The sequence below is a fragment of the Rhamphochromis sp. 'chilingali' genome, assembly GCF_963969265.1.
Source record: "Rhamphochromis sp. 'chilingali' genome assembly, chromosome: 1".
Classification (NCBI taxonomy): Eukaryota; Metazoa; Chordata; class Actinopteri; order Cichliformes; family Cichlidae; genus Rhamphochromis; species Rhamphochromis sp. 'chilingali'.
The window spans coordinates 20,764,726-21,668,630 of NC_137929.1; the positions used below are offsets into that span (position 1 = coordinate 20,764,726).

At 40.4% G+C, this 903,905-nt stretch overlaps 10 protein-coding genes and 3 long non-coding RNA genes across 22 annotated transcripts; 6 read left to right on the plus strand and 7 right to left on the minus strand.

Annotated features, from left to right (window-relative positions):
• Window positions 1-893: 893 nt before the first annotated feature.
• On the minus strand, window positions 894-6,287 carry LOC308405018 (uncharacterized protein). The gene is made up of 5 exons (XM_080895398.1): window positions 6,174-6,287; window positions 4,955-5,314; window positions 4,574-4,681; window positions 1,486-1,586; window positions 894-1,178 (listed from the first exon to the last, which is right to left on the minus strand). Exons 1-5 carry the CDS (start codon window positions 6,229-6,231, stop codon window positions 1,116-1,118), a joined length of 690 nt encoding a protein of 229 aa, XP_080751524.1. The 5' UTR covers window positions 6,232-6,287; the 3' UTR covers window positions 894-1,115.
• A 4,399-nt stretch (window positions 6,288-10,686) lies between these two features.
• On the minus strand, window positions 10,687-13,287 carry LOC308404528. The gene is made up of 3 exons (XR_013973141.1): window positions 13,160-13,287; window positions 10,851-10,967; window positions 10,687-10,775 (listed from the first exon to the last, which is right to left on the minus strand). It is a non-coding gene; the product is annotated as an uncharacterized lncRNA (long non-coding RNA).
• Window positions 13,288-32,709: 19,422 nt separating this feature from the next.
• On the plus strand, window positions 32,710-46,164 carry LOC308412229 (equilibrative nucleoside transporter 2-like). Of its 2 annotated transcripts, XM_080906413.1 has the most exons (13): window positions 32,711-32,866; window positions 38,333-38,389; window positions 38,538-38,619; window positions 38,762-38,907; window positions 39,432-39,571; window positions 39,668-39,802; window positions 40,041-40,138; window positions 40,477-40,546; window positions 40,999-41,186; window positions 41,296-41,401; window positions 41,536-41,621; window positions 42,250-42,449; window positions 44,232-46,164. In XM_080906413.1, exons 2-13 carry the CDS (start codon window positions 38,358-38,360, stop codon window positions 44,341-44,343), a joined length of 1,395 nt encoding a protein of 464 aa, XP_080762539.1. In that variant the 5' UTR covers window positions 32,711-32,866; window positions 38,333-38,357; the 3' UTR covers window positions 44,344-46,164. The 2 variants fall into 2 exon arrangements, with proteins under 2 accessions (XP_080762540.1, XP_080762539.1); XM_080906414.1 differs by lacking the exon at window positions 39,668-39,802 and having other exon boundaries at window positions 32,710-32,866.
• Window positions 46,165-49,564: 3,400 nt separating this feature from the next.
• On the minus strand, window positions 49,565-79,534 carry LOC308397089 (serine/threonine-protein phosphatase PP1-beta catalytic subunit). Its single transcript, XM_080882804.1, has 8 exons — window positions 79,395-79,534; window positions 61,893-62,024; window positions 61,510-61,740; window positions 60,330-60,434; window positions 59,366-59,437; window positions 57,346-57,497; window positions 56,983-57,117; window positions 49,565-50,118 (listed from the first exon to the last, which is right to left on the minus strand). The coding sequence occupies exons 1-8, from the start codon at window positions 79,444-79,446 to the stop codon at window positions 50,014-50,016; spliced, it is 984 nt and encodes a 327-aa protein (XP_080738930.1). The 5' UTR covers window positions 79,447-79,534; the 3' UTR covers window positions 49,565-50,013.
• Window positions 79,535-81,727: 2,193 nt separating this feature from the next.
• On the plus strand, window positions 81,728-92,736 carry rela (v-rel avian reticuloendotheliosis viral oncogene homolog A). 2 transcript variants are annotated; one of them, XM_080901555.1, is made up of 11 exons: window positions 81,728-81,898; window positions 83,672-83,707; window positions 83,881-84,014; window positions 84,814-84,959; window positions 85,968-86,059; window positions 86,406-86,540; window positions 87,113-87,217; window positions 90,109-90,324; window positions 90,409-90,489; window positions 90,596-90,679; window positions 91,008-92,736. In XM_080901555.1, exons 1-11 carry the CDS (start codon window positions 81,892-81,894, stop codon window positions 91,802-91,804), a joined length of 1,833 nt encoding a protein of 610 aa, XP_080757681.1. In that variant the 5' UTR covers window positions 81,728-81,891; the 3' UTR covers window positions 91,805-92,736. The 2 variants fall into 2 exon arrangements, with proteins under 2 accessions (XP_080757681.1, XP_080757680.1); XM_080901554.1 differs by having other exon boundaries at window positions 91,005-92,733.
• Window positions 92,737-92,794: 58 nt separating this feature from the next.
• On the minus strand, window positions 92,795-94,887 carry cUnh11orf68 (chromosome Un C11orf68 homolog). 2 transcript variants are annotated; one of them, XM_080901582.1, is made up of 3 exons: window positions 94,631-94,887; window positions 94,488-94,557; window positions 92,795-94,024 (listed from the first exon to the last, which is right to left on the minus strand). In XM_080901582.1, the coding sequence occupies exon 3, from the start codon at window positions 93,979-93,981 to the stop codon at window positions 93,238-93,240; it is 744 nt and encodes a 247-aa protein (XP_080757708.1). In that variant the 5' UTR covers window positions 93,982-94,024; window positions 94,488-94,557; window positions 94,631-94,887; the 3' UTR covers window positions 92,795-93,237. The 2 variants fall into 2 exon arrangements, with proteins under 2 accessions (XP_080757708.1, XP_080757707.1); XM_080901581.1 differs by having other exon boundaries at window positions 92,796-94,024; window positions 94,488-94,887.
• A 57-nt stretch (window positions 94,888-94,944) lies between these two features.
• drap1 (DR1-associated protein 1 (negative cofactor 2 alpha)) lies at window positions 94,945-102,713 on the plus strand. Its single transcript, XM_080901592.1, has 7 exons — window positions 94,945-95,146; window positions 95,742-95,814; window positions 96,021-96,114; window positions 97,258-97,383; window positions 98,255-98,345; window positions 98,444-98,532; window positions 101,173-102,713. Exons 1-7 carry the CDS (start codon window positions 95,105-95,107, stop codon window positions 101,363-101,365), a joined length of 708 nt encoding a protein of 235 aa, XP_080757718.1. The 5' UTR covers window positions 94,945-95,104; the 3' UTR covers window positions 101,366-102,713.
• A 2,710-nt stretch (window positions 102,714-105,423) lies between these two features.
• LOC308409023 (mitogen-activated protein kinase kinase kinase 11) lies at window positions 105,424-152,904 on the plus strand. Its single transcript, XM_080901543.1, has 10 exons — window positions 105,424-107,331; window positions 131,158-131,338; window positions 134,797-134,945; window positions 135,938-136,113; window positions 137,329-137,575; window positions 140,288-140,404; window positions 143,397-143,568; window positions 143,659-143,771; window positions 143,955-144,569; window positions 149,475-152,904. The coding sequence occupies exons 1-10, from the start codon at window positions 106,575-106,577 to the stop codon at window positions 150,059-150,061; spliced, it is 3,114 nt and encodes a 1,037-aa protein (XP_080757669.1). The 5' UTR covers window positions 105,424-106,574; the 3' UTR covers window positions 150,062-152,904.
• A 20,609-nt stretch (window positions 152,905-173,513) lies between these two features.
• LOC308399498 (uncharacterized protein) lies at window positions 173,514-184,113 on the minus strand. Of its 3 annotated transcripts, none has more exons than XR_013972182.1 (4): window positions 180,101-180,166; window positions 175,073-175,141; window positions 174,689-174,972; window positions 173,514-174,586 (listed from the first exon to the last, which is right to left on the minus strand). XR_013972182.1 is itself a non-coding variant. In XM_080886806.1 (4 exons), the coding sequence occupies exons 3-4, from the start codon at window positions 174,964-174,966 to the stop codon at window positions 173,632-173,634; spliced, it is 894 nt and encodes a 297-aa protein (XP_080742932.1). In that variant the 5' UTR covers window positions 174,967-174,972; window positions 175,073-175,141; window positions 180,203-184,113; the 3' UTR covers window positions 173,514-173,631. The 3 variants fall into 3 exon arrangements, 2 of the variants coding, with proteins under 2 accessions (XP_080742932.1, XP_080742931.1); XM_080886806.1 differs by lacking the exon at window positions 180,101-180,166 and adding an exon at window positions 180,203-184,113 and having other exon boundaries at window positions 173,514-174,412; window positions 174,854-174,972; XM_080886805.1 differs by having other exon boundaries at window positions 173,514-174,412; window positions 174,854-174,972.
• A 16,385-nt stretch (window positions 184,114-200,498) lies between these two features.
• Window positions 200,499-203,864, minus strand: LOC308402740. 3 transcript variants are annotated; one of them, XR_013972801.1, is made up of 5 exons: window positions 203,826-203,864; window positions 203,089-203,704; window positions 202,577-202,729; window positions 202,122-202,212; window positions 200,499-201,518 (listed from the first exon to the last, which is right to left on the minus strand). It is a non-coding gene; the product is annotated as an uncharacterized lncRNA (long non-coding RNA). The 3 variants fall into 3 exon arrangements; XR_013972802.1 differs by lacking the exon at window positions 203,826-203,864 and having other exon boundaries at window positions 200,502-201,518; window positions 203,089-203,152; window positions 203,573-203,818; XR_013972803.1 differs by lacking the exon at window positions 203,826-203,864 and having other exon boundaries at window positions 200,503-201,518; window positions 203,089-203,818.
• A 7,156-nt stretch (window positions 203,865-211,020) lies between these two features.
• On the minus strand, window positions 211,021-871,644 carry nrxn2b (neurexin 2b). 3 transcript variants are annotated; one of them, XM_080898453.1, is made up of 21 exons: window positions 870,802-871,644; window positions 817,705-817,725; window positions 752,871-752,900; window positions 692,017-692,034; window positions 609,150-609,451; window positions 593,427-593,450; window positions 585,766-585,927; window positions 573,289-573,727; window positions 571,971-572,354; window positions 569,679-569,882; window positions 540,775-540,894; window positions 537,346-537,727; window positions 536,197-536,387; window positions 515,136-515,309; window positions 510,322-510,441; window positions 328,431-328,612; window positions 256,661-256,832; window positions 241,992-242,081; window positions 230,348-230,670; window positions 224,002-224,080; window positions 211,021-214,067 (listed from the first exon to the last, which is right to left on the minus strand). In XM_080898453.1, the coding sequence occupies exons 1-21, from the start codon at window positions 871,511-871,513 to the stop codon at window positions 213,178-213,180; spliced, it is 5,019 nt and encodes a 1,672-aa protein (XP_080754579.1). In that variant the 5' UTR covers window positions 871,514-871,644; the 3' UTR covers window positions 211,021-213,177. The 3 variants fall into 3 exon arrangements, with proteins under 3 accessions (XP_080754579.1, XP_080754580.1, XP_080754581.1); XM_080898454.1 differs by lacking the exons at window positions 510,322-510,441; window positions 515,136-515,309; window positions 536,197-536,387; ... (10 more) ...; window positions 817,705-817,725; window positions 870,802-871,644 and adding an exon at window positions 428,060-428,855; XM_080898455.1 differs by lacking the exons at window positions 241,992-242,081; window positions 510,322-510,441; window positions 515,136-515,309; ... (11 more) ...; window positions 817,705-817,725; window positions 870,802-871,644 and adding an exon at window positions 428,060-428,855.
• On the plus strand, window positions 539,038-540,654 carry LOC308407075. Its single transcript, XR_013973625.1, has 3 exons — window positions 539,038-539,072; window positions 539,276-539,362; window positions 540,061-540,654. It is a non-coding gene; the product is annotated as an uncharacterized lncRNA (long non-coding RNA).
• Window positions 735,014-738,522, plus strand: LOC308407066 (uncharacterized protein). Its single transcript, XM_080898481.1, has 5 exons — window positions 735,014-735,100; window positions 736,138-736,280; window positions 736,723-736,812; window positions 737,208-737,462; window positions 737,856-738,522. The coding sequence occupies exons 2-5, from the start codon at window positions 736,179-736,181 to the stop codon at window positions 737,961-737,963; spliced, it is 555 nt and encodes a 184-aa protein (XP_080754607.1). The 5' UTR covers window positions 735,014-735,100; window positions 736,138-736,178; the 3' UTR covers window positions 737,964-738,522.
• Window positions 871,645-903,905: the final 32,261 nt, after the last annotated feature.

Here is a 903,905-nt window from a genome sequence, read left to right on the forward strand (position 1 = left end):
CAGTTTGAGGTCTATCAGTCTTTGCTCACCACCAAATGTTACTAGGACATTTGGCTCAGATGCTTAGGTAGGTCATCTAAAAACAGGAAAACCGCTGGTTTGATTTCCTTGGGCAAATTTAAATTGTTGTCAAATTGTTCTGAATGCTTGAATAAATGTGTGACTGTAGCTTGTACTGTGGGAGCACTGAGCCAGCAAGAACCAGGATGAGAAAAATGTTTATAGTTATAAACATCACGTATGTAAATGGGTTGCTAAGTCAACTTGGAGGTCAGTGTTCAGAGAAAAGGTATTTTAGGAGCTCGTCGCTAACTGGTCTGATTCTGCCTTCAATCATGGTGAAAACACTGAAACGTTGACCTTATAACATGAATACAGAGAAGATGTACTGAATGATGAGGACACATTTATAATATCAGAGACATGCATTTAATGTCTCAGATTTATTTGAGATGTACAAGTTTTGTATGGTTGATACGACAAACACACACATAGCAAACCTTCGCCCGTCACAGGCGTACTTTCCACTTCCTGTCACTGACCTACTATACAGTCACCCCTGAACACCACACTTTCCATTCAGCATCCTAATCGTAAGCTGTAATCATTACGAAACCTGCGTGTTCAGTGTCGCATTTTTAACCCTCACTGTTGCTGATCGTGTTTTAGCCCAATCAAATTCTGCCTGGTACCATTATCAGTGTATAACCCTGTGATTTTGGGTGTATCCTATATGATGTCTGCATGATCAGAGTGATTTTCCCCCTGAAATACCGAAATAAATTGCACAAAACATTTTTAAGCAAGAAATTACACAAAAATCCTGAATATAGCAAAGATGCCACAAATTAAAAACTATGCAAATTCATCATTTATTTTATTTTTTTATTTGTCAGAAGGTTAAATAAACACATAAACATATTATTATTTTGTGATTCAGGCTTTATGGGACTAACACCCCATCACTGAAATTAATTTTAATTAAGATGTAGTTTATAGAAAAATACATACATATTTACAACCACATATGGGGTTTTTTGCAATCATGCAAAAATGTAAGAAAAATATGCTATATACAGGACAGAAAGTACACAAGAAAACTCTGGAGCCGACACTCATTTACTTTCTTTGGGATCCACATGCTCGAAGTAGAAGGATTCATACAGAGGCACTTGCCGCTGAAAGAGAAGGACATAAAGAAGAAGCTCATCAGTCAGACATCACAGACCGAGGCGCTCCACAGGTCAGTGTTTCCTAAAATGCACAACCTAAAACTCAACAGGCAATCTGAGTTTAACACATAGTTAGGTAGAAACATTATGTCAGTTATATTTTTATGATGTCTCAATGTTGAAGTCACCGTGAATAACTCAGTGAAAATGGATCAACATGTATTTGGACTGTTTAAAAATGATTTTCAGTACTGTTTCCTATTGTCCCCCTAAACTAACTAAAACATCACCCTGAAATGAACCCCGTTCTCACCCACTGAGACGAGCCTCTGGAGGAGCTTGTGCTGTCTTTGTCTGCATCTGCCATCTCGGAGTCTACGTGGGGAACCTCGTAGATGACTCGGGCTGCTAGTGCTGAAAACACACACGTCCACATAGAAATGATTACAAGGATTTAAATTGCATTTTCTTTTTAAAATAATGACCTAATTGGGAGCCGCATTTAATCCTTTCGGTCTCTGTTACTGTTACTGTAATGTTACAAACATGTTACAATACTTCATCCCTCCTTATATTTTCATTTTATTTTAACAAACTTATCTCTGTCAGTGTTTAAACTGTGGCATCCTGTTATTATGGGATGAAATGGACTTTACAATAATTCACACTTTATCTACTTCACTTCTGCACCTGTGGAGACTCAAACCAAGAACCTTCCTGCTGTGAGGAGACGGCACCAACCACAGTGTTTTGTTTTTCCATATCTGCATCAATTACTCACCTCCAGCAGTATCTGAACCAGCTGTTTCAGCTATCATCGTGTGCCAGTCTCAGCTCATTGACCATCTGCTCTTCAGTGACTGGCTTCCTCTTTTTAATTAAATCAGACTTTAGATTTGCCCATATCTACATGTGCTTCTTCTTTAATCTGATGCCAGCAGTCAGTTTAAAAACTAAACCATTTTGAACTATTGCATTCTTTATTTGATAACACAATTTTGCAGCCTTTTTCACAACCCTAGTGTATTAAAACATTATCCTTGGCACACAACGCTATTCAATTTCAGCCCCAAATATTTCTAATTGAAACACTATTATGTTGTTGTTGTTTTTCAATGTAGACTTGTTTCATGAGTAGATCATCTATCAAGAGGAAATTTGCTCTTTTGAGGTTGAACTCCAAATTGTTCCTAGTGAATCAAGTATTAATGAATGTATGAATGCAGCTTGTAGTGTAGAACGACTTTGAGTTTTCAGTGTTATAAATATAATAAAGTAAAAACGCATGTTATTATAAAGTGGTAGGGTACTTACAAAAAGAAAAAAAAAGTGATGTGATCCAAAAACCCAAAGTTTTCTGCTTGTTATCACAACCAGGCCTCCTGTTAGCAGCTCTTTTATCTTTCAGTCAGTAGAAAGCTGCTGTCACGTGTACAGATTGTTCAAAATTACAGATTACTCCTACCCAATCCAATTTCATTACAGTGGGTTGCACAGAGTATTATAGTTTAACATTGTGCTGCACAATGGGTTAATGTTTCCTGTAAGAGCGCCACATGAGTTGTGATGTGTATAGAATTGTTTGCTGCAAACAATCGTTTGCTGTTTGGTATTTAAAGAGAGTCTATGGGAACTTCACCGTTGTGGTACATACTTTAAATATAAGGTTACAAGAACTGACAATTCAATTTGAACTGATAGTGTCAAAATATTTTTCTAAAATATAAAAAAAAGTAGATGTTTACTTTCTTCATATTGACTGTTTAAGGTGATGAGATGAAGCTAGCACCTGGATAAATCTCATTGTGTTCCAACTGGTTTCTTACAACTACATTCAAATATACTTCACATTTGTTTTCCGCCACTAACATATATGATAGACTTTGGTGCTCTGTAAGACAGTCTATGTTGTTGTTTATACAGAGGATCCTGTAGGAGAACTTTCTGAAAATTGCCATTTTCATTTTGAACTACCTCCAAGCTCTTTGATTGTGTGCTTTTCTATTACGTATTCATCTACACTGTTTATATCATTCTGTTTGCTATTTATTGCTGTCTTCTACACTCCTGCACAGTTGGCGTGGAACGCCCATAATTTCGTTGTACATGGACAATGACATTAAAGTCCTATTCTATTCGGTTCTATTCTATTTTCCAGGTATCAAGATATTTCTTCTAATGAAACCCTTGAAAAACTTATCAGTCAGGAGCATTAAAATCCATTACATTTGTTATTTAGTATACTAGTTGACTTGATACCAAATAAATAAATAAAAGGCATTTTTCTACTCTTTCTGATCCCTCAAAGAACTTTTACATTAAGTGTAGATTCTTAGATTCAGTTAGTTTCTTCCTTTTAGTTAGTTTATTTGAAAATATTTTGATGTTCTCATGTCAGGGTCAGCTTTGTTGTATTTAATATAATGAGTGTGTCAGGAGTGACAGATATTACAAAACAAGCAGCACTTTTTGCAGGTCTTTGAGTCACAGCCATGAAGATGCCAACAGGTAAAAGGACTGTTTCTTATGCAGCGCTTTTCTACTCTATCTGAGAACTCAAAGCGCTTTATCTTAAACAAGTCCCAGTAAACACAGGTGGTCGAAGAATCAAGCTAAAAACATTTCATATATATTTTTTATTTAATTTATTTTTTACTTACTAGTTCGTGAGTGTACACTATAGTTTCAGTTAGTACTTTTTTAAAGCCTAGTTTTATTTTGTTTAACAGACGTGTTTGTTCACACCTGGTTTTAGTTTAATGTAAGTACAAAAACCTTGTGGCTCAGTTACTATTTTTCTTTCATCGGTTTTACCACAACACTTAAACTTTGCTGCCATGCAAACTGACAGTTGTGCAAATGTATTAGTGAGGAAAGTGTCAGCCTCCACATTACGAGTCCTAATTTCAAGGCTTTTGATGCAGATTGTTTGGAACTTTTCTTTTTCAGGAATAGTTTTGCGTGATGAAAAATGCGGACTGCAGAAGGTACTAAATGAATGCTGTTCAAATAGCATGTACAGAAACTCACACAGTTTTTTTAAAATCCTCGTGCATTTCCTGCTCCAACTTTTTATTACGTATATGGAAATATTAGCTCCTAACTTGTTTGAATTGGCTCCAATATAGTCCAGTAATAATGCCAAGGTTGAGGTATATCACAGAGAACTATCTCATCATAAAACAACTGCACATTTATAGTCAAGTGATTATTTTGTTTATTGTTTAAAATGAACCTGTGTTCCTGTGTGTGATACCTGTGTCATGTTCTTTGGTTAAAAGAGTTAAATACAACGTGTCTTTATGTATAGACAAAAACACAAGTAACAAAGAAATATTTTTGTTCAGTCCACCACTCATAACTGTGTCTCTGATGCTTTAGTATTCATTTAAAGTTGGTACCTTGTTTTCTTCGCAGAGTGCAGTAACAGACGAGTGTGATGAGGAGCAAAGGAACCACTACAGCCAGGGAAATGATCACGTTGGTTGGATTCCCAGGATATAAAGAATCTGTTAAATTTGTAATAATATTATAATAATAATTACATCCATCTATCTCATGTAAAAATGCAATGCCTTCTGGTACTATCATGGTAAAATGTTGTGTAATTTTTTTTTTTTTTTTTTTAAAAAGAGGGATAAAAACTGTATTAATTGTCTATTAAGACTACCAAGCCACCTAAAATGACAGTGACAGTACAGTTGATTTCAGTCTACAGTTGATATTGATTAAATATCAACTACACTCGTAAAAAGGGATTTGAACATGTCACCATACTGAACCTTGTGCACTTTGCCAGTTGTTCCCAGTATCGTTGCCTGTCTTGACTGTGATGACTGTCCCATTTCCTTTAGCCTCAGTTAAAGATGGTATCTCCACAGTCACCTTGCAGATGTACGTCCCTGAATCCTCTGTTCTAACACTTGAGATATTCAAAAAATAACATTTCTTCTCTTCCTTTATCAGAGACGCATTAGGCTGATTAATAAAGTAGTCGCTCCTAATTTCTGTTTGATTTTTAAGCCAGTTCACTCTAATTCTTTCAAACTTCTCTGTCCAGCAGCAGGTGATGTTTACTGTCTCTCCTTTCCTGACAGAAACATCGGGACTCTGGGTCACAACAAATGTGCCTGATGAAACACCTGTAGGAGACAAAGTGGAACATAAGTCATTACAAGACCACACATATTGCATGATTTCTAAAGCTAAAAGCATCAGGGTTTTGGTACAAATACAGTATGCAGATATGTTTTCAAGTAGCATGAAAAGAAAAGCAACTGAACTTTTTTAGGTTTCCTGAAGATGTTTCAGCTCACATCAGAGAAGCTTCTGATGTCTTCAAGAAACTTTAAGTAGTTCAGTCACTTTTCCTTCCATATCCTTAGATTACCACACATGTGTCAAACTCCAGACCTCGAGGGCCGGTGTCCTGCAGGTTTTAGATGTGTCCTTGATCCAACACAGCTGATTGAAATGGCTAAATGACCTCCTCAACATGTCTTGAAGTTCTGCAGAGGCCTGGTAATGAGCTAATCATTTTATTCAGGTGTGTTGACCCAGGGTGAGATCTAAAACCTGCAGGACACCGGCCCTCGAGGCCTGGAGTCCGACACCCCTGCATTACCATGACCTGGATGGCTGAGAGCCTACACAGACACAGACATGCTTCTAAAAACATTATAGTGATTTTTATAGAAAACAAATAACAATATTAGGTAGTAAATGCACATCAGGAATAAAGATGTCATGATAATAATTTTGTTGTCTTTTACATCTGTTATTTAAAAAGCCTTGTATCTTTATAAATCATTCTAGATCTAAGTTAGTCTCACTTCTTAGAACTAAGAACTTTAAACACTGACATATTGAGAAGAAATAATATCAGACATTCATTTATCGCTTGAATACTTATCACAAACAAATTTAGGAAAACTTAACTTTTCCATTTAGAGAGGAATGGTATAAAAACTAAATAATTTGCTAAGTTGTGTTTCTACTTACTCCAGGATGACAGGGTACAGAGAGAGGCGAAAAGCAAGCTACTTAGCAAGATCTTCATCTTGCCACACTGATTCACTACTGAACAGTTACAATCGCTTGATCTGTCACATCTTCTCTTAGTCCCACCCACCACACACACACACACACACACACACACACACACTGTGCACCATGTTTTCTTCAAAGATCTTCTGTTTTCTAGAGAAGTGTGAAAACCCACAGATGCTGCTGCTTCCTCCTTCAGACAGACGGCAGCTACAGACAAACTATAGAAGCTGTGACTAAGACTCAGACCTTTCTCTTCCGACTGAAAAGGACACTTTTTTTATCCTTATGCAGAGATGCTGAAATGGGGTCACAATAAAATACATATTAAGGACAGATAATGTAATAAACTGTATTTTTGTTCAAGAATTGTTATTAAAATTGTTTGAAAGTCAATCTTTGCAAGTTTACACACATGCATACATACAAAGTTTACATGTTAACATTAATTTATTTTAATATTTGACTTATTTTTTTAACTGCACTGTTTTGGAGGTTTTACGTTGCCAGATTATTGTAGTGGTATAGCTTTTGTTCTATTATTATTATTATTTTGTTGAAAACATCCGGGAGGAAGTTGATGTAGGTCACCTGAAAACGTGAATTGAGAGTTCATAAATGACGTGAATTGTCATTCTGTGAAGTCCTCAGAGTCTGAAGCTACTTTTTGCTGCTACTATGTTTCCCAAGGGGTTGAAGCAGTCGACACATCCACATGTTTTGATTTCACACCTGATGATACTAGAGATTTCTATTACCCCATCACAGTCTCATTCTGAGGGAGTCACATATTTTCAAACAGTGCGGCTTACATAAGAACAAGGTGTCTTTTAGCATCTATGCTTAAACCTAACTGTGATAGTGGTTTGTTGTTTTGCCTGCAGGAGGAAAGGTGGAGCAGTTTGTGGTGCTGGGTGGAGCTGATTGGCACAGTTGCTGCATACGTGCCATTGCATGTTGGGAGCTGAGCCAGACCGCAAAGCAGCCAGTCACACTAGCTCTCACAGCCTGGGTCAGTCCAAGCAGAGAAAAACCTGAGTTGTTATTTAGAGTGTGCTGTGAATTCCCCTGATTGGCTCTGTTAAAGTGACAACACACTACATGCTTTACATGCTGAGTAGTTTTCAGTGCCAAAACCTCATCAGTGAGCAACAGGATAGGCATGAATAAGAAAGTGAAAAACATAATAGTCACAAAAGACTTTATTGTAACACTGCAGTGACAACATAAAACAATGTAAATACATGTATTTTACTAAAGTTATAATGCTATTTAAAGTGTTATCAATTGTATCAGTTTTAGAACGTACAGTAACAATTGCAACGTTATTTTGTAACAGTGTAACAACCAGCTCATCTGTGACTTGTCAGTCACAAGTCAGTTATCACTAGGGAATAGTAAATGGACTGATTCTTATATAGCGCTTTTCTACTGTTCTGGAGCCCTCAAAGCGCTAGTGAGTCAGTAATATTTTGAATATTGAATATACATGGTCTACTGTGGAGTAACATTTTCCAAGAATTTGATGCATTCTCATAGACTTATAAGAAAACAGAACTCACTTCACTTCAATATGCAATCTACTGACACCTAGTGGTGAGATTTTACACACTGTACCTTTAAGCATGGGTACCAAGAAAATACTAGTTCCCTATCACCTATGGTTTCAACTTATCTAATGAAAACCCACTTAAAATTATCAGAATATAAATCCATCTTATATACAGTCTGTGTTTTGTAGGATATGCTGTTAAGAGCTACTAGCATAGCTGTACTCTGTGTGAATTTGAAAGTTAGTACAGCACTGAATTGAGCTAAATGCTGTCAAGCTGGCATTTAGTAGATAGAGTTCATCTGATCACCTTAAATTACAGGGTTACCATGCTAACAATCCAACTTCCTGGAAACTTAGTAGCAGCCATCACCGCTGTTCCCTCTCCCAGTAATGGAACAAAAGCTGAGCAACTTAAAGCTATAACATTTCAATTGATAGCCTTTAGCATTTAGATTTATTGTTTGGTGGACCAGTAGTTCTCAACCTGTGTGCCATGAGGTAAGCAAGACATTTGAACAGCCAGTGTGTTTCAGGCTGATGAAACTGCATTTGAAATACGACAGTACTCCCATGACCTGGATGACTGAAAAGCTGCACAAACAAAGACACAGAAAACAAAGAACAAAAACCAAACAACATTGTACAGTACTGTGCAAAACACTCGAGCCATGCCTCAGTCTTAGCAACAGTTCAAAGTTTTTCTTCTTTCCTTTTAAGTTCATTTAATTTTTTTCAGTCCAGTTCTCATATCTGGCCATTTTCAGGTGAATGTTGTTTGTTTTTTTATTTGTTTTGTTTAGCTTTTATTTTGTTGAGCCACTTAATACTGACCTTTGAATCCCTTGAACACCGCACACAAACATGACACAAGTGTTATGTCTACACATAACAGACAACTTTGCAAAGGACAAATCATTACGACATATAATCATTCTAAATGTAGAAAAGTACCAACAATTATGCAGTACCATCTGAAATGTGTCTGACTGACAACAGTTTCATTTTTCAGCATTACAATGATTCCAAACACACTGCAAACACAGTAAAATAGTACCTGGATAGAAAAACTTATACTGGAGGTCACAGATTGTCTTCCCTAGAGCATGAATCTCAAAATTACTGTAACAGTGTGGACTGCCTCGACAGCTGAATTTCTCTAATTGTGTATTTTGATGAATATTTGAAAATGAGGGGTGGCCAAAGACTTTTATATCATATGCAATATGTGAAATTATTAACAGGAAGTTTAATTTTAGACAGTAAGTACATTCATTCTTACTGTGTACTTACTGTGTTGCTCCTCTAAAACTTTACAGAACATGCTGTTTTAGGAATTTGTGTAAGTTTCTATCAATGGGACTTTTCAAATAGCTTTATCACACTGGACATACAGACATAAAATTGTTCAATATTTTACACAGAAATACAGAAAAATAAAAGCTCAGATTAGTCTCATCTTTCTCAGTTTTTGCAGAGTTCAAAGCCACAGCTTTTCTTCCTTCTCTTCGCTGAATTCTTCATAACAGCAAAATCATACTGTTTTGAGCAAATAGTTAAAGGACAGACATTTAGTGCTACAGATGGAAGGCTAAAGAAAGTAAATAAATAAATTTTCCATTTACACTTTGATATTGAAAACTAGCTTCTTTTCAGCCTTATGTGGCTTTTTGTTCCTTACATAGGTGGAGGAAAGCTGTGCTGAGGGTAAGGATAGGTAGAGTGTTAGGACTGAAATGAACATGTCTACCTGGGAAATTCATCTGATGAGGTAAACACAAGTTATTCACTACCAGGTAGCAAGAACTGCTTCTTGTTAGATGAAAACACGATTAAAAGGCACTGCTACATTATAACAACTGCTATCCCCAGTGCTCCAATCGGCTGGACCTTACACCTTACAGACTCATACTTACTGGTCAAGCAAGTCTGTGGTTCAGTTTTTAGCAGACTTAGCTAATGTGATCTGCAAAGTAAAACATAAAAGTGGCAACAAGCATGGATGACACTGATATAGCTGCACAGGCTGTAGCAGCTCTTAAATACTGTATTTTCTTCAGTTGCTAAAGAAGACTTCTTTGAGATCAGGTCTATAACTTTGTACAGATACAATAATCCTAAAACTGTAAACAGGATCAGGTGCTCAACCTAGATTTTTATGGGTTTTTGCTCATTTCAAGTGGAGCTTTTCGGACTTTTACTACTAGCAAGATAATATCAAGGTTCAAGGTTCAAGGTTCTTTATTTGTCAAATGCATCATACAGTCCATAACGGGACGGTATCAACATGAAGTATGGCAGGACATTTTGTTACTTACCCCCAGCAACAAGCTTATCTGTATCAACCATTTTTAGAATTCTGATGTCTACCATTTCCTTTGTCTTATTTAGCTAGTTCACACTCACTCTGTCAGACTTCTCTCCAGTAGAACAGACATATTTGGAGTATGGGTCACAACAAATGTGCCGTTAAAACATGTGCAAGAAAACACAGAAACGTTTTATTCCAATTTTTTTAGTAGCTTAATGGCAGAATTACCTGAAGTTTAACTGAACATGAAAACAAAGAATAGGAACAAATCTGAAAGCAAAGAGGTTCTTTTTTTTACTTACTTCAAGATGTGAGGGCACAGGATAAACCTTTCACACTGAATCAACAGTCAACTGACAAGTGTCACTCGGACACAATACTTCCACACAGACACCATCTACCCACTTTACTTCTCATGCGTTGTGGTATTATTCACTTTTCAATCTATTTACATGTGCAGTCACTTTTTGTTGTGCCAACATTTGTTGTTTTGAATGAATGAAGAATAAAACTATACATACTCTTAACTGATCAGTAACAAAAGAATACAGTTCTTCTATTTGTAATCAGATTTTATTATCAGACACTTTAATCTAACATTCATTTGCTGCTTCTACTGCTCTTCCATCTCTTTCTTCCTCTTCCTCGTCTTGCTCTTGCTTTTGACTTGAAGTTGGTTTATTTCCAGAAGAAGCTGAAATATGACAATCAACCGGTCATTATGCAGCGTAACCAACGGCTGTCACTGGAGCTTTGTGTTGTATTGTACCTTTTGAGTTCTGCTGAGCTTTGCTCCCTACATGGTAGACCCAGAAGAAGGCTGTGATCAAGGCGAGGACGGGCAGAGTCCTCATGAGATAAGTGAATACTTCTTCCTTTCGGGCTTCTGAAATTCATCGACAGAGGCATCTGATCAGGTGCACACAGGTTATACACAGTCCACAGGCTGGAGTGATAACTCCATGCCAGTGTTTTGAGTTTTGTGGATTTATGACTTGTTGTAGGTTTTCCCTACACTTTTGAGTTTGTTTGTAGTTTTGTTCCTTGGTTGTGGGTTCCCTTTTGTGATCCCTGTCTCTCTGGTTGTGTCCACATGTCTGTTTGGTTTCTCTATGTTTTGCCTCCCTAGCTGTCTGCTGTCTGTGTAATTTCCTGTTTTATGTTGGTAGTCACTTGTCTTGTTTGCATCGTGTTCTGTTTCACTTCCCCTTGAATCATTTAGTGTGTTCAGTTCAGTTGTGTTCCCATATGTCCACTTCCCCTCATCATCATATGTATTGTCTCGCTTTATCCCTCAGACCGTTAGTCACCCTGATGTCCCCAATTCCTAATGTTCTAGTATAGTCTCCCAGTATAGGTTTCAGTTAAAGCAGGAGCATCAAATGCCATATGGTGCCCACTTAAGTGGGCCCGACTAGTGAAACTCTCCTTCCTGTCAGTGTAAAGAAGTTACATATTTAACAGTTTTTCTACATACTGAAGAAAATGCTGCTGTTGAAAAGGAAGAAAACAGTCAGCATGAGACTTGAAAACATCTTTGTCCCCTGACTGTTGTTGTTGTTTTGTTTTTTGAAAACAAAAAAACAACAGAAATGTCTATAGTAGAAAGAGAAAAAGAGAAACAATCAATCACTTTGAGCGGAAGCACGAGCTCCAGCAGCTCTACGCTGAGGAAAAAAGATACATTTGCTTATTTTGTGCAGAATAACTTCACGTTATATTGATCAGCAGCTGCCCATATTAAGCTGTGATCGTCACCGGTTAACGTGGGCGTGTTTCCTATATCAGCAGGTTTTAAACAGCTGACAGGTGAACAGGATGTATGCAGGCAAACCCGACGGTCAGTCGAGCTCATCGGTTGTGTTGTGAGGAAAATCTCGGCTTGTTATTTATGTTACAGAAAGACACGGGCACGACGACAGGTGGAAGACTTTCTGATTTAATTTTTTTAACATAATTTCACTGTTGTCTGAGGATAATATTGATACGTGTCTATATTTGCATGAGCTGGAGATGGAGACCTTTCTTGGTCAACGTCATTAATCTTGTCAAACTCCACGAGACGCTGACAGACAGAGAAGACTATTCAGTAAAAAATCCAACATCTGCTGCACGGAGAATGGACTGTGCAAACAGATCTAACCAGCTAGGATAAAAACCAGTTAACCTGGAACACTGGCTCACGTCTCTTTGTGTCTTAGGAATGTCTGCTGCCCTTCCTTCTTTTACATAATGGTGTGATCTCTGCCTTCGCATGTGATTGGCCGCATGGTGTGCCCATTAAAATAAAGTCCTACCCTCCCATGCACGGTTTCTCAGCAAGGCTGAAGATTCGGCTCCCACATAACGACGGATCTTTAATAACAGATATATGAAATTATCTCCTAGGCCGGATTTGGCCCGCAGGCCGTACATTTGACACCCCTTTTAGATTTTTTTTAGATTTTTTTATTTACTTGTTGGCCAAATAAAGGGCTTGTCGTTTGTTCAACATATCCACTCCTGTGCATTTTAGGTCCATACCACTCATCTCTTCACAGTGTTGGGAAGGTTACTTTTAAAATGTATTCCACTACAGATTACAGAATACATGACCCAAAATGTATTCTGTAACGTATTCCGTTACGTTACTCAATGAGAGTAACGTATTCTGAATACGTTGGATTACTTAATATATTATCATGCTTTTTACAACTACATGAATGTACTATTGTTGTGTGATTTATTACTATTACTGAAGGTTATTCGCCATAACAATACCAACTAGATTTTCAAATATCAATAAAAAATGCGCAACAGTAGGTTGACATTAGGTAAGGCTGCACTTTTTGCACGAATAGAAAACAATTCCGCGCTTATATAAAATGGATCCGCTGCTCTGAACCGTAAAGACATAAAACCGTAAAGGGACCTCTGGCTAATATGTCGGGCTCGTAGCCGAAAACTAGCTTTACTTTGTTGCCTGGGTCAACTTTGCTAGCGAGAGATAGAGAGAGGCGTTGAAAGACTTCTCCAACGGAACTTATTTTTTCAGAGAAAAACACGAACATAGCGTACAGTCGAGTCGAGCTTACTTACAACTGGGCTTGTCAGGCACTCTTTTTGGCTGCAGCAGTTATTATTATATTTACATGCTTCCATCTCCCGTTTCTGCTCGATGAATGCTCTTACTTTTCCACTCCCCATTTCTCGCTCCTCGCGCTCACAGACACATCACAGGTATGGCAGTCCATTCTCCCTGCAGCACAGACTACCCTACCCATGAGGCTACATTCTTTAGGGCCATGCCTGTAACACTCTGCCTATTGCCTTCATATTAAATCATTTTTTTGAAAAATAATTTTTAAAAATATTTCTTCACGTCAAGCGATGTGGCATCACGGCAAGTAGAGGTGACATGGGCAGTGAGATTGAGACACAGGCATTTGAGCCTCTTTAATGCATGTTTTGTTTGGGTTTCCAAAAATAGAGAGGGCATAGCCTAACATATGAAAAAGGAAAAGACCGCGCGTAATCCATTTAGTTCAACAAAGTAGCTTTATTCTGACTACCACCTTTTAAAACGTTAACTGTAACGGGATACAGTTACCCATATTTTGTATTTTAAATATGTAACGGCGCTACATGTATCCTGTTACTCCCCAACACTGCCTCTTCACAACTTGACAAAATATGAACTTAATTTTTGCTATCCTGGTTCCACAGCGGTTTTGTGCCATTTTAAAAATCTACACAATCAGACATTTGCATATGGGATTATGAACCACCATCATCCTAGTGCACGGTTTGCTAATCATGTGAGAGCAGATGTATAACACCGCTGTTGATTTGTGAGTGTACATTCATATGTTTTTAGTGAAACATTACTAATAACGTTCGAGACACAATCAGTATTTTTTTTAAATGATGTTTGCTCATAAGACCTGATCATGTCTCTGTAAACCTATATTAGACAACCCAGTGGCTTACATAAACATGTATGTCAGCATTCTGGTGATTTGTCACCTACCTCGAGCAATATGCTGATCTGTGTTGTCATCTTTTTTCACTTCTTCACGATTTCTTTTGTCTTTCTTTTTTTTGGCTTTAACCGTGATGACTGTCCCATTTCCTTTAGCCTCAGTTAAAGATGGTATCTCCGCAGTCACCTTGCAGATGTACGTCCCTGAATCCTCTGTTCTAACACTTGAGATATTCAAAGATGAACATTTCTTCTCTTCCTTTTTCAGAGACGCATTAGGCTGATCACTCCTAATTTCTGTTTGATTTTTAAGCCAGTTCACTCTAATTCTTTCAAACTTCTCTGTCCAGCAGCAGGTGATGCTGACTGTCTCGCCCTCCATGACAGAAACATCGGGACTCTGGGTCACAACAAATGTGCCTGATGAAACACCTGTAACAGATAAATTGGAACATAATAATGTAAGTTATTAAAAAATAATATAAAGTAGTGATTGCACATTGGAAATAAAGATGACATGACAATAATTTTTGTCAAGGGCAGCGGATGAAGAATGTGTGGAGTTGAAAACAGAAGACCTAAATCCAGACAAAACAAATCATGGAAACAAACTTAATATTAACTGAAAGTGAGTCGTTTATTATGGCTGACGGAGAAATACAAAGCAATGCACAAGGTAACCAAGCTGAGAATAAACAATAACCTAAACTGGGAAAACTAAACTGAACGGCTACCCTGAGGTACCCCTGAGCAAGGTACAGTCCCTACACACTGCTCCCTGGGCACTGCATTGGTGGCTGCCCACTGCTTCACTGGGTGAATGGGTTAAATGCAAAGGAGTAATTTCCCTACGGGGACTAACACATACACATTGGAACATGGAGACATGACACAGAAGAGTAATGAGGGAAGTGGAAACACCTGGCAAACACAGCTGACACAAATGAGCACGATGCCACAGGGGAGGCAAAACTGAACACACTGAACATGGAACACCAGACTGTCAAAATAACATAGGAAACATCGTGAGACGTAGACATGACAACACAAGCTTGACGATATGACATGGAAAACGCAGACATGAAACACATAACAGACTGGGGAGACCAAATGATACACAAGAAGAAGAACACGGAAAGAGATAAGGGGAACGAGGCACAGGCATAACTAAAAATCATGCATAGAGGACAAGAGACAGAAAACGACACATAAACAAGGGAGCATGGATGAAACTTTAACTAAACAAAACCTAACTAAGACATATTTATAGTAACACTAGAACTTAGCATTACGGTAATACGGTAAGAAACATACAAATTAAACTCAAATAAACTTCCTGACAACTTTTAGGTTGTCTTTTACATCTATCGTTTCAAAAACCTTGAATAAATATAACTTCTTCATTCAAAGTCTAAGTCAGAAATCTATTCACTCTCCTTTTAACTGTTGTTTGATGTCCATAAGTTGTTTAATGTGGTTCACTATATGTTCAGTCACTTAACATGTGAAGTCACTTCCTTCATGTGAATTCAGCTAAACTTCACTCAGTTTCCTGCTCAGAACTAGCCATGCACTGTAAATTTGTCATGAAAATGAAAGTGATGGGCTTAAAAATGCATAAAAGCACTTACATTCAACTATGTCTATATTTCGCTATTTTCATTAAGCTTTATGTTTAAGCAGGTCCCCCCTTTTTTTTTAATCTCGTCCAGTTCCTGTGCATTATAAGTAGGATGATTAAAGTCAACAATAATTTGAATGCTAAAAATTAATTCTGTATAATCTGAGTACTTTTAGAAACTTTAGTTTTCAAGTTATGTGAGAATTCCATGAAAGCTTAGTACCCATTAGATTTTGATTATGCCCAGAAATCTAGCTTTGGTTTATTTTTTTATTTATTTTCTCAAGTTAATTTAAAAATGTTAAAGTTTTTAAAGTTTGCATCTTTAGAAGCACACATGATCCTACATTAATATTGATGTTTTTACTCACACCAAGTTGAGAGGGCATGGAGGAACAAAAGTAGCAGACGACCCAGCAGAAGACTCATCCTCGTACAATTCACCGTTGAATACTGATACTTGTGACAACTTCCCTAGAGAGTTACAGATATCACCTTTGTTCCCCACCCCCACTACCCCAAGATGTAATTTAGGTTTTTATACAGCAGTTATGTCATTTCCTTTACTCAATCAAATTAATATTTTGTTATGCAAAATTCAGTACATAAGAAAATATTGTCAGTGTTGTCAAAACTCAAACACATGAAAAGAAAAGATTCCCCGGAGCATTAGATTAAAAGTCACAGGCTAGAAAATGTAACACAAAAGACAACACCATTAAAACTGTTCTTTAATTAGTATTAACAAAAAAAGCAGACAGCTATATGGCGCTGTATTTAGCACTTAGGTAAGATCGTGTTCTTTAACATATTTAAAGTGTTCGTTCACAATTGCACATCAACACATGTTGAAAACACATGTTGACTTTGCACCGAAATAACTACCAGACTGTTTCTGTTTTACCCTGTGCAGTTTATCTCATATTTACGGTAAGTGGTAAGTTTATTTAAACTGTATAATGTTTCCATTAGTCTTTACGGTCATTAATGTAGGTAGTACACAGGAAACATATAGAACACAATGAATAACTGGGTACATTGTCTCATGTCACACATCAGGTATTCAGAGTGTGTGGGAAAATAAAACTCTACATGGAGACCTGATGGTGAAGAAAGTGTCACAATTATTTGGTACAAGAAGTCTTTGTGCAGAGAAGTGCAAATTTAAAACATAAAAAGAGCTTTTCATACTTTTCATACATATTTATGTTAAATTTGTGTCTTTCCTATAGAGGCTGTGGTCATAGGACAAAGCTAGCTGACCTGTGGCTACATCGCTCAGCTGGTTCATGATCAATACAGAAGGTAAACTGAAACTTCCAGACTTGTTCCCATTGTATGTTACTTGTCTTTAATAAAATATTAAGGCACTATGTAGCATACTTGTGAATTTAATTAAATATATCCCTGTTGTGCCATTTTCTCGTCCATTTATCAACTAGAAAAAAGAAAGAAAAGCCCAACCCTGTCCCTCAGAATCTTGAAAAATGAGCAGCAAAGAATTTTTTTAGCTGCAGTCATCGACATTACTTCTATTTTGTGAGAACGTGCTGGCTAGAACGGACAAGAGAGGGATGGTAAAATGAAAACTGCATCCAAGACAGAAACAACACAACTTCAGACATGCTAACAGGAAGCTACAGAAGAACCCAGAGTGATGTTGAAACTGAGCGTATGCTGAGCTGAGTCTTGCTTCCAGAGCCTCATCTTCAGCACTTAACAGAAGTACTGATGAGTTAGGAGTCCAGTAGCCTTGTAGCCTTCAGTCCTACTCTTACATATAAATAAAGTAGAATCACAATGGTAATTGCTTTGAAGTCTCTTTGGGCAGGTTTTCTGCAACTGCTTTGTGTTGTCGGTTTGTGTTTATGCTCATTGGGATTGAGATTTCCATCAATATGTGTAGCCCCAGGTTTTACTATTAACTGGTAATTATGTGACAATGCATTTCAGGTCATGTTATGGAGTAACATGAAAGTAATGGATCGTGAAGTAACAAATTACTTTCTCTGGCGATTAGTTAAGTAACGTAATGTGATATCTTTAAGAAAAGTAACAAGTGGTGTGTAATGCATTCCCTTAAAGTATTTGAAAGTAGAAAGGGAGGCAGAGCCTTCAGCTTGCAAGCCCTCTTCTGTGAATCAGCTTCCACTTTGGATTCAGGGAGACAGACACCCTCTCTATCAAGGCCAAGTGGCCAGCGTGCAAAGGCATTGCCCAAAAGCAGACTCAAAACACTGCTTTTTATTTTTAGACAAAACTTTAATTAACACAAGGATCACTAAGGTCAAGGAGTGGCAGAGAGAGAACGTCACAGGAGCGGGACCCACTGCAATGGCGGGAGAAGACGAGTTACTTCCAGAGCTCAGGTTGAAAATAAGTATGATTGCAAAAGGAGTGAAAGAAGGTTTGCTTATTTTTAGCAGTGCGATGCAAGGACTTAGAAAGGGGTGGTTCCCCTAGTGAGTGTCTGAGAGATGGAACTTGTAGAACGAGATGTTTGACCTTTCCTTTCCATTTCCAGACCTAAAGTATGTTGCAGCAACCAGAAGGGCAGACAGAGATTTCAGACTTATTCCACGTATTCCACGAAGACCTGAGGTAAGAGGAACAGTAGTTGGCAGGTAAGTTTCTGACAGGCAGTGAGACAGGGAGGAGGATCAGCATCAGAGGAAATCTGGTTCTTAACAGAGGCGAGTTAATGTTGATCCAAAGGTGCAAAAACTGGAAACACAGAGAGTGCAGTGTTACTGGCCCTACTTCTGCTGGAGGTTTCTTCCTGTTTAAAAGAGTTTTTCCTTCCCACTGTCGCCAAAGCGCTTGCTCATAGGGGCTTACGTGATTGTTGGGGTTTGAATTGAATTGGAAATCCAGTGAGTTTACTGTAATACTGATTTGCATTTTTCAAAACATCATACCAGACTTGGTAGTTTTAGGGTAACGTGTTCTTACTAACATGTTTCTGATCCATTTGAACAAAAAGTGTCGTACAACAGAAGGTGAAGAGTAAATTCCATAGCATACAATCATAGTGCAGCAAAGTTCAAGATAGTCTGTATATGAGTCCCCTTGAAACTGTAGCGCTATTGGGGAACTTTCATGAACGTTAAACAACAATACACACTTCTACTGTTAAGTGATAACAAATGGAAGTTGTTTCTTTTCATATTCATAAAGACTCTAAATAAGAGTCTTTATGTATGTAGTGTGTAGTTTAAAGTCTACCAAACGGAAGTGGCCTAGTCCTCTCCTCTGGCCTGTCAGTGTGATGACAAACAGGAAGCCCTTTAGCCACAAACCACTAAGTCACTAAGTCACCACGAACATTACACACACCATGCAACATGCATGTTATACCTATATATCCTTAATTCTTCCATCTTTGTATATATTATATAGTAAGTCTGTATTTTGTCTTGTAGTTTGTCCACCAGCTCGCACTGGAACAGTTCGCAGCCAAGTGTGAAGCGGTGGGAATGAGAATCAGCACCTCCACATCTGAGGTCATGAGCCTCAGAGGGAAAAGTGTGGAGTGCCCACTCTGGGTCAGGGACAAGTTCCTGCCCTAAGTGGAGGAGTTTAAGTATCTCGGGGTTTTGTTCACTAGTGAGGTGATATGAGGTGCTCCGGGCACATCATACCGCACTGCTAAGTACACTGCTAAGCAGTATCCTATTACACATTAATACTCAAATATACTCACATATACATACGCAGAGTATACTTTCATTCAATTCAATTCAATTCAATTTTATTTATATAGCACCAAATCACAACAACAGTCACCTCAAGGTGCTTTACATTGTACAGTAGATCGTACATGCCATCCATGCCCTCTATATATGTACAGTATATATATATATATTTATATAAAGTATAAATTATTATTATTATTATTATTATTATTATTATTATTATATTCTGTATACAGAATCTGCAGAGGAGCCGTCTGTCCCACTGTGTTAATGTGGATGCCCGGTGTACGTTACAAACCCCTCTCAGAATACTTAGTGGGACTCTGAACAACTACAAATATTCTCCTTTTGATTACATTACAATAGGAATGAACAGGTTATAGTACAAAAAAATTACATTTGAAAAAATTGTAAAAACAGGGTGTTTTTTGCTGTTAGACCATCCATTATGGCATCATCCTTTTCTGAAGGCAGTGAGACTTTTAGCTTTTCAGGAAGATCCCCCTCACCTCTACCCCCACCCTCGCAGTGGGGTCTAGACTCTTGCCCCATAGACATTGCAACATTGCTTTTAATGAGAAGTGGAAATGAATGTGGTGAATGGGAGGTGCAACAGTGGGATTTTGAAATGGTAGACATCCATGACATCACCGCAGGAAGGAAAAGGTTCAAATAACAGAAATAATGTTTGCCTTAAAGTCTTTTTTTATTTTTTATTTAGCTAATTCTGATTGGTTTCACAGAGGAAGGACTGCTTTCAGTCAACTGATATAAAGAGTTAAAACAAGAGTATAAATAGTCAGTACTCTTCCTGTTTGGATCTTTGCTAAGGTCCTTTTTAGAAGGTAACACCGCCCCAGTTTTAATTAGAATTGAGTACCTAACTACACTATACTACAGCGGGCGATCGTGGCTCAAGAGTTGGGAGTTCGCCTTGTAATCGGAAGGCGGTTCGAGCCCCGGCTTGGACAGTCTCGGTCGTTGTGTCCTTGGGCAAGACACTTCACCCGTTGCCTACTGGTGGTGGTCAAAGGGCCCGGTGGCGCCAGTGTCCGGCAGCCTCGCCTCTATCAGTGCGCCCCAGGGTGGCTGTGGCTACAATGTAGCTTGCCATCACCAGTGTGTGGATGACTGGATATGTAAAGTGCTTTGGGGTCCTTAGGGACGCTATATAAATACAGGCCATTTACCATTTACTATATATTCAATGAAGGCACAGAGGGTCTCATGATGTGAATAACTCAACTCACATGAATCTGTTAAGAATTGAAATTTGTCCTTCTTACATAACACATATGTGGTTGTATTCAACCTGCTTTCTCTAACTCCTTTCAACTTTGACTTCAATTGTGACGAGCTGCATAGTAGAAATATTTTTCTACACTGAAGAAAAATTGTTTCTCTTTGTGAATCTGTTATCTTGACATGCGTCTTCCCCTCTGACTACCCCTCTGAGTGTGCTGTGTAGTCCTGAATGTAATTGTGCACACAGCAAACAGAACAGCGCTGTCAAGTGACAACAGGCACACAGAAGCGCGTAGCCGAAAGACACATTGAGACTAACTGAAGCTCATAGTAAATGGTGTAAACATAATTTTGGCCTGAATAGACCTCCACAGACCGACATCTAGCAGAACGCAACAGTCAAATCAGATGAAGAGCATCAACACCACAGAACTAAAGCCGTGCTGACACACAAGCAGCTCTTTTTCAAGTTAACTTTGTCCCAGCTGAAGTGCAGTTCACAGTTCAAAAGGTGCATCACATTCTGTCATATGCTCAGTTTACACAGAGAGTGGGCTTACGAATATAATTTTGTCACAAATATAGTTCTCATAGCTGCAGCAAGAGACTGTCATGACATTTACACCTTCTTTTCCCCTCTGGAAATATTTATTATGCCTAAAATAAGCTATTGGAGATGATTGTGTCTCTTTTAACATTTTTTTGTGAATGAGTCACAGCAGTGGGTAAATGTGAACACTTTCCACCTACCAGCTGCCCTTTCAACAGCAGTTTACAGCTGTTTTCAAATGGTCCTTTTATGGTAAGAAAAAGAATTCAGCAGAGTGCTTTCTACATTTCATTGTGCTTAATTCACTGAAATCAGGTAATTCTCATTTTCAGTGATTTGTAGCCTCCTTCTTTGGATTGTGTTTAGCATAGATACTGTGACGAGAATTTACACTCTTCAGTTTTTGTTTTTAAATGTGGGTATTGGCTGTTTAACCACAGGATGTTTCAAAACTGCCAAGGGCTAAAGCTGTTGCAACAAGGAAGAGAGTGTTCTGCTTGTCAGCTTAAAAGTGAAACAGTTTTGAGACATTAACTTTCAGTATACACAAGATAGTTCCACAAGCATGGGTTTATATTTTATATGGGTTTCAAATTCAAATCAAATTCAAATCAAATTCAAATTCAAATTCAAATTTTATTTGTCACACACACACAACCATACACAGTATGACATGGGGGTGAAATGCTTGTAGCTGTACAATGCCTGACCATTAAATGACAGAAGAAAAGTTTTACAATATTTACAATTTACAGTTTACTACAAAATTTACAAATTAACTTAGGAATTTACAGTAAAGAATGTGCAAATAGCAGAAGAGATTATAAAGATTATAAAGATTATAAATTATAGGAATTATAGGATTATAGGAAATGTGTGGTGGTGCGTGTGGTGATGTGTGTGAGAGTCCAGTCTTATAGTGACGTGTGTGGGAGAGTCCAGTCCTACACCTGGTTCAGGGCCCGAATAGCCTGGGGGAAGAAGCTCCTCCTCATTCTCTCTGTTTTGGCCTTAAGGGAGCGGAAGCGCTTCCCAGACCTCAACAGTGAGAAGAGTCCATTGTTGGGATGGGAGAGGTCCATCATAATCTTCCTAGCTTTGGACTTGCACCGCTTGGTGTAGATGGGCAGCAGGTCAGGGAGCTCTGATTGAATGATGCGTTCGGCTGAGTGCACCACTCTTTGCAGATCTCGTCTGTCCTGCTTGGTGCTGTTCCCAAACCAGGTGCAGATGTTTGCCGTCAGGACGCTCTCGATGGTGCAGGAGTAAAAGTTCTTGAGCACCTTCAGTGGCAGATGGAAGTCTCTAAGTCTTCTGAGGAAGAAGAGACGCTGACGGGCTTTCTTAACCAGGGAGTTGATGTGGCAGGACCATGACAGGTCCTGAGTGATGTGGACACCCAGGTATCGGAAACTGTCCACTCTCTCCACTGGCGTGCCACTGATGATGAGGGGTTTTATAACTATTATATGAAGGTATTTTCTTTTCTAGTGTATCTACATCACATATTTTATTGCAATCAAGTACAAGTATTTCGGCAGACCTATTTTCAATATTTTGCAATTGTTGTCACTCTTGATTCTTTGCACAATGCATAAATATCTTCCTTTAGAACATGAGCAGATTTTGCGTTGGGGTCAAGTTTTTCTGGAGTTTAAACATCCTCTAATAGTAAGAATTCCTGCAGCTTTTGCTGCCATCTAGTGTAGCATGCCTTCACCTTCACTGCCGTACAGCAAATTATTACAATAGCCAGAGTGTTAAGGTACTGCTGTGGCGTACTCAAGTTGCATTAATTGGATAGTGCAGTGGTATCATTACTGTCTTCGGAACAATAGGCCAGGCTTAACAAATTCTGTGTCAGGTGTTTTGGTTGGGTCGACTACTGGAACAAGGCGTATATTTACAAGGACTGATAATATGAAGTTGGTTAAATGCTACTATGCCAGCCAACCCAATAAGAGAGGTTATATATGTGAGAACTATAGATGAGTAGAAACCAAACATCCAAAATGGCCAAGAAGCATCCTTTTAGCTCAGCAACATCAGCTGAAACTACTATCTAAGCTAGAGATCCCGAGGTTACAGCACAGTGGGAACAACAGTGACCATTATAAATATCATGAGCCAACCTGGCCAACCATCCCAACTACCAGTATCACTGAAACCAATGAGCTCATACAGGCCACTGCCACAGTAATCCCAGAAGCAATTATATATAAGATCAAAGATGCATATAGACGAAGCCCCTGTGGAGAAGGCTGGAAGCCACAATCAGGGAAATCCTGAAGGATGTTCGTCGGTTTACTGAAGTGCCGAAGGGTTTGCAAATTTATCTGTTTTGATTTAGCCTCAGAACGTCAATATACAATAATCAAATAGACCCAAAGATCCTTTGCATCAGTGGCCATGCGCTCAGCACGGCCTTGTAAGCCATGTCCTGTGGATGCCAGTTTATGGTCTACAGAGACCTCTTGTGGACATTCTGAAATATTGCTTGTGATGAATGAGCTACCCCAGCAGAAGGTGATGCTATTGTTATTTATGTAGTTATTCACAACTTTGCTAGTTTACTACACACACACAGGTGTTCTGTCCATAGTATGCACGTGATGTCAGACCTTCTGGGACACGCCCACCTGTCGGTCAAAAACAGTAGTGAGGTCTGCCCTCAAACCATCCTCTGAATGTCTTTGAGATTAACTTAGTCGAAATGTCACATAGTTGCTCTGCTATCAGATTCACTCATCAATGTTTATTTGCAGCTACCAGAAGGACCCAGAGTACAGAGTACCTCCCTTACAGGTCAAATTGCGCAATAACCCCTTCTGTCAGTGGCAGCTTCTTTAAACTGTAGGAATTATTTGCAGTGTAAAAATACTCAACTCTCATGGCATGACATTAAAGTAATAAATTAATACTACTGGAACTTTTCTGGTCAAAGTCCAAGTCAACAAAAGATAAGATTTGTGTGTGGTAGTTGGTTTAAGGTAGATATGTAGCCCTTAACTTTGCTTTAATTAAATAAGCAATTTCTTGTTCTTCACCTCCCACACAGCGCCATTATTTTACCCATCCAGACTGAAAATACATCTAGCTGTCTGTACTTTGAAAGCTTGCATCCTGGCAGCAGTGTTAGGTGATGGATTCTCTACAAGTTACATGTAGAGGTCACCGAAATGGAGCTCTGGGAGAGACGTTGCTATTTTCAGGGATTCAAATAAAGCTGCTGGGGCAGAATATGGATCACAAGTCTACAAAATTCATAGTTTCTCTTCATTTCTCCATTTTTTTCTCCATGGATAGATGATCCAAGTAGTCTTGGCTAGATACCCCCCCACACCAAAAAAAACCCCAACCTTTTGTCCTGGAGTAGATCTGACTGTCCACTGATTGGTTGTCACAATGGAGTAATGTTTTACCTGCCAGGTAAAACTATAGATTAATGACAGTTAACCAAACTTCTTTACTGCTGCAGTTTTCTGAAAAAAGACTAAGGCCACACTTGTATACCCCCACATTTCAGCTGGTGGACCTAAGAGAAGACCGCAGCAACCGCCCAGAGGAAGAAACACCTAAGATCACAAAGGCAGACATTCAACAATTAGTGTCCTGAATTAAGAACCAGGACCTGATGATCCATACCTATTGGCTGGGTCTGAAGGGCTGAACAAGCTAATGGTACACCATGTTTGGCTAGAGACACAAAGAGGGCTGCCAACAACAGACTAGCTAACACAGGGCCGAACAATCATAATCATGGTGGATCCCCACAAAAGTACAGCATTATCAAACTCCCAGCAGATTGCCTGCCTCACCACAACATGGAAGCTCATCTCATCGCATGGTAGCAATCAAGATGAACATGATCACATCTCCGAAAGGCACTGAAAATAACAGCAAAGGGTCAAAACAGCGGCTCCTGGTGGATAGAGCTCTAAAGCCAGGCAGACCAACCTGAGCATTACCGTCAACTACAAGAACTCAATACCCTACAAATGGTTACTGGGGTGCTTTGCCTTGTATAAGGCTAATAGTGTGCCAATAACATTGATCAGGAACTCAGTGGGACTGTGGAATACAACACTGGAGGCCAACTTGAAGGCAGTGACACAAGTCACCATTAAGTGTGGAATATACCAAGATGATGCACTGACCCTGTGGCTGTTCTGTAAGGACTCAACCTCCTAAAACCTTCTCAACACTAAGAGTGAATACAGATATAGATTCAGCAGTGATTTAGGAGTGGAGTGACATCAGCCACCTCCTGTAAATAGATGACATCAAGCTCTATGCCAAAATTGAGTGAGACATCAACCGCAACCTCGAGCAAACCACTAGTCTAAGAGCATGGTACTCTAATGGGGTACGATGTGCTATGAGGTTTTAAAGACAATATAGGAGCTGATTATTTGAGACCTTGTATGTGATGGTATTTTAAATTCTGGACTTCAAAGGGTGTCAAAGAAGAGTTGTCAATTTGGGAGAAATGTGCTCTTTTGTTTCTAGTCCCTGTCAGTACTCTTGCTGAAGCATTTTTGATGAACTGAAAGCTTTTTAATGATTTTTGGACATCCTGATAATAATGAATTAGTCCAACATACAAGTAATAATAATAATAATAATGGATACTTTATTGATCCCCATGGGGAAATTACTTGTTTTTCTCTGCATTTGACCCATTCACTCAGTGAAGCAGTGGGCAGCCCACTAAGCAGGCGCCCGGGGAGCAGTGTGTAGGGACGGTACCTTGCTCAGGGGTACCTCAGGGTAGCCGTTAAGTGGATTCGAACCGCCGACCTTCCGATCATGGGGCGACCACTTTACCTACTGAGCTATCCCTGCCCCTAATAGTAATACATTTATGAACTAATTTTCAGCATCTCTCTGAGACAGGATATTTCTCATTTTAGAGATATTATACAAATGGAAGAAAGAAGTCCTATGTATTTGTTTAATATGCGCACTGAAGGACATATCCTGGTCAAAGACGACTACAAGATTCCTCACAGTGTTACTGGAGGCCAAGCAGGGGAGATTTGAGGTTCAAACTTTTAGTGGGGCCCAGCCAAAACAATGACAGAAAAGCCTAGCTGCAACTTTATTTAGATAAAGTCATTGACAATGAATCCTTCAGTAATTTTTGTTTTAAACAAACAACTTTCATTTTAAACAACTATTTGTAACTTTTGTCACTAGACTGCTTCATTAGTCTGCACCACTTCTTCAAAAAAGCAACAAGTTAAACAGAATGTGAACATTTCCAAACATGGAAAATAAAGTTCAGTCTTAATCTTATTAAAAAAAAAGAAAGAAATCCAGAAACTTGTGAACAGAGATTAAAAATATATAATTTAGTGACAGTACTATTCACTCTTTGTGGCTACAGTGAGCCTGTTTTTCACTGCAGAGCTGTAGTCGGGCGTGGTCTGTGGCGCAGTTGCGGAGGGGATGGATGCACCTGAACACCATCCCCAATCACGCCTCGCCAGCTTAAAACAGAATGAACTGGATTCTGTTGTTCTTGATGTGTGTAGGCTGTAGCCGAAAAGCTGCAGTGTGTAAGTTGGCAGCCGCAATAAAGTGTGAACATGTGGTCGGGTCGAAACTTCGGTTGGGCCGAAACCAGTGGCCCAATCCTGGGTTTTGGCACCACTGCAAATGATGCCCGACAGACTTGACCACATGTTCGCACTTTTCAGTACACTTCTTTATTGCGGCTGTTGCGTTACACACTGGGCTGCACCTTTTCAGTGGATGCACATATTATTCACATAACTGCCATGAATTTCTTAGTTCTGCCAAAAAAGTGATTCCAATGCTAAACATTCGTTCTGCATGACCTTTCTGCCAGCTGACTTGCACCCCACCTGTCAGAATTCTGAGCCCCACTAGTGGGGCGTGCCACATACCAAATCATCAAGCACTTAAAGAAGCATTTAAGTGCTACCACTGCATGCCAAATATCCTTGGGCAAGATACTTAGAAACACCTTAGAAAAAAGTGCTTGTGGGAATGGGTGAATGTACAAGTTATGTGAAGCGCTTTGAGTGCTCAGATTGAGTAGAAAAGCACTATATAAGAACCAGTCCTTGTGGAACTCCATAGTTAACCTTGTGAAGAGTCAGATTTTATTCAAATTTTTTGAAAAAATTTTCAAGGAAATACGTCACTTTTTCTTGTTAAGATTTAAGATTGGATGGGCCCCATGTGCTTTTCTGTTTTTTAAGTGGGCCACAGTACTTTTGACTTTGGGAGTGGCTGGTATACAGGAACATCTGTGCTAAATATCGACTAGAAGTCCCCAAAGCTCCAATGGGAGACAGCACCAAAGGGGGTTCAGAAAACCAGGGCTAAGGTCATTTGGGCATGCAGCTGCTGGCCAACCAACCAAACATAATGGTGGTTGACAAGATGTACCAATGCCAGTGGACAGCAACAGGAAGAAGGAGCATGGGACAATAGAGAATTATCAGGAACTAAAGTAACAACTGGAGCAGACGTGGTCCAAAGTGGTCTCAGTGGTTATAGAAGCTTTATGAGCTGTAATTTCCAAAGTGGAAGAGGGGCTCAAGCGGATTCCAGGTACTGGACAGAGACATCCTGAACAGTCTTGTCCTATATACAGCTAAGATACTGCACAAGACTTTCAAACTCCTCTGGTAGAGGACCTGAGCTTGAGGGACTTGCTATACCTTCAGCTACAGCAACTAGGTTAACCAAAGGAAATCAACTGAAGTAACTCAGTTTCCTGGGCATGTCCTTCCTTTTTTCATAGAAGTAGAAAACTGTATCTTCTACGAATTGAGTGTTGTACAACCACAATATATTTTGATATGATAAAACATATATATCAATGTTTTGATAGTTTATTGTTTTTGAGAGCTAAAGTTTGACTGAATAAAAGTCTGTTATTTTGCCCTGTTTGCCTTTTGGATGGGACATGGTCCCTGGGCACATGCCCAGTATCTTCTTTTGATAGCTCATTGGCCCTTAAGAGATGATTTCCCTTGAAGCCTTTTAGGTGTAATCTTGTTCTTTCTTTATCTGAGGATGAATCAGGTGGTTCTTGTACTCTGTCATTGTACATGCTGTTTATTTGTACTGGCATAGTAGTTTTAGGTAGGCTTCGCCAAAGTGAGTGATGTGTGGTTAGAAACTCAGGCAGTAAAATAAAACAAAATGATTCTGTTCATTTAGAGTCTGTATTTTCATCACTCATGACAAAAATTAGTTCAGGCCATGGATCTGGTCTACTAGCACAAACAGAGCAACATAAAATGTTTGTGGTTAAGTGTCAAGAGGATTCTTGCGACGTATACATCGGGGAAACCAAACAATCTCTGGCTAAGCAAATCACAGGCCACAACTCTTTCATCTATTTACACCTACAGTCTAAAGCCACTTCTTCAATGATGATGATGTACACATGGACCGGGAGCCCCCTGGACTGGGAGGTAAGTTCCTTTTTTGATCCCAGAAGGGAAAAAAATAAAAACAGTACAGTAGCCTAAAATAAATGAACTAAAGGAAAAAGGGTCACAGGCACTTAATACTATGAGAGACTGCAAAAATATATATGCACAACAAGAGAGAACTGTGAATTTCATTGATAACTAATATGTACACCATAAATTTAAGAAAAACAGCTGCATGAAAGTATAATGGAAATATATGTGGATTCAAACCCCACAGCATGTCTTCTATCCTGTCTAACTTCTCTCACCCCAACCGGTCGCAGCAGATGGCCCCGCCCCTCCCTGAGCCTTTCTTCCTGTTAAAAGGGAGTTTTTCCTTCCCACTGTCGCCAAAGTGCTTGCTCATAAGGGGTCATTTGATTGTTGGGTTTTTCTCTGTGTGCATTATTGTATACAATCTAAAGTGCCTTGAGGTGACTGTTGTTGTGATTTGGCGCTATATAAATAAAATTGAATTGAATTGAATCTAAATGTCTGTGAAGGTTCTCAGTTATCCAGGTCATCGTAGTCAGTTTTCTTGATTCCCTTTCATACTCCCGCACCAGTTGAAGGGTGTTCCTCCCAAAATGTACGGCAATATGTCTGTGAAGGTTCTCAGTTATCCAGGTCATCGTAGTTTTTGGAGAGACCAAACAGCCACTTCACAAGCGCATGGCACAACACAGAAGAGCCACCTCCACAGGACAAGACTCAGCAGTCCATCTGCATCTTAAGGATAAAGGACACTGTTTCGAGGATGCCAATGTTCACATTTTGGACAGAGAGGACAGATGGTTTGAAAGAGGAGTGAAAGAAGCCATCTATGTCCACTGTGAGTGACCATCTTTGAACAGAGGCGGGGGTTTACGACACCAACTCTCTGCCATCTATAATCCAGTTTTGAGATCCCTCCCCAGACGCCTTAACGCCCACTCACATCCTGGGCCATCTGACCTCAGGAATTCGCATGATAAAGTGGGGCCAGGTTTCACAATGAGCTCACCTAAAACCCTGGCTGATTGGGACCCACACCCAGTTTCACACCTTGGCTCAGGCGATTAGAGGATCATCAGGGGGTCCTTTTGTCCCTCTGTGGGGGGATACTCCCACTATGTTTATATCTGGGACTCTCCACCATTTGACCTTAGAACTGAAGAAGCTTCTCGGATGAGAGGTGAAACGTCTTCAAGTAACTTAAAGAAGTCCAGACGCTTTTCTTTGCAAGCTCCTTTGACAATTGAATCTAAACATACCAGCCAGCAGATCTACTGATGCTGCTGCCCATGTGCAACACAATAAACCATGCTTTGGTGATTACACCACTATAATAAGATTTATAACTGATGCAAGACAACCTGCAGAGGAAGAGACCCAATATCTGGTCAAGTTTGTAGAAAACACAAAACAGGTCATGGACTGAGACCTAATCAGTGAGAGGCTGGTTTACTAACAAGAGTTTTTTTAGAAGGACTTTGTGTGGACTTCAAGAACTTTCATTGTCAGGCTTGTCCCGGTCCATACTGGCAAACATGATCTACGAGCTTTAACATTATTTTTGAAAGTTTTAATCATTTGTCAAAGTACTCTAGAGGGATGCTTATCATTTCAGATAATGTTCTTGTAAAGTTAGAAGTTAAACCAAGACGTGATGCTTTGAGGGTAGCATTTTGAGGATGTTTTGAGAATGCTGATAATGTGCACTTTTATAACATGCTCTGTGGTGTTAAATCTAACATTTTTATTTTCAAACTGGCAGACATCTGGGGACTGTCCGTGTAGTCTTTGCATGTTCTACCTGTGCCTATGTGGGTTCTCCCTTGGTCCTCCACAGTCCGGAGACAAACATTGACTGATGCAAAAAATGCCATAGGTCTAGGTCCAGAAGCTGGACACCTGCTGCCTGCCACGTCGTCGCCACACGCCACTCAGTGGCCAGATGCCAGATGGCTGATGCATGTCACCTGCCACACTGCTGCCCATCACACTGTAGCTTTATGCCGGACAGCGGAACCTGCCGCCTGTTATGCTGTCGCTGAATGCCAGGCACCTGCCGCTGGACACCTACCGCCTGCCACGCCATCATGGGACTCCAGACAGCAGACGCTGGACACCTATTTTTCCCCAGAGACCACCTAAATTCATTTGGTTCTGTCAACACAGTCCTCCTGCTGGCGAGCTTTTAATGCACATCAGGGTAATCAGGATTATGTGTGCTCACTCCTCTGCACTCCTTTGCTCTGTTCATGGGGCATCCACGTACTGAGCTGCACAAGCTCCCCACTGGCAATGCCCAGTTTGTCAGTAGCTCAGACACCTGGCACATAGGACGCTAGACACCTGCTGGACGCCAAATCTTAGAAGCCAGACTCCTGCGACTTGCCACACCATTGCCAGACACCTGCAGATGCCAGACGCCATATGCCAGACGCCATACGCCATATACCAGACGCCAGATGCCAGGCGCCATACGCCAGATGCCAGACGCCAGATGTCAGACGCCGGGCACCTGCTGCCTGCCACGCCGATGCCAGACGCAGGACAAAAGCCGCTTGACACCTGCTGCCTACCACAATGTCGTCTGATGCCAGATGTTGGACTGCTACTGCCTGCCACGCGTTGCCGCTGGATGATGCTTGCTGATGGCTGCCACATGCTGATGGATGCCGGGCAGCAGACACCTGTCGTCTGCCACGCCATTGCTGGATGCCAGACGGCCAGACACTTACTCCGGACACCAGATGCTTGACACGGAGACCTTCCATTGTCACCAACGTGGGACCACCTAAGTTCCTTTGCTTCTGTCAGCTCCAGCCTCCTGCCTTGCCACCTGAAAGGGTTCATCTCCATTGCCGGCCACCTCCACCCGCCTGGGTCAACATTGCAGACATAGAGCACAGTTACAAGTACCTGAGGATCCCACAGGAAAATGGGAACCATTAAGAGGTCGCTCAAAAACCACCAAGTACCTGCAGAGGGCCAGGCAAGTCCTGAGAAGTCAGCTGAACAGTAAGAACAAGATTTCACCCCAAGTCCAGCACCCTGAGGTTGTATGCTAAGGGGAAGGAAGGAGGCCGGGGACTGATGAGTGTGAGCACTACGGTTCAGGATGAGACAACAAGCATTCACAAAGTAAGATGGCCCCAACCGACCGCGTGCTCAGTGAATATCTCAGGCAAACCCGAGGAAGAGGAGGCACCACCATGGAAGGACAGGGAATTATTTTTTTTTAGAGGCTGGTGAAACTGTTGGGGATTCAAAATTTTAAAATTAAAGGCACACTGAACCAGCATGGCTATCACAGCATCTTGAAGTGACATGCCATCCCATCCAGTTTGCATTTAGTTGGACCATCATTTACTTTTCAACAGGACAATGACCCCAAAAGCTCATCTAGAGAATGCCAAGAGTGTGCAAAGCAAAGGGTGGCTATTTTGGAAAATCTAAAACATGTTTTGAGTTATTTCACACTTTTTTGTTTGCTACATAATTAGGTGTTCATTCATAGATTTCATGCCTTTACTGAGAATCTACAATGTAAATAAAGAAAATAAATTAAATGAGAAGGTGTCCAAACGTTTGACTGATAGTATATATATATGTGTATAAAACATGCCTCTTCAGCTATAGCATGTAAGTTAACCAGAGGAAATAAACTAAAATAATACTTTACCCGGACATGTCGTTCCTCTTTTCATGGAAGAAAAAAAGATCAGCTAAGAGCTGGGTGTTACCATCGCAGTTGTGTTTGTCATTTTTTCTGTACATTTATTCATATAAACGTGAAATAGATATTACGGTCTCAAAAAATTGCAAAGCTCTCATCCACCCTAAACTGAGCTTTGATTTAAAGTTGTGTCGACTGCTTTAGCCCCCCCTCCCCAACAAACCCTGTAATAATATAAGTCAGTTGTAAATTGAAAAATCAGAGTAGCACTAATAATTGAGCCTCTTTGTTTAATTAATTTTATTAAAACAGCACTATTAATTCAGCGTGTCAAACGAGTTTCAGCACAAAATGTGCTGAAACAGTAGAGCTGAAACGCAGTAGAGCACACCGGAAGTGCTTTTTGCCTCTTTTTTAAGGAGGCGGGTTGTGCCGGTTATTGTGCTATAAAATGCATAGTGGCACGATTTCTACATTTCCCGCCATGTGAATGGACAGCAAACATATATGTTTGGACCCTCTGGCTCACTGAACCTTTCCGCGAACAGCAGGCACATTATGTTAACAGCGTGACGGCAGCATCGGTTTTTCGGTGAGTGTTTCACGCTTGTAGGTCACGTTAGCTGGCACTGTGTTAGCTTACTGCTGTTTTGTGATGAGACGTGATATTCGCAGTCTCTGTAGTTACGCCGTGATAGCAGCTTTCCTCTTGTGTCTTGTACACCTTGAAACGTGCGTCTACCGAGTACAAACTGATGCATCACTATCGAGACTAACCGCAATGTTCAACATAATATCTTTTCTTAAGCTTAAAATTATTATTCGTTTGGTGTGTCTGGTAAACCGAGCAGGTGTATTTTCATATCTGTTGGGATTAAAAGCGGAGTCCCTCGTCCAGTAAAGATCATATTTGACGGGAGTTTACCTCTTTGAATAATGTAGTTACTACAGCGGAGTAAGTAACTACTGAACCAGATAATGAAGAAAAATGTGTTTTACAGTCTGGAGTGAAATGAACCCGGGCTGAATGTCTTTGAGTAAAAGTGGTTGAATCTGCGTTATCGCGTGATAACCGAACTTAACCAGGTAGTACTTAGTTGAGGGTGACAAGGGCACATACGTTTGGTTTTCTGGTGTGAATGGCTGCTGCCATGTGCGCACATGGTCAGATTACAGTAAGAATGCCCCTGTGACTCAATACGGAAGCCATGTAGGTGTTACACCTTATAGTACTGTGCGATAGTGTGTCTGCGTATTGACCTTCGGGCTTTGTGTTTCAGCCCATTGGGTTGAAAATAAAATAAAATAATGGGTACATAAAAATAGCACGTCTCTACTTTGAGTTAGCTTATGTCAGCATTTAATAAACTGTGAAATTTTCTGTTCAGTTTTTTATAATTGAATATTCTCTGTTTGTTTTTCTGTTTGATTATTAGTAAGTTTGTGTTATCATCTTTGTGGGATTCTTTAGTACTCTTAGTTGCAGTTACTGTTAGTATGAGAGTATTAGTTTGATTAGGTTTTCCCTTTTTGTCTTTGTTGTTTCCTTATATTAAGTTAGGAGCCTTTTAAACAGATTTTTTTTTTAGATACCCTGAAAGACCACAATTGGTCACCTTGCAGGAATCTAGTGTCTGAGCTTCTGATGGTGAGACGGTGGAATATCTTCATCTGTCTGAGGAATCTGCTCTTAGTCCAAATGATTTACATTCCCCTGTGAGTCAACACGAAGAGGTCCAGGGAAGAAGAGAAGTATGCGCCTATTCGATAGACACATACTTCACTTCAATAGACAGACACATCAGTCCTTTCCTTTCCATAGTTATGGTTCTAATTGCTTTTAAACTCTTACATTTTGGGAGCTGTGTGTCAGAAGGGATACAGTTCCCTCAGGGTTTGTTGTACGTTGATTACACTTAAATACAAGACGAGACTTGACAGATGAATGTTATCCTGTGTGAGGTTTAAGGGCCAGATTGTCTAGACTTAGGATTTGTTATTACAGACAACAGAAGCAGCTCGTGACAAATAAAACTGACTCTGTAGTTCCCAAATGTCTTGACCTAATTTGGCCCGATTGGTTTGGTTTCATTTATTTGATGTGTTTTCACTGAGCGTGACCATTTATAAGGAAGAGCTGCGTTTTTTTCCTATTCTTGACTTAAAAAAAAGATTCATGCTTGCACCATTTCACCTACAGAGCTTAGTTGCACCTGACCTGAGCTGTTGCTTATAAGTAGCTCCTTGTGCTGTATAACTCTGGAGGTGTGTGTGAAGGAGCAGGACAGAATACCATTACGGCTTTTTTTCATGGCTTCTCCTGTGCCCCAGCATCTCGACATGGCTGGCCTGAAGGTGTCTTTAAGATGTTTATTGATGTCTGACAGTGAAAGAAATAAAGCGCGTGTGAATGCATTACTTAAGTAAATTACGTATATTGGAAAGCCTTCGTTACAGTGTTTTGAGTAACTTGGATATCTGGAGACAGATTAGGTTTTGTCCCAAAATGAAAAGGACACAAATATTGCTTTGGCGTTGCTAGGAGCAGAATAAATGCTTGTCAGCCAACATCAGCTGTTATCTTCAACACTCATATCCTGTTTAAATGCCTCCGAGCTCTCAAGCTAAACACTCAGAGTCTGGTACCAACTTCTGACTAATACTCAAATTATAGCTTCACCCCAGGGAGTGACTGCCTCATTGTAGCTGCTGGATTTGAAGCCTAGCTGTGTGTGAGCTGTGTTGGGCAGTTATTTACTTAAAGTTCACAGACCTGGGAGTGTCTGCGACTTGAGCAAAATGTCCCTCTTATCCTGCTTGTCCTACTTGTTTTTGAAGGTGAAAGAGGGCACACCTGAATATTAAATGAGTCGTCAGCTCTTATATGTAAACCTGCCAAAACATTTCTTTAGGTTGTTTTTGGGCTTTATAAATTATTTTACTAATTGACGTCCAGCTTTTATTTATGTTTGCTGTTTTTAAGTGTTTCTGTCCTTTCGTCGCCCTACACATGTAATTTCTTTCTTAGCCTTACAAGTTTAGGCGCTGACAGTATCGTGTTTGTGAGTGATCTGCAGTCTCTTCATTGATCGGGTCCTGTGACCGGAGCGTTTGATAGCCACCTAGTGTTTTTGTTTCCTGCTCATTGTGGAAATTGATTATGGTAAATGGTAAATGGCCTGTATTTATATAGCGCCTTACTAGTCCCTAAGGACCCCAAAGCGCTTTACATATCCAGTCATCCACCCATTCACACACACATTCACACACTGATGATGGTAAGCTACATTGTAGCCACAGCCACCCTGGGGCGCACTGACAGAGGCGAGGCTGCCGGACACTGGCGCCACCGGGCCCTCTGACCACCACCAGTAGGCAACGGGTGAAGTGTCTTGCCCAAGGACACAACGACCGAGACTGTCCAAGCCGGGGCTCGAACCGGCAACCTTCCGATTACAAGGCGAACTCCCAACTCTTGAGCCACAATCGCCCCATTATTTCATCTAAAGAAACGAGTAACATCAGCCCAGACTAAATTTCTCAACAGTGGGCATACACGTGATTTCAGCAGCTGAGAAGTAGCTTATCAATGAAACCAGCTGAGCTGCTGATGAGACATGTAGACCTAGAAAAGGTCGTGTGACCCTATTGCTGTATGTCTGCTTCAAGCCTCGACTTTAAATGACCCCTGGACGTGTTTGTATCACTGTGCCCTTGATGGGACACGTGGCACACCCAACACAGAGTGTGCAGAGAACAGTGTGTACTTGTAAATTGTACCTCTAGATGTTTTTAAATAACTTTGAAGGTGCCGCCAGGTAGTCATTGTCGAACCGCAGCATGGTGATCATCTGAGGCATTTTTACCTGCATGTCTTTCGCAATATGTTTGAAAATATGAAGCTGGCAGCTTTTTATGGCCCCATGACTTTAGCCTTGTTCATGATTTACCAGTTCAGTTTAATTAGTTCTGCTCCGCTGCTTAAAAAGTCCTGTTTGGTTGGACTGTAACGACTCTGACCAGGCTGATTTAGTGAATGATGGCTTTTGAAAGCTCTGTCACTGAGGGAAGAGGGCAGAGGGTGTTCAACCAACTGTCTCACCAGGGAGGAAGCACACATGGATTTTTAGCTTATCTAACAAAGCGAGGAGTAGACCGGCGTATAAACCCAGCCATTTATAGACGATCAAGGACACTCATAATAGTGAGGACCTATAACTCAACTGTAACAGTGGTTTGTTGGTCTGTCACACCTGCCTTTGTTGGAAGGAGGTGTCAATAACAAGTTTTACAGATGAAAACCAAACCATGACAAAGAAGTGTAAATGAAACTCGGCGGGGGGGGGGAAAGAATAGACCATACTACATCCTCCTTCACAGCTGCATAACAAACGGCCTGGTCCTCCAGGAAATCAACGCAAGCTGCTTCTGAATCTGTCTCTTGCCTTATTAGAAAGAAATACGACTGTGCTGTAAAACTAAGAATTATAGCTGTATGAATAAGACATCCTGTCATAAGGATCGCCAAAGTCACCCTGATCCTTGATACAACACAGTATTAGTCAAGACTGGATTAGGGGAACATTACGAGTATTTATGGCAGTGAGAGAGAAATTAAACATGCCAGTGTCAGATTTTAGGGCCACTGAAACACAGTCTGTCCAAACGGCAACAACAGGCATTTAATTAGGCACAGGGCGTTAGACTGACTTCCCTAAGGGGCCCAACAGGAACTGAGAATCAGGTCGGAGGTCACACATGTAGTTTATTGTCCTGCCTTCATGTGAAATGTGTGACCCATATTGCTTTTGTCATGTACTCTGTGGTCTGGGTAAAGCATTCAGCCAGTCATCCAGAAGCCATCAGTGTTTTTAGTTAAGCAACATTATTGCATTCTGATTACACTCATAAAAAAGTTTCCCATGCAGCCAGTTTTAAAGCCTGAATATGATGGCATCTGCAGTATGCGGCCTTTTAATAAAACCAAATATATCCTGATGTAAACGAGGTATCCTTTTTTGGTTCTTTGAACATCACAACCCAGTAACCTCTCAGCCGTAAATGGCTGCTGTTGTCACACTGCCAGGTGGGCAGGTGGTGCGGAAAGAGTAAATGAAGAGCAAATCCCAGCAGGTTCATAGTCTTTAGTGCTGTTTCTGTTATTATCCTCCCATGATGAATGATACTGTATCTAAAAGATAAAGTATCGTCTTTGTTGCTTTATCGTTTGGATATGCCCGCCCAATATTTACAGCTCTGCTTTTAATTTAGTAGCGGCATGAGTGATGTGGTAATGATTATGTCAGCCAGTGAAGTACATTTTCATTACCATTACAGAAAAGAGATGAATATTGTGTTTAATATTTTTTGTGTTTATTGAATTTTAAAAAGTGAGTTTAGAAAACAAACAGTGGAGCAGCCTTACATGTCCTCCTGTGAGTGAGTGGAAATGGCTTTTTCCAGTGAGAACTCAATACCTGTCTGTCCTCCCTGAGGCTGTACTGCAGTCATTTGTGTGTACACAAGGTGTGAAGTCAAATTCATGACTAACGGTGGACACATTGGAGAGAGGCTGAACTTGTTCCAGCTGCTGCTGTTTCCATCGCCTCTATTGAAAATCGTTGAAATTGCACTTAGTCGTGTTGTTTAATTAGATGTATGCACTCCTGTCATTCATGGCTGCTTACATGCTGCTAGGTTCATTCTTATGTCACATGACGCAAGTCAAAGTAACTTTAACCCAGAAAGTAACGAGGAATGTCAAAGTCATTTTACATGCTGCAGCCCACTTTGATCTCAAGTGGGAGTGAAACTCTGCTTTATGTCACAAACAGAAGTTTACCTACATATTTAACCCCTGACACAGGTAGAAAGAAGTGTGTCAACCGAATGTTGCTGCAGTAAATGGAAAAAAATCTGTCAGTAAGGCTTAAATTATAAGATGTAAATGTGTGACATGTATGTACTATACAGCGTCTCGAGAGCCGGTTGTATTTGGCCAGCCCCTCACAGCTTTTGGAAACGTGGCTGACCCTTTTTTCTCTCCCACTGCCCGTAGAGTCTAAACAAACTCTGACACCAGGATGAAACGACGAACAGACGCCCCTCAGGACCGGTGAGTTACACAAACAGCAGCAGCTTTCAGTTCCCATTCGTTTTGCTCTCAGCCACAGCTTCTGCGTGACACCTAAACACGTTTTGTTGCATAAGGAGACACAAGATTTCACCAATATTCATGCACCATCCCTTTTCCCCATCTACAGATACTACACGGTGGGACTCATGTTCTTCATTCTGGGCCTGGGAACGCTGCTGCCATGGAATTTCTTCATGACAGCTTCACTGGTAAAAACAAGACTTCACAAAATCTGACACAATATGAAGCATATGCTGGGTTTTCAGTGATAGTATATTTTGTATTTTATACGTCAGATGTAGCTTTGTTGTCGTATTTTTGAATGAAAAGCCCTGCGTTTGTGGTGTGTAGTACTTCCAACGTCGACTGGAGACAAATGAATCGAGCAACGGGACCGAGGTCGTCCGCAAAGAGTACTACTTCAACAACTGGATGACTCTGCTGTCTCAGCTGCCTCTGCTGCTATTTACCCTGCTCAACTCCTTCCTCTACCCGAGGTCAGTGACTGTGTTAAAGCGCTTTCAAACATGCAGATCATCCTTTCTGATGATCTGGCTGCACTTGAACATGTCACCTTTATGTCTGAATCAGCAGCTTAGTTATTGGTCTTTAAGTAATGGCAGTAGGAATCTGATTATACCTAATAACACGTTTCTCTCTTTTAACATAACACAAGTCTGAAGGTCATGCAGTCACATTAATGAACACATCTTTAGCCCAAAAAACAGATAACAGAAAGCCTTGTTGCCATGGTGTCGTGAGAAATCTCTGATCCTATACTATATTATTTGTCACGTGAACTTTTCGTGAATGTCTGTCGCTCTAACAGACGGATGTTTATTGCCTATTAGAGGACGACGATGTGTTGAAGTTGATTTGCTTCGACACATCGTCGTCCTTACAGGATGTCTGTTTCCCGATGGTGCGCTGTAAACGTATACTCAGACTGTTGCTGTGTGGTATATTTTATGATCTGTTAGATCCTTCATGGTTAACTGTGTTGCAACTGTGTGTGTTTCAGGATATCGGAGGCGATACGTATCGCAGGTAGCCTTGTTTTCATCCTGCTGCTCTTCATCCTCACAGCGGTTTTGGTCAAAGTGCCCATGGAGGAAGACTGCTTCTTCTCGGTCACCATGGCTACTATCTGGTTCATCAACTGTAAGTCAGTGTGCTTCTATGTATATGTGGGAGACAGATGTGTTTGAGTGATAAGATGCTACAAGAAAAGCCCCCCCTTTTTTCCTCCCTCGTCAGCGTTTGGTGCCGTGCTGCAGGGCAGTCTGTTCGGTCTTGTGGGGATGCTGCCTCAGAAGTACAGCAGCATCTTCATGAGTGGCCAGGGCCTCGCTGGGACATTCGCTGCCATCGCCATGCTAATAGCCATAGGAAGTGAGTCACTTACATCCACACAAGCTTCCAGTGGGCTCCTAATCCTCAGTTGCTTGGTAACCAAGGGCATTGAAAATCAACGGGAGCAATCAGCATGACACCGCACAGCACACTGCTTTCAAAGAAACCTGAGCACACTTGGTTTTGTTGAACGCTTTTTTTTTTTTTTTTTTTTTTCTCTTATATTTCTGTCCCAGAATGCTTCAGTAACTCTGCTTTGTGTGTGTTTGTCACTCAGGTAAAACGGACCACGAAACGGCAGCTTTGGGTTACTTCATCACACCGTGTGTGGGGACGTTGCTCACACTCTTCAGCTACTTGGTGCTGCCACGCCTGGTCAGTCAGCTGTCCTCTCAGCATAACTGCATTACCCACAATCCATCTGACCTCACCTATACAAACTCTCCACACATAAGTTTGTATGCAGATGAACCTGGATGTGGGCATTTGTAGCATTTTTCGACTGCAAACTGTCTCGTCTGAGTAAACAGAATATATAAAGTATATAAAGATGGATGTTGAACACACAGTGGTTTTGGACTTTGTATCACAAGTGCTCACTGGCATCCTAAGTGAATCCATTATAGTATAAACTTGATTACAAAACCTAATGTTTATTATATTTTGATATTTCAGCTGCTTGACTTTTGTGTTGTGTTTTTGTTTTCATGCAGGGGTTTGCTCAGTATTATTTGAAAAAAAGCAGCACGTACGAGGCAGACACCACAGACGAGCTGCTGAAAGGTAAGCTTTAGCTACACAAACAACTCTTCACCATCGCTGAATTAATGCCATTCCTTTCCAAGCTGCGCCACACGCTGAACACCAGAAGCCTTAAAATCTGTCAGACGTTACTGTGACAGTGAGCGAACGTTTGTTTGCTTTTCGACTCAGTTCACAATTCTGTCCCTCGCAGTCTGGTTGAATCAAATCAATTCAGTGGAACATTATCTCATTAAGTCAGTTTACCCTCTGTTTATCCAATTAGACGGTGCCTAACAAAGATGGGTTTGTGAGGCTCACACAGCCTCCTGCCTTGTTATGAATGCTAAAAAGCCCATAGAGGTCCAATTAGTCATAATTCACTCAACCAGATCCCACATTTGAAACATTACCTTTGAGCACATATTGAATAATAATGTTTTTGTGTGAAAGTGAAACAGCGGAAGTGAGGCTTTATATACATTCAATTGCAGAAAGCAGCATGGTGGAAAATGGCAAGCTGGCCGGGCACGTTAACGGATCGGCAATCGGCAACTCGGCCAAAGGTAGCAGCGTCGCCGAGGCCGAGCCGAGGTCTGATGGAACCAAGCAGGCCTTCCTGCCCCTGGAGCAGGTTGAGAGGGGGCAAGCCAAGGCCTCTGTTATAGAGGTCTTTAAAAAGGTACCCTCGTGTTAGTCGTCGTTTTGATTTAAGTTGAAACTATTTAGATCAGTTCATTGTCTGCAAATATTAAAATACTAAATAAATAAATCCATGTCCTCGTTTTCAGATCTGGGTGATGGCGTTCTGCGTCACCTTCGTTTTCACAGTCACTCTGTCTGTGTTCCCTGCCATCACCGTAGATGTGAAAACTACATCCGAAGGAGAAAACTGGGGTAAGACCGAACACTCGCTTCAGTACAGCTGCGCTCAACATTCATTTAGCGGATGGCAACAAATACAGTGCATCTCTTTTGTAGCCTTCCTATCGCGATATAAAAATGTATCTTTGTACTCATTCTTTCTTCAGAGAGCTATTTTATTTCGGTGTGCTGCTTCCTCATTTTCAATATTAACGACTGGCTCGGCCGGACCATCACCACAAAGATACGCTGGGTAGGTTTCCATATGTTATTTATGTTTCTGTCTGATGCCAGACTGGACTTATTATATATTTCATCAGCAAAAAACTGAGCTGTTCTCTTTCATTCATTCATTGTTTGCTTTTTTTAATATGACAAACATGTATTTGTGTGTGTGTATTTATATATATATATATATATATAGCAAATATGAAAAAAACAAGGAGGAAATTCTTTTACTGTGTATTGATGCACAAAATTGTGCTTAGATGTAGATTTTAGCACGTTATACAAAAGCTTTTAGCACAAACGCCCAGAGCGCACTCACCACAACACTTGTCATTCTGAGGCGACTCCTGAATCCAGATGAATGTGTTATCCTGAGCTGGAGGTTTCTTCCTGTTAAAAGGGGCGTTTTTCCTTCCCACTGTCACCAAACGCTTGCTAAAAGGAGGTCGTTTGATTGTTAGGGTTTTTGGTCACTGGTGCTAAATGACGTAGCCACATATTTGCTCCAGTAAGCTTCAGACAGCAGTAGGTGCACTGCATCCTCTTTTAGTGAAATTATTTTGGATTTCCTGAATGAGCGTAAATCAGAATACTAGCACGCTTTTTAACCAGTTTCACGTCTTCATGTATTCTCCTACATATCTCCTCTGCAGCCCTCTAAAGAGTCCCGTCTCTTCCCGGTGCTGGTGATCTCCAGAGTCGGGTTCATCCCTCTGCTGATGTTCTGTAATGTCCAGAGCCGCAACTACCTTCCTGTTTTATTTGAACACGACGCAGCATTTTCTGTCATCATGGTTTTCTTCTCTCTGTCCAGCGGCTACTTCGTCTGCCTGTCCATGTCCTACGCGCCACAGTGAGTACAGCGTCGACACATTCAGAGGTTGCACGATCACTCCGCAGACAGCTGCAGGACTGTGTTCTGATTCTTGTCATGTGGACATGTTTTGGTTGCTTATTATTGAAATTTGGGACCAAAAGATTTACAGTTTATTAAACAGTGTTGTGTTTTTGTGTTGTTTTGGAGCTCATGCTGTGTTTGAGTCTGTAACAGCTTAGTTTAATCGCCTTTTACAGCTTCTGAAATTCATCTGCATAACTGTGGTGTAGTCTTTCAAATCTGTATGCCCGTTTTGGACACAACTTTGTATGTGGAAGCATATGGAAATGTTCACACATGCAAAATTACCCCTGAGTTATGAAACATGCTGTTATGTTAGTGAGTCGTTCTAAATCCACGGGTTTGTGCTTTGTGTCTGCAATCAGCATACTGCCATGCCTCATGTACCCATGTAGGGGTTTCATTTAAGGTGAAGTGGAGAAAGTGGCGAGGATGCTGTAAGGAAGTAGGGCTGCCACAAACGATTATTTTGATAGTCGACTAGTCACAGATTATTTTTGCGATTAGTCGATTAATCAGATCATCATCCATTGGACGTACAGCGTACAGCTTATTGCACCAGCAGCATCTGGTCTTATATAACTATCATTAGCTTACAGCTTGAAGTGTTTGTGCTAACTAAAAATAAAGACAAGATGGTAGTTTATTAATTTTTAATGAAATTTGCAGATTGTTTCGGTGAAGTTTAATAAACTCCTTGCTTTCTAAAATATAACAGGACACCGGAGTATATTCTCCAGCGTCTCACACTTCTGATAATCAGCTGTCTGCTTGACAGTTTTAGCTGTGCAAAAACTATAACTTTAATCTCAGCCAAACAGATTTACTCAGGAACAAATAAAATACTAAAGAAAGCCAAACAATAACATTTTTAAGTTATCTAAGTGACTTATATATATGTTTAACCTGACTAGCGAAAGACGGCGGTGGGTTTGAAAACGATTTGCCGGGAGTCCGGTGTTCTCACGGGGCTAGTTAGCCTTGCCCCCGCCTAGCTAACGAGCTAGTGGGTAACAGACGTCTCCGAAAACGTCGGAGCGCTTTTGAAAATACGTGGTGTCTTGATAAACTGAACAGATATTTGAGGTTTACACAGCTACATTCTCGCCTGAAAATATGTTAAAGGTTTATTTTGTAACCCAGAAAGAATAATAAGAGTAAAGTTAAAACTAACTAGCTGCCGCCATTGTTGACAACTGCGCTGGGCTGCGCTATGAATTCTGGGACACAGCTTCTTCTTCTTCGGGGGTTAACGGCAGCTGGCATCCTTGTACATGCAGTGCTGCCATCTTCTGTTTCAGTCCGTTATTACACTCTTAAATCCTACTACTCATTCCTGCGTCCTTTGTGATCTTACAAAGCTTCAAACGATGCGTCGACTATTAAATTAGTCGTCGACGATTTTAATAGTCGACATAATCGTGACTAGTCGACTAATCGTGGCAGCCCTATAAGGAAGACATGAAGACTTATTTGTGTACCAGGAGCAAAAACTGTAACAAATAACAACAAGGAAAAAATGAGATACGAGTACAAATTTTAAGGTGAAATCACAGAAATATGATTGCACCTCGTTATGCACACTTGAATTGGTAAGCGTTCTTGAGCTGTACCTGGATCACATGACCAAAGGGCACAGCAAGCTGAATGTCCACTAATGAATGTAGTGAAGCCACTGTGTGCTTTTTCAATGTTGTTGTGGTTCCTGTGGATTAAATACGTGATGTCTGCCTTCAGGTTGGTGGAGCCTAAAGACGCAGAGACTGCAGGAGCCCTCATGACCTTCTTCTTGGCTCTGGGTCTGTCCATAGGAGCCGCCTTGTCCTTCCCCCTGCGGAAGTTGATCTAGTTAAACACACACGAAGAGGAAAACGAATGCCCCCGTCTGGCCGACCTTTCTGTTTTTTCTTTTTCTTTTTTCTTCCTGTTTCCTGCTTGCCTGGAAATGTGCCCCACAGTGAGACTGGAACAATCATGGCTGAAGAACTGCTACTGTTTGGGAATTGTTAGCTTCACTTCGAAAAGAGAAAGGGAAATGCTTCATGTTACTGAAAAGAACTGCTGCTCATGTTACCTGCTGCTAATCTGAGAAACAGGTTAGAAACATTTCCTCCGTGGGAAGTCTTTTTTTTTTTTTTTTTTTTTTTTCTGATCACTGTTGTGCATTTCTACATTTTGAGGTTTATGTTTGAAAGAAAACAAAACAAAAAAAAAAACAGTCAAAGTTATTTCTGGGCATTACCCTGTGCCAATAACTTGTAGATAAAGGGAGACTGAGATTAATTTTTACGGCGGTCAGAAAGACTTTTGTATGATATACTGTAGGTCATTTTTTTTCCACAGCTGAGACTGTGATATTTTCCTTTGTATTGAGGACTTGGCTGATGAGTTTTTTTTGTTTCCTTCTGTTATTTCTGTAGTTTCTCTTCTTCAGGCCAGCAACTCCATAGTTTGAGCTGATGCTGCCATCTGCTGGTCAAAAGTTTGAACTGACTTTTTTTTTTTCCTGCTTACAAACCTGAAAAGTTCTAAACATAGGAAATACTTATCTGTATTGCAATCAGGATGTAAAATGCTACTGAATGGCAGGGAGGTGGTTTGTTTGTTTGTTTTTTCAGGTAAATGAATTTTCTGTAGCTGTAACATAGGAATCAGATGTGATTGTTAGGGAAATGACGAGAAACTTACTCTTAATGCTGATTCGTCATTTTATTTGTTACTTTTTACCAATTTGAACGGTCAGATATTGGCCTTTGTAGACGATTGTGCCATGCTCCGCTTGCACACTGATTTTATAGTACTGCTCTTTGCTCAAATGTATCGAAGTGAAAAAAAAAAAAAACATTAATGTTACACTTGGGTTACGTGCACTGAAGTGCTCGACAAGTCTCTGTTTTTGTTATCTTTCTGTAATTGAAGACTATAGAACAATGATGTGTTGAAATGTGTGTCGTTTCAAAGTGAGCGAAGGGCCGAGAGCTCAAGCTGGGAGAAATATTCACGTTTTGTTTTTGTTTTTTAATTTTTGTTTTTTTACTTGATTTATGCTGGATTTACATCCGACGGGAAATGAACCAACACAGGCCGTGTCGTCATCTTTAAATAGGAACCTAAAATAAGGCAACGTTGCGCCAATGCCACTTCAGCAGGTGTGCGTTGTGTTGCAGTGGAAAGCAAAGAGTGGCAATCAAGAACAAGAATGTCTTTACTGTTTTCTATAAACAATCTAAACTGACTTGAAGTGAAGGCGTGCGTATTTCTCTGCTATTCTAAAATATTCATGTCTGCTCTGCAATACATTTGGTTTTGTGTTCTACATCCTTCTCTCTGACACATTGGTACATGATGTGCTCAATAGGAACAGATTTTTACTGAATTACATGAGGGAAGGGACTTCGTGTGTGTGTGTGTGTGTGTGTGTGTGTGTGTGTGTGTGTGTGTGTGCGCGCGCATAAACTTATTTGACAGGTTGTGCGTTTGGTGTAGATTGTTCATTTGTATGTACAGTTACAGTCAGCAGGATCTTTTTCTACATCCAAAATAACAGGTAAGGGATTTGCTACAGTGTGTGTACATGTAAATGTAGTAAAAGAAAAGTAAGTCTACCACACAAGGTCCCTATTTGTCTGTTGTAACAATGCTTCGTGGTAATAAATCTTGATAAATCTTACACTTTTAAAGTCTATTTATTTCCCCTTGAAGTCTGGAAGAAGACACATTAGCTATTTAACCATTTATACATGTAAGAAACATGGACCTCAGTAGTGTGACCGTGAAGGCAACTTTGAGCCTGTGTTTGAGCAACTGAATCAAAAGTAGCCAATTTTTTTTTAACTGAAAAATAAACATTACAGCAGAAGAGCTTTAAAAAGGAAGAAGCAGGGGAAATAAAGGTTGTCTGTAAACAATGACATCCAGCTTATTCAGGAAGTCTTTCCATATTAGTTACATGTGCCATGAAAGCACATCTGTCTGTGCTCTGTTAAACCCTCTCTGACTCTATTTGGATTTGGAGTCTACTGGGGGAGGACTCAAGACCAGTCCTCTGGTTAAACATCACACATGGCAGAAAAAGGAGGAACGTTTTGTAGTAAATGATAAAAATTAACCCAAGTGAGGCATGAAGTTTACAATCCAAACAAAAGGAGGAACATCGTGGAAAAATAAATACAAACAAGGCATCCATCTGCAAAGTTTGAACCCATATTTTATTTACAACAATGTGGAAAATATTTAATGTTTAAACTGAGAAAAATTTCCCATTTTAAGCGAAATATAAGCTCACTTTGAGTTTGAGGTATTAGTACTTCAAAACAAATGAATTTGGAGACAGTGGCAACAAAAGGCTGGTAAGTGTTTTGTCTGTTCAAAAATTTCTTTGGGAACATGTAAGTAACATGATTGCTTCTCTTAAACGGTTAAAAAAAAAAAAAAAGTCCAAAGCTTCTCAGAAGTAAAGATGGCAGGGACGTTCACCAAAATGTGTACAAATTGTGGAATAATTTTAGAATAAAATTCCTCAGTCTAAAATTTTAAAGACTGAATATCGTCTACAGAACATAATATCAAAAGGAACAAGGTCAAAAACCAATATTGGATGTCTGCTCTTCTGGCCCACAGACAACAATTCATTAAAAACAGGCCTGACTCCATCAGGGAAATCTCTGCGTGGGCTCAGGGCTTCAGTGTTCAGTGATTCCACCCACAAATGCAGGTTAAAGCTCTGTCATGCAAAGGAGTCATGTGTAAAAATGATCCAGAAACACCACCATCTTCTCTCACCGAGGCAAAAAGCCCAGCAGCTGGTCTTCAACATGTTTCAACATGTTTCCAGACATGCAGAATAAAAAAGGGATGCTACACAGCGGTAAGCTAACCAAACGATTGAGATAATATTGCTGCCATTAAATTCAAAAGGAGGCATTCTTCTTCTTAAAATGCTTCATTTTCTCAGATCACAATGCTAACATGTCCAATGCGGTTTCTGTTATAATAATAAAATAAGGGTTTGAAAAAAAAAGTCATCTTTTTATTTACATTTTAGCATCTCAAGTCTTTCAGATTGAGGATTAAAGTAGAGCAGGGGCCTGTTCTTCGTACCTCGCTAAGTAAGTTAGCTGGATTTGATTGTTGACGATTTCGCCTGATCTTGGATCGTTCGGTTCCCCGAAGCTCATCCGGGACTTGCTGTCATAGCAACAGAGCCGTAAGCGTAAACCTGCTCGGGAGCAGGCTTACTTTATGTAAACAGGATTAGATCGCGGCCACGCAGGTATGTCCGCTTCATTTATACGAAAGCAACAGCGATATTCCACCACTGTTTCACCATAAATAAATAACATCAATGTAACTAAAGATAATGCAGCACCTGATCCTTTTATTGATGTCACACAGATACATACAGGTCATTTCCTAAAAAAGGGAAATGTACTATTAACATTCTATTACATGTATGTGATTATTACAGATGTAATTCATATTTTAGAGTAGTAATTGTAAATTACTTCGTGTAATCAAGATGAGAGACCACGGCTATAAAAGCGAAGGTGGATTTGGGAAGCCTGTCGCAGCCATGTCCTGTCCGTTTACGCGAGCCACCCATTGCGGAAGGTGCAAGATTGATAAGGAGAGTCCTCAGAATTCAGCGTATATTGTGGGACAGACAGGATCCTTTAGCTCAGCGCGACAGTGTGCTCATTGAGAGATATCGATATTCCCGTGAGGGTATTATTCACTTAACCAACTTGTTGACGAGGGGGTGCAGGACCACCACCTGTCTTTTTTTTCCTCTGCCCTTTTCTTGGTTGCTGTTATGAACAAACAAACAGATTATTTCAGGGTCTCTTTCCAAGAGACGAAAAGCAATATAAGTGATAAATATTACCATTCTGTAGAATATTCTTATATTTCACTTTTACTTGTTCCCATGTTCTAGTGGGTCCTGTTGTGGCTCTAATGTGAAAGGGGATATAATATAACAATATAATATAATGTAATATAATATTGGATAATATAGTGTAATATAATAAATCTATGAATAAATAATAAAGTGAATGAATAGTGGTATTGTCATGCGCTTTGGGTGCCTTGAAAAGCGCTATATAAACCCACTCCATTATTATTGTTATTATTAAATTACTTACGAGTTTAATTTGTCAGCAACTTTCTGCCAGCCCTCTCTCCTTGCTTTTGCAGCCTTTGCAGTGTTCCCTTGCGTTTTAATTAAACTCTGAAACTCCTGAAATCCCTCAATCAAGAGTTCTTGCTCTGCTGCCGGAAAATACCGAGCGCGCCCCTTCGACATTTTCGCCGACCAATCAGCGGGTTGCCGATCAATGTTTCTACTATCGATGCGTAGCCCCTTTTACGACACCCAGTGATGTCACATTACTGCGTCCAGCTGTACTAATCGTCAACAACAGGTGTGTTCGGGGAACCGGATTAGCGAGCTCACGGTTAGCGCGATGGTTTGGTCTTGGATGTGTCATTTGATCTTGGATGTAGTGAGCGACGTACGAAGAACGGGCCCCAGGTCAGATTATATCTGTGGGCCTCGGTGGTATAGTTTAACATGTGGCTTTAAAAGAATGCCTTACTCAGCTGAAATAGTTGAAACAAACAAACCAGTTCTTTGTTTCATGGATAACGTTCAGATTGAGCTGACTTTAACGGCTGAAATAAAATAAAGGCATATTTATATTTCTGTAAAGGTTTTATAGTCCAGGACGAGCAACAATTCAACTTTCAGATAAAGAAGTGGCATACCAGACAAACTTGGGTTCCTCATACTTGAGAGAAGCCTTTACTTGCAGAAAAATGAGCTCATTGTTCTTTAAAAATAAACAGAATCTGTGTTAGAAGAACCAGTTTAGCAGGAGACATTATCAGATCAGTTTAAAAGTTAGCCTTAGCCTGGCTAAGCCAACGAGATAGACTATCGCTGTAACTTTGAATTCACCGATATATTAAATTTGAGGATCTCTCCCTTGTTGTGGTGTTTGTGTCCCTTTGAGAGTTTAATGGGCTCTCTCGTGAGCTGGTTAGACTTCAAGAACCACACAGAGCCTGCAAACATTTCTTCCCTGTATTATTTATTGAAAACCCAGCAGTTGCCATTAATACCTGTTGTGTCTGTACAGGCAGGGGGGGTAAGGAGATGTGGTAAACTAAATTAGCAGTCATTCTGTTCTCAAAAAAAGGAGAAGAAAAACGACACGGACAAAACAAAAACAAAAAAAGCACTCCGATATGCTGCAGAATGACCCCTTGTATTGTTTTCTCATTTCTCTTAACACTTTGTTTTAAAAATGTTACACAGATGCAGGGGGGCTGGGGGGGTGCACGGAGGAAGAAGGGTGACAGCAGTTCAGGGGATGAAAAATAAGGATGCAAATGAAAGTCTGATTTGGGTGTCTTTTAAAAGAGTTGCACTGATCCGCTCCTCTTCTGCCAAGTGTTGCCTTTACTTATTCTGTGTGGTGAAACACGAAACGGTGGTTGACGTCTCCGTGCCTCTGCTTCATCGTTTCTTTGGAGGTTGGGCTGTGCGGGGAGGAGTGACGGGTCGACCGGAGTTCATCCCTCCATACTGGTACTTGGCCTTCTTCTCAGACGGCTTCAGGATCTACAACACGCAAACAGAGCAGCGTTAGCTTCAACTTTCCTGCAGTGAGGTGATGGCGCTAACCACGACACTATAGGATTTTTAGATTGTCCCAGATGAACGATGATCAACGTGAAAAACTATTTTTTCAAGATGAAAAACATGAAAAAGTCAACATTTGTATGAACATCTTTATGGTTCAACACAGCCTGAAGCTTCTTGTAATTTCTTTAGTTTTCAGGAAAACTTCTCCAGGCTCCTTTAAGGACATCCTGCCACGTGTTTTAAGATAAGATAAGATAGAACTTTATTAATCCCTCGGGTGGGTTCCTCTGGGAAATTCGACTTCCAAAAAGCACAGCAACGACCGAAGTTACAGTTACAGAATTGTTATGTTATATATATATATATATATATATATATATATATATATATATATATATTTTTTTTTACGACTAATAATATTTTACGACTGTCAAATATTTTTCATAGATTCAACTAAAATAAATAGGAGCAAATTTGTGTTTTTGGCCATTAGTGACAACGTGCCTACAAGTTCAAGCTGGCTGTTTGAATGATTCAAAGGTCAGTGTTGAAACGGCTCAAAAGACAAACCTTCCTCTGAAGATGGTCAGATATAAGAACTGGACTAAAAATCAGAACTAAATTTTAAAAAAGTAAACTGGATAACTATCGCTCATGAACACTTAAAAACTAACAGGAAAGGACTTCCGGTCGCTAGGGGGATGTAGCAGGTAGAGGAGAAGACTGCTCCGCTAACTTTTTTACCTTTTCCACTCCTAAACCAGCCAATTCACAACAAAACTATTGAACTGCGTACGTTTTATTTTACGGTCTCCGAAATTGGTTTTTCCTCGTTCTAACATGGCCTCGAAACGCACTAAAGCGGCAGAAAAGGAGGACGACGCACCTAAGCTGAACATGGCGGCCATCTCCTCCCTTCAAAACATCTTTTAGTCTACTGGAGTCGAAGTTTGACGAAGTCCGCTCTGCGGTGGAAGACCATGGCCAGCGGCTCGGATCTCTAGAGCTAGCAGCGGACGACTTAAGCCAGCGGGTTAGAGATCTCGAGGACGTTTGTTCCAATCTCAGCGAATCCAACACTAAACTTCTGGCTAAAGTTACGGACTTAGATAGCCGAAGTAGGCGCCAGAACCTGCGTATCCTGGGACTCGAGGAGGGCGTTGAAGGTGGGCATCCCACAGAATTCTTTGCAGGTTTGCTCTGCGAGATTTTCGGGAAGGAGAGGCTCCCGACCCGCCCGGAGATCGACAGGGCCCACCGTATACCTGCCGCTAAGCCAGCCCCAGGTCAGAGACCGCGACCCGTAATTATACGCCTTCATCGGTACCAGGTAAAGGACTTTCTTATCCGGGAGGCCCGGCGAGGAGGGACACTAGAATACCATGGTCGGCAGATCCGCGTGGTGGAGGATTACTGCCCGGAAGTTTTGAGCAAGCGAGTGGAGTACCGGGAAGTGATGTCCGAGCTGTACAAACGGGGTCTCAAGCCCGCTCTGCTGTATCCTGCACGACTTCGCATCACGTCTCCTGACGGCGCAAGACGCTGGCTTCATTCGGCCGATGAAGCGAGGAGGTACTTGGACGGCCTACCCGCTACAGCCGAATCACCCTGAGAGCCTGCTTATCTGGTGTTGACGTTTGTCCGCGGGTCAGCCCTGTGAGTAGATTGTCCTGGCTATCTTCGTCTCCTGGGATGTGGAAGGACTTTCGTTCATATCCAGGCATTACTGACGTCTCTTCCTTTTTTCTTTTTTTTCCCCCCCCCCTTCTTCTCTGCTATTTACTAGCTGGGGGGCTATTCATATCTCATTGCTTCTATTGTCCCCAAAGTTGATCATTGGTTCTGTTGTGGTTCTATGGTGACTGCTTTAACAAATTTCTACTGCTCATAGAGGAGTGTTGTGCTTACTGTAATCATCGTTATGGGAGCTAAAGTCTGTTCTTTGTGTACCCTCCAGAACAATAAACTCTTCCTGTCTAACACTATGTGTGTTTTGGAGAGCTTGCTGCTTTTTTCCTTGGCAGCTGTCTTGTGGGTGGGGGGGTGGATGGGGAATGGGGGGAGGGGGGAGACATCCTTCAGAGCCGGGGTGGTTTTATGTTGTTTTGTCAAGTTGGGGGATCCGGGAACCATTCTACTCTCGGTTTTAGTCGCTTGCTTGTCATTTTTTTTTGTACTCTGTTTTCAGCTGCACCTGTTTTCTTACATTTCCAGTGCAGGACTATGGGTAGTCGCTTGAACTTTGTAAGCTGGAATGTCAAAGGTTTAAACCACCCTATTAAAAGAAGGAAGGTGCTCTCACACATAAAGCAGTTTAAAGCAGCTGTTGTCTTTCTTCAAGAAACACATCTCCGTGATTCGGATAACTCTCGTCTTATGTCCCGATGGGCAGGGCAGCACTTTCATTCCACCTTTCAGGCTAAGGCCAGAGGCGTTTCTATTCTAATTGACCAAAATATTCCTTTTGAGGAACATAATGTAATTTCTGATACGAGTGGCCGGTACGTTTTTGTTTCGGATAAACTCTGTAATACGAAAGTTGTGTTGGCCAACATATATGCCCCTAATATTGATAATGTAGCTTTCTTCCAGCGTGCTTTCTCGTTGTTGCCTGATCTGAGCTCATATTCTCTTATACTTGGTGGTGACCTCAACTGTTGGCTGGACCCTGTGTTAGACCAATCCTCCCCGAATCCCTGCACTGTCAGTAAATCTGCTCTTTTCATCCAATCCTTTTTATCTAACTGTGGTGTCTCTGATGTTTGGCGCTGCCTACACCCCCACAGAAGAGAGTATTCTTTTTTCTCACAGGTACACCACACTTATTCTAGGATCGATTATTTTCTTATTCATAAGCAGCTGACTCCATGGGTCCGATCCTGTGAATACCAGACCATAGTGATATCAGACCATTCCCCTGTTGTGCTATCAATGAGTTTCCCAGACATCCCTCAATCCAGACGACACTGGCGTTTTAATTCGACTCTCCTGGCAGATGTAAACTTCCTGGAATTCATGAAAGAACAAATAAACTTGTTTCTTAAAACGAATACCGTAGGAGAAACTTCTAGCTTAATAATTTGGGATACGCTAAAAGCCTTTCTTAGGGGACAGGTTATTTCCTATACTGCTAATATGAAGAAGAAGGCCTGTATAGAACGACTCGATTTAGTCAACCGAATCAAAGAAATAGATCTGCTCTATGCTAAGGTAAAAAGCCCAGACCTATACAATAAGCGCGTGGAGCTTCAGACTAAATTTGAGCTCCTCTCAACGCACTCAATTGAACGTCAGCTCCTGAAGAGTAAGAGTTTGTTTTATATTCATAGCGATAAATCGGGTAAGATGCTTGCCAGCCAGTTAAGGGGCTTCCAGGCAAAACAACATATCACGAAGATTAGAATGGCTAATGGTAATATCACTTCGGACCCTTCCAAAATTAATGATACGTTTAGGGCTTTTTACTCCCAACTTTACACCTCCGAATTCCCGCAGGAAAACACTTTAATGGATAACTTTCTAAAGACTTTGAATGTACCTATGCTTTCCTCTGATAGTAAAAACAGATTGGATGAACCCATCACGCCAGAGGAGCTGAGCGCAGCCATCTCCTCATTGCAGCCTGGGAAATCCCCTGGCCCTGACGGCTTTCCTGTAGAATTTTTCAAAGCATTCTCACCCTTGCTTTTACCTCAACTACATTTAACCCTTTCCGACTCATGGAAGTGTGGTAGACTTCCGCCATCCTTTTACGAGGCAAGTATTGCTCTTGTCCCAAAGAAAGGTAAGGATCCTGTGGAATGCTCATCCTTTAGGCCAATCTCTCTATTAAATGTTGATACTAAAATTTTGGCCAAGGTTTTGGCGCGTAGGCTGGAAAATATTTTGCCCTCAGTTATATCCGAAGATCAAACAGGCTTCATTAAGAATTGTTACTCTTATTCCAATATCCGCCGACTATTGGATGTATTATACACCCCTTCCAGTCAGGGTCCTGAGTGCATTCTCTCCCTAGATGCGGAGAAGGCATTTGATCGGGTAGAGTGGAAATATTTATTCACGATCCTAGATAAATTCAATTTTGGATCGAAATTTATTTCATGGATAAGGTTATTATATATGTGCCCTAACGCTTCAGTTTTTACTAATTCCATACAGTCGCGGCCTTTCAACCTCCAACGAGGAACCCGTCAGGGATGCCCCTTAAGTCCTCTTCTTTTCAATCTGGCTATAGAACCACTCGCCATTGCACTCCGCAGCTGTGGGGAGATCAATGGGATCCGGAGGAAAGGTGCTGAACATAAAGTATCCTTGTATGCCGATGATCTTTTAATTTTTATTTCAAACCCCAAAATATCTATACCTGCAATGTTATCCATACTTCGCCAATTTGGCCAGTTTTCAGGATACAAGCTCAACCTATGTAAAAGTGAGTTGTTTCCTGTGGATGGAGGGGCACCAGTGTTTGACTATACTACCCTCCCCTTTAGAATAGCAGGGAATCAATTTACATATCTAGGTGTAATTATTACAAGGACACATAAGTGTCTCTTCAAAGCGAACTTCCTTCCTCTGTTAAATAATGCAAAAAAACATCTGGCACAGTGGTCCCCTCTCTCCACCTCTTTGGTGGGAAGAATCAACTCAATCAAAATGAATATACTTCCTAAATTTTTGTATCTCTTCCAATTGTTACCAGTATTTATCCCCAAATCCTTCTTTGATTCCTTGGACTCAATTATCTCATCTTATATATGGAGGGGTAAACGCCCTCGATTGAACAAGGCTCAACTCCAAAAACCCAAGAGTCGTGGAGGCCTGGCACTGCCTAACTTTCGATATTACTATTGGTCAGCAAACATGCGCTACATTATATCTTGGCTTTACTTCCACAACAAGGGTAATTGCCCATCCTGGGTGCTCATGGAGTTGAACTCGCCCACAGGCTCTTCTGTCCTGGCCCTGATTGGATCTTCACTCCCCCTTCCCCCAAACAAGACAATCGATAACCCAGTTGTCTGGCACACGGTGAGGGTGTGGGCTCAGATGAGGAAACATTTTGGATTAACAGGTTTCTCCCTTCTAAGTCCAATTTTTTCTAACCCCCTTTTTCAGCCATCACTATCTGATCCTATATTTCGAGATTGGCATGATAGGGGCATTACATGTTTCAATGATCTATTTTTTGACAATACTTTTGCATCTTTTGCCCAGCTTTCTGAAAAATTTAATCTCCCACGTACACATTTTTTCAGATATTTGCAGACCAGACATTTCCTCCAATCTCAGATTCCAAACTTTCCGGTAGCACCAGCTGCAAGCCCAGGGGATATGCTCCTCACCCTAATCCCAACACGTAAAGGGTTTATCTCTCTTATTTATGACAGGCTGGTGAGCATGAACGGTTCTTCGATAGATCGGATTAAAACGGCCTGGGAACAAGATTTAAATCAGTCCCTGTCTATGGATACATGGGACTTAATACTCAAATTAGTTAATTCCACGTCCCTATGTGCCCGCCACTGTCTTTTACAATTTAAGGTTGTGCATAGGTTCCATCTCTCCAAAGTCAAACTATCCCGTATGTATCCGAACGTTGACCCCACCTGTGATAAGTGTGGGAGTGCGGAGGCTTCCCTTATTCATATGTTCTGGAAGTGCCCTAGCCTCGAAGGATTCTGGAGAGATATATTTCAGACCTTATACCTACTTGTTGGACACCATATGGATCCTAATCCTTTAGTTGCGCTTTTTGGCACCACTGGAGAGGCTGATGCACGGTTGACCTCGTCACAGCGTTGCATGCTCTCCTTCGCCTCCCTTGTAGCTAGACGTACAATCCTCCTAAGATGGAGGGGTGCCCCTTTGCCCACCCAGGCTCAGTGGCTGAGGGACCTTATGTACTATCTGAGCCTTGAAAAGATCCGGTATGCGATTAGCAACAACAGCGGTAAGTTTTACAAGGTGTGGGGGCAATTCCTGAAATACTTTTCCAGCCTCCAGGCTACAAACCCGACTTCCAGCATTGCTCAGTAAATCCTCCCCCCTTCTTCTTCTTTTTATTTATTTACTTATTTATTTATTTATTGTTAGTCGTTTGTGTGTTTTTCTTATTTTGTTCTTGATTTATCTGCGATGTTGTTTTTATTTGTTTGCTTCTTTTTTCTTGCTTTGTTTGTTTGGTTTTTTCCTTCCTGGTCTGAGGGATAGGGGTTCTAAGTGTTGTGGGTAGGGGATAAACTGCTGGAAGCAATTATAAGACATGTGAGTGTGTCATTAATCTGTATTCTGATATTTCAGTTTTAACAGTCGCTGTGAAACTTGCTTGTTTGGTGTTTGTCAATTCTGCGTGTATTTGCTTTTCTTTGTTGCTTCAACTCAATAAAAATATCTTTGAGAAAAAAAAACTAACAGGAAAGCCTGACTTCTTAGAAACAAAATATACAGAAATGAGTGTTGACTCCACACTTTTGCACAGCTATGTATATTGCAATTATATTCCAGTTAGCTCCTCGGTAGGTTGCTGGAGTTTGGGGGATTCTGTGGATGTGTTTAATTCTGCAGATAATGTCATTTATTCAGTCATACGGTGCAAAGCAGGAAACATCAATAAAATTGCTTTGAATCATTTAGCACCATAGTGTGATCTCAACTTTTGTCTCTGCTCACTGGCTGTGTTTAACCATCACTTCTAATATAATTATTGATTACTCATTAAACAGGGATGAAAAGCACAGGATGGATGGATGGATGGATGAGAAGACATTATGATTTTTACTGTGCTTCAGATGTAACCACAGATTATATCCATGTTTGGCATTCAGTATTATGTCATCATACCTGAAAGGAGCACATCAGGGTTTCATCCACGCTCATCATGCCACCAGCGTTGTCGAACTCTCCACAGTAGTTGGGAGCTGAGAAGAGCGTCACAAGCTGCCGCTTGGCAAAGAACTCATAACCATCTTCTACCACCTGGGGGTGCCAGACACACAGATACCTGAAGGTGAACAACTGGCACTGCCCTCATACAAACACTCATCATAATCATGATCAGATTTAAAGTACTGTAGTACTTTATGCAGATATTGAAAGCTGAGGCACATGTTGCTAATGGATATGCATTTCCAGAAGTTTCTTGGATAGAGCGTTTGTTTTCTGTGCGGTTTAATGATTTTTATACCAAGTCGATGTGCATGTTACCTGGTGGGCTCTACAGATGAGATCCAGATCATGGCGATTGAGGAACTTGCTGACCACATCAGCTCCAAAGGTAAAGGAGACGCCGCGGTCGTTCTCTCCCCAGCCCTGGACGTCCTTGTCCGGGTCAGACCAGAGCAAGTCGCACAGCAGGCCTGGAGAGGATAATTCACAATGTGAAACATCTCAGCTGCCACACATTCATCTTCATTCTGAATCCAGCCTCTCTTAGACCACAGAAGTCAACTTTTTGTCACATTTATAGTCTGAATGTCTCATCCAGACACACAGAGTCACCCTGAAAGACCATAAGAGGATCTGAGAGACAGCCGCTGCCAGGGTCTGAACACTGGTTGCCTTAAAAGGACAAGAGGCAGCAGCTTTAATGAGGAGGGGGGCAAAGGCACAAAAAGAAGCTTTGCTTGCCTTGGCTCACCACCACCGAGACTCAGCCTCATGTGTTCTGAAAAACTCTGAACCCAAGTCTAGCTAAAGAGTTACTGAAACGAGAGCTGCAGCACAAAGAGCATGAGGTGATGATGATAGATGAATGCCAGCAGATCTGATCAGACCTGACATGAAGACCAGAGAATATTCAGACATTAACTGGATTACAGGGACCTTAATCAGTGCTGTGTTTATCAGCAGTGGCAGAATCTCTACTGAGAAATAAAGCAACAGAAAAGTGAGGGCTAAGAGCAAGCAGTCATATCCTGAGGGTTATTTATGAAGCTTGATGAAGGTCTGACCTTTAGGAAGACTGCTTCTTCAACAGGCTGTCACTGCACTTTGTGCAGAAATGCAGAAATAAATAAATAGTGTCCAGTGTAGGTGTTGGCGATTTCCTGCATTTAGCTGCATTTTTATGCAACAGTTGATACTTTTCTCTATTAATAGAGTGGAAATCCTTTTATTTAAGTGAATGAAAACAAAAACCCAAACAAGGCCAGAGCTGACATCTCAGTGTTTACTGGAAAACACTACCAAGTCTAAACATTTCCCTCATTCATTTTTCCTCCTGAAGCAACACAGCTTTTTGTGTTAATGGCTCCAAACATCCAGTGAGTCTGACATCAGCCTGCTTTCGTGTAAAAGTAGAATGGGAGGCAGCCTTCAGTTTTCAGGCCCCTCGTCTATGGAACCAGTTTGGATTTGGGAGACAGACACCATCTCTACTTTTAAGATTAGGCTTAAAACTTACGTTTTTGCTAAAGCATATAGTTAGGGCTGGATCAGGTGACCCTGAATCCTCCCTTAGTTACGCTGCAATAGGTGTAGGCTGCTGGGGGATTCCTATGATGCATTGAGTTTTTCCTTTTCAGTCACCTTTCTCACTCAACATGTGTTAATAGACCTCTCTGCATTGAATCATATCTGTCATTAACCTCTGTCTCTCTTCCACAGCATGTCTTTATCCCATCTTCCTTCTCTCACCCCAAGCGGTCGCAGCAGATGGCCCCGCCCCTCCCTGAGCCTGGTTCTGCCGGAGGTTTCTTCCTGTTAAAGGGGAGTTTTTCCTTGCTCATAGGGGGTCACATGATTGTTGGGTTTTTCTCTGTATGTATTATTGTAGGGTCTACCTTACAATATAAAGCGGCTTGAGGTGACTGTTTTTGTGATTTGGCGCTATATAAATAAAACTGAATTGAATTGAATCCTTGTTATTTTAAGTTACCTGTTTAAATGTGCGTGTCATACATCAGTTCAAACATATCAATCCCTGTAGCTGATGTGCATATAGACACACATGTTACTGAAACTCTTCTGCTCATGTTTAAATGTGTGATTTAAGTGATCATGTGCTTATGTAAATCCCAGATATACTTGTACCTTTAGACTGTTTAGTACGGGAGAAACAACAGTAAAAAGGCTCACATGCGGGTCAGTTTAAGTTGTGTATCCACTGCATGTACACCTGTCCATTTCACACTGGGTAAAAGTAATCATCAGAGGGTTATTAGTTCCTCTGACAAAAGAGAGAAGAAGAGAAAATGGCCTGCTGTGTGAGAGTGTGCTGACCTACCTGTATCTGGCACATCTGTGGGTCTCATGATGCGCCTAATCTGCTCCATAGACTGCAGGTCAGGAGAGAGGCCTGTGGGCGACACAAACACCCTTGGGTAAATCTCTTCAATCTCTACTCCTGCGAGGATGGAGGTATTAACTCATATCAGCGCAGCCAAAACTTGTTTTGAACCATTTACTTCACATCCGATTAGTAAACCAGAAATACCAGAAGCTCACGAGAGCCGTGGACTTTATCTTTCATTTTGGGTAAGTGATGTGAGAAGAGCTCAGTGCTGACCCACAGTCTTCACAAAGCCCCAAGGACCAAATAAGAGTGTCACACTAAAGAGTTGTTACAATGATAAAACATGACAAAACATTATACAGAAGCCCGTCTATAAGGGCAGGCTTGTAAATGCCAAATGGGGAACAGATTGTGATGATCTAAATGTAAGAGGAAGTTTGTCCCCGCTGCATCATTTTGCCATGCACACAATGACCTACAAAAATAAGCTGTTCACAACTAGTTGGAGTATTTCTAATTGTACCAAGCAAGACTGGATTTTAGTTTTGTCTTATTTCAGTTGAAGGCATTTAAAGCCACCAGCTCTTAAAGCCAATGATGCAGGAATGCAGAGAATCTAGTTGTCTGTGTTTCCTTTGACTGAACAGAGCATAAACAAGCAATCAGCATAAGCCTTGTTCTGGCTTACCTGACCGAGTGGCAAACGATAAAACAAAATACAGCAAGTCCAAGTACTCAGCCCTGTGGGACCCTGCATGTAATGTTCATGGAGTAGGATTGTCCACAGTGACACTAATGCAAAGACTGAATATTTGAGGGTCTTTCCACATCTATATGCTCAACCTTCCACTACCCCCAAAAGCTGCCTGGTTCCTAACGGGGCTTTCTAAAGTATTTTTCAAAGTAGCAATAATCTGGAGACTAAACAGTAGTTACATTGTTTCAATATGAATACCTCCGTGACAGCAGAAGATCTTCTCATCCACGATGGCGGCGATGGGCAGGCAGTTGAAGCAGTCGGTGAAAGTTTTCCACAGTTTGATGTTAAATCTGCGTTTACCTGTAACATCAACACGACAGTGTCAGCACGACCATATAAGGCTGTTTCAAAGGTTTTCCAGCTCCGCCTCCAGTTTAATAGATTTAAGACAGTCCTCTTTACACTGGAAGACACAGACGATTTTTGATTTTTATTGGTTTACAAGTGCCCGTCAACCAAGAGCAGTGCTTGCAAGCCAGCAGATCTGCTTGCAGTAACAACATTTTTCCATCTCAATGCTGAAAAGCTTTCACAGACAAGTAGTCCCTTCTTTCCTTCATTTGGGTAAAAGGACTACTGTGCTTAAGGAAATCTGAGATTTGAATGTACACTTTACACAAAATTTGTAACAAAAAACTACCTTTGTGACTACTCATCAGGTGCTGCTGTTGGAATGAAAACACTGGCTATCGGAGGCTAATATGGAGGCAGCTTACTGACTTACTTAAAGTAATGATGAGAATTGAATGCCATTTTTTTAAACCTCCTTAAATCCCGCTGCGCTCTCCATCAAACTGAGTGAACTGGTTCGTCTGCCACTGTGCAGCATAACAAGTACTACCATCTCTAGCTGCCTTCCAACACCGTGACCAAGGGACTCCATCCGTGGGATGAGCGACTCACTGGAGAGACATCTGACTCTATTAAAACTGTCATCTGTCACAAAATACTCTGTTATTGTGGCATTTGCATGGAAACACTTTCCTTCATGAAAGCCTGCAAGACCAGTTCAAGTGGCAGGAAGTGGCCTCAGGACCCCTTTAAAGAATAAATAAATAAAAATAAAATAAAATGCAGTTAATAGGGGAATTAGTAGGAGCTCTATTTATGAGTTACTTTCACTCATTTAATTTTACATTTCTATTTTATAGTGAAACAATTCAAATATCTAGAAAAAAAGGGGGGGGGGGGGGGGGGGGGGATAGGATTGGGAACATGAACCATCAAATTACCATTTTTGCCTGCCTGCTTCCTGATCACCACTTTTGTTTCACTCAAAAGTGTTTGTGTGTTAAATCACGCACAATGGAACGGCAGCCACCACAAAGAACTTAAGAGGAAATAAAAAGTGTAACTATGAGAGCAGGATGCTCACACTCGTCATAGAAGCCGTAGATACGGTTGATGGAGGCACACTCGTGGTTGCCCCTGAGCAGGAAGAAGTTCTCGGGGTATTTGATCTTGTATGCCAGCAGCAGGCAGATGGTCTCCAGAGACTGCTTCCCTCTGTCCACGTAGTCTCCTAGAAACAGGTAGTTAGCCTCCGGAGGAAAGCCGCCATACTCGAAGAGCCTCAGCAGGTCTGTGTACTGTCCGTGGATGTCACCTGGGGTTGGGAGCAGAGGGGAACACTTTGATCCAGAAGGCAAAGAGGAACGTTCTCCAGTAATAATAAGCATTGTTATATCTGTTTGTTTATTTGCAATAGGCATCACACTCTATACTATTTGTGCCTTTGCTGTTCTTGATAGTACTGACCACAGATTTTGAGAGGAGCCTCCAGCTCCAGAAGGATTGGCTGACTGAGGAAGATCTCCCGGGACTTGATGCAGAGGCCGCGGACCTCCGCCTCCGTCATCTGGACAATCTTCCCTGGACGACATCCTCGCACTGGGGAAGGGAGAGCAAAAGCTGGGTGAGCTTAAACTAAACTTCGACACCAAGCTTTCTGATGATGTGAAAGTCAGTTTTAAGGAGTAAGCTTTCCCAAGGAGACTGGACTACCCTGATTTTTTCCTCAGGGTTATGATTGTCAAATAACTTTTTGAATTAACTTCAAACTAAATATGGGAGGACCGTATTTAGTCAACAGGAGGACGACAGAAATAGCCTGTGTGGATATTGTTGATGTCAGTGTTTGTGGATACACTTCCTGTTGCGTAACAGAAAAGAGAAGGAAGGAGAAGGGGGAAGGGGGGCAGTCACAGTGGTCAAGTGACAAGAAGCCCTGAAAGTTCGTGAAATCGGCAGATGTACACATAACTATTATGAAAGCCAGCAGGTCAATATTACATACAGATGAAGTGAGGATGACTTGTTAATTAAATCAAATACAAATACATCATTTTTGAAAAAGCATTATTTTGGAACAATACACTGTTACACAATGATACACTTACTCTTACTATACAGTCTTAAGATTACAGGAATTAATGTACACACACGTAGATAAATTAAAGAGTAGAAATGCATTTCCACATTTTGCTGCCATCCTACATTCTCCTACAAAAAGATCAACAGCTACTACATAGACAAATTTATTCTTCTTGCTTAGCAACAATAAGGACCAGAGCTGAGCAAGACTGCTGCTGTCAGGTGACACCACGGCAACATGAAGGAAATCCAAGCCGGTGTAAAACACTAGTCCATGAGTGGATCCCAAGAATGTGGTCAGAAGGATGCAGCAATAACACAGCCAGAAAGGCTCGTTTTTCTAAGGAGGAAGTGGCTTGAAAGGGCTGAGTATCAAAGGTGTCGTGTGTGTGTCCTGCAGGTGAATCCCTGTGATCCTGAAGGAGAAGCAGCAGCAGCAGCAGCATGTGTGCACATGTGCTGCATGACCCTGCCATTTCTGCCTGGAGATCTTAGGCGTGGACTATAAACACTCTTGCACTGCAGCCAAATACATCCTGTGATCACACACGCCCCACTTGAAGGGCTATTTTTATGACTGCCCAAAAGGTGAACGTTTTTCTAGTAAACGAGCAAAAAGAAAAGCAATACCATGCAAAGACTGTACGTGGTTTAAATACTAAACACATTCTCTGCCACTGATCCTTCCATAAGCACACACACAAGCAAGATGTGTTTGTGTGTCTAGTGTTGAGTGATTTCACACCTCTGCCTTCCAGCTCGGTCAGGGAGGCCCGATATAGGATGGAGACAAACACGAAACCAGAAGCACCTGCCCGAGAGGATAACCCTTCATCACAGGGTTAAGCTGAGGCGGAGCAGGAAACACACACGCACGCACGCACACAAGCACACGCTCGCACAGAAAGAGAGTGCGATCCAGTGACCTTGACTTCAGATTGTACCATTATAAGCTTGTGGGGAGGTATCCCAGCATCCTTTGGTCCATCACTTGTGCACTGCAGCTTCACCAGTCAAGAGAAGGAAAGAGCAGGATGTGGCACCCACATCTGATTACCGTGGCAACCCAGAAAGACCAATTTCCAGCGGGAGAGGTGTTGGCGAATGGAGCAGCAGCTGCATCTCACAGGGAAAAGGAGGCGATTCGCAGATTAAGTGTCACCTCCACCAGCCCACGCCCTGCATACTAACACTGCTGCATCCGACAGCCGTGACGGAGACCCAACAACAGGCCTGCCTGTATCCGCATAGTTTGTGATTCCAGTCAATTACTTAGCTCAAAATAATTTACTCATGAGGTTTACACACACACACACACACGCACACGGTTTAGAACATTTGAAAATATGTTAAAAGTCAGAATGTATCCTAAATGTTCAGCTCACACTCAGGCTCTAAAGTGAGTTACCGAGTACCAGTGATGCATGCAGATGTAATTTATTGCACGAAACACTCTGTCCAACCTATTGCTTAACACGTGTAACAGCCGTGGCAGCCACAGGTAGTGATGTGCGCCGTTCTTTTGCGTGAATATTCATGGGGAATATAAAGAGCAAACCACGTGAGAACATGACAGCTGACACATTGTGGAGATTCTTTAAAATCCGCACAGTTTGTAACTCAGTATCAAAGTTTGCCTTCTAAATGGCTTCTCCATAACCACCACACATTTCACTTGATTCTGCCCTCCATGATTAACTTGCACATCATTAGGGGCTTTGCATTTTTGCAGAAAAACCGTCAGATGTCAGTTATGTGTTTGCTGACATCACATGGTATGATGGGAAGCACGGGTAGTGTTTTGCAGCATTTGTTTTACCCATGCAAAGCATTTCAGCCTTTCACCAAATTCTACACTTACAGCGAAGAGAAATAGGTAACGAGCAGAGAGAGAAGATCTATGCCATAACAAAAGTAACCCAGTGAATGATCCTTCCCCCCCCCCTCTGGCAAGAAGACAAATAAGAAAATTTATAGTTAAAAGCTAAACCTATAACATTAAACTTGGGTGAACTCAGGGCATACAGAAAGAGGTGCTCAAATACATCAGGTAATCTTGAGTTTAGGCTTAAATTTTAGCTTTTTTTTTTTTTTTTTTTTTTTTTTAAATCTGCCTGAGAAAAATGCTACTTTACTACTCCTCATCTTTTCCCCTGAAAATTCAGTTGTTGTCAACCTGCTGGACACGGTCCTTCACAATGACATTAGAGCCAAATGAATACACAGTGTTAAGGAGTAGTGACATGGTCTCAAACAGCTGTTTGGTTTCACTCACACCACAGCCCATCCATAAACTGGCTTTTCGACATGTTCGTGCTCAGAGATGGTAAATGTCATGTTCAAGAAACCTCTAGTACATTTTCCTAATTTGGTCAGCTCAGGTCCATGTGCCTGAGCCACCACAGTGGAGTTTGGTCACACCCTCTTAAAACAGTATGCCAGAGGAGTTCATGCAATCAAGTGCCTGCTGTCAAAATCTATTCACCAATTTGCCTCTTCCTAGGGCTGCTCAATTAATCGAATTTTAATCACGATTACGATCTGGGCTTTCAACGATCATTAAAAATGACTGAGCCGATTATTAGCCCCTCCCTCATTTATCCGCGACACCTTAAAGGCCGGTCCGTGAAAATATTGTCGGGCATAAACCGTCCGTGGCGCAAAAAAGGTTGGAGACCGCTGATTAAGAGGACCCGAGGGAAGCTCGGAAAGCTAAGCAGAAGTTATTTGGAGAGTGACTGCCGTTGGTTGAAAAGAGTTAAAAAAAAAAACAAACTTCAGTGGTGTTGCACACTATTTTATATTATTTTTTTAAAGTCATTGTTAACCCTTTAAAGCCAGTCAGAGCAGCACGCTCCGTTTTGCGTAACTATTGTTAAATCCCTGTAGAACCTGAACCGTGTAAGCTAGCGCAATAATTTGTTTTGCATATGAAACCGGAGGAGCTGTACTTACATCTGATGCCATCAGCTTGTCCTCGGTCACGGTTTCGTTCCACATATAGCTTTGCAAAAACTGCATAAAAAGCGCTTGCAGGAACAAAAGCATAATATTCCAGAAACACGCTTTGCCGTTCCTATCAGCTGTTCGTAACACTTCCCACAGTGAAATGATGCACATGCTGTTTTCTTTGCAAATTTGCATCATAGGATTGTTTTTTGTTTTTCCTGCAGTATATAAAAATTGCTGTATCTCCAAAATAAAACTATGAAGACACTCAAAATAAATTTCCTGTGGTGGGAAACTATTTTTTGCAACTTTATTGTATTTAAAGTTTTGAGGGATAAACCTCTTAAATTTCTCCAAGTAGAAATATATGTAAACAAAACAAAAGCGATTTTCAATTTTTTTTGTAGTTTATTGCACTTTTTTGCAATTTATGTAATTACTATGCACTTAATGCATACATATTATTAAAATATGGGCTATAACAGTTGTATTGATGTATAGCAACTTGAAATGCTCCCACAAATGGCACTACAGCATGTAAAAAAAATAAATAAAAATAATATAAGCTCTGGTGGACTTGGTTCTATAGTAGGTCTTAAAGGGTTAAATAAATATCGTCAAATAATCGTGATCTCAATTTCAGTGAAAATAATCGTGATTATCATTTTTGCCATAATCGAGCAGCCCTACCTCTTCCTTCCCCTTCCTCCTTTAATCTCCATCTTTATTATCTTTATTTTTCAAGTTCCATTCCTGGCTGTGGCTGACTCTCTGGGTCACCCTCCTCCACCTCAGCAGTGAACTGTGCTGACGTCAGAGGACAGCTCTGCCTCATACCCCTCCCTGAGTGCATACCAGACAGCTCACAGGCCTTTTTAAACCTTAACATCTCAGCCTACTGCAGCCTGAGAAACATGCAGCCAGGGAATCTACACGTACCACCAAAACCCAAAGAACCTTTCTAGTACCAAGTGTGGGGAACCAATTTTGGATGAAAAAGCGTCTGTGAAACTAAATGCATCAACACAGCTCACTAGAAAAGTTCAGTTCAGTTCATTTTTATTTCAAACATATACATTCACCAACATTTCATAAAAATCTTTCCATGCAGTTGTAAAAGTAAATCATGATACACTAAGCTGAAGGAAAAAAATTAAAGTTTAGCTAATGTGACCCTCTGGATTTAAGGCTTGTTGTCAATAGTTAAGTTTTTAAAAATACAGAAGCAAAAATTGTCTGCGAGATGTCTGAATTTATCCAGAGTCCTGTATTGAGGTCTTGTTTTGTCCAACCAGCAGCAGTCCAAACCTGTTTGGCTCTCAGGACTATTATTCGAAAGCTACTCTGGATCACTGTACTTAAAACTGCAATATGGCATTGGATATGGGACAGGGCACTCCCCCAGTGTCCCTTCCACAGGGTGGCCTAACATGCCTGAAATATACATTTACTAATTAAAAAACCAGACAGGTTGCACTCAGAGCCATACTTCAACTCCAGTGGCTATACTAGAGACATTATTAGGATTGTGTTTATGCAAGCAGCAGAGCACAGACCCACAGTTAAACTTGTTAACACTGTGCAATGGTTTACCCAACCCGTAGTGAACATAACTGGAGACCAGTCACCTGAAACAGTATTGACATTTGCTTGTTTTTACCGTTTTAAATATGTTATCATTTTGATTTCTTCTAACTAGTAGAACCCTTTGCTTAAAAAAGTAATTAGTTTGAATGGTAGACATTTAAATGTTACTTATAAACTATAAAGTTGTAAAGCTCAGCAACATGGCAACAAGAGACCATAAAAAATATTTTAATGACTATAAATGAGTGAGTCTAAGAAAGTTTTTGTTAACTTGAAGGCGAACGACTGAATTGACTACCAGCGAGAGGTGAGGATGCTGGCGATTCACATATTGACAGAGTAGTAAATAGAGGACAGGGTTACCCAGGCAACCAGACCCTGGATGGACCACTTCAGCTTCAAAGAGATGTGTGATGAGCACATCACTCATTGTGTGGACATATCATTAGAAACAACCTAACGTTCTTTGGTTGTCATATTTCTAGGTACAAACTGGGAGGGGTTTTTTTTGTTAAATAAAAACTCTTCCTGCCCAGCATTTTGTGACAGTGACTCATTAAATATTTGGGAGGATCTTAAGAAAAACCCAGCCATCTATTGAGCTGCGTAATAAACCACACCAGAGAGGTGTTGCCACATAAAGCAACAACGTGACAGGGTGTGTGAGTACACAGTCAAACTATGATAGAGTGAAATGAGAAAACACCTTACATAGTAAGGCCAGGCTTGCCCGAACAGTTTTGCAAACATATCAAGGCCAGAGCTATCTGCAGAGTCAACAACTGTAATCTTTGTGGACTGTGTTGCCCAAAATTGATGGTAGTCTAATATTAACCACTGACAAAAGTGAACATCTTCATATCTGAGAAAAAAAAAAAAGAAATAGAAAAGCACTGTTTTTTCAATCTATAAAGGAAAACGTGGTCGTTCTCTAAAGGAAGGGGTTTGGTTGAGAGTGATTTCCTCTGCTTCGCTGGTTGTAAATGACTTGCCAAGCGTCAAAGAGGTCAACTATTTTTCCATTCATTTAAGAGAGGGCTTACTTGAACAAAGAGCCAAAGAGAGCGAGTGAAAGATAAGTTAGTTACAGACAGATTCTCCTTCTGGAAGGCATTGCCATATATGGCCGCTGCTGTATGAAGGAAGTAGTCAGTCAGGACAGAGAGGGAGTGCTTGAAGGCTCTGCTGCATGTGATGGGAATAGAAACAGGCTAATGAAGCGCAGGCCAGAGCTCGCACTCAGGGCCACAACAATATAATGGCTGTCAGCTGCACTGGAAAAGCGCTGCGTAGGATACATGAGCGAGAAACACGCGCAGATGTCAGCGCAAACCATAAGCGTGACTACTCCAAGTCAGCAAATTCTACTTATTTTTCCATGAGATCTACATTTGTAATCCTTAATGCAGGTTCAGTATAGGTCTATATATAGCCCAGTGTTATTATACGTGCTACTTGATTATTTTGTTTTTCCTGGGTCTGAAAGGATTGTTTGGAGTGGTCATGTTGTTTCACTGAATCAGTGTTTTTGAATCAGTGCTGAGTCACCGATTAGCTGACCAATGAATTCGTTTTAATTTTATTTTTTTTAAGTAACTTGTTCAATACTCCCTGTCAACTGAAACTGTTCCAAGTTCATCACAGCGGAGTTTCCCGAGAACAATCGGGCACAGGCATCAGTGAACTTGGCCTCAGTTTACCCGACGTTGCACTGAGCGTACAGTACCAGTTGTGACAATTCTCATCTCGACTCAAACAGTATCTTACAAATGGTGCACTTTGTAGTGAAATGTAAATATACTCAGTTATATAAATGTCTGTGAAAAAAAATGTCATCACAACATTGCTCCAGCAATGCCACATGTTTACGTTTCCTAGTACGTGCAACAATAGATAAGCCCAAGCATATCTGACAACAAGAGCCCTGTCTCGGCTTCCGGTGATGATGTAGTAGTGACAAAGGTAGCTATTTAAACAACCTCCAACAAAGCACATAACTTTGCAAAATATGCAAGACAATTGTTCCAGGTAAATGTGGAAACAATACACTTGTTTCACTACTTGAGACAAACACATGCTGTCAAATGCAGCCTGGCTATAAAGGAAAGATACCAGCAGCTGGAGATGTGTGACGCAAATGTAAACAACTGACTCTACAGAGGATTGCTGGAGCACTTTCATTCCATAAGACAGCAGCAACAAACAGTAGATGAACATCACTGATGTGGTTGCATGGTGGAAAATAGAGCCGTTTAGTTATTTTAGTTTTAAACTAAAACGTTAAGCAGTTATTTTATACTTCCAAGGGTAGGCCACCTGAGTTCTTACGTTGACTAGCTGTGTTACCACTATAATGCTACTGCTGCTGGCACCTGGTTTTCACACTTCAAATTAGGAAACATGTCATGATGGTATGTTTTTTTTTTTTGTTTTAAATCACATTGTTTGTAAACATATCATCATAAAATATAAAGTCCATATTGCCCACAGCTACACAGCACTAAGGAACTTTTAACAGCACATTTGCAGTACCTGGACCTAGCATATTAGTCACAGCACATGCCACTAGTATTGCTGCTCTAATAAGACTGATGTCTTATTAGACATTTTCACACAACTCAACACAGGGAGCTCTTTTGAAGTTGCTCAAGTTTCTCTCTGAATGGTGTCTGGTTTCTAAGGGACTCTTAAGATTGCAGTGTTAGCGTGAGCCAATTTTTCCCCAATAGATCATGCACATGGGCCGAGGGGGTGAGCCGACAAAGCCAGCAGAAGCTATAAGACAGGTAGGCTTCACGATAGTAGTAAAACATTTTTTTCCCCTCATATGTTTAGGTTCTGGGTCTTCTACACTGGTTAGTTTAATTATTATCTATATAATTATCATTATTAATATTATCATTATACCTATTGTTGCTGGTGTTTTTGGTTTTGTTAAGTCTGCAAAGGCAAAGAATGTTTGACTTTGTTGAACTTGCATTGTAGTAAGACCACTCAAAACATTGGATGGCCCTTTTGGAAGGTTTCTGTGCTGGAGCTGGCACATGACCATTTCAAACTCAATAGGTAGCATGCTGCAAGTACGCATCTCAATATCAACTTGAAAAACATAAACAAGCTTTTCAACTCGATGGTCTAACACCACAGTCCCACATTTAATTTCACCACCCTAGCTCTCTTGCAAGGTATCACCTGTCAAATAAAGGCACTAAAAAAATTACCCATGACACATCAGCATTATGGCTTAGAAAGGTAGTGCAAAGCTAAAACTGAAGGTGACTTCAAAGTCTATGTTTTGTAAGTATGCCCACATGTCACAATTCACACTGTCAGTTCATTAGTGCCACTTTCTGGCAACTTCAACTTTAACAGAATATCTCTCCTTTTCAAGAAAAGGATTCAAAAGTTCTACTGGGTAGACTCATGAATTTAAAGCAAGTATGACTGTGCATGTTTTTAGACACTGCAGCACCAAAAAAGATGCCGTGTCAGACCTTTTTTAGCCTTCCTCTTCCATTCACTCCAACTGGGCACAAGGCCAGCAGCTCTCAACTGCTCCTCCATCCCACTCTCTCCCACACGGGAGAGATGGAAAACAGTGACCCCTTAGTGAACGAGAAACACAAAGTAACTCTGGCAAGAGGAGCGGGAGCCACTCTTAACTCAGAAATCCAACTGCGATGGCATTTCTGGGCAAGCTTTAGATTTTCAGAGGACGTTTTGTTCGTCTCTAAGTGCCACAGTGAATGGCAGTCTTTGTGGGGCGAAAGAAAGGACGAAATTGAGAGGAGAGACTGGGGGAGATATAAAAGGAGACACAGCTATAGACAGAGAGAGTGGGAGAGATGGAGAGGAGTAGAGAAACGGGAGAAAAATGTAGGCTGACACTGAAGCTTGAGACCCTGCAAACGAGGGACTGAATAGAAGGGAGGGTTTATAGCTAGGCAGCTGAAAAGCCTGGGTGAGCTCTCTGTGCCATGTTTGGTGCCAGGGGGTGAACGCTCCCCGCCACACAGGCTCCACCATTGTTGTTTCCATAACAGAGTGCCACGCCAGCACCCTGAACACCACGCAACACAGCAGCAGTTGACTACATCTGACACAAACAAGCAGGGTGACAGCGAGGAAACAAATATGCATTATGAATAGCTGTAAAATAAAAATTGAATCCAGGAAAATAAAAATAAAAAAGTTACTTTAAATGGCTGTCAAAGTGCTTCAATTTCAGTTCAGACGGCGATGAACTTTCCTCACACAGACACCCAGATGCTAATTAAAATGATAAAACCTCCGAACTGGTCAAACCGATAGAAATTTTGAAAATAGGAACACAAGCAACTCCTTGTAAAAACAATTAAGAAACAAATAAATTCACGCTGCCTGAAAAACAAAGCTAAATACAGCAAAACACATCAGTCAGGATTTACACTGGCTCGAATAATCCTAATGCCCAAGTTTGAGATAACAGGTCTCACGACGGTGGCTATCCGTTTTCGCTTCCTGATTCAGGCTCTTTCACACGTCATGACTCTTTTCAACATAAAATGATCCCTATGAGTGTCGTCTACACCAATCAGACATGGTATCAGAAGATGCAAAGCTGGTCGCAAAGATCTATAGAGAATACTTTAAAAAAAATAAAATAACAGTAAAATGCAACATTGTTGCAAATAAGAAAAGAGATCAATACCACTGAAACTTGTTATTTTTGGGATTTAGTTCACAGAGGAGTAACATAGAAGTACTCAACAGCCATGTGACATTTTGCATATAGTACAGGTATTTGCACAACAGAAAAGTATTTGTGCAAGGGGTAACAGCATGCCCGTCTTCATTACTCACTGTGTTTATCAGACACATCTTTACCCAAGTGGAAAGCAATAGTTAGGTTGCTGTTGGCATTTCCAGTATGTCTTTCAGAAGATGTCTGAGTTAATGTTGAATGACTCACATTAGCAACCACTGCGTTGCTTTGCTTGGCCATTGTTATGCTGCGATTCGTCACGTGTTTTCTGGAACTTGAATAAGTTATATATTGCTTTGTGGCAACTTTACAGCACTCGCTGAATTTGTTCTTCATCACTACTTGCTCTAAATCCAAAGCATTTTCAAATAGCAGATGATGATCCACTTCCAGGATGACTGCATTTGTTCTTTACAGTGCCAGACATTTGATTTTTGTATGGCTAGTCGGTTATCTATAGCATATTGCTGACGCCTATCCAGGAAACTTCACATTGCTCAGTGCAGGGAAAAGGTGTGACTGGCATATGCAAGCATCTCAGACAGTAATTTATTGAGTGTAATTGCAGAATAGCCATTTATCGGTTAATTCCAGTAGTCAGTGACTACTATGACTTATATCCAAAAAGTCTTCTTTAATATGACTTCTAAAGCTTTTTCTTTAAAAAAAAAGAAAAAAAAGAAAAAAAGAAAATAGCTTCAAGCTTCATACGATAGCCTTCATAAAGGCTATCGTATACTCATATTAAATGTCTAGAAAGTATATGGTATGTGGTATCATCACCACAGTAAAATATCTTACAGTTAGAGGCCATCTAAACAATATGCAATTAAAGATGCACTACACTCTTCTCACTGCGCATTTTACCCCCTTGGCTTATTTGTCATTGTGCTGTTGTCATCTTTGAAAACTGTAAGGACTAAATGGTGGCTCCTTGGTAAAGGAGTGACTCAAATTCAGGAAACATGGACATCTAAACACAAACACCTTTTAGGAGATTTTATGTTCCCAATTTGACAACAACTTGGCTGCTGTTTTTGCCCATAAACCAAGATGACCAAAAAGAAGAAGAAAATAAATAAAAATTCCATCCTACCTCCCCTCTCCCTTACTGGCTGATCCATGGGGCTGTGGCGTTGATTGTGCCACATAAAGCCTACGGGCCACCTGTGCTGGCAGCCCAGACAGAGGGCTTGTTGTCACTAAAGGCCAGCCAGTGTGGGCTTAACATGTGTATGCTGGAAAAGCTGGGGCCTGTAATCACTGCTTTACTCGATTGCAGCACAGAGACACAGTACAGCAATGGTTATAAACTAATGAGGAGGAGAAAGAGGAGGAGGGGCAGGTGCAGAGAACTCAACAAACAAACAAGAAAACACAAGGCTTGGCCAGTAAACTGTGCACAGGAATGTAGGGAAGGAATACCGCAGCTTATATGAAGCATACTAGAGCAGGGCGATATGACCAAAAATATTTATCACGATATACTTTTGAAAATTTGCGATAACGATATAATTGACACTAGACAAAATACTTTACAACTCCACAACTTTATTAGCGCAAAATACAAAACATCAATGTAGTTTCACTTAAACAAGCAGCTGTTTTTTATGTGCATTAAAGTTATATAAAAATTTAACAGTGCAAAGACAAATTCCTTGCTGACAGTTTAACCAAAAGGCATTTCCAGTGGAAATTGGCCGACAGATCCTCAGCATAACCGTGTATAATATCCACAAAACTTAAAAAGGATGAGTATGAAAACAAATGCACCACGCATGCGCGTTTTATCTATATTCTATCGCGATATTTCATTTTCTTATCGTTGCCCAACATTATACCGGTATTACCGTGAACAGTATGATATGGCCCAGCCCTAAAGCATACTACTGCTTGCTACTGTGTTAATGCAAATGTAAGATTTCTATAAACTCTAAACAATTCCGGGTCAATTCAGATGTGATCTAACTAACCACAGCGAGTTGCTGCGAAATCTGACACGAGCTGCTGTGGATCATACAAAAACAGTAGACGGCTGATTGATTTCAAACAGACCATGGTGTCATGCAATCCTGTGTAATGTGGCTGCATTGCTATTGATCTTTTCACCTCACAATAATACCGCATTACCACCCTTTGATTAGACACATAACTGTTTAAACCGTACTTCTTTTGTTTTTGTTTTTATTTTTATAACCAGGAACACAATACATTAGGCAGCTGTGGGTAACTTTGCAGTGTTAGTAATCAGCAGTGCTTTAAAAAAAATAAAATATGCATGCAGGCTCTGATGCAACACAACAAGCTTGATCCTGCATGACCACACTGGTGTGGCTTAATACAAACATTCAAACTGGGATACCACCGTTCTTACATGCAAAACAATGACAGACAGGACTCTCGCGTCCTCAGGGAGGAGTGCAAAATATGACTGCATAACATTACCACTGTCAGACACACAGACCTCCAAATGGCATTTTAATACAGACAAATAGCTTTAGTAAGTAAGCTACACACCATTGTGCTGCTTACCTTTCTACTCTGACTCAGAAGACTGGTCACAGGTCAGTAAATCACAAGTCATTGTTGTACACAGTGACAAATGAAACCTGAGAGGCTAGAAACCTGCATGCTTTGCCTGCTATGCCACTGAGGAGGCTTCAGTGATGTAAGTCATGCTGTCAGTTGATCAGGTTTAGCCTGTCAGCTAGAAACTCCTGTCAACCCCTCCACCAAACCACTCTTGAAGCACAGCTTCAGTGTGTGTCTGTCTTTAGACACACCAACACATTTGCAGATAAATTTGTGCATACCGAAAACCAACTAAAACGAAATAAATGACAAGCCTGAACACAGAACATAGGAGATAGAGACTCCTAGTTCAGAGTTTTCTTCTTCCTTTTTTTTTCTCTTCAAGCTGATCGATGAGTTTGAGGACAACTATGCAGTTTGGGTTAAAACTTGACAAACTGGGAGTGATGCTGGTCTTAACTTTGTCACAAAACATGCATCATAGGTCCAACCCTAACAGGCATGTTATAGGACTCTCTAAGAAAACAATGACTGAGTAAGAGGCAGCAGGGGAAACCCCATTTATGGCGAGGAGCTGACTGATCAGTACTGAACGATTGACTAACACCTGATTGATAATATGACAATGTAATGCTGCATTTTACAGTAAAGCAGGCCTACCGATCACAACTGGATATCTAACTGCAGCACCGAACATTAGCTAGACGTAATAAATGGTTGTTCAGTCACGTGTGCGTTAATTCAAGTGGCACGCTGCAGTAATTTGATTTACAGCAGTCAGGATTTGATACTCGACAACATTTTGTGTTCCTCTACACAACCAGCAGGTCAGCTCGTAGAGGTTTAACTGCTGTATGGACGCCCCTCAAGTCCCCACCCAGTCTCTAACAGTGACCAAACATTTCGCCCTTGCGTGCGGGCATAGAAATCCTCCTTAGACTTGCCATGTCATTTCCTGAGAAAAACATACTTGAAACACACCCTTAGAACGGATTAGGCAGACATGTATAGATTTTCCTGGTCTTCCTAACCGCTCAAATGTGCTTATCACCCATCATTTCCCTCAGATTACTACTATCAAGCTGAAAATGTGATGCTGATTACTTGCAAGGTTATTGGGTCTGCTTGTTTTTCAAAATGAACTGCCTGTGAAAGTGAATGGCACAGCTTAATGGGACGTCCTTCCACAATAACTGGCACACTTTGACATTTTAACAGCTGGCTGTGGAAAGGAACCCATCTATGACTGTAGCTTTAAGGGATTATGGCACAGAAAGTAAATATCTTGGGGCGATCGTGGCTCAAGAGTTGGGAGTTCGCCTTGTAATCGGAAGGTTGCCGGTTCGAGCCCCGGCTTGGACAGTCTTGGTCGTTGTATCCTTGGGCAAGACACTTCACCCGTTGCCTACTGGTGGTGGTCAGCGGGCCCGGTGGCGCCAGTGTCCGGCAGCCTCGCCTCTGTCAGTGCGCCCCAGGGTGGCTGTGGCTACATTGTAGCTTGCCATCACCAGTGTGTGAATGTGTGTGTGAATGGGTGGATGACAGGTTGTGTAAAGCGCTTTGGGGTCCTTAGGGACTAGAAAAGCGCTATACAAATACAGGCCATTTACCATTTACCATATCTTTGATATCCTAAATTAGGGCTGTTCGATATAACGATATATATATATATATGGACAACGATATAAAAACATTTATCGTTTCATTTTACGCTATCGTTTGTTTCGTGGTGTCCCAAAATAAACTGTTTACGGCAATATTTTTTCATCGTTTTGATGGTCACTGTAGTGGCTATATTAATTTCTTAAAGCTCTCTCTTTCTCTTATATTTAATATAACCACACTACGGATGGGCAAGCGACTGTTTATGCATTGTGGTTAGCAACAACGACGGTAACACCACCGCGTGTCCGCTTGTTTATGTACCACATAAACCTTTCACAATAAAGCTCAAGATCCTGTTGAGACTTTTCAAAATAAACTGAATCATGTGAAAGAGCAGATTATTTATGGATGAGAAGTAAAAAAAAAGGTGCTAAAAAATAAACCTTAGACTCAAACGTTAGAACAGGCTTTTCCCCGCAGCACGCCATGTAATAAATACTCACAAAGAAAACGGCGGCTGTTACAACTTATGTCTAAAAATGTGTAGTTTCATGCATCTGTTGAAACACTCGACTCCAGGTACATGACGCGCAGCTGGAAACGCTTCCCGCAAGTCGAGCTGCCCGAGATTCACATAATTTACAGAAAATGTTACATTTTTGTGATTTATATTGTTATCGACGATAGAATTCTTATATCGGGATATGAGATTTTGGTCATATCGCACAGCCCTATCCTAAATACATGAAAAGGGAAAACAAATACAGGGTACTGAGATATTTGATTAAAAAAATACAAGCATTTTATTGCCACTGCATGTGGAAAAATATTATAACATCTCTCTTGAATGAAAGAGTTGGATTCCACACATGTCCAAGAAATGAAAAAGCAATATGTAATATTATGAAAAGGAAAATTAGAAGATTTTTCAAGAGTTAGAACAGCAACAAATTCCACCTTATTGCCATTTTCCCCTCTCCCCTGTATGTTTGTGTCACCCAGAGGGTAGGTTAATTTCTACCAGGGACAGCTGTGGCTGTTGACATTTAATAGGAGATCAGCGAACTCTCCATATGTGCGTCTGTGTGCATGAGTATGTGGCTCTCTGCCTGCCACCAGCCCTCACAGAAAAAGTGAACCATCACACTTTTAAAGTGCTTAAGGAAATCCCTTCCTATACTGAGAAAAAGATCTAATTTTATTCACACAGGAAAGAAAAAGAAGAAACGGCTCCCTGGCGTGGAGGTGATTCTAAGCTTCTTTGTGTGAATATCGGGAGGAAACAAAACAAAAAAAAGACCCACAGACGGGTAACTTGCTAAATTTTGAAAGGAAAGCGGCCTGTAGATATAACCTGGGTAAGTAAACTAAAGATGATGATTATCAAGGGTTGTGTGAGTTTGTGCTTTTGAAAGGTCACTTTTTAAAATAAAATGTGACCCTTTGAAGACAAACTGATCCATAAGGGACATTCTGAGTGCTCAGGCTTGTATTTCTGCCCAGTCTAGGCCTAAATCTGTCTTAGTGTTTGAATCAAACTATTGTGTTTTTTGGGACATTTTTTTTCCTAAATGGAAAATACTAGCTGGTGAGAACTTTCCACACTAAAAACAAATTCTAAATACCACACTTGTTTTTGGAAGAAACAGATTTTAAAGTCCCACTTTAACATTAGCATAAATTATATTTTTATACTTGCCACTGTGCTATAATTACGTGTGGCCTGCTAACAAACACTTGAACATTTACTTGTAGTAAAGCACAAAATATGATTGATACCAAGGACAGAAAAGTGAATGCTCGCATGAATCTGAATACACATTTTCTTCTTCTTTGATGGTGCTTAACCATTACTTAACCAAGTGTTTGGTCATTTTTATGAAAGCCAATTACGTAAAATTCACTTGATGTGTAAAGGTTTTCTTTACAATCCATAACAGAAAATCCAATACCTTTTACAGTTTTCCCCCTGCAATGAGGTTAACTGCTAAACACGAAGCGAGTATACTATAGTCAGTTCTTGTAGGCACAGTACTGTGTTACTCTACATATCACGCACAAAGAGAAAACAAGCACCATTATGTCACTGCTCCCGTCAGTCCAGATGATTAAGTTATACTGACATGCACTGTACATCTACACTGGGTTCAATCATTAGCAGAAGTTGCTGTGCATGAGATGATCTGGCATGAATGCTTGTTCACCACTGACTCAGAGAGATATAATCTCCCTGTTTATAATCTATTTTCAAGAAATTCTCATCGACATCAACTCGTCTGTCTGTCAGAATCCCTCATTTAGCACTAAGAAATCATCCCCTGCTGCTAGCCAACACATAACAATGGAGTAGAGGCAAAAACACTTTTACACAACAGCTCAGCAGAAAAGTCCACATGCATATGAGCAACGACAGAATACAGAATTAACAAGTGTCTCTCTGGATAAAGTTGAGCCACAGCTAGTATTGAAAAGATTCCTATTCAATGTAGTACTGTTGACAAAATGTGTGTTCTTTATGATCAAAAGGCCAGCTGAACAAACTATATGCACCGGTTCATGGATAAGAAAACACACGGAGTAGTAGAGCTAAAAGTTTGGTTTAGGTTTTGAACTCCTACAAGTATGTTTTAATGGGAATACTACCGAAGCCTGTGGCTTGTGTAAACATCGCCACTTAGCAATATGCGCCAGAAAACAACAGAGCTGCAGTCTTCAGCTCAGAAACCCTTAAGCCAAATCCCATTTAAAAAAATTTGAATTTTTCTTAGAATTAAAGACAAACCCAATTTTTAGAAATCAGAAGCAAGATTTTGCTTCCTCGTAGATCGGGCAACTGTTGGGACACTTTCGGCTACACTCAATCATCAATCTAAACTTTATTTTTAAAGAAATGTCAACTTTTGCTGAGCATTTGCCCCTGAAGCTATCGCCCTCCACCGTGTATTTTGAACAGAGCTTTTGTAAAGGAGCAGAGACTATAATAGGTTAAAAGACAGTAGAAGCAACTTGTCAAGTATTTCATTTGGTGCATTCCAAAGTGATAACACAAATGCTGTGACGTGAGTAAGACAGCACTTAATTACTATACTATTAGCTAGTTAGTCTAAGATGGATAGTAAGATAGGTCTGACATTATCTTCCATCGAAGCACAAACAGCCCACTAGCAAGAACTTTCTTACCACTTAATCACCAAAACCCTCAAAATGCAGTTTACAAAAAAGCTCGAACATAGTTGCATCCAAATGAATTACAAATTAATCTAAAAAGATCCGTGAAAGAAAGACTGTTGCTGACTAAAAAGGTGTGCCTGTTGTTAACGACAGTGAGGACCAGTCCTGCTAACTCCAGAACCGGGCAACGCTAACACGTAAAGCGGGCCTTTATTGTCAAAAATAAAACCTAAATAAGTATTAGGGGCTAACACTGGGCAAAACAAGAATACACAAATAAAACTTGGTTGTGAACTCACCCTCTAAAAGCCTGGAAATCAGCGAGTCGACGTCCAACTCCCCCTCCGCCATTTCTGTAACGAACAGCTCTGCCCGCCGCAGTCTGAAGCAGGCAGGGCAGACACCGCCTCACCGCACAGAAACCGCCTCCCTTTCGCGGCCTCCCATTTAGGGCCATTACGCCTCATTCAACTACACCTCGGATATTTTAGTTTCTAGAACAGAAAGGAGAACAGTGGACATTTTTTAAAAACATAGTAATCCTGCTCATAAGTTTCACATACTTTTTTTCCTCCTCATTTTCTAATTCAATCCTCATATTCAGCCATTGCTATATAAAGCCTGGCTCAACCATAAAGATCATGATATGAGGGTACAAAAATGTATTTGTATTAGAAAAGAAGGGTAGCCAAAAAAAAAGATGGTCAATAGCATATTCACTCTTGCTTTTTACCTGTGATTTTCGATTGCGTTGAATGCATCAGCTAATCCAGTGCTTCTTACAGCAATAATCATAATAATAACGATGCAAAGATTACCATTAGATATACTCTATTTATAATGGAACATCGTTTACACTAAGAAAATAAGTTTTCGTTTTCACCATATTCTATCAAAGGACAGGTGTCTTAAAGGGCCTGATTTATTCACCTCCAGCGCCCCCTTCTGACCAGGATATGTCTCTTAGAGCAAAATCAGTCCTTTATTCACGTTACTTTGTCTTCAACTAGACTAAAACAACATGGTGAAATAATTGTTGTTTTAAAAAAAGGCGTTTGAAGCCCTGTCACTATTATCACACTGTATTAAGTAGGTACTGATTTCTAGTGCAACCAGCAGACCAGAAACGTGTAAAGTAAGACCGTGTGTGAAGGACTGGCCTGAAAAACACTGAAACTGGTAAACTTAAGATCTGTATGTTGTGTCTGTTTACAGAGAGAAGAGCCGACAGACAGGAAAAAAGTGAGTTGGATCTTAATCTTAAGACTCTTCCAGGTTATGACTAAAGCCAAGAGTTATGTTATTGCCTCTCCCACTCACTTATTTTTCAGTTTCTTTCAAGTGCGTCACTGGGTATTTCCGCACTGTTTTGAGTGGGTGGAGGCAAGTTGCACTGCAGAGAGAAGGCAGAGGTCTGCAACTAGATCAAGCTAGCCACAGCGCCGGACACGACGCAATTTTCCCTCTTCAAAATAAAAGTATGCAGTATTTTATGAGCAATTGCTTGTCCCTTGCAACTAGACGAAAGTCTTAAAATAAGTAACGCACAATTGGTATACACTACTCCTATTACACCACAATTCTGCTATACTAATGTGAAAAAGCGTGAAAACCATGAAAATAAACTATTGTTAATTTTGGAGACTTGGTAAAGGTAGTGGCTGGCTTTAAAAAATAAAAAATAAACCAAGTTATTGTTCTGTTCACACCTATTTCCGTTATCTTGAAAATTACCCAAAAAAATCTGCCATGTTTTGATTTTTTTTAGTTCACTATAAATTCGATTAATTAATTTAACATTTGGGGGTAAAGCTAGTAGCTGCCTAAGTAGTCAATAAAAGGCGTTATCAGCGAAAGGTTATCCAATTTCAGATTCTGCATTTGTAATAAACGTGGCACAAAAACAATGCCTACTGTGTGAGAAAAAGACATCACAATGACTTAAGGGGAACAGATTTCTTTAAAAAAACAAAAACAAGATGAGGACAAAAATAAAGCAGAGATGTGTTTCTATTAGAGGAGTTAACCTGTGGAATAGTTATGACAGTGATTTAAAAAGGTGTAGTTCATTTTCCTTGTTTAAAAATATGTTTAAAAATAGAGTATTAGAAAAATATATAAATCAAGAATGAAAAGAGCAAAAAAAAAACAACCAAAAAAACCCCCTCTTGATTCTTTTGCTTTGATGTAGTTACTTATCTAAGGTGGAAAGTTTTTTTTTTCTTGTTTGTTTGTTTTGTTTTTGCTTTGTTTTATTATTTGCTTCGAGCCCTGTGCACAGGAGCTGCATGCAAAAAGATCTTTTGTTAAAAGGGTTGGCGTAATAAGCAAATGCTTCAGCCAATACATTTTGATTAGCCTTGTCTCATGCTTTCTTGCTTTGTGGTAGATCTTTGTTCTGTTTTCACTGAGATATTTGAATGCTAATCAATAAAAATCAAATCAAATAAAAAAAAAAAATCAAACAATGAAGAGAATAAAGCACGTACTGTGCAGTTGCTGCAACTTGGCGAGAGGCGTGTTGCACAACAAAGTTGCAGCACATCGCTTCCCAAATAGATGTTCCTTACCGGAAAACCCGTGAGCACGAACGTAACTATGTCTGTGGCTTTACTAACTGTACACTCTCGTACACAGACGTAGGTGGAGCGAAGGAGGCGACAGAGCGGCTCTGTCAAGAACTTCGTGGAGTCTGTAGTGCCGTGTTTCCTGCTCTTTTTTGGCTTAAAATAAGATACAAATTATTGAGAAACAGCGGGGGATATCGAGGAGCGTGAGCTGGACTTGGACACAGCCATGGACCGTAAGTGGAGCTGCTTTTATTTACTCATCTCAGACACGGGAGGCGAAACTGTACAGGGAGTTGTTTTGCGCACAAGGGAAAGCCCCGCTATCATTGGGTTTTGCGCCAACAGGAGGAGTCTGTTCCCGAATAGTAAGCTAACGTACAGACAGAAGTTTGACTTAACTTTGGTTTATCGTATACATGTGAAATAGCCGAGAGAAACTTGATGTTTAACTGAATGAATTTCTCAGCTTGTGGACAACTCAACTGGCACGAGCGGAGCGAACCAAACAAGTCTCGCGCTGCCAAGAGGCCTGTGGGGTTTGTCCACTTGAGAGATTTCCTTCTAGCCACTGAAACTTCGTTCAGAACTCTCGCCATTTAATGTTTTTCTGTATGTAAGTGGAAATATTCTTTGTGAATCACGCACTCAAAAGCTTGTCAGTAACAGTGAATAGTGTATTTTAAATTCGGCCTGGTTAAAATCACCGTATAACGTTCTTTTCAATAAAAAAAAAAGTCGTATTTAATTGGTCGACGCGTTTAGCAACCGCCCACTCCGGCTTTAATTGACAAAAACGGTTCCGATAGGAAATTGTGGTAATAAGCTCTGTGTTCAGGAGAACACGTGTATGCAGATACTGTGAAGATTTCACAGCCGCCTCCGTTTCTATTTTATTCCATATATACCTTTGCCTTTAGGCTAAACCATAAACAAACGAGATTTTATAATGGAGTTCTGTTGACTTCCTATGTTTAGAGTGCAGCCACACTTTATGCAAATGTTATAAACCTTAAAATAGATTATGTTTGTTGATAAGTGTCACTTATCTCTGTCTTGGTTGTCGATATTGGCACGACAAACAGCCAACATCTGACTGAGCATCATAAAAGTATGTCCCTTTGTTCGGTCAGTAAAATTGAAAGTGATTCTAGCAACAGTATCGAAGGCCTCAGCTGTGATGCTCTTAATTCAGTCATTAATGATCTTTCGGTCATTGTGGGTATGTGCTTTCACTTTCACATCATCCAGACTCAGTAAGTAGAAAAGACTGTCTTTCACATAAGTGGTCAAAATGCAGTCATTACAGACTCATGTCATCCTTTTATTTTAACAAACAACAACTTTTGTTTGTTTGTTTGTTTGTTATTTTTAGTCTTCACTTTGGGGCTTTGCACAGCCTCTTCATTCAGTATTATTCTGGCATTTTAGGTATGATCAGAAAAAGCAAGAATAATGTCTTTGAGCTAAGGCTAGAAAGCGAACATGTTACAGCATGGAAAGGACTCTACTCAAGCTTTTGAGCTGAACCTTTCCTGCCTGCTGATGGGTGGAGCTTTGATCGACTCACCCAGTGTTACACCTTACTTACTGCCTGAAACTGGAGTGCACCCTGCACTAAAGGCTTCCAGCAACAAAGCTGGTAACCTGACACCAATATTAAAAGCCCTGCCTGTCATTGTTTGCCTTTTTCTGCACTTCGTCTCCTTCTCGGTAGCTTTGCAGGCAAGTGGTTTATGACAACCAGAGATTATATTTAGCTGGGAGGCCCTTGTATCTCGGCATCCTTCGACCCCGTTGGACGCTGCACTCTCCTGTAGAATTCCACCCTGACCTCACCACAAATGACAAACTCTGACTAAACCTCAAATATGCAACAAATCTGTTTTCTGTTATTTTTGTCATCTCCACCACCACTGCGTGCTTCCTCGTGGAAGTCGTAGATGGAAAACCTGCAGTTTTTCCTCAATAAGTTGGTTAAATTCCTTTCTTGTTTCTGTTCACCACAGCTGGATATGGATGGAGCCTTACCCCGCTCAACCAGGGTAAGCACACTTTCCTTTTTAAAAAGAATTACTGATGTTCTCTGCAGTGATTTCATGAGTAAACATTTCTACCCTCGGGTGTAGTGACGATCGATGAGGCTGTCTGTGTTGACACACTGACACAAGTAAAGCAGTATTTCACAATGACACAATGCCTTTGCTTTCCTCAACAGCTCCCTACATAGAGATTATCGAGCAGCCAAAGCAAAGGGGGATGAGATTTAGGTACAAGTGTGAGGGACGGTCTGCTGGCAGCATTCCCGGAGAAAAAAGCAATGACACCACTAAGACGCACCCAGCAATCAAGGTGAGTTGGCACAACTTACTGATGCGTTTTAGCGACGATTCATTAAATATCATTTACATTACAGATAATATACACATTGGTGAAGATTTAGGTAAAACGGGTGCATGCAACCACAGCAACTGTTTCCACAGTGACTCATGTACGTCAACTGTACATTTATGGTGGAGAAGGTCAGTGCTGAAAAAATGCTTTCTGCAGCTGAAACATCTGTTTTTCCTGTTGAATGTTAGGAACACAGACTGTGTATGCGTGATGGATGATGCAAGAAAGAAATCCAATATTATATTATATATTATATAATATCATATATATATTTGTGTTGATCATTTCAATTGAAAACGTAATTTCCAGAAGAATACATTTTTTCCTACAATATCGGCAAAATTAATTCTGGACTATGAAAGAATGGATGTTATCAGCTAACGCTAACAAGCTTGGTTTGCAAGGTACATCTGTTAGTACAAAGTCATAAACCCAAACTGAAGAATGGACCTGTCTGACAGGCAGTTAGTGCAGATAACTTATATTAAAAATGTCCTAGAAGGCATCAGTACTATAAACATAGTTGAGATGTCCAGTTCGTTAACTTGAATTAAAGGGGTGAAGCATTGCAAACAACTTAGTCATAGACCCTAAAATGAACAGCACCACCAGTAAGTCATCAGACGAACGTTTGTGTATCAGAACCTGTAATTCTTCTCTGCAAGTTGCATGCAGTGAGTTTGTTTTAGCTGCAGACAATGCAAGTGCCCTTATGGCTGAACCTTCTATCAGTAAAACTCTGTTTTTTTATGGACAGGTGCACAACTACAGCGGCCCCCTGCGTGTTCGCATCTCATTGGTGACAAAGAACTCACCCTACAAGCCTCATCCTCATGAGCTGGTTGGAAAAGACTGCAAACACGGCTACTATGAGGCTGACCTGCAGGAGAGACGGATACACAGGTAGGACTAGTTTGTATGTAAAGATAAAATTAGACACTTCAGAGAAACCTAAAGGAAAAAAAGCAATACAGAGCGCTACGGTGTCTCGAGGAAAACTACAGTTTCAGGCTAATGCAAAGTGAAGTTTTGCAGTGACTGACCTAGATTAGCCCTTGATCGGTTCTGGAAAATGACGTGTGTACTGTCACCTTGCTTGGTGTCTAGATGAGCAAAAATTTAACAGAATACTTTTTTTTAGCACAAAAGAGTTAACATTTCCTCTGTATTACAACCAGAACAAAATTTCCACAAGTTGGAAAAAAACCCCAAATCATTCCCAATTTGGTTCTGAAGTGGAAATACTGACTGATAAGATATGTTGAAACCTACTGAACCCATATACCTGGCAAGACATGACAGTTTTTTTCTGTCTTCATTGAAACAGTGACAAAAGTCAAACAAATCAGCTTGTACTGCAGACAGATGTGTGCACTGTGATTCAACATGAGCAACTGCACGTGCTTATGTTAGGCAATTGTTTTTCACACTGAACAGTTTATATCCTGATCATTGCTCTAGATCACCACACGAGTTATAAAAGGGAAACCGTTACACTGTTATTTCTAATTATAGTCTCCCTGGAGTCTAAATTAATGAAACATCATGTTAAATAACCCAGAAAAGTACATAAAAAAATCTGTATGCTAACAAGCTTTTAATTGTTAAACTATATTTGACTGTGACTAACAACAACAATAATAATAATAAAAAAATAATAATAATAATTAGGTTAGGTTATAATGCAGGTATAATGCAGGTACTGGACACAAGCAGTTCAAACACAGTCATTATAGTGCAGCCAGAATAAGGGTAGATATGGGGTAGAAGTCAAGAACAGCAAATACTTCAGGAAGTAGCAGTGCAATGCCTACTATTTCGTTAACCAAAAAAGTAAACTGGGTCAAAAGATGATTGCATGAACTGTGTTGCTAGATGTCTAAAAAGTTGTTTTGTTTTTTGTCTTTTCAGTTTTCAGAACCTGGGTATACAATGTGTGAAGAAGAAGGATGTAAATGAGGCCATCACTTGTAGACTGCAGACAAACAATAACCCCTTTAACAGTAAGTGGCCATAGTTAGAGATGAGTCTCCACCACAGATTTTAGTGATTGTTTATGTTAACTACCTTTGTCCTTAAAGGATATGATAACATCATTTTGGAGGATAATTGTAATCATGTGCTTAATTTGGATTACTGACTTCTTCTCATGCAACAGCTATGCGTTAACTTCTGTATGGTCAACTCTTATCAACAACACTAAGCAAATTCTACTTCATGTTTGTTACTGAGACGATAGCGGGTGGTGGCTGTGTGCTGAAAAGTAGTACGACAGGATGCAGTGGTTTGCTTGAGTGTTTTATTGTGTGTTGCGTACCACGCCCTTTTCCTTCTCTTTCTTGGATGCAGTTCCTGAGGCTAAGGTGTGGGAGGAAGAGTTTGACCTAAATTCAGTCCGGCTTTGCTTCCAGGCCTCCATCACTCTCTCTACAGGGGAGCTCTATCCTCTGGAGCCTGTGGTATCACAGCCCATCTATGACAACAGTGAGTTGAACACAGCACACGTGAACAGAAATGCATATGCACCAAATTAGCTGATATAGATATTTCTTATATGTTAATATAAGGTAAGAGGTGCTTATAGTAAGTACTGTACCATTGTAGAGAGACGAGTATCAGTCTGAGCTCTCTGTACCAGCACGTTCACACGTATAATCACGACTATAAAACTTCCAAATGTCCTGCAGCCTTCCATGCCCTCAGTGATTCTCTGTTCCTCTTTGCAAATTAATGTTTCCTCTCAGTTTGAAGGTATTTACAAGAAATAGACATCACCACAGACTCACTTGTGGATCAAACACATACATCTGTGTTTCTCCAAACAGCTGAAAAAGTTTAATTTCACTTTCGAAAAATGTCAATTGTCTGTGTTTCAAAAAACAAACAAACAAAAAAAGTAGACAAAGTAAGCCAAATAAAACGGAGACGTTAGCCACCCAAGTATCGAAGTGCCAGCCAGAGCGGGCCTCACTGTGCGTTTAGCATTTGTGTGATATTTAAGTGTTGCACTACTATCGTGTTCATGGGCACATAAAGGCTTTTGTTCTGTCTTGCAGGGGCTCCAAACACAGCAGAGCTAAAGATCTGCAGAGTCAACCGCAACTCTGGAAGCTGCAAAGGAGGGGATGAAATCTTTCTGCTGTGTGACAAAGTGCAAAAAGGTACAGTGTTACTGTACAGATACCGAAAGAGCACAGCGGCACACAGCACAACTAAACCTACACTTTCAGACTGAATAATCCATAAATAGAACTCAGGACTGAGTAAGCAGATGTAAAACTTGCAATACACGTAGAGCGGAAATGGTGTAAGTCCTTTACACCCACAGAAGATTGTGTGAGAAGAGAAGAAGTTAGAAGCAAGTGGTCTCAAAATAGAAGAGTGACTCACTTAATAAAATATACTATATGAGGTGACTGGGTTTCCATTTTTTACAGCAGCTGTCATGGCTTAGTTTCCTTCTTCAAAACAGCAGATGTGCTAATTATGCATGTAATGGATATATTAAAAAAGTTAAAAAGAAAATGCAGACTACCTGGCATTACACACTAAACTGACCCGTCCTATATCATAATGCAACTTACAAACACGTGTTAGAGAGACGTACTGAGGCTTTCAGTGCTCATTTCCCCTTTAAGTTACAGCAAGTCCACTTTTTTACTGGACATACGTGGTTAGCCAACCTTAAGTAGAGCAAGACTGTGTCTTCTTACAGTCAACCTCAGGATCTGTTATTCAAATAAAATGTTCTGTATTTCTTAACAAAACTTCTCGACTGGTCACACTGAAAAAATCTGTTCTTTCCAGATGAACTAAATCAGCTTTACCCTCATTCCCCTAAAATGGTTTTTAAAAAGGCTTTTTTTATCTGGAAGTTTTACTTCTACCACTGCCTTTCCTGTTGCCAAATTATCTGACAGATTCCACTTCAGAGAAACAACTAAGGAATAACACGATTGTGTTTGTCCAGAGCAGTGAGTTTACACAGTGATATCATTTTTGTTGTTGTTCAGATACAGAATAGGCTGCTAGCTGATGCCAGAGCCAACAAAGCTGCCACTTAATGAACATACGTAGGTCAAATATGCCAATACTGATATATCTATACTCGAAGCCTCAAGCAATAAACACAGAAATTGTTTGAACATTATAATACAGGTCACCTGTAATAAAAAGATTTACTAGTCTCTTTGACCATGTGTGTTACTCCTACGTCTTCTTTGGCATGCTGTGACTTAGATATTCTAAGCAAACATGTAGTGAACATTAAGCTTATAGATGTTAGACAGCGCAGTCAACAACACTGCCCATTGTACAGTCAATGAGAATATTCTTGAATGACTGCACACTGACTGCTAATTAATGTTGGCTAATGTCAGACAGATATGGAAAACTGAAATTTGTCTGGGCCAACTGTAGACAAGGAAAGATAAATAACGGCTCGGTCTTGAAAGTCAATTGATGAAGCACTTTTCTCATAATGAAAGTAACACCAGCAACTCGACCAGCTGTTGTTATGTTATTTATTTATTGATTTAATATTGTAATATAGCATGTAGTGCTATATCCCAGATCATTCTATTTGCTAGTCACTGCTTCCCATTAATAGACTTTAAAGCCACATTAATCATGATATTGCACTATAATACACTACAGTTACACTTTAATAATTCATCAAACGACTGTCTTAAATGGGAAAGGTGTAACTTGCTAATTCAGTAAAAGGACTAGATGTTGTAGTCCCTGATAATGCATTGCGTTAAATGGCGAGAAGCTTGAGGGATGGCTGTTATGAGGAAAGGCAGCCCAGAAACCTTTGGTGTTTTACCCAGGCTAATCTGACATTTTTGGGGGGATTAGAGATCTGATCTAAATGATCATATTAAGATTTGGGACACATTATCAGTAGTGGACCTTGGATTCTTCTTCAAAGGGATAGAAAAGGTGATAGAGAGAAGTAAGACAAAAGAGACAAGATAGGAGAGTGCAGAGAGGAGAGCCAGAAGGGGGCGCTCGATCTGGCTTCCCACACCGCCCCGCCGGATCGGGCTGTATGCTCTACCTCCCCACTAGAATACAGTCTCCAAAAATGATCAGAGGAATTATTTTATTGTGTGTTGGTTTTTCCTGTCTGCAAACTTTGAACTCACTGAGGTTGTTTTCAGCAGGCAGCAGGTCTCAGCAGCAATGAGAGAAAAGTAGTGACAAGGACTTGATTTAGGTGGACACAAAGATGACTCCAAGGGAGTGCTAATGTTAGCTGCTAGGAAACTGCTGTAGGTGATGATGGAAATTTAAAAAAAAATGTTGACTGAAGCATCACGTATGCACTTCAGAAACCTCTGGGTTCAGACTGTGCCTTTGTTCCACGTGTGGGATTTCATTGCATCTCATGGAAGCTGCTGTGTGTAACACAATGCAAAGCAGTCACCTAATCTGTTTTTGTGCTGAGTTAAAGCTTTCTTCTTCTTCTCATTCTTTTCCAGTTCTTTTCATTTCTGTACAACAGTTTCTTTTAAAGTGATCACTTTATGCTCATTATACAAGCCTTTTTTTTCGTCCCTCACTTATCTGCTGCTGTTTGATCATGGCACACATATATGCTTTGTAATTTGGATGTGGGTGCTCCCCTGAGTATCATTTGATACATCTTAAACTGGATACAAATTGCATCATTGCGAAAAAAGATCGTGAGAAGGCTGAATTTTGTACTAGTTCATCTCTCGGTCCTGCTGTCTCTGGGAGCCTGTCACACAGCTACTTTCACAACGAGCGGCGCTGTCACATATCTGCTTTGAACATTAAACCCTTTTGGTTGAAGTTTAACAACTGAAGCTGGCTGCGAGCCTTCTGAGTTGTTGTTAGACTTGAGTGTTGCGTAGCAGCAAATGTGATGTAACACCCCCGGGGTCTTTTCTCTGTTAATCAAAAACATCAGAGCTGCTTTTGCACCGAAGCCGGCGAGTTAGTGCCCGATTATCTGATTATTCTTTTTGAGTTCTTCACCAGCTGCAGTATGTTGTTACATTTGCCATTTTCTGTTTCCCTGCAGAGGACATTGAGGTGCGTTTCTTCCAAGACTCTTGGGAGGGGAAGGGCACTTTCTCCCAAGCTGATGTCCACAGGCAGGTGGCCATTGTGTTTCGCACTCCGCCCTACCGTGACACTAACCTCACTGAGCCAGTGAGAGTCAAGATGCAACTCCGGCGGCCCTCTGACCGAGAAGTCAGTGAGCCAATGGACTTCCAGTACCTGCCGTCAGATCCAGGTAAAATATATTATATGCAGAAAATGTGCTGAATATGTGCAACTTTTCTCAAATTTAACTTCTTTATCATTTCCACCCTGGCAGATGAATACAGGCTGAGTGAGAAGAGAAAGCGGACAGGAGATATGTTCCAGAACCTGAAGCTAGGGCCCTTGCTATCTAGTGGTAGGTTAATAAGATTTTTTTTTCTGTCAGCTGAGCATAGTATAATTGGATAATGGTTACACTGTTGTTAAGCACGGTATTATAAAGACGTCTTCTGACATTTCAGTGACCACTCCACAAGATAGACAGCACCTAAACCCATCAAGGAGAAAGCTGACAGCCAAGCCTCAATTACTGAACCCACAAGCTGGTGAGTCTGTTGCAGATGTTCCTTCCTTATTTGAACTCATTTGAAGACATTTTACTTTACTTCCTGATATCTTTTACACCAACTAACAAATGGATTCATTCAAAAATTGTCATTTCTGGCAAATGTAATTTGATGATAGTTAATGTCCGCTTATAATAAGTAATACTCTAAATAATAAAACAGTAATTTAGATTGGTGTTAGTTTCAATCTCCTCGTCTTCCTGTCTTAAAGCAGTTGAGTCATTAGCGGTGAACTTTGTGTATGTGAAATATGTGATAAGGATTTTCTGCAGTGAGTTCTCAAATCACTTGCTTGTGTTTGCAGCAGCTGTGGTGCCCACTGGTCCCACTGGGGCAAAATCACATCCCCAATACCCCTTCCAACCAGGCCAGCTATTTTCTGAGCAGACAAAAGTAGAAGCCTCCAACATGTCAGCAGCTCCTACCAACCAGTGGAAGATGACAGCCCTGGGCTCCCAACCAAAAGCAAACCCAGTGTCTAGCTTTTCAATGAACCCATCACCGGCCACCTCTACCATCACTTCCACTTCCAATCAGGACTACTCAACGGTCAACCTGTCAGATCTTCATGAATTCTTCCCCAACATTTCCTCGACTATCACCCAGCAGGAGCCCTCAGCTTCTCAAGTAAACTTGGCCTCTTCACAGACAAGCAACTCCTTCGCCCTCCAGAGCACTCAGTTCCGGGGAGAGCCACCACTTGTTGATGACGATATCCCAGATTTCCCTAGCTTCACTGAAGGCCAGGTCCCAGTCAACCTGGACAGCCTCAACATGGATGACTTGGAGGATCTTCTGAACCCCCAAATCGTAAATCATCCTTCATGTCAGCCGACTGGCCCTTCGGGCTCCTCTACCGCTGCCCAGACTAGTGCAGCATCTCAGAACACTTCTGACCCTGCCAGCAACCCAGGAAGCACTTGGATGAATTACCCCAACAGCATTGTGCATCTGCTCCAGAACGAAATCATGACAGACAGCAGACCCAATAACAACCAAATGCTCGAAGACTTCGATGAGTTGATGTCTGCTGATGAGGACCGTCTTATTTCCATTTTTAACAGTGGAAGCCAAGCTGGGTTTGTGTCAGGACACCCGACTTAAAGTTTCTTTCATTTTTCCAAAGACCAATTGTATCTTCCCCTGTGGCCATCAGGACTAAAACTTCTTTATTATTGTAAGGCAAAAAAGGAAGTAGGCAGAGGAGACCGAATGTAGCAGCACTGCTCACTGTGGACACACTTCTTAAAATACCAGCAATGACTTTATGGTATTCAGTCTGACGCCTTGCCCAGTCATATAGTTTGTCTGATAAATTACAAAACCCATAATGTAGGTGATCAGATTTCATGCCCTGTGAAACCCATGTCCAGCATCTGTGACTAAACGTTTAGGTCACTGTCAACATATTGATGGTGGAGACAGATTCTCCAGCGAATGTTTTACGAAGACAGACAGCATGGGTACTTTGATAAAGGTATCCGGTGTGGTGATTATTTTTGGAACATGTTAAGCATGTTTTTGTACTGTCATTTGAACAATTTTGGTAGCTGTGGCCACAAAAGTGTGCAGCTTTTGTCTCTTTTTTTGTCTTTATACAAAAGGGTTCATATATATGTAATCAGATCTAGAGGTAAGTCTACACAGATTATGTCCGTTTTTAAAAAAAAATTATCTCTTTGGATTGCACCATTGTTTTCTGAAGGTTAACACAAACTATCTGAATGTCTTGGAAACAAAATGAAGGTGTACATTTATCAAACAAGCAACATTACTATATATGTGCTTATACTAGAGATTGTGCTTTTTGTGGTAATAGTTTCCACTGCTCTGTAATCAGTTTTTCTACACTTATTTTATCAGTAATGGTTGCATTTTAACTCAGCTGTTTCAGACTTGCTATACTCTGCAGTAAGGTGCTTTACTGAAATGTAATTATGTTTTTACGTGTATTATGAAAGTGGATCGTAGTATAATTGTGCTTTTTTTTTTTTGGAATGAGACTTTGTCAACATACAAAACACTGTTTTGGCAATAAATACCACAACATATAAAGACGATTTTCAAAAGAGTATTTTACTTTGCAACTCTGTAACTGTTATACAGTACAAAGGGGGGGAAAAAAAGGCGAACGCAAGAGACAAATGTAAAATGGCAACAAGGAGTACTTCAGTGGATCTTCTGAAAATGTGCATACAAATCAAGGATGTTAGTCTTCTTCCCGGCACTCGAGCCTGTTAGAATCTTGTTAGTACTACTATTCTTGTATACAATATTTTCAATACAAAATTAAAAAAATCTGAAAGTGTTTCAGGTCATTCAGAAAATTTTACAACACAAAAAGAAGAGACAAATTTAGTGTTTTGGATTTTTTTTTTCTAGAAAAAAAAAAAAGGATGAATTTGTGATCGGAGTTCAACCAATGATGTTCTAAATAGTTGCAGTCAGAGGACTGTACTGTCCAACCCATCTCCTGGGATCATCACGCACCTCTTCACATACTGTTACAGCAAAACTCCTCTCTTGGTCTGAGTGGCTTATGTTACCTCAAGATTGGTAACTTTGTTGATGACGTGGGAACGCCTGGGCACACACTCCAGGTCGAACTTGCTCTCGTATATGGTGGGGCAAACATTCCAGCGGTTGTTCCGATAGATTCCCAGGTATGTATACACATCTGGCTTGTACGAGAGAGGGCATTTGACCCCTGTGGCACGAATGACCGAATCCAGCCTCATGACCTCATTCTCATCAGTGAAGTTCTGGTTATAGGCACAAATGACCTGCTTGCCCTCTGCCTTGCGGTCAAATGGGCTGACTTTAACGAGTGAGATCTTGCCATCTAGGGCTGCTCTTGCCACACATTCCCAAGCGTGGTCCAACTTGAAACCAGTGTCCAAGTGCATAAGCCACTTGCCTGAGAGTACTCTATGGTTCAGGGCCAGCTCCCTCACTGTCTGGAAGGTGACGGGCCGGGAACTCGCCAAAAGTTTCTCCCAACTCTCCTGGAGTCCTGTGACATCCGCACCACTGGGGCAGTGGTTTGGGCCCACCACAGCAATCCACCCCACAGGGCTGACGCCACCCTCCTCGTCTCCAAATCTGGACACTTGGGAGGGCCTGTTACTCTCCAACCAGCCATCAAACTCGGATCTGGGAGTTCTTCTAGAGTCAAAAACAATCCAGGGGTCCATGTCTGCAGCCATGGCTTCAGCAGCATAGGTCTCTGCAGCAAAGGGGGTCCTCATCTCGCCATCAACAGGGCTCTCTTCTTCCTCCATAATGGTATAGCAGTTACACGAGTAAACAAGTTCTGAAGCCTGCCTGTTGAGTTGAAGAATGCAGTTATTATTTGAATAAAAAACCACTGGTTTAGCCTCTGTGTTAGCTTACAACCCTTTTGCTGTTATTTATTAGCTTACAACCCTGCCTAACTTCGACAGAAGTGGACAACTGAATTGCTTATGAATGCTACTAGCTAGCCTGCTACAACAGCGAAAGTTAGCGTATCTCTACCACTGATTCAGTTTCACACGAAAGTTACTATCGACCCCAGCGTACCGCCTACAGCTGACATGTCAAAGAACACGCAGAACAGCTTTCTGACTGCTTTAGCATTGTTGTAGCTAGCCGACAAGCTAGTCGTCTTTATAAATGTACACACTCGTCCTGGCTAGCCATTTCTAGCCAGCTGTTGAATACAACTGACTCTTTAACATTCACAGTTTTCCCATTCAAAACGTAAATAATCGCACGCCGATGTTAAACTTTGAACATAAAGGCTTACTCTAGCCGTAGATGTCGAAGTTTGTTGTTCAGTGTTGATCTTCCGCATACGCGCAGCAGCTCCTCTGTATCTAAGAGCCAAAACCCATTCAGGTGGCTGGCAGTTTAACTAATAATTATTTATACATCAATTAAATTACGTACCTCGTCCACAAATTCGACCGTATGTAACAATATAAATATATGATATAAATATATATTTTTTACGTTTTGCTATAACATAATTTTAAACATAAGTTATGCTGTACTAGATTCAGCGACTTTTAAAAAACTTGCATGTTCCTCGGTATGTGTACAAGTCAAATATGTAAGTTTCCCACATTTGTATTTTGTTAAGCTTTAAAAATAAACATGTTCCATTACTATGGTTAAATAAAAGTATTTCTTTTCTTTGCATTTGCGGAACGACAAGCGCTCCAACCTGACGGCACGGAGACCCTGCGGAAACAAACTGACCGCACCGAGGAACGAGTGACGAAGACGATGTGCTAACTAGTTAGCCGGATAGCCACCACTATCTGGTGTGCGCGCGGTGGAGGCGAATTTCTGTATGAAATAGAATACGAATATAGCATATATTGTATTTTATTTTAGTTTAGCCACCCAGGTAATTTAATTATGCCCAGCAAAAAGAAGAAATACAACGCCAGATTTCCTCCGGTAAGTTTAAACTGTGCTGAGCCGGTGTCAAAGCAAGCTAACGTTAGCAAAGTGTAACATGGAAAGCTAAGTTCTGTAACTAGCTTAAGTGGAATTCGGCCTCTTTTGTTGCTTAGAGAGCATACAAGCCATCTAACACTCCCAAACCATTTAGTATACAAAGCACGTGCCTTAGTGAAAAGTAGTTGATGTCATGAAATTAGTGACCAAACATCCCCTGTATGTCATTAGTTGGTGGTGTACACACATAGCAGGCGTGCTATTTAAGTTGGTCTACTAATTGACGTTGTTTTTAGCATCTCAAGCTAGGCTAAACGGCACGTAAATAAATGTGAATAAATCCATTCTTTATTGTAATAAGCTGGATAATGTATCTACAATCCTCACACTACGTGAGTAGTGTAATAGTAATGATTGCAGTTACTTTGTGGGGACCTCACGTTATTCGATGTGCTGTACTGCAAACTCTTTACTAGGTTGTCCCCGAATTTCAGCGCGTTTTCACTGAAAATGTTTGTTGTTGTTTTTTAAGAAAATGAAAATTTGAAGCGTTGCTGTAGACACATGCATAAAAATAGACCTTTTCTCATTTCAGGCAAGGATTAAGAAGATTATGCAGACAGATGAAGAAATAGGCAAAGTGGCTGCAGCAGTGCCTGTTATTATATGTATCCTTCCTGCCTGCAGTCGTCACTGTGCAAGTTCTGTCTTGAATTATAAATTGTAAAAGACTGTTTAATAATTAGAGAAAAATGCTTCCTTAGTCTGTTGTGTTGTTGTGTCAAGTTGTCTATTATTGCATGTTTGGTAGTTTGATGATTTAAAGTACAAACACACCACTGCTTCACTGTACTTCCCTTATCCAAGATATCAGCAAGAGCACTGGAGCTTTTTTTGGAGTCCTTGCTTACAAAGGCTTGTCAAGTCACCCAATCTAGGAATGCAAAGACAATGACAACGGCACATCTGTAAGTTCTGTGTTTGTCTTCATTCAGAGCCCTGTCTGTGTTGCACTGTGTTGGAGATGAACGTCTTAGGAAGGCAAAGCCATCTGCTGTTCAGATCACTGGTATATTATATAGTATTTGTTTTTAATGAGTGTAGCTGAAATGCTGTCAGGCCTTTATTTTGTTTATTTTTAAAGTGGACTCATGATGAACTTCCAGCTCGATAATTTCATTCTTGGACTTTACTAAAGTAGCTTTGCTTGATTCACATTTAAAAATAACGACTATTCGTAATATACACAACATACTTCTTTTAAGTCAGTTTTCTTCTGATTGGTTTTAACAGTACATTTAACAGTTCTTTCATCTCATTTAATCAAATTTCACAAAATGGGAATTGTGCAAAATTTCAGGACTTCAGTCATTAGTTTACTCAAAAAATAATCCTCAGTGAAATGTTGAAAATAGGAGTGTTTTTGAATAATTCCCTAGCATAATTTTGTTTTTACATGACAACATGTACCAAATCCAAATTGACTTTTTAAGTAATGATTGTGATGGTTTTCTTTCTCATCTTCCTAAGAAAAATTTGCCTAAAACACTTTAAAGTAGATAATGTCATTTTAAAGTAGCCCCTCAAAAATGATGTTGGAAAATGTCTAAAAACAGCCCTGCCATCATCCTTTGAAATATTTTTGAGAAAGCTAATGACAGCCGGAACCTCAAATTTTCCACGATTCCTATTTAGGATGTGTATCCTCCACCTGGAATGTTTTTTCAGGTAAGATGGTGAGGTGGGAAAGCATTTGATGAACTGACAAGGACTAACCCTACACATTGCAAAAAGATAAATAAGTAAGGAAAATCATTATGAGCCGTCTTTACAAAAAAATGGCATCCTGTTACACAGCATGATTTACTGTGTGGTGGGAGCCTGATAGTTCTGTGGAGCACATTTGCAGTACACTGCTGAATCCCTTGTATCTGAAAGTATTTCTGGCCTGAGTAAGACAGCCCGCCAAAACAATTTTTCCCTGTGACTCAGACTGTATGTGTTGCTAAAATGAGTATGTACTACCATTAAGCTTGCTGTCTTTTTGATACGAGCTTATATTTCACTTGGCAAGTAAGGCTGAGGAGAAAACTGTTCATATTTATTCACAGAAAGCAGTGCATTGAGCTGGAGCAGCAGTTTGATTTTTTAAAAGACCTGGTTGCGGCGGTGCCAGACATGCAGGGAGAGGGGGAAGAGAACCACACCGAGGGGGGAGGAGAGAAAGTCCCACGGAGGTAACATTCGCTCACACAGACACCCAAACACGTAGAGAAAGAGTCATGATGCTTTGAAATGGAAGGAGTATTTCACATACACGATCAAAACACTCCAGGGTGATATGAGGCAGCCAATCCAGCTGCAGATAATTTGGACTTATTTCATTAAGCAGTTTGTAATTCAGTCAGCTCTGATAAGTGCACACACACATTGGTTTAAACTAAAAAGGATTCGCTCCACGAACAGACAGAATCTGTGTACGTTATCTTTTCTTCTTCTGGAAATGAGCACTGCTGTAAATTGGTCTATAATCCTTGCAGTGTTACCGTACTCCCGTGTTCCTTTAGTTTTGTGATTCTAGATTATCAGAAGAAAATGAAAGAACTGGCCAGAGCGAAAATTAATTGTTGAGGAATTGTAGACAAGAAAATGCAGTATTGACTGTCAGATCAGACGCCGGCACCGCAGCTAATTTGTAGCAGAGAGCTTGGCGGGGAATTAGACGTTTCTTTTCTCTGCAGACTTCTTTTCTCTGCAGACTGCGGCTGATTGGATTCATATTCAATTCAAAGTGGTCGTAAAACTTGTAATGTTTAGACATTTGGTGTCAGCAAGTGCCTCAGAGTAATTTCACACTGTTCTACTCTGGAGTTATCTTAAAGTTGCAAGGAGAGAATTTCTGCTTTAAAAAAAGCCACATTAGCTACTATGTTTTTCATTTAAAACATTTTTGTGCACTAAGTTAAACAATTGATTTCTGGTTCCCTCGTCCACAGTAGCCCAAGTGTACGTTCTGTTTCATGTGTTGTCTCGTAAACATTCTTTTGAAACTTTAAAGTAGGACCTGTTATCACATTTCCTTACACGGTTATCTTTTTTCTTCCTCAGAGGTCGAAAACCAGGGTCTGGTCGCAAAAACGGAGGTGCTGGCGCCAAAGGCAAGGACAAGAAGTTATCTGGAACAGAGTCGGAGCAGGAGGTGTGAGATGATTTGCATGTAGAGGCCTGAACCTGTCTACTGTGTTTGTCTGTATGAGGGGAGACGACTCACTGTTGTCTTCCTTGTGATGGAAACAGGACGACAGTGAAGACAGCGAGACAGACGGGGACGACGAGGACGGCTCTCAGTCTAGCACACATCTGCAGGCTCCATCCAGGTTCCACAGGTTTGTGTCCAGATCCACATGAGACAGTGTGTCTGGAAATATCCTCCCAGACTGCAGACTCGGAGAGAGGGAGGGCGTGTTTTCTTTTAAGCTCTTGCACTGCTCTTCCCTCTGAAAAACAGACTCTCTGATACAAAGATGTAAAATGATTTACAGCATATGACAAAGGAGATAGACGCCTAGAAAATGGCATAGAATTCATGAGAACTGCTGAATCATTATAAACAACCCACACACATTTGAGCCATTCAAACACTACATGATGCCCACAAGAGGGCAAACCAATACAGCAAAAGATGCAAGTAGTTACTTAGGCACATTTAGTCCAACATAAACATGTTTACATACCTACACATTACAGAATAAACTAAACAAGTTGGGTCTGGCACCCTGAGTGAGCTCTGCTTTGGAACAACATGGAGTGGTGTGGACTGGCATTTATACAGCACATCTCTGGTTTTCAGTATTCTGAGTATTCAAACCTCTTCACACTACTGTCCCCATTTATTCTGTACTAGCACACTTTCAGCAATTTATCTACACACGTGCTGTGAGACATGACAGCTGGCAGAATTAGCACTTTAACTTGATTCTTATATCAACTGATAAAAACAGAAGACTCGTCTAAACATGGAACAACAATTCAAAAATTCCATCGATATGAATTTGGGAAATGATTAGCAGGGACCTGACGTGTATGAGGCTTTTCCCACTAGCCAAATCACGAGACTTGTGCTTCAACCATTCACTCGGTGCAGTTAGGGTTACACTGTTCTGCAGTCTGCTGATTACAGAGCTTGAAGAGCAAATCGCTCTTTGTGATGCTGAGTTTACTTGAGAACTGAGATTATGATATTGAAAATGGTAATAAAAACAGTAAATAACCATATAGCATACTTGAAAAAGTAACCAAGAATGTAGGAAATGTGTTTTATTTCAGTCTTTATTAATTTGGTCAAATTTGCCAGCACAGAATAAAATTAAGAGGCTTGTGGAGTCTGAGATGTCTGCAGTTCAAAGTGTTTTCTATTGCTGTATTCCATTATTGCACTGTTACAAGCAGATATAATAATATTCGAAACCCAATGTGACCTCCCCTCATATACAACTCTACACTCACATGCCAGTTTGTTAGGTATAAATGACTGGGTTGGGCCCCGTTTTTCCTTCAGATCAGTCTAAATGCTTTGTGGCATAGATTCATCAAAATGCTGGAAGCATTCTTAAGATTTTAGTCCAAACTGACATCAAAGAATGATACCGACTTTGCAGATTTGGCTCTATATCTGTGATCTTCCATTCCCCCACATCCACTGGCGGTGACTGTAGAGGCCATTTGAGTACACTGGACTCATTGTCATGTTCAAGAATCCAGTTTGAGATGATTTGAGCTTTGTGACATGCTGCGTTGTTCTGCTGGAAGCAGCCATCAGAAATGGGTACGCTGTGACCATAAAGGGATGGACATGCTTAGTGACAATACTCTAGTAATGACGCTCAGTTGGTACTAAGGAGCACAAAGTGTACCAATATAATACCCATGCACCCATACAACAATGGCACCAGAACGAACTTCTGATCCAAGGCAGGATGCTTTCATGTTTACACCAAATTCTGACTCTGCCATCCAAATATCACAGCAGAAATCAAGACTGATCAGACTGGGGAACGTTTTTCCATTTGTATTGTACAATTTTGTTGAGGCTGTGTGAAGTGTAGCCTCAGTTTCCTCTTTCTAGCTGACAGCACCTGGTGTGGTCTTCTGCTGGAGCCCATCTGCTTCAAGGTTCAATGTGTTGTGCATTCAGAGATGTCCGCTCAAATAACGAGTGGTTATTTGAGCTCTTGTTGCTTCTTATCAGCTCAAAGCAGTCTGCCCATTATTCTCTGGACAAGACATTTTCGTCCAGTGAACTGCCTGCAAACTGGACAGCTTCTAATTTTGGACTGTTCTCTAAACTCGGAGAGAATTGTGCAGGAAAAGCCCAGTAGATCAGCAGCTTCTCAAAATACTCAGAGAACTCCGTCTGGCACCAGGCTAGGTTCTTCACTTGACTGGGATGGCATTTTAAGACTTGTCTGAAGAAGCACTAATTGGTCAGTAATTACATCAGCGGCAAATCGAGTTCAAAGCTGTCTGATCTCTTAAGAAATAAACACTCAATTTACTTTGCATAATCTTTCAGCTGCTGCTCTCTGTTTTCGTTGTGCCTCCCATGAAGGTGCTGCCATTTTTACTTTTCATTTGTAAGAAAATCTCCAGACAAGCAAAGTTTTTTTCTCTCAAAAAGTTATATTGCCTCACATTAAGAGCACATAAAGGCATATTTATATATGACTATTACTGTAGCCTGTTAAGAGAGAGAAATCTGGTGGCTGAAATTATGCCAAAAACAGGAAGAGGGCGCTGTTTTCCTACTAGAATCGATAGACAAACCTTTGCTGGCCCCAAGTTGAATAAGTTGTACCTGGAGTTCCCTGTAAATATCAAGATTCATTTTGGATACTTAACTCTAAAATAGTCCATTATTTTTTAGTGCACAGTTAATTTGACTAATAATGTTTCAATTTAAAAGGTAGTTTGTGCATAAAATGCACACGACTCCTCAGAGGTTAACACCTGTTCCTGTGCCCCCACAGCTCCAACACCCCCCCTCAGTATATGCACATGGCCAACATGGTCCCAATGGGCAACATGGCTCCGACGCAACCTCCGGGCACCGTGGCCTTCGCCCCACACGCCTCCATGATGAGCATGGCACCACCTCCCACAGTCCCTGCACCGCACAAGAACGGGGACGACGATGACGACGACGAAGACTATGACTCTTAGCTCGTTCTCAGCACTCCGCTCACACACTCTCTCATTCTCTTCTACCACACACACACACACACACACACACACACACACACACACACACACACACACACACACACACACACACACACACAGTCAATGTTATTTTTCAAATTCTTAAGTTGTTTTTCTGGCAGCTGCTGTAAGCAGAGGAGAGAGAGACTCTTCATTGCAGCCTGCTGACCAAAACGCCCTTGGCGGCCAGCTATAAGAGCCACCACCACCGCGAGAGACACAAAGCCTGTACATTATGTGTTTTAATTTTCTTTTTCTTCTTCTTCTTCTTTTTTTATAAAGAAACTTTTATTTTATTGTAGAGAAGAATCCAACGAGGATCTTTTTTAACAAGTCAGTCGCTCGATTTTTGACTAGGAAAAATGGTGGTCGTCACCGTTTTTGCAGGCACAACAAGCTTGGGCCTCGCAGCTTTTTCTTTTCTTTCTCTTTTCTTTTGGGAACTTTTTTTTTTCCCTCAGTTTCCTGTTGTAGACCTGAACATATCAGTCGTCGTCACTCAGATCCTCAGGTTGGCTGAAAGAATCCGTACATAGTAGTTGTTGAAGCTTTCTTTCAAGGCAACAGCACAGTATTTGGAAGATGATCATCGAGAAGGTTGGTGTCTCGCTGCTGAAGTGTTATGACTATGTTATAGATTGGCTGTGATATACAGCTTTTAAGCTCTGAGCTCTACTTCCCGGCTTTGTCACAACTCGCAGCCCAATTGTCCGGCTGTAACATAAATAAGGAAGCAGGTGTATTTTTTACTATACATTAGCTAGCTACACCTCTTTTTTTTTTTTCTCCCCCCCCCTTCAATGAGTTTCTATTTTTAAGTCACGTTTTTATCAAGAGAACTGTAAACCTTCACAGCTCTGAAGTCAATCATATCAGCAGGTTAATGAGTTAATTATTTGTTGTTCATGACCCTGGCAGAGGTCTGTTACTTTGGCAATTGGATCTTGTTATTATTATTATTATTACTTTACTCGACCATTTAATACCCTTAAATTGCCCATCTGAAGAATACTGTGACTCTTGGACCATATGTTTGTTTTTAAAAGCTTTTTTCCCCCCCTTCTATTGTCCTCTCTCATTTCTGTTCTGGCCTCTCCTCCAATTTTGAGTAACTTGCTCCTTTATCCTGACTGTTTTCCTCCCCTTTTTAGATTCTTTTAAATGTGTTGATTGGAAGCAGAGTTGGGGCGCCCGTTTATGTGTCAGTCTCCGTATGAAATGGTTGCAAACAGACAGTTGGCACTGTATTGTAAACTTTTAACATTCTTTTTATTTTGTATGTAAAATAAAGTTCATATTTCAATTAAAATGGTCCTTGTATTGGTTTGATTTCTGCATTGGAATTGAGAGCTTGAAGGTACCTTCCATATTCAATATCGGCTTAAAGGCAAAACCAAAGTACACTTACTAATATTTCAAAAACCCTCCACTGAAATTTTTTTACCTTCGTGGGCGTGGAGTACATCCTTTGTAGTTCCAAATCCTTGCACTTTGGAATTCTCTGCATTTTCTATTGTGCAGTTTACCTTGGATGCTGTGCATCTGCCAACCGGTGACTCAAGCAGCCTGAAAGACGCAGCTTTGCAGTCTCCTTCTGGTATTTAATCAGATAAAAGTGCAAGACAGTACAGGTTTGTGGAAAAGTGAGAGATGTGATTGTTATCATGGGCTTGCGTTGTGTTCAGAGTAGCTGGCACACTTGGCCCTGACTGTTCATCCAGCCCCCTTTCCTCTTCTTCCTGCCTCTATTTTTTTTTTTTTTAAACAGTCCCCTTTGTCGTGTAAATGCAGCCGCCTCTCTTACCCCCACCTCCAAACACAGCCGACCAAGCAGTGCAGAGCCGGGACCACGAAAACAACTGCATCCTTCCTGCACAAGCGTTGACTCAGCGCACTGTGAGGAGGGAGGGGTTTTGCTCAGTGTGTGTGTATGTGGGGTAAAGAGGGAGGAAGGTGGGATGGGGTGTCGGTAGTTGACTTTAGGAGGTTGGTGTTCAAACAAACGGCAGCCGTGGTGCAGGGAAGAAGGGAGGGGAGGGGAGCCATCAAAGGGCTAACAGAAGGAAGCGTGCTGTTTCCACACAGGAGCCGGCGGGGACAGAGGTGACCCTCTGATTCCCGTCACCTCCCGAGAAGCCACTGACTTACAAACATGGGAAAATATGACCAAGAGGAATTCCCTGACCTTTTCCAAGATAAAGTCTTTTTGTTTTTATGGATAGAATGCACCTTCATCAGTGGGAACACCAGCAGTCAATTACTAAAATATGCTCCAGTCTTTACTGAAGGCTATTTTTAAATAACACTTAAACATTAGGTGACTACACCACCATGGTGGGCACCCTGTGTGGGTGTTTTCGTCATGTTAAAAAACACGGTTGGGTACGTAGATGGACCAGTCAATCATGAGCTTCATAACTTTATTCTTTTCACCACAACAGATGGATGGTTGTGGATGCCACCCTCCCACCCTGCTTACTGATACTTAAAATTCCTCTACTTGGGGCAGTAACAAGTCCTCGACCCAGAGTGACTGAAAGCCTTGACCCAAGACTCAGGGGTGCTAATTCTCATTCACGTGCTGCTGTAAACTGTCCAGCACAAACTGGAGTTCATGGTTTGCTGAAGCCAAGAGATCCACATCAGCAGCAGCAGAAACAAGATCCTGAGACCACTGAACCTGACACCTTCCCCTTCTGCCGTTTCTCATGAACACTAGAAATTTTGTCCATAGAAATTATGAACACAATCGGTGACAAAGGACAGCCTGGGAAAGTCCGACACCCAAGAATGGTCTGACTTATTTTCAGCAATGCAAAAAACCTTTCACTGTATACCACCCATAGGACACATGCTGACAGCAGACTGCCACACACATCCTTGAAAAAAATATCTGGTACAGTGTTCAGTGACCTAGTACTACACTACATAATGTTCCATGTAATATTGAATTAAATTATAAAATATATTTAAAAAAAATCAAAATCAAAAATGTTATGTTAAAGAAAGCCAAATTATGAAATGCTATATTTAAGTAGTTCTCACAATTTGAACTTTTCACTGCATAAATTATAATCTTTATTTGGCACTAATGGACTTCCATTGGCTCATCGCCAGGATTACCAAAAATTCTACCATACTGATAACTATACTGCAGCATTTATGAGTTTATTTTTCCCCAGGTGGTTTCAAAATAAAAATCAGATTAAACTGTCCCGTAAGATCAAGACAACATCTGCGGTTAAAAGATGTGTCTCTTCTACCAAATATCTCAGAATCACATCATTAAATGACTATTATTGTCATTTCGTCAAACCTCATTTTAATGGGACTAGATTAAAAAAAATGTATGCGAAGGCAAAAACTTCCTCTTTGTTGTTGTTTTCTAAGTAGCTGCTTAATTTGGTGAAGTTAGCTAACAAGAAGTTAGCTAATACCGGAACTGCGGAAGTCTTTTAAAATAAAAGTATCAGAACTACAAACTATATGTTTTTAAAGGAGGCCACAAACCACTTTAACTTTATTCTTTTACCTTTACTCACATGTCATAATAACCATTTCTTATCTCAGGTTACTGCTGCAAAATAGTATCCCGTTCAGACATGGGTACTTTTATTAGGTATATAATATAGACTGACTTGATTGGGGTGATACTTGAAATTACATTACACGGGGCTTCGTACAGGGTTTTCATTGCACTGGAAAGCAAGATTATTAACAACAACAATAATAATAGTAGTAGTAGTAGTAGTTCTAGTAACAGTAAATGTAGATATAAGTTAGTATTATAGCGTATTGTGCTGCATAGCTGGGCAGCTAAACACTTCTAACTTCTAAGTAACTAAGTTATAGAGCAACCACGTAAAGGCGCCCACAAGTTTTATTCTGAAAGTTTCAAGAGAACGCGTTACGCCGCTTCCCGTAACTTGACGACGCTCTGTCATCTGATTCTTTTCCTGTTGGGAGAGAAAAAAAGTTTTGAAACCCCACCCTCTCCACTGACCGTAAGCGCAGACGTAGAAGTGGTTCGACAACCTGGCGAGTGAACTCTGCGTGAGGAAGACAAGTGTGATATGAAGTTATGATGGAGTTGTTCCGCTCTTTGGATACCGACTGTAAGAACGGGGGACTCGAGCCGGACCAGGCCACGCGCTGAACTCCCACCAGGAACTAACGGGATTTGTTTTTACTGCGTTTCTCTGAGGAAAGTAGAGCCGAGCAGGTTTGGAGAGCTCTTCCTGTTACAAAGTCGGCGGTCCCCAAGTTTGCTTTATGTTATGGTAAAGGCTGGCTATTCGTGTGCTTCCCATAAGACCGTGAGCATGGATACTTTGGCGCAATGGGATGCGGGATTTCCTGCGGAAGTGCCGCAAAGTTGCGGTGAGACGCCGTTATTGGAGTTTTGGGCTTAATGCGAACTGGACAGCTCTGAAACTTGTCGTAAAACACTGGTTGGCTGGACTGAATGCTCCTTTCCTGCTATTCTTCTCCGCTTTTCAGCGCTTCCTGCTTGTGGTGGCCACTGCACTTAATGGCTAAAAATACATAAAAACTCAAAATGGACAGTTAAGTGTGGTGGGAACCTTTATTACCAGTTGCAATAGCAGTACCTGGGAGTGTTTCGCAGTAAGCGGAGTAGTTTTCATTCGTCTTCTTACACTTTCCCTCTCTAAAAAAAACAAAACAAAGTCAGGACTCAACAGGTGGCAGTTTTGAATGAGGGGGAAGAAGAGCTAAATTAGCCATAATGAGGTGATTCGAGAGGCCCTTAAATACAGGCCGGTGAAATGATATTGTGCTTAAACCATGTGTTGGGAAACCACACACCACATCACTTGAACAGAGAGAATTTCAGTGGAAGCAGTGCTGTCTTTCTGAGCTTTGAAACACTTAGCCTTAATCAAACAAAAGCAATCTCTAGTGAATCATCCGATGGAGAGACGAGTTTAATGCGATGATGAATAAAAGACACTTGCGCTTCTGTTGTCTTTGACTGCTCTCCTCTAGCCCACTTGTTGGTCCAACTTTTGAACACATTTCATTAGTCCCTGATGAGCCAACAAGAAAGACAGGAAAGGGAGCGAGGCGCAATAAAGTACTCCTTTGTACTTTATTTTCAAACCCTTGGGGTGCTAAATCATATCCAGTCAAAACATCTGCTTGAGGCTCCATGGAGCCACTGAAGAATATATTCAGCCGTGGCCCGCTGTCCAACTGGAAAAATTTGGAACAATCGCAAAAAGGGAACTTCACCAACCCTGTGTGGACAGCCTTATTTGACTATGAGGCATCCTGTAAAGATGAGCTCACCTTACGTAAAGGCGATCTGGTGGAAGTCCTCTCTCTGGACTCGGAGATATCAGGGGATGAGGGCTGGTGGGCGGGAAAGGTCAACAACAAGGTGGGTATCTTCCCATCCAACTACGGCTCCTTCAAGCCGAGTGGATATGGAAAACTTCCGGGCAGTGCCGTGGTGGATGAGCTCGCTCCGGCTGTGGTGGGTGAGTTTGAACCTGAAGAGGTAGATTTCCGGGAGTTGAGCCTGGAGGAGGTCATTGGGGTCGGGGGATTTGGAAAAGTGTATCGTGGTACATGGAGAGGAGAGCTGGTGGCGGTGAAGGCCGCCCGCCAAGACCCGGACGAGGACATCAGTGTGACAGCGCAGAACGTGAGGCAGGAGGCCCGTCTGTTCTCCATGCTCACCCACCCCAACATCATCGCCCTGCAGGGCGTGTGCCTGCAGGAGCCCAACCTGTGCCTCATCATGGAGTACGCCTCAGGTGGGCCGCTGAGCCGTGCTCTGGCAGGCCGTCGAATACCGCCGCACGTCCTGGTCAACTGGGCTGTGCAGATAGCCAGAGGGATGTTGTATCTGCACAGTGAAGCCATCGTCCCTGTCATCCACCGGGATCTCAAGTCCAACAACAGTAAGTCCTTCAAGCCCGCAGCGCAGATCAGCATAGCTTCAGTCTGTCTGTTGGGGTTAGTTCAACGAAATCAAAGGTTTGGATATAATTACAGGGCTTTCTACTTAGGAAAGCCTCGTGGCTCTAATGAACATGGCTGTACTGTAAAGCTCCTAAAGGAATCTCTCAGTGTTTACAAAGCCTTTCTAGAACAAAGAGGGCCTTTTAAGCTATCATTCACATTGCCAGATTAGTCCGTCTCTCATTCTGATTCTGTATCATTATTGATAAGAAGATCAGATTTATCTAGGCTTCATGTGACTCCTGGGCTATATAAGGTAGGCCAGACCTATAGGCGGCTGATGCATACCAGGAAAAACTAACATAAAGTGTCTTAGGGTAATGCAGGGCCAGTGTGTGCCAAACCAGTCTGCAGCGCTCCACTGAATGGATTGAACACACCACTCTTCCAAAACATTCTCCGGGGCGCTCTCATTACATCTTTGTATTGATTTGTGGGGGATGTGCACCCGAACCTTGCCAGCAAAATTCCCTCACAGGATAACTCCTGGTCCCTTCACTGCATGGGTCAATTTACTTTTGTTTGTCATCTTTGTGTGCCTGCTTGTGTGTGTTTGCATACTGCTCATAGGACAAGAATACCAAGTTTTTCCAGTGAAAGAATGCAGTGGACGAGTTTTACTTCTCGGCACCGTTATATTTCACACTTTGGACTTTAATGCTGTCCTCTTCTTGCATCAAAGGTCTTGCGTCAGTGTTTTCGGGGCCTCGTGGCAGACACGTAGGGGTTGGACCTTGTAATTAAAGCAACAATGCAGGGAGATGTATCACTGATAAAGCTTTCTGTCTCACCCCCCTTTTTTTCTGTAGAATAAGAAGCTCTTTTCTCAGCATCTAACGGCAGCTTTAACCCAAACAGAGAGCCAGCTGAATTTGTGCAGCAGCTTGCTCTCTGTTATTATCATTCCTGTGACGCAGCATATAATCCCCATCAACTCTGCTGTGGCCTAAAAAAAAAAAAACCCCTTCCTCTGCTCATCCTTTGTGTTGTTAGAGATCCCGGTCACCAAACTACACCGAGAGAAAAAGATCACCTAGCAACACTTTTTTTAGGGTGTGGCCTTGGATGGGAGCATCCAAAGGACAATATTCTTGATTCAAGGTTTGCTGATAGCAGTGGATTCAGCACATCCTAAGATATCAATATTTCCATCGTGCCTTTTGTTTCTGTCGGTATCATCAGTGCTCCACAGAATGGCCTCACCCTCACCTATTGCGTATCATCTGCCTTGTCAGGTTATTTCCCAGCTGGAAGTGCATCTGCTGTAACACACACACACAAAAAAAACCAGAGGAGTTATTTTAATGTAGTGTTTGTGTAGGAGACAGGCCAGAGCGAACACAATCCCTCTCTGTGTGCCCGAGAGATCCTATCTCTCTCCTGCCTCTTGTTTTTTAATTCTTCACTGAATCTTTGTCTGTGGCCTGCCTCTACATGTCTCCGTACGACCTTATTCCTGAGCAATATCCTGTTGTGGGGAGAGAGAGGGAGGTGGGGTCATTCGAAAAAGACATTCTTTCAGTTCGACAGTAATGTGCATGGCTGGAAGCGCCACTCTGACAGGTTTAACGGACAGGTGCAAAAACACCCCGAGATAAGAGCGCCGGTTAAATAAACCAAAAATCTTAATGGGGCGGTTTCTTTGAAGGTACAGCATGTCCTAAATCATCCACAGTTGCCCTCAGATTGTAGTGTCAGTTCCTCAGAATAGTGGTGCAAGTTCTTCTTTCTATAGCTGCCATTTTGCGCCAGCGCTCTGCAGTCAAACAGGGAGGAATCTGTCAGCGAGGAGGCAAAAAGCCTGCTTCCAAATGTCGCTGTAAGTGACCGAACGCAGGAAAGAACTGAGGCTGAGGTGGGCTGAGGAAAGGATAACTCATTGTACGATGATGTCATGGTAAAGGGGGGGCAAAAGGTTTAATATTGTTAATTGTTAACATTTGTTACAGTGACGGATTATTAATGCGAATAGTCGTTTTCTCTGCAGGGCTTCTAAACAGCAGCTGTATCGCTGTTGTGAATTGTAGGGTGGAAGGTGCTGATTTAACAGAAGCATCAGAGTTCATGGTGGGGCGCTTGGCTCAGAGCCAGAGGCCATAACTGGAATTCCACTGAATGCAAGTGGGGACCGGAGAGTGGAGCAGCATCTCCTGTCTCTCACTCTGGCGTCTGCACGTCCGAAGAGTTTTCACACCTTCTGCACTTTGGTGTTTTAGCGTCTTGTGGTTAGGTTTAAGGGCTTTGTATACAAGTCTTTATGAAAAAACCGACATCTTTAGCAATCACTGGCTAATAACCAGCACAGTGGTTCAAAGCCGCAGACATTGCTCTATAGCTAATCCATGCTGCTTATCTACAAACAAGCACCTGTCTCTGTCTCACACCTTCATTGTCTGCTTAAGCTACCAAAAACATCGGCTTGCGGCTTGGATCGGTCACTTAGTCGCACATTAAGCAGCTTAATAACTTAGTTAATGCCAGGATTTGTCGTTTTAGCTGCTAAATGGTGGGTTCCTTATTCTGCATTTCCACTGCTAACATGATCTCTAATTAGAACCATACGTTTATGTTTGTGTTTGTTGTTCCCCGGCTGCCAGCCTGTACATGTGAACACAGAATAGGAGAAATTTAAGACCTCTATTCATTCTTCTAAGCTTTGTCTTGAAAAACGCCTGCCTATTTAGCCACCAACAACTCAATTAATGATACATTACCGCAACCTGCCCCGTTATAAAACCACTGGTAAGAAAACAGTCAGAGGTGTAACTTTTATCAACAACTTTTTTTTTTCCAGAGGAAAACAGGGTAATGACTAAATAAAATTCATGCATTTGCCCCTGGGAAGCAGTAGTACTTTCTTATTTTTACCGTTTACCTTTGGGAAACAGTACAGTTAGCTCTCCTGCTCCCCGTTTCTCTTGGAAAAAAGGAAGAAAAAACCCTGTAAAAATATGTTAATTCTTGAGTGTGTCAGGGTTTCGTAATTTTTGCAATTCTCGGTACAGCGGATGACACTTTTGTCCCATTCAGGTCTCAGTTTATCAGATTATCCGTTTGGATAAGGTTTACTTCAGGGTTTATTTCCCTGTTCGCAATGCCTCTCATATCACTGCAGCTTTTATTGCATTTTTTCTGTTTTACTAGACTGTTGAGTTAGAGCCCCATCGAGTTATTGGCAGGTTGATATTATGGGATAATATTGGCTATTTCTTGATTTATCAGTATTTATAATAACCAAATCAAGAAGAGACAGCAGACGGACCTTAACCATGTTATGAGTGTTAACATGGCACCGCACGACTACACCCTTGTGGAACAGAGTGGATGATGGCTAACCGAAAATGTGTGGGTGTGGGCTCATCATTACGAGTGACATCCTTTACGCTGCACATAGAACCTTTTTTTTCCGATTCTATGAAAAATATTGATTCGTTTCAACATTTCTGTGATTAAAATTTCAAAGCAGCAACATATTTTCTTCATCTACAGTAAAACTCAATCTGTTGGCTTTCAAGAAGCTCATTCAAAGTGTCACCCGCGGACTGATATACCAAAGAGTCACCACGCACCATCAAACTGCAGAGGCTTTAGCTGAGTCGGTGAGGAAAGTGTCAAGCTAATCATTTGCTGTGCTAAAACTCACAGTTCCCGTTTTCAGGAAGAAGCCACAGTTGGATCTTTGATCAACATGTTTTTTTTTCCACAAGTGGACAAACCTCTGATACATGTCCTCTACCAGCATGTTTTTCATTCAGGGCCCCCGGTGCCCACACTGCAGCACACTCAAAACATCCTCTGTGTGTGTGCGCGTGGGTGGGTAGCTGGGTGGCTGGGTGTATGGCGTTTACATGCATGTAGTGAAATGCACTCCTGTTAGCACTGCATTTACACATCACCGTTCCTCTTTGTGGCTGCAGGGCATATGAGGGCCATTTAGACTTTTTAGTCTGCTTTCCTGATGGTGCAGATAATTTTTAGAGGAGGGAATGAGAGCGCGCGATAAAGTCCAAACATGCACCTGTGTTTTTGTTTTGTTTTTTTTAAAAAAAAAAAGAAAAGAAAAGAAAAGCTTGCCAGTCAAATATTTTGTTAGCTAAATGCATGCTCGTCACTTCACTATTGGGAATGTGGGAAGAATTTATACTAATTTTGTGGAGCTATTTAATTTCTTGTTGACTTCAGCTCATGAGACTATAGTCACAGATGCCTTCTTGGCTGTAGCGAGTGCCAGACTATCCTAATTTGTGTCAAGGACAGCAGCAGAATGGAGCAGTAGGTGGAACGAGCAAGCTACTTCCAGCAAACCTGTCAGTCAGAGCAAACAGAGCTTGAAACCTATCCCTTGATAAAGCATAATAGCCTCCTAATGGAGCAATTTTAGGACTCGCTGCCAAGGCAAGCTGTAGAAGGGAAAATGTGGTCTTGAGAAAAAAGTAACATCTTGCCATGTGACACTTTAATACATCAGGGCTTTTGCTTATCAAATTAGATTAATGTTAGAGGTAAAGACAGGAACGTGCCTGCACACATTCAGTGCAATCTGTGTGCAAGGCTTCAGTAACATTGTTTATGACTCAAGAAACTGAGACAGCTCACGTATGCACATTTCTCACTGTCCAATAACAAACCTGAGGCAGAGGAAACTGTTAATCAGTGTTATATTTCTACGGACTAATTTCAATGGGGAAATCCCTTCTTGACGTCGGTCTGAACAACTTTTGCAGCGTAATGTAAAAATGTTAAAGTTAAATGCATTTTTCAGAATCTAGTTTTGACAGACTATAAGCGGCCTCTTAGCTAGTGGATCTTCAGATAATTATGCTTAAATGCGATTGACATCTTCTGACTACAAATCCACCATATGACACATTAGTAGTGCAAAGTTTTATTTAATGTTATTTAACAGCGATGTAAAAGCAAAAGAGATGCAGGAGTGCATATACACACCCAGCTCCACAAAGCAAGGCCCTACCCTGGTTTAAGTGCGAACCCCTGTACTACAGATAAGTGAATACTTTTGAATCTTCGACTCTTGGTGAAACCACAGAGGAATCTGAGGTGCAGTGGTTTGCACTGTCACTTTGCAGCCTCTCTGTGTGACACTGGCATGTCCTTGCTGCGCCTCGGTGGGTTTCCTGTGGGTGCAAAAACATTTATGTTGTCTTCTGTTGAAATCAGTAATTAGTAGCAGCTTGAGTTGATGTTGATCTGTCATAAATGTTACTTAAATTGTTGCACAAATTCCCTTTTCATCTCACACTCTACATCACTGCTCGACTACACACAGCCGAGCTGAGCCACACATGGTGTAGGGCATGTGTGAACAGAGACGTGCTTCCACAGGCTACATGTTCAATGGGGGAAAAAACGGCAGGACAGTTTCACACAGTTTTAATTTAGGCTGATAATCCCATTGAGCACCTACCTGCTCACCTTGTCTTGCTGCCTTTAGCTGCTCAGTTCCCTGTTTGAAATGCAGAGCAATCTCACTATAATTTCACTGCCAAGCGAGCCTAAATTTTGTGCTTTTTCCAGGTGATTCCTGCTGCTTTCATGTTTGGCAATCCTCTCAGAAAGATGCTGGAGCTCCTAAGAGCCTGTTTCTGAGCTGTTGCCCGTTTCACTAAAGCACTTGATGCACGCTACTTGCATGCAGATCACAAGTGGTACCAGCATCCTGTTTTCCAAAAATACTTTGTCACTTGCAAAATTGCAGATACATTTACATGTTTTACAGTCTTACAGTCTTCCTCATGTTCAAATATTACCACATCTTATAATTACACGCAGAGAAGACCAAATATATCTTCTTTGTTACATCATACATTTTTTAAATTAAATTAGATTACATTTAGATTAAATTTCACACAAAGCTGTGTCATACCGAATCATGCAGCACTTGCACATGCCTGTATCTAACCCATGCCCTAGTTTACTGACACACAGCACGCTCTCTCATTAAAAAAGAAGCATTTATGTCGAACACAATCAGGACTTGTTTGATGTTTCACTTTCACTTCTAGGTACCTTAAATACCTGTAACGTACGTCGTACTGGTTTTACATTACTTGCTAGCTACTCATTAGTGCTTTTTAGTGTGCAGTCTTCCTTAGTATTGAAAACTAAATCAAATGTTCAGTGGCCAACATGATGGCACCAAGCCTCTACAATTTTATTTCAACCGTTAGTGGTGACCTGTCACTAGATTTAACTTTAACCTGCAGTTCAGTAAAATCAATAATTGATTAAATTCCAAATCTCCACCATGTATTGCTAACGTTGCACAAACTAGTTACTCAGTGATGTTAATAGCATGCTATAATTTGATGCTTCCCTCGGTACACTCCGGTGTGGCAGTGGTTTGACTTTAGATTTTCTGATTGGTCGGTCAGGGAAGCGAACTGGCTTCTTTTGGATGTGTGAGAGTGCAGTAAGTGTTTACCACATATTTACTGCATGTTATTTACAGAGGTGTTGTTTGTGTTTTACGGTCTAGTGAGAAAGAGATGATGGAGAAAGCTAGGGAAAATTTCTGACACTATCAGATGAATGGACTTTGTCACAGCAAAAGACTTGGAGACATTTATCTGATTTTGTCGAGATTTCTCACTTTTAAAGTCTTAAAGTTGAAGTACGTAAAGTCTCACTGCTAGACGTCAGGGTTTTAAAAAACAAAAATACCTTCAGATCCAGGAGTGGAGCCTGCGGCTTAATTTGACTCAACACGGGAAACCTCACCCGGCCCGGACACGGAAAGGATTGACAGATTGATAGGATGGCCATTGTAGGACAAGCAACTCTGGCCACCAATCATCTGTAGCGAGCGTTGGCTGTCAGTCTGCTGTCTCAGCTGTGCCAGGTATCCAGGCCTAATGAATCATTGAAACGCACTTCTGTTTGATGACAATGATACTGAGGTGAGTTGTTGAGGATATTTCTGCTGTTTTTGTCATTGCAGACACAACAGGTAGATGCCTGTGAATTCTCTTCTCCTCTGCTTTGGGCATACTACTTATGTGTTTGGTCTTTAGCTACACACGTGAAATGCGATTAGGTAGAATGGTGATGTCCATCTTGGCCACTGTATTCAAGATGGCGTTGAAACAGGTTAGCTTTGAAAAGCAGCACCCGCTACTATTCTCAGTTTAGAAAAATGCATCAATTTGTTGGAAGACATTCCAACAAACTCAAAAATGGCTGACTGTACCTTTTGATGTTAGTCCTTTGGTTGGTACCATGTTGGTTTTTTGGAGCCAGAAACGACCGTATTTACATACGTGACTGGGGCACCAAGTATTATAAAATGATGTGTACAACCTGCATCCAAAAACTTGATTCTTCATGTCCAGATTATCCACCTGCCGATACGCACTAATTCACAGACTAATAAAATACTAGAACTTCTCTCAGCAGTACTGAAGCACAAACATCATGGACAGGTACATTTCTTAGGAAGGCCTAGCCCAGGGGTGGGCAGTTCCAGGCCTCGAGGGCCGGTGTCCTGCAGGTTTTAGATCTCACCTTGGGTCAACACACCTGAATCCAATGATTCATTTGTTACCAGGCCTCTGGAGAACTTCAGGACATGTTGAGGAGCTAATTTAGCCATTTAAATCAGCTGTGTTGGATCAAGGACACATCTAAAACCTGCAGGGACACCGGCCCTCGAGGCCTGGAGTTGCCCACCCCTGGCTTAGCCAAACGCAACCTACATACCCAGAATGCCCTGTGTCAGTACAAATGTCAGTCAAAAAGGTCACACAGTTACCTTTAATACTATGACAAGTAACGATACCAGTAACCACAGCCAAATATTTTGGACTTAAGCAGCTGATTATTATTTAACCCTCATTGGCCACATCTGTTTTTCCTAGTTGTTTTTTCCTGGCTCTGCACGGTGAGTAGAAAGACAATTGAAACGGGATCCGTTGTGAATTTGCAAGTCTGATCCATGTATGAGCCCACTGCACACTTTATTGAAGCAGTGTGACACTTCTTGTGCTTTCTTTCTTTGTTCCCTCCCTTGGAGCGTAAGTGGAGCACATTTCAGTGAATACTTCAGTTTTGTTTGTGTTCTTCTTTGTTTACATTTGAAGGTTTATTGAATTTGTACTGAGGATATGTACAGAATGTGTTTATAGCCTGTTTATCTCAGGTATAAAAAAGAACCCTAAAGCTTGACAGAAATAGTGATTTGATTTATAGTGTTTTATGTATATGTATAAAAACACAGGGGAAAAGAATAAATCTAATTTCTCAAAGTCTCTGGGAAATGCATAGAAATGGCAATGAACCATAATCATCTAAAAGTAAAAATGAGAAATGTGTGTGTTATCTGTGATGCTTAGCAAAGCTGTCACATCAGCTTAGTTTCAGTATATTTCAGTATTAAAATACATAGCGTGAAGTAAGTTGCACAGTGTCTGTTTTTAAACTTTACTTAATTACTTGCAGAGTCTAGCACTCAACCCTCTTAACTGCCTTACCGAGAAGAGAAAATTTAGCACATGCTAACTGTTTTTATTCAGCAGACAGAGTAACCTCAGAAGTGAGCAGAAAGTGCCTCGTTTTGAAGGATCCATAAACGTGGCTGCCTCTTCAGTGCCAATTGCTGACTGGCATATCCGAGGGACGCCTGGGGCGTCCTGACTGGGAACGGCGCGGGGGTCACCAGGGGTAGAGCTCAGCTGTGTTGCTGCTGGCTCAGAGTGCGTGTCAGTGGGCGATAAGGCAGAGGGGAGTTTGCTAGGCTAACCCGATGCGCAGTTTAGGCAGCTACCTGACTGCTTTGTTTTCCTGTGCTGTTGTTGGAAATAACAGCCTTGCTCAATCCAGTGAGGCTTATAATGAAGAGCAGATTGGATCTGGAGACTCATACATGTGAGGACAGACTTGAGCTGAATTTTTTTTTTTCTCAAGCTAGAGCAAATACGAATATTTTTTTAGATCAAAGCTTCCAGAAACTGATCATTTCCAGGTTGAATTTTGACCATTTTCTTGTCCTCCGGATGAGATTCAAAATAAATTCATGCCATGTTGGGGCACGGTGTTTCCCAGACTCAGACTTTACTTGGGCAGGGCGCCCAGGTATATTAACGGACTCCTAAATATATCTGATGACCAGGCCACTGTTTACCATATGTGGGCCGCAACATAAAAACAACACACTGCCACTTATACATTTTCTATTTTCTTTACTGTTTAAAACAACCACTTGTCTGCTCTTTCTTTCATTTTCCCCCCACACACACCAGAGAGACTATATGCGAATGTGACATGGCACTCTGTTGAAATCTGTAGACTGCAGTTGCGTGCTAGAAATTGTCAAATTTTTGAATGGAGTCAATTGTGAGTTCACAGATGGTTAGCGCTGACAGCTAATGAAACTACCAAAAGTGATGCAGTCACATTATCTTAGATGTCTCATTTCTTAACACTGTGCTGTCAATCTCTGATACATATCTGGTCACATAACCGCACAAAGCACTTGTTAGGTTGACAGGGTTTGAACAATTAGTTACTGCTAATTTCCTGTAAAAGTAGATAACAGTAACTTTTATTCCTTAACTTTGATGGTACATCCAAATAAATATTGAAAAATATTTTGAAAGACTTAAGGCGCGATTCTGTTCTGATGACGGGCAAAAAGAGGGTCACGAAGATCTGCAGCTCAAAATGACCACCACAAGTAGGCTCTTATTATTTGGGGAGTATTGAGCATTTTATGTAACAACGTAAGATTTTTATCAATGTCCATCCTATCCATTAAATTAAATTTTAATTTATTTCAATGTATTTATTTATACAACACCAAATCACAACCACAGTTGCCTCAAGGCACTTTATATTGTAAGGTAGACCCTACAATAATACATACAGAGAAAAACCCAACAATCATATGACCCCCTTTGAACAAGAATTTTGGCAACAGTGGGAAGGAAAAACGCCCTTTAACAGGACCTTTAACCTCCAGCAGAACCAGGCTCAGTGAGGGGCGGCCATCTGCTGCGACCGGTTGGGGAGAGAGAAGGAAGACATGATAAAAGACATGCTGTGGAAGTGAGCCAGAGATTAATAACAAGTATGATTCAGTGCAGAGAGGTCTGTTTACACATGGTGAGTGAGAAAGGCCTCAGGTCAGGAGCTGATTAGACCAGCTTAGCATACACACTGGAAATTGATTAAAACAGCTAGCCTTGTTCTGACAAAAGCAAAGTACTAGCACTGCTGACTTCCACTAATATCTTATTGTTACTTTGACGGATGTAGAATTGTGCTAAGCTAGGATAACCACATCCTGAGTTCAATTACCTCTTAAAATTAAGTGTTCTGTGTGAGTTATTAGTTATTAAGTATGTTTTCTTTTGTTCTTCTTAGCCCTTCAGTTTTAACTGCCATTAAAACCTTTTTACTAACTATTTTGACTCCTAGTTTAATCTCCTTTTAGTATTTTATGTATAAATTTTGTGCACATAAATAGCTGCAGTCAGAATATTCAGGTTATGATTTGTATGGTGTGGTGGTCTGAATGGTAGCATATGAAATTAGTATGCAGATAGTTTTAGGTGTCTCAATTAAAATGCTGCTCGGTGCATTGTTTCGGCATTTCGTATTTAGTTGTTACTGTATATATCTGCACCATATAACCTCTGTATTCACATGCATTATGCACTACGTACTGTAGGTGCAAAGCGAGACAGACCCACACAATGACTGCACGCCCACGCTTAGTCATGAAGGCTGCAGAGTTACGTCTCTGTGTGTGTAGTCCGAGCAGGATGAGTGAGGGGGGCCAAACAACAGAACTGCAGGGGAGGAAGAGGAAAAAACAGAAAGAAAATAAAAGCAGATACTGGAAGGTCAGAACACACAGGAAGTAGAGATGTTTCCAGCACTCAGCCAGACTGAAATCTGTTGTTGTTTTTTCCCCTTCTCCAGTCTGAAATATAGTTTCAGCTTGTCCTCTTTCTCACCTCACAGATCATAAGATATGTTTGTGGAAGAGAAACCAAATGCATGGGTTAAAACATGTTTATATGATAAAAGAAATTAAGGAATTGAAAGATTAAATTTATAATAATACATAAATGTTGTTTGCTTTTTTTAATCTAGGCTTGCAGTTCTAAAGAATTCTTATTAGTTGCAGGGTTTCCACTTAAAATATCGTTACCTGTGTTGTCTTTGACCAGCATGATGGAATTCAACATTGCACTCAATTAGTATAGCAGTATCAGTCTGCTATAGTGCTGTTGTGAGGCACTATACAGAGCACTCCCTGTTCCTGTGATCAGAAGGCCTGTTTAGTACCATTTTTACAAGATATAAAATATCATCCCTTTAATGTGTGCAAAAACAAGTCAAGCCCAGGAATGTCTGAGAGCCCTGTGTTAACATCAGATGCGCTCTTACAAGGTCTCTTCAGATATTGGTAAGTGCGAAACAGTTACTTAATATTTCCAGGAATAAACTGCCTAGACTACTTTGTGCTTACCATTGACTTATACTGTGATGCTTGATATACTACTATGCTCTACAATGTTGAGTCACACTTCAGATTATTATATCATGAGAAATATTTTTGCAAATTCATATCATCATATAATTTTGAGGCTATGTAACCCTTTCCTAATGGTGAGTGACTAAGGCACTGAAGAATTTGTTGCCAGTATTGTAATACACCAGGTCACTGGACTTGGCAGGAACACTGGGTTAACTTCTGAAAACATTTGAGCCTTCAACACTTCAGCCCAACAGTCTCAGTCATCTGACCGCCAATCTTTGCAAAAGCTCTAAAATGACCTAGCTTGCTTTAATTTTGGAGTTTTTAGCTGCCCTATACTATCTCTATCTGCAAAACAGGAAGATGGGATGAACAACACTATGCCATAGCTCTTATTGTCGCAGTGTCAACTCTGCTGGTGTCATTTTATATTCATTGTCTCATAGTAATTTTTTTAACTACTTTTAGTTCCCTTAAACAACTAAAATTTCAACAGTTTGTACTTAAAATATTAAAAGGAGATTAAACTAGCCATCAAAATATAGTTGGTAGGAAAAAAGTTCAACAACTAAACAACTAAAAGAACTTTTAGTTCCCTTAAACAACTTTTAGTTCCCTTAAACAACTAAAATTTCAACAGTTTATACTTAGAATATTAAAAGGAGATTAAACTAGCCGTCAAAATATAGTTGGTAGGAAAAAAGTTCAACAACTAAAAGAACTTTTAGTTCCCTTAAACAAAATCTTTACATTTGGGTTTTGAATTCAGTTTAAATGTGGTTCTTTAATGGCAGTTTGTGGCTTGGAAAATACTTTGGCAATGGACGTGTTTACTGTCTCCGATTGGTCGTGTGCTGTAAATGATAACAAAAAGTCCTTAAATTGTTAAATATTTTCAAAAAGGGGCTCTATGGATATGCATATCTATACTGTAGAATCCACATAATATATATATTTTTTAGCTGGCTCTGGTTCATTAATCAAATTTACCACCAGCATAATTCCTTTCCCCCACCACCACCTACATTGACCCGAAAACCTCTGGGGTCAACCTCATTTAAGCTTCTGATGAAATGGCTGTAATGTAGGTTAAATTTCAACCCCATGGACCTCTGGATGCTTGTTAATAAGTCACTGCTTTCAGGCACTCACAGGCAGTTACCTGGCGCAGGGAATCATTTATAAACCCCCCTCATCAGCGTTAATGTGGATGCCCAGAAACAGAATACTCCCTTGTATTTGTTTTGGAGGGTGTGTTTCATACTGAAACTCTCATGATGATTCGCTTCTAGCTTATGTGCTTAAAGACATGCTTAAGAAGCCAGGCAAGATTTTGTTCTTTGCGTTCTTCTTCTTTACCCCCCAGAAAAGTGTGTGCGTGTGTGTCATTTTAATAATTAATAGCAGTTTGTCTCAGAAGTTCTTTTAGAGTTATTTTTTTTGCATAGATGCATTTTGGTGCCTCCCAGACAGGTCTAGCCAGAGCCAGTGGATGATTTCCAGCATTTGTTAGAAAAGCATAAAGCAGACTTGTTAATGGGGGTTTCATTTACTCAAGCATAACACTGTTTTGTTGATCGGTTTTGTTTTCAGCACATCAGCTCTACTCTGTTGGGCTAAGTATATTAACAGCTTCCTGACTATATATATATATATATATATATATATATATATATATATATATATATATATATATAATCTGTTTACTTATTTTAGCAATTTCTTTATTTGTCTGAGAGACTGGCACCATTCGCAGTCCATTTAGTAGGATTTATTTGCCCTTATTTAGAAAGTTCAGTTGCCGCTAACTAGCTAGCCCCAGACCTTTTGCAGCTTTTATTTTTCCTACTGACTGGCCTCCTGCCATTTTTTGCTGTCACAGCCAACCACAGTTTAATTTAGCTGTTTTCCCAAAGAGGATCTCCTCCTGCTGTTGGGTGAACTCACACTTCACCATTTTGGGCTTGAGCTGCTGACAGTACTCCATCTTTGAATGCTTTAGGTCCACTTCCAGAAGCTACAGCAAGCGGAGCTACTCCAGGTTCATAGGCTGGACTGCAGAACAGAAACTGCAGTCCAATATGGTGTAATGGGTAAAATAATAATTGTATATTGCTCAGTTATTTGTCACAAAATACTTGGAACATAAAGTAGCGGCAGATAGATTTCTGGTAGCGCTACTGCTTCTACGGTGCATTGATAGATACCTAGTCTTCCCCCTTAATAGCCCATTGTGAGCCAGAAAAAACCCAACTTCTAAGTTATTTAGGCTTAGTGAATTTAAAATTTAATCTCTCAAAGATATGTTTTTACCCAGTTTTCATGAATGCAAGTTATATTTATTTAAAGATTTTAGCTAGCAGTGATATTTTTGTTCTGACAATTTATTTCTGTAATTTCAATGAATAGAAACGTTAAAAGGTTTTTAAATTCAGATGTAAAACAAGGATAAGTTTCAGTTTAGATATGAAACTACAAATTAAGCTAGCTAACTGGCTGACTCCTTCTCATGGCCTGTAGTAAAAACAGAAACATGCTAAAGGGGACGTGGCTGCCTCCCTCTGAGAAGTTACATCACCCCGCTCTCAGGGTTTGCATCTATCTATTAAGACTCTCCCTATAAAACAAGTCTAACAGGGCAAACGTCGCAAACCAACAGGTTCACCAACATTATCTTCCAACTTACTTGGATGAGTTCGCGAGGGTTGATTTTCCCCAAACTGCTGCAAACATCATCCTCCCCACCAAGGCTCTGACAGCAGTTAGGTTGTCAAACTAATCATGACTATATATAATATTTCTCTGCAGCTGAGCGTGATTTGCGTCTTACAGGAAATGGGTGATGTTTTAAGGTGCCATACAGAGTGATAGCATGAGTGCATTCTGATCAGGGAATTCAGGTTTTACTAATGACAGCCCTGTGGTGCAGTGTGTGAACCAAAAGTGCACATCAATCACAACTTTATCTTTACACATATCAAATAAGGAAGATGTGCCGCCTCAGACGGACAGCACACATTGGTTAGTTGTGGCCTAGTGTTTAAACTGCTGACGTTGCTTAACTCTCGCGCTCAGCGAGCAACTTTGAATGCACCCCTGAGCTAAGGCGAAACTCCAGTGGCATGAGCGCCAGTTTCGTCGTGAGTTGACATCTGCACTATGATTGTACCCGATCTCTCTCCCTCTCTCTCTCTCTCTCCTTTGCTCGCTGCCTGGTCAGAGCTTGCCAAACTGTCTGTCAGGCTATGGCTTCGTCCCTCAGGGGACAAAGCTCCCGTTCTTCCTGGGGAAAGCCCCCACCCTGCCGGAATTCTCCCCTCGCCTACGGGTTGCAGGGCAGGGAGGAGGGAGAGGGAGGAAGGTAGAGAGAGCACAGAGGTCGACCCGATGTCGGCATTTAAAGACCAGCACAGATAATTTTGGCCATGGAGCGATACTATGCACTCTTTCATTTGACCTTTTTGCTTTTTGTTGAAAAGAATTAGTTTTTTTGTGTTGTCCAGATTATTATTCCTTTTAAAAAAATGCACACCAAGTATGGCGCGAGTTTTCAGTCAATGCCGGCTTAGTATCCTCGGGTAATTATCAGTCCAACTCTAGCAGAAACTAACAGGGGTGAGGAATCATACCATACATAGGAACAAGTGGTGAGAGATGGAGATGTAGCTGCAGTTTGGAATTATAGGGAAGAAGATAATTAAGTGAGGTGCAGAGTGAAGAGGCAGACTTTTGGATGTGAAAGTTTATAGCCTTTGTCGCTGCATGCACTGTATGTTCAGTGTCCTTGACGAGGGCGTGAGCCTAAGCCAGACGTTGCTTTTTGTATGTCAGTACCTGCCAGTGACTGTTTAAGTCCACTTTAGCGAATTTTTCTATGCCTGCTAAACTTCCTTTTTTTCAAACGTCGCATAATACAGTTTACATTAGCAGCTGTGGTGGATCTAATGTGCTCCGTTCATAGTAGTTTTTGAAACACTTGATCCATAAAGGATAACTAATAATATCCTGTTTTGTCATTATTTGAGTGTAATAATAAAAATTCAAAAACGAACTAAATGAAACAATACTGTCAATGAAAAACAAAGTAAATTTCATAACACATTCTGCTTCATATAGCTATGGTAGACAAGTGTATTTAGCCAACCACAAACCGCAGCCTCGGTATGAGCAAGGGATCAAAACAGGGAGGAGGAAAATTATGGAGATGAGTGAAAACAAGAAAAAAGAGAAAAGGCTTGGTGGCCTTTTTTTCCCAGTGAAGTTATAAATGCCCATCGAAATGATATAAATTGACCAACATTTCTTGTGTTATATAAATTTGTTGCACCTGCTTTTTTTCTATAAGGTAAAATATACCTAAAAGTTGGTGCAAGCAGGCTTTGCACCAACTTTGTAATAAAGTAATAGAGTCCAGTAGCACTCTATTTCCAGTCCTAGACACTATAACTTGTTGCAGTTTGGGTAAAATTATCAAGTTTAATACCTTTAAAAAAATAAAATAAAAATCTGAAATAATATTGCTGCATTGAATAAAAATAGATGTTTGTTTGTATACTCTGTCAATTTACTGGCCAAGAAAACTGCAACTGGTGCATCTCTACTGAAAACTGGACTACAACAAAAAGTCAAAGCAACATGTTTTTTGATAGGCTTGATGGTTAATCTGTGACAGCATATTAAGAGACCCTTTCCCATTAGTATTTGCCAGTAAATCTGGGGTAATGTCAGTAAATGTGAGCAGAACAAGAAGCCGTATTTCTTAAATGCCATGTGAAGAATGTGGGGAATGTATAATAGCCCATATTTGTCCATGAGGCACCGCTGCCTTTATCAGTCAGGTAAGCACATGTTTAATCAGTGCTGGAAAGACCCCTGAAAAAAAGCCATGACTCTGGGATTCTGTTGCAGAGTTGACTCACTCCCACAGCCGCTATCATATCTAGGCCACCGCTGGTAGGAGTCATGTCTGCAACTGACACACTCTTGTTTCTGAACAACAAACAATGCTAAACAGAGTGCCGTTGCCATGGAGAACAGTCATGGTGTTTTTTGTGGTGACATTGTTGGTTTCGTGCCTCTCAATCAGGAAGACACTCTGACTGGGCAAGCCCGATCTAGTCGTGATATTTGCCGTTATCCTTTGAAGGAGAGCTGGATTTCCTGCTCTTTTTACCTCTTTGGTTCACACACCTCCTTAAAATGTGATTAATATGGGAGACAACAGGGGAGGTAGATAAAAGCACTCCCGTATCCCTCCATGTTATGATTTTAGTTCAGTACAATTTATTTGTAGACTTCCTTTCTTAATGAATTTATTGCTTCACATAGTTTTGAAGATATCAGCAGCACAATTATTATTATGTGGGTCAGTGGCTGATTTGGACACGGCGTTTAGCCACACGGTGTCCAGTAAGCAGCTGACTAGCACGCCATTTGCCGTCAGTGTGACGGTGGTGGTCAGAGGAGGATGGCCGAACAGGAGCTAAACTGTGAATGCACTCTGCCTCAGATCAGGAAGTGGAAGAAGAATGTCATGTGTACATGTGCTGAGACTTTGTTTCGTGTGTTTGTTTCTCTGTGTGGTTGCATGTGTGCACGCGTGAGTTTGAGTATAGCTGTAAGTGCAAGCACATTTATGTGCATAAGTTTTGTTTGTTTATTGTGTGTGTTATGAAACCGTCTATCACCTCTGCTCTGGTGTGTGTGTTTATTTACTTATTTATTTGTTTATTTATGTATTTTTTTAATTTATGGCCCTGTTGGCTTTTGCAGTAAATCTCTGCAGGATTGTGATGGATTCATGCCTACTTTCCCCCCCCTACAGAATGCCTCTGTGCTCAGACCTGTTAACATCACATAATCGATGGAATGTTTGCTAAATAACAGTCTAGAAGTTTCTACATATCGTCCATGCAGCTGCAACGTACATGCAGACTTTGGAAATGACTACTTCTTTGGCCTTCTTCTCTCCCTACTGCACAATATATAATAAATGGTGACACTGCTACTGGGAATCTAGAATGAAATGTATAGTTTATACTTTTATTTGTGTAAAGTAAAAGTCGTAACATTACTGCTAACCTGCTCCTACGTGATTTCAAGTGAATGTGACACAGAGTGAGACATCAAATTCATAAACTGTGGACGCATGAATAATCTTAAAAATTTCTTTACTTGTCATCAAAAGTTATTAATAAATGATCTGTTGCATAGATCTCGTTTCCCCCTCATTTCCATTGGATAAATGACTTCATTCCTGTGACCGCCAACTCTGAGGACTGGTGTCGTGTCAAGGGCTGATGATTGGTCCACCTGTCGTAGCGCACCCGTGGGATTTACTCTGCACCTCGGTTTGTTTGTGTGAACTAGTTCAGTGGTGTGTTTTCATGCCTTCCTTTTAATTTTTGTGTGTGTGTGTGTGTGTGTGTGTGTGTGTGTGTGTGTGTGTGTGTGTGTGTGTGTGTGTGTGTGTGTGTGTGTGTGTGTACATTTTTCTCATATTTGAATGCTTGTGTGCATCTGGGAATATTGCTAAAAAGCAAATGTGGCAAATGTGTGTTAAGTGCCTGTGTGTGCATCGTTTTGCAAATGTAGTGTGTGTGTGTGTGTACACAGTTATCTATAGCTCTGCTTTCTAGCCCAGCCACTTACAGCTGTGCCCCATGTTCCTCTATCATATGATAACAATCAACAGTCAGCTACTCTGTCTCTCTGTGACACCTCTGCTCGCTCCCTCACAGCACCAACACTTCCCGCTGCTCTGTCTCACTCTGTGTCTGCAGCCATGTGACCCCTCTTAACCTCTGTTTACTAAAATAGCAATAAGCAGCCGTCGGTGGGAACTTTATTTTCCCCCCTTCAAAAAAAGCCAGATCCTTGTTAGAGCAGGCTAATAGACAGATATCAACGTCACTGCCCGGAAGTAGGGTCATGGCACAGAGATCGAGCATCCTGGTGGAAATGGGGGTGACTGACCAGGGCTTGTTTTCACTAGACGCTGACCAGCAGTGGGACAAAAGAAGTAGAGCAAGGGATCAGGGCCTGTTGCAGTAAATACCCCCACCCCTCCCTGTGGCCTGTGGAATTGACAGAAACAGTGACTCAGGCAAAGAATGGACAGAAATTGATTTTCTGCAGAAAGGTTAAATGTGCAGCAGTAGAGGCTTTTTTTTGTTTTGGCTGTTGGCTTCTTTTGCTACTTCATTGTTTGGGTCTTCGTTGTGAGGCAGAAGTCGATAATTAAGCAAAAAAGTTGGTGGTCGACATGCTTTTAAAGCCCCCCCCATTTAAAAAGCTTTCGGTCTATAAGAATATAAGGTAAAAGCCTCAACTTATCGTCTTGCTTTGCACCTACCCATCATCTTACAGACAGAATGGACAAAATAATATGCACGGCTGTGGATGGTGTCTCTATGACCAGGGAGCACAATTTGTCATGCAAGTACATTATGAAAGAACCGTGTCTCCTATTCCCTCCAATGTTCTCACACACAGAGCAGACAACACAACCTCTTGTGATGCATTCCTTTGTGACGTCAAACTTGCTGCCTCTGGGCTACGAGGCACAGCACAGGATGTCTGAACAAAAGAGACGGAGAGAGGGAGGGCGAGAGTCGGTTTTATATCTGGAAAATGATAAAAATTCATATATTTGTGGATAAAGAAAACAGAGAGAGGAGAAAATAGATTTTTCAGTGAAGTCGAGGGGAGGAAAAAAAGGGAAAGAGAGCCGAGCCTAGAGAGTCGGAAAGTGACTGCAAATAGTTGGAGTCTTACTTCCCTATAATAAGTGAAATTCTTTGCTGCTTCTCCTCCCTGAGTTTGACAGCCAGCCTTGCCCTAAGCGATGCCCACTCTGCCAGCAAAGGGGAAGAGAGGCACGGCTGCCGATCTCACTGAGACATGTGATACAGAGTCACACTGCAGCGACAGAAATCCTCAGCTTTATATTCTGCTTTCATAGAAACCTGCCTGGCGAGGCTTTCGGTGCTGCAAGATTTCCTGACACTGACTGGTTAACAAAATATAGAACTTATTGCATTTTATACTTTGACTTTGCTTAGAGTTTCACACAATCCCAGTATGAAGAGTTCTGGTAATGTGTAGGTCAAAAGCTGTGCGTTACTGAGTGTTTTACATGTTATTTTAGTTATACTCCATGCAATTATACTGCATGTTATAATTGCATTCGAATGCAATTATAAGAACCTGCCACACATTTGCTTTCTTATGATTGAGCACCTTCTTCCCTGCCTGAAGCGTAAATATACCTCAGATTCATGCATGTAGAAAATATAATATCCTCATACTGGCAATACTGAAGATATATGCTAGGGCTGGGCTACACGGTAATATCGGTGTAATATTGGGCAACGATAGGAAAATTAAATATCGCGATAGAATATGGGTGAAACGCGCAGAATGAGAAGAGCGAAAGTGGATCGTTAAATGAAACGGATGAACCAGAATCGGTTTGTAAAAATGCTGCAACTTCAGTGGTGTGGAACTGGTTTGGCTTTCATCTGTCAGATACACAACAGAGCACTATTTTTGGTAGAGCATGCTAGCGGGCCGTCGTTATTACCGTGTTTTTTGGAAAATACAGCACACTTAAAATCAATCCTTTGATTTTTCTGAAAATCGACAGTGCCCCTTATAATCCCGTGTGCCTTATGTATGAATTCTGGTTGTGTTTACTGACCTCGAAACGATTTTATGTACACGGCGCTTGAAAATCTGTCAAATGTTTTAGTACGACTTTGCTAAGCTACAAAACGGCACCGCTTGATGGATTGTCGGAGCATTATGGCTACCGTAGGCAGGCGCCTTGCGGAGTGATACGTACTGTGCTTCAACATAATATTACCGTGTTGTGTGTGCATAACCCCTTTTTAGGTTTTGTGGATATTATACATGGTTATGCTGAGGACATGTCGGCCAATTTCCACTGGAAATGCCTTTTGTTTAAACTGTCAGCAAGGAATTTGCATTTGCACTGTTAAAGTTTTATATAACTTTAATGCACATAAAAAAACAGCTGCTCGTTTAAGTGAAAATACATTTATGTTTGTTTTTTTTGTTTTTTTTTGCACTAATAAAGTTGAGGAGTTGTAAAGTATTTTGTCTAGTGTCAATTATATCGTCAGTTATCGTTATCGCAAATTTTCAAATGTATATCGTGATAAATATTTATGGTCATATCGCCCTGCTCTAATATATGCACACATACACTAGTCATTATAAGCACACAGGCATTAACAATAAGGACAGTTTTTTACCAACATTGTCAGGTGTGCATAAATCTAAAGTAAAAAAGGAACTTATGTGAAACAGAGAACTAAAAGACCTTTAGACCATTACATTATGTTCATATTAAAGAAAGCCAAAGTTTCAGATAATTTATCAAACAAAGTGTCATTGAAGCAATTCACTGGACATTTTAGGCTTTAAAAATTAGAGCCCAGTGAAATGGGTGTTTTTAGGTTCTGTACAAATACCGATTGTAACAAAGTGGCCTTTTGTGGCTGGAGATGAAGGCTGAGGCAGAGTACTTTGGAAACAAGAGGTGTTTATTTGTCCACATATAATATAACTCCGTGGATAATGAATGCCAGGTCAAGCCTTCAAGCAGCAGCACAAATCGGTGTCTAATGACAAATGGCAGCCTTAAATACTCTCAGCTATTATAGGACTAAACCATTATTTACTCACAGGTGAGTTTACCTCAATTCCACCATCTATATACAACACATACTTTAATAAATAAGCATATACATTTGACCATTTTCTAATAATAATTAAGTATTTAATATTTTAACCTTACACCTTAGCATCATTATGAAAATACCTAAAACCCATGTACAGAAATTCCCCACATCGCCCAGAACCTTTAACACCAATGCTCCGATATTTTGATATGTCAGCCGATATGTATGTAGACGCAGTATAAACAGGCTATATGAACAGAACTATGATAAATGCAATAAGGAACAGTAGTGCTGCCTTATATTAAATAAATCAATGTTGGATTGACAGGAAAGTGCATTACCTAATTTACTTGAGAGGACAAAAACAGGAACCCACTGGAAGCTTCCTCTGTATCAAATTACAACTGACCAAATCAAAGATAAGATATTTTTTAATAGAGCCGAGAAATTTATCAGCGCGCCGACATTACTGACAGTCTGATATTAACGGCTGCTATTAGCTTTTTCCGAACTATCAGTATCAGCATTTGCAACAGTTGAAAAGCAAAAATTAAAAAAGTAAACCGCTTAAATTATGAGCATTAATGTTGCTCAGTTTTCCTAACAGAGGGCACGTTGCCACTTCCCTGTTGGTTGCACTCGTGTTTGGAAACACAGCAATCATCTGACCAGAGTTGGGCACAGCATAAATGAGTAAATAAATAACTACACACGATAAATGTCAGGGAAATCTGTTTATTTTTTGTGTGTCTGAAATGGGGGGAAAAAAAGATCATATTTTTAAAGCACGAAATATCGGAACAGGTCCTACGTCTGAGTATTATTTAAATTCTAAAACGTTCAATAATCTACTTTGGCTCTCTTTAATATGAACACTGTAATGCTATATGTAGCCAGTAAGGAAAAACACAAGATTACATCTTTTAAAGAGCTGTTTAGACTTATAGCTGTGGGTTCTGCTTGCTTTGAACATACTTGTAGCTCAGCAGTCAGATGGCGGTCTGCAGGCGCCAGATAAGAGGCTGGAAAAATGAGTGTCACTAATGAAAATAGAATACAGGAATAAGCTTTACTTGCAATATTGCAGTAATATTTTTTTGTTTGTGCAGTTGAGATGGGTGCACACTGTGAGCTCTTGTAATGCTCTTCTGTGTGTAAGGGCAGCAAGATGAAAGATGTTTCTTTTTTTGAGTTTGAGTTGTTGAGTTTGTGCAAATAAATATCTTGCGATGGCATTTTTAAATGCTGCACTTCATCTAATAGGCTGAAGGAGATATTTTTTATCATTTCTTTCTGCACCTTTTAAAACTGATCCACATCAGGCAAAAGCACCAGCATAAAAGAAATGGGTGTTTGAATTGAATTGAAAATACATTTTACTGCAACTATTAAGGCCTTGCTCATTTATAAATTATTATTTTCAGAAGTCTCTGTGGGATAAGTGATTCTAACAGGGTATCGCAATATTAACCATGCATCCAGGCCCTCTATACAGTGAGTAGTGAGTGATTTCAGAAAATGTAAGTCATTCTGAATTTGGCAATAAGAAGCTGCATAAAATGCAGTAAATATAAAATAAGCCAATAATTATTTCTATAGGTAACATTTTTATTAGTTAAGTATCAAAGTGAAGTGGCTGTAGCTAACGTTAGCTGGTTATACAGAACAATTTTGTATTTTTAATGTATTTGGCTGTGTGATAACCCATTTAGTAGTTGCCCGAGGTTTAACAGTTAAAGAGGTTTGATATTGTTTAAAGTGTATATCATTAACTGTTATTAAAACAGTCTATATAGTATATAATTGCTGCTCCTTTAGCTAACAGGAGCTAGCTGGCTAAATTTGAGAATAGTTATTGAGCTAGCTTAAGAAATGCGGTGGTGATTTTGCTAACAGGCTAGTTTGAGGATAAAAAATTTAATGGGGGGGATGATTAAAAACAGAAAGGCTGGAAGACTTTTAATTTGGGTATCATAATAGCTCCTAAAAGAAATACTTCTTTATTGGAGTCACCGAACACATTTGTTTTAGAAATGGTGCTTCCTCTATATATTTCCTCATGTGGCCAACATGTCGAGCCAGTTCACTGACAGCACAGCTCAGTTCAGCTGAGGGTGGAGACAGTCTGGCCCAGCTCCCAATCGTGCACAGGTCAGCTTGACGTGCTAACGTACTATATAGCGTATTGTGTACGCTGCCAATCACCTACCACTGCCAGTCTAACTAGGCAGAGGTTTATGTAGTTCCATCGATTGGTCAAATTGAAGCAAATTATGTTTGTCGACTTGAATTTTAGAGGCCTAAAATAAGAGGAAGAGGAAGTGAAAAAGAAACTGACAATGTGTGAATGTGCGTATTGAAGACATTGCTCAGTTTAGTGTGACGTTTTGTCTTTTTTTCCCCTGCTACTAGCAAGACAAGTGCATCTCTGCAGCGATGCATTTCAATGACTTTTAACCAAAACACATTTCTCGACTTGCATAGTAAACATTTTTATTAATTTGTCTCCCCCCCCCACCCTTTCCTTTCTACCTACCATCTACATCGTCTTCCTGAAGTTCTTCTGGCTGAGCCCATAGAAAATGAATGTATGGAGGGGTTGACGTTGAAGATTACAGACTTTGGCCTGGCAAGAGAATGGCACAAGACCACAAAGATGAGCACCGCTGGCACCTATGCCTGGATGGCGCCAGAAGTCATCAAGTCCTCCACGTTCTCCAAAGGCAGTGATGTCTGGAGGTAAGTCTGTGAATGTGTGTCCTTATAAACAGTTTGTTATTAAAAGACTGTTGTGGCCTGGGAAAAGAGATGATGTAATTCTCAACACCTCACAAGAATAGTTTTACATTTGAGCAAATATGATTGGAAAGTTTCCTGCAGACATTAAATTAACAAAAGATTGTCTGCCGCCATTGCCTTCGCCATCCAGCCTACTCACACAACACAAAAAATTAAAAAGTGATTTATTTACTACAAAAAGTTCACCTTTTTCATACAGTGTCACAGTCTCTTCTGCATTTTGCAATCAGTCATTGTCAGGCTTGTTTCTCTAGTTTCCCTGCGCGAAACAGTGAGAGCGCAGGGAGGAGCACATCAGGGAAGGGAGTAGCTGAGGAGAGGATGGTGTTACTGGAGTTGATGACTCCCACAACTTGTTGGCCAACTTAAAGTGCAAGAAAAGCTTCTTGACAAGTGTTGTTTTGTCTAAAACTAAAGGTGAAGAGTAACACCCATCCTCCCAAAGCACCCAGTCTAGGGGAAACCACTCTCACTCATATATATGTATATATAAAGGAAGGCCTGAAGGCTATTAGCTTACCTTAGCAATAAAGGAGAACAGGATAGGGAAGCGCCCAGCCTTGCTTTGTGGAAAGTTTATAACATCCACCCACCACCATGGCTAAAGCTTATTGTTAATTAATTGGCATTGTTCCAGGCTAGCCGTTTCCGCTTTTACAGCCTTCATGCCAAGCTTAGCTAATGAATCTTCAAGCAAGCTTCAGCAAGAAATTTACTGGTAAAAGGAAAGGGAGGTATCAGGAGACTTGAGATATCTCAAAATCCTTAAAATCGTTAGCAGTTTAATCATCGGCAAGGTGACTTTACTGAAGGAGCTCATATATGTCCGTGTTTTCTGTTGGTATTGTTGAAGAATTTGAAATTGGTCTTTTGAAGCTTTGTGTGTATGTAGACTTGTCGTCCAAAGGACAAAGTGATGGGTTAGAATTAGAGGGTGAAAGAACAGAGAAGTGATAGTGGGAGACTCTGTGATGAAGAGATGGAGGGACAGAGTGATGGATTGCAGCAAGGCTGCCACGACCATGTGATGGCGTCTCTTCAAAAAGCTGCTCTGTGCTTTGTTGTGGGACATGTGTGCTGCACACTGTCCCATTGTCTCCAGTATAGACGGAGAAGGAGGCCACACACCCGACCTAACCGCAGCCCTTTATCTGGGAATATCTTTGTGTGTGTGTGTGTGTGTGTGTGTGTGTGTGTGTGTGTGTGTGTGTGTGTGTGTGTGTGTGTGTGTCTGGCCACATCTACACAGAGTCCCTTGATTATGGCTTGTGGTTTTATAATAATGCCTTAAACAACTGTGTGATTTGTTGAGAGGGGATTTGTGATTGAAGTGCACAGTACATGAATTTGCATTTGGAATAAGGCAGCAGGGATGTTTTCACTGAGCAACAGATAAAACTATTAAAAAAAAAAGCATGATAACTCTAATGTGCTGTGGTTTAATTGTAATCCTATAGATGTGAACTTCTACATACAGATCCTATATGAAACCAGCTCAGCAGGCAGGCAGTTTCCATAGCCTTTGTCCATCAACTGCAAACCCACACAAAGTGAAATTTCACTGCAGAATCTGGAAACCGGTGAAACGAGCAAACAGGCAGGCAGCCCCGCTCTGAAGAAATGAAGGCTAATCTTTGTTTTTGTATTCTTTCTCATCTGTCCACGGCCGCTCGTCTCCAAAGCCACCATGCGCAGACGACGACCGCTTCGGGGCGAGCCGGCGAGCGGCGTTTCTGCATAGTCACAGTGTGTGGAAGTTGTAATTAAAGAACTAAATAAAAAAAGGCTGCGGCCTGCGCTCTCCACTTAGTGAGCCTGCAGTGTGTGTTCAGTCAGGTCCGGGCGAGGGCTAATTGACAGTGTGGGAGATCCAAGTCCTACGCCACACTTCATCTTCTTAGGACACAGGGCTGATCCCATTGTGTGGGCTCAAAAGTCCTGTGTGTGTGTGTGTGTGTGTGTGTGTGTCTTTGTGTACTTGTGTTTGCGCAAGTTTTGCATGCATGAGTTCACAGTGCTATGTAAGCACGTGTTTCATCAAGCAGAAATATTCCACTGCACAAAGACCTCTTGGTTCTCTGTCACCGCTGTCATAGAGAAGGTATAAAAGATAATCTTTGCTGTACAAAGCATGAATTGGAATGAAAGATGACCCGGATTTAAAAGTTATCATCTTACCTTCTTCTTACCTTCTTTCCTGAGACGTGAATTAAAACAGAATGCACTGATTTGCAAGTCATTGTATACTGAATTGGTATTGAATTCTTGAAGCTGAAACATATTTTAATCAATTATTCTTTAAATAATTTTGTTTTCTCAGAAGGTGTGTTGATTTTATCCACCGCTGGTCGAAATAGCTCAATTATACCACTTTATCCACAACACCGTTTACATGCTCCTCCCTCTTCCTGTCTACTCCAGGCTGCAGCAGGGAGTAGCTTGTCTGGGTACACGAGATTAAAATGTCTTTAATGCTGAATGTTCATATCCCACTTAGTGTAAGTCTAGCTCAACTTGTAGAACAGCTCATTTGCTCATCGGAAGAGCAGTGAAAAGTTCCCCGCCTGCTGTGTGGGTTCTCTGGTTATCTCTGCTTGCTCCTTTCTGAAGTCCATAGATGCATGTTTGATAAACTGCTGGTTCTAAATTGGCCGTAGGCAGGAATGTGTTACCCCTGAACGGGTTGTCAGTCTGCCTTTTACCTCATGAATAGACTCCAAACTCACAGCGACATTAGTTGTTTGGTCTCCTCATGTCATCACTGCGAGTAAGATTACAACATTCCTCCCCCAAAAGTCCAGCAGTTGGTTTTGTCAGTTCCCAGGCATTTACAGACTGTTGTTAAAAGAAGAGGATATGTGGCACAGTGGGAAACATGGCTCTGTCCCAACTCAAATTCAAAATAAAATCCTAAAAACTGTTTTCTTCTTAAATTAGTGTATTTTCTCTTTTCTGGGTTTATGAGATTTGCAAATCACTCCATTCTGTATTATATTTATATTTTACACACCATGTCAACTGTTTTGGAGTTGGGGTTGCACATAAATACCAGTCCATTTACACCCTAGCTGTGAGTTTTTTAATCTTCTTCTTGTTTTGATCGTTGTTCGCTATTACTGTTAAATAAATGAAATGTAGTTTGCACTAACAGCTTCCAGATAGAAAAACATCCTCACATGGCAGCTTGGGGGCAAAAAAATCATTTTCTTTCTAACACACAAGCCTAGAGGTTTTGTTTGCTGTTTAAATGCGACGGTAATTTGGTTGATATCACATAGAAATGTAAATATAAGTGGTATATGCAGCGTAAACATAATGAAGTGTTCCAACATCCTGTGTCTAATTTTGGCTCGAGCTCACTGTGTCATGCCTCGTTGTCTGGCTTGTTTCCCCTCCAGCTATGGTGTTCTGCTGTGGGAGCTGCTAACAGGAGAGGCACCCTACAGAGGGATCGATGGACTCGCTGTCGCCTATGGAGTCGCCGTCAACAAGCTCACCCTGCCCATCCCTTCCACGTGCCCCGAACCTTTTGCGCAGCTCATGTCAGGTGGTACACTCCTGCAGAAATGTAACGAAATTTTGGCGTTCGATTCAGTGGTGTGACAGGACTTTAGCGTGCCATCAGGTTGCTGTCCCGAGCACGCGTTCTTTTCCATTTCCCCAAATCCCTGCATGTTGTCAGTAACGTGGCCATTGAGAGGAAGCGTTTTATGCAGAAGCCATCTTATGCAATACATTTGTGCCCATTTATCTTCTGTTTTTTGGTTTTAAAGTAAGAAGAAATGCCACCTGGGTGCTTGCTGTCAAGCTACCAGCTGGTCCAGAAAAGTAGACACTTGGATTCCCTTTCCCTTGATGTCATTTTGTCGTTTTTTTTTGTTTTTTCCTAAGTCAGGATCAGTGCACAAAACAACCAGTAGCCACCTCAGAGGATTAATTAATTATTGGATTGGTTTTTGATCTTCTTGTAATGCCTAAAGTTTAGAAGCAAATTATGCAAAAGTCCCCGCAGCAAGTTAATTAAGCATGACACTTTGAATAAGTGATCAGCTTGACTCTAAATTGTGCTCACACAAAGTGCCTGAAACATGTGTAAATAAAAGTTAGAGGCTTTGCAGGTTACTTGTTCAATATTACATGTAATAAGTGCAAAGACATACGCCTCATGTAGTTATCTGACCTAATTTTAAGTCTTTAAATCTCAGGTGACGGCATTCAGTTGGATGATGAAATTCTTCTTCTTCTTTTTTTTTTTTTTTTTCATTTTGTCTGAGGATTAAAATTAATGAATGAGGGACTTTCAGGTCCCTTGATTTTAAGAAAATGCTCAAAATATGTGAAGCTGTCCTAGAAATGAGTAAATTTGTCGTCTTATTGTCAGTTAAAGTAACCTCTGATCTTTTCCCCCAACTGTAACGTTTCTAATCGCTCTGTATTTCTGATTGGTCCATTACTTCTGGACAGCTACATATGCACGTCACTTTGGTGTAGCACCAACTGCATCCCTGTGACTCACTGTATCCCCTGTATGTGTGACAGAGTGCTGGGACCAGGACCCCCATCGCAGACCCAATTTCAGTTCCATCCTGGCCCAGCTGATGGCCTTGGAGCAGCAGGTGAAGGAAGAGATGCCGCAGGATTCGTTCCACTCCTTGCAGGAGGACTGGAAACTGGAGATCCAGGACATGTTTGATGAACTCCGGGCTAAAGAGAAGGTAAGAGGCCCTCAACTCTGAATCACTAAGCCATGCCCTTGCCAGGGCTAGCTTCTGATTTAGAAAATGTCATTTTAAATAATAACAACTTGATGGTACTGATATTAAAATGAAGTCATCCACAAAGCCCACTCCTGACATTTAACTGAACATGTTTCATTAACCACATGATCCGGGTTAATGTTCATGTTGACATTTCTGTGCAGTTTTTTCTTTTAATGTGTTTCGTTGATTTATTATGGTTCAACACACCATCAGCTGGAGATTTATTCTGGCTCTGAATTGGTCTTTTGGGGGCAGTAAGTTTGTTACTTCACTCAGTGAGTTTAAATACTTGGAGTCAACCAGCCAAAGGAATGGACACTGCAAAAGTGGGATGAAAAAGAGAGAGCAGGCAGGGTGGAGTGGGTGGAGACGAGTGTCAGCAGTGATTTGTGACAAAGGGATGGCAGCAAGAGTGAAAAAGAAGGTTTACAACGTGGTAGTGAGACCCGCTGTGGCATGTGGCACTGACAAAACGACAGGAGCGAGAGCTGGAGGTGGCTGGTTGAAGATGTTGACGATCAAGATGTTGATGACCAGAAGGGACAAGATTAGAAAGAAGTACATCAGACGGACAGCTCACGTTGAGATGGTTTGGAAATGTGCAGAGGAGAGATAGTGGATATACTCCACAATGAATGTTGAAGGGTGGAGCTGTCAGGCCTACAGTTGTTTATGACAACAGGATTATAGTGGGATTTTTGATTTTTAAGCACAGCCTCATCATAGGTGGGCTTTTCATCCCCTCTGCTTGAGCAGATCCCACAGCTCAGGACAACCAAAGTCCTCAACAAATATTGTATGTTTCAGGGGTTTCTGGAAAAGCACCCTAACTCTAAGAGCCACAGCAGCTGAGGTGTCTTGCCAGTCTTTGTTATTCTCCCTTATTTCTGTGGCCTGGGGGTCACCAAGCCCCTCTAGCCGTGTTCTTAGCAGCACAGTATTTAACAGAGTATTTAGTGTAGTATCCCAGGAGGAGAAACCCATCAAATAAAATGTCAAAGAGCAGCTGTGAGTCATCATGCATAATAATAGCTTTCACTGCTACCAATTTTCTCAGAATTTTGTTTCATTAAACTGTAAATTTGCATAACCTCAGTCACACACACGAGACCTGCTGATATTAATTCACTTCTAAATACTTTCTTTCACTTGCCTTTCGCCCTCCATCAGGAGCTGCGATGCCGTGAAGAGGAGCTAAAGCGAGCAGCTCTGGAGCAGAAATCTCACGAAGAGTTCCTGCGGCAGCGTGAGCAACAGCTGGCCCAGTGGGAGCAGGATGTGTTCGAGCGTGAGCTCAGCCTCCTCATCCTCCACTTGAACCAGAACCAGGAGAAACCTAATGTCAAGAAGAGGAAGGGCACCTTCAAAAAGCACAAACTCAAGTCCAAGAACGGCGAGAAGATCAGCATGCCCCAAGGTGCGTCGGCTTATATCCGTCTATCCATCTTATCTACCTTTGATTTGTTCTGTCAGAGATCAGACTCGATTTCTTGGTCAGTCTCAACAAGCAAAAAATAACAACAGTCCAAAAAAACACATGCAAGAGAGCAGTGAGAAGGAAGTGAGGGAGAGTTTTTGTGGCACGACTGGTATTTTTGTAGCACGGCTCCTTGGAAAATTGCTATCAGGGCTGAACTCATGTAAAGATTGACATTTTGAAAGAGAGGCTGCAGATAGGTGCAGTTTTGCGCTATTATAAAAAAGTTTGTCATTTTTAAATCTTTTTTTCAGCAGCTCCCCTCCCCATCTAAAAATAAATAAATAATTTAAAGGTGGATCACAGGTCTGACTTGCTGATATCTACTCTGACCAGGATTCACTTTGCCCTCCTCTTTTTCTTCTCTTACTCACCTGACTGCCGTTTCTTGTCCTGAGCTATCACAAAGTCACACAGTCTGCAGCAGTTCACATCAAGTGTTTCAAAGCATGTATTTTGGGCTGAGCAAGCATGCATAAATGCGCGCTGTGTATGTGTGTGTTGTGGTTAGGCCTTTCCCAGCAGCAGCAGGGCGGTGATGTGGTGGTAGTGGTGGGGGGTTGATGAGAGGGGAGAGTGAGCCAACCACGCCTCGACACTTCCTGTCCATGGACAGACTGCTGGCTGGCCTCTCTCACTTTCTTGCTCTCACTCTGTGCCTCTCTCTCCCTCTTTCTTTTTAAGCATACCTTCCTCACCCATTTTGTCTTGTTCCTTTTCCTCTTTAGCTCCCTGGCCACTGGTTTTATTTTCCTTCTTACAGTATGTGCCTGAATCCCTTTCTCTTTTTTTGCCCTTTTCCCACCAATATTATTATTGTCTTTTTCTCCATCCTATATTAAACTTGCACTTTATACCCTGCAGTAACATATATATTGTGGGCTTTTTGGAGGGGGTTCAGTAGCTGGAACATACTTATGTGTCCTTTTTGGGATATTTTTTTCCCCACATACACACATATTCAAAAATATCTGAGAAAGTAAAGCATGGGATACTTTGTAACTGTGTTAAAACACAAAAGTAAGACATCTAAATCATAACATTTCAGAAATATACAATCTTAACATAAAATCTTCACTAAGGAAGACTCGTTAAGCTTTGCATATATGGCCTTTTAACAGATAGGCTGCCTTAGCAAGTTGAGCACTAGCAAGATTGGTGACTGATTTGCAATAATTTAGATGAATGTGAAATTTTTGGGATAGTAACAGTGTAAATAATTTGTCCTGCTTTTAACATATACACCTATCTTCCATGTCTATCGACTGCATAACAGTTACTCTGCATAAAATCACTACTTTTGCTAACTAGCTAAAGCTAGCTGCCTCATGTGCTAAATTAGCTAGCTAGTTTAACCTCTATTAGCATAGCAACATGCACTAGCAAACTTTAGCAAACAGTAGCGGTTCCTTTCTGACACCACATGTAGGTCTTTCATTAATTTTACAGTTTATCTGTAGAATAGAATAGTGTTAATTGGCCTGCAGGCCTTTCTGAGTAATATCAGTGTTGTAGTTAAACACGGACTTTAATCAGCATGCCATTATCAGCCATTGCCACTAGTAGCTTCCTTAATGCTTGATACATGGAAAGAGTAAGGTCTTTCGTGAGTCCTCCAATTATGTATCTGCCTATATCAAAGCTCATCAGTGAGATTTTAAAAATAAAAATCCTGTTTGTGTTCTGCAGAGAGATTTTGATTGTGAGCCATAATGTTGTAAGCACCCAAAGTAGACTTGATGTGAGCTGCGAGACTGTGATACCATATATGCCCCTGTAAAAACCACAGGTCTCTACGATATCAACCTTGTTTTTTTTCTCTCTCGAAAAAACTACTCTACCCACAATCCTAAATCAAAAAAGCAATGCCCCTGATTGGTGGAGGCGTAACCATGGAAACGTTTAAACTGCAAATATTAGGTTGCTTAGTGAGCGGGAAAAATTCAGAAAGTGTGAGAACAGTGATTGCAGTCTCAAACAAAGCACTGTACCATATCAGTAACAAAGCTTTACACACACCACAAACTGCAAAGTGTATTAAAAGCTGCTATACAAAACTAATGAAAAGGACTCAGTTCAAGAGGGTTGGAAGTTATTTGCTGTGGAATTTGGGATTTGCTGTGGGTTGCAGTGGGATGAATAGTTCCTTCACTTTAAAAACTATTTCAACAGTCTTGTGCCTTTTCCATTTTTGACCTTTTCTTTTTTATTAATTTTTTATCTAGATCAAATGTTTTTATGGTCACGAGTCCTTTCATTGCTGGTTGGCTTGGTTCAACGCTGAAAACTTCAAATTGATGTGTTATCACTTGGAATTATTATGACAGTAATAACTGCAAAGAACACATGAGGAGTACTAGGATAAATACAATTGCGTTTGAAAGAACGTGGGGGAAATGCCATGTTGGGGCTCATATTAGTGCACAAATCGGCTGTGGAAGGTGTGACAGCTAAAGTCTGCTTCAGTTCCTGCGTTTTATAGATATGTAATGAAATACTGCTATCACAATTTGTGTAACACTCGATTTCTACAAAAGCAAACTCTTGGCTTCTTTAGAGAAATAAGGAAGCTAAAAAAAATGTTGCAACCTCAAAAACAGCTGACATTTCTTGACTTTATGAATGTCTTACATCCTGTTGTGTGTCTTTCAGATTTCATACATAAAATTACGGTGCAGGCATCCCCAGGCCTGGAGAAAAGGCGGAACTCTCCCGATTTGGGTTCGGGCTCCTCACCTTCCTTTGGACCGCGGTTCCGCGCTATCCAGTGTGAGTGCAGTCGTTTTTACGTACATATATATCGAGTGTATGTGGAGGCGTTTCTCAACGCGCTGAGAAAAGCAAAAGAATAACGTCTCTCACCATCTTGCATGCACACACAGACTCTGTTGCGACATTACTCGTCTCCATTTCCAAATTTACTCCTTTTATGTGCTCTCAACCACCCACTCATCTTTTTGTCTTCCCATTTCCCTGTGGGCCCCAGCTCCCTTTCTCTCTCTCCCCCTCACTGCTCTGTCTCTCTCACACACACCCTTTTCCCTTTTCAATAGTGTGTTCCAGTCCAAATATTATCTGACTTCCTTTCAGCAGCTCAGCACTTCTCAGCAGCTTTTTTTTTTTTCCGCCGCTGCCCTGCTCTGCTCCCCTGCTGATTGCAGTTACATCAGTGCTGCAGTGGGGGGAGCTATTCAGCTATGTTTTCCAGGCACTTAAGCGTCTACAGTTTTTATATGCATGTAGTGGCTACAGTGCGGTTTACTGAATTAAAAATAAGCAGGGAGGAATTCACTGCTCCAGGAGAAAAGGGTTGCAACAGCGGCAGAGATCTACATTGCTCGCCTGCTTGTCGGCTTCTTAGACAAACACCCGAGATTTTTCCCTTCGGAGGGAAATTGTAGCCAGCAGGTCACGGGGCGTTTTAATACAACCCAAAAGGAAATTTTGTGGTGTAGCAACAGGCAATAAAAGAGACTTCACAAAACAATTACCACCGCGGGTTAACATAAAAGCACAAATTGCAGTGAAACATTTATCTATAAAGTGGTTAGTCAATCTAAAACATCTGCCAGCTTCATTTATTCATTAAGTAGCAGGCTGGTTTTCTTTACTTCCTAATGACTCTGCTTAATGGCAGTCACTAAGCCATGAGTGTGCCTGTCATTAAAATGTGTTTAGTGGATATTTATGCTTGCCCTCTCGGTAGCAAGCAGTGATTTATTGCAAGGGCCTCCCGTACTGATTTGTCTAGAGAACTGCCAAATTGATTTGCATTAGTCCACAGAGCTAGATTCCACTGTGCCATATTTTTACTGAATAGATATGTTGAAAATTAAACTGCCTCTTATTTTTAGAGAGTTTTTGAACTCTGAGATTGTAATAGTTTGTGTTTTTAGCATCTCAGTAGGTTGGCTGTGTCATGTGTGTTGGCAGCTTATGGATACTGCTGTCATCATTTATTTATTTATTTTTTCTATCTGCGGGGGCAGGATTAGATTTGGTTCTATTAGTCCTTTTCCTTCTTCCAGTTCCAGTACCTGAGGTACAGCAGGCTAAATTTGGACTTTTAATTGATGATCTAAATGCTACAGAGCGTGGGAATCGCCGCCACGCTGTCATTTGCGCAAAATCAAAACATTGATAGAAGTCAGGTTAATAAGGAAAAAGCATGAAGATGATTGTGCTGGCTGTGTTGCAGCAGCCCTGTAGCCTGTAACCAGCTAACGTTTGTTACAATAGCATCCAGTCAGGATCACACTGACGCCTTTCAGAAGCTTCTTAAAATCCCAAAGCATTTAAAATGTGCAACGTAGCAAAGGTTAAATATACTGTAACAATAAAACATTTTCATCTTCCAACATCTACCCGAGGCAGACGTCGTTGCCTCTGCGATCGCCATTCCCTGTGTTTTCCTCCCAAGCTGGAAAAAGGCAAAGAGCCTTTTCGGTCATATGTAGAGATGTGTCCTTTTAAAAGGCAGCTGCTCACTATTCTGAGGAGTTCCTGATGTCCACAATTTTACTTTCACACCTAAAACCACCTCTATTTCTGAATATTCCGTTATCAACTCGGTGTCACAATGTCACCAACTTGTGTTGAAAGCAATGTATCATTTACTTTTACATCTAGGCTCCGAAGCACTGCAGAAATGTGTGCAAAAACCATAAAAGGCTTACCTTTTTGGCCTTTTTGTTTGTTAAATAAAAATATATCAGTGTGGAGGAGTGTGTGGATTTTTTTTAATACGTTAACAAAATATATTTCCTGTCAGAACAACAGTAGAAGCATTTCTCTTAATTTTTTTCACTGTTAATAGAAAGATTTGATCAGCGTGGGGCAGAGGAGAAAACCTGTGAGCTTTACAAAATGATGAGAAAATATATTCTATGAAAGCATGTTGATATTAATAGAGGCACACTGAAAAAGGAAAAGAGTTCAGAGAGGAAAAGGCTGGGGATGGGGAGCCACAGTGTGATCTTTATAAAATCGTAACGCCAGCACTATCATCTGCCTCCTGTGCTTGCTTTGAAAACATAGTGCTGGAGAGTGACGGGCGGTAAAGTGCATCAGCCAGGCCTCTGCCGCAGTACAGGCCAAAGGACATAATACAGCATGTCCAATCAGAGAGCATATTTACTTTTCCCATTTCTGAAGCTGAAATGAAATGGCAGCGCAAAACACTGGGGATAAAAACAGAACCACAACTCAATGGAATAAACTGACAGCTTCAAAGTTTTCACCTTGACATGTGCAGTATGTAACTGTGGTGCCCATTCCACTTATAGCTCTTCTGGCTTGTTGGGTGTTGACATGCTGAGAAGGATCCTCGAGGCCTTAGGAAGGGTGTGATGGAGTCCATATGTGTTGTGACAGTAGAGCCCAGGCTGGCTGAAAGTTCACGCGCTGTTCACACACTTTGTGTTAGCAGCACGAGCCCGCTGGTGTGCCGCCAGTGTCTGGCAGGTGCAGTGCCAGCTTTAATCAGAAGTTTGCATTGGAGCTCACCCCCCAGATAACTTTGGCACCTTTTTTCACACTTTCTGCCCTGTGACTGTTCGGCTGTTATTGTGGTATAGGCTGTGGTCACATGATCTGTTTTAAAGTCCGCTGGAGCTTAAACTTTCATTTAAATTCAAGTTTCATGAATTGTAGCTCTAAAGTCAACTGTGTTAGAGATGATCGTACTCACCCGATTAGAACGCAACTAAGCTGATAATAAACGAGCTCATACTGATTGTATTCTCTCCCCTCTTCTCTGCAGTACCCAGTGACAACAGCAGGACTTTCGGTCTCAGCCCAGTCCGGCCCTCCCTGGATACCTCTTCTCATAAACAAGTCAACGGAGACCTCAGGTTGAGCCCTCATTGGAGGCCACAGAGCCCCAAAAGTCCCAAAAGTCCTAAAGTCCTGCGCCTTAGTCCCCAGGAAAGCAGGTACGGCAGAATTGCTTATTCCTTCTGTGTGTATGGATTTGATATGCTTAACCATCACCATGCTTAAGTTGAAATCTTTCCTGTTTTCAGCTTGTCGATGAGAGCTAAGCTCCTGAAGGCAGACAGCAATGAGAATGGAGACTCCAAGGATGACTTTGAGGAGTACCGACCCGTCACGCCAACCCCTACACCTGCTCAGAATGGTATCCACTGCCCTTCACCACCAGCTTTACCACCTTATCTTCCACTTAGCCTCCTTTCTAATTCTCTCTGCCATGACCGTGAATTATGAATCGAAGCTAAATGAATTATAAATACATTGAGTATTCCTCTTCTTCTATTTTGGGCTCTCCTTGTGTCTTTTTAAAACCTTTCTTTTTCCGCAGGCTCATCGGTGAAGGATAGCCCGTGGCCTCCTCTGTCTCAAGGAGACTCGGGCAGTGAGGAAGGGAGTTCTTCCCCAGCTAGCTCTCCAAGGCCTGAGAGGGGGCCTCTCGGTGGCCTGATTAACAGCACCCACCGAGCCCTGCTGGGCAGCGGCTCCCTGCTTGCCTCCATAGGACTTGGTCGCTGCCTGGATATTCCCCCAAGAGTGCCACCTCGAACTCACCCACCTTGCTTAGAGGGCCGCAGCCTCTCTGAACTTGAGATTTCTCATCCTAGGCCCCTCATTTCAGACCCTCCAGTAGTGGACGATCTCATCACCTTCTCCACCTCGGAGCCGCTCCCCAGACCCCTGTTGGATTTAGCGCTGCAATACCAAGAACTAAAGCCTTTACCCCTGACACCGCCTCCACCAAACCCCCGCGAGAGGAGCAGCCACCGGACGCCACACAGTCCGCAGAGTCCCAGCAGTGCCTCCATGCAGCACGACAGGACCAGCCCAGGGGAGTGGACCCCCACTTACAGTTCCAGTAACGGGGAGCTGAGCAGTGACTCCTGGGAACACAGAGCTGACAGGAGGAGGAGGTCCAGCCAAGGCCTGCACGCTTCTCAGCTAGGTTGGTCCGAGTTTGTTTTACACAGGCAACCCCATCAGAAAATAAAGTAAAAAAAAAGATGTTTTTATTACTGTGAGACAGAAAGTACAGAATGAACAAAACTGGATTAAAGGAGACCTGCTATATGCATTCTTGATTTGACTAGAGCTGTATGATTCACAGATCAAAACAGTCCTTATGACACTTAATATATAATTATATTTATCAATGTTATTTATATTTATCTTGTTTCGTATGCCGTCTTTTAGCTCCTCTCCCTTTAAGCCCCCCTTGCTTTTATCTGTTTTCTTCTGATTGGCTTGCCTTCAAAACAAAAGGCTTGAGTAGCCGGTGGGAAAGGGACCACTTGTCTAATATTGCATTAGTCCCCTTTTGCTTCAAAAATTGGCAAAGAACTGCGATGCTCTGTGTATTCTGACACCTTTCTATCTACAATGAACTTCTTCTGCAATCTGAGCTACAGCAGCTCATCTGTTGCATTGGACCACATCTGTGTCAGTGAGCCTTGGCTGCTTGTAACCACGTCTCTGGTTCACCACTGTTCCTTCCTTGGACCACTTTTCATAGACACTGACCACCACAGATTGAGAACAGCCCACAAGAGCTGCAGTTTTGGAAGATGCTCTGACTCAGTCGTCCAACCATTACAGTTTGGTGCTTGTCAGACTTGCTCAAATCCTTACCCTTGCATACTTTTCTGTCTCTGACACATCAACTTTGAAATCAGAATGTTCACTTGCTCTCTAACATATCCAACCCACTAACAGCTGCCATGACGAAGAGATAATCCGTGTTATTCACTTCACCTGTCACTGGTCATAATTAGGGATGGGTATCGTTTAGGTTTTATCCGATATCGGTGCCAAACCGGTACTTTTGAAACGGTGCCGGTGCTTAAACTGTGCTCGAACCGGTGCTTAAAGAATGGAGAACATAAACTTTGTCCAAAAACCTCTTATGTTTTTATTTTTAACAGTCTCTTTTTTCCTGCAAAATGATAACCAAGTTAGCCTTTTCTGTTGATACAAGATACCTCCTTTGGTTGGAACCGGTGCTTAAACAATGGAAAACACAAACTTTGTCCAAAAACCTCTCATGTTCAGCTGTTTTTTTTGTAAAAAGATAACAATGTGTGCCTTTTCTGCAGCTATGGGCATAAATGGTATCACTCTTGGCTGGAAGCAGTGCTTAAACAATGGAAACGTACAATGGTACTTTTGAAACGGTGCCGGTGCTTAAACTGTGCTCGAACCGGTGCTTAAAGAATGGAGAACATAAACTTTGTCCAAAAACCTCTCATGTTTAACTGTTTCCCTCTTTCTTTGGTCATTTTAGCCTTTTTGGCCAAGGTGCAGGGAGTATCTGCCATCAAACAAGAAGACAGACGCATGTAACTACGACGGTGTTTGCTAGTTCACCTTACATGCATTAATTTAATAATGTGGTTAGCCTACTCAACATAAATTACACAGGAACAACATTAAACTACTCACCCAGAGAAGAACGGCTGCTGCTGCCATCATCATCCTCATCATTTCTGCTACACTGGCAGGGCTAGGGGCCAGGACTCTCCTCTTCGGGTTCTTGGGGGATGTTGCTAACTCCGGGTCCGATAACAGGCACCACACACCCGCAGTAGATGCGCTCGGTGTGAGGTCTTGCAGCAAGCTATCAAATGCGGTGCATTTCTCGGCTTTTAAAGAAACGCTATGCGTCGCCAGGTGTTTCATCAGATTCGAGGAGTTACCTCCTTTGCACAGTATCAGCTTAAAGCACTTGTTGCAGGCTGCTGAGTTTGCATCTTTTGCTGTGAAGTACAGCCAGACATTGATCGCTTCGCCTTGGGCATTTTTAATCTGTAGCTCTTCTCTAAAAGAGCGTACGTACCTGGGCCCGCCTACTATCCTCGGAAAGGTAAAATGATTGGCTAGAATCCAAAGTGTATGACATCTCAGGGAAAAAAAAGCACAGAAATAAAGCATAAATAAAGCTTTTCAGTCTGATTACTACCGTGAAATCGGTACCCATCCCTAGTCATAATGTTATACATATTCAGAAAATACAGAAAAGCATAATTGGTCTTCTTTAAGTTGCTTTTCAATAAGAAGAGATAACTTGGAAGAACTGAACGTAATTTATTGGGAGAGAGAAATTAATTATTTGGCAATTAGACTCCGATGACCCATCATGGCAGAATAGAATCCCAGGAGTGATAGGATTTAGGACAGGACCCCCCGGAGTCTAGACACTGATGGTGGTGAAGATGAAGACTGAGGCTTAAGCAGAGCTCTGGCCGAGGTTTCTGAGGTGGAGATGGGGAGGAGACAGTCTGAAAGGGAGGATGACCAAGAGCACAGATTTAAACCAGGCTGATTGGTTCCAAGAAGGCAGGCGAGAAGATGATTGGACTCGAGTAATGATGTCAGTAATCAGATGGACAGTGTGGGAAAGTGTTAGACATGTAAACAGAAAAGTAGCCGAACACATTATGTGATTACTCCCATATTGACCTTACGTTAAAGCTTCATTATGGGTCATGTAGGAAGCAAATTGCATCTTGTACATATTTTTGCTTGATAAAAGTGCAGTTTTTAAAGCAGTGTCGTCTCCAGATTGGTAAAATAATTTGTTTGTTGTTTTAATTTAGCTGTATAATTCATCTGCATTCCTCAGAGTGTGTCTACAGGACAGCCTGCAATTCTGATCCAGCCTTTGCCTTGAATAATGTACCGCCTCAGCATTACAATGTTCCCTCACAGTTCCTTAGAATTATTGTGCCTTTTTATTTTTTCTTTAGCAAGATCTTTCTGGCACAACAGAGGCTTCAGTGCTGTATGAGCTTTTTCATTTACATCAAAGCTTTTTCTTCTGCCTATTTGCATATCTCAGGTAACAGCTGGCCCTTCATCCTTCACTGCTAATACTTGCGAAGCAAAGCTACCGTCCAGTCCTCTCTTGTTGCCCACCCCTTTCCAAGACAGACAGTTTTCTTTAGATGAATGGGAAACATGAGGCATCACAGCTGAGGTCGCAGCACATTCAAAATTCCCACTAATCTATTCTTGACCTCACTGGCTCGGGTAGATTGGGAATTTGGCTGAAGTTCAGCATCGCTTCTATGAAACGTGTCGTGGTTTGTGTTTAAATGAATTCTTTGTGTTTAATCAGCGTTTTAATTTTACAGTATAGTCACGTTTTGTTTTATCCCTCCGAAGGCTAATATGCATCAGAAACACATTGACACACTTCAGATCTGTAATGACGGAGGCATGAGCATTGGTTGTTCTGTGAGCGAGTGGGCTTCAGGAAGGCTTTAAGAGTGCCCCTGGGTAACATTTCACACTCTATATATGGTCCGATTGAGTCACAAAGCCTTGGATTCTCCACAGAGAGGTTTTTTTCCCCAGCTCTACCCGCAGGTACTGAGCAGACGAGCCTCGCCTGCTCCGTTGCTAACAGCCATGATCTCCCGAAACATGTGCGCCCGTTATATCCGGCTAAAAAGCCACACATAATTAAACAGCGAGTGTTTTAGCTAAACATCTTATTATGTTTATTGGCTGTAATGACTCAGGCTCAGATGCATAGACACACTGCCACAAGGTTATTGGTGGAGAATGTGCATGTGAAAGAGACAAATTCAGAGGATTCCTTCCTCTGCTTTTTTCTTTACTTTTGTTCCTGCTCTCATGTGACTCTTGATTGCTCTTTTCTTGTCAGCTGAATAGCTTAGCAGCCTTGGAGAGTTGCTGTTGATGTAAATAATGCCATTTGGCAGACACATCACATTTGGAACTAGCAAATGTTCATTCAGACTGATTTATACTGAGTTTAATGTTCCTGTCGGTACTAATTTACACTCTCTGCTTGCCATTGTTGCTGCTTTGTCAAAGAGCTACATTGTACTATGTTATACTTAATTTAAACTAATTGCATCAGCATTCTGTGCTGGTAATTGTTCCATTTCTTCTTGGAACAGTAATGTACCGATTTCATATTACTGTTTGGATCACTTTCATCACACACGGTTTGGCAGAGTTTGGTTGGAGAGGAGTGTTTGAGAGCGCACTGGGGCAGTTCTGCAGTACTCTGAGAGTCATTTGCAGATTAACAATTAAACTTTTCTACCAAGACAGTTGAAGACAAAATGATGAAGATGTTTAATATGTTGAATATGAAGCCTTTTTCTCATATTGTGTATTTGTGAAAAGGTTAAGCCATTAAGGAGAGTACAGCTCCGCATGAGGAAATGGCAACTTCCTCAATTCACTAACGCTCATGATGTCAGCAGGGTCATCTTAAGTTAGGGCCTCTGTCCAACGGGGTCCAAAAGGTTTTTAGTTTTGCCATCTCTTCTGAAAAATCAGAGCTTTCAGAGAGATTTGCAACAATATTTTTTCAGTTGAGACACTGGTTGCTACGATACTGAGTATCCACAGAGGTAATGTCAAAATCCTTCTTGAAGTGGGTCTTGCTACTGATTGTTTCTTAACTGGTAGACCTACAGTGAACAAAATGTTCCTCCAAGCATTAACTTCTGCTCACTTGTTGTTCAGCACTTGTACAAACAGTGAAGGAAGTGTGTTGTTGGTTGGGGTCCACTGGGACAGTAATGAGCACAGTGTTGTACTGACTGCTTATGAACTCTGAATGACTTGAAAAAGTGTCAGGCGCTCAGCGACGAATCGTCGCCAGCAGCTTGCTGTGCACTTGGAATTTTTAGCACCTTGTCAAAATGTTGTACTCCAGTTGCAAACAGTTGAAATTGCACACCCCACCACATTATATTCACCTTACATATACTTGACAAAAAACAGTGTTTTGAAATGTTTCCAGTGTTTTTCGGACAGATACTGTCTTTCAGTGCCTCGTTAATGTTTTTCTTTCCTTTTATGTGCTTTTCAGTTTTAGACCTGCCTTTGTGCCAAGACACACAGGACTTTGATGACAAGGCTCTCCACCCCAACCCTGCGCTCTGGAGCCCCAAAACACGCCGCCTGGAGGTCAGCGTCATTCCTCGGCCCCGCCCATCTCCCATCCGCCCCCGCATCGACCCTTGGAGCTTTATCTCAGCAGGTGGTGGAAACTCAGGTGGTGGGCGCAGCCCACACCGCTCAGAAAGCAACTTACTGAGCTATCAGCCGTCACCCACCAACCCCTTCACCAACTGTGACCCTTTCCCCTCTCCTGACTGCGACCCCTTTGCCCTCAAGGCTGATCCGTCAAGTGGTTCGGATGGTGCCTCACCCTTTGACCCCTTCTCAGCTCCCTTTCCCACATCACGTTCTGCCCCATGTTCTGCCAACGGCTCTCCCACGCTGCCCTCGTTCCGTATAGCACCCATTAACTCAGCTGACTCGGCCCTTATTGACTTTGGCTGCGGGGCCTGCAACAAGCCTCTGGATGGCACCAAAGAGAGGGCTCACCCCCGCAGGATACTGGGGCTCAAGCCATTCAAGTCTCCGACGCAACTCAAAGACGACAGGTTCTGAATCCAGCCTTGCCCCGACAAGGGGTTTATTCTCAATGATATGAGCCTGGATTTGATTGCAGGAGCACAGTCCAGGACCGTTTCCACTACTATGTCCTACTTCGGAACAAGGATTCGGATGTTATATAAAAAATTAAAAAAAACATGCACACTCATGACTCAACCTACCAAGGGAGGTTTTCCCCTTTGGGAGCACCAATCATCACAGGTCTTATTTATACACCAGCCTGCTGCTTTGGAAACCAGAAAGCCAGTGAAAGGTGGTACAATGAATTGTGGGATAGCTGCCTGTGAACCAATAGCTGGTGCCCATTTCATTCTCTCTCTTTTTTCCTCTGTTTCTCTATCCCTTTGAAGGAGCAGGATACAGATCACTAGCCCCATCTTCAGATTCTATCAGACTGCTCATATCAACTGCTTTCATCTCCCCTTACCTTTGAAGCATTGTGACAATGCAGAGGTGGATAAGGCGACTTGCACAGCTTCATCTGCCTCTACCTCTCTGCAGACTGAACGCCTTCAGGACAATGGAAAATTGGAGTGCCTTATTTCGTGAAGTGTTTTTAATATATATCTTTTCAAGGCTCTTTGAATGGTTAATCTGGTGTGTAGGGAAGATGCTACGAATCTGGCTTAAATTTGCAAATCAGCTTAGCATTGCAGTGTAAGAAAAATATCGTCTGCATGTATGTCTAGACTCATTGTTCAAGGAAAGCTTACTGTTTTTTTTTTTTTAAACTGCGTCTGCGTGTTGCATTATGGGAGAAAGCACTCTGAGTGGATACTAGGTCGCTCAAGAAATCCGAGATGAAACCGTGACCCAGGCATTCCACTTGGAAGCAGATAACATTCCAGTCACATTCTGTGGGAAATGCCAGGAATTGGCAGATTCATTCAGGCTGGCAGGCGACACAGCACAGGAAACAAGACAGGGGTGCCCTCCGCATTCCCGTCATATGCCAAAGAATGCCACTGTGACTGTGTAAGTCCTGGGACAAAGGCTGTTTGCAAATGCATTGTTTTTACCTCCTCAAAGTGCCAGAACAGAACAACACAGAGCAAACTGACACAATCACACAGAGTATTTGAACATATGGTTCTCAGATTTTGTTAGAAATACTGTCTAATCACCGCCACCTATAAGAGGTTCAACAAAGTACTTTAAAAGTGTTTTAAAGTACTTTACAAAAAAGTCTGCTTAATTTGTAGGCGTTATCAGTCTCACAACCCATGATTCTGAGTTTCTTCATGTACCAAAATTTAATGTCTGAGTAAATATGAGCCAGATGCTTCATTTTCCCCCCTCCCTAGAGAGTTACATGTGAAGATTGAAACCATCCTTATTATCATTCATTCGCAAAGCAGATTGCTTAACATGGAACAATATGGAAAAGTTAGTCCAAGGAAAACATTCCAGAGATCTGTGAAGGCCACACAAAAAGCATTTTCTGTTTTATCCCTCTGCAGTGACGTCTGGTCACTCAGTGGTTGTTAACCTACCAGCTGATGACTTAAGAAGAACTTGGTGCTTTTCCAGTCGAATTTAATGCTGATTGACACTTAAAGTTCTAGATGGACTTGTTACCTTTGACAGGAGCAATTTTGTTTTTGCTTAGTTTACCTGGCTTCATGGATTCCACACTGAAATGAAAGTGCTACTGATGTTCTCATCTAACTCTCCAGAATGTCTGCTAAAGTTTCTTGATCGGCAATGTCCAATATTCCCTGGCTCAGCAGATGTTTTTAGCGTTGTGAGAACAGCAGCGTCCCTCCAATTTAATGGTTTTTGTTTTGGTAAAAAAAAAAATAACAAAAAAAATAACAGGAATACAGGGAGAACCTCACTGTACAGATGTGGCAACATCATGTTTTTAGCCTCAGCACACCAGAATGCACTACAGCAATAACTTTCTCATGGTTCATTATCATTACATTACATTCTACACCTATCAGCCACAACATTAAAGCCTCAGAGAGGGAAAGTGAATAAGACTGACAATATTTTTAAATTGCTATTTTCTGCTGTAAAATGTGTGGATTTTTTTGACACGTATCACCTGCCTTAGCATTGTTTCAGACCAAGAACCCTCTTCTCAAAAATCGAAGGCTCTGATTTGGACTCGGATCAAAACCCGCATTAGCAAAATGGACCGCAACAATCCTGAACAACCCACCAGCCCCAAACGATCCACTGCTAACTTCCCAGCGCATGCAAACGTGCATGTTTCTGCATGCACTCTTGAAAGCAATCGGAAGCACTACCCAGTATTAGGTGGTTTTAATGTTGTGGTATATAAGTGTACATGCTAAATGTAACATGTTCACACTTTCTCAGGGATTAGTTTATTTTCTAAAATCATCCCGAGGAATGTAGTGGTGTGAGACAGGTTGTGGGAAAATTGCAGCAACAAAATAGCTCCAGACTACCAATGCACAACAGCTTTTGAGGGTGTGTTTTTGCTTTTTTTAAATTGACAGTCAGCTCAATCACTGGTTCAACATAACTAAACCAGTGCAGGGGAAGCACCTGAGAGACCCACCTACCTAGCACAAACTCTGAGCCTGTTAACGATGGCTTTACTCTAACATTTCAAGTACAAATGCTGATTCGCTTCATCGCTGTCACCGTGTCATTGGAGGACAATAACAGCTTTGTTCTGTCGAAGAGTGAAAACCTTGTCTCCAAAGGGAAAAGCTTTGTGATTAGCCTAATAATCCCACTGACGTACAGAGGAAGCTGATAGTGATAATTAGCCTCTCGATAAGAGCAGGGAGCATAACAAAGCGCTGAGATATTTGGTTAATTAATTTGCCCCGACATTAGAAAAATGCCCCGCATATCGAGTTGTGTAGATTTAAGCTGCGCACTATCACATGCATAAAGTTTCAAAGACAGGTTGAGCCGCCTTTTCTGTCTTCCATTTCTTTGTCTCTCTGTTGCCACTGGCTACAGCTCCTGACCGGACTTCATCTTCGCTGTCAAAGCTCAATTTTTTTTTATTTTTTGCATCTTAACCCCTGAGGTGATTTGGGAGATAGTTCTGCTCCTTTCATTTTGTTCTGCCTTCACTGCTTTCGTATCTGGAAAGTTTTTCTTGCGGGCAGTTTTGTCCTGACAGCAGAGCGTTCAGTTCAGTCACAGCCAGGTTTCTATGCAGCTAGAAGAGATGGCATTTGTTCTAGGACAGAGTCCATTTGCAGGAGAGTGCTCATTTTACCAAGGCATTATGGTTTGAAATTGAAAGGTGTATTGTCTTCTTCTTTGGCCCAATAACGTGTACGTGTGTCCTCTACTGTGTATACCAGCTATAGCCAGCTTGTAAAGATCTCATTTTTAATTCTTTGAATGTGCTAGCTGCTAACGTGTGGGTGTCTTCTATACTATATTTGATAGCAGATTTTTTTAGATTGAGTGAACAGCCTCCTGTCACAGAGATGTGGCAAAATGCACAAGTGCACATTTTAACTCTTCTGCGATTTGAAATTAGATGGAGGTAGTCATATCAGGAATTTTAAAAAAGGAAAAAGGGAAATAAGACCTAGTTCAGAACGCTGCCTACTGTCACGCCTCCGCACATCTGGCAACTGCTGCGGAAAGTGGGCGTAAATGTCAAATTGTCTGATTAGGAAATAAAAAGAAAATAGTCGTACCAACCCATTGGATTATGAATCGGTTAAGAAGGATATGAGTGCTGTTAGACAAGGTGACAAAGGCTTCTTTTAAATCCTTGAGCCTGATTTTAACGAGGCTGCAGTTTGTCATGTAGATGACTGTGTAGTTGGTATGTACCTGGAGGGTTACAAAGTTCCACTGCAGTGAACACTCGAGTAAAAGCGATTACATACAGACCACCACCATTCCAAATCTGACATGTTTACCCAAGCAGTGTTTGACAGCGTGCTTGTCGTGATGTCAACCTGTTCTCCAATTGAACAACTCACCTGCCACCACCTGGACGTGGACATGAGTATAGAAAATAGTTTATCCTTCGGCAGCGTTCCCCACCTTTCTCACCTTTCTCCGCTCTCTTGTCCTCCCCACCGACATTTTAAAGACATGACAAGTGACGAGTTATTGCCTTGTCTGTTCACGTCGACACGCAATGTCACGACAGCTATCTTCTGATAGTAATTACACTTGGGTAGCTGTTATTGTCAACAGATGCTCTGCGAGCCCCCACACTATAAAAAAAGAAAAACATGAAGGAAATCGAGATGATTGAAACGTCTGGCAGGTTATTTCTGTCATAAATTGTCCGTGTGTGAAGTATCCACTTCAACCTGCCAGTCACGTCATGTCTGCACGTTCTCTGGGAGCCAGACTTTAATTTTCTCTCAGCCCCGATGATGACAAGAACAATTTGGCCTTCTCCATCAAGTGTGTGTGTGTACAGTGACATAAAATATTATTTTCAATAACTGCAGTGCTTTACACAAATGATTACATTATTACCTGGGACACAATGTTTTTACTCCTGCTCGTAATTTCTCGAGGTGGTTAGAAGCCTTTGTGGTAATGAATTATTTAGGCTGCAATTGGATTGTTATTCATAGACAAAATACTCCTACTTCAGTTCATAATGTGTAATCTGAAAGATGTACAGTCAGCTCGCTGAGGGGATAAAAGGGACACATTTTAGGAAGCCTTTTGTGGACAAAGACATCCGATTCTCGGTTTTGGCTGTCAGATTTAGAAACCAGAGCTGCCATTTATCTGCTGGAGCTGACAGCCAGCACTCCAATACTAAAGTCTTGATGAGTTGATTGTGATGCTCTGCGCTTTCAGGCATCGCCCCATCCGTCATTGCAAATCACTGCCCCGAGTACAAACTGACAGGGAGAAAGGAACTGAAATCTCTAAAGGCGAGCCCTATATCTGGCCACCAGTGAGCTGCTTTGAGCCGCTCGGTGGCAGCGAGCAGACGAGAGTCTATGATCTTCATTCAGAGTTCAAGCTCAGACCATTACCCCTAATCATTGAATGGCAACTGGCTATTACATGAATGAAATCTAATGAGATGGCACCGTGGAGAAACCCCTAAGGCCCTGACCCTCATCAAGCCAAGAGGCCACCTGTGAGTGGTGGTGTTGTTTTAAAATTTTAAAGGTGAAAAATCAGAGCCATTAACCAGATTAAAAAAAGAAAACAAAACCCTTTGTGAAAGAGGAACAGTAGAATGTGCTGTTTTTGTGTTTGTTCAGGTTACACTTGCACTCACAGGTTTAATTTGGCTGCTTTGTGAGCAGCAGATGTGTTTACATGCATACTTATTATCTGATTTACCTTGATTAAACCATTGATTCAGCTCTAGCAGTAATCATGCAAAGACTTCCATGGGACTAATGCTATTCAGGGAGACCGAGACACCTGTAATAGCTTTATAAATAATAGTGCCAGGTGCTAATATATTTGTCATCTTTAAGGCAAAATTAGGAAACCAGAAAATCCCTAAATTAGTTATAGTCAAATATATTGTGCAAGAGGTTATAAAGTAAAAAAGTAAAACCACTAAAAAGCACTTGATAAAATGATCTGGCAAACCTTAACATATTGCAGAAATGACAGAAGTGATTAAACTCGAGTTTGAAAAGAAATAAAAGTGCTTTTTTGTGTTTGTTGCTCCTGCTCAGCTCGGAAAAAACAAAAAGCTGCCAACAAAACAAAAACAAAAAGCTGCTGAAATGATTAATTTCTGAATGTAAGTTATTTTACTTTTTAATTTTCAATAGTTTTATCTGCTCAGTCTTCATTTTGATAAGACTGTGAGCTCAGCTAGGTGGAGCCTGATAACACAGATGGTTAAACAAACTAAATAGCAGCCTATTTAGCCGTCAGTAGCTAATAGCTAACGCTAACCTTTGGCATGAAGCAAATCACCCAAGCAGTCTGCGGAATAAACTCTCTTTTTTGGTCACTCTTTAGGACATATTAACTGATATTGTCTTTACTTGTGTTCCTTCTTTTTGTCTTTTTATGACTAGTGTGTGACAGTGAGGGAAATGCTGAGTGTTATTAATGCACTTTGTTCTAGTTAAAGTAAGAAAGCTAAATGGAGAATATGGGAGCTTTGTTTTGTTTTGTTTTCTGGCATGAAAAAGAAACTCATTTAACAGTCTGAAGGCTTGAATTGAAATGATTACGTACAGTGGCAGAGAACACTGTTTGACTTGAAGAAAGTCAGGAAGTCCAGTGAAGAATTGCTGCAGCTGCGGTTAAAGTATGTTTTCTCTCCTTCATGGTTACCAGGCAAATTGGAGAATGGTTCAATAAGGCCGGATGGAAAAAAACTACGGCTGAACGTGTGTTGTATTTGCTTTATTGATGAAATTTTACCTTGGCAGGTCAGTAGAGCACACTCTGAAACAACAAAATAGATGGCCTGCCATTTCAGCGGCTTTCACTCCATTTACCTTTGCTGCTTTTGCTTGTTTGTGTTCAATTAAGTGGATGTTACAAATATGCCTGATTTTCACCCTTGTTTAGTTGTCCCCCAGCTAGCTGTCAGTGACAGACACGCATTATTGCTCGATCTGGCTCATATTAAATCGAAACACCTGCCTGGGCCTTTGTTTGGCCTTAATAGGCCGAGACAGAATGATCAAATATGACCTTTCATCAACTGTACTGGTGTGGCACATCCCAATAGGGACGGGAACAAAAGCTGTGTCTGTGACAGGCGCCGCCAGGTGTGTAAGCTAACGCTCAGGCTCTGAAACTGTGAATATTATTCCTAATTCTTTTTAGCCTGTGCATCCAAGGTCACCATCTGCTGTCCCTTTTTCAGTAACAACAAAAAGCCAGTGAATAGGAGAAATGAAAGAAAGACCAGTTCACGTTCAAGACCTCAGTGATGGCTCCTGGAGAAAGCTGCCGCTCAGTGCAGAAAGTAAACACAGACTTTATCTATGAGGTTATAAAGTCCAAGGCCCACATACTCATGCCTTCCCTCTACTCAACAGCAAACAACAGCCCTGCGGTTGTGATTGTTGTTCCGTCTTGCTATTGACACACAATTACCTCGTGATCTTCCTCAGACAGGAGCCGCGCAACCTGTAAATTATGCTTCTGTGCTGCTTGTGAGTTGGTTAAGTAAACAGCCCCTCTTAAATATAGAAAGTGTGAATTGATTTATGGCCTTCTCTGTAACATTTGCTGATATTTTTGGGATCTTTCTTAGTCATGTGATCTCTTACTGTATATCTGGATTCATGGGGGTAGTCCTACAGGTAAAGCCCCTTAAATGTCACCTTTTCCCCATCATGCATTCATTAAGGACAGCTAAGCATAAATCATTTCAAGATGCGCAGTAGCGTGAATGTTAAAGTTGAGCACTAGCTAGAGGTGATATCAACTGATGGGTCGAGTCGGTTCCAGTGAACTGATGTTTGCTCACGGATGTTTGCAGGTTTAGCAGAGCACTGACACGTTTAGTGACAAAGACGTCTTCATTTTTAAAAAATCAATATTAACGGATATATAGGTGACTAAACTGGCGAGGCTTAACCTGATTAACGTCTCCTTAGACAGATATAAGACGGTAAAGTCTTTTACTAAGGCTCGAGGGTATTTAACAGTAGGTGGTCTCTTTCAGGTGCTCATGGTTGGGCTTAAATGGCTGAACTCTAAACGATCCAGAGAGGCAATTTGAAACGGTTTGGATGGTACAAATCCCCATGACTCAGTGGTCAAATCTCTCCCACTCACAGCTTCACAGTACTGTGAAAAAGACTTTGCATTCTGACAGTTTCCTGCCAGCCAGCTGAGGACATTGACAAAATTTATATATATATATATATATATATATATATATATATATATATATATATATATATATATATATATATATAGGGGGGTTAATGTGGATATTTATAAATGGCCATCTTTTTACACACTGGATTAAAACTATTTCATTCTCAAGATGGTCAGGGACACAGTCCACGTTAGGATGATGGATTGATTGCTTCATATGAACAAAGCATTTTCTAGGTTTTCACTGGAGTATTTAAGATGTATGGGTGCTTCACATGAGACAGATCAATGTTACGTTCCCGTTCACCAAGTTGGCCAAATCTGCACGAAACTGATTTTTCTGCAAGCCCTAGTACTTTGTCTGTGTTACTGAAAAGCCTTGAGAAATGTGCCTGTTAGAGCTCGATTTCCTTTTCCTTATGTACATTGCAGCAAAATCTTACACTTAAATTGCAGCCGAATGTCCCCTTGGGGCACCCATACTGAATTTTTATGTGCATAAAACTGCTAGATGGAGAGGAAATGTTTGTAAGTACCTTAAGGTAGCAGACAAGCTCAACCACCTCTCTGCCTTTGTATCTATTTGCTATTTTTGTAATTGGATTCATTTCCATGTCTATTGTGTGTTTTATTACAACCTAGGCGATGTGATAACACAACTGTTGCATTGCCCTGGCAGTCATTTTTACATCTCTCTCAAAACTCTCTGCTCCTGCGAGTTAGAGGTTTTGCAGTCCTTGGGCTTTGAAAATTCATTCTTGTTGCATTTTTGTGAAATCTCGCACTGGGCTGGGCCTAATCAACTGTTTTTATTGTGCACAAGAGGATTATTTCTGTATACAGTTATGTGAAAATGTTTTTATTTCTCTTGACTATTAAAATGGGTTTTAACCTGTGGAGAAAAACAAAGGAAAAAAAGCTCAAAAAGACATAAGACCAAATAAAATGTAACACTCGTGATGTGTTTGTGGTGTTTTTCATGTCAAAGGACAGACAAAGAGAACTTGATGAGAGAAAAACATGATTGTTGTTCAGACATCCAGGTGAAATCGTGGACGATGTTTGAACTTGAGTGATTTTTCTTGTGCAATTATATTTGGTGTTCTTTCTCTTCACTGCCTGGATGCCATTTAGGAGTGTTTGAACCTTTCTTTCCTCTAGCTCTTTGTGAACAAAGAAGAATAGTAAAAAACCTGGTGACAGGCGCGCACACTTATAATCTTAAATGATCAGTAATGGTGTGTGATGGCAACCAGATCTGTAGTGTCACATTTAAATCACGTGGACGAGGTTCAAGGCAGAAACAGAAAATACCAAAATAATTTTCTAGTGAATCTTTTCTTCTTTGCGCCACCTTTCATTGCTATACTTTACTTCCAATGAGTTTTCAGTTTTTAACAGTAGCTCTCCTGGCTTTCTGGAGATTTTAAATAAATTAATTTTATATTTAGGCTTTAAAAAAATATTTACTAGTAACCTGTCACCAAAACACATAATTTGTTACCATTTTTGTTGACTCTAAAAACAAATGCTACAAAGGAAACAGTCTGACAGGCATAAAACTGTATTTTTGTGCAGACAAGTTGACTTCGAAAGATTTGAGGCAAAAAAGTTGAGGAAACCCAACTTTTTTGGGGGCCAAAAAAGAAGTTAAAGGCTTAAAACCTCCAGCAGATGATTGCTATCGAAAAGCCAAGTCTTTAAGAAAGAAAATCTAGAAAAGATGTGACACAGGACCTCAGACACGGATCCGTTTATCCATCCACTGTTTGCCAAAACTTCATTAGAAATGGTCTTGGCAGAAAGGCGACTGTCAAAAAGCTATTCTTGAGGAATGGCTAAGGTATCCCAAATGACTCAGCAACTGCACTGAAAATCACTGGCAACAGATATTATGGAGTGATTAATTGTCAATATGGACAAAGGAAGTACAACAGCAAGTGTGTGCAGCCATCTGTAAAACGTTGGAGGCTCTGCTATGGTTTGGGGGTTGCATTTTTCAGCCATGGTGTTGATGATCTCGCAGAAAATTCTGGAATTATGAATGCAGGAAAGTGCAGGAAGATTTCGATCCGTGATGCAGACCATATGGAAAGCATCTGATCATCAGCAGCTTCATATTTCAGCATGGCAATAATCTCAAATACACAGTCAATTCAGTAAAAACACGGCTGGATCAGGAAACAAACATCCAAATACACACATTGACCTCATTAGAACTGTACTGTACTGTTTTTGCCATATACACTGTATTTCTTTTACACATTCCAGTAAATCCCTACACCTATTTCCTATTTTCCTGGCAACAAGACTTTTGGACAGCAGCCATCAGGAGCTGGCACAGTGTGGTCATAATAAGCCAGACATGGTCAGGAACAATACTCAGGTAGGCTGTATGTAAATAATCCTCACTTGGAAAATAACCCCCATGTCATTACACAACCACCACCAGCCTCAACTGTTGATAGAAAGCACGACCTTATCATCCAGATCAGATATCGAGACTCTTCAGACCAAGAAATGTTTTTCCAGTCTTCTAATGTTCGATTTTTGGTAACCCCGTGGAAATTTATAGTTTCGGTAACCTGTACAATTTGAAAGGAATGGCACCTGTTGTGGTCTCTCTGGTACTATAGTCAATCTAGTTCAAGGTTCAACATGTTGTGCATTCTGGGATGTTCTTCTACATACTTTGGTTGAAACAGGTGTGTATTTGATTTAATGTTCCTTAGCTATGTGCTTGAAGCAGTAGTACACTGCTGTAACATCCAGCATCACCAACATATTTTCACCCAGAGGATTGCTGCTCACTGGATATTTTTGAGTTTTTGGAAATTCTCTGTAAATCCCAGAGTTGGCAGTGCAAGAAAACCTGGCACTAGCAACCATGCTCTGTTTGAATTATAACCTACAAACCTTATCACATCAAGTTATGGCCATATGATTGGCTGATTAGATACTAGTATTAATAAGCATTTGAACAGGTGTACGTAACAAATTAGCCACTGAGTTAATACCCACTAATTAGTGTTATGTAATCTAATAAAATATTACTATTTCAACCACGAACACTGAAAAACACTTCTTGGATACAGTGAACCACACAGCAAGTACGACTATTTGTAAGGCACTTTAGTAAAATACACCGAAAGGCACCAACAGCACAAACGTGAAGGAGAGGTCAAATTCCACGCTGTCAATTAGCAGAGTTGAGGCTACAGCTGTCCGTGTTAGGATACATGCCAGTCAAAGCAGACGTGACCCCATACTTTATCCAGGTATCCAGGCTGTAAATGTGCTTTTTAATGCTGTAAAGTTGGGTGCTTTAACGTGGAAGACTGCCATGGACAGCTGTACGGACAACACGGACTCAACTCTGCTACCAGACGGCGTGGAATTTAAACTCTCCATTGTGTTTTTGTTGTCGGTGCCCTTTGGTGTCATAGCATTCATTGTTGAGGTTCAATACCACCTATGCTCTGACTGTCACCTAGATAGTTACTAAGTTACATGAAGTTAAGTTGCTTTACATTTAAAAATATTACTGTCAGAGCATCACTAAAGTCAAACAGGTTCATCCCCTGTGGACAATGAATCTCTGCATGAACTTTGGTTCCACATAGTTGCAGATATATTTCACTGAGGAATAAAGTTGTGGACAAACCTGGTAAAATCTTTCAGGTTAGAAAATGTCCATTCTTGGGTTTGGGCAAAATAATGCCAATCCTGGCCCAGAAACAGAAGGAAATATTCTGGTTTTACAAAGTCACAATAGGGTGAGGACAGCACAGGTTAGTGTGTGTATATGTTTTCCTAAACAACACAAATTTTGGGCTAATCATGCACTTTTTTCTGCCTTTTATAGCATGTGATGTGCCATGTGACATAAAGACAAAATGGATATGCATAATGAGAGTGTTTCTGATGTTTTTGACCTCAAGTAAAACTATTTTTAGAACTCTATGGCCTCTAATCTAATCTTTTTTTATTGGTTATGATGGTGAAGGTCAAGCCTAATACGGGCCTAGCGAAGCTATTCATCATTTTGTCAGGGGATGTTCATGGACTCAGGGACTCTTAATAGTATTTGCAAAGCTGCAGGTGTGTTTATGTGCACAGACTGCAGCAAGTCTTTGTCAGATATACGTCCTTGTTTGTGTTAAAATGTCAGGAATTGAAAAGGGCTGTGAGGAGATTATAACCAATTCAACATAGCAGCAAGTGTACACTGCCAACTTCAAATATCAGATGTCTCCTGAGAGAGGTCATCATCTCCAATATGAATCTGTTTGAAGAGAGCGGGAGGAGCGGCATTGGGTGGTTGACAGGTTGGGTGGATGGACATGGTGAGATGGGCCGCCCTTTATGACGACTCTCTCACTTCTCATCAAGACTGTCAGTCAACTGAAAAACAGAGAGAATGTAGAATCAGCATCAGCGAGGACATGACAGAGAAACTCTGCAATGGCTGACCCTCCTCTATCCCGGCGCAAGTCTCCAAGGCTCTTGTTGCCATGGACACTGTGAGTGAGAGTTTGTAAAGTGCATTGGTGTGGCTCTGCTATCCCTTTCCACTTCTTTATACACACACGCACACACACACACACACACACACACACACACGTATATGTATACACAAATAAAACATAATGGAACATTTAATAAAAACATGCAGTAATGTATTCTGTATTTTTTCCGGCCTCTTTGCAAAGCAGAGCTGTGCTTCCAAACAATTTCATATTTACAGCAGACACTGAGCAGCATAATCATCAAGACTTAATTCATTCATTTATTGCTTAATATGTCCAATATTGATTTGCCTCTTAACCCCAGTCAGGTTTCTGCTCTCCATCATCTCTCAAGGGAAACATCGACTTTTTCATCAGCTAAATAATATCTAAAAATATTGGCTGACAGACGGGCGGATGACAGATGCACTTACGATAGGATAAAATAATAAATGTTGTTTATGCATTAACCATCATTAACCCTAATTCTAACCCATGTTTTGTGAGTCACATGCCGCAGGTTGCTGACCTCTGACCTTACCTATGCATGTCAGCCAACTGATCTGAATCCAGGACCTTCTTGCTATGAGGTGCCAGTGTTAACCACTGCATCATTTTAATTATCATAGTCTAAAATTTCAAATACAATTTATTCTTCAATTCAGTTCAGGTCAGTTCAGTTTAATTTTATTTATATAACAGAAACCACAACAGCAGTTGTTTCAAAGCACTTTATATTGTAAGATCGAGAGCCTAATAGGAGAATTGTACAGAGAAAACAGAGAAACCTCCAATAATCAGATGACCCCCCCATGATCAAGCACTTTGGTGACTGTGGGAAGAAAAAACTCCCTCTTAACAGGAAGAAATCTCCAGCAGAACCAAGCTCAGGGAGGCACAGTCATCTGCTGCGACTGTTTGGATGTGAGGGGAGAAAAACAATACAAAGACAAGCTGTGGAAGTGAGCCAGAGATGAATAATAGCCAAATTAAAAGCAGAGTGGTGTATCAACACATAGTGAGCGAAAAAAGGTGCGTGAAATAGAGCGTCCAACAGCCTAGACTTATTGGAGCATAATTAAGGGAGGATTCAAGGTCACACTCAACGGTTATATAGAAAGTTGCATCTGAGCAAACAACAAAGACTTTTGGAACAATATTCAGCACCACGTTTGGTGAAACCCAAACACAGCATCCGTGCAAACATCTCATACCAGCTGTCTAGCACGGTCGTGGACCGATGATGTCTTGGACTTATTTTGGATCCACAGGACCCGAACACATCACAGTCAGGCATGAAGTCCTCTGTCCAAAGTATTCTAGAGTCAAGTGTGAGTCCATCTAAGCAGGACTGAATAGAGTCCTAAAGAAACTTTCTTTTTCATATCACTTCTTGTTTTGTTGCCCCCGTGTGGTCAAAAATGTAATAATGCAGCTCTATTTTTTCTGCCTCCTATTAACCATTCAAACTCTTCATAAAAAAGAAATAAACAAAATATTCTAATATGAATTATACATGAAACAGTCACGTGCCTGTGTCAGCTCCTCTGTATGTTCAGTATAAAACTGTTAACTTTCTGTTTTTCTCTTTAGAGCTCCAAGCATCCCTTTCAGCATCATCCAGATGCCAGCCCCAGCTGGGTGTCAGATGTTGTAATTTTTCAATTCTGTAATCAAATCAGTCTCCCACTATTCAGGGTCTCCTATTTCCCCAAAAGAAAATGTCTTATCAGCGTTAATGAACAGTGGGAATGAACTTCTCTCTGTCTCTCTCTGCTCAGCTGTCTTTGAAGTGAAACTATTCGGTCTGGCAGTGAAGCAAAATAAAATAAAAAGAAACAAACCCTGATGTTTCCACAAGAGCCGATTGAACGTGATTCTGCTGCTTGAAGGAGTGAAGATGAGTGTTTCAGATGTTCATTACTCCATGAAGCTGGAGAGATGATAATTATTTTGTGCACTTTTATCTCTCTCCATCAGAGCACTGTCAGCTCGATAACTATTCATTATCTGTCGCAAATCGATTAGACACGAGGCAAACAAAAGAGGAATGGTTACATTTAGCCCGGGGTTGTGCTAAATCATTCCACCCATAGCAAATGAAGAAAACTTTTATTAATATCAGTACATTTATGCAGCTATAAAAATGTTGATGATACATTGAATGCTCGTATCTCTGAATTAATATCTTCTGACCTTCATCTTCACCAAGATGTGTAAAGAACAGATGGACGGTTGTAGCTATGGCAATAGGACATTTTTTAAATGAAAGCAGCTACTTGATGTCAAGCAAATCCAGTCATTACGTAGTAATACTATTTAGAAATGAGCTGAAGGCCATCTTGTCTATTAAATGTACCGAGAGAGTAAACGTGCTCTCAACAGAAAGGAGATTTCTGCACAGACTTCAATGAAGTCACACGAACAAACAGGAAATTCAGCAGCATGTCGTTCGCAATTGCAGTCTCGCAATATTCTGCACGTACAAACATCTGCTGTCACAGAGTCCACAGAGAGACAGTCATTGAACAAAAGTGCTCCTGGATTTATCCCAGCGAACACTGCCATGAGCCAAAGCTGAACATTTGGTAAAGAAAAATGACGTTGTTATCAGAGTAAGAAGAAACTATGGATTTCTGTCCAAACTCATTCAGGTAGAGAAGTGTGAGGCGGGGGGGAGAATGAAGGTTTGGAGCTGTTTTGAAACTGAGCAACCAATGACCAAAATAAAGCGGTAAATCCTGAAGGAACATCGGAAGATAAGAAAAATAAAGCAAGTTGTGAGGAGAGACGTGCCATGGCCTCTGCCCTAGGACCCCCAAATCCACTCATTCAATTGAAGAACAATTTTATTTATATAGCGCCAAATCCCAACAACAGTTGCCTCAAGTCCCTTTATATTGTACCCTATTGTACCCTACAATAATAAAGAGAAAGCCCCATAAATCAGATGACCCTCTTTGAGTGAGCACGTGGCAAAAGTGGGAAGGAAAAACTCCCTTCAAGCAAGAAGAAATCTCAAGCAGCACCAGGCTCTCATCCAGTGACCTGTCCTGCATTTATGTGCCTCTTGGACGGGTCTATTCTCTGAGGCTTGAAGTTGTTCCTCTGACTGTGTCTTGTTTGTGTGCTTTTAATATAAAAACAGCATGGATGTGACTAAGATGATGTATTTTATTTTATCGCTCACTGTTTTTGCAATATTTCATTTCATATTACTTCTCCTGACCTGTTATAAGGATTACAGGTGACACAGAAAGTACCAAAAACTGTAGTTCCTCTTGCAGCCACTGGAGGCTGACTCCAGAAGTTAGTTAATCCCTATAAGATGTCTATCTTTACAGAAATGAAACTCGTGTTTTACAACCTATCTGTGGATATTTTCTCACTTCAAAACAACATGAGAGGGCTGATTTCAAAATAAATATTATTCATCCATCTGGATATAGCTCTGCAAAAAAAGTGTCCCAGTAGAGTAGAAGAGGGCTGTATAAGAAGCACTCCATTTACTGTTTGGCATGTTTTAAATTGAATTTTGTACCCAAACAACATGGATTCATGGCACATAAAAGTCTCTCTGTGTTGCCAACAATAAATGAAATTTGTGTTTAAGTTTTATTCCCTATTATTTTTATTACTCGGTTAATCAGCACCTGTATAGCAAGTAGGTGCATCTGATATTCCTGTGTTGCTGCTGTTCCTGCACCATCATAATGATAATAACATCGCAACTGACCAGTCTTTGTTTATGTAAAAATGTCTTCTGGAACATATGGTAAGGATGTGTTTTTGTTATTAATTTATTATTAATTTACACAGGTTTTACACAAGATTTGCTGTTAACCAAATTTAGGTGACTCTTGTATTTTTATATTATCGTAGGATATTTACCTCATAATGTAAAGTGCCTTTAGGTGGCTGTTGTTGTGTTGGGATTTGGGGATATATAAATAAAACTGTAGTAATAGTTTTTAATAGCATTAGCTAAATTAGCTAAATTCTTGCCTAATGCTCAGATGCTTTGATCGGGCAGTTGGTATGTTGATCCTGGACCAGCAGTGGTTTGACATTGTTAGGAACAACACCTACACCAGCTGACATCAGTTCTGCTGGACCCAGGCCCTGGGACTAATAGAACAAGAGCTTCATCTGGTTTCGCTTCACAGCTTTCCAGCCTACCAGCCATTGGAGGTCCTGCTGCCTGGTGTTGTAGCAACCTCCATACCTGGTCCAGCCTCACCACTGGCAGAGCTGTGGACTGGCACTTCAGGAACCCCTACACCCTCATCTAAGAGGGCAGATTTTCTCTTCATAGAAAATCCTCCAGTGAATCCTTGTCAATACTGTCATTGTTATGTGACATTAGTGTAACAGTGTATAAAAGTCATAAGAACAACAGGTCTACTTTAAACACAAAGTAAAGAGGCAGCACGGCAGCAAAAGACTATTTGTTTAAAGTAAACTTTAGATGTAGACATGAAAGTTGGTGCAAAGAATCAGGGGACTGTCCGCAGCCAGTGTGCCAAATTTCACAACATTTTACTATCTGGTCCTAGGGGCTGCAGTAAGCCCAAACAGCAGAAGGAGGAGGAAGAAGATGAATAAAGATGATAAAGGGTAGAAGCTCTCTGGGTACCGACTCAACTACGCTGCTTGGCCTCCAATTCCCACAGCCCCCGCTGCTGTGTCATGACCTAAAATGAGCCCTGAATGCAAAACGTCCCTGAAGTGTCAGTGAACAGAAAACTGTCCTTTCATGCTTGGACCTGATATTTAAAGCTTCACCTTTTATTTTTCAAGCTAAGGCTCTCTGTGCTCATACAGTTTCCTCAGTAAAGTGTTTCCAGCAGGAATGCAGGTAATTTTCATAAGGTCACAAACTCACAAATGTAGGCGGTGTTAATCCAATCAGCCAGCTCGTGTTAAATACAAAAACATTTGAAAAGGTTCTAATCAGGTTCACAAATGTTTTTTTATGGCTGCTGAGGCTGAGCTGCTTTTTCCTGAATTGAAAATGGCAAAATTAACATTTGCGTCATCATTTTGGATCCAACTGAGGAGTTTCCTTGGGTAAGAAAACTGATGATGACGGTGATGGTGCTGAATGAGCCATTTGAGCATTAAGAGTGATTCTTTCCCGTATCCTAGGGCTAAGCAGTCAGCTATCCAAAGTGTGTGTATGTGTATTTTTGAACTGTCAGCATTATCTTATGTGCTATTACCTTTTTATCTCTGATGTGTATCTCATAAAATCTGTAGGATCGACACATAATCCCCAGTGAAATTTGAAAACTAAAACCACTGGCTCTGTGTGTGAGCGTTATTTTGAAAAAGAACAACCCCTAAGCAATGTGTAGGAGAGCTATACCTAAAAACATAGTGTCTATTGTTTCTCCAGCCTGTGCGCTCCAGCAGCCAAATCATGCAAAGTTCTACTGAGGGTAGTGGGTAAGCCAGAAGAGTGGAAAAACAGTAGCATAATAAGATTGGCTTAGAGCAAATTCATGCTGGAACAATGCTGCAATAATGGAAAACCGAGACATATCAAGATGAGGATAACACAGACCAAATTTAGCCCCTATTAGCTAATAGATTAATGTGGCTGCCTATTATGCTGTATAGATCTCTGCTAATGCTAATACAAATGTCATATCTCTTAAACCAAACAGACTGAGCTGAGCCCTGAATGTAAAAAGATAAATCCCCTCCCTAATGCATTTACCAGGCCAAGGATCCACTCAGTCATGTTTGTGCTGATCTGGCCACCAGAGGGCAATGTGTAAGCGCTGCTACTCCAGCACATGATTGCATGAGACTTCTAATCTATTCTGTGTTCTCACAGTCTGCCATTTTGCCACCGTGGTTTCCCCATCTTAACACTGCCGGGAATTTTATATCAACAGTGCATCAGGTCAGAGGCTGAGCATGTGTTTCCCTTTTTTCTCTCTCATCAGGAGCCCTTTTGACGAGCTACTTTCAGAAATAACTCTCCACAGTTGTGGCTGACTAATGATGTTTATAGGGAGAGAAGGGCCCTCCCACTGCACAGAACTGCACATGTAACTGAAGAGAGCTGATTGACAGATTGAGATCATGGAAATTACAGACAAAAGGTATTTATGGAAATGTATTCAGAGTTCAAATATTACTCAGTCTTGAGTCCATGAGTTATTATCAAAGACAGAAAAACGTCAGCGTGAAAAAAAGCCATCATATTTGCATGAGCACTGTGAAAGCAAACACATATTAGAATATGAGGATCACTTCAGACATCCTTGAGGTGACGATGTTTGCTGCAGTGGCTTCTTTCCGATCACTAATTCATTTTGCAATTCGTCTCAACATGCCGCACCTGTCTCTGTGCCAAATTGGCCGCTGTTCTTGGTTGTTTTTGACAGGCCTACATTGTTACATTGAAAAAAAAAAAGCAGCAAATCAACCGTCCTCTCACTTGATTTCACAACTAACCCGCTTGAACAGGAGCATGTCCGAGATAGGTCTGTGAAGTGCACGCCAGCAGTGCGCAAACAATTACACAGAACAACGGTGGCACAAAACCTGCCTGTTTTGTGGCACCCGATAAGAGAGCCCTGAATAAATGTGCCTGCATGCATGAAAGACTTGTGAGGGAGAGGTGTTTGCAGGATAAATATTGCGGTTGGCCTTCGTGCATGTGTACAGAACAATTACATGCTTCATTGTTGTGACAAAAATGGGCCGAAACAGTTGCTATTTGCTACTAAATTAGCTTGAGAAGTCCCCAACAGCGGGGGGCAGAAATCTCATTGGATACTGTATGCCAGCAAGTACGCTTTTCCTGGAGGCTGCTGGCTTTTAGTTGCATAGTAACGCTATAGGATGACACATCAAAATGCCCAGACACACTGGAAACTGGCTTTGGTCTAATTGCTGCACTTTTGGGTGATTTACTTGCCTTCAGCCCCTTCAGAAACTACAGCAGAACAATTAGAAAGACAAGGAACTGTGATGACTCATAAGTTATCTCTGCTGTAGCTGATGATGAAAATGTTGGCTGTCTATAAATCAAACGGTCATTTAATCGCTCCTAACTTTTTGTTTTTCTAAGAAATGAATCTTCATACTTTTATTTTTATTAGAAATAATAACAGAGTCATTAGGGCAGGGACACAATTAAACAGGCTTTTCCTAATCATGGACGTGAGCCCAGAGCAATCAGCAGGTGCACTCAGAGAAAACACAATATTCACACTCGATGTTAGGTGGGTCAATCATCAGCCCGACTCCAGTGTAAAATCAGCAGATGAACTGTGATCAAGTGTGAAATATGAGTAAGAGCATGACAAATACTGGATTTTTGAGGGTGATACCAACATTGATTTTTTTTCAACAGTAAAAAACACCCATAACGTTGGATGGAAAAATTATTTTAAGTTTATGTTGTTTAAGTTATTTACTCGAGGCTTGTGCTTTATATGCACTTGGTTGTTACAAATTATTATCATTTCATTCATTTTTACGAAGGCCATAACCAGGGCTTAGAAATTAGTGAGCAATTTTAATGAAGCGTGACTGAAATATTCAATTCAGTTTTATTCATATAGCATCAAATCACAACAACAGCTGTGTTTTATATTGTAAGGTAAAGACTTTTTATCCCAATACTTTAAACATTTACATCATGACTCAACCAGTCTGGAATTTTCAAGTTCAATACATTATAATTAATGAAGGAAACTGATAACAGATTTATTTACAGTTAAAAACACGAGGCACTCTGAGAGAGAAAAGCTCTGCCAAAGAGGCTCACGCTCCGGATAGTGTTTCCTTTTAAGGGAATCATATTTTGTATATACTGATTTTGTTCTCTTTGTTTGCAGTGTAGTAAAAATAGCACATTTTGACAGATTATAATGGGATATTTATAATCCACAGTTTTAATGATAAAAGGGAGTTTATGAAAATTCAACCTTATTTGACCCTGAAAAGAAAAGTTGTGAGGTGTGCTATTCAAAATATCTGTATATGGAATGCTTAACCTCTCCCATTGAATTTTAGCACGGTAAAGACACAGCGTAAGATTTAGACCAGCACATTTCCAAGTTAGATAATTTTATTGGAAACTGTAACAAACAAACAAATAAAATCGACATAATGATCAACAAGAAAACTTCACAAACTAGAAAAAACACACAAATTCAGATTAAGGTAAAAACTGTAGATTGCTTTCACTATACAATGCTTAAATATTCACAAATGTGAATGTACTGCATGGCAGTACAGTTAATTTATATCTGCCAGCTGTGCTGTTGGCCAGAAGGGTCCAGGTAGAAACTGTGCTACTGCTGAGTGATAGATATAATGAAGCAGAACATGCAGGAGGTTAGTGCCACAGGAGAGGATGCAAATGATCCACTGTGAAGAAGAATGGCCCAGGGAAAATAATAAAAAGCTACAGTATTTACTTATATAAATATACTCTATGGAAGTTGGTTTTTCTCTGTATGTATGATTGGAGGTTCTACCTTACAATATACTGTTGTTGTAATTTGGTGCTGTATAAATAAAATTGAATTGACTTGAAGTAGAATTTTCTGGCATCTCTCCTTTACTTTTAGTAGTTTTTTAATGAAAACTTTTTTCCTTTTACTCCTTGCATTTTTAAAATCTGTACTTTCCACTTTCTACATTTCCAAACCAGCCTTTGGTTTAACATTTGAGGGGAGTTATTATTTCATGTCACTGAGAGCCTAGAGGAGCGACCATAAAGAGAGTGACTTTTTTAAAGTGGCAGGTAATTTCAAATGCATCATTTCTATCAGCTCAACAAACATCAGCAAACACACAAACTGTGTGTGTGCAGTCACACAAACACAGTGCTAGCTAAAGGTCCAGCTGCTGTATTTCGCAGGGAGAGAAAAGAAAGTGAGCTAACTTCACTCAGAGATGGAGAAAGATAAGAAGGACAGGAGAGGAGAGGAGAGGAGAGGAAGAAGAAAGGTTAGATTTAAAGGTAAGTGGGATTTCATAACCTGGAAATTTAAAGCTCACATGTAGGTCCTCATGTTTTTAAATGTGTCCAACTGTATAGGGTATAATATAAAGACAGCATAAACATTATACTGTCAGTGTAGAAGATGGAAATCAGCCAGGATAACTCATGAAACATCTTGTTGAATTCACTTGTTTAATCCACAAAGAGCCGTGAACCTCAGAGGAGCAGCATCAGTCGATCAGCTGATCACAGCCTGTGCATTAAGAAAATCCACTTTTCATTTGCTGATTAAATGGCAAAGTCACCATTTACAATGTGATCAACAGAGAATAGAGATATTTTGTTTTCGTTCTTTTTCATTGCTCATGTCCTACTTAACTGACTCAGACTGAGTACATTTATTAGAATTAATATTTACACTTAAACAAAGTTTGTATTCCTATCCACTAATATAATTTATTATTGCACTAATATAGCACCAGGTTCAATTAGTTTAACATAAGAATACGTGGTAGAACTGTTCTTCTAGCAGTTACTTTATTACTGTAAGTACATTACAGAGCCTGTACTTTTTTACATTTACTTGACTAAAGAAGTTGAATCAGTACTTTAACTTTTACTGGAGTATTTTTAACAGTTTTATCTGTACTTCTACTTAAGTCCAGACATGCTGTACTTTGACCAACTCTACCTCTGTCTCTATATTTGATCATTAGTCTGCAGAGGAACTAGATTTTTTATACAATGATAAATTTACACCTGTACTCTGCAAACTGCAACAGAGCACATATCTTTTATGCCACTTTAGATCTGCTGTGTTTAGAGTGCAACATATGATTTTCTAGTCATATTATGTTCCATACTTGATGTTTTTGGAGACTTTTATGTTGTTAGGCAGGATAATGGCATCACATTGAAATTTAGGTGTTAAAAATACACAGTGATTGATATTCATGTAAAAGAAAAAGAAAAACATTTAAATGAGAGGCCACTAAATAAAGTTTTTTTAGTAACTCTCAGCAGTTCATTGGACATGAAATAGTTGGTAGACATGTTATTATTAAGTTTATGAGAAACTTCACGATTAAGGCTAAAGGAAATACTTTTATTCAAATACAATTTCTTGTCATAATGGATGCAAAAATAAATTAATAAGATCTATTTATGGTTTATTGTTTGAAGCCGAGCATCTACTAAGCCATGCCGACACCGGCCACCACCCAACCCACCTGAGGCTTTCCACCTCAGTCGTCTCCCTCTTCTGTGTCCTGAAGGTTCCCACCTTCTCCGCCGTCGTCAGTCTCTGGAACTGAAGCCTCATGAACTGATTTGTTTCAGCTGATGGCCACGTGGTCGGCCTCCTGAACTGTTTTTTTGGACTGTTTTTTCTTTTCTTCTGAGTTCTCCTTCCTGGAGCTCCAGCACCCACCCACCCAGGTTGGGTGGAAATGTTCTCATTTTAAGAGCTTGATTGTGAAAGATTAAACTGCTGATGTCCACAGAGGTTTAAAGATAAGCTATAAATAAATAATAATTATGCATACTTTATTGAATTCCTCTCTGCACTTAACGCATTCACTCAGTGAAGCAGTCTACCTATCTAATCTAACACTCAGGGAGCAGTGTGCAGGGACAGTACCTTTCTCAGGGCTAGCTCATCTGTTCAGTGGAGTTGAACCCCTGATCTTCAAATCATGGGGCCACCACTCTACCTACTGAGCTATCCCTGCCCGAACTTCAAACTTACATACATTTTTAAAAATCTAAAAAGCCATTTTTGTCATATATTCTTTTATGAGTTTTTTTTTCTTTTTTAAATGTTCAATCAGTATAGCTCTACTCCTAAATGGACCTTTGAGGATTTGAGCATTTGGCAAAAATAAGAGTTCCTCTTAATTGTAAAACACAAATCTGAGGATGTTGGAAGACATTTGAGGTTCTGATCAGCTTTGTGGCATGTAGATGGTCCTTTTATTAAAGTCCTGAAGAAAACTCATAAACACTGAGGCCCTGCTATGTGCCAACGTGTATCTGGACCCTTACAAAACAAAGATGTGAAGCAATATTAATATTTATTGGGATTTTTTTTTAATTTCCAGGTTTCAGTTACTGTTGTTGATATGTTAAGAGTAAGAATAAGTTCAGATTCTCTTAAAAATAATAACACTAATATGTTAACAATTGTTGGACTTGTGGAGGTATTTTGAGAACCCTAAGAGACTCTTATAAACATCTGAAGGAAAATATTCTTTAATCATCGATGCAGACTAATCAGAAATGTTGATTAGTGATTTTATTGTATTTTGGAGAGTTAGAACAAACAGGTGGGATTCTCAAAGTCAGTCAGTTTCTTGGGGTCTGAAGCAACAACAGCACAGAGCTCTGAATTTTTGGAAGAAGCCGTTTCTTTTCTTCTTTTTCTCCTTTATTTGAATGTTGTCAGACTTCTCTGAATTATTAGTAATAGAGACAACTGGCTCAGACATGGATAGACTTACAGAAGGGAGTTCCTCACTGGGAAGATCATCAGACAGAATTTTGGAAGCAGGTTCTTCAGTACGAAGAACATCAGCCATTTGTGAACTTTCAAACGGAGGTTCTTTAGTAGGAAGAACATCTGACTTCGGCAGACCTTCAGAATGAGGTTTCTTAGTTGGAAGAACATCAGGCACTACTGGACTTTCACAAGTGGGCTGGAAGATCTGGCATATGCTCTTCTTTGCTACATCAGCAATTGTTCTGAGCAGCTCTGGTGCAAAGTTTGCAATTTTGTTCAGCAGAATCTGTTCTGGATATTTCTCTCTGACTTCAGACAGGATACTTTGCACCATGCCACCTCTGATGGACCTTGAGAAGATGTCCTGGTTTTCCATTGTTGGGAGAGATTTGGACACTCGATCCAAAGTGGCCTTTGTCACACTGGTGGAGAGGATGCTCAATCTCTGGGAGGCCATGTTCAGTAGGGAGTGAGGAGGAAGCTCCCAGAAGCCATGCAGGACACGGGGAACCACCTCTATCACCACATCTGGAGCAGTGAGCAGTTTGGAGGTTTGTGCGTCCTGCTGCCTCTCTTTAAGGAGGTCAATGTACTGCCTGACATTGCTGAGGAGCTTAGGTGTTCTGCAGAATAAAGTTATAAGAATGATCTTTTACACCTATTTAAAGAATCACAGAAATATTGAAACACTGTAGCTGGACTGTTAATTCAGGAGGTATGGCCTCTGGAAATCCCAGCAGCATCCAGGCTTGAAACTTGATGTCCCTCATTTTATGTATTATGTTCACTGCCCACACCTGAAACAGAAAGCACGTTTACATTGCAGTTTTGTTGAAAGGTTATGTGATCATCATGGGAAAAAAAAGATCTCCAAGTGACTAAAAGTTTTCTAGTCTTACCAGTTTCAGAAGAGGTTTGGCTTCTGTTTCTTCCAAATCCTCCAATTCAAACTCCCAAAGTGTTCAAAAGAAAACAAAAGAGAAGTTTTCTCTCAGATATTTACACTTCAGCACAAACAGTTTCAGGTGTGAGGTGGATGGTCTGTAGGTGTCACAGTAACTCACTGCACGCTGACTGTCTCTTTGCTCCTCTCCACCAAAAGATCTCCCATACCTTCTGCAGTGAGGCTCGATGGTATTTGGTTTTCCTTCTGAAGTCTGAGGAACTCCATCATCATTGAAATCTAAAAATAAAAGGAGACATTTAATCAGCACCACTCTCAAGTCCTCAGAAATCACCTGATATTTTATCTCAGTTTTGGTTTGGATGGGTCTGGGTCTTACCTGAGCCCTGTAACCAGGAGGATACTAGCAGATCTCCACAGTATCATATATGGGTATGTTGAACAACACCTATCAAAAAAAAAAAAGAGATTACTCATTGTTACTTAAATTGATTCTCAGGTTGTCACCTTTTAAAACGGCATCAAATTCTTCAAACTGTTGAAATGCAGTAAAAACAAAGTGTCACATATGCTGATGGGTTTGTAGTAGTGCTGTCAGTGTTAATCTCGTTAAAATGACGTTAATGCCATAACCGCATTAACGCGCCAAATCTCCGTCAGCAAGTTAATGTGCGTGGGGCTGCACGTCGTTAACGTATTAATAAGCTAACCACGTTAATATGGTATCTAACCAACCTGGTTAGATACCATATTTTCTAAGATTTTCAGGGCCGAGTACAATAACCTCAGTTTTATCTGAATTTAGAAGCAGAAAATCAGAGGCCATCCAGGTCTTTATGTCTTTATGACATTCCTGCAGTTTAACTGATTGGTGTGTGTGAATTGACTGCAATCTAATGACATCTAATGGTGAGATTTTATACACCGTAACTTTAATGATACTTGAAAATAGGCTTCAGCCTCAGCCTGTTCAGTCAGCACACAGTCTGTGTAATATGTCTATAAAAATGAATATAAGTTTTCCTCCCTTTTCCAATCAGAACTTCCAAATAGAGTTTTTGACGTTTGGCACCACTAAGCTGTGGGATGTTTTTTCTTCTTCTTCTACAATATATATCTTACACACTGTACTACACTGTAATTACTGCATTTCTATAAAAATACTCTAAACCTTCTTCAAAAACTTTAAAGTCTATTTGGGCAATTTGAACACGAAAACCATTAAGTGAGGTATAAAAGTATAGATCCAATGTTCACATCAGGGCCCATGGGGTCAGGAGTAAATTAGACTTAGTCACTGTCTGTGGCAAAAAAAATCAATATACCACCATAACTAACAAATATTTCCATAATTAAAACACCTCCTGTTGTGTGAAGACTGCTGTAAGACATCTGTAGGCATGTTTGATGTACTCACTGCAGCTGTTACTAGAAATAGTCGGACAGAAATGGCAGTAAGACATTTTAAAAGGGCCTAATGACTAAAATACGCGCACTGGCCACTGTATTAGGCACACTTGCTCAACTGCTCATTAACACAAATATCTATCAGCCACTTACATGGCTGGAGAAGAGCATGTAGGCATGCAGACGCGGTCATGATGACCCATCAAAGTTCAAACTGAGCATCAGAATGGTGGGAAGAAAAGATGATTTAAGGGACTTTGAACGTAGCGTGGTAGCAGGTGCGAAATGGGCTGATCTGAGTATTTCAGAAAATGCTGATCTACGGGGATTTTCCCACACAACCATCGCTGGAGGTAAAGGAAAATAGAAGAATTAGCAAGACTATTCCAAACACTCTGTTCTAAGTATAGTCTTTTTACCGGACTGAGTGCAGTATAAGAAAATACAGATTTTCAGCCTGGTTACCTCACTTACCTTTTCACGTTTTACCTTTTTATGCCTTAACCTGCATAATTTGTGTCTACTACATTAATGTATTTGTGACTTAAATGTTCAGTTTCTTCCTTTCTGTACCGACCTCTTGTGGTAAGATGTAATCATGTCACCACTGTGCTGTCTTACTTGTCGGTTACTGCGTTTATGTGGCACTGGATGTCTATAAGACAGCAACAGTAAGGTATTTTTTTTTAATTTTTCAGTGCCCTCTCTCTAGAGGTGAGAAGTAACCAAGTACAAATACTTTGTTATTGTACTTAAGTAAAAATTTTCAGGTGTCTGTAATTTACTTGAGTAGTTTTTTTTTGTTTTTTTTTTTTTAAATGAAAACTTCTTCCTTTTACACCCTACGTTTTTAAAACAACTATCGGTACTTTCTACATTTTCAAACCAGGCTCGTTACTTTTGATTTAACATTTGAGGGGAGTTATTATTTCAAGTCACTGCGAGCCTAGAGGAGCCTAACCTCTATCAGCTCAACAAACATCAGGGCCCTATTTCAGGAAGCCGGTTTAGTGCAAACTCTGAGTAAGTATACCCTGAGTTAACGAAAACTCTGGGTTTTCGGTTTCCCAAAGCGAGTTTAGATTAATTCTGAGTGAGTTACTATGACGACACACTCCGTGAAGCTAACCTGCCCCCTAGCAGGTTTACTTCAACTAACCCTGACTTTCTCCGCCTCTTTGTCAGAAACCTGACTGTAGGAAGTGTCAGACATGGCGTGCTCCTTCCTTGAAGAGCCAGTAGATGTTGAAGCCCAAATTCTCCGCAGAGCTCTCCGCCGGGAGAGAGTGATTAGAGCGCGTTTGGACATTTTATCATTTCCTGATGATTTTCTGTGTGAACGTTACCGTTTTTCAGCACAATCTATAATTTATTTGAATAACATCCTCAGGCCTAATATTGCTCATGTGACACATCGCGGACATTCTCTCAGTTCTGTACATATTATTTGTATCGCACTTCGGTTTTTTGCAAACGGGAGCTTTCTGTATAATATTGGTGACGCTGAGCACGTTTCCAAGGCTACCGTCTGTCGGGCAGTCAGGAATGTTACAGTTGCACTGAAACGTCTCCTGTACTCGTTTGTGGTGTTCCCCGGTCATAGACCCACAAGATTCATCAAAGAGGGATGCCACAAAATTGCAGGTATCAGGATGAACAAAACTTAATTCATGATGTGGTGATACTTGAACTACTACTTAAATTTTACATTTATTCTCACGGTTCCCAGGCGTGATTGGCTGTATAGATGGCACTCACATTCCAATCATTGCTCCTTCAGTAAATGAAGGAGACTATGTGAACAGGAAGTCTTTCCACAGCATTAATGTGCAGGTACATAGTTCCCTGTAGCATTTCAAACTAACAAATTATTTCATTATTAGTAATGGATGCTAATTTGTGTTCTCTGCACTGTGAAGATCATATGTGATGCTGCCAACATTATCACAAATGTGGAAGCCAAGTGGCCAGGCTCTGTGAGTGGTGGTGGTGGAGGACCCCCACCTGTTTTTCGGGCCTCCGCTTTTTTTCTAGTGGCCATAACGGGTCACATTTGAGCATACAGAGTAAGCAAATATGTACTTGTAATGCTCAGATAATTTCAATAAGTGCTTACAGAGGGGAAATTAATGTAGCCTCTAACTGCAATTGATTTACATCGGACAAACAGACCAAGCACTATGGCTCATAATACAATTACACCTTACCTGTTTGGACTATATTTTTATATTTATATTTTATATTTCATTTTTACTTGCTGCCAGGAACGTTTGGGGCCTGTTGGGTTGCACCTGCGCTCACATCACATCACAAAATAAAATGTATGAAATAAAAAATAAAATAATATATAATAAAATAACGTGTTAAATGGGTGGAAATCCCTAGATCAATGTTTAACTTAACACTCACGCATTGACTCTGTCGGCTATGTTTTGCCATGCATGCTCCCTTTCTTTTGCAGCTGAGGCTGTGTTACTTTTTTTCTGCAAAATTTGCATGTTATCGGCATATGCTGCCATCAGGATTTCGGCCTCAAGCGCTGTAAAATACATTGACCGCGCCTTCTTTCCCTCCGTCTCCATGGTGACTCTCTTAATCTGTGCTCCACTAATCAGGGCTTTATGTATCCTCGTGCGCGCGCTTAACTTGGGGTTAAAGCAACTCCGCGTTGACTGAACTAATTGTTATCAGCCTTTCTGAAACCGAATATTCCGAGTTGGACAGTTCGGGGTTACTCAACCCTGAGTATCGTTTTTCACGCTGAGTTTTCTAAACCGGCTTCCTGAAATAGGGCCCAGGAAACACACAAACTGTTTGTGTGCAGTCAGAAGAACACAGTGTGTCACTAAGTAAAGGTGCAGCTGCTGTATTTCACAGAGAGAGAAAAGAAAGTGAGCTAACTTCACTCAGAGATGGAGAAAGATAAGAAGGACAGGACAGGAGAGGTTAGATTTAAAGGTAAGTGGGATTTCATAACCTGGAAATTTAAAGCTCACATGTAGGTCCTCATGTTTTTAAATGTGACATCATTATTTTGCATTATTATGCTTAGATTCATTCATTGAATTCCACCTTCATACCAACTGTATAGGGCAGTGGTTCGCAAACTTTTCACAATGAGTACCACCTCATAGAATATATGGCTCTTGAAGTACCTTATGACCAACATTAAAGTACAGTAGTATAGGCCTATTTAACACCACATACAGTTTACACGAGACAATTTTATTTCTTGTGTGAATGTTATTTATATTAACTCTCATGAACAGGATGTGACAAGTGATAATAATAACAACAACTGTATTGCATTAAAACATTCACAGCAGGTGGGATATCCAATCTTTAAGTGACCTGATGAAACCTGCTTCCGGGTCCAAGCTACTCTGCATTTATTAAGGCTGTTGTGTTTTTAACATGTTTTAATGCTTTGTATCTTTTATGTAATCTTGTTCAGATTACATAGAAAAAGATCGGTTTTTATCATCACTGTTCATTTTAAAGCTCATTTTTTTAATTTTTACGATGTAACTGCAGCCCAGCCCATGCAGCAGTATATTAATGACTAACCTTATATTGCAGTTAATCTCCTGACTGAAGTTTGGTCCGCTAACAACATCCTACCATACGGTTTCATTTGTCCCTAACGTCCGGGAACCCTCACATTAACTTTTATCAAGTGGAAAAAAGTTAGCGTTCATCCTCCAGTTTCACATTTTATATTATGCTAACCATAGCTGTATAGCTAGCCACAACGCAGCACATCGTTATATACCAGCTAGCCCAACTTCAGCAACCCTGCAAACGCCACTGCTGTTTAGTTTTCTGTCTCCATTTATGTCTGAAGTGATAGCAGGGCTGTGTGTTTTAATTTTTGCTGTGGCGGTTAAGCTGTCGGACTTTTGGCTTCACGACCCTCCTTCCTGGTTTGTGCACGTGGAAGCTCAGTTTGCTCTTTGTGGCGTTTCAGCCGACGACAGGAAATAGCTGCGGCGCTACTCACTCTGACGCAGAGCGGGCCGAGCAACTCCTCTCTCTCTCGGGCCTGGGTGATGGTAAAGATCTCATGCTAGGAACGAACGACGGCGGATTTCTCTTCACTCACGTCTTCCTCCGGCAGGTGCCGGTGCGAGCTGGCCTCGCCAACTCCCCGCTGCTGGCCGCAAAGGATTACCGCTCACTCGCAGAAGAAGCGGATCGCATTCTCCTGGCTACCAGAACCTTCGGCATCCAGGCAATAGTTTTCGATTAACCGACGGCATCTCCCGCAACCCCACCGATTATTCCAGGGGCCTCCGACTCATCGATGGTGGCAGGGATCGTGGCACGGTGGAAAAGGGCTGTGTTTTTAACCAATTGGTATTGGTTTTTACTATCAGCGTGACAGCGGTGTACCGCCTTTGCAGTGTTAAGGACCAGGGAACCGAGCCCGCCAGCGCTCTGCAGTGGCCGCGACCGTTGGCGATGAGGACTTAGGCTCGGGGAGACATTTTCTGGGTGACTCCTGCTCCCAGAAGAGCCCCGGGAACTTTCGTGTCGTCTTTGTATACCTCCACAATGGTATATTATTTAATCTTAAAAAAAGGAGATTTCCCGCGTACCACCAGAGAGAGCCAAAGTACCGCCAGTGGTACGCACCACAGTTTTTATTTATTATTTCTCTATTTATTTTTTTTAACACTGAGGTCCTGCTATGTGCCAACGTGTATCTGGACCCTTAAAAACAAAGATGTAAAGCAATGTTAATAATTGTTGGGAACTTTTTTAATTTCCAGGTTTCATTTACTGTTGTTGATATGTTAAGAGTAAGAATAAGTTCAGATTCTCTTAAAAATAATAACAATAACAAAATGTTAACAATTGTTGGACTTGTGGAGGTATTTTGAGAACCCTAAGAGACTCTTATAAACATCTGAAGGAAAATATTCTTTAATCATCGATGCAGACTAATCAGAAATGTTGATTAGTGATTTTATTGTATTTTGGAGAGTTAGAACAAACAGGTGGGATTCTCAAAGTCAGTCAGTTTCTTGGGGTCTGAAGCAACAACAGCACAGAGCTCTGAATTTTTGGAAGAAGCCGTTTCTTTTCTTCTTTTTCTCCTTTATTTGAATGTTGTCAGACTTCTCTGAATTATTAGTAATAGAGACAACTGGCTCAGACATGGATAGACTTACAGAAGGGAGTTCCTCACTGGGAAGATCATCAGACAGAATTTTGGAAGCAGGTTCTTCAGTACGAAGAACATCAGCCATTTGTGAACTTTCAAACGGAGGTTCTTTAGTAGGAAGAACATGTGACTTCGGCAGACCTTCAGAATGAGGTTTCTTAGTTGGAAGAACATCAGGCACTACTGGACTTTCACAAGTGGGCTGGAAGATCTGGCATATGCTCTTCTTTGCTACATCAGCAATTGTTCTGAGCAGCTCTGGTGCAAAGTTTGCAATTTTGTTCAGCAGAATCTGTTCTGGATATTTCTCTCTGACTTCAGACAGGATACTTTGCACCATGCCACCTCTGATGGACCTTGAGAAGATGTCCTGGTTTTCCATTGTTGGGAGAGATTTGGACACTCGATCCAAAGTGGCCTTTGTCACACTGGTGGAGAGGATGCTCAATCTCTGGGAGGCCATGTTCAGTAGGGAGTGAGGAGGAAGCTCCCAGAAGCCATGCAGGACACGGGGAACCACCTCTATCACCACATCTGGAGCAGTGAGCAGTTTGGAGGTTTGTGCGTCCTGCTGCCTCTCTTTAAGGAGGTCAATGTACTGCCTGACATTGCTGAGGAGCTTAGGTGTTCTGCAGAATAAAGTTATAAGAATGATCTTTTACACCTATTTAAAGAATCACAGAAATATTGAAACACTATAGCTGGACTGTTAATGATTGTACGGCAGATGTGATCACTGAAATTTAGGAGGTATGGCCTCTGGAAATCCCAGCAGCATCCGGGCTTGAAACTTGATGTCCCTGGCTTGGTTTTCCTTCTGAAGCAGTTTCAGGTGTGAGGTGGATGGTCTGTAGGTGTCACAGTAACTCACTGCACGCTGACTGTCTCTTTGCTCCTCTCCACCAAAAGATCTCCCATATGTTCTGCAGTGAGGCTCGATGGTATTTGGTTTTCCTTCTGAAGTCTGAGGAACTCCATCATCATTGAAATCTAAAAATAAAAGGAGACATTTAATCAGCACCACTCTCAAGTCCTCAGAAATCACCTGATATTTTATCTCAGTTTTGGTTTGGATGGGTCTGGGTCTTACCTGAGCCCTGTAACCTGGTAGATATCAACAGATCTCCACAGCCGTGTTATATATGGGTCTGTTTATTCTTTTAAAGTGGCAGGTAATTTCAAATGCACCATTTTTAGGAGCTTAACAAACATCAGCAAATACACAAACTGTTTGTGTGCAGTTTGTCTCACAGTTGCTAGCTAAAGGTCCAGCTGCTGTATTTCACAGGGAGAGAAAAGGAAGTGAGCTAACTTCACTCAGAGATGGAGAAAGATAAGACAGGACAGGAGAGAAGAGAGGTTAGATTTAACAGTAAGGACTGCTCAGTGGGATTTCATAAACTGGAAATTTAAAGCTCGCATGCAAGTCCTCATGTTTTTAAATGTGACATCATTATTTTGCATATCATACAAAACAAACTATGGCCGACTGTGTTATTTGAAGGTTGCATAAACTGGTTAATTTGCTGTACTGTGATGATATTGTATGGTTATACTGTCAGTGTAGAGGATAGAAATCAGCCAGGATAATTCATGAAACATCTGCTTACATCTTGTAGAATTGTGTAAATCTAGAGCAGCAGGTCAGCTGATCACAGCCTGTACATTATCTACTGGAGCTCTCAATAGCAATTATTGTGAGTTATGTTTCTTTTGCCCACACCGAGTTTTCTGCTGAATCTCACTTTAACCCCTGACCGTTCTAATTTTATTGCTAAGAAGCAAAGTCACCCTCTACATGTAGGCAACAGAAACTTAAAAAAAACCTTCTTTTTGTTCAGATTCAAGGTAACCTAACTTTTTTTTACAATTATACTCCGCTTGAATCTGAACAAAAAGAAGGAAAATTACCAACTTTTTCTTCTTTTTGTTCAGATTCAAGCTGAGGACAATTGTCGAAAAGGTTAGGATGCAAACTTTAGTGTATCTACCCATATAATTTATCATTATGTTAATATAGCACAAGGTTCAGTTAGCTTTGAAGAAAATTTAAAACATCCTCCTTAGAGTTTTTTACTTTCGTACTTTAAGTACTTTTCAGAGCCTGTTCTTTATTACTTTTACTTGAGTAAAGAAGTTAAATCAGTACTTTTACTGGAATATTTTTAACAGTAGTATTTGTACTTCTACTTAGGTACAGAATGTCTGTACTTTTGCCAACTCTGGTCTTGTCTCCTGTTAGAATGTATTTTTATCTTTAAGGCTATATACCTCGTAATTAGCATCAATTAGCAACTCTTACTGTCTTAACTCCATAGGCCTGACCGGAGGATAAGAGGTGGTTACCATGGTAATAGGAGTGTTGCCTGCAAAAGGGTCAAGGGTCAAGGAGATATCCAGAGAGAAGAAACGTGATCTGATAAACACCTAAGGCCAACGACTCATGTTAACATTCAAAGTGTTTGCTGCCTGGGTGTGGTCCTCTTTGAGCGGGCAAAGAGACATGGCAGCCATTTTTAACTTGAACCTTGAACTGCTCATTAAATTTAAGAAAATTCACTTTGAGCATATTTGTCTTCTCTCTCAAAAATGAACCCAACACTCCCTCCCCTCAACCCTTAACCGATCACTGCAGATGATTCTCCCTGAGCCTGGTTCTAGCAGATGTTTCTTCCTGTTGAAGGGGAGTTTGTCCTTCCAGATGTTGCCAAGTGTTTGCTCATATGTGTCCTCTGAATGTTGGGCTTTTCTCTGTATTATTGTAGAGTCTTTATCTTACAGTATTCAACAACTCAATGTGACTGTTGTAATTTGGTACTGTATAAATAAAACTGTATTCAGTCTAACTGAATCAACAGGTGGAGATTTCTCCAAATATTTGAAAATGTTATGCATCTTGAATAATATATTTTCATCTTTATTTGTGATAAAAGTATTTTACAATTAAAAAGCAACCAGATTTTTTTCTTTTGCGGTGCAATATTGTTTCTATATCCATTTGATTTTATTCAAAAGTGCCACAATGGCAACTAATCTTTAAATTAGCTGATGCTAATGTTAATTTGAAACAGTTTAATTGTGAATATACAGAATAAGTTCAATAAAAATGTTTATGATGAATTTACAGAGCAGAAATGACAGATAGCACTACAAGAAAGTGAGGAAAGGTGGGAAAAAAGTCAAAATTCCTGCATACACAAACGTGAATGAGACGAAAGCTAAGAAATTAGAATATGATGATATAATCAGCAGCCATGCTGCAGCAGAAAGCTGGTGGTGCAGTTAATTTTTCTCCCAGAGAGTTTGTCCCAGGGGATTTGAGAGTCCATATCTTGATTCATCACCGGCAGCGGTGCAGTTGAATGTTTTAAGAGGAACCAGGGGTATGCAGTCGAGCACAAGGCTTAATAAATAGTGTTCTTAAGAGCCATTCGTAGCTACAGCATGCAAAAATGATGATGGATGGGCTTTCTTTGCTGTGCCTCATTCCTTATCCAAATGAAATCCGGGAAGTCCATTCATACCCCTTAAGAGATAATAAATGGAGGAGTTGGCTTGTATAGACCTCATGAGTTGACCTACCTCTTTGCTTACTGTGCTGACATCCATTACTTTCTTCCCCACTGCCTCCTCCTCCACTCTATGAACCCACTTTTCAGACTCATCTATTTCCAGGTATCACATTAAAGCTATTCAGTTGAACATCTGTGATAAATCTTTATCACTTACTGAAATCAATGCATGTGTGCAAATAAAATCAACAACCTAAAGCAGTTATTGCCTAATAAATGCTGCCTAATAAACGTGCTAAAATTCCTTACCCTGCTTACTGTTTGAGGGAACTGGATACTGTCCCAGCTTGCACTTGGCAAGCTGGCTGATCTCAGTGCAGAGATGGTGAGGTTGTATTTAAACACAGCACCTAGATCAGTATTCCTGTTTAAAAATGATTTCAAAACCTGTATGAGGAGTTAGAAAGATGCACAGCTGACCTCAAATAATGATTTGCAACATTACCCTTCATGGACAACTCCAACTAGAAATGTTGCAGGAGAAAAGCTGCTAAAAGTCTTGTGGTTAATATATCTGAAGAATCTGTACTGCACCTCGTCCTCAGAGCTTTTGGAGTGATGAGAAAATGAGCAAATCTTTTAGCTAATGGAATGTAGCAGAGCTTATAGTGTAAGCTATGACAGCTAAGTACAATTTAAGACTGCTCAGTTATGACTAATCATAGTCACAGTTACTCTGCTTGCAGCTGAGATCATAGTTATTTAATCTAAATACTTAAAGCTCTTTCACTTTTTCATCTTAAAAAAGATTCTCACATTTTCTAAAAGCAATTTTTCTTTGAAGGTTGTGTTAGGAAGAACACCATGCTCTATCCTCCTGAAGCTGAGAGGTTATTTTGTTGGAATCATACCTTGAAACATTAAACACTCTAGATCCTCAGCTGAACTGAATGCTTGTAATGCAGATGCAGATCCCAGTGCCTCACTGTGTGCTGCCACTGGTGACTGAGAGTCTGTACTGTATGTAATGTCTTCTGTTTTGGATCCTGCTGATTTTAGTCTTTTTCTGTCCTTGGCATTGATGTTTAACGCTCTCTTTACAATATAAGGACAATATCTTTCCCACGAGAAAAGTACCTTTTTGGCCAGACTATTCTTTCAACCTGTCACCTTTACAAATTGTTATTCAGATAAATTCTAGTACAAGTTTTAGTTGTAGAAGAAAAACACCTCTTTTTTTAGTTGGATGATATACCTCTGACTACACCAACATCTCAGCTGAATTGGTCTGTTCTAACTGTGAATAAAAGCAGCAGTGAAGAATTATGAGCACTGTGTTTTATTTCACAAACTTAAAGAAAGAAAGAATGAAACACTAAATATTACGCTTAAAAGCTGCACAGGTTCTTGCCTACGGGTATGGGTTTTGAGAAAAAAACAACACCAAAAAAACCCAAAAATAGTATGAAGAAACTGAAATATCCTGAGAAAAAAATACATATAAAAATATCAAATCAGTGAAAGAAAAAGGGATGGTATGTCCAAAATGTCACTGAACAGGTTCAAAATGTTGGGAAACAAAATTGTCAGATCTGCGAGAGCAATAAGAAAACTGTGATATGCCTCAATGACTACACAAGACAAGAATTATTGCTACATTTTCATCATGTGCTACATCATGCTCCTCTCTGAGATCGCAACTGATGACAGCCGACTGCTCTCATTAAACAATCAGGTCTGTGGTACATATGTCACCGTGGCAAATATATTACGAGCACCCAAAAAGTCATTTTATTTCCAGTGACTTTAATTATCTTTCTGCCGTTAATACCTCTCACAACTGTACATCCATCATGTCGGTGATTGCTTTGCAGAAGGTGGAGGAGTCTGACAAATATTCATTCTGCGGTAACTCACAATTAAAGTGAGACTGATGAAATCCTGGCACGGTGGATTTTTAATGAAGCAGCTTTCACTCTTGTTTTGTAGCATGTGAATCTTGCATGTTAACATCAGGAGTTGATGATCAATGTTCGAGCAAATGAGATCCCAGGAGGCTCCTACGTGATGTTATCTTCACGCTTATTTCCATACATAACAGACAGGTACAAAATTAAAAGACAGGGTGGGGGAGATAAAAGGAGGGTTTACCAGACACTGCAGAGTAAAAAACAAATCTACACATGTTATTAGCAAGCATCTGAAACCAGTATACCTAAAGGGGGTGGCTGTAGCTCAGGCGGTAGAGCAGGTCATCTACTGATCGGAAGATTGGTGGTTCGATTCCTGGCTTCCACTAGTCTGCATGCCAAATATCCTTGGGCGAGATATTAACCCCAAATTGCTCTCCGATTCTTTCCAAGTATGAATGTATGTACTTAGAGCAATGTGCTTGTGTGAATGCACAAGTTGTGTAAAGCGCTTTGAGTGCTCAGAAGAGTAGAAAAGCGCTATATAAGAACCAGTCCATTTACCATTAAAGTTTAAATACCAAATCCTTTTTTGGACAAGGCTCTGAACTTGTTTATAGCTATAAAATTGCATATTAAGATATGGTTTCTAAGGGCACTGACTCATTGTTTTAACCATTCAGGAAATGGTTAAAACAATGTGTTATTTTCTGTTGCCCAGAACTTGCTGTCTGATTCGTATAAATTGATTTGTACAGGCGTCTTCGGAAGAAGAAAAGTGGGTTATGAAAATTCTGGTTCCCACACTGAGATGGTTGACGATTCAGTCCATTGTTTGATGGATTCCTTCATCAATTTGCCCGATTTTGTGAGTGTATTTTGCTAATTGGGTGCACGCACATACTATATATTACCATTATATATCATTGTATTATACTATTATCCAAACAGTGCAGTATTTGCAAATAATACTGATAATAGCTGTTGAAATTAACTTTGTATAAACAATAAATTATTAGGATGTTTTTAGTGGGGTGTCTATGAATAATACTAAAATAATCATAATCTCTGGGTTTTCATCAGACTGAAAAAATATTTTTACATTTTAATGATTTTCCATTATTGTCACAGTTATTTGGAGAGCAATCAGAAAAATAATGACTAGTTCCATCCTGATCTTTATATTCCTCTTTATTTAAAAATATTACGATTAGAGCTGGACTCTAAAGCTAAATATTGTTTGATGCAAAAAGCAAACAAAGCATAAAAATGTCATGTTTTCCATGTTTGTAACCCTCTACACATGCAAACTATAAATACACGAATGTGCAGTCACATCAAAAATAGCTCCTATATATGGTTTTGTTGAAATGATCATTTTGATATACGTTTAATTCCATAATTGCCACATCATGACTGTAAGTACTGAAAATTCAGTGAAATTGTAGCATTAATCGGGATGGTACGTCTCAGTTATTGCATTTGTAAAGGAGGTCATGTTTGGCTGTTAAAAGGAACAGGAAAAGGAACAAAAACCAACAGACTATTTATTTATTTATTATTTTTTAGAGATGGAGCATGGACTGATAAAGGTTTTAGTGTTTGTACCGTCACCAATGTAGTGCCGCTAAGAGATGAAGTTGTGTGTTTCTGGAGTGTGTGCCAGATTTTCCCAAACGATGCACCATCCTTGGATCAAGCCAGATTAAGAGCATCAATTTTCCTAATTCTGGATTTTATGAATTGGGAACTCCAGTTTGAGAAAGCACAATCCCTCTTCTAACTTTTGTTTTCTATGGGGTACTAAACTGTGCAAAAAATGCATATTCTTCTAGAAATGGGAGGGGTGGGGTCAGGGTTTCTAGGAGTTGGACTAACTGTGCAGTATAGACGGGTATAGGTGCCATGTCATGCTGCCTGTAGTGACAAAGATACTAACAAAAGCAAAAGTAGAGAAACTCAGTCAGGATAAGGAAAGAGCAATGGTGTTTGGCCCCCACCTGAAAAATTATTCCTATTTTGGGAGAAGCACAAAATAGGGTGATATTGTTGTCACCAGTTTCTTTTGCACCAAAGCAGGTGAAAACGATAAACAGTTTATGTTTCCAAACTGGGTAGATTGATATCCTTGAAGTTTGTCTGACATTGTGTTATTACACTGCGATGATTGAATGTTCCCTAATGTTGTTCTGCAGTGTATACCCTGATATTTATGTTGGTTTCAATGGCATTTGCATTCACTTTCATATCACAGAAAGAAAAATTGACTATTTGCACTGGTGGAGAACTCTCTCCCTCTCTGTCTGGAGTAGTTGTCAATTATATTGCTTTCCAACCACTGATAAACCTTTTATTTTTCTTATTCAAAGGACAAAGTCACCGAGGCCTCACAAAATGTGACAACTCTAGGATTTCTGTCTTAATTACAAGAATTTTGCACATATATCAGATTGGATGAAATGTTTGGCTGATCACTGAAGGGCAGATCATTGTGAGTCTGGTGTTATTTTTCAGCAGCGACTACACGGTGACTTGGGGATTGTGTTTATTTCCATCCTTACATCTGGAGCCTGTCACAGCCTGTTGCATGGCTAATGCTGAGAGACAGACAATTACTTGCACTCACATTTACACAGTTAACCTAACCACACTAAATGCATGTCTTTGGACTGTGGGAGGAAGCTGCAGTACCGGGAGAGAACCCATGCAGACATGGAGAGAACTTACAAACTTCACTAGCCAGGTGTTGGACCATCAGGATCTTCTTGCTGTGGGACACCAGCGCTAAGCACCATGTCACCATGATGCTCAAATCCAGTGATCCATCGGCTAAATCAACTGCACTTTGAAATTTGGTAACCATGTCACGACGAGTGAGAAGAGCCGTGTGGAAGAAATGAAGGAGGATCCAAGCGCAGGCAGTGGTGAAGGTGTGAAGGTGGTTTATTGAATAAATGGCAAACGAAGACAAACTAAACTATACTGGAAAACAACTGAACTACAGCGCAGAAACCAGAACACGAACATGAAGGAGGGCGAGCAGAGGCAGACGATGGTAGACAGCAGGGAAACACACAGCTGAAGCAGGGTAGAATACACAGACGGACCAGCAACTACAAAGACAGAAGACGCGACTTAAATGCACACAGAGAAACACAGGGAGATTACACACAGGTGGGGGACACAGCTGGGAGTAATCAACGAGACGAGACAAGAGGTAAAACTGAACACACTCACATGAGACGCAGACCTTCACAATAAAACAGGAACAAGAAACCATCACACAAAGACGCAGACTCGACACTGAGAGACAGACAGAAAATGACACATGGAACTTGAACTAAACCTGCAAAAACATGACAACTCAAAATACTGGGTCAAACTGACCCAGAACCGTGACAAACCATTATCTTCGTAACACCTGGCAGGTCAAAGAACTAGTAAGACACTGGGTCTGGGATTAACTTTGTATTTTAAGCATACCCAGTTTCAGAATCTCGAAGCCACACAAACACCCACCCAGGACAAACAATCATTCACGCTCACACTCATGCCTACAGCCAATGTAGAATTTAACCTAATATGCATGGCTTTGAAGTGTGACAGGAAGCAGCTGGACAGAACTCATACATGAAGACCTGGACCAACATTATTATTATGATGTAGGAACAGCACCAACACGGGGATATCAGATCACACAAGGAAGAAAGCAAAAACTCAACTGTGGAGCCACACCATCATGACACCCAACTAGAGGATGTTTTCTTTCAAATCAAGTCTCCTACATGCTTTCTGACTTTACATTTATTGCCTTTCTGCAAGATTTCCCTTTGGGCACTCCAAATAGGTTAAAAAACAAAACAAAACATTCAATGACACTTTAAGCCGAATGATGAACCGACAAAGGAAAGCTGTTAGTCTGCAAACTAAACGCTAACAGAGAAATGAGCTCTGCAAAATGCTGTAATAAACAATCCCATTCTGAGCAACACAGGAGTGAGATTTCTCATTTTTAAGGTGTAATTCAATATGGCACGCCAGAATTATCCCTATCCAATCCCATTCAGCCTGTAAATTACATCATTCCCTTCTGCTTGTGTTGTGGATACATTTTCATCTTATTCTCTGTGTTGTTTATTGAGAACAGCTTAAAGATTATTGAAATGTTAGCTGAAGCAGTTACGTCTTTTTCTGAACAGTTTGATACATTCACGCACATACATCGACTGTAACAGGTGACAGGTGCAAGCATGCACTGTGGCCTTCACGACTGATATGTGCATATAAACGTGTGTTTAGATGTTTATATGTGTATAAGCACACATACTCTTATGCACAACACTCTGAAATACATAACACTGATATACTGAAAAAGTCTCATTGCTGTTCTTCTTTTAAAAAAATTATGCTCACCTTGTCACACTCAACAAAGTAGGATATTCAGAGGAGGCTATCTCTGCTAAATACACCACCTTTAAATGCAAAATTGCTGGTGGACATACAGAAAAACACAAGATGTTTAGAATCTGGCGGTAGTAGAAGTATGGTTTTGATTTGATACAGCTGCAGCGTGACACTGAGGTTCACATGAAAGTCTATTAACTTATTAATGAAAGCATAACACTTGCTCTTGCTCTTATCAAATGGCAAAAGACAGCTGTAAATGAGAAATTCTACCTTATGAATTAATTCATGAAATGAGTGACTCTAGGCATCAAAATATTAATAGATTTTGCTGTTTGCTCATAGTCACTTTGAAGGCTTGGCGTAGTCTTTTTCATTTATCTGACAGAATGTGTTGTGGCCACCTTCTTGTTCAGAGATGCTCACCATGCCTGTACTGGTCCAGTCATGTCCTTTTTCTCCTAGGGGTGGGTTGATATGATGCCCGACTGAGTCCTGTAGTCTGTTTACAGCAGACTGTGTCAGTGGTGCTGTTGTAATTGATGATTAGGTTCATTTGAAACTTTAATGAATTAGAAAGAGCTTAATTTAAAAAAATTTTTTATGAAAATTCTGCAAGCATGAGTAAATCATCACCAACAACAAACAAGGCAAACTAGCTGAAACAAGTAAATTGCAAAGGGATGATAGATGACAGCTATTTAATAGTGCGTGATGCTGAGAATAAGATTTAGCATAGGTCTTGGCAACACAGACTAAAAATCATGTCCATATATATTTTTCGGGTGTGCATGTTTAAGCGGTGCCGGAGACAGTAGTCAGGTAAATAAATGCTTATTTTGTCATTTAAATAAGTGATTGCATGTCAATTGTGACTAAACCTATGAATGATCCCATGTTCAAAGTGAAACCACATTCTGCACAGGCATGCAGAAGATAGCATGTAAAAACGAAAACCGCCAGCCAGCTAATAACTAACTAATCCGACATCATGCACATGCAAAGCAAAGTGCAACACACATCACTCATACATATATATGTATGATGTTTAACCTCGCCCGTTAGATTGTGCAGTTTTGAAAGCTCTCTGCTTTTTAGACAAGTTTAACAGCAAGGAAGTGACATCTTTACAATGACAAAACAGAGGAGAGTCATTCATCTGCTGTCGCCCCGATTGGTAAGTTGGTCTTACTGTGTGACTTCAGTGTTGTAATGGGTTGCGTCAGAATCACAACACAAATACTACACAAAAGAGACCAGCAACTTATTACCTGTGAGGCAGAACAATTTCTTTTGTAATGTGGCTCCTTTTTCCTCCCACAAATCAACAAACTTTGTCAACTGTTGCCACACAAGCAGCTGTAGCACTACTTCAACGCATGGCTCAAAAGTTGGAGATATTAATAGCTGGACCCAAGCTGTGTTTTCCTCCAGTGCTGCACAAGAACTGTGAAGTGTAGAGAAAAAGTCGGGGCTGGCACAGCTTTATTTCTCTGCTATGCAACATCAAGTTATATCAATACAAACAATGTTATCCAAGTCTGTATTTCTTAAGGAAAATATATTGGTATACATTAAAAACTCTATATATTCTACAGCCCTTTGTCAACCTTGTATGTGTCAATTAAAAAACAAACACAAAAAGGAATAAATATTTATGTCTTTGTAGCGAACACTGTTGGGAGAAGCCTTAGAGACAACAAAGTGTCTCATTTTTACTCTCAGGCGATGCAGAGCCTCGGTCTGGGTAACAAACCACACCAACAACAGAGCGTATCTGCTGCTCATTCCTCTCTGCTCTCACTGAACATAGATGCCTGCGGCGGGAGAGCAAGACATTGCCCTGATAGGTCAGTACCGGTGACCCAGAGGTTATGTCCATCTTTTGTATACAGTCCATGGGGAAAAAGCCACCCATCACCCAGCAGTAATTTATGGCCACAAAACACTTCATGACCTGGAAGCTGTTAGAAAAAAAACAGCATTTAGTTCTAATTTTGCTCAGTACTCATAAATACCAATTACTGGAGCTTACACTCACAAATGGAGAAGCTGATATCATAGTGTGCATAAACATCTCTTTCTTAGCCAAACAGGTCGGCAGTACAAAGCTGAACCATTTTCCTAAAAGCTCTTCACTCGTTACGCACACGCACACACTCATTAGCCGTGATAGAGTGCCATGTAGTAATGAGTGGCTCCTGGTTGCGTGATAGAGCTCAAGTGTCTTCAGAGGCAGTGAGGTCAGCCGACTGCCGCTTCGATGCCACAGCAGTTTAATTAGAGCATTCTATAATGGAGCCCTATCTGGAAAAGGCCTTAATGAGCACCTAGTCTTTCTATGTGTCCTTAATTTGTTCCACATAACTGAGGCCATGAATAATCTCAAACTGTGAACGATTATCTAAGGCCAGTGGGGGTTGGGTGAGGAGGTGAGGAGGGGATTATGGGTGAAATGTGTTTTTGGGAGTGCTTTTAGCTTTGCTCAGCCACCATAGAGCTGAGAGCTAGGCGGTGGGGTGCAGCTTCGAGGTGTGGACAATGCAGTTTCTGCCAGCCATGGCATGGACTTTACATTCCCCAAACACACGCACACAAGCTTAAGGATGGTGGTTGCCATGGCAACTGGGCAAAAATAGTAGAAGAGGGACGACTCGGGGCACACATGCTCATCAACACGCAAACCCTCTCAGAAGCCGAGTGATTTTTGCAATCTTTCAACACGTTTGTCTCCTCCCTTCCTGACATGCTTCCATCCCTCCCTCGAGCTCTCTTTCTTCCCCTTCCGCTTGCTCTGCTCTCGTTTTTTCCCCCACACCTTGTCATAGTGAATACTGTATGTGTGTCAGACAGTGTAATCCACTGACAGCCAGATTGATAGCTAAGTGTGGTGTGTTTGTATGGCTTCATTCCAGCAGCAGAGGTTTGGATGCAGCTACCTGTGTTCATCCATCATCCTCCTCTCTGCCCCGCAGACTGGATTTTTCTTTGCTGTGCTTCTCTGCTCATACACACACACACACACACACACACACACACACACACACACACACACACACACACACACACACACACACACACACACACGCACTAATGCTTTTGTCCCTATGTATTGCACACATACTGTTCAGTGTATAAAAACTCACTCTTGTGGATGCACACACTTACTTTCACATACATGCATCAGCAGCCATGTGTTCTCGCTGACACAAGCACACTCATTCATTCATACATACAAGACAAACTTCACAAACACACACGCACGCACGCACGCACGCACGCACGCACGCACGCACGCACGCACGCACACACGCACGCACACACACACACACACACACACACACACACACTTTTGTTAGGCTTTCCTTTTCCAAGCTCTCTTAAGCTCTGTTTTCACACACTGTATCCACTTTTTATTCCAACTCCACCAGCCCTCTTCATTCCTCAGCACCCTTCACCCTCTTTACCCCCTTCCTGCTGCATTCGCAGCTCTGCCTGGCTCCCTTCCATTCACGCACCACTCCTTATACATATTTGACTTGTAAATTGAAGCTCTATTTGTGTCATGCCCAAGAGGTGCTGTCAATTAGTCTAAACACCGTGACGCTTCTCGTGAGGAGAGAGTGAGCGAAAAGAGAGAGAGAGAGAGAGCAATGAAGGCAGGGAGAGAGCGACAGTATGAGGAGGACCAGAGAAAAGGAAAAGAGATGGTGATAGGAAGTGAAGTAAATTCGGGAGGAAAAGAAGGTGGCAAGTAGGAGGTTTGTACTTGGTGATCCAAACACAGAGGGTCCCCACGGTGTTAGAGCAGATCCCAGATCAGTGCGAATGTCATCAGACAAAAGTCCCACTCCAACCTGCTGAACACCTTGACAATAAGCGCTGATAAGACGATCACCCACAGAGAGCTGTTGAATGCTGGGAGTGTTGGGACTCATGCTGGAGGATCTGCATGTGCTGACAGTCTAGCACAGGGTGGGCAACTCCAGGCCTCGAGGGCCGGTGTCCCTGCAGGTTTTAGATGTGTCCTTGAACCAACACAGCTGATTTAAATGGCTAAATTAGCTCCTCACCATGTCCTGAAGTTCTCCAGAGGCCTGGTAATGAACTAATCATGTGATTCAGGTTTGCTGACCCAAGGTGAGATCTAAAAGCTGCAGGACACCGGCCCTCGGGGCCTGGAATTGCCCACCCCTGGTCTAGCATGTGTTAGACAGCCCTGCTTGGCATAATGTACACTGACACAAAGATGTAAACAATTACTCACAGCACAGAACACACACACACGTAATTTGAATGAATTTAATTGGCATTTTTGCAAACAAAACCTCTGTGTTAAAAGTAGTCAGTGCTATTCTATTATTTTATAGAACTACATAGATCTATGGGAAAGGCTACGGTGTAGCTATATACCCTAATGCTGTATCCTGCGCCTGGTGTGCGCACCTTCACAGAAATGTAACTACGTCTTGCAGTGATACAGAGCTCAGCTGTGATGGGTTTTTCTCATTTCCATATCCCTCACAATATGAGCATAGACAGAGCTGGTTCTGAAATCTTTTTTCCTCTCTGTATTACCATAAAAGTAACTGTTGTGAGCTCCAAGTCCAACAAATAACAGCTTAATTTCACCTGTGATGACAGAACAATCCAGAAACAGCAGCAGGGATTCAGTGCAGTATGCTTTCTGCCTCTGCAGTGGTTACACTGATGGCCAGATATGGCCACAGTAAGTTTTTGGCTTGTACACTTAGTTCCATAACTTAAGGTCCTGGGTTTGATTCCACCAGCTGGCTGGGGCCTTTCTATGTGGAGTTTGCATCTTCCCCCTGTACTCTGGTTTCTGCAAGACATGCAGTTAGTGGGGCTAGGTTAGTTGGTGATTCAAAATTGGCCTTAGATGTGAATGTGACTGTCTGTCTGTCTGAAAATAGATGGATGGAAGGATATCATTTTTATAATTTTAATTCATACCCCACCACAGGTAATCAGACAATTCTAATGTAGACTTTTATGTTTACTTCAAGGTGTTTAACAAAAAAGGATAAACTATTAAGGAGTTGTAGCCAGTTTCATAGATCAAACTGTTTCAAAGGTACTGAGACAATTGACTGATGGGGAGGATTGCAGGCAGCCAAAGCTAATTCTGTTTATTTCTTGACAAGTCAGGCTGATAAAAGTTGTGAGCTGAGTCCAAGTGTTGAACTCGCATTTGGTGCCTGGTGACCAGAACATGGGGTCCACAGGGATATTAATGCACTTGCTTAAAAATCAAAATAAACTGTTTAGTGAGTCAGGAAAAACTTTACGAGTGTCCAAATCAACAATCTGGTTCATTATTTAAAATAAGGAATGGACTGGCCAGCTCAGCGGGACCAAGTGACCTGAAAAACCACAGAAGACAATCAAACTGGATGATTGCAATTTTTTTTCATTGCTAAGAAAATCACTGCACAACATCTAAACATGCCCAGAACCATCTTGATGAGGTAGGCATACTAGTGTCAAAGTCTACAATGAAAAAAAAGCCTTCATGAATGGAAAATCAGAGGATTTACAACTAGGTGCAAACCACTCAAGAACAGGAAGAGCACATTAGATCTTGCCAGAAGACATTCAAAAGGCTCTGTGCAGTTCTGAAAAAAGATATTCTTATACCACAACGTTATGCATGGGCATGTATGGCTGCCAACATAATTAAATCCTAATGTTTATTGATGATGTGACAGCTGATAGAAGTAGCAGGATGAATTCTGAGTGATGCCGGGCTGCCCTTTGTGCTCAGATTCAGGCAAAATGCTGAAAAACTGATTGCACAGATAGATAATTACCCATGCCATACTGTGGAAGTAACACAAGAGCTTCTCAAACATACTGGATATTCTTCAATGGCTAACTCAGTCAATTGATTACTAGAGTCATCAGTCAGTCACTGACTGCAAAGGACTTCCATTCAAGTTTAAAAAGCAAAGCTGTAATTCCTGAACAGCTAATGTGACGGAGTTTTCTTTAAACCCCTTGAATTAAGTCTAAAAACATATCTGCACTTTAAACACATCTTGTTTAATTTAAAATATTCACTGTTGTAATTCACAAAAAATGAGTCATGTTCATCACGTGTGGCTGCTCTGCTCCGTGTCTGCTTTTCTCTCCTTGATACAGAGGATGGGGAGCAGAGGACACACACACACACACACACACACACACACACACACACACACACACACACACACACACACACACACACACACACACACACACACACACACTGTGAAACAGAGAGTCAAAAAACAGCAGAAGACACATCTCATTGAGCTTAAATGAAACAAGTACACATAGCAAACTAAACTGAAGCTAATAAATGGCACTAATGTCAGATAAACCTGATTAACAGCTCAGACATTGTTGATCAGTCACCTTCATGTTTTATGCCAGTTATCCAACCATAAGATATCTGGTTGACTCAGCAGTATGTACCATAAATACTTAATCGCAAGGTGTTGGAGGTTGCTGTCAAGGGTACAAGTGTCCTGAAAAGACTTTTTTCATGGCAGCAGTCTTAACCTTAAAAATAGATAGTTCACAGGAAAGAACTAACAGAAAATGTATTAAGAGCCGCGGGGCGTCTGGAAAAGCACAGGTCTAAGTAACAGCATTAGTGATGGCTCTGTTCCAATCACATATCCCAGTAAGCCCTGAAAAAGAGCAAGCGTGCACAGTGCCAAGGCCAGAACACTCACACACCTTGTAACGACGCTAATTGTAAGTATGAACTGTACAACTTTACCTGCTGTGACATTTCAGATTGTCTGCTGTGGAAGGTGTCTGTGGCAACTACCGATCTTTACAGTAATAATCCAGTGAAAGATACTTCCTTTTGCTTTCACCCTGTGATTAGTGCTGGAGTTGTAGATACTTTAAATGATTGTTTCCCCACATAGGCTAGTTTGCTAATGTCCATATTCTGTATTTAAGCATTTAGAACCAGCTTTCCATCCAATAGTAACCGAAACATAACTAGTTTGCTGAAGTACTGGAGGTAAGCCGGGCTGGAGGTAACACTACAAGGTTATTGTTCGATAGGTTTGTGTTTATTTATTAATTAATGCATTTGTATGTATGGGGGTTAGGGATAGTAGTAGGATAGATGGGATTGTGTCCGTATTGAAGACATTTAATGTTGCTTCTTTTTTTATTGTTTGGGGACAAATGTGTTATTTTGTTGTGTTAAGTGAGAATAAACCTTTAGTGGAGGCAATGAGCACTTTTCAAAAATTCTGCACCTGTGTTTTCACTGAGTTGTTGACGATTAAACCTTTTCTGGGCTTTGCTTTTAAAAAAAAATCGTGTTTTTCATGGGTATACCTACTAATAATTTTTTTTTTTTTTAAAAACAACACACAGTAAGCTTTATTTCTGAGTATGTGTTGCTACAAAATACAGCAAAAGAACCAGACGGATTTACTTTTAGCCTTCACGTGTAGCTTAGCTTAGACTGCATGAAAGAACAAAGGTGGTTATAACAAATACGGACTATATAACACATATTTCCCCGATATGCTAGATTTCACGTCATGTTTGTACATTTAAATAAACTGCTAATAAAAATATATAGAGACAAAGGATGCCTCAAGACAACAGTCAGATGAATATCTTTTCTTGGTTTTAATAGCAGCTGAAACTTGTGAGGCTTGCACGTGGTCAGATGCCTTTATTAGAGGCTCATTTCTGTTGATGATTGATTTGTTATGTATAATCAGTGAATTACTTGTTTACTCTCTGGCAACTGTGCTTGGCTCGGTGTTGTGTTTGTTGCATTTCAAATCGCTAAATGTTATAACACAGTTAAAGAGGGATTCTGTTTCGTTGTCATTTCACATGCTGTTGCATATTGACACGGGACCGAGTGGTCTGTACTGAAACTGGACAGGTGCAGAAACCCAGACAGAGACAGCAGGTGGTTTAACAATATTTTATTGGTTAGGCTTAAACTTTGGTAACGTGTCGAGGAGAAAAGCAAATAAAACGTAGAGCTTGACGTGGCGTGGCCTGGGTAACGAGGCTAAGGAGTATGCAGGACTAGAGAGAGGGAACGGGGCCTGAGATGCAGACTGGAGCTGGGCAGGAAACAGTCACACTGAAGAGAGAAGACAACGGAGTTAGGGAGTTAGTGGAGGTAGCCCTTAAGTGGAAAGTAATTTGTATAGCAATTCTTATTTGCAGGAGGAGGAACAGAGTGTTAAGAGGGGGGAGACAAGAATCCGGGCGAGCTGAGTGGCGTGGAAAGGCTGACCTGAGATCCGGAGGTTTCAGATGGAGGTTGATGGCAGGAGGGCAGGCAGGTGAGGCACAAAGGGATTTCTACAATCCTTAGTCCGCGTGTAAAGCGTGAGCCAAAGGTTTGAGCCAAGGTGAATCCAGAAACTGCAGCACAAGAAAGTTTCGTTAACAAGGTAAATCACATAGAGAACTTGAAACATGCCGGTTACCAACATAGGTTGATGATGAACTGGCGGTGAATGAACGTCAGCGTGAAGCTTAAATCACTCTGGCATGATTACTTGCAATTGGATCCAGGTGTGCAGGAGCTGGAGGAGGTGGCCCTGCCCAGGGACGTGTCCCAGGTAGGTTCAGGAGCCTTGTGGAAATTCCAGCCATCCACCGCGGACCATGAGACATAGATCAGCAAACAGGAAGCATCTGCTGATAATACTACCCTGCCGATTGGGCTCTAGTAATAATGAATGAACTGTGATATCCAAAACAGAAATTTCCTACTGTCTATTGTTACGAAATCAGTTTCACCCCGGTTCTGTTTATTCCTCGGGCATCCAGAGACGGCACCGGACTCGGCAGTCATTTTCACAAAAACCTTTATTCATCTTCAGTTGGTGTGGGTGCGTCGTAACAGTCAAAGCACACTGAAAAAAATATGTTGTTGGATTTACTTAATTCAATGGTGGACATTTGTTGCACACAGATGTTTTGCTTTGGCAGCAACTTAAACAATTGAGTTAAATTAACACAATTTATTCATGTTCAATAAACCTGTGCAATTTGTGTTGATAAAATGTGACTTAAACATGTTTTGATGAAGTAATTTGAGCTCTTGGAATATTTTAATCCTTCACAATTTTCTCACGTTATCCCAACACGATTCAATAACTTTTACCCAATACTACTTGGTCACTTAAATACTACATGTTATCTTCAAATTACATTTTGCTATTATATTCTAGTATCAAATACACAATTTTCAAATGGAGGCCTTATAACAGATTGTATTGTTCTCTTCCAAGATGGTTGCTGGCATCCACCAGTAACCTTTCAAAACAACATGTCTAATTTCACTGCAGTAGGTAAAGAATTAAACTGACATTACTGCTCTACTGAATCTATATAAATCAACAGTTAAATAATGTCAGTTCTTCCGTGTTCTCTGGAATCAATCGCAGCAAAGAAATTAGACTGTTTCTTTTGAAAAATGTTGGGAAAGAACAATACAAAACATTCTATTTAAGGCCTCTGACATCAAGATTCAGTTAAACAACAATTATAACTAAACAATTTGAGGTAATGTTAGTTTCCATTAACATTAAATTAGGTTACTGAATTGGCAAACACCTTCCTATTAACACTACCCATTTTACCCCAATAACTAAAGAAATTAGCACTTGCAGGTCAAAAACTTTATTCAAGAGACGCAAAAATAACATTGATACAGTGACTGTCAAAAATTACAGCACTGATCATACTGTGACATCTTGGTTCAAAACAGCACACTTAGAAATATTCAACGTTCTTTACTTCAACTGAATGAAACTGAAAATACCATTTCACACGACCCATATGGGATATTTAGACTGTATAACTGTTCACGCTACATCTCTTCACTAGTAAAAGAAAGAAAAAATACAAAGAGAAATTTAAAAATGCTGCCAAACAGACAAACAGAACTTGTACAGAGCAAAAGGAAAAACAAACAACAACAAAAAACAGCTCGTCCTCATGGCAGTTGCAGAGTATATAAAAATGAACCCTGCGATCCGTTCCTGGAATTGAGCTTCAAAAATGCAGCAGAACAAGTGTGAGATTTAAATGTCCTCTCACCTAGAGCTGGTCACCTCACATGCATAACAGTGAGCTTCGTTGCAGGAGCAGTTTTGTCTTAGTTGTGAGCTTTTCTTGAGAGCTGAGTTGCATCCAACTCCATTACCACCCATTGAATCACCTCAAAAGTGTAGCAGAGTTGTGATGGGTAACTCATGTTGAAGGAATAAAAAAGGTCCAAACAGCATGGCTACTGCAAAGGTCACGTTATCCAGATCTTGAAGAACAACATCAGAAAAGTCATTGCCTGGCGCATCTCTGGAGACAGATGTTCATTGTGGTTTTCGCAATCTGTGCAGTGGCCTCAGTCAAGTCCTGGTTAAACACAAAACATTTCTTTAAGATTCCTTTTTAAACTCATCTCTTTTGAATCTACCAGTTCTAATGTTAGAGTAATTTAAACCAATGCAAGCAACATAGTAAATAGCTATAGCCAAAGAGTGGCCTGCCATGCTGCCATTCATGGTCTAACAGAGTTTCTAAGAGAGGGTGAAAAACATAATAATTTCAAATGCTTTACATTAGTTTTTGTTAGAAAGACACCGGCCCATCAGAAATCCAGGCTATGTCACTCAGAAGATGTTAGAATTTAGACTTTCAGCCCCACAATTTGGTTAGCTGTTGGTCAGTTGGTCTTTTTTTTTTTTTTTTCAAACAAAAGCTAATGTAAATACTGGTGGGATTTTCCTTTGTTCATTAGAATGACAAATTTAAAGTTTTTTCACACTGATGTGACCCCTAATACAGGGGTGGGGGTGGGGCCTCAAGGGCCGGTGGCCGAGTTCACTACCAGGCCTCATGTGAACTTCAAATTATTAAAGAGGACTACTGGTCCTAACCAGTCCAATGAGGATCAAGTGGATAACTAAATGCATTTTTAAAGGTTGCAAATCCACAATCTACTCATAAAACACTCACCATGAACTCCTGCACCAAGATGTTGCAATTGTCTTTCACACAGATGCGGAGCACTTTGATGAGGGACTCCGAGCATTAATGTCATCCTTGACTATTATAACAAAGAAAACAGAGATTTGTGAACTTTTCAGTAGCACAGAAGAAAATGATCCCAGACAAAAACTCTTGACTTTTTAAACCAGTCAACATGCAACACCAGCATCTACAAAGCAATATCAAAAGTTCCTGTTTGACATCAACTTTATGGATATATAGTTTCCAGAACATTTATTTTTTAAAAAAGATAAATTTTTCTCAGTGGGCCAGTAAATGCATGACGAAAATTATGGCATCCTTTTAGTGGAATCAGTACTCACAGGTAATAGTTGACTGTTTCAATGGATGTAGCATAAAAATTTTACTGACCTAATGCAATACATATACACTTTGTAGTTAAAGAATTTTAAAGTTCTTACTGTCATAATGGCAGCTACATCCTTTAGCTTTGTGCCCTGTTCCCCCGATCACTTTGCAAACACTTTCAGCAGACTGTCAGAGAGAAACTCAGCTCCGTCAGAAACCTTGACTGTAAAGGCATGGTTGGGATGCACTGGAATGCTGCATTTTATCTGAAATGACATAAAATTATTTTTGAAATAACAGCAGGCACTGTGCTTGGTTAATCAGTAATGTTTTGTTGAATAAAAACTGTGTTTCCAGATCTTATGGGATTAAAAAAAATCCAAAGATGTTTGTTTCTGATTTGCAACCCAACAACCCACAAGTTACAACCTCATTTCAGTTCAAGTGTGCATTAATGCGAGTCCAGTAATCACCTTTCTGGCAATACATACAGGTATAAGTTAAACCTATGGCAGATTTTGGATTTCTCAGTTGTATTAATAGGGTGAGTATGCATGCACCTAATAATTATAAAAAACCCATTATAATTAAGTTACAGAAACGAAAATAGAATATACTTTCTTACCATAACACCTTGAACCCACAATCCATCAGCTGACTCCTGGTGAAATGCAGAATAGAGGTCGTCTCTCAATGTGCAGCAAAAAAAACAAAAACAAAAACAAAAGGACAGCAGGTGAGGCCAGGAGGGGTAGGGATGTAAGCTAGCATAATGCCGCTGATGATATTAGCTAAAGCTGTTCAATGTCCAAAATCTCACTAACACCATGGTGCAGTAAATACACAATGTAACTGAAGAGTCAGTTGGCAAATCTATTCACACAGAAAACCAAATTATGTTATGAGTGCCTCGTAATTAGGTTTAATGTGATATTACGGCTCTTGTGCCAAAGACAAATTCAAATGAAAAAGCGCCAATTCTTTGACAACAGATAAAACAGCAAATAAGCTAACGGCTCTTTTTTAGCATGTTACATGGCGACACTCTAGACGTTTAACTACATTTGGCTGAAATATGGTAAATATTAATTCAAAAAATCAAGACATACCAAAAACGTAGAGTTGGCTGCTCGACTTGACTGAGATGGATGCCTTTTTTAAACCACGATCCAAAGCCCGCGAGATGAAATCACGCGTGGTTTCACGAGATTTAACGTTGCTATCTTATTGACTTACTTCACCTGAACATGATATGAACAATTTAATACACCCTTTCTGCATATCATGTAGTTTTTACACTATATAGTTACATTTAACTTTAAAACATGAGGCAATTGTGTTAAATACATGCAAGATGCTTACATAAATCCAAGAGATGGCCAGTCCCTTTTTTTCAGTGCACTGTGTGTGTGTCTCTGTGTATGTGACTTCCTGCTGGTCATAAAAGTAATCTCCTCACTCAATCTACACCAAATTCCTTTAGACAACATACAAAACACAGTTTACAAACACTGAGACCCCCACTCTGCATCCACTGGGCCATTGGCCTCTTGTTGTCTTACATTTAGAGATAAGGTGAAGAGTCTCCTGCAAACCTACTTCTAAGTTATAACAATTCTGACCGTTTATTAGATTCAGGTTAAAGCATCAGCATCAGCAACCCCCAACTGTGGCTTCCTGTCTCCTTTTATGACAGCAGACCCCCAGTGTCATTAAATTTCTTTCCCTCTAAACAATCACACTCTCAGGCTACAGCTAAGCCAAACTGAAACACAGACAAATCCTTCCTTATTCCTCTGATCTAAACAAATTTAACACATCATATTATAATAACTATTTTCTTGTACTCACACTATCAATAACTACTAACAATGCTGATTCATAATAAATATCAATTATTATTATTTTTATTATTATTAAATCTCACAGTACTTCCAGTACTGATTTTTTTCTTTAGTGGTTGGCAAATAAACAAATATTTGTTTTGGTTGAAACTCCGAAGCCCCCAAAACATCATAAGTCCCAGAAAAGAAACAGCTTGTTTGGCAAATCTGTGTTCCCCTTAGCTCAGCTGACACCCCCACAAACACATATGGTAGGGCAATCGCAGCTGATGTTACCTTTGCTCAAAGAAAGACTTTTCTTTTTGAACAAACTGTTATGCTGAGGTCCAGAAACAAGCACACAAGAGGAAAAATACAAAAGGCACAGTGAGGCTCCCTGATGCCACTGGCAGCTGAAACACTACAGCATGCCTTTTATGTTTATTTCCCAAGTAAAGCCAGCTCTGCATCAGTATTTTAGGGTTGTAGTCTTTGAACCAAAACTCAGCATTCAGGCCGCAGGTGTCCGTGGACTTGCCTGTCAAGTGTCTGCGTCCTAAACCAAGGACAGAACAGGAGGATTACCTCACCTGTATGCTTGTCTTTGGGGACTTCAGACAACGTCTGTTCCTGCAGGAGCCCCTCCTCTGTCATAAATACCGCCTCGGGGTGCATGATCACACACCCGATTAAACACACAAACAAACACACAGGCATCTCACAGCTCATTTAAACTTTTACTCTAGAGAGTGGCAAATAAACAAATTGAATCTGAGGCTGCACCGCACCCATGTGTGCGACCGGCGAGACAGACTCAAGTACAACGCTGTAAACCTGCTTGGCAATGAGGGTGGCTGCCGAGACGGCGTTGTTGTTGATTGTCAAGCCACCCAGTGATGTCATATTTCTTGTGAAAGCTGCTCTAGTGTATTTACAGCTGAGCTATCTGCCTGTGGGGAAGTGATGCTGCTGCTTTGTTTTGGCTTTTTGCTGCTTTTTTGTGTGTTTTGGATTGGGTGAATGTGGAGCAGAGCTCTCCCTGTAGGAGGAGCAAGAAAGCTGTCAGATTTAGCAGGGGAATATTTGAGATGTCTTATCGTTGTGTGATCCCTGCATGTGTGCACATCATATTTTATAGATTGGTGAGTAAACGGGAAAAGCGGCCAAAAAAGGCACAACTCACAGTTGGATTGAAGATTGGATGATGACATCGGGAGGAAACACCACACAAAATGGAGCAGAGACGTCTTGTTCTTCTTTCCTTCCTTACCTTTACTAACCTCTGCTCCAGATTTACAAACAGAGCCTTTGATTTGATACCGCGTCTCTCTGCACGAGCTGATTCAATCCCTGCAGAGGCAGTGGCGCATAGACTCTTGACTCACTGTTTTTAACTTGATTACTGTGAAAGCTTTTTTCGTGCTCGGAGGATGGGGGAAGAATAAAACACATACAAAACCAGCACAGTACTCACATTTTGTCACAGCAAGATCTCATAGAGCTAACTGGTTTTAGAGAGTGTCTGTCATGTTCTCTAATTGGCTATGGTGACATTTTGACTAGAAGGGAACTTTTGACTTTTAATTCCAAGAAAATTTCCACCCTGAGGTTGAAATTAGCAGCTGTGAAAGCCAGTCTGTGGTCATATGCATTTACATTCACATGCATGCTCGAGCCTCATTTATAAATAATAGCACTAGCATGGTTTCTGCATTAATCCTCATTCAACTTTAAGCTAAGATTTATCTTGGACCTGAAGAGTCCTTTTCTGTGTGCCAGCACAGCACAAAATCGCTCTTACTAACTTGATCGTGAAATATTAATGCTGTGTGTGTATCTTGATTAAGGGGGAGTGCAGATTTTCTCCTGCAGAGGGTGAATGATGGACAGTTTTGGATTAGTGCCACTTTTGGCTGGTAAATGCAGACTGTATATAAAAGTTAGAGACAGCCACTGTGACACCCGTGGGATTCCACTGATGTAGAAGTCCTGAGTTTGCCATTTTAGTATTTCTGAAACCAGACACCATGAATGAAGGGCGGATTTAACAAAGCGCCCTAATTGCAGCACGGTGGTTAGCACTGTTGCCGCACAGTAAGAAGGTCCTGAGTTCAATTCCAGGCTGGGGTCTTTCTGTGTGGAGTTTGCATGTTGTTTGCCTGGGTCCTCCACAGGTAGTCTGGCTTCCTCTCACAGTCCAAAGACATGCAGTTAGTGGGGATAGCTTAATTGATCAAATTGCCCATAGGTGTGAATGGTTGTCTTTGTCTATGTGTTAGCCCTGCGACAGCCTGGCGACCTGTCCAGGGTGTACCCTGCCTTTCACCTTATGACAGCTGGGATAGGCCTCTGCGGTCCTGAAAAGGATAAGCGGAAGTAAATGGTTGGGTGGTTTTGGCCCTAATTACACTATGCACACCAATACAGGAGAGACCTGCCGACCACAAAGTAGCCATCATATAAGCCGCTCAGAATAATTAAAGGAACACTTTAACCAGAGAATAGCATCAATATAATTAAACTTCTGGGATATTAATCTGCTCCGATCAATTTCAGGTAGGTTGGTGTTAATGAAATTAAGAATAGCTGCACTAGAGCAGGATGGGTTTTTCTAGTTTTGCATTTGATCAGGGTCACTGTCACTAATGGTAGCATGGTAGTCCAACTCCTCCAGGATGTGTTTATTAATGGTCAGAAATAGTTAACACAGATTCATTGTTCTAAATAAAATATATGATTACAAAGTAGTCCCGTGTACAGACTCAAAAGCTTTGTGTCTGACAAGCAGCATCATAGCCATATGAGGCCTGTTCCCTTCTTATTGCATGACAAATCAAGAAGATCTGGAGCGAAGTCCAAGGTTGACTTTGTATCTGGTAGCAGCTTACTCTCAATATGAGGCCCAACGAGAGTTTTGATGCAAGTGAAGGACATTAAAGTGAAGAGAATTAAATGTAAAATTATGCTTATTCAAATATTCTCCTTGTATAAACAAGCTTCTCTCAAGGTCTCATAGTGAAAATGTTTTCTGCAAGCAAAAGAGGGAATCCCAGTGTTTCACTGGTAAATCAATACAAGGAAGGATGGAAGGATTCGTGAATGCAAAGAGGGCGGCGTCTTATGTCAGACATAGCTTTATAAATAACAGAGCAATAATCAGCATCTTCTGTTGTAAGGTCTTCAATAGGTGGACTCCTCCTCCTGGAGAGGAGAGATATTTATGGGCTGGTCTCATGTGGTAACACTGTTGATGTCAGGGACAGCATAAAAAGAAAAATACAGAGAAGAACAATGGCAGAGCTTAATTACTGTGTGGTTTAACAGTTTTTTAAAAATATGACAAAATTACAGGATTTCTTTTTACTAGATGAATTGAATTGCTCTATTTAAAAAGAATAATTATAGCTTTTTTAATAGTTGAGTGCACCTGAACAGAAAATGAAAATATTTTCAAAACTCAAAACTGACTTTTTTACTAAACCCAGACCATCCTCTGTTTATCTTTAAAGCCGTATAAAGGCTTTTAATGCACAAAATGCTGGAGACGAGCCCCTCTCTGCCTCCTGCGGAAGAGCCATCATTACTGCTCCGTTCCTCAGGAGAAAAACTCTCTGTGGCGTTGGTATGGATGCTGAAAGGTGGAGGCACAGGGAGCGCCTCAGTGCCCTATATAACCAAAGAGGCAGCGGCCTGTAGATAACCCAGCTTAGCATCCTGTCTGTACTCGAGCACTGAGCCCCTCAAACAACATCCCAGTCTAGTGGAAGCCTCGTATAGATGAATCCACCTTTTGTGTTTCTTCTTGGACCAAATATTTTTGTGTCTTCTCGTATTATTGTGAAACTAAAGAGTTAACTTGTAACGTTATCCCTTTAATGTGGAGATTAGACAAACACCCTGCAGAGAGCTCGCCTCCTTGTTAAGAGGTCAACTAAGACATATGCTCCTATTAATTCACATGTTACAATCAGGGCATCTTATTACCGACCAGGTAATTTCATTGGATGAATTTGTGGCATTTATTTTTTCGAATCAAGCTCATGTTTTGGATCCAAATAAACAGCTCTGCCCTATCGGACCACTGCACCGGGCAACGAGTACTCTTGTAGATCACATTGTGTATTCAGTACTGGTAGGGCACCGGTACTGAATACACAATGATGTGGAAATGGTAAAATAAAACTATTTTACCTCTGACACACAGCTAGACACGGCTCTGGGTCAGTGTCTAGGTCTCTGAAATGATCTGTCTCCTCACATGTGGTCCCAACTGCCCCACTGGCATCCTGACATACTATCAATTCCTTTATCAAACAATGAACTGCTCTCTACTCTTGAGAATTAGAATAGCGAATGAACCCACAGTCTCCATTTCTTCCTTTTCTTGTGTAGAAACAGGATGAGCTCATCATGGCTTGATGTGGACTTCATTGTTTTCACAGTGAGGATGAATTTTCCAAAAAAACCCACATTTGTCACGTGGGTGTGGTATATGTATGTTGCGCGTACATCGTGTTGCATTTTTGAAGTGTGCTCAGCGTGTAAAGATCTTTTGACATGACAATAGCTGGCTAAACAACTCATCTTTCTCTGTGATACAGCGCCCTGGACCATGCGATGACACTATGCTGCTGCACCCAAAAATGTAGCTTGGGTTGGAAGTAAGGCACTGCTTCTTTTATTATGTTGCTGTTGTTTTTCCTCATTTTTTTTTAGAAGGTAAAATTAGCCGGTGCAGCTCACCAATCAGCTCACCCTGTCTGTGTCTTGTTTTTCATTCATCCTAATGCTCCAGTGGACTATTAGTATGATGTGTCTTATCAAATATGTATGCGAATCTCAAATTCTGATCTCAACAGCACAGAGATCCAGAGTAAAGTGCATCTGACCTCTCAGGGGTACCGCAGTTTCTGAAAATGCTGACATTTCCATTTAGTTTGAGTTATGTGTAACAACTGAGAACTGATTGTCCAATATAGAAAACCATCGTAGTTGATTTACATCTTTTTTAAACTGAAGTAAAGCCCGGTAACTTCATGCTGGATTTAAGAGCTAAGGATTGTGCTCGAGTCTGATGATTGCTCTCAAAGATTACGACGTTAGCATACTGCTCTGCTTGTGATGATTTTTTTTTATCACTTTGTGGGAAGGATTTTTTAGAGGAGCGAAGACGACTCATGATGAAGACTCGTTAAGAGAGGTCTCACAGAATAATAATCAACAACTGACCTGAAAGTAATTTCAGTGGGACACGTGTGAGTTTAAACAGCTTAAAGAGCTGCACAAGAAATGTATCACAGATGGCTGAAATTTGTTCAGGCAGTAGAATAAAAAAGATGTTTTTTATATTTTCCTGCAGGATCACAGCAAACAATACTACAGAGGTATGATCATCTTGGCAGGCCACAAAATTAATGTATATATTTTAAAAAAATGCTCTGCCATTGAAGGACCGTTAAAGCTTAGTGAATAAACAAAAGACTGCAGGATGTTTTCCTTTGTTTCATAATGACAGCAGCACCTCATTGCTGCTAAAGCGATTTTTCAGCAGAACAATGAACCCCTACTGTACCAGCTCCAGAGGTGCTGGGCTGCAGCTCATCCAGGCCTGTTGGGGTTAGTAATACAGGAAGTAAAATGTTAGCAGGCACACTGTGAGTTGAGCTTTGTATATTTGAGCTTATTTGTATTTACACTTGGAAAATGGGCACCAATAAAAGCAAATACCATTCCCTATATGGATGTAATGGATGTCATTATGGATGAATTTGAACATATTTGACTGTGTTTTCTTTCTATTGTCCTTTGGAAGTGGCACCGAACACCTAAAAATACACGTGTCGCGTTTGGGAGAGTTTGAGAGAGAGAGTGCTGTTTCTGACAAAAATTTCTGGTCTAAACTTTCCCGACTGTTTCAGACCACCTGCATACGCACCCGTCTCTTTGATCTCAGGCAGTGTCTCTGCTTCGCGTCTCTCCCCTTGTGCCCTCCTGGGGTGCCGAGGCTCATATTTTGAAAACCTCAGCTCTACAATGAAAATGTAACTGACATAAAACAAACGCGGTCTCGACGTACTTGAATCAAGTCTGACAATTGTGGAAAGGAGAAAAAATACATCCAAAGAGACATCCAAATAGACTCAAAATCAGAAAAGTGCGCTCACATCAACGTGAAGATAAGGAGCTGAAGTTTTCCTCTGAAATGAAAACAGCATTGGGTGAGTAATTGCTCCCTGTGTTTCTATCGATTTCCGACAATATTAAGATACATTTAAACTAAGTGTGAAATCGTCTTACTTTCTTAATTTGGAAAATGTATTAACACATTAATGCTTTTAGGGCCACTGTGCTGTTATGAAATATGTCAGCATTTAAAGCCGTGATGTGGAGAATTTTTTGTGATTATAGCATCTTTCAAATTATTTGATGTAATAACTTTTCTTTATACTGAGAAATGAGACTATCCCTTTAAAACGGGTCCAGCTACAGACTTATTTTGCAGAGTATTTATCTTAATCGGGGTGTCAGAGTCAGAAATGGTCCGGTTCTAATTAGAGCTGCTTTCACCAGCAACTTGGTCCATCGGATGTCGTAATATCCAACTGTTTCAAAGCAATTTGCAGTCCTCTGAGTACCTCCTGGGGATTGAATCAAATTTGAAAATAAGGAGACAATGAACAGACCACACAACGCAGTAAGTAAGAAGTATATAACCAAGTGTATTCCCTCTGTTAATGTACACATATTTAGAGTCATCTCACTGGAACACTTTACAATAACATTTAGAAAGAACAGGAAGATACTGGGAGAGTATGCTCAGAATGGAGAAAGAGAGAAACCAGACAAACGTGGCAGAAGAGAGTAACGACGGAGCCCGTCAAGTGAAATGACTACCGTCTTGTCTCTCGCCATATAGACAGAAATAGATATAAAACAAATTAAAGTAAATAAAAATCAGAGGATGGATAAAACCTGCTTTCCTCACAGGATACGGGGACATACGATCTCTACAGAGAAAAAGGAATGCATGAAGAACAAAGAAAGAGGCTAAGGATGACAGATGGAGGATAAAAGAGGACATTTTCTCCTCTGGAAAAGGAGAATGCATGGTTTGATGTTCATAACCCAAATCATATTTGCTCAGGTACCAAAAGAAAATACATAGAAATTTCAGTTTCCCAGAATCAGTTATTTTTTTTCTCCAAACAGGAATGATAGTAGGGAAAACACATTTCTCTTAGTAATGGGATGAAAGTCAAATATTTAGACATTTCACAAACTTTTTTCAGAATTTTTCTTTTCATGGTACAGTTTTCTTTTCTTAATAGACTTGAGAAAATTGGAATACTAGAGTTCTGTTGTACATCTTTCAGGGAACTGCTGTTCTCCTTTTATTTGTGTGCTCTTCCCATTAAGTTCGCTTTGCCCGCGGGCTGCCGTCAGTCCAGTCAGGCTAGAGAGGGGCGAACGACACAGTTGCTCTTTTTCAGCTGCTGCAAGGTATCTCTCTCCACAGTGGAACTCCAACACGAATGAATTCAGAATCTCCCTAAAATGTCTCTCATTCCTCCAGAAATGAAAAGAAATTTAAAAAAAGAAAAGAAAAGAGCAAACCAAAGTGACTGAGTCTTGCAGCAAGGCATTCCATCAGCCGCACTGTTCATGAAGTGGGGGGCAGGGGTCTGAGGAACGGGGGGTTGGACGGTGAAGCTGTTCAAGAATCCCATCTTTTGCTGTGCACGTCTCAGCAAACGCACTTTTTGATTCGTTCACATAGGTCCATATGTTTCTGCAACGTCTATACATATATTTATAATTATATAGAACAGAGTTCATCTTGTTTGCTGGAGGTTTTTTCTGTTTTTCGGTGATTAGTAACTTGTAAGGACGTGACAGTTTCTCTGCTGGCCCACTAGGGGGCACCTCAGAGCCCCAGATACACATGACACAGATCTGCTGGAACAAAGGACGACCAAAGGGGTGTTTTTTTTGGCCTCGATGAGTTTTTGGCGGCTAAACGTACAATTTAGCATCCGTTAGGTTGGAGCGGTGGCATCTCACGTAGTTGCTACTTTTAATGTTGTTACGATCATCAGTCATCGGCGTCATATTTTTTTTTGTTTTTTTAAACTCCACAGAAAGGAAAAACAGTTTATCTCTTTTTCGTAAATGAATACTACATGCTTGAAACACGGCAGAGTTTACATCGCATCGGCTGCTGGGCACCGTAGACAAGGAGAGAAACAGAGTTCGTGGGTGAACGAGAAGGAGAGAGAGAGATCTGATGAGAGGCGAGAGATCGGAGGTGTCGAACACTTACAGAGGTGGAGGAGCTGGATTTGACACAGTGTTTCTCTAAGCTGGCAGTATATTGATCTGCTAATTCGAGGCTGGTTGGAAAAAAAATCTGTTTGATACTGTCTAAGGTGACGCAGGTTCTCCTCAGAATCAAGTACAGGCCTTGACACAAATACTGATGGCGATGCTTTCCTACAGTACTCAGGCTAACCCATGAATCACTGCTTTATCAGCATTTGCTACGTGGTTGTTGGCACGGTATGTGTAGAGATGTAATAGCCTTTCCTTAAATCCACACTGTGGTTAGCATTGAATGCAACTGAAGTTTAGTCTAATCAATCAAAGCAATGTGGAAATGTGTGAGGAGAGCTGTGATGTCACTGTGCCATCTCATTTCGCTGCCTCCCTCTGATTCGAGATGAACTGGTAACACATATGAGCACCTGACAATACTTGAAGTTTGAAATGAATTAGCCACTGTGATGTGTTTGCAGTTTTCCCACATACTGCCTTCTCTCCCTCCTTCTCCCCGCCGTCTCTTTCCTTTTCTAAGTGCTCTGCTGTCTGCCCCTGTGTGTCACGGCGGCACTCCCTCAGACGTAGTACTCTTTGTCTTTGTTCTTCTTGTTCTTGGTGACCGTCTTGGCAGTGCTGGGCTGTTTCTCCTTCACCAGGGCCCCATTGCTCTGTGTGGCTGAGTTGCTAATGTAGTTACGGCTCTGGTCCACCTGATAGGAGCCCTCATCGCGGTTGCGGTACTTGTACATGGCGTACAGCAAGATGAGGATGCAGAGGGCAGCGGCTGCCACGATGCCCACCACCATCCCGGTGGTGCTGCTCGACTGCTGCACTTCTACGGCACCCGGGAGCCCTCTCTCTGGAGACGTGGGGTCTGGAGTGGGAACATGAGGGAAATTTGGGGGATAGGTTATACCTGGGACTCTACGGTGGCCTGGATCCAAAGAGGGCTGGGCCGGCGGCAGCAGCACTTGGTCCCGGGTGTTCATTTTCCCGGCAGGGATGTTGTTGCTACTACTGCTGCTGCCGCTGCCGGCTGACTTGATGCGCGGGTTCAGCTGATCGGGGTTGGCTGTGGGGGTGGAGGAGAGAGGGGGGCGGGAGTTGGGGAAGTGGGAGAAATGGCGGTCTCGGGGGTTTTGGACGCCACCCTCGACGGCCGGGGGAGGGGGGAGGACAGTCCTGTCGGTGACCAGGCCGGAATTTTTGTAATAGTCCTCGTCATCTGACTCGGTCATCTCCCCCGAGCCGTACGCCGACACCTCGATGGTCTCCTCGCAGTCCTCCTGGTCCAAGGGGCAAGGGGGCCGGCCGTTGGGCAAGGGGAGGGATTCTTTGGTGGTTTCAAGCAGGGTGAGGAAAGGGCGGTAAGTGGTGGGGGGCGGGGGTATTACTGGGTAGTGGGTGGCGATAGATGGGGGGTCTAGGGAGTCCACTGTAATAATGGGCAACACTAATTCACCTCCTAGGACAAGAAAGAGACAACGAAGGAAAAGAGTGTTAGAGACCACCTGAGGGAGAGACGACTTCCAGATCAACAGAAGAAAGACAGTTCAAATGTTACAGAAACACCAGTATTAGAACAGCACTACAGCTTAACATGAGGTTAGTTCTACAAGTTTAGTCTGTGCTATTTAAAAAGTTAATATGCTGACTAACTTTGAGCTGCATTATAAAACAAGATGTAAGAATATACTCTAGCCTGCACCTGCTCCTGACTGTTCTGACCTATTTCGCTGTGCTGCATATTCCTACATGTCATATCACTAACACAAGGTAAAAGCAGACTACAAATTACACTGAACAACGTAACATCTATTGTACTACACAGCCTATCCTTCACTGCTAACCTTTCTAGTCCTACCTACGTTGACTACGCTCAGATGTTTCTGCTGTGATTGGTTAAATAAGATAGCAAACCACGAGGTTCAGGTCACTTACATCAACAAATTGGCCGCATGATTTTTGCATGAAAAAAAAAATTACAAAAAGAAAGCTGTGTAAGATTGTTCTCGGATAGTGATAAACAACTCCCCTCCCCACCCCCACCATTGTTTACCTCCTCTCCTCTTTTGTCTCTTTATTGGGTGAAAAATAATCAGAATGTAACAAAAAAAAAAAAGAATAATAATGTATTGTTGCATTATTCACTTGTTCTCCCCCCCCCCCAAATTCACATGAAGAATTGTCTCAATCCTATTTTCCCCTTTTGGGCATGGTGGCTTCTATGGCTCATTTCTAATTAGCTTAATCTGTATGCAAACCCTCAGGAGCGGCTGCAGAAAACTGATGCCTCTAATTCTTAACCCAAACTCTCAGTGCACTACACTACAGCGCACTGAGTAACAGAGTATTAAATAATACTGCTCAGTTTTTTATCATGACTCCCTCATGCCCACTTCCCTCCCAAACACCACACGTTAAACATGGGGGAATGATGTTCTTTTCAAACAGCCATCAACACAAATAACATTTAAAAAAAAGTCTTAATGAGCCAGAATTTCAGTTCAAGCCTCAGTTATGCAATTTTAGCCCAGTGCGAAATAAGCTTCGACTTTGCTTCAGTTCAGATTATTGGGGGGAAAAAGGTGCATTTAAGAGGAATCCTTGTATCATAGACTGAAATGGTTAGACATATCAGGAGTGTGTCAACAGGAAATAGAATATTAATAGCAGTAAATTTACACACTCAATTTTCTGTCCAGTGTTGCAAAAGGGTCAGTAAAGGAAACAGTTGAGAAGTATTGCAGAGTGAATTAGATTACAACACATCTTGGAGGGGGACAAAAGGGAAGGTAACAGCAAAACATAAGCAAAGAAATGCCAACATCACCAGCATAAAATCATGACTCTGGCTCTGTGTTCGATTGATGAGGTAAACCAGGGAGACTCAGTGGGAGAGAGTGGCTGGATAAGGCGTTTCAGGAATGAATGGGAAGGGAGGGGATGGTTAATAGGAGGTTCTGGGATTGTAAGAATTCCTCTGTGGCCTTTATTCAGCTCAGCAGCACTCAAACACCCCCAAACCCATTGGTCAGTTACAAAACCCCCACATTTTCACTTAAAGAATGGCAAAGGCTTTGTTAAAAAAAAAGGTAATGCATTGGGTTAACAAAGCCACTGCGACATATCAGCATATAACAACACACTTGAGAGAAACTCCTTGAAATAAAGCAAAATGTGAGAGCTGTAAAGGAGAAAGAAACTTAGTAATTCTTCAACCGTTCTAAGTTATTATTTCACCACCACTACTGGAAAGGCTAGTTTCCATGGCAATGCTCAAGTTATTTCTCTCCCATACATTTTCTGTCTGCGTTTGAGGGATGAGTTTCACCTTGAAGGCGAGAGGACAGCAGAGTGCGGCGGCACATTTGAGGAACAAAGCAGATTCACTTCGAGTAGGATTTCCCCCAGTGCGTTCAAAAGAAAGAAAGAAAATCTTTGTGTTTCGTAAGATAACTCGTCAAAGTCGCTCCAGCGAGGGGGGTGGGGGCAACGATTTGGGAACGCAGAGAAGATCGTTTCCTAGAGATACAGGACGCATGTGCGAGTGAGGGTGATGACGAGAAGACGTTAGCGCTGCTATCTTTACTCTGCCGTCTGTCTGCGTGGCGCAGATGCTGCGAGTGCAATTTCGAGCTTCATACCTGCTGCTCGGTGTGCAGCCTGCCCATTACTGAGAAGCTACCTCTGCTCACAGTGCGTCCTACTTACTGTACGTGCGGCTGACACGGCAAATAGATGCCCCTGTTACAATAAACATTTAATGTAATCCTCAGGAATCAGGACCACTGTGCTTCCCTGCTTAAAGTCTGCTTATAGGAGCCCCTCGGAGTGACGCTTACAATGGTTATTAAATATTTACGGGAGGCTCAGAGTCATCATGCACAAGTGTACATAGAAAGGATTGTTCAAGCAAGTGACCCACATCGCTCTGCTGTCCTCTTAGTTTTTAGGAGCCAAAGCCTGAAGGCCTCATGGCATTATCCCATATGACTGGCAGGCAGCAGCTCCTAGCAGAGTAATGAACCTCAGCCCTCATACACAGAGTGAGCCACATGTCAGACCTCCAGGCAGTTATCAAGTGAAACATCTTTTCATTTCCTGTTGTGCGACCTAAGCCTACTGCACCAATATTTAAAACCAATCAGCAACTTCAATTGGCTTTCCGACACTGCACTGTGTGGTCCCTGTATGCAGCTCTGGTGCTGTTAACAGCCAGGTTGGAAGGTGGGGTGGGTGGGGGATACATGTCACAAATCTCCCTGCATGTGTTCTCCTGCTGAAAGCTGCCAAGAACCACAGACTGATGTAAACCAGAGGAAACCCAGGAAAGTGAGCATAAAATATTTAGGTGAATGCGTATTATTTTACATCAAAGCCATCAGACCCAAACTGGGATTTACTGAGACCAGTTCTGATGCCAAAAAAAAAAAAAAAATTAGGCATGATTCCCACGTGTGGGGGTCTGTTTCTTTAACATTCCCACTCTGTCATTTCAGCGTTAAAGCGGGAGAGACTCAGATATTCAGCCTGATTGATTGAGTTTGACTCTGTTGATTTGAACAGCTGAGGCAGACGTTTAGTCCACAATGATGAAATTCCTTTATCTTTACCCACATGCCTCTCCACTGCGTTGCCAGTGTGAGTCACCCCCACCCCTCCTATTTACTCAAAATAAGCACAGGGCAGATGGATACTGATGCATCCACGTCGGTCTCCTGACAAATATCGTTATTCTGCTGATCACATCACCCCGCTCACATCTATTTGAAATATTTAGAGCAAAAAGGTTGTTTGGAGTTTCAGCATTCTGTAATTCAGCTTCGATTAGGCTGCAGATGGAAAATCTAACTGCGTGTCCGAGCATAATATATTATCCCTTTCTTGCTTCTGAATCCCGCTACAATAGGTGGCCCTATAATCGGTGCAGGGAACAAACCTGCTTCTTTATATGCGGGGCTCTGTAAACTGCTGCTGCTGTTCTCAGGTGAAGTGACTTGTTTTGACAAAAAAGATATGATGCCCTGCTCATATTGTATCTCACTCAGAGTCACATATTGTGCAGCAATAAAGTCTCCAGTCTCCAATCTCCATGTCAGAGGTTCAGACAATCTGCAAACCATCATGTTTCTCCATGGTGCTCCGGGGCATTTGTTTACAATCTGAAGCTAAAGCGGCCAGATTTCCTACTCAGAATGCAACACAAGGAAAAAGGCCATCCTCCCTAAAACATTTGGTTCTAATTAGAATTTCAAAAACCACTTTTGTGTAGTTTGCAGAATATGTATACTTTTTTTGTAAATGACAAAAATGCACCATTGACCAGTAATGAAATAAAATGGTTACAGGCATGTGAATAATGTTGAGTAATGCATTCTTCGCTTGTGTGATTAGGCTGACTGAGCACCTCTGCAGTGACTGGGTATCCCGACTAAGACTGTGATCCATATTTTTGGTACTGTAAAATAACTCTGCTAATTAAAGACAATCACCTAAAGCCCTGCAACAGACATGTCCAGGCTGTACCCCCCGTCTATGGTAGCTGGGAGACGTTTCATTATAACTCATGCAAACTCAAGCATTCATCATGGAGCTGATGCGACCTTTACTCAATTGCATTATTTTTTTCCACAGAAAACGATCAAATCAGAAGGCTCGTTCCAAATCTGACCAATCAGACACAGTAGGGGTAGAGGCTTGGACAGTAACACTTGCCTGAACCCTGAAAGGATGATGTACCGCTTAGAAAGCATCCTGTCATGCAGGTTCAAGCATCCATACTGCTCAGGATCCAACCCGTGGAACCTATATTGATAAACTTGGGCCTGTTACTAGCTAAGAGCGATCAATAAAGCATCACCCTGACAAATAACTAACACCCAAACCCATCGACTTGGCTCTGAGTCACATTGAATGCGGAGGGGGACCGAGAGGCTCCAGGTCATCCCTCATCTATCACCCAATCTCTTATTTTCACTCCTCGGCCTAAGAAGAGCAATTCATAGGTTGTCTCTATAGCATGCTGTCTGATGAATTATTGAGGAGCTCCTCAAAGCTCTGATCTTGTCAGAGTAAAACCGATATAGAGCCTACAACATCCTGGGACTGATAAGTAGCTTGGAGAAAAGCAAAGTGAGGTCATGTCGGGCTAGAGAACAGACAGAACATGATATATGGAGACAAAAAGACACAGCTTTAATGTTGGACGGATAGAATCTCAATATGTTTGTTAGTGTGAAATATAGTTATTATATGTGTAGCAAATGAGTGTCCATATGCATCTTTGGAGACTTTTTCCTGTCTGTTCATTTTCTGCTCGGTATATTGAGCTTTGTAATCGAGGTCCACATTTCCTAGCTTGTCACCCTTCTGACAGAGACTCATTACAAACACTGAAGTATCGAAACCATAGCTCTAATTGGGTGATGTAATTAAGGCTCTCTAACAGTCAAAGTTTAATTAGCCTGGTGGGAACGCCAGGAATCGTTCATGGGAATTTCACTCTCTCCTTCACTTCCTCTTCCTTCTCTCTCGCAGGCTCCCTCTGTACCTCCGCTTCTCTCCTCTCCCCATTCCTCTGTTCTGCTTTGAGCGCAAAGGAACGTGATGCACATCTCAATGAAAGCCAGTCCTTCCCGCTCGTCTCCTCCTCAGGTCTTCTTCTCTGCACCCTGTGCTTTTGTCTATTTTGCATCCACTCTGAGCTTGTCAGCAAATGTGCAACAGCAGCTACCCCTCAATCACTGTCTGAGCGTTTCACGTTGAGGACTCTCATTTAGCGTGACACAGCCAAAACACTCCTCCACCAAATGCAGTTTTGGAAAAAAGGGAAAAGGAAAAAACAAGCTGCATCTCTTGAATTGTGTGTTGTGGTGTTACCAGCTGCAGGTAAGCAGATGGAGCTCAGCTGGTTGTATATATGAAGGAGTTGTATCGATCCTCATCAATTCATAACCACTGCATCTAGCTTTGCTTAACAGAAAATCCACAGCTGCCTTTAAAATGTTTCTCTCCTTCTTTCCTGAAGGCAGTTCAATAACAGCGAGCCGAACACTCACATGTAATTGAAAACACTGGGAATTGGTCCTATCACACAATGACTAAAGGCCTGTGTTTGTGCAGCAGTGATGGAGGGGGAACATGCTTTGGAGACAATGTTGATTCTGCTCTCCTCATCCACAGTTTTCACAGAGGCTTATCCGACCCCGCCGGCTCGCTTCGCTGGAACTCTCGTGGCATCTGGAAGGTGTGATACAGAGCACGCGCGCGCGTGTACGCACAAGCGCGTTCATTGTTGCTCGGGAGAGTCGGAGGCAGAGAGAAAACTTTACACCCACAGAGTGAGAGAGACAAGTGCCTGTGTGGAAAGGTGAGCATGTCAGACACCGTATGTGTGTTTGTGGGGGCGTGTGAGAGAAAGGGAGAGATAGTGAGTTGCATTTCCTCATGGGAGATTAAGCCTGGACATAGCATCCAACCAAAAAAAACTCTCATTTCTTCTTTTGATAAGAGGGGTATTGAGCAGAGGTGTGGACTCGAGTCACATGACTTGGACTCGAGTCAGACTCGAGTCATTAATTTTATGACTTTAGACTTGACTTGAAAAAATGTTCTAAGACTTGTGACTTGACTTGGACTTTTACACCAATGACTTGGGACTTGAATTGGACTTGAACCGGTTTACTTGAAAAGACTTGATATTTTACCCCAAATATAAAATTTAACATGCATATTATATAGAGATTGAAAATGTGACGTCATTCATGGGTAGAACCGCAAAGGATTCTGGGAACTCGTGGCAAGCGGTACTAGCGCACGCAGGCTTTCAATTAAAATCAGTTATACAGCGATAAAAAGAAACACAAAAATGTCAAGAAGCCGTTGTATTATTAACTGCAATAGCCGGTCGCATGACAGCCACGGGAAGCCGACGGGTAAAGAGATCGGTTGTTATCGGATTACGTCGTTGAAGAGAAATTGTTCGAGCCATGTTTCCGAAGTAACAAAGACGCGACTGGATTGCAGCCATTCAAAGACCAAATATAACGTCCCAGAACCCTCCAGCTCACAGGTTAGTCTGCTCCAAGCATTTACACGAAGGTCAGTGTTTTTTAGTAGTTAATACGTCATTTTTCATAACATAATTGGTGATATAGGTTACAAGCAAGTCTGGCGCTGAACAGAAATTGTCGCGCTATGCTTCTTTGTTTATTGTGCATAAATAGTAAATTATCCTGACACAATATTGTGTTTCGCTTCTGTTATTATGGTACACTGATAAAAACATATACTTTTATTCACAGGATAAAACAGGTTTTTTGTATCACCAATTGTCCAGTACGATTACAGCATACAGTATTATTGTCACTGCTACATTTCTGTGATGGGTACCAGAAATTATTTCCACTACTAATTAATTACCGTTGAGCTCAAAGGTCCTATTAATAAACAGTTAAGGAATATGTATTTATGACGACGATTTGTGAGACTGGTAAACTTATGATACGTACGATGGTCTTTCGTTCTACACGGTGCATTTCAAGGTCCTTCACCCATCCGTCGGTAAACTGTACCTGGGCTTGTTGCAGTGACCTGAAGTTACTAAACTTCATGAGTGTATGCACTCACTCCAAGAACCGTATGATTATAAATATGCATATAAATATGCTAAGATGAGATAGCTGACTTCATCCAACTAGCAAATGTTGTCCAGGCTACGTTGGTGATACAGTTTTTTTTAATGTGTATGATATTTTTGTCATGCGATTTTAAAGCTGGTCCTACAACCGCATCCAAGAATAACATGCAGCTTATCTCAGAACTGTCGGTGAAAATTATTCTTGGAGCTAGGTTTAATTGAGCTGCATTTTAAAGAGGTGCAATTTCACAATTTGTGTATATTTTCTAAGTTCACTATTTTGTCATGTGTTGAGAAAAACACAGATTTTAAAATTACATGGTCTAATATTTACATTTAGCATATAACTGCAACATTATTTTTTCATTTTTTTTTTTTAAAGACTCGAAAGGACTTGAAATTCAAAGTTTCAGACTTGTGACTTGACTCGGACTTTTACACCAGTGACTTGAGACTCGACTCTGACTTGCCTGACATTACTTGAGACTTGACTTGAGACTTGAGGATAAAGACTTGAGACTTACTTGAGACTTGCAAAACAATGACTTGGTCCCACCTCTGGTATTGAGTCTCTATTTCAGTCCCAACCACCTACAGAAAAAAAACTGCAGGAAAATGCTGCACTCAAGTTTCTCAGCACTGGTTCAGATCAGGTTCTCCCAACACAAACATACTGATAAATGTTGTAATCTGCTGCCATTTACAGTCCACCAGTCAAACCACTAATCCACAATCCTACAACAAACTTTTACAGTTATTCAAGGTAACTCAAGTGCTTTTCGGGGAGCACATACACTGCTTAACAAATTTATTAGACCACCAGTCAGTACCAGGTTTATGCTACAGCTGTCCTAACAGTACTGGTAATTACCAAAACCATTTCTTATGTGTCTGTAATGACACAAGATCTATTACTATAACAAGAAAATAATAATTTTCTTAAAGACCTAATATCACCCCAGCCTGGTTCTGCTGGAGGTTTCGTCCTGTTAAAAAGGTGTTTTTCCTTCCCACTATCACCAAAGCACTTGATCATAGGGGGATTGTCTGTTGGGGTTTTCTCTGTATTATTTCAGGGTCTTTGCCTTAAAAAAGTTGTTGTGATTTGGAAATGTATAAATAAAATTAAAGTTATCCAGCAGTATGCACAAGGCTCTTTAATCAAAATGATATTTTAATACTAAAATATAATTATTATATTTTAACATTTGAACTTAGTGTTTTGGAAAAAATAGAAACAAACAAAAAAGCACATCTTTGTTTTTCTTGAACAGTTTTAGTGGTTGAATATTGTCCTTGATTCATTTCTGGGAAAGCCCAGTGTGCCGGCTCAAATTCAGACATAAAAACATGAATATAGTTTGTTATTTGACTAATAAATAACAAAGTAATTTTTTAGTTTTAAACGTGTTTTTGACAGATTTCTAAAATATTTGTTTTTTCTCATTTTTATGACGGGTCATCAGATACATTATTAAGCAATGTTCACTATGGCATTTCTCTTCATTTTTTCCCTTTTTCCATCATATAAAGCAGCGGTCCTCAACCCCAAGGCCTCGGACCGGTACCGGTCCGTGAGTCGTTTGGTACCGGGCCGCGAGAGTTGAGGCTCGGGTGTGAAATGTATGGTTTTCAGGGTTTTTATCGGTTTCCAGCGTTATTTTGTTATCGTTTTTATCGTTTACTCGGTTTTCCTGGGTCTTTTCACGTGTGTTATGAATAAATCTTCTTTTTTTCGGTACCGGTACTAGTTTTATTTTGTTGTATTTATCCGCGACACCTTGAAGGCCAGTCAGTGAAAATATTGTCGGGCATAAACTGATCTGTGGCGCAAAAAAGGTTGGGGACCGCTGATATAAAGCATGTTCTGCTGAAGCTACACAACGGTTTGCCCTATCTCAGAACATTAAGGCAGGTTTGAATAAAACCACACTTAGCTTATAGCTAGTAGTCGCTAGCAAGTCTTGTTTTATGCTCCAGGAATTTAATGTTTTCTATTATTTGACAGTGGCGTCATAGTGGCTCTGCTTTGATTAAAGGTTTCACCCACACCAGAGTCAAATCTGTGAACCCATTAAACACACAACTCTTGTCACTCAAGATCTTTAAGGATGAAATACTGCATAATTTAATGTGGACATGCATATCTTCTGACTCTTGGAGTTTTAGAAGCCTTGACTTGTAGCTGCACGAGTAATTTGAATCTCACTTTTTCACTGAACAGGCATGGTTCTTGGCAGTTTTTAAATATGGCCAGCTTATTAGTGCTAGAAACCACAGCGGCAAGGAGTAAAACACATGGCCTTTAACTTCCACCTCCTGACATGGTGTCAGAACATTGCTTGACCCTCTGTTCACACTAACAGTGCCTCAGCCACCAGGTCTGCCAAGCTACAGCTGTGCGCCATGCAGAACAAGCTGTGTTTCCACGTTGGAACTGTCCTGCCTTGTTAAAATCGGGGCAGGGGATTGGTGCAACAGCTGGGAAAATGCCAGGTATTACCACATGGCTGAGCAATTGACAGACCACAATGCTGCTGACTGCCTGCTGCTTTAAAAAGCAACAAGAAAAAAAACTCGGAGAGTACACATCTGGCCAATCAGAGCTGCATACAGGGGGGCTGCGCAGTCACAAGGTATCATTTAGAAGAGGAGAAAGGGACATTGAGGTAGTCTAGGTAACTCTGCTTTTGTGTTTCAGGCTGACTTTGTTTCCAGATAAAACACAACAAAGGCAGAACTCCCTGAGCTGACTCACCATTTCCAGGCTCGCACTCCTCCAAATCTTCGTCATCGCTAGGACATTCAGCCGATGCTACCAGGAGGTCGTCTGAATTCTGGAAGAACAGAGAGGGAGGAGATACAGTCAGGACAAATTTTATTTGTGTAGAGGATACACCGAATATCTAAGCGGATTAAGAGTCTCTGGAAGTCACAGTGAAGGTCTTCGGCTCCACCGATGCCTAGTCTCACAGAAGCGTGTGCAGCTGCAGTACGAGAAGCAAACTTCCGGGGAAAACTCTTATCTGTAACTCAGTTACAACATGAAGATTTATTGTTGAGCAGTTGTGGCACAAGAGCTGAAAATATGGAGGTGGCAGTGCTTTATGAGCAGCACCCGTGTGTACTTATGTAACAAAAGATGGAGAGCTCGAGGGAAACCAAAGTGAAACAATCTCTTTCTGACCCAACGCCGCCGATCAAAGAGGTGCAGCTTGTCGAAACAGCGCGTCAGCTCCAGTGAGTGGGCAAAAGTGTCAGACATTGAAGGCTCTATTGCACAATTGTTTTTACTTTTCAGCACATGCAGTAGATTATCTCCATTATGGTCTCTATAGGATTATTTTTGACCTTGAGCTTGTAGACATTTGAAGTAGGCGATAAAGAAAGCAGTAGACATGGAGCCTGTTGTGCCGGGTTTACAAGTACAGCGGGTACAACAGCGGGGGTCTTGAAATGAAAGCAGATTAAATCTGACAAGGTGGTTCCAATTTAGTAGCCCAGGTTTGTCCTCACTGCTGCATGACTCACACAGCTGCGTGTCTAGACACCCAAACATCCTGCCCTCGCCTCCTCTCAGCCTCTGGTTGTTATTCAAGATGGGGGTCATCTGATAGAAAATGGAGGGCTTTTATCAGCATAACTGATTCACTGCCTCGCAGAGTTTTCGCTCTGTTATTAATCCATGGCACGGGCATAATCATTTATTAATTACGCTGTGTCCATTTGAGTGTGTGTTCACATCACCTAGCTCTGTCAAATGGTCCTAATGATCCCGTTTCAGTTTCCCAGCAACATCTCCATCACGCATGCACTTACATTCGTATTCCATCCATGCAGCTGCTTCGATATAAACAGCGCATAATGAATCCTTTAAAATGTGCACTCCTTTAAATTAAACAACCAGGACATCAATAAATGCACACGTCGGGCTGTGTTTGTGGCCATAAAAGCTAAAAGAAAAGAAAAAAGGAGTTTTTATAACACAATGTCTTACTGATTGAATTTCAAAAGGTTTTTTTCAGCCTCCTGGAGTTATGATGGCTGTAATTTCGTGCAACATCTGTGACACACTTTTAAACCCCAATTTACCTGACCCCCCTGGAACATCCAAAACAGCCCCGCTGACTATCTCCAAGCAGCATCCACAAGGACTTTGAACCATCTTCTATCCATCCAGACAAATCAGAGAGAGATGGCAAACACCTGGGAGTGCTCTCAGCTTAAGACAGCAGCAAGGGCGAGGCTTGTGATCTTAGTTTTATAACATCCTGACACCAAATTTGGGTCAGATCGAGACAAGTGATGACTTCCAACTGTTTCATGGAAACCCACAGTATCAAGGGGTAAAAAAGCAGAATAAATCAGACCCCCGCATGCACATCAAAAGGTAGATCTTTTATTCTAAGCATCAAAGCACATTATTCCACTATGATCAAAGCTACAGCGCGGCGGGTAGCTCAGAGCTTTTGGAGAAATTGAAATTTAAGTTTCTGCTCATATATAGTTAGATTCTGCCACTCCTGTATTAATACACCATTGCCATGTTTGTTTTTTTATCCATCTGAAGAACAGGAAAAACAACGAGGCAACAATTCCTAATCTGACCACATGACTGTGACGGATCTAGAGCAAGGATGTTAAAGTCACATCATGAGCCACATACAGCTCACTTCGATCTTAAGCGGCTGGACTGGCGAAACTTCCATTTATGCTGACGTACAGAAGTTTAAGTGCACATTTATTCACTGAGATATTTCAATATAAGAAAAAGAAATGCAATGGAAGAAATCTATCAGCACAACTCTTTGGGCTTGAATTATGAAAAAATAAATGTGTAAAGTTACAGAAAGTTCTGCGAACTCTGACTGTACTGTAAGTATAAAAATGAAAGCTTTTGTTAACTGACAGAAAATGTTTACTGTAGATACAAACATTTGGGGTTTAAAGGATGAGGCACAGTCCATAAAACTGTTGTATACTTACACTTCTTCTGTCTCAAATAGGTGAACCAGACATGGCCACTGAACAGGCAGGGAGTATCTGGAATCATGTAGTTCCATGAGGACCTTCTCTTTTTGCATTCTTTTCTTTTTAGGTGGAAAAAAGTTTTTATTTTGACAAAAACAAGCAAATCGCTAAAGTAAACCAAGCTACCATCACCTCCTGGGTGATTTACAGCACCATATAATTCAAAATGATTAGTCAATAAAACCCAGAAACAAAAACCTAAAGATTTGTGAATTAATCTAAACTTCTTCCAGAAAAGTTGGTTTTCTTAATTATCTGATTTTTAGTTTTCAACTGCTATTAATGCTGCACATAACAGACTCTTAAGTGGCATTATTCAATGTTTCCTGCTGTATGGACCTTGTCATTTAATTTCTGTTTCACCAAAGAACCAGCTACTTTTCTAATACAGCTGTCTATGCTTTGGACTGAAGGTTTAACTGGCTGCAAAATAAGTCCCGAGTTTATGATCTAAAGTGTCGAGTCTTATCGAACACAATGTGATGTTTATTTTGTAAATTATTTTCTGAATCAGTGTCAGGAAGGATGGTAAAGCAGGGTTGGGTGGGCGTACATTGGGACTGACAAGTTGTCTGTGAAGGTTCTCAGTCATCCAGGTCATCATAGTCAAAGGAGCTTGCAAAGAAAAGCGTCTGGACTTCTTTAAGTTACTTGAAGACGTTTCACCTCTCATCCGAGAAGCTTCTTCAGTTCTAAGGTCAAATGGTGGAGAGTCCCAGATATAAACCTAGTGGGAGTAACCCCCCACAGAGGGACAAAAGGACCCCCTGATGATCCTCTAATCCACTGAGCCAAGGTGTGAAACTGGGTGTGGGCCCCAATCAGCCAGAGTTTCGGGTGAGTTCATTGTGAAACCTGGCCCCACCTTATCATGCGAATTCCTGAGATCAGATGGCCCAGGATGTGAGTGGGCGTTAAGGCGTCTGGGAAGGGATCTCAAAACTGGATTATAGATGGAAGCCATCTATGTCCACTGTGAGCGACCATCTTTGAACAGAGGCGGTGGTTTACGACACCAACTCTCTGCCATCTATAATCCAGTTTTGAGATCCCTTCCCAGACGCCTTAATGCCCACTCACATCCTGGGCCATCTGATCTCAGGAATTCGCATGATAAGGTGGGGCCAGGTTTCACAATGAACTCACCCGAAACTCTGGCTGATTGGGACCCACACCCAGTTTCACACCTTGGCTCAGGCGATTAGAGGATCATCAGGGGGTCCTTTTGTCCCTCTGTGGGGGGGGTCACTCCCACTAGGTTTATATCTGGGACTCTCCACCATTTGACCTTAGAACTGAAGAAGCTTCTCGGATGAGAGGTGAAACGTCTTCAAGTAACTTAAAGAAGTCCAGACGCTTTTCTTTGCAAGCTCCTTTGACGACTGACAAGTTGGTACCATAACAGCACACGGGCTCTAAGTCAGATCCTCCCCCTTCAAATTAGACCTTCAAAAATAGAGCTTCACAAACCAATGGATAATGTCACATTGGCTACGCCTGTCTTCATATACCCTGTAAGATTGTGACTCACGTATCCCAAATTTTCGCCAGGCACAGTGATAGTCTGTGATTCTGATTGAGTTTGAGTCGTGTATGGGTTTTTGCTCCGTCTTGTCTGTTCAGCTTCGATACACACCGCTGCTCGCACTAAATACACTGTTTTCTTCCATTTCCCCCTCAACTGCTGTTCCTGCCACAAATATGAAAACAAACAACACTTCCAGTTCACCACAGGCACGTTCCCAGGACAGAGCCTGGTGTTTAAAAGAGCAAATATAAATGATTTCATACAGTCTGGTGCCTCTCAGCTGTTGTAAAAATCAATGTAATCCTCCACCCTTCAAGAGGTTTTGCCTAATTTTGCTAGACTACAGCTGTGTTCACAGTTATTCTTTTGTTGCTTTATTCTGTCTTTCCTTTGGGTTGGGGGACAGAGGAGGTACCACACCTGGGACCACCTGTATGATCAGCGCTAATGTTTTTAGGCTTTTCTACACACAGAAAAATGCCTGTTTGATCATTAAAGTACATGCATAGTGACTCATAGGTAACATCTTTTGATTCGCCAGCATATATCCTTAATGCTATTTTTGTCTATTGTGGCAATACACTTGGTTGAGCTAGGTGCATAATAATCATAAAGATGGAGCCATTAAAATGTGTGTACACTATCTAAAAAATAGAGTCTTAGCAATAAAAAGCACTCTAAAGGTGGAACCGTGCTTTTTTATGACCCAACATAAACATAAGTCAGCAAATGGAATACACATTAAGGCTTGTAACAACCAAAAGGCAGACAACACTCAAGAGTCCTCTGCTATCCTAAAATGCTTCCGGATAATTTATCGAGCGGGGCAGTCTGGGGCTGCCAATTTCACATCACAGACAGATGCTTTTAAAGCTCGCTATACGCTCAACGTGGAGAGCAGGTTTCGCCAAGAAGTCTGGAGGCCAGAGACACTGAACCGAGTGCATCGTACATGCGGCATCTTAAATCCATGTTCCACTGATCTCATGTTTAAAGAGAAGAGAGAGAAACACTAAATCACAGACCAGCTGATTGTGCCAACTGGGCACAATCAAGATGCTGTTGACTGCGAAGGAGCTCTGACAGGTTTTAGGTCCAAAACTTTTTGTTTGTACTTCCGTGGCAGCGATAACCATGACTGAGACAAGTGCACCTTCATATTTTGTCAACTGCCATCAAAGTATTAGTTTGATGAGCCTGTGGAGGCCTCATTAAGGCTGACTTTTATCAATGTACAAGAAAGCAAGAAAAACAGTTGCTGCAAAACTAAAAGTTTTCTTTAATCTGGGTGCTCGCAGTATAACTTTGCATCTATTGTGCAGCGGTGCCAACAGCTTCACCTTATCTTTAGTCTAATTGGAACTGCCACATTTAACCAAAATGAGGCACAATAGGAAGGTTTGAGACGATGATAAAAGGACAAAGATCTAAACACATTCTGGATCTGCTGATCATGGTTTTCAGGGAAGAGTGTGAGTGGCTCGCTGACTGATCTCAGATATGCCTCTGTGGACATGAAGAGTGCTAATGAACACAACTGAATAAGAGGAAAGCACTAGTAATTGGCACCGCGCTTTTGTGTTTTCCGCGACACCATAAAAGTATGCCATAGAGCTGAAATTGAAAGTATGGAATTGACAGGTTTTAAAGCTTTCAACTAATTAAGGTACAAAATCTCTACAGCGCCAAATATAGCTGACGTACAGTACATCCACGAGCATGGGCGACAAGCTTTCAGCGCTTCCTCTCATGGCCTGGATCACACTTTTTTTTGCACAGCACACAGTTTATAGCTAATGATGCTGGATGTGAACTGGAGCGTATTCCCCTCCTGGATCTTGTTATTAGGTCTTTTTATGATGGCCCGCCTCTTCCATCTTCTTGCATGTGGGCAAGGAAAAGGTCCCCTACTGTTTGCTAATTGTTGCTTTCCGTGCTGGTAATATGTGCCTTTAGACCATGTGGATAATCATCAGAGCATAAATCACAGCCTCTCACATGCGCACGATGTAGACTCGTAAATGGAAGTTTATTGTTGGTGCTCTTTGTGTAGCAAGATTTCCTTCTCGAGATGGTCCTGCCTTCGACCAGCGAGCAGTGATTTCTAGGATCCCGGTCAGCCACATCTTCTTAAAGAAAATCAAAACCGCAGTGTTGATTGGTCTAATGGATGGATCAAACAGCTGAGGGCTGTTTGACCATCTGAATACAGCTGATGGCTAACAAGGGGAAACTCGCACACAGCACAGAGCTGAGAATGTGACTGTTTGACCTTGTAGCTGACATCTGATTTCTTTTGAAATCTCTTCATGTAAGAAGAACCATCTGGTTACTTGGCTATGCTGTTTAATCTTTCAAATATTGTTTTCAGCAGTTCGAGGATTTTGGGGAAACTTTAAAAAGCCAATTAAAACTAACTGGCAATGGTCCATCACAATGCACAGCACCAGAGCATCTTCTTGCCTCGGTGACTCAAACAGCAGCCTTTTGATTTTTCTCTATGAATCATATAAACAAGCTGGCATCACTAGCTCACTTTGCTCACCTGTGTCACACTGTCCCTCATGGTTGGCGAGCGCTGTTTGCGGGTGGTGGTTGTGGCCATGGTGGTGGTTGTCTCCATGATTGTGGTGGACATATCAGCCAGCGGGGTGGTGGAGGTGGTGTCGGTAGTCAGCACCGAGGGCACGTCACCCACCAGCCTCAGGTTGCCCTGGGTCTGGACGTTGGGGTCGCCCTCGGCTGCTAGTTTGAGGACCTGCAGGCCGTTGTAGTACAGGCCTGAGATCTGGCCCTGGAAGTGGCGCCCTTTCTCTCCACCACCGATTTTGATGAACGCTTGGCTGTTGAAGATGGTCAGCTGGCGACCTAATATGCGACAGATGACAAGACGGAGGGAAGAAGGAGGAGAGAGAAGCGGAAAGAAGAGAGGTCATGAAAGAGGGGAAGGAAAGAAAGGGGCAAAGAATACAAATCAGGTCATGATCTTCAGGTGAGCTTCAACATGAAACACAGTGAATCGGAGGAGATAGGGGGAGTGTTTCAATCACAAGGGATTTCCTGGGTAACACTTTAGGGAGATTGGACCCTGGCTTGCTGCAGTTGCAGTCATTATGGAGCTAGTCACGTGGCACATTCCCAGAAAAGCACCCTGAATCTGGCAGTCAAATAGATTGCAGGAGCAGTCGCGGATTGACCCTGAGACTGAAGGTTCACAGCAAAATGCATCTCATTTGCCCTGAGATGGAATATATTAGAACAATGCTGGGTCTATGTCATTGACCTCCAATGCACATGAGCTGCACAATGATAAAGTATCTCTGCCAGAGGAAAAACCATCACCCTGCTTTGCCATCTAAAGGAGGAAAATGAGATTCTCATTGGAAGAAAATGTTTAATTCAGCAGGGGCTGTTCCTCTCTGTGGTCATTACCATTCATCTGGATGGATAGATGGATGAAGAGAGGACAAAGTCAACCGTTTAACCAGGGTCCAATACTAATGTGTCACCAGGTCTTGTGGTGTAGGGGCAGAGTGGGGGCAGTCTGAAAGGTATAATTTTTCTCCCTGTATTTTCTCCAACTGACATCCGTTTAGATTTTATTTTATTCCCCTCCTCCCCCTCCGACAGGCATGCATCCCTACTGTGCCTGCTTATCCCCAACACTCAGACTGACGCAATCTTTGACCCCTAGTGAGACTCACATGGACATCGGGGAATATTCAGGTTAGAGGAAAACTGTTGGAAGGATGTGGGTTAAAAACAGTCCTTATGAGGTAATTACTCAGAGGAGAAGGATGGGAGAAGCTAAAGAGGTTTTTTATGGATTAATCAATCCCTGTAAGGAAAGAGAGAGTGTGTTTGATCGTGAAAGGGATACTGCGCTAATGTGTGCATTTGGGAGTGAAATATTGACTCAGTAGACATGGTGGGCTACGAATCTTGGGCCTGAAGGGAGTGTGTTTATGAATGTGGTTGCGTGTGTGCATGTACGCACATTTATTACGTCTTGTGCAGGTATGGGAGATTACTCCTCAGCGCTTCTGCTGGCACTCCTGCTCAAGTAATCTTCTCACAGTGACTTCCCTGCATGTGATTCAATTAAATAACAAATGCTCTGAATAACTTTCTGAATGCTTGTTTCATGGTTTCAATCAGACTGTAAGCTGGTGACAACTTTCTTCTCATCAGACGCTGGGGACAGGTCCAGGTCCCATTTGCTTTCAATTAGGAGAGCTGAGAGGGTTCTTCACCACTATAATTATAATTTACTCTTCATCTATATGGGTGTGTTGACCTGTTTATAAGATTCAGGTGTGCGGGAATATCAGAGGAATTATGTCAATGAATGCTTGCGTTGGTACGTAAATGTAAAACTGCATGTTTAATCTACGTGTGTACGTAGACTCTACAGAAGTGCTGAAGACATAAATCTGTTTCCTCGATGAGGGCCATTACACATGTCAGCCTATTATCAGATCATTAGACCAAGGTCCCACAAGGGACTAGGCTCCTGTCCCCTAACTCTATAATAATGAGACTTAATGTCTGGCATATGCGCTGTTGACATAATATCTGACTCTTATTCTATTATATCATTACTTAGCATGTTTAGTGTGGGAGTGATGCTGCAATAAATAGAACAGGAAAGGATGAACAGACTGTTAAACTACGAACATCAGCCGGGAAAATACAGGAGAAAATACATGCACGTGTATACACAAAGATTCACTTTAAACACACACACACGCTTGCACTAAAATTTTAGCCCCCTTAATTAACCCCACCCCGCACACGTTCACAAATCAGCCCAGAAGGTCTCCATTGTAAACATCTTCACTTGGACTGAAAGGGTCATAGAGTGTGGACAAGTTGAAGACATGGTGTTTTTCTATTGTGTGTGGTGTGAAACTCCAAGTCACAAGATGGTCTGTTCAGATAGGACAATTTACTCCGCAGGAGCTAAGTGTAATGGTGGCAGAGTTACACTCTGAGCCAGTGACACAGTCATAAGTAAGCTATATTGACAAGCAGCTTATGATTATGATGTAGAGTAAGGAGGATTATTAATACCTCCTAGAGTCACTGCACATGCATTCATGTATCATACATATTTCTTAAAATGTCCAAGCATCCGTTGGGTGACCTATTTAATGCCTCTCTTTGTGAAAGAAAAAAAAAGCCTCGAGCACATGAGAGTACTGTGGCCATTTATGTGCTCATCCCATATGAGACAAAGAAAGCCAAGAAGAAAGGTGCCCTCTAGACTAGATGAAGGGAAATCAGTGTTTGTTTTCGTAGCTGTCTGCTCAGGATGAGACTCTAACAAGGCCTGATGAAGTTATTGTTTCAGGGTCTGCCGGGTCAAATCAAAAGTGACATGTGGTTTTAGAACCAATTTTGGCGGCAGGCGTAAGTGGGGCAGGGTGGAGGCGAGGAAAGATAGAAAGAGAAGCCTCTGCAATGACATGCAATCATGGTGCTTAATATGACAGAGCTGGCTGTGGCGCTGCTGCAGAGAAGAGGGTGTGTGTGCATGTATATAATAACTTATGAAATGTGTCAGTGAAATGACCTTTATGTGTGTGATAGTTGGCCTTTTCAAGTAGTGTCTATTTCCTCAACATTTATTTACATACACCTCTCCCTCTGTGTGTGTGCTTGTGTGTATTAGGCAGCAGCACAGCACACATGGGTTACACATTGATGAGGCTCTGTTTCACCAATTTCAGTGTGTATGGATGTGTTTTGCCTCTCTCCACAGGAATTTTAAGGTGATGGGCATTTAATGGGCAGAGACGATGGAAGCAGCTGGATAGGGGTGGCTGTAGGGTGGGGTGGTGGCGTTAGAGGGGCTAAATGGATTGGGGTGTGTATGTGCGTGTTTGTGTGTTGGGACGAGGGGCTGACAGCCAGCCTTTCATTATAATGGGCATCCGCAGCCATACACAAAGCCTTAATTAACTGCAATGCAGAGACCAGAATGGTCAGACTTCTGTAATCAGCTACTGCAGAGACTGAGCGGAGTTCATACATCTATCCCTCTATCTGTTTATATACCCATATGTCTGAAAATAATTAAAGATTTTAAAGTGTGAGAATTACGAGCAAAAATAATAAACGGCTATGCATATTCAAACATGAGTGCACTGTATATACATTTAGCGACAAAGATGTCTCTAAATGTAATGGATGCTAATGGACGCTAACATGTTGATGTTAAGTAGGAAAAATGCTTTGCCTGACAGACACGTCCCAATATATTCCCATTCTAAAATGCTAAACTTCACAGCATTAAAAAGCTACAGCCTAACAGGTGTAGGCTATTTAACTGTACCTCTCAACAATGTTTGTAGTGTTGGTGCTTTTTAAAGCATTTTTATTGAAATTAAAGTCCAACACGTTTGTCCTTCAGTTTTGTTAGTGAATCGCTAGTATTAACATGTTAGCTAACACTAATAAACTACATGTGCCATTTCAGTTCTCCAAAATCTGAATGTTAAAATCCAGTCCAAATTGGATGTACAGTCTCTGGTTTGCTAGCATGCTAGCTATTGGTAGATAACAGGAAACAAGGTATAGCTGAAGGTGAAAGACTGTCTCAAACCATTATGTATTATTTCATGCCCGATTATACTGCTAAACTTCACAGCCTGGAATAAGGATTAAAATTCTTAGAACACATCGAAGGCAACAGGGTATTCATCTGATAATTGTGATCTCAGGCAAAAATGATGGACCAACAAACACTGTCTAATGAGCCACCCTACCAGGATGGCTAAAAGCACACATTACTATTAAAGCTACAGTCGTTCAGTACCAATTGAACATGGAAATTGATTTTAATGATCAGTTTTCGCACCACCAGAGCAGAAAAATCTGCACAACCATCCATCTTCTTCAGCTATGTTCAACCTGATATCTACAAATAGCTGCCAAGGTAGTCTTAGCTACGTAGCTTTATGTGCAGCTATAAAAAAAAGCTTTATTTCTTGTAAATGCAGATGGTGCCTTATTAAGAAATGCAAACTGAGAGAGCAGACCAGTTTGGGCCTGTTTTTAGCGTATTCTCTCAGTGTCACTCTGAGAGACAAAACAACATCATTTTATGGAACGATGAGATGTAATTCTTTCCTTCACTACATACCTATATTTAGCGTAAATAATGGCCCTTAGGTTTAAATCCATAGGCTATGTATTTAATGAACAAATAGGGGAATACAGACTACAGACATGTTGCATACCAACAAAAAAGCTGTTGGTGATGAAATGATATGGATAGAAATATGCTGGAAAGCAACATGATCTAGGAGCCTTATGATAGCAGTTACATACATACAATATATATATCATATACCGTATAGGTATATCGTGATTACATGCGAATCCCAAGGCAGTTAGCCATTGAGATTGTTGAGATGTGTATATCTTTTTTCCCCATTTCTAAGGATACTGTAACTAGAAATGATGCATCTTGGAAAACCTCTTCCAGTTCTTCAGCATCATTAGCATCCTGGCAGCAGCTCTCTAAACAGGTGATTGGGGTAAGAAAAGGTGGGAACAACTCTTTCTAAAGGTATTATAAGCAACAATCACAACCCCCTTCATCCTGTCTTAGCTGATAGGTAATCAATATGACAGGAGATGCGGACTCCCTGCTATAGTACACTTTACCCCAGCCTGCAATATTATCACAGGGCTTTTCCTCAGCAGTGTCTTCAAACAAAGCATATATATTTTAATAAAACAAAAAGAAATGCTTGAAGTAAATTAGCATTATAAAAATCCATACATGTATAATTTACTTTCTTATAATGCTGGCCACAGTGAAACTCCTGAGTAATCTACCCAAGCCTGGAGAAAAAGAGATGATAAAGACAGGTTGGACAGAGTCTTGGAGAATAGGGACATAAGAGATGACAGAAGCGAGGGAGGATGACAGACGAGGAGGACAGAGAAAGAGCAAGTGTGCATGAGGACCGAATGTCAAAGAGACAGAGCGAGGGCATGAAGGGTGGGGATAGAGAGAGTGCATGACAGGCTCGATAAAAAGAACAAGAGGAATGATGCAGTTAAAGAGTGGCTGCAGAGACAGACATACAGTAACACACAAGAGTAAGACGGTAAGAAGCAAGCAGAAGGGAGAGTAAGTCATGTAGTGAGATGAAAGGCAAAAGGAAAGGGGGAAAAAAGAAGAAGAAGAAAGTGCAGTGAAGTGCTTACTATGGATATTAAATGATCACGGGAAGCACTAGTGAGTCACCTCCAGCTTTGCACCCTGATTTTCAAGTATAGCCACTTAATCACATGGTTAACTTAGTTATAACAGGGTTTTATATCTACCTTCCTTGACTAATGCCAAAGCTTCCTGCTGTGTGTATCCCCACAAACCTGCTGTTTGACCACAGAAGGTGCTCATAAAGAGGACGTAGGGATACATTAACACAGAGGTGGTGAGAATACTAAAATAAAATACCCAGCTGTCAAAAACAACATTGTAAAAACGGACCTAAGAATTGTAAAATTTTGTGATTAGTGATAGATGGTGTTAAATTTGTCTTTCTTTAGTTATAATATGGTAAAAATGATTGAACTGACACTTTTATATTCCTAATACATGGCTAAATACAAAGTCGGTGGTGAAAAGAAATTCCCAGAAAAAAAGCCAACTGGTCCGAAAACAGTCCATTTCACACAGCGATTCTATGTGCACACTGACTCTAAGACTGGGTGCAGTGGACCTCAGCGTCTTTACTTCAGTAAGAACTAAAAATAACACACTGAAATGATAACCAAACATCTATTCAAGAAGATTTTTGCAATAGCTACAAACACCGTTAATATCTTGCATGAAAAGTATAAATGTATCCTCTTTGTGTGCCTGAAGATATAATGCAGCACCTGATTGCACATTTTAAATCTTTTATATGGGCACTAGTTTCACCGCAGTCTGAGTTCTCTTTGATAAAGATTACCTCTTTGACCAAAAGTAAAATGCTCTGAAGCTGTAAAAGCACATTTCTACCTTCAGTCTTCCTCAACTAGAGAGAAATGGCTTGTCACAGACGAGCTGTGGTCAGTAATTACTATCTATGTTGAGCCAAACTAGGGAGTGGGCTGGTTTTAGGCCACGCTTGAATTGCTATTGCACAGATTGCTTGTCGGAGGCAGAAAAATAATGGTTGCATGTCTGTTGCAACCCTCAAAATGTATGTGGAGAGGAGGGGAGGGGACGGCGGCCTGGCGCTGTGTTCTAGCCAGGTTTAGCCCTTCCTCTGCCTGTGGACCTGAAGCAGGAGGGAGGCACCCGGAGAGTGAAAGGAGTGGATGGTGGTAAAGGATGATCTAAGTGTATATGAGGGGATATGAAAAGCACTGCAGCTGGAGAGAGCAGTATCTCTCTCCCACCACCGTCATCATTACGCCTCTCTCATCCTCCTTCTACTCCTGTTATCTCACAGAGAGGAGGCATGCCATATGGTTGCAAGAAGCTTCTATTCCGAATGTTTTCTCTTGCAGGGTGGGAGGGATGGCCCAGAATTCACCTCTGTCAATGCGCTCCTTTTTGACGTGCAGGGTGCAAACTTGGACCGTTAGCGTGCAGAGTCTGTATTTGTTTCTGCGCACAAATCCTTCATGCGCCTGCAGAATTTAGAGTATCCGTATCAACAAACATGAACTCCCCCATTTTCATTTTCTTCTGCAAAGAAAAAAGGATAGGAAAGGATAAAGTCGAAGAAGGCAGGAGCACAATGGGGGCGGGGTGGGATGCTGACAAAGTCGATTATGAAGCGTTCCCAAGTTATCTCCTTGGTGCACAGCTCTCCTTGGTAATTAAGAACGTTTTGCTTTTTTACTCCCCAGAAGTTGGGTTGGTTCGGGTAGAACACTATGAATTAATTGTGTTTGACAATGGCGATGAGGGGCCAAATGCAGCATGAAGATAGACAGAAAGTCTTGGGAGGCAGAGTGAAGCTCTGAGGTCCTTGAAGGAAGCTCTGGGCAGTGAGACTGTGACGGTGCAGTGAAGTACTCTGGAGACAGTAGATTGGATGTAATCAGATGTGGCTCTATATCTGATCCTACATCTGTATGTGGATCTTAAACAAGTGATACTGTCGAGGGAGAGACAAAGAGAGATAGCACAGTGGTTAGCTGGGTACAATTTTCCTTCTTCCTGTTCTCTCCAGCTGTGACTGTACTGCTTTTAGGCCATTTCATGGTAGGGGACCATGAAATAACAGTAAAGAGTCCCTTATTTCAGACTAAAGAGACGTGTTCTCGCTGCCACTTCTCTTCTCATGAGCAAGCACGTTAAAATTCATTCCGTCTCCCCCTACTTCTCTCAGATATGGCTGTAATAGTGCAGCGAGATCAAATGAGAAAACAACATAGTAACTCTGCGGGATGCAAAGCTTATGATGGAGTTACTGAAAGACAGCCTCATATGGATTTACTCTCAATTGACTGCTGCCAGATGTGAGAAAATCTCTGAAATGAAGCTGGGATCATGAATAGCAGCCCTGGACCAATGCCTGGCCTGGAGATTTGATTTGGGCTTTGGCACCACACCAAGCGGAGGGCACTTGATTGCTTTCACTTTGGGAATTGGGGCGCTCGCACCAAACCATTAAACACTGAACGTTAAACCTAGTTCTAGCGTTTTAGCCTGCAGAGACCTGCTATCCTAGTATTCCTCCCTTCTTCTACTCCCTGCACTTGTGTAGCTCAACTCCAGGCTTGATTGTCAGGCTGCCGGGGAGCTCTAGAGGGATAGAGTTGTTGCCAGAAGAAGATGTTCCAATTCCTCTGGGAGCTTTTTTCGCTTCGCTTCCTTCCTTTTCGCATCTGTTAAAGTGAACACCTACGGGAAATTGATTCTTGCCGGTTATTTGTACTGTTTATTTTCTAGTGGAGCTCCCTGATGAGATGTGGAAGCCGCAACACATATTTATTGTTTCTAGCAAAAACCCCCCCCCCAAAAAACGGAGAATACTTGCCAAGTATTTTTCTTTTTTTGGGTAAGGTTGGCATTGGTGGTCAGAGGAAAAAGGAGGAGGATAAGAAGGGAGAGTGAGGGTTAGGATAGGCAGACAGAGAGGAGAAAACTTGGGATGACAGACCCATCACAAGAAGAAGAATAAGGGGACACATGTGAGGAAGTTTTGTCCCGGCTAGAGCTGTTGCAAACTTTTGGGACTTGGGATTTTTCCCCTCCACTGGGTCTCTGTAATGGCTGCCGTTTTGGATTTAGTCAGCAGGCACCGAGTTGGCCAGAGATGCTAACTCTGATCTGCCTCACACACAGTTGGGGAGATGGGATAAAGGCTTCAGAATGAGATGTAGTGAGACAGTGCAGCGGCACAGCCCAGCTCTCCTTTAGGACACTTCTGGCTCCAGTGATTTCCATTATATCCCGGTGTGACTAAAATACTGATTTGTGATAGCGAATGCGGGCGATTAGCTCTCTTATTTTTACTTCTGTCCACATATTAAGGTAATAACGCGTTGAGATTTGTACTTATAAGATCTGAAAGATGTGGAGGTTTTCCATGCTTGGTGAGTTTTACAGAATTGATGAAACACTAAAGGCACTTGAAGAGGAGACCCACGGGGCTGATTGTTTTCCTCACTCTGGTCAAGAACCCTGAAACATGTAAAGACCCTCTGAGGCGCTGATGTAAGAAAAATCACTGGACACCAGAGACCATAAACCCCATATTGGCAACACAGCCTGGACCATTACAGGCCATCCATTTCAGAATGAATGATCCCGGCTGTTTGCCACACACACGCACACACACGAACCAGTGTGTAAGTCTTGTTCAAGTATACCACTCACCCTGCATAGCAAATACACACAGAAGGATACATTAAAATACATCAATCTCTTTAGGAGTGAAAACAATAAATGTTAAAGGGACCTTCATTTATTTTTGCTTAGACACATTTTGTTGAAATGACCCAGAGCAGCTGTGTCACTGCTGAATTTGGCCTTCAGTCATTTGCTGTGTTTTAACCCTCTGAGTTTTGCTTTACATCAAGATGGGGACAACGGGAAGATGTTGCCACTTGGAGATTTGTGTCTTTTAGCAGGAGTTAGAACATTGTTAGCTTCGTATTTAGTTCTTGTCCCGAACGACTGCCGTAACCTGTCCAAGTTCTTCCAGATACCAGCATCCAGGGCAAATTATGTTCAAAGATTAAGCATCGTTTATAACACGGTTATAACTGAGGGCTCTCTGAATTTTGTCACCAGCGGGGCAAAGCTGGGAAATCAGTCAGATCGTTTCAATTTAAGAACGCGGACGACGTAGCAGCGAGAGAAGCCCCCAGCGATTAGTGTGGGTGGAGTTTGATTTGCTGTTAGGTGGTTAGATTCTGCTTAGAGGTTTCTTAGCTTAAATCTCTCTCCATGTCCTTATCAAAGCAACAAACAGCTTTAACCCTTTGAGCTTAGCAATGTCCTCTAATCCCCATTCATTATCTAATCTAGTTACAAACAGCATCTTCCAGAGCCACTTTTCCTCTTCAGTCCGTGACGTGTGTAAGACGTTCCTTTAATGAATCCCATAATATTAACAAATAAAAGACCTTGCAGATTTTTACCCCCCAAAATGCACCCAAAAATGATCAAAGCCTGCACTTGAGATTTAATGGGTGTTTATTTGTTTATTTCTCCTGCCTACTTTCTGCAAAAGCTCTCATCAAAATGATTGGATACAGGCTCATATCAAACTATAGAAGAAAGAGAATAATAGATTCAGTTTAATGCTCAGTCTCTTTAGAGTTTCATAGCATGCACAAATCATTTCATAAGTGGGTAAGTCATTTTTTATTGATCCACTTTTTCATTCAACTTTCATCTCCCAAGCCTCTTTAATTCTGATTTGTGTCCTAACTACCCTCAGCAAAAGTGCATTCCCCGGCATGTCAGAGGAGAGCACAGAAGTCAGTTTTCCTCGAACTAGAAATGAATGCAAGGATTGTTTTGTTTCCATGAAATAAATATGCAAGCACTTCATTTATCTTGTTTGTCTGTCACATGAATACTTCATTTAGCTCTCGCAGACAAATTTCATCTTCTGAATTCATGCGTGCATGTTTTATCGTTCACAATTCCATTTCAGGAACCCCCCTAAAGGTATCTGGCCTCAAAAGCTTAATTCATGATAATTGCAATACATCTCTTATGCAAATAGTGAAGCTATTGCAGATGTTACTGTAAAGTCTTAGATTCTTATCCTTGTACTGTTTTTTTTAATAGTTTGCTAGAGTTCTGTGTGCGCTAGTTACCAATAAAAAAAGTTGTCTTTGAAGTAGAAACTCAACTTCTTCTTCTTTCTTTCTTTTTAAAAAAATAAGAATCAACCACCTTCAGCAGCACAAACACGCGGCACAAGACAGAGAGGTTGGGACATTCAGCACTCAAAGGGTTAAAGAATTGTCACTTTCATGGCATCGCATTACAAACTTGTGGCTCAAGTTCTGTGTAACGTTGGGCGAGAAATGGAGCCCACACGCTGAACAAACACAACAGTCCCTTTAACTTTTAGTGACTTTCATGGGGATTCTTTTCCTTGAGGATAGTCATTCTTTTCTTTTTGCTCTGTTTTCATGAGTGATTAGTCAGTACAAGTTCACATTCAGCCAACAAAAGACACATGAAAGAAGCAAACGGATTCACTAGGTTGTTTACATGTGGTCAGGTTATTACGGGGTTATGTTGGGTTATTCGGGAGTTATTTCTCTGAAGAGATGCAGCCCCAGTTTAAGGTGCTTTGGATAAGGTCCTTTTTATATCTCCAAATCAATATTTCAGAGGAACGAAAACTTATAGAAGGTAATTGTTTTTTGGAATGACAATTTTTTGTCACAGTGAACAGCTTTAACTGACAACTAGATATAAAACTGAGAGGAAAAGAAAATATCTTCTGACAATACCTCATTTGCAGCGTGGCTTCCCATCACTGGAGATAAAGAAAAACTTCAAAAGAATTAGCTAATTATATATCAGTCAGTCATTTGCAGGCTTTTAAAGTCTGCACTGGGTTATAATGGACCCACAGTCGTGTGAAAAAGCCAGATCGTATTCACCCTTGATGCTTGGCACTGCACCTCTTCCAGAGTGGTGGTTAACGGTAGGTTAGGCAGTTAGATCATTAGTGGAGTTAAAGGGATTTTATTACCTTTGTCGAGTAGCCACTCGTCAACTACCCGACCAAGTCGGTATGGGATTCTTTGTCTAGCAATAGCCAGGCGCTCATTATCAAAGTTCCCTTTAAGAAATTTGGAGAAGACAAATTAAGAAAAGGTTACACAAATCTGGAAGTTGAAAGGTTAGAGGTTAGAAGGGCAACATGGCAAATGTTTAGCAAGTTATGTACTTTAAATCAGCTTTAGTTAGGACAGGAAGAACTTGTGGATGTGTTTTCGGGCTGGTTTGTTTGGTTAGACAAGTTAACAGCATTCTAGTTACCTTGAATTTTAAATGATTTTTTTAAATGCACTAACAAGTTAAACAGATTTATGAATTATTTAGATATAGTATGATTACATTTGTGGAAGTGCTAAATTATAATAGCTGTCACAGAGTCACAGAATCAGCAGTCAGTAAACAACACAGTTATTACAGTATGAAATAATAAAGCAGAAAAAAAGATTTCCCATTGTTATTTCACATGAGCATGACATAATCACAGAGAATTAAAACACATTTCATGGTTGTTCCAAGGAAGACATATTTAAGTTCCTGCCGCACACAAAGCATTGCTGATGAGCAAACCTCCACCTGTGGAGCATCACTTCACTTTACATCCAGTTACTCCACTCTGACTAAAGAGAAAAAAGATTTAGTGAAACTGTCAGCACTGAGTTTTTCTCAGGTTTTTTTCTTCCTTCTTATGCATTAATGGAGCACTTCTCAGTGGCACTTGGCAATTAGCATCACTTCATCAACGTGTCAAAGAAGTTTCATTGCTGTTGTGCAAACTTATTATCCCTCACTTCACTTCAATCAACCTCGGGGTCATACGCTGTACCTCTTATAGCACTGTCAACAGAGACAGAGCTGGAATTAGGGAAGACGAGGGCTGATGTGACCAGACTTGGGGTTTTAATAAAATCTAATGCGGTGGTAAAGTCAGAGGATTAATTAGGAGTTTTATGTACGTCAAACAGCAGCCTTTGTCAAAAACCTGAGAGCTATGCTAGCTAAAATGAGGTCAGGGAATCCCCTGGTGTCCTAGCAGAGGGATAAAGTTCTGCGAGTGGTACCAAAAAATGAGAATCACGAAAGTGTATGTATATATATATATATATATATATATATATATATATATATATATATATATATATATATATATATATATATGGATGTAGTATATACACCAACATATAAAATATATGACATGTAGGAATGTGTCCAAAATGCATTACTTGCTACAGTCTGAGGGGGAAAAAAAGAGTGGACATAGATTGAATTGGAGTTCATAGCAGGATACTGACAGGAGATGCTGATGGAATTATCTGCAGAGAGATGAGTCAGGGATTCAGGGAAGGTTTGGGAACAGTGTCTAAACGGTAAACACTCTAAGCTTAGAGTGCTACATCCTGCATCCTCACAAGTATACACTGATTTTGCCCCAACTCCCCCCTTAGCACCACCCTCTGTGGTGCCGCAATGATCTAAAATAGACCACCTCTCAGTTCTGCAGTACCTACATCTACTCCCCAGGGGTCTCTCTACCCACACCTGCCTCTGTAGAAATGGCTCACATAAGCAAGAGGAGATGCGTTTCCACGTGTGCATACTGTATATGAAGGGAAACAGTTGTTTGTGTGTGGGGCAGAGGGCCGAAAGATAATGAAATCTGAACAGAGAAAACGCACGGAGAAGGAAGAAGCCTGGGATAAATGATAGCTGGCACACTGATGACGAAAATAGGAATTTTGTCTGGAATTTTGATCTTTTTAGTGACTTGAGACCCTCAAGTCATGAACCTGATCTATTTAAGCAGGTTAACATTTGGACCATCTGTGTTTTCTTTCTGAAACTGAAATTAGTCTAAATTGAAAGGAAACGCTCATGCAGCAATTACACGCACTTAAGATTATCCAGGCACAGCTCTGACTTCTGGAAAACCAGTACGGCAATTAGAGTGCACATACAACCCTGGTTTTAGAAATGACACGGCCACTCTGTTGCAATCACCGAATTAGAGAAGGAGAGACAGATGCCGCTGGCAGCAGACAGGGACGAGGGGAAGATGGGACAAATGAGAGGGGTGTGGTGGTGATGGTGGGGGTTGCAGAAAAACGGCAAAATCAAAATAATAACAGAGCGAAAGCAAAATTGTGGGAGGCAGAAGTCCTTAGTGAGATGAATCAATTGTGTGCATGCGTGTTCTCCTCCTACTGCCACATCTGCCATCTCATCCACAAACCCTGACTAAATCTCCTCCCTCCTCTAACTTTCACTTCTGAATCAGCCACTTCCAGCAACACAATCCAATACAAGATCCCTTTTACCAGCCAAATAATTTGTGGATAATGATCATCCACCGGTACTTCTCCCTCTAGTGGCAGGCTTCTTCAAAAATGGGTTCACCCTCCTCATCTTCTGTGTCCTCTCCATGAAAATGTTCCTTTCCTTTCTTGTTTCCATCATTCTTTCTCTAATCCCTTTCCTTTGTCTTACTCACTTATCCATTTCCTCGTGCTTGCTCCTTTCCATCTAACTGCTCTTCTTCTCTGCTTGTCCTTCCCTTATTATCAAACAATCCTTCAGCCACACTTGGCGCTGTCCTTTTTCTCACCTCCCCTTGCCAAAACTAATTTTGATGTCTTTGTTTGCTAATAACTTCCATGCCCTATTCTTCCCTTGCACCTATATCCCTTCTTTTCATCTCCCGTTTCCCTCGTTCTTTATAAATTCTTCCTCAGCTACTATTTTTCTGTTCTTTCTCCTTCTATTCGCTATGCACAGCTGTCATTTCTTGTCCATCCAAGCTCACCGTTACTTCTCCCCTTTTCTCACATATCTCTCACTTGCCCCGTTAATCCCCTGCCTTTGTTTTGTTTTATTTACCTTCACTCAATTTTACCTCTGTATTCTTCATCTCCCCACGACGCAGCAAGTTTATTACTAGGATATTAGATGTAGTACACAGGCACTTCCACACAGTCTAAGTGTGTGGCAGGCAAAGTAATAAATGCTCAGAGTGTAGAGTGTGTACTGTATGTAAATGTGTGTATCCTTCCCTGGTGATCAGGAGTGAGTGACAACATCCTCATCAGCAACCAAAGACAGCAGAGAAATCAACAAGGAGGCTTCTTACCTAACCACTTGAAACAAAAACAAAAAAAGAGGGACAAGAGGAAAAAAACAGGATCTGATGGAAACCACAACAAAGAAAATTTGACTATAAATTTAATTTTAGCAAAACATATGTGCAGTGGCAAGGGAAAAAGTGGCACAACGTCCTGTTGGACAGGTTTTTTTTAATGTCCTCTACACTGCAATTTCTAAAACCCAAATTCCTCTGTGTCCTGCTTGTGTGTTTGCATCTGTTTGTATTCGGATCCTTAGAGAAATAAGTCATTCTGTGTGAAACAGTGACGCTTCTCCCTTCTCGCTCCTCGCTCCTACCAGCTGAAGCCTGCTCTGCATAAGAATGGGGAGGGGGGGATAGAGTAAACAGCTGGGCCCTTCTCCTCTCCTTCTCCACTATTATCGCGCTCACTCCATTCCCAGGACTGTTCTCTTCGCTTGATATGAAAGATGGAGGAACAATGCTCTCGTACCTGGTGCTCAAGTAAAATCTGATATACAAGAGAGGGAGAGAGTGATAAACTAGTAAACGAATCAGTGGTTCTATTACTTTGAGGGATGTATTTTTTTTCCTTTTATAGCCAATGTTCACCAATGGAAAGCAGTGTATCAGATATACGGAAATATTCCCTTAAAGGGTCCACACACTTATGCAAGGAATACAGTTTGACAATATAATAGCCCTGATGCATCATGAAAGTCTTTGATGCACTCAAAGACTTTCATGATGCATCATGATCTTTGTTCATACTAGGACCAGAAGTGAGGCTTTATGAATGGATTTGTTATTGTTGACTTCTATGTTAAATAATAATGTTTAGCAGACACAGCTCTGCGCTTTATGTCAAATATGAGCCTAAGCCTATACTTCATGCTTCTTCATGTCCCTGAAACACCGCTGCTGAGGACAGACACGTGTCTGTCCTCAGCCACCTGGAGCATTGGCGGGATTAAAAGCTATGATCAGACTGGTTTTGGGTAGGTATCACAGCTGTGTTGCTAGGGGCAAGGCAAAGGCACGCTGATTAACTGGCACCCTGGGGAGACACAAAGCAAGGTAGGGGAGGCAGGGGACCTGCACAGCATGCCAGGAGTGCAGAGTGTGTCTGAGAGTGTCGGAGATTTGGATGTTTTGATAATCCAGCATATGAATCACACACTGTGTCTTTGCGTATCAGTACAAACGTCCATGTCTGTGTGATTACATGCGATTGTGTTTGTAGCAACTCTCCAAGGAGCCAACTGCATATCATGTAGCTCTGCAGGCAGCCAGATGCCCTTGTACAGGACACCCACATTGGAAATCCATCCATAAGAATGGAGATTACATTGGAGACGATTGGCCAGCAGCCATCCCGCTCTTCCTCCTCTCACAGAAACCTCTCTCCATCAAACTCGCCTCATTCTGCTTTTCATTTGGTAACTTTAGATGGATTGCTCTCTTATCCACTGGGTGTTTTCGAGAGCAGATTGGCATAGGAAACCACAGCCTTATGTAATGTAACCTCGTGCTACTAGATGCATCTCGTGTTGTTCTTAAATACTTGCTCCTGTTTTTTTTTCTTTTGTTCGGTTCTTTTATTAACAAATGTGATCAAATTGTGATTTTATAGCAATTCCAACAGGTGTTTGGGAAAGATGGCAAGTGATGCCAGTGCAGAGTCAAATTTCAGTCTATTTTTCTGGGAGATGATGTTAAAGAGTCAAAAATTGACAAAATTGACACGATAAGATGGCAGTTTTGGATCTGTTTTTTTCTCCTCCATCTTTTTTTTAAACCAGAGACTGCAGACGAGTTTTGTCTCTTCATGTGAAACGCGAGGGAAAAGAAAGCGATTTACCTACCCACCATGCTCTTTTGTTCAATGTAAATACATCAGCCACCATTCACGTCTGCGTGCATCTCAAACAGACAGCTCGCTGTTTTAACAGCTAGCTCATCTGTCTTTCATCTTTGCAGCAGTTATCAATGCAGCAGCTCGTTTTCATTTCTTCCCCTCTTTCGTCTTGCTTCGACAGGATCCTTACCACCTTTCATCTCGGCCACGGTGGATTTGTGCGAGGGTGGCTGCCAAAGTGAGCCAAAGAAAGCCCCCCTCCCCCCACCTTCCCAACCCCAACTCGTGTGGAAATCAAAGTTGTCACTTCTCTAATTACCCAAAGCAATCTTTTCCCTCTCCTGATCTGCACTACTTAGCTGTCTCTCCTCTTTCCCTTTCTCTACTCATCATTATTCCTTGACTGTTTTAGTGTTCTCGCTCTCTCCATCATCACATAGCCACAGGCCAATAATTGGAAATACCTTCCAACGGTGCAAGATCCAATCACAAGAAGTCACAGAGCACCAGAGGCCCAATAAGAACCAGCAGAATGAGGGAGGGAACTATCATTAGAGACAAGTGACTAAGCTGGCTGACTTCAATTAACTATTACTGGCTTTTCTGCTGTACCTGTACCTTGAATGTAATAATGTAAGAGCCCAAAATATGACAAATGTTTGTCACCCATCGAATCCCAGTAAAGCTTTAAGAATACTTTTTTTTTTAAAATTATTATTATAAAGAGCTGTTTTCAGGGTAAAGTGAACTTAAAAACTCCACCTGCTTATAGTAATAACATAAAAAACACGAATGAACAACAGAAATTTGTGTTAGCGACTGCAGATTACAGAAACACAGAGCTTCTGTGGCGCAACTCTATAAACTAGTCCTAACCAAGGACTAGTTTATAGAGTTTCTGTGAGAAAAGCATATTTTAAGAATTTTGAGAAAATGGAAACATTTTGCGCTCAATTCCAGGAGCTCCGTACTGTGTTGGCGTTAATGCTGAATAAGTTACATTTATACCTTAATGTCATGCAGGGGCTGTTACGACAGTGCAGACTAATTAGGGCTGGATGAGGTGACCCTGGATCTTCCTTTAGTTACGCTGCAAATGCCATAGGTTTTGCATTCTTTGTGTGTTTATACACCCCTCTGCATTTAATCATTAGTTATTATTCATTCCTGTCTCTCTTCTACAGTCTGTCTTTTTGGGGGTCGACTGACTGATTTTCTACCTTTTTCTCAAGGTAGTTTATATTGTATTACCTTACAATATAAACTACCTTGAGGTGACCGTTATTGTGATTCAGCACTGTATAAATGGAACTGAATTATTAACGTTATGGAAAATGAATGAATGAGCCTAGTTTCCAGTATATAAAGCTGCTGGTGCCATACCATATGACAGTTGAAATGGTTTCCTGCCAATCCCACCATGTGGTTCACTCCACACCGTCGTCTGTCATCTAGTGCTTGGAGGAACATTAAAGCGATGCAGGTCTACTTCAGTACTGTTTGTTTAGAGGCCAAAGCTGCTGAAGTAAAATCTAGTCCATGTTCAACTGAAGTCTCTGTGCCTACAGCCATTTGTCTCACTCTGTATAAAGTGCACCCTTCTTTCCTAATCAAGTTGCTCACCCCTATTTTTAGAGTGCTCTCATATAGCTTTTGCTAAAGGGAAAAGGGAAGCAGATTTTCTGGGCTGCCACAGTCCCCCCGCCCCCCTTTTGTCTCCCTGACTGCAGAGGTAGCAGAGACAAAGATGGTTACCGACGCACCGTGGCAACATGAAGGTAAAGATAAAAAGGGGAAGTAGGAAGGAGAGAGCATAGCCAAGAGCTTTGTTGACCCCTTTACTCAGACCATTTATCTGAGTAGTAAGAACATCTTAACAACTCAGTCGGAAGAGCTGAAGCTGACCTTGCTGGTACAAAGAGTCTCTCTTCTTCTGTGAATCCATGTCTTTCCTCTTTACTCCCCCCCCCCGACTATAAATGCCAGCCTTCACGCTGCACAGATCCTCTAAGTGCCTTACAGAGTGAAAACACGCAATAACAACAGCCCTGTCTTTGTACTTTATCTTTCCTCTTTTCTTTTCTGCCCTTGTCTTATGATCTGTATTAAGACCTGGGCTGGACTCCTCAAAGTCAACATTATCTGGAGCAGCAAGTAATTTATGTTTTACAAACTTATTCTAAGTTCATGCACGACTCTACATTGCACGTGAATGGTGTGTTTATGCTCTATCACATTGGACAGGCTATATGTAAAGAATTTCCCAAATCTGGGACAAATTAAGTTTATCTTATCTTAATCTTGCCCGCTGTGTTGCAATCCAATTTGTGAAGCTCTTATTAGTCAGTAACATTCTTTATCCATCAGTAAGAAGCCTTATCCATCTCAGCAGTAACAGCAGCTTGCTTCCAGCATGCATACTGGATTTCGCCTCCCCCCACCAAACCACTCCTTCTCTTTCTTCCTCTCTCTTCCTTCTTCTCCATTAGACATTTTCAGCAATGCATCCCCTTTGCTACACTTTGCCGCACATTCCTTTTCCTCTTTCCTACCCCCCCTGCCGTCAGACCCTCCATCCATGCATCCATTGCCATCCCCTAACCGCCACTTCTTCTTTCCAGTTCTGCTCAACTCCAGTCAGAAACTAAAGTGAAGTGACAGCTCCATAGTAAATCTGCTGTTTGTAAATACAGCTCTCAATGACTAGGAAACAGTAGGATTGCACACTGTGAGCTCTCATTGGTCATAATGACACAGTTATGAGGCAGCAAAATATGGTAATCGCAGCCAATATGCTGTGATGGTGTTGATATAACTGTGGTTGTAAAATTCAGAATGATTATTCAAAGCTCAGGGGACACCTTAGTGAATCCCAAATGCCAAGTGTGGTATAAACTCACATAAAATGAATGGATTCTTCCTGAAGCTGAATTCTTACTGTAATGTCACAACTCACTGTGTCCTGTGACTATAGCCACCATCCATTCATCCATCCATTTTCCTCTGTCTATCTAATCCAATGGGGCTCAGCCCAGCTGTCACTGGGCAGACAGACACCTAGATTCACAGAAAGAGTTAATGTGATGGAGTAGTATGACACAAATCAGACAGATTCACGTATTACAATTTACTACAAAAACTATACTATATCTCTATATAAACAACAACACGTCTCCCTTCACAGCTTAGAAACAGCTAAGATGGAAAATTTGTTTCAGTGGTTGAAAGGGCAACTGGCTCCTTGTAAGAGAGGGATTACTGCTATAGCGGCCTCCGCTCACTAAATCTGACCTCTCCTTGGGGTGTTTCAGCAGCTTGATTGGCAAGAAAGTAAAGAACAGGAAGAGAATAACTCAAGAAAAGAGTAAAAAAAAGACATTTGTGGAATTTGATCTATGAGCAGGATTTTAAAATCTAAACTACAATTTAGAATTAAATCTGCTTTTTGATGAAAATGATATACACCCATGATGCATTCAAAATGTTGGACTGTCCCTGCTGCCTGTAGTCCTGTTCTGTGTTTCTAGAGCTGCGCCCATAACCAGGTTCCTTATGCCTGCCTTTCTGCAAATGAGAACTCATCATTTGCAAGACAGAGGAACCTGGGTGAGGTCTTACGTGGGGATAATATTGTGAACACCTTTTACAGTGTGGAAATCAAATGTGACAAGGAATGTGAGCTGGTGTGCGACAAGAGAAGGCTCAGCAGAGAAGAGTGTAAGGCAGGAGGACCAGTACATCCTCCTTACTCCAGTGAAGCAAAGAAAATATTTAATCTCCTGCTGAACTTGTGATTTTGCTCAATTACAAAGAAATGAAGACTCTCTAATGAGAGTTTCATTTTACTGGAGACTATCAACCAGAAGTAAATGATATATAAAAACTTATATAAAAATGATTTGAATTTCATTGAAAGAAATACGCACTTGATCCTCTACAACCCAGGAGAATCAATCAATCCATTACAGATACTCCTGATCTTACTCCTGTGTATAAAGCACACCTGTTCACAAAATGAGTTTCTTCCATTCCAACCTCTCCACCATCAGGCTGCCACGGGCAAGACCAAAAGAGCGCTCAAAAGATGCTAGGGACATAACTGTAGACTTGCACAAGGTTAAAAGACCACCAGTAAGGAGCTCATGCAATTTTCTTCCAATTCCAATTATTTCCAATTATTTGAAAATAGATGAAATCTAAAATGATCATTATCACCCTCCATTTGCAAGATCTTGCCTCATGAATTGAGGATGATCATGAAAAAAGTGTTGAATAGCCCAAAACTACATGGAAGGAGCTTGTTAAAGATCTGAAGGTCAGAAGAGATTCCAGATGAAAATAACCTCTAATTCTTACTGCTACTATCCCAAAGAGAATGCATTAAGGTTTAATGCATTCTCTTAATGCATGACTGTCCTGATGTGTTCTTCTTCTGGGACAAGGTAATAAAGTTATTGACATCACTGACAAATATCAGTCTTCCTGTTGACCCACTGCTACATCTTCTGCTTGATGACTCTAGGCTTCCAATGACAATGAAAGCACGCAAATTGTGGCTGGCAGGCATAACTGGGGCCAAAAAACTAGTGGTTCAGAGGTGGCTACCACCACATGATCTCTCGGTGAAACACTGGTTACATGCCTTCTTAGATATCTTGTACTTAGAACTATCCTCAGCTAGGGTCAACCATGCAAACCCCTCAACAGTCCAAAACTGGCTAAAGGGAATTAGAGAGACCAAAAGGTTGCTCAGAAATGTGCAATAGGGAGTTAATGCATGTTATTCTCTTTTTGTTTTAAATCACTGATCTATTGTACCTTTCTCCTTGTTCATTATGTTAACCTGTTGTGTCATTGGAATGTCATGGTTATGCTGCAAATGTGTGTTGGTAGGGAGGATGGGGGTGGAGAGGGGGAGAAAAGGGACTTAGGGTTTGGGTTTGGGGTAATGTTCTTGGGAAACCCAATATATTGTATGTTTGTGGTGTGCTGTATAAGAGTTTCCCTTTGTCCTAAAAGCAAATAAATATTGCATTACAAAAGATCTGAAGGCAGTTGGGACCACAGTCACCAAGAAGACCGCTTGTACCACACTACACGACAATGCACTGAAACGTTGCACTGCCTGCAAGGTCCTCCTGCTTAGGAAGGTACACATACAGCCCCATCTCAAGTTTGCTAGAGAACATCTAAATAATTCAAAGAAGGCTTGGGATGAAGTGTTGTGGTCAAATGAAGCCAAAATAAAGCTAGTTGGCATTAACCTGATCTACCCAAAGAACATCATCCCCACAGTCAAACAGGCCACAGTTATGAATGACTGTCTATCTCTCTGTGCTAGCCCAACAGTGGATTGGTGGCCTGTCTGGGACCTACTTGTGTTTGAGGGGGTCAAAGGGCCAATATTGCATAAAATCTTGGATGAGAAGATGAGAGATGGGTCGTGGATGGGTCTTCCAGCATGACAATGACCCTAAATATATCGACAAGGCAAGTCAGTTTTTTTCCAGGGCTTTGGTTGATATTTGGTCTCTCACTATAAAATTAAACTACCACAAAAACTGAAGACTTCTGAATCACCAATGAGCAAAAGTGCATATTCTCCTGACATTCTAAATAGGCTGTAGTTATAAATGGCTGCCTGTGTCTCTGTGCTAGCCCTACAGTGGATTGGTGAGCTGTTTGTGGTGTACCTCCAGGCAGAACTACAAGCCTGAATTGGATATACAGGAGAAAATTAATGGATAGATGGATGATATACACTATGCAAGACTCCAGAGACACGAGCTTTAACAGAAAATCAATGGTAAAAAGTGTGGCAGTCCTGTCCCCACTGCATAATTAACAAGTTCATTCTGAAATAAAATCACCGCAGCCATAAAAACTAACAACAGCAAATGACAAAAAAAGTTTCAATTACCATTTTGTGCCATCATATACACTATAAATTGCCTTCAGATCACTTCAGTAAGACAACTTTCTGTAACTTTAGAGAAAAACATTATATGTGTCATTCATCCTCTCAGAAAAAAGATAAAAGCACCATTGTTCACATCAGAAAACTCTGCTCTATGGACATAATGGACATTACTCAGTTCCTAGACCAAGGAAGTTTCAGCATTTAACAAAGTTACATATACTTGAGGAATATGGCATGCCAGTACAAAAATAAAGAAAAGCTATGAAGAAGTGAGCAAACATGACTCTTTATCATTAGTCATGCTGTAATTTATAAGTCTGCTAGCATCTGCATGCCTAATTATCAGACCATGTAAGCCTATATATAAATGTAACTTTGCATTGGCCAGAGAAACAATGTGTTTCTTCTTTTAAAAGCTGCAGTTTAGCTTTAATTAATGTTCAGTGAAGCTCTGTAAAAACACTGTATGATACATAAGCTAACAAACACTGATGCAGAGCAACAGTCATTCTTAAGTCTTTATTTTTCTGTATTGCCTCAAACCAGAAAATAATACTTTGGTCACTCAGAAATGAATATTCCTAAAGGGCAATGCCATAAAATCACAAACAAACCTTTTAAGATAAAAAATTATTAACCACATGAGACCACTTCCTTTCTCACAGCAGATGACCAGTAAATAAAGGGACTAGAGTGTGAAATGGTACAATTACAGCCCGTATGGCACCGATGCTAACATCTGCCTGTTTTTCTGAGGCAAGGTTGAGGTGCTCAGTGTGACACGGGGAGGTTTTTATTGAGCCACTATGCCATTTTGGGAAAATGGGAGGTGGGGCGGGCCAATAACTGTTGCTGCAGGAGCCACCGGGGACACCTGACATGCTGGATTAGTTGGCCGAGCGTTCCTCTGACACTTTTTGTCTGCTCTCTGTCCATCAAATACAATGTGCACATGCACACAGACACACACAAACATGCTGTACTATGTGATGCACCCAGACAGATGCATGCACTGTCACAAGTAGAATAAGACATGGACCACAACACCCACAGACACACAGACTCCCCGAGGACTACTAACATCACTTCGTGGGACGTCAGGAGACGTGTTGCTTAGCCGCTGAATGTGCCTGACCCGTGACGACCACATTCGCTGTCAACATCTTGTCTCTCCAAATCATCACCTCGAAATGGCCTTCTGTTTAAAAGCTTGCTGCTGGCCAGCCCGGGTTTTAATAAAGGCTTTGTGAGTAAAGCGATGCAAAATCTTCAGTAATCTCCAGATATTTTGGGCTGAGGCCACTTATAGTGCACACAAACGTGTTTTTTGTCAGAATAAGATACAGAGAGAAAATCTGCCACCTTTTTCACGAGGAATGACGGCTCTACATTCTCTGTTTTACTTCCACCTTCCTTGTGGCCTCATCCTCTGGGAGCTTTTACCAGAGACCCCAGGTATCCCACATGTAACTCTCAATATGCACAGAATGTCAGATACGGTTCAGAACTGCAAAAGTATACCAAGGAGACTGCTTGATGTGGGTCACAACAGTCCCTCTGGGGAAGGGGATTTCACAGGAAAGTGCACTTCCTTGTTTTGTTAGAGGGACCAGACAAATATGGTACCTGTACCATCCAACAGACGCACCATTGCAGGCATTTTTCATGACAACTTGTTCTATTTTTCTTGAAATCTGGTTTACAACGACAGCATAAGATGACATAAGTTTTCTGCTGGGACAGCATAGCAATGACACTGCATAATGTAAGCATCAAGAAAATGAAGTAGGTTTGAATACAGTCCCAAACCGTGAGCGCAAACTATTTTGTCCTATTTAGAGAATCAGAAGATGTCTAAATCTCCAATCTGGGTCATGGGAACTTGTTTCAACAGGGGACCTCCTTTTTCTTTCTCTACAAAAATATAACATCACTTTCTCTCTCCCTTTATGCACCTCATGTGTCAGTTAGGAAGTTGCAATCCCATCTCTCTCTCTCTCTACATACTCCTCCACCCATCTGCACCTAAGCCTCATCCTACGTTTTGCTTTCCTAATGTGTAACATGTCTATGTCCCTAAGACAAGCCCCACCCACTCCCCAAGCAATATGATGATGAGCACAACCTTCAAAGTGGGTATGGGTGCAATCAGAGCTGGCACCCAAAAAAAGTTAGAGTGTAATCAGCTCACATAAATGAAACAAACCTATTCTACAGCCATTTAGCCCCCCTGCTACCACCCACACGACCCCACTCATCTTCGTGACCTCCTAAAAGTTCCAGCCCGAGCACAAAACTCATCAAATAAACTAACAAACAAAAACAAAATCACACTCTTCAATTGTTGATAAGCACAGGAAAAGGAAAGAAATGTTTGATGAGGACAACAACTGCGGCGAGGAGGGCGGAAGGGAAGAGGAATAAAAAGAATACGATATGGGATGTGCATTAATGTTTCTTGATGAAACGAAACATAGATTCGGATGATGACACTCACTTGCCAATGTTAACAGGCTGCTCAGCTGTTATTTTCCGAGCGGTTTGCGCTATTGTTAGATGAAGGCTCCTTTTTGGAGCGTGCGCTGTTGTGAAAAGGGCTGCATTTCCATCATAATAACAACTGAAAAGAGTGAACTGTCACACGGCACTTCCTTTTCTGGCTGTGATGCATTCCCCTCAGTCTGGCCTTGCTGTGTTGATGGATGAGCAAGAGAATATGCTTCTCTCAATGCCAAAACAAAGCTTCGAAATATGGGATCACTGCTGTGACAGAGAATGTCACAGTCCCACTGCTCTATATGTCAACAAGAGTAAATATCATGACCACATTAGCGGCGCTCTCCCTGCAGTTTGAAACAATGATGATACATAGACAGTGCTTTTAGACAACGGGAAGAGAATGCATCGACTTCGGGTGGAGGTTTGCACATTGGACAGCATCGGTGCGGAATAAAAAACACTGCTTATTCGTTTGTAACATGAGACAGTCCTGCGTGGTGTTGCGTAGTCGTTGTGGGAACACAAAATGTCTTCCTTTGAACAACCATGAACAAAAGGGAAACACAGTGGAGAGAGAAATTACGTGGGGAGCTTCAGGATAACCAAAAATAACTTCATATTTCAGACTGAAATAGAATACTATGATTATGGTTAAACAAAGAGTGGGGGAATTAACACACTCCCAGCCGTGACTCATCGGGAGTTTGCCCTCGTTTAAATGATGTTGCACCCGTGTTTATCTTGAAGCGAAGGCTTGAGTTAAAAACACCTCCACGCTTTCCCAGCTTGAGGTTTCCTCCCTGTTTATCCTGCCTAAAGACCTTGCTCACCAACCATACGTGGCTGGCATACTCACGTTCGGCTGGCCTCCATTCAGTGCTGGCTTCACAGTGCCAGGAGCTATAATGGCAGACTAACCACAGAGAGCCGGTTGCACTTAGATGAGGACGGCTTGCCTCGGGAAGGCTGCTTTGCTCTTCCTGCCTTTTAGACCAGAACTGGACTTAATCACCAGGAATAATGCAAGCAGCCTCTAAATATGAATGTTGTGATAAATAAAACAGAATGTGTGTCTTTAAGAGAGAAAAAGATCACTTTTAGTTGCACATAGGTTGGGGGGGGGCTAAAATAATGAATATTTCATTTGCAAAGCTCCTTCTTTCTCTCTCCACTTTGTTGCCCGGCTTATCGGAAAACTCAGACCTGTGAAGGATCTAATCCAATACTGCCTCCCTCCCTCAGTCCCTAGATCAAGCCCACTGTTCCTACCTGAGGGGAAACGTTCAATGACGGGCTGGTTGTCCACCTGTAGCGTGGCGTTTCCACCACTGCGTGTGAATCGCACCACGTGGTATTTGCCGTCGCTCACCATCACCGCGCTCTCCTCGATGGTTATATCGTCTGTTCCCACGTTGAAGATCACGCCGACCTTTCCCCGTTCCTGTAAACAGAGGTTGATGCAATACACGGTCAACAAAAATGCACCAGCATGCACTAATATGTTAAGTTCAAACATATACCCATAAAATATAACATGAAGGGTTCGGATTAGTGGAAAAGCCTGACCGCGGTCTCTTCTAAGATTAAGCCCTCATTGTCCACTGCCCCATCCCAACATCTGGTTTCAAACAGAATCTGGTACAATTCATGTATTCATGGATTTGGTGAATTGAGAGCCACGATTAAAGGATCTAAATGTTTTAAATATTCAGCTTTAGATAGGGTAGCTGTGGCTCAGGAAGTAGAGCCGGCCATCTCCTAATCATAAGGTTGATGGTTCAATCCTGCCTGCTCCAGTCTGTATGCCAAACCATCCTTCGGCAAGATACTAAACACTAAGTAGCTCCCGATGTGTGGATGTTAAATAGAAAGGACTTAGACCGTCCAACTCCAGGCCTCGAAGGCCGGTGTCCTGCAGGTTTTAGATGTGTCCTTGATCCAACACAGCTCATTTAAATGGCTAAATGACCTCCTCAACATGTCTTGAAGTTCTCCAGAGGCCTGGTAATGAACTAATCATTTGATCCAGGTGTGTTGACCCAGGGTGAGATCTAAAACCTGCAGGACACCGGCCCTTGAGGCCTGGAGTCCGACACCCCTGACTTAGACAAAGAGAGAAGTGCTTTATCTAAATGACTGAAAAAAAACCACAGTTTATAAAGTGCTTTGAGCACTCAGGTAGAATACTGTATTTTTTGGACTATAAGGCGTATTTAAAACCCTTAAATTTTCTCAAAAATTGACAGTGTACTTTATAATCCGGTGTGCTTTATGTATTAATTCTGGTTGTGCTTACTGACCTCGAACCGATTTTATGTGGTACACGGCCGTCAAAAATCAGTCAAAATGTTTTAGTATGACTTTGGTAAGCTACAAAGCTGGATTGTTACGGCTACCGTAGTCTGGAGCCTTGCGGAGAAATACGTACTGTGTGTACAAGGACCCCAAAACGGCACCTGTTAAGAGACATGCTTACGAAGTGGATTTCAAACTTTAGGCTATCAGTCATGCAGTTGAACATACGAATAAAGCAGCTGTGAGATACTCCAACATCACAATTTGATGGACTTGTGGAAGAGGAATGAACTGAAAAAGTGAGTGTACTGTTCTGTATTTTATGTGTTAAAACTTAACGATGTTGAGAGTTATTGTGATAGAGTTGAATAAAGTTTCACTTTATTTTGTTTCGCTTAATGTGCCTTATAATCCGGTGCGCCTTATAGTCCGAAAAATACGGTAGAAAAAAGCGATCTATAAGAACCGGTCTATTTACCTTTTTTATAAAAATGCTATTAAAGTGGTCACTTAGGTTTAAGTTTGTGCCATTTAAGCTGTCTTTAGAGATGATTTATAGATTCCCTGGAAAAAATATCTCAACAGCTACTCAGCTCGCTGCAAAAACATCAGTGTTCCCAATAGTATCAACTGTTTATCCACCATCATGAACCAACAACTAATATTGTAATTTGACCAGTGCTTTCCGTCGTTTTATTCTTTCTGGTGTTCAAGATAATTGTTATTTACAACACTGTTGTCTTTGTTACTTATGTTACCCAAAGATACCCCGTTGAGCGTAGCTAGATTCCAACTGGCAATGCATAATGAGAAAAATAAAATCATGTCTTTTGTGTTTGAGAATGAATTACACTGACTGAAGCAATTGAGTTGTCAACTAAGCAGCAGTTACCCTGCACAGTTAAACTGCAGTCATCCAGCCGTGTAACAATCCATGCTAATAGGCTAATACTGTTGTTCCTTTGTTGTCCTTTGGCAAAAATCAAAAGATATTTTTCTTCAGTCAACACAAAAAGCCCCGACTGCCTGTAGTCTGATGACACTCAGAGCGTCAGATCCCACACATACAAGCCTGGTAAGGGAACAGAGTACTTGCTGAGGACTCAGGCACCTTTAGTATTCATCAACCGGGTGACCCCCCCTCCCCTCTCCCATCTATTAGTGTTGACAGCCGCCCACTGCTTCGAGTTTATTACAGTCAGCCGCCTACTCCACTCTCTTCTCCCGCCATCTCTCTCCTCTCCCTCTGTGGTTCCTGTCCTCAGTCCCAGGAAAGGTCAAAGTCATTTACAGAGTTACAGTCTGCCAGAGAGCCATAGAACAAGGGTGAGAGAGAGAAAGGGAGAAACAGAGGACATATCAGACAGCACCACTGCATACAAGTTGTCTGTCTGACTGCAAAACCTCTGTTGCACTTTTGCCCAGCTGTAAGACCCTGCTCTGGTAGCTGTTGCCCAACCTACAGACAGCAACACTTCCTGACTGTCACAGCAGGTCAAGCTCATTTGCCGGTGGGGTCACATTTGCACACTGCTATCTCCTCACTGCAGCTACAACTTCATTGATTCCGTTACCTCATTAGGTATGTGCATTTATTTTGCCACTTTCCATATGCCAAGATATTCAGGGGTGAACCTGTGGCTTTTGCTTGCAGCAGTTTTCCATTATTCATGGCTGATTAAGTATTTTAAAAAAGAAAATAAGACACCCCTAATGTTAACAGATCTCAAAATAGCCAGTTAATTGAGTAAATAAGTGCAAAGGTTGTACAGTAAGTTAATGATCAGTATAATCAGCCACATTTATGTGCATCTTAACTGCTCTTTGCTGCTGTGTAAAGTTGTTATAGTTTTTAGCCAAGGCCACGTTACGGCCATGCACCGATGTCAGCCGTGATTAGGGTATTAATTGAGCATGCTCAAATGGTGGCGCAACATGTTGGTTGTGATTAATGCTTTGCGGGGATCAGCAGAACATAAGACACAGTTGAACAGCCAGAATAAGCAAAAGGAATCAGTGTGGAACACAACAGGAAGCAGAGCTCAGCTGTCCTACGTGATGCTCCTAATGAAGCTAGATCTGTATGAAATTGATGGACTACTCTGTAGATGGACTCATTCTGCAAGGAGGCTCGTTGGATGTCTCGAATGGCAAAGTGCTTCCAGCTTCTCAGCCACTTAATCAGCGGCTTCATGTTATAGACCGACCCTCACAGTCTTTCTGCCTGCTATCGTTGTGAATGCCAAAATCCACTATGCTGCAGATTTGACGACACCAGCATGAATACAGTCTTAGAGTAATTATGAGGTGCACAAGAATAACGATTTAATCAAAGCTTTCAGTATTGATACCCTTTAGATATTGCAACGGGGAAAAACAAAATGGAGAGGGTGAGTGAAATGCTTTTGGATCGAGCGGAAATGCCAGGATCATCTCCATTACAGCCCACGCACTAGGAAGCTTAGAATAATCATAACACCTTGCTTGGAGAATTAATTCAATTTGCCAGGGTGAAGCAGAATGAATCCATGCTATTACAACTGAAAAGCAGAAGGGAGTGAATTTGAGTGATATTTACAGAGAGATTAGCATTTGTGTTCCGCAACATTAGAGTTCTTCCCGGTGCTGAGGGAATGTATCGAGCCCATTACGGTGGGAAGCCGCTGGGAACCAGTGCTTTTTTAAAAATGATTTTAGTGTAGCAGTAATGACATTTTAATGGCCGTTTCCCTTAAGCGAACATATCTCTGGAAACAGAAGGAAAAGAAAACCTCTTTGAATGACTGGGAGCAGTCAAGCCTGCAACATTGAAATGAAGGGACTAGTAGGTAACTTACAATAAACCCTGGCTGCTCTTTAAACACCACAGCTTCTCAATGACTGCTTAGCAGCCCTTAATCTGCTGTAGCTGTCAGCTAATGTCAGGAGCAAGAATGCTACGTTTTCCACTTTTATCTAGAGGGTAGCTCATCTTACTTTTCTTTCTACGGGTAAATCGGTAGCAAAGGGAGCAGGTCCGCGGTAGACTGGGGGGCAGGAGCTCTACTTTATGATCAGATGTATTTTCAATTACATCTGATCTGCCTGAAGAAGCCAGGATCTGAGTTACTGAGATTCAATTAAATATTCAAAGATCTACAATAGTGGAGGGGGTTGGACGAAATACCTACAGACAGAATTAAGTTTCAACTTTAACCAAAATCGGTTTTGGTTCTGAGGCTCTGAGTTTTACAAAGAAAGGTTTCATCTGGGGACAAGAGAAAAATCAAAGATTTCCTCTTAAATATTATATTACTTTAAGTACAAAGTTGCTGTTCTTGCCAAATATCTGATTTGTTTACCACTGCACAAACTGCTCATCAGTTTCCCACACAGTAAATCGAGTTTAGCTACCAAAAAAAAAAACTCGAGAAAAAAGAAAGTTTCTGTAATCTTCTCATTAGAGTCTCTCCTTCCTTGTTCTCAAAGACAAAAGAAAATTGACTTTGGAATTCTGCACGGCAGCCAGAGAAAGAGCAGTACGGAGTGCATTTCCGTCTGAAATATTTCAACATGACCTTGCGGCGTGCGAGAGCACGTCGAGGTAAACGCTGCTGTCGGGAGTGGAATGAGAATGAGGCAGAGACTGCAGTCTGTATGTGTGTATCAGGGTTATCGGGCTGCCTCAGCGAGCTCTCGCTGATCACGCCAAGCAGAAAAGGAAGAGCGAGAGGAGGAGGAGGAGGAGCAAGGGGCAGAGAGAAACACTGTGTGATAAAAGGACAGTGGGAACCTTGATGATCCTCTGGGGCCTCAAGGTGCTTTGAGATCAAAGCTCCTTTTGAAGGTGTCAAAATCTGGTTCTTTCTTTTGCTCACATGCTGGTACTCAATTAAGAAAAGGAAAAATAGACAAAGGGGGAATGAGAAAGCATTTTTGAAGGATTTGGTTTGTTGTTTCATTTCCTCCTCGCCTGCTCAATCTTCTCCCTTTCTAACACACCCTACAGCTTCATCTTTACACACATCTGCTACTTGACGTATTTGCATTTCCTCAAAGTCTTTCTGAATCTCCCCCTTAGATCTGATACATAAATGCTAAACAGGCAAGTTAGAAAGAGGAAACAACAGAGACACAACTGCTGGAAAGTGGATTCAGCAAGACTAGGGCAGAGACAGTTGCAGTTGTTTAAATCACTCAAGGTATTTTGCATTTTGCTGTATCAACTTGCCTGGAGAAATTGTTTCTGAAACACGGCTGACCAGTTCAGGGATTTGCTGGTTTGATAGATTTCATATTAATACTCCTCTGGCTGTTGGAAATGCAAACGATTCATCAGCTTCTCTCTCATTTGGATCTATCATAGGCTGTATCTGCTTGAGACTAACTTGACATGCCACTAAAAGTGTGCAGAACTGCAGTATTTATTAGCTTATGAATCAGCCAGCAGAGCAGCATGGATAAAAAAAAAAGAATGATAAATTGATTTTTACTGGGCGCCCACAGAAAAAGCAATCAATTCTTATATATGTATGTACACAAATATTTGACACATCCATGCGGTGTAGGAAAGCCTAATATTTCATACAGCTTGAGCTAAGCATTTTAACGTATTTGCAGATTCTGTGCATTAATGTAAAATTCCATATGCTGTTTACAGTTACCGACTCATACTGGTGATTTTTTTCCCTAAAATATCCCACAGATACCCCATCTGATACCCCATCACTTGGTATCGCTGCATCTTCCTCATGAGTTTAATTCCTGCGCTGATTCCTGGCTAATCAGCTTGTCAACATGTATGCATAATGCCTGCGAGCGCAGATCCGCTGTGGCATCTGCTACAAGGAGAACAGTATAGTGGGGCTAAGCTTCCACTTAGAAACTGCAGCGTTACGTAAGGAGAAATACGTGGTTGCATAACATGTAGACTTCTTGCCGGCTAAATCATCCACTGTCCGTTCACTGAACGTCTTCAGAGTATCTGCGACAGAAAGAGGGAATTGTTGAGGGCCAGCAGCCATTTTGAATCAGTAAACTGCTCTGTAGCGCGCAGATTTCACGTCTTCCCTTCTTATCAGTCACCTCAAATGACATAGTGCTGTTCCAGACGGAGCTGCATGTGTCATTTTGATTTGGTTTATTTAGGAAAAAGAGGAGGGCTGTGGCAAAACAGTCGCTTTTGCAAAGAAGACATGGTTTCCGTTGCCACACCTTCTCTCGGTTTCTGCTCAGCTAACATCTGTATGTGCTTGCCGTGGTCTCTTGCAGTCACCTTGAGCACCTCATCTTAAAGGCACTTCATATCCTCTTCGATCTCTTTTCTTTGCCTAGTTATTTCCAGCAGTGGTCATGGCTATGAGAGCACATTTGCACTGCAAATGATGAGTGGCCACTCTAACAGTGAATCAGATCTCATTGAAAAATCAATGACTTAGACAGATGTGATGTGAGTGCATGTATATATATACATATATATATATATATGTGTGTGTGTGTGTGTGTGTGTGTGTGTGTGTGTGTGTGTGTGTGTGTGTGTGAGTGAGAGAGAGAGAGAGAGAGAGTATACACTGATGTGTCTGAATCTCTTGTCAGAGCATGACTCACACTGGGCTTGCCTATTTGTCCCCAAGTACACACACATACCAGCATTGAGCCAAAATACTACAGAGGGAAGAAACAGTGAACATACTAAGAAGGAGAGAAACACAAATCAACCAAAATACCGTCCACTATAACCCTGATTGTTGCCACTCTCAGCAAAACCAACGTTGACTCGCATATAGTAAGTACTGATATGACTGCTCATGTACCGTACCACTGAGACTGTTGATGGATGGCATCCTTCAGCACAATAGAATAGAATAGAATAATCCTTTAATTGACCCACAAGGGGAAATTTGGTTGTAACAGCAGCCAAAAAGACAAATATACAAACAAACAGGACACAGGACACAGAACAGAAACATACACAATTTTTCTTACATATTTACATTAAGGACAACGGTTACTATAAACAGAGAGTACTGTACAGTTATTAAATTAAATAAAAACAATTACAGGTAAGAGGTAAACCAGGTTGTAGCGCGAATTGGTTAATTAACTAACTTATTGCAGTTACAGCATTGATGTAAACATCTATGTTTGTTGGGAGCAGTTCAGATTGTACAGTCTGACAGCTGCAGGGAAGAAGGACCTGCGGAAACGCTCCTTCATGCATCTAGGATGCAGCAGTCTGTCACTGAAGCAGCTCTGCAGTTCAGCAACATTTATGTGCATGGGGTGGGAGACTCTGTCCATCAGAGATGTTATTTTGGCCAGAGTCCTTCTGTCTCCCACCACCTGTACTGGGTCCAGGGTGCATCCCAGAACAGAGCTGGCCTTCCTGATGAGTTTATCCAACCTCTTCCTCTCAGCTGCCGATAAAAATAACTATAATACTTGGAGGTCTGACTAGGGATGGGTACCGGTATCCGGTGTCATTATGGCACCGGTTCTGACATAAACGGTAGTAACCAGACCAAAAAGCAGCGCACATTTCGGTGCTTTATTTTCCTGAGATGTCATACACTTTGGATTCTAGCCAATCATTTTACCTTTCCAAGGATAGTAGGCGGGCCCAGGTACGTACGCTCTTTTAGAACAGAGCTGCAGGTTAAAAATGCCCAAGGCGAAGCGGTCAAAAGTCTGGCTGTACTTCACAGCAAAAGATGCAAACTCAGCAGCCTGCAACAAGTGCTTTAAGGTGATACTGTGATACTGTGCAAAGGAGGTAACACCTCAAATCTGATGAAACACCTGGCGGTTTTTTAAAAGCCGAGAAATGCACCGTATTTGATAGCTTGCTGCGAGACCTCACACCGTACACATCTACTGCGGGTGTGGTGCCTGTTATCAGACCCGGAGTTAGCAACATCCCCCAAGAACCCGAAGAGGAGAGTCCTGGCCCCTAGCCCTGCCAGTGTAGCAGAAATGATGACGGATGATGATGCAGCAGCAGCCGTTCTTCTCTGGGTGAGTAGCTTAATGTTGTTCGTGTGTAATTTACGTTGAGTATGCTAACCACGTTATTAAATTAATGCATGTAAGGTGAACTAGCAAACACCGTCATAGTTACATGCGGCTGTCTTCTTGTTTGATGGCAGATACTCCCTTCAACCTGGCCAAAAAGGCTAAAATGACCAAAGAAAAAGTGGGAAACAGCTAAACATGAGGTTTTTGGACAAAGTTTGTGTTTTTTTTTCCATTGTTTAAGCACTGCTTCCAGCCAAGAGTGATACCATATATGCCCTAGAGCTGCAGAAAAGGCACACATTGTTATCTTTTTACAAAAAAACAGCTAAACATGAGAGGTTTTTGGACAAAGTTTGTGTTTTCCAGTCTTTAAGCACCGGTACTGTTTCAAAAGTACCGGTTTGGTACTGGTATTGGATAAAACCTAAACGATACCCATCCCTAGGTCTGACAGCTGACCTGCCTTAAAAAAAACCCTCAAACCACACACACACTTGTATGCAAACGTGGGAATGTCCTTGAGTGAGATTGCTTGGTACCTCAACACACTGCGGCCTTGTTTACAGAGCTGCCAAGAGCTCATGGATACACGTGCACACTGTCATGGGGACTTTTTTTGCATTATCCTTGTGATCGGGATGTGAATAACGATACAAAACATCTGAAAAGTAACTGTAATAATAATAATGGATTGGATTTTATATAGTGCTTTTCACGGCACCCAAAGCGCTTTACAATGCCACTATTCATTCACTCTCGCATTCACACACTGGTGGAGGCAAGCTACGGTTGTAGCCACAGCTGCCCTGGGGTAGACTGACAGAAGCGAGGCTGCCATATCGGCCCCTCTGGCCAACACCAGTAGGGTAAAGTGTCTTGCCCAAGGACACAACGACCAGGACAGAGAGCCCAGGGATCGAACTGGCGACCTTCCGGTTACAGATACTGAAGGAAAAAATGTCCATCCCGGTTTTCCCTCCAAGGCACGAGCGATAAGCAGAGTTCTGTCCTTTCCTTATAAGATTCCTAATTATTCAAAGTAACACTCAGGTATGCCATTCAGTGTGTTAGTACGAGCTCGGGAGCAGCTTGGGAGAACAAGAAAACACAGACTGCTTCAGGTTGTCTTCCCAAATCGACTCAAAGGTTTATTTACCGTAGTACATAACAGCTTATATAGAGAAAAAAAAGGTTCGTGTGTCAGCAAGTTCTCAGTTCAAACCGGTACAGACCAAATAAGGAAACGTCTTCCTGCCTTGTGAGCAAAGAAGTATCCTGTGTGTAGTTTATCAGTTCAGCTACAATTTATGATCATCCCAGCAAAATACACTCCTAGACATAGAATACAGAGTTCTTTCATTAGTGAATTCTGAAACAAACCACCTGGCCTTTAACGAGCCTTTTTCTAAGAGATAAGGAAGGGAGGATGGGAGTAAGGAAGTGGTCTCGTCTCTGTGGTGTTTTCGACCTTGGGGTACCAGCCTGTGAGTCTTACACATTAATTCTTGGGTCACAGAGAAAGAGAAAAACAACTAGTAGATGGGCCTTATTGAGTAACAGTTTTCCTGTATAAAACAATATCCTGTAAATGCTAACCGTGGTATCAAAATATCACAACAGATACGCTTCCCAACCCCTTGAGCCACGGTCGCCCCCTGTACCCATGCTCTGTTACAACTGGCATCTGTGTTTTTACTTTTCCTACTAATATCTATTTTTTTTGAAAACCAAAAACCCCCACCATGTCAATCAGGTGAGTCCATATTACTGATATTACTGTAAATAGGATCTGTAATCAAGAGTTTCTGAGTACTGCCCCAAAAAAACCACGATGCCGACCTGGTGTAAATTTGGGATTCAAGGTTGTTTTCTCAATATTTTCAGATCACTTCAGTGGGAGTTTAATTCCATTCCCTTGCACCTGTGCCTCTGTGATTCAGGCTGGAATTACCTTCCAAACCATGACCCTTAAACCTGAATTTCATTTTGGGGAAGAGGAAGGACTCACAGGGAGGCAAATCTAGCGAATGGGGCAGGTGGGAATCTGAAATGTGTGATGAAAAAACTCATGTATTTCAAAGCTGTCCAGAATTGCATGAGAGAGTGATTGCAAAGGGGAACATGACCAAATTTAAACCAGCTTTTCACATTTTTTAAAATTTTATTGCATTTTCAGATGTGTTTCTAAAGTTAAGGGTGGGCGACAACTTAAAACAAACACCTTAACCACTGACCCCCAGAGAAGGGGAGGCTCTGTTTTGTTGTGAGGGACAGATTCAGGGTGATTGTAGTTCAGAAGCACTTTATCTACTAATCAAAGGTTGGTGGTTGGGTTCTGCATATGCATGTCATCATTTGGTAAGATACTGAAACCTGATGTTAGATATAAAGCACTTAGACAATGAAAATGTTTTGTGTGAATGAAACCTGTGTATCCAAGGGCTCTTGGTTTGTGCGGATAGGTTAACTGATTAATCCAAATTGCCCATAGGCGTGAATGCACGAGTGAATGTGAGCGCGAATGGTTGTCTGTCTCTGCGTGTTAGCCCAGCGACAGACTGGCGACCTGTCCAGGGTGTACCCCGCCTCTCTCCCTATGACAGCTGGGATAGGCTCCAGCACCCCCCGCAACCCTGAAAAGGATAAGCGGAAGCAAATAGATGGATGGATGGAAACCTGTTGTATAAAGTGCTTTGAATGCTCAAGCACCACTATAGAAGAACCAGCCTATGTATTTGATTGGGTAACACTAATTTATTTACAACCAGGTCAACAATATATCTGAGCTCATCTCAATGATGAAAAAATTTATTACAGAAACAATCCGCTCCACATTGCTAGCAGTTTTGTTTGCTTGTAATCCTGCTGCCTCTGGTTGCCACATCACGTTTTGAGGCAGCTTAAAGTAAGCACATCTAAACCGTAGTCCAACAGGCTACTGAGGCACTCAACGAAGAAAAGTGCAAAACTGGGTTTCTCACTATAACTGAGTCCTTTCAGCTTAGATCGAATTGGCATCTAAATATCGATTCCGGCAGCTTCAGCAAGTCAGATGCAATTTGTAATTTTCAGACTGCACCAGGATCAGCCTCCTCCACGAGTACACTTGCCTAAGGGCATCAAACTCATCTGAACTTTTTGTTATACTAAAGCATTGCCCTTTTTTGGGTTTTTGCAGGTCCGATCACCACATGTAAATAAAATGATCGTCTTAAACAATCCATTACGAGTGACCGTTCTGTCTTTCACGACTTAATCAAATAAAAAATGAATAAATCAAAGAGACGGTGCAGAGGTAATATGCCACCTTAGTGCTAAAATAGAGTCATCATTTACCACTCAGTCTCTCTAGCTGCCAAGAGATGTGTAAAGGTAGATTAAATTTATCAAGACGCCAAAGTGAAACCGGAACACCTGAAACAGCAATGTCAAGGGCCTTTTCCAGTCACTAACCAGAGATGGATGGAGGATGGAGAAGATAAAGCAGAGAGAGGAAGAAGGTATAGGAAGACAAAGAACATCATTGTAAGAAAAAGACAATGAAAAGAAATGGAAGTGGAATCTGGAGAAAAGGAAAGAATGAAGCGTTTGGAGTGACAGCAGTGAAGCTAGGGCGATGATGTGGTGGTGGGGATCCCCCGAGGCAAAGCCAGAAAAGAATCTCTGTTACTCTGACAGTAGAAATCAATGTCCATATACCCATGATTCATCACTGTTACCACAAGCACTGCTAGGCCCAGACACAGATATGTTTCAGTTTAGACGACTTAATTTGGAACCAGGAAGCGGGGGTCTTTCAAGACCAATAAAGTTTCCTATCCATACTGATTGCTCCATTCTTGTCTCTTTTTTGTATTCAATTTGCTTTCACCAGCTCCCTACAGTCCTTCATCAGTTCATTTAACTCGAAGATAGGGCAGTAATCCCTGCCACAAAACCTCATTGTACTGAACACCTTTCATGGGAAAAACCAAAGCAATAAGTGATGGCTGAAATGACTTCTTTTTTTGGCTTTGTAAAGATATTAGAAACTTGACAAACTAAAGAAGCAGGTGTTTCTGAATTCTATATTCAATTCTATATTAAATCATGATAAAATTTCTATTGATTGTATCTTTGTAATCCCAGCTCCAAAGCTTGCAATACAGATGTGAAATAGTGGCAATTCAGCCATTAGAACAATAAAACCTTATTTTCTATATATAACTTTCTACAAGAACCAATGACTGTTGCCTCACCTTACGGTATCGCCAATTATCATTTCTCTCGCTTTAGCTTTTAACCTTCCTTTTTCTTTTTTTCCTCAATTTTCTAATCTGTCTGCCCTCATCAAAAGCTCTTTTACTCCTCAGAGGCTCATTACTGAGTTGACTGGAGTTACTAACGTGGGTCTGGTAGAATCCAATTGATCCATGCGCTCTCATGAATGATCTTAGAGAAAGAACTGACACTGAGAGTACTTTGCGTCTGACAGAGAAAGGTGCATCAACTCCAAATAAAATGGGTTTGGAGCTCATTCCTGTCTGGGAGCCTAAACCTAGTCAGCAAACTGTGAAATGAGATAGCTGAGTCCTTGAATAGTGTGCATAATCTGTCTTTTGTTTAGTAGCTTTGTACTATAATAATCCTTTCTGACATTGTATGGGTACATTTTGTGGGACTGTATTAATTATCTCTCTTACTTGATGCTCTGACGAGGTCAAAAATGTACAAAGATATGAAATAATGATTAGAATTGTGCTGTTAATTTAAAAAAATGTATAAATCTTAAACTTATTCCATCAAATATTTATGAAAGTACTATTTTCAAAATCCTTAAATGCTGACAAGCAGTCTACCTCGAAATAAGTTAAACATTATAGACCAAAAATAAATCAAGAAAATGCATTTGCACTTTAAAACCTGCCTGAAATCAATGTGAGTAAATCAATTATTAAACAGCAAAAGTGGCTGATCTCAAAGCTGGTGACATAATTAGGTGAACACACTGCAAGTACAATAAAGATGCCGTAAGCTGAGACCTAAGAAGCTACCCTTGCTCCTGGATCATATTTCAAGCCTTCATAGAATGTAAATGGGTGAGCTGAAAATGAGATCAAAAGAGTAAAAAGTCACAACACAGTGTGGGACAAGGTCTGATAGTGATATCGTGGCTGATAGTGACCCACACTCGTTTTCGCACCTTGGCTCATGTGATTAGGCAGATGATCAATAGTGGGTCTGGGACTCTCCACCAATTGCTCTTAGAACCGAAGAAGCTTCTGAGATGAAAGGTGTTCAAGAAGTCCAGTCGATTTTCCTTCCAAGCTCACTGGACAACCATGACCTGGATGATTGAGAACCTTCCCAGTCATATTATTTTTTGTTCACTTGTTCTAAAGAGAATAATTTCAATTTTAAATTGCCTCTGTCAGTGCGCCCCAGGGTGGCTGTGGCTACAATGTAGCTTGCCATCACCAGTGTGTGAATGTTTGTGTGAATGGGTGAATGACTGGATGTGTAAAGCACTTTGGGGTCCTTAGGGACTAGTAAAGCGCTATACAAATACAGACCATTTACCATTTAAAGTTAAGTACTCTAACACTGAGACTGACTAACTTTTGGAGCCAGTCGGTGCACATAAGAGGAACTGTGTTCTTTGACAGTCTTGCAGTGGCTCCATTTTTCTGCTCTTGAGTTTAGACCTAAAACCTGTGGTCCTAACACAGGGAAAACGTATATATAGGATGTTGTGTTTGAAAAGAATACATGTCCTAAAGGTTTCTACAAAAAGAAAAAACTATTTGAGGAGTGCAACATATCACCTAATCAGCTCCAGGTGGAATATTAATTACATATTACATTAAATTTTAGACTCCATTGGGTCCCACTCTGAGTTTACTACAAGATACCCAGTGGACCTGGTGAGACTCCATCCTCAGCATGCATGCATTTGATGAGTGATGTGACTGTATGCTACATTACATTCATAAATTGTAGCACTAAAATGTTTGTGACTGCAACTACGTAAAAACCTGCAGGGAGCGAAAATATTTGAGCAAATATCTGGAGGTTTGAATGAAACAACATAGCTGAGACACTGAGACAGCAGAGGAGACAACATCTCTACTGCTGTCTCCTTTCATCTACAGTTTGCACATACAATTTGTCATGCCTGAGTATACACTGCGAGAAAAAGCTGAAATGGGAGATTACTTCTTTTTGTCTCTCTCTTTTTGATGTTTTCACACTTTGACTGTGTGAGCTGTGGATCGCTATGGGCGAGACGTGTATTAATGTTCATTTTGAGGGTTTTGTGTGTGTGTGTGTGTGTGTGTGTGTTCCTATCTGTTGAGGAAAAGCGAGGCAGGCAGCTGGCCGAAATTGAAGGGAATGACTGTGACCTTCGGACAAAATCAAGAGCAAAGTGTTTTCTGCCTTCATTGTTTTCACTTTTCTCTACTTTCTGTCCTAGCAAGCCTCATTTTCCCTTCCTCACTCCATCACTTTCTTTCCTTTGCACTGCACAACAAAGCTGCGAGAAAGAAAAAAAAAATAGAGCATCAGCCCATTTTCTTTCAGCTGCTTTCCCTCTCTTGTGGTTCCAAACTTCCTTCAATTGAAAACAGCAGTGGTGCATATTGTGCAGCTTGTGGTTTGAATAGACTTAAACAGGGCACTTTTCCTGGTGTGATAAAGAAAAGCAGACAGTATAGGAGCTGAAATATAAGTGCCAAGCTGTGCTTTCACTGAAAGACCTGCAGCAGTTTAAAAAACTATATAATCTATCCTGACTTAAACCTTTTGGTGCGGGCCACAGACGGCTGGATGCTCAGCTGTCCTCTTTTTAGCTTCTTCTCATTACTCTCCGCCATCATTAGCTCTCTATTTAATTTCTCTTACTTACGCTTCTCTCTGTTACCAGGATAACTCCCCAACTGTTCCTTTATCATTCGCCCTCTACCTGTTCTCCCCTTGCCGGTAATTCTTTATAATAATTACACAGTGTTAAAAATTAGTAAGGTATTAGTTCATACTTAATTCATAGGGCATATAATTCTATAATCTTGCTTAATAAGCTCACATGTAACATGTTTAATGACAGAATTTTCATGCTTTATATATGATGATCACATCACCCTAATATTACATCATTTAACACTGTTAATGGTTCACGGTGTTATTTAGAGTTAAATGGGGTATTTTAACTTAAATATATTGAAGCTGAATAATAAAACATGAATACGGTTATCACAAAACAGTAGTGAATATTTCACAGAGCTTTACAAATAATTGTGAGCATCACCAAAGTAACCTGTGGCTCCAGCTGCTCAGCGTCTCTCTTTCTCTCTTAAACCCTCTTACAAACTCAGACTCTGGTCCTGCTTACATTTCAGTATTCTGCAAATGTTAAGCGAGTTATATTAATCATGCAATAAATATCTGCATGTTCTCTGTCACATTGTGACTGTTTCTTTTTCCCGTTGTGAAGATAGCTGAGACATATTTGAGTCTCGAGGTCCTGCTGACCTTTCAGTTAGGGATCCGCTGTGCTCACACAAAATATTGAACTGACAACAAGTAACTGCCCGAATTAATCTTAAAATGTAACAAAAATAAGCATTTAAAAGACTTCTAGTAACACCCGAACAAACAACTTACTCGTTTCCTAATCAGCATATGTATAAATGTGCAACTCCATATTGTTAATAATTAGACTTTCTGAATAGTAGCACTAAATCACTTGTTTGTACTCGGTCTAATAATAGTTTCTCCTTCATTTAAAAATATAGAAATGCTTTCATTAAACATGTTATACATGTTAAGCAAGACTAAACCATTTCTATTCATGTTTATGAGTGCCGTGCTAAAGAGGAGTGATGCTTTATAAATGAAGTATTAACTAAGACCTTGCTAATGCTTAATAGTGTGTAGTTATAATGGAGAGTTAATGCTTTTGCCTTTTAGCCTCTGTGGGGAGAGTGTGAGCTTGAAGCCCAGTAGAGAAGAATGGCTGCTGAGTACACGGGCTAATATTTGCCCTGTGCTAAACTGAGCAAACATGGATAAAGTGAACACAATCGCCTTCTCTGTCCCTGGCTGTCTGCCTTGTTGTCCTTTCATTCCCTTCCTGTCTTTGCACTGCCGCTGTAGAGCCGACTGCTGATTAATCATTGCACACACACATGTTGTTTTCAAGCAAATCACTGGGTGAGGGGATAAATCTGATAATCCCTTTCTGGTGTGTGTCTTTCTACATCAGTGTGTGCTTATTAGGTACACCTGTGCAATCCAAACCAACAGGCCTGCAGCAAAACCCGACATCCACGAAGCTCACAATGTTCCCTTCTGGGTGACGAAAGTTTGTAAATGTTCACGATTAAAGCTCTGTCACACTGAGACTGAACACTATTACCAACATTCTGTGACAGTGTAGGAAGTACAACATCTGTAGCCTGACCTGTAGCCCACATTAGGGGTTATGCTGTATGGACGAAACTATGGCTGGTGGCATTATTGCAAGCTGGAAGACCTTAGGACCCACAACTTTAGACTGTGGACATGTTCAATAAAAATGGACATTTTGCAGGTCATATTATTCTTCTTCTGTGCAAAAAGGATTCCTATGAGTGCTTCCTATTCCAAACAAAATGTAGTAAAAAAGTATTCTAATTTAATGTAATTATTTTTATTTATTTCTACGGTGGCAGTTGCAGTTTAGGACTTTGAAACTTTAAACGAAAGCTATTTAAACATGGAGACATGGACATTGGTGTAGTTTCTTAGAGAATAAATGTGAAATTAATTTTATTGATTGAACAGGTATTCTTAGTATGTGTTCTGTGTTACAGCAGGTGTAGTTCCAGCAGCATAAAAAAGAGACAGTGCAGATTACGACCAGGGATAACAACGTTTGTTCTTTTTCTGCATCACTAAATTAATACATGCAAATTCCTTTGACAATGAAATCTGCATTTTGTTTTTCATTTAGTGGTTTTAGTAAGATACAGTTTAACCACTTGCACATATAAATATGTGCAATAGAGAAAGTATAATGCTGTAAATAAAAAAATCAATGAAAATGTGGTGCTTCCAGAAACCACTTATTTACATAGGTATAATTGTAACTATTTAAAAAAAATCAACCATAACAAAAACAAAAACCATTCCAGTAACATTTAAGATTTTTTTTTAATAATCTGACATTAAATGACACAAATCTATATCAGCATGAAATGCCATAAAGTACTGAAGTAATATATTCAGTTACTTTATTACAAGTACCTCATCACTTCCTGTTAAATATGCCATATTCATATAATGGAGAGATCCAGATGTTATTTTGCCACTGAGCAGTAAACATCTAAAGATATTTTATTTGCTTTCTGCATTAACAGCTAAAAATCGCTTTTTTCACGAGTCGAGCTGGGTTTCTTAGGAACATATAAAAATCTAAACAATAATATCAAAACACAACATTCTGATGCATTTCACTGTGTTCAGTTGATCTGAGGAGAACGTTTTGTCCTTACTAGTCCATCAGCACATTACAGGTGCAGGGCTGTCTGCCAAGGTAATTTATGCTACTGCCTGTCAATCAGTTATTTAGGCACTCTTTCACACACGGAGCCAGTTACTGCTCTAAAGTATAAGTACAGCATAAAAATGCTATACTGCGCTTCTCTATTCCTTTTGTTGTGAAAAACAAACAAATAAACAAACAAACAAAAAAAAACCAGAAAGAAAATCAGTCATGCAACTGCAATGTTTCCATCTCGGTCCAGTGCCTTGGCACACAGCTGCGGTCTAGTGGACTGTTTCCAATTCTATAGTTGTGTCGTGCATGATGATAGAGTGAGTGGCCTTTAAATTTTCCGATTATTTTGTGCCAGGGTAAAGGATAAGTGTTTGTCAGTTGCTCCTTCATGTTTTGAAGTAGCACCTGCAAGCTAAGTAAAGACGGCTGATGAAGAGGAGAAAGATGCTACAGCTCTGAAACCAATGGCTGGCCTCTAGCATGGTTTAAGCTGTTGTGAGGATAATTAACAAGCTTTATTCCTGGTTATGCGATGGAGACGCTCTCTGTATCTCCCTGTTATACAGTGAGGCAGAGCTGGCACACTCAGAGGTAACTTTACACTGGGCTGCACACCCAACTTTCACAAGCTAAATTTAAAGCGGAGTTTATTTCCGTTAATGCCAAATACTCACCTTTTTCACTAGATGCTGCTGCAGTGTAACGGATTAATTTTCATTTTATTTTTTACACATTTATAAAAGCCTATAACATGGGAAAAAAAATACCATAAATTTAAGGTTTTGAGTGTCCACACATGCTGGAATTTATGAAAGTTTCCTCACTTAGGCAAAACATGAATGATTTATAATTAACAATGCAACAACGCAGCGTTACCCATGATTAGTGAATGGATTTATGACCCTATAATGTTTCGGTAATTGTGTTTGTGTGCATTTCCCAGTGGATCTTAAACAGTATACTCTGCTGCACAGATCAATAAAGCCACGGGGGTTAAACCGAGCACTGTAAAAACAAGCAGAATGAGCAGACAAAGTGTAAAGAACAGAGAAAACCTTATTAGCGCGCCGTATTTCTTATCTGATAAGGAATATTAGGTTTGCAAATAGAGGTGGAAATAAACTATGCAACAACTCAGCTGCTTTATAAAGTCATTTAATTCTTAAAATGCTGCTCAGAGGGAAAAGGTAATTTGACAACGGCATTAAAGAGATACCGTTTTACTGAACATTACTTCATGCAAACTGAAATGATGATTATTAATCGCTGCTGCAGCATGCTATGACACCATTTATATTCTAGCTTCTAGATCAAAATAAATTGCTTGTTAAAATCTACAGAGGCATATGATAAATGTAATGAGCCATTCGAATAGCGAGATAGAGTTGGCGAGTGCTACAGTCCATTATCTATCCAAGTAACAAGATAAACCGCAAATTAGGACAGTTTAAAGTTACCTCAGCGATGGCGGTGGTGTAATTACAGCTTTTGGTGAGATTTTGCCATAGAAAAAACAAAAGCAAAGTTAACTGACCGTGCACACTTCATTAATTCCCTATAAATGCCTGGAGAGAAACATTAGTGGTTAGCTGCAGGTTTGCTGTGAACAAAGAGTGCATTGTATATTAAACAGCTGCTAATGATCTCTTAAAGGTTCCGAGCTGAGAAGTGCACACTTTAAAAATGAAACAACTGACATATTATCATGCAGCAAATTGCAACGGATAATGAATAATTAAATGTATAAATTGCTTTCTTCTAACCTTTAGCCTGCGTCTCATTGGGGTGAATACTGTCACAATCATACGTAATGTGGCTGAAAAATGAACACCAGATTGATGCAACTCCACTGACAAGTGCGTGCGTGCTGTGGATTAATATAACGGGCACTCTAGATGCCCACATTAGCACACAGATGTGGAGCATAGACACTTTTCAAATCATTAATGCAATATTTGCAATTCTTGTTTTGTTTTTTAAAGGCAGCACGGCGGAACAAAGTTGTTTGTGACTGGATGCAAGGGTTTGAAAAAAAAAAACTGTTTCTTTACAAGCGTCTGTTACAAAGGCGCTCATAAAGCACGAGGCTGTCTCCAGCAGTGACGGCAGCGTGCGGTTTTTGTTTACAAGGTGGCACCGCAGTCTTCAAAGACCTCAGTTTGAACTAAATGAAAAGAAAAGAGGGAAAGAAAAAAAAGTTTCGTGCTCTGTCTCATCCTGAGAATTATAACGGGGCGCGTCAGGTTGTACGTCTTCTAACCGAAACGACACAGGACACAAAGTGACAGCGTGAGAGGGCGAGACAGCCCACCCACACACAGACCTGCTGTCACCTTTCAGTTCATTAAGCACTTCTGTCTGATATTTAGAGGTCTGACAATATTCTGTGTTTCTGGTTGTCTTTGGAGTTGTGACTTTCAACCCCATGCCCACTGTTTCCTATTAAAGCAAAGCAAATTAATAGTCGTTTTTCTCGGAAAAACACCACTCAGACATGTCGAAAAAGCTCTTAAGATATTTCACTCTTTCTTTAAATTTCGTTCATGATTTCATAAAAAAAAAAGCTTCTCAGCTAAAATGGGAACTTTGGTGTTAAATGTTTAAAATCTGTTTCGATAAGGTTACTGATCCCATGCACGAGGTGGTGCAGTGACTTCCTGAAACTTTGACTTGGACTGATTTTATAAGATATTTCCGTCTGAATAAATGCATATTAGTACACGTGTGGGTGGTCAGCTTGCCAGGTGCGACCCTGCTTCCCCAGCAGGTGATAAACGCTGCTGTCTTGCCAACTGCAGGTGCTCTTCCCCCTCTTGCTGTGTCACCATAGCAACCCTGCCGTGCCAGTTCAGAGTGCTGCCAGCAGTGGTCGTCAACCGTGATGAATCACGAGTGAGAAAATGATAGGACAGTGATATTGAACACTTACAGTTTGGCATTTGTTTCCCTCTTTCTTTTAAAGCCCACCAACTACACGTGTTCTGTATGTGGTCAGAAGTTTAAAACACTCACTGTGGGCATGAATGTCATGGCAATTTTGGTATTTTTATTAATATCTATGATTATACAGCATATATCTTTAAAGATGTTAGAAAACAAGAATTTGATGCTCAAGTTTAAATTCATTTTGAATTTTCTCTAATCCACACAGGTCAAATATATACATACAAACACATGCATACAAGCCAAGTTTCTAATAACTTCTTGTTAGTGCCAGCATAAAAAGTATTTGTTTAACAGCACAAAAATACTCAGAAGTGAGAAAATCCAAGTAACTCGGTGAAGATATATGAAGGAGAACAAAGAGGAACAACCTAAGATTCACCAGGGCTCAAGCCTGGCATGAACTGGAATCTGCTGGAACACAGTGAAGTGACGTTTACATTGACCGAAGAGGATGCTAAAACTCCGGCTCCACCATAGACTCGTTCAAGCTCGACTGAAATTTGCAGCTCCATCCCAGGAAACCAACCAATTTAATTGAACTGTACCAATTCTTGCAAAAAGAGTGGTCAGATTTCCAGGCAGAATTGTGTCAGAAGCTTGTTGATGGCTACCAAAAGCATCTGGTCGAGGTGCAAGGGACATTTAATCAAACATCAGTGAGGGTGTATGTATATATTTGAACCTGTATAGCATTTCATAAAAATAATTAAAAGCAAAATTACCACAACATTCATGGCTATTCTGAGTGTATGTAAAACTTCTGACCACAACATAATTTCTGGAGACAAATTATCAGTCAAAGTAAGAATGAAGGGTCTTTACTTTATAATATAAAGCACCTTAAAGACCGATTAGCTGCTCAAATGTTCACATTAATCTGTGGTGAGCAGATTTTTTTCAACTGAAAGAATCACTTCATAACTCAAAATGTCTTGGGCCTAACAGTGTCTTTGTCTCATCTAATTTTTGAATACCTAAATCGATCCAATCAACACCTCTTGCCTGCAGCCTGCACCCACTCTCCCTCTGCATCTCCAAGCCCCACCCATCCACAAGTTCTCTTACTACGTAGAGGAAGACAAAGTGCCAATCCTTATCTTTCCAAAGTGCAAAACATCCAGGGTTTATTTTGTACAGTAAGAGAGTGCTAGCTGTTCAAACAAACTAAGTTTTTAGAAGGAGGAACACTTGCTGGGAAGCTTTACAGTAATGCAATGTTACAGTAATGAGTTACAGAGATGAGTTACTGCTACCTGTCTCTCCTTCATCCTGTGTGCTCGTCGCTTTCTGACAGATGCAGAGAGCAGCTGGTAGCAGCACAGCAGCAGAGATTCATACTAAACTGGAATCTCTTTCCAAAGAGAGCACAAGGATTCAGCTTAATTATCAAAGAACTTAGCTGCTGACGTCATATAAACCTTTTTCCCGATCACCAGCTCTGACGAATTAGCCCGTACTTAATAAATTAGCAGCATCTATCCTCCAGGTTTACAATGTCTGAGTTTGTTTTTTAAGACTATACATTGCTTTAATTTTAATGTTGATTATGAAAGACATCAGCTGCTTCTCTGTAAATGGTTTTATTTATTGAAAGAGGTCACTGTTTTTTTGCAAGTGCAGCAGCGTCACCCTTTGATGACCTGGTGAGCTGCAAACGCTCCTTAGCTTTTTTTAGCCCAAACACAGGAAATTTGTGTCATTTTCTCCATGTGAGACACCCTCAGCAGCCAACATCCTGTGTCAATGGGAAACATTATCGCAGGCCTGTGCGCCCTGCTTGTGGCCAGCTTCAGATTTCTGTGTCAGTGGGCAAGCCCACCTTGAACAGGTTACTGGGAAGGATGCCAGCATTAACTGTGCCGCACATATGCCCATATGACCTGTGGTGGCACGGAGCGGTGTAGATGACTGGATGACCAGGAGGTGAAAGCATAAAGGTCGGAGTGAGGTCACATCCCTCTGGTAACTATGCAGGCCTGTGCTCATGTGTGTCCATCCAAAATTAACACCAAAGTGGGCACACTTTAATACACACACACACTGCTGCCTTTGTGGACATATGGATTGTGTTTACTTGTGTGAGTATGAGAAAGACACACACACACACGGAGGATTTATGAGGCAGTATTGTTGGTTATTTACAGGTACTACTCTGCTCTATTTACTGTCCATAACTGCGGTCTGTTGGCCTTGTTTAGCACTGCTGGGGCAGAACCACTTACTGTATTGTCAAAATCTGTGTGTGTATGAGTGTGCGTGTTTGTGTGTGCATGCATGCATTGCACCAACCCCGCCTCCAGCAACAAAACCCACCTCCCTATAAATCCAGGATGATTTAACATGAGCCCTTATTTACTCTCACTCCTTGTGCGTGTCGCCAGCTTCACCACGGATCTCTGGGGCATAAAATATAAACACCGTGCCAGTCTGCTAGCTAGAGGTCTGAAAAAAAAAGAATGAAAGCAGAAATCACCAAATATCAATCGCAGGGCACCCCAATGGCTTCCACTTCTCTCATTATCACTCTAAGGAGTGTGGGAGTGCACAGATGAGCCTCCTGACTTGATAGTAGACAGTTTCCACTCTCTTATCCTCGCAGCCCTCTTCCTCTCAAAAAACTGCTAACCAGACATCTTATCATCCAATCAAGCAGACAAACCTTACCTACACTCCACACCTCATCACCCCACCGAAAATAAATTTCTTCAGCAGCAGCGTCAGAAGCATGACAGACGTGTGGAAAGGAAGAACGGAAAGTGGTTGAAGTGAGGGATCGTAAAACGAGCAATTCAGCAAAGGAAGGAAAGCAAGGAGCAGAGCTATATTCTGGGAGATTATTTCTTAAAATTTACTTCAGTCCACTAACAATAAAGATGAGAAATACTTAATTTTCGCCAAGCCCTCATGTGCTAGCCTCCTACACAAAATGAAGGACACTTTAAAGTAACTGAAGCACAGCAGTGTTTTGATCTCGAATGCAACACAAAGCTCAAATTCTTGAATGTTAACATAGCTGCCTGTAACTCTTAGTTTCACAATGATACCAAAATAGCACTTTTGTCTAACAGATGATTCATTTTCCAACAATAAGCATTTTGGTTTTTACTAAATATACAAAATTCAAACTCCACAGCATAACAGAAGCATGCTGAATAAACAGGGATGAGAGGTCAATGTTACTGACAGGCAGGGATTCTACAGTTGTGAGGAGGGGCTTCGTAGGGATCAGTTCTTCAGAAGAAACCAGTTGTAATGTGCTGCACGAGACATGGGATTTTAGTTAGTAAGAAGTAGTAAATTACTGCGGAAATTCAGGTTGACGATTGTTCGCAAGACTTAAAAGGCATCACAGAAAACTCGCTCCGACTTTTTGGAATTCACATCAAATTTGAATATCTGGCAGTTAAAAAAACTTTTAATCTGTTATGATGTCATCTTCTACAGTAGTGCCCGGAGATAGGTTGCATCTTCAACTTTTGAGTTGCTATTTTTTTTAAGTAAAGTCATTTTGTTCAAGCTCTACCACGCACTACATTCCATTCACATCCATTTCGTTTAATGATGATTTATTTATTTTATTTAGGACAGTGCATGTTAATGAACATGAATGTAAAAAAGAATTACATGAATGTAAACATACCAGATTATAGCCAAGGGCTAATTTCCATCTGTTGTCCTTAAGCATAAAAAATAGACATAATAATTCATAAAAATTCATCATTCATTCATAATAAAAACTCCATCACCAAACTTACACATACACACCATGATAGATATCACAAATCAAATTTATCAAAATAAGCAGAAACCACTTGGGAGAAGCAAAACCACTCATTCTTATTTAATTTATGCTTGTTTTCCTCGCTGAAATCCACTGCAACCCAGTTCTAGTTTATTAGCTAATGCTAATAAACTAGCATATATATATATATATATATATATATGTGTGTGTGTGTGTGTGTGTGTGTGTGTGTGTGTGTGTGTGTGTGTGTATGAAATCAGAGAATCAAAAGTTGTGTTTCGGTTTAAAAATCAAAAGTCAAACAAGATTACAATGTTTTCACTTTTCCTGAATATAACTGAATCATCTATTTCATGCAGGAATAGTGCAGAAGCACTTTCCCAGTATATGTTCTGTGCATAAAGGCCACATAATACTGAAAGATAAACAGAAAAAAAACTGTCTCCGCTTCATCCCTGGCTCTGTTTTTCGTTGACATTGTGCAAATATATGTGATAATCCACGCGGAGGATTTGTATGACACTTCAACTTCACAAAATCACACGCATAAACACAGCTGTGATGACAGTGCATAGCCGATTGTGTGCTAATGCGGGCTGTGCATTTCCACAGCGTGGAAAGCCAAACATGAAAACATGACTGCTGTGTGTCAAGCTCAGGCTCCGAGCTCAGACACTGTGCATGCTCTCTGCTGACATCCACAAGTAATTCAATTAGATATCCACGAATACCTAATTTTCGAAAATATAGCAGCTTCTATTATAGATGAGAAATACAAACGCTGTGCTCAGGCAGTAATGTGGCGGCATCTTGCTAGTAGTGGTAGTAGGTAAAAAAAATTACAGGAGGATATGCACACTGAAATGAGATCAATGTCAGCTGTAAAGCATCACTGTACTGTGCTGAGCTTCTATGACAAGTGACAGGATTTAAAAAGAAGAGCAAAAGGTTTTAAAATAATAGCAAAAACTATAACAGCTACAGTTATTCCCAGGGAACAATCTCTAAACTGCTGAACCATACGAGAAGCGAAGAAAGGCAAAGCCTGAGGTTATATTTCATCATTTGGAAGAACATTTTGCACACAGCTCACGGGCTTGGAAAAAAATCAGGATGTAAACAAGAAGATACAATCATGAATTCTCTGCTTTAATTTGACTTATCTTGGGACAGCTGGTCAGCTCATGTCACTGAAACACGCCCCCCTGGACAGCTACGTAACTGCAACATATACCTGACTATACATGTGTGTGTCTCTGTATGAGTGTGTGCTACACAGCAAAAAAGAAAAAAAAAGCAGGAATAGACTTGAGCAGACAACTCCGCCAGCACGCATCATCGCCTATCTCACATGCAGACCTCACAACACCTCGACTTCCACTCTGGTCTTGCACATCTGACATCTGCCCCCCCAACACACCAGCCACCCGTGACACACACCACCTGCTACCTGCTCACACTCACACACTGATGGATAGGGACAGGGAGACACACACGCCTACAAACAAACGGACCGTTTTGTCGGGCGTGTGAGGGCCTTCTGCCGAAAAAACCCCCCAAAACACCAACTGAGCCAAAGCTGCATAGAAACGCGCAAGAAAAATCACGTTAGCTGTTAGCTTTGTAAGCTAAAACTTTAGACCCAGTAGCTAAATGTTTACTGCAATTATGAGCTCTGTGACACTGAAAGGGTCTCAAGTTAATCACTTCTGGAGTATGAGAAGTGGTTTCTCTCTCAGTTACTGTAAAGAAATAAATGAAGCTGCACAGCACAGAAATTTGTAACTAATTATTAATAAAAGAATATTTCTATTTATAAAACACACAAATTCAAAGGTATGAGTACAATAACACGATTATCACTCTTAAATACAATACGGTAAATAATAGTTGGAAAAAAGAAGCTATAACTGAGATCTCTCTGCAGAACTGACATTTAAAAATGCCATTATTTTCATATATTTATGTCTTTCTATACTGTGAGCAGACTTAGCTTTATTAAAGAGCATAATGATAAATTTTGCATGCTGCCCCACTTCCCATCAGTCTACAAATTCAGGAGAAGGTGAAGGGAAAGACTTCATGGATGAGTGGAAACAAGGGCTTCTTTGAAAGTTTGGGGTGATAAACAGAGCCAAACGCATGCAAAAAGAAGAAGAAGCCAGCGAGCGTAATGCTATGACTGGACCGCGCTCCCTCTCAAGCAGCAACGGAACAACAAACTTTTCCTCAGCTAGTTAATTGTGAAAGCATTGGACCCCGCGTCTCTCTCTCATTAATCCATTTCTTAATTACAGAGCAGAAGTAAAATGCAGAACCGTTTCTGCCTGGAATTCTCCTAATGAGCCTCCTCCCTTTCTTTCGCCTGCTTCCCGTCTTCTCGCTTCTCTCCCCTGTCTCTGTTTCTCACTGCACCTGTGCGTGTTTCATGCAAGCGCCAAACAAATTCCAGGCACACTGAAATGCTAATTGCGTGTATTTTTATCCGATTGGTTGGTGAATAAACACACTCATTTTATTTCATCTCTATAAAGAAAGATCTGGGGGGCGATTTGGCCATGTTTCATTTTGACTCAAGGCCAAATTAGAGTCACACCTTACTGTTAGTGATTGCATATATGACCTTTCTTTGGGCTCTGTTTGATACCCATTGCACACACGTGTCCATGCATATGTCTTTATCAGTGAGTTTATATGTCAAAACAGGTTTCTCTTTTTTGTCTCAAAGTTCTCCGTTTTTTCTCCATGTTCATTTTCATAATTGCTGAATCAGAATTTGCATGAATACTATGCAGCCGGTAGTTCTTTGTTTGTATCATACTCTGTCCTCTTCCATTTATCTTTCTTCACAGGGTCTCCATCAGCCACCTCCTTTGCCTTTCTTTGTCTATCTGCAATGTAAATATTAAATAATAACTCAAGCGCTGCTCGTTTGGGTTTAAAAATAGCTTTCCTGGACAGAAAATGTTCTTTCTTGTGTTAGAAAAATGCTAATTTACCTGCCATAAGTGCATTTGAGTTAGACTTTTTAGTCTTTTCAGCATGTCTGGCTTTTGTTTGGCATCAACAGACTGAACAGACGTTCTTTCCTGTGATTATAGATTTGCTGCGTCAATATGCATCATACAATTCATTTGGTCTAATGAACACACAGCTCAATTGATGATGATGAGTGTGTATGCGAGTGTGTAAGCCCGTGTGTTCCCTGATCATTGAGATTATACATAATGGAGATTGATTACTGCGGCGCTGATCAAGGCAGCTGATCTGATGCGTTAGTGTGTGCCTGTCAAGGCGTGGTTGAAAACGCTTTATTGAGAGTTGTTTACATGTCAGAGGCTTGCGACTCTCGGCTCAGCGTACATGTTTAATAGTGGGCTGTTCTGCCCTGTTTGGTAAGTCACTGACTTTTAGAAAAGTAGCAGGCAGTGGGAAAAATCCCAGATTGTCACTTTTGCCTCGAATCTGTCTAAACAGGAAATGAAGCGAGCGGTGATTGCAAATAACGCAGACAACATCATGTGGTCATCAGGATGACAGGAGGAGTTACGAGACTCGGGACCACAACAGGGGAAGGCCAATGCACATTCACAGACACACAAGTCTTGCTTCCATGACTACAGAGGACTTTTCATTGACTTTCTTTCATTTCCAGGGACTGATAAAATTAACAGGGCTTACATTAAGTCTTAAGCATCCACCCTAATAGTTACACCATTTGCACCATCCAGATATAAGCCTTCATCTATGCCCCAGTGTACCTCTTAGCCTAGTCTGGAGTAGCGATAAAGTCCAAGTCTTAGACTTTTCAATGAGGAACACTTGAACAGCACGGCTTGTAACACTGGAGGCAAATGCTGACCTTACAATGAGCATGATTTTAGACGGCTTAGAGTTATTAGAAAAAGAATAAAGCTGCTGGAGGAAATTGAGAGGTTAAAAGTAGGTGAATCGCATTGGTGTATTATGACATCTTCGGGGGAAGACACCTGCAGGTTTAATGGATTTTTATCAGAGAAGTATCTTTGGTTCCGCTGCTCTGCAGGTCTTTTAATTTTCCCATCATTTTCTGAGCGAAGGCCGCTTGAGTCAGAGCGATGATTTATTTATTTTGGCTTGTCGATTGTTTCTTCTTGTTTGTTATCAAGTCAAACTGTGTGATCTTGTACCAACTATACGGCTCTAATATATTCTTGTTGCAATGAAAAGTCCTTTTCGATTCCTCTGATTCTCCATAGTTGCTGCTATTCAAAAACAAAAAAAAAAAAGCATGATTAAGAATGTATCCTGGCCAATGTTCCCTCTAATTTTTCATGTGTCTGAGCAAACACACAAACTCCCTGAGCGATCCCTTGGACCAACCAAGCAACATTAGACTTGTGCACTGTGGTCACGCCAGCATCGAATCCATCCAAGTTACATGGTTTATTAAAATAATCAAATTACAGCATCATAACTTTTTTTTATAAAGCTCTGACTTGTATTATGAGTCTGTGGTCTGGGAGAGAGTCCTGTAACTCTCTGTCTGCAAAATACAGTATATAATGACCAGTGTTGATCAATTAATTATATAATTACTTCTTCAAAAAAGTAACTGAGTTTTGCAAACAACAAAGTTTTTTGCAGCTGTTTACCTAAAAATGCAGCCAAGGCGTTTTTTTAAAATAAACATTTCAAACTATTTACAGAACAATCAGCTGTTCTGCATCAAATTTGATGCCACACAAATTATTTGTGCCACTCCAAAAAATAATTTCTGTCCACTATGAGATAAAGGAGAACAACAGTCTGATACCTGCCTGACAACAGGAGATGTATAACTCCTGTAACATTCAGCAGTCGCCTCATTGTTCTGACACACACAACAAAACTACTGACTACACCACACACTAGCTACGCAAGACAACTCGCTAATTTTAGACTCCAAACACGCTAAATGTAGCAAATCTCTCACATCTCAAAACACCGGCGTCACTCCTAAAACTTCCCCCCTTCCTAAACAACTAAATGCCATGTTGCCATATCATTTTTTGATTGGTCGACATGGTACATTTTTCCACCAATAGGAAATTTAAAAATTAAAATTTAAAAACTGGAATAAAGTCCACACTTTTTTCCGTCTGTCCTGCTCATATCTCCAATGATTGTACACGTTTTCATTAACGTTGCTTCAGCTACGCCGCTTTGCTAGCTAAAACACCGGTGTCGGCACGTAAGGACGCTGTCATAGCCTGTCAACGACGTTGATTAGCATGCGTATATACGAATGTGGATCGAATCATTGGCTGGAGCAGGCAGTCACCGGTCACTTACTGACTCACACTGCAAAACAGAATGAATTGTTAACATGTTTATTTTCATTTCAATTCAGGTTAGATTTTATTTTTTTTTGTGTGCGCAAAGCAGATTTTCTGTGCGCAGAGACCAGCAGTGCGCCCGCACGCAGCTTAGAGGGAACATTGATCCTGGCAACACACATTGTTAGGCAACAGCCACAATTGGGACGTACAGATTCAGAACAATGTAGCAAGAACAAACTGCTAAGAAAGGTTGACTCTAACCCCGGTGGTAACTATTAATCTAACCTTGTAACACTTACTCACCTGTAAATGCTTTGTATTATGACATGTCCTCATAATATGCCCCGACACACACACACACACACACACACACACACACACACACACACACACACACACACACACACACACACACACACACACACACACAGATATAGCATTTGTCAGGTGCTGACAAACACAAGATAAAAACTCCCATTTCCAGATAACCCAGATGTCTCAGATCTGGCACCATACAGTAAGTGTTATGACAGAGTCTGCATGAGTGTGTGTATGTGTGTGCGCGTGTGAGCTCCTTTGTTCGTGTCAGAGATAACGTCAAACACAGAGACGACACAACATCAGAGGCTTGTGTGTATGTACATGCATCAGTGTATCAGTGCATCCGTGAGTTTGTGTGTGTGTGTTTACTGTACATGCTGTGATGTGTGCATATGCTTCTCCGTGTGAGTGTGTCGCATTAAAGGCCTTCTCCCCTTATCTCTCTATGAGGATTAGAGTGCATAAGCTAAGCCTGAGGGCTCCGATTCCTCATATCAAACGCTATCAACAACCACTGGACGTCAGCACTGAGCTCTCTATTAAAGAGCCTCTCATATCCAACAGACAGCCATCTAGCCAAGGTAATGGGACATAGATAGCTCAGTGATAAAATGGGATTATACAGCCCCCCTTGAGAAAAAGTGGGGAAAAACAAATATTGCTCATATGTAGTTTGTGATAATTTCTAATTTCGACTAGCAACATCTGGTTGTAATGCAATACAGTGGATGGTCCCAGTTCAACTATGGTCTGTCTGCATAAAGCAATAACATACTACTGAGTTGTTATTCAGAGACAGAGAGAAGCTAGAGGGATGAAATGACTTGTATTCAGAAGAGGCTAAGTTGTGATCCCTATCACCTCCCGCTGGGACCAAAGTGATCTTGACATGACTGTGATGCAGAGGGTTCCTCCTTAACGTAATACTGCCTTCCAGCCAGACCCAGGGCATTTAGTGCTCAAGGCAGAGACGCTGATTTAGGTTCAGATAGCCTTTTGTCACCGCGCACACCTCCAGTCTGCCCCTTTACTGACCAGTCGTGCGTCAAAACACACAGTAATGCCCTGCATTGACAAAGTGAGCCAAAAAAGGGAATAGAAAATGAGGGAAAGAAGGAAGTGAGCTTTCACCACTGGATTTAAATCCCCAGGGGTAAAAGATGTTTTGTAAAGCTGCCTTGGCCGTAAGCGGAGACTGACAAAATAGATAAACCCACTCCTGTCTGGGGTGCAATCCTGCCCAGTGAATATTTTAGCATAGCTGTAAAATGTTGGCTAGCTTCTTTTGATGTTCTCTTTTTGGAATCTTTTCATAGGACGAGCACAATACTCAGAGTGAATGATGCATTTGGTGCCACTCTTAAAGCCAAAAGACACAAAAAAGAAAATTAAAATGCAGAGTAAGTAAATTAAATCACTGAACCTGGTTTACTGGAGCAAAAACAACAGTCGTGGATTATTTTTGAAATAAAATTTCATTCGGTAAATCTGGATGCTGTTTACATGTGCTCTAAACTGTGCACTCTGTGGTCCATTCACAGCATTACCCAATAAGGTTTCAATGTGAATATTATAGAGTTATATTTCAGCAGAGAAATGTTTAACTAAAGTAAAACAAAGGGACAATGCATCCTGCCTGGAAATATAAAAGGATGCCTTTGATGCCACTCTTCCTGCACAGATATTTCAGCTTAGCCTGAGTGGCCATTAATGCGGAGCTGAATGTGTTTTTCTGTCTGTATTATGATTCTCTTGGGAAGTGCAGGTCCGGTGATAAATGAACGGCCGCCTGGGAAATATTCGAGCTGATGGGAGCCATTTTGGCTCCAATTGTTCTCAATAAAAGGCAGGTCAACGTGGCTCCCCTCCCTCTTGTCGCACCCCACATGTCTCGTTAAAAAGGCCTCGGTGAATGGTGCAGGGGAACATCATTAGCTCAGAGATGAAAGAGAGGCCATAGTGCCCTGAGAGGAATGCAATGATGTGCCACTTAGAATGATGCTCATAGGAAATAAAAGACACTAGATCTATTTTTAGTGACAGTCCTGTGTTCGCTATGTGCACGTGTGACTTAACAACTGATATGTTTGAGGAAGATTTTGCCAAGAGCCATTGTTTTTTGTCTTGTCAGTGTTCCGAGCAAGTTCCCCATTTGCTCCAGGAGTCTATATGGTGATCAGAAGCGCACATACACTCCGGTGCACTGTGCATCGCAATTCAGCCCGTTGAAGTCTTTGTTTACGAGCTTCAACGCAACCGAGATTCTTTCCATCACCTACGTGTCAGCAGTGGTGAATTGTTTTTCCTCCACAGCTCCTCTCTATCTGCTGTGGCTGGAGATTGGAGTCCTGACCCAACGTCTTGAGACCAGTCTCTATCTCATGCTGGCATCTGACAGCCAATAATGAAAGCATTTGAGGTCTTCATCTGAGACCTCTTTCCCTTCCTCTCCTGAGCCTTGTTTCCCCCCCCCCCCCCCCCCCCCCTTTCAGTTTCATCTACCTCCATTTGGCTCACTGTAGCCCAACATCCTGTGTCTGTCTATCAGTCTCACAGACTCTTAACTGCATCCTTGGCAATGGACTGGTCTATCTTGCTTAAGTGTTGGCTATCAAAAAGACTGCTGCTGTGTGGTAGAGAAGTGATGTACTGTGGTATCAGTGCCAGAGCTTTCTCTGCTCTACAGTATAAACTCTTTGAGGTCCCAAAAAAAGTGACAAATACAAATAATGTGATATACTAATATATTTTCAATATGCATTTTTGTTTGATTGTGTGCAGTTGACAAATGAGGAGAGACGTTTAAGGATTAAGGATGGTAGGTAGGTTGCCGGCACCATGATGGTTTAATGAGAGCTTGGAATGATAAGCTGTATCCATAAACTGTTCAACTGCATCAGAGACATGCACCTGCTGAGCAGTGCTGAGTAACAGACTATAAAAGCATTTCACCCACCAAAACTGAAGCACAAGCTTCTTAGACTGGATATATACCGAGCGACACAGCAAGTCATACTATTTGTGATGAAATGACATGAAAAGGCACCACCAGCACACACATAGTGAGGAGGTTCAGTTCAGTGACCTAAACGAAGGGGAGACAGTGAACAGCTCCCCTTCTACACATCAGTCAAAGCCCTTAACTTGAAGTTCTATCAGTATCCAAAGAGATGAGATATAAAAATATACTGACCTTGCAGTTTTTTTTAATGGAGGAAGTAACTTGAGTGATCAACATAGTTGTTGCTACCAGGTTGTAAATGGGCTTTTCATGTTGTAAAGCTGCTCTGTGGAGATTCCTGGAGTGGCCAGCTGAGGCTGTTCCAGGAACTTCTTCTGCGTTGACCTAATCTTTCAGCTAGTTGTAAAGTAACAGAGCTAATAAAATCTATATGCAGAAGCTGCATGGTTTGAGAATCAATCTTTCTCTAAGTATATATATCTGCCTTTTTCATCCAGCATGCTGGTGGGTTTATCTGATTGTGCTCTGCTGCCTCTCCCCAGAAACCTGCAGTTAATATATAACACATTGCAGAGAATAATCCCTGCAGTGCCTATATTGTAGTCTAATCATACTGAAGGAGACAGGATAGAACTGGCAAAAGACAGATCACCTGGCAAGCTGAATCCCATTTGGTCTCTATTATAAATGCTCCACCTGTCGTCACTACAAAGAGCTTCCATTTATGTCAAGAATAAGAGCCGCTTGGTCACTCTGGACATCATTTCAGGCATCAAAACATACAAATGTATCTTTAAGTGCATGAAATTTGACCAGTTTTGAGCTATCTTGTGGTGTTAAAAGCCAAATGACTGATTAACTTAAGCTCTAATTGGGGAGTTGATGCATTTATTTATTTAAAGGCTTTATTCGGTTGTCATCTCTGATTGGACAATTAAAGCATTAAGTCTATTTTTGCAGAACAGACTGCTTTCTTCTGTAATTGCTAGGATGCTTGTGAATCGCCAGATATGATTGGAAAAGCCTAAACTGCAGAAACATTTTTACAAAGTTAGTGACTAACCGGTGAACTGTGGAGCATTTAAGGAGACAGATTTTTTTTCCAGGTGATATTACAACCAATCAAGTGTTCATATGGGAATTTAAAACTAGTTACTGCTTAGATACTGTAAAAAAAAAAAAGGTAATCTATAAAGAAATCTGCACTCAGATGCTTTCAGGTTGACCCCGTGCTGACGCCCTGCTAATGGGACATTTAAATAAGGTCTTTCTAAATGTTTTGCAGTCAGGCTCTGGTCTTGCCGCCATGTTCCCATGGCTACATTTCAGAACACCTCTGTGGCAGCTTTAGTCCCAAATGTGGCGAGCTCTCATGTTTTTCTTATGTAATGAGCTCCCTCCCAACACCACCACAGCTGAAATGCAATTATCATTTGGCTGACACCAAAATGCGTTTTCTCGCCTGTGGCCTCTCACGATGCTATTTAGAATTTCTCAACTTTAGGCAAGCAAGGAGAAGAAAAAAAAGGCCATCTTTCTTTCTCTCCTGCCGTCCTACTTTTTGAGGGTGAGCCGGAAAGGAAGAGAGGAAGAGCTATACGAGAAAGGAGGAGGTTAGGGAGGAAGAGGAGAAGGAGAGAAAAGGAGGGAGAGGGATGACAGAAAAAGAGAAGTGAGGGAGAGTTTCTGGGAGGATGTGATAATGAGGACGGTTAATTCAGTAACAGGGAGTGAGGGAGAGATTAGCCCGCTAGCAGGGCGATGCAGTCCACAGATTTTCTGCTCTGTATGGCTGTCAGTGAGGGCTGAGGGGCTGGGACGGGCCACCGAGCCGAGAAGAAAGGAGCGACAGTTTTTAATTAAGGCTGTGTTTGGGTAAATATGCATTTCCAGGTCAACTTATACTCAACTGGAATCAGGCTCAGAGAATTAATGGTGGAGAGAAAACTGGACGGAGGAGGAGAAGGAGAAGAAAGGAACTGATATCCTTTAAAACATCTATTTGTACATATAAACACGTGATCTTCCTAAACCTTGTACTTATTCTGTGTGCTTTCAAATATATCTGGAAGACACTGCCATTCTACACATTTGATTACCTCTATTTGTCTTCAAAGCTAAGCTAAATGCTAAACCAAAGAATGCTTTTTTTTACTTCTCTTTAACCACAAAGCCCTTCGTTTTTCTTTTTCATGTCATCTGGCAACAGTGTGGGAAAGTTTGCCAGAGGAACCTAAACAGCCGTGCAAGCTGTCAAAGTGAAAATGAAATAGAAAGTGGCACAACTGGTCGCGGAGGGCCTTTTGGCAGTCTGATATTGGACATAATGCAGGACTGACTGGATAGTTAATTAACTGAGGAGGTGCCACACTGAGCACCGGTGTCTATCAGTGCTCACTGTATAAGCCACCGCTGGGGCTTTTAAACACTAAACCTTGTGACCTTCACCGGTGTCGGAGGGCAAAATTCTGCGTTTCACATATTCCTTTACATCCTCCACTTCATCCCTTTATCTCCGGCTCATTCCCCCTTCGCTCGTGTCTACTTATTGTCCCAGGCCTGTGCCTAAATGCAGCTCTTTCATCTTTGTTTTTATCTGTCAGATCAGTGAGGCGCTAGTCCCACTCCACACAACTCCTCAAAATATAAAGTTAGAAAGTCTCCCAAATCCGGGCAGATCAATGGATAAGGGTTGGCAGGCCTAGCTAATGGAATGCAGCTTGTGCCCTAGATTAGGATGTTTTCTTTCTTGCTTCGCTGTCCTCAAACCACCATGATGCCATAAAAAAATGTTGGTTGGTGGTGTAGTGGGAGAGGGAGCGTCAGACCGCAGGCTGGTTGCTTGCTCAGACAGACAGGCAGATGGACAGACTAACAAGCAGAGAGAGGGATTTCAAACAGTTTTAATGCACATTGTAGCATCAGTGATATTAGTAATAACTGGTCTCTGAAAGCACAGTTTCACAATCACGTCTATTAAAAAAGTAGAAATCCCAAAGTAGATACACCTTATTAAAAACAGACAGTGTTATTCATTACTGAATTCTTTGCTTGATGCACTAAAAAAGACAACAAAAATATAATTAGATCTCTTTTGGGCTCTGCTGACTGCTTATTGTTCAAACGGGTTTTCTGCAAGGCAACAATTTAGAAAGATTATCTCAACTGTATCTTGAGGTCAGATCAGTAAAAATCTCCACTTGCACCACCAATCGGAAAAGCAGACAAAATTACACTAATAAGACCCGAGCTGCTCAGCAGTAATCTGGAAGTAGTGTGCTGGTCAGCTGTAGCAATGACTGCGTGTTTGTGTGTGAATGCACAGCAGAGAGCTGCTAAAAAGAACAAAAAGCTTGGCTGACTTTCCCTGCATATGAAACAATAACAAATGAGTGTTCAGCCAAATCTACAGAGAGACAGACGGACGCGTAATTGTCTGTAAAAAAAAAATAGAGGTGAGAGTTACCAAAGCCAGAGGAGAGAAGTGAGGATCCTGATGACGTAAAGGTCTGCCGCTGAGCCCACACAGGAAAAGAGCTCGGCAACTGAAACTCCAGTGGGCTTTTTTTTGATTACATTCTTTTGCTAAATGGGATTAGTGAATAGGTTAGACAGTTGGAGGCACTCAGCCACTAAAGAGCCAGTAGAAGAAATAGAAAATGTACATAAAAGATGGATATCTGTCCTCAACTCCATCTCGTTCACTTTATCTCACCGCTAATAACATTTTCAGGGCCTTGCTCCAACAATGAATGTGCTATCTCATCGACTGCAGAGTGGCTCTGTAGCTGTTATTTGCATTTGTTTGTGGGACTGGGGTCTCTCAGCGTTCAAAGGGCTTCTCTGAGCTCATTGCTCTTATGACAAACTAATGCAGAATCCTTCAGAGACAGACCTGGAGTCTCCTGAGAAGTTTTGCTAAGCTAATAGCTCTTTCTCTTAAAGCAACTTCCTGAACTTTTTCCAGCTAAAGAGTCAGGGAATGACAGAGCAAAAACCGAACTGTCCTCTGAGTGACTCTGAAGCTTTGCTGTATTAATTAAAGTTAAATTAAATGCTGGAAATCAGAAAAGAACTGCACGGACTAATGCCTCAGTGAGCAACACAGATGGGAGAAAAGAGGCAGTTTCATTGTTTTATATTCAGTATTTAAGCAGCGATTGGTACAATATCCAGTATTACACCGACTCACTAAATAGTTGAGCTTTGTCATTATGGTATACAGGGAGCTAAGGTTCTAACAGTTTGGCATAGATTACTGCAAAAACCACCTAAACTACTAAGTAAACGGTGGCCATGCTGCTAAGGAGCTAATGCACTCACTGGAAAGTGCCGTCCATGTTATTTTTCTGGGAAATCAATCAATGACAAGAAATTCTAGTGCACTCTTCAGAGATTCTAACAATTTCAATTTCAATTTCTAACTTATCAAAGGGTCTAACGGGCTATGTGGTTGGACTGAAAGGCCTCACACTTCATCATTAATTATGATGACTTTAAAAAAATCTCAACAACCTACAAGGATACCGACTCTCAAGGAGAAAAGAGGGACAAACTAGGGACAAAACTGTGTGTGAAGCACATTCTCACCAAGGTGCAAAGCCACTTGAGATTTTGATTATTGCTCCAATCAAGTAAACTGCTCTTCACTGAAGAAGCTCACATTGTTCGACATGACAGCAGAGAGCAGAGAGAAGCACGGGGAATGTAGAATAAAAATTATTTAAAGACGATGACAATGAATGGCAACAATAGACTCCTGGAAAAAATGCTGAGAGAGTTTAAAACCCAGCGGCAGAGAAACACACTGTAGGTAAACAGACACACTGAGAGGAAGGTTAAGATGGTTCTTAATATAATGTTGACTATAGCTGATATTTTAGCTCGTATCTGAGAATATATTGCTTGTATTACCACCCTGCCTTAAGGGTCCTGTTTTTTTCTGTCCATTAAAGGAAATGGTATCTTGATACTCTTAACACACAAATATCAGCGACCAATTCCAAAACATACTGGAACAAAGGAACATAAAGATACTTTAAGTCAGTGATTGTTTCAACTTTGCAGCTTCTATCAGTCAGCCTGCTGTGATTCAAATGAAATCCTGTGAGAGCAGCCGCCGTAAAAAGCTAACCAATATGTTCAAATCAATATTTCGAAATCCCAGTAATGTCATTTCCAACACTGTTATGAATTGTGAATGAATTATGCAATGAAATTGGCAAAGTACAGCTGCTGTGTTCAAGCGATATGATATAAGCTCGGCTCACGATGTTGGAATTAGTCAGCACAGCTGTCACCACTGGCTGGTGAAAATGAAACCATTATTCACAGGCGTGCGGTGCACATGGGAAAGAGAAATGGCGAACAAGATGGGAGTAGACAGAATTTATGGAAAGTGTACTTTTGACACTGATACGCTAACTGATGACTTGTTTGGTCAAGCCTCTAAAGTTTGACCCAAGCCGAAATTACAAATTTAAAACCACGGTTAGTGAAAGGAAATGTCCTTGATTTGGATCGAGATTGGTGGAATGAGTCTTTTTTTTTTTTACAATGAAAACATTGTTTAGATAATTCAGACACATTTAGGTCTTTCGCACTGATTACAGAAAGTATAGTGGGTTAATGTGCTGGGAAAAATGAAACATGAGTCACAGCAGCACATAAGGAGATGAGTCTTATGTATTCAGCTCTCTATGCACAGAAGACGCTGCAGTATGCAAACAGCATGCAAAGTGGTAAAGAAAGGAATCTACTAATCAAGTCACCCAAAGTGCAACCCGTTTGTTTGATGTCGTCAAACAAACACACCAGTCCAACAAACAAATTTAGTGAAGGGAGATGTGGCTCACTTAGGTAATGAAGACAGTAATTTACTGGATCAAAGACATACAATGTAAAGCTTGGTTTCATTTTGGTTTATATTTCGACTAAATCTCTGCTTTTTATTTAGCCAGTACATCTGTTTTATTTCTTTAGACCATTTGTTATGTTCTGATCTTCAGCACAGATTTGCCTTGGATATTAATAACAGAAAGCAGTTTGTGCAGTGTGGGGAAAAAACAACTAATGAGGTTATTAAAAGCACAGGAGAGAACATCCGTTTATTACACTTTAAAATAAATCCATCATAAAAGATAACTGTGTTTGACGTGTACCCCATTTACAATTTCTAATAGCTCTTTGAAACTCAAACAATGTAACGTGTCATTCAGCCATTTAAGGAAATAAGGTGCTTAAACAAGCTATTCTGGGATATGAGTTACTGTTAAACAATCGAACTTGTTATTTAACTCTTATGTAATGTTTTGACCTGGCTGAGGGATTTTATCACCTTCATCCAGAATCTTCTTCTGTCCTCTGTCGTTACCGATCTGGATGCTGTGATCGTCGTCAAAACATGCGTGGTGCCTTGTTTGATAAGCGATTCAGAGTAAGCAGGGCAGAGAAGAGCTCCCCTCGCTCCTCATATTCAATGAGTGCAATGGTCAGCACTGTAAGCAAATATCAGCACACTGACACAGCAGAATCCTAAACGACTTCATTTACATTTCAGGCATTTAGCTAAAGCTCTCATCCAGACTGGCTTCCACTCGCTGGCTGCAGAAACTTGTACCTGTTATGGCTCAGCTAAAAGCGCCTTCTGCCTGCTCTGATTAAGACTGAATGTAGCAGAAGGAATCTTAAATAAAGAGGATGCGTGTTTTGATTAATTGTAGTAGATTTAGACTGTTTTTGCGACTGCATTACCTCCCAGGTGGTAATGCAGTAAAAATAGAGGAGTCTTCTGCTCATCGTGCCGTTCGAGTGTTTTCTATTTGAAAAACGAAAGTCTGAAGCACAAGAAATGATGTAAGAATTCTTTCAGGAGATAAATCTTTGATTTAAAAAAGAAAGAAAATGATTTTCTCGTCATGTTGTGTTGGAGCTGGAATTGACAGGCTTAGCTTTAGGGCCATGGACGGTCAATATTTTGAGTTCTATTCCAAGCAGAGGTTGCTATAATCATTTCATATTTATCTTCCCTGACCAGAAATCCAAGTAATATTTACTTCCAGATGGGGAAGAACTGAAATATTCACTTAGTGGGGGCTCATTTGTTTTCCGAGTGAATCTAAATGGCATTGATATACATTATGATAATCGCCCGCCGGGCACCATTTACATTTAAGCTCCGAGTTGGAAAGGTTACCGATTCACAACTGAATGAATTGTCATAGCTCCACCTCTCCTTAATTCCCTCCTGACCTCCCATCTCTGATTCATCTCAATCTAAAACTATCAATCAAAGTAATTAAAAAGACATCACTGAAATGCCAATGTGCTGTAATAAAGCTTATTAATGAGGCCCACGTTTCATACAGGAGCTGTCAGGCCAGATGTTTGCTGGGGAGGGAGCAGGAGATGAGCATTTAAAAGAACTGTGATCACTAATTGAAAGGTCCTGGAGGCTTTTTGTTTTTTCATGGGCTTTTTTGTGTGGCGCTAACTTAAATTGAGGAAAATGATAGTGAAGAAATGCATTCGCTCTTGATTATTGTCGTCTCGTTGGCTGATTTATAGGATTTAAAGCAAAGCAATATAGAAATGAACCGACTGAGACATTCAGTTGGTGAAAGAAGTGTGGAGGTCGTCCGATGTCTGCAACATAAATTCAAGGAATTTTTCTAGGGCTCGGCATGCACAGCGGCACCCCTCTGATCGGAATGTCCCTCAGAAGCAGGGTGGGCCTCGGTGATGAGACAAGCAAAATGTCACTCTGACATACTCAATCTGATCCAAATATTCGAGTCTCCCATAGGGAAGATGGAAAGAACAGTCTGCTGAAATAGAAGAAAATAGAGGTAACGAGAGAGAGGAAGACAGAGGGTGGGGGAACTGAGAAAAAAAACATGATCAAGAACAAAGTGCCCAGGGCAGGAGTAGGACATTAAAAACTAAATCACTCATATGTCTTTGGATACAGAGACAGAGTGACAGGCACTCAGGTCACCTGACCTGCCTTAGTCATCACATAAATTAGACCAGTCGAGAGACAGAACTGTGATCTCGCGGCTCATCGTGAAAATGCAGCCAGCATGGACAGGTGATAACGATGACAAAGCAAAAACCCGATCATCAGTCACACTAACACTTTGCTTTCAGGCAAACAGACCATACATTAGTAGCGAAAACACTAAAATGTGAAGAAAACAAAGCAGAAGTTCCCATTTTTACTTCCTTAAAAATGCCTTGAATCCTGTGATTTAAATGCTGTGCTAGTCTCACGCAGCGCACTTCGCTTTATCCTGGTGAATTTTATCTTTGCATAAAAGTGAAATCATTTCCAGTTTTCATTTTTTGGTCCAAGGAGAACCAGACAGAATAGCCCCAGGCCTACTGAGCTATTTTGCTCTACATGGTTTGCCAAGACGATTCTGAAGTGGTTGAGTCTGCAGTCATGAGTGATTGCCTTAAGGCGTCGTCAACAAGCAGGGCATAAAAACACAAAATGCTCTTTCCATCGCTATTCGTCAAACTCTCTTTCTTAATGAATCACCTAATGTGACCATTACTGTAGCCTCGATCTTCAAAATACATCTAGGTAAAGGTAAGACAAACATTCAGTATTAAAGACGTGTCCCAGTTTATGTTGATTACTTATAAACCATCAGTGAATCTGAATCTTAGGATAAACGAACGACTTCAGATTACTGATATGCTATAAATGTAGATTTCTGTCCCAACTACAAACAAGACCTGTTCAAAAGGGGATATATAGTGATATAGGGAACGAAAAAGGGGAATGACAGTGCTCTAAAAACGATGCAGCTTTTCATCATGACTATAGCTAGCGGGAACTTTCAGCATCACTGCTGAAGTCAGATCATATGAGGATCTGAAGGGACGAACCAGTGCAGTTACTATGGATAAAAAATTCTCACATTTTTATACAAATAATATCTGCTGTAAGCTACAATGGCATCTACACATGAAAAAACAAATATCTGTGTGTGACTGATGATTTTTATTGTAGATTTTGGCTACATAAAAACTACCAAATGAGCTCTTGTTGAACTGAAACCGATCTGTTGTATCCCAAATTACAAAATCTATCTCAACTTAGCACAAAGAGTGAGGAAATTAATGTCTGGACAATTATGTCTTTGTTGTCAAAATACGTCTTTAGACTAGGCCATGTAATCCTCCAGAACAATGTCTAAAACAGAAAAAGATACAAGATACAAACGTTAAGAGAGCCAGCATGCAGCTAGCATGTACTTTCTAGCTAGGTGGGATGTGTGTTTTTTTTCTTTCTCTGCTGAAAGAGAACAAACAGCTCAGAGCTAAAAAAACAAAAAAAACAACTGTAAATAAAATAAACAAATCCAGGGCCATGAAATTTGAAATTGTGACTTCTCTGTCTAAACTGGTTCACTTTAATCTGTGCAAACTGAACTTTTTTGCTAGCTCCCATGAAGTGTAAGATTGCACAAGACACACTTGTACATGCACACCTGCTGCACACACAACAAGGTTTTGCAACCCCAATTACCGGACTGGTAAATATAACCATCCCACAGCCTGTGCTGAATAGGCTGGAGCCAGATGCTTCCATTTTGGCTCGAAGTAAGGACAGGACAAAAGGATGGCAGACGGCGCCAAGCAGCATGATGAGAAAATAAGAGCCAGAAAGGGGGAGAGGGGGTGGTGTGGAGTATGTGGGATGGGAGCGGGAGTCCATGTTGAAACAGTTGAGCAGATGATGCCTCGGTGACAGACCACACAATCACTACAATGGACTTGACGGATTTAGAGCACACAGATAAAGGTTGGGTGACAGTGGAGTAGCACAGGACGGAGCTGACTAGAATATAATAGAAGTTGCCTGGCTAGGTTAAAAATACTTTTACAATAAAACGCATAATGTCATATTATGCAGAGAGACGTCATTTTGTATCAGAGAAAGTATTTATGCAATATGTTACTTATAAGCTTGGACTTTTGTGTTTTTCCACATTCATCTTGTGTGTGCGAGAGAGGCCAGTGCTTCAGGGCTCTGTCATTGGGCCTAAGCTCTGGCACACACGCAAACAGATCCAACCGTATGCACTAGAGGTCTTTGAAGTATGGATTTTTTCTCTTTATTACCAACACTTAAAATATAGATAAATTCATCTACGGCACCTTGAGGTGACTGCCGTTGTGAATTGGAAATAGATAAATAAGACTGAGTTGAACTGAAATGAAATCAGCAAGCATGAGTGAAAGCCAAAACCATAAAAAGGCAAATTATATCCACTGCTAGACTTAGACTGTAAAGCTGCCATTTCCAGTGTACTGCACTAGAAGGGTATCCTCACAAGGTTTGTTTAAAAAAAAAATGCATAGATTGTAGATTTGAACAGATAGTACAGTACATCAGACAATGATTGCTTAATCCATAAAGTGAACATTTGGGAAAGTCACTGTGATATCTATAACCAGCATTTCCAGGCAGGCCGGCAGCGAGCTCTGCCCTGTAAGCGTTCTTGGAAGTAACGCAGGCCTGTCGGCTGTCTTAAGCATTCAGGTCGCTTATAGTCAAGATTGAATCCAAACACCCATCCTTCCTTATTCCTTTACATGGACATGTCACACGCAAACAGAACCCGATAGGGCTGCACATGCATACACATCTGAGGATGAGCACGCACATGCTCAAGGCGCGCTCCTCCCGACAGCTCCTATTAAAGTGTGTGCTATATCTGAGATGGCAGCGGTGAAGTCACAGCCCAGGGCTCATTTATTTAAGAGGGAGAATAATGAATTCTTTGTGGCATCTCATCTTCCCATCACTATTAATCTGGCTTTCTGCAGGTATAGGCACAGGGATCCATACAACTTGGGTCTCTAAACTGGTTCCCTTACACAGCCAGGTCCCACAACAGATTTGGAGCCTCTCACCCTGAGGAGTGTAATTGTGCATGGGTTTTACATTCACTCCAAAGCTCCCCAGGCTGTTAAAAATGTCACACATGTTGTTTGTGACACACTGTCTCAGCAGAGCTCACAGCTATGTATTTTTTTAAAATACACAGCAGTCCTTCATCACTACTCCAATTTCACTTTTGCTTGAATCCTATTTGTACTGCATGCAATGAGTGAACCTGCAGCTTACTCTCATGCTGGAATTGTTGATAGACCCTTTTACCCCATGCGCAACATACACACATACACACCAACACACTCAGTAAACCAATTTGTGGCACAGGCAGACGAAGTCATTTACCCTCTATTGAAAGTGGCTAAAAAGAAAGGCAGGGATTAACCGCAGGCCAATTACAGAGTTGGCTAAACCCTGTCTAACTGGAACAAATACATGGCAAGGCTGAGGCTTTCTGAACATGAATTAAGTTGACTATCTTCAGGGGAACTTGAATGAGAAAAGAAGGAAAAAAAGATGGGATAAAGAGTAAATGAGGAGGCTGTTCTGGAGAAAGTAATGAGGGATAGTAGGAAGTCCGAGATGGAGGGCACAAAAACACGTTTTTAAACTGGTTGAAGTCCAAATAAAAATAAAGGTTTTTATTTGTTTTCATGCACTATGCAAATATTGTATAGCTGTATATTGTGTGTATATTTTTGTGTTGCTCTTGCTTTGACCAGCATGCATGCTGCTGCCTCTCTTCTTCATAGTGAGAAACCTTCTTTGCACAGATCCAATAATACAACATTTTAAACTGTATTTGCATGCAACAAAAATGCCACCGATTCATCTTTGAATCTTTGCTGTCACACTGTAGTCTACCACACAGCTGACATTAAAGCCATGACATTTTACCAACTGTTCCTATCGCTTTGTTTTTATCATGTCAGGTGAACATACAATAAGCTGGTGAATTGAGCAGACCAATAAAGATCAACTAGTGACAAGACAAAGGCCAGACCTCAGTTGTGTGACAGAAAACACACTGGTGAATCCATTTTTGGCCTTTTACTGGATTTATTGGATATGTACAGTGAATACTGACAGGAAAGCAGAAGGAGAAAGAGAGAGAGGAAGCCATACGCCATCCCGTATGGCGCTCTCAGCCATAGTAAAATCCATTTGTTATCTGGGTTGTACCAGCATTGTCTATGATCATCTGTATATCATAAGTGTAGTACAAACAACTTTATGAGCGTGTGCAACATTGTAATTAGAAGGATAAAGAGTTTAACAGTATTAAATTACAAGCAACTACTGCACATTGTTGCACACAATAAAAATACTCATTTTATTTTGAACATTGTCGGAGATCTTCAGAAAAATAATTATATGCATTTACTGTGTAACTGGTGTGGTGGTTGTATCCAGCTGCTAACAAAACTGCTGCCTTTTCTTAGCTTGTAAACTGCAGTTTGTTTACATTCTCAGTCTCTGTGGCAGAGAGCTAGAGATGCAATAACACTATTACATTTTGTATGAAATGGAAAGTATGAGTATTTGCACTATTTTATTAAATAGAAACATCAGGCAGACCAATGAGCTGGCTAACACAGTGTACTAACATACTGTGCTGGTTAAACCCAGATGGGAAAACTAAGACCCTTGAAGTAATGCAGGAGATGGAACAGACTAAAAGTGATAGGAGAGAAAAACATTTGGAGCCAAAAAGAAAGCGACTAAAATGCGGTAAGACATTGTGTTGGTGTAAGTAACTCCAGGCAGATTGTATCCATCTTGACTTTGATAAGGAGCGAATTGTTACATGACACCCTGACCTCAGCTGACACGCACCCATGTGGAGTGACACCAACAGGGTAAGAAAGACTGAGGATGAGGCCATGCTGGAGGACCCTCTGGGTCAGAATGTGTTACACAGCAGAGTGACATAAAGGTCAACGACAATCACTTGACAGGAAATGCTTATATGGGCTGCGCGGGGCTTCTGTCTGTCTCTGTATGTCTATAACGTGCACCATATTTCACCGCTCAGACACTGTTCAAATCAAGCCCCATTCAAACACAGGTAACATCTCCGCTTTGACAGTCTGGCCGAGTCATAGTGGAAAGCTGCAGGATGGAAAGCTGGAGAGAAATAGATAAAACAAAGAATCCATATGGATGGTTCTCTTTGTGCACATGTTGAATCACATAAGTTAGAAGGTGCCAAATTCTCACTGGAGAATACATCCAGGAGCTGCTGCTTTATCAGATGCTGCTGAATACAGGCCATGGTGACATTACACGATTGCCATCACTTTCAAAGTGTACTCTCTTGACATTTCTCTTCTTCTCATTTTGCTGAAAAATGGCTGCTGGGAAAAAATGGCAGAGTCCGAAGACAAAGTGATTGCCAGTGATTATGGAACCCATGCTGATATACCAAAAAGCTCTTACATGACAACTAACAGCACCAAAGCAACATAGTATGCATCCTTTCAGACACATGCAGTAAGATTAAAGTTTAATTAAAGCTCGTTTTAACTTTTTGGATCGGGGAACTGGTGCTTGCTCCCCTTTACTACCCAACAGCTAGTGGAAAATGAGTGCTGCATCTCTAAGAAAGTGAAACGATTGACATATGCCCTTAAATCCTGGTAGAATGGAAACTGCTGTAACATTTCTTGTTTAAAGTATATGGAAATGTATCTTGAGGATACCATAATGAAGTATTTTGACTGAGCAGCTGGTGCTGTTTAAGGAAGGGTTAGCAGAGCATAGTTGATCTTAAAATGGGAAAAGATCCTTCAACCTTCACTATACCTCACAGTTCAACTCTCCTGACATTTTTATTTTTCCATGCATTTATCCATCAATTATCTTCTGCTGATCCATGTCAGGGTCATAGGGGGCTGAGGCCTATCCCAGCTGTCATAGGGCGAGAGGCGGGGTACGTCCTGGACAGGTCGCCAGTCTATCACTTGACTAACACACGGACAACCGCTCGCGTTTACACCTATGGGCAGTTTAGAATCATCAGTTTACCTAACCCCACTATTTGCATGTCTTTAGACTGCGGGAGAAAGCACAGAGAGAACATGCAAACTCCACACAGAAAGGCTCAGAGTCCAGCTCAACACTTTCTTAACTGCTGTGCCACTGTGCTGCAGGGCTTCAAACCCACAGTCTTTGTAATACTTTTGCACAGAATTAAAGCAAAAAGAAGGAAAACAAGGAGAAGGCCAAATAGCCAACTAGATGTATAGATAAATATGCAAAAAGCACAATCACAGGTGCTCTTGCTTTCTGTCTTACTCACTGATGAGTTTTAAGCATGAGTGCACTGCCTGAGTGGGGTGACAGTATCTGTGTGACCACACCCTCCCCCCCGTGCCTGCCATGATATGCCGCCTTGGATAACTGGCAGATTAGGACGACCTTAACTCTCTTTAGCTCTCCAGACAGACATTAGAATTTCTAATATGGCTCCAGACCGAGCAGGGGATCTCATTTTATAAATGCTCAACTAAATGATCCACTACCCGTCATGGCTATGGCTCCATCTTTACCATTTCTTTTTCATTTTCATCATTCTAGGGGATAATTAAGAGTCTGGGGCTTGGCAGGCCTTGGTGGTGGAAGGGTGAGTAGGTGTCGGGGTGTTCTCCTCCTCTCAGTTTCACAAGCAGCCCTTTTAATCGCCATTCAGGCCAAGACTGTGTCCTTTCCTGTCATGTCTTTGAGATGCTGTATACGTCTTCTATATTGTAAAATTCTCCCTTGTAGATGGAAGAAGGATATCAAACACCGAGTTGGGCATCGTGCCAATATCTGATCGGACATTTAGAACAAATGATCAGCCGCAACAGTAAAGCAATTTAATAATGTAGAGCCTGACTTTGCTTTGCTGTTACTCTAGGTCAGTTTCTTTGTTTTATAGCACTGACTCACTAGTGGGTGTTTTGCATTCAAAAAATCCCCTTTTGCTCTTTGGCAAAAAAACATTTAAAGCTTCATTCATAAAATTCATTTAGTGAACTGAAGGTTTTCGATGTAATTCTAAAGCTGAATCTGTTCATCAAATATTAATAACTGTGGCAAATTTGTGTCCTGAATACTGGCGCAAGCACCTGTAACCTCTTTGATGACTGAGTGAAGACACTATTGTTTTTATTTTGTTAGTCATTAACAAAGCCTACAAGAGTTTGCGTATTTCTCCCAGTTCGTTTGAGCCTTTGGAGACTAATTAGAATGTAGGTTAATCTTTAAAGTACTGACTGTCTAATAATCACTCAAATGTCTGCTTACAGTTATTTAGCCTTTGATTATGTTTTCCTGTGATCTGATGCTTTTTAGTCACATGTTACCTCAACATATTATTATTCAAACTCTTTGTTTAGTGAACAATAGAGGAAGGTTGAAAGAACTATACATTTTCACTTATTTTATTTAGTTTTTTTTAAACTAAGCTAACACCCTTCATCATTTACTTTACAGCAGAATATCTCTCTACACGAATGGATACAGCTAACTGCCATACTATTCATTTAAAACAAGACGCAGGGCGGCAATCTTAGTCAACCCTTGTCTCATACTGTATCTGCTCTCAGTGTTACAGGACCTTCCAGATTTACACATTAAACCCTGGTTGTGCTGCTCCAGCTGTCTGGTTGACTCTCCCAATCATCAGGCCAGATGTGCAACTAATTGTCATGGCAAGCATAGCATCTCAACATCCCGCCGTGACAGCCTCCAGCATGGAGAGATTTATGAAGCGCGGGTCTTGTGTGCATGTTTGTGTGCGTACCTGATGTTTTGTATGTGAAAACTTTCCTTCCTGCTTCTCCTCTAAACCTTCCAACCCCTGGGATGCCTCTGTCAACAGTGATCTAAGTCTAGCATGTGGCAATGTTAGCATTGAGCTGTTTCCATTTTAGATGGGTGTGTGGGAGGCCTGATGGTATTGAGGTTTTAGCAGATCCATAAAAGTAAGAGTGTAGCTAGATACCTCGCGTACAGCTGCAAACCTGGCAGGGGGGCAGCAGAGCAAAGACATGCCACCGATGGCCACCTGACCCAGAAAAGGCTCACTGATCGTGGAGTTTTAGATTGGTTGGGGGGGTCTCAGAAGTGATCTTGGGTGTTCTCCTTTATTTTGTGTTGCTGCCATCACATTCAGTGCTTGATGGTTCTGGTGGAATCAATGTGTGTGTCTGATGGGAGAGAGAGACAGAGCCTGGATGGGCAGGAAGTGGCTGTTGTTTACACTAATGAGAATACATCTGCTGCTTTTGGAAACAGATCACTGTTGATTAGCTAGCCAACTGTGTTTGATCAAGTAGATGCAAAGAAAGGCATTATGGATGCTCAATACATCTGCCTTATGACTGCCACTGTAAACAGCTTTCGGACTCTGCTGTAAGCGACTGCTGTTAATCCATCAGGGAAATGGTCTCCCCGGCCTTGACTATTGGCTTTTTCTAATTATTGAGACTGCCAGCTTTGATAACTGTGCCCTATTTGTCAGGTATGTATGGATTGCCCCCCTGTTGACTGAGCAAAGATTGCATGGCTGTGTAAACCAGTAAGCAGGTGGAAGTAAGCAACACGGGGAAAATGCTTCATTTGTCAACACAGATGACTGTGGTCTGCCTCTGCGTCCATTTATCATGCACCAGCAGCACTAATGTGGCTCATTCAGATCCAGTTTACTTTATTTAAAATGTTAAACCCTATGCAAGACCCAGAGATGAATTAACAGTAGCAGGCTATGCAGGTTGACATCCAACCTGGTCACTATAGAAAGGGCTTAGGCTGTGCAAAGTGGCAGGGAGAAGCCAATTTTCATCTGTGTATTAATCAAACAGGCATGTGGCTTCAGCTAATTGCTCTGGGAAGACGTCCAACTAGGAAGCTTCTTTTTTCCCCCTCAAGTTGGCCCACAGATAAACAGCTTGACAGCTACTGCCCCAGTCTTAGCTGAACGGGAAGGATCCATGTAAACAAGAGGCACTGGATAACAGTCACATTTTGTTCACTTTTTGTCATGTAATCAACTTTTTGCAGAGTTCCAATGAGCCTAGGCCAACCCAGAGTCTTTTCCTTAACTTTATAGACGTCAGACTATGTCAGATTCACTTCTGGTGTGTACACACTTGTTCATCTGCCCCTAAACGACTTCCCTCATAGCCTATGGTGAAATAAAAAAAGCAAATAATGTACAAAAACATTGTGTACTAGCATCATTATAGTCACACTTGTGACTTTTCCTTCCCTCGCTTGCGCCGACTCTTTCTCAGCCTTTTCCTCTATCAGCTTCAGATATAAGGGTACTTATTCAGCATATCATTCTAAAACCTGGCTTGGTGTAAGTACAAGCACTGAGTCAGCAATGAGGGAGTGGAGGAGAAAAAAAATAGATATAATAAAAGAATTAAGTGGCTAAGCTAGAAATTCAGGGAACAAATATGAATAACCTCAACCCCATGACTGCAGCATTCAATTCTGTTTGCTGAATGAAAGTTTTAACAGGAAGATGCACACAAATTGATTAATGTCTGTGTTTGGAGACTTCAGGCTTGGCTGATGAAATATAAGCTCATGGTTTACTTGCAGGAGATTACTTTTGCTGTTCTGCTTTGTCTTTGCTTATTTCCAGCGAAAGTAGCTTTAAATTGATCCTCATCAGTTTCTACACGAAGGACAGAAAAATGCAAAAATGACACATCGGGGCGTTGTGTTGATTCGGTGAGTGAAGCCTGCTAATTCTTTTATCTGATTGACTGAAATGCAAACGGACGAGGAGAAGAAATGACGATACCCCAAATTCCCAATAGCGGCAGACGATAAATGAATGATGAGCTTCCGTCACCTTCTAAACTGTGCCACAACAATATGATGGCACCAATCCTTCAATCACTTAATAGTGGGTTCCTCCCTGGTGGCTCTACTTCCCATGAATATAAAGAAGGAACATGTGAGCACGGTGAGAATAAAAGAGCCTAAGAATTGTCTTGATTCTTGACATCTGTGAATATTCACAGTCTGGCACAGTTTTTTGTTTTGTTTTGTTTGCGAGTGTGTGTGTGTGTGTGTGTGTGTTTTTTCTTCACTTCTCATAAATGTGTCACAAAAGAAACGATCTCCCCCGTCTTCAGGTCTCGATTCACACAGCTCTTGTGAATGTGAGCTTAAGGAAACAAAAGCCTTTCGCTGGTTTATTTGTCGAAGCCCTTTGTAGCTGACCCCCTCCCATGAGGGAGATTGAAAGGCAGCTCAAATAAAGTAAGAGTGAGAGTTACGATTTTTTTCAGCAATGCTAATCTTCCAGTTCTGATCAAATTCAGAGCTAATTTCCACACAAAAGATATATACTACATGAATAGAATGGATTAAACAACTGCAGTGCTTGTGCTTTGTTGTTTAGATTTTAAAAGCCAGACTATCATTATGTACTCATGAAGCATCTCGTATATCTGCAGCTCAAAACACACTACAGGTTCTCATTTCCTTCTGCTTTCCCCCTCTTTGTGTCCACATCTGTCTCCACCTTGACCACTGCCTTCTGTTGAAATCCGACCAAAAACAGCCTTTACAGCAGCTTTACCAAAGCGACACAGCACCTGCCCCGACTGAATCCTATTTGCACCTTATCGGCCAGCGTATGAAAGATTCAGAGGTGAACAACCATAGGATGGTTTCAGGTCTGCACAGCCTTCGGGGGAACCATCATTCTTCAGTTATCCGACAACAGGATTTCATCGTTTGAAGAAAGAGAAAAGAAGCAGGGACAGTGGAGCTCTCTCGCTGTGCAGCGAAGCTAAGACTTCACTCACCCATATCACTGAGGATGGATTACTGGTGAGTTACTCCTCGACCCATATAGAGGAGAAATTGAAAGGTGAGGAGAGTGTGATGGGCTAAATGTAAAGAACAGGACATTGTCATCTTTTCCCTTCAGGGGATTACATCATGTCAACTACAAAGCAATCGTGAAAAAAATCAGATGTGGGAAGTGTAACCTGAGAACGGGGGATGAGGAAACAAACATACAGGTTAACCAAACTCCTGAATACGAAACAGAACAGACAGAAACAGTAAAATGACAACGTTTGACTAACTGCTATCTGTTTTAAATATCCCTCGTAGATTAAGGTTCATGTTATTAGTTCAACTTTGAGGTTTAATCACTGTTTAACTGCTCAGTGTACGAGCAGTAAAATATTATGAGATGGCTAGTCTCATCTCAATAGATAGAAATGATGGCTCAACCATAACAATATTGCCTTGATTCTAATAAAATAAGATATACTTTATTTATTCCAGATAAATTATAATGATTATATATTTCTGAAGTGAAACATTATACAAGATTCTGCAGCGCCCCGTTTAATCTCTCTCTATCCATTTCATATCTTCTCTTTAATCATCCCTTGTCAGGCGACAAAAATGAATTGGCAGCAGACCAAGTGCTCAGTTAACAGTGCATGTAGTAGCATTTGTTAGATATGTACTTTAAGAGCCGTGATGTAAAGGTGCAGCAAATTCAGTAAACTGGAGAAACCACATCATGTTCCAGGCCCAAACAAGGGTCTCATTTTCTTCCCCGGAGGGATGCTGGGTGGACCGTAACTCACTGCAGAACACTGACTGTGGGATTTATTAAGAACTCTTTTACTCCTCAAATGAAATTACAGTTTTAAAAATGTGTTCTTATCTTTTTAAGAGCCTCACTCTCACTTTTGACCAAATTTATGCTGACGGCTCTACACATTCATTCTTAATAGGCGTTCATTTTTGGAACAACAAAATCCCTGAATGATGAAGTGTTTTCTTCTAGTCTGTCAACAGCAGACCAGGAAAAGTTAAGAGTGGCGACCGAGTAAAAGATGCATTCATCATGTCTGCCTTGAGTACATCACCAAGGGCTTGGAAACAGACATTTGAACTCTGCACGGATGAGCAGATGCAAACATCTTTTTTGACTCTGGGCCTCTGAGATATTCTCTGGTAGTACATTTTTCTCACTCTGCCACTACCCCCCCTCCCGCCCCTTAAGTCCATTTCTACCTATCGTGCTCTCTCCCCATTGCTTTCAGTTTCTCCTTTGTGCTCTACTTTGTCCATGGTAGAAACATCCTCCCCAAGGTGGTCAGCAAATGCACTGAGATAAATGTGAGAAAAGATTCAGTAACAGTGTTTGGGCCTTAAGCTGACCAACATTTTAAGATGCGGATGGAAAGAGTTCAAAGCAGACTGTTGAAGTCAACACTGTAAAGTCAGTTTATGCTCATTCTCCTCACAGCAAAAAATACTCACAATTTTTGGCCAATGAGACATGGATAATGTGAAAGTGGGTCAAGAGTAATGTAGGATGCTCGTTTGGTGGTCGGTTAAGATATTAAAAGGGGAGTGTGGAATGATGGCAGTCTTACAATCAATAGAAGATGTAAAGTTTACTAAAACAGTACAGAAAGTCAATAGACAAACTTTCCCTGAAAAGGCAAGGATAAATGTGAGTATACTGATGAATTAAAGAGAGAAGAATAGGTAGGGGTTACCCAAAGGACAAAAAGCATCAGATCAACCAGCTTTCAGTAATACTCTCTAAACAATTATAGTAGAACTAGATACTGAGGGAAGGTGCTAATTATAAAATACTGAGAGTTTCGATACAAACAACGGAGGAAAGTGTTGTTGGTTTAAAGATATCACATCCACACTCCAACTAATTCATCTGTCAGCATTATGAGTTAATCATAGAAGTGAAAAGTTTTAATGAGACTTCAGAATAGTAAAGACACCTGTGCGTTCAAACAGAAAATGAGTGTATTAGTCACAGAGAATTATTAATAGCTGCCACGGCAACAGCAGCTACGGTAGGTGTAGATAAATCAGAATACAAACAGAAGTATGTCTTTTTGTTATGAAAAACCTCACCCTGTATTATGCTGGATGAATTCAGAGTTGTTTTAAATAGAACAGACTGTCCTGTCTGGCCCATTGGTTATTGCAGTGAGTAAGGGGAGGCCTGGCTAAAGTGCATTCGGAGAGAGTGGAGTGCTGGATGTGCAGTGTTGACATTTGGAGAGGACTTCACAGTGGTCCTTGGGGCGCCACACTAAAGACAAAGTAGATCAGATAAATGTACTCTTTTCCCTTCTCCATCTTTGTGCATGCTCTTACTTTTCTCTCTGCCCTCCCCTCCACTTTCCTTCTTTCTCCTCATCCCATGGTGCTACTCTGTCTTTGTTTTGCAAAGTTCTGGTACAGTGTAGCTCAGCTCTATATAACAGTTTTTCCTCAGGTTTCAGTCTGATTCCTGTAGTTGTGTTGTAAAACATCACATTTCAGGCTTATTGAGTTAAATTCTAATCTCCAAGATTAAAGACCCACACGTCAGACATTAAATCTTAAATAAAATAACACGAGGAATAGAGACAAGAGTAGCGGCGCAATGCATCACAATGGCGATAACTCAATTTGGGCAGGAAAATTACAAAAGTAAATCATATACATCATATTGGATTGAACATGGGCATTTATCATGCTGTGCAATTATATCAGAATCAGAATCAGAATCAGAATACTTTATTGATCCCTGGGGGAAATTATTTTTTGTTACAGTGCTCCATTTTAAACCAACATTAAGACAAGACAGACAATACGCTAACTAAGAATAGTACAATATATACATATATATACATACATACATACATAAGTCACTTATAAATAAATATTTGGAAAAGAAACATGTGTAGTTGTAGCAGCAAACAGTGTGTTAAGTGGATGCGTTGTACAGGGAGTTGGCCACAGGCAGGAATGATTTCCTGTGTCGTTCAGTGGTGCTTTTCGGTAATCTCAGTCTCTCACTGAACGAGCTCCTGTGACTGACCAGCATGTCATGGAGTGGGTGGGAGGTGTTATCCAACATTGTCTTTATCTTGGACAGCATCCGCCTCTCCGACACCACCTTGAGGGAGTCCAGCTCCATCCCCACAACATTGCTGGCCTTACGGATCAGTTTATTAAGTCTGTTGGCATCTGCGACCCTCAGCCTGCTCCCCCAGCATGCAACAGCATAGAGGATCGCACTGGCCACAACAGACTCATAGAAAATCCTCAGCATTTTCTGGCAGATGTTGAAGGACCTCAGTCGCCTCAAAAAATAGAGACGACTCTGGCCCTTCCTGTAAAGTGCTGTGGTGTTTTTAGCCCAGTCCAGTTTATTGTCAATGTGTACTCCAAGGTATTTATAGTCCTCCACAATGTCAACACTGACCCCCTGGATTGAAACAGGGGTCAAGTGTTTCCTGGTCTTCCTGAAGTCCACGATCAGTTCCTTGGTCTTTGCCACGTTGAGCTGCAGATGATTCTGCTCACACCACGTGACAAAGGAGTCGACCACAGCCCGGTACTCTGTCTCATCATCCCTGCTGATGCATCCAACCACCGCAGAGTCATCAGAAAACTTCTGAAGATGGCAGGTCTCTGTGCAGTGGCTGAAGTCTGTGGTGTAGAGGGTGAAGAGGAAGGGGGAGAGGACAGTCCCCTGTGGTGCCCCTGTGTTGCTAATCACCTTGTCAGACACACACTGTGGGAGACGTACATATTGTGGTCTTCCTGTCAGGTAATCAACAATCCAGGACACCAGAGAAGCATCCACCTGCATCGCTGCTAACTTATCACCCAGGAGGGTCGGCCTGATGGTGTTGAAAGCACTGGAAAAGTCAAAAAACATGACCCTCACAGTGCTCGCCGGCTGGTCCAGATGGGTGTAGACACGATTGAGCAGGTAGATGATGGCGTCCTCTGTTCCGAGACGAGGCTGATAAGCGAACTGAAGGGGATCCAGATGTGGTCTTACTATGGGTCGCAGCTGGTCCAGGATGAGCCTTTCCAGGGTCTTCATGATGTGGGAGGTCAGTGCCACGGGCCTGTAATCCTGGGGGCCACTGGGACGAGGCGTCTTTGGTACAGGGACGAGGCATGATGTCTTCCACATCACCGGGACCCTCTGCAGACTCAGACTCAGCATAAACAGTTTATGAAAGACTCCACACAGCTGGGGGGCACAGGTCTTGAGGACAAGGGGACTCACTCCGTCTGGTCCAGCAGACTTGCCTGAGTGAAGTCTCCTCATTTGCATCTCAACCTGGTATTGAGTGAAGGTGATGGGTGGGGGAGGGGTGTCAGGAATCTCACAGGAGGCAACATGTGAAGAGAGAGGCTGGCACAGTGGTGTGGCTCTGGATTCCAGGCTGACTGCAGGTGAGGTTGTGGGGGTGGGAGCAGACACTGTGGTGTCGAATCTATTGAAAAACAGATTCAACTCGTCGGCTCTATTCTCACCTCCCTCAGCTCCCCTGCTGTTGGTTGGCCTGAATCCAGTGATGGTCTTCATGCCCCTCCACACCTCTCTCATGCTGTTCTGCTGGAGTTTCCACTCCAGCTTCCTCCTGTAATTGTCCTTAGCCTCTCTGATCTTGTCCTTTAGTAACACCTGGACCTTCCTCACCTCCTCTTTGTTGCCCCCTCTGAAAGCCCTCTTCTTGTTGTTGAGGAGGGCTTTGATGTCCTTAGTCACCCACGGCTTGTTATTTGGGTAACAATGAACAGTCTGAGCTGGAACAATGGAGTCGGTGCAGAAAGTTATGTAGCCTGTGATAACTTTCTGCATAACTTTATACAGTACTCAGTTTTCTTCAGAAGTTTTCTGATGACTCTGCGGTGGTTGGATGCATCAGCAGGGATGATGAGACAGAGTACCGGGCTGTGGTCGACTCCTTTGTCACATGGTGTGAGCAGAATCATCTGCAGCTCAACGTGGCAAAGACCAAGGAACTGATCGTGGACTTCAGGAAGACCAGGAAACACTTGACCCCTGTTTCAATCCAGGGGGTCAGTGTTGACATTGTGGAGGACTATAAATACCTTGGAGTACACATTGACAATAAACTGGACTGGGCTAAAAACACCACAGCACTTTACAGGAAGGGCCAGAGTCGTCTCTATTTTTTGAGGCGACTGAGGTCCTTCAACATCTGCCAGAAAATGCTGAGGATTTTCTATGAGTCTGTGGTGGCCAGTGCGATCCTCTATGCTGTTGCATGCTGGGGGAGCAGGCTGAGGGTCGCAGATGCCAACAGACTTAATAAACTGATCCGTAAGGCCAGCAATGTTGTGGGGATGGAGCTGGACTCCCTCAAGGTGGTGTCGGAGAGGCGGATGCTGTCCAAGATAAAGACAATGTTGGATAACACCTCCCACCCACTCCATGACATGTTGGTCAGTCACAGGAGCTCGTTCAGCGAGAGACTGAGATTACCGAAAAGCACCACTGAACGACACAGGAAATCATTCCTGCCTGTGGCCATCTCCCTGTACAACGCATCCACTTAACACACTGTTTGCTGCTACAACTACACATGTTTCTTTTCCAAATATTTATTTATAAGTGACTTATGTATGTATGTATGTATATATATGTATATATTGTACTATTCTTAGTTAGCGTATTGTCTGTCTTGTCTTAATGTTGGTTTAAAATGGAGCACTGTAACAAAAAATAATTTCCCCCAGGGATCAATAAAGTATTCTGATTCTGATTCTGATTCTGATTCTGATCTGGACTAAAATGATCATCTCATTGTGTATACCCTACAAGTATGCAGAAAGAGAGAGATAAAGTGGAGCGAGAGAGAGCAGGTAAGTGGAAGTTGGCAGACAGACAAGACAGAATAGAAAGAATTTAGTTTTGCCTTCCCAGGTGATCATTAAAGATCGGACTAACCGTACAGAGAGGCCTGCTCTTGGACCCTAATAGCTTATTGATTGGAAAAAACACCCTCTACTACTTTGATCTCACAGGATACATAGCTAGTGTGAGCTACAGGTACAGTGACCTACAGGCAGCTGAAATTGAAGGCACCTTGTTAACACAATATGTTTAAATAGCCTTAAAAGATTAACTATGGAGTATTTTAGGTGATACAGACAAAGAAAATGAAAATTAACCAGTCACATAGGGCCAATGCATACTTCCTCTTAGTGACTTTCAATTTGTAAATGTACAAATGAGTGACGGCCGATAAAATCTACCGGTTTTGTGCAACCAGTAACTTCTAATCAAGCTAATCGTGACTGATGCAGACAATCCTGGGTGCCTTCAATCCCACGCTTCTGTTGACACATCAAAGTGGCTTTTAACAAGACACTAAACTCTAAAATGCCTCCAATTTGTAAGTCACTTTAGAGGAAAGCATCTGCCAATTTACTCGGTAGTAATACATTCCTCTCTTTTTGTGGCCTCACTTAGGCTAAAGTGGCGATGTTTCACTTGTTTCATTTTCATTTGGAAGAAACTTCAACATTTAACAGCAGATGCTGAAACAATGTAAATTCTAATACAGCAGGAGCTCCTCTCTGCGTGAGTTCATCATCACATTATAACTGCAATCAGACATTGAAATGTTTCAGTCTTAGTGGGGCTTTCTCACACTGTTGATGCAGATGTTAATTCTTTCAGCTGTCTTTTACATGTTACTAATTCTCAAAAACTCTTTTTGTATCAAACCCAATTAAATCTTAAACACACGATTATGCCAACAGAGTTCCTGGTGTTTCCAGGAGTACAAAAGTGGTTACATCCTTCAGCTTTTAGGTACTTTTGCTGTACAGCCTGCTCCCAGTTTGGGTTCAGGACACATATACCCTCTCTACTTATAAAATTCGGTTTTAAACTTTATTTTTAAATAAAAGTTACAGTTAGGGATAGATCTGGTGACCCTGAATCATATCTTAATTGTGCTGTTATAGGCTCCTGGGGACCTACAAATTCCCTTCTCTTTCACTAATCACATGTTTAAATGCCACATTAACTTTTGTAGTTAACCTTTTGTCGTCTTTCTTGTTAAAGGTCTCTATATGCTCCTCTTTTGTGTAATGTCTTTTCCCTCACTCCCAACTGCCTACAGCTGACGCCTGGTTCTGGTTAGGGGTGTTTTCCTTTTGAAAGGGGGTTCTTCTTCCCCACACTTGCCAAGTGGTTGCTCATAGAGGACTGTCTGATTGAATTTAAATTACACTTACATCTGACAATTCAGAGCACATTTGAAAATCAAGACAAGCAACCAAGCAAAAGTGTTGCTTTGAAGTATGGAAAACTGTGCTCCTAATCAGGCCTCTTTGGCAGTGAATAAAGCCACATTTCCTGCCCTCTACCTGCATTACCAGCAAAATGCATGGATTTCAGTTATAAATGTTTAGACTTCAAAGGATTCTTTTAATTCGAGGGATGAACGTGGGCTTTTTAGGAAGGTACTAATCCACTTACCTATTTAAGGCTAGTCACGCATTATGGAATCTCTTAGGTAGAATCTGCAGATGACCCCCCACCCCTCCGCGGACTCATGCCATGCTTCTTCTCCAATTGCAAGGACAATCAATTAGTGATGCGAAAGGAAGGATTAATCGATATGCTGTCAGGCTCCTGCCGGCTGAGGAGAGAGACCCTGCCAAACCCACCAGGGCCCGATCTCATTACTGATGGCGGCCCACGCGCCCCTTTGCGAGGCAGCTGCATTCATCAAAGCAATGCCTCCCTTTCTTCCTCAACCGTTCTCCACGCTTCGTCCCTCCGTCCCTCCCTGCATGTTTGGCTTTTTTCCCCCCTGACAAGATGAAGGAGAGTAGGTTGCAGAAATGACACCCATTTAAGAAAGGAAAGATGTGGGAGGGGTGGGAGTTATAAATAAGGAAATTACAAAAGAACCACTGTGTTGAGCTGCCCCCGTAAATTGCAGCTGTGCATGTATTAAACTGTGTACTAGCACTAATCATACTAGTAAGTGAACGTAAAGGTGTCCTTGCAAAAGTCTGTGTAAAACCTGCTGGAACCTGAGAGCAGTGAGCAAATCTGTGAGCTACTGACAGCTAGTTAGGGGAAAAAAAAGGCATACTGTGTGTGTGGCTATGTGTGTGCATTCACATCCTTGTGTGTATTACTGGGGGCGGGGAGTAGTGGATAAAAGCCTGTGCCTCTCCCTGACAGTTTTATCCGCATCACCATCTGCCTTTATCTGACGCCAGCATCTCTCATCTCCCCATTGCACTCTGAAAGCTCTCCATCCACCCCGTTCTCCTCACCACTCATCTTATCCCAGGCTGCTGTCAGATCACGTTTTTCAACCTATAATTAAACAGTTGCTGGCTTAAACTCTTGACAGATAACCTGTGCCCATCAAAATGAAAGTGAAAAAAAGTCCTGCTGGTGGTATTTCCTAAATTTCTCTTATTTGCCAGAAGTGAGAGGAAGAAAAAGAGATCATGGGGAAGCTAATAAAGTCAGATGCCGCACTTCACATTTTGACCATGGGGATGCTTGCCTGCAGAAGCATGAACACTGGGGTGTGCCATCGTGCTCCATTCCTTCCTCATCAGCATTTGTCACATGCTGGGAGAGGCGTAAGGGTGGGGTCAAGAGGAGAAAATATAGCCACGTCCCTTTTGCTTTCTCCCCTCATTCCTCCCTCTCTGCTCCTGCTCAAAGTAGACAGTTGTGGTGAAGGATGGCTCCCTAACAGGTAATCAGAGACAGGCCTTATTTAATGTTCTGAGCCGGCACTGGACAGCAGTGATGGAGGTAGTCGGAGAGGCCCACTGTGCGTTGTGCACTGGCCCATAACTGCAGATGAGACACTTCCCACAGAGCAGTTACAGCAACAACTTGCCAGCTGTAAATGTAATGACAGCGGTGTGAGAACAGCAATAAATACAAACAGACAACTCTAAAAAAAAAAAAAAAAGACTGTGCAAGTCCTAGTTTGAAAGGTGCACCTAAACTCCTACAACTTTACTCCGCCATCTGTCAGGCCATTTAGAAAGTTTATGAGTAGCTCGTGAAAAGAACAGCTCTGATATTTGCTCCTTTCTGCATTAATGACTCATCCCTCTGTGCATAACAAATAACCCCCAATTTGCTGCTCTGTTTTTTGTGCCTTTATTGCTTTGAGTAAAAACATAAAAGACTTCACAAGTCTTAAGCAAGGACTATTACTTCTGAACGTGCATACTAATTCCTTTTACTTTCTGATGAGTCACAAAGCTGAAGATAGTTAAAGTTTTGTGCTCCCTCTACACAAGCTGTTTCCACCATATTACAGCCTGCAAAGCAAAACGCACAGCGTCTTAATCTTGCTTTACCCCTTTTGAGTGTGTGTGTAGGTATGTGTGTGTTTACAGAGATTGCCCGGTGTGCTATCACCTGAGCCAGGTAGCAGGGACAGTGGAGCATGAAGCTAGGAAACGGAAAGACAGACTCAGCTAGCTAAAGAGAAAAGCAATACCTCTCACCCACTTTTCAGAGTTCCAGTGTTTGTCTAGAGAAAAAAGTGGACAACCTCAGATTGAAACTATCAAATCAGAACAAGAATGTTTTGCTTTTGTTTGCACTGAGATATGACACACACCGGCATGCAACTGCAGCTTTCACACTCTGGTAAGTCTGGCAAAGTTAAGACAGGAGGGGTGTGTATCCTTGCAGCAGTCAAACTGACTGCTGTGCTGACTGAAAAACTGTATCACCGGCTTGAAAATCTGCTCTGGAAGTATTTACATTTTATTACAGCTGCTAAAATGCAAACCACTGGGAGATATTTTTCAGCTTCACTAAACCTGCCCCGCAAAATAAAGGAAATTCAGTGTAATTAACCTAAAAAAGCAATTTCAGACGATTACCAGCACATGACCATTTTGATATATATCCAGTGATGGACATGCTATGCTTATTTCGAACTGTTGATTGTCTAAAAAGTCTCAAAAAGAAGGCTTTTATAAACCTGTTTTTATGACTGGTTTTCCAAGGTCTTGCAAGGACATCTACCTTTTCCAGCAGCTGCAGATGGGAGATTTGGCTATCAGCACACTTCTATATCTGTCAGCACCCTTCATTCCCCAAATCTAGCACCCCAGGCCCTGATGGTGAAAATGTCATAAAGATTGGTAAAAATGATGTCCTGCGCTCTTAAATGACTATTTTTTACTTCTGTAGCGCTGACATCCTGTGAAAGAACAGCTCTGATGGAGACATTGTGTGTCTCCATGGTAAATCGAAAAATCCTCACCCAACAGAATTTTTCGATAGAAAAAAGTGAAGTGAAACTTAAGACATGAAACTTGTGTCTGTTCTCCTTTATTTCATGTTTTAGGTAATGAAACCAAGTGAGATTTTTGATAGTTTGAAAAATCAAACGCCCCTTTTTCCTGTTTGGTCTATTTTGCTTCAAAAACTGAATCCACCTTAGCAGATATAAAACATTTTCATTTGCTTCAGTGTGGGGAATTTCTTCACCTCTTTGTTCAATACTCTAAATATTGAACAGCTTGGGGAACTTTCTAAGGTGTCATTACCTCACCGAAGCTATTTGGACACCAATGATGGTGTTTAAAGGTGGCGCTGTCACTTGGTGTTCGCTCGCTCTGTGGTAGAGTATCACTTCCTGTTCCTGCTCAAACACAGTGGTGTTTCTGAGTAGCTTATCTGCTTAGCAATTTAATTAAAATCTTTTAAATACATTCTTTTTTCATAGTATAATCTTCACGTGCTTCCTCCGAAGCACACTTTCTGTGTACTCACTACCTAATTTATAGCCAAAGTATTCACTCACTGTCTCTGTACTGTTTCGCTAGCTTAGCTTAGCTCTTAGCCGACTCGTTAGCACCATGGTTACTTCACCTGTCCCTCCTGCACTTTCTTGCTCATTGTGTCAGATGTTTAGTTACTCCACGGCCTCCTTTAGCAGTAATGATATCTGTAACAAATGTAGCACATTTTCAGCGCTGGAGGCCAGGATTACTGAATTGGAGACTCTGCTTCGCACCCTTCATTCACCTGTAGCAAGCCAGGCCCCTGTAGCTGGTGCAGCCAAAGATAGCGTAGGCCCCGCTAGCTGTTCCCCGGCAGACCCCAAGCAGCTGGGGAAAGCGGCCGGCTGGGTGACGGTGAGGAGGAAGCATAGTCCTAAACAGAAGCCCCAGGTACACCACCAACCCGTTCATGTGTCTAACCGTTTTTCCCCACTCGGCGACACACCCGCCGGGGGTCAAACTGGTAATTGGTGATTCTGTTCTCAGACATGTGAAGCTAGAGACACCGGCAACCATAGTCAATTGTCTTCCAGGGGCCAGAGCAGGCGACATTGAAGGAAATTTAAAACTGCTGGCTAAGGGTAAACGTAAATTCAGTAAAATCATAATTCACGTCTGCAGTAATGACACCCCGGTTACGCCAATCGGAGGTCACTAAAATCAATATTGAATCGGTGTGCAACTTTGCCAAAACAATGTCGGACCAGTTTTCTCTGGTCCCCTCCCCAATCAGACCAGGAGTGACATGTTTAGCCACATGTTCTCCTTAAATTGCTGGCTGTCTGAGTGGTGTCCCAGAAACGATGTGGGCTTCATAGATAACTGGCAAACCTTCTGGAGGAAACCTGGTCTTGTTAGGAGAAACAGCATCCATCCGACTTTGGATGGAGCAGCTCTCATTTCTAGAAATATGGACAAATTTATTAAACCCCCCAAAATAGGACTATCCAGAGTTGGGACCAGGAAGCAGAGTTGCAGTCTTACACGCCTCTCTGCAGCTTCTCTTCTCCTGCTACCCCCCCAAAAACCCATCTCCATAGAGACTGTGTCAGCTCCCAAACAGACAAAAAACAAACTAAAAACCAGCAACAAACAACTTAAACATAAACAATTACAAAGAAAGAACAATACAGTATCCACATCTGAACCAAAGAGTAAAACTGTGAAATGTGGATTATTAAATATTAGGTCTCTCTCCTCCAAGTCTCTGTTAGTACATGACTTAATAATTGATCAACAAATCGATTTACTCTGCCTTACAGAAACCTGGTTGCAGCAGGATGATTATGTTAGCTTAAATGAATCAACACCCCCGAGTCATTCTAACTACCAGAAACCTCGAAGCACAGGCCGAGGGGGCGGTGTGGCAGCAATTTTTCACACCAGCCTATTAATTAATGAAAGACCAAGACAGACTTTTAATTCATTTGAAAGCCTGATGCTTAGCCTCGTCCACCCCAGCTGTGAAACTCAGAAACCAGTCTTACTTGTTATCATCTATCGTCCACCTGGGCCTTACACAGAGTTTCTGTCTGATTTCTCAGACTTTATATCTAATTTAGTTCTCAGCTCAGATAAAATAATTATTGTGGGTGATTTTAACATCCATGTAGATGCTAAAAATAACAGCCTCAACATGGCATTTAATCTGTTATTAGACTTAATTGGCTTCTCTCAAAATGTAAAAGAACCCGCCCACCACTTTAATCACACTCTAGACCTTGTTTTAACATATGGCATAGAAACTGAACATGTAACAGTGTTTCCTGAAAACCCTCTCCTGTCTAATCATTTCCTGATAACATTTATATTTACAATAATTGATTACACAGCAGTGGAGAGTAGACTTGTAGTAGATGTCTTTCTGAAAGTGCTGTAACTAAGTTTAAGAATATAATCCACCCACTGTTATCATCTTCAATGCCCTGTACCAACATAGAGCAGAGCAGCGATCTGAACGCTACCCCAACAGCGGTCGATTATCTTGTTAATAATTTTACCTCCTCACTACGTACGACTCTGGATACTGTAGCTCCTGTGAAAACTAAGGTCTCTAATCAGAAGTACCTGACTCCGTGGTATAATTCTCAAACACGTAGCCTAAAGCAGATGACTCGTAAGCTGGAGAGGAAATGGCGTGTCACAAATTTAGAGGATCATCATTTAGCCTGGAGAAATAGTTTGTTGCTTTATAAGAAAGCCCTCCGCAAAGCCAGAACATCTTACTATTCGTCACTGATTGAAGAAAATAAGAACAACCCCAGGTTTCTCTTCAGCACTGTAGCCAAGCTGACAAAAAGTCAGAGCTCTATTGAGCCAACCATCCCTTTAACGTTAACTAGTAATGACTCAATGAACTTCTTCACAAATAAAATTTTTATCATTAGAGAAAAAATTACCAATAATCATCCCACAGATGTAATATTATCTACAGCTACTCTTAGTACCATTGATGTTATATTAGACTCTTTTTCTCCAATTGATCTTTCTGAGTTAACTTCAATAATTACTTCCTCCAAACCATCAACGTGTCTTTTAGACCCCATTCCTACAAAACTGCTCAAAGAAGTCCTGCCATTAATTAATTCTTCGATCTTAAATATGATCAACCTATCTCTAATAATTGGCTATGTACCACAGGCCTTCAAGGTGGCTGTAGTTAAACCTTTACTCAAAAAGCCATCTCTAGACCCAGCAGTCTTAGCTAATTATAGGCCAATCTCCAACCTTCCTTTCATATCAAAAATCCTTGAAAGAGTAGTTGTCAAACAGCTAGCAGATCATCTGCAGAGGAATGGGTTATTTGAAGAGTTTCAGTCAGGTTTCAGAGCTCATCACAGCACAGAAACAGCTTTAGTGAAGGTTACAAATGATCTTCTTATGGCCTCTGACAGTGGACTCATCTCTGTGCTTGTCCTGCTAGACCTCAGTGCAGCATCCGATACTGTCGACCATAATATCCTATTAGAGCGATTAGAACATGCTGTAGGTATTACAGGTACTGCGCTGCAGTTGTTTGTATCATATCTATCTAATAGACTCCAATTTGTACATGTAAATGGAGAGTCCTCGTCACACACTGAGGTTAATTATGGAGTTCCACAGGGTTCAGTGCTGGGGCCAATTCTGTTTACATTATACATGCTTCCCTTAGGCAGCATCATTAGAAGACATAGCATACATTTTCACTGCTATGCAGATGACACCCAGCTCTATCTGTCCATGAAGCCAGATAACACACACCAATTAGTTAAACTGCAGGAATGTCTTAAAGACATAAAGACCTGGATGGCTGCTAACTTTTTGCTTCTTAATTCAGATAAAACTGAGGTTATTGTACTCGGCCCTGAAAATGTTAGAAATATGATATCTAACCAGATTCTTACTCTGGGTGGCATTACCTTGGCCTCCAGTAACACTGTGAGGAACTTTGGAGTCATTTTTGACCAGGACATGTCCTTCAACGCACATATTAAATAAATATGTAAGACTGCTTTCTTCCATCTGCGCCACATCTCTAAAGAAATATCCTGTCTCAGAGTGACGCTGAAAAACTAGTTCATGCATTTATTACTTCCAGGCTAGACTACTGTAATTCATTATTATCAGGATGTCCAAAAAACTCACTGAAAAGCCTTCAGCTAATCCAAAATGCTGCAGCAAGAGTCCTGACAGGGACTAGAAAGAGAGAGCATATTTCTCCTGTTTTGGCTTCCCTTCATTGGCTTCCTGTTAAATCCAGAATTGAATTCAAAATCCTGCTCCTCACATACAAGGTCTTAAATAATCAGGCCCCATCTTATCTTAATGACCTTGTAGTACCATATCACCCTATTAGAGCACTTCGCTCTCGCTCTGCAGGCCTACTTGTTGTTCCTAGAGTATTTAAAAGTAGAATGGGAGGGAGAGCCTTCAGTTTTCAGGCCCCTCTTCTGTGGAACCAGCTTCCAGTTTGGATACAGGAGACAGACACTGTCTCTACTTTCAAGATTAGGCTTAAAACTTTCCTTTTTGCCAAAGCATATAGTTAGGGCTGGACCAGGTGACCCTGAATCCTCCTTTAGTTATGTTGCAACAGACGTAGGCTGCCAGGGATTGAGTTTTTCCTTTCCAGTCACCTTTCTCACTCACTATGTGTTAATAGACCTCTCTGCATTGAATCATACCTGTTATTAATCTCTGTCTCTCCTCCACAGCATGTCTTTTATCCTGTCTTCCTTCTCTCACCCCAACGGGTCGCAGCAGATGGCCGCCCCTCCCTGAGCCTGGTTCTGCCGGAGGTTACTTCCTGTTAAAAGGGAGTTTTTCCTTCCCACTGTTGCCAAAGTGCTTGCTCATAGGGCGTCATATGATTGTTGGGTTTGTCTCGGTATCTATGAAGCGCCTTGAGGCGACTTTTGTTGTGATTTGGCGCTATATAAATAAAATTGAATTGAATTGAATTAAAGAGCTCCATCTACTAAGGAGTCAAAGAAATAGACCAGGACTCACTGGTTGAACTACAATATGTATGTAACTCATAAGAAGAGTGACCAAATGTGCAGATGGTACTTGGATGGACTGTGACGGACACACTATTGGTCAATTTAAAAGAAATCAAAGAAATCAGTCAGATCTGTCACATTTCATCCGTGTTTCCTGTACTACTGTTTTATGTCTGTATTGGCCTCACACAGTGTTGCACCACCATGTCTAATGTGTAAAAAAGACAATATTGGCTAAAGGTGGTACAGGTAACATTAGTAACAATAATGGGGCGGTTTGCACCATAAGAGTAGCCGTTGCTCAGGAGGTAGACCAGGTCATCGACTACGTGGAAACTTGGTGATTCGAAATTTAACTGGCTCCAGTGTGCATGGGAGGGCTGTCTGTTTTTCTGTGTTAGCACTACAACAGGTGTACCCTGCCTCTCCCTCTATGACAGCTGGGTTAGGCTTCACCCTGACCCCCCCAAAGCCAAAACTGCATAAGCGGAAGAAATTGGATTTCCAATAACACCCACTTGGTTGGTTTCAGTCGTTTTCCATTACAATTGAGTGCCACCTAATGTACTTGTGGCCGTTATATCAATGCGGCCACAGTCCCTTCGTCCTGTGACATCATGAACACTACAACAACGAAGGACGTCAGGACAATTGTATACCTGCTGCTCGGTGTTTCTTTTTATCAGACAGGTTTCAAAAATGGTGGCTTTGATTTCTGTGAAGGAGACTCTCTCATGACTCATTAGGGGGTACCACTGAGTAGCCAATCGTTGGATGCATTCTCGACCCAAGTAAGTAGTGAAAAAAGTACCTGGTACCAGGTACTACCACTTAATGAAAAATCCTAAAAACTGAGCCAAGCTGACTCGAGTATGTACTAGTGGAAAAGGGCTAATAGTAATAATAATTTAATGACATAGTCATTGGGAACTAATTTCCTGCCTTTAACTTATCATGAGTACAATTGCCTAAATATATTTATGTAACAGGCTATTCCTTTTACACTGCTGTTTCTATCCTTTTACTTATGTAAAGCCTCTTAAATGCTTCTTTACCACCAGATAGCATACATCAGCTATTTGACAGTTTTCCATTTTAAACTGGCTTTATCAGAAAGGCCCTTTGAGAATGCTGTGCCTTCTCTCCTTGGGTCATCTGATCACCCTTTGAGCAAGGTCCATATGCTAAACAAGACCTTAAAGTATAACTGAAAGTTTCCAAAATAGCAAAGTAAGTAGACTTTGTTGTATTAAAAGTCAACCAAGGCTCTCAAAAGCATTTTGTTTGGAATTAAAAGAAGACAAACAACAACAAACAGGCAAGATGTATAACTTTCCACATACAGCAGTGTGACATATCATGCCCACAGCAGTGATTGCGTATCACTAGAGCTGTTGCTGATACAGCTGTCACATGCATCTGAGCACAGTGAGTGAAAGGCGACTGGAATTACTTCATATTCGTGAGAATGTTTCACCACTCATCCAAGAGGCTTAATTAGTTTTACTGACTCTTGGGGGGGTTATGTGGTATTTAACTTCTCCGGGCGATTAAACAGAGAGGAACTCCTCACCAGTCAGTAGAACTGATAAAGCCTGATAGATGAACAGCATATTTTCTCCAAGACTACAAAGCAAATTTAGATTCAGATTGTTTTTTCTTTTGTTTACTACTACTTAATATTCTCTGACCTAGGCGATAGCGAATCTTTATAGACATATGAGCAATACTGCACTGCAACAGCAATAAACCCAGTCATGTTTGGCATGCTCAGCAGTGATTCACTCCTATGGCATTTTCCAGGTAATCTATTTCAAAGCTTTTTCATCTAGAACTTTCAAAATGTCAGCTAGAAAGTTTTCTGCACTTTCAGACACACCTACAGTAAATAATTAGGGAGGTGCAAGACACAAGGTCTTTTGAGGATATGGCATGTCCTTTTTAAAACAACTGTGGTCAGCACAATTCAACTTAAGCAACTTATCCCACACCCTCAACTTTACATCTCCTACCCTGAGGCTTGATGACAGTGAGTCAGAAAGATACAGTGAGTGATGTCCGGCCCTCTGTCACATAAATGGACAGAAATGGAAGAAAGCAGTGGCATGAAAGAGAAGGTGGCTTGGTAAGAGAGGCAAGGTATATAAAGAGACGGGTGGTCTGTGCAAGATAAGGAATAATGCTCTATCACATTCTGACACTGCTGTCAGTAGTTCTAGTTACAGCAGCAGTCAGATTTGTGTCATATCCTCTAAGGACAGGAAATGGTTGAGATTGCATTCTGTGAAAACAACCATTAACAATAAAAATAATAAATACTTTTATGAGTAATGGTGGGTTTATGTTCTCATAATTCAGAAATTTAGAACATGTTGAAAACCCAACAGGACTGTGCACACCAGTTTTTAAATATGTCAGACCCTTCAAAATCCCACCAGAGGCTAGGGAACAAGTCACCCTGGAGTGAAAAGTGAAGAGCTGTGTTTTTTGAACCAAACGCTGAAGCTAACAAATAAGGCCCCAGGTATTAGACCTCAAGGCCACTATCGCTGTTTGATGTGACACTATTTTGTAGTTTGACTAGGACCAGGAAGCCCCCACATCAGGTGGGGATGATATGGGGCCATGGCTCACAGGTTCTCTGGTCTAATTTACCTGTACTTCTCCCCTCAAAGAGAGACAAGCATAATTAACAGGACCAAAACACCCACCGTGGGCTGAGCAGAGTCATTTATGGGAGTGACTCGGGAGGAACGGCAGCAAATGAAATGTAATTGCAATGGGAGCAGAGGAGCCGGGCTGGTGTGTCGGAAGCACTGATGTGTGTGTGAGAGGGAGAGAAAGAGAAAATGAACTGGCCAGACATGAGGGAATGAGGGAGTAAATGAAAGACTCAGAAGTTAGATAGAGAATATGCACTTGAGAGAAGAGCAAGCAAAAGAATGACTGATGAGGGATCGTGGTGGATGGGCTGAGATAAAAAAGTGGGAAGCTATTCCTTTAGGTTAGGTTAGAGTAAAAAAAATGTACCATGGTTCACCTGATGTTTGACAGAAAGGCAAAGTCAAATTAAAGGATCAGTTCAACAAAATTACAAACTCTAGATGTTCACAGCCATACAGATAGTTTCATTTCCCCAGGTGCTGAGTTACGTTTGGAGATTTATTGCAATACCCAATAAAATGGAGGTGACGGTAAATGGAATTTTGTTGCAGTGCTCACGTCTTTGGAAATTTAATTTAAAAATTCCACAGCAATGTCTTATCACAGAGTCCTCTTACACAAATAATCCAGGGACCACGTTTTCCAAAGGACTTTTTCTTTCTGTATAAAGTGCTTCCACAGAAAAAAGACTCTGTAGTCTATGAAATATGTAGTCTGTGGAACATGCTAAGGAAAAGTGTTCCTGGAAAGGGATGTTGTGAAATTCTAAGTGCAGCAAGCACCACAAGTAAGCTGTAGTCTATGAATATGTTTGCAAAAAGAAGGGCAGGCGTGTGGTGTATTTAGAATGGCAAAACACTCCAGAAGTAAAAGAGCAAATGTTTGTGTGTTTGTTGTTTTGAATAGAGCCAGATATTGACTCTTGTTATTATACGGTCTTCTAATGATATTATTATCGGAGATGCGCGACTATATCCAAGCAGCCTTTTGTTAAAAAGCTTTTATTAAAAGCAGCAGAAGCTTTGCTTGTGATGTTGTAACCGGCCCTTCAAATGTCGGCACGGCAGCAGTTAAACTCTGCCACATCCCCACTTCAACCTGAGCATTATTTGCTGGGTACACTGCATTTATGACTGTAATCTTTCATCATTACAGTCATTATCTTTATTTATCACAGATTTTAAGAGCATTTAAATTGGCCCGGACTTACTTAGTTCATCCACTAGCTTTGCCCCCCTACTTTTTCAACTACCCCTCTCTTTCTCTTTTCCAGCTGTCCCTCCCTCAGTCACTTTCAGTTTACGGAGCACTGGATGAGAACTGACCCGGGGTCAACTATGTTCCTGTCGCTTCCAGGCACAACAAATTGGGGTCACTGGGATGTTGGCATGGTTTGATCACACACACACACACACACACACACACACACACACACACACACACACACACATGCACGCAAATGGTTGAGCGTAGATAACAGTGATAGCGTATTTTAAGTAAGTGTGAAGAAACTGTAGGATACTGCAATATCACCATTACAGGTACCATAAAACACTTGAGCTGTGAACCTAACTACACACAGCTTTTAAGTGCATGACTTCAGCAACATGATGAGTGGACCAGGGTTATCAGGCGTGGTCCTGCTTGGTAATTAACGGAAAGTCCACCATCAAATTGACTATGAGCGTTGAATGTAATGTTGGGCAGACGAAGCACAGGGGTCAATGAGACAATTAGAGCCTGCGTAAAAGCATTTTTTAAATTCCCGCTGTCCCTTAATTGCCATTTCAATTTATCATTAGAGGTGGGTTTAAATGACCTTTAAGACTAACATATGAAAGCAATAAAGGCAGAAATGAGGGTAATAACTAGTTTGACAGTAGATAAAAAGAAATGTTAGTTCACAGTCATTTTCCCGATTCTACACACATTAATTTCTTGCACTGACCCTTGCAAGTACTACAAAGCAGTAATCTAAATGGCATTTTAAAGGGAATTCTGCAACAACTGGAGAAGTTCTGTCCAGTTTTCCAGTTTTGTGAGCAAAAGTTTAACCTTAAATGATTATTCTCCTCTAGTGCTCTAGGAACTGACTTGGGAATCTGCTTTCCCCTGAACCCTACTTCTCTGCCATTTCACCTTCCCTGCCCAAGTACTTCTTAATCCATTTTATTGTGGACTTTCTCCTCTGATTCAACTGGCTGACAGTTCCTTCACTGTATTTTCCAATTCCCCTAACAATTTCATCCCCCATCAAATACCCCAGTACAGTATCTTACTATGTGCAGCTCCAGGTAATCTCCCAGTCCCCTGGCACTCTCCACCCTGACCAGAACAGCCTCCTTCAGCTGTGTGCTGAAGCCCACTGCCAGCCGGTCTGCCCGTGTGCTCGGCCGGTCATTGGGTGGCCAGGTATATGTGATGAGGGCTCCGCCTCGCCCGAAGATGTATGTTGTCCCAGCTGCAAAACACAGGGAGGAAAAGGGAATTACGGCTTAGTTCTTCAACATCTGGATAAGAAAGAAGTCAGTATGTTAAGTGAACTGAAAACACAAACAGAATATATTCCACTGTGTAAAACTGGGGAAAAAAAAGAAAAAGAAGACAGACTCTATGGACAACAAAATTATGTTTTTTTCCCTGTTATTTGTTATTATATGGTGCAATAACATTTCAGCTAGCGTTATTGCTTTCTTATGGGTTGCATATTCTTTTATTGATTTCTGCAAGTTTAAATTGAATAGCGTTTCAGCAGAAAGTCAGTAGTTAGAGGAAGTCTGCATCAGAGAGAAAGCACTATGTCTGGTTAAAAACATGCAACTAAAACATGTTACTGGTAGCGTACATCTTGGTCACAAAGTCATATCTAGCGTGAGCCCTGGTATGTGCAGGATGTCACTCGCCTTTGAAATGGTTATTCGGCGGGCTTCATTTGCAGTCAGTTGCCCGCAGTTGTGTTGGATTCAAACTAGGGCGAACTGACAAACTTTGGGCTCGCTATGCTGTCAGTAGAACTACCATCTCTCAAAATTTAACAAAAGAAATTCTCCCTGTCAAAATAACTTTGCCTTAACACCTTGGGTGGCTGTAGCTCAGGTGGCAGAGCAGGTCAGCCACTAATCAGAAGGTCGGTGGTTCGATCCCAGGCTGCCTCCTGGCTGCATGCCAAATATCCTTGGGCAAGATACTAACCCCATGTTTGCCTACTGGTGGTGGTCAGAGGGCCCGGTGGCGCCAGTGTCCGGCAGCCTCGCCTCTGTCAGTGCGCCCCAGGGCAGCTGTGGCTACAACGTAGCTTGCCATCGCCAGTGTGTGAATGGGTGAATGACTGAATGTAGTGTGAAGCGCTTTGGGGTCCTTAGGGACTAGAAAAGCGCTATACAAATGCAGGCCATTTACCATTTAACAGTACTTTAAGCTCCAGCCTTAAAAAAGTACCCGCCCCATACATGGAGAGATTTCATGTTTGAACTGTAACAGAGTGGTTAGGACTTGGCTTGGCTCCAGTAAGCCTGGTGGTAAATGAGAAATGACGGGCGTTGGCTGTGATTAGCATAGAGTAATGAAACCACAGTGAACTGCTCTTAACCCTGTGGGCTGTCTGTCCTCCCAGGATCATAAATATACATACACACAGGCGCTCTGTCTACATACTAATGCATGCATATTTTGCTATATGAAGCACATAGTTGTATCAAGAAGATTACGCAAGTAAACAAGTGATTAATACACATAATTAAGCGCTAGCCATCCCAATGACACCTCACAAATCAATGGAATTGCTATGATTTTGATAATAACATGACTATAGAGTCACGCATGGTCACAGAAGTGCATGGCAATGGGTTTCATCTCCACGGACGCATCAATATACATAAACGACTTTCTTGGTGTGGTCAGGTCAAAGATGGCAGAAAGCAGACGCTATAGTGACAGCATGTCTTACGCAAGGAAGAACACTATTCAAGTATGCACACGTGCAGGCTTCCTTAATGTACACGCACGCTCACACGCACACTCACTCGTCTACCTGACACTTTCATTATCTAACTGCTGGTAGCCGTTTGAAATCGGCTGACACACACAACTCTCCTCCCGATCTCTCGCTTCCTCTCTCCCTTTCTGGCTCTCATCACCCCTCCTTCCCTCCATCCTTCCCGGCAGAGCTAAGCCCTCCGCTCAGCTCTTGTTGTTTTCTCGAGGCTGTATTATTTTAGCGCTGACTAATTATCGCAGCATGGCAAGGAGGGCTATAAAGAAGCTTTGTGCCGGAGGAGGAGGAGGAAAAAAAAGAGGTTGAAGAAAGACAGAGTATTGAGGCAAGGAACTCAGAAAAGACGGGTAAAGTGCAAATTGTGGATGGTGAAGAGAAGAAGTTGACACTTTCGTTTTTATTTCTTTCCTGTGTTTATTTGTGCAGCAGCATAGTTTCTCAGAAACTGGGCAAGAGGCAACTGTGGAGGAAGAGGAGAAAAGATTTCTAAAATGGCCGACGAGCAGAGAGGGAGGGGAGCCATGTTGTGATAGATGAGACTGAAGCCGTGTGAGGAAAAGGAGAAAATGGTTTCTGGTAGTGGAAGTTGTTGTACATTAACGTAGGCGATTGCACTTATGGGCGAGAAAGGGTTCATCACCCGTCACTAATTTTGCGTGTCACATTGAATTTTCTAGTCTGACAGATTACTGCTCAGCCTGTGCAAACATATGTGAGCCTACACAACACCGTCTGCCAAAAGTCTGGGACGCTGTGGAAAATATAATCAGTTGAACCGTACAGATACAAAATAATTAGGTGCTAAAAACAAGAGTTATTGTTCTTTTGAAAGATACATTATTCATTTAGAATATAATCAAAGCAAAATGAAAATGACTGAAAATTTGGGATGGGAGAAGAAAATCTTAAAAAGTTGTACTTAAAAAAGCAAAGTAAGTAAAATAACTGGCAATAAACAGAATACAAGATAATTGAGTTTTTCAAAGAGGTTCACCACTCTGTCAAATCATCTTCAACTAAGCATCAACTACACAAAAACATTAAATATTATGAGGACTAAGAGAAAGCGCTGTGTTTGCCGTGAGATATCAGTCAGAGTTCTGTTTTTATACCCCTCCCAGTTCAAGCACACAATCCTATCTATGGTAGCTGCTGTAGGACAAACATGTTTTCATCAGCCATCTAAAACATTACAACGTGTTTCCGGCCAGAGTGTTTCTGCTACTGTTTGGACCAGATCGTCCCCAGAGTTTTTCCCTATCCGTGGAAAGCCGTCAGTGCACTCTTTACCTCAGCTGTCAGTGTCGGGGCCTACATCGCTTTACTCTGGAAGAGGTTGTAAAACTTTGTGAAAGGAGTTTGTGAGTCAGAGTCTCTCACTGATGAGATGAGTTGTTGAGGATATCCTGAACCTTGGTAACACCGCTGTTTTTGCTGCTGTTAGCGAAAATGTCCTTGAGCGGATGAAACTTTTTGGACTCTGACACAAAACTGAAAATGTGAGAACGTAATCAAATTTTTCATCAGTGGGGAAGTGTTAGGCCACTCAAGCCCAAAATTAGCTGGCAGAATGTTATAACCAGCTGTTACCAGCCCTTCTCATGTATCCAGAGACGGGAGGGTCACATGTCTAACCTGCTGACAATAAGGAATTGTGACAATATAGGGAATACATTAGCATGCTTACTCATGTTTCTGTGTGTTATAGCCCTGACTTCTATGAGGGGCCGTACAAGCCAAAATTCATTCTTTCACTCTCACATAGTTTTATTTTAATTTCTATATTTAGATATTTTTATTCTCATGTTTTAGACTGCCCCACTCCAGTCGAACTCTGTGTAGCTACTTGGCTCGTTGAAGCTACCCGGGTGTTAGCTGGTCTAGAAAGTTCCCTCATCTCACTGCTGTGGGTGCAGTTTATTTCGCACTCTAGAGCCCTGATGTAAATGAGAGCAAAATGTAGGAATTCATAAATGAAAACGCACGTATGTTAGAGTGAAAATTTGTAAATATGTACATTAAAATACATGTATAAGAGAGCACAATATTTCAATGTGTGTGTTAAATATGTGTAAACATGAGAATAAAAATATCTAAATATAAAAATTAAAATAAAACTATGTGAGAGTGAAAGTATATGTATGTGAAAGAAGAATGTATGTGTGTGAGAGTGAAAGAATGAATTTTGGCTTGCACGGCCCCTCATAGACTTCAGTTCAGGAGATGAGGCTTGAGGTGACGAGGAAGAAAATTTCCTTCACATTTGTGTTTCTTTACTCATTCTCCAATGATGTTTATTAGTTGAGTCTGAAGCAAACCCACTCCTACATATTTTTAATTGGATAAATTATAGGTTAATAGGATAATGCATTAATTTGTTAAATAAGCTAAAAAAACCCACTACTGACTGCATCTTTAAAAAACAGATTTGATTTTATACTGGAAACCACTCCATAAGCTCAGTTCAATGTTGCAAATGAAAAAGCTGTGATACAGGTGTGCCTTACACAGTGAAAAAAATATAATTGAAAATCAAATCAAATAACAAAACAAACAAACATAATCCTGAGACACCACTGCTTTCTGTGGATCCAGGCTCATTTAAGATACGGCCTTGAAGTCTGACAAGCTAGTATTTTTAATTTTTCTGGAAATCTTGGATGCAAAACCCTTAGGTCTAAAACAGAGGGGGGAACTGGCACATAGTTAAAAACAAAAAACAAAACTAGCTCCTCTGATGGTATATAAAGTATTAAAGTTTGTATAATTGTTGAACAGTTTTGTTAGATCCTGGAGCAACAAAAGCTTCCATTCAGACACTTTTTCATATAACAAAAGGCTGTCACAAGAGTAGCAGTGATCAACAGCAGTTAGCAGTAGCAAGTGTCTTAATTTCCTTAGAAAGTACTGAAATTTTATTACATTTTATTTTGGCTGAAGATGGACCACAGAAATTAGCAGGGACTCTGAGAAGCCATGAATAATGGGACAATAATTAAAGATTAATAAAAATAAAGTATATGAAAAAAGCTATTTTCTTTCTAGGAACTGGACCTAGATTGTTAATGTGCCTTATTATGAAGTAGGAACAGTACATCTAAAGTACAAAAAAAGAGCTGCATTTCACAGCCCCAATTCAAAGACATTTGGAAATTGTGCTAAATATAAATAAAAAAAGGAATGATTTGCTAATCTGTGAAGCATACCTTTAGCAAAAGTCCATTAATGTCGGGGAACTGAGGAGATCAGTTCTGTTGAATGGGAACGCTACCCTATTCATGTTTCATGGAGGATTTTCGCTGTACCTCAGTCCTGGGCTGTCTTTGTCGTGTTTTTTATATCATGATGGGCCAGATGGTTTCAAATGGTGAAAGGTTCAGCACCTGAACCCTTCTACTATGATGTGGATGGGAGCGTATGTTGCTCTAAAATCTGCATGTACCTTTCAGCACTGATGGTGCCTTTCCAGGTGTTCGAGCTGCCAATTCCAGTGGCACTGATGCACTCCTTATATGTCAAGGATTTAATGCATAAGCACAATAGTAGCTTTAATCTGTGTTTATGGATGGTATGGTGAACTGTGACAGAATGATTTCAGGAAGTGAACCTGAGGGCCTGAAGATCAGGGGCATCCAATATTGATTTTCAGCCTTGTCGTTTGTGCACAGATTTCAGCAGATTCTGAACATCTTTCAATGATGTAATGTGCTGTGGATGATGATATATCTGCACACGATGAGCTTTCACAACTTTATGTTGAGGAACATTATTCTGAAAATTTGCCCATCTTTACTTCTGACTCTGCTTTTCTAAGATGCTCTTTTTATACCCAGACCAATACCCAATTACTGACCTGCTGCCAAATATGTTCCCAGTTTAAATGCATGATATGTTTTCTATACTCTTATGAGATCCGAAAATCACCATCCTCTGTTCTTTGACATTTTACACACTCCATATGTTTTTTTGGAATTGTGGTTATTAAAGGAAGTATCTGAGCCTTCAAGGAATATTTAATTTGCTGCCCTTTAACATGAAACAAGCTACTTTGTCTATGTAATTTTGCAGTAAGACAATAATGTTTCTTTATTGATGTCACTCAGACAACATGATCAAGTATCAAGCAGTCAGAAGCAAGGAAGGGATGGCGCAGATGTGGAGAAAAATAAAGGCAAAAGGCCCCTAAAATGTAGGGAATTAAATGTATATATAATTGTATGGTTGGTGTATTCTTAGCTTTAGGGTGCAAAAACAGCCAAATTCGTAACTTGTCAGAACTTAAATAGCAAACAGGGCATTGAATCAAATTTTCAACCTGAATCACACCTAACATCTCATTTAGCTTGCATCGTGAATTAGACTTGGAGCCGGTATCATCGCTGCATATCTTGTGTATTCACTCACAGTGAAGTAATTCTCATCAGTTAACACCCCTCTCATGCATAGCATCTATCATATGCTTTGTCTTCCCAAGAGAGCTCCTGCTATTCCTGACGTCACTGTCACACTTGTCACGTCTTTATTATCGACACATTTACTTTATTAGCATATCACGAACAGAAGCCACAAAGTGCTAAATCTCAGCAAGAGAATGAAATAAATACATAAAAATAAAACTTCTCTGCCCAAGTCATACTGGGAAATATTTTCCATGTCTTTCTTGTTCCTAAATCCATCTAATGAGCTGGTGTTGACTTTGGCTGCTTTGATTTGTCCAGCTGAAAGTGGCCACCTGCTGCTTTGTGCACTTGTATACATGGATGCATGTGTTTGTGTGTACGTGCACCTTTCTCCCCTCTAAATGAGGAGACAAAGGAGGTGCAGAGTCTCTAATGAGTAGTCTGACAGGGCGCATCTATGTGTCACTGTTTCTTCTAGCAAACACCTGCTGCTCTGGAAGAGGTAAAATCCACTGAATACTGCAGTGCAACACACACTCAGCTGAAGGGAGAAAAAAAGTGAGCGGAAAGGTGTTTATCAATTATAAAAGCAGTCTAGAGGGGGGACATTCTTCCCTGCTAGTCTTCCACAAAACAAAACAAGAAAAGGGAACATCTCTACACGTTAAGATTCACCACCAACAGAGGATCTTTGTCACACATGCATAAAAAGGAAAACAATAGATTCGCTGATTGGAACTTCTCCAGTGTGCATGACCGCATCACACTTTTGATTAGGAATTCATCTAAAGTTTGCAGAAACAGCCAGTAGTGATGTGTGAAATGTAATGCAGCAGTGAAGAATCGAAACTTTCTAGCTAATGTGAACATAAAAAAGAATCCCTAATATGGCACTTTAATTAGAAGCTATATGCAAGGGTGTCTTTAAAGTGTGTTTAAGTGTGTTATTATCCTCTTTTAGAAGCAAAGACAGAAACAGAATGACGCTGCAGCATTTCAAGGCATCTTAAAAATTTTTGTTTTTGGTGTTTAAGTGTGTGACTCGTATTTCCTTGTGAAATATCCTATATTGTTGTTTGGACTGGCATTGCAACACACTCCAAATAATATTTATGTCCAAAATGTTATCTTTACGTTTTTTGATTACATGTAAATTTTCTATGCAATTGCATCAAAATATTTTCTTTCCTGGTAAATTATTTAAATACGAAAAAACCTTTCAAAAAACCTTTGCATTTGCATTATACGTGAAAATGTGTCTGTAGTGTATAAGGCAGCAGAAGAATCCAGGCTCATGCATCTACGAGGTTTCTCCAAAACATCCTATCGAGAACTGTATTAGCTCAAAGGTTGTCAGCAAACAAAAGCCTGGCTGGATATGGATTCCTTTGACCTTTACTTCACTATGATCTAGTCTGGTAATCCTCTCAAATGCCCCTCCTTTGCCACACATCCAAACATCAAAAAAGAAGGCTAAATATTTATTACTTTTGTCTAATTAGCTCTGGTGCCATCGATCTGGCCGATCAATCCTACCTGTGGCTCTTCCAGCGGAGAATAAATCAAACCATCACAGGATACCCATTGATTATTATTTCCATTCACGTGGACTGCTCAGTAATTCAGTTTAAAGAATGAGTCACTCCCAAAAAGAAAAAAATACAATTTCCCTTTGTCCATGCATCCAGTAGAAAAATAATCAGAAATGATTCAAAGCTGTAATGAAAAACCTATTGATTTAGATTTTTTTCCGTCCCCTCTCCTTTTCCTTACTTTTCTTTTCGAAACTGAAGCGAGGGGAGAGTGTATTTAGGATTGAGTTTATCATCCCGGATGCTTTCTTTCTCTCTCTCTCTCTCTGCGAGGAGGAATTGATTTGGAGTAGTGGATTTTATACCATTGCCATCTAACATAGGGATAAACAGGTCATACTGGAAAAAGCAGACGGCCTGTGGTCAATGTTGCCATGTCCTGTGCCAGCTGCAAAGCCTCATGGGAGCAGACAGCGTGAAAATAGTAAGATAAACTGGTGATAAAATGAAAATCCACAGGGATAAAAGGACTGCTGGTGGTGGTGAAGTCACTTCTTGAGAGGCAAAAAGCATGGAGATACACCAATGCTGCATGCATTTATACTCAGTCCTTATTTTAACATCCCAGACAGCCTCTCAAACAGTAACTTTATAACAGAGTTGCTTCCGCCAACCTTCATACATTATTGCATCAGTACAGACTGATTCTTTGAAGCAGTTAAGGAGAGAGACGGCGCTATTGATTCCTTTTAAAGGAAGAGACTGAAACCTTTGCTTCAATTTTTTTTTAGACACAACATATATTTCTGAGACACTTACAAAGAGATTTGTAGACTGGGAGAGAGAAGTGGGCTGAGATGAGATATTCTGCAAAAGTTTTCAGACAGCTGTTGATCTTTGAAGTTGCAGTTGCACTTACACACACACACACACACACACACACACCAACAAGAACTTGACAAAGAGCACAGACTTTGCTGACATTTTAGGATCTTTCCATCTCTTTAACTCACTTGTGCAGGCACACACATCAATATCCTTAGCTGCAAACTCTCCTCTTTTGTAATCTTAGAGTCTTGTCTACATTGGCCTAATGGCTATTTCTTTATGACAGTATAAAGCATCCTAAATATTGTCCACTTCTAGAATGGAAATGGGAAATCACTTCCCCTGATCCAGTTGGAAAATATTTATCTTCCTCCTGTTACATGAGTTAGGTAAGATGATACTTGTTCATAACAATCCAAAAATTTCCAAAAGTTCAGCATCAGGTCAATAATGAAGGCTGTTGTTTTAAATATAGAGATTTATGAAATTCTGCCTGTAAAAAATTACCAAAAAACACAAATACTATTTAGACTATGCTGTTCTTGTGTTACCAAAGAATCTGCTGTGAAAATAGTGAGCTTTCTGCTGCGTCTAATCCTGTTAAAAAACTAGGAAAATTACTCTGTGTCCATGCAGACTTGGTACTATTTTCTCCCTGAATTTTGAACCTTAATTTGACACCTTAAGATAATTAAAACTGTCATCAGTCTGTATTCAGTTTCCTTTGCAACTGGGCCTGGAGAATTCTGAGTTGCTAGCTTTTGGTACTGGGCTAAACTTAAAGATCAGACATTTAGAATAATCTCTAAAAGGCTGAAGATTTTTCCCAACTGATGGTGTCTGTAATTAAGACCTAATTGGTATTCCAGATGTATAAAAAACAAATTCAAAGCTAGAAGCCAAAAGGAAGCTTCTACTAATCCAGACTCACCAGCAGGCGTCACTACAGCAGCCACAAGAACATCACTGCCTGTCATTCTACCAGTGTAGCTGAATACCAAATACTGCTGGGGGCTTCCCACGAAACACTAAGTGTTTTTTTTTTCACTCACTATGTGTTTATACACCACTTTGCATTTAATCATTAGTTATTATAATCTCTGGCTGTCTTCCACAGTGTGTTTTTGTCCTGTCTTTCTCCCCACACCTCCAACCAGTCACAGCAGAGTTTTGTCTTCCTACTGTTGCCAAATGCTTGCTCATAGAGGGTTGTCTGATTGTTGAGTTTTCTCTGTATTATTGAAGGGTCTTTACCATGCAATTCAAGTAAACTTGACATGGCCAATTGTTGCGATTTGGCGCTATATATATAAAAAAGGGAATTGAACTGAATTAATGTCATTGCTTTGACATAAATCATGGGTTTATCATCGAGGAGATGTGGTTCATGCTCTGTGTGGGAGCTTTGTGTTTGATATTTGTTTCTATTTGTTTTCACTCTCTGGTTAGCTTGCTTTTACTCACTGGTTAGGTTTAAGCAACAAAAAAAATGTTCACATGCTAAAAGCTGGAAGTGAAATCCATTTCACTGCTGCCGTAAAAACAAACACAGTGCATGATGGTACTGATGCCACATTTTGTTTGACAAAATTGTGCTTTGGGAACGAGAACAGTCTCACCTTCCCAGATTGAGTGCAGCTAATTATATTCTTTGGAATTCATGATTAAATTCGAAGCACCACAATGACACACTGAACACGAGTAACTAAAGTGGAGGGTGAGAGTTTGACCCCTCTGTTATTGATGTTCCATTATTTAATAAACTTCTGCTCCAAAAACTCATATTTTGTCCTTTCAGATCTCTGCAAGAAATGCAGAGAGCTGAAAGGCATCGGGCATGTATGTGCCCAATGCCCGTTCTATTTTTCAGCTCTGTCCAGATTTAATGTCAGGGTGTGAACTTGTGGATGGGTGCCTTTTTCCGCAATGATAGTCATGCCAGGGGAATAACAGTGTTGCCCTGTCTTTCTAAATTATAGGCTACTGACAAAATGGAACTATTTTCAGTCTCAGATTGTTACCTGCTTCAAAGTACTTTGGAAAAATCACCATTTTTTTCTGTCTAGCTTAAAGATCAAAGCGTAGGGAGCAGATAATTGAAAATGAGCAGTTTCTGTGTTTCGCGTCACTTAGTTTGCTTATAAATGATTAAAATCACAAAAGTACAAATGCCATGGACATTGGAGTAGTTTCTTTAAATTACGATTTCAATTGTGAGCTATGCCAAATATTTTATATCTCGATGAATCATCCCACAAACTATTCAGAAATCTCTTCTGTCATCTTGAGATTTCTGCTGATTACTCCCCTCCCTGATTCTGCCAGCAGGGACCTGATACGCCGCTGTAGCTTTTTACAATTCGGGAGGATTCAGATGTTTCTCCTATTATGCTTTTGACACCAATGGCGTGCTGGCAAAGTTTGTTTGAAACAATTCAAAATGCTTGTTATGTCTCTAGAGGAGATGCTACTATCAGAGAGCAATTTTTGTACAAACATCACTCCACGGCTGCTAAGACACCCTCCCCTGTGTTTTTCCCGAATATCTTTAAATGAAGGGCTCCAGTGGGAGAAGTATGAAAGGCTGTGTATATGTGTGTGTGTGCCGTTTAACTCTGATAAGAACTGAGTAGTCTTTAGAAAGGTTGCAAGGCAGGACAGTCCATCTACCCTGAATATGTGCCATCTAGAAAGCTTATTGATCATCCTAAAATTTCCTCCTCTGTCTGATAACTTGCTCAATAGTCTGGTGAGGCTCAGACAGTGATGACCAATAGAGCTGCTAAAACAGACAGCGACACTTTTTATTTTTTATCAAGCGCATTTATAGTTTGTAAATAATTTTCACATAACCGCGGATATCTCTAAAAATTTATAGCTTAGAGGGTTTATTCTCCAACACAACTGAAGACTTGTGAAGAGGATTTATAATAATAATGGATTGCATTTATATAGCGCTTTTTGGGGCCCTCAAAGCGCTTTACAATTCCACTATTCATTCACACACTGGTGGAGGCAAGCTACAGTTGTAGCCACAGCTGCCCTGGGGCAGACTGACAGAGGCGAGGCTGCCATATCGCGCCATCGGCCCCTCTGGCCATCATCAGTAGGCGGCAGGTGAAGTGTCTTGCCCAAGGACACAACGACCGAGACTGTCCGAGCCGGGGCTCGAACCGGCAACTTTCCGGTTACAAGACGAACTGCCAACTCTTTGAGCCACGATCGCCCCTAGTCAGCACTGTGACATCATCACCAAGATGTCTGCTGTATTTTCCAGTTGAAAATTTGAAGCAAATCACGGGTTACATGGGTACATTTTGCTCGTGACAAGACCACTGAGGCATTAGTGTAAATTGCTATGCTATTATGTAAGTCGGGCGTTTGAATCAATGTGGCTAAGAAGATGTGCAGAGGAGAAAAGTGAGGACATCCAAAAGACAGAATTCCTGTTGTTTTTGACCTGAGCATGTCTAAATAGCAATGCTGAAATACTTAAACATGCAAATGCTTTAGTCTTGTTTCTGGCACTCACTTGAAAACAGGCTTAAAACATTGCATTGCACATGAAATGTGTCGGAGCATCTGAAGGAAAGTTCTAGAGGCTTTTAAATAAACACACATGTTCTGCAGTTAAACAGAACTTTAATCAGACTTTTTATTTAGAAGGATTACCGGAAAGGTGTTAATCATAAACTGACTGCACACACCAGACCAACTGGATAAAGAAGTCCATTTGTATATAATTTAATCTGGTTGGTTGTTTTGTGTTCACTGTGTTTTTACTGTTTGCATGCTATCATGTCTCTCCCAAGCTGCATGCTGACACACCCAGCCTCAGAAAGTCTATGTGCTTGAACTTGTGTGAGCATGTGCAGGAGCACAGAGCTGTTTTTTTTCACATTAACATTCTCATAATGATCATGCTGATCAAACTCCAGCAGCAGACAGAAATGTTTGAATATTTAAGCACCAGGTTCTGGCCTGGGACTCGGTTGTTTCATTTAGAGCTGGGCGATAGAACGATAACGATATGTATCGCGATATAACTTTTACTCGATAGAGAAATTAAGCTATTGCGATAGACCTCGCCGCTCTTGTCCTCTTAAAATAAAAAAAAAAAAAAAAAAAAAAGTTTAGCCAATCCAAACTAAGTAGCGCAGAGCCGAACCAATCACAGCCGCAGCGTCACGTCGCGTGACTTGTTACGTACAGCACAAGTGCCAAGCCGCACGTGTGTTTGTTTGGGAAGCAGCCAGCGGGTAATGGAGCCAGCGCGTAATGGAGGAAATGAGTGTGCCGACTAGAAAAATCAACCGAGCGTGACCGAAGAGAAAACAGATGATGGTTTCAATGCCGGAGAGATTGTCGAACGGAAGAGCCATAGAAGTTCCGTAGTGTGAAGGTATTTCGGCTATTTCAAGTCTGACAAAAAACAGAGTAGCGTGCACTGTAAATTGTGCCGAAAGCAAGTCTGGAAATACAATAAACTGGTGCATGCGTCACACTGCACGCCACGTTATTGTTTCGGTGAAAAGAATTTCTACAATACTGTTAATTCTACTCTCTGCAGTGTTTAAATGCTTACATATACACACAGTTACTGTCCCTCCACACATACGACTCGGTTCTGCTTCTATGCCCCAGCTTTGTTTACTTTTTCCCACCGAGGCTTCTAGACTTCTGATTGGCCAACATTTCGGTACGGTTAGGAATCTAGCGCCACCTGCTGCTTTGGCATGTTCATAGCAGCGTTTTCCTTCATTTCTGCCTTTATGTGTGGACGGGATTATTTTTTAAAACGAAAACGGAAAATCTCCGTTTTCAAAAATACCCGTGCACGTGTGGACGTAGCCTCAGTCTCTGACTGGAAGCGCTAATTCGTCATTCGGCTTTTGTCAGACTAAAGTAACTGTTAAAACTGTTTGAAAAGCTAAGCTATACAACAAGGAGAGATTGAGAATTCCCTTTTAGTTCTCAGTTTATTTGATATTGACAAAAGTTAGTCAGTTTTGTCTGTTCTTCTGTAACACAAACTAAGATTTATTTTTACAATTAATATTTTGTTTCTAAGTGGAATTGACAATTTAGTCTGTTTTGTTTGTTCTATTTTGAAACTTAAACGCTTTAGCGGCTGCCTTTTGTGTAGTTTGCAATATTTGCCTTTATTTATCTGAAAAAGTCTCATGTTCCTTAAGTACATCTACCCTGTTGAACTTATTATGGGAAATAAATATTTAAATCAAAACAAGCTGCTGATTATTTCACATTTTACTTGTGAGCAACGGCACATTTAAATCTTACAAATATAGTTATTTGGCTTATATCGTGATAGATATCGTTATCGCCTGAAATGAAAAAAACATATCGTGATATGAAAAAATCTCATATCGCCCAGCTCTAGTTTCATTATTCACCGTGTTTAGCGCTGAATGCGTCAGCAGAATGACCCCACCCACAACCCACCGCCGCCACCAAATACTAGTACTGCAAAAATATGGTGAAAACAGCTGAAAAATCAAAGTAGCAAGACTTTGGCTGGTATCTACGCTGAAATATAACAGTTAACAGAAGGTGGAAAAAGGGAGAAAAAAAGAGATAAAGCCATGATAGCGCTTGGTGAAAATGATGAGTGAAACAGAATCTAACAGGAAGCTCTGAAGAGATAGAGATATTCTGCACTGTTGAACACTGACATGTGCTGCTTGAAAAAACATAACAGACCTGGATAGAATGATCTTTATTTCCCATACAGAATCGTTAAGCATTGATGTTCTGAAAAGGCCATACTGTTTTTATTTATTTTGCTGCTAGGTATAAAGGTGGGAATAAAGGTGTGCACTTGTGTGCGTATTTATTTATTCATGTGTATTTATTTGCATGTGTGTGTGGGCGTGTGTCAAGGGGGGTACAAATGTGCAAGCAAGTGTGTGCACTTCTTGATAATGTTTAATAGCCACGGGCCTAATTAGTGTTAACATCATCCTAATTACACTGGAGTGGCCTTCACAGTACATAAACAAACACAGGCTGAAGCTGGTGTAGCCACCCTGTCCCTGAAGTGGTGACCTTATGAAAAATCAGAATCAGAATCAGAATCAGAATACTTTATTGATCCCTGGGGGAAATTATTTTTTGTTACAGTGCTCCATTTTAAACCAACATTAAGACAAGACAGACAATACGCTAACTAAGAATAGTACAATATATACATATATATACATACATACATACATAAGTCACTTATAAATAAATATTTGGAAAAGAAACATGTGTAGTTGTAGCAGCAAACAGTGTGTTAAGTGGATGCGTTGTACAGGGAGATGGCCACAGGCAGGAATGATTTCCTGTGTCGTTCAGTGGTGCTTTTCGGTAATCTCAGTCTCTCACTGAACGTGCTCCTGTGACTGACCAGCATGTCATGGAGTGGGTGGGAGGTGTTATCCAACATTGTCTTTATCTTGGACAGCATCCGCCTCTCCGACACCACCTTGAGGGAGTCCAGCTCCATCCCCACAACATTGCTGGCCTTACGAATCAGTTTATCGAGTCTGTTGGCATCTGCGACCCTCAGCCTGCTCCCCCAGCATGCAACAGCATAGAGGATCGCACTGGCCACAACAGACTCATAGAAAATCCTCAGCATTTTCTGGCAGATGTTGAAGGACCTCAGTCGCCTCAAAAAATAGAGACGACTCTGGCCCTTCCTGTAAAGTGCTGTGGTGTTTTTAGCCCAGTCCAGTTTATTGTCAATGTGTACTCCAAGGTATTTATAGTCCTCCACAATGTCAACACTGACCCCCTGGATTGAAACAGGGGTCAAGTGTTTCCTGGTCTTCCTGAAGTCCACGATCAGTTCCTTGGTCTTTGCCACGTTGAGCTGCAGATGATTCTGCTCACAAAAAATGGCTCAAATTGTAAAATTACACAAGTGGAAAAGTTTTTGCATGAACCGTGCTCACAGGGCATAGAAGTTGAGAAATGACATGGATACAAAAGTTGTGTTTTTGGGGGTTTTTTTCACAGAAACCTGTCAGATAACAGATGCTACTAGGAAATTATTAACATGAGCAAACTAACCATTACCCTTTCTGGCTAATTATTCTGCAGAATTGAACAGATACGTTAATAAGATGTCAGAAAACAGAGACATGAAATAGTGAAATACAAAAATCAGTATTTTGTTTTTACCAAAAAGCGACCTGAAATTTTTGGTTTACAACAACCACTTCATTCCACGGCACAACAACCAATTTAATGGAAAATCTGCAGAAAAAAACACTATTAAACTAGTGCAGAATTGCTACTCTGCTACTGGTGACCACTGGGTAAAATTAGCCTCCACTGACTTCACCTCTCCAGCTTGTTACATGGACATAATGGCCTCTCAGAAATACCACTTATCAGAATCAGAGTGAGAATGTCAGCACCTTGCACAATCAGTTTGGCCAAGCCAACATCATCCTCCACTTTAGCAGCTTACAGCCCAACATGAAATGGACCCTGCAGAACACTTGACCAAAGGTGGGAGCAAAATTCCAAATGGTTCTTTAATGAAATGAGCTGAGAGCATTTCAGGGTTTGGATAACTTGTTATTGTGGCACTAGAAGTGGAAGAGTGTTTGAAATATGTACATCTAATAGGATAATGACCTTCATCTTGGAGAAGTAGATGCTGGAAAGTGGAGGACAGGATGGAGAGAGTGATTGAAAGCAACGAAAAGAGGCTGAGAAAGTGCAAAAGATGAAAAGGGAACAATGGGAAGCTTCTTCCTATTGCGAAAGCACAGATCCACTCTGTTTTATTCCCCAAGACTGTATTCCTCGGGCTCCAGGGTATCCCACATCAAAGGAGGAGGCGGATGAAGAGAGGAGATGAAAGAAAAAAAACACAGTCTGCTCGATGTGTGAGGTGCATGCATTAGATACTGCATGTATGTGTGTGAAACTGTGGGCGCATGTGATGAGCTGGAACAGGTCAGTCCACACAGGACTTTGGGATCATATGAAGCTTTGAGTCTTGTTGACACGTGAAAGCTGCCTGGGTGGGATTCAATGTTGCATGTCCATTTCCCAAACAGAATGGCCATTATCTAGTCAGAAAACTATCGTGAGTTTACATCCATACAGATTAGCCCCAGAAGGGAAAACTGAACAAACGTGAGCATGCACCTTTAAAGACCGAAGGTGGTCTAACTCCCCTCTGATCTCACAAGGCTCATGAGACTGCTACATACTGCTTGGGTGGTTATTGAAGAGCCAAAAGCTAAATGCAAGGGATTGGTTATCCCCCACAGATGTGACTGTGAAAAAAAAAGAGAAAAAAAATCCTCATGCCAGTTCTCTGAGTAGGGTAGCTACTGAAATGTCACTGGATCCTCTGCGTTCTGATGCCGAGTGACTGGATGAAGCAAAGACAGTTGATTGTATTCTTTTCATCTCTCCCTCGCTTCTCAGGCCCGGGGGGACTCTTGGACATGGGGCCGGCTGTCTGAGTGCGCCTGTCGTGTATTTCACATGCGACGATGGGGTAGGGTGGGGACTGAAAAGATGGATAAGCAGGACAAGGAATGGGAGATACTAAATGAATGACTGCTTAATGCTGAGAGTCCTTCAATGGAAAAAAAAAAAACAGACCGAGCCAGACTAATAAGGTGATGAGACAAAAATAAACAGAGGAGGGGAAGAGCAACAGCAAAGCAGATTTGCTGCACCGTGTCCGGAACCACAACATTTAGCCAGAGGTTCCTTTCTAACTCCTCGCTCCCTTTCTCACCTTCTCATTCGCTTTATTCATTTTAAACCCTCCCTTTGTCCACTGTGCCTGTTTTTCTTTTGCAGATTGGCAGTCAGACATAGCAGGCTCCAGAGGTGTGGACTCGAGTCACATGACTTGGACTCGAGTCAGACTCGAGTCATTAATTTTATGACTTTAGACTTGACTTGAAAAAATGTTCTAAGACTTGTGACTTGACTTGGACTTTTACACCAATGACTTGGGACTTGAATTGGACTTGAACCGGTTTACTTGAAAAGACTTGATATTTTACCCCAAATATAAAATTTAACATGCATATTATATGGAGATTGAAAATGTGACGTCATTCACGGGTAGAACCGCAAAGGATTCTGGGAACTCGTGGCAAGCGGTACTAGCGCACGCAGGCTTTCAATTAAAATCAGTCACACAGCGATAAAAAGAAACACAAAAATGTCAAGAAGCTGTTGTATTATTAACTGCAATAGCCGGTCGCATGACAGCCACGGGAAGCCGACGGGTAAAGAGATCGGTTGTTATCGGATTACGTCGTTGAAGAGAAATTGTTCGAGCCATGTTTCCGAAGTAACAAAGAGGCGACTGGATTGCAGCCATTCAAAGATCAAATATAACGTCCTAGAACACTCCAGCTCACAGGTTAGTCTGCTCCAAGCATTTACACAAAGGTCAGTCTGCTGTTGTAGTTAATGCGTCATTTTCATAACATAATTGGTGATATAGGTTACAAGCAAGTCTGGCGCTGAACAGAAATTGTCGCGCTATGCTCCTTTATTTATTGTGCATAAATAGTAAATTATCCTGACACAATATTGCGTTTCGCTTCTGTTATTATGGTACACTGACAAAAACACATACTTTTATTCACAGGATAAAACAGGTTTTTTGTATCACTAATTGCCCAGTACGATTACAACATACAATATTATTGTCACTGCTACATTTCTGTGATGCTACCAGAAATTATTTCCACTACTAATTAATTACCGTTGAGCTCAAAGGTCCTATTTATAAACGGTTAACGATTGTGTATTTATGAAGACGATTTGTGAGACTGGTAAACTTATGATACGTACGATGGTCTTTCGTTCTACATGGTGCATTTCAAGGTCCTGCACCCATCCGTCGGTAAACTGTACCTGGGCTTGTTGCAGTGACCGGAAGTTACTAAACTTCATGAGTGTATGCACTCACTCCAAGAACTGTATAATTATAAATATGCATATAAATATGCTAAGATGAGATAGCTGACTTCATCTAACTAGCAAATGTTTTCCAGGCTACGTTGGTGATACAGTTTTTTTAATATGTATGATATTTTTGTCATGCGATTTTAAAGCTGGTCCTACAACCGCATCCAAGAATAACATGCAGCTTATCTCAGAACTGTCGGTGAAAATTATTCTTGGAGCTAGGTTTAATTGAGCTGCATTTTAAAGAGGTGCAATTTCACAATTTGTGTATATTTTCTAAGTTCACTATTTTGTATGTGTTGAGAAAAACACAGATTTTAAAATTACATGGTCTAATATTTACATTTAGCATAACTGCAACATTATTTTTTCATTTTTTTTTTTTAAAGACTCGAAAGGACTTGAAATTCAAAGTTTCAGACTTGTGACTTGACTCGGACTTTTACACCAGTGACTTGAGACTCGACTCTGACTTGCCTGACATTACTTGAGACTTGACTTGAGACTTGAGGATAAAGACTTGAGACTTACTTGAGACTTGCAAAACAATGACTTGGTCCCACCTCTGGCAGGCTCTGCCTCTTACATAACAATCCATTTGTTGGCTGGTATTGAGAGACTGCTTAGCAGCCGTTGTGCAAACAGCAAATAAGGCCCTGAATGAGGGGGGGGGGGAATTAGAATTCGCAGACACTGATGTGCACAAACAAACACAGACTGTAACAAGACGGTGAACAAAACTGGGGTTACTCATAGAGGACTCGCGCTCATCTTTGTGTGTGTCATGTTGGCTGAGGAGCCAGCTGGAAAATCTGTTGCGTTTAATAATGATCTGCTTAAGTCAATGACATTTAATCCTGTGTGGTTTTATCTGTGTTGTTTATGGACACAAAAAAATGTTGTTGCAAATAGGAGCCGTGTCTTTCTTTTCAAAAATGGGAATTTACACATAAAACTAAACTTTTTTTTATGTTGCTAGAATAATAATATTAAAAAAGACAGGGCATTATCCCAGTTTACCCAAACAACCTTGATTTGATAAAGAAAATCTGCAAAAGGAAATAAAACAAACAAGGTTTTATCAGGCAGAGAGGGTCATCAATCGTTTTCGCAGCACTCATATAAGGCAGTCCAGAAGGGACTTAAAATGACTACTGCCTGTTGGGAGCAAAAAGGCGGATAATGCAACAGGCTTTCCCTTTTCTTTTGACAGTAAAATTTCCCTTTACTGTGATCACAATCATTCAATAAGCTTTACCTTAACAACAATCATTGCCCAAACATATGTAAGGGGATTTTTTCTGCTCAAACCCAGCATAACCATTGACGTGACAGTAACGTTTCATTTGCAAACGTCCAGCTCTACTTAAGATAACAGCAAAAATTAAGTGGCACAAACCAAACAAAGTGAGCCAACAAAAAGCCTCTTTGTGTGCAACACTGTTTTTATGTGACAGATTTTTTTACAGTCGTCGCTCATAGCTTTAGCTGAATTACACAAATTCATCCATCCATCTCCGCTTATCATTATCGCTGCTACCGTAGGGTGAGTGGCAGGGTACGCCTTGGACAAGTCGCAAGTCTTTTTCAGGGCCAACACAGAGAGACAGACAACCATTCACACACAAATTCCCAATTTAGAATCTCCAGTTATCTTTGGACTGTGGGAGGAAGCTGGAGTACCCGGAGAGAACCCATGCAAACACAGGGGAGAACACGCAGACGCCACAGTGAAAGGCCCTGGCCAGATTCATCTACATACAAATGTGTCTATACGGTTCACTCTCCCCGATTTTGTTGACTTTTCCTGATACGCTCTGGGCAGTCTAACCTTCAAACTGCATCGTTCACATGCAGCTCCCTCTGCATGAAGCCAGTAGGGCTGCTTGAACCTAAATAGTGCCGATGTACACAAAGACACCGCATTTTCATGAGAGGATAGAAAATGTTTGGGTGGGGTTGGGGACGCCGACACAAGTGCTTAGCTCCAGGCTATTCTGGAGTGCGTTAGGGCACTGGTGACGCGGGCTGGGACTGTTAGAAAGCCATTTAAATGTCTTAAATGTCACAATGGTGTAATTCTGTAAAAGAGGAAATATTTATTTATTTTTCCCCCCTGCTGAAAAAGACCAAACGCTACTTCTCTGGCGCAAAGACATTTGTTCTCATTGCGTGCTCATTCAAGGAGTGTTCCTGCTCTCTCTCTAAGTGAAGGGAGACAGGTTATAGAAGTGAATTGCAACCAAGATGGCTGAAAGGAATGCTCGAAGGCAAATAAAGCACACATCTCATTTCATCTTGTCTTATTAACAAGTGCAAGCAGATAACAGCACAGCTGCCCCTGAACGCTAACTGAAATGTGATTTGATTAAACGAGGCAGCCGTTCCAGTGTCCACACACTCCAGTGGCATCTCCGCCACCACAATAACTCCAGCAACTCAAACAACCCAAACTCATTTCCCAAGTTCATATTTAGTGTGTACACTGTGGCTAATGAGGAAAATTAGACAAATAACGACTGCAGTTCACTCTGGATTTGAGTCAACACATCAGCCAGTCTGGAGGGGCCTCGCAGTGGCAAGGAAATATATTGTTTCAGCCAGGTCTCGCTCGTAAACAAACAGCAAACATTTTCTCTGTAATTAGCAGAGCTTTCCTGCTAAAGCATGGACAAGATCGGGTGATTACAGTGATCACAACAACCTTCCTGAGCCCTCAAGATGCATGCGGGTAAACTTCTGCATCCTGCTGTCTTTTGATAGGTTTTCTGTGGTGATGTGACAAGCTTTGACTGTATTACCACAAATGCAACACCCCAAAATACATGACAACCACTTGTCTAGCTAAATGGATGTGTAAAAAGACGAATCTACAGCTTTGCTGTAAATTAGTGCTAATTATACTATAATTATCCTCCTCATAGGACAGTTTAAAAAAACCTAAAGTGAGGTTAAGGTTGTACACAGAAAACTCCTGTAGTACTTTCTCTGCTCTCACTCTCAGTGAACAGATTAAAAGAGTTTTTACAGATGTGCTCACTTCTTGTACAACAGTCTAAGAATACAGAGACGGACATCATCATCTCTTCCCTCCCTTGAAATCCTGCCAAGGTTCAGTGGATGCAGCTAACTGGCACCCCGCTAGCTTTCATACCATGAAAGTGCAGAGTTTATACAAGATTTGACGTAACACAAAATAACCGGGACGCTTGTAAGTCACAAATTGTGTCCTGCTTTTACAAAACTCTGACAGTGTATTACTGCTAAAATGTACAGGAAAATCTGAGTACACAAGCAGGCAGTGTAATTCTGTTTTAATTTGTTTTTAGCTAAAGCCCGAGAAGAAGGAGGATGGTTAACCTGATCATAATAAACAAGCGTTGACTGCCCAATGTGATAGAATAATTACACTCCCTCTCCCTCCAACTATGGAATCCTTCAGAAAAATGAAGCCACGATAGCTGAACCAAAACAAAAGCACTAATGATAGCTTGTTAGTATGTTTAGTAACAGGTAACAGAAATGGTGCAAAAGAAATGAATCCCATTGTCAGAAGACATAGAGAGGGCGAAGACAGAGCACGACACAAATCCAAAGTAACGAGAGTGAACCTCTCGAACCCTGAGCCAACTTTAAACATGCTCCAGATAAAGGTCTTCTATTAAGTAGACACTGCAGCATAAAAGCCCATAAACGCAATTACTGCTCCTTTTATTTTAAAGATAGATTCATCATGAGTATGGATGATAGCGACCTCACGATATTTTTCAGAGCTGCTCTTTGCTCCAGGGATTCATTCTCCCACGTTCTACTTTAAAACGTTCTAAAGGTGTTGTATTGATTATAAGTCAGAGGGTATATTTGTCCATGTTTTCCTTCTTTCAAAAACTCTCATTCGATTACTGCGCTAGACAAAGAAACAGAAAAAAATCCAACTGGATTCACAGATCTATATATAAACGCAGCCCTGTAGCATTGCACTCCCACCTCCTTGTTTCACGATCACAATATGTAGTCACTGTGGCAGTCCTGGCCAGGTCCGCTTCAAACATGCTGGAGACCATCTGATCCAAACAAATTTATTTTGGTTTCACTGACCTAAAGGTTCTACTGCCAAACTTCTATTCATCGTCTGTGGCAATGTTAAATCTCGCTGCTTCATGATATTAGACTTAACTGGAAATTATCAGTAGAACTCCTTTATTTCCATCAAGGATATGCTCTGAGGTCTAGCATTTTCACTCTGAACTTACAACACGAATTACATTCTTTACTCTAAATTACAAAATCAGTAAGAAATGTGGAAACATGTAGCTTCCAATGCTTGATGCTAAAATGTGCCTGCTTTGGTCGCCAGTGAGTTATATGTATTGTTAAGACCACTCTTTTAAAATCGAGTCCATCATATGCGTATGGTCTAGATGACCCTACAGTAGAGGTAAAATAAGAGCACAGACTCTCAGCATACAATAAAGCTGGTGTCAGCCATGACACGGGGATGTACTGTGGGTGCAGATGGAGCAATAAGATGACATTTTGCTCTCCATTTCCTCTCACAGCTGTTGCTAGCAGCAGGAAAAAGCAGAAAGAGGGGATAGAGGTTGACATTGTTAGAGCAAAAGATGGTAAAAAACAGTGTGAAAAGGAAGCAGAGAATTACTTCTATCTCCTGACCTTCAACTGCTGCTTCTGTCCTTGCTGGCTGTCTCTTTCCTCACCTCCCTCAATCTCTGGCCTCATTTTTCTCTCGACCTCTCTGCAGAAGTCGACACAGATCACACACTGCCAGTAGGCTCATCTGGCAGGTACGAATGTGGAAAAGGCCTTGCTGTTTCTAATGAGACACCCTCTGTGAGAGTTTTAAAAATCCACTCTGTCGTTTGCCTCCAACAACACTAGCACACAGTGGTGGATGGCAAAAGGTTAGAGAGTAAAAAGGGGAAGGATGAGATGTGAGGGGGGAATTAGGAGGAAGGGACAGAAGAGATGAAGCATGAAAAAGAGAAGCAGGACAGAGGGAGAGGCAAAGCAGCAGAGGGGAACAAGACCTCTTATAACCTCAGCCAAGTCAAGGCAAGTCCAGCTTTTTATTCTGACCGGGGAAGGTTGACTGATTGCAGCATCTGTGTGAAATAGTCTGAAATACTAAGCTTACACATGGACAATAAGAGCATACAATGCAGTCCTCAGGCACGTAATCTAGAGCCAAATTGGAGTTCTCTCTTGTGTTAAAGATCTGAGGCTGCACACTGGCTCAGAGTGGGTTCACAAGTACATGAAATAACTTGAGGGCAAGACCTAATTGCGCTTGAAATATTGATCAATGAAATCTCTCCAACAGGGAGACAGTGAAGAGATGCCATTACTGTGGGCATTTGTGATTTTCTCTGTTCAGGTCTGAAAAGTTCCTGCAATCGAGAGGATGACTATTGAGATTACAGATTTCTTTTTCCCTTTATGATTAAAAGTGTAGCAATACGGCTATACTAACATCCATCTGAACGAGCTATTCTCTGGTAAAATGTCCTAATGTCCTTTCACGGCAGATGGCTGACCGTCCCGGAGCCTGGTTCTGCCGGAGGTTTCTTCCTCTTAAAAGGGAGTTTTTCTTCCCACTGTGCCCAATTGCTTGCACAGGTTCTCTGATTTTGGGGGTTTTCTCTTGTCCATGTAAGCACCTTGAGGCAACTCTTGTTGTGATTCGTCACTTTACGAATAAAACTGAACTGAAAATGTATTTTTAAAAGGATTCCAGTTGCTGTCACTATAAGTAATCTATCACAATTAAAAATCTAATTTTATCCAAGCTTTCAAAACAACAAAAATAAAGCTTAAAGATGAAGACTAGTTTACATTTACATGTACATAATGGTGCAAAAAAATAAAACTTGCTTATTACCGGAATTCATGTGATTACAAGAAAAAAAGGTTTAATTATATGATACACATGATAATACACAAATGTGAGTAGGAGTTATTGAATGGGATGGCTTTTGTGAATTGCTCATGCAAGCGGAAATGAAACAAAGAAGCTGTGGTCTAGAGAGAAATTGAGGGAAACAGATTCAACATTAATGAGAGAAATGAAGGAGGCGTAATCAGGAGAGCTGAGGGTTGCGTTTATAGTCGTCACTCTCACAGCTTTACTGCAAACCACTTCTTCCACGTCCATTACAAGATGTCGTCTTAATTGAATGGTTGACTCTGATATGAACTCTTTGAATTTACAGTCTATGAGCGACCGCTGGGGAGGCGGACTACAACAACAACAACAACAACAACAACAACAAATCAGGAGACTCACCTGCTGGTGTTCCACCAGGATGACGCAGCACTGGCATGAGACATCAATGGAGCAACGCTAACTGCACACCACTGCCAGGCTGCCCATACTTCTCACCAGACTAGTTCTCAGGAATCTTGCCAGAGGCTTGCAAGACGGTAATAGTGCAGCATACTGTGTTTGCTGGCTTCCAATTAATTACATACGGCATATCAACTCAAATTCGTTCAAATTTCATTTTTCAAAACACTGGTTGCCATGCCTCTCACTGAAACCCCCTCCCACTTCTTCCTCGAGGAGCTGTGGACAACTGCTGGGCTGCACAGTGAGATCACCGAGTAAACTGGTGTAGTGGCTGTCAGACAAATCGAGTGACTGAAAGCATTCTTTATTTGCTTTGCACAGATTTATGGCTCAGCTCCAAAAAGTTACTCTCTCTTGATTAACCATGCCAGCCTTTAGTCATCCCTTTAACACTTGACCTAAAGGCAAATAATAAAGCTAACAGCTCTACAGATTTAAGCACTTTTGCACAAAGCAACCAGACCCACTGGAAGCTTCGTCTTCAGGCAAAACTGAAGAAGAACCATTCATGACAGTTCAGTAGACTAAAGGGAAAACGGTCGTATTAGATGTCACGGTCGCTGATACTGCAGTTTCTTGCAACATATCCTTCTAATTAAAACTGCGGATGTGAGCTGACATGTTTCAACATTAACATTAGCTCATCGTTAATGTGAGCCTCGTGTAGAAATGCGAGATTAAACTGGGGAATCAGGAGTCGCAGCATTGGGAAGGAGCGATTTACAGTGGCCCGCAGTTTTGCAGTGACCTACTTTTGACTTGGCAGGGAGAGAGAGAGAGTGAGCGATCTTAAATAAATGCATCACAGCTCACACTTTCATTTCCATATGGTTTGTAGCAACAGCCAGAAGACTTTCTGCTGCTGACAAGACTCCTGTCATGTATCGTTCCGTAGGTGGGAAAAAACGGTGAGATTGAAAGCTAATTTGATCAGAGTGGGTTGAAAGCCAAAATAGAACTCCTAAAAATATCAAATGGTTGAAAAAGATTCATCATTAGACTGTTGAGGCTTTTTCACTGCTAGTAAAAAAATGGCCCATAGCCTTCAAAACATTCACCCAAGTCGTGATTTTGCCCATGCAATACAACAACTGCATCTTTTTGCATCAACATTTAAACATGATAATTTGACTATCATTAACAACATTAAAGTGAATACAGTAACAACACAAAGCCTGTATATCTGCAATAAAAATGTAATAATATCTCCAGCTTAATGCATGATATTTGATCACTTTGTTGCCTAATAACTAGTTTCACATGCTCTCACTTGCAGTAGGTGGAACGAGGCTGGTAAGACTCACTCAGGTTAATGGAGGCACGGCCTCTGCTAAGTAAGCCTGTTGTGGGGACTTGTAAATTAATTAGAGTAATTTAATTAGATGAGCTACTTCACAATGCTCCAAAGTGCTACCTGATAACCACAGTTACGAGTAATTCTGGTTGAAAATGTAAGCGAAAAGCGAAAACGAGTTCTTTTTTAATCATTCACTCGGTGACTGACACACGAGGAGAAATCAAGACAGAGGAGTGGGCCGCTTCCTGCTTGGCGACAAACAGGAAAGAAATCAGAGAGTGACATGCACAATGGGATGGTGACAGAATGAGCGACTGTTAATGACAGAGCAGAAAATCACAAATGCCCAAACGGAGTGAGCCAGAAGTTTTAATTTGCAAGCATTGTATGTTTGACAAATAACCGTTACACATTTTACATACAAAGTTTATTTCTAGGGACACGTATGGCTAAAAAGTAATTCCTCCTCCTTTTCCTCTCCTCCATCTCGCTTTTTGCCTCTTTAAGACCACCTAATTCTCCACGGCCATCCACACTACTCGGCTCTGCACTAATCAACCACCGCCCATTAAAATCCACTCTTTTGCCAGTGAAGGCGCACTGGTGACAGGAGGGGAGAAGGAGTGATGGAAATTGGCCTTAATAACAAGCACACAACATTTACTGCGAGAGAGAAAGGGAGAGGACAAAAAGAGAAAAGGGTGGAAGAAGAATGAAAGCGGGGACAACCCTGCGCTGATGAGCACACAAAACATACCACTGACCTTTTCAAAATGGGGATGTTTTTGCCAGTGAGAAAATGGAGGATGACGCAATGAGGCTTCTAATCTAGACCAAAATTTGTGTGCAAGCCGTCATCAAAAGTCCCAATGCTCAGTTTCTGAGGACAAAGTGACTAATGTCTGAATTAATATCATTAAGGCCAAAGCAATAAGTCATGTCACACTAATGTAGGTTACTAAACTGTCACCTTAGGGGGGGGGGACTTTGGTACTGGAGAGCCACAACGTGCCAATTGATAGTTTTAGTAATGGAATCACTGAAAAACAAACAAGCTAAGAATGGAACTAAACAAACGAAGACTAAATAAACCCCAAAAAGATAAAAATAGATGCACGACTGGTGAATCTCTCCAAGTCCCTAATTGCCAATAAGACATTCAGGATGACATGAAAATCTATTATCTTTACATTCTGCACTCTAAGACTTGCATTATTTTATTCTTTCTAAAACAATGCATACACACTCTCACTGAGAGAACAGTGCAGTGACAGTGGCAGCCATTTTGTGCCTGTGTTTTCCCCCTAAGCCTAAGTGCTGAGAGAATAAGGAGAGAGTTGGGATGGGAGCCAGGACAGCATTTTGGCAGGAGTAGATGTACAGGCCAATGCATGACAAATGAGAGTGTCATGCATACTGTTGAGCCCGGGCAGAGACCTGCCCAGCTCATCCGTTTGGTGAACACGGCACAAGTCAATTTAACTACAAAGACCCCCCCACACCTACACTGCTGCATCGTTCTCCCTCCTCCTGCATCTGGGAAAAGGAACAGGGACCTCTCTTGGTTTGATTTCAAGGAAGGGAGAGGCTTAGTGAATGAGTGGGGTGACAGGGAAATATGCGAGGAAGGAAGGAAGAAGGAAGCGAGAGGCTGTCAAGCATCCTGACAGAGAAGGAGAGCGATGGGCAGCAGAGACACATAAACAGACTGTGAATCAGGAAGTGACATGCACGAGGAGATGGTGATAACTGAGAGAGAATTAATGGCAGCAAAAACTGGGATAGATTCAGCACAGGGTAGAGAGGGAAAAAAATGCAGGGAAAGTTTCCGTTTCTAAGCTTCAACCACTTTTTGGGGCATTATCGTGACTTTGCATTTTGGAGATGCTCCTTGATAGGCACCACAACTCCATTAGAACACATACAATATGCACACACAGTAGAGCCCTTGTTCTTCCTGCGACAATAAATCATCTCCTTCTGATTGTTTTATGCTCAACGAAGCAGTGGCTTTGACGACAGTTCATTTCATGCCAATTGTTCACTCCCCCCCCCCACAACCCGCCAGTCAGCCCCCTCATTCTCTTTTCATTTGACAAAGACAGACTCCTGCATGCATCTGATTAAAAAGCTTGCTCTGACAAGAGGCAAGCTGTTGGCTGCTATGTGAGGAAATCAATGGTACCCAAGGGGTCTCTATATTTTTTTAAGGGGGTGTTCAATTTTTAATCTGGCAAAACATCTTGTGCATATAGACGTGAGTGGCATCTGTTGGAGGTGCAGATGCTACTCTTTTCACTTGAAATGCCACAGATGCTGAACCTAAAGCCATGTTGTCTAGAATGAAGACAAAGCCACTTCTTAAAAATGGAAGTCACTGTGTGTCGAACATACGGTTCTTCTTTACAACTACTATCACTCAGAATATGCAAACACTCAACATCCGAAAAGCAACACATATGCTCAGAGCTAACAAGGAAAAGCTAAACATTATACGCATTATAAGGTGCACATTTCTCCAGTGCTTTTAAACCACAGGTGTCAGCTTTGGTTGTTTGTCAGTTCTCCTATATGTTTACATGAGTTCTCCCTTGTCTTGGTCTCACCAGGCTGCAAACAGCATGCAGATGCCCATGTACCTGTGATGGGAGTGGGTTCTAATTCTTCTCTAGAGGCACTGAACAGACAAAATATTCTATAATTTTAGCAAATTCTGGCTCTACAAGCAGTTTGAGGCAGAGCAACGTCTCTTTGACAGGTTCAACTGACTTAAGAGATACTGAAATAGCTACTGTTGTTTAATCTTCTAACAGATCATTTGTCTGGCTAATGCAACAGACCCACCTATGTTTCTCCACAATCAACAGGATCTTCACCATTAACTTCACCAATGTACTTTAAAAGTATATTTAAATATATTTACATATTCATATTTTATATTTGTTGCAAACAGACTGCTGTTAGCTTCTGTAAGCTGCTGTTAGCTTCTGTAAGCTACTGTTAGCCTCTTTTAGTTGCTGTTAGCTGGCATGAAACTATCTGAAATGGATGAAAGTTTGTTATACTCTGACACTTGGTGAAGAAAACTCTCATACGATGTGAAAATGTAACTGTTTACCAGAGAGAAAGTGTGATTTTAGGACACTCAAACCCAACTAGCTGGCATATGCTAGCTTTTAACCAGCTACTGTTATTATTTAGCTAGCTCATCAGATTAATCAAGATTTGATTAAGAGGCCAGTGATCGTTCGCATCTCTTTCCTTCGCATTTTTCCTTCTTTGATGAAGGGGAGCCCACTGTTAGATGATAAAATACAGATATGACAGATATGATCTTAAGTCAGAAGGTACAGAAATTTAGGTGTCCCTCTATGACTCGCAAATGGCTGCAATTTCCTTTCTCTGCCGCCTTTGCCATATTACACTGTTGCTGTACCTGTTCTGTTCATGTCTCTATATTCTTGTGCCTGTTTTTGACTTTTGGGGATCAGCTTTAACAAACTGCCTTTTCTTTCTTGCCTTTTTGAAGGGAAGCCATTGGCCTCTACACTCTCCCCTTTTCCACAATCTGTGTTTTAACAGTTTCAAAATCCTCCAACTACCATGAAAGCTTGAAAATAAAAGGTTTAGATTAAGATTTGGATAATGGGTTTTGTTAATGGTTGAAAAGACCTATAAAGACATCTGTGTCTGATGGGATGTTCCTGCACTTTGCCCCACAAATTTGTCTGAATCAAATTTCCCTTTTTGCAGGGGTGTCATCAGTGCATTCAGTTACTGTAGACCAAGATGATTGTGATTTGAAGAAACACTACTCCCTATATTTTCATATATCTATCTTTTAGCGCACAAAATCAACAAGCACATTTTCTGCTACTTCAAAATATTCTTTAACTGTATCTACAATGGTTTGCCAATGACCAGGGCCACATAGAGCTATGATTGGAAAGGGAATGAGAAATATAAGAGAATAAAAATGTGATGAAAACATTTTCTTTTTGCATACTCATCATGGACTCTGAAAACAGTTTGTTTTTACCTAGCAAAAAATAGACACAAATCATCAATTTAAGACTGTTTGGGTGCAGGGGTGGCAGTAACAAAGGTCAAGATCCGTATGCATCAGAGGCTTCTGGACAGTGCTGATGGTTCATATTTGGGGCTACATTAAAATTTAAAAGGTGCATTGGGCAGGCTGCTTAAAAACAGCCTGAACTTGAATAATAAAGTGAGTTACATTATTAAAGAAGCAGAACTGCAATGCTTTTATACTTTAAAGTACACCAATGGGACAAAAGAAGCAAAAGATCTAATGGTGTGTCTTTGGATAGAGGACTCATTTAGTGCTGTTTCTCCATTTTTTTTCTTTTTATTAATCCCTTATTGGCATGAAGAATTTTTTCTGAATTTTAGTGGGTAATTAAAGGAAAGCCGTGGTGTCTCAAGAGGGGTAATTTAAGTTGATAGGATGACTTATTTGTACTTTAAAAACTGTCTTGTGCAACTTTTCTCCTTTTTCGTGTTCTCCTTTGAATTTTATGTTTCTTTCTCTTTCATTTATCCCCTTTTTGAGATTTTACACCCATGAAACCCAATTACCTTTCTGCTATGTCGTCTTGCCAATCAGTTCTCTCATCTAATCTTTGCTAATGTAGGTCATTGTCATTGGCGGAGGAGGCTCGACTGGGTCAGACAGCACAACAAAGTCCTAATGATGCACCGCCAAATTAAATACCTGTAATTGTACAGATGGGATGTTTAATGTAGCATTGCCACAAGACACATCAAACTAAAGACATTTGTTAACAGCCATCAGTCCTATTTTTTGTGGTATTTAATAGTTAGCTTGTAAGAAATACAGAGGAATATTCAAAGAAAGATTATGGAACTGTTTTGGTCTATAAGGTGTCAGAACTAACAACATTGATAGAGGAAATAATCAGACTGCACAAGACATCTGATATGAACCTCCTCACCTTCCCCGTCAGATACTAACAATATTTTGGTCGGAGGAGGGCATAATTCACTGGTGTCACACTAAAGTCCTAAAAGAAAGAGCAAAGTATTGAGGGCCACCCACAGGCAGGCATCATCCGAAACCATCCTATCTAATTAATCAAAGGTTCAAGGATCTGGACCACCCTTAAGGTGAGTTAATTAAAACCACTTTTTTCCGCAGGCTGTCTTAAGTCTTTACCTCTGGATAAAAAAAATCAAAAACGTCTCCCCTCGCCTCTGGCCCTTTAGAGGCATAAAGTGAAAAAGCCAACTGTTAATTTAGAGCTATTCAGGGTAAGCGGATTGCACAGGGTGAGGCTTGAGGCTTAGTGCAGATTGCAGGGCAGTGTGTTTAATGCAAGAGAGATAGCAGGGTCATTTAAAGCATCACTGAAACCACCGGCTCCACTCCCTGCAGCACCGAACCTCTGTTCGCACATTGTTAACTCATCTGCTCTCTGCGACTCCCTATACTTCCTCCTGCCTCTTTGCTCTTTTCTGCATTCATTTTACTTCCTTTAGTCATACAAGTAACATTTTTCCGTCCTAATTTATATTCAAATATACTGGAAAGAAAACAAAAAGTCTCAAAGAAGTTAACTCAAATGGAACTCAAACTTTGTTGAACTGAAAAAGAAGAAAATTCTCCAAACTAAAATGTAAGAAACTCTGTATAAGTCTACAGGCCGGAATAATCGGAGCTAACAGGGTTAAAGAACATGTCCTGGGCCGTCTCGAAGGTTGCTTGCTTTACAGGGAAACAATGTGCTGAAGATGAAGGGAAAACAGTAAGTTGCTGTCATTCTTAAGTATTTACTTTGCAAGACTTTTTCAATGCTGAACAAAGTAAGTATTTGCCTGAAGGTTCCTTCTGACTGTCAGTCATACTGCCAAATCCAATCTGGCAGAGGATCAAAACAAAGCACTTGGATTTCACTGTCACCTACAATGTCTGTAATAGGCTATGCATGATTAATCATTAAAGAGCCGATATTCTGAATGGAGCCGTTTCCAGTGACAGATATCTTCATAAGGCAACAACGAAGCACTACTAATGACGGATGGCTTTGTCTGGGAGAATAAATCTTCACAGCTCATTTTGCCGAATTTGAGAAAAAGCTGGTTTTCAGATATGCTCAAGGTGAATGTAATTTAACAGATACTGCAGCATAATTAAACCATGACTGAAACTTTATGGGGAAAGCTGTGTTATTGGTTTTTAAAGGCACGAATACTTTTGCTACTGAATCATGCTATGTTAGTGCTTTTTAAACTTTTTTTTAAAACTCTATGAAAAAATATTTACCTCCTCCCTGATTTCTTGTCTTCTTGCATATTTATGACACATATGCATTTATTAAGGGCAAACCCATAATGAAACCTTTCTATTTCACTTTAAGACTCTTGTTATTTCAAAAAATATAGAATATGAAAGTCATATGACTACACGCTTCCTGATGTGGCATCAGTACTTATTCAGAAGATGCTTTTTCCTGAATAATGACAAAATCCTCCCTGATGGCATTCAACAGTTTATATTGAGATGTCTCTCAAGGAAAAAGGAGGCTTTTTTTTAACCAGGGCATGCTGTTTGATAAATGTTGGTCATCTTACAATACAAGAAAACAAACATAACTCAGCCATAACCGAACAAAGTACTGCTGAAAGTGTGCTAGCTTCAATCATGCACATCTTCAGCTTTGTTGAATGGGGCTTGTTTGACGCTGACTCGAGCAATTCTATCTGTCACTCACACATGTACCATTATTTGGAAAGAGCAGCAGTGCAACACCTTGGACTAAACACAGCATGGTTGGTGGTTTTAAGAGACAAAATAACATTATAACATTTTTTCTCTTTATACTGTTATGATGGCTCCGCTCTCTTCTTTCTCCTGGCACTGGTGAGAGCCTCCTGGCTAAATGCAGAAGAGTAATCATAACTGCATGCCTTGATTGCGCTCTTGCAGTCGATGCTGAAAGAAGCATATCTGTATGGATTTATATGGATTCTCTTTTTGTTCAAGTATCTCTACACTTAGAAAATAAATGTTTCATCTTACCGCTTCTCCTTGAAAAATCTTTTTTTTTTCTACGTTGCAGATGTCTTCTTTTGGCAAAGTACCACAGCTCTTGTTACCCGTCTTTCTCAGCTCTAATAATATGTCACCATATGATGTGCCTGGTTTCATGTATTTCACGTTTTTAAGATTTTTTTTTTATCCACAGTTTGTAAATTGATTTAAGATAGCTTCATATTTACCACCTGGTAAATCACTGACACTGCATAATAAGTCATAAACGCTTAAGAAATTTGATGTCACACTTCATATTTATCCTGAATAAAACAAATTAACAGTCTGAATTATTAGTATTGGAGTAATGCTTTTAGGAAAAGAAAGAAATTGTCAGTTCTTAGAAATAAGACTGTTGTGAATTCCATGCTTCAGAAATTTAAAGGACAATTTGGGCTTACAAAAAAAAAAGGTTTAGGTGCTTATGTACAGATGTGTCTTTCTGATTACTTATACAAACCTTACTCCTAATTTTCTTGCAGTGAAGTGTGTGTGTGTGTGTGTAACCCACACTCACTGCTCACATTGTTGTCACCAATGAGCCAGGAGGGCCTTCTCAAGAAAGTATGCAAATGATTCAAATTACAGAGTGCGCTCCATCTGACCTCATGAATTTAAACAGGCTCATGTATTCCAAATACAGCTGTTTGACAACATCAGATGAGAAAATTAAATTGAAACACATGAGCTCATGTGAGGCAATGCATACGCACCATCTCGCTCTCTCTTCCTGCCTTATAAGGTGATCTTAATAACAGCGCACGACAAGCCCGGCGTTCTATATTGAGCAGCCACAAGTAATGTAAAAAAAAAAAAAAAAGACAGATATGATGGTTTTCATTATTACATAAAGGACAAAAGGAGATGGAGAGTGAAAAAGCATAATGAAAAGACAGAAGGGTGGAATGAAGCCAAAACAGCATAGACGCAATTTACCTTTGTGCTGGTGAGGGGGGGGAATGTAGGGTGGCAGCAAAATGCACATGGAAATGTCGGGAGAACACAAGGGTAGGACAAAATGAAGTTAGTGAGGAGGAAAGTGTCATGTGCCACCTCTGATGCAGTCTGCTGTGGGTGCTAATGAGCACCCCAATGATACTTTGTTAAAAGGAACCAGCACTGAGAGAGAAAAGTGGAAGTACACGCCGCATTTGCTCCATCTGGTTTGATATAAATTAGCCCATCAACAGCACTGAGATGGTGGTGTAAGCTGCCCTCATTTGCACATATAGTAAGTAATTTACCTCTAAAAAAAAGATGACAGTTTCCCCCCTTTTATAATCACCATATGTATAAATATTTCAGTGTCCTCTGACTGCTAAAATAGAGAAACGTGTAGAAAGCGACTCAGCGTTAGACGGAACTAGGATCCACTGCAATCTGATGCCTTTTAAAATTTAATGATAAATTCAAAGCCGCGAGAGAACTCCCTTAAAAAAAATCTTACAGTAAAGGCTTCCCCCATTTGAGCTAAATATGTAATTAAAAGCATGCAGCAGACTGTGCCTAAATCAGTGCCAGAGTTTTTATGGGAGAAACTGGCCAGGAAGGCAGTTAGAATAATTCTTTTTTTAAATGATAGATTTATTTGACCAACACTTTTCACACAGGTGCACGGATATAATGTGCACGCCCTTTTCTCATTGAGAAGGGGAGGAATTCTATTAAAAGTCATCAGGCAGTGGCAATGCCTCACTACTGAAGAATCCTTATAGCCTATTCGGCTTTTATTCTTCACCTGCCACCTTAGCTTGGCATCTCACAGACCCAGCTCTTTCTAGCACAGAAAATGAACAGAATAACTCAATTTGGCATTTTAGTGTTCAAAGAGGGATTCTGTCACTTACCTATTTGGTTGTTTTCAAGGCATCGGTGGGAGGAGGAGAGCATAAAGAGAGGGAGAGAGAAGGAGAAGGAGAAAGAGAGGAGCTGGTTAGTTCAAATGCACCTCAACGCGATTGTACATTAATCATGCGCTGATAAATTCATCACTCATTTATCATACTTAGCCACGGCTTTTCTATAGAGGATGTAATAAATGCCGTCCTTTAGACAAAGTCATTCATCCAGGACAAAAGAGAAATCCAAGGCAAAGATCAAGAGCAGGAAGTAGAATCCAGATTCACAAGATGTAATGTGAAAATTCGCACATCCTAAAAATTAAAAATTGGACTAAAACTCGGGACATGGAACATATTTACCATGTTCTCATGGCATACGGCCCCTGTGCATATATTTGATACCCAGCGTCTGCCCTATTTTGGCAATGGTGAAACAATGCAAGTATAAGCAGGGCACAGTCATATTTCTTTTAGCGTTTCTCCACATTTCAGATTGGATCGAAACATACAGTCAGCATGTGGTGATGCATAAACATTACCTCACGCTTTCCGGGTGCAATCACAGTGAATGTGAGATGCAGTGTCTTTCAACGTAAAGTTACAAGTGAGGTACGACTCTGTCCCAGTTTTTGTGCAAACATACATAAAACCTTGAATTCTGAAGTGAGACATTCCTTTATTTAGAAGAAGGCAAAAAGAAAAGAAAAAGGGAAAAAGAACTAGGAGTGTTTGGAAACAACAGCAAGGCCTGCTATAAATACTGCCATCTGGAAGGAGAAGAATATGCAAGTGCCTATCGAGCTACATAACAAAAGGCTAGTCTGCAAGACCATTAAAAGGCATTTTGATTCTGCTGAAGTCGTGTTTTTTTTCCATCTCTTCGCTTTTCCCTATCTAGGTCACCAAGGAAGATACTGAAAGGAAGGCAGGAGAGAAAAAGACAGAAAAAGGCTAGGAAGTGGTGGTGTGGACAGTGTGTGTGTGTCTTTGTTCTCGAGGCTGTTGAACGCTTCTCATTTTCTCACTGATTGGTTGAAACGGTACGCAGATGGAGCAAGGTAATGGGGGGAGAAGAGAGGGGCAGTTCTCCAAGAGAAAATTTGGCAGCCAGTGGAAGTTATACTTCATTGTTTATTAGCAGCTATCTTAAAAATTTCCATATCAAACACAACGAGCAAAAAATGCTTTGTTGAGCGTTTTGGCCTCCTTTCAAGGGAGAGGACAGCCTTGTTGGGGGTGTTGACAAAGCTGGGGAAGCTGGGTGGTTGCGGTTCGGTGTTGACACATTTGTGTGTGTTTGTAAAAAGAAGCGAGGCGAGCGAACTGAGAGTTTGGGGAGGTCGAGAGTGTGGGGTGGGAAGAGAGGAGGGGTAGGGACGAGCCATGTTGAGGGACGGAGAGAATGCCAGCTTTCAAACACGTCTTCTGTCACAGACAGCGTGGAGGGGAAAACTATTCCATGTTGGACCCCCTTAATTAAAAACACCATCGCACATGCAATCATGCAAAAAACACACATTCGCACGCGACACCTGCTTTCCTTCCTCCGCCTGCATTAATAGAATCAAGTCTGCGTGCTATCAGATACCTGCTATTTTCTCCTGCTAAATCCAATTTGCTGATATTTCCAGAATGCCTCTCTCTCTCTGGTCCATCCTTCTTATCAGATTGCAAACAAACTGTCTGGCTGTGTGCGCCCTGCTTAGTAACATACTGGTATGAAGCTGGGACAGTGGGAGAGGGAGGTAAAATCAAGGGAGGAAGGGATGGAGTGTATCCTTCAGGATGCAAAGGCAGCAGATAAGTGTTTGCTGCTGTGGTGACACGCTATTAATACATACTCAATGTTAAGGGGGAGAGAAGCAGGGAATAGAAGTGGTGGTCGGATTTACCAGTAAACAGGCAAAAGAGAGAGCCTGGTATCAGATAGATAACAATAATAATAATAATAATAATAAGCTATCTAAATTATAATATCATCTGAATTCTGCTGCACATACCAGCAAAAAGGCATTATAGATTATAATATCACACGTGCCTTTTCCTCCCAACTTCTCCGTGCTAACTTATAATCCTGCCGAGATAATACAACTCTATGTCAGGAGAGGCCTCTGTGGCCTGCCAGCACCCACAGGCTTCAGAATCATAGTGAAACCCCACCAAACAAAATGGCACCAGTGGGGCACAGCCTTTTCCATCTGTGTCATGCCAGGAGGGAACATGAGACCATAAGGGATGCTGAGATTGCTGCAGAGCCCCCGACCATTACTGGCATTTTAGATAGAAGGCAACAGGAGGAGATGGGTGGAGTGAAGTCCAAAAGCGCTGTTAGCATGCAAATCAGAATGCTGTTTAGTGTTCACAGTGAAATTCATGCTAAGTGTTGCCCCTGCTGTGTTGGCAACTGATTTTGCTTGTTCATTTAAAAAATAATAAATAGATTTTCTGAAGCAAATAGAGAAAAACTGTCATTTATACAACACATTTCCCCCCAAAGTAAGTCTAAAAACATTTGTAAATGACTAATTTGCTTTACCAAATATGTTTCAAAGGACAGGTAATTGCATGAATTACATTCACTGGTGTCCTATTTTATAGTCCAGTGAGTGTGGGAACCTGTCGGTGTAGCGCGCTGGAGATGCAGAGGCATGCTGCTCTGCTCGGGGAAACATTTTTTTAATGTAGTCTCCACTCCAAATGTGCAAGTAGAATGACTCTAAGCTATTATATGTGGTAAAACATCGTGATGGTATCAACCCCGCTAGCAATTTCTAATATTGTCTATTATTGTCATTTTGGTGACAGAGGAGCCGCAGCAGGGTCAGTGAAACCGGCCGCCGGTCTGCACAGCTTTAACTACTTTTGCTATGACCTACTAGAGCAGGGCTAGTTTTATGGTTGCTAAGTTGTTGTGGGAAAAGCCTGCATATTACACAATCGACTATGAAGAAAACTGCTACCCCAGGACCACGCATATTATATGCCTTTCTTGTGGGTCAGCAATAGTGCAGGTGTGCACTTGGTTGGCACAAGAGGCCAATAAAAGCTTGATGACATCTGCTACATTGTGTGCACGAGAACGTGTATGGGTGTGCAGAATCAAAGCCCTGTAGATGGTATTTATAGTATAAAAACATGATTCCTAATCAGCAGCCTAGTTGCTACCATTACTTTGAGATGGTATCCAAAAATATGTAATCTGGGCAAACACAGTATCTATAGTCGGTTTACACCTGCAGTGTGCCAGCCGAGGTCACCAGCACCTCCCCAGATCACTGGTGCCTTGCTAATGATGAGGAAATTGCCCAGCAGCTGTCTGTCGCCCCCTGACATTAACTTCTTAGTCTGCCATGCAGTTCACATGTGACATTTGGCGTGTGTTTCCATGAATATCCACATTCGACAGCAGCCATTACCAACCCCCCCGCATCAGTGCCTTCCTTTAACATCTTTATTTTCACCCACTCCTCCAACCCCACCTCCCAGCGAACACTTCCACGTTAAATGTCAGCAGAAGCCTTCAGGGAGGTAATGGTGTTTTCATGCCAAAGACAGAATAACTGTATACCCATTACAGTACAGCAGTAAAATGGTGCAACCTCCTCCCACCGGGCTTTTGAAAATGCAATTAAATGCTGGGATGATAATAACAAACATAGAGGTAATCAGGTATCATTGCTAAGCTTTGCACGGTGATAGCTTTTGGGGTGGATCAGCCTGTAGTGAGTGTTTGAATATGCATCAGGACCTTTGCAAGCTGCCAGTTCACTGGAGTATAAACGAGATAGAAATGTGGGGAAAGTGTCTTTACCTCTGTATTGTGCAGTAGTTACAAGATACAGGTGTGGCATTTCTTTGTCCTGGAATACATTTTGCCTCTCTTCTCCAATGTGTGCCCACAAAGTAAATACACAAACAAAATGAATGAAATAGTAATGTGTCTGACCTTCCTCAAAGAGATTATACTAAAATAAATCCACATACTTTGCTTATACATGCACAGGCGAGCAAAGGGACAGAGAGAAGGTCTCAGGAAGTGTGTCTGTGTATATATGAGGATGACAGCTTGAGTAATGCAGTGAGTGTGTGTGTGTCTGTTCTGTAAGTCACTGAATTATTTACAATCTCAAACCCCTGACACTGCCTCCACTGTACTTATTACATTTTTAGAAAGCATCAAGGAAACAATCCTATTCTCTGGCCTCTTTTTGTTTTTATAGTTTCTGCCTGCATTTCCTGTTTCCTTCTCTCTGAGAAATGGTTCTCTCATTTTCTCACGAGTGTATAAGGCGTATTGAATAGATAATAATGTCTTTTCCAAGACATGCCATGTCAGTCGAGTGGTTTTATTGCAAGTGATCACAAACAGCCATATAAAGAGAACTGCATATCCCATATGCATCCAAGTGCATTCTCTTCTTATAATCGGATCTCTTGATGCTTATAGCACTAATCCAAAATACATGACAAAGAACAGCAAATGCTGGTTGCAAACTTCCTTTGTGAGGACATGAAATCCATTAAGATAATATACAACCTATTGTTAACATAAATGGGCACTGGTATAGCCTGACCTGTTGAACAGGTGACCCATTTGCCACAAGACGATTGCAGAGGCCCGGGTTCAAATCTGGCCCAAGCCCATTTGCTAGCCCCCCTTGACCAGGTCTCTCTTTCCCAGCTTTCCTGTCTCAATAAAGACTAAAAAGCTCCACCAGAAAAATATGTGTCGCTTCATTATGACATTAAGAGACTTACAATATCTTTTTTAGAATCATATTAAAAACAGCGATGTGAAGTGATTGACTGAGCCAATACAGGAATACAAAAATATGATTCAGTCATTTCGTCAATGCAGTAGCCTTCAATTATTTCAAAGTACGCCTAGTTTTTATTGATTTATTCTGTGAATGCAGAACCATGATTGACTGTCATAATAGCAATTTTCATTTATTCATAAAGATATACACAGCTCATTGATTCACTGCTCATTGCCTGAAGCCTCTTTTCTTCTCCTATTCCACAGTTCTGCTTTGATTCACTGTGTGTCAAAATGTGTGATCAAGAGGACTTAATATGAAAAACCACTGGTAGAATGTAACTAGGTAATATTCACTCAGTACTAGAAGTACAAAAATATTAAAAATGTATTTAAATATCTGTTACTTTGTTGCTACTTTTTTACTGTGATTTATTTTAAACCATATTTACTCATTATTTTACTATGTACAATATGTATGTAAAATATATATTAAATAAAAAAGAATGACATAAGATTAGAGATGAAACTACCCAGGACCATATAGGGTAAATAAGCTCCAGCAGTAATTGGATCATCAATAATTATGATCTAATAACACAGATGCTTCTGGCCTGGGCCATTTGGATGATAAAGCTCTGATGCTAGCACATCTATACCTTTACTAAAGAACAATTTGAATGCCAGATTTTGAAGGAATAAGTCAGAAAACGTGATCCTGATGATATTGGGTTCTCTGCACACAGCTGGAGTGTGTGATAACAACATGTGGATGTTACTGATTTGCTTAATTATCTTTTATCTTTGTATAACTCTCAATCCACAATGAAATGCATTAAAACATTTTTTTACCTCCTTTTCCACAAGTTCTGGAGACAAACTATGAAACTGTGATTAAGTTGTCAAAGTGAAGACAGTAGACCGCTGGCTCTCAGCTGGTTATAACTCTGCTCTGCCCGCTACTGATCTCACCTGTTGACTATGCTGTCCAACACACAACTGTCCTGTCACATTGAATATACTTTTTTGTTGTTTTTTTAGATTCCATGTTGTGAACCAAATAACTCTTTATGAACTCCTGATGCGTCAGGATATCACAGATGTCTAACATCATTCAAAGTTGGGTAAATTCTTAAAGATAACAGCAAACCATTAATCTTAACGCACATATTGCGCACATCAGGTAACCTGACAACGTGTGTAGCTTTCTCTAGTAAGGCAAATTTACATTGTTTAACAGAACAGCTGGTACTGTTAGATGTGTCGTAACTTTGAAAGCAAACACGAGACCAGCCTATTTAAGGTGTAAACTGTAATTTAATGTATATGATAATCAATGTTCACACAGTAGAGCCATAGAGAGACTTTACCTAAAATGTCCCCACAATGGAGGTTACAAGCTAGTTTTGCTACTGCTATGATGGTTTATCTTCTTATCTTCCCACCCTCCCCTCAGTATCACAGTTGGCAAAAGACAGAAACCTGGGACTGAGAGGAGGGGGGAGTGAGGGTGCAGTACAAAATGAGGGATGGAAAAGCAAAGGGCGACCGAGAGAGTCTCCGTGTTTCTCTTCCAGGCCTTTGATGTCCTGAGAGACTGAAGAGAGGAGAATAGATGAGTGGATGGAAAGGAGGAGAAGGACGGTGCTGTGGGGTAGGTGTGTGTCAAGGAGTTGAGGTGGTTTCATTTCTTGCCAGCGTGGCGTTTCTCTCCCAGCAAATTGGCTCCAGCGATTAAAAGTCAGTGAGGTGAGTGAAAGGAAAAAGGAAGCTGAGGAGCATGCGAGATCGGGTGGGAGATTTCCCAGCGCTCCTTTCACTCTTCCTCTCTCTTTTTTTCCTTTTTGGTTTATTTCACCTTCCTAAGCATTTTTTCCCAAATATAATACCACATCAACATTATAACCTCTTCACCATTAGATTAAAAATAGCAGATCCTTCCCAATCAACTTTTGTTCACACATTTAAAACTAAACCTGCATTTAACAGCATCAGACAAAGATGTGCTGTTAGATCAAAATCAGCCTATGTGATGACAACAGTCACAAGATGGCTCACATTTACATGAACACAAGGTTTTGCATATACACCCAGACATTCTTGTTTGACTATATAATATCTGTAATCACTTTTTGACCAGTGAAAACCAAAGTAATGTGGGAAGTCACATTGCTGCAGTTCAGATCTTTGCTTTACGAAGCACGATTTAAGAATAGCTGAAGGACTATAATCTTAATTTTAGCATAAGTCTTTATATAAAAGTGGTGACCTTTTACAAAGCCCTCACAATCTTCTGCTCATTAATCTTGAAATGTCAAATGAAGCAAACTTAAAGAAAATTACTGTGATTGGTTCATGTAATAAAAGTGATGAAACTATTCGCACTTCTAAAATGAAAAGACAGGAAAATGTAATTAAATAGGACTGAATTACCTTGCTTTAGAAGAATGTAGAAAATGTAGAAAATGTTAACAACTGAGGTTTCATATTTCCCCTTGTCTAAAAGCAACGGTGAGATTATTCTGGTGGCTAATCAGCTACTGTAGCAGCAGTCCCAGGAGTGAAGGAGAGAGCCGTGGTTTCAGCACCATGGACAGCTCTGCTGGGCTGTTGCTCCTGTTGTTTGTTCACACTCACTACGCCAAGCACAGGTCTGAACATGGATGAACACCACCACAGAGGATTCTGTTTCTGCACAGCAGTCTGGTGCAGAGAGATCCCCAGCATGAATGCTGTGTTGTGTTGTAGTATGCAGGAGACCCAGGGACAGATAACATGGCTTTTCCATTAGATGAAGTAGTGAAGTGCCAAATGTAAAAACCAAATGCACATATCGCCATCTATCTGGAGAAAAACACTGCACAAAATTATAGTAAGCTATATAATACCCTAAATACAAAACAAGAGTGATAGTTGACCAAATGTTAGACAATGACTACATGTAATATTGTAAAAACTCTGTAAAAAATCTCCACATGACCAAGCCCCACATCACATATTTGACATGCTGGCAATGAGAGAGTTTGGTGCATCATTCATTGACTAAAAACATGACGTATTACTTAAAACACATAAGACGCCTAACGTTAGCAACTTCAGCCATCAAGACTGCTCTCCTTGAGGGTTGTTGTAACATGTTCATTGACATGAATGGCAAAAGAGGAAGTTGTATGAGGCTGAGTCAGGCACCAACCTCATGGACTTGAAAAAAAGCGGATATTGGAGAATCAGGGTTCGACTGCGAACCTGAACTGATAAAAAGAAAAAGACAAAGTGCCAAAAAGTGCAATTCTTTCATTGGCCACTTAAAACTGGTGAGTCAATTCCTGTGTTAAAAAGCCATCTTGCTAATTTCCCTCTTAATACAGAGATGGCAGTCTGCTAGGTGTTACCTGAACTAGTTCTAAACGCTGAGCTAGATCTCAAAAATGTTTGCAGTGTTTCTTCCTTTCATAATATGGTCTGTTGAAATGTACAGCCTGTCCAAGGCATTTGCACTCCAGGTTAAATTCTAATAGCATACTAATTAGCACGGGAATCAAGTATAGTTATCAGTGAGCTTGCATGTTTACAGTTTGTAGATGCAACTTGCTAAACAAGCCTGATAACAAAGACTGATGGCATTAAGTCCTAATTTAGCACTTTGGACTGTAGCCCAAATATGTCACTTTGACTGAGCGCATCAGTCTTTACTGTAGGTTTAAATGCAACATTATATGTTGATATATCATTATGCACGTTAGGGGCTGCTGTTCTTAAGCGCCCTAATTGATGGTTAAACTGTGTGTTTTGGCCTCGTTTTTTGTTGTCTCCAGACCTCTGCCCATATTTCCACCAGCTTTTTCCTTTTCTTGCTTCGTTGGTGTGTGTGTGTGAGTCTCTTCTTCAGCCCATCTGTTTGTAACTGTGCACGTCTGTCTGCCTTACACCAGACTAAACACACACAGACACACAGACACAGACACACACACACATACATTCTGCTTTTCATTAAATATACCAGTGACAGGATATGACAAGCTCTCCCAGCTTTTTAATTTAGCGCTGGTGTCCGCCCACCTCCTCAGAGAGCTGGTCTAAAACCTGTCACTGCCAAAAGTTGAGGGATGACAAGGTAATTAATAGTTTCACTACAATGCAGCCAACTCTTTTAGGAGCTGGACAGACAGGATGAGCAGAAAAACAAGGAAGCATGTGGAGAGAGGAGAGATTAGGAGGCAGGGATGAGCAAAAAATATTGACAGACAGAGCAGGAAGATGAACAGAAATAGTCTGGTAAACCAGACGGCCCCTCTTGACACTAATCACATGATGTAGAGGATGCAGATATAAATGTATCAATGCAAAAACAAACAAGCACAAATCAGATTCAAGTTTCATTGTTTCTCAGAGCTCTAAGCAGATCTGTCGGCCAGGACTCTGCGGCTGAAAGGCTGCCAAAAGATGAAAAATAGCTCTGGACATTTTATGAAGCCATTAATCAGCAGGGCAAGCACCCTCACAAATATTTAGGATCTCTAATTCAGACAGAGTTTGCCACTGTGTTTCATCCATCTCATGATGAAGCATCCTCCAGTGATGTATAGAGGTTATATATGCATATTCTTCAGGGTGGAGAGATCAGTGGCGCTCAAGCTGTCTTCAAGGTCTTTGATAGATTGTTGATGCTGCTCATAAAGCCGGTTTGCAACTAAAAGTAATTCAGCATGGAAAGACCAGTGGAATTTGATGGTCAGGTAGCCAACAATGAGGGAGCTAAAAAGCTATGGGAAGCAAAATAATTCAATTTAGGAAGCAAAAAAAAAAAAAAGGAAATCACAAAGTTCTTCTCAAGAGATTTCAAAGCTCTCACATGATATAACAGCTTTTAATTTGGTTTCAAAGTTTCACATTATAGTGTTCAGAAACCTGAGACCGGAACATGTTACAGTACTATTACTGCAGTCTCCAGAAACAACTGCTGACTTTCTCCTCTTACAACCAGAGATGGGCAGTAACGCGTTACTTGTAATCTGATTACTTTTTTCAGGTAACGAGTAAAGTAAGGGATTACTATTGCAAAAACAGTAATTAGATTACCGTTACTTTCCCGTAGGAACGCTGCGTTTCTGCATTACTAAAACCGTGATTTTTTTGGCGCGAATGTCTCGTGACAATGATGTAAGCAAGTGCGACGTCCGTGACAACGGCTGTGTGCAGATCAACAATGGATAATATATCGAGTGCGGGAGAGAGTATGAGCGTGCAGCGTTTCAAGCGTGGAAGTACTGACCTTATTTTGAGTTTGATTCCATAAAAAGTGACAAAACATTAGTGTCCGTTGTGCGTGGGAAGACAACTTCTTTTTACAGTGAAAAAAACCCCTAAACTTCCAAGCAAGCACCGAGTGCGCTACCACGTAATGGGAAACTCACAGAGAAACTCGTGGATTCTTCAACTGACCGCTGCGGCACACCTGCACCAGGGTAAACCTCCGCCTAACCCACTCACTCCTGCTTTACAGGTGAAAATAGAGCAACAGGACCGCTAGTCTTTGACTTTATTTATTTTCTGCTGTGTTTTACTTGCATCTATTTGAAAGACTGAGTGTAAACACAAAAAACTATTTTATTTTATGTGCTGGAATGTGCAGAAAATCGGTTTAAATGTTAAACAAGTTTCTTCCAGTCAGAGAATGTTGCATATAATTACATTTTTGCTTGATGCATAAAGTTAAAAGACTAAAACTAACAAAACAAGTTTTAAAAAGAGACTTTTCCATTTGATTACATTCTGTATGATGAATTATGCAGAAAAAGTAGAATTGGGCTGAAAGATCTATCGCTTTATCACCTATTCAGGTTGTAAATAGTGTTTGTAAAAAGTAACTAAGTAACTAAGTAATTAATTACTTTTGAAAATAAGTAATCAGTAAAGTAACGGGATTACTTTTTGGGGGGAAGTAATCTGTAATTAGTTACTGATTACTTTTTTCAAGTAACTTGACCAACACTGCTTACACACTGCCAAACCCTGATTTGATTCCTTCCGAGTTCAAAAAAGATGAGAAATGTTGGGAACATCTTGCTCTGAGTGGATTCACTGTCACCATCTTCTCTCTCTTTTTTTTTTTTTACTTTATCCAGTTAAAGGAAATTGGATAATATTCTACATCAAAGTTTCCCTGGTGATGAATGCTGAGGCAAAATTTACAGTGAGTAAATTAGACCACCTAGATGATTAATAAATTAGTGAAAGAAATGATCTTGCTTTACCAGGAGCAATTGGACAAAAAATTGGTAGGGGGTGGGGGTCATGTGATTACAAATTCAAATAGATGTAAGGACTTCCATTACACTGACAACTCTCCGCTTTGACAGCCTATGAGGGCTGTAAACACACATCCACGTGTACATCTCCTCTCCGAATGTCACAACATCATTATCATGCAGTATTGATCCCAGCGAGAGTGATCCATTTGAATTCCAATCAGGATGAATGTGACAGTTCCTTGGCTGCAGCACCACCGCTGTTTTGGTCTTGGCAGTAAACACAGCATTGTTAGTCTTTTCACGACCACAGATGGCCACAAGATGCTGGAAACTCCCTCTAAAACATCCACCGATTAGTACCTGGGCTCTGTGTGTGTCGTCACACTGTGCTATTCACCCCCAGGTACAAATATGTGTTTTCACTTAAATAGATTAATTCAGCTTAATCATTTTTTAATCCTGAATGATATATAGGGTTGTGAACGTGTTTTTCCTCCTCTCCTGATTTCTTCTATATTTGCATCGAATATGATTACATGACTCAAGTAAATACGAAATGCAGCTTTTAAATGATGATTTTATTTATTAAGGGAAAAAGCTATTCAAATCTGGCCCTATGTGAAAAAAGTAACTGGTATTGAGTTTTTCACATCACCTTCCTTGTTTTCACAGACTTGTTTTAAATTCAGTCACGCTGGAGACTTTTCAAGGGTGAATCTACTATTTAAAGTCATGCTAAAGAATTTCAGTAGGATTTAAATATATTAAATGAAATCATCACTTAAAAAACTGCATTTACTACTTACTCGGGTCATCTTTTTTCTAATATTAAAATATGCAAATATACAAAAAATCGATAGATTATTGGCTCTTTCTAGTATCCCAACAGCATCTACACAAAAGCATCTGAGGAAGAGTCTGAGGACAACGCAGGCAAAGACCTAATCATTTTCAATTAAACATGGAGGAGTGGAAGCAATGTCAGTATTTTTATAGGTATGTGTATGGCCTTGGAGATGCCTGTGATCACATGATCATATTTATAGAGCTTCTTCTAACACTGCTAAAAGAACTAGCAGCTCTACGTGCACTGAGCATGAGCTTACTTGTTCTCAGTTTCTTTTCTCCCTCTGATCTTAATGCCAGTGCAGATAATACGAGCTAATCTTATCTCTTCTCTCAATCACTATGATCTCGTCTATTCAGTGTCATTAGCCTGGCAGACGCCCATGTTTCCTACAATCACTTTTACTATTTCAATTTTCTTTTTCCTCCCCCACTCCCTCGCTCTGATTCTGAGCAGTGCATTAGAATCGACAATGCCACTCAAGAGTTCAAGTGCTCTCTCCATTTCTCACTCTTCGCCTCTCCCTCCATCTCTGCTGTCTCCTTCAATTGTCCGCCACCTTCCTATCCGATTGTTCAGTCTGACATCACTAGCCGTGTCTGGGTCTAAACTCCGCTGCAGCTCCATATATCAAACGATCACTGTGGCATTACTGAGAGTTGAAAAACTGTCTAAAGTCCTTCATCTTTAATAAAATGATCAGCGTTCTGCTCTACCAGGTGTAACAATTGAGTTTAACATCCAGGCATCCATGAAAACGGAATTTATGACATTTAACGGAGTTAGAAGTTAGCAGGGAGTTAGCTCGCTAGCTTCTATCTAAATACAATATAGCATGTCCTGACTGCGGGGTTTTGGAAACAAATTCAAACGTACAGCTCTGCTATCACTTCCAGCATAAATGAAGACAGAAAACTAAACAGCAGTGACGTTTGTAGGGTTACTGAAGTTTGGCTAGCTGGTATATCATGTGCTACGTGACCGCTAGCGACACAGCTATGTTAGCATAATATAAACAAGCTAACTTTTTTTCCACTCGATAAAAGTTAACGAGAGTGTTCTCGGTGGTCAGGAACAAATGTAATCGCATGGCAGGATGCTGTAAAAGGACCAAACTTCAGCCAGGAGAACAACTGAGATAATCCATCCACAATACGAGGTTAGTCATTCATATACTGCTGCATGGGCTGGGCTGTAGTTACATCCTAAGGTTTTAAAAACTGAGCTTAAATAAATGATTAGCGGTAATAAAAGCCGAGGGAGGTCAACAGTGATCACTGACTGTTTTAGGAGCTTTTTGAGATAAAATAGAAGAAAATACATAACATTAAACATGTTAACAACACAAAAGCCATATTAAACGCAGACTACTTTAGACCCGGAAGTAGGATTCGTCGCGTCATCACTGAACAACCGGATTGGTGGCCAATCATGTGACTGATGAGAGAAAACTACTGTACAGAAATCAAATCACATAGCAGCGTGCACGGAAATGCACAATGTGGTTAGCCTCTTTGCCTTTGCGTATTGCTGCTTCATCCACATTGTTATTATGTTAAAGGTGTGGACAACATAAAATGATAAGTACTGCAATTACACGGCAATTTAACACTCATCCAGGGCTTTGGCTCTACCCAGAAATCAAACATGTGATACATAGGATTACCTGATTTTTCCTCCCTCCTTTCTCTTTTCTGCTGTAATGGAAAATAATCATGGAAGCTCTGTGGTTCTGCAAGATTGTTTATTTTAATGAACCGCGCTGTCAGGGGGAATAGGAGGAATACTTTTGGCTGGGTACTAAAGCTAAACTTGTGCATTGTTGGTGACATATTGTATTTGGGTAGCAATGATAAGCTGCTAATGAAAAACGTTGGTGAGTAATGTCGGCCATATTAAAAATCAAACAACTGCGGCAGCCTGCAGTGAGGCTAACCCGTAAAAAAAAAAAAAAAAAAAGTACGGTTAGCTGCATCTGCTTTGCATCAAAGGCCGAAGCGCGGAGATTCTCATTACAGCTCCTCTTCCGTTTCATCACTTTCATCCCAAGGCCATCCACCTCCCAAACACAGATAACAGAAGCACCCCAAATATCTCTCTTTAAAGGAACTACTTAAAAATATGCAGTCAAAGAGAGAGGGACTGTGAAGAGTGTGAAGATCCTCTCAAATAATTAAGAAGTGGGGCATGCATTGCAGATAATGAGTTTCTAGCATCACTGACTACACAGTATTCCCCTGTCTTATCACCTGCTGCTGTCAGTCACTAATGAAGTTGCCATTTCCAATTACTGCTCCCTATTAGGAATCATTATTAGGCCTGGGCTGTTATTGTGGCTGCATTTGAGGCTGGAGATGGAGAGCACATGCACACAGTGCAGAAGTCAAATCACAGCCTTACTGAAGGGTGATGAACATATTGTGGAGGTTTTCATGTCTTGAAACAAAATTGAGTTCTTCTCTAGAATACATCAGCATCATATTACCCATAAATACTGTACGCTTGTGTGGTTTGATGATTACGTTTGCTGTGACTATCTAGACAGAGGGGAGGTATTAAACTTAGATGATATAGCTTATTTTCCTTTCAAATTAGAAGCACAACACTGAAGTAGCGGAGCTCACCCTAACTCAGTTCAGTGCACCCAGATATTCTGCTGCTACAAAGCAGCTGTAGCTAAAGTAAGAACACTTTAGACAGACTGTGCAGTGGAACTGACAGTTTGCTGATTTTACAGACCTCTATACTTATGCTAATGGTAAACCTTCAATCGGCCACATTTTTTCTTCAGCTGTTTACCACTGTATTTCAATTGTCATTGCAGTCAGAGTGGCAAAGAAACAAGTGCTGTTGATCCTAGACACTTTTGTCACTCTACTGACTAATTAGCTTCGGTGTAATGGTATATTTACTTACTTTTACTGCAATTAAAACGCAGTATGGCAGACAAATGGTGTAATTCAAGAAGCCTAATCCTCATGTTAAGGTATGAAGAATGGTTTATCTTTCTCATTTTTCAGTATGCACAAGACCCACATCGTAACACAGACATGAGTTTCTCACTGTCAGAATTCAATGATAAAACAGAAGTTTAGAGTTATTATATATAAGGAGCTCAATTTTTTCTCTTACAAAAACGTCTCACTGACTAGCTCTTACAATATCTTCAATCCTTGACTTCATACTGTGTGTGTGTCTATAATTTGGTGTATGAATTAGTCAAACCTACATGTTTCAGTTCATCAAGAAAATGTTAATATTAGGACAACATAGCAAGATTAAATACAAAAATGTAGTTTTAAATGACGATTCTCTCTTTAAGGGAAAAATCCTACTCATATCTACCTGGCCCTATCCAAAAAAAAGTAATTGCTCACCCAAATCATAAATTTACTATGATTAACCACAATTTTTGGAAAGCTGAGTTTAATTTCGCAAGCCTTTCCCAGGCTAGATTACTGCCAGATCTGTTGAATCAAGGAATTACTTAAATAGACTCTGTCTGACAAAATAGGAAACAAAGTCATTGACATTTATCAGTCTGGGAAGGGTTACAAATCCATTTCTATGGCTTTGGGACATCAGTGAACCAAAATGAAATCAATTATCCATTAAAAGAGAGAGCCTGGAACAGTGGTGAACCTTCCAGGAGTAGCCAGCCTACCAACATGACTCTAAGGGCACGTTTGACAACTAATCAGACCACAAAAAAATCCAAAACATCATTTAAGAACTGCAGTAGTCAGTTAAGCTCAGTGTTCATGATTCCACAATAGGAAAGTGACTGGCATCCATGGGAGAGATCCAAGAAGAGAAACACTGCTGACCAAAAATAAAACACAGGCTCGTCTCACATTTACCAAAACATCATGAGTCTTTTGGGAAAATATTCTGTGGACTGATGAGAAAAAAGTTGAACTTGAACTAAAGTTTAACAGCAAAAACTAACAGCAATTCACACCATCACACCCCCAGTAGAACAAGTGGTGTTATGATGGAAACACTAAGAGAGGGCAGAACTCCTCCACAGCAATGTAGAGTTCTTGCATTTTGTATTTTCTTAAGCTTATGCTTGTCTAATATTAGATAAACTATTCTAATATTAGATATTAGATATTTACCCAAGCACACTGAAAGCTAAGCTGGACAAAGAGTTGCCCTCAAGAAACAGAGAAAGAAACACACATCCTCATCTGTCACTTCAGAGGAATTTTATTGCTTTGTGTCAGCGGGCCTTAGTAAGAGAGCAACACATTGTGTTTTTGCGTATGCATTTCCTACAAGGTGAATGTGTGCTAGAATGTGTGTACGTGGGTATTTGCGCTGAGTTTCTGACACGCCTGATCACCACTGTCTGCAATCAGTAGTCTGTCTGCTCTAATGCAGCACCTTATCAATCTCAATGCACAGGACTTGCCTCTCTGCTCTCACACTCAGCAGTTACAGATAAAGCATGGCGGCTGGCAGGACAGAGGCAGAAGCTACACCCAAAAAACTTCATCTCAAAGACAATTCAGTTATTATAGGCTGGAAAACTAAATGTATATACACTATCAGCTTTTATTGTGATGTGTGTGTGTTGTGGGGATAACCTTGGATAATAATTGTTGCACATACAGCAGTCCAAAATATATTTAATGGGTACTTTTCTGACAAAAAAAACTTCAGGACTTTTAATATCCAATGAATTTCAGGCTCATTTCTTGCAGTAAAACTTCCTCCAGCACACTGTGAGTTGCATTTCTGCAGTGCTAAAGCTCATGGAAGATTAAGCAAATTAGCCCCTTTTGTACTGGTTATTCAGTTCTGATTATAGTCAGCGAGCAAAAACAGAGAACAAATTGTTTGTGGTTACAGGTTTTTTAAAATGCCTGTAGTATAACAATTCTAGAGCAATCAGTAATGTTCAGTGCTGCAAGCCCCAAACTGAAGTTACTAAGAGTGCAAAATATTTAACTTAATAGAAAACAGCAAAGTGCTACGTGCTGGCTACTGTAACCATTTGCAACATGTTACTCATCTACTAGGCAGAGAGGAAGACTGTGTGCACCTTGCTTACATACTTTTAAAGGCCAAATTAAAACAAGAAACGATATTATCTCATGCTTTAGTGCGTTTTGTGAGTCTGCAGGGGTCCATTGTCCATTGTGCAAATATACACATAGACAAGCTGTAGTGGGGATGAGTAATTCAAATTATGCATTCTATCACAAAAGTACGCAAATGTCCTGCAGTGAATTAGTAAAACAAAGTAAAGCTCTTGCGAAACAAAGACCCCACCAGCAATAAATCATTGTAATGTTAGTATTTTCTAGCACCAAATAAAGGGCAGCCTAGAGTCGCAGCTGTGTGGTCATTAAACTTCAACTGGAGCCGGACGCTCACTGAGTAGCTAATCCAATGTGGCGGCAGCATTAACTGGAAAGAACTTCATGTTACTGATAATGTAATTAGCTGCAGTTCTAAGTGAGTCGAACCCTAATTACATGCAAAAACCTGCAAAATGTAAAAAATTGGCACTGGTGTAAATTTGGACTAAAACAGATCCAGCCTGAAGATTAGCAGACATTCAAAACTTTAACCATGTCAATGTGCAGGTGTCTAAAATCTGTGTTCTTTTATTTCATGTGACCCTGGAGAACATGTTACAATGCCTGAAAAGCAGAAAGAGAAACTGCAAAGAGAAGATCCTTGGACAATTCAGACTACGTCTTTCAGACCTCGAGTCTCTCTTTCAGCTACATACAAGCTCTTCTGCTATTGTCACATTTTACCATAAAAGAATTCAAAATTAACCACGGGAAAGCAGAACACGGTGGAAGAGCTGGAAGGTGGTGGGTCAGTGCAGTACTCTCCAAGGGTTTACACTGGCCCTTTGTTTAAAAGACAAAAGGGTGATGGAGTGAGAGATGAGGCACGAACAAGGCTGTTTGACTGTAGTGATGCATGAGTGGCTATTTCTGCTTTCAGTGCCCCCACCTCCCCTGAAGGACATGGTAGAGGAGATGAAGTGGGCAGAGCGCTTAAGGAAACCAAAGGAGGTAGGCTGCAGACTGGAGAGTGGGATCACGAAAGGAAAAAGTACACTGCATTTTTGCAGATCTTATTTAATACAAAAAGATACAGTAGAACGAATTGTTACATTTAAATTCAATGTCTTTTTTATTCTTCATTTTGATATATATATATTTGCTTCATCAAAAACATTTGTTGTTCAACCACTTCAGATGCTTTGCCGACTACCTGCCTCTTATCGTAAAGTGAATAACGGCTGCCTTCTTCAAGAAACAGAGGTGTAAGTACTGAAGCGTTGTCAGGGTGCCACAAAACCACTTTAAGTGGAGACTGGAGTGGATGTTGAGCATACAAAGGAACACATCGTTTACAATAACAAAAAAACTTACTGTTAATTTAGTGGTAATCAGACACACAGGCACATGTTATTGCACCCAAAACAAATTCCTTTTGCAGTGGATTGAATGAAGAGTTTTTGAGATGGACAAAGAGCAGACACTACCATAAGGAGAGTCCTAATTTATTAGTGATCTAAGGATAGAGGAACTGCTGATGGCCTAATCAGACCTACAACTGATTTCTGCTATGTCAGTTCTGGGCACAATAGCTAATTGTGTAAAATGTTGCACACTAAACTCAAAACTCAAAAGACAAGCCTAGCCTAAAGGACTGAAAAAGAAGAAGAAGCCAAAGAAATGTAATGAAAGAGCAATGATTTGTGCTTTTCCTATCTTACTTGCCTTTGACAGTACTCTACTGTACACTACAAGCCAAAAAAAAAGAGGCCTGAGTCAGTGAAAGACAGTCGATGTCACCAAGGACAACTGCTTTGCTAATTTCACCAAGGGGCTGAGCCCATCTGCCGTGTACCTACACTGTGGACAACAACAGGATGACCTCAGCCAAATTACCGAGTGCTCTCTTCTCCGTCTCCACTTCCATTTAACGCACTGACAGACACGGAAGTCTTTGCCTTGGGGAACCACAATGTCCTTATGAGCAGAGGACAGAAGGTCTTTAAAGAGAAATAAAAATGACAAAAAGGCAAGTATCTTCTTTTTTATTACCAGACATGCCACAAATCTATTAATATACAACCTCACATTTGATCAGGATTCGCTGCATTTTAGGGGTTTCTAGGGCAATGAAAAACACACATTTAGACACTGACAAACTGCTACTGGATACACTCTTTCACCTTTTCCTTTTACCTTGTTTTCCAATGTCTGGATGTCAATAGAACCTACGCATGCAGCTGTGGCTACACTGCATCATTTGTCTCTACAGCAATCCAATAATCATTTACAGCCGTGATGGCATCAGTCAGGGGAAGCTAATAACCCAGTCAATACTGGTGATGACAGTGGACAGCTGTGGTGGCCAGAAAATCACAGCTGTCCACTGTCCACTGTTTTGATTGGTGTCTAGTGAGAAAAATAGGAGCTGCATAATGAACAGTTCACTAAACACAGGTGGAGTTAGTGGAGAAAGATTTGGAACTGGCTGGATGAGGTTTTGCTTTATTGTAGCTTCCTTTGCAAGTTTCTCTTCTAAGTAGGTCAAAGGCTGCGCCCATAAATTATATTTTTGGGTTAGAATACAAAGCACATCCTGCACAATCGCATAGAGTTCAGCCATAAACACACACATACATCAATACCAGACGGGCCGGTTGGTAGGCGCATTTTTCTAATAAGGAAGACACCTGTGGACAGAATTTGTTTTGCTGCCAAATCCTGAGATAAACATGGTGGCTGAATCTGCAGGTGTGAAAAACTAAATCCTAACTTGAACTCCGTTTTATCAAAATAAAAAAAGATAAATGAATTAATATTAAAAAAAGTACCTGTTTAACTGTGTGGCTCCAGTAGCACCAACAGCAAAGCTTAGCTTAATCCAAGTTAATCCAAACATTAAAAGATCATCTGTCTACACAGTAATTTGCAAGACCAGGAAATATACTGAAGACAACTGAAGACTTTTTACACAGCTTCCGCTGCGATGCGAGTCCTTATTAACTCTTTTACTGTGTTATTTAATTAAATAGAATGGATGCGATCTGTACTTTGGTTATAACTCATCTGCAAAAGTAAAACTGATGTTATAGCAAGCCATAGTAGAAATGTGTGGGCCTGTTCTATGCGCTACAGAGAGCGAAAAACTGAGCACACTACGTGGTGGGTGGATGCAGTCGTCCACGTCTGACTGTGCGAGTGTTTGTGTACTTGTGTTTCTTCAGCATAACAGGCACAGCGGTCGAGCCCAAGGGAAAGTGAAAAGCCTGCCTCTTTGGTTTGCAATACAAAGGTTGCACTGTGCAGTATGTCATGCTGGTTATTGACTTTAATGGTAAATCCAGACACCACACATCTCTATATCAGCCCTCAGTGAACATCGACCACCATGTCACCTACGTACTGCTACTTAAAAGTGCTGCTGATATTGTCTCTATACCAGGACTGATTTGGCTTTAAATAATAAGCAGACATTATAGACAAAGCCTCCCGTGGTAGCCATCCCCCGCAGAGGTTACAGAGAACTTTGCCTTTATTTCTAATCTCCAGGTAGTGCTTTTATAAAGCTCTGTGCGAAATATCCTTTTCATGCTATTTTTCCCCATCACCTCCTACACCCCAAGAGCTGTTCTTGGATCGTTTATGTTTTGGCTTTGTCTCCCCTTTGAGCCTTACGACACCGGCTAACATGCGTTACTGCCTGGTAACCACACTCGAAGCTCTATCTAGGCGACCTCTTGAATTATTTTAATGCCATAAGTTTAAGCTTTGTGTTTGCTAGGCTGGGCTAATGAAAGAAACATAAATCCCCAGTGGGAGCTCAAACTGAATGAATGTGCAATGGCGAGTGCATTAGCTACAGCTTTGTTTGCCACCTTAAAGCATAAAATAATCACGTTTAGAAGAAAAGCAGCTCTGCAGGTCTCTACCCAAGGGGAAGAGAGAGGTCACTCGTGAATAATTCACCAGGCAGCGTCAGAGTTGAGTCAGTGGCAGTAGTTGAAGGGAGACTTTGCCCAGAACCGTGTTGCAATTGGCTAAAAAATTGAAGGCTTCAATCAGGAGCTGACACACTCGTGGGTCAGGCCCATGCAAAAAACAAGGAAAAAAAAGACGCATAGTAAATAAAAGTAGCTGCCAGATGAAAGTGAGAGAACAGCAAAAATGGAGACACAAGAGGTGAGATATGGAAGTAGAACATGGGGGCAGGAGGTGAGGACAGTGAGGGAGGTGACTGGACTCTCAACAGCTCAGCTCAACAATGCGCTTTTATGCGCCTTCGAACTCTGTGGCCAGGCGCCCACTAGATTTTATGTACACACTTATACACAGCTGAGAGCTACCGGTTTTACAGTTTCCCCCATTTGTAAATCAATTTCATTTTTTGTATGCTGGAACATTCCTGGTTTATGGGAGCTATGGAGGTAAAGTATGGCTTAAGGGAAGAGTCCCTCTCTTTCCTCTTTCTTACAAGGGCCCAGACTCCCTTCAGGTCTAAAGTGGAAGTCTCGCTTGCTTTTGATTTAGAAATTCTGTTATGAAAATGTATTCACTTCCAGTCAGTGTTAAGCCAACACTTGTTCTTACCTTTGGCAAAAATTTCAGTGTGCTGTTTTTTGTCTACAGTATAGACTACACCTGTGTAATAATGTATGGAGGAGCTCAAATACCGCTGCTTTTCTGCTTCTGTGTCTCGTGGCACTCCAAAGCTAAGTTACATTTGCTATGCATTTCCTTCCGCCTCCTGAATTTCAGTGCTTGCCTATTGATCGCGGTGCTATTCTCGGCTTCCCCTCAGTAGCCTCACTCTGTGATTGCTAGACCTAACGTGATTGGTGTCACCAGTGGGTAACAGACATGCAAGTTCATAAGCAGAAACTGAATGCGGAAAGAGCTGTGAGTGAAACAGAAATATGAGAATCCAGGTGACAGCTAACCCTTCTAATTTAACTAAGTAAGAAAGGAGAACAAATATGTAGATAAACTGGGGAAATACAGGTGTGCTGAAGACACTGCAAGAGTTGAATACATTGCCGTGCATTGCACCAATCCATGAACTGAAAAGCATCAACTATTACTATGAAATGTGTGCAATTTGCTATTAAAGCGTTATCAACGACTAGTGCAGAGGAGATATTCTGTGGAAAATGGTGAAGCGGCTAAAATAACAGCTGAAATTCATCTCTGGCTAGGAGCTATTCCATCACCCATCGTGTCAGGTGAACTTCAACGGCATTTTTACTTTTTGTACAAATGTGGATAAAGTGACAGTGCAAAAAAATGGCTTATGTGCCCAATTACCTTCATTGACAGGCAATTTTGCCTGTAGCTGGCAGCTATTAGCAAGTCATCACCTTCTGTTGGCAAGGCTGCTTCCAAATAACCCCCCCCCTGCAGAGACAGAGTAAGTGCAGTGACCTCCAGTACACTCAATTATGGAACCATAATCCAGGACGGTGGTAAGCCCTGACTAACTCCTAACTGGTGGTCTTTTTATGTATGAGGTTAGCTTAAAGACGGGAGTGAATGCACTGTGGGGAAATCAAGGCCTCTCCGCAGGCCTGTCACTCAACCAGAATTGCTTAAGACTGAATTAATTTCCATCTTCAAACAAATTGGGTCATTGCAGTGCATTTGTTCCTTGCTCTTCTTCATACTCATAGTCATGATGAGCTGCTATAAATATCCCTGAATTATTGTGTCTAATTGTAAATATAGCTCCTGAAAGAGAGGTAAAACAAGTAAAAGGAACTATTTCTGTACCAGAATCAGATGAAAGCTGAATTTCTCAAGCATCTGTTGCTTCATAGTGAAGTATCCTTTACATTGCATCAAGGGATAAACTTTGATCTAGTTGGCAGTCTGTGCTACAGATACAGCAGTCGTATTCTCAGTGAGGTCTGATGGATGAAACATTAGATTGAAACATTGGATTTTCAAAAATACTGTTGAAACACTGCTGGGCCTCCTTGCCAGCTGTGATGGACATCACATACCTTGTCTAGCATTGCCGAATCGGTTACTGGTGCAAATGTAATGGCTAGCTGCCAACAAATCTGCCAATAAATCTGCCCTTTACATTTGTTTCCTGCTATACCAGTTAGTAGAGTGTTGAAGAATTACTGCTGCATGCAGGGTGGACCCTACCCCAGCTGCCAAAGGGTGAGAGGCAGGGAACACCAGGTCAGGTCGCTGGCCTGTCGCAGGGATAAAGGGTAATTTATGGTCCCGGCTGTGTATACATTTCTGTTTGAGAAATATACTATCACTATCACATTCAGACCTATGGCCAATTAAGAATGACACATTAACCTGACCTCCATGCATATCTTTGGATATCACTGTGCTGCCCTGCTGCAGACATCCTTTTGGTAAAATTAGCTATTAATCAGTTTGACTTGAAATAACGTGCACACATCAATCATCACGACACAACTTAGCAGCACAGGTAACACCCATTTAAATCCAATCTCACATACGATCATGTAGAATAAAGGTTGGAATTGGCAGTCGCATACTTGAGGTTCTCGATGACTGCTTACAGATGAATCTTGCGGAGTCGCCAATCAAGGCTTTCAATCAGCTTTCAAATGATAAACAAAGACAAAGAGGAGGAATCTTTGAAGGCTGGCATTAGAGTGCAAGAGACTGACAGACTATCAACACTGTAATCCACCAGGGAGCTGCTCTAATACACCTAAACGCCCAACTAATGGAAGCCATCCGACAAGCAAAGCAGGCTTGATTCGCGTATCAAGAAAGGGCGACAGGGTGAATGTCAACAAAATGTCAGCTTCAATCAAATGTGAATGACAGCCTTCGGTCTTTCACTGACAGCATATTCGCAATAACCCGGCAAACACGCTCACTGCCAGCCTGAGAATAGATGTATCCATTTGCTACAGGTTTTTATTGTGTTTTACTCTTATCCTGCACTTTGCTACAGGGCAACTCTACTGCAGACACTGAATAATCTGTGAAGTGGCACTTGGCAGTCTGTAACCAACTAGCTACTTGACAGCAGCCACTTAAAGCTACACTATGACTGCAAACAGCAGTTCTTAAAGGGGAAACACACAGCTAAACAAAACCATCGTGTTTACATTGCGTGAAATCATCCCATCATGCTTTGAACATGAAACAAACAGACATCCATCATATAAAGTGTTACATTAGACTAATGCTTTCAGCGAAGGTGCCATTAATGATGCATCCGCAATAAAAATAGATACAGTCTACAGTTTCCATGTTTAATATTAATGCAATTATTATGTTTAGAATTTATCTTCTTTTCGCAACTCTTATCTCCCTCACCCAATTCCTTTCGAAGTGACACACATGGACTAAATTATCGTGCCATTATTAATTCCACTGAGAAGATTCTATTAGTTGCATGCAGTAGTGGGAACAGCTTGTTTATCAAACACCATGCTGAGCTTCAATTAGTCTAAGCAGTCCAGCCTACCAACAGATATACACCGCATTAAGCCACAGGGGTGAGTCCTCACCATTTTTCCAAGTGTGATAGATCTGGGTAAAGCTTAGAATTACAAAGGCCATAAAGGAGCTCATTTTGTAGTGAGAGTGGGGGAATTAAGCTGGTAATACAGCAGGAAAAGGAGAACATTGAACCTTTCTGTCAGTGTCTCTTCATATTCAGGAGAAAAAGCAAACTGGGCCAGTGTGAAGGAAATGTCAAGGGATAAAAAGGCTAAGAGGTAGCAGATCCCCAACTCTCACTTTTCAACAGCGCTAAGAGAGACACACACAGACACATACACACTTCCAACACATGCACTCCATTGCTGTCTAAGCAATCCCTGCCTTGAAATTTAAAAGTTATACTTTCTGACCTCAAGTAATTGCAATTCATGGGAATCAGTGAACTAGAGAAAAGTGTGAATGCTTCAACACTGAGATTGTCCAGAAAAAGTGATAACAGCGCATATCGTGTATCTTAATCCACCTGACTTTGGCTTTGTTAGTGTGCTTTTGCAGAACACACTGCCTAGTTTTGATGCATGCCTGTAACTGTGGGTGATTGTAGCTCAGGAGGTAAAGCAGGTCAACTGCTGATCGGCGGGTTGATGGTTCGATCCCTGGCTCCCCCAGTTTGCATGACAAATATCCTTGGGCAAGATGCTAACCCCAAATGAATGTGTTTGAATGATAGTTAGAAAGCACTCACCGTATAGATAATAGTGCTTGTGCGAATGGGTGTGTATAGAGCGCTTTGAGTATTCCAGGAGAGTAGAAAAGTGCTATATAAGAACCAGTCCATTTACCATCTATATATTTTTAATTTCTGTTAAATTACATTTACATGTGTGTGACTTTATCCGACTAAGGATAGATGCGTATTTCCACTATTTAATTCATAAAGACACATTCATACTCGCAAAAGGAAGATGGAAGGAAAAAGTATGTAATTTACTCCAAGCCAACAGGGAAGTTGGAAATAGTGAAGGCTGGAGTGTAGCATAATTGCCAACACTAAACTGAGGGCAAATAATATCCTCAAAATGAAACAGATTCCCAAAAGGGTGTAGTACCTGAAGCGGCAGGTCTTAGCATCAGTCATGATAAATCATTCTTTTCTGTATCCTTCTATAGCAGTGGCACAAACCTCTGACTGCACCTCTCCCCAGATTAAACAGACGTCAATGTGTAGGAGGCGCAGGTTTGCCACTAGCATATAGATGGCACTTTAAATTAAATTAGCTGCACTGAGGGCCAATAAAAGTGTCCAATCCATTGGATTTATTACATTCGTGTAATGATGTTGCATGCATAAACTTTAAAAGATGTTTTTGTTTGCTTCTTTAAATGGCGAGAGACAGTAAATATAGAAGCATCAGGCAGGGGGCGATATGACGGAACTGTCAGTTCCAGGTTATTTAAAAATGGTGTTATTTTTAGGTTTGATTTTATAGATAAAAGAGTACTTATTCATGAAGTCTTATACTTTGCGTCAAATGCGGTGCGCTAAGGTTAAACTGTGATCTGAGATCAAGTTTGGGGCTTCTTTTTCTGCATCAAAAAGCAGCAACGCAGATGTTTGAGTCACGATGGGGACGACAAGACAGGCAGCATGAGAGAAGTAGAAGCCAGAAGAACGGGGAAGTCAGGTGAAAGTGATTGCTAACTGCTGGCAGGGGATCATGCCAGCCTTCGGCTTGGTACATCAGAATGTGACCTTTACCTTGCCACTCATCTCTATTAAGTTTATCTCCCGTCTGATCTCCAATCACTAAAACCAAACTCTCACAAATATGATTTTTGTTTTGATCATTTTCAGATTTCTCTGCTCCTTTTTTGTCCTCTTCATTAATGTTCTCCAATGAGCTACATGTTAGTGGCCGGACCAGGATAGATAAATGTATAAATAGTCAAGTGTTACTTGCTGTTTTTCTACAAAGCAACTGTTCTCTACGGAGTTTTGAAATGTAAAGCTTTCATACTGCTCACGTCTGATGTAGCGGACTACAGAATGTCAGAAATGCACACACTAGGAAGTCCGATTGCGGCTTGAACACAACCCTTCTAACAACATTGTGGTCACTACCAATCCCCTCTCTGCCACTTCAGCCCTCTTCTCCCCGAGTGCCCTTCAGTTCCCCGCAGGGACAATCATTACTGCAGCGATGCCCCTCACCACTTTTTTATCAAAATGAAAATGTACAAACTGCTGATTGCAGAGGCCATTGGGAAAATCAATTCTCATTTCGATGGGAAACATTTGTCTTTGCGCTCTGGCGGTCCGCAAAGGTTTGACAGCAAAGTTTAGCGTTAAAGGGTAAGTGTGCGAACAAGGGGTGAGAGCTGGTGGAATGTGGAAGAGACACACAGTGAAAGAGGGGTGCAGCTTGGGGCGGGACTCTACTGTACGTGGGTGCATTTGCAAAATGGCTGCCTTTGAAGTGAGGCAGGAATGGGGAAGGTGAGGAAAAAAATCGAAAGTCCCGAACTCTTCTTATCAATTACGTGAGGACCACAAGGGCCTAAAACCCTCAGGCAAAGCAGTGGACTGGAAGAAACATTCAAAGGCAGAGTGGCTGCGTGAGTATATTAGCAGAAGATTCATTGGAGCAAATAGTTTCTTAGTTCCCTGACATTTAATGTCGGCATTCACACTTCATAGAAAGGCCAAAACAAATATCCACTTAGGCAATGTGACCTGGTAGGTAACAGAAACACTGCTTATCACAGTGCATATATTTAATTCTGAACACATTTCCTCCTGTTTGAGCACTGTGTGCCTGTACTTCATATTCATATATTTATAGTGTGTACATTTTTCTGCATGCTGTCTAACTATAGACATGTTTTAAAGCTATTTATCGAACGTCTTCAGCAAGACACTACTTAACAGCTAAAAGTGCTTGTTAAATTTTAAGTTCAAGTAGAGGTTCTGTTCAAAAACAGTATACTTAAATTTGAATTGATCAACAGCCCTGTTAACCACAGGGACACTTAATTTGACTGGCTCATCGTGACAAAACACCTTCTGGGGATTCTTTTTCTATTTTTTTATTTTTTGACAAGAGGAATAACCAGGTTTTATCCTGAGGTTTGAAACCATCGGAGCACTGGTGGGAGAGACAGAAAAGAAGACCTATCAGAGGAGAAGGACAAAAAGAAATGACAGCTATATTGGTGCCAAATGCAGCGAGAGCAAAGTTGGATCTTTTTTCTCTGCTTTTGTGTTTCAGGTTTACTTTTTCCCCTCAATTTAACTGTTGGTGTCTGGAGCATAACAGAAAAATATTTGACAACAAAAAACCGCTGATCTGAGATGAACCTGTGCTGGCTGGATCCTGGCAGAAGCCCCGGAACATATTTAAAATTGGACCTGGGCGAGGACAAATGTACAAAAAAACCATGCAAAAATATATTTTCCAAAAAGGAATTTGTCACCAAGAAATAACTTCCTTAGATGCTGCTGCTAATGTGAATTACGGCTAATGAATGATAAAACCCTGGCACGGAGGAAATATTTGCCTTTCCAAATGTTCTAGGCCCCTTTAATGCAAAGCTCAAAGGGCGAATCCATTTCACACACATAACTACATTCTCCATTTTCCTCTGCTGCCTTTATCAAAACACATAACACCTCTGCCTGGTTAAAAGGGCCATTTTTAACAACCATTATCTAGCAGCACCACAGCAAGTACTGGTAGGCTGGGGAATAGGGCTAATGCTATTATACCTCCTACAGATCAAAACTGCCAATAAATTCTAATTTGCATCAAAGGTTCCAATGCAGAACACTGTGTCAGTGTACTTGTATATATTTGTGCCTCTGGCTTTAAAATAAACAGTAGAAAATGTAGGTGGTATACAAGGCCAAAAAACCCATTTATATACCAGTTTTCTAAATTAATAGCACCTTTAACTTTAGCCGACATTTATTACTATGCCTGGGTGAGTGCATGCATCTGGAAATGCGCGGGGATGAGAACAACAGAGACTAAATTGGCTGCATCCGCTTAGAGTAATAACTTACGTGTGGGAGATGAGGTTCTGCATGGAGGGTTCCAACCTGACTATATCACAAACAAATGAACAGCAATATCATGGGAATACTCCATTATAATGTATGCTATTAGTCTACCGTGCATTCTGGCAAATCCAATATTCAAGTAATTCAGCCTGTATGTGACTAGCTGCTCCATCTTGGAAATGAGTGAGTAGAGTCTTACTGGGAAAGCTGTTCTTTTGCTCTGCATAATGCAAAACTCTGGCTTATGTTAAATAGGTGATGAAAAAAGGCATTTCCTTCCTTTAATGTATGTTAGTAGAGGACTTAACTGTAGTGTCCTCTTGTGCTTCTTCTTGGTAACGTTTTATGACAGCTGCCATTTAAATCTCCCTCCAACATTGCCACAATGGGACCTTCTGCAGAAGAAAGGTTCCAGTGACATAATTCAATTTAAATTTGCATTTATTCTCATTTAGATGATAAAATCTTTATTTAAAAGAGCACTGAAACATTTACAAGGACCCAGTCAGACAAAAACAAAAATGCAATAACAAAGAAATCAATGCAATTATTAATTATTATTTAAAACAAAACAAACAAAAAACAGATAATAAAGCTTTTCAAGGCAGTTTGAAGTTCACCCCACTGAAGTGGTGCACAGTGTGCTGATAATAGTTCTCCCAGGGTAAGTGCGTACATTGGGGATATTCAAGGTTAAGTCTTAGCTGGATCCTGTTCTGTAGCTGATTTAACTGAGAGAAGAGACGTGGCATACAGGGTTTAACTGCCGGAGTGCGGCTGGAGCAGCATGACAATCTTCACTGTCAAGGACGTTGAGGTTAACTGCGCAACGGCTTTACAACTGGAAGGAAAAAAATATCTGTTAATTTTTATGCCAGAAGCCTAGCCTGGTTTTTAATTTTTGAGGCAGATGTTGAATAGGAAATGAAATGAATGATATGCAGTTTACATTACTGATGGCCCTGGAATAAATATGTGTATAAACACACACTTTCCCAAAGAGAATCACAAGCTAAAACCAGATCAATGGTGATTACTTATACGGTTATAATGAGTGATCCCAGCTGGGCTGCTGGTTGGTAGACTTTGTAAAGCAAATGTATATGCCATCTGGTGTTATGAAATGATTTTGCAAGTCCATATTTTACTAGAATTAGTTAAAAAAACATTTTGCTTATGGGATATGTCCCAGCACTAACGTGGTTCCTCAGTACTTCAAGTCCTTTTCACTGCTGCTCACTTGATCTGTCGGTGTTGGCACATTTTCTTTGGTGCAAATATTTCACTTGCAGAAGTAGCAAAACAGTTTGTTTTTCTTTTCCAGATTAGTCTTGGAGTTATAAGTAGACTGATTTTACTAATGCGGTTTTATAAAAGTCTAATTTTTTCTCCATTTGTGACCTTTTCAGCATTATCAAAGTCTAAATTTTAATCTCCTTTTTAGCCAATGGGAGGAAAAAGAAAAACAGCCATTAGAGAGACGGGTAAAAGAAGATGGAACTGTAAACAAGCTGCTGGAGAAGAAACTGAATGAGCCGAGAGCCTGGAGAGACATGGTGTTTCATTGCTCTGTGGACAGGAGCTCAGTCAGTCAAGTTGCCTGCAAATTATGATCTAACCTCCAGCCTGACTGTGCACGTACGCTTGCGTACAATATGTGTGGGCAACACCATGAAGCCAAGATCAGGCATCGGAATGCAGTGAATGTTCCTTCTCCGTGTGTAACCTAGAGACACGGTGTGCGGTGCATCAGCGTTCGAAATGTGAAACTGCCAAACCTGACAGTGAATGCGGCTGCAACTCAAATGAAGTAAAAAAGATATATTTAGCCTGAAGTAGATACTACATATGCAGATATATGCACTGTAAGAAAAAGTATAAAATATACATATATGGACTGTGATTTTACATTTCAAATGTAAATTAATGTAAAATCACTGTAATGTAATAAAACAATTTCCTTGTTTTTTAAATGTATCTGTCTGTACATGTGCATATTTAGATTGTTAAAATACTTTCACAAATGTATCATGATTGCACAAATATGTGTCCATTATGTGAAGCATTGAACTGTTTAATTCAAATGTAATGCTATGGAGAAATATATAACATGATTCCTATAAACTCTGTTGACATCAAATAATTATTACTATTATTGCTATTTAGGGCGATCGTGGCTCAAGAGTTGGCAGTTCGTCTTGTAATCAGAAGGTTGCCGGTTCGAGCCCCGGCTCGGACACTCTCGGTCGTTGCGTCCTTGGTCAAGACACTTCACCTACTGGTGATGGCCAGAGGGGCTGATGGTGTGATATGGCAGCCTCGCCTCTGTCAGTCTGTCCCAGGGCATGCAATCCATTATTATTTAAACCAACTGTTAACTGTATATTTCTGTACATTTAAGTATTATTATTCATATTGCCGCATTCATTGACCTTGTTTATAGGTAATTTCATTGTTTAATCACATTAAATTGTTCCTAATTTAATGTTTAAAAGCACTTGAAAAAGGCAAAATCCCATGTAAAATTAGGGCAACAAACTGTATTGTCATTACTGAAAATAACCGTATTTTCATGGGAAAGTTATTTTCTGGTATTTCCTGGTATTATTTTGGCGCCTCAGCTGCCAGAATATTACTGTTTTTCTAGGATTTGTTTTTTAAACAGTGTACAGAACGTGCTCAAAATGCTTTAACCTACTACTATATACGTAATCAGTGAGAGCAGCATTAACATTTACTTTTGTTCAGAAACTACGATGCTCCTCCAGTGTCAGACACACAGTGTAATTACCCGCAACTGCTGGGGAGAGTGGGTGTTAGGAAAAAAATTCCTAAAGTTAAGATACGAATCATTTTATATATTTCTCCATAGCATTACATTTGAATTTAACAGTTCAATCTTTCAAATAACGGACACATATTTGTGAAATTATGATGCATTTGTGAATGTATTTTAACAATCTAAATATGCATATGTACAGACAAATACATTTAAAAAACAAGAAAATTATGTTTTATTACATTTACAGTGATTTTACGTTAATTTACATTTGAAATGTAAAATCAGTCTATATATGTGAATTTAATGATATTCTAGAAGAACAGTACAAAACTGTAAAATACACAGTAAAAAACTTTTATATTACAATTTTTTTTTTACAGTGTAGTATTCTTTTCAGCCAATATTTAGTTAACAAAGCATAACAGCCCCTGCTGGTGAATTCCCAAGGCAACTTACCACAACTCTGCTCCTCTTTCTCAAATGCAACTTTACTACATTTTTAACTTTATTTTTCCTAACTGTTCAACACCTATGACCAGTGCAGCGCTCGATAGCAACCGAAAGAGCCTCCAGGGAAAGACATTCGACTTTTTGGCTATTTCGTGAGAACAAAGACTTTCATCACATTTTTTACTGGTGGTAGCAGCAGAAGCGTCCATCAGCAATACAACAAAGTCTCCCAGACGGTCAGAAATAAGCTAAACTAACAAGAAGGTCTTCATTGAGTTTTAACACAATGTTTTTCCATAAAGAATTATAGCTAATCAAAATGATGGAAGCTTCAATCCCAATCTCATGCTTTGAGAAGTAACCAATCCTGTTTCAGAACACAGAATAATACAATGTCCATGCATATTCCCATATCAACTTTTAACGTGAATACATGCAATGTACCGTATGATTCTTATCAAGCAGAGATGCCTCTTGAAAGACAATCTCGCCCAACACAGGCATGCAACATCCACTCATCCCTTCTCAAACCCTCAAACTGCCCCCGAGCTATAATAGGCTTGCTTTTGTAGAAAAGACATCTGTGTCAGGCACTAATTGGACACATGAAAAGGACTCGTGGCGCCCTTGCACCACCCCATCAGTTTCCGTGATAGCACCTGCTGTGGCTGTCTCTGAGTGATTCCACGCTATGTTGTTATGCGTGTGTGTGTAGATCAGCCCATTCCCCATTAGGATTTTTCATACTTCTGCTCTTTTCACTGACCTTCATTTTAATCAAGCACTATCAGTGTGGGGTTTGGTAAAAGCACACCCAGAGTAGGAAGGAATGGGAGAGAATGGAGAGGATGGGTAAGGAATACAGAGAAGGGGATAAGTGTGCATTGGTAAAGCAACAGGGGTAAAGATAGTTCATCACCTTTCCTAACCCTGGATTAATAGAAAAGATGGGGACTGGGTGGGGGTGCGACATGCTAATGAGCTGCAGAGATAATTATCCATTTATATGTTGATGTGTTTATTTATTAATCTGTTTGCCTTCTTGTTTGTTTATTTCATTTTTGAGGGAATTTAAATTGAGAGCTCACGCAGAGATTAGGCTCCAATAGGTGTGATTGATAATTTAAATGTTTTCCAAACGGGAGAGTTCCTTTAAAATAAGCTTGCATACATTATTTTAGTAATTTACAAACAGAGAAAGAGCTGGAGAGTACATTTCCATAAGCAGCTGCTAAATTATGCCCAAAGCAAAATCCACTAATGCTGTTGCTATGTGGGCTTTAGACTCTTAATAAACTGGAGTCAAACCATCCGTATATGTCCCCATATATATAAAAAAAAAAGACTGATAATATCGTGCATGACAGCAACGTTACACATATCATACCAAACTTGACTAAAGTTAAATAAGACAAGAAAGCAACTACAATGCATATTTTGTCAACATCCACATATAATCCAGAGTTTTTCAGAGCCTTGAAAAACTCCCCCCCTTGCGTGTTTAACCATACAGATACCCAGCTGACTCCTTCATACAGGCTGTCAAAAGTAATCAGACTGGAAGCATCTGTTGGACTCTTTGTCCCATCTACACTAAACCAAACTGTGCCAAACTCTCTTCAACGCTTTGACTATTACGTTTCTTTTCCTCCTCATCATCTCCAGCCTTAGCAAGTGTCTCCCAACATGACTGAACAGACAGACCGTGCAGCCGGAAAACAAGCAGCCATTTGGAAGCAGGAGGAGAGTGGAGATGACACAGTAGCAAGAGGGGAATGAGCTAGCATCAATTTCAGCTGAGTTAAGCCAATGTATGGATGAATGGAAAATAGCACACAGGGGGTTTTAAGAACCCAGCAAAATGCAGATATAGATGGATAATAATGACCTGAACACACTGTGCTCTACTGTGGAGTCCAACTTTTCTCTGGCCACCCTATTGTGATTCATTTGCTATCCAGTCATATTTTGCAATCTTTAAGCACAACTAAAACTGCAGCAAATCCAACTGCAATCTAAAACAAAAACTGGAACATTAAAAAGCTCCTCACTTTCCATTTGTCCTGGAATTACTTAAAAATCTCTCCCCTTAATTTCGGTTCCACTTGGGAATCTCAGACAGGTACATCTGGTATGAACTGGGATGAAAAGGACGCAGAGGCCGGTTTTTCTGGCTGCAATGAACACTGGTATGGATTTGAATTCAAGACATAATGTGCTGGTAAGATGCACATGAAGCATACACAGATTAAAATCATTATTTGTAACATTCTCAAGAGGATTTTTGTAGCTCATCCTAAATTACACCGTGATTATGCATACTGACAAACAATTTGAGCATGGAATAAAAAAATAACATTTATGTTAAGTTGAAAAAATAAAACAGCGATCAGATAAGGGTGATCGGGCTGCAAAAACAAAGACGAGTTTCTCAGTGCTGCATTAGATTCTTGTCACAATTAATTTGGATCATGGCTAGAAAGCCTGAACTTGATATAGAGGCAATCTTCGTGCTAATGGCCTGCATTTGTATAGCGCTTTTCTAGTCCATAGGACCCCAAAGCGCTTTACACTACATTCAGTCATCCACCCATTCACACACACATTCACACACTGGTGATAGCAAGCTACATTGTAGCCACAGCTGCCCTGGGGCGCACTGACAGAGGCGAGGCTGCCGGACACAGGCGCCACCGGGCCCTCTGACCAGGGCTGGAACAGCAGGCGTAGGAGGGGCTGCTACCCAACCGGGAGATGGTAGCATCAGTACATGTAAGGCAGGGAAAGACCCCGCCCTGTGGCCTGGGCCTGACTACACCTGACTACAGTCAACAAAAGAAGTGAGGAGATGAGACTGTGGCAAAGCAGTAAACTGGAATATATGTCCTCAGATTTCTATGCTCTCAAGTCAAAAAAGTGAAAGACAATGTGCTAACAGTAAACTTTGTCGAGGTTTGATGCATGGAGTACAATGGAAACTTATCCTGATCACATCTCCTGCTACTGAATGAGCTTTTGCTGCTGTGGCTCCAAAATTTGACAACGCATGTTAGGCAGGCTTCTTTAATACACTTTTTATGTACCTTAATACTGTTAACTTCTACAGCTCTTATTTGTGCCTTTATCTTTGACTTTATGGCCTGTGTTTCTCTTTTATGTTTGTTTGCTTTGGGTTTTTTTTTTTGTCTAGCAATATTTTTATGTGCTTCATAAATAAAGTGCTATGTTATTGTATTAAACATACAAAGCATAAAAGCCATAGCCAAAGTACAGACTTCTGAAACGTAACCAAAGATCTTAGCACATACTTTTGAACAATGCGCTCAGTAAAAGATAAATATCCTTGGCAATGATTTCCTCTGTTTTGTGACAGTGTGATGCGGGAATTCTGCTGTATTTATGCCAAACTCCAAATAAACACTAGGAATTAGTACATGCAGCTGCTATTATGACCAAATACAAGAAAGCGTGTGTGGTTGAATTTATATTAATAAGGACCTCTCAGCCTTTTGAAATGAATTCCCAACTCCCAAACCGTGTAATAGAGTGAAGCACAGCCTGGCAGGCTTTACTGGAGAGAAAACATCTCTATTTATATCATCAGCCCTGTGGCCTAAATATTTAGTGAAGAGCCTGCTTCAAAGAAGGACCTCAGAAGTGACGCCCAGCCCAAGGCTAAAGTACTTATAATTTGTTAAATATGATATTTTAAAAAAAACCTGTCAGGTCACACAGTGAGGTCACAGGTAGGTTCTAGTAAATTATTCTTCTAATTCTGGTTATTCCACCTATAAAAAATACATAGGAAATAAAATAATGACGCCCCTATAATGTTATTTTATGCTGATTAGAAGTGTATTCATTAGAATTGGTGATGGTAAAAATAAAGGTGTTTGTTAGTGAGGAAAGAGGATGAGGAATGACGATTTGGCAGTTATTAATTCCTATTTGCTTGCAGTTGATTTTATGCAAGCTCTGTAACTGATGTTTCTAGTTCTCTCGTCACTTGTGGTCTTTACCCCAACTGCCCTTGACTCTCTTTGCACTTGAGTGTGCTACAATAAAACCCACAGAAATGGATTTTGTCTTTATGGAAAAGAAGCCTGCACACTTCTGCTCTTTGTCCTTTGTACAGCTGCTTTCAAATTGAATTTAGTTGTGAAAGAGGGTCATCCACTCCAACATCCATATTAAAAAGCAAAGATTCTGCACAGAGAAAATCCATTCATTGGTGTCAAAAGATTTCACCATCAAGAAAAAGGTCTGAGGAGTAAATGCTGTGATGCAACTTTGGTACTTTCCCAATTACCGAACTGTGAACATCTTTGACGCCCACAGCCTGGAAAAGCCTGAGCACATATGCCATCTACGCTATAAATCATGCTGCATTCACAGTCATTTTGCCTTGACAAAATGTAATAGCTCATCTGGTATTCATGTTTTATTCCCGCTTTTCTCAGACATACCTCCAGATTGCCACAATGACCCTTTATTATTTTTCTATTTTCCCACTGAATCTATGGTGATACTTCAACTTCATTCTTTTCTTGCATAATGACCTGCTCGCTCTCGCCCCTGCTCTATTCCTCTCCCCCACTTATCTACCTCCCCCTCTTGCTTGCTTCTCTCCTGCACCCTGATACGCTCATACATATACATGTCATCTTCCCCACAGAGGGGCGCGTGCGTTACGCACAGCTTGGAAATTAATGAGCAATGTGGCGGTCCCAAGAACACAACAACGCTACTACCCCGTTGGCTGAGGGAGTAGGGAAGCTTAAAAGTGATGTAAATATTAGATGGAAACGGATGTTTGTGTGAGTGTACATATACTTTAGCTAGATATATATTAAAGCAAGTTCTAAAATAACACAACTGCAATTTCAAAAACGTGAAATGTAAATTTCTCATAACGAAGGATATATAAAAATCAAAGCACAGAAGATCTCATTCTATAACCCCGATCAAGACTGGATCCCTAACATATCACATTTGTAACAGCAGTTGTGTAACTATAATGTGCTGTACAATAATTATTTTTATTTTTCAACCACTTCAACACTATATAGTGCAGAAGTGGTTGAAAAATAAATCCAGATGAGTGGCCATAGGGTTAAAATATGTCGTTGGGTACCGCATAACTTTGCGTGCACATGGGAAAGACTACCGTAGGTGGATATCCTAAATAAATTAGCCAAAAATAAGGAAAAAAAATTCTCCGAGCATGTGCAAGAATCAAAGAATACTGTACAAAGCAAAACAGATGTGTTACTGCAAAAACTGAGTTCATAGTGTTAACATATTTCCAAGATGACAGGAAATCTGCTAATGAACGACTGAGACTCTAGCAACAGAATGATACCCACTATCCCATATTATGTAAAAGCTGTATTGAAAGGAGCAAAAACATGTAAAGTCTTAATTTTCTCTTACAACCAAGCATTGCCTGCCTTGCATGTCCTGACAGAACATCACTGCAATATATTATATATCAAGTAAAGACACATTACTTATTGTTAAACTTTGATGTCTGAATCAAACTGATCTTGAGGTTGAACTCATGAATGATGGCCATGTAACTGAAAGGAAAGTCCATGAATGAAACTCTTACTTTTCCCCGACAGCTCTATTAATCCAAAATCTCTTTATTGAGCCTTTATTGAGGCCACGGTTCTTTCATTTTAACATTATATATATTAGACCAAAGACGACTCCCTCTCCATTGACTTCTTTCCACACCCTCCCTTTCTTAAATTCCCTTGTGTCTTTCTCATAGATGCTACATTCAGTTAACTTTATCGTGTTTTCAACCTCTATATCAACCTTCTGTCTCCCTCACTTTCTTCCAGCATTTTTTTTCTTTCACCAGACTCCGTATCTTTAAAGGAAGCATCAGAACCAACACATTAAGATAAATGAGCCAAAAATGCAAAAAGATAGAAAGGATAAAACTTAAAAAAAAAAACATGCATGCATGCACACACACCCCAACACACACACAAAGAGTTAACTTCCACTCTGAACTACCAGCAATCCAACAAATGTATCTGTGTGTGACACAGAGATAACACAAACCCAGACAGCTCTGTTCTGCACCCGCAGGCTGCCTACCGCTCCCCCCCCAAGTCATAATTGCTGGTATTAAATCATACAAACTGGCACTTTAATCCATTAGATGCACTTAGACAAAGATGCACCCATGAAAACATCCTTGTATTTTAGAGTCATACAAAACATAAAATAACATTTTGGAAATCAAATGTCAAGAGAGTAATTGTCAGCTATCGAGGGCGTAAATAGAAACCCTTCTCGCTTGTGGTCATTATCGAGAGTTAATATTGCCACAACAATACTGTCAAAAAATGACAGTGAGATTATTGAGTCTACTGAAGAAGACGTTGTGGTCATTTAGCCTGCCAAAACATGAACATAATCATTAAGTGCTGTGTGGTTTTTGCTCAAAGATGAGTGGCTGAAAGTGTTTTTTGCATGTACTTACTTACAAAGCTGTTAAACTCTCATATACACAAGCACACAACAAGCGCACACACAAGCATGCTTTATCCATTATGAAAGCAAATGTAGAATACTATATTATTAATTACACTCAGGAGGCAACGGCTGTCTGAATTAGAAATCACCTTGCCTTTGAAAGCCACGTACATTACTTTTATACACAAATAAAAGCAAACTTCTTAGAGACACGCACACTTCCACCTCACACACATCTGACAGGTCTCATGCTGTGAACGTCAGCATTTTGTCAGAGGGAGATCCTCTTCCTAGTGCTAAGAGGATTGGCTGGCTAAAGACCAGTGACTTTGAAGGCTGCAAACACCCTGATGAGGACTTTAGGAAGAAAGAGAGGGTGAAGTCAGTGGAGCTGGAAAGCTGAGAGAGAACCTGAACTGGGGTTAATAATCGTGCTATAGTATAAAGGCTACTATCCAGCACAGTGACAGAACAGCTTGCTAGTATGCTGAGTGAAACTTTATCTGTAGGCAAAGCATTTGCCTTCATCCATTCAGAGAGGAAGGTTATCTTTCTTTTGTGCAGCGTACTCTCACTGTGTTCATCTTTTAAGACTTCATAATGGCTGCAGAGGGACTTTGGACTTTTTGTCTGTCTTTTGACAATAAAAGAATAATCAAGGGAAGTGATTCGCATTAAGTTCTGATACCATTTCCGCAGGTAGTATAATTTTCTAGTGAATACCACCATTAGCATAGGGATGGTACTCTATACTTAAAGACAACAGATAATAACTTTCAAAATGGCATTTCCTGCAAGACATCTTTCTTTGTGGCTTGTTCGCATGTGGAATTCAAAAGGAAGAAAGTGGGTAAAAGCTCTGAAAAATGAAGCAGACATGGGAGCTGTGCAGTGTCTAGAACTAGAAAGATTCAATGAGCTGTTCCCAGGTATCACTGTGAAACTCAGCATGTTAATCAGTGTGCTGCCCAGCTGCCACGATGAAACTTTTTGTGTGCCTGTTTGCATAATGATATGTTAAATGTGGGTGTTTGCCTGTTACCTTGTACCTAACATGCCTCCCCGCCTGTGCAGGTTGTGCTCTTTGTGACAGTGAACTGCTACCAATTCTCTCATCAGTGGTGGTCCAACACACCCCATGTGTTCCTACAGATGAGTGCTTAGTGCAGCTAAGCATCACACGCATAAGGAGATCCAGATCTGTACAGATTTTGAAGCTTCCCTTTGTGCTTTCTAAATTAGTTTCATTAGACTGATGTGGCACCAAGACACACCTTACACAAAGATCAACAGTTTATGCCACTTGTGAGCACTTGATGATAGGCCCTTTTCATTGCAAAACTAAAATGTAGTTTTAGTTTTGAAGTTTCATCACACAGCTCTCCTTAACTGTCTTTTTTAAGGCAAACACAGTTTTCACTGATTCCATACATCATTCACAAGGCCCGCCACATGAACCGTGAAATAACTGCCAAGAAATTATTTTTTTTTAACTCTTGTGTTTATTGAAGCTAATGACATTTTTAAAAAGAAATTAAGCATCAGTTTCCATATATGCATCTCTTTTGCAATTTTACTGCTCGCAGCTTGTTTTTATTAAACAAAAGTACAACAAATGTACGGAGGTTTGGGTTATTATAATGATGTAGAGGTTTCAAAAACTCATGTATCAAGTTAAAAAGGTGTCATATTGTGCGACACTGAAACTAGCTAACATTTGTGGAAGATTTTAAGAAGTAGCACTATAGGCCTATAAAAAGAACGAATATGATATAGAGCAGAGAAGAAATATCTACAAATAAAACAGCTGATTTTACTACAACCCCAAGGCCCATTTCTGTCCTAATCTATCCAAGTATGTAAGCCACATATCCATTTTTTAAATTCTCCACAGATAAGATACCAGCATCCTTGTACAATGCATTACGCCCAGATGTCTCTCTGCAGAACAGCATTAGGCATCTAATGTAGCTTTCTGCACCACAGCTCTGTGTTTTCCCCATTTCCCCATCAACCTTCCTGTTCCATATGGTTATATCCATCAAGTACCTAGCCATCGATCAGCCTTGGCGTTACTTTCTTCTCTGTCTGCTTCCTAGGTTGAGCTCATAAAACATCCGAGACATTATTGTGCATTAGACAATAAAGATGTGCTGGAGGGAAAACCCATTAGCTTCTATAGAGAGAGGTGGCATGAATAGAAATGTCTAAGGTCTTGACTGAGATGATCCATCTTGCTCTCTTGGGTCGACGTGCAACAGCTTTTGTGCTGTTAAACCAGAGTCAACTTTCTGAGGGCGCGGGTGGATTAGCATGTGTATCTCAGATAATGTCTTTATATGCATGACTCTCATTAATATGACATGGAGGGAAGCAGTTAGGAGTATTTTTCTCTAATCTGTTTATTCTACAGTGAAGCACTCTGCTGTTGAAATGCTGGCCACTAATGACTGGATTGCCATATCATGTAATATTTATATCAATGTTCCTACAGTGAAGAATACTCCTTCATTTTTGCCGGCCATCATTGCACATTTTTTTGCTTTTCAGCCTAGAATCAATGCCCTAACCCTGCCCTTAAACACAACCTTTTAACTTTTCAGCTGCTGTTTAAAAATGTAAGTGACACATGAAAAAGTTACAATGCACTACATTTGAAATGTAGCATGCCATTTATATGCAGTCCTTGATTTCCTATTGTCATCCTTCTGTATAGCTTCCTCCAATAAGAGGATCAGGACATAAATTATAAATAACCTCCTTCTACTACTGCAGGGATTTATTATATCCCAATCTAAGAAGAACACTGATTACATTTTTGGGGGACTTTGCTTTAAGTTTGTAGTTTAATTCCACTTTTTTATGGGGTCCTAAAATAAAATATGAGCAAAAATGATTCAAAAGAGAAATATATCATAATGTATATTATGCTGTTAATAGAAAAAAAAAGAAAAAAAAAGTGTGGTTACAAATGTTAAAGACCATGCATATTGTTGGCTGGAATTAAGCATATTAAGCCTCTGGGAAGCTAGAACCAGAGCTGCAGACCTTTACCACTGTTAAACATTTATTTATGCAGGACAGTCAACTGAGCATGCATGCTCTTTTACAGCTACACTCTGACATTCATACAGTTCTACTGGGAGCTGCCCAGAAAGATTAGAGACCGCTAATGCTGGTTAGAGCACTGGCACGCTGCAACAGTTGGTTATATTCCTTGGCTGCCTCTCTCTTGAGATAACATTGGTATTCTTCCTTCTCTGCCACAACCAAGCGTCTGTGGCCTCGAGGTTACTCAGAGTGTAAACTTATTTCTACTGTCAACTCTTATTCATCCAGCTGGTTATTTTCTCCGTCTTTGTCACAGCTGCCAGATTTGCCTCTGTTTGCCTCACATAATTCTCCTCTCTTGCACTGTTTTTCATTTCAGCACTCAGACTAATGTATGCTCTTCTGTGAAATAAGGCATGATCTCAAGGGAAGGGTCCCCAGGCAAAAGGGCAACACACTCCATTTCTGTCTTCCTCATATATTTTTAATGGGGATGTAGTTTATTTATATGGCCACATGAAGAGAGAGACTTGAAGAGTAGTCTCTGTTATTCTACATTTGTGATGTGTATGTGAAAACAGTGCCCCATCGAATAGAATGAATGACTGGGCATGCAGTTTATTATTATTTTATTTAGATAAATATATTTAAAAAGTTTGATTCAAAGATAAGATAAAAGATACAACTTTTTCAAAGTTACATTTTATACTCAGTTGAAATTGATTTTAAAAGAAAAGTGTAAGAACACAATAAGTGCTTTGAAAAACATGAACCTTATCAATTGTGACAGTAAAAGTCCCATTTAAAGTGACGTATGGGGCAGTAACTGCAATGTGCTGATTTTATTTGGAGACCTTTGCTACATTATGTGTCCCTGTTTCTCCATCTCTTTTCTTTTTATCATCAGTGATAAAGAGAAAAAGTCATAAAAATACCCATAAAAAATGTCTAAACTACACATAACCATACTGTAAATTAATTGCACGTGTTATTGTCTGAAAAAGCTCTTCAGCACTAGTGAAATCTCAACTTCTTAACTATATAAGTAAGTGCGGAGCAGTTATTATATATCAAATATGAACTTTATATAACTTTGCTCACTGACACATCTTATAGCCTTAAAAAAAAATTTTTTCTGAAACATCAGAAATACTTCTAAGACAAATGAACAGCATGTTGTCTCAGGGTTGATCACGATAGTTTTTCAGTTCTTTAGACGCCTACCAAGCACCGTGTTGACTTCACAGTTGAAAAGCTTTCCTGCCATAAGGCACCACTTCAAAGTAGCTTTCATTCCTCTGATCACAGCATACCGAGTTCGAATTCCCTTTCATGCTGTGTCCCAAACTTTGACCTTTTTGTCCACCATTCCATCTGATGTGTCCTTTCCCTTCACATCCTCATCTGTTTCATCAGTGTCAGTGGTCACCGTGCCTGATATAATCTCTAAAGTACTTTTCTGGGGTATTTTGGCACAAAATATAGAGTATACATGTTTCTCGTGCTCCTTCTGAGCCATATTGCTAATATTTAGTGGAATTTGCAAGTTAAGTAAATAGTAAACTGCAACAAACCTAGTCAAGTCTTAATATACTGTTCATGTGAGCAGCCAAACTGCTAGTTTACTCTGTCACACTGAGATGTTTCAGATCATCGATCGCATTTTAATATTAGAAAAAAAAGAACCTGAGCGAATACAAAATGTAGCTTTAAAACTATGATTTAATTTTCTAAAGGAAAAGAAACTTATGCAAAACTAATTGCCTCTTAAAAAAATAATAACTGGTTGTGCCATCCTTTTTAACACAAGGTCAGGTAGGTTTGGGTAGCTTAATAAATGAAATCACAGTTTCAAACCTGCATTATGTATTTCCTCAGATTATCTTTCTTTAATATTAGAATTAGTTTGGTGTTCTGAAATATGAAAAATTGGCAATAAGTAAATCAGGAAGCGGGCAAAAAGATTTTTATAGCACACTATGAGCTACTGCCAATGCATACACTATCAAGTCCCTCATACATCTTTCTGTGTATGTTGAAATCAGCAGTAGATGTTGACTCTATCCATGATTCATACAGTGTCTCTTTTTTTTTTTTTAAATACATTGCATCTACTCAATCGTATATGCCTTTATTGGACACCCCTTTGGTCACAGTGACAGTGTTTTCCAGTGTTGGACCAACTGTCACTTGTCACATGTTAAATCCACTGAAGTGGGAACATTGTTCTGTGTTTGCATTACTGCCATAACAGCTATGTGTTATTGTGTGTTTGAACGCAGGTGCGTCAGAGCAGGTGTGCATCTGCTGTGCGCGCACTGTTTCCTAACAAGGACAGACACGGATGCATAATTCTGTTGCTGTGCTATGAACGTTTGTGAATTTACAAGGCTTATGTACAAGCATCCAGGCTCAGTGACTGTATAATTCAGACTGCAGGATACCTGAGGGTAGCGCCTTCTCTTCTTGCTTGGTTACTCACCAGAAAAGAAACGGAAATACACCCCCGATCAAGCATCAGCAAGGAAACAAATTGAGCTAAAAGGTCAATCACCCTCCCACTCCCCACCAACTTTAATTAACAAATCAGTTGAAAATGCCAGAGAACCAGAGGCTATGAAAATATCACACCGTAAAGTTGCTTCTACCTTGCTATTCAGTGCTAATTGGGCACCACTTAATAGACCAGTGAAAGGATGTTAATCATTAGCTAATATACCATGGCTTTGTTCTTCTTGGAATGCCTCTTATGCCCTGCTGCTGTTAAGAGGCTGTTCATGTGACTGAAATCAGCTGTGGTGTGCAGCGTGACCCCGACTATTACTGAAATAAACTGTCAAGTCAGACTAATTAAATGAACAAGTGAAGTCAAAATGGAAAGGTTTTGGGTGGGGTTTCAGATACTGCATGGAAAGCTACTACAAGTACTTTGCTTCCATGCTTGCTTTGGAGGAAAAAAAAACCAAACCCAATAAGCACTGCGCCTGCCAAAAGTGCAATATCAGAGTTATCTGAAACATAGCCATTAGTGGAATTCAGTCCTGCTGCTCAAGTTATCCCCTTTGGTCCCTTCTGAATGCAGTTGTTGTTGTTCTAACCCACCATTTATCAATCCCTCTGTCAACCTGAATCTCAATTAATAGCAGAAGAAGCGGAATCACACGTATTTGCTTGGAGCCTTATAACAAATCCACCAAATCTGTCTGGGGTGGACTAAAGGAGATGAGAGGCAGAGGGAAAAACAAGTGCTGGAATTGCATTAGCTGTAATGAGGAGACCAGAAAATAGAGATGAAGCTTCTTTGTTGCAGTGGGACACAGAGAGAAACAGGAAGAGGAAGGATAAATGGATAGCATGGAAAAAGATGGCAGCAAAAAGGAAACTAGAAGGATAATGAAAAATGAGAGAGTAAAACGGATGGTGAGGAGCAGAGGCTACAGAGAGAGGGCATCAGGGCCATGTGGCATGAAGCAGTGCAGGAAAGATGGTAGAGCCAAGGAATAAAAAATGAAGGAGTGGAAGGGGGGGGAAGCAGATGTCTGATTCACTGACTCATCCTTCTGCCCTAGCAATGAGCTGCACAAAACCAGCAAGACAGAGTAGAATGATGGAAAACAGAAACTAATGGGTAGAAATAGGTACAATGGTGGGAAAAGGGTTTTTTTTGTCATATTTAACTCACGTATTTTAGATCATCAAATCAATTTTAATATATTTTAATAAAATGATGATGTCATTTATTGAGGGGGAAAAACATCCAAACCTACCAGGCACTGTGTAAAAAAAAAGTAATTGTTAAGTCACATTTAACCACATTTTTCAGATCGCTGAGTTCTAAAGAAACCGAAAAGAAACAAAGTCACTGACGTCTGTCAATCTGGAAAGGGTTTCAGAGCCATGTCTAAAGGTTCAGGGCTCCAGCAAACCAAGTTTAAAGGAGAGAACTTGGAACAGTGGTCAACCTTCCCTCACATTTGCTCAAAAATATCTCAATGATCCCAAAGATGTTTGTTAAAACATCCTGTGGAATAGCAAGACAAAAGCAGAACTTTTTGGAAGGTCTGGATCCTGTTACACCTCGCTTAAAACTACAGTTACCCGAGCATTATACATCACACCACGAGCCAAACATGGTGGTGGTAGTGTGACGGCCTGGGGCTGCTTTGATGCTTTTAGCATCTGGACGACTTGATGTAATTGACAGAACCATGAATTGTGCTCTCTACCAGAAAATCCTGAAAGTGGAAGCCCGGCCATAAGTTCATGCCCTGCAGTTCAAGTGCACTTAAGTTATGCAGCAGGATAATGATCGGAAACACAGCAGCAAAGCCACTTCTGAACAGACATCCAAATAAGATGTTTTGGCATGGCCTAAAACAGGCCATCAAGCTCAAAAGCCCTCTAGAGTGGCTGAATTAAAACAATTCTGCAAAGTAGTGTGGAACAAATCATGTGGAAAAACTGCAATTTGAAATAAAAAGAAAAACAAAATGTCATTCAATTAGTGAATATGTACAGCTCATCATACAGTCAGATCCCAGCAATAGGAATGGACATTGTGAGTTGTAGGGGGTCGCTATTGGAATGGCTTGTGTGTGCTTCTATTAACAGAAAATAGAAGCACGGCTGCTTCCACTGCTGTGTAAATACACAAACAACTGTTTTTCATTGTCACATGAAAGAAACCAGATTAGCTGAAAGTAATAAATCAAGAATTCTAAGTTACAAACATATTATTTGCTTACTTCATTTAAAAGTGTCATCTAAAGTAATGCAATCTTGTCACTTCTAAACTAGCCTGCATTGGCTTTTTATCTCATCAGCATGCCTCCACAGATATGGCCCACTCTGCTCCACCAAGGGGACTGCCCCGGGGGAGCCAATTAAGAGTGTCCGCTGTGCTGGTGACAACTGCTTCAGCCTCAGCCCTGAAAGCCTCCCAGCTCCACATCACTGATGGGGAAATACTGCAGAATGACCTGGGAGGGGCGGAGATTTAACAGAGAGTCAGAAGGGGGAAAAAGATCAATGAAGACAGCGGCGAACCTAAAAGCATCAAGACATCATTCGAGAGGAACTGTTGTTGGGAAGTCGAGAACGGCGTGACACCTGGAGTTTTAGAGATTTAAATAAAGATGGTTGCATAAAACTTGATTGATCTAATGACTGGCTGGATATCTTATCAATCATAAAAATTAATATACTAATGTTATACTGATTATTCTTCTGATTAACCAACTAATGGACTTTTTTAAAAATTTAGTCTATGAGAAAGGTTGGTTTGGTGAAAGGATATCTTTTATGAATTTTCAGCAATGTGGCACAAAATTACTTTTAGCACTGACAGTTTTTGCCTGATGGACCTGTAAAATTTAGAGGTCATTCCAAGCCATCAAGCTTTTTCCTCTAAACAACAAATCCTCTTATCACTACATCACTTATTTTATCACTCTAAACAAATATTTTGCTATTTTTCACTTTTACAGCGGACAACTTCTTGTCAAAAACAGGAAGAAGTCACTGAGGTGAAGAAAGTTAAAGTAACAACTGATTTGATGTACGTTAAACAGAGTTACTGAAAATGGCTAAGGATTTAATTGGGGCCTCTGAGATAATGCTTATGATGCAGATCACCAGCAGGGGTGGTGGTGTGTTGTGTTGATGATGCAGTTCAAGCAAATTAATTAAATCCCTGACCTCTCTTTTTCAGGTGTTTGCCTTAAACAACCTTGGAGCTTTTCAAAGGGAGATACTGTATCTTACACTGGGTAAAAGCACTCTGCAAGTTTCCGTAGGTGGGATATTTGGTTATTTGTATGGATTATTTGCTTAAGGAGTGTGACTTAAGAGGTTGAATCCAAAAGTGTTAGTCCACCCCTCAAACCCACAAAGTATTTGGCTGTTTTCTGGAAATCTGGCAGCCATGTCCAGCTTAGGTAACACTGGCTTCAGATCTAGTCACAACGGAAGTCACCCGTGGGCTTGTGTCATGTCACAGGAACAGTCTGCCATGCCAGCACACCTCCGCTAGATATAAAGCTGGAATCTCACCAACCATGTCTCGATGCAGGGCAATGTTTGGGACATTGCCCTGCATCCCAACCCACTGTGTTTGGATTTAGCGTAAATGAGTGTTAAAGAGACAAAAGAATATTGTTAGAATATTGTTCTCAGAGATTCTTCTTGCTGAATGACCATCAGCTATTCTTGAAAGAAATAATAAGAAAGAAAAGACCTGTCTGACATCAAGCTGTCAACACACTATAGGGTATAGGCACATCATGGGTTTCAGTAATGCTGCCATGTCCAACAGTGCATGAGCAGAATCAAAAAGTAGAGCTGAGTTACAGATCATTGGAGTTTTATCTAATAGTGTCTTGGTCTTGGGATAAAAGAAACATTGTAATTCGCTTGTAGAATAATCCCTTGTCTTACTGCTTCTTTAGAATATAAGACGTCCTTGAGTCCCAAGTAAATATCAGGAAAAGATTATCAGTTATCTCTTGCTACACCTGTAACAAAGTACCTGCTCATTTCAAGCGTGCAGGGCTTAATTCACAATCAAACAGCAATGAGAGGCAAATGCAAGGACAAGATATTCTTCTGCCAATCAACTCCCAGCTTCAACTGTTTGTTTAGAGTCAAAGTCACCTTTCCAGATGCTCGAATGCCAGCTCCTCTGTTATGTCTCACCTCCCCCACCCTTAAAACACACACGCTGCCTCCACACATGCAAAGACGTGTATGATACAACGCACACAATCATTTCAGTATGAGGAACCTTCTGTCACTTTCCACTCATCACTCCTAGTAAAGCACTAGCACATACATACTCATACATCTTGCTTGGTACCATTGTTAGGAGTTGGATACAAGGTCAATGATAAACACAAAGCCAGCTTAGGACAGCCCCACCACCAATTGTACACACCCACAACCTGTGTCACCTCGTCTGTCTTGTGCCACATCTGCTTAGTTCTGAGAGTACTTTGTGTCAAATCTAACACTGACTAACATTAGACAGAAACCATGTCGTGCAGCTTTGTATTACAGCTTGGGTGTGTGAAGAGAGAACAGGGCTCACTTCCTCGATATACTGGCCACAGAAAGCTTTCAATAGAGCTCAGGGAAACGACACCACAAACGCAGTGTATTATGGGATCGTTGTTCATTTAAGCCAAATTTGATAATGGAAACTATAGTGAAAGAGGCTGCTTTTGTGTTCTTGAAAATTAAACTGTGGCCATTAGAAACTCATCAAAATGGCTGGCTGCCATGTGGTAAAATGACACTGTACTGTACATATGATCGAAATAAGATTTCAGAAGCAACAAAGCATCATTTGGGTAGCAGTTGGAAGGAGGAAAAACATCAACTTACACAATATTTTAGAAAATATGTTTGTTTTATCGGCACTGATATAGTGGTAAATTATAAATATACTACATGTAACTGTTATAATTTATGTAAGGTTATGCTGCACACTTTAGGTGTGGTTATCTTCACTTTCAGGAATGACAGTGTAGCTAGAATCAAAGAAAGTCTTCATGCTTTTGTATTTTACAAAGTTTCTCAAATTTGAGAATGTGTACTGGGACACGCAGAACTCACTGTGGCTTCTCTGACTGGTATCTGTGGAGAGGAGAGAGACTACAGGTCTGCACCTGCTGCAGCTCTAAAACGCAGAGCACTTAAATGAAATATCGGCCCATAATAAATGAAATAAAACTACTTTAGGTGTGAATGACTTTTATTTTTAAGATTCACAATGCCATTGAGTGCAGCTATAGGATAGAACAAGTATTTCTTTGCTATTAGATGAAATATAAAATGCCAAGTAAAACTTTGTTTTTTAAGTGCATATGCAGTAGTAGTGCAGTGTTTTTAAACTTTAATGCGTTTTCCTCCTTATCACCTCTTGTGACATCTATGTTTTGGTTTTGCTTGAACAACATGGTGACCAGACTGAGGGAAGGATGTTTAAAGGTGGAGTCCAAAGTTATTTTAGGTTATTTAACTGTATTTGTAATATACATATATTGTCAAACTTAGAATTAAAACATTAAAAAATATACAGGAGCAGCCACTGGTTTGTGGAAGCTGGTATATTGCTCTGCCATCTTGAATATGGTGGCCAAAATTACTATTCTGCCTGAGCGTGTTTTATGCATGTAGCATTATAGATAGAGGGCCTTACAAGTTCATTTTAATTTCAAGATCACAAATGCCTCTTTTTAGCTTATTATAATCATATTACATTTGTACATGTATTTGTACATCTCTCTCATCTTCCTCTTCATGCTTCCTCCTCATTTTCACTCAAGGGTCCTAAAAATCACACTTTTCCGTTGATAAACAGTGTGATTATATTCTCACATTGTATTTAAGTCTAACAATGTTAGAGCCGTTTCAAAGAAATGGTAAATGGTAAATGGCCTGTATTTATAAAGAAAGTTAACTCCTGCTAACAGCTGCTGACAGCAGAAAAAACAGCAACGCTTACCATCAGAAAGGTTCAGGATATTCTCAACAGCTCACCTCAGTATTGGTGTCATCAGACATATGTAAGCTTTACTGATACATTGACTCTTATCAGACTCCTTTCAAAAAGTTTTACAGCATCCTCCAGAGTAAATAAACATGGAAACATATTAATAGCTGAGCTAAACAGCAGCCTGACTGAGATAGAGACAAATGGGGGCCACAGGTTAGGATTATGCACTTGATTTGGGCGGTGGTTAAGGTAAAAGAAACAAAACAAACAAAAAACAAAAAGCCAGGGTGTGCTTGGGCTGTGCCTTACTTAGTAATCAACCATGTGAGTGGGTGGTCATGCAAAGTGTCTCATCCATGTGGAAAATGAAAATCTTTGCCTGATAATCAAATATACTGACATGGCACTAAAACACTTTTTGTATCATATACAGAAATTTGAGGCTATTTTGACAGATATTGCTCATAGCCTCAGAGTTTACTTTGGTGTCTGCTTGGTTCCACGTACCAAACTATTGACTATGGATTAATGTGACATTACTGGTAACAGACTAAATTTTGCCGTTAAACTCACCGGACAAGGTCACATATAAGTTATTCAGACTATGGCTGCTGGCTTTTCGCATATTTCTCATAAAACCTGGACCTGCCATAAAGATTCTCCACAGAGATACCATTTTCCAGTGGAAAGCTTGAGCTGTTTGTGTGTGAAATCGCAGAACCTTCTGGCACAAGTTCAGGTAACCAGTGAGCAAGGACTGCAGCTGACATCCTGAGGGTCCTGGATACTCTGCTCCCCCTCTGAGCATGTCAACAGTCTGATTAATACATGTGGCAGATCAGAGAGAGAATGTATAAAGGGATGCGAATCTTTGCACTACCTCCTTCTGTGCTGAATGCCCACATACCAGACATTAATCACGAAGGAAAAGAATTGTTTTCTCTCCACAGCACAGCACAAAAATAAAACTTCATCTGCGTCTAGGGCGAAAGGAGGGGTAATGTTGCGTGACATTCTCTTCATATCATGGAGCTAGAGGTCACCTCCCGGCACTGAGAGAAAAGAGAAAGGGAGAAAAAACCCAGAGCTCTCCATCTCTCACCTGCTCGCCCACTGTGCATGCATTCATCAATTCTCTCTCTGCTCCCGTCCTTCCATCTATCTGGCCTTGTGTGATACACACACAGCAACAGTGTACCCATAACACATACTGCTGTCTTTGTTATCTGTTCAAACGGACTCCAATGCCGATATGGACTGTCCAACAACATCCTCCACGACAGGGGTGGGTTTTCCAAAGGGGGCCACATGAAAAATCTAGACTTAGGAGGAAGGCCCCAACAGCTTGGGGCCTAAACTGGGATTCATTCTGCTCAGTATTAATTTTTATCTCTTTATAAACTGCTACTGGCAAGACTAGATGTAGATTAGGTAATAAAAGTGTGAAATAGGCAGTCTGTGAATCTGTGCCCTGATGTACTTATATATTTTAGTTACAAATCAAAAATATGATTAATTTTTAGCAATGACTTACACAACACCTCCTGGTATATAATATAATTCAAACATACTAATTTCACTGTAGTCACTTTGTCTGTCTGTTTCTGCTTCAAAAATGTATCAGATTTGCACAGCCAACGGTAGTAACACCTACTAGTTTGTACCATTTCAAACCAAGCCTTTCCGAGCATGAACTTACCTATGTGAATAAATCACTCCCCCCCTCGTAGTCCTTTTTATTGCTGCCAGCTTCTCTGTAATCTTAAACTCTTCCCTTAACCCATATACAAAGATGAGAAACTGGGCTGTGTCGCTGAGGTCACAGCTCTCCTCCAGAGCCAAGGATAGAAAGAAAAAAATGCTAGTTTTAAAGCTGAAACTCCTGCAATATCCTAGTTCTATCTTGTAATGTTTTGCCCAGAGCAGGGCTTCCTTCTTCTGGGCATATTAGCATCCACCAAACATTCTTTAATAAACTCCCCATCATGTCATTTTTGTGATAGCTAGCCTTGACAACTACATTCCTGGATATGCAAAGCTTGGTGAAAAATCTCTTGTTGGTTATGCAGCTTTTCTAGCAAAAGTTCAAATGTCTTTCTCACTGTAAATCAGTCATGTTTTTTGCATTTCTCTCCGTGTTTAGTCTTTTAATTATGATTCAAACTGTAATCCTTAAACCCAACAATCAGCTCTCCATAAACTTAGCCCACGGCTTTACTTCATACATGCTTTGAATTTCCTGTTAAAAACTCTACATTCTGCATCAAGCTTTCTTTTTTTAAATGTGAGTTAGTTAACTTAGACTAACTTATATAAATTTAACTGTGGTCCTCAAAATAAAGCAACAAAAATCTCAAAAAACAGTAAACCTTTCTCTATTAGGGCGTTTGTTCACGGCTGAAATGGGACAAACTGCATATGCTTGAATCCTAATTTCCCATTGGCTGGATATGCAGAACAAATAAGGGTGATTGTACAATGCCTAGGTCTGCTTCATGACTTTTATAAAGAAGCAAATGTGAGTCATAAAGCACCCTGAATATGCAAATAGCCACCATGCCTTGCTGCTGGTGTAAATGCTATGGAGTTTCAACAGCGCAGAACAAATGTTCTGCAAGTAAAAATGACACTATGTGGTAATATATTTGCTGAAGGACTAATGTGACAAGGACCTTATTAAAAAGGTACAATTAATAGATATTGTGTTTAACATTTCAACGGAAAATCGGTGCCATTAAAATCCATTCCCAAAATTATTTGTGCGGGTGGACTCGATTTATGAACCAGCCTTTTGGTGTGTGTGTGTGTGTGTGTGTGTGTGTGTGTGTGTGTGTGTGTGTGTGTTGGAACAACACTTACATTTATGCCAACAGTTACATTTACGCAAATGCAATGAGTCATAATGGAGTGACAGGATACAATACATTTACAGTCTCTACATCATAACTTGTGAATCATCTGCATACTTTGAGCCTGTCTGACTCACTGACATCACTGAATAAAAATAGTGATGATTTGTCACCTCTGTCTGTAAAAGGATTGGAATTATCTCCAAAGAATAATGTGTTGCCAAAAAGGAAAGGCTACAAAGGGAGATAAATTGAAGTTTTAGTAAGTAAAAGCAAGAACAAAAAGTTGCAAACATTCCTATTGATGATATAACTATAGTGCATCCATTATCTACCACTTAAAGGCTTCTGCCAGAATCCAGCATCAATCTTGTTTATTACTGTTCAATAGCACTGACCTTTTGATGACCAAAGTACGGCTTATGTACAAAAGCTTCTACCTGTGAGTGAATTGCAATCAATACCGGGGCAGCATTATGTTTCTATGCACTGTATGAAAAATCAGAGAGCAAGTCCAGACAGGGAAACGGAGACTATGAAAGCAGGGAGGAACCTGACAAAGCAGGACAAATGACTGACAGGAAGACTTGACAGGGGTAACTCTCAACTGGGGGATCCAATTCAACTCAAGTGTAATGCAGGTACCACCTGCGCATAAAGCAGATGCCAATCATTGACAAACAGACTGTTTATCTAGCTCTCAATAATGGAAACAAGGTAACAAGATTGAAATAAAAAAAGTACAAAAGCAGCACTCAGTCACTGGCTGCTGTGCAAGGAATGTTTAAAATACAGACAGACACAGACACAGAGACAAGTGGGCAGGGGAAGGTCAAGCACATTCATCTGCATCTGAGAAATGGTGTACAGGTAGAACCCGGTTGTTTGGCAGTGCCACGGTGTAGTCCCTCTAATTCCTCAAATGCCAAATGACTTTTGCCGCTCGCCCGAATCTGTCGCGATGTAATTTGTCTTCGACATCACGGCAACGTGTTTGTTTTGGTAACTATAAATCAAGCAGTCCTGTAATCTGATCATTACAAGACCCATCAGGACTAAAAATACAAACCAGCCATGCCTCTAACACTACAACAGTACTTTGCCTCCGTAGGATTTTGTTTCATGGTGACAGTTAGTTGAAATCTAACCCGCTTTGTGGGTAAACCTAGCCCTCTATGAAAGCTGAAAAGGGCAGGAGAGCATGTGCACTGGACAGCCATTATCCCAAAAGATGAATATGCAGATAGCGCTGCACTAACCGAGGAGAGTTCCAAGGTTTCAGGACAAGAGATACACGAGTTTAATTGAAAACATTTCAAGGAGCCCAAATTACTTTGGAGAGGCAAATTAAGAGTGAATTCTCAGTATTTAGGAGAAGTCCTCGATGCCATTTTCAATTTATTTGGCTAAGGGGCCATTTAGTCCTCCAGCATAAACAAATAAGCAGATGAAATGTCATGTTTCTCCCTGTTAAATTTTTCACAGAGACAGTCTACCCTTGTGTAGAGTTTAAAATTGGAGATTGTGCGGAAACAATCCATTTTTAAATTCCCTGCCAGACTGAGCCTCTTAGCCCACTCACATTCCCTGCCATTGGCGGTCAATAATCTGCCCAATGAGGAAACATTAGCTGTCATGTGAAAGACGAAGAGGAGGAGGTGGATAGGGTGAAGCTTGTAGAGGATGGGCGACTGAGTGATTTGCCTTACATACAGGCCATGAGATAAGCCTCTTGGTTTCCCCCTTGGCAGATAAAGGCCCCCACATTACAGTTATCACCGCAGACAGATTATAGACTCTACTCTCTCTGTAAGTACAGGATGACGGTGAATAGGCCTTCACTGTGCCACTACCATTATGAATGTTCCACTTGCACTGTTCTCCACTGCAATCAATCAAGTTTACAGCCAATTCGAGTTATTGCTTTCACTTGAATCTCTCTGAGTATTGACCTGGACTTTTCCTTCATCCCACAAGAGAACAAGCACTCACCTAATCTGCACATCATACAATCAGATGAATGGGAATGTACCATATGCTACAATATGTGATCTTCTTTGTTGTTCTGATTAAGTTAAGTCAACCCCACGTTGGAAAGGATGAAACAAACACACAAACTAATTGCAGACTATTTGCCAAATGGACAAATAGTTGATAGTCTCGTAGTTCTAGTCGCGTTCAGTAGCGTGGTCAGAGATCACAGGGACACGTATCAATCCACATTTCACATATGTCAAAGTGGACTGAAAAGGTTTAAGGCTCTGTTGCCCAGAAGCTGAGTTTGGCTTTGGTTAGCCCCAAATGGGATAGTCACCTGGGCTCACTCCTGAATAACCTATTTCCACACTGAAATGACTGATGAGGTGGGATAACGTAGCAGCAGCACAGAGTAGAGAGTGGAGCAGAGTGCAATGTATCAGGGGTTCGCCTATCGCTGGTTCTGCTCCAGGAGCGTCTTGGTTCATCTCTACAGCTCCCCAAAGACCCTGGGGAGGAGATTTAAGTGTGTCAAGGCTCTGTGTGCAAGGAGATGAGTTAGGGTTTCAAACACACAGTACCAAGACTCTAGCTCTGTCTGTAGTTCTCTCTCTCCTTCCCTTTCCAACCTGCATTTGCCTTCCCTGCTGTGCAAGCTCTCCTTCTTTTCCATACTCTATTAATCTCCACTCTTCACCATTCTTTCTCATTTCCACCAGATACCTCATCTTCCCCTCCCTCCTTCTCTGATATGGATGCTCCATGCAGGGATGACTTGTGGGCACATTAGAGGTAGTGGCAGGGGAGGATGATGGTGACTGATGTTACGTCTGTCAGTCATCACAGCCCTGACACAGATATGTCAGGTGGAGATACTGAGATCTTTGAAGTTCACTTGAACTCTGCAAAGTTACTTTCTGCAGGCAGAACATGTGTGGGTGTGCGCATGTGTGTACATGTGGATGTTTGCGATACAGGGTATGCACACACGCAGTAGGAGGTTTCTTTTTGACAAACATCTTTAGTCAATCTTTATTTTCACATCCTGACATATTACTGCAGTCATGATACATGCTTCCGCTTAAGCGTCACATCACATTTTGCCAAACCTCTTTAACAACGCAATTGAGTTTACAAAATGCATAAATAATTAAATGAAGGCCCAAAAACATGTGTGGTCCTGAAGGACTGCATGAAAAAAAGTGAACTGGTAGAAAATAAATGTAGCCAGTACATCATCCAGTCCCATGGGTTATGTCGTCAGATAATAAGATGGAAAAAATGAGAGCTGACAACAAAAGACAACCTGTTTGCTGTGAGTGCTCTCAGTCAAGGAAGCTGCATTTAAATATTTGAAGGCAACATAACAATAAAAAGCTTTTTTAAATATGATAAAAGCCAAGCAGCAGACCCACAGAGAAAAGCTAGCTCTATAGATAAATGTTAAATGACCCATACAGTGTTCTCTGCGTGGGAAGAAATGAGACAATGAGCCACATTCATATAGCTGCAAAGCTCATGAAAGTATCTGTCTCCTAGAGTTTGGTCGGGTTAGGCAGAGAAGCAGAGGTGAGGGTTTTCCAAAGTGTCTTTCATGCATAATATAAGCCCCTTTTGTTTATTAATGCCCAGCACTCCCACTAGAGACTGAAATACGTGGCGTGGACCCCACGTTGTCTGCTTTAATATTTGAAAGATAAATAATTAAAGTGGGCTGACATCAGTGCACCCTCTGCAGGTCTGGTTTCCTTGTCTTTGCTGTCTATAAAGCTAAGGCGTTGCCCCTGCCCATGACACACTCCCACTGATGCATCTATAGTGCTTTCATAAGTAAATCTATTACACACATTAAAGTAACCTTTAACCCCCCGCCCCATAAATGACTTCTACTCTTGATTTGTTTGTTTTTTTACAAGAAAGAGACTTATTGTTTCCATGTTTGGGTGGGCATATGGTTGTGGTAGAAAGCCAGTCAATGTACCTTGATAGAAAACTAATAGAAAATCTAGGCAGTATCACGTTTCCCACTTAAACAGGAGTATAATTAGGGTGTTTGTTTCATTGAAGGGAAACTTTTAAATTTCTTTATATGATATGTTAAAAAGGTATTTTGAAAAATAGCTGAAGTAGCAGATGTATCAATACAGTAGACTAGTTGACTTTCCTTCAAGTGTAAAATGTCATGTTTCCTGTTTAAATTTTTATTTGAACACTAATTACATAATTTTCTTCAGGTTTAACAAAAGTCAAATTCTACCTAAAAATGTGTCACAGCTGTCATGCAAAGGCAGTTAAGTCTTGTTGAATGTCTGCTCTCACAAGCTCTGACTAATTACCTATCAGTGCTCATTAGGATCTTACATTTATATAACGGGGTGTGCCACTCTGGCATCTATAGCTAAAACGATAGGGTAACAAAATTCCACAAGACATAGTTGAGCATGAAAAAATAACTTCAGATACCCTGAAAAGACAGCAAAAGATACACTTTTAGACATCGGCCAGCACATAGTTTTATACAAAAATGGAAGCCCAAACTGAAAAAAGCACTTCCCTGTATGACACTACATGTAAAAAAAAAGTTAAAAGCACATTATCTCAAAGTATGGCTGAAGATACAGTGAAAATATTGAGGGGAACAGTTAAATTAACCAAAGCAATGGTGGGCTCAACAGTGAGAAAATTGATTGTTGATTACATGCTTGCTGGATTTTTGGAAATTTTTTGGAAAGGTGTAGTCTGGCGCTTTTATGTGTTTCCTTTCAGCGTAGCTCAGGTGTTAAAAAAGGTGGGGGGCTGGGTGTGTGAAGGACAGAAAATGCCAAACCAGCTAGCTTATCTTAACTGGCCAGAACACCTGAGGCGTTCTTTCTGTTCCTCATCACGATGCGCATGTCCGTGCATGTGGTTGTGTGCCTTGGACTTCTTGTGGAGGCAGAATCATGAATACTAATAGTGTTCTCTGAAAGAGAAGGGCTGTGACTTGACTCTCAAAGGAGTGCGCTCAAATGAGTTCACAGATACACACACACACACATTGCAACTGACCTCCCCCTGCAGCCCAGAGATAAAGTGGTGATTATCAAACATAGCAGCCTGTCATTAGCACAGTAACCAGTGATATAGGCCATTGGTGAAAGACAAGGACAGGGCTCGAGTCAAGAGGGCCACACACTGGGTGGTTCTCAGCAAGGATGGTGATTGGGCCTTTGGAATCAGAGGGCCAGTGAACCTGCTTGTCCAGGATAGGACAGATGAAGGGGTGTATGCAGCAGCTGACCTCATCGGTATGCATGTATGGTCAAGGCAAACAAATCTTAGCACACAGAGGACTACAAAGAGTGAGTGTTCTTTTGGGGAAAGTGGACCGCGTCGTGCAGAAATTATAGCTCTAAAAGAAGAGAAGGCACCAAGGGAAACAGAGTTTTGAAATCTTGCCGGATGATAAGTCTAACAGATAACGGTAATGTAGAATTATGATCTAGTGACTGGACAGAAAGAGACAAATATATTTAAAATTTAAAAAATGATGAAAACCAAGACTGATACTAGAATTCTAATGGTTATGATATATTATACTAATTAAAAAAGTAAAGCTATGATAAATATAGCAATTAAATTTATATAAGCAGGTCATAATGTGTGACTCTTTAATACATCAATTACTTCAAGGGCACTATATGTGTGTGTGACTGGTTGTATGAGTATTAGAGAAGAAAAGCACTACATCAGTAGCAGTCGATTTACCGTTCTCGAAGTTTTTATCCTTCTTCCTGATGTGGATGTCCCGTGGGATTGCCATATCTATCACAGCTTCCGTTTCTGCTCTTTTTCAACCACCACTATGTCTGGTTGGTTGGCCAGAACCTGCATATCTGTCTGGAACTTGAAGTCCCACAGGACCTCAACTACCTTTGGTGGTGTCTCCCATGGAGACTTCTAGTCCATATGCTCACAGCTATACACAACCCCAACCACTTGGTTGTGTCTGTCTTCTGGAGAAATTCAGGATTCTTCATGTTTCCTCCTTAACTGTGGCTCTAACAGAACTCTGTGCATTGTTTTTAGTTTTGTTGTCAGTGGCATCTACCTCCTCCTGTGGCTGGCTTATTATTCCAGCTGGGTATCTGATGACCAACAGAGCGTATGCATTGATGCCTTGGATCATACTCCTACCATTCAGCTGGTTTCTCAGCACCTGTCTTACCTTCTGGAGGTATTTAGCTGCAGCTGATCTTTGTGTATCTTTATGCCATAATCAAAGCTGCCCTGGAGAAAACAATGTGTTTTCTTTTGCTGGAAAGGTTGCATGTTTAACCATAAAAGAAAATAAGTCTGTGACATATGCTTCTCACAATACACACACACACACACACACACTATAACCACAGGCGAGGTTGAAAGGCCCAGGTGATGTGGAGCAGTTGTAATTATGGTCCTGTCTAAACTACAAATTATAAGATGGCTTGGGGTGATTGAGGTTAAGTTTTCATTTCCTGACTACATTCCATTTATGTTCCTACAAATACACCTGAGGTTGAGTCTGGCCTCATTTCCAAGATGACCATTATGAAGTGCAGGTAAAGAAATAAATGATCCTGATCATTACTGAAATTTAGCCAGAATTTAGAGAGATTCTATAGTGTTTATATAAACTTGTAAGTGCACATATTAGTGTACATAAGCACTAATGAAAATAATATTCAAGTTCCATCTTTCTCCACACACTGTTGACAGATGTGAATTTGAAGGACTGAGCCTTGTCAAGGCTATTTCTTTTTAAAATTTCACCACAGATTTTCAGCTGGATTGAGATCCACCAATGCATTTACTATTGAGGTAAAAACTAATGTCTCTTGTCCTTTCCCTTGCATGCAACCCTATCCCATAAGTGACTGGGGAGATTTGCTGGTTTTCTTTAGCAAATTCAAATGAAAGATTCCAAAATGCTTCATTGAAATGCTAGCAGACCAAAGTTAAAGCATAATCTCCTTAGCCAGTGCACATCTGTGATTCATGATATTCATCAATGGCTGCTCCTCTTTAGCTCACTTTAACTTTGAGTTCTCCTGTTAAGGTGCTGGTTTCTTTTGGGTTTTCTGTATGTAAATCCCTGTTCTTATAGCTTTGTGTCACAAACACTGCCTCTCGCTCTACCCATTAGTTATTCTATTAGACTGGTGCATGACTGCAGATGCGGCACCAGGAATGCAGGAATGATTGTGACCTATGGTCACAAGCTCCGAGTAGTGACCAAAAGACCAATTATGTAAAGAAAAACAAAAAAAAAAAAAACCAAAAACAGAAATGAGCTTTAGCCAAAGGATGTCTGAGATCTAATTTAGACACAGCTTGGCCATTTGGGAGGACCTCAAAGTAACCCAGTAATCCACTACATCAAAAGGTTCAGGTTGTTTTGACTGCTTAGGAGGTCCAGATCCAGAACATGCTGGACACACTGCATCTCTTGGCTGGCTTGGGAAGGCCTAAGTGTCCCCCCTGAATAGCTGAAGCAGGAAGTGCCAGGAAAAAGGGAGGTTTGGGTTTGTTTACTTAAACTGCTTCCCCGATTACCCAGCAATGGTTGGATGGGTTCTATCGTTTTGTTTGTACTTGCTCCATATTTTGAAAAATTCTGACTGGGAGTAGCCAACATCTCCTATTGTATTTTTTATTTAGGAACTGGATGATCCTTTCCAGTATGTCAACTGGTTGACAACTTGTTGAAGCCACGCTTTCTTTCAATCAGCCTGTTTCAAAAGCTTCAGTTCAGCAGACTATTTTACTTTTTTTTTTGTTAGTGCAGGTATTTGTTTTCACAAAGTGATTACATAATATTTTTAAGCAAAACGGACTGATTTTATTTATATCATATGATGGCTTTGACCTGTGGTCTTCTCCTTTTTAGATACGTTTCTACATTTTAACTTATTTTTTATTTTTATTTTAGATTTGTCTAGTCACAGGACATTTTTCCCCTTGCATTAGTTCTTCCTAAATAAGCTGAATCCCAGAAAAGGTGGTGACTTCTGGAATCTGTTTATTTGTCTTGTCCTTTTTGAGGGTGGCATTTTAACTTGCATTTCTGAATACATCAATGAAGTGCTTTCACTTCCACATCATAATGTAGTTTATATTTTTAAAGCAGTGCCACGTGATATTTTTGAATAATTTCATATTCAGATGTCTGCTCACTTCTGTTCTAAACTGTATTTCTTAAACAAAATGAACATTTATTATTTTCTCCTTTGCCTTTGTAGTATTGGCAATGAAAAATGGGCTTTATTTGAATAGTAAATTAAATATAATTTGTAAGTCATTTTGTCACATCCCCAGTTTTTCAAAAACAGGGTAACACGTATACAACCAGCACACTTCTGGAGACACTCAGTGAATAGATTCCACTGATCTACACAGAAGTCGTATGTCTTGGAGGCTCCCCAAACACATCAAAGACAGAAATGGGCTTTTTAATCCCCTGAGTCCTATGCACCGAAGTGTTCAGGCGTGGACTACCCTGCATGGTAAACATTTTCTTTGTCACCAATCCAAAGTCATACAAAGTGTGCATAAGGGTGTGACTGCCGGCAAGCACAGGTGAGAGCCGGTAGACGTGACAACAAAACCATGGTCATGCCACTGGTGCACATCAATGATGATCACACATGTAAATAGGCTCTGGGCAAGCCTTATTGGCTTTTATTTGCAATGACACAGGATGTCAATACCTCAGTGCAATCACTCCCTAATTCCAGTCCTAGCGTATTCACACTTGTCGTTAAAAAGTATTGTAAATGAAACATATTAATTCAGCCTCATATAGTTTTTGTACTTATAAATCATAATTTCCCTATCTAATTCAGATACTGAGTAAACAATGTATATGTGTAGGGGTCACTTAACAGGCATATAGGCCAGCAGAGCATTTCAACCTGTGCCCTTCACCTAGTCTAGTCTGGGGTTAAAGGCAGCTGATTTGGTTGTGGTCAGCAGAAAATCAGAATATAAAAGTTTCTCAGTACATAGAAGCAAAAAGCAAAGTAAAAGCTTCTGCATCAAACACAGTGGACCATCTATCATCAGCAAATGACATAGTGCCCCAAATCATCACAGACCACAGAAATTTCACAACTGAACTTTAAATACTCTACTTTTCTGCTAGACTCCAAGACGCTGATTTCCAAATGAAATATCAAATTTACTTTCACCCGATAAAGAGAATTTTGGACCAGTCCTTTTTTCTTTCTTTCTGGCTCAGGTAATATGTTTGATACTTTCTCTGGTTTAGAAGACTGATGATCAGTGATCATCATCTGGACAACAGTCAAGAGTCAAGTCAGCAGCCAAGACTGAGAGGCACAGAGTATTTACACAGGTTGAACATTAATTTACTCAAAGAAAAATGAAATTTTAAAATAATTTCAGATGCCAGAATTCTGATTTTGATAAACTGTAGTCCATAATCATCAAAATTGAAATGAAAAAAGGCTTTTAAATGTTAAAATTTTACTAAATGTTAAGGTTTACATTTTTAAATGCAATTATGAAAAAAATATTATAAATAATAATAAGAATATATATATATATATATATATAATATTTAAAAAAAATGACATTAACAAATTGCCATATATGGTATTGCAAGATACATGTAGTGTAAGACTGGTGTTCTGTAGCATTATAATGACAAAGCAGGAAGAGAACATCAGATAGTGCTTGAGCCTTGAGTCTTATGGACCTGATATGCTAAAACCCAGAGCTCGGCACAGGGCCACACTGACAGTGTAATGAATTGTAGGTGCCTACTTTCCTACTAGATGGAAGTAGCTTGGCAGTTGTTTGGCATACACCATTCCAGGGAGATAGAAAGCTCCTGCAGAGTTTTGGTGCCAACTTAAGATCTGATCGAGATGATGTTAGTGAGCGAATACATGAGTGACGGGAAAGGGTCCGCTGCAGCGTTGCGACAATGACATCCAGTTGAGAAACTGCCTACTGAAAGTGCTCTGAAGCAAGTGGGCTCTTATCACTGAGTGGGGTATTAGCTCTAGTAATAAGCTGTGGCACTTAGTTGACAATATGTGGAGAGCTGGCATTTCAGACAAGGACTTGATATGCCAGGCTCCAATGGAAGTATTTATAATGGCGACTGTATTTGACTCCCCACAAGAAAGGAGTGTTCTAATGTGTGTGTGCTGTCTTGTAGTGGATAATGAAAATGCTGAAAGTGCGATACTAAAAACAACACAAACCAAATGAGAAGCAGCAGTGTTTGCTGTGTAGGCGTGCATTAGTAACTGCTACAGCATACTGCTAGGGAGAAAAAAGAACAACAAATACAACCAACCAGTGAACCAAATAATGTCCCCATCTTGCTTTAGCAGCTATTCCGCTCAATGTGTACTTTTTTCCCCCTTTTTTTAAAAATAAAATACATCACAGTAAAACTTCCAGCACACGAGAACAAACACACAAGACCAATAGACCTATAAAGTGTGAGTTGAGCTCCCAGCCTGAGCTCTAAGTTTGCTATGGAAATGTAGTCTTTCCTTTTCACAGGGCGAACAGACCATATCTCTGGCAGACCAATATTCTTTGACAGCCATAAATCCACAGGAAGAGAGCCAGAGAACATTTTTATGTTAATTATGTCAATTTAAATAGCTTAGCAACTGAAGTTTTTAAAGGGGCAATCCAATTATCTAAGCTAGAAGGAAGAGAAGGCAGGAAAATGAAGAAAAGACACCAGCTGAAACTGTCATTTTAGAAGAAAAACTGCCTGTTACTCAGTAGTCAAAAAAATGGGGATGCATTGGGATGAAACACTATATTTTAGCAACGTCACTGAGGGAAAAATGATTCAGGTTCTTCTTCAAATACTCCATGTAATATGACACCAATTACATCACAATAAAACTGAATATAAATCCAAAGCATCAATAACCTAAATCTTAATTGTATTTAAACCCAAAAAAGAACCACCTAAACTTTATCAATATGTGCCTCTCTTCTTTTTATTGAGTAGAACATGTCTAAAAGTCAGCCAATACTTCAAATTCAAGTCAAGTCAGTGCACTTAATGGGAAATCTTATTTGTCGTTTGATCGCCCTGTGCTTTAATTCGGTTTGCAGCTATACTGAGAAAGCGAGAAGGGCAGTAATTAGTAAGAGAAACTGGTTTACAGAAAGATCCAGGGTTGTTGGGAGAACCAACTAGAAGAAAATTGAAAGACACGTGTGTGAACACGGTGAGGAATCAATAAACACTATTAGTATCTCTTGTCAAAGTAATGTATGTACAGCGCTTTGAGAAACAACAAGGAAAATATATTCACGGAAAAGAAGAGAAGTAACATTGCAGTGGAAAAGGCTGTGGCTGACAAACATCAAAGGAATCATCAGTGTGAAACTCTGTCTTGTCCCTGACAGCTTAGGCTAAGAACACCACGGCAACTGATGCACCATAGAGCACTGAGCCAAAGACATATACTGTGGAAAGTAGGACAAAATAAGGAGTGCTCAAGCAATTATCAGTGGATTTTCTCAAGTACACAATGTACCATGACAATCGGCATACGGAACTTAGCATTTCCACAACCACTTAAGGCCACTCTCCTTTAGTGGCTGCCATCACATGTCAACATTTACACTACAGGTTGTGATTAGATAAATTGGCCACAGTTCAATAAATCAGCAGACCCAAGATGGGTGCTGGATTTGAAAGACAAGTAGCAGAATACAGTTGGCTGGGGATGTGCTGAAAAAACAAAAAACAAATCCAGCATGAAAAAGCTTCTAGACATTTTATCCACCAACTCAGGGACATGAATTCACCCACTGGCCTATGGGGAGCTGAAGCAATGAGACTGGAAGCCCAGGCTTGGTTCCACTCATCTTTCCTCAGATGACTGAATCAATGGAGGGATAAACCAATACCCTGTGCGGGTTTGTTTTCTCAGCTTGGAACTCATTACAAGCGTAATTCAACCTCTTGAAGAGAAATTCCTTAAGGTATAAAAATGCACTTTTTGGGATGGCTCAGGAAAATCACTGGTTAACATTTGACTGATAGTTTTTAGAAGTGTTGAGAGGGCAGTAATTAGTAACAGAAAGAGAATGATCTTACCATGGCCCCCACGTGTAAGAAAGGGCATCCGGTTGATGGCAATGGGCACAGTGCCATGCTTGTTGTGGAAGTGGTGGACATGGTGGGTGGTACTGAGGGAAGAAGAGACTCGTGCGGCCACGGCTGGGCACGGGAAAACTAGCAGTGCCAGAGAGAGCACCAGCCTAAACAGGAATGCTGGACTAGCCCACACCACAGGTGATGCCGCACTTGGCCTGGATACCATTAGTAACCCTCCATCCACCTCCACTTCCACCTCCTGTTCCATAGGGGTGGGGCCTGAAAGGATTGTAAGGCCCCTCCCCCTCATACGACACACACAGGAAGTGAACATCTTAAATGAATCCTGGGCCCATGATCCCCAGCCTTCCAGCCCGGGGAGGAAAGGAAAATTCAGAATAAAAATATAAGCCAAAAAAAAAAAAAAAAAAAAAGATCCCGGTTTGAAAATCCCAAAAACAATTGGAATTAAAAACAGAAAAAAAAGACAAAATCCTTCCTGAAATGAAAGAACCCCAAGAATTCTCCAACAGTCTAGTGCTGATATCCAAATGCGTCTGACTTGATCCTTGAGAACCACAACAACTCCGACTCCTCTCCCAAAACACTTAAACCTTTTGATAATAAACTTAACCTATTTTGTTTAAAGAACAACCTAAATCCATTAACCAAAGCTTAGCAGCACTGATTTAGTGAACAAAAGACTCCATTTTAGCTCCTTGAAAAATGTCTTGTGTACAGCTCTTTGAGTTAATTGTTTGATAGGGTTTCCTTTGCCTTGGGGAGAGCTTCAGAGGGCTTCTCCACCCATAATCCAAGCCTGCATCACAAAGAAAAAGACTCATTCCATCCCATCTGAGCTTTTAGGAACCAACATAGAAGACCAGAAGAGCAGGCGAATGAAAAAAAGATACATAGAAGTAAAATCAGAGTGCAAACTGGAGAGGCAAAAAATAAGAGCAGAGACAAGGGTGCTGCAATGAAGGAGCAGCCAAATCCTGTTTTGGGGCTTCGAATCCCTGAAAGAGCTCTGAATCCTTTCAGTCTGCAGCTGAAATCAGAAAAACAAGGGATGAATAAAGAGAATAAATGACTGGATAGTAAAAAAAAATTTAAAAAAGGGATGTCGACAAGAGGGCAAAACGATTGGCTATTTCCAAGTGCGACGTTGCTGAATTTCTCTCCTTTTTTCTGACAAACAAATCAATATGGGTCATGGAATGCAGAGCAGGACCAAGAAAGACACCTTAACAGGATTAAACCACAACCAAAGCATCAGAGAGGTTGATGTTCAGTTCAACATAACATGCTCCTAATCCTTGGACTTGTGACCACGCTCCGTCCTACTTCTGACTGCTCTTCAACCTTGGAGGATAAAATTCCGTTTCTCTGCCCCTTTAAACAGTGCTCTCCAGGGTGGGAAGCAGATTAGAAGCAGCCACTGGTCCTCTCAATAGAACTCCGACACAAGGTGCAGCAGCTGGCTTGCTGAGAGAGTCTGGTGATGATGCTGCCGCTACTGCCTCTGCTGTGAAATTCATGCTAATTGAATCAGAAGCTGCAGCAACGAGCGCATCCTTCCTGCCCGCACAGTTCTCCCGTCTCTTTTTCCTGCTATCGAGTCAGCCAATCCCCCCCCCCCCAGCGGCACGCGCGCACAGCTCCGTGCTGGGCAGGGCAAAAATCAAGAGTCAGGGGCAGAAATAATGCTGGAAGGGAGGGAAAGGTGGACACACTCGAATCCTTTGAACGCACAGACGGTGACTATGATACATAGAGCGGAGCAGACACAGTGAGAGAGTGTTTGTGCGTCTGGTTGAAGCAGAGAGAGAGAGAGAGAGAGAGAGAGAGATGGAGAGAGAGAGAGGCAGTGGGAGGGGAATGACTGGAGAGAATTGAAGGAGGAGAGCACGCACGCAGGAAGGATGGGAGGCACGCATGGATGTTGTTTGCACACACATACAGGCGCCGGTGACTTTTAAAGCAACGCCAGCAAGCACATCGGCTGAAGTATGCATGGCCAGAACAAGGTATATAAATCCACAAGTGACAATAAAGACTGATACAACTTCATACACGCAGATAAACCTCTCTGAAATCAACGTTCCTTTTATAACTGCACCTCAGTTTATCCCTCTGCACATTACTTTTCATTTCTGCACACCATGTACTCACTTTCAGCTATTCATGTCAAAATGAGGGCAGGGTATGTACTGTGGAAGGGGGGAGAGTGACAGGTGGGGATGTTAAGACAACATGACAGTAAGTGAAGTGGGTGGAACAAAAGGACTCAATATAATGAGGATGAAAAAGATGGGAGCAGAGTACAAAGAAATGTTTACTGCAAGAGGAGAGGCAGTATGAATAAAACAGGGATAGAGGGATACAGCAAGAAGAGAGAAATTTCAGGAGATTGTGTATCAGATAAATCATGGCCAATAGAGAGTGCAGTTAGGACATGAGCTCAGTGCAAGAGACAAGAGGCAAAATAATAGCCAAGATGGGGAAAAGGCAGCGCAGGTCTTTTGCAGTGATGAAGAGAACTAATTTTCTCCCTCCTTCCCTCTCTCACTCCCACACACAGCTACACACACACACATATGCACACGCACACACCGCTGCCAGGTGGGATCATCCCGGGGGACATGTGAGATGCTGTGCTTGCTGCTGTTAGCGTGAGGGAGATGTGACACCCAGGGTGACCGAGGAACATGTCCTGATCTTGCAGAAAGAATGAACTGCTGAACTCAGAGGAAGAAACCACACTCTGCTCAAACTCATGAACTTCTTCACCAACTTTCGATTTCCCTCTTGTTTTTGGGAGGACGGGTGCTTAGCCAGACTCTCTCTGCACCCAGAGGGTGACAAAACAGGACTCCGTGTTACACTGATATAGCACTGATAGCTGTTACACAACTACTATACTGCACAAAATCTGGCTTAAAATACTGCAGAGTTTCCTGAGAAACTTTCTGTAGTGGGACAAAAATAAGCTAAAATTATACCTCATAAACTTCCCTCACCATAAACATGAAGGAAGACACTGAGTGAAAAGCTTTTTGGCCAGACAAGTTAATGGTTGTCTGAACAAAACCATAAAGTGAAGGTTGTCTCTTTGAAATGTCACACATGTATTAAATAATGAAGCTGGTGGCCTTCAGCTTCATTATTTAATGAATGGCCCTACTTTATTCGGCCTGTTCAGCTAAAGTGAATGCAGGTATGCTGCTTACCGTATTCTGCTACTGTCTCGACATCCAGCCTATTAAACGTCAATGTGCTTAACCACATAACTTCAGTATCTACCATCATTATCTCACTAAACAACTGAACAATGCTGACATAACCTGGCAGGTTATTTGATTTTATTGTTTACCAATATTATCTTGATCATATGAAGCCAAATCAACATTTTGTACCTCCAAGTGTCAAAGAACACAAATAATACAGTAATGTCACTACTTCTTATTCCTGTTATTGAGAGAATACACAAACTGGCTCCTACTAAGTTGTGGACCAGTCTCAGTGTCCATTGTCCACGTGTTGGAAACGCTTTCTAGATGCGAAGAAGTATTTGAATGTTTTTCCTTTGTTGGTGAAAAAGACGAGGACAACATGAGAGTAAAATGCAACACTACCGCAGGATGATTAGTGCCTTTACGCTACAAAGAACATACGAAAAAGCTTCTGCAAGCTAAGCACAGAAGCTCTACAACACTGATTGGGAGACTGATACATCCAAAGGTTAATGCACAATTAGCTACATCCTTTCTGGAAAGAAAATGAATGGCAAGTAAACTGACTCTGATAAATCACATCTGGCAGTATGAAATGCTGTCAAGTAAAGGCTCAGTGACATCAGAGTAAAAATAGCAACCTCTATGCAACCAAGAAAAAGAAAAATCCACTATTGTTTTGTTTTGTGACCAACTGCAAGTAGCTGCAGTGACCAGCTGACTGCCCAGAGGTAAACCACACCCTCAAACTCTAAGCAATCACTTTTGATTGCAAGGTGACTGCATAGGTCGCCTGTTGGGAGGCAATCTTTCTCCAAACAATCACGGTCCAATTCAGACTGACTGCAATCACCAAATAACTGTGAACAAATCAGACAGAGTGTCAACACACTGCAATCGATTTGATTGATTGACATCAAATAGGCCATTCATGCTTGAAAACTCTCCAATACAGCTGAATTAAAACAATTCTGCAAGGAAAAGTGGGGCAAGACTAATTGCTAGTTATCGCAAAGGCTTGATTGTAATTCTTGGTGCCAAGCATGGAACAAACAGTTATTGAGTTTAGGAGGTAATTACTTTTTCACATAGGGTCATAGTAGGTTTAAATAGCTTTTTAGAGTCTTTTATTTTGTAATACAACAAATTCATTTAAAAGTAATGTAGAAAACTGCCACAAACTCACTTCATTTATATGACATCAGCTTTGCTCTAAAATAGTCAGTGCACCGAATAGTAAACATAAATGAGCAAATATATAACATTTAAGCTTGTTACACCATATGAAACACTTTAGCTAATCTCTTTCCTGCTGCACACCTGGAACTTTCCATGCAAGGCCACATGGAACAACACAGGTAAAAGCAGACAAACAAGTTGTTTTTGTACAATTTCCCTCCCTTTTTTTTGCTGTCTTTAAGGGTACTGCATGTCAAACAAATGCATGTCTTGAAAGTATAAAAATTAATTTTAAGTTGTGGCTATAAAATCATCCACAACAACGAAAGAAAGTGGCAATGCTTAGAGCAGTCAAAAAACAGAGGGAAAATGTGAAAAGGTCAATAAGAAGCACAAATTAAACAGGAAATGTATGTCTATAATATACCAATTTGACAATTACCACTTCTACGTGAACCTTGTTTAAAAGCAAATTCAAAGGTATGGAGGAAGTGTTGTGGTTTATTACGAGACTGTCACTGAAACTATAGATGTTTCCTTCAGAGGACGGCGTGTGGACTGGGAACTCATTATGATGAAAAACACAGAGGACTGCCAACACCTGCTGCTGCACTCCCCTCCGGCACAGAAAAAAAAACAAAAAAACAAGGAATACAGAACACAAAAATACACACAGGTGAACAATCACTCCAGACACACATGCATGCATACTAATTGTATTACACACACACACAGTCATCATGTCAGTGATACTATTATGCACAGACACTCCTACAATCCCAGTGGCTAAAATATGTGTGCTTAAGATGCTGTACATGAAACAACACACTCTAAAATCCCTCGGGGCAAGTGAGGTCATAGGAGGAAGTGGGCTTAGTTTGCAGACAGATATGGGATCAAAGCCTCTATGCTACAGTCAAGTCCTGAGGAAACATTCTTGCCATTATGCACCTAATTAATTAGACCTCAAACACCGCTTGATGTTAAGAAGCTAATATGACACAAGTACAAAGTGAAAGTGGATTTCCTTTTTTTAAGAAAACACATTCATAGTGATTATGTATGTGTACACTGTTAATGCATAGATAGATGAAACGGATGTAAGCAGCAATGACACCCAAAGAGGAAGTAGACAGAAAGGCTTGCATTTTTCCATTAGGTGACGTCAGGAAAGTAGGACAAGTTGAATCTCTTTGTTGGAGCGAGGGGAGGGGGGGGGGGGGGGGGGGGGGACACAAAAAGCAAGTCATCAATTTTTAACTCCAGTCTCCTGTTTGTGCTATTCAGTAGCTTTCTCCCATACTGAGGCCGCTGTTAGCCGCTTATGTAAGTGCACTGCTGGGAAACTTCCTCCAGACTGAGCCACAATGTTGGCCGCTTATGTAAGTGCACTGCTGGATGCAGCAAACTGGGAAATAAATATATCTCACTGGGCTCCAACTGGGCACACTTAAAAAGCAGTTAGTTATTAGTGCTTCGACCTGTAAGCTATCATGTTCCAAATTACCTTTGTGAAAACACTGGCTAATCAATTTGTACTTGGGTAACTTTAAGCATACTCTCAAACAGTTCAAATGGATATCACATGATTTCCGCATATAGTGACAAGACTCCTTTCACTATTTAGCAGTTTGCTTGTGATGGCTTTCCAGTGTAACATATTTGTGTATTTTCTAATCTGCTGCCACTATTACTAGTACAACATTGTTTTGTGCTCCAAAAACCCACACAACCATTACAAAAATGATGAATGTGAGCTAGTTTGCAGTTTCAAAAAGATTTTTAGATACAACGCTGGTATCAAGCCACTTTTGCCTTTGACAGAAAAATAGCTGCAAGGTTTCTCGTCAGTAAAATGTAACATTTTCACAATCAAACCCTGATAATTGCGATTTGTTATTTCATGTGTTATGCTCTCCAGAGCACTATCCAGATGAACCGTTCTGCTTTCATATTTAGTTGTCCTCTCAGAAAGATGCCGGAGATCCTCAAAGCACGCTATTAACAGGTAACGTTATCTGAACAACAGACATGTAGGGAAAAAAGGTTCTTTGATATGTAACTCGCTATTTATTTATTCATTTATTTGACAATCTTTGTACTTGTCTTGGTGTTTTGGCTTATAAACAATATCTTGAGGCTGGTAGGCACTAAAGCATTATTTTAATTATTTATTTATTTTTAAAAGATGCCATTTTAAGAAGACATTTTTCTATTTATTTGTGAAAATACAAGTTATTAGGATTGTATAATTGTATTAGGTATTGCACAGGTGAAACACAAAAGAGTCGTGATTTGATTTTCACATGTCTAGTTGTTTGCACTTTGGTCAGAGTGTAGGGAAACCATGCTGTGCCTTTAAAGCCAGAAATAATTAGAAACACAACACATTTTAAATAGTAGAATACTAATAGACAACGCAATCACTACTACTACTACACCACAGCTTTTTCCTGCTCCCAGCAGTGTCACTTGACCCAAACGACCCATCAGCCCTAACGGTTTATAACGCAGCCACAGAACTGTAGCATTTAGGGCCGGAAAAGACAGTAACATGGGCCAGCAGCCAATTTGTGGCTGGTAATGTGATTCATACTGTTTATTTACTTACTTTAATATGCTGCTCTCAGGGAGGTTTTGTAATTAAAATCTATTGGTTTCCCACCAACCCAGCATCAATTATCCTGTCGGTAATCAGATGCATACATTTACCCAACAATGCCTTCAAAGTAAGCCACAAAAAATGAGTGTAATGGAGAATGAGAGGAAAATATTAAGTCATCTGTACAGCTGATGATACATTAGAGCACAGAGTTATGAGCAAAGGAATTCACTAATAGCATTGTGGCTTCAATAGCTTTGAAAACTAAGAATATCTACTTAAACGCTGCTTTGTGGTGTAAGATATCAAGGTAACAGGAACTGAAAAGGATAATAACACAGAGGGTTAAACCATTGACATCAATACAAAACGGTAACGAGAAGGGTTATATAAAACGAATCAATCAGGTTGAAAGACACAGGAGGGGGAAAAAAGCAGGAATTGTTTGGTAATTAGAGGGTAGATATTAAAGAAAAAAAGTGTGGTGGGAGAACGAGAAGCTACAGTTAGAGAGAAGAGAGGAAAGATAACTAACCAAGAGGGGTGTCTCCTGTTTCGCTTGGATGGAGGAGCAGGTTGCACACATCTTAATCATGTGAAATGATATATCCTCAAGAGGAGTCATAGGGAGACAGCAAGGAGATGAGGATAAAATATAAATCACTCGCTCACCCCGCCCCTCTTCCTTTCCGCTGCGTTGTAAAGAAACCTTTTTTTCAAAGATTTCATTAATGATCATACGCTGAATGACATTGTCTGCCAATCTTATGTTAGCTCTCACTGTCCTTGTTAATTGGATGTTTGGTAATTACAAACTGGGATGTTGAATATTTAATAGTGCAGGTATGGCTTGGCCCTCAGGGGGCTGTAACACTGTCTCATCCGCTGAATCAGCTTTATTTCCACCCACAGTCAAAATCATTCACTCTGGTGACAACACGGGGACAGATGAGGCTTGATTCACCCTGTGGTAAGACAATGGTGGATGCTGCAAACAAACTCTTTCTTTAATTTTTAAACAGGTAATCATGCATAGATCTCTACACAGCCATCAACAGAAGGTTATGGCACCGCTTATCTGTTTATTCTCCTTTTTTATTAGCATTTCATTTCTTCTGTTTACTTCATTTGTAATCATAAATTGGACATTTGTGTATTGTGAAGTAGTGTCCACATAATATTAGAATATAAAGTTAGAGGTTTATAGGCTCTAAATTTTATTTTGGTATTGCTCGTGTTGCTCATGTTTTGATGTCAGACAAGCAAATATGATTACATTTCCTTTTTAATCCAGATCAGAACTTTACATCCACTCATCATGGGCATTAATGTCATGGGTAGTGACTTAAAAAAAAAACAAGAACTGGCCACATAAGTTTGAATTTATTTTGGATAAATAACTTCAAACTTGTGCACCCACTTTGAAAGTCGGACCTTCTGATCACAACTGTACATCAAGGTCGCATGTATCCTGTGTGATACTGTTAAAATCTTGTTGGCTTATAACATAAAATAATATAAAATAAAAGTTACAGAGTTAAGTACCCTCACGCTGATCCTTGGTAATTTGACTACATTTCTGTTCGGCAATAAACTAAATGACGTTTTCTTTCTCCACCTCGACTGCACCGTCAGAGAAATACAGACTAAGAATATTGCTGGTAGCCTGGCAAGCATTTTCCATCTCTTCTCACCTCTACATATCGTCTCTCCACTGCTTTCTTCTTCTCCCTCCAGTCATCCATCCATCCCTGCCGCCTAACACTGTGTGTTGAGTCAGCTGTCACTGTCTGTCCCTCCAGCTGTGGACCCAGCTGTCTCGGCCAGATGGGCTCATCTCCATCTCATCCTCCCTCATCCATGATGTCTATGAGGAGCCTCCTAACCTCAAGCTATGGACAACTGGGCCTGGAGTGTATTAGACCCACTGAGCCAAAACTATATGAAAAAAGAGGCTTCTAGTGCATTCTAGCAGACAACCAAGGTGTTAGTGTGACTAAGTCGTTGTGACAAAGCTCCAAGATGCAATAGCTCTTTATTATTATTATCACAAGCAGCATAACAATCATTTTTTTAGTGATTACTCTTTGCCTTGTAAGAACTTCAGTGGGTGATTTACAGGTTTTTAGGGGACCTAAAAAGGATGCTTTTCTGCATGCCATTGTAAAGGTAATAATCAGAGTACATGCTGAAAGATTGGTGGGGAGGGAGAGTGCCTAGTAAAGCTATTTCAGAATAATACTGGCTTGCAGTAATCTCTTGCACACAGGGAGAAATTTTGACAAGGATTTAAGGATTTTAAATACAATTTCTATACGCAATGAAGGGCCAACAATAGCACTGGAGGAAGAGGGAAACTGAGCACGGTGCAATAGGAAAAGTCAGGAGAGGATAGAGGAGAAAGGGACTGTGAATGAGAAAAAGAAAGCTCTTACTGGGGAGCCAGATTGCAGAGCTCTAGGGTAGGAGACACCCCAGTGTTTAAAATGCCTGCTGAATCACATCTAATTTATCTAAAGCCTACATGAAGAGGAAAAGCAGTTAAAGTGAGCCTGTGCACGAGAAACAGGGGGGGCAAAAAAAGAGCTCAACAGAGAGACAGACAGGGTGTACTATACAGCAACTTATTTAAGACATAAGCCGTTCTTTATGCTCTGTTAGTGTCTAAGTTCGATAAATGGAAGTGCCTATCGATTTAAACTCGAGATAGTGAGCGCAGAGTCCTTGGTGTTATCACCAAGATTAACACAGAACAACAATGAGAAATCTGCAGGGAACAGATTGGGGAGAATTCCCCTGGTCTCATCCTGCGCATAAGAGATACACGGCTCTGGCAGCAATTTCAACCACTGCTGATAGGAGCCTACATAGTTTGCACCACACCAATTGATGCTGATGCACAAATATAATAAGAAAAGCCACCAGCATTGTGCGTTGTATTTACTAAACACTACCAGAGGCGCACACATGGGCTCAGGTTTCCACACATAAGTGGAAGTGAGCTTGACAATATTTTCGATGAGGATTTGCTAAGCTAAGAGTAACACCGTGAACAACCAGTGACTGCAGTAAAGGTCTCCAAGTTTCGGTTTCTCAAAGAAAGCACTCTTGCGTTTAATACTGCAACCTGATTTGAAATCTAACTAAACTCACAAAAGTAAAGTTAAACGTAACAGTGCCATGACGGGTCGTAAACAACACCAACATCACCACAGGAACCATGTATACATAAATGATAAAAGGTTGCTGTATGTGGACAAAAAAAATCTACAAAAACATGTATTTTTATAATTAATTGCAGTACAAGACTAGTAAGGATACAGATAACAGAAAGACCTGCTGTAACACATTACACAACTTAAATTCAGCTGCGTGGTTATCTGCACTACCTTTTGATGTATCATCTAAATTGCTTTGATTAAATGTTCTGGAGTTATCCACATAGGCTAAGACCAACCAGTATGAGAAAAACTCAGCATTACTTAATTAAAAATTCTGCACCAAGACATGATCTCAGTCTGAGGTCCTAATACGTGTTAACTCACCTGGGATAAGTCCTTTTATGCTTCAATCCTTCATTAACATACACTGTGAAAAATGGGATATAATGTTACACTGTCACAACAGTTTCTGGTGAGTTAAGGTTTTTGAAACTTCTCTGTACTGTCCTGTAGTCTGTACTTGCTTGTTGGAGATCATCCATCTATTTGGTGGGGCCTGGTGGAGCTATTGGGCAAAGGCAGACGTGCTTTCTGTTTGGCAACATTTGGATTTGCCTTTACAAAAGCCCTCAAGGACAGTCTTGGTCCTGATATTAATGCAGAGACAGTGTGTTCTTATGTGGAGGGCTGATGTGGGAGTGGGAACATGAAACTATGTGTAACTTTACAGCCTCACCATACTTGCTCTTTGTGCCTGCCTCTCCTCTTTAATAAGTTTTTTTTTAAAACTAAATGTTTGAAGAGTCTCCTGAACAAATCTTTCTATATGGGCCACATTGAATCATTTACATAAGAATGAAAGTTGTTTATGCCAAACAGTAAATACATTCAGCTGGTGAAACAGGGCCAGTCCGTCTCAATCTTGTATCGATATTTAGACTTGTGATTTAAGGCCTCTCCCCGAATACCAGCTCCCAGTTCTTTTTTTCACTTTATCATTTTCTCTCTCCAGGAGGTAGTTTATAATCGGTCATAATCCCGCTTCAGATATTTGCTCCTTCTTGTGTCAATCCTTATCTGATGGAGAAACGCTTGAAATAAACACTTTCCACTGATTTTGCCTCGGTGAAAAATGTTTCTTCCCAGTCCCAGGCCTCTCTGTGTGCAGTTTCACTTTTTACTGTGAAGAAACATTAAAAAAAAAAACAAAAAAACAAGCAGAAAATATCCTTTTTAGGGCATGTCTTGTGTGAATTTTGCATAGGTTGAGACAGATTGTGAATGTGAGTGTGTGTGTATTGTGTAGTGAGTGCAGCCAAAGTGCAGAGCCTTTGCTGCTGTATAGCTGACTGGAATCAGGATTTCAGAGTTAATGGACAGGGTGACGGCTGCCTCCTCGATGTGTCAGCCTTCGTTACACGCTCTGCACACAGAAGCCACCGCTGCTGCTGTCCGCAACACAGCAACCCAATACATATTTAAAAAGCAATATAGAAAAGGAAAACCATTTGTTTAGCAGAGTCTTGGGTTTAAATATTCGGAAGAATTGTATCTGATGAGTCTGATTCCTGTTTCCTCTTTCTTTGTTCTCAATTAATAAAACAAGTACATGTCACACGTTAAGTTTTTAATTTTAAAAAGTCAGCCTGTACCCCCTGTGTGAGATTAAACCGATTCATGATTTGTGTTTGTGTGTGTGTGCACGTCTCAAAGTTTTATTTATTGCACAGTTACGATCATACCAAGTTGTTTTATATTCAGGGTCCAGTTGTTTAAATTGTGTTCTTGCCATTTATTTTATAAGAGGGTTGGTGGCTTATTGATCATCTTTGTGCTTGCACATCTTGTGCTGGAATTCACAAGATTGGTGAATACTGGTTGTATTGATTGCTGAGTTGGCTGTGGCTCAGGAGGCAGAGCAGGTCATGTACTAATTGAAAGGTTAGTGTTTCGATGCCCAGCTTCTCCAGTCTGCATGCTATAGTATCCTTGGGCAAATACCGAACCCAAAATTGTTCCCAATGTGTTCATCAGATTGTGGAAATTAGATAGAAAGCACTTAGAAAAAAGTGACATGACAGTATAAAAGCACTATAGAATAACCAGTGTTTTTACTATTAATTTGAGAATGTATAATTGTTGTAAAGTAACTGAATGACTGCAGAATAGTAGGAAGCTAAAAGGATCAGGCACTGCATGATGTTTTTACAATAACTCCACAGTGTGACAGAGAGAGCAAACAAGAGAGAGTAGGAAAGAAGAGGAAAAATACGGACACTTTCAGAGAGGGATCCAGGAATGTCCTTGATGTTTCCGCACCTCTCTGCCTCTCATCATTCCATTCTCCCTTGTTATCTACCTCATTGACAACAACTTCAGCTCAAAAGAGGAAATTAACCACCAAAGTGCAGCCCTCCTGCCGTGGCTACACGAGGACTCATTAGGGAATGAAGCTAAAAGAGACAAGTTTCAGAACTTATCTGCAGAGATGCAAAAGTGCCGCGTTGAAAAGCGAACAGGTCGAGGTTATCAATAGGCGGTTTTAAATGAGAAAATTACTTCTCATCATTGCACTGACTGTTACTGCTGTTCAGAATTCTATAAAGTGCTGACCTGTACATTTTACTAGCCAAATAATGGCTGATTATTTCAATTAGGAAAGAGTTAACTGCTTAGCACACCGAAGCAAAATAAGACATTAAGATATCAGTGTAATTAACTGCTGAATTAATTCCGTTAAATATATTTTTCAAGTTAGGCTTACATGTTTCTCCTCTCTCATCTTCATGCATAGATATGAGCACAAACAAAGAGGCAGGAGGTGACACTGCCAACATAATAATTAGTCACAAAGCCATTGGCTGTTTCTCTCACAGACTTAATGACCTACAGTGGCGGTACGGCTGGTTATTAAATGAAGTCATTTCAAGTCACCATGAAGAAAGACAGCAAGAGTAAGGGAAAAGAAATGTATCTAAGAAAACTAGAAAACACAGCAAAGCCATGCGGCTGCCTAACAGTCTCTAAGTCATGATGGTGAATACAATGCAAACAGTTATACGGGTGAAATGTTTACCTTCAGTTAAGATACAGATACAACTGACCACTGCCTAAACTGTCGTAAAAGTCAAAGGAAAGGATACAGGATGCATCGACACATCAGTTATTCAGCATTTACAACAAAATGTCAAGATGAAAACTTACGAAACACTTGCTCTTATAGTGATTTGTGATCGATTGTGACTTAATTAGGTTATCTTATCTTATCTTAATGTTAACACCATGGTGTTTCCTGATTTTGTGACAGAGTACTTTTATTTTATTGGGGAAGCATCATTAACCACTAAAAGAAATAAATGTGAGAGGGAAAAGAAACAGAACGTCTTGTCAAGCACTTCAGTGGCAAATGGAGCAAGTTGACATTTAGTCTGCTGGGTTGGAGTATCATGTGGAGGAAATTACATGGTAGGAGCCGTCCAAGAAAAGGATCAGTCACTGAAAAATCACAGCGGAGAGCATTAGACATGTCCACACATCTCGAGCCAGCTACTAAAAACAAACATATTATCCACAACTTGGGGGATGTTTCCAATATTCAGTGTATTGATAGCTATCGAAAGTCAGTCACTGAAAGCCAACTCGTGTTCTGGCCACAGGTTCATGTTGAAGGCTTTTTTTTTTGCACATATTATGTTCCGATTGCACGGGAGAGTTACTGTACTTTACCAAAAAAAATATAAAGTGTTCTTATTCTCTGACAGCTGTGCCCTCTACTATTACAATAATGCCTGCCACAGTTCAGAGTGTTGAAGCTGTTTACTTGGCCTTTCGATCTCAATCTCTATCTGTGAGATGCTCTGGGAGAAGAGGGCTAATGCACGATGCCCTGAGCTTGAAAATTATTCAATTCCTTTATTTGATGTTGGATTATGATGCAAATTAATACTTACATTGTGTCTATTTCATATTTTAATACCTACTACTAACCTACTATTACATTTTCATAAATGTACTATAGCAGTGAGTTGTTTTAAGGGTAAAAGGTCATGTATGTAGATATGTATAAGTGTGTGTAAGTCTACTGACAAATAGGCTCTTATGTTAAATTAAGAATGTACAGCTATTTGGTGAGATTGGTCCAATGTTTGATAGTCCTGTGAAAAAGTATTTGTAAAGAGTTTCACAGAGTACTGAGGTGAAAACCACACAAAACACAAAGGCTCATCTTTCTGTGGAAAGATGAGAAAAAAGCTGAACACCTGCCATAAAACGAATACAACATTTTATAAAAAGCACATCACACCAGCAGTCAAACATGGTGGTGGTACTGTGACAGTCTAGGGTTGTTTTGCTGCTTCACGACCTGGACAGCTGGCTGTAATGATGGGACTATGAAGTGTGTTCTCTAGCAGAAAGTACTGAAGGCAAATGTCCAGCCATCAGTTTATGCTTAAGTGTACTTGGTTTATGAGTAGCCTAATCAAGGCATAGACCTAAATCTCGTTGAGATGCGTTGGCACGAAAGCCCTCCAAGGTGGGTGAATTAAAACAATTCTGCTAAGGCGAGTGGGCCAAAATTCCTCCACAGTGATGGGAAAGACTTATTGCCAGTGATCGCAAACACTTGATTGCAGTCCTTGCTGCCAAGGGAACCACAGTCAGTCATTAACTTTAGGAGGCAATTACTTCTTCACATAGGTCCAGGTAGGTTTAGATAGCTTTTTCCCCCTTTATAAATGAAATCATAATTTAAAACCTGCAGATAACTCAAGTTATCTTTGTCTAATATTAAAATTTTAAACATGTAATTTTGACAAATATGCAAGAAAATAAGAAATCAGCCAGAGCATATAGGTTCACAGTGCTGTGAACCTATATGCTCTGGCTAAGTGACATGGACATGTTTGTTGTAGATATAGGGTTGTCTAAGGAGCTTTTTGGAAAGAAAAGTGTCTGGACTTCTTTGAGTTGCTTGAAGACGTTTCACCTCTCATCCGAGAAGCTTCTTCAGTTCTCTGAAAAAGCTTCTCAGATGAGAGGTGGTTTAAAACACTGAATCCAATGAACATAATAATTAAGATATAAAGATACAAAAACAACATCAGCATAATTCTAAGGAAAGTTGTTCGAATACACTGGAAATATGCCACCTCAATCTATCTCATATCACATGCAATTTATATGATGCAGCATTACATATTCATGTCTGCACAGGCCAAGTAAACACATCGCATGAATGCACTCAGTAATTCAGACTGAAAGAGGGCTGTGAGAGCACCTTCCAGGTGCAATCCATTTCTGAAGACTCTGTTAAACATTCAGACTTGCTTTGATATTTTAGTTGTTTTTCTGATGATTTCTATTGTGATTTCCCTGAAACCTCTGCTGAACAGCTATGAAGTACAAATGAGCTCCTTACCACTTACCACCATATGGATTTGGTAACAGACAAAACTGATCCAAACAACTGGCTAAACAAAGACAGTTAATTTTGCAAATAATTCTACAATACAAAAGATTATAGGGTTAAAAAATTAAAAACAGCATTGCATCACTTGTTGCTCCTAAATTCTGATTTATTCAGAGGCCAGTTCTTCCTGTGCTACTAACATCAGGCATAAACTATGAGTCGCAGAATTCACTGATATATTCGTTACACCAAATATATCTGAGCTACACATTTTTACAAATTAAAACACACACACACATTACCACAAAAATGATGAATCATTGCTGATATGTGTTGTTCATTCTTTTTCTTCTTTCTGTTTAGCCGGAACATTTTCACTTATATAAGCACTTGGTAGTGTGGGCATTACCCTCAGTTATTACTGATAATGTCCCGTGCATGATAAATCTGATGTAGATTCACTTGGCTCACTAACATGGATACTTTTTCAGTTATTTACTGCACATGTCAGCAAAGCTGAGAGGATATAAATGTGTGCATCCACACAAGAAGGACGGTTGGCTTTCAGTCTTCTTTCCACCATCAGGCTCTATAGCTGGCAGTCATAATGCCCTGCTGCTTATCAAATGCCAAGATGACAGATTTAATTAAAGACCCCTACACTTTTTATTCAGCTCGGCTCCATGTCTGGTCCCACTTACACACTGCAGGGGTTTACAGGAATCACTCTGTGACAGGGTCTGATAAAGTCATTAGGCTTCCACGCTAATAATAGAAAATAGGCAGGGATGTCCTTTTGTTGGCCAAGAGATACGCACCGCTGCAAGCATGTAACCGAGGAGGATGAATGCTTATGAAAATGAGAAAGGAACATGTAATGGAGGATTGCTAATCTAGGATGATTGGAAGAGCAGAGGGAACGGTAATATAAAAAAAGCACATAGGATTAATGGCACACAAAAACGACCGAGTTGAAATTCAATCAGGGGCAGAAATGGATCTGTGCCTCAGTGGGGCTAGTTTGCGAGCGAGCATCAACTGTAGGTTACATAAACGAATCAGTGAATGCAATATTTAGAATCTAGACCGGGCTACGGCAGCCTCTTTGAGCCCTGCACTTTTTTTAATGGCTGCCGTAGCCCAAACACAGTCGGTCTTTTAAACTAAAAAGTGGGGCTGACGTGATCAAATCTGGTCAGGGCTCACGGTGCTACAACCTTTCTGCTTCGGTGGACAGGGGGATGCAGAATTTCAAATAACTTTGTTGAAATCATGTTCAGAGTTTGTCTGTGACAGAGCGCTTTGGTGCATGCATGGATGCAACAGTGTGCAGGAAAATCTCAACACATACACACTTTTTCCCCCTCTGTCTCCCTTGCCCAGATTCATTCCTTGTTCTTTGGTTCCCTCATCACTTTATTTTCACTCCCTTGGCCATGATTATAGTGAGCACATTTAAATAATTCAATTTGTAATGCCCAGCTACATAATCATATCCTTCCTTTTCTGCCTACTTTTCCGACTGATGTTTTAATTCCCCGTGGGCAAATTTTTTCCCTTTGTCTCTTTCTTTTAGAAAGACTGTTTTAAAAATCCAGATACTTTGACTTGAGGGAAATTATTCTTTAGGCACTCTCCTCACTTATATTAGTCGATGCTAACTTAATACTAGCCACTCCTCCCCTATTTCTACCGTGAAGGGCTATCAATTACCTAAACCCACTTGCCACTACTGTCAGTTAAGTGGCCAATCAATGTCATACTAGAACTCACACTGTGATTTATGCTGAATTGCATTTTGCTCCCAAAGAAACCAACAGTCTCTGGGCTTTGTTATGGTTAGTCTAGTTAGTCCATGTCTTGTAGATCACATTGCCTTGGTCTCTAGTGGTGCATAAACTATGCAGCAGATATCCCAGTATTGTATTGATTTTAAATAGCAATGAACTCTATTTAATGTAATTAAATGATTAAATGTAATCCAGAATACATGATCGTCCTTGTTATTTCCACATAACTCTGTGTAGAAGCAAAGAAACCAGCAAAGAGAAAAATGTACGGTGTATGATCCAAGATATAAACCTGGTTAACAAACATTTAACTCAGGTAGGCCGGGTGATTTCTTAGTTTTTTATGGGAAGAAAGCCAAATGACTCTAAGCTCCCAAAGAGGGCCCAAACTGTGTTTCCTGGTTCAAAAAATTTGGTTCACTCCATCACCTCCTAATCTGGACTGTGTAGCTTTTTAAAAAGATGATGACTATTTCTAGGTGTGCTATATATCTCTGTGACAGCAGCGGCAGCAGCAGCAGCATCTCACACAACGGGAGTATTTTACGCACTGGGATGAGAATGAAAGACACGCACACACACAGTAGAATAACAAAAAATGCTGAACTAATGAAGGCTTTGAGAGAAAGTCAGATAGAGCTTACCAAGTTTCCAATTAAAGTTGAAACATCAAAAAATGTTCAAATGTATTTCCAAGAAGGAAGAGTCAGCAGCTGTCTGCAGATAGGAATGCTTGCCTGTGTATTATGCACAGATCTCATTAGCATGCAAAGCAAACAATTCTGTTTTTGTTTTCTCTTTTTTTTTTAACATGGAAAAGCTCTCTTAACCTAGTGCAAGGACGCCAGGTGCCAAGTCAAAGCAACGGTGATGTACTACTTGAGCATTTCTCATGCCCGTGGTGAGGGCGTTTAGAGTCATTGTAGCCTCACAGGACCATCACTCTGAAGAAAATGGAGACCATAAGCTATCTTGTATGGCATTTATTTCTCCCTCTAGGATTTAGGCTTTCATATCACATTACGCTTCCATTATATGTGGTCTCCATAGATTGTGGACTCAGAAGCAGTGATAGGATAAGGGAGGACAGCAAAGTGCATGTGAGTAAACAGAGACACGGAGAGGCAGGCAGAGAGGGGAAATATGGCAGTCAGATTGTGCTCTTGCACCCTGCTATTGTGTTGGCACAACATCAACAGCCTGAAGACCAATTAGTGATAAGTAGTGGGCAGGTGGAAGCCTATCAGTCAGAAATCTTGCACGTTCAAATTCATCCTTCCTACCCTTCCCACTTTTATCTTTTTCTCCCGACATTCTTCCTCGTCCTTTTTCCCAACAACCGCCCACTCCTTAGCATGACTCTCGGAGGGCTTGGCCCCTCCACAGGGGCCTGCTAAAGCCAGATGGCATTCACAGTTGTGTCAGTGTCTGTGTTTGTATGTTAGCGTGTGTTTGCTCCTTCCCAGACAACCAGCCACCGGCCCACCATAGCTGCGGGGCTTCGCTTCAGCTATTGGCACAGATTAAGACATGTTGGAATGTGCCAGGCATTTCATGCATACACTCATCCTCTCACACACACACACACACACACACACACTACTCTAAGTATACATTGTATTTATATAAAGCAGAACCACATGCTGAAATTCTTGTCCAATCTGCTATCTGGCCTTCAGAAAAAAGGGTAATCTGTAAATGCCTATCACTGACAAAAACATGCTTCAGCGGTCATTCACTAATGTTCCCCTAAGTGCCCTTCATGATTGGACTGCTCTCCGATATAATCTGTGATTTTATAATATAAAGGCCTTTCCATTACTTCATGACTTTGTGGCACCCTGCAGCAAAAGCCAGCCATTGCATTTTCCATTCATTAGGCCTATAAAAGGCTCATTTTAATTTTGTTTAATTTGATTTTAGTATCAGGTCCTATAATCTGGAAATGACCTGAGGCCCGAGCAGTTATCTGTGTTGAATACATGATCAAGAAGAGTGAATATAATGTAGCTCTGCCTTTTACTTATTCAGCTGTAGTGAAGACTGACTAGCCTTCATGCTTCACAGATAAGGCCGTTTAAAAAGTAGATCCATGCATCTGTGGGTGCTCAGAATTTGTCACCCACCGTAGCCATTATCCTAACTAAAGGGACATGGACGTTTATCTTGATTAGATGGACAGAGACTGGGCCAGCGGCCAGATGGTCAGCTAAAACTACATCAGCAACTCAACACATTAGCCTGCGCTGCTTCATTGCTCAGGATAACTATTTCACTAGATAATAGCTTTCAGATTTCAATCTCACACTGCATGCGTCACCAGAGAATGCTGACTTAGTACACAGTGACGTTTTATATAGGATTCAAATTCTGCTTTGGATTGATAATCACAATAACAAGAAAATAAAAATTAAATCCTGCAAGGGAAATTTACTGAAGTAGACAAATTATACAAGAAAAGCACATGCATACTTAGATCAAAGTGTTGAGGAACCGGAGAGGATGTTGTCACACACGTGTGGTAGATTCAGGAAAACTGAAACCTTCCTTGATATACAGTGTGGGCATAGTGCCCTGGCTACTAGTTCAGTGTGACTGTAATGTGACCCGGCTGGCATCATTTGTTTTCAATAAAAGCACCAAGCCATCCACCTCTCTCCCTGATTGCTCACCCTCTTTCAAGCCTAGAGAAAAGAAAAGTGTTTGAAACATCCTTTCTCAGGCCCTCCAAGGTTTGGAGGCCTATCTCCACCCACCACCACTTCCCCTGCCGGTGGCGGACTCCCTCAGGTGTCGGTGTGTTGGTGGTTCTTTGTGTCTGGGGGTGGGCGTCCGGGTACACACCGGCTCACTCCTTGGCGGCCGCTTGTCGGGGCCTGGGGCCTGGGCCTCGCTCGGGCCCCTTTGGAGGTGGGGTGCCCCCGGCCTCTCGGCCTGGGGCTCGGTCACTCAGGCACAGCTGGGGGCCGGCGGAGCTCACGGGCGCGTCACTGCAACTCCCCCTGACTTCTGCTCCGCGGCTGCTGGGCGAGCCCTCATCTGGGACTCTCCTCAGCTCTTACTGGAACAGTGGCGCGGCTGCCCCTCTGTTGGTCTTCCATGGTCTCTTGTGTTCTGGGGGCCTCTGGATGTCTGGAGTTTTGATCTCCTCCATACCCGCTTCACACCCTGGAGGACGGGGCTGTGGCCCCCCCACACTCCCTAGCAGATCATTACATGGAGAAACCTTTGGAATGCAAGCATGCTGATCCACACAGGTATGCACACATGGGTATTCACAGACGCGGACTAAAGCTTTCTTGGCTGCTGCCTCAAAGCACACTGTGCGCTGTCTATCTTGCGTGCTGCACAATATCGTTTATTATTTAGTAAATATTGATATCTATGACTAGCTAGTTTATTGTGATGGTGCTTTGTTTTCTCTATTATTATGTTGCTCTTTGTTGTTTGCTGTCTCCTCTGTTTGTTTTTTTTGTTTTTTTTTTTTTTTTCTCCATACAGGTGACCCAGGAGTTCTTTTTTTTTCTTTTCTCTCTCTTCCCCCCCCTTCTCACCGTCTCTTCTCCCCTTTGGTTTTCTTTCTTTCTCTCCCCCTCTTTCTCTCATTCATTCCCCCTGTCCTATTTATTAAAAAAAAAAAAAAAATGACAAAGGATGAACTGAAGCTCTGCCATCACGTAATGTCGCATACTGCTGTTTCTGATGTCATTTAGAAAAAGAAAAAAAAAAAAAAAAAAGAAACATCCTTTCTTCCCTCCACTGTGTAACAGTGTCCATGCTGGTTCACTAGCGACCTTTGTTCTTTAGCGCTGGCTCTGTGACCATTTGCGCAACTCCCCCATCAGTCTAAAGATGAGCTCCCTCTTCATTATTTGAAGGCTTCTGTGCACTCCATCTTGTTTTACAGGAAATGGGCATCACCATAGTACGACGCTATTCTGAATTTTCCAGCCCATTTCCTCACCGTGCTCCTCTCATCCCTCAGTGAGTAGAGACGATATTTCCTCCACCCTTCATTCTCCATGTGATATATCACAGCAGGTAATCCACTATATGAAGATTTGTTGGGGGAGGCGTACAAACGGAATCTTTTACATCCAAATACAGACTGCATGCAAGAAAGAGCAAAAATAAGCAAATGAAGCAGAGGAGCAGGATAGGGAGAGGGATGAGGTGAATTCTTCATAAGGCTCTGATAACGTGATTTGCATCATTTTATTAGCAGTCTAAAACAGTTTGTCCTCATTGTTTTGTTGTCTCGACTAGCCCTTCATTTCTTTAATTTTCCATCTCAAAATGCGCTTCGTTGAGAGAGGCAGTCATTGCATCACACTAATATCTGTGGGCGACCGTGGCTCAGGGGGTTGGGAAGCTCTCTGTCCTGGTCGTTGTGTCCTTGGGCAAGACACTTTACCTACCGCCTACTGGTGTTGGCCAGAGGGGCCGATGGCGCGATATGGCAGCTTCGCTTCTGTCAGTCTGCCCCAGGGCAGCTGTGGCTACAACTGTAGCTTTCCTCCACCAGTGTGTGAATGTGAGAGTGAATGAATAGTGGCATTGTAAAGCGCTTTGGGTGCCTTGAAAAGCGCTATATAAATGCAATCCATTATTATTAATAACCAGTCATTTTAGGTCAGCCAGCCACATTTCAATTGGTAAACGTGTAGTATTTATCAAAGATATCAATCAGGGCATGTGTATTCTCATAATCACATTATCAATCAAACTGAGCTCGGCAGTGGACAACCATTACTCAAGGGATGATAGGACTTACTGAAGCATGTGATATGCCCACCAAGCCCATAATGCATAAATAAGGTAAGCCTTCCTCAAAGAAAATCACATACTGTACATAATCACACACCGTAGACTAAAATAGGAGAGATAAGATGTGAGGAACAAGTGTCAACAATTCTCAACAGCAAACCTTTGCTCTTTATGATTAAGTCAAATGAATTGACTTTAAATCTTGTCTGCAATAATCTTATGACATTTAGTTGACCTAAAATAAAATAATTAAAATGCCAAAATTATGAATAAAACTTAAAGTCAAAACATTAGTATTTAAAGTAAGTCAAAACTGGCACTCAAAATTAACACTGATACACACTGACATATCTGTGGTTGGCCGTCTGAACTTACAAATCAGTTCAGATGGTGTGACAGAGTGCAGAAATGTTCAAACAATCTTTGTTTTCAAAATCATAATCACCTAAAACAGCCTTTTGATTGAAAACTGAGACAAGCAGAGAGATCAAGATGTGTGATGGACCAAAATATTACCAGTTTTTACCTTTTTATGTGCCTGTCATGTCTAGCAATTTGAACAGATCTTGTCAAACTCATGAGGATTTTAATGCCGCTTATTAGCTAAAAAAAATGATTCTAGAAAGCCAAAAGAAACAAACAGTGAGCCAGGGAATGCAAAGCAGAGAACAGTGGAAACACTGTGCAGGGAAACAGGTAGCATCTGCAGACAACACAACAAAGAGAAGACAAAAACACAAGGCAATGAGGGAAGTGGAATCAGGTAGGTAACACAGCTGAAGACGATATCATGAGACAGGAGGGAAATAAATTCAACTAAAGACACAAAAAACAAGAGTTACAAAAGTAAAACAGGAAGGAACACAAAGCTGAGCAGGGAAACAAGATTAACTTGACAAAACTAAACAGAGGAAAAAGAAAGAAGGAACACAAAGAAGTGTTAACTAAAACTAAGGGACTGGAACTGAAACTATGGATAACAAATCCATAAAGAACCTATACTAAGCAGAAGTTAGCAAAACTATCTTATTTAATTGTACGCATAAGTAAAAACTTGGGGACAAAATATTCTCCACAACAGAGACCTGCTAACAAGGAACATGTGTGCTTTATTCTTTATTACCTCCAACAAGGAGATATTTTTGGGAGCGTTTGCATGACATTCTGTCTGTTATCACGATAGCTCAAAACTTACTTAATGATTAATGATCTACTTAATGATTTAGGGCCATGGCGGATGTTTGTTTGAACACATTTATGATGTTGTAAAAATATAAACATGTTCACAAGTCCCACCTTTACCTATAAGTTTCAATTTCATGCTGGCTTGAATATACAGTCACACAAGGTTAAGCTTGAGTGAAAAGAGAAAAGGTGTGGTTCTGTGCGCATGACAGCTGAAACCAGTGACACTCTGTCTTCCACTTACTCGGTCCTTCTCTTCTCCATCTGCTGCCTCACTGGCAGAAGAACACCTTTCCTGTCATGCTCATAAATTACCCCCGTGTTTGGGAGATTACAATATTACAGAATATAGTTAAGCATAAGTGAAATTGTGAAATGCTGTTGTTGAGTTTTCATGCACCAAAACCTGTCAAATCAATATGCATACAGTAGTTAAACTGTGACACAATGATTGAAGAGGCAGTTATTCTTGAAGCTCGATCAAATCGATACCTCTTAATTATTTACTGACCCACTTCCATTACTGTCCCCAATCATGATTGTATGTCTTTATATGCATAAGCACTCTGTGCATTCATAACATTTATTCATGTCTTAAAAGCATCTCTGCGTGTGAATGCAGCAGGATAAAGTGTGCAAAAGCGCATAAAAAGGCATGGTTGTCTGTGAATCTGCTTTGAATAATACTGACAGACACTGAGGCCCCATCACACACTGCATTGTTTCCTAGTCAAGTCAGATATACTGTGTACCCCACAACATTTCTTTTCATGGTATTCATCATATCAGTACAGGGCTTACAGATCACTTGGGGCTGAATAGAGATGATATCTATTGTATTTATTCATGAAATTACTGTCTAGATACTGGACTCAACAAAGTGAGAGCAAAGACTGAATGTTAATGAGAGGCAAGCAAGTGTATGAAGATACTGTTTGTGCATTCACAGTGTGAACCCCAAAGCCGTGGGGAGACTGTGTGTCATGGATGTCATATCTTACATTTGATAAAAAACGTATATTGTAAAGAACAACGCACAATTACAGTCTGTAGCAACTATGTCAATACACAAAAACTCTTAGATAAAGTTAATGGGGTATTTCACGTAAGAGACCAAATGTAAAAAAGTTTTGAATGGACCTGTGGAAGGTCACATTTTCTAACAACCTACAACCCTTTGCACTACCCCCATTAATACATGGCACAGCTTGGGTATCTCGAAAGGTTGCTGATGTCACAGGGCACCAGAAAAACCAATAACAAGATGAAAGCTAGTAATTCACTTCCTGGTTTTTGACTGAACAAGGCATCTGTGCTGACCCTATATTGGAGAATTGCCCAGAATGTAATTAAGGACACAAATGTCCTTCAGGAAAGTACTCCTTGATTTCTCCATTACCGGAAAAATCTTTTAATTTCCTATCGAGCCTGGGTCAGAAGTTATCTAAAGCATACTGGGAGACTGATTAAACGTTGCTAGCAAGAAGTAATCACTTTGTTTTTACTTTGCCCCTGTCTGCCTGTCAGGCCTCTTTAGCGGTGTTCACTAGGTGTGGCATGCACCAGCAGGAGTTTTTGACGACATGGGGCTGATTCATGGTGATAAGCGAGGAAAATGTAAAAAGGGAGAGAGACATTTTTCTCTGTCACTTTGCCTTTTGGGCTTCATATTTCACCACATCCCGGAGTACCAAGAACGCCTCATCCCCCCTGCTCCTTCGTCCACTCATTACACCTTTAATCACATCTAGCTCCCACTTTGTCTCCCATCACCCTCCAACCTTTTCCTTGGCCAGCTCCATTGACGGCGACGGCTTTAAATTTGCCCAATCGTTATTGCTGTAAATTAGACTGGTGAGTTGAAAAGGCAGGCTGGATTTTTGATGGCAGCAATGATCTAAATGGGTCTGCACCCTTGAATTGTAAGACGAGGGGCATTTTGGTTTAGGAGAGGGGATGTCAGTCACATAAAAAGTTGAGCACTGCACTTCAAACAAGTATAACTAAGAAAAATCAAAGAATGTTTGCAATTTGTTGAAAATATCATCCATCATTTGTCTCTACCTGCGCTGTTTAGCCATTGACTCGACCCCTTTGACCTCTGGAAATCACATTTTTGCTTTGCTCTATCACATTTAAAGAAAGAATTCTGCCAGTGCTACCTCTCAGCCTCCTAATCGATGCAGCTATCCTATAAATTGAAATGACCTCCTTCTTAAATTATTCCATCACAAGATTTTCAGAAAACTTGATCTCTGACCTTCAGATCAAGATTACTGAGATTCGACTTCAGAATCAGAATACTTTATTAATCCCTAGGGAAATTACTTGTTCAAGAGTTTTAGTAGAGGCGGTTCTGTCTGCCTGCCTCGCAGGGTGATGACGATCCCCCAGCTGCCTTTCATGGCTGAGGGGTATCTTATTGTCTCAATGCTTCTGTTCATTCAGTTGGTGCTGTTTTTGTTTTGCTTTTTGTTTTAAACTCCAGCAACTTTATATTAGATTCAAAGCTACAGCAGAGAGCTACACACTTGTTACAAGTCAGCCTCCCTTCTCTGTTGCATTTGCCACCCCTGTGTGTCTGGGTCATTCTGTGAAAAGATTCGGTAAAATTGGTTGCAAGTAAAAGACAGTAGGTAGTAATAACCAGCCACAGCACTCAGCCACAACAATCCAGCAAATGCTAAGGCAGGAAGAAGGTTGAGGGCAGATCTCACCATAGCTGCCCATGTCTCTCAGCTGAGTCACAATAACACACATTCAGCATCACCTAGGCACACGAGTATGGCCAACTCTGCAGAACCCCCAAACGACACACACTCACACACACACACACACACACACACACACACACACACACACACACACACACACACACACACACACACACACACACACACACACACACACACACACACACACACACAGGCAGGTGCACACTGTGCCTTTTTCTTTCTCACTATCTCTGAGGAACTGAAACCTGCAGCAATCATCACTGACCCCTCTGCAATCAAGAGATTCTTTCTTGCCCCTCTCTGTCTTTGAACATAAAGCCAAGGATTTGTGGACACAGAGAAAGAGAGAGAGAGAGATGTTTCTTATTACAAACAGGCATCTTACAGTGTAACCTGGACATGGTTCCAACAAGGAAAATCCTGGCAATATTCTTAAAGAAGTTGTCTCAAAACTGTGATGTCTCCAAACATTAGCCAAAGTCATGTTGCCACATTGCCACATATTGCAGGTAAAACAAGGAAAGACATGCTTTTCACCCATGTGTCATTTAATGGAAATATTCCTGCTTATATTGATGGGTGGCATAGAATTTCTTGCTTTTTCTTGGCAAGAAAACACAAAATGATCAAAAAGCCAAACTTCACAATCTTAGCTGAACTCCAAAAGGGTTGACAGCCGCCACAGTATTTCCCAAGAGTGGAGGTGTGCCGGAAAAAAGAAAAAAGGGGAAAAAAGTAGCTCAGATGGCATTTTAATCCAAACATATACGAGTGCATGGGTGTTCGAAAGCCAAACTATGCACCAGAGTTTTTGTCACACTGTCAACATCCAAATAACTGAAGCCTAAAAAATAAAATATTAAGTATAAACTGGAAATGGATGTATCCATAAGCACAGCATCAAAGGGCTTTTTTACAACATGTGTGACAAGGAAGCAGTGAAACAAGAATTCTAAAAGATATATATAGAAAGAAAGGAGAGAGCTAAAGCGATGGCTTTGGAGTGAGGAGGCAGATGTACAAAGGCAGAGGAAGGAGTAGGAAAGAAAATGCTAAATTGAGGGGAAAAAAACATGATTCAATAGTGACTATCAAAATGCATCACCTGCATTTCCATCCTATTCCCTCCTCATGACAAATGAATCTGTGTGAGAGAGAGAGGAATGGTGGATGGATTGAAAGAGAACACACATGGCCAACCAAGAAATGCACTCGGATAATGAGAGCAACTGAGTGTTCTTGACATCGAACCATGGAGCCTAACCATGAAATCACTATGACTGCAGCAAACAGCCCTGATGAAGAAGATCAAGGTGTGCAGCAAGTCTGTATATGAGGTTCAACTGATACATTGTGGGTCTAATGCTAAAGTCACCATGTTGATGTGTCACGGTACTGCGTCTGTGACCCAGTGCTTTTGTGTTTTAGTTGTATTCTTTGATTAGTATAACTCATGGGTGTTGTTTCTGCTTGCGTTATATTTTTAGTCCTGGATCTTGGTTTCTGTTATTTTGCCTTCTTGTGTTCCTTGTCTTGTCACGCTTGTCTGAGACGCTGGTCTCAGTGTCAAGTCTGCGTCTCTATGTGTGTTATACTTCCTGTTTTACTTTGATAGTCTGTGTCCTTTGTCAGTGTATTCTGATTTGCTTCCTTTGTCTCATTAGGTCTGATTTGTCCCAGCTGTTACCACCTGTTCCCCATCTATTTAAGTCCTGTGTCTGTCTCTGTCAGTTTTTGTGTTGTACCCTCACTATGCTGTGGTTTCTCCCTTTGTATTCCTGAGGAAATTCTAGTTCACAGACCTGGTTTGGTTCCCAGCTCATGTTTCTTAGTTTATAGTGTCCAATTTAGTTTTAATGTTCGAGATTTTTGATTTGTTTTTTATGAAGTTTATTTCTTGTGGAGAATCTTCCCAGCAATAATCGTGGCTGAAGGGGCGATCGTGGCTGAAGAGTTGGGAGTTCGCCTTGTAATCGGAAGGTTGCCGGTTCGAGCCCCGGCTTGGACACTCTCAGTCTCAGTTGTGTCCTTGGGCGAGACACTTCACCCGTTGCCTACTGGTGGTGGTCAGAGGGCCCGGTGGCGCCAGTGTCCGGCAGCCTCACCTCTGTCAGTGCGTCCCAGGGTGGCTGTGGCTACAATAGCTTGCCATCACCAGTGTGTGAATGTGTGTGTGAATGGGTGGATGACTGGATATGTAAAGCGCTTTGGGGTCCTTAAGGACTAGTAAAGCGCTATATAAATACAGGCCATTTACCATTTACCAATAAAGCTGCTGCTTTAGGTTTCATTCTGTGTCCGTGAGTCCTGCAGTTGGGTTCTACATCCTGCCTGCCACACAGCAAAACATGACAGAATGTTCATGCGTCTGTCTTCTCTTATCCACATGCAACTGTTGTTTGGCAACACATGGGCTCAAAGTGCTCAAAATTGTCAAATTTGCTCTTTGTTAGCTTGCTGCCATTGATTGCCCAGCTTTTGATGAAAGTGCTGCATAAAGGCAGTTCATTTAACAACGGTTTTGGAAAAGGTATGAATAAAATCTGACAATCCGAATTCCAGTAGAAATTCATTTTGGTTATGCATTTGTGCAGATTTCTTAACCAGTGCTTACCTTTTCTAATTCTATTTGATTGAAAGAGCAACTGCAAATTTCTTTCTTTGGACTACCTGCATACTTGCACATCCAGGAGTTGCCAAGCAACATTTTTCCTATACTCACACATATATTGAACAGACACCCCTGCTATATTTCAAAACCCATGCTATGCGACGAGGGTGAATCAAAACAATAACACTGCCGGCCAGAGAGCCAAACAATGAGCTGAAACTCAAGATTAAGCTCTAAAGAGTGGAGAGGGAGCTGCAGATGAGTGATAATTTACTGCAGATTCATCCGGAAGACTCATATTTCGGTTTGGGATTTGATTCATATTATATAATGAAACTATCAATTATAGTTACTTTACAGTTAAATGGATAATAAGCTGAAAATCATGACAAGGAAAACAATTTTTGCAGCAAATTAGATAAAGACTTCTCAGTTAATTTTTCCAAACTATCCCCCCCAAAAATGAGTTCTTTCAATTAGTGTAACACTGAGACAATAAAGCAAAAACTGTATGAAAACAGACTGACTTCCTCTTTGATATCATGACCTAACCAGCATCTGAAGCCGCAGCATATAAGAAACAAATGAAACAGAAATGGAACATTAACAAGCTTAATGCATTTAAATGACATTATAGGCCTATTTAAAACAAAGAGCCTAGCTAATGGAAGGTTTTATGAATCTTTTAGTGTCTAATGTCTTTATTCACATTGTCCCTGCTAAAAAGCACAGTGCATGCATTTAAAAGCTTCAAGATAAATATCTGCAGAATTTCACATCCAACATTAGCTATATTATAGAAAGTGAATGACAGCAACACGAATGTAGGAACAATATTAGAATGCAAAACAATCCACCTCGTGACAGGGAATGCAGCTCTATAATGTCAGAAGCGATTGACATCCGTCAAAGTGATGTGACGGAACACAAAGGTTACGTCTGACACGTTCGCATCGCCTCCTCGCATCTCTTCCTGCGGCTGCTGAAAGCAGGGAGGTGAAGCGAACGAGAGGGCACGTGATAGCTATGTTGTATTCTCATGTCTTTTTGCACAGTATCTCTCTCTTAAAGCTGTCATTTTGCTCTCCTTCATATCTCTATTTCATCACTGCCAGGCCTTTTTACCTCTTCCAGTCTCTACTACATTTGCTTCCTCTTGTTCAGCCTTTATCTCCTTCCTCTTTGTACCATCACTTCTGCCTCCCCTCTCGTTTGCTCTCAGTCTGTCCTGACATTTCTGTTTTTTCTAAGCAGAGGTCTGAGGCCAGCTGTTCCTGTCTTATTTGAGCCGTTTCAAGTGCTCTCACAACAACAAGGAGAGATAGTGATGGTCTTGGCAGAGTTTGTGAACACTAACAGCTGAAGGATGCGGATCACACAGCAGTGGGTGAGGATATGTTGGAGGCTAAGATTATATCACCAGTAAAAAATAAAAAAAATTAAAATTTAAAAAAAGTTGCAATACAAACAAATATTCCTTTAACAAAAGGGTTTATTTTGCTGAAATAGATAAATAGATACGTGTATATATTTTGCTTACATTGCTCAACCACCAAAACAATTCACAGAGTATATATAGTAAAACCATAACAAGTCTTCTTTAAGTACTCATAAGAGTAAATTCAGACAGTAAGGCATTTTTTATGATTTTGTATTAAAAGGCATGAAATGATAGCTGGTGTCTTGCTGTAGATCAGTCTCAAAGGCTCTCCACTCAGAGGAAAGTGTAGCGAAATCAAAACTAAGCCAGGAAAACCTGCGTTTTCTGCCTCAAGTCTTAAACAGCTAAGAGATCCAAAAACATCGACTCCCTGCACACAAGGCCATCCTGCCGCAAGAAGTGCAAGGTAAGTATTTCCTTGCCCTCCTCCCAAAATTAATTTCCTCCCTTTTAATTTCTCAACCTTGTCTGCCTGTATACACACCCACTTGCTCAAAGGGGTGTAGGTCCCAGCAGTGAAGGGGGGAAATAGCTCACTGCTAACATGCTTATTGTTCACTTTCATTATTCATGGAGGCTAATGGAGGTTTGGATAGCAACCACCAGCAGACACACTCAGGAAAAATGGGGCTGAGAGCAGGACGAGTGTTTTGTCTCACCTCTGTTTTGTCAATTGCCCTCTTTCTCTCCCTCTCTGTTCTCCCTTTCCTCCGTCTCTATTGCTGACGCAGGGCTTTAACTAGGTTTCAATGAATAAGAGCTCTCAGGCTGCTGTGTGAGTAATGGGACACTGAATAAATAAAGGGGGCGACCGGAACAGCCCTTCCTGCCCCAGCTCATCCTGCTCCACCCTCACGTGTTGCAAAGCGATTAAAACACTTCCCAAATCCTGAGACTTCCTGGTAAATAGAATATTTTTTTAGCCCCTGGTGCAATCTCTGTTTTACAAGATCTACACACGCTTGCTACCTGCAAAGCTTAAACATTTATTTTGTATTCATATGCAAGTCCCTTGATCTGAACTTGATCCCCGTGGCCACTCTGTTCCCCGGATCCTCTGAAACAAGGGCTGACTGCTTTTATCCATTACGTACATCAGGTAGGAGAAAGAAAATCTGACTAAGCAGATACTTTCACTGCATGAATTATTCAGGGCTGAGGTGAATGCTCTGATTCACAGTCATAATGGGAGGTCCTGAAAAGGCGTGCCGTCTCGCACCCCCTCATATATATTTCATGCTTTGGCAGAAAGTCTGTCATGCAAGAAGGAGAAAGGCTAGCCACTGTGGAAAACCTGCAGGAATGGGAAACAACTAGTTTTAGGTATGGGCAGAGATGTCCTCTTGCCTTGCTTGAAAAGTAAAGTTACTGTTGATCATTGCCAGCCAGCCGGCGCACTTTGATAAATGTCAGTGCGTTCACTGCAAAGCATAAAATAAAAACCACACGAGATCCCGTATGTGCTGTAATAGTATCACACGGAAACCCAAGACTGAAGGGTATGTGACTTTCTTTCTACTATCTGCTCTCATTAGATGATACATGTCACCGGTTCCTAGAATATAACATGTGCTGGCTGAAAAAAGGAGCAATAGTGATTTTTTTCTCTTCCATTAGGGCAGAAAAAGGCAGCCTCTCAGAGGCTTCTGAAGATGTAGCTGTGCACCATCATTTCAGCTTCCAACTTGCCATTATTGTTGGCAGAATGATACATCACACCACAGTGTCTTTGGATACCTCCTTCTCTTTTCCACCCACACACTGATACCCTTGTTTTGCAACCTATTAAACTGGCCCTGTTAGTGTTTTCTCTCTTCTCTTTTATTATGACCAAAGAGAGGAAAGTCTGATGAGGACAATCCAACTCTGAGAGGTGTTGTCTTGTCTAACAGCCCTTTCTCCAGTGTAGTGCTGCTTGCTGACTCTCTGGCTGAGATAATTGCTGTCTAGATTCATCCAACTCAGCAGATCACTCCAAGTCATAATGAGGAAAAGGCTGTGCGCTCGTGCACACGTGTGTCTGTGTCAGGTAAGTATAATGGCTTCACGAGACGCATATACACAGAGATATGAACCATAGCACAGAGCAACAAAGCTAATCAAAAAGATCTGTGAGGACCCAAATGATGCTGACGAAGCACAAAGGCAAAATTATACAGTCTACTGTTATTGAACATTATTACGAGATTATCACGGGATAGTTAGCTCAGGGCGTTTTGGCTGATCAGGCAGATTCCAACTGAGGTGAAGGGTTCAAGGGTACTGATTACACAAGTGAAATAATTAGTTCAGCAATAGTACAATACAATAATTAAGAAACGATAAGAAGACAGACAGAAAAAATAGCTTTAACAAATTGTCTATCCTAACATATACACTATGTTCCTGTAAAATGAAGCAATAGTTACAACAATAAGGACTAAGTTTATCTATATCCTGTTATCCAGGCATCTCATGGTTTCCTTTCTTTACTTTTCCATGTGATGTCTCTTATGCACACTCCTCGCTGCTACTTCCAGTGTATCAATTAGTCCAAAGTTTTGTATGGGCTTGGCTAATGGGAGTGTGATTAATGGTGAGGGCTCAGCACAGAGCCATTAGCATCCTGACTCCCTCAGGAAAAAGTTGAGGGATAGAAAGAGGTAAGGAACGGGAAGTAGATAGGCAGACAGAGGGAGGTTTAGGGCACGAGGCCAAAGAAGAGAGAGAGACAGCAGGGCGGCGTGCTTACACTGTTTCTGTAAAGAATCCATCACCATTGCTTAATCTATCACGTATCAAATTATCTCTATGGGCAAAAACTGCAGATGGAGTCTTCTGGCCCTGCAAAACATACCGACTGACTTGCCAATGAAGTTCACTTCCATGTTAGGATTCAGATTATTTTGGAGCATTTTTAAATGAAAGCACCATTAAAAATTGATACTGTTTAGTAAGACAGTGTTTTCAAACTGCATAGAGGACACTACCAAATTTATCAAAATAACATCTGCAGTACTCAGAGGTAAGCAACACTTTAGAAAACTGTGAATCAGTCACAGTTAAAGAACTTCTGTACGATTCTCACGGTCTGCTACAGATTCATGCTGATGGCTTTCTCTCGGCCTAGCAAATGTCTCTCTAGCATCTGCAGATGACCTCACGACACAAAGTTGTGGCTCAGTTTTTGTTCGTTTTACACTGTGTTTTTATCACATCCCTCACTGACAGGAACAGAAAAGTCCATCTCTCTAAACTGGGCACACTGAGCCAAACTGCTCTGCAATAATCGAATTCATACACAGGCTATAAAAGCGATTAACACCATCACGAACCTACAAGACAGTGACTAAGACACAAACACCTACTATTAAAAACAGCTTAGAAGGCAGATTGGAGTAAAGCAGATATATACATACAAGCAATTTGAGAGCAAGGGACTGTAAGACAACTCATTGAATCTTGAATGTTTTAGATTATAACCCAGAACTTTTCCTTAAATGAACGTTTAGTGATGACATAATGTCCAAACCTACAGAGACCCTAACTTAAAGCTTGCAGTCTACACTTGTAAAATGATTATGATGTCTGCTGGCATTACGCTCTCAAAAGACGCACCTTAGCGGGCCTACATAGAGATGTGGGGGTGTTATGGGTAGCACCCATAGGTCACATTCTTCATATAATTTGCTAGACTGATGTTATGGTTAGAAAATGCTGGACTAATGATAGACAACAGTGACTGGAGAAGAAGCAGCCCCCCCACCCCCCAAAAAAGTTCTAGTTCTCGTTGCTTCTAATCTAACGCAATCACTGTTCAGTGAAATGGTAGCTGTGGCAGTGATTGCAGTGTCATTCTCCATCAGCAGCGAGAGCACTGGCATTGATTAAGGGGCCTCTACAGTGTACGCTTATATTATATTACCCATGCACGCATAGGGTATGAAAAGCCAAGCCTATCCCTGTCGTGTGTTGTACAGAGCAAGGGCAGATCGAGGCATGCTTCAGAACACAAATGGGTGTCAGTCAGCTTCATGAAACCAGGATAAATGCACTGTCCTCCTCCTCGTTTCCCTGCAATACTTTTTTTTTCCTATTCAGTTTCTGCTCTGTGTTTGTTTTTGTCATAATTTATTCTTTGGAGCAGATTACGTTGCACCTGTGAAATTGTCTTGACAGCCACGCACCAGAGAGTGAGACAAGCAAGAGCATGTGGATGATGGAAGGATATTATGAGCCAAGAAGAGTCTGGGAATTCAAAGGGAAAGATAAAAAAAAGTAAATAAAATGAAATAAAGTAACATAAAAGGAATGTTAAATGACATATAATACAACCCTATAACAGCTGTTGTGGCTGCATTTTTATCTCAGGAACAAGCCGGCTAGTATAATGGCATTCACATCGAGAGAGCACTGCAGGAAGTAAAATGAATGTGAGCTGTGGGTGAGAACAATCCATCAATTTATTTTGTTCATTTGCATAACAGATCTGATTTCATATGTCTGTAAATCACCAAAACAAAAGAGGGCCAGTCCTTATGATGCCAAGCGACAAACTGGAACAAGAAAAAGAGCGGCTGCAAATTATTTAGATCAAACAAAACGGGTGCAGTGAAACAACAGAAGCCGGTGGAGACGGGGGAATATGGGGAGTGTGTCGATCCAAAACATGTTCTTCACTTAGACTCAAACGGTAGGGGAAAAAAAACGTTTTGCAAATAAAAATGCAATATGTTCAAACTTTGTTGGCCTATTATTTAAATTAAGTTAAAACGAGATGTATACACCCAGAAATTGAAAAACAGTCTTCAGGTTATTTGTTTGGATGTCTTGTTTGTGATGGAAATTGCAAATGCTAATAGGACAGAAACGAACTACACCCAGTGTACATCCACAAAACAGTACGGCACTGAGATAATTAGTGAAGTAAGCGAACATGTCATCATAATGCCTCCTAACTTTTCTCCACCAAAAAGCGCAGCTGAGACAAGGAAACAGACTGTGGTCTAATCAGGGTTTTTGCCCTGATGAAGTGTGCTTCTGAGAAGTGACAGCTCTGAATGCCTCTCTCACTAAATTTTCCCAATTTGCAGCTGAAGACTCGCTACAGGTCCATCTTTTCCTCTTATTGCCATTTCTTGTCATGAATTTAAGAGCTAGAAGATTTATATCTGCATGTTGCGCGGATGCACTGTTGGTTAGAATTCATCATTCCCCGAAAACGTCTGCACTAAACTGATTACTATTTGACAACATGAACCACTGTTGAAAACTTGCAATCCACTGAAAAAGAACTAGAGATGACAATGCATCCATGCTCTGCTAAGTGTATTAGATATATCTGGTAAGTGATTGAGCGTTCTATTGTGTTGCAGACATCTTCTGTTTCTTTGGAACCATCACAGGCTCTGCTGGTTACCAAAGAACAAACACAGAGACCCACACAGAGATAATGTTTTTAGTAATTTGGAGCAATCAGTTGAGTGAAATAGGCTTCAATAGGGTTTTGATTGCACCATCTAACTCAACAGGTCTGTGATTTACCTATCTGAACAGCGAGCCAGAAGAAAGCATTTAGAATAAATAGCCTAAAAATGGTTAAGGGGGCATTATCAATTCTTCAGCCAAAATACTTTGTTGGATGTTTTATTGCTGTATAAACTGAGTGCATTATATTGATCAACACTTTCTCTGTTCATCACTATTTATTGTCCGCCTCTGAGAGTCAGGGGAAGAAAAAAATCAAGCTACAGGCTTAAAGCAAGTAGTATGAAAAGCTATTAGTGTGGAGGTGGAACACAGAATGTGCTTAGTTTGGAGTAAAGACAATGCTTAATTTGGTTGGCAGCTGTTGAAAATAAGGGATCTCTTTCTTTCTTTTTCCTAGCGTCTTCCCAGCACGGGGTCTGCTGCGTGGCTTTGTCTTCCCCATTTGGGTGTCCTCTGGGGCGAGATCCATTGCGCACATGTCTTCGGTGATTGCGTCCATCTGCCGCTTCTTTGGTTTTCCTCGCTGGTCGACGGCCTCCAGGGTGGAGTCGAAGGGCTGTTCTTGACACCGAATTCTCCATCAACCAGAGCATATAGGTTGGTCTCCATCAACTTGAGCATATAGGTTGATGGTGGCTTTCCTGTCTTTTGACTTGTTTTTTGTGTTCCTGTCAATTCTGGAAAGTCCATTTCTGGAGTTATGTCTATAAAAGTAAGCATGAAAGCCCTCGGTGGCAACTAATTAACTACCTAACTGTCTAGTTTTTAAATGTTTAGGGTATGACTGATTTAGGAACAAGCTGCTAGACTTTACAATAAAGAGCTGTCTTTTTCCATTTTGTACTTCATAGGTATTGCCTTCCCATTAAGCGACAGCCCAAATCAGAAATGAATGCCTTACACCTTATTTGTGGTGTACGTCAAGTGTTGTTTAGCAACCAGAATTAACTCTAACAAGAAGCACTCTGAGAGCACAAACCTCCGCTGAGCCAGCTCACTCTTTAGGCAGTGTTTACTTTTAAGGGAAGACTTTTGTATTTTGTATATAACTTTATATGTATTTGTTTTCTTTAGTAAAAGAAAATCTCTTTCAGGAGCATTGTGCATGTATTCAAGTTGTTATGTATTTATAAGGTTATAAGCTGTTACTGTAATGTAAAGTAAGTCAAACTGTTGCCAGTACAAACAATGGCAGTAGAATCTTAATCAGAGTTTTAAAGATTATTAACCTTATTTTATCTTGAAGAAGAGGTCAGAGGTCCAAAGTAAGTGATGCTTAAAATCCCCATACTTATACGTCATTCTCTACTGTATATGCCTTTATGTTGTCAAGCAATGAGAGTAATAAACATGGTTTGAAATAGCTGCATATAGGATTATTATCACTTTAAGCTTCAGATCAATCACATGACCTTGAAGGAGAGGTCAGAGGTCAAATTTGGCATGATATTTTAAATCCTTAAATCTTTTGCAGCACATTTAGAATCTCAATAAATCATTATGCTGACCTTGAAGACCTTGTGGGTGTAAGGCAAATTTTAATTGATTGTGAACATGATCCTACTCTACACCCCAAGTTTTAACAGAATTCATTCTATCTTGTTTACTGACAGATTGACACACACGAAGCAAATACTAGTACAAATATAACTCCATGCCGAAAGTAACCCAAAAAAATCTTCAAATCCCTAAAATATTATTAATTCTGTAGGTCGGTCCTTGTTATGGGATTGTTTTTATGTTATATTAAGTCCATTACTGCTCAAATAACATGGAAACACAACCAATGAAAAAAAAAATGTTAAAAAGGTGAAAATAATGAATGCAATTTTAAAATTTAGAATTATTTATCTACAATTCTTAGAGTCCTGTATTTATGATATACATTGATACAAATCTATATTCCTATAAGGAGAGTTACGAATTTACAGTCATTCATTCTTTAAGCTTTGAGTGTTTTATTTAAGCCGATACACAAAAGACTAGTCTGTACACGTAAATATTCCCATCTTTCAGGGCCTTTGCAAGCAAGGCATGGGCATGAATGGAGTTTGGTTTAAGTCATAGTACAGTAAGTGTGAATATTTGTGAGAGCATACTGACAGTTTCGAAAGAAAAAGGTTCTAAAAAAAAATCCATGACATATTAATGTGTCACATTTTGGCCCCAAAGACCACACAGATAATATTTTTTTCCCATAGAACTGCTACATCCAACCATTTCAGAAAGAGGTCTGTGAGGCACAACTTATTCAGTAGACAACACAGCTACTGATTCAGACCTGAATGAGATTCACTGACACTCCCAGTGATCAGTTTAAGTTTAAATGCAGTTGAACTCTCAGCACAGTTACTGTCCTGAACATTTATGAAAGCAGAGATTGTCAGGCCATCTGGATTTCGGTGGAGCAGAATAGTTGGAAAACAGCTGGAGAGTGTTAACTTTCTGGCCCTGTAGTTAAAAATGCCATGATAGCAATATTTTTGTTCTTGTTCTCTTGTGTGACAACAGGAACAGAAAATATACACAGAGAACAGATTAACAGTGAATTTGGCTGTATTATTAAAATGTTGCGCAAGTGAGTATAGATGGTAGAAGAGAAGCAAGCAGATGAAAACATGTAGTAAAGTGACATGAACACAGTAACACACACCCAATACTTCTCTGTTGTTATTAACAGACCCTCAAAGGTTATTCCCTTGGTTTCTGATGTAAATACAAATATACAAATAAAGCTAACAATTATGTTAGCCATGCAAGAAACAACAGGATTTTCAAGTCCCAAAGAAAGATTATCTGGGTTTTCTATCGTTCAGGTGACATGAAAACCTGGAAGTTTTAGTTTGGCTATTTGTAGGTTACATTTACAGTATTTTCATGGTTTTACTTGCTCTCACATTATTATCACAAAGTCTGATAATAATAGTAGTTTTACTGGGGAGAAGACAGGGTTGGTGTGCAACTTTTAGCACACATTTATATACCAAAGCCACACAAAGAAACAAACTGGTTGTGCATTGTGCACAACAAAAATACGTTTTTCTTACTGTTAGTGATAACTGATGCTTGTAAAGGATTTCTGATGTTTAAGGCTCAGACTTTCTATTGAAAACTTTTCAAAAATATGACAACACTATGAAAGGACATTTTCATGATATGGGGCCTTTAATAACATCAGTAATAAAGGTTGAGGTTTAAGAAGAGAGGTTTAAAAACCTGTATTTATTTTGCTGTTTTGATGAGTTTGGTGATATTTCCAGATTTGGTGATATGCCCTCGTGAGTTTTCAAATTGAAAGCGTTCAATTGGCCAATATACAGACTGTGCAACTAAATGAATCATAGTCCTTCTGTAGAAATTATCCAGACAAAAAATAAACATGTCAGAGGAAACACAGACACTGACAGTACTACGTATAACTGCAATTCTTCAATTAATCAATTCAGTTAAACTAACACATATGTATAACATTATTTATATCTATATATGACTCTGTGAGTAACATCAAAGGAAGAATCTGCATAGCCAAAATGCTAGTATTAGTAGATTTAGTATTTTACTTTAATGTTGATTGTCAAAAGTCATGGTACTTTCGTGGTGATGTTAACCATAGCAGCCTGTATAATGACAATGAGTCCACATAATGGCTTTACAATTATCTCCCAGGTTTACAGGTTGCTGAAGAGAGAAAGGAACCATTAAAGGTAATCACATTCAACGGTTGGTTAGCCAGGGGAAGAGGCTAGCGTCAAACAACTTCATTATTTAGTTGGTGATGATAAGAGATGGGGGGGCTCAGTAGTGCTAGAGAGATATGATGGGACGGACAGAGTAATGAAATGGAATCAGAATACTGAGTTTATACCACTACGTGATTGGGGGAGGTCATTATGATTCGGTTGCAAACTTAAGTAAGACAAACAACATATTAACTTGAACACTATACCCATGACTCAGTAACACATCACACTGGGGCAGATGTACAGCTATAACGCCACCTCTCTTATTACAAGAAGTTGGTGGCTCCAGTAGACCAAAGCAGCCCTGTTACTGTCAGTCTAGCCAACGGGTGTCAAACTCCACTCCATGAGGGCCGGTGTCCTGAACTGTTTACATGTGTCCTTGCCACAACACACCTGAATAAAATTAGCTGGTCAATAGCAACACTCTATAGGATTGACTGCATGCTGAGGTGGCAGTTCAGCCATTTGATTCATGTTACAGCAGCTCATGAGTGAATGAACATGGTGCAATAAAAGTACCTTTTTCCAAACACTGTCATTTACTTAAATTTACTTGAGTAGAGTTACGTTGTTGCCACCTTAGCATGCAGTCAAGTACTATAGAATGTTGCTAATGACCTACTAATTTTATTCAGGTGTGTTGTGGCAGGGACACATGTAAACATTTCAGGACACCCACCCCCAAGGACTGGAGTTTGATACCCCTGGTCTAGCCTACAACCTTAACAGCTACAAGGTGTGACAACCCAGTTGTGACCTGACATTCCCCAGCTTTGAACTATTTTAACAAAAGTAAGACCCGAGCAGAGACACAATCTCTCAGTGATAAAATGTGTTCCAGCATAAAGAGGAAGTGCTGAAAATGAGAGGAGATAAAGAAACATGGCAGAAGATAAGACTGTGGTTTACATTCATCACTCGAAGGTGATGAGTGTAAACCACTGAACCAGGTAAAAAGCTATGGCTGAAATAAATAAATAAATAAAACATTTCACCAATGCCTTTCTGGCACAGGAGACTCAGCAGCCTCTTCTAGGCTTGCATCCAAGATTTATGGTATTGAGGTGCTGTCTGGAAAAAATGGTAGACTCTGCTAGTTTGAGTCCACAGGGAGGTAGTATGTACAGTTTCAATTCCCTTTATCCCCTGACTGCCACATAGAACTTATATCACAAGTGTCCTTGTTAACTTGAGACGAGTCTCTCAAGGGGAAACTCTCAGACTGACGGAGAGGGATTTAAGATGGCTTAGATCTCAATAACCATACTGGAATTTATCCTCACTTTTTCTCCACGACCAAGTCTTCACTGAGCATCATAGAGGCCAATGACTGCTATTTAGTCTACTCTCAGATATTAAGTAGCAGCAAAGCATCAACAGAGTGAACAGTTTTTCAGACACTACTCCTGCATTTTGGCGCAGTTTTTCTTAAATATTAATACGGTGTAACATTATTAGATTAGTCAAAAGCTCACAGTGTGAAAACTATGGTTTTACTGTGCTTGACTGGCCACACAACCCCAACTCCTGACCCAAACCGCTTAGAGATTCTTTGGGACATTGTCAAGAGGAAAATAAGAAATGCTCAAGCCACAAATAAAGATGAGACGAGATGAATCTCGCTATTAAAGTAACCTGGGCTACAGTAACAACTCAGCAGCAACCCTTTATAGATATTCAAAAAATGGGATGGGGTTGAGAGTAAGAGGTGGAGTCCAACTGATCTCACATATTAACTTCTGCCAGTAAGGCAGCTTGCATAAAAAGAGGGTGAAGAGCTCTGGCGTTTAGGGTCCCATTTGTAGAGGCTCTGATCTGGGCTTTTACTCCAGCCAGCTCAGCCTAAGTGAAAGGGACAATCATGGAGCTTTGGATCTCCACTGCTACTCAGACCCTCTGTGTAATTCATTGTCTGCCCAAGGAAATCAAACCAGACCGAGGCATGTTGTTGGCCAGAGCCAGTCTAATGACAGAAAAGGAAGAAAAAATCTTTTAGATGAGTGATGAAGTCATTAAATGAAGCCGTGAGAAAGGAGATTGAGGTGGGCCCCGGTGAGTGTAGCACAGGCCTTGTAATTTGTATACATGCATATCAGTGACAAAGGAACAAGGTTCAGGTTGAAACCCTTAAGTCTGTTCCACTGAAGGCTGTGGAAAGATAAATGGAAATCCCTTAGCATGGCTACCTGAAAGTAGAGTAAGCAAAAGTTAATAACTGTAAATACTGGAAGATATTTTTCAAGATAAAGCAGGGTAGAGGGAGCAAAGAGGAGGTTTTCTCTTGTAACACAACATAAAAAACTGTCACTTCTGACAAGCTGAAATACTGTCACTGAAATAGTATCACATCATTATCACAAATGAAAGAAAATTATCAAAATATCAGGAGTAATCTTCAGCATGACAAAAGAAATGCTTTTATTATCTCGGGATACAACAGTGATGCTGCACATGTAATGAAACTTGTGGATGCCTGTCCCTGAGGAAATTATGAAAATTACTTTTATCACTGACATAAAACTGAAGGTTACCTTAAAGACGGTGACTTAAGTTCTCTGTCTGATTTTACAGGGCTTTTAAAAGAGGTAGCTGACCATTCATAAATTTGACCTCGCCACTTACATTTTAGCATGCTGCGATTCTTTCACAGTCCAAAAGAAACAGCTTCAGCTCAGCGATGGAGGGCATAATCAGAAAAGCAAAGAGGACTCTCACAGAGGAAGAAGTAGAAGGCAAAATTCGTTTAACTGGGCTGACGCTGCAGTCTTCCATATTGCTCCCCTCCTTGCCCCCATTTCTGAGCTCATTCACTATGTCATTTGGTGCTATAGGTGAAGCAGTTTTCAAAGTTTTACATGTGGTTGACAATCATGCTCAGATGTGTTTATTGACACTACTGCAGAATACCTATCACTCTTGTAGACCTGTCTTCACACTCCAAACTTTTCACGCTCCAACAACTAAAGAAGCCATTATGGTCGCTATCTTTACACCACGTTTGTGTGTCAAAAGATGTCTATTCGCAAGCACCAGCAATACTAGAAAAGAGCGCACCATGAGAAGGGCATATTTACTGTGCAATAAGATGCCAAGTATGATGATTAACAATTAGAATGTGGAAAATTGAAGGAAGTTGTTTTATAGCTTGACTTCAGCTCATGAGTCTGACAGATTTCAGTTTTTAAGATCCCATAACTAGTGTATCCACCCTTAGCAGGGCTGAAGCGGCAAATATGGAAATGCATTGGAATGAGTAGAGAAATATTCACGCGCTCAATATCCATTTGTCCGAATAGCCCTGGAGAACTGGAAAAGTGCTTACCTTTAAATAAGCTGAAAGAACTCAAGTAACTCTGACAGGCAATTTACTGATCATAATAATGCAAGTGTGAGACATGACACTGTAACTGCAATAGCTGTGTGACGTCTCAAACTGACAGCTCTATTTATAACCCAAGTTCGGAGGACGACTCTTTTCTGAGCAGTGTTCTGTTACTTTGAGAGCACAAAAATGTCAATAAGAAGGGTTTGGATGGTGAAAGCTATCGATCCCGAGCAGAGGAGAGGAAACGAGAGAAAGACACAGAAACAAAGACAGAAGGAAAGACACAGACATAAAATATGGTAGAAACAAGAGAAAAAATAAGGTGGCAGCAATTAACCTTTAATTCAGAGATCACTTTAATTTATGTTTATTTCATTGTCACTTGGAAATAGCACAATAATCTATAAGTTTCTAATGATAATCAGTCTAGATTAGATATGGTGATTTGACTGTCCTCACCACAGTTTGAATTGGACAACGCCAATATCACCAGGCTGCATGCATACATTGCTCCAAAAGCAGGCTGGTCCTCGTTACTCCTTTGGTTGCCAGCAGATTGCTGCTGTCAGCTGTAGTTTGTGCAGAAGACTTGTCCACAAAGGCCCACCAACTACTCGCTAAGCATATTATTAAAATGTAAAGAGCGGCACACAAACTGGAAACTGAGACTGGTCACCTTCAAAAAAAGGTGCCCTCCCACACCCCCGGTTTGTGTTGCACTTTTTCAAGCTCTGCAACCATTTGCTGGTTAGTTAGCAAGTGTTTGTAGACAAGCTCGAGTGTTTGATGTAACAGGGCAACAACCTCCTCTCAACCAAAGCAATCACAGGACATTTTTTAGTGAAACACCCTCTTTGCACCTGATTTCACCCAGCGAAAGGAACCTCCACCGAACACTTGTAAAGGGATACACATCTTTCCCTAATGACCAGTGTATCACTGACTGGTCTCTATGCCTGACTGACTGAACATCATTACTGTACATACAAAGAAGTCAGTTACAGTTTTAAATTTCAACAACCACTCAAACTCTCTGCGGTCCCAATCCTTAACCAGGTAGACAGCAGAAAAATTCAAGAGTAACAAAACTGATGTCTGTTCTCTGCAAAAGAAAATTGGTAAAACTACCTTTAATCAGAATAATAATTCATAGTAGTTAGGGTAAAAACGTGTGCACTCTACAACCAAGCCAGTAATAGCACCTGATACTTTTATACTTTAGTTTGTAGGCTACTGGAGAGATCCTCAACACAACTTAACTTGGGTTCTTAAAGTGTTGTACTTATTCACAGCTCATGGAAAAGTAATCATACAATTGAAATAACAAAGCAGCTTATTATAAATCAAGGACTGGTAAAAGGTGCATTAGTCCACAGCAGATGGCACTGTGATTGGTCACTAATGTCCTAATGTCCGGTAAAGAAATCTGCACATGTTTCAAAGAACTAACTACTACAAGTCAGACTAGCCCCTCCCTGCACCCTCCGTTGCATCATTAGTAAGGATAATGTTTGGTGACTGTTGAACTAAAATGAAACTGAAGTCAACCTTCGATTATGAGAATAAAACTATTGTTTTGTGTAATTACCTATCCTCTAATTCTTTAACTGACCCTGTAACTTAAGTAGGTGACCCACTGTGTGCATTTGCAGCTGAGTAAAACAAATAAAGGCATAAACAGCTTGAAGTTAAACTCTGACCCCTTTTTGAACCACCACTCCTCAGAATTTAAGCCAGAAACAAGAACAGTCTTATGTATAAACTTTTGTAGCAGGAACAAAAAAAATCATTTACACAATCCTCCCACATACGTTCACATTTTCTTTTTTTGCCATCAGTTTGGTGAGTTCATCTCGTGCATCATAGCAACTTATTTCTTATCATCTTCGTTTAACAGAGTATCAAATAGAAAGTCTTTCACGACACTGTGACTGAGTCAAGAAAAGCGATATTTGTCATGTTGCAACAACACAGAGGCGATAATGTGGAGCGAGAAATGACTCTCCATTTGAAAAATGCTGCACTGAAAGTTTCTGTAGGATGTTGGCAATATGTGAGACCAAAAGCTGTGACCAGCAGAGCAGAAATATGCCACTTTTTGCCCCATGAATAATTCCCATTACATAGACAGTAATCAAACAAACGAATCTGCATCCACAAATTGTTGCGGTTACACTGTAGAAAACATAGCAGACACACACATGCCCATCTAATTGGAAATTCCAAAATGTGTTATCTTGGAAGCTGTCCTGGTTTCCATGACAGGTTTAGTGTCCCCAGTGGTGCACCTGAGAATGACACTGAGACTGATTTTGCATTTACCTGCTTTTCCTGTGTAATTTTCACTACAATGGAGCCCTTCATGTAAAAAAACAAAAGACATTTTCAGAACCTGCAGGCTGATCTACGAAGAAGAAAAACATTCTGCTCCTCCAAAGACTAGAAACTCCTTTTTTTTAACCACTCCATATGAAACTACTAACCAGATCAAGATATTCACAGAGCAAAGCCAACAGTGTTATTGCGTTGCACAGGAAAATGTGTAAAACAAAACAAAACACTTTGCCCCTGCTGCTAGAGGCTGTTTATAAGAGGTTTTTGAGCTTTTCTCTACTGTGCCATTGTGTTGCTGATTACCCTAAAGGCATGACAATGCTACCTCGCCTGTCTGCATCCATCATTGTTTTGATGTGCAACTGTTATTCTTTCAGTTGAATAACTACTGTAGCACAGTCATTACAATGTCTGCACCTAACTTCAAGACACTGAAATGAAATGCCTCCTGGCATACATTTTTGACCAGGGAATACCACAGCCCTGACATACAACACCAATGCATACACACACAAACATAGAGGCACACAAAAATGAGCACTGAGATCACAGCACAGCCCAAGGCAGACTGAACCTCATGAATACCTCTGACTTGCTGAGGTAGGTTAACCTTAGAGATCCTCTGCTGTTATTCGGCCTCTTGTGGCTGTTGTGCAGCAGGATGCTTATAAAAAAGGGCTGTAGCAGATCAACAACACAGCCAGCTGAAACGAAGACCAGGGCAGATAAAACCGCTTTATACTGTTTTGCGGTCAGTTAATTACTGCATGAAGCAAAATCTAAACTAGGTCAGACAAGTGTGGCTTGGCTGGTGTCTGCGGAGCTTTCTGATGTCTCAAAAGACGATGAAAAAGCAAAAGAAAAAGTAGTCTCCTGTCACGAGGATGAAGTAAATTTATTGTTTTGTATGGCTGAGTAAGTTCAAATCCATAACTCCTACTGAAAAGTTTGAAAAACAAAGAAGACAACGCAAAGTGTCACATGTTTGTGTCTAAATCTGCTAGTTTGTTTCAGATAAACTGTACATCTAGCTAGTTGCTTTGGGCCTCTGTCATGGTTTATGCTTTAGAGATACAATATTCAGTCAGGTCCTTTATCTGTCTGCATCGCGAAGGAAGTCCAAATGGGTTTGACCTATAAACGGACACGATACAACTATTCTCATTTTTCACCATAGTGCAGGCACGTTTCCCTGTTGTGTTAAAGTGCTTTTCACTGGTTGATTTTTTAGAATATAATCCTACTTTCTGTCAACTTTCTGCCATCTTGTCTCTGCTATGCTGAGCTGCATGCATTCATCCTGGGCTCCTACTCCTTTTGAAGCAGGAGCCTTTCATTTCAAAGCTTTTGCAAAGCAATGTTTTAGAAGCGTGCTGATCATTTTTAAAATGTCCTTGAAAACACGTATGCTTAATAATCAGTTTATCCAGCTATCTGATATGAAAATCTATCAGGAGATTGAGATAAGCAATAGTTATAGCAACACATAGCTGAGCTTCCTCTGCACCTCCCCCATGGTCCTCCTCCTCCACCCACTAATGCTGACAAATGGACAGAGTGTGCCAGTAGTGGACAAGAGAGATGCTGAGACACCAGCTAGTCATCCATCTGCTCTATTCCCTCGCGACTGTCTTCACTGTGGCAGAGGTCACATACTCGCTGGCTCAACTGTTACTACAAAACACACACTTTTCCTGCCGCATACACACTTCTTTCAGTAGCTGCCTCTTCTCATGCTCTCCACTCCCTCCCACCCCCAGCTTCCTCATCCTTCATTTTTTTTTCCTGAAATATTTTCACAAACAATTCTCCTGCTGCCTGAATTATGCAATGCTGCCATTCATCCACCTCACATCTTCTTCCAAATATCATCTAAACTTTTGTCTTTTTTGAACCCAACAAAAGCTCTAAGCTTTAGAACCAAACACAGCACCAGGGACAGCTCCTCCCGACACGTTTCAGCTTCACTACTAAAGGTAGGTTCAGCATGTCTCAGTTACTCACTTTCAAGGGGAGGGAAAAGAAAAACAAACAAAACAGGAACATCTTTCTCAAGGAATTCAGGTTATTTATAACAGCAGGTGTGTAATATGATAAATGTATTTAAAAATGTTTTTCTATCTGTGAAAACACACAACAAGTTACTTGTTTTCTGTAGTCTAAGTGAAGTTCTTTTAACCACATTTTGCTAAATTAAGGTTCAAATAATATAATTTACAGCTGCAACATGGAATTCATAGTATTGTAGAGGTGGTTAGCATTAGAGCGAAAAGAAACATTATCTCATCATTATCTGCCAGTTTGAGGTGGAAGTTTCAACCTGCAGACGAGTTAAGAGACAGTAAATTAATCTAATGATAACAATTTTATCCATAAGGATGTCTATTTTTTTCTGTTTTTTCTGTATATCATTTGTTTACATCGACATGCAGCAAGGTGAAGACGACATTTTTTTCTTCTCATATTTATGGTCGTATATCTTTCTGCTGTCTATAATGACTTACATGCAGACTTTTAAATGCAAAGTGTGTGCCTTATCATTCTTTTGGCAAACTGTTATGCCACTGCTTTTAATATCATTACACACTGTTTAATGTAAGTCTCTTGCACTTAAAGCCCCAATCAAATCATCAACCCATCCATTCATTTCCACTTATCCAGGGCCGGGTCGCAGGTCAGCAGAGAAGCACAGATCTCTCACTCCTCGGCCACCTTCTCTTGCCTTTCTGGGGAATTACCAAGGCGTTCCCAAGCCAGCTGAGAGCTATAATCGCTTCAGCGTGTCCTGGGTCTGCGTCAGGGCCTCCACCCGGTGGGATGTTCCCAGAACACCACACGCAGAAGATGCCCAGTAGGCATCCTAGTCAGATCCCCAAACCACCTCAACTGGCTCCTTTCAATGTGGAGCAGTAGCAACTCTACTCTGAGCCCCTCCCAGCTGGCTGAACTCCTCATGCGATCTCCAAGGGAGAGGCCAGCCGCTCATTTCCACTGGCTTTGCAGACCAAGCTAAACGCAGCAACAGGCCAGATACCCCATACTCCTGAAACACTTCCCACAGGACACCTTGAGGGGCATGGTCAAATGCCTTCTCCAAAAAAAAAAAAAATGAAATGAATACGAACATTCTGGTCAGTGGAGGAATGACAGCTAAAATATGTTGTGCTATTTTCACCAATTCTAAGGTGCAGGTCTCCATAACATGACAGAAATGCTAGCTAATATGTGGGAGATGACAAATTCAGATTCAATTCATCCAACTCCATGTCTGCCTAAATATATATATATAGTCTAAAATGAGGTACTTATATGGGATGAAGTTAAGCTGTATATAAGATACATGCTCATTATATATATGCATTTACTCTGTGTCAATAATTTCCACCAACTTATTTTTAGTTTTCTCCTGATCCCACCAAACTCTCTCTCGCTTGCCCCTCTCTCTATAACCCTCACTCGCTCTCTCTCTCTGACAAAGAGACCAAACTCAGTGAGCCAGCTGCTCTTGAGTGACAGAATAATCAGTGATTAAACACTTCAGAGATGGCACTCACTAGAGAGTAGATCACAAAGAATACTACACACAAGATTGATGTGTGAGTTACAAACTGTGCATGTGTGTGTGTGTGTGTGTGTTAGCATCAGCCAGCACAAACACCCACATCTCCTCCACAAGCACATTTCACATTGAAATGAAAGCATTTCAGTGATTTTCAAGAGTGCATCCAAGGTCTACTGGGGCAACTCCAATTCATTCCTGTTTCATTATCACCTCTTCTGTGACAAGATGATACCGAATTAAGAGGTGTTAAGCCTTTCCACAATTAATGTTTACACAGACAAATATGAAGACACTGTCACTGTTGTTTTTAAAATGAGTACGACCCTCACAGCAACATGGAGCTGCACTTAACCTTGTTTACTGCTTTATCGTGGTGACTTTTTACGCTTAATGGATCGTGAGTCCATAGTACACAGAATCGGTTAAGCCTGAGAACCTTTGCCCAAGAAATGACAACCTTGACTTTGAGGGCCCCAAAATAAACAACTTTACTTTCATATTTCATCTTCAGCTGCTCTGCTTATGCAGTGAGTGGGATTTATTAGTATTCTGCGTGAGAGGGAAAAAATCTGGAAAGCTTGGATGAGTGGAGAATGCAAAATGGCTTCCTCTAACTATTATTCCCCCTCTTTCTCTCCCAGCCATCACATACACACTAGTAGTGGACCTCTTGTTTACTCTCAGACAAGCTAATTGACATGCAATCAGTAGCTTACCCTGGTCTCCAACACGTATTCCCTCCCAACAACAACTAAAAAAAAAAAACTGTGGAAAGGACCACCTTCAAGTACCAAAACACAGAATCTGAGTCATCAGCCTGCATCACATGGCACACTCCTATCAATTAGGGAAGTTGTTTTCCATGTCTAAGGGCAAGGGTAGGAATCATATGGGAAGCTTAAAACACAGAGGGAGCATGTTTTGAGTGTAAAGACTCACTGCTTGCCAGCTTGTCTCCATCACTAAGGCTAGGACATATTCAGCAGGGATCTTTGCTACCCTTGAGAGCTGGTGTGTTGTTTTTTTACAACTGGTAAACAAGTTTTGCACATCTTGCAGCTGCGGGAATCAAAGATGCTAATAAAACACTAGGGCTGGGATTATAGGGAGCTACCGAATAACTTTTAATAACACAAATACAGGGAACATAAAGGTATCATCTTCAGATGAAATCAAAAGCACAGTGTATTTAATATTTTAACCTAAACAGCAAAACTGTAATGGATAAACAGGGTAATATAAAACTATTATTAAATATTACTATTTATTAACCAGGGCGAAATTTGATTTTAAGCCTACCTTTATGACAATACACAATACAGACATCTTTGGTCCATAACATTTAGCATAGCGCTTCTTGAACCTCACATCCTGAAGTACTCAGAAAGATACATCAAGAACATTCTAGCAAAAAGCTGCAAGTTCCTAAAACACTTGCATTCATCTGCTTACATAACTCTCTCATGCAAATTCTGTGCAGCACCAACTGTTTGTTGACGTGACATCAAAAAAAGTCTCTGTTTGATTGTCATCTGTCAAAATCAAGCAGCTATCATCAAAGCACAAAGACTAGCAAGAAGACTTCAACAAAGTCTTTTCACTGGTCTTCAGCTACGAAATGCAAACATATGGCTCTGCACTGCAGTAGTGAAAATAGACTGCAATTGTAGCAAGAGAGATAAATTATAAGAGAGACTTGCCAGCAGAAGAACAATGGATGGGAAGAAGAGCGGCTGGGAATGACAGCAAAATGCCTTATAGGTTTTTCTGTGAGTGAGTGTGATGAGAAATGTGAATAATCTCCTTGTGAGATCTCCTTAGGTGATATATCTGTGAACTTGAGGTTTGGACTACAATCAAACCAAAGACCATCCATCCATCCATTTTCTTCCGCTTATTAAATTCAGGGGGCTGGAGCTTATCCCAGCTGCCATAGGGTGAGAGGTAAATCCTAGACAGTTTGCCAGTTTGTCGCAGGGCCAAAACCGAGAGACAGACAACCAGTCACATTCACACCTATGGTCAATTTAGAATCATCAGTTAACCTAACTGCAAGAACTGAATGGGAGAAAGCTGGAGTGCCCAGAGAGAACATGCACACTCCGAAACAGGACTGCCCCAGATGGTGGATTCAAACCCAGCAGCTTCTTGCTGTGAGCCAACAGCGATAACCACTGTGCTGCCCTCAAAACTAAATTTTCAAGGGTTAGATTTAGATGGTTCTATTAGCACCGGATGTATTAAGATGATAATGTTTTCATAAGTGTATTAAACAGCTGTAACTGTGAATCGCTGTGTTTCATTATTAAAACAAACACTTTCACACTGACATAAGGAGCAAATCCTCTTGCAGTCCCCTCTGAGTTGTGCCACAATGATTAAAGACAGGGTTTTTTTTTTTTTCACATTAAAGCAAGGCCAAACACTTTACTGTAGATGTTTTAATTTGTTCACGACTTTCCCTAAAGAGGTCAGCTGGCTTAAGCAGAGGAAACTTGTGACTCCTGAGATATGCTCTAAATGACAGCAGGAATCAAAGCCAATTCAAGTGAGACAATCAATAACACAACTGAGAACTGATTGTTGTCACGCAGGCTCTCAATATGCACAGTGTTTTTCACCGCAGGCCAATACTCTCTGTGTTAGTCATTTACTGAAAATGTCACAAATAAAATTAGGACATTGACCTAACTGACACATCCTGACAGTGTTAGAATTCCACTCTGGCAACCTAAGCTCTAATTTAAAAAACGAAAACCTGGCCACACACACTTACACCTCCATCTCATCTGTTACCCATCACCAGGACACACTGAACAACTGATAGATAAGTGAGGAAGGATTAGGCTGATCATTGAGATTAACATTCCCTGCTTATGTGGTTGCTGCTGCTGGTTGTGGGAGTAATGGGAATCTTGGTTGGCGGGCTTGTTAGGGGACAGGAAGGAGCTCTGAGTAATGTTCCAGGACACTGCTTACACAAAGCCTGACATGTGGAGACGGGGAACATTACTTTCCCTCCTTGAGATTCCTTACACGGGAACTGAATGCAGTTCACTTAAACTCCTGTTGTCCATACAGATGGTTATTGCTTTTCTAAACACAATGCTCTGCGGTATTAAAGACAGAACTTAATCTTTGAGGTAAATGAGCAATGCTACATTTGTTTTCTCACCAGGATACATCCTTTATAAATAGTCCCTTTTTGGGCGAAGGAAGACAGTATTGTTAAATGTTCCTGTATGTAAGTGTACTTTTATAAAATGATGGAGCACAGAAATTTCTTAGTAATTTGCAACCAAAGGTATCTAACTCTCTCAGGGCATTCATTTGTCCCTCATTCTCTGTGTATATTGTAACTCACTTCAATTAAATGGAATATGAATGCTGGTGCTTTCCCTTTGTAAACACTGCCTTATCATCCTACTCTGCTGAAGCCTGCCTCTTGTTTATCTCCTGTGCTGGTAATGGGACAGAGTAATTTCTCATTTGTAACAATATCAAAAAGCAATTACAAGCCTGTGACTAAAAGCCACTGAACAATGTCCACCATCAATCATGGAAGTTAAAAAAAAAGCCAGAGCGTGTAGAGACATTTCAACCCGCTCATTTCCCCTGCCTTGCTCTGGTATTTCTGTTCAGATGAACTTGGCCCCAGCTTTATGGTGTTTTGGTTGCCACCGTGAAAGGGCAAAAACCTGTTGCTGATTCCAGGCTAATTATTAATCTTATTTACGAAGTTAAAATGTCACTATCTCGAAAATCTTGTTTCTATTGGACATAAGAAAGCTTCTGGAAGCTCTGTCACTGCGTGACAAAGTCACAGCTAGTATTACTCTAATTTTATTCCACAGTTTCTAATAATGATCTAAATAAAGACATCGTAAAGTAACCTGCTGATATAAATATCAGCAAATAACATTTTAGATTGTAATAAGGCAACAGGAGATCAATTAGACAACTACACCTTCTGCAGATTACTCAAAAGATAAGATATATAATGGATCATATGCACTTCAATGCTGAGGAGTTTTACTCACAGTTTAGATTTTACACAATCCAAGCATCCTTACTTTAAATAAACTTTGAAATAAAAACATACTACAAGAAAGGACATAGTTTCAACATATATTTCTGCAATATTTGATTGACACAAAGTTGGTTTTTAATATATGACCGGAAATACTACATGGGATATTTGACAAAAGACTGAGGAACAGTCTAACTAAGAGTTGATTCCTGTTCTTAGTCTGGCTGTGAATGTTTTGAGATCTGGGTTGGGGCTAGTGTAACCCACTCTTTTTATTGGATCCCCCTGGGCTTAAAAAGGCAACTCAGAGCTGGCTCAAAAAACTAGTAAATTCCCATAGAGTCCCATGATAACTTCAGTTAATAGCGTTGCACAAAAACATTTTTAGCTTCTGTAGCTGAATTCCCCCTGCATAACAACTCTGTGTTGATTTTCTTTCTTTTTTAAGCAACTTAAACTTAAAATGAGTGGTCAGGTCCCATTGATTGACAAGTGTGCTAACACTGGCAGCTGTAGGTGTTTGGAAGGCCAGCTGAACCGAGGCTCATGTGACCCCAGGATGTCTTCCCTCTCCCTGATTTGATTATGTGGGCTGAGGGTGTTTTTAGTAGGAGTTTGCTTAGCTTCAACCTCTTCGCTGTGTCTGTGGTAGTTGGCGTCTTTTAGATCTTTATTGAGGTACAACAAATGTAAAATCATGCATAACCGATCAGGCATAACAGTTGACCACCTAATGTTGTGTTGGTCCCCCTTTTGCTGCCAAAACAGCCCTGCCCCATCAAGGAATGGACTCCACCAGATCCCCCAAGGTGTGCTTTTGTATCTGGCACCAAGATTTTAGTAACAGTCTCTTTAAGTTTTGGAAGTTGTAAGGTAGGGCTCCATGGATCAGACTTGTTTGTCTTTTATATCACACTGATGCTTGATTGGATTGGGATCTGGAGTTTTGAACCCAAGTCAACACCACAGAGCATGAGAGACCACTGCAGACTGGGAACACACAACAAGAGCTGCAGCTTTCGACTAGCTTTGACTTTGTAGCCATCATAATTTAACCCTCGCTAAACTCCTTAGTTTTCCTGCTTCAACTTTGAGGACAAAATGTTTATTCGATGTTCACTAACGTGGGCCATGAGAAAGAGATAAGCAGTGTTAATCACTTCATCCATCAGAGGTCATAATGTGACATCTAAGAAACCTGTCCTCCTGTTTTAGTGACTAAAATGTTAATATTCTATTACATGGTAAATGGCCTGTATTTATATAGCGCTTTACTAGTCCCTAAGGACCCCAAAGCGCTTTACATATTCAGTCATTCACCCATTCACACACTGGTGATGGCAAGCTACATTGTAGCCACAGCCACCCTGAGGCGCACTGACAGAGGCGAGGCTGCCGGACACTGGCGCCACCAGTCCCTCTGACCACCACCAGTAGGCAACGGGTGAAGTGTCTTGCCCAAGGACACAACGACCAAGACTGTCCAAGCCGGGGCTCGAACCGGCAACCTTCCGATTACAAGGCGAACAAGGCATCTGTGTTTGAGCAGTGTATGGATGCAGCTCCCAAATGTGGAATCCAGAAAATAATTCATAGGTTATAAGGCTCTGTTGATCCTTTATACAGTCTACGGTTTATTATTGTATTTCATAGGTTTTTCCTTGTATGTTTGTGATATATAAAGCATTTTCCTATCATGCCATTATGACTGTTTTGTATTTGTTTTAATTATATGTGAAAATCAAATGAAGAAGTGCCTGCTAAATTCATTGCCTACTTAGATCTAATCTTTTTTAATGTACAGTTATGTTCAGGCATGGAATTCAGATACAGCAGTGAACACTACCTTTAAAGGAGCAACTGGTTCTTAAAGATGTCTCAGTGGAGGTAGTAGAGGGCTGGATATACAGCATTGCTGGGGGATCCTTTTCAATTTGCATTTTTTTCACCCTCTTGCAGATCAAATAAATCACACTTACACTGAGACATCAGAACATTACAGTTTTTCTCAAATGTTAAAACACAAAAGCCAATCCTGTAACCCAAATGACCAGTAGTCTAAACACATTTACCAAATGTAGCCACCATATTCCAGTACCATAAACACATGTCACATGAAGACACAATTCACAAAACACAACCCTCTGTACTCATAAATCTAAACACATTTTTCCTTGCTAAAACACATGTTGCAAAACAACTCTGCTCATATTCTCAAATGAAAGCCCATGTGATGCAAAATGCTTGCCACAGTCACCAATCTTTGAACACAGGGAACACACCTGGCGTCATTCACTACACACAATGACTCAAAATTGAAGACACTTGTTGCTAATGCTGTACCCACATGTAAAAGCAAGTTCAGAGTGCACAGTATGCTGAAGATTCCAAACAAACACAATGGATGAAGGCAGAGTCAGGGGAAGAGGAATTTGATGCAGAGGAGGGAGAAGAGCTGGCCCTGGAAGAAGAGGAGCAGGCCAATGAGGAAGAGGAGTTCAAATGAGAGGAGGAAGAGGAGCGACCAACGAGGAAGAGGAGAAGGCCAACATGGGAGAGGAGAAGGTCCAGGAGGGAGAGCGAGACAACCTCGCACCATCATTACGGACGAGATGCGAGCAACAGCTCAGCGACATGATGCCGCACAGTGATTGTGGTGTGTGTGGTGTGAATAACGTAAATACACTTCACACCCTGTTCATGTTTTCAAGATTACTGTTGTGTGCAATAGATTCTGTTTTTGCATTGAGTTGTGTTACAGTAGTGTACGTACATGCAGGATTTTCTATAGATTTATACTACTCATATGAAACTCACAAATCTAAATGCCTAATCCTCTGCAGAGATCTACGACGATCCGTTACTGTATAGTTTCTAAAATATGCATTGGCAGTTATGGAACAAAGAACCTTCTCACAAATTGAGCATTGTGTTTTCAATTGTTTTGCTGTAGTGTGTAATGCTGTGTATAGTGTTTACAGTTTTGACAGCTTCGAGCTGCTGTCTTGGTGTGGGAGTTTGAGTTTTGCAGTGGGAAGGTGTGGTTGTGTTTATGTAGCTTTAGAGAAGGGTGTTGTGTTTGGACATTGGGGGACCTGGTGGTAACGTTTGTGACATGTGTTTTAGCATTTGAGAAAAACTGTAAATTAATCTTGATGTCAAAGATTGACTGCTACCACCTCAGGCATGTTTTGACACCTGCAGAATAGGGTAGCTCACATTTACCTTGTAGACATAAACTCCTTGTCTGTAAAGAAAACATTCACACACTAAGAGCTGCATTGTAAAGGTTGGTTCCCGCAGCAGGGTTCATTTTGAAAATGCAGGACTTTGACTTTAAAGCTGTGTTGACCGACGGGCATCCTCGATCAATCATCAAGGTATTATATCGTAAAGAGAGCACCCAGTGTCTCCATCTGCCATGTCTGTCATTGACATTTTCTCTGCCCAGGGCATTTATTGACAGCCTGTTTCCTTTTTACCCATCACCTCTCTTCCACACACATCATGTATGTGTGTATATGTGGACTGGGTAATCAAAAACAGTGGAAGGTGTCCACAGAGCTTAAGTAAATGTATTCTTCTGTGTTGGTGTGTGTTTGTGTTGAGGGAAACACACTTTTGTTTCCCTCTCTAAAATTTCAAACAGGTATACTACCCAATAGGAAGAATATGAAACCATAGGAGGGTGATCAAAGACAAAGAGGAGGTGGGGCTGTTTGGGATTGACCTTGGAGAGCTGAGCATTAGTGTGAACAGACCAGGTGTGTGGCCAGAGCTTTACACAATTAGTGCCGGTCAAAAGGTGACAGCACTGAACACGAGGACACGGAGCAGCCTGCAGGAAGGTCAGGGTTACCCACACGATGATACGATCGGTTCTACCTCATACGTGCACATGTAGCTCAGCAGACAGGGCTTCTGTATTTGGTGCTAAGAAACTCTTCATGCAATATACGGTCTGATGACTATTTGATGAGATTTGATGCCGGTGTATTGTGAGATTTATCGGAACTGGCAAGGGCACCCATGCATTTTAATGTCCTGTCTCTTTCCCGCTACTTTGCGGTTGTGTTTCTCTCTCGCTGCTGTCTTCCTTACCCTGGCTTAGTTTTTCCATTTCTCTATTGAACAAGCAAAAACAGAAGGATTATGCTGATAAATTCAACAAAGGCAAGCTGAAGGACTGAGTCAGAGGACACAGCAGTGAATGAGTGTCCAAGTGTGTTTGACAGAGTGTTTGTATGAGACAGTCAGCAAACAGCTGTCTACACATGCATATCTAAGCGGGTGTTCATCCATTTGAACAATTTTGTCCTGAGAAATACTTGACGTTATCACCCTACATAATCTACAAGTAGAGTGAGATTAAGATGAGAGACTTTAATAAATACCTGCAGCCTCACATGGCATGTGGGGGGGTAACAGAAGATGTGCACAGCAAATGTACGGATGTGGCACAGTAACAATACTTTATTAATACGTATATGGGTGAAAAGTGCATGGTAGATCCCGTATCTTTTCCTATCTACAGCAAGCTGTACTCTATAAATCTCAGTTGTGTTAAGTGGACAGTTTGTAATAATGCAGGTCTCTTCTGGATGAATCCCACGGTCCTCCTGAGCAATCAGATTTATCCAAAGATCACACACATTTATCCACAAACTGTCCTTAATAATTCCTAAAGGAAAGGTTCACCCTTACAGCCTTATATCACAAACATATTGATTCTCCTTCAGCTGCCTCCCATTGATCTGAGCATCGATGGTGTTTCCAGAAAGAAACACATGCATAAAACCTGTTAATTTCCACTGCAGATTCAGATTGCTGACCATTCATGAAATGAACTGGATGTGTCTTTGTATGTATTTTTTTTTTTATACAAATGCAACCTCAAGCTAATTTGCCTCACTTAGTAAAATCTGGCCCTTAAGAGCTTATGTAAACATCTCAGCTAGAATCTAAAGTTATTGGTAGGCACTTGCAGAATGAGCCCCTTTTGTTTTTTGGTTTAAAAAAATTATAATTTTCTCTCTGCCTTATTCTAACTCTCTCAGCATTTCTATTTTCTTTGTTCTCTATCCAGCATGGCAAATCTAAAGACATGCATGGATGTTAGTGCTGAAGGTCTAAGGGTCAGTAAACACACATCAAACACACCGAGAGGGAACGAGCAACCAAATTGACTCAGCTGAACAGGAGGCCCCAGACTCCCTCTCGCTCTCCCTGTCTCTACTTCCACTTTCCCTCTGAGGAGAACACACAGTTATTTTAGTCCACCTCCACAGTCTGTGATGCCAAAAATGGAAGCGACAGAAAAATAAAGGGAGAGCATGCCAACGTTTTTCACACTAACCAGAAAGTGCAAATTAAATGTCTGTGGTCATGTGCATGTGGGGCTTCTGTGTCTTCAAAATTAGAGTCTGCCATATAGATGTAGACTGAATGTGTGTGTGCAGGTTTATGTATCCTGAGAATCTTGTGTGGCAGCATGTCAATACCAGCATTTGCATTTAGTGTGGATTAACACATAGACATGTGTGACTTTATGCGCCTGCACGTTTCCATTACAATATAAGAGACAAGTGTGTGCTAAACGAGAAGTGGCTTCCATTTGTGGAAGCTCATTATCAATGCCCCTTGCCATTGCTATCTCTCACTCTGGCCTAGGGACAGCTGGGCTCCCCGGACATTCCTCCACAATCCTATCTCAGGATCTGGGCAATCAATATGCACTGGCTACTTTTTTAATTATGCAATTCATCCTCTCCACATGCTGTCTACATCCCAATTTCCTTCCCTGGATCATCATCGCTCTCTATTCCTGCAGCAATTTTCTCTGTTTCTTCAATCTCTGTGCTTTTAAATAATTATCCCCACAGTGACTAAACGCACAAAAAGAAGGTAGAAAGAAGGTAGTGCACATACAAACACACACATATTCCTGCAGTCTCATTTAGGCCTATTATTAATAATTTCCCACCTGTTTGCTTGGCATCCTGCTGATACCTAATTGCTGGTAGGGCTGATTGTCATGAACAAAGACGGGCTACAAACATCCACCATGACAAAAGGAACAGAAGAAAAATGTACTAAAAAAAAGTTGGTAACCACCAAAACTAACTGATTTTCCTGTGGGAGGAACTGCAGGTGTCAGAGGGATAGTGGGAAGGTGAAAAGGTGAACTTCATTAAGTGTAACTCTGAAAATCTCAAGAGGAGGAGTCCTGTCCTGATTAATGAGTAGGGGGGAAATCAATTACCTTTATTATAAAGAAAGCACACAAAAAACAAATAACGTTAATGGTCAACGGCATTTGCTCTTTTTTGCTAACATCTTACCTATTTGTAGGAACTACTTTCTCAAAATTTCATTTGGGAACATTTTATTTCTTCTTAGATATCTAATTAAAGCAATTGCTATATCTCTGTACTCCTTGGGGAACAATTTTTTAATTAAAAAACAGTCATTGGGTGTGATAAATGTGAAATAAGAAATAAGAACATTAGGTCAAGAGAGAAACCCCGTAAGCCAGAATTTTTGGAGTTAATTCAATCAAATCTAAAAAGAAACCAGAGTTTACTGTTCCATTCTCCCTGGACCAGATAGTACAAGCTAAATATCTGAATCTCTTTGAATTAAACATAGTACAAACATAGTAATTAAATCAATTAAATGTTTAACCTGACAAGCTGTCACATTGCATTTTACTTCCTGAGAAGAATGCCAGGAGGTCATCACTCTTTACAAAGAAACAAAGACAATGGCAGATAACTTGGTACCTCCTCTAAAGAACTTCTGTTTTTGGTAGCATTTGTTTGAATGTCATTCTTCTTTAAGCACAATAGCTCAAAATAACCTGAGTCAATTTTGATCAAACTTTGTAGAGGTGTACATGTTAACAATCCATTTAAATTTGCCTCACGTCAAAGCAGGACTTATTGGTCCAAAATTTACCATCACCCTATTAACTTCAAGTAGAATTATTAGTGTGTATGTGTGTGTGTGGTGTGTATTGTCAATATATAGAAAGAACCATAAAAAGATTTCAAATATCATCCCACATTTGACCTCTGACCTCTCCTAATAGATTGGTCTCAAGGTTAAATGATAATATTGCTATATAGAGCTGTCTTACTGCCATTTTGTGTATTGACAGCATATAGCCAAAGATATATGGGGATTCTGAATATGGCATTACTTTGCACCTCCGACCTCTTCTTCAAGGTCAAACTTTCAAAAATAAAATGTCTTTTATCATAGCTTTAAAGATAAAATTCTACTGCCTTTGTTTGTATGGCAACATTTAGGAAGCAATAGAGGTATGGGAATGCTAAATATCACTTTATTGCAGTGTGCATCCGAATATTATGACACATTTGACCTCTGACTTCACTTTTAGATTTCACAGTTGCTTTGCTTTCAAGCTGATCCCAATATGCTTAAAGAGACTGAGCTGCCTAGTTAGTAAGAAACATATGTTTGTATAATATTATACAATAAGCTCAAGTTAATCATGTCCAGTTATTTATCAGTCAATGCTATTATCTATTACCTACTCCTACATCTTTATACACAAAATACAAAACTACTTCCTTTAAAAGGAAATGGTGTCAAGAGCGTGAGCTGCCAAGGTGGAGGTTTGCGCTCTCGGAGTGTTTCTTGTTTTATACGTGTGTTCTACACTGCAGGTCTTAAGTGCTATATAATTTTTTTTTTTATTTTGCTGGGAAAATGGGAAATAGGTGCACAGCCTTAAATTTCTTGTGCTAGCATTGTTGTAATTTCTTTAAGTAGTCTTCAGGAGTAGTTCTCCAGGCATCTTGAAGGACATTCAAAGCTTTTCTTTCACACCTTGGCTCAGGTGATTAGAGGATCATCAGGGGGTCCTTTTGTCCCTCTTTGGGGGGGACACCCCCACTGGGTTTAAATCTGGGACTCTCTGCCATTTGACCTTAGAACTGAAGAAGCTTCTCAGATGAGAGGTGAAACGTCTTCAAGCAACTTAAAGAAGTCCAGACGCTTTTCTTTACAAGCTCCTTTGACTACGATGACCTGGATGACTGAGAACCTTCACAGACATACTTTTCTTTGAATGTTGCCTGCCTTTTGTTCCATTCTCTGTCAATATGATACCATCCTGTTGCAATAAGTTTGTGGTCCAGGCTCTAAGAGGTCAATTGAAGTAGTCCATAGTGCGTTTTCTTATCCAGGTATGCCTTTACTTCATTAGAAATGCGTTTGGCATCATTGTGATGCCAAACAATGATGCTGCTGCCAATCAGATGCATCACGTTTGACAGGTTCTCCTAAACCACTGACAGAAATGCAGCCATGAGCCATGACAGAAGTTCCTGCGTGTTTTAACAGATGGCTGCAAACACTTGCTGATGTACCTCTCTTCTGACCAAAGGGTAAAACTAGTTTTCACTGATATTTAGTCCGATTTAGTCTGATATTCTTGCCTGAGGTATGTCAGGGAGACAAGGCCTGAGGTATGTCAGGCCTTGTCTCCCTTAAGAATGACTTCTTGACAGCCACCCTTCCACTGACAACTTTTGACGAGGCTTCAGTGAACAGTAGATGGATCAACTGAAGGACCACATGCATCCCTTGGGTCTTGCGTCAGGTCTTTGCCAAATTCTTTCCCTATTTGTTCCCAGATAGTGCCAATCTGCTCTAGAAAGGTTTTGTAGACCTGTCCTCTTCCACTTCCTCCACCTGTCCAATTTCCTCACTTCCTCCTCATTTACTTCACACCATGCCGAGATATGCCAAGGTGTTGCGTAATAGCTCTTACTATTTTATATTTGTCAAACTATGTTTTTTAGATTTAACTAAATATATGGAATTGGGGTTCCCGAGTATAACAACTGATATGAAAACAGTAGAGAATTTATTTTACAAGAGCTCAGCTGAATACTGAGGTCCCCTCCCCTTAGTTCTTTCTTCCTTGTTCTATCTGAAACTCTTTGTGACACACACACACACACACACACACACACACACACACACACACACACACACACACACACACACACACGTACGTTATTTTATGCATGAAACTAAGGTAAAGACAGGGTTCAAAGCCTGAGTGATTTCTGGGAGCAGAGGATACTGGCTGCATCTTAAACTAAAATCACCTGATCTCTTTTCTTATCTTTTCCCACACCGTCTTTTAACTTACCCTAGTGTGCACGCGCACACACACACACACACACACACACACACACACACACACACACACACACATACAATCTCATCAAGAGTAACCAATCAAAAGATGCACAAACTTTTAAAGACCCTCTTTCTTGCCTCTGTGTCCCTCTTAGCCATTGTTCCCTGGAGGACACCCTAGCTCTACTTTTTCCTCTTTTCATCCAGACAACAGGGCAGGGCAATGTGCTCTCCAGAGGCCTGTGCTGCAGTGCGCTGTTAAATTAGAAAGACTTGTGAGTGAAGTTCGGTAAAATGGCTGGAGCTGTTATGGTACGAATGTGGGGACATAACCGAGGAAATGATGTAGGATTGGAAGGTGGCGATGAAAAGGAAGGAACATGGGAAAGAAAGAAAGAATGAATAAAAAACTGTGAGATGGAAGGAGAGCAGGCTGAAATGCAATGGCCCAGGTTCCAGTTTGACCCAATGCTCTCGCCTTTCTTCTCCACTCTCCACTATCTAATGAAGTCAAAAGGCCCAAAAGATGTATTTAAAAAGAAAAAGAGAGGATTTAAGGAAGAGTAGAGGAAGGGAAGCTGATAGAAAGGGGGGAGTGTAGGAAGAAAGTGTTAAAAGCTGGAAATGAGTCATAGCAGTGGAGGAAAGGAAGAGGAGAAGCCACAGGAGAGACGACAAGGAAGGAGTGAGAATCTAAAAAAGTAAGGAGTAAGGATAAAAAATTAGGTACAGAGAAATGAAAGATGGTAAAAGGGGAGCAGAGGGGATGAATCAGAAAAAGGTTGCTGAAGGTTTAAAAGCCCCGCTTGTTATCGAACACCAATCTGAATGTGTGTGTGTGTGTTTGAGAGTTCTGCTGGTTTGTGCTCCTTTCTCCTGCTCCACTGCTGGTTCATTCTCTAGAGACTGCAGGAAGCGAGGAAGCAATCTCCTCCTCCTACAGTATAGATCTCATATTATTATTATTATTCATAGCATGACTTTTTCAATGTTATATGTGCTAATTATTTAGTACTGCAGGTTCTGCTGCTACACATGAATTCCTTACCATTCATTTATTTTTTACATTTTTAGCTGGTATTGTGTTTTTTAGATAAAAAAGGGACACATAGCTGCTGCAAATTACATGAAGTCACAGTACCTTGCTGTTACGCTGCTTCAAATGGCAGCCGTTCGCCAAGTCGTCACATTTCATTGCCTTTGAATATCTGATGTGGGGGGAAGGGAGACAGTGGCTGCGTGCCTATATAATGGAAAAACTATAGCTGAGTTTGCATCACACCTAAGAAAATGATGGAATTTATAAAGACGGTCTCCAGTTTAACACAAAAACAGTATGTGAAACCTTACTTAATATTTTTTTCTTTTTAACTAGAAAAAGTCTAAAATCATTTGAATGTTTATTCAATAAACTCAATGAGGATATCTCAAGATATTTTGAGTGGCTGTGGCTCATGGAGGTCGAGCAGGTCATCTACTAATTGGAAGGTTGGTGGTTTGATCCCTTGTTGCTCCAGTCTGCATGCCAAAGTATACTGGATGACTTATCGAATGCCAAGTTGGTCCTGATATGTTCATCGGAGTGTAAATCTTAGATGGAAAACACTTAGATGCAGAAAAGAAGTGCTGGTCTGAATGAGATATATTGTTTAAGTTTTGTGTGTGCGTGTATAAATATAGCAGTCAGTATATGTGACATATTGATGCATATGTCCACCAATAATAAAGGTGTAGTAAATAAATCGGCAACTGACTACTTCACTTTGCGTCTCACATTTGCGTAAAAAGTGTTTACGTTCAGCTTCACGAGCATTTACAGGTTAGATTCGGAAAATGTCCATAAACTGCAGGGAACTGATATGGAATCTTTAACTTTTGGCAGCAGAGACGTCTGGCACCTCACCCTGCCCAGACTGTCAGCCTCGGGGAGACTTTCACATGAAAATGAAAATGCTGTGAGCTATAACAAAGGCAAAGAAGGAAAGAATGGAATTACAACTGCTCCAAACAATAAAAACTCCATTTTAGGATACCCTCTGGCGTAAACGGATGTAACTTTGTATTTGCTTCTACTTCCTTATTGACTTACTTTAATTTTTTATTGTTTCAACTGCTTCCATTTCTATGCTTTACGGACCTTGAAAATGCAGTTTGTGTCTGGCTTTACTTGACCATGAATAGAAGTATCAGCAGTGGCAGGAAGTTTCTCTGCCATCTGATTTGATAGGTCGCTTGTAACTTACTAGCAAATTAAATGACCACGTCTACCATTTTTGCCTTCATACCTTTTCTATATACCTTTTAACCAAAAAAAAAAAAAAAAAAAATAGGTGCCACATGTAGTTACCAACCACTGCCCAATGACTTGTGCTCACTGCTTTATTGCTGTGATGAATTACTGCTACATGGGAGGAGTGTGGCAGGAGAGGGAGCGACAGAGAGCATCATATTTAAACAGTGGAAATAAGGTCTGGTTCCAGTGATGCAAAATGTTTCAGTGTTTTCAAGAAAGATGGAAAATGCATTTAAGAAACTGAAGTACACACACAAAAAAAAAAATCAAAATAAAGGAGCAGCATTCATTTCCTTGCTCTGTTACTAAGATATACCTGTTCACACCTCTAATTATTACAATTCACCCCAGAAGCTAAAGGCCAGATGCATAAAATATGAATGTGTAAATCCATGACTTAAGCTATAAAGATATATTTATCCCTAAAGGCAGAAATCTGCATATGCTATATTTCTGACAGATTTATAAAGCCAACGCTTCTCTTTCCAATCATGAAACTAAGCACAAGCCCACTTAATATTTAAAGACACGTTAAGACTTAAACACGGTTTATTCACATACATAGAATAGCAGCTGAGATAAATATTATTAAACTATGAAAACTGAAATGAAATATGACAAATGAAATGTGTTTGATTTTGTGATCTCAGTTCTGGAAACATAAGTAGAAGGAAAAATGTATGGGAAGCCATTAATTTGTGAGTTCAAAGTATAAACAAACAGAACAAACAGAATACAAATAAGAGGCAAAAGGCCCACACAAAGAAAGCACACCGGTAGTCATGGGTCAGACATTTAGAGCACATAATTACAAAAAGTGAAACTTGTGCAGATGAAAAACAGCAAGAGATGCAATCTACACACGTCTCTTTCTGCGTCATACGAGACCTGACTATCTCCTGAAAAACTGTGTAGGCTTTGTCTGAATTATTTATGTGCTCGACACACTTAATAAATGACAGCTTATATGCTGGAAAAGGAGCACATGTGGTTTCCTTGCCTTCACATTTTTATCCACTCAGCTCGCTGCAGCAGCATTTTATGAACGACCACTTTTGATTGGATTACTGCAGCTTCTATCCAGAGGACACTCAAGCTTCTGTTTTTGAGACACTACATCGTGTGATTCATAAATGAAAATAAAACATTAAAAAAAATGTTGTTGTTTTTTTAAAACACATATAGTGCCATATTTATTTACACGACCTGTTGATTGATTTGAATGTGGGATGTCTTTCTTAGTGCTTTTGAATCTTGTGCAGTTTTCCTACAATGTAAACATTCACGTCAACAACAAAAAACAATGAAGGTGATTCATAGAAACAATTTATGACTTTATTATAAAATTTGCAACACTAAAGTTGTATGAAGAGCTGAAAAGCAGAGCTTTTACTTTGGCGTGCTCATGTGAATTATGCTCAGAGTTCACTAGTGGGGCGATTTTCTTACCATTTCCACTACCATTCATACAGTCTACACTTTCCCATGTCCTCTAAGGTGTGGTCTTGTATGCTGGCAGTTTTTACAGTGGACCACACTTTTACTAAGAGCTAACCACATCAGCCAAGATGTATTTAAGTGCTCCATGTATACAGTGGCAAGAACACGGAAGTTTGTCTGAGTCAAGCCTTCTGAACAGCACTGTCATGTCTCATTATGCTCTTATCCTTAAAATCATACATTGTCTCTTAATTGATGGGAAGGGTAGAGGTGAGGTATAGCTGGGCAGGATAGCAGCTGGAAAGGAGGGGTCAGGGTTTTTCTGGAATCATGATATATGAGGAGCTGGGGCTGTGCTGTGAGCTGAAAACAGCTTCAATATTTTATCACTGCAGCTAGGCCCAGCATCAAAAGTAAGGATTTTTCCTCCCTCTTTCAGTCCTTGACAGCCACAAATGCCACCAATGATGAGTGTGGGTGGAGAATGAGCTACTGAAACTATATACAGACACAGTTTTCTTTCTCTCTCTGTTTTTCTTTTACCTTTATGCCAATTTCTTGAATTCACTACTATGTTGAAAAAAAAAATCTATATAGCCAAAATAATAAATTCTCTCTTTCTCTCATGTCTGCATTTCTTTCTAGGCTAAGTCAAACTGAATCTAATCTGCAAACAGCATTGGAATTTTTAACTGGTTCCCAATCTGTATCCAATCCCAATCCCTGTTTCTCCACTTCAGTTTTTACCCTTCTTTTTTTTCTCCATGTTCTATATTCACATTTTGACAATGAAATCATTATGTGTGTGTTGGGCTTCAGTTAAAGTCCTGTACCGGCTGGTTACTTGCCTCTACCTCAGATGACTGCATCCGTGTTTCATTGTGTATTTATTGTGGAATTGATTAGCACTACACCGGCTGTCGATGAAAAGCCCTTAACACTCGGAGAGCCGATAAATTCGGGAACTCGCAGAGAAAAACAACTTCTCATTTTCTCACATGAAAGCGGAGTACGTTTTCCTGCTATTTTCCAATTAGAGGGAACAGTTTATAGTTGACGAATTTCAAAGCAGATTAACTTCACAGATAATCTGATTGACGGAAAATGAATTTGGAGTTCTTTTTTGTTGCTGTTTTCATTCTTAGGAAGCAACATCTGTATTACTACTAATTATATCATTGCCAATAATCACTATAAATAGAGTTCATTCATCTGTTATTATGGATTCCACTGAATCATGAAGCACTTCAGTACCGACGGGCACAATGTGAATCACGAGATAAGACAAACACATTGTTTCTGCATATGTATGAAGCCGGCTGAGCCATCTACATTTCCAGTATGCAAGTGCGTGTATGCAAGCAAGGGGCTCCAGGCTTTATAGACTATTCATAAGGGAGCGAGAGGCAGAGCACAAGAACCTTACTCAGCCTTGTTTGACTTAAAAGGTTTCATGTGACCCTTTGGCCTTTTCCCAAGCAACACATTCTAGTGCTGCTGATGGCAGCTGGCTGTGCACATCTGGGATGAAGCAACGTGAACCTTGCTATGTGAAAAATTCTCTGCTTTACAATAAGCACCCATCCCCCTTCTTTGTCAGCTTCTTTTTTCCCTTCTGCCAGCTGCTTGGTATAAAATAATTGATTAAAAATAAAACCAAGCGGGGCTGATCAGAGCTTTTGTGTTTCTGTGGATATATGCTCAAGATTTGAAGTAATTCAGCTGCAAGATCAGAAGGAGAACAGGGAGTTGAGATATATGCGAGACGTGCGGGGAGAAGGGGAGACAGAAAAGGGAGAACGAGAGAAAAGAGACTATTGATCAGGTAAAGCTGTGCTGGCTTGTCGATAGAGGCCTCTCTCCAGGGAGTGGAATGACACAAAATAGGGAGGCAAGATTTATTAGGCTGTGTGTCCCTGACTACGTGTGTGCGCGCCCAAAGGAAGGGTGTGGGAGTGAGCATGCGTAGACATTTGCACAATGGGGAATGTCACACTGATGGGTTTTTAGATCGAAGCAGTCTTAATGCTTGCATGCAGACAACTCATGCATGCTCCATCTGTGGCAAGTTGGGAAGATAGGCCAATTTAGTAGTCTGTAAGCCTTGTATTGGAAAGTCAAGCTCACATTAAAACAGAAAATCATTGAAGGAAAGCAGAATTGCATCTCTTATAGCGTAATACTTTATGATTTTCCACAAAGACTTCACAGAAAAAAATTTTTTTTTATTCTGCCAAGGAAACTGCAAAGATGTTTGGAAAGGACGACCCTTATTTCCCAATGATGCGATACAGAAGACAGGATGCATTCCTCGGTCTAATTTAAACACCCAGATGCTATTTAATGTCTATTTTCCTAAGATTTTAATATACAAGTTTTGTTCCATTAAAACACCAGAGAGCCTGATAATCCAAGGTTAATAATTCAGGTCAACCTAGCAGCTTAGGTCCTTAATTAATGAACAGTGATTTGCAGAAAAACACACTAAGCTGATTACACTTTGAATAAAATTATAGCATTTATATCATTGCCAGATGAGGGGAAAAGAGAGAAAAGAAATGCTGAAATACAAAGATATGTTAAGGTGGGAGGAAAATAAAGTCAGAGCCATTGGCAGAGTCTGTAGAGGTGACAACAGGAATTAGAACAGCTAAATTTAACTGTAGGGGACCATGGTGGTGGTGGTGATGGCTGTGTGTATGGGGTGACTGTTGGGTTTGCTGGGGGTGAGACAGACAGAAATTATTCCGACTCCTCACTTGTCTTTCTCAGCAACTCGGCTACATTTAAACAGCCTTAGGGTTAATCTCAGAACTGAGTAGCGATGTGCAAAGCGGTTCTTTCTAAAAGGTCCTGCTTCACAAGTTGTTTTACTGGTCTGTAGACCTGTATAAAGTACACTTTCTTTCTTCACTTGAAACAGGTCATTAAAAAGATTTGTTCAAAAGACACTTTCACCAAATCACTGACCAGAGCTTCAATTACGCAGTTCCACTCACTGACACGGCTGGGAGTTGCATATTCCTCATCATCCCCGGTTTCTGGAAATGTAAGCATTGTGATCTTAACAGACATGCCAAATTTATTTTATGATTCAGCAGTCACTGGAGACAAACTCTTACTTTCTCATTTTTGAGCTGCAGTTCGTTTTTTACCTTGCTTGGCTTGTGTGAGGTATTTACAATCACTCATTCCCTGTATGGTATGTGAGGAAGTCCATTCCTCTTTGTGAAGGATTTTGGGAGCTGGCCCATCTCCTGGGAAGTTCTAAAAATTTGGGTCAGGCTTGAAAAGATCAGGTGGAGCCTTTTGTATTAGCATGATCTGAATGTCTTTAACTTTTGCCACTACAAAAGCCTTTAAGGATTATCTGTCTGCTCACTGATCACACAGATGTTCGCTCATCTGTCTCAGTCCACAGAAAATTTAAACCAGGATCATTATAGCTGCTCTGACACATGCTCATCTCTTTTCTCCTAAATATTAGTTATTTACATAATAAATATAGTTATAATTGATACTTTTTACCTCCTCTTCTATGGTTAAGTATGCTCTAGGGATAAATTGTTTCACTCATATCATAGCATCACAGCAACTGCACCGGCATGTCGATCCACACGTCTTCTACAGACCAGTAAAACAACTTTTGGCTAAAGGTGTGTGTCTTTAGGTTTATGTGGCTTTATATGCAGCTACATTAGGAATTATGTCATTGATTAGCCCACTATGTTAAAGCAGGTAGATCACAGAAAAGAATGGCCTCTGTACTAGAGATGGACCGATCCGATATTACGTATCGGTATCGGTCCGATACTGACCTAAATTACTGGATCGGATATTGGTGAGAAATAAAAAATGTAAATATCAAATATCAAAAAAGCACCTCACAAAACTTGCGACATAGCATAACTCAGCTCATAAATGTAGCACGTCGGAGCATTATGCTCACATGATAGAGTGGCTGTGGCGTGTCTGGTTGAGCATTTGGAGCCTCACTACCTACACCATTTCATCTCAGAGAAAGTTATCCCAGAGAGAAGTAAAGCAAGTGTGTAAGTTCATCTCTGAATGTTTGCAAAGCATTCCAGCGTTAAGCTTAACAACCGATATATGGAGCGAGTGCCTCTTCTCTCTCCCTCCCTCTCCTGCTGCTACTTCAATCAATGATCAGCTGATCGGCTTTTCTGTCGCGAGTCCGTCTCTCTTGTTTACCGCCCACTTCGCGCCAGAAAGAGGAAACCAGCGGCTGAACAACAGCAGCACGTTTAACCTTGATAATCTGTTGTTAGAATTTATTTAATATTACTTTCAACACCAGGATCTTTTTCTACGCAGCTGACGGCTGGTAACTGTGCAGGGGCGGATCTAGCAAAGTTTAGCCAGGGGGCCGATAGGGCATGAACAGGGAAAAGGGGGCACAAAGACATACTTTTCTTTCTTATTCTCATTTAAAATGTCTAGCTTTTAATAAATAATTATCTGAATCTTACAACCAAAGTTTTAATCTGATGTAAAATGTATAGAAGTCCATTACTGTATATAGTAACTGTTAAGTCTAATATAGAATAGAATAGAATAGAATTCAACTTTATTGTCATTGCACATGCACAGGTACAGGGCAACGAAATGCAGTAATATACCCTAGTAAGCTAGTACTTTTTCCTTTTGGGAAGATACCATCTGTGCAGTCTGCAGTTCTGTTGAAGAAAGATGTTGAATCTATTTAATTATTCTTGAAAAATAATTGATTTCTGTGCATTTTTTTTTTTTTGCTGGGAGTTTGCAACCCTATTAGTTAGGTTGCTTACTCTTTAAAATACCAGAATAGGGAGGATGGAGAAGGTTAAGTTTATTAGATTGATCAGTATTGCTGAACTATGAAATATTTTGGGTGCAGTGTATTTTTTGCATACAGGTATAACAGAATAGCATTAGTCTTTTGTTTTGTTTTTAAATTTGAGTTTGAACTTATACAAAATGCAGCAAGATATAAAAAAACAAACAGTTTTATTGATTAAAAAACACACTATATCGGATTCATATCGGTATCGGCCGATATCCAAATTTATGATATCGGTATCGGACATAAAATAGTGGTAACGTGCCATCTCTACTCTGTACATTTAGTGCATCTCTGCAAGCGAATTTCTTAGCACACGGGCAAGCAGGGCAATTTCAACAAGAGGCCTGAAAGTTTCCATTACTTGCTAATCTGTTTTTACGTGCAACTTATATCTTGATATATGAACTAGTTGAACTGCCAGATGGTGAAAACATTTTGTTTAGGAAAGAAAAAGTGGAATAAATATTTAAGACGGTGCAAGGAAAAAGTAAGCTTTATAATCGTGATGAATGACATAATATGTTTATACCTCAGAAACACTCGACTATATCTCGATCTCCAATTTGCCAGAGTTTGAAAATACTTTGTTCTATTACTGAGTGAAGGGAATGAATTAGGAATGACAAAGCACTATACAAATTGACAAGCACGATGCAAATACATTATTCAAGAGTACTGCTGCTGTAAGCACATTTTCGACTTTTTGGAAAAGTAGAGGCATAAATTAGTTTTCAGGTCTTGTTTGTTTAGCCAGTGCTCACCAAGGCTCCTGGTTGTGTGCATGTGCGTTTCTGCGGTGGGAGTGTAGTCTTAATGTTGATATAGCGTTTTGTTTCACTGTCATTATTCTGCCCATTTCCCTCCCACCTTTGCTTTTAAAAGCTCTTACAGTAGAAATGTTTTGTCAGGCCTGCCTGTGGTCCCTCCGATACATGCCAGCTGACTGGGCAGCCTGAGCTACTCTATTTACAAAGAACAGACTTGCCATGAATAATACACGAAGTGCCAAGCACAGGGAGACAAGAGAGCGGAGAAGAGGTTCTGGCTTACTTTTTAGCCGGTAAAGCAAAAAAAAAAAAGAAGACAGAACCTTTTGAAATCATAAGACAAATACTTTTCTAGTCAGAGAGAGAATGCAAAGCTGGATGTTCAGCCAAAAGATGATTTATGGAGATGGGTCAAATCCTCCAGCAGCATCAAAAATGGGAATAAAACTCTTCTTGATTCTCTTAGAAGTGCCGCTAACAGATTTGCTGAAATGCATGCATTCTCAACTTTACAGCGATATACTTTCAACTTGGGTTAGAATGGCTGCATTCAGAGAGGAGCGGCCTGTCATCATTGGGGGTTATTAATGGTGTTTCTGCCTTGCTCAAGGACACCTGTCTACTTTGTTATATACATATGCCTGGCCCTGCTCTGCTTGATTTGTGTGTCAAGAAACGCAAAAGATAAAGACGATAAAAAATTCTGGTGAACAGAAAAATCATCATAATAAAAATAAACCAACAACTGTGCAATGGGGTGTAGTAAGCATATACAATGACACAAGTGTGAAGAAATGTGTGTTATTAGCAGACTAGTAACACTAATTAGATGTGACTATACCTTAAGTACATGCATTAGAAATGTACACAATAAATTCCTGAAGCAGGAAACACAACTTTACATTGAATCATAATTATCTAAAGATAAATAGAGTCAAGGGGTTTAATTAATGCATTAATCAGTTTGGTATGATGATGATGATGATGGGGCTCTGCTTGGACACAAATGCTTTACTGAGCTGGATTTGCTAAAAAAGCAACAGATAAAATCAGAAAAAATAAGCTTGTGTGCCTTACAAAGTCAGCATCAATGCCTGCTAAGTACTGAACATGAAATATAGAACTGAAATTTAAAAATACAAAATTTGTCTTGTGTCAGATTGTTAGGGGACTTCGTTTAGAAGGATAAGAGCAGGCTGACTTGATTATACATTCCAACTGTGAAAGTCAAACTTTCCCTCGACAGCTAAGGAAAGGGAGGCTTTGAAACCAGTGCCATCTCTCTCTCCCTCTCTGCAGGCGTCCCCGTCTACATCTTCGCATGCTCTCTGTCTTTTGCTTGCTCTCATCTGTACTTGGCCCATCCCCACGTTACCCGTCAGAGTACAGAAATCAAAGACGCCGAAAAGAAACATGTATGATAATGTGGAGAGACTCAACACAGCACATCTCAATATAGTACCGACATAAAACACACAGAGGGACATAGAAGCACATACACCACACTGAGTCGAACACTTTGAGTCGGGGAAATCAGGCGTACATATACTGGAGATTTGAAAAATTAGTTTGTGAATGAAGTAATAAATTAAGCTGAAATACTTTAGAATTTTTACATTTGCACAGAATAGCAATGAAATGACATAAAATTACACCGTGGGGTTAATAATATGGTTCCAAAGGCTGTAAAGCTGTACAGTGTGCATCAAAGTACAGGTTTCTTTGTTCTGTTTTTTCTGAAATAGAAGGGCAGTGAGGGATATTCCTGATTTATCATCCTCCGTGGCCACTATCATTTATCAGCTCACTGGGCAACAGATTAAGGGCCGGTTTTAAAATGGCTACTGGGCTGTGTTGCTCGAGCAATTCTATTACTGGTGTTTTGAAATAGAGGAGAAGATGTGAGTACAAAACATATAAACCAGTGTTCAGGTAGGAGTGAGTTTATGCTACAATGACTTTCCTGATTTCTTTGAATATACTGTAAGAGCATGTTCACTCAATATGTACACATCTTGCAGGTTAAACCTCTTGTACTGAGAAAGCACAGGAATAAACCTACTTAGACATATCTTATGTTCTTGAGAGCTCATTATTGTTAATAACAAGACAGTTACCGGAACAATACGGCCTATTTCCACTAATTCAGTTGTGATACATTTGACAGTAGGTAGACATTTACATACAGTTCATGAACAGCACACTTGATTGTGTACATGCCCTGAATACATCAGAATATGAAACTAAATGCGATTCTTGTGCTTTTTGTAATTTTCTGTGATTATTCCAGTCAACCTGACACAAAACTGCTAAACAAATACCAGAATTTGTGGCACATGTTTCTCTTGCTCCTTTATTGCAATTACGCATGCACTAGATGTCTCATTTCCCTTTTTTTCCACTGAGGAGGGAACAATGTCTGAGGAGTTAAATCTTGGCTTCAAATGAAGCGCATGTTTTCAAAACCCAGTTTAAGCCTCTTGCTAACACATAATCAATTGTTATTTCTGGAGAGTGTGCAAATAAAGGATTCTTGTTCAAGGACACCAAAAGAGTTCAAAGACACGCTGTGTCTAATGATTCTTCCAGCAAGAAGCTCAACCTGCGTTACTTTTTTCTAAAACCGATTTTACTTCTGTTAATTTTGCAGACAAAAGAAGTAAAACTCAAGGTTGAGCAAATTCACTTTTAATTAATTACAATAATCTTTATCTCTAAAAATGTATGGGGACAATACAAATTCTGAATGGTTTATGGTAGGATGGCCTCCACGTATATATCCCATAAACTTTGTTCATATTTTACCCTGAATGAAGTCGTCAGGGTTGAATAGACTTGAAAGACCACAATTACTCTAACATCCTAGTATTAATGTTTAACTTTCTCATGCTTTAAAAGCTTAATCCCCGTTACCAGCAACATGGGATTTTCCCCAGCCTACGGGGAGCACCAGTGGAAAAAGAGTGTAATTGGGGTTGTACGGGGTATAAAGGGCAAGGAGCTAGAGAAGTGGAGGAAAGGGACAGGAGAAAGGAGACGAAGGACAAGGTGAAGGGGAGACTGTCAGCTCAACTTATCGACAGCTCAACCCCCACTGGGATAAATACAAGAAAGGTGTGCGTTTGTATGCATGCGTGTGCATCCGTGTGTGTACACGTCAGTCCTGATGATCTGCTATGTCAGCTTGAGTAAAGGTCTCCCTCTGTGCGGATGCCCTCAGGAAACACTGACATTCTCCGCTGAGTTTCTTATGTGTTTTCATGTGTGTGAGTGTGCAGGAAGTGAGAAACCGCCTAGCATCGCAGCATTTCCTCCGACGAAATCCAATATGTTGCCAGTGTTGTCCAATATTTCAAGTATTTTGGATGCAGAGCCACTCCTAAAGCACTGGCTATTATTTCAGGTAGTCAGCACTACCGATGACTGATGAAAATTGGGCATCTATTCGTCCTGAAGCTGTCATTCATGCCAGGGAAGACGATATCTTCTTCCAGAGATGAGCTTCTTCTGCATGGCCAAAGGTTTGCAGTGCAAACATTCATTTCCTTAATTTACAGAAAGGCAGAAACACATTCTATGCTCCAGAAACTGATCATTTACACTTCTTGAAATGTTTGAATGTGTTTGAAAATCATAAACTGAAACCGAAGCTGAGAACAATGAATGGCACATAAAAGAAATAAAGATCTTTTGACAGATTAACATATCCATCCTATCTGACAATGAGTCAAAACAAGTCAGAATACAGTAGAAAGGGGATTCAATAAGTGACATGGCATAAAGATCTTTAGCAGCTGCCTGTGACTGGCACCTGTGTAATTCTAACAACTGCGATAGCGTTCACGAACACATCACAAGAGAATTTCTCCAAGTTAAGTTTACTTCAGTTTGATTGGAAGAACGTGTACTGTATCTGTACCACTCAGTTCAGTCAGGTTCAGTATATTGGCACTTGGCCGCTACTAAAAAAGTGTGAACAAAGGAAGTAACAGATATTAAGTCTGGCCTACCTGCCAAAGCTGCCAGGCTCACAGACAGACAGACACTGGGGAAAAGAGATGTTTGCTGAAACTTGAAGTTAATGATCTTAGCAGAAAGGGTTTAGAAAATCTACAATAGTTTTCTAAAACTGTGCTCACAGCTAAACAGATGAATTAAATGAGAACTACTGCCATTGTAATATTTAATATCTACCTCCACAGCGAGCTACACGCTTTGTCATGTATTGCACGTGTTCAGAGTTCTTAAAACATTTACACACTCGTTGAAATTTTGAATTAACATAGTGCAAGTATTCCACTCACTACCTAAGTCTTATGCACCACAGGCCACATAATGTGGGCATCAACCCTCAACCAATCCCCTTCAAGCTCTTGAAATAGTGACTTCTAAAGTCCAATGGGCTTAGCACTGCCCTCTTTTGCAGAAGCCAAAAAAGCATTTGCATGCCCAAACACTATTTCATTACTCACTCACACTCTATTTTCCACTGCTTTCTATCCATACTTTCATTTCTCTGCCCATACTTTCACCCCCCGTGTCTGCAAATGGGAAGATAGCTGCAGCCTCCCTGGTCTCTCTCCATCTAGTTTTTAAAGCAGCCCACTACTGAAAAGTGGAGAGGGAGCTTGTTGTGGGTCTCTGTGTGTGTATTTATGGGCACGAAAGAGAAAAAAGTAAAGTAATTATTCAGGATTCACACTGTGTTTCTGGCTTAATGAGGTGGCGGTTAATCGCGAGGTCCAAACAGCGGCACTTTGGGACCGGCTGGCCAACAGTGCAGAGAGAAGATGGTAGTCACAGAAAGGGGTGGGAGGAATGAATACCAAATCCAAGCATTAAATGATAATGCAATGCTACAGAGAATATAACAAAAAAAAAAAAAAAGTGAGACCCAGTCACACGTGAAAGGCAGTTGGCTTTTATGTCTTTCTTTTGGATGTCTTCTTGGATCCGTGGTTGGATCAGGAGGTTTGTGGGAGACTTTTTTTCCCCTCTATTTTGCCGGTCTGCTTACTCATTCCTCCTGAGCTTGGACTGAGTTAGCTGGTGATGAGAATGTGAGAGGGCTAAAGCCTCCCCTTAAGTCTGTCCTGATCCATGCTGCGTTGAGGACACGCTGTCCATGCTGAAGGTAGTGTGACCTTCATCACAACAAGTGGCATGACAATCGATGTTAAGCCTAAACCAAGTGCATTACACATAGTGAGGCAGGATTCTGTCTTGCTCCGGAGACCAGCAGCCATCATTGGGTTTTTTTTTATTTCGTTTTTTTAAAGCTTTTTGTTTTTGCTGTTGGTTTGCCTTTCGACTGAAGTACCAAGCAAACGATCACCTGTAGAGTTGGTGGAGCGGAGGAGAGCGAATGCATTTCAGTGATCGGCTTTCATTAAAGTTCGGTAAAGAGAGACGACAAGAGGAACTTGCCGTGACCAGTGCTTGTTTAAACCTATCAAGCTCATCAAACATTAACAGTAGGCTAGCTGAAGCAAGAAACACAACACTTATCGAGCTGCATTTGGTCCCTTTAGAATTCTTGAAGTCAACTTATTTGCTTACTCATATGGTGATATAAGTAAGAGCCTCGAGAAAATTTAAAAAATGCATGCTGAAAACCAGATAGTGTTCACATATTGGTGCAAAGAAATGTAACAATGATTACAGAACTTGGAATAAATAATTGTTTGTTAGAAATTACATGCAAACATGTATTTTACAAATTATAAAGAAGCAACGCAACAAAAAAATAAAAGACAAATTGTGTGCAGAGTTCACAAAGACTCTAGATAGAAAGTCCAATTTCAGTGGCAATCTTTTGTACCACAAAAGCATTCTGATGAGGTCGTTTTTCATGCTGCGTGTGGGAATGTTAATGGAGAAAATAAATCGAGATGAGATATAGGGAGAGGAGGCAGATTGAAACCAGCAGCAATGCAAACAAACTGGCACTCTGTGCTCGATTAGTATGCCTGACAGCACTATGGCCTCGCAGCTGGATTCGTTGTACACATGCAAGTTTTGTGCTAATGCCCAACCAGTGCATATAGCCACACAAAGAACTGCACAAACAGAGCATCTCCTCCCTGGCTCTTCCTCTCCATCCCTCTCCGTCTCGTTTTCTCTCCGTTGTTCTCTCACTCACATAAACAGAAAAATGAAAGAGCAAGAGAGAAACAAAGTCCTCGTTCCACACGCTCTTACACAGCATCTCTGTCTGAGTTGGTTCCAGATGAATAAGGCAGAATACCAAGTGGCCCACTTATACGCTATGCAGAGAAAAATAGACCAGTCAATCACTGCAGGCTGCAGCGGAATAACAAATGCTCTCTGGTATGTGTATGTGCGTGTATGTGTGTGTGAAAGAAGGGGTATGAGCTTTTTTATTATTTGCTGCTCCACAAATGCATCTGCGTGCACAAACATAGTGTTACAGTGCTGGAAACAACCTGCAGTTCTAGACGAATGTGATGTGTTTTTGAGCATTACAGCAGACCCAGTCTGTTTCTACTGTTAATGAGAACAGGAGAAAAAAAAGAGCGATGTAGGAAAAAAGAGATACAAAACACTGTTGGAGCGCCTGTGTCTCAGAGGTGCTTCCAAAGTAAAGCCTGTTGAGAAATGCCAAGTGCCAATTTCATTTGTACCTCATCATTCCCTTCAGCCATATTTCATTTATTAACACCCCCCAACTGTTTTCCTAAAGTGCAGTGCTGTAGGCCTGCCAGACTAAACTGACCACTGAAGGTCACTGAAGAAGCAAAAACAATACTATTCAGCAGAATGAGAGCTGCTCTATAAATATTAAATGTTTCAATTACTTCAGATATCTGCTCAGAAGAACTGCATCACACAAACTAGAAAAAAAAATGTATCCGGCATGACTGAGTGACAGACCATCCCCTTACCTCGGATGGTGTGGGGATGGTGAGGTAGGGGTAACAGGAAACATTGTTAACACGGGCTACATTGACCAGATCCAATATCAACTTTCTGTCACAGGGAAATTAAATGTCTACAGCATCACATTTCTTTTCTATAACATCAGTATCAGTGTCAGCTGCTAAGTCTAAATGAAATCGCTTCAGTGCCACTTACAGAAACAACTTCAGCAAGCAGGCAATTGTACTAAACCATCCATCTATTTTCTTCCTCTTATCCAATCAAGAGACATACGAGGGGGGTGGAGCCAGCTGTCATAGGGCAAGAAGACAGACATAGACATAGACAACCACTTACCCTTAGGGCTAATTTTGAATGACCAATTATGCAGAACTCACATGCATGTCTTCAACCTGTGGGAGGAAGCCAATGTACCCAGAGAGAACCCCCTCAGACACAGGAAGAACATGCAACTTCACCCTGCCCTAAATTGCTAGTAGAAACGCTCAAAACAAATAAAGAGACATCTTGCAGATAGCATGACACCAAAACTCCACGAGTTCCAAAATTCTCACATTCAGATGGGAAAGTAAAGTATTAAAAGTATTCAATAAATACACATTTTTTTTGAAAAACAATAATTTAATTAAACATGAAAGGAAAAAAAACAATACATTTAACTTTAAATGTTTTTTTCTCTGTGTTTTCGCTTCCTCGCATCCCAGGTAGTGGATATGATTGGCTGACGCCCAACAGGTAATAATATCCAATAGAGACAAATAGCCTCACTTTATCTGGTACGACACATACGCTGTTATGGAATCGCTTCTATCTGTATGTAATATCTTCTCCAGTGAACTGTGAATCTGCATTCATAAATAATAACTGCAGTGTCAATAATTCTGATAACCTTTCCACCTAGAGTGAAACAAACGACTCTGGGACTGGACTGCGGAAATGACTCGAGCTTTTTCCACTGAAAAATATTCACCACGTGAAACACGTCTCTTACTGTGTTCTTGTGCGACTGAATTAAGCTGTAGGTGTGGGACTGTGCATGTTTGCACCACTCTGTTTTATGTGTTTGTGTAGAGGAGTGTAGTGTACATGCAGAGAGTGATTAATCACCCAAAGACCCTCTAAGCTTTGTCTACTATGGCCACCAAGAAAGCTCTTTTACAAACAACAGCGCAAGAATGATTACTGAAATAATTATGCATTATTTTATTCCCCACAGAGAATGAAAAGCAGTGGCAATCACATATCTTTTTTATTAAGTCTGTTTGTGTGGCCAGTAACACCGAAGTGTGATTGTGCGTGCGCTATATCTCTCCTTCCTACTGCGAGATAAAGAGGGGTCTTTGTCATTTATTTTTGCTCACCATATTTCTTCTATTGATCACATGCATTTAAACTTTTTCTGTTAGAGTTAGGCGACCCAAACACTTGTTTATCCCAGATTTATTGTGATTGTGCAAAAAGACAAACAAGCAGGATCTATATAGGTTTTGTTGCACAACCCATAACCCTATTGGTAAGAGTATGCAACTGCAAGTCGTCTGCATCCAAGGTAAACATGTTGAAATATCTCGGGATCTGGAGCACCCATTTCATTGCTACCCAGTATCATATTTCCTACCTTGGTTTTTCACAGCAATCTGAAGAAAAAGAAAAATCCTTGAAGTTCGGAACGTTTGAAATTTTCCTTACATAGTGATAAGATTCAAGAAGTATGAAGAGAAGAACGTTAAGATCAGAAGCCAAGAAGCCAAAAGCTCAAGTTAGTGTGAGCTCTCAAAGTCAGGAGATGAAATTTGATTTTCATAGTTTCAAGCAGGCGGTAATGACAGCAGAAGGTCAGGTCAAAAGATGCGGCGCTGTTGTCCGGGGAGAAAGGACAGGCTACAACAAAAACAAGCTACAGCAATGCATGAAAACCTGGAAGAGGCTGACATACTGCTGTGTTAGACATTTGGAATAATGTGTCAGTCGACATCAGCTTAGTTGATGATTATTGTGCTGATTATTCCAGACTGTTTAACAGTTCTTCAATGTATCATCTTACAAGAAAAAAATACTGATAGGGCCTTAATGTTTTTCAGTTTAATTTTAATTAGCTATGCTGACATGTGAAAACTAGCCCATTGTTGTGTCACCAACAAATTTGTGATGCCAACAGTTTTTTTTAAGCTGTTATGAATGAATATTATGAATCTTACACTAGTATGTCAGCCCCTCACTGAAAACGCATCATATCATTTGCAGCAAGTTGTGAGAGAACTTTAACCAGCAGCCAACAGATCTGTAAAATTGCACTTTTATAAACAAAAAAAAGACGAAAGGCCCATGTCAGTGTTTACAGTCTTACATGTCTGAGATTTTCACAGCTTGATTTAAAGCTGAATCCTTAATAAGACTTTTCTGCACTGCAGACTCAAACTTGTTCTACATAGATGCTTCGTTTTTTTCTCTGCAGTTACACAATAGATTTGATCGGGCTGCTGGTGAAGTCCTGTCCTCCATTCTATACATTCTCACAAAACAGACACATCTTCCAGATTCTTCTACAGAGCACATGTTGGTATACTCAGTGGTTCCTTATATTTCTACCTGTCATGTTCGAAAGCAACACAGTAAAGCTGCTAACGCGCCCCACAGGCAACAACTCGAGCACAGGAATAAGCCTCCTTTCCCCTTTTCTATCATTTGCTCTCTCCCCTCCCAAGCAGCGAAGGATCTCTGCTTATCTCGGCATAGCTGTCATGCCGACAAAACAGTTATCACCTTCTCCTCCTTGCTTGAGAGTTCCAGGAACCAAAAGAACACCTTGCTAATCAGCTCCTTACTATCATGCCCGGTCATATTCTGTATAGCTAACCCAGCAGTCAATATAACGAGGGAAAAAGCACACAACAAAAATGAAGTCTTTCTCAAATAAAACATGGATTGGTTTAACAAAAGAAAAGAAACAGCAAAGAAGCTGAGGCTGGTACTTCTTAACCCACCACTTCATGAGCAAACAAAGACTTGTGCAAACAAGTCTATTAGCCTGTCACCCTACTTGTGCCCTTGCTTACATCAAGCCTGTGAAGAGTGCTGGATGCTAATTGTACATACGCTCCAAGTTACCAAGCAGCAGACTGCTACAGACAGGATTCTTAAACAATGCAATATTTATTATTTTTTTTAAAAAAGGTATAAAATTAGCTTCATAACTTAGCTTTAACAGTTAACAACATAATGCATATTTCTACACTAAATCCAGAACAATGACAAATCAAACCTCACAGTCAGGTTTCTTATAGCTTATAATAAAACCTTCCCCATCAGACATCTGGATATTTATGAAGTCATTTCCACACTTCAGTGAAGCTAGTTCACACTTAATTATAGGGTGCACAGCTACTTCACCCTCAGTGAATGCCTTAGCCACAACCAGATTATAATATTACAAACGTACGAGAGGAAAAAAGAATGAAAAGCATTGACCTAAAAACCACATAAGTGACTAACCTGTGTCTCGCTGTTCTCTACCTTTTTTCTTTCACTCCCCAGCTTCCAGCCACCCAGCAGGGGGCTATGTGGCAGGTACATGGGACTTAGATCACTGTTTCTCCTCACAGCATGTGTTAGCACTCATGGTAAATTTCATGGTGAAGTTAGAGTTGTACAGGATTTTACTCTGAATAACAAGACAGTACCATCACCATCTGAAGAGTAATGAATGAGTCCAATCTGTGTGGCCCTACTGAAGTGCGATAATGACTTTACCTTGTTAAACAATGTTTATGCAAGCTGTAGAGCTTGTTAACATTTGACTGTTCACAATTAAAATATCCTAACATTAGCTAATAATTATAATTATCCAATTAAAGTCATTATTATTAGCTAATGTTTAGATATTTTAATTGTTAGCAGTCAAATGTTAACAAGCTCTGCAGCTAATTTACAAAAACATTTTTTAGTTCCAAACTGAGACACCGGATCTGTGAGGATGTGTTCATGTATGTAGAAATGCAGCACAAGAACATCCATCTACTAAATGACGGCTTGAAGATTCATGCAAAAAATTAAATTATCAATTGGAGAATGCTCACCAATCACTTTATTAATACAATACAGATCTCTTTCACTGACACTCTGAAAGCAGACTTACAACGTTGCCTGTGGAGCTTTAACTTTAAACCACTAAACAACACTGAATATGTTTCCACCGCCTGACTCACTGCACTCACACACCTACTAACCATTTTTAAACAATTAAAACAAAAACTTTGACTTACGGTCGTTGCAAAATGAGCCTCCATAGGACGTCATGCTGCAATCGCAGGTGAAGCCCTCCCATTGCTGGAGACACACCCCCTGATGGTAGCAGGACTCCTCCGTACAGGTGGTACTGGGTCCTGAAGACAAAACCAAAACATACGCCATCACATTTTTTGTTCAATCTCATTCAAAATTAAATATTTCTAAGACCAAAAGGCAGAAGCAAACGATCATGCACTCTGGATAATGAGAGCAAAGGACAATTTTTAAAGCTCCATTTAGCAATTCGTGACTTTTCCACTGTGGATTACACACACTATTGACCCAACAGTGCACTGTCACATCAGCTGGCAAGATTCAACAAGTGTTTTGCCTTTGCTGACTGACTGAAATGGAAGAAGACACGACTTTCCAAGAAAAATAGATTTTGACTACTTGTTCTCAAAATAAAGATGGTAATGGTAAAATGATAATGCTAGAAGGCAAAAGAAAATAACAATGAACTACTGTTATAAGATTAGGATACAGATCACATGTTAGGAAAACAATGGTTCTAAAAATAAATGTGTGTGGTGGCTGTTGTGTTGGTGGGGTTTCTCATTAAAATCTCAATTAAACACAGACATTTTTAAAGAACCATGGTTCAGTGCCAGACTAATTTGTTTCCACAAAGATAAACAGACATCTCACTGTGCCATTTACAAGTGGTCCAATTAAGACACCCTACCCCCCCCACCCCCACCCGCGTGCTCCAAACTTATAAAAATGAAATGTTTTATTTTGTGTTGTTTATATGCCAGTTTGCATTTAATCATTAGTTTTTAATAATCCTCCACAGCATGTCTTTCTCCCCTCACCAACCAATCACAGCAGATGGCTGCCCCTCCCTAAACCTGGTTCTTCCTGGTTTCCTCCTATCAAAGGGGAGTTTTTCCTTCCCACTGTCGCTAAGTGCTTGCTCATAGGAGGTCATCTGATTGGGTGTTTTTCTCTATATTATTGTAAGATCTTCGCCTTAAATATAAAGTCCCATATATGACTCAAAGTGAATTAAATTGAATTGTTTTAAATTGTCCACTTTCTGTGTTAACTATGTCCTTATTTACTGATTAAAACTTCCCTTAAGGAGCTAATAGAATATATTGTCATAAGCAAAAGCCATTAAATGATTTGTTCATTCTTCCTTTATATTACTCACGTTATCTTTGCATTTCTTCCTGAGAGCTCATGAGAACATGCTATTAGGTGCCTTAAACTTGTTGGAGCATAAGACTCTCATCTGTCATGTTTGCTCCAAATGTTCAAGAAAAGGTAAAAAGCAACTGAGCACATATCTCCATTACCTTGCTGTTGACAACCGGGTGCTCGATTAGCAGCTTGGTTACAACTTGAACATCTGCCTACGTACTAATAGTGTGCTTAATTGAGTTTCTTAAGCAAATATTTCACCAATCCTTGCAAAAATTATTATGTGGATTACATGCTTTTTTAAAATTATTTACTTATTTATTTTGCATGATTAGAAAATGTAAATTGAAAGCATTTTGTATTTATCTTGGACATAGACTTCCCATTTTTTGCTTATTTCTCCTGTCTTGAGCTACAATGAATAAGCAACAGTGCTTTTGTACCTTGACTTCAGTCTCCTTCACTTCCTCCCCTCATCTTGTTTTTTGTTGTTGTGATCCGCTGAGTCAGTATGCAGTTACAAGAGAAAGCTCAATGTTCTAGCCTTTGTCTGGCCTTATCTCTAGAGAGACTAGACCAGCAGCCACCTCTGACCACTCTGTATCCCCAGTCCACAAGCTAACAATGACCTAAGAACCAGGTTGGTGCGGACCCTGGCAGTGATCCACATCCAGGAAAATAATACATCTAAAAAAGTCACCTTCAGCGGTCTTGCTTTTTCTTTTGAAACCCAGCATTTTAAAGATCGAACCTACCAACAGATCAATCATGTACAGTGGGGCAAAAAAGTATTTAGTCAGCCACCGATTGTGCAAGTTCCCCCACTTAAAATGATGACAGAGGTCAGTAATTTGCACCAGAGGTACACTTCAACTGTGAGAGACAGAATGTGAAAAAAAAATCCATGAATTCACATGGTAGGATTTGTAAAGAATTAATTTGTAAATCAGGGTGGAAAATAAGTATTTGGTCACCTCAAACAAGGAAAATCTCTGGCTCTCACAGACCTGTAACGTCTTCTGTAAGAAGCTTTTCTGTCCCCCACTCGTTACCTGTATGAATGGCACCTGTTTGAACTCATCATCTGTATAAAAGACACCTGTCCACAGCCTCAAACAGTCAGACCCCAAACTCCGCCATGGCCAAGACCAAAGAGCTTTCGAAGGACACCAGGAAAAGTATTGTAGACCTGCACCAGACTGGGAAGAGTGAATCTACAATAGGCAAGCAGCTTGGTGTGAAAAAATCAACTGTGGGAGCAATCATCAGAAAATGGAAGACATACAAGACCACTGATAATCTCCCTCGATCTGGGGCTCCACGCAAGATCTCATCCCGTGGGGTCAAAATGATCATGAGAACGGTGAGCAAAGATCCCAGAACCACACGGGGGGACCTGGTGAATGACCTGCAGAGAGCTGGGACCAAAGTAACAAAGGTCACCATCAGTAACACACTACAACGGCAGGGAATCAAATCCCGCAGTGCCAGACGTGTTCCGCTGCTGAAGCCAGTGCATGTCCAGGCCCGTCTGAAGTTTGCCAGAGAGCACATGGATGATACAGCAGAGGATTGGGAGAATGTCATGTGGTCAGATGAAACCAAAGTAGAACTTTTTGGTATAAACTCAACTCGTCGTGTTCGGAGGAAGAAGAATACTGAGTTGCATCCCAAGAACACCATACCTACTGTGAAGCATGGGGGTGGAAACATCATGCTATGGGGCTGTTTTTCTGCCAAGGGGACAGGACGACTGATCCGTGTTAAGGACAGAATGAATGGGGCCATGTATCGTGAGATTTTGAGCCAAAACCTCCTTCCATCAGTGAGAACTTTGAAGATTAAACGAGGCTGGGTCTTCCAACATGACAATGATCCAAAACACACCGCCCGGGCAACAAAGGAGTGGCTCCGTAAGAAGCATTTGAAAGTCCTGGAGTGGCCTAGCCAGTCTCCAGACCTCAACCCCATAGAAAATCTGTGGCGGGAGTTGAAAGTCCGTGTTGCTCGGCGACAGCCCCAAAACATCACTGCTCTCGAGAAGATCTGCATGGAGGAATGGGCCAAAATACCAGCTACTGTGTGTGCAAACCTGGTAAAGACCTATAGTAAACGTTTGACCTCTGTTATTGCCAACAAAGCTTATGTTACAAAGTATTGAGTTGTATTTTTGTTATTGACCAAATACTTATTTTCCACCCTGATTTACGAATAAATTCTTTACAAATCCTACCATGTGGATTCATGGATTTTTTTTTCACATTCTGTCTCTCACAGTTGAAGTGTACCTCTGGTGCAAATTACTGACCTCTGTCATCATTTTAGGTGGGGGAACTTGCACAATCGGTGGCTGACTAAATACTTTTTTGCCCCACTGTAAACAGCGCTTCCTCTCTGGTATATGGTTCGGGGAAAATATTCTGAAAGTGATTATAGTTAAATTAGATCACCAGTCAGAATAGTTTTTGATCTATTCCTGCAATATCAACAAGGGAAAACATGGTTTTGCAACAGCCCCAGGACTAGATATACTAATATTTGTCAAAAGAGTCCACCGTTCCAAAACTGGTCAATTACTACTGCTCAAATCCCTGGCACATCAAATCATTAACTAATATTAGCATCCATTTCTGGTGCCTGCGGGATTCAATATGATAGCTTAATGCAGTTTTAAACTCTGTTTGGAGCGAAGTAATTGTGGTGTATAACTGTAGGCAGGTAATAAGGCTGGCTGGCAGAAGTAGCAGCGTTAGGGAGCAAGAGAAGGGGGGGGGGGGGAGAGAGAAAAAGCTGGATCACTACTGCATCTAGTCGGCCAATGCGGTCCTCAGGGAAATCAAGTCTGTGCTCTCCAACGTTCTGTATGCCATTGAGACGTGGTGGAGGGGAGTTAAGGGTGGGGTGTGTGGAAGGGGAAATGCTATAGCCAAAATCTACTGTTATACTCAGGATTAACTACCCCACACCATAGCCATGCAGCCTGAGACATGGTGGCCAGCCCCGCGCAGCAGAGGTAAAAACATGACAAATGCAAGATTGATGAAGCAAAAGCCAGCAAGGGTGGAGCACTGCTGAGATTTGCCATACTGACAATAACATTAGAGGGGAGAGGTGCTTCCCTCATGCAGGTTTTATAGTGCAATAGAGAGGATATACAGAGGACAGACTGTAAGAACTGTCCCGAGCTCAGAGAATTGGGCGTGGCCATTGGCGATATTAGGGAATAAAGTATATGGAAAATGGACTCGGTTACTATACTTCAGTGTCTTAAATGGTCGCTTAGCTAAAGAAGCAGGCTTATGTTAAAGCAGGTCACAATGAAACTTTAAGAAGGCAGAGTTACTATTAGAAATAAGATTTTTACTCATGTCCCAAAACAACAAACTCAACTTCCGAATCGTTTCCTCATAATTGCAGTCAATATGTAAAGTGAGAAACTGTTGACCAGCTGGCATTCACTGAATGAAATGACTCTTATTAATATTAAGACAAGTGTATTCTACACTAGATGGTAATCATTGCCATTTGATTTCCCCCTAGTGACTCACAGGTAAGATTTAATGATTGATTGAGTGATTTCTTATCTTTAAACAGTTTAATTGCATATTAAGCTCAGTATATGACAGCTGCTGCTTCTACTTACCATCGCAGCCTCGTTCCACCTGGCCCACCCTGTGGAGGGCATCTGCGATCAGGTCAGGGAGTCTCCCATTCAGGTCCACAGAGGCCAGACAGCCCTGGTACCCGTCCCGAGATGCAATCAGTTTGGGCAGATTGCTGTACATGCTCTTTGTCACGCCACCGATGTACAGCTCCCCTGCAAAACACACCCATAATAAGACCAATGAGAAATAGCCAATGGTTAACATTAGTAGAAATCCTTTAAATTTACTGGTTCATTTTAGTTAAAAACAAACAAACAAAAAAAACTACATTTTGATTTCTAACAGCAACGGGTGTCAATAGGAGGCTTTTATACAACACGGTCGTAGTATAAAAATAGGTTGCCAAATATTTCAGTGGTCTAGAAATAGAGCGATGATGGAAATACATACCAAATAATTACATCCATATTTGGAGTATCACTCAGTGACTGTAATCAACTCAGAAATGGATTATGAATGCATCGCAATATCTGCGTGTATGTGTGCCGGTATAAAATGTCAGATACTCTAATATAGTTTTTGAATGAAAAGCACAGTTATGGAAAAGAACTTGAACATCATGTTAGCATAATAACAACACCAAGTACTGTGACCGTGGCTGCTGGTATTTTGAGCAAATCATTAAGCCATCTGTAGGTACATGGGGTTCCTATGAATGCCAAACTATGCTTGTGCACTGTGAAGATTTGTACCATCAATGTTGGGAGGTTTTTTCTCCTGAGAGACACTCTGACAAAAGGCTTGTCACTGAGGCGGCAAGAACATGTCTGAAGAACATGTTCGATTCAAAGAAACAGCTTATGGTTGACATGTGTAAACTGTACAGTAGCAAGCCACAAGGATTGGCAATGTCATGTGAAACCTGACAGACGTATTCCACCAACATGTCCGTGTACTGCACTCTCATGGAGTGAAAGATAAACATATAAAGCTCTTTAAGCAGACAGAATTTGCGAATCCTAAGCAAAATGATAAAGCTACAAATGAAGGTCTCTTTATATTACTACATAAAAGGAAATAACCATCACTTTTTCTGTCTTCCAATTATTTTCCCTCTCTCTTTTTCTATTTCAGCCCTCTGTTCTGGAAAGTTTTGCAGAAAATGCCAAGCGAAATTATGATAAACACAAAAAGGCCTTTGATGTAAATGCATATGAATAAACACGGTTTGAAATACTTCAGGCTTTTCATATCATCAAAACTCCTACTTTACGCTTTATCTTTAAGAAGGCATAAAATGAGCATCCGGCAAAACCTTTCACACAGGGGCAAGATCCTGCTACAAAGATAAGGCCATCTGAAAACCTTCCTACTTGGACAAACTACAATAATAATTTTTTCACAGCTGAAAACCATAACTTTCAACTGAGAAGCAATGAGCCACAAGGTCAATTATATGTGGACTTTGTGTAATGGAATGAGTCAATGATGTTTGCCAAGTCGTCTCTAGAATTAATGAGTACTTGACACTTCATATTTTCCAGCCAGGGCTCCCGGGCATTATAATCAATACAAGGAAAGCATTAGCTGTCCAACTGAATGATGTCCTGAAATCATGGCTGTAAGAACCATTTAGCAAATATGAAATTATCAGTATGGTATTAATCTCAAAAGAGCAAACAACGCATTTCTGCAGAAGTCAACAGCATGTTAGAGATTGTACTAACCAGTAGGGGTGCAACGATATTCGTATCGATATTGAACCGTTCGATACAGTGCTTTCGGTTCGGTACGCATATGTATCGAACAATACAAAATTTGTAATTTATTTTATCAACTTTCCTTCTGACTATGCTGTCTGTGTTGAGCGCTCAGTGAATCTGCGTTTGACTACTCCGCCTAGGGTCGACAGTGCAGCCTAGGCGGAGTAGTCGAGCGCAGATTGCAGACCATTACATGTGGAAACCATTTGAATACAAGCGCGCTGATCCACACAGGTGTGCACATGGGTGTTCACTGTTCGTAGACTTAAATTACACCTTTCTTGGCTACTACTTCAAAGCACATTGTGCGTTGTCTGTCCTGCGTGCTGCACAACAACATTGAATATTTAGTATTTACTGCTGTTTACACTTAGCTAGATTAATGTGATGGTGTTGTGTTTAGTATGTTGCTTTGGTTTTTTTGCTTGTTTTCTATTCTTTCTCTCTCAACAGGTGATCCAGGAGATTTTATTTTATTTATTTATTTATTTTTTCCCCTTTCTCACTGTCCCTCTCCCCTTCTGTTTTTCTTTTCCTTCCTCTTTCTTTCTCACTTTCCTATCCCTCACTCATGTCTGTCCCATCTGTAAAAACTGAAAATAAAATAAAATAAATAATAAAAACAAAGGTCGATCAAATGGACCAATACGGCAATGCCACGATGATCCATTTAGCAAAATAAATCCATTGGGTATCCTTGTTGGTCTTCAGACAACAATTGTGACGGCAAAAGAACCAAATGGGACAGGCAAAAAATAAAAATTAAAAAATTAAAAAAATAACTTTTTTTTTTTTTTTACTTTTAAAACATAAAACATAAGTAAGGCGCCGACTTTACTTTCAATCACATCTATAATTTGCTGTGAGCTGTGATTTAGCACACAGTGCTACTGATAGTCAGGTTCAGAGCTTAGCAAAACTCTCTGTTTATACACCACTTTGCATTTCATTATTAGTTATTATTAATCTCTGGCTCTCTTCCAGACAGAGTCTTTTTTCGTGTCTGCCCAAACCCGTCGTGGCAGATGGCTGCTGCTTCCTGAGCCTGGTTCTTTATGTTCCAAGTCCTTGCTCACAGGGGGTGATCTGATTTTTGGGGTTTTCTCCCTATTACCGTGGGGTTTTTAGCTCACAATATAAAGTGCCTTAAGGCAACTGTTGTGATTTGGCGCTACACAAATAAAACTGAGTTGAATTGGATAAAATGATTTCTGGAGAGATGATGTCTATCATGTTGTGACTACCTACTTTAATATTTGAATATGACGAGTGCAGTGTTGTTACAGTTTTGGGACTGTTTAAGAACAAAAGTTTAGAACGATGAGTAACCATTTTCCTCCCAGCCAGAGACTGTGTCGTGGTCTGGGCTCTGCTGTCCCAGCAGTAATGCATGGCTGTTCTGCTGAAGAGCTCAAAGACATCCACAAGACGGGACCAATTACAGCCTCCCAGACCTCACCGGAGAACACCACCTCCACATCTCTACGGTTACCATAATGACCTCTCAGGGGCTGATGGGAGGAATTGGGATGCTTGGATACAGAGCTCTAGAGAGTGTCTGACAGCACCATGTGCAAGAGCACACTGCATAACGTTTACACTAGACAAAAAAGATTTTAAAGGGTTTTAAAGTAAAATATAGATCTCCTTAATAATGGTTTCATTTCTCTTTCATGGTGTGAAACCTCATACAAAAGACTTTGTGGGACTTGGATGGATCACTTTGGGAACAATGGAAGGTCTTCAACACTTGACCCTTTTTTGATAACTCTCAATTTTATATTCTTAGAAGTGCAATGTTGAAATCTATTATTATTTAGCCCACATTGGAATACCATCAATTTACTGTAAGCCTGCAAAGTAGCAGAAGATTTGTAAATAAAGAAAAATCTTAATTATGTAAAATATTTCAGCAACATTTCCATTGCAGGATTCACATTTAAGCAAATATTTGCCACTGGCCATATTACCTCCTTTGCTCAAAGGGTTGGATTTTCTTGAGCTGTATTGATTCCAGTAAAGCACAAGCAAGCTCAAAGAGTACTCAAAGATTTGCTTAGCTGTTATAAATATGACTGTGCTGAAAGTTTCAGGCAGAAAATCGTATAACAGCACAGTGACAGTGGGAAACGTGGCATCAGATCTAAGTGAAACTGTCAGAAGTTAAATTGTTTTTCTAAGAAAAACCGGGGCTTTCTCGGCTTCAAATCTGAAGGTTAGCAAGAAGGCTGACAAAGAGGGTAGTACATGACATTGAAAAATGCTTTGCATAAATTGAGAAGTTGGATCCGAAGCAATATCACCCAGGCAAGAAGAGAAATGGAAAACAATTTCATCACAGACACAGAATTTCCTTAAGTTCTCTCTGTTGTCCACATTCATGGTGGTGCACAAAATGACACTAAGCAACACAGTGGGTTCCCTTCTCATTTAAATATGCAGAATGATTGACGATAAGATTCTACCGTAATTGAAAGCGAGAGTCTGGTTTAATATCACAGTAAATATCACAACAAATCCTCTTATCACCGGGGTAGCGATAATTTTGTCCAAGCAATTTTAGATGTCCCCACAATAAGAAAGTATTCAGCTCTTTTCACAGCTTGTTTTATTCTATGACAGACCAGCAGCATGCAGGCACGCAAGACAAAGGAGCTTTTTGTTTCCAACTTTTTTTGGAAGAATTTTGTTTCAGTGAGATGTATGAGTCCGGACAGTTTCGGCTGTGTCTGTGTATATCCACTGTGTACTTTGGTCTGAAAAATGGCCAAAGTTTGCAGGATAAAAAAAAATGTTTGAAAGACATAGCCGCATTTAGTGCTTTGTCTACAAGTCCCAAAGCTCCAATTTGATCCCTTTTATTATTTTATACTTATCTGCACACCACACAAAGCTCTTGCAAAGATACATACATATGCATAGAATAGTTGTTTAAGATTTTAATTCATTTTCTGAAAAAAATGTTGTTTAAATCCAATAACAATGTTAAGCTGTTCATTTTATGCGGTCAGTATGGCTCGTCAGCTCAAGACAGGAACTGTATCTCATCCCTCCCTGTAATTGGCTCCCAAAGTGCAGTGATGGTATTGCAGTCTTTGCCCATAACTTGCAAAACATATTTTTTGTGTGTGTGTCTATATATAATATAAAGTCTGATAATGACAACAGGCAACGAATGCACAATGCCCGATCCGGTCTCTAAACAACACTCTGGCTCCTTCTTGCTGATTCCCTGCTGTACACAAAGCTGACCATTAACTTTCATTGAATGCTCATGCATTTCTCAAGTCTTCACTCTGGCTGTTGCTTCTTTTTGCTTCAATATTATGCTTGCTACAAGTTGCTAAGATTAAATAATCACTGAAGAGAAACACATGCAAAAACACGCATTTATACAGAGTGTTAGCAATGGCAGAGCACGTTACTGCAGAGGTTTGATGAGGGAGGGGATTGCACTCCAGGCTTGGCTGGGACAATGGCATCCAGCAGGAAGATGCAGGGAATCTGTGATTGCTAATTACAGACGCTCAAAAAATCTGTAAGGATGCCTCAACAAGATGACTGGTGTAGAGAATAAATGTTGACGCAGCTTGTGCGTTAATTGCTGATGCTAAATTATAAGACGTATAATTATGTTGTATGTTATGTCTCTGTTTTGGATGTGTGCTTTTGAGATGTTTTGAATACTGCCTGAGGGGGTAAAAAAAAAGAAAAGATTCAAGGCAAGTAAAGCTGTAATTATATGATACAATTGTGACAGCAGGTGCATTCTTGCTCTTGCTCCTGCTAAATGTTACAGCAGCAACAGGTGGAATTCATTTTTAAAACTAATCCTCGTCTAAAAAAAGGACCACAGACAGAGTCAACTGAAAAGACCAGTAAGGTGAAATGCAGTCTAATAATATTTAGCTAACATCACCAGCAAAGCAATGATGAATATTCACGTTGATTTTTTGATCCTTGATAGGAAAAGCTTTAACCCACAGCCACGTTAGTGATACTTTTTGCATAATTAAATGAGCCATTACATTTCTTTGACTGCAGGTAATACGAGCAACAGAACTCAAGAAGGGGAAGAAATGTTCTTGATTAGCAATTTGCTCATTATTGTTTGTTAATCTACATCAACAAAAACAAAGTATGACTGAATTAAATACTCTAATAAGAGAGACGTGGCTTCTGCAAATACCAAAAACGTAGTAATTGTACAAAACATTTCAGGTCTGATTCACAGTAGATTAGTTGTGACATCAACAAAACAGCAACATAAAATATCGCGCAGCCTTATGAGTCAACTAGAGAAGAAAACTGAAATGTTCTTTTATAGGTGACAAGAGGCGTTGTGTGTCCCATGACCAAACCTTTCAGTTGATATTAGCACCATAGTGAATGGGATTACAGTACATAAGGTAATGTAATGTGTTTGTTCATCAAGAATAGCATTGCTTGTGGTGTTAACATCCATAAGGTCTGTGCTGCGCTGGAACTGGTGCGCTCTCTTTTAATAAAGCCCTCGATACACTATAATAATTTATGGCATAGCCTGTGGTATTAAAATTATACAAGCTATAACCAACCCATAATTTCCCCACTGGCTGTATATCTAGATTAGAAAAAGAGAAGAAAACAATGGCAAACTCATTATTTCTACAACAAAAAGGGAAATAACACACGTAACCGCAACTTTACATTGACGCAAACTCACTCTGTTGTCACGCGAGTCCTTGAAGGGGCTTGAGCAGAATTTGTGCCCGTGCTTGCCTGTGACACTTTCTGAAAGATTGTATAGTGACACAGACAGGCATTATTACACACTTTCATGCTTCCATTCTCTCTCTATGAAATGTCACTCCATATTCAATGTCCTTTCGCTTTGCCTTGGCTCTATTGCACTTCAGCTTTTTCGACTTTGCTCGGTCACCCTTCTTCACTCTCCATTTTGCCCGTATTTGTCTTCATTTCTCTGCCCTCTTATTTCCCATCCTCACTGTTTTACACTCACAATATTCTTGCCTTGTCTGTCTTTATCTCCTTTTTACAATCCCTGTCTCTTTGCTTTACTTAGTTCCAGCTGACATGCGGTGCAAATGCCAGCACAGGTCAGTTGTTCTTACTGGTTATGCGAGTGTCTGGTTTTCATTACATCAATCAAAACTAGCAGAAGCTGAGCACGGACAGCATGCACTTTTGAACTGATGATGTCTTTTAGGTAAGACTTTTGGTTTTGCCAATAAATGAGTGCCTGATCAATTTCTGGTTAATATAGCACAGATGTTACAATCACAGAAGGGTTTGAGATACCTGCGAATCAGACAGTTTGCTCATATCTTTCCCAGTAGCTGCTCCCACAGTATGGAACGCCAGGACTGCCATAATGAATTAATTAAATACACCATTAAATAATTAATTAAATGTGTCAATAATTAATTAAAATTGGAATTAATTAATTAAATAAATAGTTATGACACATGTAATTAATTAATTATTGACACATTTAATTAATTATTTATGTATTTCACATTTTAATTAATTATTGACACATTTAATTAATTATTGACACATTTAATTAATTATTTAATGATATATTTATTTATTTCATTTTGGCAGTCCTGGCGCCTGGCTCTCGTCATGAAATAATTTTATCTGTCAGCCTCACCCATCAAACTCAGGGGGCGGGGTTAACGCTGCCCATGCAGCTTCTCTAACATTTGATTGGTTGCCGTGCAAAGTAAGTCAAAACAGGTCGATCCTAGATAATCGATTGCTTGTGTAGACTTGGGGCAGCCAGTTATCCCAGAATGCAGATCAAATCACAGGCAGCAATGGTGGTGGTGTAGTTTTAAAATACCCCGTTTTTCTGTCACCAGCTACACTTTTAACAGTGTTTTAGCCGCGAATGTCGCGCCGTATGTCTGGTCAGGTTGTCAACATAGAACATGCTTGCAAAAGTGCTCAGATGTTTTCAGAGATTTCACTAGCTCTGCTAACAGTTAGCATGCAGAGCGCACCGAGGGGGTACATTAACCGGTTTGTTTACATATTCCACTCTCCGTGTTCCACATGTTGCATTCGCAGATTCTCATTTTCACCGAACGATCGTCTCTTTCCGCCTGGTCTTGTGTCTCTGTGCTTCTGTAACATAAAGAACGAGCTGACATTTTTCTCACGAAACCAGCGATCAGCTCAACAGACCCTCAGTTTACCTGCATGCATCCTCCTCCTCATCTGTCAGCTGTTTAACACCTGCTGCTAATTCAAGAAACACGCCTAGTTACCTGGTGATAGTCACAGTTTAACTGGGCAGCCGGTGCTCGATATAACGCAATGTCAGCGCATTTTTCTGCACAAGATAAGTAAATATAGTATTTTCCCCGAGCGCAGAGCTGCTGGAGCTTGTTTCCTTACAGAGCACTTTATAGGCGAGCCAGCTTTATCAGCGGCTGATGTCCAATCACCGGCACACAGCTTTCAAACCTCAGCTGAGTTTTAGCTCTCAGTGGTTAAACGCTGGACTTCATTCACTCAGGTTCTGTCTGTCGGGTCACGTTTACTTCGCTGTTTTATTTACAACTGAGCAAATCGGTTTGGCTGAGGTTAAAGTTACGTTTCATAACTGCATAGTTTCACAGACGTTTAATGGTTCACTGGCACATGTGTTAGACTGAACTATCATCTAAATATCATCTGTTTTTTAATAGTTATTCAACTGTATTCTAAGCACCAGCTGTCTGTTAGAATGTGATTTTTTTTCTCTCTCTGTTGGCAGAGGTATAAAAATGCGCAGGAAAATCTGACGTGCATGGCAAACTTCACCGACGATATTTAGGGAGGAATAAACACACATCAAACATAAATGAACCATTTGCCTGTCTCCATAATTGAGAGCATTTTCTCTTCTTATGTCAACACTCTCTCTCTCTCTCTCTCTCTTTTTTTTTTTTTTTTTTTTTGCTTTTTCGGTCATGTTATGTTTACCTGTCAAAGGCTTGTTACAAACTATGAAACACATTGTGCAGACTTCTGGATGTTAGAAGAAAACTAATGCTGCTCATGAATGAGACTAAAGGTAGGAAGGTGTCCTTTAAAACTAAACATGTTAATAGGACCTCCCTGTTTATATCATAGTTTATGATATAGCACGTGTATTTCAGTAATAGCCTGCTGAGGCCACTATACGTGCTGGCCTCATATCAAATGTGAAGGCAGACTGAGTCTATGTTTGACGTTTGTTTATATCTAATCTTCCTTTTCAAACATTTAAACAGCAGCGAGTCTGCAGCTGAGGGAATACAAATTCAAATTGTCGGAACAGGTTTGCTCGTTTCTTGGATTCATTTGGTGATTTATTAAATGTATAACTGTTATTCTAATCTGCTGCTGAGTCTCTTACACTTTTCTTTATGCTGTATATTTTCACGTCTCTGGAATAGTTGGCAGTTAGATAGTCAGCTGGGAAACTTTGTGTTAACTCATGGAGCTGAGGATATCGTGGATATGCTGACCTCGCTGCGTGGTGTACAGAGCGAGGTCAGCATGATTAATATTCACAATAAAAATATTAGCCGAACATCATGAAGTCTGTATGTGTTTCATAGTGTCGAAAAACCTTTGTACAGTTAAAGCCAGCAGTTACTACATGACGGAAACACCAACGTTATCTCTTTTATGTGTTTATACACAGGTCACGCTGATTACTGAACAAAAACCCAAAGATCAGATGTTAAACAGATTTATTTGCTCTCTCTCCTCCTTAAACATGTTTTTAATGTTAGTTATAATTCAGAATTGGCGACTGAAACACGTAGGACACATAAGAACATCAGGAAATAAAACATCGATAAATATAACCTCAGTAAAAGAAGTCAGCGGGGGTTACTACAGCTGTGTACCGGGGCCTGCGCTTTGTCGGTGGGATTGCTTGCGAGGCGAGCGGGTCTATCCCACGCTTTGCCGTGAGACTGGGACGACATCTCCGAAATCATCGAAACACTTTTGCAAAGAGGCTGTATCTTGACAAACCGACCAGACACATGAAGATTAAACCACTACATTCTCGGCTAAAAAAATATTAAAACGGTATTTGGTAACACACAAACAGGGTTTTTCAAAGCTCAGTTCTGTTAGCTTCCACATGCCGGTTGTTGTGTGCTAGAAACAATGGCCACCAGGCCAAAGCAATGGTTTTGACTCGATCAGCGTTAACCCCGCCCCCTGAGTTTGATGGGTGAGGCTGACAGATAAAATTATTTCATGATGAGAGCCAGGCGTCAGGACTGCCAAAATGAAATAAATAAATATATCATTAAATAATTAATTAAATGTGTCAATAATTAATTAAAATGTGAAATACATAAATAATTAATTAAATATGTCAATAATTAATTAATTAAATGTGTCAATAATTAATTAAAACGTGAAATACATAAATAATTAATTAAATGTGTCAATAATTAATTAATTACATATATCATAACTATTTATTTAATTAATTAATTCCAATTTTAATTAATTATTGCCACATTTAATTAATTATTTAATGGTGTATTTAATTAATTCATTATGGCAGTCCTGGCGTTCCATACCACAGTGTCCTAGCAGCTTACTTTTGATGAAACAAGTCTGCAATATCACATCAATCTTTCTCTGCTGAACAGATTTCACACATTTTAAACATGTATAATTCTGTGTTAACAAGATCAATAGGACCAAAGGTTGGCTTCTCTATCACAGTTCTTTCTTTTCTGTTATTTTCCATTGTCCAGATATATCTCTATTTACATAAACTGTGATCCACATTATACAGCTTATGTAAAATGAAAATTGAGTGACTTTTATTCAATTTTTTTTGCTTCTTTTATTTCCTCTGACTTCAAAAAAGGTATCAATCACAGCCAAAGGGATTTTTTTGTTTTGTTTTTGTAAGCAAGACTCAGTTGTCATGCAATATGTGGATGAAGGAGAATTAAATAAAACATGGAACAGTGCAATGACGTGCAAGATGCATGAAAGAAAAAACACTGAGGTTTCCCGAGAACCAGTAAGAAGTCGCTGAACTGTTAAAAGATCTGGGCGAGCACGAATAAATTTGCTTTGATAAAGGCTTGTTAAGAACAGAGAGAAACGTTTAGCTTGGAAACTGATACACATAGCACTGCAAATAGTTTCAATTACTGATAAATGGCATCATATGGTCCAGAAAGGTGGAGCTGTGGTTGGCTGGTAATGCTACATTAGCACCAGGGAAGTTGCTCTTTTCAAAGGGATGTTAATGCTTCATGATGGCAATTACAATACGTGGAATGTGTTTTTGATAATCTGCTGATTAATTGTAACAAATCATCAAAATCCAGAGTGTTATACAGGACCAGTATGTCATTAATGACACCCTGCAGAATGATATGTAAGCAGAATCTATACAGCTGTATACAAAAAGAAATATCTAAAGAAATATATAAAGAAATATCATTTTTCACTTGTATTCATATCCTGGCTGTAATATAATTGTTAATTAATAAAGACATTCTTAATCATCGTGAAAAAATACAAACGTAACTGAACAAAAATGTCAAACATGGCGTAACAGCGGCACATTCTGGAGTCTTTCAGCCTCTCTTCCCCAGTATTTCTGACATGATGGAGAAGGGGTCCTGTTAGTTTGGAAAACAACACATGCACCCTTGACAATTTTGCATTCATAAGGGGCATTATTACTAGCCAGACACCTGCAGGTGAGTATCACCCAGCCAATGGGGCTCTAGGGAGTTATGACGATTTGGAACAAAAGCAGTTCCATTATCTGCTAACTAACCAACACTGAGTGTGGTTGAATTAGAGACCTTTTTTGTTGGTCTAAATTGAAAATCGTGTGGAAGGACAATTTGAAAGGTTCTATAACTGAAACAGTAGGAAATTGAGTCCAGTTATAATCTTTCTGGTGTTAGATAAATAAATTATTTTGCTACAGTTCTTGCATAACTGTCACCCATTACCTTTCCCCGCATTAACTGAACTTTCTGCTTTCTGCACTAATTGCTTACTTAGTTTTTGAAATGGCTCTCTTTACTGTGTCTCCTCTCCCATCAGTCCTTCAACATTTCACCTGGGAGTTATGGAAAACAAGATTTCTTTTCACTGGCTCATCTGCCAGGAGAGATGTTATAAATACATCAGTGGAAAAACAAGTGCCATCTCCTTTCTGCCCTTCTACTTGAATGGATAAGAATTCAAGTGTTTTTCTTGATGAGCTCAATTAAATGTGCTTTTCCACGCCGATTAACTATCGTGAAACTGTTTCTTTAATATACATTGCATTTTTTGCATTTGTCTGCATAAAGGTTGTAAGACAGCACAGAATAAAAAGCCTAGAAAAGAGCATTAGGGTGCAGAAACAGACACACTCTCAGAAGAAATGCTCACTTTATCTCAGCTCCACCTTCAGTGAGGAAGCCAGCTTTTGAGAGAGAAGCCAGAAATGGAGAGAGAAGAAGGTGGGGTGGAAGGAAAAAAATGGCCAAAGCTCAGAGTAATGCCACAGTAAATTGTATTGGAAGACAGGTCAGAGCAAGAAAAAAAGTTAAAACACACTGCTCTATTGCAGCACTCATGCTCCCTAGGCCGTCATTTACTGAGAGAGCCCTGACACTGAGCGGAAAATAGAGGGGGTAGAGAAGGACATGGGAGGGAAATGAATCAAAAGAAAACAAAAGGAGTCTGGATGGCAAGTGAGACTTTACAGGAGTAAACAGGAGGATACTGGGTTCGCATGGCATCTGATGTCTCAGCACCATGTAAAAAATAACTTTTCTTTATTGGATGATGGGCATAAGCTAAAAACTGTAATTACAATCAGTGCTTATGTCCGTTTTGGAACTATGGCTGATTAAACTGTAGTTAAAAGTATTCTAGGTGTTGATTGTAAACGTTAATGAGGAATAATAATAATAATAATAATAATGGATACTTTATTGATCCCCATGGGGAAATTACTTGTTTTTCTCTGCATTTGACCCATTCACTCAGTGAAGCAGGAAGATAAGGACAGTGATCTCAGCATCATCAATTAAGCTGCTGCTGATGTAGATTGTGACAAATAAACGGTGCGATGCCTCTGAAATCATCCCGCCCAGATTGCCAACACTGTCCTCACCTTCCTAAAGCTTCACAGGAATATGCGCCGTTCAACCGGGTGAGGAAACAGCTCGAGACAGTTATACTGTTTGATTTCAGGTGCTAATCCGATTTGTAGCATATGATTTGTTCGTTATTATTATGCAAATGCTTCCAAGCGCTGCTTTGGCAGATCTTCATTACATTGCCTTCTCCCTCTCTGTCGTTCATGATCCAATGCCAGGTGCAAAGTGAAGCAGTGTTAAAGAGGATATTGAATACAGCGCACGTTCTGTAATTCATCTGGTACACAGGTTTTTCTCACGTTTCTCTTCCAAAGTAAATGAGATTCTAGAGAAAAATCAGACACCACACCAAGTTCACTGTTTATGCTCAGAACAGTTACAGTTAAAAATTCCCAAAGGACCACTGGGACCTCGAGAATGAACGAATAGAGACAAGTGAAAAAGCTGTTGTCCTTTACCTGACGCAACAAACTGACTTGTATACAACTCCATAACAAATTAGAGGGACCATTTTTTATTTGATAGTCAGTGCTGTAATCAGGCTCATACCGCCCACAATCACTGGACGAGAATTTGTAATTCAAAACATCCAATATGATTCATTACTCTAAACTCCTGTGTAAATGCTTCACTTTAAACAATAAAGAGGCGTGTGCAGTGACTAACACAGATAATGTCTGGAAAACTGACACTGTTTTATTAACAGCTTTATCAATACCTTACTTGTTTAAGAGGAAAAAATATTGGATTGGTATTAGGGCTGTGCGATATGACCAAAATCTCATATCCCGATATAAGAATTCTATCGTCCCGATAACGATATAAATCACAAAAATGTAACATTTTCTGTAAATTATGTGAATCTCGGGCAGCTCGACTTGCGGGAAGTGTTTCCAGCTGCGCGTCATGTAGCTGGAGTCGAGTGTTTTAACCGATGCATGAAACTATACATTTTTAGACATAAATTGTAACGGCCGCCGTTTTCTTTGTGAGTATTTATTACACGGCGTGCTGCGGGGAAAAGCCTGTTCTAACGTTTGAGTCTAAGGTTTATTTTTTAGCACCTGGCGGCTCTTTTTTGCTTCTCATCCATAAATAATCTGCTCTTTCACGTGATTCAGTTTATTTTGAAAAGTCTCAACAGGATCTTGAGCTTTATTGTGAAAGGTTTATGTGGAACATAAACAAGCGGACACGCGGTGGTGTTACCGTCGTTGTTGCTAACCACAACGCATAAAAACAGGCGCTTGTCCGTCGGTAGTGTGGTTATATTAAATATAAGAGAAAGAGAGAACTTTAAGAAATTAATATAGCCACTACAGTGACCATCAAAAAGGTGAAAAAAATATTGCCGTAAACAGTTTATTTTGCGACACCACGAAACAAACGATAGCGTAAAATGAAACTATAGACGTTTTTATATCGTCATCCGATATATATCGTTACATCGAACAGCCCTAATTGGTATCGGTACAGGAGATATGAGTTATCTGTATTTGACATGAGCCATTCTTAATTCAGATATCAATGAGTTATTAATATGCTCCCAGAAAAGCAAAGGACCTAACCTAGTGAAAGCAAAAATAGTTCTTTGTAGAGTGGCCATTAGAGAAGTTGTAGTCAATGACACCTCCACACTGGTTTGTGCAATCAGTCAGGGTGGCTTGGCCTTGACATTTCAGATTGCTTTGGTTGGCTGTCAGCATATTTGAATAGTTGAAATTGTGTATAGAGGTGAAGAAGAAGACTGGCAGTATTTACATTTAAGACATATAAAGCACTTTGAGTGCTGGAAAGCTGTTACATAAATGCAAGTACAGCCTGAAATACAGGCAAATGTAATTTCAATTTTAACTGTTGGACATTTTTTTTGTTGCACTGTACGAGATCTTTATTTAACAGTTCTTTTGTAACTGTTGGCACAAAGAAGCAGGCTTTAAAGGCTATTCACATGGACATGACACTCAGAAAGAGGGCGACAAAAAGAGGCAAAAGAGATGGAGAAGAGAAATGTATTCCTTTCACATAATAGAACGGGCCCTAGCATTATGGTAATGACATACAATATAATGGGAGGACAGGAAACCCCTCGGGATGTAATAGTGTATGTACATCATCAAAGGATGACTAGATTTTGATGTTTTAGGTCCATCCTGACAAAAGATTCCTTTGAATAAGCGGAAATGTGAAACCAGTGGTGACAGTGTTCTCAGGAGGACGGGGCTGGGCACCCACGGTAGCAGCGATGATGTTCTGCTCATGACCAGCGCCTGATGCAAGGCATTGTTGCCCTTACAGTACACCCTTCAAGGCCCGATGTTGGGCAGCGGAAAATATACACAGTCAAGTGTTTATAAAACACATACTATGGCTGAGTCAAGGTCAGAGGTAGTTAAAGTTATGTTCATTTTATCTCAGAATGTGGGGACGATCACACTGTTTACCGAATACACTCGAAGCCACTGTGTCCTTGAGTGAGACAATGAATTCCTAGCAGCTCCAGGGCTGCTGTACTGCTGCTCATCGTGATCCTCTTACAGAGAAGGGAGGCAAAAGATATATCTCGCCTGTGGGGAGGACAAGCAAGCAAAAATTTCTATGAAGTGTGACAATATTCCCCTAAATCCATAATATAAGAATGACTGAACCACTTACATATACTAGTTTGCTATTTTTTTCTTCATGTATCTTGGCAGAGAGCAGATATACTAAGAAAAGCACAGTTTTTCTGAAAACCCAGAATGGTTCCTAGTAGCCACATCGCTGTTATGCATTTGAACATGGATGAACAGTTGCGGCCTTTCCATATTTTATGGGATCACTTCAGATGACATGGTTCTGTTTCCTGACAAACTGAAAACCTTTAGAGTATCTATCAGTTTTGGGAAGTAGATTCTGCCTTTTAACTCTATCCACTGCCACAGGAGAGTGCTAAAGTTTTCCAGGAGAGAGGAAGGTAGCGATCTAGGTTTTCCTAACTTGGAAGTAGCTGACATAGAATATAGAAAAATGAAAGGGCATCTCAGCAGCATGAAACTTTTGATTAACGACACCGACGCTTTTGAATTCTGCCTGAATCCTGTATTTACTTCCACTGACCATTTGCATGTGCCTCTAAAAAAATGGTAACAGAAAAAGAAACTGAAATCCACGAAGAATTAATCTTCTGGTCTATGTAAAATATAAAAGGATTTTGGTGCTGTGGCTGTATTCGTTAGAGACTTTAGGTAGTGGTCAGATGCTGACATTATTGCAAAGCTTTGGGTCAATCAAATGGCTAATCTCTATTTTACTGTGGAGCTCATTAAAATGTGTGTACCTGTTTGTCTTTCTCTCCTGTTCTCCATATTGTGCTTCAATTTGTTCTGCTTTTGTTGGGAAATGGAATGTCATTGCTTTACAATTCCACAAAAATATGCCTCATTAGCTAGCATCTTCAAAAGAAAGGGACACATACTGTCTAAATACGCTCCTCCTAGATTCATCTCCTCATCCTGAATAGATTTATTCTACTGTTGTTAATGTCCCTCATTTCCCCATCACTGTATTTAAAAAAGGCAATTAATATCTTTGACATTCTCGTGTTTCTTGTATAGTAAAACAAATTATTCCCTCAGGGCAATCAATGTTTATGTTTACCTCCTTTTCCACAGGCACTGTTCACTTCAGTTTCAGATTTAAAAGAGGTAAAAAGCATCACTGTAATAACAGTCAGCCTGAAGTTAAACTAGCAGTCATCTGCTTCGTATTGGGGCAGCTGTGGCTCAGGTGGTGGAGTGGGTCAGTGGATCAATCCCCAGCAGCTCCTACTGATCCCAGAGTTGAACACAATGCTGTGTGTGCAAATCTGTGTGTGACTGGGTGTATGATAGAGAGATTAAGAAAGCACTTCGAGTGCTCAAATTGAGTAGCGCCAGTCAAATGACCTACATTTAAGAATTTATTGTTTTATTTTGATGAAATCTGTCGTTAGTGCTGAGGTTTAAGGCAGCTCAGCTTCCCAACTTAAATAATTTTCTCCCAAAATTCAAAATGCATAACTGAGATTTTAATATGTAATAACTACCATGTGTTTAGTAAAGTACATTTCCGTGCATCCATAAGAATGGATCTCCATCCAACAGTATGACTGCTACAATAGTAGTAAAAATGTGTATATTTAGTGTACAGGATGTAGCAAAGGACACATATTCTCATTGGCTTTAGTGAAAAACTAATTACCGGTAAGTGTCCTTATATAGCACTAATGAATTAACGATCAACATATCATTGTTAAATTAATTGTGATAACTGCCATAATTAGCATAAACAAATTGGGTCTCTTAGCCTTTGTCCACCCCAAATGGTGTTGTTGGTGCAAGCGAAATGAAAACATATCATGTATACCCTGTAGCTTCCTGTCACAACGAAAGAATCTGCTAATTGTTCTTGTTATCTTTCCAGGGGGAGGCTGTCGTCTTGGTGATAGTCTCGTTAATATAATTATAGTGAAGCCTGAAAATGAACGAGGTAATTAGTAATGTAACATGATATCAGTTAGACCTTGTGACATTTAAAATATGTCATTATTGAAGACTCAAAAACAGCATTAGTTAAGAGATGAAACATTTCAAACAGGAAACGTGGGGATAGACCAACACCCCATCAGATTTAGGGTTAAAAAATGGAAAATATGGAAAGAGGCAAATGGAGCGCTCACAGCATGAGGCATCAAATGAAATTCCTGCAGAGAATAAAGCGAGTGTTTAATCAAGAAAATCCTTTTTTACATTTTTATTTATTCTGGGGTAATTAATTTTGTAGCAATAATTAATAATTAATTATTGGATCAAAGCAGAGACTCTGCAGGCATGTTAGTAATCAATAACAATTTACACCAAGACGAAGCCAAAGATTCTACAAACTGTTTCAATTAATTCCGTTGTGTCTTTTGATTATATAGGACAAAACTAGTGGTAATACTTATAATGACCCTCATGTGTGATGATAATAGTTATTATTTTACCCCAAACTTTGATCTTACTAAGTCTAACCAAGTAGGTTTGGGGCTCAAACCATCCACATAATTGTTTGCAAACCAATTATTAACCAATCTGTAACCATTAATAATCGTTGCATTGTTTTTACTGTAATTTCCTATCTATTATATATTCTAAACAAGTAATAAATGTGTAATTTCACGTTCCATAAATAAGCCCTCATCGTGATATCATATTGAGCTCATCATGATTTGTGTTCTCTTTGACCTTATTATTGGGTCTTTCCATCATATGCCATCATATGATAATAATAGTTTTAAAATGTCCTAGAATAAAACAAGCTATTGCAGTAGAAGAATATGGTAACAACTTGCAGTATGTTGACAAAACTGACGCAGCCGTATTCCCTTTGTGATGTATGTTGAACATGCATCACAACGGGTCTTGCTCTAAGACCTGCTTTTACTCTACAAAACCGCTCAGTGCTATCCTTGGGAGACTGTGTGTGTTGTTCCATCATCATACTTTAGCTGACAAAGAGGAATGCCTTGAAGATTTTTTGCCTGTCCAAAAACAAAGGAAAGGAAGACAGAGAGCACAAAACCCATTTTCCCCATTTTCTCTGTGCAATTACACAGATAAAGCTTGGAGAATTGGATTTTTTTTTCCCCTTTGAAATGCAGACTGAAATGGTGTTAAAGCAAAGCAAAGAGATTGAGAGGAACGTCTTATTGTTGCTATTTCGTCTGGTTTTTTGGTTTTTTTAAACACAGCTTTGTGTGTAACCACTGAAAAGTAACACGAGTATATAAAAAAAGGGGAAAAACATATTCTGTTTATCAAATTTAAATATATATATTTATATATATAATTCTCGAGAGCCTTTCATCACCTATGAAACTATACACATTTAGCCCTGGTGGTTTGTTCTCGTGTTTACAGTGTTTGAGCGCAATATTTTGTCAGGAGGATTGTCACAGATATTCTCTGTGGTTCTACTGTGTTTGAATGCCCAATTTGACAAGTGAATTGAGGATAGAGACATCCCCTAACCCCCTCAAAAGTCCTCTAAAGTGATATTTACAGCCATTATTCTTCCCACTAGCACCAAGCTGCTTCGATATCTACCCCCTGCAGACAAGAATTGTTCAAATAAAGAAAAGGAACCCTGAAAATACATAGATTTTGAACACAGCAGCATGGACATTAACGACACAGATGGAGAGTTATTCCCCAGCCATGTTGAGAATGTGTTGATTGGACAATGAAAAGATGCCTTCTGCCCCATTTAAGAAGAAGAAAATCAATTTGGTGTCTGTAATTTTGAATATGCAAATTGTGCCATTGTTGCTGTATACTTCTGTGCTGGGCAGCTGTCTTTGTATGTTCAGTTGGAAGCATATTATTAGAATCAAGTACAGTTTGGTATCACTTCAGTGCATAATCAGTAGTTGTATTGCTTGCAGAAGAGTTCATCTGACAGCCACGTGTAGATTAATATAACCATGCTGTCATCACACGCTTGCATTCTGACAAGTATCGGTGGGTGTCATGGTGTTACATGTCTTCACTCATACATACTGAATATTCATTAAACAAATTCTCAAATAAACTCTGTGTTTTTCTGTTTTTAACACAGAACAGAGCGTGTGTGCAATAGCGACTTAAATGCAGCTAATTAAGCCTACTTTGTGGAGCAGCAGCCAGTTCTGCACTGTTAAAAACACTAATTTTAGAAAATTGCCACATCTTTTGAAAAAATGGCCATAAACACAAATTCAAGACAACAGCTGTGCTTTGGTTGCAGCTATATTTACAATGATCACTCTGTGAGCAAATTCTCATGCACAGAGAGGAGACATGCAAACACATGCAATGTAAATAATTTGTAAACTATAGGAATATAAATGGGATTGTCTCATTCTGTATCTCACTCGTAATATATCCAACCTGCTCGCCTCGCACTTCACAGTAGACATACTGTATACATGCAGTGCATGGGGAGATATGGATTTCCCATTCCTCTATACGTCTTCCTCTACAGACTGCCACAGGATTATTCTGTTTTGGTGGACTGTGCATACTGCAATGGACAAAACTGGAAAAAAGGGTAAGGTCTGTGAATAAATCATTCCCCCCCAAAAAAGCTTTTTGATCTTTTGACTCCTCACAGACATCAGTGTGCCCAGTGAGTCACCCTGACTTCTGATGTGTCTTACACAAAAATTCCCTGTAACCTCAGGAGCACTCCAAGCTCTGGGACACAACACTGGCAAAATCAAAGTGTTTCCTCCAGTGTCAAACGTAATGTGCGTTCATGGTGGCACTTGAAAGAGTCTAGCCGTGGTCACACGGCAGTCTATCCTCTGCTGTCCATTGTTAATACCCTACATCCAAGAAGTGCGTGTTACTTTTTGATTGCTGACATTCTTAAAGCAGACCAAAGATATTATTCACATGCTGTAAAACATTTTGTGGAACTGCCGAGCGCCTTCCTTTGAAGGCTTTTATTTAGATTCACAGAGACGCAACATTTAAAAAGTCAAAGTAGTAAAAGGTGCCTCCATCACATAAGCTCATTATTTTGTGGGTAAAAGTAATTCACTATGTGTTTTTGTTTTTTAAAAATCTTCAGTCTAAACAAGAAGCGATGAGCAGTTATTGTTTCTGGTATGATTCTTTTTGTTGTGTGATGTTGGATTTAGGTCAGATAGTGTTATTGCCCTCCTCCTGCTGAACAAGGAGGATCACCTTTTAAAGCAAACAGCCTTTTTATTTCAACCACTGTCCACTCTTGATTGGCCAGCATATTTACACATGAAGCTCAGGATGAAGAGAGATTTATTTTTCTCTGTTAATCACATATGCCTGGACAAAGAAACAAAAAACAAACGCACCTGGTAACACAACCAAAGTGGATTTTGGAGCCATTTTTGTGCAATATGTGTGAAAGAAAATGGATATTTAACAAGAATATCAAACCAGAACTGTGCTACATGCCCACAAAAACAAAGGAATCCTCAAGAAAACCAATGAATATGCAGAAGTCCTTTCCGAAAAGCCACTGGGATGCTCAGAGTGGTTATAATTTAGATGGATTTGAGCTGGCGTGTGTTTATGGCCATCCTCCAACAACACTAAAGGGACAGGCCAAGGATGACACTGGGATAGTTATTTCCTGCAAGTGCCAATGTTTTCTGGAAGATTTTACAGTGCTGCTGTTACCTTTGAGGTCCAGGTTGCGCGCTCCATTGGAGTGCTGAGTAACGGTGCGTGAGTCAATCTTGAGTGTGTGTACATTGTTGGCATCCCGGGACACCACCACATTGTGCCACTGGTTGTCGTTGAGTGGTTTGTCTGAGTTGCCCTTCATCAGCGACGGGCCATTGCCAAGATCAAAGACGTAATGGATGTACCTTTGAAGAAAGACGTCAGGATTAGGACTGTGTTCCTAACTCTTGTAACTCAACAGCGGTGCACGAGTTAAACAAACTCATTTGTTTCAGGCACTTTTTATTCCACTAAAAGATGCTCCAAGATGCTGTAAGAACATTTTTTGGGGGGAAAATACCAACCGTTTATGTAACTGTACCTGGAAACTGTGATTTGTTTTGGAGTTTTTTCTGGCTGGTTAAACATGTAAATATAGATACCTACTTTGTCTAAAACTCTGTGCTTGGCCACAGGCAGATGAGGTGGCACAGTTCCCTCCTTCACACAAATATGGCTGTCTTTTGTGTTGTGGGTTAAAGCTAATGTGCTTGTTTCATTCAAGGTATGTGATTTTTTTTCTACCTTGAGTCCAATTCCTTTATGTAGCCTCTTGTCTTTTCAGGGTAGAAGCAGCTCAGGCTTTTGTGTTATAATGATGCCGAATTCAGAGCACAAGGGAAGAGACAAACACTACCAAAAGCCTCTTTTGGAGACCCTAATTATAAGCAGCTTTTAGGTTGATAAGATTCACAAGTCCAGCCACTTTATTTTGGGGTTGTGATGGCTTTGTCAAGTCTTTGTAGAAAAAAAAAACAACCTGAGAAAAACCAGATATCTCTACTTCCTGTTGACCAACCACTAACAAGCTACAGCATGCGAAGCTTTCAGCTGAGCTTTTAAGATGACTGATTATGATTACTCACAAACATACTCTAAACTAAGTTACACCGAGCCCAGTCTGATTCATAGCAGCATTAAATGACTCACTGATCTGTGGGGAAAATATATGTGCTTATGTGCTCTATGTAAAAACAAGGGCTGGTGGACAGAAATCTGCAGAGCGCAGGGGAAAAGCAACATCATCTTTTTTAGGCATAGCATACAATAATGAAAAAACATAAAATGATTTAGACAATTAAGAAAAACCCAAGTAAAACTCACCCCTTTACCAGTTCCACAACTATAAAGTCGCTCCCATCTCCGGAGTTGAAGAGCATCAGGCCATCAGGCGTGGTGGTTTTAAACTGAAAGAACAGGTGCATGGAGGCATACGCTTGTAACGTCGCTAATGCTAAGTAGCTGCCTTTTGTTCGAAATGTCACCGGATCCGCAATGATGTGGCGCATGCCAAAGCGGGCATTCAGCTCGCAGTAGGAGATGTCCCCGTTTTTACACTGGTCTAGATATGGCACACTATTGAAGGTCAGGCCCTGCAGATGGCCAATGAAGTTTGAGGGGACCACGGATATGAAGCGGCGCTCAGTCATGATGCCCGTCTCAATGTTGTGGAACTCAAGATGTGTGTGGGCACCAGTCATCTGGCCTAAAGATTGTGGATAACAAAGATAACAAAGAAAAAAAACATTAGCAGATGGTACTATATTTCATTATTATTAGCCTTTATTCATTTATTTTATAATTATTATTATTATCTTTACAGTATAGTAATCAGTTATATTGCTGATCTACGCTAAACAATACAGTTGTGTTTCAGGACAGATAAGGAGTAATCGTCTTGGTAAACTGCAGATTAAAATCCTTTCCCTACTAAAACCCAGAAGAGCCTGCAAGGCATCTCTTGGCATCATTTCCTTTTTTCTTTCCCAGGCACTAGTTTGTGAATAATGTCAGTCTTCACAGGGTTGATTTTCACTAATGGTCTCGACATGCCCACTCTTTTTTTTCCCCTCTGCATCTACCACACACACTCAAACTCACCTTTTCGCTCAGCCTTTGCCCTCCCATCCTTTCGCCTGAGGCCACAATGTTATGTGTGCCTCTGATGCCACCTTGTATTTGACCTTTTATCCTTCTCTTGGATGCAGGCAGAACCAATTTCTTTGAACTTTGTTCATTGGCTTGCTCACTCGTGGTAAGTAAAATAGCAATCCCCAAAAAAGCTCTGTCTGTATTCAGCGTCAAATATGTATGTATCCTTTTGCTTTTTATACATTTTTATGGCTTTGCCAGGCTTTGCAGCTAAGGTACCTGGCATTTAAGGGCTTTAAAAATTAGATATAGCGTAAGTCACTGTGGGATGCTTGGAAGGTTGTCATGGAGATTGGGAATTGGGTACAAACATCTTAAATTTAGCATTATTTGTAATATAAACGCTTGCCAGCTGAATTGCCATTATCTCTAAATATGAGTTCAACAATAAAAATGTCTCATTCATTTTAACTCTAATTTGTCACCTTTATGTCTCAAATCAGATGTTTTAATGACAACTAGCAAAACAGCTGCTGTGAGCCTGTTGTACATACATTATCAGCAGAACACGTGGATTTGAGAATGCAGCACCACGCTCATTTACAGCATCTCACACCAAATGAATCCTCAGTGTCCTAATCAGGGGCGGAGCGTGGGGGTGGCTTACTGGGCTTAAGCCCGGGTTGTTTTGTCAGAAGCCCGGGGTATTTTGGAGTGCAATTTTTTCATAGTTAGATGCCTGGCTGACAACTGTATAAAACAAAAAGTACACACAATATTCGAAGCACATAGTGCACACTGTGGGAATTTACGACTGTGCGTGAATCCCCCCCTGATATTGGTATGATCCGAGCTCAGGCACTAAGCGACTGAGCGAGGGGGCGGGGCAGCTGCTACCCGTCAGTGCGCTGTTGGAGAGACGGAGCTAGCCATACTAAGGAGAGCTTAAGTTTGACCAGGTACCAACGCAAATCATTCGTACCGTACAAATAATGTAAATATGAGGGTGCATCACGAAAGATTGATATCAAACTGATCACTTGACCAATATTACGTTACTTGCTCTTCAAGTGAATCAACAAATGGCGAAATAAAAAGCCGAACAAATGCTATTTTTTTTTTAGAGATTCTTAGCTTACGTGTGTTTATTTCATATTTTCAGTTCTTACCCTCCCCGACTAAATCGGTTTCAGTTATGTACTGAAATATAAGAATGGACATTAGAGGGTTCTTTCAAAGAAAAACTCAGGTAAATGTTATTTTATATATTATGCTTTGTATGTTGTTCAGTATATTTCTATGCAAAACAAGAGGAATTTCAGTACACAGCAGGATATTCACATTTGTAACCAGATATTTACACTTTAGGGAGAAAACATAAAACATTTTTACTGCACAACATCAATTTAGAGTAAACTTTTGTTTTAGATAAATATTGAAATATCTTTTGAATTAGTTAAATGTCACAATAAAGAGAGACAGAGCTTTCTGTTTTTTATCACTTTCATCAAATTTAGGAGTACATGTACACTAAGTTTATTGTTAATTAATAAGAAAACTCCAGACGATTCCATTCTGAGCTGAAGAAGCTTCTGATAGGTTAGTAGAGTCCATGTGAGTAAACAGGTGGCACAGCTGTGGATGCATATAAGGCAAAACACAGAGCCTGTTTCTGTGACATGGGAAAATCAAGAGATGTCAACCAAAACACCAGGAAAAGAACTGTGGAGCTCCATAAGTGTGGCTCAGTTTGAATACAATTTGGTGCCATTTGCAATTAAGAAATACAGACGATTTCTCTCTTTACTCTTAAAGTTAACAAATATGTTTTTTATATTTATCAATCTAAAAAAATAAACATTTAGTCTTATTTGATGTTACAATTAAAAAGTGTTTGTGTTTTTATCTGAAGAGTTTGTAAATATCTGTATATTTGATGATTGTCAGCACAAAGAGGGAGAGAGGAACAGAGAGGGAGATGGAGAATGAGGACAGAACAGAGATGAACAAGAGCAGGTGAGACACACATGTTAGTCAAATGGTTGTTTACCAAAAGTATCACCGTATCATAGGTACTCATGTATCTCATACCTAGTGTTTCTTTTTAGGTTTGTTATTTTTCAAATTCTATATTTATTAAGTTATGCAGGCTTGTTTGCACAACAAGGCTAAATAATTATATAAACCTTTCTCAATCTAAATATTGTACTTTGGTAAAATTAAAAAATAAATGTAGTGCAGGTCTATGATGATTTTTAGTGCTACTATCATCTAGTTCTGATTCTGGTTCTGTCTTGGTTAAGTCCCAAGTAGTCCTGATTTTGAACTGTTGTAGTCCTGTTTTAATTCTGGATCAGTTCTTGGTCTGGTTGAATTGGGGTTTAGTCCTCGTGTCTTGATACAGCCCTGATTTTGTTCTGCCTTGCTGCTTAATTAAAAAACTAGTTTAAGGTGTTCTGCACATGTGATATATATTTTTCCCTATATGAAGTCATTCTTTTTTGAACAAAACTCAAAACAGAGCCAATTAATCTTTCAGTCATTTCTACCCCCCCCCCCCAAAGAAAAAAAAAAAAAATCCCACATGCATACTATCCTTTTGGGCTAAGCCCCGGGTGTTTCAAATGTCTGGCTCCGCCTCTGGTCCTAATCACAACTAACCTTCCACTGTGACGTTATCCACAGACAGCTGTAGGTTCTTGCCTCTCCGCACCACCTTCACCATGTGCCACTCGTTATCGTTCAGCTTCTGCCCCGCGAACAGCGTCTCGGGTCCTTTGCCTGTTGTAGGGGGAGTTAAAATCACAAAACAGCACAGCAGAGATGATGTGTGCGCCTACCAACCCCCACCCCAAACACCTTCCTTCCACCTCCACCTCCCAGCCACCCCCCCCAGCACACACACACACACACACACACACACACACACACACACACAGGTCACACACTGTAGGTGACAGGGTTGGTAGAGAAAACCTGCATGTTTGCAAAACACATTCGTGCTATTGATTTTCTCACTATGCTAGGCATGAAAGGAACTGAATATCTAGCCCGACACATGCTGAGTTGCAGACATTATATGAAGGCATGTCCTGCTTTCACAAAGCATCTCGATGTGCTGCATAAGTGGAGGAGACCAGGTGGTTTAACTGCTCACTCCTAAAACCTCCCTCCACCACTCTCCTCCTTAATTCTCTCTTTCCATTTCTCTACTCCCAATTCTCATCGCCTCAGCTCTACCACTAAAGGATACACAGTTTTGTGGAATGGCATATGGTTTTGCTAAGATGCGCTATAGAGAAATATTTACATAAGAATGTTTTCAAAGTGGGGAGAAGGCTATTTATAAGCTGCCAATGACAGAGCTTGATTTCCTCAACATAAGAAAAAACTGCTGGCGTGAGGTACCGGCAGCAGAAAAACAGTGTGGGTTTTTATTCTGTTATGAATGCAGCAATGATCTGCTGATTTTATTCTTCGCTAAAAGTTAAGGTAGGAGCACGTTGTGTGGAAGAGCAGTGCCAAATTTTGTGGACTGAATACAGATGAATAAGCGTAAAGGCTATGGCCAAAAAAAAGTAAAATCCTTATATCACATGGATTCAGACTCTAAATGAAGGTCTAGCTGTAGTGGGACTGGGGTGATCATTATAATCAATGATCGGAGAGAAGGAAGAGAGTTTTTGTCAACAACAATATAATGATGGGAAACTTTCACCTCAGTGGCAGTAGGACACACTGAAATAGTAGAAAGCCAAAAGACACCAGTCTCATCCATTCTTTTAGGCGGCTCTGAAGTAGACTGAGGGCCATTGAGGCAGATCAATAGAGACACGATGACATCAAAAGATTGTGGCTTTCTTACACCATTAGCACTGATGATTTGCTTATTTTGAGTCTAATATTTGCTGCCCCACACCAATTCCAGGGTCACTGCCTCGCTTCTGACTAGTTAGCCGGCTGGAGCTGGAGTGTGCAGCTGCTCGAGTGGATGATGTAGTACAGCCTGGTGAAATATGATGGTCCCTTTCCCAGTTCTGTGTGAAATTATTTAGTCTAGAGGAAAAAAAGGAATGTACCATCAATTGATGGCCCCACTTGGCAAGAACACACACTGCCCACTGGAGAACCGTTTTCCCATTTACCCCTGTCCCTTTTTCATTATATTGTTTTTTCATTATTTTTTTTCCTTTGGCTACATAAAATGTGAAAGAAACACTTTGATCCCTCATATGTGAAAGGAAGAGGCTGCTATATAGATGCAAAGAAAGCAAGTGTGGAGGAAAGTTGCAAGCAGAGAAATTAAAGCTGATACAAAGATATGCAGGAGTGCAGAGATAAAATGTGAAAATGGATGACAGCGAAGAAAGAAAAAAAAGAGCCCTACAAAAACCTAAGAAAAAAAAAAGTGCAACAGAGCTGCAGTAGAGCTGGCTGGCTGATGTAAGAGTGTAAAAGTTAGAAAAGTACAACAAAAATGAATGGGAACAGCTACACTTTCAGAATGGAGTCCATGTAATATTTATTTTCCCTGGCTTCTACAGGCCACAGGAGAGCCAGGTCCACCGCTACCCACACAGCAAGAGTCATTTGGCTATAATACCTCTAACAATGGGGGGGAAAATGTATGCTCCTCTGGCCGGGCTAGCCAAGCAACAAAAAGTTCTGGGCAGAAGGTGGTGAAAGTGCAGCCAGGGACCTGTTAGGCTGTATGGTCAAAGTTGGAAACACTGAAGGGAAAGCACAGATAAGGTGGGGATGCAAGTCCACTGTCAAAGGTTAAAGACGAGTTTTGCTGACTTTTGTTGATTTTAAAATAAAAAGGCTTTCAGTTAAAGTAGTTTAATACCTATGTGGGTAAGACGGGTTAAGTCTGTAACCGGTGATTATCTGATTTTATGCTACAAACATCATGAATCCCCAAAATGAAGAGCACTGTGACCAGAGCTGTTAGCCTTGCTGAGAAGTTGGAGACGTATAGATTGTTGTATGTAGCTCTAAAGGCTCACTGCTGCTCCCCCTCCTTGTCCCACTACCCTGTTCAATTTTTCAAACTTATTCAATGTTAAAAACAACAACGTGTTTTTAAAAAAACAATTACGGTAAGTGTCAAGTTCAATGACATTTTTTGACTGCTTTTTAATAAAATGTCAACTTGTGTTTTCTTCTTAACGTATTACTCCTTTTAGTGTAAAGCTACAGCACTGGGGAATGCTTAAAATGTCACCATCACCAGGTTTAATTACAGTAAATATCTAGATATGTAAATGTTACCTCATTAGGTGCCAGTGAATTAACATTTCATTTCAGTTTTCACTAAAACTTGAAAGAATTTAATGTCCTGATCCTAAACCCATCACTGGAGAACACTGACTGCCTCAAACCGATTGTGATGAAGTTGGTGGTGATATTGCTTGCAGTTAAATTAAGTAAAGCCTTACTTCACTGCCCAGGTAACAAGGCAAACAGCAACACTAAGGACTTGCAGTATGGGGTTAAATGAGCCACTAAGCTGGTAATGTAGCCACTCTCTGAGAGAAGTACTCCTTGGTGAAAAAACAAGGAGGGGAAGAGGGCTCATTAATGAAGAAGCTGACAATTATTAAAATGAAATGAATTCTCATTCTGCCACTTGTGCGTTCTTACTCTGTCTTGATCAGCGGGGCAAAGGGCTGTGATCATATAAACAGAAGCTCCTTGTGCCTCTATCTCTCCCATTCCTTTGTTCCATCCTGCCACTTTTCTTTACAGCTTCTAAATGCATCACAGAGGCACTGAAAAGAGTAAAAATAACTACGATTGTGGACTACTTTCATTGACTGTGTCAGCTCACCATTAGTGAGAGGTGTGATGCTTGTGGGCTGTTGCGTAATTACCAGCAGCCATCCATCATTGGTTGCTGTTTTCTCTCTGTAAACAACCTTGATTAATGCAATCGGATCAATGCAACACAGGTCCTCAGCCAATGGCTGCAGGTTGTTGCCATCAGCCTCTATACAGGCTGTGAGACTGCTGGTGCAACAGTAAGTACTTGAGCACAGTTGTTTAATTATTTTGTCTAAACTCTGATCACGGCAACTTATGAGAGAATAGCTTATAATCACTCAGCGAGCAATGCTGACAACACGACAATCAAGAAATAAAACATGAAAAATGTTTGTTTTCTCTTACTTTGCAAAATAGTAGAGGTCCAAATATCTCTTAGACCACTGATAATATGTGTAGCTAGAAGAAGAATCTGACAGTTTGAATATCTCGCCCTGCCTAATGACTTTTCTTATCCCTGTTCATATTTGTCACAGACACCACGACTCCAAGCCCCTTTATTAAACATAGTATGTTTCACTTAGATTCTTTTGCATTTTGCACAATGTCAGAGTTTTGTGTGGTCCTGTTAACATCTAGCTGTCACATAGAATTAGCTCCAAATAATAATGGCTATATATAGTATACCAAGCAAGCTTTCTGGCATGATTATTAAGTCAACCAGTGCACCAAAGTCTGGCCAGAGGGAGCAAAGCCAGTCTGAGATTTGCTGGGCAAATGTGCTTGCCAAAATGACAACGCCACAGCACACCATCACAGGGCTACAGGCAGTAAGTTTGCTGCTGGTGTAACAGTGGACGACTATGAAAGCAGCAATGAGTCATGCAGTCGTACAGAGAAGCGTACAGAGAAGCGTACAGAGAAGCGTACAGAGGCCGTTTATCGGGGTTGCTCGAGCATATGCAGTTAGTGTGTTGAGATTGCAGGGGTCAGGCGCAACTGCAGGGTGCGTCTGCGAGTTAAAGGGTCAAATTTGTCTAGGGGCAACTGACTGTGATGGTGTGTCTGATCTAACAAGACAGCTTATACCCCGATCTACTCAGATTAAATAAAATAAATAAATAAATAAAATGCCACAGGATTCACATCAAATGTAGCAAAACATTTATGTTCCAGTATCAGTGTAGCACTGAAAAGTCCCCAATCGGCTATCACATAAAAAAATTAATGTAAATGCAATGCGTGTATTATAGGATAATGTTGTTCCCTGATGACACCGCTTTTTTTTTTATCTCATCACTCAACCAACCATCCAGGCCAACCTGAGCTACTATCTTGGTTGAGCTCCAAAGACTAAATCTCCAGGAATCATATCATTTTATGATGCTTGGCAGAATGTGCTGTCTTTAACTATGGGATACAGAGGCGAATACCAGCCTAAGCTCTGTGATTTTAATTCCCTGGAAGAAAGCACAACCCTGACTAGCTACTGCTCTGGACTTTCGAGGTCATGAGCTTCTGCAAAGCCATGCACAAATTTATGCATTCACATAAACGCACACACTTGCAAGCACTCGTGGGAAAAAGGTAAATCTAACAGCGGACTACAGTCTAATTAAAATAAGCTCAAGAAAGAACCCCACTGCCATTTGTTTCATTCTTGGCTCAGCAGCCCCACTCTGAGGGGGAAAAACAGGAAAATGCTGATTCTGTGTCACTGAACCGACGAAGCCGGAGCAAGGGAGACTCAGAGGGGCTTGTGCAGTCGGGAGCGAATGGAAAATGAGAAGATCGTGGATACCAAATGACTGAAATTGATTTTTCATGCAAAGTGGTATAGAAAACAGAGCCAGAGAAACCAGTGCTGACCAGGGGGAATTGTAATGCTTGGCTTCTTCACGAATTCATATGGTAAAGAGGGGCATTGAAAAATCTGCTTAGCAAGACAGACAGGTGCTGTAATCATATATGTGTGTGTGTGTAAGTGTAAGACTTGTTTATGTTCATGATTAGCATTTCACTAACAGGTGATAGACCTCAGGCAACCCCCCTTTGTGCACCCATCTGGTAAAGCACATTGTGCGCTCAGCACACTCCAGTGTTCACACTCCTTCCCACACACAAGTATGCAAAGAACTGTGAAAGGGAATATAGAGTTTTAAGGTAGGTAAAAAGGATATACATCCTCCTCTTTTAAAATGAACTAAGGGCCATTATTAAGCAGGAGTAGCTACCTATGTTTGCTGCCCCATACCAATCTAAGAGATCTAGGAGAAAATAAACAATTCCTCTCAAATTAAATGAAAATTTCTCTAAATGTTAAAAACAAAAAAAAAAAGCCAAATAGTGATAGCAAGCAATGATAACATAGTAAATTTGATAATTAAGTGATAATTCAACAAATAACAGTCCCTGAACAAAGTTGACTTTTTCAAAAAATTTCAGGAATAAGAAAATATGAATTGGAGGTGAAAATACAAAGCTGGTATGAATACGACTCAGATTTTGCCCGCCAACAGAGCAACAGAGAAGATTTATGAGGACTAGTTAAAGGCTGACAGCCTATAGCTATTTTATACACAGGGGAACTTTACAGAGCTTTGAAATTTTAAAAAGAAATTACAACTTGGAGACCGAGGATTTTTTTTAAAGATATGTATAAATGAGGCACTAGGCAAATAAAATTATCAGGGAAGGGTTGGGCAAAGCGGATGATATATTAAATGTCTTCCTATCAATACATAAACAAGAAAGCAAGCATAAAACAATATCAAAGCTTTACAGGGGCCTCCAAGAGTCCTCAAAAGCAAATATCAAACTTATTAAAAATAAATGGGAGCGAGAAGGTGAAACAAGTAAAACAGAAAGGATGAAAAAAGTTTAAATCACAAAAGAAAAGCACCCTTATAGCTATGGGTAAAAAAAAAAAGGGTTTTAGTTATTGATGTACAGAAAAAGCACCAACCCTTCAAAGATACTAGTGCAGGCCTTTCATCTTTGGGTAAGTGTGGGTAAGCTTTGGGATTGTACCCACACTTATCACACATGGAGCTCAAGTGGGTGTGCCCACACAAGGCCCACAGCAGTTTTGCCCTTTGGGTTCCCTGCGTGGATTTTTATATGCAAGTCTACTTTGAGTAGACCACAGAATACCCATGTGGGAAACACAGCAGTTTTGCCCTTTTAGGACCCTAAGAGGGAATTCTGTGGTTAACCCACTGTGGGTTGCCCATAGTACATGTAGATGGGGCTCCATTGGCCTCTTTGTGAATTAGCCCAGGCGGGCCAGAAGCACTTTTACCCTGAAAGGCCCCCCATCACATTTTTCTTTGGCCAAAATGGGTTTGCCAATAAAAACCCATGCTGGGATTCCAAAGGGCAAAACTGCTGCCCGCCCTGTGTAGGAACACCTACATGGGCCCTGCGTGGGATAACTGAGTTTGCCAGGCCCACACAGCTTACTGATAACCTATCTACTGTGTTCCTGCACAAGCATGTTTGTAACTGTGACTACTGAAGAAAATGAAACTATAGAACATTTTTTTAATACACTGACAGAAATACAAGGCTGAGAGAAGATGATTGATTGAAAACCTGAAGGAAATAAAAAGTGAAACTGGATCTTGTTCATAAACTGCAAAAGAACTCAAGAAGCAAAAGACATATTCCATTTTGTATGATCGACTATCTTGGTTGAAAGGATTTGAGTTTTCCTTTGTGTGTATTTGAGGGCAAGTGACTCTATAGTGAAGTGGCTCACATGTTCGACTATCGTCAAGCAATTGTCAGGAATGAAGGGTTTAAAAATCTGCCAAGTCACCTATCTGGTTACTTTGACTTGATGAAGTTACTTTTCTTTTCCAATTAATGTTCTGATGTACACTACATCCAACTGGTGGCAGTAATGTAACATGTTGCACATGTGTGCCCTGAACAATAGGGGTAGGGGAGTCCACACCAAGTATATAGGTATACTGTGGGTATGCTGCTACTCTCTGCTTAGTGTGGGGAGCCCATACTAAGGGCTGTCCCACTGGGATCCATGTGGACCCAAAGTGCAGGCCACAGATGTGCCCTACATATCATGCTGGTACTGGGGCCTGTGGGTCTGCCTACAGTGCCTGAACACACACTGTTTGCAGGTAGGAACAAATTGCTGATGGATTATCTGTAGCCAAATAAACAAACAGAAACTGTTCTGGGGTTTTTTTGTTGTTGTTTTTTGGAATAGTATTTAAATGCATAACTATACAAAGACCAATTTAATTCAGACCTGCTATTTTGTTTTAGTCTCTTATACAAAAACATGAACATCGCTGTAACACTACAGCTGTTAAACCAAACTGGACTAAAATAGAGCACGAGTACAAAAAAGTTATCACTGAAAACTAATTAATTAATTTTAATTACACCGAGAGCTTATTAAATAAACAATAAACAAAAACCAGATGAAGCCCAGTGTTGCTCTTGTAATCACCACCTATTGATCAGCAATGCTTTCCAATTTATTAAGAATAATAAAAAAGAAAAAGGCAAAGCAGACAATATAAAAGTGCAATATAAACCAAAAATGCTTTTAGAAATATTTGGTTTAGCCAGTGCAGGAATAGCAATCAATCAGTATACTTGATCAGTTTCACCTTGTGATGTCTCATTCTCTATATAGAGCCATGTGTACAGGTTTGTTGCTAGTGTTAAAAGATTGATTTTCGTGCACCAAAGTAGTTACAGCTGTAACAATGAGAAGCTGGTGGGTGTTTCTTAGGTGTACCGTAGGCAGTGAACTGAGACTACATGGTCTTCTTCCTTCCTACATTTGTGGGAGGTGCGTGTATGAGTGTTTGTGAGTGAGAGAGAGGGAGTGAGCAGAAGCGGGTGAGAGCTTACGCTTCCGTTCAACCTTGCAGAGGAGAGCGGTACATGCTGTGCACAATAGCTACATCTCCCACACACAAACATGTTGTCCTGTTTTCATACTGTACAACAACAGTATTCTAACTGGATGATTGGGATCTCTGTGTGTAAGCTTGGGTGGATAACCGTTAAAGAGAATGAAAGAAAGTAAGACCAACCCATTTTCAAAGAAGTACTGTTAAAATTTTAATTCAGGCCTTGGGTTATGGCGTTGGCGGTGGTGAGGGGAACGAAGGCAATGAGAGGGCAGAATATGTGTGTGGACAGAAGATGATGACCGGGATGCTGTGTCAGCATTGCTCTTTTTCTGGCCAAGAATGTGGCACAGGAGCGCCGCGGGATAATTTGATGACACGTTTGTGTGTTTGAAAGTGACCTAAGCGAGGAGGAGGCGATATGTACGCGAATGTTCGTGTCTATCCACCTGTACTTTATATCACAATTATCTGGAAAACATATTGAGCTTTGAGGACTTATTTGTTAGATTTACATATTTTTTATGATGGTTTGAGTGTGCCAATGTGTGCGGTGCATTAGAGTGTTTCGCAGTTTAGTGCCAACCCCGTGTCCCCTCTCTCCTTTGCCATCTGTGCTCCTGGCATGGCTCCTTACTGTCGGTAATGAAGAGGAACCACCCCCACTACCATCTCCACTCTCCTCCACCCACCCACCCCTCTCTCTCACTCTTTTGCTTACTTGTCTGGCTCTCTAACAAACCTTTTCCTTTAACTGTGTTGTCTTTCCCCCAAAATGACTTTACTACCTAGAAATCTCCATACACTCCTAAACTCCCGAACTCGCTGCTTTTGAAACATCCCCCTGAACTGCAGCTCCCCTGAATCTGCTTGACTTGATATTGATTCTTCTTTAAACAGAGCCTCTCAGCATGGTGCCTCTTAAGTTCAAACATTTGAAAGCCTACTTCCCACTCAAATGAACAAATCCTATAAATACTGCACATCTGTGTTCTAAAACCCACACTCACAGCCTAACATTATATATACTTGCACACAAATAAATGTAATCACACGTGAACCATACGCATATATCACATACGATAATATGAAATGCTAATGTAATTGGTCTTATATTAGCTATCCCCCAAATCAGTACTGAAGCCAAATTCAGTTTTAACAGCAAATGTCAAAGTTGTTTTATGTCAGCAAAGCTACAATTAGCATTTAGAGTCCTGTTAAAAACTAAATACAACCCGTGTTTCAGTAGCTTCTCGTACTACCTGCAGCAGCAATAATTCGAAGTGATAATTTTCTGCATCTAAGTTTCTTTCTTTCATTGTAGAGAAATCCTGACTCACCATTCTTAACAATGTTGCTTCAGTTCATTGAGGTTTGTGGGCATTCATTCATGCACAGCTCTCTTAAGAGTCCTCCACAGCTTTTCAGCTGGGTTAGGGTCTGAACTTTGGGGAAACTGGAACCCTTTTATTCTATTCTTTTAAACCCAAATCATCACCCCTCCACCAATGTGTTTGACAGTTGTAATGAGGTGTCTGTGCTGTTACTCTGTATTTGCTTTTCACCGGACATGCTGCTACGCATTACGACCAAATGTCTGCACTTTGGCCTCGTCTATTCAAAGAACAGAAGTTCAGAAGTCTCGTGGTTTGTGGTTTGTTGAGGCGCAATGTTAAGATGGAAAATGAGGCCTGTAGAGTTCGAGATGTAGCTCTGTTTATTGGAAGGATTTCTGCTTCTTTGGAGATCCTCACACTTGGTGATGATCAGTTAGTCAAGTGCAATTAATCAGCAGCACCTGGTTCCTATTTAACTTCTGAATTCTTAGTAAGCAGTGTGTACTTTTTCACACAGGACGCTATGAAAGCATTTTCCCATGATTGTATTTGACACATTGTTGCTAAAGTTTCCATCCAACTCTGAACGGAACACTTGGAACTCACATACAGTATCCTGTGATTATTGAAAAGATGTGTATTTAAACTTGTCTTTAACAAATCATTTTTTTTGTGACTGACCCTGAAACATAACCAAGTTACAGTATTTTTAAGTATTATTCTGCAGAATGAACTGACATTAGGAAAACAACACAACAACTTCAACTGTAAGTGAACTATTGTGTAACTGGTTTATCCACTGTCTCTGCTATTCTACTCTCTACTTAAAACCAACACTCCCTGGTTCTCCATCACTCCCTTGTTTCTCTGAGAAGCATTTTGGGGGGAGTAGTTCAGGAGGTCTTGGACGCCATGCATTTCCAAACCACAGGTTCAGTGCACTTTTCCTCATGTTTCCCTCTAATGAGCCCTCCCTTGTGCCAGCATAGCCTGGAGCAGATGGGATGGTTCAGCATGGCATCACCAGCCGACACAGTGGCATGTCAAACAGGCGGTCATGGGCCTGAGCATGCCAAGCACAGTCATACTCTATCGCCATATGGGAATAATGTGCACTGAGATCATGCTGGATAGGCTGACAGAGTGCGATACATGGCCTGAGTCGCCTGCAAATCAGAACAAATGCCTATGGATGCTTAAGCATATATGTATAAGTCTCAAGGCACAAACAAATGACTGTTGACCAGGCTGAGGTCAAGGCTTCAAACACGCTCAGAGTACTGCTGTAGACACTCATCTGTTCACACATGCAAAATGCTCTCTACCCCTGCAGACACGTGCTGTGCACTCACAAATTTGCAAACAGACACACAATCCAGTCCATTCATCAAATGGCAATAAAAGACAGACACACAATTCTATACAACGCTCACCAGCCCTGGCAGTTGCTCCCATTCACACACCAATAGAGGCACACACACCCCCTCCCCTCGGTCCTCTGCAGACTGTGATGATGGCTTGTGTTTGGGAGGTTAATGGCTGTTTGCTCCCCACAACCTTCACACTTGATTACTCAAGTCGACTGCTGTCTGGACTGCGGGGGACACCACAGCCCTTCCTGCCACCACTCTCATAAGTATGCCTTGTTCATTAGAAATGTTAATGAAGTTTGAGGACACAGTGTGCAAAGTGATGGGAAATGATCCTCAGTGTTATTAGACCACAGCATTAGAAATGATTTAGCAGTGCCTTAAAAAACATAAAATAAAGGAAGAAAAGTACATCTTGAAAGATGGAGGAGCAGAACAAAAGTGTTCTGCATTATGCAGGTCACATTTTTATCTATTGCATTTTTAAAAATTCAGTGTGGGCTTTGCAGTGCACTGCATGATGACCGTCTGATTTCCATTTGAAAGTAAGGAAATGTGCTGTATGGATAATTTGTGAAATTACTATAAAGTGTGGGAAATTACACACCCACTGAAGTAGTGCAGTTTTTAGAAAAAGTGCCACAACTTCAAACGCTGCATAAAAGATCTGTTCCCCAAAGTAGTTAACTTGGCAGTATTAAAGCAAACAGACCTTTTAGTCTTTACTTAGAGAGACTCCAGTGTTGGCACTCGACCCAAAGTGTTCCAAGTGCAGGTAAGAGGCAAATTCACTACAAAAAAAACATAAAATTTATATATATATGGTCATTGCTTTGTTGAAAGCTAAAGTCTTGAACCTATTAGTAATCTGCTAAAACTAACATTGCTCTTTATTAGTGGCTTGCAGAAATGATATTGTTCTGCAAACTGAATACTTCTGATTACAGGTTTCTGTAGCTCGCTTGGTCTGAAAAATATCCAGTTTGTTAAAAAATAATTTGACGAGCTGACTTCTGAAGTTGAACAGGTGTGCTTGTTTAATTGAAATGAAGAGCGGGCTTGTGGGAAACACATTTTACACTGCTGTTGGTGTAAGATGATTAAAGAGTACATTTGCACACCAAATATATACAGGAGAAATACTAACATAGTCACAGAATTGTAATGAGCAAATATCCAAATAGATAATTTAAGTAATCATATATCTGTCAATAAAACAAGGCACGAGGCAGGTAAAACACTTGGAAATAGCCTTGCAGAGCAAAGATTTGAGTACATAGTTCATGATGTGCTATTTTTTTATGCACTGCTTGTTTATCTTGCAGTACTGAACACACCAGTCTATGTTCTATTAATTACAGCCACGGGCACATGATTTAAATTATGTCCTGTTTAAATTATCTGTGGATTTGGTTAAAATATATACAATGCATACATAATCATGTAAACCGAACGACTGCAGGCCACAGACATGGGTGATAACTAATTTTGAAAAATCTATTATTTTGCTTTCACAACATCATGCGACCTTAAAAATAGAAGCACAGAAGAAAAGTAAAATAATTATGCAAATCCGCAGGAAAAAGATAATTCGTGAAATTTCATTTTGCCACTCAGCGTATGATGAGGCCATAAACAACTGAATTATTGTTCAGTGGTTTTAAAATGCTTTCAGTGACATTACATACTTGTTTTTTGCAACAGAATGCAGCACTACTAGATTTGAATCACAAAATCTGCTCCCTGCTATCCACAAATGTCTCATATATGTGGTGCAAATTGAATTTACAGAGGTAAAGACTATGCAAATGACGCCTTATTCGGAAACCCAGGGGTGCCATTTTATGATTCATGACTGGTAACTGTGTTAACTACCTTCATTGACTTTCAGATGCAGAAGTGTCTTGTTTAAAAATGAGCTATGCGATGTCTAAATTGGAAGGAGTATTTTGGCTGAGCCACAATATTATATAGATTATACATGTGAGTTTGGATAGACAGCCTTATATCCTTCTGCTCTGCAGGCATTGGTGAAGCACCATTTACTAAATGGCTATTATGTACATATAGCAAATGTGGGAATGGAAGCTGAAACAATGTTTCTACTCTGGTGGGATGTGGTGTGCAGGAGGGCCAAGGGTTCTTCAACTGGGGCAAGTGATCCATTTGGACATGATATTGTTTCTGTAAGAGGAAAGGCTCGTAGCAGAAATAGTTACATAAGACTCCAGAAGTTCATATTGTTTCTATGGCAAGAGACAGGGGTTTTATTTTGCTCTTCAGTGTTATCAGGATAAGACCTCTTTTGACGATAATGCCATTTGGCTCCTATCTTAAGATATCATATTTTGTGACTCACAGGAGCGCAGGCCTATCGCTGCAGATCTAATGAAAAGCTGGGTGTATTTTTGTGCATGCGTGTGTGCATTTGTGTCTGCATGCATGCCATCTAAATGGCAGCCATCTGCTAACAGCAAAGATGGCTGTGATGGAAAGATATAAGCAGAAAACAGAGATAAAAATACAAGGAGACATCTATATCGTGATCCTCCTCTTCATCTCCCCCCCCACCCATTTTTTTTTGTTACAGCTACTGCCTATATTTCTATGTGCCTTTCTCTGATTCAAAACTACATTTCCCAACTCCATAAAGTAACTCGCCCTGTGTGCAGGAGCTCCGAGGACAGAGTCACTTTTTTGTTAGGAACTGTGGAATCGGGAGGGATGTGTTTTGTTGGTGCATGGAAGGAATTGGGGAGTGGTAAGTGGGGGGTCTGGTAGTCAGTTGAGTACATGGTTGCATGCTGACACAACAGCAAAACAGCCCTCCTACAGCCACATCCAAAATATCTCATGCATGGTGCTGCATTACACACACACAAAAAGATGAGAGGTGGCTGAGTGTGTGTATAGACTACAGAACTGTGTGTGTGTGTTTGTGTGTGTGTTGATGGGGAGGGAGAGAAGAGAAATAAAAAGCAGGGCGGGGAGCAGCAAACAGATTATGTCCCCCAGCCATGATTATCTACGCCTGCCGCTCTGACCCCCCGTCCCAATTACCAAGATAAGGCAGCCTGTGTCCATGTGTGTGCCTGTACAGGAGTGTGTCTACTTTCCTTTCGTTGAAGAAAAATATGTGATGCTTGCTCGTTCATAGGGCATTTGTGTTCACTGGTAGCTATCAGGGACCACACACTTTTTACTTCCCACTGTTCTTGCCCCATTGCAGGAGGGTTGTAGGTGTGGTGCTTTAGAATGATGAAATAGCTTCTCTTGATAGTTTCTAGAATTGCAGATGGACAAGAATACGTGTTTGAGTCAGGAAGATGTTGAGAGGACACCTGATTGATTTCAAAAAGCAGGAAATGAATCATACATTTTTCTCCATCCTCTCTAGAATTTTAGAGCTCCTGCTGGAGCATCAAAGACAGGCAACTCCCATCTTCCCTTTCGTACTGCCATCTGCGCCCTGCCTCTTTGCTTTGCCTTTTCATCCTCACCCTCCTTTGCATGCTTCTTATCAGTGCCTGTCATCTTCTCATTTTTTTTTAACTCCCTCTCTTTACATCTCTCTTCCCCACAGGTCCCGTAGGGGATGCTGATTTATGATTTGAACCGCATTTCCCAACATGCTGGAGTAAGAGGGTCTGATCCCACGGGACAACCATCAGTCCTGTAAGACAGCATGGGTCTCGACAGCTCCAGGTTGGTGCCAGTTCTCTCATTAGAATCTCCGCAATGAGTCAACATGTAGGCTGTCACTAAAGCCTCGTAGCGCTGAAAGGAGGCACAATGACCACCTGGACTACTGTGATGCCACTGAGGGAGCCACAAGACAGCTCAAGACAAAGATCCTGGGGGAGGTGTGGCAGTTTATGGAGCACTATCCGTCAGTAATATCACATACTGTGTGTGGCAAAGTCAAGAACACTGTTATCTGTAGGCCTACGCACACATTTTTCAGTGGTTCAGCAATGCCTATGGTTTGATAAAATGCATTTTTTTAAACAAATATTCTAACACAATCATTGGCCAATGTCGATGGCCCATTTCATTTGCAGGATCCCATCAGTTGTGAAAGCTGCTTTTGTTTTCCTGTTACCATAATTCTGAAATGAAATGAAACTCCTATGTGGATATGAAAAGTATTTTTTTACTTCATTACTTATCACTAATCCCGACATATGATTACCAGCTATCTTTTATACAGAAGCACTAAAAATTTATGAGAACTGCAGTATTGCATACTTTATTTATTTTTTTTAAATATACAGATAGGAACAAAATTATTATAAGCACTATGGAATTTAAAGTTTTTGTCAAACTTTTGTGCTTTTTTAAAGTGCATTTTGAACAGAGCAGGGGATTCTCAACATTGGATTTCTAAACATACTAGTTTTCAACTAGAAATAATAAATAATTTCTATTTGCACACCATAGAATTATTTCAGAATAAAGCAAAAACTACTAGGGTCAATATTGTTAACCCTCTGAAAAACTGAACTTTTTTTGTGAGCCACAGCACAAACTACTGCTGGGCAATGATGTGCTTTAATGTTTTAATGCTCAAAGATGTAAAATCAAGTTCATTTCAACTTTCACTTGAGAAAGCATCGCGCCAAAAAAATTGAAACTTATCACAAAACAGGAGATGAATACGCAAAATTTGCAGAATTTCTAAGTGTCATGAACTGGAGTGATAATTATTATTAAGAAATTCCAGGAGAACTACGCAGTTGGACCTGGCAGAGGTAGGAAGTGAAAGATTTTAAAGACTCTGGAAAGAAAATAAGGGAAAGTTGTTTCTAAAGCCCCCACACCACTGCCAAGACACCAGTGAAAGAATCTTTGAGAGTACAATTCCCGACTTGACTAAATCAATTTCTAGATGCTCGCAGACTGAAGCATGCCAAGGACAACCTGGATAAAGCTTTTGCATACTGGAAACACATCATTTGCTCTTATGAGATGAAACTAGAGCTTTTTAGCCACAGAGAGGCTGCTTATGTTTGGAGAAAGAAGGGAGAAGCATACAACCCAAAGAACACCACAGTGATATCCACAGTGAGGCATGGTGGTGGGAGCATTATCTTATAATGCTTAGGCATCTGGAACTGGGAATCTCATCAACGTGGAAGGAATCATGAAGAAACAAGGATGTATGAAGATTTTAAAAGAAAATTTCAAGTAGTCAGCAGCAAAACTTGGTTTGCATGATTGATTTGTCTTCCAACACAGCAACAAGCTAAAACACAGGCCACGTTTGGCGAAGAAGTACCTCCAGAAGACCAAAATTGAATGTTAAAGACTGGCCTGCATAAACATTTAACTTGAGTTCCACTGAAAAAACTTTGGGGTGAACTTAAGGTCCATACCAGAAGACCTACAAATCTGAAAGAGCTTCGGATATTAGCCAAAATGAATGGGCTGGGATAATTCAGTTGACATATTTTTGTCAGCTGAAATTATTGTGTTGTGAAATGATTTTGTTTCTGTGTGCAAAGTAAAATAAGATATAAATCCAAATTAAGCAAAGACATTTGGAAAAAGATGTCTTAAAAATTCCTTGCTCTGTTTAAAGAGCACTTGGGAAATGGGAAATTTTTATGGGGAGGCCAATCATTCTCTCCTTACCTGTGAAATTGCTGCTACTTTTGTTCATATGTAAAAGTCCCAATCCCCTTAAAACAACACTAAAACATACTTTTCTTACTTTGTTCAGCAAAACAATAAAACTGAATGAGAAGGTATGTCGTAGTCCAGACTCCAAAACTCCAACACAACAGTGAGACATCAGTGACGGACAGCAGTGGGACTGGATATGTGTGGAGAACAACTTGTTAGTGCTAAAGATGGCTTAACCGCTTGGCTGCCAAGATGAATCCCCTGAAACCAAAAGGACTGCTGAGGTTTAAGATGTCAATGAGCAAGTCAAGCTTCCCACATTCCTTTCCAACAACCTCCACAAGCTCTTCAGTGGACCAGGAGGGCAAAAACGGTATTCCTAAACACACTGTTTTCAACATGGAAAGCTAGACACTGAATCTGTCTCTCTCTGTTTTCTCAAGTTGCAAATCTGAATTTTTTGAGAGGTTAGATTTGGTGTAGAGAGTGTAGACTTGTGACATGAGACCAATGAGAACTTTGCCACAAGGTTCTTAAATTCAGAGGAAGCAGCTAGAGAAGGGAAAAGGAGGAGGTAAATAAGAAAAAGCACAGCGAGAATCTTTTTAAATCTTCCACATTCACTCAGTTTAAACTGCAGCAACTCTGGTTCTTCACCTTCCAAGTATAAACTTCAGCATTGCCTTATGTTATCTTGTTATGTATCATTGGCATTTGCAATCATTCATAGCTACTGGCCTTAGCACTATATATAATTACACAGGTTACCATATAGCCCGATGTAAATTAGCAGACAGCTGCGTACACATACAATTTATTATGCTGCCATGTTTCCACACAAACACATTAGTACATTCCATTGCAGTTTTAGTTAGAAAATGTTCTGATTGCTTATTCCTTTGATGTTTATAAAGGCTTCAAAGAACTTCTTTATTAAGTCATGCCTGTTTAACATTTAAAGAGGCATTTGGTTTGTTTCCATAAAAACAAGCAAAGAGCTAAATGTGAGAAAATATTTTAAAATGAAACAGAGTTGCACAGAGATATTTATGTGTAGTTTTTAACAGGCTGTTTTGTGTGTGACACCACACTTTTTTTTTCCTACGCAAATGCTAGGAGGGCTGCATATATTTAATGCATTTGTTTTTTTGCTGGTGTTCAGCATTTTCACCAATTCCACAGTGACGACTGCTAATTTTATTCAAATGTGTTAACTACTGGAAAAATGCAAGATTCATTTCAGTTGTCCTTTACTGAGCGAGATGACTGATTTTAACACAAGTCTGCTTATATTAAATTATGCACCAATCCCTGAGGGTGCACCAGAGGCATTATGTTAATAAACCTTCTCTCATTGGCTCATTGCATCACACTTGGCCTGGAGTTTTGGAAGATACAATGAACATTAAATAAAAGAAAAAAGAGCCATCCTCCATTGGAGCATTAAATTGCCTTTAAAAATCAAATCCCAATCCAAGCATTTCCAAAACAAAATTTATTCAGTCTCTCTCTGATACATGCTCCAACTTTCCAAACTGTAGGATGTTGCGAATGCTGACGGCAACTTTTAGTGCCTACTGCAACTCCATCTTTGACATCTACTTGGCTCAGACAAGACATGGTGACTCATGATTTAAGTGAGCGATTGGAAACTCATTCAAATTCAATATTTGTGATTCACTGAGAAAATAAGAGAAAGCCATCTGCTCGGAGGCAAGTGAGACCAAGCAGGGGAGGTAGATAAGAACCCAATTTGCTACAATTTAGACTGAACAAACTACCTATTCAGATTTTCAGTTGTCATGACACCTGAATATATAAAAAAAAAAAAAACACCCAGCACGCCCCTGCGGGCGGTTTATCCTTCAAGCTCGGGTCCTCTACCAGAGGCCTGGGAGCTTGAGGGTCCTGCGCAGTATCTTAGCTGTTCCCAGGACTGCGCTCTTCTGGACAGAGATCTCCGATGTTATTCCCGGGATCTGCTGGAGCCACTCGCCTAGCTTGGGAGTCACCGCACCTAGTGCTCCGATTACCACGGGGACCACCGTTACCTTCACCCTCCACATCCTCTCGAGCTCTTCTCTGAGCCCTTGGTATTTCTCCAGCTTCTCGTGTTCCTTCTTCCTGATATTGCTGTCATTCGGAACCGCTACATCGATCACTACGGCCGTCTTCTTCTGTTTGTCTACCACCACTATGTCCGGTTGGTTAGCCACCACCATTTTGTCCGTCTGTATCTGGAAGTCCCACAGGATCTTAGCTCGGTCATTCTCCACCACCCTTGGGGGCATCTCCCATTTTGACCTCGGGACTTCTAGGTTATACTCGGCACAGATGTTCCTGTACACTATGCCGGCCACTTGGTTATGGCGTTCCATGTATGCCTTGCCTGCTAGCATCTTGCACCCTGCTGTTATGTGCTGGATTGTCTCTGGGGCATCTTTACACAGCCTGCACCTGGGGTCTTGCCTGGTGTGATAGACCCCAGCCTCTATGGATCTTGTACTCAGAGCTTGTTCTTGTGCTGCCATGATTAGTGCCTCTGTGCTGTCTTTCAGTCCAGCTTTGTCCAGCCACTGGTAGGATTTCTTGATATCAGCCACCTCCTCTATCTGCCGGTGGTACATACCGTGCAGGGGCCTGTCCTTCCATGATGGTTCCTCGTCTCCCTCCTCTTTCTTGGGTTTCTGCTGCCTGAGGTATTCACTGAGCACTCGGTCAGTTGGGGCCATCTTCCCAATGTATTCTTGGATGTTCGTTGTCTCATCCTGGACTGTGGTGCTGACACTCACCAGTCCCCGGCCCCCTTCCTTCCGCTTAGCGTACAGCCTCAGGGTGCTGGACTTGGGGTGAAACCCTCCATGCATGGTCAGGAGCTTTCTTGTCTTTATGTCAGTGGCTTCTATCTCCTCCTTTGGCCAGCCTATTACCCCAGCAGGGTACCTGATCACGGGCAGGGCGTATGTGTTGATGGCCCGGATCTTGTTCTTACCATTCAGCTGACTCCTCAGGACTTGCCTGACCCTCTGCAGGTACTTGGTGGTTGCAGCCTTTCTAGCGGCCTCTTCATGGTTCCCATTTGCCTGCGGGATCCCCAGGTACTTGTAACTGTCCTCTATGTCTGCAATGTTGCCTTCTGGTAGTTCAATCCCCTCAGTTCTGACTACCTTCCCTCTCTTTGTTACCATCCGACTACACTTCTCCAGTCCGAACGACATTCCAATGTCATTGCTGTATAGCCTGGTAGTGTGGATCAGTGAATCGATGTCTCGTTCACTCTTGGCATACAGCTTGATGTCATCCATGTACAGGAGGTGGCTGACAACTGCTCCGTTCCATAGTCGGTATCCGTAGCCAGTCTTGTTAATGATCTCACTGAGGGGGTTCAGGCCTATGCAGAACAGCATATATATATATATATATATATATATATATATATATATATATATATATATATATATATATATATATATAATGAATTGCATTTATATAGCGCTTTTTGAGACCCTCAAAGCACTTTACAATTCCACTAGTCATTCACTCTCACATTCACACACTGGTGGAGGCCACAGCTGCCCTGGGGCAGACTGACAGAAGCGAGGCTGCCTTATCGTGCCATCGGCCCCTCTGGCCAACACCAGTAGGCAGTAGGTGAAGTGTCTTGCCCAAGGACACAACGACCAAGACTGTCCAAGCCGGGGCTCAAACTGGCAACTTTCTGATTACAAGATGAACTGCCAACTCTTGAGCGGATCAAGTTATATACAGTGGGGCAAAAAAGTATTTAGTCAGCCACCGATTGTGCAAGTTCCCCCACTTAAAATGATGACAGAGGTCAGTAATTTGCACCAGACGTACACTTCAACTGTGACAGACAGAATGTGAAAAAAAAATCCATGAATCCACATGGTAGGATTTGTAAAGAATTTATTCGTAAATTAGGGTGGAAAATAAGTATTTGGTCACCTCAAACAAGGAAAATCTCTGGCTCTCACAGACCTGTAACGTCTTCTGTAAGAAGCTTTTCTGTCCCCCACTCGTTACCTGTATGAATGGCACCTGTTTGAACTCATCATCTGTATAAAAGACACCTGTCCACAGCCTCAAACAGTCAGACTCCAAACTCCGCCATGGCCAAGACCAAAGAGCTTTCGAAGGACACCAGGAAAAGTATTGTAGACCTGCATCAGACTGGGAAGAGTGAATCTACAATAGGCAAGCAGCTTGGTGTGAAAAAATCAACTGTGGGAGCAATCATCAGAAAATGGAAGACATACAAGACCACTGATAATCTCCCTCGATCTGGGGCTCCACGCAAGATCTCATCCCGTGGGGTCAAAATGATCATGAGAACGGTGAGCAAAGATCCCAGAACCACACGGGGGGACCTGGTGAATGACCTGCAGAGAGCTGGGACCAAAGTAACAAAGGTCACCATCAGTAACACACTACAACGGCAGGGAATCAAATCCCGCAGTGCCAGACGTGTTCCGCTGCTGAAGCCAGTGCATGTCCAGGCCCGTCTGAAGTTTGCCAGAGAGCACATGGATGATACTGCAGAGGATTGGGAGAATGTCATGTGGTCAGATGAAACCAAAGTAGAACTTTTTGGTATAAACTCAACTCGTCGTGTTTGGAGGACGAAGAATACTGAGTTGCATCCCAAGAACACCATACCTACTGTGAAGCATGGGGGTGGAAACATCATGCTATGGGGCTGTTTTTCTGCCAAGGGGACAGGACGACTGATCCGTGTTAAGGACAGAATGAATGGGGCCATGTATCGTGAGATTTTGAGCCAAAACCTCCTTCCATCAGTGAGAACTTTGAAGATGAAACGAGGCTGGGTCTTCCAACATGACAATGATCCAAAACACACCGCCCGGGCAACAAAGGAGTGGCTCCGTAAGAAGCATTTGAAAGTCCTGGAGTGGCCTAGCCAGTCTCCAGACCTCAACCCCATAGAAAATCTGTGGCGGGAGTTGAAAGTCCGTGTTGCTCGGCGACAGCCTCAAAACATCACTGCTCCCGAGAAGATCTGCATGGAGGAATGGGCCAAAATACCAGCTACTGTGTGTGCAAACCTGGTAAAGACCTATAGTAAACGTTTGACCTCTGTTATTGCCAACAAAGGTTATGTTACAAAGTATTGAGTTGTATTTTTGTTATTGACCAAATACTTATTTTCCACCCTGATTTACGAATAAATTCTTTACAAATCCTACCATGTGGATTCATGGATTTTTTTTCACATTCTGTCTCTCACAGTTGAAGTGTACCTCTGGTGCAAATTACTGACCTCTGTCATCATTTTAGGTGGGGGAACTTGCACAATCGGTGGCTGACTAAATATTTTTTTGCCCCACTGTATATATACATTGTATCTGCAGGAAAAATGGTTGCAGGTCTCTTCAACTTTGCTATTTAATTCAGTAGCCAAGGCTGCACATAACACTGATGAAGCACAGAATGTGTTTTAATTCAGGTGTGTGTGGAGGGAGGAATTATTCTTTCATTCCTCCATTGTGGATCACATCCAGTTTCTTATTGGATATATTGTACAATCACTCACTTTATTCCAGTGTTTCATTAGAAGTATTTAATTGTGTGGATGTTATAAAGAGAGTGTGGACATAATAAATAGCATACTAAGCAATGGTACTGAATAGTAGTCGTACAAACATTTACGACTTTGTGTCGATTGTAATTTACAGTGCTGATAACATTATATAGCTCCTCTTGCATTCTTTCATATTATATTCTGCATATATATTCTGCTCCAAGTGAGTTCAAACAGATAAAAACCAAAGTCAACATGAGTACATTCAACTGAGAAACCAGGACATTTGGAGAAATCAGGTCACGCTGGTAATATAACCTGGATACTGCATGTGCAGCTGATCAGTAAGGAGTTAAAATACTGCTACCACTATCAGAAAATAGTGGTGAAATCTTCCTGCATGCTGCACAAAAATAAGCGAGCACATAGAATTACTATTGGATTCATCAACTGCGCATGTGTCTCATGCTTCTTTATAAGGAAAACATTACATAAAGGTGTGTCATGGCAGAAAGAATGCAAAAGAAAATGTAATGTCCAAGGTTAAAACCATACAAGGTCCATTTTAGTTAAGTATTACCTTGAAAATGACATTTTTTAAGGGGGGGGGGGGGGGGGGGGGGGGTTGCTTATAAAAATAAGTTGAGCTTAGGCTGTGTTGACAGATGGCAAATGTTATGTTTCCCCAAGACACAAGTGATAAAAGAAAAGGTTTCACATGAGAGTGGACTTATTAAGCTTATTTCCAGCTCCATATTACTATTCTTGGATTCTGCTAGAGTGGCTTTGCACGCTACAGTCAAAAGAGATCATTCTTTATCTCATATTGAGCCTTGGTGCGGCACCTCAGTTCAACCATGAGCCATTTTAGTTATTCACCCTTTAAAGCCCTTTAAGCCAGCTGTCTCCTGATTGGCTGCTGAGATTACAACATTAAGGAAGATCTACTTCACAGCATACAGATCTAAGAGAGAAAAACAAAAAACAGTGTTCACGACAGCATGTAGGCTGAACTCTCAAGTCTGAGAAATTACTTGTACATACACTGACCTCACTACCATATCAGTATGGCGACAGTACGCTAGCAGTGAATTGGGGAAGTGTTTCCCATTAAAATAAATGTTATGTTCGAGAGGATAAAGTGTGCATATTAAGATAAAACTGCAGCTTTTTAACCAACTCTCCATTCTGACCAATATTTCATTGCTAACTCTTCTAAAGCTGCTTTTTGATTATTTTGAAATGTTCTTTTGGAAAATGACAAATGTGCATAACTAGTGAATGAATTTGTTACAAAGCCTAAAAGGTCCATTTAGTCTTGTGATGATTTCTACACCCTGTATTTTTCAGTCCTGCCTAATGAACAGTTATTTGTAATGTCTCCTACACACTGGGCGTTTCAGTCTATGCTGAAGTGAGCACTTTCAGATGGATGGGGCAAAGGCTATGGCATTAGCAGACGGAGTTCTCACACCCCACATGCTGGCCATATGTCATGCCAAATCGCATCTCATCTCTCGCTAAGAGAAGGTGCTGCTGGAGGCTGAAAGGCCACCCTCCAAACCGATATCATCAGCTTGACACCCTGACCTGGACAGAGCTGAGGGCTACAGCTATGCTCTGTATCATATCTAGACACATTAAGTCAACTGAGCTACGCTGCAATAAAACACAAAGCCGATCTTTCAAAACTAGGCAGCCCAAAGTCCAGACATAAAAGCGGGTCAATAACAGTGCAGTCCATTAAATGCATTATTTGTGGGTACTACCAAATACTTGTGAATATATATCTTAATGTCATAATTAACTGCATGGTGGTGTGGTGGTTAGCCCTGTTTCAGTGTCACAGTAAGAAGGTCCTGAGTGGGAATCAAGGCCTTTCTTTGTAGATTTTCCATGTTCTCTCTGTGTCTGTGCAGGTTCTCCCAGATACTCTTCATCCCACATTCCAAAGAGACGAATGGGGATAGAATAATTAGCGACTATAATATGGCTGTGAATGGTTGTCTGTCTCTACTGTATGTGTTAGCCCCATGACGGATGGCCTGCCCAGAGTGTCCAGGAGAGGATACATGAATCTTCGTTATGGTTACAATGTAAAATGAATGCTCAGCCTGCAAAATCTTTGTTCTGCTGGCTACTTTCTTTGTGGACCAACCAGCAGACACTTCGGTAATGCTGACTTTCTTACTAAAATTCAAGGCTTAAGCTTTTGTAGGACTCGGGAGGCGATATCGACCAGGAGATGTCATGGTACTGAATAAATTGTTGTCTGTAGTTCTGCCTGATTTGTTCCCTCACTGCTTTTTCTCTTCCTCTCTCTCTCTCTCTCTCTCTCTCTTTCTCTCTCTCTCACACACACACACACACACACACACACACACACACACACACACACACACAGATACAAACACAGTCCCTCGCTCTCATCCAGTTACACTTACTGTATATACTTGAAACTCTCACACACTGTTGTGTGACCGAGAGAAGTCCTACCCATAAAAAAGGAAATTACCAGACAAGATCAGTCATACAAAGAAAGGTTAAATAAAATATTCCCTGCAAAAACACTGAATTCCAAGTCTGCAACAAATTACTACTTAAGTAGAAAGAATGCGTAAGAAAATCAATATTTAAACTCAACAGCTTCTTTTGAGCTTTAACAATAAAGCATACAGAACCTCTGATGCCACAGCTTTCAGTACGGAAGTTGTTCAGTTTTAAACAGGTTCACAGTGAAATGTTTGAACGCTATGTTGGAACAAAGCGTATGTCAGTCTTTAATCGAGCTAAACCCTTGTGTTAGTCTGACATCTAGTGGTTAATCCAGGGTATTGTGCTCTTTTAAGCATAATTGAAATGTTTCCTCTTCTGGTGTCTCTTCCACATATTTAGGGACATAATTCGACATACACTAAGGCCACTTCGAAACCCGATGGAAGCTCATGAGGTTTTTGCATTGTAGTTTTGTATGAATAGCTTTTAGGTGCAGTGATGTGAGTGACATAGTGTAACGACAAATGTGATTAATCTGGCTGCAATAACGAAGTAGAAAATTAATTAATGCCCAATTCTCTAAACATACACAAAAGAAAACAGAAGTGATTTATTAATTGGTACCTTCTCAGCTGTTGTTGTTAGACACAGATCAAAGTCATGCCCCAACCTTTCCCCCTTCACAAATACTTCATCGAAACTGAGAAACACACCCACACACATGCAATCATTGGCAAACAAGAGGTTTTCTCTACTTTGTCACCACTGCTGGCAGCACTTACCTGTGGGCTAGTTGTTCAATTGTCAGTGACCGTGATAGAAATAACAGTTTGCTATCATTTTGTCAGCATGAGGCAGAAAAACATTAGCTTGCTCGGAAAACAAGCACACACCAGGTGGTGCCATCTCTCAGTGGATAAGCAATTAGCTTTGAAGGGGGGGGGACAAAACTACAGTTCCCCCCCCCACAAAGAAAACAAGCAACACCTGTGTGTGCAGCCATGTGGAGCCCAAACTCAGCGTCGCATAATAGAAAATAGGGACATCCAACAGGGGAGTGTCAAGTTGCCCTTTTCTGAATGTGTTTGTGGAAAAGGTTGACAGGAAAATGACTAGAATGGGGAATAAGCAGGAGGAAGGCAATGAAATAATTTCATAGCTGAGAGTAGACAAATGAGAAAGGTTGTGGGATGGAAAATTCTAATAATTACGCAAGTGAAACATTAATTAAATCTATGTGAGAAAAGGGGAAATTAAAGTGACAAAAGGAAATAAGAAAAACACAGATCAGGTAATTTAAAAAAAAGGGACAGACATACAATAGAGGCGGGAGAAAAAAGCTGAATGATGGGAAAAAATTAAAAGTTGTGTTTTCAAAACTAAGAAAATATGGGAGCAGAGACACGGGTAATGAGCGGAGGGAAACAAATCATGTGGACAGAAGAGAGCAGAAAGCGCCACGGCACAGAGTCAGGATGAAAAAGACAGATACATTTTAGTCAGAAAAATGGATAGAACCACTTACTGAGGCTACAGTCTATCCTGATACAATCTGGCGGGAGAGAGAGCGAAATGGTGAGATCAAATAAAAAGAAAAGGAGGAAAAAGGATAGAAAGAAGAGATTGGATAAAAGAGAAAAAAAAGACATTTTTACATCCTTCAAGGTACATTCTGCAGACAACCAAACTTTGCTCTGGGGCCACCATCCGGGGACAGGCTCTGAGTCAGGATCACCCTTTCCCTTCATCAATCCCATCAACCTTCCTTCGCCTTGCTCCACCCAATCCTCCCAAAGCACAGTAGAAGGCAGACTTGCAAAATAAGATCTATGTATTACAAATATGAAAATAAACTATACAAAGTGGTCTACTGCTGACACTGAATACCTAATAAGACTACTTTGTGATTATAAGGAAAACTAAAGTAAATTCTGTGCTTGGACTCACTTGGTTCCTATTAAGCACAATCTCTTAATGGCCTTTTTATCTCTTCCACTGCTTATTGTGATTTTTTTTCCTCATAATAATAATAATAAAAAAAACATCCTTTAGAAAACTGTTTAGAAATGGTCTAAATGTGCTGGTTATAATCACGCGGTTTGAAAAAAATGGTTTGAGTACTATCTAACTGATCCATTCTCCTCACACTGTGGACATAAACGCTGCAATACCGTCATTACAGCAGACGTCGCACCACGCAACTGTAACGTCAGCTGCCTTTCCTGGTAATTTGAGATTCACTTGCCTTCTACAGCACTTTGGGTTCGACAAACCCGACAGTAACTGACACGAAAAGGTGATCTGCACATCCCAGCCACCTCATGCCTTGTGCACAGAAACTGAAATAGGCCTGTATATATTTTGTGCTACTTGCTACAAGTGGTGCGAGGAAAATGCCGTAAAAAGTGTTTCATCATTTTAAAAGGTTTAAAAATATGATCTTGTGGCTTAAAGCACAGAAAAGCTCAGTTAAAATCATGCAAAGTGTCCGTAAATGCCCAAGAAACTCAATGTGACTCTTCAGCGTAAACGGACCTTTGACTCGACTCTAAATGGAGCTAGGGATTTCTTTGACAGGAACTAGTACACTCTACCTGTCACACGCCGATATGTTATGATCTACGTGTGCATGTGGCAGAGTGGCTGGGTTGTGGTCTCGAGCTGTCAACCGCTACAGAATAGTGGACACAAACAGCCAGGAACCAGGATCACTCTGTAGAGATTTGGAGGTCATACAAACACAATGATATTAAAATGCTTTTAGGGGCCACGAGCATCGACTGATGTTTTCCGAATACATTTAATTCAGGACAAAAGCGACATTCATGATTGTAAACAGTGTAAAGCATTTTGTAGAGGAGGTCTAATCATGAATTACTCATTCGAGAATCAATAAATACAATATTTATGGCATTAGGTAAAACATGCCAGCCGTCATCTGGCCTACACATCGCAGGCTGAACATGTTACCGTCACTCTCTATCATTAAAGATATCATTAGGACTACATCTGCCCAATTATAGCAGTTCCTAGTGATTAATTACCAGGATTTTAATTATCTTAACAAGGATTAAGGCCTTAACAGATCAGAAGGATTCCCTTCTGACTTGTTTCACTTTAGTTGTTAATTAATTTTCTTGCAAAAGAGCAGTGGAAATCATTAGCATAGCTAAGCTGAGTTTCATTTAAAAGCCGGTAAGAAAGGAAGGAAAAGGGGCTGGTATAGAAATTCTCTTGAGGATTAGCTTTAAGTGTGGGGGCATAGCTGAGAGGTTAAGATGTGGCCCTAGGTACATTAAGTTCAGCTGTGTATGCCCCGACAGCTACAGCTGTGAGCTGGTCTCTGACTGTTTGATCCGAGGGCCGCAGACATACAGGCCATTGAAGGGATGAAAAGTTCCATCTTTTGTGTCCTGGCCAGGAGGGGTTTTATGACTGATGGAAAAAAGTGAGAGTGTGAAGGAGAAAGAAGATAGAAAGAGGAAAGAGAGGGGAATGGCCTCCTTTATTTATCCCACTGTCCCCATTCATGTCTCTAAGGTGGCTTAAACTCTAATATTCCAGAGTGCACCTCTGTCATGCTCCTCCTGGTTCACTGCTGACAGTGTGGTCCTTCAAAGGGTCAGGACAGATTTAAAGTATCTAGAGCTGGAAGGTCATACCATCTTCCCCAGAGCAATGGTATTCATTGCAATGAAATTTTAATAAGTCAATAGGAAGCATTATTAGAGGGGATTCATATCCCCTTCCTAAGATTCCATCTAGCTTACAAAATCACGGAGCTTCTCCTATTAACACTCAGGCTGCTTCACATCCTCAAACCTCCCTTTCAGCACATGGGCCTATGAAAAAGACTCCTGCCTACTCGCAGCACCAGGGAAGCTTTGGTAGAGCTCCGGTATAACGCAAGAACCATTAGGAAGCGCAAGACAGAGGCAAGCCCACCCTGAAGCTTTAAGAGCAACCTTCAAGGGCTCAGGGTCAAGGCAGTGATATTGTTAGAGATGGAGCTTTTTTACCAGGATGAGGAGCCATGGGGCTTCACAGAGTACAAGAAGAAGGGGATGAATGCAGAGGAAGTGGGGGCAGGGGTCGAAGCATATTGAAGAGAAGTTACTGCAGGGTGTCTCCCTACAGAGGCTGCAATGACTGCGTTCTGGAGCTAGTTTTACATTTTGACTTTGTCTCATTTTCTCACAGTTAGCAGTTGGTAAGGGATAAGTTTCTCTTTGTTCCTCAGTTTTCTCACATAAATAGCTCTTTAGCACTGTTGGCAGTTAAAAACATTAGGTAACGGCCAGAACCTACTGATGTAACAGAGGGACGTGTTCAGAAACTTTTCCCCAGCCAACTACCTGACAATGTTATAAAAAAAAAATCATGCTGTGAAACTCAAAATGTCAAACCATTATTCTGAGTACAAAGGCATACAATGCTGAAATACAAAGTGAGTGTGAGGAGACAGGGAAGGAGGCAAGGGAAAGGTTAGCGGGGACATCCACAATGAATCACGGGGGCCTACCGAGGTTAACGGTGAGCTTGACGCGGCCTCCGTCCAGCTCCAGTCGCAGGGTGTCCGCTGACTCCTTGGAGGTGGTGGCCATGAGCAGGCCGTACGCTCGCTGAGACATGAAGCGCAGCGCCACATCTTCGGCCTCCGTGTGCATGGTGACCGGCATGATGATCTTCAGGTACATGCTGCCGTCGTAACTCAGCACCGTCGCCTCTGCAAAGGGGCGATGAAGAGGATGAAGTAAGCAACGAGTAACAATCGAGGGAACGGTGTCTCCCGAACAAAGGTCGGGCCGGTATCACAGCTAAGTTTAAAGTAGCTGTGATAATCCACCTAAGCTTAATTACAGTTGAAAAATCTTTCAATCACTCACGTCCCGCTTTCTCCAAAGACGACAGCTCTAATTCAAACAGGATTTAGACAAGACATGTATTTGGACGCCATATCAACAGCATAGGATCAAGGGAAAATTCGGCATGAATCAAGATCAAAGCCATGTATGTCTGAAAACGTCACACCAAAACAAAAGGGGATATAAATCTTGTTACACCTCTCAGACATTCAAATTTAACAATTTCATAGAAATAATCAATGCGCACATCTTCTGAATGTCTTTTTCTGTGTGTACACTTTTAGCACACCTTATCATTTACAATGGATTTGTTAAATATGTATAACATTTGCTTAAATTAGATCTATCGGATGGCCTAGGAACGCCTTAGGGAGGTCTGGGCTTCTGTGACCCAGCCCCCTGATAAGGGGATAAAAAATATGGATGGATAAATAATTATCTCATAATTATGTTTACATTTGTTTACAAGAACCCACATTTCAAGAAAACGCTGACAATTTTAAAGTGTAGTGTATTAATACAAGAAGAACAGGAAACCACAAAAAAAGGACTTAACAAAAACATCAGATGCTTGCCAAGCTTAGAAAAACAAAACTCAGTCCGTGCTGTAACACGGTCTTCATGTTCACACTACATTGAAGCGTGGTTACTTTCTCTAACATCGCTGCTGCCATAAATAGACCGCTGTTGGAGATTGACAGTTCCAGAGGAGTGCTCTTATCTTGGAGCGTGGGTCGATATGTGTCACCACAGGCTAACATGAGTCACTTTCACAGGGTGCTTCAAGCATTTAGATTTTAGAGTGTACAAAAACACGATGTTAAAAGATGCAGAAAAATCCCTCCTACAGGCCAGCAATCGCTTAAAATGCTGCTATTTCAAGAGAACACATCAGATTCGCAAATCCTACACAACACACTGTGTGTACTTTGACAAAAGTCCCACTTGTATAAAAATGTGATGCCGCTGCATTATTTTATCAAAACAGTGAACGGCTAAAAGAGACCATTCATTATTGCATAATCACCATCACTACAACCTGCAGGGCCCTGTCCCTGTCAAATCAATATCACAGATTCTCCTGTCATTCAGCTAATCTGTGAACTCAGTTTATATACACAGGTGTATCTAGCTGGGTATTACAGAAGTGTGCCTGCAATAATACAAAAATCCACAAGATGGCAGAAGAACATCACTTAAACCACGCTTGTCATCCGAGGAACCAAATAGTAAATTGTTAAAATTATCACCCTTCAAAATAAGGATATTTCATCCTATACCCTGACTGTCCTGACTTGAATCCAATTTCTCCTTCCCTCATTACCCTCCTTGTCCCTCAAAATTCCATTCCGTCATGGCTCACTCACCCCCTCAGACAAGCTAAGACAAACCGCAGGCTGAGGTGTCTGCACCTAATTGGGATGAATCAGAAGGACGTGGTGTTGTTTGACGAGCTCACCCTGCCTCGCTGTGGTGCAAAGGCCACTCGTGTGTGTGTGACTGACACAGATGGCGGCAGGAGGCCTGGCTGCTCTGTCGCACTCCTGCCAACATCCCAGCACTTCAGCCAGTGGGCTGAATGCAAGCAAGTCTCAGGTGGCATTTGGTGCACACACAGCTCCTTGTTGGTTACAATACAAGGAAGAATGCTGTCGTATGTGTCAGCACATTAACTTAACAGAAACTTTTCGTTGTTTGGTGTTGGGACTCTCATGATTTCCTTTTCATTCTTACTGCAGTGCATGGGGCCTCATATAAAGGAATATCTTTGCTTGTGTGTATATGTTTGTCCTGCTTTTAATGCGATAAAAAAGCATTTCATTTCTTTTCTGGAGTGTAGCCAAAACAATTATATTTATCATAGTCAGTATTCAATTATATACAATGAATTCAGATTCTATAATTAATCCTTAAGTGGTCAAAGAAGCTTCACTCTTGGCCCTTCTTACCTATCTCACAGTTGGTACCAAGGTATCCGGTGCCAGTGCAATCACAAATGTACCGGTTCCAGCCCTCTTTGCAAAGACCTCCGTTGCCACAAGGGGCACTGCTGCAGCGTTTCTGTAGCTCACGGGTGCAGAAACTGCTGACACCCAGGGCACTCTGGATCTCAGCCAGCCGGCGGACATCCCGGCTCTTGCCATCGATGAATAGGTCACGGACGCAGCCTACGTAGCCGTAGTTAAGGAGCGCTGTCCAAACTTCTGGCGGCAGGATGAGATCTGACTTAGATTCGGGCAGCCCGCCCAAGTACATATCAGTGTCCAGGTCCAGGATTTCACTGCCCTCTGGGGAGCTGAAGGGCATGCTGCGGCTGTTGACTGAGATTGATCCTAAAATACAGAAAGAAAGAAGAAACAAGCAGCAAGATGTTAACTTTTGAATCTGATGTTACTGGCACCTGGATACATCACCCTAACTGCAGCTACATGAATGAATATAGGTCCAGCTTATCTGTGCATGACTGAGCATGCATCTTGTATTTAGTGCTTGACTAAAGTGATTCAGATGGTCAGGACTGAAAATGTGTATAGTCTATATACGTAAATGTGAGTGAGCGGAATAGTGGGAGGGGCAGTAGGTGGCTAATTTAGGGAAACAGAACAGGGACAGACGGAGACAGAAGGACATACACGCCACAGAAAGAATAGATGACAGTAGAGTGTGCATCCATATGCGTGTGTGTGTCTAATGTGTCTATAATAGGCTAAATGGAGGAGAAGGGAAGCAGAATGCAGCAGGGAGTGGGTGAAACAAAAGGCCCTCTCTCTTTCGGTGATTAACGACTCCATCTTAATTTTCTATTAAAAGCCAATTACAGGAGGAGCAGCAGTGAGATCCCATGCGTGCATACACACTCACACACACACGTATGCACGCATTCACACGCTTCCTCATTATAAGGCAACAATTGAGGGAGATATAATGTCCAAGGTTCTTTCCCACCTACAGATCATTCATCAGACAATGCCCACTCAAGCATACAGATGCTCCTGTTTGCACCCCCAGAAGGCAGAGGAATTTAAAGACATCACACAGTTTTTAAAAATAGATATACTGTTAGTATATGCAATCACTACTCTGCTTCCAACATGATTGAATTGTCATGAAGGACAAAACAGTATTAGACTATGACAAAGTCAGTTCTGTCCCCTTTTCCGTGCAGAGTCTATATTTCTGTCTTCCTAATCCAGTGAGCCATTCACATGCACTTAAATCGCATGCAACATAAAAAAGTGACTAACCCAGTTTTAAAGCACTCCTCACCTTTCCTTCCTTCTCTTTGGAAATCCACATGGCACCATTCCCCATCGTTGACCTTCTTGTTGCTGGCCTTGAGCTTTGTTTTTCCGGAGCCCATATCAATCAGCAGGTACAAATACCCCTCCAGAAGCTCCATGGCAAAGTAATCAGTCTTCAGCTCCCTACCAGGCTTCTGCTCTTTAGGCCCCTGAGGCCGTCCGTGGCTGAATAACAGAAGGCCGCTGGGCTCTGTGGTCCGGAAGTCAAAAGAGATAGAGCCCGTCTTCTTGGTGTTCCACTTTGGCAGAGAGATGTAGGACTCGGGGGTCTCAAAAGTTACAGGATCCAGGGCTGCTACATCCTCACAGCGGAACACCAGGTCACCATTCAGGGTGATTTTCGGGTCACGCTCGATGGCCAGCCGTGACAGCTCCAGCTTAAAGTCGTTGTTCTTGTACACCACCTAAAAGAAAAGCAAATGGTTGAAAGGTTATGATTGTGCATTTGGAGTCAGACTATGATTTAAAAACATGTGACTCAAAAAACAAAATGCAGTTTCAACAGCATAGTCTGTGTTGTCATGGCTGTTAATACTGAGAGCCAGCAAATGCATTTTAATTGCTTCAGGTAGTTTCAAGTATTAGTTATAGTCGCTGCCGGGGAATCTCAAGAGCACGGGGAAATGACTTAAAACTTGAATAAGTACATGACTTTTTCATGAACTGCAGTGTGGAACTAGTATTAGCGGAAAAGAAGCTGCTTTAGTATCTCCTGCACATGACCCGGTAACAACAATTTTAGGTCAGAGAAAAGGTTTTGCTAAGGGAAACAGGAAGAGCCAAGAAGCGAGATGAAAGCAGGCCGAATGCCGATGTCTGCTAGTACTGAGGTGTGGACCCACAACTTAAAGAGTGTATTGTACTCTCATCACTGGTGTTTAAACTCCTGAACTCTGGTTCATTCCATAAACCATACAAATGTTTCTTCTTGTACAAAACCATTCCTCACAAATGGAGTAAATATGCATAATAAATTGAAAAAATTAAAAAGGCTCCAGGGGATATCCAGAAACAGAAAAAAAGCGAACGTTGCCTACAGCTCCAATGCAAATGTCTCCAATGGTCTTTGATGAAATACAGCTCTATTGTTTGAGCTCAGAGTGTGCCTCCGTGTATGCATTCATAATGGATTAATTGCTGAAGGCAAAGCAAATTGTTCTTGTCTTTTATAGTTTTAGTTTTCTTTTTATTTGTTGAACACTCTGTACACAGCTTTGTGAGAGGCCTTCCTCAAGGTAATACTGTGAATCAGCAGAGCTCTCTCCATTTGTGCGCTGTTCGCACTCTCTGTTTACCACACTGCTCACAATAAAACAGAGAAAAAATAAGCTGGTCTTCATTTCAATCCCTGATTTCTGCTGCTGTCTAAGCTGAAAGGTTAAGGAGATTGTTCCGGTTCGGTTTGATTCCGCCAGCAGATGTTCTCATTTGAATTGTCAGAGAGTATAAAAACAGAAAGAGCTACCTGCTCTTTGTGTTTGGAGTACAATTCTTGTTCTCATGAAAGGATGGAATGACAGTCATCACCTTCTATTCATATCTACTACTTCCCACACTGGAAAAGGGTGAAATTTCAATTGCACAGAGGTCAGAGTGAAAATGAAGGTAGAAAACTTTTTACTATGCTTCAGAATTAAGTTTCTCATTTATGAAACACGTTTCATTTCTTCAATCATGTAAAAAAACAAACAAACATATATGACAAGTTGAAGTGAAGATCTTATACTTAAGAAAAACTGAAACCTTGAAAATATTCACTAGTTATGTAAGTGTATTCTAGTTTGGGAAGCATAGATGTCAGGGTCCTGGGACTGGGCGACCCAGGATCTCTGAGCAGTTATTTATTATATTATTATTATCATTATTATATGTATTTTGGTGTTGCTTCCCTTCTCTGTGCTTGTGTGTGTATATATGTGTGTGTGGCTGAGCACCCGTTTATAGGCGGCGTCAGGCCTGGAGGGTGTGGTCCTGCAAGGGGACTGGCCACACCCGAAGCCACACACCTGCTGCTGATCAGGCCTCGTCGGGGGAGCTACTTAAGAGAGTCTTGGAGCTCCCACCGACGCGGGATCATTGCATGAGACTCCACGTTAGTCACCCTGTCTAAGCTAAGTCTGAAAGTAGATGCCTGCCGATCTGAGTGTCCTGACAGCTGCCGTTATTGTTTCCCGCAGGAAGAGCGTGGAGGGCACGGAGAGCAGCGAGCACCGGGGGGTGCTGACACGGGAGCAGAGAGCACACGGACTATTCACAGGAGACACGACACGGGAGTCTGGGAAAATACGGGGAGTTATTGTTACGTTGTTTTTCACCTTGTAAATAAACACTGCCTATACATAGAGCACCGCGCCTGGGTCCTCCTTCCCCACTCCTTCCACGGTGTGCCATGCCGCACCGTGACAATAGACATACGACCCTGTCCTAAACTTCTATAGCCAAACATCTATAACATCTGTAGCCATATCTCATTTATAGCAGCAGAAGACACAATTTCTTGGAAGAGACCAAGTTTAAGTTATATCAAGGACTTGCTTGGGTATTTTAGGTGCTAATTGTACATGCACAACCAAATCATGGGTGCTCCACTTCAACTGTGCTGGAACAAGATAGAAATAGTGAGACTAAATAAGAAAAGGGAGAAATGTATTGGATTTGTATGATTTTATGTTTTAATTGTAAATACACGATTTATGGGTGTGTTTGGATCATATTTTTAAATATATAAAGTATAATATATGAATGTTTACATGCTTTAATTGTTTTCTTTGGGAAAATGTGGAAGCACCCCTGGCGGGTTATGAGCAAGGTGTGGCTCAATAGCAACAGGATATGAAGGACTGCCAATTACCTGATTTGTGTGCGTTCTGTTTGCATGTGCTGAACAAATAAATACTGTTGGGAGTCATCATAAAGTTAAATTTAAGTTTAAATCTGGTCCCTTTTTTCATTAATCATCCCAAAGTCATTTAAAGTTGGGGTACACAACAGTACCGTAACTTGATTAAAAAATATAACTGGTGCAAAAGGGAACTACATTCCTGCATTGCCTCTGGGCCCTGAGTCTATCCTGCAACAGTAGATGTGCCTTTTCAGACCAGATCAGAAAAGTATAAACAAATCCGGAGATGTCCAGGAAGAAAACAAACCAGCATTGCCCTGGTGGTATCTTCACAAAATATGTACATTATTGACTGTAAGCCATTCTAAAAAGTACACAATTTTCTGTTTTCTGACTATGTAGCATTACTTAAAAAAAAACAACAACAACAACAAAAATACAATATCTAGGAAACTGGGGAGAGTTAGTACAGTTTTGGCTGCTATAAGAAGACTTGATGAAGATTGCACCAGTCTGGGTGAGCAGACTTCACACAGTTTCCATGCAGAGGACCAAGATCTTTGAAAGAAGTGGATCATTAACAGGAAATACTTTGTTCCCAGCAAAAACAGCATGAAAGGTTTTGGTTAAGGGTACTTCACTTACCCAGTAGAGTTATTCAGCTGTCTAGCCAAGCATGATGCAATGCTTAGCTAGTTAATGTTAGATGCTGTGTAACCTGACTTAGATTAGATGGGTTTGATGGATTTTACCAAACTGCAGCTTAACCTAACTAATATGATGTACAGAATATTGTATTTCATTTCTTGTTTTTCACAGAATTTTTACCCAAGCTTCTAACTTACTGAGCAGAATTATTATTGCTGAATTATTTTGTGTGTATTGTGTCACATTTTGGTTTTGATTTGCATTGGCCTGTTTTTGCATTTGCTTGTGTGTATAATTTGCCTTCTGTGATGTGGTTCATGATTTTTTTGGCTGCCTAATTTGTCCAGACCGCTGCTGTCATTCCTCATTGTCTTTCATGGTATCTCTTTCAAACGCCCTCCAATCTAACCTATTTTTTTTTCTTGCACACGGGCACACTGTCTCATCCACTCACTCTTCCTTTCTGTCAAATGCTACACCTACACACCGGCACTGAATGCTCAACAAGAACACAGATATGCTGGGTTATTCTTAAACTTAAGCCTCCTTTGGTTATCTTCAACATTAACCACGCTGCCACATGTACTGTACACCTCATAATGTCACCATTAGCACAGATTAGTACTGGTAATTAGGTATGATAATACTAAAATTGGCAGCAAATAAGGCGTAAACTCCTCTTGCTTAAGGTGTTAGAAAAAGAGAGAGATAGGTGCAAGAGAGGAAAAGCAGCATAAAAAATAAAAGCTTTATTTTTTTTTATTTATTTACAGGTTTTCTCTTGGTTTTGCGTTCAGCTCTGTATCCAAAAAAGGAAAAACTGTCATTACCATCATTGCAGAGACTGCTTGAAGAATTTCCTTTGTCTTGATCATTCAATTGTTGTTTGACTTTGCCTGTTTACTCATTTCCTGTTTTATTTTGTAGTCATTTGTCGCCTATGTTTTGCATGTAGCTTTATTTCCCTTGTGTCGTTATCCTAATTAGTTTCACCTGGGCCTTGTTCCACAGCTGTGTCTAATTCCCTGATTAGCCCTCAGTGCATTTGTGTATGTATATATAGCCCCATTTTCCTTTTGTTTGAGTGTGTGTTAATCTACAGTTCTGTGTTCCTGTCAGTGAGTGTGAAGTGTGGCTATTTTTTTCTTTGTTTATGGACTTTGGTGTTCCACCAAATAAAAGGTTGTTTTTTAGTTTATTTTTGTGTCCGTGAGTCCTTTGTTTGCATCATTCCTGCCAAACCTCTTGACAAACCAAGTGCTGTGCTTGTTATAAAGAATCACACAACATGTTTGAAAAGACAAGATGAGGCAAGAAATCCAGCCATAAACATCTTGTAGCTGATGACTTTCAGCTTAGAGACTCCAATGACTGATTTTCAATAACAGACAGGTCTGCAACACTGTTGACTGGCTACTTTAAAGATGAACATATATTTTAAACACTCAGAGTGTTGAAGGGTAATTTTCAGGTAATTTTCATCACTTTTTCTTGAGTATTAACTTTACAGCTACTTGATCCAGATAGACTATTATGTGCTCAAACTTACATAGAATTTAGTGTGTCCCTTAGAGGGTTCTTTTTATAGGTTTTCGGAGTCAATAACAACAGTAAGGGTGGCCAGATTTCTACTATATTTGTGGTTTTCTCCTTTCTTGTTTCCTGGAATTTTAGTCAAAATTTTTGAATATGATTCCTTGAACATAGCACTGATGCCATAAAATATATTTCCAATTTTATATGGCAAAGAGGGTAACAGTCACTAATGATGTGCTTTTAAAAAGTATACAAATGTATCCATTTGTTTGGAGCCAACAAATAACCTGGCTAGGCAGAGGCAGGACACTACAAGCATAACCACAAATTACTGCAAGCTTTCAACGTGTACATGACATCAAAACCTTTGTAGGGTTAGGATGGGTGTTACTAGTTAGAACAACGATGAATGTAGGCATTTATCTTGGTGGCAGATCAGCTACTACTTACAGTAGTGATTCAGCAAAAGCAGAATTGTTTTGAACTGCCAGTTCAGGTGGCTGGTACTGAATGGCAAACATGTTTAGCATGCCTGACTAGGTTCAGATGCTCTGTAAACTCGTCCTTATCATACTAGCACCTGTGTGAAAATCAATTTTATTTTCATTTGTTGGAAACACTCCTTGTTAGTTTTGGTGAAATTATCTATTAATTGAGAGATAAGCCATCTTTTCAGCCAGTTATGTCTACAACTCAGTCTTTGGTAAAGGGGTAGATTAGCTAGAGGGAACACAATGTCGTAAAATGCTAAAGACGGTAGAAGAGAGTGGTGTTAAGCAGTATGGAAAACAGGAGAAGATGGTGGCGAAAGACAAATGAGAGGGTAACAGAAGGACAGAGGGCTACATGGGAGCACTAAAGCGTGTAAAGCATACCATCACTCACAGTTAAGCCAATGCCTTATAGCACATGTGTCAAACCCAAGGCCTGCGGGCCACATCTGGCACGGCGGACATTTATATCCGGCCCGCGAGATCATTTTATATAGATTTATTATTATTGTTATGCATGGCCCGGCGATATGAGGCGCTAATAACACACAAACTACAGATCCCAAAATGCAGCACTGCAGCCTCCTTGACGAACGCTAGGCTAGCTGGGAACATCCCCACGTCAATCAAGTCAAACTTCTGTTATTGCGAAGCTAGCCCCTCACAATGGCGAAGAGAAAAGTTGATTCTGAAAAAAGAGCCTTTCAGCACCGGTGGGAGACTGAATATATGTTTACAAACATTGCCGGTAAACCCGTGTGTCTTATTAGTGGAGCTAATGTGGCTGTAATTAAGGAATTTAATTTAAGGCGACAAATAGGCTGAAAAACCTAAATGTCGAGCAGAAACTACAGAAAGTAGAAGAGCTAAAGAAGAATCTAACATTTCAGCAGACTTTTTTCTCCAGAGCAAAATCACAAAGTGAAGCTGTTGTGAAAGCAAGTTTTATTGTAGCAGAGGAGACAGCCAAATCAGCCCGGCCATTTACCGAGGGAGAGTTTCTGAAGAACTGCATGATGAAGGTGTGCAACGTCTTGTGTCCAGACAAAACGCAGATTTTGGCAAATGAGAGCCTGAGCAGAAACGTATGTCAAAGTGTAACCGACATGAAACTGCCCTGGGACAAACTTGTTGGACTTACAACAGATGGAGCGCTGGTGTTGTGCGGTGAAAAAAGTGGACTAGTCGGCAGGATGTGAGTAAAGATGCAGGAGAACTGTACCAGTGAGTCAACAGCATGCTGCATCATACACCAGGAAACGCCGTGTGGTAAAGTCCTAAAAATGGAGCATGTAATGATCACCGTGACGCAAACCGTAAATTTTATCCGAACTAAAGGTTTAAATCACCGTCAATTTCAGTCTTTTATGTGGGAAATAGATTCAGAGTTTGCCGACGTGCCATCACTCAGAGGTCCGTTGGCTGAGTTGGGGAAAAATTCTCAATAGGGTTTTTGAGCTCAGCAAGGAAATCTGTCAGTTCATGGACATGGCATGTATGATGCGGTGAAGGCATTTCAAGTTAAGCTGTCACAAATGTTCAGTGCAACTTGCCTCACTTTCCCTGTTGCCAAGTAATGTTGAACCAAGTCAGCGCAACAGTGTTCCCAGATGCACACTTTGCTGATAAACTGAGCGCACTGAGTTCGCACGGCGCTTTGGTGACTTTGAGCCACAAAATGAGAATTTTGAGCTGCTTCACAACCCATTTACAGTTTAGGTGGAAACTGCACCTGTGCAGATTCAGATGGAGCTGCATTCTAATGGGACACTCAAGGGAAAGTACGACACTGAATGGCCCGCACAGTTTATTAGTTCCATTCCTGAAGCAATGCCCCAGCTCCAGATCGAACCTTGTGTATGTTTTATTTTATTTTCTCTGGGGTATTTGACAGCATGTTCATATTTCTGACTTGCAAAATTTTGACAGGATATATTTTTATGGAGAGAAAAATATTTAAAGTTAAAGTTTATTTTTTTAAGTTTATTTATTCTGGAATTATATTCCTGTCCGTATTCACATTTATGTTTAAAAAACATTGTTTTAGTGTGTTCAATAAATGTTTATCTTGTTTGGCCCGTGACCTAAAGTGTGCTTTGAGGTTTGGCCCCCTGTGCAATTGAGTTTGACACCCCTGCCTTATAGAGTCTGCAGTCAGACAGGGTCAGGTGTCTTTACAACTGCTTGTGCTCACGTTGCATCCTTATTCCTACCATCTGTCTTTCGCTCACTACTTACTGAAAACTCACTGCTATCAAAAGTTTAAAAAAAATGCATTGTTCTTACACAAATTAAAACTGTTCCCCTTTATTTTTGATCATCACGTCAGACTTTAAAATTCACTGACTTGTGTGGCAGTGATTTGTTCTTTCTTATTCTAGCAGTGCAGCTAATGCAGGGCCAAAGCCTCCCACAGGGGTCCCTCCATTGATTTGTTTTGTTATTGAGAAACTCTTCAAATTCAAAACCCTGCAGGTCTGGAGAACAAATATTTGTTACTTTCTTCAGATACTTGGTGTTGTGGATATTTGATGAAACTATACACCGCACGGTTTGAATATGTTGGTTGATACACCATCCACTAATCACTTCTGTACCGATATCAATTAAATGGTACCTTAAAGACTTTATGTATTTATAAACTTTCGTCTCTTTCACTGTTTATTAGTTTATGAAGCATTCTGAAGTACCAGACGTTACACTAATGGCTTCTGCCTAAATAAAGAAACAAAAAAAACTGAAAAGTGCCAGTGAATATTGACTTGTGGCAGGCAGGACATGAGTTAGGGTGACGGGTGACTTTAAAAGATTCTTTTGTGGAACAAAGGTGAAGCTAAGAGGAAGCTACAGGTGAAGACATGAAGCATCAATATGAAGTTGGGAGGACAGGAAGAGAGAGCGTAAAAGAAAGTGAGGGCAAGGAGGAGAGCAAGCGCATTCATCCAGCACATGGAATCAGTCGAAGAAATCAATTTTTAATTTGGCCATCAGGATGGCAAAGCCATTGGTGTACCAACGGAGCTACAGTGCTACACTTAATTACACAAAGCTGCCCCTGAGAAAGGGAAGATGGGAGGCAGAAAGAAAGAGATGGAGAGAAACTATGAGAGAGGCAGGAAGAGTGACAAAGATGAGCACATGAGGAGAGGGTGGTGTGAAACGAGCGATAGCAAGGTCACTGTCTGCGAGAGACACAGGGTGGTGGAGGTTGCAGTGGGGAGACAGATGGTGACATATACAGAAGAGAAGAGAGGAATCTGTGGAAACAAGACTTGGGGGCTGAGGAGCAGAGAGACCTGATTTCACACCCCACCTCTCTGTTTAGGAGCCTAAGGAAACACACATCACCCTGTGTATGATCATAGCATGTGGGTGACTTTGAACACATGGAGGCGCACATACACAGAGAGCAAATAAAAACTTCACAGGGCTTCAGTGTCTCTTTTGATGCCTTTTTACTCTTCTTCTGCTGCGCTGTTCCTTTGGATTTCTACTGCCTGGAGGGTGCTGGCCGAGCGTATCAAAGGCATTTGACCACGGTGGCAGCATGAAAGCCTTGCCCTGGACCATAACACGACTGATAATCCGAGATGTGCCACAGAACAAGCACTGCCTAACCCCCAACCACTCACTTTCTTTTTCTTTAGCTGCTACAGCTTTACCTGGTGCTCTCAGCTGCTCTTATTGCAGCTTTTCTCAACAGCTTTCTAGGTGTGGTTACTTTTCTGGCTCAGTTTAGTCTTGACCTCAGCTGGAAATTACAAACCGTAAGGCTGCTAGAAAAACAACCTAAGGTTACGTCCACACGTACCCGGGTATTTTTGAAAACGCAGATTTTTCTATGCGTTTGCACCTTTCGTCCACACGTAAACGTCGTTTTCGGTCACTGAAAACGGAGATTTCTAAAAACGCCTGCCACGGTGGATAATTTCGAAAACTCTGTTTTTGCATTTACGTGTGGACAAGAAAAACAGAGAAAACGCAGAAAACGCAGCGTCAAAGGTGTGCGCCTTTTTTGACGTCACACTGTGCGCCACGTTATTGTTTCGGTGAAATGAATTTCTACAATACTGTTACTGTTAATTGTACTCCCTGCAGTGTTTAAATGCTTACATATACACACAGTTACTGTCCCTCCACACATACGACTCTGTTCTGCTTCTATGCCCCAGCTTTGTTTACCATTTCCCACCGAGGCTTCTAGACTTCTGATTGGCCAACATTTCTACACGGTTAGGAATATATCGCCACCTGTTGCTTTGGCATGTTCCTAGCAGCGTTTTCCTTCATTTCTGCCTTTACGTGTGGACGGGATTATTTTTTTAAAACGAAAACGGAAAATCTCCGTTTTCAAAAATAGTACGTGTGGACATAGCCTAAGCTTAAGCTTCTGGTAAGTTCACGTCTGGGTCATGTATCTTTCTGGCCTGTCACCAAACAGATGTTCAGCTATTGAGTCTGAAATGTATTACTTTAAGTCATAATTCTAAGAGTAGAGCAAACTACACTTAAATGATTTGCTTTTCTTTCTCTCACTGGGGAAAGTTTCATTCTATCTCCAGTTTTACACTGGAGATTCAATGTAGCTTGGGGCTACAGGCAAGAAGTCCAAAAGTAAATACATAAAAAACTAACACAAGCCCCCAGATGCAAACATAGCAAGTGTACTGTGGAGTCAGATATCCAAATATCCAAAGAGTTCACGAAAAAAGGAAAGTTATTTTCTTGCTGTGCTTAACCAAACACAAACATATTACTTTAAAAAACAAAGGTGAACATGAATACCAATATCTGATGGCTACACCACTTCCCACCTGTCTGGAACTTGCTCCCTTTTCTTTGTACAATCATCTCATCATCTCTTTGTATCTCATCTCTGTCAAAAACCTTCTAGTTATCATTAAATTACCCCCCTTACGTTGTTTTCATTGTGCAGTCCAGTCAAACAGAAATACTTTTTTTGTTGCTGTCACACCTTCTCTCCCTTATCTTTAAACAGGAGATTACACAAATTAAATGATCAAGTCTTAAAACATCTGCTCTTACTTTTCATTTCTAAAAGTTTGGTCACACTGGCTCCTTAATATCAATTTCTTTTGTTACTACTAGCACTTACCACTATCTTTTTTAAACATTTAGACAATTTGCCTTTCTTGTGCTTTGTGTGTACACTGACTGTAAATCCAGCCTTGTCTTGATGAGACAGAGGACTGTTAAATGCCTAGGGAAGTTTAAGACCCGCAAGGGATTCTTCTGATAGCAACCCAAATAATGAAAGTGTAATTCTACAGGGATAATTAAGTTAGAGATAGGGTGATTACTGTGCGATCCATTAAAAGTGATGGCAAAAGTAATTACTTATTCAATCAGCATGGTTTTATGAGGGAATGCGATGGCACCATGTTGCGTTGCCTCTATACAAGTCATTACATTTACAAGGGCATAGCACTTTGAGCTGTGATTGGTTCTCTTGACAGCTTGTTCAGCCATGAATTAAGACCTTGGTGAAAATAAAAGTAATTTTTATCAAAGTTGAGTTGAAATAAAAATTTTAAAAGGCAACTGTCCTCTATATAGCCATCCACAAATATGAGTGGACGTGCTACAAATTGTGATCTGTCTGTGTGTTCTGCGGTGTGGTTAGAAAGAGAGAGGCTTCAAAGGGATTCAGGAAGCTGTATGTCTGACACCTCCTACTCTCACATATGGGAGTTATAACTGCCCAGACGGATGATTCTCCAGAGAAAGTGTCAGTCAACACAAATGTGCTTCTGTAAATATGTGTGATGATACCATGCAGCAAACTGTGTCATTTGTTCTCGCTTTGTCTAAAACAATAAAAAATGCTTCTAATTCCATACTGTGGTTTGTGAGCCACCACTCATTTCATTACATTTTGCTTCCGAGGAGCCAGACTTTGTAAGACTTGAAAAATAGTTCTTCAGGCTTTTTGAAGGTTTTTCACAGTTTTTCTTTGGACATTGGCTACTATTTTCAGTCCAGTCATTTTACCTAATCAAACTGGAGAAATACAAGACAAAAGAAGAACTGGCAAGTTTAAAAAACTATCAATAGCAGACGAACAGTGTCTGAACGTCATGTCCAAAGCTTCATCAGAAATGGTCCTACGGAAAGCGTGACCAACCTGTTCTGAAGGAAGGGAGACAAGGAGAAAATGCTCAAGTACAGATGAACTGGCCTGAAAATTATTAGCAACAGGTCATTTTAAATTTTGGTTCAAATCACTATGAATATGCACAACGGAAGTGAAGAAGGATGTACAAAAGTGTACAACAGATCTCTGCAGCCATCTGCAAAACAGATGGTGGTTCTGTCATGGTTTATTTTTACATTATACATTTCAGTCAATGGTGTGGGAGATCTCTCACAGCAAAGTACTGTTTGCCAAGCAATACTATCTGGAAAGTACCTGATACATAGAGTACAGCCCTTTGACCATTGATCATTGTCGAAATTTAGCAATGATTACACAATGGACTGGCCTTCCTAGTCACCAGAACTCAACATTATTCTGTCAAGACGTCACACATAATCTTGACAGTGGAACAAAAGGTAGCCAACACCCAAAGAAGACCTTGGAAAGAAAAGCATCTGGACTTTCCTTGAAGACGTTTCACCTCTCATCCGAGAAGCTTCTTCATTTCTAAGAGCAATTGGTGGAGAGTCACAGATTTTATGGGAATGTCCCCAAGAGGGTCACGGACCACATAATGATCCTCTACCTAATCTGGGACTCTCCACCAGTTGCTCTTAGAACTGAAGAAACTTTTTGGGTGAGAGGTGAAACAGCCTCAAGGAAACTCACCTACCTCGTACCAACCTCGTACCCTACTTCGTCAAAGAAAAATGCAAATTTCAGTTGGTTTGTTCATAAGAGTTTAAATATTAAGCACTTTACACTTACGTCTTTCAGGCAGCCCATGAAGTTGTTGCTGACTGGAGATCCAGGCAGGTCTGCAGTGTTTGGACTACCTCCAATGTAGAAGAAGTCATCAGAGCCCAACATAGTGTAATCTTCCTGGGTGTAACCAGTGGTGGTCAAAATACCATCAACTGAGATGGTCACCTGGCAAAAGCATGTCCCAAAAGAGACAGAAAGGAACAGATAGAAATAGAAATATAGAGCAGGAATAGACAGAAAAAAGAAAATAATAAGAAAGGAGGGAAATTAAGAGAAATGGGAGGAAAAACAAGGAAGAAATTGGATTAAACACAGACGCTTGATTGGGTTGTACCTTAAATTGTATCGCTCAGTTGGTGGTTTTTTGGTGTTGGTCAGACTGAGGGCTTTCACTTTAGAGTGCAGTTGCTAAAGGTAAACCAATGGAACGACAGTGTGCCAAATGTCTCATCACTACCAGTGGTAGAATAACTAACCTGGTTTAGCAAACTCAGTGCAAAGGCCATAATCTACAGCCTCAAGAATTAACATTTCAGTCATGAACACTAAAAACAGCTATCTAAACCACACACTATGAATTTAAAGTTACATAAGTACAAGAACTTGACCTTTAAACAAGCACCATGTTTAAAATGCCAACTGGGCTTTCCCTGAGATTGGCATAGCTACGTTGTAACACTTCATTCACAGAGCTACCAGTAAAAATGACTTCCCTTTTTAATATTTAATTGCCTCCAGTTTCATATTTTGTACAAGGCCATACATTCTTTGCTGAATTTTGATTGGTGACAGAAGCACCAGGTGGAACCCAGAATCAAACACACGGCTGCAAGCTAATGGTGTGAGATAATGTGCGAACCGAAGTGTAGAAATGATGCCTCCCATTTTTTTGACATCTCCAGGGATCTACTAAGTTTTGTATTTTTTTAATGAGATCTATTATACTCAAATCATTTTAAAGTTTTTTTTAATACTGATTCCCTCTTCTACTGTTTTGCTATTAATAGAACATCATTAAAAGAAATACAACAGCATGTGTGGGAACCACTCCTACAGTGTAAGACTAGTCCTTAAAACATGAGGTGAGAAAGCTCTTTTCATGTTACACCTGACCTTATCCCATCTTTACAAATAATACCTGAAGAGTAAATGAAAAGAAGAAATCATATATATATATATATATATATATATATATATATATATACTAGTCTGAAACGTGAAAGCATCTCTCCTCCACAAGTTTTCAAGGAGTCATCACAAAAACCCTTGTATTTTTACATTATACTTATTACAATGAAGCAAATTGTAGTTGTTTATGAAAAATACTCAAATCTATCATTTACTTAATTGTATTTCATCACGACTGGATTTAGTATTGGTACGACAGCGATGATCATATACAAACACCCTGCCAGATCCTGATGTTTGATTCGGGAGAGACTTTTGCAGTTAGTGACCAATTTATTCTTCTAATTATCCTAAAAGAGCTGGCCTGGGCGAAAGCGAAGCACTCCAGTCTCTGATTCAACATCTGTTATTCTGCATAAACGTACAAATGCAGCACTGCTGGGAGCCACACGCACAACCATCTGGCTTTCATTACCTTTGCATACTTCAAAGTGCCAGTAGCACTACATTTCATCATTTCATCAAGGTCCAGCTTTACATTTGGGTCAGTTAATTGTCAAGTAAGATCTAGAAATGGTGCTTTCCTTTAGCATGTCCTTTAAAATATATTCAAAAGTAGTGAATTCAGTTAGCAAAAACATCAGTTATCCTCTATGAAAACATCAACTATGCCTAAATTTATTTTAAGATACAGGTCCACAACTATAGCTGTGGCAACTGTAACCAAAAAGAAACCTTAGCAACTGCACTCCAAAGATTTTATCTCCCCAGCTGAGTTCTTATCTTCTGTTTTCCTTGACATTTTTCTTTTTTTTCCCGTACTTCCCTTTGTAAGAGGGCAACTCATTTTTATGTCTGCTGTTGCTACTTGGTGAGAAAGATGAATCACATTGGCCAGATGTATCTGGCATGATGAATCTGCAGTTCACAGTGCTGGTATGTTGGGGTCATCTTTGGAGATCTTGGATAGGGATTTCAACAGGAACACTTCATTTGCCCAAAGTGACAAGCGAGACCTTACTGGCTATAGAGAAGAAATGGGTGGGAGGGGAATTGTTACTATAGGCAATGTCAAACATGTTCCTACTACTGTGGTTGAACTATATAGCCATGGTATTACCGTTTCTTCAAAAAAGTAGATTGGAAATGTCATAGGGTAGAGAAATATCCCGTAAACCTTTTAAAATAAAGGGGTTGGCAAACGTGCTGAAAAACACCAATATTGGCTATGCCCATGGAAGTTTTGGGATAATATTGGGATTGTTGATGGCACAGCTCAGTGAATCAGCGCACTTACTCGGATAGTGGGAAAACATCAGTGACTAGCTGCCAGACACCTATAGAGTTCCCAGCAATGTGTAAGTTCTTTCTCTTCCCCTCACTTTCATCCCAGATTGTACTCCTTAATATGTTAAAAGCTTTAAACACATGTGATTTATTCAATAAACTGTCTGAAGCAATCCTGTTATATTAGTGATTTATTGTTTGATCATAGGTTTAACTTATACAGCATTAAAAGCCCCGTGTAGACAATGTGTCGAAATACTAAAATAAGCACATTAAAGGTTGTCTGAAAAAAAAAAAAACGTTTTCTTTGAGGTAACTTTGTTATAATTCATAAGAGTTAGTGTTTCAACCAGGATACACACTCATTCCTTTGACAAAATTGCAAGCCCTTGCATCACTGGCCACACAGGAAGGAAGGAAGGAAGGAAGGAAGGAAGGGCTTGATGGTATCAGAGGTTGCAAGTTGAAATATGCCGCATGCGTTCCCATTTTAATTAATGTGCTATAAATGTATTTAGACTTTTCTTTGAATAAACGCCAAGTAAAATATTCCCATTCTATGAACAGTCTCTGGTTGCTTTTTCTCTCTGAGAGTTGTTTTTGAATTCAAATTAGAATGAAAAAATGTAAATTTGGACTTTTGACTAAACAAAGTGTGCAACACTTATAAGCATAAGTACTGATCAACTTAAAAAAGTAAACTAGACTCTGTGGATTGATCAGTCTATTTTTTAGACAAGCAGCTCCTCGTGCATTCAAAGTAACTGACCAACTTTTAATTGCAATAGTGCAATTAAAATTTGTCTTTATATGCAACGTTCTCATCAATTTCAAAATTATGCTGTTGTTGGCAGCATAATGTTATTTCTTCTCCTGGGGAAAAAATAGCATCCTGGGTGCACACAGCATATGGCCTGAATATTATTTGGTGTAATTGTGTGATCACAGTTTCTTTCTTGAAACAAAGCTTAATGTGAAAATTCTAGGAAGGAAGGATGACAAATATAAAACTGCATCAGATTAATTCGCACATTTCTAGCATTCTTCGCTGTTCTTTATTGTGTGAACGTCATTCTTCCGGCCTTTCTCGTGTGCCTCCAACAAGCAGCACATACAGCACATAATACACAGACTTAACTCAAGCCCCAGCTGCAGCCTTTATTGGATTCTCGGTTTTACCCAGCTGCTCGCCAGATACCTGTTTAGCCCTGTACATACAGAAAACTAAGAAGACCTTGCTAAACTCTGCTGAACTGATTGCCCCAGGTATAAAAGACACAATGAAGATGTTTAAAGCTGAATACACTATGAAGAGATTGGCACAGCTCTAGGGTTCAAATCATAAGAAGCAATCTATTTCACCCACTCGCATGCTGCTGAACTTGATTCTTTTAAGCTATTAACCTCTGCTTTCAGCCACTCTCTCATGTCTACTTGTTCCTGATAAATCAGCATCTACCAACAGACTAGTTTTTGTTTTTTGTTTTTTTTAAATTGGACTTTAAATGTAGTCTATTCCAAACCAGATGTGGCTTCTATGGACATTTTGAGCATAATTCTATGCTACAGTCACAATAGGGAAAACAGTATTTGGAAACTGTGGCACAATCAAAAGTATTGCCACTATGTCCAATAAACTTCCAACTTGGATGACTTTGAAATGGTTCAAAGCTGGGGACCAGAAATGCAGCCACGGTCAGCTGTCTACAAAGTGACTTTGATCAAGATGACCATAACATGGCAATTAGACGGAATCAGTCTGCTATCAGTTTGTGATTGAATAGGGCCAAGTCACCAATCTTTTGCCATGTGCATACACAGAAATTCACATTAACTACTTACATTTAAAGAAAATAAGAAACAATGATTCAATACTCACCCACAGAATAAAAATGAAAGTGAAAAAGAACATTAGAACGTGCCTAGACGATACTGGTTACGTACACATGGAAGTCGTACGGTTTCCATATAAGAAAAATAAATTTTCGCTTTGTATCAGTCGCCCACGATTGCTTCATGTTCTACCTAAAATTCAACAACAGCCATTATTTTGACCATCCAATCTTCATAAGGCCCATTTGTCAGAGATTTCTTTCCTTTCAGTACCATCACTCCTTTAATACACTTATCCATGCAGGGGAACATGTTTACATAGAAATGTGTCACTTACCCTTGTTGGAACAACATCTGATTACTGTCACAGGTCTTTTAAAAAAAGGAACAATGTGTTATCTTTAGTAGTTGAAACAATATATTACACAGAAACGAATGCATTCCCACCCATGCGATGGGTTTCCATAGGTGTCTGGCAGCGAGTCAAAAGTCCTAACTGGTCGCAAGTGGAGAGAGCCCTATTTTTGAACTTCAATGTGGAGTTTTGACATGTAAACCCTGAGGTGACGAACTAACCTGTGTTAGTAAAGGCATGGGGGGAGGGTTGGGAAGCTTGGGGCGAGTGCCATTTGCGCAAGAGAGAGGGGTTTTAAACTATGCGCCGAAACGAGTTAAAAGGGTTGGAGGGTGAACAAAATCGGTTAGTATTTTTGTAAGTAAGGGGAAGTCAGACACAAAAATGGTTGTTAGTACAGTTACAACAAAGGTTTTATCCAAACAGTAGATTAGTAACAATTTAGTCATAGTGAAAAAAGTATGTGAGGATTCTTTAAAAGTCCTCTGCAATTTGATTGCTCAAACCAGATCCACATTTGGACTGAATGTGTTGTTTCAAGTGACAAGGGTTTGTTTGATTAAGAAGAAACAAAATGAATCCATACAAGCTAACAGGGTGACACACAAGCCATGCACTTAAATAAAAAAGATGACCGGAAGGATGGGCTTGGAGGAAGAATTCATTGAGACACAACACAAAAAGGTCAACTATTAAAAGAAATGTATAAAATAAACCATCTGGCAAAATGCAGCAAAATGGGCGAATTTAATCGCAGGGCATCACGACACCAGACAAATGGGAAAAGGAAAAGCAAGAGAGCTTTTAGTGTTCGGGGTTTTAGACAAGAAGGCAACATAAAAAAATGCATCAACACACGTGTACAACAAACTGACACGTGCTGGGATACAGCAGCATTTACACCCTATAAGAATGCTGATGTGAACACTTCTAGCCAATAGAATCATGCAGACATGGTGCAGGAATACAGCCACTGGATACTCAGTTTGGAGGTGGAAGTTGGAGAAAATGGGACCGGAGTAAACAATCACAGATGGAATCCACGTACATGAGAGGGTTTTTTAAAGAACAGGAAAAACTGAGATGGGAGAGAAGATGTTCAAATTCTGGTCAAAGATAGCAGGAAATAGCTTTTCACCACTGTCCACGTCCTTCATGGTATTGGACACAGAAAAAACACAAAAACATCTGCTCGTGATTGCAGTTCTCATTATGCCTCTGCTACAATTTCACTACAGCTTTTCTGATGCGAGTTGAAAATTGCTTTATCACTTTTGTCAAATTTGAGCCAAGTCTCAGTGAGTCACTACCAGATACAGTGGCTTTCTGCACATGACACTTTTCTTTTCCAACTCATGGGATTTGATGGATTGGCCAGATTTATTCCTTGGGGCATCAATTCTTTATTCACCAGAAAATGAAAATCTGTCTCCCCTCGTTATTTTTCCCTTTTTTTTGTTTTAGCAAGATAACGTGTGAGGTCATTATTCATTTTAGTAAGTTAATTTTGAAGTTAAAATTATATAAGAAATAAAACAAAGTATAATAAAATAAAATAAATAAAAACAATAAGGAGAATGTGGCTAACATGTCTTATGGCCATATTGATTTTAGTAGGACAACTGATATATGTATGTATATACGTTAGCCGTGATATATACATATACATATATACTCAATGCAATCTTTGTATCAAAAAACAACAACGACAAAAAGAAGATCGAAGAGGATAGGAGTCTTTTCATGCAAGGGGTGAGGGCAGTAAAGTATAAGAAATATAAGTTAGTGTTAGTGTTAATGAGGGGTCGATCGTACACAGATTTTCCCAGTCACTTCCCTTTATGTCTGCATCGATGGGCAGACAGTTTCCTTCATTGATTGGGCAAGTCCAGTGAAAGCAAGTAAGGCTGGCTCTAGCTACACCCTGATGGCAGCATTACTGTTATGTACTAAGGCCTAATAGGAGTTAGTAAAATAAGATCTCAGTAAGGCTTTTGTCAGTCCGTCTTTGTTTACGTATTTTTAAATATAAAGGTCTACGAGTTATTTTGCCAAACTTTCCCCACTTTGCTGGTTATTCAGTGTAAAACTGTCTGATCACCCCTGCACCTGTGTTCAGGGAACTAACTGTCCATGAAAACCTTTTATTACGTGCGCACATCGTCGTGTAAGAGAGGAAGACTGTTCAGGTACAAGACTGAGAACAGCCCCAGGTTGATCATAAATCAGCCTAAGGCCACTAATGGGATCAAGCCCTCATTTGAAGCCTTCTTTACAGTGAGGGCTTTGACCGATAAATCAAGAGCTGTAAATAATCTTCATGACTCTATAAACCATAAGACGGCAAACCTAGATTACAGGGCACTCAATAACATGCCAAACGAGTCTAACTGAAATACCATAGCAAAACAGTGTCTTTAGTGGCATTTCTCTCACACTTTTTAAAATATTGGGAGAAAAATGATATAAAAAACAGAAAGTGAAAAATGTATTTTTACTTCCTTTCACTGGAATGGCCAGAGTAGGCTGCTTGAAAAGTCTGCTGTGTACGTTCACTTCAAGGGTTCTTCTTAAAAAAATACAAAATAAATTTAAAAAAGGGAATAGGGATTAACAAAATATAGTTTCTCATCAAAATTTCAGAATGCTAAATTGAGAAAATATCTTGCGTAATGATTCTTTATTTCTTCATACGGATAGTGTTTAAAAAGAAGAACAAATGAAAAGACAAAGAAAATAAACAACAACCAAAAAAATAAAAAATAAAAACTGATATAATTCCCTATATCTTTTCTTTTGAGCAGACCTCATTGGATGAAAACATTAAGTCTTAACAGGAAAGGGAAACTGGATGGCAATAAAAAGCGGTTAACATATATAAATACAGAGAGAGGGCTAAAATAAAAACAGAAAGGTGGAGTTTTTCCAGCTACCTTGGAATTGATGGAGGATTGTAGTTTCAGTAAAGCAAACAGAATAGAAAGAGGTAACGGAAAACCCAGGGCAAACCAAAGTGTAAGACAATTAGAATGATATCTACCATATAATGCAGTTTGTTTACCATAGCGTGTCCAATGCCTGCGTGCTTCAGGAGAAAACAGGGGGAGGAGAAAGAAAAAAATGACAAACCTTAAAAAAACTCAAAACATACCTAAGCCCCGAAAAAAGTGGGAAAGAAAAAAAAAAACGAATCGCCTTTGATAAAATCAGGCAATTTGATTGTAAAAAGAATAGTGAAAAAGAAAATATTATTTTTTATATAGCTGTAGTAGAACATCCAAATAAAGAAATAAAGAAAGCAACTGTAAGCAACTATTTCGTTTTTAAGGGTCATTTTCAAAATAAAATTCATTAAAAAATAAAAGGTATAAAAGGATAACAGTACATTTGTTAGTATGTAAGTCGCAAGTTAATTAGAGAAAACAACAGATGGTTTACATTCCGTGAATGACACAGTGTTAGTTGTTGAAATCATAAAAGGTAAGGGAAAAGAAAATTCACCCACGAAAGTAATCAAATTGGAAGAATTCTGAACCATGTTAGTAAGAGAGACAAGAGTTAGCAAATCAACTTCCACAGAGGGGATTTGGGCAGTTTTGATGGGGAGGTTTATTTTGAAAGCGGGAGGGAATGAGGGAAAAGTACATCAGTATTAGTATTCACTCTGGCAGACTAATCTGTTCAGTGGGCTTTCTGTTGGTAGGGTGTCGTTTTTGATGACTTGAAAAGGTGCAATTATCTATTATAAGCAAAATTCCCACAAGTAGTCATTTAGGGCTGCTGTGATGTATGCAGGGGAAGACAAAAAAGAAATTACTCCATTGTAAAATAAAAAAAAATCTTCAATTATGGGAAAAAATACAGTATAAGCATTTAGGAAAATGGAATTAATTCAGGATATACTTAAAAGAGTGAGAAAGGCTGAAGGATAGAGAGGAAGAGAAAGAAGGACAGAAAGGTTCGCTGTGGTTCTGGTGTCTGCAACAACCTAAAAAAGATAGATGTTCGTTTAGTCATTTGAATCATTTCCACTGTAAAGAGGAAAGCTCGCAGTCCCTAAAAAATGAAATAGTGAGCATGGAATGACGCGTTAGTCCTTTCTGTACATTCAGTGTCCTTCTGTCTTTAAATGTCACGTCATTGATCTTATGAAAATTTTGCATTATTTGAGGCTTTAATTTCATGTTGTACATTAACAGAAAATTCAGTTTCTCACACCGTGCATAAAGCATTAAGACTCAACCATGCAAGTGGAGCATTAACACTTCAAAAAGGTAAATGGTGTTCTGGAATTTTTCCTCCGAACAGAGTGGACATATTGCATATTGATTTTAACATTTTAACTACTGTGAAGGATCGCAGCTGACACACACACTGGTAAAAGGAGTTTCTCTCCTTAAATCCCAGTTAGGTCATCAGATTTTACACAGAGTAATTAACTTGCCAGAAGCAAAATGTCAAATTAAAAGAACTATATATTAAAAAAAAGCTCCAAGTAATGCTGACGAGAAATTAAAAATAATGGAAATTTCAACCATCGTTTGTATGTGAGCCTTGTATCATCTACAGCAGTGCTGTAGATGATACAAGTGTGTCTGTGTGTGGGATAGATTACTGTGTATTCATGCTATCTGTGTGGGAGCTGAATGTAAGTGGTGACCATGACGAAGGTCTTTCCCATGAGGGTAACTGGCCAAACTGAAGCTTCAAGCACACCCACTCTTTGATCTGGGGTCACAATAAAGTGCTGTCACCAGTCACCCACTGTGTCTAATGACTTCTCTTAATCCATTAATTAGGCAAAGGAATATTCAGTGGTGGGTGTAAATTTGCATATAAGCACCACAATGAACTCTCTGAACACTGTCACTGAACTTACTAAACATTATAGATATGATAGGAGGCTTTAAAAAAATGGACCTGACAGAGGTTTATTTACTTGGTGACAACGACTTAAGCTTTCAAAACAGATGACCTGTGATGCAGCAAGAGAAAAGGAATTAGAACTTATTAAATGCAAAAGATAGCATTTGCCAGCTTTAAATCCCTCCCATGTACTTGATGTTTGAATGCTTAACTTATCTGTTGGAACTATCAGTTCTTCGACAGCCCTGGAATGGTTGTGAAAAGTCTGTCCTTCACAAAAATCAGATGACCTTGAAAATAATAGAAAACGGTTAAATATAGGTGGTGGAATGCTTTATGAAGAGTAGTTTTCCTGAGTAGGTCTAGGTAAAGGTTTTAAAGGGACATGTATAATAAAATTCACTTCATTATTTTGTTTGCTTTTTTTTAACATACATAAAACACTATCCACATATGTTTTTACCCCCTTGTCAGGGCGAACGTCAGCAGGGCAGCAGCTTAAAGGGAGATGCCCAGACCTTCCTCTCTCCAGCAATCACGTCTAGCTCTTCCACTAGGATGATGAGGTATTTACAAGCCATCTGAGATACATAATCTCTCTAACATATCCTGGGTTTACCCTGAGGATTCCTCCTGCTAACCCAGGAGGCTTTTAGGAAGCATCGTAGGTACACATTTAGCCCATTTTAACTGGACCCTACTAATATGAGAGCACTTGTTTAAAAAAAAAAACATGTTAAAAGTTTAATTAACATTTAAAGTTTAATCAATTCAAAGTGAAAAAATACAAGTCTGAAATGCATTCAAAGTAAGAAAAGTAAAAGGAAGCTTTTTCAGCTTGTCAGATATTTTTGTCCAGAGCTAACTGAACGTGCGACATTAACATAATTATAAAGTAATATTAGTACACGGGAGTAAAACTGTTTTGTAGTTGTGGTTCCGTTTTCTTCACTACTCAACGATCATTTTTTTCTTAAGCGCTCTAGTAGGTTTTCTTTGTGTGCCTGTGCTGCTCTGAGCTTTACTAGTTAAACAAAAAACATACTTGGCAAGCTAACCTGCCCAGTGTTTTCATGCAGCCTTTGAATAACACATGTTAGCTTTACATTTCCAGTTTATCAGATGCCACGGAGCAGCCCTTAGCTGTTAAAATAATCTTTCTTTTCCTCTTCTGCCCCATTTTTCCAACATCTTAATCCTGAGTAGAGTTATCTCGTACTGTTTTCTCTCCCTGGGAAATACATCATGTTTAGCTAGCAGACACACTGTGTAACAAACTGCACATATTATTTCTGTGTTTGTTAAAACCTGTTGAGCTGAGAGAAACACTGCAATTGAAATTGCCATACTATGTTCCCCGCTTTATGCTCGCTCCTTTTCATTAGCGCTAGCTAGATGCTGAAATACAAGGACCTCAACTTGTAGACAAAACACAATTTTAACAGCTGAGTATAGGTCTGTAAATGATGCATACACTAAATTAGATATTTTTTGCCTCTCTTCTTTTCTTTTTTGCATACGAAAATGTTTTTTTCCTGAGGGCAGGAATGTAAATCTACCATAATGTAAAAATTATTTGCCCACTTCCTGATTTCTTTTCTTCTTGCATATTCGTCACACTTTGTCACACGAGGGGGAAAAACCTACCTGCCATATGCGAAAAAGTATTGTCCTCTAAACTGATTACCTGGTCGTGCCGTCCCTGCCAACAAGAACTGGAGTAAATTTGTCTCACTCTTCTTTGCAGAATTGCTTTAAATCAGGCACATTGGAGGGGTTTTAATCCAGATTTAATCAGACTAGGCTTCTTCAAGACTTGGTCACCAGTTTTCTGGTAGGTAGCATAATTCATGGTTCCACAAATCAAAGCAGGTTGCCCAGGTTCTGAAGCAGCAAAGCAGCCCCCCACCATCACACTACCACCACCACATCTTTGTGTTACTGTACCAGTAAAATGACAACTTTATCTTCACTCAGCTCTCTCTTCACCACAATAGACCCTTACAACATCCACATCACTGCAGGTGCTGCAACACCATCTGTCACTCTCACACTCCAGTCTTCCACCACCGTGAACGAAACCATGACAACAACAATGTGGCTGCAAACCACCGCTGTACGATACATAGGTCACTGCCAGTGCAAGACAGGCTCTCCACCTTTCTCTTCTTTTCCCTGTAGATCATCAACTGCGTTAAGGTTTGAAGGTGATGGTGAATTCAAAACCAGTATGAACAGCCCAGTCTCGTGAACAGATCTGTATGCGCAGGTTTTTCCTCTTGAATCTTAAAAGGGTGGTAGGTAAAACTTTAATACTGGGACAATCAGAAACTGTGGAAACAAATGGAAAAAAAAATCTATATTTTAGAACTGCAACGTCCTTTTTGACACTCTCTATATACATATAAATTAAGAACAAGGAAATGACATGTGAACTTTTTTTTCAAAAAAATGTAGAAATAACATTTTTATCCACATTAACTTATTTCCTTGCAGTCATCTGCATGTGGTCCCATTCCTTGCTCCTCCCTATCACTCACAGTAGCAGTTCACAGACTTATACTCAATGCCATTAAAAGTCACAGTTAGGAACAGAACTAACACAATGGGTGTAAATGAATTGTACATTGAACATATGTGTGGTTTTCTGGGCTAAAAATTAAAACATAAATTGTGATATTTGTGACAAAAATGGTTTATAATATGCCCACTTTAGGCCAACATGGTCAACCCATGCTCAGTCATGGATTATAGATTATGACTGAGGTGGTCTGATAAAGCTTAGCATGCTACTACAACCTTTCGGGGTTTTTTTTGCTTTGGTTTACTCAACCATTGAGCAAAAGAAAGTCTACACCGGGATTTAGAGTGGTGATATGATTTAAAAATAATAATAAATGGAAAGCACAAAATTAATACACTACCAGACTAGAAGTCAAGCGTGAAAGTCGATGTGTAGAGGCAAAACCATTGTATAGACTTTTTACAGCAGGCTTGACAACCTTAAGTACTGCTAAACTAGCGTTCCACAGTCAAGATCAATCGTGCAGAAAATTAAACTTTTGTTCTACTTTTGCTCTCATGTGGCAGACAGAATGGTATGGAAACCAGTTGGTTTTTAGGTTCTCTGTCTTGATTTTCCCACTTTGTTGCGCGTTGAGACATTTTAGAAATGTTTGCAACACTGCTATACGAGAAGGCTGTCGGCGCTAGTGGCAGTGGTGATGATAGCGTTACAGAAATACCTGAGCTGTTGGGATTGCCAAATATTAAAGTCGACAAGGGATTTTGGAAAACTATAATGCAAGACTATATAATGCAAATTTGACTCTCTTACAGTGTTTTTCCTCATCTACCCATCCTATTAAACTTTCAAACCCAGCATGCCTGGAGCTCCTGCTGTGACAGTCCATTGCCCTCTCTGTAATTGACCCATCTGGGAAAACAAAGACTGTGAATGCTGATATGTGCTGATGGAGCATAAATCTCCCACTCATGTAAACAACCACAGGCCCAGACAAACAACTTTGTGTTGCATCTGTCTCAAAGGGCCCCCGAATTGACGAATCATGTACTAAATCTGATACCGAAGTACGAAAGGTCTAGAAATGAGCTTGTGTTAATATAAACATGGTACCTACTGTCTGTACTTTGTAGCGGTGCACTTTACAGGTGAAACAGTCGACATGTCTCTGTCACTGTGTGGAGAAAACCAACAGGATGCCAGCCAGAGTTAGCTGAGATGTAAAATGATGCTTTGTTGGTTGCTGATCTTTTACACACTCATCATGCTGGCCACTACTGAACTGTGGCCACCAGCGAATAAGCTGAATAAATATTTAATGACAAAGCTCTGCAAATGATCAATGGATAGCGCCGTGGAGCCAAGATTCCCAGGCCAGATAGATTTATCACTGTAACTGAGAAAGTTCTAAGACTGATGACCGTTCTCGCACAAATTTCCAATTCAAGCCTTTCAAAATACTGAATAACAATAATATTGCAATGGTCGAAATAGGTGCTGTTTGTCTTAGAATTTGAAGCCTGAATTAGTGGCTAGTGACACATGGATTTTTTTGGGGGGGGTGCAGCCATGACTGTGCGCATGCATTTATATACACCTTTGTGCCCAGTTGGCTGTTTGTGCGCGTGTGGTGTATCGGGCTGTCGTCACTAACACAGACACTGCAGGTGACCCTGTCATACGGCGTGCAGCTGGGCTTCGATACAAAATAGCTCTTTCAGGTACATTTGGTTCTGCATTCATTCCAATCATGTGGCATTCAGTCAAGTCTCCATCTCTCCAAGTCTGGCTCCAAGTAATGGAAACTGGCAGACAGGCTTCAGGTGCAAATATAAATGTCACTCCAATTACAGCAGAGAGAAGTCTGCAAACAAACAGCAGGAGGGTGTGTGCTTCTGCATAGCTATGTGGGTGTAGGAAAGTATAAGTGCGTGAAAATTGCAGCAGAGCAACACAGACATGGTGTAAATGGTCATAATTCTCTCTTTTCCCATCGCCGTCTTTCTTCTTTCTTTTCAGATCACATTCTCATCAAAAGAGGCAAAGTTCAAGGTCAATCCACAAGTGTGATGGCTGAGAATTTAAAATCTTCCAGTTTCAAAATCACATGTTTTTTAAAGATGTACTTTACAATGTTTCTTCGAACATCCATTCCATAAAACAAAAACACTAATTGAAGTTTCATTGGAATATTCTGAGGATGCTTTTCTTCTCCAAGTTTGTGCCACAGTTGTCGCCAGGCACAGTTCTCGAAATGCCACTCAGTCTAAGAAAATGCTCACATTCTTTTTTTTTAGACAGATGGCTCAACTAACTAAACAAAGCATTGCAATTTAAGAATTTATAATAAAAGATGAAATGAATAGTTTACATTTATTTCTCCCTCTGACTCTTAAAATGCGTTTTGATCCAGTTTGTGAGCGCGCTGCTATAGCAGCTGAACATGAATATGCATGTTTTAGAGAGAGTAGCTCAAGCTGTTCATAATTGTTTATATTTCGTATGCACTTCTGAGCACCCTTCATAAGAATAAAATGTTGCAGCTAGGCTGGAGAGAACCGAGCGCATAATGAAATGAGAAAAGGGACTTTCGAGAATGAAACTGAACGGAGAAAAAACAAATTGCAACAAAGGACATCAGCTATAAAGGTGTGAGGCTCTGCTGTTTGTCCCTGAGGATTCAAGTGAAAGGGTGTCATTTCAGAGTGAGGATTCTGCACAAATACTGAATTATAAAAAGTAGCATGGTGTTGACAACCTGGACACAAGCCGTAATAAAGACGCCAGTTTCTTCACCAATAACTGTACGACAGACTGTGACAGGATTAGACTGTATGTTATTAAAAGCTGACAGCTAAATCCAGAGCAGATAAAATCTAATTAAAATTCAGTTCAATTGTATTTTATGTACGTAGTGCCAAATCACAGCAACACATTTTACAATGTAAGCTAAAGACTACAGAGGAAACCCCAACAATCAATGACCCTCTGTGAGCGAGCATTTGGTGACAGTGGGTAGGAAAAACTTCCATTAATGGGAAGTTTAATTGCATTAAAACAATGCATTGTCCTAATATGGATGCATTTGGATGCTCACATCTCGGTTTTCCATACAGACCCATTTTGTGTCATTCAAATATGTTCACTACCAGTGTTTTATTGTTTCCTACAAGCCCCTCTCTCCTATTTCACTTCCTTTGTTCATGACTTATCCTGTGTTTCACCATAATCTCTGTTTCAATCTCTTACCTGTTTCTGTCTCACCAGTGTTTTATTACCTGTTTCCACCTGTTTGAATGTGCTAATGGTGCATAGATCTGTTTTCTGATTATAGGTCTCCGAGGCAGAGGGATGAATAAACATTAAAGTGCTGGAGCAGGTAGTGACAAATGAGGCTGATGACTGAGAGTGTGTGGAAATGCAGGCTCATATGCTAATGCAGTGGAGATGTGATGCAAATGAGTTTTCTTCCCCTCTGAAATGCACTAACCCCCCCCCTCCCCATTGGTATCAAACAGCTGAGCTGATGTTTTAACATGAAGTGCTTGTCATTTAGGAAATGCATAGATAGGACCTGTGCTTGAGGTGTCAACCAGCATAGGGAAAGCGACACAGTGGAGAAAAAAAGAAGTAACAACGATATTTAAAAAAAAAAAAAAAAAAATCCTAAATGCACATCCTCCTACATGCACATGATGACGGTACCCCCATATCTTCTCAGCATGGCTGGAACACATTAGAAATACTTAAAATGTCATTGGCAGAAAATGGAGAGCGGATTACAGGGGTGTTAGTGTGCCATTTTGTACATCAAACAAATCCACTACCCATGCTTGTCTTGAAAAGCAATTTCTATCATCACCATAAAAGTGCGTGCTGTGTGTGTTGGCATAGACGAACACTCTAAATAGCATTTTTGATTTAGCTAGAAGAGCTTCGATGATTCATTTTGCTAAAATATGTTGACATTATTGAGATAGCTGGCAATAGCATGGACGCCCAGAGTTCCAGTTGCATCAGGAACCAATCAGAAACCTGTCAATCATTAAGTTAATTTGCTACTGTCATGCAACATTTTCTTTTTTCTTATTGCACTTACACGCACGGGATGAAGGCATTATGTTTCCCAAACCTTTCAACCACTTGTTTATCAATAATATCACAGCATTTAATGGCAGGACTAAGCTGAAGGAAAGGGGTTAATGCAGGACTGCAGCCAGGGATGATTCACTACCCAACAGCATGGCAGACACCGTTGCTAAGTGACAAATTGCTGGAAAGAATGGAACCGAGAGATAGAGTGAAAATGAGAGAGAGAGGGTGGGCAAGATGAGCAGGAGAGAAATTGATTGGCCCTCTCTTAGGAATTCTGGCTGAGGAAGGTTGGATGAGAGGGGAGGGTGGATGAGGGCTGGACGGATGGAGGATGAAGAAAAGGGAAGATTATTGCAGGTGATCATGCCTTACAGAAAAGGCTAAAAAACACTCTTAACAAGCCTGAGACAGATATACAAAGAGCAGGTAATGGGGGGAGTGTACTAGCATCTAGATTTGATTAAAGGGAGAGGGACAGCATTTTGACCTCTCTTTCTAGAGTATATACATATATATATATATATATATATATATATATATATATATACATACTGTAATGTCACAGTAACAGGCATTACATTTAAATGAGTGCATGGCTTTGGTATGCTACAGTACATTTAGCAATACCACATTTCAGAAGAAGTAATGCTTTCAACACAAAAAACAATGACAAAGAAGCTTTGGGATTTTCAGTCATTTTGAGCAATTCAACTGCGACTGTTTCTTTTGGAATTTAAAACCTTTCTTAGGTAGAGTGAAAGGATGTGTGTAAACATAATGTGAGCTGTGCGCATAATGTGAACGCATGCAGCTAGCACCGGTGTCTATCCGTTACGGAGGACTTGCATGCAAAATTGCCGAAGTTCAGGGTTTCATGGGGTTTGTCTGTGCACGTGTTTGTTTGTGGCACTAGTGAGTACTGTGGTTTGATCCTCCTGCATCTAGGTACACTCCTTCCCCCTGTGGAGCGTGGCTATCTCCAGTATATTATCGGAATTGTTGTAAAAAGGCTCAGAGAGGCTGCATTTAGCAGCGAGCTTGTTTGTACCTTCCATACTATGGCAGTGTATTCTCTCTTTCTGCTGGAAAGACAATGCTAAGTTTTCCTTGATTTGTGCCTTATTTGAGGTTACTTAATTGTTTCTTTGTTTCTGGTAAGAACCCAAAGGGTTTGCTGCTGCACATAGTGGCTTTGGGGCTACATTTTGTAACTAAATCCCCTTGAAAAATAATTATAATTGCATTTTCTCTCATTTGATAATAGCTGTGATTCCATTGTTTCTAAGCTAACTATAACTTTTTTTTAAATTCAAAGATAGCACTTCATATAGCACTTTTTTTTTAAAAAAGGAAAGAAATCTGCCCAGTCGTTTCATTGCATTCTGAAGGATGTGAAGCAGTGCACAACGCCTGCTGTACTGTATGTGTGAAAGATTGGAATTCAACATGACCTTTGCTTAACTCGACCCTCGTACAGATCAAAGCCCTTCAGCTCAAGATGAACTCTGGGTCAGCCGTTGAACATCAGACCTATACACTAAGCACTAGAACATAAAAAATTGTTTGATCCCTTCATTAATTCTATAGCTGCTTTGTTGCAGTTATATGGTGAGGTGCACGGATGGGAAACTTGAACATCAAGGCTGACGGAAAGGGAGAGTCATATTCTGTCCTAGCTAAAGAGAATAGGACAGATGATGTCGAAGGTGAGAGAGGAAAAGGGAGGAAAGGGTGACAGTGACACAATAAGGAAAATGGGATAGCAAAAAAAACGAGATATTGAGTTCAAAGGTCTCCCGCTCTCTCTAGGCGCTGGATAAGATACAGACCCAGTTCTGGGACTCAATGGATGTTGAATCTTTTGATTGTAAAGTCACATTGGGGAATTAAAAGAACGCTTTCCTCTGTTCTTGTGTTTGTACTACAGAACAAACCATTGTCTCCCCCTCATGTGCCCCCCCCCCCCCCCCCCCCCCGGCCATCGCTGCACTTCATTCCCCACTCTCTGTTGTGCACAAAACTGCTCTTTCACTCTCCCACAAGCAAAAAATACAGCAATACAAGTGTTTATTTCCTTCCTTCTGTCAGCATGTGTCTCATATTTCCTCTGATGGCCTGTGGGACCCAAATGCCTGTTAAGCATTACAGTATGTGGGCCATTTTGATCATTCAAGTAATCGTCAACACAGAAAGTTTGCCCTCCAACAATAAAAATAAGTATACTAAGCGATGCCCGTCCAACATATTCCCTGGAACTGCATCATAGTTTTCTTAACAAATCACAGAATGGGTGCATATGTGTGGTAGATGATGGAAACATGCACTTACCACCAAGTGCCAGGGGCCTGCTAAGGAAAAATGCTTACATGCTTGCATACACTGGGCTTCCACTTAATCCTTTGTCCTTCATTTATCATGCGTGAACAAAACAGACATCATACACTTACAGCTGATGCTTGACACTGCTTTTTTTGTTTAACTTTTAAATCTATGGGGATAATGCTCATGCAAGTAAACAGCTGTCGGAGCTTTCTGTTCAGCGTTAACCTGTCCTGTTTCTGTGCTATAAAAAAAGCAATCAAATAAAGACATAGCCAATCACAAGCCCTGGATTTTCTACTGTTGCTCTGTAAAACACACAGACTGTTTTGCCAATTGTAACTCTAATTTCCAAACTTTTTCTTAGGCTTCGAATCTGAACTACATTCTCCTTCAGTGACCAATAAAAGACAGATTCCCACTTCAGGAGTGTATGTGTCCAGTAAAAGACAGAGAATCATATGTACTGTCACCCAAGCTTCCTCTGGGATCCCTCCAGACTCCTCTGAGCAGAAATGGGAACACTGGAGCAGCTTTCATGATGGCAGTTTGCACCACTTTCTGGGTAATGTAAGGAGCGAGGAGAAAGAAACAATCATTTAGAAGTAAATGGCAAGCACCTATTATGTCTGCAGGGCTTCTGGGAAACTCGTACAAGGAATTGAAAAGATCTGAAAATCAATGCTCACTGACCATATGGTACAGTGGAAATGAGCGGTTTTATTTAAAATTGGATGCATTAGGAGAGAGAGAGGCCTAAACTGCGGACTAGTGTGGCATTGCAAACTTAATATTTGACCCATTTTTTTCAGTTCTCAGTTCTTTTTTGGTGCTGTGTGTGATATATTTATAATTTTCTAGGACACCTTGACATGAGTGTTTCCATCTTTGTCTTTTTTTTTCTGCTGTGTGTTTGGAATCCCACAGGAGAGAACTGTCACCAGAAATCCAGGATGGTAAGCAACCATGCAGAGGGAGGGGGAGGGATGCCTTGCTAGTTGTTTAAACCAAAGTGTAAGTGAATAGTGTATGTATGAGTGAGCATGTTTGTGTATTGAGTTTAGAGATTTGCACTGATGAAAGGTCAAGATGAGTGCACTCACCTGTCTGTCAAATATACACCACTAGGATTAGACTACCCTCGCTTCACAGATGCTTGCAGTACTGTCGGTTACCACCAAGGGGAGCTCTGAAGCTGTGATCGCTTGTTAGGCATATAGTATACCCATTTCTCCCCACCCCTCCCCTTTCTCTTCTCTCTCTTGGCAGCAAGTCCCTATCACCTCACCTAATTCTGTCTGCTTCATTTTATCCTGCACAAAGCTGACAAATTCATAGGTTTTGTGGAGAAAGACAGCAAATATACACATGCAGAGGGAGAGGGAGAGTCAGAGAGACGGCCGGGCTTGTAAGAGCTCACAGGCTTTACTTATTTTGGAGCTTGTTGATGCAGACGTAGATATGCATGACGTTGCAAGAGACGTTAGAACAGTAGACGCATAATGGATGAGACTTTGAACACCACTGGTTCAGTACGATGACCTTAGCTAGTATTTGGTAGCTTGGTGGCTATATTTTAATATATCATGTTAGCTTCAATAGGCAGCAGAAGACAATGGTTTCAATTGACTCAATACTTGAAATGTGCAATTCACTTGTATTTTTATTTTTTATTCCTATTTATTCTATTTATCCCCTTTGTATATTTTATTTATATTTGTCTCTGTATTTATATATGTGTGTGTGTGTGTGTGTGTGTGTGTGTGTGTGTGTGTGTGTGTGTGTGTGTGTGTGTGTATATATATAACAGTTCTGTAACTGTAACTTCGGTCGTTGCTGTGCTTTTTTTGGAAGTCGAATTTCCCAGAGGAACCCACCCGAGGGATTAATAAAGTTCTATCTTATCTTATCTTATCTTATCTTAATTGTGTAAGTGACTGTTCACATTTTCAGTTGCATTTAAGGAACAGATAATATAATTTAAATAACTTAATTTATGTAAAGGTCACCAAATGTGCACATGCTGATGAACCAGTCTCTACAATTCTTATTTAATAGTAATCACACACGTGGTGTTATGTGCAGGGAATTTTAAGTAGTATTAGGTGAGTAGGATCAAATGAGTATAACATTCACCTTAATCCTCATATACTCAGACAACTGTTTTATATTTGTATACAATTATTACATCCATAAACGTATTTACAGGATGACGTCTTTTTCAGGGAAGGCCTTGTGCATTTCAGGCATGAAATGCTAAACCGCATACTGCATCTATTACAACAACATGGCTTCACTGTAGTAGAGTGCTGAACTGGCCTTCAGGACCTTTTATCAATTGAAAACATTTGAGGCATCAAAACTACAATAAAGAACACCCATGGCACTTTTCCAAAAATGTTTTGAGGTGAGTGCCTTCAACTTCAAAATGACCCAGTGCCTTTTTCTAATAGTTTTTTTTTCTAGTTTCTTTTCGTTCAGTTTTCTTTTTTGAATAAAATATGTGCTTATGAGATTTGCAAATCATTGTATTCTGTTTTACGTACATTTTACACAGTGTCCCAGCTGTTTTGGAATTGGGATTGTAGTCCAACTTATTAAACTGTAAGTAAAATTTATAAAAGAAAATTATTGACTTCATTATTTGAGCTTAAATTGGCCAACTGTTGATAGACTATGGTAAAAACTTTGGTCATTTCTGACTAAATTTCAAAATTGAATGCACTGAATAGGACTGTAAGAACACCTGATGCCACACGCCACTGTATTCTACACGGAAACATGTCCGCAGTCATTGATCTGCTGGGTCAGAGGTGGTCAGTGTCACTGATATCTCTGTTTAAGTGTCTCTTCATGGGAAGTGTCCAGTGTAAACGTAGAGCTCTTCAACATTAGGAGTGCCTGTTAAGTCAATTACAAAGATCCACTGGGGATTCAGTCTGGACTGTCAGTCAATAGAGACTGCCTCGAGAACATGATGTGGGTGGTTAGTTTTTATACATTAAAGATGTGTAGAACTTTACATAACAGAAGAAAACTAGATATTTATTACTCAGTATTTTAAAAAAAAATCTGAAAAGTTTTGTGTCAAGATTTCTCCACCAAGTTATAGAAATAAAACAATGTACGTTCTCATAGAATATCTAGTTCACTAGACATGCTTACTAGTTTCAAGACCCAGATATATTAAATACGTTATGAGGCTATCTTGACTGACTATAACTCAATGTTTTTTTTCCAATCAAGAAAAGATTCTCATAGTCAGCCGACTTGCCAGTGCGCAGCTTGAGCCCGTTGCGCTGCAGTGCTGCTCTGGATGGGCGTCATGAACAGGAGTAGACAGTGTATACAGTTGTAATCAGAGGTTACCATACACCCATAAAGCTAATTAGCCTGTATTTATACTTTTGATCATGTGTGGATTAGAAAAAAAGAAAAATGTACGTATTCCACACGGGAAAAAGACCAGCTCAAAGAAATCATTAACAGCCAAAACTGATCATGACATTCATGCCCATAATGAGGCATGAATGTCTAGGCATACCATACAAACCTCCAGACAGACAATAATGCTGTCAGTGTAGCAAGTGCGTATGTGTATGGCATATGTCATATTTACCTAATGATCATTATGGTGCAGTAGGTGGTAGGTGGATTGGCTCATGCTGTAAATTTTTAAACTTGTGTTGGCTTTCCAAACTCATTACATTAGTCTCGCTCTGCTGATTACACATTTGTCCGTACATGTGTGCATTTCTGAGCCAGGGTGTCTAAATGGAGCCTGTGTGTTTCTGAGTGTGTGATCCTTTGCCTTTATCCTAAGGCAAGTACAGCATATGCTAATAAAAAGATCAGCTTTACAAATGTCAGACTAACTTACCGCACTGAAATGTCCAAGAACATTACTGCAATACGACTCAAATTGCAGTGTGGTTAGCATAAAAAAATTCCCTATAATTTAACAGCACTTATTCCACATTAAGAATCACTTTGCTGTCGTGCTTTTTGTACAACAAGAAGTTCTCCACTGTCTAGAAGTGGCTTAATGCTACTGACTGCTTTTCACAGATATTTTTGAAGACAAACATAAAGAAGCTGATGCACCATCTTTGTGTTAATGTATTCAGGCTAGGCTTTTTTGCATCCAGACTGCTTACAATGCCCATTATTAGTTCTGACAAGCCATTTATTCCAATTACAATTCCTCCCAAAAATGTGAAGAAGTAAGCACGGCAGGTGTAAGTGAAATTGATTGTATCTTGCTGCTGGTATCTGCACCTGCCAATTGATGACTTGCTGCATCCAGAGGGTCCAGTATTCAGAGAGTTCACTGTCGATGCATGTCCTTTGTGCTTTCTAGCATACACAGACCCACGGTATGTCACAGAGATTACACACAAACCTGTGTTCTTTTGTTTTCCATTAGCTACCATTAAAGGTTTGCAAAGATGTGTTAGGTAATTTGTTCAGAAAGGTCTTAAGAGCATTGTCACCTTTGATAAATTGTGGTGCATTCCATTTGTGTACCTGAGTAAATTATGTGCATACATACTAAGCAGAGCACTTCTCCTCCTGGTTCATTAATAAGAACATTGCATAAATCTTTGGATTTCTTTGATTTCATGCATGTTAACTATAATGTTATCTGTCACATGTTTTTCGTATCTTTTGCCTTTGCATGACAGGGGCATGAAGATGACATGTATCATTGGTCGCCTGGTTCATCTTTGAAACAAAAAGCATTAAAATAGTAATAGAAAATAGAAAAGGTCCTCCTGTTCAACTTGACCCTGCAAAAAAGAAACTTCTGTTATGACAGAAAGGAAGAAAAACAAGCAAGAGAGGAGAAAGGTAAGACAACGACTCAACGTATTCTCCATATGCTGAGAGAAAAAAGACAATGATTCAAAGATAGCGTGTGTGGCAAACAGATGCACAATCCTGACTGCTGCGGCCTCGGATGATGCAGACAGTGTTTACCTGGCGCAGGTTGCGGGTGACGCGCACATCATGCCAGGCGTTGTCATTGAACTTGCCGTTGACAGGCTCCACCAGAGCCTCAAAGGCCCCCGAGCCCAGGTTGATGACTAGCCAAACCGCGCCGCTCTTCAAGGAAAGATTTACATAGTCGGCCGACTTGCCAGTGTGCAGCATGAGCCCGTTGCGCTGCAGCGTTCGGAAGGAAAGCGTGATCTCGTCGGTGCTGCTCTGGATGGGTGTCATGGACAGGTCGTAGCAGAAGAACTCGTTGCCCTTGAAGGTGGCTACTGACTCTTCCTTGCCTGGAAAAAATAAAGTGGGGGTAAGGGGGAAAGAGAGGTAGGTCTGTAAGTAAAAGGACATTTCTGTTCAGGAGTTAAAGCTTTGAAATTAGCAGCATGTGTGTATTCAAATATCAGTCATTCTATTATTAGTTTACTTTTTATGTGGGGAAAAAACAGACATCAGAGGGTTAATTTAAAAGATGGCGCTTTGCAATATGAAGCTAGAAATGACAAATTAACAAATGAATATCCTAAATATCTATTAAGGTGATCTAAAATATAACACTAAACACAACATTTTTGCTCTTTTAATTTATATTAACAGCGCAAGAATCACAGAATATCTAAAAAGCTTCTGTCATGTGAGATGTGTCCAGTACAAAGGCAACATCAGCATGGTTATTTTGTTAGCTTCATTTTTTATTTTATTTCTTTTGCTGTAGGACTTTTATACATCGAAAATGTATAATGTACCAATGTAAAGATTGGTACATCAAATCTGCTCATTCCACACAAGTTGAAGCGGAGACTTGGTGAGGCTGCGGCTTGCTGCTGGTCATCTTGACACGGTGATGTAATTTGGATGCACTGGTGTGTTCATTTACTCCAGAAGGTTAAAAGCATTGTGAGGTTATATAGCCCATTTGGAGATGCAACTGATTTGATAAGGTTACTAATTTTAGTAGAACATTGATAGTTGCTGTCACTCTTATACCCCCAACAAACGTTTTAAACATGGAAGCTTTGCAGATCAAAAACAATATTTGCTCATAAATTGAATCCCACAAACAAGTAACGTCAGTGCAGACCGATGCATCTGCACTACAACACAGCGGCACGACAGCATCTTGTGTAAAATAGGATTCCTTTCATCAGAGCAAGGCAAACATCTGCGTTACAATTAGATACAAAGATGTGTTTGAATTACAGCAAAACAGAGAAACATGAAAGCAGAGACTAGACAAAGTGAAACTGAAGAACACTTTTTTAAAGGGGAGGAAAAAAGGTGTTGACAACTTTGCTAACGCCTGCCAGTCTGTCTGTAGCACATGGCCTCCTTCCACTACATTGAGCTTTATTCACACACTACCAGTCAAAACAGACAGTTTGTACAATGGACATATGTCAAACAGCAGCCTAACAGCAGCCAGGGAGGACACTGTGTGCATCTGTCAAGAAATGAACAAACACTTGCAGCTGTCACAACAGAAAAAACGCAGCAAGAACACAGAGAACAGTGACACCTCCGTCACTTGAGTCATGACGTGGACGCTGGATTCACTGAGCAGGAGAAATAGTAACATCTGGCTCGCCGTACTGTTTCTTCTGACTTGCAATCTACTTATTTACTCCTTTTACATTTTATATCTAATATTTTAATTGAACCATTTTCTGTCGCCCCAAATCTCATTACTCTTATAAAGAGCAATAACCTCATTTCCTGGCTGGATCAACTCTGTGTCATTTTAATTTGGGAATAATAGCAATTCAGCTGCTTGGCAAAAGAAAGAAAAGAGTATAAACAGACAACATCACCGACAACAGCATGAGCTCAAGTTTAAAAGAACTCTTGCTCGCTCTGCACTTACACAAATCAACTAGTTTCCTGACATGAGCTGTGATCTGAAGTGACACTCTGCTTCCTATGTTCATTTGCCCTTCTACACTTCTGTTTCCCCGAGGACGCCGGTCTGAAGAATCAGCCTTGAGTAATGAGGTTTAGGGAGGGGGAGAGGGCAAAGTCAAACTGCCAAGAGGACCCTGTATGGGTGGATCATCAAATCTAGTTTATCCTGAAGTTCCATTACACACGGAAAAAGAAAAAAAGAATCACTTCAAGACCTTGGTGCATTTCCCTGAGGAGAAGGGATGGGCTGGCCAGAAGGGGCGGCCAACCCATTGGCGGACAGATTGAAAGGCCAGATCACATGAGCAGGTGAGAGAGGAAAAGCGTGTGGTGGAAGGGTGGGCCGGGGAATAATAGCATGTCGATTTGATGCTCAAGTGCCCTATATCACCAAAGATTTTTCAGTGTCAGGCAGCACACGTAAGGAAAAAAGCACATTACATCATGTGGATGAGGAACAAGTGATGGATGGATGACACGAGCAAAGGAAAGGAGATCTTTAAAGAGTGCCGTGTTAAGTGACATACTAACAGCTATACTTCGGGAACATTAAGGAAGATGATAGCGCTCACTTTGAGACAAAACACAGCCACATAATATGGGTGGATGCACTCACATAAAAGAAAACATTTCAGGAGTGACAAAAAAAAAGAGGAAGTGAGGGACAAATAGCATCCAGACAGAGACAGCTACTTAAAAGAGCATTTTGGCTGAAATCGAAATTTAGAGCAATCTCAACTGAAGTGTGAATTGTCATAAAAAAAGGCATCAAGAGCGGAGAGAAGGAGATGGAGGGGACAAATGACACACAAAAGCAAATCCCCCCAAGAGCAGCATCCTAGCGGTGCCTGTGTTGCTGATGTAGGAGGAATAAAAGCGTAGCAAATGGACCACAGCAACCATTTTCAATTATGTACTAAGTTGGACCACCTCCCATACTATGGGCTGTTAACGGTAAGCAACAAACAGCTTGTCCGTGCTTCCATGAGCTCAGTGAGACTGAGCTCCATGCAATGCAGAGACAAACAACAAAAAAACTTTCTTTTGTTTATGTCTGTTTAATGAACAGAAGGCTGAGGGGAGGAGATAAGGCTGGAGAGTGACAGGAGAGGACAAATGGGTGGGTGGATTTTCACTGTAACACCAGACAGTTTGGTCATGATGCCAACAATGCCCTTCAGCAAATTATGTAAAGGTTAACACAGTCATATGATTTTTGGATAAGAATTTGGAGCCAGAAGTAGAAGCAAAAAAAGAAACAAAACAGCATCATTAGCAAGTCAGTAACACACTGCAGTGCTATCAGGGATCCACTGATCCTTCTCATGTTAGCCAGCTTAAGTCATTTCCAGTATCCTTTGTATACTCTGGGTGATCTTCCTACACACTGCGGAGCACTGGAAAAGCTCTCCTGCCGGTTCCCAGGAGTGACACGATCGCTTCAATCTAGGCGCAAAACCTAATATAAAGAATGACTTTTCTCTGAGACCACTCCAGCTCCTGTGAATATGAGCTTGTTCCTATGCATCTGTTTTTCATTTTACATCTACATCTCTATCTCGTCCTCCAGTTCCCATGGTAGCGCTCTTGCGCACATACACACTTGAAGTGTACGCGTTTCACTCTGATCAAATCTTTTGCAGTAAAGCCCAAGAGTAGACTCTAGCCAGAGGAAAGAGGAGACGCAGAAGCATGCAGAAGAGACTAAAGTGCTGTCAAGGTCTCAATTAACCTCACAGAAGCCCTTACTACATTACAGAAATGACTTATTTGAAATTTATCCACCCATAATAACATCTTTTTTTTTTGTCAATTGAATGTTGAGTTCCTCTGATATTTGATTTTATAACACCTTTGGTGCTAGTTTTTTTAGGGGCCAAAGTGATACACTCATTCCAACTATGCAGAGCAATCCATCCAACAGTTGCTTCATGAATGCGCAGATTTATTGTGCGTATCATCTGTCTTTATGAACAAATGCAACTTCAGTGGCCTTTCCTGGTGTTCAGGTTGTTATATCCACCGGCTATCCAATGGAAAGAAGCACCACTGGAAGCTTGGTGGTTTCAAACATTAAATAATGCAAGTATATAAGATGTGCAAAGCAAATTCAAACTCAGACTTGATAAAAATATGACGTTCAGAAGTATCATACCACCTCTTTTTCCCCAAGCTCTCCTGAAAATAGTATTAAAAAAAGTATTAAAACACATTAAAAAATTACTTTTTTCCCACATAACTTTACACCTCGCAGAAAAATGGACACGCTAACCTCAACTCCCACTTACTAGCTCTGTCACAATCAAACCACCATCAACGCAGCAGCAGTTAAGCACTTTGCAGCAGACACTGTGTCAAGCAGTTTGTTTACTGCGCTATGTGGCCTTCTGTGTTCTTTGAGGATGTGCGCTTTATTTATGTGAACTGAAGGGTGAAGAGGGAAACAGGAAGACGATGGAATCCCAGCCAGAGAGGAATCAACGGCATTGTCTTAGCCTATCGCACACTTCGACCTACACACCCACATTCAGTACCACACATGCAGTCTTAACAGTACAGCTACCGTGTCACTTAAGTGCTACTTTATAAGCATCGGGGTATGATTAAATGAATATGCCCGCCTGTCATACCAAAGTGTTTCAAAAATTTGTCCTTGCTGGAAAAATAGGGTATCCTAAATTGTGATAAAATGTCATACGCAAATACAATCTGCGTTTGTCAGTGCTGGACCCAAAAGCGCCGTTTTAAGCTAACCATTGCTGGCTTTTACAGTAATAAAAGCACAGAGCAGCATGTGTTTTTAAATTGGATTCAGCTCAGACAGAGAGAGAGCAGGTTTAATAAGATGAGCTGCATGACTAGCTTCATCCAAACTTGTGCAGAGCATTAGTCAACGCATAATGAACCTTAACATACTGCTTTTTTGGCCGATTGGATTACATATCGGAAGTGATTACGTAGTTTTAGGGGAATTAGCAAAGAGAGAACGGAATAAGACGAGACAAAAAAAAAAAATAAACGCCCGCGCATGTGTGCATGCAAAACCATTCAAAATCTCGATGACCACACGCTGGCAAATCTGCTCGTCACATCACATTACCTCACTGCTCTTGCACAGACGCACACGCCATGTGCATATGAAGTCACCCTCTATTAGTTTTCGATGAGTGCCATCCACCCTGCAGAGAGAGTATCCGACAGCTTTGGAGAAACGATTCGGCAGCAAGATGAGAGAGAGCAGTGGGAAATGTAAGGGGCATATGAAAGCTTTGATGCTGCTTCATGAATCCAATAGGCCTGCTGGGTCCACAGACAGCGGCTAGTCTCCTAAGCTAGCTGTAAGGAAGACAAGGCCTGTGAAGTGCTGAAGAAAACATTTGTTTGGCTATTAAACATTTGGCCAGTTTTAAAGAACCTGCTTATGCTCAAATGCTCATGAAATCTGCACCTCATAAGCAAACACACATATGAGCACACCAATTCCCAAGGCAGCGATAAAGAAGCAGTGCCTACGCATCATCACTCTTATACTCATAACATGTATTCCACAAATTAAAATTGGAATTTTAGAGAGCTAAAAGATAGAGTACACTGACAGGAGAAGGAGGGTTATGCTGATTTTGAAAAGAGGGGTGAGTTCCAGGGTCAGAAGGTCAGGTGCAGGGAAACGCTCAAATCTCTGTGATCCCTACACGTTTTAGGTTTCATTTGAACAGCTGTCCTTAAATAAAACTATCAGCATTCTAAGCTCAGACCAAAGCTAATGAATTACTCTGACTGTTTAAAAGCATGTTTCTAAAACCAGCCATGTACTGGCACTTCGTTGTGGCCTCGTGGGATAACAAAAATAGCAGCATGTCAACAGAAATGTGTGCATTTTTGGTTAGATATGGGTATGTATTTGCAGATTCTCTTGTTTTTGCACACTTGATAATGAAATGCACAACACTTTCTTCCTTAAATTGTAGCATTTAAGGATGAGCCCTGTGCTAGAAGCCTACCTCTTGTGTGGTCGTGATACAGCCTGTGGTTAGTAAGCCAAATTGGCAATTTGTGAATGCAGTTATGGATCTCTCCAGTCTCTTGCTGAGGCTGAAATACTGAGACATTGTTCCCTCCACCAATCCTTTTCACTCTACTTTCTCTGCACAGATAGTGATTACTGTATGTATCGATCCATGAACTGATTGCAATCCTGTAATGAAGGGACTATAATTTGGTGTCTTTGCAGCCTGTTGGCTGCAGGCCAAGGCTCTTTGTTTGGTCCTTCCTTTCCCGCAAGATGCTCATTGAGCCATAGTGAATGTGCTATTATGTCATTCACAGTGTTCCTTTTGCTCAGATGGATGCTGCTAAAAAACCCACGAGTGTCACTATTGAATTGTGCACACTGAGGTAATAAAAGAGAACAAAAAGGCATTTAAGTTATTCTTAGCTTTTGTGTTTACCTCTTGAGCTCTACAAACACAAAATATTTATCCAGCTGTCAGTGATAGTGCCACAAAATTGGTGGAGATAACACAGGTGGATAAAGAGCTACAGGACTTGGAGATAGCATGTATTTATCTAGTCTTTAAATCATCGGCTGTAGTAAGAATTCCTCCAGAGAAGTTATAGACAATATATCTGAAAATAAGACTGGCCAGCTGAAAGAAAGTGTAATCCCCAAATGCAGTCATTCAGATGGCGTATTTTTGTTATGTTTTGTACTTTCAAATGTACTTTCATGATCATGATGTTACTCTTTTTGTCTTGTTCTTTTGTTTTGTTTTTTCTACAAGACATTCATTCATTTATTCAGCCCATGATTTAGCACCTAGTCAGCACACACTGGCATAAAAACACTGCACTGGATTTTTTTAAATTTTAATAAAGCTTCAGGTCAGATTTGGAGCAGGCAAGGTTCGTTGTAATTTAATTTCTTCATGTCATTACTTTGGTGGTATTTGAAGGGCACTAAAGGGCTGTTGTAAGAATACAATAAAGAATTATTTGCACACTAATTCTCACCTTCACTTCGAGACTGCTTCTGTGCGTTGGGTCAGAATTGTCTGTTAAGTACTGTCACTGTCACTGCTGCAAGTTTTTATTGAACCTTTCCATGAGACAGTTCTGCCTGCCCTCTATTCGTCTTGATGCTAATTGAAGATAGAGAAAGTAATGGGGGTAAAATGGTTGACTTTGATTGTCTGTCACCTTGGAAACAACCTATTTTGTAACATCAGACATAGTGGCAGCAAGCTCAAGACGCCCCTACACTTCTTCTGATTTGCACTTTTTCCTTCTTTCTGCATATTCATTTTCCCACTGTGGGTATGTGGCAGGTGACCATTATCACAGTGGAAAGCTGCTTAGTCTCTGGGCTCAAAGTAGACAGAAAGAAAATGTCAAGTAAACTGACACTAACAACAGGCCTGTGTGGTCCTGAATGGCAGGCCCCTTGGCCAACAGGGAGATGGCTAAGGGGCCTGCAAGACCGGCTAAGTGCATAATAAGCCCTATTAGCTGGAGCCACAAAATACACTCAACTTGAGCTGTCTCAGCCCCCTCATTGTCATGTTGCACTAACCGCACATCTTGTGAAATATATGCTGAAAATAGTACAAAAGAAACAGGGAATGATTTGGATGACTTGGTGTCTGTGCATTCAAAAACAATTGAAATGTAAAGAAATGTTTTCGGTTTTGTCGTGTTTTGTTGTGTTTTGCACCTCAGTGCCACCGTACATATGACTTATTTCCAAGTTAAATTAGCTGTACACTTTTCCCAGTGGAGAAAGATGACTCACCATTCTCTACTGACCACATTCTTTTGCCACAGCAAACACGTAACCAGCCATGTGAACGTCCAACGCATACTTTTTCTTATTATTTGAAATTTATTATTTTTTTATACGTTTCTTCCTCCAGTGGCTCCAGTGAACACTGGCTAAGCTCAGGTACTTGACTGCATATTAAAAGACAGGTCAACAAGTACCACATAACTCAAGTCGCTCTCTGTTTTATTAACATATAAACTGACTGCCTAAAGATAAACATACATCAACTTTAATGAACTGCACTGTGGCATATTATATCACAAATTACTGTCGATAAAGGAGAGAATAAATGAAAAACAATGTGGTGTTCACTTGGAATGGTGCCTGGTGTTGTTTTATGTGGGTTCTTTTAATTGTATGAGAATCCTTGGCAAATTGCCTGAAAAATTATTCATTGTTAATTGCTTTACTTAATATGTTAATGCCATCAACAGCAGCAGAGTGAAAGAGTTCAGGATACGTGTGCCCAACGTTATATTAAAGTGAAAGTGTGCTGCAGCGCTGTGCTAGGATTTCTTTGTAAAATTACTATAGACATTTATTTCAGTACGCATCTTTATATCGTGGTATTTATTTATTTTTCGTAAAGTGACAGTACTTTTGCTGCAGTACAATTTTGGCTTATTTTGTCTACTTATAAGGGTCTGCTTTGAACCTTTGTTCACGCTGGAAAATAATAAATGAAGAGGACGAAGTTGCAAAGGGTAAGAATGACAGCTTAGGGGAGAAAAGACACACAAAGAAACAGCCTTACTGCAGGGTCAAATTACAGTAAATGCCAGTGTTGAGAGAGGCAATAAGTAATGTCATCATGTTGAAGCGTAATGCATCCAGTCAGCTGAGAAACAGTTTTAATGAGCGAAACTTGTTGCTAAAGGCGCTTGACCTCATGATCCCTGTATCAAAAAATGGTGTAGCTGCCCAGAGGAGCGGGAAGACGTGGCTTTTTGCAGACAAACACAGACTCTGCTGTGAAACAAGGAAAATTAGGGACTGGCAATGCGTACCTGACAAACAATTCTAACAAAGTTGGAATTCATCTAACAAACCTGTCCTGCCCATTATTGTTTCTGTCATGCTATGATGGAAGAAAGACAATTAAATCTATAATGAGAAGAAAGCACACTAGAAGACCTTGAGTCTTTGAAAACAAAGATGGCAACTTGTAGCTTAATTTCAGCTTTCAGAAAAGAGAAAATGAAACATGAAATTAGAACCAAACAAACTTGCACTATAAAAAAAAATCACTGGTCACTGTAAAGGTTGAGGATAGTAGCACATCTTTTGTATTTAAATAATTTGCAATGGTTGATCTTAAATCAAACAATCAAGATGCAAGTGAAGTGCAGACTTTAAGCTTGATGGAACTACACACTGTTAAGCATTAGTAAGACATGCATGCACGATGCAAACATAACTCACTTAATGTGTACAGAATACTGAAATGTAAGTCCAGTCGCGACATTTCCGCAATTGTAAATATTCCACAGCTAACTGTTAGTGATAGCCAAGGCAAAAACAGCAAGTGCTGACCAAAATGCTTAACATTAAGGACATAATACAAATAAAACATAAATACCATATTAAAAAATATTATAATACAGTGGAAATGACTGGGAACAACAGCAACTCCACAAAGTGGAGTCAATCTCAACACACTTCAAAACTTCATGTGACCGTCAGATTAGCTCAAGAACATGGAATGGGTTTCCACGGCCACTCATCACCAAGCACAATGGAAAGTGAGGGATACAGTGGTGTAAGTCACATCACGACTGGACAGCACACCAAGAAACTTTAACAATTTCATGCTCCCAACTTAGTGGGAACGGTTTGGGGATGGCTCCTTCCTGTTTCAACATGACTGTCCACCAGGGCACAAAGCAAGGTCTATAAAGACATGGATGAGTGAGTATCTCACCTAACAAATGCGCTTCTCCATGAATGATCAACAAATTCATAAAAACACACCTAAACCTTGTGAAAAGCCTTCCCAGAAGAGCTGAAGCTGTTATAGCTGCAGAATTTAGCCCAACATCATAAAGGTAGCTAGCTAAAGTTTTTTATTATCATCAGAAACAAACGGGTGTAAACACTACAAAAAAGTGTGCATCAGCTTCCAGCTGGAAAATCTGTGATACCGTGAACTATTAACAGCTCTTAAATAGCTTGTTTGTACTTGATGTAATGCTTTATAAAGAAATAGTTTTGTCATTAAGCATGTTATATATGAGCTTATATGCTAAGGAGGAGTAATGCGTATAATTGATAAATTAAGTCTAAATTGATATCTTACTAATGCCTAATAGTGTTTGGTTTTAGGGGGCTGAGAAAGCCCTAGGCAGCAGCAGACTCATGTGCCTCAGGAGACCTGCATAGTAGCCAGTGGGTAAGTGACAGAGAGCTGAAGCCAACAGGCATCTGTCATGCGTCACAGAAAGCGGAGTGGATGAGAAACCGTTAGCAATTCAGAGGCAATTTCAGCTGCAGGCAGTTGTTAGTAATCCTTCCAGAGGTTCACCTGGAGAAACCTTGTCAGCGCGTCTTCCTCTAGATCTTGTTGACTTAAGGCTCTCCTTTAGTCATTTTGGGTCGAGCACTAAAAACGGAGTTAGGTAATTTAGGGAGTAGCAAACACACACACACACACACACACACACACACACACACACACACACACACACACACACACACACACACACACACACACACACATATATATATGCATATAAAAACAAGAAGTTGGAGAGATAGTCAGGATAGTCAGGTTTCTCTGATACTCTGACACAACTGAGACAAGGTTTCTCATTTATATGCCAGTTAAGAAATCAGTAAACCAGAGAAGGTCAACCTTAACCTCATTAATTAAGAGACTACAAACACAGTCACTGTTAATTTGGTTTAGGCTCTGAGTGTGTTTATTTGTATGTGAATACTACCTCTGCAAGCACAGAACCCGTCCAGCTTAGCCTGCAGCAAGGCTCCAGATTGTTAGACCAGAGTAATCACTCTGAAATGTTACCAGCCCAATGGGATTTCTCCCAATCCTCATGATTATCACTCTGCCCTTGGTTGCTCCCCCGCTTCATTTCAGGTAGATGACCTCATCCTGCCACACTGGCTGAATGCATCTCTATATAAAAATAAACATGATCAAATTCAGACACTATAAGCTAGTCAATTCTTTTTCCTTCGATTTTTTTTCTCTTTTTCCACTTGTCATCTTTACTGAACAGTAGAAAAACCTTTTTTAGTTTGACCAACAATGCCAGTGCACAGCCCATCAGCCTAAACTTAAACAAAGAAATGAGTAGAGTGACTATTCACCCAAGGTTTTTGCAATAGAGCTCGAATCTGTATGAAATATGGCATAGCAGAAGAATAAATAATTGCTCAGTTTCCATAAGTAAAGCAGTCTTTTAACCCTCTAGCACTGTATACACATAAGTATACACACAGAGTATGTATACGCTCATGTTCAGGTTTGTTTATCTCTGCCACTGGGTTAATAGATCCAAATTGAATATTTTACCAGAAGTCATGTTTTCATTTGTAGTGCTACTGAGGATTAATATGTGGCACTAAAGTAGTCTCAGTGATGTATACACCAAAGGCACCTCAATGCAGTCATACCCTCCCAAATGTAAACCTACGCTCAAGCCCATAAACGTGCATCAGCGCTTATGCACATATAGGCATACGCAACATGCACAGCTCTTCTTAATCAACAAATGAGTTGTGTTGTTAGTTGACGCTACAGTGGATATTGACAGTGAACTAGCAGTATGGGTGATAGGCTGTTTGTCTAATAACCAAGGCTGCATTTCAATTTCACAACTCACTGAACAGCCTGTTTAGCCACACAAGACTGATATGACACCAGACTAAGCAATAGGCTCTATTTGTGTGTGGCTGTACTGCTGCTGAGGATGATAATGGCAAAAAAAAAGCCACACATTGACCTCACGGTCTACACTGATGACTTCAGCTGTTTGAGCCAACCTTGAAACAGGTTGGACACCGAGAGACTTCAAGATGAAAACACACTTTGCAAACACAGAAACGAGAAAGAAAAAAAATCTACCCCCTGCTCAGTCCCAAGAGGCCCCATTATATTAGTGGAGCTTGAAAGTGACTTTCCCTTTATGCTTCTCCCTTCAGGCCTAGCTTGTGTCACACACACAGAGAGCACTCTATGTCTGGTCTAATTAAAGACTCTAATTCACTGCCTCCCTCTGTCCATGCTTCTGCATTGCTTCCTGTCTGTCTTTTCTGTCTTGGTGTGTTTGTTTTCAATATGTCACAGTGTTTTTTTTTTTAAATCATAAGAGCAGTCAGTGCTTGCCTTCACTTGCCCCCCCCAAAAAAAGGTAATGTGTGACAAGATGTGACATCACAGATCATATTAATTCAGAAATCAGCTCTTGATGGGTTCCCCATGTTCAGTCCCCAAGTTGCTCCAGTTTGTATGGACAAACTACAGTTGCATCATGTTTTGATACAATATTTCATCTTTAATGTTGCAGAGAATGCCCATCTAATGCTACTTTCTACTCTATGTCACAACACTCTCTGTCTCTGCATACAGTAACTGCACCGCCATGTCTGGATGCCTCTCCCCCTCCTTTGTTACCCCCAGTGGTCATCATTTGCCTCAGATGTAAGGACACGCACTTTCTCTGAAGGCAGAGAGTTAATTAGACATCAGGACATATCTGTCCCACTCATCCCCTGTCCCTCCCTCACTATCTATACGCTCAGAAGAGTATTGCTGCTTCAGTGAAACCACACAAACACTTCCTTGGCACAGTGATGTGGGCAGTCACTGAGCGTGAGTATGTGGGTGTTTTATGATGTGTGTTCTGTGCTGTGTGTGTGTGTGTGTATTTCGCAGCCCCGTGGATATTTAGAGAGATCGCTGGGTTTCTTTTGTAGCGTATAATCCACAAACAGAAGCCCTCCGTTTGCCCAAGTTTGCTTTGCGCTGACAGCTATGCTGCACTTTCTGTGTTCCTCTTTAATATGACGGCAGCCTCATCACAGTCTTGTCAGATGTATGAGACATGACTACGCTGTGACTCCTGTGTCAGTGTCACAACCTTTAATGCAGGAGACATCTGAAGTGCTCTCCGAGACTCTGTTAGGTAACAAGAACTAAAAAGGTATGTTTGACACCACGGGGCTTACTGTGACCTCTGCAGCTATTGTTCACAAGTCAGAGACAGTGAAAGTCCATTACTGTGAAATATGCTAAATTTAATATAAGACAAACACATTATCAGGATACATTTACTACAGTTACATTTCATAACAGTGTAGATTGTTTAAGTTAAGTTATTACCTATCAGACTTCACAGAATTTAGACAAACAAATTCAATTCTTTAAGCTGTCTGTTTCCACAGTTAGGAACATATTGAGAAAATGGAAGACCACAGGCTCCGTTCAAGTTAAGGCTCGAAGTGGCAGACCAAGAAAAATCTTGGATAGACAAAAGCGACGAATGGTGAGAACAGTCAGAGTCAACCCACAGACCAGCACCAAAGACCTACAACATCATCTTGCAGCAGATGGAGTCACTGTGCATCGTTCAACCATTCGGGGCACTTTGCACAGGGAGATGCTGTATGCGAGAGTGATGCAGAGGAAGCCTTTTCTCCGCCCACAGCACAAACAGAGACACGTGAGGTTTGCTAAAGCACATTTTGACAAGCCAGCTTCATTCTGGAATAAGGTGCTGTGGACTGATGAAACTAAAATTGAGTTATTTGGGCATAACAAGGGGTGTTATGCATGGAGGAAAAAGAACACAGCATTCCAAGAAAAACAGCTGCTACCTACAGTAAAATATGGTGGTGATTCCATCATGCTGTGGGGCTGTGTGGCCAGTGCAGGGACTGGGAATCTTGTCAAAGTTGAGAGACACATGGAATCCACTCAATGTCCAGGAATCGGTGAGAAAGCTGAAGCTGCGCCGGGGCTGGATCTTTCAGCAAGACAACGACCCGAAACACTGCTCAAACTCCACTAAGGCATTCATGCAGAGGAACAAGTACAACGTTCAGGAATGACCATCTCAGTCCCCAGACCTGAATATTATTGAAAATCTGTGGTGTGAGTTAAAGAGAGCTGTCCATGCTCGGAAGCCTGAATGAACTAGAGATGTTTTGTAAAGAGGAATAGTCCAAAATACCTTCAACCACAATCCAGACTCAAATATCACAGTGTGTGTCTCCTATATGATATATTTAACTGACATTTTTCATTGTAACAACTAGAGCTGGGCGATAGAACGATAACGATATGTATCGCGATATAACTTTTACTCGATAGAGAAATTAAGCTATCGCGATAGACCTCGCCGCTCTTGTCCTCTTTTTTTTTTTTTTTTTTTTTTTTTAAAAGGTCAGCCAATCCAAATTAAGTAGCGCAGAGCCGAACCAATCACAGCCGCAGCGTCACGTCGCGTGACTTGTTACGTACAGCACAAGTGCACGTGTGTTTGTTTGGGAAGCAGCCAGCGGGTAATGGAGGAAATGAGTGTGCCGACTAGAAAAATCAACCGAGCGTGACCGAAGAGAAAACAGATGATGGCTCCAATGCCGGAGAGATTGTCGAACGGAAGAGCCATAGAAGTTCCGTAGTGTGAAGGTATTTCGGCTATTTCAAGTCTGACAAAAAACAGAGTAGCGTGCACTGTAAATTGTGCCGAAAGCAAGTCTGGAAATACAATAAACTGGTGCATGCGTCACACTGCACGCCACGTTATTGTTTCGGTGAAATGAATTTCTACAATACTGTTACTGTTAATTCTACTCTCTGCAGTGTTTAAATGCTTACATATACACACAGTTACTGTCCCTCCACACATACGACTCGGTTCTGCTTCTATGCCCCAGCTTTGTTTACTTTTTCCCACCGAGGCTTCTAGACTTGTGATTGGCCAACATTTCGGCACGGTTAGGAATCTAGCGCCACCTGCTGCTTTGGCATGTTCATAGCAGCGTTTTCCTTCATTTCTGCCTTTATGTGTGGACGGGATTATTTTTTAAAACGAAAACGGAAAATCTCCGTTTTCAAAAATACCCGTGTACGTGTGGACGTAGCCTCAGTCTCTGACTGGAAGCGCTAATTCGTCATTCGGCTTTTGTCAGACTAAAGTAACTGTTAAAACTGTTTGAAAAGCTCAGCTATACAACAAGGAGAGATTGAGAATTTCCTTTTAGTTCTCAGTTTATTTGATATTGACAAAAGTTAGTCAGTTTTGTCTGTTCTTCTGTAAAACAAACTAAGATTTATTTTTAGAATTAATATTTTGTTTCTAAGTGGAATTGACAATTTAGTCTGTTTCGTTTGTTCTATTTTGAAACTTAAACGCTTTAGCGGCTGCCTTTTGTGTAGTTTGCAATATTTGCCTTTATTTATCTGAAAAAGTCTCATGTTCCTTAAGTACATCTACCCTGTTGAACTTATTATGGGAAATAAATATTTAAATAAAAACAAGCTGCTGATTATTTCACATTTTACTTGTGAGCAACGGCACATTTAAATCTTACAAATATAGTTATTTGGCTTATATCGTGATAGATATCGTTATCGCCTGAAATGAAAAAAACATATCGTGATATGAAAAAATCTCATATCGCCCAGCTCTAGTAACAACCAACGATTTATACAGGAAAATAATGACTATTAACAAGGTTGCCCAAACTTTTGCATCCCATTGTGTGGTTAAATTGTGTAAACTTGACTCTGTTACCACAGAGATGAGGTTTTGAATTGTGCAGTTGTTTCTAAGTTGATGAGACAAGTTACAAGTTACACAGTATTTTCACAGAATGACAAAGGCAAGGGGATGGCTTTGCACAAAAAATGAATAAATAAATAATAGGCCCACTACATATTTGGGTTGTCATGAAAAGATACTCAAATAATAATATCTACTTAACTCAATATCGAATTAAGATAATTGTCAATAGTGTTGTTTTTGCTTCCTCTAGCTGTCAAGCAATTTTGCACAGCACTGCTGCAGACAGTCAGACACAAAGCTCCTTTCCTCCGAAAGAGCTGACGTAGTTACTGTTTCTAACACTGAGCAACACTTTAGGAGGAATTTCAGAGGTCTGTAAAGCTCCCATTTCAACAAGCCTGAAGTATTAAACAGTTACCATAAATGTAACCTGGCTGACACACGTTTGCCACTATGTGGAGGTGGTGGTGTGGACCCGAAAGCAAACACAACTAAAAAAAAATGCAAAGAGTCCCCAAAACACAGTAAAACTCAAAATATGATAATGCTAGGGTGTTGGGGGTCAGGGTGACGAATTAGCCACATGTTATCATCAGTAGTGGATTGTAGTTAGTCAGTCGTTAGTGGATCATGGATGGGATATTGAGGCATGGCAGACTGGAGTACCGATACATGGAGAACAGCAGGGGAGCCAGAGGATGTAAAGAGCAACAGACTGGCGGTGGACGAGAGAGAGGTTGCAGGTCTGGTAAGCAGGTGGCAGATGATAGAAGATGATAAACTTTTCTACCATTACAAAACTTTCTAAGTTCAGTTTCAGTATAAAAGTAGTGACCAGTTTTTTTACACTGAGTGCTTTGTTTTTTATATCTTCTTTATTCATAATGCTCTTCTTCTACAATAATTAAATTATTATGGGATTGTGTTGTTTATTTGTACTGTATTTGGTTACTAGGTTCTAAAATATGGCTTAATTTTTACAATCAGTAATAAAAATGTCTAAATAATTTGAAAAACAAATGAAAACTCCAAATGTAATTTAAATATTTACTTTGTTGAATCTAACTTGGAAATTAACAAGGCACCTTTGTAGAGATAGGACTTCACTGTTACTTGAAGGGGTCAAAATCGTCCCTGTAGTATTAAAAACGATATCGAATATCAAGTATTTTTCTCTATCAAGTTTGAAATCCTAGTATTGTGACGAGCCTACTATATATACATTTTTGTGACAAGGAATAATCAAACCACAATAGAGCTGTTTCTCCAATCTGTTTCTTACTCATGGATGAATGAGAAACTGTCTCCACTGTCTTGGACTGACAGTGGTATTCCTTGTTCTGCTCTGCAGCCTCAGTGACCCATATCATAGCATCAATAGCTCACCACTTGCTTCAAGTTCTGCTTCAAGTGGCCCTTCAGCTTGCAGAAAGAAGTCCAGAGCAAAAAAATATGACTGGTAGAAGAGTTGAAGTTTGTCTGAGTGTGACATCAGAAACTAAAGTCACTGGAATGATACTCAAAACTGCCACAACAGCAACTGCCCCGACATGCTGCTTAGCAGGAAAATCGGGAACAAGTTTTGTCTGAGAAGTGTATGCATGGGGTCAAACATGACCAATTCCCTTCAACTTCAGTTCTCCTTGTTTAGGTGTGGTACCTTAGAAAAAACACACAAGCACATTCCGAATGAAATGAAAACAGCTTGTTTGAGGCTTCGCTTTTCTCAGGGATCTCTCCAAACCCTGATGCCAGCTGTACTCAAGGCAGCAATAAAAGTCTATCGCGGTTGATGAGCCTCCTGCCTCCTAATTATTTAACCATCTTTGATTATAATGTATGCAGTATAAATGAATGGTAATGTGCCGTGTCAAGAATCCCAAGTTTACACTGTTCTTGAGTTTAAACAAATGCAACAGAGAAATCAAGGAAAGAATGTTATGTTATATAATCTCAGACAGGTAGAAAATAACAACAGGAAAATAGATGGGTTGTGATGAGATACACACAGGGAGAACTTCATGGTTAAGTGAGAAAGATCTTAACCTTCCATCTCCCTTTCCTAACTGCCATAAAAAGTTCCCGTTACAACCAAACTCTCAGCATCAATATTACAGAAGTGATGTCTTTATCGCTGTTTTCTCACTCCCTTCGTCTCTTCTCCAGCACCATACCTGCGTCTCCAGTCATTCATATTTCATTAGTATTTTAGTGTTGAGAAGCCCTCCCTCACTGGCTCCCTCCAGCTGTCTCTTCTCTACCTCGCTTGCACACAGCGGAAAATGATCCAAAGGAGCTGTGACACCAATAATTAAAGAGTTATTGAAATTAGCATTGACTGGCCACCTTGTTGCTACAACAGAGGATGCTTTTAAGTTACTGAAGACAAAAAACAAAGGGAAAGGGAAACAAGCAGCAACTGTAGGTGGCTGCAGTAAGAGCCTGCAAAACATCTCAAGGCAGGAAACAACCTTTGGGGAGGTCATTGGGTTCTAGACTTCAGGCTGTCACTGATTACAAAGGATTTTTATCCAAATATTAACAGCCATTCTTAATTTTAAAAATGATCCAAATACTTTAGAATCTCTAAAAATGGTGGACTACGTTAAAACTCCTCATAATTTCTAAAGAGTTAATGCAGTTAAACCCTGCTTTGAAAGTCTTCACTTCAATCACACCCCGATTACTTGATCAATAACTTAACATTTATGAGTGTAAATGCTAATGCTAACTATATGCATCATCCGGCATGACATCTCCTGCTTCCCACCACCACCTTCACCCACTCCCCCTCTCTGGTACATTAAATTTCCCTCCATTTGCTTCCCATGCCAGTATCTTTCAGTCCCTCTTTCCTCCATCTGTGTGTATTCACATTTGAAACCTCTGATTATGTGTTCTTTCCCTCGTTGTGGATGCAGTTCCTCATATTTTAAATCCCTCAAAGACAGTTCTTTTTACATCTCCAACATCTCTGAAACCTTCACTCCCTCTGTTCCATCTTTTCTCCCCTCTGTCAGAGCCCATTCTCTCCTTCTTCCACCAGCTGCGTGGAACAGAGGCCTGCTGTGCCAAGTGCCATTCGATTAGCCTCTTTCTGGCAGCAGCAGTAATTGCATGGACATTTCCTCTCTTCCTTCTTCACCTCATGTTATCTCTCTCTTTATTATAACTGTGCTGGAGATGCATCACCATCATCATCATCAAAATGATCATACTTCTTGGTATACATCTCTTCCTGCATTCCCTCCCTCATGTTTCCCCCTTCTCTTCTTGTATATCTCGCACATCCCCCCATGACAGCTTGTTTCTTCCCACATCTCCCTTCCTCTAAGCCAGAAAACAAAGTTTATTCATTCTATTTCTCTGACAATTTTGTATTTGTTTCTCTTCGTCTCCTCCTCCATCTTCCTATTTCTTTGCTCCTTATTCTTTCCTACGTGATCGTACTGTCACATCTGAGTTTAAAAGGGCCAACTTCATTCATTCTCCAGATAAGATAACAAGAGGCAAATGAGTAAATGAATTCAGCACCTGATCACTTAGCCCTGTATATACAACAAAATGAATTGTGAGCTTGGGTAATTGCAAAGGAAGTCACAGTACAAAAAAGAGACACGGTAGAAAATAAAAGTTGGTGGGGGGGTTAAAATCGGTTGGTTAGAGGGAGGAGAGAACAGCTATTTCAGGAGGGTGAACAAACTAATATTTATGGGTACAAACACTAGCTAGTTTTTTTCTTTAATGAAAACTCTACAGTGTCGCCATTTGTTTGTTTCGTTGGTAATGACTGTGGCACATACTACCCTAGTAACAAAAGAGTGTTATAAACTGCACAATGGTTGATTGTGTTGTCTCATCTAAAACACTTAGATACTGTCATAGAGAGACATGCTCGGAAACGTAAATTACCTTACCAAATCTGATAAAATCTGTTTTTCTCGTGTTCAGTTTGTGAGGCTCTGTCATGTTTTGTCCTGCAGCTACTCTGTTGTCCCTGCAGGGAAGCATAAGTTTCAGAAGACTGGCGTAGGAAAAAAAAAAAGTCCTCTGTAGAAAGAAACCTGTTTCATCAGCCAGATCAAAAACAACAGCCCATGAGCTCTGACTTCAGAAAAAAAAAGCTGGTTTGATACAACGCCAACTGTTTGTGTAGAGGCTCCAGCAATGCCTCGACAATGACTGTAAGGTAGTGGGAGGAACCATATTTATTTTTTTAAAGGAAAAGCAAAATTCAGATGTGCAACTGTTAAAATTAAAAGCATGAGGGGAACCTTTGAACGGAAATTTCATGCCAGAGATCACAGAAACATTCACTGCACTTAAGCTAGCAACTGTTGAAACAATTACAGAAAGATGTCCATACATGAGTGCGGGGTTAAAAAAAATGCTTTTGGTATTTCAGGGAAAAGGATCTCATTTGAGAGACCTGAAAGTTCCTGCAAGGCAGAGAGAAACTAAATCCATCAGCACCCAGTGGGTTCATTTGTTCCTACATTTATTTTACCATCCATCCATCTTCTTCCGCTTTATCCGGGGCCTGGTCGCGGGGGCAGCAGCCTAAGAAGAGAAGCCCAGACCTCCCTCTCCCCAGCCACCTCCTCTAGCCTATCCAGGGGAACACCAAGGCGTTCCCAGGCAAGCCGAGAGATATAATCTCTCCAGTGTGTCCTCGGTCTGCCCCCTAGCCTCCTCCCGGTGGGACATGCCCGTCACACCTCACCCAGGAGGCGGCCAGGAGGCATCCTTATCAGATGCCCGAACCACCTCAGCTGGCTCCTTTCGATGTGGAGTGCTCCTCCACATCGAAAGGAGCCAGCTGAGGTGGCTCCTCAATGGCAATGCGAACCAAGCTCTTGCAAAGGTTGTATAGGGATCGAATGGCCCGTAGCAATGGGCCAGACACCCCATACTCCCGTAGCACCTCCCACAGGACACCCCGAGGGACATGGTCGAATGCCTTCTCCAAGTCCACAAAACACACGTAGACTGGTTGGGCAAACTCCCATGTGCCCTCAAGTATCCTTGAGAGGATAAAGAGCTGGTCCAGTGTTCCGCGACCAGGACGAAAACCGCATTGTTCCTCCTGTAGCCGAGGTTTTTCTTTTACTAGGGGAGTAATTGCTGTCGCTAATGTGTTCTTTTACTTTCACTGCAGGTCAATGGTAGTCATCAACCCTTAATTTAATCTGCAACATGTTGCGATGATGTTTCATTAAGGAAAACATCTGACATAACATCTGACATAACATACAAGAGCAACAAGTTAGATATTTTGACAGAACATTTTTTAAAGATTTATAAGTTAAGTCCAGTGATGCCTGGAGTTTGTGGAAAAAGCTAGAAATCATTTGGAGTACACAGCATTTCTTAGGAAACTAGTGTGTGTGTGTGTGTGTGTGTGTGTGTGTGTGTGTGTGTGTGTGTGTGTGTGTGTGTGTGTGTGTATGTATGTTTTAAAAATACTTTTTTGTGTGTTTTTTCTTTTTTTCAAAGTCATTTTCAGTTCAGTTTTATTTATATAGCACAACATCACAACAACAGTTGCCTCAAGGTGCTTTATATTGTAAGGTAATGACACTATAATAGTACAGACAACATCAATCAGTTCTTTGAGCAAGCACTTGGTGACAGAGTGAAGGAAAAACTCCCTTTTAACAGGAAGAAACCTTTGGCAGAAGCAGGGCGGGGCAGACATCTGCCATGACAGGATGTGGGTGAGCGGGAAAAAGACAGGACAACAGATGCACTGCTGCAGAGGGACAGAAATGAATAACTAATGAAAGCTGAAGGTTCTGTCTCCCATTCTACTTTTAAATATCCTAGGAACCTGTTAAGGTTCAAAATTGAGGAGGGAGAGTACAAACCACTCTTGGTCCAGAAGCTCTTTGGTCAAACAATGATTTTAATGAACACACGTGTGGGAAGACACTCTGTACGCAGACAGCCAGTAGTCCTCGACTTAATCAAAGCATGAACAGATATTTTATAGCATCAGGGTTTGATTTACTGACGCCCCTTCATGCGTCACAGATACATTTTATACATAGATCAGATCAACACCAGAATGACTTTTCACCTAGAAGATCATCTTCTATTTTCATGGCTGGTACTTTCCGTTATCTTAAAGTGAATTGTTCCTCTTTCTTGTCGAGACATAACTAATCTCTCCTCTAAATAAATTTAACTCATGTGTGTGTGTCACGACCTCACATGCTCTTTCTCAATTCACCTGTTGCACTTCTGACCTTTCACCAGGACAGAGGCTCACTGAGACTATGTGTATGTCTTCTACTAAATAAATGTTTTAACCAAGAACCTCTACTTAAAAGCTTAATATAAAATGATCTGATATATAAGTGTTTTGTAAGCATGTATTGCAATTCCTTCTATGGCTCCAAGTCACTTGCACAATAGATTGTCCGAACATCGCGCCGAACAAAGCTTCCGACCCCCAATTAATTGACCGAGCTCCAACTCTTTAATAAGCACAGATATGCATTGTGTATAAAATAGTCATAACTGCTTAAGGCCTTCTTAAAGCTATCTGTTACATTGTTAAAGCCTCGTCTTAGCCTGCTGCTCAAAATAACTTCCACTTCTGCAAAACTCTCCAAGCCTGTTTCCTGTCAGCCTGTGACTTTTAGCTTTTCTGAAAGACACACACTGTTCAACCCCTGAATGCAATATAAACTCCAGATTATATTATTAATGCAATGGTAATGATGACAATTATTTAACAATAGCAGTAAAATAATTTCCCTGCTCCACACTCCCTCTCTCGACCTCTGGAACACCAGAGGTCGCAATACATTGTGTCCTCGAGATCTCCAGGATCCTCGCCCCTCCTGTGGTCGCCGAGATCGATCTTCTGCAAAGGAAACAAAACACCTTTTCCTGCACCTCCCTAACTTATCCTATCTGGGACTCTTTAATCAAAAGCCTGATCCTAATTATCTTCTTAACTTATTGACTTATATTTATATATATTCTTCAACGTTCCTCATCACTTTAAAACTCTTTAAGCCCTGCTTTCACGTCCGGTTGCTCGCTCTATTTTCCCTTATCTGATCATCAACATCCTGTGCACAAATTGTCGCTGCTGCAAGTTCCTCTACTCTAAAAGATCCAAAAGAAAACAACCACTTTAATCAATTAAGTTTAAGCATATAAGCAATTACTCCTGTATACATTTCATCATAGCTAAATGCTGCCTTGAAACAATTCCTATGTGTTAACTTCATTTTAACCTCACATTTCCTATGTTATAACCCGTTTTGGTATAGCCTTTTTATTTCATTTTGCTCCCTTTAATGTAACAATACCTTCTAATTCTAATTTATCAGACTTAACCAAAATATATGCTTTCCTTCCTCTTTGGTCCTTCTTTAAGTTCAGTTAAAAGCTAAATGAATTTAAGGCCTTTTGCCTGGAATCAATACTGTCATGTGTGTTTCTTAACTCTGTGTCTGTAAGCGTGTGCAATCCTTCAATAACTTCAATAACTCATCTCAAAAAATGCAATATGTATAAAAATCATTTCTATTTATAAGCTCTCCCCTTTATCCTAAAAATACCTCCTATGTAATATCTGTATGTGTAAGCCTACATTATAACCACTACTTCTAGAAATCAAAAAGAAATCAAAGCTGTTCTACTCCTTCAACCCTCACTAATTTTCCCTCTAAGAATTATTCACAGCTTTGAAAAACCGGCATTGTATCTTCTAAACAGGATTCAGTTCTGTCATGGTCCTGGGCCATGTTGGCCCAGTATTCTTGGTTCCTTGCAGTGGCGGCTGGCCCATAGGGGGCGCTCGGGCTCCGCCCCCCCAAATGTGGAGGAGTAAAAATATATATTTTTAAAAAATTCATCAATGATAGTTTTACTATGTGTGTGCCCATATACAGCCAGGCGTATTTTAACATTTTCACCAGCTGACTCATTAAAGTTCAACCAACAAACGGTGTTTTTCTTCTTCTGGGGCGCTCGTCAAAGCGCCCTTGATATGCAGCGAAATAGCCTATCATTAAATGGTTGCCAGGGGAAAATGATAAATATTTGACCTATCAGCGTCGCTGAATTAAATGGTTTGGGGGCGCTTAAAATTGCGCCCCTGCAGAAAACGCGCGAAGATTTGCTGTTCTAGAATTTTACCTCAGTCAGTAGCCTAAGTGAGCTATAAGGTCAGAGAGAGACGATGGCAGCGGTATTGTTAACGGTTGAGGCACAGCCTCCCCCAAATTCGGTTAGATCGCTTCTAACCTACCCTTTTGCCAGAAGGACAATGGCAGAAAAACTGCAAGTTAAAGAGTTGGGACCTGACAAGCCCGAAATTCAACTAACCCAGGCAACGAAGGAGAAGTCAAAAGCATACAACAGGACTTTTTGTCGGAGTTGGTTCCAGCGCAAGTCGTGGCTGACAGGCTGTGGAACAGCTAATGCACTTTTTTGTTTCCCGTGCATACTGTTCAAAAGTGAGTTGTGAGTACAGTTGTTGTTTTCAATAGTTATTTTTCATTCATTCAAAAAAAAAAAAAATCTGTTCATGTTCATTTTTACAAATCTATACAAATGGCCAGAATATGGTTGTTCATTTTAAATTTAAATTAAAATTGTGTTGTTTGATGTACTCATTAAATGGGTCATTTTAGTCGATATCATAAAAATTGCCCCCCCTGAGATTTTTTTCAGGAGCCGCCACTGGTTCCTTGTATTTTCACTCCTTATTTAGGCCATGTTTTCTGAAGTGTCCTCTTGTGGTGTTCCCTAAGTGTTTTTCCCTTTGTGACTCTTACCCCCTTGTGCCCCTCTGTGTATTTATGAGCTCTCATCTCTCTTTGTGTTTATTCCATGTTTCCCCCAGCCTGTTATGTCTGTGTTCTCCCCGTGCTTTCTCTCCTCCTGTCTGAACCTCTGTGTACTTCCTGTTTTACTTTGACAGTCTCTCGTCAGTATGCGTAATGTTGTGTTCACTCCTGCCCTGTCTCGTTATGTTTATCAGTATCCCCTGTGTTCCCCACCTGTGTGTAATCTCCCTGTGTTCTCTGGGTGTATTTAAGTTGTGTCTTCTGTTATGGTAGTTGCTGGTTCGTCTGTGTTGTTTCCCCTCGGTCTCCCTGCGTCTCTTGTGTATTTCCCCGGACCTCCCTGCATCCTCGTTTCTGGTTTGTGTTATTAGCTTACCCAGTTTAGGTTTCCGGTTTCTTGTTTTTCCACCAGTGCTGTTTTGTGCCCACCGTTGTAAATAAATATTCACCTGCACCAGAGCTGCCGCCTTTTGGGTCCTTTTCTACAACTCCACACGGCTTGCCTCGCAAACCGTGACAAGTTCACTTTAATCCTTTAACCTTAACTTAAAAATAACAGTTTCAGTTTTACCATATCCAAATGATCAAAAACCCAAAAGGTCCTGAAATGATCCTAAATTATTAAACAATTAAATTATTAAACCCTAAACCCCCCTTTATCTTGATACATTTCATGTGTCAAGATACTATACAAAACTTAAAAATGCTCAGTTTTCCCCACTCATGATCCAATCTATGTCATAAAAATAAACTTAAAACAGAACAGTTATCAGTCATGTGTTTCTTCAATTAATGGTAACTGAGTTACATCAAAAAAATATTTCCCCTTTAGCATTTGGCATTCTCCCAACAATATACTATAATCCCATAATCTAACCCCACTTAATAAAACAAAACAGAAATTTTCTCTGGTAAAAACAAATTATTTGTCCACATTTATTCATCCTCACATTCATTCACACATTCACTCCATATTTTTGCTAATAGTGGAGCTTCCCGCACGATCAGATACTCCACCCTCAGCAAAATGAGCTCAGTCATTTTTTATTTTCCATAGGAAAATATTTCTTTATGCTTTTGGACTGGATTGACTCGCATAAAATCCTTTTTACAGGGACTTACGACCTTGATCAGTCCCCACAGGTAGCTCTCCTCAGCCAATTGTAATCTGGAAAGCCCACCTTATATTTGCTCTCCCCGAGAATTTTCAGCGCTGTTGCAGGCCTGCTTAAAACAGAAATGGAAAAAATAGAGCTGATTGTTAGCTCATAAAAACAAAACAAAATCACCCGACAGGTTTTCTTTAAGTGCACTGTTACAAAATAATTGGCCCAATTTTTAGACATGTCCATGTTTCCTAAAACTCCCTCTATTAAAAACAAAAACAACAACCCAAACCTAACTGACAAAATCAACCCATCACCACAACAACCTCAACAACCTTAAACGCACAAAAGTTTTGCCACCACATAATTTCGCCTCCTCAATACACCGAAAGTCTCATTAAAACCACACAATTTGCACACAAAAATCACCCCCTTATGCTCTTAAATTCAGCATAAGACCCCTTACGACATCATATAATCACTAAACTATAAATTCCCTACCCCAATCTGCACTTCTCGTCTGCCATGCTTCCTCTTCTGAAAGTCACTTCCTCAGTCACACACATACAGGAAGCTCCTACGTCACCACTCACTCCAACTAATTTGCATACTGAGTCATCTCTCAATGAGTTGCTGTAACAACAGAAACATATGTTTAAACATTACCAACTCATTAAATTATTTTATTTCTTTCTACAGTGATCACTGGTTTTGATCACTCAGTACGAGAGCACTCCTAAGTCACTCTTTTAAAACTACTTTAATCACTTTTTTGTTTTCATAACTCACTCCCTTTGTCATATGGCTTCTTCTATTCCTCAATTACAAACTCAAATGTATTTTATTAAACATTCACACCATTGTATCATTCATACAAAATAGCAAGCTGTTCTTCATTGCATATGTTTGTGTTCTTAGCCAGGTTTAATCAGTGTCTATGCATTAAACTCCATGAGCTTGTCTTGTCTTTATAAGGTTAATGCATTTTCTGTTTGTGTATGTGAATTTGCATATGTTGCTTTTGCAGTGTGTCAGACTCCTGCACAATTCTCCACTTAAGCCGTCAGTTTCTTTCCCAAATTTACTAACCCAAATTCTGATTTCCTACCTTAAATAGCAGCATTCCTTGTCCTCAGCCAGAAGGTAGGGCTCCACTTGCCACTTACCCCCTCTGCCTCAGCCCAGCGGCTTTACCCTTGAGGTCCCGTCTTCTTCACTTCATCTCACCCGTGAGTCTGAGCTCACCGGGACTGAGTGAGGCCGAGTAATCGTGGCTGTGCCTGCCTTAGGTTGTCCCAGGGTTTCGAGGTGGGATCTTACCCGTCATGGGCTATCCAGCCTTCCATACTCGCCTGATACGGGGCCCAAGTGGGCAGGGGAGGGAACACACTGGCTCTGGAAATTAAAGGAGTGTAAGCTGCTTCCTTCATTGCATCTTATATTAAACTATCTCACTTCTGACTCCTTCCTAGAATAATTTCACATATGGCACTTTGTGTATGTGTGTTTTCTATTCATTAATGTAATTGTCAGTTATTTTCTCTCTTCATTTTACTTTTTATCTGTTTGTTTGTAACGTTCTACTTTAGTTCTACTAAATCTTGACGTAAAAACAATACACCCTTATTTCACGCACACACTCTGCATTTTGCCTACGCACACACTTCTCTCTCAGACTTCCTCTGTTCACACACCACCTTGCACTCACTCTACTATCAACTTTCATAGTGTTATTATTATTTAGTGTTTTGTACACCTCACACAGAATCATTCAAATCGAGTACTCACAGCATTCACTTCACAACCTTCAACTTTCACTTTCAATCCTGCAAGACGCAGAGATGGACATCTCCTTCACCTAACATAAAACTAAATTACCATATCAACATACAATTACTGAAATTCAAACTCAAATACACCGTCTGTTTTAATAAAGTCAAAGAGTAAACAGGTGTACCAAGTGTATGTACTTATGTGTTTTTAAACTGCAAGAAAAAGAAACTCAAACTCTTATAACATCACTCATGCCTCTCTCAAATTAAAACACTTTCAAACTTTAAAACATCCTACTTTACATCACCAAAGAAATACCTCTCACACCTTTATTCATCATTTAAAACCTTCTAGTCACCGCATTCACACTTAAACTGTGACCAGAGTTGAGGAATATAACTCAAAACACACTTCCCTAAGAGTATTTTAGACATGCTTGTCATAATCAAAAAGAGCAAGTCAAAAACAAACAAACAAAAAATTGAAACCTCCATTAATTCTCACCGCACACACAAGAAATTGAAAAAATAAACCACACCAGCAACTAATGCTGGAGAAAAGTTACTACTGCAAGTAATGTGTTAGTCTTAAATATATACAGTGCTCTCAATATATTTATATATCTGCATCCAAACTCAGTCGATTACTATACATCCACTACGGCAACTCAAAACTTTATTTATAGTCCTCTAATGAACATAAATGGCATTTGAAACACACACTCAACAATGTTTGCAGCAGTATATGTAAAACCAACTGTGGTTTCAACAGTTCACTGCTTACTAATTTGCATTTTCACACTCACACACACACCGTCTAAAATAGCAGCAAGCAGTCAGTGCATTGCTGACTCGACACACAGAGATCTCTCACACCAAATTTTCTTATTCTATATTACAACGACGTCTTATATTTACAACCACTGTCAGATCTGTCAGCTTTAGCGCCTACCCAATTTCGACAAATTTAAAATAACCGCCCAGCGGATAAACTCCCTGAGTTTTTTGCGACCAATTAACCAGTATCAAGACTTTAACTGTTTCTGGCCTCATCTCTAAAATCCCTAACTCAATTTAAAAGCGTCAACCAACCCAAACTTTGCCTGAAGCTCTATTTTTTGGCGTTTCCCAGCCAAGGCTTACCCTGAAGTTTTAAGTTAAAGTTACACGCCCGAAGTCCAACTTCTTCTGACCAAAAAAGCGCAGGTACCGTTCCAAACGGTAAGGAGACTCTAACTCCTAGTTATTCTGGAGTGCCCCAAGCTCCACAGTGACCAACTGACTATCCCTCTTCGAGGACAATGCCTAAGCGTCCTTGGCATTGGCAAGCGTTACCTCTGAGCACTGCGCTTCCTAGAACCCCCACGGTTCCGTTCTAAGATAATTTATAATACTTTGGAACAACAGTAAAACACCCAACAAAGTGTAAGACTGAAGCAGGTCCAACCTTATAACCAAAAAATAACCAAATTCCCTAAGATACTAAAATCATTGAGCAGTCCAACTGCTTACCACCACGGTCCAACCGTATTAAATCCTTTTAGCGGTCCAACCGCATTCAATCATTACCAGCAGTCCAACTGCTTTTAAATCCTCAGTACTGTCATGAGATTCTCATCAAAATCAAAGCAGACATTTACCGGCAACTTTTACTGAATAGACATTTAATTTTATCATCCAATTCAGCACACTTCGGATAAAATCAACAGGCCTGTGCCTACCTCTTTTTAAAGGCGCCTGTCCCCTCAGTTTGGTTGCCGGGTCACGCCTGCCTGTCTGACCACAACGGACCATACATCACCGTCTACACCTCCAATCCTCCCTCCTCAACCACTGGACGAAGCCCCCAAATGTTAAGGTTCAAAATTGAGGAGGGAGAGTACAAACCACTCTTGGTCCAGAAGCTCTTTGGTCAAACAATGATTTTAATGAACACACGTGTGGGAAGACACTCTGTACGCAGACAGCCAGTAGTCCTCGACTTAATCAAAGCATGAACAGATATTTTATAGCATCAGGGTTTGATTTACTGACGCCCCTTCATGCGTCACAGATACATTTTATACATAGATCAGATCAACACCAGAATGACTTTTCACCTAGAAGATCATCTTCTATTTTCATGGCTGGTACTTTCCGTTATCTTAAAGTGAATTGTTCCTCTTTCTTGTCGAGACATAACTAATCTCTCCTCTAAATAAATTTAACTCATGTGTGTGTGTCACGACCTCACATGCTCTTTCTCAATTCACCTGTTGCACTTCTGACCTTTCACCAGGACAGAGGCTCACTGAGACTATGTGTATGTCTTCTACTAAATAAATGTTTTAACCAAGAACCTCTACTTAAAAGCTTAATATAAAATGATCTGATATATAAGTGTTTTGTAAGCATGTATTGCAATTCCTTCTATGGCTCCAAGTCACTTGCACAATAGATTGTCCGAACATCGCGCCGAACAAAGCTTCCGACCCCCAATTAATTGACCGAGCTCCAACTCTTTAATAAGCACAGATATGCATTGTGTATAAAATAGTCATAACTGCTTAAGGCCTTCTTAAAGCTATCTGTTACATTGTTAAAGCCTCGTCTTAGCCTGCTGCTCAAAATAACTTCCACTTCTGCAAAACTCTCCAAGCCTGTTTCCTGTCAGCCTGTGACTTTTAGCTTTTCTGAAAGACACACACTGTTCAACCCCTGAATGCAATATAAACTCCAGATTATATTATTAATGCAATGGTAATGATGACAATTATTTAACAATAGCAGTAAAATAATTTCCCTGCTCCACACTCCCTCTCTCGACCTCTGGAACACCAGAGGTCGCAATACATTGTGTCCTCGAGATCTCCAGGATCCTCGCCCCTCCTGTGGTCGCCGAGATCGATCTTCTGCAAAGGAAACAAAACACCTTTTCCTGCACCTCCCTAACTTATCCTATCTGGGACTCTTTAATCAAAAGCCTGATCCTAATTATCTTCTTAACTTATTGACTTATATTTATATATATTCTTCAACGTTCCTCATCACTTTAAAACTCTTTAAGCCCTGCTTTCACGTCCGGTTGCTCGCTCTATTTTCCCTTATCTGATCATCAACATCCTGTGCACAAATTGTCGCTGCTGCAAGTTCCTCTACTCTAAAAGATCCAAAAGAAAACAACCACTTTAATCAATTAAGTTTAAGCATATAAGCAATTACTCCTGTATACATTTCATCATAGCTAAATGCTGCCTTGAAACAATTCCTATGTGTTAACTTCATTTTAACCTCACATTTCCTATGTTATAACCCGTTTTGGTATAGCCTTTTTATTTCATTTTGCTCCCTTTAATGTAACAATACCTTCTAATTCTAATTTATCAGACTTAACCAAAATATATGCTTTCCTTCCTCTTTGGTCCTTCTTTAAGTTCAGTTAAAAGCTAAATGAATTTAAGGCCTTTTGCCTGGAATCAATACTGTCATGTGTGTTTCTTAACTCTGTGTCTGTAAGCGTGTGCAATCCTTCAATAACTTCAATAACTCATCTCAAAAAATGCAATATGTATAAAAATCATTTCTATTTATAAGCTCTCCCCTTTATCCTAAAAATACCTCCTATGTAATATCTGTATGTGTAAGCCTACATTATAACCACTACTTCTAGAAATCAAAAAGAAATCAAAGCTGTTCTACTCCTTCAACCCTCACTAATTTTCCCTCTAAGAATTATTCACAGCTTTGAAAAACCGGCATTGTATCTTCTAAACAGGATTCAGTTCTGTCATGGTCCTGGGCCATGTTGGCCCAGTATTCTTGGTTCCTTGTATTTTCGCTCCTTATTTAGGCCATGTTTTCTGAGGTGTCCTGTTGTGGTGTTCCCTAAGTGTTTTTCCCTTTGTGACTCTTACCCCCTTGTGCCCCTCTGTGTATTTATGAGCTCTCATCTCTCTTTGTGTTTATTCCATGTTTCCCCCAGCCTGTTATGTCTGTGTTCTCCCCGTGCTTTCTCTCCTCCTGTCTGAACCTCTGTGTACTTCCTGTTTTACTTTGACAGTCTCTCGTCAGTATGCGTAATGTTGTGTTCACTCCTGCCCTGTCTCGTTATGTTTATCAGTATCCCCTGTGTTCCCCACCTGTGTGTAATCTCCCTGTGTTCTCTGGGTGTATTTAAGTTGTGTCTTCTGTTATGGTAGTTGCTGGTTCGTCTGTGTTGTTTCCCCTCGGTCTCCCTGCGTCTCTTGTGTATTTCCCCGGACCTCCCTGCATCCTCGTTTCTGGTTTGTGTTATTAGCTTACCCAGTTTAGGTTTCCGGTTTCTTGTTTTTCCACCAGTGCTGTTTTGTGCCCACCGTTGTAAATAAATATTCACCTGCACCAGAGCTGCCGCCTTTTGGGTCCTTTTCTACAACTCCACAAGTAACACAGCAGTCTGAGAAGGATTTTAAACTTGTGTCTGTGTTTATTAGGAAGCCAAAGAAGAGAAGCCAACATATGAGAACATGGGTAACACATTTTCCTTGACTAAACATTTATTAGCACATATTTTAGATCTTGTTTAATGACAAATTCATTGTCTTCCTTCCTGTATCAGAATGATATATACTGTAAATCTCATTCATAACTGCTAAACAAACATTTGATGCTCAGTGGACCTGACGTGGTTGACTCAAAGGGAAGCTTAAGGAGCCGGAGATGATTGAGGGAGGTTTTAGTCATCAATCTCTGCGCTGTCTTTCCTTTATAATTACACACACATATATACATATATGTAAATCCTATGTGCCAAATTCAATGTCATCTTGGCATTGGAGTTTAAGAACTGTAGACTGCATTCAGTACACTCTTCTCCAATATCACTAAAATGTAGGAACAGTATTCCAAAGTTTAAGACAAGGGCATTTAATCATATGCTTATTTAACAGAAGGCTAGACCACTCTGGAAATATACCCTAGAGTACAAAAAAAGTGTGTATATCCCTCATTAGTGAAATTTCATTCTTTTCTGACTTTACTTAAGAAGACAGCCTGGATCCTCGTGGACAAAGATGTAGAACATCCTTTACAGGATTGTCTGCCATCTTTTACTGAGAAATGCTGTTTTCCAGTATGGTAGGGAGATTTTTTAGAAGACAAATTGAGACTTAACTCCAGGTCATCAGCTAAGCCACGGATCTACCTGTGACATCCATCTACCTCAGAACTGAAAAGAAGTAAGATCTACAAATATGCAAGTGACAGACTGTAGTCAAAGTAAAAAGAAGCACATAAGCACGGAAGTTTGTTTTTGTGCAAATACATAGATTTTTGGAGTTATTTATTTTTTACAGCTTCTAATGCAGTGCATCTTAAGAAAACACATGCAAGTGGAAAAGTGGAAAGGTGCTGCAAAAGCACACGAAACACAATGGAGATAGAAAAAACAACAATCACAACCAATGAAAGTTGAATAAACCACCAAGGAAACATTTTTGGAGACGCAATAATGTGACGGAACAGCTGACAGTGGATAACTGACAGAAGCCAAAATGTAAAGGATCACATGGAGGGATGCTTAAAAGAAGCAGTGGTGAGGAAGAAAAGGATACAAGTGTGCTTTCTAGTCACTATCATTTAGTGCTGCTCAGAGAAAAAAAACGAGCAGTGATCAATTTAAATACCTGTACTTCTACCACTGTGGCAGAATGATGTGGTTTTCAGCAAAGTGTTATGACTGTCTTCATAAATATTCATGAAAAAGAAAAAACACATGATGATTTAACAGGGGTGAAAACATGTGTCAACAACGCTCAGTGGAAGATAAAAATAAAGCAAACACTAAACAAGTTGTAAACTCATTTTGCTAATAACAACCCTTTGATACCCTTTGGAGATTCCAAATACTGAGTGAGAATTCAGTGTCCCTCTGAATGGCATTTGAGTTTATAGGGTATGCCATTAGCAATGCATTTTTGATTATCATTGCAAAATCGTAAACAATACTGTAATAAAACAAGTAAACAAGAAATGGACAACCAAATAAAAAACAGCTGTGCACTTTAACAGAATTTCAATTGCAGTAAATGAGACAATTCCTTAAACACTGACGTAAAAATCTCTAAATGTAGTTTGTTATGTGCACCACTGTTTGCAATAAGATGTACTTTGCCACATTACCAGCACACCAACACAAGTGAGTGGCTGAAAGAACTGGCACCACTACTTGGTGCATTCTTCCATGTCCACCCTGGTATGAACATTTTCCTGCCAACTTGCACAGAGAAAGGTTTTTAGATGCGGGGCACAAATTGCCAGCTGCCATCATGCAGGCATCCCTGTGCACAACTAGCCAGATGCTGAACAAAGATCATGATACCAGCTCAGCAGTGACATAACTAATTTGTATAGTGTTGGCTAATTATGTCAACACATGCAAAAGGGTCTTCCACAGCTGAAAGCTGGCACATTATGCAGCGCTATTCAAAATTTGGCTGAAATTCTCGGGTATTCCTGAGCCTAGCGTGTATTAATAATAATCGGTTGTGTTGTTGTGAATTTTCAGCAAATGAAGACAGTAAGGACAAACAGCTATAACAAACATATCTGAAATTGAAAAAGCCTGCACCAATTTTTCTCTTTAGGGAACTGAGCATGCCAAGGAAGAATTAGACCTGAAGCTGAATGAGAGGGGGAAAGAAATCCTTGTACTTCCCCACATGCATGCTCATATAAAGCTCAGCCATGCGGGATGTCACTGGCTCTGGGAAAACACCTAGTTGAGAGCTGGCAGATATTTAAAAAAGGACACCCCTATCCATTTTTCAAAGCTTAGCAAGGCTCACCTTTTTTGTGTTCTCCAGTGACAACCGTAATAGAAATCAATGTGTCTGGGGCACCGATGGAGCCAGATGAGTTAATGTGGAATCGATAGCTAATGTCACAGTCATTTTTCCTCATCCACCAACAAACAGAGGAAGGCACGAGGTGGTCTGCACTGCTGGGGAGTGGCTGAGGGTCAGTGGGCTGAAGGAAAAGTGAGGCCACAGAGGCCGTCCTGAGAGTCCTCATAAACCTACCCGTACCAGTCTTAATGATAGCTCTTGATACTTGCTAAGGCAATTGATAGCTAAGACACACCTTAACACACAGTAAAACCATGTCTTTCTGGGAGTTAATGATAATATTCTGCCCCAGTTATTTAGTGCATCAATGCTTGTGCTTAAAAGCTTACAGCAGTCTGAAAAATATCTAAATACTGAACAAAAGCCCCCATTGTACAACTATGAAAACAAAACATTTGACACACACTTCTCCAATTGACCTTTGCTAATCTGTCTCTGATACTTCCTGGGGTAAAGAGATTTAAATGGGAATTCCATCAGGAAACACTTCACACAGAAGAGTGCAACTGAAGTTATGATGCACAGTTGTTTGCTATCTGAAGAGATCATAAAAACAAACAAATGTATCAACACAAATACGCCGGCAAAATGTATGAGGCATGGCACCGAGGGCAGCTGAAAAATGCATTCGCAGGCACACATTCAGAATCCCTCCAGGCCACTACAATTAGAGTTGAAGCTTCCCATAAAACCCAACCCTGTAATAATCCCCCAGTCCTTAAATATTTATGGACCAGTGCCTACAATCCCCCACATCTCCTTTATTATTTGTCAGCAGAAATGATTTAGCCTCTGGAAGACTGCTACATAGATACATGCATTCAGAAAATTACAGGGCCACTGCTCAGCAACGGTTATTGCACTCTTTATACTGCTACCAGCAGTCTAAATAGGGTAAACAAAAATCTTCACAGTCTATAGAAGGGAAGCAGACCAGTGTTGCGACGCAAACTGACAGACACCTCTCAACTGTGATTGCTGAGAGAAAATATATACTTTTGGTTGGGATTTGTAGCCGTCTATTGAATGCAGGCAAACTGTTAAGCCTGTGTGCACTGACAGGTGGTCTGGAGGCCATAATAAAGCACAGTTGTAAAGATGCAGTTCTATGGATTTAAAAAACAAAATAAACCAAAGAAGCAAACATATATGCCAAAGTTAAGGTGGAACATGCTCAAAGATGATGAATCCAAGATACATTACATAACTAAAAGTAGCCTTGTTTTGACTATAGTTCATGCTTTCTCACTGCATTAGCAGCTGTACAGCAGATAACCCTCTTTAAGCATAAAACCTATTTACTGTAATAATATTTACTAAGTAGCACAATGCCAGAGAAGTCTCCCCTAAATGACACCATACCCCAGCGGAGCGAATGGTTCTGTACATCCGCCTAAGTTTACAGACGTGCCATGTGTGTTACTTGGCCAAGTGTGAGCATGTGCACAAAATACGTCTTTTGAAGTGGCCCACAGATTAAATTACTTTCGGGATGGACAGTAGGGAGGGGGAAATTGAGGAAATGATTAAAAAATAAATGGAAAAATGATTTCCCATCCCGGGCCCTGTCACAAAGGAGGGAGAAGGCAATGGGGTGACTGCATGCTTATTTATTTGGTTGAGGCCAACGCACGCCTGATGTAGCTGCTCATTATAAGACATTACCAATTTATCCCCCTCTATCTTTCCCGACCACTACAGGCTGCGGCTCCTGGGCCAGATTACGTAAATGAAATAATCCTAATCTCTATTCGCAGTTAATTATGACCACAGGAAAACAATCCAAACTAGGCTGGCACCCTTTTAGCATGCTGAATTGGTCCTCACATGATACCCTGCAAGTGACCTTCAAGCTCTCAAGCTACATACTGCTCTAAGCATTAGGATAGCTATTTTGTAGGTTGTTTTCAGCTTTAACAAATAAGACACAACTACTTATTCAAAGCCCCACTATCGGCTTGAATTACTTTCTTACCTTTTGACAGAAACCTGTAAAACTTTGATTAGCTTCTAAGCTTCTGATAGCCACTAGGCTATCTGATTCAGGAGATCAGAGAACCTCCGCTGCCCTCTCCTTGTACTGGGCCATGTACCCAACACCTCAGGATCCATATCACTCCGATTCGTTTATTCTAGCCTGTACCTGGACCTTGGGAATTGTGTGTCTGTGTGTGCTTTTGTTTGTGTGTGTGTGTGTGTGTTGAATGAATGGGTTGCCAACCATTAGTATTAAGTCAGCCATAAATTACTACACCGGCATCCATACTTCACCAGTTGCCACATAATTACATTTCAAAGACGCTGTGTGTATTGACCTCGGAGAAGACCAAGATGTCATAAATAACAGGCATGCTAAGTCTCCATGTTCCATTCCCTGAAAGCTTCATGATGATCCTGTATGCGCATACAGGCAGATGCACGGAAAAGGGTTTACACCTTGAATTCTCACTATGAGATTGTAAAATATTCTGATCACATGTCTCTATATGTTTCTGAGCATGTATAAATATAACATCACACATCTTTATGTATTAAGTTTTTTACTTTCTCTATTTTTTGTCATATCCTATGACATCGTCATATCTCAGGGTCGCTGATGACAGAAAAGAGAAGCTCCCATTAATCATCAATGAATCATGTAATAATAATAATGGATTGGATTTATATAGCGCTTTTCAAGGCACCCAAAGCGCTTTACAATGCCACTATTCATTCACTCTCGCATTCATACACTGGTGGAGGCAGCTACAGTTGTAGCCTCTGTCATTTTAACAGTATGAGTCTCCATTTGTGTTTCACTTTAGAGAGGAACACTGTGAACACATTTTATATTTTGCAAGGAAATATAGGCATAAATGTTGTATATTGGCAATCTATCGTCAACACAAGTGCACCAAAACCAATTAATGAGCTGAAGCCCTGCTAAATATGAACTGCAGAGCTGCTCTCACTGTCTGAAAAGCACAGCGAGGCACACCTAGCGAAACAGCGAAGACATCTGATAAAGTGATATTGTTCTTAAAGACAGGGTACTGGTGAGCCGTGCACTGTCGCTGGGAGATGTGTGTGGAGGCTGAGACAGAGCAAGGGCAGGATGCATAAGGAAGCATTGTTTACGTCCTGTCTCTCCCTCCACTCTATCTGTTTGCCATCTATCAGCACCTGACAACCTTGACAGGTTAGAGAGAGATAGCACCTCAATACCACTGGGATAGGATGCGTAAGATACAAGCCGACACACGGCCTGGATTTGTGTGCCTGTGTGCCTGTGTGCCTGTGTGCCTGTGTGCAAGGGGAAGGAAGGGTCATGTCTTACCACCTACGACTTCACATCCTCATCTCATCCTTAGGGTATGTTAACAGACCAACAGAGCGACAAAAACAAAAAAAACCCCAAAAGCTCTCAAATAGCACTCAAGGAATATGCCTACTGTAGGTGTGTGTACCTGTGATTGATCTATTTATCTATTTCTTTACGCAGCGTGACTGTGAACTACACTAACTGTGATTAGATTTACTATGAACAATGTCATTTTTGAAGATGCATCAAACAAATACACAGAATTACCAGCTGGAGATATTACACATTACATCCTTTAATTTCTGTACAGTAGGAAACCTGGAGGTAAATGCACAACATGTAACAAAATAACTAAAAAAAAAAGGTGTTGGAGCATTTCAAAATGATTCTGCTCCAATTGTACACATTTCATTAGTATACACTGTTGCAACAATTAGGCACAGGAAGCAGAAAGAATCTGAAAGAACATATCTCAGGAGAGATTTTATAGAGAATGACCCTGTGAAAAGGATTTGAAAACAACATCAGGTACAAGGAACTCCAGACACACACCCACGCAGACTATACATGCACACATGAGCACAGCACGCACTGAAGAAGAGTTGTGCTGGAGCCATATGGACTAAATGGATTTAGAAACAGTGGATTATGCTGGCATGCTGAGCAGGTGAGTATATATTCCTAACTGAGCAGATGCTTCACAGGTGGAGATGTGTGTGTGTGTGTGTGTGTGTGTGTGTGTGCATTGAAGGTAGGAACATGTGACTGCTGTGAAAAAAGTATCTGCCCTCTTTCTCATTTGTTTGTTCTTTTTGCATATTTGTCACGCTTACATCTTTCAGATCATCGAAATCTTTAGAAAGTTTAATATTAGATTATTGATTAATGATTATTATTATTTGCTGAAGACATTGTGTATATTTTTCCTTTTGTTTGTTGCTGGGTTTATGGAGATAATCTCAATTTATTTGTTTTTGTTTCCTTTTCATCTTTCTGTGCTCTGATTTTTCTGGCTCATGCCAAGGCGGTATACTTTACCTCTAGATTATTCATCAGCTGTTTGTCCTACAGTATATAAGACATGGTTCTGATTGGATATTATCACAGCTGGTCATGTTCAGGTAATTTAAGAAGACGACACACTGTTTTTTTACTGTCTGATGAAGAGCAGTTGTACTCAAAACATTAAATACTAGATGCATCAAATAAGGAAATTAGAGTTCTCCTGTGTTCTTTCATATAAAAAAAAGTTTTCCTACCTCCTTCCTGCTTTGCCCACCCCTCCACCCAATGTTAAATCACAAGTTAACTGTGATTAACCATATTTAATTCCCCTAGTCACACGCAGTCAATTGCTAGCCCTGCAAAATTAAGAATTCACTTTAATAGAACCTGTCAGAGAAAGTGAACTAGACTAGATAACCTCAAAGAGCAACACATCCTGCTACTAACTAAAGAAACTTAAGAACAGATGAGAAACAAAATCACTGACGTCTATGAGTCTGAAAAGTGTAGCAAAGCTGTTTCGAAGACTTTGTGACTCATTTCTCACAATTAGAGACAACTCGGTGTTGAACAGTGGTGAACTGTTCCAAAACAATTCCAAGAGTGCATCAATGACTCATTCAAGAGGTCGCAAAAGAAACCAGAACAACATCAGAAGAACTGCAGGCCTCACTTGCCTCATTTAAGCTCAGTGTTTATGATTCAACAACAAGAAAGAAACTGGGCAAAAAGAGCATCCAGAGAAATCAAAGGATCATTTTATATTTGCATAAAAACCAACTGATCCCCAAGACTTTGGGAAATTATTCTGTGAGATAAAAGCTAAAACTTTTAGAAAGTTTACATCCTGTTACATCTGGCATTAAATATCATACCAACAGTCAAACATGGTGGTGGTAGTGTGATGTTGGGGCTGCTTTGCTCCTTCAGGACCTGGATGAGTTGCTGTAATTGTTGGAAAATCATAAGGGGGGAAATGTCCAGCCATCGGTTTTTGCCGTGAAGCTCAAGCGAACTGCCCAATGATCCAAAACATACCAGCAATCCCACCTCTGAATGGCTCAAAAAGATAAAAAGTTAGAAAAAGAGAAAAGAAAAAGAAGGCTTTAAAATGGCCTAGTCATATTATGGAGTTAAATCTGATCAAGATGCTTTGGCATGACCTTAAACACACTATTTATGCTCAACCTCACCAAGAGGTTGCTGCCAATGGTTTCGTGTTTATGAACAACTTGCAATTAACTGCATAATTCAGCAAGTTTGTATTTGGTATTTCATCTCTTCAAGCAGGCATTTGTGCATGTGTGTCTTGTCATTTCTATTGATTAAACTTTAAATAACTCGCTGAATAAATACCAGGAATCACAAAACAGACATACAAACTTCTGCACCCTTGAGATGCAGATGTCAAAACCATCATCTTAATAAACATATATGCACCCAAAGTCTGTAAGCTTTTCCGACATGGCGTCCGGAACACCCAATCACAGCTAATAGAGGCGGCTAATGAACTCCTCTCATTATGTCGATGCTAATCATGTAACACAATCTTGTAATTTGATACACTTGATTTACGGAGGAGGACCCCCCACCCCAAACACCGCCATCACTTTCTACCCTCAATTCACCGCCCTCCACACAAACTATCTTTTACCATTAACAATCTGAGCATGTCACAGTTTGAGACGTGCATAATGACTTGCTTATCTCACACTGAGATGATGCAAGAGGGAACGGCAGAAAGAACAAATCGCAGTTGGAGCTGTCAAAGCACAGACAATTTTAAGGTGACCGACAGCTGATGTTTCCAGCATGCAAGAATGCCGCACGTACATAGGTGTGCACAATTATACACACATGGCACGTAGTTTACAAATGTTATTTGGTATGAGTATGAAATAAATCCCCAACCTTACAAATCCTCATCACAACATCTGCTGATAAGAAGCATGCAGTCAAATGCTCTCAGAAAGACATCTGGACATGTACACAATATGCTTTATGTTCCACTGCAAGATTCTACTGTGCCCACAGACAAATATCAAATGTGTTTGCTGACACATGAATGATAACAAATGATTTAAATCCCTCTCTCAAGCTTCAATTTGTTGAACAAAAAGATTGCATAAAAATCTGAGGAACTAAAGCATTTTTAACACAATCACTTCATTTCATGAGCTCCAAAGTAATTGGACGAATTAAATAACTGGAAATGACATGTTCGTTTGCTGTAAAAACCCTTTGATGGCAATCACAGCCTGAAGTCCACATGCTGTATTTCCTCCTTTTTAATACTCTGCCAGGTCTTTGCTGCAGCAGCTTTCAATTGCTCTTTGTTTGTGGGCCTTTCTGTCAACAAGTGAAATGCTTGCTCAGTTGGGTTAAGATCAGGTGACGGACTTGGCCATTGAAGAATATTCCACTTCTTTTCTTTAATAAGCTCCTGGGTTGCTTTGGCTCTGTGTTTTGGGTCATTGTCCATCTGTATTATGAAACGCTGCCCAATCAATTTGACTGTTTTTAGCTGGATTTGAGAAGAGAGTATGTATCTGAACACCTCAGAATTCATCTGGCTGCTTCAGTCCTGTGCCACATCATCAATAAAAAGTGTCCCAGTGCCACTGGCAGACACGCACGCCCAACCCATCACACTGCCACCAACGTATTTTACAGATGCTTTGGATCAAGAGCCGTTCCACGCCTTCTCCATACTTTTTTCTTGCATTGTTGTGGTAGAGGCTGATCTTTGTTTCATCTGTCCAAAGACCTGGCCTTTTTTTTTTAGATCTTTTTCTGCAAAGTCCAGTCCAGCCTTTCTATTCTTGAGGTTGATGAGTGACTTGCACCTTGCAGTGAACCCTCTGTATTTACTGTCATACATTTTTTTACATGCAGCCACTTCACTTATCCCTGATGATGACAACTGCAGCAAAGATAATGACTGTGAAGGAACTATTGATTATGTTAATGCCAGTGATGATGATGATGTTAGTAGTGCTGGTATTTGAATAATGAGAAAGATGGTGATGACTAACAGTCAGACTGTTAGCAATAATGAAAAAGGTGACAAAAGGTGAGGATTTCTCATGAGTCATTTGACCCAGTGTGTTGTGTTCTTGTATTTTCATGTCATTTTGTATTATGGTTTATGGTTAAGTTCATTTAGTAAGTCTTGAGTTTATTTCTATATTGCCTAGGTTGTCCTGTTTTGTTATTAGGTTCCCCTTGTGTCTTTGTCCTGGGTTTGTATGTGAGTCTTTGTGTCTTGTTTCCCTTCCTTGTGTTTCATTCCAATGTTTCCCCAGCCTATCATGTCACCCTCGTGTTTCTCTCTCGCTCTCTCCCTCGCGTTCCCCACTCACTCCCCCTTGCCCTCTTTGTGGTGTCGGTGTGTTGTCACTCTTGCCTGTCCCCGTGTCATGTTGTGAGTCTGCGTCTTTGTGTTTCTGTTTTATTTTTGACAGTCTTGTGTTCCATGTTCAGTGTGTTTAGTTTTGCTTCCTCTGTCTCATTGTGTACATTTGTCTCAGCTGTGTTCCCTACGTGTTTCCAGGTCCCTTGTCATTGTATTTTGTATTTAAGCCTTGACCTACAGGTACATTTAGGTTTGAGCCCTGCTCTGACGGCATTAACAGGAATGAGAATCGAATACGATGGAGAATTTAAAGCCATTTCAGCTGCTGTTTTGTGACTAAAACTGAATTTAGCCATTGCATCCAATTGAACATGACAATATGCTATTAAAGGATCAAATCCAATTTTCATGTCAAGAGTATCATCCTGCATCATTCAACAAACTGTCACAACAGACATATACATATACCAGCCAAAGTAACTGCTCTCAACATCCATGTCTGGTACATGTTGTTGTGAGGGGTCTAAAGAGTACAGAAGAGATATAGATGTATGTTATTTATTTATGAAACAGAGTTCATTATTAAAGCAGAAAATAGTGTAGAGGTCCAGCTAATTATTAGCTAATGTATGGCTGAGCAAAACCATACAGTGTACACACATGCTCAGAGTGCAAAGATGTTAAACCAGTGCAAGCAACATTAAGTAATTAATTAACTTTATATCAATAGCTACCTCTTCAGTTCTCCACTGGTTATAAAATTTCTTACCAGCCAAACAAGCAAACAAATTGCAGAAGATTTGATTTACATCGGCATGGCCCTAAACATTGGGCTTATAATCAAAAATGTTAAAGTATGTGTACAACCAGAGTGTGGCAGCAGTTACAGGCACAGAGCAAAAGAAAGAAGGCAGTGAGGGAGGAAGAAGACAATGAACGAAGGGAGACAAGTAACAGATGGAACAGAGACTGAGGTCATCTTCACTCGTGTCAGAAGTCAAAACATGATTATAATGAGAGGAATTCTGCCTATTCTTTTATCTCCCTGTCTAACCTACGGGAAGTGATGCAAATGATATATCATCCACAAATGTGTCTGTTTGGAAAGAGAATAAAACCGAGACAGAGCAGACCCTGAACACGGACTGATGGGCAGAAAATATAAATTACAGAATAATTCAAAGGGCCTCGCTTTCAGTCAAAGACAGAGCAACGAAGACACATTTGTTTTAACACAGACAGAGATTCTTTGTTTGTTAATGAGAATGTGTATAGGACTGTCACAGAGTCAATATCAAGCACACCCTTTTATCTACCGCGTGGTGGAAATCTGTGTCATTGCAGCCAGTGTGTTAAGATGTCGTTATTCCCTTATCAAGAAGAAACTCAGTAGACAAAGGCCAAACACAAGGCTTAGACTTCACACTGCCTTCATTAAAATACAAGTGCTCTCCATGTTTGATGAAATATTGTCACAGCTTTATTGGCTGTAGGCATTTCAAACCATTGATCACAATCTCTGCTACAGCTCCAGCGAGGACAGCAACATTTTAATTTATTAACTAAATGAAAATGAATAACTAAAACACTAGCTTACGAGGATGTGACAGTTTAATTATATCCGACGGTTTTCATCAAAAGCCTTTTTCTAAATTCACTAAGTTACAAAATACATAAACATGCAGCAAAACTAAATGCAATACTCTTGTGTATTCTACTCACACACACATTTTCATGCACGTAGTCATTAAGTGTATACCTCTTTGTGCCATAACCCTATTATTAAGTTACTTTGCTACAAGGCAAAGCACAGCTCCCCTTGTTACAAGGAAAACTACACAAAGTGTCACAGGCTGGGTCTCCGACCCAGCACTCTGAGTTTTCTTTGTATTTTTTGATATGTTATTAGTTTGTGTTATTTCCTATCTGCCTTTAGTTTAGGCAGTTATTGTTCCTGGGTTTTCTATGTTTTGGGGTTTTGTATTTATTCATCACATATTAGGTCTGTTAAGTTGTGTTGTCATGTTTTAGTATTTCCTGTTTTATTCTGACAATGTCATGTGTTCTTTGTTTATTGTATTTAGCTTTCCTCTCCTGGTCCTGTCATTAGGTTTATGTCTGTCAGCTGTTTTCCCCCATGTGTCGCCACTTCCCCTGATCACCTCATGTCTGTATTTAAGCCTTTTGTTTTCTTCATGCCATTGTCAGGTCGTCTGCTCATCCATGTCTCATCCCCAGGTACCCATGTCAGTTCACTATGGTTAAGCTTTTTCATGTTTTGTTATTAGTTCACCCAGTTTAGGTTATTGTTTAGTTTTCACCGATGCCCGATTATTTTTACCCTCATTGCTAGCCTCAATAAACGGCTTGTTTTGTTTATCCACACTACGTTTCGGTCTGCGTTTGAGTCCTCCTCTGCAACACATACGGTCTGCCCCAGTCAGACCGTGACAGTACGACCTGACCACTATGGACTCAGCAGACCGCGAGCTTTACGAGCGTCGGGAGGCAGCCTTCGCCCAGCTGGAGGAGGAGCTCCGCTGGAAGCCGTGGCGTACCCCCGACTACGAGCGCATTTTCCACGGGACTCGGCTAGCTCTCGGAGGTCCCAAGAGCTGCCGAAAGTCCCCGCCTGTTGCGCTGCCTGCATCTAAGCCTCGCTCGCTTCAGGTGGGAGTCCTCCGTGTGGCTTCAGGCGCTCACGCTCCAGCCTCGGTGTCACCATTCTGTGCACCAGGGGCTCAGTCGCTCGCTCCGCCAGCTTCCTCTGTTCGCACGCCGCCATAAACCGGACATCGCTGAGCAGCTCACGGTGGTGAGTGAAAATGACTTTTATTCTCACGTCCCGTCTGACACTAACAACAATCGGCTCACTTCCGATCCATGGGGAATTTCCCTTATGGATGACGACGTGGACTGGGAGGATCCGTTTTGTTTTACTCCCTCTACACAGGGAGGGATGAAAAGCAATTCCCGCTCGCCTAAGCCTGCACATAGGGTTAAAGGACAGACTGTTAATTACGTTACCAGGACAAACACACTCAGTTCCACTTCCGTCTGTTCAGGTTCTGTCAGGTCCGGTTCAGTCATCCCCGAGTCAACCCGCTCTGCAACTGTTAACTCAAGGATTTTGAAAACCGTTAAAACTAAGACTGCTAAGGCTAAGACTGCTAAACATGAAGTGGACAGCGGGTTTATTTTTGATAGATCCGTGTTTGTCGAACCTGTATATGTTGACCCTGAGCCTACTCCCGTTCCTGCTCGTGTTTCTCCTCCCGGGGCAGCTCGGGCCCAGCGTACCTCTGCACCCGTGTCTGTTCCTCGGGTGGGGGAGACTGAGGCCCAGTTGGCTCCCGCTCTGGTTTCCAGGCCAGCTGAGGCTCTGACCCTTTCTGCACCCGTACCTGCTCCTCGGGTGGGAAGGGCAGTTGCCCAGCCGTTGCCGGTACCTGTTCCGGTCCCCAGGGTGAGGGCAGCCAGGATACAGCCCGTCTCCGCACCCGTACCTACTCCTCGGGTGGGAGTGGCTAGTGTCCGGCATGCTCCTGCACCCGTCCCGGTCTCTACTGAGGGCTCAGGAGAATTCAGTCCGCAACCAACACCACCATCACTACTGCATGCTTTTCAGTCTATAGCTCAGTCGTTAGCTCTGTTAGCAGCCCAGTCAATAGTTCATTTTCCTGTGTTTCCGTTAGCTCAGCCCTTAGCCCACTGTGCAGCTCAGCCAGCTCCCCATTGTTCAGCTCAGTTATTTGCTCGATCATCTGCTCAGCCTTTTGTTCAGCCAGTAGTCTCGGCACCTACTGGTCCTGCCACTGCTTCTGCTAGAGGGCCCGAGGAGCCCGTCCAGCCTCATGCCTCGTCTGCTGGAGGGCCCGAGGAGCCCGTCCAGCCTCATGCCTCGTCTGCTGGAGGGCCCCAGGAGCCCGTCCAGCCTCATGCCTCGTCAGCTGGGGGGCCCGAGGAGCCCGTCCAGCCTCATGCCACGTCAGCTGGGGGGCCCGAGGAGCCCGTCCAGCCTCATGCCACGTCAGCTGGGGGGCCCGAGGAGCCCGTCCAGCCTCATGCCACGTCAGCTGGGGGGCCCGAGGAGCCCGTCCAGCCTCAAGCCACGTCAGCTGGAGGGCCCGAGGAGCCCGTCCAGCCTCATGCCACGTCAGCTGGAGGGCCCGAGGAGCCCGTCCAGCCTCAAGCCACGTCAGCTGGAGGGCCCGAGGAGCCCGTCCAGCCTCAAGCCACGTCAGCTGGGGGGCCCGAGGAGCCCGTCCAGCCACCTTCAGATTCTGCTTCTGTTTCGCCTGCTGCAGCTCCAGCCTGTGCTTCGCCTGCTGCGGCTCCAGCCTGTGCTTCGCCTGCTGCGGCTCCAGCCTGTGCTTCGCCTGCTGCGGCTCCAGCCTGTGCTTCGCCTGCTGCGGCCTCGTCAGAGTCTTCAGCCTCGCCTGGTCCGGCCTCGTCAGAGTCTTCAGCCTCGCCTGGTCCGGCCTCTGCCTGTGCTTCTGCTACGCCTGGTCCGGCCTCTGCCTGTGCTTCTGCTACGCCTGGTCCTGTGCCCTCCAAGCCTCGGCCGGTACGCCTGACACTTGGGCGCCGCCGCCGCCTTCCGCACGGCCGGCCACCTGAACTGTTTCTACGCCGTTGCCGTCCGCACGGTCGGCCCCCTGAACGGTTTCCATGTCGCCACCATTGCCATCCGCACGGTCGGCCCCCTGAACGGTTTCCATGTCGCCACCATTGCCGTCCGCACGGACGGCCCCCGGAACTGTTCGACCATGGACTTCTGTGCCGTCGGCCTCCGGGCCGGCCCCCTGATCACATGAACTATGACTTTCTGGACCGTCACCCTCCGGGTCGGCCCCCTGAGGAGTCATGAACTGTTCCCTGCGCTCCTGTGATTTTGATGGACGTTTTGTTTTTGGTTTTTTTTGGCCTTGTTTCTGGCCCTCCGTCCTGGACCCCCACCGCCCGCCCTTGGTGGGTTGTTTTTGGTTTTGTTTTTCGAGGTTTTAGGGCGTCTGGAATCCGCCCTTAAGAGGGGGGCTCTGTCACAGGCTGGGTCTCCGACCCAGCACTCTGAGTTTTCTTTGTATTTTTTGATATGTTATTAGTTTGTGTTATTTCCTATCTGCCTTTAGTTTAGGCAGTTATTGTTCCTGGGTTTTCTATGTTTTGGGGTTTTGTATTTATTCATCACATATTAGGTCTGTTAAGTTGTGTTGTCATGTTTTAGTATTTCCTGTTTTATTCTGACAATGTCATGTGTTCTTTGTTTATTGTATTTAGCTTTCCTCTCCTGGTCCTGTCATTAGGTTTATGTCTGTCAGCTGTTTTCCCCCATGTGTCGCCACTTCCCCTGATCACCTCATGTCTGTATTTAAGCCTTTTGTTTTCTTCATGCCATTGTCAGGTCGTCTGCTCATCCATGTCTCATCCCCAGGTACCCATGTCAGTTCACTATGGTTAAGCTTTTTCATGTTTTGTTATTAGTTCACCCAGTTTAGGTTATTGTTTAGTTTTCACCGATGCCCGATTATTTTTACCCTCATTGCTAGCCTCAATAAACGGCTTGTTTTGTTTATCCACACTACGTTTCGGTCTGCGTTTGAGTCCTCCTCTGCAACACATACGGTCTGCCCCAGTCAGACCGTGACACAAAGTAGCCTCCCACACACGCTCGTATGCGAGTGAAGTGCATCTATCTGCATTCAGTACATAAGCATACTGTTTGGTAACCAGAAAACAAAGGTATACGCTATATTCAATAAAGGGATAAGAAGAAGCTATGCAAATGTAGCAGAGAAGTCCAAGGCCACAATTTTATCAGATGGAAACTAAGCAACAACAGTACACTGTAAGCTGAATGCAGCTGAAGACCCCAACTGAAGAAAGCTGTTTTGCTAGACTCCTCAGGCTTTGTGCAAAACATTTAATATGTCACAACTTTGTTATTAAATATAACATATACAGTATGTCATATTTATCAGTATACAGTTTGCTAAGTGGACTGTCTCAGGTTTGATACGTACAGGTTTGAGCTCACCGACTGCCATGTGTCTTGTAAGATTTATTACACGCCACCCAGCAAGTATGTCTGGAATTCACCGAATGGTGTCCTGTGCGATTTAGCCTGCAAAGTGAGGCATTTATATTGCTGCGAACAGGACACCTAAAATATGAATTATAATCATTGCGTCCAAACTATCTCATAGTTTCTCATAAAATACGTAAGTCGGCAGTCAAATTCACCACAAAGTTTCAAACACTACAATCTGTCAGTCATGGATTTAACAGTTTTTGCAGACCCATTGGCACCTGCACAGAGAAAGGCTTGGCAGGAAGCCCAGCAAATAGCAAATCTCTGGAGTGCTGATGCCAGACAGTGGCATGGACACCCCATCACCATGGAGACCGGCACCTGACTAGGAGAAGACTAGGCAATAATAGATATCGTACTACGTTATATATTTTTATCTCTCGATTGGCCTAAAATATGTGATTTACCAGTTTTTATATTCACGATTATTTCCAAATATCCCCCCTTTTTTAAATTATTTGCTCAACAGCTTTACACCTGATTGGTAAGTGACTTTCAAAGACAAATGTTTTATGTAAGATAGCAGTCATCAAGTGCTGCTGTGTGTGAGAGAGGTTTCAGGAAACTAATCTGTCATTGTGTTATTATTAAAGTTGAGTGAAATATTACTCCACAAGGATGTAAAATATTCAGAATTACTTTGCTTCAATTAAAAAAAGAGACCAGAACACTGAGAGATGAATTTTACATAATATACACTTTTGTTTTTTTGAGTCCTTGTTTTAGCATTTATTTCCTGTTTTACTTTGGTAATCCCTGTTCTATGTGTTTAGTCTCCAGTTTTACTTTCCCCAGTCTTGCTCTTCCTCGTGAGTTACAGCTGTGCTCCTTGGTGTGTCTGATAGTGTCTCCCACTAGCCCCAGTCATGTCATATTGTTTGCCTGTTGCCATGATCTTAGTCGCCCGTGTTAGTTTTCCTTGGTCCCTGTGGACAATACATGCCTTCAAATAAAGATTTGTTTTTTAAGTTTTTTAGTCTGCCTAGCGCTTCCTAATCATGACAATAGTATGGTTCGGCCATTGCCTAGTATGAAACTCTTCCTCAGATCAGGATGCAGCATAAAAAGTTATGATCAACAGGGTACAAACAATTTCTAAAACAAAACTAGAAGCACTACTTACAGTCTAATCACTCCTGTACCATTAAAATAGAGCAGACACCACAGGATGTAAGTTAAGGCTAAACGGGGAGCAAAATATTTATCTATTCATAAAAAACTTAAAACTGAAATATTAAAAAACATACATTGTTTCGTTTAAAGAAGGTCCAAGGGACTATAAGTTTGTGCATGCTTTCAAAATAATATTAAATCATTATTGTAACACTGTTTTCTACTTAATTGTGTAAAGACAAATGAGTCATTCATTATATTTTCATTTTTTAATGCTTCAGTGCAATGATTATCTGCGTTTATGTTAAATACAATACACTGAATTATATTAACATTGATTATTATTATCATGTTGGTTTGTGTTAAACTAAGAATACTTCTCTTTTACAAACACACAAGAACTTTGGGTCTACGTGGAAACATCCTGCTCACATTAGCTTCGATATTCACCGCAAAACGAGGTATTGATTTTTCATCACCATCATCATCTCCATCACCACCGCAACCACACTCTATGATTTTAATCAATTATGCATACACCATTCAAACACGATCTGCACATTTCTAATTGCCTCCCCACTGATCTCCATGGCAACAAAGTCTCCAAGCACCACAGCCAAGTTTCCTCCCCATTCCCTTGTACAATCAGTCTCTCCCCCCCCCCCCCCCCCCCCCACCCCTCACTCTAATTTTCCTCATTAACTCTAACTCAGAAACCGAAAAAAGCAAGTAATGCTTTCATCCATTTTTAATAATGCTCGTCGCTTTCTGTCTACCCACGAAAGTCTCGTGTTTTCTTGCTTCTCTTGCCTTTGTCTTCACAAATAAAATCCAGACCTGTGAAGTGTGTCAACAGCACTTAGGATTATACTTTGATTTGAACAGTTTGGAAATTCCACTGGGGAGGAAGAGAAGAAAGTTTAGAGAATTACTTTTACATTCGTGTCTCTGTAGAGGTAAAACTTCTCCTGAAAAAGGAAAAAAAAAATGAAACCTTCCTTGGTGCAGAGTCCCTGTGGAAGGATAGTATTATTGATTTTTTTTTTAGCTCAAAGTGGGTTTTTGTTTCCAAATTTTTGTCTTTCAAAAATGCTACCACCAGTCTAACCAAGTCCAAAGTTCCAAGAAAAAAAAATGAAACAAAAAACTAAGGCGATGTTATTCTAAAAATCAAGACTCCTCAATATATGATTTTTTTTTTTTTGTGTGTGTGTGTGTGTGTGTGTGTGTGTGTGTGTGTGTGTGTGTGCAGGGAAAGATGAAACTAAGAGATGAAAGTCATTCCTTCCACCTTTCCCCCTGCTTTACTGTATGCCCTTTGACTCACATTGACATTTACAGAAACACACCCACAAACCCATTCTACCTCACCCTAGAATCTTACATCATGCAGACATCTAAGCAGTACATGGCTGCTAACAAGCTCTTGCTTCAGCTCTGACTGTTGATTAGGCCAGGTAGTCAATACAAACCACAGCCAGAATCCTAGTATGCCACACACACTCAGGTGTCTTTTATCAGCCTCGCCCCAGCCTCCAGCTCCACCAGCAGTCAATAGCTGGAAGAGACTAATCCATAACTGGAGCAGCAGCAGAGTATGTGACCTGAGACACCTGCGATTAAGAGTGAACAGTCATGTGGCATGAGCACCAACATCTGGCGGTCAGGAGCGACACTTGTGGCCTCATGTCACAAACAAGCTCCACACACATACACACAGTGTTGCGTGTGTATTTCATGTGCAAAATTCACACACGAGACTCATTTGACACAAAGCTGGCTGTCAGGACTGCACTGATAGATGCTTGCCCTGCAGTATGGAGAAAACAGTGATATCTCTTCAGAGGATGTGAATCTTGCACTGAAACAGAAAGTGCAGATATATAAGCTGTTACGTATGATTGTTTATATGTATGAGTGTGTGTGCGTGTGCATGTGGACCCACGGACATATTAACGCACCCAGGAAGCGTGAGGGTTTGCTAGTATACTGCCTTCCAACTACTTCTCACAGTAATCGCATGCAAATATACACAAATTAGGAAACAAACACAACCTGTGTTGTTTGTCCTCGTGGACATATTAACACTCAGTCACAGCAGCATTTATAAAAAAAAGTATGAACAAAAAACAATGTGTTTTAATGCAATCACTCCAGTCAATGATTAGCTCATCAAGGCAAACAAACCATGCTATTGTGTTCAATTTAAATGAGGTCTAGGTCACCTCAAATTAGTGTTGTATAAACTGTCTTAACCACTGCTGACTGAGAAACAGTGGCAGCAACTGTAATTGAACTTCACATTCAGGAGGGGTAATCACCATGTTGCCAGGATTTAAGCATCGCCTACTTTGCAGTGGCACAAATGTTTGCTGTGCTGCTTTTGATATCATTATGGAAGAACCACATTTTGATTGTGACTCAAACGTGTATAAAATTTGACTTTAGCAAGCATACAGCAAAAGACAGGAGAACCAGTATTTCCACTTCATGTTCTACTAACAAAGGAGCTAAAAGGTCTGAGACACTGAGACTATATCATTGTTTTTAGTACTTAAACAAAACACACTGATTGATAAAATGTTAATGAAAAGCAACACAATCCTGCACCTGCACATTAAAAAAATGGTGCATGGAACATCTCCACACTTCACAGTGTAATAGAGTTTGCTAGGCGATGCACAGTAGCCTCTAGCTGTGATCACTGTGCCCTTTGCGAGTGTGAGCCCAGCACGTGAGCAGTGTGTTTCTATGCCCGTGCACTTGTGTAAAGCACTACCGCCTGCCTGTGTGATGGATGCCCCTTTTTGTAGCACAGGTTAGAAGGCATCCTTGATGGGATAGGCCAACTGTTCATCAGTCCCCAGCCCCTACCGATCTCTCGTCTCTCCCCTTCGCACCGCCATTCATTCTCCTCCTCCTATTCCAGCTGCATATGATGAATGGCCTACACAAGAAATGTGCTCTATTTCTTTTTCCTCTGCCACGAGCCTTGGTTCACCCTTTCATCTGATTGCTTCTTTTATTTTCTTTACCTTTTTTGCCATTCTCAGCCATCCATCTCTCATGGAAGGGTGGTGGTTAATGAATCTCCAGTGTTTTTCATTTAGCTTCAATCTATAGCCTGAAAAGTTAGACCCATCTTTGCTGAACTAAGCCAAATTACTTTACCTTTGCTCAGTTGAATTAAAGGTAGTTTAAAGAAATTCTTGCCCTTGTTGCTTTTGCTGAGCTTTTAACTTGTATTTATTGGTGCTTTAGAGCTTCTCTTGCTCAAGCTTTTAGTACTGGGAGAGACGTCATTCCTATTAGTTTTATTATTATTATTATTGGTTTTATTTTTCTTCAGTAAAAGATTGCACTGATTCCAAATTACAGGAGAGATAGTTTGATAGGAATCTATCTAAGCAGGGCTTCAATATCCTCGGTGCATCTTGTTTATCTAAGCACACATCCTCTGTGATGTGTCGGTCGAACGACATTAATCTGTGTTTATCCTGAGCTGCTAGTGAAGCTACCCTGGGATTTATGCACACTCTTCCTTCCTCACTTCAACATAACTGCTCCTTCCGCTGCTACTCATCCACTTATCTAACTAGTGAGATGTTAAGTGAAATGCATCACACCGAGCCATTACTACTGGTGCTTGTTGCAGTTTCACTTTTCAGTCAGATGACAAACAAGAAAAAAAAATCTTCAGGATCCAAATTACGATCCACTGAAGCCAAAGAAAATATCGCTGGGATGGAGACGGGGCTGTCAGCAGGCTTGTTAATAGGGGTGACTTGATAAACAAAGTAATTCATCATCAATTTCCTTGGCAAGGTGCTGCAGAGACAAATTCTCCGCTCTTCTGGCATGGAGGGGGGGGGGGGGTGCCCTGTCCTTGATGATTAATTTGAATAAACAGAGCAGCGTTAACATTAATGTTGATTGTTGATTAAGTTCAGATCCATTATGTTCCCCCCAACTGAGATGCCCCCTCCATTTTTCTGATATGCCTCTGTCTCATTTTATTTATCTACATCTTAAATATCTGTGAAGTCATGTGCCAGGACTCTTAGTCTGTGTGCCAGTTAGCATCAGGTGCAAAGCAGTTAGCAAATATTTTACTCAAAATAAACTTCATACATTTTCCTTGCAGGCATTGCCAGATCCAATAATTGTAATAGCCTTGAAGTCCTAGTTTACTGGCTGTTTGTTGTTCCTCCCCAACTAACAGAAATGGAGATTTACAAAAAACTGGACAATGAATCCTATTTGTGAAAACAAAACAGTGTCTGTGAGGAGTTATCTTGTATGGATAAGAGCTACTTAAAAGCATCCCACAGAGCCAAGTTAAAGAATATCAGCTACTTGTTAACACAAAAGACTGTCTTCATACGAAGGCAAATCTATTCTCAAGCTAATGATTTTTATTCAGTTCAAAAAGCAGATTAGAATTATTGTGTGCATTGCCATCTGGCTGTAAAAACAAAGCTACTGTTTTAAAACCAATATAATCTCTCCCCATGAGAAGCCTAAAGGAAGGTTGGCAAACCAGGTTGAATAATACCACCAATAATGTAGTAAAAGCCAACTTGGCTGAAAACATCCACACTGAGAATATTGTCTTTTACAGCAGGGTCGGCGTACTGACAAGCAAATGAATCATAGAGCTAAACTAAATACTAGAAGGGGCATGCAGGGCACACACAATCCCATTTTACACATATATAACTGCCACAAAGTGATATTGGAGAATACGTTGGGTGAGTTTCATTTTTTTGGAGCATATACATTACACATATACAGGTGTACTCAGCATATCTATGTACAAATCTTTGCTTTTTACGTACATTTCTTGGTCACAACACTAAATTAGCCTTCACTCCTTTATAAATAGCTGAATGTTGCTAATCTCCCTCCCTCTGCCTTTGCTAACAGATATTTCATCATGCATTGAAAGTGCATCCTTTAAAGGAGCTACAGCCCTGTTAATAGTGAGGTGAATGTGTGGGGGCATTTAAATCAACCACGGTGTGCCATCTGAGTCTCCTGTTTATCACCCTGTCATGTGGCAGCTAGTGCTGATCACTAAGACCAAAACATGATCTCTTTCTGACACTAAAGTCTCTATGGGTTCTTAATCTCCTGGGTAAAATCACCCTGTGACAGCTAGAGTGTTTCTGTGCATACAAATTAGTGCTCCACTTTGCTCTCATCCCATCATGTGAAAAGTAGCTTAGCTACTGCTGTAGACAGACTTCTATTAGGGTTTCAAGGCAAAAAAATAAATAAATAACTAGCTAGGGGGCCAGACACAGGTCATATCAATTTGGACTGCCACCTTTAGAGACCCTCTTTCCACATGTGCAGATATATATGGCCATGCATACATAGCCTTGCATATATACAGATGCAAATCTTTTTCTGCTGAGCACCAATAGGTACAAATGCATATTCCACATGATTTTATAAGTACCTGCGAGACGAAGGCACCGGAATAGCCAAACACGCCCTGAGTAGTTTAATTCCGGTGTTGCCATGACGATGACAGAGTCAAGATGTGCCCTTAGGCCTAATGAGCTGAATGGGCAGACACAGAGGGCAATGAGGAGGTTTGCAAAAGTAGCTGCATGTACAAGAAGCAAGACAGCATACAAATGAACTCAAAATGACAACGGAACACGCGCGCACATACGCGCACAAACTCAAACACCAAAAGCATCTTCCTTCCACAGTGTTTGTTCTGAAGCAACAAATGGCATCCCTTCCAAACCCTTACTTTAATGAAGCACTGCAACATGTTGAAAACACATACTTTGCCCAACTACGAACTGTGCTCACGCTCTCTGGAAGCACAGGGGTTTTTTTTGTTGTTGTGGTGAATGTAATTAATAACATGCTCAACCGTGCATGTATACTCACATACTCATGGAAAAAAAGGAAATTACACAATAGGAGGAGCTTCAGAGTCTGGCCTTTATTATACTAAATTAGTATAATTTGATTGCTGCACAAGTTTTAGCAGTGCTTAAGACCCAACTAACTTGTGATCCATGACCAGATCCTCCTGTGTCAAATAAGCTGTGTTATTCTACAATAATCTCTATAAGACATATTGAAGTTTTGTATGTATTTTAACTCTACTTAACTACAAGGCCAAGGTCTATGAACTTCTTAATAGTGATCATGATTAACTACAGTCGGTAGTTTCTCAGAAACAAAGGATTTTTTTGACTGGATTGACTACTACTCAGGAAACTCAAACTGAAAACTGACATCTTGAAGCTTGACTGAAATTTGTAGCTGCCTCCATGGACAAGCAATGACAGCACAAGGAAAAGTTTTATGAACAGATGATTTAAAGATTGACTTGTTTGGCTATTATGACAAGAGGTAGGCTTGTATGAGTCTTCTGCCCTCAGCTGAATGTCTCTATTCGGCTTAAGCAGAGAGCTAAACGTTAAATGGCTTCAGTGAACACTCAGGAGACCGTGTCGCATCCTTCAGAGCTTTACCGATCCTTATTTTTCTTTGTAAAAGTGTAATAACAGAATCAGAATACTGTGTATTTAGTCTCCATGCAAATACACAAAGATTACATTCAATATTGTTGCCATGAGTAAGCAGTCACTACACAATCTCAACATCGACAATACACCCGCATAGCATCTCAAGAAATACAGCTAACACCATATGCTGGTATGTTTCATGCTAGCAGGTTAAACAAAGCACGAAAAGCTAGCTTATGCTAGTAATGTAACAAACTCGCTAAACACACAAGAAACTCATCAGTTCACTGAACAAGGTACTAATAAGTGAGAACAATCAATCATTTTGCCACACTTACAGATTATGCCTTTTCAAGAGCAACAGACGCAGGAATTGACAGAGACACAGAGAAATGGACCTTCCCTGTCGAGTGCTGGGAGAAAACCACTGCTCGAGCTCTTACATGGTGCTTCCCCTGTTGACCCACTAAATGGCAGGCTTTGCCATAGGAAGATCCGGAGTAAACATATTTACTGACACGTTGCTACAATTACTTATAGAATGAATGACTATGACCCGTCATAACCAGAGAGACAGAATAATGAGTAAAGGTGAGGCTTTTAAAACCTATACAATGTCAAGCATGGTGGTGGTGGTAGCATCATGCATCTGGTTGTTTTGCTGCCAGTGGTTATGGTAGATTGTACGTAGTAGATGGAATAATGAAGGAGAACTACCTTCAAATTCTTCAGCTTCCTCCAAATTCCTAGATGGGTTTTGCTGTTAGACAACCAGCTCACATTTGATCCTTATTTGATTGACATGGTTTACAGAGGAGCCTGTGCTAACTTAATTACTGCAAGGTGCCCAGGTGCCATGGCTGCAAAACAAGCCCAAAAATCACCCCTCAACCTGGCCTTCAGACAGACAAAACAAAATTTAGATGCAACTTTGAAAAACCTAAACTGTACAGCAGTGTTCCTTACAGAGAAAAGACCCTTTATTCAGACAAGCCACACATGTTCAGTCTTTTTTTCTCAGTTCTAACATAAAATATTAACCAAGGCCTGCAAAGTCTGATAGCCCTTGGGTTTTCAGCAGTTTTTCTAAGCATTGTGTGGTTTTGTCTTAGGGTGAATTTGGTTGGATGTCTACTTCTAGGGAGAAAGGCGTGTGAAGACATGCACCACTTTTGTGTCTTTTCCATGTGCAAAAAATGTTCATACTCTAAAATGATCAAATTGTTTGGAAACAGCATTAAAATCCTTACCAGACTGAATGTAGATCATATCCTGTGTGTCTCCTGCTTGGGAATTGTGGCATTACAATCATTAATGAGCCAGGCCAGTCAAAAACCTCAGTCACATTTTCTGATGATCAATTAATCAAATGCATTTGATTTTCAGCACCTAGCTGCTACTTGCCTTCTTGATTCCTTTGGAAGCAATTAGTGTTTACTTAGTTTTTTTGCACACTGCTTCTGCATTTTGGCTTAGTTTTTGCTAAATAAATAAATAATGGGTGTATGTGTTTTTGTTCTTCTGAGGTTGTGTTAAGACGTAATTATTTTTGCCCATAATTCTATTTTTTTTAAATGATTACTTGCAGTCTCTTTTTTAGTTAGGTGCACACACCAAAACTACACTAGAGAACCGTTTAGTTAAAACAGATTCCTCTCACATGATTGCAGGGCTCATCATGTAAATGGGCCAGAGTTATCCTGATCTGTAGTCCCTTGGATGTTGATGACATGCATAAACCACATGCTAGAAACAAACTTTTCCAAATGTAACACACACTTTCTTCAGTTTAGTGTTTCCTTCTAAAGGATCCGTAATCAGTTATTCCATTCATTCACAACAGGTGGACAAAGCAAATAGAGATTTGTTTTTTTAAACCTTTTATACAAGGGTCCAATACTTGTAACAATAAAGGTTGTTGCTGATAGCAGTTGCATCCATTTATTATTCTAACCCAGTCTAATCAGAGTTAACTGACCAAATAATTGTTGCAAGTTTCCCTTGCCTATGGAGCGTAATATTTCTCTGACTGTTACTGAGGACAACAACATAAAGTAAAGCAGTGGCTCAATTTTGATATCAACATGCCTTTCCTCCACCCTCTGCCAACTTAAATTCTATAGAATTATATAGAAAGATCAGCACGGTCCTCCATTCCCTTCTCAGGATAATAATAACAGCTATCATTGGCCAAATGTTTATGAATAAAAGAACATCATCAGTGCAATCAAAGCAGTTATCCACGACGAGTATCCGCAACACTACGGATAAATTTAGCCGTTGAGAACAACCTAATCAAATGAAGAAAGAGAGACTGTAAACATTCTCCCTCTTTTCTGTTTTGATGAGCTGAATGAGCCTGGCTTGAGGTAATATGAAAATCTGAAGATGAAGAGAGTTGTCGACGTTGCGTTCTCACCACTCCTATCAAAATCTTATTCCCTCGTCTATGTTGCATAGTAAAGCTATATTTTTCTGTCACTATCACCAAAGTAATGCAGACCCCAGCATGCAGATAAGAGATATGATAAGGTCCATTATACATCCTGCATTAGGCAGCATTGGGCTCCCTTTCTTGTGAGGCAGCCTTATTTTGGCTTTCATTACACTTGTAAAGAGATGAAAACATAATATTCAGGAACTGTTTTCTGTTTCAGGCTGGATAATGATGAACATATTCATACAAAAATTTGCAGTATGTCCCGTGTTCCCCAGACTGTTTCATTTGGCAAATCACTGACGTATTATTGGTACGTTCAAAGATTTGAAATTTACTGTAGTTATTACCAACAAGAGCTCAACTCCAGCATATTTGGCCATTAAGTGATAAATCATGGTGGAGAGTATTGCAATTTCCATAGGCAACAAAAAATTCAATGCAGTGTGTTAAATGTAAGCACACAAAAAGTATTTTCACATTTCCTGCAAGGTATTTAACTGATCTACAATAATCGAGGACTTACATATTACTTTAGCAATGTAACAGCAAATATATGATAATTAAACGCCTCGTCAGTTACTTCCCTCCTGCATCTGTCCTCATTCACAATGTCTTAAATCTATTGTCAGAACTTGAAAAAAGAATAAATGCCAAAAGTGATATGTTGCTAAATCTATGGCCAGTCAGCAGTCTTTGTTTACTGCGTGTGGTGTTAATTGAATCAGGTAGTGAGCATGCTCTCCTTCCCACATCTAGCCCCTTCCTGCTCCTCTACTCCCCTCTTCAACCTTGCCAACAGAAGAAGGCCACTTCACCTTTCTGCCATCACCTCCTCCTCCTCCTCCAGTGCAATGTTGCTACCTTAACTGCCCTCTCTCTCCACCACTTCTCTGTCCTTATCCATCTGAACACCCACACAAGCTTCCTACATGCAGTTTTATCATTCACTTAACCCTGTGTATAATACATTGTTCATATTGTCATTTTTGTTTGATGAATTCCTAAAGCTTGCAAGGTTGATTTTCAGCTTTTCCTTGAAATAGAAGATAAAAAGAAAAAGCTTATTACCAAAACACATCAACGCTTCACATCATTACTATTAGAATTATTATTATAAGTCATCTTGGCATAGATACAACAAGGTTGGAAACATTCCTTACATATTCTGGTCCATAGTGACATGATATTATTGTATACAGTAGTTACTACAGATTTCTTGGCTGTGCATCCATGATCCATGATACATCCTGTGCCACCACCATCCTAAAGGTACTCTAAAAGCACTGGATTTAGGTCTTGTGATTGAACCTAATGATGAGTTCACTGAACTCATCGTTATGTTCAAGAAACCAGATGATTTGAGCTTTGTGACACGGCACATTATCCTGCTGGAACGTCTTAAATGATGAAATTGGTCATCAATAATAACCAGGTAGCCTGTGGGATTTAAACATTTTTTACTCAGTACTAAGGGCCCCGAAGTGTGACAAGTGATTATTTTTATCTTCCTATGAGTTTAAAGGCTGTCTGTCTCCTCTGACATCAATAAGGTATTTTGGAGAATGATTGACCTGCATTTTGATGCTTGTTTTGAACATCACTCTTGACCAGGGCTACTGTACATGTGTTGCTGCCATGAGATTGGTGGATTACATATTTGGGTTAATTAGCAGTTGAACATGACAAATGGACTGGTTCTTATTTAGTGCTTTTCTACTCTAGATGAGCACTCAAAGTGCTTTACACAACTTGTACATTCGCACAACACTGTTTCTAAATGATTCCTATTTAACATTCACATGCATGCACACTCCCATGGATGCATCACAGAGCAACATGGGGTTAGTATCTTGCCCAAGAACGCTTGGCATGCAGACTGGGATCAAACCACCAACCTTCCAATTAGGAGGTGATCTGCTGTACCACCTGAGCTACAGCGACAGCCACCCCACGTTGACTGCACTGTACCTGTTGTGGCTGTTAAGTGCATGCAGGTTTAGAAATATTCATTACTGTGAAAATGTATGCAGATTGTAATGACTGACACACATACTGTTAGAAAGAGGATATTCATGAGTTTCACGCACTTGGAAACATTTTACATTGTTTTTTGTAAAACTTTTTATTCGACCCTGTATTTTAAAATTCAATGCAAGCTTCTCTGCCTATAACTTACAAAATGTTACCCTTTTGAAAGTAAATGATTCTTTTTGATACACCCTGTATAATAAAAAAATATGTTAAAAATGAAAGCGGACATGAGCTACAATTCATTTTGCCAGATTGCTGAGGTGCAGGAAATTCTGTAAAACAAATGAGATGGAAGATTCACATGCTCGGTGCAGCTCCCACTGCCAGATAATTGACTGATGATAAATCTGTCTTTTTTTTTCTAAATGCTTAAAATGTCCAACTTTAATTAAAATATCTTTAATAATCACTTTTTCTGAACAAAGAGGCACCTTCCTCCTCTTTTACAATTTATTTTTCTGAAAGACAGAATTTAAACTGATCAGATTTCTACTTGTGCCATGAGAAGGCAGATACTAGTAAACATATTATAGCTGCAGCTAAGATCAAGTGGGTTACTTTTTTTTTTTTTAAAGCCGCCATTATGGACTCAACAGTTTGAACTTTGTACTCCAACCTCCACTCATCGTGTTTAACAGATTATAATGGCTGGAAAAAAGGTGCTGAACAGGGAGAGAGAGAGAGCCAAAGGGGCAGTTGTTAGGTGTGAGATAGGACATTTTGTCCCTGATAGTGTGCCTGTGTGTGTGTGTTTTCATACTGGCCTGTTCTCATAGTGACAAAGAAAGCCAATAGTCATTTTTCAATCTGTCTGACTGAGTGTGTATCAAGTGTTCGGGTCACACCACCTGCTTCAGGTGGAGTCAGTGTAGAGCGGCCGGTGATGACCACACAGCGAGCGCTCACTCTTAGCTGTGTCTCATCTGTCGGCTTCTGACCCAAAACGTCAACACCAAACATATCAACCAGTGTATACTGTGACAACACAGAATGCATTTCCTGTACATTACTGTAGTTAAAGTGGTGATTTGAAAGTTCAATTTCCTCAAAAGTTACAAAGCTTTGGATTGCAAATGGAGTTTAATAGGATCCGTAGGAGGTTAATATGGTTGTTGATCAAATTCCAGTAACTCAGTACTTAGTGAGGCAACTGCTGAGTGTGCTTTCTTTTAAAACACCATTTTTAATCTGTGCATTTTCTTTAATGAAATGTTGCAGTCTTCCCAAAGTAGCTTGTATGATCCATCAACACATGACCTGTATGCATGTCTGACCTGCTAAACTGACTTGACATGATATGATTGCTAGTTTGAGTATTTCAGAAACTGCTGATCTGCTGGGACCTTCCCTCACAACCATCTCTAGGGTTGAGAATGTAGTATGGTGTGAAAAGGGGAAAATATCCAGTGATCCAGTGCAACAGTTCTCTGAACGAAAATGCCTTGCTGAAGCCAGATGTCAGAAGAGAATGGCCTGCTTTGAGCTGATAAGAAGGCAACAGCAGCACTCACCACACATAACAACCGAGGTATGCAGAAGAACACCGTGCAAAATATGTCAAACTTTGAAGTGGATGAGCTATAGCAGGTGAAGACTGCACCAGGTGTTGCTCCGGACAGCTAGGAACAGGAAACTCGACAACAGAAGATTGGAGAAATATTGCCGGGTCTGATGAATCTCTGCTATTTGTACAAAACATGTAAGCATGGATCCATCCTGTACTGTATCAGCGGTTCAGGCTGGATCTGGGTGTAATGGCGTGGCGGATTTTTTTTGGCAGACTTTGGATCCCATAACACCGACTGAGTATTGTTTAAATGCCATAGCCTACTTGAGCATTGTTGCAAATCATGTCCATCCCTTTGTGATCACAGTGTCCCCACAGCATGTTACAATGCTCTCATCATCTCAAACTGGTTTCTTGAATGTGACAATACTCAAATGGCCTCCACAGTTATCAGATCTCAATCCAGTAGATTACCATTGGTGTTTGGTGCTTTTCTTAATGGACATGCATGAAGTATGTGATGCTATCATGTCAATATGACTAATGAGTCACATTTCCAGGCTCTTGCCATGAAAAATAACGCAGTTCTGAATACGAAAGTTGGCCCAAAGTGTTCCCTGAAGATAAATACCAATAAAGAAGCAAACAGAACTTGAGAACTTTGGATCTGTTTGGATCAAAAACGAGAGGGGCAACACATATATTTGGTAGGAAGAAGGAAAGAGTTTGAGAGAATAACAAAAACCTAAACACCCACCCACCCAAAGATAAACACTACCAGCCTTCGTACAGAGTGGTACATGAGGAGGATGTTGACACCGCCCGCTGCCAGAAGTCAGAAAGTCTTGTGGCAGCAATCACAGGCCAAGTGGCTCAAATCACAGCACTATTGTTTGTCCAAAACCACAATCAGAGCTGTATTGTCAGAAGCCCTGTTTTACAAAAAAAGGGCCCACGGTTTCCTAACACAATTAAAAGCCTTTGGGCAGTGAGCTCTGGCTCTTGTAATAGTGCTTCAAACACAGGGGGAGTTTTATGTGTACCTAGGTGACAGATACCACGTGAGGTGGTCTTGCTGTGAACAACTTCAAGGGAGGGAACAGTAAAAAAACAAAAACTAATAAATACTCTGTGTGTGTTTGGCTGTTTTTAAGACAAATGATTAAAAGTAGGTATATTCCATATGTTGACAGGTGTAGTCCGAGGGTATTGCAGAGCAATTTAAAGTATTTTAAATGTGGCTTGCTCCCTTATTCACATGGAGTCACCACAGGAGGTAGCTCTGCATGTTTGATTGGGATGATTTTCCTTCTTTTTTTTTTAGACTAAATGCCCTTTTTGACACAATCCCAGAGGGATTTGTGTCTCCTCCCAGGATTAAATCCGGGAGCTTTCACTTGTTAGGCAAATATGTAAATCACAGCACTTTGGAGCTACTGTGATTTGTTCTACATTTGAATACAGAATATAGTAGACTAACATGTTGCCTGTCACTTCAGCATTTTGATCATTCTGAGTGCTGTAAACCTCAACTTGTTTGATAGCTTGTGAGTAATATATCTAACTGCTGGTCATTAAGCACATGAGTCTGTCACCTCTGTTGGTTGTAGTGCCACTTGACATGGGTCATAAAAACAGGTAAACAGCGACAATCTTAGTCCACACATGTGCATGTATCTTTATAGATTTCTGAGAAAGAGCAAATACAAAAATCTGCAGCAGTCTCAACATTAAAGCAGTGGAGACAAACTTCTCTTTGGTGTTTTAGTGTATCAGTAAATAATATTTGAATATGCTTTGAGGTTTCTGTCAAAGTGCTGTTAACAAATAAAACAAAGGTAAATCAGTGCGCTGCTGAGGTTTTCTCTGAGAATGAGTAAGATTACAACCAGCTGTGCATTGTTGTTCAGCACTCCTGCCTATTATTTGCATTCTTTGCTGCTTCTTGATGTCTAACATTTACTGAAAGAAAAGAATATCTGCTTGTTTTTTGCTTTTCAAAGTGTCCTTCGACATTGAATTTGTGGCATAAAACTCTCAAATGCCCTGTTTCTGGGAATACAAACAGGACTCCATAGGTGACCCTGCGATCAGCAGCTCCGAGGCTGACATGTTGTTATTCTCAATCACACGATTCAAATTTAGCCTTTCCCAGTCAGTCTGATTACAACCTGTTAAAAACAGGGATTAGACACAAACACAAACACCATTTTCAAGCACCATAAAAATATCCAAGCATACTAAATATAATTTAAAGTAAGACACAGACCGTACTCTTGACTAAAAAAAAAGTAAACAGAAGGCATCTAAATAGCAAAAAACTGTCCATACCTCCTCAAAAGGGGAATTTTTATACATTCTAGTCAGCACCAAATAATTTGCAATGATGCTAATTTGTCAGCAATATTACTCTGTTTGATTTTGTTGTTTTGTGGCTATACTCACATCCTGTCTTTGGCAAAAATTGGCAAAATTTTATTTTTACTGAATATGTCATTATACGTACACGGAATTCACTTAACACAGAAGATAACAACATAAAACCTGTGTAGCTTTATGTTGCCTTCATAAACAACAAAACAAAGCCAAAAAAGGGAAAGTACTCTTCCATTCACTCAGTGCATTATGGCACTTCATGCCAACAATGCAAACCATTACTTGAGGCATGGACTGAAAACTCGTGAAACAAACCATCCAGGAAAACATCATCCATTATTATTAAAAAATATATTTAAAACTCACATTTCCTCATCATTAGTACCGGATGCTTTGCACACACATTATTTCAGCAGTGCGGTTCTATTCTAATATAAATGTGCTGTCAGTGGGAAAGATAGACAGCAAGCCAGCAGCAGTATAAAAAAAAGAGCGATACCACCCACTCTGCAGGAGCATGTTGTCCTAGTGAATAATGAAAATGCTGCCTGCCACTACAGGGAACAGCTAACTGTCAAATATTGCTCAGTGTAGCCTGATTAGCTTCAGCAGTGATACCATCTGACACTAATGGTGGCTATGGTGCTTTAGCATTATGCTGAAAAAACAAATTAGATGAAGCAAGATATAAAACTTCAATCACAAAACTATAAGGATCATCTAACATACTCGCTGCAATATTGTAACGAAAAGCCAAATACTTCAGTTATTTTCCTCTTTATATTTGGCAGCACACTTCTGTCACACTGCATTTCCATAAATTCTGCTTCAGGCAATGTTGCAACCTGTCTTCTGAGGAGAGTTTCTGCTGTCACCTGCAAAAGCTCCTGTAATTTGTCACTTAGCTTAATGTGCTCAGGAATGGTGCAATATTTTTGTACACCTAGCCTGATGACCTCATTTGATGGTGCAGAATTGGGAGTGCATTGTCCTATAAATGTGTCATTCAAAATATTAGATCACATTCATGCTTCACTTATCTCACAGAGGGAACATCCCACTGCTTTTTACCTTTATTGTATTAGCAATTTAATGTGCGACGCAAATATAAAGTTTTGTATATTTGGACTTTGTGTAGATTTGTCCAGTATATATCAGTAAACTGAAACGAAATGAACTTTATCAGGAGCTATTGCGACTAACTCTGTAACACTGAGCTGCAGACAAAAACACACCAAGAGCACTAGGATTCATAACCATATAACACCCAACCCACACGGTGCTGCAATGATGAAGACGCCGTGTATGTCATGTGGAAGGTCGGCCACTCTTATGGATTTTAAACCATGTTACATAGTAAAGGCTGTTTTTCTCAGAGCCCCTCAGTGAATCACAGCAGTCCACGGCCCATTTATCAAAGGTTGCTCATTGATAGCACATTGTCCTTGAGAGAGAGCTCATTCTTAAATGCATGGTAGAGGTCAGCTGTAATAATGTCTGTGCAATGTATAGCTGGAAACATGAGAAATTACAAAGAATGTTTTGGACAAGTAGAATTTATTTGTGGTGAAACGGATAAACTGCACCATAACTCACATCTATATGGGATTTTCAAATGACATTTGGGCTATGTTGCAGGTTTTAAAAAACAAAAAAATGATTTTCAACGAAGGAATGTCAACAGGCTCGTTTGCACCTGTTTTTTCTGGTTCATGCTTTATGTTTCTGAATCGTGTTCACATATGGCGTCTTCTTTGCACGATAGAGCTTTAACCTGGATTTGCTGATGGCACTGTGAACTGTGTTCAGACAATGATTTCTGGAAGTGTTCCTGAGCTCATGCAGTACAAATCTTCTGATGGTATTATGTTCTGTAGATAATGAGACTTTCAAAGTCTTCACAATTTTACATGAGAAATATCATTCTGAAATTGTTTCACAATTTGTAGATGCAGTTTTTCCAGGATTGGTGAACCCATGCCCATCTTTATTTCTGAGGAACTTTCTATCTCTAAGATGCTATTTTTATGCTCAGTCATGGTAAATGGCTTGTATTTGTATAGCGCTTTACTAGTCCCTAAGGACCCCAAAGCACATCCAGTCATCCACCCATTCACACACACATTCACACACTGGTGATGGCAAGCTACATTGTAGCCACAGCCACCCTGGGGCGCACTGACAGAGGCGAGGCTGCCGGACACTGGCGCCACCGGGCCCTCTGACCACCACCAGTAGGCAACGGGTGAAGTGTCTTGCCCAAGGACACAACGACCGAGACTGTCCAAGCCGGGGCTCGAACCGGCAACTTTTCAGAACATTAACATTAACTGAACAGTTGAAAGATGCTGTTTCTTGTAAGCCATTTTTAAAAAATGTAACAGTGATGTTTTCTGTTACCCCTTCAGATCTTGAGTTCTTGGCAGCATATTGTAAACCTCAGGTATAAAAAATCTTGGGGTTGTCTTTGATTCCTTTCTTAAATGTGACTCATGGATCAAATCAGTTTTTAAAAGCCAGGAGCCAGAAAGTCCACTTCTTTAATTAATGCTTAACTAAAGTTAAACATTTCTTTCTATTGATGCCACAGAAAACATTTGTTTTAAGATAAGATAAGATAAGATAGAACTTTATTAATCCCTCGGGTGGGTTCCTCTGGGAAATTCGACTTCCAAAAAGCACAGCAACGACCGAAGTTACAGTTACAGAATTGTTATATATATATATATATATATATATATATATATATATGTATATATATATATATATATATATATATATATATATATATATATATATCAGAATTTCATCTTTTGATCACCGTCCAAATATGAGAGCCTATCAAATCAGACAAGCAGGCTGCAGGAAATGGCTGGACGGTTTCTCTGGACCACTGGCAGTTTTGTAAGACAACATAAACACCTGTCTAAGTTCTACACGACATCCCAGCCTGTTTTGAATTCCAGTCAAGGTGGAGATGGACTATATCGAGCTATATATTTGTCACTGGCTGTCAGTGTTTTAATAAGTGAGAGCTTCTCTGCAGTTTTCATAAATTGCCTGTTTCATTGTCCACTCTCAATGCCTTTCCTCCCCCACATGTCAACATCTGCAAAACATTGTTGGCTCCCTTCTTTCCTTCATTTACATTTCTCCACTTCTGTCTCTGCCTCTTCCTTACATCACTGGCCAATCCTTCCTTTTCCCCCTCCATGCCACTCCCCCCCTCCCATTTTCTCTCTAGCTCTATTCTAATCTATAAGAAGTGTCTCTTAAGTCACTCTAATCTTACAACATCAGCCCTGTAATGCGTCTCATTATGAGTTGTGGGCAAGGCAATCAGACTTATAAACCCTTACTCTCTTCCAACTCCCGTCTCCCTTAAATCCACTTTAATTCAAACTCCTCAGTGCTGCGCTGGGGTTTCATTGGGTGTTATATGTATTCAAGGCCAAGGCTTCAGTACCATTCAGCTCTCACACACTTGAGCCACACACAAACACACCACCTGTGCTGTCTCATAGCATGGATTGGTACTAATAAATATGTCACTGGAGTGATTCCTTGAAAATATAGATTATGTCTTAAAGGTAGATCTCCATCCTTAATGCACAAAATTAAGTTGTATCCTGATTATTTAAGTCTGTAGATTTACACAAGAGAAACTCTCACAGCCAGTGATATGAGGTGTTGCTGGTGTTTAGCTGTCTGTGAAAAACCACAAGCACATTTTAATTTATTATGTTTATGTTTACTATGTCATTCACATCACATGTAGATGGCTGCCATCTACAGAGGATCATTTGCTTCCCCTTTCACCCAGCCAGCCACATCAGTGATCGCTGCAATTTGTAGATGTTTTATGTCTAGAAGTAGAGAAGGAACAAATAGAGCGGGGGCTGTCCTTTTTTTGTGGTAATTATTTCCTCCTGAGGTAAACCCCTTTTTTTTGTACTTTGTTTTTTTCGGGTAGGTCATCTGAGTTTGTCTTGGTGAATGGTTCTGTTTGTTCGTTGTTTGGCTTTAGCTCATCCTGATGATATTTTGTTCTTCTTTGTTATTGGATCTACTAAACAATAAATAGAACATTGTGCTTCAATAGTTTTCCATTGGTGCTTGAGGAAATAGCTGCCGTTTCCATGTTGTGTCCTGGCCCCCTAGATGGGCTGCACTCAGATTTCTTGCTTCATGGTCATTTAGTAAGTACTTTGTGTTTGGTTGGCTGTTTTTTTTTTTCCTTTGGATAGTTTTGTGACCTCCCCTTCTTGGGAGAAAATAGAGAATTGCTAAAATGTAGATGTGCTTAATGTAGGCAATTTTGATGATATTCAGATTCCCTACAGTGCCTCTGAAACAGAGCTGAAGTCTCTTCTGTGTGCAAAGCTGGTTAAAAAACATGCTTCCTGTAGAGTCGCCTGAGGGAAGCCATGGCCGAGGCTACACCAGAGGCGTAGCAGATATGAAAGTGTCTGAGGTTGCTGAGGTGATCGGTGGTGTTGGGTCCGGCAAAGTCTTGGACCCTCAGAAGGCGGTGATCTATCAAGAACCACTGCAAGAAGGTGGAGGAGCACACTAAGCTACAAATCTCCATATGCCACATTTACACCTGCTTCTGTTCTTCCATGTGCACAACCCACTACTGCTATGGGCTCTGATAACATGCAGCACCTATAATTAGTTCCACTATTTCCTGAAACTGAAGCTGATTTATATTTCTGTGCTTCTGAGTGCACAGCAGGTTCACTAAACTGTGAGGGCAAATGTGAGGAAGTATGTACAAGCTTGTCAGTAAAAGACAGTTTCAACTGTGAAATTGTGAAGAAAACTGTGGTGCACACTTATGAACTTGTCCCTGAGGTTTATCAGCACACATTTAAGAATTGTGGGAAATCTCCAAACCAGATATTTGTGGTTTGGTAAACATTTGATGTCAGGCCGATAAAGTCAAAACCCTGAGAGCTTATTTTGCTTGAAGAGTTTAATAAATATTTCCCAAAGCAGGTAGTTATCCGCCTAAATGAGCAAAAGGTGACATCATTCATCAGAGAAGCAGATCTGTTTACTTTAACCCATAATACCATGTTCTCTGCCTCTGTTTGTCTGGACATGAAAGTAGTTCAGGAAAGGAAAATAAAATCAACATAACTGGGTTGGAAAAAAGTGCACGAGGTCAGCAGAAACCGTGACTGTTTTTTATTGCCATGAGCTGGGGCATTTAATTGCTGTTTGTACAGCAATCCAAAGAAAAAGCAAAGCAAAAAAAAGAAAAAGAAACAGGCCTTATTAAAACTGCCTCTCCATCTGAAATGCTCTTTGAGCCTGACAAGAATCCTGATACTGAGGTAGATTCTCATTTTAAGCCATTCATGTTTGTTTCTTTGACTGGTGATGGAAAAAATAAGGTGCTAGCCACCACTGTTAGGGATAGAGTTGCTTACCATTAATTTATATTGGACTCTGTCCTGCCACTGTCGCCAATGGCCTTTCTTCGAGCACCACTACACACAATGCACCTGCATTCACCCTTAGCGATGAGCCGTGTTAAGGTAGGAGTGCAACCCCAATTACAATTAAAGGCATTTCATTCATTTTAGGGAAATACTTAGCTGGAGGCAGAGTTTTACCTACACCTGAAGCTATTGACATTCTGTTTCCAACTCTGTCACTCCCACCTTGGAGGTGCCAAATGTGTTTCTAGTCTGGTTGATGGTCTCGCTCTCCGAGAGCTAGTGCTAAGTGGGTTGCATGTGAAAGAAAAAATAACTGGTGAGAAGTAGGAAGTAATTGGATAAATACAGAGGCAATATAGTGTGTGTGTGCATGTCTACTTTAAGATGCTGTCACTGAGAACTTTTTGCACACTAATTATAATTCTCCTTCACCTTCTGTCAATTTCTTTCATTGAGAGAACACAATTATCCCAGACACACAGATTGTGGTGGTGAAGGTGTGTGTGTGTGCAAAACTCTACATCTAGCCAAACATCTTTGCTGTGACTTTACATCGGTGCTGGATAAAATGGCAGAAAAGAGAATCAAAGTTTATGAAATAAACATGGAAGGCTGGCAAAGCTCAGCTTTTAAGTATTCTATCCACTGTCCTAAAATTGCAGTGCAGTGTGGGATGCTACCTGCACATAAAGAGAAATAAACCTGACTTATAAAGACAGTTTTAAAAAGTGAATTCTGTTTTTCAAACATAGCACAATTTATAAAAATACAAAACAAACCTGGCAGCACCCGGTGCTAGCCCTCAGCCTCCCAGTAGATGCATCTGTGGTATGAATTTCAAAATTCTACATCATCTGCTTCTCAAGTTATGGTATTTACAAGACTTTCAGAAAACTTGACCCAACTTGATATTCAGGAGTGCTTTGGACATGAACCAGAGTGGACAGTGATTAAAGAAATCCCAAGTACTTAAACATCCTAGAGACATTTTTCACACACAGTTTAATATGATTGATAATTTGTGGTGTTTACACTTGTGTGTGAAGCTCTGAGAAATATTTCCTTTGCTTTGTGATGACCTTATTCATGTTTTAAATGAAAAAGTTTCAATATATATATAAGTTAGAGTAGCTGCTCAGCATGTCTCTTTCTGTCCTAGTCTGTCCTACTTACATTTCAGTGTTCTGCAAATGTTGAGATATGAGATATTTTTGCATCTTGCAATAAATATTTGTATGTTCTGTGCCACTTTGTGCTTTGCCTGTTTTTTTTTTTAAATTGAAGATCTTGAACAAAGGCTCAAGGTTCTTGCTGTTGACCTTCCAGTTTGATTTATAAATACAGATCGTCCAAACTTGAGATCATAGAAAATACTTAACTAGCCATGAAGTACAACATGAAATAAGTTTTTATAAATCCTGTAATAGCACACTCCCAGACAAACAGTTCATTTCATAATGTGTATCTGTATAAATGTGGATACATTCTAAATTGTTGTTATTTACTAAAACTGTTTAAATGACATGATGACTCATTAATGATCATGAATACCTTTTTTGTAATTAATGTAATACTTTTGTTTTTATAATAATGAATCCATACTTTATAATGTGTGAAAATACTATTATTAAGCATGCTACACATGAGCTTTTGTAACATGCAAGAATAAACCATTTATATTAATTTATAAATGACATACCGAGGAGGAGTAATGGGTTGTAAATGTAATACCTGTAATACCTTACTAATGCTTATTAGTGTGCATTTATTATGATATATATATATATATATATATATATATATATATATATATATATATATATATATATATATATATAGAGAGAGAGAGAGAGAGAGAGAGAGAGGGAGATTACACATATTACACTGTGTATGTGTATTGTGTACACACTGGCAGGATGATGCATGTTTATGATGTCATCTGTCCTCTGGAGCAGATTGGATTTAATTGGTTGGTCGTTTTCACAGCCACATGTCTCTTTTTTTCTTTTACAAGCACATCTATCAATCACACACACACACGCATGCACACACACACACACACACACACTCACAAACACACACACACACACGGTTCTAGTAAAAACTCAATCATCTCGGCTGCAGAGCAGTATTTACGTAATATTACACTCAATGAACTATATAAAATTTTGTCTGAGTGATTCTTATCAAACTGTATGAGGACACTTAGTGCATAGACAGAGACATAAATTACAGTTCCTACCAGTCTTCATGAACATACACTGGCCCTCTTGTTCTAACATTGTTCTAACATTGTTTACCGAGGCCCTTACAGCATGAATCTGACTGTACAACGATAGATCAATGTTAGCTTCATGGCCTGGCTTTGTCTTACCCCTGAGAAAATATTGTGTTCTTCCTAGTTTGCAGGCCTTAGTAGCACTGATAACACTGTGAGTCTACTCGGCCTCCCCATTTATCACCTGCAAGTACCAGTTTACAGGACACTTTACTATATAGTACTAAGCACAGATTCTTTCTAATAATTGTTTAAAGTTAGCCTTGTAGTTATGCGTAAAAGAAACAAAAATAATTGGGCTCTGTTTCATCAGTTTCTCCATTTTCTGAGGTTAAAAGAGTCTAGATGAATTCCAAAGCCATTGCTAAAATTCGTATCAGTGTTATATTTGCTATAAGACTTGGGTGATTTTGCAAGTAATCTAAATCTAAAGTGAGCTTACAAATACAGCATCTAGTTTTAAAAAGTTTGAACAACACTTTATTTAATTTTAATTGACTCCACAGCTTCTAGTTGTTTATGTAGGTTTTAGATAATCTTAGTAGCTACCATCACTTGTCAGATTGTACATTTCTTACTGAAACAGCTTGCTACATATGGTAGGAAGCTTTTTCAGTAAGAAACTTTATTCAGCTTCACTTAAAAAAATGGATGCAGAAATTAAGAAACGACCGACCTCATATTTCCAGGTTTCTTGCTCATAATTAAAGTCTATTTTAGAGTAGAAAAATGCAACAACTGAGGAATGAGTAAATTTTCCACTGTTGTGGCCCTGTCCCCTTCACAGGTTTATGAACTTTCACTGGAAAACATCCTGTTGTCAACCATCAAGAGAGATATAGACAGGTCAATGCAGAGAAAAGAGCAGATGTGATGAAATCCTTTGCCATCCACTCGCATCCAAACATCCACACAGCAAACATTCACACTCCGTGTGAGATCACAAGCGGGGACCAGGGTGCTATCAATGCTAGCTAGTCCATCATAAAACTGCAGAGCAGCACTGCAGCAGCCTCAGTCCCACCACCAACTAGACTCCTGGCTCTTGTACCGGTGGCTGTGGAGTTCTTTTCTGTAGCTTTATGAGGTGGAATATAACAAACCTGGCTGCTGAGATGGTGGAATATAGATATTTAAAATCTTCTGTGTCTTATCATGCAGGGTAATAGAGATGAGTTGTGCAGTACATAAAATGGAAACTTTCTACTACAGTTTCAAAGTAAACTGTTCAACTTCTTTCCTTGGAAGTCACTGAAAGTCCTCTGTACTGACATCCCACATCAACCTACATTGCTAGTTGCCAAGTACTTTTAAATGAACTCAGTTTGAAATGGACTTAATTAAAGTCGAAAGCAACATCTCAAATATCCCAAAATTTAAGTGTATATGCGTACTCCATAAAACTACAGCAAGACAGACTGCACTGACTCTACAGATTATACCAGAGAATCAGTGATGTGAATGGTGTGCTTTGATAAACACAGAATTTGATGTGTTTACAGATAATAAGATTTTAAGAAACTGCAGCCTCAGTCACACTTGGATTCCCAGTAAAAACTGCATGTACATGAAGGCAGAAACATACATATATGTTTATGCATGGATGATCCTGAATTCCACTCCAGTCTTTAACCATGAACTCATGTAGAAGCTTGTTTGCACTAAAAATGCTTAGACAAGGCCATGAAAAGCAAACCCCCCCCCCAAAAAAACAAACAAACAAGAAAAACAAAAGCAATGTGACTTCACCTTAATTGAAATTCAGGGTTTTGTTGAAGCAGTGGAGAAAATGAGGTGCTTTATTTAGTGCACTAAATGCACAGTACTAACCTAATGGAATTATTCTAAACAATTAAAAGTAGACCACTAAGACTTTAATAAGCAACAATAATTTTTCTTTCATGTGTACAGTATACGTGCCTTTCACATGTGTATATATATGTGTAGCTCAGTGTCTACTGCATGTACCCTGCTATAAGTGTGCATGTGTATTGGTTTATATCCAGACAGGTTGATTCATGAGACTCATTCCTCCTATTGGGTTCCCTATCGATTAGGTCGGCTGTGGCTTGCTGCTGACCGGAGCCTGAAAACCTCAGAGCAGTTACCGTTAACAGATACACAGTGGCTGGGATGTATGGGGATCTGTGGGGCCTCTGAAGACGTCACACGGCAAGTGGGGGAGAAAGGGGTGTGTTGATGCCACGCTTACATATGAAACAATATGACACTACACAGCGATGAGGAGCAAGAGCGAGACCACATGGGGTTGGCTGCAGTTAGTTAAATGAAAATAAAATGAGGATTACCTAAAGCCAAAAGACTACCACCATAGTCTGTTTTACTGACACGAAGGTTTCACCTATTTGATAAATGATAAGTCGGCCGGTGCATCGAGCCACCTGGGGGGCTCTTCAACTGGTGGGGGAGGTTGTTACATCTTGCAGGAGCTTTCCTCTCTTCAGGAACTCACTCTGCAGGAGGGGGAGATACAGGAGAGGTGGAGGAAGATCTCAGCCTGGGCGTCTATTGTCTTCTGTATCACATGTATCAACACTACATATGAGTGGGCGGAGGGAGGTTTCGAGTCTTCAAACCCCCTTCAGCGGGGCTAGGAGGAGAAGTTGGCCGTCCGACTGGGGTCTGGAATGTGGGGCCTCCCTGCTGCTGCGGAGTCGGGGCGATCTGCTTCTCCCCACCGCAGGGAAAAGGGTAACATCACCTGGTTCTGGGTGCAGTTTCCCCCTCCAGGGGCAAGGGTACCTAGACCCGGGGCTTAGAGTACGCTTGGGGAGTGTGATCGTGTGTACAGCGTCTCTTTATGTCTGTCTCCACGTTGGGTGAGTGTTGAGTAATTGCATATGAGAGCATGAGGGAGGAAATGGATGTTTGTATATGTGTGTGCTTGTATTTCTGTGTCTATATGTCAGGTCGGGTATCAGACGCCACCTCTCTGGGGACATCTCAGGCCCTCTAAGGTTTGGAGGCCTATCTCCCCCCACCACTTCCCCTGCCAGTGGCAGACGCCCTCAGACATCGGTGCGTTGGTGGTTCTTTGTGTCCGGGGATGGGCGTCCAGGTACACACCGGCCCACTCCTTGGTGGCTGCTTATCAGGGCCTGGAGCCTGGGGCTCGCTCGGGCCACTTCGGGGGTGGGGTGCCCTCGGCCTCTCGGCCCGGGGCTCGGTCACTCTGGCGCAGCTGGCTGCCGGCGGAGCTCACGGGCACGTCACTGCTACCCCCCCTGGCTTATGCTCCGCGGCTGCTGAGTGAGCCCTCATCTGGGACTCTCCTCAGCTCTTTCTGGGACAGTGGCGCGGCTGCCCCTCTGTTGGTCTTCCTTGGTCTCTTGTGTTCTGAGGGCCTCCGGATGTCTAGAGTTTTGATCTCCTCCATACCTGCTTCATGCCCTGGAGGACGGGGCAGTGGCTCCCCACACCCTCTAGCAGATCATTACATGAAGGAACCTTTTAAAAACAAGCGCATTCATGCTCACAGGTGTACACACGGGTGCTCACACACACAAACTACACCCTTTTTGGCTCCTACCTCAAAGCACACTGTGCGCCGTCGATCTTAGCACAATAACGTTTAATATTTAGTATTTACAGTTATATTCGCATAGATCATCGTGATGTTGTTTATTCTATTGCTCTCGTTTTCTTCTGCTTGTTTTCTTTTTTCATTCTCAACAGGTGATCCAGGTGATTGATACATGTTTTTTTTTGTCTGCTTATTTTCTTGGTTTTTGTTTTTTGCCCTTTATCCCCGTCCCTCTTCTCCGCCGTTTTTCTTTCCCTCTTTCTTTCTCCCTTCTCTTTTCCTCATTCAAATCTGTGCCGTATCTAGCAAGTGAAAATTAAAAATAAAATAAACAATAAAAGGTGAATCAAATAGACCATTACGGCAAGGCTGGGATGGTCAATTTGGTAAAGTAAATCCATTGGGCATCTTTCTTCGCCTTTAGACAATAATTCTGATGGCAAAAGAACCAAACGAGATAGGCAAAAAAAAAAATGGAAAATTGAATGAAACTGATGTGAATTGCTATTGTGTGTTTGTGTGTTGATTGTCCTCATTGTCCTCATGCTTTTGTTAAATTAGGCTTCATGTTTCCCTCTCCTCCTTCTCAGAAAACCTGATCTCTACGCAGTACTGCTGTGTAGAGATGACTGTGCTCACAGTCGATTACAGTTGGCAGGAGTGGACTGTTAGCCACCAACTCTGTCTGTCATCGCTTCCTCAGACCCACAGTTGTAGTGTCATGACCTTGAGGAAACACAGGAAAGTCTGCCTGTTTGTGTGCCTGAAAAATAAAACAGGACTGACATTTAAAGGTTGAGATTTGGGGAAATACGCTGAAAGAAGCGAACCTCTTAACCCTAAATGGAGTACTTCATAGTAAAATTACATTTGGTATTAAATTCATGTCCAAGTATGAGAAAAGGTAAGTTGAAAAGTTCATTTTATTTCCTTCTATTTACTACGGGAATGGATATCATCAAATCCGTTATTCCACTTCAAACCCACTCAGGGTTTAAAGCTTCACTACTCTTAGCAAAAATGTCATGATCCTTGATTTAAAGCCCCCTTTCAATTAAACTGCTTTCAATATTAAAAAATAACATACAATAAAATAAAATAAAAAATCACCAAAAGCAGAAAAATCTGATGAAAGGAAAATGAGCAGCAACAAACCACTGACTGAGCTCACTCATAATACCACACACTATACAGAATGGAACAATTGTTTTAAAAAACAGGGAAGTGTTGTTGCCAAATTAAAGTCATATGAGTAAAGGTGCATGGATGTGAATGTGTGATGGTGTGTAATAATGTATGCGATTGGCCCCGGGGTAGTAACCAGCACCAGCTGTTTGTAATAAGCTGTGGCTGGTAATGAACACACCCTCTAAGCTGTGGAGCTTCAGGACGCAGAGGCTCATCCACAGCAATGGTCTGATCCAAACTTAGCAAACACCCCTGCTGCTCCCATAATATAATCAAATTACTCTTTTCCCCTCCTCAAATGCTAGATGTTGCTTAAACACACATGGAGTTGGATCAACAGAATAGATGTGTGATCAACCTGGACTTGACACAAATGATGGGGGTATAAATTGGATGTGTTTTCACACCGCATGCACTAAAAATTCAAGAGTCTTCCAGACTAGCGTCCTCTCCTTAAAATGCATTGTTTTATTTGAACCTTTCATCTCTGTATCCTTGTTTTTCTAGGATTTTCTTCTACCTGCTCTTGTAAGCCCCGAAGACACTGCAGTTGTTTTTTTTCTTACAATCTGCTGCACGTTAGCCCTCACTAAAAGTTAAACATACCTTCAGCCTCACATTAAAACAAAAAACATCAAAATATCTGTCATAAATTCATTATCTTTGCTTCAGTAAAGCTTCCACTGATGAAAAAAGTCTTTCAAGAATACTGATCAAATCCTAGCTCATTAGAAATTACAGGGAGTAAGTCGCCTCTATACTGCGATCTTTCAACAAGATGGAAAAATGAAAAAAGCTTTGGAGTGAAGGAAATCACGTCTGAGGGCTGGTGGTCTGTGCAACTTCTCTTTGATTTGAGGATTAGAGCTATGGACTGTTCGTTGCTGTCTTAACAATTACTCTGAGGCTAATAGAAGTGGACATCATAAATCTTCACATGCTGGCATCAATGTGCATCTCGCAGAGCTCTGCATCTCTTATTTCTAACATGTAGTCTCACACTGTTAAGCAGAATACAGCAAGTTCAACGATCACACACTATCAACCCGCCATCATTTATAACAATCCAAGGCAATTTCTCAGCAGTCAAGATATTACAGTTTAATTTATTTGTTTGAGGCAGGACAGAGATGAAATATAATGGCAGTAAGTTTGACTGATTGCCATGTCAGAGATCTCTCCAGCCTCCGAAGAAAGGCTGGATGTCAGCAGAGCAGTTACATAGTCGGCAATAGGAAGAGGAATATTATAGAAGTCATTGATGTTAATAATAGTATTTCTAGGCAACACTGCAGTAAAACTAAATATACATGCTGACTCTTATTTGTCCTGATTACTTATTAATAAAGGCCTGAATATGTGGATGTCAGAAAAGTTAAGTTCTATAACCCAGTCCCTGCCAGACCCCACATTAGATATTATGCAGTGGCAGGATACATATTAGCTTAGGCAGGTGTATTAAAAAACAATATCCCTTTCAAAATTAGCCAGCAAGAATAATCCTCAGTAGAAATCACACAAAAAAAGGTATTTGACGAGAGCTAAAGAGCGGAGTACACAAGAAGAATTTTGATAAGGTCAATAGCCGTTTTACAAACAGCTGTAAATCTGAGTTCAAATGTGCATCCATAAAAACGCCACTGGAAAGTGATTGTGATTAAATCAAGAAGAAAAAAAATACTGTATTTTTTTTTCTAATAATCTTAAATAGAAGAATATCCATCCATTAGATATCCAAATCTGCATCCTTAAACTTCTGTTGGCTCAAAATTTTAATATTAAATCAACACTCAATTAAGACACAGTGGGGCATAAAATGGCATAAATGGTGCATCAAATGGAGCAAATGAGTGCCCATTTAATTGTAGTGAGTTAAACCGCTTCCCTGTGGTAAAGTATAAGAGCCGGACGCCTTGAGTAGTAATTATCTCAGGTAGCTATCTCATTACCATTCTCCTTTAGTATGTAAATTTGGCCACAGGCTTGAGTTTTTATTGTGGATTGCCCATTTTGTTGTGCTCTTCCTATCCTGTGTTATTTATCAGGAGGCAGGGAATACCTTAAGTATTGGTTACATTTCCAGGTATAATGGAATGTTATTTTTGTCCTGTTTGCCATGCTTTTTAAAACAAATGTAACAGAAATGTGCAAAATACACATCTTTCTTTCAAGGTATCAACTAAGTAAATGGTTTACAAAATGTTCAAATGTTCAAAAGCATAAATCCCCAAGTGCTTCCATCATCTGAGAAACTGAAGCCCCAGTGGATTAAAACCACAAGGGGCATTCTTAACAAATTGTGCAGTTAATGTGGCTTTTATTATGAGGACTGAGCCTGTACAGGCCAGACGTACATCAATATGCTAGTTATGCTACGTTGAAAATGTGAAGTTTGGTTAAAAGGTTATATATATTTTTTCATTTTATTGTTCCATTAAATGTATTTTAATGTTAGCAATAAATTTAAATTGTTAGCTATTTAGACATTTACTGTCACGGACCCGGCTCTGGGGACTCGGGGTCCGTGGGCAGTGGGGACTGTGACTATTATTGTTATTGTTGTTATTATTATTATTATTATTATTTGGTGTGTTGTCTGCACTGCCCCTATGCACATCTGTATGTAGGCAGGTATGTGTGTGTGTGTGTGTTTTGCCTTTCTGCTGTGGCCAAGTTACAGGCACCTTCAGCCCTGGGGGCGTGGTCTAACTTGAGGGCTGGCCACACCCGAAGTCCTGGCCGCACACCTGCTCCTCATCTGGGCTCGTCGGGGGAGCTATTTAGATGAGCGATGGAGCTTCCACCGACGCTGGATTATTGCGTTTGACTACACGTCAGTCTTCAAACAAGTCAAGTGTGAGTGTATGCCTGCTGGGATAAGTGTTAACGGCTGCCTCTATTGTTTTCCCCTCAGGAGGAGTGTGGGACGAGAAGGAGCAGTGAGCACGGGGAGTGCAGGGACACTGGGGCAGAGAGCACTACACGGGGACTTTTGGGAACAAGACACTACACGGGAGTCTGGGAAACTGGGGATTTATTGTTGTTTACTTCACCACCTTGTAAATAAACACTGTTGCACTGAAGAGTCCGGCGTTTGGGTCCTATTTCCCCATCTCCCCACGGTCTGCCAGCCAGACCGTGACATTTACAGCCTGTTATTGTAATGTACATAAGGTCATAATAACATGATGTCATTTTTAGAATATCCACATATATTAGGCACTTCCTTGGTGGAGGTACCTAGTTTTGTGCAGACTCTAACATTATTTTGATGCAATGATGGTTTTTCATTGTCAAAATAGAATTAATGCTTCATTTGAATATCTGGATCCAAAAGGTCCATCAGAATATTAGTTATTGGCAGAAACGCAGTTTTAGGCTGCCATGCAATTTATTCCACAACAAATTACTTTCAGTTTTAAAGGTGCTACATCTGAATGCATTTGATTGTTGGCACAATGTTTTTAGCAAAAACATAAAAACTCAAAGCCTTAACAAGTTTTCAATGAACTTGTGTATAAAACATTTTACTTGTATAAAACCAACAAACAAACAAAAAATTCCACTTTCTAAGTGGCACCATCCACCAGCTTGAATCCCTCATTTTCTATTCCAAACTGTGGATGTGTGGTTAACCGAGCATTCTTTGTACCATGTGTGGTGAGTCGGCCAATCCCATTGCAGCATCGGCAAGCATGAAGAGGCTTTTTCTGGCTCTGACTCGCCTGAGGTTGGCATTCAAAGGGAGGAGAGAGAAAAAGGGGAAGAGATGCTAATCATCTGATCTCTGGTGAACAAGGCTTGAGAGAGAGAGCGAGGTACACAGAAAGATGTCTGTGCTTCTGCCAAAGCCATTTTTTTTTTGAGTCAGAATGAAATACAGCAATAGGATAAGGATCTCTGCTTATAGTCAGCCTCCCTGCCTCCACATCTAAGGGACAACAATTATCTCTGCCACAACCTGCCTCATAAGCCTGACAGGGAAAAGAAAAACAAAACACAAAAAACAAAAAACTGGACCCTGTACAAAAATACAACAATAACTAGTGGCAATAATACACATTTCAACACTGGCAAATGGCTGTGGAGATAGATGAGACATTCTTTCCTATATAGGTTTAACTGTACTTAATGAGTTCTGACAAAATCCCATGGGAAAGATGTCAGCGTATGTGCAAATCTGTACACCGCACTAGTATTCTGACAGCTTATCAAGTTTGAAACAAACTTGAAGAAAACAAGCACTGTACGTTTGGACCAATCAACTGACTTTTAGAAAGCTGCAATGTGAAGTGCTGCAATCGCAAGTTGTTACTGCCTTTCAAGACAGTGTGACTGTGTCTATCAAGTAATCAATGAAGTATTATTTTATATACAGCTTATGTTTAAAGAAAGCCTGAGTGATTTAGGTTGGGCATATGGGCTACAGTGCAACCTTTTCACTAATTAAATATTGCATGAAACAGAGTCTGCAGAACCAGATGAGCTGATGAGTAGCTACATTTTAGTGAATCCTCCAATATCTACAGGACCAAAGCCATGTTGACTTTGCAGACTGGTGCAGAAATAGCTTATATCACAAATTAAAAACAAGTATAGCGTTGTTCTTTGCCCAGTGGTTTAAATAACGACGAAACTCAAATTGCACCAGCTTTCCAGATCAAATTTGAATCAGTTTTAATCTCTTCCCCCACTTTGAATCTTGATTCTTAGTGGGTGGTAAGGACCTGATGTGCTCTCCACTCTGCACAGTAACCCTTGGGATGAACTTGTCCCTAACTAAACCTCTAGTCCCCACCCAGTTTCCAAGCTGCCGCAGTCAGACAAAATTTCAAATTAGTATTCAGACAGCATCAGATCTCTGGGCCAAACACTCGCTGGACAAACCTTGACACACACACACACGCGCACACACACATTAACCACATGAGGATCAGGAGACATGCTTCAATTACCACAGTGCAGAACTCACAGGGGAAAATACACCCCAGAGAATGGGTTAAAAACCTCTTTATCATCGCTATGTGAGAATAACTGCACATTATTTTTCTCATTACATGCTACACATTTTGCTGTGCTGTAGATTACTATTGCAGGTTCATAATGCATAGTGGGTACTGCAGCGAGACAAAGCTAATTATTAGGAGGGAAGTGATAACACTGACACATCACTAAAGCAATAGTTTACTGCTACAAAGTGCTGCGAGCTAGAGTTTTTAAATTCACACATCTCATTTTCTAACTGTTTCAGCGAGGTGTTGATACATCTCATTAGTCTGACCGCGGCTGCTGTCGTACCCCTATCCCAATCCTTCATCTGTTTTACGCCCATTGATTTAAAATTAAGTGTTTACAGAAATCTAGCGTACTGTGACATGTCAGCATATTTAAAGACATATTTATAGACAAAGCATCGATCTATGTTAAAATAAATTATTTGACACTATTGAGAGCTGTAGAACTAAATGAGTTCAATGAAGACAGCTTTTCTTGGCATTTCCTGGACAGAACCTAAAACCCTTATCAGAGGCAATGTAACCCACGCGTTCTTCTTAAGGTGCCATGCATGCTCACATAAAAGAGGATATTTAATGTGTCATTTGACTCTTCAGTCAGGAGTAACAAGTTGCGGAGAAACACGAAGGATATAAAACCTGGTGTAAGCGAAATGCAGCTGAAGAAGTGCATTGGAGTCTGACACTGTGTTTCGATGAAAGAAATGCAATGCACACCAAGCAGTTTTCTAATCTGTTCTGCATGCTCAAAACAATCAGTTTAAAAGAGACTTGGCAACAAATCAGCATATCTCACTAACCCATTCATCCTGCTTCACAGCACACCCCTCAGAGCACCTCAGGCCAAGCAAAGAACAAGACAACAAATAGAATTTGACGATAACTCTGAATTTCCTCTCAGAGCTTCACTTTGAAAGGAAACTTTTTTTTTTTTTTTTAATTTTGGGCAATAGGCAGCAAAGAGAAGGGCAGCCATTAATGGCCCATTATAAAAAGGAAAGCACTAAACTATGGTAATAAATGAATGGAAGCTCATGACCAAAGTAACAAGAATCTTTTACTAAAATCCATACATCAGACTCTGAGCCCCTGCATGAATCATTTTATGAGGTTGAAACTAAAAAAGGAACAACTCCTTGAATTTTATATCATGATAAGAAAGCCAGTGCAGTAACATACATTATTCAAACAGAATTATGTCTGGGTTCCCAAACTGGCTAGTCACTCAATAGGAGCTTTAAAATTTGCATCTACATTACAAGGCGGTGCAATTCATCAGACTCCCAAAGCAGGAATTTAGAGTTTGATCTTTTCACAGTAAACTGTTAGAAATCCCCATTCAATATACAGTGCAAACAACTATAGAAGGTAATATAGTACACAAAATCAAACAAGTGTGATGTGTAAAGAATATAAATGAGAGGGTGAAAGGCAGGAAGAGGAATGTGTTTCTATTCAACAGTTTCATTGCTCAGTGTACACTAGCAGTGCAGAATTCAAAAGGATAATTAGCGGGTGGTTTGTGTGGATATAAACATTCACACACAGCCGACTACACTGTGTAATAAAGGTCGTCTGCAACCGATCGACTGTCGCGGAATCGAGGTGAGCGTACATGTGGCAAAAACAAAGAAAGATGTTGACTTACCAACTTGCGATGAATCACCTGTAAGCGAGGAACAAGAAAAGACAAAAGGAAAAAGATGGATCAGTTTAAACAGCAAAGCCAAATGTCGCTTGCACCGTACTCCTGCTCGCATAAAAAATAGTCAAGACAAAATGACATATAATAGCACACAGAAAAAAGAAAAGTCAGAATGCAATTAGCATTTGAGGTCTACCAGAGCACTGTTTCACACATAAGCCTTAACACAGGGCTGCTAATTGAGACGGAAGAAAACAACTATCAAGGCTGTATAAAAGTCAGCATTAATATTGTGTTATAAAAAGGTCTTAAAGGTCAAAAGAGACTCTTTCATGCAACAGCTAACTTCTTGACATTCACTTTCATTTCTCCTGTGCAAATAACTCATCCTTCAGCGGGATTCAAACTCATTTAAAAAACGAGTTAATTAAAAAAAAAAAAGATTCTCCTTGGCTGCATTTATTCTGCATCTCTGACTCTCAAAGCACCCAATTAAGCCTATTTTTATTAAATAAAAGCAATCTTGCAAAGAGGTTAAAAAAAAACTATGGGTACAATAAAGAAAGATAGTTGTATTCAACAGTTCACTAACATACACACGACTCACATACACTTCAATCTGAATAAAGATCTAGTAAAGGCAACATCACAGCAAGTTAGAGCTTGCTTGTGCTTTTTGTTACCTGCTAAAAGAATGACATAGCTCTCCAACATATCATGCTAACTATACTGTACATTATACACAGACTAACTAATTAGACCCACCAATCACCACACTCCTTTGGATCTGATCCAATGCTCAATAGGTGATTCAAAATAAATGAGAGAGAGGGGGAAAAACATACATAATTTCCGTTTGAAATATTGATCTATGCTGTGGGGGCAAAGCTCCAATTAAAAGAGTGGAGCTATTACATTAGCTCGTAGGTGAGAAGTATTAAAGAAAAGTATTAAGTATTAAAGAAAGCATACAGTAGTTGCTAAGACCAATTGGGGGGGGGGGGGTTAAATGGAAATCTAAACATTAATGTAAACATTATGGAAGCTAACGCCCATATGTAACACTGTGACATACAGGATTTGAAAATGTTTTAAGATTTATTTGGGTGAAATGAAGACCGAAGAAAATAAAGCTGTCTTGTCCTCCTCATAGGTGGGCTCTCTTTTTAAAAAAATGCCTTCTTAAAATCATGAAAATATACATTTTGCGAGCTTACTCAAAATGCAAAAAGTCAAGAGAGGACAATTTATACCTCAGTCCAACAAGCTGTTGGTCAGAGTTCTCGTATATTGGTGCCAACTATAAACAAAGCGGCCCAGAATAGGCTCTCATCCATATTGGCAAGATTGCTGTCATTAGATGTGTGTGGTGAAAAAAAGCTTCCTCAGTCTGAAACACATGGAGCAGAGCAGGAATCCTGGCCAGAACAGTTGGACTGTGGGGGCCTTTGCCTTTTTCTTTATTTTAGGTCCCAGCACAAGATCTGGAACAGAGCTTAAATGTCCAGACTAGCGGATGAAGGCGACGGGCAAAAAGGTGCCAGAGGAATAAACACAATCAATAGGGCTCAGTCTCCCAAGGTTTGTTTGTTAATATCCTGGATTCTGACAAGTGTATCTCCTGCTCCTGAGTGTTATCAGCTGCCCTGCTCACTCTGCAATCGCCAAACGTGCTTTCAAACAAGCAGTGTAGCCAATGACAAGAACAAGTAAGAAGTGTGTGTGTGTGTGTGTGTGTGTGTGTGTGTGTGTGTGTGTGTGTGTGTGTGTGTGTGTGTGTGTGTGTGTGTGTGTGTGTGTTCGAGACAAGAAGGCGAAGACAGTGGAACTGGGCAAATGAGACAGCTCATCTATCATGCCTTTCCACTTTTCCCAAGCCAAAGTGAGCACACAAGTGAGAAAAATAAAGATGTACAAAGTGGCAAACTTGCTCCTATGTAATACCATGTTATGGCAGCTGTGTACAAATATAAAGTTATGGAAGCCCTCTTAACAGTGTGGGACACTGAGCTGGGGTAATCATGTTTTAGTGAAGATATATCATTCTGGAGAGGTGATAGGACCCAGGGGCAGAGCCATAAAGCCAGAAGTGACCCCTGTAGTACAGTAAATAACCCCAGCTGGATTCCAGTAAGAGTAAAGCACTCATGAAGATATTTCATAAAGGAAACATACTGGGACTAAGGCTGATGATCCACAGTGTACGAGCAAGCTCCAGAGCTGAGTTGGTTTTTGTAACCATAGCCAAGTTTTCTACACTGCACTGCATGTCACTCTCGGCACCTCCTGCTCTGCACTGCTTAGCTGTTAACCATTCTTGTCTATGGCACACACAAAAGATTGAAACAGTGCTCACGCCTGCACACAGATAAACGTACACCACCAACTGTGTACTGACTTTATATACTGTAAAAGATACTGTTTGTTCTCATTTTTAAGAAACAAATATAAAAAAAGACGATGGGACCAACTTGGACTGACCTCTACAGATTGTATGTGCACAAGTAAACTCGATATGAACGAGTAAATCTTTGCGTATGTCTTTCAAGCATTTTCCGCTAAAGCTTTAAACCCTCTTAACCGAACGCTGCTGTAACCACTTAATAAATTAATGTACCTGCAAATCTCTACGTGTTGATCTAGATAACTACATCCATGACAGTTTGGTAATGTGAAATGTTATCATCTAAAAACCATAAAGTTAAATATTTGAATGACTGTACTGAAGCAGTGAAGCTTTTATTTCTTGTCGTTTGCGTTACTGTCCAATGATGAAAGGAACACGGTGCATTTCAAATAGAACATTCCTCATGTTGTGTAATTGTGTGTTATCTCTAACCTTTGAACCTTATGGAAAACTTCTCATGTTAGGCTCTGTTTTCAATCATAAATACATTTTTATCATCCAAGGAGAATCTTCATACTATTTATTTACGTAGGAATTCTTTAATTAGGCTGTAACTAATCACCACTTCAGATACATCAGGGGTCTCAAACTCGCAGCCCGGGTGCCGCTTGCAGCCCACATCACCCCTACTCGTATATTGAAGAGACAAAATATAATGCAATTTGGCCCTTGAAGTTACTTTTTTGTTAGGGAGGATTTGCTGTTGTTGACTGTAATGGTAAAATAAGTTCCTTAAAAAGCCAAAAATGAGTTAATATGAAGGCGATATGAGCAGAGAGCAGAAACATGTTGAGGTACTGGCTGTGTTAGTTCAGTGAGAGACTTATTTGTAAAGGAGACAATTTTCACTAGCACTCAAAGACTAATGTCTGCATTTATTTTGTTAAATACGAACAAAATTATAGCACAAGTGCTCCCACGTGTCTGGCAAGAAAGAGAAGACCAATTTGTTTATTTGGTAGGTTAATGAAAGGGTTCAGTTAATTAAGAGCGAGAAAAAAATGTGTTCATGTCTGCAGCTTTGTCTTGTTATACAATAGTGGAAATTTAAAAAAGCAAGCATTTTTGGAAATATTTGTGGGTGTTTTCTTGTTTGTTTGTCTTTGTACTAAAGTGGCCCTCACATGAGATGACAGTGCCAGCAGTGGCCCACAGCTCATAAGTTTGAGACCCCTGTTCTAAATGTTCGATTCAGGACAGATTTTAACACCAGATGCTTTTTCTGATACAACCCCAAAGATGCACCCAGATCAGTGAGTTAAAGACCCCTGGCTCAAATGTTCTCTTTTTTACACTGTAGCTTAATAAAAAAAAGAAATAAAAAAAGAAAAGTAACCATCAAAATACAAGAGGTTCACCATAAACTCTTTTTTTTTTATTTGGAAAATGAAGCTTAAGGACGTTTTCATTAGTTTGTTTTTACAGTTTTACACACACACACACACACACACACACACACACACACACACACACACACACACACACACACACACACACACACACACACACACACACACACACACAGGAAGTTGCCCTCTTCCTCTCTCATCTTCATCTCTTTCTCTCTGTCTGTCTGTAATCCTGGTTAGCTTCTCTTCTTTACAGTACCATAGTCCTGCTCCTGGATAAAGAGCCCAGAGAGCTTTTATCTGGAAAAGCACTTCTGGGATGTGTCCACTTAGAAGAAGAATAAACCTTTTTGTTTCTCAAAAACAAAAATTAAATAAATAAAATGATAATTCGGGTAGAACAAAACCATTTTTCTGGATACTCGCTTCTTTGGTTGTGACTTGTTGTGACTGGCTCTTTCATTTAGATCCAGTCTAACCTTAAGGTAATATATATATCCGTTATCTATTGTGACTGTGTGCCGCTAACCTGTAATGATATTTAAAAAAAAATTGTAAATATTATTTATATAATGCCGAATCGATTATCCGGTCCAGTCCAAAGGAGCTTTGTGTTATCATCTGGAATTGAACCAGTGATATTTTGCTTGCTTGCAAGTGTGTTAACCACTACACAATGGAAGATAAAAACCTGAGCGATTGAGCAATTAACCTTTTAGTTCAAATTGAGTTAGTTGCACTTGACAAGCCAAACTACTCTGACACAAATGTTATGATTACACAAACACATATGCAATGCATTCACTCTGCTGTAATTAAATTGGACAAATCTTAATAGTTGGCTACATTAGAAAATACAGGAAGTAAAAACAAAACAACTTAAGTTTTAAAGTTATACCTTTCTAAGTTTTCTAAGTTATTTTAAGCCGCTGCTATTTTTATACTTACACCCACAAAGATCATTTATGTTTTCAGAGTTGCTACTTTTCAAAAAGCATGCGAGGTAAAAAACAGAGATGGTATGTGTTAGACAACAACATAAACAACCCGTCACAAATAAATGATTTCAGTAAAACACTAACTCAGCATGACTCCTAGTTGAACTGTTTCACAGCATTTATTTCATCTCACCAGCACACTTCTGTCTACTGACAAAAACACCAACTAAATGCTTCTTAGTGTGGTCTCCTGCAATGAAAGTACAACCAGAAAAGTTTGACTATGTCAGTCAGTGCTATACACAGAGCAGTAATCTTTGGCTTTGGTGGAAAATGTATTAAAATGGGTCAAATGGCTTTGAATTTAGTGAGTTGCTGAGAGACTGCAGGGAAATTCTTACTCATACAGAGGTGTCAATGCAACTATTGCAATTAGTTGGTGTTTACCTAAAGGGAAAAAGCATGCATTCTATTTTGATGAAGTCTTATAGAATTAGTGAAGAATTTTCATTTATTAAGGAAAATAGATATACATAGTTGGCTATGTATCCAACTGTAAGGAATAAAACCTCCTGTATCCCCACAGAGGAGGTTCACTGCAGACAGTGAAGACCATTTGATTATTTCCTATTGTGGTTATGCAGATGACACACTGAACATATCTATTTCAGCTCAGGATTTTCGGTCCCTTTAATCACTTGTAAACTGCACTAAACAAATTAGCCAGTGGATGTGCCAAAACCTCCTGCAGCTGTACTCAGACTGAAATAGTTTATCCATTATTTTAAGAGCTACATACAGACAATTATAAAATCATCCTATTACTGTCTTAAAAGTAGAATATCAAAGGATCTCTATCTATACCGTATTCAAAAGACCATTAATTTTTAGCATATTTTTTATTTTTTGCATTTTTTCATTATTGCTTCATAGACTTGTTCACTATCCAGTGAGACATATCAGGCTGAACAAGGTGAGATCGCCAGTTTCCACTCAGAGAAGCAAAATATAAATTATTAACAAGCTACAGTTACTTAGGCTTCACAGCTTTTGACATGAGGTACAACGTTCATACAGCTCAGTGCTAAGAACACGATTTGCCTCGGGTAAATCATTTGAAATGGTACTTTCATTCATTCACAGAGAAAAAATGTCACCGACAAGAAATAATTCAGTGTTTGGCCTTTAAATAGCATCCTCACGTTAACTTTATGACTTGTCTGTGTTTGAATGCGGGTGCACTGGAGACTGAGTAAAAGTATGCGAGTTAAACTTGGCACAATCTATATTTATTTCTGTGCTTGGAGGCAAAAAATAAACACTAATGTGACACAGCTCATACTGTTATGAAATTCCATTTGCGTCACCACAGCGACTTCTGAGAGGTGTGACAGGTGTCTTTCACAGAGGCAAACTGAGGCTTCTGAGGCACACAATTTTAATTTGGAAACACGAGTTCTGTTTGTGGGAATGCGCATGGCCATGCTACCGCTCACAACAATTTATTTTAACCAAATAATGGTGAAAACGCTTGCTGAAGAGCTGTATATAATATATATCTCGTTCAGTATTAATAGTAAAATGTTACCTAAATATTACGCTTGACATTTAAACGAGTAAGTGCAAACAGAATTTCAGTTGTGTGCATAAATAGCACTTTCTGAATCAGTGAAAAGAAGAATGAAGATACATTCATGAGCCCTTCTTATCAATCTGCCTCTTCAGCTTTTCTACACTTATCAGTGTGAGCCCTTCACCCATATTGCAGTCGACAGTTACTTGACAAAAACACAATTAAAAAAATCTGTGAGCTACCACCTTATCATGGTGGAGGGGTTTATTTGTCCAACTGATCCCAGTGGCTATTTTGTTAGGGGGGGTTGCCCCTGGTAAACTCTCCCACACCAAATACATCATGGGTGATGTTAATACAAAGAGCTACTGGGACATGGAGTCTAGCTACTGGCTAGATATATTTAGGCTCACCTCAACACATGGCTCTAGCTTTGGAACCAGTTTCCTTGAGAGGTGCTAGACTGATCCAGTCTGGAGTTTCCCTCAGCAAGAGGCAGTAGGTAGGGGTGGGTATCGTGGGTATCACACAGCTCACTGCCTGTACATTGGTATTTTTCCCAGTGGATGACAGGATTGCTTTCCTGAGTATTCGGATTGTGGAATGCATCATGGCTTATATGCCAAATGACAGTCCACAGTACCCAACCTTCTTTGAATCTCTGGATGCAGTGCTGGAGGGTACTCCACCTGATGACTCCATCGTGACTGCATACTGGAGTCTTTAACATTCACATTGACAATGACAGTGTCTATAGCTGCTCTTTGTAACCTTTGACATGGGCACACTGTACCAGTCCATTGTGGAAATGAAAGAGCTGAGCATGGGTTTTGACCAACAGAATAACATTGTGGATACAATTGTGGAAATCTGTTTTACTTGAACTGTGGCTATCATAGAGATAGAGTATAGCCACTACTTCTCCAGCTGAGGTGGTTTGTGTATCAGATTAGAATAGGATGGATAAGGTGTTCTGGACAAGTCCTACAAGGAGAAAGCCCTGTGATAGGCCCAGGACACACTAAGAATACGTCTCTTAGCTGGCCAGGGAATACCTCCAGCTACAATGAAGGAGTTTGCTGGGTAGAGGGAGGTTTGGGCTTCTCTCCTTTGGCTGCTGCCCTGACATAAGTCAGATAAGTCCTGGATAAATGGCAGAAAATGTATGGATGGACAATTTAAAAAGTAATTAGCAAAAAACCCGTAATTCCCCAGCAGTGGTATGGGGTTTTTAAATGACAGGCAGGCCATTCATACAACTTAGTATTTACAACTAACACACTATAAGTGGTTTGATAATAAACTTAAATCCATAGTAAAATATAAAATAAAATATCCACATAAACTAAATCAATAACCATTACTGCTATTGTAATACTATTATAAATAAAATAAAATAAAAAAACCCCTAAAATAATTATTATTTTTATCAATATATACAATGGTATCTAGGTTTCAATAGAATTGCAGTACTGCAACAGACAAAGAAATTTCAGGAGAACATTGAAAGGAGTAAAGGCATAAAACAAACCCTCAGGCTGTGTGTGGGCTGTGATATTTGGCCTCAGAGGTGGATTATTGTTCTTCAGAGTGAAAGAGGGTGAACAAGTTGCTGTCAGCCTTGAAGCAAAACCAGTTAAAACGTCTGCCATGGGAAGCAGCAGCAGATCTCAATGATGTGATTAGGGTGGAGTCCTTACTTCCTTGGTTTCCGACCTTATCTACACATCGAGCCTGCTGCTGAGGTAATTTGATGAAGGAGCCAACATACCTGACTCACTGGAGATAGGGCTTTAGGTAAAGGCTGCATGAATACTGCAACCAGGAGGCAGTAACTGAGAATGCTATGGGCATGACATGGCAGGAATATACTGTAGGGGTTAGGCTTTTTTTCTGTTTCTTCACGGTGACTCCACAAACAAAAAACTACAAATACCTCACAAACACCTGAACTGCAGGCACCTACTGTACCCAACTGGACTGGATTTCAAAACTGAGATAACAATAAGTCAGCTCTAAACTCTAAAAGTTTGGATAGCACAACTATAGTAATCTTTAGCTCCCATCTGTCCGATCGTTTTGCTTTAGCCGTCAGCGTCTCAGTACAAATTAAATCAAACAGCAAATAAATAATATAGACCCAATAAATATTTTCATCCCTGTCAATTTCATCCAAATGTCCATTCTTTGAAGCCTAGAATTTGGTTTATTACACCTGATTAATTGTGGCGTGATGTTGCTGTAGAATTGGATTAGCAGTTATCATATCAGCAGGGGTTCAGATTTCAATTTGTCACGTGGATCATGTAGCCTTCAAATAGTTCCTGCAAGTAGCTCATGCATTGAAGCATGTGCTAATAAGTCTGTGAAGGTTCTCAGTCATCCAGGTCATCATAGTCTATGAAATTTGGAAATAAAAGCATCTGGATTTCTTTAACTTTCCTTGAAGATGTTTCACCTCTTATCCAAAAAGCTTCTTCAGTTCTAAGAGCAATTGGTGAAGAGTCCCAGATTGAAAGAGGAGTGAAAGAAGCCATCTATGTCCACTGTGAACGACCATCTTTGAACAGAGGTGGTGGTTTACGACACCAACTCTCTGCCATCTATAATCCAGTTTTGAGATCCCTTCCCAGACGCCCACTCACATCCTGGACCATTTGACCTCAGTAAATCACATGATAGGGTGGGGCCAGGCTTCACAATGGGTTCACCCGAAACCATGGCTGATTGTGACCCACACCTGTTTTCACACCTTGGCTCATGTGATTAGGTAAAGAATCAATAGGGAGTCTATGACCCTCTTAAAATCTGACTCCCCACCAGTTGCTCTTAGGACTGAAGGAGCTTCTCGGATGAGAGGTGAAACGTCTTCAAGGAAGTCCAGATGCTTTTCTTTCCAAGCTCCTTAGACTGTGTGCTAATACCATACAGACTTGTCTGTGAAGGTTCTCAGTCATCCAGGTCATCGTAGTCAAAGGAGCTTGCAAAGAAAAGCGTCTGGACTTCTTTAAGTTACTTGAAGACGTTTCACCTCTCATCCGAGAAGCTTCTTCAGTTCTAAGGTCAAATGGTGGAGAGTCCCAGATATAAACCTAGTGGGAGTGTCCCCCCACAGAGGGACAAAAGGACCCCCTGATGATCCTCTAATCGCCTGTGCCAAGGTGTGAAACTGGGTGTGGGTCCCAATCAGCCAGTTTCGGGTGTGTTCATTGTGAAACCTGGCCCCACCTTATCATGCGAATTCCTGAGGTCAGATGGCCCAGGATGTGAGTGGGCGTTAATGCGTCTGGGAAGGGATCTCAAAACTGGATTATAGATGGCAGAGAGTTGGTGTCGTAAACCCCCGCCTTTTCAGACAGGATTCTCACTGAACCTGAAAAGAGAGTATTAGCCAAAGGACTCAATTTTGCCATTTCTCCACAACAGTTGCCCATAGTGGACCTCATCACAGCCACAGAATCTGCCATATGGATTAATAAATTATCACAGACAGAAGCAGAGCAAATCAGGATGAAAGTCTCAGCCATGCTCTCCAGTGCCAAAGTCCCTCCATCCAACCTCACAATACAGGAAAAGAAGGCCGTCGCTTCCCTGAGCAAAGACCACAACATCACTGTTTTACCAGCTGATAAGGGAAGATGCACCGTGGTCCTAAACACTACAGATTACCATACAAAGATCACTACTCGCCTCAGTGACAACAATACCTACGAAGCCTTAAAGCGAGACCCCACAAGCAGCTACAAAAAGAAAGTTATAGCTTGCCTTCAAGACTTTGAAAAGGACAAAATCATTGACCGCCTTACATATCACCGCCTTTACCCAGGGGATGCCATACCCTGCATCTACGGACTTCCTAAAATCCACAAGGAAGCTGTCCCACTCAGACCCATAGTCAGTAGCATAAACTCAGCCACTTATAACATTGCTAAACACCTTGCTACCATCCTTGCTCCTCTTGTGGGGAACACCCCACACCACATCAAGAACTCCACCGACTTCACCGACAAGGTCCAGAAACTTACCCTGGATCCAGATGAAACCATGGTGTCCTTTGATGTAGTCTCTCTCTTCACTTGCATACCCACCACGGAGGCCGTGGAGACTGTCAGAAAACGACTACAAGAAGACAGCTCCTTGGAGGACAGGACCAACTTCACACCCGATCAGATTTGCACACTGTTAGACCTCTGCCTCACCACTACATATTTCAATTACAACAAAGGGTTTTACAGACAAAAACATGGCTGTGCCATGGGCTCCCCCGTGTCACCTATTGTAGCCAACCTTTACATGGAGGAAATGGAAAGAAAGGCGCTTGGCTCTTTCAAAGGAAGAGTACCCAGCCACTGGTACAGATATGTGGACGACACCTGGGTCAAAATCAAGACACAAGAAGTGGAATCCTTCACTGCGCACATTAACGCTGTGGATAAAAACATCAAGTTCACCAGGGAAGACACAAAGGACAACTGTTTGCCTTTCCTGGACTGCGCTGTGCACATTGAAGAGAACGGCAAACTCAACATCGAAGTTTACCGGAAGCCCACACACACGGACCAGTACCTCCTCTTTGACTCCCATCACCCTTTGGAACACAAACTTGGAGTAATTAGGACCCTACACCACCGGGCAGAACATGTTCCCTCTAAGCCTGAAGGAAAAAAGAAGGAACACACACATGTAAAGGAAGCACTCAAAACGTGCGGCTATCCTAAATGGGCGTTCTTAAAGTCAGCAAAGAGGCACAGAAAAGAAGACCAGACACCAGCGAGGGAGGATAAGAAGGACAGACGCAACAACATTGTCATCCCCTATGTAGCCGGTGTATCAGAAAAACTCAGGAGAGTTTTCTCCAAGCATGACATCCCGGTGCATTTCAGACCCAGCAACACGCTCAGACAAAAACTGGTTCACCCGAAAGACAAAACGCCAAAACACAGACTTAACAATGTGGTGTATGCTGTACAGTGCAGCGAGGAATGCCCAGACCTCTACATTGGAGAGACCAAACAGCCACTTCACAAGCGCATGGCACAACACAGAAGAGCCACCTCCACAGGACAAGACTCAGCAGTCCATCTGCATCTTAAGGATAAAGGACACTCTTTCGAGGATGCCAATGTTCACATTTTGGACAGAGAGGACAGATGGTTTGAAAGAGGAGTGAAAGAAGCCATCTATGTCCACTGTGAGCGACCATCTTTGAACAGAGGCGGGGGTTTACGACACCAACTCTCTGCCATCTATAATCCAGTTTTGAGATCCCTTCCCAGACGCCTTAACGCCCACTCACATCCTGGGCCATCTGACCTCAGAAATTCGCATGATAAGGTGGGGCCAGGTTTCACAATGAACACACCCGAAACTCTGGCTGATTGGGACCCACACCCAGTTTCACACCTTGGCACAGGCGATTAGAGGATCATCAGGGGGTCCTTTTGTCCCTCTGTGGGGGGAAACTCCCACTAGGTTTATATCTGGGACTCTCCACCATTTGACCTTAGAACTGAAGAAGCTTCTCGGATGAGAGGTGAAACGTCTTCAAGTAACTTAAAGAAGTCCAGACGCTTTTCTCCAAGCTCCTTTGACTACCATACAGACTTGTTTTCTAAACATAGGATGTTAAGAACCTAGCGTATGTTGCTAACTTTTGGAACTATTGCAAGGTCCCATGACTCCACAATTTTGTGAAAAAAAAGAAGAAGAAAAAAGAAACTTTTTAATTGGAACTTTCAGGGTTCTGAAGAGAAAGCCTGACATACACAACAGCAAAAATGGCAAGCACTAAGCAAAAACACATAGATAATAAATAAATTTAAAAAAAAAACCTGAAGTGTGTATTAAATTGCAAAAAAAAATTAAAAAAGCATATTGTTAGCATAATCTGACACTAAGATGAACACATTAGGATATTCCTTTGTTTTGAATAAGAATGACCCTATAGCAAGAGTATAATCAAATATAATCATATAGTCTCTAAGGATAAATCAAGAAAACATTTTACAAAAGATTTCAAAATGTGCAAGATAAATTATTTTCTATTATAAATGTAATTAGTACAATAATTAATTATTATTAATAATGAAATAATTCATTCTTCTTTATCTCATATTATCCTGCTACCTCCAAAGGAGGCAAGAGAAAGCTGTTGCCAGGTAACAGTGCTACAGTTGAGCAATTGGATTGGGTTGATAGCCAGTGTTGTTTTCTGAGGAGGCACCAGTCCTTTGGACACTCAGAGGCCAGCCAGCTTGAAAGGCTTACCCACCAGAAAATCTGATTTACTGCCACAACTGTCATCACATCCTTACTTGATTGCTATATGAAGAGAAAGAAATATTATAATAAATTGGGTTTCAGTAGAAAGATATGCAATAAATGGGTTTCAAGTTCCATGTAATGCAGCGAAATGCACATAGGTAGCGGCATGCTGCTTAATGAACTCATCATGCTTCTGACATTGTTCAGTTGTACTTTTACAGCTTATTTCCACAATGAAACAAATATTATTTATCTTATCTTGGGTAAGGACAGGAGGCAAAATATGTCAGACAAAACCAATATCAGCCAATATCTTCAACATCTATCCTTCATTTAGTTTAAGGATTTCAGCTAGTCTAGTAAACTTGCACACTTTTCTTATTAACTAATGTTTTCTTTAAAAGTGTATTTTTCAGTGTCCTATAGTGCCAACCCATCACCTGTTCTGTGAAATTCAGTGACCTTGAGGGTGTTCCCCTGTGATATGACAAGATACCTCTTCGTTGTTGGATTTTGCTGTTTGACCAGTGCTTTACACACACACACACACACACACACACACACACACACACACACACACACACACACACACACACACACACACACACACACACACACACACACACTGATCCCCTTCTCTTGGTGTGCCTGCACATCTCTTTCCTGGACCCCAGTCCTTGCTCTAATCCCCTGGACTTGATGCTGAGGCTGCAGGCTGGTAATTGACCAAATCCCCTTCTGCTACCTTCAACCCATACCTCTCCTATGATGTCAAGTGCTCCTTGACAGTACACATGCAGACAGACACGTGCTTGTAATACAAATAGACATATCCATACGTGCATGCAAATAAAACCAATCCAAAATGCCTCAACATTCAGATTTTATTTTATCAGCTGTCAGACCGAACACCATTTTCTTGGCTTGCAGTAAAGGATTATTTCTTTCTCCAAGGTTTTCAGTTAATGAAGTATTGGCATTTTGAGCTGGTATGGCTTAGGTCTGCTTTCTGCCTCTTTTTTCTGTAATAAGTTCCATTTTATATCTCCATTCTCAAAACTGTCACTGAAAAACATCCGCATTTGATCGCTGATTTCATTAAATGCTTTGTTTTCTCCTTGCAAAACACTAGAGTGCTCCCCGATTTGCCATTAGAGAGCTCCTGCAAGAACAATGTGTAATTTTAGTCTGCCACTGAAACTGTCGGAGGTGTCACTCAAGAGCAAAACATTGACGCTAAACACTAGATAGGAATTGAAATGTTTTCCTTTCTTGGAAAATTGAGATTACATACGCTGATAGACGATAAAATGGGCAAACCCAAGACATATTCAAACATCATCTAAGCTTCGGTGTTAAAATGTCTAAAATATTTTTATCCAAGTGGACAAACATAAGGAAAATAACATCTAATTAGGTCATTTTTATGATTTAGCCAACAAACATTCGTAAGCAGATATTATTAAGCGGATGCATTGTGCGCAGCTTAAAGTATATCTTAACAATATTGTGTAACACCTTTGAGACTAACCCTGGTCAGTGTAATGTGTGCAGGTTTTATTTCCAGTGGGTTTGTAAGATGTGTAATATTTGTATTATTAACACATTCAATTAGTTGCTTGGTTGGATATATCCTATAGTCTTTCTGTTCATTTCAAAATAGATAGGGAAGACACCTGATAGGAGCAATGAAAGTCATTTTTTTTAAGAAGGCCTGCTGCAGACTTATTAAACTCTCCAGCCAATTCCACAAAGGCCATGAAAGTCTGGAAGCGAGAACACAGATAAAGAGGAATGGAATAGTATGAAGAGGATGTATTTAAAAGGGAAAGGATTTGGCACATTGAGACTTGTCTGTGCATAAGAGTAAAATAACAATATGAAGGACACTTTGAAGGCTCTCCTGTGTCCAACAAAGCAGCAACATTTCAGTGTGCTTTGCTGCTTTGTAAGGGGTTAAGAAGAGTACTTTGTAAACGCTAGAGTGGCCTGCTATCAAGGCCTCCTTTCTGTTCCTTTATGATTAGTGTGCTTGTTCTGTTAGATGTGATTAGACTAATACTGTAATGTTCTACCCAAGTTAATGGTCTGTGGTTACTGTTGCCAAGCCCTGCTGCTTGATTAAATTATTCACTTAATATTAGTATTATATGATTAATCTACCAATTAATTGGCAGGGTCAAAGTGATTCTAACTGAGACTTTTTGCAACAGCTGATTTACTAATGCCAACTGATGCTGGAAATATTTGGTATTCACCCAAAGAAGACTTGATACTGAACTCTCAATACGCTTCCATACCTTTGCCTATGAATAATGCATTAGAATAAAATGAAGGAATCAAAGGTGGATTCTACAGACGTAGTGTATAGAACTGTGGATCCAGTCTAACACCCTCATGTTTTATTGTGGATATGACAGACTCCTTGTAAAGACCTTATGGTTAATGTTATAAATCCTAAGTATTTCTTCATTCTATATGGAATTGTCTACGTTTCTTTAAAAACATGACAGATTTTCAATGCGGTCTCTGACTTTTGGAACCACTTTAGTGATATAACAGCGTCAGAAATGGGAGGAACACCCTTCAACCATGCCACGAGTGTTCCTGTTGCATAGTTTCTACCAGAGGACGTGTACTTGAAGCACCACGAACACACCAGCCATCTTAACTGTGCAGAGTCAGGTGGAAACAAGTAATCCACAACTTGTGACAATAATGCAAGAATATTTTTAAACTGCATTAACATATCTTAGCAAAAATTTGCAAATAACTGCACATAACAAATGCCAGGGAAATCTGTTTATGTTTTCTGTTTAAAAGAAAACAGTACTGGCTGATATATCAGATTTTTAAATCACCAATTTTTGTTTTTTGGTCTTAAAAATCTTATATTGATTGGGCTCTAGTACCATTGAAGAAGCTTAACTGGAGCTTTTTGTACACGAGGGAGTAAAATGGTTTATAGATCTATTTCATTTTAAAATTATACAGTTTTATGGCCTACTACAAGAATGTTTCAGTGATGTATGCAAAAACAAGTTTGGTTTGAATAGAAGAACACTTCAGTTATTACCACTGGATGGATGGTGTGTTTCTGTGCGTATGTTCCCATGTCGTTGTGGGTTTTGTCCAGGTACTCCAACTTCCTCCCACAGTCCAAAGACATGTATGTTAGGTTAATTGGTGAGTCTAATTTGGTTATAGGCATGAATGTGAGTGTGAATGGTTTTTTTGTGTTAGCCCTCCAGAAACTAGTGACCCTTCAATGGTGTACCTTGCCTCACGCCTTATCACAGCAGCAAAGGGGTCCAGTCCAACTGTGACCCTGATTTGGATAAGTGGAAGATGGATAAATGGATCCATGCTATAATAGATGCACTATGCAGTTTAGCATTGCTTTCCTCAAACATGCAAGGCCTTCCCTTAAAGAGACATGGTCTGGATAGGAGCATTTGTTGCTCTTAACCAGTGTTAGGTAAGTTACTTTAAATTAGTAACTTAGTTACATTACTAGTTACTTCTATCAAAAGTAACTCAGTTACTTCAAGTTACTCGTTACTTTCAAAGTAACTAGTTACTAGGGAAAGTAACTTTGGTTTTACTCAGAATTCTCTTGTTAATGTGTTGCTTCTGTAGCTGGATACCCAGTAAGATTGCCAGTCTTCTTGCTTGCTTACTTGCCACAAGTGCACTGTGCCACCTACCAATCGAAAGGAAAAGATAATGTGCATATTTCCACGAGAGAAATCCCACGCCTGGACCGTCGTTGACCGCCGCCATGATTCTAGCCTACGTCACAGCGTCATGTGCGCCTTTTACATCCCACACAAAAACTGCAGTCGTGGTGCTTTCGATTGTACTCAGAACTCTGAAATTCTGCCTTCTGAATAGGAAGATGTAGGTAACACCAGACTGCAGATGAGCTGCTTACAGGGCTGGACTGGGACAAAAAAAATCGTCCCGGGGGATTTGACTAGAGACCGGGCCACCATTATAGGAAAAATCATAAAGACTTTGAATGAAAACAAACACTGTTGTGACAGTGATGTACACTGTTCTGATGGTATATATGTATCAATCTATCAATTGTTTGTTGTAAGACTCAGATAATTATTTTTTTAAAAGCTAGACATTTTAAATGAGAATAAGAAAGAAAAGTATTTCCTTGTGCCCCCCTTTCCCCGTTAATGCCCTACCTGCCCCCCTGGCAACACTTTGCTAGACCCGCCCCTGCACAGTTACCAGCTGTCAGCTATGTAAAAAAGGATCCTGGTGTTATTTGTCTCTCAGAAACAGTTCATAACTTCTCTTCAATTCATTCATGTCACCTAAAAGGTAAACCTGTTTCTCCATCACCTGTTCAGCTCTGATGATTCAGTAAGGACATCTCCTGGTTTCATCTTCATGTTTCCCTCTCACCATATAACCAAACCGACATCATGACCAGCAGCTTTTTTACAGCTGTGGCTCCAGCAAACATCAGCTGATACTAGAAAGTAATATTAAATAAATTCTAACAACAGCTGATCAAGCTTAAACGTGCTGCTGTCGTTTAGCGCGACATCCGCTGGTTTCCTCTTTCTGGCGCAAAGTGGGCGATAAACAAACAAGAGAGAAAAGCCGATCAGCTGATCATTGATCAGTTTCATGATTGAAGTAGAAACGGGAGAGGGAGGGGGAGAATGAAAGAAGAAGAGGCAGCTGTGCAGCAAAGACACAGAATAACTCCAGCTTTCTGTCTTTTTCATTGTAGCTGAATTACGGGACAAACTGTGTTCCTTTTCACCTCAATAAGAAACGCGTAATATTTTCTCTGAATACCAGACGGGACGGTTGGCAACTCTAATAACTTATGAACAAAATAAAGTTCAACATCATTAACTTCATAGCACCCACCCAGCTGTATAGAAACTCCGTCATGCTAGCTAGCACGCAGTACGGGAAAAAATCAGAATAACGAAAATAAACTCCACCTAAGCTTGGTTTATATCTGACCCAGAGAGACTGCAGGTCATAACTTCTTACCTGAAATTCAGTTCACACTTGGACCGACGGCCACCTCGGGTCTCTTTTCCTCCTGCCTCCCCTTTCCCTCCTCCACCTGCTGGCCTCCACCACTTGCTAATGCTACTGAATCTGTGGAAGCTCCGCGATACCACCACAAGAAGTAACGAATAACGAGCCTATCTAAATCCCAGTAACGATTAACGCGTTCCTGATTTTGGCATAATAACTAGCTACCGTGCTCGTTACCACAATGATAACGTAGTTACTGTAACGTGTTACTTAATAACGTGTTAGTCCCAACACTGCTCTTAAACTTATATACACCATTCAGTATCCATCGTACCTTTCCAGATGTGAAATGTGGCAATGACATAGGCACTAATGGAAGATCCATACTTTTGAACTGAGCACTGAGAAAAAAACAAACAAATGGTCCATCTCCTCTTCAGTCTGGAGAATGTGGAGTTTACATCTACAAAAATCTTTTCAAATCCTGATTTAAACCATAAAACATGCAGTCTAGGGAGCTTGATAGGGTGGGGCCAGGTTTCACAATGAGCTTACCCGAAACCCTGGCTGATTGTGACCCACACCCGCTTTCACACCTTGGCTCATGTGATTAGGTAGAGGATCATCAGGGGGTCCTTTGGGGGGAAACTCCCACTGGGTTTAAATCTGGGACTCTACACTATTTGACCTTAAGAACTGAAGAAGCTTCTCGGATGAGAGGTGAAACGTCTTCAAGCAAGTCAAAGAAGTTCAGACGCTTTTCTTTCCAAGCTCCCTAGACTACGATGACCTGAATGACTGAGAACCTTCACAGACATAAAACATGTAAACAGTTTTCTACTTTGTCACCATCCACTTTAATTGAGCTTTGACCAAGAGAATACCTTCTTCTTTGCTGCTTTGTTCCTGAGCCCACGCGGCAAGTTCCATGACAGAATCATGCCGGTATTCAAAAACAGGCATGTACTGATTTACTGCCTTGTCTCTTGTACAGAGAGATTTCTTCAAATTCTCTAAATCTTTTGATGATATTATGAACTGTAGATGATGAGACATTCTAAATCGTCATTTTCAAAATTTTCAACATTTTTCTCACAATTTCTAGATGCAGGTTTTGGCAGATTCCCCATCTTTATTTCTGAGAAGCTCTCTATGATGATCTTTTTATGCCCAATCATGTTCCTGACCTGTTGCCGGTTCACCTAATTAGTCACAAAACATTGCTCCAGCTCTTTCTTTTCAGTGCCACTTGTGTTTCAAGCCCTTTTGTTGACCTCGTCTCAACTTTTCTGAGATGTGCTGGTGCCATCAAATTCAAAATGAATGATATTTTTCATGAAACAGTAACATGGCTCAGTTTAAACATTTGATACATTTTCTGTGTTCTACTGCAAACTAAATATAAGCTTATGAGACTTGCAAATCATTGCCTGCTATTTTTATCTACATTTTATTTATCTCATTTGGTAATATGCATTCATATGCATCAAAAGTTCATATTTTAGTTTGCAGTCTTAATCACTGAACCTGCCAAGTTGCTTCAAAAATGAATGCTACAATTTAAATGTAAAGCAATACATTTTTAGACAGAGACCCTTTATTTATTTATATTTTATAGTGATGTTTTTTTATTTATTTCCCTACTCATTTTAAGCTCCATTGAAAGTTCGTTTGAAGCCAAAATTTCATAGAAAGTTGAGCAAAATAAAACAAAAACGTAAAAAATGCAAAAATGAGTGAGTCAGTTTACCAAGTTTACCCATAGTGTTTTCGTATTTTGGGTCCCTACATTCAAGAATGTAATGATTCAGCAAATCTCTGAAGAGGCCGCTGACTGACAGAGTTGCCTTTTTTTCAGGTCAGACCTTGCATAGCTGCATGGTTTCTCTCTTTTTTAAGACCTGTCATATGTAATCTCTGACATTTAGAAGGAGAGAAATGTGTAATACATATAAACAGGTTAGTGCTGCTGTCACAATGAGTTCCACAGTGGAGGGTGGCTTTACATGTGTCAACCTGAACTCTATTGTCCTTGACTGAGCTTGCTGCAAATAAATGTTTCAGCGTAAGGCATCTGAGACTCCTGAATGGTTCACCTTCAGTTTCCGCAAGAACCACTGAACGATTAGAAAATGCTTTAAAAGTAGAAGTGTGCAAAAGTATTTATATATATATACACACACACACACATATACACACACACACACACACACACATATACACACACACATATATATATATATATATATATATATATATATATATATATATAAATACTTTTATATATATATACATATGTAAATATATATATATATATATATATATATATATATATATATATATATATATATATATATATATATATATATATATATAAAAAACACCCAGCACACCCCTGCGGGCGGTTTATCCTTCAAGCTCGGGTCCTCTACCAGAGGCCTGGGAGCTTGAGGGTCCTGCGCAGTATCTTAGCTGTTCCCAGGACTGCGCTCTTCTGGACAGAGATCTCCGATGTTGTTCCCGGGATCTGCTGGAGCCACTCGCCTATCTTGGGAGTCACCGCACCTAGTGCTCCGATTACCACGGGGACCACCGTTACCTTCACCCTCCACATCCTCTCGAGCTCTTCTCTGAGCCCTTGGTATTTCTCCAGCTTCTTGTGTTCCTTCTTCCTGATATTGCTGTCATTCGGAACCGCTACATCGATCACTACGGCCGTCTTCTTCTGTTTGTCTACCACCACTATGTCCGGTTGGTTAGCCACCACCATTTTGTCCGTCTGTATCTGGAAGTCCCAAAGGATCTTAGCTCGGTCATTCTCCACCACCCTTGGGGGCATCTCCCATTTTGACCTCGGGACTTCCAGGTTATACTCGGCACAGATGTTCCTGTACACTATGCCGGCCACTTGGTTATGGCGTTCCATGTATGCCTTGCCTGCTAGCATCTTGCACCCTGCTGTTATGTGCTGGATTGTCTCTGGGGCATCTTTACACAGCCTGCACCTGGGGTCTTGCCTGGTGTGATAGACCCCAGCCTCTATGGATCTTGTGCTCAGAGCTTGTTCTTGTGCTGCCATGATTAGTGCCTCTGTGCTGTCTTTCAGTCCAGCTTTGTCCAGCCACTGGTAGGATTTCTGGATATCAGCCACCTCCTCTATCTGCCGGTGGTACATACCGTGCAGGGGCCTGTCGTTCCATGATGGTTCCTCGTCTCCCTCCTCTTTCTTGGGTTTCTGCTGCCTGAGGTATTCACTGAGCACTCGGTCAGTTGGGGCCATCTTCCCAATGTATTCTTGGATGTTCGTTGTCTCATCCTGGACTGTGGTGCTGACACTCACCAGTCCCCGGCCCCCTTCCTTCCGCTTAGCGTACAGCCTCAGGGTGCTGGACTTGGGGTGAAACCCTCCATGCATGGTAAGGAGCTTTCTTGTCTTTATGTCAGTGGCTTCTATCTCCTCCTTTGGCCAGCCTATTACCCCAGCAGGGTACCTGATCACGGGCAGGGCGTACGTGTTGATGGCCCGGATCTTGTTCTTACCATTCAGCTTACTCCTCAGGACTTGCCTGACCCTCTGCAGGTACTTGGTGGTTGCAGCTTTTCTAGCGGCCTCTTCATGGTTCCCATTCGCCTGTGGGATCCCCAAGTACTTGTAACTGTCCTCTATGTCTGCAATGTTGCCTTCTGGTAGTTCAATCCCCTCAGTTCTGACTACCTTCCCTCTCTTTGTTACCATCTGACTACACTTCTCCAGTCCGAACGACATTCCAATGTCATTGCTGTATAGCCTGGTAGTGTGGATCAGTGAATCGATGTCTCGTTCACTCTTGGCATACAGCTTGATGTCATCCATGTACAGGAGGTGGCTGACAACTGCTCCGTTCCGTAGTCGGTATCCGTAGCCAGTCTTGTTTCGGCACCAGTGCAGCTGGATAGCGTAGTGGTTAAACTACACGCCTTTGGAACAGAGGATCGCAAGTTCGATTCCTGCCTGGGGCGTCTGTATCCAGTAAGGGTCCTAAGGCTAGACCCCCTATGCTAAGCAAGCCTACCGCAGACATGAGCGAGACAGATAAATATGAAGGCATGCCGGCTCGGACGTCGCCCGGATCAACAAGGTCCGCGTCAGGTGTTGAGGAACCAGGGCACCCTGACGAAAAGTGGGCTACTGGAACAAGAAGGCATCGGTGGGCAAGGGACGAAAACAGGGCGTTGTTGGAATGCTACTACGCAAGTAACCCCGGCGGAAGGGGCTACATGAATAGGATGAGGGACCTATGGATTCTTCGATACCCAACATCCACAATGACGGCGAAACAACTAGTAGCTCAGTGTTCCAACATTCGAAAGAAGGGACTGCTCTCACAGCTAGAGATTGACGAGGTACAACACAAATGCTACGGCAAGGAGGAGTCAGGACGCCAGGTCAGGGGGGAGATATCATCACCCCCACCCGAGATTGGGTACATAGCCCCAAGTGCGATAGGAGAAGGATCGTTGAGTGCGAGAGGAACTGACCTGAAAAATAGGATCATGGCCAAGCTTGAAACCTGGATCCCCCGTAGCCGGTTACCAAGATTACGTGAAGTACCCTCAGAAGGTCTGCTAGATGATGTTAATGCAGCACTACGGGCAATACCTACAACCACGATTACCGACACTAACAAGCTGATCTACAGTACGGCAGCAGTGATCAGTGAGATGCTTGGCTACAAGTTGAACAGCCACAAGGGGCAGTACCCTCCATGGAGAAGGAGGCTAGAGGGCAAGATCAAAGTAGCACGGAGGGAGGTTAGCCAACTAACAGAGTTGCAGAAAGGTGCGACAAATAAGGTGCCTAAGAAATACAGCAAGCTGTCCATACCTGAGGCCTTGGAAACTGCCAAGCAAAGACTCACAGCCTTGGCCAGCCGCTTGAGGAGGTACACCAGAGAGATAGAAGGCAGGAGAATAAACCAGCTGTTCTCCACAGAACCAGCAAAGGTGTACTCTCAGTGGCAAGGGAACAATAAGAGAACAGCACCACCAAGGCTGGAGACGGAGCAATACTGGAAGAGCATATGGGAGAAGGATGCAACCCATAACGGCAATGCTCAGTGGCTAGTGGATCTGAGGGCAGACCACAGCGACCTCCCTGAACAGGGTCCAGTAACCATCACAGTGGCAGATATCCAAGAAAGGGTCTCCAGTATGAAGAGTTGGACAGCACCAGGGCCCGACATGGTTCACGCCTACTGGCTGAAGAAGCTGACTGCACTCCACGAGCGTCTGGCAGCACAAATGAACCAGCTGCTAGTTAACGAGAGACACCCGGAATGGCTAACTGAAGGCCGGACGGTCCTGATCCCCAAGGACCCCAAGAAGGGACCGGTCCCCTCCAACTACCGACCAATAACCTGCCTCAGTACTACATGGAAGCTCCTGTCAGGCATCATATCGGCTAAGATGAACAAGCACATGGGTCAATACATGAGCGGGACACAGAAAGGAATTGGCAAGAATACCAGAGGTGCAAAACACCAGCTACTGGTAGACAGAACAATCAGCCGAGACTGCAAGACCAGACTGACCAACCTGTGCACTGCCTGGATTGATTACAAGAAGGCCTATGACTCAATGCCCCACAGCTGGATACTGGAATGCCTAGAATTGTACAAGATCAATGGGACCCTAAGAGCCTTCATCAGGAACTCAATGGGGATGTGGCGTACAACACTAGAGGCCAACTCCAAGCCCATAGCACAAGTTACCATCAAGTGCGGGATCTACCAAGGAGATGCTCTGTCCCCACTGCTGTTCTGCATAGGCCTGAACCCCCTCAGTGAGATCATTAACAAGACTGGCTACGGATACCGACTACGGAACGGAGCAGTTGTCAGCCACCTCCTGTACATGGATGACATCAAGCTGTATGCCAAGAGTGAACGAGACATCGATTCACTGATCCACACTACCAGGCTATACAGCAATGACATTGGAATGTCGTTCGGACTGGAGAAGTGTAGTCGGATGGTAACAAAGAGAGGGAAGGTAGTCAGAACTGAGGGGATTGAACTACCAGAAGGCAACATTGCAGACATAGAGGACAGTTACAAGTACCTGGGGATCCCGCAGGCAAATGGGAACCATGAAGAGGCCGCTAGAAAGGCTGCAACCACCAAGTACCTGCAGAGGGTCAGGCAAGTCCTGAGGAGTCAGCTGAATGGTAAGAACAAGATCCGGGCCATCAACACATACGCCCTGCCCGTGATCAGGTACCCTGCTGGGGTAATAGGCTGGCCAAAGGAGGAGATAGAAGCCACTGACATAAAGACAAGAAAGCTCCTGACCATGCATGGAGGGTTTCACCCCAAGTCCAGCACCCTGAGGCTGTACGCTAAGCGGAAGGAAGGGGGCCGGGGACTGGTGAGTGTCAGCACCACAGTCCAGGATGAGACAAGGAACATCCAAGAATACATTGGGAAGATGGCCCCAACTGACCGAGTGCTCAGTGAATACCTCAGGCAGCAGAAACCCAAGAAAGAGGAGGGAGACGAGGAACCATCATGGAAGGACAGGCCCCTGCACGGTATGTACCACCGGCAGATAGAGGAGGTGGCTGATATCCAGAAATCCTACCAGTGGCTGGACAAAGCTGGACTGAAAGACAGCACAGAGGCACTAATCATGGCAGCACAAGAACAAGCTCTGAGCACAAGATCCATAGAGGCTGGGGTCTATCACACCAGGCAAGACCCCAGGTGCAGGCTGTGTAAAGATGCCCCAGAGACAATCCAGCACATAACAGCAGGGTGCAAGATGCTAGCAGGCAAGGCATACATGGAACGCCATAACCAAGTGGCCGGCATAGTGTACAGGAACATCTGTGCCGAGTATAACCTAGAAGTCCCGAGGTCAAAATGGGAGATGCCCCCAAGGGTGGTGGAGAATGACCGAGCTAAGATCCTGTGGGACTTCCAGATACAGACGGACAAAATGGTGGTGGCTAACCAACCGGACATAGTGGTGGTAGACAAACAGAAGAAGACGGCCGTAGTGATCGATGTAGCGGTTCCAAATGACAGCAATATCAGGAAGAAGGAACACGAGAAGCTGGAGAAATACCAAGGGCTCAGAGAAGAGCTCGAGAGGATGTGGAGGGTGAAGGTAACGGTGGTCCCCGTGGTAATCGGAGCACTAGGTGCGGTGACTCCCAAGCTAGGCGAGTGGCTCCAGCAGATCCCGGGAACAACATCGGAGATCTCTGTCCAGAAGAGCGCAGTCCTGGGAACAGCTAAGATACTGCGCAGGACCCTCAAGCTCCCAGGCCTCTGGTAGAGGACCCGAGCTTGAAGGATAAACCGCCCGCAGGGGCGTGCTGGGTGTTTTATATATATATATATATATATATATATATGTGTGTGTGTGTGTGTATGTGTGTGTGTGTGTGTGTGTGTGTGTGTGTGTGTACTGAGGTTTAGAAAAAGCTGGAGTTATTTACGCCTGATAAGCTTGTCCTGAAGCCAAAAAAAGATGTTAGTACAGTGGGGTCAGGTGGGGGTAAGGGGTGCAGGGTAGTATCTGAATAATTAATAAGTGGATGCAGGGCAGGAATTATAGGATAAGTGGAGTAGAGAAGGGATCCACCCAAATCTGCTAAAGCTGCCCACAGCAGAAAAAAGCAAACCCTATCCTCACTGTAGCAGCTAAAAAAAAAAAAAAAGAAGAAAAAGTTCACATGTGTGTCTGTTAATTTGTCATCCATATTTCATTTCATTTATATCAAGTGAATATTTTCCTTTCAAGGAGACACAATGTGCTCTCCTTCAGTGTTTTTGGACAAAAGACAATTCAACCATTTTTTGAATAATATGATAATCCCTTCATGCTGCACTTAAGTGCCACTTGAACTGTTCTGTTACATGATTTGTAGAACTCCCGAGAATTCTAAACAACAATATAACACATGTCTTATCTGTCATTTTGGGCATTCTATTTATTCTCCTAATTAACTGAATTAAATGCTTATTAAATGCTCATTTTTCAATGAGTATCCCATGTTTTTAATGTATTCTCATTAGTCCTTGTGTTCCTCAAGGATAAATCCAAGTTCCTCTTTCTATTAATATATAACCTCAGTTTTAAGAGAAAATGTGCAGTAAGTAAAAATCCAGTCATTTTTTTTCTATAAAAATTCTAATTATGTGAATGCATCTACCCTTAACTACCTTCAAAAAGTCACATAACCTGGCTTCTTTAGAATGATCACATTTTTCATTTTACCACATCTCCTTGGTAGGAATCCTTTACAGTACAGTCAACCCATCTCTCATTTATCATCCTAACTGGCTTACTGTGGAGAAATGATTAATTATAAAGAACAAGTAGGAGTAGGGCAAGGGATGATTTTCTAATTTCAAAAAAAAGTTAAGAAAGGGCCAGAATAAATGTCATGTCAGTAATTTTAATTTTTGCTCTATTTGTTTTAGGGAAGGGCAAAAAAGGTCACAGACTGGTGATTATACTTCTACTGCAAAGCCTTATGCTACTTGTGAACATCATCAGACTTCTCAACACATGCTTTATCAAAAAGACAGTAAAAACACTGATGACCCAGATTGGAATAAGATGCGTTTTCTTGACACTTGAGAATCAAGATGGATTCTATTTATATATTATGCATATAAGCCCTAAATTCAAGCAACAACATAATGGGTCCAAGCCTGAACACTGATGCTTTCTCTATTAAACACTTGTGTCTGTGCATGTAAATACTGGAATACTAGTAAGAATATTAATTAAGCAATGTGGAATCAAAACCACAATAATATAATAGAAAGAATAACTGATGACTATATACATACAGAATTTGCATGAGCACTTCCTGTTCTTATACTGTTTTACTCTGAATTTCCTCAGGAGGGCATTGTTGTAAAAATCTATACTCACACAGAGACGCTTTGTGTGGTGCAGGTGAAATAAGCATAACAACTTGTGGAAGCTGAAGTAGGCCTGTTGCATGAGTTTGCCATCAGTGAAAGTTGTTTTTGTTTTTGTAAAAGGAATGAGTGTAAAATTAAATTAAAAGTGCATATCAGTTTTGACAGCCCCATCAGAGCTGAAAGGGAAGCTCTCACAGCTCATAGCCTATTCTGTTTGCACATTTAATGTCACAGGCATACCAATATGCACATGTAATTTTTAAATGGTTATTTTTTTTCTCCAAAACCAAATGCTTTTGATTAATCAGTGGAATGGAAAATGATTGTAAACTGGGAATTGAGAGTGCAAATTATGCACACAGAGAAATAGCTATAATATCTTATTCATGGAAATGTTTGAGCAAGTATATAACTTACACAGCACCTCTTTTGTTCTCCGCTGACATAAATGCACAGACAACACGAAGGCCTAGTCCTCTGCCAAACAGCTTCATTTGATGTTCTCTTTTATTTTCTGTCTTTTTTGAAACACAGCCCTCATCCAAATCCCCTCCTGAGTCCCTCTCCTCCTTTGTCCTTATATTATCTCCATCCCCTGGTGCTTGTAAAGGGTCATTTTTGTTTTGATCTGATTCTGTAATTTGATATTTCTTGTGCAAACTCAGAAGGTGTTTGCCAAAGTAGCCCAATATCTTTGATGACATTTAGAGCTGCAGTTATTAGTTTTGCTGTTGATTAGAGGCGTCAACAGAAACTCCAGTTCGCACTCACCCTGCTCTTCACCCCGTCTACCTGCTCCGTGGATTGCAGTTTCAAATAAGGGGCTCTAATGTTATTCCACTTGCCTCATTGCCTCAGCTTGTACGCTCCGGCGAGCACAAAACCACCCACTGCCCTGTGAGTTCTGAAAATTAGCAAGGGGCAAATTTGAGGTGGCGCATATTGCCCAGTGTAAAATATTTAATTTAGAAAGACTCTGACCACCTCTCTCCCACTGGGCTTCCATTTCATCTGCAAGGAAAAAAAAGTCTTTGGATTCTCTCAGGGGAATATGGTGGAATATATTTTTTCATTTTTTTATTCATCAGCTAAATCTCGCTTTTTTATTCAACATGCATTATGAGATTATACCAAATACCAGACTGTGTGAAAAGGAGCTAATGACTTAACATCTTGCGTTCACTTTTTTGCAGAGAGTAAAGAGGAAATGCACCAAATCCACTCCAGACCATTGGCACTCTTAACTAGAGAGAATTATTTTGGTTCACCAAGCATCAGTAATATGCTAAAAACCTTTAACTACACAAATCATCTGCCCAATTAAGCCAATTTGGACATAAGACGGGTAGCTTTGATCATTGCTATGTAAAGAGGTTATTCAGAGGACAAGGTCACTGTGAGTAATTTCTCAAATGCTTGAAGAGAAATTTAAAACCGTGTAGCCCTCGATAGGAAAGATAATGACCAGCAAAAGGATTCTCTTTCTGCAGAACCTGATCTGTGCTATTATGTGCACAACAGTAATTAATGGTTATATTTTTATACAAATTAACAAAATGAATTTCATAAGACTGGCAACCTGTCCAGCCCATCTTTTGCCCCATGACAGCTACAATTGGCTCTAGCCCCCATTTGTGCTTTAAAAGGATAAGCAGAAGAGAATGAATGGTTGGATGGACTAGCTACATATCTCTTGTAGCTAACAGCTGGCCAAGTGTCTTGGTAAGTAAACAATGCTAGCTAATGTTAGATTATATTTTACTTGATAATGCACACATATTTGATTTGGATTCAAGAAAATCATCTGGTTAGTACTGCAGTATTGATGTTTATGTAAAATTAATTTTAGTATTAATTATAAGGTATTGTCAGACAGCATATCTACATGTCTTTACTGTGATTATATGCAAGAACAGAGAGTTTGATAGGTGCTAGTGTGGGAAATGGTATAATGACTCATCAAGCAATGTTTCTTGATTCCAGAGTTTAAATATTAGAAGAGTGAAGGTACTGGTCAAGCTGAGGGAAATACAGTATTGAAACTGAAGCAGCTGCTGGCACACAAGGGAATGCTATCAGTAACAGATATTTGAAACCCTGTCCTGAACTCCATCATATGTCCAGGAATGTAATCCTTCTGTCTAAAATGAGTATTGCATACATTGTCTCATGACAGATGCAGCAGCGAAGTCCTTTTGCTCCACCTGCACAAAATGCACCCAAGCATGAAAACAAGCTCAGTTCTGCTTCCTGTCAGGAAAGCAGTGGACTTGAGATCACGTAAGGCTCATGTTTGTGCAAAATGCTCACAAAAAAAAATTCACAATGATGAAACATGCTCCGAGTCACTACCACCTACTACTGCACTGAGTGCTGAGGCAGAGAACACAAAAGACTCCCCCATGTTACCCTCTGTGTGCTTAAAAAAGCATTCTTGTGCTGCTTAAAATCCACACTTTTTCAGCTGAATTGCTTTGAGAAATGCATTATCTTTTCAAACGTGTACTTAAAAAAAAATGTAATATGAGAAATATAAGAAAACATCTCTAACTTGCAAGTGAATTCTATTGTAAATCAGTTTAGTACTTTGGTTCAGAAATGGAAAATTCATTAGCTATTAAGAGAACAATCCTAAAGTGAACAGTGTAATTCATCAAGGTGAATTATCTCACCTTTGCTATATTTTACTATTAAACTGTCATGTAGTGCAGGGTTAACAGGAGGTGAGTGGGAGAAAAAGTTTGGAAAAGAGTGTGATTATCCATGACTGAAATAGTCTTAGCAGGAAGGAGAGAGCAGTCAGAGAATTGTACATGTTAGGCCAGGTGGGGCTTCGTTACAAAGCTGAAGACTTGAGTAAAATATTCTGTGATCTCAGCTCATGTGTGGGAGGAACACGTCTGTATCCAGAACTGTGCTCTTTCATCTTTTGTCACTATGTGTTATTACACCTGCGTGATACCACATCAGGAACCATACCTGGGTGCAGCCTTATAAAGAAATGTGTGAAGCTTCTGCTGGAAACTGTGAGAGTTAATTATGCAACTCTTCTCTGATGTGAAATCAATTACCTGCACACAAAAGTCTAAAGATTTTTATTACATGCCAAGCAAATGATTCAGAAAAAGCATCCAGCATTGCTGGGGCCAGGTTCCCGAGCTGAAGCACTTAAAATAAAATAACAAAAAAAAAACACAAAGAAAGACTAAACATTTTTTTCTATTTTGAATTTGATTTTGAATTTTCACCTACTTTGAAAAAGAAGCTTTCTAATTATTTTCCTCCTGACTTTACATTTCATTTCATCAAATGTGTTTTTTTACTTGAATATTGGACTGTACTCTAAAGCAGTCATACGACTCTCCTACAGCAGAGGCTGAACACAGCACACTGTGCATGAATATGAGTCATTACATGCATGTTTTGAATTCTAGTTAAATGAGACAGGCTGAAAGAATGGCCCAGAACTCAATATAAAACGTCTTATAAAAAATGAATTTAGACTGTGATAAAATCTGCCCTCTTCATTTAATGAAGATGAGATGAGAAATAATTCATTTATCTTCTTTTGGGAAGTTCTTTGTTACAAAAGCTGAAATAACAACAGTATTAACGAGAAGCATTCAAAGAGTTCAAACGTCTGCCAAAGCAGCTTACTCAGTATTTACGTTTAATGGAATAGCATTGTATTTTGCATATATTAATTTTTGCGTGCAGTTTAAATCACGTAAGGGTAGCATGACAGATGTTTACTTTGATTAAACAAACATTATGTCAGAGTATAAAATGAATGATGAATTTGTGAATAACTGGACACGAATAACTTGAGCTCATTAAATATTATTATTAATATTATTATTATTTTTATTACCACAGTATATATTTCTAACTAGGCAGGTCTGTCTCCTGGCAATACTTTCTTTAAAGACAACAAATTTTGGGATCAACTTGAAGGACAGGCAGATGTAAAATGTAAAAGTGAGGTCAGAGGTCAAATGTGACATGATATTTAGAGTCACCATAGTCCAGTGTCATTTTTAAAATGCTGCCAATATAAACAAAGGCAGTAGAATTTTAAGCAGGGTTTTTAAAGAATGTATCATGATATTTTAAATCTTTATACTTTCAATATGTTGACAATACACACCATAGTTGTGAGAATCAGGTTTAAGTTATAAGGCTTTTTGTTAATTTTCAACCAATGGACATTAAGTTGACTTTGAAAACCTTGGAAGATGTCAGGGAAATTTTAATGGATTGTTAATATGACCCCATGCTACACATCTAAAGTTTTAACAGAATTGATTCAAAACCTTCAGTGTTTTGATTCAATCTGATGGTGTCACTAGTGACACTAGCTCCGATTTTGCTGTAAGAATCTCTGCTTCCTCAGGAAATGAAGCCTGCTCATAACTTTTTTATGTGCAGCAAGTGTTTAGATCTTCCATTTCAACCTGTTGTCAGTGTGGATGTCCTGGTACTTGCACTATATCAAAGTCATGTCCCAAGACAGACAAGAGACATGTAGTTGTCCTTTTCCATCTGAAGTCTATCAGCAACGCTCTGGTCTTATTCATATTGACCACTGCACCAAATCATCCATTAGTGCTCTGTATTCCTCCTCCTGCCCATCACTAACACATCAAATCATTGCAGAGTTGTCTGTCTAGCTCTTCAGGTGGCATGACTCAGAATCTGCACAAGGTAAACAGGAATTGAGACAACAAAGTCCATTGTGGAGGTCCTGCACTGCACACCGTTTGAAGCATTACAGCAATGTTTTTATTTGAGGTTTGTGACACAGCTTTTCTCTTTTTCTTTGCTAATAATTCATCTTTAATATCACAGTAATATTTAATAAAAGAGTATTTGATTAACTTTTTTTTGTTGTTGTTGTTGGGTATATATATCTTGGAACATATTTGAACAAACCTGTATAGAAACAGAGGTGGGACAAAGTACCAATAAGTAAAACTTTCAGGTATCTGTACTTACAGAAGGATTTATTTTTATGGCTACTTTTTCCATAAATACACTCAGAAAATGATTTAAAATAAAATGGTGTCTGTTCAACTTAAATTTAGTTGATTGACTCTGAACATATACCAATCATATACCAATCATCTTGAGTTGTGTGTACTTTCAGCATCTAACTATAGAAGAGGAGCGAGCATAAAGAAAATGCAATGCTCTAACAGCTCGACAAATATCACCAAACAAGCTGTTTCTGGGCACTTTGTCACACAGTGTGTCAGGTAGCTAAAGGTACAGCTGCTGGATTCCCCGGAGAGAGAAGAAAATGAGATATGAAGAAAGTACAGGAAATACAGGACCGGAGATTAGCAGAGATAATTTTTTTAAGATAACAGCTGCTCAGTGACATTTGTTCAACTGGAAATTTAAAGCTAACATGTAAAGTCCTTGTTTATTTTTTAGAGATTTTTGAAAGGATATTGAATGTATACTTGATGTATTGCTGAAATACAAATTTTCCTGTTGACATATGGAGGCAGTTGACAATATGTACTTTTTTTTAGCACATGCATTTATACTTCTACCTAAGTAATGAATGTGTGTATTTTTGCCACCAATATTCAAATGTTTTGGGGGTTTTTTTTTTACAATTGATTTATTTTAGATCGGTTAAGCATAACAGTTACACATGAACACACAAAGGCAAACGCGAAACACATCTGGCATATTTAATTTAAGACAGCTTGATGGAGATGCTTGTGGGCACTGGTTTGACTCAGCTGGCCTTGCCTCTGTTTTCCACACTTTTAAATCCCCATGTATCTTAATAATGTTGTCTCTTCTCCAAATCCCCTTATTCAATTATGGCAGCTTCTAATACATGTGTCAACATGTTTCATTAGTCAGTCCTTCTCTCCCACCAAAGAGATTAGCTTTCACTTTTTTTCTTTTATTTACTAAATGCTGAAATATCATTTTCCCCAGGACAGAGTGAGAACCGGGAAAGAGGAAATGATTGTTTTTGTTCATTACATTTCATTTTGGTCAGCCAGATGGAGCTATTTTTTTTTTCCTTTCTTTGCTGAGCAGACTATTAAATATATGCTGCAGTTTACATTTAAATGCTTCAAGAACATTAGAGAAACTCTGGAACAAGACTGTGGTTTTAACTCTTTGCTCTCTGAACTCCTCAGCTTCACTTCTTTTCATCACAGAGTGAGTATTCATGAGCGTTTTACAGCAGAACAATGGCAAGAGTCTAGAAATAAGATACGAAGCAAGACTGTTTCATCTCAATAAGCGTGTATGCGTGTGTCACAGGAGGAAATGATTAATTCTATGACTGTAGGATCCCTTTGATATTTTGTGTGGTAATTCTTGGTCCCTTGAGGGTTCCATAGTTGTATCTTTATTGTTGAACTGAGAGTACTGAGGCCATGTGTAGGCAGGGACTAGATGAGATGCTACAGTACATGCATGCTCTGCAGATTTTCCCTATGAAAGCGCAGCACCTGTAGTAACGAAGAGCAGTGAAGAGCAACGGCTCACTGGTCATTATCATTCTCCCTCTGTTACACTCATCACCTGATTGTCTCATTGCCCCCCTCCTTCCCCATAAAACCCCACCCCCGCCTCCATCATAGCCTCATCATTATCAACTCCCTCACTGACTGAGTGCAGATGAGTATAGCGAAAACAGATGGAAAGACAAAAAGGTGAGAGAAGCTGAGGATTTCCACATTTGACGTTCTTGGTAATATAACAGGGTAAGTGTCAGGGCTTATTTTAAATAGTTAAACAACACAACAAAAATATAACAAACTTATTTTTAAAAATTATTTCAGTTTTATTCATCGCATATTGACAAGTCTGATGTTTTCACAGTATAGGTAACTGATAACAATGCAGAGAAGAAGACTGCTGCTAGAGTTTAAACTGATTTAACGCTAAAACTAGTGCTGGCAGTTTTGAGACAGTCTTTAGCTGTCTCTGTATTTGGTAATTAGTTTTAATAGCAAGTTTGTTTCCCACCGTTGTGGTCACCTGCAGTGCTTTGCTGATGATTTTAAACCTAAACCTTTTCAAAATCGATCAGAGCGATGATACCGCTCACTTTGCCAGTTTCCCCGCCGTGTGCCAGCAACTGATTCTCCTATTAATCACTCTTAATCCACATAATTTTACTTGTTTGCTTTTGTTTGTTTGTTTTGTTTTGCCCCTATATTATTTAATTACATAATCATTTTTCTATTGCCTTTTAGGGTATTTTACAGGGTACTTAGTACTTTGCTACTCAGTTAGCCGCTGCGCCCTTCCTCCTACCCTATTTACTCCTCCTTTCGCTTACCCCTGGTGACCTTAATTACAACATGTAAAAACCTGACCTGCATCCAGTTTCCAGCTCCTGACCACAGTGACCCAAGATTAATACCCAATGGTCCAAATTCAATTAAATTCCCTTCTAAATAAGAACAACAAATTTAGTCCCAGGCAGCAGAGGATGGTGGGACAACAGGTTCACACCACTGGAGGAAATAACAAGCACACCAAAGATTCATGAAAGTAAAGGAAAAAAGGGGGGAAAGTGAGGCTAATACCAACATATAAATAATTACCAAGTTCACACAACTACACTCAACATTAATGGCATCCATTTATTACAGGTCAGCTGATGGACATATTTGGTGTTTTTGCAACTATGAAACAGTCACTGTTGAAAATGAGAACGTCAAATACCTTCTTCTATATTTTACAACCCATAAATGCATCTTATTTTTAAGTAGTTATTGGGTGATGGGGTAGGATCCAATCCCTGCTGTCACAGAGGAAAGAGCAAGATACACCCCAGACAGGTTGGCAGTCTATCACAGAGCTAACACACATCTACAACTCATCTACAACACTTCACAGTCCAAATGTGTTGTTGAGGGATAGTTTCATGCTGCCTTGTTAGTTATGCTCAGAAGTAAGAATCAGACAGATGAGTGGTTACCACTGCACAACCTGTCAGGCTAGAATCGGTTTCTGTAATTTGAATGGGCAGCAGCAGAGGTGCAGCTGTGCTACCACGAGAAGCTCGCTTTGATTTGAAGAAAAAAAAAAAAAATCTAATATAATTTATTCATTGTTTTTCAGATCCACACACAAATTTCAAACTGGATGAAATGTAAAGCTTCTCTGTCCATCTTTTTTTATTAACATAATATCCAACATAAGCAGCAGGGTGAGGGACAGGGTACACCTTGAATAGGCTGATAGTCTGTCATTGGAAAACATTGACTTTCTCATCCAATGAGAATTCCTTTGGACTGTAGAAAGAAGCCAACGCACGTACATTGGTAATATGACTATATTTTATCTCCTTCATTCCCTGATACGAGAGATCATACTGAGGTTCTTGATATAATAGCAAATCTTATGTACTACTTAAGTGACCTTTTGATAAACAGCCACCTTTGGTGTCCTCAAACCACAGCTCATTTCTCAGATGTCTGTAGTGCCTTAGTATCAAAGTTTGTATGTACACATCCCAACTGTTGGACTCAATTGAATTAAAATTAAAACCCTCCATACAAAAGTTTCATGTAATATCTATGAGCATTCAATACAGGAATGAAATGGAAATGTAGAGGCGAGATGATCATTTTTAAAAAATTTCCTTGAAGTCGTGTCTCTCTATGTTTGTCTCTCTGCTGTTTTTTTGCTCATTTCTTTGTTTTGCTGTTTACTATAATTACATATAACAAGCTTTTTTAAATTATTGCAATTAGAAGTTTTTAATTTACACAATTATCTGTACACATCATTTAACAATATATGCCAATTAACTGTTTTAACAAAAGTTCACGTAACTGTAAAGGATACAAAATAGTATTTGAAACAGTATTTGATAATAACCGCCAGCTTTTTCAGCTTTGACCTGTTATCTCAAAGCAGTATAAACAGTGCATACTGTATCTGTCCCTGTGATTTAATTAAGTCAGCAGGCATACTGAAATAAGGAATTTGCATTACTGCATCCACCCTTTGCACTGTACCAATTAGAAACCTTTCATGGATTGTGATCTTGTAATATTTCCACAGAAGTTCCTCCCTGAAAAGACTTTTGGAGGGGGATTTTAATTGAACTAGCAGCAGGCTGTAGCCCTGAGACTTTTATCATTGTCAGTAATACGACACTGTGCAGGTTGATTTTGTTTAATGATAAAATAATCACTTTGGGAATTAGAATAAAAAAATGTGGCTTCTATTCTTTCATATCTATATATAAGAATTAACAACATGGCTGAGGTGTTTGTGCAGCATTTAGAGAACTCTTTTGGTGTGATGCAGAGACAAAAATAAACAAGAACAAACTAATCAATTTCCCTTTACCTCATTTTGTGCATTTCCACTAAAAAAAGTTGTCTGCTTTAAAAAAGTTTATTAAAAAAACAACAACCTGTGATCAGAGAGAACAGCTGCCCCGCCACAAATTGCTGATGGGACTGTGCACTTGTTATATAAAAACTAAGCAGGCTTTCATTGTGCAGGGTGCTGCGTTACAGTGTGTAGTGCTTATATAATAAAAGCTGAATTGATATTGCATAATATAAGCATTCTATTTATCTCTCTTTGGAATCCACTACATGTGATCTGCAATTATTAGGTTTTCCTTGGGCATGATTTTTTCCCTCTAATTATGTAATTATACATATATGTATAATATACTGGGGGGAGCGAGCTTTCGCTGTTGTGGCACCAAAATTATGGAATAAGTTGCCCCCATATTAGGCTGGCCCCAACACTTGAAATTTTCAAATCACTTTTAAAAGCAGACCTTTTTTCCAAGACATTTTAGGAATAGTACCAGAGTCAGCTTGCAGTTTTAGTCAGTTTTTAGTCGCTCTTAATCTTCTTTACTTTGTTAATTTTATTTATTGTATTTATTTTTATTTATTTATTATTATTGTATATTATTATTGTCTATTTTATTCATGTTTTAATATTTACTGATTCATTTTTATCTTTTCTCATTTATTTATTTATTTTATTGTTATTTAATTTTCTTTGTCTGTTCAACGTATAGTTTTTAACTTTTATCGCTGTTTTTTTTTTTTTTTTTACTGGAAAGCAGTTTAGCCAACCATGTTGTTTTTAAAGTGCTCTATAAATAAAGTTGGATTGGATTGGATATATGTACAACATGTTTACACATTTTTTTTTTTTATCAAGTCTAAAGATAAAGTGGTTTTCAACCTTGTTTTCTCTGATGCATCATGAAATACAACAAATACAGGACCTAGGATGGGCTTTTGTTTGTCCTATAAGTGAAGCTAAGCCTTGACATTAAATTAGCCAACCAGATCTGAAATGACAGATCTCTTCAATTATTCTTTTAGATGAAATAAAAAAGATGGTTGTAATGATATTATGAATAAGATAAGGGAGTAAGTTGCATACTCTAGCCTACTAAAAAAATATATTGGTTAAAAGACAGAAAAGTTACCATCAAATTCAGGCGTATTTATTTTTACATAAAGCTGTTTATTATTGTGCCTATTATTGTGTTGCATTTTGTCATCTACAAAGATATGGCACATGTTGTGTCATACTGTGCACTGCCATACGGCACTGATCTGTGTTTTCATTACAAAGTCACAGGAGGGAATTCTTGAGCCAACCCACACTGTTAACGTCCTGCTTGTGAATACTGCCTACAGACAGATATATTTAAGTCAAGGTCAACTGTTCAACTTGGAAGAGACAGAGAGAAAAAAGAGAACAGAGAAAGTTTTATTTAAATTACTATATTTTACTTTCAGGGGTTTTTGCTGCACAAAAGTCATTCATTATTGTTTAACACCTACACTTGCACTGTTAAAATACATTTAACTGATGGAATTCTCTCTGTTGCACTGCTTTGTCAAGCTCTAATGTCAAGTTTATTTCATGTTCTTATTTTATATGTTCTGATATAATTTTGTAAAGTCCTTTTTTAAACTACATTTTAGTTTTGCATTATCTGTAAAGTAACCTAAAACCATTTCATATGTGCCATTTTTATAGGCTTACAATATGTATTAATAAATTCCCCTCTCGCCCATGCAGGTAGTCTGTCCTTCAAGCTTGGGTCCTCTAACAGAGGCCTGGCAGCTTGAGGGTCCTCCACAGTATCTTAGCTGTTCCCAGGACTGCACTCTTGGATCTCGAATGTTGTTCCTGGTGTCTCCCCCCTGACTTGTTCAGGCTCCCCCTTGCTGTAGCATTTGTGTTGTACATTGATAATCTTTAGCTGTGAGATTCTTCTGAATGTTGGAACACTGAGCTACTAGTTGTTTCACTGTCAATCTGGATGCTGGGTATCGAAAATTCCATAGGTCCCTGATCCGCAAGTAACCCCGTTAGAAAGGGTTACTTGCGTAGTAGCATTCCAGCAGCGCCCTATTTTCATCTCTTGCCCACCGATGCAGTCTTGTTCTAGTAGCCCACTTTTCGTCAGGGTGTCCTGGTTCCTCTACGCCGGATGCAGACCTTTTTAATTTTATGAAGCTCTCGTGCATGTCTGCGGTAGGGTTGGTTTTAGCAATTTTTTTTCCTGAAAAGATATTATTTATCGATATTGATATTATTTACCGGATTTTGCATGGAAAATTATGACTTTTGCTGTTGGCCAAGTAACAATGTATCATGCATTTCATAGTCAAAAAAGAATTACTTATAATAAAAGAATTTTTCATGTACACCATTTTATGAAAGGCAGCATTTCCACTGCATGGTACAGTGGGAGTTGTCTGGGCATATGATGTGACCTGTCAGTTTCTCTAAGTGAAGCTGCCAATAATGAGGCATGATTAGCCTGGGAAACTCAATGCAGGCCTCAAATCAATCTCTGAAGGGGGGAGACAGCGACTGGGACTGTCACACACCTCACACTCTGCAATTCGCTTTACCCAAGGGACATGGTGAAGGTCATGCAAGGTAGCCTCAGTCCAGCCCTGTCAATTAGCATTAGCATCATGAAAGTGATTATGACTTATGACCGAGAGAACACAAATTAACCAGTTGAATATTATGAATTCTAATATTTTAATGAATAGTTTTAATTAGATTCTATTTAGAATCCATTTGTGACGGCTATCACAGCTTTTTATTTGAAGATACAAAAAAGAAAACGTTTATGACGCAAGCAACTACTCATCCCAGGCTTTACGGTGGGGACTGTATGAAGCAGATTCCAGCTGCTGTAGAGCTCCATCCATTTTCGCCTGCTGCTGTGTCAGGAGAAATTTCTGCCTGTGTGAGGACTTCTGTCATCCTGGCCTAATGTCTCTGCAGTAACCCTGCAGGCTTCAAGCCAGCTAGCCCCTTATTCCCAGGCTTTGGAAAAGGGTGAAAGAGGTCACTGCTAAATTTTAAATGATCCCTTGGGGTGTACAATGAGGATAAAAACTCTAAGTGGATGAAGTCATGCTTTGTAAATGTTGTAGCATCTTAATCCAAGATCAAAGAATGCTACTTTAAATCTTCTTCTAATGTCAATTTTGCTTCTATTGAATTAACAAGGCAACTGTTGTTGTGATTTGGCTCTAAACAAAAGAAATTGAACCTAAATGGAAATATTCATCTTTATACTGGAATTATTGTTTAAAATGATAGCTTGAAAATGTCACATCACTGTTTGTTTTTTCAAACTACTTCATATAAACTCAGGTTCAGGGTTGGTGTGGTTCTCAGCTGTTAGCGCCTGTGATTCACACCAAAAAGTTCTAGGTTCAGAGCATGTTTGCATGTTTGCATGTTCTCCTTATGTCTGCATCAGTTTCCTCTCAAAGACACGCATGTTAGATTTATTGATGATTCTGAGCTGTCCTCTTTATTCGCCCTGTGATAGTCTCACTGTCTGCCTAAGATGTACGCTTAAAAGTCTTATCCCAAATCAGTTGGGACAGACTGCCCTGCAGCTTTAAGTTGGTGAAGCTTTTAAGGAGATGGATGGACAGAGACACTTTCCACTTCCAGTAGCTTAATATGAAAACAGTCGTCTTTATACCCGTATCATTCTGTGCAATGAATTTTAGCGATGAAATGTAGAACTGAACAAAACCATCTTCTGGGAGAAAGAATTTAAACTAAAATATTGTTTCTTCTTGCTTCTTCAGATGAAAAAGCAAAGACAACAACAAACCAGAAAAACAGAAAACCACTTAACTGTCTAAAATAAAATTCTTACTTCCTATTCCTATGGCCGGCCTTATTTGAAGATTTAGAAATGCTGAGGTTAAACAACTGAACTTGTTAGTTTTGTATGGTCCATGAACTTGTTACAAAGTTTTCATTTCTTTTTGTTCGATCTAAATGTGACAATTTTAAGATGTAAGCAGTAAAACTTGAAAATCAGGTTAAATGTTGCAGTGAGCGATTCACAGTACAATGTACAATCTCCAGTATTGTTCTGCTTGATGACCTCTGAATCTCTTCCCTTTATCTCGTGGGCTCATTCAGCCTCCTTTTCTTCGTGTTGCATCTTTTACCTCACCTGTGTTCTCTTTCATTTCTCTCTCCCTCGCCTCTTCCACTCTTTGTTGTCTCTCTCACTGTACTCATTGCCTGTTTCACTAGTCACAGTTTTTTTTGTGCCAAGGCATATCAAAAATGATTCAGTAAAGTCTGTGTGTGAATTCTCTATTTTATACAGTAATATACTTGGATAACTATGATACATTATGATACTATAATTATGCCGTCTGTGTTATTGTCAAACTCAGTCTATACATTTATACGTTTAAAAGGAATCATCAGTGATATGACCAACACTACTGAAATGTGTTATCACATCAGAGTTTTTTTTCTCTTCCTATTCTTCTGTTCTTATCGTCATCACCGCCTCTCTTCACATCTGACATTGAATGACTGGAAGTAATGTTAGTTGTCTAGCTAGCTGGTTCACTCAGCAACAGGTGTATAGATACTGTTTAATGTAGCTCAACATTGTCGCCATTAGTCCAATCAGGTAAGTAAAGTAAGTAAACTAAGAGCATCAAAGTATTAGAGGGACATATAATATTATATAGAATATTACATTTTTGCAGTGTTAAAATTATTAAGTACATTTTATTGCTAGTGATATTGTATTGACTGATACTGACTGATTTCTAATATGAGAGGAGCATTTTTTAAATTGCTGCCTACTTTCATATTTATTTTTTTTTTAGCTGTATATGATCTCTAAAGGAGAGCAACAGCTCCTTTAAGTTTTGAGGTTGGGCCTCCATGGATCGCATTTGTTTGTCCAGAACATCCATAGATGCTTGATTGGATTTGAAGGCGAAGTTTACACCTATTCAACTCAACTCAAACTCATTGTCGTTGTCCTCAAACCACTCCTGAACCATTTTTATTGTGTGGCTGGGCTTTTATAGTGCCATCAGGAAATACAGTTTCCATGACAGGATGTACATAGTCTGCAACAATGCTTAGGTAGCTGTCAAAGTAACATCCAGGTGGATAGAAGGGCCCAAGTTATTCCAGCAAATCACAGACCAAAGCATCTGGCTGGCTAGCGTTCTTCCTATTGTGGACCTTGGTGGTCCCCAGGTAACCACTGCACAGGTCCCAGCAATCCACATAATGTAAAACATGATTCATCAGACCAGACCATCTTCTTTCATTGTGGGTCATAAAATTATGCCTGATTGGTGTAGAGGTTAACAATCACTGTATGTGTGATGATGTTCATGCAAAGTTTTGTTGAGACTGGCCAACCTATTGCAGAGGTACATGAAGCGATATGAACATAAAACATTAACAGGTTGTTTTGCAAACTGCAGGTATCTTTGTTTAACATCTGGCAGAATGTCAAGCTACTGATAATTTAGTAAGTAATTCACTGCAGATGCTACTAATAATGCATTAGTAGCATCTGCACACATTGTGACAGTGTATTTTCATTTGTGCATAATTTGGCATGTATTGCTTGCATACATACACTTTTACTGTTCTGTTTCGAGTTAAGGACTTATTTCTGTTTCTCAAATGACAGAGACTACAGAGACTTTAAATTTAGTTTGATTATAAAGGGCAGTGGGCAATGTTTTTTTTTGTTTTGTTTTTTTTTTGTTTGTTTGACAAATCAGACTGGGGACAGGAACCATATGGTGTTAATACTTGTGCTTTTACAGGTGGAATATATATATATATATTCAGTGAGCATTCAGTGAGCCCATTTCCTTTTAGCCTCCTGGGACCCTGTTTCCTCATATGGGCATATCATATATATATACCTGGAGAACCCATGGGGTCATACAGGTAGCATTGGTTTTCTAGGGAAACCATGGGGTCAAATTTGACCCCATGTGTTCTCCAGGGTTAAATATATGTGTGTGTGTATATATATATATATATATATATATATATATATATATATATATATATATATATATATATATATATATATATATATATATGTGTGTGTGTGTACTTTATACCGTACTTCATTCAGCTCAGTAGAGTATTTTAAAAAGTGCTTTCTGTTCAAAGAGGATTTTTATGTTTTGTGTTCATTGTGAAACCTGGCCCCACCTTATCATGCGAATTCCTGAGGTCAGATGGCCCAGGATGTGAGTGGGCGTTAAGGCGTCTGGGAAGGGATCTCAAAACTGGAGGCCGTGGAGACTGTCAGAAAACGACTACAAGAAGACAGCTCCTTGGAGGACAGGACCAACTTCACACCCGATCAGATTTGCACACTGTTAGACCTCTGCCTCACCACTACATATTTCAAATACAACGAAGGCTTTTACAGACAAAAACATGGCTGTGCCATGGGCTCCCCCGTGTCACCTATTGTAGCCAACCTTTACATGGAGGAAGTGGAAAGGAAGGCTCTTGGCTCTTTCAAAGGAAGAGTACCCAGCCACTGGTACAGATATCTGGACGACACCTGGGTCAAAATCAAGACACAAGAAGTGGAATCCTTCACTGCGCACATTAACGCTGTGGATAAAAACATCAAGTTCACCAGGGAAGACACAAAGGACAACACAGAAGAGCCACCTCCACAGGACAAGACTCAGCAGTCCATCTGCATCTTAAGGATAAAGGACACTCTTTCAAGAATGCCAATGTTCACATTTTGGACAGAGAGGACAGATGGTTTGAAAGAGGAGTGAAAGAAGCCATCTATGTCCACTGTGAGCGACCATCTTTGAACAGAGGCGGGGGTTTACGACACCAACTCTCTGCCATCTATAATCCAGTTTTGAGATCCCTTCCCACACTCTAAAAAATGATTCATGGGGTTAGTAAGTAGAGCTTAAAATCAATAGCTTTTTCTGCATAAAAAATTAAGTTTGTTGCATGTACACATTATAATCAGTTGATAACTTAATTTAATGAGTTGGTTGAAATGAAAAGAAAGAAAACAGTCTTAGCTCAGTAATATATCGATTTTGAACAGACATTTCTGTGTTAACTCAACATGAAAGTGTATTCAGTTAATACAACTTAAAAATCTCGTAAGCGTCCTTTAAAAGCTGAGTACAAGGCTGACTTGCCCGGACATGTTGTGCTCTCAGACCACTGATCGAAAGAAACGGAGGCAAAGAGAGAAAGCGGAGAAGCGCCATTTTGTACGGAACGTTATCAAACATTAAAGCTTTGTGGTGAGTACAATTTTTTGCCTTGTTTTATTCACAGCAGCTAATAACTCTAACTTTAACTCTATCAACACGCACTGCAAGAAATCCTTTTTACACAACACTAAACTCTTCCTCGGCGAGTGGTGGTGATAAGCTAGTAACGTTACACTTCTGGCTAACTTGTGAAGTAATTCGACCGTAAGTCTTTGTTAAGTTTTGTTTTACGGTGGCAGCCAAATGGTGTTAATTGACACTGAGCTTCTGTAGCAGTAGTTTTAACTCTGCAAAGACAGGGTAATACACGTTTTTCTTCTTTCTACTTTGAAATCGTTGCAGCGTTGATGAAGGTTTGACCAGCTAAAGGCTGGGCCGTTTTACATTCATGACTAAACAAATGTAGGTTACTGAGTATACATTCGGTTTAAACATCAAAATGCATCGAAGTTAAGTCCTAGAGTTATTTTTATGTGAGATTGAAGTTTGTTAATTGAGCCCTAGTTGAAGAACAGCCTGTGTCAAAGTTCAGTCAAAAAACGCGGGCGAGGAAGCTAACGCCATGTTGTAGAAACGCCACAGGAAAGATCTTAAGTAACATTCATAAACTAGTTGTTTTAATGACATTACATTGAGTGTGCATTAGCACATAAAATATAATTTTGCTCTTTTGGTGTGTTAACTGCAGATACATAAGCGCAGTTGTATCACTTGAGAAAAAATATCTTTGATTTGGAAACATAAAGCAACTTTTAGGAGAAACTCAACACTAAAAATAATATACATAGTTTTAACTTTTAATGTCATAAGGATTTCCTGTGAGATAATGATTAGACTAAAGACTATAGTTAAAAAAGTGTGAATATTGATTGCGTGTAGTTTGCCCATTTCTTTGCAGTAGTTTACAAGCATTTTTCTTGTTTTTCATCTTGAATATTCAAAAACAATGAATTAAAATTTACTATAATGCTGATGTAGCACAAGTTGTTTGTACTACAGCCTTCTGAATCACCCAAGTTAAAGTCATTTAAACTGTTTGTGCCTTTTTTTTATACATATAAACCAAGAATTCAGAAGGATCACCACTGTTAACCTGGAGACAACATTCATGGCAAAGCTGGACCAGTACTCTCAGAAAATGTCCTTGCGGTCCTCAAGAGGAGGGGCTGCAAAAATGTGCATTCGGCGCATCCAGAACATGCTGCTAGAGGTATGAATGAATGAAATGTAGTTTATCTCAAATAGGATAATCCACTTTTTTTCCCCAATAGGTGATACTGAGTCTTAAAAGGTAGCTGTTTACAACTCAACTATGTCAAATTATTGTTTAGAGCTTGAGGCACAAATATCAATTAAAACTATAAATACTTAATAATAAAACAAATTATAGGTGATGTGGATCATGATTGGCAGAGTAATTTGCAAGATTTTCCAGTTTTTCTATTTGTTACCTGGATTTTTCAAGTTCATGAATTGATCATTTCAGAGAAATAGCTCTTTGAAATGATCAATTTATTACTTTGATTATCACTGGAAATCTATAATTGGTACAGTTCAGGCCATATAAAGTCAATCCTTTTTTTTTTTGGATGTAATTATCAAAAACCCATCCTCCTCGAAGAGCAGTTCGACATTCTTTTTCTTATTCACAGGACGATTCTGTGGAGAGAAGGCGAGAGGTCGCTATCCGTGGCTTAGTGGTGTATCTCAGGGAAAAGGAGGAGGATCTCTTCAAAGAGCAGGTAAATCAGACATGACTATACTTTGTATTAGAGCTACGATCTAATCTATTATTAATTGATTTCTAAATTAATCGGCAACTATTTTGATAATTGATTGATCGGTTTGAGTAATTATTTTAGAAAAAGAAGTCCAAATTCTCTGGTTTCAGCTTCATAAATGTGAATGGTTTCTGGTTTCTTTACTCCTCTATGACAGCAAACTGAATATGTTTGACATTTGAGGTCATCATATTGGGCTCTGAGAAACATTGACATTTTTCACCATTTTCTGACATTTTCTGGACCAAACAACTAATCAGATAATCGAGAACATTGTTAGTTGCAGCCCTATTTTGTGTTACTCTCATGTATAAGTATGATTACTTAAAACATTTATATTGATTCTGACCTACCAGGATGGTGGCGGGGATATTACCAATGAAGTGATGAAGATTGTAACCAGAGGTGCCACAACGTCTGATCCAGCCAGCGCAAGGATCATACTTGAAGGAACAGAAGTCCTAGCAGACCTGGATATACCCAGAGCCTGTGCCTTGCTAATGGGGCTGATATATGCACTCAACCTCAGCTACCCAAAAGAACTGAAAAACACTTTTGAAGTGTTTCAAAAGATATTCCTCGAGCTGGATGATCTGAAAGCCAGTCCTAAGGTAATGTCACTAAAAAGTAAACTGTTGTACTAAAAAATGTGAAGAGTGAGGCTATCCTCAAATTAAACGGGAAATGTTCCACTGTTGTTTGCAATGTGTTGTGTTACATACTGTACAGTAGGCAGTAGGTGTAAAGTTGAGCGTTGAGCATTAAGTACACCTAGTTCAAAATAATGCACTTTAAAAGGATTGCTCGGGTCTTTTGAAGTGAGGCTGTATGAGGTACATATGTATAGTGAGTGTATTACACACATGGCAGTCAGTAAGCTCCACCTACGGAGAAGCAGACGGGGGCCACCGGCACGCAAGATGAGCCTCCATCCTAATAAAACTGATGTCAGTTTAAATGTACATTATATCAAGAATATGTTTACTGCTTTATTTTGCTATCAGACAGCCTTTTCTGTGGGGAAAGAGAAGTTCTACTGCTTGTTGTTTCAATCGCTCTGGCCCACCAGCGTCCATGGACAAAAACAGCAATTTGGTCTCCTGCTGCCTTGATCAGTAAGTGTAATTGTGTTATTTGGTGACTTTGGTGTTAGTTCGGGTTAGTTCAGATTTACCAAAGTCACACAAACAAACTGAGCCTATTGTGTGTGTCGGTGGCAGGAATGTGCTGACTGCTGTCTACTGTGTGTAATATACTCACAATGTACTTCATACTTAAAAAAACCTAAACTATCACTTTAACACAAACAAACTTGAATCAGAGCATGACTGTCAAAATGTTTAGTCTTTTTGAGACAGATTTACAGGGGTGTTTTATGTCATTTATTTTATGGAGGCAACAATTTTGTCTGCTATTGAAATGTCAATGAGTCTGGAATGGTGGACTGGTGTTCTAATAAACAGTTTGATCATAAAACTGGAATTTCAATGTGTAATTTATTGTATAATTGTAAGTTATAAGTTATTGTAAGTTATTAGTACTCAAAAAAATTAAGGTAACAATTTGCATGGATATTTCTGAGTAGAATAAAAGTAAAAAAATAAGTTTTAATAACTAAATGGAGTAATTTTTAAACAATTAAAATTAAGTTGGTTCAACTTAATTAAGCTTGTAGAGGACAAAGCAAATCATGTTGTTTGTACGTAAGGAATAGAGTTTGCCTAAGTAGAGAACTCTTGTGGCATTTACGCTATAGTGGCTAAGCTGAAGTAACTTAAAAAGATCCATGCAAATTGTTACCTTAATTTTTTTACGTTAAGCCAGCAGATCTTTTTTTAGAGTGCAGACGCCTTAACGCCCACTCACATCCTGGGCCATCTGACCTCAGGAATTCGCATGATAAGGTTGGGCCAGGTTTCACAATGAACACACCCGAAACTCTGGCTGATTGGGACCCACACCCAGTTTCACACCTTGGCACAGGCGATTAGAGGATCATCAGGGGGTCCTTTTGTCCCTCTGTGGGGGGAAACTCCCACTAGGTTTATATCTGGGACTCTCCACCATTTGACCTTAGAACTGAAGAAGCTTCTCGGATGAGAGGTGAAACGTCTTCAAGTAACTTAAAGAAGTCCAGACGCTTTTCTTTGCAAGCTCCTTTGACTACGATGACCTGGATGACTGAGAACTTTCACAGACAATTTCTTATTAGAACTCGATTTAAATAAGTTACCAGTACTTTTTATGCAAAAATGCTGATAAACTCAGTTTATTTGAGTGGTCTTAACTTAGAAAAACTAAGTAAGCTGGAAGTTTCGCTTCTCAGGGCGGAAGGATGAAAGATGTGTTTTGAAAATGCCACGTGACTACCGTCCTCCTCCCTCTCGGATCAGTCCGCATGTTCATGGTGCCAGCATTTGTTATGGAATAAGTTGAGCAAACTTGGAGAAGCGTCAGCTCAAGAGATTATTGTCATTGCTGTGGATCTTTACCTGATACAATGACTTGGTGAGTAAATGTTTACTCTTATTCAAACTGATTTTGTGGCTTCTCTTAGTTTAGCACCAGATTTATAATCTTGCTAGCTAGTTAGTGTTAGCCTAGCGTTGCTGCTGCCGCTGGGCTCATGTTACTTAAAAATTAACACCACAGCCTTAAAAACCTTACAGAAAATATGTCTGTGAAATTTTCTGTTGATTGTTTGAAATAAAAAAGTGAGATAAGAAGATAAGAGCCCAGACAAAATTATTCGGGAGGTGTCGCCCTTAGGGGTAGGGTGGGATGTGGGGGGTATTTTCAATCCATAGCCATAACTAACTAACTATATATCATGTTTAACCTGAGTAGCAAAAGAGTGCAGGGGGGGTTGAAAACAATAAGCCAGGAGTTAGCTGTGTTCCTGGACTCTATCAAGCCTTGTCCTCCCGGTCAGCTATCGTGCTGGTGGATAACAGAGCTCTCCGAAAACATGGAAGCACTTTTGCAAATATGTGATATTTTGATAAATTAAGTAGATATTTGAGCATTACACAGCTACATTGTCGCCTGAAAATATCTTAAAAGGTTATTTTGTGACCCAGAAAGGGTAGTCTGGGGAAAAGGAGGATCACATTTGTCCCCGGTTGTCGGAGCCTGTGCATACTTGTAAGCACGGCAATGGCGGAGGAGCGCGGCTAAAAAACTTATTACTTTTTCTGGGTCACAAAATAAAATTTTAAGATATTTTCAGGCGAGAATGTAGCTGTGTAGAGTTCAAATATCTGCTCGATTTATCAAGACATCACATATTTGCAAAAAAGCTCCTATGTTTTCGGAGACGTCCATTTTCTTTCATGCTTTGTGGCAGCTTTTGAACATCTGTGGCATCTGTTAATGTCAAATCTAGCCTTTATTTAACAACATAAGCAAACTCTATGTTACAATAATTGCACAGCCATTAAGGATAAAATCAGTTTCTGAAAAATGTTCTAAATGAACTAACAAGGCTGTACAGTGTACTCAAAATGAGTAAGTTGCCCTAACTTGGTCATCTTACGTAAACTTGATCCAATTTTTTTGAGTTCTGGAAACAAATGAGCTTTTACAGAGTACTCAAAATAAATAAGTTGTCCTAATTTAGTCATTTTTAGCTAAGCTTTACTCAATTTTTTTGAGTTCTGGGAACTAATTAGATTTTACAGTGCTCAGAACCACTGCTTAAGAGCCAGTATTTGATGTCATAATAAAATAATAGAATCTGTTTCTAAAAAGCATACTGTATAAAAATGATCTCCTGCAGATTTCACAATTGTTATGAGCTTCATTGCACTATTCAATAGTTCTACATAGCTTAAATGGTGCAGACTATAAATTGCCCTGCAAGCTCAGAGATGGCTATCTTGGCTGGGACTTAGTCAATTACATTGCAGGTTAGATACAGATCATGCTGTATATTCCCTTCATTATTTTGTTCAATATCCCCACAGAGAGCTACATTAAACCTGCCAAGAGACCTGGTTAATTCGATTCCCAGTATGCATCATGCTGGCCTCTCCAAAAGGCAAGATGGTGGTGGCAGCAGGGGACTTCATTCACACAGAAATCAAATGGTCCGTGGGTAAAAGCATCTGCAATTCCCAAGCCAAAGGCCTGGAAATGTTGACAATTTAGAGCCATTAACTTGCACATAAATTTCTATTATTGAAAGCAGCAGTTTATTTAGGGCCTTTTAATTAGTTTGCTAAAGCTTAAATAGCTTCAGGGTTGTTGTTTAGAGTGAAACGTGAACACCTTGGAGACTTCTGGACCAAGAAAATTGGGTACATCTATATTTAAATGCTAGTTAGGATAAACTGCTCACTGAATTGGACTGTTTATATTGTTATAAATGAACTTTAATGAGACAAAGCTAACCATGCATATAACGAATCATTGTTGTTTATTTTCACATTAAATCATTAATTTGTGGATATCAAAAGTGGGAATATACTCATAGAATAAGTTAATGTTGTTGCTAGAGTGGAATGTATTATTTCAAATAAAATAAAAGGAAATTTCTAACATTTATGCAGCTTATGGGACTGACTGGGCCCTTTTAAATTCCCCAGATCTCAATCCAGTCATGTATTGATGGGATGCCCTGGAACAAGGCTGATCCACGGGAACCCCACTCTGCTATCTGCAGAACCCAAAGGATCAACTGTGAATGTTGTGGTCCCAAATACGGTTAAATTTCTGCATTTGTGAAGAAATTATTTCAAGGTAATGTAATATAAATATCTGGATCAAGTCAGACCACAGTGTGCTTGAAATAAACTAGTTTTTAAAAGTTTTCATGATTAATTTGTTTGGGCTGCCTCCCTATTTTTAAAAATCAGAATTTCATTATGAACCATGTATCATAATGAACAATAATGTACAACTCAGTTTCACCAAAACAGATTAAATGATGATTTTCTTTTCATTTATTTTCATAAGTACCTTTATGTGACAAAACAAAACTCACTGCAAATAAATCACGTAGCTCTATAAGATAATTTTGTCCAGTTCCATCATCACATAGGATGGTAAAATATAATTTTGTTATTAATTTTAATCGTGGCAAGAAACAAAGCTATTAACCCTTTAAGACTTGTCTTCCTTCTCTCACCCCAACCGGTCGCAGCAGATGGCCGCCCCTCCCTGAGCCTGGTTCTGCTGGAGGTTTCTTCCTGTTAAAAGGGAGTTTTTCCTTCCCACTGTTGCCAAAGTGCTTGCTCATAGGGGGTCATATGATTGTTGGGTTTTTCTCTGTATCTATGAAGCGCCTTGAAGTGACTTATGTTGTGATTTGGCGCTATATAAATAAAATTGAATTGAATTGAATTGAAGACCTACCATAGAACCAAGTCCGCCAGAGATTATATTATATTTTTACATGTTGTAGTGCCATTTTTGGGAGCATTTCAAGTTGCTATACATCAATACAACCATTATAGCCCAAATTTTAATAATATGTCTGCATTAAGTGCATAGTAATTACATACATTGCAAAAAAGTGCAATAAACTACAGAAAATTTTTGATTTTGTTTTTTAACATATATTTCTAGTTAGAGAAATTTAAGAGGCTTAGAGAAAGTCATAAAGTCAAACATAACTTTTAAAAACACCAGTATAAACTCATATAGGCCCTGATGGTAAAAAACTACATTTCCGCAAAATGACGTCACTTCCGGTTTCGGGCAGGACATGGAGGACATGCGATAGTGCCTTTAATACCATCCGGCCCTGTATGCTTCAAGAAAAACTGAACAGGATGGAGGTGGACCCCTGCCTGGTGGCTTGGATCTCCGACTACCTCACCGACAGACCACAGTACGTCAGGCTGAAGGACATCACGTCTGACACAGTGGTCAGCAGCACAGGAGCACCACAGGGAACTGTGCTGTCCCCTCTTCTCTTCACCCTGTACACCTCTGACTTCTGCTACAACTCTGAATTATGCCACATTCAGAAGTTTGCAGACGACACAGCCATCATGGGGTGTATCTGGGATGATCAGGAAGAGGAGTACAGAAGTCTGGTGAGGAACTTTGTCGCATGGAGTCACACAAACCACCTGCAACTCAACACCTCAAAGACTAAGGAACTGGTTGTGGACTTCGGGAGGTCTAGAGCAGGTCCACTGCCGGTTCAGATAGAGGGGGAGGAGGTGGAGGTGGTCAACAAGTACAAGTACCTCGGGCTGTGGGTGGACAATAAACTAGACTGGTCATGCAACACAGAGCACCTGTATAAAAAAGCCCAAAGCCGACTGTACTTCCTCAGGAGGCTGAGGTCTTTTAACATCTGCAGGAAGCTCCTGAGGATGTTTTACCAGTCGGTGGTTGCTGGAGTACTTTTCTATGCTGTGGTGTGCTGGGGGAGCAGCACAGCAAAGAAGGACTCATCCAGGCTGGAGAAACTGATCAGGAAGGCTGGCTCTGTGGTCGGCATGAAGCTGGACACTCTGGTGACAGTGGCAGAGAAAAGGACATTAAAGAAACTGATGGACATTATGGACAATGCCAGACATCCTCTGCACACGGCCATAAACAATCAGAAGAGTCTGTTCAGTGACAGGTTGCTTCTCCCAAAGACAAGAACTAACAAACTTAAAAACTCCTTTGTCCCACACGCCATCAGACTGTTTAACTCCTCCCTGGAGGGGAGAGGGAGGGGAAACAGGAGGACAAAGGAGGGGGGAACAACTAAGCTGTAGTGCCTCTTCACCTCACTGCAATACCTTTTGTGCAATACTTTTGTAAATAGTCAACGGTGCAATAGACTCAATACTTGAAATGTGCAATTCACTTGTATTTTTATTTTTATTCCTATTTATTCTATTTATCCCCTTCGTATATTTTATTTATATTGTCTCTGTATTTATATATATATGTGTGTGTGTATATAAAAAAAAAAAAAAACACCCAGCACGCCCCTGCGGGCGGTTTATCCTTCAAGCTCGGGTCCTCTACCAGAGGCCTGGGAGCTTGAGGGTCCTGCGCAGTATCTTAGCTGTTCCCAGGACTGCGCTCTTCTGGACAGAGATCTCCGATGTTATTCCCGGGATCTGCTGGAGCCACTCGCCTAGCTTGGGAGTCACCGCACCTAGTGCTCCGATTACCACGGGGACCACCGTTACCTTCACCCTCCACATCCTCTCGAGCTCTTCTCTGAGCCCTTGGTATTTCTCCAGCTTCTCGTGTTCCTTCTTCCTGATATTGCTGTCATTCGGAACCGCTACATCGATCACTACGGCCGTCTTCTTCTGTTTGTCTACCACCACTATGTCCGGTTGGTTAGCCACCACCATTTTGTCCGTCTGTATCTGGAAGTCCCACAGGATCTTAGCTCGGTCATTCTCCACCACCCTTGGGGGCATCTCCCATTTTGACCTCGGGACTTCTAGGTTATACTCGGCACAGATGTTCCTGTACACTATGCCGGCCACTTGGTTATGGCGTTCCATGTATGCCTTGCCTGCTAGCATCTTGCACCCTGCTGTTATGTGCTGGATTGTCTCTGGGGCATCTTTACACAGCCTGCACCTGGGGTCTTGCCTGGTGTGATAGACCCCAGCCTCTATGGATCTTGTGCTCAGAGCTTGTTCTTGTGCTGCCATGATTAGTGCCTCTGTGCTGTCTTTCAGTCCAGCTTTGTCCAGCCACTGGTAGGATTTCTGGATATCAGCCACCTCCTCTATCTGCCGGTGGTACATACCGTGCAGGGGCCTGTCCTTCCATGATGGTTCCTCGTCTCCCTCCTCTTTCTTGGGTTTCTGCTGCCTGAGGTATTCACTGAGCACTCGGTCAGTTGGGGCCATCTTCCCAATGTATTCTTGGATGTTCCTTGTCTCATCCTGGACTGTGGTGCTGACACTCACCAGTCCCCGGCCCCCTTCCTTCCGCTTAGCGTACAGCCTCAGGGTGCTGGACTTGGGGTGAAACCCTCCATGCATGGTCAGGAGCTTTCTTGTCTTTATGTCAGTGGCTTCTATCTCCTCCTTTGGCCAGCCTATTACCCCAGCAGGGTACCTGATCACGGGCAGGGCGTATGTGTTGATGGCCCGGATCTTGTTCTTACCATTCAGCTGACTCCTCAGGACTTGCCTGACCCTCTGCAGGTACTTGGTGGTTGCAGCCTTTCTAGCGGCCTCTTCATGGTTCCCATTTGCCTGCGGGATCCCCAGGTACTTGTAACTGTCCTCTATGTCTGCAATGTTGCCTTCTGGTAGTTCAATCCCCTCAGTTCTGACTACCTTCCCTCTCTTTGTTACCATCCGACTACACTTCTCCAGTCCGAACGACATTCCAATGTCATTGCTGTATAGCCTGGTAGTGTGGATCAGTGAATCGATGCCTCGTTCACTCTTGGCATACAGCTTGATGTCATCCATGTACAGGAGGTGGCTGACAACTGCTCCGTTCCGTAGTCGGTATCCGTAGCCAGTCTTGTTAATGATCTCACTGAGGGGGTTCAGGCCTATGCAGAACAGCAGTGGGGACAGAGCATCTCCTTGGTAGATCCCGCACTTGATGGTAACTTGTGCTATGGGCTTGGAGTTGGCCTCTAGTGTTGTACGCCACATCCCCATTGAGTTCCTGATGAAGGCTCTTAGGGTCCCATTGATCTTGTACAATTCTAGGCATTCCAGTATCCAGCTGTGGGGCATTGAGTCATAGGCCTTCTTGTAATCAATCCAGGCAGTGCACAGGTTGGTCAGTCTGGTCTTGCAGTCTCGGCTGATTGTTCTGTCTACCAGTAGCTGGTGTTTTGCACCTCTGGTATTCTTGCCAATTCCTTTCTGTGTCCCGCTCATGTATTGACCCATGTGCCTGTTCATCTTAGCCGATATGATGCCTGACAGGAGCTTCCATGTAGTACTGAGGCAGGTTATTGGTCGGTAGTTGGAGGGGACCGCTCCCTTCTTGGGGTCCTTGGGGATCAGGACCGTCCGACCTTCGGTTAGCCATTCCGGGTGTCTCTCGTTAACTAGCAGCTGGTTCATTTGTGCTGCCAGACGCTCGTGGAGTGCAGTCAGCTTCTTCAGCCAGTAGGCGTGAACCATGTCGGGCCCTGGTGCTGTCCAACTCTTCATACTGGAGACCCTTTCTTGGATATCTGCCACTGTGATGGTTACTGGACCCTGTTCAGGGAGGTCGCTGTGGTCTGCCCTCAGATCCACTAGCCACTGAGCATTGCCGTTATGGGTTGCATCCTTCTCCCATATGCTCTTCCAGTATTGCTCCGTCTCCAGCCTTGGTGGTGCTGTTCTCTTATTGTTCCCTTGCCACTGAGAGTACACCTTTGCTGGTTCTGTGGAGAACAGCTGGTTTATTCTCCTGCCTTCTATCTCTCTGGTGTACCTCCTCAAGCGGCTGGCCAAGGCTGTGAGTCTTTGCTTGGCAGTTTCCAAGGCCTCAGGTATGGACAGCTTGCTGTATTTCTTAGGCACCTTATTTGTCGCACCTTTCTGCAACTCTGTTAGTTGGCTAACCTCCCTCCGTGCTACTTTGATCTTGCCCTCTAGCCTCCTTCTCCATGGAGGGTACTGCCCCTTGTCGCTGTTCAACTTGTAGCCAAGCATCTCACTGATCACTGCTGCCGTATTGTAGATCAGCTTGTTAGTGTCGGTAATCGTGGTTGTAGGTATTGCCCGTAGTGCTGCATTAACATCATCTAGCAGACCTTCTGAGGGTACTTCACGTAATCTTGGTAACCGGCTACGGGGGATCCAGGTTTCAAGCTTGGCCATGATCCTATTTTTCAGGTCAGTTCCTCTCGCACTCAACGATCCTTCTCCTATCGCACTTGGGGCTATGTACCCAATCTCGGGTGGGGGTGATGATATCTCCCCCCTGACCTGGCGTCCTGACTCCTCCTTGCCGTAGCATTTGTGTTGTACCTCGTCAATCTCTAGCTGTGAGAGCAGTCCCTTCTTTCGAATGTTGGAACACTGAGCTACTAGTTGTTTCGCTGTCATTGTGGATGTTGGGTATCGAAGAATCCATAGGTCCCTCATCCTATTCATGTAGCCCCTTCCGCCGGGGTTACTTGCGTAGTAGCATTCCAACAACGCCCTGTTTTCGTCCCTTGCCCACCGATGCCTTCTTGTTCCAGTAGCCCACTTTTCGTCAGGGTGCCCTGGTTCCTCAACACCTGACGCGGACCTTGTTGATCCGGGCGACGTCCGAGCCGGCATGCCTTCATATTTATCTGTCTCGCTCATGTCTGCGGTAGGCTTGCTTAGCATAGGGGGTCTAGCCTTAGGACCCTTACTGGATATATATATATATATATATATATATATATATATATATATATATATATATATAATATTCTAACTCTGTAACTTCTGTCGGTGCTGTGCTTTTTTGGAAATCGAATTTCCCAGAGGAACCCACCCGAGGGATTAATAAAGTTCTATCTAATCTAGTTCACGGAAGTGTTATGAACAGCTGATCGGATCGGCAAAGCGTGTTTCTGGAATATTATGTTTTTGTTGCTGCAAGTGCTTTTTATGCAGTTTTTGCAAAGCTATATGTGGAAGGAAACTGTGACTTAGGACAAGCTGATGGCATAACATGTAAGTACAACTCCTCTGGTTTCATATGCAAAAAATATTATTGCGCTAGCTTACGTGGTTGCAGTGCTACCGGGATTTAAAAATAGTTACGCAAAACAGAGCGTGCCTGCTCCCACCAGCTTTAGAGAACAATTAGCTGCTTCATTTAAGGTAGAAGCACAGGAGACAGATTCCATTCAAATGTGGAGATGAATTACATCGCCTGGACCACAAAATTGAAAGATCAAAAAATTGACCCAAATTTAGTTAGATTTAGGCAATACATGTACTTGTGAAACTTGTTAATGACGTTTGGGGAGCCCAATGACACAATAAAACAACAGTGGCAATTAAAAGAGTTCATAAGAAACAATCTTTTACCTTGAGGAGGTCTTGTAATAATGGAAGAGATGCTTTTTTGGCACTCAGAGAGGTTGACACCCCCAAAGCGCCACACTAAAACTTTATGCTTTATTTTATTTTATTTAACTTTTTTGTTTTATATGCAAATATATAAGGTTTAATATAAGGTTTTTACTGATGTTGACATTTAGTGTAACCTTGACCTGATTTTCCCTCAAATTAAATCAGCTTGAGCTGTTATTGGTATCTACCAACAGACAGATGAGATCTTGAAAACTATTGATGCTAGACTGCTGTCAAAAAGACAGACAGAGCGATTACAAACGTCTTCCCTTCATGAGGAGACTAACAGCCACCCAGGCATGTGGAGTAACTCATTTCAGCAATTGTTTTGTTTGTTTTGAGAGAAGCCATTTATGATAAATTTGCTAGTGGACATTGTTCCCTTGAGTTTAGTTGCTGTTAATCGGTTTTCCAGGAGCTTCCAATCTTGTGTTTAACCGGTCAAGTTTCTGTTGTATCAATTTTGATTTCAGTTTGTTGCTTATCACCACTATCTTGGACTGTAGCTGTTGTTAGTAGTCTTTGTATTGCTTTAGAGATCTGCTGTAAGCCTTAGGGTCGCAGGGGGCACAGCATCAGCTGTTTCATGTGGCAGTAATGTGATAGTTCATTAATTGGACAGCAGAGGATTTGCTACTGAGTGAAGTGTCACAAAGCAAATAAAGTTTCCAGCGGAAAAACTAAATGCTTTAGATAATTCGTTCAGGAAAGTAAGTGCGTGTCCTTTCATGGTACATATACACTTACACATACAGAGATATGTACATGCGCATCTACTGTACCTGCTCTGACGTTTAATCAGTCAATCAGTTGTGTCTTCAGGATGACAAAACAATTTGTATTATTGTATTTTTTTGTAATGTTTAATAATTGTATACTCCATAAATTTGACTTCTGTTCTTCTGTTCTTATTTAAATAATTAAATCAAAATGAAATGTTATGTTTTGGTTTACAAATATGCAGCCCAATGTGTGGAACTGACAGCAGCCTTACAGGCAGGCAGATAAAGATCGGCACTGACTAAAAGCTGGGGTTTGTCCTTCCAGCAGCTGTGAAGGACAGCCTTGGGTTTGAGAGAAGATGGACATTGATTTTCTTGGCCTGGTTATATGACCACTGTGCCGCTTGCCTCTGATCTTAAGAACTGACCAAAATTTTTCTTAAAAGAAATAAAATTTAAAAAATCCAGATCTGCATGGTTAGGGTACATGTGCATGTACACACAAACACACTTATACAAAATGTGTTTACGGGCATATTTGTTTTTATTTTTAAGATGTTTTTAGTGTGTGCATTAGGATCTCTGTATCAGTCAATGGTATTTGTTTCCCAGATTATTTATGTAGATCTTTTTTTTTCAATGTTGAAATTCAACATTTCCAAACCCCTGCTTTTCTAAAACAATGAATAAGATCCAGCGCCTTTGGGTGTGCCCAGTTTTCCTTTGAAGTGGTTGACTGGAGATTGAATGTTCAGTGTTGCATTTGAGGCCCAGACTCTAAAAGCTGGATCAGGCTGATCTAAGGCAGTCCATTTAGTTCAGTTGAATGGACTTACTACATTAGATATTGGCAGGACTGAGTAGCAGTTTGGAAGAATTTCATTCTAGCTGCAGCAGCTTTCATTTGCATGATAGGAAGCACAGACTTTCAAACACTCACTTAAAAACACAGAAGACCTGTGAGAAAGCCTAACAATGTTACTTGCTATTGCTTGTGATAACAAACCTTTTTTTCCTACTACCATCTACCTTTGAAAATAAAAGCATCAGACTTCACAAAAAGTATGATGATTTTATGGATGGAAACCTCTGCTTATCTTAAATAAATGAAGAAAAACAAAAAACATGGTAAAGATCATTTACGTACTATCACTGTAGTATTCACTTATAATTCAATTGAAGAAACATAAAAAAACAAATTAACATATACATTTCCCCTAAAAACAACAACAACAAATTATGTTGTATGTTCTAGCATGGTTTATTGCTTACCCTTCATTACGTCTGATGCTTTTAATTCAAATAGAGCACAAACAGTAGCAGGAAGAGAGTTTGTCTGAAGGAAGAATGATACATGAAAAAGCTTCTTCCAAAAGAGTGAACATTTATTTTTTGGATCTCATTAGCACGTGGCACACGGGAGAGCAAGGTCGGTTATTATTTCACTTCATTGTGAACACTTGTGGACTTTCTGTCATTTAAGTGAGCATGCATAAAGGAGTAGATTTGCTGTTTCAGACCAAATACACAGCAGGTCTTTCTAGCTTAAGATGTGTTTAGCATTCTGTGGTTGCATTATTCTTGTAAACTAGAAGCAAGTCAGTCTTTTTAAGTTTATTCTGTAGGAATTACATTTAAGTCTAAATTTGCTGGGCTAAATCTGCATTTCACGTGTGATTAAGGGGATTTCTACATTACTCAGATTGTTTTATTATTGCCTGTTATGTTGAATGCATTTACTGATAGCACTCAACCAAAGTTTGTTGTTGTTATTAATTTGTTAATTAAAGAATTACTGAAAGTAGAATACAAATATTAATGTAAACATCAATTTATTTTCAGAGCAGTTGTTTCTTGACATAACTAAGACTCGACTTCCACAAAGTAAGATCCTAAAGTATGATTTTTTTTGTTTGATTGTTTTCCACAGTTCTTGTTGTCTTTCACAGGATGATCTTAATCTATTTAAGGAGACACAGTGGAGTATTTGGTTATCAATAAATCTTGTGTGAGTTAGACCATCATTCATGTATTTTAAGGGTGAAATAACAGTAACATAACATGAGATACTACACATACTACACTTTTTATGGTTCTTCATTATCAATTGTAGATAATATTACAATCAATTTGATTAATAATCAGTTATAGTTATTAACACAGAATTAAGTAGAAATGGGTTTTTGTGCATTTTTTAGCCCCGATGTTTGTTTGTTATAGGATCTACCACATGTGTCTGAGTAATCATTATAATCCTTCAAATTCTATGGAACAATGGTGCACTGGTTAGCACTGTTGCCTCAAACTTCACACTTGGCTCTGAGTACTGGAAGATACCTTAAGAAAAGGTATGTGCATCTAATCAGAACACTGGTTCATTGGTGCATCCCTTTTAGTTAACAAACAGGGCCATGTCAGCACAAAGTATGCATGTTGTCACCAACAATATCCTTGCATCTCCATTGCTCTGTAGTTCCCGATCCATAAACTTTGACCCAGTATATCTCTTCAAAAGTATGTCCCTGTTACTAAATAAGGCACAATGTATTACTGGGTGGTCTTGTGGGGTTAACACGGTTCATTTAACATTGTAATGTGAAACACCACCACATATTTACTATGCAGTTAAGTTAAGATGAGGAATAATTCCATTCAAAACATTTGTTGACACTTTGGAGATGCAAGGTCTGCAGAAATAGAAGCAGCATGTAGAGATGGCAGAGCAACGGAATGAAGTTCTTTGTTTTGTTTTTTTACGTTTTGTCAGAATCGGCACATGAAAAAGGAAACACATGGGCTGAATAACAAGCAGATTCACTTCTTCTGATTGATGATGAGCAGTGATCAAAAAAAGCATGTCTTTTGCCCTCCATAGTGAATCAATCTGCGCACATCTAATGCAAACTAAATGTCTGTTTAAAGTGTGTTTTGATTTTCAGCATCAATCTTTAATACAGCTGGTACAGTTATGCAATATTTCTCATCATTATTATATAAGGCCTAATCTCAGCTTTGTGAAGCAAAAATCCAGAAATGATGAATGCTATGACTTTGGTTCAAATCATCAAACAACGTTATATTAGGTAAGATGAAATCTAAAGCCTATTTGACATTTTTAATAACCTTGATCATGTCTCTCATTTGTTCTATATCAATACAGGACAGTAAGATTAAACAGTAAAAAGAAAGGGAAGGAGTTCAAGCCTGCTTGAAACATGGACTTAAACGATAGAAGAAAGCAACGTCTCCACCCCCAGAAACGGTCAGAACATGCATTGCACTTGTTCATTTTTTGCTTTAATGGCTTTGCTTAACACTTTTTTTTAATGAAGATTGGAGGTCAGATGAATACAATTGAGGAACTAATGAACATCCGCTAAGTGTCGTTTAAAAGGGATGTTGGCTGCACAAATTGCAATCAAATATTCAGATTTAACCTTTGATCATGAATTAAACACCTTTCTGGAAAATTTGCAGACACTGAGGGAGAAAAGTGTGGTGTGCAGAGGTTAAACAGCTGGTGTGTGACATATGCAGCTCAGTGTATACATTGCAGTCAATAACATCAATAACATCCAATGTTCATAGCAGTGTCAAAACACATTGTCTCAAAACAGAATAACAATGACAATTCAAGAATCATCAGAACTTGAACTGTTTGCCCTTTAAAACATCTGAGTGCCAAACAATGGGAATGTCAGCAGAGTGGTGAAGAGAAACTCTGCACATTCGACAACACTTTCACCTTGAAGTGTTAGTGAATGAGAGTGTGGACACATTTTGCTGTTGTAATTTTGACCAACAAACACATTTCCAATAGAATCAGCAGGATTTTTTTCTTCCTTTTGTTTTGTTAAATTATTCTTGTTTAAACCCAAAGAAAAGGGATAGCAGAAAAGTGTTACCTTCAGCCCCGGGGTCAGGTCGTCGGGGTCAAAGGTGGTCAGAGGTGAAGGTCCAGGACGTGAGCCATAGGACAGGACAAAGGGTGGGACACGTATTGGTGGCGGTCACAAAAAAGCACAAAGATATGGCAGCAGGGAGAGGAAGGAGAAGCAGGAGGCATAACCAAAAGTCAAAAAAGAAAAATTAAAATGTGACAAAGAAGGGGCAGCAACAGGGGAGAATGATGCAAAAGATTAAAAGCCAAAGAGGAGGATTTGGGGGGAAATGGTGGGATATGGCACAGAGGGAAGGTAAAAAGCAGAGGAGGAAACTGTGAGAGAAAGCAGTAGTTTTGGGGCAAAGAGGGCTGAGTCAGTTCCTCTAAAAACAGAACCAAAATAAAAAAGGAATGAACCCATACCTTGGTCGTTTAACGTCAGGTGCGCCAGACCTTGAAAGGGAAAAAACAGAAAAAAAGAACAGAAAGAGGAAGAAAAGAAGGTCATAAAAGGCACGGGAAGAAAAAAAGCATTGTCACAACGTTGGACTGCAGTTTGTGACAGACATCCTGGGGCAGACTTGGATGTCAGAGTTCAAATCAAAGGTAAAAAACGAGAAAGAGAGAGAAAGATAGAGAGAAAGAGCGAATAGTAACGGAAAACGAGCAAACACTTCTTGAGTGAGGTGTGTGGGGGGGTGGGGGGGTTAGAAAAAAAAGCATTTTTATTTGGCGCAACTCCCGAAGGCTATTGCTCTCACAAATGCTTTTTTTCCCTTTGGAGTACTTATGGAACACACAGAGAACTGTTTGGCAGAAAAGGCTTGAACCTGGTATCTCATATCCAACTGTACTCAAACCAGACACACACTCACACACACACACAAAGAGCTTTGCAAGGTTCACACAGAGGAGGTCAAAGATAAATCTGGAAACATGCTACAGGATCAAACGTTCTCTGCACCCTAATGTGGGTAGATATTATCAGAACACCATTCCAAGCAGTTATTAAGCTGGCTGTAGGCTACCAAGCAAACGTCTAGCCAAACACCCATTTCAATAGATTCAACAGAGACAATGAGCTCCTGTTGGTGCTAGTAGCTAATATAAATCTTACATTATGCAACTTTCAAAAAGCCATAGTCACAGAGATCAGTTCAAGATACTCTATTATTATTCAACGCCATGAACACACACACAGAAAACTGTTGAGAATGCAATCCCAGAAAGAGTACTCCCCCACATAAAGACAACAACGTGCTTCCAGCTGTCTTTAAAATAAGCAACAACCTGAACAGTGTCCACCTGTCAAAGGTTGTTGCCTAAACTAAATGAAGTTACAAACACGGAAAAGCAGTTTTACAATTCATGGTTTTCACAACTGGATGAACATATTTAGTGAACTTCAAACTTTTCCATACGTAGACTCTACTTCCACAGCAGGATGTACTCCAACTCCATAATCTTGGACTACAGCTAATGTCAGTAGTTCTTCTTCTACTTCTCTAACCAGAACCTCCAGCAGGCAGTTCATGTGTACACTAACCTTACCGAGGCTGCATAGAAGACCAAGAAATATCGCTGCCAGCTAGAGTCAAAGACTCTGTGGATGGAGTTGGTGTTTATGAACAGCACAAGAGTGTCATTCAGGAAGCAGTTGCTTGCATTTTGTAGTTATTGACTCGAACCTCGCAGGCGATATAAAGACTATAGAGGAGAAATATAAATGTATATGGACACAGTATAACGTATATGCATTATATTATTAGTAATTGTACAGTGGTGGGCAGATGGTGACCAACTGAAACATTTTAACATCCCCACTCTTTTTAGCTACTATATTGTTCCTGTTTGGGGAAAGCTATCGTACTGGTGGTTATAAGGGAAAAAGCGTGACAAAAAAGGAAAAACAGGAAAAGAGCTGTTGTAAGCTTCCTATCAGCTGACAGTGGTCATCAGCTGCACACATAGAGCAGCAGGTTTTTCAATAGAATTCTTGGAAGTAAACCATGTCAGTCAGATAAATAAAACTGAAAAGACTGAAGCGCTATGGCCTCAAGCAGAGTTTATTCCCACATACACTAAACAGCTACAGCAAATTGGATTTAACCCCAGGCTGCACGGAATACAAACAGCACTATGTCTGTTGAACTAGAAGACCCAGAAGGTCGAATCATTTCATCTCAACCTGTCTTTTCTTGATCAATACCACTTCAAGCACAAGACTTTTGGTGTTATCAGCAAACAGATTAATATAAATAACCATTGATGATCGAGGGAACACAGAGCAACAGCCTTTAACTGTTAAACATTACTTCTGTGTTTAATATAAGCATCTGGCAAACAAACAAAAGTTCAAGTCCCAGTTAGCCGCAGTGATCTAATCTATGGATTCTATGACATGCTGGTATTCTGCACATTCTCTTGAATGATTTCCTAAAAGTGTCTCTTATTGCAGATCATATTCAGAATACATTTAAATAGAAATCATTCAGTCTCAGTACAATTTTTCACCTAACCTCCCAAATAAATAATGTGCTAAAACACAGATTTAGAACTCTAGCCGTACCAAATAAGAGCAACAACCTTTAAAGCAGAACTAATCTCAGCCGAGACAGCTTGCACGTACAGCAAATGTTGTCTGTGTAACAATTTTAAGCACAAAGAGTGACTAATTGAAGTGTTTGACAGCTAAAGTTTTCTAAACGTTTGGTTTCTGCTTTTTCTTGAAGACAAACTGGACAAAAATAAAAGTGTTTATAGTCAAAAGTGGCAAGCTGTTAGTCTATGCACAAACACATCTACACTACCAACCAGCAGGCAGACAAATCAGAAGGCAAAGCCTACAGAAGCTCAAATGACTCTTCACTACAAGCTGTTTCTATTGTCCTCTTTCTTAATAACATCTGTGATTCAGGGGAAGAAGAAATATACAGGCAGAGTGTTTTATTTATCTGGCTTCAGTCCGTTTCCTGCCGGCCTTTTGCAGGGAGTTCAATCATTCTCACTCTGTCTCCTTCTGTTTTTGTTCCCTTGCTCATAATCCATTAAGGAGATAAGGCGAAGGCTCCTGCAATGAAACAGAATGGTGCTGTCGCTGCATACCAAATCATTCAAATACATCCCCCCACCTCCCACCCCGACCTCATCCAGCTTAGCCGAGCAAAAAGCAGTGGTACAATTTTATGGAAAAGGAACACAAAAGAAGGCAAAGAAGAGGTAAAACAGACAGAAAAAGACAAAAAAAATGAAAACAAGGTGTCACTGGCATCCTCACAGCCTGTGCGAATGAAAGATTAAGAGACAGGTGTGCAGATAACAAAATGTAGCCAAAAGATAATCAAAAGGACACAGTGATTCCAAAGTATTGTATTAAAAAGTAAAACAGAAAAACGTAAAAGATTTCTTCCAAATTGAAGGACACAAAAGCCACATACACACATCATGTTAAATCAGCACAAGTCTTCAATGTCAGACTCCCAACATGCCAGATCCCGACTGGGGTTTTAATGACTTTCACTAGCAAGTTGTTGAAAGAGAGGCAGCAGCATGGCAGAAAAAATAAATTACTGATCACTTTAAGATAACCAGAAACAACAGACACAAGAAAAACGCTCCATCTCACATTAATATTGAAGCACAAAACAAATTTACCACAGCCAAAAGCAGCATTGCTCCACACACACTATGAACGTGACAACATCTCAGTCCAAACTACGAGTTTTTATCCTTGAGCATTTGATTACATCCTTAGTTTTGGTGAGTACAGATGGGAATGCCTAACGGAACGGGCGCAGTTTGGAGAATGGCTGAGATTGGGTGGTTTTGATTGAATGGCAGATGGAGCAGGGTAATAATTCTGTCATTAGAAGGAGTCACGTTTGCATCTTATCCCAAATGCTCTTGTTCCCGTTTGTTGTTTTTTTGACCTCTTCTCATTCCCCTTCTCCATGCGGAGCCCTGCATGAGCCAGCTGCTGTCACCTCCTGCTCTCTTCTACCTCGTGATTTTTTTGCTCTTATCAGGACCAAACTAAAACAGCCCAAATGTAGAACAGAGACCAAGACTGATTTGCTGCAGCAAGACAATTTATTGGTTATGGCGGAAGGTAGGCTAAAAGAGCTATGCTAGCCAGTGGCAGAGGGGCAAGGATGCGGCTGGAGGTGGAACTGGAAGGAGGAAAAGCAGGGTTATACAGGGTTAGCAGAATCTCAGGGCTGCTAAGGGCTGCAACAAGACTAACTGACAGTAGTTGCAGAGTGTAAGATCTGGCACTGTGGGAGAGTGAAGGCCAGAAAATAAGCTGCAGCAGTTGAAGGTGACTGGATGATGCAGAGTCTGACCAACACTACACTACTCTATACTACAATACACTACACCACACAATTTGGACAAAGATCATGTTAAAAACAAATAAAGACTTTAATGGAACTTTAATGCAATTGAACCATGTGAACAAATAACCCCAAATAAAATGTAAACAGAATGTAATCTCCTAATCAGCTGTGTGACACTCGGTAATGTAAACAATAAAAACAGAAAGCAATGTTTTCCAAATCTCACAAACTTGTGGTTTAGTCATAACAAAAAAATGTGAAAAAATATCAAGTGTTTAAATTGAGAGAGTTCACAGTTTCAGGCAATATATTAGGTGATTTTGAATTTGACAGCAGCAACATGTCTCAAAAAAGTTTGGACTGGGCAAAAAGTTGCTGGAAAAGTAAGCTGGAGAACATTGTGCCACTATTAAGGTGAACTAGCAACTAGACAGTAACATGACTAAGTTTAAAAAGAGATTAAAAAACAGCATCTACAAAATCTTGACGATTTCAGAATAATTTTCCTGAATGTAAAAATATGAAAAAGAGGAAATATATGAAAATAATGAAGAAATGGTAGTATTGTCTTTGGGCCAAAGGTAATTTAAAATGGACTGAGGCAAGGTGGAAAACTGTTCAGTTATCTAAAAAGGATTAAATTTGAAATTCGTTTTGGAAAATATGGATGCTCAGGAAGAGAGAGGTCACCCAGCTTGTTATCAGCACTCAGTTCTGAATCCTGATGGTATGGCGGTGCATCAGTGCCTATGGAATTGGCAGCTTGCACATGTGCAAAGCAGCAGTGCAGTGGAGCACCGGGAAAGGACACGCATATTTCAGCAAGACAATTCTAAATTCACACACTGCAGCTATTAAAACAACATGACTTCATAGCCTGCCTGCAGTCCAGACCTTTCTTGAGCAACTGAAAACATTCGAACCGTCATCAGTCATCAATCATCTCAGGGCACCAGCATTAACACATTAGCCACATTTGGAGGGTAGATAGAAAAATTTGTGTCATCCTCATTGTTTTTTTCTACCAATTTCCTTCCCTCACGCCATTCCTTGTTCATTAGATGGAGATCCATACTCTCATTAGATAGAAGTGTTCACTTTCCAGCCACCTCTGTAGTGTTTGAATTGCATGCTAAACAGCATCCTCCACTGAGGACTGTCACTCACGTACGGCCACCACAGTTTATGTGCTTCCTGGAAGCACACGCCGTACTGACACAACCCCTTTTCTTTACCTGCTGATCCCAAGGTAGTAGTAAACAGCAGTTAAGTATTCTTTATATTTTCAAGGACACTGCCTGTGATAACATTAGTGACTTCAGTAAGCATTACCGAAAACCAAACAGCCAAAGTGTATAAACGTATTGAAATATAAAATGAAAACAATAAATTATTTTATATGCATCTTATTGCTTAGTGCACCCTTGGCACACGATATAAAAGTGCACACTATCCAAAACATTTGACACGTCCACAAATCAATGGCTTTTACTAGACCTGGGCTAAGATAAAGTTTCACAGTATGATTATTACTTTATATCTCTGAAAAGTGCAGGCATGGCTCTGGAGTACTCAGAAACAAACTAGGGCAATTTGTAAAAACATCTGCTGAAAGATGTTGGAAAATGGTTCTGATTGAACGTGAACAATATTCTTCCCAGTAGTCAGATGTATAATGCAGTATCTTAGAGCAGCTAAAGTAATATTAAACTGTGGCTGATTTAAAGTGTTTTAATAATTAATCATGGATATCTATTCTATGAGAGAAAGATGGAGATAGTAAGAGCTAAGGGGCGAAGAACACCTCTACAGTCCTGCTTTGATTTCTTTCAATGCCCTATTTCAAATAGGAAGAAACATATGTTAAAGGTATGTTCTTTAACATTAGGTTGCTTTGAGACCACATCAGACAAATTTGGCTCGATGTGGAAAAAGAGATGGCAAGGCATGCTGAGAGGGATCCTTGTGTATTTCCCTAATGTTTGCAATAGAGCTGCCACGATTAGTCGACTAGTCACGATTACGTTGACTATCAAAATCGTTGACGACAAATGTAATAGTCGAAGCGTCGTTTAAAGCCTTGTAAGATCCTGAAAGACGCAGGAATAAGTAGTAGGATTTAGGAGTGTAATAGCGGACTGAAGCAGAAGATGGCAGCAATGCATGTACAAGGATGCCAGCTGTCGTTAAACCCCGAAGAAGAAGAAGTAACTCCAGTATCGTAGCTGTGTCCAAATTCAGGCCGCATCCTTCGGAGGCTGCATTTGTAGGTCGATTACGTTACAGCGACGTGACGAAGGCTTTCCAAATTCGAAGACGCCTCCAAATGCGGTCGTCCTTCATATCCCCAGCATGGCCCAACCTATCCCAGGATTCATAGCACAGCCCAGCCAATACCAGTTTCCAACAATGGCGGCAGCTACTTAGTTTTAATCTTACTCTTTCTGGGTCACAAAATAAACTGTGTAAACTTCAAATATCTGCTTGGTTTATCAAGACATCACATATTTGCAAAAGTGCTCCGATGTTTTCGGAGACATCTGTTACCCACCAGCTCGATAGCTAGCCGGGGGGTTCAATGGTCACTTGAGCCGGCGAGAACTGCGGACTCCCGGCAAATCGTTTTCAAACCCCACGCGGACTTTCACTACTCAGGTTAAACATGATATATAAGTCAGTTAAATAACTTAAAACTATTATTGTTTGGCTTTTTTTAGTGTTTTATTTGTTCCTGAGTAAATCGGTTTGGCTGAGATTAAAGTTATTTTTTGCACAGGCTGAATAAACGTCAAACAGAAAACTAATTAAACGGAAGTGTGAGATTCCAGAGGTGTGGACTCGAGTCACATGACTTGGACTCGAGTCAGACTCGAGTCATTAATTTTATGACTTTAGACTTGACTTGAAAAAATGTTCTAAGACTTGTGACTTGACTTGGACTTTTACACCAATGACTTGGGACTTGAATTGGACTTGAACCGGTTTACTTGAAAAGACTTGATATTTTACCCCAAATATAAAATTTAACATGCATATTATATGGAGATTGAAAATGTGACGTCATTCACGGGTAGAACCGCAAAGGATTCTGGGAACTCGTGGCAAGCGGTACTAGCGCACGCAGGCTTTCAATTAAAATCAGTCACACAGCGATAAAAAGAAACACAAAAATGTCAAGAAGCTGTTGTATTATTAACTGCAATAGCCGGTCGCATGACAGCCACGGGAAGCCGACGGGTAAAGAGATCGGTTGTTATCGGATTACGTCGTGGAAGAGAAATTGTTCGAGCCATGTTTCCGAAGTAACAAAGAGGCGACTGGATTGCAGCCATTCAAAGATCAAATATAACGTCCTAGAACACTCCAGCTCACAGGTTAGTCTGCTCCAAGCATTTACACAAAGGTCAGTCTGCTGTTGTAGTTAATGCGTCATTTTTCTTAACATAATTGGTGATATAGGTTACAAGCAAGTCTGGCGCTGAACAGAAATTGTCGCGCTATGCTCCTTTATTTATTGTGCATAAATAGTAAATTATCCTGACACAATATTGCGTTTCGCTTCTGTTATTATGGTACACTGACAAAAACACATACTTTTATTCACAGGATAAAACAGGTTTTTTGTATCACTAATTGCCCAGTACGATTACAACATACAATATTATTGTCACTGCTACATTTCTGTGATGCTACCAGAAATTATTTCCACTACTAATTAATTACCGTTGAGCTCAAAGGTTATATTAATAAACGGTTAACGAATGTGTATTTATGAAGACGATTTGTGAGACTGGTAAACTTATGATACGTACGATGGTCTTTCGTTCTACACGGTGCATTTCAAGGTCCTGCACCAATCCGTCGGTAAACTGTACCTGGGCTTGTTGCAGTGACCGGAAGTTACTAAACTTCATGAGTGTATGCACTCACTCCAAGAACCGTATAATTATAAATATGCATATAAATATGCTAAGATGAGATAGCTGACTTCATCTAACTAGCAAATGTTTTCCAGGCTACGTTGGTGATACAGTTTTTTTTAATGTGTATGATATTTTTGTCATGCGATTTTAAAGCTGGTCCTACAACCGCATCCAAGAATAACATGCAGCGTATCTCAGAACTGTCGGTGAAAATTATTCTTGGAGCTAAGTTTAATTGAGCTGCATTTTAAAGAGGTGCAATTTCACAATTTGTGTATATTTTCTAAGTTCACTATTTTGTATGTGTTGAGAAAAACACAGATTTTAAAATTACATGGTCTAATATTTACATTTAGCATAACTGCAACATTATTTTTTCGTTTGTTTTTTTTAAAGACTCGAAAGGACTTGAAATTCAAAGTTTCAGACTTGTGACTTGACTCGGACTTTTACACCAGTGACTTGAGACTCGACTCTGACTTGCCTGACATTACTTGAGACTTGACTTGAGACTTGAGGATAAAGACTTGAGACTTACTTGAGACTTGCAAAACAATGACTTGGTCCCACCTCTGTGAGATTCTGTTATACTGTATTTTAGATGGCAAGGAGCAGACGGCTGAGTTTATTAAACTCCACTGAGACAATCTGCAAATTTTATTAAAAGTTTAATAAACTATCATCTTGTCTTTATTTTTAGTTAGCACATATCTTTAACACTTAAAGCTGTAAGCTAATGATAGTTATATAAGTGCAGACGCATGCTGGTGCAATAAGCTGTACATTTTACGTCCAAAGGATGCATGATCTGATTAGTCGACTAATCGCAAAAATAATCGGTGACTAGTCGACTATCAAAATAATAATTTGTGGCAGCCCTAGTTTGCAATGACCCTTAATCAAATAGCTGCATGAACACCTGAAAAGCTTTGATTCATTAAAATCTGGTCAATAGGTTCAACTTCTGTTAGTACGTAAATTAAGCTAGTGTACCTTCAAAGGTCAAAGGTCTTTTCTGGACCAGCAACATCACCCAACGATTCTAAACAGATGTTTTCAAGATTGTATTTGTAAGTAGCATAGGATGGTGTTTTTGTCTAATCAGAGCAACTGTATAAATTTAAGAACTGTTGAGAAGGCTGGGTAGAAATCATGAGCATGGAGTATTTTACATTCCTGAGTTTGATAAGCTGTCAAAGCAGTCAAGCAAACATAATCAAATCATTTCCTTTGGTAAGCCCTCATGATACAATTACTAGCATTCAAAACAAAACATACAAAACAAGTGAAAAACAGAGGGGGAAATAAGGCTCTAACTTGGCTTTGGGATTTGTCGAGGTAATTTATTACATACTGTAGACTTCACACCTCAGTACCACTTTTGACATTGACTCCGGGGGTGGCCAAACCTTTTTTTTGTTCATCTATTAAAGATGAAACTACCTGTTTATATGACCAAATACTGACTGGAAAGAGAAGAAGAGACCGTGGGAGCTCTTGGCTGCTCCTGCTCTTCGAGCAGCTAGATAGTGTAGTGGTAAGACTACACACCTTTGGTGCAGGAGTCACGAGTTTCAATTCAATTCAATTTTATTCATATAGCGCCAAATCACAACAAAAGTCGCCTCAAGGCGCTTCATAGGTACAGAGAAAAACCCAACAATTATATGACCTCCTATGAGCAAGCACTTTGGCGACAGTGGGAAGGAAAAACTCCCTTTTAACAGGAAGAAACCTCTGGCAGAACCAGGCTCAGGGAGGCCAACAGGCCATCTGCTGCGACCGGTTGGGGTGAGAGAAGGAAGACAGGATAAAGACATGCTGTGGAAGAGAGACAGAGATTAATAACAGATATGATTCAATGCAGAGAGGTCTATTAGTCTCATAGTGAGTGAGAAAGGTGAGTGGAAAGGAAAAACTCAATGAGTTTGATTGCCACCCGGTGTTCGGTATGGATTCTAGTGAACCCCCCCATGTTAAAACCAAGCCCTGGTGCGGTTATGTCTGCAGCTTGGACACAAGTAGTTCACTATATGTTGTACGCTATTGTGTATGTGACAAATAAAGGTGGTCTGTTGTTGTTATCTTTACTGCACTACTATCTGGCTGTGGCTGTGACTCACTTAATGATTATATGATACAGTAGACATGGCATTAAATTGAACTTTTCATGCAGTTAAAGTGCTTTGATGTGTAGACATCTCATAAATTTCATATATTTTAATTTTATCAACAAAAACTCTTTACAGCATTTTACAGATTTCTTCTGTGTGTCTCTGCAGACATCTGATTGTAGAAATACCACAGGAAACTGTTGACCCCAGGCAAAGAAGTTAACTAAGCGAGTGAAGCATCAAATCTTTATGGTCACTTTCCACTTTCCACAGCAGCATCTGCTATCAGCAGCGATGCACAAAGTCATTTGGAAGTCTGTTGAATAACTTGATTTACTATAAAAGTTACAATAAGGCAGTGGCACGATAAGTAATGAAGACTGCAAATGCCAAAGTTGCAGATACACAATATACACAAGACCACCATGACAGGTAAAGTAAAACAATATGATTTGATTGCAGTGCTATTGCTTTGGGTTGTGAACACGCACTGCCAAATAACCAACATTTATAGGTGTCAACTTTTCATAACTAAAAACCTATCAGTGCAATACGTGTATTTTTATTCAGCATAGGCCTACACATATTACAAATACATTGAGCGTTGTTTATTGTCTTAATAACAGTTTACTCTGGGTGTGGGAAGATAATGAAGGATCACAATGGAAAATATTTCATCTCAAGATATCATGCTCCCCAAGATCTCCTAATCAGCTCCGTGACACGGTAAATCATTTTGACTCCCACTTCTTGTTCATTAAAACACAACTATGTCATAGAATATATCAGAGCATCTTGGAGATCGGTGAGGGGTAACGATCTTACAGTCACTGATCTGCCTTAATTAAACAGTTCATAAATAAATTGGAGCTCCGTATGTCAAGCTGGAGAACTTTATAACTAATTTCATGTTATAGCCATCAAAACTAGCATACAGAAGGGATGTTGGTGATTTCTTCACTTATGCCTAATTATACAGTGCAAGGTCAGAGGCGCTTCAGTATTTCAGCAGCTCTTATATGAAATCCCACTGCCTTTATTTGAAAGAAGTAGCTGTACCATCACCAATATAACGCCTTACAGCAAACATACTATCCTTATGTCCTAGATAAGGTCTCCTGAGGTCAAAACTCAACACCAGCCCCCCCATGGATATCTCAAAACTTCTATATACCCTTCCTCTTTCACTCTGCAGATGTTCCTTACACCATTTCTCCAGTCCATCCATCCTCTTTTTAAACAGCCAGCATCATAGAATGACTTATTCATAGAATGAATAAGTGTCCTCTGATTGCCACTTATGGACTCTGCACATTAGAGAAGCTGAAAGTGGAGAGTGGACCACAAAATGCATGCTGTCCTGAACATTTCTTTTCCTCACAGGATTTTGGAAGCTATAATTACAACATCAGATGTGACAGGGAAACAAGCAGCCAAGAAGTATTGAAAGGAAGGCAGGAAGCCAGTCCTTAAGTGGAAGATTATAGCCATGGAACCACAGCACCTTTCTTAAAAGCCCAAAACCCAACCCTAACACACACATGAAGATTACCAAAAGCTAATAGCACAACAATTAGAATCCTCTAAAAGTAAAAGACACCTTCATCATCAGACAACGATATAAAAGAATATACAATTATTATCAGTCAGTAATAGATAGTATAAGTATAATCTATAAAAAAAAGTATATGAAGTTGTTTCTCATAGAGATTGTTAATATCAGTCCCATTTCTACTGCAAAGCAATCCAACATTAGTGACACACAGTAAAAACAAGACGAAAATCTCCTGGACCTCTGAGCTATAGAAGCTCAAGTCAGAAGCAAAGTGATCTACAGGGACGTTAGCGCAAAATAACACCTTGCCTTGAGCATTTGTTGATGTTTAATGTTTCATTTTGACAATGTTCTCCCTTCAGGCTCTGTTTAGAAGCTCAATCCTGTTTCTCTTCACTAACAGCCCCTCACTGTGTTGTGTAGATTTGTGTTAGGGAAATGGAAAAAAAACTGTTATAATGAGTTTTGCCTGAATATGTAGCTGCCCGTGAGTTTTTGTCAGAGCGACTTCCTGTCTTGTGTCAGGGGGTGGGTCTCAGCAGGTAACTACAACAACAACCCATAATGGAAAATTAATGTCTTCCAACTGAGACAACACACTAACTTCACTCACTGGGTCGGGTAAACACTATTAGACCACCAAATCTGTAGTGCTCCTGGAAGTTTGCGCGAGCGTAATTACCGCAAAATTCATGGAAATTTTTGTAACAAATGTATTCATTATTCATGCGCCTATTTTGTAAGGCTGGAATCCTCTTTGTGGGAAACGATAAGCAGCTTGATTTAACTGAGATTGGAAAGTCCCAAATGGTCTATCCTCCCTACTCACTACAGGATAGTGATGTGTTTCTTTGTCTCACAATGGTAAATGAAAAGGTACTTAAACAGTCTTTTTAGCAAGTTGAATTATTCAAAGAGTGTTAAATAGTTTATTCTAATAATTAGTCTAAATCTCAGAGTCTCTATGCCTTATAACAGTTTACAGTAGATTGTTGGTAAATTATTTTTTAAAAATGTGCCTTTACACTGGCAACTGTCCTAAAATTGAAGATTTCAACACATCCTTAAAAACACCTTGAACAAAAACTTTTTGTTAGCTCAATACACAGGAAATATCAAATATTAGAAAGAAGAAATCTGAAAAATACCATAAAACATGTGCAAGAAAAAGAATTTTTTTTATTTTTTTTCCCACATTGTGATTCCAGTTAGGGCTGTTCGATGTAACGATATATATCGGATGACGATATAAAAACGTCTATCGTTTCATTTTACGCTATCGTTTGTTTCGTGGTGTTGCAAAATAAACTGTTTACGGCAATATTTTTTTCACCTTTTTGATGGTCACTGTAGTGGCTATATTAATTTCTTAAAGTTCTCTCTTTCTCTTATATTTAATATAACCACACTACGGACAGACAAGCGCCTGTTTTTATGCGTTGTGGTTAGCAACAACGACGGTAACACCACCGCGTGTCCGCTTGTTTATGTTCCACATAAACCTTTCACAATAAAGCTCAAGAGCCTGTTGAGACTTTTCAAAATAAACTGAATCACGTGAAAGAGCAGATTATTTATGGATGAGAAGTAAAAGAGAGCCGCCAGGTGCTAAAAAATAAACCTTAGACTCAAACGTTAGAACAGGCTTTTCCCTGCAGCACGCCGTGTAATAAATACTCACAAAGAAAACGGCGGCCGTTACAACTTATGTTTAAAAATGTATAGTTTCATGCATCGGTTAAAACACTCGACTCCAGGTACATGACGCGCAGCTGGAAACACTTCCCACAAGACGAGCTGCCCGAGAGTCACAGAATTTACAGAAAATGTTACATTTTTGTGATTTATATCGTTATCGGACGATAGATGTCTTATATCGGGATATGAGATTTTGGTCATATTGCACAGCCCTAATTCCAGTGTTATATCTTAAAATGCCTAAATGAAGGTAACAACAAATCCAAAGTTGCCTTTTCATTGAGATACAACAGTATCTTGTTTAGTTTCAGCAGCTGAGCAAAAAGCCCTGCTGCTTGCTTTCATGTTGCCTGTTGGAGCCAAGTCCAGGCCAATAATTTCACTCAGTTACATCATGCCATATTTAAGTATTTGTCATGATCTTTAAGTTTCCATTATAATCTTGATCATTTTATGTTATAATGTAATATGCTGTGCTCCATAAATTAATCCTGCTTTATTAGTCTGTTGTTGTTGTAAAGTGTTGGTAGATGTCGTAAAGGGGTGTGTATTTGGCCCGCATGCGGAGGGGTGTGGGTAAAAAAGGTTAGGTAAGCAAGCAGGACGTGGAGCAACAGTTTTCTGACCGTCGCCGTTTTAATGTTATTTTTTGGTTGTAACATAAAGGAAATATAAACGGAGCGCCCACCAGAGGCATTTGTTTTGTACCTTTTGATTTGTTTGGAAAATAAATGTTTTGCCCCTTTTCTCCTTCGCCTCGTTTTTTTTTTGCTACCGGAAGGCATCCAAGCGACTGAACAAGAGCACGAGTCAGAAACTTTACGTTCTGCAGAAGCGGCAAAGAAGGACCGAAGGCTGCCGCTACAATAGTCAGAAAACTGCTCCGAAAGTGAGAGGATTACGCACGCGTCACCGGCGCACAGAGTTAATCGGCCCGCGGCGCGGCAAGGGAAAACGGAAAACGGGACGTGAAAGAGGATGCGCTTAAGTCTTCCCGTGTTTTCCGGATCCTTTCGGCAGTAAGAAAACCCCGCATCTGAAAAGTAAGAGGCTGTGCCTGCTTTACGGTTTGTGAAAATTCCTGTATGGTTAAGTGGTACATGGCCTGTGTAAAGGATTAATTGCATTGAAAGGTTTATGCCAGCGCAATTAATATGGAGCAGCAGGAAAAAAGAGTTTCCAAGCCAACTTTTAAAGCACAAGAGGAAAAGCTTCAGCATCTTAAAGTGACAAGGAAAACCAAGTTGGGTTACCTTACTAGAAATATAAAAGAGATTGAGGAGCTTATGGAAGATGACGGCAATTTTGAGGAAGTGGCTGTTAAATTAGCCACTGACTTCTCAAAAATATATATTAAGTTTTGTGAAAACAACGATGCAGTTAAAAATCACTTGACTGAGTCGGAACTTCTTCATGATCAGACACAGTGGTATGAGCCAAAGGCTAGCTATTTGAGAAGTTTTGTGGAGAAAGTAGAGAGATGGTTAAAACGAGTGGAAATGCAAGCAGATGAAGCAAGAATGGTTGATGCTGAAGTTGAGCCTGCAGACAGTGCTTCAGCAATTTCGTCCAGACGCAGTAAAGCACATCGAAGCAGTCGAACCTCTTCTGTTGTGTCTTCGACCACATATTCTGCCAGGCTAAAGATTGAGGCAGAGAGGGCTGCTCTGGTAGCACGTGCTGAGGCATTAAAGCAAAAGATGGAGATTGACAGACAAGAAGCTGTTCTTAAGGCAAAAAGGGAGGAATGGGAGTTGCAAACAGCTATTGCTGCAGCTAACGCAAAGCTTGAGGTGCTGACTGTGAAGGAGCCAGCCCATAACACTTCTGCTGACTTGGTCAACAAAATGGCTACCTGCCAAAGAGCTCCGGGCCAAAGTATTGGGGCCAGTTTTGGTTTGGTTCAGCCAGAACATGGAGATGTCGGTCGAGAATGTGAGTCGGAGGTAATGCAGGGCTCAGAAAGGAGTAGCAGGCTTCCTCATCCATTGAATAAGAAGGATAATAGCCAGTCTATTACTAGTCAAGGCAGGATGGCTGATGTTAAAGACTTGTTGGATGTCATGAAGCGACAAAATGAGATTACAGAGCTCCTAGTAAAACAACAGAAAGCATCCACTCTCCCTCCTTTGGATATTCCAGTATTCAGTGGGGATCCACTGGAGTTTGGGTTTTTTATGAAAGCGTTCGAGCATGGGATTGAGGAAAGGACAGACAGCAATAGAGATAGGTTGCGCTTCCTGGAGCAGTTCACCCAAGGGAGACCCAAGGTTCTTGTTCGTAGCTGTTCGCACATGTATCCTGACAGGGGCTACGCTGAAGCTAAGAGGCTTCTGCGCAAGCATTTCGGGGATGAATATACTATTGCCTCAGCCTACATTGAAAGAGCTCTAAAATGGCCTGTAATCAAGCCAGAGGATGGTGATGCACTGACGGAGTTTGCTATGTTCCTCACTAGTTGCTGTAACACAGTAGACAGCATGGAGTACATTGAGGAGATGGATAGCCCTACTAATATGAGAACAGTCATCTCCAAGCTTCCTTTTAAATTAAGGGAAAGGTGGAGGGGTTTCGCCTGTGACATTCAAGAACGTACAGCAATGAGAGCTAGATTCGCTGATCTGGTCAGTTTTGTAGAGAAGCAGGCAAAGATCGCTTCTCACCCATTATTTGGTAACATTCAGGACACCACTTTGTCTAGAGACAAGGGCAAAGCAAAGGTGTGCAGAGAGAATGCTCTGAAATTCAAGGAGAGGGAAAGCATCTTTGCTACTAATACAGCACCTGTATTAAACAGTGCAGAGCAGACAAAGAGGGAAAGGGAAAATATAGGCCCTACAGGTGGAAGACAGTGTCTTTTCTGTCATAAGGGAGGGCATAACCTCAGTACCTGCAGACTCCTCAAGCAAAAGCCTCACAGAGAAAGGCTTGATTTCCTCAAATCAAAGAGCTTGTGTTTTGGTTGCCTGTCACAGGGGCATCTGAGCAAAGGCTGCCAGCAAAGACACACGTGTGAGACTTGTTCTCAGAAACATCCCACCATTCTGCATAAGGAGCAGTACTCTTCTCCTGATAGTGACAGTAAAAGTATCAGAGAACCAGCAGCAAGTTTTTCTCCAGCAGCAGGCAGTGAAACATGCGGTTGTACCGGGGCTGGCAAAGCAGTCTGTGCACTCTCAATTGTGCCTGTGAAGGTCAGATGTTCAAGGAGCAACACAACAGTTGAATCATACGCGTTCTTAGACCCAGGAAGCACTGGAACCTTTTGTACAGATGAGCTGATGAAGGATTTACAGGTCACAGGAAAAAAGTCCAACATTCTGCTCCGCACTATGGGAAACGAAGCGACAATCAGTACTCATGTCGTTAAGGGTCTCGAGGTCAGTGGTTTGGATGAGGACAACTTTTTGAAGATTCCCCAGGTTTTCACACAGGCAGAGATTCCAGTAACAAAGGAGAACATTCCACAACAAAGCGATGTGGACAGATGGCCTTATTTGAAGGAGGTTCAGCTCAAGCAGATTGATGGAAAAATTGGTATGTTAATAGGCACGAATGTACCAAAGGCGCTTGAGTCCTGGAAGGTTATCAACAGTGAGGGCAACGGCCCATATGCTGTAAAAACTGCACTAGGCTGGACGATTAATGGACCTCTGCTAAGAGAAGAGGGTATTGCTCAAGGAGCTGTTGAGTGGCCACCGGTGATGGTGAACAGGATATCGGTGACAAAGCTAGAGGAGCTCTCGCAGCAGCAAATGAAGTATGACTTCCCTGAGCATGAGTTATCTGAGAAAATGGAAATGTCAGCCAGAGACAGACAATTTATGGAGTCTGTGTCACTGTCAGTGAAGCAGGTTCATGGTCACTACACCATTGGCCTTCCCTTAAAGAACAAGGGGGCTGCATTTCCAAACAACCGTGTTGTGGTGGTACAAAGAGCAGAAGGCCTGAAACGGAGGCTGTTAAGAGACAGTGAGTTTCATCAAGAGTACACAAAGTTTATGACAGAGACACTGGAAAGGGGCTATGCCGAAGAAGTTCCTGTGGCAGAAACTTGTAAAAGTGGTAGCAGAATATGGTATCTCCCGCATCATGGGGTCTACCACCCAACCAAGCACAAGTTGAGAGTGGTATTTGACTGTGCATCCACGTATCAAGGCATGTCACTGAACTCACAGCTGTTGCAGGGGCCAGACTTAACCAATTCCCTCATAGGTGTTTTGATGAGGTTCAGGCAGGAACCAGTTGCCTTCATGTCTGATATTGAAGGCATGTTTCATCAAGTCAGGGTTCCCGATGAAGATGCTGATCTGTTGAGATTCTTGTGGTGGCCACAGGGAGATCTTGGTAAAGGCCTCAAGGAATACAGGATGGTAGTTCACTTGTTCGGTGCAACTTCTTCACCAAGCTGTGCATGCTACGCGCTGCAAAGGTGTGCTGAGGACAATCAGGCGAGGTTCAACCATGTTGCAACGAACACTGTTCTAAGGAACTTTTATGTGGATGATTGCCTGAAGTCTGTCAGCACTGAAGAGCAGGCAATCTCACTGATTCGGGACCTCAGGGCTTTGTGCGCTGCAGGAGGTTTCAAGCTCACTAAGTGGATTTCCAACAGCAGAGCGGTGCTTGCGTCTATACCTGAGGATGACAGGGCTAAAGAAGTCAAGGAGCTTGATCTTGAAAGGGACTGCCTCCCTATTGAAAGAGCTTTAGGGGTTCAGTGGTGCGTGGAGTCTGACACGCTGAAATTCAGAGTTCTGGTTGAGAGCAAACCACTCACAAGGAGAGGACTGCTTTCGATGGTAAGCACTATATATGACCCACTTGGGATTTTATCCCCTCTGATCTTGCCAGTGAAGCACATCCTGCAAGAGCTAAGCAGAACAAAGCATGCATGGGATGATTTCATGCCAGAAGCTCTGTCTCTGCAGTGGCAACAGTGGGTCGGCAGTTTACACCACTTAGCTAGGTTTGAGGTAGACAGATGTGTGAGACCAGTCAACCTTGGCAAGATCTCTTCGGCTCGACTTCATCACTTTTCCGATGCTAGTGAAAGGGGGTATGGCATAGCCACATATCTGGTTTCAAAAAACAATCTGAACCAGCCACATAGTGCTTTCATTATTGGTAAAGCCAGGGTTACACCATTGAAGCCAGTTACCATACCACGACTCGAGCTTACTGCTGCAGTGGTGGCAGCAAAGATGGACAGGATGGTAAGAGCCGAACTGGAGTTGGAGTTGGAGGAGTCTGTCTTTTGGACGGACAGCACGTCGGTGATTAAGTACCTCAAGAATGAAACAGCAAGGTTTCGTACGTTTGTTGCCAATCGAGTTGCTGCCATCAAGGATAGATCAGCTGTCTCTCAGTGGAGATATGTGAACACCTCGGCCAATCCTGCAGACTTTGCTTCAAGAGGGCTCAGTGTTGGTGCCTTTCTCAAGGCAAAGACATGGATCATGGGTCCAGATTTCATTTTGAAACCAGAAATGGAGTGGCCAGAAATGCCCGACAGTGTATGCCAGCCAATCTGTAATGACCCAGAAGTCAAAGAAGCATCAGTATATGCTCTTGTGGTTGAAGAAGCTGCAGACGCCACCTCTCAGCTCATTCATCATTACTCAAGCTGGCGTCGGGTTAAAAGGGCCGTTGCATGGGTCCTGAGATTAAAAGGTGTGCTGAAGCTTCTTGCTCGAAAGAGGAAGGGTTTAAAAGCGAATCTCTATGATGGAAGATTGGAGCAGGAGAAGCAAATGACACACTTCGAGGCTAACCTTCCCATCTTGCCACTTTCTGTGAGTGACATGGCCGAGGCGGAAGTGGAGATAGTGCGCTTCAGTCAAAGGCAGCGGTTTGGGAAAGAGATTGCCAAGCTGCAACAAGGAAAGACAGTGTCAAAGGATAGCCCTCTTTGTCAGTTGTCGCCAGTTGTACAGGATGGCATTCTGAGAGTGGGTGGCAGATTGAGCAGATCTAGCATGCAAGAGGAGTTAAAACACCCTGCAATCTTGGCTAAGGATCAGCATATAGCCACTCTCATTCTCAGATCTACTCACGAGGATCTTGGGCATTGTGGCAGGAATCATGTCCTGTCAAAGGTACGGCAGAAGTACTGGATACTAAGATCTCATGCTGCTGTCCGGAAGATTTTGTCCCGGTGCGTCGCCTGCAGACGGCATAATGGGAAAGCGGCAAGTCAGATCATGGCAGATCTTCCTACTGAAAGGCTCACGCCCGATGAGCCACCGTTCACAAGTGTCGGTGTGGACTACTTTGGTCCCTTCGAAATCAAAAGGGGTAGGTCCATGATCAAAAGATATGGCGTTGTTTTTACTTGCTTGACAGTGAGGGCTGTGCATATTGAGCTGGCAAATTCGTTGGACACGGACTCTTGTATTCATGCATTGCGGAGGTTCATTGCTAGGAGGGGACAGGTTCAGTTGATGCGTTCTGACAATGGAACAAACTTTGTAAGTGCAGAGAGGGAGCTGCGGGAAGCAGTGCGTGCTTTGGATAATGCAAAGATTCAAGAAGCCTTGTTGGTTAAAGGCATCACATGGATATTCAACCCCCCCTGCTGCCTCGCATTTTGGAGGAGTTTGGGAGCGGCAGATACGGTCCATACGCAAAGTGCTCAGCTCCGTTGTGGAGCAGCAGATCCTTGATGAGGAGGGTCTGCACACACTGCTGTGTGAGGTAGAGGCGATTATCAATAGCCGCCCTATCTCAAGAGTCTCTACCAATCCGAATGACCTGGAGGCCTTGACGCCAAACCATTTGCTTTTGATGAAAGCCAAAACTCCACTACCTCCTGGCGTATTCAGCGGGAGCGACTTGTACTCAAGGCGTAGATGGCGGCAAGTCCAGTACTTGGCGGATTTGTTTTGGACACGGTGGATCAAGGAGTATCTGCCAGACTTGCAAAGGCGACAGAAGTGGGCCCAGCCACAAAGAAATATCAGTCAAGGTGATATTGTTCTCGTCGTGGATGATTCCGCTCCAAGAAATTCATAGCTAATGGGTCGAGTGATTCAGACGTTTGAGGATGCCAAGGGTCGGGTTCGTCAAGCTAAGGTGAAAACCAGCAAAAACATTCTCCTACGACCTGTGGCGAAGCTTTGTGTGCTGCTAGAATGTGATATGTAGCGCCCCTTTTACATATTACTCAAGAGACAGCGGTAAAGGCTGGTCTCCTACGGCGAGTCATGTGCTTGAACCTCTGACTCCATTCCCTAATCTCCCTAACATACACACATAGACGCATCCGCGAAGACATGTTCCAGCTTAAGAAGAGTTCCTGCTGTAACAAGACAAAATGAAGTTTCTGTTGGAATAAGGACATTAATGTGCCATATGAGCAGTTAAAGTACTTTGTATATTTGTCTGTTCGTTATCTGAAAGGTTTGATTTGTTGTTCTGAACAATATATAGATGTATGTATAAGAGTAATTGTTTTGTGGCTCACAAGAACAATTAGGGGCCAGGATGTTGGAGCCAAGTCCAGGCCAATAATTTCACTCAGTTACATCATGCCATATTTAAGTATTTGTCATGATCTTTAAGTTTCCATTATAATCTTGATCATTTTATGTTATAATGTAATATGCTGTGCTCCATAAATTAATCCTGCTTTATTAGTCTGTTGTTGTTGTAAAGTGTTGGTAGATGTCGTAAAGGGGTGTGTATTTGGCCCGCATGTGGAGGGGTGTGGGTAAAAAAGGTTAGGTAAGCAAGCAGGACGTGGAGCAACAGTTTTCTGACCGTCGCCGTTCTGACCGTCGCCGTTTTAATGTTATTTTTTGGTTGTAACATAAAGGAAATATAAACGGAGCGCCCACCAGAGGCATTTGTTTTGTACCTTTCGATTTGTTTGGAAAATAAATGTTTTGCCCCTTTTCTCCTTCGCCTCGTTTTTTTTTTTGCTACCGGAAGGCATCCAAGCGACTGAACAAGAGCACGAGTCAGAAACTTTACGTTCTGCAGAAGCGGCAAAGAAGGACCGAAGGCTGCCGCTACATTGCCAAAGTCTAATTAGGCAAACTGAACAAATAACAGTGAGACAGAAGTCCTCTGCATATTCAAACAAAAGAGCTCCTGAGTTTGAGCAACCAGAAGGAGCTGAAGGGAGGGAGAGAGAAGAGAGTGAGCTGATCACAAGAAAATTAAATGGCACTGAACCTTGTAAACAAATATTTCAACAATGTTAAACACAATGTAGGAGATGTCTGGTGCCGCTGTGGTGTGAAATAGCCTTGTTCTGTTTGGAATGGGGTTTCACGTATGATGGACACAAAACTTAAAACAAATAAATAAATAAAAACAAACAAAAACAAAAAGCCTCACATGTATCTGTAATTGGGTATCAGTTAATGTTAATACAAGGGGGTTTAATAGAAAGACTATCTCAGAAATGTGACCAGTGGAGCAAGGTGAGACTTCTTCTACTTATGAATTTAAACAGAATCCATATTTCCGCCTGCTTGGAGAGTCCAGTATTGCCCTTATTAATAATTTGTCCTTTACTGATGTGTTCCGCCTTGAGCTGTCAACTACTGTACTGTATATTTCCCTGAACTATATAGAGGTACTGCAGCCATAATGTTGAGGTGAAAGAAGAAGAAGAAAAGACACTAACAATTACTTTCCCCTTAATAACATAGATTTAATTTTCTTCCGAAGTCTGGTTCTCTTTAAAGTCATTTATCACTTTTTAGGCTTTGTGTGGGCAAATGCATGAGATGCTGTAGCAAGCTGACCCTTGTTGGCATAGCAACAGACTCGTATCTTGACATGATGATGGCCACGTTTGTGTATTCTCATTCTGCTTCGCACTCCTCTGTTTCCTTTATGTTCCCAAACCTACTTCATCTCCTCTTCTTTTGCTAATTTGGCCTTAACACTGTAGCATGCACTTTACCTCTACCCTGCTTTTATCTTTCAGTTCCGCCATGTGTATTTTATTACATTACCCAGTCAAATATCAAGTTAAGGGGGGCTTATACATTTGAAAAAGCTATATAACTAAGAATTCTGTAGTTAAGTGCGCAGTAAAATCTGCATGCTATTCACAAAATTGTGCCCGTTAATTCCCTAAATCGGATTGTACTTGCAATAAGCAAAAAATAATAAATTGCATTTACTATCTACTAAAGCAATTGGGGAAAGAGTTGAATAAAGTAACAAAGGACAGAAAGAAACAGAGTACAATGAAAGTGGACAATTATAGCCTACGCAATTGATTACAAAAAATTTCCATAATGAAAAAATAAAAGAAACAGCACTGAACACATGAGCACATTTTGATCCTTAAAGTAAACAAGAATGTATTAAAACATTTACATTTTAATTTCTTAATATTAGCTTATGTTTTGTTACAGTTTTGCAGACTTTCTCAACCAGTTTGATCCGATTCTCAGCTAGAATGAGTCATTAAGGGGTTTCTGGATATACTAAGCATTTGATGGATGCCAAAACAGCTGATATGAGATAAGATGACCGTGGAGGCCAGTTCATTACATGTGCCATCCTTCTCTGTCCTTCTTGGCCACACATACCCAAAAGGTATCACTTTGAATCACTTGCTTGTTAAAGAACAAATTAGAATCTGAATAAGCTCAATCCAGATAAGATAGTGTGCCACTGCAGAATGATTGGAATAAATGACATATAAATAAATGATAATAAATGACCACAAGCTCAGGGTAGATAAAATAATATCACTAGAAAAAATGTACTGCTTTTATTTGGCTAATTTTGTGCTCTTGTCTCTTTTCAGCTCAGTGAGAGCAATCAGGCTGATTCCAACTGCTCTCATTTACTGTTGTGGCAGCTTCTTCTTTTTTCTCACACATAGACATGTTCCATGTGGAGTTGATAAGAGACAGCTGGAGTGAAATAATTTCTAACTGCGCAAGTATAATAAAAGTTTTTGAACAACTGTTACACAGACCAACTTCCTTCTAGCTTCTACCTTATGTGTCTCTGACTACACAAACTATGTGGAAATAAACGGGTAAGCGAGGAAAAGGAAGGTCCAGATTAAACCACAGGGTCCTTAGCTGTAGTCTCACTTTTCACTTGTATACCTACAACTGAGGCAGAAGAGACACAAAACGACTACAGCAAGACAACTCTTTACACAAGCGGACCAGCTTTATCCCAAGTCAGATTTGCACACTGTTAGACCTCTGCCTTACCACCACATATTTTAAGTACAAGGGTTTCTACAGATAAAAACATGCATGTGCTATGGCTCTTCAGTGTCACACATTGGAGTCAACCTTTAATGGAAGAAGTGAAAAGTAAAACTCTTGGCTCTTTCAAAGGCAGAGCACAGAGCCACAGGCACAGATGTGTAGATGACACCTGGTCAACTCAGTGCAGTGGAGAGAAGCATAAAGTTCACCAGAAGACACAAAGGATAATAGTTTTCTGTTTCTGGACTGCGCTCTGCAATGGAAGTCTCAACACTGAAGTTTACTGGAAGCCCGCAAACACAGACCAGTACCTACTCTTTGACTCCCACCACCCTCTGCAACCAAACTTGGGGTGATCAGAACCCTTCAATTACAAACAGAACAACATTGTCATCTCTTATGTAGCATCCCAGGGCACTTCAGACCCAGCCGCACCTTCAGACAATAACCGGTTTGTCCCAAGGACGAAACTCCCAAACACAAACTAAACAACATAGTGCATGCTGTACAGTGCAGCTGCAGCTCCAGTGCAGGACTGGAGCCAGTTCATGAACGCATGGCACAACATAATAGAGTCACCTCAACAGAACAAGACTCAGCTGTACATCTCCATCTAAAGGACAAAGGTCACTCTTTCGAGGATGACAATGTTCACATTTTGTACAGAGAAGACAGATGGTTTGGAAGAAGAGTGAAAGCAGCTATTTCCACTGTGAATGACCATTTTTTAACAGAGGGGGTGGCTTATGACACCAACTGTCTTCCACCTACAATGCTGTCTTGAGATCCCTTCCCAGGCACCTCAAACCCAGACTTACACCTTTACACCTTGCATCGGGTGATCTCGGTAGGTCATATAATAGGGTGAGGTAAGGTCCCAGAGTGGTTTCACCCAAAACCATTGGTGATAATGACCCACACCTTTTTTCACACCTTGGCTCATGTTTTGAGACACATGATTAATAGTGGGTCAACGACCCTCTTAAGGGACAACTCTTAAATATCTGGAACTCTCCACCATTTGATTTTAGAACTGAAGAAGCCTCTTGGATGAGAGATGAAGTCCAGTCGCTTTCTTTTAAAGCTCCTTAGATTGGCTAAAGGTTACCAATATCCAATCCACCTTTTAGGGTCAGTATTGGACTAATATCTGGTCCAGAATGTTGTGTTATGTCTTAAAAATCCAGCGAGAGTTCAGTTGCTCTTGTCAAAATATTGCACTCTGGAGTTTAGACGCTGGTAGTGGCAGCAAGCCTTGTTCAAGTAGTTGAGTTGTTGCTGTGCACCAACCTTGGTACATTACAGTTAACTGTCTCAAAAATATTGAGAAGACTAGAAATTTTACCAGTAGACTACTGACTTGACCCAGGTGTAACTGGAATTACCTAATCGAGATGGTTAAAAGTGTGCAAGTTTAATGTGTTTAGTATTATCCCAGTCTGTAAAAACAGCATCGGTAAATCTATATGAACAAATAGGTGTGTCCAATCTGATACTTTATGCTAATTTATCCGAAGCACATTTATGTCAGTTTCACTGATATAAATATATCAGCTAGATATGTAAAATAAAACAGAAGCAGGGTGTTTGGCTGCCAGTCTGTTTGTTACATCACCACCACTTTCCCATGCTGTCAACCTCAATGCTTACATCATTATTCTAGTCCAATTATCTTCTTGCCTGCCTTTTTAAGCCAATCAGCCACCACTCTGAATGGTTTTATTTTGTGCTCTCTGTCATTCTCCGTTTCAGACGCTCATTCCTACAACCAACTTCCTCCCCACCTCTACCTCACCCAAGTGACTCGGAGATCCACTTCAGTCTTAATCTTCATCTTCACCGCTACCAGCATCTAGACTCTGGGATGCCCTGTCCTAAATCCTGTCACCACTGGAATTCTGTTCCGCCATGATGGGTCATCGGAATGTAATTGCCAAATGCATTGATTCATTTCTCTGTCTCAATAAAGCATGTTCAGCTCTTCCAAATGATCTCTGCTCATTTAAATAATGTAAATTACAAGACAAATACAATGAAGCAGTCTATAATCCCAACTACTCCCAACTTTCTTGAGACCTCGGGTACAAAAGATACAAGATGTGTGTGTGTAAAATGTACCTTTTGCCAATGCCCCTAGGAATCAGTGTAAATATTGTCATCACTGCTCCTGCCAAAACCACAACCAAGACCACCATCATTTTGGCCGGCACTCTAAAAATGTAGGATTGCTTAATCAGATCAGGCTGTTATGCTAGGCTCCACTGATCCCATCTGTCACGAATTCATCCTTGGATCCACCATGTTGTTTCAAGCCCCACAACAGCTCTTTAAGAAAACCACTCAATCTGTTCTCTGAGCTATTTTTTCCTAGGAAGAAAATGTGGAAAAGGAAGCACAAAGAAAAGGTTTCCAAACATAAAGCAATATTTTCACTTAGATTTGGAAAATGGGCAGCCTGACCTCACTGATTTGTGATCCCACCCTGATGTGTCCTACTATCTGTGTCCGCTACCTCCACCTCCATAGATGGATCTGGCAGTAGATCAGAGGAGTTTGGTGTTGCCTGAGTCACCATTTACTTGGCACTTGTGGGCTCTTATCCTCATGATGCCAACTGCTCCTAACAGTGTCTCAGTGGCTCAATACCAGTCTATCCTTGATCCACTCATCCCCAGTGGGCCAAATGAAACTGGATAAGAAGCTCAGAAAGCAAATGAAAGAGAGAGAACCTAAATATTCCCGTTTGCAGTGGCACAGGGGTCACTAGTTAACAAGTTGAAGATGGCAGATATGGCAGTACAGAAGGAAAATGTTAGCCCCCTATTTTATTTTTAAGATAAAACATATTTGATCCCAGTTTTGTTTTTTTGTTTTTTTATCATGTAGCAGATTAAGGGGGAAACTACCAGTTTATTTATTTATTATACAAACATCAAGTTCATTTTCATATAAGGATTTTATCCAACAGCCAATTAAATGTGTATTCATGAATGGATTAGTCAGTATGCGCAGTTGCAGGCCTATATATTTCTGTCAGTCTGACATATGTTTAATGCAGTTATTTCAATTTAAATATGAATAAAAATGATATTAGTCTTTGCAGTTGCTAGCATCCCATCCCATACAGTGTCATGTTGTGTGTTATTAATTTTAAATAAATAAATAAAAATGTTAAGTGGCAGTCTAATACTGAAAAAATTGGTTTGCTGCCTGAAGGCAACAGCATGCCATAAAGGGTCAAAAGCCTTGTTTAAAAGGAAATCATCGCCATTTTCTGAAAACAAAATTCCAGTTTGCATTCTCCCAAAGCAGGCTAGCCAACCTAAACTTGATTTGAAGATAAAAAGAAAGTCAGCACAGCAAATGTGAGTCACTGTGACTGAAACCGAAAGGTAAAACACAGGGCTATACCTAGGTTAAAAAAGTTGTCACAGATCTATTCTTTGACACGTAGTGTAAAAAACACCAAAGCTGGTCTGGTTAGCACTAAAGATATTGTGAAAATCAGAAAGAACAAGCTTCCCAAGGATTACTTCTAATCCAAGTATTCTCTGCGAATGCTAATGTGCCAGCTTGAGGCACAAAGAACTAGAATTCCCTGCAGGCTACCATTTATTAAAAGCCTTTGTGGCAGTATAAAAAAAGGAATGTATGAGAGCCACAAGCAATAACATTAGCATATGTTAAATAGTCAGGGCAGTGCACATTGCTGTGGTAGGACAACCTAAAAGCCACTGATGAATACCTGACATTAGGTCACCAGAGGTCATGGCTTGTTTGGATAATGCTGTCTCTCAAAAGCTTGACCCAAACTCACTGATGATCACAACATAAACTCTCACAAAATGCAAAACACATGCTCTCTCTATCAGACAAGGATGACAATCTAACCACAATGTCACAAAACTACTAAATCCAATTATATGCAATTATCCAGTGTGGACTAAAGGAAAGACCTTTATCTGGCCAGAGGTGAAGGAAAACTGGAAAAGCAAGCAGGTTCCTGAATGAGACGTTCCTCTGGCTATGAACTTCTTTAAAAAACCTGTGTGACCTATATATGTGTAGAATATTCTCAGTAGTTTAAACGTTGCAATATTTTTCCTTATGTGTTCATTCTTTACATTCAACAAAATAAATGCATTCAAAGACAGTTTCAAAAGAAAAAGTACATGTAAATATAATCCAAACAAGTTTGACAAAATGTTTAGTGTTTTCAATAAACTGAGTAAAAATACAATACTGTTGTTAATGTAATGTGTTTATTTAAAGTCAAGTTAAACATTTGATGGGACATATAAATTTTAATATAGACTACAAAGAAAAAAGTGTCTCAAAAATAACCCATATTAGACTCATTGAGATGAATCAATTTCCATATAAGCTCTTATAATTAAAACTAATTGCACAGTTAAAGAAGGCACCTGAAACTGGGATAAAGATTGATACCAGCTATGGTGGAATGGATCTGCTTTGGGAAAAGAGTCAGGCAGCCAAATCGATAACTGTTTGAGTATTTCATCAGTGTGAGTAACAAAAGCATATAATTAGAGCTGCCTCAGAAATACCAAAATCAATCAAGGAGTGTTTTTCCCCCCTTTTTTGCTCAGGCTTATCACTGACAATCCAACCTTTTTCTCTGTTGTTTCTAGTTAACAAGGTAGTATTGGTGCCTTCCCTGCATTCAAATTCCCCCCGGATATGACATCCATGCAAAGACTGTGGTTTGTTTGCATTTGTCTCCTATACTGCGTCCGTTCTCCTTACTCTTTCTGCACCTCAAGTATCTCTCAGCACCTCTACGTTTATTGAAAGCACAGAACCTCTGGGGAGGAGGTGAAGAGTGATCAGTATCATCTCCACTTCATTGCTATGATCAACGTTGCCTCTTGGGGCTCCAACCAACAAATCTGGGTACTCGGCACTTCAGAACAGGCGCCATCTGCCGCTACCATCCCCGAGGCAGGGCGGCAAGCAGCCGCTCAACGTTGCTGCTGTGGTATATGACTGCATGTTCGTAAGCATATCAGCTTGAGTTACTAGGTATGGTTTTACATGTTAATGAGCATCTGTGGCTTACGGGAAGCACACATATTAAAATGCTTTTATGTTTTCGCACAGTTCTCGAGTAGCACGTTTCTGTATGTGTGTATGTATATTTGAGTTGTACCTTGAGCACATGTGCTACAATTTATACTATAATATTATAAGAAGGAGCCCCATGCTGCTCTTACATGCGTGGGTGTTGCAGTTTGAACCAGCATCAAATCAGTTTTACACTGATACTGAAACCAGTATTTAAACAGATCTACTCATACTTAAGCATTTACAACGAGGAGACTAGCATCAGTGTGGCAACCAGAGACCAGCCAATGTCAATGTACAAGGTGTGCCCTATGCAACCAACCATTTCCTGAGCCGGAAATGTCCTCTAACCACCAACAGTCAGCAACTAAGTAATGGGTGTCAAGGAAACTGCTTTATATGCAGTTGGGGCTGTAGCATCTCAATGTAAAAAAAAAATTGAATGAACTTTAATTTAAACTTTCAAAGGTATTGCATAACTGTTGGCAACAATGTCAGTAAACACTACAAGGTTTACATTTCTATATACAGTAAGTATTGCACAAGCTACAAAGAAACTTGCAGAATAATACCGAGACTCACTTTAGATTCTAGACATGGAGGTCTCTGTGTCCCTTTTTTTTAAATAAGGAATGGACAATATGCATGTGTGTCTGGGAATGTGTGCATGTGTGTGGCTTCCTCTTCTTATCTCTTTCTACCAGGCCACTCTGCCGACATACACTCCAAAGAGCCCCTAGTTGTCATTCATGGCAACACACAGCCTGGAAAAATGTCACCATGAGGGGAAGGTGAGAGACAAAGCGAGAGAAATACACGCAGAGAGAAAGCGGCAAGTGGCGAGAGTCTGAAGCCCAACAAACAGCCACGCTACCTTGGTGGGGTTCCATTATCTTTTCTGCTATACCTCATCCTCCCTGCAGCACCCCCCCGCATACACACATATGCATTACTTTAGGGTTATGTGGTGTGTGAAACAGCACTTAGAACATGAAAAAGGATTTCTAAATACAGTGCTATAGCAACCAACAGTGAAAGAATGCTTAGTCTAAGGCTCTTGGTAAGGTTGCAAAGGCAGGAACTCTCCCTCCTTGTAATTACGGGACACTGGATTTAAAAACAAAACTTTTTGGATGTATTGAGAATGCATGAAAACACAATTACCAAATATGAAAGGTCAAAGGTCAAAGAATATTTTACAACAATCAATTGCACACATAGTAATAATATCTGAGGAGTGAGGTTCATTTATTGCAACAGTAGAAAATGTACTTTAAACGATAACATTTTTCCTAAATAGAGCAAATTAAAGATGTAGCGCACACAAAACCTTGAAAAACAGACAAAGAGATAACTGCTTCTGTTCTATAGCGAATATATATTTTTCAACCATGAAGATACAGAACCATCCCCTAGCCCAGAGGCTGCTTTTTGATCTCTACCTGATAGATTATTGATCAGCTACAAACAGTAAAGAGAATGAAAGGTTTTTGGTCTTTCAGGAGTTCTGTGGAGGGATTTAAATTCATAATGCTTGCCAATTATGTTTCTTTCTGAAAGAGTAAACATTAAAAAGCATTCTGTACAGTGTACCAGTAGTGGCCACTTTATTAGTTACACCTCTTCAACTCCTTGTTAACACAAATGTGTAATCAGGAAATCACATGACAGCAACTCAATGCATTTAGGTACATGATCTAGACGACCTGCTGAAGCTCAAACTGAGCATCAGAACTGACAAGAAAGGTGACTTGAGTGACTTTGAGCATGGCATGACTGTTGGTGCCATATGGAATATTTTGGAAACAGCTAGTCTATTTCTGTAGAATCATATCAGACAGTGCTTTGAGAAAAAAAATCCAGTTAATAGCAGATCTTTGGGTAAAAACACCTTGATGTCAGAGGTCAGACAGCCAGACTGCTTTCAGCTGTTTGGAAGGCAACAGTAAATGAAAATAACCACTTCCAACCAAGGTCTGCAGATGAGTGTCTTTGAATGGAAAACATGTTGAATATGTTGAAGCAGATGAATTATAGCAGAAGAAGATCACAGTGGATGGCACTCCTTTCAGAAAACAAAAACAATTCACATGGGTTCACCAAAACTGGACAACAGAAGATTAGAAAAGTGTTGCCTGGTCTGCTGTGACATTTGGATAGCAGGGTCAGAATTTGTTGTCAACACCATGAAAGTATCCATCCCGTCTTATATCAATGGATTAGGGTGGTGGTGGTTTTATAAAGATAGATGCACCAACTGAACATTGCTTAAATGGCACTTTTATTGTTGCTGGCCATATCTATTCGTTCATGAATCACCGGGTCTCAATCCAATAGAAAATCTTGTGCAGCTGACAGATCTGCAGCAACTGTGACGCTGTTATGTCAGTACAGACCAAAATTTTTGAACCAGCTGCTGTATTACCAAGATGTGTGTTTGTGTGCTTGTGAATTTTCAAGCATATACTGGGAGACAGACACTATCTCTACTTTTAAGATTAGGCTTAAAACTTTCCTTTTTGCTAAATCATATAGTTAGGGCTGGATCAGGTGACCCTGAATCTTTCCTTAGTTATGCTGCAATAGGTGTAGGCTGCTGGGGGATTCCCATGATGCACTGAGTATTTCTTCTTCAGTCACATTTCTTACTCAGCTTGTCTTAGACCTCTCTGCACTGAATCTTACTTGTTATTAATCTCTGGCTCTCTTCCACAGAGGTTTCTTCCTTTTAAAAGGGAGTTTTTCTTTCCCACTGTCGCCAAAGTGCTTGCTCATAATGGGTCATATGATTGTTGGGTTTTTCTCTGCATGTATTATTGTAGGGTGTACCTTACAATATAAAGCACCTTGAGGTGTCTGTTGTTGTGATTTGGCGCTGTAAAAATAAAATAAAATTGAATTGAATACCTCAGACTTAAAAAAAAAAGTATAAGAAAAGTATAAGAAACAACAATTATTATTGCATTGCTTTCCAAACAGCCCAAAGATTCTTTTTAAGCTTTTGAAATTAAGGTTGGAAATTATGCCATCTTATCCTGTTTAAATACAGTATTCAATTCAGTAACATAGTCTGAATCCTTGCAAACCTCTTTGTGAACCCATTTCTTTTTTAATTTCAACTTTTTAAAGTTACTGTTATTCCACATAAGTAATCTACCTAACTTAGACTTTAAAGATTTATCAGTTATGAGTAGCCGTCTGCATTCAGTTTTGTTTTCAGTAACTGAAAAGCATGCTCTGTTCTGCTCCTGAAATGGGGTGACTAGCTTGGCCATGTTGAGCTTCTGAAAATGGGCCACTATTTAGATAGAAAAAAAACACAAGAACTTCGTATTGATTGATAGTAAATGACAAAATGACAACCACTGCTGATTGTGTAACCACTTACAATTCGAGAGAAGTAAAATTCAGGCTGTGGCATAGGCACTGGCTCAGAATATATAATAATTTAGTGTGTAGGTGACATCACACGTGACAAGCTATGACGGAACTGATTACAGGGAAGCTTCCAGTACCCTCCATGATGGTACTGCACCAGTGTCATCTGTCTGTGTGGGTTCCCTCAAGGTGCTCTGTAAGGGTGATGAGGTTTTAGTTGTTGATGTGAATTTGAGTGTGAATGGTCATTTGTTAATATACGTTAGCCCTGTGATGGAATGGAAATGCCTCTTTCCCTGTGACAACATAGGCTCCAGCCCTTCCACAACAAATTGAATAAGTAAAAAAAATGAATGGAAAATAAAAACTTCTTTAATTTTAGAAAGTCTCCAGTGCACTGCTATATTTCCATCTTCCCGTTGAGACCACCAGAGGAACGCTCATAGATTATACTTCCTCAAAATGCTGAATTATTGGGTGGCTGTAGCTCAGGTGGCAGAGCAGGTCAGCCACTAATCAGAAGGTCGGTAGTTCGATCCCAGGCTGCACCCTGGCTGCATGCCAAATATCCTTGGGCAAGATACTAACCCCGTGTTTGCCTACTGGTGGTGATCAGAGGGCCCGGTGGCGCCAGTGTCCGGCAGCCTCGCCTCTGTCAGTGCGCCCCAGGGCAACTGTGGCTACAATGTAGCTTGCTATCGCCAGTGTGTGAATGTGTGTGTGAATGGGTGGATGACTGAATGTAGTGTAAAGCGCTTTGGGGTCCTATGGACTAGAAAAGCGCTATACAAATGCAGGCCATTTACCATAATCCTTAAATACTGAGTTTTTGATGAGGATCAATTTTACAGTCGGAGACAGGAAAGTATTCCAATTGATGGTCAGGACTGCTCAGTGCATCATTAAGCTTTCAGCAATACATGATATTTATGACAAATGCAGGCTGACTAGGAGACTAAATAGCTAAAAAAAAATTGCCTCTAATCCCTCCAAAGAGCTATTTTTACCATTGCCCTCAGGATGGAGATCTCAGAACCAATTTCTCAGATCTAGGACCGCCAGGTTTAGAAGCATATTTTCTTCCCAGTGTGAACTACTCTCTGCTGTTAGTGACTGTGTTGGCACAGTGGTGCAATGATTTGCACTGTTGCGTCAAAGCAAGAAGAACCTGGGTTTGACTCCATTAGCCTTTATGCACTGAATTTGCATGCTCTTCCATGCCTGTGCAGATTCCCTCCAGGTACTCCGGCTTCCTCCTATAGTCCATAGACATATTTGTTAGGTCAATTGATGGTTCTAAATTGGTTCTGAATAAAAGCATGAATGGTTGCTTATCTCTCTGTGTTACCTGTGGGACTGCTGGGCTGTCCAGGCTGTACCTTGCCTTTGGCCCCTACGATGCCTCAATTAACTAAGCGGTTGTTGGTGACTTTTAAGTAGTGCACATTTCTACATGTTTTCACCACAGGTGGATGATACTCATACACTTTCAACAGGCTTACTGCAATATAAAAGCAGGTATCTGCAAAGTTAGCCACAATTTACACTGGTTTCACACAGTGTTTCTTTAAAAAAAAAAGTAGCATGAAAAATGCTATCTGAGACATTACCACAGTCTGCTGAGCATCACCCTCAGGCTGACGCTTACTCAGCCAACTCAGATTTAAACTTGAATCTAGTATATGTATATGATCAGAGCTGAGAAGACTCGTTCCAGGGTTTGCCTCTTTACATTTCTGTGAGACAAATACAAAAGTAGTATAGCGTACCATATTGATATTTACCACGTATTTATCCACGAGATTCAAGCCAAATAGCATTTGTGTGATTACCATCTTGTGGCAGCTGACAGCTCATTTTGTGACAACACACAGTGATGTGTGGACGGCATCATAAATAACGAGTGCCATCCATTCTAACTGTCAGGACGAGCAGCCTCTCATAACAGGACGAGAAGGCACAAAGAACACAAACATATGCTCGCACACAATGGCAGTGATTTATAACCCTTTTACCTTCCACGTGCAGGTATATGGGCAAAGACCAATAGAAACACACTCACACAAGACAGACACACACACACACACACCTATGCAGGCACACACTTCTACAGTGCAGATCACATGAATAATAAACAAATATTGAAAGCCACACAGAAAAAAACGCACACCTGCGTAAGACTATAGGTTTTATCTTTTTAGCTCATCACACATCATTTCATCCTTTTTCTTGTCAAGAAATATTCAGTAAAACATCTTTTCAAGAGTTGCTGCGTTTTGCAATATAAATAATATAAATAAAGAGTAAAATAATTGCTATGTTTGGTTTTAGAAGAACTAAAAAAAAAATGATATGCACATTTGCACATCCATTATTTGTGAATGTATATTTTTAACACATTTCATTACTTTTATCATGGCTCCTTGAAAGCCCTTCAGCTGCTGGAATAGATTGAAACATCCCATGTTTATCACTGATTTCACTTGATAGACAGTTCCATTAGAATCCATCATAATCCCTGATGTATGCTAGTACGTCTCTGGATGTGTGACCGTAACCTACCATCTGTTTACTCAAGCCGTCGTTAATAAGGAGTTTCACTCGTATAGGTAAAGACAGTTTAATGGTAGCACTTTTCTGCAAAATGCACATCACAAAATAACCATCATCCATCGATACACTTCAATTGATTGTCCTTATCTAACTAGTTGTCTCAAACACTGTCCCACATGTGAGCATGTACGTGCACTCAACAAATGTAACTGCTGCAAGCACATGCTTATAGGATACTATAGTAAGAATTTCACTTAAAACGAAGTGCTTTCATGCATATTAAAATTCCACTAACTGCAGCAATTATTCCTTGCATTTTTGTAATTGTATTTCTGGGGGTTGATTTAAATGAGCAAAGTCTTTGATTTAAAATTAAATGAACAATTTAACTCTTAATGACACAACAAAAAGAGCCGAGAAAGCACCAAGATAATGATTTGAATCCATGTGATGGGTTTATGAGGAGTTTTCAGGAATATAACAGTATTTCGAAATTCCAAGATGCGAAAAAGAGGCTTTGTTGGAATGATGTTCTAAGGGGTACCATACATCCTTATATACTGTATTTTTGTGTTGTGTGGCAACTGTACAGTTGTCCAAACTATTTGTACCACAAAAAGCCTTTTGCCCTTTGTATAGTTATCATCTAGTCATCGATTATACTTGCACATTAGTTCCAGTTTACACATGGATAATGCTTACATCTTTTTTTTGTTTTATGTGATTAAAGTAGTGAGTAATGACAGTAAATCTCAAAATAATTAAGTGGTGCCAAAATAGCATGAATGACACTCATCTTGGAGACTAGCGATGATCAGAGTGACTGGCAGCAACTCACCAAACAAGGCTAATTTTTTCAGCTGTGATCCATTGAATTAATATTAGATTCATATTACAGTTAAGCTGCCTTCCTATAGTTCCATCTCATCACATAACCAACAACTGCAATAGGGACATGCGTGGGCGTACACTTGCATAGATACACATGTTTATCTGTGTACCTCTTCTCTCGTTGACTGTGGCTTTACATGTGGAAAGCAGCTACAATGGTTCAACGTCTAAAAAAGAAAAGAGAGAACATAGAAAGGGGGTAGTTCTGTCTATTTGTATGATTTTTCTAACATATTAGGCATTTAGAGAAAGCTAGTTTAACTCCTCTCAACTTTTTTAAACAGATTGTGTGTGTGTTTGGCTGTTCAGCTTGCATTCATCCACTTACGTCCAGTAATTACAGAATGCTAAATCATTAATCGCCATATGTGAAGAAGATTCTGATATGGGCTGCTGGTATAGCCATTTTTTCTTCTGCTCAAAGTAAAAATAAACTCCCTGGTATGTGTTTGTGAGAATGAAATGCAAGAACATTCTAGAACTACTAGTCTAGAAATATTTAACCACGTATAGCCATTAAAAGTGTTAAACGCTATGATCACTTCAGTATCTAGAACAAATCCGCTTGACTACCAAACATTATAGTGATCAATATTGACTAGATTTTAATTAACACTATCACTTCACTCGTCTTGATTATTTTAAACTGTGAATCCCAATAACTGGGAGGAAAACTTGTGTGTGGAGAAATTGGATGTGTTTCCTACACTCACTGAAATGGCAGCACGGGTGCTTTTATAATGTTATGATCCCCCAAACACACTTATGATCACTCTTATCTCAGTTAGGTTAGATCAAACGAATTCTAATTTGTTCATTGTTAGATTATTTTTCTTATATTGTGGCTTTTTGCAGGTGCAAAGCACAAGCACTATGCAGTGGACGCATTTTATCCACCTTTAGAATCAACAGTCTTTGGACTGCAAGAAGAGAAGAAGCTGAAGTAACTGTCGCTTGTCCGTCCGTAGTGTGGTTATATTAAATATAAGAGAAATAGAGAACTTTAAGAAATTAATATAGCCACTACAGTGACCATCAAAACGATGAAAAAATATTGCCGTAAACAGTTTATTTTGCGACACCACGAAACAAACGATAGCGTAAAATGAAACGATAGACGTTTTTATATCGTCATCCGATATATATCATTATATCAAACAGCCCTACCTAACACCACATTTTAGATCATTTGACCCACACAGTCAGTCTGAATTTAACTGATTTTGACCTGGAACAGCCTTAGTGTACAGAAATTTGTAGTTCTTGTACAAAGAATGTTAAAATGTTATAATTGTTTTGTATTTTTGGTCACTTCAGTACAATTTTAGGCCCAAACAACACCATTCAGGATCATTTTCTAACTCCTCACTGCACATCACAGCTACACCTGAACCGGCTGACACTCAGTTTGTTTCTTCATTCATAAAATTGCTCTCAAAGCTCACATCATGGGGCATTAATTTGCAGTTTTTTGTTTTTACAAATACTGAAGTACCAGGGAGACTTAATATCATTGTTTTTGTACCACTTTTATAGTCACTCATTAATGCAAGGACAGGCACAGTCATTACTTTGCATATTTTTATCAGCTCAGAATAAAACGTATACGCTACATCCTTCTAACTCTGTAAAGCTCACTGTCAATAATTAGCTCTCCTGCACTGACACGTTTAGATTACATTACTGTAATACTCACTGTTTAAATAAATCATATCTATATAAATCTTTACCCACATAAACAATGATCAATCATTTTAGTGCTGTAATTGACGGAACCAAAACATTAGTGACGTAGATGTGAATTGTGGACAGACAGATGAATGTATGCCTCCCCATGACATAAGCTCATCAGCCCTTCAGCTGGATGAACTAAAAATGTCTGTCACAGTTGGGATCATGTTGTACATGACGTGAATATCTGTGTGAATATGAGCCTGAAATGACTACGACTCTAAAACTGGACTGAATGAATTCTGAAGTGAGTTTTAAATTAAGGCTGCAGACAGCCTGGATTTTGGTATTTCATGCTGAAAAACGTTCACATGTTGAATTCGTTTTTTTAAAAGTTGCTGATGAACATTTTAGATGTGCAACACAATGTAGCTTGAACCTGAAAATTGTTAACACTGAAAACCACCTAACTGACTTTAATGGGTCTGAATAATATCACAGGCCCAGAAGTACACTGTGTCTTATCTGCTTGAAATATATTTTTATGCTCAGTTTTAGTCGTCTACATTTTTTCTCTTCCAGGTTATGACTGAGATTACATTAGATTAGGTTTAAAGATCAAATTCAACCTATTAATGAAAATCTAAGTTGGGTAAATGAGAACTGGCTGACTGAATAAAATTACTCTTTTCTACTCTCCTATTTTTAAAAATAATGGTAACACTGATATCCCATGTTCCACTGGAATAAAACGGGGTCTCTCCTCTTCATTTACCCATAACTGACTAATAAGTCTAATTATTCTCTCTGGACCTGAAAACTCAAAGTTGCCTATTTTAGAGTTCATCCTCTCAGAAAGAATGAATGAACAAGATTGCATGTAAGAGCTGGGAACTCAGAGAGTTTTGCAACTGACCCTGTTGCATATGTAGTTCCTTTCTCAAGGTCCAAGATATAGGGAGGAAAATATTTGAATAAAGTGCACAAATTGATTTACTAATATTTGCAAGATGCAATTTACTGCAAACTGATATGTAATGATTAAAAAAAGGTGACTTACTTTTTGATAATGAAATGAACCGACTGTACGTGTTTTTAGAAAACAGCTCAACATTTATAAATCACCTTTGTTATGTTTTTCCCCTTGTAGTAAATCTGGCACAAAGTCTTTAGTATCTAGAAGCTCCAGTGTTGAAATTAGTCATCCGGCGTATATTTTTATACGCATCTAAATGAAAGATTTTTTCAACATCAATTGACTGACACATTCCTGCTGACAGCAGCCTACCTGTTCAGTCCCTAAATTTTATTTAACACAGTGAATGCTTCTGCGCAACTTTCTCAAATGACATTTTCTTAGACAAGTTTTAAGTAATTGTTTGTTGATGGGAAAGAAAACTGAAAATTAAATCAGTTACACCAGGGAATCTGGCCAACAGAGAGGTAGAAATGATTGGCATTTCGGTCATTTTGCACTGACACTTAATTTTGTATTCATAGTATTACAATTTAATACAGGTCAAAACCATTTAACCCTAGCAAGTTGTGTCCAAGTACTTGGTATGAGACTACACTGAGGGCTACAACTGTGCCATGCATGTATGACTTTATTTATTTATTTTTTTTAGTAAATGCCATTATATATGACAGTGAAATCTTAATCTTACTGTTTTCCATTCAGATATGTCCAGAGCATCATGTGTAATATGAATAACATGCCTTTTTTTTTTTAGAAGCACACACTGCGTTCTCATGTTCCAGCTCTTTTCTTATCTGACTGTCAGATATCCCATCGATGATACAAGGGTAAGGCAAACAAAATCAGTGGTCAGACACTTTTAGCCACTGTGTGAACAAAGCATAGTTTTCCCTAATGATGGTTCCTCTCAAGCTACATGCTGTCAGGGTAGGCTTGAAGCAGGCAGGGAAGCGATAACATAAGAAACTGTTTATACAGCAAAGGCAGAATAAATCCCAAAGTAAGGACCTTACTGTGGCCCTGTGTGTCACACTGCCAAGATGGTCTGATTTTTGTCAAGGTGTGGGAGTGTTATTACCCTGCTGTGGGTTGCAGTTCACCCCACAAACCAAACACAGCCTCTCTCATCAAGGCTTATCCTCTTCTGTTCCCATCACTTTCATAGCAAGCATGTTAAGGGGTGTCCTTACCTGTACGTCTGTGGAAAAAAACCTCTCCAATGTTCTGCCAGCCCCGCTCTATTCTGTATTTCAATGCTTTAAGAGTCTTGGTCAGATAAAAGAGAAAACTGGGTTACATGTCAAGGTTGCAAATGTGTGGGTACATTGAAGAAAATGTCTGGCCTCATTGCAATCGACATGCCCTTAATAGATCTAAAAAATGTAGCTACATTCACTCAGGAAGGCTGTTGAATAACCATACGAATATGGATGAGTTTTTGCCTTTGCGTTGCAATCAAAAGGATACAGCACTGCATATGTCAATTTGAAAATTGGAATCAGTCAGACTTGGTGCAGACACTGTGGGTGTCTCTTACTCTTACAGACATGGAAACATTAGAGGAAGCCACTTCAACAATAAACGCTTTAAAGACACAAAAGAGAATACATGAATTCATTTTCTGATTTGATTCAAAGACTAAGTGTGGGCTGATCACAGCCACATAATGAATATTCACATCATTTAAATCAATTGAAATTTTGGGGCTTTTAGGAGGATCTCTTCTCTGTTCTGACCTATAGGTTTGTGCACATATGACATTACTTTTTGTGAGCGTAAGAGATTTTTGACATGTAGAGGTTAGGTGAAGGAGCACTGGGCAATAACTGCCATAATCAAGCCACAGACCTAAATCAGCAAGGACTGAAGTGGGTTTGATTTTAAAAGCACTGGCTAATTGGGCACTCATTGCATGTGAGATTTGGTCTGTTCGTTGTATTAGTGTCCATTAGCTATTGATTAGCCAGTGGAAAAGAGAAAAAAAGAGAGACATTTGTAAAAATGTTCTAATAGTCCTAGAAGTTTGTTTTAAAGATACTATATCTGAGGAATTTCATTTCCCCAGAGTATTACAGTGGGGCAAAAAAGTATTTAGTCAGCCACCGATTGTGCAAGTTCCCCCACCTAAAATGATGACAGAGGTCAGTAATTTGCACCAGAGGTACACTTCAACTGTGAGAGACAGAATGTGAAAAAAAAATCCATGAATCCACATGGTAGGATTTGTAAAGAATTTATTCGTAAATCAGGGTGGAAAATAAGTATTTGGTCAATAACAAAAATACAACTCAATACTTTGTAACATAACCTTTGTTGGCAATAACAGAGGTCAAACGTTTACTATAGGTCTTTACCAGGTTTGCACACACAGTAGCTGGTATTTTGGCCCATTCCTCCATGCAGATCTTCTCGAGAGCAGTGATGTTTTGGGGCTGTCGCCGAGCAACACGGACTTTCAACTCCCGCCACAGATTTTCTATGGGGTTGAGGTCTGGAGACTGGCTAGGCCACTCCAGGACTTTCAAATGCTTCTTACGGAGCCACTCCTTTGTTGCCCGGGCGGTGTGTTTTGGATCATTGTCATGTTGGAAGACCCAGCCTCGTTTCATCTTCAAAGTTCTCACTGATGGAAGGAGGTTTTGGCTCAAAATCTCACGATACATGGCCCCATTCATTCTGTCCTTAACACGGATCAGTCGTCCTGTCCCCTTGGCAGAAAAACAGCCCCATAGCATGATGTTTCCACCCCCATGCTTCACAGTAGGTATGGTGTTCTTGGGATGCAACTCAGTATTCTTCTTCCTCCAAACACGACGAGTTGAGTTTACACCAAAAAGTCCTACTTTGGTTTCATCTGACCACATGACATTCTCCCAATCCTCTGCTGTATCATCCATGTGCTCTCTGGCAAACTTCAGACGGGCCTGGACATGCACTGGCTTCAGCAGCGGAACACGTCTGGCACTGCGGGATTTGATTCCCTGCCGTTGTAGTGTTACTGATGGTGACCTTTGTTACTTTGGTCCCAGCTCTCTGCAGGTCATTCACCAGGTCCCCCCGTGTGGTTCTGGGATCTTTGCTCACCGTTCTCATGATCATTTTGACCCCACGGGATGAGATCTTGCGTGGAGCCCCAGATCGAGGGAGATTATCAGTGGTCTTGTATGTCTTCCATTTTCTGATGATTGCTCCCACAGTTGATTTTTTCACACCAAGCTGCTTGCCTATTGTAGATTCACTCTTCCCAGTCTGATGCAGGTCTACAATACTTTTCCTGGTGTCCTTCGAAAGCTCTTTGGTCTTGGCCATGGCGGCGTTTGGGGTCTGACTGTTTGAGGCTGTGGACAGGTGTCTTTTGGAGATGGAGATGATGAGTTCAAACAGGTGCCATTCATACAGGTAACGAGTGGGGGACAGAAAAGCTTCTTACAGAAGACGTTACAGGTCTGTGAGAGCCAGAGATTTTCCTTGTTTGAGGTGACCAAATACTTATTTTCCACCCTAATTTACGAATAAATTCTTTACAAATCCTACCATGTGAATTCATGGATTTTTTTTTTTCACATTCTGTCTCTCACAGTTGAAGTGTACCTCTGGTGCAAATTACTGACCTCTGTCATCATTTTAAGTGGGGGAACTTGCACAATCGGTGGCTGACTAAATACTTTTTTGCCCCACTGTAAATAGATTCACATGCAGAAGCTGCATTACCAGCAGGGGGAGATAATATATTTATGTCTATTGCAAGTTTTACCATGATACTGGGTTGCGATACTAAACCTGAAATCTCTCCTTGATGCATGCATGTGTGAGTTCATCTGGAAAGTATCCACTGAGCTTCACTTTTTTCCACATTTTGTCATGTTACAACCTTATTCCAAAATGGATTAAATTCATTTTCACCTCAAAATCCACTCACAGTAAATACATGTTAATTCTCGCAAATTTATGTAAAATTAAAAAATGAAATGTACAAAACAGCCTTTGTTGAAAAACCTATGGAAGCCATTACAGTCTCAAGTCTTTTTGATTATGATGCTGCTATCTTAGCAATCCTACTTTGCAGAAGCTCTCAAGCTCCATCAATGGTGCACACCCACTTTCAGATCTCTCCAGAGATGTTCAGTCGGGTTCACGTCTTAGCTCTGGCCGCTTTGGAGCAGGTTATCCTTAGAAATGTCTCTGTACATTGCTGCATTAATCTTTGTCTCTACCCTGACAAATCTCCCAGTTCGTGCTGTCAAAAAACATCCCCAGAGCATGATGCCACCACCACCATGCTTCAGAGTTGAATGTTTATATCATCAGACCATCAGTGAATTTTGTTTCTTGTGATCTGAGAATCTTTCATGTACCTTTTGGCAAACTCCAGGTGAACGTTCATGTGCCTTTTACTGAGGAGTGACTTCTGTCTGGCCACTCTACCAGGCCTGGCGGAGTGCTGCAGATATATTTGTCCTAATGGAAGGTTCTCTTTGAGCTAGAAAATGAATTTAATTCAATTTGAGGTAAGGGTGTGACATGAGAAAATATGGAACAAGTGAAGTGCTGTGAATACTTTCCGGATGCACTCTAGGTAAAATGCTCTTAAAGTGAATAGAATAAAAAACGGCATGAATGTGACTGAATGGGTCGATGTGGCATCTGTAGTGTAAAAAGTGCTTTGAGTGCTCAGAAAGAATAGAAAAATACTATTTAAATACCATTTAGCAATGCATTAAAACTGCAGTTATTTTCTCTCTTTCATGTTATGATCATATGCACCAGTGGCATGCGATTCCCTTTACAGTACGACAACCAGAGACGAGACAGACACACAAACAAAAATCATTTTCCTCCAATATTTAAGAATTTAACAATATAAGGTTGATCAGACTAAAACATAAGAGTTTGTGCTGCCTGTCTGTACTCTAGATGGACAGCTTTACTTTTCTGTACTAATTTCTGGTTGAAGATTTGTGAAACATCATTACTTCAAAAGTTAAATAAATACAGGTATCTGCCTTATTGCCAACAATTATTTACAACTAGCTGAAGATCACAAGTTTTGCCTTAGCAAAACTAGCAACAATATACTGTACAATACTATGATGCTATGATATACTATACTAACACCTCAGTTATACATAAAACTGTATTACTCGAAAATTGTGCAGTCTCCAAAAAAAGACCATATTTCATTTAGAAAAAGTTGTTGATGAGCTGAGAAACAAAGACATAAAAAAGCATATTGAAATATATTCACAGGGTCACAGGTTGAGCTTATCCCAATTGCCAAGGTCACTAGTTTGTCACCTGTGTAACATTCATACCTATGGCCAATTCAGAATCTCCAATCAACCCTGTGTATTTGGACTGTGGGGGGCATCAGAGTGCCCAGAGAGAAACAACAGAGATACGAGGAGAATAGACAACCTCCACACAGAAAGGCACTGGCCAGATTCAAACCCAGGACCTTCTTGTTGCGAAGCAACAGTGCTGTCCACCACACAGCGATGAGCAGTGAGTGAAATGGTTAACTGTCAATAACTACAGGGGGAATCAAAATATTAATGAAAAAAACAAAAAAACAGCTGGTTAAATAGACATTCAGTAAACTAACCTGCACATGGTCATCTTGCATGTTTTATTAGAGCAGACATGGCAAGAGCTGCCATCCCCTGATCATCATCAAGGCTTCACTTTGCAACATACTGAATGAGTTTTTAATACATTTTTCACATTCAATTTTCTCTACAGTAAACAATAAACTCGGTTGCGATGGTAAAATTACTCAAGCTTCCACAAAAGCAGAGCCAGAAGCAGCTTGCCTCACACGCTGGCCTCACATCAGTTTACTGTTAAAGACCAGAGGTTTATCCACAACACACATGCACAAACCACCAGAAAAAAGCTGCTGGTGCCTCAGTTTGCCCACTTCCAGTCACTGTTAATGGGAGATGGGAGCTGGACATGCATATAAAATAGGGGTGGCTGTAGAGCAGGTTATCTGCAGGTTATATCTCTGATATATCCATCAGAGTGTGAATGCTAGACAGAAAGTGCTTAATCATAGAAAAGCCTGTTTGTTTGGGGTGAATGTATAAAGTTCTCAGAGCTCCAGGAGAGTAGAAAAGCGCTATACAAGAATCAGTCTATTTACCATTTAAAATGGAGACAGCTACAGTTTCCTATGAGTAGAAAACAAGCTGAGGTTTCAGCAGCAACAGTTGACTGCAGCCACCAGATGGTAGTAATGTAAAGGATGGATGCAAACAGGCAAGCCACTGTATGATAATGCTGACAGCACTGTCTTGGGTACATTTCAGTTTATGTCTATCTTTAGATTTAACAAGCCAAACACTGCAATACAAATGTCCCGTAATGACCCTGGGTTTGCAAACCTTACAACCAAATCGAATCAAACCAACAAAAGACAAAGTAACCTCTAGCAGCATAAATTGGCTAGTTTTCATTACTCACATCAAACCAGTTGTTACATACAAATATGTCTATGCTTTGAGGAAAAACTGTACTCAGTCTGCTCATTGATCTGCAGCTCTCTAAACTGAAAAGAAAGGGAAAAAATATGCAGCAACAATCCTTTTGTGAGTCTTTTGTTGTCTTTTCTCATGCAATAAGAATGAATTATGAATCAAATAAACCCAATACTTACAATTCCTGTTCAGTCTCTTTTCTATGTTTAAAATGTCCCACATGACTCTCATACATTGTTGAATGACAACAATGAAATAAACCACCGTTTCATGCTGCAAACAACTAAGGTGTATTAAAATATTTTCTCCTGGTAACTAGGCTACTTTAGATAAGATAAATGTCCATATTCAACTAAAATACACCACCAGCTATCACGTATTAGTCATTAGAAGAGACTTATGATAATCATGAATCAAATGTCAGTGAACTTTAAATGCCTATAAGAGTCTCTGAGTTTTGACAAATTTGACATCCGAGCCCAATTTCCTGAATATTTGATGAGCACAACTACCACACCAAACACCTAAACATTAAAGAAATTGATCAAGATGATACCATCCCCTTTCAGATAAACAAACGGCAGATAAGTAAATTGACATTTATTTTTGAACCAGGGTTATGCTTCCATGATTTAGTGTAATAATATGAGGAAAAAATAAATGCCTTACAGCCACAGACATGTAATATATTAAAAATTAGGTACAAGGCAACCAAATGCATACATAGTTTGCTGCAAGGCATACTAATCAATAAAAATGCTATTTGAAACTAAATCTTGTATACAGACTCGGCATGTTTTAAGTTTTTTATTAGGGTCAGTCCATGACACATTAAGCAATAAAAACCTCAAGGAGATGAAATCTTGGACCTCCTGCTACACAACAGTTATCAGTGTATTTATTATGTGATATTTTAGTTTAATGTATTATGCATCCTGTAAGTGCACCCCTATTTATTTCTTATTTTGCAAGCTTGGGGCTCCCAAGCAAGAAGCATGTTAAAAGAAATGGAACACAAGAGGTGGGAGACTGCACACTGCTCCTGGTTGGAGACATATTTATGTTTTTTTCCCCTGCATCTATTATTTGCACAGAGTTAAGGTAGCATCATGAATCATTTATTAGTGTTCTGATGTCATTTGCAACAGAAAGAGAAGGTGGAGATGCAGGAAGACAAAAAGGAATAATGGAAGCAAAGAACAAGCAAACAAAATAAAAAATAAAAAAAAACACAAGGTAGAAGATGTCAATCCTGACTTGTGAGTGATAGAGTGATGCCTCTTTTCACTAAAAACACCAGTGGGATTCCCATGCAGAGCTCAGGATGAAAAAGCAAGGAAGAAGGAGAGTTCCAATTTTTTGTGTTCTGCCGCTTCCCTCTTCGTTCACAAACGCCTTTCATCTCGTTACGGCTTCCCCCCGTCTTTGACGTCAGCTTTTACACTTTTTAATTCACTCGGGGTTCAGGGCTACCATGCTGGCAGGGCAAACACACGAAAAAGAAATGCAACATGACTTTTTATGGTGTTGTTTGTCACAAAAGGATATTGGGTTGTGCAGGAGAAAACAGGATATGATATGCATATTACTCATATTTACTTACTAAAAGGAACAATCTTGTCTATGTCCATTTATTAGGACCGGCTTCCATGATGACTAGGTCTAAGATTTAACGTCATAATTTAAAAGGAGCATTTTCTTCAATATTGGAGGAGTTTATTTTGCTGTTTTTGTTTGTTCTGCTTTTGGTTATCATAAATCAATCTCCTATAAGTGCATAGTTTTCCAGGATATAAACTCTGACTAGCAGAGCTAGAGGGTCTCAGAACCATTAATTCCAGTGGAAAACCTTGTCCTTCAGCTGGAAGGGTAAAGAACATGAAGGACACGTGGCATGATGATGGATGTCCTAAAGGTATTTAAATATAAATCATCAGTCTAAGGTAGGAAATGTTACATTAATAGCTTTAGAAAGTTTTGATGATAAGTCCTGAAATTATTGCAGTATGGTTTTAAGGAAATATAGTCATGTGAAAAATTGCGTTTGTCCAAAAAAAACTGCTCTTCCAGCTGCTTTCTGTGTTATAGCAAAAAACGTTGATATTAAATCTGTTGTCATCCACATTTCTTCAGTTCATCTTGACAATTTTGAATGTCAAGGAACGTTTACTTTTCAGTGCAGCTGATTTTCTTTTCAAATTTATATAAATAATAAAAATATGTTAAAAGCTACATCGTGTTATTTGTCATGTCACTTGCTGTAGATATAGTATTCATAACTTTATTCATGTACATAATACAGTTTTGATCTCACACGTTTTTGAACATTTCTCACCTTAATATTGGAAAATAACAAAGTCTGCACATAAAAAAAAGTCATTTATTTTCTATTTAATAAATACTTCCAGGAAACTAAGGTGCCAGATATCAGGTTATCGATGAATTAGGAATAATTATTAGAATCCACTAAACCTTTTCAACAGCTGCAACACAATGATGACTATATTTTATACAGTATTTGCCAGTAATGGGAAAACAAACTAATCCTGAATCACATGCTCATGCCTGTTTTTGAGGGTTTCTAATATGACAACATTTTAGAAAATTTACGCCATAATGAAAATGACACGACCAAGCACCCCCTCATAGAAAGTCTTGCAAAAAATATACAATAGAGGATCTTTCCCTGTGAGGTTACAGCAGCTCAGGTCATCTAAAAGCAGCTTCAGATTTAATGGGGCAGCTCAGAGCTCTTTGGTCTGTCAGAACACAGTGTGAACCTGCACCGAAGCAAATCTACTCACTGTGCATTTTGTCAACAGCAGCTGTACACAAGCTGATCAGGGTCCAGTGAACAAATACAGCATGATGTTACTTATTTACCTCATTGTTTCAGCCGCGATCGAGCACCCGTGAAAGAAAGAGAACGAGTATGAGCAAAGTACTTCACTCACATGCATACTTTTCATTTATGGAGTAACAATGTTATGCTGTAACAGAGAACTGCCTCAGTGAAAACTGCAAATCAGTCTGTTTTGTATGAAGAGCATCAACTGAGATAATATACTAACTTGGAGCAAAAGTTTTTTCATCTGAGGAAAGTCACATATATTAGACATACTTTGTAAATAATGCACCTTTAACTTCTGGATAGATTACTTGTTCATATCTGCTTAAGCAAAGTAAGAATTTAGGTATAATCAACCAATTTATTACAGAAAACATAACAAACAGGACACTCTTCTAGGGATGTGTGGGCATGTCAAATAATGACGATAATTACAGAGGAACATGAATAACAAGTTATGGCCTTTTAGCTGTCCCCCGTTTCCTATTAAATATTGTTTTGCCTGTAAATATCAGATAAATTGGATAATTTGGGTTCTTTGGAATCGCTTATATCAAACTAATGGTTATTGTGATGGTCTGATACATGTAAACAAATACTGAGAGCTGCCCTCTTATTCCTGCTAAGAGTCAACAGTTGTCTTCACCTTAAAGCAGTAAACGTGATTTTGAATATAAAAGCTAAGAGAAAAATACTACCAAGATATGAATTAAGAGGAGTAGTAAGCATTGAAATATTGTCACTATAGTTCTTTCATTGCACATTACAGAGATTACCCCGAGTCAAAAGAAATGGATAGACAGCAAAGAGCAAGGACAAGAAAATGGCACAGCACTTTTAAGTGTAGTACAAAGAGCTGTATCGTGTTCCTTTAAAAATCCGGGATCAATGCTACAGAGAACAAGAATCAGTAAGAATTTAGTGAATTATAGCTTCAGTCGAGAAAAACAAGGACTTGTAGTCATCCGGTCCACACGATTACTTAAGAGGCCATGATGCCATGAAGGGGTCAAACCAACAAAGATGGTAAAAATATTTTAATATGAGAGCCTGAGAAATAAATCTCTAACTCTTATTTTGCCTGTCTCTTGGTAGCAAAACAGACTGTTGTTCAAAGATGAGCAGAGGTTATGTGTAAAAAAAAATTGCCAGCATTTCAGAGGCTCTTTTTTCCCCCATACGACATAAATAATGTCCATACTGTGTTTTTTATTTCCAATATCAGGTCATTTTTAATGAAGGGTTTGAAGTCACTGCACTTGAATAATATCATTTTAAAGAATTTCAAATTAAATCAAAAAGTTGACATGTTAACTTTGCTGATACATCCCCCGAGCTAAAACCCAGCATGAGGGTTGGAAAAATAAGCAAAATTATGTCCCTGAAATATGATTCTAACAACATGAATCCCCATACGCAGGACTTGTGGCATGCTGTTGGAGAACCTTTTGTTTGGTGGTGAAAATTGTGAAATTGCCACCAAACAATAGCAGCCTCGCTGCTGAAAATGAAAACAGGATGGCGAGTTGCGGGCCTAAAGAGAAAGTGGGAGTATGTCTGCTTGTTATAAGTTAGTACTGTAGGACCTGCATCAGTCAGTACTGTCATAGTGTCTACCAAAGAGTGCAGAGTAAAGACGGATGCCCTTTCTGTCTCTTTGCAAAAGGTGTAAACTTCACTAGCACTTCCCTCCATAAAGGGATTTGTCGACCTCGCCAGTGCTCTTAATGACCAGTTTTGACACCTCAGTATATATCGACAGAAAGGTGTGATTTGACGACCATTTGAATAGTGTCTAGATTTTTCCAAGGGTAGCTGCATAGGTGGAGACCACCTTCACTAACTTCTGATGCACACCCAGGCCTGAAATATGACAGATACTCCTCAGTTTATAAAAGGGCTCCACTCCTAACAGGTTGAAAAAAAGAAAACTGTCACACTTTATACATACAGGCCATCAGTTTAACAAACTGATTTAGTCTAGGCTAAATAGCATGAAGACACTACACCGATAAAGACTGACTCCACAGATAAAGCAGCAAGTTTCAAGCATAGCTTTAAGACAAACTGAACAGTTTAACCTTCATGAAGATAGGAATTACTACAAAACTGTGGGCTGCATATATTTTAGCTAGGTGTACCTAATAACCTTGCAAAAGGGTATATGTTACACTATTACCATGACCCTGTCCTGATATAATATTTAAAAATGAACCTCAGTGTCTATATGCTAATCTTTGCATGTTATTAGTAATAGGTAGCAGTCAGACAGTATGAGTCTTCTGCCCCTTAATACAACAGCCCTTTCTGCTGACCTCATTTGTGGATTCACATTCCCTTTAATGTGGTGCTACCCTGCAGGAATGGGGTCTAGCTCATAAAAATCTAACGCTTACAGGGTGACTCTGAAACTCAATGTAATACTGTTCAGTGCAGCCATAATGTACACATCTGTCGAGTCTATATGTGAGCAGAGTGAATAATAGACATTTAGTTAGTATGCAATATTATTATTATTATTATGGTAAAATGACAGCAGACCAGGCTCTTCATTTATTGTGGTTCTGTTGTCCTGGAGATGACAAAGGTTTTTCTGCCAAGGGGGTAATAACATTAGTTGACAGATCGAGAGACAAACGAAACAAAGCAAATAATACGAACGACAGGAAATCAGTCATGCTATTACCTAATCAGAGTTCTCTTTATCAAAAAAAACCTGTTCGGAAATAAAAATCAACCCTTTTCTGTGCTTACATAAACATAGCCATTATCTGGGTAAATAATTATTCACAGTGTGTGTGAACATTGATTACAGCTTCCCCCTGTTGTGTGTAATGGGAGAGAGACATTCACTCATCAAATATGGATGAAATGGATGTTGATGCTTTCCATCACGGCACTTAATCATGGCCTTCGGTAAAATGCAAGGGCAGGCGGGATGTGATGTGGTGACTGTAGCCGCTCGGCTGATATGTAAGCACTCCCTGCTTTTCTCGCTGCCTATGTGAAGGTGAGAAGTGATGACTACCTTCAAGCTTACAACTCTAAGGTAGATCTGGGCATGGTAGACTGGAATACATTGTTCGTGAGAGCGTTGGCATTGGGTTAAGACGGTCCATGGTTGAATCGGCAAATATGAAATCTAAAAATAAGAACAAGGGAAAAAATGTTTTTGCACATGTAATAAGTCTGTTACCATGCCAGTGGAATAAGCTGACCTCACATGACAGCACTCCATGCATTCGTTTGCATACATCACTGTCATCTTGTGTACACGGTACTTGGTGCAATGACACTCACGGGTCTGCAGTCCTCTTACTTAGCAATATGTTTATTACCCTGCCATAGATTTCCTCTCAATGTTGCGCTGGGGCAGGCTCCAAACAGGCACACACCAATTACTGCACACTTTTAGCATGCAGGCCTCATCAACCCATAGAGCACAGACAAACAAACCACAGACAGGGATGGAAAAAAAGAAAAAAAGTGGATCACTGGAGCGACTAACCCCTTGATTCGCACTTGATCTTCACTTGTCTTCAAAAGGCAGGATCAGTGTCAGGCTAAGGTCAGAAAGTAAAGGCAAGGGGCCTACTGGGAAAGAGGATCAGTTTTAGCAATAAACCACAAGATAAGATCAAGTTCAGCCAGAGGGCAAACTGGCAAGTAGAACTGAATACAGGAAACGAGAAGTACTTTTGATCAAGACTAAACGTGAAAGGAAAACTCTCCTTTATCTGGCCTGATAAATTTCTATGGCTAAAGAAAAGGTGACAGGGTGACACCAATGCCGGGTTTATAAAGTTTTCTAAAGGAAATTATATCCAGAAGCATAAAAATCTAAAAGAGTATGAGACCATACAAATAAGTATAAATGTGTTTGCTCTTGATTAAAGAACAAGGTTATACTCACGTTTACTTTTGTGAAAAAGTGCACTAGCAGTAAGATACTAAAACCCATCCTGGGTAGCTAATTACTATGCAGGAATAACTAATGCTTGTTGAATGCAGTGGTGTTTATTTTAAAAAGCCATTACGTAAGGTAATGAATATGCGTAGACTCAGGGGCCAGCAGCTCAGCGAGCTTGGTGTTTACACAGCTTTAAAAAGGGTGCTGCTTGCATTTGGGCTCATTATAAGCTGATCTATATTCAGGAGAAAAGTGGGTGATAGTAATTCAAGGATTTGTGATGTATAGACTGAATTAGAGAAGCGATTTACAAAGGCTACGCTGTGGAGTCCTGTAGAGAACTTTTCAAATTCATTTTTGATTGAAAGGACTGACCTGCAGCTTACCTGGGAGGAAGCTTTCAGCACAAGTGGACCATATAGCTGCGTTTTTGGATTGCATTTGATAAGCTTTTGAATAAGATTTTTGTGAGAGTGGGGAAATGCAAGTGTGTATTTGACTGAACTATTCAAAGTTTCTGGGAATACAGAATACATACTGAACTGTTAGCCTAACGTCTGCCCGTCTTAGTCTGCAATCAGAAGCCTGGTAAGAGAAACAAAACCTTTTCCATGAAGATGCCAGTGGTGGGACTGGTGGCACAGAAGTACAAAGTGTTGGTATCCAGTGAAAAGGCAGAATAAAGTAGGGAGGTGGAGCTCTATGGGACTAGAGCTTGGGCTTAGCATGGCTGCCACGTCCATGGCTCTGACAACTAATTTGCCCTAACATTTCAGCAAAAAGGTCAGACAACACTCTGCCCAAGTTTATGAATATAGGGGCTCTGGCTGACAGAAAAGAGAAACAGTGAACAAGACAGGTAGAAGGTCTCTTCATTGACTTAGCTTAGAAAGAAGAGGAAGGCTGCTGTTGTCAGTGTCCAGATGGGAACTGCTCTGTATCCTCTAGATCAGGAGTGAAGTCCTGACCTTATCTTATCCAACTAGGCCACTCACTCAAGGCACTGAATTTTTCAGTTTGCACTCTCTAGTGCCGCCAAATTGTAGAACAGGACCTTTGACAGAGGTAAAGAATTAAATGGTAAAAAAACACACACACATACACACACACACAAACATGCACACATAAAAGAATTGCATGATTGTAGTGAAATCTCCCTACAAGCAGAAGGAACACCCTCAGGAGGTTTATGGTTATGCCTTTGGTCCTCCAGGATGGAAATAAATGTTCTTTTACGCATTTTCTCTAGTACTCTATTTTTATATCTTAAGGAACTAAGGCCACAGCACATTTAGAGACTTCCTTAAGCCCGAAGTTGAGTCTCTTACAGAAGAGGAATAGCACTTCCAATTCAAGAGGCAGCAGCTGGACTCAATTTAAACAGCCAGCAGTACAATCCACCTACACTGGTCCTGAGAGTCAGAGATATGGCATGGGCATAAACTCTTGCAACACACACACCATCAAAGGCTAACACTGGATAAAACTTAGGTGAAAAATACAAAATGAGACCCCCTCTCTATGTTGAAGTGAGATTACTGAACAAAGAACAAAGTGTGGAAAATAAACCTCCACGATTAATTAAGCAACCATTAAATAATATTTAGTGGCACTTAGTTATGTTAAGAAGAATCAGAATCAGAAAGGGTTTTATTGCCAAATGTTGAGCAGGTTTACAACAAGAAGCACGTGAGACTAATACTGTCCAAATATACGGCACATCTCACAATATCACATAGCTCCAAAGTAACTTTTCTTTATCAGGCACTGGAAGCACAGCGCACACAAAAACACACCCAATTCCCAGGATACTTTCTGTCCAGATGGGCTAGGCCAGCGACACTTGTTCAATTAAAGGCATCAGGGGAGACCTAACCACTTTATTATCTGCAAGCTGGCCCCACATTGATCAGCCTGTCTGGGACCACTCGCAGCCTGTGTAACAGCTTAATCTGGGCCCTGTACTTGCACAAACACTGTCTTTCACTCACACACTCACTGACACGCGCACAAACACAAACTAGCAATCTATTACTGAGTAATATGGCTATCGTTCAAATTCTGTGCAGGTCTGAGCGATGTGCGCACGTCTGTCTCAAGTCACCAAAAGGAAGAGGTTCTGGGGAATGGACTGGATCCATTTATATGTGATTGTCAAGCCATGAAAACAAACACTCGCCTGTCTTTCAGTTTCCTGGTAAAACTTTCCTGCACAAATCAAACTGCTGATTTGAAGGCCCAATCTGGAGCCCGAGCTTACTGACCATCTGTGGTACCACGGATTGGTGTAACTTGTTTTCTCCATTTTCAATTTCCAGGACCGATGACTCAAACGATCCTGAAAATAAAACTGCTGGACTTGTTTACACAAGAAAGCATGGTCTGAATTTAAATAGGAAAAATACATATACAGATTAACAGTCGGTTAAAAAGAAGAAAACATAGTTCTTTAGGTTTAACCAGCCTTAAACACACAAAACAATTTCCGGCATAATGTTAGATTGACCAATTAGACTGTGGCAAATTGAGGCTTTTGAGACCAATGTTAAGACTACAAGAGTGACAATCACAACAGAGGGTGTATTAGGGGGACCTTTCAGAATTAATTATGCATATGGGCTGCCAAAAAAAAGGATTTCATAGTAACTATTGGTTCCCCCCCACAAGAACACACAGCATGGACTAAACCTGATGATATTGTTACTATTAAGAAGAACCAACAAATTCACAACAACACTAAATTATTAAAATATTGATCTTAATAAAGTATTAACACAAATAAAAGCAGGGACTCATCTCCTTAAAGCCAGTCATGCACACACAGACCTACATGGCCACATACTATATTAAAACATTTTGTGTATGATAGTGGCTATGGAGACAAAATGAAACCATGGCCTCACTGACCAGTCATTAACAGTGAATCCTAGTGAAGTATCTAGGCCATGTCTCTTTCCACTAAAACAGCCTGCTGGTTTGACACTTCAACTATTCCCCTCAACCCCTTTTCTTCTCAGTCATCTCCATTTTTTCACATCCCAGCCTATATATTTCCTCCTCTTTGCTCCTTGCCCCTCACCCCCCTGTAACCCCTGTCCTCCCTTTACACCCTTCATTTCTACTTCTCTTCTTTCAAGCGATCACATGAGAAATCTAGCCACCCAGGCCTTAGCACTGATGGTCTGTGGCATTAAAATTCCTCCTCTACGGCCCTCAGAGAACTGGAGAGGCGACAGATAAATAAATAAGAGCTGTAGGGAGCGGGGCTTTGTGGCAGCTACTGAGCAAATTTGTGGCGTTTCTGATAACAACTCATCATACTGGTTAGGCCACACTGACAGCTGAGAGAAAAAAAAGGAAGCCCTGTCTGCAGGGATATTATAAAAGGGACAGATCAACAATTTATTTATCTCTAAGATGTCTGTTTAGTTTATCATAAACTAGTCTGTAACTGTGCAAAGGAGGCCACAAGAAGTTAAGATAAACCAATACAGTGAAAGATACTGAAATTCTTTGGTTTTTGTTTTCATAAACTCACTCCTGTTATGAACCTTTAAAATGCATACTTGAGTTCTTACTGGTTTACAGCGTCAAAGAAAAAAACAAACAAACAAAAAACAAACAGGTGTGATTCAATTTGACCTTATGGAAGACACGTACGTATCCTGAACATAGCACGGGCCAGACTGTGATAATTTAAAAAAAAAAAAGTGTTTAGTTAAATTTTGGCTTCATGAGGTGCCTAGAGTAACAGAAATATCCTATAATTAAAAGCTACATTCAGTGACTCCCTTATTCACAACGGGTTGCCACAGCAGGTATCTCTGCATGTTTGAACACCACGGGGATTTGTGCCCCCTCCTGCGATTGGACTTGTCAGGCAAATGTGTAAATTGCTACACTATAGGGCATAGGGCTGTGCAATATGACCAAAATCTCATATCCCAATATAAGACATCTATCATCCGATAACGATATAAATTACAGAAATATACATTTTCTGAAAATTCTGTGAATCTCGGGCAGCTTGAAGTGTTTCCAGCTGGGCGTCGTGTACCTAGAGTCAAATGATTTAAAAGATGCATGAAACTATACATTTTTAGACATAAGTTGTATCTGCCGCCGTTTTCTTTGTGAGTATTTATTACACGGCGTGTAAAAGCCTGTTCTAACGTTTGAGTCTAAGGTTTATTTTTTAGCACATGATGGCTCTTTTTTGCTTCGCATCCATAAATACTCTGCATACTCTTTCACGTGATTCCGTTTATTCTGAAAAGTCTCAACAGGATCTTGAGCTTTATTGTGAAAGGTTTATGTGGAACATAAGCAAGCGGACACACGATGCTGTTACCGTCGTTGTTGCTAACGACAACGCATAAAAACAGGCGCTTGTCCGTCCATAGTGTGGTTATAGTAAATATAAGAGAAATAGAGAACTTAATTTAGAAATTAATATAGCCACTACAGTGACCATCAAAACGGTGAAAAAATATCGCCTTAAACAGTTTATTTTGCAACACCACGAAACAAACGATAGCATAAAATGAAACGATAGACGTTTTTATATCATCATCCGATATATATCGTTATATCCAACAGCCCTAATAGGGCAACTACAACTACTGTTGACAAAAAAAGAACAAAAAAACGAAACTGTAGCTGACAAATTTCAAACACGAATGGAATGAACTTCCTTAGTTGGTTTCTCAGTGTCATGATGGCTGTCATGTCCACTTTAATCCTACTAATAGTAAATTTCAACAGTGAGAATAAACGTCTCTATATGCATATGCTTTTCTTTAAAAGCTTTATGGATTAAAACATGAGTACAAGTACTGAAGATGAATAGCCACTTTTATTCTGTTGCCTTGTCTGTGTTGTATAAGTGATGAAATAAGATGTCACTGGGAGAACAATGTTGAAAATCAAGAAACAGGACTATACATAAAAAACACAAAAAAGAAAAAATCAACCATTCATCCCACTTTAACTCTTAACCTAAAAGTCGATCAAAAAGCCATCGAGTGGCCTTTGATTGAGTGCGATGTGTAGCAGATTTAATAAACCAGGCTTTCTGTGAAGACACAGCAGCTATAATGGGCCAAGTATAAGAAGACCTTCTGAAGGTTTGACAGTTATACGCTCACGCTGCTGAAAAAAACTTTTCCTGAGATTCCACTGAACCAGTGAAGCCTTTTTTGTTAATAATTGAAACATATAATCCAGCAATAAGAAAAATAACAAGAACTCCACACTTGCTTGTATCTTGTCTGTCAGTCAAATACTCACACAGAGTCTCCAGTCAGGGTCTTAAAGCAGTCAACATCTAATCTCTGACACTATTTTCCAGTCTGTCTTACTTAAGTCATCATGACAGTCTTAATTCTTTGCTGCTTGGCACAGTAACATCTTGCACAATCCTTCAAAAGCTCCTTGAGTTTAAACTGGACTGCCAAACATTTTTAGACTGGCTAACTGAGGGACATTAAAGCCAGCAACAAGACAAACCCCATAGTTGTAATTGAAACGTTTACAGGTATGGGTAGTCCTTTACCACCAGCGACCGTCCTTGACCTGTTCTACCAGCTGCTTTAGTCAAGACTAGCATTTTGCAATAAAAGCTCTTCACTAAAATATTCTTCGTTAGTGTTATACCATAACACCATAATGCCTAAGGTCTGTTTGAGTCAAGGAAAAACAGAACAGTACTCTGCAGAAGTCCTGAGCCACCCATGTAAACATACATAGTAATACATTTACAGTTTGCACAGCCCTAATGAGCTGGAAAGTTCGTATGATCACTGGTATTCTTCAACACTGCCTGAATCTCTAAGGCAAGCTGCTGTTCTTTAAGTAGCCTTCAAGAAAAGTTCTCCAGGCTACTCCAGAGCTCTCGTTTGGATGTTGGTTGCCTTTTGTTCAATTCTTTATCAAATTGGGCCCAAACTATTTCAATAATGTTGAAGGAAATTTGGATTCACCACTCCACAAGATCTATTGTGACTGATCTTGTGTAATTCCTGCCTTCCACTGAGACCATCTCACACTTCATTGAATCCCTCAGGTTTCCTATTTCTTAGGAACATACCTTTCAGATAGTCTAAGAAGCTTGGAAAGAAAAGCCCTGCTCTTCTTTAAGTTCCTTCAAGACGTTTCACCTCCCATCCAAGAAGCTTCTTCAGTTCCACGGTCAAATGGTGGACAGGGGGTCCATATCCCTCTTGGGGGGACACTCTCACAGGGCTTAAATCTGGGACCATTTGACCTTAGAACTGAAGAAGCTTCTCGGATGAGAGGTGAAACATCTTCAAGCATCTTAAAGAAGTCCAGACGCTTTTCTTTCCAAGCTCCTTAGACTACAAGGACCTGGATGACTGAGAACCTTCACAGACAATTTCAGATACTGGTCATTAGCTCTAGATATCTACCCAAAGCTACAATTAAAAATAGGTTCTTTGCTAAGTTGTCTGTTAGACACAACACTGGTTCATCCAGTGTTGTGTCGTTGACTTATGGTGCCTTTTTTATAGAGACAACCAAATAAATTATATATTCTTCTGATAAAAATCAGTTATAAGGATTTGATTGAAAATGAGTGAAAAAATAGTCCATGTCCAAAGAAAATTGCTTAGAACCACAAAAAAAGCAATAAACAAACAAACAAACAAAAACAATTACAACCACATCTGTGTGGAGGTAAAGGATAAAGAAATGATGGGCAACTTCAGACTTTTGTACTGTACTGCAGAGCCTACAAAGGGAGAAGATAAGAAAAGAAAAACAGAAGATGAGAAAGGGATAAACACAAAAAAGGAAAATTGCTTCATATTCAAGTAGAAGGAGGTTTTTGGAAGCAAAGCCCATTCAAGCATTACTATTTTCTCATTATAAAAGTGAGAGCGGGATAAGGAGAAAATGTCTCTATTCTCCATTTCCTTTCATTTATTGCTCACTCTCATTCATTTCACCAGCGTATTGATCCTGACTTCACAAGACATTTTCCTCCACTGTGCCCTCATTCCTCCAACATCTATTTATCGCAAGGCCTATTAAATTAATGTTAAACAACAAATACAAGGTGGATCCCCCCAAACAATACATCTGAACTTTCACAGAGAAAATGCATTAGTGTTACAGTAAGGACTGTAACCTGGTTGCTTTGTTGGAAACAACAAAGCAACCAGGTTGCCTAAGGCCCTAAGTCATGTCCTGGTGTTGGAAAAACACCTGTATGAGTATAAGTGGGATAATATACAGTATACAAGTATATCATCTCATACACATGCAAAAGTACTGCTAAGCCTGTGCTGGAGGAAATACATTTTCACATAAAAAAGGGCTGGCACGCCCCTGTGAGAAAGGCGAAAAATGTGGCAGTTACCAATTTTCTCACCATTTTGGTTTAGTAGCCAGATGGAAGTTAAAGTGCTTTTATTTTCATAGCACTCTCTGTCAACTGGGGGAAGGGTGGGAGATGGACTTTTTCACCGGGCTCTGCTAAAATGCAATCTCTCACTGTGTCACCTGCTCAGCACGGACTTGTAGCTTTGCAGTCTGTGGCATTTCATGGCCTAATTGAATTCAGAAAGGGATACAGGTACAACAGGAATGTTCTAACACCCTGGAAATAATAAGTTTTGTGTAGAGAGAATGAAAAAAATATATATGAGGCAGTGACTTTTGAATTTAGCTGTGGAACAATCTGTTTACGAAAGTGACAACAGTGTCAGGTGGAAAATAAGAATGTGTCAGCTTCTGCATATATTCCAGTCTACATACACAAGCAGACACACAGCATAAATGCATGCTTTGAAGTACCTCTACATACAGAAATAACTAGGGTGCTTATGTTTTATTGTATTACCTATCTTAATCTCTTAATAGCTTCCCCAGTGTGCTTAATGTGCAGATTCCAACCAGTGCAGTTCTGGTGAATCATTTGACTTTAAATGATTGACTTTTAATTTCTATGACCTCTTATGATGATTACAATCATTAAGAGGTTTCAAAAGAACACAGATGCTATATGATGCTATATAAGTTAAATCCAAGCTAAATTAAAATGTGATGGCGGTGAGTTCACATTTTGGGCATTTTGACCATCACCATATGGTCAGGTACTGAATTGGTGATGGACTTTTCAGAGTAATGATTCACAGAACATCTTGACACCACAGCAGAATCATCATCTGACCCGTTATGTAAATGTTTCACAAATTTTGTACAAGACTGGGAAGCAAAATAACCTCAAGCAGAGGAGAAAAATCCTCACCAACACACATGTATACGCATAAACACAGTGCGGCACCAGCGCAGCAGGCCATGCATTGTCCAATCCATTTCTCTCTATCTTGGCAAACAGTACTGCCTAAGGCAATGCATGCTGACACTGAAGCATCTGGAGTTGTTCACAAGGGGATGCCCACTCCACCGCTTTAGACTTTGTTATCACAAAGCGCAAAATAGAAAGAGAGGGAAAAAAGGCAGCTGTGTGTGGGGTGAAATTAATGTGTCTTGAGAACAGGCATGGCTGGACTCCTCCAGGACCTGAGAAGGCTTAATCTTACTGCAACATCTGGCAGAGGCTGGGCAGGCAGAGAGAACATCAAGGCATCCCACTGTCTTAAGGCTTCCAAGCAATTTCTCAACAGCAGACAGACACCATTTAGTTCCATTTCATCCTCACTGTCACTGGTCATCTTCCACTCTGACTTTGTGGGTCTGCGTTTGCTTGTTTTCTGTCTCTTCTTTTTGATTGATTATGAGGAATAAGCTAGATAGCATTCTTCCATCTGCATATACGGCAATCCTGCTGTTTTGCCATGTCCCAATTTATATATTAAACTGCGGTGTGCACAAGCAGTGCAACTGTGGCATGGACAACCAGCAAGACAATATAAATTTAATTTAATTTTAAACAAATGAAAAGGAAATAGGCACGAATTTATTAATGCTATTGTGCTGATCTTAATTTAAGTAAAACTCAACTTGACTGATAAAAATCACAAGATGTGGCGTGTGACTTTTTGTGGGGGTTTTAAATAGCAAAATTAGTCAGGCAGTCAGCCAGTCATACTTGGCACAACATTACTAACTGGAATTTGAATATAAATTATGTAAAAGAAACACTATTTGTTCCAGAGAATAAAATGAATCTAGGTTAATACCACAATGACATCGGTACATGTAATATTTGCTTCACTTTGTGTTTTTTGTCTCTTTGCCCCTGGGATACGCGCGCGCGCGCGCACACACACACACACACACACACACACACACACACACACACACACACACACACACACACACACACACACACACACACGCGCGTTTAGAGAAGTTTTTCTTCTATTATTTAGTTTTATTTCTCTTGAGCAAACAAGAACAGAATCCATAATCTGGTTTGGATGATCCAAAGTAATCTCCTATAACTACAGGGACAACTTAAATCTGTAATCCTGTATCTCCAGCCAACGTCAAACCATTCATTATGTTGAGGAAAAGTAGTTATTCCCCTTCCCCAGGGGTGAGATTAAGTTGAAGGGCCGCATGACCTGGGGAGAAATGATCATTTTTCATGATCACATTGTCTAATATCAGCATTGAAAGGAAAGCCCTGTGTCTGAGGTCAGATATACATTTGATCTGCTACTGTCCATTTGTAGATGAGCTATTTTGTCTCTTAGCCATGTTCATGTTAAATGGATGACACTTGGTGACACAAAAGATCAGCTCCTTCTACACATTTTCTATAGGATAGAGATCTAGAGACTGTCTAGACCCCACCATGATCTTAATGTCCTTAATTAGCCTCTTTCTTGTTGCCTTGGCAGTATGTTTTGGGTCAATGTCATGCAGGAAGAACCATCCATGACCCATCTTCAGTGATCTGGTAAAAAGAATTTCTCAGTGCAGTGAACTTGTCCTGTAATCTTAGCAGGAAAACAGCCCCAAACCATAATCTTTCCATGTCGGTACTTAACTGTGGGGATGATGTTCTTTGGGTCATACTCATTTCTTTTTCTCCAAACAAGACAGATGAAGCTAATACCAAAAAGTTTCATTTTGGTTTCCACAGCACTTTCTCCCAAGCCTTCTGTGAATCATTTACATGTTCACTGAAAACACGAACATGGGCCTGTGCGTGTGTCTTTCATAAGCAGGAGGGATCTTATAGGTGCTGCAATATTTGAATAAATTACAATGTGTTACCAATGATATTCTTGGTGGTTGTATTCCAACAAGCTCATCCTATGTAGTTCTGGGCTGATCGATCGGGTACCTCATGGTCATCTTTATCCCGTAAGCCAAGATTTTGCATAGAGCACCAAAAAAACAGGTGACTGGTGCTTATTTTGAATTTCTTCCAAAAGTAGTCACCTTCAAACCAAGCTTCTTGTTGATGGTCTTGTAGTCCAGTCCAATCTTGCGCAGGTCTACAATCTTGTCACTGACGTCGTTTGACGGTTAATTGGTCCCGTCCATGGTGGTGAACAGGTTGGAATGGAAGAAACGTATTCTGTAGATGTGTGTGCTTTATAATCATAACTAGTTGAGATCAAGAGTATTTGTAAGTAATTGATTATAATCTGTGTACCACATGGGAACATAGCCAATCTGTAGGAACTAGAATTCTGGCTGCTTTGTAGGGAATCAAATGCTTATTTCATTGAAATAAGACACACTGTAAGTTGTGTTTTGAAAATGTTGGCTTCCCCCTGACAAACTCTATGTCATAATCTAAATTACACCACCACAGCTTTCAACTTAATTTCCATTTCTTTATTGCTTTCTATTGAAAACCTGCACCAGATGATGAGCTAACATTGCCCTTACATAATGAAACAATATATCATACATGCAGTCCTCTATGGGAGGGCATGCTAGGATATGAGTACACTGATGGTCTTTTTTCCAGTAAAACAGGTCAGTGTTGCTGACACATCATCAATCGAGGACCTACAGTGTAAGAGCGAGGGCCACCATCCACCTTTCCTGGGATACTTGCCTCCCACCGGGCTTTGAATGTCTCTTTGTATCATCAATCTCAACCAACCTTTTAACCCATGGTCACCAACACTAATTATACCAAGTGCAGTCACAGGGAAGCCCTAAAAATAGCAGAAAAAAATTCTGACAATAGACTATTTTAAATGAATTTATCAGGCAGTCTTGTTACTACACAATACCCCGGGCTCCTTGTTTTTTTTTAAATTAAAGTGACTGAGACAGACAAATTGATTAAGATTTTTATAACTTAAAATCTCTCAGTTTAACAACGATCTAAACAAACTATGTATTCTGATCCCGGATATAGTTATGAGTGAAAATTAAACTCCAAGGCTTTTTATATTCTTCAAAACTGAAAGAATGGCTCATATTAGGGTCACAGTACTACAGAAAACATTCAGAACTCTGCACAAGAATGTTTCCATCGCAAATCATTGGAAGCAAACATAATAAAAGGATGCTTAACCAACTGTGCAAAGAAATATCACACACATACTTGAAATGAGTGGTGAAACTACAGATGCTTGCTAGGGCTATGTTACATTGGTGTGACAGGATTCCAGATTATTTGCTTCTTTTGTGCACTAGGCAGCACTTTAACTTCGAGCTACATATTTGTGAGAGTCAGGTTTCACTTGTTTAACTTTTTGACAGTTAACAGAAGTTCCCACAGTCCCTTCACAGGAGTCAACCTTTCCTTGAACCAGTCACTTTCTTCAGCATCCTTTCAATACCCTCTGCATCTCCTCTTTCCCAGCTTCCCTCCATTACATCCCTCTTTCCATCATATAGAGTGTTTACATCAATGTGATTTTTCTGGTTATGAAGTCTCTAAAAGACAAAAAAAATCTGCTTATTCATATGATTGTGTAGACTGCTATACCAGTTACTCCAAATTATGTTAGCACTTGTGACATTTACAAATCCAAACTAACAGTGCTGAAAGGGTTAATTTGACATCAACTGTTAACCTGAAATTAATTTGACTGGCTGTTGACCTGACTTGTACAGTGCAGAGAACCCAGAGTCCTGTAAGCTGTCTACATACTTAAATAGGTCAGCATATTCAAGCTCTCTGCCATCAGAGTTACCAATTACATTTCTCTCATTCATAACCTCAAGGCAAAACTCGATTTCCTCCAACTTCAAATGTTCTGCTATTACATCAGGTTATTTCTCAGGTGCAGGTAGTAGCATTCAGAAGCCTGGGTAAGATGTGCAAAGATCTTTGCATCTTCTTTAAATATCCTAGACAAATATTTAGCTTTGTTACCCTGGGCTTATTTAGGCTTCTGAAATTACATCACATTGTTTCATTTACACACATACAAACATAAATGACATATTCATATCATATGAAGACATTTAATCCAACCTTGTGTGTCCTTCAACACATCCTACATGAACCTGTCGATTCATGTAGGATGTGTTGACAGTGCTTCCATAGGAAATGTAGGATTGCCATCATTTACTGCTGTTTGCAACCTTCCTCCTGACATTTACCCGTCACCTGGTGAAAAGATTCACTCATACATAGACATGTACCCACAGAACAACAAGAAGCTGGCATTATATAGGAACAAACAGAAAATGTCAGCTTCACACTGTTCACAAGTGCACACATCAAGTGCATATCATGCAGAACCAGATTTCTAACAGAACCCACTGCGATAGCTAATAACACTGAAGTGGCTCTATGGTGTGAGCTTCTATATTTCCAATATGCCACAAGATAAACAACTCAGATTCAGAATAAAGATTGAGAAATAACTGCAGCATAACTTTTTCAGCTTAAAGAAAACTTGAAGCTAGAGGGTGTTTGTCATAGTGATTTCCCCTGCTGGATCAAGCTCTGTGATAGGTAATCCATCACCTCAAACTCAGTACAGAGGAAATGCAACAAGAATACATGCAAGCACACACACACACACTTACACACACACACACCTAGGTGCCAATATCTGGATGCATATTCAAAAAAAGCCTGTTTATGTCAGTTTCAGTGTCTGATTGAACTGAAAAACAGATCCAGTCACCCAGTGGGTGAACCTCTGGACGGCAACATTTTGCAGAAAGATCAGCAGACACTGATGTATCCATAATGTCTTCTACATTCAGCACTGGCTTCGCACCTTCATGGCCCAAGGGCTAATGTGGTGCCTTTGGGGCCTAAACCAGCAGGATTTGTTCACCTTTGTAGGGGACAGGAAAGGATGTGAAGACAGCAGCTTGTCATCACCTTGTCATGGCATGTGAACTTGAACAATAACTTGTTAATGGGTAGACTGGTTCAAGGTTAGAACAGCTGTCTTGACAATTTCATATACAAGCATGTTCATATTCTCTAGAGATAAACTATAAAAAAAAAAGAAAGAAAACAAATGAAGAAAGACAAGATAAAATAATAATAATAGAAAAATAAGGAATAGTTTCAGGTGCGCATCCATCACGTGTATTTTATACAGAAAAAAATTCATTACGGCCCCTGGAAGTCACTTATAACCGCAGTCCAAACTGACAATGCCCCTCCACAGAGGGATGGCATAAAGCATTTAGAAGCAACCTGAATCAGCATCCATGAGAACATCAAGAGAAGCCATCAGAGGACCTTAGGAGAGAAAAATCAGTCTTACCTTCAACAGCATACTCTTCAGCTTCAGGGTGAACACGGATCGCATGGAAAGGGGAAATAGAACAGAAAGAAGTCAATATTATATTTCCAAGCACGTGCTTTTCCATAATTTCATCAAACATGGATAAAACATAAAGACATCCAGTTTTGAAGACTTGACAGCAAAATGTATTACTCTCTTTCCCAGAAAATGTAAGGTTAAGTCTTTAATCTACTGACTTTCTTAGAAGGCTGTGGATGCCCCAATAATTCCACAGCTGCACATTGATTTTTCAAGAAATGTCCAACAGAAATATTTTCAACCAGTCCACTGTACCTACAGTTCCTCTCATATCAGTGGCTTTCAGAAATGAAAAACAGTAGGTCCTTTTCATTATGCTAATTTATGCTTGCTCATGTCTTTTTTCTTCCTGTGATCCAGAAATTTCACGCGTTCCTCCATCATCAAGGATCTTCTAATACTTTAAATGCCCCTCGAGGAGAGAGGAGGCTTTTGTAGGAGCTTAGAGCAGGAAACATAGGTGTACCTTAAAGGTAGCTCTTACCAGCTTGCATCTTCACATGTTATAAGTAGCTGACATACTTAAGATTAACAGTATGGAACAAAGTATTTCCTATTTGGCTGCTTGGAGTCATCTATTCTTTTGGATTTTCCGTACGTATGTGACTGAGGAAAATAAGCAAACACACTGACACAATGAAAAGCAGCCAATGCCTTCTCAGATTGTTCTACTAAACCACTGTTCAGGAGCAGAAGAGGTCAGTCTGTAAAACAAGAAAATAAAACTGCATTCTTGAGTTAGAAGAAGAGAAGCTACCCAAAAAGAAAAAAAAAGCATACAATATAGGGCTGGGCGATATGGCCTAAAATTCATATTGGGATTAATTTGAAGCATGTGCGGTAATGATATATATCACGATATATTATTTTCTTCTGTATAACGTATTTTCCACACTATTAAGCACACTTAAGATCCTTTAATTTTCTCAAAAATCGAGAGTGTGCCTTATGTATGAATTCTGGTTGTGCTTACTGACCTCGAACCGATTTTGGCGTGCAGAAATCTGTTAAAAATGTTTTAGTACAACTTTGGTAAGCCGCACTGCTTGATGGATTGTCAGAGCATTACGGCTGCCGTAGTGAGGAGCTTCGCGGAGTAATCTGGTTCCAAAACTCCGTCCTCTTCAGGTCCCAAAGTCAAACGAACACTAAGAGTTAAAAACGGTCTAAATTCTTTAATCTTTAATTAAATCATCAGCGTTGCTGCTTTACCAGGTTACCAATTAAATTTAACATCCAGGCATCCATGAAAACAGAAGTTATTAAATTTAACAGAGTTAGAAGTTAACAGGAAGTTGGCTCGCTAGTTTCCACCTAAACATTTCATACCATGTTCTGACTGAGAGATTTCTGAAACTAATTAAAACGTACAGCTCTGCCACTTCCGATATAAATGAAGACAGAAAACTAAACAGCAGTGGCGTTTGCAGGGTTACTGAAGTTGGACTATCTGGTATATAATGTTGTGCTACATGATTGCTAGCGACACAGCTATGTTAGCATGACATTAGCACAGTGAAGCTGGAGGATGAACACCAACTTTTTTTCCACTCGATAGAAGTTAACGTGAGGGATTCTGGTGGTCAGGGACAAATGCAATCGCATAGCAGGATGCTATTACACGGGCCAAACTTCAGTCAGGAGAACAACTGAGATCATTCATCCACAATACAAGGTTAGTTATTAATATACTGCAACAACATGGGAATAGAGCAGCTGCGAGAAAATTCAACAATAATGAATCAATGTTACGGAAGTGGAGGAAGCGCAGTTTTTGGCTTTCCCCATATTTCAAAAGTGCTTCATCTCTTTGCTATGACTGTCGGCATAATTTGCAGATGATAATGGTTGTAGCCACTGCGATGCTTTCGACCAAAACAGATGACATCATCAACATGCGCTATCGCGATAGAGTGGTATAGTCAAAATCTCTTTCGTTGGCCAAATTTATATGGTTTCTATTGTATATCGTTTATATCGCCCACCCCTAATACCATAGCATCCCTGTGGAGAGCTTGGCATTTTGATCTGCTTTTGTGGCTTGTGAGCTTGGGCCTTTATGTGACATTGCTGCATTAACTTCTAGCTTGGTTGATAATATTTTAATGTGACTCAACAACGTAGTGGTTCAGTGTGTTTTCTGGCACTTTTTTTTTGAGGGTGGCAGAAGCAATGTGCAGCTGTTGCAGAAGCAGCATGCAGTATCTTCACAGGAATTTCTATCACAACTTATAAAAACCAAAAAGGTCAAGAATCTGAAAAAATGCTTAATTTCGCAACTGCAAAGGACAAATCTATTTTCTGCACTACCCATGAGTATGGAAGTCCACGTAATTTATACAACTTCTAGTATTAGACTTCAATTATAAGGTTCTTTTGAATGCCACCTCCCATAACAGGTTGGATACCAACTACTTAACACTAACACTCATGTACATCTCCCTATGCATCCCTGTTGCTAAATTAACCTGAGTTTAGTTCACTGGATTGAGCAAGAATAGCCACTTTCCACAAACACACCAACAAAGCAACCGAAAACTGTTCTTGAATGACAGAGCATCTGCCAAGCTTAAGCACTGGGACAGCGTTTGTCTGAAACAGGGTAGCAGTTGTTTATATAATCACTGGCCATGACCCTGCTTTTCCTCTCTCTCTCATCTCTGATCATAGCCCATCATCCTGTCTTTCATAAGTTATCCTCATGTGTTCCTGTCTATCTTCTGAGCTGAAGTAAAATGATGTTTGATGTACAGTAGAGGTCATTTATACCATCACTGGTCATGACTCTGCCTTTACCCTCCACTCATCTCTGAACACAGTCCATCATCCTGCATTGTCATGTCATCCCTGTTTCTCTCTGTCAAAGAGAGAAAGAGTTTCTCTCTGTTAAGCTCAGCTGCTTAAAGTTTTAACTCCATTCCACCGACATAGTGGGAGAAGGGAGGGAAGGAGAAACTGTGGGTTTTTTTCAAAAACATGAGAAAGATTTGTATATAGTCGAAGTTCAGCACTGGAACTGAATTAACTTGGAATAGCATATATAAATATATAAAATCTCAATTGTTTCAAAGTTAAGCCATAGTTTTGTATTCGAGCAATTACAAGGACGAGCAATTACCTTTATTCAGCTTAAATGAGTCAAAAAGCTCCAGCGCTTCTTCTAATTAACATCAGTTGGTCACAAAGAATCAATATCAAATATTTTCCAACATTTGATATTCTTCTTATCTCTCGTCAAAATTAAGAAGGATGCCTTAAGAGGTAATGCTAAAGGAAATGGTGATTATCCATACCATTTAAAGTTTCATTCTAATGTGCCTGACATTTATTTTGCTTCAAGTCGCAATATTTCACAATTTAGCCTTGGGGAAGAAAAATGGTTTCAGTCAGACACTTGGTGGAATGTACCTCTTTCTTTTGAGCTTGTGTCTTTTATCCCATTTACAGTTTCCTGTAGTCTGTACCAACCATTACCTTTATCCCCGAGCTGTTTTCCATTAGGGTGTATCCCACATAGCCTCAGGCTTTTAACTCAGCTGGTATTTCCAAAGTGTTTCCAAAGTGCTTGTAATTCACAAGGATATGTGAACAATTTTCAGATCAAATCTTTTCTAGGCATATTTTGTCCATGCGCAAAGGCGGAGCTTACAGGATAAGATCTAGGATAAAAATCTAGAACAAAGAGAACAATTTTTTATACTAACTCTCATTAAACCTGATACAAAACTAAAATAAATATCAAATGCTGAAATGTACACTTGCATTCAAATTGACAGTCCAATATCTCTAAATTAGTGTACAGTACCTCAAGCAACAAAGAGCTGAAAAAAGTTTAAATGTATCATAAAGACAGCCGCAAAATGCAAAAGAGAGCGCAAATCAGACGTGGGCTGCAATAAAAATAAATAAATGGCAAAGTTAAATTCAGAGGGAAGCAGTAGAGAAGCTGAATGTCTTCACCAATGAATCCCTGAGGGCTTTGGCGGCAAATGAGAGACTTTTCAGACCTAATCCTTACCAAGCTAACTAAAGAATTTACCGAGGGGAGAAAAGCATGCCTGCAATGAAAAACAGCCTCTCTCTCTTTCTATCTTCCTATTTCCCTGCACATGGAGGAAGCTACATAACTGCTGGTTTGATATAAGTATACAAGGTACTGTACATCATAGTTCAAACACAGTTACAGTTACAAACATACAAATTTATCTCCATGTTAAATAATTCAAAATCCAGGTATGCTTAAAAGATTTACCGTATATAATTATTTTGATCTGGACGAACAGAAGAACAAACAAAAACAAAACCCCAAAACAAACAAAATAAACGTGTTGCATGATTTCTGAATGACTTTCAGCATTATTCTGAAAGCAAACATTCAGTGAGTTAATAAGAAATATGGTCTTGGAAATCAAACTGTGCATATCCTGAGAAAAACCGTCTATTGTGACTGCTGACTTTGTTTCAAAACCAATTATCAAAATTTCCAGAACAACATTCTCATTACAGATAAAGGGCTGAGGCACATCAAGAAGTTATCACAGAGGGAGTTCAAGCTTAACATCTATGGCAACAAGATATTAAGCTTGTAAATCTTTGTCACACTTGCATGCAGAAAGTCTAATTAAAATTCATACAGACATTGAGTGACGCATGTGCCCACACAAACTTGACACGTGTACAACATAAACTGCACGAACTGTATTACAGAGAATTCACAGTAAGGATGCTTTTTGTTTTTGTTCACAGAGCAGCATTCAGTGAGTTCTTTGTTAATCTTTATGTTAAAACACACACACACACACACACACACACACACACACACACACACACACACACACACACACACACACACACACACTGTATATAATTCAACTTCAACTCTAAATATAATTGGATAAGTTGAAGAGAATGGCTGGAGGAATAGATGAAATAAAAAGCTGATCTAAAATAAATAAACATATGTTATTAATAAAAAAAAATTGGCATTTCTTAACTACTTTTTTTTTACTCCCACAGGGGGGAGTCCATCCCAGTTGACACTGGGCCAGAGGCAGTGGACACTCTCATTCCACACCGAGATGCAGTTATTCACATTAAAAACCAAGGTTTGAAACTGAGAATCTCTGTGCAGTATGCCAAATTTCTGTTTTTAGTATTTTTTTTAACCTAATTACAAAACCATCTGTCACTGCAAATTAAAATAACTAAGATGCATAAAAGAAAGTAATTATGAATTATTACAGGGGAGTGGAATCTTGATGTATGAAGGAATAAAATAATTATAGTGATAACAAGAGCACGGTATTGACTAAATTCTTGTGAACACACAAAAAAAATCATCTTTACAGTAAGATAATAGTTACTTTGTATATTTAAATATCAATATGGGCTGTTTTTCCAGTGCAAGTATGAGAAATGTCAAATTACATCTGCCTACTAAAAATATACACTTGCAAATGTTCCAACCACAAAGTGGTTTGATTAGCTAATGTGTCCATTTATTTCCAGTTCACTCTGTATAAAATGTGTCATAAAACAGCAAGAGGAGAGTGGACTAGTGCTGCGATGCACAATGCTTATGTGAGGCTGCTTTGCTTTTTAGGTAATAACGGCTAAGAGGTCTTAATGCTTTGGACAGCAGCTCTACTGCACGGTACCACATTTAGTATACCTTGTATTGAGCTGTACATAAAATAGAGCAAGCTGACTTTAAATGTCTTTCTGTTTTGTTGTCAGCTTTTTCTTCAAACTCATGAGTAAGTCTAGTTAAAACTCCATTATTGTGGCCAGCACTATGCCACACGTAAGTAAAGTGTTAAAAGCCAAATGAGAAAAGCAAAAGTCCTTTTCACCTAAGGCTATCTGACATGAGCTAAGAGAGAGGAAAGAAAATGACAGCACTGGTGAAAAACAGAAACAAGAGTATATGGGGAAGATAGGCAGATGAATAGGAAAGCGGGTTTTTTTTGTTTGTCTTCTTTTTTTATCAAAGGAAAGCTCTGTCTTCAACTTTTCCACATTTTCAGAAACTTTCTATCCAAGTGACAAGGTAATCCACAAGTCACAGCCTTGGCAGATTTCACACTAAATCTCGACAGCAAAACACAAAGCAGTCACCTTATAAATGTGCAAAGATTGTATAAGTGAATCTTCCTTATCCGGATAAAAAAAAAACGAATAAATACAGAAACTGACTGATTTATCCAACAACACAACATATACAGCAATCTGCATTTAATACAGTGCATGTGTGTGTGTATGGAAGGATCCAAGTTAACATAACCCACAGAGCCACGTCGAATAACAACAGGCCAAACAGAGAAGAAAAAACTGCAAATATCGGCTCGAGTGGTCAAAAATCGGTGTCATTGTAGCTATTTTATATGTCGTTTTTATGCTTTCACATATTATATTATGAACTGTTTACCTCTGTTTATTCTGATTCACGTCTAGATTGCCAATTCAAGAGTAAAAAATGAATCTGATTCCAAAAAATGTTCTACATTAAGAAAATTCTTCAGCTATATATATATGCCCTATAGATAAGTCATACCCACCCACAGGTCCTCTGTTGTAGTATAAAACAGAGAGTGTAACCTGATACACTGCTGAGTCATAAAGCAAAAGCAGATTTCAGAGGGAGGTCAGGAAAAGGTAATAACTTAAAATGAGGAGAGGTGCACTACCTCTCCTGCCAATGTCATTACAGTGCTGAGGGTTAAAGTCAGAGGACGAGTAAGATATCAGAGACTCTAAGTAATGTCAAATAAGGACAGGGTCAGACAGGAATAAAACATACACTGAAAATGCAAATAAATATCATTACTTGTATACTGCAGTGTGCAACATACAAGTAAAGCTGAGTTTGTGATGTGACTCATGTCAGTGGATAATACTACAGTAATTTTAGCATTTAATATTTTTATGAATTTGTTAGGGAAAAATAATTAGCTATTGTAACTTGGAAAACAAGACAGACTTGATTTCCAGAAGTTCAAATGATACATATGTTACGTTAAAGTAAACTGTTACAGTAAACTGGAGAGAAAGAAGAATGAGAGAATATTTGTTGATGGTCAAATAGATCAATAAAAAAAACCTGCAAGTCTGTAAGGGGAATGGATTTTAGCAAATCAATATACAATATGACTCACGTGAAAACACAAAACTCATCTAAAATAAATACTGAAAAAATGCAACTTGACTAAATGAAGACTTTATGTTTGGACTATCTAGATTCATTGTTTGTTTCTCAGAATGAAAAGTTAGGATGGAGCAAAAAAGCTGATTATAGAAGGAAGAACATTCTAAGCAAGTTTTTTAAGAATGAATTTAAATGTGGAGTATAAGTACAAAATGAATGTTAAAGCTTTGAGTATTTCACAGAGGAGAACAGTCCAAATAACCATAAGACAGTAGAAGTTTGGAAGCATGAAGACTCCTTGAACCTATTAATGGAGCAATTAGGTTGCTGGTCAGTAATTGCAACAACCAGTCGCGGCAGATGGCCGCCCCTCCCTGAGCCTGGTTCTGCTGGAGGTTTTTTTCCTGTTAAAAGAGAGTTTTTCTTTTCCACTGTCACCAAAATGCTTTGTCATAGGGGGTCATATGATTGTTGGGTTTTTCTCTGTAGGTATTACTATAGGGTCTACCTTACAATGTAGGCTACTGTTGTTGTGATTTGGTGCTGTATAAATACAATTGAATTGAATTGAAATTCAATTCCTGAGTTCAATTCCACCATCAGGCCGGGGTCTTTCTGTGTGGAGTTTGCATGTTCTCCCTGTGTTTGCGTGGGTTCTCTCTGGGTACTCCGGCTTCCTCCCACCGTCCAAAGACATGCAGCTTGTGGGGATAGGTTAATTGAGTAATCCAAATTGCCACTAGGTGTGAATGTGAGTGTGAATGGTTGTCTGTCCCTATGTGTTAGCCCTGCGACAGACTGGCGACCTGTCCAGGGTGTACCCCGCCTTTCGCCCTATGACAGCTGGGATAGGCTCCAGCACCTCCCGCGACCCTGAAAAGGATAAGCGGAAGAGAAATGGATGGATGGATGAATTGAAATGATGTGACTGGGAATAAAGACTGGCTTCTGAAGGAAGAAAATTCAACTGTGGCAAAGACTGGCTTCTGAAGGAAGAAAATTCAACTGTGGCAAACACAACTCACTGTCATCACATGTTAATATGTTTCCTACAATGAAGTAGGGACGTACAGAATCACACTATGGTGTGTTTCTCAGCCACGGGTAGGGGGAAGGTGGGCAGAAGTCAGAGAAGAATGAAATCAACCAAATTAGCAAAGATGATGCAAACTGACAAAAAAAAGTGGCAAAAACATGGACCAGTGGTGAAGCTTCCCTGAAGTGAATGGCCTAAAATTACTCCAAGATCACACTGACGACTCATCCAGGGGGTCACAAAAGAACCCAGAACAACATTACAGGCTTCACATGTCTCAGTTAAGGTCAGTGTTCATGACTCAACAATAAGAAAGAGACTGTGTAAAAATAGCATCCATGGGAGAGAAAACCACTGCTGACCACAAAGAACACAAAGACTCTTTGCACATTTCACACATTTGCGGTCACGCCAATCCACAAGACTTTTGAGTAAATATTCTGGGGACTGATGAGACAAAAACTTTTTGCAAGGTTTGAGTCCCATTACATCTGGAATAGAACTAAAACAGCATTTTAGAAAAGGAATCATACCAACAGTAAAATCTGGTGGTGGTGGTGCAATGGTCTGGGGCTTTTTGCTTTTTTTATTTACCAGAACAGAAGGAGCATGTCCAGTCTTCTTTTAATGACCTTAAGATGAAGCACATTGGGTTCTGCAGCAGGACAATGATCTAGAACATACCATCAAGTCCACTTCTGAATGGCTTAAACAAACAAAGGCTAGTCAAAGTCCTGACCTGAATCCAAATGAGATGCTGTGGCATCAGGAAGGGGGCAAACACTTTTTCACATCACTGTTCATGCAGAGTATCAAAAAGAATCTTATTGTCTTATTTGAAAATATTTTTACAGTAATGGACATAGAGGCTTGCATTAAATTTTAAAATATATGGCTGAATATAAAGTTTTACTTCCAAAACTTCCAATATAATTCCCTCCGGTCACATGGCACATGTCCATGCAATAGTCAAAGTTGTCTCAGAGCCTGACTGGAGTCACTGCAACAATGGCTGTTGTTATGTTAGCTACTGGCAACCACATAAAACTCCCAAATTCACTCTTTCTAACAGTACGTGGTTCCATTTTTAGTGGTGAACCGTCATTCAGTGTTACAATATTGTTACTGGCTACACTATGGGCTATGGACACGTTAGCTATTCAAACCACCAGGAACATTTGCAGGAAATCATTTTACATGCAAAGCAATCCAGGTCTTCTTTTCTTTTATTGTTACACAGTAAGTGATTCTACATTTCTCAGAATTCCATCTACCAAGCTCCAAACAGTAGAGAAGGTGGTAAGCTGTGTATATGGAAACAATAACCTTTCAGCATACAAAGTTTTATCCGATGAACTAAAAGTGAGCATGGCACCACGCGATCCAAACACAACATATCCTGTGGCTGCTTGGCATTCTCATCTGATAAGGCTCCTGTCAGTGGGGTATTTCTGCCTCTTCTACACTACAGTGACTTTCTCCCTGAATGACTGCTCAACAATGATGTAAAATGGCATCTCTAGTAAGCACTAGCAAGTTATTACACTTTTTTCAGAGGGGACTAAAGCTAAAACCTGACATTCACTGGTGTTGTTTCAGAAAGATTTTTTTTCTCAGCCTATAAATCTATTTATTTAATTGTATGTACAGATATACATTTACACATATATGAATTAAACCAACGATTTTGTATAAGTGCATTCATGTATGATTATAGACTGTTTCTGAAATAGATGGCCGGATTGTATAGAGATTTTTAAAATGAGTTCTTGTACTCTAATTTTTGTTCTAGGTGACCCAAAAGAGATTTGCGTCCATTGCTCCTTAAATCTCCATGATCACAAACTCATCTAATAACATAGAGAAAGATCATGTTTTTTTCCGTACCTCGCTATCAAATCCTCTGTCAGATCTTCCAAATCACTATAACATGGGCTGTATGATTATGAAAATATAAAATATAGAAAATATAAAAACACACAGGGTTTTGTTCCGATTGCTGAAGAGCAATTTCATCAGCATTTGATCTACTAATACAGGACTTTATACTCCCCCTTTACTTCATATGCTCGCCTCAGTGCATACTTTTCTACACATTGGTATCAATCAAAAGCCAGATGTTGAACTAATCCAGTCCAACAAGTTATGACATGTTGACAACTGATGCAAGGAAACAATGGCTGTAGTAAAATTCAATGTGAACCATCATGAAAGTGCTATGAAGCACAGAAGTAGGTACTAGTTAAATATGAGCTATTTTCTTCTACATGGTTACTTTATAGCACATGAGATAAAGCCCAAACTTATAAAACTGACAAGTAGCGGCTCAAATTGTTATTAAAGCAGAAAGCGCGACTCCAATATGATTCCAGACTGTCCAAAGAAAAACAAGTGACATTTCAAACTTTTGACTCAGCATCTTAAATCTGTATCCCCATAAAGACGACAGCAGCAATGTTTTATTTATTTGGGGCTCTAAGATCAAGTGTAATGGTATCACTGTTCAAAATTTGGTTTCCACCAGGATTCCCAGAGCTAAAACGATGCACATTTATAATGCTATAAGGTGGTAACACAGTTCACCAGAATGACACTTTCAGTTAGGTTCAATCAGCAGTTGGAGATCCACTTCATTGATGTCACATACTGTTAGCTGGCAGCCACTCAACTTCCCCCTGAGCCCAGCAACTGTGAGCAAAGCTGCATCAACACACATTAAGTGATATGCTTGATGCTCCATTTCTCTACCATCTACCATACCCCTGACTGAGTGAGCTGATGCCCTAATGTTGCTCCTACCATGTTTTTTGTGCCTGTCTGTTTGTGTGTGTGTGTGATCTAATGATTTGTTTCTAACCTGCTTCACTCAGTTTTATATAATGCCTTTTGTTAATTACATCAATAGGGAGGAAAAAACAATTCTGGACTAATTGGAACTCCTCTATAATTCTCCAAACAAGAACTATACTATAACCCTAATAGTTGGTACTAAAATGTAAATAACAACAGAATTCAATGGTTTGCAAATCTCATAAAACTACATTTTTGTCACAATAGAACATATAGTCATATAATCAAATGTTTAAAGCTTGGAAATGTACCATTTAAAGAAAATTATTAAGTAATTTGGAATTTGATGGCAGCAGTACTTAGACCAAAACTTAGCAATGTAAGTAAATAGTAATATTTTTTTAAAACTGAATGCACAAATGAACTGATTACAGTATTATTCAGTAATCCGTACCGTCTGTAGAATATCACGTTCAAGAGCCCTGGACTATGAAGCAGAATTTCATCTTATCTAGGGAACATTAAGTTTAACGCTGGATTTTATGTACTATGAAGGTGGTTCACCTCTTACTGGGTTACACCGCCACGATTACTCCTGCTGTGGACCTAACCTGCTCCAAGCAGATTGCAGATCAACAGGTATGAAATCTAGCTGCTGATCAACTCTCGCGTCACCTTTCCTGGCAGAGTAAGAATCACTATAGTTTTTTTTAATAGTGTAAACTTGTTCTCCCTTACCTGATGAAAATTATTAATAGACACAAATTATTAGACAACTTGCTCCTGATTGGAAAAATAAATAAAAAGAAAACGAATCAAACAAAAATCAAGGTTACCCACAGATAACACCAAAAACTACAGAAGGAGATGCAACAGAATGTGAGATAAACTGGGAACAGGCAGGCAGGACTTGACATTTATAAAGATGTAGCATCAGGTGATGTGGTGCTAACTTAAATGTTACTTTAATTTGGATATCTTTCATGTTGCTGTCAGAGGGAATGAGTCACTTCCTGGATTAATGACAGCACTCAGTTTAAAATCATCCTCTAGATGTTTGCATAAGAAATATTTCTATATTAATGTCATCCAGCAATCTTGTTTCAAACCAAACCCAGGCAGTGTTATAATAAAACGTGAAAATGGGAATGAATCATCTGCTGAATGTTCTAAATGAGTTAGCGGTCTACAGTGAAGAATTTTCTTGTATCTCATCCAAAATTGACCACAATCAAAACAGCTATGGTAATTAAGGGCATCAGAAAATCATTTCAGCAACAATTGTTTCTGGGCAACGCTGCCAGCCATAAAAATATATAAAGCAGCCAATTTAAAAGTATTGTGTGTTGACATTTAAAATACAATGGCATTGATGATGATGATGATGATGATGATGATGATGATGATTACAAAAATCTCAATAAAACCCCTGGCAAAAACAACGCAGACCAGGTATTGTTTATTTTATGAGGAACTGTGGAATTGAGGGATCGAAACAAACTTTTAGTATTTGAATGGCCTGAAAAGACCACAGCTTGTTGATGCCAACAGCACATCTACACACAAACTATTTTTACCTCCTTCTCAGAACAGCTGTTATGCCAGATCAGATACTCTGTTTTAAAAATACACTTATCCACACAGGTCATATCAGAGCCTCGGTTTTTAAATCTGCATTAAAATGCGACTTTTAGCCAAATGTGCTAACTGGCTCTAAGTAACGAATCTTAGAAGCAAACTCACGCATTTTTCACATTATTACCAACTATTTCAAAGTACGCTAATCTTTACACAGTAGTCTGGGTGTGAAACAACAAATCTGGTAAACACAATCAAAGCTTGTTCATCCTTTGCACCTGCTCGTGTATAAATTTCCAACCCAACATTTGATTTTTACATTTATTGGTGCCCAGTAACTACCAAACTCATATACATGAGGTCGCTGCATTGTCTGCAATGACTTACGTTAAGTATATTGATATTTGTGCTAAATATTTGGAGAAATACACCACTTAGCCTCTCACAGTTCATAAATAAGAGCAAATATAAAGTCATGTGCATACGAACTGCTAAACCAAAGAAAAACTGTAAAAGGGATTTCAGAGAGCACATTGTCTGGCAATCCCAATGTTCTAAATTTCATCCAGAGGAAAATTTAAAAAAAAATTAAACTTGACAGATATCTTTTTTTCTTCTTTTTTTTTTTAATTCTGGCACTTCGTGACAGACAGAATTTTCAATTGGACATTTGCTTTCCATATACAGTAACTGAATTAGAGGGTAAAAGCATGAACGGAGTAGTTGGGACGTAGCGTAGCACATTAGTTATTTTGTATGATTGCTGCAGGAAGGTCAGGAGAGGAATGGTGCAGAAAGGGAGGAGGTGGTCTGACAGTTTATCGATAGCAGCAGCACATTAGTATCGACACCAAGAACTCACAAGGGAGGGCAAATCTTATCTTTGCAAAGCTAGAAAGACAGAGCAGAGGGGAGTGAGTGGAGATAATAGCAAAATAGAGGAGTGGGAGGAAAGGAGAGGAATTTAATATGAAGACAGCGATATGACATGCAAAAAGGCTTGGCGGACAGCTTATTAATACACATGTGAAATTAGAAGGATAATAAGACTGTTTTTTAAGGGGGGGCTCACTGGGAAAGTAACAGAATTTGATGCAAGTCATGAATTAAAAACAATTACATTTTATGGGAAAACTTAACCAACCACCTTTTCATTTATTGAGTATAACGCAACATATTTAAATAACAACAGCAAAAGAAAACACATTACCTGGAAATCTGGAGTTTAATTATTTGTGATGCGCAGGAAAATGTGATTTGAGAAAATTAAAAAAACATTTAAAAAATGAATGAATACAAACTAAAATCATTATTTTACCACTTACGAATGGTAAAATGTCCAAACAGGATCTTTCCCTTTAAAACACAAAATGAATAGGCACGCCATAAAATAAAATAATATATATATTTTAAAAGACAACATTATTTATGATAACTCTCAGAGAAACTTTTTGTTTTCAGTCTTCATACAATCAAATCACGCCAACAATCACCCCAAATAGTCGCAGCAGATGGCCCCGCCCCTCCCTGAGCCTGGTTCTGCCGGAGGTTTCTTCCTGTTAAAAGGGACTTTTTCCTTCCCACTGTTGCTCATAGGGGGTCATATGATTGTTGGGTTTTTTTCTTGCCTCTTTTGCTTCAGCCTCTTTTCTGAAATGTCTTTGTTTAATAACTTGCTTAAGAAGCTTCAAATGTGTCTTCTAGTGCTGCTTTACATTTTACATGTATTTAGATTGTCAAGACACTATGAATACTAGAATATGCGGGGAAATGAAAGAACAGATGAGATAATAGAGATTAAGTATTCATCTCAGCTGTATTACATATCACAATTTGTTGGGAAAGACTTCCATTGAAAATCTGAAGAAAAAAAAATGTTTGAAGCAGCCAGGAAGACCACAAAATTCAACACCGAAGGGAGATGAGCACAGCAAGACAAACAAGCTGAGGAAAAATAACACGCAAAAAAGAAAACAAACAAAAAAACATGGAAGGACAATAAAAAGGAGGAACAGTGGAGTGGAGGGGTTGGTAGTGGGGACGGGGGCTGACAAATCTCTTAATCTCTCACTCTCGCTGGCTCTATTTGTTTTGTGCTGGTTCTGGCCTCAAGTTGACTGTCGATCCCCTCGTAAATTGCCTGTGTCGATCCAGCCTTACAAGCTTCCACACGCTCCCCAAGTCCCTGTTAAAATGGTCACGCCAATAAAAACTCATTCACTTGTAATGAATTGAAAGAGAAGCTAAAGACTAAAGGGTCTGATTTAGTGACAATTGTTGATGATCCTTGATTGAGTTAGGATTGAGCTAGCCAGCCTCCCTAGTCTTATAACAGCATGCTGGTATTGTTGTACTTTTCCAAAGGATAAATAATACTGACAATTCCCATTACACATCGTCCATCTTTGTAACAGACCTTTACAAAATGTACAGTATAAAGGAAAACACCTCACTCTACACTCTAAAATAAAAATATACAAGGGCTGGCATGCTCAGAGCAGGATTCTGCCATGGGCCTGCACATTCCAAAAATAAATAAATAAATGAACCAACTCCTGCCATAACAGAACAAAACAGAAAGGAAATAACGAAACTGAAATGTCACAGAATGTCACATTCTTACCGAGCGACTCTACAAAAAAAACGTGACAGTGTCTACCTCCTTGAAAGTGTGTTTAGATGGAGAGCTAAAGCTCAGTCCTAGCATTTCTGATTACTAACCAGTGAAGTCACTCCAAATCTTTAATGTATCCCGAATTTTTAAAAAAAGTCAGCATAGGCTAATGTCAGTCAAATCCTTTGGGTTGCATTGTAAGTCAAATGCTGATGCTGTAATCTCCAGTTAAGCTGTTGGAATGCCTCCCTGCTCTCCATCTCGGCCTTGCGCTTGCACAACTATTATCGTTAAACATGGGACTCTTGCAAAACACCAACCACCTGCCTCTCCCCAGAGCCGATTACAGCTGTGAGGTCAAGAGGAGCTAATGTGACTTTGTCTGGAACTGCCTAGTGTGGCCCCAAGGTGCTGAGCAGCACATCCCTAGATTACAAGGACAAAGGGATTTTAAAACAGAGCAATGCACAGTGCAAGGATTAAATACAAAGTTGGAAGAGGGGGGGATCAGTTTATTTATTTGAACCTAAGAACACCGGTTCTGTGTTAAGTGGCACAGGCAGGCATTTAAAAGGCAGCAGTTAAATGATGAATAGTGCCGCATAGTGCTGAGTAAATACCAAAGATATGCCTGAAAATTACCTGAAATACATTGAGACAGAAATAGGTAAAGTGGGCAACTAATTTTAATTCCACAAAGCAAAAAACTATTAGAAACTTTGCTTTCATAACATGTGTATTAGGATACTTTATTTTACTCTGCAAATCTGAAAAATCTTCTCATACCTTTGGAGAAGAAAATAATTACTTTTTGATAAAGTCTAAGTATCAAAAAGTAAAAAGTAGCCTTTTTCTCTTAATAAATGAAATCACTTCAACACTGCATTTTTCTATTTATTCTAGTTCCCCTCATCTAATAATAGAATTAGTTTAATGATTTAAGACATGAGACATAAACAAAACAAAACATAAAACAAACCAAGAAATTAGGAAGGAGGCAAAGACTTTTACAGCACCGCGTACTGCAGTGTGGGGTCACAGTAAATGCATCTTTGTTCTTATGGATGATAAAGCACTCAATGAGAAAGCTGAACTGCGTTACCTGCCAGCAGACTGATGACATTAAATATAATTGGCTTTTACAATATAAGAAAAAAGGGTGGGGGAAACCACAATCCATTCATGTGCACTTCTACACACTGGAGAGTCCATTAGAAAAATCCCACATTGATTAACTTCTAAATAAGCTAACCTTTCTAACAAAAATATCAAAAAATCTAATCATATAAGTTACTGAATTAAAGCACAATGCTTAGTAAAATATGTTAATGCTATTTTTTGTCAGACAGATATGGGACAAAAAATTATAAATAAAAAGTAAATACAAGTAAAACAATAAAATAAATAAGTATCATCTCCCTAAACACCACAGTCCCTCAAAAACACACACCCAAACACCTCACCTTGAAAACACACACACACACACACACACAAAGCATGAAAAAAAACATGCTTTTGTCACAATGATTGCGTCACGGTCTCAACACCTAGTCAACCATCCTGCTAGGTGCCGCTACATGTTTAAGTCACTGCTGTGCCAAAAATACTGCTGCTTTGCCCAAGTATAAATTCACAAAGTAAACACTGCTGAGAACACAAGGTTTTAGAAGGCAGCACACCTGCCTCGAAGGCGATGACAGTAAATCAATACTGTGTGTGCGTCTGATGCACATTACAACTAGTTATGTGCATGTGTGTTGACCTACATTATCTCTGTGCACGCTACTGCTTGGGTTGAAGTAGGTTTCACTGCACACTCTCGTAACCCACGTGGGATTTTACATCTGAAAATGGATCAGGTATTTTAGAGAAGCAAGGCCCAGCAAGAGCTTGTTCTTCTGTGGAGATCAGTAATAACGCTGATTACAGTCTAGTCCAACTTAACTGAATGCAACCATCTGGTACAATTATAGCTATTCTGAACTATGCAATTTATGAAAACTATGCAGCCCATTCAGCAACTGAAGAATTTGAAAGTAAATTAAGACAAAATATCATTTTACATTAAATAAAAAAGTTTTAAACTTAATTAAAATAAAACATGTCTTAAATTAAAATAAGTAAACTGTCATGTTTATTGCTGCCAAAAAAAAAGTTAAACACATTTGGACAGTGAAGGAATGTCAGGATCCTTGCTCAGAAAAAGGATCAACATGCTCTGAAGTCAGAGCACAAAAACCTTTTTGTAACAAAATATCGATTTCTGCTGTCCCTGTATCGATACATTATTAGCAAACAAAATATCACGATACTACACAGTATTGATTTTTTCCCCCACCCCTACTTTCCATTGGTAAGTCTGAACCCAAGCCCAATTAAATTTTGAAATGCTAACAAAGCTAATAAGAAATGGTGCATCATATTAAACATGCTAAACATAGTGGAATTAAACTTGATGTGAAAAAGGCATTACCACTGATGAATGCAGTGGAGCTGATCAAGCTGACAATAATGTTGCAGCAATGGTTAGCATGCCATTGGATCATTGCCATGCTAACCATTGCATGCCAATGGTTAGCATGGCATGCAACTCTCAAAGAGCTGTTAGATTTATGTTGATAAGTCATAAAAATAGCATCTTCTGATCAATTTCACTTTAACAAAGGTTACATCAAACCAAGGTTCATTTCATTCCCAACCTTTTTCAAAACTGTGCACCCAACTCCAGAACTGAATTATGCAACATTAGCATGTATGTGTTTGGGGACTAACACCGAAACACTTGGATTCATGGGCTTGCTGAGACAGTAAAAAGGCAGAGAAGAAAACAGAGGGCATCAGCTTTGACCTAGACGGGGAATAAACAAACAAACAAGCTGCCAGGCTATCAGCACACGCAGTGAACAAACAGGGAGGCTGACAAATCTCTCTCGTATCTGTGGAATCGAGCCAGGTTTCATGCAAGTCATAAAGGTGAGGTATTGGAACAACACATGGGTGGTGTTGCTGTGACTTTGGAGTAAATCCATATGACTTCACCTATAAAACTTTCATTTTTCTTGCTAATTATTGTAAGATTGAAACTAGGGCTGCTCGATTATGGCAAAAATGATAATCACGATTATTTTCACTGAAATTGAGATCACGATTATTTGACGATATTTATTTAACCCTTTAAGACCTACTATAGAACCAAGTCCACCAGAGCTTATATTATTTTTTTACATGCTGTAGTGCCATTTGTGGGACCATTTCAAGTTGCTATACATCAATACAACTGTTATAGCCCATATTTTAATAATATGTATGCATTAAGTGCATAGTAATTACATAAATTGCAAAAAAGTGCAATAAACTACAAAAAAAATTGAAAATCGCTTTTGTTTTGTTTACATATATTTCTACTTGGAGAAATTTAAGAGGTTTATCCCTCAAAACTTTAAATACAATAAAGTTGCAAAAAATAGTTTCCCACCACAGGAAATTTATTTTGAGTGTCTTCATAGTTTTATTTTGGAGATACAGCAATTTTTATATACTGCAGGAAAAACAAAAAACAATCCTATGATGCAAATTTGCAAAGAAAACAGCATGTGCATCATTTCACTGTGGGAAGTGTTACGAACAGCTGATAGGAACGGCGAAGCGTGTTTCTGGAATATTATGTTTTTGTTGCTGCAAGCGCTTTTTATGCAATTTTTGCAAAGCTATATGTGGAACGAAACCGTGACCGAGGACAAGCTGATGGCATCAGATGTAAGTACAACTCCTCCGGTTTCATATGCAAAACAAATTATTGCGCTAGCTTACACGGTTCAGGTTCTACAGGGATTTAACAATAGTTACGCAAAACGGAGCGTACTGCTCTGACCGGCTTTAAAGGGTTAACAATGACTTTAAAAAAATAATATAAAATAGTGTGCAACACCACTGAAGTTTTTTTCTTTTAAACTCTCTTTTCAACCAACGGCAGTCACTCTCCAAATAACTTCTGCTTAGCTTTCCGAGCTTTCCGAGCTTCCCTCGGGTCCTCTTAATCAGCGGTCTCCAACCTTTTTTGCGCCACGGACCGGTTTATGCCCGACAATATTTTCACGGACCGGCCTTTAAGGTGTCGCGGATAAATGAGGGAGGGGCTAATAATCGGCTCAGTCATTTTTAATGATCGTTGAAAGCCCAGATCGTAATCGTGATTAAAATTCGATTAATTGAGCAGCCCTAATTGAAACCATTATGCCTATGTCTCAGATATAATACCAATGTGGTTAATTAAACTGACTGAGAATCGATCGCCATTTTCCAGTCTCAAACATACATTAGATCACATATTCCTCAATCATAATATACAATTCAATATATATTTCCAATTCTTCACTGGTGGGCAATAACATTTTAATATTTGGAGATCAAAGCAGAACCAAAAGTTACCATATCCCCCCCCTGATCAAACACACAAGGAGCACCTAAACACAAATATTCCACACATATGCATACAGTCATATAGACAAACTAAGTTTCAACCATAGAAAACATATTTGAGGGTCTACCTCAATCTCCTCCAAAGGTCACCTGTCAATAATATGCAATTAAGTCTGTGACATGTGTGAGCTCTGCCTTATTATTTTTTGGTTCCACACCACCACTGTTTATTGTAATTTTATTACCTCAATCTCTGTTATTCTAATTACACAGACATCTTTTTGAGCAAATAAAAGTTAATGAGCTTTTATGAAAATGGCTTGACATGACCTTTTTATTTATTCATTTAAAACTCCAGCCCCCTCCTCCTTTTGTCCCTGCCATAAAGGGTGTGTGTGTGTGTCTGTGGAGGTGGTGGGGGGGGGGGCTGTGTCAAATACCCACCGAAAACACTTTTTTCTAATCAACATCAATGACTCTTTCCTCTACTCCCTGTTTTCCATAGATCATTTAGCCTTGTCATCCATAAATCTGCAAAATGCCCTTTTCAAGCTGCTCATAAACACCCTCATAGATCTCCAAAAATGCCACCACTCTGAGGCAAGAGCTGCTGATGGTAGTGAGCCCACAGTGGTTCAGTTCCCTACAGTCAGGGAATGATGAATGTTGGAATGAATGTGTACATTACAGTCTGCCAGGCAGGGCTGATGGATTTTGGGTCGAGGTGTCCGACTGAAGTAGCAAGGTGCTGATCAAGAGGGCTACATGTAAATATTATTTGAAAGTATGGTCCTAAAACCTTGTAAAATGTACACCACACTGAGAAAATTAGTCTATCATTTTGTTAAAAACTACTTTGTACATTCTGTATAGTATCAGGGCGATTACAGGCTCTGTACTATATTACATTAATTCAACAATAAATGATTCAATATCTAAATAACATTACAAAGGTCCTGTTCAGTTCATCATGTGCACTGTCATTATGGACTGAATGAGTAAGATAACATAATGTTTCTCAGTCTGATCTGGCACAATAACTTTCTGTATTATGGATGGGGAGAAAATGAGGCAAATACCAGCTCATTCACACCACACTGAATAACCGAGCAGCGTGGCATTTGTACCTTTAATATGTGAAAATAGACAAGGCACAATCACAAAATAATAAAATTGGATTAATAATTACATTGAAATCTACATTTTTTTAGAGACTAAAGAAAAAAAACAATGAAATTAAAAGAAAAAAACTCACTATCAAATCCTTCAATTTTCTCATTTTTGGATTGTTCACACACTAAATTACAGCCATCAAAATGATTATGTGGCCTAGCAAATAGCCCTGAGGCCTATTAGCCATTTCTTTCCTAGCAAGAGGTCTATTATCTTACTGCCTTTAATGTCAGAAAAATAAGAGGATAAGGTGGGCAATGGCTGTGGCTTTGGGCCACTGTTTTCAACTCTCAAAGAGCTGAAAATCCAATATTGCACGGAAGATAGACGTTGAGGAGAAAAGACAGATCTTAACTCGAAAGCCATTACAAAGTCTATTGTTTTTCAGCGCTGATGTAAATTACCTCAAGCAGCTTCAAGCGCCATTTTGCATTCCATAACTCATTTTTGTTGCAAAGGGAATCAAGTAATGATAACTTTATGTGCACAACACTCCTCTGAAACATATTCATGTTTTCATAATCAAGACAAAGCACAGATGCATGAACATTTTACAGTAGTAATGGGAATAACATTATGCCTTTTACTGCTTTGTCTTGGGAGTAAACACGGACTTGTCCACGGCCTTTGTGTTGGTGAAGAGCGCGTGAAACGAGAGCAGGGTTTGAGAAAAATGTCTAGACTGTGGCTCGCCTTTCAATTTGATTTGCTCAGCTTTCCAGTGATAAGTAAATCAGAGGTATCGCATGTCATCACCAGTCAGTTTGTACCCATCTACCAATCTTCTGCGTTTCTACCTTTTCTCCTGCAACAGGACTTATCGTTTGAGCCACCAAAGCGCAGTTATTTAATGTTGGAATAGAGAATATCGAACATTTGACTTTTCCCAGTGAAGCATACTAATGGAATAAATGCTTGAGACAATTTCCAAAATCCTTTGTGTACACGTAGCCTATGACAGGATTTATACAGTGATTCACAGCCACATCACAAGACACAGTCTGACCACGGAAACTACAAACTGAGTCAACTGGTTACAACAAACAATCATGAATGCAACTGCAATATTAAGTATTAATCTCTCTTATATGTGTAACGTGCTACATCAGGTTCACCAGAGGACACCATATTTTTTTAAAATATGTTTAATGAATGACTTTTGGCCTGTGGCAGTACTGTACCCACAAGGAAACGGCAACTCCTGCTAGGGATTTTGGATGCCTGTTCCAGCTTAAGATTTATATATCATTGTCCCATGCCAGCCCCTTACCTCATCTGCAGCCCTTAATTGTCCCATATTGAAATAAAACATTCCTCATTCCTTTCTGTGGCTATGGCACCAGGAACAGGGCCACAGTTTCCTTACCATCCCTCAATGAGACAGTGTTCATTGAACCATAGGGAGAGAATGGGGTTAGGAGTGAAGAGAGCGGGGGACGAAGGGGGTGATATATGCATGCCAAGCCACTGTTTTAGTCTTGTTCACCAGAGTGGAAGCGATATTAGCTGTGGGCGTTATGTAAAGACACCATGTGCAGGTTTCTATGTGAGTAAGGCGGTCAGTGAGTCACCAAAAAGAAAGGATCCATGAGAATATGCGTCAGGAATAGGACAGTGTAATTATTATTGTAATGTCAGAATCAGAATCAGAATACTTTATTGATCCCTGGGGGAAATTATTTTTTGTTACAGTGCTCCATTTTAAACCAACATTAAGACCAGACAGACAATACACTAACTAAGAATAGTACAATATATACATATATATACATACATACATACATAAGTCACTCATAAATAAATAGTTGGAAAAGAAACATGTGTAGTTGTAGCAGTAACCAGTGTGTTAAGTGGATGCGTTGTACAGGGAGATGGCCACAGGCAGGAATGATTTCCTGTGTCGTTCAGTGGTGCTTTTCGGTAATCTCAGTCTCTCACTGAACGAGCTCCTGTGACTGACCAACATGTCATGGAGTGGGTGGGAGGTGTTATCCAACATTGTCTTTATCTTGGACAGCATCCGCCTCTCCGACACCACCTTGAGGGAGTCCAGCTCCATCCCCACAACATTGTTGGCCTTACGGATCAGTTTATTAAGTCTGTTGGCATCTGCGACCCTCAGCCTGCTCCCCCAGCATGCAACAGCATAGAGGATCGCACTGGCCACAACAGACTCATAGAAAATCCTCAGCATTTTCTGGCAGATGTTGAAGGACCTCAGTCGCCTCAAAAAATAGAGACGACTCTGGCCCTTCCTGTAAAGTGCTGTGGTGTTTTTAGCCCAGTCCAGTTTATTGTCAATGTGTACTCCAAGGTATTTATAGTCCTCCACAATGTCAACACTGACCCCCTGAATTGAAACAGGGGTCAAGTGTTTCCTGGTCTTCCTGAAGTCCACGATCAGTTCCTTGGTCTTTGCCACGTTGAGCTGCAGATGATTCTGCTAATGTTGAAGATGCAGTAACAACATTTTTTACTAAACACCAACAAATAACAAAGCTTAGAGTTAAAAAAAAAAGAAAAAAAAAGAATAAAAGACAGAAAATTATGATTACTAATATAAGTAAACAGTTGAAATGCTACAAAATGGATTTACATTGTGGTTTATTGAAATTATGTACTTTAGCTGCCATAGACTCACAATAGACTGATGAAATCAGCAAACCCTAAAAACCCATGTTATCCTTGTATAATGTAATATTCAAAAGAGCTGAATACCCAGAGTAGAATACTGCAATGACCACATTTCCCTGTGAGCCTGAAACATGCTGCCATGCTCTCCTTTTTATAAATACAGCCCTTTTTTACTTCTAAAACTTGAATTTTTCAAAAAAATTCAAGTGAATTGCTCAAGTGATGAAAGAAAATGCTGCTACTGTACGTCTTAGTCCACCCCAGGCATGTTGGCGCCTTGTCCTTGGAGGCCATTATTAGACATTCTTTTCTGACAGCACTTTCGGTGTTCTACATTTAGCAAAATCTGTATTAGGAATTAAGTTGTTTTTTCTATTCTCTATTAGTGAAGAAGGCATTTGTGTCTAAGTTGTTTCTATTTCCTGCTGCCTGTTAATGTTGCATTTATTGCCATATTTTACCCCTTTTGTGTAGGGTCGAGGCATATTTTGACATCCTGCATATTAAGCAGGTGAAGATCCAACAAGCCATGTCTTGCTTCAGTTTGATTGCTACACAAGAAATAATTTGCTTATTTAGGGTTTCTAAATCACTTATTATCCATGCATATCGAATTGGAAACCACTGTATACAGCACACATGCTATATATGAGCAATATTTTAACTCACTGATATCGATTTAAAATGGTAGTGAATAAGATAAGATAACCTTTATTAGTCCCATGTGTGGGAAATTTGTTTTGTTACAGAAGTGAACAGTGCAAAGTTGCATAAAAGAATTATAGAAAAACACTGGAATAAGATATCAATGAGATACTGTACACAATAGAATAGAATAGAATAACATAAAATAAAATACTATATACAAGCGACTAAAATAGAATACAAATGCTATATACATTATGGGTATAATACAATGAATCTCCTAGCATAAGACGTAGAACTGGCTTCTTTGCAGAGAAGCATTACCTCTGAAGTGTCAGCTTGAACTGAAGGCAGGCCTACAGGATACCTCGCGCTTATGCTCACCCCTCACTTCACCCCTCTAAACTCTCTAAGATGAGAGTGTTGAGCAGCTCTCTGAGCTACTGATGTGTCACAGACAAATCACTGCAGTGAAAGTTGACTGGACTCGAGGCTGGCTGCCAAAACCCCAAGAACAAAAGAAGGGTTTTTGAGGAGAAAGAAAAAAGGGAGTCTCCTATTTGCCTCCTCCCTGTAGCCACTTTAACAACTTTCCAAACCTTGATAAATCATGTATACAGGTCAGATAGATGCAAGCTTACAATATAATTATTTGATCCCATGATGAATTTGTAAGGTTGCTTGCTTACAAAGAATTTTACACTCTCTCATTTTTTATGGTAGTTTAATTTTAATCGATAAAGACAGAATATCTACCAAAATTCTAGAAATAGAACACACCGGTGCTACATTTTGGGTCATAGTCATGTTGGAAGACCCATTCATCTGGCGGAGGAACGACGTTCTCTTTCAATGTGTACAGTACATGGTACCATCCATCTGACTCATTTGGCCCCTTAGTGATGTCATCTTGCACATTTAGCAGAAAAACGGCACCAAACCATGTTTCCACCTCCGTGCTTGACTGTGGGGATGATGTTCTTCATACACAATTTCTCTTTTTGCTAAATCAGCGGATGAAGTTGATGCCAAAGAGTTGGATTTTGGTTTTATTTGACAGTACTTCTCAAAAGCCCTCTCTGAATCCTTTAGATGATCACAAGCTAACCTTAAGATGCACATGTGACTTCTTCAGTACGGGAATGTTGCAGATCTTGTTCTTTGTGGCTGTGGTCTCAACTAACTTCAGATAACATCCTGTAGTTTTGAGCTGATGCACCATCTTTCTAATTATGATTTTCACCCCATGGAAGCTGTTTGGTCGATGGTGGTGGAAAGGCTGAAATTGAAGAAAAGTATTCAGTGAACAGGTGAGCTTTACATATCACGAGTTGAGATCAGGGGTATGTGTAATTAATCGATTCACTGTTGGAATTTATTACCATTACCAGATAATATGGCTTTTCTGCTGTAGTGTCTGTTGGTTGCATATAGAACCAGCCTCATAACAAAATAGGAAACTATATATATAGATACACATATATGCATACTATAATTTTGAGTACAACTATCATTTTCCTAATTACAAGTTTTTAAAATGTTTTTAATGTTTTTTCATGTCTTTATGGCCAAGAAGTCATATTGCATGTATTTTTGTTACTACTGAGGACCTATTTTGAGCAATATGCCAGATTGTTTAAGTCAGGATCTTTTAGATTGACATGCTGTCTTAGTTCTCTTTGCTTAATGATACAACTATGAAACCATTGTTTCGTTCCTTTTTTATGCAAATTTTAGCTAACTTGCTTTAATTAAAAAAGGGAACAGGTCTCTATTTTTCTTTTCTCTGTCATTTTAACTGAACTAGATGGTATACAAATAGACTCACAGGCAGCAGGTTATTTACAGCAGTAAGAGAGAAATGCCCATTAACTAAACTAAAGCTACTGCATGCCTCATTGGATTTATTTTTCCCAGAGAAGCAGATCTCTAATGTTTTGCTGGGAGACCAGAATGTTAAGGAGCCTGCGAGGAATGTAATAATTTCAAATAAGGTTTGTTTTAAGTAGAGATGGGTATCGTTTAGGTTTTAACTGATACCGGTGCCAAACCGGTACTTTTGAAACCTGTTCGAGCTCTGCTTAAACAGAGCTCGAACCGGTGCTTAAAGAATGGAGAACACAAACTTTGTCCTAAAACCTCTCATGTTTAGCTGTTTTTTTGTAAAAAGATAACAATGTTAGCCTTTTCTGCAGCTATAGGGCATATATGGTAACACTCTTGGCTGGACGCGGTGCTTAAACAATGGAAAAAGCACAAACTTTGTCTGCCATCAAACAAGAAGACAGCCGCATGTAACTATGACGGTGTTTGCTAGTTCACCTTACATGCATTAATTTAATAACAGAGAAGAACGGCTGCTGCTGCCATCATCATCCGTCATCCTTTCTGCGACACTGGCAGGGCTAGGGGCCAGGACTCTCCTCTTTGGGTTCTTGGGGGATGTTGCTAACTCTGGGTCCGATAACAGGCACCACACCCGCAGTAGACGTGCTCAGTGTGAGGTCTCGCAGCAAACTATCAAATACGGCGCATTTCTCAGCTTTTAAAAAAACGCTATGCGTCGCCAGGATACCGGTACCCATTCCTAGTTTTAAGTAAATATTTATTAGGAGTTAAGTGTTTAGTCTAGTCCAGGGGTCTGCAACCTTTCACACCCAAAGAGCCATTTGGAGCCGGTTTCCACGCAAACGAAAACACTGGAAGCCGCAAATACTTTTTGACATCTAAAATGAAAATAACACTGTATATATTGTTTTTTACCTTTATGCTTTGTGTGAACATCTAAGGTGTGTTGCTTATGAAATCCTTGAAGTGCTAATGAGAAAATTACATTTTATTTATGTAATTAACACATTTTGAACTCTTAAAGAAATATAACAAAAGGAAAGACACCCAGCTGAACTAAAATGATCCAGCAAACAAAAACTGTTGTGAGCCGCCACCCTTATATCGCCTTTGGGCTTTTGGAGGCTTGACCTGACTTTGAAAAAATAATTGGAAAAAAAGCACTATGCTGCTAAAAGATAAAAAATAGATATTTGCAAAATTCTGCCTAAATATGTATTTTATCTGGTTAATGTGTGTGGTGGGGCGTGGTCTGCAGCGCCGCTGCAGGGGAGGCGGACGCACCTGAGCAGCACCCGCAATCACCCCTCGCCGCCTTAACGTCTGTCCCATCTATGCTGTTGTGTTTGTGTGTGTCGGGCTGTGAGCTTTAACACCGGCTGTATACGTACAGGGGCACTTTTCCTATTTTTTTGCATGCAATTGTGGAACATAAAGCAGCATAAAACAAGAAGCTAAGGCTTTTTCTTTACTGCCTGTATGTAAGAGAGACATTCTCTCATTGGTGGGAGCTGTGGGTCAGATGTAGGTCAAGTCATCTTCTAATCGGGAGGGTGGCAGTTTGAGCTCGGGCTTCTCCAGTCAGCATCCCAAAGTATTTGTGGGCAAGATACTGAACCCTGAGTTGCTATAGATGCATTCATCACAGTATGAATGTTACAAAGAAAGGACTTGAAAAGCTTGTATGAATGGATGAATAAAACATGTAAATTTATTCCCTTATAATAAATCATAAACTCATAGTTTATGATACTGTAGTTCCACCACTCCCTCTCAGTGAACAATTAATAGGATCACATAAGCATTCAACTTTCACAAGGTAAGGGATTATAGAGCAAGTGACCATTGCTGTGATTAGATGATCGTTGTTATTGCACTGAATTACAGAAGAATATCAGTCAGTGTACCAGTACACAACAGTAACTAATGAAAGTTATACGGATCTTTTTTATTTGCCTGTCTTAGTTTGCACCATGTCAGTGAATACCTGCATATCTTGCCCAGATATACAAATCCACATGGAGACACCTGTACCAGATTTTGTCCAACACAGGGGGAGCGACAGTGAGCGGTCAGCACCACCTGCAGCATTTCATGTCAGGCCTCTCTGAGCAGCAGAGGAGTCCAGACTGTTATTTCCACCCCAGTGGTATTCTACCTGCTCACTGGCCTGCTCCCATCCCTGCTGCCTGCCACCTGTGCAGTGTGACAACACACACAACCCCGCACACAAATCACGTCAAACCAGGCCATATCACAGTAGTTACCTGGCCGAAGACAGACAGAGAAAACATATCCATCTCTTGCTCGTCAGTTCACGTGGAATCCGTGCCTGCCAGGGTAGATAGATGTGTCTGCTGCTGAATATGTGTAAAAGAAGTATAAGCGTCTATTTGAATTATACAGTAAACACGTCATATTAAAAATTCCCCACAATCATAGCTCAACATTACCATCACAGTGGGAGAGGATAAAAGGATAATACCAAGTTGATCATTCATTAGCAGCGATGTGGGTGGGACTAGTGTACCAAGGAAGTATCATGGGAAAACACTGATTTCACATCCAAATCTTGCCTGTTCATTTCAAGATTGCTCTTCATTTTACAGTAAATGGGCCAAAACAGTCGCTTTGTCATTAGTAACATAAATAAAGCATGAAAATAATCCCTTACCCCATCTGGCCTTACTTTACAAAATCACCTGGGAAAGGATTTGGAGATTTTGCATTATGGTTTAGTCTTGGAAACTGCAGGGACAGAATACTACAGATGGTGATTGTGTAGGCTTGGTTTTTTGTTTTTTGTATATATCTGTGTGCGTAAAGACAAGACAAAGAGTAAAAACCCATAATTATACAGTACAACTGGGAGACAATGGATGATTGAAGTAATGTTAATGTTGAAAGTATTATAGGGATTACAGTATCAAATTCAATCAGTCCCTTCTATGACATATTTGACTTGCATTATGCGGATGGATCATGTAACCAAAACCAAAGGTCCGCCTGAGATATAATCCACTCTTTTGTCTGTACAAGTTGATATTTTTTTCTATTTGAATACAAAAAAATGTATTTGTCTCGATTTATTGATATTCAGTCACACACAAGCACCATTCCTAGTGGTTGCTTCTGCGTCTGAGAACTCCATGAGCACAGGGACTGAAGCCAGCTCTGCTTTTTCATCACAATAAAAGGGGGGACTGGTATTATCGTCCTGTAAGGAAAAGCGAGAGGTGAACTGCTGGTGCGTAATAGACCTGATGTGGTAAAGTGCTGAAAAGGTCAACGCATCTTCTGGAGATAAACAAGGAAGAACAGCTCCAGTGACAATAAGGTAATAGCATTTTTAAGCTTGATCAGACAGCTGAACAATACACTTCTGAGTCACTATATTCTCTTTGGGACTGTCAGGTTTTCTATGCCTTGTCTCCTTACACTCTCCTTACACAGTTCCTATATAATGTCTCACTTTTACAATATTTCATGATTGGAATTGGTGACTTTGATTGACTTTGTTACCACGGAGGACCTAAATTAAACCAAAGCTAAGCAACAAGCATTAGGGGAAGGCATTATGTTTATTGTAAATCTCAGCTGTAATGACAATTCAAAAAAAGAAAAAAGACAGAAAAAAAACTTAGTGGCTTAGTGGAATACAGAGACAACAGCTGGCAGGGAAAATTGGACTAGAAGCTGCGCCCATTGTATAAACTTGGCATGAATCCCTAGCAATAACAAGATTAACCCTATTTTCACATGAACTATGTTCTCTGCATTTACAGTGAAGCTGTGTAATCCGGGATGACCTCCAATCTGATTCAAAACACTGGTCTAACTTATCCCTTGGCAATAGGCCTATCCACAGGAGAGGGGAAAAGATAAAGGGTGGCCATTATCACCAGCATACATTGCCCCTGTATTCTACAAGTTGAAATTAGTACTGCAGTACATGCCCTTTCAGGCTTTGATAGTCAAAAGTCTTTTAATGAGAAGACTGAGTCAATATTTACCTTCCCTGCTCAGCTTGTGAGCTGCGTGTGTCAATGTATTTGTGTGTTTAGGGAAATGTGTGATTAAGTCCTTTTGCTGAAAAAAAGATGTCTGTGAAGAAATGTGGTGCTGTGTTGTGGTGACTGCTTCAAATCGCAAATTCTGTTTTCCTGCCTACATTATCTGTTGTTGCTGATGAAACTGAGAATCATCATCACGGTCCACGCTTGTATGATACAAAATCAGTTACATCATATAGATATACAGACTAGGGCTGCCACAAACGATTGTTTTGATAGTCGACTAGTCACCGATTATTTTTGCGACGTAAAACGTACAGCTTATTGCACCAGCATGCATCTGCTCTTATATAACTATCATTAGCTTACAGCTTTAAGTGTTTCAGGTATGTGCTAACTAAAAATAAAGACAAGATGATAGTTTATTAAATTTTAATTAAATTTGCAGATTGTTTTGGTGAAGTTTAATAAACTCCTTGCTATCTAAAATATAACGGGACACCGGAGTATATTCTTGAGCATCTCACACTTCTGATAATCAGTTGTCTGCTTGATGTTTATTCAGCTGTGTAAAAACTATAACTTTAATCTCAGCCAAACAGATTTACTCAGGAACAAATAAAATACTGAAAAAAGCCAAACAATAACATTTTTAAGTTATCTAAGTGACTTATATATCATGTTTAACCTGAGTAGCAAAAGACAGCGGTGGGTTTGAAAACGATTTGCCGGGTGTCCGGTGTTCTCACGGGCTCTAGTGAGCCTTGCCCCCGGCTAGCTATTGAGCTAGTGGGTAACAGACGTCTCCGAAAACGTCGGAGCGCTTTTGAACATATGTGGTGTCTTGATAAACTGAGCAGATATTTGAAGTTTACACAGCTACATTCTCGCCTGAAAATATGTTAAACGTTTATTTTGTGACCCAGAAAGAATAATAAGACTAATATTAATACTAACTAGCTGCCGCCATTGTTGGAAACTGAGCTGTCCTGCGCTATGAATTTTGGGACACAGCTTCTTCTTCTTCTTCTTCTTCTTCGGGGTTTAACAGCAGCTGGCATCCTTGTATATGCAGTGCTGCCATCTTCTGTTTCAGTCCGTTATTACACTCTTAAATCCTGCTACTTATTCCTGCGTCTTTTGTGATCTTACAAAGCTTCAAACGACGCGTCGACTATTAAATCAGTCGTCGACAATTTTGATAGTCGACGTAATCGTGACTAGTCGACTAATCGTGGCAGCCCTAATACATAGGCAGAGGAGTAAAACAACACAGGGAGACACTCCTTCTGCACCTTTGCTGTCCCTTTTATTTTGTTATTATTTTCATGCCATCTGTCAGCCACAACGCAGAATTCACACTAAAGGCTTCAAACTGAGAGCCGCACTCTCCACATATATCCTCAGTTTTCTGCATCTCCATAGACACACATGCTGGAAAGATAGTGTGCTACCCCACGGCATCGACAATGTGAGCCTCAAGCTGTTCCACTTTCCTTGACAAATATCACCTCAGGTAATTCATCAGAAACATAAGCCCATTCTTAAATCTTAAAATGACTCTACCACCAACATACTGTCTTAAAGCATATTTCTGTCCAACAAGCAGCCAAGTAGTCAACGTGTCGTTCTAATTACAGCTAAAAGGTCATGGATACAGACTCAACTTAACCCTTGTATCCTTTTCTGTGTTTTGTAATTAATAAACCTTCAAGTAAAATACATTTTGTGTTGCTAGGACAGTATGCTCAAGCTTGTTCATGTTTTTTATCACTGTGTCAGTTAAGCACTGCCCTGTAGCCTTCAACGTTCAGGAAGTAAGCCAGACTCGTCAAGTTGCTGCAAAGACAAAAGCAAAATTCAATTTTGTGCAAGGATTTTTAGATTTATAATTCATGTGCTGTTCTAGAACCAGAACAATTTTATCATACTATCACAGTTCTTCAGTAAGCACAATTATTCTATTAAACGCTCCTCGTGTCAAACTGAAAGAAGCTTAAAATAGAATTTAAAAAAGTCAAGTTTTATTCTCTGTGTTATGAAGTCTGATTCTGTGCTGATGAGCCACAGGTAACAACAGCTTGCAACTTGAGTGACGGCATTACAGCAGCAGGCACATCAGCAATCAGACTTCATTTCCGAGTAATTTGGTGTTGCCGGAGCTGTATTAACTCCATAGGCGGTCCCGTCTGTTTGGAAGGCTAAATTAATAAATAAATGTCATAGACCTGGTCCAGATCACAAGAGATCTATAAAGTAATCACGAATGTCACCCTACTTATGCAGAAATCCAAACTGATGGCACCTTAGTTCATTTAGGTGGTCTCAAAAGGCCAATTGAGGTCCCATGTGTTGTGATCAAGGCCTCTATTTCACATGTGTGTGTGCAGTGCAGGGTAATTTGCACCTGTATTTACACTCACATGCTCAGTTGTGGCTATGAGATAGCATCAGAACCTTCTGTCCCACATATATCAATATTGTCATATTCTAGTAACATGGGTCTTTGGCTTGTTTAGAAGGGAGATTACAGTGTTTATTATAAGACCAACTGGCAGGTGTTTGATTGGAGTTCAAAGGGGGTGGGGGAGTGGGGGAATAGTAAAGGGGAGCCCATGGTCTCTGTTAACAGGAAAGTCTTCTGAGTCTTGCTTTGGTCCAAACACTCATCTATACTTTCACACCCTTTTTACCATGGCCATTTTCCCAAAGCCTTCCCTGCCTCACCATGTTTCTGACTGAATGCACAAACAAGATGTCCAGGACAGAGCCACAGGGGGTCATCTGATACATGTAGTTGAAAGGATTTCTTATCAGCGACAACACAGTGCAAAATTATTTTCACCAGCAGCCTAAGGTTACAAAACAAAGGCGGCTGACTGAGACTATGAGTATTCAGCTTTATCAGTATTTTTTTTAGTCTCTCTCTTGATCGTTCAACACATGAGTACAATAAATCAAGCTTGTGTTTGGTTTCTTAAGTTTTTAGTGCGGTGGACCCCAAGAAAGCACAACCTGACAATACATCAAGCTGCTGTGCCACAATAACAAGAACGATGAACACAACAAAGTCCTTTCAGAAAGGACCAGAAATGAATGTTGATAAATGATTTAATGAAACATTAATGGAAAATATATGATGATTATGTGTAGGTAAGTGTGACAGGTAAGTGTGTACTTCTCTTGGTGGGGAATTTGATGGGGGGAAAAACATGAATCTTCTTCTTCCAGTGTAAAAACTGGAAGAAGTAAAATGCATAGAGAGTGGAATCAGCAACTGTATTAGAATACAAGATAGTGCTGAAGTGGTTCTGGACAGTAATAAATATTGAAAGGACAAACTATAACTCATATGAACATCAAGTTAATGATATAAAGTCAAAATTATCAACAGTAGAAGTGGATATGAGCAGTGGCGTGTCTAGAAAATTTTTGTTGGGGGGGCCAGGTAGGGGCACAGATTTGGAGAAGGGTGGCAGATGTAATTGGCAGATAATGTTAAAAACAATTCTACCAACCATTAACCATAATTCAATAATCCTATAAACCTAATAACCGAATGCACTTTTAACTCTTATTAGAATGAGATTTTAACCACTACAGTGCAAAGTTTTTAGATACTGCATTGATAAAGTACAAGAGATACAATCAGTCAGTGTTTATTCAGCAGTCAAGGACATCAATATTTGCATAGTATTTTTACTGACATGTAGAGCACATATGTTTTGGGCAAAAACATTTTTGAATATTAAAATACGAACATTTTTAACATACAATTGGCAAATTAGCTAATGCCAATGCAAAACCAATGCCTGTTAAAAAAAAGAAGATAATCTTCTCACAAACTGGTGTTTGATTTTGAAACAGGAAAAAAGTGGGGAAACAAATAAAAAGACTAAAATTTGAATAAAACCTGAAAGCAAGTAAATACTTTATATGCTGCCTTATGGTAAACTTTGGTAATATTGATCAAGAACAACACTGGCTGATGATGAAATACAGTCAGCTGGCATGGTGACACTGCCAGTATTAACCTGCAGGGCTGGACTGGGACAAAAAAATTGGGCATTTTCACTACAGACCGGCCCACCAGGTATTAAAGCCATAAAGCCTTTGAATGAAAACAAATGCTGTTGTGACAGTGATGTATACTGTCTTTTTGGTATATGTATGATTTCTATACATTTTAAAAACTGATAAAAACATTGTTCGCAAGATTCAGATAATTATTTAATAAAAGCTAAATATTTTACATGAGAATAAAAAAGAAAAGTATTTCTTTTTGCCCCCCTCTCCCTGTTAATGCCCTACCTGCCCCCCTGGAAACACTTTGCTAGACCCGCCCCTGCACAGTTACCAGTTGTCAGCTACGTAAAAAAGGATCCTGGTGTTATTTGTCTCTCAGAAACAGTTCATAACTTCCCTTCAACTCATTCATGTCACCTAAAAGGTAAACCTGTTTCTCCATCACCTGTTCAGCTCTGATGATCCAGTAAGGACATCTCCTGGTTTCATCTTCACGTTTCCCTCTCACCACATATCCAAACCGACATCATGACCAGCAGCTTTACAGCTGTGGCTCCAGCAAACATCAGCTGATAGTAGAAATTAATATTAAATAAATTCTAACAACAGCTGATCAAGCTTAAACGTGTTGCTGTTGTTTAGCGCGACATCCGCTGGTTTCCTCTTTCTGGCGCAAAGTGGGCGATAAACAAACAAGAGAGCCGATCAGCTGATCATTGATCAGTTTCATGATTGAAGTAGCAATAGAAGAGGCAGCTGTAAAGAGAGAATAACTCCAGCTTTGTGTCTTTTTCCATCCTAGCTGAAGTACGGGACAAACTGTGTCTCTTCTCAGCTCAATACAAAATGCATAATATTTTCTCTGAATGAGGGACCATTCCATTTTTTAAGGAGCTGTTGGCAACTCTACTAACTAACCTTATGAATAAAATAAAGTTCACTATCAGTAACATCATAGCGAACAGCTGTATAAACTCGTCATGCTAGCTCACGCAGTATGAGGTATTGTAACTGACTGTAAAAAGTCAGCACAACGAAAATAAACTGCACCTAAACTTGGTTTATATCTGACCCAGATAGACTGCAGGTCATAACTTCTTACCTGAAGTTCAGTTCACCTGACACTCGGACCGGTGTTCCAGATCTACTGGCGTTTAGATCAACTGGCGTTGGTCGAACAGATGTGTGGCAGTCTTGCGTTTCAGTAGCTCCTACCGACAAACCAGCAAAAAAAACGCCAAATGTGTCATCTGTGACACTTGTGAGGTTGTCTCAAACACACTCCGTCAGTCTTGATGCTGTTGAACAACAAAATGTTTAAAAATGTGGCGAGTTTACCTGGTGATATCCTCGTGCGCGACGCGATCGCGAAAACAGCAAACAAGTAACACCACGCCGTTGTTGTTCACGGGACAGCAAGAGTAAACGATCGGGAGACTCTTGTCGTCGTTATCGTTCCCCTCGCACGGTTTATTTCTCCGAATTCAGCGTTTTTGCTTCACAACTACAGCGAGCAGTTTACTTTGTGCACTAACATGGACTCGAGTCAACCAGCGCCACCTCTGGCCAAGTGCCACAGCCTACAGCCAGATCAACCTGTGACACATCTGCACCACGTTTGAATTCGTGTCATGCACATTTGTACCTTTCAATTGTGTCTGTTTGTGCGTCATGCAAATAAACCTTTGGAAAGAATGAAATGATATCATATATTCCTTATTGGCCTACATTTGTACAAAATTCCAAATTATATACACAAAGTCATAGAAATCACCACTCCAATTGGTCATCATGATTTTAATATTCTCTTTTTCCATAACAATGAAATACGCCTTGGACAAATATGACACATCAATATTTCATTAGTGTCGTCACATCACATCCTGTAAGCATCGTCTGTCTGTGTCTTTTCCCTGAAAATGAATATTTCCAGCCAATATAGGCAATTCATCAACATGGCTGGAGTTATATACAGTCTGTATAAGTGTGGTTAATCTAATGAAGATTTGTAAGGAGACGGCAGTTACTGTGAATTCACAGCAGTTACACAGTGATTAGTAATAAACAGCCAGTGAGAGTGAGTGGATATGACTGTTCCCACCACTAACACATGACCATAGGCCACTACTAGATTAACTTGTGACACATCTGCACCTGCTGCTATGATCACATTGAGTAGAGGCTGAGTGGCTGCACTTACCCCTGGTACATCCAAATCTACCCACAAACATGTTGAAAGATGCAATGCCAGCAATGTGGATTGTCAACACTGAAAACAATCAGTAAGCAAAGACAACAGGGATCACTTTTTTCTGTTTATTTAGCACCCACAACATTTGTAGTCGCCTTCTGCACAAGGGAAGTCCACACACACCGTGTGGTACCACTTTCCACAGAAGGTGCAATCTGCAAGATTGAATGAGATTGTCAGGGTCATTGTCTGACTGTTTATTACTAATCACTGTGTAACTGCTGTACATTCACAGTAACTGCCATCTCCTTACAAATGTTTATTAGATTGACCACACTTATGCAGACTGTATATCACAACCAACTCTAACATGTTTGTTTGCAGAGGGAAGACACAGGCAGACTATGCTAACGACATGTGATGTTACAACACTGGTGAAATATTAGTGTGTTCACGACATTTTTCGTATGGGCAAAAGTATTGATATCAGGATGGTGATTCTTATGTGTATGTCATTTGGCATTTTGTACAAATGTAGGCTGATAATAAATACATGATATCATTTCATTCATTTCAAAGGTTTATTTGCATGACGCACAAACAGACACAATTGAAAGGTACAAATGTGCATGACACGAATTCAAACGTGGTGCAGATGTGTGTCACAGGTTGATCTGGCTGTAGGCTGTGGCACGTGGCCAGAGGTGGCGCTGGTTGACTCGAGTCCATGTTAGTGCACAAAGTAAACTGCACGCTGTAGTTGTGAAGCAAAAACGCTGAATTCGGAGAAATAAACCGTGCGAGGGGAACGATAACGACGACAAGAGTCTCCCGATCGTTTACTCTTGCTGTCCCGTGAACAACAACGGCGTGGTGTTACTTGTTTGCTGTTTTCGCGATCGCGTCGCGCATGAGGATATCACCAGGTAAACTCGCCACATTTTTAAACATTTTGTTGTTCAACAGCATCAAGACTGACGGAGTGTGTTTGAGATAACCTCACAAGTGTCACAGATGACACATTTGGCGTTTTTTTGCTGGTTTGTCGGTAGGAGCTACTGAAACGCAAGACTGCCACACATCTGTTCGACCAACGCCAGTTGATCTAAACGCCAGTAGATCTGGAACACCGGCGGCCGCCTCGGGTCTCTCCTCCTGCCTCACCTTCCCTCATCCACCTGTTGCCTCTGTGGAAGCTCCGCCATAGCCACCACCAAACAACTGAGTTATTTTTACACATCGGCCAGCATCTGGCCAATCCACCACCTCTCATAAATAAGTCACCAGCCCACGTGCAAATGTCCGATGACTAGTCCAGCTATGTTAACTTGTTAATCTTTTGCCGAAAAAATGTTTTCTGCGGTGCCGTCTTTCGTGCTTGGCTCTCCTACCTTTGCTAACATGATGCGCATAGTGCAGAAGCCGGTGCTGCATTCACTTACCCTCGGATATCTGAGCTTCACTGTGAAACCATAATCGTACATTTGATATTTCATTAAATTTTATTGTTTTAGCTTCGGGGTGGCACCTGGGGTGGCCAGTCTGGTTGGGGGGGTGGCCTGTGCCCCCCCAGGCCACCCTGCTGGACACGCCATTGGATATGAGACAGAAATTATTCACTATCAATGGCCTATGGCGTTCTTTGATTCCATGACCAAAATCTATCAAATAAAGTTGTAATAAACAATATTACTCGAGTTTAACTCAATACTAAATATGACCTGAAATTAAAAGGAATCAATTATTGCAAATGTAAATTTTTCATGTAAATGATCCTGTCTTCCAAATTATTAAATACGTGGTTTTGAATCCTTGTTCCATTTTCAGATCAAAATTATATGAAGAGAGCTTTAAATTGATAATTACTTTGTTGTATTGCACTCCTGTTATTGCTGAGTGTGAAGTCAACAGCAGCAAATAATCACAGTGGCATATTAAGATATATAGCTTATATTTTAGAAAAAACTATTTGAAGTCTTAAATTACTGTAATACTTGTAAAACTAGTACCACAACGCAACTAATACATGCATTCATTCCTACTGCTATAAAAAAGAGAAAGGAAAGAAAAAATGTATTTTAAGTTGGCAAACAGTATCTTTCAGATTACATAGGGCTGGGCGATAGGGCCTAAAATTCATATCGGGATATAATTTGAAGCCGTTAAAAACGGTCTAAATTCTTTCATCTTTAATTAAATCATCAGCGTTGCTGCTTTATCGGGTGTAACAATTAAGTTTTACATCCATGCATCCATGAAAACAGAATTTATTAAATTTAACGGAGTTAGAAGTTAACAGGAAGTTAGCTCGCTAGTTTCCACCTAAACATTTCATACCATGTTCTGACTGAGAGATTTTTGAAACTAATTAAAACGCACAGCTCTGGTACCACTTCGAACATAAATGAAGACAGAAAACTAAACAGCAGTGGCATTTGCAGGGTTACTGAAGATGGACTGCCTGGTATATAATGTTGTGCTACGTGATTGCTAGCGACACAGCTATGTTAGCATAACATTAGCACAGTGAAGCTGGAGGATGAACGGATGAGCCAACATTTTTTCCACTCGATAAAAGTTAACGTGAGGGATTCTGGTGGTTAGAGACAAATGCAATCGCATAGCAGGATGCTATAAACAGGCCAAACTTCAGTCAGGAGAACAACTGAGATCATTCATCCACAATACGAGGTTAGTTATTAATATACTGCAACAACAAGGGAACAGAACAGCTGCGAGAGAATTCAACATTAATGAATCAATGTTACGTTAAGTGGAGGAAGCGCAGTTTTTGGCTTTCCCCATATTTCAAAAGTGCTTCATCTCTTTGCTATGACTGTAGCCCGCCATAATTGGCAGATGATAATGGTTTTAGCCGCTGCGATGCTTTCGACCAAAACAGGCGCAGCTTGATGACATCATCAACATGCGCTATCGCGATAGAGCGATATAGTCAAAATCTCTATCGTTGGCCAAATTTATATTGTTTCTATCGTATATCGTTTATATCGCCCATCCCTAAGTTTACAAATGACAAATTGCAGAGACACAACATATCTGACTGAGTGGATGCAGGTACTTCTTTTCTAGATTCTTCAGCCTCTGGGAAGCTGTTAATTAACAGTTTACACAAAGACAGGAGACCTTAAAGCTGGAAAAAAAGAAAGAAAATCAAGCCTAATTGCATAAAGCTTTGCCCCAAGTACTCAAAAATCTATGCTTATGAAATTTAAAGCAATTGATATGAGTACATTAGGATAACAATACTGGATAATCAACACAGTAAAACAAGTTATTGATTTGCTTTGTTGTTGTGTTAGAGAAGCAGCCTGAATGTACTGCACAGTGAATAATGCTCAATTTGACCCGATATAAACACAATTTAAAATCAAATAAAGTTTTGCATATTATGGCTGTTTTATTTCTAAATGATGTACATCATGTTTGTATATCACATGTGGAAACTCAGTGCACTAAACAATTGTTTATTGCAGTAAGCCAAAAGCAAAGGTTACCTTCACAGAGACATTTTTTTTGTTTTGTTTTGTTTGGGTTCTACAGTTCTGTGATAATGGGGATGGATAGCAAGTGACAGGTGACAAGGGTGTGTGAGCCCGACTTCCCACTCAATTTTGTACTCGCACAGTGACAGCTGGGGTAGAGAGCAAGCTTTAATTGCATGTGATGGACAATCATACTGGCAGGGACCTTCAAACCAGTAGAGGATCACTGGGAAAAGGGCAAAGAAAAAAGTGGGCTGGAAACATCAGAGTGGCATCCTCCCTGAAAACCATTCGCCTGATTGCACCCACCCCATATACATCTACCACCCCACTGCATCATACAAGTCAAAACAAACATGAGCTGCGTGTGCACAACACTCACTGACTCCTTTGAGTCAGGCAACCTAACCTCACACTTTAATCCAGCTTGCTTGCTTAATGCTTGCTTTTTTGCTTCTGCAAGCAGAGGCAATCTGCATAAGGGAATTCATACGGTGCGCAAAATGGAAGGAATTAGGGGATTAGGGATTTAAGGAAATCTCTCATCTGGAGCAATTGTTACTACATTTTCCTTTTTTTCTCATTTTTAATCACCAAAGACAAATTAAACACTGGATCAGAATCAGTTATTGGACTGCAGACTGATATATGATGGTCCTTTGCTCAAAAAGGAAAAATAAAACATGAAAGCAAAATGTAAGAAGAGACCGTGGCAAGAGAGACTGAGATAAGCAACATCCTTCAAAGTAAAAGGAAGTGAGCTATATTAGGACCTTATGCCTAAATAGGGAAATTTTGCTTTGCTGTCCATTCAAGGAAGCTGGGAATCTATCAACCAAAGAATACAGGCCCAGGAGCATGTATCCTTTGAACTTGGGATTGCTCAACCAGGAAAATGGTTTTACACAGTTGAGTGTTGAAAAAAAACATGTGGATGAGTAGCAGAGACCGAAAAAAAGCACGGTTACACGGGTGGATGTGGCAGTAAAGAAAGCAAGATGGCAAGATTTCTGTTCATATAGCAATTATTAGGCATGGGGGAGAAATAAAGACAAAATAATAGTTTTCTTGTATTTTTCTACACAGTGACTGAAATTGTTCAACTGGAATACTTCATTTTATTAGCATCATCATGGCTTTACTCAAAATGTGACATGTGATTTCACATATACCTGCAGTCAAAGGTTGCATAATCAGGTTGTAGGTCTGTTTGGAACATCCAGTATGTACTACATCTTATTGTTTTTTGGGTTTTTTTTGCCATTTTGTAGTCCGCTTTCAATTATCAAATGTAGATGGAATTACTGTGCACTAAAAACACACCGAAGTGCAGCATATACAGAAGCTGTACTCGATCATCTTCTGTCTATCTTCTGGAAGATGATGAGGTGCACCAAACTGCAAATGCAATTTCCTTAGCACATGAAGCATCCAGTGAACTATACTCTCTATCTGCACACAACCCATGATAATTGAGCGACAGCTTCTTTAGAATTAGTTGAATGCTTAATTAGTATGTATTACTACATGGTAAAAACTGTATTTATTATCTTTTGCCATGTTTTTCTAGTTGGATGCAACAAATTTTAGTTTGTTTTAGATTTGCATTCACTACAAAGACCATGCACCATGGTGGATCAGCAATTAGTAGTAGCCCATACAGCTTCAGCATTCTAAAATATAAAAAGCTTACAGTACTGTACTTGTTTGAGACATAACATTTTAACAACACAAGTATAGATAACCCCCCCTCCCAAAATGGTTTGTTCCAGCTTGGCTCTCCCCTACCCTGGCTCTTGCTGCGTTGCTGCCAGAGCGATGGTGGCTGAGACACAGCGGAGCAGAGGTGGAAGTGCCTGGCTTAAAACAGGACATATTAGCTGCATTTAACCTTCAGTTACCCTTTATATAGTTAGGTAGCAGTCAGACCATGTTTCTTTTTAGCTGAAAAACATTACATCCAGGTAACCTGCCGGGTTGAAAACGTGTTTCCCGACGATGTTTGCTACCCTACAATCTGTCCTGCTCTGTAGTAAAATCAGCGATATTTGACCGTCCTGTTGCTCCCATTGAAATGTATACAGCCTATTTAAAATCTAAAACTTAACATTGTCCGTAGCCTACTGTTGTTACCACTGTCCTGTTTGAAATGTAATGAGAGAAACTGGTTATTTTGTCATATGTGCATGTGCCGATATTGAACCTGAGGTACCAACTAGCTAACTGACTGGATGCCCATTAACCTTATAACTCCTGGTGTGTGTGTGTGTGTGTGTGTGTGTGTGTGTGCAGAGAGACAGCCAGGTTCATAATGGATATGAGGAAGTTTTTTTCAAAAAAAGGAGCCACATTCACGTAAAAGTGTAAGAACAAATGATCCATCAATAAAGGATAATGTTGGATCAGTGCTTCAATATTTATATCTTTTATTAGATGTACATGTCGTTTGGTTATTTGCCTTTTGGTTGAAAGTACAATGAGCGGGTGGAGGGAGGTTTGGAGTCTTCTCCCACCCCCATTCTCTGCGGCCTGCTGGAGCGGGAGGGCTAGTAGGAGGAGTTGGCCGTCCGACTGCGGTCTGGGGTGTGGGGCCTCCCTGCTGCTGCGGAGTCGGGGCGGTCTGCCTCTCCCCACCGCAGGGAAAAGGGTAACACCACCTGGGTCTGGGTGCAATTCCCCCCTCCAGGGGCAAGGGTACCTAGACCCGGTTTGTAGAGTACGCTTGGGGAGTGTGATTGTGTGTACAGCGTCTCTTTATGTCTGTCTCCACGTTGGTTGAGTGTGGAGTGAGTGCATATGAGAGCATGAGGGTGGGAATGGATGTTTGTGTCTGTGTGTGCCTGTATGTCTGTGTCTATATGTCAGGTTGGGTATCAGACGCCACCTCTCTGGGGACACCTCAGGCCCTCCAAGGTTTGGAGGCCTATCTCCACCCACCACCACTTCCCCTGCCGGTGGCGGACTCCCTCAGGTGTCGGTGTGTTGGTGGTTCTTTGTGTCTGGGGGTGGGCGTCCGGGTGCACACCGGCTCACTCCTTGGCGGCCGCTTGTCGGGGCCTGGGGCCTGGGGCTCGCTCGGGCCCCTTTGGAGGTGGGGTGCCCCCGGCCTCTCGGCCTAGGGCTCGGTCACTCAGGCGCAGCTGGGGGCCGGCGGAGCTCACGGGCGCGTCACTGCAACTCCCCCTGACTTCTGCTCCGCGGCTGCTGGGCGAGCCCTCATCTGGGACTCTCCTCAGCTCTTACTGGGACAGTGGCGCGGCTGCCCCTCTGTTGGTCTTCCATGGTCTCTTGTGTTCTGGGGGCCTCTGGATGTCTGGAGTTTTGATCTCCTCCATACCCGCTTCACACCCTGGAGGACGGGGCTGTGGCCCCCCCCACACTCCCTAGCAGATCATTACATGGAGAAACCTTTGGAATGCAAGCATGCTGATCCACACAGGTATGCACACATGGGTATTCACAGACGCAGACTAAAGCTTTCTTGGCTGCTGCCTCAAAGCACACTGTGCGCTGTCTATCTTGCGTACTGCACAATATCGTTTATTACTTAGTAAATACTGATATCTATGACTAGCTAGTTTATTGTGATGGTGCTTTGTTTTCTCTATTATTATGTTGCTCTTTGTTGTTTGCTGTCTCCTCTGTTTGTTTTTGTTTGTTTGTTTTTTTTTGTTTTTTTTTTCTCCATACAGGTGACCCAGGAGTTTTTTTTTTTTCTCTCTCTTCCCCCCCCTTCTCACCGTCTCTTCTCCCCTTTGGTTTTCTTTCTTTCTCTCCCCCTCTTTCTCTCATTCATTCCCCCTGTCCTATTTATTAAAAAAAAAAAAAAAAAAAAAAAATGACAAAGGATGAACTGAAGCTCTGCCATCACGTAATGTCGCATACTGCTGTTTCTGATGTCATTTAAAAAAAAAAGAAAAAAAAAAAAAAAAGAAAGTACAATGAGAGACGACTTTTATTAGTGCTCTTAATAGTGTGTTTTTTAATCTAATTGAATACAATCTATTTGTGTATGATTGTCAGTCCAAAGAGGGAGAGAGGAAAGAGGGGAACATGAGGACAAAGTACAAGATCAGGAAGAACCAGGTAAGAAAACAGACAGGAAATAGTTAAAGCTGTTTGGTCAAAGCTGCTATACAGCATCTGCAAAACAAACTGGGTTGTCAGCCCTGGCACTGCATTACCATATTGAACTTCAGTCAGAGGAAGTCACGGTTGCCAAAAACTTTTTGAAGCTCAAGAGAGAGGCTGGTGCCATCCCAGATATGTTAACATTGTACAATCTTCTGGATAATCAGATCTTCCCCACACTGAAAACTATTATTCAGGTTGCCCTAACAAACCCAGTTAGCAGCTGTAGCTGTGAAAGGTCTTTTAGTGTTTTGAGTCAGCTCCATACCTGGCTGAGAAGGACCATGGGTCAAAGCAGACTCCAGCACCTGGCTGTGATGTCAGAAAGAGATGCTTGAGAGACTTGACCACCAAAATGTGATAGATTTACCAACCTCAAGGTGAGGCGACATAGGTTAAAAGAAAAGGAAAAATCTGCAGAGCCATAGTAGTATCGGCAGTAAAGATCTTTTCATACATTGTATACATTGTACCAAAGGCCAAGGTGTCTCCATTTTTCAATTTTTTAATAATATTTTGTACATTTCAAGGACTCTTCTATTGTTGGAGTGTATTTTTATGTGTCTGTATTGTATTATACATACACTTTAAAAGTGAATCTCTGTCCAAAAAATGCACTCAGTTTACTTTTTACTCAATATGAGCATCATTCATTATTCTCCTGCAGTAATTAAGGTTAGGATATGTATTTTTTTTTTCAAATTCCAATCCATTCTTCTTTGGCAGCATTTAAATAACCTTTATCAGATTTGATGTTTTTGTTACAGACTTTTCAAAAAAAGTGTTTTGCTTTTCTTTCACAAATGTGGAGATTAAATTGTGTTAAAATGTACAAAACAGTGATATCATGTTTTGTGACGAGGACCCAGGCACAGAGAGACTTTATGAATTTAAGAATCTTATGATTTAATAAAGAAATTTGCAGACTTGCACAGAGAGGGTAAAATTATGATGACTGATAATGGAAATGAAGACAACAGACGATGAGGACAGGGAGGAACAGGGGTTTAAATGCACCAAGGAGACAGTCAGAGGGAACTTGGGACAACTGGAGACATTTAAGGATGCAGGGACTGACAGACGGGGAAGAAGTCTCATGGTGATGAGTAAAGTTTACCTTGCCTGGATGGGCAGCTCTCTGGGTGCTCAGCACCCCCAAAGCTCTGATCCTAGAATCCCCCCTGAGCCCACACCTGTCCCACATCGTGTTTCATGTTTCAATAGTTTTAGTAACCAATCAGAAAACAGCTCATAAATTCTTTCCACCACAGAAGTCTACACAATGTGTTTGTGGTCTGCTTTTGTGCAGAAAAAAGGCACAAGTATGTAGACTCTACAAGCTTGCAAGGGAAAAAAAACCCTAAAATGTCTCAAGACATTCTTGAGTCCTTTGCATGTTTTTCCCATCCGGTTAGTAGAGCCATTATTTTTTAGGAATTTGTAATGGTAGATTACCATTTGATTTACCTTCCTTTCTCCTTTTCATGAAGGTAAGGTTTTATAATTTGATTCGTTAATTGTAATTTGGTCATCTTTATTATATTTCCCAGATAAATTTGTTTGCTTGTTATTTTGGCCTCCGCATGGCCAAAAGATTCACCATAGCTCTATCAATTTGAAAATAAGTCTTGGGACCCTGGAATGACAGGTCAATTTATCAGATATTTTTAAATAAGTCCACATTAACAATCTTCTTCTGAAATTGCAGCCATTTTGGAAAATTGACACTGTAATTAGGAAACTTTGTTTTACTAAATCTAAAAGCAATACAACTCAATATAAAATACATGAAAGTATTTCTAGAATCTAACCTGTCCATATCGCAATAACAAGACAAAGTAAAATTACAAAGTGGAGGGGAGGAAGTCAGATACAATCATAGCGACTGCTGCTCTGCAAAGACCTTGTCCCGACAGTGCACAGCAGCAGCAGAAACAGCAGAGAGGCAACAGAGCAGCTTTGATAAACACCAACAAAATCTCAGCAATCAAATCCAGTGGAGACTTGAAGCATGTATTGCTTCATTTCACCTTATCAGTCTTGTTGGTTTGGTGTAGGCCTAAGTTTAGTCAGCCTCTGTTGTTACAGCTAGACATGTACCTGATAAGGTTATCTATGGAACCTCTTCAAGCGACCTTACAGGGTACAGCCCTCTCATTAGCACTATACTTATTTATGTATACAGGACAAGATAATTGGGATATCAATTATCAGTCAGTGAGCCCCCACCATCCCAACCACACTCACTCCCCCTCATCCCTCTGTGTGTGCCAGTGGGAGGCACAATTATCACCATGATGTATGACTCTCTATCATGTCCTCTGCTCTTTGCTCCAGGCTCATTGTGTCACCATCCAAACACAACTTTTACCTTAGAATTCAAGGTCTAAACATGCTCAGCTCTTAACTGTGATTTTTTTAATTAATCCTTCCTGTATTGTATACAGCATATAGAATGGTGTGAGATCTGAATGCAGTACAATATAATATGTAATACAACTGGAATATAGAATTATTGATCAAACACACCAATATATATATATCCTATGTACCTTAAATGTCGATCCTAAACGACAAAAATTACAGGTTAGATGTGTATTTTTTGGTCATTATCACTAGTCATACCGACATTGATTGGGCTTAATATTGTTACAGTGGTACAGAAAAGATATTCAGAATAACATTAACCATACATGTCTGTGTCATATATGAGCAAAGTGAAAAGGCTTTGTTGTTTCACTTCACAATATTCACATATTTAGTTTTTACGTTAGGTTACACCAAATAATTGTCCGAAAAAGTATAGAAGTAGGGGAAAACCTTTAAATAATGGCATTGTGCATATACTATTCTGAGTAGTGCTCCTCCAAATTGACTGTTAGTAAATCTTGAGTGGATGGTACATGTTTTAATTGGTCTTATTCACACTAGTTGTATGGATACACACTCACTTTATGTATGTACGGATACACTCTGTTTTGCCTTTGAAGTAACATCACTGACCGTTTTCACCCAATCACTGAAAATATACTTGAATGACCAAACACAGGTTAATAGGTATAGGTAACAATATCTCGATTGTTGAGTTTTTCTTGATAGCTTAAAATTTCTTTAGGGGGAAGAAAATGTATGTTCTGCCTTTTATAACTTAAACTGAATATTACGGTTGTAAACTGCCCTAGTGGTTGCTTTGTAATATGGGTTTGACTACTTTGGGAAAGAAAAAATGAAAACGTGAAAAAATCAAAGATGGCGGAAAGTGATACCGTAATGTTATCGTTCTAAGCTGATACGGACCTTAAAATGTTGTTGCCTTGGACAAGATATGTCTGTAAGTCTGAGTGACAGTAAAATAATTATCATCTTTTGTTTTGTGTAAAAATGGTACGATAATTTGTACATTGAAAGTTTTATCTTGTTAGCTTGCAGTAAGAGTGTAACAAGCTAGTTTACAATGTTAGTTAGCTAATACAGTATCTTGTACTTTCAGATTTACGATGGTCAAAGAGAAGGCAATGGTCAGAGGCCATTCTTCAATAAATCAGCGCAAAAAGGAAAATAAGTCTGGTTATTGAAGCATGTTATCTCGCTGTCTAGCTGGTGAAACTAAGAAACTCAGGGGAAGGACAGCACAATGTACAAAAAATAAAGAAATGAATAAATGGAGAGATATCTTTTCACCACAGGTCTGATGACTTTATCACAAACAATGTTTTCTTAGTAAAGTCAAAAGTTTAGAGAAACTCATAAATGTTTTGAGTCAAACTATTTTGACTTTTCAGGCCGCTTTCCCTTTCTTTCAGTGTACAAGACTTTCACCTTTTTCTCTCTCTCTCTCTTCCTCACCCTGCAGCTAGAGGCTCGCCTGAGGTCACAGCTTGCGTTAAGATGGGGGTATGCAGGGTCCAGGCACGTTAACTGTGGTGCTTCTCAGAGACTCAGGTTTCTGCTTTAATCCAACATGTATAATAAAAAGTGATGATGGAGGTAAATTAGAGTCCAGAGAGCAGTAATAATCTAAGCAGCTGTTTTTCAACAATTTTCTATTTGGCACTTCCAAATAGAGACATGTGGACATAGAGTGGTATATACACATGCTGTGTATAGTTGACTACCAAAAACGGCTAACATCCGATTTTGCGTGATGTTAAATATCATTTCTTGTCAGAGGCTAATAAAACAACAACATATGGCCGAATTTTGTAGCATTTTCACATCAAAATCTCATCCTTCTCCAGTGAAACCAACAAACTTTTGCCAACTTTTGCCTAATCTACACAATCTGACTTACAGAGGCAGCACATTAGCAGAGTTAACATAGTCCTTCTTTGGTATATTTAACTGGCATTCAAGTGCAGTACTGTAGGGAGGCCATGAACATTTGAGCTACAAGGATCCACATGAAAATTCAAAACTGCTTCAGGATGCCAGTGTAAAATTCCACGTCACATTATCTAGCCTGCTGTACATACCTGCTGTAAAAACAAGCAATGTGTTTCCATTAGTGGGACATCTGAGGAACCCCTATCTGGCACATTTGCAACAAAGATCAATAATTTCCATATTCCTGTACTATTTACAGGCTTGATCTTATTCTGAAGTCCAGTTTGTTCCAAGAAGGAAGAATCTTATGAAGAATGTATGCCATGCAGAATTCATTCCTTTTCAATGAATTCTAATGAGGGTTCTGACTATGGTCCATTTATAACAGGGGTGTCAAACTCAAATACACAGTGGGCCAAAATTCAAAACTGGAACAAAGTCGCGGGCTAACGTTAATATTTATTGAAATATATTTATTCCTCCAGATATAAGAATGAATCTTTTCTTATGGACTCAAACACATTTTGCTAAAAAACTGAATATGGAACAAGCAAAGCTTAATACTAAACAATGTATATATTAGCTGTATAATACCAGTAGGCCAGCTCTGATAGTAATTTGTTATGGCTTCGCGGGCCAAATGTAATTAGGCTGCGGGCCAAATTTGGCCCGCGGGCCAGAGTTTGACACCTATGATTTATAAGTTCTAACAGCTTAAGTCTGTCACGTTAGCTAGCAATTTTCACTCTATGTCAAACACCTTTCAAGTTAAGAGCAAATCCAGTCTCAGGGTAACCTGAAAACTCTTCAGATTTTGCTGTGTAAATTAATGGAACAACAATCATTTTCACAAAGTAATTTAACCTCTCATTACTGTGAGCTCAGCTTTTTTGCCCTACAACGCCATTTGAAGGTCAACACACGAACAAAGCCAAGGTCAGCACAGATTCTAAAACCAGTTTAATTACAACCCCAATGGTAAATTATAAAATACAATTATAGGAAGTGCAGTATATTTCTGTCCTTTATGTACTGCAAATAAAGCACAGAAATGTTTCAGCGTGTTTGTTAGCCCAGTCCTTAGTATTTAGCATTTAGTAAGCCATTTTTGAGGCAAAATGTGAATTTTTGCTTTGACATCAAGTCAATTAAAAAAAAAAAATGAGGCTGTTTTTTTATGATGTCCACCTTCATCCCTCATTCTGTCTGATCAACCTTAACCTGAACAATTTTGATGCAAATGAGTGAAAATACTAAAGTGCCAGACGTAGATGAAGGCAGCTAAGAGCTGTGTTAGATCACTGGTATTCAAATCAATGCAACAGGAGATACAGACTCTACAAAGCAGAGGAATAACATAAAACATACTGTGCTTAAGGGAATTGAAATGGCACAACCTTTCTGGATTACAAAACCTCAGCTGTCACATCTCATTTTCAGATTTTACAGATTGAACTTTAAACCAACATTCATCAAAGGATTCAAAAGTCTGGGCACGAATATTTTCGCAGTGAATTAGACCTGGATAATAAATGTTTTCACTTATTTGTTCACACTGCATTATTACAGGGTGTCAAAGTGTTAACACTGAATATTCAAATATCAATTTTTGCAAAATATTTGACAAGATATGACACTGCATATCATTGCAGTCATTGAGCTTTCTGACACTGCTCAAGAGTTCTTCTCTGTACTGGATACAATCACCAGTTGCTGGGGAAAAATGTGTATTCACCTGCTGGCTGGCAGTGGTTCTTTTTTTTTTCACTGATTTTGCCTAGCAAGAGCCTTGCTAGGCAAAATCAGTGAAAAAAAAAGTGATTACTGCAATTGCTAGCAGATTGTTATAACTAGCTTAGGTTTTTCATGTTTGCCTACAAGTACTCCCTTACTTCTAGCCAACTGGTAGTACAACTTGAAAAAGTGCAATGCAAACCACAAAAGGAAACATGGCACACTTTGCATGCACACTTTGCACTTTGAATCACCTTGTTGTTGAATTGTGCTATACAAATAAACTTGCCTTGCCTTGCCTTTTAAGTTCTACATCAGTGCTGCAGCCAACATGTTTCAAAAAGTGCAACTTTTATTTAAAGGCAGTCTCCAGTTTGAGTTGCACTTTTCAGCTTCAACACAGGTTGGAGAGTAGCTGGCTTGTGTTGACTTGTTGACTTGTCAATGGCATGGCATTACATAGCTGATAGATGAGAGATGATCTGCCCCTGGGCAATGCTGGACACATCGCAATCATCGGACGCGTTCATCTAATTTTTCTGATTGTTTTTGTCTCAGGTGAAGGAACATATTTCTTTTAGTTCAGAATTAGTTTCTATTCCTTTTACCAAATTTAGTGGTCTGTCAAATACCATACTTTGCAGAACTAAACCTGCCCAACCTTTAATACAACTATAGCGATAGAGCTGAAGCAATTCTTAGAGAAAAAGTTTAACAGTTAAGATGGTCTACAACAACACAAACAGCTTCATAATTAAAACGGTTTGCTTGTCAGATATCTATGTGACAAACAGTAACGGAAAACCTCACCCATAATGTTATCTTTGTTTTCTTTGCAGCCAATGCAAAACAGAAATGAACTAACTGTCTTAAATAATGTAGATCGCAATATTACATGTTTTAATATTGTGCAGAATCATTGCTGGCATCTTGTGCTGGTTATTTTATGTTCTGAGGATAATCAAAAAGCACATCACAGATCAACTAGACCAATAACTGTATTGCAAGTGCCATGTCTTATCATTAAAAAATTTCCCACGGATTGATACATTCATCCTCTCTAAGGAGAGCAGACAGCAGCTCCCTAAAATATCAAGAAAAAAAAGGAAAAAAATCTTTCCTTTGACACGGCCCCTTCACCACTGAGCTAACACAGTGAGACATGGATTTGTTAGTGCAGACATCTAAAGGGCCTTAAAACTGACTGAAAGTGAGAGTGAAAGACCTTTACATTCCCACCCACGTGTTAGATGAAAGGAGTAAATACACCGCTGCACTGGCAGTCAGCCATAATGACCCAATTTACGGTCCTCAAACCAAAGAACATCTCTGGAAATAAATTAAGCCTGAGCAAATGAAAATCTTCATGTTACGCTCCTCATTCTTGCTCTCTTCTCCATTTCTCACGACTGCAATCGCTCTCTCCACAAATTCCTTGTTCTGATTCTCTCCTCCTTACCTCAATCTCTATTCTCTCCCTCTATCTTACTCTCTCCATTTCAAAAGGACAAATGCTTCCTGCAGTCACTGTAGCACTGCATTGGTATTCTGCTCTCAATTTAGCTAAGAGCAAGGCAGCAGTATCTACTTGCTGCAACCAAACAGCAATCTGACACAGGCCACAGAAACAGAAAGCGAGAAAAGTCTTGAAGAATTGAAGGAACCGTGAAATATGAGAGGGAGACTGGAAGGAAGAGACAGACCGACTTATACGGCTGTCCAGCAGTGACATCATTTGCTGTGCTATAGGGTCACTAAAGAGCAAAAGCTCATCTGCATTAATTAAAGGCTTCTGTTCGGCTTTTTGCAGAGAACAAAAGCAGCACAGTAGAGCTTTTTAAGCTATCTGAGACCGCTCCAAACTTACACTAACCCTACATCAAAATAAATCAAAAGCTTTGATCTAACATGCAAATTTTATTCTTATTACTTCAGATCTATCAAAAGCTGGACTCGAGTAAAACATTTTGTTTGGGTTGATTTCCTTTTTCAGCACCGTCAAAGCTTATCTGCGAGCGCCACAAAAGTCTAAAGCATCAAACAACTGTCACATAACTTGGCAAAACAGTTATCGACCTTTTCAACATGCTGTAATTACAAGTGATTTCATCATGCAGGACCAGGTAGAAACTACTAAGTCAAATGATTATTTTAAAGGTTACAAAGCAATAATAGACCATAGTGATAACGGTAGTGAAGACCACTCATCCTGCATTACAGGTGATCAAGATACAAAATAAGTTCTGATGGCTGCATAGAGAGTGAGAGAATTCCCAAGCAAGGTGTAGAGATGCAGACAGGATGAAAGAAATAGGGCAGAGATAAGTGAAGGGGGAGGGATGTCAGGAGTAGGAAGTGCTGACAGCGGGTAAAGGTGAAAGAGAGATAAGTTGAGTAAGGGAGCAAATTCGAGAGAGACATGGAGGGGAGAGGGGTGATGAGAGGTGGAAAGTCCAGATAGACTTGAGAAGAGGTGGTAGGAGGTGAATGAAAGATATGCTACTGGATGCTGAGAAAAAGACATGGAAGAATGTGAAGGAGAAGAAAAAACATAGATATGGAAATGGGATGTGTCAGTGAAGGAGGGAGCCAGAGGTTTAAAACAGAACTGAATTTGACATGAGTTGACAGCATATGAGCATATCCCAAGAGCAAATGAAAGCAAGAGCAGCAGAGACAACAGGCTTGGAAAGAAAGAAAGAAAGAAAGAAAGAAAGAAAGAAAGAAAGAAAGAAAGAAAGAAAGAAAGAAATTCACTAAAAAACAGACGAGAAGAAAGCCAGCTGAAATAGCAGACCTTCAATGTGTGATCTTAAACGTGAAATATTCAGCAGCTTTGATGTTAAATATTGTTTCTGAATAAGTCCCTGCTGAAATCAAAGCTGCACCTGTGCCATGTCTGCAACTCTTGTATGACTCACATAATCCCTAAAAAGAGTGATCTTCTTCAGCAGTTCAATCTTTAAATGAGGTTCTTAAAATACTGAATGAGAGAACACTGAAAGATCATGCACACTTTCAGAAATCTATTCACAAAGTTCCACACCCTCCTCCTTTTGAGCCCTCACTGCATCAGCACCTCCTTCATCAAACATTGTTAGAAGAGACTTTCGACAGCCTAAACAGTGAAATGAGGTCCCAGACCTCTCTGCAAGACTCTGACTTGAACTAACCGCAGATTTTGCACTGCAATTATAAAACAAAGACAAATACAAGAGTTATGATGGTGCCTTACCTTCCTTGCAGTACTTTCCTTTGAAGCGAGTGTGGGTGCAGTCACAGTGAACTTCTCCATACTGAATAGAACAAAACCCTCCATTGAAGCATGGGTTCTGTTTGGTGCAGAGGTACTCCAGGTCGCTCTGAATACCCTGGCTATTGAGCAAAGTAGGAGGCATCTCTCCCACCTTCAGATTGGAGATCAAGCCCTGGAAGAGTGGTTCATACTTCACTGTGCTGGATGTCAGTGCAGACAGTCGCACGTCAGGTGGTATCCCACCTACAAACAGGTCACTGACCACAGCCATTTCCCTCCTCTTTGACTTGACCTCTGCCACTTTTGTTTCCCCATCTACCATTAGCATGGTCTCACGGAAGTTGCGGGTAAGCAAGACCATGTGCCAGCGGTCGTCATTCACCCGTATCTCCATGTGTACGGTGGCTGGCTCTGCACAGTGGATGGCAAAGCGCAACTGGAGGCGCCCACCAGCAATCAACAGCTCCAAGAAGTCGCAATTACCGCCATCGTCCAGGTAGAGTACCAAGGCTTTGCTGATGTTGGTCTTGAGACTGAAGCTCAGCTCACCCACTGATCCAGCTTCCCAGCGCCCATAACGTGCCCACTGGCCAGGCGCCCCACTGAATTCCAACATATTCACTGTAGTGAGCAGGCTGAAGAGGGCCAGAGGCCACACGGGCAAATACAGGATTCTTAACCCCCTTGTCATGCTCAAAGTTCTGATGTGTCCCCCTTCTTTCTTAATGCTGTAGGTCTAATGAGCAACAGCTCTCTCTTCACTGAGGAAAAAAGACTGTAATATAAACAGGAATATAAACAAGAAGTATCATATAGTACTGAATTCGGTTATAAAAGTCAATGGGTAAGCAATCCTCACAGGTGCTCTACTACAATTTGCCTGACCAATAAGCACTTTTTTCTCCTCTCTCTAGTGTTAATTCTTCTCCTTATCCTGATTCTCTCCTTCGTCTCTCCATCAGTTGGTGCCTCTGGGACTGAGGAATAGGGGGAGAATAAAAGAGGGGGAATATGATAATTTCAACACAGTTGTTTCTTCAAAAGCCTCTTTGTCTATCCTGGACCAAAAATAGAATGTTCCTCTCTCAAATCCAGATCTCGGAGCAATTTCCAGGAAATTTGAGCTGCTGCCAGAAGCTTGGGGGTGGGGTGGGGGGAAGATTGTGATCTTTCTTCAGGAGGAGAGCAAGTAGAAGAAAATGAGCAAAAGAGGAAGGGAGCTTTATAGTAGACGGGTATCAGAGCCTGCTGGTGTCTGCTTGAGCATTTGATGTGCTCATCATTTTCAGTTTAATGCCATTCTTCTCCTTAAACTCACAGAACACAAAGATTTACGCAGGTATGGGTTCCATGACTGTGATGGGTGCTGGCAATCTGGGAGAAACAAGAACAACAAAAAGACAGAACCGTCAGTTACATGCAAACACTTTACATTTCAAATTAGTTGGTAAGCAATTAGCCTGATAGCCTTAATAGATATTTGATATGGTATTTCATTTTTTGCTTTGCCTACAGTTTTGCACACCATATTCTATATTTAATAATCCCTACACTTTTTTTCAGTTCAAAGCTGACACTTCAAAAAAGTTTGCCTACAGCCATCTAAGTAAGTTTAGCAATTGTGTGGCTCCATACATCCCAAAAGACCCTGAATAAAAGAAATGTCTTATTTCATCTGCTTGATTCTTTGATATCCAGTAAAGAAAGTTGCCATCCACACGCAACACACACGCAACATAAGGTTTTCAACAGAATGAGGTAATATTTGATAAATCACAGCCCCCCATAGTGGTGCACACACACTTTACGGATATGCATATGCAAACACACACATCATTAAATCAAATGCAATTCAGATCGGAGTGCTGGAGAGTCAATAGCTATCTGAATAGCTGGTCTTGACCCTGGGGCTTGACCTAATCCCTAGCCATTAATTCTTAAGTGAGATTTAATTTCAATATCATACAGTCTGCAATTAAAGCTAGGCTCACCCCTGCTCGTGCTCCCTTGTGCTATCCTGCCTCGCTTCAAAGTGACAACAGAGATGATATTGGCATACATGAGGAGGAGCGAAGAAGAGTGAGTGAAATACAGTGAAAGGGAGAGCTGCTACACTACAACCATGATCTCCAAAGGTCAAAGCTTAACATCAGTGGAAAAAGATTAGGGAGACTAGAGGGAAAAGAGAGCTGTATGATACAGCAGAGGGAGGAAAACAAGTAAAGACGGGACCATTTTTGTTTGGAAGACGACACACTGATAACACGACAAATGAATGCTGCCTTTAGATGGCTTTTGTGAGGTTATATTTGTAACATGGGTGTTACAAAGTGTCGCTGGAAGGGTGGGACATTGCATCACATATGTGAAAAAGCACAATGCATTACTAGGTTATGCATGCAAAACATAATTCTGATATCAGTCATATTTGGTTATTTTTTCTATTATCTACCTTTCTAAATTTATGCCCAAAATGTCGAGTGCAGAGCTTCTTTACATGTCAATGAGTTTCTGACAGAAAAGGCTAAAGATATACGTAATGCTTTATGATTGCAGCTTTTCACAAATCTCATATGTATACATAAGACACCAAACACATGGCTAACTGTAAGTCTAGATGTTGTTAAATGCAAAGCACAGTGAGACAAAATGTCTACAAGTATGTGGCAGGCACACCATCCCTCTAGGAGTGATAAATTGAGGCTGGTTTATTTTGGTCTCACCAAAATAAACGTCTCCGAGACGGCGCTCTGTATCAGTATTTCAATACATTCTTTTCTCTTTTGCAAGAATATACACATAAGTATGTTCACTACACAATAATCACTTTATTAGAAGTAGAAACAATCTTATGTGCAAGCATGTATATTAATTGGTTTATGCATTATATGTACATTTTATACAATGACATGTACAAGGGAACATTAAATAGATATTTAGTTTGAGAGTTTACATTCGTGCACCATTATGGGTACATAGCACAAAAACATTTCCTGGCCAAGAGATTTTTCTGTCTTGTTGGAGAGTTTCTACCACCAAAGACAACCAAACATTCCTTGCATTTCTTACTGCTGCGTTTATGAAGGTTACCACGCTGATAGTCAACATATCCTCTACGCTTTCTCTTTTTGCTTATTATATGATCTTAGCTGGCTTGCCTGACTGTACTGTTAAATCCCAAGGACACTGAGGAAACACAGCAAGTCTCAAGAGGTAACTAGAGCTCAGAGAATTGTACCATGCGCTTGTGATTGATTCAGGTTGCACATGCAGCTGTTTGGATTTAGCAAAGCTACTGTCCCTATGTGACTGTGCAGTGTTACGCTGAAGTGTGTGTAATCTACTAATTTCGGGACCTGCATCTGTTTCTTTTCAAATACTCCTCAGTGGCTCTCTCCATGGCACTTAAACCCATTGTTTTAACAAAGACAAAATCAGCCTTAGTCAGTTCCAGTTAAAAAAATATGGTTTACTATTGTTTTAATAGAATGCTTGCTTGATATCCCCCTGGCTAAAAAATCCAAACTAAGCTACAGCAATATACTAGACTTAAAACACAGTCTGTACCAAGTCTCATACACCCTGATCTTACTTAATTTGTACAAAAAGTAGAACCTCTACAACTCCCAGAACGTCTACACGGTCATGTAAGCCAGCACTGACCCATTTCCTCGCAGATTAACCCATGGGAATGTTTCTACTATCTTGACAAAAATTCTACCTCAGCACTGCTAAGGGTGTCTGGCTTAAATCACACTACAGTAGAGGTTTGTGGTGGAGGTGTGGTCCCTGGCTCAGGTGCAGGGGAGGGGTGGTGCAGTGAGCTTATGGGGGCAGTGCTGGGCATTCTGCTGAGGCCACAGGTGGTGACGCTCCCACCACCTGGGACATTTACAAAGGTAGTCAAAGGTTTGATAGCTACCAACAACAGAAAACCAAGCCAGTTCCATTGGAGTACTGAATCAAACTGAATGGCGAAAGAACACAAACCATAACCACAACTTATTAAGGCAAACAAGTCTCAGCACAGCATAGAAATGTGGCTGTTGATTAATTGGCCAAAATGTATACAACAACTGGAAGAATGAGAGAGAGTAAGAGAGAGTGAGAAAGAAAGACAGCATGTGAGAGCCAGAGAGGGAGACATCAGTCACTCAAGTCACAATATCCCCGTGTAGGTGCCATGCTGTGATACAGATACCACAGCACTGAGACAGAGCAGAGAGAGATCAATAGAACAAGCCGCTTAGTTTGGTTTCTTAACCTGGTTGCTTTTAGACATTGCTTTCCCTTCCGACTATGGATTAATACAGTGTGGTGAAAAATTAATTTACAGCTGAATTTCCTATTTACAATCACCAACGGCAGTCAGGCAAAAACAGTAGACCTGATTAATATGCATTTTAAGTGTTGATGCAAAAGTGAAGGATCCATTCTTTCTAGTTATAATAATAGTGCCTTGAACAGAATTTTCTAATGGAAAAAATGACTTATCTACACTATCAACCTCCCAGTGAAAGCATTGTTTAATTTCATCTTCTACTACAATGTTTCACTTTAGACATTATCAGACGCCGGTTTAGTGAATGCCATCCTATTCTAGTCAAGGGGCTTAAATGCCACATACACCCAGTAAGGTAAAACTATACCATTTAACTAAATTATAGTACAGTATAGTATAGTCACCCATCCACTTCAGCTTATCCAATTCAGGATAGTGGGGACAGCTGGAATCTATCCCAGCTGCCATAGGACGAAATGCAAGGAGCACTCTGTAAAGTATATAGTATATAAAAAAATATAATAATAATAATAATACTTTCCTCAAGAATGAATTCCTTTTGTTACAGTCCTATTTTATCTGGGCTTTAATTGTACAGTATCTAAAACTGTGTGATGGATCAAAATAGCTTTAAATATGTATTTATGTAAATAAATGTAGTTGTTTTGTCAGGGTAAAATTAGTTTTGCTGTGTGCGCGTGCAAACGTGAGTTTTCTTGTTTAATTCATCTCTCACTGAGCTACGTCTTGGCTCCACGTCTGCAGATTCCCTGCTGTCCAGATTACACCTGTTGTGTGGGACTGTGCCAGGCTATCAACTTCCTCCTCCTGCACAGAGTTCAGTGCTGTGGATTTTTTTTCTATAGCTAAAGCTTAAGAAAAATGTATATAATAAAATCATGTAAAGTAAAACACTCACTATTCATACTATTCATGTGCACTAAGCATCACACACACAGCTTCTACATATAAGCAAATACACACACGGCATATCGTAGTCAGGCAGGAGCCATTAATCCTGGCCTGTGAGGAGCTCAGCAGTGTACCATCCGTCAGCATGAAGCTGTTGCTGCCACTGCTGTGCTCTAATTAACCAGAGAGGCACGCTGAGCCACTTTTAATATTCCTGGTCAAGTGGGAACACGAGGATTTAGTATGAGAAGGAAGAGCAAAGAGAATCATAGGCAGAGATGGCTGGCATCAAGTCATTTAAAAAAATTAAAGGAGAAAGAAGAGAGATGGAGAAAAGGCAGGGCTGTATTTCATTTGATACATTGAGTGAGACATTTCTAAGGAAGCTGTAAATTGAACTAGAGCTATCCAGACATCAATCAGACTGTCATTGTATCGTACATACTCTGTGTTTTGATATAAAAAACCCTTTGGTGACCTTGGTGACAAAAGTTAGAACAAAATGATTGCTTAATAAAGAAAAACTAATGGAATCTGTATAGCACATGCTGAACAGACCCCTTTCAGTCACGTGAGTGGTGTGAACTAATAGAGGTGTGTAGCTCTTTATTCAACATCAGGCTACTGACTTTGATCAGTCTCGTCAGCTTTAAGCCACTAGTGACTAGCTCTGGCTGTTAGTGCTAACTGCGTTTAGCCTTGATAAGAAGATGCTAATGAAAGAGATCAAGGGCTTTAGCCTAGCTGTTAGTTCTGTAACAGCCAGATTCATAATGACTTTAGTGGGACTCCTTGTTGCTCCTTTTACTGTGACACTTTGACAGGCTGAATCATGGACAACAGATGCATTTGCTCTGCAAACTAAAATGTTGTAAGGTTGAAAAGAGAAGGCAGCTATAGAGGGTTTAGTTTGGTTTATTAAGATCCAGATTAGCAGTGTAGCAGCTATTCTTCCTGTGGTCACAAATCTTTACATTTTGACTGGGCATTGTGAAACATACACAGATTTCCCTGAAATTTGTTTTGTGTAGTTAATTATGATGGGAAGCATGGTGGTGCTGTGGTTAGCACTGTTGCCTCATAGTAAGATGGCCCTGGGCTCAAATCAATCCCTCCAGGACTTTTCTGTGTAGAGCTTTCATATTCTCTGCATCATACTCAGGCTTCTTCCCACACTCAAAAGACATGCTGTTAGCGGGCTTAGAGTAATTGGTGATTCTAAAGTGGCCCTTTGTTGATTCTGCAACAATGTGGCAGTTTGTCTAGTTTGCACCTCTCGCCTTTCAGTAACTAGGATAGGTTCCAGTCCCCCCGAGACCCTGAACTAAATAAGCGGAAGTAGATGGATGGATAGCTATTTATGAGTAAGATAATATGACAATGTAGTTTCAAAATAATCTCGTTTTATTGTTCAAACAACTTGTGGATTAGTAATTTACCCTCTGCCTTACTCGGCTTAGATCAACTGGTTGTAATGTTTATGGTGTCCCAAGCACATGTTGTCAACAAGGAAGTTGGAGAGTGCAACAAACTGTGCAACATGAACAGTAATTACATCAATGATTCTCTTAACTTTCTTCTTCTTTTTTTTTTAATTTATCATCAACTCTGAATGCCAATATATATCAGCAAATAGAAAATATCGACCTTTACTTAGAGATAAGTCTGTAAATTCTGCACCATCTTTTATTCCATGCAGTCTTTTCATTAGGTGACTCAGTAATCACCAATGTCAAATATGAAAGCTTTTTAAAGGGAGTACTGTGTAGGAGAGGTTATTGAAGCTATTCTTGCTGATCGCATATCAGGTAAAAGATAAAATGCCCTCTGTGAGATGAAAAATCAAGCCAATCAATCAATCGAGCCAAAAAAAAAAAACCTCCATTAAAGGGAGAGAGAAAGACACTGAGCATAAAGCAATAAATAGCACAGCAGACTCTAAGCCTGCAATTATGCTGTTTCAGAGTTTATGTACTGATAATCACACTATAGTATCAATATTAGTCTCATATTCATTATTCCTCGCATGTAGTGTTTTTAGTCAATTCATTTATTAACTCATAATCACTTATTTTAAAATATCAAAACATCAAAAGGCATGTGGTCCTCCGAACCGTCTCTGAGTTTGAACGATTCTTTGCGGAAAAAAGACAATTTGCTTATGACTTGTGAAAAGCCTCCACTGGCAATAGTTTGACATTGTTCTTTTGCAATGCAAAGCTCTCCAAAAAATAAGCAAGCATTCATTAAAGGAGCTGAAAGAAGGAAATCACCTGTCCTGTTTTTTCCTCCCTACTTTGACACTGACCTCCTCGTTATGCCTAACCCTCCCTACTTTGGTCACAACCAACACATCACCAATATCAATTCGGTTCCACCTATTTCTAACATTTCAAGAAGTGTAAGAGCATGCAGACTTAAGATGTGGACAGTACTGTGGGTTACACTAAATAAAGAGGGTAACAATTATGTTTTTCTCTTAGATTTCCAAAAGGGGAAATTACGGCATCTGTTCATATGGCGCACAAGTGAATTTCAGATCACTAATTGGTGCTAAATGTATGGATATGTTCTTACAAACAAACAAAGGTAGCTCAGGCTATTTAAACCATTTTACAATGTACAGGTTGTTATATTTGTAAGTACACTGTTCCTCTTTTAGTTTCTTTGAGTAAAATACTGAATCCTACCTGTTCACAAGCTCTAAGCTGCTTTGCATTCGTGAAGTGTAAAATGTTTGCTGGGGGGTTTGAGAGAATCTGAGCGGATGACTTTGTGTGCATGAGTGTGTGTGTATCCTGAAGCATGTGTGTGGTTGTCTTGGTGCCTGGAGATGTTTTGGTGGGAAGCACAAGGCTCGCTGGCCAGGCCTCAAGACTCTACTGTTCCAATTAACCAGCCCAGCAGCCTGCAGCTCTACTGGCCTTATCTGGAGACAGAGAGAGAGAGACGGATGGGGATGGTGGTGGTGGCATGAGTTGGGACACAGCAAGACAGAGTGGGTTGGAAGGCACACCAAAGAAAGGCTTGAGAGGGTGAAAGGGGGAGAAAGAGAATGAACAGAGAACTCACTTTACAACCAGCCAGCATTTCTGCAAATGCCTGCTTACTTATCATTATTCAACTCTGATCTCTTTGCACACACACTTTCATTTGCGCCTTCCTTCTCTTCAGATGAGGGGGAACAATTTTAGAAAGAAAAAAGATCCAGCAAGTTTGTTTAGGAATGGGGGAACTGAAAGTGTTCACCTGACAGGATTAGAAACATTTAAATGGTAAATGAGTGGACATTGTGCATATGTTCTGTTTTTATCCTTAAAAATGGCAAACAGCAAAAGCACTATTCTGTTCCTATAGCTACAGCTAAAAGTTCAGCTTATGTAAGCAGCAGAGCTCTAGTTATGATTAACAGATAAATGTGGGCCATGAATTTGCACACCTTGCGTTTTTTGGCCATATGACAAGTTTATTTCCAAAAACGAACTAAGTGTGTGAATGTGAGAGTGAATGAATAGTGGAATTGTAAAGCGCTCTGGGTGCCTAGAAAAGCGCTATATAAATGCAATCCATTAAATAAAAGTTTAATAAAAATTTTGACTTTTACTTGTGCATATATAAAACTAAAAGTGCGATTGCATTTCAACAGCATCATTTGTAACATCAGCATCATTATGCTTCTAACATTGCCTCTAGAAAATTGCACCAACAATAAAGAGAAACATTATCAACTTTGTATGACTGCAACCTCATCTTTCCTGCACGGCAACAACTGGCACAATTAGAGGCCATTTCAGATTCTTGAGTAGCCAGTGACAAGAAGTATATCAGCAGCAGCTGAACAGGTATATGCTCTCATCTGTAGCAATAAGAATCAGCAATTGTAAAATGTGGGTATGTGAGAGTAGACGAGGAAATTAATTATCTATATCTAAGCTATAATATAAGCCAAAATCTAATAACACTGAATTTCATTTATTAGACAGGGTTTGGGTGGTGGGTGGGGTAGGTTAGCAGGGGTGTGGGGTTCAGTTCTCATCACTGAATTATGGATGTAAAGGACAGAAGAAATGAGAGGGACAGCTGATAGTAAAAGTGAGATAGAGGCAGAGAGGGAGGGGTGGGAACTCTCAGGCACACGTGGCAATTCAGAGAGAATTGGCTGTGTTAAATGACAGTCGATTACCATCTTAAATATACTGTCAAAAAGCAATTTGCTTCTCTCGTGCCACAGGCCTGATATTTGCACCTTATTAGGAAGTCTGCCCTATATTTTAAGACGCCAACCTCCCGACCTCCTTCAGTTTCCGTGTACCCATAAGCCAGCTGTCTAACTGAGGACATTTTCAGGTGAAAAGGAGGTGAATAGAGCTGTGCATAGAAGCCTTTGATATAACAAAGTACTGTTATGTAACCACAATTAAAACAAAGAGGCTCTGCGATACATCGGTGTTATTCACACGGACAAAGGTGAGGTTATAATGAAGCTCTAAAGCGTAATCCTTTTGTCGAGATAAATCACTGTAGGTTGACTTTGGCTATTATAAAAACGATATAAAATTCACAACAGTTTATTTAAAAGAACCTGTTTGACGTCACCTTCTTATTTGTTGACTTCAAGACCTTTTTTAAGACAAACTCTAAAATTCGAACAGCCACAGCTGCAGATTTGTACATGAAACTTTTCAGTATCCAAGCTACTGCATCAGTGATGCTGCACACAAATCAGAAGAATGAAACACATGCACAGTAGAGACCTGGGGACAGGCAGAGGTAATAAACCAGAGCCACGACATCTTACTCAACATTCCAACTAAAAGAGCTCCACTGATCTCGGTGCGCCGATATGATAACTATGAGTCAAGGCTCACCAATATCTGCAGCAGGTGAGCAATGTGTTTAATTTCACAGGCCTTGTAGGCTCGCTGAGCTCATTACTGGCCTCTCAATTCACTCACTACACTTGGGATATTGATCTGGGTAATATAGTTAAAAAGATGTGTGCTACAAAGACACCTCACCAAGCAGTACGTAGTCCAGTTCAAGTGTGCTAGTTCAGTATCAGTTCTGCCTCTACCCACTTCTTTTTTCTTGTCTTTTGAGGAGCTATGAAGGAAACCACCAAGAATAACTGATGAAAAACGGAAGTGACACTGCTCTGAAAACACTGATTCAGTTCTCCTTTAGTTCAGCTCTAAATGTGAAAGCGCGGGAACATGCACAGGCATGCCATGTCGCTTTGTGACTCAGGACAAAAAAAAATGTGCCAAGAATTTGGTATGAAAAGATATAAGGTGACATACAGCTTTGTGTGTGTGAACATACACAGACATGCATGGGAAGCTGTTAAAAAAAGGGTACAGATAATGCACGTACACTATTTGCAAGTCTCTGAGAAGAAGTATGCTCGGAAGGAAGAGATGAAAAAACACAGGGCGGGTTTTTTATTTTAAAAATCACTGATTTCTGTATTTTTTGCAGTAGGGGACAAAGTGGGGATTTGATTATGTAAGCTAATGCTCACTCCCCCCCTCTGAACAAAAGCTCGCACAGTGGAGAGTGAAATTTTTGAGCATCCGACCTGAACTTGCAAGACAAACTGCATCATCCTACCAACAGCCTCAGTGGGGATATTACAGACAGGATAATTTATGACCCCTGCTATAAAATAATATTACACCGGCTGCCTCTGAGGCCAATTGAAACCTCTCAGTGCCTCGCAATTTATTGCCGAAACCAAGTGGAAAAGCTAAAGGACAATGATCAATACAAAACCGAGTACCCATATGCACTGACGGTGACCTTGTAAAATCTGTCCATCTAGGAGGAGGTGTGAATGTTGTCTCAGGTGAGTTTGTTCAGTCATTTCAAATGGTGTTGTTCTAAGATGAAGTTAATATACAAGCCTATTGATTGCTGGCATACCAGTGGTTGTTATGCACAGTGCATTGGTAATGAATGTGTTTACCTGCATTCATTTAACATTAAGCTTCTCCTTATATTAGTTCATCTTTCAGTGCATCGACTACAGAGTTGAGCTCAGTCAGAGCAGTCAGTGTCTCAGAAATCTTCTGTTGTGCCAAACATGAAATTAAATTTAGTAAGAGGGTTTGGCTGGATGCATAAAGTAATGATGATGCGCTATATGTAGGAAGGGTAGAATGCTTTGTGTTTTGTCATTACATTTACATTGTCATGCGTTTTGTAATTTAGCTGTGAAGTTTCCATGGAAACTAATTGAAATGTTATTAAAAATACAGTTAATGATCATTTAAAATGCGAAGAAATAAGAAACTGTAAACAAGGTTTAAAAACGTAATTGTTTTCAGCCAGTGAAATAATGTTTCGACTTAGAGTTATCATAATATTTCATTTTAGGCAATAAAAGTAGGCAACGTCTTCTGAGCATAAATTTACAGAGCAGAGCCACACATGACAATGGCAATTTTATTTACATAAGACATTTCATTACATGAAAACAGTGGAAACAGGAAAGCAGAACAAAACAAAAACAATGTACGCCTTCATGAGTGAGGGTGTACATATTAAACATATAAATAGCAGTTAATGTCTACTACCAAGCAGTGTTGGGTAAGTTACTTTAAATTAGTAACTTAGTTACATTACTAGTTACTTCTATCAAAAGTAACTCAGTTACTTCAAGTTACGCGTTACTTTCAGAGTAACTAGTTACTAGGGAAAGTAACTTTGGTTTTACTCAGAATTCTCTTGTTAATGTGTTGCTTCCATAACTTTGCCAGTCTTCTAGCTTGCTTATTGCCACCAGTGCACTGTGCCACCTACCAATAGAAAGGAAAAAAATCATGTGCACATTTCCACGAGAGAAATCCCACACCTGGACCGTCGTTGACCGCCGCATGATTCTAGACTGCTTTTTACATCCAACACAAAAACTGCAGTCGTGGTGCTTTCGATTGTACTCAGAACTCTGAAATTCTGCCTTCTGAATAGGAAGATGTAGGTAACACCAGACTGCAGATGAGCTGCATACAGGGCTGGACTGGGACAAAAAAAAATCGTCCCGGGGAATTTGACTAGAGACCGGCCCACCATTATAGGAAAAATCATAAAGCCTTTGAATGAAAACAAGCACTGTTGTGACAGTGATGTACACTGTTCTGATGGTATATACTGTATGTATCAATCTATCAATTGTTTGTTGTAAGACTCAGATAATTATTTTTTTTAAAGCTAGACATTTTAAATGAGAATAAGAAAGAAAAGTATTTCTTTGTGCCCCTGTTAATACCCTACCTGGGCCCCTGGCAACACTTTGCTAGACCCGCCCCTGCACAGTTACCAGCTGTCAGCTACTTAGAAAAGGATCCTGGTGTTATTTGTCTCTCAGAAACAGTTCATAACTTCCCTTCAACTCATTCATGTTAACTAAAAGGTAAACCTGTTTCTCCATCACAGCTCTGATGATTCAGTAAGGACATCTCCTGGTTTCATCTTCATGTTTCCCTCTCACCAGATAACCAAACCGACATCATGACCAGCAGCTTTTTTGCAGCTGTGGCTCCAGCAAACTTCAGCTGATACTAGAAATTAATATTAAATAAATTCTAACAACAGCTGATCAAACGTGCTGCTGTTGTTTAGCGCGACATCCGGTGGTTTCCTCTTTCTGGCGCAAAGTGGGCGATAAATAAACAAGAGAGAAAAGCCGATCAGCTGATCACTGATCAGTTTCATGATTGAAGTAGAAACAGGAGAGGGAGGGTGAGAGGATGAGAGAAGAAGAGGCAGCTGTGCAGCGTAAACACAGAGTAACTCCAGCTTTGTGTCTTTTTCATTGTAGCTGAAGTCCGGGACAAAATGTTCATTTTCACCTCAATACGAAAAGCATGATATTTTCTCTGAATACGAGACGATTCCGTTTTTTACGGGACGGTTGGCAACTCTAATAATTAACCATATGAACAAAATAAAGTTCAACATCAGTAACATAGCACCACCCAGCTGTATAGAAACTCCGTCATGCTAGCTAGCACGCAGTACGAAAAAGTCAGAATAACGAAAATAAACTCCACCTAAACTTGGTTCATATCTGACCCAGATGGACTGCAGGTCATAACTTCTTACCTGAAGTTCAGTTCACCTGACACTCTCGGACCAGCGGCCGCTTCGGGTCTCTGCTCCTCTTGCCTCCCTTTTCCTTCATCCACCTGCTGGCTTCCACCACTTGCTAATGTTATTGAATCTGTGTAAGCTCCGTGATAGCCACCACACGAAGTAACGAATAACGAGCCTATCTAAATCCCAGTAACGAGTAACGCGTTCCTGGTTTTGGCATAATAACTAGTTACCGTGCTCATTACCACAATAATAACGTTGTTACTGTAACGCGTTACTTAATAACGCGTTAGTCCCAACACTGCTACCAAGTAACTATAGTAATATAACTATAGTAATCTCAGTGTGTATGAAATAAAGTTGGTACCAATGCCAAGAACTTTAACCAGAGGAGTTAATGTGGAGTTATGTGTACTTTAACAGACATTTTCATTTTTATTTATTATTTATGTATTTATTTATTTAATTAGGTGACACAGACTTTAAACAAAACCGAACATAATTTAAAAAAAACAGATGATGAAGTTTTGTTCCAATGCCTGACTGCTATTTCCAGAGTACATTTAGAGTTTTTTTTAGTTTTTTGACCACAAAAAAAAACCCCACACTTGATGGATTTCCTGGCCTCTTCAATCACTTATATACTGGACACCAATCTTCCGATGCTGCCTGTGCATCTTTTGCAGCAGGACTTTTCCGTTCAACATCATATTTTTGCAAAGCGAGCATAAAATGTCATGCTTACAGCCTTCTTCTATAAGCCTTGCATAAAGTGTCAATGTCAAAGAGTAACTTTGAATCTAAAGTGACAACAATTCACAGCCATATTCACAGTCAAATAAAGGGTTTGCACATTTAGTTTCATTTACTTTGGACCGGTACTCATGGAGCTATTTACTGCAAGATGGCCCACCACTCGTCTATGAACATGAGATAAAATGAAGGTTGAGTTAAAAGATGGGTGCGGCCAGACTGGGAGTACAGAATAAACTTACTTTACTACTCACTTCATGATCTCAATCTTTTAAATGTTTGTAAGAAGTGAGGTACATTTATCTCATTTATTACCATGATATTTTCTAAAAACTGCGTGCTTTGAGGACAGGGATAAGATGGGTTCACTATATTGTCTGTAGCTGAATATTAAAACATCTTTCTTCACATGTTATTTCTTTATCAATCTCCTACAATGATCCCTCCAAACTCCCTCCTCCACATTCTTGCCAAGTTGTGACTTGTTCCAAGTTCTAGCTAAATTGTGAAAAAAAAGTGTCAACTGCGACATCAGTGAACTTAAACAAGCGCTCCCTTTTACCACAAAAGTACAGTAAGAATTATGCACATGTCTAACTGGATATACCTTATAACTTTTACAATTCACACTGTGGAATGCTCCTGCTGTATGTGTGTATATACGTGTGCTTGTGTGAGCAGCATAATATGAAACCAGGTGATGGGACTTGGACGTGTGCCTGGGAGCGTTTGCATGCGTTCAAAAAACATGCCTGCATATTGAGGCACACAATGTGGAGCATTGTGACAAGCATTGCGGGAGATAATGGAGAAAGCCCGAACCATGTTGGGAGCAGGAAGGTAAGAGGAACAGAGCGAGGAGAGAACATCCAATTCAATTTCGAAACGGTGCCGGCTCACAGTACAAACACAAAGGCTTCATTACAGGAGGATCCCTGTTGAAGGCTGGAGCTAATTCACCATCTTCAAGCACAAGAAGAGAAAACATAAGGGAGGGAAGGAGAGAGGGAGCAACAAAGAGATCAGCAAGCCAAAGAGGTGATGTGACATAACGGCGGGAGAAAAGGGACGGAATCAAGAACAGACCCAGCAGCAGTTATTTTGCTCTGAAGGAGAGAGTGTTCACGACCAAAAGTGCCACTAAGAGCATACTAATGCCCTATTAGAATGTAGCACTGAGCAGGAGAGTAATGACTCCCATTATGTGTCCCCACACATGTGTGAACAAGGGGCATGTTATTGCATTTATAAATCTGGTTAAGTGATCAACATTATAAATAAATGACTAGTTGCCCAGAGCATGGACGAGGCTAAAAATAGAATTGTGTAATGATAAACACAAATGAGATTGCTGTTTTTATTCTGATTGTGTTTGTCAGATATGTGTTAAATCGCCGCTACAGTAACTTTAGGATATTTGTGAAACATTGTGTTGTTGTTGCTGTTTACATTTATATAGAACCATTGCAAAGCGGATGCGCCTACTTCCTCTCATTTTCTCAGCCAACGATGCTAAATATCCACCAAGTGTCTTATTGATGAACCCATTGATCTGTGCGCACATGAGACTGTTGTCAGGTGACAACCAGAGGACTTCAGTAATAGCGCTATTAGTTTCATGCAGCGGACAATAAGTGTGTGAGAGCAAAAGAGCCTTTTGCTAAAGGCTGAAGGTCAGTGAATAACTGACCCCCTCCTATCCACCCCACCCCCACACATATGACACAAACTGCGAACCCCTGAAGCACGACTACATCGTAGAGGTGTCTCCGGTTTGCACACGCAAAAGCACACAGCAACGCACAAGCGCAGGGGCAGGGAAAGAACTTGAGGTTTGTGGTCCCAGGTGTAATGCCTCTCAGCTGGGTGTAAATCAAACTGTGGCCAGTGGACAGGATGTTGATGAAAACAACAAAAAATAAAGAAATAAAAAAAACCCGAGAGACAGACAGTGAGACACAGACCGAGAGAGACAGAATAGTGTCAGAGCAGATTAAAAATTCATGGCTTTGCTCTTGCTGACGTAAGAATGAGTGCCTTCATTTGTTGCCTGTCACCTCTGGGAACTCATGGGACCAATTGGAGGAGGGACAGAAGGACATGAGTGGAACCAAACGGAGAGGCTATACCATCAGTTCACAGCGGGCAGCAACAAAAGAGATGAAAAAGAAAGAGGAGAACTGGAAGTGAAGTACGATTCACACTCGGGTGTGAAAAGGGTTGAGAGGGATTAACATGAGAGTTTATTATGTGGAGATTGCACAAACTATAATGGCTCAAATAAAGCCAGGCCTTCAAGATGTGACACACCGACCATGAAAAGAACCATTAAGGAACACGGCCCTTGCAAATCATCACTTGCGCTCTAACAATAACTTGGCTAAACAATTTGAACTCAGGAAGAAAATGATCAGCGGCAGAGCAACTTCTGCCTTTTACAATGCACAAGTAGTGATGGCACATCAGCACATCACAGATAAAACTAAAGATAAGATGAATACAGGATAACGGGTCACAAAACTCCTCCCAAACCCTCTCCTGTGATTAAAAGTAGTGTAACTGCAATTAACAAAAGAGATTTTAAATAATTGATTGCATATGAGCTACATGAGAGTGCATCCAATAGAGCTGCCGGCATGGATGTAAATATCCTGGGATGTACTGATGAACTGATAATAGCAAATGAGTACATGACATATGTGCAGATGCGTCAGTGTGTGTGTTTGGACAGCTGAAATGATGGTGTGACTAGTTGATAATGAGTTTTCATATTCTTGTCATTTGTTTTAAATAACAAAAGTAGTAAATAGCTGTAATTATAATACTTTCAGCAGGGGCGAGTAAAAAACAAAACAAAAAGAAAACAAAGAAAGTACAACTCCAATTAAATATTGCTAATTCTGATATTTAAATCCAATCATTAGTCACTGTTTGTCTTGCGTAACATATTTGGAGTGATTACTCACTCTTGTTGTGAATCATTAAGACAGCTGGAAATCCTACCACTGCTACCACAGTGATAATTTAATAACACAGCTATCCACTTTGATCATGATGTTATAGCTTTGCTATTCTAACACCTCAAACACCTAAACTAACATAACCTGACATAATGGAACAAACACGGAACAACTGTGTATTAAATGCGAAACATTGGGCAGTGAAATAATAATAAATGAGTGAAGTGCAGACTGTATTATTTATACAAAGAATCAAAAACGGGACAATAGAACTGGTAAAGAAAAATACATACTTGAAGCTTATTTACTTAAGAAATAGTTTAATTTACCGAAAACTGAAACTGTTCACATCCAGTTCTCAGGTAAATTCATTAAACCCATAATGTCTTGTAGGTCTCTGTATTATACGGCAATGTAAGGATATTAAAGCATATAAAATTATTATCAATAAATCAGAAAAGAATCATAAAATAATTACAGCTGACTCAGTAAAATCTTTATGAAAATACAGTCAGTAATAGTCTATGGTACTCTCCATTTTTTATAAGACTTCCAACACAGCAGACTAAATGTCCTCCTTTTCTAAAGAACATGAGATTATACAATCAAATCACTCATTTTACTCTATATTTTTGATTTGACTAGATATTTAGGTGTATTTCAAGGTAAAGGCAAAGTAAAAATTGAGATAATAATAGTTCCCTATTGTTTAATTGTCATAACTAGTTGAGATCAGGAGATCATTAATTGATTGATTGATTGTGATCTGTGTATCGCATAAGCACATCTGTGGGAGCCAGAATTCTGGCTGGGGTGTACAGGAGTACTTATGTCACATATTGATATGCAGATCAACTTATTTGTAAGTTTATGTAATGTGTTTTTTTCTGGATTTTTGCTTGATGTTCTGTCTCTGTTGATTAAAATGAAACTACCTTAAAATTAGAGACTTCATTTTTTTGTAAGTATCAAACTTAGCAGTAAGTTTCTCCCACTGTATAAAGAGTACATGTTTACGTGACAATTATTTACACTTCCAACAATTATGAAAACAAACCAAACCAGGATTATTACTCTTTTGCATTCACCTTTGCTACAGAGCTCTTATTTTGTCTTGTGCTATAAATTCAGTGCAGCCTCTCTCTTCAGAGAAGTGCACCTGCTTTTACGCCCCAACTCACACACTCACAGCTCAAGCCAAGAAAACTCAGAGTCAGCAAAATCTATGTAGAGGAAATAAAAGCCACTGGGTTTATGCATAAGAACCTACAGAAGGATTACTGTAGTAATGGCTGAAAGCAGGTGCATCTGTCTCAAGACTGCCAAACGTCTCGCATCCAGTCCACTTTTGGTAGCTTGACAGTAGTGTTAGTTTCTGTCTGCTCTGGCAGCTCCCATCACTCTCTTCTGTAGCTGCCATGTAGGTCTCCCAGGTTCACTGCCACCTGTGGCTTTCTGTGTTCCCATCAGCACCCTCAAACATGAAGCCATGGAGGCAGGCCAGCAGAGACCAGCTGCCTATCCAAAATGGGCTTGATAGTCTCAATGAATGAACCCATTATTATATAATCACGATTGCAACCCTTGGTATATTCAAGAGGACCTATATATCCCAAGTATTCCAGTTTTGACTTAAACTTTTATGCTATTATTTCCAATAATCATCAGTGAATATTATAGCTATGAAAAATATGAAATATTAAGTATAAATATTACAAAAATGTTCTTTTGTGCATCAAGTGAGTATTAAGGTATGCCGATCAATATGAAGAGATATTTGAGATGCTGAAAAGCACTCACAATATGTGTGTCAGTGCTGAGTAAAAGTTCGGTCTAAAAAATCTAACACGCCTCTAGATTCAAACGTATGTTCATTTAATAACTGACAGTCTTCAATCTCAACATCTGAAAGTTTCAAGTTGAAATTTGTGTAAAAGAAAACCTTAAACGATCTAACAATGTAAAGACAAATATAGTGCAGATGGTAATACAGGTAATGGGATGCAATAACTCATATCGTACACGTGGGTATTACAATAGGCCAGTCGCAGTTACTTTAAAAGGAGTGAACAACCAGTTTAACATTACCTGGGAAAGTAAACATGTCTTGGTCATACATGAGCTGGTAATGAAGGCCAGCTGAAGTACTTTGGAGGCACTGAATGAGCCCAAGCCCAGTCTACCTCACTTCAGCCGAGGCTAACATATCAGGAGGAAAAAACTGTCATATACATTTAACGTTTAGTCAAATTATGTCATTAAGATTTGCTGTAATAAGATATAATTATACAACCAGGGAAAACGGATATTTTTGGGACAAATGCATATTATTTCAAAGCAAGCAATTTTCAGTTTTTCCACACTTTCACACTTTGTGGCACTAAATTATTGGTGTTACATTTAAAAACAAAAATAGTAAAGCAGTTGATGTATAAATGTATTTATGCTGGTTTATTCTGTTGTTGCTTTTTGTGAGTCTATAATATTCATTATCCCAGTTAGTAATATATCATTTTGAATATTAAGCATAAATCATTCCGATGCCACTCTTGGAGCTGAATATACTACAACTTGTGTAGATGTGTAAAAATATGCCAGGCTGACAATAGGATGATGTAAACAATACTGCTCAGTTTTTTAGTAAGGGGAGTTGCTAATTTTGCCAAATGTTAATTTTTGTATTATTGATTAAAAGATTTTCTGCAAGTTTGCAAATTCTTCGTCTGATTCCACAACATTTATCGTTGTGGATTGCAACCTAACAACAACAACAAAATTCTTCTTAGGGTCCCATGAAGGCTTTGTATGCACTATTTTATAAAAGCAATAATGTAAACGGGGTTTGATTTGATGTAGCCTGATGGCGTGGGACAGTAAAAACAAAAAAAAAAGATTCACTGACCAGCTAATTCTAATTGTCCATCTGAACCAGTGAAAGTGTTGCCACCATTTGAGTTTACTTGTGAAGCTTAAATGATTAAATGAATCCTCACTTACAAGTATTTTTTGGATGGAAAGTATTGTTTTTAATGCATGTATGCAAACTGCTTGCTTAGCGTCTTAATATTTTTTTGTGGACCAGCAAAATTATGCAAGTAAAAGTTTGATCCAACCTGGAGGAACAAGTTTTTCTTGGAAATGAGACATTGAGTTCAATAAATGTTAAATTAAAAATAAAATAAAGTATGTTAAAAAATACTAGTAAGCAGTCCAAATGAGGTACTGAAGCATTTCAGTCTTAAAAGTCAGTCTATACTTAGAAGATGAAGACAACAAGGGCAGGCAAGAACGGAAGCGACTGAGCGAGAATAAAAAGGGTAAAGAAAAGCCTTAGGGTATCAGGAGGAGCTAGGGCTGGAAAAGATGATGCGGATGATTAACGATGCCAGCTCCACATGGATGAAAAAGAATGGGCAAAGTCCGGTTTGCATTGTTGGGGAGACCCAGAGGCAGAGATATAGGTAGCTGATGCTGACCCCAGGGCAAGAGCGAGCGTTGACACAAAAGCAGCAGTCCTTCAGCAGCTTCTCCTTCGCCACCATCAATATTATTTTCTCGTCCTTACTGCAGAGTAACTCACAGATGACCTTTCAAGAACAGAAGTCAGTCATCACTAACTTGCTTCAATTTGTCTTCGAAGGATATGTGCAAATCAGCTTTCATTAAAAAACACAGTGTAACCTCTATTCCTTTGAAATCAGATGATCAAGGATAATATGAGCGCAGACATCACATTTCAACATAATTGCAGTTTGACTTTTTAGTCTTCGAATGTTTGTTAAGAAGCACTGAGAACAAATCATTAGGGAAAGAGGGAAACACGATTTCATGGAAGCTGCAGCTTCCTCAGGACTGGAGGTGAGGGAGTTGCTCAACTGACTGATTGCTGCCTTTGAAGCTGAAGGACTTGATCAATTATTAAACAGGATCTTTTAACAAGGTAAAGTGCCTTGACTAGAGGCTATAAAGCTAGCCCATCAAGATATGTATAACTTGTCTGCCCAGTAGAATAATTTATACTGAAAGTCACAATATGCATTTTTGAGTGCACAGAACAGCACACATAGACATTAGGGTCAGTGCTTGTACCTGCAGTTGTTTCATTAACCTTTGACATATCTGATTAATTCTGATTTTAAATATACTGCAACAGTAAGCATACCAGTGACACAATATAGTCATAACAATTACATGTCCTAATTTTAGTATGTTACATTTTGGTTGATGGCTAAAGGTTAGAGCATCGCAAAGCCTTTTTAACCGCTGCCTTGTTTTGTAAAGTGCGGATAGTGGATGATAGTCAAAAATTGATTAAGTGCAGCTTTAATCCACAGGACTGTCATCAACAACAGTGGGGTTGACTCTGTACGTACCTCCCTTGCACTGGCTTATGCACACAGTACACTCTGATTTCCATGACTAACAATTCTTCTGTAATCAATAAGCCCCTCCACTGTTCACTACACTGCTCCCCCCCACTAACTCTTGTTTGCTTTAATCCATTCGGTGTTCTGGTCATATTTAACAACATATGGATGGAGGCCATCCCAGAAAATAATGAAGAAACCTTGTAATTGCCTGACAACAATGGAGTTTTGTGTTTGTCTTTAATGGTGCAGGGGTGTGTAAGGCACATAATTAAACCATTTTCACCTCGTTTTCAACATTTAATTGCAGCAGACTGGCATAAAATCTGACTGCACAAAAAGATTTGTGGAGAAGGCTGTAATTTTCTTCAACTAAGGGTAGAAGCAAACATCTGGGATGTGGTTTAGGTTTTTTTTTTATTGTTTGCTTGGGTTTTGTTTTCAATATTATACTTTTTCTTTTTACACTTTGCTCATGCTTCACTAAAAAAAGAACACTTTTGTCTAGACCAGTCGCTGTACACTTGTCACTAGGGATGGGTATCGTTTAGATTTTATCCGATACCGGTGCCAAATCGGTACTTTTGAAACGGTGCCGGTGCTCAAACGGTGCTCAAACCGGTGCTTAAAGAATGGAGAACACAAAATTGGTCCAAAAACCTCTCATGTTCAGCTGTTTTTTGTAAAAAGATAACAATGTTAGCCTTTTCTGCAGTTATGGGGCATATATGGTATCACTCTTGGCTGGAAGCAGTGCTTAAACAATGGAAAAAAACACAAACTTTATCCAAAAACCTCTCATGTTCAGCTGTTTCCCTCTTTTTCTTTGGTCATTTTAGCCTTTTTGGCCAGGGTGAAGGGAGTATCTGCCATCAAACAAGAAGACAGCCGCATGTAGCTATGATGATGTTTGCTAGTTCACCTTACATGCATTAATGTAATAACGTGGTTAGCCTACTCAAAGTAAATTACACACGAACAACATGAAGCTACTCACGCAGAGAAGAACGGCTGCTGCTGCATCATCATCATCCGTCATCATTTCTGCTACACTGGCAGGGCTAGGGGCCAGGACTCTATTCTTTGGGCTTTTGGGGGATGTTGCTCCGGGTCTGATAACTGGCAACCCACCCGCAGTAGATGTGCACGGTGTGAGGTCTCGCAGCAAGCTATCAAATACGGCGCATTTCTCGGCTTTTAAAAAAAACGCTATGCGTCGCCAGGTGTTTCATCGGATTTGAGGTGTTACCTCCTTTGACAGTATCACAGTATCAGCTTAAAGCACTTGTTGCATGCTGCTGAGTTTGCATCTTTTGCTGTGAAGTACAGCCAGACTTTTGACCGCTTCGCCTTGGGCATTTTTAATCTGTAGCTCTGCTCTAAAAGAACGTACGTACCTGGCCCCGCCTACTATCCTCGGAAACGTAAAATGATTGGCTAGAAGTGTATCACAGCTCAGGAAAAAAAAGCACCGAAATAAAGCACCGAAATGTGCGCTGCTTTTCGGTCTGGTTACTACCGTTTATGTCAGAACCGGTGCAACACCGGTACCCATCCCTACTTGTCACTCAACGGCACCTTTGCATGAACACACAACCACCAGTTCAAACAAAGGCACATCTATTTGCTCTACCATTTGACACCCCATATAAGATTTCAAACATGGAGAGAGAATGTGCAAACATCACTGATGGTCAGTAAGGTGACTTCAGCTGACTTCATCTTAATTGTGCACTTTACCAAGCGCCACTCCATAACAGTTCAGTTAATTGAACTGGGTACAGAGAGCATGTTGAAAGAAAGATTAGATTTGATGAGAAAATATTCAGTTTGCACAATTGCAGCTTTAATTAAAACCAGGATTGACCAAAGAGGAAGGGAAGCCACTGGCCAATAAAGGTAAAGGTTATCGTCCTGGTGGACATGCAGTAAATATAATAACTGCTTTGAACAAAACTGATGAGCATAGTGCTGCTCTGAGCAATTTATATGCAATTTAAACCCATGTTGAAAACAACTCAGCTATGATGCAAGTTGATGATATATTGTTGAGTATAATGGAAACTCTTTCTTTATATCCAACCCTAAAGATGTTCTTCCATGAGCACAAAATCTTGAAAGATCTTTAAGGTAATTCCCCCTTTAAACACACACACACACACACACACACACACACACACACACACACACACACACACACACACACACACACACATACATATATATATATCAAAAGCTATATCAAGATTGCGGGCCATTAACACAGATTCTCAATAGTACACTGAGTTACTAAAACACAACCTAGAACATAAAATATGTGAATCATATTATAAAGAATATTTACACTATAAATGAAAAAAAACAAAACTGTTCCAAGAAGGTATAATACAGAATGAGGAATATGGAGTCTTATGTCTGAAGGTTGTGTTTACTTGTCACAGCAGCAAGAGTTTTAGTATAGTTGCAGGGAGAATGGAAGGAATGATTTCCTGAAGCATTGTTTATGGCAGTGTGGTTAAATATATATATTAACATTTGGAGGTGTTTCTTAATATTGACTAGTTGTTACATAAAAAAACAACAACAAACACCATAAATAACATGGATGGCCAGCAAGTAAAATCTATTTAAGGTGAAGTCTAAACATCATATTTTTGAGACTCATAAAGTTGATGCTTTAAGAGTGCTGATTCAGAACTAGAGATGAGTTTAGTCACCACATCTTGAAGAAAGCGATAAGCGTTTGGAATGGTGTGAAGGACAGAATAAAAGCTCTAAGAATTGGCCATGCTGTGGTTTTATGAAAAATGTAGTTGGGTGTTTGAGTGATAGTGAGGTGCAGGAGTGTGAGCTCACCAAAACCCCAAGCTGCCTGAACACAAGCTTAAATCTGAGTCCCCAAGCCAGATGGGGATCAAATCTATGGCTAAAGCCAGTTGCAAATAACTGAGCAGCAACCTGCTATTTCATGTTCCCTACTCTGATCTTAAGACTAGACTCTTCAGTCCTGCGGGGCACAATATCGACAATCGAAAATCAAACACTTAACACACAGTAACAGATCTCCAAAATGAACTCTCAGGAGGGGAGTGTTTTAACGCCTCGTCGTCTACAAAGCTGTTCCACAGAACCCAATTTAGAAATGACCTTTTCTAAATTCTAAACTCAGTTTTCATTAAGTTGATTGAATTTTAAAAAGCACCATACTCTTTAAAATACTAAATCTCGGTCAGCCCTCGTTAGGTTGGTCATAAACTTTTTAAGTGTGGTTATTACTTCACACATCATCAATGAGGATAGACAGGCTATTGTGTACTTGTGAGTATTTGTTTGAATCATGATCATAGCAAAACACTCGGGAAAACTACAGCGCCAGCTTTTCCAAGCCAGCCCTACCAGTAACTCAAGGCCCTCTTGTTGAGTGAATGAAAAAAAGAGAGATCATCAATGTGACATGCTGGACAGGATGACAAAAAACAAGAGAGCGAGCTAGACAGAAAGGGAGGAGGGCCATCATGTACAACCCATATTGATACAGCACTCAATAATCCCCACATCCAATTCAATACATGTGCTTATGTTGCAAACAGCCTTAAAAGCTCAGTCTTAAATCTTTATGACTGGTGTCCTCATAAACTTCTCCGTGAATCCTTTTCTCTGTGGAGACTTGCTGATGCCTCACACAAAGTTTTTATTGCGAGGCATCCGACTGTATGAACCTAAAAGAACAAGGAGAAAGAAGAGTGCCATCCTTATAAAACTCTGCCCTCTGTTTTCATTAGATGAGGTTTCCAATATCTTTTGAAGTAAACAATTAAAATACTGAACCACCTTTTTAAAGACAGAATTGGCATCATTCCTGCCCAATAGATTTTTAACATATGTCTAGCAAAGTTATAACTCAAGTTAAATACAACACTGATTGCCAAGTCCAATATCTCAGTAGATCAAATTCCCCTAAATTTCAGTATCGGCTTTGGAAACTGAACTGTTTAATAACCCCATATAAATCCATATAATTATGTTCATTGAGGGCACGCTATGTAAATAGGTTGATCATTACATTGCTGGTCTCCACAGCATGTTGTACACTGAGTAGATGTGACCCTGATTCACCTTTGTTTGCCCGTGCTATCAATTTGCAAGTATGAGGGGAATTCCAGCCAAGCATGTCGCAAAGTCAGGGCAAATGCCGTCCACCCACACATAAATGAACTCATTAATATGGTGGCTTCCACATTGTCTCGCATTGCATCGAAACGTAAAGTGCTGATTCAAATGTACCCTTGAGGCCCCGTAATTAATGTTATAGTTGCCCTGTTCTTTCACCTTGCTCTGTTTGCCTTTCGTGGTGTCTACATCACATATTTATCCTGACCCACTTTGAATTCCCTCATACTCTACAATTTATTACCTAAAACAATAGCACGGTGATAAAAACATATTGCAGTGGGCTGACATGGGACTTGACATGGGAAAGAAAATACAGAAAGGTGGCAGGTGTCCCCGTACTGCGATACAAATCACTGCATAATCCCATAATCCCTCACCAAAAGCTGACAAGGTTCAGCAAAAAGACCTTACGAATCACAAAGCCATAATTTTCTCTTTTTGAGTACCAAAGAAAATCAAGCTGTTATCATATGGCCTTAATGTAGAAAACGATATCACCATCATCATCATCATCATCATTTGGGAGCTCTGGCATTTAAATCTCAAACTGGAACTCAACCAGTTTAATGTCATTATTACCCAATTTAAACAAGGCTGGGACCAGTTAGAACAGCATTCCAGCACATTCCGTTTATGAGGAATTAAATTTCATATACAGTTTAATTCAGTTACATTAAATTTTATTTATATAGTGCCAATTTGCCAGAATGGTCAACTTAAGGCCTTTTATATTATAAGGTAAAGAGCCAACAATGAGACAAAAACACTAACATTACACATATGTCCCTGCGATGAAGTATAGCAGTCCTTTCAGCTGGTTCCAGTTGGACAGTTCCTTATCATCCCTGTCATGTGTTTATGCATGCAGGCATCAATAAAGTTGCAGCTGTGGTACTTCAACTGACACAAGGCAAGTGAGCATAAACAAAGTGTACGAAACAGTTCCACAAATACCACTAAACACAAACTTTCTCTGTGCAGTTTCTGCGCAGTCTCTCTGCTGGCTAGAAGCTGTATTTTTAAGTGAGAAAAGGAAATTTTGATATGTGAAAATGTCATTCTGAGAAGGAGAAAAATGCAAAACAGAAAGGACTGGAAGAAAAGATTGACAAAAGGATGGACAGAGGACAGAAAGATGAGATTTCAAGGTTAAGGAGCGACTGAATTTGGATTAGGACTCCAGCACAAACATTAAAATAATGCAAACATAAAGCTGTGTCTCTTTTTGACACTTAGGCTAGCTTAAATATTTGCACTGTATGATAAAGCACTTGACGTGTTTGGAAAGCAGTCATGATGGCTCATGTTAATCTGGAAAACTGCATAAAAAGCAGTTAACCGCAAAGAAATTCTGCTGGAGCTCGAAACAAAAATGATTACATGACCTGTCTGTACGTGAGCAAATTTGCCCCACTCCACTGTTACATCAGAATTAAGGTTTCTTAAATCGTAACCCCTGAATATACTGTACCTGAAATAGTGCCTCGATTTCTGCCAGGAGTTATCTGGTTTCCGATTTTGGTTGAAGGTGCTGCAGGTCTTTCCACTGATAATAACTACAAATTAGGCGTTCAGATGAGCTTCTCTGTTACCCTAATGCTAAGTGTAACAACCTTTTATTGGAATCAATAATGGTATGTGCTCAGTTTCTGTATTCTGAGAAAAGCTAAAACATGAGTGACCTATAACTCAGTCTTGTGCCTAAACACATCAACTAGACTTGATTGAAGAGACATACTGAGTTTACCAAACATTTAGCTGACTGACTGAAATATGCAGATGTTGGCTTGAGCTGATTGTGATTTAACTTTTTCTTTTACCAAAGCATTAGTTAAACTATGGGTAGAAAAGCTTTTTTTTTTAACACACACTGGTAAAAACAAGCATCTCATGCCAAGCATCCACCCACCTGCCCACCCATGTACATGCAAAACATGTTATTTATGCCACACAAACTCTTCACAGCTTGACTGTGTTTGTGCCAAACTACACTGTATGTGTGTTATAACAGATAATACAGAAGAGGAACTGAAGCCAAGCACAGCAGCTGTTTTCGACTGAATGCCTAGGGGCTGATAACGGGAGGCTCCGAGACCTGTGACCCCGAATGTGCTCTGTCATTCCGGGCAGGCAGAGCATCTGAGAGTTAGCTTCTCCGGTCATGAATTATTCCATGTCTATGCCTCACTGAGTACCTGTAGTCGGCTCTGCAGAGACAGAGTCAAGGGGCTTTGACTGACAAAGCCTTTGATCCCACAACAGCCACGCACTCTATGATCAACGTCTCTCAGAAGGAGGGAAACCAGAGCTCTCTTGACATTTTCTCCCAATGAGCTCTTTCTCTCCTACTCCTGTCTCTTTCTATCTATCCATATAACTCTTTATCTGAACTCTGTATAACTGTGAATAGAACTCTGATGGAACAACACACGCAGACACAGACAGACTAAGCCATCTTTGTTCCCTTTTAATTAAATATAGCTCTGCCCTAGAAGCATCCGTTTAGAGATGTGTTTCAGTGTGCTTAATTTTGGATCTATAAGTGGATGCCTTGCATAGTGCTAGTGACCGTATAAGAATGCCTCTTGCTAATGTTTAACAGTCCTGCAATTGTCCTCCATTTATAATAAGGCACTTTTCTAATTTGGCAAGAAAAAGATTTATTCTGATGGTCTGTCTGATTGGTCACTATTTACAGCTGTCTGCTTTTATCAGACACACAATTCTCCATTGACATAGCTTATTTCTAAGCTATTATCGTGTTCTTTATTCTTGTTAAAAGCTTATTCACTGTGACTTTATATCAAAATATTTTAATCAAGATCCAGTAGTTATGAAAGAAGTCACACGTTGACTTGCAGTGGCAGTATATTTTGATGATTTTGGTGGAAAACTGCACAACGATTTCAGTTGATTATAATCTGTCATGATTAAGGACTGGACAGTATGATGGCTGTCCTAATGAAGTTCCTCTATGTAACACTGAGTATCCAAAACCAAGGCACTCGCTGATATTCTGCACTGACACAAATACATCTAAAATATGTGCAATATGTCATGTAATTTCATTGAAATACATTCCATATACACTCTCTATATATTTTTCATCACCAACAAGTTATGGCTACTTGGTCCAAACGCAGGTCTCACTCTGTGGAGAAAACACCACATACAAATAACCCACAGGGGACGAAGCGCAGACATACTTCACTGAAAATGGGGAGTGGGCATAGCTGGCCCAATTTCTGCCTAATATTATGAGGAGTGATACTGTTTTTTTTGCATTTTTCTTCATTTGCGTGTTAGCTCATAGCTCGGGGAGGGATGCTCTGTCATGACCCCGGCCCCAGCTGCAAGCTTGTACAAGTTAGTTGTTCAAATAAAAATGTTGCCAAACACGATAACAAAAAGCCTACAGCTGTGTGTGTAGCCATATGCTACCATTTTACAACATTTATCCAGTGCGAACAAAATAAAAAGAAAATAAAAATAAAAAATAAACAACATTTTGTTAAACACAAAAGACCACCCCACTTACAGTATATGAAACCTCTCTGCAAAACTGCATGGCACTCTTAATCGGAAAAGTTATAATTTCATTATAATATACCTGTGTGTGTGTGTGTGTGTGTGTGTGTGTGTGTGTGTGTGTGTGTGTGTGTGTGTGTGTGTGTCTATAGTACAGAAAAGCCATTGTACATGATCCCTATCTCTATATTTATCTATTTTCTATCTAAGTAATATTTATCTATTTATATTTATCTCTGTGTCTACACTCATATGAGTACTTCATGTTTGTTGTATATTTGCTGCTATGACAACTCAATTTCCCTCTGGGAGTAATAAAGTTTCTCTGATTCTGATTCTGAGTATGTAGCAATCTACACCGTAAGTGTACATCAGGTTTATTTTCTCAATTTGCATATATTTTGCACATGTTATTTTTCTGTTGTATTTATCATGTGCTGTTCTTTTTCATTGTTTCTATGGTTTATCAATGATCATTTATTCTATTATCTGTTTTACATGTGAATTTCATTGTACAGGAAAACATGTGCATACAATAATATAGCTTTAAAACTCTGAAACTTGAAAACATTGAGCTTTTTAACCAAGAAACTAATTTTTGACAGAATTAGATTTATTTGTATTTAATGAATAAAACGTTCAATTATGTTCAAATACGTTAAATTATGTTAAATTATGTTAAATTCCAACCTTAAAATGAAAAAAAGAAAAAAAGAAATATTTGATTTCCTTCAATCCACCTTTGTCCTATATATTCATAAATGCATTCAAGACTCAAAAATTATGTTCATCACATCACAGTTTTCTAAATAAGCATAAAAATCTCATTTCACATAATTTCCAAGTGCTTATTAAACTCTGACTGAAAGGACATCGAGGCGTTTTCTTCACTCGTGTTTGGAGAGCAGAGGCTACAACAACAAGCGTTTCTTTTGTTATCTATGATCAGCAGAAATTAAATCTCATTGCACTTTCACAAAACAATCTGAGCGGCCCTGTTTATGTGTAATATTTTGTTTCAGACAAGCTGTTTGCAAATGGATTTTCATTTGGAATTCATTAGGACAAACCCGACTGACCATTCAAAGTGCTCTACAAGCCACATTGACCCATATGTTCATACAGCGCTTTATTCTATACACTTTAAGCACTTTACCTACTTCAGGGTTTAGAATCACACAATTTAGAATCACTATAACTGATCCAGTTCAAATTAACAAGTAGATACAAAGTTATTTAGATCATTAAATATGATGCAGCAAGCTGGGTGAAGCTAGCGCTACACAGCTTTTCATTAACAATTTTTACCCTCAGCAACAGAGAACCTTTATTCCCCATAAATACAACAATTTGTATTGTTGTACTTGCATTGTACAATGCGCTCAGACAGAGATGTTGATGCCTCAGCAGTGTGATTTCTTATTAAGACTAAATAAGCTTATTTAGCAGACAGAAGATGCAGAGGTAATTTCATGACACAAATCAGTGATGCAGATTTAAAACATACTTTAACTTAAATATAGCAGAAGTTCAAGCTGTTCTGATAGATGTTGTTACTTAAAAAGTGTCTGCTTATTTTTATTTGTTCTCTACCTTGTATCAAAAACATTAGATGTAGCTAAATCACTAGAAATGATTAGTTAAGTTTAGCTTTCTAAAATACTAGTCTGCAAAATATTTTTTGTAATTTATTATTTTAGTTTGTTAAAGATTTTTATCCGGTCGTTAAGTCAGACGTCACTAGCCGTGTCTGGGCCTAAACTCCGCTGCAGGTCCATATATCAAACAATCACTATGGCATTACTGAGAGTGGAAAAGTCTAAAGTCTTTCATCTTTAATATCAGCGTTCTGCTCTACCAGGTGTAACAACTGAGTTTAACATCCAGGCATCCATGAAAACGGAATCTATGACATTTAACGGAGTTAGAAGTTAGCAGGAAGTTAGCTCGCTAGCTTCTATCTAAATACAATATAGCAGGTTTTGGAAACAAATTAAAACGTACAGCTCTGTTATCACTTCCAACATAAATAAAGACAGAAAAATAAACAGCAGTGACGTTTGTAGGGTTACTGAAGTTTGGCTAGCTGGTATATAATGATGTGCTATGTGACCACTAGCGACACAGCTATGTTAGCATAATATGAACAAGCTAACTTTTTTTCCACTCGATAAAAGTTTACGTGAGTGTTCTCGGTGGTCAGGAACAAATGTAATCGCATGGCAGGATGCTGTAAAAGGACCAAGCTTCAGCCAGGAGAACAACTGAGATAATCCATCCACAATACGAGGTTAGTCATTCATATACTGCTGCATGGGCTGGGCTGTAGTTACATCGTAAGGTTTTAAAAACTGAGCTTAAATAAATGATTGGCGGTAATAAAAGCCGAGGGAGGTCAACAGTGATCACTGACTGTTTTAGGAGCTTTTTGAGATTAAATAGAAGAAAATACAAAGCATTAAACATGTTAACAACACAAAAGCCATATTAAACGCAGACTACTTTAGGCCCGGAAGTAGGATTCGTCACTTCATTCTTTGCTACAGTACGGCTTAAGATTCAAGTCTAAAGGAAGTCTATGTTCAGCAGCAGCAGCATTCTGAATATTGTTATAAATGCAGATCAGTTTATGCCTTTTTATTGGTTTGCAAATTGTTTCACTGTTAAATTTCACTTTTGGGTGGCAGCACAAAGACTGAGAAAGCAGGATAGAGAGCGAGGGAGCAGGATGAAGACAGCCAAAAACGAGAGAACAAAAAAAAGATGGATAAATAAAGGGAATGTAGCTTCTATTATGCCCAAATTCTCTGATGATGTTTTTTTTCTCCCAGTGTCTAGATCAGTGGCGTGTCTAGAAAATTTTTGTTGGGGGGGCCAGGTAGGGGCACAGATTTGGAGAAGGGTGGCAGATGTAATTGGCAGATAATGTTAAAAACAATTCTACCAACCATTAACCATAATTCAATAATCCTATAAACCTAATAACCGAATGCACTTTTAACTCTTATTAGAATGAGATTTTAACCACTACAGTGCAAAGTTTTTAGATACTGCATTGATAAAGTACAAGAGATACAATCAGTCAGTGTTTATTCAGCAGTCAAGGACATCAATATTTGCATAGTATTTTTACTGACATGTAGAGCACATATGTTTTGGGCAAAAACATTTTTGAATATTAAAATACGAACATTTTTAACATACAGTTGGCAAATTAGCTAATGCCAATGCAAAACCAATGCCTGTTAAAAAAAAGAAGATAATCTTCTCACAAACTGGTGTTTGATTTTGAAACAGGAAAAAAGTGGGGAAACAAATAAAAAGACTAAAATTTGAATAAAACCTGAAAGCAAGTAAATACTTTATATGCTGCCTTATGGTAAACTTTGGTAATATTGATCAAGAACAACACTGGCTGATGATGAAATACAGTCAGCTGGCATGGTGACACTGCCAGTATTAACCTGCAGGGCTGGACTGGGACAAAAAAATTGGGCATTTTCACTACAGACCGGCCCACCAGGTATTAAAGCCATAAAGCCTTTGAATGAAAACAAATGCTGTTGTGACAGTGATGTATACTGTCTTTTTGGTATATGTATGATTTCTATACATTTTAAAAACTGATAAAAACATTGTTCGCAAGATTCAGATAATTATTTAATAAAAGCTAAATATTTTACATGAGAATAAAAAAGAAAAGTATTTCTTTTTGCCCCCCTCTCCCTGTTAATGCCCTACCTGCCCCCCTGGAAACACTTTGCTAGACCCGCCCCTGCACAGTTACCAGTTGTCAGCTACGTAAAAAAGGATCCTGGTGTTATTTGTCTCTCAGAAACAGTTCATAACTTCCCTTCAACTCATTCATGTCACCTAAAAGGTAAACCTGTTTCTCCATCACCTGTTCAGCTCTGATGATTCAGTAAGGACATCTCCTGGTTTCATCTTCACGTTTCCCTCTCACCACATATCCAAACCGACATCATGACCAGCAGCTTTACAGCTGTGGCTCCA

What these genes read in the sequence shown, in the direction of transcription:
- LOC308407066 (XM_080898481.1), top strand. Translation starts at nt 736,179, where the DNA reads ATGGCAAAGCTGGACCAGTACTCTCAGAAAATGTCCTTGCGGTCCTCA. An exon ending in AGGATCTCTTCAAAGAGCAG is followed by an intron (nt 736,813 to 737,207) that starts GTAAATCAGACA and finishes CTGACCTACCAG; the next exon opens with GATGGTGGCGGGGATATTAC. An exon ending in ATCTGAAAGCCAGTCCTAAG is followed by an intron (nt 737,463 to 737,855) that starts GTAATGTCACTA and finishes TTTTGCTATCAG; the next exon opens with ACAGCCTTTTCTGTGGGGAA.
- LOC308397089 (XM_080882804.1), bottom strand. Translation starts at nt 79,446, where the DNA reads ATGGCGGAGGGGGAGTTGGACGTCGACTCGCTGATTTCCAGGCTTTTA. An exon ending in CTACGGCTTCTATGACGAGT is followed by an intron (nt 60,435 to 61,509) that starts GTGAGCATCCTG and finishes TTGATGTTACAG; the next exon opens with GTAAACGCAGATTTAACATC. An exon ending in TCATCTGTAGAGCCCACCAG is followed by an intron (nt 57,118 to 57,345) that starts GTAACATGCACA and finishes TGGCACCCCCAG; the next exon opens with GTGGTAGAAGATGGTTATGA.
- LOC308405018 (XM_080895398.1), bottom strand. Translation starts at nt 6,231, where the DNA reads ATGAAGATCTTGCTAAGTAGCTTGCTTTTCGCCTCTCTCTGTACCCTG. An exon ending in CTGTACCCTGTCATCCTGGA is followed by an intron (nt 5,315 to 6,173) that starts GTAAGTAGAAAC and finishes TGTCTCCTACAG; the next exon opens with GTGTTTCATCAGGCACATTT. An exon ending in CAACTGGCAAAGTGCACAAG is followed by an intron (nt 4,682 to 4,954) that starts GTTCAGTATGGT and finishes CAAATTTAACAG; the next exon opens with ATTCTTTATATCCTGGGAAT.
- LOC308399498 (XM_080886806.1), bottom strand. Translation starts at nt 174,966, where the DNA reads ATGATGATGGAGTTCCTCAGACTTCAGAAGGAAAACCAAATACCATCG. An exon ending in AAAGAGACAGTCAGCGTGCA is followed by an intron (nt 174,413 to 174,853) that starts GTGAGTTACTGT and finishes TTTATTCTGCAG; the next exon opens with AACACCTAAGCTCCTCAGCA.
- drap1 (XM_080901592.1), top strand. Translation starts at nt 95,105, where the DNA reads ATGCCCAGCAAAAAGAAGAAATACAACGCCAGATTTCCTCCG. An exon ending in AGCAGTGCCTGTTATTATAT is followed by an intron (nt 95,815 to 96,020) that starts GTATCCTTCCTG and finishes CCAAGATATCAG; the next exon opens with CAAGAGCACTGGAGCTTTTT. An exon ending in GCTCCATCCAGGTTCCACAG is followed by an intron (nt 98,533 to 101,172) that starts GTTTGTGTCCAG and finishes GTGCCCCCACAG; the next exon opens with CTCCAACACCCCCCCTCAGT.
- LOC308409023 (XM_080901543.1), top strand. Translation starts at nt 106,575, where the DNA reads ATGGAGCCACTGAAGAATATATTCAGCCGTGGCCCGCTGTCCAACTGG. An exon ending in GAAGATCAGCATGCCCCAAG is followed by an intron (nt 137,576 to 140,287) that starts GTGCGTCGGCTT and finishes TGTGTCTTTCAG; the next exon opens with ATTTCATACATAAAATTACG. An exon ending in CCTGCACGCTTCTCAGCTAG is followed by an intron (nt 144,570 to 149,474) that starts GTTGGTCCGAGT and finishes TGTGCTTTTCAG; the next exon opens with TTTTAGACCTGCCTTTGTGC.
- LOC308412229 (XM_080906413.1), top strand. Translation starts at nt 38,358, where the DNA reads ATGAAACGACGAACAGACGCCCCTCAGGACCG. An exon ending in TCTTCATGACAGCTTCACTG is followed by an intron (nt 38,620 to 38,761) that starts GTAAAAACAAGA and finishes TGTGGTGTGTAG; the next exon opens with TACTTCCAACGTCGACTGGA. An exon ending in TCACCACAAAGATACGCTGG is followed by an intron (nt 41,622 to 42,249) that starts GTAGGTTTCCAT and finishes TCTCCTCTGCAG; the next exon opens with CCCTCTAAAGAGTCCCGTCT.
- nrxn2b (XM_080898453.1), bottom strand. Translation starts at nt 871,513, where the DNA reads ATGACAAGGGGGTTAAGAATCCTGTATTTGCCCGTGTGGCCTCTGGCC. An exon ending in GCGCAACCTGGACCTCAAAG is followed by an intron (nt 515,310 to 536,196) that starts GTAACAGCAGCA and finishes TGTGTTTTGCAG; the next exon opens with GGGAGCTGTACATCGGTGGC. An exon ending in AGGCTCATTTTGCAACGACC is followed by an intron (nt 328,613 to 510,321) that starts GTAAGTCAAAGT and finishes TGTGTTTTGCAG; the next exon opens with CTGGGACAACATACATCTTC.
- rela (XM_080901554.1), top strand. An exon ending in AGACGCACCCAGCAATCAAG is followed by an intron (nt 84,015 to 84,813) that starts GTGAGTTGGCAC and finishes TTTTATGGACAG; the next exon opens with GTGCACAACTACAGCGGCCC. An exon ending in GTGTGACAAAGTGCAAAAAG is followed by an intron (nt 87,218 to 90,108) that starts GTACAGTGTTAC and finishes GTTTCCCTGCAG; the next exon opens with AGGACATTGAGGTGCGTTTC.
- cUnh11orf68 (XM_080901582.1), bottom strand. Translation starts at nt 93,981, where the DNA reads ATGGAGGAAGAAGAGAGCCCTGTTGATGGCGAGATGAGGACCCCCTTT.